The 1153433-nt window shown below is 42.3% G+C and overlaps 4 protein-coding genes, 1 long non-coding RNA gene, 1 other non-coding gene and 3 pseudogenes across 13 annotated transcripts; 3 read left to right on the forward strand and 6 right to left on the reverse strand.

Moving 5' to 3' along the window:
* The first annotated feature begins 109996 nt into the window (after window positions 1-109996).
* Window positions 109997-110104, forward strand: LOC123795430 (U2 spliceosomal RNA; annotated as a pseudogene).
* A 58326-nt stretch (window positions 110105-168430) lies between these two features.
* Window positions 168431-691986, reverse strand: LOC148109146 (uncharacterized). Its single transcript, XR_015726195.1, has 4 exons — window positions 690887-691986; window positions 504904-505041; window positions 370076-370229; window positions 168431-168511 (listed from the first exon to the last, which is right to left on the reverse strand). It is a non-coding gene; the product is annotated as an uncharacterized LOC148109146 (long non-coding RNA).
* On the forward strand, window positions 186585-188779 carry LOC123794922 (pumilio homolog 3-like; annotated as a pseudogene).
* On the reverse strand, window positions 262985-265128 carry LOC123794921 (phenylalanine--tRNA ligase beta subunit pseudogene; annotated as a pseudogene).
* A 180067-nt stretch (window positions 691987-872053) lies between the features above and the next one.
* On the reverse strand, window positions 872054-950652 carry OMA1 (OMA1 zinc metallopeptidase). Of its 8 annotated transcripts, none has more exons than XM_087865925.1 (9): window positions 950548-950652; window positions 941945-942460; window positions 939057-939285; window positions 936495-936668; window positions 936286-936393; window positions 933516-933644; window positions 929110-929184; window positions 892251-892400; window positions 872054-872330 (listed from the first exon to the last, which is right to left on the reverse strand). In XM_087865925.1, the coding sequence occupies exons 2-9, from the start codon at window positions 942442-942444 to the stop codon at window positions 872298-872300; spliced, it is 1398 nt and encodes a 465-aa protein (XP_087722051.1). In that variant the 5' UTR covers window positions 942445-942460; window positions 950548-950652; the 3' UTR covers window positions 872054-872297. The 8 variants fall into 8 exon arrangements, with proteins under 8 accessions (XP_087722051.1, XP_045658182.2, XP_045658184.2 ...); XM_045802226.2 differs by lacking the exon at window positions 872054-872330 and adding an exon at window positions 872710-873163; XM_045802228.2 differs by lacking the exon at window positions 872054-872330 and adding an exon at window positions 872710-873163 and having other exon boundaries at window positions 950538-950612.
* A 15601-nt stretch (window positions 950653-966253) lies between these two features.
* TACSTD2 (tumor associated calcium signal transducer 2) lies at window positions 966254-968155 on the reverse strand. Its single transcript, XM_045802225.2, has one exon. It carries the CDS (start codon window positions 967967-967969, stop codon window positions 966998-967000), a length of 972 nt encoding a protein of 323 aa, XP_045658181.1. The 5' UTR covers window positions 967970-968155; the 3' UTR covers window positions 966254-966997.
* A 52970-nt stretch (window positions 968156-1021125) lies between these two features.
* On the reverse strand, window positions 1021126-1061212 carry MYSM1 (Myb like, SWIRM and MPN domains 1). The gene is given in 21 exon segments (XM_045802221.2): window positions 1021126-1023635; window positions 1023638-1023776; window positions 1024790-1024847; window positions 1025026-1025131; window positions 1029834-1029966; window positions 1030932-1031120; window positions 1031751-1031825; window positions 1032536-1032586; window positions 1033012-1033066; window positions 1035967-1036052; window positions 1038702-1038779; window positions 1040018-1040121; window positions 1041240-1041370; window positions 1045637-1046406; window positions 1048760-1048858; window positions 1051795-1051873; window positions 1052975-1052998; window positions 1053091-1053168; window positions 1054966-1055036; window positions 1056532-1056607; window positions 1061113-1061212. Coding segments are annotated over 21 exon segments (2511 nt in total). The 5' UTR covers window positions 1061196-1061212; the 3' UTR covers window positions 1021126-1023609.
* A 62313-nt stretch (window positions 1061213-1123525) lies between these two features.
* Window positions 1123526-1126264, reverse strand: JUN (Jun proto-oncogene, AP-1 transcription factor subunit). The gene has a single exon (XM_045802220.2). The coding sequence runs from the start codon at window positions 1125279-1125281 to the stop codon at window positions 1124277-1124279; it is 1005 nt and encodes a 334-aa protein (XP_045658176.1). The 5' UTR covers window positions 1125282-1126264; the 3' UTR covers window positions 1123526-1124276.
* Window positions 1126265-1142533: 16269 nt separating this feature from the next.
* LOC123795443 (U6 spliceosomal RNA) lies at window positions 1142534-1142640 on the forward strand. Its single transcript, XR_006780492.1, has one exon. It is a non-coding gene; the product is annotated as a U6 spliceosomal RNA (small nuclear RNA).
* The last annotated feature ends 10793 nt before the right edge of the window (window positions 1142641-1153433 follow it).

Consider the following 1153433-nt stretch of genomic DNA (forward strand, 5'->3'; position numbering starts at 1 on the left):
ATTTCAAGGCAGCAATGTGTACAGGTAAGAAAAATGATCAGCCATGAACCCTAAGTCAGGACTCTACTTTCCTGTGGCAGTATAAGAACACCAAGTATCACATTAAAATCATGAGCAAGAGCAATCCCTACTGCCACCATGTCAGCTGGAGTCCCCAACCCCTTCTTTACCTGATTGCATAAACGGCTCCCAGGCAGAGGGTGGATTATTTAGGTGCCTTAAGAGATTCTTTTTCAATCTGACTGATGGCTGTGAAACTCTTTTCAAACATGTCATTGAGTGTCTCTTTTTTTTTTACTCAGCTTATGAAAATGTGATATATTTGACACGACTTGCTGTATCTGTTAGGTTGATTTTATTGATTCTAGAATTATTTAGTGTTAAATATATGACAGGCTTTGTAGAGAACCACTGAGAATACAAAAGCCAACTAGACAGCCGTGATCCCTTCCTTTAGGAAGCTTACCATCCTGTGGTAAAAGACATTTTATACACTAGGTTCATGGATCTATCCCAGGCAGTGTTTCACTAGGCGCTTCTAGTAGAGGTCCCTAAACACAAACTGTTAAAGCTCCTTATACTCCTGAAATTCTTTCAATAAGAGAAACATGTTTGTGGGGCACCTGGGTGGCTCAGTCAGTTAAGCATCTGCCTTCGGGTCAGGTCATGATCCCAGTGTCCTGGGATCAAGCCCCATGCTGGGCTCCCTGCTTGGCGGGGAGTCTGCTTCTCCCTCTCCTTCTGCCACTCCCCCTGCTTGTGTTCTCTCTCTCTCTCTGTCAAACAAACAAACAAATAAATAAATAAATAAATAAATAAATAAATAACTTAAAAAAAGGGAGAGAAACATGTTTGTGATTATTCAGCTGAAAGAGAATGACTGAAATGCAAACAAGTAAGGAAAGAGGCCACACTGGGTTAAATTCATACTCAAGTGGAAATGACTGACATTGGATATTATTTTGTGAATACAGCTCTTGATGGAGATGAGGTAAAGAGGAAGATAGAGTAGGTTTTGAATCAGGGGAATCACAGCAGAGAGAAACCTGGTGTTACAAGGGGGAGAAATTACCTACCTAATAATTTAGCTTATGGTGAGTCCTTTGAGATAGATAGATAGATAGATAGATAGATAGATAGATAGATAGATAGATATTTGATGAAAAGAATACTAAGTTCTAGATTCTTGTTTGGGCTCAACCACTTCACTTTGGGTTCTGAAAAAGGCCCCTAATCTCTCTGGAATTTAAATTACTTGTTTATTAAAAGGGGGTAACATAGTCTATCCTAATATCTCATAAATTTATTGGGAAGGTAATATTGATCATAGGCTATACACATGTAAGGTGTTACTAAGGCAGGAACACTGTTACACTGCACTGGATACCTCAAATTACCTCCAAAAGATGAATGAAACAAGTGTAAGCAGGGGCACTGATTTAAAAGTAATTATACATCCATAAATCTTTGTTGGTCCAATAATAAAGTTCTACTCTCAGACTTCAAAATAATGAACTTTAATTTACCTGAAGCCATGTTTTCAGATTATAATAACTGAGAATTCCTTTATGCCTTTCAAAGAAATTATTATGTCATAGGGCTTATCTCACACCTTTGAAATAACTATATTCTGGGAGGACTGCCTGGTTTCTGTTGCCCAATTGTCCCACAGTTAACATAAGAGATACATGACTCACTTAAAATACCATAATGCTTTTTATGTTTTTTAAAGGAGATATTGTTTCGTTTTATACTAGCCGTGATTTAATTGTGGGTCATGAAACCCAATGGACTCATCGAGTCCTCAGGCCAACAATCATTACAAGTCCCCTCCTGGCCTTAGATGGCTCAGCTAATTCGAGACCCCAGACTCGACCAGGACCACCAGCTTCCAGACATGCCTCTGCCTTCACTGCATTTTGGTAGCTCTCCCACATGCCCTCTTGTCTGCTCCCAGTCCTTGCTGAGAGGTTAATTTACTGAGGTTCAAAGAAGTTAAGCTTCTGCCCACAGACACATTGAAAAAGGTGAACCTCTAAGATTTGAACTTGGTTTCTAAGGCACCAAAGCCCATCTGTGTTCTTTCTACCACATCCTGCTGATTTGCAGAGCATCTGATTTCTTCGTAGTGAGAATCTTTTTTAGTGGGAGAGACCTGGGTTATAGTATTCTATTAAAAAAAAAAAACTATGTTAAAAGATGTTTTGTGATGTGTAGGACAAAGAGGGCTATTTAAATTGAAATCATTTTCCTAGTATCCAAGATCTCTAAATCTCATGCACATTAAGTTTGAATTAACACTAACAAGGGTCTAACAGCTTTGATGCTGTGTTCTTAGATAATTAAATTCTTAGGAAATCATTCCACATTTGAGGGAGAAGCGAAGGACACAGTGAGTTCAGTCTTAATTCAAAGTCACTTACACATTGTTACCTGCTGTTTCCAGGCCTTCACAGAATCAGCAGGGAGGATTTGATATTAAAAATGAGGGTTTCTCTCTTTCTCTTTCTACACCCCCCCTTTTTTGGCCAAATTCTCAGGGTGGGGGGAATGGTGGAATTGTCAACAGGAATTCTTCCTAAGCTGTCACTTTACTTTGGCATTTATCATATATAGAATACTCAGGCTATTCTGTATCCTGAAGTGGAGGCCCTAGCAATATCCCTTCCTTCAAAACTGTGCCCCACTTTGTACGTATGAAGTGCTTTATAGTTTACACAGCCCTTTTCCCATTATTGCATGTGACTCTCGGAGGCACCTGTAGATGTTTAAAAGATGGCACGTTCTTCTGTGTCACCGTCCAAAGAAAAGGTGTCCTGGCTGCCTATAGGCCTCATGAAGTAGCATTTATGTTGGTAACATTTTACATCCTAAGCTAACATTTGACCCTGAGACTTTGAGTTGTAAAATAAATCTTGTCATACCTGAGAAGTGATTCAGCAGGGGAATACCGACTCACAGCAACAAACCTCATGAGAGGCTAAGGAAGACACTTTGAATTCCAGCTGAAGATTTTGTGGTGGGAAACAGAACTACCAGGGGGTGATAACTATCAGATGAGCATAAGCAAGGCATTTTGTTCGGGGACAGTGAAGTTATCAGAAGGTTGTTTGATTTTCAAGATGAGAAAGCAGAAGCTCAGAGAGATGAACGAACTTGCCAGAAGCCATCCAGGTGGTAAGTGATGAAAACAACTGGAACCCTCCATCCCCCTTCTAGGGATGGAGCCAGCATTGGGGTAGAGGGGTGGCTGGTGGCCCTTGAGCCAGGTCCTGTTCCCTTCCTGGTAAATAAATGCTTAGATGAGCACCATGGATCTTATCCTCATGTCTCTCTTTAGTGTCTTTCTGTAACTAATCCCCACCCTTGGCTTAGTAAGGTGTCATTTCAGCTTTGTTCTGGTGTAGGAGGGTGATTCTTTTGCTTTAAAGATTTATTTATTTATTTATTTATTTGAGAGAGAGTGACAGTGGGGGGAGGGGCAGAGGGAGAGAATCTCAAGCCGACTCCCCACTAAGCGCAAAGCCCAAGAGTGGGGGTCCATCCCAGAACCCTGAGATCATGACCTGAGCTGAAACCAAGAGTCCGATGCTTAACCGACGGAGCCACCCAGGCTCCCCGTGATTCTTTCACTTTGAGGCAACTGTGTATATTTCTACTTTGATCTCATAGGCATTGGTTTAGTCAGTAAACTCCTCTGTAGGCCGAGGTGGTGCCTACAACCAGGTCTGCACACCAGGCTATAACTCTTTCCAGTAGATGAGGCAGCAGTTATTATCCCCATTTTTCATATAAGGAACCACACAGTCAGAGAATTTCTATAATTCAGTCGGGGTCAGACAGCTTGTAAGTAAAGGTTCCAGATTTGATCCACACTTTGGCTTTAGGTCCTATGCTTCTTCTAGTGTATCACAATGGCTATGGGTAACAATAATCATACTATTCATCAAGCACTGTTCTAAATATTTTATTTTATTTTTATTTTTTTATTTCCCTAGTTTTTGATGTAAAGTCCCATGATTCATTACTTATTTTATTTTAAAACAGAGGGAGAGAGAGTGGAGGGAGGGGCAGAGGGAGAGAGAGAGAGAATCTTAAGCAGGCCCCAAGCTCAGCGTGGAGTATGATGTGGGGCTCGAATTCATGACCCTGAGATAATGACCTGAGCCACCCAGGGGTGCCTTAATATTTTAAATACTAACTCATTTGATCATGACAGCAGCCCCATAAAGCATTTCTCACAGTTAACTATTCTTCCCATTTTATAGATGATGCATTTATGGCACAGAGAAATCAACTAACTAGTTCAAAACTATGCAGTGAGTAAGTAAGAGCCCCAGGATTTAAACCCCTGACTCTGTGCTCTTAACCACACCCTTATGAGTAGAAGAAGACCGCCCCAGTGGGGGCTTCTGGGAATACCTGGAGGGTCTTGGCTTAGCCAACATCCTTTTCTCATCTATTGACAATGCTAAAATTCCAGCACTGGAGCCTCACTCTGATTTATAGAAGGGTGTCCTAGCTTCTAAAAATGCAAAGAGTCATGCTTGTGAATTACTCACATGACAATGTAGCAGAATATCTGAGGATATGCAGGTTTTGTGAATGGAGATTGTATCATACCAGGACCTTGCCGAGGAAGGGAGAAGAGGCTCAACCGCCAAATTTAAGGGTCCCAAACAAGGAGGAGAAAAAAGTAGTATCTACTCTCTAGGATTCTCCCATCCATCAGTCTAATCCTTACTGATAACTCAGAGAGTGGAATATTGTTTGCAGCACAATGCCACTTGTGGAGAAATAAGATTTCAAACTCTGGTCTTTCTGGCTCTAAAACCACTGCTCCTTCTAAATAGCATGATTGCTCCCAGGACATGAACATTTCATTGAGGTCACAATTCTACTCCTTCACCCCAAACTCTTGCCTCCTAAAGACATCACCATCCTAGATGTGAAGACTTTAAATCTGTAATTGAATCAGACTATCAAGTGCCAGAATAATCCATGTTTAGCAAACAGAATGTGGGGGATATTTGAAGAAAGAATTTTCTGAGTGTTTGTTTTTGAAATGCCATTCCCATGAAGCCCCTAATTTGATTACTCCTGGCTATAATATCAAGCTGACAGTCAGGAGCCAGCACAGGCTTTACTGTCAATAGAAGAAATCTGAATAAGTGTTTCCCTCATTTGGAAAGATGCCGTCAACTTGCAGAAAAAAGAAAGAGAAAGTGGGTCAGGAAGTGGGTCAGGACTGAACATTTCCCAGGCCTTTATGTTGGATCAAGCACATTCATAATTCCTCAGAATCCTTTCAACAGCCCTACAAGGTAGGCACTACTGCCTTTTTCTAGGCATGAGGAAACTGAAGAAAGTTAAGCCACCGGCATCAAGTTACCCAGCTTCCGAGTGTTGGAGCTATGTTTGCAGACCAACGCCACCTTCCTCCGTGAGCCCAGCAGGCACAACCTCCCCTGACTTCGCTTGCTCATGTCCATGAGCATTTCAGACATGTACAACTCCTACAATGTTAAGAAAGTTTAAATCTAGGGGTGCCTGGGTGGCACAGCAGTTAAGCGTCTGCCTTCGGCTCAGGGCGTGATCCCGGTGTTATGGGATCGAGCCCCACATCAGGCTCCTCCGCTAGGAGCCTGCTTCTTCCTCTCCCACTCCCCCTGCTTGTGTTCCCTCTCTCGCTGGCTGTCTCTATCCTGTCGAATAAATAAATAAAATCTTTAAAAAAAAAAAAAGTTTAAATCTATGTACCTACCCCATCTAGCCAGTCCTCTTTCTGCTCTTAGGCTCTTACTATCCTATGTCCCAGGCTTTATCAGGTACGATGTGACCATTTCAGTGCTCTTCTGAAGAAAGTACAAAATATACTTGTAAACAGACACCATATCTTGCCTGTTGCCTGCATCAGTGTATTTTCAATGCCTGGCCCACAATAGGTATTCAATAAACATGGGAGAGGGAAAGGGACGGAGGGAGGGAGGGAGGGAGGGAAAGAAGGAAGGAAGGAAGGAAGGAAGGAAGGAAGGAAGGAAGGAAGGAAGGAAGGAAGGAGGGGGATGGAGGGGGATGGAGGAAGGGAGGAAGGAAATGAATATTGTAGAAGAAAAAGTAAACTGGTAGAAATTGGGACTTGATTGCCTGAGAAGGAGTTAGAGAGAAGGGAGAGAAGCTAAGAAGACCCAGGCCTGGGCCATCAAGTGTCTTATTGTCTAGGAGATGAAAGTTCTATCTATGAATAGTGATCATTAGTTTACAGAGTGTATTCTTCTAAGAAATGAGAAAGATTTTCGATTATTTTTTATTTCAGAGTTCATATTCAGTTCCATCACTTGAATTACAAGCAAGGAAACAGTTTAACCATATACAAAATTTCTGTATTTATATCTGAGAAACTTTGCCAGAATACTTTTGAATAGGACTCACGAAAATGCTCCTGGCCAGTAAGCCATGGAAAGAAATCTGTTTTGTCAGTGAATCACCCATGTGTTTACACTTCGGAGCTACAAAAGCCTCATGTTGTTTTACTGAAACTTGCCCTGTGGTATATTATCAGAAGGTATATTGTAGCTTGGTAGGCTTGCTGCTCTGTGAGAAGGTCAGAGAATGGAATGAATACCTTGAACCATACCTCCAACTTTGTAATCTAATTTCTTTGAGTCTTCAGACATGTTCCTACAAAAAACATAACCCCCCCGCAAAAAAAAAGAGACAGAAATCAATTTTCTCATTTAATCAGCTTCTTTGTTAATTCAACCATAAATTATGTACTAGAGAAGTCTAATCACATTGTATACGAATCTTGCATAATTTGCATTAATTACAACCTAAGATGTAAGTGCATTATGTGCTATTGTATGTATTTTTAGCTTATCTCATATAAACCAGTTATAGCTACCTTTGGCAGACATGACTGACTTTTCCAAACACACCGAAGTAGAAAAACAAAATCTTACTGATTAGTTTAGGAAGTGGTGTCTTTTGGTAGGGATCATCTTTTTTTAACTCTACTGGTTCTTAAATCATTGCTAAAGCAGCTCCTCCCAGATTTGCAGAGAACGAGTCTCTCTTGCAGCCCACGAGAGAGAACACCTACGAACCAGTTACACTGCTTACTGCGAACTTCTCGTGAGATGCTTGTGGGCCAGGTTCACTATACCCAGTCTTGACTGCTATTCTCTGGACCCTTAGTTGACTGATAGCAAATGTGGCTCCTGTTCTTTCCCATTTTATAGTCACAGGGTTAATTCCCAACTGTCTTGGAAGTAGTTATAAGGGGAATGAGATAACTCTCACAAACCTACAGGATAATGGGCTGAGGATGATAGATAGCTATGTAGACGGGAAGAAAACTCACTTTTATGGCTAGAGATTCCAGAATATGATATTCTGTTCACTTTCTTAAATTTTTAATTTTAAATTCTTTTCTTTCTTTCTTATTTTTTTTTTTTTCCAGTGCGGGGCTTGAATTCGCGACCCTGACATCAAAACCTGAGCTGAGATCAAAAGTCAGGCACTTAACTGACTGAGCCACCCAGGCACCCCTCTGTTCATCCTTTTACTCATTTAACAAACCTTTACTGTATGCCTACCATGCACTAAGAATGAAGTTGAACACTGGGAATTCTAAAATGAATAAATAAAAAATTCTCTATCTTCAAAGAGGTCAGTTTGGTAAAAGAAGAAGAATGTAATCAAATTATGCCAATATTATATTGCAAGTGCTTTAATAAAGATATGTGAAAAGAACATTAACTGATACAAAGGAGAGAGGACAGCATCATCTAGTAGGGGAGGACAATTAGGGAAGAAGGAGAAGATGCAGAGCTGGGTCTTGAAAGATGAAGGGGGATCATAATCCAGAGGAAGACCCAAGGAGATTTCAGGTCAAGGAAAAAGCATGTTCTAACATAAGGGCCACTGTTTGGTATGTGCAAGAAACCACAAGCAGTTTCTAGGGGATAGCAGTGATAAGATTGGATAGGAAGGGATGGATAAGCTCATGGAGCAGCCAGATTCTACTGTGTATATATATCAGATGCTTCCGTCTATCTGATAAGGAAATTGAGGTACACTTGGCTATCCAAGGCCACATAGCTGGGAATTAACAGCAACAAAATCTAAGTGCATGGAATCTGATTCTAGAGTCTCGTTTCTTCGTCATTACATGAGAGTCTGGACTTTATCTTTAGGCTATGGGGGAAAGTTTCAAAGAGAGAAATGGTATGGCAAGAGTAGGTTTTGCAAAGGTCCTTCAAACCCCATGCGGAACATGGATTAGAGAAGGATGTCTGTAAGTGCAAAACCACCTAGCCGACCAGTGTTTATCATCAAGGCAACATGATGAAGACCTAAGCTACTGCAGGGGACATGGTTTCTCCAGCACCAAAAGGTGATTGACCCAAGATGACACAGCCACCTAAGCTGGGACTAAAAAGTGGGGCCTGGACTCTGCTCCACCATCCCACACCATTTACAATCCTGTTAAATATGGTATTAAGAGAAAATACCTTTTATTCTAACATGCAGCTGGGACCCAGACTCACAGAACTCAGAGCTGGAAGAAACCTTAGGTTGACTCAGTACATCTGTCTTCCCCAGTTTGGAATTCCTTACAGAGCATCACTGTCAAATGATGTTCCATTCTTTGCCTGAAGTTGTTAGTAAAAAAACATTTTTAGAATGATTAACAACATTTACTCGATAAACATTTATTGAACACCTGTTGTGGTCAAGGCATTATGTTTGATGTTGTGGATACAATAAACAAAAGCAAACAGTGTCTTAGGGAACTTACAACCTGATATTAAAACTTGTTTCCCTATAATATCCACCTATTGTCACTAGTTCTGTTTCCTAGAATTATAAAAGTAAGCTGTTCTCTTACGCACAGCAGCATTTCAAATACTGAAAGATTTGAAAGCTCGCAAGGGTTTCTTTGTTTTTTTCTTTTCTAAGATAAACATTCAGTTCCTTCAACAGTTTCTCATATAAGGCAGTCAAATCTGCTAATAACTACTCAGTTTGCAATGAATAAATTGCTAAGCATTACTGAAAAAAACACAGCATCTCTCACTATTAGCAGAGTCCAAGACGGACATAGAAATCAAATCACTTATAATTTGAAAATTACAGATGTTAGTGGCTTTGAGATATCTGACCACCAGAAATGGATGCTGTATTAGAATCCAAATCATAAAGTTAAAATAAAAATGCCATAATACATTTGCACATATGCTTAATATTAAAACAAAGTTATTATATAAATTTCAATAATCAGAAGCCTCTGGTTTAAAAATAGTATTAGAAAAGTAGTTGGAGAAATCTTCTCTCAAACCTCCAAATAAGACAGAAAATCCAAAAACTCATAAAAGCACATCAATAACCACTGTCAAGATAGTGACACATTATTCAAGAATTGCTCATTCATGACAAGCATTGAACGGTTTGAAAATGCAATCAATGTTCCAACTGTATCATCTGATCCTAAAAAGGATGTGATTTAGCCCTTCCCAGCTATCTCTATTCTGAAAGTTAGATCTGTTTCAACTTGAAAACAGGGCAGACAACCTTCTCCTAAATGAGAAAAGTCAAACCCAGAGTGCCCTTCCCAACTTTCCATATTAGCATTCTCTTTTCATAACCACTCTAAACTACAATTGCCAGATTTTAAAAGACAAACAAACAAAAAGAAATCGGGAAGACGATGTTAATGGTAGTGCAATGAATCTGAGGAGGTACGACTTCCACAGCTAAAACTGTGAATTGCCAGAGAAGACAGAGGAGGACACAAGGAATCCTGAACACTGTTGTTCACATACACTGCATCTGATGAGAGCGTCAGGGATCTTTGAGAGGAGGGAAGAGAGGAAAGAGCCTGTCTCAGTTCAGCACGAAACAAATGTGTGGTAGACACAAGGACTGTGGTAAGAACTCTTAAGAATCAAGCTGCCATCTGCCATAGATCTGTTAAGGAAATCCGGCCAGCCTGTCAGTGGACAGCAATTGGGGTCAAGGGCAATCCACACACCACATTTGTTGGCACACACTAGGTCTGAATAGATTTGTCCTGTTAAAGGATGAGTATATGGAAAACAACAAAATCAACATGGGGACTGTGAAGAAACAAGTGCTATAGAATAAGGAAAAGGGAATTGTGTATTCCGAAGACTTCTGAAAATTATCTACTGCAGGAATTCCAGAAGAAATAATTTCGGAAATCTATTCGGCATCCCTCAATGCGTGCAAGAAGGTGTGATTTCCAGGAAACCAGAACCAAAGCCACAAGAAAGAAGGATGGAAGTAAACTAAAAACATTAACAAAATTAGAGCTTGTACAGAAGTAGTGAAGAACAGAAAGATACGGAGAGAAAATGGGATTTATGATGAAGAGGACAGATTTGGAAAACTCTCAAAGGAGAAAAAGGACAAAAACAGATAAAAATAATTAAAAGATAGTAGAGATGGAAGACAGTAAAGAGAATTCCAATCTTATAGGATGGACTGAGGAGCAAAGGAGAATTAAAACAGAATAATCAAAGAGTTAACTGAGAAAAACTTTGCTGAGAGCAAAACAAAAAGCAAAATGACAACCAATTTGAGCCCATAAATTAGAAAAGCTTGCTATATTTTAGGTAAAATCAGTTAACAACAGAATCACACCTATGTAGAACCTGGAAAGAATGGTGGTTTGTACTGTTTCACTGATAAATCATGGTAAATATTTTGGTGTTTGTGTGTGTGTGTGTGTGTGTGTGTGCGCGCATTCTCCTTCCAGTGAGGTATTTCATATAGAAGTCTATTTACATACATTTATATATAGCATATATGTGTGCAGACTACACATAGTTTTGTAGCTTTTTTTTTTCAATTAACAATGTGTCACACATATTTTCTAGTGCCCTTACATGTTATAAAATATTTTTATAGTAGCCCATAATATCATGAGTTATTTAACTAATGCTTTCCTGTTGGTCACTTAAATCAGTTTAAATGTTCATGATTAGAGACATAACTGTATTAGAAACTTTACTACAAACAACCACATTTCTGTTTATTCCTATGAGGCAAATTGACAAACTTAAATTGCTAGATCAAATGATACAGAGTATAATTTTAAATAGTAAATTTAAAACTCATAAGCATTCCCTGAGCAAGCAGAGAACGCCAATTTCCTTCAAGATGACCCCCTACAGGTTAGCTTCAGACTTCTCTTTAATACTTCAAGTCAGAGGACAATGAAGGGAAAGCCCACCGAGTTCTAAGAATAAAAAGCTGCAATCCAAGATTTTTATGCTGAGCTATCTTAACATGTAAAGGCAAAAGGAAGATGTGCAAGAGCTCAAATAATATGTCACTATGTACCACGATTAAAGGAAATTCCTTGAAGATGAATTATTGACCCTTATTGACTTCAAAATACATGGAATATAAGGTACAGGAATTAGAAGCTTGGGTTTAAAAGAAGAGCCCCTTATTTTCCCTTTCTGGGATTCTATCATAAGCAAATGATCTAAAATTTGGACAGTGATTTGTTAACTCTACAAAGCATTTCAGGATTATTAAGCAAAATATTGGAAATAATCTAAATAACAGAGTTAGAAATAACTGGTGGACTAAATAATGTATTATGTGTTTATAAACCTTTATTAATGACATGGTAAAATAGAAAATAAAGTAAAATAATATTAAAAGGAAAACATGATTCAGATTTACAGAGAGAGAATGATCTACTTATGCAGAGGAAAACCAAAATCGATGCTTAAAAAAACTAGAAAAAAACCCAAACTCTTAAAATAGGTTGCCTCTGGGATGCCTGGGTGGCTCAGTCGGTTAAGTGTCCGACCTGGCTTTGGCTCAGGTCATGAACTCTGGGTCGTGAGATTGAGCCCCATGTTGGGCTCCACGCTCAGCGAATAGTCTTCTTGGGATTCTCTTCCTCTCCCTCTGCTCCTCCCCAGCTTGTGTTCTCTCTCTTTCTCTCTAAGATGCATAAATAAATCTTTTTTAAAAAGTGGGTTTCCTTTGATGAGTGCAGTTTGAATGTTTCTCCATTTCTTCATACTTTTTTGAACTTCCAAATTTTATGTAATGAGTATCAATTTTATAATCACAAGAGAAATACAGAAGTCAAAAAGTTTTGATGAAGTACCTTTAATTGCCCAAAGTGATAGTGACATTTAAACATTATAAAATTAATTTTTGTGAAGTACTCATAAACCCATTACCAAAATAAACTATTTTATATTGTATTCTCTTTCAATCTGCAAACATTTTTATGCCTATCATATAGTTTATGTACAAATTCAAATTATCTATTTTCCACTCAATTTTATTTCATAAAGACATATGCATGTTTCTGCTTGGAGAGGTATCACACTTGGTATGTTATTTGGTCAGTCAATCCCATTCCACATACACTCTAAAATTTATAAATCCATTCTCCTCCTGTGGGACATTTAGGTATTGGCTGTTTGTCACAATGAGCAAATGCCACGACTTCATACTCAGAGCTCTTCTTTTTTATAATTTCCTTGGGATAGTCTCCATAATTGTAATCATTGTGCATAATTATGCACATGATTATTTTTATGGCTTTGGTATGTGCTGCCAGATTGCCCCCCAGAATATATGGAGTCTATGTATTCTTAATATTCGCTTACAGGAAAAAAAAAATGAATGAAAGGAAAAGGTCGTTGGACTTCTTGGACATTAAACAGAAGAGACCGTGGAGATCAGCCGTCTAGTGCAATTCTCATTTTACAGGAAGAAACAGAAATTCAGAGGAGTCGTTGGCTCCAGGACTCCAAGCGACCTTCATACAGAAGATCAAACTTCGATCTCTTGACTAGAGAGCCCTTCTTACACCACTGTGCTGAAGGAGTCCCTCTCTTTCCTCATCCCTCTTTCTGGAGCGAGAGATGAAGAAAAAGAAAATGCGTTTATTGTAGTTTAAGGCAGCAGGAAATGGGAACTTTCTTTGGATCAAATCCTTGCTCTGCCATGTATAACTCTCACCGTATTGCTTAATCTTTCTGGCACTCAGTTTCCTAATCTGTAAAACAGGGATCCTAACACTATGCCCACCGTACAGGGTTGTTGTTGGGGATACAGATAATATTTGGGGGGCTGCCGCTGGCTTATTTGCCACCTTTGTGAAAAAAAAAATGCTCCCTCTGAAAAGCTGCACAAAGGCTCGAGTGCACTGGTCCTTGAACAGATGGTACCTTTGGGCCAGTTAGAAAAAGGTGCTCCTGCCTCCAGGGTGTGCGGCCCACGCAGGGCACACTGTGTGGGGAGCATGACACAGCATGATGCCAGTGCTCATTCACTCCTTTGTTCTGGAACCTTCTTGTTGAGGGGAAAACCTGCACGCCCTTACAGTAAGGCCCAGTATATGTGGCCATCAGTTTTTCTTATTCTCATTATTATTTGGAAGGAGAAGACGATTTCCTTGGGACACTCACCCCATCTGTCCTATCCCCACAAAAGAGAAGGTAGAGAATACTTCTTGGCAAGCAGGAGATGAACAGGGGGCTGAATCCCACTGCTGTGAAGGCCATAAAGGCCAAATGTGAGCGCCGACCTTCATTAAGTCAAGCTTTGTACCTCTGCGGAGGGGCTGTACTTTGCCTGACGCATCTGCTCTTCCTAATTTGGCCTGTTTGGGTAACAAAGCTCCCAGCGATCGTCTAAACCTCATTTGACGCACCTGTGAACAATTCGTTATATTAATATAACAGCAGGGGAGGAGCGGAGACACTAATAAATAGACTTTAGCTGCCAGGACTCCTTGCCTCAGCCGTGCTGGTCCTTTCTGTCTCTGCCCTTACACTCCCGGCTCCCTGCCTCCCTGGGAAGGTCCTGCGGGCCACAGGGAGGGTGTATCTTAAGCTGTCCGTGCCCCTATCTGGTCAGAGTTCAGTGCATCTATTAATTGTCTGTTATCAAGCTCTATAGGATTTTCACCTTATCTGATTTGAAAAACTTGGTCTTAGAAACGGAGCACAAGTGTTGCTAACTAAGGTCGCTTGGAACAGTATTTGGTAACTCTCCTCACGGCGGAAACTCCATTTATCAAAGTGGATCTGTACCACAGCAACACGCAGAGCGATTGGTCAATGTCTCTATTTTTGTTGACTCTCAGCACTTCTGTGCTGGCCTAATGTTGGAGAGAATGTTCCCTTTTCCATCACTTCAGAAGATACCAACATATGTTTGGTAATGCTCCATTTTAATGCTTTTTCAAAACCATGGGTCGTTTTTCTTTTTTTCTGCAAACACAACCCTCTCAACTTTAAAGTATGTAGTTCTGGAAACCAACATCAATCTCCAGGTGTTCCAACATGGCATACGGGACTCCTCTTGCTGACCCTCCCCCAGTATGCCACCCCTGACTTTCTCTCCAGTGTGTCTCCCTCTCTTCCTGTCTTGGATTCGACGCTCTAGCAGGAAAAGGAAATTGCAGTTCCTCATAGATGTCATGCTATTCCCTGCCCCTGTGTGTTTGCCCAAGCGGTGTCTTTTACCGTGAAGGCTCCCAACCCTGCAACTGCTCAATCTGCCTTGTTACCTCTTTACTCATCCTTCACATTCTGCCCAACACGGGATTAATTATTTCTCATCTGTGTTCCCTCTGCATACCTTTATCATTAAATTAATTCTCTTCTATAATTATCTGTTATGTTTCTCTCCTCTCCCCACCAAAGTATGAGTTCCATAAATGCTGGGACTGGTCTTAGTCATATTTATATCCTCAGTGAATGAATAAAGCCATGTAAAGCTTTTGGCTGTGGGGCAGAGGAGGACTACATAAAAGGAACACATGAAGATAACCGACAGTCAGACATGGTCATGTTTGGTGTAAGTGAGAAGAACACAGGCCCAAGGCCAGATCTCCCTGACAGTTACTGGTCGTGTGCAATTAGACAAGTCACTTCGCCTCTCCAGGCCTTTGTTTTTTAGTCCACAAAAAATGTTGGGTGATCTAATGAGCTCAAGGGATTCTGGTGGAGTGAGGGGTGCCCACAAATCAGGCGGGCAAAACAGAATGCCAGCACCTTCCTTCCTCAATTCAGCTTCATCCGCAGAGTGGATTCTATGTCTTTAAATGTTGGCCTAAGAAAATAGTTAGCAGTTACTCAAAACTCCCAGATGCTGTACATGTATTAACTTATTGCCTCCTCTGAGAGGATAGTATTTGTTCCCATTTTTAAAAATGAGGAGCTGAAGCACAGAGAAGTTAAATAACATGCAGACAGACACACAGCTCAGGAGTGATGGAGAGAGAGGAAGTCTGTGAACTCAGAGAAAGGGGACTCCCAGGTCTAATATTCTGTGGTTTTATTATTAAGCTAAAGTTCTAGCATGTAAATCAAAAGTTAGCTACGTATGTAATGTAGTATTTGCAAAGTCCTAAGCCAAAGATGCAAAGCTGATGGCCTAACAACAGAGTCCGGGGGGGGGCGCTATCATCATTTGGCTTGACATATTCAAGAAGTCTGCCGGAGGATGAAAAACTTTAATAGAACCTCCAATGACAGTGGGGTCCAGATAAATGAAGAGCGAGGGAGAACCATTAAATCTATGAGAAAGGGAATATAAAATTAAAATGGGTATCTCTACCAAGCCCAAAGCTAGCATGGGCTTCATAATCTATCATGAAGAGTTCCCTCTTGTCCCTGCATACACAGGACCTAGTCAGGCCTGAGTACCAGTTGTACCATTTACTGATTGCACTACCCTGCTTAGCTCCCGTGGCTGAGATGAGCCTCAGTCTTCCCATCTTTAGCACAGGGTTAATGATAGTGGATTGTATGTGAGACAACATGTAGTTTATAACAATGTGCAAAGGCACCGAGGTTGTTGCTATGTTTGGGCAGGCTTTAAATATTTTCAAAAATATCCATATAGTAAAAAGTGTATACATATAATTCTTGAAATAATAATAAGGATTTATATTTGGGGGGGTCTTAGATGTTTACTGTCATGCAGTACAGTTTAGCTGCTCAGTTTTCTCTCAAGGGAGGCATAGGGAAGAAATGCAATGCCCAAAATTTATTCTCTGAGGCAAGAGGGAAGGTATATGTATTACTCAGCCCTAAAAAATGGATAAAGAAGATGTGAGATTCATATATATATATGATTCATATATATATACATGATATATGATGATTCATATATATTCATATATATATATATATATATATGACATATAATGGTCACTCGGGTTGTTTCCATAATTTGGCTATTGTGAATAATGCTGCTATAAACATTGGGGTGCATGTATCCCTTGGAATTAGTATTTTTGTGTTCTTTGGGTAAAGACCCAGTAGTGTAATTGCTAGATCATAGGGTAGCTCTATTTTTAAATTTTTGAGGAAACTCCAAACTGTTTTCCAGAGTGGCTGCACCAGTTTGCATTCCCACCAACAGTGCAAGAGGGTTCCTCTTTCTCCACATCCTTTGCCAACACCTGCTCTTTCTTGTGTTGTTGATTTTAGCCATTCTGACTGGTGTGAGATGATCTCTCATTGTGGTTTTGATTTGCATTTCCCTGATGGTGAATGATGCCGAGCATCTTTCCATGTGTCTGTTGGCCGTCTGGAAGTCTTCTTTGGAAAAATCTCTATTCATGTCTTTCTGGGGCAGCAGTGTTTTAACAGCCCTTAAAAAGTAAATATCTTAGAGACTAAATTCAAGAGTTACTCTTTGAGTTTCCTGCAGCATTTAGCTTAGCACCAAGACCTAATAGGATCTATTCTACTCTATTCTATTGCTTCTATCTTCTTCTATTTATTCATTCATCCATGAAACATTTATTGAGAAACTATTTTGTGCCAGGCACTACATTATGTGTGTGGATACAGAAATAAATAAGACATAGCACTTGTCTGCAAAGAATGATAATTTTGAGTCAGATACAGACATATAAACAACAAATGTTTGCTACATCTATACATTGGAGAGCTTCATATGTACTACACAGGCTACATCTAGCTGTAAAGGAAGTCTGGCATACAAGATTGGGAGAAAACTCCAGGAAGCCCAGCCATCCTGGTCTCGAATTTTTCTTAGTTCCTCCATCAATGAATACACACTAGCTTAATGTCCATGAGCACTGACTAGGAAACACTGAATACATGTCAGTGTTCTCCATGGACCATCCAGTCAATCCTTAAACACTGTTATATGGGTTTTACCATTTTCCCCATTTTATTTATTTATTTTTCCTTTGCCCCATTTTAGAGATGAGGAAACTGGGTCCTAGAGAAGTTTAGCAGCTTGCCCAAAGTTATTTGCCATGCCCTCCTTCACCTCTAAACCCCTTTTTATGTGCTGTCCTCTCTGCATGGAAAATGCCACCTCCCTATTTCTCACTGCTTCTCTCTCACTCACTACCCGCTCCCCCCATCCCAATGCCTGGATTCCTTCTAACTCCCATCTCTCCTTCCAGTCTTAGCTTAAAAATCACTTTCTCAAAATAGCCGTCTTTGATCTTCGACTATATTAACTTCTTGAAGCACACGTACTCTGCAATCTTGCCTTATCACCATATACTGGGATTGCTTGCAGAATTCTCTTCTCCTCCACCCAATGTAATCTCCATGAAGGCCATTCTGCCTCAGTTTGTTTTCATTCATTAGCATTTTCTGAGAGGCCAGAAAAGGGCTTGGCATGTAGAAGGTTTCAATAAATATTTCTCAAATGAAAGCAAGGGGGAGAAAAGTATATGAAACGCTCCATGCAGCCATCACACCCAAAAGATGTCCAAGCGCTTAATGAGAAATTCTTCCTGGGGTCTTATCATACTGTTTTCCCAGATGGGGAAAAGGACAGTCGATTGGTGAGCTGCACCAGCTATCTTAGCAAGTTGACATTTGTTGTACGGCAGGGAATTGCTCTTAGCACAATATTTCCTGGGAGGAGCAGGTAAATATTGAGACAAGATACACATCAAGTTTTTTCTGTGAACCACTGTACAATAATCAATTCCGGAGATAACAAAGGCGTTTGTTAACAGTCCCATCTCCTTTTTCAAAGCTCAGCTCTCAGGCTGGCAACGTTACAAAGCTCAAGAAAAGAAGTGTTGTTAGCAGATGCCAACCACTTGTCAGAGGAAAAATCCAAAGGCACTATGCAATACCTCAGCTTTTTTACATACAGATAGGCTTTCTGTCCTCCAGTTCATCAAAATTCCTGATGGAGTGGCTGCAGAAATGGAAAGTGAGCATTTTACAAGCAGATTAAATAAGAAAGAAAAAAAAAAAAAACCAGCCCGGCAGAAAAACCTACTTGTACAGTCCTCTGGTTTTCAGGTTACACTTCCACAAGCAAGAGTTTATGGCTGAGCACATAGGTTTCCCTCCATCAGAGTACTTTGCATGCGAAATGTGTTGTTATTACTAATATTTTTTTTTTTGGTTGCCTGGGCTAGATTTTGAGGGCAAACCTTTGTTTTATTCACCTTTGTACCTTGGCCTCCCTGGGTAGCACACAGAAGCCACCCAGTGTATATTCCTTGAGCTAATGAATGGCTGACATGAATAAACATTCGGGGAGTGAAGCCAGTGCAGCCCCTATTTGGAAGAGTTACATAAATTATTCTTGGATGGATTTCTGTAGAATTTCTATTACACACTTTTGGAACTTGCCTATGCAAGCAGATTAATATAGTTAAAGACTCTTTTCAAAAGATAGAATCGGAATTGGGGATAGATTTTTATTTTTACTCTTTCTGCAGAGAAGATGTTTTTTGTTTTGTACTAAAACTGGTCTGATGAAGCCCAGTGGCTCCTGAATTCCACTGCACACACCAGCAGGAGCTTAATATATGTGTGTGGGCAGAACGGATAGATGGATAGATGGATGGATGGATGGATGGATGGATGGATGGATGGATCTTCCCCTTGTCTTGGCTTCCCTTAGTCAGTGTCTGAGAGAGCAGAGAAGAAACCTCAATGAAAAGACTGGGTCAAAGCAGGCACACACATCACACTTCATACCTTTGGCAGAAGTGACTACTCCTGATTCGAATAGCCAAAGGACAGAGTTTCACTGAGTTCAGTGTTTTATATCCCAGTTGACATCGCTATGCACAAAGTTCTGTTCTGGGAAGTCGATGAAACACTCTGGAGGACTTACCTAAATGCTCTCTTCTCTTTATCTCCAGTGAGCTAGGGGGATGTACGACCCTGGTTAAGCACCAAGCCCAGACATTTGTTCTGGGCCCCCTGACATACTGATTGCATTGCCAACCTTCAGAGCCACTGTCAGGAGAATCCAACTGTACAGTCATCTCCTATCCATGAATTGTGGCTACATTAAGCCTGAAAGAATATCCCAACTCTCCCTTATGTGTTCGAACCATTCAACTATCTTATATAGAGAACAGATTGGAGTTTGCAATTTTCGTGGGCACATTAAAGAAATAGAACTCATTTTTTCAATGTCTACTGAACTGAGGTCTTTCTTCTTCAGCTTCATCCGGTCTCCCTATTTTCTATATGCTTGATCTTTTTCCTTTTTGTTTTTGAGAGTTAGGGAACTTTGAAGTTGGAGATCCAACTTATGGATCTGCCATTAGGTGTGAGACTGCAGGTAAAGAACTTCAGTCCTCTGACTCCACTTGGTCATCCATAAAGTGGAAATAATAATCCTTATGCATCGGAGCTCATGGGAGGATCCTATTACTTAATGTAGTCACTGCCAAACCTAAATGTTTATGCATCAGTTTTCCACTGCTGCATAACAAATTACTATGTATTTACCAGCTTAAAACAACACCCATTTATTCTCTCATATTTCTGCAGGTGAGAAGTCAGCAGGCTTGGCAGCAGTCCTCTACTTAGGGGCTCACAAGGCCCAAGTTAGGGTGTCAAGGGCCAGAGGGGTTCTTATCTGGAGGTTCTGGAAGAATCAGCCTCCAGGCTCATTTAGGTTGTTGGCAGAGTTTAGTTCCATGTGGTTGTAGGACTAAGGTCCCTGTTTCCTTGCTGGCTGTCAGCAGGGCACTGCTCTCAGTCCCTAAGGCTCTCTGCATTCCTTCTCATATGACCCTCTCTCTCTGCTGCTCAGCAACATCGTGCATTGACTTCTCACATTTGAAATCTCTTCAACTTCTTTGTAGAGTAGACTCACCAGATAATCTACCTTTTGCCATATAATGTGACATAACCATGAGAGTCCTCATTTGCCATATTCTGGCTTCCACCCACACTCAGAGGGGAGGAAATTACATAAAGACAAGGGTCACTGGAAGTCATTCTTAGAATTCTGAATATGACAGTGCATCAGAATCACCTTGGATCTTTTTAAAAATACTGATTTCTTTGTTTCTACCAGAGGTCCTCTGAGTCAGAATCTCTAGAAGTAGGTCCTGAGAATTTATATATTTTAAAGCTTCCTGTAACTAGTCTATGAATATAATGTGAAAACCATAGAGTTAATGGATCCAAAGAGCCTTGAACAGTGCCTGATATATAACATGAACTCAATAGGTGTTATTTTCTGTCCCTCTTTCCTCTAACATCTTGCTACTCAAATGTGGTCCTTGGGTCAGAAGTATTTTCACCTCCTAGGAGCATCTCAGAAATAGATCATCTCAGGTACCATCCCATAGACTCAGAATCCATGTTATATCAAGATCTCCAGGTCACTTTTAACACCGCCTTAAGAAGCTCCCTTAGGATGAACCCATATCATCAACCCTAAAATACTACTCAAACTTATCCTTTCCAAATGGATGTGAATATAGAAATGTTTCAATTCTGCTAGAGCCAATTCAACGGAATCCCTGATCATTTCTCCACATTTACTGTACGAGCATGGTGCTAGAGAGTATATTAAAAAAATTAAAAGTCATAATCTGAATTTACTAATGTTAACATTGTTATTGGATGCATGAACCACAGAGCAATTCAAGACAGCAAGTTTGATAGAATGTTCTGGGAACTACCAGAGCATTTTATTTCAGAGTAGGCAAGGAGAAGACCTCGAGCTCGTTCTTGAAAGATATAGGTAGTCAGTCTTTTAAAACCTAGTTCAAATGTTACTTTATTCATTCATTCAACAAATATTTGTTGAGTTCCCACAATGCATCGGGCACTTGGAATGGACACTGTTCCTGAACTCCTGGGGCTGTGATTCCCTGGCTCTTTCCCTTGGCCTTGCGCCTTTATTGTAGCAGTCAGCACACTGTGCTGTGCGTTCTCACTCAGTGTGTCAGGTTCCTGTGAGAGGTTTTGCACTTCTCAGAAACCAAGTTAAATTTCTCTTAGTATCTGCTTCAGTATGACAGTGTTTGGCATACAGCAAGAGCTCAATGAATGCACAGAGACAATGCAAGGAAAAAAAAGGCATTGCCTGGGGAGCATGCATGAATAAAGGTATAGAGGAAAGAATGACCCTAGCATCTTTGAGAGAAAGTTCTAGCCCAGTCTGATAGAAGGGTTCATTCTGGAACAGTCGACGGAGTAAGTTTCAATGGAGTGAGAGTATGGAAAAATTGGAATTTTAGGATGGAAAATAGACTTTTCAGTTAAATTCACCAGATATGTATTAAGTTAAGGGGCAGCAGGGAGCTACTACAGGATTTTGAAGGGAATGGAAGAGGTTTGGCATAGGGTGTGGTTATCTGTGGTACGTTATAAAGGTTAATTTTACAGATCTGGTGGCTCTGAACAGAAAGGACTAGTGTGGCAGAGCTGGAGGCGGAGAGGCAATGGATGGGTGTGTGCACCCACACGTGTGTGTTTACTGTGTGTATTTGGGGGTTGTAAGGAGAGAGGTATCATAGCTATCCAAGAAAAAGTCATGAACAGATGCTCAACATGGAAAAATTCCCATTTCGAACAAGCCAGAACGTTTAAAAATAGATTGATAGGCCAACTCTGTCCCAACAGAGCTCTGAGAAAACGTCCTTGGAATGCTGATTTACAGTTCACTTGTTCATGCATTCATTCCTGCATTCACTCAACAAACATGAACTCAGTGCTGGGCACTGTGCTAAGGTCTGGGATTGCAGAGGTAAATAAAATAAGGTCTCCTGTTCCTGCGGAGGGGGGAAAAGAACCCTACAAATTAAACTTACTCACTCTGTTGGAGGATTAATCGTATTAGCGATAAGATGAAATTGCTTGAAATTGAAGATGAAAAACGCCTTCTGCAAATTCTTTAAGCTTTCATTGAAAGTCTGATATTTTCTGGCTCAGCAATGTGGTAAAATGGAAGGCAGACAGATGAACTTGGGGCTGACTCCATTTACTACCTAGGTGAGTTTATGTCTGTTTCTTCATTTGCAAATGGTCATGATTCCAGGATTATAGGATTCTCATGAAATTTAAGGAAATGATCAATATATGCAAAGTGCCTTTAAGTGCATGGCACACCTCTGGGTTTGAGAGGCTGAACCCAGAAATTAACAACAACAAATGTAGCCATGCTCAGGCTACATTGCTGGGTGGTTTCCAGTTACGTTTGACTGACAGGAGGTACAATAGATCAGAGGGGATAAAGACAAAGCAGTTAGGATATTGCTTCCCATTTCCTCTTTCCCCCCCTCCTCCTCTATCACTCTGGCCCTGAGAGAAGCCACATCCCTCTGAGATGCTAGTCCCACTAACAGCCCAGCTCCATTCTGGAGCGTACCCTGACTGGTCTCCTGCCCCTGCTTCTTCAGTGCAGTGGGAATGCTTAACCCTGCCTGGGGGCTTCACTATCCTCTTTCGGTTTCCTTACTCTGCCCGGATCTCTGGATGTAGCCCCTTTGTTAGTTTCACCATTTGAACCATCTTGGTTGAATTATAAGTTTTATCAGTACCTTGACTGGTACAAAGACATTAATTTTTACCAGTGAGGCCAAAACCTTTACAAGTGTCTTCTATGAGTTATTCTATGAAAAAGAGATTTCTATGGTCAAATAAGTTTAGGAAAGCTGTATATTTGATTTCCCTCTTTGAGAGTCACAATATATATTAACATATTAAAGGTTCAGAGAAGCCTGAAATGAAGAAATGTGTTTAATTTTATTTAACAGCGTTTTTTATACTCATTTGACCATGAAACTTTATTTCATGTAACACCTATTAACATCCCACACTTGAGGAAATGCTGAACTAGGCTAAACTAATAAGATAATTTGTCACATTTATAGCAGTTTGAGGGTGAAAGAACATTGGACTTAGAATCAAGATTTGCAACTTCTTGTCCCGAATCTGCCACTAACTCACCGGAGACCTTGAGCAGACACCTCACTCTAGTGGAACTCCGTCTCCACACAGGAGCTGGAGAAATGCTCTGTTTTCACTCCTACAAATCTGACTCCAGTGCACACTCATAGTATTTTCATCAACATGAGCAATCTTGGCAGTTTGGGTAGAAGTATTCAGGAATGTTTTGCTTTGTTTCTTTTGCAACTGCAGCTTTTCACCCCCAGAATTTTACTTCTTCACAGTTTTTATTTCAGCCGAGACTCCAGAATTTCAAAAGCACTTGTGTCGAACTGCACAGAAATGTTTGTAAAGCAAGATCCCGCCGTCTTCAATGTTCTTTCCATGATGCCACACTATGGTTTGCTTCTGCGGTAGTGAAGTGACGGTAGTGAAGGTATCCCCAGACCTAAGGTTTTGTGATGGGCTGTGTTACTTTTTATCCGGTTATTTGTGCATCATGGAGGGGACAGCCCCAAAGAGAGTCAGTAAAAACCAATCTTGTAATCCTCTATTCTCCGAAGGTCTAATCCAGGAAAGTCAAGTCTGAACATGTCTAGACTCTGATGATTCTTGGAGTGAGGTTAGAAAAAAAAAGTCATGGCTATTAGATAGCCATCGAATATTGTCCTAAACCAGAGAAAAATCAGCAAAAAAGAACTATGTCTATAGCCATCATAGCAACATTGCAGACATTTAATTCTGCTTGACTGATATTATTCCATACATAAAGCACAGTCCAGATATTTCTCCCAACAAGGCAAATTGTAGCTTGCAGGAAGTGGAATTGAATACAGATTTCAGTTCTCAGAGTTTTAGATAAAAATGTAAATGAGGAGCAAGACAATAATTAAACAAATCATTCGCAGGAATTTTTATAGCCTACTTAAAAACCATCAGCACAATTCAAGACACAGCAAGAAATTCTGAGTCCTCAAAATAATTGATCTGCAACAAGGCAAACACGCATTTAATCACTATCCTGGAGTTGAATCACGGGAGCAGAGAGTTGGCATCTGATTCCCACTTTCTCACACTTTGCTTTTTCCCCCAGATATTTGAGGAGAAGGTAATGAATCAAATCCTAAAGAATGATCACCAAAGTACTCTGAATATTACCTAGTATTATGATCTATCACCCAACGTCAAAGCCATCTGAGACAGTGATGACTAGAATTACTTGTAAAATAAACCCACCCTTTTGAGACGGGGACAAGGAGAGGGTGGCACTCTGTGGAATGACTATGTAATTTACAAATAAGTGCCCTCACCAAAGATGAGTCAAAATTTCTGTAATGTGGAAATCAAAATGTCTGCTCCACTTCAGAAGCCTTGGATCACATTTGGAAGTAGAATTGTGATGTTTATGTTTGGTTGCCTCCCAAACTGCCACCTATCAAATTACATACCACTTTGGACAGAGTCAAAGCCATTTTAGATGAGTTTAATGTAAATGGAGATGTTCGTCAAGGTCGATGTGTGAGAAGCATAACAATGGCGTTAACAAGCATAACATTGGCTGGGAAGGACCTAGAGTGTAGGCTGGGGGAACGGAGTCCTACAGAAGAGAGAATCTGGAAGACGAGGTAGAAAGAATGATAGCAACTGAAAACCACAGAAAGCAGGAGATTAGGGCAAATCTTGTTTCCTTTCTATAAGTGAGACAACGAAGCCAAGAGGTATTGTTGTCCAAGTAGCCTAGTGAGGAAGTAGCAGAGCCAGGATGGCAAACAAGAAGGGACTCCTAGGCTGGTGCTCCTCTCTGCACATTTTGTTGGCCCCTTAGCCAGGCTCTTGGCCTGGGAGTTTTAGGATAGATCAGCTACAGGTGAAATGGCATTGCCCTCTTAACTTCTAAGACCCATGGAGGGTCATTCCAGGGGAAGAGATGCAAGGCTGTTACCAGTTTGATTTAACTGGGGATGTATTTTTACTTAGAAACAATACTCTACTCCTACCATTTGCTTAGCATGCTGATACCTTTATATTTATGGCACACAAAGGAATTGGATTCTGCAGCAAAAAATACACTAAAATCCTTCTTTCTTGCCTTCGTGACTTTGGGTTTTGTTATATAATGCACAGAGCAGGGAGGGTTTGCTTTCTTTCTCTACACAGCCCCAAACTTCTTTACCTCTCAGGAAAGTTCATCACCTTCTCTGTGTTACTCCTGGACTCTGTACATGACTTAGATTAGAAGTCATCACCCTGACTGCATTTACAGTGGAAGAAGAGGGGTCAAGAGCTTGCAGTTCGACAGATCTGCGTTGATATCCCAATCTCCTAAAAGTGACTCTGGGCAAGTTAAATGCCTTGTGCTTTAGTTTTCTTATTTAACAAATGGGTACAATAGCTACCCCAAAGAGGGTTTAGTGGATGCTGTCGGTGCCCAGGCTGGTCACCATCCCCCAGCTGCCCTGAGTGTTGATTGGACCCTTCTGGAGAAACACCCTCCTCTTCCAGGAAGCCCCTCACCCTGGAAGATCCCCCTGCAGCCACTGGCTCAAAGTGAGGCAAACTGTGTATCAGCTCCAGAGGCTATATCCTTGCTTAGTCCTTTCTCCCTGCACTGTCCTACTCCTTCCCTCTCCTTTTCCTAAGAGAACATCCCCAGTCAATCACTCACATAAGAATCCCCTTTTAAAAGACTCTGATTCTAGGGAATTTAAGGCAGAAGGAAGATTAAATGATAAACCAGTTGCATATTGCCCAGCATGGTTGAAGCATTCCCCAAAAGTAGCTATTATCACATTATTAGGCATATATCTGGAAACTAGTACAATTCCTGGCATGCTGCGGGGCTCAGTAAGTTACACAAGGTGAGGCTACACAAAATCATGTCTTGCCTTCTATGCATCGGATCTGAATACCTTGAATATAATATCCACAGAGGTGTCTGCACTGCTCCATTCTCAACCATCTCCATAAACACTCCCACCTGTATCCATTTCTATATATCGTCCTTTAAGCACAATAGCCATAAAAATGTCTATTGTATTCCTAAAGATGAGATGCCCATAGTGGAGAAGGAAAACACTGTTTCTGTTCTCAAGAAGTAGAAGTGTATTCTTAGATTTACTATCAACATAAAATAAAAGAACAGTGCATATCATTAGATTGCAGGAAGTATTTAGGGGAAAACCATCAAACTGTTTATAGGTTTTATAGTTTTATAAGTAACCACATTAATGGGATATTGATATATTTAAAGTAGCTACTTGCTTTTTCTCCTCTTGAAAATACTGGAGTAATGATAAATCTGAGTATATGATCTGAGGAATTCAAATAGCTGAACTTGTACTTTTTAAATTTATAATTCCCCAGTGAAGCAGACAGCAGGCTATTGCAAATATGTAATGAAATTAAACAAGATCCTGACACTGGATGATTCAGATGTCATGACTCGTGGGATACTTTTGCTAGGAAAATTGGTGGTGCTTCTGGGTTGATTTCATTTTCACAGCCATGAAAAGTCCATTTCCTTTCTGCTGTCCCTCTCCTGTGTGTCTGCGAAATACATGAAACCTTTATTGAATCCAAAAGACAGAAAAACGCAATGAGTTAATCTGATGCATATGGGTTCTCTTTTTGCTTCTATCAGGAAACATAAACTTACACCTCCCATTGTTTGTTCCAGAGAGCACTACAAGCTCAGACCAGGGGTGTTAGGGAGAAGTGGTTCACCTTCACGGTTCTGCAGTATTTATGGAGAAATTCAACAGTTGGACAAAAGAAGGGTACTCTTCATTAACAAAAAAAAAAAAAAAAAAGACACATTCTTACAAAATCCTACAAAATTTTCTCCTTCAGAAACTTTAGTGTTTGAGTTAGATAAAAACATAGGAGCTCTAAGGGTGTACTTGGGAATGTCAGCTAAGAGGTATTATGACATAGAAATATCCATAAATAGGTATTACAGTGATGCTAGATGCTCTGAAAAAATACTAAAAAGGAATGTGGAAGGGCTGGGGTACTAAGAGGGGAGGTATTGGGTCTAGGAGAAGAGAGATTGTGGCCTGTACTCGGCAGGGAAGTAAAAGAGAAGTAAGGAGGACACTGACCTGAGCCCCCAACCCAGGAAGCAAACTGTCACCACCAGATGGTAGAGCCTTCCTCTCTTTCCATGGAAGATGCCTAATAAAGAGCAATTAGAACTCAGATTCATAAGCCTATATTTTGTTGTTTTTTTTTTTAAAGATTTATTTATTTATTTTAGGGAGAGAGCACACATGTGTGAGCTGGGTAGGGTTGGGGGGGGGAATGTTGCAGAAGAAGAACGAGAGAGAGAGACAATCCCAAGCAGACTCCCTACCAAGCACAGAGCCCAACATGGGGCTGGATCCCATGGCTCTGAGATCATGACCTGAGCCTAAATCAAAAGTCAGACGCCTAACTGACTGAGCCACCCCGGTGCCCCAGATTCATAGGCCTACACTTCGGATAAAAAAAACCAAGGCATAGAGTAGAATGTCAAGTAAGTCTACCAAAGGCCACACATACAAAAATATTATTTTGGTCACGAGCCTCCAATTTCCAGTTCTACAGCACCCTGTGCTTTGCTCATATTATCTGACGGCAGCCCTATGAGATGAGAAAACTGAAGCTCCTGGAAGCTACTTGAAGTCCTCAAGGTGTTACAAGCCCTTAGTGGTGAAGCCCAGCCTTGAGCCCTTGACCAATCAGCTCCTAAGTTCTGGCCCTTTACTGCCAGGTGATACTGGCCAATGACGTGTTATAATCACTTATTTATTTGCTCAGCTCCATTAGAGATTGTTAGCACCTTTCAGGGAGGAACTGCAGGTCATTATCCATATATTCCAGAACAAACCACATGGCTTGACTCAGAAATATTTGCTGGATGAATGAATGAGTGAATGGACCAGATAAAATGGCACCTAGAAGAAACCTGATTCTTAGGCATGCCTACAAACACCGTGGTCATGAATGGAAAATGAAAAAAAAAAAACAAAAAACCTCTGTATTTTATATTATGTGTAACATTTCCTGTCGTGCCTTTATCTATCTATAAAATTTCTCATAGCTCTGTGATGACTTCCCTAGCTTTCATTCAAAGCGATCACTCCTTTTAAATTTTGTTAGTAAGTTGATTATAACAGAAGAGGCCAGAAAGAACAATAGGCCTAGTTTCCTCTTAGATAAGTATCAGTTTCTTCTTCTGTGAAATGGTGATAATTCCTCACATTGGCACTTACCATTTAATATTTATCAGGTGATTTCTGTATGACACATATGTATATGCATGGTCCCAAAGCAAAAGAAAGAACTAGGACACAGTTCATGTTCTCGTGGATTCTCTAACTTAGTGTGGGGGGCAGACAGGTTAACAAGTAAATACAGTAGAGTGTAGAAAATGCCCACCTTGAAGACTCTAGCCATGTGCCAGGGAGGCAGAGAAAGAAACAGCTGGGCTCAGCCCAGGGGTGTTGAGAAGAAGCTCTTCAGTGTACTGGCTAAGAGCAAGGACGCTGGACCCAAAGGCTTGGGTGCAAACCCTAGCTTCACCATGCATTGCCTCTGTGACGCTGGGCAATGTACTTAATGCTTCGTCACTTCCCATGTCCTTGTCTATAAAATGGGAATATTATTAGTTCTAACTTTATAAGTTTGTTCTGAACATGAAAATGGACTATAACATCTGAAGTATCAAGCTCTATGCCCAACACGTAGTATATGCCCGATGAAGACTTCACAGAAGCAGCAGCATCTTGGACAGCAAGTTGGAATTTGTTGGAGAGACAGAGAGGTACTGCATGGAGTAGGCCTTCCAGGTAGCACAAAGTGCATGCCAAATGGTTGAGAGGTGTGAGCTTTTCTGTATTGTGATTTTATGATCCACTGTAAAAAATGCACTTTAGGTTACAAATTGGCGCACGCACACACACACACACACACACACACACACACACACACACCACTAAAACCAAAGTTTACCAGAACAATACTTACTGTGTGTAATGTAATTTGATTCATTCCCTTCCATTCTAATTTTTTAAAATGGTGACTGAAGTCCATTAAATTGATTTTGTGACCTCTTAGTGGGTTAAGACCCATAGTTTGCAAAACATTTATTTAGAATAGGGTAAGTACTGCAGTTTCATGAAGCGGAAGTGCTGGGAACAAAGTCTGATCATGCTACACATTGTGCTTAGTCCTGGGCCTTAATATAAATGAGAGTGTTTAGAGAGGAGGCTGAAAAGAAAGTCATGGTCCTTATCCTGGAGTCCTGCATAAACCATGTTACGGAGGCCCAACTTGATCCGCAGGTGCTGAGGAACCACTGGGGAATTGTGCCCTGCTAGGTGTGGGGGGGCTGTGTGATCACTCTGGGGGTGTGTGTGCACAATGGCCCTGCAGAGGCAGGACTGGAGTGATGTCACCGAGTTATGCTTTGATGAAAGCTCTGAATAACCGCTCGATTCTAGGATGATACACTTACAGTACATTCCATACCTCGTCCTAAAATTCAGTGCCTGTCCCAGGACGTTGGACTCTCTATCCTATTGATAGTTGTACAAAGATGAGGCTGAGGCTGGAGAAAGAGCAGGGTCTCAGGGCTGGTTTAGCAGATTTCCTTTCCAAGAGTAAGTGCATTCAGTAGGTATACTATCGGAGAAGCTAGTCACGATGCATTTTCTTTTCAGCAAGTGATCTGAAAATATTAGACGCCCCATCGGAACTCAAACCCACGGGAAATGATTTTTCATAAATAGAAATGTAATGCATTTTCTGAAATAGTATGAAGTTTGGGTGGCTATTATGGGCTACATTTTAAAAATTCTGTTGGTATTTGGTGTCAGAGACAATATGCAAGCAGAGTTTTTGGCAAATTAAGACTTAATGGTTAGAGAAACTAATATTTAATGAGTGTTCACAGCACGTGAGTGCTTTTATAATGTTATGATAGAAGCTCTCATAAGCAACCTTCATTTATACAAATTCTGAGATTAACGGGGTTCTCCTTTTGATGAATCTATAGACTAGTATCTATAACTTTAAAGAACATGAGTGGCTAGTAGACTTTTCTTTAGAAAACTTGTATACTTCTGTTCACCTGAGCAGAACTATATGCTCACCATATATTTATTTATTCAAATTGTACTTGTTAATTTTATCCTGCAATCTACTTAGTAACATGCACATGGATGCAACAGATTCACAAAAAAGAAACATTTCTTTTTATGAAATCTAAGTCGAATGCTTTGGAAAGATGATAAAATACATGAACAGCCTAATAAAACATTGAATTAAGTTGGATAGGATATAGGATAACTATAAAGGACAGAAGAAAGTGGTAAGAGAATTTTAAGTGCTTTTACACATTCATTTTACTTTAAAGAAGCTGACACTGAAAATCATTTTTTAAAAAATGCTTTATATGTATGTTTAATGCCAAGGTTCTGGCCACTGGGCCTTATTCTCCCAGAAACGACCTTGGCTCGACATCAGAACATTGTTAAATAAAAGAATTGTTATATTTAATTTGAAATAAACTAACGTTTGTATAGATTGTTTTTATTACTCCCTGCTAGTCTAGTTACCTAACGCAGCATAACAAAACACTCAAAAGTTGGTGGCTTAAAGTAGCAATAATATTTATTTTGTTCATGAATCTGCATTTTGGGCAGTGCTGGGTGGGCCAGCTGTACTTCCTGACAGCTGGGGCAGCTCAAAGGTCAAGGGCTGGATCAAGGGCTAGTGAATTCACATATCTGGCAAGTGATGCTGGGAAGACTCGGGACAGCCATGGGCTGGCAAAACAGGGACTCCTGGGACATCTCTTTCTATCTCTATGTGGCTGCTCTACCTGGTCTCTCCAACATGGTGGCTTTAGGGGAACCAGACTTTTTACAAATCAGTTCTGAGCTCCCAAGACACATGTTCCAACAGAGAGTGACCCAGCTAAGCTGTATTGCTTTTTATGATCTAACCTCCTGAGTCACATAGTGTCCCTTCCCCTATAACGTATTGATCAGGGCATTTACAAATGAGAACCCAGATTCAAGAAGAAGGAACATGGGCCCTGCCTCAAATGGGAAAACTTCAGTGTTACACTACCAGAAGATCGTATGGGGTGGGAGATACTTTGGCCATCTTTGGAAAATACTATCTTCTATAACTGCTTTGATTTCCTTTTTTTTTTTTTTCCAAATAACTGACTAACGATTCTGATGCCATTGGATAAAAAGAATTTCACTGTAATTAATGTAATTCTTACAACAACATGCCTACGGGATAGGCATCAGAATAGCCATTCTGGCATCTGGAAGCTGAGGCTCAGGGAAGCTAAGTGATCAAAGCATGCCCTCTTTCCATTAAAACTTGCTGCCTTTCTTCTTCTGATAGGGATTTGGGACTTGTGTTTTCTATTTATGTCCATCCTAAGACCTAAAAACCAGTACAGCCCATTGGCACATCGAGACCCGGTAATGGACCACACGAAGTGGGAGTTATTTTAGTTTCATTACATACAATAGTCCAGCCTCCAGTGAGGCTAGGGGCTCCCAAGCTTTGTTGCACGTTAGCTTTTTTGAACAAAAATCCTGATACCCAGGTTGGATCCCATATCCATTAAATCACAGTGTCTTGAGGGGGAAGCCAGGCAGCAGTAATTTTTAAAGAGTCCCAGCTGATCCCAACATGAAGCAAAGCAAAGCTATGACCACGGGTCTTCCCAGTCGGAAGACCCTCCCGTTAAGGTTTCTACTAGGTCTTGCCTCTCTGTCTCTGTCTCTATCTCTGTCTCTCTCTCATTCCTGCTATTGCACTTGACACCTCTAATTCTTCCCCAAACTGCTTATCCCAAGGATTTGCTCCGAGTCTTGGTTTTCTCATCCACAATACAGGGTGCTGCTGCGAAGGTGACGATGATGGTAATCTTACACCGCCATGTTATCATAAGGATTAAAAGAGATAATGTAGGAGGTACTCAATAAGCTTGTTAAAATATTTGTTGAATGAATGAAAGAATCTGAATCATTTCAGAGATTTCTTTTATGACCAAAGAAATTAAGTCAACATGAATCTGGTTTCAGGTATTAAACTCAGGTTAAATATTCATTTTTAGGACACATTTGTTTTAAGTTTAACACATGAGTTCATGAATAACACTATGAAGAACCCATTCCTTAAAATATTAATATAAATATCTATGCACAAGGGGAAAATAATTGGGGAATTTTATCTCTTCTGACAAAGGGGAAAAAAGGCCGTTTAAAAATATTACTTTCTCCCCCTCAGACAGAGAGTGCAGGTGAGCCACAAGAAATCCAAGTTCACATGAAAGAGCTATGATAAAAAATGCAGGTGGTGTGAAACATTTATAAGGGCCGAGTGTTAGGCGGTATGTAGGCTTGAATTTGAAATGACATTTTGGCATAAAACAGATCTCCCACAGGCAGATTTGAAACTTCCAGAAAAGTCTTAAAATGACATCTTTCAAAATGAACAATCATCAAATATGCCCAAGTCATTACCTCAAAGTACTCTGCTAATGAGACAGGCTGAAGAAATGGCTAAAAATAATTGACCCCAGTTTTACAGCTGAAAGTTGTAAAAAAAAAAAAAAAAAAAAAAAGAAGAAGAAAAAGAAAAGAAAAAGAAAATTAAAAAAAAAAAAAGCTATTGCAGGGTACGAACCTAGAATTAGGCACTGGCAACTGTTTAGCATATTAAATACAAACATTAGGACATGTCTCACTGAGCACAGAACAATTGCCAATAGCCTTTTATGCACAAATTTAAAATTGCTTCACAAATTACTTGGTGTCATATTTTCTCCTCTAACTTTTATTCTACTTGTACAGTGCTAGTTTAAAAAGAGATATTCATACCAGTATCTAACGAGGGGTTTGCCCCATTCTCTCGTTAGATCCTTGCACAACGCTGTAAACTAGGCAAGGTAGGTTTTATTGTTCCCATTTTGTAGATAAAGACATTGAGGTCCAAAGAGGTTAATAACTTGCTCACGTTTACATAGTCGTTTAAAGACACTGCACCATCTTAGTTAAATGCAAAGCACAGTGCACAATGGGTACTCGTCTAAGAGTTTTTCAGGAAGGAAATCAAGATAGGAAGAAAAAAATTATGTATGTTAAGCACACATCATGTAAAATATTGGACAAACTGTGGAGAATTGCATAAAAAAGTTGATATAAATTGGATACACCTAATAATCTCCACTTAAAAACACGCATAAGAAAAAGATGGGAATAAAATATACCAAAATGCCTATGTCTTTTTTTTATACCTTTATTTCCTAATTTTCTGTCATAAATACGTATTATTTTTAGAACTGGAAAGAATAATTAACTCATTAATTCAACTTTTCCAGCGAGTGTCTGCTATATACCAGGTATTGTTCTAGACACTGTGTTTTGGCCGTGGAGAAGATGGAGGAAATCCCAGCCTTCATGAAGCATATATTCTAGAGGTAAAATGGAAAATCAATCAAAGATATTTCATATGGTGAAAAGTGCTATGGTGACCTTAAGAATAAAATGGCATAAAGGCACAAGGTGGGAGTAGGGATGCGGTGGGCCAATCGGAGCATAAACCAAAGGGGCACAGAGGAGCACACGATTGCAAGATCTCAAGACCTCAGGAAGAAGTGTTTCTGGGAGGGAAACGCTGTGATAAAAGCCTGAAGTAGGAACAAGCTTCAAGTGTTGGAAGAACAGCCTAAAGGTCAGTGACATGGAGCGGAGCTGGAGAAAAGGCACTAAGGGGAAATCAGTAATCCGGGGCCGGATCCTGCTGGGACTCAGGAGCAGTGTCGGAGGTCCGGACTTTATTTAAATGTGATGAGTACCATCGGAGTTTTCTGAACATGTGTTTTGGGGCAGGGAATCATGAATGATCTGATCTGCATGTTGTAAATATCCCTCTGGCTGCTGTGGAGGAAACAGCTTACAGGGAGCAGGGGAGGAATCGAGGAGGCCAGAAGCAGCTGATGGCAATTGTCCAAATTGTCCAGTCCAAACAAGACAAGATGATGGCTGGCTTAGTGTCGTACGCCTAGAGATGGCCAGAAATAATTTGAGTCAAGATTGGTTTTTTGGCCTGAGTTCAAATGCTGCTGCCATTTGCTAGGATGGGAAGACTAGGGACGGAGTATGCTTGGGAGAATGTAGAAGAGTCCTGTTTAGGACAACTTAAACTACCATGTGGACACATGGAGGAGGCAGTCTGGAGCCCAGGGGGGAGGTCAAAGTGGAAGACATCTATTTGGGAGTCACGGTCATATGGTCATCTACATGGCACTTCAAGCCACGTGGCCAACTAAGAGTAGCCAGGGAGAGAGCAGCTGGAGAAGAGGGCTCAGAACTGAGCCCCGAACTTCCCTAGCCTTTAAAGAGCTGGAAAAGGAAGAGCCAGCAGCCAGCAGGGGAGACCGCACACAGTCAGGCATGACACAGGAGGTAGCAGGAAACTGGGAGTTTATTCAAAGTTTTCGTTGAGGATGACAGAGAAAGAATTGGCTCTTGGGGTTAGCGTCCTGTATGTAAATGTCTGTGTGATGCCAGGACCGGATAAGAAAGGGGCATTGATTGCTGAGGCCAAGAGACTGAGCTTGGTTATAAAGTCCTGACACTGCTTCTTACAACTTCTGTCAACTTGGACACATCAAAGACTTCGGGAACTCGGCCTTCTCATCTATAAAACAGTGGTAACAGCAGCCAACCTTGAAACCTGCAGGCTCAGCAGAGCACCCCTGCCCCGTGCTCCCCTCACCCCCGGGACTCTTCTCCCCACCTGTACTGGACTGAAACAGGCTGCTTCCTGGTCTGACACGACTCCTAGGTGGCGGGCTCAAAGGCAAGAACACTGTCTCTTAGATGCTGGCTCCCAGATGTGGAGGGCAAGGTCTGGTGCGTGGGAGAGAGGAGTGGAGTTCTTGCTCTTTGTATCCATATCTAGGGAGGGCGGGACCTCTACATTTTTACTGGCAGTGTAAGTCTGGATGAATTACTTGCCCTCTCTGATCCTCAAGTTTCCTGATGGGTAAATGGGAATTGACACCAGTGTCAGAATGTTCCAGAATGAGTGAAGGAGCTCCTCTCTGGAGAGTGCTCTGCAGAGTGCTTGGCATTAGCTAATAGGGAATACGTTATTGCAATTAGTGTTATGCAATCGTCTCAAATGCGCGTCCCTTTCCCTGCCCTGCTCTAAGCCCCAGGACGATGCTATGATGAGAACCACAGAGTCAGGTAAACCTGAATTCAGACCTTTGAATCTCTGTGTATCAGCTGACTTCCATATAACATGTACAACTTTCAGGAGCAGCATAAGCCTCAGGTTCCTCCTCTGTACAAAGGGGACAGTAACACCAAACCCAATGGGCTGTTGGAAGGAGAGCTGTAAAGTGTGTTTAAGCACTCAGCACTGGTGTACTGTGTGTGCACTCAGCAAATCCTCATTGCTGTCATCATCACTGTGATGGGCCAGGAAGCCCTTTGTAAGCTGTAAAGGACAATACGTCCACAAGAGATGTTTCCATTGTTGTTCATGGGAAGGTTTGTGGCTGCTGGGATAGAAGGCAGCCCTGCCCTTCACAGAAGCTGGCTGCATTTCTCCTTTAATTCCTTTACAGGAGCTGTGATCATTGACCCTCTAAGATTTGGCCCTAGATCACCCCCTCCAGGAAGCCTTCCCTAATTCATTGCACTTTGTCTACTCTTTTATTCTCCAAACACGGTATCTTTAGGAGTAAATTCAGATTTACAAAACTGATGAATTAGGGTTAATTAATTGTAGCAGCAGAGGATTCCTCAGGATAGCTTTAAATCATGCAACCCCAAAGCACAGGGGAACCACAGCAATTTACAAACATTTGATTAACAGTTAGGGGTGCTGAAATGTTGTTATTGCCCAAATTGAGGTCCAGATTTGGTCTAGGCTATTTAGCGCATGTATGTTAAACGTTGCTTTGCTAGTCTTCAGAGTTGGCTTTGCCTATCCTAAGATTTAGTGATAAATTCCCAATAGAGGGATCTGACTTTAATTTCCATTACCTGCAGGGAGGACATACCCCAAAGGGCTGTCGTAGGTGGGACTTGGGGACAAGTAGACTGCCATTCTGATTTTTGACCAGCAAAATTGTTCATACCTGTTATAACTGTCTTAAGTGCTTCACTGTGATGGAAAGTGTGAACTTTCTGGAATGGTAACAAACTGCATATCAAAAGTGGGGGTCTGAGGGAAATTTTACTCAAAGAAGCAAGGGATTGGGGAACTAAAGACCAAGATAATAGTTTCAGATTTTTTTCTTAATTTATTTCTTTGTTACTCTCCTGATCAATTATGATAAAACCATTAGTGGTGAGCCAGTGGGCTCGCTTCAGATATAACAATGAAGGAGGATACAGACAAGTTCCTACTGCTCAGGAGGCTTGGAAGAGGAAGAGCTCAGGGGACCGCGAAGGCACCCTTTCCTGTCACAGTACGGAAGAAAAGATGTAGGCTAGGCTGAGTGCCAGGCACTTCTGAGAAGTTAGTGCTCTGAGAAGTTCTGTACTCCGGGGCTCCATACATGTCAGGGACAGGTCCTGAGGAGTGGTGCAGAGGGCTGAACAGCCAGAAGGCTCCGAGAACTCAAACCCAGATTCCCTCAGGAGGCGCAGAGAGGAGCAAATGGGACAGCAGCCCACACCCCAACAGGCTCAAGTCCAGACGCTTCAGGGGCGCTGAGGAAGACCCAGACTGGAGGCAGAAAGACCCAAGGTAGAGTGCAGATACTGGTTCCTTGTCACTCCTCCCTGGCTAGGTACCCCGAGAGGCTAAACGTGAACCCTCATTACTAGTCTCCATCGTCAGCTGTGGGCTGCCAGCAAGACCATGGTGCATGCTCCAGACCCCCTCAGGGCTTCTGGTCCTGCTCCAGCCCTGCAAGACCCCCATCTTGCTCCAGACCTTGCCTCTGCCTCAGGAGGGATATCTGCTCTAGTTTTGGCACTTGACTTTTTATATTTGGTATCTCTGGCTCTCAACCCCTGGTTATCCATTGAAGCACTCAGGCTGGGCTGTGTTCTCTCCCATCCATCCCATGCGAACAATGATACAGTCTGCTATGAACAGTCTCCTTCTACTTCATCTACCCTCATTTAAACTTTTATATACATATTTTTTTACTGACAATTTTGATATAAACACATATTTTTTTACAAAATAAGAGATGACAACATATTCCTTGCTCTGCAACTTTTTTTGCCATTTTAATAGTCTATCATGAACATTTCTCTAGACTAGTATACATACTGAATCAACACATCCTTTTAACAGCTGAATAATATTCCATTATATAAATTGCCATAATGTATTTAACCACTGTTATATTGAGGAACGTTGAGGCTGTATCTTTTTTTTAACCACTATAAACACTGTTGTAATAAGCATCCTTATATACATGTACTCACAAGCCATATCTTTTATTTCTATTGTAAATATCAAGCTATTCTAATGGGTCACTGGGTGCCTGGGTGTAAGTAGGCTGACTCAGAATGGAATTGCTGAGTTAACTGGTATGCACATTTGAAAATCTGATAGGTGCTGCCCTGCCTGTTGTTATAAGACAGTAAAATTCATAGCCAGACTCTCTTGCCGCTCACTAGCTGTTGATTTGGGGCAAATTATTTAGGCTTCTGAACTTCAATTGCCTCATTTACAAAATCGAAATAATATATTTTTTGAAACATAAAGAAACTTACGCCACCTGGCACAAACTGGAAACTTACTCAGTTACAACTCTTTTATTATTTTTTGCTGTTGTTGAAAGGCACATCCTAAACTTACAGTTAGCAGAAAAACGAAACCACAGGCCCAGGGCTGGGAGACTCCCATGCTAATCCCAGCTCTCCTGCTACCTGTGTCAGCCCGAGCAAACTGTCTGAATCTTCTAGGTCTCCAAATGATCGGTTTTAAAAAGTGGGGCTCAGAGTAAGCTACCGCTCGGCTCTCCTGTAGTTCCTTGAGCACTGCCGTTGGTTATTTCATTTCCAGGGAACCGCTAGGAAAAAGCTATTGGCCTTTCAGATCTACTCAGATTATTTGTGGCGAGGCAGATACAAAGTTGGAAAACAGAAACGAACATTCCAGATCTGGCCCTTAAGTTCGTGGTAAAGAAACACAGGTGGCTCCTGACGAAGGCAGGTCCCCCTCTCAGATCTCAGGGGTGGGCAGATCTCAGATGTTGCATGGTAGCTACTAGGCAGTCAAAGTTTCTTTTTGCAAAGACGGACATTAAACCATCTCTTGGAGCAACTGGGGTTAGGAAATAGGTTGCGCTCTAAAGCACTTTTCAAAAGAGCTGGTTATAATTCCCCAATCCTCCAGGCAGGCTCCATCTTCCCCCAGCAGGCTCCCAAGGTCTCCATTGGCCATGACCCCACAGTCTGGTCCCTTAAGTGTGTGTCTGAACTCCGCCATCAGCCTTATGTCTGAGTGCCATAGTCCCGGAGTGGTGCCCCAGGGCCTTTCTCTCTTTTTTTTTTTTAATGATTTTTTATTATATTATGTTAGTCACCATACAGTACATCCCCAGTTTCCGATGTAAGGCTCAATGATTCATTAGTTGTGTATAACACCCAGTGCACCATGCAATACGTGCCCTCCTTACTACCCATCACCGGTCTATCCCATTCCCCCACCCCCCTCCCCTCTGAGGCCCTCAGTTTGTTTCTCAGAGTCCATAGTCTCTCATGCTTCATTCCCCCTTCTGTTTACCCCCCCTTTCTTTATCCCTTTCTTGTCCTACCGATCTTCCTAGTTCTTATGTTCCAGGGCCTTTCTTTTGCCTCACAGAGGGCCAAGAAACCTTTGCTGAGTGAACAGAATTGTGTGATTGTTTTCTTTATATTGTTAAACTAATTAAATATTATATTTTAAGATATGAGCTTCCTTTCTTAGACTAGTTTTTTTTTTTTGTAAATGCAACTAAATTGAAACTATGACTCATAAATCATCAGTGTGGGAGAAACTTTAGAGTATCATTATCAAAACCTTCATTTATTAATTTACCCCTTTACCCAACCAATGTTACTGTGTTCCAGAAGAGGAAACTGAGGTCCAAGTAAGTGACAATTTCAAGAGTGCACAGTCACTAGTGAAAGAGCTGAGGCCAGGACTTGGGCTTTCTGGCTCCTGATTTAGTGCTCACTCTGTCTGCCATGTTGCAGCAATAATCATCACTTGAGGGCCTGTAATTCCAAGTGTCACAGCTTTCCATGATAACATCTGCAATATGTAGAAAGGCTGGGGCTTCTTGAACTTTTCAGTTCTCTAGGATTTTTATCAAATTAAAAAAAAATCACATCCCCTAAGTTTCCCTGTGATTGTTTTCTCCTAAATGGTCACGTTACTTAGTAGAACATTTGTTTGGGTTTCATCTCAAAACTAGAGAATCCACTAACGATATCTGGACAAGCACCAGGTTTCTAATAGAAAATATAATTCATTTAACAAAAAGTCAAAATCCATAGCTACTGTTATTGGGATGATGTCTAAACAATGAGTTATGGAGTTCAGACCAAGGCAAGGGCTTTAAACTGTGCACTCTTCCCACTCCCATATTAGATGAAGTCTGATGCCATATCCAAGGTGGAGAGTTGATATCATTGGAATCTGCAGAATTTGGGAGAAATGGTTGTAATAGATTCTTATTTAGTGTGTGCTGAATATATCATACAGGTAAGAGTTATTCAGTACTGAGAAGGACACAGCGTCCACATACTCACTGTCATAACTTGAAGTGTCTAACCACATCCAGGGAAGGTTTGGCCTGCCACAAGGAAAACAGCACAGGCTTTTGGAGACAGATGGACCTGGGTTCAAATTCTGACTCTGTCATTTTATATCTGTGAGTTAGGAACTCATTTATCCTCACCAAACTTCACTTACCTCTTGAGTAAATAGAGGTAACGATATCTTTCCCATAGGGTTGTTGGAAGATAACATGGGAAAAAAATGTAAATGCAACTGGTACAATGGTTCGCACATAGCAGGGGAAGCCACAGTCAAGCAAATGCGGATAAAATGAACTCAACAACTAACAACAGCAGAGCTGAGAACAGCTACAAAGGGGATCCATGCTGGAACCAATGGCTCAGTAAGATGAGAAATGCAGTCTCTGTAAGGTCCTACATGGACAATGCCATGTTCATTCACCAATAGAAAGAGAAGAAAGAGTAGCGTCTTGCAGGAGCAAAGAAATAGTTTCCCATGAAATAACACATGAGAGGCTTCCTGGCAAGACAGGAATAGGATGTCTTTGCAGCCCAGATCGACATGGGTCAAGGAAGATTTTTTCCAAAACAGGTAAGTCATGAACTGGAGCTTGAAGGTGAAATGAGATCCCAAAAAGCAGAAAGAAGGGTATCAGGGACACCAAAAGCTCAGAGGCTGGAACATAATTCATAGATTCTGCACCTGGAACTGAGAAAGAGTACTGGAAAAGAGGAAAAGGAAGTGGGAGAAACTGCAAAGTGTATTTATTCCAATTTATGGAAGACCTTGGTTGTCAAACTAAGGGATCCGTGTTTTCTCCAGGTGATAAAGAAAAGTCACGTGCATGATCTGCTGGAAAGTAGTCCTTTAGGGAAGAATAATCTCAAGATTGAGCAGGAGCAAAGAAGAGGCTGAAGGCAGTGGGAGGCTATGGATTAATGCAGAGCGTACCGAAGCTGGGCTCCTGGGGCCTGGGATTTGTGGTCCAGCATTACTGCCCGATAGCTGTGAAACCACAGGTAATATACACCAGCTTCTCTAAGCTGCAGTATCCTTTTCTATAAAAATGAGAATAATAATACCAGAATTTTATGTTCAAAAACACAAATAAATTAGTAGGTGGGGAATTACTTTGTAAACTCTCCAGTAGAGCTGTTCCATAGAACTTTCTGTGATGATGGAAATGCTTTCTGTTGTGCTGTCCATATTAGTGGTCACTAAAAACACTTGAAATGTCACTAGCCATATCTGAAATGTGGCTAGTGTGACTGAGAAACTGAATTACTAATTTTAATAAGTGAGATTTAAATTTAAATAGCCACTATATTTGACAGCACAGCTGTAAAGTCTAGGATAGTGGAAGGAGAATGGACTTTTGAAATAGACCCAAACATGTCTTTGACCCAATGGGCAAGTCACTTAAATTCTCTGGGAGGAAGAAGAGCAGGTGCTCTTCTATTGTGACAATTCACAATAGGTAAACATCCTTGAACTATGCTCTAGCCACCAAAGACTTCCTGCAGCTCCTTGACCACACCATGCTTTCTTGAGCCTCTACGTTTCTGCACTCGCAGCTCTCTCCACACGGAACGAGCACCCTGCTTCGTCCCTCAACTTTGCTTGGAGAAAGTAGAATTTCTTTCACGCTTAATTAAGGCATCTGCCACACACCCTTCACAGAGTCCTTCCTAGCCTCCAGGTTGATTCTTCGGCTGTGTTACGAACTCTTCTCTATGTCCTCAGGCTGCCCTGTGATTCCCACCATCACAGCACACATCGCACTGCAGCCTGTCTCCTACAGGAGGCTGTTAATGCAGAGTGGGGACTCACTGCAGGGCAGGGATTGCATTTTTTTTTTTAAGATTTATTTATTTATTTTTGAGAGAGAGAGAGAGAAGGGGCAGAGGGAGAGGGGGAGAGAGAATTTCAAGCAGACTCCCTGCTAAGCATAGAGCCTGACGGGAGGCTGGATCTCACAACCCAGAGATCATGACCAGAGCTGAAATCAGGAGTTGGAGGCTTAACCAACTGAGCCACCCATGCACCCCAGGATTGACTTTTTTTGAGGTAAAATATGCACAGCATAAAATTTATTATTTTAGCCATCTTTAAGTGTACGGTTCAGTGGTATTAAGTGTATTCACACTGTCGTGCAACCATCACTGCCGTCCGTCTGCAGAACTTTTTCACCTTCCCCAAACTCAAACTCTATACTTATTAAACAATGATTCCCCACATTCCCTACTCCTCCTAGCCCCTGGTACCCACCATTCTCCTTTCCATTTCTGTGAATTTACCTTGGCTAGCTATTTGCTCTTTTGTTATTGGCCCACCTCACCTAGCATAACAACCTCAAGTTTCATCCTTGTTGGAGCACGTGTCAGAATTTCCTTCCTGTTTAAGGCTAATATTCCATTGTATGTATATCCACATTTGTTTATCCATTCATCCATTGATGGACACTTGCGTTGCTTTCCCCTTTTGGTGGAATGATTATTGTGAATAATGCTGCTTTAGGTATGGGTGTATGAGATCACATTTTGTATCATATTTTTCTGTGTCTCCAACTCAAACTGGTGGACCTGATAAAATGATAAAAATGATAAAAGATATTTTATTTATCATAGGATGTGAATGGAATTGCAGCACCAGTGACTGTTCCTGAGAAGACAGGAGATGTCCAGTAAAAATACAGAGTAGGACAAAGTGAGAGAAGGCAGATGAAGGAAAGAAAGAAGAGAAGGAGAGAACAAGGCAGGCAGATTTGTTCACAGCTTGGACATACATACCACTGGACTTTTTTTTCCCACTGAGGGAAGTCCATCACCCTGGATGAACCCATCCCCAAATTTCACCTTAAAGGCTTTCCTTTCCTTTCTTCCATCTTTCCTGCCCTCCTTCCTTTCTTTCTTTCTCCCTCCTTCCTTCTCTCCCCCTTCTCTTTCCTTTTACTTTTCCTTTGCCTTCTCTCTCTCTTTCTTTCTTTCTTTCTCTCTTTCTTTCTTTCTTTCTTTCTTTCTTTCTTTCTTTCTTTCTTTCTTTCTTTCTTTCTTTCTTTCTTCTCTCGGTCTTGGAATCAGAAGCTTTATGTGTATTTGTGCCATTCGACTTAGTCGCCAACCCTGAAGCTCAGCTTCATCTTTAAAACAAGTCAAGCTTATTCTTGCCAGGTGTGTGTGTGTGTATGTGTCTGTGTGTGTAGGTGTGTGTGTGTGTAGGTGTGTGTGTGTGTGGTGTGTGAAGATTAAATATCAGTATACTCTATGAACCCTGAAGAACTATATGAACTATGGAGATTTCAGTTTTTCCCTACAACTTTTCTTTCATCTGTATTTTAATTATAAGTCAATTAAAACCCATAATAGAAAAAGAGACTAGAGACTTAAGGAGAGTTTCCTTCTAAATTCCATTTCTAAACCTAGAGGCAAAGAGTGTCAAATTGTTAAAATTTTTACATTCTAATCACTTTCTGATTCTATTGAACTTTTGGGTGTTCTATTTGGGCTTGACACAGTCAGTGAAAATATGAAGCCTTTAAAACACCAAAAAGTGCTAACACACAACTACAGTAATACTTCAGCCACGGGCAACATTTAAAGAATCCCCAGCTACATAATCACATTAACATTTAATGTGCCCAAGTTCAGCTAAAAAATGTTTCCTCTCTTCTGCATCTCTTCCTCAAGCAAAAAATGCCAATGGAACTCAAGAATTCCATGTGTGTCCTGTGACGAGTCCCCCACAGAAAAACCTCCTCCAGACCCCTCTCCCACACAGACTGCTCCTCGAGGTAAACACAGCTTGTACATGTGGGCAAACATCTTTTATCATTTTATACACTTTATAGGTCAGCCAGTTTGAGTTGGAGACACAGGAGAGTTCCCAGAGAAATTCATTACTGCCACTCATTCTAGTTTTCTGTCTCAGTATAATTAAGCTTGGCTAATTGTCTATCATGATTAAAATCATGCCAATAACAACCTTGTTCTCGAGTCTGGCTCTGCTCCAAACTTGTTAATCGCTCTTGTTTTCCAGGAGGTCATTCGGTACCTCGCTTCAGCTGTGAAATTCCTTATAAATAACGTGCTTAGATAATAAGATCATCCTTGGGTGACCAGAAACCGTCAACATGGATGACACAAGCTGTGGCCAATACATGGGATGGCCGAATCACAACTGGAGTCATTCTCAGCAGCCTGGGACACCGGGCTGACTTTAATACAGGGCCATTTCGCTAGGAAAAAATGTGAAGTCCTGAATGTAGGTTCAAAGAATTAATTCCATAGGGATAGGATGGCGGGAGTTCATGAAACAGATTGGATTATATAAAGTGAGCCCAAAGCTGGATGTGAGTCAATATGGCTTCTAAAAATACAAGATTCGCCTGGATTAATTGAAATTCAGCAACTCACCTAACCTAGGAAGTATCAGTTATAAGGTAGAGTATTATTTTATGTACCACTAGGAAAAAAAGATGCTGCCAATTAAAAGTTATGACAATATTTCCCTGTCATTTAGAATTTGTATTTTATACTTAGTGAGAAATCTCTTGGATGCATTCGTATCCTACATCACGCTGCTCTGGTTCCCCGCTTTCCTGAGTACAAATAACTTTTCATTTCAAAGCTGAATCATACTATAATCTTTTTAAAGATCCTTTAACTGTCAATCCAACCGAGCACATGTAGCAAGGGCAATGTGCATAACTCAGCAGAAGCAATGCCGGTATGAGCCCCGACCAAGGGCGTGAGCAGAGGTAATGAAGACTGCCTGCTGGCCAGCAGCGATTATAAGATGCAGTCATCTAGGATGCCGTCTCATTGCCCAGATACTAAAATGTGGAATAAATATGTATGCTAGGGCTTACGCAATATGGGATAGGGTCCCAAGCAAGAGAGATGATAACCCTGCTGTCCTTAGCGTCGGTGAGTTTCCTATCTTCGGTAAGAATCTGAGCTCTCAGAAGCATTTCTGGTGCAGCGCACTTCCTGATTTATGCTCAGCGTCCCCTCAGCTCTCATTGAACAGTGCCTATGGTGCCACTTACACCAACTGTCACAGGGCAATGGCATTCCCCCCCACCCCCATTCACTTTAGAGACTGTATGGTCCTCGACACAAGGGAGCCTTCCTTCTTCATTTCTGTCCCAGGAGTGACTACAGTGGGACCTGACACACAGTAGGTGCTCTACACTCAAGTGAAAAAAATGTAAGAAGGAATGACTATTATACCAGGATGGACTCTGGGTCACATAATGGTTTTCTCTATTTAATAAGAATTTGGAAAATATTACGATGATGTAGATGGCGTTTAAGCAGTCTTATTTACTGAAATACAAATATGGCATCATTTAAATTTCTTTTACATCAACAATGCTGGATTGATTTCCAACAGCTCCTCCTCTCCCTACCCCATCCCTGCACTCACCTATATATATCCTGTATTCTAATGAGGTGCCCTGAAGCCTTGATGCCAAGTGGATCCGGATGCAAATCGAACTCTGCCATTTCACTGCCTGAGGGTATTTGAGATTTTCACTCACTCTTGGTCGCCCTTAAATAGATCTACCTCCTGAGATGGCTGTGAGGATAAGATAACACATACACAGCACCTACGACAGTGCCTACTATACCATAAATTCTCAAGAATTTTTCGCTACACGTTTATATAGCATGTGACAACTTGAAAGAACTTTCATATCCCTCATGTCTTTTGATTGGCATGCCAATCCCTAGAGAAGGCTCTTCTATTCCTATTTTTCAAACACCAAAATACACTCAGAAAGAAAAAGTAGCTTGCACAAAAACACAGTGGCAGACTTGACCTTTAACCCAGTTCTTCTTAATAAATGACGTTCATTAAAAAAAAAAAAAGAATTTTTGAGGTGGAGAGAATATTAGAGATAAGCTGGTCCCAAACCCACATTTGTCACATAAGGAAACTGAGGAAGAGAGAGAGAACATAATTTGCTTTCAGCACCACTGGCTGCTGGTGAAAAAACTAGGATTGGAGCCTACAGATCTGGCCTCTGAAAACATGCATGTTTCAGGATTTTTCACCCAACATTGTGTCCAACTCTGAGGAGGGAATCCTCAAAAGGGAGAATTATCGGGTATCATGTGATCCTCCCCTGCCCTCCTCTCCAGCCTCACTTCCTGCTGACAGGACTCTCCTCTTTCCTTCCACATGGACCTTTTTAGTTATCCCTCCAACACACTCATTCCCTGATGGACTTGCTTTCCCACTGTCCAGAAAGCTCTTCTCCTGATCCTTTCTGTCTTCTCAATTCAAGCCTCTGCTCAAATGTCATCCTAAAAGAGGACTTCTCTATCAAAATTAGCCTTTTTATTTTTATTTAAGATTTTATTTATTTGACAGAGAAAGAGACAGCCGGTAAGAGAGGGAACACAAGCAGGGTGAGTGGGAGAGGAAGAAGCAGGCTCCCAGTGGAGGAGCCCAATATGGGGCTTGATCCCAGGACTCCGGGATCATGCCCTGAGCTGAAGGCAGAAGCTCAACGACTGAGCCACCCAGGCGCCCCAAAATTAGCCTTTTTAGACATTACGTCAAAGAGCCTAACCTACCACCATCTAACATTCTCAATTTCCTTACTCTATTTTCTTTATAGCACTTAGATTTCTTCATAGCACTTGTATTATGTATTTATTTACTTATTTAATATTATGCCTCTTCCACTATGATGCAGGTTTCATCGGGGAGAGTGTGTATTGGTCGTGTTCATCATTGTGTTACCAGCAGAATGGTGTCTGGCACATAGTATGTGCGCAATGAAAACATTTGTTGAATGTCTACTATGTGCCAAGCACTAAAGACAGGTGCTGGGAAAACAATTGTGAGCCAATAAGACATTCCTCTCTGCCAAGTACAGTTTTTTGTCTAGTGATGGACACAGACATTGAACAAGCAATTGCAGAAGTTTATCGTGAGAGCATATAATCTGCAGAGGTGAACTAGTCTTGAGATTCTGGGAAGATGTCCCCGAGGAGGTAACGTTCTGTGTACACATCAGATGGATAAGAGGTTTAAACTAAGTGAAGAGGGTGCAGGATGAGTGTTCCAATAGAGGAAACACTAAGTATACATTTCTGTGGCAAGAACGGGTAATGATGGAGGGCAGGTATCAGAGGAATGGGGAAGGGAAGTGAGTGGAAGTCAGACTGGATGAGACTCGTTAGGACATGTTAAAGATTTTAGCTTCTATTCTCTGAGCCTCCAATGGAAAACCATTGGAGGATTTTACTCACAGAAGTGATACAGTGAGTTCTGTATTTTTTTTTAAAGATTTTATTTATTTATTTGACAGAGATAGAGACAGCCAGCGAGAGAGGGAACACAAGCAGGGGGGAGGGGGAGAGGAAGAAGCAGGCTCATAGCAGAGGAGCCTGATGTGGGGCTCGATCCCACAACGCCAGGATCACGCTCTGAGCCGAAGGCAGACGCTTAACCGCTGTGCCACCCAGGCGCCCCGTGAGTTCTGTATTTTTAAATGATCAGTTTGGTGGTGGTTTGGAGCATGAAGTGGAAAATGGTAAGGGAAGAATTGGAATGACTGGTCAGGAGGTCATGGCAATAGACCCAGAGGGAAAGTGGCTCATACCAGGGTGGAGACAGTGGAAGTGGAAAGAATGGATGGAACAAAACCTTAGAATGGACCTTACAGAATTGGCCAGGGATCAGGATTGAGGAAGAGGACGTATCAATGATACCTCTCAAGACTTTCTTTTTTTCACTTGTGAAATGGATGAATGACAGAGAGATGGAGAATCCTGGAGGAGGTCAAGGTCTGAATGCTATTTTTGGATCTTCCAAAAGTGAGATGCTTTTGAGACATCTAAGTGCATATATCAAGTAACAAGAAACACAAGTCTGGAGCTCAGGAAAGCTTCACACTGGAGATATATTTGGGCAGTTTTTGACTGTCTACAAGGCTTTAGGGATATAAGGGGTTGACAACTGTCTCAGAGGGGCCTACAGTGGTGCTTTAAGAAACTCTATTCTGCAATGGCCTGGTAGGAAAGGGTGGATCTGAAAGAGCAAGGAGAAGTGGCCAGAAAGGAGTGAGAAAACCAGAATTGTGTCCCACTGTGGCCGAGGGAGGAGGGCATTCCATGAAGAAAGGAGTGATCAGCAACACCACACATGGAGGAGAGGTGAGGGAAGACGGTACGGAGGCGGGCCTTTGCAGTTGATGACAGTGAGGCCACTTGCTGATGTTAGTGAGGGCCGTTCAAGTGGAATGATGCAAAAAGTAACCAGATTAGAAGAGGCCAAAGGGAGGACAAGGAGATTTGTAATAGAGATGGTAACAGAAGACAGATCTTTTGAGAAGAGCTGTGAGGTTAGGGGAGAGAAAGAAAATGTTATAGTTGGTGGGGGATCTCTGGAAGGTTTTTTTTTTGATGGATTAAAGACTGAAGAGACTCATGCATGTTTAAATGACAATGGGAAGAAATGCTATTTCAAAGGACATGTTTCAAAGCCAATGCAAAGGAATTGGTCTTGGCAAGGGAACTAGGACAACTCTCTTCTGTAGTAACAGGAGCGAAAGAGGGCAGGAGGGTGCAGATGTAGGTGGGTTTGCATGTTTAGTGGGAGGAAGGTAAGGGGCTTCTCATTTTCCAGATTTACATTGCATGTGAAGTTGGAGGTAATCATTTGCTGAGAGTCATAGGTGATGGAGAGAGTTTGGGAAAGAGTTGGGTGTTTGAAGAGGGTGGAGAAAGTTAGAAATATTTGCTGAAGCATGTGATATTATTATTTATATGAAATATATATTTGGCCATTCAGATGACAAAAATGTATTTCTCATATATTAGGTCATTGTCCACAGTACTGGGCTCACAGTTCCCCCAAACCCTCAGAATTTCCTAAGTGTCTTTTGTCATATTGATGAGGTGACTTTTGGAAAGCATCTAAGGATAGGGGCTGGTTGCCAAAGGAGCCACGTGATTAGATGGTTGGAATTTCCATTCCCCCCCCACCTCCCACCTCTGGGAAGTTGAAACGATGGTCAATGATATAATCAACCATGCCTACATAATGAAGCCTCCATTAAACACAAGAAGGACTGGGTTCAGAGAGCTCCTGGGTTGGTGAGCATGTGGAGATATGGGGAGAATGATGAGCCTAGAGATGGCAGGGCAGCTCCACCTCTTTCCCACATAACTTGCGCTTTGTAGCTCTTCCATTTGGCTGCTCCTGCATTACATCCTTTTATGATAAATCGGTAATGTAGTACATAAAATATTTCTCTGAATTCTGTGAGCTGCTCTAGCAAATTAATCGATCCTGAGGAAGAAGGCATGGGAACCTCTGATTTACAGCAGTGGGTCAGAAGCACAGGTACCAACCTGGGCGTGGGGCTGGCATTTGAAATTCCAGAAACAGGTTGTGGGAAGCTCCAACCTGGGCTTGCAAGTGGTATCAGAAGTGGGGGATAGAGGGAGACTTGTAAGCCTGAGCCCTTAACCTGTGATATCTGATGTTCTTCCTGGGTAGATCGTGCCAGAATTGAGTTGACTCCTCAGACACCCCGACAGAACCTAACAGAGAGTGATACAATAAGTTAAACAGACTGTGTGGGATGTAGGTTCTTTTGGGGTTAGCAGTCACGCTGGTCTGTGGTGCAGGCATATATGCCAAGTAAAAGTTGGTTGGGTTTCCTCCCACATTAGGGTTTTTCCAGACGCATGTGGTGAAAAACTAGAGAAGCAAGGTGGTTAAAGACTGTAGCAAATGTGTTAGGATATATGAATAAAGAATGCATTTCTCATTATGTTTATTCATTGACTGGAAGACATTCCTCTTTCATTCATTTTTATTTTGAGTCCTTTTTTGGGTGAGATTTTAGGCTTACCCAGGTCATTTTGGTTCATGCCCACCCTCTATACTTGACTGTGAGCTGCTTTGAAGGAAGGGGCCATAACTAATTCATATCTCCATTGCCAATGCCTAGCTTGGTATTTTTCACATTGCTGATGCCTGATGAATGGCAAATAAATACATTGTGTAAGTTGAAGCATGTGGAGGATATTTAGACAGGGTAATTACCAGCAAGATATTTATCCATTCTCTAAGTATAAAAACAATCATCGCCACTATCCTTGATACGGATTTATAGTTTGCTGCTCAAAATAGAACAGAGTGAGCTGAAAACCAGACTAAGTTCTGAATGAGAGATGTGGTCATTATTTTTTTAGTTCTCTTTGCTAAGGAGATGTTATTTCTCCCCCTTCCAGAGAAATGAGAAAAGAGGAATGAACCAGGCTAGATCGCTTTAAAATTCTTCATTAGCACCCACACTGAATACATTTCAACGGCAAGAGCCTTAACACAGCTTTCACGGTATCTGATGCGCAGAAAACGAAGCCTGCCAATCTTGCAACATGTCTCAAGATGAAGAAGGTCAACATATCAGAAAATAAAATCAGTAGCATAGATTTCAAAGAAATTCATCCCAAGAGTTCTTCTCAATGAATGCGGCGCAAGATTGAAGAATTCAATTACATGAAAAAGAGGCCCTTTTTTAATACCATGCCCAGCTATTAGTTTTTTTGTCATTGCTAACATGAAGGCATATTGTTAGCCATCAGGAAATCTCAACAAATTCATGCATTCAAATCACAAGGGATTTGTTTGGTAGATGGATCTGAAATCTGGTCTGTCTCCAACTCCTCACCCAAGATTTCATTAATGCCAAGAAGAACGTTATTCTTAATCAGACATAGAAAAATCCAGCTCGTTGCCACTGAGCTGCTTTATTCCTTTAGAAAAGAATCCTGCCTTTAATTCTGATGGAACATTATAATTAACTTTTTTAATTCAGGATTGACCAATTAAATTTCCTCCGTCTTAGAAAGCAGAGATGATGAGCATCATCAAAGTACATTCTGGAAAGCAAGAGTGTTTGCATCAAAAGCCTTAAAAATCCATCATCTCTTTTCTCCTGGTAAATTGAATTCTAGGGGTTGAATCCAAGGAACTAGTCTTTTAGACTCTAAAACATAAAGCTTAATGAACATACAAATATTTATTATAGCGTATTGTTCAGTAATCCCTTGTGATAGAGTGATGGCCACAAACCCCTTACATCTTCGCATGCATGCCCCCTCACAAGGAGACTGCGATGCTCCTGTCATTCAGAGATAGTTTATTTTCCATCCCTTGGTTTTCAGCTAGTCTTGTGACTTGTCTCAACCAAAAGAACATGGCAGAAGTTAAGTTTTATTTGTTTCAGAGCCTAGACCTCAAGAGATCTTGGATTGTTCTTGACTCTCTTGGCATGCCACCCTGACATCTCCATGTAAGAAAGCCAGTCTAGCTTCTGGAGGATGAACGGTGTTGAGGAGAATGGGAGCACCTCAGTGCTTAGCTGACACCAATGGCCAGACATGTGAGTGTGGCCATCTTGGACCTTCATACTCAGCGGACCTTCCACTTAAGCTGAAAGCCTCTGCTTATGTGAGCCCAGAGTGAACCAGTGGAACCCGCCCAGTAACCCAGTTAGACACACAAAAAAATAATAAAAAAAGGTTTTAAGCCATTTAAGTTTTAGGATGATACACCGTAAGGATACACAGCAATAGATAGCTGATATACCAAAAAACTGGAAACAATCTGAACTTGAAACAAGAGCGGAATGATAAATTATGTTATATTCACACAATGGAATATAATGCAGATATTACAAGTTATGTTTGCAGGGATTTTTGGTAGCACAGGAATGTGTTTGTGTTACAATACTTAGTGAAAAGCAGGATGAAAAATTTTATATATAATGAGCTCTCATGAAGTGACTGAGAAAACAACTGGAGAAAAGACACCAAAACATTTCAAAGGATATTCATGGTGAAATCAGTCACGTCTTTTAACTTATGTTTTTTTACCTATTTTGTTCTTTATAATTGTATTTTGGCCTCTTCCCTTTATCTAAACCAACAACCATACATGCTTTTTATAACACTGGGTCTCAAATTGAGGCAGAACTTCTGTTAGTGTTTTTAGGAACGATGGTTGCCTATACTGATTTGCCTGACTTCCTCCTCTCAAAGCTCTTCTCTGTCTGCACAACAAGGGGACAACACAGGTCTTAAAATGAAAGAAGCCCACTGGGGTAAGGCTCTCACTTGTGGAAAATTTAATCTGGGCAAAATAGTTGAAGCGGGGTCAATAAAAAAATATCTTTCAGGTTAGGCATCTGCCAGCTTAATGGTTTTTCATAGCACTTTTCCATCTTTGGTGCTTTACAGCCCGTTTTTTATCCTTTGTTTGTTTGTTTGTATATCTTTTCAAATCTATGAGGTAGGAGTTTTTTTATCTGGTTCTTGCTATATCCTGATCATATAACAGGGTTTGCCAGAGAAGAACACTTTAAGCAAATATGTGTTAAAAGAATAAACAAGGTAATTGAGCAAAGACTGGCTTTCTGTTTCACAAGTCTCTGTCAGGTAGAGAATCCTGGTCTTGCAATCCAGAAATCTGTTCTAGAAGCTCTTTAATTTTAGAGAAACCCTTTCACTTCTCCGTGTCTAAATTTCTTGGCTGCGAAGAAAGAATGGTAAACTTTACCTTCAAAAGGTAGCTGAAAGATTAAGTGAACTTTATGAGAAAGCAAAAAATAAATCTTAAAAAATTTTACACTGATAATAGGTGGCCCTTATTCATGTGTCGAGAGCATTAACCCTTGCCTTTATTACAAGCTCAAGATGTAGGTATGACCATGTTTCCCGCTTTACCAATGAGGAAACTAAGGCATGGAGACTTAGGCAAGATAGGCTAGTTAAGTAAAGGAGGTAGAATTCATCTTTGGTAGAATTTTTTGGTTGGCTCCAAATCACATATTCATTCTGATATACTAATAATTGCATTTGGTGACTATGAATGCTGCCACGGGGATAGATGAATGTTAAGATTCTTCTATTTTTACAAATCAAAACCACAATGATATGCCACTTCACACCAGTCAGAACGGCTAAAATTAACAAATCAGGGAATGACAGATGTTGGTGAGGATGTGGAGAAAGGGGGAACACTCTTACACTGTTGGTGGGAATGTAAGCTGGTGCAGCTACTCTGGAAAACAATGTGGAGCTTCCTCAAAAAGTTGAAAATAGAGCAATTGCACTACTGGGTATTCCCCCCGCAAAGATATAGATGTAGTGGTCTGAAGGGGCACCTGCACCCCAATGTTTATAGCAGCAATGTCCACAGTAGCCAAACTATGGAAAGAGTCCAGATGTCCATCGGCAGATGAATGGGTAAAGAAGAGGTGGTGTATATATATATATACAGTGGAATATTACTCAGCCATCAAAAAAATTGAAATCTTGTCATTTGCAATGATGTGGGTGGAACTAGAGGGTATTATACTAAGCAAAATAAGTTGATCAGAGAAAGACAATTATCATATGATTTCATTCATATGTGGAATTTAAGAAACAAAACAGAGGAGCATAGGGGAAGGGAGGGGAAAAAATAAAACAAGAGGAAATCAGAGAGGGAGACAAACCGGAAGAGACTGTTAATCAGAGGAAACAAACTGAGCGTTACTGGAGGGGAGGGGTTGGGGGGATGAGGAACTGGGTGATGGACATTAAGGAGGGCACGTGATGTAATGAGCACTGGGTATTACATAAGACTGATGAATCACTGAACTCTACCTCTGAAACAAATAATATGCTCTATGTTAATTAATGGAATTTAATTTTAAAAAAGAGTCTTCTATTTTTGCCCCCATTTTGACAAACTTGGGTTCCTAAGATTGATAACATAGGATGTTCTAGTCATATTCATGAACTTCTCCTCAGAGCATTCTCCTTGAACCCTTTTCATTTTATTGCCCTGGGACTCGGACTGTACATTCTGGAAAGAAAAGAAATGCAGGTTTCTCAATCTCCAGGTCTTGCCAATTTATTATACACTAATTTCTCTGGCTTGAACTGCTGCTGCCCTGGTTTAGGTCCCTAATATCTCCCCCCGCCCCCGGACTCCTGCCATTTCCTCCTAACTAGTCTGTTTGCTTCTTGTCTTGTGTCTCCCACCTGTCATCTGCACTGTGTTAAACAATCTGTCAATAACTCGCATTTTATCATATCACTCCCTTTTAGGAAGTCCAAACTACCTAGCAGAACATACATAACACACTGAGACCAAGTCCCTTGTCTTCCTTGTCAACCCCACACTATTCATTCCCTGCCTGGCAGTAACTGCCTGCTTACCATTCCTGCATGGGCTATATTACCTCCTGGTGTGTCTACTCTAGATACTTCCTCTTCCTGGAATGCTACCCCATGAATTCTACCCCAAATTCCTTTTCATCCACCAGGACTCAGTTCAGGTGTCACTAGCCCAGAAAGTTCTCCTTAATCCCACAGCTGAATTTGGCGTCTCTCTTTCCTGTTCTTAGTACCACCCTCTATTTTTTCTACCAGAAGTTGAGCCCTGGGGTGGCAAAGGAGTCCTGTCATCGCTGTCTGAAGAATGAGAATGATGATAGGACCTACACCTCACAGGACTGTTAGAAGCATTAAGTGACAACACACACGAAGTGTTTACAATAGTGTATACAGTGTCAGTACTCATGGGAAGCGCTCAAAAAGCATTGCGTATTGTCTTAGTATCTTTAGAACCTGTACCATATCTGGCACATAGGAGGCACTAAAGTAAATCTTTGCTTACTCTGAGGCACCAAATTGTCTATACTGTCAATGTTGTTTAACAATTTCATAATGAATTCTTAGCGTCTTCATTGTGTGTCCTTACAGTAAGAAAAAAAGTGACATTAAAAACTTATTCCTTCCAATAAAAGGTATCAGGACTCATTGGAGGAATAGCTAATTCTAGGTCCTGGGGAGATGATATACAAGATGAGCCCGAGGCACCTTATAGAACCAGAAAGTAAAGACGCGCTTAAACAAAATAAAGCAAAAACATACAGAATAATGGGATATGTTAATGGGACATAAAAACCAATGAAAAGAGCTTCCATTAGTCAAAACCACAACAATTTGAGCAAATACATAAATAAAATATTAGATTTTTACACGAGTCCATACGGATATAAATATGTGATTGAATATATAAATAAATGAGAGAGAATAGAGAGATTTCTGGTGCAGAAGAATTTCAAATAATTTCTGTAAACATTTTATCCCCAAAGAGGTGGAACAAAACTCCACACTCCTGAAGTATGGACTGGGACTGGCAATTTCCTTCCAAAGAGCACAGTATAGAAATGGAGCGAGCTTTGGAGTGGAGAATCTTGACCAACACCATCTTGGCCAGGTGACCAACCAAGGTCCACATCAACAGTGATTTGTCTTGGTAATAAGTACCTTTGATATAATGTGATGAAAGGTACTTTCTCTTTGTGGTCTTCTTCTCCAAAACCTATAACCCGAGCCTAATCATGAGAAAAACCTCAGACAAACACTAGCTGAAGTAGTGAGGGACACTCTGTAAAATCCCTAACCATTATGCTCTAAAACTGCTAAGGCCATCAAAGCCGTGGGAAGTCTGAGAAACTGTCACTGCTGAGAGAAGTCTATGGAGACCTAAGGACTAAATATTGTATAGTGTCCTGGACAGGATCCTGGAACAGAAAAGGGACATGAAGTAGAAACTAAGGAAATCTGAGTAAAGTATGAACTCTGGTTAATAATAATGTATTACTATTAGTCACTGGTTGTGACAAATACACCATACTGACATAAGATGTTAATAATAGGAGAAACCAACTGTGGGCTACATGGGAACTCTCTGCAAAATCTTCATCATTTTTCTGTAAATACAAAACTATTCTAAAATAAAAAGTTTATTAAAAATAAAATAAAAATTTATTTTAAAAAAGTATCTATTACATGCAAAGCTCTCTGCAGGGTGCTTTCCCTTTTAAAAAAAGATTTGTATTTATTTGAGAGAGAGAGAGTGAGAGAAGGGGGAGAGGGAGGGGCAGAGGGAGAAGTAGACTCCCCTCTGAGCAGGGAACCCAACTTGGGGCTCGATCCCAGGACTCCGGGATCATGACTTGAGCAGAAGGCAGATGCTTAACCTACTGAGCCATCCAGGCACCCTGGGCAGGATGCTTTTCACCCATTAGCTAATTTAATTCTCATAGCAACAGATGAGAACACTGAGTCTCAAAGAAAGTAAGAGATTTGCCTAAAGTCACACAGCTAATAAATGTTAGAACCAGGATTCAAACCTGGGAGTACCTGTCTCCAAACCTTGTGATCATTTGAGGACACTTTATCGTGACTCTCGGGCAAACAGGAGTTTAAGTGGCTAGAGAGGGCAGTGGATGTCATGATGTAAGATGGGGATGGGTGGTGTAAGCATTAGCCTACCACAGGTATTTGGTATTACTTTCATAATTCTTATACTTCAAGGTTTCTTGATTAACTAATGTTATGATTCCAATGCTATTGCTTTAGAAGTGACCGCTTCATTTCTTAAACAACTTCCTCATCTACTCTAAGAAACAAGTTTTGGAACAATATTGCACTTTCCACTGCGCTTTTACTTAAGAGAAGGCTTTCACTGTGTTTTTGGCTTGGTAACTTTCGCTTAGGGGAAGTACTTCTTGATGTGCCAGAGTCCTCCTGAGCCCAGCAGGGCTGTTAAAATTGTTTGATTTTGCATTGCATTGCAAGAAATAAAGGAAGGAAAAACAGAAAAAAGGAGGGAGATTTACATCAATATCCAACTTCCTTTATACTCTTTCCATTGAAGCATCAATCAGGGTTTTTTTTTTTTAAGTATTTAAAAACGAAACTTTGGAAAAGAAACCAGTTTCTTTTTTTTTTTTTAAAGATTTTATTTTTATTTATTTATTCGACAGAGATAGAGACAGACAGCGAGAGAGGGAACACAAGCAGGGAGATGGGAGAGGAAGAAGCAGGCTCATAGCAGAAGAGCCTGATGTGGGGCTCGATCCCAGATCGCCGGGATCACGCCCTGAGCCGAAGGCAGACGCTTAACCGCTATGCTACCCAGGCGCCCCAAGAAACCAGTTTCTAATCAGTTTTGATTATTCTTCCCTGGTGGATTCATACTGTTTTATCATCAGTTTTTTTTTCCCCCTCCTCTTACATTTTCTGGGCTTCTGGCATGAATTTTACCACATGTGGTGAAATGAACAAAACTAGTATCTATACATATATGCAACCCAAGTTTTTCCTCCTGGAGTATATTTATCGAATCAGTCTATGACTCTGTGTGTGTGCATGTGCGCGTGTATGTGTGTGTGTGTGTGTGTGTGTGTGTGTGTGTGTAGAAAGAAAGCATAGCAACAACCGATTTACCATGTTGAGTCCAATCAATGGTCCGATGTTTGGCCACAAGGGATGGGCGCTCTTGAGGATGCCCATCTCACCACTACTGACCTCTCCCCAGAGTCCCTCCATTCTAACTACCTGCTCACCAGCTGTCTTGCATTTCAAATCAACAGGCTTCACACTCTCCCCACTCATCCATCCCCGTCCTCTCACTCCTGTAATTGCACAGTGTCTCCATGGTTATCCAGGTGGGAATCTTTAGGGTGGTCTTGGACCCTTCCTCTTGGCACATTCCATTTCTCTATTCCATTGCCAACTCCTGCTGACTCTATCTGTGCTTTTTCTCAAAGTCCTCTTTTCTCTCCTCTCCATTCCCACAGCTTCTCCCATATCCAGGTGCTCATTACTTCTCACCTGGGCCTTTCCAATGATCTCCTAATTGGTTTCCTCACTTCCAGTCTCTCACGTCCATATTCTGCCCTCCATTCTTCCACTGGCTTAATTTCCCTAAAGTGAACCTCTAATCGTGTAACCCCACTGCTAAAAAAGTTAAATGGCTCCCAACTGCCTCCAGGATAAATGCCAAAATCCTTAGCTTGGCATTCAAGGCCCTTCCCCATCTGGCCCTAGACAACCTTTCCAGACTTATCTCCAATTACTGCTCTACGTGAATTTCCTATTCCAGCCAAATTGATCCACTCATTACTGCATGCATGTGCTGTCTCTGATTATGGGCCTCTCTTAAGCTCAAGCAATTTCTGCTGTTTGGATAAACTTACTCATTCCTTTCTGCTTGCCATTAAACGCTATGTCCCACCTAACCCACCAGGTTGTTCTTGGCCACCCGGCCCTAACTAATGGCCTGCACTGTTAACTTAGCCTTTTATTTTTACCATTTTGGTATGTATTCTATGTGCCCACCTCAACTATGGACCTCTCAAGGACATTAATGGTGATTGGGGCATACACTTTTAATGAGCTGGCTCTACATCAGCCTTTACTTGAAAAGAAAGGTCTGAGGGCCTGAGCTATGAGGCAAATCTGGCAGCTGTCCTCACAATGCACTCAGCATCACCCTTTCCCCCGATGAGTGGGGGGTCTGCATTGACCAAGTCCTCTCTCATTACACCTGAAGGTTGAGCTCTCTTCCAGGAAGCTCCGCACTCTCTTTTGTAAATAGACCTCCCATTTACAAGTGATGTCACCCTTCCAAGTTGTCCAGATGTGCCCAGAGAAGCCTGAATTCCAGTGGTGGATTGTAAGTTGTCTTAAATGGGGAGGGGGGTCGTCACTCTCTTCCCTACCTCCTTCCCTTTGCTGATATCCCATTACAACACACAAACACTCCTGAATCTGACTCCAATGAACTTCTACCACCATGATTCAAAAATACAGTGAGCCTAAGAGTAAGTGAAGAACTTTTATGTAGATACCTGTGTCCTACCCCCAGAGGTTCAGATTCTTTAGGTCTGAACCGTGTCCTAAGAACACATATGTTTAGCAAACTCTTTGGGTAGTTCCAATGGTAAGTGTGAAGACCACACTTTGAAAATCACTAATTTACAGTATGGTCCTTCATTCCTGCCCCCCTTACATCCTTCGAGTCAATTAGGACTACTTCCCATTTCTGAAAGTTTCCCTGATTATGCCAACTATGTGCCTTTGCTCCAGTGCTATGACAGCAGCAATGATTTTCCTTCGAACCCCATCTCCCCAAATCCTATCAGTCCCTAAGAACCTGTGCCTCATGAGGGCAGGGACTTTTATTTATGTTGCTCACTGTATCTTCAGCACCTAGAATAGTGCCTGCCACATCGGAGATGCCACAAGCTCTGTGGAATGAAAACATGAATCTTCAAAGAGGGAACTCAAATGTCACTGCCTCCTCAAAGCAGTCTCTGATTATGACCAAAAGAAATAGCCACAGCTTCTCAACCTTAGCACCTTTTCCCTTGTACTTTGGCCCACGGATCAGCAAAATTTTTTCTATAAAGGGCTGATAAATATTTCAATCTTTACAGACACTGTAGACATACAGATACTGTTGTAGGACATACAGACACTGTTGCAACCACTCAGCTCAGCTATTTTAGTGCAAAAGCAGCCCAAACCAATTTGTAAATAAATGGGAATGGTTGTATTTCAATAAAACATTATTTCAAAAAATCGGCAGGTGGTGGGCTGGATTTGGCCCACAGGCTGTACCTTGCTGACCCCTGCTCTAGTCAGTTGTGTACCAAATTTCTCCCTTCGGCTAGATTCCTGAATTATAAATTCCCTGAGGCGGGGACAGAACGTTATTAGAAAATAAACGCATGTGTGTGATTGTGGATGTGTTTTTCAGCTTCTCTGATCCTCAGTTTTGCCATCACTAAAACCTCCTGCTAAGACATTGTAGCTAAAGTATCTGACATCACGCCTGCCTTGTAATGCACGCTCAGTAAGTCTTCCTTTCCTTCCTCTTTGTCCTGAAAACAGCACTGCCCCCTATACAAGGCATACAGCACACACCAGCTGTGGACCTCCAATGTCGAAGGCCCAGGCCAGGGATTCAGCGAAGCTCGGAGGCGAACAAGAAACCACTCTGGATAAGGTGTCAGAAATATGTGATGCAGTCCCCCCCCCACTCACTAACCTCCCTGCACCCCACCCAGCAGGTTACCATCCTCCTTCTTGGAGACAGACATTTCATACCCTTTTCATTCTCCTCACACCTCCCAGATTCCCTGCTCTCACTCTCACCCTCTTGGCCAATGACGTCAGCTCATACTTCACTGCAGGCGGAAGCCACCTCGGCACTCTGTCACCTTCCCACAGCCAAGCTACAACACTGCCCTCCGCTCTGGGTACCTGTGCTCCTTGCCTTTCCTTCTGCTTCCCCAGCTGGTATCCCCACACCTCTCAGAGGCGGACCCCACCACTCACCAAGGACTTCAGACTTTTACACATAAATTCTCCTTCCGTGTCATCGGTCACCCACCAAACGTCTCATATCTCCCATTTAAAAGCGAAACCAACCAAAACGTCTCCAGACTCCCTTATCTACCTCCCATTTATCGCTTCATGTCTCTTCAACTTTTACAACCAGATTTCTCCAACAAATTGTCTAGTATTGTTTCCATAGTCTCATTCCATTGCTCTTCCTGTTTTTCAGAAAATAAAATAAAAAAGAACAGAAATGTAAAAAGAAAAAGAAATTCATATAAATAGTTTCATAATTCACAAAAGATATATATATATATTTTTAACTTCAGGTTTAAACTTGGAACAAAAGTCACAAGTGATGTTCCCTCCTTGTTCATGTTTTTAGCTCAGTCCAAGTTGGCTTCCATCCTGACCATTGCCAAAGCCACTGGTGTCCTCTGTTTTGCCAAATCCAGTGGAGACCTCTCTGCCCTCATTTTACCCGGCAGTAGAATTCCAGACCTGAGCGCTGCCTCCTTCTTGAACTGCTCTCCTCCCGTGACTTACACAGTTTCATTCCTCCTGGTTTCCTTCTTGCTCACTGGTCTCTCCTTCTCAGTCTCCTTGACTGGCTTCTCTTCTTCTTCTCCTGAATCTTGGGCTCTTGTATCTTCTGTGTCTACACGTTCTCTCCTAGTGAGCTCACCATGGCTTTAAATACCATCTAAATGCTAATAATTCCCCAGTTTATATTTTCAGCACAGACCAATACCTGAGCTCCAGACATCATCTGGTTTTCTACCAGGGAACTTAAATTTAGTATGTCTTCAGTGAAACTCTTCATGGCTGCCCAAGCCAGCTCCTCTCTCACTTCACCTCAATTCAGTAAATGGCACCTTCTTGCTTAAGCAAAACCCCTTGGAGTCATCCTTGATTTCTCCCTTTTCCCACATTCTCTGTGCCTCAATCAAATCTATTATCAAATTCTTTTGGCTGAAATTCCCAAATCTATCTCCCCTCCAATAGGCAGCTTAATCCCATTCATTGTAACAACCTTCGGATATAATCTCTTTCTCTTTCATCATTAGTTTCCCACTACTCCTAGGTCATGACCATTGCCCAACAAACAAGCTCTTGTCTCCCCTCTTTTTTTTTTTTTTTAAGATTTTATTTATTTATTTGACAGAGAGAGACAGCCAGCGAGGGAGGGAACACAAGCAGGGGGAGTGGGAGAGGAAGAAGCAGGCTCCCAGCGGAGAAGACTGATGTGGGGCTCGCTCCCAGAACGCCGGGCTCATGCCCTGAGCCGAAGGCAGACGCTTAACGACTGTGCCACCCAGGTGCCCCTCTTGTCTTCCCTCTTAAAAGCAAAACCAAAACCATCTCCTGCCAGGATGATTGCAACAGTTCCTAACTGGTTTTCCGCTTATACTTGACGCTCCTACAACCTGGGTTCCACATGACAGCTACAATGCCCACCAAATAAATATAAATCTAACTGTGTCCTTCCATACTGGAAACCCTTCCCATTGTTCACCATTGGTAAATGGAAACAAAAGCCAAAACAAAATGAAAACAAGCTTCTGCCTACCTCCCTAGCCCCCAAGAAATGCCACTCTTCTGACTCATGATGCTGCATCCACAAGGATCTTTCTTGCCATTGATTAAACCCAGCAAACCATTTCCCACCTCTGGGCCTTTGTGTTCGCTGTTTCCTCTGCCTGAAATGCTCTTCATCAGCTCTTCCCGTGGCTTCCTCATTCCATCCTGTAGGTCTCAGCCTAATCATCCCTTCTTCAGAGAGATCTCCTATGACCACCACAGCTAAAATACTATTATCAGTGCTCAGTTGCTCTATTTGGTATCACTCTGTTTATAACCTTCACAGACATTATCACAACAAGCTGTTCTTTGTTCATTAGTTACCTTTCTTTTCCTAGTTTATGGTCTGTCTGCCACTGAGGAATATAGGTTCCATGAAGGTAAGACCTTGTCATATTCACTGCATATTCCTGAAACTTAATCCAATGCCCAGCACATGGTAGCAGCTCAATAAATATTTGTTAAATGAACATATTTACATGAATAATACATTTTCAATTGCACATCTCCTTCCAACTATTAGAACTGCCTGCCCTCTCTTCCTCCAGTTGGCAAAGCTATCTTTATCATCCAAAATTCAGTTTAAACAGCACCTCTGTGTTGCCATTCCCCTGGGATTGGTCACTCCTTCCTCTGCCTTCGTGCTTTTTGTTCCTACCTCTACTGCAGCACTAGTAATAATGACAGTTGCTGCTGTTTATTGAGCATTTACTCTATGCCAAGTGTAGGGCCAAATCTTTTAAAAATATTGTCTAATGCAACCCATCCAACCACCCTAGGGAATAGGAACTATGTCCTCCATTGTAGAGATGATGAAACTAAGTCTCAGGGAATTTATGCAACTTGCCCAAGATCACAAAGTAAGGAGGAACCAGAGATTCAAACCCGAGTCTGTGTAATTCTAAAGGTCACACTCTTCAGCACTGAGCCCTATCTTGCATCTTATTTCACTGTAATGTCTTATATATCTGTCTCTCCCAAGCTCCCGGAGGGTGGGGAATTTTGTATAGCTCTGAATATCCCCAAGACCTAGCAGTCCACTAGGCACAGAATTGGTGCTTAAGAAATATTTGTGGAAAAAACAGATCTGTCATTCACAAGTTTATCTGAACACTTTCTGAACCCATTAATAAGTATTAACAGCCAGGATGAAAAAGAGCAAGAGAAAGAAATCGGGTTGGATGGCTCCAAGAATTAAGTACACACTAGGCTAAGTATGTGGCATCCCAGACTTGATGTTTTTCACACCAAAGACAATACCAAGGTCACTGCCAAAGAAGACAGACATTATGTAATTAGGGAATGCACTGCCAGCAATTACTCCAGAAGCTATTTCAAACTGAAACATGCCGGTGTTTGCTCATGTCCCTGTTCACACAAACAAAAGACCTACATCTTGGAAACTGTTTTGCTTTGTTTGTTTATAACAGCTCAAGTCACTCTTCACTTGGCAGCCAGTGGCATAATCGTGCCGGAAGCATTGCCTGGACCCCCGTTTTTGCTGGGGACTGTCGAAAGCAAATGAGAAGGTGAATGAGGTGCCCGGTTTATGTCTGGGGCCTATGGTGTGGGGCTGAGTCATGAGACAGTGGAGCCTGCAAGGTCCTGCCTCCTGGGGTATGACCCGTTTCCAGGGATGGTGGAAATGGAGGCTGTCTGTGGGGACTGTCTGGGAACACCTGCAAAGACAGGACAGACCAGGGATGTATCTCCCATTTCTGCACCAGGACTGTGATACTTTCTCATGTGGTTCCTGACAGCTGACTGGTATTTCCATTTTGCAGATGAGGAAATGAAAACTCAAAGGCATATGTAACTTGTTAAACGATCCCACCCATGGCTGAGCTCGAATGTAAGCACTAGTGTATCTGACTAGAAACCCTATGCTCATCTTTCCATCATGATACTAATTAAGCTCTCACTTTTCTCCTGCCATGTTGGGGCCCTTGTACTCTACAGCCGTCCCACAGCCCCTGCCCTAAACACTCACACTTGCTTTTACTCATTCCTGACTAGCTCTTCCCTCTGATTCTGCATGTCCTGCCTATTGCGACCTTCCCATTCAGGCATAAATGTCACCTTCCCAATGAGGGCCTTCCCAGCCCCCACCGTCACTCCGTATCTTCTTTGTTCCTTGGTTTTTCTCCACTAAACTTATTCTATCTGACCTAATAGAGATATGAATTTGCTTTTGTTGTTGCTGTTGTTGTTGTCTTTTTCCCCAAATGAGAATGTAAACTCCACGGAATCAGTGAATTTATCTTTTGTTCTCTGCTGTGTATCTAGAGCTGAAAACAGTGTCTCGCACATAGCGGGTGTTCAATTGAATAAAGGAACGATTTTAACTTGCAGACACTTCGCACATAAGCAGACCAAGTACATTCACTATGAAGTTAATGTGTCCAGGGTGGGGGAAGTTACTGGAACATAAAAAAAGTCAGATCAGAGAGCTGGCAGTAATGCAGAGTGTAGAGCAGGGGTTCAGGAGAGCCGCCCTGTCTGGGCTCACGTGCCAGCCCGAGCCCCACTGGTTCTGCCCCCCTGAACGAGGAACCTTAGCTCCCTGTGCTCTAGTTCGTTCATTTGGAAAATACGTATGATAACAGTATCTTTTGCAAGGGGCTATTTTAAGGATTAACAAGTTATTATGTATAAGGTATTTGAAACAGGGCCTGGCCCATCGTAAGTGATATAGAATTATTTGCTTTTATTGTCATTATCTAGTTAACTATCACTTTCCTCGAAGCATACTACTTTAAATTTTTCCAAGGTAGATCTCTCTTCAGGGCCCTAGAAACACACTCAACCATGCTGAGCTTATTCTGAGATGAAAAAGAAAAACACTAAACAAAATAAAGCCAAAACCAACCAAAACTGAACCAAAAACTGGGTTTTCTTATCAGTCCTGTGTTTAAAATCAAGCCCTGTAATCCTACGTTCAGACATTTCGGCATTGATTGTTAAGAGGCAATTTAGACCTTCCCCGAGACATTAAAAGTAAGAAATTATAGGGCAATGATGCTGGAATAATTTGACCTATTTAGGGAGGGAGGCGAGCTTTAGTAGCTTATTCCCATCATGGCTATTCCCTTCGTTTCCTCAGAACTCAGGCTAGAGCTGGTGTCCAAACCCCGTGCCACATACATTTGAAGCAAAGTGCTGGTACCAGCTGGAGCCTACAGGTCAATAATCCTCTTCCTCTTGAAGGCAAGACCTGGATCATTAACAAAATTGCTACTGGGAGGTCACTGCCCTATGGGCCACTGTGCCTGCTGCATATACTGGAATAGAGTTACCTTTTACCTTTCATTCATTCCTTTGCTCTTCAACAAGCATTCACAGATCGCTTTCATTGTGCCAGGCTCCGAGCTGAATACTCGGGATGCAGAGCTGATAAGAACGATGAGGTCCCTGTCCTCTTAAGTATTTGCAGTCTAACTGATTTCATTGACTGAAATGATGGGCTGGGTGTGTGTGTGGGTGTGTGTGTGTGTGTGTGTGTGCGCGTGCGCATGCTAGGTTTTCTACCAGGGGTGTAATTCTCTCCCTCCTCTTTCCTTCCACCTCTACCTTTTATCTCTTCATCAGTCTACCCCTTGAAGATTTGCTGAGCATGACATGCCAGGTGCTGGGGATGACAGTTGAATACACAAGTTATCTCATTGGTAGGGAGTCTGTCTTGCTCCACCAGAATGTGAGATGGGGATGGAACCGCTGGGTGGCTCAGTTGGTTAAGCGGTTAGGCGTCTGACTCTTGATTTCAGCTCAGGTCATGATCTCAGGGTCATGAGATTGAGCCCCACATCGGGCTCTGCACTCAGTGCAGAGTCTGCTCGTCCCTCTCCCTGCCTTTGCTTGCTCTCTCTCTTTCTCAAATGAATAAATAAAATCTTAAAAAAAAGAATGTGGGTGGGGAGAATCCACACAAATAAATGCATTTAAGTGCTATAGTCTATGCAGGTGTGGGGCTTTGGAGTGGGACACAGAGAAGGGAACGGTTTTAAGTGAAGGGGAGGCTTCAGGAAAACTCTAGAGACAGACTATTGGGGTCAATGGGGATAACTTCCATGGTATGAGGTGAGAGTTCCCCAGAAGACAATCGAGGATGAACATATTAGCACCAAAACAGTCCAAAATATTTTGGACTCTTAGGTGTTAATATGTATATTGTATGATGGTCATTAAAGGAGAAGAAAAAAAAAAGATTATGCTGGTGATATTACAAGACATAACACAAGAGACTTTCTTCAATCTCCAAACTCACAAATACAGAAATGCACATTCACACCCCGCAAGTTAAATGCCGTTTCAACTTTCTTAAAAAACTTGATCTCTCACTAGTTGGTCCTTTAATCACTAATGACAGCTACTGCTTACACACTGACAAGTAGAGAACAATAAAGCCATAGCACTCTGATCTTGTCATCTGCTTGCTCGGAAACTTCTAACGGCTGCCAATCTTCTACAGAATGAAGTTTAAACTCCTCACTGTAATTCTCCAAGTCCCTCAAGAAGGCTCCAGCCTTCTCTTCACTCTCTCCCCCGCTGCTCCTTTCATGTAGCTCGTAGAGTGCCACATCGGGCTGTCGGGGCCGCCGGAAACACTAACTTCCATTTCCGCCCATCGGATCCTCGCTCACGGAGTTTTCGTCCGGATGCGTTTCTCATCACCTTGCCCTGTTGAGATGCTACCCCCAGTCGAAGTCCATCTCCACGGCTACTCATTGATTCATGCAACCGCTCAAGAATTATTGATTGAGAACCCCACTAAGTGTCAGTCCTGGCTAATAGCAAGATGAATGAGAAATGGTTTCTCCTTCGAGGAATTTGCCGCCTTAGTCAAAAGTGGAGGAGGGAGCAGTTTGATGAACGAGTTCTCTGATTTCTCCAGGTGATCCAAATAAATCTCCTTTGTTTGCCAAGTGCCTAGCAGGGCAGGGCAGGGTGGGGCAGGGGCAGCGGTTACGGGCAGACGTAGAGTAGGTGCCAGATACTTCCATGCTCGTTCATTTATTTTGTTGTTTATTGGTATCTCTATGATCACGCTTAGCGGTTTTGCCTTCACAAGCCGTTGTTGTTGTTGTTTCTCTGCACACCCGTTTCTTCTATGAGAGAGCAAAGGTCTTGGTTTGACTGTTTCTAGGTATTTCTATTCATAGTGCCTTCCACATGGGACATATCCTAAATGTTTGCTGAATGTAAGTGAATTGAAACAAGGAAAAGAAAAGGCAAAAGGTGGAGGAAAGGAGAGCTTTGAGGCCAAAGTTGTCCATTAATTTCAGTTTGAGTGTTTTAGGCCCGACTGTTTCCTCCAGGTTACTAAAGCAAATTTATCTGAGCAAATAAGCTTCCATATTTACATTTCTTTAAACCCTAATTTGACATGCAAATAAGCCACTAACTAGAGCTGGGCTTCAATCAGCCGTGTTTAAACAGAAATCCCCACAGCTATTCTTAGAAAGAAGCTAGCATTAGCCAGCGCAGGCAACAATGACAGCCCCTGCTGCGAAGGGCACGAATCTCCCTGTTCATCTCTGAAGGTCCCTATGCACCTGTTCCAGAGCCTCTTCCCCTGAGACTAGACTCTGAGGGCTGAGAGCATCCTCAAGTCCTTAAAAGCCAGGTGGTCCAGCTTTCCCAGCCCCTCAGCTGACGTCCCCTCTGCTAGGGGCATTCAGCTTCTCTTGGCACACCACCAGTGACGGGGAGCTCATTATCTGATAAAGGTGCTCTCACTGTCCACAAAGCCTTTCTTCTATTGAGCACGAGAAATTTGACTCCTTGTAACTTCATTGCTGCTATAGCCAAACAGAACGAGACAGCTCTCTTCCATAAAGCAGCACTTTCAGACATCCGAACACAGCCATCTGAATCTTTGTGCTCAGACTCACAGTACCCATCGCCTCCTTGTCGTCGTTACTCTGCATTGATTCTCAGCTAGCTCTTACCATCCCCTCATGCTGCTGTCTCTCTCGCTTCAATACACTGAACTGGCTTTTCCCTCAATGGCTTTTGCATGCCACTCCCTTCTGAAGGACGAGCTTTTGACCTTAACATTCAGATCTCAACTCAAATGCCCCCTGTTCAGAGGTGCGTCGTCCTGACCATCCCAGCTGAAAGAGAACCCCTCGCACGCTACCTCGCCCTACAGATGCCCGACATCCTTCACCACACTAACCTATATTTAAAAACCAGAACTCACGGCTATCTGAAATTGGCTAGGGCGATCAGGAGTCTGGTTCCGGTTTTTCATGTTCGGTCACTGACAGCTTGGAAAGCTCCCCTCTCCCTCTTCTGCTGCACATCTGGGCAAGCTGATATGAAAGCCTTTAGTGTTGGTGAGAGGTTCAAACCACAAAAGCCTCCACTCGTGTGGGATCCCTCGTGCCATCCCTACCCAGAGCCACCAGAAAATCTCCAAACCAGTTTCATTTCCGGACTTTCTCAAGCCATTTCACCGGTTTGGGAAGCCTGCTCTGGCCTTCCCCAGAGTCTATTACCTGAGTAATAAACTTTTTTATATCTTATCGGCTTATGTACATCCTCAACTTCAGTATCTGAAGCAGCTTTGGGGTGGGAGTCTGTTCCGTTTCTCTAGAGTTGCTAACCCGTCCGGTTTCTTTGTTAGTTGTTCATCTCTTCGGTATCTTTCTCTCTGTGGGATGCAGAAAGGTGCCTCTCTGAAGTTAGGGCTCCGTCAAATAAAGAAATATGATTCTCAAGGTTTTAGAATAGTTTTTGTTATAACAGCCCCCAAATAATGACTCCATTGTTATGACTTGTAGGACCAGTAAACTCAGGGTCAGGCACAGTTCTTAGGGCTTTATTTGTATTGACTCCTTTACTCCTCACATCAACCCTACAAATACTTATCTCCATTGTACGGATGAAGCTGAGACACAGGGAAATTAAGTCATTTACTCAAGATCCCATGACAAGCAACAGTCAGGATTAGCATGCAGGGAATGGGGCCCCAGACATGCTTCAAAGCACCTTACTAGACTGTCTGCCATGACAGCTCTGCTGTTGTCATGTGGAGTCCCTGTCATGTACCAGGACACGTCATCACCTCCAAAAGTCCTCCCATAGGCTTCGAGGTGAGTATCCTAGCCTCTACTTGCAGATGAGGAAACTGTAGCTCAGAGGGTTGGAAGACTCTCCTGGACAAGGCGGGTGGACCCGAGAGTCCCTGGTTATTCCACATCAAAGAACCCAGAGGGCTTTGAGGGCATGAAATTGAGAGCATGGGAGAACAGACACCTATGCTGAGAAAGAGGTTAGCTAGAGGCTTGAGAACTGATAGCAAGGATTTGGAGAAATTGCTCGAGTCCTATCTCCTACTGCACATTAAATCAAAAAGAAGAATCCTTATAATTAACACTTAGTTGTTCAAAGAGTATAACTTCCCAGAACTTCTACTGGTCCAAGGGAATTGTTTTCTTTTTATTTAAAAATGTAATTTTTTTATTGTAAAAGTAATATATGCTCACTGGAGAAAACTGAGAAAACAGAGAGAAATATGAGATTATGAATGATTCATATTCCTGTCATCCAGTTGTAACTGCTTATTGCAGAAGAGGGTTTGTTTTTTTTTTTTAAGATGTAAAGTTGGAAAGGTCAATTTTTAAAGACATGACATGACTTTTGGTTAAATTCTGACCTTGCTTCTAACTAGTTGTGTGACTTTAAGAAGTTATTTTATCTCTCCGGATCTTGGTTTCTCTGTAGGAAACACCTACGTTAATCCACCTGTCAAGATTATATCTTTTTCTTTTTCTTTTTTTAAGATTGTATTTATTTATTTGAGAGAGAGAAAGTGAGTGAGAGAGCATGAGTGGTGGGGAGGGTCAGAGGGAGAGGGAGAAGCAGACTCCCCACTGAGCAGGGAGCCCAACATGGAGCTCGATCCCAGGACCCTGAGATCATGACCTGAGCCGAAGGCACAAGCTTAACTGGCTGAGCCACCCAGGTGCCCCGAGATGATTTCTGAGAGTCCAGAAAGCAAGCATATATGGAAACAGCATGGCGACTGGAGCATAGTAAGCCTTAATGAGTGTTAATTTTCCTTTTTTTCCCCATTCCTTTGTAACTCTGAGCCCCACACTGCTTTCAATGAGTAAAGACAATGGATATTTTCTTTCTCTTGTTCTATACATGGCACTAATAATCTATTTGTTTCTATTCTGATACAGTTCCTGAACTGGTAGAGAATAAATTAATTTCTTGATTGGAGGGTTAAGATGTTTATTTGGTAAGTTTATATCAGTACTTTATTCTAGAAAGATCTGGGGGTATTTTTTAAATAAAAAATGTTGTTCTTAAGTTTTATTACAATGTTAGAAAAAATTAGTTAAAATTAAACCAAAATCAATTTTTATAATTTTTTACAGGGGAAGGGGCAAAGGGAGAGGGGGAGAGATAATCTTTTTTTAATTTTATAATTATTATTTTTTATTATGATATGTTAGTGACCATACTGTACAGCAGGCTCCACGTCCAGTATGAAGCCCCATCTCCCACAATCCTGAGCTCATGACTTGAGTCAAAATCAAGACTCAGTTGCTTAACCGACTGAGCCACCTCGGCATCCCCAAAATCAGTTTTTAGAGTTACTCTCACATAGGAAAGAATAATCAGAATAAGGATATAATTTGAAAGTGTATTAGATATTGTTATACTGCATCAGTTGAAAGCAGGCTGCATATTCCCTTGATGAACATAGTTTTTCATTTGTCGTTTGCATATACTGAGGAAATAATCTCAAAGTAACCATAGCTCCTCTTATTAGTAGCCCACAATCAAGAGAGAAGAGCAAATTAAAAATGATGGCAAATCTTGGTAATGAATGCTAGGATAGAAAGACACTCAGAAAAAGATGCCTACACAGATTGGATATTCAAGAAAAGCTTCCTAAACAGGCCCTTGAACTGTATGCATTAAGAATTACATAGTAGAGGGGCACCTCAGTCTGTTAAGTGTCTGGCTTTGGCTCAGGTCATGATCTCAGCGCCCTGGGACCAAGCCCCACATCGGGCTCTCCACTCAGCAAGGAGTCTGCTTCTCCTTCTCCCTCTCCCTCTGTGCTCTCTCTCTCTTGCTATTGCTCTCAAATTAATTAATTAATTAATTAATTAATTAATTAAAAAAAAGAATTATGTAGTAGAAAAAAGGGGAGAAGGACGTTCAGGCAGAGAAGACATGAGGAAGATATATGTCATGAAATCTAATGTTGCTTTCCAGAAACTAGAAGAAATCACAATCATTGGTGAAATGGGTATAAATACTGGTAGCTAACACATATTGAGTATTAACTGTGATCTATAAACTGTTCAAAACAAGAAATTTATTATAGTGACACTCAGAGACCCAAGAACCAAAGGGCAAAAGTAGAGACAGGACTCAGAAATGAACTAGATCCGGAGAATTAAGACTCCCATTAGGAATGTCTTTCCCTTCATCTCCCCAGACAAGCTTTCTCTGCTTCCCAGACCCAAAAAACACACAGCATAACTATCACAGCCCCCTGAGTTTTGCAGGTTCTCAAAATGTCTAGGGAATGGATTAACTGATCCAGCTTGACTCAGTCAGCAGGGAAACAAGGTCAGACCAGGGGAACAAAGTCAATTTTAGGAAAAACACAGATCTGCCTGCAACCATGCTGTTGCGAGTATTGACAGAGGAGCAATTCCATAAAAGAGGGTGGCGGACAGACAATCCCACTGGCCTCATCTGTGCAGGCAATTGGTGATAAATCTGGAGAGGCAGGCAGGCAGGCATCTAATCATGAAGGTTTTTTTTGTCTGCTAAGCTAAACCATATTCATCTGATGCTGAAAGTTATGAGCAGACTTTGAAGGATTTGGAGTATGGGAATGACATGAGGGTCAAATCTTCATTTTAGAAAATCACTCTGGTAGAGGTTTTCAGGTAAACCTAATGAACCGAATATGGGTGCATTTATCTCCATTCTCTCCCAAACACAAGCCCAAAATGACAACCATAGTATATATAAAGAAACAAACACATACACAAAGAACAAAAGAGGAGGAAGGAGCCAACACAGGGCATATAATCAAATTTGGGGGGAGAGTGGATTAGAAATGAACTAACCTGACAGAAAGTGAACACTGAGTGCCTACAGCAGGGGTATCAAGGTGAAGACAGGCCATTAGCCCCACACCTTCATAGAAAGGCTGGCATTTGGAGGCCCTGAGTCCCAAGAAAGACAGGGTAAAGCTCCAGGCTGAAAAACGGTTTGGCTAAGGCTATATACAGAACAGACAGACAACCAGAGCCCCTTCCCTACCTTGTGTAGTCAGGTGACTACTACTCTCTCACCTTTTGAGGACATAAAGGTCTACTTAGCAAAGCAGTTTAGAAAAAAAAAGATTTTCAACCAAAGTCACCACATAGCCAAAACATCAATGAAATAAAAGGTAGAATAAAAAATTTCCAAACATCCAATGACTCAGAAACTTGACCTTCTGCATACATAGTCTTAGAAAGTTACAGGTGTATGTGCTTCTCCAAAATGAGGACAGTAAACCAAAAACACAGGAATATATAGAATCAAAAAAACAGAAAATTCAGCACAGAAGAGCAGTGATCAGGAATTCCAGAACAACATCCATGCATCATGCATGGCAATTAACTGGTCCATACTGGAGCAGAAGAATGGAGGTTTGTAGGAGTGATATCAAAGGAACTGAAGGGGAGTTTGGAACTGTATGTAATTACTCGGTAAATACTTGAGCGATCAGTCAAGGCATTTGGAAAAAAAGAGACAGATGCATAAATAAAGAAATAATAGCAAATGGAAAAAATAGGTGGATGTTAACTGCAGAAAAAACCAAAAATTTATAAGAGAACGGAAATATAACCATGATACACAAATTGGCTCTAAGATAAGCAACAGTTGCAATACAGTCATAATAATGTAAAACTATTTATAGAACTCAAAATTGGGAAATAAAATTATTGAAAGGATAGGAGAGAAAAAGTGAGCATGGTAATGGAAAAAAAAAACCTAAATCTTCAATACCAAAACAAGATGTAAATGGATTATTTCAAAAATGTCAAACCAGGAAAAAAATAGTATAAGCAGGTTATTTTGGCACATGAAAATATGTACCAGAAATAAAAAAAGCCTTAAAGTAAAAATTTGTTGCCTTGGAGGAATAAATCTTGGTGGGGGAGAGGGTAAAAGGAGAAGGGACTACAATATTCCATTAAAAGCTATTTTTTTTAATATTTTATTTATTTATTCGACAGAGATAGAGACAGCCAGCGAGAGAGGGAACACAAGCAGGGGGAGTGGGAGAGAAAGAAGCAGGCTCATAGCAGAAGAGCCTGATGTGGGACTCGATCCCATAATGCCAGGATCACGCTCTGAGCCGAAGGCAGACACTTAACCGCTGTGCCACCCAGGCGCCCCTAAAAGCTATTTTGTATACCTGATATTTTAAAACCATGATGATGGAAATATATTGATTTAAAATGTCCAACCGATACCTAGTGTAGTTAGGGACTGTTTATATCTAAAAAACTTGGAGAGGCCACCTAGGAAATCTGTTTATTTTGTAAGATTTTGGAAAATGTACAAAATCAAAGCCTGGAATATTTGAGAGGGCTGTACTTTGGACTTTTCAGCAGAAAATCAGATTTTGAGCTCTCCAGAATTTATCCAATAAAGTCTATGGTTCTCCAAATGATTTTGATTGAATTTTGCACCAAATTAAGCATCAAGCTTGTACCAGGAGAACCTGGGGAAACTTCCAAAGCACCATAATTCTGAGGGAAACCCAAACAGGCAGAAACTCTGTTACTGATGCGATTTATTTATTGCTCAGAGAATATTCGCTGACCATCTGCTATTGCAGAAATAGTGGTAAGTAGGAAAGATAAACTTCCTGCCCTCACAAAGCTTGACTTCTAATTTCTGTGTGAGAGAGAAGGGGATAGAAAAAAATCATTAGGTGAAACATTTTCCAAGTTTGATTTTTCAAAAGGCAAACCATTGGTCCAAGAAGCTCAGTGAATCTCAAGTAGAAGAAATACAAAGAAAACTATACCTAGTCACATCATAGCTAAATTATTGGAAGCCAGATAAAGAGAAAGTCTTAAAAACAGCAGATGGGAAAAAAGGAATGAAACACATTACATACAAGGGAAATATAATAAGATTAACAGAAGATCTCACAGGGAACCTTGGGAGATCAGCAGGCAGTGGAACACTTTAAACCACTTCATGACAGAAAACACTGTCAACCTAAAATTCTATATTCAGTAAAGATATTTTTCAAAAAACAGAGCAAAATACATACATTTTACAATAAATATAAGCACACACATTTTTCCCCCAGCAGAATCACACTACAAGAAATGCTAAAGGAAGTACTGCAGGTTGAAGGGAACTGCTACTAGAGAGATAACATTTAAAACTATGCACACACCTACTTTTTTAAATGACTGTTGACATCTTAAATAAAAAGTAATGATAGCATGTTGCAGGGTCTGTAACATACATAGAAGTAAAATATATGACAGAACACAAAACATAATGGGGGGAGGAGGGAATAGAATCTCCATTGACCCTTGAAAAACACAAGGTTTAGGGGCACAATGCCCAACATTGTTGGAAATCTGCACACAACTTTTCAGCCCTCAAAACTTTACTAAAAGCCTACTGTTGACCAGAAGCCTTACTAATAATGTAAACAGTCAACACATATTTCATACATTATATGTATTATATTCTGTATTTTTACAATAAAGTAAGCTAGAGGAAAGAATGTTATCAAGAAAATTGCAAGGAAGAGAAAATACATATGACTGGATAATGAAGCAAGATCTAACTATATGCCACTTACCAAAAACACGCACTTTACGTATCATGACACAGACAAGTAGAAAGGGAAAGAATGGAAAAAAATATACAATGTAATCACTAAACATAAAAAAAAAAAACTCAACATGACTATATTAATATCTGATAGAGTTTTAGACAAACAGTATTACCAGAGATAGAGAGACATCTCATAATAATAATAGAAAATGTTCAATGCATCAGGAAGATATAATAATCTTATATATGCATGCTCTTAATAGCAAACCCAGACAGACAGACTCTGAAGTCTATCTTGCTCTCTTGTAAGGTCCAACTACCAAATATATCATAAGAATCATAAGCTGCATTTGTGATTATAAGTCTCACTCTTCCTTGTTGTTCATTCAATGAGATAAAAATATTTCCATTGATTAATGTTTGGTCTTTTCTGGCTCCATTTCTCCGGTGTCTTTCTGAGAAACAGATACACAACTATCTACTCATTCAATATATACTTGGTAATTGCCTATTGGACATATGAGTGCATAGAGCATCTATTTTATGCCATGCCCTATGTCAAATGCTAGAAAAGCAGTAAGTAATTAACACAACCCTTATCCTTAGAGCATTTGTAGACTAATAGAGAATCCAGAATAAACCTAAGATATTATACCCTTCTGAGATGTACACGATAATGGGATATGTCCCAATATTTTGGTGCAAATCTCTAGGAAAGCAACACTATATTGAGTCCCACAAAGCTAACAGTACTACTATTAAAATTTACTTTCAAAGAAAATCACTGTGCAACATTCAGGACGTCAGGGAATAAAGGAAGAGACTGGGAACCTGTGTTCCTTTTTTCCTACCCTCCCTATGTTATGATATGTAAATTGTGACATATAGAAGACCATTTCCCTCTAGTCTCCATGCTGTGTGTCATCATGTTGGGCATATGAACCAATATGGATTTTATGGACAGAACGTATGCCATCTGCACATTTAAAGGAAAGGATTTGTGGAAGTTCAGCTTATGATAGAACCCAGTAGGATCTTGCAATCTTTAATATATGACAGAATGTAATGCAAAGAAATTAAATATGATATTTGGGGAGTTAACCTCTTCTAATGCTTGGGAAAATAGCCCGCACATGACTAGAGGAAGAGACAGAAATATTACTTGTGGAAACAGCAGTTGTATTGTGAAGGGCATGAGAAAAATATGTATTTTTATTTCTTCATTCAACCTCCCTATTTCTATCCAATGAATGACTTTCTTGGCAAACAATGACATACAGAATGTTCATTAAGAGAGAGCCTGGCAGCTTGTGCTTGAATTCTTTTCAAATGTTTAGTGTGCTGTAATCCAATTAAATAATTTAAGGAAGGCATTAAAAAGCACTAACAAGTGCGATGGAGAGTGCCGTGGTGACAGGAAACAGCATCGGAAGGGACCCGGGGCCAGGTTCAAGTCTAGAATCCTATTGTTTCTTGGTGACCAGGGGAGCTCTTCTTGAGCTGTATCACTGTACACCCAACACCATTAAAGCAGTCAGCCAATACGGTTAAATCAATCCCTCAAAACCTCGTAAGTTAGGTGATAGGAGACTTTTTTATTCAAAGGAAGTTCATAAATTGGCAAACCAAGTATCAGGGACAGGCAGAATGTGTTCTCTGCCAAAAGAAGTTCTACGTGAGGAGGGAGGGAAGAAAGGAGGCTATGAGCAGGGAAACAAGAAAGTTGAAATCTAGAAGTGTAGACCAACCAGGGAGCTGAAGTGGCATAGTGTGAACAAATTGAAGGAGAAAGAAATGAAATGGGTGTTAAGTGAATGGAGGGGCAGGGTAGGCAACTTCAGGGAGGAAAAGGCAGGGTGATGGCCAGTGATGATGCATGGGTAAATGCTTAACAAGCGGCCCTATGAGAAAAAAAAAAAAGCCCTGATTTGTAGCGTTTGCTTATTTCTGTGGTGTAAATAATCCCATCATGGCTGGATCCATTCTGGCAACATGATATCACTAAATGTGGAACTGAGAAGGGATAGAGTGGCACTATTAGACAGTATTCCCAACGGATGTATACAATAGAGGTAAATAACCCCAATTCACAGATACTAGTAAAATGTAGTAAAGTAACATGGAAGTGATGCATTCAAAGTTAATTACCTTTGTTCTTAATGTAATTTAATGTAGTTTCCTAGAATTTACTTTTTACCAATGGCTGTTTAACAACAGGCTTGCAAAATTCCTAATAATTGAAGAGTTAGGCTCTTGTAAGCCATCTAGGTTTAACCTGAGTATCAGTAGGGGTCCAATTATCATTTTCCCTTAAACATTTAGGTGTGTTACTCTGGGCTAGGGATGGGGTGAGGACTGGGGAGGAGTGATAGGGGTATGGGGTAGAGATTCTGAAAGGGACAGAGTCATTGTAGTTTTACTACCAAACACAGCTTCTCTAATAAAGAGCTGGTAGGAGAGTGGAAAGTACTCTGGACACTGATAGTTATCCTTTCAGATTCCAACTCCAGTAGGTTGGATTAGATGCCCTTTCTCTTTGTTCTTTTATGTCATTGTCCATACCTTGGTCTGGCATTTTTCACACTGTTCTCTATTGTGGTATATTTATCTTTCCCATTAGTCTAAAAGTCACTTGAGAGCTCTCAAGAAGGCTTATTTTTGTTTGCCATATGACTGGCCCAAAGCAGAGCACTCACAGATAAATTTTGAGTGAATGAATCACTACAATTTTCTTCTATCTAGTTCATTGCCTGCTTCAGGAAGAGGTTTTCTATTTATGCCATCTTGTTGGCTGTGTTGGGGAGTTTGGAGGGGAAGCAGTATGGCTTTTGGAGTCCAACAGCTCTGTGCTGGACTCCAGGGTTCCTGACTCTGGCAGCTGGGCAACTCACATAACTTCCCTGAGCCTCGTTTTCACAGGGGAATGAAAATGTCATTTTCGTGCAGTTAAGAGGGAAAACTGAGATAATGTACATGATGCCTAGTAAGAAAATAATAACAGCAGCAGCAGCACACATTTATTGAATGTTTACTGTGTACCACTCCTTGCTGTTACCACTGTCCGTGTGTTAATTCATAATACTCATGATAACACCTTCAAGCAATATCTGCTATTATCCCCATTTGACAGATAAGGCAACTGAGACCCTAAGATGTCCAATAACGTGCCAAAAACTTATACACAGTTTATAAGGGATGGAACTGAGGTTCTAACCAAGGCTGACTGGCTCCAGAGATCAAATTTTCTTTTATGATATCAAAATGCTTTCATCTTAGGCAATAGTGAATATCCCCAGGGCCCATTACAGAATGACACATATCACCCTACTGCCTCCACTCCTGACATGTTTATATCTTGTCGATGTGGGGTCTCCATCCTCTGTCTGATCTACACTGCAGTCCTCTTGCCCCAAATCATATTTCAGAAGTCAGATTTCCCGCCTTGCATTGAAACCTCAACATTTCGCTATGCTTCTCACTTAGGATCTGTAGATTTTTATATACAGCTGATTCTTATATGACACCTGGAATAATGTTTTCTGAATGAAGGCAGGTTTAATTATTACTTATTTACATCCTATTGCTTTCCAAAAGATCTTTTTTTGACTTAAAAATCTGCAGTAAAATAATGATAAAACAGAATGACAGTAAATAATTGAGATCAGGAATTGAAAATAGAAAATTCAGAACAGGAAAAAAATATGTATATTTATAAATACAAACCATAAGGGTCATATGATTATGATAATTGAGCTTCCAAAATACATCTCTCTATATCTACCTACCTACGTACCTATCAACCTACCTATCTTTCAGCTTCCTGCTAGCCAAAGTGAAAAAGAATTCATGGACTGCAACAAAGAAAACCACTACCAGTTCAAAAGGTGAGAGAATAGGAATCCCAGTAGATCCTTTGGTGAGTAGGATTTTATATACAGTATGGAGCAAGGACAGACGAAATGGTCACTGTCTTCCATGATAGTGCTAGATCGAGCTGCATTGATCCTAATGCTTCACATGACCCCTCTGAGAAATGTCAAAGGATCTGAGGAATACCCACATAAAATCTGAGAAGCCAATTCGGTTGTAAATATTGAGGACACTGGCCAGCCCACCTTTCCTTCAAAGTAGAAACATAAAAAAATTATTATTTCCTTTTCTCCTGGGTACCTCTCCCTTGTTACTTCATTCCTGTTGATATATTATTTTGAGATGGAGAAGAAGATCTAATGCTCTCTTTGTCCTTATGGTTGAACCATTCATTCTGCAGTAATGCCCAGATTTGGATAATATAATCATCCAGGAGTGCTCTGAAATGAAATTACAGGACTGGCCTGGATTGGAGTTTCTCAGAAGAAGTGGGCCTGTACTGAAAATTACTTGCTGCCCTTTGCAAAGGTGGCAGTTAAATAACTCAACAAGAGGTCCCTTGGAGAAAATCAATACACACCAAATTGCAAAAATGTGGATGCAATTTGTGGGGAAAGTGGATTTGATGGGAGTCTGTGCTGGCTGCCAGCATGGAGTCATTCTCAAGGTGGAGGAAAGCATGTTATAGTACTCCATTCCAAATGCTGCGCTGGTCTGTTCCTTGCCCTGCAGACCCAATCTCCCCGGGGCCTCAGAAAACTTGACCGGTCAACTCAACCCCACTCCAGTCTATGGGACCAATTCTGCCTTGAGGTACAAGCCTGACATGGCTTCAGCCATGTTTGACCATGGGCGTCAGGAGCCCTGGCTCATAATGGAGAGCTCACCCTATGTGCCAGTCCAGGTAGTGGGAGTTTGTCCTTGGGCCTCACCTTCACCTGGGGTCTTTGTTCTAAGAATGGGAATCCAGTTGTGTTTCTCATTTCCAGAGTCTCTGGCTTGGTAATCTGCCTACCAGTCTCTAGGAAAAGCCTCTGTTTGCCCTTGCTGTCCTCCTAATGCCATCTCTTATAGGAAAGAGACTTCGAAAAATGTGAATGGCATACCATGACTCCCTTGCTAAAATTTCCCAGTGACTCCTCTTTGTAGTTAGAGAGTACATTGGCCTGTAAGGCCTTCTCTGAGCCAGATCGTCTCTGTGCTCCAAACTGTCCCCAAGCTTTCTGCCCAGCTGGCTTCCTTAAGTCCTTCAGCTGAAGGGCACCTGCTAAGCAAAATCTTTCCTAACCACTCTTTCTAATGTAGTTCTCCTTCCCTGTTATTTCTGGCATTGCATTAATTTTCCAGCTTTAAGCTATAGTAACAACATTTATTTATTTGTGTTCATGTTACTGTCTGAATCTTCTAACATAAATAACATGAGGGCAGGGAAGGAACTTATGTACTTTATTTACAGCGGTATTCCAAGTGTTTAGCACTGTATCTAGGTCGCTTGAAAAACAAATATTTATAAAATGAATGAATGAATCATGAACCAATGAATGATCTAGATCCCTGGTGCTACTTACACAGTTGCCTCAAGTGACCATTGCAGATCCTCTTGTCTTAATGTGATTCTACTATTAGATATTGTTGGACATTCATGATGATGATGCTTAACCATAATGCTACTCATTGTCTACAGTGTTTTCTCAAGCTTTGTGGGTTGTAGTAGAGCCTTTTTATTAATCTTAAATGAAATATTGTGATGAAATCTAAAAGATAAAACTGATGAAAATGGGTCTGCTCTGCTTGACTTAGGAGTGAGAAGACTCAAGTTTAGCCTAGCTCCCCTTAGATACTTCTGAAAAATCTGGAGCCCTCCACAGCATGGTGCCCTGGGCTTGAGGATTGTTTCATCAGGTCTGTGGTCCTCCTTCTAGACTGACTTCCCTTTGTAAACAACTGGCTCTGTCCACCTTTGATCACCAAGCACCAGCTTCACTCAAGACTGTGGTCTTACTTCAGTCTCTCCTGCTATGCCCCAGCACCGCAATTGTCATCGTCCCATGTCCTGTTATGTCACAGAATACATCACCAAGACCCAGGACTGGAACAGCTGGTCTCTGAACTTGATGTGCGCCAGTGACAAATCCCTCAACTAATACATAACAAACTTTGTTAGTCTGCTAGTGCCAAGAAAGCAGGACAGATTTCTGTAAAAGGATTCTAACAGATGGGGTAATTCGAATCCATTTTATTATTGTCTTAAAATGTATCTAATGCGCCCACAGTGAGGCTTCGAAGGACCCTGACAAAATCTGAAGTTGAAATTAAACTGAAAAGGCATATGCTTACCAGATTCTCAGTGTCAGCAAAGTCTTCCCTAATTACTGCTCTGGTTCCCAACAAAAAGAAGCCCACGTAGTCACCCTGCCCTGCGGCATGTCTCAATAAACCAATAAACCAAAAAACCTAACACCAAGTCCTAGGGGCCCTAGAGCTCTGATCTCCTAGAATAATAATAATAATAATAATAATAATAATAATAATAATAATAATAATAATAATATGCATTTGAAGCCCTTTACACTTATTCGTAATGCCTGGTGGTATGTTCAAGAGACAGAAAAACTATGCCACCAGAGGGCATGAGAGCAACCATTGGCCACAGATAAAGAGACCCAAAAATCTTAAGGTGTCCTGCGTGGGCCTCCCCTTCCAGGATGGGGCCCTGCCTCCCTCCCTAGCCTCACTTCCTGCACTGCTTGCCTCTCTCTTTCTATTCCCCTCCAGCTCTCATCACATTGCTCTATTCCCATGGTTTCCACTGTCTGGGATACAGACCCAGAACTAGTCCCAGAGTAGTGTCTCTGCCATGTCAGGCCTGGCGCTGGGTGCTGGGGATGCAGAAATGAACCACATGCAGCGCCACCTTTGGCGAGTGGGCAGCGTGGTCTGGAGCTCTGTGTTCCAAATACACAACGGATTTCAAAGCCCTAGTATGAAAATAAAATTTAAAAAAGAATGTGAAATAGCTAAGTAATACTTTCTTCTTTGATCCTACGGTGAAACGATATTTTGTAAATATTGTGTTAAAGAAAATACATTAAAATTTACTTATTTCTTTCAACTTTTAAAAATGTGGTTACCAGAGAATGTAGAATTTCACATACGGCTCACTTTATATTTCTGGACAGAATCGATTTAGCAGTGACTGCCAGTGATACCTGGTCTGTTGAACACTCTCAGGAGCTTTTCCAAAAGAAAGACTCCAGGTATCCGTTCTCTTGCAATTTTGATTCAGCAGGTCCTCATGGGGTCCTTAAATCTATTTTTATGATGTTCTCTGGGTTATTCAAGGGCTATGATCATCCCAGTTGGAGACAGTGGTCCCCGTATTACCCTGGGCTTTCCTCTATTACAGTGATGTCCAACCCTTACTGTGTCCCAGGATCGCCAAGAATTGATTTCAATTGGTCTGGGTAGAGCCCAGGCATTGCTGTTTTCTAATAACAGCTCCCAGGAGCTTCTCAAGTGCAGTGAGGATGGAAACCATTGCTCTACCCCTGCACTTGACACATACCTCGTGGTGTGCAAGGTGCTTCTCTGTCTGCTTGGTTAGACTGTGAGCTCCCTGAGCTCCCTTACTCGTCACCATAGATCTTCTATCCTGACACTTCCGCTACTAGCCCAGGAATGTGGCTGAATGAAGGGATCTCATTTCATCCTGTGTGACCGGACATTTTGGCAATGGCTTTTCTGTCCTGGCTTGGCTCCTGTTCCTGCCTCTGACTTTTCTGCTGTTTATTCTTGGGCCCCATGTATTTCTGAGCAGCTGGCATTCCCAGCTTCCTGCCTTCCTGGAGCTTTTGTCAGCAGTGAGGAGCGGGCTCTCTCAGTCCCCCACGCCTCCACTGTCCTCCCCACCCCACTTTGGTTCTAGAGGTTGAAGAAATGCAAGCTGCAGAAACGAGATGCTGGAGATGAACGCCTGGGGCTGCATTTGCCCTCAGCACCTCCTCTGACTTGGGCCCAAGCGCCGTTACTCAGCACACTAGGGCCGAGAGCAGCCTGTGTGAGTGCCGGGAGCACTGGGCCAGGGGCAGATCTGGGATCTAGGTCTAGTGCTGTACTGACTGCCTGGGGACTGTGACTGCCCCTCTCTGACCTCAGATTACTCCTCTATAATACGAGTCGGGCAGACCAGCAAACAATGTAAATTCTGCATTCACTAGGACCAGGGTGTCCGTTTGGGCCCAACCTCCCTCCAACTCTCCATTCTGAAGACCTAAGTAGAATCTGCCCTGTGCAGGTCATTAGCTGCAAGCTCAGGATATAGCAGGGAACACAGAGGAAGGGCCTTTGCCAAGGTCTCGCTTCAAAATTGTAGCCTTAGCATTCCACCTGTGATACCTTCGTTCCTTGAGAACTTCCCAAACCTTTCTCCTCTCATGCTTTCTCTCAGACCTCGGCTAAGCTGTCCTCCAATGTGCGAGGGGTGTGTCCACTTGCTCAGGAGTGGTCTGTGGGAAGTCAACACTTGCTCAATCTAGGGGGACTGAGAATGTCTAATTAGCAACCAGAATGCTGATTCTCTTCAAAACATATTTTAGAATGAACATTTCACCACCCCACTGTTGCCCTGGATGATGAGATGAATTGTAAAAACAAACAAATGAATAAAATCACTGAAAAGCTTTAAAATAAAATAACATCTAAAATGGGAGGGGGGGCTGGTTTTCTAGATTTGAAGTAGGGAATTCAATTATAAAACTGAAAGAATAAAGTAGCTGATTTAAGCACTTATTTTATAAAGACTATTTTCTGCTACCATTCAAAGCTGTGGCAAAAATAATAATATATGATTTCAAATTATTTTGAGTCACTGCATGTGTAACTGTCAAGGAAGAGAGAAAAGTGGGTATCTTTTGTTAACTGAGAAATTACCTTTCTTCTATAAATTCTCTGAGAAACCAGGGGACAGAATGCTGAACCGAAATGATTCTGCTTGGAAGAGAAACCTCTGAGCTACTTTGTAAAATTACTTGTTTTTTTCTGCCAAAGGGGGGAAATCTACTTCCAAATGAATGAATGGGTAATTGAAAATATGATAGGATTACGGAAGACAATAAAAATAAATGTAATTTAAAAAGGCCAAAGATCATCTCTGACTTGTACATAAATAATGAAGCTACGTGAGGTGGGTAATGAGAAGAAAGTCTCTCTTCAGAGCAAACTTGGGCACGTTGACAGGGGAGCCCAGTGCTTCCAGGGACAGGGAGGAAGACAGCTGACATCAACCCAAACAGATGAGACCCAGGACTAATTAGTTTTCCAGTATGGAGCCTAATTAGGGAGTCTGGACCCTAATAAGCAGATGACACATTTAGGTGTTCATGGTGTTGGCTGTGCAAAACTTGGAGGCCCAAATGTTAGCAAGAAGCAGAACGTGTGTGTCCCAGCAAGGGCTTAACACATTTACTGAACATCTACTACGTGCCAAGTCCCAGCCTAGGGACTTTTAAAAAAAAATCAGGATGGGGCACCAGGGTGGCTCAGTCGGTTAAGCATCTGCCTTTCGCTCAGGCCATGATCTCAGGGTCCTGGGATGGAGCCCCACGTCCGGCTCCTTGCTCAGCAGGGAGTCTGCTTCTCCCTCTCCCTCTGCCCCTCCCCACCCCTCGTGCTCTCTTTCTGTCTCAAATAAATAAATAATCTAAAAAAAAATCATGATAGTACCTCATTTCACCCTCTCAGACAGATTTTGTTTTGCCCATTTTGTGGATAGAGAAACTGAGCCTTGGAGAAGTTTAGGCAAATCCTGCTTCCTACTGCCATGAGGATGGCTTTTGGGAGCCCCGCCTCCAGCATGCAGGGAAACGCTTTAAAAAAAATTTTTTTTAATTTAAATTCAATTAATTAACATATAATGTATTATTAGTTTCAGAGGTAGAGGTCAGTGATTCAACAGTCTTATATAACACCCAGTGCTCATTACATCACGAGAGCAACACTTTTATTTATGAGACATGCAGTTACATTTTTTCAAATTTTATTATTTTCTTAATTTTTTTGTTTCAAGTTTTTATTTATTTATTATTTATTTATTTATTTATTTGTAAGATTTTATTTCTTTATTAGACCAAGAGATTGAGCAAGTGAGAGAGAACACGAGCAGGGAGAGGGGGAGCAGAGCCCGGTGTGGGGCTCCATCCCAGGACCCTGGGATCATGACCTGAGCCAAAGGCAGACACTTAACTGACTGAGCCACCCAGGCATCCCTCAAGCTTTTTTTTTTTTTTTTTTTTTTTTAAAGATTTTTTTTATTTATTTGACAGAGATAGAGACAGCCAGCGAGAGAGGGAACACAAGCAGGGGGAATGGGAGAGGAAGAAGCAGGCTCATAGCAGAGGAGCCTGATGTGGGGCTCGATCCCATAATGCCGGGATCACGCCCTGAGCCGAAGGCAGACGCTTAACCGCTGTGCCACCCAGGAGCCCCTCAAGCTTTTATTTAAATTTCAGTTAGCTAACATCTGGTATAATATTAGTTTTGGGAGTAGAATGTAGTGGTTCATCACTTACATACAACACCCGGTGCTCGTCACAACAAGCGCCCTCCTTAATACCCATCACCCGCCCACCTCCCTTCCAGCACCCCTCGGTTTGTTCTCTAGAGCTAAGAGTCAGGCTTATAGCTTACCTCTCTTTCCCCCCTGCCCAATGTTCATCGTTTCTTAAATTCCACATATGAGTGAAATACGGTATTTGTCTTTCTCTGGCTGACAGATTTCGCTTAGCATTATATTCTTTAGCTCCATCCATGTCATTGCAAATGGCAAGATTTCATTCTTTTTATGGCTGAGTAATATTCCGTTGTGTATATATATACATATATACCACCTCTTTTTATCCATTCATCAGTCAATGGGCATTTGGGCTCTGTCTCTAATTTGGCTATTGTTGATAGTCCTGCCATAAACATCGGGGTGCATGTATCCCTTCGAATCAGTATTTCTGTATCCTTTGGGTAAATACCTGGTAGAGCAATTGCTGGGTCATAAGTCTGTTTTTAACTTTCTGAGGAACTGCCACTGTTTCCAGAGTGGCTGCACCAGCTTGCATTCCCACCAACAGCGTAAGAGGATTCCCCTTACTCTGCATCCTCTCCAACATCTGTTCTTTCCTGAGTTGTTGATTTTAGCCATTCTGATAGCTGTGAGGTGATATCTCATTGTAATTTTGAAAATGGGCACCTTGATGGGGGAAGGAAGATGAAATGGGATGGGTGTTGGGTGGAAGAGGTGGGGTGGTATTTAGGTCTATGTTTCCTTGGGGCCTGAAAGAAGGAAAGAAAGAACAGACATTTGTGAGCCCCCTATGAGGTGTTAGATTCTATTCCAGGTACCCCTAACAATGACAGTCTCATGAAGCATTCCCAACAGTACCAGCAATGGTGGTTAGATATTGCTATTTTGTGGCCTCAGAGAAGTTAAGTGACTTTCCTAAAGTCACCCAGCTCAGAAGGGGTAGAGAAGGGATCAGATCCCCGGGGGCTGTGCAAGAGTGAACACATGGAGCTGGAGTTGAGCATGTCCCAAGGCAGGGGAGGTGGTGGGCAAGGCATAGGTGAGTGGAAGTGTCCAGGGCACAATCAGGAGATATTCTCAGACTCCTAATGAGTTAACTAAGACCCAAGGAGGTGCAATCACTTGCCCCAACGGGAGAATGTATATGACTAAATAAGACACTGTCTGCAAAGGTGTGAGGCAGCAGCTGGCTCTCTGGGAGTTCCATAAATGTTACTTCTTTCCCTTCTTCCTGAAGTCACTCAGTACAGACCAGAGCCAAATCTTAAATCCAAATGAAACTCCAGAGGAATTCCTTCTTTTTTTTTTCTTTTAAGATTTTATTTATTTATTTGAGAGAGAGAGTGAGAGAGCATGAGCAGGTGGAGAGGCAGACGGAGAGGGAGAGGCAGACTTCCCCACTGAGGGGAGCCTGATGCGGGGCGGGGCTCAATCCCAGGACCCTGGGTTCATGACCTGAGCCGAAGGCAGCCGCTTAATGGACTGAGCCACCCAGGCGCCCCTAAAGGAATTCCCTCTGTACTGAATGGTGTGGAAGGGGTTGGTTCATGCTGAGCCAGGAGCTGGAAAGCCTACTATTGGGCCCAGCAGTGAGCCATGCCTCCAGGACACTGCTTAGAGGCAGGAAAGGAGTCCTGGCGTGGGGGCGGCTGTGGTGGAGGGTTGGCGGCGAGGTCTAAGCATGGTGAAATCATGAAGAGCTTACTAGGTGGGCCAGCACAGTGAATTAAGGGCATTCCAAGCATAAGGAACAGCATGGAGAAAAGCCAGGCGGCCAAAGACTTCTATAGTTGGAGTTGGAGCCTAAAGTACAAAAAAGGAAGGAGGGGGATGTGGCTGGGAAACTAGATAGGAGTTGGGTTCTGGAGAGCTTCGTGTCCCCGGCCAGAGACCCTGAGTTTATCCAGCGGTAACAGGAGACCATCAGAGTCCTTAAGCTGGCCGAGCTAAGAACCTGGATTTTCATTTTCTTTTTCACTGGGATACACTGTATCCCTGTTTGTGGCAGCCAACCCTCAGATGAGCCCGATGAGGCCTGCCTCCTGGCATTCACACAGCTCGAGCAATCCTTGCCCATGGTGGATTGGCCTGGGCTGTGTGACCACGGGATGTGGCAGAAGAGAGGGTCTGCCACTCCTGCGATGAGGGTCTAAAACTCCTGCACCTTCCTGTCTGTCTCTCCCTCGGATCCCTTGCTCTGGGGGAAATCCAGCCGCCACGCCCAGAGCGGCCCCATTGGAGACACACGAGTACCTGCCAACAACCCCGAGAATGAGCCTGGAAGCAGGTCCTCCAGCCTCACCCAGCTTTCAAGGGCGAATAGGCCCAGGTGACATCTTCCTGCAACCCGAGAGATCCTACATCAGAACCACCCAGCCCTGCCCAGTCTGCTCCCAGACTCCTGACCCTCGGGGACTGTGAGAAACAATGCACGATTGCTGTTTAACGCCAAGTCTGAGGGGAATTTGCCGGCAGCACTAGAGACTGACACACTGCTTCCAGAGGGGGGATCGCTTCCGGACAGCTGAACTAGGCAAGGCCGCACCGCTCAGCAAGTATCAGGCCTTAGTCTTGTTCTCAGGCGTCTGACCTCAGACCCGCTCTTTCCCCTACAGCATGCTGTTTCTGTTTTCCTTAGTGATACGTCACGGATCACATTTGAAACACAATTATTTCCAGGCCAACTTAGGAGGAACTTCCTCAGCTCCTGCTCTGCGCCAGAAACTAAGCAACGCAGTGAGTGGCATAGCCTTGTAAGAGTCAAGAAGAACCAAGCACTGCCCTGTTTTTCTTATTAGGAAAAAATAGATATATAAGCAACTATCATAAAAGGCTGTAATGTATAAGAGAACTAAGCACAAAGTGGCAAGAAAATGATGAGAAAGTGGCAAATGACTCTGTTGGAGGAAGAGAACCAGGGAAGGTCCACAGGAAAGGTGAATTTGGACCTGGGCTGAGTGGAAAAGGATGGGGGGGGGGGTGGAAGGAATTCCCAAGTAGAAGAAACCACGGGAGCAAAGATACAGCAGCACCCAACTGCTAAGTACATGTGGGAAGTTGTTAATGTGCTTGCTTGCAATCAGAAGGGTAGACACATACACTTACAGAGCGGCAAGAATGTGATCAGTGCACGGGAATATGCATTTCTGTCTGAATAATCACTCAGATTTCTGTGTGCCTAGTCGATCGCCTTAAGAATCAGATTAGCGATTTAACATTTTAATTCCTATGGCATTCTAGTATTTTCATAATAGAACTGCTGGCACTTTGCTAAGTCTCTTTCATACATACACATCATTTCATTTACCTTTCACAATTTGTTAATCCCCACTTCATAGATAAGAAGATTAAAGGTTAACAGAAGTTAAGTAATTTGCACAAGTGATGAATGGGTTGATGTTAAGCTGAGGCTTGTCTGAGGCCTCTGCTGTCTGATACATATTTTTCCTCCTCCTGGATTATGGCAACAGCCTCCTAATTGCCCTTCCTGCTTGCCCGGCTGCCTCCCTACACTGTTCCCACCCAGCAGCCAGAGTGGTCCAGATGAAATGTACTTGAACCTTCCAACATTCTCTCTCTTGGAGAGAAATCCCAGGGACTTCCCATGACCCAAAGGGCCCTGTAGGGTTGGCTCCTGGCCACCTCCTTGACTCCATGCCCGGCTCTTTGCCCCTAACACACTGCTTGAGTTGCCCTGGCCTGGAATGTTTGTTCCCAGGTATCCATAAGACTCTCTTTCTCCTTGCCTTCCCACCTCTGCTTGAAGGACAATGGATCCGAAGACCTTCCCCAGCTCCTCAATCTAATGTAGACCGCTCCCCTAAGCCCTAGCACTCCAGTCCCTCCCTAACCTCTTACCCTGACTCACTTTCCCCATTGTGCTTACCCTTTTATTCCTTTACGACTGGGTGGTCTGGCTGTCTTCTCTAGGATGTGAACTGCCCGAGGGCAGTAAGTTTGGTCTCTATTGATCACTGCTACTTCGGTGACCAACCTGTCCTGTCCTTGTTTCTGGAACTCTCCGGGTTTGAGCACTAAAAGTCTTATGTCCTGGGAACCCCCACTCAGTTCTGGGAAAACCACTATGTCCAGTCACCCTAAGGCTACTCCCCTTTACATTTGGGGCTCAAGGCTCTGACCCCTGGGATCTAGTCTCCCAGATTACCATCTGTGACACTCACTGGAGACAGAACAAGTACATAACAATCATTTGGTCATTTGGTCACCTCCTCTGGAAACCTTCAAGCCTTCCAATCAACATTCATGGCTGCCTTCTGCTGGCTCCCACCTTGGGCAATTACTACCTCCATACGACACAACATGGTATGATATAATACAAACATACAGTACATTAATAGTGAACATTCTGGTTGGTTCTACCGGCCTTTCAGTTATTCACTAGGACTGCACACTTCTGGAGGAGTGGAGCTATACTTTGGTGTCCCCAGAATACTCCGTAAATAGTGAATGTCCAATACATACTTGTCGAAGTGAACATCTGTATAAACGTCGGTGAGGACTCCACAGGGAAGCATTAGTCTTGAAGGCAGCATTCTCCACTCACAGGAGGACTGAGGGGAGCACGCTGCAGAGTGGGGTGTGGCAAGGCGTGCTATGCAGTGAGCAGGCGGAGAGGTGAGTAGAGGGGAGGGCATGTGTGCACGCATGCATGGGTGTAGAAGCCGGGGGTGGGTATGGGAGGAAGGGATGGAGGTGATGAGACTAGGAAGCAGAAGTGAAAGCAAAAATGTCCTGAGGAGTCATGGAAACAAACAAACAAAAAAAGACTAGGTAAATAACTCAAGACGGCATATAACTGCAACTTATGGCTAAGGGTATTTCCAGAAGCATTGTGCATAAGATCGGACACATAACGAAATTTAAAAGGAGAATATATATGTTGACATAGAAGGATATTCAGCATGCATTTCAAATAGAAAGCAGCAGGCAATCAAACGATATGCAGTGTGGTATCTAGTGAGGTGGGCAACCTGCCAGGCTCTGGAACAGCCTGTTCCTCTCCCAGCTCCCCCACTTCCCAGCTGTGTGATTTGAGGCCGGGCACTCACCTTCTATGCCTCAGTTTCCTCATCTGTGAGAGGAAGATAATAATAGCACTCCTGCATGGGACATTCTGAGGACTGACTGCCTGGGTGCGTGCACAAATGCTGCACCTTGTTATGCTATTATCGCCACGTGAGCCTCTTTAGAGAGAATTTAGAGCCTTTTTAGAGCTTTTCTAGAGCTCTTTTTATAAGAATCTCATGTGTGTATCTATGTGCATTTTAGAAAACAGAATGTCAGGGCAGTGACGGGATAGGTTGGTGGGAAGGCTGTGGGTAGTTTCGATTTTCGCCTTTAGGCTTATTTGTAGGTTCTAATTTTCTCCAACAAACGTCTATTCATAACGTAATTTTTTATAAAAAGTACAGGAACTGAGGTGGGTGTGAGGACCCTGAAGAACCAGAACTAAGGCCGAGGGATACATAGCAAGGAAAGGCAGGAGGAGGGAAGGCAGCAGGAGCAGGCCCCGAGGCGGCCAGTGACCCACACCTGGCTTCCCTGAGCCGACTCCAGCAGGGGGCTGCCCCCAGCTAACAGGCAGAAGAGACAAAAGGTGTCTAACTGAAGGGCTCGCTCAGAAACATTAAACACGTATATTGGCTACCGAGGGTTGTTTGAAAGGGCTTCACCTGTTTTTATAACCTGGTTTTACAATTTTTTAAAATTTCTTTTTTAAAATGAGTACCTGAAAGTTGAACCTTCTTTTAATTTGGATCTCATACTATGAAGTTAAGATATTCAATTCTTCTTAAAGGAAACCTTTCTGGGGCGCCTGGGTGGCTCAGTCAATTGGGCATCTGCTTCTTGGTTTCGGCTCAGGTTAGGATCTCAGGGTTGTGAGATCGAGCCCCACATTGGGCTCTGTGCTCAGTGGGGAGTCTGTTTGAGATTCTCTCCCTCCTTCTCCCTCTGCACCCCTCTGGGTCTCAAATAAATAAATAATTATTATTTTTTTAAAGGAATCCTTTTAAATCTACAGCTTAGCTTAATTTAGTAATTTCATTTACAGAATAAAAGTGTCAGTTGCAGAGTTGATTCCCTGCCAAGATAGGAGCTACCGAGAACTTCAAGCAGAGCCCACAGCTATGTTACTTCATTTGTGTCTTCTCAGAAACTTTAGCGAGGAGTTCCCTTGAACCATTAGGAGTGCATTTATTTTCCAACAAACGCCTATGCACATAAAATATATAGAGAAGCTAAATGCAACGTGGCATCCTGGATTGGATCCTGGAACAGAGAAAGGACCTGAGCAGAAAAACTGGTGAAATCTAAATTAAGTCTATCATTTAGATTCGATAAAAGCACCCTGGTTTTATGTAAGGTTAACACCTTATATAAGGGGTGTTTTACACATACCACACAACATTAGGGGAAACTGGGTGAGGGGCATGTGGGAATTATCTGTACGATCCTCACAACATTTCTGTAAGTTTCAAATTGTCCCAAATTGACAGTTTATTTAAAAACATTTGGAAGGAAATACAACTTGAGTAGTACGTATTGAGTTCCCATTATGTACTCATTGTTTCCTTAAAGAGTTGTTGATCTGGGGATGTCTTAGGTAGCTGTTCCCCTGAAGGGTCTCTCACATCAGCTGTCTCCTTGCAATACCTCATTAGCACCTCTTCCCAACCCATCCCTAATCCCTCTCCTCTGATCTCCCTGACTCCAGCCTCTCCCCAACCATCGGTCCTTCAGAGGAATCAGACTAATTGCTTATCGTCTCACCCAGTTCTAAAACCTGCTCCATTTTCCCAGTGCATAGAGTGGGGTTTCTTAACCTCAGCACCATTAACGGTTTGGACCAGATCATTCTTTTCTTGGTGGGGCGGGGGGAGGGGGATGGGGGAGGGGAGGATTTCCTGTGCATTGCCAGATGTTTAGCAGCATCCCCGCCTCTACACGCTAAATACCAGTGGCAACCATCCGGTTGTGACAACCAAAAATGTCACCAGATATTCCCAAAAGCCAAAGTCCCATGGCTGGAGACAGGGGATGGGGGCAGGGGTGTGTGTTGCAAAACCACCCGGGTTGAGAACCACTGGCACAGAGAATAAAGTCTACATTCCTTAGTGCGGCATTCAAAGTCTTCCTGCTATTCCAGTCTTCTGCTTTTCTCATTCACCTTACTTCCCTTTCATGGTGGCATTCTTACTCTTTCTTGAGCATTCTGTTTACTTTCTTGCCTTGCTGTTGTCTCTGTTGGGAATTCTGCCCTCCCCATAAGCAGATTAAACCCTCGTGTTCCCTGGAGGCACAGCACAAACGCTGTTGAATGAATGAATAGATGAATGATAGAAAAAACTTTCTTATCCATCTGTTTGCAACCATGTAATGCAACACGATCTCCTCCAGCATAAATTCTTCCTGCTTTTCGTCTTCTCCCATTGTCTTCTGTGTTTATCCATTGCACACTACCTCTGTACAACAGAGACACTACCCGTGTACAACAGAGATATAATCATAGTTTCTTACGTATCCGTCTGTCTCTGTCTCTCCCCCTGGATCAGACTGTGAGCTTATAGGATGTTAATAAGTACTCAATGTTAACTTGGTATCTATTACATTCTAGGTTCCGTGGCAGGTAACTTAAAAATACCATCTCATTTATTTCCCACAACCACACTGTGTGACAGGCATTATTATTATCATCTCATTTTATAGATGAGGAATTTTAAGCTCAGTGAATTTAAGTCATTTTCTCAAGGTCGCACATCTAGCAGGTGGCAGAGCTGAGATTTAAATTTAAATCACATATCAGAGTTGAAGTTCTAAACCCCACACTGAGAAACTGTTTTTTACCGATCTTTCCAATTCCTATTGTACCAACAACAGAGGCTTTTGCATAATGGAACTTGCTCAGTAAAGATCTAGTCCTTTAGTTACAAAATCCAAGTAAAGTAATAGGCAAACCCCATCTTTGGGTCTTCCGGTCTTTTTACAGGAAGTGAACACAATCACTACTGACGTGTGATCAGTAGCATTTTTTTCTAAGAATAGCACAGAACCTGGGTGCCTGGGGGGCTCAGTTAAGTGTCTGCCCTCGGCTCAGGTCATGATCCCAGAGTCCCGGCATCAAGTCCCTACTTTGGGTTCCCTGCTCAGCGGGGAGTCTGCTTCTCCCTCTCCCTCTGCCACTCCCCCCTGCTCGTGCACACACTCTCTCTCAAATAAATAAATAAATAGAATCTATTAAAAAAATAAAGAAAATCACAGACCTTTCCTTCCTTTGCAACAGAGCCAACCAGCTTTGAGTGTTTTCGTGTGGTACTTGAGCCTAGTTCAGGTAGTTCCCTGGAAGGGATGGCACTGGGTTTATTGGATAAATATTAGACCGAGGTGGCTTTCAACCTAGAACATGGAAGTTCTCTAGTATTTCTTCGTCACAGCAATAGTAGCTTACATTCACATACGTACTTACGTGCATTAATTTATTTCTTCGTCATAATAGCCCAATGAGATAAGTACTATTATTGCCCCAGTTTATTATTCAGGAAACTGAGACACAGAGAACAATGCACCCAAATGTTATGGCTCCAGAGCCTATATTCTAAACCAGTGTCTTAGATTGCCCTTCAAAGAAATAAATTGTTTTGCGGAGTACTGAGGACACCGTGACTTGGAGGTATTCAAATAGATGTTGAAATTCTTAATATTGCACATGTTGTAGAGAATATTCCTACACTGATTGTGTTCCTACATCACTTTGTTTAGATTATTATAATAGCTGTGGTCACCACCTATAAGAGAGTTGTTAAATAGCCCATTTTTTTGGTCTGTTTTTGGTTTTGGTTTTGTCTGCACCTCGGAGTTTCTTTATTACAAGAAATGGCTCTTAGCTTTACATCCTCGGTGTCTTCCACAATATCGGAGATGTGGTAGGTTTGCAATAAAAATTCGCTAAATTTGTTGGCTACGTCAGGGCTTGACAACAGAGGTTTGCAAAGGAGGATATGAAGAATGTACCATGCTCTTGAATCCCTTTAAGTCAAAGGCATTTTGCTTTCTGGAGCCTTGCTTGGCAAATGTGACGATGTCATCTAATGCCTTCTCGGTTTGGAAGGTCAGATGGCATGACTCCTGGAGAGGTTCCCTAGTTGGTCCCTACCCAGGCCCTGAGTCCATCAAGGACAATCTTTAAGAGTCAGATAAATCAAGTTACAATGACCCAACCACGCTCAGTCAGTTGAATCCGTTGAATAGCTAAAGACACTAATACATCTTTTGGAGGGAAGACATTGCATTGTGCAATGGGACAGATAATAGACTTTTTTCAGGTCAGCATGGATGAGAGCAAGAGCAAGTCTTTAAGATTTCCATTAGCTTTTGATAATTCTTTCTAATTTAAAGAAAGAACAAAGAAAGAATTTATAAAACATAATTTAAACAGAAATGAGATTTACAATGGACTGTTCTAAGTGCTGGATTGAAAAAAAAAGTAAAGCAAGGCATGAGAGTCCTGCAGGCACTGGGAAGTGGGCAAGATGATTCTTTACTGTTAAGAAGGGCTTTTGAGGGGACAGTTCTCAGGCTGGACAAGACTGACACCCCAGGAGCTGTCTCTTCGACGAGCAGAAATATGCTCGGCAGGCTCAGCAGGCTTTGGAGCCCCAAAGACCCGGCGTGGATTCCGGGTCCCTTCATCAGATTGAGATGTTAGATTCATGTACCTCAGTTTGTTTCTATAAAATGAGGATAATGATGTCTACCTCAGGGGCACTTGAGCGGATTTGTATAGAAAAAGCATAACATTGAGCAGACTATCAATAAATGCGACCTGCCCTCTCCAGAGCCGTGGCAGTGGCAAGCTCTTCACTCTCACAGAGGCTAGAGCGCTAGAGCTGGGATGCTGTAAACAGGATTCTCACATGGACTGGGAAGTGGGCCTCGGGGTCCTTTGATTCTATACCATCTGCTGCTGAATTACTATGTCTACACTCTCTCTCTCTCTCTCTCTCTCTCTTACTGTATCTAACTACCTTCTCTACGGATGATACCCTCCCTTGAGTATTCGTGACTTCACGCCTTTTTTTTTAAAAAAAGATTTTATTTATTAATTTGAGAGAAAGAGAGAGAGCATGAGCAGGTGGAGGGACAGAGAGAGAGGGAGGACCAGGCTCCCCACTGAGCAGGGAGCCCGACCTGGGGCTCGATCCCAGGACTTTGGGATCATGACCTGAACTGAAGGCAGATGCTTAACTGACTGAGCCACCCAGGTGCCCCAACATCATGCCTTTTAATAAACCATTTAACCAGTCATCCCTTTCATTCACCACACAATAACAGGAGTCTTTCTAACACAAGTCCATGTGTCTATCTCCCTGCATTAATCTGTTTATCATCTATCAGTTTATCCATCTGTCCTTCCTTCCATCCATCCATCCATCTCATCTCTCTTTTATCTGTTCTAGCTCTTCTCCATAGCTTTACCTTTACTTCCCCTGTTTTCATCTCTCCTGCTAAACTTCCTGAGGGTGTGACTCTCCTGGTGTTTAATACAGACTGTCCTTGTTAACTGAGGTACCTAGTGAGCTGTTTGTCAGCACATAACTTAAGATCTTGTCTTAGTCATCTCTGTATGCTTCGAAGGGCCTAAAGTTGTGTAGAGGACAGAGTCACATTTGTAAAGCACTTACTTAACGATGAGCACGATGCTAGGTACCTTACCTGCACTAGTTCACATCAGGAACAGCCCTGTAAGATACCATTATTGTCACATTACAGTTGAGGAATCTGAAGCTCTGAGGGGTTAAATATCTTGCCCAAGGGGGAGGGTTAGATGTGATTATGCAAAGACCATGCGTTTTCATCCTACTACACCTCTTCCATCTACAATAGAAAGAGCAGACGTGTCTTGACTTGCATGCCACTAACATTACCTTCCATGAGCATTATGAGAATAAGTCCCGGAAGCTGTGCCATCCCTGACCTCCACTGTTCAGTAAATATGGACTGTTTTCCCTGCCATCTCCTCCTCATCTCACGAGTGCTAGATGTCTATAAGCATTGCCTGGAGAAAGGGGAGAGCCAGGATGTCAGCGCCTCCCTTGGCAGAGTGCTGTCCTTCTGTGACTGCTGGCTTTGTGGCACAGAGCAGGGGCACGATGGTAATGATGATGGGTGAATAAATGAAGGAATGACTAAATGCATTATGAAGAGGCTGAGTTGGGTCGAACCTACTCAGATTCAGGGGAGCCTTCCACAGAATGAAAATGGAGAATTAGCAGAGTTCAGGCAACTTAACAGACCACTTGAGTTTCCCTCTCTCAGTGTGAGGACACAGGGCCACTTGAGGGAATGGCAGACCTGAGATCCCACCGCTGCCTGCGCCAACATCGTTCTATATGCAAATGTAGGCCTGCCATTTAAAAAGCTCTACTCCTGAACTCATTAGGGCATCTAAACTCAGACTCAAGCCTCCAGGAGTTTGCATAAGTGGTGTGAATCCCTTAAGAGCTGGGAGGAAACACCATCTTCTTGATGGATTAATTTATAGGCACAAAGTGGCAGAGAAGTGATTGCAAGGAGCTGCTTTCCTCAAGACTTGAAACAGGTGCTCCTAATTACTAACCAGGGGGCCGAATGCTGGGGTCATGCTCCAAGACAGAGTCTGGACAGGCGATGAGTGACTTCCTCTAGCAGACAAAACACGTTTACCTTCAAACAAAGTGTACACAGGAAAGACGCAGAGCAGTTGAGAGGACTCACTTCCCTCTCCGATGAGGAAAGCTTTTTGTAGGCACCCTCCCCCCGCTTTCCCCCAGTGGATCTGAGTAGTCACAACAGTGCCATGATATTCTGACCTTACACTGGACACTGCCATAGCCAGGGGGTAGGGGGTGGGTGAGGTCTTTCTCCCAAATGGGACATTCTAAAGTTAGCTTAGCTTCTTCTCACCCTACTAAAGCACCTGCCATGAATCAGTTTTCATTCCCCAAATCCTGGCTTAAGGTTAACTTCACAAATCTAATCAAGGCCAACAAAAATTCACTCAGCATCCACTCAGTGGTATGTACCATGCTAAACACCAGAAATACAGAAATGAGCAAAGCAGGATTTCTGCTTTCAGTGAACTCACTGTCCAAGAGGACAGGCAGGAAGAGAAATAATTATAGGACAGCATGCTGTGTGTGGTGGTAGTAGGGGGGAAAGCTGATGCTATCGGAGTATAAGGGAAGGGCTTCTCTCTTACCATGAGAAAGTATGGTTATAATTCCTGGAAGACAGGATTGCTGAGGAATGCACTGGAGAATGAATGAGTCTCAAATGGGAGGGCATGTCATTCCATGGAGAGGAACAGTGTGAGCAAAGGCACGGCCTGTGAACAGAGTTTTGTGTATAGGACACAAATCGGGTCACTGTCATGAGGGGCACTCTGCAGGAGCATCCTGGTGAGTGGTGAGGCTGGAGAGGTAGGGGAGAGACAGGTCACAGGTGGGCCTCCTTGCTAATGAGCAGGTAAGGCGGTGCTTTAACGGGGTTTCCACAAGGAAGTTAAGCATTCCGATTTCTGCTTCATTCCCAGAGGGATGATAGAGGAAGGACTGGAGGTGGTGAAACAGGACATAAAAAGATTGTTTTTTGACAATGATCTAGGAAACAGATGACAAAGGCATTCTGTTAGGAATGGAGAGAAGGTGACAAATTTGGGATAGATTAGTGGGGTTGATCATGTGAGGCCCGTGGGGGAAGGAGGAGGGTGGAATGTGGGATGATTTCAGATGCCAGCTTGGATATTAGATGGCTGATGCTGGTTTCCACCGAAACAGAGATGAAGGGGGTCGGATGGTGGGGGAGCGGGGGAGTAAGGAGTTGAGGTCTGGTTCTCTGAAGTGCCTGTGGGTTATTTACCTGGGGCTATCCAGCAATGTGTTAGTGTCACTTAGGACTAGGGATGCAGACCTTGGAGTTTTTAGCAGACAAATAATGGATGTTGAAATGATGTATGAATGAGGTTATTCTAGGGAAATGCATACAATGACAAGGCAGTGGGAGTAGGAGCCAATGTGGTAAAAATAGAGAAGCATCCAAAAAGAAGTTGGGTTGCTAGGAAGACAGCTGAAAAGCCAGTGCTGTCCACAGAAAGCTGTGGGTCCAGAGGGTGGGAGAAGCAGGCAGAGCTCACAGTCAAGTGCAAGTGCAGCAGCAGCAAGGTGAGGACTGTGGGGTGCTCCCTGGGGCTGGCATCAGAGTGATCACTAGGGACCAGGGCCAGAGCTGGCTCAGGGATCCATACAGTGGAAACAGGATGACGAGGGTGTGAGGCTAACGGGAGGTTAACAGGAGAGGCAGTATTAAGAACCTTGGCTGAGAAGGGAAGGAGGGAGAGAGAGCACAAACTAAAGGAGACAAATGTCCAAAGGGAAGTTAGGTTGGTTGGCTGTTTGGGATGAAACACACCTGAGCAGATTCATAGGTTGAGAGAAAATAGCTGGCAGAGACAGGAGTTACAGAAAAAACCGTCAGAGGACATATCTGTTGGAGTAAATTCCCAAGGAGGCAAGAGGGAAAGGGATTGAGGGTCATGGGGAAGGGAGACCTCAATGGAAAATACCTTCTCTTCTGGGCTAGAGGAAAGGAGGTGAGAATCTTATAGACTCCGATAATCTCAGAGAAGCGCAGTGCGGTGTTTCAAACATAAGTCAGACAAACATGGCTCCAAAAGCTCGCTAAGACACTTAGGAGCTTTGTGAGGCTGGCAAGTCACCGGACTTCCCAACCCTTGTTCTCTTCACCTGTAACCAGGCTAAGGTACCTCCTTTGCAGATTATCAGTGCATGAGATCAGGTATGGAAGGGATTTAGCACAGTCCTGCTACATGGTAAGTACTCAGTAAATCAACCTGTATTATTTTTGATCATTGATCGTATCATTACACAGTTTCAGCTATTGATTTAGTAAGCTGTTGTGGTTTTCTAAACAGCACACCTAACCATCCCTGCCTTTGTTAATATAGAACATGTGTTTTGAATTCCAAATAACTTTCTTACAAACTCTTTTGGAACAAAATTGTTTTCTTAAAAAAGGACTGCACCCTACAAAATACATATGTCATATACACTTATATGTATAATATACTATACATATACAGTTGACCTTTAACAGAAGTTTGAACTGGGTGGGTCCACTTATGAGGGGATGTTTTCCGATAAATACAGGACAGTACTGTAAATGTATTTTCTCTTCCTTAGGATTTTCACAAAAACATTTTCTTTTCTCTACCTAACTTTATTGTAAGAATACATCATATAAAACATATAACATAAAAATGTGTTAATCAATTGTTTATTTTATTGGTCAGTCTTCTGCTCAACAGTCGGCTATTAGTAGTTAAGGTGCTGGGGAGTCAAAAGTTATATGAAGATTTTTGACTGCACAGGGGGTCAGCACTCTGAATGCCTGCATTGTTCAAGGGTCGACCACATATATAAAATAGTGCTCACGTATTTTGTCATTTTTTTTTCCTGTCGATTTTCTAGCTCTTTCAGTCTTAGAAATTTGGGTTTTTAATGAAACACTACCCTACAAGGATTTTGACTATGTTCATTTTGCATTTAATTTGAAACTGATTTTGAAAAGCTTCTAGAAAGGTTTCTCATAATGGAAAATATTAAAATGTGGAAACTCACTAGTGAGGTGGTGATTTGTCAGAGCAGAGAATTTGCACGGCTGGTCTCCCCTCTATCTGGAAAGTCACACCCTCATGGGTGGGTCAGGCTCGAGCCACGTTGCATTTACATAAAATGCTCATGCCTTTCAATCTTAGGCATCTTTTTTCTCTTTCCTTTTGCTTCTTCCTTTCTTTCAAGAGCAAATAAAAAAGCAGAGTACAGCACTGTCCTTACGGAAATTAAACAAGAAGCAACAATAATCACCTCGGAATAGGTCTTCGGACTACGGGTCAAGTGCTGTGCTCACCTGGCTCAGAGAGAGGGGAAAATATGGTTCTTTCCCATAAAAGACCCTCATAGATAAGAGCATCAGGATAGAGAGCGTGGTCTGTCCAGCCTCACAGTGCCAGTGAGGGTAGGATTTGCAGCTTGAATGTAGAGTTTCTGAGTCCAAGTTCAGTGCCATTCCCAGTTCACCACTGTTGATTCTCAAAGAAGAACACAGTCTTTGCAATGGGATTTACAAATGTTGGCAAGCATGGTATGAAATCCATTTTCTCAGCTAAGAATATTCTCTTTGTTTACTTTATATTCTACTTAGAAATGACCCTTGTCCTCATTCCGGTTGCCAGTGAAGCTATTTGGTTTGTCTACCAGTTACTTGACTATGTATGTTGAGTCCCAACGTCTTGGTTATAATTTTCACACTTTTACTTGGTGGTGGGAGTGAGGATTACAACACAATTTGAAAGGGGATGACATGTAGAACAAGACATACTCTGAGTAAAAAGCACCATGTTTTACAGTAATTAAAGAACAGAATGAGAATGATCTTTAATCATGTCATCCAATCCCTGGCTGGTCTCCTGGCCTCTGGAGTCATTCTCACCAACCGCTTTAGAGATGGCAAAAGCAGCCTCTGTGTGCACAGTGTTCTACTCACAGTGGATAGGAGGTGACACAGAGCATGGCCTTGCAGCCCAGCAGCTGAGAAATGGGGTAAGGATACAGAGAAACGGTACACACCATTTCAAAAGGAATTTGAGGGAAGTACGTTAACGTCTTTCTAAGAGATTACAGCAGTTGAGCTCAGGGCCCTCCTTCCAGCTGGATAAGTAAGCTTGGGCAAGACGACGACAAACAACCATTCCTGACTTTTCCAGTGGTAAAAGCATCAAGACGGGGGAGACATCAGATTACAGGTATTAGACAAAACTTGTGGAGAAACCCAGGGGAGATCGGTTTTTTCCAATACAGGGAAAGGAAGCAACAGGAAAATCAGCATTGACAAAGAAAACCAGTGATTTGGGTTCTGGTCCTGGCTCTGTTGATGAACAGTGGGACTGCGGGGAAGAACTCTGTCCCCCGAACCCTCTGCTTCCTCTTCAGTGTGAAAGAGCCACCAATCCCAACCTTTCTTATCCTCATTGGATGCGCTGGAGAATTAAGTGAATTCTCACATGGGACATGCTTTGGAAAATAGAATTTTAAATGCTAATGGCATGTTGTTCTATTCCAGGAATGTAGAGCCCATGGCAGATCCCAGGGGTGAGAGGAGTAGCCATCTGGGAGTGAGCCAGTGAGGAAATAAACTGGCTTCATTTTAGGGCTCAGAGGTCCTATGAGGCTTAGAAAACCAAGGTGGAAATCAAAAGGCTTCAGCTGTGGTTGAGGTTGGGGCAAAGCCATGTTACTGAAGCTCTGTCACGTGGTGGCCAAGCACTCTGCCCCAACACTCCCCACTTACTAGTTTTAGGGTCTCGAGCGAGTAAGTTATTCATCACGATGCTTTTGTTTCCTCATCTGTAAAATGCGAATAATTGCACCTTCCTCATAAAGTTGCAGTGAGGACTGAATAAATCAATCTTTGTGAGGTCCCAGGTGCAAGCACAGAATCAATTTAAGGCATAACTGTCTGGGTTCAAATCCTTGCTTTGCTACTTCCTAACTGTACCATATAGAGCGGGTTACAGAGGTTTTCTGTGCCTCATTTTCCCCATCTCTACCAAGGGGATAGGAGTGTTCCCTATCTCACAGGGCTATTGTGAGGACCAAAGGAGTCACGTATAAGTACTTAGAAGCCAGGATAGGATAAGCACTCCACAAACAGGAGTTTTTATATCATCGCATTTATTGTAATTAATTATCATTAGTGAGCATACATTGAGCCTGAGTCAGAATCTTCAAATATTTTCAGATCTGAATAAAACCTTAGGGGGCAGTGGACACCCAGGACCCACATAGCAGTGTGTTACCTAATACTCTGGGGGCACACAGTTGCTCTTGAACAAACAGAGTCTGAGTTTGGATGTCAATGAACTTGAAACACACATTAGGATAATCTCTTAACCACATCCTATAAATATTCATTGTGGTTTGAACCCTTGTCACAAGGAAGGAGCCCAACAGTTCCTTGGGCTGCTGAGCCTCTGGTGTCAGAGCAGCCAAGGGGACGCAGATGCTGCAGGAAGGAGCCAGGGCCTCACCTGGATGGGCCTGGCATTTGTCCTGTCCTGCCCCCTCCACCACTCACAGCCATTCCTCTCCACCACTGAGTGTTCAGCCACAGCCTTATTCATTCTGTTTGTCCAGTGCCCAGCATGGGTCCTGGCAGAGTATGCTCTATAGAGGTTTGCTGAATGCGTGACTGAAACATTAGTGGAATGATTGAATGAGGAATACATGTGCTCCTTGACAGCTGGGACGGAGAGGAGGTGGTCTTAACAATCCTCAGCTTGGACTGTGAGGCACCCAGGGTGTTCTATGATGGCCAGAAAGAAAGAGAAGAGTGATTCTGGAAAGACAGTAGCTGGAGATGTCAGAAGCTCATATTGCAATGTCCTAGGGATTTTTCCAAGCTTGGGTCCAACCCAGAGTGAAGTGGACCCAGAAGCAGAGGTCCTCAAGGAGAAAGCCATGCGCTGAATCAGCACTAGCAACCCTAGCTAGTGCATGGGGGCAGGGGATGGAGGATTTGGAGGAGGCAGAGAGGAGGAAACAGGACTGGGCACCTGTCTGGGCTGCTGCTCCACAGGGTGTGAATTAGGGGAGGCTCTGGTTCAAGAGGAGACGGGGAAGCTAAGTAGCAAGCATTTGCTGAATTCCTACTTGGTGCGAAGAGCTAAGTGCCAGTCATACATTATCTCATTTAACCCTTATCCTTGTTTAATCTCCATGTTACACACGAGGAAAATAACTGCACGAATCAAGCACTGTTCTTAGATCACACAGCTTCAAACTCACCAGGATTCAAATTCAGGTTTGTTTGATTTCAAAGGCCATGAGATTTTTTTGTCCCACAAATGACAGGGATGAGGGACTCACATATGCCCTTGGAAACCCAATCACACAGCCCTGGCCTTCAGGACTGGTAGACAGGGCCTGCCATTCTTATGTTCTGGCTACTAATTCAATCTTTATGTCGTCATCCATAAAAAGACGCCTACCAGGGAAGAAGAGGAAGTAAAATGCACTCATTAAAGGTCGCCGGAGTCCCTTCCTATATTTACATAAATGGAGGAAACTGCTGGCCTCATTACTGGGTCTCCCCCATGTGATCACAAGGCTGGCAGAGAACAGGGGACAGGGTGAAGGGGGCGTCAAGAGTTGGGAGGCTTTTAGCATTAGCCTTGCAAATGGCTTTGTGATCTTATGTAAATTACTTAACCTCTCTGGGCTTCAGTCAATCTGTAAAAAGGAATCACTAGCATAAATGAAAATGAAGCTCTTTGAACCTGATGAAGAGGCAACATAAATGAATAGTATTAATAGCACCTTTACATTGATAATAAGAATCCAACATCTAGTTAATTTCCAAAATGCTTTCATGCATGGCCCCAGCTCGGTCTCCTAAAGATCCTGTGATTAGGTTGGGCGCTGCTATTCAACCCCATTCTACAGACTGGAAAACAGAAACTCATAATAGAGGATGCATTTTGTTCAAGGTCAAAAAATGGAAAAGAGGTGAAACTGGGTGCTAGAGAATTGGTATCCTGTCGTGTAGACAATGCCTGTGGAACCAGATATAGCTATAGCCTAAGAATGAAAATGATAATGTTGTGGAATATTGCCACGTCTGTTGTAGAAACGAGTAAGCAGAGCCTCAGAGTTTAAGAAACCAGCACAAAAACAGAGCCCTGGAGCTGTGATTAGGTTCATACCTAAGACCATCCAAACCAAAGCCTTATGTTTATTTCTTGCCCCAGGCTGCATATCGTGAGTCATTCTTCAACAATCTAACAAGTCAGGGTTTAGCTCTTTCACGTGTCCAGCTCTGCTCTAGACACGGGGAAACAATGGACAGAATCCCTGCTCTCCGGAAGCTTATATTCAGCCAATAAACAAAGAACTGTATGTGAGGTGGTATTATCGGTTAAATTGTGTCCCCCCCAAAAAGATAGTTGAAGTCGTAACCCTCAGTACCTCAGAATGTGACCTAATTTGGACACAGGGTCTTGTAGATATAATTAATTAAGTTCAGATAAGGTCATACTGGAGTGGGGAAGGCCCTTCTTCCAACAAATGCTTTCCTTACAAGCAGAGCACAGAAGCTCCCAGCGGGAAGGGGGCTACCTGCAGACCGACACAGAGATTGGAGTGACGTGTTTCCAAACTAAGGAACACCAAGGCTTGCTGGCAAAGGCCAGAAATTAGGGAGAGGCAAGGGAGGATATCTTCGACAGATTTTGGAGGCTGGTGCTAGCCACACCTTGATTTAGACTTCTGGCTCCCAGAATTGTCAGACAATACATTTCTGTAGGTTTAAGCCCCCCGGTTCACAACACATTAGAATGTAAGCCCCGAGAAACTAATAAAGGTGGTGATCTAAGTTAGCTAGAACCGTGAAACAAACAATAACAAAAATTTAAAAATTAAACAAACAAACAAAAACACAGGGACTTTTTTTCTGACTTTGCATCTCCAAATGAGCAGTACGTGCACTGGCTCGGCCAGCCACGCGTGTGCTGTGCAGTTCTCTTCCTCCCGAGCAAGCTCCCGCGCTGTGGCTGCTTCCCAGCTCACCTCTACGCGAACTTGACTTGAAAAGGTTTACTAAGCAAATTAATAATGTAAACGAGATTGCAGTGAGCACCTCGCGTGCAGGAGCGGCACTGAAGGCCTACTGCACAGTAATTGTTTGCATACAAATGGATGCTGCAGCTGAAAATAAGTCTGTAATGCTCGGGAAAGCAGGCCATCAGGGCCCCTGACAGGCGACACTTTGGAGCCCATTCTGTTCCTTTTCTGCTATTATACAAATAATAGCTAATCTACAAAGTGCTTTATAACTTCTGCGTTTTTCACACCAGGCTTTTCCTTTCGTCCTCACAACAACCTGGGATGGTAGGTGTTAGGTAGGTTCCCATTTTACAGATGAGGAAATGGATGCTTTGAGAGGTTGGAGAGGTTGGGAAACTGGTCACAGACTCAGAGAATGCCGGGCTAGGACCTTGAACCCAAAGCTTCGGCCTCCAGATCTAGTGCGTGGCTGGAAGCTTCCTCCAAAACAAATCAGAATGTCTTTCTAAAAGTCAGTTGTTGGACGCCTGGGTGGCTCAGTCGGTTAAGCATCTGCCTTCGGCTTAGGTCATGATCCCAGGATCCTGGGATTGAGCCCTGCTTCGGGCTCCCTGCTCAGCAAGGAGTCTGCTTCTCCCTCTGCCTGCTGCTCCCCCTGCTTATGCTCTCTCTCTTGCAGGTGCACGCACTCTCTCTCTCAAATAAATAAATAAAATCTTTCAAAAAATTTTTTAAAAGTCAGTTGTTTATAAGCCTCTTAATAATATCCAACCTTTAATTGATTACTGAACACCAAGGAAACGTTATATCACTTAATGCTCCCTATAACCTATGAAGTAGATATTGTTCTTTGTAAAGAAACAGAGGCTTACAGAGGTTTTGTGACTTTTCTAAAACCACACGGCAGATAGATGGATCAGGATTCAAATCAGACCAAACCCCAGCTCCCATCCACTCATATCTTTACCCACTCCAGGAGTACGGGTGGCTGTTAAAAATCCAGAACCCTGGCTCCTCCACTAAGACTTGCTGAATCAGAACTTCTGACGGCAGACTCCAGATTACATTAGGTCCCCGGTGATTCTAATGCTGCCATCCTCTAGGGGACGCCATTTGCCTCTTCTTTAATCCAGATTAGGGCTCCTTCTCTTCTCCTTCCTTAGGGTCATTGATAGGCTGTAAATGTCCCCCAGATAGCAGAGGAAATTCCCACCAGCTATGTCTGTGAGGGTATCTCCAGCTGGGTTCCATAAAGATGTCACCTCCCCTGTCACCCCCAGGCAGCCAAGGGACCGAGGTATCTTTCAGGGAGGGCAAAGAGCCTGATGGGCCCCCGGTCTGGCATTTTCATTTATCACACAAATGAATGGATTTAAATTAGGTCACGTTGGGGACTTGCAAATAAAAACTGTGCCAGAGGGTGCTTCCCCAGCCACGGGCGGGGCTGTGCTGAGGGCTCTTCATCTGCTTCTATTTTTGAATTTCCCATCAAATCAAGGAGCTCCTGGCGCCAGGCTTCCTTGGCATGAGGACTGTCCAAGGCCCTGATCTTTCCAACCTCCAGTGTTGACTCACAGCCAGGTCTCCGCTTCTGGCTGTGCTGGACCCAGGCAGGGAGCACTGAGTACTGGCCCTCTGAGCTCCATGAGAAGAACTGCGCGGGCTCTGAAGTCATAGCCCCCCTGGGTTAGGTGTCATGCACCCTGTGCAGGGCACTGTTTCCAGCGGGACACCTACCTTCACAGAATTCTTCTTCCAGGGGCCTCATGCTTGGGCTCTGTCTCTTATAAATGAGGGGACATTGGGACAGGTCCGTTAGCCATCTGAGCCCTTCTCATGGTGCCTGACACTCTACAGGTGCTCAGGGGATCCCTCATATGCTCGAGTAAGTCAATCCCTCCCATTTGCCAATGGGTGGGTGCATTAGGGGGAGGGTCAAAGGTCAACTTCTAATATTTAACTTATTAATCTCATTACACACTCATTTGCTATACATGTATCTGCTCCTGGAAGGAGGGTCTGTGTGGATTTGCATCTGTCCTTTCCCAGGAGCCTGGGCCTAACTTTCTCAGTCTGTCCCTAACTCTCGGAAGGGAGATAGTGGCGCCCTCTGCACACAGCCAGCATTTGCTCCCCGCTGCTGAAGCACTGCCGGAAGAGATCAATCACCGGCTGCAGAGGCAGCAGTGTCCCTTGAAGGACTGGATTTGCCAGGGTAAAGAGAAACTCAGCACTCCCAACGGGCAGGCAGCTAGCTGTGATCACCCTCATGTTCAAAGACCTCGCAGTGTTTTGGAAATGACCTCAAGCTTGGACGCCCCTGGAGTCCAGAAGCCACTGTAGTTGCTTGTGACCCACGTCACTAAAGGATACCTGGGTGTTTCATAAACTCAAGCAAGCCGGTGACTAAGAGAGCTAAAACTCGGAATTTTTGTTTTATTTTTAGCAGGTTTGTTCTCTCGTCCTCATCCACAATGATGACAGCTCCTTACATGCTGGCTGTCTTTATTCCGTGGCTTTGAAAACAGACGTCCATAAGTCAAATCCTTACCTTTTCCTTAGAAGCCTTCTGACCCTGGGAGGGCACCCTCAGACTCCCCTGTAGATTACAGAACGCTCTCCCCTCCCTGAGGCTGCTGAGACAGTTCACGGAGGGGAAGAGCACGACAGGCTTTGTAAACAGGCTCTGCAGAGATCTAATTAACATGACTATTTTTGTTCCCTTATTTCTATTTTCCTCTCTTAATAATTACAGAATCCCGGATTTGTAGGAGAGCTGATCCCTGGGCCTCCACATCAGAATAAATGAGAGAACTGGCTAAAATACAGACTCCTTCCAGGCCACTGAATCAGATCTTGGGTTGGGGGGAGGGGGACCCTGTGGTCTACAGTGCAGCCGGTCTGAGAAATACGGATTGAGTCCCATAACATGTGTGGCTATAACATCTGGTCATATTACCAGATGCAAATCAACAGAGAGAGACCAAGAAAGTGTAAAGGATTTATTATACTCAGAGTTCTCTGGGAATCACAAGGCACACCACGCAGGGCCACTCAGGAAAAGCACTACATGGGCCACAGGCCAAGACAGGGGGTGGGACTGCTGCTAAAGGGTTTTGTTATGGTTTCTGTGGTACAGAAAGAGCAAGATTGGGCAAGCAGGTTCAGGATTGACTAGTTTGGATAATTTCAGCAGGCTCTGGGGCATAAGGACTGTCCCTAGTTGCCTGGTACCTGGCCCTGGAGTGGTTAGGGCAGGTGGATGGAGAGTAGCCTGGAGTGTGAGAACCCCAATAAGGGGAGTGGTTAAGGGTGGGGACTTAAATGGCTGTTTAAGAAGGAGGACTGACCAGTCTGGCCAAGATCTCAAAATCGGGTCAATTCAACCACCTTATGCCCTTTAGGATGACTACTATCAGAAGCAAAGATAACCACAAAAACAAAACTCAGAAAATAACACGTATGGACAAGGATGTAGAGAAATCAGAACACTTGTGCACCGTTGGTGGGTATGTAACATGGTGCCATTGCTCTGGAAGAATTAGAAATGGAATTACTATGCAGCAATTCCGCTTCTGCATCTATGCCCCACAGAAGGGTCTCTGTGCGATATGACCACAGCCATGTTCACAGAAGCACTGTCCACAATCGTCAAAAGGTCAAAAGGTGGAAGCAAGCCAAGTGTCCATTGGCGTTAAACGGATAAGCAAAACGTGGTATGTACATACACGCAATCGAATATTATTCAGCTTTAAACGGAAAGGAAATTCTGATACATGCTACATCGTGAATAAAACCTGAGGACATTAAATGAAATCACCCAGTCACTAAAGGGCAAATACTGTGTCACTCCACTTATGTGCGGCCCTAGAGTAGTCAAATTTATAGAGACAGAAAGGAGAATCGTGGTTGTCAGGCTCCGGGGGGGGAGGAAAGATCGGGATGATGTTTAATGGGTATAGAGTTTCAGTTTTGCAAAATGAAGAGAGTTCTGGAGATGGGCTGCATAACAACGTGAATAGACTTAACATCACCGAACTATATACTTAAAAATGGTTAAGATGGTAAATATTATGTTATGTGTATTTTACCACAATTTTAAAAATCTGGGTGAAGACAGTATAACACACAAAAAAACTATATCACAAGTGGTCATGCCATCTCTGTGTATCTCCAGGGAGCCAGAGCTCCCTGCCTCATCTAGCAGCCCCATCCATCCCAGCCCGCCGACCGTGAGAACCTTTTTCCTCATACTCATCTAACACTCGTCTTCCTGTAGCTTCTGCTCCTTGGCCTTAATTCTCCTTTGGGGCCACATAAGCTATGACTTACCCTTCTTCCTTACAGTGCCAACCCTTCCAACACTTGAAGCTACGATCCTTTCCCCTCTTGGGCTTCCTACTCAGTCTTTACTTGACAGGGGGGGGTCAAGTCCTCTCTCCTCCTTTGACCTCTGTCTGATCTTGCTTGTCTAGCAGGGAAGGGCAGTGGCTTGAGAATATGCTCGGACCATGTAGGGAGATAGCCATGGAGCCTGGACCAATGATAATAAGCACGGCTACCAGCCACTGCCCCTCAGCTACATGCCAAGCATGGCTCTGGTGCCTAGAACCCGCTCAGCTCATCTGCATAACAATCCCATGATGCAGATCTCCTGCCCACTGTACAAACAGGTTCATTTAGGTTCAGAGACCTGAAGATACAGTGCCTCAGCCAACACCCCAGGAGCTGGCATTAGAACGCAGGACTTCCTGACTGAGGTCAGAGCAGGGTGCCTTCCATTTCCTAACCCTGCCACAGAGGGTTATGACTGAAGAAGAGATTCTGAGCCAAAGCAAGAGAGATGTCTACCAGCCTGCAGGCCATCCCTGGGCCTCCTGTGCAGAGATGCCCGATGGCTTTACCCGTGAGGCTGCTGGGATGCCTTGTCCAACACCCAGGCATATTTTTGTCACTTTAAGAAATCAAGGCAATTTCTGTACTTGGCAAAGGTAAAACCTTTTAAAGCTTTGGAGGTTTGGGAAAGGGAATAAAAAAGACGTTAATAGAATGACATATTTTTAGTGTAACAGTTCAGAGAAAACTCTGGGGGAACAAAAAATAAAATGAACGACCTAAATATGTTTTTTTTTTTTTTTCTACACTATGAGCTTCAAAGGAGTGGGTTGTGCTGGATATTTGGGTGCCCCAAATCTGTAAAAGATTTGAATACAATGGGAACTCTCTTGGTCAGAGCTTCGCTTCAGTCTGGTAACTACATCCCCCCCTATCGCTTCTCGGCCTTTTGGCTAAGATCAAGTGTGGTAACTGCATCCCCCTGAATACAGGGGTGACTACTTTTGAGTTAAGTGAATGTGGGCAAAATACTAAACCTTTCTAGTTCTCAGTTTCATAATCTGGAAGGTAAGAATGGTGTCACTAACCTCAGAGAACTGTGGTAAGACTTGAAAGAAACTGATACATATTAAATTTATATTAAATATTTGTAATATTTAATATAGCACATTATATATTATATATGTATATTAATTCAATTATATTCGATCAAATTAATGGAAATCATGATACATAATAGGCACATTACCAAGAAAATAGAAATGTTTTCCTTTAATTTATTGCCTTTTATTTGAAAATAGGACAAACGACTCATTTAGGAAGACTATTAAAATAACTTCTGCCACTTTTGCTAAATTCCTGAGCACCCAGAAATTTCAGTTCTGCAGTCAGGGGCCTCCTCCTTGTGGGCACTGGGTGTGGGAGTCTGGCAGGGGCAGGAGACCAGGACACTGCATCTGGCTTCATCACAGGGCAACATGCCACATCAATGACTATGCTAAACCCCTGCCTTCTTTACTGACAAGTCTTTGACTCTGTTTAAATAACTGGTGGCAATTTGCTCAGGTAAGGTGGGCTCAGCCTCAGAGGGTGAATCGTGATTGGTCAAAACCAGCCACGGTAGTCTTATTTCCTTTTGCAGGTGACTGGTTTAGCAGTGAGCTTACGACCCAATCCTACCCATGAAATAAAAGGGAGACCTCAAGAAAAGATGCTCCTTTCTGATGAAAATCTCTTTACTTTCCTGCCTCTGTATGCTGGTGTATGAGGATGTGATATCTGAAGCCGGGCAGCCTCCTTGGGACCATGAGGGGGAAAACCAAGAGGATTGAAAAAGTATATTCAGCATCCTCAAATTATTAAACTGTTGATTGAACAGACCTTGGAACTGCCTACCCTACAATTCTAGTTTAGTGACGTAATAAACACTAATGTTTTCGACTACTTTTACCTAAGTCATTAGTTACCAACAGCTAAAATTCTAAGGATACAAACACAAACTCATTCCATGACCTGACACACTTTCCCCTTCTGGGCCTTAGTTTCTTCTTGTATTAAATTATGGGATTGGACTAGATTCATGTTGGCAAACAACCCATGGGTCAGTTACAGCCCTTCTCTCTTACTGCCCTTATGAGTCTCTAGCCCTGTGGGATAGTGGTCAAAAACTGAATCTTATCAGTTAAGCCTATTTCCATCTCTTCTGGAATGAAGAGTCTCTTGGACATCTTGGCTCTTCTCTGTAAATGTTCATGGTCAAGGGTGAAAAAACACTCTTGTTTTTCTCTAGATCTGTTGCAGAACTGCAGGGTTAGCTGTGCCCCTAGATCCTGTATAGTGTCTGCTAGGATGCAGCAGGTCCTCTGGTTCTTTCGAATATCATTTTGCTTCTATAGCTGAAATCTTTGGTCTTAGACACGGTCCTTAGATTTTGTGATTTCTGATAGCAGGTGTCTTCCAGCTGCCTATGCTGGGCAGCTCTACATCCCCTCCCCGGGATATCCAGAGTATGGACAGGCACTGGGAAGCAGGAATATTATTCAGACCTATTATTGTGGATGCCTCTATGCACATTTGTAATATGCTCTCCTATGGGACATGGTGTTAAGCTAAATGCAGAACCTTCTTTAGAGCCTTGTAGTCTCTCCCAGGCAATGCCCAGAAGAGTGGGCTCTGGCCTCTTGTGTTCCTGGTCCCCTAATACCTGCCTAGATATCTCCATTACTAGTTCTCCCACCCCTTGTCAAGGTATGGCTACACAGCAAGAGGTAGAGATGAGGGATTAGTAAGACTCCTCCTTGGGGCGCATGGGTGGCTCAGTCCGTTGGATGTCTGCCTTTGGCTCAGGTCGTGGTCGTGGGATCCTGGGATTGAGCCCCATGTTGGGCTCCCTGGTCAGTGGGGCGCCTGCTTCTCCTGCTCCCTCTGCTGCTCCCCCTGCTTGTGCTCTCTCTCTCACTCTTTCTCAAATAAATAAATACAAATCTTAAAAAAAATAAGAATCCTCCTATATGATTTCCTCCACTTCCTCCTTTCTACACTCTCCCAGGACAAAAGGCCCAAGTTTCTGTTTTCTTTTTCCTGGCTGGAAAGAATTCTTCTGCATCAAATCCTCCTGCATTAGGACTCGTGCTTAGTGGCAGACAAGTAAGAAGAACCTCTAAACCAGAGACAACAGAAATCAGGAGAATTTTAAACATTGTGTCATTGGACTCTATTTAAAATCATTTTTAGCTTTTCACCAACATTAAACAAATTACAAGATTCTACATCCAAATCTAGATTTGTACCTTCTCTTCAAAACTTAAGAGGCGCTGGCAACACGGAACTCGTTCACAGCACAATAATCACCTTGAGTTGACTGGAGTGTTCTTCCCTCAAATATCACACATACTGCCTGGTTCTTCACAAGCTGGGTCACTCCCTTTTGCTGTGGACCTTGAAGGCATCCAATTCATACATCTGTGTTCTCTTTCTAGCCCCTTTAGGCATTTAATCTTCTAAGATCCATTCTACTTGTACAGTTCTGGGACTCTATAATCAACATCTTTCCCTGCCCTCCACATCCAGCACCGTGCTAAGCACAGTCAGGGAATATTACCTTTTACAACCTGATAAAAGTATGATGATTACATGAATATATAATATGGTACAGGTAATTCTATAATCCAGTCAAGTATGTACAACTAACACTTATTTTAAAATGAGCAGAAAAGGGTCGTGAAACCTTCTAAGAGCTTTTCAGCATGTCCCTCCACTTACGTTTGTGAACAAGCTGTGGGGCGTTGGGCAGGTTACTTGGGCCATCTGGACTCCTACATTCTCAACTGTGCAATGAGGAGGGTGGGATTAATTCCAGGGCTCTGCAATGATATGAGTTCAGCCCCAAAACCATACATCTTAACATCAGGAAGACTGACCCCAAGGGTGTAAGATAGGCCTCTGCCTTTAGGGAGCTTATGATCTAGTTGGGGCAACAAAGCAAAAGCAAGGACATGACATGAACCACAAAGCACAGAGGGGTCACTGAGTTCCAGGGGCTCGGTGCTCAGAATCGAGGATCCTAGAATCTGAATGAGACTTAGACCCTCTCCTCTTCCCACCAGGGCCTTCATCTAACTACCTCCTCCTCTTCTCTGAAAATGCAATTCAGGTTCACCCCTGTCCCTCCCGAAGCCCCAGGTCTGGGTGAGTTAGTGCCCTCCACTGTGGCCCTGCTGCTGTGCACAGCTGCTGTGTATTAGTCTGTCCCCCACCGTCCTGTGACTCTCAAGGCCAGGAATGTCACACACGTCTCTCTTCCAGGAACCCCGACCCATTGTATTGGTCACAGTACTGACTTCTCCTGGATAGAACTCTGCCAGCACCCCATTCCATGCTGTCCTAATGAAATGGCTGATAAAGATTTCCATCACACACCCCTCTGGTAGGCAAGTACAATTAGAACAGATTGTTTCTCCAGGAAATGTGAATCTTAAGGGAAGTGACATGTTGTGACAGAATATTAAAACAGTTTGAACCAAATCATTCTTTCAGCAGAATCTATTTGTTCCTATTTCTGTGATCCACCCACCTGTCCTTGTTTCTCCCCCACTCTGAATGTTCAATTCTTCCTCAACTCTGCAATCTCCATGATACTCTCCGTGTGTGTGTGTGTGTGTGTGTGTGTGTGTGTGTGTGTGTGTGTTAAGAACTATTTCTCTCTGTTGCTTACCACCAAGGATCCTAACAGATTCTGAGATCAAATCTTTTTCATCTTGGATGTCAACCAGAGTCTGGCCTGTGGGGAGCTCAGGGGACAAAATATTAAATGCTTGTTAAGTGAATTCATTCCTCGCCAATGCCAACATCCACTCTATGGCATCCCTGACAGATGGCCATCTCTTTTTCTTTTTTTTTTTTTTTTTTAAAGATTTTATTTATTTATTTGACAGAGATAGAGACAGCCAGCGAGAGAGGGAACACAAGCAGGGGGAGTGGGAGAGGAAGAAGCAGGCTCATAGATGAGGAGCCTGATGTGGGGCTCGATCCCGGAACGCCGGGATCACGCCCTGAGCCGAAGGCAGACGCTTTAACCGCTGTGCCACCCAGGCGCCCCCATCTCTCCTTTTTCTACGAGACCATGACAATGATGGGGAGAACTCAGTATCTCACGAGGTAGCTCAGGCTATTTGAAAAATTTTCCCAAATGACTTCTATCATGCATCCCAAATTGTTAGAAAGTTCTTCCCAAATGAGTTAAGATCTTACTCACATTAACTTCCCCCAGCTATTCCTTGTCCTTTGCTGGGACCATGAGAATTCTTCTATCAGATAATTTCAGAGTCAGGGCTAGCAACATCTACAGGGCTTCAGGGTTTGCTAAGAGGTCTCTAAGGGATAATAACACCTCACATTTGAAAGGCAAATAATATCTACAGGGTTTTCAAAGCTCTTTCCCAACCATTAGGTAATTTATTCTCACAAAAACTTTGAGACACAGATTGCTGTGGGATTACCAGTCTCCATTTTCCATATCAGGAGACTAGTGCAGAAAGACTGTATAATTTTTTTTTTCCAGGTCACACAGCTAATGAAGGGCAGAGTTGAGACTCGAAGCCTAATCTTTACCACTTAATTCTCCCTCCTCCTCCATTCTAGCATGAGTCCCTTACCACAGCATGATAGTAATCTCAGTGATGAAGATATGATTGTAAAGAGTTTACTTTGTTTCAGCCACTCTGCTGGTTAGTTTAAAATATTCACTCTAAAACATACAATACAATACAATATTTACTCTAATTCTTTGGTTATCCAAGAGATACATGATCATTTCCATATCATGGTTGAGGTAAACTGGGGCTTAGAGCACACAAGAGACTTGCCCCAAATTCCCAGGTAATAAATATTAAGGGCCGACACCTGAATTGTGAATTCGTACATCAGACATAGCAAGAGTTGGCTCATGGTTGTGCAAAGTTACTTTTAGGTACCATTCCATTCCCCAACTGGGAGTTCTTGGCCCTTGGGCCTCAGCAATATCAGCAGCTATTCCCCTCTTCACTCTGCCCGTGGCTTGTGGGCCCACTCTTGTTCTGCTCTCCCACATTCTAAAGTTTCTCTCCAGCTCTCTCTGCACGGATTTGCATTAAATGTTTACCAAATTCTATTAAGGGCTTTTGTTGCTGAATGATTTACTGGGGGAAGAAGGAAGATTGGTCACACACATAGGAAGTATTCAGGTCATTTTATTTCTCCATCTGTGGGCAGCATCAACTTAAAAATGAAAATGCTTCCCACAGCTGCATTAAGACCACTAAAGAACACCTGTATTCTGTTACGCTGCTGCTCCCCATGGCCCTCCCCACAAAGGAATGATGTTTCCTTAAAGTTCATCTGCAAGGTTCTATTCCCAGTACTGATAACACTATAAAATAATGGTAAAGTTAATTATTGGTGAATTAAAATAGAAGTGCTATCTAAATTCTTAGGACATTCACATTACTATCAAATGAGTTTATAGTGATTAAAATAATTAATGACATTCCAGTAAATACCAGAGAATTATAATCCTGAATACAAAGAAGGTTAAAGTCTTATCATCATTAGAGTACATCAAGGCAAACGTGAGAGCTCTCCTTATCTGCTTGCATTAGGGAAAGAGACACAGAGCAAATAAAATCATTTGAATCTTTGCAAATACAGAAATCTGGGGGCTCATTTTATTATTTATGTAGCATTTGGAACCAATACATATTGTACAGGAGGAAAAACAATAGCTCACATGTAATTTAAGCAAAATAGACCAATGGAACAGAATCGAAAGGCCAAAAATAGATCCAAGCATATTGTAACATTTAGCACATATTTGAGAGGGCATATTAAAACTGGAGAAAAGGCTGTATTATTAAATAAAAATATTGAGACAACCGGTTCATCATTGACTGAAGGGAGATCACTAATGTCATCCCTAAATAGATTCCAGAACAAAAAGAACTAGATAAAAATACATGCGAATATTTCTATATTTCTATAGTGTTGAGGCAGGCAAGACATTGGAAGGTACTGTTTGTTCCAGAAAGACAAACCAGACAAGAGGAAATTACTAGATTTGCTAAGTCATAATTTAAACTAAATCAAAAGTCAAATACAGTTGACCCTTAAACAACTCAGTGCAACTTCAACCCTGTATAGTTGCAAATCTGTGAATAACTTTGACTCTCCAACAACTTCACTACTCATAGCCTACTATTGATCGGAAGCCTTTCCCATAACATAGTCAATTAACACATATTTGATATGTTACATGTATTATATACTGTATTCTTACAAAAAGTAAACGAGAGAAAAGAAAACATTATTAAGAAAACCATATGGAAGAGAAAATACAATTATAGTACTGTAAAAAAATCCACAGGTAAATAAATGGACCAGTACAGTTTAAACTCATTGCTCAAGGGCTAACTAGAATAACCTGCTGAAAGAATCTATAATATATTTGAAAGATAAAGGCATCTTTGATTACATTTTTAAGATCTAAAGTCTATCTTTGATATATAAAGATATTCTACAAATAAATAAGAAAAAGCCAGTCTCCGATATAAAAATGAACAGACTTGAGAGAAGAAATAAAAGCAGCCAATTCAACTATGATGAAAACATTTTCCCCTCAGTGGGAGGGGAATAATACAAATTAAAACAACACATTTTTCAGTTTGACAATGATTTTAAAAGCCTTAGAGTTAACAAGTTGTGAGGTTATAGGGAGATCAATGGAATTCCTTAGGTTCTCCTGAGAGAATATGAATTGGCCCAGATTTATGGAAAACAGTTTAGAGGAAAACAGACAAACCAACAAACCTCTATAAACTGCATTAGTTTGCTAGGACTGTCATGACAAAGTTCAACAGATTAGGTGGCTTACACAACAAAAATGTATTTTTTCGCAGTTCCGGAGGCTGGAAGTCCAAGATCAAGGTGCCAGTAGGGTGAGTTTCCCCTGAGGCTGGCTACCTTCTCTCTGCCTCTTTCACATCATCCTTCCTCTGTGCACCCTCTTCTCTTCTGTCTCTTCCTCTTCTTATAAGTCTTACCAGTCTTACTGGATTAGGGGTCCACCCTATTGCCTCATTTAACCTTCCTTACTACCTCTTTAAAAGCCCCATCTCCAAATACCACCACATTGAAGAAGGTTAGGGCTTTGACATATGAATTTTAGGGAGACATAGTTCAGTTCGTAACACACACACCCCATAAAAATATTCTTATCCTTTGACTCAGTAAATCTAGGTCTAGAATATTATGGATATTACCCTAAAATCCAACAATACAAACAGACAAAAAAAAAAAAAACCTCTTGGTCCTAAAGTATACATACTCTCATCCTATATCCTGCTTTCTAATCTCACTTTTCTACTTACATAAATTTGGTAGTAGACCAGTGATTAGATTCTTTTAAGATAGGGTCCATGCCTGTCTGTCTTTCTTATGACTTTTTTTAAGGGTAGTTTCAGATTTAAATTGAGAAAAAGGTACGGAGATTTCCCACATTCCCACATACACATTCTGCCCCGCCAAGACATGCATATCCGTTCATTATCCACATCCTGCATCAGACTGGTACATCTGTTACACCCGATGGAGATATACAGACACATCATTGTCTCTCCAAATCCATGGTTTACACCAGGGTTCTCTCTTGGTGCTGTGCATTCTATGAGTCTGGACAAATGCATGACATATATCCAACGTTATAATATCACACAAAGTAGTTTTGCTGCCCCCAAAACACTCCATGATCCATCTATTTGCCTCTCTTTCCCACCATGATTTTTGTTTTTAATTTATTTTTTTAAGCCATGATTTATTTATTTTATGATTTATTTTCTTAAGTTAAATTCCTAAGTGCTCGTGATAGATAGCCAGGTGACGGTGAAATCGCTTTGTAAAGGACTATCAAAAATGTTAGGTGCTTTTCTCTGTACCTCCTGGGAGAACTCCATTGTCCTTTGAATGGAATGGATTCTTGGTAAGGAGCAGCATGTCCTACCTAGTACAGAGGGCCAGTGCTATGGAATGTGGAGGACTTGGCTGGAGTTCATTCTGTTCCTTATTGGCTGTGTGACCTAGAGGAAATCCTTCACCTTCTCTGAGCCTCAGAGTCATTATCTGCAGAACGAGGAAAATAATACCTACTTGCCAAGAAGTATAAGGATTAGGGATAATTTAGGAAAAGTATCTGGTGGCTGGTCCATGTTAGGTGTTCAGGAAATAGAGGCTGTCCCATCACAACCATCATGACGACCAACGTTCAAGGAGCGAACGGGCCAACCAAATTCATGAAGGTGTAGGAATATCCACGTCAGTTAATTCTCTAGAAGTTAAAATTCCGAATTGGGACAGTGTTTTCTAGAGGGAACAGTAAGTATTTTTGGAGGCAAATAGATCTGGGTTCAAGTCCTGACTCTGGCAACTGACAAGGTAAGTCCGAGTGAGTTACTTGCACGTTCTGAGCCTCTGTTTCTTCGTCTGTAAAGTGAGGTTGGTAAGACTTATTTCACAGTGTTCCTGTAAGGCATGCTAAGATGACCCCACATCGAATGGTGTCTGGTGCACAGTATATGCTCAGTAAGTGGAACTGTTTTTTGTCACTGCCAATGCACACCCGCCTCAGACAGGTGTGCAAATGTTAGCAGTGTCAGAGGCTCTGGGGAAACATCTGGAGCAAAAGCTCTGATGAGTAGGTTTAGTGGAGTCTTTCATTCTTCCAAGAAGGATGGGAAGGAAGAGAAGTAATAAGTTATTTCATCTGTTACCTTCTCGCTCAAGGATCCCTGGCTACAAATATACTCTGTGATGATTTTCTCAGATAAGTTACAAATAAGCCCCAACTTGCCTAGAAAGGATTTCTGCAGTCTAATAGGCTGGGGTGTTAGTCCTGATGCCGTGAAATCCCTTTAGCAGAAAGCCTCCAGGCTGTCAGTGGGGCTGGGCCCTTCCTGAGTGCTGGCACTTAAAGACACAGATAAGGGAAGATTTCCAAATATGAACATCTGGAAATGGAATCCGAAGGCTCTGAGGAGAAGGAGCACTTATTTTTCAAGGCTGCCTTAGGCTATGTCTTCCTGGGAAGGCTTCTCTGGGAACAGGAATCATGAATTTGAGGCATAACACCCAGGATTTTAACAAAAAAAGCTACTGGGGCTGTTTCTGGAGCAGCCTGGTGTCACTTTTCTCCTCAAGAAATTTAGATCCAGATGGAGAGGACAGCCAGCGCAGCGACCGCCTGGGGCACCCAACTACGAAAAGGAACAAAACCTCACCGGAAAAATCTGGAAATATTGTGCCAATTAACACAACACACCACATAGGAATTTTACCTGACTGATAAAATTTAAGTCAGTTGCCATATTAGTGAGGAATCTTTGGGTCATAGACAATAGAAAACTGAGTCAAACTATTTTTAATTGTGGTAAAAAAAAACCCCACATAACATAAAATGTATCACCTATATTAGTCAGCTCAGGCCACCATAACAAAGCACCACAGAGTGGGTGGCTTAAACAACAGGAATTTATTGTCTCACAGTTCTGGAGGCCAGAAGTTCAAGGTCAAGTTGCCAGTATGGTCAGTTTTCAGTGAGATCTTCGTTTTTGCTGTGTCCTCTAATGGCCTTTCCTTTTTGCAAGCATGGAGAGAGATCTTTGGTGTCTCTTCCTCTTTTTATAAGGACAACAGTTCTACTGGATTAGAGTCCCACTTAGAATCTCATTTAATCTTAATTACCTCCTTGAAGTCCCTATTTCTAAATACAATCGCAGCAGGGGATAGGGCTGTAACTGTAATATAGGAATTTTGGAAGAACACAGTTCAGTCTATAAAGCCACTGTAACAACTTTTTAAAAAAGATTTTATTTATTTGACAGAGAGAGGGAGAGAGAGCACAAGCACGGGGAGTGGCAGAGGCAGAGGGAGAAGTAGACTCCCCGCTGAGCAGGGAGCCCCACACAGGGCTCCATCCCAGGAGCCTGAGACCATGACTTGAGCAGAAGGCAGACGCTTAACTGACTGAGGCACACAGGCGCCCGCTACTGTAACAATTTTTAAGCATACAGTTCAGTAGCATTAAGCACATTCACATTTCCTGGGCAACCATCACCACAATCCATCTTCGAATTCTTTTCATCTTATAAACTAAAACTCCATACCTGTTAAAAAATAATTTCCCATCCCTCCCTCTCCTCAGCCCCTTAGCAACCACCACTCTACTTCCTATGTCTATGAATGTCACTACTCGAAGTATCTGATCTGAGTGGAATCATACAGTATTTGTCTTTTAGTGACTGGCTTATTTCACTTGGTGCAATGTCCTCCAATTTTGTCCATGTTGTAGCAAGTGTCGGAATTTCCTTGCTTTTTAAGGCTGAATAATATTCCATTGTATGGGTATGTCGTCTGTTGTTAATCCATTCATAATGCTCCCATGAACATGGGTGTAAAAATCACACATGTATGTTTATTGATTGTGGTGATGGTTTCATGGGTGTACACACATGTCAAAATCTATCAAATTGTACACTTTAAGTATGTATTGACATTACGGTAGGGCAACTATTTTTCTTTTTAGTATAGCTATAAAAACCCACATGATAAAGGAATACTGACTGGCACACTTGACTAGTAAGTTCAGGAAGGTTCAAACTACATCATCAGGATTTCAAGTAATGGTTATCAGAGTACTCTGCTTTTCTCTGAGGCTGACTTGTCCTGAGGCAAAAATGTGAAATCTCAGGTAACATTGTTGTTTACAACTGTGATGAGGGAACCGAAGGCAAACTGGGCACAAAGCAGAAGCTGACACCCTGTAATCCCCCCCACCCCTGGATGTATGCAACGTTCCTCGGGCACTCCTGGCTGCTCTGAAGGACAAAGAAAGTCCTTGCTACCTACAGCCCATTGACAGGTCCTTGAAACAGGCACGGTGACATTCCTCTGGGAATTCAGCTGCCTCGATGTTAATACTTTGCTAAGGGCAAAAGGCAGTCCTAGCCTGACCCCCTCCCCTCCACTAAGATCCTGTAAGTCTACTTTAGATCCTGTAAGTCTACTTTAACGTATAAAAATTCCTTTGGAAACTTCCTTTATCTCTAACCCCCCAAGATACGTATTGGCAATCATCCCCAAGCATATGGCCCACCGATATACATCTGAAGGGTTTCATGACTAAGGTTTTATTAGACGGTAATATGACCCTTTCCCAACAGTAGCTAGCCCCCCTCAAGGTCCTGGAGACCTTGCTTCCAAAATTCCTTAGAGACTTACGCTACCCCTAGCCCCCTCCCCACTTGAGGGTATAAACTAGGCCATTCCTTACAACCCCAGGGCAGTATCTCTTTCTGCCCATGGGTCCTATCCCCGTGCTTTAATAAACCACCATTTTGCACCAAAGACGTCTCAAGAATTCTCCGGACTTCACCCCACTGAACCTCACCTGTACTTCAACTGGGAATATTAGAGGGCAGAGGCTAACTGCTTTCCCAAAAGTTCCATCTGAAGTCTGAGCTAATGCTCTGATTAGCCTAAGTCTGAGCCAATCATTTTGGTAAGTGGGAAGCAGTGCTATGACTGGTCAAGTCTGGATTGTGAGCCCGGCCATGTGATGTGCAGGAAGGATTTATACCATGATCCACACAGTCAGGTTCCCATCAAGAAAAAGAGGTTCTATTAGCAGCAGATGAAAAGCAGACAAAAACTATAGACAAGTATTGCTGTCCCACTTCCCTGGAGACTGCCCTTATATGGAAATAAAAATACACAATTTGCTGGAGACCATTGTGCCATATAGTATGTTTGTGTCCAATAGCTTCTCCCTACAGGTATAAACCTCCCCACCACTCTCCACTGGCCCCACAGCAGCCAAGTGAGTCTGAAGTCAGCAGCCAAAAAGCCAGCTGAAATTCTGAAACTGAATATTTATTTACCCAGGGGAAAAAAATGATCTGTTGATTCTATTATCTGAATTTTAAATGCAGGAAGTTTGGGGAATTCAGAAAAATCACAATTCTAAGTATGCCAAATATGTTATTTTGAATATATTTGTTGATTTAAAAAAATCAGTTTTGGGGCACCTGGGCTTCCGATTCTTGGTTTTGGTTCAGGTGCTGATCTCATGGGTGGTGAGATTGAGCCTCTGGTCAGGCTCAGCAGGAAGTTTCCTTGGGGATTCTCTCCCTCTGCCTTTAGCCCCACTCATGAGCGCTCTCTCAAAAAAATAAATAAATCTTTAAAAAAAAAAAAAAAAGGAAAAGAAAATCACTTTCTCCCCACCTCTGTCAAATAAATATTGACCAAATATTTTAGAACTGTAATTTTGAAAGGACACCAAATTTTTCGGGCACCCAGATATCTCAATTTGGAACAAAGCTACAGAAAGTAAAGTGAGCACCTACTATGGGGTAGCACTAGGCAAAGCCCTCCCCACTGAGAATCATTTAAATTCCCCTTCTCTTCGCTGGGAGGCTTAGAAGTATCAGTGAGTTGTCCAGGGTCACATGCAAAATGAATGAGTGGCAGTTCTGAGATACAAATATGGTTTCTGCTGGCTCCAAACGCCAGCTTTTGTTTCTGTTTTCTGTGTCAGACTTGCAGTTTCATTGTCCTTTCACAGATTCCCAGTCCTGCCTTTGTTCGGCTGATGCCACAGATACTGCTGGGAGGCACAGGTCCCCAGGGCATAATTCCAAGGTAACATGCACAGGTTCTTTTGAAAGGCCACAGTGTTGAGCTACTGGGGTGCCCTGCCGCATACAGTTATTGTTAGGAAGCTCAGCATTGATTCCAAAATCCTAAACATGATCTAAAATCTTGGCTATGATCTGGCCCCTGCCTACACTCTGACCCTCTGACTTCATCTCCTTTCCCATCCCTCTTTCCTTAACCAGACCAGCTACCCTGCAGGTGTATTAGTCCCTTAATGGAAGGAGCTAGCTCCCCTTAGTGCCTTCACGCGGGTTTTCTTCACCTACCTGGGGAAGCATTCCCCACGCTCTCATAGCTAACTGTTGCTCACCTTCGGGTAGGATTTTAAATATCATCTCCTTGGGGAAGGCTTCTCTGGATCACCCGACAGGGTTAAATCACCTTGTTTTGTTTTCTCAGGGTACCCTGCGCCAAGCCTGTCTTCCTTAGCACTTAGGACAATTAGTAATTAATTACCCATGCAATTATTGGTTTAATGACTCTCTCTGTTCACGCACCTATTCATAGATGAATTTTTTGAGAGCCTACTGCTTGTCTGCTGTGTGCTCACTGTCTGAGACACTGAGTCTAGAGCAGTGTGGGCATATGAGACGACTGAGATTTGCTCTGTCCTTCTTTCTAGGTATCCTCTAGCCCTGCCCCCCTGTCCCGCCCAGAGCAGGAACTGAAAGGATGAAGGAATTAAGAAAGGAGAAAACAACGTTAATCACTGATGTTAAAGCTGCACTCCAGCCCCTTCCTATGTGGCCTGACTCTCACCCTATTATCTCTGAGTCCCCAGCACCTAGCATACTACCTGGATGGAACAGGAGCTCAAAAACACATATACGGTTTAATGAATCAATGAATGACTCAAGCAATCAATTTAATTTGGCATATGCCTTCCTCATAGGTGTGCCCATTAATTACCAATTACCAGTGTTTACATTCCAGTGCTTAACCATTTTTTGCTGGCTTCTATAAACTCTCTGGGATGAGAGAATTGGCTTCTCAAACGACTTCCTGCATAAATTAGCCCATCTGAAAGTGAGTGTTTATCCCGGGCTCTTTGAAATTCACATCATTCGCACCAACACCCGGCTCAGACAGTTCTTTAATTCCAGTCACCTGGGATTTCTTCCTACCTTTGTTGCCAGCCCCAGCCTAACACCACTTATCTTATCCACCTGGATTTACATATCAGAAAGGTCTAATCAAAGCCTGCCTGATTGTCACATCCACCCCAGTTACAAATCTGCCATCTAATCAAGAAGCCATACAGCAAATCAACATGCACTTCTTTCTGAAATCTTTTGCAGAAAAATGGGAGAGCAGGAGTCAGAGCTGTGAACAAGGACAGCAGGAGTCAACCAGGGGAAAATTCCCTCCCTGGCTGTGTAACACAGGAAAGAAAGAGACAAGGCAAATAAATGCTTTGTCTGCAGTTTGATACAACAGTGGGTGTGGGAGGGAAAACTAATGACCACAAAGTAACATATTTCTAGGGTCTTAATTGCATTTTCACCCTAATATTCTCACGACTGACAAGGCTACAAAGTTAGAATCAGAGATCTTATAGTCTAATACCTTCCTTCTACATTTTATGACTGAAGTCATGTTCAGAGATGGGCATAGCTAATGTTAATATTAACATCTACGGGTCTTTAAAATGGGCAGGGTTTACAGGCATGATCTTATTGTACCCTCATGCCTATTTTGTAGATTCTTGTTTTCTTCCCTTAATACAGATGAGGAAAACCATGCTTAGCGATGTCCCCTTTCCCATCTACACAGCAAGTATGCAGTGAAGCCAGGATTCAAATTCAGACTGTTTGTTCATTCAGCAATTTCTTTTCATTCTACTAGATCAGTGCATCTTAAACTTAAATGTTCACATGAGTCACCTGGAGACTTTGATAAATTTGGTAGGTCTAAGGTGGGGATCTACTTTTCTAACAAGCTCCCAGCTGATGCTGCCAGTACACAGAATGCAAATAATCCTGACTCCATCACTCTGTTGCTGTGTGACCTTTGGCAAATCACTTAACTTCTCTGAGCCTCAGTTTCTTCATCTATAAAATAGACATAATAGTATCTACTCACAGATGTGTTGCAAGGATTAAATGAAACATGGTCCCTAGCCTACTCAGTGTCCCATAGACAGGAAGTGTCAGATATTACATTCATAAACGCTGTCCCAGGCACTATAGTGTGGATACAAAGATGAAATGATATGGCCTCTGGCCTCAAGGAGTTGCAGTCTAAGGGGCAGGAAAGACATGGCATCAATGGGCAGAGAGAGGAGGGCTATGGGAACTCAGAAGTCAACTTTCTAACCCAGGCATGCAATCAAAGAAGGTTTCCGAGAGACAGTATCTTTTTTTGGCTACCCCCAATAAGCACCAGAGGAAGAAATCAGGGCAGATGGCCAGCTAGAGTATGGTTACTGCACAACACTACAAAAGGACAATATCTCATCCAGGGCCTGAACAGCCCTTAGGAACTAATATGATCTTAGGTGAGCCTCACAGATTCCTGCAGAACTTCTGCCAAAGGATTTACTTAGTGCTCATGGTTTCCTCTTCCAGGGCACAGAATCTAGACCTCTGGTTTCCGTCAAGACTCTCTCAACTCATCCATTCATTCATCCATCCATCCATCCATCCATCCATCCATCCATCTACTCATTGAGCTATAACTCCCTTATATATTAATACAACTCTAAGCCTTTCTCCTACATCTTTCCAGACACCTTTTCCCTTCACCTCTCTAGCTTCCTAAATTCTATCCAGCCCCCAAGACCAACCATATCATTCACACCAGCTACAAGTGAATGAGGGCTGTTTGCATTGAACTCCTTTGTCTCTTATTTAAGCTGGAAGTTTCCACTGAGATTCTTCTCTTTGATTTGAACTACTTCTTTTTCTAAGGGCACAGTTTAACAATTCTTTCTATAATTGAAAAAACAGAGGCTGAAGTGAAATGACCCATGAGCTTATGGCAGAGCCTAAAAGCAGTTTCCTGATGCCCGGTAGGGCTCTCACTACTACAACACTGTTAGAGCAGTACCTTAAGAAAAGCACAAGACAGGGATACACGCCCTGCCGTCCGTTCCCTAAGGCATGTTGGAAAGCAGGTGACAACTTTGGCATCCTCTCCAGAAGTGCTGGAAACAGCCAAGCGCAGCGCAGGACCCGGACCTCTGAATCGCACAGCTCCTCCGACCTGGGCGTGAGTTGGTTCAGCCACTGACACGCAGCAGTAGGAGCTCGAGCACATTACAAAATACTGCTGAGCCTCAGTGTTCTAAGAGGGGAGATGGAGACACTCACAGCTGCTGGCAGTTTTGCTGTGATGATTCAGGATGATAATATATGTAGAACACCTGCTTAGCTAGTGTTCAACTGGTATGGGGGCATTTCAAGGGTTTTAAGCAAAGTCACTCATTCCCCAGGAAAAAAACCTTTGGCTGGCTGGCTGCACACAGCCCTGAGGCTACACACAATGTGAGGTCTTTAGCCTAGAGACATTGCCCTTTGGAACGTGCACCCTGAGTTCCTCCCCAGCCTCAGTGCTCATCACAGCATCTCCTGACCCTCTATGCCACTCTCCAGCCCTGCAAGAGTAACTTCCAGTTCCCTGAACTCCACTGCCCTTGCTTTGGACCAGTGCTTTGCCAGGGCTGTTTGCCAATTCCCTCCCTCCCCGCCCCCAACAGCACACACCCTCTGATCCATTAACGCTCATGTTTCCACTCTAACCAGGTCTCACGTTTGATACTTTCTTGGGGAAGTCTTTTCCCATGCACCACCAAGTCGGGTGCAGTCAGCGTGCCCCTGCAGCAAAGGCACACTCTGTGGGTGGAGTGGGGTGTCTACTCTTCCCCATGTCTGCACCCCCCGCAAAGATGTAAGCTCAGTGCGGACAGGACCTGTATCCGAGAAGTCTGTGCACCACCCTCTCTCTCTCTCTCACCCTGTTCAGGGGCCTGGCACAGGGTGGGAAGTCAATAATAGCTGTAGGTTGACTTGATCAGAATAACAATGAGAGTACTGAAAAAAATATATAGAATGTTACCACTCTAGGGTGAGCAAGACAAATGGGCTTGTCCCATTGTTGAGGCTGAAAATGTTGCACAAATAACTTCATTTCCAGTCTTTCCAGAAAAAAGCAGGACTTAAAATAAATGAAATAAAATAAAATAAACCAGCTACGAGGTGGAGCAAGGGTATGACAGCCAATGCTGCTTATCTGTCAGGAAACAGTAAAAGAAGCCAGGCTTGTCAGTGTAAGGTGCTTCGAGCAGGGGTGGGGATGGGTTTAGGCAGGGTCTCTTTGAACCGTAGAGAGAAAGCCACCTCTAAATCCTCATCACTGAAAAGCCAGAGCTTTCCTTTCCTTGTGCCTATAGAATGCATTAGCATAAGCATTGTCATGTAATGAGTTGTCAGGCTGAAGATGTAATTATTGCAAAGCGGAGAAAAATTTCAAAAGTTGAGCTTTAATGGAAAAATGAGATGGGAGCTCTGGTGTTCAAGTATAAAACAAACTTTTTAATATTCATTCCTCCTGCACTCTTTGAAATTCACCTTCAGAGCTCCAAGGTGAACAAGGGGAAAAAAGTTCAATAATTTTCAAATCCTAATTATAATTCATCACAGGTGATTAAACAAAGCTGTGGGTATTTGCTGCTTACCACTTTTCCCCCCTTACAGTGGACATTTAATTTTAATTAAAAAGGGAGTTGTTTGTTTTTTTTAATGATGCCTGGTTACCTGTGCTATTTTTTATCTGTTTCTCTGCATAGAGACTCAATCCTTCCAACCTGCAATGCTACTAGAGAGAAAATACTGCATACATATTAACGCCTTTTATTTCAACGGGGAGCCTATTAGTTCATTCACCTTCAGGGTCTCCCCACTTCCTGAGGGAGCCCATTGAAAATCCACACGCTGCCTTCCCAGGTCCCTAGCATTTAGCCAGGGCAATCTCTCAATTTTCTGAATTGCAGTTTCTTTATCTTTAAAATGGGGATGATAATAACAGGAGACCACTTTGCTATCCAAGGTAGGCACCCCGGGAAAGAAAGATCATTCCTTCTGTGTGTAGCTTATACAATTGAGGCTCACTATGAGATCAAGTAACCTCCTGAATGCTCTCCAAATGTGGGCTGTTGTGTTTGTTACTGATAACTATTTGTCCACGTACTCACTCAACAAACATGCTGGATTCCTTTTGTGTACCCAGTGCTAGTTTCTAGGGATTGAAAACAGAAAACAGACCTATATGCCAGCTTTCACCATGAGGACGCACCCCGTCAGACAAAGAGACATGAGAACAGTTTTGACTCTATTTGATCATTACAGAAATGCTCTGAATGGGAGATGGGATTAGGACTAAGTCTCTATAGCTCTGTAGCCATGTGACTTTAGGCAAGTTCTTTAACATTTTGGGACTCAAAATTTACTGCATTAAAAAAAAAAAAAACAGAATCAAGACTACTGTTTATAACAAACTTTGAATACTGTATAAATATTATTTTCCATCTTCTCTTCCACGAATCTCCTACGTTCCATTAACACTTCCTAGCTTTTATGTCTGAGACTTCACTTGCTAAGGCACTTCCCTCATTGATACGTCTGCCATACCCATAGTCAGCCTTTGGAAGTATGGATAGATGCCAGAATCCCTGTGAGGCCTTCTCACATGCCTTAGGAAAATTCAATTTCCTTGATACTGTTTCTATAATACTCCTCTGTTCTTGTCCTCATTTCAGCTGAGACCCTGGAGTATATACTGAGTCACTGACTCAGTCCCCCTCCCCCAGGTGGTAAGCTCTCTGAGGACAGAGTCCTTGTCATTCTTTAGTCGATATCTGCAGCAAGGTACTGAAGGACAGCTAATGAATGAATGAGGATGTGTTTGTTAGGATTGCTTGGTTGCAAGCAACAGAAATGGATTTTAACTAACTTAAATGGAAACATAAATTGACTGGGAGAATATCACGTAATTAACATTTTGGCAATGAGGCCGGAGGACCAGGCTCATGGATGGATGAAAACTAGGGCAGATGGAGTGATGTGAGAAGCGTGAACGGGTAGATCACAGCCAAGAGACTCCACTCCAACACCCTTCCCACTATTGTTGCATACCATTCCAGAACTGAACACTGTCACACAGTCTGGTTGGCTAGAAAGGGCAGAACATCTTGATGGTCAGTCCTTCTGATGGCTACTTCTAAGGGAAAAATGTTGACCCTTAAAAGCAATTTTGGATGCTATTTCCAAAAGAAAGGAGTTCAAGTCCTGGGTGGCCCCAGATAATGAGTGTCCATGGCAGACTGAGTAAATAGATGAGTGCCTTGAACTTTGTGACTTATTTGTTTTGGGATCCCAGTACTTGGCACAGTGTCTGTAAGTGATCATTTTGGTTCATTCTTAGAGATCTGGTCTGGAATTCTTTGCAGAGAGGCAGCCTTCATTCGCACCTGCCACTGGAGAGACTGAACTCTCCCTCAACACTTGAACTCAGTCCCTTCTGTGTAGAGCTTCCTGCCAGACGGTGCAAGCTCTGATCTAATCACTCCGACCGTCTTCACAGTGACTGGTCTTCCTGTTTCATAACCCTGTCGTGCGGTCCACATCAGCCCTTAAGATGCCCCAGAGTAGTCATCCTGGATGGGCAGAGACACCTGAAGTGTCTTTACTCTCTAATAATGCAGATTTACAGTTTACAGTGCCTTTTGCCACTTCCTATCTTGCGTTGGATTCTAAAGCTTCATTCTCCATTAAGATCAAGTTTACACAAGAGGCTGTCAGCAAAGCAAACTCGAGTCAGACATTTTTGGATGAAACCCAAAGCCCCGATAGATAATTCACAGGTGAAGAGGATTAATTTCATTACCATGCTCCTGACACACCCCTTTCAAAGTGGTTTAACACTGCTGTTTAGTAAATGTTATTCGCCGCCTGCTTCTGGTACCAGCCACATTTGCATATTCATCAAAAGTGTGTGCACAGTATTAAACCTGATGGTTACTGCACTCCTCATTCCCGATTCCCTCTGAATGCTGATACCTCTTCCTCTAGCTGGAGCCATCATTTTCTCAAGGTCAGCACATGCTGTCGTCTCCCTTGGGAACGGGGAGCACGACTGCCCTGAAGAAGCCATGTGCTGCTGCTTTCTGCTCACTCACTGGGTGTGACTGTGCGTGACTTCAGCGCATGTGACCAGAGGGGTGTGTGAGGGATGCATGCATGGGGGGGTGAGCAGGCATGGGGGCAACACTGGGAATGGACACAAAAGAACTGGTACAGGTCTAGGCTCTAGCACCTGCCTTGATGCTAATTTTCTCCATTCACTGAGTTTCAACATCCTCATTCGTGAATGAGATAAATTCCCCCTTGCTGCTATGCTGACCACACGGGACTACCAGGTGAAGGCAGTTTGTCAACTACAAAGCTATATAGAAAAGTAACAAGTTTTTGTATTGATTTCTTGTTCTCTTATAAAAGAAAATAAGGAGAGAAAGCCCATGCTAGTCCATCCCAGGGTGGAGGTGGGGGTGGGGAGAGGAAGAGGGAGAGAAAGAGACAGACAGAGACACAGTTTACTGGGTAGCTCCCAACCATTCAGGTTATCCCAACTGAGACCTCAGACATCATTGCCTAGCAGATATGAACCTTCTGCAATGTGCTGTCCCTACATTTCTGGTCCACAGAATCATAAAATATGGTAAAGCTCGTTTTTAGTCACTAAGTTTTGGGGTGGCTTGTGATGCCTTGGCAGGTAACAGTGGCATATTCGACTTGCCCGGATATTCACTTGAGGTAGTGTCACTAGAACCCACGTATGGGCAGGCACCTCCAACTTCTCCCATGGAGGGAGTGGGACTCAACTCTCAGCTAAGAAAATCCCTACATGCAAATGTGGTTCCAGCCTCGTGATGGCCTGACAATTTCATGTCCTCAATGCCGGTGAGAGACGTGAGAGTGGTGTACCTGGTTTTTACTTATTTCCTTTGCTGTTTTTCACTTAGACACTTAGATCTGAACCACACTTGGAAAATTTTATCTATTGTCTCTTGGCACCTCAGGCAAATCTTTCTAAATGTATGTCTACAAAAATAATAAAAATAATTTTTAATGATATGAATTGCCATGGAGAATGTAAAACAGGCTAATGGGACAAAGTTATGGGGCAGGTAGTGCACGATGCTTTAAGCTAGAGTGGTCAGGGAATGCTTCTCTGAGAGAGTGATGTTTGAGCAAAGAACAAAAGGAAGAAAGGAGGCAATGCCCCCTGAGTTGACATAATTTTCTTTCCCCCGACCTCCTACGGTCCTTTGTGTGCTTGGTGGCATACCTATTAGAGTCAGTGTGTTCCCAGAGTCATTTGTGTTTCTGTCTTCCTAGCAAGATGGTGAGGTCCTGGAGGACAAGAGTTCTCTTATTTATGTCCATATTTTTCTATGGTCTTGCATATAGCAGGTAAATGAGTGGCAAGCAAAATGCAAATAAAGTGGGAAGCGAAACAGAGGACTTATTTCACATATTTACCCGGAAACTGTGTCAAGGCCCTTCGTGGACATATAGTAACTACACAGGAAGGGACTAAATGTACAATCCATACTTAATAGCAGTGTTTTAAGGGTTGGCTTCAGAGAGACGATGTTGAGTTGTAGCCCTACTTCAAAAGAAAAAGCTTCCTTGACTCCAAGTGCAAGTTCCATTTCTTGCCATGGCCTGTGTTTGCATGAGCATTCATTTCAGTGTTGCCCAAACCCAGTAGGTTCCCTAGGATTCTTAAAAACAAAAGAATTTGTTTTTTTTATTCATTCATTTCCTTGTTCCACTTGCAATTATTTTTTCCTTACTCATAATGTTAAATCGCAGCCTCTTTTTAGATAGCTTCTTTCCTCAGTTACTATCCCTGAACACTGATGTGTTCTCCTGGACACAGTCTAATCCCCAAAGCAAAATCCTGATTGATGGCTATGGGTACCGTATCCATGATTTGCATTCTTGTCTCCAAAGATCTTCAGTCAGCCATACCTTGTGGGCCAATATTTTTCATGATATATTGGTAAGTCATTAAATCAATTTAGTGGGTTATGACCAGAATTATATTTAAATAGAATAACAGAAAATATCATATTATATCAAATTTAAAGGTATGCTCTTTTTGAGTCTTGTGTTTGGTTGTGTATGTATCTACATACTTTTGTACTGAATCACACTTCAAAGGGTTAAACGTTACTATTGTGAACATTTGTCCAATTACATTCCCTACCTGTCATACTTTTTTTCTTTATGACATCCTCAGTTTTCATGTGAAAACATTCATTTTCTAAAATGTCCAATATGACCTAATGTGGCCAAACTGAACTCATTATCTTCTCCTTGAATCTATTCTTTCTTTTGCCTTCCTTATTTTTAAGAGTTATCTTCTATCCGGTTGTGGAAACTAGATGTCATCAAATCTTTTTACTTCAACCTTGAAAACCTAACCAAAATATATTCCTTCCCGTGTGTCCTTTCCAAAAGCTCATCCCTTAGCTCAGATTCTCACCATCTCTAGACTAACCATCACAGTCTCCATGCAGTAGGCCTTCCTGTTTTGCGTTCAGCCCTGCCCAGTTTGAACTTCATTTAACTGCTGAATGAAGCTTGTCTAGGTAAACAATTTAGTTGGACCACACACATCTATTTTCTTTTCCTCTAGTAATCTCATAAAAATGAGAGAATAACAGGATGGGGGCTGGATAAGCAATAAATGACGGAGGGACCGCCAGCACACGAGACGTGTAAGCAAATGTAAGAAAGTCTGAAAGCTCCCGGATGATGGGTCCCCCAGCAAGCAGTCAAGTGACAACAGAGGGGAACAGATTCAGCTGATCAGGAGGCTCATCAGCCAGGCAGACCAACAGAGGGTTCAGAATTAAGATTTGTTGGGGAGAACAGAGCATGGTACACGAGGGCAAAAAGAGGAATTGCCAGATTGCTGACACCCTTTCTTCCTCCTCCCCTCCCGTATGCACCCTATAATACCCTAATACTGAGGCAGGTCCATTTCCAGAAAAAGTCTCTATGCTCTAGACCCTCTCCATGGAGAGATGAACAATCACCAAAAATGTGTGTGTGCATACATACACATTAGATATATATATAATATAAATATATATGATATACAGAAGATAATGTCTATAAAAATATGAAAAGTGAATATAAAAAATATATATTATATGTAATTATATTTATAATTTGTTTATATAGATAGTTTAACTGTGGTTGTTTCTTCATGTGAAAAGTAAGGTCACCTCTAGCTCTGACAATCTATGATTTTCTCTCCCATGTGCAAATTTATTTCTGTCCTCTGATCATCAAACCAACCTGCTGAGCAGATATTTAAAAAAAAAAAAAAAGGAAAGAAAAAAAAGGCCTGCATTGCCCTCTTAGGCTTGGGCTTCATCACTGCAGTATCCTGAAGGAATTTCCAATAAAGCACTTGAATCTTCAAATCTGAGGGCCTGGTAAGCCATAAGACAAAACATCCTTTAGAATAGCCTGGAGTTATTCGCCTTTCTATAAATGATATCATTTAACTATTATTTATCAAATGCTCATGGTATGTCAGATGTTTGGCTAAACATTTAAGCATACGATCACACATGATATTCAAACAGCTTGTCAAAGTGGACATTATCATTCCCATTATGCAGAAGGGGACACTATGGCTCAGCAAAGGGAAGCAACCCAATGCCATCACAGAGCTCAGTAAGTTGCAAAGGCGATTCCTATGTCAAGTCCACAACCCTTTAAAACATGTGCTTTGAACTACATTCTACCGCCTAGCGGTGAAGCTCTACTACTGGCTTTAAGTCAACTCCCCTGTGTCTCAGTTTCCTGATCTGTCGAATGTGGGATATCCCCGACTCCTACTGCCCTTAATTTGTTCTGAAGGTATAAGATATTCAGCTTAATTCTGCCTGTGTAAAATTCTATGTGTCATAGAAATGCATGTTGTAAATATAAACTGCAGTATGAATGCCATGGGGTATGCTGTTCAGCAGGATCCAACTCCCTATGACCTTGCACCAAGCCTTTTTATACCTCTCATGGTCGGCTTACAGCCTGTAGGCATTTGTATGTGTAATCCTTGGTCTAGAGGCTGAAACCTTACCAAATGATAAATACATTTTTAAAGAGAAAAGGTAGGGGCTCCTGGGTGGCTCATTTGGTTAAGCATCTGACTCTTGATTTCAGCTCAAGTTGTGATCTCAGGGTTGTGATCTCAGAGTCGTGAGATCAAACCCTGCAAGGGGCTCCATGCTTAGCTCAGAGTCTCTTGTCCCTCTCCCTCCCCCTGCTTACACACACTTGCACTCTCTCTCTCTAAAATAAAGAGAAAAGTTAACAGTTCATTAGAAGGTGTTTCTTCATGCATTTCTCTGTTCTTGCCATCAGCCTATGGAAATGGATCCTGGTTTCCGTCTCTGGAAATTCAGGAGAGTCACTAGGTTATTTGTAAAGATTAAATAAATACAGTAACATGAAAGCACCTTGCAAATTCTAAAAGGCAGAAGAAATGTAAAGTATTACTTTAACAAATAACATATTTTGTAAAAGTTCCAGCCTTATGCCAAAAAAATTAACTTAAAAACATAGGCCCCACCAGTTTTTATACTCCAGATGTTAAAACATTTTGTTTAGCCACTTCATACATCTCAAACCTATGATGTTTGTTTGAAACATAAGTCCTATTGTATTCAAAAAATGACATCCTCTGAACACACAGAATTCCTCTGGACAGGTGCAAAGTTAGTGCTATTTGCAAATGGCTGCAGGAATGAGTATTCACTGGGCCCCCGCCCCACTATGTGCCGGGCAGAATCCTCGGCTATGCTCACCTAGAGGAGTCTCCTTGTGTGTCCTGAGCTCTGGATTCTCCCAGCACTTGATTCCCTGCTAGCACTCTATCGCTGTTGACCTGCCCTCCCTCCTGGACTGGGCACTCTGAAGTTAGGCACCTGACAGTCATCTTTCCATTCGGAGTACTCAGTAGGCTGGAAAGACAATCTTGTTCAATTCATGCTGTTTTAAGTCATGAAGTTTGTGCTACTTCTCACCCTAACCTTAGGAAAGGAGTACAACGCGCTTCCACCCTCTGCTAGAAGGTAAACTTTATGAAGGCGGGGACTAGTACCTAGCGTGGTACTGAGATGGTAGGAGGCATTCAAAACCAGTGAGTGGAATCAGTGAGTCGCGTGAACCATCTGTCCGTGTGGGTCTTCCATACCAGACCGAGAGTGGCTTGAGGACCAGGATCATACCTTACAGCTTCCCCCACACCTCTCACCATTCCTTCCTGTCACACAGCAGTCACCTCAGCTCAATGAACCGAAGGAAGCAGCACCGCATTTATCAAACTGAATGATCTGGAAAGAGCTGATAAAGTCATGCTTAAACATGTTTCACACGCACGTAGTCTTTTAAGTGACAACTAGACTGTGTGTAGTAGGAATATAGCAGGGAGTGGGACTTTTTGTTTTGCCACATCTTACTGGCAGCTCTCAGCATGCAGCTACGAGCGAAGAAGTCCAGTTGTGAATGAAACGAAGCTCCAAGACATGCAGTTTCCATTCTCGTTCCATGTCAGGGCTGTGTCTTTAACGAAAGATCCAGCACCAACCAACTCACGCTCTGAAAACCCCTACCCATGAGGCACTAAGAGCCTAAAGCGGGTGGGAGGCTCAGGAAGGCCTTGAGCCTCAGTAAGCAGCTGCCTCAAAAACCCTGGGGCTCTGTTGGATATGCCCACCCCACGTGCAGAAGCCGTTTCCCATAATGCAGCCTGGCTTCTTCACTCCATGGATTAGCTAGGGCCGATTAAGTAACCAATTTATGTTCTCAGAGCTGTTTAAATGCATGCTGTGTCTGCATGATAGATGGCTATGGCCTCCTCTGATCCATCATTCCTTCCCCAGGATTTTTTTTTCCCCCTCAAAAACAAATATAAAAAGGAATCTAAAATAATACTACAAGGGAAACAGGAAATTCACATTTTTTCTTAGCTAATTCTAATGAATTCTTGGAACCCAGATGGCATGAATAACTCTACCTCCGTGAGGGCTGATGGTGACGTGGGTCACAGGCCCACTGGAAGGCATGGTGGCACAGCGGAACGCACATGGGCCTTGGAGCCAGAGCAGCCTGGGTCCAAACTCCAGATGGGCAGCTATTAGCTCTTTGGTACTTGGGCAAGTCATCCCCCCTCTCCATTCTTCGATCTTGAGATACAATATTTAACTTGTGGGTCGATGTGAAATTTAGAAATATGTACGTTCATGGCTCTAATTTGGAGTCACAAACTCCGATTTCCACAGGGGCCTGGCAGGTAGCAAAAAGGAGAGGCCCTGGACAGGTGGGACCCTAATGAATTGGCAAGCACACGCCCCATAGAAGGGGCAGCTGCTGCCCAACTTCCTCCAGCTGGGGGCGATCATGTGGAAACGAGGGCTCAACATGCCAGCACGTCCCACTTTTCAAGAGAAGCAAGAATTAATCATTTTTTAAATGCAAAATCTCTTAAGTTTTAGATGTTGACAACATATTTTTTAGAAATCACTGATTAGCTCCAACACAACATCTATGAATAGAATCTGGCTTGAGGTCCACCAGTTAATAGCTTGTGCCCTAAATAAATGGTCATTATTATTGCAACTTGGGGGAAGCTTTTAGAAACAGAAAATGTCATACTATCTTAAATGCGTTTAGGTTGAAGCATATTTAATAATACCGGTCTTTGATGAAGTGTTCACTGCCTCGTGGTGAAACGAAAAAAATGACTATCCCACCTCCTCACCAAAGCTAAATTTACTCCATTTAAAACATTTTTAAAGTTATTTCTATTTTTTTGTGCATGTGATAAAGTCTTTTTTAAGGAGATGATTATTATGGTAGATGATACGTTTAAATTGTTTTTCATGTCCTGACTAGGGGAAATTATAAATTGGCAACACTGTAATGGACTCCCTCCTTTTTAAAATTTAGTTTTACTGGTTTTGGGGGGGTTTGTTTTTGTCTTAACATCCTAGGGCTAGCAACCACTGGTTTGGGACGTTTCTACTAATGTGAATTTTGTTAGGTGCGTTGTGTCCGTACTGGGAATACTAAAGGCTGTTCATCGCTCATTATCCATTTCCCCTTCTTCCTTAGAAAGAGAATATTTTACCGGGCACAAGACCACCAAGCATAAAGACTGCATTTTTCGGCCTCCTTGTAGCAATGTGGCCACGTGGTTAAGTTCTGGTTAATGGTAAGCAGAAGTGTATTGAGACAGTTTCTGGAAGCTTTCCCCAGAAAATAACTAGCACACACCCTTTGCCTTTTCTTCCCTTCTTTGTCCATCCTGTTGGTTGAAACGCAGGCGTGGTGGCTGGGCAGCCATCTTGAATGACAGAGCAGGAAGCTGGAAGGAGCCTGGAGCCCTGAGGATTTTGCGCAGGATTTTGCTAGACCATACCTGTGAACTATGGACTTCAGACTTTCCTATGAGAGTAATAGCATTCTCTCTTCCGTCTTATTTAAACCCCTATTACTGTGCATCTCTGTCACTTGCAGCTGCACCTGATCCTTACACCCTGGGGAAATGTTTCCAACTGGGTGTTATCATTTGTTCCAAATACTTGTTTGGGATTAATTTCTCATGTTAATCAATACAACAGAGTGAAAACTAAGTCAAAGAGAAATTATTCTTTGGGACAGTCTTAGGTTTAAAAATAATCTCCAAGCAAACCTTAGTGATAGAGCAAACATACTTCGCAAGCTTTAGCAATTGAAAAAGCATCTAAAGGGTCTATGACAGAACCACGGTGACGTCAAGGGTCAGGTCATCTGCAACGCAACTAACGGCTTGTGGAGGCATCCCTAATGGTTTGCCTAAAGTATACACAAATGGACCTATCCTGAGACTTTAAGAACCTGCAGCTCATCTCTAATACTCAAGTGAATTGAGGTGACATATCATGTCCTATAGGCAATTCATAGTGAGACAGTATCAGCACAGACTATCTTTGAGGGCTCCTGTCAGTACTGAAATGGTACTGTAAATACCCATAGGTGACCTGTGATGATACTCACTATTACAATCGAAAAGTGACTACGGAAATCGAATGTGAGTTTCTTGAAGGAAGGTACTGTGGCTTTTCTCTCTTTATCACTAGTACCTGCTCGGTGTCCTCTCTCGTGCTTGTTTACTAACCGTTTCCCGGATCCCTTGACACTGCTTTCGTTCCTCCACCATATCAAGCTCATTCCTACCTCTGAGCCAACACATCTGTTATTTCTTCTACCTGGAAGGCTGCTTTCTCAGATGTTCTTCTGGATGATTCTTTCCCACAGTTCAGATCTCAGCTCAAATGTTACCTCTTCAGAAAAGCCTTTCTTTGACCTATGAATGTTGAGTCTTTGCCCCAATCACTCTCAGTGGTACTTAACATCATCTGAAATTATTTATTAGTTTCCGACACATTGACTGTCTTTCTTATGCTTAGAGAAAGGGCAGGGACCCTGCCCATTTTGTTCACCTCATTTCTCCAGAGCATGGTCTGGCATATAGTAGCACTCAATAGATAGTCCAATGAAAGACTATTGAACGTGGCACAATTATCATAGGTAATCTGTGGGATTCTAAGAGAAATCCATAATGTTCTATAAGTACTTATGGGAGACCCATAATGGTGGTGTAGGCATATACAGATAGTCTATGGGCTCCTTCAGGTCAGCTGCTCTAAGACTATAAATCCTTTTAGATTGCTTTAAAAGGAGCTACTAAGCCCTATAGGCAAACTGTGATGGACCCACCCTCCATATGAAATGAGTCTATAGGGTATTTATAATACTTGGTAGAGAACAAAGGAAAGGTATTTCTCGAACTGCCATGGAAGAAGCATGAGTAAAGGCATGGTGGCAAAGGAAGGGCCTGGATCCTTGGGGAGCAAGGCATAGGCAGGGCAGGAATGTCAGCATGCTCCAACAGAGCAGACCGGCTAGAAGTTAGTACAGGGTCAAACCGTGGAAGACTCTCAGGGTGTGTAAAGGAGTTTTGACTTCAGCTCTTCTCTCTGGGCATCGGATTCCTCACCTGTAAATGAGCTGGCTGTGCTATATTAAGGATGCCAATTAGCCAGTGGGCCATCATTCTCTCATTCCGTGTCAGTAGTAGATGTTCTTGGTGCTCTGCCCAGACCCCCCTTACTGGGCTGGTGCACCCTCTTCCCAGCTGCTGTGAGTGTTGACTGCTAATGACTCACAGCTGCTCCCTCTCCCAGGAACAGCCAACCCCTGAGGAGAGCCACCGGACTGGGAGGTTGCGCACCATCCCCGCCCCCACTGGCCACAGCCAATGACAGACTGCCAGCATACAAAAGGTCAGGCCTCTGGACTCAATCACGCCCCAGTTACTATCATTTGGAGTGAAAGCAAGGGGAAGGGGATGGATTAAAGGGAACTTGAGCCAAGATGGGCTTTGAAACAAGTTGTGGAGTGAGTGAGGTTCATTCAGCTCTTCCCTTTCTCCTCACTCCTATCCCCACTAAATTACCCTCATCTTAGGGTTTGGAATCTCCCTCCTGTCCTCCCACAATTTCTTAAGGAGAGGGCTAGACGAGGCCTTGAGGTCAGTCAGGCCTGGGACAAGATCCAAGCTCTGCCACGTAGCAGAGCAGTCTTGTGATAGTCTCTTACTCTGAGCCTTGGTCTTCTCATTTGTAAAATAGGGATAATAATATACTCTTCACCTCAGCAACATAGTTATGGACCTGTCTCCTCAGGCAGGGGAAACAGAAGCAGAAATGAACTCCTGGGACTACAGCAAAATAAAAAGACTTTGCACAGCAAAGGAAATCATCAACAAAATGAAAAGGCAATCCAATGACTGGGAGAAGATATTTGCAAATGACATATCTGATAAGGGGTTAATATCCAAAATATAAAAAGAACTTATATAACACCAACCCCCCCCCCAATAATCTGATAAAAATGGGCAGAGGACCCGAACAGACATTTCTCCAAAGAAGACATACAGATGGCCAACAGGCACACGAGAAGATGCTCAACATAACATCACTCATCATCAGGGGAACGCAAACCTAAACCACTATGAGAGCACCTCACACCTATCAGAATGGCTAAAATCAAAAAGACAAGAAATACAAGTGTTGAAAAGGGAAACTCGTGCACTGTTGGTGGGAATGCAAACTGGTGCAGCCACCATGGAAAACAGTATTGCGGTTCCTCAAAAAAATTGAAAGTAGAATTACCATATGATCCAGTAATTCTACTATGGGGTATTTACTCAAAGAATATGAAAACACTAACTTGAAAAGATATATGCATCCCTGTGTTTATTACAGCTTTATTTACGATAACCAAGATATAGAAGCAGCCCAAGTGTCCATCCATAGATGAATGGATAAAGAAGTGGTATGTGTGTGTGTGTGTGTGTGTGTGTGTGTGTGTGTGTGTATACACATACACTCAGCCTTGAAAATATTACTCAGCCATAAAAAAGAATGAGATCTTGTCATTTGTAACAACATAGATGGACCTAGAAGGTATTATGTTAAGTCTGGGAGAGAAAGACAAATCTCATATGATTTCCCTTATATGTGGAATCTAAAGGACTAAACAAAAGAACAAACAAAACAGAAACAGTTATAAATACAGAGAACAAACTGGTCCTTGCAGAGGACAGGGGGATGGAGGGATGGGTGAAATAAGTGAAGGGGTTTTTAAATTAAAATAATATATCTACCATCTTCATAGGTTTGTTGTGGGAATGGAATGTCAAACCACACACCCAGCAAACCACAGAGCGTAAGGTGCACTGACACCAACAGGTGTGCTCTCTGGTCCTCGTGCCTTGCCTCTCAGACATGCAGCAGCAGGAGCAGGGTACAGGGATACAGACCCAGGGAGGAGCGAGCCAGACAGGAGGGGAGGGCAGGAGGGGGCAACAGCTGCAATGGCACAGTCTCCAGGTCTGGAAACAGACACATGTACGCTCTCAATCATTAGCCCCATAAGAAGGCAGAGCTTTTATTCACATCATCTTCCACTCCGCATTGTTGCTTCCTCTGACAAGACAATGTGTGGACTGCCCCAGTTTCTCATACCCACCTTCTGTCCTGGGTTCAAAGCCTTGGTCATATATATATATATGTGTATGTGTGTGTGTGTGTGTGTGTGTGTGTGTGTGTGCGCGCGTGTGTGTTTCTTGAGAGGAAGAGATTTGGCCTAAAAAGAAAAAGGTCTTTCTTTGACTCAACAACTGTATTTCTCTTATGAGGGAATGACAAGCTGGTAGTCTCTACATTGAAGAGAATTCCCTACTCCCTCCATTACTTTTTACATTTCTTAACAAAAAGTATGGGGTTTATTCAGGAGTTCCAATTTCTGCTGAAAGTTGGGGTGGGGTGGGGGAATGGAGAGTTCTCGCCTCGAGGGTTTTGGCTGAGGAACTCCCACGTGGAGGGAGACTAGGGGATGGAAGGCTCATGTGTGACCCATCACTGCTCCCCTGTACCTGGCACTCAGTAAGTGCCTAGTCAACAGTGAACTGTTACAGCCCTTTGGTATTGTGAGTCTCACTGCTGACAGTGACAGACTTGCCTCCAAAGGTAATCATAAACCATTTTTCAAAGTAGCGGCTTCCCTATTTGTATGGTTTTGTTGCCAAGTCCATTCCTAGCACATAGCAGGCCCTCCAACATTTCTTTACTGAGACACTGTTGGACTAACCATTGTGTGGCCAGAGTTGATCTTCTGCACACTCCCCTTGAGCTACTTGTACGTAGAGAGCAGACATGGAATAAGACTGTAGCTCAAGTCCACCAGTGGGCCTAGGCCAGAGGGTCTCAACTCAGATGCCCTGGCAGTCCTCCAAGGAACCCACGTGTAAGGGAACAACATGTGATAAGCGAGAGGAGGAGGGTAGGCATTTGTACTCAAATATTTAGAAAAACACTTAACAACAAACAGATGACTGCATGTTTATAATCAATTTCAGAACAGAAATACATCTCCCATACATTTAATTATACATTGAGGTTGTTTAACTTTTCTACAAATTCGAGAAGGCAGCTGGCATCAAAATGGGGAAGACTCCTTACCTCTGATTTGGAAGGAAATGAAGGTAACCGTTCAAGGCATAGTTGCCACTAAATCTTCCCCAGTAGACTACAGACCTTGGGGCTACCCACCCACATTGAAAGCCTTAGGCTCTAGGCAAAGGGCAGGGGATTTGGACACAGATATGGATCTGAGTCCAGGCTACACTACTAGCTGTGTTCTATGGATGAGATGCTCAATTTTGATGAGCTTGGGTTTTCTCATGTGTCAAGTGGGGAAATAATCAACTTCACAACAACACGCGGAGTCTTTTCTATGTTAAGTATTCATCACGCATTACTTAATCATTACAACAACACATCTGTGTAGTAGCTACTATTCTCTGTTTTATGGACTACGGAATAAGACTTAGGTTAAGTAACTTGGCCAAGGTCACAGAGTGAAGGTCTGGGAGACGGTGGACTTGAACAAGAGCTACCTAAGTCCAAAGCCAATGTTCTTAAGTTTTTGCTGCTGCTGCCCCTGTGTAATTTTATAAGGACAGGATGAAATTTTCTCTCTGCAACGTATAACAGAATGCCTACTCAGCACACAGACGGAGGTTGCTAGTGTGCTTCTCAGCCACCCCACTCTGGGCTGCCTATTCCAAGTCTCTACATGGTGTGGAAATGTAGAATGACCCTCACTTTCGTATCTTGGGGTCCAGAGATGTGGCACACGGGAGTTGAGCTAATGGCTGTCGTCGTCCTGGGGAACCTCACTAGGAGACCCACTGGTTTCAGGCCATGGGGATTACTCAGTCTTCCTAAAGCCACCCAGGGGGTGTGCTACCACAGTTTTGAAATGAACCCTTGTTGTCTCCATGTCTGAATAAGTGAGGTTTTTCAATAATAAGGCAGGGTGATTTATGCAAGGGCCATTTGTCTTCATAATAAATTTATTAAACGATCATTGCTGCTTTTTTTCCTTTCATATTTGTCATCGGCAGCGTGGTAATTGGTGTTTGAAGCCGATGCTGGCATGTCATCAAACTAGCCTGCTGTTCCGATCAAGGGAAGCTGGCTTGGCAGTGGGGAGCCACGGGAGCGGATGGGAAGCAGGAAGGCCCAGGCCACAGGCACTGTGATCTTCCCCTGGAAGACTTGGCTCAAGGCTTTCTGGTCTCTGGATTAACTCTTCCACCTCTGCCTCTTCTTCGGCAGCAAGGTATGAAGGTCTCCCATGAATGTGTTCATCTCCTTAGACAAGTACAGGTTAAATACACACGCCGGGACGGCGGACTAGGACTTCATTATGGTGCGTTAATTATTGTCACCACCAACAGCAATTAATAACAATTAAGGGTCTTGTAATAACATGAGCACGGTGTGTAGCTACTTTAGAAGCCGCAGGAAAGTGGAATGGATGGTTCTGGATTACCCAAGTTGGGAGGACCAATGGTATTATCTTAAAATAAGAGTATGAAAGATGGTGCGGGGCTCTGTGAACGGAGTACCAACAGCTTCAGGCCGAGTCCCTCACTGTCCCTCGGGGCCAGGATACGGAACTGGCAGGGGAATAAACAAGGCTGGCAGACAGGCTTATTTGGCCTGGGAGGTGATTTTAAGCAGTCAGAATCTGAATGTCCTCAGGCTGCACCTGCATTCCCTTGTTCCAGCATGTTCCTGAGACTGTTGTCTTACTATAATTGTCTGCGCCCCGAAGTCAAATTGCTCTCTGCTCTAGGGTGAACAAAGAGTCCAGAACAGGACTAGGAGAGTGAGCTTCCTTCACAGGTCTGCGGTGAGGAGGGAATGAGAGAATTTCTGCAATGCCCTTAATGAAACGCTGTCTGGCATGCAGCAAGCACTCAACGGAAGTTCAGCTTTTAAACAAATACTAAGAAATAACAGTTCTCATCTCCAGCGGGGCAGGCTATGAAGACTTTGGGCTTTCACATCTTCTTCTGGAGTCTAAATGACCAGAGAGGCAATGTGGGGGAACCAGGCAAGCTACTTAACCTCTCTGGAGCTCCATTTCCTCTGTGATCGAAGGGAACGAATATCCAAATATTCCTAGTGCACAGGTTGGTTGTCAGAGTTAAATGAAAGGATACCTTGAATAAATGGCAGTGACTTTCTTTCTCCTCTTTTCAAGGTTTAAGGCTAAACCTTGATCTATCAGTCAGTCTCAATCAACCTCGGTCAACAGTCACGAAGGTTACGTCTTTGTCACACCGGGAAGAACATTTTGGTTCACGGGCTTTGGTGTCAGATGTTACTGGGACGAAACTCAGCTTGGCCACTTACCAGCTCTTTGACTTTTCTAGTGACCTAAATCTGGGAGCCCCGATGCCACACTGGAATGGGAATGATGAAAGGAACTGGTGTGGTTGTGTGCATGCAATGAGGCAAGGCGTTTGAAACTCTTTAGAAGCGCTCCATACAGAGCAGTGGTTGAGATGGTTACACCCAACTTGAAATGAGGTGAGCTCGCTTTGTCACTCTAGGGCATTCCTTACTGTGTACTTATCATGGCATCCCTTTGGTGAGTGGAGTTTGAAATGTTCATTTTTACTCACTTTTTTTAAAAACCGAAACTTAGAAAAAAATGACACTATCACTTAATAAGTTGTAGTTTTATGAAATTGAGGTGCTTTCTAGAGAGCTGCATCAACAACAGCATATACAACAACAACTTTTAGATTAGAGCTAAGTTGGTCAAGACCCATCACTCTAAAACTTACTTGGGAGTTTTCGTACATATCCTGGCAGAAACTATCCTCTGGATTAAAATATTTTTGCCAAAGCAGCAAATGCTTCCTTCTTTAATGGATTGCCAATTTTCTAAGGTTAAATACGTGATCTATAGCATTTTCATTTTTTTAAAAAAGATCTATTTATCTTGGAAAATTAAGGAGATGATGAAAATCTAAATATAATTTAATGCAAATGTATTCCAATAATTACAGGATGAAAGACGGACCACAATCAAAGCCCCCCACATGTGTTAAAGATGAGTGATGGGAAGGCAGGTGTTTCCACCCTGAGAAGGTAGGTTTGCTGAGTTAACAACAGTGGAGGCTGCAGATTGCCGGATACACACTAGACAGAAATTGTTCACTCAGGAGCAGCAAACTTCCTCCTCCTATCCCTTTCTCCTCTCCCTCTCCTCTCCTCTCCTCTCCTCTCTCCTCTCCTCTCCATCTTCCCTCCTCCTTTCCACTCCTCCCCCTCTCCCCCTTTCCCTCAATGCCTCTTTGTCACAACTTAGCTCTTTTCTTCTCCCCCTGCTTTTTTCTATTTCTATTTCTCAGTTTCTTGGCTCTCACCTTGTCTTTCTCGCCCTGCCTCTGTCTCTTCTCTCTGTGTGTATCCCTGTCTTTCCATTCTGTGTCTCTCTGTATTTCCTCTTTTTTTCTCATTCCTCCTCTCCCTCCTGCCATCTCCTTCCCTCTACCTCACCCACGTGGTCTAGTGACAAGCTAGCCGCCGGGCTAGGCACAAGGAGTGGACAGAAGGAAGGCCATGGCTCCATCTCTGCCCTTATGGGGCTCAAGTTCTCATGGGAGAGGCACATGGACAAACCACCACCCTGCTAGGAAAGGGGAGACGTTACACTGGAACCAGCAAACACACTGGGAGGACAGCGCTTAGCACAGTCTTGGAGAGTAGAGGGAAGTTAAATAGAAGGCACGCTTTAAGGTATACCTCGTAGGATGGAAAGAAATGGCTGACGAGGGGCATCTGCACGGACTGACGTGAAGACATATGCAATCATACAGTTTGAGGAACGGTGAGCAGAGTAGGTCAGGCACTGCTCAATCAGAGGAGAGGGGGGTGCAAGGAGAGAGAAGGGGAGAGAAAGGGGGCAGTGAAGGATAGAGTGGGGGTGGGTATCAGAGGAGAAGGCCTTAGGGCTGGACACCAGTCCTGAACACAAAAGTCCTATCTTTTGGATCTCACACACCAGTTTGAAAAACAAACTAGAAACTAGATTGAGCTCTTTATGTTGCTAAATAGGAATATTTTTTAAAAAATCAACTATAAGCAGGGCAGCTAGGTGGCTCAGTCAGTTAAGCACCTGCCTTTGGCTCAGGTCATGATCCTGGGGGGTCCTGGGCCCGCATTGGGCTCCCTGCTCGGTGGGGAGTCTGCTGCTCCCTCTCCCCCTCCACCCCCGCTTGTGCTCTCTCTCTCTCTCATGTGTGTGCTCTATCTCCCTCAAATAAAAAAATAAAATCTTTAAAAGAAATCAACTATAAGCATCATCATTTTATGAAAGAAGTGACATTTAGTGCCCAAACCAGTAAGATAAATAATCAGAATAAAGGATATCAGTTTAAAATGGATCATTTAGATTTAGGTAAATCTCACTACAGTGTCCTTTTCCAGAGGGAGAATGTTACTGTCCGCCAGGATCGCTGCTCTTCCACGGATCTGGGCTTGGGAAGCACGTCTGCGTGACCTGTCGGGGACCTTGTACTTGCAGTTAGGAGGTAGGGAGGAACTAGCGAAGGTTTCTGAGGAGATGAGGGCCCTCTGGGGGGCCTGCAGGAAGGTACGGAGCAGGGAGGCCGCTCCTGGCTAGCCTGCTGTGTTTTGTGGCTCACAGACTATAGTGGCCTGCATTTCCCTGTTATCAGGGCAGGACCACACTCACCACAGTGGATGGTGGTGGTAATTAAAATCACGAATAGCTATGAAGGCACTTGGAGATTTATGGAGATCTAACTGTGGGAATCATTAATATTAGAGGGTGTTCTAATCTAAAATTTGATGTTAGGTGCAGATCGGCGGTGATAGGACCACATGGAGCCATGTGGGGGGTGCGCGGTCAGGTGGAAACTTCCTAGGATTCTGAAGCACCTGTATTCGGCTACCATGGCCAGAGCCATTACTACGTGCCATTACATTAATTAATTTAATTAATTAATTAAATCTGCTAAGCGCTTTGCTTTATTATCCACTTAATTCCTTGCAAGCACTTTTGTGTGCTCATTATACATAAAAGTATGTTCTTGTTTAGTGTTAGACAACCGATAAAGGGAAAAGCAATGCCTTTTTTTTTTAACCCCTGTACATCCACAACCTAGTCATTGAATGGTGCGGAGTAAGTGTTCAATAAATAGTTTGAATCAAAAAGATTTCTCGAAGATCTCCTAACAAGTAAGAGGCATAAGCAAGACTCTAAGCCAAGCCCGACTGCTCAGCCCATGCTCGTAACCCCTGAGCACCAGTGCCTGGCTCTTCCTCCCCTGATACATCCCTGGGCCTATCACTCCTCGTGCTGAGGTCTGGCTACCCTGGTGGAAGAGAATGCAAATACGAATGCTTCAGCGCCCACTTCAGCTGTCAGCTCCCTGGGAAGGCTCTGTAACTGCTCCCACGGTTGTGGCCTCCCCCATGGACCGCAGCTGATGGTAAAGTAGGAAGAACACCTGTGCTGGATTGAGGTGGTTTGGAATTGAGTCCTGCCTCTGCTGGTATCAGCTGGGCGACCCGCAGCAAGCCACCGTGTCTCCAAGCTTCAGGGCTCTCATTTGTGCACGGGAATAAGAACTCTCACTTTGTCTAACACTCCGGGGACGTTTTAAGATCCAGGTGAAGGAGCTGACATGTACGAAGCATTGATACAGTGTACCATGCTGCACGAGCGTTAGCTACTGGTTTTAGAGGTCAGGTTGAAGTTACATCGGGAAAGCGGAAGGAAATGGGCAGTACAGATATGGACAGAAACGTGGCCGCTCCCGTGGCCATCTTAATGAGCACTTCCCATTCCTTTCCTGTCCAGCCTGTGCAGCCTCGCCAGTCCTCCCCTCACGCATTCATGCATTCCTTCACTCATCACACATCCACTGAGGGGCCGCTCCGGAGTGGGGACTAGACCCTGAAAACACTGAAACGAATAAGGATAGGATCCCATCTCTTCCTCCAGGAAGCTCATCATCTGCTGGGGAGACAGGTAAATCGAAAATTGTTATCGAACACCTGTCTTATTTGGTCACATGTGATCTTTGAACTAGTCACCCTCACCCCCAAATCTGTCTTGCTCTTTATCAACTAGTTTGGACCACAGCATTCACATCTGTAACCCCCTGTACAAGCTCGCGTGCACATGCTACAGCGTGTTCATTCGTTTACCTGGAACTGTTATCACATTAATTTTACAAAGTTTTACTCTTTCCATTTCCAGTGTTTATTCCATTTCTTCAGTATTTTCCAAGGGCCTTTGTGTTTGGAGAGTTTCAACTTTGTCTCGAAGCAATAGTTACATCTCATACAGGTATCGTGCCTACTATGCGTGCCCAGTGCTGTTCCAAAACTGAATGCGCACCGATGTGGTCAGTAGTCTATCTGATCTCTCCTTACATGTATCCATAGCATTTTCCTGGTTTCACGAATTCTTACAAATATTTAAACCTTTGAATAGAAACATAAATGTGTAAAAATGCAAAAAAAAATTACATAAGTGATTAAATCTTCCGAAAGACGTGTAATTCTTATGAAGAGCTCTCTGCTCCGTGTTGCATGACACAAAAGTGACACATTTACTGTTACGTGTTGTAGAAATGCTGAGCTTATTTTAGAAAAGATTACATAAAAATACACCAGAAACACATACATTTCTTATAAATGGCCAGGAGCTATTTGTGCCCTGTGAGTATCAATATTTACAAACCGTTGTGGATTTCACATGACCACTGGCTGGAGTGTTCACAGGAAAAACCCACCTACCTATCATTAACTAGAGAAACACTCCTGGGTCCTCCAGAGCACGCAGAGGTAGGGAGGGGAGAGAGCAGGAGGTGTGACAGGTATTAGTGGAATAATGTAGGAACTAACACCACTCAATTAAGAAGGAAAAGGAAGAAGCGTTTTGGAACATGGTATTCGTCTGCTGGGGCCGCCATAACAAAATATCATAGACTGAGTGGTTTACACAACAGAAATTTATTTCTCACGGCTCTGGAGGCGGCGAGTCTGAGGTCAAGGTGTCTACGGGCTTGGTTTTTCCTGAGACTTCTCCCCTTGGCTTGCATATGGCAGCCCTCATGCTGTGTCCTCCCATGATGTTTTCTCTGTATGATACATGCCTGGTGTCTCTCTGTGTGTCTGAATTTCCTCTTCTTATAAGGACACCAGTAAGATTGGGTTAGGGCCCACCTGTGACACCTCATTTAACACTGATTACACATTTAGAAGTCCTATCTCTAAATGTAGTCTCATTGGGAGTCAGGCTTCAACATATGAATTTTGGGGGGACATAGTTCAGCCCATCCCAAACATCTTTAAAGCCTGGCTCTGATATCGCGCCCTCCGGAAAGGCTTCCCAGATTTTCCCAGGTAAAGAGAACTGTAGGGATTCTCCTATCCCACTGCGTATTCCTCTTGCTGCCATGTGCTGCACTGTGTTATAATGATCTTTTCTCCAGGCTTTCCTCATCCCCTCCCCTGATGCTTAGACTGGGAACTTTTCACCTGGGAGGCTCTCTCCTTTATATCCCGATCACCCAGCAGTGGGTAGGTGTGGCGGGCAGAGCAGGCTTATAGGGTGACTCAGCAGTGAAGTCAGGATGGAATGTGTGGGGTTTCTCAAAAGAAACCAGCTGAGTATCTTCAAGCTGAGTGAGCAGAAGCCTGGGAGGCTGTCAAGTGAACGGAGAGGGTTGACCAACTTTAAGCCCAGCTCCAGAAGCCAGGCGTACAGACACGAGAAGCAGGACTGAAGGTCACTGGCCAGGTGTTGGAAGTGCTGAGATAGCCTGCTGTAGTGAGAAGAGCCTGACTGCAGGAACCAGGCAGCCTCGATTCAAATTGCAGTTTTGTCACTTATGGGCAAGACATTCAACAGCTTTGAATTACAGTTGGCTTCATAGTAAGCGGGAGAATACGAACTATTTGGTAGAAGTGTCTGAGTGAAATAAAGAAACCCAGACAGAGAGCCCACTACAGGATCTGGTACCCAGTGGGTGACTGACTGATCATAGAAACTTCCACCACCAAACAGTCTCAAATCTTCCGAAACGCTGCCTGGGTATTCAGGATGGTGCTGTACAGAGACCTCAAGGACCTGAAAAAACCTGAACTGATTTGGAAAGACCTGACCCGCCAGAGGGAGGCCTTCTAGATCCACCGTGGCAAAGAGAAATTGTCATAGCATTACTAATGTTGAGGTTTTCCTTTAAAAATTTACATTAAGCCTCCTTGGAGTTCAAATGAAATGCAATCCCATGATAATACTCAGAGCTTAATGCTCATAACATTTCAGAATAAAAAAAATCAGGTCTGTGTTTACTTTGTGCTTATTAAACAGAAAAAAGATGAAAGGAGCAAATAGAAGAAAGACAACCAAGATTATTTCCAATTTCTCGAGATATCCCTTCCACCTGGATGCTTTGATGATGGCATAACGGAGAGCAAAGTCTGGGGTTACACGAAGCTCAAAAACAGGAGGGGAAACGGCACTCACTTCTGTCATCCAGATGTTTCATTTGTAAGGTAACAAACAGCGAAAGGATCAGGTATCAGAGGAACTGAATTTGGATTTAAACTGTCTTAATTTTCATAGGCCTGCACAATCATAGAGTGGGAAGACCTCGAGAGAGTCATCTGGAACTTGTGTAAATTTCAAAACTCCCTGTCTTGGTTATTTTTAAGAATGATGGAAGAGGAAATTTTATCACCTGCCACAAGAGTCCATTCTGGTGTTCACCAACGCTCACCTCAGAAAAACGCCTCTTAGAGCTAAGTGTTTGTGCTGGGAAAAAAATGCAGGTCAATTGTTTCACCCAAAGGGCAGATAATATGGAGTCTGTTTATATAAAAGTGACTGGGTAACTTACTGAATGAGAGACAGTAGAAGGTACTCTGACTTTGGAGTCTAAACAACTGGGTTCAAATGTCAGTACCGGCACTTGCTAGCTGTCTGATGTCAGCCTCACTACCTCACTTACTTGAGCACCATTTTCCCCATTTGGACGATGGAGCCCTAGCCTCCAAGCACGCTGGGTACTCCATGTAAGGAGCAAGTAGGGAATACCAAGTTGTGGTATGACAGTAGTACACTGTGAGATTTTTAAGTACGGAAATATCCATGTATTTGTTGGTGTGCTCTTTTAATTTAAAAAAATCTGAAATTTGAGTTATTAATATCTGGAGAGCAAGATCAATGGTTCAATTATTCAAATTCTGCGAGAAGACAAGTCTAGACAGCTCCAGGCCTGTGTGAATAGCAATAAGCAACTACATTGCGGTCTTGCGAGGCTCTTATTGAAGGAATAATTATTAGTGCACTTCAAAGAAAAGAATTTCTGAAAAGTAGAATATGAATGTGATGGTATGGAAATGAGCACAGGTCCTCCTGCATCAGATTTACCAAATATCTACAATGGAAATGCAGAAGAGGGAGACAAATCACCTATTTGCTTTGGCAGGGGTGGGTCTGGGGTGGGCCATGCAGCTCCTTATCGACACAAAACCTAGTGTTTGTTGGGGTGGGCAGGGGAGAAGGAGTTGTTCAAATAAGAATTCCTCTGTAAACATCACATGAGAGATATAATTATTTGGAGATGAAATTTGGATTAAAATATTTAGGGTTAGGCCCTAAGTATCCCCATCACTACTCTTCTGACTGGTCAGAAAATCACCAGAAAGAGCTTTTCAGCAAGAAAAGCTTGCACCAAAATATGTTTTCAACCCAACGATGTCATTGACCAACTTTATTTTTTAACTAGCACATACTCAAAAAGAGCAAACAATATTTTCATTTTCAACTTTCATAATTGATTAGATTTTCCCGAGTTATCTGCTTTTTAGTGTACATTTTGAATATTTACCTTAATGAATTTTTATTTGCCAGTAAGTTCTATTATAGCTGGAATGTTTATCTTTTGTACATTTACATTTTCCCCAACGTTTGTAACATATTTATATGTTTTTATATTTAAAGTGCATTAAATAATTTAGTTTCTTTGAGCTTTTTATTTTATAAATCCTGTGCACTTTCAAAATAAAATATTGATAGTATGTAAAATAAATACTGAAATAACAGAATTATTATCTTGCTGCACCATTGTAATCACTAAAATGGAGTTAGCCATTCTGAAATTAATATGACATTAGGCAGGGAAATGTATTGGGACTCAAAGGAGGGTATCAACAGCCCAAATCAGCAGAAGCAAAAGGGATCTGACTTTTCTCTCCCTCAAGACTGGTACCTTCCCTGCTTAGTGTTAGCAGGATATAGGGCCTTCAGGTAGACTGTACTCAGTAGCATCAGGAGAGCAGTCAGATTTATTGATCAGGGAAGTGGGACAGTGTGATGTCAGGTATGGCAAATATTCCATATATTCCAAATATTTCAAATGCTTCTAAGGGGACAACTTGCAGGGATAGGAGATGATGGTCTGGAAGTAAATGGGAAATAGGAGGGCCAGGCACCCAACTCTACCTAAATTGCAGACCTGCTTTAAGGATTAAATAGTAGGTCAGCTCTGAGGGCTCCACATTACACACCAGGAATTGTTATAAGAGTGGTTAAATGTAGTGTTGCATAGCTGTGGAACTCAGCGCAAATTATTTAACCTCGTGTGACTCAATGTTCTCATCTGTACAATGGTGTTAACAACAGGGCACACTGAAATCACACAATGGTGAAGAGAATTATGTGATTAATACATGTCAAGGGTTTAGAATCATCCCTAGTACATGGTAAGAGTTCAGGATGCTATATGCCTCTCAAAGTGATTATTAGTATTATCATCTTAAACCTAAGAGCTCAGCATATCTCAAGTGAGAGAGTGGTAAAATGAGTTAGGGGCACCTGGGTAGCGCAGTCGTTAAAGCGTCTGCCTTCGGCTCAGGGCGTGATCCCAGCGTACCGGGATCAAGTCCCACATCAGGCTCCTCCGCTATGAGCCTGCTTCTTCCTCTCCCACTCCCCCTGCCGTGTTCCCTCCTCGCTGGCTGTCTCTCTGTCACATAAATAAAATCTTAAAAAAAAAAAAATTATAACATTTAACTGGTATTTTAAAAACAGAATTTTATAACCATAATACAAAACATCAGTTGAAAATATTAATTTATAAAAATATAAAATGTAATACAATTCTAGTACAAATTATTAGCAGGTAAGTTACTAAAAATAAGCTGTTATTTAAAAAAAAAAAAAAAAGCCAGAAAAGTAAATCTTCTCTTAATGGTATTTGTGCATAACTTGGTGTGGGTTTAGCATGAGGGACTTCCAGTTTAACATGGGATTAGCACAGCAGAGGGGAGATTTCAGAGTACTCTAGGAGCCTGGAACCAAAAGGACGGGTGGTGGGTACTTAGCAGACTGGAGGAAGTTAAGACCCAAGTGTCTAGGGTGGGATGGGTAGGGGGCTTGAATACCAACAATACCCATCAATTCACCCAGGGGAGTCAGCACCTGGAAGGGAGAGGCAAAGGAAGGTGGGGGCAGAGCTGAAACAGTGGAGAAGAAAACTGGATGGGCGGGGGGGGGGGGGTGACAGAAAGGAAAATGAATTCTTAATTACAGTAAGAGGAAGCCAAGAGGTAATGCCTGAAATTAACAGCAACAGAAGTGTGCTATTTAGAAATACGGAGCTAAAGAGCAGCAGCAGAAGCTAAAATGATGGGTCTCAGAGTGGTGGGTGTGTAGAACCTGGGGGATTGCTATTTTTCAACAGGACTTATAGTGCTCTTTGCTTTAAATGTATTACATGACTCATTCTTTAAAAATTAAAGCAAATAGAATACATTTGATTAAACAATACTTATTATTATGGTCTGTTAGATAAGAGTACAGATACGATCAAAATAGGAAAGGTTAGTCATAAGCTTTTCCTAAAGCAGACAACAGTGACCCAGTAAAGGCGCTCTACCTGTATGTTTTACAGTTAAAATACTGTTCCCTACACCAGGCTCAAAACCGTGTACCATGCATGCCAGGAACCGAGTCCCCCAGTCAAACTCTTCGTCTCTTCTGTTGTGGGTGCAGCCAAGGAACAAGCTCTGGAGCAGCTGTGTCCTCGTGGGGCAAGGACCGGCCTAGGGATGGGGTGGAGTGGCGAAGGGACACTTTCCTCATACAGGGGTTGTCCAATCTGAGCCTGCATCAGAATCACCTAGAGGGCCTGCGAAAACAGGTGCAGTGCTGGGAACCTTCCCCAGAGTTTCTGCTTTAGCGGGTCTGGGGCAGAGCCTAAGAACTTGCATTTCTAACAAGTTCCCAGGTGATGCTGATGCCATAGGTCCTGGGACAAAACTTGAAGAACCACTGGCCCAATACCAGAGAGCCAGTGTGTATCAAGGGCAGGCTACATAGGACAGGCTGAGGGAAGAAGCCTGATCCTGGAAAGGGGTTTGAATAGGCTTTGTGCTATGAGGGGAGGGACAGAGTGAAGAATCTAGGTGCCCTATATATTTCTAAGGCTGGCATTGTGATGTCTTTTAATAATCTTTCTAGTGCAGCCCAACACTCCACTTTAAAGAAATGTCTGATTCTCACAATCCTAATAATATGTGCCCAGAATAGAGCCTACCGTTGAAAGTCTGAAAAATAGATTCAATTATCCTTCTCCACTATTGACCTAAGCTGTGCCATTAGAGGCAGCAAGAGAGGTTGCGTGAATCACACATACATTTTCCTAGGTATCTGAGAAGAAAGAGAATCGGTACAGAGCAGCAGACCTCATCTGGAAGAGATAATAGAGATAATGGGTTTTTTTTTTTTCAAGATTTATTTATTTGAGAGAGAGAGAGAGAGAGCACAAGAGTGGGGGGAGGGGCAGAGGGAGAGAGAATTCCAAGCAGACTCCTCACTGAGCGCAGAGCCTGATGTACAGCTCCATCCCATGACCCTGAGATCATGACCTGAGCCAAAATCAAGAGTTAGATGCTTAAAGGACTGAGCCACCCAGGTGTCCTGAGATGATGCTTTCTTTTAAAAATGATTAGGCCATATAACATTTGTCAATATTTTTAATCAACATATCGATTTGCTTTATCAGTCAAAGCTTTCTGTTTCACAAGGGTCTACTGAGATCGGAATTGCAAATACAAACTTAAGGCGTGTCACAGCTAGGGCATTCTGGACCTGGGCTAATTGAGGCAGTTTGTGCATAAAGGCAGAGAAAGGGAAAGTAAGGACTGCCCAGCCCAACACCAGCATTTTGAGGGAGATGGCTAGCTGTTGACAGTCTGACTTTTAGGTCAGTGGGGTGAGACCCTGTATACGTTAACAAGAGCTTTTGTTATCTCATCTGCAAATTAAGGATTATAGTGGTCCATACATCACAGTTAGCATAGCAACTGGTACATGGTCTTGTGCTAAAAGGATATGAACTATAATAAAAGATTAAAAACAAGCTCTTTGAAGCCAGATTAGGGTTCACACCTTGGCTGTCACTTAGTAGTGGTTCCCTTGGGCAACTTATTGAAACTTTCTAAGGTGTAATTGTGTTAAAATAGGGATAATAATAGATAATCTTTTAGGATTAGTCCAAGGATGAAATGAAAGCTAGTATAATAGTATGCATATCCCTTGGCAATATTAAGCACTTGGCAAATGAAATTATCACTACATATATAAAATCTAACTCTTATGAATATTAGTTTTCCTCATCTGTGAAAAGAGAACAAATATCTCCCCCATCCTCTTCCAGGTTTTGCTGAAAGAAGATAATGAATGTGAACAAAATTTCTACTCGTCCATTCACTCATTCAACAAGTGTTTATTGTGCATCTTTTATGTGCCCAGACTATTCTGAGCGCCAGTAATATACTTGGAAACAAACAAGGATAAAATTCCTACCCTCATGGAGCTTATATTTCTGCCACTAGAGTGGAGGAGGGACAGAGGAGTATGCAAATAAATATATGAGGTCAGGTAACGGAAAAGCTTTAGGGAGAAGTAGGTGAGGTGAAGAGGATGGGGATGAGGTGTGGCAGCCGTGCTCCATTTTCAAAAGATGGCCAAGGAAGAAATAGCCAATAAGGGGTATTTGAACAGAGGCATGAAGGACACCAAGGGGGATTCAGGCAGGTGTCTGGAGGACAGTCCAGGGGTGGTGACAGTCTAATACCCCTGGGATAGGAGCTTGTCGGAGGTGTTCAAGATGCTGCAAGGAGCCCAGTTTGGCTGCAGCAGCTGAGGGAGATGGGGTGAGTACGCCCTGGATCACTTAGGAATTTATAGGCCATGTGTGTGGACTCAGTTGTGTCCCTTCAAATTCATACGTGAAAGCCCCAATGCTCAGTGTGATGATATTAGGAGATAGGGCCTTTCTGGAGGTAATTAAGGTTAAATGAGGTCATAAGTGTCGGCCCTAATCTAATAGGACTGATGTCCTTATAAGAAGGGCTATATCTGTGTGTGTACAGAGAGGAAGTACCATGTGAGGACATAGAGAGAAGGCAGCCATCCACAAGCCAGGAAGAGAGCTCTCATCAGAAACCAAATAGCCAACACCTTGATCTTAGACTTCTCACCTCCAGCACTGCGCGAAAAGAACGGTCTATTGTTGAAGCCACCCAGCCTGAGGTATTTTGCTATGGCAGCCCCAGGAAACTAAAAACCACGCAAAGACTTCAAGAAGGGCAGCCATTAGCAGGCTTTAAGTAAGGACGGGATGTTTGAAAGGACACTTCTGCTTGGGTGTGTTAAAGAGGAGGGCACGGCTGAAAGCTAAGAAATGAAGTAGGAGGTTATTACAATAATCCAGGGAAATGATGGTAGGGGCTCACACCAGGGCGGTAGCAGGAGAGAATGGTAAGAAGGGGCTCAGTTCTGAACAGAGGGTGAAGGCTGAGCCAGCACAGTGTGCTTGTGGATGGGATATGGAGTAGGAAAGAAGGGGAGGGTGGTGTCAATGGTGACTCCAGGGCTTTTGGCTGAGCGCCTGGAAGACTGGAGTCGTCATGCACTAAGATGCGGAAGGCTGTGGAAGGAGTAGCTGGGTGGATGACCAGAGTTTGATTCTTTATTCCTGACACTGGAGTTGCCTCCCCAACATCCAGTGGAAATGTTTGGGGGCGCAGATGGAATCATGAGTCCTAAGTTCAGGAGAGTAAGAGGGTTGGAGATAGAAATGTGGAAAACATTAGCATATGCATGGCATTTGAAGCCATGAGACAGCATGATAAAATTTCTAAATAATAAAATGTTAAATATTTATAAGGATATGCATAAGTGAGTTGGGGTTTGGTATCTTTTAGTATTCAGTGTCTTTACAGCGATCCCACTTATAGTCTTTCTCCTCTGTACTCTACTACTAACATATCATGCCACTATAAAATGGGATAAGAGGGGGCGCCTGGGTGGCTCAATTGGCTAAGCATCTGCCTTCAGCTCAGGTCATGATCTTAGGGTCCTGGGATTGAGTCCCGCATTGGGCTCCTCACTCAGAGGGGATCCTACTTCTCCCTCTCTCTCTCCTTCTGTGTTCTCTCTCTCTCTCTCTCTCTCAAATAAATAAATAAATAAAATCTTGAAAAAAAAAATGGGGTAAGAGGAGACATCTTCTGTCAGTCCTCTGCAAATTGAATATTTTACTCTTTCCATAAATTACAGGGACGTCCCAGTTGCCAAATCTATTGATAGGTTTGCTTATCAGCTATTCCACACTTAACTATGTGTTGAGTACTGTGCTAGTAACTGGGGAAACAATAAAAAAGATTCACCAGCTTCAGTGAGTCATGCATTTTCAACACAGTGTGATAAGGGTGATGACAGAGATATGCACAGGGACTTTTGGAATCCTTGGGGAGGGGGGCCTAAACGGCCTGCTGGAGCCAGCAAAGGCTTCCAAGAGGAGGTGCCATCTGGTATGAATCTGAGGCAAAGGGTTGTAATATGCAGGGGGTGTGCAGGGGTGAGCGAAGTTGCAGGGCCAGCCTGAACACCAGCACAGAGAGGAAAGGGCAGGTCGGTGTGTGTTAGAACAACAGGCAGATCAGCGGGTTGGGGATAACAGGAGATGCAGAGGTGATAAACATAGGATGTTGGGACTTCAAATCCCTACGTCTTCAAATTCCTTCCTATGGAACAAGGGGTTAAATTCTACCTTGGAAGGAGGAGGATGGGAGGGGCTACTGAATGGTTTTAACAGGGGAAGTGTTTACAAATTAGTAATGGGTGTCAGAGTCATTTAAGGAAATACCCTCGAAGAGGGGGAAAGTTTTGTATATGAAAGAATCTTCATGTATTACCAACAAAAGTGAAATATTGCAAGGAAATCGACCTTCAGCAATACGAAATAACTAAATGAATTATGGTGGATCCACCCAATAATAGTCCATTTACTCAATGGAATATTATTCAGTCATTTAAAGTGACAGATATGAACAGTATCTTGCACCATAAGAAATGCTTATGATATTAGTGAAACAAACAAACCAGGCTTTATATTTAATCGTATAATCTGATGACAGTCATATAAAATATATCTACATGAAGACTGGGAGAAACTCACCCAAATGATGGATCATGGTTATTTTTTGTTTGTTTTTTCTCTTACTTCTAAACATGTAGTATGTTTAGATTAGTTTTAAAATTAAAATTAATGAACATATAAACAATCGAAAAGTTGCTTACAAAAGCATGACATTTTGTTATTTTCATTAATAAAAACAATCTATCACGTGTGATAACTTTATTAGAGTTAAATGAGGAGATAAAACTCAGTGTTTGTATAATTTTCTTTTTATGCAGTACAGGTTTTCTGCCGTCCTGGGTGAGGAGTGTCAGAGACATGGCTGGGAACTGCTGAGAAAGCACGTCCTCTGAGAGGGGGAGCCAGCCACCACTCTGCTCCAGACTGCGGCACACAAACCATTCCTTTCTTGGTGCTCTCAGTCTGGCACAAATACTGTTCTCATTGCAACTCAGCTTAGTTTTGCCCTCATCTCAATAATCTGCCACGCTGAAGGGAGGGGGGTGACAGGTCAGGACCATCTCCCATTTTCTGATCCATAGCGATTAAAGATACAGCTCATGCTCTGGAGGACTCCGCCTAGTCCCTGAGGAAGACACCAAAGCAGGCTGGGAATGGGCCTCTGGAAGAGGTCTAAAGAACAGGTAGGAGTCCACCACAATGTAAAAGCAGGATAGGGCATTCCAGGTAGAAGAAAATCATTGCATGCTCCTGCATGTGTGTGCGTGTGTGTGTCTGTTAAAAGGTGGGAATGGCAGAGAGAGAAGATTCTACAGATGAATTTGGGAAGTTAGGACAGGGCCAGATTATAAAGACCTTTAAAGTCTCCATTAAGGCACTTATCCAATTCCACTCTGCAAAACGGAGCCACTGACAAGTTTTCAGCAGAGGAGTGCCCTTTTTATATCTATAGTTAGCAGGATACTCGGAGGGTGATGCCAAAGAGGGTTTGGACGGAGTGAGAATAAAGGCTGAGTACTTAAGATGCTCGATGCTCACAAGACAATGTGACCTTGGACAAAGGCAATGACAGCTGGGAGTCATGCTTTCATTGAAGAAATACCTTCCAAGCATCTGCTATGGGCTACGCGTTGTGCTAAGCACTGGAGATCTACAGCACAAGGGGAGACAGACAGGTCCCTGCCCTCATGGAGCCTATAGTGTAATGCATTGGAGAGGGAAGGAAATGTTTCAGTATATTTCAGAGACAGAATCAACAGGTACTTTCAACATTCCCTTCAGTGCTGAAAGGATGAACTCTACAAAGTCCCACAGAAATCACACTGGATAGGCCATCTTTCCAAAGCCTACAACATTCATTCTCCTAATTGCAGATAAAAGAAAGTCACCATAAACACACTGGAAAAGACAGGTACGGGGGACATGGGCTTTCTCCTGGGCATGTAAGGTCTGACGTTCTTGGTTTGAGTATTTCCATCAAGGGCCACAGTAGAGTTTACAGAAGCATGAGAAAGGACAGAGTAGAAGCTTGTGGGCAGAAGAAGAATGGAGAAGCAGTCACATGAGTTTCAGACTCAGCTCTGCATAGCATTTGCTATGTGATTTAACCCAAGTTACTCTCTCGCTTGGGGACTCAAGTTCCTCATTTGTCAAAAAGGAAACTGAAATAGATAATCTCTGAGATCCCTTCTAGTCCTAGAATGTCTTGATTCCATTTTATTTTTCTTAAAACTTCTAAATGAACGAGAGTGTTTCCAGGGATGTAATATACTCTTATTCACGTTTTTTATTTAACTGTATGGCACCAACTCACGTTTCTATAATTATTTATACTTTACCAAATATTTTCACATGTATATTACCACTTGCTCATCAGTCACCTCTGACTCCCATTTTTACAGGTGAGGGGATTTGCAGCTGCACAAGCAAGAGAGGAAGGAGACACAGGAAACCAAGTCCACACAGACAAGTGGCAAAGTGAACATTAAGTCAGGCTTTTAGTTCCAAAGTGGTTCTTTTATCCACTTCAAAAAGCTCGATGCATTAACCCGAGAGCCTATTCCCCTGTTCTAATCAATCCATGTTTAGGATTTAACAACTCAAACAGAATATTAGGTAAGTCAAATAGGTTCAGCACCAAGAATTCACTAAAAGAGAAGAATGACTACATTTTATTGAACCTAATTTGTAAGCCATCTGGAAGCATTACGGTAATCTTCAATGGAACACCCAGAACTAGTGTCCCCAGCTAAGAGACGCTGATAAATAAAGACACCGGCATTTCAGGAACATTAAAGCCGCATGTTAAACAAGAAAGGTGAAAAATCTAGGGGCACACAAGCTCTGGGTGGTCTTTTTATTTCCCCTGGTAATGTTCACAGGAGGATACATGCTTGGCCTCAACAAAATTGGCTGTCAAATAAAATTCCAAAAGAAATTTCCTTTGAGAGAATCATCTTGCAGCAAATTTAGACACTCTCACAATATTTGGTGCCTAGGTAGGTTAATCCTGATGACTCCCTTTCAAACTCATTCCTGGCATTAGTGAGTTTCACGAAACTCTGAATGTGAGTCTTAATTTTCTCATCCCTAGACATGAAAAGAATTTCTTCTAAGGTTGCTACAGGGGCAAAACTAGCAAAATGAGATCTGAGAGGAGAGGTAGGGTAAGTGGGGTAGGGTGAGTTCACTGTAGAAGAACCAGCCAGCAGAGTTTTCTGCTTTACCTAAGACTTGATCTCATTCCCTCTCCGAACATTCTGACATTCTTACACTTTGGCTACAGTCTGGCTTCCCTGTGGATGTATCCCAAAGTTTAGTGGTGTAACTCTCTTCCAGTTCCCTCTCTGTGTGGTTCGGTCCCACACGTATGTGGGATCATCCCAGATGATCTCTCCAGAATACATGTGTCAGGCCCATTTGTCTACCATCTGTTCAGAAGAGATCTTATGAAAGTCTATTTGTACCCACATTTTCTTCTCTACCTTATTCTCATTATCCATCACCCCTCCTTCTCTCCAAATCTTTAGGGAGCATCTACTCAATTGCAGGCTCTGAAGCTTTGGGGAATAGTGGGCAGATCACAGATTTCAGCCAGACAGGTCTGGGTTCAGTGATCTCTTTTTTTTTAATTCTTAGAGTTAGATGCTAGAAATAAAGATTTGGAAAAAAATCAAAAATCAAAAAAACCATGGACCTGGTACCACAGAACATAAAGAGTAAGAAAAGAATGCAAACAGACAAGTATGTACACCATCTTAAGTGATTTCATAAAGAATTTCCCCATTCCCCAAAGGATGCAGACATGTCCACACAGGATTGTTGCTGGTCTTCTTCCCCCAAGGGAAACTGATTCTCTAACCCTTAGGTGTCTACTCTGGTGTAGCCTGTCCCAAGCAGTGGGGGCCTGAGTTGACCAGATGCCCAGGCAGACCTCATTATGTTTTCTTATGCCACTCTGAAATAACAAGATCCCCTTCCATAGGCCTCTCTCTATTCTAGTTCCTTGTTTAGCCCTCTTGGTCTGTGCTTATTATATATCCACTCCCTCCCTCAAGCCCCGATCTTCTCTTCTCAACCCTCGGTGTCTTCTGGTTCAAATTCATTTTCTCCCCAACACTAAAAATAAGAATCCTCATGTTACAACTCCATCCGTTGCCTGGAGATAACATTCAGCTCTTCACACACAGGCAGACCTCCTCCAGCTGTGCCAATTTAATCCTGTTCTGTTGCTTCGTTCATTGTGAATAGGATACCTTTGGCAGGAAAGGTGTTATGAACATCAACATGTTAAATCTCCAGTAAAGTAATTCTCCTGGGCATTTTTTCCCCCATTTCATTTTGTCCAGGATGCTGTCATGATGTCTACTGATTTTTCTAGACTTTCCCCTTGAGTTCCTTGGCAATTCATTAATACATGTACCCATCCAACAAGCACTTTCTTGAGGACCAACCATGTGCCAGTCATGGCGCTATAGCACTCCTTTGATCCTTGTGAGAAGGCAGGGGGTGTGTGTGCGAGTGTGTGTGTGCACACATGTGCACACATGCAGAGAGGGGGAGGGTAAGCCTGCTATTTCTTCAAGTTCAGCTGTTGTGCAATGATAAATGTGTGCAGGAGAGCAGGGTGAGGGTTGGCCACAAATGTGGCTTTCAGCTGTCACACACAGCCTCCACATCTTTATCTGACAGCCATACACCTGCCAATTACAGATTTTTCTAACCAGGTTGTGAGCTCATAATTGGTTGCCACATTGCAGTGAAGAATACGATGGTCATCTGTCCTACTCACATGGAAAACCTCCTCTGCCAGAGAGCACAGAGAGGCTCTTTCTTTGAATGGACATCTACATTATCCATTCATAACAGTTTCATTTGTATGTTCTTGGTTTCATCCCTTGGTTATGTCACTTTTTAAAACTCCCTTCATTATGACTCTGAGTTCCTTTTTGCAGTCATCTCAATAATAGGTTGTTCTGTCCTGTTCTACTTTTTGCATTTGATTTTTATTAGCTTTAAACTCTAATGTTTAACGTTTAAATGCTTTCTTTAAATGTTTTCTCCTTTTTGGCCACCTCTGTAATATTTTTTATAAGTGATTTTGATATATATATCTATCTTAAAAGGAAACACTGTTCACTCAATTTCTTCAACCTAAATCTTCAAGAAACAATTTAGGCAAAAAGTTACCATGGAAGACCCTGAATAGTATAAGAATTTAGGTTAGGACTGTTTCAAGGTATTTATTTTCATTAAAAAATAAGAGTGTCCTGATTTGCTACTGTCTTGTGAATTTTATGGTTCAACATCTGATCGTAATTGGCATTTCCTAACCTAGGTGCGAGTTAATCTGAGACTGGGGAAACAGACATCAAGAATAAAGGGCCTCAAACATGCAGAGCAGCTCAGGGATCACTGGACTCACAGGGGGCCCGAGAACTGGCAGGTCAGCTCTTAGTAGACTTCTTTTATAGCTGAAGAAACGAGGCCCTCAGAAGCTACATAACAAGCAGAAGCGGTCAGCCCTCTGTGGTGGCAGAAGACAAGCACAGATGTTTTGATTCTAAATTCTGTGCTTCTCTCCCACTGTGTCACACTGTGTCTTGTAAACATTCAGAATCAAGGTGTTGTCTTCACAGGGCATGAGGAGGATGAAGAGGAGATGGGTCTGGGGAAATGGAATGGCTAGGAGAGCCACTCTAGTATGTTCATATTTATAGGGTTAATTTCATGAAGAGTCTGGTTCTGAAGCTTCCAAAGGTGAGAAACCAGAGAGAAAAAACTTTAGTGGGTGAGGCCACAGCAATGAGTTTATGCAAGCATTTTGGGTTGAGAGGGGCAGAAATCCTAAGGAGAAAGTGAGATATACCCTGGGCTGAAAAACAACATTTGTGGCTTACAAATTTAATTTCTTTTGTGTCATATCACAGAAAGAGGAATGGTAGCTGGGAGGTAGAACAGGAATGGGCTGCTCTGTGGAGTGGAGAGTTCCCCATTATAGAAGATTTTGAGCTGCTGTATCAGGTGGGGATCAACCACAGATGCAGAAACAAGCACTGGTAGATCGACACACACACCCAAACCCATATGTAATCTTCCAGCGCTTGGTTCTGCTCCTCTGATAAATACTATATATATATATATATAGGATATATACTATTTATAATACTATATATATGCAAAATAAATATATATGTATTATTTATTTAAAGAGGAATTTGACCTTAAGCAATTGTGGGAACTGGTTAAGCAGTCTGTATGTCTGTTGAATCACGTCTGATGCTGGAGCCTGAAGTCCACTGAGTAGGCAGTTAGGAAGGCAGGATGGATATAAATAATGGGGAGGGTCAGGAGCAACCTGGAACCCATAAGCATGTGCTGAAACTCCATGAAAACTAACTGGAACCTTGGCTTTCACTGCTTCCCAGCTTGCCAATGTGGATGACCTACTGCAGCCAGGGCCTTTTCTCAAGTAGCTAAACATGCATCTGGATGAGGAGTTGGAGAAATTGGAGATGGATCAGGGAAAAGGGAGAGCAGCTGAGGGCCCGGATACAGCTTTGTGCCGACTAGGTGAGTCAGCAGACCGGCAATAGCACGTGCGCTGCAGGGTGGCTGCGGCTTCCCTTCTGTCCTCCAATCTCCCAAGAATATCCCCCATGTTCCACCCTAACTGGAAACATACAGGAAACTGAATTCTGAGTAAGGCAATTCAATTTAGACACACTGGCATAGTACAAACCACTGTACTATCTGGAAGGAATACTGTCTCTGGGGCAGGGTAGACTTAGATGCTCTCCAGATGCCCAGCAGAAGTTCAGGGAGCCCAACAGGCCTTCTGACTGTTTGGTACCAGGTCACTGTCTGGCCAGGGAAAGCTTCCTGTGCACCCACACATTTAGCTGCTTTCAATGCCTTCATCACTAGGGATGTCCATTTTCTAAGCCCAGCCAAAGAATGGGAGAGTGTCTTTCTAGCATCTCCCTTCCTTATTGCCTAAGATCAACACATTTGCTTTTTCCATTTCAAGGATTTATATATATCCTTATATATTGTTATAAGCAACATCAGCTAACATTCATTGACAATATATAATGTGCCAGACTCTCTCACATTCACTCTCTCATTAAATTCTTATAACAATCTTGTATGAAAAGTATTATTGTTACCTTAATTTTATTAATGTGAAAATTAAGCTTAAAGAAATGGATTTGCTCAGTGTTAGACAGCTGTTACATGTTGGAGCAGAGATTCCAATCGAAGACATTCAGCTTTGGAAAGCAACAGGACCACCATCAAAAATACCAGATACAGAAAGCTGCCATGTGGTTAAGAACTCATTCAAAGTTTTTACAGTTGAACCCACTGGTCTCAAGAATCTCCTATGTCCAACTAAGTTGAAGGATGTGTGATTTTTATCACATTTTAAGAGGAAAAGTTGAAGGGTAAATAGAATGTGAGAAAATAAAACAAACAAGGAGGCAAATAGGAGGTACCAAAGAGATGAATTCACAAAGGAAGATAAAACGGAGGAAGACTAGTGTGAAAAAATTTTCCTATCTTATTACTATCTCACTAGGATGACATGAAGGCTGTAAATGAATTCAAATGGACACAATGTAGTTAACACAATAAATAGAAAGTCAATAGCTCAGTTATGTCAATTGGTAGCTTTCAAGCAATTTTAAAAGTTAAGTGGCATAAAAGCTCCAAAGAACAATAAGGAATGGGGACAGTAGCTTTAGCAAGTATTCAGAACTGGGTCCCTGGGGATGCCTTCTGTGCATGCTCCGGATGGGTCACTACAGGGCTGGCTAATGAAAATAGGTAGGCAGTCCTTCAAGTCTACTTCCAGGAGACAACAACAGCACAGAAGCCTTGGAAAATCACTGAGCGCATGCTGGGGTACAAAACTCTGGTTGCCGAGGAAATGTAACAGGACAAGTGTGCCGCTCTCAAACCAGCATCTGCAATGTGCCGCTGAGCGGCTCTAGTTCCATGTGGCTGGGAGCTGCTGCTCAGTGCAATGCCCGGCCTCAAACCCCTGCTCACCCAGCACAGCGCTGCTCATCCTCTGAGGCACCCTCGCTCTCAGCACCGACCCCAACATTGCTCTTCTGGGCTTCTGTCTGGTCTGTATGATCATTGTTTACCTCTCAGAGCTCCCTGAGTTCTGCATTTTCCCACATTTCTATTAAGGACATTACTAGCACCTTGGGAACGCTCCACGGCTTAGTCACTGCGCTGCTCCTTCTTCAAAGTGCACACCCCCCGCCCCCCAACTATGTGAAAGCCTGGAATTCCTTCCTTTCCAAGGCCTCTCAAAGTTCTCTGTTCTTCTCTGTCTTCACTAACCCTGCCCTAGTTTATCTTCTCATCATCCCTTTCTAGGAACAGACGAATAATCTTCAAACATCTCTTCCACCACCTTCAATGCATGATCTGCCTTTGCTGCAAAGGGACAGGACTTTCTTGAATTGGAGGCATGGTACTTAGGGCTGCTCCCAGAGGTGAGCATCCTGGGCTCCAACTCCCTCCAAAGCTATACTTCAATTTTTTTTTTTTTTTTTTTAACACCGTGTGAATGTTTTTTTTTTTTTTTCCCCAAAGCAGTGTTTCCTTCTTTGGCCTGGTGATTCACCTTTCCCAAATGAACGAGCCAGAAGAATTCTGCAGAGCCCTTCAACTTTCACCCACATAGGAACACAGATCACTGAGCATCCTCAATGTGTAAAAATAAGACTTTTAAAACAACAAAACATACCAATTGGTGATATGGCTACCACACACCTACATAGCTCCACCCTTCAAAGCTCTTTTGGATACACTGTCCTTGACAAACACAGAAGATGGATGTTATTGTTCCCATTGTATAAATAACACAACAGAGGCTTGGAGCATCATGATGGCTTGTGCCGTATCTCACAGCTGGTTAGTAGCAGAGTTCAAGAATAAAACTGTGACTTCCCAGTCTTGGTAAGGCACACATCTGAGAAAGCTTTTACTCCATTATTCGGAGTGTTTACTGATTTTAAACTTTTAAGTCATCACATGTCTATATATTTTCAACCTCTGTCTATAGGCAGAATGCATTAGAGAGATTTATTAGACAGGCAATCTAGAAAAGATGACTGTTTTCAGAAGCTACTGCTCCCCAGTTCTCCTTAGGTAGAAAACCTTAATTTGTCTTTCCAAATTCACTCCACCTCAGAGAATAGCTTTCTGGATGGAAAAGCAATAATAAAAGACCAAACTCAGTCCAGCTGCAAATGATCAGCGTCTTCTCTCCATTGTGGTAAATTACAGGCTTCCCTCAGGTCCGCGGCTGCTTACGTACCTGGTGAGCTGGTCTGAATAACCTGGCCAACTACCCGGGAGAGAGCTCCCTGCCATCGCAGCCCCCATTTCTCATTTGACTCTACTCATTAGAGGAGGCTGGGGCGCAAGCCAGGTTAACATGTCAATAACTCACCAAGGAAATGCAAAAATTGACAGCTGAGGAATCCCAGCTCCCAGCCTTCTCCACTACACAAGCCCTCCCAGCACAGGTTTCTCAGCCTCCTTGCCAGGTCACTTAAATGAGTAGTGACATTTGAGTCCCTGAGAGTAATTAATTTCCTCTGTCTCCAATAGCACCTCATATTTTTAATGAATTTTTACAAGTCTCAGATCCTCCAGCTTCCCCGTTCCCTCCCGAGTCCCGTTGTTCCCCAAGGTTCCATAACAAATAGCTCCCACTCCTATTTGCCTTGCAAACTCACATAAACTGGAAATGATAAATACATTATCTGGGCTTTTTAACGGACCATTGTTTAATTTTCTATGCTTGTCTGGTTGGGGAAGAGATGAATATTACCTTGTGGAGAATAAGATTTCTATTCCATGTAAGGGGGGTTGGGGGGTAATCTATGGCAGGAAAGCAACACTCTGTTCATCCTAATAGGCAGTGCTAATTAAAAGTGTTCAGAAGGGACATCCATCTACCAGTCTGTGATTCATTCAGCATTATCCCTGGTAAACAAGAAATAGATACTGCAATGAATGCTACTAATCTGTCAAAAGAATAGGCATTTTCAATTGTGCCTTCTTGGCTCCCTGTATGAAGTACAGATTTCAGTGTCGCCATCATTTAAAAGTTTAGGACCTCAAAATAATAGCACTTGCTCCTTAAGCTTGTAAATCTCTAAGTCTGTTTTCTATGTAGAAACATTTATTTTACATATGGTTTGACTTCAGTTTCAACAACAGAGAATGGTTCCTGCTGCTGGTAAATATATGAAAACAGAGGGCATTTGGGGAGAGCTAATATAGTCATGTTTAAAATCAAGCCAATTTCAAGACCACCTACTGGTAGAGGCAGAAAATCCAGACAGGAAAACTTGAAACTCCTAATGACGCTTGCTAGGTGCTTAAAGAAAAGAAGAGAGAGAATCGATATTCCCTTTCTCTAACCACTAACACAAAGCAGCTAGGAGAAAAGCCACCCCAAGCAGCTATTCCCAAAGGCTCCACGAACCCTCTAGGGGGTTTTAAGGAAGAACACCAAGCACAAAAGCCATCTCTTGAAGAGGACTCAGAGACATTGTGAGCCATCTTCCCAGAGAGGAAGATTTTTCTAATACCAGAAAGTCGACCAGCCTCAAATATTTACCTTTGTGTTGTGCAAAAGAGTCTCTCAGTCATGAAGATCTAGAGCCAGGGTTCACCACCATGTCTTGCTGGATGCTGAAAACAAACAAAACAAGATGTTTAAAAAAGTAAACAATTATTTAATGGTCTTGTTTTTCTTCCTTCTCTTTCATTCAAGAAACATTTACTAACTTCTTACCGTATGCCAGGCACTGGAAATACAGAGGTGGATAAAACAAACACACCACCACTAGCAAAAGAAATCAACAAAGACAGCCCATGTTAAGCACTCCGCAAGAGGGGGCACATGATGCCTCTAAGTGATGAGGGAACAGAAGGCTGGCTGAAGACAAGGCAGAAGCTGACACCCTGCAAACACCCCCCCCCCAACAATGTATGCAACATTCCTCTGCACTCATGGCTGCCCTAAAAACTAAGGAAAGGAAGAAAACAAATGATTAACTGACATAGATCACAATCCTGGGAGGCCTGAGTCTCCCTCAGTTTACGCATGTCCCAGTGATTTACAAGGAAGAAACTTTCTTATCAATAGCCTAACTTCCAGAGATCCGTAATTCTGTTTCCTGAAGTCCTAACATTACCATCCTCCCCATAAAATTGAGGGAAGCTAAGGCAGAAGGAAATGTAAATAAAATGGAATTTCTTTCCGGACCTGCAGCCCACTGATAAGGACACGTGATAGGAGGAAAGTAACATTTTCCAGGGAAGCTCCCAACTATCGTACTATTAACACCTTCTAGAGGGGTCAAGGACCTTAACTTGACAATAGCAAGGCCTCCAGTGTCCTGTGAGTCTTCTTTGACATATGAAAGTGCTTTCTCAGCCTCCCTTTCTCCTCACCTCCCCCAGCCCCATGGTATATAATCAGCCACCTCTCACAACCCGGGACAGCAGCTCTTTCTGCCCACAGGTCCTGTCCCTGTGCTTTAATAAATCATTTTGCACCAAAGATGCCTCAAGAATTCTTTCTTGGTCGTCGGCTCCGGACTCCACCCCACTGAACCTCACCTATATTCTACGACCTCATTATAAGGACAGGATATATGTGTGTGTGTCTCTGGGTGTCTCTTCCTTGGGAAAGTGTACACATTCAGATGCATATCGACACATACACAGAAGTGTGCAGGAATTTTTTTAAAAATTTTTATTTATTTATTTGAGAGACAGAGAGCATGAGAGGGGGGAGGGCTAAAGGGAGAAGCAGACTTCTCGCTGAGCAGGGATCCTGATGCTGGGCTCGATCCCAGGACTCTGGGATAACGACCTGAGCCAAAGGCAAACACTTAACCAACTGAGCCACCTTGGTGCCCTCTGTGTAGGAATTTTTAAAGAACTTCTCCAATTTGTAATTCATCTGACTCTCTTAAAGGCTTGAGCTCTTGCCTTGAGATCAGTAAAGAAGAGGGCACTGGAGAAAATGTCAAGAGTCTTAAAAGTGATCATACTCTTTAATCTGTAATTTACCTTCAGGATTCCTTCTCAAGGAAACAATCATGAATGCAGGCCAATATTTATGCACAGAGATTATCACCACAATCTTATTCATAAGAGGAAAACAACCAATGATAAAGCGAATGTTAGTATTTTTACATGGAAGAATATTATGCACGTATAAATATAATTTAAAATTTTTTCAGGATATGAGAAAATATGTATAATATAATAAAATTATAAAATTTGGGTACATCTGTGTAGAAGTTGGTCTTAAAAAATATACCAACTGTTAACAGCGGCTCTCTGTAGCATGATTGTAGGTTATTTTTCTCTTGTCTTTATGCTTTCCAAGTTTTCTACAAAGATTATGCATTATTTTCTATACAGTAAATAAATGTACAAATAGAAGTTTCAGGTGCAACATCACCATTTCTGTCTCACTTCTCCTGCGTGCCCCTATTAAATGGGGGACTCCATGCTCTCCAGCACCAATTCCAATCTTCAGGTAACTCTGCACTGGGATTGTCCATTTCTACCTCTATCTCTCTCTAGCCTTAGTAACCCTTATTTCCCGGGAACATAGCCCAGAGGGGAGTTCATGGTCACCACTTAATGTCTGCTGCATAAAAGAATGAATGAGTGAATGAATGAATGAAAGAATGAATACTTAATAAATGGAACTGACTTGACGAAAATTACATTAAGAAAAGTATTCATTCAAAATAATTGGTGACAATAAAAGTTAAGTTCCATTTGAATTCACAAAAGATAGAAGAAGATGGAAAGCAGAGAGAGAATCATTTTTCAGGGAAGACAGTGAAACTGAAAAAAAAAAAAAAAAGAAAAAGAGCCTATGGTTAAAAAAAAAAAAAAGAAGAGGGAGAGAGAGAAACTCAACATAATGGAATATCACAGCCTACTGATCTTCCAATATATTCCAAGACCAAGAATCTGCTTAAGGCAGGAATATTTATCTAGTAACAACATCCCATTATGGCAACTATTTTACATGTTTGGACTTACATATACATACACTAAGTAGATACTTGTTATAAGTTTTAATCAGCAACGGCTGGTTGACTCCCTACTGAAAGAAAACAAAAGCTAAAGGATAGATTATTGTAATGTTTTACACAAATTCAATTTAGTTTATTCATAAAACTAGTGAAATAGACCCAGGATATTAAGTTTCAGTTATATTTTTCTGGAGGTAGATCTGGTTTAAATCTTCTCTCTCCTTTAAGAGATGGAAAATCTTGGGCAGGTTATTTGACCTCTGTCAGGCTCAGTTTTCTTATATATAAAATGGGATAATAACAACATCAACCTGGTAGGGTTATTGTAGGAAACAAATAAAATGAGAGAAAGCATGGCATTCAAAAAATTCAAGCTCATGCTGTTTACATCAGAAGCTGGAGCTCTTAACATGTACCTGTCTTCCATTTTATCATGTGCCTTGGCGTATGTTGAACACTGCACAAATATGATCTCATTTCATCCTCAGAACAGTTGTTATGAGGAGGTACTATTTTTCCACTTTATAATCTTTTTTATTTCTGTAATATTGGTAGTACTGTCCCCTCTTTCATTCCTGATTTTAGTTATTTGAGTCGTCTCTTTTTTCTTAATCAATCTAGCTAAAAGTTTGCAAGTTTTGTTGATCTTTTTGAAGGCCAACTCTCGGTTTTGTTGCTTTCCTCCATTTTTTTTTAATTTAAATTCAATTAGCCAACATATAGTACCTCATTAGTTTCAGATGTAGAGTTGAGTAATTCATCAGTTGCATATAACACCCACTGCTCATCATATCACGTGCCTTCTTTAATGCCCATCACCCAGTTACACCATCCCCCCACTCCCCTCCCCTCCGGCAACCATCAGCTTGTTTCCTATAGTTAAGGGTCTCTCATGGTTTGTCTCCCTCTCTGGGAAGATTTCCTCTTTTTTTTTTTTTTTTTTTTTTTTAGTTTCTATTTTATCTCATTTTTCCACTTTGAAGATGAGAAAACTGATGCCCAATTTTAAATAGTTATTAAGTATCTGAATCAAGATTCAAACCTTGAACGTCAGGTTCCAAAGCCTAATCTCATTAAGTGTTATGAAAAGAAGGTACTGAATCTGGGTTTGCATCCAGTCATGATTAACAACAAAATTCAGTTTACAATTCTTCTATGTCACACCATATTATTTGATATTCTACGGCTTGAACTTTATTCCCTGCCAGTCACACTTAAGTACCCTCCTATTTCTTTTCTTATTAAATATTTCAAGCATGAAGTTGAGTATAGACATAATTATAACCAAAACTTATGTACTGCCACCCAGCCCGGTCAGATATTACCATTCTGTCATATTTGCTTCAGATATTTTCTTTTAAAAATAAACATTATAAATATAAGCAAGTTAGCCCATGAATTCCTTCCTAATTCCACAAAAATAACTATACTCCTAAATTTCCACATGTTTTTCTGCTTCTAATATATGCTTGCACCCACAAAAAACATACAACATTTTACATGTTTTAAAACTTTGTTTAAATGTTTTCCCACTGTAGGCATCCGTCTGAAGATTATTTTCCTAAATATGTTTTAAAGATTTTGCCACTTTGATAGAAATGGCTTAGATTCTTTCATTCTAACATTAAGATAATATTTTATACGTTTATATTCTGACTTAGTCATTCATATGAATGAACATTTGGGCTATTTCCAAACTGTGCAAAAAGGAGTAATGCTGCAGGGGACATTGTTGACCTCCTTGGACACATACATGTGAGCTTCCTCTGTGGTGTACGCACCTTCAAAGTTATTAACACGTGGCTCTACAAAGTGGCAGTAGCAATTCATATGAATCCAGCATGAGTTCATAGCATCCCCAACATTTGGTATTGCCAGAATTTAAAATTTTTCCAAAATGATGGATATAAAATGTCTTATATTTTAACATGGATTTCTCTAATTACTAGTGAGATTGAACATTCCTGTATTATTTTATTTTATATTTTTCTATCAGGTTTCTTCTGCTTTTACGTATGCCCATGTTTTTCTACTGAGTTGTTAGAGGAGGGAGATCACACGCCCTCAGCAAAGAGGAAAGCAGAATGCCTAGTGTGTCATATGGTCCTACGCGTCACAGGAAAAGCAGAAGCAGAGGGCGTCCTGAAGAGCACAGAGGTGGGACCTCAAGTTCAAACGAGGTAGTTAGGGAAGACTTTACCCGGAAGGTGACATTTACCAAAGTCCTAAAATTGGTGTGGGCATAAGCCATGGAAAGAAATGACAAAATGGTAAAATGATAATACTTAATCAAAATACGTAGTGGTGCCTAGGGATGTGTTAATAATCATGTTCTCTGCTAATCTGCATGCTTTGGATGCAACTCTCTCGCAGTTGCACATCTTCCAACTATTTATCCTGGCCCGAAGCTTGTCTTTGTATTTTGTTTAAAATAACATATAAAACTTTTAAAATTTTAGTGTAATCAACTATATTAGTACTTCCCTTTAAGATAGGTGTGGGGTTTTTTTGTTTGTTTTTTGTTTTTTTGTTTATTCAGTACATCCTTTCCTACTCCTCGGTCATAAACACATTCTCCTACAGTTCCTTCTAAAGTTTTTAAAGTCATGCCTCTTGCATTTGATTCACTTGGAATTGATATTCTTTAAATGATGTCAGGTTAGGATTCTGTACATTTTCTGTATATCTATGCATCACCCTTGTACCATTTCTATCTCAGTCTATCATGTACAAAGTTTTCAGGCAGTACAGGGTATTTGGGGCTGTAGATCTTATTCCATTAGTCTAGTTTTCTCTTCCTGTGCAAATACCTCTACTACCTTAATTAGTATAATTTTATCTTAAGTTTTCACAGTTGACAGGACCTACGCAACTGTCCATCTGCCTATATATATATATATATATATATATATATATATATATATACATACACACACATACACACACACACACACACACATATATATATATCCATTCATTATTATTCATAAATATTTGCTGAGACCCTAATTGTGCAAAATACTGCTTTGATCATTGGAGATTTAATAACAAACTAAACAGATATCCCTGCCCTCATGAGCTCACATTCTAGGGAGTGGAGACAGACACTAAACAAGGCAATAAAGTACGCCAGGTGCTAAGTGCTGTGAAGAAACATAAAGTAGGGAAAGACTATCCAGCATGTGTTAACACCTGATGTAATACATAACCTGAAAAATCTAAAGGAACAATAACAACAAAACCCCCCACTTTTTAAAATATGTATCAGACATCTAGTATTTGCAGAAAAAGTAAAAAATACTCATGCTTAGATCTATCAATAGTTTATAACTTTTGGTGCCCGGAGGGATGCTGTATAAAATTTCAACCTGTTCTTGCCAGGCTGTGACTGCATAGGAAAGTCTATTTTAGTCACCTAGAAGGAGATGTATGGGCACACATGCATTCTGTCTGGTCCTTGACCAGTGACACAGGTTTTGGACCAGAATGAGACTACAGTTTGTCAGCTGGATAGTATAGAAGCTTGGAAAAGTTTCTGCTTTTGGAGACCTGGGAATAAGCCCAGAGCTCCCAAACACAGCTCCCAGAAAAACACCACTGTTTTATAAGCTGTCCGTAGGTGTTATACAGAATATGCACTATCTTTGCTAACTTCCTCAATTCCTGCAGTGAAAGAGCCAATAGATAGTTGCTTTTTCAAGGCTTGTTTGTTTTTGCCAGTTTTTCCATCTTTGGTACTTAACACCACTACTTTGTATGAAACTTAATATGTTTTCTGATTGACACAATTGACCCTGTGTGACTCTGGACAAATTATTTCACCTTTCTGAATTTCACTCTCCTCACTTTAAAATGGGAGGAGAATACCAAATTGTAGGCTTGTTGTGACCATTAAGTACTATATTGAAAGACCTTAGTAGAGTGGCCGCTATGTGGTAGTCATGGGATAAATGGCAGGCCTTATCATTAGAATTATTGTACAAATAATTCTAGGTATTTGCCAAAGATCTCTAAGATGTGCCCATGTCCTGGCATCTGTGTGGGTCTAGAACCCCAGGCTCTCTGAGCATAGAGAAGGTAAATACATAAATTAGGATCACAAGTCCCAGTTCTGGCCCCAGCACTTTATCAGCACCAGCACATGAGAACTGCTTGTGTCCCAATGAGAGCTGCCATATGTAAACAGCATCAAGTTAGGGTTCTCTCATCTGCACACTCCCCCAAAACTCTACAGCCAGTTGGATCGAGGTAGCAGAGATAGGGTATACGCTAATTATAGCTAGGATGAACACGTTGGGGTTGCTAATTTGCATACAGCCAATCATAACAAAGGTAACACCCGTAGGGGAGCCAATCACAATAAAGGAGTCCTCACTGCAGTGTGAGAGGATCCTGCGCTTGCATAGCTTGCACTACAGGGTCCCACTGACCCTCCTCTCTCCCTATGTTTCAGCCAATCTCTGGCTTGAGGTCTCGAAATTGTTCTGACAAGAACCCTCATACTAGATACAATCCACAGTGTCAATGGAGTGGCAGCATCCATACCCACAAGGCAACTAGTGGGCCAGGAGAGGTACCACCTGGAGGTTTAGGGTACTGTGACCTTTCACCTCTACTCCAGATGAGTATGTTTCTGTGTGTGCATGTGGTGTAATTAAGCATTAATAAGAAGGAAGGTTTAGTCAAGAGAGGTTAAATACTTTCATGTTGGACGCTTCTTTGCTATATTGAGTAATTCTATAATAAATATACATAATTGAAGACGATGATCTCTGGTTGGGTTCTGCTTTTTACATCAAAGACAGCAGATGAATATAGTTCATAGGTCTTTGACCCTCAGCGGCTCTGATTGATTCACTTATTCGTTTATCCATCCATTCATTCATTCTTTCATGCAACAAGTGTTTACTGAACTGTGTTATATTCCATACACGGCTCTAGGCCCTGGTGATATAATGGTGCTCGCAGTCAAATGGGGACAGGCAAGAAAATAATGTCGAGAGACTATGATTACTTCTCAGATGAAAAACTACTGGCTGTTGAGAGAGCACAGATGGGGGCTGTTTGAGAAGGGAGTCCATACACTTCACATTAAAGCCAGTTAAAAAACCAAACCAAACCAAAACACCCCTCCCCAAAACCTTTGGTACTATATTGTCCTATTTGTTCCAATGACTCTGGGTCTTCTGGCACCCCTCCCACCCTTGCTCCTGCATCTTGCAATGTTCCTGTGGCTCTTGTCTATATCAATCTTCCTGTCCTGCTCCTTGCTTTACTCTTGGTCTTGATGGACTCCGGGCCTTCTCAACTGTGACTTTCAACACTTCTGTACACATTGCTTTCTCTCATTCTCTGGAAATTCACATTCTGGGCAGTTCACGTAATGCCCTGGCTCAGTTCTCCAGGAGGTTCAGTTCTCCGGGAGGCCCACACTCACCCTTTTTTAGCCTACTGAAGCAGCCCGTGTCTTGAACAAGTTCTGGGGAGGCTCCTGGACGAAAGTTTCTTTGCACTATGACCTGACACCTCCACATAACCTGGAGACACTGGTCCCCAGCCCAGGGCTGACTGCCACGTGTGTCTGAAGGCTACAATGAAGGGCAGCAGGGGAGAAAGTAGATGTGCTGACACAGCAGTGGGACAAGCTTGCTCCAGTGCTATAAAACACCCTTGGCGGAATGCACCACTAAATTGTCCCACTAATTATTTGATTATTTCATTTGAGAGATCAAATACATAAATAAAATTAATAAACCCTGCAAAATAAGTGCATCACTGGAAATAAAAGTATTTCTCAGGTCATTGCCTTAAACACAGACATTACATGCTAGAGTGATGTTAACACAAGGCAGGCAAATCACGCTGCCTTGTGGGCTGGGACACACCAGTGGCAGCTGGAAGTTGAGGGAGAGGTGGGTGGTGAGCCTTGCGGTCGGTCGGAAAACTTGGATGGTGTTCTCCACTCTGGCACTGCCTACAGTGTGACCTTGACCAAGTCCATTTACCCCCTACCTCCACTAATGAGCTCATTTACTCCTGAGTAAAATAAGGGGGTTGGATGGACAGTTTCTGAGGTTTATTCCAGCTATGACATTTTATGATTATGGGAATCCAATGAAAACCAGACCTGTGTTATTATGAACATAGTCAATCAAGAATGCATAATGAAAATGAAATAAGAACCCATTTTAATATGAGAACTTGGAGGGAACTTAGATAACATTTAAACTAACATTCACCTTATGAATAAAGGGAGAAGAGTTCAGAGCTTGCATTCACTGAGGGCCTATTATAGAATCCCCCCCCCAAAAAAAAAAACTAAGCTAAAGATATTCACACGTCAACCGCAAAAAACTTAAGCTCAGAGAATAAAATGTGGCCAAATCCACACAGAAAAGACCACAATGAGGTCTCCTACTCCCTAGACAAAAACTTTTTAACCAAACTGTATTTGACTCCTCAGTCTCTTATTGGGACCCCAGGCCAGGCTGCTGCCTAGCAGCTCACTGGACTCTTAAGACACACCATGGGTGATGGGCCTTGTGTGGTCATTTTTGACCATTATATTGACATTCCACATTTTGTTTTTCCTCTGCCAATATTGTAACATCACTCTACTATTTAGACTACCATGTTTGATAGTGAATTCAACTCTACTAAGTATTTGAAGAAAATATCATTAAATCTTTAAATAGACTCTCAGAAGAAAGATTTGTCCGAAGTCCCATGCTAGTAAGAGGTTGAGATGGAATGCAAAGGATGTCTGACCTCAGATCATCAATTTTTTCTACTAAACATCAGTAACCTGAACATTTATGACTCCTTTATTTTCTGATCTTCCTATACTGTACGATACCCTACTTTGTTACTTACATATTTTAAATTATCTATGGTAATGAGAGTTGAATATCTTTCCCTCCCAATACTTTCTACCATATGCTTTTTAAAAACCACAACCCATTACTCATTGTTGGAATAAAAGGCATATTAAGACGTATCTCAGAATATATAAACAACCGCTGCTGGGGTTAATCTATATTATTTTAGAGTATGCATGTGATTAATCCTCATTAATATGAAATTCTCCTTTGTTGGGGAGCTATGTACAATTTTAAATGGCTAATTAAAATAAACAAGAACTGAGAGAGAGCAAAGGCTGAAGCCAGAACTTGTGTGCAATTCTCAAAGGTCAATTTTTAATATAAATGTAAATGCAAGTGTAAGTTGATAGGATGGGGGGTGGCGAGAAGTAAAATCCGTGAAGTCTTAGAGTCCACAAAGAGGCAACACAGAGTAGTGAAAACTGTATTCCTCCCGAGTGAAAGACTTATGTCTGCAACTTCTGTATGAATTAGAAGAAGCCCCTCAACCATTCTGAAGCTCTGTTCCCTCTTCCAAAAAATGAGGCTGTTCTGGGATTAAATGAAAGAATTGATGTCAGCAAGGGCTTGGTACATGTAAGTATTTGGTAGATCTATTATTAGGCCCCTGAGCCACTGCCTCCACATCTTTAGCTGATCGGAAAAAATGTGGTTTTGTGAAAGCAAAGACAAGTTGATAGAGACAAAGCAAAACGTTGAGTTTTGTAAAAGTAAATTTTCACTAGTATCTATAGGAACAGAGCCATACATAATGTATCCAACTAGCTCTAAGACTTATAAATTGTGAGCTAGCTGCTCTGGAAATTTGGGATCTTGGCACATTGTAGATGTATTTATCTTTTTTTTTTTAAGATTTTATTTATTTATTCGACAGAGATAGAGACAGCCAGTGAGAGAGGGAACACATGCAGGGTGAGTGGGAGAGGAAGAAGCAGGCTCATAGCGGAGGAGCCTGATGTGGGGCTCGATCCCAGAACACCAGGATCACGCCCTGAGCCGACGGCAGACGCCCAACTAAGGTGCCACCCAGGCGCCCCAGATGTATTTATCTTTCTAACCCAATATATGCATAGTTAGGTAAATTGCTCCTTTTAAATTATTTCAAGTACTATACAAACATTTACAACTTTAAGCCAAAATAAATCCTATGCCATAAACTTAAGACACAGGTTTGAAGAGCAGTTTGGCAATAGGTAACAAAGCCTTAAAATTTGGTTAAGCCTATGACCCACTTTTAGAAACTCATCCTAAATAAATAGTCATGGATATGTCTAAAGATTTGGCCATAAAGATGTCCCCATATCTTTGTAACAATATCAGAAATAAAGAGATTCGACAACAGTGATCTGAATAAATTTTGATCTATTCGTGTTATGAAGCCATTAAAATAACAAAGAAGAATATTCATGCCATTAAAATAAATTCTTAACATTTAATGTGAAAAAAAACAAGACCGTAGAATGTACAATATGAGACTATTTTTGTAAAAAGCACTTAAGTGTATAAGAAAAAGACAAAAGAAAATGCCCCAAATGTTATGAATGGTTATTTTAAGTGTGCGGGGAAATTTTATTTTCTTCTTTTGCTTATTTGTATTTCTTAAAATGTCTACCATAAATATTTATTTTTATTTTATTTATTTTTGAAGATTCTATTTATTTATTTTAGAGCGAGCCAAGCAGAGGGAGGGGCAGAAGGAGAGGGAGAGGGAGAATCTCAGGCAGACTCTGTGCTGAGCACGGAGGAGCCCAATGCAGGGCTGGATCTCAGGACCCTGAGATCATGACCTGAGCCAAAATCAAGAGTCGGCTGCTTAACCAAGTGAGCCACCCAGGCACTCCATTTATTTTTATTTTAGAAGGTACTGATCCTCTCGAATGTATATTAACATCATACCATTGTGTGAAAACACAACACTCTGGTAAACTGAATTTGTACAGAAATTTTTGATAAATGCAATATGTTTAGTCTATAAAAGTTAAACAAATTGATAAGAAGAATATTTTGCTCCTCTAATAAGAAAAGGATATGACTAAAATGATTAATACAATGAATAAACAGGTATATGGAAACATTCAAGTTTAGAAGCAATCAATCACATGCAAATTAACAAAATTTGGTGGCTTTTAAAACCTATTGCATTAGCGTGGTTTATACCAAAAGACACAGAAAGACAACTATTTAATAATTAGTGCTAGTAGGGAGATAGATGTTTGCATACATTATAGGTAGAAGTTTAAAATGGTACAATATAATGTTATTTTTTGACTGACTAAATGATCCTACTTTTGGGAATTGGGGAGTGATTCTACTTTGGGGAATGATTTAGAAATCACTCTAAACATAGAATCTATATTATGAACAAAAATGTTCACTGTAGCATTATTTGTGACAGGATAATTGGGAAAATGCCTATCAGCGGGAGAGATAGCAACACTTTCATTACTAAATAGTCTATAGCTATTAAAGCACTGTTTAAGATGCTACATAGTAAAATGCGAATGGTGTGTTAAGTGAAAAAGCATGATTCACAACAAACGTGTGTGCACACTCACACACACACACACACATTCACTCACTCACATACACAAAGAGACGGCAAGAAAGAATACCAAGAATTTTTAAAGGTACTACTTTGGGTTACAGAATTAAATTTTTCCTTTTTTTTCCTTCTTTGTGCCTGTGTGTGTGTGTGTGTGTGTGTGTGTGTGTTTCAAACGTCCTTCGAGGAGTATGGGTTAGTTTTATAATGTGAAAAAAAACCCTGTACGAAATAAAAATAGAAAAGTTTTTGATCTTCTTGTGCCCTTAGGAAAGTCTAGAGGAGCTAGGCTTCAATGAAGTAATAGCCAGAGGAATATTTGCCCATTTAACTAAGTTAAGAAAGTTGCTAGAGGAAAAACAAAGCAATAGAAGTTAAAGGTAGTTTGCAATCAATTTAAAGTCTGGTAGGTATCTTAAATCAATTTTATGAGGAGCATATTCAGCTGCAGAAAACCATGCAAGGAAATAGGAAGATAAATTATATTTCTTTATCTTTTAAATGTGTGCTTAGAGAAAAAAAGGAGGAGGGTGACCATAATGAACAGAAAGGCATTAGAATAGAATAGCAAAGCAGGCAGGCATAATGCAGTTCATTGTTGTTCTCCTTCAACTAACTTCGATTTGTAGAACAAACTGGTGCCATGTGTACAGGAACAACAAAGTCGCAACTGGTCACTGAGCTTCCTAAGAAACAGGACTTGGCTTGGATGCTTGTGTGCTGGACAACAGAAGCTGGGAGAGATATGCAGGCTGGTCAGTGCGACTAGAAAATCTTTGTGGAACCGGTACATATGCATTCTACTCCCACTTGTCACTAATTCATTGCCAACCTCCTTGAGACTCAGTTTCCTTATTTACACAGTAAGTGTTCATTTGTTCATTAAATATGTACCAAGTGCCTAACACCATGCAGGGCAATGGGACAAACTGGTGAGAAAGACAGACCACGATCTGTTCTCCGTCTTACATCGATTGCGGAGCAGTGTAGTGTGAAGTGTGGCTTCTGGAATAAGGCTCCCGGGGTTATGATCCCAGTTCTAGAGTCCCTACTTCAAACACGTGTACCACCACATTTCAGCGTTTGCCATGCCTCCTGCTACGACCTTATTCTGAACTATCACCATCTTTCAGCTTGATTACCATAGTACGGTCACCGGCTTCCTGCAACTTATCATCCCCCTTCAGTCTGGTCTCAACAAAGCAGCTAGGCTAATTCTTAAGTAAGTAAATAATTAAATAAAATGAAGGAAAAAAAGATGATTGAGAGCAAGAGAGAGATCAAGTCATTGTTTCCCATTTTACTCAATATAAAAGTTAAAGTCCTAATCATGGCCACCAAACCCCAACCTTGATCCAGCTTCTGGCTACCTCTGTGACTGCATCCTCGGCTACGTGTCCTCCTGTTTGATATGTTCTGCCTACACGAGTTCCCTTCCAACATTCTAGGCACTCTTTCTGCTGTGAGGATTTTGCACTGCCTTTCTCTCTGACTGAAAAGTACTTCTTCCAGATATTGCCTGCTTGCTCCCTCACTGCCTTCATATCTGTGCTGAAACGATCTTCCATTATTGGATGACCTTTTCTGATTCATCTACATCAGATTTCAGCCCTCATCCCCAGGGTTACTGCTTTGTACAACTCCAGGGAGTGGCATTCACATCACGGATGATGTGAACTGTGCCCCTTGGAACTGGGCAGTGTACAGCCTGACAAGCTATACCCAATGGCTCTGTCCACCCCATTTCTCCACCTGCTTTATTCTCCTTCATAGTACTTAATACCACCTGAAATCATTTATTAATTATTGTCTCTCTCGTCCTACTGTCATGAAAGCTTCGTCTGTTTTGTTTACTACTTTGTCTCTAGAGATTGGAACAGCACCTGTCTTGTAATAGATACTTAGTAAATATTTACTGAGTGGATGCCTGAAAGACCTCTGGCAAGTTACTTAGCCTCTAGGCTTGCACCATCCAACATGGTAGCCACTAATGAGATGAGATTATTGAGCACTTGAAATATGCCTAGTGTGACTGAGGAATTGAACTTTGAAATTTTATTTTTTTCAAAGATTTTATTTATTTATTTGAGAAACAACAAAAGCAAGAGGGATCACAGGTGGAGAGGGAGAAGCAGACTCGCTGTTGAGAGGAGAGCCCAATGAGGGGCTCGATCCTAGGACCCTGAGATCATGACCTGAGCCAAAGGCAGATGCTTAACCAACTGAGCCACCCAGGTGCCCCTGAAATTTTTTTAATTAAAATTTAAAAATGGAAGCAGTGTAAAGTAATTTGCCATTAAACTCAAATTTACTGTTTTTATAGGACATTTCACTTTAACCATTGCAATGCATGAGATATTAAATTCTTTTTACTTTTTTAATGTGGATACTAGAAAGTTTAAAATTACATGTGGCTTGCATTGTACTTCTATTAAACTTTTAATTTTATTTAGTTTCTTCATCTGTAAAAGGATGATAATGACTCCTATCTCACAGGGGTATTGTAAAGTTTAGATGAGGGAAAGTTGCAGGAGACATGTGGCCAAAACATTCCCAAAGCAAAGGAGAGAGCCACAACTCAGACTTGAGTCTTTCTTACCCCAAAGCCTGTGCTCTGAACCATCAGATGATATTACTTATTAACAAACCTTTATCAAGCAAAATGGCATTTAAGACTTAAGAGGGGAATCTCTAGTTCCTAGAAAGAGTCCATTTAACCAAAAATAAGCAACTTCAAAATTGGATTTGATCCAGTGCTTCTCAAACTTCATGTGTAAAGATCCTTGGAGAGTGTTTTGGCCTTATTATTTGGTGTGGGAGAACTCTATATGATAATTTACAATTTTCCTCTTATATTTTAATTCTAAACATTGACATATGCATATTATAAATCATATGGATGAATATTTTGCAAATGGACAAAGCTATGGGATTTCTATGCTAGCTTTTGTGACTATTGTAATAATTATCCAGAGGGAGGACAGGGCTGAACCTTTAATTCAGTGTTTCTCAAGGTAGGGACCAAGGACCACAGGAGGCACCTTAAAGGTCCGCACGATTTTATTTTATATTTGTGATTTTAAAGGATTCAATGCATAAGACGTAACCAATCCAACACTATCTCAGTAGAATTAGTGCTAAGAAAAGGAGATCAGAAGAGAGAAAACGAGGCATTTTTGACTGGTAGAATCCAATTCAATTTTACTCAAATGCTTTGGATTATTCCAGAAAATACACATTACATTCTGTAAACTGATATGCACCTAGGTATTATTATGATTTTCCTTTACACTATTCATATATATATGCATACATATGTATGTATTTACATATGAATATATATTCAAGTGGTCATAAACATATTTTATATGATTATTTGCCACAAAATTTGGAAAATATTCCATACAAGAATTTTGGGCATCATCAGATCATCTGGACCCACCTCATGAAAAGTGTTCTTAACTCCCTGCTGCACCTGGAGGGACCATTCTAATTGGCCTCACAATATACCCAAGGGTTAAATTAATTTATGTGAACCTCACAGCTGGACAGCTACCCAGCACTATATACCAGCAGCTGTTTGACACAATAAACCAAGAATCAGATTTTCTTGCAGCAAAAATAAATTTTTAACAACATCTCCCATTTCCACAGAGGCAGAATACAAGATATGATTTCTGTATGAGATGATTGTGATAGAAGCCTCCTCGGAGGAAGGGTGTCATTTTCTAAGTCAAGTCCCTGTCCTGCCACATTATTTAAGCACAACATGACATGGAAATACATTTAATAGGATTTGGCTACAGGCAAAAAGTCTGAAAAAAAGTACAGGGATTCTAAGAATTTGCTGCTGAGTTATGCATGGAATTCAGAATTTACTAGAATTGAAATCCCTAAGACAATCTCTGGCTCATAACAAAACAAAACAAAACTCTCAAATGTAGTTATACTAGTACACCCATTATAATAATAGTCATCATATTCCCAGAACCAAGGAGAAGATCAAAAATGCATCTTTATATTTATTTCACAATTCAACTCCATTGAAATTATTTTTCTTCAGCACATGCTAAATAACTGGCACTTCAACAGAACCTTTACATTTACCTATTTATTAGTAACAACAGACAGCTATAGCACTTGCTCAGGTGCATGACATATCCATAATTTTGCAACAATATTGCAAGGCAGGTATGATGCTCTCATCATCTTTGATTCAAGTGTTTGGAATATAATGTGGTAATGAGTCATCTTGCACCACTCATAGAAGGGAAGCCTGTTTAAGGATGGAAAAACAACACAGAATAAGCCTGGATCCCTGCAACCCCTTATGGAGCAGAACTACCATCCCAGCTCTGGCCAACTACCCCAAGACTATTATGTGAGGTAGAGAAATATACTCTAAGTCACTGTTGTTTGATCTCTTTTACATATGTATAGGTATAGATAATCACCGGCAGTCCAGCTAATGTAAATCCCACACAAAATTGCAAGCTAGGTCACTTAGAAAAGAGGGAAATTCTTATTTTTAGGCCAAGAAAATAGATACTGTTAGAACCACTGGGTAACTTCTGGGAAGATAAAGAAAAAGTGGAACAGCATAAAACTTCCATTGTTTAATTATAATAAGATCTAAGAGAAAATATAAAATATATCTAAGAAGGCAAAGAATACAGGAGAACAGAGCTAGTCATTGAATCCTGAACCTGGTACATAACGCAAAAGGAAGGCTGAACAAGACAGAATGTTTTCAGGGAAAAAAGACAATTACAGACACATGTTAGGCACCAAGAACATATTTATAAAATTTTGTCTATTAAATTTTAGCCTTTTGTTAAAAAATATATTATGTATTTAATATCAATCGTTTAGGCCAATGATCAGCAAAATTTTTCTTAAAGGGCTAAATAATATTTTATGCTTTGTGGCCAAGGGGCAAAATCAAGTATATTACATAGTTACTCATATAACCATGTAAAACTATAAAAACTATGACACAAACAAGTGGAAAAACATTTCATGCTCATGAATTGGAAGAACAAATACTATTAAAATGTCCATACTACCAAAAGTGATCTATAGATTTAATGCAGTCCCTAACAAAATACCAAGTATTTTTTAAAGAACTAGAACAAACAATCCTAAAATTTGTATGGAACTACAAAGGACCCTGAGTAGCTAAAACAATCTTGAAAAAGAAAAACAAAATGGGAGGTATCACAATTTCAGATTTCAACTTATACTACAAAGCTGTAGTAATCAAAACAGTATGGTACTGGCATAAAAATGGATGCATAGATCAGTGGAACAGGATAGAAAGCCCAGAAACAAACCCACAATTACATAGTCAATTAATCTTCGACAGAAGAAGCAAGAATATGCAATGGGAAAAAGACAGTCTCTTCAACACATGCAAAAGAATGAAACTGGACCACTTTCTTATATGATACAGAAAAATAAACTAAAATGGATTATAGACTTAAATATGAGACCTGAAAACATATAGGGCCCAGCCAGGAATTTCTGACTTTGGCCATAGCAACATTTTTTCTAGATATGTCTCTTGAGGCAATGGAAATACAAGCAAAGATAAACTATAGGGATACATCAAAATAAAAAGCTTCTGCACCGCAAAGGAAATAACTAAACTAAAAGACAACCTACTGAATGGGAGAAGATATTTTCAAATGACATATCAGATAAGGGGTTAGTATCCAAAGTAAATAAAGAATTTATACAACTCAACACCCGAAGAACAAGTAATCTGATTAAAAATGGGCAGAAGACATGAACAGACATATATTCAAAGAAGACATCCAGATGGCCAACAGACACATGAAAAGATGCTCAACATTACTCATCAGCAGGGAAATGCAAATCAAAACTACAATGAGCTATCACCTCTTATCTGCTAGAATGGCTAAAATAAAAAAAAAAAAAAAAAAAAAAAAACAGAACAAGCAACAGGTGTTGGCAAGGTTGTGGACAAAAAGGAACCCCTGTGCACTGCTGGCGGAAATGCAAACTGGTGCCGCCACTGTAGAAAACAGCCTGGAGATTCCTCAAAAAGTTAAAAATAGAATCACCTGTTGATCCAGTAATCACACTACTGTGTTTACCCAAGAAAAACAAAAACACTAATTCAAAAGGATATATGCATCCCTATGTTTACTGTAGTATTAGTTACAATAGCCAAATTATAGAAGCAATCCAAAGGTCCATGGATAGATAAATGGATAAAGAAGATGTGGTATACACATGTGTGAACTGCTGTGATGGAAGTCAAAGGGGAAAAAAAATAGATCACAGGAAAAGGTGCAAAGACATCACAAGAAAAAAACACATTTCATAAAAACAATGATTCTGGTTCACTGAAGACATTTCCAAGAAAAGTTATCAAGGAAAATCACATCGAATAACTTTGAGAAATGTGCCCCAAAACCTGGGAAAAAAAGGTGTAAAACAGTTTAAAAACAAGCAGCAAGGGGATAAAATACCAAAGAACAAATTCCAGCAAGCAAATCAGCAGGAAGAGAAAATTCCAGGGGGGCCGTAAATGTGATGAATCAGCAGCCAAGAAACCTAAGTGGGATGACTTCAAAAAGAAGAAAGAACTAAAGCAAAGCAGGCAACTCGGTGATAAAACCAACTATGACGTTGTTCTGGCAAAGCAGATTTGGGAGATCTTAAGAAGAAAAGACTGTGACAAAGAAAAGAGAGTGAAGTTGCTAAGTGATTTGCAGAAGCTGATTCAAGGGAAAATTAAAATTATCACATTTGCCCATGAGTCAACTTGTATGATCCAGTATTACGTTCAGTATGGTAATGAAGAACAGCAAAAACAGGCTTTTGAAGAACTGCAAGATGATTTGGTCCAATTAAGTAAAGCTAAATATTCCAGAGCTATTAAGAAATTTTTCATGTATGGGAGTAAGCCACAGATTGCAGAGATAATGAGAAGTTTTAAAGGCCATGTGAGGAAGATGCTCTGGTACGCAGAAGTGTCCACAATTGTAGAATATGTGTACAATGACGAAGCCATCTTGGAGGAGAGGAACATGCCAAGGGACGAGCTCTATGAGAACACATTTCAGCTTTACAAGTCAGCCGATCACCCAACTCTGGACAAAGTATTAGAGGTATAGCCAGGAAAAATAGAGCTTATCATGGATGCAATGAAGCAGATTCTAACTCCAATGGCCCAAAAGGAAGCTGTGATTAAGTATTCATTGGTCACAGAGTGTTCTTGGACTTTTAAACCTATGCACCCCCAAAGCTAAGATCAGAAAGATAAATATCATATGATTTCATTCCTATGTGGAATTTAAGAAAGAAAATAGATGAACATAGGGAAGGGAAGGGAAAATAAAGATGAAATCAGAGAGGGAGACAAACCATTCCCTAACTATAGGAAACAAACTGAGGGTTGCTGAAGGGGAGGTAGGTGGGGGAATGGGGTAACTGGATGATGGGCACTAAGGAGGGCACTTGATGTAATGAGCAATAGGTGTTAATATGCAACTGATGAATCATTAAATTTCACCTCTGGAACTAATAATACACTATATGTTAATTAAATTGATTTTAAATTTTTAAAAAAAGGATTAAAGCCATCTGTGAAGCAGGGATATACCTGGAACATACAAGATGGCACTAGAGTGGCCATGCACTGTCTGTGACACAGCACACCTAAGGACAGGAAAGTGACTGAAAACAATCAAGACTTATGTTGAAAAGGTGGCTAATGGCCAGTACTCCTACTTGGTCTTACTGGGGACATTTGATTGTATTGATGATACTAAGCTTGTGAAGCGGATAATCATATCAGAAATTATTAATTCCTTGTCTAACATATGAATGACAAATATGGAAGGAAGGTCCTATTGTATTTACTAAGTCCCAGTGGTCCTGCACATACAGTCCAAGAAATATTGAGGTTCTGCTGAAAGGAGGTGGAAACACACACAGTCTGCCCACCAGAGCTCCTAGAGTCCATCTCTCCAGCTTTGTTAAGCTGACTGCAAGGACATTCCCAAGAAGTGGTGGTAGATAAGTCTGTGAGTGTGTTGGTGTCCAGCATTCTAGGAGTTGCCAGTGGAGATGGTCAGCCTGCCATGAATGCCGTTGCCAGCTTGGAAGCAGGAGAGCAAGGACGGAGAGCTTCACGTTGCAGAACATTCTGCAGGACATCTAGTTCTGAAGTGGTTAATAGAACAAGAGAAAAAGATGAAGGAAAGTGGAAGAGAAGGGTTTTTTTGCAAAAATACAGAGTATGTTGATATGAAGAACCTGAAGCCCTGGGCTAGTGTAAAACTGAGATGCCATTACTCTTCCTAGCCTTCTCCGGAGTTCTGATCAAGAAGTTGCAAACAAAATCAGGGCTGAACTGAAAGGCCTGATTCCCACATTGGAGAAAAATGAAAACACCAGCAAAGGAATAGAAATGCTACTTGAAAAACTGGCTGCATAGGGAAAACAGTTAAAAACAAGATGGAATCATTTTTCCTGTTCTCTTTACCCAGCATGGAAAAGAAGAGCTAGGATCCACCTTCCTGGGAATCTGGGTGCTCTTTATAGGAGTTTCTTCTTTGTATAAGAGTGTATTTACAGTACAGTTCTCAAAAAAAAAAAAAAAGGTGGTATATATACATATACAATGAAATATTATTCAGCCATAAAATGGATGAAATCTTGCCGTTTGTAACAACATGGATGGAGCTAGAGAGCATAATGCTAAGCAAAATAAATCAGTCAGAGAAAGACATATACCGTATGATTTCACTTATATGTGGAATTTCAAAAACAAAACAAAGGAAAAAGAGAGAGACAAACCAAGAAACAGTTAACTATAGAGAACAAACCGATGGTTTCCAGCAGGGTGGTGGTTGGGGGCATGTGTGAAATTGATGATGGGGATTAAAGAGCACACTTATCACGATAAGCACTGAGCAATGTATAGAATTGTTGAATCACTATATCGTCTAGCTGAAACTAATACAACACTATATGTTAACTGTAGTGGAATTAAAATTAAAAAAAAAATAATTATTTAAAAAAACGTAAAAACCATTCTAAGCTTGAGCCTCGTACCAGATTTGGTCTTTAGGCTGTTTGTCCACTCCTAATTTAGACCAATGAAGCAGCAGAGTAATAAGGAGTCAGACTGAGTAAAGAAATCTGAAGTCAAAATAATTAAAAATGAATGTGTGGTAAATCAACTTTTGATGGGTTCCCATTTATTGGAAGCCCAAATTCCTTCATGTGACCTTTCAAAGGTGGCCCCTTGTGATGTATAGATGATGTATCTGATGGATGTATAGATCCATCAGACTGCTCATTATTTTCTAATCACATACACCATTAGGCCTATGTGCCTTTGTTCCTGCTTCTTCCTTTGCCCTCCCCTGCCTTACTTGCCTAGATAATTCACTTATAGGTTAGATCCTGTTGACATATTCCCTCCTCTATATAGCCTTTTCTAGATGCTACCACACCTCATGCTCTATGTCAGTATCACTCTTCCTGTGCTTTGATACTATTTTGTTCATGCCTCTATCATATACCTCTCTTGTGTACTAGATATGGTGATTTACACAGCTATCTTTCCAGAGTATAAGCAGGGACTAGGTTTTTCTTCAGCACTGTGGACAGTGTGCACCCCACAGCTATACTCATTGAAAATAATATTTATTGAGAGTCTCTTTTGTGTGAGGCACTGTTTTAAGCTCTTGCATTCATTATCTTATTTAATTCCCATAACTCCCATCTCAAATAAGCTTTAATTTCCTCATTTTACAGATAAAAAGCCCAGAAAAATTAAATAAATTGCTCATGGCTTCAAAACCAGGAAAGTGACAAAGCTCGGACTCCAACCCAGTTCTGACGGATCCAACATCCATACTCTTGAACTGTTATGCTGTCTCATCAATTGTTGAATAAGCAAATGAAATCTGTACTTGAATTAGGCTAATATCATTCCCTGCTGAAGCATCTCTAGGATGTTTTAATTTTTTAAAAAATGCAAATGGTTTGCAGTTAATATCATAAGTATTCAGAGGTAGAAAGAACCTAAAAGAGCAACAGGTCTGGCTTGTTTTTCAGATAGTAAAACAGCAACTATGAGGAAGCACTTATTTTTAACCTAAGATCACACAACTTAAACCCCAACTTCCTGTTTAGTCTAGGACTTTCTGCACCATATTTTGACCTCTCCAGCACTTTCACAAAGCTGTCCCCTAGAGTCAACCTCATCCCACACCAATGAATTGGCAGACTCGATGCTAACCTTCAGCATACATGGTGAAAATGAGGTCTTTACAATGAGTTAAAATTGAGTTTGGCTCTTCCAATTGCATAGATATTCATAAAATAAACAATATTGCCTTTGGTTTCATTTTGAAATAATATCTTAGAGTAGGCTATTTATTTGCTAGAGAGAGAGCAAGCGAGGGACAGAGAGACCGACAGAGAGCACAAGAATACAAGCAGGGGAACAGCAGGCAGAGGGAGAAGCAAGTCTCCCTGCCTGACGCAGGACTCGATCCCAGGACCCTGGGACCTGACCCAAGCCAAAAGCTTAACCGACTGAGCCACCCAAGTGTCCCAATATCTTAGAGTAGGTTTGATGATTCTCTTCAGGACCGCTTTTATCCTCTGCCACTGGGCTTACTCTTAATGTAGGATTTATCACAATGCATCGTCTTTGGCTATTTATTAATCTGTCTCTTGCACTCGGTGCTGAGCTCTCCAAGAACACGGACCACATTTGTATCCCTATTGCCTGGCACAGTTTTTGCCACAGAACTGGTGAGTATCTGTGAAGATTTACTGACTTGCTGAATTAAGGTTGGACGGGAGAGATGTGGTGAAGGGAGATCAGCAGGGTGGCTCGGTTTCTGGTGTGCCTGTGTGTCTGGAACTCACTTAAGTCATCATTGCATACTTCCCTGTTCCAGAAGATTTCCCTTGAAAAGTTGGTAGAAAATGGCTGTGAGTGAGACTTTGACAGTTTTTTTTCTAAGCCTGAAAATATTAGGAAACCCAGGTGGTCAAATTCAGTGTAATCAGTGTTTTTCAGGGAACATTGTGGATGGATGAATGCAAGCTGATTATACAGTAAATATTTAATTTTAGATTCTGATTATTTCATATTGACATTTCAGAGCAGTAAATATTTTTATGCTGGATTCAGCCTACACCATGAAAATAACTCCCTCAATGGCAGAGTCTACACATGTAATTGTATAATTTAATACTTTCATTTAAAACATTTCTACTTTTAAATATCTTTTAGATTTGAAAAAAATAATTTCTTATCTCAGAAGGCTCAACCTTAGACTCTCTGGGCCAGAGACTAATTAGTATTTCACTAGGAAAATGGAAGGCTCGCGTTTCTGAAAATGACTATTTTGATTTTGGTATTTTCTATTCTCCAGTGCCAGTCAAACTCTCACGGGAACAGTCATGAAAGAGTTAAAAGAGAAACCTCCATGGAGAGACATTCACTGGGTAGCTTTTGCTTTTGCTTTTGCTAGAAAAGGGTGGTTTCAGACATTTACCGTTAGGAACAAGAACCACCCTAGAGGATTGTTAAGGAAATGCTTCTGGAGTAGTAAGTGGGCAGGTTTTTGGAGAGAACCAGCTGAGAAGATTTTTTACATTATGTGTGTGTTGGGGGTGGGGGATGTATTTAAAACCATCTGGTCTCCATAAACTCATAAGTAATTCTATCTCAAGTATTTATGAGCATTTTATAGAAGGCATTTGAAGAACTCTTCCCCATTACAAGTCTAGCACATCTCCTAATCTCTAGCAGTTGTAAAAGACCCAAGAAGAGATACTGGGAGATATCGTCATTGCCATTTGATAGATGAGCAAACTGATGGCCAGAGAAGGCTGGATGACTGACTCAAATGTCACAACTAGTAAGAGTTATAAAAAAGCCCTTCTTTCCCCTCACTTTGCGTTTTCTTTAGGAGCTCTACTGGTGTTTGTTCTAGCTTCTTCACTTAACCGACTCCTAGAGAGGTGAACTGATCTGCCTAATAGGTAAGTAGTTGAAGTGTAACTAGTCATGCTCTGCACATCTCCACTTGCCTCCTTTTCTTTTGGGAGCCAACAGTCTTGCAGAGGATATGAGTTCTCCTCTGTCCCACCATGACATAAGTCTTACCTGGTCCAGAGGCAGCCTAAATTCTGGGAGTCCATCAATGGGTCTGTTTTACTAATGGAATAAAGCCACAACCTGCAACCTGTCTTCAATCATTAATATAGATGATATTTTGGCCTCCATATATATTCTTTTTTAAAAAAAAGTTTTTATTTAAATTCCAGTTAGTTAACATACAGGTGTTATATTATTTTCAGGTGTATAATATAGTGATTCAACACTTCCATACAACCTCCGGTGCTCATCACAAGTGCACTCTTTAATCTCCATCTCCTATTTAACCCACCCCCTATCCAAATACATATATATATTTATGTTCAGAACTCAGCAGGGGAGAGGGATGCTACTTAGACTCCAAAGAAAGTAACTAGCAGGGTCAGGATTCAAATTCTTCAAAGCTCATGCTCTAAAATTACTACTCTAGTGGCAGCAACATTAACAATCACTGAGTAATCCGTAGGCTTCCCTACATTTTCCGGCCTTTCTTGTAGCTAGCCTGGGGTCCTGTTACAAATTTTGGCTAATGACCTATGAGCAAAAATGTTATGTGTTATTTCTGGGTAGCAATGGTTAAAAGCTGGTGCACCTTTCCATTGCAACGCATGCTGAGATGGTGGCACTACCCTCTCCCTTTAAGAAGTAGGGAAGCCCAGAGATCCTGGATCCTTAAGTGGCCACATGGAACAGCCTGTGTTCCCTAATCACATTAGGCTTCATGTAAGTAAGAAAAACAAAATCTGATATGTTTATCTCCCATCCAGAGATTTGGGAGTTACTTAGTTTCAACAGCACAGCATAGTCAAGCCTAAATAATGTCTCTCACAAGGAAGGGATAAAGGAAATAAAGGCCAGTGTAGATATGGACAAGTGAACTCCAGGCTAACACAGCGACAGCACAGCAAATAAGGGATCTCTGCAGAGTCATGATAAAACAAGTGTCAGCCTACTCATTTCTTAATGAGGGCCTTCCTAATACATTAGCTAATATGACATATCTTACACCCCCACTAAACTCTAATCTCTTTTAGGACAAAGATGATACCATAGCCATCTCTCTGTCCTCAGGGCTCAGCACAGTTCCTGGGGCCTGTCAAACTGTCAGTATATGGCTGTTGAGCAGAAGCAAAATGAAGCATTGGTAATGAATACCAGAGCTGCAGTGGAGTTATTATGCTTTTGTATTATTTGTAATTATCATTAGCATAAATTATACATCTATTCAGCATAAATATATACATATATTTATGTTTAAGTTAACTATTTAGTAAACTGAATATAGTTCATTATATAATAATCAGCCTTTTATTTTAAACAGGCATTTGTGTTTCGGAGGTCAGGCCCGTCAAGGCAATTAATTCAGATTGCCCAAGTAAGGGGAGAAATAAAAGCTTGTGTTTTGAAGATTTATTAACAAAAATATCCCAAGACTCAAGAGGAGATAGAAATTTGGAGCTGGAAAAGACAACTAAGGAGAGTAGCACACAGTGGTGGAGAACATGGTTTGGGAAGTAATAATTCTGAGGACCAAGGGCTAAGAACTGGAGCAAGGGTTATCACTAAGGGCATCTGGGGTGGAACAGGCATTTAAGGAGTGAAGTGGAGCCTACATGAAGACAAGCCAGTGAACCCAGCATATAACCCAGGAGACACTGTTAGAGCATGGATGAGCAGTGCAGACAGATGAAGGAAAAGGAGAGCTCTTGCCATGCTGAAGACCGTCTACAACGTGATCAGGAAAACCTTCTTCAGCTGGCAGACAAGGGGTCCCTTCCCCGTGACAGAGAGAAGACCTTCTGTTTATCACATTTAAGACCCAGGGTTCTTGGACAGTCTGGGAGCTAATAGGGGTGATAGAACCCCAAGAGGGAAATGCTGGGTTTTGTACTAACCTGGAGGATGGAAGCTGGCTTTACTACAAATTGAACAGATGAAGACGATAGCTCTTATATGCCAAGGTTTTGGAGCAATTCGTTCCTGTTACATTTTTAAGGCCTTGTCCCAGGCTCATGGGCAGATTACAAAGAAACATTTGGCAAGGCCCTTGACCTCAAGAATCCATCCAGCTTGTTGGGAAACAAAGAGGTATCCACAAAAACATAACTACTAGCAGAGTAATCCTTTATCCCATGGAAAAATTCCAGAGTTCTCAGTTTGGCTACCTTGACTATTATGAATAATATGCCCCAAAATACATCTCTTATATTTTCTATCATGAATCTTCGTCTCGCCCACTCCAGGTTCTAGTGAAAACTGGTATTCTCATTTATCCCCAAATAGGCCATGTCTTTTAACAGACTTGCATTGCTATTTTGTCTGATTGAAATACCTTTGTTTGCCTCAGACATTCGCACTCAACCCACAAGATCTAGTTGTGATTTCTCTCCTTTGATACTTTTCTGATTCTCTCAAGGGAAACTGAGAGATACAGAGAGAGAGAGATACAAAGAATATTAGTATTACTGAACTCATATTATGTGCCTGTCACTGCCACTGCCTGAATTGTGTCCCCTAAAAATTCATATGTTGAAGACCTAGCCCCCAGTGTGACAGGAACTGTAAGAAAACAACTAAGAATAAAGGAGTCATAAGAAGGATTAGTGGTCTTCTAAGAAGAGTCACCAGAGAGTTCTATGAGAGACACAGTGAGAAGGCGGCAATCTGCAAGCCAGGAAGAGAGCTGTCACCATAATCCAACCTTGCTGACACCCTGATACCGGACTTCCAGTTTCTAGAACTGTGAGGAGAAAAATCTGTTGTTTAAGCCACCCAGTCCGTGGTATTTTGTAATGGCAGTCTGAGCTGACAAAGATGGTCACTGTGTCTCTTTTTCTACATTATGTCCTTCAGTGACCCCAACCACCTGAACAAGCATCATTTCCCCCTTCCACGAAGAGAAAAGCAGAGCTCTGAGAGGTGAAATAATGTGCCAGTAGGCATGTAGTAGAGATCTGAACCTGGGTTTGTGTGATTGGAAGGCCCGAACTCTTTCTACTCCACGTCCCTACCTCCCAGGCCTTCCTCTGGACCACCACCACAGTACCTGGCACGCCCCTTCAAACCACATGGCAATGATCTGTTTTCCTTGCTAAACAGTACAATAAAGTGGTAGATTTTTTTTTTTTTAACCTGAGAGAATCTGAACAACCAACTGATAATTAGAATGAATAAGAGGTATCCTCATCAACTGTTACAGAAACCAGAGGCATGGAGAAATCCTTTAAGCTGGGAAGGCTATGCTTTTAGCCAAAAAAAGAAATATGTAGTGAGTGTTCATTCCTTGCCAGGGACTGTTATTCGCTGGGAGCAAAGAAAAATAAGAGATCATACTGGCCCTTGAGGAACTCACAGTTGAGCAGAAAGAAGACATTACATGTTAGTTTTCTGTTCTCACGTGTCATCTGATTGGGATCTGGCTGGATGTGTGGGAATCAGCCTTGACTAAGCACTGGAATCATCTAGGAAACTTTAGAAAACACTGATGGCTGGAACCCACTTCCAGAGATTTTTATTTAATTAGTCTAGGATATGGTCTGGCTATCAAGAGTCTCCAAGTGATTCTGATGTGCATCCAGTGTTGAAAATCAGCAGGCTGGGAACCTAGAAGGAGCAGGGGGCTTCCAGGTTTAACAGAAAGAAAGAGAGTGGGAGGAGGGCAAGAGCAAAGCAGAGGCACATATAAGCAACAGTCACTGCTATTCTGCATTTAGCAGCATTTAACAAGTGCCCATATTGTGAGAAGCACTGCAGAGGAACTATTAATACAATTCAGAGAGCGTGCATTAAGAGCTAAAACAAACAACACAAAAAATCAAATACCGCTGTTTATTTAGCGAATGTCTTTCAAGGGGCTGTAAGTACTAGAAAGACATTATCTTAATAAGCTCCCATCATCTCTGCCAGGTAGGGGGCAGGTTAGGCTTTTATTAAATGATGCCATATTGAAGTACATTCTTTGCTTGAATCAGAAACTAATGTAATAAAAACTATGGGGACCAGCTGCACTTAACGTCGTAAGAGGCATAACTCAGCATAGCACAAGAATGTCCCTAAAGATGAGACCTCAGGGGACAGGTTAGGAAAAGAGGCCTGAAGGGAGGCTACAGAGTATCTTTGAAGGGAAAACAGAAGTAATGTAGTAGTAATAATACTTTATTACTATTATTATTATTCAGTCTTACAATGTCAGGCGTCTTGTTTTGTTTTCCATGTATCATCTATAGTATTCACCCTGTGAGGCAGGTGCCCCCACTTTATAGAGGAAAACCATGGTACACAGAGAAGTGACTTGCCCAGAAGCAAACAGCTTTCAAGTGACCAAGTTAGGTTTTGAATCTAGATCTGATCTGAATGAAACTCTATAGCCAGTTCTCTTAATTTTGGCATTCTTTTAAGGGAGGATGAGGTGGGGAAGCAAACTGGTGAGAACAAGGTTTAAAAACAAAACAAAGCAAAACAAAACAAAACAAAAAAACCCACAACACTAAGAGTTCCCTGCAAGTCTTGAAATTAGAACACGTTCTGTAGGTGGTTGATGAGGACTGTTGAGAATGAGTAGGCAGCTGATAGCTAAAGATGTCTACTAACTGTTGAACGGGCTGCAGACTTCAGAACAAGAGCTGTGGAAGGGGTTGCAGGTGGAAGCTCAGGGGAGGCATTTCATCATCTTTAGCCAACCCAAGAGCACTGTTGACAGTGTTCAGGCCAGGGCCATGGAACTGAAAGAGGGGGAAATGAGTGGTTACTATGCATTAACCATTGAATTAATGTTAAAGTTTGTGTTTTGCTTAAACTTCATCCAGTAGTATGCTAACAGCACTTGGGTTCAGCACACACACATACCTGTTAGTATTCCAGGACACCATATATATGACCATATACACAAAATAAAGTGGGAGAGTCAGATAATTTTCAGCCTAAGCCTTTGGGAACAGCAATAAAACACAGAGTTTCTGGGGTAAGCCCAACATCATCCCACTCCTTTGCTTTTCATGTTTAAGATACTACTTATTGTGCACTAACCATGAGCCAGGCATTGCGCTAAATGCCTTAAATATATCATCTCATTTAGATAATACAATAACCACATGAAGTTGGTACTATTACTGGATCTGATTTGCTGATGAAGGAATGGAAGCTTTAAGAGGTAAACTGGCTCAAGGATACACAGCTAGGGGCGCCTGGGTGGCTCAGCCGTTAAGCATCTGCCTTCAGCTCAGGTCATAATCCCAGAGGCCTGAGATCGAGCCCAGCATCGGCCTCCCTGCTTGGCAGGAAGCCTGCTTCTCCCTCTCACACTCCCCTTGTTTGTGTTCCCTCTCTCACTGTCTCTCTCTGTCAAATAAATAAATAAATAATCTTAAAAAAAAAAAAAAGGGTACACAGCTAGTAAGTGGTTGAGTGAGGGACAGAACGCACCTCTTCCTAACTCCAAGGTCAATGCCCTTAGCCAGTATGCTATGATGGAAATGGAAATATGGTAAATATCATTTCTCCATGGGCATTTGCAGTCTGATGGGCTTTCATTTTCTGCAAATTCAGTGCAAGAAAACTGCATCTGATGGCAGCTACAAAAATAGATGTTAGCTATACAATTAGATTAAGGTCTAAGGAAAGAAAAGAATTCCAGGGTCCTCAGCAATGGCTAGTTCTAGGCTGTGGTACTATGCTTTAGCTGTGAGTCTGCATTTTTAGAGGGATGGTGTAGTAGTTTCTAATAGATGCTGTAGCAGATGACTGCAAATTTAGTGAGTTGAAACCACCCAAATGTATTATCTCACAGTTCTGCAGGTCAAGTCTGACACAGGTGTCATTGGGCTAATATCAAGGTATCAGGAGGGCTTGATTCCTCTGAAGACACTAGGGGAGAATTAGTTTCCTTGCCTCTTCCAGCATCTAGAGGCCATTCACATTTCTTGGCTTGTGTCTTTGGTTCTCTTTCTTCAAAGCTAGCAACATGAGTCCTTCTCATCCTATATCCCTCCATCACTCCAGTGCTCTGCTTTCAACATCCGATCTCTGTGACTCATGCCTCCCTCTTCCACTTCTAAGGATTCTTATCGTTACATTGAGCTAAGAATCGTCTCCCTATTTTAAAGTCAGCTGATTAGGAACCTTAATTCTATCCTGAACCTACATTCTCCCTTGCCATGTAAGGTATCATATTCACAGGTTCCATGGACTAGGACACAGACATCCTGGGGGGATTGTTATTCTGATTGCCCAGATCTTGACAAACTAGATGACAAACCAGAGAAATGCCTAGGGAAGTAAGAAGGTGTATGAAAAGAATGTTATGGTACAGAAAGCCTTCTCATGAAAAGCAATACTCCTCTGCCTACTTCCTCCCCCCAGTTTCACTTTCCATAGGTAACTAATTTGAACCATTTTTTTTTCTGGGCAGGATGAGCATGTATTTCTACAGGTTACCTACATATCTCTAAACTGAATGCTTGTCAAGTCCAAATGTTGTATCCCTCTATTCACATTAGTTTTCTAGGGCTGCCATAACAAAGTACCATGCACTGGATGTCTTCCTATAACAGAAATTTACCATCTCACATTCTGGAGGCTAGAGGTCCAAAATCAAGATGTCAGTATAGGACCACAATTCCTCTGAAACTTCTAAGAGAGAATCTTTCCTTGCCTCTTGCTGCCTTTTCATCGTTTACAGGCAATCCTTCGTGTTCACTGACAGGCACCTGCATAACTCTAGTCTCTGCCTTTGACGTCACATGGCATTCTCCCTGGTTTCTTCATACAGCTATTTTCTTATAAGAACACCAGTCATGTTGGATTAGGAGACCACTCTACTCCAGTATCACCTCATCCTAATTAATTACATCTGCAATAGACCTACTTCCAAATAAGGTCACCTTCTGAGTTACTGGGGATAAGGACTTCACAAAATATTTTGTGGGGGGGACATACTTCAACCCATAGCACTATTGTTTATGGATTTCTAAGTGGCCAATGAGGATATAAGGGAAAACGGATGGAAGGAATGGGAATCTGTTCAATAAATAAATTTTAAAAAGGAGAAGCATCTGTTCCAAGATGGCAGGAAGAAAACTTGGATTGATCTCTTTTCCCTCTCAGCACTACATTAAAAACATGGTGAGGAAATAAGAAGGGTATAAACTCAAAACTCTATCAAACACAGGAAGGAAACCATCAATAGATGAGAGATTTCAAAAAGTCTCTGAAAAACAGAGAGGATGGAAGTTGATTAGTGATGAATGAAGAGCCTGCACGCACTGCTGAACTCCTGAGTTTCCATACTTGGAAAAGCAGGTGTGATGGAAAATGGGGAGTGGGATCTGAGGTGGAAAACAGGGAGATTAATGAGAGGCTTGTAAACGGAACAACCAGTCCTATACCCTCAGTGCACTAAATAGCCAGCAGACAGGCACCTGCCCCAGTCAAGCCCTTGCTTTGTTATCTCAGCAATGCCTGTTGGCCTGTAAGCCCCATCCACCTCCTCAGAGCCCTTATTTGGCTTCCTCATGTCTTATTCTGAAACAGAAGGAGACAACCAAGGATGATCAGGAATCTGAGGAACGCCAACAACAATGAAGGGAAAGATCATGGTATATAGCCACAGAAATATTCAGGAACCAGAAGACCATTAAAAAAAAAAAAAAAACCTAATTAGGGGCGCCTGAGTGGCACAGCGGTTGGGCGTCTGCCTTCGGCTCGGGGTGTGATCCCGGCGTCATGGGATCGAGCCCCACATCAGGCTCCTCCGCTATGAGCCTGCTTCTTCCTCTCCCACTCCCCCTGCTTGTGTTCCCTCTCTCGTTGGCTGTCTCTATCTCTGTCGAATAAATAAATAAAATCTTAAGAATAAATAAATAAAATCTTAAAAATAAATAAATAAACAAACAAATAAATAAATAAATAAATAACCTAATTAAAATATTTGAGAAGATTCCATAGCCATAAAAGATGCACTTAAAAAAAGGTAAAAATAAGAACTCTTAGAAATTAAAAAATTGCCTGTCTGTAGTAAAGTAAGAGAATAAAGTTAAGGAAATATAGTTAAAACCAAAACATTCTGAGGAAAAATAAGTCCTGTTTTTTTTAATGAGTCTTATTTTAAAATTCTTTCCTAGACAAATAAAAGTGAAGGTAGACTCTGAAGACACAAGGGATCAGGAAGTTCCTCTGCCTTTCTTAGGAAGGTCTCTTGCAAAATAAAGTAGTAAGCCAAGAAAGAAAATGACCTGAGACCCAAATTACAGAATATACTATCCCAGAACGTCATAGGACAACAGCTGGAAGATTTCAAAGTCCAGACTGGCTCAGGAGCCCAGGCCCCAGGAAGGAGACCACCAGGTAAAAACAAGTGGAGGTAGAGGTTGAAGAGGTGATAGGGTTTGAGGGATTAAATAGTATCATCTAGAACTTGAGAAATGTTGGTACTTAAGCAAGGCAATTGGTTGAGTATGAAAAGGAAATTCCATTGAAACTTGATGAAGTTTTTCTTCTCTGAGTGATGCAAGGATTGAGACATAAGATTTAAAGCAAAGGAGGCCTAATCTGGACAAAATATTAGCTCTACTGTGAACACCATTACATAGTGATAATAATTCAAGTTCCATGATTCATTTTTAAGTTTTGGAATAAAACTACCAATATCTCACTGAAGGCTTAGTCATCATTGCAGGACAGAAAACAGATGTTATCAATTTTGGATGTGGGAGAGAAATGTGGGTGGAAGGGTGAGCTGAGCAAAGGCATCATCTTACAAAACTGGGAGTTGAGGTAGACTGGCTAAGGATGACAGAACAATAAATGGATGTGAACCATGCTGTGAGAAAAGAAGTTGACGCGAGGAAGAACCCGAGTATATATTGGAAGGAGTGGGTTTATGAAATGGACAAAATCATCTCTGGTCACTGCAGGGATGCACAGATAATACACAGACAACAATTAAGAATGTCATCAGCACTGCTTATTTAGGCTCTAGAGGTACCTGCAGAAAGCCACTATCCCCACTCCAAAAAACAGGGTTAGAACTAGTTACCTCTGGAGAGTGGGGCTGTGGGAAGGAGGTAGGCAGGACTGTTGCTTTTCATTATAAGCCTCTCTGTCCTTAGGATTTTTTTCAGTGATGCCCATGTTATTTTCATAAGATAAAAATATACTACAATGTTTTCATTTCAGGAAATTTCCAGCACCTTTACAAGTATCAGAAAAGTATAATGAACCCTCATTATTCAGCATCAACAATGTACAACTTATGGCCAATCCTGTTTCTTCTATAACCTCACCCATTTCTCCCTCCATATTATTTTGAGGCAAACACTACATATTATTTCATCCCTAAATATTTCAGTATGTATACCTATAATATAAAAATTCTTTTTTAAAACTTAAGCATACACTATTATCATACCTTAAAAAATTCCTTAATACCAACAAATACCCATTAAATGCTCAAATTTCCATTAGCTCTTAAACATTTTAAAAATAATTTCAATGTGTGCGGCACCTGGGTGGCATAGCGGTTAAGCATCTGCCTTCAGCTCAGGGCGTGATCCCGGCGTTATGGGATCGAGCCCCACATCAGGCTCCTCCACTATGAGCCTGCTTCTTCCTCTCCCACTCCCCCTACTGTGTTCCCTCTCTCACTGGCTGTCTCTATCTCTGTTAAATAAATAAATAAAATCTTTAAAAAAAATAATTTCAATGTGTAAATCATTTTTTATTTTCAAATTAAAAAAAGGCTCTTGCATAAAAAGGGGGCAATCTGGTCTGTACGATTGCAGAGAACAGAACTAGAGAAAACTTTCCAACAAAAGATAAGGAAGGACTTTCCAATTAGGAAAACCGCTGGAATGTACTGGTTTGGAGGTCTTAAATCCATGTCCTCTAAAAAGGCAAATGAAACTTGGATGACCAGTTGTCATAGGAGGAAGATTCCTCCCCTCACCATGGCCCCTAATAACCCCACATTCTTTAACTCTAAAGACATTTGAATTCATAGAGAACGCTTATACCCAAGAACTACTTGCTATGTGAGCACAATTCTAGACAGCGTACTCAGAAGTTCTTTTTTTTTTTCTTTTTTCTTTTCTCCCTCTTCTGTTCTTGTACTGTCTCACAGCTTAACCATTTTCCAAGACTCTGCATTGTCTTTAGAAGCCCTAACTTCCTCCAAAACTATAAATCATTTGAGGTTAGAGATATTATCTGTAGCATTGTTGAATCGCCCCAGTTGAGCACATAGTGGATGCTTGTTTTAAACCTGGTCCCTCAGGGAACAGATCTAAGACCCAGAGGTCTGCTGGCAGGGGCTGTGCCAAGGACTGCTCTCTAACCATATCTATAATAGAAATGGTAGGTAGGATGGGGCAGAAACAAGTTGAAGTGTGATGCACTGGAAGAGAAGCCTCAGCTGACCCTACAAGGAGCTCTGGGGTTGGGATGCCTTTCATAATTATCTCAAATCCAGGAAAGGGGTTGGGTCATTGTGCCCACCCTCATCAACCAGTTATTGAAGACAAGCTACCTCTTGAGGCAGAGGTTCAACCCTGGGCAAAACAACTCCCTTGTGCCAAGGGCAGTACCTTGAGAGGGACTCAGCCATGACATTTCCAGCACCTGGGGGCATATGAATGCCTCAGCCCTAAATAAAGGTGGGCTCTGAGCAGAGTACCCCCACAATGCTCAATTGGTGTTGGTCTAACTGAACTGCTTAGCCAGAGCTCTTGCCTGCCACTGTCCTCCAGGCACCCTGCCCTTGAGCATGATCTTTTCATTCTTCTTGGAACATGTTAATGGGATTCAGGGTAGGTCACTCCAGAATGTGCCAGTTTGGCATGAGGATTATTTCAAGCTCAAAACGAACAAGGCCTAACAGATTTAAGAAAAGCTTTTTACATCTGCCTTAACTGCCTAAAAGAATTTAGAAAAGATGCCTCTACCAGAAAAAGAGCTATTACCTAAGATGACTATTTTTAGATTAAAACAAAAAACAAAAAACAAAACACAAAACTTCTCCAAAGGGCATGGTAAACATTTGTTTATCAAACATTTGCTCTTCCCACCTTCCTGTGAATTGTTTTTCTCTCCTTTGAAGTCCCAGACTCCCTACCCCCTTCTTCTTAGCTCAGGATAGCATGTAAATCTCAATTATCTGACTGATGGGAAGTACTTACATACTGTAATTAAATTTGTTTTCTTCTTGTTAATCTATCTTATGTTAATTTAATTATTAGACCAGCCAAAGAACCTAGAAAGGGAGAAGGGAAAAAAATTTCCTCCACTACAATGTGATTGCTTTTTACCTTCTTTAGGTCTTTACATACTTTATGATAACTGACTGGCATGCCTTTCCTTTCTTTTCAGCCTGGATTTTCCAGAGCACAATTTCTGGTCTTGAATCCTGAATTCCCTGGCTAATTTATCATTATGGTACTACATGCCCTCTTCTTTTGAGACACTTTATAAAGTCTTGCAAATTCAAGTAGTAATAATAAAAGTTAAAGAAGTTCCTGATCACATTTTAAAGCCTCCATCCAAAAGTCACCTTCTCTGCAAAATGTGACTGTATTCTCACTTGGCAGAGCTAATGTCTGCCAACTGTAGCATTTACATACTGTAGGTGATTATCTTGTAATGAGTCTTTCTTTCTCACTGGCCTGTAGATTCCTCAACTTTTCTCTTGTTCATTTGCTTCTTCTATGCCTAGCATGGTTCCCAGCATATAAAGATGTCCAATAAAGGCTCTAGCACTTGAAAGAATGAAGAATCAAAATCTGGAATCTTTCTTATGGCATAAATTCAGTTATTTTTACCATTTCCTGGACATTTCATAATTGTTGCTAATGTGGTTCACAAGCAGAACTAGGAAGTAAACACCAGAGTAATAAGCCTGTCTTGCGTAGTTCACCAAATCAGCTCAGTAAGCTCATGTTTTAAACAAAAAAGGAGGGGAGGGGCTACAATTGCTGCTGAAGCTCTAGCACAATCAATTTTAATTAGCATTGCTCATTGTAAGAAATGATAAGGTATCAGTCACTGTAATTGCCAGTGTTGACAATTAGTTAAAGTCATTAACATCTCAAAACCTAAGATAATACAGACTTACAGAATTTTAAAGATTTGGAGAAAGGTAGAATGGAGTGAGGAATTTCCTTCAGTTTTGCTTGGGCCCAACAAACATACCCTGTGAATGATAACTTTCTAGCTTTCTTGTGATGCTTGAGAAACCTAAAAACTGCCACTAGCCTGTCCCCCTTCCTTATTGTCCACCCTGCTACCAGGTAAACTCTTCTAAATATGCAAGTTTCAGTGTGTCACTGACATACCTCCAGGGTTCCCCCACTGTCCACAAGAAAGAACTCAATCCCCTTGACTTTGAATTCAAAGCATGCTCTTCCGTTCTCTGTGTTCCTCTCTCACCTAAATATCTACAGGTTATTCCTCTCACGCACTTTGGTCTTTGGTGCCTCTGTGACTTTGCATAGACAGATCTCCTTGTCTTAAATACTTTACCCCCTTTTTTTTTTGCCTGACAACCTTTTCCTCTTAAAATGCAATTCAAATGACTTCTGTCCAGGAAAAACAATTTACTCATTTGTGCTTCCTATGGATTTTTTGGGGGGTGGGGGTGGGTTCCATGTACCACTTGCCACATTATCATTATAATCACTTATTTATGTTTTCAATGAGCTTATGTTCTGGGGGTTCTTAATGTTTAACCCAGTGCCTGGTAAATAGACCTGAAACAATGTTTTTTGAATGAGCAAATCAATGGGTAGATGAAGAGATAAGTGACTAAAAAATGAACAAGGTAATGAGTGAATGAATGAACATGGTCATCAGCACATAGCTCCCTTAGCATAGATGTCCAGATGGCCTGACCATGAGCCATATTTGTTTGGTACTTGGAGCTTCTCTTTCTCCTTCCTAAATTCAGAAGAGACCATGGTATCTTCCAAACTCTAATTTAGTGTCTACATTAGTTTATGATCTAAATTAGATTAATGAAATAAAAAACTTGATAATAAAAACTGACATTCATCTAGTGTGTTCCATGTTCTCACTAGTAAATTCTTTACTTGTAATAATTCATTAAGATTTTAGAACATCTTGAAATGAGGACTAATGCTGAAATAAGGTCTATCGTTATCATTTCTACTTTACAATTAAGCAATTGAGATAAGAACTTTACAACCTTGCCCTAAATCATCCAATAGAAAATGGCTCTTTCTCCAGGATTACTTTTATAGGCCATAATGAGAGAAGATTCATCACACTGAGCTGGTGAACACCCATTTTGTGAACAAACTTGCTGTCCCCAAACTAGGCTGCCCATATAGAATCAAGAAGCCTTGGGGTGGAGTGTTGGGATGATGAAGATAACATAACAAAATGGAGAGATGTTTCATAGAAGTGACGCTAATTTAAAAACAAATTTACAGTGGAGGACCTATGAGTAGAAGTTATATAGAAAGTCTAGTGTAAAATTCAAAGATGGCATTTTATTAGTATTATTGTCCCCTCCCCCCACCATTTTCCTGCTCTCCTCCCCTCCTGAATTTCTCCTCCTCCTTGTTATTGGCAACATCACCACTGTAGGGGAGGAAATAATTTTACTCTACCATCCAAAGTTCTTCTAGCTGGACTATGAATCAAATTGATTCATAGTCCAGCTAGAAGAACGATTAATAGGAGAAATCAAATTTAATCTTGTATATGTAGGGAATCCACAGAGACATGAGATTCCAAAGACAAGCAAATGAGGTATATATGTCATCCTGAACTAAGGTGAAGGGATGGAGGTCTGGGACCTCAGAGGGAAGGAATGTAATTCACAGAGAAATGAAAGAGAATAAATGTTTGGTAAATATTTTTTGGTTATTCAGAAACAATGGAACATAGAAAACTTTGATCAAATAGGCTTTGCTACACTCCTCCCTGTCTACCTACCATACCTAGTTCATATTCTATTGTAGTGATCTATGGTGATAGTTCTCTTCCTGGAGCAGGTCCACTCTCTAAATTATTTTAGGTAGTGGGGGGGGTGACTGGTGTAGAGGCTGATGAGAGAACGGAAGGCAAGCTGAGAACAAAGGAGAAGCTGACACCCTGCAACCCCCTCCCCATGGGATGTATGTGACATTCCTCAGGCACTCCTGGCTGCCCTAAAGGACAAAGAAACAGTTAACCTATAGATATCACAATCTTGCAAGACTTGAATCTCCTTCAGTTTACAAATGTCTTAGCAGTTTACAAGAACAAAGCTATCAGTAACCTAGCTTCCAGAAGGGAATGTATGTAGACACAGTTAAATTTCCTTACTACCTACAGCCCATTGGCAAGTCCTTGAAACAGGCATGGTGACATTCCTCTAGGAACTCAGCGGCCTAGATGTTAATACTTTGCTAAGGGCAAAAGGCAGTCCTAGCCTGACCCCCTCCCCGCCACCAAGATCCTGTAAGTCTACTTTAATGTATAAAAATTCCTTTGGAAACTTCCTTTATCTCTAACCCCCACCCCCCCAAGATACATGTTGGCAATCATCCCCCAAGCATATGGCCCACCGATATACATCTGAAGGGTCTCATGACCCAGGTTTTATTAGACAGTAATAAATGACCTTTTCCCAACAACAGCTAGCCCCCTCGAGGTCCTGGAAACCTTGCTTCCAAAATTCCTTAGACTTACGCTATCCCTAACCCCCTCCCAACTTGAGAGTATATAATGGGCCATTCCTCACAACCCTGGGGCAGCAGCTCTTTCTGCCCATGGGTCCTGTCCCTGTGCTTTAATAAACCACCATTTTGCACCAAAGATGCCTCAAGAATTCTTTCTTGGTAGTCGGCTCCGGACTCCACCCCACTGAACCTCACCTATATTCCACAACCTCATCAGAGGCCAAGGGCAGGCAGCCCTCAAATAGGTCATTGGCATGTAGATTATGCCCAGCTGAAAACAATGAAAGCCCAAAAGACCACAAGAAACTTTGACCTTACCCTCACCCCATTTCCCACTTAATTTGACATCCCCCTCTCCTTGCTTCTGAGATGCAGTTGCTCATTTGAACCTGTCTTCTTCACTCTGTCCTCATATTCATTACCTAAATTCAGGGTTTCCTTATCTCTCAAGGAGAAACTCCAGTTCAATATCCTTAATTTGTGCTACTAGTTACCATGATGATATTTTCTCAAATAAAATGCTAATACTACTACTAACACACATACAAAAATAACCTTGGCTACAGTCATTGTATGTTTCCCATTCTACCAGGACAGAGAACAAATTCTTTCCCTTGGAGTATAAGTCCATCTCCAACCTAACTACTACCTACTTCACTTTGCTTATCTCGAGCTATTGCATCCCTCTCATCTTTTGCTAAACACATCATGGCTATTTAAAACTCTATTCCTTTGCTTATACAAAGGTAAGTATCCTTTTATCTTTTAAGGCTTAATTTAAAAGGTATAGTTCCTCCAGGAAGTGACTTCCTGGAAGAAAGTCTATCCTTTCGCAAACCTGGAAAAATCATCCAAATTCTCATGTTTTCTTCTAATACTTTACATCTATCTCTATTAGCACTTATAGAACAGCTTACCTTCTTCATTATATATCTTATTTAACAGTAATCTGAGCTCCTTGAGGACAAGTACCACGGTTTAGGTATTTCTGTATCAACAAAATCAAGAGCAATGCTTGGCATGCAGAAGATATTCAATACTTTTTTTGTATTTATTTTAACAAGTCAGAAAATTCCTTATAAAATTCTAGCTTCTCCTGGAAAACTGGAAGATTTGCCAAGACCAGACCTGATTTCCCAAACTATAGAAAAGATTCCCTAAAGGATAAGCACTCTCCAGTTCGCTGCAGTCCCCACCAACCCCTCTGGTTCAATTCCAGCCAGCTTCACTCATTTAAGTTATGTCTCTGGATCTGAGGGCCTTTTGTATGGTGATAAACATTGCAGCATTGGAGATAGGAGCTGAACTAAGTATTAGTTAGGATTTATTCCAACCTTAAGATGCTATGATTCTGAGTACTATTCTCAAACAAACAGATCAGCAAAACTCCAGTTTTGAGTTCCTTTCTAAAACAGCAAAATTCAAGACACTGAGCTATTTATTCTTTTGGAAAAGTCAGTTAAAATACAAGTTTATGAGAACTCATTGTGGTTAAAGAGCCAACTCAAGAAAGTAATACAGACTCTATTCCTGTGTTGATCAATATGTAATTTGGTACATATCTGACAAAGAAAGCAGAATTTGAAAAGTAGGACAATTCTAATAGTCTCTAATTGCATTATGCAAATGCTTCCAATAGATGTATTAGTCTTGTACCTGTTATTTACCAGTTTGTGTGACTCTAAAATGCCCTCTTTGGAAAAGTCTTCTTTCTTTCCTTTCTTACTCTCTCCTTCCTTCCCTTCTCTTCCCTTCCTGCCTCCCTTCTTTCTGATGAGGGAACAGAAGGCAAGCTTAGGACCAAGCAGAATCTGACACTCCACAACCGCCCCCCCCCCCCATGGAACTTTTTGTGACATTCCTCCGGCACTCCTGGCTGCCCTAAAGCTAAGGAAAAACAAATAGTTAACTTATGGATCACAATCCTCCAGGACCTGAGTCTCCCTCGGTTTACAAATGTCTTAGCAATTTACAAAACAAAGATTTCTATCAGTAACCTAGCTTCCAGAAGGAAATGTAGATACAATTAAATATCCTTATAATCTGCAAACCATTGACAGATACTTGAAGCAGGCAGAGTATAATGTTCCTCCAGGAAGTTCCCAACTATCTTCATGTTAATACCTTGCTAGAGGGAAAAAACAACTTGACAATGGCAAGGCCTCAGGTATCCTGTGAGTCTTCTTTAACATATGAAAGCCCTTTCGAAACCCCCCCTTTCCTTACCTTCCCCAACCCCATAGTATATAATCAGTCACCCCTCACAACCCCCCCAGGGCAGCAGCTCTTTCTGCCCATGGGTCCTGTCCCCATGCTTTAATAAACCACCATTTTGCACCAAAGATGTCTTGAGAATTATTTCTTGGTTGTCAGCTCTGGACTCCACCCCACTGAACCTCACCTATATTCCAAAACTACATCACTTCTTTCCTTCTTTCCTCCCTTCCTCCCCCCTACTTTCCTTCCTTTCCTTCCTTCCTTCTCCTTTCTTTTTCTTCCTTCCTTCCTTCTTTCCTTCCTCCCTTCCTTTCCTCCCTCCCTCCCTCTCTCCCATGTATCCACTTAGAATTTTTGGGGGTCCAAATTAAGGGCCTGTGAACTAGCCCTGATTTGTTCAAAGCCCTGATTTAAACAATGAGGGCTACACTTGGTGATCTGGCTACAACAGGCAATCTGGCTATGTGTCTTCCCACTGAGTTCCAGAGCAGAACTGGCTGATGTGATTGGTTGGACCACTGTCTTCCTCCCTTACCACTCCATGTATGTATCTTCTGAAGATATATGTACACTCATTATAAAAGGGTGACTTCCCTCTTTATAGCCAAAGATGAAAGTGATTTGGGAAAGGAATACCTGAACTGTTTAGTGTGGTGCTTATACTATAGTTTATACTATAGTATAGTGTGGTATTTAGTACTATAAAAATAATACTAAATTATAAGAGAAGAATGGTCACAAGTAGTGGCCTATCATCTTTATATTATCCATCGTCCTTTGCATGGTATTTTGCTCATAGTGATGAAGTTGTAGAATATAAGTGAGGTTCAGTGGGGTGGAGTCTGGAGCCGACGACCAAGAAAGAATTCTTGAACGCAACTAATGAATCATTGAACTTTACATCAAAAACCAGGGATGTACTGTATGGTGACTAACATAATATTAAAAAAAAAAAAAAAGAATTCTTGAGGTGTCTTTGGTGCAAAATTGGTGGTTTATTAAAGCACAGGGACAGGACCCGTAGGCAGAAAGAGCTGCTGCCCCGGGTTGTGAGAGTCATATGTCAAAGAAGACTAGCAGGACACTGGAGGCCCCACCACCGTCAAGCCAAGGCTGTCCACACTATCACTGTGTCCTTATCAATGAGCTGCAGTTACTTTCATACGTCAAAGAAGACTCACAGGATATTGGAGGCCCCACTATTGTCAAGCCAAGGCTGTTTACACTATCACTGTGTCCTTATCAATGAGCTGCAGGTCCTTTCCTTAGTTTTAGGGCAGCTGGGAGTGCAGAGGAATGTTGCATACATGGGGTGGGGGGGGGTTGCAGGGTGTCAGCTTCTGCTTTGTCTTCAGCCAGCCTTCTATTCCCTCCTCATTTCCCCCCTGAACAATTTTGACCCTTAAATCTTTAAGGTTGTTGAAGGTGGAAGGTCTCATCTTCTGTAACTTCTTCCTGCTGGATAGGGGCGTAGAGATGTCCCTATCTATGGGTCAATATTGGTCAGTGGGGAATGTATAAGGCGGTTACAAAAGGTGGAGGCAGCTGAATCCAATGTGGACAACATAGATGAACCTCCTTGAGTAGAAGGGATCATCTGTCAGCTGGAAATTACGGCAGTGAAGGAGTCTTGGCACTAGGAAGGGAGATACCGGAAATGACAAAATAAGGTTAACACTGAATGAGAAAGAGAGATCCGAATAAAAGATTTTTGATAGTTGACCTTTGATAATTTTCCTCCAGTCCACGAGTTTAAAACAATCAGTAAAGGAAAGAGATCATTTAAAGCACCAATTTGAGTATTGATTTGTCAGGTAGAAAACCAGAAGTATTTTGGTGGTAATCTGGACTGTATACACAGCATTGCTTTTATGCTAGCACAAGTTTCACCTTGTGTAATTTAATGCCATTCCGTTTTGTAAAACTGCTTCACGTATTTATATTACCCTAGCATTTAATAGAGAAACGCTATTTTGAGTGTCATTTAGGGCTTTGACCACGTATTTAACAGTTTCTATGTGCCAAACAACATTCTCCAGTCTCAAAGAGGTAACAAAGATAGATGCTAGGTGGTCATACCAATGTAACACAGAACATGTCCACCATGGTTTTAAATTTTGGAAGGCTGGCTGAGTTGGCAACGTTTTTAATAATGTATCCATGCATCCAGGCAAAACCCAAGAGTACAGTAGTCTATCCAGCCTGGGGGAAGCCATGGACACAGGTTAGAGTCGCATAGCCATTGGGGCCCAGCCAGGAGCCAGTCATATAATACTGGGCCTCCCTGAACTGCAGTCACGATTTCAAGGGCCACTTGGTTTTGGAGGGCCATACATGCAATGATTTCAGGCCCATATTTGATTGGGGAGTTATGGCTTGATCATAATCCCCTTTTCTTCCAAATTGCACTATGAGCATGGAGGACCAGGAAAATATATTTGAAGTCAGTATAAATATTTTTAAGGCTTTTGCCAATTGCAAAGCACAGGTGGGTGCTATTAATTTTGCTTTGGGGGCAGACATGTTTGCTGACAGAGCTTTGCCCTCACCAGTCTTGAGTTAGACTTGACTATAACATACCCTGTTTTTTCTTACCCCTCTTTTCCATGAAACTGTTACCACTGGTGAACCAACTGTCCTCTGTTTTCAATAGGGACATCTTAAATCTGGTTGACTAGAATAGACAAGATCAATAACCTCTGAACAGTTATGCTCTAGAGAAGTACAATGGTCAGGTCCAGGCTTAAGGGCAGCTGGGTTTAAAGCCTGACAGGTTTTAAGCATTATTTCAGGCATATCTATAAGCATAGCCTGGTATTTAATAAGTTGGCTTCCCATTATCCATTGGTGGCTTTTGGTCTTGGATCTGATGTAAAGTCATTACAGTCAGACTGTCCCATAGTGAGCTTTGAGGCTCCTTTTACCAGGAGGGCTGTTCTATGCTTGGCTAAAGCCTCTCCTTGTAATTGTACACCCATTATCTCCACAAGCCTATGAAGTGGGGTATGCTCTGGCTCTCAGGGAGTGATTTCATTATCCCAGCCACATAGAATTGGTCAAGGTGATATTTATACAATTGTTGGGGAATCTATCCCATTTCCCAGTTGTTCAAATAATTAAATATATGCCCATGGGGTCCTGTTATTAGCCCCATAGAATAAAAAACATGAAGATTATTTATACATGAGGAGCTACTGTATAGAAATAGAAAAAGCTATTTCTCTGAAGTTTACCTCAAGTTGTCTAGCTTAAGCAAACATTTAAGGACAATCAGATCTAGACTAACTTCCACAAAGGTGGGTTATTTAAACATAATTTTTTTCTCTAAAATAACCCTCATTTCCAGAGATAGCCAAATCAGGACTAATTTGTTTGCAAAACAAGTCCAATTTTAACAAACTTGGCATAATTATTTACATAAGCTCAGCAAGAATAGTGACTGATCATACAGATCTTTTAGAATCTGCTTTGCTGGAACTTTTATAAGGAATCTCCAGGTTGAACTTCTAGTAGCCTTTCCAGGCCAGAAGCCAAGCCAAGTGCTTGCCATCAGACATGTCTGCGATACCTATAGATTTGGGCAGATTCCTCTCCACGAGGTCCCCAAAGTAGCCTGAGGTTCCTGCACCTGCCAGGAAGTGACATTCTTTACTCACCTGGTGAGGCAGCCGGGAACTCTGTAAGCAAGGTATCAGGCCATTTCCAGGGGGCTTTATGGCTCCAGGTTTCATAAAGTCAACCATAGTTCCTTAAAGCTATTTGGTCATATCTGAGTCTATGCATGTCTCTCAAATATGACATTCCAGTCAAAGCCTTGGTAAAATAACCAATGTCTCCAATGGTGTCCTGTTACAAGGAGAACAATACTTATTGAACTTATGCAAATGATTATGATTGCCATGGAAAGAATACTTACTGAGACCTTTTTAATTTCAGAGGGTTCAGGTAGAGAGAAAAGTTAAATGCTTTAATTTGCTTTATTATTATTTCTGTATATTACTGATGTCTTAAGAGAAAGTTTCCTCAATCTGGAAGAGTAAACATTAGAGAACCAGTAATGTTTTAAGCAAGAGTTACAACACTATAATCTTTTATTTAGTCCCATGTTACTAATTCTTGTTTAGTTTGAATGCAGCTTTAGTTAGTTCTGGAAATTCTTACCCATTTCAGTTTTAGGATTTTATAAAGATATTGAATACCTGTATCTGTCCTAAAAGTCCTTCATATGAACTTCCTTGAAGATGAAACTCATTTTGCAAGACAATAAGAACAATTATAAATGACAAAAACACAGAATGGACATGGTTAGAGATCTGACGTGTTTACAATATACCTGGCAAGGAAGTCAGGTATTTCTGTAACACATAACACTTCAACAGCCAGAATAGAGTGAGTATGACCTTATATTAGAAAATTAAAACTTTAGGAATTGTATATTATTTCTAGAAGAGTTACACGGTTTACCCAGATGTAACCTAAGGCTTATCATTTGTTTAACAGTGCTTCCGAGTAATTTAGCACACCAAAGACAAATGCCTAATGAGTTAAGGAGACTTCACTTACAATTTAAATCTTGGTAAAGTTCATTAAAACCTTAAAATTATAGCACATGCCTGAAAAGGATTACAGATCATTACAAAACTATTTTTATTTAACCAAGGTGACAATAAGAGAATCGAAAGGCAAATATGCAGGGTTCCATAGTTGTTAGCAAAACTGAGCTCCTTTAATATTGAAAAGTTAACCAAGTGACCTGTTAATGACAAAATATAGAAACTTTGTTTTCCGGGCAAAGAGAAAACTGTTTACATTTTCTTATCCAGAGCAGATGAACAAGTCAAGAAACCTTTGTCTTTTTGAACAGAGAGAAAGCAGACACATATCTTATTATACCACTGTACTTTTAAAAATTCATTTCAATCTTAATCCGTCTTGACCACACCTAAAATTCCTTTCCAAAGATTTTCCTTCTACAACTTTCTTTCGCTTTCAGATTTTATCCCATGCTTCTTTCCAAACAACCATCTTATTTAGGACAAAATTACCTTCTTTTACCTTCAACAAAAATGCATTCCCATTCCTTATCCTTCTTACCTATCTCCTACTTTTCTACATACAGAGTTGCTTCCCTTACTTCCATCAGCTTTCATTACATTTAGAATTTTGCATTCTTTAGAAACTTTAGTCTCCAGTGAGAACTAAGTAGTAACCAACTGTGAACTGTTACACCAAAACGTTTAGATGGCAAATTTATGAATCAATTAAGCACAAAACTTGTTTACCAACAGATTTAAATATCAAGAAGTCAAAGCACAAACCTATATCCAGTAATCAATGACTTAGCACTTTATCCTATTTGGAAAAGACCTAGATGTCCAACGAATTCATCCAAGCAAAACATTAAAGATTCAGGTTATCAAAGACTTTGAAAGCTATTTTAACAATTACCCAATGAAAACTTTGAGACAGACAATTAACCATCATTTTAGTCATCTTTTTACTAACAGTTCACAAGAGAGGTAACACAAGTTTGTTTGACCTTTAGTAAACCTCAACAGAATAAGTTCTACATTTAGTGCTGATAACTTAAAGACAGGTCTATCTTAATTAAACCAACAAGCTTGACTTAGTTTAAATACTGAATTATGTTCCACTTGGGCCCATCCCATTTTCAGTTTTTACCTGAGACACTGGTGGGGAAATCTGGAGTGGATAACATTAGGTCCAGGGGGTGCTTTTCTTCGCTCCTTGATGGTGAGGGGAGGAGGAGGAGCCATGGTGCCTGAGGCACTGAGGATGGTACAGCAAGCAGTTATGCAGGCCGCACCCCAGGTGGTGCAGGAAGAAGGGGGGGGCAGTAGAGGCAGAGTGCTGCCAGAAGGCAGAGAAAGGGTTCCCAGTTTTAGAGCTCATCAGCTCCAACAGGAGCAGACGCCATGTTTTCCCGCCAACAAGGGGGAATAGGCAGTCAATGTCAGGCCAGAGAAGACAGGGAATTTCCCCGAAACAAAGGGAGTTCCGGCAGCTGCTTGGGAATATTCCTTAAAGTCCCTGTCCCTAGGGAGACTAACCACAGTTGGCTCCAGTTATAGCCATTAACCCGGGAAATGAGTGAGGGAGATGCCCCCACATCTGTTAGTTGGAACAGTGAGAAAGAAGAGAGTCAAGAGTCCCCTTTGCATGGGATGGTCTGTGTTTCCTCCAGCAACCTGGGTTTACTAGGAGGAGGCCTATTTAGATCATTATCATCCAATACGTCAGTAGAGAGTTTACTAGCTGACCCATTCGGGTAAACACATCCTGCAAGAGGCCCTTAGGTCGGAGTCCTGTTGTAGAGCAATGAAGGCCTAGCCAAGGTACGAGCAATGAAGGTACCCTAGGTCCATCTGCTCTGTTCCTTACAGAAGATCTAACTGACAGATCCCACTGAGGTCACGTAGTGTTACAGGAGCTCAGTCCTTTCCTAAATTTTGCAACCCGAATTGATTCCAATGGGTTAGAAGGCATCCCAAGGGAGAATCCTTCAGGACCGACGAAGCAGCCTACTGAGGCCATGCTCAGAAAAGTAAAGAAGGTCCATTACCAAATCCCCCCCCCCCCGACTCCCAGGTGGCGTCCCACGCAGGATATGTCAGAGGTTCCTGTGTGTCAAAAGCAACCGGAGGCATCCCTCAAACAAGACATCGCTATTGATCACAATCCTGCCTTCCCATGAAGGCATTCCTGCCGTAAAAGGCCCATAGGAAGGATGCCGGCATCCCTCCCCTACCCCATCGCATCCTAGGCTGCCGATGGGTGCCTGGTGAATGGACTGAAAATACCATGCCTTGAAGGTCGTGCCATGAAGGTCACGCCTTTTACCTTCCCTTGAAGAACCAGTTGTCTTTAACCCATGGAGAACACTAGAAAAGTTTTACAAGGGGAAATTACCAAATTTTTTAGCCTAAGTAATTAGTAGAGGACATTGATGGAAAACAGTAAAGACAGAAATCCATCATGTTCTAAGCAACATTCCAACAACATGCTGTCCTTACAGCCAGCCTCCCTAGGAAACGGTCCCCAGTTGGGTTATAATTCCATCGGGTACTGGTTTCGGCCAGCTCCGAGTGGAGGTCCTGCAGCCAGAAGTGGCTAGACCCGGAATGTGGAGGGGATCACATTAGATCAATCAGGAGGAAACCTCACACGGGAGTCTTAAGATTGGCAGCCGTGCTAGTCACTTAGGTGGCTGTCCCATGCCCAAGACAGACGACTTTGTATAAGGACAGCATTAAAAAGAGGGCATCAAGTTTCTGGGTCTTATTACCATCCCAGCCAGGGTACTAACTTCCAGCCAAAAGGCAGGCCTTTTCCTCCCCATAGAGTAGCCACGGGCTAGAGGATTACAGCCTAACCTAGTGACATGAAAGTGTTCCAATAAGACTATACTCCTTGAAGAGCCCCAAAAAGGAGAGTAAATAGGAAAGTACTCACCAATTTTGCACCAAAGCTCAGAGTCCGGATGTAAAGACTCAAAGCCCCACGTTCAGGTGCCATATGATGAAGTCGTAGAATATAGGTGAGGTTCAGTGGGGTGGAGTCCGGAGCCGACGACCAAGAAAGAATTCTTGAGGCGTCTTTGGTGCAAAATTGGTGGTTTATTAAAGCACGGGGACAGGACCCGTGGGCAGAAAGAGCTGCTGTCCCGGGTTGTGAGAGGTGGCTGATTATACACCATGGGGTTGGGGGAGGTGAGGAGAAAGGGAGGCTGAGAAAGCACTTTCATATGTCAAAGAAGACTCACAGGATATTGGAGGCCCCACTATTGTCAAGCCAATACTGTTTACACTATCACTGTGTCCTTATCAATGAGCTGCAGGTCCTTTCCTTAGTTTTAGGGCAGCTGGGAGTGCAGAGGAATGTTGCATACATGGGGTGGAGGGGTTGCAGGGTGTCACCTTCTGCTTTGTCTTCAGCCAGGCTTCTATTCCCTCATCGATAGTAGTACTAAAAGAATCTATTGTATAAATGCCTGTTCTAAGGCCAATCTAATCTGCTATAAAGGAGTTTCAGGTTGAGCTCTGGGATGATGAAGGGGCAGGCACATAATAGAGAGATATGATTTGGGGGGGGGGAGAAATGGTCCTAATTTAGGTAATAGTAAACTGGAAAGCAATCATATCGTTTGCTCTCTACTTCACTGCCACACTCCTATGAAGTATCCACTCTCCTATGTGGATCCATAGTAACCACACTCCAATGAAGAATACTTTTCAGATAGTAAAAGTATGAAACAACTTTAGAATTTGTCATTTTGGGAAAATTCACTTGGAATTCACTTCTGCTAATTTTGAACAGATCTACTAGACTAAGCTTACTTTGGGTACTAAAGTTTTATGCACTAGAATTTTATCTTACTAATTATATCAGTCAGTTTCCAAAAAAACCCCATATAACGTTCTAGGTATTTTGACTGGGGAACGGGTTATATAAGTTATGGCACAGCCAAGAAGCCAAATGAGGGGCAGTGAAACAAACTAGAGATCAGCAAAAGCAGACAGACACTTATACAACTATTTCTAAAGGAACAACAAAAAGAAGGTAGTGTTAGCAGAACCAGAAGCTGGGACCATCTAATAGGAGCTAGAACTGCAGCAGGAAATCCCAGTAGATATAGGGACCCTAAAGGGAGGGGCAGTCTGGCTGGAGTTTTAATCAAGGAGGAGATACCATGCTAGAGTCATGTGGAGACATACTGGTATTCTTTCCTCCTTTCACTCTTTATTCTTTTGGTTGGTGCTTCCCTGGAAGCCAACAGGCAATAACACTTGGATATATGGTTCCCTACAATACAGAGAAGGTGGATACAAAGTAGTGCAAGAAAAGGGCAAGGAATAAATCTGAAAATATATAGGCAAATGGCCAGTAAATTCATTGTTTTATCAATTAATGAGAAGTATATGAGAATCTTCCGCCACAAATATATGAATATATATGTTCTTATAATATTCCTATGAGGTTGGCACTGGTACTATAACCTACTTTACAGATGAGAAAACTATGGAAAAAAGTTACATAAGTCACACACCTAGCAAGTGGTGGAGCTGGGATTTCAACTCCAGGCAATTTGTTTCCAGAGGCTGCGTGCTTAATGACTATGCCATATTGTCATTTTTCACTTTATTGATTTTAAGCATATTTTAGTAAGGGCATATAAGTTTATAACTGTTACACTTTCTTGGCCAATTGTTGCTCATGCTATTATGTAATGACTACCTTAATTTTGAGGGTTTTTTCCCCCCGTAAAATCTGTGTATTTTGTCTGATAGTTTTATAGGTCCAGAAGGTTATAGTATTCAGCAGTGTATATAATTTCCCACGTTCTTAAAATGTCAATCTTTCAGTTTCCTCATACTTTAGGTAAATTTCTTAAAGTACAAATAGTTGGATTTTTTAATCCAATGTGACATGCATATTTTAAGTGAGTTTTAGTCTAATTATATATTGTGACTAGTGATAACTTAATGCTTTGTTACAACAGTTTGTGCTTTCTATTCAGTCTACATTAAAAGGATATTTCCACTTCCTTTCTGTTTTCTATTGGATTAAGTTTCATTATCTCTTTTTCTCTCTACCAGCTTAGAAAATATTCATTCATTTTTAGTCTTTTAATAAGGATGTTTTACTTAAAATGTAGTATTAATAAAAAAGTTCTCTCTATTCCAAAACAAACAAAAAGATTAATTATGATCACCTCTCTTTATGTCTTACCTTTCACTTTTTGCCTAGAATTCTAGGTATATCTTATATTTAAATCCACAAATTAGTGATTGTTGTTTATATCTATCAGAAATATGACACTGCTACATCCAAGAGTGCTTAACACATAGTACTTAATACATATTTTTGGACTGACTGAATAAATGAGGCTTACTCACATGTTCATCAATATCATTTTCCCTCATTTCTTTCATGGTTTAGATTTTTTCAGAACTGAATCTTAAAATGTACAGCTTTGTTAGTAAATGTTCTCAGCTTTTTGTCTGCAAATATCTTTGTTTTAACCATACTTTGAATGATAATGCAACTGGGTACAGAATTCTAAACTATTTCTTCTCAGAACTCTAAAGATTATTTTACTGCCTTCTGATTTCTGTCATTACTTTTGATAAGCCTGCTGTTTGTTTAATTGTCATTTATTCATAGATAAATTGTCTTTTCTCTTGGGTCACTTTTTAGATCTTTCCTTAGTCTGTATTGTCCCTGCCCACCCACCAGCCCCCATAAGTTTTTATTTTGAAATAGTTATAGATTCACAAGTTTCAAAACAGTATAAAGGGGTCTCATATACTCTTTGTCCAATCTCCTGTAATAGTTACATCTTATATAACTATAGTACGATACAAAACCAGAGAATTGATATCGGTACAATATGTATATATAGTCCTATGCCATTTTATTACATGTATGGATTCATGTAATAACCACTTCAACCAAGATATAGAACTATTTTATCGCCATAAAGATCTTCCTCATGCCTCCTCTACTACCCCCTACCCCTGTACCACCTCCTTTAATCCTTGGCAACAATTACTCTGTTCTCATTTCCATGATTTTGTCATTTTTAGAATTTTATATAAGCGAAATCATACATTACATGACCTTTTGAAATTATATTTCTTTCATTCAATGTAATGCTCTTAAAATCCAAATTATTGTATCTATCAATATTGTTTATTACCTTTTTTTATTGCTGAGCAACATTCGATGGTATGGTTGTACCACAGTTTATTCAACTGTTGAAGGACACTTTGGTTGTTTCCAGTTTTCGGCTATTAAAATAAAGCTGTTATGAATATTCATGGACACGTTTTTATGTGGATCAGTTTTCATTTCTCTGGGGATGAATGCCTGGAGTATGTTTTATGAATTGCATGGTAAGTGTATATTTAGTCTTATAAGAAAACTGCCCAACTATTTTCCAGAGTTGCTTTATTATGTTACATGCACATGACCATGTATCTAAGTATAGATTTATATGTTTTATAAATATATAGGTGTTCTGATTCTGATTCTGTCGTTTCCTCAATTCCAAAAAAATTTGAGCCATTAACTCTTGATATATTTTTTTTTAATTCCTCATTTTTTCTATTTTATCCTCCTAGAAATCCCATTATATTTTAAGTTGGAATTTTTGTCTTATTCTCCATATCTATTTTTTAATCTTTTAATTTTTCAAATCTTTTTGTATCAGAGGTATTTTCTACTCCGATTAACTAGTTATAATTCCAACTATGTCTACACTACTGTTTAACCTATTTATTGAGTTTGTTTATTTTAATGACCATGTCTTTCAATTTTTTATTCATTTTATTTTTTTAAAGTAATCTCTACACCCAATGTGTGGCTCAAACTTATAACCTCAAGATCAAGACCCGGACGCTCTACTGACTGAGCCAACCAAGCGCCCCATCATTTCCTTTCTTTCTGCAATGTTTCCTTATGAGTTTTTAAAAATATTTTCAATTCCCTTATATGATTTTATTAAGTATACTTCTTTTATAATTTGTATTTAACTTTTATATCACCTGGAGTTCTTGAGTGTTTCATGTTTTTGTTTGGTGTTTGCTGACTTTTACTCATGGTAGTGTGTTTCCTTGTATGATTTTGCAATTTGAGGTTTTGATTTCATCATCATATTTTGCTATGGGAATCTTGTGATGCTTGAATTAAAGGTATATCCCTCAGAGGTTTTCTATTTGCCTCTGCTAGGTATTACAGATTTTTGTTTTAGAGTTTCATATATTTAAGTCTCTAATTTCATGATCCTTAATCTTAAAGGAAAATTTTTCACCATTCATAAACCAAAACAGCTGTACATCCTTCACTACTGTCTTTCTATGCTGGTAGGTAGATTTTACTTAATCCATTCTTTTATGCAAAGTCAGGGTATGTGAACATTTTCTCAGTTTACACATGAGAGAACCTAAGGACTAGTCTCTTTTCCCAGTTCAGACTTAAAGCCTACATCCACAAGTTATTGGTATTGTCAATTTTTCTCTCCACTCCACAGCTTTATTATCACCATTCCAACCTGCTGGTTGTTATTTTTGGCTTATTCTTTGTTTTAGAATTCTTACAGTTTCCCTTCACTTCTTGTAAGCTCAGTATTACATTTATAAAGTTTACATTATCCCAGTATTTAATAGTATAAAGCTCTTCAGGTTATCTAGACCACCATATTGTTGGAGATGGAAAATTCTATAGGTCATTTTTATACTTAAATCTTATATTAACCTTTTTGGTCCTTTGGAAACTTTTATCTTAATCCCTTTCCTATATTACTTGGGCTTTTAATAGCCATCACATTACAAACTTTTCTCTCTCCTGCAGATAAATATTCCATGATGAGACATTCCAAGATACAACTCACTACTATTTTAGTCAAGTAGTCTATATTTTCAGTTCTTAAAAAAGATTCCATCTTATTTTCAAGTGATGATGTTACCAGCTCATTTTAGAAACAGAGCTCTGCTTAACATGTCAACATAAGAATCAAAAATTACTCTTGCGACAAGCACTTCTCCAAAGGGAAATGAGAATACTCACTAAAGTGAGGACTACCTACAAAAATGTATTTCTTGTTTTTTTTATTCTAAATAGTTAAAGACTCAAAGCCTTGGACCTTAAAACTACTGGCACTTTGCTTAACTCACAGAATGATACCATCACAAGAGGCTGCTAAAATTGAGTTTTGTGAAATCTCTTTTGGGAGTTGTATAGCAAATCACCTTTTAAAATTTAACGATGTACCCAAGCTTCCAAATTATTTGAGTTTTAATTTTTAAAATAAATTAGAACGGCACTGAAGGTTATCTTAAAATGTCAATTTCTGATATGCTTACCTGAGCAGGCAGAAAGGGGAGCTACAACTAGAACATGGGTAATGGTGCACAACCCTGGGGCTGCCCATAGGAGTGTACAAATATCATTTGTCACTTGTTTTATGAAGGAAAAAACTATTGAAAACCATTAGTCTAGCCTTGCACATTCATTTTACAGATGTAGTAACCAAGGGCTTATAAGATTTCACAGCATAAGTTAGTGACTGAAATGAGATTTGAATTCAGGTCCTCTAAGTTATAATTCAGTAAGCTTTCTACTGTACCACAATGAAAAGTGAGTATTTTAATAGCTTCTAAATGGAAAACAGAGTGCCACTTGGTTATTTTAGGAGTTCACATTTTTCTCGCTGCATTGAAGCATGCTCTCTTTCGATCAGATTAAAGCTGACAGAGATGAAACAGTTTTGGGCAGATATCCTTGGGTTGGCTCCAGGGCCTCTAATCTGCATTTCATCATGATACAAGCACATGTTTCCATCATTGGTACACCCGTCTGCATCAGCCGGGATGTTAATCACATGCTAACCCAATTTCCTCTATGAATTTATTACTTACTCTTCATTTAAGTTCATGAAACCTAGCAGAGCCCCACATAAGCATAACAGACTTAACAAGAAGATCTTGGCTCAAGGACAATGCCCACTAGGCAACATAACCCAAAGATGAAGCCTTCGGAGCATTACAGGAAAAAAAAATCCATCTCGCAACAATATTTTGGGATTTGCTTCAAAAGATGATTATAATGAAAATTATGTTATATTACATGGTAGAAGTTGACATATATGAGCGAGTCATGATCTGGCAATACATGACAATTGTTGTAGTGACTTGGTGTAGCTCAGTTGTACCAAATCAATCCACAATTTCCAAAATTAGAGGTGTGGCCTTTAGAACAGAGTGGAAGATGTTGGAGTGCATGGGGGGCGAATGGAAGCTATATTGGGAAGGCATTTTGGAAGCAGAGTCTAAATGCAAATTGGTTGTTAGGGAAACTATTCAGATCCATCTGGTGGCTGCATATGATGAATACTAGAAATCCCATCAATGGATATTCATTTTGGCAATGGCAAAGGAAAGTAAAATAGAACAAGGCAGGACACCAGAGTGTGGATGTTGGACTCAAACCCTCTTGCAAATGTGCAGCAAACATTCATCCCATGTTTTAGCTAGTTATCATGAAAGGAGAAGAGTTTTTTAGTTTAAAAAAAAAAAAACAAGAAGTGTCAGGGACATCATAACTACATTATATAACTGAGGGGGGGGGTGTTTTTGCTTGCTGAACTTCCAGATTGTCTGTCTACATTGATTTATTCATTCATTCCACCTACATCTGTTCCTGAGCACCTGTTATATGCCAGGCACAGGATCAGGCATTCAAGATACAAAAATGAGAGAATTCCATTCCAGCCCTCAAGGAACTCTCAGTCTAGTGGGGGAAGTAAACTCTAAACAAATACAGTGAAATGAAATAGATAAGAATCAAGCTATGTCACTCATTAGCTATATATGTATAACCTGCCAGCTACTGTTTTAAGAACTTTACATATATTGTCCCAGTTAATTCTCACAAGTACTCTATCAGGTAAGTAGAACTATTTCTCCCATTTTACAATGGGCAAATCCAGCATGGAGAGCTAGTAAATGGCAGCTGGGATGTTAACCTAGAAAATCCAGAATCCAAGGTCTTAACATATTCCCTTTTGACCTCGAAAGATGGGTGTGACACATCAGAAGGGAAAGCCACTCTACCTACGGTGTAGGTGGAAAGGTGTCAGGGTGATAATGGTGCTGGTGATAAAACAGGGAAGGCTTTGCTGGGGAGAAGCTCCCTGAGATGGGTCTTAAAGGAGACAGTCTCAGTACAGCGTGAGGCAACCAGGCAGAGGAGATAGCTTGAATAAAGTTACTGAAACTTGAAATGGAATCACATATTTGTTCCTAGAATTCCAGGAAGCTCTGCATGGCTGCAACATAGATTGGAAGAGGTTAGGAACTGAGGATGGCACTGGAAAAGAAGTTAGAGGTGAAGGGGACCGGATCATGCATGGAAGACTTTGTGTGTACATCCCCGGAATTCCCCAGACAAGGGAGAGTCACTGTAGGGTGCTAAGCAAGACAATCTAATTAAATGTACCTTTACACAGAATACCCCACCACAAGAGTTGATCTGTGATTGGGAAGGTGGGGGGAGCAAGAAAACAGTGAAAGGATCTTTAGAAATAGTCTCAGATGTGGTGGTGGTGGGGAGTGAAGATAAAGATGGATGATGTAATGCTAACTGGAAAGGAATACCCAAAGAAGAGGATTAATTTCAGGATAACTCTCTGCTTCCACTACACTTTGCTTTGAATTCTTAAACTGTTGGATTCCAAGAAAAAAAAATTGTACACCAGAAAAAAAGTAATTTTGAAGAACCTGACAAGGTTTCATGGGACTTACTCTTTCTCTACAGGCCATCTAGAATGGAATGCAGTAATCATTTGCATTTGGCTTGATTACCTTGTACCTAAAAGATGCTTCCTGATCAATAGCTAAAATAAACAGTATCCGGCTTAAAATGCAATTGGGTCATTTAAAGTCATGGCCATTTCTTAGCAAAAAAAAAACAAAAAACAAACAAACAAAAAAACTTCAAAATGTTATCGACATACCCAGCTGTAGTTCTATTGAGTAAGAATGACTCAAATCTTCTAAGCTTTTTGTGATTGAAATATTCAATCAGATAACACGAGGGTGAAAATAATGAAGCCTTGAGAGGATGTGTTTCATCAAGTAGAAAATAATTTTAAAGGCATTCTTAAGGATGCAAAAATGACAGTGAAAAAATACTGACTTCGTGCCAAAGAAGGGATTATTCCAGCTCACCAGAAAGAGAAGAAGAAAAAGAAAAAAAACGACACCTGTTGGCAGTTTAATGCTAATATGAATTCTGTTTTCAGGCTGGAAATTATGCATCAACAAAAATATAAATATAATTTTTTTCACAGCTGTGTAAGTGAAAAAACATATGTTGAGAAATTAGAAAAGACTATTATCCATTATTCAAAATTTCCACGGCCACTGAGTGAATCCAGTGTTGGAATTAAAATGTACAATGCTTTTTAATTAATTTAATTTACATTGTTGGCTGATGAAATGCCACAAATAACCACAACATTGCAAACTCTTCCCGTTCTCCATCAAAACTGCTCTGCTGTTCACAGGAGCCAATAAAGCTGCTGATTTCTTGCCTTCCCCTGGAGAAAATGGAAGCAGGGTTTGTGCGGTTGGAAGAGAAGCCATAAGCCAGAGGCAGGTGGGCCAAGAGCACCACAAACACTTCCCCAGATTCAGATATGGCCTCCTAGCAAGATACACCACCAGGTCATGAGTGGAAAATAGGAACTACACTGAGGTTAAAGCAGAATTGCTTGAATAATTATTTCTTAAAGTCTTTTCTATATGACTAGAAGCATGATAGGTGTTATGATATCACAGGTGTTATTCATCATTGTATGTGACCTTGGACATGACTTCCCTTTTTTGAGATTAATCTTCCCCCTCTGAGAGGTTGTCTCAGGCTCTAAACACTGATGATTCTCTAATTTTGGTTCACAGTCCTCAGGGAGCTCAGACTTTACACAACTTGATAGGACTGGCATACCTAAGCTGGTGAAGTGAATCAACAATAAAAACAATAAATCTAAAAATACTGAGAGGAAGGATATTCTGTTTATTGAGCACTTAGGATGTACCACTGCACACTGTTCTTTCACTGTATTATCTCCCACTCTCTCTATCCATTACTCCATTCACTCTTCAAAGCAATCCTCTTGGTGCCGGTTCCATCCCACAAGTGCAGAAATCAGTGATCAGAGAACTTGGGACGGGTGGTAAGCAGAGGAAGTAAGCAGTCAAGGTAGAACTGAATTTAGGTCTGACTCTGGGACCCCAGATTTTAACCACTCCCCTCACCCTTGGCAATAACAATAAAGGGGAAATGTCCCTGAGGGTTGTTATTATTATAATTGATCCTGTGAAGGCAGTATGGTGTAAGAGAGAGATCACAACACATGGAGTCAGATGGACCTGGGTATTTATCCTAACCTTGCCATGTGACTTGCATGGTGATGAGAACTCTAGGCTTGTTTTCTCATCTGTAGAATGGGGATATCAATATTTCCCTAATAGGGTTGCATTGAAGCAGAAATAAGCTAGTATCAAATGCTTGGCAGAATGCCTGCCCCACAGTACATACATATGAGCTATTTTCCTTCCTCTTCCCCTCCTCCTTTCCTGTGTTCTCCTATTTTTCAGGCTCTGACCAATTTCTTTCCAGTCGTCTGCTTGTTCTATTAGTGCGCATGGTTTGCCTACAGAGATTTCTAACATTTAAAGGACATCATTTGTTCAAAGTAGGGAGGTTACCCTCCCATACTTGAAGCCCTTTCTTGGATAACACTCATGCTGATCCCGGGCCAGGCTTAGATGATCCTGATTAGCATATGCCAGCTCCCTTGAAGGGAGGGAAAGTGTGAGATAGGCATCTGCAAATTGCAGTCCTTCATTAGCCTGTCTGTTAATATTGATGTTACAATTTTCTAGTCAACTCCTCACCCCCAGCCTTCCTTCAGCTCTTCACTCCTGGCCTGTGGCCATCCTCTTTTCCCACTCAGTGTCCTCGAGGAACAATTCCTCGTCAGATGTAGCCAGAGTGTCCTGCGATGCCACCAGCAAAATACATGTTCACTGAAGGAATACAACAGTTGAGCAATGAACCCAAATCCTGCCATTCGGAGACCACGTCCTACAATCGGTGCATTGCCTAGGGTTGAAATATCCAATATCTTTCAATGTATGCTTTTCTTCAGAACAGAGAAGAAAATTATTAACAAAACAAAAATCATCCAGCTTGGATTCAGAAGGAAAGGTGAATCTAATACATTAGAATCCACTCTGTGCTAGATGCTTAATTTTCCTACAAAAACTTAGTAACTAGCACTTAGTATGCACCAAGTACTATCCCAGTGCTTTAAAAATATTGACTCATGTAATCCTCGTAACAACCCCTATGAGATAGTTATGATTAACTTTTTCATTTTACAAATAAGGAAGCTGAGCATAGAGAGGGTAAGTAATCTACTCAAGGCCATCTACTAAAAGACACAGCAGGATATGAGCCTAAGTTCTGAATCTGGGTTCTGAATCCAGGCTCTTAGCTGTTACACCATGCTGCTTCTTGGTGTAGGAGCACCAGAAACCTCTTGGGATACGTGATCGGGACTAGTAGCTGGTCACCTGCAACCAAGTGGGTGGGCATACTAGAGAGTGGCTCCTACCCATCAGCATTCAGCCTGCTGTGGGCATACACTGTCACAACTGATAGAAAGAAGACGGAGTGCTGATTAATCTTGCCAGTTGGTTAAGGAAGTAGACTGTCAAGATATGTTGTTCTTCTATTATTATAGTGATTATTCCCAACACAAAGAAGAATAAACCAAACACAGAGTGGATCTATAATTTGCCCAAGAATGATTTTAAGCTAGGCTGTATGTTCATCCCTGAGGCCACCCTCTTCTGAAGGTTCTCAATGGTGTAAAGTCTCCCCAAACCGGATCAGTCTTTATATGCAGGATTTCTAGAACCAACTTTGCCTTCCTAAGACACAAGTACTGTCACCATTTCTCATTGGTATTGTTTCAAAAGAATAGGCATAGCATCCAGAAGCAGGGAATAATTCACACTTTACGTAGGGACCAGAGCAATGAATTTGCCATGCATAGAATAGGTACCTCCTGTATGTATGTTGAGTTCCAATGAACTGAGTGGATTGTACACTCAAGCTCCATATAGATCCTAAAAAGCTGCAGCCTTAGGAACAGAAAAGAACTCCAAAGAGGCCTATTCCAATAGCCTAATAACGGCAAATACTTGGCTTATGTGCTACCAATTCCCTCTGCTGTATCCTTAAAAGATTTGCCTAACCAACAAAATGATGTCAGCATGACTTGAGCAGAGTGCCCTCTCAAACTTCTCAGTGTGGTATTCCCAGCAGCAACGACCTGTTGGTTACATTAGGCACATGGAGGTGAAGCCTACTTTCCATCCCTGAATAACCTGAGAAGTGGACCCAGTGAGTTTGTAGCATCTCATAACCAATGTGGTACAATCAATAATATCTTGCATTCTTTTTGCACTGCCATTTCATACATGCCTTTACAAGTGAGGGAGCTTGAGAGCTCCTGTGTGATTCACAGGTAAGAAAGAATCCTCTAGAAGGTGAAAGGGCAGAGCAATAGGCCTGAAAGCTGTCCATCATACCTGACATTGATAGATGGAAGCAAAATGATGGGTTTGAGGCTACTTTGAGTAGGAGTACCCTTAGGCCCGTGGGACTCAGTTCACCTGAGTTATCCTTTCCAACCCACAAATCTCTCTACCCGAGAGGAGCACTGATGACCCCTCTCCTTCCAAACCACTGAAGGCAGCCTCATCAGAGGGATCATTTTAATGTACTCTTGTGATTATGTCACTCCCCTCTTTAAAAGCCTTCATGTTACATGCAAATAACAAATCATGGAACACTACATCAAAAACTAATGAAGTACTGTATGGTGACTAACATATCATAATAATAAAATAAAAAGATGTAGTGAAAGGATGGAAGGGAGGGGCTGGAGGTAGAACACTATAAAACCGGGGAGAGATTTTCCTCGGGGTTTTGTTTTGTTTTTCTGCTATCTCTACAGCATCCGGAACAATGCCTGACACATGATATTCAATAAATATAGTATATTTGTTGAATGAAAAAAAAAGCCTCAATGGCTCCCCATGGCCTGCTAGATGAAAACCAAGCTCTGACATGGACATTACAGTCTTCATTCTATTCTCAAGTTGCAGGCTTTACAAATTTATTTCAACACATTTAAAATCCACATTACGATGGACTACTTTCAGCTCCCCAGATGAGCTGTGTGACCGTGGGCAAGTTCCTTAAAATCTCTGTGCTCCTCTTACTTCACTAAGAACAGCACCTTGCACTGAGTAAGCATTCAATAAATGTCAGTGATGATGTGTAGTTTTGATTGCATGTGTGTGTTCGTGTTTCTTTTTCTGACATGCCTGCTGTATGACTCTGAGGGCATATCTGTTTCAGAGCATTCGGGTTATTTACCTGTGCTTGTCTGCTTCTATCTCTGGGTCTCTCTTTTAAGTTCCCAGACCCCCAGACCCAGAAAGGATATTCTGCTCTTCCTGAAGAAGACTCTGTGCTTACAGGGCAGAGCCCTCTTCCAGGCTGACTCAGTTAAGTACAAAGTCTTCTCATACATATGGGGAATTTTTTTGCATCCAGGTAAGAATGAGAGGAATGGAAAGGTTGTGCTCCTAAAGGCAGGGGTTTTGTTCTTTTCCCCCAAGTCCTTGGCTCTGGCTTGTCTTCGCCTGTTTCCTACACGCAGATATGTGGAACCCCCGTTAGCAAATCGTGGCTACATTTGTAGGGGGGGCAGACCCACTTGGCCTTTGTGTTCTCACTGCTCTCAGGGTTCAGGGAGGAAGGGTGATGATTTCCAGCCTGCAAGGGTTTGTTAAATTGGCATATCACTGAAGCAAACACCATCGTGGGCTGCATTCTGTTTCAGCCAGTAGCATTCCATATTCAAGAAAAAAATTGGAATGAAAAGTTCTGGAGACAGATGGTGTTGATGATTGCACAACAATATGAATGTACTTAATACCACATAACCAGACATGTAAAAATGTTTAAAATGATACATTTTTTATATGTACTTTACCATACTAAAGCAATGGTACAAAAAAGAACCAATATCTAGAAGATGGGTATCCTAAGTGCACTTCCCATAGTTTTTTTTTTTTTTCCCTATTTCTATTTCTGTCCCTCTTGCTTACTTAGACTGGGATGTGTATATGTTTGAGAACTATCTTTGCTTCTTTGGAATAATATGGGCCTGGGCAAGGAACCAACTGCATTCTGGCACCTCTAGTCTCTGAGATCTCATGTGATTTTAGGATAAGGGCATTAGTGGGGAAGTGCATTCTGGAATAAGAATCCTTCAGTCACGTCCTTTCAGAGGAAGTATAAACGGGATATGCAGTATGAACGCACACATCCTAAACCAATATTTGGGAGAACACTGCTGCTGGTTGAAATCTCACTACAATCACTGTGGGATGTTGTACAAGTCAGGTCAGCTCTCGGGCTTCAGTCTCCTCACCTGTGAGATGCAAGGTGGGCCAAGGGTGGTAGAGGAAACTGAAGGGCTGTGCTCTTTTAAGACAACCCTGTTAATCTAGTGCTGGGCTAGGCAGGGAAGGAATAGGTCGCACGGTATCAGGACGGGGGAGCAGCCTGAGCACGTTGGAGGCTCATCAGCACTGAGACCGACTGGTACAATTTATCAGGTAAATGGCCGTCCTGGAGAGAGTGCTCGGATTATCAGAAGGAAATAAATCCTGAAGTCCTCCACCTACTTATGTTCCCTTGCTATTAAATCTGGGAAAATAAATGCCCCAGGCAAGAAGGTTTACTGATTCCTAAGGACAGCTACTGGCTTTAATGATCCCTTGGTACCCATGTGTTGGGTCTGCCCGTGCGGGGCTGTAGAAGAGGCCAGGGTCAGCCCACAGAGGATGGCAAGAAATGAGGCTGGCTCCTGGTCCAGCATGGGCACAGGCGGAGGCAGGTGGCAAGGCTGCCTCACAGGCCATAGCCGGAGGGAGGAGAAGCTGGGCCTGAGTCAATGCAATTCGGGTGGCAACACGGCAGATCTCCGTAGGCCAGGATAGCCACTGTGTGCCCTGTGCAGAAGGGCCCTGCACTCAGTTTCCTTTTCTGCCGCTGCGTGGTGAAATCTGTAATGATTTTTGAACAAAGGGCCCTGATTTTCCTCTTGCATTGGGCCCTGCACATTATGTGGCCAGTTCTACAGAGAGGCAAGAAGACTAAGGGCCTACATTCTCCGTTATGTTCTAATCTTGTCAGTGACTGGAACACTGTAGAGAAGCAATTTGGGTTGAGGCAGAAGAAGACAGGGAGAGAGGAAAGGATGAAGATGAGGAAATTAACTATTGAACTCACATGTTACCTTTCCCATAAGGCTGCCCAAGACCACCTAGTTAAATTGCAACCTGCTCCCCCCAACCGCTCTCCTGATCCCCATTTCTCAGCTCTCTTTCGAAAAATTTTCAGCAGTATTTACTATCTGCTTTACTTGTTTAGTGTGTTTATTATTTGTTGTCTGTCTTGTCCTCCCAGAACCCAAGTTCCAAGAGGACAGGACTCTTGAGGTGTTATTCAACATTATATGCAAATTGCCTAATGACTTCTGGCATGCTGTGGCCCTCAGTGCATTTTCCAAAGATGAAAGAATGAATCATGCACCTAAGTTTTGCTAAGACCTGTGCGAGGCCAGTTACGTGGTTTATCCCATCAAATCCTTTCAGGATTTGGTCGCTTATTTTCTGTGTATAGGAGCTGAATTGAGTTCTAGGGGCACAAATATTAATAGGTTAGGGGATCCGCCCTCAATTTCCAATTTAGATATTAGCATTTTAGAGATACTCCTTTATGATGAAGAACCTGAGGCTCAGAGAGATCGAGTTGTTTGCCAAATACTAATTTAGACGAAATCACGCTCTTCCAGAAGTGGATTGGAGTACAAAGGAGAAGAAAAGCAGAGAGGGTGAGGAGGAAGTGGGGAGTGGGATGGGGGAGACAGCAAACAGAGGGTCTGGCATGTTGGAGAAACCATACTGAGAGGCTTGCTTTGGGAAGAGGAAGCTCAGGAAGGGGAAGAGAACATGAAAGATCCAGAAATCATCTTAAGAGTTCAGGAAATGTGAGCATCCTTGAGATGCAGCCCTTATATCTGGAAGAAGTGACTTCCCACTGACCTTCACCCAGCCCCCTGATGATCCAGACCATATACCTACCTGACTTATCTAAGCCAGGAAGCTGTGCTTTAATCCAAAGAGTCCTAAACTTGGACTCAAGAGCCTGGATCAAGTCCTATCCTTGCCACTCAAAGTGTGGCCTTGGGCAGATGCCACTTTACTGCTCTGAACCTCACCGTTCAGATGGGGCACAATTTTACAACAGGTACCACACCGTGGTATGGCTTGCAGAGCAGTGTACAATCATAAGAGCAGCCCTGGGGGTCATGGCTGGCGAAGGCATCTAACTCAGAGCCAAAAGTTCTCCCCCCACTACATGAGCTGTGTGGCCTTAGACAAATCTCTCAACCTCTCTGAGCCTCAGCTGCTTTGTCCACAAGCCACAAAGCCTTAAGCAAAGATACCAGATAGCTAATGTGGGGAGAAAAATGGCAGCAATGTGTACTGAATTTCTAACCTTACACCATTAGCACAACATTTTAGTCAACTCTGCAAATTTCACTCACTGGACCTGCAGAGGTTCAAATCTTACAACCAAAGCATGTAATCAATTCTCCACTTTTTCATAAAACCTTTTGCCTTTGAAAGTCGCAAAATGTACCTGATCTTCAGCCCCACCTTTGCCTAACTCTTGCTGATTCTTTTGGCCCAGGAAGTGTATTGGATCACTGAGGCAGAGTAGAAAGTGAGGGGTCCATGGGGGATCTGATACGCTTTTTCAATTCAATTGCAAGAGGCAGTTCTGTTCTCTGTATATGAAAAGTAGTCAAGTTATTGCAAATGTCTAGTCAATTCCAAATGTCACCAGTTACCAGTAAACAACAAAACGCAAGGCTACATTCAGGACTGGATCATTTAAAACATAATTACAATAAATGATTTAAAGGAGCTCTTTTAATTACCACTACGTATCAAAGGCTCAGGAAGGCATTCCAGAAGAATTGTTTTCTATTGTAACTGCATAAATTTAAATGCCATTAATTTCATATCTGTCATTCACTTCTCTTCTACTACATTGATCTCTGTATCAGGGAATTCAATGCCTCCCATTTCATTTGGGGATTTCATGGTTTCTACCAAGGAAGAGCTTTGTTTTCAGTCTTTCAGTTTCCAAATGCCATTTCCATTCCAAAGTCTAAGTCCATAGACCACATGAAAGCTAAAAAAACAAAGGAAAAGAAGGGAGGCCAGGTCAAGGAATTAGAAAGACTACCAACCTTGTCATTAGAAGACCAAGATTTTACTCCTGGCTCTGCTGCTACTTTGCTGTGTGACACTGGGCAGCACCCATGATGCATCAGGGTCTCAGTTTCTACATCTATAAAATAAGAGTAAAAATAATTCCTGCCCCTGCTCATCTTACTGGAATTTTGGGGATTCAATGAAAAAAATAAGAGACTTTCTAAAGCATTCCTTTAACCAGTCAGTTAATCATTCAGTAATGATTTAGGAGGCCCCGACTACACGTTAGATAGCACGTTAGCCATGAGGACAGAAAACCAAGCAAAGACAAACTGCCTCTCTTGTAAGAAGCTTGCCGTGGACTGGAGGAGACAAGAGAGAGAATGTAGTCTTTTGGCCTAGATGTGCTCTCCTTCCTGTTCTGTTATTTCCCTCTTAGTTAGGAAATTCCTGATTTGTGACTCTCTACAGAAACTGAAGCCACTCCTTGGTGTAGTCCAAAATAACCCATCCAATCTTACGTCTTAAACCTTTGTTCACATAAATACCTGCTTCTATGGTTCATTTTTTGGCCTCTTGTTTAGAATGTTAAATATTTAAAGGCATAAAATTTCCCCCATCAGAAAAAAATGTGGCTTCTTAACAACCGGTATTTCCAGTCGACTTTAAAGGGGCTGTCTGGGCCCAGGATTGATGTACTTCCAGGAGAATGAAATCAACGGGATGTGGAGAAGTGATGGCCTTTTTGATTCTCAAATAAACATTTCTCAGAGGGACCTTCCAAGTCCTCAGGGGACTTCACGGTGATACATTCAAATGCCACCCATCTGTACAAATATCAATATCTAAGTTTTTTAAAAAAGACTTACATTTTTCAAAATGAGCTATCAGAAAAGTGCATTAGTGCCTCCCTACACTGATTGCTGGATGCTGCTTATAGAAATGGTTCTCGGGCTACCTTTGGAAGACTGAGATGGAAGGAACCAGACAGAACCAACGTGTTTTTCGGCCTCCAAATTGTTTTTGTCCCCCTCCAAAAGTGCAGTTAAAATTGGTTTTCAGGGGAGCCCGAGAGCAAGGAGAAAACCCAAAGAGGCAGAACTCAGTGGTGATGGGAAGGACCCTAAGTCAAATTCCCATTATGACTGAAGCCGTAGTGAAGAGGCAGATGCAAGGTGGGTCTGACTTCCCGAAGATTCGGGTCACTGTCACGAGGGAGACGCCCAATGCTCGGAAATTGCACCTTGAGAGAGGAAAATGGATTCGATTTGGAATCAGAATTTCTGGGCTAAGTCCAGGCTCTGATACTTCATGGATATGTGAACTAAACACAAATTATTTCACCTCTTTGAGGATCAGTTTTATGAACTGTAAAGTGGGCATACCAGCATGTATGCTAAAAGTGAAATAACATGTCACAGAGCTTTGTATACAAGTTATGATTATTTGTAAGGAAAATAAATGACTCATCCAGGTGAAATGAGGTTGACTAGTATTCTAACTTTCTCTATGAGGCCTTTAATTCTGCCCTCCCTGACCTTCTGTCCTTCCCTTCTCCTCTCCCTCCCTCTCCCTTCCTTTTCTCTATCCCACACATATTTATTAAGGGATAACCTTGTGCACACAACACTGCACGGAACAGGTGGTTAGATGCCTGGGTTTAGATTTTCGATGGAGAATGAAACAACTGGTTGGTTTAGTCCGAAATAGTCAGGGGCCCAGCATGAAGCAGGTGGTTCATTCACATGAAGTCAATTGAGGGGAAGTGTAACAAGGAGACCATATATATAGGTGTGGATATGGTTAAAGGGAACCTACAAGGGATGGTGAAGCACCCAGGCTCACGACAGTGGTGGAGATGACACCACCCTCAAGCCTGAGGGGCCAAGTGGAAGAAGCACAACTCAGAGCCAGGAGGGAGCAGTAGGTGTGGTAGCTACTGGAGAGGGCTTTTCAACAGGAGCTATGGCCTCAAGTAGAGGAAACTGTGGCCTTGCCAGGGCAGGAGCCAGGAGACTAAGTGCCCTAACCCATCTCCTTCCATCTGATTTCCTGCTGGGGCTTTCCATTGGCCGAACCTGACCGGAAGCCAGAAGGCCAGGGGTCTGCCGGTACAGTCTCTGTAAGCTTGGTAGCACAGCAAGGGTGGAGACCAGATCTCAAGTGGCCAGTACAGACTACTGGGGACTGGCAGGTGGCATGGCATTTTAGAATATGGGTTCTAGAGCCTTTGGGTCTGGATTCCATTGAATCCTAGTTTGCCCACTGTGGTTCCTTGCGTGAGCCACTTGCTCTTTCTATGTCGCAATTTCCTAACTCTCGATCACAAGGTCGTGAGTTCAAGCACCATGTTGGGCACGGAGTCGGCTCAAAAATGAATGAGTGAATGAATGAATGAATGCATGAATGAATAAAAGCTCTATGTCCTAATTTCCTTGTCTGTTAAACAGTTATAATAAAAGTGTCTACCCACAGGTTATTGTGAGGATTGAGTTAATATTCCTAATCACTTAGAGCAATGCCTGGTACACCCTAAGTGTTATATTTAGCTTCAGCTTGTACATATGGGATGCAATGGTGGACAAGAAAAATGAGTGAATGAAAGTCTCTCTGAGGGTCCTGAACTACAGCTAATGCTGGACCACCCCTTGCACTGTTTTTTCTTCCTTGCTTGCAGACGTGGCCTGTGATGTGACCATTTTAAGAATCTGAGGTAATGGAGAAAGACCAGCAGGGAAGGAGAATCCTGTCATTCCATTTTATTTTCCCCTCAGAGTCCTGCTACAATTTCTGTCTTCATGACATCAGGACCTAGGCTTCTGTCAGCTACCAGCATCTGCCCCCATCTGCCTCCATCCCTGATGATTCAGAACCAGGGCAGAGAAGCAGGTCACCCGAAGTATCTGGCTGAAAGTCCCTTTCACTCCCAGGTCCCAGGCTCTGCTTCAAAACACCTCTGGTTCTCAGCCAGGGATTGTGTTCTCCCTGGTGACCTCACCTCCTTGCTTTGGGAAGGGACACACTTAACAGCTGAGAAGTAGAAGAAAGATGCCCTGGACTGGGAGTTCAAAGATCCATGTTCAAATCCTAGCCCTACCCTGTTTGAGCTGTGTGACCTTGACCAAAAGACAGTTCCTTTCTTAACTGGAGGAGGGTCCTTGGACAGAAAACAGGTACACGAATACTGCCTATTCTTTTGAATGTGAGGAGGGAATAAAAAGTCAAAGTTAATAACAACAGTAAATGGAGCAATAGACAAAAAGTTTAAAAACCTGTGTTATAGTTTTAATTCTTGTATGGACTAGCAATAGGACTACATGTAGTCAATTCATGTTACTAGCCCTTAGTTTTCCCATTTGCAAAATATCGAGGTGGCTGATAGTTCCCTATGCCTAGATGTGAAAGTGCTTTGTAAATTACTAGATATATTTGAGGAACATATTAGTACTGCCATGCTCTGATCTCAAATGCTAACCACACTAATTGGGAGCCAGTGTTCACACACCCCCCCCCCCATGTGGACACCTTACAGCCAACAACCTATTTACTGACCACAAAGCCATGAGTAGTGCGGTAAATGCCAGGAACTGGCATCTCGGCTGCCCGTAGCTTTAGTCTACACCCTGGCAACCCTGAGTATATTTCTTTCATTATTTATACTTAAGAAACTCCATGTCATCGTTCAAGTTCAAAATTTGAATAGATTGCCAGGCAGCTTATTGAATTATTTATTTTAACTGGCTTATTTCTATATTGGATAATTTCTTCCATGCGTTTCCACTATATCAATAACGGGAGGCAATTATTGATTTTTCTAAAGCCATTAGGTTCAATGAATTGTTCAATTAGTTTTACGATTTCAAATAGAGAAAGATGCAAGATTGCCACTCTTGGCAGTTAGAAGCAACTTCTAAAAGGAGGATAATGCCCTAATTTGTAAAATGCGCAGGTGCAGGGTAGAGGTGGGCCCTGCATTCCACATGCAGGTCAAGGCTTATGTCATCCCAGTCCGTGTTTGATAGCAGCGTCTCCCAGCACTGTGTTTAGGCGGCTAGCGGCAAATGCATATTTGTGAGTGTTTACCCATTGGTATTTACACATAGATATATTGTTAGGCTATTATAAATTCAGAGGGATAATAAACACAAAACGACTTTAAGAGATGAATATTAATAGACAATGTCATGTTCACCTCTGGTCCTAAATCCTTGAAGGCTCTCCATTCTCTATAGAATAAAGTTCAAAGTTCCAGGCAGACAAATCCAGACAATACCCTGCGTGAAACTTAATAAGCGTTTCTTGACTTCACACCTTTGCTATTTTCACACTCTGTTCTCCCGTCTCTGTCACTGTCCCTCCCACGTGATGGGGAGGCAGGGAATCATAATACAGAACTTCCCAAACTTCAGCCATCTACGCACCAGCCTCTCACACCCACAATCCAACTGCCTTACCATTCACTGAGTTTCACAGATGACACACTCTAGTACCTACATAGGCACGCCAGGCTCCTGTTCTGCATTTACACCAATAAAACCACGGGGTCAAGATTTTAGTCCTACTATTTGTGGTGCACACTAAAACAGACACACAGCTATTAAAGTAAACCATGAACCACATAAAAATACCCTCACATACTCCTTGTGATTCCCGCATCAACTTTAGGGAATATTAGAGTAGTAGATAAGATTTCAGGCTCCAGCCACTTATTAGCCGTGCATCCTTGGGCAAGGTACATAAACACGCTAGGCCTTAGCTGACACATTTATAATATGAGGATCAGAACAGTATTGTGAAAATTCCATGAGAATACACGTAAGGCGCCCAGCACCTGATGATTTCAGCAAACCTCCGTGGAGAGTTACTGAGTATTGGTTAGGATCGAGGGTTGGATTCAAATCCTGGCTGTTGAGCAATTTAGGGCAAATCACTAGATTGCTCTGAGTCTCAGCACCCTCACTGAGTTGCCAGGAGGTCAAGTTGACGTAAATATCGTATTTAGAGCAGTTCTTATGCACAGGAAGCACGTTAGAGATTTGGTCAGCAATTATGATTGCCTTTGTTATGCCCTAGACACCAGGCTATGTGCTAGTGAGAGAAACAACTGGCAAAGAATTTAAAAATCTCCACTTTTTGTTGCATTTTATATGCAAATGTGTGAACACAGACAAAGTACAGAAATTAAATAGAGGAGAAAATGATTGATTATGCACTGGGCAGGGAGAAGAGAATAAAGGAGGGCTTCATAGAGGAGGTGACATTAGGTGTGGCGTTAAGTACTGGGGGGTTATTAAAGGATGATTCATCAAGACAATTCAGTCAACACTTCCTCTGGGAACACTTCTCTGATTCCACAATAGTTAACAGCTACTTTTTACTGTTTCAGGGGCAGAGACTGGTGTTGGACATTGGATTTTTCATGTTGAGGAACCGGCCCATGGTAAGTGCTTGATAAGGAGATAATGAAGTCACTTCTCCTCACCTAGCTTCATTACCTTATTCATAAAATAAACCTTCTTTCTCTTGCCTCTCTGCTATTCTATTATTCCACAGAAAGATATTACTTAATAGTAACAATAATGAAAACTCGCATATATTGTTATACACTTTATACATACTTCATTTTATCCTCATAATGTTCCTATGAGTGGGCCCTATTATCATTCTGACTTTATAGGCAAGTCATCTTTGGCTTAGAAAGCTTAAGTAACTCTAACAAAGTCATCCACCAGCCTAAAACCCAACCACTGTGCTATGTTGCCTCTCAAAATGTCTAAATTTAAATTCTGTTTCATGAGGAAGTGATGTCAATTCCTCAGATGGGGCCATTTACTGAATAAGGCACAGCCACTTCTCAGATAAGGCGGGGGGGAGGTGAAAGCAGACTGTTTCTGGGACCCGGCATCGGCTAGGTCTGTGCAAATCCGCACGGTATGCAAATAGCTTACAGCAACAGAGACAGGGTTCCCAGAACGAATCATTCTCACTCCCGCTGCTAAGTGAGACACTGTGGTGATGGTTCAGGCCGGCACGAGCTCAGCTGGGCAAGGCTAATGAGAATGGAGGAGAGTGAGAACCTCAGTTGAACTCTTTGGTAATCAGGGAATTATGAAGTTAATATACAAGTATAATCTGCACTACGATGAAGTGAAGGCAAACAGATTCTAATCACTGCTAACTGTCCCGTGCAACAGCTTTTATCAAGCAGTATGTATGAGATCTCGGCAGGAGCGCTAATCCTCTACGAGGCCCGTGGGGGTGGAGGTTCAACCACCTGGAGCAGGTTGGAAGGGAAGAAAAATAAGTAAACTGGAATCTTTGGTATCCAGTAAACAGTCTTCATTTAAGCCGCTTCTATGGCTCTCAGACGACAGCCACTTAAAACGGGGGATATTTCTTCTGGCTCCTAATCCACTAAGGGGACATTCCACAGACTCAGAACATTAGCCTGGGAAGAACCTTCGAGATTTATATTCTCCAACTCTCTTATTGTACAGGTGTGGAAACAAGTAGGCAGTGGGATATAAAATAAAAATATAAAAATAGCATGGTATTTAAAAAACAATATTAACAAAGAATCTAGGGAAAATTGTTTTCTATCAAAATGCAGGATCAACAGGATAGGGACTACTGGAAAAACCAGTGAAGTCACCCTAACTCTAGCTGGTGTCGGCGGGATATGATGGGAGGGGACCATGCAGCATGCATTGGGCTCCATACCGTTCTCCTGACGATACAGACATGTGGAGGGCCTGATGTGGGGGGCAGGAACCTGATTCTATGTACAGGCCTATGTTCTTGAGAAACTCAGGCTCTCCCAGGCCCATTGCTCTGCCTCCAGCACAGACAATGACAATAATTACGTATGTGATGAGCTATACACCACAAAAGAAAGAGGAGGCTCTCTGGGAGCATGTAGGGACTGACTGATCTAGAAGCGGGAGGGCCAGGAAGGCCTTCTGGAGGAGCGACGTGAAGGAGCGGTAGGATTTAGAAAAGGATAGTGGGATGGGATAACAAGGTGGCCCACGATGGTAATGGGGCAGAGAGAACCACAAGTGTGATGGTGTGGAAGCAAGGGGAGCATTGGTGTGGGAAAGTCCACTGGGCAGAGAGGTAACACCCCAGGTATGTTATCACTATATGCTTGTATTGTGTGCCACTGTATACATGAGGACATGAATGTGCATTTATCAATGCACATATTAGTTATTGGTGACATAGAAACAATTCATTCCACACTTTGGACTCTGTTTATAAGGGCTCCAGTTCTGTCCATGCTGTTCTGAGTTAAGAGAGGCCTTAACATGCAGGGCACCTTGTCAGAGGTCCTCCTGTGGCTACATCTGTGTGTGTGTAGGTATTCCCCTCTGGAGAAAGTGAGCAGGGCCTGCAGGTGTGAGGCTGAGCCATACGTGACTCAGAAAAAGAAGAGGAAACCACTTGGCAACTTTGGAAGGCTGCCGTCAGACCTTAGAATCATAACTGGTAGGTAGTCTGTCAAGGCTCATGTGTACCCTTTAGCCTGAAAATATCTCTCAGTGACCAAAGAGCCGCTTACTAGAATGTTCTATAAATTCTCTGACTCTCCTCTGCGAAATGTAGGTTTTAGGAATTTTCCTTTGTACCTCATAGGATGACCTTGAGGATCAAGAAAGACCATCTGAAAATGCTCAACAATTATTTCGTTATCTAGCACATTTTGTTCATTTAGTCCTATCAATATATTGGTAATCTAAGAACTGGCTTTTTAAAAAAATATTTTATTTATTTATTTGACAGAGAGAGAGAGAGACAGCCAGCGAGAGAGGGAACACAAGCAGGGGGAGTGGGAGAGGAAGAAGCAGGCTCATAGCGGAGGAGCCTGTTGTGGGGCTCGATCCCATAACGCCGGGATCACGCCCTGAGCTGAAGGCAGATGCTTAATCGCTGTGCCACCCAGGCGCCCCAAGAACTGGCATTTTAAAAGCATGAGTTTTGAGCATCAGAAAGGCCATTCTGGCTAAAGTCACAAAGGAAGCTGAAGGGAAACCATGACAATGGGAGCCTGGATCCTACGTCCTATGAACCTCAGCACCTTGCTCCTTGGGCTCTCTGCATGAGAGGTGTACATCCTCTGAACGAAGAAGAGTCAATTAGGTGCTCACAGACCTCCCAGTTGACAACTGGTCACTGGCAGGTGCAAGGCATGCTCTGAGGGCACTCTCTATCTGAGCATCCATGCCCTCAGCACAGAGCAAACCATGGCCAATGACATGGTTCCTGCCCAGTGGGGATGCAAGCTAAATAGTAGGCAGGCCTGCCATCCAAAGACTATTAGTTCCACTTACAATTTTATTTCTCAGTTTCAAGGACAAAAGCAAAGGTTGGAAAGTTTTTGCTTTTTACAGAATACTGTGCATCTCAAAAGAGATCTCAATCTCACTTCTCTGAACACATCCAATGTCTGCTCTAGCAATGTGGAACCTCATGTCAGAAAACGTGAATCTGAGAATAAACGCTGCCACTCATAATTGATGATGACCTTGGGCTGGCTCACTGTCAATATACTAATTTATACATTGGGAATAGTAATACCTCCTTCTCAGTGTTTTTGTGGGGAATACTTATAAAGGTGTGTGGAGGAGAAATCTGGAAGTAAGGGTATGTGCCCAGTAAAATGCATTGGTGTTCTACTCCCAAGAAAGTAATTTATCTACATGCACCTTCCTCCTAGCATAGTGCCTGCCACTGGGGAGGGTGCTCACCAAAGTTTGTTGAAGGTTTTTCTTTCTTTCTTTCTTTTTTTTTTTTTTTTTTGAGAGAGAGAGCAGGAGCAGAGGGGGAGGGACAGAGGGAGAGAGAGAGAGAGAATCTGAAGCAGGTTCCATGCTCAGCACAGAGCCCAACTCAGGGTTCCATCTCATGACCCTGACAGCATGACCCAAGCCTAAATTAAGAGTTGGATGCTTAACTGACTGAACCATCCAGGCACCCCTCAAACTCACTTATACTTTCAACAAACAATAAATAAATAAGTTCCAATACACAAATACAGAATTTTTTTTGTTTCATATTTATATTTGATTTTTAGCAAAAAGTAAATTATATGATTGGTTCCTGGGAGGGTTGTAACCTTAGAATCAGAAATTAATTGGATTGTTGTGCTACTTTTCTTTTCCATGAGCTGGAGATTGTATTTTCCTAGGGCCATTCAGAGGGAAAAAACCCAGGGAAACTCTGACCTGCAACCCACCCTTGCTCATCAAAATTACTCATTCAAGACTTTTAAAGCTCTTCTTCTCCTGGGATTATATTTAAATTTTGAAGACATTTATAGAAGTAGAAAAAGGGACAGTGAATTAAAATAAATATCCATAAGCCCACCACCAATATGGGATAATTATTAACATTTTGCCACAATTGCCTTAAATCTTTTAATAAAAAAAATTTTAGATAAAATTAAAGTCTCCTCTTGCTCTTGTTTGTGAGTTTCATTTCTTCCCTCTCTAGTGGCTACTACTTTCATGAATTAAGTATCTTTTCCAGTCTATTTTTTGAACACATTTTATGTATGAACAAAATATAGTACTGTTTAATATTTGTGTGGGCTTCGGGCACCTGGGTGGCACAGCGGTTAAGCGTCTGCCTTCAGCTCAGGGCGTGATCCTGGCGTTGTGGGATCGAGCCCCACATCAGGCTCTTCTGCTAGGAGCCTGCTTCTTCCTCTCCCACTCCCCCTGCTGTGTTCCTCTCTCGCTGGCTGTCTCTATCTCTGTCGAATAAGTAAATAAAATATTTAAAAAAATATATATTTGTGTGGGCTTTTAAAAAGATTTCCATGAATGATACACTGTACACATACTAAATATAATCCTGCATACTTTTTCACTTAATTTATGTGTTTCAGATCTCATCATTAGCTTGTTCTTTTTTTTTATTATATTATGTTAATCACCATACAGTACATCCCTGGTTTTTGATGTAAAGTTCAATGATTCATTAATTGCGTATAACACCCAGTGCACCATGCAATACGTGCCCTCCTTACTACCCATCACCGGTCTATCCCATTCCCCCATCCCCCTCTCCTCTGAAGCCCTCAGTTTGTTTCTCAGAGTCCATAGTCTCTCATGCTTCATTCCCCCTTCTGATTACCCCCCCTTTCTTTATCCCTTTCTTCTCCTACCGATCTTCCTAGTTCTTATGTTCCATAGATGAGAGAAACCATATGATAATTGTCTTTCTCTGCTTGACTTATTTCACTTTAGCTTGTTCTTCTTAAGCCATTCATTCCTCAAATAATGGGCATGTGGAGGGTTTATATATATTTTTCCATTATAAATAGAATTGCAATGAATTTCCTGGTATATGTCTCTTCATGCACATATCCACAATATTTTCTAGAGTGTGTCCAGAACTGTACGTACATATGCATATGTGTGTATTAGAATTACTAGGTCATAAGGAATGTATACACTCAGCCAAACTGCTCTTTGAAAGTGTGTTATCAATGTATATTTCATCAGAAATTCATGATACTCATAATAATTCTCCTTTATTCCTTCACCAACACTTGATCTTGTCATAGCTTTAAATGTTTGCTAGTCTGATAGATGAGAAATTATCTTTCTCATTATTATTTCAACTTGAATTCCCCCAGATTGATTACTAAGGTTGGGGATATGTTTATCAAGCATTTACAATTATTCTTACGTGAACTGCCTGTTTACTTCCTTTCCTTATTTTTCTATATATTTTTTTCTTTTACTTACTGGTTTAGCATTTCCCTAGATAATTGTCCTTTGTTATATGTATCTTCAAACCTGTGGGTGATCTCATAACCAGCAACCTTTCTACACACTGGCTTTTTGTGTTTTCGTTTTTGTAATACATTCATCTGAAATTTTGAAGTGGTAAAATTTACTAATCTCATACTTTATATAATAGGCTCTTCGGCATATTTATGAATTTCCCTAGAATTCATTTTAAGAGCTTTTAGATATTCTACCATGAGTTTATGTCATCATTTTGAGGTTTGTTTTTTGACATGTGAGTTCTTCCAAGGTCCTAAACCATACATTTCTTTCCTTCTTTCCTTTTCATTCCCTTCCTTGTTCAAAAATGTTCAATGTCTCAACTTGCCCTGGGTAGAGTTGTCTTCCCTTCTTCACACTCCCTTTTTACCCTTTCCATAATAACTCTTTGTACCATCAATTCTGGTCTAACCTAGGTCCTTACAGCAGAGTTCTTGTTTTAATTCATTTATTTATCCTCAGTTCCCAATGTAGAACCTGGAGCAGAAAGGATGCTTGAGAGAGAAATGTATTCCCATAGTCTTAGTGGCAGGGATGGGTGTGCGGAATTAAAGTGGTGAGAATACCACTGTATTCTGAGCTAGGCAAGGCCACCCCAAAACATCCTTCCTACGGACAGAGGAAAATGGAAAGTGCCCAAAGAAGAGTGAGCATTAAGTATGAAGAGGGCTCTCGGAACATTTGCCACGGAAGGAAAGATGAAAGACCAGGTGATACACTGTCTGGGGTCTTGATAAACACCATTTAATCAATAAAAACCCTTTGCATGTCCACTGGTTGCCAGGCTTTCCTCTAGACAATTTACAGAGATTTGACTCCCAAGACCACTGAGGAGTGGCGTACCTCTCATTTAAAGGTCAGAGATGTGGAGAAGGTTACCCAAGTGTGCTCTGAGAGCAAGTGGCAGAGCCAGGATGTAAATCTGCTCTGGGTGACATCAGAGCCCTTTGTCCTGCAGTAGACATTGGTGCAGGTGACCCTTCGCAGAGGGGCAGGAAGAGGTGGTCCCTAAGCACTTGGAGGCCAGACTGCCCTGGCTTCCTTCCTGCCTCTCCCTTACCAGCCATGAGACCTCAGACATGCCATTTAATTGCTCTGTGCCTCACGTTTCCTCATTCTGAAAATGGGAATGCTTCATTACCTGATTTATAGAGTTTTTGTGAATGTTAACTAAGCAAATACCTGTAAAACGTCAAGAATGGTCCTGATATTGTTTAAGTTCTTGCCATTATGATTATTTAACAACATAGCATATTGTGCCGTGACTAATCTTACTCTCAGTATTGCTGGAGGGTAGATCTGAACCAATGGGAAGAAGTTACTGGAATTCAGATTAAAATGTGATACAAGGAAGAGATTTCAAATAACTAGAGTGGCCAGGGTGGCCTCCCAGAATACTGAGCCCTCACCACCTTCCAGTGTTGTTTTAAGCTGCATTGAAAGGGCCATTGCGTCGAAGGGTGGACTAGATGGTCTCCTCCGAGAATCCTCAGAGTGCTAGGATTCTATGAGTCCATGCAATATCCACCCAAGTTCCAGGCCAGTGACATCATTTGGCATGCTAATGAATGGAAATATTTTCACGCAGGCTGGCCGATTCAAGCCATGCGTTCGATGAAAAGGGCAAATCCTTTCATGTGAAATTGTGCATGAATAGAGACTCATTGCCCACATAAAATGCATTTTGGGGAAATGGCTTTCAACAAAGCAGGGTAAGAATACACTGTAAGCTCTTGTGATTTGATCGTTGCAGGAGAAAGGCAAGCTGATGTTCTAGAAGTCACTGGTCTTGTAATAAACTGAATATTCCTCTCTGGAATCAGATGTATACATGATTGAAACACTATGGTCAGGGGATTGAATGGAAGGGCGTGAATTATTATCTATGGTGTATCTACTTGCTATGAGACAGTAAGCCTGGCACTTAATACACCATCTTCTGTACTATTTGATAGTCAATACAACTAAGGCTCAGAGAGGTTAAGAGGCATTCTCAGAGTCATGCTGCTAGACGCAACAAAGTTATGATTTCAACTATGCTTCTTACATTATATACCAGGGGTCAAAAGCTGGTGACTAATGGGTCATTACCTGCCTGTAAGAATTCAAAGAATTGAATTAATTGTTAAGATTTAAAAATCAGTGTGTTGCATAAAAGTTAAATCCAGATTTCCAGGTTCTTTTGAAAAGTCCAGAGACTTGGCAACACCAGGTCCCTAGTCAAGTTTGGCAAAAATTAGGTGGAGTTGAGTAGCCACTGCCCCTTATGGCACAGGCATACACTTTCCAAATGTGCACAGCCACCATTCCATATATTATTACATCCTAATTTCAGTGGCCTGTTGACCCAGATGGCAATTTGAGCCATGACCCCTACTCCATATACTCTGTTATAAAAATAAAGGGCGAGAGGGGTGCCTGGGTGGCTCAGTCGGTTAAGTGTCCCTCTCTTGATTTTGGCTCAGGTCATGATCTCGGGGTCATGGGTTCGAGCTCCTCATCAGGCTCCATGCTGAGTGCAGGGCCTGCTTAGGATTCTCGGTCTCCCCACCAACACTCATGCGCACTCTCTCAGAAAGAAAAAAAGGCAGGCAGGCAAGCAGGCAGGAAGGAAGGAAGGAAGGAAGGAAGGAAGGAAGGAAGGAAGGAAGCACAAGAAATCCAGGAGGGTAGGAGGGAATAGAGAAGGGGAAGGGGGGATAGAAGGGGAAGGAGATAAGGCAAATGAAGTCCAAAACTACAACCAGAAGTACCACAACTAGAGATGTTATCCTGCCTGTGTTCTGCTCAGTTGACCAGGGGAGCCTTCCTATTTGCAGAATCTAGCAGCTCAGCACTCATTCTGGTCTGAATGCTCTTATTTCAGGAAAGATTACAAACCCAGCCTGGGGAAAAAATCAATATGCATGCTATTTCAAATAGCTCTTTGGTCAAGCCAAGGTCTTTCAGGTTAAGGAAAATAAGGACAGAATGTCTCATTAGTACACTGAGCAGGCCTTGCCTCACTGCCCTACCTGATTCTTTCACTCTCTTCTTTGTTGCTAAATCATCCTATTCACCTGTAAAATGGATCTTTTCCTGGGATATTTAAAAGTCCTTAATTAAAACATCTTTATTATTGATCATCTCAAAGATGTCCACCCCCTCCCTTTTTGTGTTTCTATAACACTCCTTTCTTATCCAGTCTTTCAAAAATGTCCTTTTGCTCTTTTTCTTTTAAGTATTTGTTCTCCCAAAGAGCAGGGAAGTATTGGTGAGCACGGGATGCTTTTCTTAAAGACATTCTGCAGTCCGACTTACACTTTCTAACACTGCCTTTGCGGGCAACACTGACATGACAGAAAACCTTCTTTCATTCTCTCCTATCTTTGTGACTTGGAGGGAGTCCACATACCTCTCTGAAATTCGGGTCTTCCTCTGGATAAAGCCTACCTTATATCATTGTAATAAGGGTTACATGAAATAACAAACATGAAAAGGGCTAGGCTAATCTCCTACACATATTGCATATTTAATACATGGTAATTGAAATTAAATTTCTACCTATAATTAGCTGTGTGACCTGAGGGAAGTCTGTTAACCTCTCTGGGCTTCCATTTCTTTTTCTTTTAAGATCTTATTTATTTATTTATTTAGTTAGTTAGTTAAAGAGGGTGTACAAGTCAGGGGAGAGGGAGAGAGAGAATCCTTAAGCAGACTCCAATATCTCACGGAGCCCGACTTTACGACCAAGATCATGACCTGAGACCAGGTCAGGAGTCAGATGCTTAACAGACTGAGCCACTCAGGCACCCCTGGGCTTCCATTTCTTGATCTGGGAAATAGAGGGGGTTGGACTAAATCTCCAAGAGGTCTTATAGCTAAGCGTTCTATGTTTACTAAGCTGGAGGAATCCTTGACTTGCCTCTCCTACCCTCTGTGACATCCTTGGATGCAGAGATCATATCCATTTACCTTTATATCCACAGTGCCCACCACGACCCTGGGGCTCACAAAAATATCTGATTTCATCACGAACATGGCAGCTAGGCACACAGACTCCCCTCTTTTACTGGTGTCAGGGTCTTTGGACTGTAGGGCTGCTCTTAACAATTTGACCATCCCAGCTCAAGCTTCTCTAAAGGAGACTGCTTCCCTGAAGCTGCTGCGCAGCGACAGCCATGGGTGGCAGCTAACGTGCCCCCGCACAGCCTCAGGTGGCTGGATACAGACGGACACCTGTTCCTATGGCAGCTAAGCCAAAGGCTGTATGTTTTCGAATGAATTTAGCATTTACATTGATAAACTGAGTAAAGCAGATTGACCTTCTTAATGTGGGTAGGCCTTATCCAATCAGCTGAAGGCCTGAACTGAACTAAAAGGTAGAGAAAGAGGAAAGTCCTTTCATCTGACTGCTGAGAGCTGGGACATCATATTTTTCCTGCTTTTGGGCTTGAACCGAAACGTCAACTCTTCCTGTGTTTCCAGTGTGCTAATTGTAGGTCTTGAGGGGCGCCAGGGTGCCACAGCGGTTAAGCGTCTGCCTTCAGCTCAGGGCGTGATCCCGGCGTTGCAGGATCGAGCCCCACATCAGGCTCCTCTGCTGTGAGCCTGCTTCTTCCTCTCCCACTCCCCCTGATTGTGTTCCCTCTCTCGCTGGCTGTCTCTATCTCTGTCAAATAAATAAATAAATCTTAAAAAAAAAAAATTGTAGGTCTTGAAACCTAGCATCTATAATCGTGTGACTCAATTCCTTATAATAAATCATACATATTTAAAATCCTATGTATATATATTCTCTATCTATAGATAGAATAAATACCCGATCTATATATAGCCAGATACCCTATCTACACCTATAGCCTATCTGTATCTACATCCTGTTCTATCTCTCTGCACATCCTATGGTTCTGTATCTCTGGAGAACCCTAACTCAGGCAGTCAGATTGCTCGTCAACGATCTGAACTAGGAGCTATGAAGGGCATGATGTAGCTAGAAGCAGGAGCTAAAAGTGAAAGGAAGCAGACGGAAAGGTGAGGATGAACCAGGGCCATGAAGAAGAGTCACACCCTTGAGGGGTTGCAGCAAGTCCGAGTTCAAGGGGCAGCAGGAGCGGAGACGCTGCCATGTCTGGCAGGGGAGACCAGAGGGCTCCAGAGAAGCAGGGGGAGGGGGATGCCCCTTCTCAGCCGTGCTCAGCCCTGACAGCACCCTGGCTCAGTCCTTCCGGCACATCTGCTTTTACTGACAATGCTGCAACACTCAGTGACTTGTAACTACAGAGGCTGACCACAACGGAGGCTTAAAGTCTGTTGGAAAAGATTAGGGTGAAGAAAGGAGAGGACAGAGTAAAAAGAGAAAAAAAGAAAGGGGGAAGAAAAGCATGGGGGAAAATGAAGAAGAAGAATGGGAAGGGCAAGGTAGGGGCAGTTCGATCTGATGGGGAAGCGGTCAGGCCGAGGGCCAGTTGCTCTCAGGTTTCTAGCGGTCCTCAACCACTACAATCAAGATAAGAGGACTCTCCTCTCCATTTCTTGTTCTTTACTTAATAAATAAATAAATAAGACAAACCTGCTTATTTCCTCCCCGGAGAATTGAATGCGATCAGTTCTGGCCATAAAGCCCCCTGGAGAAATTCACGGTGTTCAGGAAACATTAAGCGGCTGAAAGAAAGATGGTTTCTAAATCTCAGAGGAAGAAGCTTCGCAATGAAGTCTTGGACCTAATCATTTTATCCCTTCCCTCGGCCTGGTCACACTGCCAATTCCCCCAGCAGTAGCAATCACTCACAAAGGAAGAATCTCAGAGCCCAGGCGCGGATTCTAACCCACAATCAAATGGAAGCCCAAGTTCTCCGTTCATACAATTTCTGGTAAACACTGTCAATTTTTAGACTTCCAAATGGGGAGTATATTTTTATTCATTTTAAGTTATGCTCTCTTTCATTTTCTTGGAAAATGGGACAACGGGGACAATCCGAGGGGTTTGATTTTCAGTACTTATTTATATCTTTCAACATACATATATACCTGTCAAGACATAAAGACCTGTGCTTTGATGTTGAGACAAAGGAAGCACCATTCCCCACAGGTCCCAAATGGAATATTCAAAGGCTTGGGCTGTGGGGACATCCTTGCTTTCAAGCTATATCACAGATTAAAGGCAGAATTGGCTCAGACTTTAGCTGGGAGAGAGCATTAGCAAATGAATGAATTATTCTCTGTTTACAAAACAAATGAGCTTTCTATTGGCGGGCTAGCAGTAGTCTTCCATTGCAGACCATTAATAAATGAAACTCTATTTGGATTTTACAGGCATATTTGCCATCAGTGTCACACCAGTGGGCAGACTGGTGGTGTGGAAAGAGTCAGGCTTTGGAGTCAGAGAGCCAGAGATTCTAATACTTGGCTCTAGCATTTACTGAGCGTGTGGCCTCTAGTCAGCTTGTTTATCCCCTCTGAGCTTCTCTTTTAACATCTGATAAACCGAAGTCACAGAATCTAATGCCTACAGTTTTTATAAATAAAATCACCGGTGCAAAGTGAGTGGCACCATGCCTGACACCTGGTAGGCGTTCAATAAATCTTCCTTCCTTCTAAAAAGAAACTTCGCAATTTAAACAACTAAGAGCCAGGGATAGCCCTGCCCTAGGCAACATAATATTTCACCACTGCAACTGGATTACAAGCAAAGGGGTAATTCAGGAAGTTGCTGACCTGTGTTCCCCGGGGCCAGAACAGCATGTTGGTTTCATAAAGAGAATGAGAGGTGATCCCTTTCAGCAGCTTGCTCCACCTAAGTCAGGAGCAAGTTCACCTGGGTCTCTGGCCTTCTGCCCTCTCCAGAAGTAGGTCTTAGGCTGTCCATACCTAACCTGACAGGCATACAGAAAGCCCCCAATCTTGCTCTGTACTACAAAACATAGCTAACTACCTCATTTCCAGGAATCGAAGCCTGGCCTGACTGGTGGATGGAAATGTGCCTACTGCTCTTAACTTCAGCTGAACCCCTGGATACAGTCCCTGACCTGATGACAAATGCCGGCTCCTAGCACTGGACATAGCTGGCCCACCTGATGAAACAGCAGGTAGGAAATAAGTCATGGGCCTTGGAAATGGGAGGAAAAGATCTCAATCCTTGCCTAGGTCTATGATTTGAAATCTGAGTTTTCACATCTATAAAATGAGTATAGCTGGACCTACATCCTAGGAAAGCTGGATTTGCAAATAATGTAGGTATTAGGTATCTGGGACTTGGTAGACCATTTATCTACATGCTTTTCCATTATGCTTATCCATATCCCTTCCCATTGCGGTCCAGTTTATAAAACATTTTAATCGTCAAGTACTTGTTATCCCAACTCTGTAAATAAGATAAAATTCCTTTTCCTCCATATTTTTAGTGATAGAAACTAAAGTGCAGTGAAGCTCTGGTATGTTCTCAAGTGGCATTTAGCAAGTGGCAGTGCTGGGATGTGAACCCTGGTCTTCCAGTTCTAGAAGTCCAATTCTTTTATACCTAATTCGAGAAGTGAGACTGGCAAGTGCCTCCACAAATTAGAGTCCTGGACAGGCATGTATAATGTTACAGCTATTGTCACTCTTAGAGAGTCCAACGTGCCCATTTTAGAAGTGGAAAAATGGGGCTCACAGTGAGAAATAACTTGGCCTGGGTCACACCACTGTCGGAGGCAAAGCTACAGTGAGAGTGCGTCTTTGCCCCTCTTCTGACTCCCAGGTCGGACTGTTGGCTCCTGAGCTGAAGTTACAGATGGGTATGCGCAGGCTGATTCAGGCAGCTCTGTTTCACATTCACTCAGGGTTTGCTCTGATCCCCTCCCCACTGCCTTCTCTATCACTGCTACCTGTGGGTGTGATGTGCCTGGCCGCTCCCGACAGTTGAGTCTGCAACCCCTGCTTTACAGAACGGCATTTCTCACAGGAATAAACAGATTTTGAAAGCACTAGAATACAGTCCAACAAAGACTTGTGTCCTACTTCGATTTTTATTCATTGAACTTTATAGATTAAAAAAACTGAGACTCAGAGAAGTTTAGCAACTGGCCCTAAAACTCGTCTGGAAGGCAAAGCTGGAGCTCAGTCCCAGTGCCTCTGACCTCAGCTCTTTCCCCTGCCCCCCCCCCCCCCCCCCCCCCCCGCCAAGCTCACTGTGGTCAGAGCTGAGCAAATGCACAATGCGTGCCTTCGCTTTTCATTCAAATCCAGTGTAGAGCGACTCCAGGAAAGTTTGCCAAAAATCAGTTCCCTGGATGACCACTTGCAAAACAGGCAAACAAACACAAAAACAAAACCATTTCTCAAAATTACATGGAGCTTTAGTGTAAATATATAGAGAAAATCTTTCTTTATATAGAGTAAATCTTTTCTTCCTTCCTTCCCTCCCTCCTTCTCTCCTTCCTTCCTCTTTCTTTCTTTCTTTCTTTCTCTCATCTCCTCCCTTTTCAAAAACGCTTTACTCTTCCGTGTGAAGTTTAGGTTAATCTTGTCAATCTTCCAGGCAAAGTCTTTTAGAACTTTGATTGGAATCACTTCGAATCTTTAGATTAACTATGGGGAGAAGTGGTATCTTTAAAGCACTGAGTGTTCCTATCCATGAATAGAGTATCATAGTTTCCATTCGTTCAGGTTTTCTTTTGTGCTTTTTAATAGAGGGGTGTATGCCTCTGTGTGTGTGTGTGTGTGTGTGTCTCACAAAAAATTCACTCAACAAGAATTTATTGAGCATGTGGTATATTCAAGGCCAAAACGGGCCCATCCTCCCATCCTGTGTGAATAAGATTTTCTATTTTTCTCAACTTTAACCACATTGGTTATTCTCGTGCCAATTTCACAAGTGGCTCGCGAGTTTTCATTTTGTATTTCTAACATTTTAACTTGAAAATCACAGCATTTCTTACCTCTGACAATGCACAGGAGGGGAAAGTTTCCTGGGATTCATTCAGAACGTCTCCTTCCTGTTGGGTGGGTGGGTGTGTGGGTGTGTGTGTGTGTGGTCTGTGTTGTTTCGATTTCTCTGGGAATGGAAAAGCCATGGAAGCCCCAAACTCTCCAGACCTCACTGTGTGTCTTCCATCACCACGCTGCCACAGACAGAGCTCTGATCCTTAATATTGGCGGTACTGAATTCCGTTAATTAGCTATTTTTCTTTCTTAAACGCAAGCATCTGATTAGTGATTAGATCACACAGGCCTTACTTAAAGCAATTAAGAATAAATACTTTAGCTTTGTTCAACAAGGTAGGATCTAGGCGGCTTAATCATGTTGGGAAGAACAAAGAAACTTCAGAAAGAATACACTGGTTGTGGCTTACTTACCCTGTGACTTACTCTGCCACTGGCACCTAATCTGTAAAATAGCAGTGGGGTTTCAGAAATAAATGTTTCTTAAGGAGAATGCACAATGCTGGCTGGAAAACTGGGGCATCACCCAATTTCTTTGATGGATGCAGCAAATATGTATTGGGGGCTGACTTATACTCCAACACTGGGCTAGGGGCCACAATACAAGCACAAAGACAGTCATGGTCTTTGCCCTCATGCTCATGTAGTCTAGTGAGGAATACAGACAAATCAACACATGATTACTAAAAAGCTTGATTCATATGATAAAGAAAAGCACAGAGAAGGCACACGAGGTATAGGCGTTTAGGGGAGGGAGGTGTGGTGTAGGGAAGGACCCTGAAAGAGAGGATGGATAACTTCAGAACATAAAGGAAGGTTAGCATACGTAGAAGGTAAATAATAAAGTGAGGGTGGGATGTGGCAGGAGATAGGAGAGGAGAGGAGACAGGAACAGATCATGGAAGGAACAGGAAGCCATGTTGGGGAATTCGGACTCTAACCAGGGCAGAGTTAGCAATCATGGGAAATGCCATGAGCAGTTTTGCTGTTTGGAGAGCTCATGAAGGTCACAATGGGGAGAACGGACTGAGATTGACATGGGGAGGTGGGAAGTCTACTGACAAGGCTACTTCAGTAGTTCTAGGCCAAACATGAGGACAAGAGCACTAGGAATAGATGGAAAAGCGGAAGCTCAGGAAAGACGAGCAACCTGCCTTCTCCCACCCCTACTGAATGCCAAGGCAGGATTCTGAAACCGGTTCAAGAGGGCCCCCAAATCCTGTCATTTTTCCACTGCATCCAATTTCCCCGCTATGTGTAAAAGACAAACTTAGCATCGGGGGATTACGGAGTAGAGTGCGAAATGGACTGGAGGGACAACACACAGAAAGGGAAAGACCCACTTGAACCTGCACACAAAAGGGGACCTAGGGAAAGGAAGAGAAAGGAATTCATGTCTGCCGGCCACCATAGAAGGTTGTCTACCACGCTTCTTAAGGTGCATAAGAATTCCCTAGAGATCTTGTCAAGGTGCAGATTCTGATTCAGTAGGTTTGGGTTGGGGCCTGAGATTCTGCATTTTTAATGAGCTCCCAGGTGAAGCCCGTACTGCTGCTCCAGGTACCATAGTTTGAGAAGCAATGATGGAGAAATGGTTAGGAGCCCAGGGTTGAAGGCAGACTAGGAACTGAATCCTGGCATTGGCACTTATGAACAATGTGACCTTGTGGAATGTTTTAGTTCACAGGGCTGCGACAGCAGATTACCAAACCTGGGGGGCCCAAAACACACATCTGGAGGCTGAACGTCTCAAATCAAGGTATTAGCAGGGCTGTGCTCTTTCTGACAGCTCGGAGTGGGGGGGGGGGTACTTCCCTGCCTCTGCTAGTGCCTGGTACTTGCTGGCAAGCTCTGGGGTCCCTTGGCTCCCAGATGCATCACCCCAGTTTCATGGCTGTCTTTGTGTTCTGTATCTTCACATTGTCTAGCCTCTGGCAGTGTCTGTCTCTTGGTCCAAATATCCCCTTTTCTTAAGAATGCCAGTCATGTTGGATTAGGGTCCACCCTAATGACCATTTAAACTTGATTATTTCTATAAAGACTCTATTTCCAACTAAAGTCCTATGCTAAGGTACTGGCGATCAATATGCCTTTTTTTGCCAGGAGGGTGCATAGTTAACCCATAATAGGCAAGTTATTTTACCTCTCTGAGCCTCAGTTTCTTTATCTGTATAATAGGGATAATAATTCCTACTTTATTTTTTTAAAGATTTCATTTGTTTATTTGAGAGAGAGAGTGAGTGAGCACAAGCAGTGGGGGAGAGGCAGAGGAAGAGGGAGAAGCAGACTCCCTACTGAGTCGGGAGCCTGACGCAGGGCCTGATCCCAGGACCCTGAGATCATGACCTGAGCCAAAGTCAGATCCTTAACCAACTGAGCCACCCAGGCTCCCCAATAATTCGTACCTTATAAAGTTAAGCTAAATGACTAATAAGGACAGAGTGTCAGCATACAGGAAGTATTACTCAGCACTAGGCATTTAAAATCCATCTCATTTAACTATGGCCACCATCTGCCCTGTGACGCCACATCATCATTCCCACCGGATATCAGAAGAGACTGAGACTCAACAAGGACAAGAAACCTGCCCAAAGTCACACCATTATTAAGATTTAAAACCCAGTTTTCTCCAAAGCCCATGATGTTTATTCTCACTCCAACGAGGCTGACTGGGGGTACTGGCGGTGGAGGCGGAGTTAAAAACTATTTCCTGCAGAGGCAACAGCAGAGAAAGATGATTATTATTTTTATTTAATCGTGGAGGGACATGTGCCGAATACAGATTCTGGTTTCAAAGTGCCCAGAATCACAGATGAAGTGTTCAGACAGTGCAGGGATTAGAGGAAGGAGGGGGCAAAGGACAGATGATATATGAAGTCCAGTGGCTGAATCATGTTCAACAGTTTTTGTCATCCTTTTTCACACTGGCAAGTCTGCATTGGCATTTTTTTTAATAGGCCACAGAAATTCACAATCAAAATTTCAAAGCTAAAAATACCTCCATGCCATCCTGGAAAATATTAAACAAAACAAAACAAAACACCTGAGTGCTTTCCAGCCAACAAAGAGAGAAATGTGTAGGCTGTGATGAGTAATTGAACCTACTTTTGTCTGTTTGCAATAAACATTTGCAAAACACATTATCCTTTTGACATTTCTGTGAGGATTGCTCATACTCTATTTTCTGCAAAATGCCTCCCATTCTTACTAGGTTCCCGTAATTACCTCTTTGGAAGAAGACCATCTCAGCCCTTCAGAGACATTATCAATTTTCAACAGTTGATTCCTAATTTTTGTTGATGCTGCTGTTATACTGAGCTATCTCTTGAGGGCAGAGAACCAATGCCGTCCTAAGCTACAGATAGATATGGATAGCCTGAGAGCTAGCCAGAAGAGTGATGGGGATGGAAAAGCAGGTGGCAGTTTGATGATATTCCTTCTGTATTTGTCAGTCCTATGGTCCCTGCAAGGCCCAGCAGCAAGGGAGCTACAGTGTCTAGGTTCTTTTTTTTTTTTTTTTTAAGATTTTATTTATTTGTATGCCAGAGAAAGAGCGAGAGAGAGAGAGAGAGAGAGAGAGAGTGCATGCACAATCAGGGGAAGCAGCAGGCAGAGGGAGAAGCAGGCTCCCCACTGAGCAGGAAGCCCCAGGACCCTGGGATCATGACCTGAGCTAAAGGCAGACACTCAACCGACTGAGCCACCCAAGTGCCCCCAGTGCCTGGGTTCTGATCCTCTGTCATTTTCAAGCTGTGTGGCCTTAAGAAAGTTGCTTGAACATTCTGTGCCTAAATTTCCTTATCTACAAAACTGGGATAAAAACAGTACCTATTTCACAGAATTATGAGGATCGAAGAAGTTAATATGTATAAGGAGCTTAATTATGTGCATCTTACAGCATGTCCTCAATAAGTAGTAAGTATGATTATGATTATGCTTATTTGGCATGAAGAATGATACCCTGGAAGTCAGAAGATGTTGTCACTTATGGAGTGTGGAATCTCCTGGCTTTCACTGGCAAAACGGACCTATATAGTGTTCACATCATGCACAGTATTACAGGGCACAGTAATGAGTCTGTAGGTGTTTTATTCTGTTTTGTTTTTCTCTAATTGTAATGCCACTGGGCTGCTTTTTAGCAGGGTAGTTAAATGATCAGATTAGCATTTTACAAAGTTATTCCAACTACTCTTTGGAGAGTAGACTGGGGGCAAAGGTGATGCTAAGAAACCAGGCAGGTGAGGCATTTATAAGGGCATTGACCATGGTGGTAGGGGGAGGAGATGGTGCGAAGCGGATTCAACCTGTGAACTGCAGGCAGCTCCCTAGGACCCGGTTGCAGAGGGGGGAAAGTAAGGATAGTGCCAGGGCTTCAGAACAAGTGCACAGAACAACTCAGGTTGTCACCAAAAGGTACGCAGGTATCTATGAATACCAAGAAGGCAAAGGCAGGAAGAACAACAACAAAAGGGAATGGAAATGTCTGGATGGAAAAGAAGAGAGGAAAGAAGAAGACCAGAAGCTCAGAGTTGTGGAGAACCTATGCTTTCCATGGGGGTCTACAGCACTGTGGGCTGACGGGGCAGCACGGTCAAGGCCTGGCAGAGGAGGACGCTGCCATATTTGAGGAACGCTGTGCTGCTCACTTCTGCACGGGAACCGTACAGCTTTGAACTGGTGCTTAGCCACATTATGCAGGTGTGGCCTTACCATCAAGATACACGGTAAAGCCCTCCAGCACAGAAATAACTTCTTTTGTATCCTCATGTGTATTTAGTGCAGTCCCATGGATACAAGAGAGTTCCCGGTAAATACTCCTTGAATTTAGAAAGTTATTGAGTAAAAGATAAAACATTTATTCATCAGCAACATTTCTGAGAGCCTGTGTTAGGCTTTGGGAAGACAGAAGATGAATGAGGGATGGACACTGACCTTTTCTACCCACCTTTCTTTTGCTTCTTGCTTCTCCCCCACCTCTTTCTGTCTCTACTTGTCTGTCTCATACACACACACACACACACACGTGTGCACACATACATACCCCTCATACTGCACCAAAAAGGGGAACCAGCAACTGGGAGTCCAATACTAAATATTTGCACAGTAGAATATAGGCCTGTGCACCGTGTCTCTCATCCTCCTTAGACCGACAATGGCATGCCTTCCTCATGGTAAAGTACACAAAAGCAAGCTCAGCTCTACAATCCAGTTTGAAGCCTCTGCCGGCACCACACCTGCTTACATCTCATTGGCCAATACATGTCACAAGGCAGAATCCAAAGCCAAGGTGCAGGCACGTCAAATCTGCCCCCAGCAAAAGCTGCAGAATTACCTAAACGGTAGAGGTACCAGGGCAGACCTAGCACCATGGTTATCTTGGACAAGTCCATTCCATTCTCTGGGTATCCTCACCTCTGTAAATGGCTTGGATCCAATCCATGTGTCCTACAGGGGAAATCTAGCTCTCCAGTAGCACACAAAATGAATATAGATGGCACATGAAATTTAGTCAATTCTTGGACGTGGTATTAACTAATAGTGAGCACAGAAAGTGATGATGTTTCACTTTTGAATTTGCTTTCAATATTGCCAACTAGATCAAGGAGAAAGTCCAAGTTAGTGCCTGTGACAAGCCCAAAACCTTTGCTGACTTCCCCTTCTAACAATGAGCTAGCAGACCACAGCACCAAGTGAGGATTTCCAGAGTATGTTGTTTTCATTTTATTTATTTTTGACTATAGTATATTTATAGCAAGTGATGCCAGATTTCATTTAGTTATATAAAGTTTCTTTTAAAATACATGTATTTACATCTCCAAAGGCAAGAGAAACAAAAGAAAAAATGAACTTGTGGGACTTCATCAAGATAAAAAGCTTCTGCACAGGCAAGGAAACAGTCAAAAAAACTAAGAGGCAGCCCACGGAATGGGAGAAGATATTTGCAAATGACACTACGGATAAAAGACTAGTATCCAAGATCTACAAAGAACTCAAAATCAATACACGTGAAACAAATAATCAAATCAAAAAATGGGCAGAAGATATGAACAGACACTTTTCCAATGAAGACATACAAATGGCTAACAGACACATGAAAAAATGTTCAAAATCATTAGCCATCTGGGAAATTCAAATCAAAACCACACTGAGATACCACCTTACATCAGTTAGAATGGCAAAAATGGACAAGGCAGGAAACAACAAATGTTGGACAGGATGTGGAGAAAGGGGATCCCTCTTACACTGTTGGTGGGAATGCAAGTTGGTACAGCCACTTCGGAAAACAGTGTGGAGGTCCCTCAAAAACTTAAAAATTGAGCTACCCTATGATCCAGCAATTGCACTACTGGGTATTTACCCCAAAGATACAGATGCAGTGAAGAGAAGGGCCATATGCACCCATATGCAATGTTCACAGCATTATTGTCCACAACAGCTAAATTGTGGAAGGAGCCGAGATGCCTTTCAACGGATGACTGGATTAAGAAGATGTGGTCCATTTATACAATGGAATATTATTCAGCCATCAGAAAGAACAATTACACAACATTTGCAGCAACATGGACGGGACTGGAGGAGATTATGCTAAGTGAAATAAGTCAAGCAGAGAAAGACAATTATCATATGGTTTCTCTCATCTATAGAACATAAGAAATAGGAAGATCGGTAGGAGAAGGAAGGGAAGAATGAGGGGGGGTAAACAGAAGGGGGAATGAACCATGAAAGACTGTGGACTCTGGGAAACAAACTGAGGGTTTCAGAGGGGAGAGGGGTGGGGGATTGGGATAGGCCGGTGATGATATTAAGGAGGGCACATACTGCATGGAACACTGGGTGTTATACGCAAATAATGAATCATGGAACACTGCATCAAAAACTGGGGATGTACTGTATGGTGATTAATATAACAAAATAAAAATTATTAAAAAAATACATGTATTTAAATAAAAACGTGAGCCAATTTAAAGAAAATACAAAGTAAGGGGCGCCTGGGTAGCGCAGTCATTAAGCGTTTGCCTTCGGCTCAGGGCGTGATCCCGGCGTTCCGGGATTGAGTCCCACATCGGGCTCCTCCGCTGGGAGCCTGCTTCTTCCTCTCCCACTCCCCTGCTGTGCTCCCTCTCTCGCTGGCTGTCTCTCTGTCACATAAATAAATAAAATTTTTGAAAAAAAAAGAAAATACAAAGTAAATTATTGGTGAGAGAGAGCAAAAAATCATGGCTATGGGCTTGAATAACTGAAGCTTGGGAAATTCTGGATTTGACCATCTTTATGGTTCCAAGATCCTGTGATCACTGCCAACTTCATTGTTCCAGCTGTGGTCTCTACTTCCACCCCAAGGCTTTCTCAGAGGAAGACAAGCAGCCTTCTCTTCTGAAGGCTTCTACGACCCTCCGATTCCCTCTCCCCTCGATATTTGAGCGTCCCAGCTGCCAATATGACTACCCAGCCAGATGTATTTGATTGACATGCTCATCCCTGCACAATGGGCCAGAGTCAGTCATCCTGCGGCTGTCCCTGCCCTTGGCATTGTGACGCATGGGCCCAGATTCCAAATGTCATGTCACATCTCATGGCATCAAAGCACCCTTGAGAGCAGGAAACCCTAACATATGGCTGAAATGCCTTCAAAAAGACTCCCCAGACAGCCCGGGAGATGCACAGAGCCCTGTCGGTGGTGATGGGTTGCAACATATGCTTAGCAAAAAACGCCAAAGGGAAGAGAAGTTCCCGCGCCCACCGAGACCACAGAGTGCTGGTTCAAATGCTGGGTATCAGCTGCCTTAGACAGAGTGCCATTTGCTTTTGCAAAATGTCTGTTAAATCCCTGATCTCAATGCTTAGTATCCTGGACTTTTAAAGGTAGTGATGGAAAACTTTTTATTTACATTGAATATTGCATTACAAAGCAGATGAATGGGGAAAGGTCATTTTCTCTCAATAGTGGACAGTCACTCCCTCTGGTCCAGGAATTCCTAACCTGCATTTTCTGGATCCTTCAGAAGCACACAGCTGGTCTTAAAGAGGCACGTGAACATTCCAAAATTACCTGCGAACATTTTGTGTGAGGAACACATACGGTTTTCTGTGGAGAAAAGGTTTAAAACCTTAGTTCGGAATTTCAAAATGGTCCATGTCTCATTAGAAACCACAGGTCTAATAGTGCTCCTTAGAGAGAATGTGTGGGGCAGAAAAATGTCAAACCAAAACAAAACACAATTAAACTGGGCAGGAATGTAAGGTAACAAGGACTTTTCCATCATAATAATATTAAGAAAAATATTTGCTATTTACCATCACCATAATTCCAAAAGGGTTATTTCAGTGCAGCAGGACATGAAAAAACATTTCAGGAAGGCCATAAACTCAGATTAAAAACATAAATTGAGCTTTGTTTAAAAAAATGACTACATTGTCCATTTTCATTTCACTGGTGGCCAGTACCAATCTGTGGACCAGGATTTGGGAAGCCCTGATTTCAGAGTGGGAAATTCCTACTCAGCATGCAAATCTTTGGAAAACTAGGGACTTCTTTGGGATTTCCCACAGCTGAGTTCATGGCGCCACTCCCTCACCCCACCCTCACCCCACCCTGTCTCTGATCCTGGACCTCCTGAAGAGAAGTCCTTTATCTTTGACTCCACTACACTGTGACACCTGCTACTACACCCCAAGGCAAGGATGGTGAGTTGAATGTAGCAACTTATCCCAATAGCTATTCACTACACCCCTCCTGCCGACCTTGCTGTGAACTAGGCATCAGGTATGCAGAGGAGCCAGGTACCATCCCTTCCTCAAAGGGCTCACACTATGGTGGAGGGGATGATAGAAATGGTGTAAGTGGGGACCATTCCCCACTCCACTACTCTCTCCCCTGTTGTCCAAGGAGCAAAGGAAACAGTGTTTGATGCTCTCCAGGCTGTATCACGTAATCCATGTTTTGATTCAATGTGGGGAACCCCAAATAAGACTGAATGATTGAATTCTTTTCCCCAAAGGAATTTAAAGTGCCTCTTCCCTTTATATATATTTTTTAAGATTTTATTTATTTATTTGACAGAGAAAGCGAGAGAGCACAAGCAAGGGGAACAGGGGGAACAACAGAGGGAGAGGGAGAAGCAGGCTCCCCGCCGAATAGGCAACCCGATGCAGGGCTTGATCCCAGGACCATAAGATCATGACCTGAGCCAAAGGCAGACGCTTAACCATCTGAGCCACCCAGGCGCCCCAAAAGTGCCTCTTCCCTTTAGAAGCATGTGACAGAGAATACAGAATGGAGGGGTCAGAAAAACACTCTGAATGCAGCCAGGAAGTTTGCAGACACCTCACTGTAGGGAGTCAAGCCTCTTTAGCCATGTAATAGTAATTCCAGTTCTTAAAGTAGGTTTAAAATGTTTGCCTCTGCAAAGGCTGGGCTCCACTGTCTCTTGCACTAAGAGCCCAAAGGAAGCAACCGGTGTCAGAGCACACAATGACAAGGAATGGCATGAGACAAAGGGAGGCAGCCAGCAGAATCTGGAGGAGAGACATCCATCCACCAAAATAGAAATGGTTCTCCTGATCACAGGGCCAAAGTGGGGAAACTGGCAGCTCATTTCAAAATCCACTGAGCAGTATGCAGACTTGGAGACGATTTTACAAGGGCTTTCACTCTCCCCCCACTCCTACTGCTTTCTACTTTATTTTTTATTGTATTTATTTTTTAAAATAGTTGTTTATTTATTTGAGAGAGAGAGAGAGAGCTCACGAGCACAAATGGGGAGGGGGCAGAGGGAGAGAATCTTCAAGCAGACTCCCCACTCAGTGCAGAGCCCCACTCGGGTCTCAGTCTCACGACCCATGAGATCAGGACCTGAGCTGAAACCAACAGTCGGACTCTCAACCAACTGAGCCACCCAGGTGCCCCTCCTACTGCTTTCTACTTCATTAAACATTAAAACACAAATGAATGTGCCCTGTGGGGACGACTAGAGGACACCAAGGGAGGAGAAGAGCACACTCATGAAGAGAATCAACAGCAGGGACTCATCTTCACCAAAAGGGCTTGATACTGATTTCCAGGGAGGAGCAGGACATGGTCAGCTCAAATTTGGTGATGGCATCAGGATGAAGGATCAACCCCAAACTTCCTGATGCTTTGACCCTTGACAAAGATCTCGACATATCACCCAGGAGAAGGGCCTTCAGATGCTTTGATCACATATTCCCCCCCTTCTTTTCACCAGGAGGCACCTTAAGCAGCTGTGTAATTCTGTCCAGACCCCATAGATTATCTCTAACTAAGGATCCTTACTGTAATTAACAGCACAGAGATGCATGTAGGTCTCTGCTAGAATCTTGTACTACAGTGTCAGAGATTTCAGTTTCAGAGGAAGGTGCATCTTACTCTTTGTGGCTATGATCTTTAGGAGGCCAGGAAGAAGAGTAATGAGTGCTACCTGAAATGCAGCGGCTTTAGGGTCACTAACATGAACTACCTCTGCTGCAGCGAGATGTCCAAACCAAGTTTATCAGCAGTATCTTCTTGGAGGCACAGAGGAAAGGCAAGTGCTTCAGTGCCTCCAGTAGCTACCAGGTCATGTCTTAGAAGTCCTGTGAGCTTTATTAAGAGGAAATTGATTAGCTACAGTGTATGTTTCTGGGAGAGCCACCTGAATGTTATTATATCCATAAGCAATAGTTACATCTTTTATAATATCACATGCATGGAAAATGTCAGCTCCGGTCACAGAGATTTCAATCTCAATCGGATTCCCCTCATCTATGACTTCTAACTTTAAACACATCTTGGTCAGAAGCTTGGCAAGATTTTCTGGAGTTGCTCTGGTTCCAACTTTTTCTTAATTAGATCAGATATCACCATCTCCTTTCGTTAAGCCAGTTCTGAAAAGGTATGTGATTTTCCATTAGGAAAAACCAGCTCAGCTGCTTCAATTGTGAATTGATTCTCATAATATTCACTGAACATGGTGACAATAACATCGAGAACTATTTTTGCCTTACTAAAGTCAGTTCCTGTGCATTCACAGAATACATTTCTAGATTTTCACTGATGATAGGAAGCCTTAAAATGATGGCACCAATTGCTATCATAGGTAACTGGGCATAGGGGTTTATTTTCAGCGATATGTGATGTTCAAGGAGCACATGTCCAGGCTCAACACTCACACCACCCAACACCAGGCATTTAGGAGATGCTATACCGACAAACGAACTATGAAGAAGAAATTTTCATCAAAGAGCGATAACAATAATTTTTTCCCAGGGAAAATTTTTCCCAGACTTTGGAGGACACATTTTATTGTGAAGGGAGGACGTGGGGACAAAGTCCCCAGGGTAAATATATAAAAGAGATTCTCCAGCTTTAGTTTTAGACAGAGAACCAGAATAAACTCAACAACTGGTCCATTTTATTTCCTGGAGCAAGATCTGTGAATCCAACATTTCAAGCCCTAGATGACAACTTTAATACTATTCCCAAGTTCAAAGGTTTCAGTTTTTTATTTGTGGTTTCTAAAGCCCTGGGCTTTTGAGCCTTGGTTTTGTAAGGACTAGACTCAGGCCTCTGAGGAGTGTGAAAGCAGATTCCATTTCCACTCAGATGAAAGCCTCATGTGACAGCATCTCCAGGGGTAACTTAATTTTCTCCTAAACCCTCTCCAGTCAGGCTTTTCCCCCCTCCACCAGACCAAAAGCAGCTTTTGTCAAGGTCATCAGTGACCTCCATGTTGCTAACCCAACACTCAGTTCTCAGTCCTTACTGATTGTCAGCATCACGCAGCACAAGTGGTCACCCTCCTCCATGAAGCACATTCTTTACCTGACTCCCAGGATGCTCCTTTTCCTTGGTGTTCCTTTTTTCCCCTGCTACTCCTTCTTAGTCTCATTTGCTGACCCCTCCTGTCTCCTCAATCTCTCAAGATCAGAGCTGCCCAGGCTTCCACCCATGAACATGTTTCCTTCTCTACCAAAACTTCCTCTGGAAGTGATCTCAGCCAGTTTTACCATTTATATACATAGTCTATGGGGTGAAAACTTCCAAACGTAGTTAACTCTACCTTCAAAATATAGCCTAACCTCTTTTCATCAGCCCTTAACACTACCGCCATCATCTCTTGCCTGGATTTTTGCAACAATAATTTTTGTCCACCCTTGCCCCCTTATCGTTGATTTTTCACCCAGTAGTCAGAGTAAACTTTTTAAGACACAAGGCAGAAAAAAATCATTGCTTCCTGCCTCTATCCTGTGGTTACTTGTCCCAGAGTGAAAACCAAAGTCTCCATTGAACTTCTCACCTGCTATCTTGCCATTCTGTTTTCTAGCTCAGCCTACTCCAGACACACTGGTTTCCACCTCTTCCTCACACAGGTCAAGTACGACTGAACTTCAAGGCTTTCACATTTGCCATTCCCTCTGCCAACAGTGCTCTTCTCCTAGATACTGCAGTCTCGCTCCTATATTTCCTTCAGGTCTCTGTTCAAAAGTCACCTTGTCAACAAGGCTTCCCTGGACCACCTGTATTTTATAGCAGCTCCCCTCCATCCTCTGTACTCTCACGACACCCCTTGTCTCTACAGCAGTTATCACGATTTTACAAACCATCCAAGTGCTCTTCTGTCATCCTTATGTAAACTCCATAATTAACTGGCATTTTGCTTATTTGGTTTACTGTTTTTTTTCTACCACCTCAAATGGTTTTTGGCACATAGTGGCTACTCAGTAAATAGTTAATGAATGAAAGAACCAAATGAGCAAATCTTGTCCAACGGTCTACAGTCGAATTCAGGGAGCAATGTACTTAAAGCCACCACGAAGGAAGGAAGCTTCTGTTCCTCACACTCAACTGCTTGAGAATCGAAGCTGCCATGATTCTTCCATCCACACTCGAAGCTCCCTAAAGGGTTTGATTTCTTACAAAAATATTAAAAGCAAGTCATATCTTATGTAATAGGGCAGAGAAGTTAAGAGTTGAGGTCCTAGAGCTAGGCTGCCCAGCTCTATTTCTTACTTGCTATGTGTCCTTAGGCAAGTAACTGAACTTCTCTGTTTCTCAGATTCCTTCTCCGCAAAAAGGTGATAATGGGAGTACCTACCTGGTAAAGTTACTGTAAGGATTGAAGAAGACATACTGCACTTAAGGTACCTAGAAAGGGACCTGGTACATTGTAAGTACTTAAGTGTTAGCTCATGCTAGTTCAGTAAGAACGTATTATCCAGATAACATTCTTTTTTGTTCTCTAAGAAGCTTTTTTAGGGGGAGTTACATAAATACCACATATTCATATATTCATATATACATGTATAGTGTGTATATAGGCATATGGATACAGTGTGCATACACATGTATATGTGATGTATTAGTTACATAGTTATATGTGATAGATATACACACATGTAAATATATGTATGTATTTATGTATCTAAATATTGACTGATTTTTTTTCCTGTGTCCAGGTTCTTACATTCCACATAAACCATGAAGCAGATATCAGCACTTTTCTCTTCCCAAATATGATCTACTTCACCAAATCTTAACGAGCTGTATATATTTTACTTAATATTTATAGGGGTCTTGGAAGAGAGGGCTTATATTGCTTATTATGACAAAATGTAAAAGATCTTCCTTGGATATTTCTCTTCTCCACCAGAATTGCTCTTTCACCACACCATCAACCAGGCTTCTCTTTTTCACATCCCCACACAGTTCCCTGCTATCTCCTCTAGGATGACGTGGCCCCATCAACTGAGCCTATGTTGCCCTTCACCCACCCACAGCCTTGATGTCTGCTCACCCCATTTTCTGCAAGAACTCCTTTGGGAGCTGTCTGTTATTTATACTTTACTCTTATATCCTTGACATCTAGCAGAGGGCTATGCTCTGTGGGCTACTAAGGGAATGAATACATGGAAGAATCTTATACATGAATAATCTTCTTTTATAGAGAGAAAAATTGAAGCAAGAGTGTCAAACGGCTTCTGAAACAGTCAAAAAGAGACCTGAGATTCTCCTGCCCTCCTCTGCTCCCATCCACCACAAAGACTACGCACATCCAGCTCCAGTCTTTCCATTCAACACCTGGAATGATTCTGACCTTCCTGTCTGCTCTGAAGATCACTGTGACACCAGGAGCCAGTCTTAGGCCATGCAGAGAGCAAGCTCTCTTAATAGCTGTGTCTTTTGTTTCATTTCCTACTGGGAAAAACTAATCAAACATGTAGGAAGCTTAAGAACATTCCAAGGCGATTTGATTGTTCACTGGTGGCCAGTTTCAAGAAATGCATACTGATGAATACAAACACCATTCCCCCTGCCTTCCTGGATGGGATCTGTCCAGCCTGAGCTAGGCCAGGGTCTGAGGGAAGGCAGCACAAGAAAGAGCTGCAGGAAACAAGCCCTTGTTTCCTCCTTTTATCCAGAAAACCAGGCCCAGTTGATAAGGACCTGGATGATTGTGACTCTCTTCTCTGTGATCTTTTCTTTCTTTTGTTGGGGGTGGGGGTGGGGGTGGGTCATAGTGAAGAATTACTTTGCACCAATGAGGGTAGAGAGTAAGTATCAACTCCTAAGGTTCTTGCTTAGGGGTATTTTGGGAAGGCCTTTTCCATCCTCATTCACATGGGGAAATTATGAGAAGCCTCAATACTCTGTTTAAGTGGCACATTGCAATGCCCTTTCCATATGCCCCAACAAGGCTGATCCTTTGCTCTTCATTGACAACCCCCATCTGTACATGCGTCCATATCCTGTCACTGCTCTCCACTTGCAGGCTGCCGGCCCTCACAGACAATGAGCTTCTTAAGGGCAGGATCACAGTATATCCAGCATACAATCAGTAGCCAATTAATGTGATTAAATACATAAACAAATGAAAAGCATAAGCAGGTTCAGATTACATCTCTGATCTAAATCCTTTTTTTTTTTTTTTTAAACTCACAACCCTGAGACCATGACTTGAGCTGAGATCAAGAGTTGGACACTTGACTGACTGCGCCACCCAGGCACCCCTATCTCAATACTATTTTAACATAGATATGCCTTGGTACACTAATGTAGACAGTAGACATGATAATCTCTTCACTGACCTCACAGGATTATTGAGATGATTAAATGAAATAATAGATACAAAAAGGCTTTATAAAGGTAAAATGGCATATGAATATAAAGAGTTACTGTTAAGGAATACCATACTTCACTTAACTTTGGATAACACAAAAATCAGTCTGGGAACTGTTCTTTATTTTTTAAATATCATCCAATATAGGTTTAATAATAAAATAGTTTAAATAGGAAAAGAGCTGGAAGAATTCATTCAGAAATCTAAATAGTTCTGGCTGAGAAAAGAAACAAGTATTTGCACTTATGGTATTATAGAAAGAGACATGAATAAGATTCATGATGAAATTATTGGATCATATGGCATTTCTATTTTTAATTTTTTGAGGAGCCTCCATACTGTTTTCCACAGTGGTTACACCCATTTACATTCCTACCAATAGTGCATGAGTGTTCCTTTTTCTCCACATCCTTGCCAACACTTGTTATTTCTTGTCTTTTTGGTATTAGCCAATCTGACTGCTGTGAGATCTTGCCATTTATGACAAGAAGAAAGGAACTAGAGGGTACCATGCTAAGTAAAATAAGTCAGACAGAGAAAGATAAATACTGTAAGATGTCACTTAATATGTGGAACTTCCCAAAAACAAAAGAACAAAAAGCAAAAGCAAACAGATTCTTAAACACAAACTGGTGGTTGTCAGCAGGGAGTTGGTGGGGGGTGGGTGGGTGGGTGAAGTTGGTGAAGGGGATTAAGAGGTACAAACTTCCAGTTATAAATAAGTAAGTCATGGAGATGAAAAGTACAGCATAGGGAATATAATCAATAATACTGTAATAATGTATGATGACAGAGGACAGCTACACTTTTCATAGTGAGCACTGGGTAACGTACAGAACCGCTGAATATGTTGTACATGTGAAATTAATATAACTTTGTATGTCAATTATACTTCAATAATTTAAAAAATTCATGATGGGAGAGAATAGGACGTGATAGGATAGATAGGGGAGAACAAGAGCACAGTAAGGAGTTGGAAAGACACGCAGGTAGGGCAGGAGGAAACCCTTATTGTCTACTGCATACTGATTACTTGGTCATCTCACTTGATTGTCAAAAACCCCGTGAAGATAGCAGTACAATCCAATTTACAGATGGCAAAACCCAGAAACCTGGAGAAGGAAAATAAGTTGAAGGATTGGACTGTAAGTTCCATGAGGCTAGGAACACATCCCCCTAAGGTACATCCCCTATGCCTGGCGACCTGGTACATCACAATCGCTTCATACATATTTTTAAGTGAAGGAATGAACGCTGTACAGCTGCTAAATGGCAAGGCCAGAATTTAAACCACAAGCTGATTAGCACTAAAGCCTACCCGCTCTCTCGACTATACTACAATCAAGTTTATATTAGGAGTTTGTAATTTATAAAAGCTACAAGACCAGCAAAATTCAGAAAATGGTATAATTGTCCACATCTGTGAAATAGAATAACTAGCAACCACTGAATAAATATAAATATAAACATTAACACTATGTCATAGGTCCTAAAATTTCCTAACAGGAAAGTGCTCTGATTGACTATTTATGATCGGGCGGGGCACAGGATGTTAGTGGATGTTGTTCTATTTAGTTCTCATCAGTGCCCGGCTTAAATGTGACTTAGAGAAGAGCAGCTACCCCAGAGGAGCTCCATTCCAATAACAGATGGCTATATTTAAAAAATCAGTTTATTGATGCATAATTTACATGAAATAAAATGAACCTATTTTAAGTATACTCATGATGTTTCAGCAAATGTATACACTTACGTAGCCACCACCACAATCAAGATACAGAACATTTTCATCAATTCCCAAAAGTTGCTTTACGATGTTTTTCAATAAATTTCCCCACTCCACGCCCCTACCCAAGAAACCCATCATCTGATTGTTGTCATTACAGTTTCGTTTTCTTTATTCTAGAAATTCATATAAATTGAGTCGTACTGTACATAAGGTTTAGTCTCTGACTTCTTGCACTCACCATACTAATTCTGAGGGGCATCCAAGTCATTACACCAAACCCGTACATCCTTTTATTGCTGTTGTTCCCTTGCATGGATCTTATCCATTCAATTGTTCATGGCTATTTTGGTTGTTTCCAGGTTTGGTTATTGCGCATAAAGCTGCTATGAATATTCACATGCAGGGCTGTGTCTGGATGTATGTTTTCATTTCTTTTAGGTAAATATCTAGGCCTTCTAGGTAAATTTCTGGGCCTATGGTGATAACATGTTTAACTTTTTAAGAAACTGGCTGTTTTCCAAAATCGCTGTACCACTTTACTACCCACTAGCAACACATGGAATTCTATTTGCTCTACATTGCTGCAAACACTTAGAGTTCTCAAAAAAAAAAAAAAAAATCAGCCATGTCAGTAAGCGTTCTCAGTGTGGTTCTAATATTTAATTCCCTGATGATGGTAAGCATCTGTGGTAGGTTGGACTGCATCCCCAAAAAAGGTATGTTAAAGACCGAACCCCCAGTATCTGTGAATGTGAACTTATTTGGTAGTGGGGTCTTTGCAGACGTAATCACGTTAAGATAAAGTCAAGATGAATTTTAGTGGGCCCTAAATCCAATGGCTGGTATCCTTAGAAGCAGATCATGTAGATATATACTGGCACACACATAGAAAGTATGTCATGTGAAGATGGAGGCAGAGAATGGAGTATGTATCTACAAACCTAGGAATGCCAAGGATGGCCAACCACCACTTAGAGCTGAAAGAGAGGCATGGAGCGGATACTGCCCTAGAGCTTCAGAAGGAACACAGCCCTACTGACACCTTGATTTCAGACTTCTAGCTTGTAGACCTGTGAGAGAATAAATGTCTGTTCTATTCTGTCACCCAGTTCACAGTACTTAGAGGTGCCCTAGGAACCTGCTACAGTATCTTTTCATGTATTAATTGGCCAATTGTGTATCTTCTTTGTGAAGCAAATGTTCAAATCCGTGTAAAAGGAAGATTGTTTATCTTCTTGTTATTGAGTTGTGTGTACACACAGACACACACACACGTTCTGGATACCAGTCACTTATCTGATATACATTTCATGCATATTTTCTCTCATTTGCTGCTTTTTCATTTTCTTCAGAGTCTTTTGAGAGGAAAAACTTGTAATTTTGGTGAAGTAAAATTTATATGTTTTTCCTTATGTCTCGTGCTTTGTGTCTAAAAAAACTATCTACTTTAACGTTATCATATTTGCTTATATATTTCCTTTTAGAAGGTTCAGAGTTTCAGCCCTTCTGTGTGGGTCTATTATCCATTTCAAGTCAGTTTATGGTGTGAGATGAGGATCAAGTACTTTTCTCTTCATATGAATATTCAATTATTCCGGCACTATATGGTAAAAAGCCAGTCTTTTCCTCCATTGAATTGTTTTAGCAACTTTGGTGATAATTGATTAAACATACAGTAGTCCCCCCTTATCTATGGTGGGTATGTTCCAAGACCCCTAAGTGGATGCCTGAAACCACAGATGTACTGAACACTATATATACTATGTTTTCTCCTATACATATATATCTACGGTAGAGTTTATAAATTAGGCACTGTAAAAGATTAACAATAACTAATAATACAAAAGAATAATTATAACAATATACTGTAATAAAAGTTACGTGAATATGGTCCTCCTCTCTCAAAATATCTTACTGTACTATACTCACCTATCTTCTTCTTGTGATGATGTGAGATAATAAAATGCCTATATGATGAGATAAAGTGAGGTAAATGATGTAGCATTAGGCTACTACCAATCTTCTTTTTTTTTTTTTTAAAGATTTTATTTATTCATTCGACAGAGAGAGAGACAGCCAGCGAGAGAGGGAACACAAGCAGGGGGAGAGGGAGAGGAAGAAGCAGGCTCCCAGTGGAAGAGCCTGACGTGGGGCTCGATCCCAGAACACCAGGATCACGCCCTGAGCCGAAGGCAGATGCTTAACGACTGAGCCACCCAGGCGCCCCTACTACCAATCTTCTAACAATATGTCAGGAGGAGGATCACCTACTTCCAGATAATAGTTGATTGTTAGTAACTGAAGCCATGGAAAGTGAAATTGTGGATGAGGAGGACACTACTATATTTGTGTGGGTCTATTTCTGGAATTTCTGTTCTGGTCCATTGAATTATATGCTTGTATCAATTCTATGTCAATTACTATAGTTTTATAATGCCCCAAAATAAAGTATTATAAGTCCTCCAACTTTGTTCATCTTTTTCAGTACTGTTGCGGCTATTCTTGTGGGGTTTTTTTTTTTTTTTCATTTTCATATAAAGTTTAGAATAGGCTATCAATTTTAATGGTAAAAGAAAAAAAAACCTGCTGTGATTTTGATTGGGATTGCATTGAATCAGTGAGTCAATTTGGGGAGAATGGACGTATTAAACATATTGAGATTTTAGCCACAGCAATTACACAAAACAATAAATGAAAGGCATCCAAATTGTAAATAATGAAGTAAAACTGTCACTATCTGCAGATGACATGATACTATATATAGAAAACCCTAAAGTCTCCATCAAAAAACTATTAGAACTAATAAATGAATTCAGTAAAGTCAAGGGATACAAAATTAACATACAGAAATTGCATTTTTAAAAAAGATTTTATTTATTTATTTCACACAGAGAGAGAGAGAGAGGACACAATCAGGCAGAGCAGCAAGCAGAGAGAGAGAGAAGCAGGGTCCCCACTGAGCAAGGAGCTGATGTGGGGCTTGATCCCAGGACCCTGAGATCATGACCTGAGCTGAAGGCAGACACTTAAATGAATGAGCCACCCAGGTGCCCCAGAAATTGCTTGTATTTTAATATACTAATAATGGGCTATCAGAAAAAAGAATTAAAAAAAAATTCCATTTACAATTGCATCTGAAAGATAAAAATACCTAGGAATAAATTTATCCAAGGAGGTGAAACACCTATACTCTGAAAACTGTAAGACACTGATGAAAGAAACTGAAGACAACTCAAATAAATGGAAAGATATTCTGTGCTTATGGACTGAAAGGACTAATATTGTTAAAATGTCTATATTACTGAAGGCAATCTACAGATTCAATACAATCCCATGAAAACACCAACGGCAATTTTCACAAAACTAGAAAAAAGATTTCTAAAATTGATATTAAACCACAATAGACTTCAAATAGCCAAATCAATCCTGAGAAGGAACAAAGCTAGAGGTATTACGCTTCTTGATTTCAAACTATACTCTAAAGCTATAGTAATCAAATCAGTATGGTACTGGCACAAAAACAAAAACGCAGATCAGTGCAATAGAATGGAAAGCCCAGAAATAAACCCACACATATATGGTCAATCAATCTATGACAAAGTAGTCAAGAATATATAATGGGGAAAAAGACAGTCTCTTCAATAAATGGTGTTGGAAAAACTGAACAGCTACATGAAAAAGAATGAAACTGGACCACTATCTTATATCATATACAAAAATAAATTCAAAATGGATGAAAAACTTGAATGTAAGATCCAAAACCATAAAACTCCTAGAAGAAAACATAGGCAGTAAATTCTCGACATCTGTCTTAGCAATATTTTTTTGGACCAGACTCCTTAAGCAAGGACAACAAAAACTAAAATAAACGAATGGGATTACATTAAATTAAAAAGTTTTCACACAGTGAAGGAAACCATCAACAAAACAAAAAGGCAAGGTACTGAAGGAGAGAAGATATTTGCAAATCATACAACTGATAAGGGATTAATACCCAAAATATGTTTAAAAACTTATACTACTTAATATTTAAAAAACCCTAATTTAAAAATAGGCAAAATATCTGAATAGACATTTTTCCAAAGATGATATACACATGGCCAATACACACATGAAAAGATGCTCAACATCACTAATCATCAGGGAACTGCAAATCAAAACCACAGTGAACTATCACCTCACACCAGTCAGAAAGGTTAGTATCAAAAAGAGAAGAAATAACAAATGTTGAAGAGGATGTGAGAAAAAGGAATTCTCATACGCTGTTGGTGGGAATGCAAACTGGTATAGCCACTGTGGAAAACAGCACTCAGGTTCCTCAAAAAATTTAAATTAGAAATCCCACAAAATCCAGCAATTCCACTTCTGAGTGTTTATCTGAAGGAAATGAAAACACTAATTCAAAGAGATACATACACCCCTGTGTTTACTGTAGCATTATTTACAACAGCTAATAATATGGAAAGAATCTAAGTGTCCATTGATACATGAATGAATAAAGAAGTGGTACACATACACACACACACACACACGCACGCACACACAATGGAATATTACTCAGCCATAAAAAGAATGAAATCTTGCCATTTGTGACATTATGGATGGACCAAGAGGGTATTTAGCTAAGTGAAATGCCAGACAGAGAAAGACAAACGCCATATGATTTAACATATAGGTGGAATCTAAAAAACAAAACAAAACAGAAACAGATTCACAGGTAAAAGAAACAAACTAGTGGTTACCAGAGGGGTGGGGAAGGGGGGCAGGTGAACTAGATAAAGGGGATTAAAAGGTACAGACTTCCAGTTTTAAAATAAATAAGATATGAGGACATACAGCATAGGGAATATAGTCAGTAATATTGTAATAACTGTATGGTGACAGACGTTAACCAGACTTTTGGTGGGGTTCATTTCATAATGTATGAAAATATTGAATTACTATGATGTACACCTGAAACTAATAAGATATTTTATGTTAATTATACCTCAATAAATTTTGAGTTTTCTAATCTGCCAGTATGGTAAAGCTCTTCATTTGTTTGAGTCTTTTAAAATTTCTTTCAGCAATGCTTTTTAGTTTTCTTTTTCTTTTCTTTTTTTTTTCTTTGTAGTTTTCATTATGCAGGCCTGGCAGTTTCTCAGTTAAACATATTTCTATTTGATAAAAAAAAATATTTTTCATTTCACTGTTTATGTAGCAATACAATTAGTTTTTGAACACTGCAGTTGTATTCTGCAACCTTTAACATATAGTGGGCTAGTTAACTTTGCAGTTCTTCTATAAATGTTGCTAACTTTTGTATTGCAAGGAATTTGTTCATTTATCTAACTTCTTGCCTATTTCGATGAATGATTCATGGGGACTTGGAAAGAATGATTCATGGGAACTCAGAATGTGCTGCTACTGGATTTGAGTTGGACTGATTGGACTGTAATCTCCAAATTTAACTGTGGTTTTGTTAATTTCAGTTTTGCTTCATGTATTTTACAGCTTTGTTATTACAGGCCTAATTGTTATATATTCTTGACCTTTTTATCATCAGGAAATGTTCACCTTTATCCCTGGTAATACTTCTTGTCCTGAAGCCCACTTTGTCTGATATTAATATAGTTTCTCCAGTTTTGTTTGATATGTATATTCCCATCTTTTACTTTCAACTTATCTGTATGTATGTTGAAAGTAGGTTTCTTGTGGACACCGTGTAGCTAGGTCTTAGTTTTAATCCAGTGTGATAATCTCTACCTTTTTACTTACATATTTATACTAGTCACATTTAATGTAGTTCAGTGGACTTATTTTTGTTCCTCTATATTTAATGCGTACTTTTGCTCAGGCTTTTTTTTTTTTTTTTTTTTTTAGGATTTATTTATTTATTTTAGAGAGAGAGAGAGAAAGGGAGGGCAGGGGGAAATTCAGTGGAAGAGGGAGAGAAAAGGAGAGAGAGAATCTCAGACTCCCTGCTGAGTGCAGAGCCCAACACAGGGCTAAATCTTATGACCCAGGAGATCATGACCTGAGCCGAAATCAAGAGTCAGATGCTTAACCAACTGAGCCACCCAAGGGGCCTCTCAGGCTTCTTTTAAGATACTGAGTTTATCATGGTTTCTCAGAAATCTGACTGTGATGTGCCCTGGTATAGGTTCTTGTTTATCTTGACTGATTTTCATTTAGTTTCTCTACTCTGTGAATTTATAGTCAAATTTGAAAAAATTCAGCCATTATTTCTTCACATAATTTTTTTGCTCTCTCTCTCTCCTTCTGAGATTCTAATTGTATGTAAATCACTGAATATTGCCCCACTGTTACTGAAATTTATTTAGCTCTTTTTTTTCTCTTGTGCTTCATTCTGGATCATTTCTATTGCTATGTCTTGAAATTCTCTTATCTTTTCTTGCATAGTGTTTAATCTACTGTTAGGTCTTTCCAGTGAGTTTTAAATTTCAGATACCATACTCTTTTCAACTCTAGAAGTTCTATTTGATATGTTCTTATATATATATGTAGTTCATTTTTCTCCTCTTCATGTTCAGTATTTTCTTTAAACCATAAGCTATACGATACATAATAGCTATTTTAAAGTCCTTGTTTACTAATTCCATCATGTCTGCCATTACTTATGTCCTTATTTACTAAGTTTTTTTCTAACTGTAGGTCATATTTTCCTGCTTCTTCACATGTCTTATAAGTTTTTGTTTGTTTGTTTTTGTTTTTTAGATGTTGGCCATTATAAATGTGATTTATAATTGATTTTGTTGCCTTCCTTTAAAGAGTGTTGAAGTTCATTTTAGCAGTTACTTGTGGATCAGCCTGATCATTTCAAGGCTTGTCTTTAAGCTTTGTCAAGGCAGGTCTAGAGTAGCCTTTACTCTACCACTAAGGCATGAATCGCTAAGGCATTACCCTTCGTGGGTGTCTAAGAAATTTCCTGGGTATTTGTTAAAATCTCTCTACTCTTGCTGCTCAGAACTCAAACTCCCTTGTCAGCTCTGGGAATTGTTTGGCTTGCAATTCCCTAGTTATCCTTTGCTAGCTGAGTAGGGTTTTACCCTACATTCACAGGTTAGCATTCAACAAATCGTCTTAAGGGGATCCACATGCATATTTCTGGAACTCTTTTTCTGTACGCCAACCTCTTCTCTGGATGTCTGTCCTATTACTTCCAGATGCCTCAGTTTCACTGAATTCGGATCATCACCTCCTCAACTGCATTTTGCCATGCTATGCTAGATTTCCCCTTCTCTCTGCTGTAATCCAGAAAGCACCTCAAGGCAGAAAGCAAGAACAAGTGCAGTTTTCACTTCAGTTGCTTCCTTTATCTTAGGGATCACATTTCTGAGCTTCCTATTATTCCACATCTAAAATTAGCTGTTTCATATACTTTGTCTAGTTTTCTAGTTGTTTATAGTGCAAGGGTAAGTCTCGGAACAGTTACTCTAACATGGTTGGAAAAGTGCCAGAATGTCTTTTAAGATAAAGAGCTGTTCTTGAATTCAGGAGGAGGCTATTAAGAATTCCAGTTTTTCCATTTACTAGCTGTGATCACTATGTAGATACCTAACTTTTCTTTCCTCAGTTTACTCATCTGTAAAATTGGGATTATGGATCCTACCACACAGGACAGTTGTAAGGATGGCTTGATCTAATCTCCCTCCCTCCCTTCTCTCTTCCCTCCTTCCTTCCTTCTTTCCTTGCCTGCCTTTCACAAATATTCTCCAGGGGTGGAGAATCAGTAGTAGAAGACAAGAAAGCCCCTGTCTACACTAAGCTTATCTTTTGATGAAGACAAATATGGGAACAAATATATTAAGAAATATTTCAGATACAGAAAAATGCTATGAAGGAATAAAACAGTGATGAGATCAATGACTAATGAGAATAACTTTACATATGACCAGCAGGAAAGACCTCTCTAAGGAGCTAACAATACCGGAACAAGAACTTGTCAAGAGTATTCCATGCAGAGGGATCAGCAACTGCAAAAGCTTAGAGGTGAGAATGAGCACGTTTATTACAGAAACTGAAAGGCCAGTGTGATGGGAGCAAAACAAAACAAAAGAGGGCAGAAGTGGTACAAGGTAAACTTGGTAGGGAGGTTCCAATTCACATGAGTCTTTTAGCCTAAAGTTAAGGGTTAAGTGCCATGGAAGACCATCATAGGGACTTTATTGTTTTGTTTTATTAGCAAAAGAGTGATAATATGATTTTTTCAAAAGCATTCCATCTCCTTTATGAAAATTCTTAACAGTGTTAAAATTTTAAAAGCCTGTTGATAAAATTTCAATTGAATTTCACTAATATTTATTAAGTAGATACTGTAAGCTATGTGATTGGGGAAGAGAAATAGATAAGATTTTTCCTGTCTGAATGTCAAAATCTTATTGAGAAGTTAGGCATATGCCTGTATATAAGTAGCTGTGGCTGTTTCCTTATCACTACTGTGAAGAGAAATGGAAAATCTTTAGTGGGTTAAAAATTGATGCTAAGTCTGAAAACTTTCCACCCAGAGACCTTCCCTTTCCAGTTTAACTATGGAGACTATGTGCCATTCTTCATCAAGAAAAGGGGTCTGAGACCATCAAAATCACTTTCTATTTTTCTTACAGTTCTGATCTCTCTACCTTGCTTACCAATGACTAATCCTAAGACAGAAGATTGATGTTTTAAGTAAGAAAAAAGTCATGCCTAAATAAACCAATTTTGGACTTGAGAAGTGGGCACTGCTAGATAATCCCCTGGAATTCATGGTGGGAGGCCATGGCTCCAAACTGAGTATCTATTACAAGAACCAAAACTGCGGTCATTGGGATTCTGAAGACCTGGAGTTTCCATCTCTCAAATTAAAAAATATATACACATTATGTCAATCATAGGCTGGTTATATTCCTCATACATTTTTAACACATTGATCTGGTACACACATAGCATAGGTATTTAAATTAAATATAAAATTATAGCAAAGAAAAGGCAAAAGTGGAAAAGTAAGAAAAATAATCAAAATAGGTTATGAGAGAATTTGATAAATATTCATCAAACTAAAACTGATTACTAAGTAGCATAGTCCTGTCAGAGAGGATGGTATTGTCTTAGCAATTCTTCACTATGTTCAAAACTTTTTTAACAATTGATATACACAGATTTCTTCTTTACTATGCATTCACATAGATGTGGCTTTCTGTCTTATAATTTGTTCAACGTATGTTCATTGTTTAAAAAAATAGAAAATTTTGAGAAGTGGAAAATACAAAAAGAAAAAAAATACCCATATTTTGAAAGGTATAAAAATTATACCATATTTTGCAAAGAAGAAAAAGGAAAAAATTATCATATTCTCACAACCACCCACTTTCAAGCTTCTGTATTGTTTCTTTCCAACCTTTTGTTCTATGCATATATCATAGAGATTACACTATATATACATTTTTGTGCCTAATTATCTTTTCAACTTCCCTTATAACACAACTCATACTTTTGAGTAATTGTTATCACTGAATAATTTTCTGTCATATAGGTACAGAATAACCGCAGTCTCTATGGTTGGAGTTAAAATAAGGTGCTTCATTTGGGCTACTTCAATTTAAGCTATTTGAAGAATCCAACACTGTAGCCAACGGAATAAGATATGATGAAGCTTCACTGACACGTCACTGGAGTTGTGATATGCCAGGTGATACACATGCCATTCTGCTAAGGGCTTTACTTACTTGATCTCTTTTAAATCTCAAAAACAAAAACCGAAAACCTATAAAGTGAGGATATTTCCATTTACAGATGGAGAAAGTGAGGCTCCCAGAAAATTTAGCAATTTAAATAAATCATACAGTTGTATAAGGAGCATAGATATAAACACAGGGCAATATGATTCCAAAAGAATTTTTTTAAAAAACAGATTCCAATATGGAATAATTATCAAGCTGGGTCCTTGTATCTTTGGTTAAGAGAACTGAGAAAGAAAAAGCACAGATGATTTGGTGCTGGTAAAATTGGGCAAAATATTTATATTAAAAATATTGGATGGTTTGGTCCCTTGAAGATAGTAAAACTGATCTGGATCTTTACCATCTGGGGCAGATTTATGATCTAAATGTCTTCAGGGCACAGTTTTCCTTATTATATCAAGATAAAAAATCTTGGGAGGTTTAAATAAATAATAGGTTTAGTGGGGAAAGCAACTAACTTTTAATATACTTCTAGTATTCTAGGAGTCCAAAAAACATTAACTAATTCTACACACTGCATAGCAATTATAATTAAACCTATTTTACAGATGAGAAAACAGTCTGCAATGTTCATTTAATTCATATCTCCAATAATGTTGACTTTTACTACCTTGGGGGTTATTAATTTTACTCTTGGTCAAATAGTATTTAGGACGATTATTTGCCTTTTCAGGAAGACTCCTTTTTATTTTTTTCTCCACCTAGAATGCAACAAGTTTGAAGGCAGATAATGCATCTTAAAGCCAAAGAATAAAATCTGAATCATTAAGTTCTAATCAACCTCATTACACTGGCCCCATATTTTACAGATGAAGAACATGAAAAGAGAGGGCAGATGACTTGGCCGGAGACATACACCTTTATAAATCTCATAGCAGAGCTAAACATTCAAACCAGTGGCTTAGATCCTGATCCACTGTTCCAAGTTATATATAGGTGATTTATGATTTCTCATATTATCCAGGGTGTAGATCCGTGCAAACATACTCGATACGTGCCTGTATTATCAAACGGGCTAATTTCTCTAGAGATTATGTTGCCGTCTATGCCAATAGTAAGCCAGAACCCAAAATACTCAATCAGTACTTGTATCTTTTAGAACCACCTCTCTCTGTCTGGCACAGCGTTAGTTAGTTGGTAACGTTGTTTTGTTTTGTTCAGAAAATAGAAGAAGAATTAATGACAAAAGGTATTATCTTGGGTGTTTTTTACTCTTCCTAGGTGAGGAGGCCCCACTTTGGAGCTACAAGCATTGAACGCCTAATGTCGCACTGCTACTCAATATCGGCAGCTGCTGCTTTCTTAATGACAGTGGTAATTGGGTGTATGTAACTAGAAGTCATTACAATAAATAGATTGATTTTAGTCTGAAGCTTGAACACCACTATCTGCAATGAGTTTAGAAGCAATGTAGGGGGAGGGGTAATTCTTTGGATGACCAAAGAAAGCCATTTAGCATGAATGATTGAAAATGACTAGTTTCCAATAAGTCAGTCTGTGCATCATCTAAATATTCTCACAGCCACTTCTACAACTTTTGAATTTTCCCTACAAGTTTTCTCCAAAGCTAGTATTCATTGTTTGGAAGCTATTTTTAAAATATTCATTTGCTTAATGTCAATATATGTTAGACACTGTACTAACATAGATACTATCAGTAGCTAGTATTAATAAAGGCTTACAATATGCCACGCACTGTGCTCTGTGCCCTCAATGTTTTATTTTAATTTAATCCTCAGCACAATCCTATTAACGCTATTATTATCCCTAATTTGTAAATGTGGAGATGGAGGTTTTTCGAAGTTAGCTTGCCCAAGGTCATATAGCTAGGGAGAAATAATAAAAGCTAGCATGTTTTGAGTTATATCTATGTGCTTGACATTGATTGACACTGCTTATCTAAACTTTTAACAAACCTATGAAGTAAATATTATTATCAAGCCCATTTTACAGGTGAAGAAACTGAACCCTGGAGAAAGCAGGGTTATAAAGCTAGTGAGTGGTAGAGTGAGGCTTTAAAACCAGGCAACGTGGGCTTTTTAACACTATGCTGCAATGCTTCTCCAAAATGGTGATAACTGGGTTTAGACAAAGCCCCTACCTTAACCACGTCATGGCTGGATTCTGGAAAGAACATTATGGATAAAATACCATTACTACTTTTTTCAATGGCAAATCCTCCACAATAGTGCTTAAAGAAAAGAAAGAAAGAAATACCTATAGATAACTCTAGCAAAATAATGCAAATTTGTATGCTGAAGAATTAATGAGAGAAATTAGAAAAGAGCTAAACAAATGGAAGGATAAACAATGTTAGTGAATTGGAAAAGTCACTATTATTAACACATCAGTTATCCCCAAATTGACCCAAAGATTCAATGCAATTTCAATCAAAATTCTAGTAGGTACTTTTAAAAGAAACTGACAGGCTCATTATAAAATTTATATGAAAATATGAAGACCTATAAGAGCTACAATAATTTTAAAAGAGAGAACAAAATTGGAGGACTTAGATGATCTGATTTCAAGACTTATTATAAAACCATAGCAATCAAGACAAGGGGTATTGCTATAAAGGTAGAAAAACACACCAACAATACAGAATAGAGGGTCCAAAACAGGCCTGCACACATATAGTCAATTAATTTATTGACCAGGTACAATGGTAATTTAATGAAGGACGGATAGTCTTTTTAACAAATGGTGCCAGAACAATTAGATGCTCATATGCAAATTAAAAACCCCTTGCACCATACACAAACATTAATTCGAAGTGAGTCATAGGCTCACTCTAAACTAAAAATCTAGAATTGTAATAGTTCTAGAAGAAAATAGGAGAAAATCTTTGCAATCTTAGGTCAGCAACAAAAGTGCCTATATAGGAGACAAAAAGCTTGAATAGTAAAAGATAAAATTGATAAATTGAACTTCATCAAAATTAAATAACTTCAGTTCTTCAAAAACTATGAGGGACAAAAAAAAGACCCTAAAGACAAACTGCAGATTGTGAGAAAATATTCACAAAAGGCGTATCTGTTGAAAGACTTGTATCTAGAACATATAGAGACTTCTTACAACTCAATAAGACAATACAATTTTAAAAATAGGAAAAAGTTTAAACACTTTATCAAAGAAAAGATGTAAATGGCAAATAAACATATCAAAAGATGCTTAGCATCACTTATCATGAAGGAAATAAAAATTAAATCATAGATACCGTTAAACAACTATTAGAATGGCTACGTTAACAACAACAAAAACCAAAACAACTGATAATAATACCAAGTGATAGAGAAAATGTGAAGTGAAGTCTCCTATACTACTGGTGGGAAGCAAATGTTATAGTCATTCCAGAAACCAGGTTAGCGATTTCTTATAAAGCTAAACATATACTTACTCGGTGATCCAGCAACCCCACTCCTAGCTATTTACCCATGGGAAATGAAAATAAATGTCCACATGAAGACTTGTACATGAATATATGTAATAGCTTTATTCATAAAAGCCCCAAACTGGAAACAACACAAAGGTCTATTACCTGGGGCATGAATGGGGAAAAAAAAAATCAGCCACATTCACACAATGGAATACCATTTAGCAATAAAAAGGAGTGAGCTGCTAATATGCGCAACAACATAGATATTTTTAAAAGCATTATGAGAAGTCAAAGAAGCCAGACATAAAAGGCTGCCTAGCGTATGATTCCATTTATATAACACTCTACAAAAGGCAAAACTTTAGGGACAGAAATCAGATCAGTGGTTGCCAGAAATTGGAGGTGGGGGAGAGTACTGACTACAAAGGAGCATGGGGAATTTTGGGGGTGATGGCAATATTTTACATATTGATTTTGGTGCTTGCTGTAGAACTGCACCAGGGTGCCTGGGTGGCTCAGTTGGTTAAGCGTCTGCCTTTGGCTCAGGTCATGATCCCAGGATCCTGGGATCCAGCCCTGCATCGGGCTCCCAGCTCCTCTGGGAGCCTGTTTCTCCCTCTCCCTCTACCTGCTGCTCCTCTTGCTTGTGCTCTCTCCCTGTCAAATAAATAAATAAAATTCTTTTTTTTTTTTTTTAAAGAAACTGTACCTAATTATCATAACTATTCATCCTTTACGTCTAACAAGGGCAAACTGCTTTCTGCATGATAGTTATACTCTAGTAAACCTGACTTAAATCTAATGAAAGAGAATCAACCACCTGCTGAGCTTGGTAAACCAGCTTGCTGGGCTTCCCCTGGAGTTTCTGATTCTATCTTAGGTCTAGGAAGTGGGAGGAGGCAAGGCTTTGCCCTTCTAAAAAACCCCGGGTGATGTGCAGGTTGCTGGTTGGGGACTACTTTCAGAACCACTCTGCTAACTAATATTGGGGGAGAACTCCTGTGCTCAGTACCTGGAACAGAATGGTGCTGTGGGACATCTGCCCCTTAAAAACATATCAAATCCCATGTTTGTCACTTGGGCATCCTCCATTCAGCCAATGACTATTACCAGACGTAGTTATGTAAGGGCTTTGCCTTGGCTCCCTGAGGCTTTAGGCCCATTAACCTGGGAGGGGTACAGCTTGCTCTGCTATGTCTGGTGAAAGAGTCTTTTAAACAGAAGCACCAGAGAATATGGGGTGCTTTTTTAAGGCCCTCCTCTAATAGTTATGTCCCAGGGGCCACTGCCTCATTGCTATTGTCTAGCGGACCCCTTGCCAGATGGGAACGGTTCACCTGGAGAGCTAGTCTCTCTGACTCCTTCTCTGATTCCTTCTCACTTTTTTCTCCAATTACATAGGAAAGGGTCTATGTCTCCCACCCAAATCTCTTCCCACTATTTCCCACCTGTTTAAGAGAGCATGTCGTTGGTGGACTTTGGAGTCTGGCTGACCTAGCTTGAAGTTACCTCTGCCATTTACTGTGTGTAATTTGGGACCAGTTGCTTTATGTTCTCTGTGCCTGGTTTTCCTGAGAGGAGGAGGATGAATTTTACCTCACAGGGTAAACGCATGTGTGTTAAAGGTACGGGTAAGCAGGTGTAGATCGAGACTCTTCGTTTTGCCTCAGAACTGGCACCTAGAACCCAACATTGTGACAAAAGAATCCGTATCTACAAGCTGCCATCAATCACTGAGGCCAGTCATCTCCCTCAGGACTTATTACAAAGCAGCAAAACAGACTTGCTCTCTGCCTCCCTTGAAACCACTTCCACCTTTCTCCCCTCCTTCGTTTATAACAAACAGAGGAAAACAAAGTCCTGGGGAGAGTGTTGAGGAAGAAGTCACGGAGGCCTTGGTGCAGAAGCTCTTCCTCCACGCCCTGAGCCAGCACCTCCCTGCCCTCAAGGCAAGGGAGATGGAGTGCCAAGGAGATCGATCCCTCGGGGAGACTGGTGCCTGCAGGAAAGGAACCTGCAGGTTCCCTGCTTAGATAGCTGTTCACACAGCAGAGGGGCCGAGCTGAGTCCCGTGCCCATGGGAGAAGAGAACTGGGGAAAAATGGTAAGGAGAAAGAGGGAGTGACTTCACATCAGCCCTGACTTCCAAGGTTTGCCCTGGCAAGGACCAGTGATTTTTCTGGGGGTCAAAGTTCACGGAAGTTGGAGAGGTTTGAGTGGTCTTAATTTCTCATCAGGCAAGGGTCCCAATAGCAAGTGTCTCTGGTGTGGCCTAGAGGGTATGAAGTGACAGAGGCTAAACAGTGCTGGGTCTACCGGACTGGGGCCTCTCAAGAACCCCACATATATCCCGCATTTGCATCTGAGCCTTACAGAGGACAATGAAAAACAGTAACAGATCTTACCATATATTATTTCTCACGACAGCCCGTTCAGTCAGATAGGTATTATATCCATTTATATAGAGCCCTTCCCTCCTTCCCCTCTTGTGAGTCCTATTTCTGTTTTTTACTAGCTACCTTTATTTGAGCTTCTATCAGCTACAAGGCTTGACATATCCATTACGAAAATGTAGAAAAGAATAGGACTAGTTCATTGAAATGGGATGAAAAGAGCATATTGATTTTATGATCAGACAGACTGGAGTTCAAATCCTGGGTCTGCTACTTAGCATGTGAACTTGGACAGGTTATTTAACCTATCAGACTCAGTTTTCTTAGCATTACACGTACCTTGCAGCAGATGATGAGAAAGCAATGAGACAATGTGTGTAAAGCACCTACCCACAGTGCCCAGCAGGTACTCTGTTTTCAACAAATGCTCATTCTCAGCCTCTTTATACATCCACAGGGAAGCAGCTCACTGAGCGCATGAGACCTGGACTCCTAACCTGTATCAACCCCTCCCTAACCCACCACCGAGTGTCCAGGGATGCTCACGCATGCAACTTAGAACGTGCCTTTGCGAGACCCACCAATCGGTCCCTCCAGGCTTGACCACTCTCTCAATCTCTGAGCACGCTCACTTCTTAATCAACTTCTTCTTGTCAGGATTCACCTTTATTTCTCCTAACAGCTACTCTCTCTCCTCTAGAAGGGAATTTATGTTCACTTCTAACATTCATCTCCTGACCTCTCCTGTTACTAGTCGCCAAGACAAAGAATTAATTTTTTAAAGGAATGTCTACTTTTCCTTGTCAATAAATTACACTGGGCAAGTCTCTGAGCCCCGCCGACCCCTCCTTTAAGAACTCATTGGACATGTACTTGAAAAACATGTTATTTATCTCTGTCTCTGTCGTCTTTCCCTCTATTCTCATCTTGGCATTCCCTTATCAATTTGGTTTTGTCTCTTAAAATCATTCTAATCTCACTGGGCTTTGTGGATAGCTTGGACAATGTATAGGTTCCTGTTATTTTCAATGACTTTTCCTTTTATTTCCCCTTGTTCTTGTCAGACACATTTATTTATTTTTATGCCAGCCATATTTGTTGCTAGATGGCAGGCAAGCATTCCAGGTATACATCACCCTACCTCTGAGGATGTTCTCTTTCTATTTGTTCTTTTATATTATCTCCTTATAACTCCTCTTTCATTAAATAGAGCTTATGACTCTATTTGCTGAAGTTTTTAGATTCCAAAACAGCAAAAATAAATTTAGGTTGTCTTTCTCTACGAGCTGCCAAAGAGCAACCGGTCATTGGTCAAATGCATTAACTCACAGGTCAACTCTCCTTACCCAGGTGAGGTGCCACCTTTGCTGTAAGCTTTATTAGATACCTGGCTTAGGTAACAACTCCTTCTTTTCTTGTGAAACCTCATTCATGCTTTTCCTATAATTCCTCTCACATCACGTTGGATTTTTTTTTTTTTTTATGTATCTGTCTCCTCCACAGAGAGCAGGAGGATTCCTTTTTACTTATGTATCTCTAATGCCCAGCACAGTGCCTTGCACAAAATAGATGTTCAATAGATATTTTAAACAATCGATGTCTTTGAAAATAAAACATTGCCAGCTGGCTAAGTACTCCAGTTCTGGAACTTACTATTTGAATCATTAGCCTCATGATTTTTAATTTCATCACCTATAAAATGGATATGAATTACATTGTTGAAGAGCGTTTAAAAGATCACAAAGCTAATGTCCTCACTTAATAAATCTGGAACTTGAGGCTCCAAGTAAGGAAGGGTCTTACCTCGAGTCAGCTTTTAGGGCCATGATCTGAACTGAGTGGTATTTAGTAGGAATTCACTGACGGATCATTAAGCAATTTTAGTGATCCATATGAATCTCCAGGCTAGGGCCCTAAGGCATAGAATAAGATGCACAGCCTCCAGTAGAAAGAGAAATGAAATAAACAGGATATTCTTCCTAGATGAGGGCCTTGGAGTCCTCAGGTTTGTGATGAAGTGACCTTGTTATACTTTATCTTGGATACCAGGAAATAAGGGACTAGAAATGACTCCCGCCTCATAGGAATGGCTGGGGACTGAGACAATTTTTCATGATGTACTGATTTTTTTAGAGAAAGTATCATAGGAACCTGATGACATTTCAGGGGTGAGCATGGAAGTGAATAGAAGGCCATGACAATGAGGCAAGTGGGCCTTGAGTGGCATTGCCAATAAATGGGAGTGGGCCATGATTTCCTGCAGTTCTGTGCTGATGGCATCAAGGAATTCCAAGGGAGTCTCAGACCCACTATTCCGTTTGGCCAACACTGATCAAAACTTCAGAGAGGCAGGGAGTTGGAACGAGAACCAGCATGGTCTCATAGCATGGTCACTGAGCCATATCAGACTTTGGAGTTGGACCAGGGTCCAACAGACCTGTCCTGGCTTGATTACTAACTTGAACAGGTTCTGCTATGCCTAAAAGCCTCAGCTTCCTTTTCTATGAAATGATAGGGAAACCACCTTCAAGGGTTGTCATGAGGATTAAATGAGTTACGGGTTGTAAATTGCTAGGAATTTAGCAAGAGGGCTCAGTCCCCCAAAAGTGGTGCCTTCTAAAATGACTTGTCTAGTCCCCAATGTGCGGCCAGTAGTCCATTTCTGAATCTGTGGAGTGTTGGCCTAGTTGATGGGGCTCAGCATCTGTTTAAATGTTAGGATTAGTTTGGGATGCCCTGACAAGACTAGAGCACAGCCTAAATTTTGGCTCTAGTTTTGGGTCCTAATACCCGTGACTTTACCCCGTGGTGATGGATTCTCCTTGAACCATTCCTCTGCCTAGAAAAAGCCTGCTACTGTATTCTGAATGTAAAGTGGGTCCTCTTGGACAGGCTGAATTCTAGTTCCTCTCACATGCTCTTCCCTCTTCTTGGGTTGCTGTATATTTTCACCAGGCAAAAACACTACTCATTCTACAAGGCCCCCACCTGGCATAACTACTTCTTCAAACTTTCCCTGCTCCTTTTGAGCAGACCAGGGCACTCCTTCCCTATGCCTCACTGTACTGAAACATACCCTTCTTATATAACACCACAAGGAGTTACTATTTTAGTGTCTACACCATGTCATTTCCCAATCCTCCCTCCTCTGCCAGATTGGATGCCCTTCAAGAATGACTATGCTTTCTTTGTCACTGCATGCCTACTATACAGCACAATGCTTGCCTTGTTGCTTCAGCGGATGGAGTTAGTTTCCACAGCATAGTTCTCACCTAGACCCGGATTTTTACTAACGGAACTCATGGCTACAGGTACTGGATTATGGCAAGTAGCACTCAAACAGAAATCAGGATCTTAGTGGACCATAGTCGCTTGACCTAATAATGGTCCTCATGCGAAAGTCGCACTGTGTGCTGGAGCATGTAGCACCAGGATGTAACCATCCATCTATCCAGTCAGCTGAATCAACCCTAACGGTCAGTGGAATGACCCATGTCATAGCTCGACTCTCTCCCATCCGTCAGAGTTATTGATGAAGGTGGCAGTGTTAACACGTGCTTTAAAGAACACAGTAATACAGAAGAACACTGACAAAAATGGTCAAATGGTCGAATAAGGTGGGAAATGTAACATTTTATCCCTCTCAAGTAGTCATAAACATCACTTACCATGTCAAAAGTTCTGAAAAATTTGTTAGTAAAGATGTCTATTTAATTTGCTTAAGCCAGTGTTTTCCAAACTTACTTGACCTTTAGAAGTCTCTTTCCTTGCTACGCCTATTTACATCCCAGGGAGCTAGTGTTCCATACACATGTTTTGGGAAATGCTGGATTAAGGGATTTCCCAGGATGTCGGGGTAACATCTCCAAGGAGCGGGGTTTCTAGACAAAGGGGCATAAAAATAAATACACAAGAAGAGGCTAGATCACAGGAGGATATTAAATACCAAAGAAGCATAATTATTATAAATTTCTCCTACATTTTCCTCATTTTTAGGATTCTGGTATTTCAGAGTCCTAAACAAATACCCTGAATATTTTTTCTTTTACTTATACTCTTCAAAATATGAGCACTCATGTCTGGCTATATGTAACATACACAGGTGGTTCAGCAAATGATATAGTGGGGGAAATGCTGGCTTCACATTCAGAAGATAAGCTTAAGTCCCATCCTTCCTTATCACACATAGTTTTAACCCTGGGAAGTTAGTTTGCTTTCTCTAATCCTCATTTTCTTAATCAGTTAGCAGGGAAAATAATCCATGACCTGCCAAAGTCATAAAAATAGTGTGAGAATCACATGTCAATATATACAGTGTTTTAAAACTATAAAGAGCTACATAAAATAAGGAATCTTAATATACATCTACGCTTATGGCAGATTTAACTCACTCTAGAATTCATGTGTGCAGATTAAATGTAATTTATTTATCTTTTAATAAGCCTCATGTGGGCTCCCCTCAAATTCTCATGATGGCTGGCAGGGAAAATAAGATCTAAGTGAAACTAAATATCCAACTCAGTTTAAATTCATTCCAATCCAATAACTTAAGCCCTTGTAGGTGGTACCCAGTGAATCTGATTAAAAACAACAACAACAATTAATACATGGGGTGCCTGGGTGTCTCAGGTGATTGAGCATTCAACTCTTGGTTTTGGCTCAGGTCATGATCTCTCAGGGTCCTGAGATGAACGGCAAGTGGGGAGTCTGCTTGAGATTCTCTCTCTCTCTCTCTCTGCCCCTCGTCTCTCTTTCTCTAAAATAAATGAATAAATCTTAAAAACAAAACAAAACCCACTAATGCTCCATTTCATGAATGGTCTCTCCCCTCTGTCCTCCCTTAGTATACTGTCCAGATGCATAGTGGTGGTGGAAGGCCATGGACAAGAAGCCCGTGAGAAAGCCAAGCAGGGTTCGGATTTTCGGCATAGCAACATTTGCCTGTTTTGGTCTTTGGGGCAGTGACCCTTGACTGCTTGCTTCTGTTTGCCTTCCTGTTTTGCTGGTTCGTTCTCTCCGACAGCAGCTTGGTCTAAGACTGGTTGACCTACCCTCAGTTCCCACTGGCTGCAGACCCCCACATCTCTATCATCTTCTGCATCCAGCCTACTGATTGGTCATCTGACCCAGCTTGAGGTGGGGTTCCCTGTCTGCTGAGTCCACTGACCAGCATTCTACCTTGCCTTCTGCATCCCTCTGCCTGACCACACTGTGCCCCACTGCAGAGTGCAGGGTAGCCCAAGAGGTTCCTAAGAGCCCTAAATAATTAATGGGAACAGAAGCCTTTCCCTTAATATTACTCATGTTTATCCAGTGCAGATTCCACTTTTGGCTTGGAGAGAGGAATATCAGAGCATATCTGCCTATTCTGTTTCTCTCTTTCCTCCTTCCAAACAGACTCCCCAGGTTAGAGAATGGCTTTTCCTTTAATTCTCCTGAGTTAAAGCCTCCTACCAATGATCAGCTACTCCTGGGTCTTTCCTATCATATGCTAAGAACTGAGTCCTCTCAGCCCTAGATAAATTAATGGGGGAAGAAGGGAGGCATTTGGGGATTTCTCTCTGAAGACAAACAGCCTGGTTTATAAGTCTATTGTCTTGCTGTATACTACTACTTTGCAAAGGAGATTTGTAATACTTTCCCTCTTTCTCTTCGCATTGCTCTGTAACACATTTAATCTAGTCTTGGCTCAAAGAGATGCAGACCTTGGCCACTTAGGATAACACTACCCTCACTCTTGTTTAGTTGGAAACCTTAAAACATTTTTAACTTCATATAAAAACAAATATGAGAAATGTCTGTTCATGTCTCCCGCCCATTTCTTCACTGGATTATTTGTTTTACAGGTGTTGAGTTTGGTAAATTCTTTATAGATCTTAGATACTAGCCCTTTATCTGATACGTCATCTGCAAATATCTTCTCCCATTCCGTAGGGTGCCTTTTAGTTTTGTTGACTGTTTCTTTTGCTGTGTGGAAGCTTTTTAATTTGATGAAGTCCCAATAGTTCATATTATCCTGAGCTAAATAAGTTAATCAGAGAAAGACAATTATATGGTTTCACTCATATGTGGAATATAAGAAACAGCTTGGAGGATCATAGGGGAAGGGAGGGAAAACCGAGTGGGAAGTCATCAGAGAGTGAGAAAAACCATGAGAGACTCTTAACTATAGGAAACAAACTGAGCATTGCTGGAGGAGAGGTGGGTGGGGGGATGGGGTAATTGGGTGATGGGCATTAAGGAGGGCACATGACGTAACGAGCACTGGGTATTACATGCAACTGATGAATTACTGAACTCTACATCTGAAACTAACGATGCACTATATGTTGGCTAATTGAATTTAAATTAAAACATTTTTAAAAAGCAAATACGATACCAAAAGGTATTGCAATCTACAGATTCTCGATTCTTACTTCAGTGAGAGTAATCATTCCTCACATGTATAAAAAAGGTTACAGTGTACAAAATGTAGAATGAACACAGGAAAGAGTGCTTTGCACAAGTCAATACCATACAATAACCACTTTGTTAGCCTGGGATGGGTTAACCTTTCTGACTCTCAGGTTCTTACCTGGATTGGGATAAATATACCTAAAACATTGCATACGGTTTCCATGAAGATTAAATGTGATTGGTTCATATAGAAAATTATAAAGAGTCATATACAGGTTATTTATCATTCTCCAATTACAGCCTCACAGAAGACTGTGGTAATTATGATTATTTAGTATGTGCTGAGCATATGCCAGAGAGTATGGTAATTTTATGGTATAGGTAAACACCTATAACACCTGTGAGGTAAGCATCCCCATCATGCTGATGAGAAAACCAAGGCACAAGAAGGCTAAACAGTTGTCCCAAGTCACGTAGTACTGAGTGATAGATCCAATATTGAAGTCCAAATAGATTGCCTTCACAGTTCAAGGTCTTAACCACTGTGCCATGGGTCCTCCTGCTCTGCAGAAAAGTAGAAGGCCAAGAATGTAATGACAGCGGTGCCCGTGGCATTGCTGAGGACCATTAAGTGGAGAGCTGAGGTGACTGGCTCAAAATCACACAGCAAGTTAAAGGCAAACGTGCGTGGAGAAGGAGGGTGCACGACCTCTGGCCTGTGGGGAGCTAGCTCTCCACTGCACCCAGCTGCCTGCTCTGTCAGCAGTCAGGGAGCCAAAGACAGCCAGCCTTGGGCATTTTGTTCCCTCTGCCTGCTCTGCCGAAGAGGCCTTCTTACAGGTCTGGAGGTCCAGGGGAGAGGTGCAAGCGCCTCGCACGTCCCCCACCCCGCAATGTGCCAACTGAGCTCGAATTAGGCTTGTTAAAGGAAGTTGGGCATTTTATGTCGTGGCACATTACATTCATGCGGTCTCACCTCTCTCTGCTGGAAAAATGAGGCAACTAATTCATTTTAGCAGCTTTTCCCTTTCTGCCTAAAACGTGTCCTCTGATGATGCTAATGCAGGAAGATGGGAACTGTTTTAATATGATCAGTCCTTCACTGTGGATTAGTATACATTTAAAGCAGCGTTTCTTCCATGTCTGGGCTCACTTTCAAGACTGTCTGTGTGGATTAGGGAACAGCATGGTTTTGTAATTGTAAATAAGGTATCTTATGTTCCTCCTGTTATCATTGCATTTGACAAAAAGGGGAAATTTAACTTCAAGGAAAGGTATTTCATATGCCTATACACATTCATGCACATAATGGAATGTTTATTTCTTGTCATTTGGAGAAGCTCCTCTCGGAAGGTCAACAACTGTCATGCAAGAAAATATTCAATGTAATGTAATGGTTAAGAGGATGAACTCCTCTACTCTCAATGCCCAGATTCAAGTCCTGGATCTACTACGTACTAGCTGTGTGACCTTGGGCCAGTTACATAACCACTCTGTGAATAAGTTGCCTTGACTGCAAAATGGGGATATATTTTCATCATAAGGTCTTCATGAGGATGAGATGAGATTTAATGACTGGAAAGTCCTTGGTACAGGGGAGCAAGCTGGGGGAAGCAGTTATTAGAGCAGGTGGGGAGGGATTTCCTCAGTATCCTCAGACCCCATGGCTGTGAGTGGACTTCTAGAGAAGCTGGGATGCTATCATAACAGCCTCTTCTTAGAGCCTTTTGGGTTTCCTCAGCTCTTTCTATCCTATGTAAATTAAGCCCATAAACTTTTGAAAAGAGAATAAGGAATGTGACAAACACCTGGGGAGACTCTGTTTGGGAATGGCAAATGGAGAGTTTGGGGCTCTGACAGCGAAGTTAGCAGGGCCACCACTCATGACCTCAAAGTGCTTTTTTTTTTTTTTTTCCCAAAGTGCTTTCAAGGGCAGATGGAGCAGTTTTGATTTTAGGCAATGTGGAGACACTGAAGGTTTTGAAAGAAGAAAAACAAACTCTAAGGGGTCTTTCAGGAAGATGAAGCCGACCATAGAGAAGACAATGCATCAGAACCAGGGTCGGCAAGCTACAGCCCACAACCAAATCTAGCCTGCCATCTGTTTAGTCTGCAAGCTAAGAATGGTTTCACATTTTTAGATGGTTGGAAAAAAATCAAAAGAATAGTATTTCATGACATGTGAAAGTTATATGAAATTTAAATCTCTGAGTTCATAAATAAAACTTTATTGGAACATAGCCATGTTCATTTGTTTACTTATTGTCCATGGCTACTCTTTCTGCAATGGCAGAACTAAGTAATTACATCAGAGACCGTATGGCCTGCAAAGCCTGAAATATTTACTATCTGGCCCTTTACAGATAATATTCACTTGTCCCCAGATAGGAGAATGATTGAACAGTAAATAGAAGCCAGATTGGGATGTTAATACTAATATAACAACTACAATCAATTGTGCATTTACTATCTGCAACATATTTTATTTGTATAATCATGCTTTATATGCAGGGCAAACCTATATTTGGATCTAAGTAACCTGGCCAATGTTACATAGGGAGGGCAAGGCAGAGGCATGATTTGAACTCTTATCAATGGACCATAGGATCTGTGTGCTTAATCATTACACATCTGCCTTTAACAATCAAATGGAAGGTGGTGAGGAATGAGACAAAGGGAGGAAGTCAAGAGATATGTTGGAGATACAATCAGCAGGACTCAGAGAAGCCTTTTGAATAGGAGAAATTAGGATAAAGTCAGAGAAGAGAAAATCCCAAAGTGTAGGTGCCTGGCCCAGCTGGAGCTCCATATTGCTTCCAAGGGTCTGAGTTTGAGCATTCTTAGGTATAACTCAGCTTCACGTGAACTCATCACGTTAATATTCTGCCATCGCTCTTGATCTGGTAATTGTGCCACTTGGGCTCCCAAGCACTAAAATTAAATCTGGAAATTTGTCATATACCTTCTCCATGTGATGGTAACACAGAAGGTGGGAGCTCCAACAGTCAAAATGAATTACTCAGCGAGTTCATTTGTCACCAGAAGGTAATTGGGATTTAAGCTACAGTCTCAGGAAGAAATACATCACATCGCATGATTACTTGCATTAATGGCAACCTACATCTAATTTTCATCCCCACCCTAACCCCTTTCCATCAGATCCAGTGACCCGCTAGCAGCATAATTTGGCACATTTCCTGCTGCCCCCCTGAAATATCAGGCATCAGCTGAGACAAGAACCACCCTTCCAATAGGACAGTGCCCTAGCTCTGAGCTGGTTTTAGGGATTTTCACAAGTTCATCTGTTCATTCATTTATTCACCCACAGACAAGCATTCACTGAGAACCTATTCTATGCCAGGTCTGAAACTGAAGCTAGAAGTGCAAAGGGGGCATAAATCATATTCCTCCTACAGATAAAGCAGTGATTCTAGCATATGATTTTAAACAGGATCAGGAGACCCCACACATATCATCAAAATGCAACCCCCAATCTATCACCAAGACATAGAATTCCTCTGCACTTTCTACTCATTTGTGTCTGCATAAGTCCTGTATTTTGATGGGTAAATCTGCAAGAAAATATCACACTGGGTTATAAGTAATGAAGAGAGCAGGAAGACCTGCATTTATTCCTGGCTTTGATATGAATTGTTGAGAGACCTTGGGCAAGTTATTTGTCTTTCTGGACTTTCTCATCTGTAAGTTGATGGGCTGGGTTAGCCATAGCTGTGTATAGAAAATGAAAACAGAGATGCTTGATTAAACTGGTGAGGGGCAGAAAGAGGGGTTGGAACCCTAGAGCTTCCCCTTTTTCTCATACTTTCCTGTTGACAAAGGGGAAATTCACAAATCCTGAGAATACAGTTTGGTGTTATGAAAACAACAAAAAAAAGGAAAATATATTTATATTTGGAATGAACTTTTAGAGAAGGAAATCAGATAGAGTCTTTCATAGTTGTGTCCTCCTCTTTAACTATGCTAAGCCTCTGTGCTAATAAGCAGGACAAAGCAGCCATACCATTCAGGGGTGAGCCCCTGTGTCTGTCACACCCAGAAAAGAGCCCCCCCTTCCTCCTCAGAATGGGAGTCTGGGAATATTCCAAAAGCATTTCCCACTTGTCACACATTGAGATTATTATGGCACATACCTTTCTGGCTCAGATAATGATTTGAGCTGGTTACTTGAACTCATTCTTGAACAAACTGGGGAGATGGGGTTTTAGCAGAAATCAAGCCATGGTGCAAAAAGAGGAAAAAACCTAACATTTGAACACTCACTGAAGTATACATTCCTAAGGAGGAATCTCCAACTCTGTGCATGACTTTCTCAGCCTTAGGTCTAAGAGTCGGAGATCAGACAGGACACGTAGATGAGGCTTTACTTCTTTTGTTATTGTCTTTTTGGTAGAAAGAGCAATAGGGAGATATCTCTACTTCTAAAACAGGCCCTTCTATAACCCTGGGTGTCAGTTAGTTTCCTGTTACAGGTGGTGTTTTCTGGAGGAAGATGCAGAGATATTGTTAGGGTACACAATTTTAAATAGAGACCAAAGGGAAGAGAGAGGAGCAGGATTGAGTAGGGGAAGAAGTTTAACTGTGATGTGGGCTCCATACTAGTGGGGAGCTCTAGTGTGAACACTGTCTGTCCAGATTGTGCTGCACTGCATGTAAATGGCCTGGCCTTTCTATGCTTGCTTGCTTCTGTCACCAGATGAGAGCTGCCAGGGAGAATAAGACCCGGACAAGGTGGTCTCTGCAGCAGAGGCAGGCCCTGGAGAGCTGAGAGCTGAGGCTGCTCACTCCAACAGCTGGTCAGCACATCCTTCCTGAAGGAACGTCTAAGTCATCTGCCACTAGACCCACATGAAATTGATGGCACAGGTGGGTGATGGAGGAGAGATTAGAGAAGGTACCATTTACAAGGGTGCCATATTATCCTTTGTAAGTTGCAGTGAACTATACCCATAAACCTCAAGGACAAAGGAAGGTGGCGGTTGCCGTGACCTGGAGAGGACTGCAGCAGTGGCTCTAACTATAGGAGTGGCCTCCCCTGTGTGGGCCATGGCCTTAGACAGAGGAACACCATGGGTATCAACCTGTAGCCTAGGAGGAGAGAGCTAAGGATATAAAATCTCTGACCTCCTTCTCCAACCCTCCTTTCCCCTGCTTGTACCTACCAGTGGGGGAACCCAAACAGCAGCCAGAGGGGACCCAGGCCAGTTGCTGCAGTCTCCCGGGTACAGAGCAAGGGGGAAGCTAGGCTGTAGATCCGGAGGGCGAAACAGCAAACTTCCAACATTCTCCAATACCAGATCCAGGGTTTAAACTGCCATTAGGATAATTTAACATGATTCTCTAAAATGTGTTAAAAGTAAAACAAAAAACCAAAAAAACAAAAGCAAAAAACATTACAATCTAAAAAACCCCTCGAAACTGTTGTTAGGTGATCTGGGAAGGTCAAAGTCACAGAGGTAGAACCTAACAACATTAACAGCCTATAGTGACATCCTGCCACTCCTTCAGTGTTAGCTTTATTGTATTAGACTTGGTCTCTGGACTAGGACTACGTCTTAGAAAAGGCTACGGAAAAAATGAGTCTCTCACCTGGTTTAGTTCTATTTTCTCCTGTGGCAGGCTACTCTATCCACATCTTCACTGATTCTTGCGACCCAGAAGCCAGAGACCTCCTTGCTTTTACCTCTAGCTCAGTGCTTTTCAAACTATGCATTGCGATCCATCAGTAGGTTATGAAATCAAGTTATCATGGTCAACTCTCTTTTAAAAAACAGCAAAGGATGGATTCTATCAGAGTACACCGCATGTTAAAAAAAAAAAAAGGTAATTATTATTCTGTAAAATTTGTTTCAGGTATGTGTATCTCTCCTGAGTCAAAATGTAAAATATATTTCTTATGTGGGTCCCAACGAAAAGTTTGAAACCACTATCCTAGTCTGAGGTCATAGAAAATAATTCTTGAAAAGCACGTAGTACAGATATGCTCAGCTCATTTCTGCAGGGAATTAGGAACGGAACGGGGATGCAGAGATGAAGATCAGAGATGGTGAAAGATTCAAGTTTGGGTGGGTAGTAAAGCTGGCATACCACCTAATCGTTGGTTTTCTAATGGCAACATATTCAAATTGTCGAAAAGATTATTTTAAAATTCTTTTTTTTCCCCCTCCCTCTTTGGTTCTCCCTCCCCTAGGCTATGTCCAGTAACCACCACATCTACCCCAAGGGTGACCTGAAGGCTTCATTCTAAGCTCAGCAAAGAACCCCAGGGCTCCAGTGCAGCTCTGGCTTGCAGCAAGGGAAGGGATTAGATCCAGAGAGAAGCACACAGGAATATGCTTGCAGGTCAGTAATCTGGAGAAGTGTTGCCCACTGCCACTTGCAGATGTCTGATTTCCCTTTCCCAAGACAGATGTGCAAGAGCTCACACACTGGCCACCAGCTTCTTCCTCCTAAACAGCACCCTAATGTCTGGCTCTACCATTATAACTATATTAACAATTCAGCAGCCTTTGGTACATAGGTTAGATCCGCATGCATTTAATTGCCTCGGATGATTAAGAGTTAACACTGCTGACCTACCCAGAGGGAAATTGCAAGGAATATCCAATTAGAGGCAACCAGCCTCTTTGAAAATATCCAGTGTACCAGGAGTGCTTAATAATAATCATGATCATCATAATAATTCTAAATATATATTTTTAAAGCTGTGAGCTGTTTCTCACCCGTGGAAACTTTGTTAGAAAGCAGATCCTTGCAATTTTTCAAATTGGAGATTTGTATTTTTGTTGTTGTTGTTGTTCCCCACAGCCTCTCTGGTGGAAGAAGGACAGGGAAAGCCATCCCAGAGGGGAACAGAATCAATCCCAGCTGCTCATTAAAAGGTAAACCGTCAATAATCTTTGTCAGGCCTTTTTATCTTGGGCTTTAGTACATGATGATCCCTAAGGCAGCATGTGGTATTGAGATTTAGAATGGCTCCTGGTTTGCACATCCCCATTGGCAAAGGATTAACCCTCTGCACACCACTGCACACTCTCTCTGAACCACCGCTGAATGCTGGATGGACCAGGATTTGGGGCTGCTGTGCCCATCTGTAGGAAACATGGGCTTTCCTTGAGAAATATCTAACTATCTCAAGGTGCTTGGGAACGAAATCCAGCTGTTAGAAGGGGCAGCAAGAGATGAGAATTCAGGAGGTTATCACCAAGATTCCACTAAAAATTCAACTCATGTCATGGGCATTGATTGAAAGCCCTTCATATGAATCCCTCACATTTGGCTTCTGGTTGATGAGGGAAGGGTTATGATCCTTAATGTTGCATAAAAAAACTCAAAGACGGTAACTTACTGCTAATGACACCCCTGTGTTGCATGTCTTTAAATATCATTTGTGTACTGATGACTTTCAAATTTATATCTCCAGTCCATTTCTGGAACTACAGATTTGCATATCCAACTGTGTGCTTGACATCACCACTTGGATATCCAGGAGGCATCCCAACACTGACATGTCCACCACTGAGCTCTTGATTTATTCCCCTAAACCTGGAATCTATGACGACTCCATCTATCCACTCACTGCACAGGCTCCAAACCCTACAATCATTCTGATTGCCTCGTCCCTCATCACCTAACCCTTATATCCAGAATCTGACCATTTGTCACCAACTCTGCAATGGTTAATCTGCCCCAACTACCATTCTCCACCCCCCCCCAACCGAGTCACCTTCTAACTGGATCTCTTCGTATTCCCTTGCCCCTTTCAGCCTATTCCTGACACATTAGGTACTGTGATCCTAGAAAGATGGAAGGCAGATGATGCTGTTTCTTTATCCCAATAGCTTCCTATTTCACACAGAGGATATCTAATGTTCTTCCTATATCCTAAAGGCCCTACTGGATCTGGGTCCCATTAGCTCTCTAACCTCATCTCGCAGTGTTTATTTTTACCTCAGTCACCTGGCCTACTTTCAGTTCTTCTGCCTGACCTACTCCTCATCTGGCGTCTGTTACAGTTTGCACTGCATCCCCCTGCCCCCCCCCCAAAAAAAAGATGCTGGAGTGCTAACACCCAGTACCACATAAGAATGTGATCCTAGGGGCGCCTGGGTGGCACAGTGGTTAAGCGTCTGCCTTCGGCTCAGGGCGTGATCCCGGCGTTATGGGATCGAGCCCCACATCAGGCTCTTCTGCTGTGAGCCTGTTTCTTCCTCTCCCACTCCCCCTGCTTGTGTTCCCTCTCTCACTGGCTGTCTCTATCTCTATCAAATAAATAAATAAAATCTTTAAAAAAAAAAAAAGAATGTGATCCTGTTTGGGGAAAAGGTGTTTCTATAGGTAATCAAGTTAAAATGAGGTCATTAAGGGTGGATGCTAATCCAATAGGACCGGTCTCTCTCTCTTCTTTTTTCTTACGATTTATTTATTTGAGAGAGAAGAGAGAGAGAGAGAGGGAGAGAGACAGCATGCACACAGAGGCAGGGAGGGGCAGAGGGACAGGGAGAGAGAAACTTTCACAGACTCTATCCTCAGTACAGAGTCTGATGCGTATCTGAGCACTCAGCACTCTGTGTTCTAGTCATCTCTCCTCCAACAGACAGAAAGCTCACTGAAGGTAGGAAAAGTCACCTCTTTGGCAACAGGGCTTAGCTTTGTGCCTCGCACATGGTGAGCATTCAGTAAATGGTTTGGAAAAAACGAATTCTAAAAGGACTAAGTGCTCATAGATGCTTACAATTTACTTGGGGTAGAAGGGTAAGATTAAAATGCATGAAACAATTAGAGCACAAAGCAAACAGTATAAAACTTAATACCAAATGGGTACCAAGTGTTCACAACTTCAGAAATCCTCTTATCTTGATAATTGATCCATGCTATATTAGGTTCTTCATATTAGTAGTAATTAGAATCATAATGATCCATTACAATGAAAACTTTAGTTTTCACAATGCTTTCGCATGCATTATCTCATTTGACTCCATTCCAATTATTTAGGGACAAAGAAGTCGTAGAATCACTTATACCACATCATGTAACATGAGCAGGTTTCATGTCACATACTCTTTGCTGAACCCAGTTACTGGTGCATCAGAATATTTCTGTGAGATTTAGAAGGTGTAACTTGTCTGTTCCCCAACAAATGTAATGAAACAAAGCGTTAGTGTTTCCAAGGACTCAAGAACTGACTTCTCAAAAAACCCAAACAAACAGTAAAATCACACCCCCCCGAAAATATAAACTTATAAGCAAAATATTTAGTAAACACAATTTAATGCCCTCGAATTTTAAAACTATGTTGCATACATTCTACATACTGAGATTGCTGATTATATTGGGAGAATGTTGATGATACTTCCAAATAAGCAAAAGGTTCTCTTCCCAAGAGTAGAAAAATATCATTCAAAACTAAGGGGATGATTAGCTGTGAATGGAGTCAAACCTGACCAGAATAATGCTTGGGCACTCCAGCTTTGCTATCATGAAGAAATGCTATTTATTGAACAGCTACTCTGAGCCAAGTATTGTATCAGGCACTGTGTTAAGTGCTTTATCTTCACTAACTGTAATCTTTAGGCATTCCCAAGATGTGGGTATCATTATCCCCATTCCACAGATGAGAAAATTGATACTCAAAGAGGTAAAGTAAATGTTGCCTCACAACATAGCTATTCAGGGGCTGCTAGGATTCAGCCTGTCTGACTTCAAAGTTAGTGTTCCCTCTATCTTAGGAAGGTTTGCTAATCAAAGAATAAATGAATATTTTAGGGTTCCTAGTAATGTTAGGGACCTTTCATTTCAACTGTTTCTCATTATTGCTCTTAATGAAAACATGAATAATTAATTGAGGACTGACAGTCACCTCCTGATACAAAACACACAGAGTTCTGGATGGGTCCTCCCTACCTGACACCATAGCAACCAGTTGAAAAATGGGAAAAAAAAAAAAAAGGAAATCTTTTTTGATCACATAGTTTTGCTTCCATTTTAGGCGGAAGGAAGGAAGGAGAAAGAGATAATTAGCTGGCTTTCTGACTCTTAGGTGTCAGATTCAACAAGAACATCCGTATTTCCCACTGTTCCTTTCTTCTTTAATGATCTCAAAGCATTCTAGCAGCACCCAAGACAAAAATACCTCCTGATGGGGATGAATTAGCTAGTCAGAAAGGTTTATTGGCATTTTCCAAATTTCCTGTTGGAGGACATCTGTACCAAGAACCTTAATTCATCAACCTGAGGGGATTTGCTGGGAGACCATGAAACCTTTCTTGATGGGTTTCCTCCCCCGTTGCTAGTACCAGAAGGTTCTCTCTGCTAAAGTCTTCCCTCCCCACATCTGGGCCTTTTAGATTCCCAAGAAAGAGAGGGAGAAAAGGGTAATAGCAGGGGCCATCACTAAATTCTGATCAGGGATTTCACTTCTATGATTTCAGAGCTTCAGTAGACAAGAATGGGACGTCCTTAAGGCAAGAAGGCCTGTTGCCTAACTCTGCCAAGGAGGCTTGGGCGGGGGGCGGGAGGGGAGCTTTCCTACAAAGGGGGCATTGGAGCAATCTTGAATAAAATGACGAGAAGTTTGCCAAGTGGAAAATGAGGAAGTGTGCATATGTGAAATGTGTGTATATATGTATGGTAGGTGGGGAGGGGAGGGGAAGGAAGAGGACAAAGAAACTAGCAAGGTACACTTTGTATAAGCGGTTACTCCAGCTTGCAGCCACCTGACCTGGGCTTGCTTTCCTTATCTTGTTAACAACTCCCATGCAGCTTTCAGGCTACAGCTGAGATATTACTTCCTCCAAGAAGACTTCCCTGATATGCCAATTCCAAGATAAATTCTCCTACTTTGTATCTCCAAAAAAACAAAAACAAAAACACCCCAAGGGGCGCCTGGGTGGCACAGCAGTTAAGCGTCTGCCTTCGGCTCAGGGCGTGATCCCGGCGTTATGGGATCGAGCCCCACATCAGGCTCCTCCACTATGAGCCTGCTTCTTCCTCTCCCACTCCCCTGCTGCGTTCCCTCTCTCGCTGGCTGTCTCTATCTCTGTTGAATAAATAAATTAAAAAATCTTAAAAAAAAAAAAAACCAAAAAACCCCCTCAAAAAACCCCCCAAACAAACCAAAAACAAACAAAAACCAAAAACCAACCAAACATAAAAACCCCCTGCTCTTCCCTATACTGAACAGTAATTTCCTGCTGATACCTAAACTTTTAGGTCTGAATTAGTTTCCTATTACTAGTTAACTACATAACAAATACTTTAATAAATTATCACAATCTTAGTGGCTTAAAGGAGCAGAAATTCATTCTCTAACAGCTCTGCAGGCCAGACATCTGAAGAGAGCCTTACAGAACTAAAACAAAGGTGTCAGTAGGACAAGATCCTTCTGAGGCTCCCGGGGAGAATCTATTTTCTTGCCTCTCCCAGCTTCCAGAGGCTGCCAGTATTCCTTGGCATACGGCTGCATCATTCTACTCTCTGTTTCCATGGTCACATTTCCATATTTTCTTCTGCCATCAAATTTCCCTCTGTCTCCCACTTATAAAGACACTTGTGATTACATTTAGGACCCACTGATAATCCAAGACAATCTTCCTAGTTCAAGATCCTTGATTGAATCTCATTTGCAGAGTCATTTTGCTATCTAGAGCAACATTCACAGTTCTAAGGATTAGGAGCTGGGATATCTTTGGAGACCATTATCAGTCTCCCACAAAGCCCCTACCGTCATGAGCACCCTCTGTTCCCCACTCTGTCCCTAGTGCTCTGCACACTGTCCAGCTTGTAACAGGTACAACAGTGTATGTATGTCGAAAAGAAGGAATTAAATTAGTGTATGTATGAATGAATGGATGCCCTAGGTAACCCAAGCCATGTGGGTATGACCAGTGATGAAGCTGGACATGGAGCAGGAATAAATCACATAGGGTTGTGTAGCCATAGTAAGAAGCGTAGCCTTTATGCAATGGTCACTGGGGACTTGCTGAAGGGCTTCAAGGCAGAAGAACATTTTAAAGAGTCTCATGTTAACATAAATAGAATTTAATTGGTCCCCACCTTACCTCTGAGGTCTACACCTCTCCAGGATAAATTTTGAAAATGGTATTCCTTCTTTTCAATGGCCAAGTTAACCTGCTCTGATTTTTACTTGTTGGTAGAATTTAACACACACTTGAGGCAGCCTTATGGTTCAGGTGCCAGTTTAAGAAGACAAAGTCCCTGCATAAACCAAAGTTTCATGCATTCCAAAGGCAAGAGTCCATAGTCTTTTTCCCGAAAACAGCTGCCTTAGTTCCTGTAAATCCACACACCATGGGTTTCCTTGCAAGGCTCCTGGAGTGCCGTACGGAAGAAGGGAGGCTCCCTGAGATATAGAAGGGGCCACAGGATGCTTAGAAATGACCACAAAAGGGGCGCCTGGGTGGTGCAGTCGTTAAGCGTCTGCCTTCGGCTCAGGGCGTGATCCCAGCGTTCTGGGATAGAGCCCCACATCAGGCTCCTCTGCTAGGAGCCTGCTTCTTCCTCTCCCACTCCCCCTGCTTGTGTTCCCTCTCTCGCTGGCTGTCTCTCTCTGTCAAATAAATTAAAAAAAAAAAAAAAAAGAAAAGAAATGACCACAAAAAAGCATAAGCATAGGCTTCTCTCAAGTGAAGATGTGTACATGCATGTGTACGTGGGGGAGAAGGGCAGGGAAGGAAAGGGAACAGACAACAAGGAATTTTACAAGTGGGCTCTGCATCTGCCAAGTAAGTGGGAGTATGTTCAGCTCTCAAAGGGAAAAGCAACGGCAGTGCCAGCACGGCACTTGGAACCGCTGCCTGGTGCCAGGAACCTTTGAAAGTACATTTTTTCCTCATTCACATTCCCAAACAGTAAATAGCATTGTCAAACCCAATCTTGTCATAAACATGACTCATTTGGCATTTTCTAATCTTTTACATTGATTCAAGCAGCAAAGGGCTTTCCCATCCACTATCTCATTGGAGGCTCACACCACCTCCTTAGAGGGAGGCATGGCAGCTACCACAATCTCTATTTTAGAGGCTCGGAGAGGACACGGGCTTCTGCCCACAGTCACACACTAAGTTAGCTAAGGTGGATTATTCCAACTCCAGCTCTGTCGTGCTGTCTGTACAACCACCACACATACGAAAGTCACTCTTCAAGTTATCCTTTTAAAGGATCGTATCACCTATTACATATGTGGGGTCTGTGTCTACACATACACATATATATATACACTTATACATAGATATGGCATGATATATTCTACATATAGACATGTTTATATGCTCCTAAAACACACAGATCCAAGAGGAAAGCACTTGAGATGGCATCAAGAGAGTACAAAGAGAAAAGCTTTATGTTCAAATGAAATAATGGCAGGGAAACTCTTCTCTACTCTTAAGGAATGAAAACATGATGACAAATTCATAGGGGCCCATTCACTTAGATATTCTTTGGATTAAAAAGCTAGATGATGATTAGGATATGCGTCATACTCCTCCAGAACAAGGACTCCTCCATCATCATATTCTTACATATCTCCAACACCAAGACCTGGTTTCTGTGGTAAGCACTTGCGCAGTGTTGGGACGCCAAGGCAAACGGAGACATAGTCCCTGCCTTCAAGGGGCTCACCACAGAGGGACAGGCAGCGGTGTAAACCTAGCCATTCTCCTAGGAGGGGACACGTGCTTTCACTGCGCTAACCCACAGGAACACAGCGGGGCGGGCATCTAACCCCAACGCTCGTTCCTGGGAGCCTTTCCCCAGAGTGGATGCGAGGGCAGAAGGGCGACGGCTGCGAGGGTGCTGGCTAGAGCAGCAGAGCTCACTGAGTGTTCACTGAGTCCACCAAAGCATAAATACCTGAATGAAGGCGGGAACTCCAGTGTCTCCTCCTGACCCCCTCCCTGGGCCACAGAACAACTTTCCATTTCCTTTAGAGAGTCAAATAGGTGAATTTATTGCACCAAACCTTGAAGAACTCCTAGACTGTCGAGGCAGTGGAGGTTATACTCAATAAATAAAAAACCCGCAACTTGGGGGAAATGAAAGGATCCGCAGCCTCTTTCCATTGTCTAATGAAATAAAATAAACATTGCTGGTTTCTCTTCACTCAGTGCTGTCCCATCTTCTCCGTTAGTGAAATTTTTGGATGTCCAATTATCAGTCAGCCCGGAAACAAGTTTCTCTTCTTAAGATAAACAGCCAATGACTGGAGCACAATTTATATCTATTATGTTTTCATGGGGCTCCCGTCTCAGTCTGGGCGAGACTAAATAAGAAGAACGGTTAGAAACATCGGAGGCGAGGACACAAATGAGTGTTTTACCTTTGGCATTTAGATGCGAATCTGATCCTGAACCCCGTGTGTCCTCCTCTGTGACATTTCCAGCGTCGAACTGGAAAGTATGAGTCTAAATACAGATATAGTCTATAATGAATCCATCTGGCCACACATCAAGATTTTAAATATTTACAATTATGGCCCTGGCCTTATTAAACTTGCAGGAAAACAGCAGCAGTAGGGTTTACATATGAGGCTGGAGAAGCTTCCCTTTCCCAGCACTATGACAGCCACTGCCTGAAATTTCCAGAAAAATATATATTCATTTGCCAGACTCTCAAGGTCAGGAAATGGCATTGAAACATCAGGAAAATGGCTTGCTGGGATTTCTCAAACTGCACGCAGGGCACGGCAAGGAGCATGTATGAGATATCAAGACCTTATTTAAATCCATTCCCATCTTGAAAGGCTACTCCATCCTGATTGCCTGGGAGGAGGCAATTCTAGCAGATAAATGGGAACAAGTAATAAATACTGGGAAATTAGGAACTTCCTGTTATCAGGAGCAATGCAAAAATCGAGATTTGAGTATGAGTTGGAACCCAGTGTTACTAGTGTCTTCTAGTTTGAGAAGGCAAAGTGGCTTCCTTAATCACATGGCTGGGGTGCCAGGAAATTTTGGTTTCAGTGTGGACCTGCCACTCACTCATTGTATGAGGTTGGGCAAATCTCAGTTTCTCTGAGAGTCCATTTTCTCATTAGTAAAATGGAAGGAACAACCACTACTTGCCTCACAGGATGGTTGGAGGCTCTCATGCTGTTGCAGTGGTTTGCAAACTATGGCTTAAGAGCCATTAGGGTTGTTAGAAATTAGTTAAGTGGATTACAGCTACTATTATTTAAACAAAATATAGTTGAAATAGAATAAAATAAAATGGAATGGGATGAAGGATTGCTTACATATAAAAATATGGTTTTGCAAAATTTTTGTTTCGTTTGTATGTATGTATGTATGAACTAGGTTGCTTTGTTAAATATGTATTTCTATAAATTAAGGCTATACTATATGAAAGCCCTTTGTAAAATGTAAAGGGAAGTATTCAGGGAAGCAAGCTAGTGGCCCAGCAATAACAAATGTGTCTTATTTTGTCTATGCAGTATTTTTTTTTTAAATAGAATTTTTTTGGGGGGAAGTTTTCAGTTCACAGTAAAATTGAGCAGAAGGTACAGAGATTTCCCATATACCTCAAAAATAAGTTGACTACATTTATGTAAGTCTACTTGTAGGCTCTCTATTCTGTTTTAGGGATCAATTTGCCTATTCCACCAACACCATACTGCCTTGATTGCTGTAGCTTCACAGTAAGTCATGAAGTCAGGTACTGTCAATCCTCCAACTTTATTCTTCTTCAGTATTGTCTATTCTGGGTCTTTTGCTTCTCCATGTAAAGTTTAGAATCAGTTTGCCAATATCCACAATATAACTTGGTGGGATTCCACTGAATCTATAGATCAATTAGGGAAGAACTGAGAGCTTGACCATACTGAGTCTTCCTCCTAACCATGAACATGGGACATCTCTCATTTATTTAGTTCTTTGATTTCTTCATCAGAGTTGTGCAGTTTTCTTTTTAATTAAATTAAATTTATTTATTTGTCAGAGAGAGAGAGAGAGCAAGAGAGCGAGCATAAGCAGGGGGAGTGGCAGGCAGAGGGAGAAGCAGGCTCCCTGCTGAGCAAGGAGTCCAATGTGGGACTTGATCCCAGGACCCTGGGATCATGACCTGAGCCAAAGGCAAACGCTTATCTGACTGAGCCACCCTGGTGTCCCAGAGTTGTGCAGTTTATATAGATCTTGTGCATATTTTGCTGTATAAGCTAAGTTTGTTATTTTTGGTGGTGCTAATGTAAATAGTATTATGTTTTAAATTTCAAATTCCACTTGTTCATTGCTCGTCTATAGGTGAGTGATGGGCTTCTGTATGTTAACCTTGTAGCCTGCAACTTGATGTAATCGCTTATTAGTTCGGGGAGCTTTTTGTTGTTGTTGTTGCTTTGCTCAGATTTTCTACATAGATGATTATGTCACCCACAAAGATCATTTTATTTCTTTTTCCCAATCTGTACACCTTTTATTTCCCCTTCCTATTTGAATGCATTTATTAGGACATCCAATAGTATTGAAACACAGTGGTGAATGGGGATATCCTTGGGCTTGTTCCTGATCTTAGTGGGAAAGCTATGAGATTCTCACCATTAATTATGATGTCAGGTGTAAATTTTTTGTAAATATTCTTTATCAAGCTGAGATTTCCAATTAAAAAAAAAAAAAAAACCTCTTTTTGAATGCACTCAGCGTTCACATCCCAAGTCCTTCAACTGCCACTGTGGCTTATTCTCAGCATGTTTCATTCATGTTAACTGATACCTGAAAGCCTCTGTATTTGTGATATTTGTGTAAACCATAATGCACGCAGACCTTCAGTTTGGTATGTTTCACACTGAAATAGTATTGTCTTTGCAGTTGTTGCCCAAATTCTTAAGAAGAGGAACTTGATCTTTCAATGTATCCTCCAGGCTGGCAGTGTCCTTTACAAAGTAACTCCTCAATAAACATTTCCTGAACCAAAGAACATTACTGATGGATGAGTGACCAGAGTTGAGATTTCTGGATCCTTGTCTGGGCTCAGGCTTTGCCATTGGCCACCTGAGTGATACTTAGGGAGCCATTTCCCTGCTCTGTGTTTACATTTTCCTCATTGGTAAAATGAGAGTATTGGACTCAAACCAGTGTTTTCCATACATATGTGTGCTTTGGGAGATCTACAACCGATGAAAAGTGCTTGTCTGCCAAAAGATGAAGATTTAAACTGCTAGAAGAATCCATTTATTGCTTTTATATGTTTTACTTATTTAGGTTCTGCCTTAAGATTTCATTTAACTAGATGATCTCAAGGATCCCATCTAGCTCTGCCATTCAAGGACTGCACTCCAGTGTGGTGCTGTCTCAGGCACACTCCAATGCCTTAACTTGGCTGTTTTTCCTTCAAAGCCAGCAAAGGTACCAGTGACTGAGGCAGTAATTAATATGAATAGAACATTTGACAACACACAGCTGGGGTCTTCATTTGTTATCTGGCTTTCAAACAGAGTCCACGCAAATGGTCCCCTCTTCCTTTGACTCCTGCAATTCCTGATGACTAACAGCGTTCATCGCCTCTGATATGTGGCTACTCCCATAGATCTTGCTGGGAACTTTCTGTTTCAGGGGTTCCTCCATCAGCCAATGTGGATTAGGAGGACACTCAATGGAGAATTCATTATGATGAGAAATCTATGAGTTGCAGTCATAAAATTTGCTCTCACTTTTATAGAAAGCTTCATCACTCACCCATTCCTCCTGAAAACAATTGATACCAGACTTAACTGCCCCACCTCTAGCCTCCTGCTCTGTTTTCCTGTTCTTTGATTCATTTCCATGTAGGTTTATTGAGTGCTTATTATGTACCTGGTACCGTGCTAAACATGAGCAGTAAACCAAGTTGTGCCTTACACATCCACTCTACTAGTGACCATTGCTATGTCCCCTTTCCATTCTCTTATCTCTTAAGATTAAATTCACTCCCAAATTTTATTAAGCCTTTTCTGACCCATCCCTCATAGGCTAACTCATTATTCATCATACTCTGTACTTGTCTCCTTTGATTTCTTTCTTTGGATGACATGTTTTACCTTGTGCTTCTGTTTCCTTAACTTGTGGGGGAGATAAAACAAGTAAAAAGGAGAAAAGCACTTAAATTGTGTCAGCTACATGATATGTACTAAATAACCACTAGCTATTATTACCGTTATACTTACTATAATTGGCATGTGTGTCTACTTCATCTGAGCTGATAAAATAGAGTAGAAAGCAAGGATGGAAGGGGGCTGGACATTGGGATGATTCATTCAAAAGGAGGAAGAAAAGGTCCAAAGGATTGCAGGTGTACAGATGCCCGGACCAGGTATGGAAAGGAAAGGAGATGCTTTTGGACTGAAAATAGATAATGCCAGAAATGCTCTTCTGATTGTTTTAGATGTCTGTTCCAAGCTATGATCAGCTGCCCGTGAAGGGTCAGACATCACGAGTGTCCTCCCCTCTCCAGCCCCATCACCCTGCAGCTCTGGAAGGAAACTTTCTGTGCTGGCCTTTCGAGAGGAGCTGCCTCAGGCTTATAGCTCAGGCTGCCCAGGCAAGGGAGAGGGTCATACTTCTTGGCAGCCAAGGGTGAAGGACTCCTCAGGCAATACTTGATCTACTGGATGCTTTTCTGGCAGCCCACTCAAAATTACTGATTTGAGTGTGTGGATTAGAATGAAAGCTGGAGCTGCAAAGAGGCCTGCTATTGATGCCTAGTAAAACTGGTATAATTTGAGGGTCCTCTGTTCACACCCTTTCAGAAGGTATAAGTCTGTACTCTCTACCTAAGGCTAGAATCCACAGTCCAAAAGTTCTCAGTACTCTTCAACTGGCCAGATCAAAGCATATATGCAGTGATATTTAGTCATTGTCACATGGTCATACAGGGGCTTAAATGCTTCCTCAGAACCTTTTTTAATTATTGGGCTTTTATTCATTTGTGGGGTTTTGCTTTTGTTTTTGTTTTTTCATTATTTGGTCCAGTTATCCATTCAACAAATACTCACCTCCTAAACTCCTGGAACAGTACTTCCTATTTAGATAAGTTAGAAAAAAATCTATGCAGTCTCTGCTCTCTATTGATCACAGGCTAATTATTAGAGAAAGAGAGTCAACAATAACAGAGTGTGAGCAGTGTTATAACAGCAATCGGTACATACTGAGGCATGGGCAAGGCTGTTGGGAACAGAAATATCAAAAGGAGTGAGTCAAATATAAAAATGCAGTTTTAAAACAAATAAATGTGTGTGATAGACATGCACAACCCTTCCTCCACTGATGAGGCCTACCTGACTTTGAGTCACACCACATTTCTGACAACCCATGTCCCTCAACATTCCCGCACCACAGAGGCCTCCCCAAGATGGGCTCACCATCAGATGTCTGAACATGTTTATTTTACCTAAAGTTTGGTAATAAAATATGTTTCCTTGTTTTATAGGCTAAATAAAAAGGCTACTTCGAATACTAAATAGTATTTACAGTAATGATAATAATCAATTGCAAACACTTTTGGATCCTTAAGATACGCTACCTCTTTGGCTAAGCATCTTACATCTACCGCTTATTTAGTCCTTGGGAAACCCTGTGTGTTAGGATCTACTGCTCTTCATTTTATAAAAAGAGAACATGGAAGTGCTCAGAAGTTGTCCAAAGTCACCCAGCTAGTAAGTGATGGAACTTAAACTTGAATCCATATCTGACTACTAAACCAATCCTTCTCCTCACCACATTAGACTGTTTTAGAAAACGGTCTTTGGCTGCATCATGGGGCAAAGCTTCACCAAAGAGCTAAATGCCGAAGAACAAATAGGAATTTAAAAATTTGTTCTTCTTAACTAATCAACGAGCCTCCCCTATTCTACCAGGCTATGAAGTTAATTTTATTTTAATTTAATGAGTTCATACTGGGATGGCCACTCAGTGCCTCAAATTTAGTACATATATATATGTAAAAATCTAGTTTCTTTCTCCTCATCCTCCCTGCCTTTTATCTCCATGAGCCTAGCATAGTGCTAGACACATACTTGACTGGTGACGGATGGATGTACACAAAATCTGAGATTTGGGCAACCTCCCAAGTCATCAGTCATGATTCAGGGCTTGAAGGTGACAGCTACATATCCCCAGCTGCAGTTTGTGCAAAAACAACATTTTATTTCAAGGCACAGTGGAAAGCATCTCCTTTGCTTTGCGAGTGTTAATTATTTCTGAAGTGTAAAAATGTCTGTTCAGACTGGGGTAGAAATATCCAGACCCTTTGCCACTAATTTCTAAAAACAGATTCTATTCCTTTACAGAAGATGGTTTAATCAAATGTTACGTACTCTTTTGATTTTTCCTTGCTGGTTTCAGTCTCCATTCTGTTCTGTTGTTCAACAATCATCTTTAGAGATTTGGGGAATAGATGGGGAAGGGAAGTGTTTCTAATAAGCCAAGAACAATAAACAGAGTTAATTTTCCTTTATGTTTTTGGAAACAGGAAGACCCAAGAACAAGTTAAGAGATATCTTCCTTTGCTAGCAAATTCATTTTCATAATGAGAGACGGTCATCTTTCCTGAGGAGTCTGAAATTCTAAGATAAAGATGAAAAGATGGTGTTTTATCATAATGACACGAATCTGCATCCCCATTTATTTTGTGCTCTAGCAGCAAAATATACTGGGACTGTCATTCTGCTTTGCAAAGTGAGAAAATATTTAGCTATTTAAATAATTCGAAAGTAAAAAAGAGGCACCAAAGGGGAATAGCACAGAATAATAGCTTTATAGTCTCTCTAGGAAAAAAAAAAAAAATCAAACCACTGGACCCAGAGAGTCAGAATTTGTAACTTGCTTCCTTACGCTCTGTCTACAACTGGTGCTCTCTAGGAAGGAGTCTTTCTTTGGCTGTTCCTTGCTACTAATAATCATTCCTTGGACCCCTATAGCACTTTAGACTTCTTTCAAAGTACTTCCACATCCATGATCTCATTTGGGCCCCACAGTGGCCTTGCAGACGACGCAGGGCCGGGGCGATCATCTCCATTAACTGAAACCAGTGTGTGTTCACAAAACTCACCGTAGCCCTGGGCGTGGTTAAAAGAGCAGAAACCACAATGACACGCTCCAATCCAAACACCAGATTTCTTTTCTCAGAAACCTAGCTCTTTCTTTCTTAGAGGGTTTTTCAATGGCAGCAGCTCACAAAGTTACACATTTCACCATCTTCAAAACAATTAATTTCATGTGTCTACTCTAGCCAACGCTAATGAAAAGACAGCCTTGCTCCGGAAACGGAAAACAGAAGGTGATGGGATCTCTCCTCTCCCCCCCCCCCTTTTTTTAAATTTGGGTCCAAGAATATTTGGAACTTTAGGTGCAAACCTAATCACTTAAAACAAAAATGCGGAGGCCGAATTCAAGAGCCACTCACTTTCCCTCATAGCATGTTTCAGTCACATCATGCTGGTGCCTAGCTCTACCTCTGCTTTAAATCTACAGCTGGGTTGTATTTTCTCCTTCTGGTTTAAATACATTTCGAGTGTGTCAGTATCATTGCTTCTACTCCAGATTAATAGGATCAGCCAAAAGGATGGCTGACATTTTTGTTGCTATAGAAACAGGTCCTGATGTTACACAGCTTGCCTTTCCCCTATTTGCCATACATCTATCCAGCTCCTGAACACAGACATCTTTTTGTTTCACAAGGAATTACATTAAAAAATTAAGGCATGATTTCATCTTGGTTTTGTCCCCATTCTAAGAGAGTATTAAATAATATTACGAGGCATCCAAAAAAAAAGTGGGAATTGGTGATAATAATATTTCTCGATAGCTTATGAGCGTCCAGCTATAAAAAGAATACAAGCTGAGGGGTACCTGGATGGCTCAGTTGGTAAAGCATATAACCCTTGATCTCTGGGTCATGAGTTCAAACCCCATGTTGGGCATGGAGCCTACTTAAAAAAAGAAAATACAAGTTGAGCACATTATCCTGCAACCTAAATCCTTAGTCCTTCCTGCTTAAGTATTTCAAGGTTTTTCCTTAGGAAACCCCTAAGCCAAGCCAACATATTCCATCTTAGCCTATGGACTACCATACGAAACCAACTCCTTCTTTTGTCCCTCCCACGTGTACATACAAAAAATAGTTTTTGGACAGCTGTTTCCTTAAATATGTCATCAACATCTTCCAACGTATCACCTCCATTCTACACTGAAATTCTTTTACCACAGATGCACCATTGCCTCCAAGGAAAACCTCTCACGCACAATTAAGATGTAAGGTCTCAGCACTTAATGATGCGGCCAGCATGTATGTCTGGTGCCAGAAGGTACACTCAAGGAGGAAAAGACAGAGGGAACGGAGGAAAAAAAAAAAAAAAGCACCTTGGGAAATGACTGGGAAACAGCTTTTCCGGTAATGACTAATGTTTATCAAAAGCAGAAGCAATGAGCAGCTCTCTAATTGGCAGAATAGAAACTGTCAGATGTCCGTTTGCCACGGCTATGATGGTAGGTAGGAGAAGGTTATGCATTAGAGTGGAATATCTCCCTTTCCCATTACAGGTTTAAATAAAACATTCACAACCATTTAGGAGACACAGATGACCAAAAGGGACCAAATCTGCCGGCAGCCTTCTGGGTTATCAGGCTTACTTGTAGCTGTTGCAGAACCTTGAGGGATGTATCCACTTTGGAAAGCAGGTGGAATTTATGAGTACTGCATTGACTAGTAGAACATTTAAGCAAGACTTTTTCAGTTGATGGAATATGGAACTCACCCCATTAGATACAGAGAACTCTAATGAGGTTGAGGCCATTTTGTATCAAGAGCCAAAGAGGAAACAGAAGTGCCGGGAGCCTTTCTATCATTTCTATCACAGTTCCTGTGAAGTAGAAGTTCTATTCAAAGTCATGTGACAGATGAGAAGGCTGAGGTTGGACCAGGGCTAAATATCGTCTGTAACACCAGCCCATTGACTCCCAGGCCTCCTTCAAGTGGCTGAATTGGAAAGTGGAATGGTCAATAGTAGGTAATGTGTGTATCTGATCATTTTTGTAGCTGGCTTATATAATCTACACAAAACACAACATGAGCTAATTAAAGGATAATGCCTACGGACTCAAGCTTGTTTGTTGTTACATGTTTGTTTGGCTAGAGAAACGTTTCACAGTGCTGCTGTCCATGGTAATCAGCAATAGTGGACTGTGTTTCATTGAGAATTTAAGTTGCAAGTGTCTGTTGCCAAAATGAGTGCTGCTGGAGCAGGGAGATAGTGAAAACCACAGAAAAGAGGGTCTTCCTGGACAGAATAGACATTCTAGTCAAGGCAACACTAGGTAAGAGTTTTCCTGAGAGAAAATTCTGCAGAGTAACCTAATTGCTCCAGGTACATCTTTCATAAATAGAGTCACAATGTCATTTATCATTTGAACCAGGACTCTTCTGATGATGAAAGGAGTGCACTAATAATCATTTATACCTGGACAACAGGCATAAACTGGAACTTTCTCGGGTAAATCCAAAAGTATGGTCACCCTATTTATAAGGTGGTTGCATATAAATAGAGATAATAAATTCAATATTGTTCTGGGAACAGACTAAAAGTTGAGTCATTCTCCAAAGATTGTTTAGTCATTCAAGTAGAGTTCCACTTTAAAAAGGTTGCTGATACTATTACAGACCATTTCTGTCCAACAGAAACAATGCAAACCATAAATATGTTTACATTACATTTAAAAAGTAGCCACATTAAAAAAGGCAAAACAGGTGAAATTAATTTTTAATAATGTATTTTGTTATCCCAATATATCTAAATCATTATCATTTCAAAACATAATCAATACAAAAAATCATTAATAGGATACTTTGCATTCTTTTTTTTTTTTTTTCCAAACCAGACCTGGAAGAATAGGTAGGTTTTGAATGTGCTGAGATAGAGAGCTTCCAGGAGAAAAGGAGAGAAAGAACTTTTTAGACCTCCCAGATAGAATGGAAGAAAATAATGCCAGAAATTAAAAAAAAATAAGAACCACATTTCCCCCCACCATTACTGAGCTATACTGACACAATGTTTTAATCAAGTGGAGAGGATTCTAAACTTGAGTTGGAAGAAAAGTTGGGAGTGGAGAGGTTCCACTCACAGGGAGAGATGAGGTGAAAAGAGAGTGCATGGTCCCCAGAAAGTGAGTATGAGGTTCATACAGATAGCAAGTCTGGGCCCTCTGGAGAAGAAGGAGCATGTTATGCAGCTATGGAAGACAGGAGAACAAACTCTGCATGTCTACACAAGAAACAGAGACTCAAACAGGATCTGGAGGAGACTGTGAGCCCCCTGAGGTCTGAGAAAGCAGCTAATCTTTGTACTTCCAGCACCTAGCATCATGCAGAGAAGTGACTTCTTAACTGTTGGACAGATGAATGTTCAGGGGGTGGATGTGTACAAGGAAATGGGTCCTGGGATGAAGAGAGGATAAGTGCCACTTGTGGGAAGCCTCCATGCTCTCACATATGTCACCTAATACAATGACACTGCTATTCAAATTTGACCGACAGTTCTTCCAGGGTGTGACTCAGAGAAATAGGGTATCCAAGACATGTTACCTCAAAATGAGTTTGGAGGAGAGCCTGAGAGCTTCATCCATTACTCACTGGGGTGCAATACACACAGGTGTTGTCAGCACAAGGTTCATGTCTGGCCTCATCAATAATGCATACAGAGACTGATATATGTCAGATGTTCAGTAGCAGTTTTGCCGGAAACCAACAGTAGGATATGCCTCTTAACCAATACCACAATGTAACCTCTCAGAGAAAACAAATATTTATTCCCTGTGTCAGCCATTCGTTATCCACAGCTAATATTTACGGCATTCATCTTTAGCACTAGCCAGCAGAGAGAATACTTTGTTGAGCTTCAGGGATTCCAGCAGCAGCTAGGCAGAAGACGACTGAAGTTTTGGGGAAAAATTCACAACCTCAGAGGTTGAAAAGAGGAGGTGACAGGTGATATGCCTGGAGAAGAACATCAATGACCCCAACCTCTGCTGATGAGTGGCTGGGTGGGATGGGAGGTATCTTCCACGAGGCAGCTGGATATTGACCAGGAGACTAGGAGAAGCCCTAGGCTGAGTTTTAATGTCTACATGGTGATTGAACCCTGTGACCTCAGACAAAGTACTTAACCATTCTAGGTTTCAGCTTTCTCAGAAGTAACATGAAGGGGTTGGGCCAGTGTCATTCAATATCCTTCCAATTCTGTGCTAAGCTGTTCAAGGTCATTCCCACTCCCAAACAAAACCCCAGCTTCTGGAAATCTCAGGCTGAGTCAGAGCCTAGGGCCCCTGGCTTGCTGAGAAGGGAAGCTCTGACAACGTTGAAGATGTTCATCCAGCCTGAGATGGTAGATTTTGGATGTTCAAGAGGAACATTGTTTTTTTTAAACTCTCAAATTCAAATATCACCCTTCAAGAGAGTTATTTCCTATCCAGTAGAGAACAAATAAACTAGAACATCAGATGAGGTATAGCTGTGCAGAGAAAGGAGCATGGGGCAACAGAAGGAACTAAAGCCAGACTGCAAACGCATGTGAATGCCTCATTGAGTTGGAAGACCTTTGGACTTTATTCTGTAAAAGATGCAGTATTATCAAAAGTGTCTATGCCAGAGAGGGGGTGACTTGAATGGGTTTTAGAATAACAAATCTGGTAGCCAGGCAGAAGTTAGGGCACATTACTATTTTATTCACTCACTCATTTATTACACAATTATCAAGGTCCTCAGTGAATATTCTTCGAATAAGTGACCACTTGGTTTCGAATAAGAACACTTCTCTCATTAGGCATTTTGCTCCTAGGACACTTTGTCTAGTAAAGTGTCTAGTAAAGGCAGAAGTGCCCTTCACTGAGCTAATATGTATATGTTGTTCAGGTCAGGTCCCACAAGTGGATGAGGTCTTCAGGAAAGGGTGAAGAAATACTACCTTGGGAAACTTGGTACTATTTCTGATTTCCTGGGTCTGACTCCCTCTGGGAATAATTTTGCATGCCCAGCTGCATCAGCATGTTGAGTTATACAAGGTAGCAAGCTGTCCCACTGTAACAGGCATGACGTATCATTCCACTGATGCATGAAATTAAAAAGATGTGGTTTGCTAGAGATACAGCAGATAAACCAAACTTGCTTCTCAGTCCATCTACTTTTATTCACATGTAAAAATCTCAGAAGAAGAAAACTAAGAACCAGTCAGACTGATTAACTACCCATAGATTAGTGCCAATGAAGAGTTTCATGCCATCCACAGTTGAGGAAGTGGGGTGTTTGAGGTTTATTGAGTTCCTACTGTGTGTGTGGCCTGCTAGGAGGTACAACATAGAGAAGAATAAGTAGAACCCACAGAATATCAGAGGAGGGGCACCTCATCCGATCTGAGAACATCAGTGTAGTATTCTTCGTAGAGGTAATCTCAAGAACGGACTCTTGAAGGGAGACCAAGTAAGAGGAAGAGAGGAGAAAAAGCAGGGGCAGGGATGCAGAGGTAATAGAGAAGGGCGGCAAGTTGCCCCACTCTGGGCACCATGGGTAAAACATCTGTTGCAGACACTGCTGCCCAGGGCTCCAATATGGACAGCAAATTCCTGCCAGAAGGTGAGGAGATACAGTGAGCAGGCATTGGAGCAGATGTGGCAAGTGCACAGGGTTAATCAAGCATTCTGTAGCCAGCAACAGAAATAAATGCCCCCAGAGCAATACTGGCAGCAGTTGGCAGGGGATGGCACTGAGTCAAGATTTATCCTCCTGGAATAAGGGAAGACCTGTCACTCTAAGCGCTGGAGTACTCCTTTTGGGTCCCTTCTTGGTCGCGGTGAGGGTGAGAAGAAGGGGGAGGGGAAAATTATTAATAACAGCAAACCAAACCAAAATCATTAATAGTGTCACTGACCTACAATAAAGTAAGTAATCAATAATCATTCTATGAAAGAAAAAAAAGGAGATGAAAAAAAGGGCTATTTGGTAATTTGATGGTTTCTATTTGCTTCTCTGGCTTTGATTTTACAGTTGGGAAGGATGTATTATTACATGGCAATGAGGTTGCTATGGTAACTCCTTATTGTTTAATATAAGACTAGCTAAATCTTAGATAAGTTACTGCGAGAAAAATTAATGCTGCCAAAGGCCAGATCTGGTTTTTGATTCTCTTTCTTTTTGTAACATTTATGCCCATTTCCCCTTCATAACCTGCCTTTCTCCTATAGGACATCAAACACCCATCAGGATGAAGGATGGCTCTGGTCACTGGTGAAGGGATCCTCTACTACAGAAAACCAACCAGGTGCCAGTGGTCAGGAAGAAAAAAGTCAATAGAAGTGTGGGTGTCTGTGCCCAGGAGAATTCAAAAGGTGACTCAACCTTAGCTTTGCAGTCCAATATACCTGTGCTTCAAATCCAGCTTTGCTACTTAGCCATTCTGTAACCTCAGGCAATGAAACTTTTTGAATCTATTTCTTAATCATTAAAGTGGGAAAATAATGCCATCCATTTCATCAAATTTTGTTGGAAAATAAAAAATTTCCTATCGTATTTAGCATAGTGCCAGGCAATATTTACTATTCTTGAATTAACTATTCTTTTTTCCTCCTTCTCTTCCAATTATTATCATCATCATCACTATTATACTGTCTCATTAATATTTCAAGGTCCAGTTCAAAAGCCACACCTTCTACCTTTTCCGAATTTCCTGGAACATACAAAGCTTGCTTCCCTCTGCACTCCCTCTGGTCTGCCTGCAGATATCACAAGGTGGCACTAGGTTAAGAGCAAGGAAGTCATACAGAAGGGAGTGTCATGCACAAGTCCCTAGAGCTTCCTTTGTTTCAGGTCCTATGCCAGGCCCCCACTTTCATTACCTTATCATTTGTTACAACACTCCCATGATGTGAATGTGATTATCCTCCATCATACGATGGAGGAAACTAAGGCTCAGAGTGGTTTAATACTTTGCTGACATTCCCACTGCCCATAAATAGAAGATCAGTGGACATTCAGTTATAAAACCTAGGCTTTTTGGGTGGTGGTGGGGGGGGTGCCTGGGTGGTTCAGTTGGTTAAGCATCCAACTCTTGATTTCAGCTCAGGTCATGATCTCCGGGTCGTGAGATTGAGCCCCACGTTAGGCTCCGTGCTGAGAGCAGAGTCTTGAGATTCTCTCTCTGCCCTCCCCCACTCTCACGCATGCTTGCTCTCTCTCAAAAAACCAAACCAAATCAAACCAAACCAAACCAAACACCAGGCTTTTTCACAGCACCACACAGCCTTTCTGGTGATTCTTCTGTTGCCTTTCTACCAGATCTCCTCCCAGCCCAACAATTTTAGAGATTGGAGGTGGGCTTGTTTCCTTCTTCCTTGTGTTTTGTCCTTTCCCTTGTTCCAGTGATAGCACTCCCTATATGCTCAACAAAAGCCTATTGATTGAGAAATTAGAATCGAATCAAAGAAAAAAGGTGATTCAAGAAAAAATGGATGCAGCAGTGGACGCAGGCAGAGACTGACTTGGCCAGCATATTGAGTCTTAGATTTCAATGGACAGCAAAGAAAGACAAAGAGAAAACCTGACTTTTGACATAAGTGACGATCCGGGGGAAAAAAAGGCCATGAAAATAATGGTTAAAATAAAGCAGATGAAATCTGAAGAAAACTAATTAACCTTCTGATTACATCAGAAGTTGTAAATTATTAGTTTTTGCACTATTAGAAGGAGGCCGGGAGGAAAGGATGACAAACCAGAGGTTTCACTACCGTGGAGGAACACATAACTTTCACTTAATAGGCAGCTCTGGCGGTAATATTATGGAAAACATCCTAGTTTCCTGAAATTCCCTTGTAATGAATGGCTTCTCAATTCAATAATTTTATTTCAGTTAATCTATCACCTTGAAAGCAAATGCTAAGGAAGCCTAGTAGAGCGATCTTTTGGATAATTTAATAAATGTTTCATTTTTTTTTTTTTTCCAACCCCGCTCCCAAGTAATCACCTTGTTTGGGCGACAGCCTTAAATGACAGACAAGAGGTCCCCTTACAATGTCTATGCTGAGGCTGTTCTTCTCTTGCCAAGGTACATTATGAAAACTTTTAAAGTGAATTATGAGCCTCTGACTTTTGACTAGCACTTTTATTAAAAATTTGAGAAATCCACTTAAGAAAAATGAAGCATAAAAGTCATAAAACAATTTTAGTGTTAGGTGGTTGAAAGTGTCTTGTGACTCTGGAGCCTCACAGAACTGAGCTTGGATTCTGGTTCTGTCTCTTATTTGCTTTCTGACTTTTACCTCATGGGTTCTCAGTTTTCTCATCTGCAAATGATGAGTAGAACCATGTCTATCTCGTAAGACTTCCAAATGCTGCAGAAAGATAATACTTCAAGTGCTTGATACATAGTAGGTGCTCAATCATTGGTTCTCTCACAAGTAATGATACTTTCAGCTGATAAGATTCATTTATTCTGCAACATTTCCTGAGAGCTTCTTGCCAGGTAAGAGACGCTACATGCCAAATGTCAGGGACTCAGTCCAAGGAGACAGGTGCTAGTTCTGGGGAACTCAGTCTGGTGGGGGCACAGCATTCTCTGTTTCTCTCCCCCTCTGTCTACCCTCTCTTTGCTTAGCCTATCTCCTTCCACCTAGAGATTCCCATTCCAGCTGAAGGTTCATAAGTGCCCTGTAAGATTTGTTTAAAGTATGACGACCACAACCCCAAATTGCTTTGTCTGGTAATAATATAACCCCTTATATGGGCAGATACTGAACACGCTTACATTCCTTGTTTCCTGTGAGCATAAGTACAGTACTGGTAATAACAACAGCCGACACTTAAGAAGTGTGATACTACATAGAGCATCTCTCACCCAGTTGTTGGCTAGCAGGTATACATGTATATGAACATGTGTTTCTTTATCCACATGAAAAAAAATAAGACCTAGTCCTCTGTGCAGAAAAAAATTAACATACAGGCCAGAGGCAGCTGTCTTTAGAAGGACCTGCTTGCGAGATTGGTCTTGGTTGATAACGGGAAACTTCGCTCTCAGAATGGTCCCTACACCTGAGAAGATCGGTTTACTGTACCCTAGACTGTTACACAAACAAGGTGGTTTAATCTGAATACCTGCTTTCACTTTTGGAGACTGGAATCTTGCTAGCCAGGGCGTGCATATGTAACCAGCCCCCAAGAAAAACCTTGGACACTTAGTCTCAAATGAGCTTCCTGAGGCCAGGAGCACCTCACAGATGTTCACTTTGTGACCATTTTCACAGCTACGGCTGGAGAGCGTTCTGTGTGACCCCTCCCTGAAGGGAGAGAGATTAAGAAGTTTGAACATGGATCCCTCTAGACTCCACTTACATTTTTCACTTCCTGATGTAGCTGTGTATTCTTGCTGAACCTCTGTAATAAATTTTAGTTGTGAGTTTGACTGACTATATGTTGAGTCCTAGGAGTCACTGAATATGTGGATGAAACATTACCTCATTTACAGGCGATGAAAAAAAATCCTCGTATTAACCAAATAGTCAACACTTCTTTTACTTTAAAATTTTTAAAATTTATTTTAAAATACATTGAAATACAACTAATACATTGTATTAGTCTTAGATGTACAACACGATAATTTGATATATGTATATATTATGAAATGGTCACCAACAGTATGTTTAGTTAACATCCATCACTTCAAAGAGCTACAGTTTTTTCCTTGTATGACGAGAACTTTTAAGATCTATACTCTTAGCAACTTCCAAATATATGAGACAGTACTGTTAACAGCAGTCACCATGCTGTACATTACATCACCAGAACTTATTTATCTTATACCTGAAGTTGGTGACTTTTGACCACGTTCTTTTATTTTACTATTTTGATCATATTTCTCTCATGTGTCTAATCATTCATTCAATAAAAACTCATCAAGAACTTACTCTATGCCAGGGAGTGTGCTTTGTGCTGGGGAATAAATCATATTCCAGTGGAGACAACACAGATTAATCACACAATATGACAAGCACATGATAATAAATCATATACATGTATATGTTATATACATGTATATGCATTTATATAATAAACTGCGATCTGAGGTACAGAGGGAAAGCACAAAAAGCCACGTTGGACTGTAGCAGGCTGGTCTGACTTAGATGGAGGTATATACAACACTTCCCTGAGGAAATGACATTTGAGCTGATGTCTAAAAGACAGGCAAGTTAGCTAGGTGAATGGTGAGTGGGGAACAGAAGAGCAGGACTTTTGGGGGTACCTCTCATCTTCCTTTCAAGCTTCAAAACCTGGGCCAATAAATGAAAGGAAAATAACGGGCAATAACTGTCATAAGGTCAGTTGTAAGAGCCCTAATTCAAATTCTACTGAAGTGTCAGCAGAGAGGAATCTTCAGGAATATTCCATAGGTCCTTTGTGGGGCAGATCTTGGCCCAGCATTTTGGGTGACTGATGAGAAGCATAAACAACTGTGCTCTCCATTGCTATGTGATTTTAAGTCAGATGCTTCTTTCTAGTACTGTTGACAGAGGACGGTCACGCCTGGGTCATCTCAGTCAGCCCTGGATCTTCCACAGTGGAAATCAGGGCATGCTGTCATTGAATAATTGCAGCTCGCCTGCTGAAATGTAGATGTGCAGTCAATGGAGAGGATTCAATTTGTGGAGGGGCAAAGAAGGAGAAGATAGAAGGAGTCAAAGTAGCTGCAGTCTTTCTATTTGAACCTTCCCGAGTCTTCGGTTACTCAAAGGACTGGAGTAGAGGTGTCTGTATTTCAAGGGGACCTGGGCTCGCATGCCTCGGCATTTTTGAAGGGGAGGGACTGGGCTAGGGGCTACAGATGGGCTGGGGTTCATCCAAAACTGGCTTAAGGAGAGGGATGAAGAGCTGTGAAGACTCCCTTCCCTACCATGAATCCTGACATTACACACCTGACCCTATAGTCATGGGAGGTCAGGCGGGGAAGAGAGAAGCTCTGTAGTGGCTGGTTGAAAGGGAAACGGAAAGGGAATAAGCTTGGGAAGAACCTCCCAAGCAGAAGCGGCTGGGACTAAAAAAAAAAAATCTCCGTGCTCACAGTCTTTTCTAGGATATTTGTAAGTCAGGAATTTATAAATCTGCCCCCAATGAGTTTGCTTGCTTGTTGCTATTGCTTATTATGGGTACTAATCTTACTCTCCTTCTTTAGAAAAGAGATCAAATTAAACACTTATTATATGCCAGGCAGTCTTCTAGGTACTACTGGCATATTATTTCATTCTGAAAACAAACCTGTAGCAGGTGTTTAGTTCCTATTTTATAGATTTGGAAATGGGTTCATTTATGTATTTTTCCAATGAATCTTGAGTGCTGCATGTCTTATTGCATTCTCACTGCATCAAGTACTTTGCAGGATTTATTTCATTTAATCTTTATAATAAAGGAACCTTCCCTGTTTAAAAGAGAAAATTCACATCCGTTCTTCCTATTCTCACATATGCAGCCCATTCTAAAAGCCAGGCGCTGTCTTAGACTCCAGCTAAGGAGATTACTTAGGACCACACAGCTTAAATCTCAGAAAAGAGAGTGGGGAAACAAAAAGATTAATGCCAGGGGCATACAGCAAGACATAGAGTTGAATAAATAAATGAATGAGTGAGTGAGTTTGGTGAATAAATAAATAGAATGGCTGGTGAATTGAAGAGCAGGCTAAAAGTAGAAACTGCAATATATTCTCATGAGCAGAGCTGAATATTTTCAAACTCATTTCTAGCCCAGCCTAACCACACGAAACCTAAAACATCATTTGGCATGGGCGACAAAAAGTCATCAAACTAGGAGAGGCCAGTAAAATGAGGAAAGAAACTCATTTTGTTCTGACTTGTTTTAGCTATGGTTTAACACAGTTTAGGACCACTGCCATAAAGCCCTCAGGAACGATCTAATGTGCTTGAAAATATCATATTAAATTACATTTCATTTCATTTCGCCCAAACAGCATAGCAATATCTGTGTACAATATTTGTAACAGAATGCAAAAATGTGCCTTGTATTTGCATCCTATTAACCTATTTAAAATCCCAAACAGAAGGAGATGAATTAGAATCTTTTGCATCTAATGCATTAGAATATAGAATGTGGAAATATAAAGTAGCATTAAACAACTGCAAATATAATAATAAGCACTGTAATAGTGATGCAGTGATTTCAGATTGCAGTAACTTCACATAGTTTTGTCTACAATATCACAGTGAGGTAAGGAACGCTGGTTTGAAGTACAAAATAGAGCTTTAAGGAAATACAATTTTGCTCCCCGTACGTACTCCCACCATCCCATGAAAAGGAATCAATCAACCTCATTTTCAAAAAGAAATATACATAGCTAAAAAATATGCAGAGAAAGTTCACGTGGACTGCCTTCCTGAGCACAGTGGATGCTCGATGAATTATTATTGTGGAATTAGATACATATTTCATTCTTCTCCAAACATCCATTAATACCAACGATGTACCAGGCATTAGGTTATTTATACAGAAGTACAAAGGGAAGTTATACAGCAGAGCAGAAGAAACAGAAAGGTGGCCCTGTATGTCTCCCAGGGCTGAGGCCAGCCCCTATCCTCCCACATGGTTGACAGAAGTGTATTCACACAACAGGATGACCCAGGCACTACTTCTCAAGTCAATATTCTCTATTCTTTGTTAAACTTGAGGGGTCTGGGTTCCATAGCACAAGAGTATAGGGTGGGAAGAATAGGCTTATCACACTTGATGAGAAAGACTGTTAACATGATCTTAGATTCTGTGCTCACACTCAAAAGCAGCAGCCCTATGATTCGGCACTGACATCAGGCAACATTGTGACCTAGTGGCAGAAAGGCACCTGACATTTGCTGAGTGCTTATTATATGCCAGGAACCATATCTAAGACTTTATAATCAGGATCTCAGTCAATTTTTATAACCACCCTTTATGGTAGCTATCTTCATCCCTGCCTTCAGATGAGGAAACAGAGTCATTGAGAGATTGAACAATTTTTCCACTGTCATATAACAAAGAAACCTTCTATTATTAATCCTATTTATTCTCCAAGTAGCAATTGCCATTATAAACCACAGAATGCCTCTGGGGCCTTTCAGATCAGGCAAGGGAGGTATACAGATTCCATGTGACTTGTCCAAGGTCACCTGGGAAGTGGTTAGCAAAGCCAACATGAACCCGTGTCCCCAAATCCTCTTCTAGTGCCTTACCAATACAAGGCCATCTCTCCAGACTCTCACATTTCCAGTTACAGCTTGTGCAAACAAGGGAGACAGTGCAGTGATAGATTGTGCCTAAGAGCTATTTTAATAGCCCTGCTGTTTTCCTGGAGAAACACAGATGCTGTGATTTGCTCCCCCTGAAGCCTGCAGCCGGGTTAGTGCTCAGGCAGCCACCAGATGTTGCTGTTTCCAAAAGACACCTGAAAGCAGCCAAGCTTCTGAGGACACATAGGAAGCCCTGCCTAGACTATCAAAGGCCCCTGACTTTCATTAGTAGCCACCCTTGATCCACTGCTGACATAGGTACTCTATCAATTTGGGTTAAGACCCCGAGGAAAATGGATGATTAGTGACCCCAGATATTAGAAATCCCCACTTCCACTGAGGCTCACTCAAAACCCAGCTCAAGTCCAGTCATGCCTCATGGTGAAGTCTGACTATAATGTAGGGAAAGAACAGAGTGGGGAGAAGGAGTAAGGAATTAATGTTTATTACATTATAACCATTGTAGTTGACGTCTAATAAATGTTTTCTCATTTAATCTCTACAACAAATCTGTGAAGTTACTATGATCCCTATATCATAGATGAACAAATTAATGCTAGAAAAATGACGAAACTCATCAAAATGTAATACAGCTAGTCTTGGGTAAAGAAGGGTTTTGGTCATTGGTCTGAAGGGTACCATGCCTGTACTCTTTTAAGAAAGATGGCAGCAGAGATGACATCAATATTTATCATGTCATCCTCTTTCAGGGAAAAAAAAATGACTCAACAATCCCTTCGGTAAGTTGCTCTTCATCCTATCCCTCTCTCTCCTAAAATATCCATCTTTTCAAAATGGCTCTTTGTCCCCAATTATTTTGGATCAAAAGCATTTGTGCTCACTCTTTTGGGGATGAGGAAAGGAGGGGTGGAGAAAGGCAGGGGCTGAGATTTATCCAGAATCCATTTTCATAAATGAGAACCTTTTTGCAGTGAAATAAATATCCCACCTATGGTATCTCTGCATCTCATTCGGCATCCCCCATCTCTTGATTATCACTGTGGGTTGTAATGTACACTCTATTAAATGGGCAATAAACACAGCAAGGGTTATTGCCGCACATAATAGCTAACAGAGATCTTGTCTTTTCCCCCCTATTTCAGAGCCTACCACACCTTCCTCCTACACCCTTCCCATCTTCCTACTAGGGAGAAAAGCCAGATATATGCTCTGATCTATGGGATAAAGTCTCGTCATTCATTTAACAACCCGAACACTTCATCACAGCCCCTCAAACGTGATCTCTCTCCACTGTCCTCACCTCAGAAAATGCATCTCCATTCATCTAGCTCCTCAAGCCAGAAACCTAGGAATGATCCCCGGCTCCTCCCTCTCTTTTACTGTTCCTATTAAATCCATTTCAGAATAAAAATGCTCCTCCTGAAAGTTTTCAAATCCATATTCACTGCCACCATCCTAGTCCAAACTGGTAGTGTTTCTCTCTTGGACAGAGAGATCCACAAGAGGTCTCTCTCCCTCACCACTTTTTTTTTTTTTTAACCCCCCCACCTCCAATCCCCATCCATTTTCCAGGAAGTAATCAGAAGATCTTTGAAAAAACATAAACCTGATTGTACCACTTCCCTATTCTTAACATTCACTGGGTCCTAGTGTGGACACAGGGCCAACTGTTTTTAATGGATTCATCATTACGAAGGTGTCCCCAGATCTCCTTTTCGTAAATAGAACATACCATATGTTCATCCCTCCATCCTTATGCAATGTGCTCCAGTCTCACATCATTCTGTTTGACCTGCCCAAGGTAACTTCCTTGGGCTTTGACCTGAAACTTGGCTATTGGTTACTTCAAATCAGCTCTGAACTTAAATGTTTGCAGAGTGGGTAGCTGCTCAGATGGGGGGATTCCAGGGATTCCTGTTCTAAAGTATTTCCCTCATTCCCAATTAGATCATATCTGAACTTAAATGTTTGCAGAGTGGGTAGCTGCTCAGATGGGGGGATTCCAGGGATTCCTGTTCTAAAGTATTTCCCTCATTCCCAATTAGATCATATCCATCACCACCACCATTACCACCAGAGAATACTTACTATTTACTCTGTCACTCTTTACATATTTTGTCACATTAAACATCAAACATCAGGACACCTGACTAGCTCATTCGGAAGAGCACGCAACTCTTGATCTCGAGGTTGTGAGTTGTGCCCCAGATTGGGTGGCAGAGATCATTTGAATAAATAAAACTTTAAAACAACCAATCAAATGTCAAACAACTGGTGATTGCAAGAGCTGGATTTGAACCAAGGCACTCTAACTCCAGAGCCTAAAATCTTAATTTGTATTCCCTTCCTTTATTACTTGCAGGTTGAATGTTCTAAGTTGCTTTCTGTATTGTATGTTGGGCATTTGCTATCCTTTTTGCCTATTTTGCATTTTTTTTGTTGTTGTTGCCCTGGCAAACTGTCTTTTATCCTTTAACATCCTTTGGGGATCTTTCCTTGAACCCTTCACATAGAGTGATCTGTGTTCTTCTGATTTGTTCACATTCTTCCATCAGAACACTCACTACCCTATGTCATAATTAACTCTTTATCTGATTGTTTCATTCATACCGGTAACCAGTAGGTGTGAAGAAGAGTGTGGGCCCCATCATAAAAATGCTATCTGACCCCAGGCAATTTAAAGAACATCTTGGAGTTTTGGTATCTGCCTCATGATGAGAGATTTAAAGTATGAATATAGGTAATGTGCTAAGGATAGTACTTGGTATATGGTAAATCTTTAAAAAAATGTTGGAGGTATGTGTATATATACATACATACACACACATACATATACATACATATACATATATATTTTTTCTACTAAATAGTGAATTTCTCAGGAATGAGTTTTGGTAACTGTTTCATTCAGTTTATGACAGTAAGGAACATAAGAACAAACATATTAGTAACTAAGCTATCCTTTAAAAAATGGCTTCCAGAATTTATGAATATTTATCATATACTGGAGATGGGAATCTCTTTAAGAGGCAATTTGGGAATATATCTCAAGAGTCTGGCAATATTAGGTAACTTTACTTTTGAACATCTATTCAAAAGAAATGATCAGAAATGATGCAAAGATATGCAAAGATTGATTTAACTCATTCATTAAATACATGGAATGTCTATTAGATGCTATGCACTATGCTAGACTCAATATTTATCAAATTTTAAATTATAAGGCAAAAAAATTAGAAGCAGCCTAAGTATTCAATAGAGACTATATACCATGAAATATTACACAATTCTAAAACAATATTTTTCAGGGAACATCAATGACATGAAAAAAGGTTGTTGTTTTTTTAAAAATTAAAATACCAAAGACTCATAAAATACGATCTCAATATTTTGAAACTATAACATGGGAAAGAATCCTTGAAGAAAATGCAAAGAGAAAGTTGACAGTGGTTTATTTGGGTGATAGAATTATGAGTGATTTTAATTTTCATCTCGAGTATTTTGTTTTTGTAATCAGAAAAGATGCCCATGCTTTATTGTGGAGTGAAAAAAGAAAAAAAAAAATAACTGGTATGATTGAGAGATGTGGGAAGTACAGAAATATATTCTTCCCAAGTACTGAAAGGAAAGACTCCCATGCTCCACAAGGGCTCAGAAAAAAAAAGAAAAGATGCAATAAGCTCTGGTGAAAACCACGAACTCTGGGGTTCTGCAGTTGGCTCTGCGGCTGTACCACTTACCAACTACGACATATCAGGCAAAATCCTTCATCTCTCTGCCTCGGATCTCTCATCCATAAAAAAGGAGAGAGAGACACACACAAATTGGCTTACTCCCGAGGCTTAAGGAAACATGAATGCCTTTTCTTCAGACCCAGCCCCCGTTTCCAAAATCCTCTGGGGGATTTCTCTAGCAATTATCCTAAATGCAAACCAAGCACTGGAAAATTTAGGACTGAGAAGTGAACAAGGTCAAACAAAACTAAAACAAAAACCCACTAAGTTCAGTAGGTGGCTTAGGCCTCAGGCTCTTGCTCCATCCCTCCAAGATGGAAATGAAACCCAGCATTTCACTAAGTGGCTTTGACAGTTCTCAGCCAGGAAGCCAGTTTGGTATCCATGCCACCTGCCCCAATGACCTGAGGTGCCCTGGATCCCCTATCCTGTTCTCATTTTCTGTCCCGATCGAAGGATACATAGAATGACTGGATTTATAATTAGTATTTTTGTCATTTAAAGTTCACTAGATTTGTAGTCAATTATTGGCTAAAAACATTTATTATTTGTAATATATTATTAGTTTATTATGGCTCATTGCTCTAAAATACTTCGTTTAATCCTTTGCAGGTCCTTAAACACAAATATGGCAGCTATTAGCAACCTCTTCAGTCAGGCATAAAATTGTACCCAGAGGCCTCATAAACAATAGAGTGCTTTGCAAAGATTAAATCAGTATACACAGCTGTGAAGGAGGCCATTAGGAAATGCATTATCATTCTGTTTTACTGTTACTTTGTGTGCCACTGTGCTCTTGTCACTCCAGCAGCTAGCCCTGCCCCCGCCACGTAAGTGGAAGAGCCCCCACAGCGCACCAGGTAAGAGGCACCCACAGGGAGCCATGCCGCCCCAGCCTCTCCATGTCAAGTTAAGAGGGCCTGGAGCTCTCGGGCGGCTTCTGCCAAGAACAGGCCCAGCATCACAGTGCTCACCTCCTTTGTGGAGGGCTGCCGTCCTCATTACAAGGCTTCCTGGAAGATGCTAATTTCAAATAAGCTAATTGTTTTCCTGTCTGCCTCTGAGTCCATTCAAAATGTCTGCTGCCTCCAGAAAAAGGAGAAAGAAAAGGGAAACGGTCATTTATGGAGCACCTGTTATGCCGCGGGCTCTCTCAGACAGCCATTGATTCATGGAGCAGGACACATTTTGTGGACAGGGCTAAAGCCATGTGGACCAGCAAGAAGGAAGCTCCGTGTTGAGTGGAACAGTCAACGTACATCCGCTACCATGTGACTAGTGCAAGGCTTCCTGGTGGGAGGATTATCAAAGCTAAGTTTAGAGGGAAAACACAGGCAACAAGAACTGTGGGGGTGGGAGGAAGAAGGATACTCCGGGCGTTGGGATTAGTATATGGGAAAGCATAGAGGTGTGAAACAAGAGGATATCTTATTTCGTTCAGTCCTCCTACCTTGTGAAGTGGATGACATCACTTTACAGAGGAAAAGCCTCCTCTTTCTGTCCTCATCCTTCTACCCCCGACTGTGAGCAGCCTGCATTGTCCTTCAGAGGCAAACGGCACCATGGCAAGAATGCAGACTTTGGACTCATGTCCAGTCAGGTCTGAATTCAGCCTTTGTTATTATCTATAGCGGTGATCTTGGACACTTCACTCAGCCTCAGTTTCCTATCTGCAAAATGGGGCTAATCATTCCCATTGCACAGGATTGCCAGGAGACTTACATGAGACAACATATAAAAAGCACCTAGTGTTTTATCTGTAGTGTAGCAAAACCTCAAAAATTGTTGGTTTCCTTCCTTCTCTATTTAGGCATTTGTTCAAAATTTGTCGCTCCCAGGGAGCCTTCCAAGATTCACCAATTTAGAAACTACTTAAGAGAAGTGTCATAGCCTGCTTATGTTAATTTAATCTTTGTAAAGCACAATACACTATATTGGTATTTTCCAGAAAAACTTTGCACATAGAAAGCTTTGAAGAAAGATTGGCTAAAGGGAATTTACTTCACTCTGTGCTCTGGCTGCCTAAAGAGCTTCCCCGATGCATCTTCAAGCTCTTCTCCCCACGGTTTAACATCCTGGGTCCTAGGACAGCTTTCTCTTTTATGTTCTCTGAAAAGTCTGTGGGAGGGAACAGGCAGGAATGGCAATGCTTGACCTTTTTGGAAATATGTTCTCCTGACTTGGTATATTGGAAAAAGCATGAACTTGACCCAAACGGACCCTCCTGGAAAGCTCTCTGGCCCCTAACTCATACAACCCATACCTGCTGCTCCAGCCACAATTACTTTTTAGCTATTCCCTGTATACACCATCTCTTCTCAGTCTTATATAATGTAGTATTGCCGTGTCATCTTCCAGGAATGATCCTGCCCTCTCCTGCCACTATAAAACTCCAATTCATCCTTTAAGACCCATGCATCACCTTTCTGAGTTCTTTCGGGGAGCATTACCCACTCTACCTGCAACCCACAGACCAGCATTCATACTTTTATTTTACATCGAACATGTTGAAATAATTGATTCCTGTATCTATTTTCTTCAGTGTCCTAGGACGCACTGAAGGACAAGAGTTATACCCTTTCCATCTTTGTAATCCTAGTATTTGTTGGTTTATTCATTCATTTATTCATTTATTGAGAGAGAGAATGAGAGAGAAAAAGAGAGGGCGTGACAAGGGGCAGAAGGAGGAGAGAGAATCTTAAGCAGGCTCCATGCTCTGTGCAGAGCCCGATATGCGGATGGATCTCACAACCCTGAGATCATGATCTGAGCCAAAATCAAGAGGCGTCTGCCTAACCAACCACCCAGGCACCCCTTGTAGTCCCAGTTTTTAGAATAAAGTATGGCACACAGTAGACCTGTGGTGAATCAATGCGTGAATCTTAACATCCAGGACAAACTCTTCCTGAGGTTCAGACACACTGAAACCAGCCGGCATTTGGCAGGGGCTGCAGTGTGAGTGGCATCTACCTCCAGAATAAATTATTACAGAATTCTCTAGCCACTTTTTTTTTCTGAAAGTTGGGTCCAGAGAAGCAGAAAGAGGCTCTGCGCTGGTGATTCAATGTGGGCTTTCCTCCTCGATTCAGCCCACTGGATCACATAATCTCCCCTTGTGAACTCATTATTTTTGTTTGATCTCTGCTCCCACCACTCTTTACCCTTTTCTGTCCTGCTTTGTGGCCCAGGAAATTGATGCCTGTGGACAGCTTCTTGGGAGCTTCTTTGCCCTTCGGCTGGGTTCTCCCAATGGGAAGCTCTGCCAGGAGTTCAAGGAGCAGGGAGAAAGAGAGGCTGGGGTAGTTCTTGCCCTCTCCCTCTCTGCAGTAGCTGTGCCCATCTGGGCATGTGGGTCCTGGACAGTTGCTCTTCCACAGCTGGGACTCTAACTTTTTCAAATAACACTATTCTTTTCCTTTGCTTCTTCAGCCCTAGAAGGCGAAGTGGTTTCCTATTGCTGATATCCTTAAATGCTTCACCACCGTTACTCAATCAATCCCTGTGGACTGGAATCCTGTCCACAGCTCTGCGAGTGGTCCCTTCAATAAAGCATCTTCACCTGAACCATCCGAGGTTAATTCTGCTTCCTACAGGGTCCTGGCACATGCACCCTCTCTCAGATATCATTAGGGAAAAGCTACTCCTTTATTTCCAGTCTTATTCATGATGACTGCTAGGGCACCTCCAGGTTAAATCTGAATGAGGAAACCACTTATGTGGGAGGACTTGTGATGGAGAAAGTGTCCCTGTGATGAGTGATAATTTTGAGAAGTGGTCTGACAACATTCATAATCTGATGGCTCAAACTGTAAAGTGTCTAATTTTGTTCAGCATATTAAGGCTGGTTTGGGGGTTGGCAGAGATAGAGAGAGAGACAGGAGGAAGGGAAAGGAGAAAGAATGATGGGGAGTGGGGGGTGTGCGGCCTGATGGATTTTTCAGTCTTGCCTCCAATTTCTGGTGCTGGTCATGCATATCTGATCTTCTGTCTGTTTTGGCAGACGGCACAGCCACGTGGAAAGAGAACAAGTTCTGCAGAGAACAGAGGTCTGAGCTGAAGCCAGACTCAATCACATGCTGGCTGTGTTCAGCTTGGGCAAGTGACAACTTCTTTGGGCCTCAGTTTTTGGTATCTATATAATGGGATAATATGCTTCCTTATACATTTAAGAGTAGATAAGAGAGCCTAGATAGAGCAAAAGCTGTAAAAAAGGGAGCTTCTCAGCTCTGGCTGCTGATTAATGACTAGATGGATGAATATATGCTGAATGAATGGACAAACAAATCCTCTTTCAACAAATCTTTTCTCTTAGGTTGAAGGAAAATCTGCCCTCTTATAACTTTTACCCATTGGACTTTGGCCTGCCTTCTACAGCCAAACAGAATATATCAACTCGCTCTTCTAAATGAAAACCCTTCAAATATTCCTGTTTAATAAATTGAATAAATAGACCCCACTTTAATAAATTTGCCCTAGGCCTGTGGGCCTTTGCAAGGCAGACAATATAAATGAAGATGATGTCTGCACATGAAATGCTTTGTGGACCACATGACTGCCACTCTGCCCCAGAGATGGAGGGGGGGGGGGGCGGCTCATTTAAAATGAGCCAGCAGTGGTGGTCAGATGTATAAGCTTCAGCCTTTCTGAAGCAAGCCAAGCTATCACACGTCTTGATTTTTTAAAAGTGCGTCATGCATATTTAAAAATCAATCCCTCCTCTCTTCCCTTTGGTATTTCGTCCTTTCTTTGTTCACTTATTTGAAATATACTGAATGCCTAGTCTGTGCCACGTACTCTGCTAAGCTCTTTCTGCAGATATCTCATCTCATTTAGTCCTTACTCCAAGGGACACATAATGTACAAACGAGGAAACAGGCTTATCCAGGGCACATGGAGCCACCAGAAACAGAGCTGTAACTCAAAGTCAGGTAGGACTGACTAGTGCGTTCTGCTGAATAATTGTATCTGTGGAAGAACAGGGCAGTAGAATGAGGAGGCAAGACTCACGCATGTGCAGGCACACGCACACACACACACTGCATCAGGCCTTGAAGGGTTTTGTCAAGCAAAAAGGAAAGAAACAGCCTGAGCCAAGGTGTGGAGATGTTTAAGAATCTGTCTGGTTTGGGCACGGGTCGTAGTTTGATGTGCTGAAGCACACGGCTCTTGGCGAAGGCTGGTCGTAGATTGAGCTAACTAGATAGGCTGGGACCCAAGTGTGAAGCATGGGAATGTGACACGGAGCTAAGGAGCTGGGGCTCTATCTCGTTGTGATAAGGTGGCTCAGGGAACAGGCACCACCAGTCCTCCGAGGGATAAGACTGATTTTATTGACTTCCATGCTCAGTGGCCTGGCTGCTCACCCACCATTACACTCCTGTCACTACTGGAGCTCAGGGATCATTTTTTTAGGTTCACCCAGGACTGGCTAAAAACAGATATGCAGCTTTTAAATCACTAGAAGGTTAAAAAAAAAAAAAGTTTGAAGAAAAGAAAGCCATATAGAAGAAGACAGGAAACAAAGGAAGCCCCAAGAAAGTATAAAGAGAAAGCATAAAACAAAAAAGACAGGAAGAAGACCAAACATATCAGTTATGACAGTAAATATAAATGGTTTAAGTTCCTCTAATAAAGGATAAAGTCGTTCAGATGGGGTTAAAAGCAAAATTCAACCCCATGCTACTTACAAGAGATGAACAGCAAAACAAAAGAAAGAAAAGGGGGGAAATGCCGGGCAAATATTTATCGAGCATAGAAAGCAAACAAAAAGAAAGCAATTGGCAACATTTCAAAGTAGAATTCAGGGTAAAAAGTATTATATGAGATAAAGAAGGTTATTTTATATTGATAAAAGGCTCATTTACAATAAAGCTATTTGAGACGTGCTATTACTTAATGGCAAAATATATGAAGCAAAAATTAGAAATATAAGGAGATGAGATAGAAGTAACCTTGATGTTGACTTTAACAACGAGAAAGACAAAAATAGAATACTATCATTAATAACTTACATTTACATCTCTAAACATTGCTAAAAGCTAACTTAATTGAGTACTTACAATGTTGCAGGCACTATTCTAAATGTTTACACATACTATTATCTCATTAATCCCCATAACAACCCTATGAGTTAGAAAATTACTATCTCTGCATTATAGATGAGAAAACTGAAGTCTAAGAAGCACAGTCCTACCCAATATATAATACAACTGCACTGGCATAAGAGATCAAGCCTGGTTCTAAACTGAGGCAGGTATTCCCAGAAACTGCCCTTTCAACCACTGTGTTGAATGCATGTCCTTTTAAAACAAACTAGGACACTGACCACCTAAAGTAATCATAGGACAGGCTACCAAGTAAATCTCAATAAAATGTGAATGGATAGAAATTACAGTCTAAATTAATCTGAACACAATGTAGTACATGAAAACATCATGATACCAAAACCTGACCAAGCTAGAACACGTGTATGCATGCAATCACACGTGTGTGTGAGCACGCGTGCACACACACACACAATACCACATAGATCCCTCATAGCAATGTGATACCAAAATTCTGTATCAAACATTTGCCAACCTATTTTACCCACTTATTAAAAGAATTATCCTGACCAAGTATGATTTATCCTAGACTAAAGGGATGATGAGTATGATGTTTCTTACCAGTAATTCATGGGCAAAACCACATGGTCATCATGACAGATCGCTTGTTCCTACTGAGCTGTAGCCTTATGAAGCTGAGAGTAGGACTGGAGATGTCAGGCCATCCAGGCCAGACAAAAGGGGCTGTTCTATCACATCAGTTACCAAAACAATCACTCAAACACTAGCCACAATGCGGAGGTGAGCAGGAGTGTCAGGCCAGACTAGTTACAAACAATGCAAGATTTTTTGTTTGTTTGTTTGTTTGTTTTAAAGATTTATTTATTTATTTGACACAGAGAGAGACAACCAGCGAGAGAGGGAACACAGGCAGGAGGAGTGGGAGAGGAAGAAGCAGGCTCCCAGCAGAGGAGCCTGATGCGGGGCTCGATCCCAGACCTCCGGGATCACGCCCTGAGCCAAAGGCAGACGCTTAATGACTGAGCCACCCAGGCGCCCCAAAACAACGCAAGGTTTAAGAAAATTTCTAAGTGGTTCTGAAATTGCACCAAATCAAGGTGAGTCCCATACCATGCACTGAATCTGAAGCTACACGTGGTAATCGTACACAGGGTAGCGGCAGTGGAAGTGTGTTTGTGTGTAGGTGGGGGAGGTAGCTATGACCTTGGTTTTGCAGAGGTAGTGTCCATGAGATTAGATACTTAACACGGCCTAAAAATCCCAAGAGGGTCCACTCCAAGACGTAATCCTTACACCTAAAGGAAGATGCCATGTCAAGATTGGAGGTCACGTCTGAAGATATTTCTGGAAAGTTAAATGTTATCTTAAGGCAATCTATGAATCTTCTACAAACGGGGCTTCTGTTTCTGCAATATTGTAAATTTGATCTGCTATTCCCTTGAAAAATGGGCTTGCTTCTTATGCAGCTAAAATGGGGACAGGATGCATGAGATGGTGAGGGAGATTTGTTTCTCTCAAATATCAGTCCTGGAGGCCTTGTCCCCAGGAACGCCATCATTAGGGACAAGGCACAGGCTGTGAGGAGTGGGATTAACACTCACGTTAACTGACTTCCCGAGGGAGTGCCCTCAGTTTTTAAAAATCATATTTATTTTTCCCAATTAAAATAATATATCCTTTGTGGATAGTTTTTTAAAAAATCACAGCAACATTCAGAATTAACATCTGGTAACATTTTGGCTTTTTCCCTTCCAGTAATTTATTTTTTCTGAGTACAGAGATGTGTCTGCTTACATATGTACATAATTACAAAAACAAAACAGAAGACATGATTCATGTCTTGCATCCTAGTTTATTTTTTATTTCATCACTGTGCATGTGGAAGATGGAGATTTTATGGAAGAAACGAGCATGAAGGTGGGATACAGAATGCAAAGATTTAGCTAGAAGGTCCCTGTTGATGAGGCAAGAACACACAGGTGGGGCAGATGTCACCTAGGAGAGAATGGGGGTGGGGGAGACAGCACTTCTGGACAAGTAACTCAAGAAGCTTCTCTGAAGAGCAGGAGGGGACCAGGGTAGAGGGGATTAAGGCAGAAAGATACAATGGGAAGAACACAGGCTTGGAACCAGGGACCATGGTTGGCCCTCAGTTCAACCACTTACAGACCATAGGCCCTCGTGGGGATGTGATGAGGTAGGGACAGCTCAGTACCATGACGGTGTAACGACTCTACCTTGACATTGTACTGGATACATACTATCAAATCTGATGAAGAAACTGAGGCTCAGGCATGTGAAGGTCATACTGTATAAAGGGGCAGAATTGGGATTTAATCTCAAGATCACCTAAAACCAAATAATGAGGTTGCTTGTAAATTTAAAAAATTAAACCATTTATTATAATATCACCCAATAACTTGATTAGTTCCTAGTATATAAAGACAGAGGACATGTACCATCACTGAGATCCTTTGTTTTTAACCATGAGGCTCCCACCCCTCTCCCCAGGCTCTAACATGTGCCCTGACGGTTTTCCGTGGAGCCCCAGGCAGGGCCTGGCCTGGGAGTACTGGGCTGGTCCCCATCAGTCTGGCACAGCTGTGTATTGAATGTGATACACTCCCATACTTCTACACAAGGATGCCGGCCTCCCCTTCTGTATCTCACACAATCTTGATTCCCAACATCATTTTTTTCCCATTTGACTGAGTGGTCTGACCTAGAATGGCTATGCGTGACTTGAAATTTAAGCATTTCTCTTTCAACTCTGTGATAAAAATCTCTTCCCTTTAATAATGCTCCCAGTGGCTCCTCGCCCATTCCTTTTCATTTCTGCTAGGTGCTTTTAAGTTCGGTTTTCCTTCCACCCCCTGCAAACTCCCCAAGGCTTAGCTTCAGAGACAGGCTCTCTCAAGACCCAATCAATTCCAACATTCAATTAAGCTAATTAAGTTCAGGTTGCCATCGATATATTTCTTAATTATGGTTTAAACATAGGTAAAACCTAGAACTGTTCATCAACAGCCTCAGTGGAAAGCTAGCATCTACCATTAAGAATTCCCATGGGTCAAATCGAGGTTCTGACAATAGTTAGAAAGACCACATGTGTATTTGCATAGGGTTTGCATATATCTACATAGGTTAGTCTCTTTGCAGATTTCCAATTAAAATGTTATTATTTCAGCCTTGAAGTTGTTGTTTCCTGATTCTCCTATTCTCTAGTACCATTAGCAACACCTGTTCACTTTGACATTGATTTTTGCATGAGAGGACAACAGGACAATGAAGAGAAAGGACAGCTGCCAGGATCTACAGACGGCAGTGAAAGCCCCGAATAGCAGTGCACACCTCTGAAGTGGGCTGACCCTAGCAACTGGGACGTTTTGTCTGGTGGAGAGAAGACTCCAGGCAAGTCTGGGAATAGCTGCTGGGCTATTGAGTAGAAGAGTCAATAGTTAGATGGCTGGGCGGGTCTCCACCTCTCCTTTCCTACTACTCTCTGCCCTCGATCCTGGATGAGCCATTTCCTTCCTCCCAATAGGTCTTTTTACCCCAAAACATAGATATCAGAAGAGTCTTTCTGCAACACAAGGTCTGGTCATTTCATTCTTCTATTTGGATGTGTCCCCAGTGGTGGAGGTGTGAAAACTATAATCTTAACATGAAATGCAAATTCCTTCAATGACAGCCATCCTCTCCTGCTGCACCTATTGAACTCCACTTTGTATCCTTCAGTCCAGCCAACGTGAACCCGCCTGCAGTTTTTTTAAACCTACCAGATGCCTACACACCTACAGGTCTTTGCAGGTACTGCTCCTCCTGGCCATTAGAATGTACTTTGCCCTGACATCCCACAAATGGCTAACCCCTACGCTGTCTCCTCCTTTGAGGAGTCCTTCCTAAATGTTTCCTCCCACTTCCATGTTCCAAACACTTCCATTTGTATTTTCATAATTCCCTTATGTCTCCTTCTTCCCTCCATTGGTAAAATTCAGGAGGGATTGCAGGAGCTCTGTGGGATCCAAAGAGAACCACCCTTTCACTACTGACAGGAAAAAAGAGATGGCTCAGCCATGGACCCCACTTCTCCCTCCCCCCAACACTCATCTTACCACTGCCATCTTGCTTGAGGCCATCAGGAATAATATCACACACATATACAAATAAGTCTAGGACTCTAAGCCATCCCTTAATAACAGATTCTAATCATCAAAAGGCTTTATAGGCAATGAAGTAACCCCAACGTCTTCTGCTCTAGCATCTATTTCTGCTTTATTTTTCTCCTCTGTGTTTATAACATTTATTATCATCTGACGCACGTACACATTTTTTTACTATCTATTTTTTTATTAGTCTATCTCCCTCCTCCAGAATGTAAGCTTCGTGAGGGTGGGGAATACCTATTTTGTTCATGGTAGTATCCCTTGCACCTGGAAAAGTGAATGACACATACGTGCTCAATAAATATTTTACGAGTGGATCTTTATATTTATTGCACTATACCTAGTGTGACAGTTAGCTACTTGAGGGCTGGGACCAGAGCTTATTCTCTTTGTCAAATGGGGTAAACAGAAAAGAGTATAATTAATTACAATCTCTCTTCCTTCCCACACATTCTAAGAAGGGCAGGACACCAGAAGGAACTTCTGTTTGGCTTATTGGGATAATGGATGTAGCAGAAGCTTTCAAAAGGGTCATTAGATCCCACACGTCTGAAAGAGTTTCGGGCTACCTGGAGGAAAGCCATTTTCAAGGAGAACAAATGAAGGAAGAAGGGAGGTAAAGAGCCAGGTGGCTGGTAGGAGGGGGTGATTACTTGAGCTGATTTATTGAATAGGTTCATGAGGGTAGATATTTGGAAAGTAGATTTTAAGAAGTTCTTGCTGTATATTGCATAATAGGAATGTCACTTTGCTCAAGAAAACCTTCAGTAAAAATCCACATTGATCTTCACTGAACGTGACACATAAGAAGAAAGACCTTAGGGGCACCTGGGTGGCGCAGTCATTAAGCGTCTGCCTTCCGGCTCAGGGAATGATCCCGGCGTTCTGGGATCGAGCCCCACATCAGGCTTCTCCACTAGGAGCCTGCTTCTTCCTCTCCCACTCCCCCTGCTTGTGTTCCCTCTCTGGCTGGCTGTCTCTCTCTGTCAAAATAAATAAATAAAATCTTAAAAAAAAAAAAAAAGAAGAAGAAGAAGAAAGACCTTAAAAAGAGAAAAGACAACATGGGTGGATCTAGAGAGTATAATGCTAAGTGAAATAAGCCAGTTAAAGAACAGCAAATACCATATGATCTCACTAGTATGTGGAATATTAGATTTCAACACAAATGAACCAAGGGAAAAAAGAGAGACAAACCAAAAAACAGACTCTTAACTTTAGAGGACAGATGGTTATCAGAGAGGAAAGGGGAGGATGGGTGAAACAGGTAAAGGGGATTAAGAGTACACTTATCCTGATGAGCCCTGAGTAATGTATAGAAGTGTTTAATCATTCTATTGTACACCTGAAACTAATATAATACTGTATGTGAATTACACTGCAATAAAAATAAAAATTAAAAAAATAATAAATAAATAAATAAATAAATAAAAGAGAAAGGCCATCTGTGTGTCCCAAGAGCGAAGCTTCAGGCAAGACACAGAACTGATGCTTAATACATATTTAAAATTAATGAAAAGATGAATGAGTGAATGAAATGAACCACAACCAGTAGGTAGAAATCTCAGGGTGTAGATTTTGTCTTAATATGAAAAGCTCCTTAAAATTCTTAATTGTCTTGAACTAGAATGAGCTGTCCCCACCCCCACACCCTTTTTTTCCAAGGAGCAACAGGATAATCACCTCACCAAAAATGCTATAGCAGGAATGTCTGTAGTGGGGATGGCATTAGACCAGATTATTGGTTTCTAATCTGTGTTATAAAGACTAGAAGATTGTGGGGGGGGGTCATGCTTCAAAGGTTATCTGCTGGGATGAGAGAGGGCCCAGAATGCAGGCCTCTGAGACCTCAATGCCTGTTTTAACTAGAAGAGCTCTGTTTTTAACTGTACCATTCATTCGTTCATTCATTCATTATGCATGCTAATAATAAACACCTACTATGTGCAAAATGCTAGACAGGTTCTCTGCAGGCTGCTTCTGAAGAAGTTTTCAACTTAAAAAAATTTCAGCTGATCCTGGAATGCTAAGAGTCTGCTGCTTCCACAAGCTGAGTAAAAGTCATTACACAGTGTACTACTCTGGAGTGTCCCCAAGGTCCCATGCCTGGGCCTATGGCCCTTTCTCTGCCAAAGGAAGGAGTGTGAATGTAGTACTGTCAAAGGAAGAGCCCTCTGTGGGAAGGAGGAGAGATGTGCATTTATCTAGTCCCTCTGAGCAATGCACTTCTTCATGATTTGTTTATTCTAATCTTTATTACAACCCTGAGGAGGATATTTTGCAGATGATGGAACGGAGGGTCCCAGACGTTAAATGATTTGTCCAAGACCATAAACATAATTACTTGGATTTGAACCCAAGTCTCTGCTGCCAATGCCCTTCTCTTTCCACCACACTTGGGAACCGTCAAATGTTTGCAAGCTGGTGGCTTGGTTGCTTCTCAGTCTCTAACATGCAGACTACCCTTGCAGGCATGTGAATGCAATGAGCAACACTAACAGATGAGAGAAGATGATGTGTTGGGATATCTAGAGAAGGTTTGATGAGGACGGCCACGATGCCAGAGACCAAGAATTCAAACAATAACACCAGAACATGAACTTTTATGTGAATTCTTCGTATGTGATAGTTACTCTCTGGCCTTGGATACATCTCCAAAGACATGAAAAAATGAAAGAAAAGCCGACAACTTAGCAAATCATTGTAAAATGTAATGGTCACTACATTTTTCTGTACTTTTTCTTTTTCTTTTTTCTTAAACTCAGAGGGATAAATATCCTGGCAGCGGATTTCAGGGTGAATGAGCCTGAGAAGAGGATTATCAGGAGGCTGGATTTTGATTACTTTCTCATCAAAACAGAAATAAGTTTGCAAGAGGATCTGTGGAGGCACAGCACCTTGGCAGGGCTGGAGGTGGGCTGCGAGGGTATGGGGAGGGGTGAAGTGAGGTTATATCAAATAGCAACCACTGCTGTAAGTTGAATGCTGAAATTCAGAACTCGAAGCTTGGCATTTTATAAATATGCTGTTATTTAATCCTCATCCATTCATTTATTCATTCAATACTTACTGAGTGCCCACCATATGCCCTATCCTCCTGCAGACATAGGAACGAACAAGGCTGACATCGTCACTGTCCTCATGGAGCTTACATTGTATTTGACCGTCATATAATAAACACACAACTAAATAAACTACTACAATGTTTGACAAAGATAAATGTTATGAAGTGTATTAAAGCAGGTGAGGTTATGGAGCCTCATGGGGGTACCAGTTAAGGAAGGTCATGAGAAAGTGACATGTGTGCAGAGATGGAGTAAGGGAGAACCATGCAAATACCTGGAGGGAAAGTGTGGAGAAAGAGAAAAGATCTTCACACCTAAACGGCATGTTTGAGGAAGATTAGAGAAATCAGAAGCTTGGAGTGAACAAGGAAAAGGCTGTAGATGGAGGCCAGATCACATGGCTCTGTAGGGCTTTTATAGCACATTGGGCTCTATCCCAAGTGTAATATGGAGACCATGCAGGAATTTGAGAAAGGGAGTGATGTGATCAGACTTGTCTTGAAGTGATCACTCTGAGTGCTGTGTTGAGAACAGACTGTGGATGGGCGGGATGAATTGAAACCCAGGGGGCTAAGGCAATAGTCTCATGAGGTATGGATGAGAATGGAGTAAGTGAAGTGGGAAGAAGCAGGATATATTGTGAAACGGGAATAAGTAGGAGTTACCGTTGGATGCACATGTAGTAGGAAAGAAAGGGAAGCACAGAGAATGACTACAGAGAATGGGTCCTGAGCTGGGGCTGGTCTAGGCCTCACCCTCAGAGGTTGGTACCCACAGCCATGGGACTGCATGAGGTCCCTCAGACAGTATGTGTAACTAGAGAAAAGTCTGGAGGGTTGCCTCACAAAGATCTGAGGAAGGGAGTGACCTTGTGCCCACCTTATTGATTACAGAAGGTGATCTTAGATAAGCAGGATGCTTCTTTTCAGCCACTAAAATTGTTTCTCCAGAAGCACATCGTACCTCAGAACACCTGCCATGTTCACAATTCTGCTCCTACCCCATGAGATGAAGAGTTACTCAGTGGCAACAAGCATGGCGTACACAGCTTTTTATTTCTAGCTTCTAGACTTGCCAATAAAAGTAGTTACTGAGCATATAAAAAGTTTATTATCATCATCTATAAAAAGTGATTACTGTACCTCTAACAGAAGGGTCTCAATGGGGATGTACTCAACAGATGTCTGGACCTGGGAGGGACCGTGGATGATACAGTGAGGATATGAAGCTAATAATCAGCACCTAAAATAGAGTCTCTCATACAGAAGATGCTCAATAAATGCACGTGCACCAAGCCAGCGAAGGCTGCTATAGAGATTCTGACCTCTGCAGGTAGCTGATGGTAGCTTGACTCAGCAAAAACACAGGCATCTTAACAAGTGTTCACTGGAATCACTAGTGTTCTCTCTCAGAAGTTAGAGGAAGCTATGAAGGGCCTTGTCCAAGCCAAAGAAAGTAGCTGGTAAGAGCACAGAAGACATGAGAAACTTAAAAGTAAAGCAACTGTATGACACTGTACTTTGAAATAATTTAAGAAGAAAAACACAGATGGGAATTGTTAGACAAGGAAAAACTCACTTCTAAAAGTGCTGGTGAAAAATATTAGGTTTGATTTTTTAATATGGCCAAAGAGTATTAACCATCGCAAGTGAAACACTGACCATACTGTCACAAGGAGTCCCAAGGAAGTCACATGTGGGTGACTCAATGACACTGGCAACAGAAGAGTTCAGAAGACAATAGGGATATATGAGGCATAAAGAATAAGTGGTGATGATGAGGATGATGGTGAACACTTAAATAGGACTTTCTGTGTTCCAGGCACTGTTATAAGCACTTCACATGTAACAACTCATTTAATCCTTATAATAACTCTATGAGATAGGCACTATCAATATCTCTACTTTATGGATGATGAATCTGATCAAAAAAAAAAAAAAAAAGTAAAGCACTTTGTCAATGGTCATAGAGCTGGAAAGCTGAAGCAAATGGAAAATATGAGATGGATGTAGGTCAGAGTTTTCCATTTACCTATCTACCACTTACTAAGTACTAGCTGTGCTAGTATCAGGCACTATGCTGGAGTTTGGACTTGGGCTTTATATAGAAATGTGTAAGATCTGATAAAAATCCCTAGTCAAGATCGAAGCATTTAAAAATTATTGTAGGGGCGCCTGGGTGGCTCAGTCGTTGGGGGTCTGCCTTCGGCTCAGGGCGTGATCCTGGCGTTATGGGATGGAGCCCCACATCAGGCTCCTCCGCTATGAGCCTGCTTCTTCCTCTCCCACTCCCCCTAATTGTGTTCCCTCTCTCGCTGGCTGTCTCTATCGCTGTCAAGTAAGTAAATAAAATCTTTAAAAAAATAAATAAAAATAAAATAAAAATTATTGTAATTTGGTCAATATGTAGTCACAGGTGTTCATACAGGAAAAGACCTTAGAAGTTCTCTGTTTCAAGGTTCTTATTTTACCAATGGGGTAACTGGACCCTGGAGAGGGGGATGTGACTTACCTAGGGACCACAGCTAATGAATGACAGAACAAGATCAAGATCCTAGGTCTCTTAGTCATGATCCTTTTAATGCCAAGCAGAACGCATGAAACCTACTGCATTACCAGGGAGTTTAACCTGGGTTGCTTCGTTGCAAGTGTCAAAATCTATCGCTGACCCATCCGTTCCAGTCTGATTGACAAGTATTTCACCTGGAACATTTTTTTTAAAGAATCTAAGGGAGTCTTAGGAATTATTTATTTCCCTATTTAAAATATTGGGAAGGGGCGCCTGGGTGGCACAGCGGTTAAGCGTCTGCCTTCGGCTCAGGGCGTGATCCCGGCGTTATGGGATCGAGCCCCACATCAGGCTCCTCCGCTATGAGCCTGCTTCTTCCTCTCCCACTCCCCGTGCTTGTGTTCCCTCTCTCGCTGGCTGTCTCTATCTCTGTCAAATAAATAAATAAAAATCTTTAAAAAAAAATAAAATATTGGGAAATTATGGCTCAACATATTTAATATCATGCCCTAGGTTTCCTGGTAGATTAAAGAATTTTTAAAAAATATTTTATTTATATTTTTTGAGAGTGAGGGAGAGAACATAAGTGGAGGCAGGACCAGAGGGAGAAGCAGACTCCCTGCTGAGCCAGGACTCTGGGATAAGGACCTGAATCAAAGGCAGACTCTTAAAACCAACTGAGCCACTCAGACGCCCAGGTTAAAGAATTTCTATTATGATAGTGGATTCAACATCCTACTTGACTTAGCAGCATTGAAAAGACAACTGCCCAGATGAACTCTATGCCACTTTTCTTAGACCAGCTGTTGCAAAGTAAGGCACCCACATGCAGAATTGGTCTCAGGCTGCTCAGTGATTTCCCTCAGCTGTGTTATGTGGCTAGATAATAATGAGTATTCAGATTTAACAGAAGAAAGCCACGCTCTTTGATGTTATTCACTCACACACATCTCCACCTCCTAGATGTTGGACACAACCTTTGCCAGGACAGATGTTTCTCGCAGGCTGGCAGTGGTATCTGGCCAAGCCAGGAAACTGGGATATGTAGGATCGATTGACGGATAGAATTCATTTCAAGCTCTCTTTGCTTCCAGCAACTCCTTCGAATTGGGCTCCCTGAGGTAAGAAGTCAGGGAGACAATGGCCAAAAGGCATCTCAGATGTGCTGAGACACCTGATTAAGAAGAAATTGAAGTCAGGGAAACTGTTCACTCCACTAACCTGAGGGGTACTTAGTCACATGGGCAACTCTTACGGGAAATCCCATGCCCTGACATTCAAGAGCTGTGATTCCAAGTGCAGAATGCAGACTTGTCATTGGTCAGAACACTGTGCCCGGAGCATCTAGCCTCCCCTCTTGTTAACAACCTGTTTTCCATCAGGCACTTCTGCAGGGGGTTGTCATTTGAATCCTGAAGGAGAAAATGATGGCCTGTAAAGGCAAAAGCATGAGGACAAAGCTTCCCTAAGTGGCTGAGATGTCTGCCCTCTTCTGTACCTTTTAGCTGGGAGCTCCAAAACTCAGACCTATTTCCTGGCATGGACTCCAAATTATGTCTTCATCAGTCTACCTGCTTACTTATTTCTCATCTCCTGCCTCTTGACCCCTCACATTTACTTACTATTAATGGTTCATATTTTCTGCTCAGACTAAGCATTTGGAACCAACTATTCCTTTGCTTAGGCTCTGCTTTCCTTTCCAATTATAGTTATTATTGCTAGTATTAATGCTGTTTTTAACACACATCATATATTGAGGATATACCATACACCAGGCACCTTAAGGCACTTTAAATTCATGACCCTCGTCTTTTCAACAACCCTGCAAAATAATTTATCTTATACCCATTGTACAAATGAGAAAACTGAGGGTTATTGAGGTGATTTATCTAAGTGTTCAGAGCATGAAAGTGGTAGACCAGGAGGACTTGAACCCATGTCTACTTTGCTCCAAAAATCTGAGAATTTTGCATGATGCTATATAATTCACATCCATCTTTTGCATCACTCTGCCTTTGGTTTTGCCAGCCTAACTAGTATGACTTCATCATCTGGAACCCTTTAACTGCCCTGGCAAAGGTCTGTCTCAGTATTAGACATAGAATACATTCCTTGAAATCAACATAGACATTCAAGTGAAGAAAAATAAAGAGGTGGGTTGGTAGATGGACTTCAACATGATTTCCAAAATTTGTTTCACCAATATGAATACTGGGGTCATACCTGGTATGGATGAAGATAAAACCTACTATGAGACAAAGGTCTCTAGTTAGCCTGCCAGTGCTGCTAACACCCCCTCAACTAAAAATAATACCAGTAATATATTTAGGTCATCTCTTGCACTTGTATTCTGGTCAGATTTTTTTCATATCCCTAATTTCAGAAACACTTATTACTGTCCCCATATTATTGTTATTATTATTATCCCACTTATTACTGTCAGATAAAGAAAACAAATCAAAGAGAGGTTAAGAAACTTCCTTAAGGACATAGTTATTTTCCAATATAGGGTAGAGTTAACTAGATCTTGGTCTCTCCGATGCCCGGATTTGTGTTTTTATGAAAGGTAGCATAGAAAATACATATTGAAGCAAACTAACATTTGAGTACCTACTTAACATAGAATATTATCTCATGCACTTTCTTTTCATGCATTACCCTCATATAGTACATTGACAAAATTAGAATGAAGTAGGATTGTTATTATAAGCCTCTAAAGGGAGGTTAGAGTTTTTATGTACCTTGCCCAACATCATAGGAGTCACGCTGAGTCAGGGTGGCACAAAGGTGTGTCTGACTCCAAAGGCATTCTCTCAAGGCTTCCTCATAGTGTGTATTCATTCTCCATTGTATTGAAAATGTTTAAAGAATTGCTCACAGTGTTTAGAACACAAGGACACATCCCAAGTGCTCCCCACTTGTTGCTAGGTAACGTCTGTTTGACACAATCTGGTGAACATCATCATGGTTATCTTGCCAGTAGGAACTGGTAATCAGGATGGCAGTGAGGCAGGCACTTGTTGTCAGAAGACTGGGCCTGGCTTTTAAAAGCCACAGAAGCATCTTTAGATCATTAGAATCCAAGGGTCCAACAGCTTTGCAACAACAGCATAAATATTGTGTGCTGGATGGACAGGCACCAAATGGGGACATTCCCTACTGTTGTGTGATGAGAAAGCTGGTACTTCTGAGGACTTCCAAAACAAATAAATACCCCATATGCTAGAAGGAAAAGCATGGGAAAGGCCTGTTCCAAGTGGAGATGCAAATGTCATTCCCCAGGAAGCTGAGATGTGGCTGGTAGCGCTGCGTGGAGAGCAAGTCAGGTGGCTGACCTCAGGCATGACTGCCTGGTCTTTGGACATTTTGTGGAGTGACCAGCTGAGCCAACAAAAGAGGAATGCTGCAGCTGTGGACCAAGACCTAAGTACTTATTACCACTGGCTCGGAGACATACGGTGGTGGGGCTGGGGCAATGGGGGAGACATAAGGTATTGGGGAACTGTTTGTTTCAGCAGCACTTGTCCCTTGGCAATGACCAAGCAGAGGGAAACTGGCCACAGTAACTGTATTGCAAGTATGGACTTAACTCAAACACACTTGCATTCCCTCAGGTGGTGGTTGTGATGGTTAAATAATATACTTTTCAGTGCTTAGCGCAATAGCACATCCTCAATGATGACTTATTTTTATTATATATATAATATAGCATATAGACTGTATTATATATTATGCATTATTTATTAAGCATTATGTGTTATTTATACTATAAACTATATATAATAGCATACTATTGTTATTATCATCGCCTATCAGTAACTAAACATTTTTTAGGAACAGAAGAGATACAAGAAGTCCAGTATTTTCCTTGAGGTAGCAAACATCTCTTCTAGAACTTGATCAAATGATTATTCTCAATTTAAATGCTTCCAGTGTTGAGGAGCTCATCAGCCTATGTGGCAGTCTATTTCATTCCATTTATTAAACAGCAAATAATCTATTAAACAGAAATGATTCACTAAATTGAGCCAATCTGCTTCCCTATGGTTTCAACCCTTGGCCCCATTTCTCCCTAGTATCATAGGATAAAAGAATGCTAATACTAATTTAACTCTTACTCCACGCCTAGCATCTGTCTAAAAAATCGATTCATATTCACTCACTTAATTCTGAAAGTAACCCCCTGAATTAGGTAATAGTATTTACAGATTGGCAAATTGAGGATGCAGTCACCTTTCACGTGCTTGGCTTGAAATATTTAGAGTTAGATCTTATTTCATTCATTGAACTGAAATTTACTGAACATTTTCAATGTCTAAGATTGTTGTGGACTTGTTTTTAGGAATATGGAAGGGAATGCAACAAAATTGTACCACTCATGGAACTTGGAAAGGAAATTGAAAAGGCAAGTTACAGCCTGAAAGAAATATTTACAAAAGGTTCATTTGAAAAAGAACTTGCATGTAGACCAAAGAAATTGTTACAACTCAAAAGTAAGAGAATCCCATACAAAACAGGTATTCTACCAAAGAAAAGATAAAGATGACAAACACATGAAAAAATGCTGAAAATCATTATTAGGGAGTTGCAAGTTAAAAAGCACAGTAAGATACTACTCTAACCCACTCAACAGACCGAAACTAAACAGATAACCATACCATTTGTTGGCAAGAGGAGAGGAACAACTGGGACTCTTGTGCACTGCTGGTAGGTATATGAAATGGTACAACCACTTTGCAAAAGAATTGGGCAATTTCTTTAAATGGTAAATGTATACCTGTCATACAACCCAGCAACCCCACTTCTAGGTATTTTATCCAAGGAAAATGAAAACACATGTCTACACAAAGACTTATCTACAGATGCTCACAGCAACTTTGTTATAGCCCAACACTGGAGACTGCCCCATTGTTTAACAGGTGAATAGATATACTAATTGTGGTACATCCATATAATGGAATACTAATCAATAATAAAAAGGAACAAATTTTTGGTACTTTTGACAGCATGGATGAATTTCAAAATAACTACAGTGAGAGTAAGAATCCAAAGATTTTATACTGTAAGACCCCACTTACATAAAATTCTAGGACATGCAAAATTACTGAGGTATCAGAAAGCAAATCTGTGGTTGCCTGGGTATGGGAGTCGTGTGTGGGGTGGGGGGTGTAGTGAGGAGGGTTAGATTATGAGGGTGCCTAAGAAAAGTTTGGGGTATGATGAAAATGTTTATTATCTTAATTGTAATGGTGACTTCACAGGTATATGCATATGTCAAAACTCATGTAAATTTGTATATTTATTATACATCAATTATACCTCAACAAAACTGTTAAAAAAAATCTTGGTGGAAATATGTGATCATACACCAGGATGGCCCTGTGGTCCAGTCCCATTTTCTGAGCCATAATTCTAAGCTGCTCTAACTTGGAGGGTATAGAAGAAGCCTGTATATTCCACAGTGCTGGCAGTGAATGTCATAGGGAACTGCTGGACACAGAAGACAGGGTCCATCACCCACTGCAGATCCTTTGTCTCAGGCATGGAGTTTCTGGGGAAGCACATGAGGTCATTCTCTCTGTTGAACGTACCGCCAGAGTGGGGGTTTAAGGAAGTCTTGCAGTGGAGCACATGGCTGCTTGAGTCTTAAGGATGGTCTGAGCTACTTACTTGGACCCCTTCTTACTTGGACCAGGGGGCTTCCTGACTCGCCTTCGGCTTTTCTCCATTCTTTACACTGTGCCAGAAGTAATCTTTTTAAAATACAAATCAAGTTTCCGTAATTAGATATCCTACTGCTAGCTACTGCAACAAAGTTCAACACTTCAGTGGCTTAACTCCGTGGAGGTTTATTTCTCATTTTCAAAGAAATCCCATTCACGTGGAGCCATGTGCCACATGATGAGTCAGGGACCGAGGCTGCTGCCACCACCCAGGGGCTCAGAGTCGTCTCTTTCTAGGGAGGGGAAATGTAAAAGGAGCCCAGACAAGACATGTCTGCCTCTTCAAGATTCCAGCATAGAAGTGATAAACATTACTTCCATTCACATTCCTTGACAAGAAATAATCACATGCCCACATATTGAAAGCAAGGAGGTGGGTCAAAAATGGCAGCCCCTGTTTAGACAGCTGCCCCCCGGGGACAAGCCCACCTTATGGAAGGAGGACCACAAGCTTTTAGTGAATAACTAGCCAACTAACACCCACTTCCTGTTTTGCATAAGGTCCATGGGATCAAATTCAAAAGTCTGAATTCATTTATGACTTCTAATAGTTTTTACACAGCCTGCTGGGCCTATAGAAAATGAGCTGCTGACCCCCATTCCCCGTCTGGTGTCACACCACTCCCCTTGGTGCCAGCGCTTCCGGTGACACTGGTCTCTATGAGCCTAAAAAGTGTTGTGCTCTTCAAGGTTCTCAGGGAGTAACAGGCTCTCCCTCTCTCCTCCTCTCCTCAGTCCCCATCTTCACGTACTTCCTTGGCATTCCCTTTCACTTCCGGCTCCTCCTCTTACCCCAGGCTAGCCTACTTCCTCCTGATCTCAGTACTCCTCAGCTTCTCCCCCCGCGCCCCCACCCTCACCCCCACCCTCAAAAGCTGCTCCCCGCCATGCTCTCGGGAAGTCTCGGCACACTTGGCATCACTTGTTCAGTTTCTAAAAGTACCTGCTTGAGTAAGATGGTGTGGATCAAAGGCTAGGTCTGCTACCAGCTAGCTTGTGGGACTAGCCAGTTGTTTAAATTTTCCCTTCCATCATTTCCTCATTTGTAAAATTTGGATAATTATAACGCACTCTTCAGTCTCCATTACGGTGAAGATTAAATGAGATTCTGCATGTAAAATATTCAGTAGATGGTATATATAGTATATAATAAACCATAACCAGTAGTTGTTGTAAGCATCCCCATTCCTCCTCACAGGTGGGGGTTAGCATCATGACTCTCTTATATTCACAGACCTTAGCACAATGGTCGTCCACTGTGAGCATCTGACAAATAACTGCAGAGTAAACTTTCTCCTTTACCTCGCATGTGGTGGGCTCTCTTCAAGAAACACCTCTGTATCCTTTGTCCCTCTTTTTGCATTGGTCCCTGTTCTTCCACAAATGAGACAGAACTGTGGTCCAGCAGAGAGGTCAAGCATGCAGCCCTCCAGCGAGACTGTGGGTCCTGGTTTGTTGGAATTTACTTCTCTCTGTACCTCAGTTTCCCTGAGTGTAAAATGAAGATAATGGGGCAGTCCTGCCAGAGTTCTTAGAAAGGGACCACAATGCCTGGCAGGGAGAAAGCACCCCTATACATGATGGCTGTTATTTAAAAACAATTAGTTTGGTTTGTCTTCTGATTTCATCCTATTTTTCATTCCCTTCTCCTATGTTCAACTGTTTTGTTTTTAAATTCTACATAAGAGACGCTGAACTCTAGGAAACAAACTGAGGGTTGCTGGAGGGAAGTGGGTGGGGGAATGGGGTAACTGGGTGATGGGCATTAAGAAGGGCACTTGATGTAATGAGCACTGGGTGTTGTATAAGACTGATAAATCACTGACCTCTAGCCCTAAAGCTAATAATATACCATAAGTTAATTCATTGATTTTAAATAAAATTAAAAAAAATAAAAACAATTAGTTGTGAGGGTTTCTTTTCACCACAGAAAATGAGCACAGGATTCATTTAACACACTGTGTCCTTCCTTCTTCCCCTTGGCCGGGGTGGGGGGGGTGGGATTTTAAAGCCGCGAGAGCTATGGACTCTCTAGGTTGAATGTCCCTTTGAAAGGAGGTAGCTAAGAATGGACAAAGGCTCTGGGGCCACATGCATTTGAAGTCATGTAATAGCAGCCAACATAGTCACCATCTCTGTCCCCCTCTCGCCACTTCCAGGCTTTGCCTTCCCTTCCCACTGGGTGTGGGACAGAGGCATGGGAGCACTAATGCAGAAATTACTACGTCTACTCCAGAAGAAGGCATTTACCTAATTGCAAAGGAACACATCCTAGCTGTAGACAATAAATGGTGTGTGATGCTTCCATGAAGTGAGATGGATGGAGCTCTCTGTTGCTAACCGGCCCGTAACCAGGGTCATTAATCACACACGGCACACCCATTGCCAGTAATGGACTTCACCCCAGAAAACTCCAACTCACAGTGCCAATGGGTTAAAGGGAAGGCCTCGCCTGTTATGGAAATATAGGTCTCCCATCGGGATTAACCCTGGGCGATTGCCACCCCTCAGTCCTGAAAGGGCCTTTTAATTGATTTTCCCTCTTATTCTCTCTGACCTGGTGAAGAGCTTACCTGCCAGCCTCTGCCTGGCCTCAGACACTTGGCCTGAACTGTCTGAATTGCTAAGAAGCCTCTAGTCCACAAGAAATTTCCCCTCTCTTCAGTCCTTGACAGGAAAAGTAACTACACCTCAATAGCAGATCCTTGTTTTCAGATCTGGGTGGGAAAATGACCCCACAGCATCAGCTATAATTTACTGAGGGCTTGCTCCAGGACAGGCATGGTACTTTACGACCATTTCCTTACCACAATTATCCTAATAAGTGTTCTAGGAGGCATTTGGCTGTCCATTTTTCTTGGTAAAGAGGCTGGGGTGCAGAGAGGTTAAGTAAGTGACTTGCCTAAGTTGGTGCAGTGAAAAACAAAGCTGGTGTCCAAACAGGCATGGCCGATTGCAAAGCCAGGGCTCTTTCCGAGATGCACGCCTTGGTAGTGGACTGATCCTTATCTTGTTTTTCTTGGGCTGGCATCTGAAGCTTCCTGGAAGCCACAACTGAATCCTTGTTTTTCCTCTTGAACAGCATTAGAAAAGCAGAATTGCACTGGGGGTACTTGAGATAATCATGAAAAGTAGACTATCATTTTAAAAGGCAGTTAAGTTCCACTGCATTGACACTCACCAGCTAGATCCAGAAAATATTGCTTAACTTAATAAATAGGCTCTGGCCCAGCTCCGGTACTCTGAAATGCTCAGGGTGAAGAGGGTTAGACAAGGTTTAGTCTATTTCCTTTTCGTGGAAGAACCATGAGATTAGGTAATTTGTAATAAATTCCTCAGCTGTGCAGAGTTTCTGCAGAGGCACTACTTACTTAATTGGATTAAGAAGGAAGAAGCCATCTGACATTCTCTTTTGGTGGGCCGTATATTCTCATAAGCCCTGAGTGGTTCTGAACCAGAGGTGGTAGAACTGCATTTTGAGGTCATCCCAGGACTATAATAAAATAGCGGAGGCGACGGGACTGATTTCTTTTGTGCTGAGAGGTCATTTGCAATGGGAAGGGTTTGCTGCTGTTGTCACCGCTCTTCTGTTTTGGTTGTAGGAGGCCGGTCTGGGAGAGGCATGGGCCATTTCTTTGGTCTGGGAGAGGCATGGGCCATTTCTTTGGCCTTGACCTTCGAGGTTCTCCATGAGCTGGCCCCAGCTGGCTATTCTGCTAGAGGTACCGACATTGTAAAAGCACCAGATAATCGTTGCGGAGGATGGTCCTACGCATTGTAGTGTATTTTGCAGCACCCCTCGCTTCCATTCACCAGATGTCAGTAACACTAGCTCAGCTGTCACAGACAAAAGTATATCTAGACATTGCCCAGTGTCACCTGGCCGGGGGGGGGGGGAGGGGTAAAATCGCCTCCGGTTGAGAACCCCTGTACTAGTGTGTCAGAGCTTGTATTGCTCAGCAGGCAATAACAGAGGCTGTAACTGTGCCCAACACACAGCAGGCCCCCCCATAACGATTTGTCATTGAATGAATATAGCATAAAACCCAGTCTTACAATCCACTAGGCTCCCTTCACTCAACCTACTCTTCCTCGCCGACGGCCAGTGTTTTTCTTTCCTACCTCTATGTCTTGACTCTTCCACGTAAAATGGTTTCCCTTTTCCATCTTGATGTATGAAAAGTCTGTCTTTCATTCAAGATCCTGTTCACACACCGTCCTAACCAAAGCCATCACTGCTCAGCCACATGGAACATGCCTCACCATTCCATGGCCTCCCATTGTCCAGCTATCTCTGTTTCTTTTATGACATCCAGCAATTTCTGGGAGTGAGAACAGAACCTCATGGTTAAGAATTCAGGCTCTGAATTGAAATTACAGTTCCATCATTGACTGGCAGTGAAACTGTAGAGAAGTGACTTACCCTCTTTGAGACTATTCTCCACCCAAAAATGCAGGTAACAACAACACTACCTCAAAGGGCTCTTGCAGAGATTAAATGAGAGAACTTATTCGATGGTCACAGCCAAGAGCCAGGCCCATAGGACTAAGTAGTTGCTATTATTCTCCCTACAAGAATGAGAGTTCCTTAAAGACAGGGACTAGTTCTTACTCGTCTTTATAGCCCTGGCATTTAGGTCCATGCCTGATAAACAGTGGGTGCTCAGTGACTCTGCTGCATGGACAAATGAAGTAGGGGCTTCAGGCAGGGGAATTCTCCAGGATAGACTCATGGGCTCTTACTGGACAAGAGAAGAGTGAACCTAGTCCGAGCTCCTCACTTTATAGAAGGAGAAACCTGGAGGCCAGGGGGTTAACAAATAGCTTGGCCACATGCACAAGGTAATAGGGAACCGAATGTCACGTACGAGGCCTGCTACCTCCATCCCCCACAGACCCCTGTCCCAGGGAGAAGTCCAGCAGAGCCCCTCTCTCTCCCGTTGGCAAAGTGGTGACAGGAAAAACTCGCTGCAGTGTGTGAGAAAGCTAATTAGAGCTAATTTATTATCTTTGCTCAGAACTAGGATGCCGGGTGGAAACTGCTGGAGGTCTGCGCTGCAAAGAGAAATGTTTTTGATTATATTTACACATCTGATTTGAGAAGTACATGGAAACCTAATCATAACTATAATAACACGCTCATTAGCTCTCGGTGTACTTATCTTGGCTGCATGATAAGTTCTCCGAGGTGCAGCCTGGGCGTCATCTTTTTCATGAAGTCTCTGCAGACAATGTTCTGTGCCATTCAAACCTTCTCTGAGGGACTCCACAGTGCTTTGGAGTCAGGCAGACTGGATGACTCTGGAAAGGTACTTGTCCTCTTTGAGACTGTTTTCTCCTCTGTAAAATGAGGCAATAGTATCTCCCTTGTAAGTTTGAGATGAGGATGAAATGTAGTACCGTATGTAAATGGCATGCCCGATGCCAGGTGCACCCAGGAGGTGCTTAGTAAATGCGACCCTCCTCAGTAAGTGTGTGTGTCTAGGTGTTTGCCACAGAAACTCGGGCCCTGCCTGTGAGGGCTGATGCGTCTTCAGCCTCAATCCAGGCTCTACACCTGGGGCTGGAAAGGGTTCTGAGTCCGGTGTAATGGGGGAATGGATGAAGCACAGCTGGGGGTCCACTGTGTAGGAGGAAGGTGGAGGAAGTGCAGTCTAATGGGATGGAGAGCCCATGGGCTCAGGCATTACATACATGAGTGTCCGAATCTCATCTCTGGCACTCTCCCACTGTAGGACCTTGGGAAATTCACTTAAGCTCTCTGAGCTCAGTTTTCTCACCTGTAATATGGGCAAGAGTCCCTACCTAACACAGCTATTATGAAAATGAATTTATATCATGCATATGAAATGCACAGCACATAGTAAGAGCAAGATCATGGAGTATGAGGTAGAGGCTGGTCCAAGACCCCATTGGATATCTAACACGTACTGAGTAAATGTGCTAAGTGAACAAATGGATGGAGCTCACTATAATCTAGGATATCTGGGGGAAGAAGAAGGAACACTGGATTAGGAGACAGAACCATGTTGGTCTATATCCTGTCTTTGCCCATCAAGCAAATCCCCATCTCCCCAGTCTCAATCTTCTGATCTGTAAAGAAGATCCTAATGAAGATAAAAGAGTTGATACTGGTGGGCAGGACTTACAAAATGTAAAACAGAATCTTGATATTGAAATGCACCTAGTACAGCACCTGCAAATATTAAACCATTCGACAAATGGCTGACAATACCATGAACGACACTTACAAAGCACCTATTACGTGTCATTCACAGGGATCCCATCGTGAACAAAGCACACCTTGCGTCCTCAGAGGAGCAGCAGCAACACAGCCCCTCTTCGTCATCATCCCTGATGCAAGGGTTGGGAACCTGAGGGCCTGTGGTTGTGATCCAGATTCTGATGACAGAAACAGTGTGTGTGGGAAATACACATTTGTGTCTATGAGGGTCTACAAATGCCCCCATTTTAGAATGTTTTCCTTTTTTGTAACTTTTTTGTGCTTTGTCATTTTATTTTTCATTGCTGGGGGACCTGTCTCTAGAAAGTTCCATCTCTCAAGTTGTCTTCTGATTTCTGTGGCCTTAGGAAGCATATACTAACACTCAGTTGGAATGCTGTAGGAAATAAGGAACAACTTCTGGGCAGAGGGCCTAGAGTAGAATATATGAGTGTTGGTGGGTGAAATTCCTGGGATCTACCTCTATCCAGTGCTCACCACCCATGACAGCAACGCCAGTCTATAGCCCACATCATCTCTTCTGCCAAAGCTGTGGCAGTCTGCCCCTTGTGGCCCCTGATGATCCACCCCTCCTGCATTTACAGCCTCACTTTGTTCCCTCCATGGCCCCAGAATCTAGACTGGCCCTGGGACTCTACCAAAACATTTAGTGGAAATGATGTCGTGTTAGTTCTGGGCCTAAGCTTTAGAAGTCAAGGGGCTTCATGAGTGTACCAATCATTTAATCCTTACCACATTCCTCTGAAGTAGATGCAATTACCAGAGAGCTAATAATAGTCTTCTGAGTGTCAGATGGTATTTTAAATGCTTCAGATGAATTGATTTATTTAAATCTCACAACTTTATGAGGCAAATGCTATTATTATACCCATTTTACAGGTGGGAAAACTAAAGGACAGAGAAGCTAAGTGTGTTCTCCAAATCACACAGCTACTAAGCTTAGAGCAGAGTTATTTAAACCCAGGCCGTCTGATCCTAAAACCCACATGTTAATCACTATGCTGAACTTCAGAAGGGTTAACGGTCTTGCCCACATTCCACAATGGCAAGGCTAGGATGCAAAGGGGTTTTATTGGCTCTAAAATCAGACCCTTCTGGCCTAAAACATCTAAAAGCCCATTCTGGACCTTTCAGGAACATCACCTAAACCCAGAGACAACTTCTACAAAAAATAAAAACATACAGATTATAGTCAGTGATCATCTTATCAGAACTTCACAGAACCCTTTACTGGTTTCCATATCCATATGTGTATTTGTGCGTGTGTGTGGTGGAAGACCATGTATGATAAGCACTTTTAGATCCCAAGATGTAAGTTCATCTGTTCTTTTCACCAACATGAAAGTGTAGGGTAGAACATTCATTCGTCCAGTCAACAGGATTTTATCAAATGCCTTCAGTGTTGTTGTGCTAAGTACTGTGGCTTCAGTGGTGAGCAAAGAAGAAGCAAGCCCTGCTCTCACATCCTTATGGCAAGGGCCTGCTGGATCAGATCAGGCTCTGCTGTTTCGGGGGTGAGCGACCTAGGGCCAGCATTGCATGCTAAGCTTTAGTTTCTTATCTGTAACTGGAGTTAATAATAGTATCTATATATAATCTACATTTTAAGATTCTTATGATGGGAAAATGTAATAAAACAGGTAAAATGTTTAGCAGAATGTCAGATACAGATGGCAGTCAGATACTTTAAAAGTTACTAATAAGTTAAATATTATCAATACAATATTAATGCTATTAATAACAACATAAATATTACTATTATAGAAGTATACACGAGGCAGTGTGCTAGGTTCTTCAAAAGCAGCATAAGATAAGGCTGCTCCTCACCTTCAAGGGGTCTGCAGTCCTCATCAGGAGAACAAATATGCGAATGGACAGCTAAGAACTGTAGGCACTATAACAGAGGGCCAGGTTCAGTGTGGGAGCACAGAGGAAGTACAGACTGACTCCTTGTGGCTGGGAGTGTGGGAAAGGAGAAGGTTGGGAGAGTTCCACAGACAAGGGGTACTGGACCCTGGGCGTGGTGTTTGGAAAAGGCTTGGGTAAGAAGAAATGTGAGAAGGGAAATGTGAAAAGGGAATTTGAGACAGATAAAACGCTGAGCTAATGCACGGTGGTAGATTGTGCTTGGATGGCTTCCAATGAGGAAATATTTTCTGGGAGATTGGGTCTGGAGTGAATGGTTGAAGAACAGGAGGCAAGAACTGGTAGGAGATAAGCCTGGCAAGATATCTGAAGCCTGATCATGGAGGATCCAAATGTCAGGCTCAGAAGATGAGCTTTACTATTTAAATTGGCAAGAGAAAATGAGTGAAAAAAATACCTAATATGAATGGACTGATAAACGTAGAGATATATGAATATAGATACATATGATATAATTTACCGTTATGTATATGTATAAAGCTATCTCTGACTATATTTCTATCTTCTGGTTTATTTTTATTTTTTCAAAAATAAGTAAGGTGAGTAGGATCTGCTTGCTCCTTGCTCATCATTGCAACCATAGCACTTACAACAGTAACACAGAAGGGACTTCATAAAATCTTGTTGAATGGATGAATAAGCTATAACCACGATACTTTGATGTCCATCAAATGAACAAATGAATTCACACCTTGAATGTGGAGGAAGGTGGGTGCTTTCACAAAGCAGGTGACATTTAATCTTGGCATTGTAGATGAGCACAATTTAGCTTTGCAGAAATGAGCCATTCCTGGCGGTGGCAACACAGGTGGAGAAAACAATGTCACTGCCCGGTGTATAAGATGGTAAAGAGTATGGATTCTGGAGCCAGATGTTCAAGTCCTAGCTCCACTGTTTAATAGCTGGGGGCACTAAAGCATGTCACTTAACTCTCTGGGTCTCAGTTTCCTCATCTGTAAGACAGGGACAATAAGGGTATTTATGAGATTATTGTGAAGATGTAAGGTGCTTACCACAGTGCCTGGCACATACAATAAGCTCTACTTAAATATTTGTTTTTATTAGTATTGCTGTTAGCCCCTAAATGCAATCAGCAGACTGAACACTCTAGAGTCCTATCACACATAAATTGGTTCTTTCTTCATGTATTATATCTGAGCATCCTATAGGAGTCTCTGACACAAATTTCTTTGGTACAGATGAAGACCAGAGAGCTTGAGAGTCATTTCTGAAGAGATAAGTGAATGTCTAAACAATGGGGAATGAGGAAAAAAGAACATATTGAATGCCAGGATTCAGAAGGGATTGTTGCAAGATATTAATGAGCAGAGAGATCTAGAGGAACCATGTCAAAGCCTTCTGAGAGACAGTGGGAGCAATACCTGGGGAACGCCAAAAAGAGAGATGATAAAGGAGGAATGACAGCTCCCTGCAGGCCTGGACCAACTGCAATACAGAATAAGCAACAAGGCCAGAGAAAAGCAGTGTGTCTTGTTAAGTTCCTTTGAGAAGCTTTAAATCAGCAGTGGCTTCTTGGCAGGGTGAGGCAGGGTTCCAACCATTACAGGTTACTCAGAAGCCACCAGAGAAAAATGGAGAAGGAAAGCATTGAAGAATGAGCATGGTCCCCGATGTGATGTGGTTACCATAGAGACCACTCTCAATGGTAGCCAGGAAGGGCAGTGCTTGTTCTCAGAGCAGTTAACAAGCTATTAGACCAAACATGAAGATGCCAGCAGGTGAGCAGAATGAAGCCGCTACATCACAGCTGTCTGTTTGCTAAGATCAAACATGGAAGAAATAGCCATAAATCAAGCAGGCCACTGTGGCCATTGAGTCAAGTTCAGGGGCGCACAATAGGACTTCTAACCTGTGAGTCAAAGCCCAGGGACCAAATCCCAGAGCTACATGCTCAGAAGAGTGGTGCTCACATGTCCCTCAGACTGGCTTGAGGATTCAAATGAAATTAAAACAAAACTTTAAAACCAACGAACGTGAAGATAGTAACTAAGAATGTGGGAAAGACTGGCTGAGAAAAGTGTGGAGAGGCAGTAAATAAAAAGAATATTTCACATTGTGTTGCCCAACATTCAGTCAAAACTGAAGATATAGCCTGGCTTTGTAGCAGGCAGGGGGATCTGCTGAGTTTAGGGTGGCAGAACCAGGATTTGAAACCAGGGCTTTCTCAGAGCAGGGGCTCTGCTTCTACTGGGTTGCTTCTTCAGGAAAGTGTCTGAAGGAGGTGAGCCTAGGCTAACTACCTCCTATATGTATGATCTCCACTCTAAACAAAGAAATATATACCCGGATGAGCTATTCATTGTGTGCTGAGCCCTTTCTATGATTACGTCTATTTGTACAGGTGGTGTCTTAACACCCAAGGTCCTGTGTCTAGTTCTTGACTACCTGGAGCCCCCCTTCTGCCTCCCCTCACACACCTGGGCTATATTTAAAACATCACATCTTCCTATATTTATAATGCTGTTTCCTCAGCCCTTTACAATTTCTACTTCTTTCCAAATCTCAGTTTGAGGGCCATTCCATTCATTCATTCAGTCATTCATTCACTCATTCAGTCGGTCAGAAGTGTGGGATGCTTCTGTGAGTCCTTCCTCCATGCTTCCCCATACCCTGCACTTCCACCTAACATAACCTATCGTGCTAGGTCGGAAGCATTCATCGAACTGCCTGTTGAGCCCTTTAGATTTTAGATTTCTTGAGGGCAGATTGTGTCTTGCTCACAGTCTAGGATAGTGTCTAGAATCGAGCATGTAGCAGGTGCTTAATATTTTTCAAAGGGTGAATAAAAGAATAAATGAATGGACTACATTTCTTAATTCTATCCAGGTTACTATATTCTGAAGGGACTTCTCCAAGCCAACAAGCTGGCCTGGGATGAAATGTTTTTGTGCACATTACTTAATAAAAAGAGCTCTGGGTCAATTGAAAAATTTAAAGTCAATATGAAATTGATCCTCATCAGCACTTTCTCCTCCAAACATATAGACAAAGGGACATTTCTCAAACATATGTATTAGTGTTGCATTTTCTGCTCCAGAGACTCAGCGATCGTTGTCACCTCCAAGCCCAGCCCTCATTAATTTATGGGGCATCCAGCATAATCAGCAACAGGCTTCTGGGCAGCATAAATCAGAGACCAGCCAAGAATTTGGGGGAGTCTCTGAGCTGCACACATAGCAATTTCCTTTCATGCTCTTTTCTCTTGTAAGTCACTGAGCACTATTTAAATTAAGCTGAAGACCTTTAGGCTGAATTTCAAGGACACTCCAGGATCATCATCAAATCTGTCCACTTCAACTGTGCAGAGAAAGAGTGCAGACAACCAAAATAACACATCCTATAGCACCTTCTCAGAACTCCTATCCCATCTTCGCTTGGTTTACCAGTCACTTAATAAAGACATGCCCAGGAGGGGATGAAAACAGTCAGCAGAAGAGAAAAACAAAACTGTTCTTGCTGGAGGAAACATGACACAATGAAGGAGCCAGATGTACCAGGAGTGACAATGCAGAGGCACAGTATCTAACACAGATATATCCATCACTGGAGGTGACAGCTGTGATGATCTGTCGCGACTGGCTTCAGATAGAATTGGGAAAAAGATTCAGAACCTTGTGTGTAAGAGGTAGGGATGCTGATATGGACTGTGTGTTTGTGCACCCCCCCCCCAAATTCCAACGTTGAAATACTAATCCTCTATATGATGGTATAGGAGGTGGGGCCTTTGAGCACTAAGAAGGTCATGAGGGTGGAGCCCTTGCGAATGGGATTAGTGCCCTACCAAGAAGAGCCATGAGAGCTAGCATCTTCTCTTTGCTTTCTCCGCCATGTGAGGATACAAGGATATGGCCACTACAAACCAGGAAATGGGCTCTCGCCAGACACTAAATTTGCCAGTACTTTGATTTGGGGCTTCCAGCCTCTGGAACTGTGAAGAATAAATGTCTATTGTTTAAGTCACCCAGGCTATGGTATTTTTGCTATAGCAGCCCGAGCTGACTAAGCCTGATATGAAGTCATAGCTTCTGGGGCTGACTTTCCTCTCCTTGATTCTGTAGTGTGCTGCAGTGTCCCTGCCTGAGAGTCCCTTACCCACAGTCATCTGACAAGAATCCATAATCCCGTTGCCTTTGAACATTTTTCTTGTATATTTGTGTTAGAGGATTTCATTGAGGACATATCACCTTTCTCCTAGTTGATATGCAGGCTACACATGGAGTGAACCTTAACTGCCTGGTTGCCAAGGTGAACATGCAAAGACGACAACACCCCTAAATTTTAGGTGAATGTCACAGTGTCAGACTCCCAGTGATCCTTTGATGGTTCCCTGGGGATAGGGATAGAGGCTGGGAACAAAGCCTGGGGAGGATTGTGAAAAGCTGCAATGAGGAAGGGGCTTTAGCATAAAGTGCACCCCTTTGTAGTTGGTGGGAGGTGCCTGGCTGGAGTGGGTCCCTCCTGCCTTCTTGGATGCTCAAAGATCACAGCTAATAAAAGGTGTGGGCCAATACTGACAATAACACCACACCACAATTCCATCCTTACCTTGTTTTCTAGTTATTCAAAGAGTGTATTCATAGGTCCAACTATGAAGCCCTTTATATTCTGACCCCTGGTCAAATATTTCAGATATGTCAAATATTTGAAAATATGATATTTAATGTCACAACACTATTATAAATAAGATGGTATTATTTCCATTTTTGAAGTGAGGTCCAGAATGGTTAAGGCCTATGCCGAAAGCCACACAGTTAGCAAGCAGTAGAGCCAGGATTTGAGCACATTGCCCTATTACTGAACTTCTAAAATCACTTCCATTTTCCAGTTTTGAAAGACAGTTACAGTTGAGACTTGTGCTCTCTAGCCCAATTGAGGAAAATGTTGTGGGTCCCCTTAATTTGCATTTGCAAGCCTCCTTGAGGACATCCTCTGGTCCCTAGCCCACTGTTCTCCCTCTGCACTTGACAATCCTAGGACATGGCCTGCACATATTCTTTGGCTGTTCCCACCTGAAATACTTGGGATAAGTCTCCCCAATCTGAGTCAGTCCTAGTCCAAAGCTCTCCCTCTTCGTACTTCACTTAAAAAAATAATTGTTTTATTTATAAAAACTATGCATACTCATAATATCTGACTTAGAAGAGCAAAATATAGAGAGAAATAAAATCCCTCCTTATCCTACTATACAGAGAAATTCACTTATATCTTAATGCATTGTGTTTTGTCATTTTTAGGTATCTATCACGTATCTGCAACAAAATTGGAATCCTATTGCACATGAAGTACTGAAGCCTACCTTCATGTCCATATGCCATAAAAAACATTAAACTTCTTTTAGAAGAGATATGTTCTATTTGATGATTACATTAAATTTTTACATTTTTCACATTCATTTTTGGAAATTTAGATTTATGCTTTTTCAAAATTTCAAGTAATGTGGAAGTAAACTTATGTGTTCACAAATCTTTGTAATCTCCCTTTTTAGGATAAAATACTAGAAGAGGAATTCTGGGGTCAAGAGTTACAAGGTTATTTCAGGCTCTTCCAGATAATGTATATCAATTAAATTCTCACCGGCAGAGTTTCCATCCTGCTCTGGAAGATCATCTTTCCTGGAAAGTTCCCCTCAAGTGCTAGTGAAATGTAGTCTTTTAGCAGTGATCTTGCATTTATTTGAATAGGGACTGAGTTTAAGGAAACATGTCAAGACAAGACTATGTGTTGATCTAAGCAGTTTCATTTTTATCCTGGGCTCATTGCTAAGCTACATTTCTTAGTCCCTTGACTATTACATTGGGGCAGACTATGACTGAATTCTGGCCAGCAGAAGGTAGGTAGAAGTGACATATGCCACTTCCAAAATATGTCCCTCAAAATCTCCCAGGTACAATTTTCCTCTCTCTTGTCCTCTCCTGCAAAGACCCTGGTGGCCACATGTTGAAGTTGATGATGCCATACAGAAGACAGAAGAATATCTGTGTCCCTGAATGACTGTGTTAAGTGCAACAATACACTTTGTGTTGAATATTAGGTTGGGAAGGGTTGTTGGTTAAGGCAGCTAGTATCCTAATCAATAGTGTCTGATTTACTCAAAGGTTCCCAAACCAAAAAGACTCAGCTGGTTCTTTGCATGTGCCGCCATGAATCTGCCTTTGGCCAGCGTGGCTATTCACAGAGGCGTGAGTTGTCCGCAGCCTGCAGCACCCAATCTAGCGTTTGGCATTGAGCGCGGATTACCGGGGTATGGGTTCATGTGTGGTTACGGAGTAAATGAAACCAGACAAGAGCCCCATGATTTTAACTGGATGAGGCTTAAGTGAGGCCCACTTTGCCATCTGAAGTAGATCATCCACTGGCCTCTGCCCTCTACCCCCAAACAAGTACATTTTAGTTACCTAGGGCATCTGTCCCTGCCTCCCCAAGAAAGAAGACCCAGGGCTGAGGACCGCCCTTCAGAGCACAGGCTGTTGTGCAGAGGAAAGTGGCGCTTCCAGCACAGTTGTTCCTCTTCCGCTGATGCTAATTACAGTTTGCTAAATGCAAACCAGGGAAACATCTCGCCCACCCAAAAGAGATCCAGAAATGGGTCTGTCACCTTCGCAGTAACCTGGGAGCCAAAAACTCATCTTCCTTCTAAACCATGTATCACTGTTTTTCTCCCTTTACATGTGGTGAACACAGAGAGGTGTGTTCATAGGAGAGGTGAGATTGAAACTGGACATCTCCCCAACCTCAGGGCCTTCGCTTTTGGTTGCTCGCTCTGACGCAAAGCTGGAGCATGAGGTAGACGCGTGCAGAAGACACTGCCTGGCGGGCGGGGTTTAATTACACATGTGTGCAGCACCGTGGTGGCAGTCTGAAGATGCAATTACACAACTAATCATATTGAAACAACAAACTGGAGCTTCCTTGAAGGGCCTCCGCCCACGGGACCCCCATGTTGTCATTTTGCCACACCATCTTGCCTTTCTTCTGTGTTAGTATCGCTTGTGGAATTTTCTTCCGTAAGCCTCCTCATCCTCCTCTCAGGACATCATCAAGAGTCACCACCCCACTGCAGCCTTCCCTGCGGTCCTAGGACCCCCTCCCCAGCTGACTGAATTCAGCCTTCCTCTGTGCGATCCCACACAGAGCATGGGGCTTCTGTGCCATTACTTTCTGTGTCGGGGCCCCAGTTGTTAAATCTGGAAAGCAAGACTTGGGCCTCTATGCATCTTCTCAAGCTTCAAAACTATGTTTTTCTTATTCTTAGGAATAATCGAATGGTTTAAAAATATAATATAGTGGAAAGATTGTGGCTTTGGCAGCAGGAGTTTGAACATGACTCAGTTGCTTCTAGCTGAGTGACCTGGGCAGGATGACTTAGCATGTCTTTGGGCCTCAGTTCCCTCATCTGTAAAATGGCCACAGGACTGATATTAGTTCACAAGGCTGGAGAGTCTTGTGAAAGTATTTTACAAGTAAGTAATGAAATACAGTGCTTGTCCCAGTTATATTAATAAAAAGCTGAGTGAGTCCCTCTCTACTCTAAGGGAAACTCTACCACTGCCGGATTAAACATCTTTAAAACATGCATCTCAGGTTCTCAGAATCATGTCTGACAATCTCCACTGCCTCTCTAACTGTAGGGGAAGAAGAGCTTTCGTTAAAAATCCCCACAAACCTTAATATTAACAGTCCCAACAACTTTGGCAACCCTTTGTTGGCTACCTACCCTGTGTTAAGCACTTGCCAGGCATTTGCCACTAAAACAAAATGAAAGAATTAGACAGGCTTATGGTCAATCCCTGATTTGCAAATGAGTATTTACGTGATCTTGAGAAATTTGCCTCACTTTTTGAATCTCAGCTTCCCTGTCTATAAATCAGCTGTGGAAGTGCCTATTATAAAAATTTGTAGTGAAGGGGTACCTGGGGGGCTCAGTCTCAGGCTGAGCAGCTGGCTCCTGGTTTCAGCTCAGGTCATGATCTCAGGGTCATGGGATGGAGCCCTGCATCAGGCTCCATGCTCAGCAGGGAGTCTGCTTGAGCTTCTCTTCCTGTGCCCCTCTCTAGCTCATGCCCGCTCACACTCTCTCTCTCAAATAAATAAAACTTTAAAAAAATTGTCATGAAAATTAAAATGTGGCAACCCCCTTAAAGCATGCAGACCCAATACCTGACACATAGCAGCCACTCAGCAAAAATCAGTTCCTTTCTTCTACTTTCCTTTCCCTTTGAACGCCAAGATTCTAGAATTCCACAATATTAAACAGTCATACAAATAGGATGTGCGGTAGATGATGGGTGTCCTCTAGGGGAGTGACGTCACAGGAAGATTCTAGCAGAATCTCCATTCCAACATCACAATTGGGCCCCTGCATGAGCCTTTCGCCCACTGTGCTCATCACCACAATATTTTACAGTGAGCATTTAATTTTTTTTTAATAAAAAGATTATTCTCAATGATGCATGTGATAAATATGCCGGCTTTAAACCTTTCAGAAATATTAAAGGTTTTACAGCTCAATGTGTGACAGACTTGATTAATCCCTTCCACACAGAAGTATTCAGGAGGAGAGCTGTAGTTGGATTTTAAAGCTCCCAGAGTGTTCTTTGATAAAGGTAAAGAAAAGGTAAAGAGCTTTGAAAAAGAGAGTGAGATTCTCATGCCACGCAGAATAGACAAAGAATGCAAAGACCCAGAAGGCTGCACAGTGTGGTGGGAAGCTGGAAGCTGGGGTGGGGGTGGGGGTGAGGCAGGGAGAAGAGTGCTTTAAAACCTCTCTCCTGAGAGGATTTTTCAAATGAAAGGCACAATCCAGCCTGACCACAGGACATTAGTCTCAGAGTTTTCTTCTCTGCTGGGTTTCAAAATGGATGATGTGGGGGAAGGGGTGAGGGGCAGAGCAATCCAAGGGCAGTACAAACTTTAGAAAGGAATCAAGTGAAATATACCATCACCTCTTCATGTGTCCTGGACTCTTTAGCAGCCTCCTGCTAGCTCATTCGGTCACCAGGGCTATTTCCTGCACCAACCTCTCCAATCCCCAACTGGATTTTGAGCTTCTCTAAAGAATAGGAAATACTTTGGTTTTTGGTGACTTCTTCCCCTCAGCACTCACCCTAGCTTTTGTATATAATAGGCATCTAATAAACATTTATTAAATAGATAGAGTTGGTGTTTAATAAGTCCTCCATGAAATGGTCTAATGACATAAGAGGTGTAAAAACCCCTACTTAAGAACACTGCTTCAAAAATTATGAACAGACTTCACCTCCTTCTAACTCTCATTCTACAGAAGAAAATTGAGTTTAGGGATGAAACCACTGAGACTTACAAATAACACCTCATTCTCAAATACTTACTGAGCACTATTCCATGCTAGGTGAGTTGGGACACAGTTCCTAGCTCAGCCACATTGGGGGTAAAGGAGACTTGTCATCATTGTGGGAGGCGCCATGATTGAAGCATATATGGGAAAGCGTGCAGGACAAAGGAAGGTACACCAAACACAGCATTTTTGTTCACAGTGGAGATGGTGGGGAAGGGGGTGATTAAAAAAAAAAAAAAACTCTGAGAATAAATAATACACTCTAAGCTGAATATTGAAGGATAATGCCAAGGGAGACAGGGCATGCATACTTTCCCCATATCATGCATACAGTTGTGACCTGTGAACTTCCATTTAAACTCCAGATGGAACGGCTTGCTCTGCTAATCAACGCCCCCCCAAAATCTCAAAGTGTCCGCCCACTCCGCTTGGTGGTTTTCTTTGACACCCAAGTCAACGTCCAACCCCAACCCCTACCCTGTTTTTATGGGAGCATTTTCCCAACACACGACGCCAACATATTTGCCACAAGATATTATGGGGGCAAAAGTGTAATTCAATTACGTGACTTAATCAATTCAAATGGCTAATGTACAAGGATCTCAGGATGCCATCCAGCTTTCAACTGAGGGCGAATAATTGTTCCATAATTTCTTAATTCTCCCACAAGACAGTTTAAATTAAAGGATGTCAATTTGCAAAGCCAGACTGCATTGTATTCTTAAATTGGGCCTGAAATAGCCACAAGATGAAGGGTAATAAGGCAGAGAGAGCAGAGCCCAGAGTGCCTGGTGCTGTGCAAAATTGTTTAATACGGTCAGACCCTTTAATCTTCATATCTACTGATGCAGAAAGCAGCATATTTCTGTCACTTATGATAAGAAACATTACTTTTTAAATTCCTTGGTGAGGCCAGCAGATCTTAGGCAGCCAAGATAGCAGGAATCTCTATTTCTGTGTCTGTGAACATTTCTTTTTTCCCTTAAATTGGTTTTATTCTAATCCATTTAGTTTCCAATCTGAGTCAGAGACAAGTAACCCTGAATGGAACCACACAGGAGGAGAACAAAGGCGTGTGCCTTTCAGTTCTCAGATTCTACTGGCAACCACCTCCTTGAACAAGTCTGTGATTAAACGAATAATGAATGTGAGAGTATTAACCATAGGCAGGCAGCTAGTTCCAGAAAGGGAGAGAATTGGAACAGCATTTGAGAGAAACAAAAACACGCTCAAAAGTAGAGGATGCAGTGTGAGGAGGTGATGATTTGAACTATTTTCATCAAAGAATCTAGCATTTTACTCACGTGTGTCCTAGAAAGTGGTTCGGTCAACTGGGTGTGCGTGACGTTGAGAAAGCAGGAGGCTCCAAGGTCTGGATTGAAGAAACAGGACAATGTTTCCCCAAGACTGCCAGGGCCACGAGTCAGGAATCGTCATCGAGAAAAGCCGAGGACATAGCTGCAATGAAAGAAGTCTCTGTCATTTTGAAAGCAAACCAACGAAGGAGAAAGGAGGGTGAGGTACAAAGTTAGTCATCACAGTGGAGTTTGGAGCGAGCGGCTCAGCATGAAGCATCGTTCTAGTGTGTGTGGTGCATGGAGGTAGGCCTCGGGCACAGACACCCGCCGGAATTGGACCGACAAACAGAAGGGAACTTTCAGCACCTCTGTGCCTAGTGCTGTGCTGTTACAGTACGTGGAGGTACAAAGAATAACATTCATCAGTCTGTACTTCAAAAATCTGGACTGGGTTATCCATACACGGGCCAAAATTCAAAAAGTACACATGGTATGAATCTGTCTATAGGACAAACACCTAGAATGGAATTATTGGGGAAATTTTTTTTTTTCAATTTTGCTATTGTCAAATTACCATCCACAAAGGCTGTACAATTTTACAATCTCTTTAGCAACATATGAAGAAATACCTTTCCTTCGTCCTCACCAACAGAGCCTGTCTTGGTTCTTTATACAAAGAGACGTGAGATATGAGGCATAATAATGACAATAATAATGCTAATATTAATGAATGATCCTAACACTTTAAGTACAGTTTTTAGTCTTTATATATATTAATCCATTTATTCCTAGCAGCAACCCACTCATGAAAGTACTATTATTATTCTCCCTAAACAGAGAAGGAAACAAAAACACAGAGAACTTAAGAATCTTGTTGGTGAACATAGTTATGCAGGGCAGAGTGCCATTCCAGGGCTGGCACCCTCTTCGAGGCCCAAACTCTTAACCATTAGCTCTTATTCCAGAGGTGGGATATTACTTATGGTATGTGTAATAACAGGGACACACAAATAGGAAACCTGAGGGGGGGGTGTGTGTGCATGGGGACTCAGAGACACCAGTTCCTTCCATCTTAATGGAAGTAGACACAGGCTATAACTGGGAAAATGTTCGGCTACAGTGATTGATATGCAGAACTCTATGAAGAACAAGTAGACTTTTCCTTACTTTTCTTTCCTACTCCTTTCAGTACAAAAACATTACTCCATAAATGTTCATGATGTGTCAGAAAGGTCAAAGCTACAAAATTTAAAGGATGGTATGGTCCAAAAAGCATGGTACTTTTAAGTAACACAGACCTGGGTTCAGGTCCAAGTTACACTACTGGTTAGCTGGATGACCTTAAGTTATATGGCTTCTCTGAAACTCAATTTTCTTCAAATGGAAAAAAAAAAAAAGTCTGTGACCCTAGGAAAATTTTTACAATGACTAAATACAAAAAAAAAAAAAAAAAAAGCCAAACACTCAACAAATATCATTAGTTGTATTTAACTTGCACTTAACTGTTAAATCTTACTTTCTCTGCTTCAATTTGCAGACCTTCTGGTTTCATCAGAATAGTTTACTTTTCTCAAATATAATGGAATTTTCTAGTCTGCTTGCATTTCTGTGTTCTATTCTCTTGCTGAAATTCTCCCCTTGTCCCCAGGTCCCATCTACCACGAAGCTAGCCAGATCTACATCAAATGCCACCAACTCCAGGAAGGGTTTCTTGACCAATGCCCTCTGCAGTACACTGCCCCTAAGTGCTTTGAATTCCTAAGTACTATTGGATTCCTAAGTATTATTGAGCTCTACTACTTCTAAGACATTAATCATCATAATACTAACAGTTAGCAACTGTTTTAGTGCGTACCAGGCACTGTTCTAAGCATTTCATATATTTCATATCTCACTTAATCCTCTTCACATGTGATAGGTATCGTGATCATCCCCACTTAGGCACAGTCCTGAGTGCCATTCTTAGCACGTCTTGTCTGCACAGAGGGACTGACGTTTCTAAAGGGCAAAGAGGCCACAAGCCTAATATTTGAAGTTGTAGGCTTTGGAGTGAAAACACCTGTGTTCCAGCCTTGGTCCTGTTCCTATCAGCTGTGTGATATAGTTACCAAATCTACCCAAATTTTAATTTCTAAAAGGGGAAGCTGATAACACCAACTTCAAAGAGTTATTATAAGGCTTAACTGAGTTTGCAGATATAAGAATTTGGAACAGTGGGTGGCAAATGGTGAACACAGTGAATGTCAGCTTATATTATTCTTATTTAAATAGCATACAGTGGCTTCCAACAAAAGGCTTGCTTCCCTACTTTGCATTCACTATTCCCTCTGCCTGGACGGCCTTTCCCCATCCTCACTCATTATCCCCCTGCCAATTTGAAGAACTCAACGCCTAGCTCTGCAGGATCTAGCACTAGCGTCTCCTATTCTGCAAAGTCTCCCTTGGAGGCCCAGGGAAATCTCCCTTCTGTGCACCCTCTATTACCTTAGACCCAATTCCCTTGTACCTCTCATCTTACTGCATGGAGATTCTGGCTCAGAACTAGGAGGTCTAGGAAGATGGGGACTTCATCTTAATTATTTTTAATCCCTATCACTTAGCACACTATGCATAAGCGGGGTAAGCTCTTAGTGCCCATTAAGTGATTAAAAAGATGAATTAAAAATAAATACCTTAATGCTAAGAGGAAAAGTTACCAATTCTTAACTCACTACTATATAATTCATTGAAAAGTCATTCAATATCCCAATCAAAGCATAAAAAAGAAACTCTACTAAAACTAAATGTTTTATAAAAATAGACGAGAGGGTTCTGTAAGGAACCCACTGCATTCCTATCAGCCGCATATTCACTCAGCACACTGCCAGGCTATTGATGTTTTAGTGATAGACACTGCAAAATGATAGATTCACCAGCAATTCATAAGCTGAAGACATTACCAGACACGCCGTTAGGCTGCTCAGATATAAACAGAATATTATGGGAGGAAAATAATTAACTTGTAAGGAGAGGGGCAAATAAACATTCTATTAAAGGGGGAAAAAATCCCAACTGAATATAATCTCCTTCCATTACATTATGAGCATTAAAATTAATGGTGTTCGTTTTTCTGTGGTTTGGGTAGTCATTGTATTTAAAAAGCTGAAGTTAACTTCACAGGGAAAAAAAATAAATTAAATGTGCCGGTGTCTCAGGAAACTTCATTTTCTGAGTCAATAGCCAAGTTGATGCACATCACCAGAATGTCTGACAATCAGTTTTCCATACTGGTGTGTTCTAAATGGGAAAGGAAACCAACTCTTAATTTAAATTATATTGCAAATCACTTCTTGCAGGCTGAATGGCATTCAGCTGCAGTAGGTGGCTTTCACATAGGGCCCCAAATACAACATTGGCTGATTAATGCTAATTTGAAATGTTTTCTTGGAGGGGCTGATGGGCACTCGATCTGGGTGCATATGAGGCTGAGGAAATTCTATGGTGGGTGACTGACTTGAAGGCCAACAGCATATTTGCCATCAGATAAAAATGTACATTCACAAACATACCAAGACAAGTCAATTATTCTCTGATTCACTATTCCCTGGGTCCCTTTGTGTAAAGAAAACTATTTATACTCCCCATCAGATGGATACACAGAATCATAGTAAACAAGCCCCTGATTCCACTACTCTATATTTCCCACGGCACCTTCCATTGTGGAAGTCATTAGTTTTGGTCTTTTTGTTCTCGATTTATCAAAACAGACATTTTGCTAGTGAGCTCAGTTTTGCTCCCAGATGCAAAATAGCAGACGCAATTTTTGACCAACTGAAAAAAAAGAAACAAAACATGCTTTGTAATCTTTTGGTGAGGGTGACTGGGAATTTGTTCTTCTCTACCTCAATGCCTGATACGTACATAAACACTAAAATCAGAGCTCAAAAAGCTTAGTATTCTTTTACCCTTCCCCAGCTTAAAAGTTCAAAGAGACAAACCAACCCATCCTTGTGCTTTGAATTACTCCCAATACAATGCACTCATGTCAAATAATCCAAAATGAGGAAACTGATCAGAACCAACACCTGAAAAAACAACAAATTAACATGAAACATCATCATATTTCACTTGTCAAATCGGCAATACTCTGTAAAAAGAAAGTACACTCAGTGTGCAAGGGTTCTGGGGACAGATTCTCCTACACAGGGAGAACCCTGAGCCTGGACACCCATCACACGACAGCGTGCTCCCTGCACACACACTGTTGTCATTGATAAGGAGTTTGTGGTATACGAAAGGGAGGTTTTGGGGTTTTAAAAAAATATTTATTTATTTGAGAGGGAGAAGAAGGGATAGAGAAAGGGAGAGGGAGAGAAGTTGGGGGAGAGAGAGCACACATGGAGGAGGGAGAGGCAGAAGGAGAGGGAGAAGCAGACTCCCCTGCTGAGCTCCATCTCAGGACCCTGAGCTGAAGGCAGATGTTTAACCAACTGAGCCACCTAGGCTCCCCTAGGGATGGGAGTTTTTGCTCGGATGGTGTGGCGTGGGATCCTAGCTCTAGCACTTGTGACTGCATTACCCTGGGTACATTCCCTTCCTTTTATGAGCCTGAGGTTTCTACTTGCAGCATTATCGTAGGATTTGAGGTAAACTACCTTGCAGTATAGTTAGTGCCTGTCATCAAGTAGACCCTCCATAAATGAGGGCTATTATTATAAGCACTTGAGATATCAGTATCAGTACATCTAATGGACTAATTTATATATGCGCCATAGCCAGTATGCCGTAAGACCATGTTTTCTGTTGTGTGTAAGTCAATGCATTTCTATAGCTGAAAGCTAATTTCCACGTTTGGTCTCTGACCTTTAAAATTACTGAATGTGCTGCTCTCAAGTGACAGAATCTTTTCTATACTTGACACTGATTTGCAAAATTAGATGTCCAGAGGGCTAAAACATAATTTTCACGAGCAAGACAACAGTGTAACAAGCCTGGGACTATCTCATTAAATCTGACCACAACAAAGTCTTGGTGACCATCAAGGGACTAGCCTTCTGCTGTCACAGGACCTTCAGGCAGGGGAACTATGAACAGGCTTCTGTGAGAAAGTTCCAAAGTCCCAGTGAGTACATGACACACTCTATGCATAGAATGAAGTGGTTCTCAAACTGCATATTAGAGTCACGTGGGGGAATTTTACAACTTACAACTTAACTTACAACCGAGTGAATCACAGTCTCTGGGGGTGGAGGCTGCACCCTGGAAAACTTTTACAAGGTCTCAGGCTATTGTCCTGTGTAGCATGGGTTGTGGGGGGGGGGGGAAGATCACTGGGCTAAAGAAATACTCCGATTGGTTGATGGTCTTTAAAAGTGGTGATCGTTCTTTTCATAAGAAGGCTGAAAAGTGTAAAAGCAACAAGAAAAACAGACCCCAAGAAAGAAGAGATGAAGAGAGGAAGAAGGGGATGATCTTGGGGGGGGGGGGGAGCAGAGGGGTGGTGCTGCCCTGAGGATCTTAGAGACTGCAGGTCTGCAGTCAGCGGGAGAGCAGGTATCTCCATACCTTTGCACGTTCTGTTCCTTCCACCCAAAATGCTCCTTTCTCCTTCTCCACCATGCAAAGGCCATCAAATATCACCTCTTATGTGAAGTCTTTCCTGACTTTTTTTGGCACAATTAACTGCTCGTCTATTCAGTCAACGAACTTTTCCCTAAGAACATTTTGTATATTCCCCTTGGTCACAACTCACTGCATTATATTAGCCTGCAGTTCATGCAAAGGCCTTGCCTGCTCAATTCTGGGTGTTTTCTGTGTCTCATCTTTGGTTTCTGCAACAGTGCCCAGCACACACAGTATGAATTCAGGATTTTTTTAAAGGAGCCTTCAGCACTGTAGTAGACATATTGCTGTGGTCTGCACAGCATCCTTGTTAGAGCTGGCCCGTCCTATCGGATTCTGGTGGAACTGTCAATCACAGTGACTCATCTGTCCATTGGCCTTAGGAGTCAGCAGGTGACCCAGGCAGGATAATTAAGAGTCTTGCCACAAGAACTGATATATGGACAGTGAGAATGACAGCCTCTGTTCCAAGACCTGTAAGGATCTTACCAGAGACTGCCAGAGTTATCTTGCTATCCACAAACACAGAGCCCCCTTTGGCAGGAATGAATCCTGCTAAATTTTGACACACTGAGAAACAGAGAGACGTATAATACATAGGTGGAGAGAGGGGATGGACCCTGATGAAGTCACTGAGCCTAGATGCACCATGCCTGGTATCCGACCATCACTCCCAGACTTCCCAGTGACATGTGCCAATAAAGTCGTAATTTAGCTTGTATTAGTGTTGGATTTCTGTCACTGGCAGTGGAAGTTATTTGCACCAACTCAATCATATCGCAATAATGATACTGATGACAAAGCCCCCAGTCATAAAAAAATTACATTTGATTCTTCTGTCAGTGAAATCAGTAGAGAATAAGTTCATTTTAAAACAAAGGTTTTCAAACTGTTCTACAGGGTGCAAGTTATCTGTGGAGGACTCTCAGGGAACAAATTACGGATAAATTGGAAGGCAAGTGCCAGGGGCTTGGCCTGCTTTCTTTTTTAATTGAAGTAACTCTTTATTCCGTTTTATATGTTGGGATTTCATATTTCTACTTGAAAAAAAGCTCCCACTGCTAAAAACAAAACAAAAAACTGTGAAAACGAAGGCATGAAAGTGTATCCTCAAAAACAGTATATTTCAAATGTTTCCGCACATCACACATTAGCCCTCAGCTACCTGAAAACTTTACTTGCTTGGAATGACTCGTTCCGTAAAGGATCTGAGGAAATGAAGTCTTGCTGTAATCGAACAGACGGTGGGAAACACTGGACAAAGATGGAAAAATACCACCACCATTCCTGAGATCCGACCCGACATTTTGTCTCCAAACCCTCGTCCGCAGGAAACAATCCCAAATGTTTTTTGAGTGTGTTGCAAGAAATCCCTACGTGGATAAGAATAGAAGGTTCTGCATTCGGTAGTCTTAAGTAAACAGAACCAGATAGAAACCCTTAAAAAGGGTTGGGAACAAAAACTTCTGAAGAGTAGCTTTGTAAACTCGGTCCCTAAATCATCCTTGTCGCATCTGCCTTCCTCATTGCCGACGTGTAGTCCTACTCACCCCTTTTCTGATAATCCTCAAACTCCTTTCTTCCTCTCCACCTGCACTGCCTCTGAGTCTCGCCTTTTCTTTGAGAAATCCCTCCGTGGCCTCCACCGGCCCGGGTTCCCCCGCCGTCTAGCCCTCGCGTGGCCGCCATGTTGAGCGCCCTCACACAGAATGTGAGCAACGCCCCCCCCACGCCCACCCGCTTCGCGGCTGCGAACCTGCCAAAGGCTGAGGTTGCGTCCTCCTCCCGTGGCCTTGCTTGTGCACAGCTCCTCTCTTCTCCTCGCCTCTCCCACCGCTTCCTGTTGGAAACGCACAGCCCCACAACCCAGGCCTGCAAGGGGGTGTCTTCTGACCTCAGTGCCTTTGCCAGGGATGTGCAGCCGGGACCCCGACTCACTATTCTACACCAGTGTTTCTCAACTTTTAAAATTGGCTTTAAAAAAATTACCTGTGCCTCTTGTTAAAATGCAGGTTCTGATTCAGTAGATCTGGGGTGAGGCCCGAGGTGCTTCCTTCCTAAGAAGCCCCCAGATGATGCTGACGCTGCTGGGGAAGGGACTAATAAGCTTTGAGCAGCAAGATCTGCTATCACTTACCGGGGAAACCTTGCCTAAATAACCTCCCCTCGCCCTCACTGGCCTGCGCTCAAGAATTAGGTACATCTGAAAGCCTCTGCTTGCAATCAGATGATAATGATAGCAGTTAATACTGAGTGCTCAGAATGAACCCGGCGTGTTCCAAGGGCTTCTGCTTTAGAACTCATTTGTTCAGCACAACCACCCTATGCTAGAATCATCACTGTCGTTTTTAAGATAGGAAACTGAGGCACACAGAGGCTGAGTAACTTACCCAGGGCCACAAAGCTGGTAAAGAGGGGAGGTTGGCTTAAACTCTGGCCAGTTGTCTCTGGAGTCCACATATTTACCACTATCCTATGCTACTCTGGAAGATTCCCAACTGACAGAGAGTCCTGCCTGCGCTCCCTCAGCTCTTTCTGCTTTCCTCTGTCCCAACACACACAATAATACATTAGAGTAGACTGTATCCTTGCCACTCTCCCACAACAGACAGTGAATTCTTCGAGACTGGGATCCTTTCTGGTTTAACTCTGAATCCTAGGCACCCCAGCAATCCTTGTCATCCAGTCGATGCTAATGGCATAGTTCTAAGATACTGAGTTGCATAAACATTCATAGAACTTAAATTTTTCCCTCCCTCTCTGACAAAGGTGACTTTGATTCCAGGGGCTTTGAAACCTAAGAGCGTGCGTCAGGATCACATGCAGGGCTTGTTAAAACGCCGATTGCTGGGACCCACCCCCAGAGTCTGCTTCAGTAAGTTGAGTGTGGCTCCTGAAAGCTTGCATTCTAAAAGGTTCCCAGGTGATAGTGATGCTGCTGGTCTGAGGACCACACTTTGAGAACCGCTGCTTTATTTACCTCCTCACGGGTAATCAGCTTTCCTTCATAAGGAATCCTAAGGCAGTACACAGGATGTCCAATATCAGGGGGAGATAAGGAAAACCGTGACCTGAGAGAATGTTTACCTATCCTATTCAGGGGCATAAACAAAGCATAAAATAAATACCATAGCAATTTACTAACAACTCAGAGACTTGTTTTATTTTCTATTGGAAAAAAAATCAAGCAAATTAGCAAAGGACATTGAACGCAGAAATCAAAATCAAATGGAGAATTTGGTTCTAGATACTCCAGAGGCAGCCGAGTCAGCCTTCTGTTATGGTGTATGTTTCACTTTGATGCTCTATGCTAAGCACTCAGGATACAGTGAATGACAGGCCTCTGGAAGTATATAGTCTAGCAGGAAAGGCTGGCAAACAATATGCAAACATATAAAGAAAGAAAATAATTACAGGTACGGAAATGTTCTAGTAGGGAAATAAGCAATATGCTAAAGAAGAGGATAACGGTGGGGGGAGGCAGTGCTCACTGAAGACAGGGAGGTTGTGCAGGCCTCTTTAAGAGAGCAAGAGCTTCATTTAAGCCCACAAGAATGAGAAAATGCCATCCTGTGACTAGCCGGGAAAGAATATTCCAGACAGAGGGAATCACAAAGGTAAGCACCCTGGTCTCAGAAGGAGCCTGGCACGTTTTAGAACCCTTAAGGAGCCCAGTGTGCTTGAAGCATAGGTGTGAGGGAGGCCTTGTACTGCTGGGAAAGTCTGGATTGTATTCTCAGTGCAATAGGAAGGAACTAGAAGGGTTTCAGAAGAAAAGTGTCATGTATGATTTGCATTTGAAAGAGATCACTCAGGCTGCCCTGTGGAGAAAGGTTTCTAAGGGGCAACAGGAAAAGGGAAAGGATCAGTCAGGAGTTAATCCTACTATGCAATGTGCAACGTGAAACACCTAACAGCTTATACGGGGTGGGAGCGGGGAGAGGTTTATCGGCTGCGCCAATTAAAACTTTACAGCCCGTTCAAATAATCCACTTGCATCACACTGTTTAAAGACAACATCCATAAACCAGTCGGGGCTAATTGTAGCAAGTTGCTGCAATGCAGACCTCTAGCTTGCTGGAAAAGTCCATGGAAGACTTGCACTGAGAGCATCCTTACCAGAAGGGCCGTGTAGAATCCCCCAGAAGGGAAAAATTTAAAGAACGTGGTGGCCCTTTGAAAGCTGAAAAAGTAGATCGGGAGGCACTATTTTTCTGTCTAAAAAATAAGGTCTTTTCAAATTATAAATGAAATTCAAGTCTATAGATGACTGTCAGTAACAATGGCCAACACTTGGCCCACGTATGGAGCCCTGTTGTCCTAAATACCGACATATATTTACACATTCAGTCCACCCATGAGGCAGGCGCTATGATTCCACCAACCTCCTTTCATAGATAAGAAAGTCTGAGGCACAGAGTGGGTAAGTAATTTGCCCAAGATTATAAAGGTGGTAGGTGTCAGGCAGAGATGAGGCTTGAAATCAGGTGGTCTGGCTCTGGAGTTGCGGCCTTAACCATCATACTGTTGCTTCTAGAGAATTTGCAAAATAAGAAAAAGTAACTGTAGCCACTGAGAGGGAGACCCCACATTATAAGTTTTGTTGTATTATCAACATAATTCCTGGGACAGAGTCGTCTAGCTCTGACAGTGAGCTGATACTGGATACTGGGCTTTGCTGTCTGTTTTACAGTAAAGAAAAGAGACAAAATCAGAGACAGAAACAGAGTTCTGAGACAATAGCCTCATACCATATGCAAACACAAAAAGGCATACTGCTGTTTTTATTAGTATTTATTTATTTTTAAATATTTTATTTTTCTGAGAGAGAGAGAGATCGAGTGGGGCAGGGGGAGGGGGAGGAGAGGGAGAGGATCCCAAGCCGACTCCACACTGAGCACAGAGGCTCACACGGGGCTCAATCCCAGGACCCCGAGATCATGACCTGAGCTGAAACCAAAGGTCAGGCACCCAACTGACTCAGCCACCCAGGCTGCCCCTACTTCTGTTTTTAAAAGACTCTAGAAGCTCAATAAAATTTTACTTTAGATCCTGTGGAACAGATACCAAAACTCAGTTTTCCTAAATTGAAGGAGAGAACGTTTCAGAAGAAAGAATGCGGATGGCTATACCAACTACTGACCCCACCACACGGTGGTTGTGTGAGCCAACCATGCCCAGGGCTGGTAGCGGGGTTGAGACCTAATTCATGGCGGCACTGCCAGAGCCAAGGACAGTGCCTGGCACACAATACTTGTGACAAAATGGGCTGCGTGAAATGGACATATGGCTTGAAGTCCCTGTTGTACAGCTTACTAGCTACGTGACCTTGGTTATATCACTTAGCCGATCTGGGCTTCAGTTTATCCATGTGCACATCAAAGATATTATCTACCCTGCATCATTATCATGTATATGGGGAAAGGGGCGGGAAGGAGGTGAAGATCCTAGACAGTGCTTAGCCCAGGACATAGACTCAGTAAGGGGTAACTGCTACTCTATTGGTTTACTTGTTTTAGACTTGAAAACTAGCATGAAGGCCAAACAGTTAGAAAAACAAAGTCCTTAACATAAAAGCACAATTGCAGTCAGCCTTTTGAGATGTATTAAAAAATATATATATACATATATATATGTGTGTATATATATATATGTATATAAATATGTATATATATATATATTCTTTTCCAGTTAACAAAAAATATAGAACCAAAATAACTTGGTAGAGAAATGTGAGAGTTCAATGTCATGGTTAAAGAATAGACTCTGGACCAAAGCTCAGCGTCACCACTTACTAGCTATATGATCTTGGGTGAGTTACTGAACATGCCTGGGCCTCAGTTCTCTCATCTGTAAGATGGGAATGTTAATAGTGATCTGCTTCATGGAATCGTTGTGAGTAATAAATGAGATAGCATACATAAGGCATTTAGAAATGCCTAAAAGGATGTGAGCACTCAGAGTGTTAACTACTGTGATTATTATGTTGTTTTCATGGTGTATGTTTAAGGCAAAGTATGTTTAAGGCGATTTTACATATTTGTAAAGATATGCAAAAAACTGGGTTCATGGTTTGTGTCTGCATGTGGTTAACAAAGTAATCAACTCCGAAGAAAGAGATACTATTTCAAACTATATTACAAAGCTCTCATAATCAAAACATTATAGTACTGGCATGAAAATAGATGCACGGATCAATAGAATAGAATAGAAAGCCCACATATATATTATATTTGTGGTCACACATATGTGGTCAATTAATCTATGACAAAAGAAGCAAGAAAGGAGAAAAGACAGTCTCTTCAATACATGGTGTTGGGAAAACTTGACAGCTACATGCAAAACAATGAAACTAGACCACTTTCTTATACCATATACAAAAGCAAATTCAAAATAGATTCAAGACTTAAATGTAAGATCTGAAACTATAAAAAATCCTGGAAAAGAACACAGGCAGTAAGCTCTTTGACATCAGTCTTAGCAATATTTCTTTTTTGGATCAATCTCTTCAAGCAAGGGCAACAAAAGCTAAAATTAACATGGGATTACATGGAACTAAAAAGCTTCTGCACAGTGAAGGAAACCATTATTCAAATGTAAAGGAAGCCTACTGAATGGAAGAAGATATTTGCAAATCATACATCTGATAAGGAATTGATATCTAAAATATATAAAAATGTATACAACTTTATATATATATATATATATATATATATATATATATATATATATATATATATATATACCACAACATGATTTAAAGAGGACAGAGGACCTGAACAGATATTTTCCCAAAGAAGACACCCAGATGGCCAACAGACACATGGACAGATGCTCAACATCACTCATCATCAGGGAAATGCAAGTCAAAACCACAGTGAGATATCATCTCACACCAGTCAGACTGACTATTATCAAAAAGACTTGCTACCAAAAGACAGCAAGTGTTGGTGAGGATGTGGAGAAAAGGGAACCCTTGAGCACTGTTGGAGGGAATAAACTGCTGCAGCCACTGTGGAAAACAATATGGAAGTTCCTCAAAAAATAGAACTACCATACAACCCAGCAATTCCACTTCTGGGTAATTATCTGAAGAAAATGAAAACACCCCTATGTTCATTGCAGCATTATTTACAATAGCCAAAGTAGGGAAGCAACCTAAGTCCATTGATAGATGAATGGATAAAGAAGAAGAGGGGTGTGTGTGTGTGTGTGTGTGTGTGTGTGTGTGTGTGTGACTATTACCCATAAAAAATAATGAAATCTTGCCATTTGTGAAAACATGGATATACCTTCAGGGGTTTATGCTAAGTGAAGTAAGTCAGACAGAGAAAGATAAATACTGTATGATTTCACTTCTATGTAGAATCTAAAAACAAAACAAACAAACAAAACAGACTCCTAGATACAGAAAGCAAACTGTTGGTTTATCAGAGTGGGGAGGTGTTGGGGGGGCAGGTGAAATAGGTGAAGGAGAGTTAGAGGTACCAACTTCTAGTTATAGGATATGTAAGTCGTGGGGATGTAATGTACAGCAGAGGGAATATAGTTAAAAACTTTGTATGGTGACCGATGGTAACTAGACTTCTTGGGATCATTTTGTAATGTATAAAAATATTGAATCACTATGAAGTACACCTGAAACTAACAAGAGATTGTATGCCAATTATGATTCAATTTAAAAAAAGAAAGAAGAAAGAAAGAAAGAAAGAAAGAAAGAAAGAAAGAAAGAAAGAAAGAAAGAAAGAAAGAAAGAAAAGAGAGACATTGCCACTCTCATTATATTCTAGCATTGGGAAAATTCAGAGACGCTGTTTGACAATCCTAATAGCTACAGGCTGGCTATTGAATGACTTACAAAAACAACAAGAAAGAGGAACCATTGTTTGATGCTTAAAAGTTACAGAAAATGAAAGGGAAGGTTTGGGTGTGTAAAACAGTATTGTTCCATTCCTTAAGGCAATTAGTGTAATCTGGATAGATACAGCACAGGGAGCAGGCATATCCAGGCACTCCTTTTTCTGTTCTATCAAAGGATAATATATATTTTCACCTTCAGAAAGGTTAGGTAATTATAAATGTATTCTCCTTACTCATAATATTTTAAGCAAGTAATTGTTGCCCATGGGAAAATGTTTAATTATTTCTGATGAACAGTTGTGGCACAGAAATGAGAGAACATGACAGGCAGTGTGGAAACTGCGGCCCAGTTCTTAATTGTGTGGGAATCTTGTCTTTTCATTGTGGAAAAAAAAAATCCCATATTGATTTTTCTCTCAATTGATTTCACAAAATTTTTTCGTTTAGCAACACTGACTTTCGCCAATTATAGCATCTTCTCGATTTCCCTAGGCCAGAGGCCGCCTCAGGCCTTCGTGATGGAAACCTGATCCATTTTAGGGTTGGGCTGCCCAGTGAGTGCCCCTTCACATACAATATAGTCTTGAAACTGCACCCCTCCCCACCCCCACACCAGTGTTTTCAAAGGGAAAGGGAAATGGTGGGAGAATGCAGCTTTGGGACTGCACAAAGAGGTGGGAGGGGGCGTTTCTCACTCCCTGAGTGGGAGGGGGGGAACACGAGGGGAGGGGAGGCTCCGAGCACCTGGGAGATGCCTGTGCACTCTGCTATGGGTTCTTCATGTTTTGGGCCGGAAAACCAGCTAAAGGGGTAACTGGCAGGGACCACAGACAAGCCCCATAAGGCTCTCTTCCCTGCAGCGGGCACCTACCACCATTGCTCTCAGGGTGCATGCAGTGGCTAAGAGCAAGCAGCTTGGGAATGAGACAGCCCTGACTGCAAGCCTGCCCTTTTCCAAAAAGCAATAGAGTAGGCACCACTGACCCCTTTTACATATTTAGGAATCTGAGGCTCAGACAGGTCAAGGGACTCTCCCAAGACGGAGTTTGACCGGGACATTGACCCATCTTATTTTCAAGCCTACCGCTCCCAATGGCTACAATATTTCCAAACAGTATTTCTCTACATTTGCAGAGTGACTTTAACTCTAAAATAGGTCGTTTTATAACTGAAATTTTAATTCACTGATATATTATAAACGGTTTATAGGCACGTATGATGCTAGTCAACTTTTCTCAACTTTGTATTGAGATAATTGTAGAGTCACATGGAGTTGTAAGAAATCATGATGGGGTCCCATGTACATGATAGCCAAATTTTGGATGAAGGTGTTATATCAAATATCAAATATAAAAGACTTTGGAACAAGGGGCCTTAGTAAAAAGAAACACGTCAGGCAGCAAATCTGTGGCCTATATTTATTAGACTTTACAAGTCTTATATATGCAAGTGGCCTGTATATTTTTTTTAAGTCTGTGAACATTAAAGCTCTGTTTCCTGGGTTCAACTCCCAGTGCCGCCACCTCTCGGCTTTATGATCCCCTGTGGCCTCTTTGTCCCTACACTTGTGAGAAAAGGATGATCATAGTGAGGTCCCTTACAGGATTGTTGTGGGATTAAATGGGTTAATGCACATAAAGTGCTTAGAACATATAACCAGCTGGTCTTTGATATTCCTGGAATATATCTACATTTTGTGTATATGTGCGTTAACTGAAGAAACAAATACAATCTTTCTCCACCTATTCCTTGCCCTTTGTGGGTAGGGTGGGGGTGGGGACTGGTTTGCTCCAGGGACTGGGAATAAGGGTGTAGCTTTTTTGTTTTAACCTAAACAACATTTACTTAATGGTTTTATTCATCCGTATCATCAATAAATGTGTTCTTTCATATGTGGGAAATTCAACTTTTTTTAATACCAGATTTTCCTGCTTGTGGGAAGATATTCAAAGGCATCAGCAGTTTCTTGCAAACGTGTGAATTTTATTCCTTTTTTTCTTTTGTGAAGTCTTGAATAGAGAGTATAGTACATGATTAAAAAAAAAAGTTTCCTCATGAAATAGAAGCTATTTCCTAATTTCATCTGGATCCTGGAGGTAAAGTGGAAAGTGTATGATCTAATCCCATTGTTAGATGTGGAAATCCTTAGAAATTCTCTCATTTTGTCCTATTCAAGAAATGTCTCTCTAAAGAACACAAGCAGTGTTTATATCCATTTTACTGACTTGTAAATGATTACAGCAGACAGAGGCTTAAAAGAACAAAGGTCCAGGAAGCTGAAGGTGTCTTAGGGGTTACTCCCCCCACTCCTCTCCCCCATCAGCTCCAGATTCCCAACCACCACTCATATGCACAGACCACACCTCCATCATTACTACTCCGCCCGCCCCCACCATCACCTGAGAAGGAAACCAAAGTCCACAAAGCAGCAATGTTTTGCTGATTTACACAAAGCCATCCACAGATGAATGGCAGGCAAAAAAAGGGTCCTTCCAAAGCCACCTCCCCCCATGATACTTTCATCCAACTTTTGTCTTAACCCTTGCACAGTGCACAGCATTTGTTTCATGGTCCTGCCCTGGACTCTACTAGAAGCAGATGTACCTCTGAGCACTCCGAGCTCAGCACCCAATTTCTCTCCTAGTGGCTGCTCAGGAACCACATTCCCAATGGAAGCGAATGCAAACCTCCCTTGCTGACATATGCTTTCTATCCTAGGCTATCCTGTCTGCATCCAGAAGTTATGTTTGTCTTTTTTTTTTTTTTTTAAGATTTTATTTATTTATTTGACACAGAGAGAGAGATCAGAAGCAGGGGGAGTGGCAGAGGGAGAGGGAGAAGCAAGTCTCCCCACTGAGCAGGGAGCCCGATGTGGGGCTAGATCCCGGGACCCTGGGATCATGACCTGAGCCGAAGGCAGATGCTTAACTGACTGAGCCACACAGGCACCCCCAGAAGCCCTGTTTTTCAAGGGTGATTTTATAAAAGGTGGTATTGGGCTAGGACTGGGGACAGATACCGTTGAGTACTGCTGGGCACAGGCTCATGGCAGTCATTAGGGAACATGGCAGGCACTGAGCTAGTGGGATGGATGAGTCTCCCACAGAGAGGTACATTGGACCGTGCACTGTGGGATGCTGGGGGGATCAGAGGAGACCTCAGTTTCCTGCTACCTCTTGATATGGGAGGGGGGAGATTTGCCTGACCACCCTGGGAAAGCTCGAGCTTTATTATCAGCATGTCAGCCTCATAAGAATGAGTGATAAATACCCTGTTCTAGGATTGCCTAGAGGACAAGGCTAAGCAATCTTAGCAGGACTGCTAGGGTTACTCTGAGGACACGCTGGCTTGTCTAACCTCAGTGCGGAGATACAAGTCAATCCATCCTTCACAAGGTTTCAGACCTTTGTCCATCTGGCCAACCTAGGTATTTAAGTCTCTGTCCCTGGTCCATAGGGAAGGCTGGTAGTGTTATTGTTTATGATGGGTCACCTTAATGTGACTCCTTCCTGTAGGAGACCTTCCTGACTTTTTGGGTTAACCTGTTTTATGATTCCTATTGGAACAGCAGCTGGCATATCTCAATGCCTTTGTAATCACTTGACCAATACCCTCTTCTTTGCTAGACCACAGGTTCCATGGGGGCAGGGATATATTTTCCAGTTCACTGCCACATTCCTTGAACCTAGCACAGAGCCTGGTACACTGTTGGTGCTTAATAAATACTTTTAAAATAAAAGATTAACAAGAAAAGCAAATAGTGTATAACCTGGAAAGCTTACAAAGCACTTCGTTACTGTATTAGCTAGTACGCTTGGTTTTCACATGATCCATATGAAGGGAAATGATTATCCTAACTTTTACCAAATATTAAAGCAGTTCAGCTGCTCACAGCAAGGTGAGAGTTGAAGTCACCCTGGGATCATCCAGTCCAGCTCTCTTGCTGTGATATTCTGTGAACTTCCTCCTTGCTCTTTAAATTCTTCTATTCTGCTAACCCCCCAAGATAAACTTAGAATCACCAGAACCTTCCATCCCCCACACCTGCTGTGGGATCCCAATTAATAACTGCAAAAAGCATTTGCTATTGTTCCAAGGAGCTGGGAAATCAATGTGTTCATTAGCAAGCTCCCCCTCCCTGCAATCAGCTAGGAAGACGAGGTGCTGGGGCCTGTTCTCTGTATTTCTCTTCAACCATCTGTGACTAAAAATATTCTTTAAATTCACTCTCCCCAGTCAGAATTTCATCTCATCTTTAGCTCCCCTGCCCACCCTAATAACACCCCCACCCCTGCAAAGAAAACCCCAGAACCTCCTCTGTCCTCTTTCCCAGACCCTCCCCAATTGGCAGGAAAGGGGGCCTTGATGTGGTGGGTGGCTTTCGGTCTCAGTTTTTGCTGAAAAGGAAACTAGGCTTTCATCCTCAGTGTTCCCCAGTCTGTCAGGCGCTGTGTATTCATGGCTTGTTAGTGCCGACGCTCCAAAGGGAAGCAGATGATGTAAGCTTCAGACGGAGGCTAAATCTGAGCCCGCAGAACCCCAGCTCCCCTCCCTTCTGCTCAGAGCCGACCCCACTTCCTGGGGTACAAGCTGATGGGGCAGCAGCTAGGCTAAACCAAATCCCAAATGATGCGAGTTTTGAGAGTCCACAGTATACACTGAACTTGGTCTGTATAAGGATCAGCCACCAGAGACAGTAAAATACTCTTTTTATTTAAAACAAAATTTAAACCTACTTTTAAAAAATGATTTATCCACCCATTTTAGAGAGAGAGAGAGCACACAAGTTGGTGGGGGGGGGTGGCACAGAGAGAGAGAGAGAAAGAAAGAATCTCAAGCAGGACTCCCTGCTGAGTGCTGAGCCCAACGCGGGACCTGATCTCCCCAAGATGATGACCTGAGCCGAAATCAAGAGTTGGTCGCTTAACCAACTGAGTCATCCAGGTGCCCCTAAACCTACTTTATTTATTTTTTATTTTTTATTTTTTTTAAGATTTTATTTTATTTATTTATGCGACAGAGAGACAGCCAGTGAGAGAGGGAACACAGCAGGGGAGTGGGAGAGGAAGAAGCAGGCTCCCAGCGGAGGAGCCCGATGTGGGACTCGATCCCAGAACGCCGGGATCACACCCTGAGCCGAAGGCAGACTCTTAATGACTGCGCTACCCAGGCGCCCCTATTTTAATTTTTTTATAACAATTTTTTAGTATGTTATGTTAGTCACCATACAGTATATCCTTAGTTTTTGATGTAATGTTCCATGATTCATTATTTGCGTATAACACCCAGTGCACCATGCAATATGTGCCCTCCTTAATACCCATCACCGGCCTATCCCAGTCCCCCACCCCTCTCCCCTCTGAAGCCCTCAGTTTGTTTCCCTCTCATGGTTCATTTCCCCTTCTGTTAAAGTTGCAATTGTAACACAATGAATACCTAATTACCCTTTACCTAGGAGCACCAACTCTTAATATCTTGCCATATTCATCCTATCTCTTTCTCTATATACTCCCCCCCTTAAGCCATTGGACAGTAAGTTGGCAACCTCATGACCCTTTACCCCTAAATTCTTTAGCATGTATCTTCTAAGAAAAAGAATATTTTCTTGCCACAATACTAAGATCTCGCTCAGAATATTAGAGAACTGTTATCTAATATATAGTCCATATTCAGATATCCCCAATTGTTCCAATAATGTCCTTTGAACATTTCTTTGCCATGCAGGATCCAATCAAGGATCATGTGTTGCATTTAATGTCATTTCTTATTAACCCATAATCTAAAATTGGTCCTCAGCCTTCTCTCTCCCATGATACTGACACTTTTGAACAGCATAAGCCAGCTGTTTCACAATAATCTTCAGCTTGAATCACATGATTCCAGTTAGCCCTATCACTGATGACTTTAAAATTATCATACGATGAATACGGTGTCTACCAGATTTCTTCATTTTATTTTTAATAATATTTTTTATTATATTATGTTAGTCACCATACAGTACATCCCTAGTTTTTGATGTAAAGATTTCTTCATTTTAAAGATAAAAGGTTATCCCTTTTCCCTGAGTAATTAATCAGCGGTCTGTGGGATGCTGATTGAGAGCATATGTATGTCCTTTTCCCAAATAACTTTTAATACAGTGATTTTAGCATCCGTTGGTAATACTTATCTAAACCAATTATTAAACTGGTAGTTGCAAAATGGCGGTTTTCTAATTCTACCATTCCTCATACAGTGGTTGGTGTTTTCCATACAAAGAGCTTTCTCTCTCCCTCTACAGTTGTTAGTATCACTCTAGATGCATGGATTCCTTTTTCTGTTACTTGGTGTATTAGAATCCTTTGGTGTTCTTATCCTGTTGCTCCAATGATCTCCTGAAGGAAAACATTTTAAGCCTTCTAACTCCCTCCCATCCTGTTTCTGCCCAACCTAAGTCCTCTGAGGATTCCCTCCCTGACCCCCCCTCTTCACCCTGCTGACCTTTATTCCTGGCAGGGAAACCCGGGAAGTCACATAGAGGGTTCTTGAACTGTATTAGAAAACCCATTTTCATGCTGAGCTCCTTGAGAGATGGGGTTATATCCCCTCATCTCTGTGTTCCCAGTACGCTGCCTGGCATGTGGTGGGCGCTCACCGGTTACTGTGCAATGCAGCCCAGCAATGAGTGCTTCAACCAAGCACAAAGTGGCAGCTCAATATCTCAGACAACCTTTACCAGGGGACAGGGAAAGAAAGTTCACCTCGCCAGACTACTTAGAATGGTCCAGGCCTCCGATAAACTTAGCAAAAAGTAGTCAATTAGCTTGGCTGTTGACGTGAGATACAGATAGACCTATCTGGTGTTTTTAAGCCACCATTATTCTCTGTCTGTATCATGCAGCTGACCTGATATCCTAGATAATATATTCCCCTTTGTACATTATGCTCTAGTCATAATGCTGATTTCTGGTTTCTTTTTTTTTTAATTATGATAATATTTTTTTATTATATTATGGTAGTCACCATACAGTACATCCCTGGTTTCCGATGTAAAGTTCCATCATTCATTAGTTGCGTATAACACCCAGTGCACCATGCAATACGTGCCCTCCTTACTACCCATCACCAGCCTATCCCATTCCCCCACCCCCTCTCCTCTGAAGCCCTCAGTTTGTTTCTCAGAGTCCATAGTCTCTGGATTCTTGAACATATTACTCCAGTGCTTCTCAAAGGAATCACCTGGGAGTTTTCTTCAAATGCAGATTCTGATTCAGTGGGTCTAGGCTGGAGACCTAAGGGTCTGCATTTCCAATAAGCTCTCAGGTGAGGCCAACGCTGCTGTTTTGAGGACCACACCACACTTTTTTTGATAGCAAGGCACTACTCTGTTTCACTACTGGATGCATTTGCAAATGCTGTTCTCTTTGCCTCAAATTCTTACTCTCCTTGTGTATGTGAAAAATTCCTATTTATTCCTTAATTTCTTGCTCAAGGGTCATTGCTTTCATTCGCCAGCTGGTTTGTGAACACCTACTATGTGCCATCACTGTTTTAGGTCCTCAGATCCATGACTGTTCAAGATAAGAGAGGTCTGTGGTCTCAGAAACCCCACACTGTGGAAGAGGGAAAGAGAAGGAGACTACAAAATAAGCTAGCAAACCAATAAGATAACTGAAAATTATGCTAAGCACCATGGAAAAGGAAGAGGGAGAATGACCAGGGCAGGGACACTCCTTCAGGCACATGGTCAGGGAAGGTTTTTCAGAGGGGGTGGTCATGTTGCTGAGATCTGAAAAAAAAAGAGGAGTCAGCCTTACGAGCAGTTGGAGAAAGGGATGCTCATTCCAGACAGAGGGAAGAACAAGGACAATGAGCCAGAGAAAGCAAGGAGCTTGGAATGTTAAAGGACTGAAAATGAAGCAGATGTAGCTTGAGGATAGTATATGATGGGGACAGAGCTATGAGCAGGGATTGGAGGAGCTAAGGGTTAGGTAATGTGGGACCTTTGGCCCTGGTAATGTGTTAGAATTTTATTACAACTGAAAAGGGAAATCACTGGAGAGTTTTAAGCATAGGAATGATAGGATTTAATTTATGTTTTTAAAAGATCACTCTGGCTACTCTATGAAAAATGCATGGTAATAATAGCTGATGATAATAGCTAACATTTATTGATTGTGCTTATTATATGCTAGGCGTTGCTCTGAGTGCTTACATATATTAACTCATTTAGTGCTCATAATAACCAAATGAAATAGGTACTATTATTATTCTCATTTTATAGATGAACAAACTGAGACAAAAGGAGTTAAGAAACTTGTCCAGGTCACATAGCTAGCACACGCTGGAGCTAAGATTTGAACCCAGGCATCTGGCTCCAGAGTTCGGGCACTCAGCCACTGCGCTCTGTTGTAGGGCAAAGCATGCAGGTAGAGCGGTGCATTAAGATGGGCTCATAGCAGTCAAGGTGAGGGATGTTGCTGGCTGGAACCAGAGCCCTGCCCGCCAAGGTGGGAAGAGGAGGACAGATTTCAGAATTCTTTGGGGGTTGCAAATGGAAGTAGAAGGTTAAAGGATGAGGAGCCATCAAGGGTAGTCTCTAAATTGTTGAACTACAAGCCCACTGAGGGTGTGTTCATGTGCTGAGATGGGGAAGGCTGGGAAAGAAACCCATTTGATGGGAAATCAAGAATTACGCTTTCAAATGTAAGTTTTGAGATGGTTTTTCAGTACACAAAAGTGGAGAGGAGATGGCAAGTAGGTGTGAGTGTGGAGTTTAGAGGAAAGGCTGGGTTAGGCATGTACATCTGGGAATCGGCAGCATGAGTGGGGCATTCACCCACCGTGGGAATGAGTGGAACTGGAGAAGGGAGTTCAGTAGTAAACTAGGACATATCACATAACACAGATTGGGAAGAAGAGAAGAAGCCGGCAAAATAGAGGGAAAGACAGCGGCCAGAGAAGTAGGAGGAAAACCAACAGGGTGTGGCCTCAGAGAAGCCAAGAGAGACAAGTATATATAGAGGAGTGGAATGGGTGTTCCTGGGCAGCTAAGGGAGGAGTCAAAGAAGACTCCATTAAATTTGGCCTTGTGGATATAGTTGGGTCTGCCATTGTCTGCAGAGATTCCATGCTAGCTTTTCCCTTAGTACCAGCATCCCCATTGGGGTGCAATATAGTTTGGAATAAAGATCTCATTTCCCAGTCTCTCTTACAGCCAGGCACATCCATGAAGCCAGATGCTGAAAACAGAAGTGCTGTGTGAACCCTCTGGAAAGGACTCCTAAAGGAGCAAACTCGTAGGCAGAAGCCCCTTTCCCTCCTGCTGCCTGGAATGTGGTTTGGATGGTTGGAGACCCAGCAGCCACTGCGTATATAGAAGAGTTTACACAACAATGTAGAGTATTCAGTAATAATAATGAACATATTCCTCTATACTGTCAGGCACTGCTCTAAATGTCTCATATATTTTTAATTCTTTAACCCTTAAAACAACCTTAAGAGATAAAGATTGTTATCCTTATTCTACATGACAAAAATAAGGCACTAGGAGGTTAAGTATCTTGCCCTTGGTTCCACAGCTAGAACATGGCAGAACTAGTATAGAAACCTAGGCCATGTGCCTTAGCTCCTAACTGTTCTGCCATACTCCCTGAGATGGAGGTGTGAGGTCCTGAAGTACAATCAGGCTGTGCTTTTATTCAGCTACATGTAGTTGCTCTGGGGAAGGGGCAAGGGAGGAAAACAGAGGGGAAGGGGGAAGACAGCTAGGCTTTCCAGAACTGTGGTCTGGACAGTCCGGCATGACACGGAGGGAGAGGAGAGCTACTGAGGCCTGATAATAAGGTAATTATATTGATGGTCCATGGGCTTTAAGTGAAGACAGGGGAGAAGCGTACCTAGAGGGAAGGTGGGATTTATCATGTTAAGATCCCATCTTCCTCTTCTCTAAATTAAGAACCCTAAATAGGATGATTGCATATCCTTTCTTTCTAGCCCTACAATTCTGTGATTCACTTGGTGCTCAGTAAATATTGGTTGAATGAATAAATGAAGAGATGTGTATGCACATGGGCAATACACATTTTCTTAGCAAACATACATATAAAAATAAGAATATAATATACATTGCATATTTGCTAAGCAAATGAATATTGCAGGCAAAGAAAATACCTAGATCTTTGGGAAATAGAAGGTAAAAACATACCTACACACACATATCAATAGTATTATTTTATAATTACACCACATGCAAATAAAGCTGAAGTACAACTGCTCTGTATCATTGGATATTCTGTATCTAAACTATTGAAGCTTTGCAGTATGTCTTAGAATGCTTTATTGGAAGATAAGCAGGGCTCTCAACACGGCCACACTGGGCATTAATGCATGGTGCACATATGGTACAGAAGGCTCCACGTTGCACAGATAGCAGGTGGCCACAGTTCCTCCACCCCTTCCTCATATACCAATGCCGAAAAGGTGGGACAGGGGTGGTAAAGAGGGAAGTGACCACGGGGCCGTCAGAAACCAGTAGGTCCCCTGAGCTGACTGCAAAGGGATACCAGGATCTGTATGAAATTCCACTGAAACATATCAGCACACAAGCACCCCTGTGCCTGGTGTATTACATAGTTTAATTCGCAGTGTTTATTAAGTGCTCACTTTATGAATAAGATTATATACCCAGCATTGTACTGAACATTGTATGTATATTTTGCTCATTTCAACCTCTAAACGATGCTGTAAGATAGACGCTCTTTCTAGTCCCACTGAGGTGATGGGAAAGCAGAGGCTTAGAGAAGCTCATCCTTTGCCCCCGGTTGTAGCCATTTGTGGCAGCACCAGTAGTAGAACCTCAATCTGTGGATCTGCATGAAATCTGAGCCTTCTGTTCCTCTACACCATCTGTTGGCCTGTGGCTCATAGATAGAGAGTACTGTTTTCTTGTTCCTTTAACAGAGTTGCCCAAGAAAGGGATTTCTTGAGATCCTCCCCCGGAAGTGTACCTGTGAGCCCTCTGCTCTGATGACTCTCAAAGACCTCCATCCCCCCGCCTTTGGCTATGATGCATGATCGGGTTATTCATCCTTATGCCCATATATTAGCTAAATCCATTAACCTGACGTGACTCCACCGACGTCCTTTGCAACAAGCGGCCCAACAGCCGATTTAACCGATATAGATTTATGGCTTAACGCTAGAGAGGAGGGAGTCAGGAGGGAGGGAGGGCACGGGCACCCCCCCCTTCCCAATGCTGATGGGCAGCCAGCTATCCTCTCCTCCAGCAATTACTGACACTAATTAGCAGCTTACTACAGATCTGAGAGAAGAGGCTGACACTAGTGCAATCCCTGCTTACCACATTCTGAGTGCAGTCAGAGTCTTCGGGAAAGGCCCTTGTCATGGGCCTGTCTGGGAGGAACTTGGCAGCTCAGAAATGAAGCAGATTGGAAGGGGTGGAGGGAGCATCTAGAAAATGGCCTCATAACCAGGGGCCATTCTGTTTCCCACTTCCAGCTTTGGTCTGGCTACTGCTTCGCTCAGCTGAGGCCCTGGGCTTCCATCATGAACACTCTCTTCGCAGGCATGCAGCTGGCTGCAAATCATGGAGGCATATGGCTCAGATTCATGAAGCCAAGTCATTAGCCCTCTGACCCAATTATATGGATTCCCACAAAGAACAAAGCAATCGGGATTCGGCCATTGTGCTGTTTTTCACTATAGGCAAGGGTTTTGGGAACCAGGTCTATTTTGCTCCCCCTCCCCCAAACATGTCTATTTTACATGATATGGAGGCATTTCCAAGTTTACAAGCCATAGTCAATGATGGCAGAAGAGGCTCTTTGTGGGTAGAAGGCAGATGTTTCTTAAAGGGAAGCTGCTGGGACAGTAGAAAATGAGCTGGGCTAGTCAAGGGTCTAGTATTGGTCTTGGCTCTGATGTGTTATAAGACCTTGGGCAAGTCACATTTCCACTCGGAGACTCAGTGGTCACGGCTGTCTTTGTAAAATGAGGGGTTATCTTAATGATCACTAAGGTCCCTTCCAGCGTTCTCTTGGTTGATCGTGCCCCAGAATCCCGTCATGATGGTGAAAAACTTGCCGAAATAAACTCACAAAGTAATATTAAAATCTAAAATAAGCCCGATTTTTATAGCAGATTTCTGTGCAGGAGAATCATGAACATGTTTTCTTCGCTTTATTTTGAACATCACATTGAACGAAGAAAAAGATCTGATACCCTCGAATTGAAAAAGTGAATAAAATTGATTATATGACTTTGGATCCTTTGGTTAGAGAAGCAAAGAAAAAAAAAAAAAAGAAGGTATGAAATTGCGATTGCCCACTGCAGCTATCTGCTGGATAATAAATGTTGCTGAATCGGTGTCATTTAGCAAAAATTACTGCAAAGAAAAAATATTGCAGGTTTAGTATCTTAATTATGTAGATTTTACATTCAATGAACTCTTGCCAAAATAAATTGCGTATATTATCTAAAAAGCAAATGTTAATTAAAACTGTATCTTGATAGCGTGCTTGGTTCACAAGACATTCCGAGCATATGAGATTATATGGCACACATTAGCTACCATCAACTCAGACTGAAGGTTCGGGTCATTTCGATGATTCATGTGAAGCCAGACAGTGCTGGCTGGTACTGGCGCCTGACAGCAGTGCCTCACATACTTATACAGAAGATGCAGCTCGATCCCAACTTATTTTTCCAGATGAGTGAAGTGTCTCTGCCTGCTCCGGAGCCACATAAATAGGACAGCTGACTTGAGTTCCCATTAATTAGCTGCTTAACACAAAGCTACCCAGTGATCACCACACCCAGGGGTAAAAATACAATTCCCAGCAAAGAAATGAGACTGGGGTACAGACATAGAGAATTGGAGGTCACCATATTCATCACTTGTCTCTTTCCCTCTGCTACCCTGAGCTCGGATGTCCCCAAGACCAGACCATCATCCATTCACCCTGATAGCTGGGTAATTGCATTCCTGAGCCACAGCATCTGGTCTTTTTCGAACATCTTCACTGCTGAACACTGTATACAAAGAACAAGATCCAAATGCTGCAGAATTGATTCTCCCACCCTCTCCAAGAGGCACTGCTCCAAAGCTAGTTTAATTATAGGTGTTTAGACGTACTGAGATGAATACCTAGGGAACAGCCGTTCCACAGCACTGCTCTGGCAAGCATGTACTTTCTTTTCTATTTTTTTCCCACTTTCCATTTTAACAAACAGTCAACTCTGTGCTGCATGTAAGTGTTCTGTAATCAACGGAACACTAAAATGCCAAGTGTTAGGAAAAGGTCAGTGGAGGGTTTCAGACAGGAGCCCAGAGCCATATCATGGCCTCGAATGGCAAGGCTGTCATTTCCACTGGACTCTCAGGGTCAGTTAGCTTCTAGGTTACTACCAATATATCCTCACGGAAACTCAGTATGTCCAACAAGCTGCTCTCCACCTGCCTCTAAGAATCGTCAAAGAATGCCTTTAAATGTTGGCCTACACCATGGAAGTTTCTAAAGGAGTAGCAGGTACGGAGGCCAGGGGACCTGGGTTGGGATCTCAACACTCTTTAGGGAATGTGTGATGGTAAGCCAGCCGCTTCACTTCTTGGAGTTTCAGGCTCACTGCCAAATGGGAGGGGCAGATGGGAGGCTTGACGCAAAGAGCAAATGTCGACACTTCACCTGGTACCAGATTCTTAGCAATGCTTAGGAGCAGCTATAATTCATTCATTTGTCATTTATCTATCCAATCCACAGAGTGTTGACTCTGAGAATTCAGAGTCAGATTTATGCACAAAGACATTTAGAAAAGAAAGGATTGGGGACGGGGAAAGAGGAGCCATGGAATGGATAACTACTGAGTTGGTCTAATGTCCCCCAGGGGCAGTACACAAGGTCAGAGGAGGAAGGGTACTAGTAAAAGGATGTCTCCTTTCTCTGTGTGCTGGCCATATGCCTATTTCATCTCAGGTCCCATTGCTGCCCTTCTCTACCTATGACCCCCAAACCTGCATTTCATGTTCTTTTGCCTAGTGGCTTTTGCTTAGGTTTTGTCAATAGGGAGACCTGGTAGGATACTGCATGGCAGGAGGAAGGGAGGAGGAACTCCCTTCCTGCTTCCGGTTTCTACCAGCAACCTTCCACCAGCAGTGGACAGCTAGGATCTCTGGAATCTTGGGCAGTTTCCGTCTCTATAGGGCAAAGCCTCTTCCTGAATCCCAGGACTGGAGCTGAGCAGCAACTCCATAGTATCGGCACCAGCCAAGTGGTGGCCCCTGACCTCCAGCATCAGCCGTGCAGTGTTAGCTCAGCACCTGGATGTCCCAGCACAAGCCATGTGATGCCTTCTCTCTGGCTCCGGCATCAGCCTTGGCAATCGCTTCTCACTGATTCCAGCACGTGGGCTGGTCTCCCTGGCCCTTCACAGTGTGGCTTAGCAGGAATGGACTGCCAGGCACTAGAAATATGACAACTTTCCTTATGTTCACTCAAGCCTAGATGTGGTAGCCACTTCCTATGCTTACTAATCTCTGGCCTACTCACCTTTTCCTTTTGTTCTTTCAACCTTTCGAACTATTTTATAACCAATCCCCTGTATCAAACCCCCTCTGCGTGAAATACCAAAGAGGGTTCGTCTTCTCCTGACTGGACCCTACCCAAGATACAGCCTGCATATGTGAACATGGACGCTGAAACCTGAGGGGGGAATTAAGAAGGTTGTGTGAAAAGTCCGTACCCTTTAATCCAATAATTTACTGCAAATCTTAAAAGTGATGTCAGCTAACTCCTGTTCTTCCCTTTAGCTTCACTGACCTGTCACCTTCTCATAGAGGCTTCTCGGGCCTCTAAATCTAAATGACTCATCTGCCCATAGCAGCCTGAATCTTTCCTTCATAGCATTCATCACAATTTACAATAATCTAATTTTGTGATTCTGTTTGTCCTTCTCTCCATTAGATAAAAGCTCAATTAAGAGCAGAAAAGGGGTCTGTTTGGTCACTGGTCTTTCCAGGACTGGAAAAAGGCTTACCTTGTACGGTGCTTACAAAATGTCTGTTAAATGAATGAATAATTAAACAACCAAAGATATTCACTGTGGCACTGTTTATGCCTAATGAAAACTGTAAACGACCTAGAGATATTCGCTATGATAAAAATGGTAAAAATGATAAAAATCCACTCAGTGAGTCAACAGAACCATGGTATTTAGCTTCATGTAAATGTTTTACAGGGTGCCTGGCTGGCTCATTTGGGAGAGCATACGACTCTAGATCTTGGGGCTGTGTTTGAGCCCCACATTGGGTGCAGAGATTACTTCAAAATAATCTCTTTTTTAAAAATGTAGTAAATGCTCTTTAAAGTGTGGCCTATGAGCCACATGCCTGCAAATCATCTGAAATTATGATTAAAATTCAGATTCCCAGGCACCACTCCCACATTTTCATAAGCTCTTCATGCACCCTGACTCCTGGCAATCCCTGATCCAACAAGCATTTATGCAAATGGCGGAGATTCGGCACTAACTTAAAAATGTATTTTATCATGTTGATTGGGCAAAACAAAAGTAAAACCAACCAAATAAATTAAAAAAAAAACAGGAACCATATAATTAAATTAGACAAACAGGTAGATGTGTAGGAAGGTAAACAGATAAAGAACTAATATAACAATCTTTTTTAAACTTAGAAAAAGAACTGGGAGGAAATACACCAACATGTTTTTCTTTGGGGAATTGCAAGAAATTGTCTTTGTTTTTCTGATTTTCAGTATTTTCGGAATTTCTGATAATAAGCCTATATTTTGCAGTGGAAAAATACCAAACCAAATTATCTCTAAAAAGAAAAAAAAGATTCAGTAGATCACCTAGGCCAATAGAAAACGCCAGGTCAGAATCTCCCTCTTCCCTTCTGGGTGCCTTGGGCTCTCTGCCATCATTACTTGTCTCCCATAGGGCAGGTGATGTGATCATTTCCTTAAATCTTACCCCGTCTGCACTAAAACCAGAGCTCGGCGGCTGGTAAGCCACTGAAATTTCATACTTAAGACATCAAAGCTGGCAGCCTTGCTTTCAATTCCCCCCAGCTCATCTTCTTAGGAGAAAAATTTCTTGAAAGCACTTGATCCCTTGAAGTTATTGGGCACCACATTTAGCCAAAGCCTTGTTCAGGATGGAGAGGCAGACTCAGAGAAAGCCCATGTGCAGTATATGAAAGGCTTGGGTGTGTGTGTGACACAGAGCTGAAAGCGAGACAAATGGCCAATGAGCCCGGAGCCCCCGGAGTCCAACTCCCCCACAGACTGCACAATTATTGTCATGGGAGCAAGAGGGAAGATGGCAAGTGTGCCAGTGCTTAATCTTGGGGGAGACTCTGCGGAGCCGAGCCTGGAGCCTACCACTACCCAGAAAGGGCATAATGCATGCTATTAGTCTGTCTCCTAAGAGGAGAATTTTAGGTGAACCCTTTGACATGCTTAAAATAGAGCCCGGTTCTGCTGGGCTGCTGATTGGAAACGTGCTCTCCCCCCTGCTTCCAGATCCTGAGCTGGCAGCTCTATGTGGAGACCCCAGGCCTTCTTCCTCAGTGCTCCATAAAGACAGTCACTCTCTCACGCAGGTGAAAGAAAATGGTCCCTATCTCCTATAAAGTAGTGGGCAAAAGGGCTCCCCGACAGAGCAATCTGGACCCTGACAGCCAAACCAGCACCTCAGAGCGGGTGGTTCGACAGGCTCTGACAAAGCTTCCCTGTCGTCAGCGGGGCAGGCCCTCCTGCCTCCCAGACAACGGAATTACCATAAAGCCCTTGGCAGCAGCCCCTTCACCATCTCTCAGCTCCAGTCCTCCTGCTACCTGAATCCATCCTAACATAGGTAAAGCTTCCAAAAGCCCAGATTTCAGCAGGTTCAAAACACGAAGAGCTATAGAATCGAAGGTGAGCTTTACAGCCTGGCATCCAAGTCCTTTTATATTCTAGCTCCAGCCAATATTTCTGAATGTGTAATCCGAACAGTCAACATGGCCTAAGTGCTCGCTACATGCTAGGCAATGTTCTTCAGGCTTCGAAAAAGTAGTTCATTTAGTTCTCGAAATAACCCTAGGAAAAAACAGTAGTGAGGATAGGAAACTGAGGCACAGGTCAACTTGTGCAAGGTTCTACAGTTAATAAATGGGAGAGCCAGCGTTGGGAGCCAGCAGCGTGACTCCACAGCCCACACGTGTATACCTGCTGCCCATTTATCCCTATGAGGCATGGTTCCCACCAGCGGGGCCAATCTGAACACTCTTCTCTAAATGTGTCTGTCCTACTTCCCGCCATTCTCTCTCATGCTCCCCTCCTCCTCATGGAGTAAGTGCGATGTGTCAGTCCCCAGGCCCACGGCCAAATCTTAGTTTCCAGGCCATCCTCCCTTCTCGGCAGCATAGGGCAGTCTTGGATGGAGTTGTCCCGATGGGAGCCCAGAGAGCCCTGGGGTTTGACTGAATGCTTTAGGAACAGAGACTTGGAGTCTATTCAATCTTGAAAGAGAAAGATTCATCTGGGCACCTTACCTGTAAACTGGGGACAATAGTCCTGCCCCATACTGTCAGAATAAAGGTTAAGTAAGAAATGGACACAAAGGGCTTTGAAAACTTCTGTGATCACATCTACCTTTGAACTCACACAGCATGTTTTACTAATACTCCTTTTTAACTTGATTATGCCCACTAGCATTCCTGTTTCCTCCCCACCGTTACCCTGTCTCTAGCTGGACATTAAAGAGACATGCACCTTGATAGGTGGGTTGTTTGGGTATGTTTTCTTTTACAGAGGGGAGACCTTGGGTGCTCTGAAATCAGCTATCCATGTACTTCTGGGGACTCATCTGCTACGTCTTGAGGTTAAAACTGAAATCAGGGGCCAACTCTAACTGCCCAGTGGTTCCCCTTCCCCCACCTCTCCCGTTGTCCAGCACCTGGACATTGCTTCACTTTCAAGACACCAATAAGGAGACCGTTTCCTACTGTCCTGTAAGAATGGGATATGATCTTTTTAACTGGGTTTATACTTAATTTTATTTTTATTTATTTATTTATTTTTTTAATTATTATTTTTTAATTAATGATTTTTTTATTATATTATGTTAGTCACCATACAGTACATCCCCGGTTTCCGATGTAAAGCTCGATGATTCATTAGTTGCGTATAACACCCAGTGCACCATGCAATACGTGCCCTCTTTACTACCCATCACCAGTCTATCCCATTCCCCCACCCCCCTCCCCTCTGAGGCCCTCAGTTTATTTCTCATAGTCCATAGTCTCTCATGTTTCATTCCCCCTTCTGATTACCCCCCTTTCTTTTTTTTTTTTTTAATATATTTTTTTAAAGATTTTATTTATTTTATTTGACAGAGATAGAGACAGCCAGCGAGAGAGGGAACACAAGCAGGGGGAGCGGGAAAGGAAGAAGCAGGCTCATAGCGGAGGAGCCTGATGTGGGGCTCGATCCCATAACGCCAGGATCACGCCCTGAGCCGAAGGCAGACGCTTAACCGCTGTGCCACCCAGGCGCCCCTGATTACCCCCCTTTCTTTATCCCTTTCTTCCACTACCAATCTTCCTAGTTCTTATGTTCCATAGATGAGAGAGATCATACGATAGTTGTCTTTCTCTGCTTGACTTATTTCACTTAGCATTATCTCCTCCAGTGCCGTCCATGTTGCAGCAAATGTTGAGAACTCGTTCTTTCTGATAGCTGAGTAATATTCCATTGTATATATGGACCACAACTTCTTAATCCAGTCATCTGTTGAAGGGCATCTCGGCTCCTTCCACAATTTAGCTATTGTGGACATTGCTGCTATGAACATTGGGGTGCATATGGCCCTTCTCTTCACTACGTCTGTATCTTTGGGGTAAACACCCAGTAGTGCAATGGCTGGATCATAGGGTAGCTCAATTTTTAACTTTTTAAGGGACCTCCACACTGTTTTCCAGAGTGGCTGTACCAACTTGCATTCCCACCAACAATGTAGGAGGGATCCCCTTTCTCCACATCCTCTCCAACAATTGTTGTCTCTTGCCTTGTCTATTTTTGCCATTCTAACTGGCGTGAGGTGGTATCTCAGTGTGGTTTTGAATTTCCCTGATGGCTAATGATTTTGAACATTTTTTCATGTGTCTGTTAGCCATTTGTATGTCTTCATTGGAAAAGTGTCTGTTCATATCTTCTGCCCATTTTCTGATATGTTTATTTGCTTCTCGTGTATTGAGTTTGAGAAGTTCTTTGTAGATCTTGGATACCAGTCCTTTATCTGTAGTGTCATTTGCAAATATATTCTCCCATTCCGTGGGCTGCCTCTTAGTTTTTTTGACTGTTTCCTTGGCTGTGCAGAAGCTTTTTATCTTGATGAAGTCCCATAAGTTCATTTTATCTTTTGTTTCTCTTGCCTTTGGGGATGTGTCATGAAAAAGGTTGCTTTTGCCAATGTCATAGAGGTTGCTGCCTATGTTCTCCTCTAGAATTTTGATGGCTTCCTGTCTCACATCGAAGTCTTTCATCCATTTGGAGTTTATTTTTGTGTATGGTGTGAGAGAGTGGTCAAGTTTCATTCTTTTGCATGTAGCTGTCCAATTTTCCCAGCACCATTTATTGAAGAGACTGTCTTTTTCCCACCGGATGTTTTTTCCTGCTTTGTCAAAGATGAGGTGCCCAAAGAGCCGAGGGTCCATTTCTGGGTTCTCTATTCGGTTCCATTGGTCTATGTGTCTGTTTTTGTGCCAGTACCATGCTGTCTTTGTGATCACAGCTTTGTAGTACAGCTCGAAATCTGGCATTGTGATGCCCCCAGCTTTGTTTTTCCTTTTCAACAGTTCCTTGGAGATTCGGGGACTTTTCTGGTTCCATACAAATTTAAGGATTATTTGTTCCAGTTCTTTGAAAAATGTCCTTGGTATTTTGATCGGGATAGCATTGAAAGTGTAGATTGCTCTGGGTAGCATGGACATTTTAACTATGTTAATTCTTCCGATCCATGAGCATGGAATATTTTTCCATCTTTTTATGTCTTCCTCAATGTCTTTCAAGAGTGATTTATAGTTTCTAGAATATAGGTCCTTTACGTCTCTGGTTAAGTTAATTCCAAGGTAACGTATGGTTTTTGGTGCTATTGCAAATGGGATGGATTCCCTGATTTCTCTTTCTTCGGTCTCATTATTCGTGTATAGAAATGCAACTGATTTCTGAGTATTGATTTTGTATCCCGCCACATTACTGAATTGCTCTATAACTTCTAATAGTTTGGGAGTGGATTCTTTTGGGTTTTCCATATAGAGTATCATGTCATCTGCGAAGAGAGACATTTTGACTTCTTCTCTGCCGATTTGGATACCTTTGATCCCTTTTTGTTGTCTGATTGCTGTTGCAAGGACTTCTAGTACTATGTTGAATAATAGTGGCGAGAGTGGGCATCCTTGTCGAGTTCCTGATCTTAAGGGAAAGGCTTCCAGCTTTTCCCCATTGAGAATAATATTTGCTGTAGGCTTTTCATAGATGGTTTTTATGAGATTGAGAAATGTACCCTCTATTCCTACACTCTGAAGGGTTTTAATCAGGAAAGGATGCTGTATTTTGTCAAATGCTTTTTCTGCATCAATTGAGAGGATCATATGGTTCCTGAGTCTTTTCTTATTGATATGATGTATCACGCTGATCGATTTGCGAATGTTGAACCACGCTTGCATCCCAGGTATGAATCCCACTTGGTCATGATGGATAATCCTTTTAATGTACTGTTGGATTCTATTAGCAAGGATCTTGTTGAGGATTTTGGCGTCCATATTCATTAGGGAAATCGGTCTGTAATTCTCTTTTGATGGGGTCTTTGCCTGGTTTGGGGATCAAGGTAATATTGGCCTCATAGAATGAGTTTGGTAGCTTTCCTTCTGTTTCTATTTTTTGAAATAGCTTTAGGAGAATAGGTATTATTTTTTCTTTGAATGTTTGGTAGAATTCCCCAGGAAAACCGTCCGGGCCTGGAGTTTTGTTATTTGGAAGGTTGTTTATCACTGACTCAATCTCTTCATAATTAATTGGCCTGTTTAAGAAATCAATTTCTTCCTGTTTCAGTCTTGGTAGTTTATAGGTTTCCAGGAAGGCCTCCATCTCTTCCAGATTGCTTAGTTTTTTGGCATATAGCTGTTGATAATAGTTTCTAATAATCCTTCCAATTTCATTGGTGTTGGTCATGACCTCTCCTTTTTCATTCATAATTTTAATAATTTGGGTCCTTTCTCTTTTCTCTTGGATAAGTCTTGCCAGTGGTCTTTCAATTTTATTGATTCTCTCAAAGAACCAGCTTCTAGTCCTGTTGATTTGCTCTACTGTGCTTCTGGTTTCTAATTCATTGATTTCTGCTCTCATCTTGGTCAACTGCTTCCTCGTGAGTGGATTAGGTCTGTCCCTCTGTTGCTGTTCCAGCTTCTTGAGGTGAGAATATAAAAACTGCATTTTAGATTTTTCTATTCTTTTGAGTGAGGCTTGGATGGCTATGTATTTCCCCCTTAGGACTGCCTTTGCAGTATCCCATAGGTTTTGGACCGTTGTGTTTTCATTCTCGTTGGTCTCCATAAATTGTTTAAGTTGATTTTTGATTTCCTGGTTTATCGAGTCATTCCTGAGCAGGATGGTTCTTAGTCTCCAAGTGTTTGAGTTTCTTCCAAATTTTTCCTTGTGGTTGAGTTCCAATTTCAGAGCGTTGTGGTCTGAGAATATGCAGGGAATAATTTCAATCTTTTGGTATTGGTTGAGACCTGTTTTGTGTCCCAGAACATGGTCTATTCTTGAGAATGTTCCATGGGCATTAGAATAGAATGAGTATTCTTTGCTTCTGGGGTGTAGTGTTCTATATATATCTATGAGGTCCAACTCGTCGAGTATGGCATTCAATGCCCTTGTTTCTTCGTTGATTTTTTGCATGGGTGTTTTGTCTATTTCTGATAGTGGAGTGTTGAGGTCCCCTACTATTAATGTATTTTTATCTATATGTCTCTTTATTGTGGTTAAGAGTTGGCTTGTGTATCTTGCTGCTCCCCTGTTGGGGGCATATATATTTATAATTGTCATATTCACTTGTTGAATACTTCCCTTAAGAATAATATAGTGCCCTTCTGCGTCTCTAACTATAGTCTCTAATTTAAAATCCAATCTATCTGATATGAGAATTGCTACCCCAGCTTTCTTTTGAGGTCCATTTGCGTGAAAGATGGTACTCCATCCCCTTACTCTCAGTCTGAATGCATCTTTGGGTTCGAAATGAGTCTCTTGTAGACAGCAAATGGATGGGTCATTTCTTTTTACCAATCTGCAACCCTGTGGCGTTTATGGGAGTGTTTAAACCATTTACATTGACACTAAGAACTGAGAGATAGAATTTTAATGATGCCATGTTGCCAGTAAAGTCTTTGTTTGTATCGGTTGTGACTTTCTGTTCTGTATCACTCTTGGGGCCTTTTTACCTTTATAGAACCCCCCCTTAATATCTCCTGTAGGGCTGGTTTCGTGGTTACGAAATTGGGTAATGACTGGCGATTCTGGAATGTCTTTATTTCTCCATCAATTCTGAATGACAGCCTTGCTGGATAAAGGATCCTTGGCTGCATGTTTTTCTCTGAAAGAGCTTTAAAAATGCCCCCCCCAACCCTTTCTCTCACTCCAGGTCTGTGTAGACAGGTCTGACGTAATTCTGATGCCTTTGCCTTGGTACGTGAGAAATTTCTTTGCCCTGGCCGCTTTCAATACTGTATCCTTGGATCTAATATTTGCGAAATGCACTATGACGTGGCGTGGCGTAGGTTTGTCATGGTTGAGCTTGGGAGGGGTCCTCTCTGCCTCTTGGACACAAATGTTTGTTTCCCTCGCTAGATTAGGGAAGTTTTCAGCTACAATTTGTTCAAATATCTCTTCTAGACCTCCGTTTTTCTCCACCCCCTCGGGGATGCCGATGATTCTGACATTGGATCGTTTCATTGAGTCAGTAATCTCCCGTAACCTACATTCGTGGGCGTGGATTTCTTTAAGACCAGCTTCTATTTTCGTTTTTTCCTCTATTAACCCATCCTCCAATTCACTAACACGTTCCTCTGCTTCTGTGACCCTGGCCGTCAGAGCCTCTAGTTTTGCCTGTATTTGGCTCATAGAATTTTTAATTTGTCAGATTCGCTCTCATTTCTGTCCTTAGGGATTCTATATTCTCAGTAACCTTTTCGTTAATAGTTTTTTCAATTCTACTCATCATTTTGACCATCGTTACTCTGAATTCCATTTCTGATAATTTGGTTACATCCATATCCATTATTTCTGTGGCAGAGGCCACAGACTCACTGTCTTTTCTTTGCTGGGGGGGGGGGCTTCTCCTTCTTGTCATTCTGATGAGGAGAGGTTGAGGGGTTGTCCAGAGCCCAAATTATTGACTGGGTCCCAGGCCGTGCCCCTTGTTTTATAGGGATCTTAAGGATGTGGGCTTCTTCTTTAAAGATTTTATTTATTTATGTGGCAGAGAGCCAACCAGCGAGAGAGGGAACAGAAGCAGGGGAGTGGGAGAGGAAGAAGCAGGCTCCCAGCGGAGGAGCCCGATGAGGGACTCCTTTCTGGAATGCCGGGATCACGCCCTAAGCCGAAGACAGGTGCTCAATGACTGCGCCACCCAGGCGCCTGGGTTGTGGGCTTCTTGATTTTTCAGCCTGCCTTCTGTGTTCCGGGGGAGGGGCCTGCCGCGCCGATACTCAGGCAACCCTGTTTGGGTAGAGTCTCCACGTCCCCTGCGAGGGGGGATGGGGATGGGCACGCTGTGATCCGGTATTTCCAGGCTTTTGTTCTCTGGCGGCTTTCCCTGGCGGTTTGCTGTGCCTCTTCTGAGAGTCAGAGCAGCAGCGGCCAAATTTCAGTCTCTGTCACAGATCAGAGGGATTGCGGCCTGTTCTCCACTAATGTTCTGGCCACTTTAACTGTTACTGTTGGTGCTGCTCAACCCTGCAGCGTCCCGGGATGTGCGCCCCACACCCGGCGTCCCAGCCCTCACTTCCAGGGCCGGCGCGTCTCTGTCCTTTGTGTTTCTAACGCCGCCAGCCACCGGCCGCCCCGCGCGCGCTCCGGAAGCTCCTGGTCTCAGTCTGGATCCAGTGAGCGCACCGGGATTCCGGGGTTCCGCGAGATGCCTGGTGGCGCGCGCACCCGGCTCACGGTCTCAGTCTGCTGTTTTGCGGGTCCGTCCAGGAGCCCCGCCCACTCTCCCGTGCAAGTGGCTACCGCTTCCCGGCGCCCGAACGCGGCGGCTCCCTCCCCTTCCGTTTATCTTCCGATATCTGTGCACTGTTTCATGGCTCCCCGCTTCGTACCTCAATACTCAGCACTGGAGATGTTCATTTGTAGAGATCCAGATGCATCTTCCTGAGTCTCAGGCTGGTTCCGTGGTTGTTTAGGCTGGTCTGGTACCTATCCAGCTCGACTCAGGGGACCGGCTGAAAAAGGGGTCTCCTACTCCTCCGCCATCTTAACTCCCTGGGTTTATACTTTAAATGGGTGAATTGTAGGTTATGTGAATTATATCTCAATGAAGCTGTTTTTTTTTTAAAGCACCTTCAATAAATAATGTGTGAACAAATGGGTGTGGCTATATTCCAGTAAAACTCTATTTACATAAAAATGGATTTTGGACTTCATGCTAATGACACAGGGTGGGCGAGGGGGTGATGGTATATTATGTAAGACCCCAGGCTTTGGGGTAAGACAGACCTCATTTGAATCCTGGGTCATTCTGTTCACTGCGTGCTATGCTTCCTGACACACATAGGCACTCAAAGTTGGCAGTTCCTTCCCCACTCCAGCACTATCGCCGAAGCCCCATGTTAAGGGCTGGAGATGTTGAAATGAAGAAGCCACTATCACTGCCCTCAAAGAGCTCCACACTTTACTGGAGCTTATAGAAATGCACATTTTGTATATACGGCCTCGCGGACAGGTAAGCACAGGTGCTAGCAAAGCATGCAGCATGGGGGGAGCGGCAGCCGGGGATGTCTTCCCAGAGTCCAGGGGGAGTAAAGCTTGAGCTAAGCTTGAAAGATAGAAGCACACAAACCCCACATCAGACAACCCAGGTTCGAATCCCCGCTCTGCCCCCCTATTTGCTGTGTGACCTTGACAAAGAAACATCACCTCTTCTGAGCTTTGGCAGTTCACCCTCTCAGAAAAAGGAGGTAAGAAGTAATGCTTCACTTGTGAGATTGTTGTGAAAGCTACAGGGGTCAATGGACAAAAGTGTGAAGCGTAGAGTGAGTTTAGGGACTGAGCTAGATGTCAGAGTAGGCGGGTTCTTATTCAAAATAAAAATTTAAAAAGTCTGTGAATCTCTACATACTGTGCGTTGGGAAGTGAGTTGGAAGTGAGTAGTGAGTTGGAAGTTGTAGTTCCATGTATGCACATGTGCGTACTTGTATCTGTATCGAATGCAGATCTATTTGAGGGAACGTATTCCTGATGAAGGCCTGGGGAGGCCCAGCAGCCTGGACAGCTCCACACCGAGGCACACCCCTTCCCCACTACCAGCCTAACGTGGATTTATAGAGTTTGTTCTTGTGTACTATCACCTTTACCTTTGTGACGTTCCCATATACTTTGAAGCAGGCGATATTATTTTCATTTTATCGTCGCAGCCGTTAAGGCTGAGAAGTGAGTTAGCTTGGACCGTGGAACTGGTAGGGCGGAAAGGGTCCTGAAGGTCATTTAGTCTGACCTCCATGCTGTGGCTATAATGCTCTCAACAGCATTTCTGCCAACGTCTCATCCAGCTAATGTCTGGGTATTTGCCGGGACAGGCTGTTCAGCCTCTAAGAGACAGAAGTCTGACTGTGGGCTTGAGAGAGCCTTTTTCTGACAAGGCTAAACTAGAATCTATCTGGGCTTTGACAGCTGAGAAATCTGGGTTCAAATCTCGGCTTTACCATTCGCTAGCTGGGCAAATGACCAATCTCTCACAGTCTCCCTATACTCACGTATGAAATTAGAATGCAAGATATCTACTTTCTGGAGTTGTTTTGGTGACTAAACAAATAGTAGATACCAAGGCTCTCTGGCAAATACAAAGCAACACACAGATAAGTTGTCATTGGTTTCACTGTTATAATAAAGGTTTTTCATCTTGACAGGTACCACCGTGCATTGTTGCTGGACAATGAATTGGCACAACCCTTTTGATGGACCAACATTTAAGTATACACATTCCTTTTGAGACACAAAATCTACTTCTAGGAATTTATTCTACAGATCTAAGTCCACATCTGTATAATGCACATGTTCAAAGATATTATTCATCTGTATCATTAGTAAATTAAAAACACTGGAAACAATCTTAATGTTCTTCAGTAGGGAATTAATTAGACACATCACAATACAGCAATACAACGGACTACACTGTTGCATTGTTAGAAGAATGCAGTCTTTATATATATATATATATATATACACACACACACATACACACACATACACTGGTATGGACTAATCTTTAGGATAGATTATTTAGTGGAAAAAGTAAACTTCATTACAAGGTATATGGACTGAACCACTGTAATGAAAAAGAAAAGTGATGTAATATATTCACACACACACATATACACATGGACTCTTAGACTATATCTGGAAAAATTACATCTTGGGAAGGAAATCAGGGAACTGACATCTTACTGTATGCATTTTGTATTGTTTTAATTCTTTTTACCAGGATATATGTCCCTTTTTTAGCAAAAGAAATAAAAGGACCCTAAAAATGCTGACTTTTTTACTAGACATTAAGTTCCAAAAGTTCAGAAGCACATCACTTTCCTCATATCAAAAGACGGCCCCTCCATGCCACCAGTCCAATCCTCAGAGCTGTGCTGTCTTTTCTCTTTCATCTGATTGTTAGCAACTCCTCTCCACTGTACTCTTCACATCGATCCAGAATCAGATTGCTTCTTGCCCCTGTGCTGCTCCCTCCCTGGGCTGACTCACTGTCATCTCTCACTTGGACCTCAGTACTACCCTCCCTACAGGTCCCTTGGTCTCCTCCCCACAGAGGAACAAGCACTACTGAGCTTTTTTAAAATCTACGTCAGATCAGGTCAATTGTCCACTCAAAACCCCCAAATAGCACAAATGTCCCTACCACAGCCCCAAAGCATTCACATGGCCCCAGTCACTCCTCAAGCCCCATGTCCTAACTTCACTTTCCCTGCTCATTCCGTTCCTTCCTCATGGACCTGTCATGTTCCTCGGACTCTCCCACCTCTGTACCAGCTTTGCCCTCAGCCTGGAAGGTACTGCCCTCACAGATCTATACAGCTGTCTCTCGTGTCCTTAAATGTCACCCTAGCCCTTCCTTCCCCGCTTTTACAAAGTAGCACCTCTATGACCCTTCATTCCCTCGTCTTGCCTTGTTCTTCTACATGACAACATCCCCCAACACTATCTGTCCATCTGTTGGTGAAGCCTCATCTCTCCTACTAGAGAGCAAACTTTGACGTCATCCTCAGCAGACGGCACAGTGACAGGCACATGGAGTCCCTAATAAATGCCTATTGAGTTTAGTTGGACTATTTGTTAGTGTAATACAATGAGACCTGGACTGGAACACGAAGACCTGAACTCTGGTTCTCCATCAGTCATGACCTTTGACATTAAGCAGTTCTTGTCACTTCTCTAAGGCTCACATGGTAGCAATGGCTTCCAGGCCAGTATCTCTATAGGCTCCTGGCAATTTCTGAAGTTGTAATAGCAGTGTCATTTCCAGTATTCCGAAGTGTCAGATTTTGTAAAGCGTGTTTTATGGGATGCTAATATATGTTCCTCAACAAATAAAGAGCTCCAAGGTTAAAAAAAAAAAAAAAACCCAAAACAAACAAACAAAAAACCTTCAATTTTAAACGCACCAATGGGCTTATTTTCCAAATTAATTTTTCCTTAGAATTTGTGTGTATGTATGTGTGTGTTTGCATGCGTGTGTGGGTACATATATGTAGCTCATCTCACAATACGAGAACTCAGCAGAATACATGTTGGAAAAGGCTGGACGAGGTGGATTCACAGTCACAACAAGGCCAGCGCATAATACTAATTGCCTCACACTGACGAAAGGCAGTTAGAAAGTTTTTGATTTATGATACATGGAGAAAGAACTTAATCATGGCTTCAAACATGCAAACATGAGGCCCATGTCCTGCTTCTCACAGCATCACCCCCCCTCACTATTCCATTTATACCCTAAAGGCTGTACTCCAGTCAAATGTGCAGCTCTCCAGATATTCCAGGCTGTTCTGTAACCCATGGCTTTGTACTTTTGTTGTCATTGACGGAAATTAACTTCCCCTCATTTTCTGTCACTGCTCTTTACTCATTTCTCAAAACTTAGCTTAAAAATGACCTCCTCTTGACTCCTTCTGATCGACTCCTTTATATCTTCACTGTATCCCACACATTCCTCCATTATAACACCCAAAACAACGACATCACATAAAGCTTACATGTCTGTCTTCCTCATTGATGCTGAGCTCCTCAAAGTTGTGGGCCCGCGACCAATCAGTTATCTTTGTAGCACATAGCACAGGTCTACCGTTAGGAGATGGGGAAGGAGAGAAAGAAAGATAGAAGGAGGGAGGGAGGTAGGAAAAAAGGAAGGAGGGAGTCCAGAAATCATTGCATAAGGGAGAGAAAGGAACTAAAAAAATAGAAACTGGATAAAGTGCAGAGCCTGAGAGCCTGATGTCTGAAGGAGCTTTGCCCCGAGGAATCACCATCCCATGAAATGTTCATATTTGTTCCAGGAAAAAAGTGTCCATGGACAAGCAAGTTGAGAAATGTACATCTCGATTACACCCTCGTGGAAATACATGATGCCCACAAGCATAATAAAAGATCTGAGAAGTTGCATACAACAAATTTGAAATATCAAAAAATAAATAAATAACCTTTGCCTACCACCTTGCTCTTTGTAAGGTAGTTTTATTATTCTCTCCATCAACTTGTATATTTATTCAGCAAACAGTTACTGAGCACCGTTGATGAATCCACCCCTTTGAAGGTTACCCAGGTGAACCATGAACCTTGCGGACTGTCAGATTTGAAACTTACTTTACTTTCATAACTACCCTGCAAGAATGATCAAATATTACAATGTCAATATCACAGTCTTAATAAACTGAAGGACAGAGTTTTACTGATAGAGAACTCCCACTTTGGAGTCAGGAGAGTGAGTCGCTGGATCTGCCACCTTCTCAGTGGAGGACCCGGGGTGACTTACCTAAATTCTCTCTGCCTCAGTTTACTTATCTGATGGAGTGCAATTATTGGTCCTTCTTCAAACACATTAAATGAGTTAATTGTAAAGGAAACAGAAGTCCACAAAGCAGCTGAAATGTACGGCTTCTTAATAAGGGCCAGTTTTCATATGCTCACCATCATAAGTTTTCTTAATGTTATTATTAATAGTACTAGTATTAGATATACTTAAGGTCACATGATTAATAAGTTTCAGGATGGGATTCAAAGCCATGTCCTCTAAGACAAATATCTAAGCACCACCCATATGAAAAGTGGGCTGATAAGCACAGAATCATGGGTGTGGAAGGAAGCTCTAGTTTTTCTTCTAGTGTCTATTGGTGATATGGCCTTTCATCGAGATCCTTTACTCCTGGCTCTAAAAATTAACCCTTATGCACCTGTCACAATTAGAAAAGTATGCCTTGACTTGAGTCCCTCTCTCACTCTCTAGCTTTGCCCACCAGCTCTTATTCAGAACTCTGCAGTAATGGAAAGGCTTGGCCTTCTGTGTCATGAGAACCTCTTGGAGCCAGTGATTATATTCTGACAGGCCTCTAGGATGATTAACAACCAGCATTTCCAGCATGAAACGGGCCACGCTTGAAATACATGCAAGCGATGTACAGAATTTATGATAACATTGCTCATCCTAAGCAAAGGGGCTGTGCCATTTTTATTCACTCACTCAACATTCATCAAGCCACATTTATGTGTCAGGAACTGGGTTAGACACTGGGGCCACAGAGAACAGAACACAGTGCTTGCTCTCAGAGAGATTCAGACTAGAAAAACGCTCTCAAGTTCTCCAGGTAGGGATCTTCTTTTTTCATGATTCTGAAGAATATACGTCATCTGCTCCAAATGTCATTTTCCAGAGGAGTAAACTGAGGCCCAAGGATGTAAATTGACTCACCCAAGGACACAAAGTAAGTTAACGGCAGGCTTGATTAGATGTCTTAGCAAAGGCGTGATCCTTCACAGATAAAAAAAAAAAAATTACAAATGCTCATAGGCTGATGATATAAAGAGGTCCGGGGTTTCTCTAGGGCCTACCCTGATTTCCTTTTGACCTTGGACATGGGGCTTGCTGATGAGTCTCAAGGCTCTCGTATGGAACGTCCATTTCTGCTCCTTGACAAGAGCTCTTTGGGGTATTTAAAAATACATTACACAATGTGATGGCTGGAGCACATTCTCATGGATGGTTACATGGGAGTCACAGTCCTGCTCCTTGCTCTGTCACTGAGACGGTATGATTGACGGCCTGGGTGCTAGTGACCCCGGGCCAAATCTCTTAATGTTCTTTCCTCCTCCACAAAATGGCGAGGACAATGGGAGTTCCCAGGCACACTGGTCCATTGTGAGGATGGATTGTTTCTCCATGCCCATAAAACTCTCTGAGTTCCGCTGAGAAAGGCCCGATTATTATGATCCCCCTGAGAGTTCCCCTTCCTTGGTAACAAAAGTGAAACTGTACTTTATCTCATTAGCTACACATTGTATCCTGGTCACCTACCAAGAACTTGCAAGATTTCACATGTAAATTAGCCTGGGCCTGCAGGCCAGCAGCCAAAACAGAATAAAAAACATGGGTGAGGTGTGAACCCTACTGAACTAGGTGTCCTGGGGCTTGGATTCTTAAATTGGCTCTGTCCCTCGCCTAGCTATGTAGCAAACGTCTGGACCTCTCTCCTGACCTCCCTGGCACTCATCACGTGGAGATAATGATCCTATCCTTGTTTTCTCTGTGTTGCAGAATGGCCATGGGGCCCCCACAAGAAAGCAGGTATGAAGGCACTTTGTAAATAGCAAAGCCATATATAAGAATTAGGTGTAACTAATACAGATGGCTTCTAGCTCGTGGAAATCTTGTCTCAAAAGTTTGCAAGTCATGGGCTGAGATCTTGGGACGTCAACTCACCTCAAATAATGTCATGTGCAGGAGTTAAGTTCCCACGCAAGCTGAGAGAATCCTACTCAGCTCCAAACTGTAAAAAAGTACAGGTATAAAAGATACAATTTCTATTGTACCCAATTGCCTTTGATAATTTAGTTTCTCAGAGAAAATGCATTCTGGATCCTAAGTCCCCCAGAAGACATCTCCCTTTTCAGCAACTTTAAGTGGTAGGAGGTCACAAACTTGGAAACCAGACAGGTTGAACTCAAGTCCCCACTTCTGCCATTCCCTAGTTATGGGACTACAGACAAGTGAATGAACCTCTCTGATCTTCAGTCTCCTCATCTGTGAAATGTGGTCGATGATGACCACAGAGGGACTGTTAAATGAAGCTCAGCTAGGTACCATGCCCAGGGCAGTTCCCTTCCTGTACATGAAGGGCTTGCTAAGTCTCTTCATTTGCATAAAGAAGGTGCCTTTCCACAGCTCCACAGTAATCTCTCTTGAGGAGTCTGAGGTGTGGGGATAGAGAGCAGCTGCCCCATGGGGGAGAGGTGTGGTCTCAGTCTCCCTTGTTGGCTCTACCTATAGGTAAACGAATCGTAATCATCAGGTTAAAAGGAACCATACACGGTGACCGGAGTCACCTCCCAAGTCAACAGAAGGCAAACCAGTAGAAAAAAATTCTCTACTGCAGTGAAACTACTCTCTATGATACCATAATGGTGGATATATGTCATTACACAATTTACCCAAAGCCACAGAATGTACAAGACTTAGAGTGAACCCTAATGTACACTACTGACTCGGGGTGATAATAATGGGTCAATGTAGGCTTATCAGTATAATAAGTGTACCACTCTGGTGGGGGATATTGAAGATGGGGCGGGCTATGCAAGCGTGGGGGCAGGGGATAGATGGGAACTCTCTGTACCTTCTGTTTGGTTTTGCTCTGAACCTAAAACTGCTCTAAAAAATAAAGTCTTAAAAAAAATTCTCTAGTGGCAATGAATGCAGACCATAAGCTGTCAATTCAGTTCCTTCAGTAAATCACATTTCATTCTGATCCTCAGTGGCCTGGAAGTCAGGGCTACCAACTTAAAACTTAACAACAAACTTCAAGGTACATTCCTTAATATGATACACTTGAATTAGGCTTCCAATATGGTCATTAGAATTATCTTTATTTGGAAAGACTAATAACTGTTGAAGGATTTTTTTTCTTTTTCCCCAACATGATGCAAACCTTCAAACACAGAAAATTCTATAATGAACACCATATACCCACTGTTTAAAATTTTACTCTACTTATTTTATCACCTATCTAACCATCTATCCATCTCTTTTGTCATTCATCAATTCATCTTATTTTTTCATGCATTTTAGATTAAATTGAAGACATCTGTGCGTTTTCTCCCTACTTTGGCATGAATATCATTAACTAAAGTTCAACATTTGTGTCTTTTGTTTAACATTTGTTATTTGTTTTCTTTGGAGGTAAAGATTAGATACAGTGGAAGGCACGAATCTTATGTGAACTTCCATGCTAAGTTTTGACAAATGCATATGCTTGTCTAAGCAAAGCTCTTACTGAGATAAGAAACATTGCCATTGTCCCTAGAAGTCCATTCCCATTCGGACTCCAGAGACAACCACTTTTCCTTTTTTTGCCCCCCCGTGATAGGTTTTGCCTCTTCTAGAACTTCTATATAAATGGGATCAAACAGTATGTACTTTTTTTGTGTAAGGCTTCTTTTATTCAGCATGTTTTTGAGATTCACCCATACTGTGTATATCAATAAGTTGTTCCTTTTTATTGTTGATCAGTATTCATTTGTATTAATACACCGCTGTTTGATTGTCTCTTTCACATTCATGGACACCTGGCTATTTCCAGTTTGGGGCTAGAATGAATAAGTCTGCTATGAATATTCTGATAAAAGTCTTTCTCAGGTATGAGTTTTCCTTCTCTTTGATAAGAGTTGCAGATCTGCTAGGTCATAGGTTAGGTGTGTGTTCAATTAACAAGCCCTTTTCCGATGTGGATATACTGTTTTGCACTCTTACCAAGGATTTACGGAAGCAGTAGTAGCTCCATGCCCTTGCCAACATTTGGGGTTATCGGTCTCTTTAATTTTAGCCATTCTTGTGGTGTGTTGCATTATCTCATTGCGTGAGAATGTATTTTTAAAAAGACTTAAAGTTTTCTGAAAATAATTTAAATGAAACCTCTACGAGCCACAAAATATTTCAGGGAGTTATATTTTTAGTTGTATTATTTTTGGATGTGTAGTGAACTAGAGGGTTAAGAGCAAGAGAAGCTGTATTCTGACATTGTCAAAACACTGAGATAATAATAAGTATAGCTGATATAATATGCTTCTGTTCCAGGGACACTTCCTAGCTCTTTACATGCATAAAACCCCAGTAACTAGCATATATTGAGTGGTTACTATGTGCTAAGCACCTAGTACTTTACTGATCTAATTTAATCTTTGCTACAACTCTGCTGAGTCAGTATTGCATGCCATTTTCCATAGATGAGGAATCTGACTTGCCTGAGACCAGTGCACAACCGGGGCCAGGATCTGAACCCGTGTTGGTCTAACTCTGTGACCCATGCTCCGAGGGGGCATGGCACCACACTGCCTCCCTGCTGCATGGTCACCCAGAGACAGAAGACGTCAAGTCGCGGATCCTTCTCTCTGCATTTGGCTCAAATTGCCAAGCCTCTTTAAGGTTGTCACCTGATCAAACTGTACGGCAGGGGTATGACTTTTGCTGGCTCAGCACTCTGCCAGAGAGGAAACAAAATCCCTGTGACCTAGGAAGCAACGAGTCTGTCTCCCCTAAGGCAAGTCATTTATGGCTGTTTCAATTTCATTCATTTAGCAACTTCTGAGACTCAACCTCCGTTCCTTCTCTGGAAGTTAACTCGAGGCCTAATTGAGATATACATCTCCTGCCGCCAGCTTCAGGCCCTGTGCTGACTAACGTCTGCCACAGAGGCTAATTAGTGAGGCAGCGCGGCACTTGTCACAGCACAGCTAGTCTTGCTTGGGAGGCAGGGGATGCATGGCTAGGAGCATCTCTTCTGGAGTCAAAGGGACCTGCATTTGACTTCTGACTCGATCACATCCTAGCTGTGTTTCATCTCGGTAAACTGTGTTATCTCGCTAATACTCACTGTCTGCATCTGTAAAATGGGCATAACGATCTCAATCGCATCATGGAGCTCTTGTGACAATTAATGGAGATAATGAGTAAAATATTCACCACAGTTCATGAACTAGTAATCAAGAAATGTCCAGTATCATTATGGTGATTGTTTACTGGTGTCTATCTTCATTGGAGAGGATTATCAAGTGAGTGAGTGTTACTGCCAGGGTAGTGAGTGTCTATAGGTCAATGTTAAGAGAAGGAGAAAAAGAGAATAAACATTTATTCAACATCAACTAAATGCTAGATGACCTTCATTAATATTTTTAATGATTCTAGGAGGGTAGTTAGTATTCCCATTTTACATATGAGGAAAGCAAGTCACAAAAGGTCAAGTAACATTACCAAGGGCAATAAGGGGTCACAGGATCACCACCAGAAAAAAAAAAAAAAAAAAGATTGTGTAAAAATCTCCCCTAGGCAGGTGCTGTGTCAGGCTGTCCATGGCTGCTGGAAATGCTGGGGACTGACTCTGTTTGACTTGGCAGGTGGAGCCAGGAAACTTGAAACAGATCTCAATTTTTACAGTAGATAGAACACAGCATGAAAGAAAGATTTAGAAAGAAAAGGATGGGCTCAATTGTTGAAAGACCTGTTTTTAATCTCAGACTTCATATGTTTCCTGAAGTGTGACCTTGGGACAGTTACTTGGTCAACTTGAGTCTTGATCTTCTTATCTAGAAAATGGGCATATTTTGGAGGATCACAAAAGCAACTACATAGTGAAATGCAAAGCCCTATTGGCAGGTTACTTCAAAGAAGATAGAAGCCCTTGAAAAAATCATCAGCCTTGAGAATGGAAGGCTCACATGGTGTCGCACCAGTGTGGTCCTACTGATATATACTGTCTGGAATCAGTCTTGATCGCAACTATATTTCACATGCATTTAAAACCCTGCACTGAGCATTCATCAAATGCCTCCCAATGTCCTAATTGTCCCTGCCCTCAAGAAGCTCCCAAGTCAGATTTGAGAACAGATACCTCAGCAGCAACGTGACATGTTCAATAATGGAGTACTTCTCATCTTCCAACCACTGGGGGAGATAGACCTGCAAAGTGCTTTTATCTCTACTGCACAAGAAACAGTTGAAGGCCGGACAGGTCCTGTGCCCTGCCCAGAATTACACAGCCAGTGAGAAATGGAGCCCAAACATCTCTAACTCTAAATCCACAGCATCACGTGCAAAGGGATTTCCAGGACAGGAGAAGTTGATTAATTCTGCTTAGCTCAAGTCACAGCTGGCGGCCCAGAATGGTCTCTGGACACAGCCAGCTAGCCCTCACTTTGGGGCCATCTGAACAGGAGCCCATCTCTGCCTGTGGGCAATATTACGTGTCAATCCCATGGCCACTGAACCCGCTGGCCAAGAGACACGCCTGCAGCCAGGGCACTAGCGCCCTCCAGTTCCAAAGACAAAAGGCAGTCAGGAAGTACATCAGATGGGAACCCCAGGGCCTGCTCCATGACACCAACTGCTCAAGAAGCCAGGAAAGAATGGCCACTGAGAAGCAGGAAATGTCTGTTGCATCATTCCTCACAAGCCAGGCTATAGGCTGACTTAGCAACCACCTCAGGGCACACTATAATCAATTAGTCGGTCAGTCAACAAACACTGTGCAGCTGCAATGGCCCAGATCTTATGCAAAGCTCAGGAGGATACCCAAAGAGGAGTAAGTAAGATCCAAACCCCTTCAAGAAGCTTTTAATCCAGTAAAGGGATAAGACAGATGCATATGAAACCTCAACTAACTATACAAGGTAGCACGCTATCTTTGGGTTGAGTTAAAGCTGACCTCCAAACGAGACAGAGAAAGTTAATTACCCCCATATCCCTTTTTCTCTTGTTGTGTTTACTAACACGATCTCCCAAGTTTAATCTGGGCATATGACCACCCAACAGAGGACAACAGTTCCCAGCTATGTTGCAGCTCAGTATGGTCATGAGATGAAGTTCCAGAGTGGAAATGATGTGTGCCTCTTCCAGATCCCATTCTTTTAAAGAAGCTGTTTGTGCCTTCCACTTCCTCTTTCTTTTTTACTGTGGGTTGGAATCTGGATGTGGTAGTGATGAAACAACTTTGACGATTCAGAAGAGAATATTGCCCTGAGGAATGGCTGAGCCACAAGGTAGAGGGAATAATGGCCCTGGGTGACATAGAACAGAGCAATCTACCTATCTTGAACAGCCTGTTCACTCTTGTTAAGTGAGAACATTCTATCTTGCTGGAATCATTGTACTTCAGGCTTAGCTGTTGCCCTAACATAATGTGTTATGTATTAATCTATAGATAGCTTGCATTCATGGCCCATTCCTTCATGCAGTCATTCATAAACATTTACTTGCCATCTCTATACTATCAGGCACTGTGCAAGGCACCCTGACATACATTATCACAGTTAATCCTTATAACAATGTGAAGCCAAAGATTACTGCCATCTTCACTATAAAGATAAGGAGATGGTCATTCAGAGCTAGGTAGTAACTTTCTGGAGGTCGCACAGCTGATAAAGGGCTGGTCAGGGACAAAAATGAAAGGCTTCTGCTTGTCTAAAAGAAAGTTACACTCCTTCCACTATACCTCATAGCACCAAACAAGAGCTGGAGATATTGCATAATAAGACATTGTCTTCATTTTAAGAAATAATTCTGTGTTTAAGAACCAAGAAACAATGAGAAAATAATGCAAGAATAAACCCAACTGCACAGTAAAAATCAACACAAGCAATGATTTGAGCCACTACAGCTGAGCCACCTTGCGATAGGCTGGTGTGTTTCCCAAAGCAAAGCATTCCTGAGGTTCCATTGGAAGAGGTCCCTATTCCATTGGAGGAACCTATTCAGAGAAGCATAAACCCTGCCTTTGCCCGCCCCCCTCCATTGGCCCTGCCCTCTAAATAAGGAGTCATGATAAATTGGCCCTCACCATCCAACATGCCTATATTTATTATGGATATATGAGTACAGCCTATAGAAATAGAAATAATAGTCATTTACCATCAGGAATATTCACCAGTGGGAATTATGGGAAAAGCACATAATTTATAGGCAGTGACTGTGAGAATGCTCCCCCTCGTCCAGAAAGGCCATAAATTGCAGAAGGAGATACACAGATAACAATTCTTTAGACTTGAGAAAGGCAAGAACAGTTTTATATTATGTAATTACCTAAACCCACCATCCACCACACTCACATCTGAGATTTATGGTAACAAGAGAGCCATGAATGGGCCCGCGGCATTTTCTCCTGATTTATAGGGAGACATGCAGAATAGGAGAAAGGCCCAGTGAGAGTCCTGCTGCAGGAAGAACAAGCCATTAGGGACAGGGCCTGATCCTGCCTGAGGAGAGGATGGAGAGAGATGCGAGTTAACGCTGGGCTCTAGTGCCCACCATTCTACTTGGAGACACAGGAAGCGGTTCTAAAACACAAATTGGCCACATCAGACAAATGCTGGCCACCTTCACAGGTTTCCTATGGACTCAGATAAAAGCCTGTATTGCAAGCCGAGACACTCAAAGTTCTTCATAATCTTTTCCCAACTGACTCTACCAGCTCAGATTCCACAGCCATTTCCATGTGCGCCACACGGACTTTATCTCTCCTTAAACCAAGATTGCCTTTCATATGTTGTCTATGATGCCCTGCTGCGTCGGCCTGGAATTTCCTTCTCCGCCCCCTGGACTCCAGCCTTTCTGTATCTATGGATGCTTTGAAGTTCAGCTCAAATACCAGCTCCTAAACAAGTCTCCTCGAACTGGCTGGCTCGTTAGCACTCACTCAGCCCATCCCTTACTCCCCCATGTTACTACACTACACATAGGCCTGCAGATGTTTCTTGATGTGTGTGTGGGCCCCAGAAGATGCTGTAGGCACCTTAATGGCAGAGACTTTGACATTAGGAAGAAAACACAGGCTTTGGAATGATTCCATCCTGAATTCAAGTCTGAAATCCAACACTCAACAGCTGCAAAACCTTGGACAAGCTGCTGAACCTTTTTCCTGTAAATGTAAAATGAAGATGATACCCATCTTGCAAGATTGGTATCCTCATTAAATCTGATAACGATTAAGTGCCTTTCATTCAACAAATATTATCTTGATTCCTTCCCCTTATCCATGCCTGTATCTCTACTGCTCAGTATAGTTTCTGCCATATTATATGTGCTCAATAACTATCAGATGGATGAATAAATCAATAATGTTACTTGTGATTTGGGATTTATTTTGTAACAGTGCTTTGAAGATACTACTTATCATTGACCCAGGCTTTGGAACTAGGGGACCTCTGAGAAGAGCAGCTTCCTGGCTTTCTAGCCTTGGTCAGGGTCAAGGTTATCAAGTTGGCTCGGGAGTGTCTAATAACATCTGCTTAGTGGAAACAGCTTTCCACATGGAACACACTTAGGTGCCTGGCAAGATACTCTAAAATGCATTATCTCATCCATCTCCCTATACCTACCTGGTCAGTGATCCATTTGTCCACTCCCCAGCTTGTTACAACATCTCACTGAATCATGTAATCATGCTGCTTCACGGAGAAGGCACAGCAAGCACAGACACATACAAACACACACCTTCTATCTCTCTACTGTGGGCACCACCATCTTTACACTCCATCATGCTGATTTATTGAAACATCAGAGTCGAAAAAGACTTTGTAGGCTATTTACTCCTATATAGAAAGCCTTATTAGCAATCTTTCAGTATCTTCTTGAATGTCTGTGTCTCCCAAACAACTTTCTGATATCTCTGATTATTGTAAAGTTATTAATTGTATGGAGCTGATATCTCCTGCCTACAGCTTTTACCTTCCAGCCCAATTTCCAGCAGGCCACAGAGAGGTGAGGATGAACTTATCCTCTAACTGCATTTTCCATACACTAAATACTGCATGGTTTTTTGTTTGTTTTTACTTCTATTGTACTAAATGCACTCTGCTAGGAACCTTCCTCTAAGAGTTCTCCCTCCATGATTTTTACCTTGGACAATCTAATGAAATATGTCTAGAAAAATGCATGCACATACTTACCTATATACAAACTTCTGCATTCAATTTCAAGGTGTTTATACAATCACCAAAGCCTACCTACCAATCCCCAAATAGAAACTTTTATTCTGGCCTGTGATTCCTTTAAGTGAGGGCCTCACTTAGTCATGATTTTACTCCAGAGACCAGCACAAGACTGGCACTTGGCAACTGCTCATTAAATAATTGTTAAATAAATGAAATGTGGTGTTCATGAGCTTCATAAGGTGCCAAAGACTGGACTGCAATCTTTCAAGTACTTCTAATCCACAAAGCAGGTTGGAGACTGCTACTCCAGGTTACAGGTAAATACAGTGAGTCCCAGAGATCATCAAGCTGACAAGTGATAGAGTCAGAACTGGGACCCAGATACCAGGGTCCTGCCAACTCATGATACTCCCCAAAGCAGCCATCCACTGTTTTCCACCTCCCAGCATGGAGCTTCCCTGCAACTTTTTCTTCCTTGAGGCACATATTACTCAAGGGAGACATAGAAACTTTTATCAGAACTGAACTGTGTTTCCCCCTGAGTCCCGGGAACGAGATGCACTCCAGGTGGGGGCAGATAGCCACAAGTAGGCTATCTCTCGCTTGTGAAGATCTACAGTACTAATACGTTGACTGTGATAGCAGGCTACGTGTCTAAAACCCAGACAGTTGCTATTCCATGAACTCTAAGATTATACCATAATTGATATTTTCTTTGCCTCTCCATATCTGCTCTCTCCACCTTCTTACCAGGATCTGTGTCCTGGGAAATTGACATAAAGGCTGCATCAACAGGCTTTTTGCCCTCTGACTTCCTATAAAATCCAGTTGAAGGCACCAGCAAGAGAAGGAGGTGGAGGGAGAAGATTAAGTCTGATATTTATTCCCTGGCTTTGTGCAAAGGTTCACCACACTCTGTAAGGGGGTCCTCTCCTCAGAGTTAACTCCTTTGGGATTCTGGTAACTCTCCCTCTCCTTACCCTTCCAGATCTAGGGGGTGTAGCCCAGCGTCCTGTATTACCCCTGGTTGGTTTCCTTAAACCTACTCGCACCTTCATAATAATCCTTCTAATAAACTTTCCTAGTTTGAGTGTGCCATATGTTACTTGCTGGGACCCCACCTGATGCCTGGTCTCCACCCTTATTCCATCTGAGCAAAGATGCTTAGCATTTATATGAACAGAAAACAAATCAAGGAGTCTTAGATTATTAGAGCTGGAAAAGACCTTAGAGGCCCTTCCCTTTATTCTACGACTAGCAATGGTAGTAGTGTCATAACAATGCTGATCATTGAGCATCTTCTATGTGTTCAAGTGCTAAGGTCCTGCTTTATATAAATTATCTCAATTCTTTATACTTTCCCAAAGTAACAACACAGTCCCTGTTCACAAAAGAGGAAACAGAGGCATAAAGAATAACTTGGCCCTGAACCTCAAAAGTGGTAGGCAGTTGAGTGAAAATTTGAGCCCAGCTTTATCAGATTCCAAAGCATACGATCTTCATCCTAGATGTCCTTCAGATGATGGGCCTGAGACCCAGAGAGAGTAAACTAGCCCAAAGTCACCTAGGGAAATAGCTGCAGAGCCAAGGCCAGAAACAAGCACTCTGGACAATGACCCTCTACTTCACTCAGTATATTCTAGGGTTCCTCAAACTTAGAACTATTGGTGTTTCAGGCTGAATGAGTTTTTGTTTTGGGGGCTGTCTCATCCACCTGCTAGATGCCAAGTAAAACCCCCCTCACCAGTTATGACAACCAAAAATGTTACCAACCCTGCCAAATGTTTTGTGTGGGGAAAGTCTGTCTTGGTTGAAAACTACTGATATACAGTTCGATTCCATTGTGTTTAACTGACTCACATTCTATGCGTCAGATATGGCAGAAAACACAAAGATGTTTCAACCAAGACCCTCAGCATGACTCTGTCTGGGGAGGACAATCTGGAGGTGTGCACACAACGACCTCCCATATGCAGGTCAAACACACCCACCTTCAAAGTGCCTGAGAGAGCAGAAGAGGGAGAGGTCGATGCCTGCAGAGGTAGAGAGAATTGGCTTCCCCTTAGTTGGGTGAAGAAGGTTTTACAGAGGGGGCCGCTCACTTTTTTGCCTTAAAGGATGTGCAAGATGCTGAAGGGCCTCAGAGGGCCTATAAGAAAGGCAATTCAGGTAGTGGTGTGTACCAAGCAGGAACACAGATCACATTCCCAAACTAGATAAGCTGTGGCCTCCCTTCGAAAAGTCCAGCTTCACTTGCAGGCAATGCAAGGCCTTCCAAACCCCTCATCTCCAGCTTCACCTCTTTGTTGTGTCTTGGACTTTGGGCTCACGACATAGGATGGTGTTTTCACTTCTGTGTCCTTGATTATGCTCTCCTCTTTGCCCGATCCTCCACTACCCTCCAACCTCTCTTACTTGCCTCCCAAGCTTGCTGAAATCCTATACTTCTTAAGAGACTGAGCTCTAAGGAGGCCCTACTCCATGCACTACACTCTCATGATAATGTTTATACACACATATTTTTTTCCCCACAACTACTCAGTAGTAGATTATGACTTTAGCTTGAGGACAAGAACTGCGACAATCATTTCAGTATTTCAAACATTTAACAAAGCACCTGGAACTAAACAGGGGCTCAGTTATGGCTAATGAATAAAAACTGAAATGAATGAAATAGTCACAAAAAATTTTAATAGCCTGTGAAAACACTAACGATGTATTTGTGAAGTGAAGATAGGTGAAGATAGAGCTGAATTTACAATCTACAATTGCCAATGCAACAAGACAAATAGAGAAAAGATGGGAAAGAAGTAAGTCCAAATGTCAACATTGGTTTTCTTAGAGTTCTAAGATTGCTGGTGGCTTTTATTTTTGCCTTTGTGATTTTATAAAATTTAAAAAATGCCAATAGTAAACTGCATTGCTGTGTAATCATGAAAATAGAAGGTTTTTTTTTGTTTGTTTTTTGTTTTTGTTTTTTTTTTTAAATACAAGGTATTTTAAATGGCTCCTGTGAGCATTGGCTGTTTTTACCATTGACATACCACTTCTTGGTATAACATTAACATCCTGATTTGGCTTTGGAGAGCCTGCGTTTCCCTCCTTTTTCACCAAGGTGCCTTGAGTCAGCTTGACTCCAGCCCAGGCCACACTGGTTCAGCATGTAACTGAGACTAAATCAATCAATGCAAACCATAGCCTCAGAGATTGATTCCAGCACTGAGCATGACCCAGCAGACTGATCAGCGAGGATGAGATTCAGTGCTGAGTCTTTAACTTGGGTTGATGGGGAAGCAGACCCTTTCTCTTTTCCTGGACTGAGTACTAGAATGACATGAGCCTGGAGCTGCCAGGAGAGCCACCCTGTCCAGAGTAAGGAAGCTGTTAACCTAGAAGAAACAGAGCCAACAGAGAGAGACTTGGGTTCTTGTTGGGTCCTGAATCAAGCCATGCCTGAAGCTTCCCTGGATACTCTTTCCCTTTATCTACTTACATATTATGCATATAATATTTAATACTTACAAAAGATTACTACTAATAATAAAATGAACATCCATGTGCCCACCAACACACCACTGTGCTTATCATTGCACCAACAATGTGCCCCTCCTTATCCCATCTCCCTGTCTTCCCCTCCAGCAGCTATTACCATCCTTCAAGTTGTATCAAACAATCCTTTTCTTTATAAGAAAAAATTTACCACGTATGTGCATATCCCTAAACAATACATTCTTTAGACTTGGTTGTTTTTGTGCTTTATAAAAATGGAATCACATGTACATGGTCGTCTAAGAATTGCTTTTTCCACCCAACATTAGTCTCCAAGATTCATCTGTGTTGTTATAGGTAGCTGTAGTTCATTTATCTTTAGCACTCCAAGAATTTTCATCTCTTTTTATAAAGAACTTTAACAGGAGTTGCAAAAGTGCCAGCATTCTCCAAGGGGAAGGAAGGAAAAATAAACTAGTATTTGAGAACGGCTTTCTACGTTTCAGGAACTATGATAGTCCCTGTATGTGCACTGTCCCTTACCTCCACAGAAAAATCCTATGAAGTGGGTATGATTTTCTCCATTTCACAGATGAGGACATAGATTATCATGCTTTCAAGGTTATCAAGCTGGTCAAATGCAGGGATGTTCTGTTCATCCTCTTCCTAATCCACTGCCAGACAGCTTATTTTATGCCCTTCAAAGAGAAACTTAGGAAGCCTAACATTTTAATAAGAAAATAAAATTAAAGCATCCCTTCAGTGCTTAAGGGGGAAGGCTGTGGGGATTGACTGGGTTCAAGTCTTGGTTCTGCCATTTCTTAGCTGGGTCTGATACGAAATGAGGACAAAATGAGGACAACAGTAGTACCTACTTCCTTGGAGAGGGGTGAAGATGGAAGAAGTTACTATACCAAATAACATAGCACAGGGCCTGGCACATAGTAAATCCTCAATAAATGCCAACTGTTATCCCATATCCACTCTCTAGCATCATTTGCCAGACATCACACACCTTGTATTTCATCACTTCTAACCTTTGATCATCACAAATGTTTTCTAACAGGTGTCTTTGGTTTCTCCAGGCTCCCCTGGCAATGTCAGGGTATTTCTAAAACATAAAGGTGATCGCTTGGATTGTTCTGCTTAAAACCCCTCACTTGAACTCATCACCCACCAAAAAAAAGTTCATAAATAGACACAATCAGTTTATACTGTGAAATTATTGATCCACTGATGGTTTCCAAAACATATGATGTGTTTCATGCCCCCTTATCTTTGCATATTCTGTTCCCTTTCCCTGGAATGTTCTCTCCTGCATCTGACTTCTATTTCAAAACTGAGCTCAGATATTCCTCCCCTCTTCATTTCAACCCAGGGTCAAGCCTCTTTCTTCTAAACCAATGACACCCTCTACACATGTTACCTGTTGGGCCAATCTCTTCACACTACAAAATAACCACGGTTATTTGTTTTCCCTGTTTTGTCCTTCTCCAGTAGACTCTTAGCTCCCTGAGGGCAAGGGCTATATTTTCTTCGCTTTTGGTCTGCAATTCCTAGTTCATAACAAGGCACCTTGTGGTACTTGAGAATGTTGAATTAAATGCAGTTGAGGTCCTCAGCTTTGGTGGGTTAAGGAACTAGCAAATAGAAAAGCTTGGAATTAATGCTACTCCAATCAGGAGAATGATTAGAATTTCCTGCGGACTGGGGAGCTGGCATATTAGCATGTAATTGAGTAGACCCTGGCACAAGTTCATCTTTATAGGCAGTGCATCTATTTTAATGGTTACACACATAACCACAGTTTTCAATCTGCTCCTTTTCCCCAAGAGAAAATCATGGAAAGCATCAAGGAAGGATGAAAACAGGGGGAAGAAATAAGTCCTCATTACTTTCTTAAAGCATATCACAGAGAAGGAAGACCCTGATTCACAAGGAAACATACGTTTGGAAATACCTCTAAAATGAAATTAGCACAACAAATAAGTTTGTTAGAATTGTTTTTCCTTGAGTATCTTTTTTAAATTACTAGTTGACGAATGTATCAACACTGAATTAACCATTTGTTTTAGGCCCGTGAAGTTTCTCTATTACAGAAAAGTTGCGATAAAGCTTGGAGCTAGAGGTTTTATGTTTAAATGATGAATTTGGCACTTCCTAGCTGGAGAGCTTTGGGAAAGTGACTTCAGAGAGTATTAGTTTCCTCATCTGGCAATTGAATAACAATACCGAATTCATAGGTCAATTGCAATGATCGAATGACGTAATGCTCATAATGCAGTTAGCACAGTACCTAGTACTTGGTAGGTGACCAGCAAATGTTTTCTCATAGAATCATTCCATCCCTTTCCTAAGCTGGTGACAACAGAAAAGTGGGTCAGGGGTGGGGGGAGTTGCTTTTGAACCAGCTCTTCATGTATTCTATAGGTACAGGCATGACAATCAGCCAAGTCTTCTTAGAAGGCTGAAGGCAGTCTTGAAGAATGGTTCTCTTGGGAAAATGTTAAGAAGAGAGAGATATGTACCGTTATTTGAAAGATGATCAACTTTGGTTTCATAAAGGGCAAAAGGAGGCCATTCTGGTTAGAAAATATGCTACCGGAATCCATGTATTCCTTTTTCCTTTTGTCAATACGCCTCCTCCTCTAGGTAACTGGGAATGTAGATGTCCAGCTAGAAATTCTCCTTCCAGTCTTCTTTGCCACTCGGCATGACCACATGAGTAAGTTACAAATGATGGGGCATGACAAGAAGTGTTGCTGTGGTTCACTTCCTGAGGTGAATCTGCTTGTTCTACGTGTCTTCTTCCTCCTTTGTGAGAACTGGCATGGGGTTTTGGTGGAGAAGAGTCATCTTTGTTCATGCAGACAATGAGGATGTGGAAGCAACGGGACGGAAGAACTGGGTTCTTGGTGACCTTGAACACAGCCAAACTGCCCATCTGGACAGCCCAGCAGCTCCAATTTTATGAGAGAGCAATACATCTTCCTTCTCATTAAGTCACTGCTGTTGGATTTCTGTTATTACAACCAAACCAATATCCTAACTAACCACACCGTGAGGATATATGTGGGGGTAGAAATGAGCCTGACATGTATGGGGACAGAGCAGAGATTGCTCCGAGTGGGGAAGAGGGTAATTAAAGAGGAACAGGTAAAGGCAAAGAGAGGACCCTGGCTTCTAGAATCTTGGTGAGAGGAAGGCTAGGGATTCTGAATTGAGGGTGAAATAGAGCCTCCCCGCCTATAGGCCACCAAAAAAGACAGGAATAAAATTAAAGATAAGTTAGGAAAAAGAACCAAGAAGACATATTCCTCTCATTCCAATTCAATTCAGCACTAGCTCAACTCACAGAGTAGGAGGGCTCAACAGACAGAGTCCAACACATCCTCACCAAGGGCTGGTTCACTTTCTGTTAATGTGCCATCTGCACAGATGAAGAGAGGCAGCCTAGCTCATTTTGAAGAGCCCGTGGAAGCTCTGACTTGCATGGATGGCAATCACTTTTCCCTATTGTCCTAATTCCACCTCCCGGGGCCACAGGGAAGGAATAGAATCCTTGCATAATCCTTGCTTCAAATGAGAACCGCTCCCATGTATGAAGGTGGCTCCCACCTTACACAGACGAACAACTTTTTTATTCGTTCCTCCTATTTATACATTTCTAATTTTGTCTGTGCAGACAGACAGAATTCCCATCAAGGCTATGTAGCCATGGGCAAGTAAGTTTCCTTTCTAGGCCTGGTTTCTTTATCTGAAAAATGAAGAAGTTTGACTTTTCTAATTACAGGTCCTCAAATTAAATGTATGTATGTACATATGTGTACAGTATGTACTGTATACATTCATGTATACAGTGGCAGGTATTAGATGAAAGGGAATGATGATGAGTGTGGGGAACTGGAACATAAAGATGTTAATGTTAAGGATTGAGGGTTTTTGCCTATTGCTGGCTTGGTTTTGGTTTTTGGTTTTAAAGCTGTGTCTGCCATGCACAGCCCATCTGGAGGCTAGATATAGACAAGGTTGTGACTTTTGGTCTGAGTGAGCCTGAGGCCCCTGCTAGTCCTAAAATTTTGTCATGCTTTTAAAAAATCCCATTTTACAAAGTGCACTCTAACTAGGCCTCGCCTTTGAGCCAAAGGGAACTTTGTGCTGGATATCCTCCCTTTCATCCTCCAGATCATCTCTCCATCCCTTTCCACCTTGCTCTGCCCTGGGAATCTGTATCAGGCTGGGCACCTTCACTTCTGGCATCTAGTTAGGACTGGCTAATGAGAGGCACAGCATGAAACAGCAGGTGGAAGGACAGAAAGGTTCCTTCCTTATTGGTCTGCCAGTTGCAGAGCCTGGGTCCCTATACTGAAGGCCGCAGCCACTGGCTGTGGGTCCTCCCCTACAACTACTGGTCTCAGGGCATTCAGGTAGCCATCCCTTGACCCTCTCCCTTTCAGGCCAAGGAACAGCAATGCCTTCCCACTGGTTTGGATATTTCATTATACCTTTCTGTTTTTTCTTAACTTTTCTCACACCTGTAAAAACTCCCTTCTCTCAAGTCTCCTCAGATCCCCTTTCTGACTATACTATGCTCCCTGCCAGGACCCCGACTAATTCACTATTAGTACTCTTCCTAATGGACTTCCAGTGGGGAGGGGGGGCATTCTAAATAGCCCAGATACCTTAGTCTTCGAAACCTAGTGTACAGGATGTAGTATTTCACTATGAGCATCTAGTTCTCTGTCCTTTCAGCACCCCTCCCCCACCCCGGCTTCCAGGAATAGTTGAGGAACAGCTTCTTTCTTGACCCAAAGCATGCAGAAGTATCAATCACAGTGCCCCTTGCCTGGGTCACAGAATGGGCATGTGGCTCAAGCCTGTGCAAATTCTCTCAGGAGTTTTTGAAATGGAACTAAGGGAAGAGGGCCCCCTCCTTTTGGATGGTGATGTTGGGAATTGGTATGCCTAGGAGTTGCAGTGACCATGTTTCAACCTCAAGCAGAACGTTGGGCTGTGACAGAAGCCCAGTGAGGCTGAACCACAGGAAGTAGAGTCTACATGGAGGAAGGATGGTCTGTGTTTGAAGACCAGATTTCCTTCAATCTGAATGCCCAGACACCTACCAACCTTCCTGCAGTTTACTTTAGTTGACTTTTTTGCTTACATTCCTTTGAGTATAGGTGCTTTCTGGATTCATACATCCCTCATAGAGATGGAGTTCAGGATTGGTTTGACTCCAACTGACCAGGCATGTGACCTCTAAGAGAAAAGTTCAGCTCTCCATGGTGAAATGTCTGCTGGATCCTTGCTTTTGTGTACTGCTTTGAAGTTTATCAAATGCTTTTTTACCTATTATCTCATTTTATCTTTACAACAGCCCTGGGTGACAAACAAGGCAGGGAGGGTTATCCCCTATTAACTGAAATGAGTCCCAGGGCTCAGAGAGGCAAAGGTCCTACTTTTGGCTTTGGTCTTTAATTTGGTGGAACCATGTGAAGGCTTCCTGTAGAGAGGCACAGTGACTGTGGCTTATATTCATACTTTATTTTGACACTACCTTCTTTATGTTTGAAGATAATTCTTTATGCTCTCACCTTAGGATATACAACCTGTTCTATTTCCACCTCCATCTTGAATTCTGGTATTCATTGTTCCAGCTTTTAGCCTTTCTGATGTGCTATGTATCTTGAGGCTTGGGGCTCATTTCCTCCGTCCTGATTGAATCTCTCTTGCATTACTTCAGCTATCTCTCTCTTAACAGGCCCAGTAGACATTGCTTGTCATGAGCTGGACTCCAGCCCTAGAAGGGGAGGTAGCTGAGGTGAATCAAGGATCCCAGCTGAGCTGACTTAGTCCAGTTCTTTCCATGCTGTCTCCACCAAGTGTAAATCAAGGCTATACCCAAAAGCATGTACCAATTTCTGAATCCTCTATTCAGAAATTGGTACATTTAGATTTTTCCTGATAATGGTGCCCTTTTGTATACATGCCCTGCAACTGATGACTCTGAGGATGGAATGGGTTTTCTAGTCTCACTTTCAGTCACGATGTACAGTCTCCTGAAGAAAAGTGTGGAAGTTGGAACAATACAGTATGCTCTTTACAAATGAGACAAAGGACTGAAATAGAGGATACAGCCCAAATTAGCACCAGAGCAACTCCCACTGATGAGGAAATTATCCGACTGCAAATTACACACTGTGCTACTCCACAGGCTCTACTGAAGTTGAGGTATTGCATTAATCAAAACGAAACAGGAAAAAAAAAGCTAAAAAAACAAATGCACCAAGGTGAAGGGGAAAGAATATGAATAAGTATTTGCAGTGTGTCTCCTATGCATCAATCTATATCAGTTACATAAATCCCATTCAAAAATGGACAAGATCTCGTGGAAAATGAAATGCCAGGAAGTGAAGGCACTTGGCCATTGTCTAATTCAGACTACAAGATAGGTCAGTTTGGCTTCAGAACCACACCCTCCAAGGGCAAGATAGACTTTCTACTACTCAGTTGAGTAGTATTGATCGGAAATAATCAGTTGTGTCAAAGGAAGGTAATGTATGAGGTCTAATTACTACAGATAAAATGTAGTAAGACAGGGGAACATTTATAGACCACCAGGTATACCTGTCAGGGTCTCAGCAAGAAACTGGTGACACACTCAAATGAGAACAGCTGAAGGAGAGACTAATTATAAAGGTGTAGAAAAGGGACGGGAACCCTAAAAGGTAGGGTAGTTTCCCAGAACTGGTATTACTAGACTTCAACACCCCCAGTGGTAAAGGAAGAGGTGGGAGAGAGCCATTACCAGAATTCTTAAAGTTAGAGGGGCGCCTGGGTGGCACAGCAGTTGAGCGTCTGCCTTCGGCTCAGGGCGTGATCCCAGCGTTATGGGATCGAGCCCCACATCAGGCTCCTCCGCTATGAGCCTGCTTCTTCCTCTCCCACTCCCCCTGCTTGTGTTCCCTCTCTCGCTGGCTGTCTCTATCTCTGTCGAATAAATAAATAAAATCTTAAAAAAAAAAAAAAAAAGAACTCTTAAAGTTAGAGAAGGAATTCTGTAGCACAGCCCCCTTGAAAGGATTAGTGATATCTGGGACACAGTCCAAGGTGACCTCCCAGGGACAGAATCAGGAAAAAACAAAACACCTTGGCCTCACTCTCCTCCTTTCCCACTTCATGCAGAAGCCTGAGGGCACCAGAGCCCCTCAAGGCACTTCACACAGGTCAGTGTCCCAGGGCGGGGAAGGAGAGCGGGGAAGGATCAAGAGGGGACTTAGTTAAGGGAATATATCCAGCACACCAAGAATTTCAGGAGAACAGGAAAAGAAGGAGACTGCAGCTGATTTACTTTCTTGCAACATAAGAATGAGGTACTCCTCATTTAGAAGAATTTCGACCAAAATAGATAAGAGGCACTTGTACCACTCTAGGTTGACTACTCCTTCTGCTAACGGTAGAATAATGAGAAAATCATATGTAAATGAAATGACTATTTTAATAAGGAGTGGAGCAACATGTTGTCTAGTTAACCATATCTCGGGGTGAGCCTGGGAAGAGTTTGGGAAGTATTAGCACAGTGAAAGTGGAGAAGAGCTTCGTTATTCAAAGGATTATATTCAGATTACTCCCCCAGAAAAATTATGGGTCCACAGACACTTGGGCTTTTTTTGCAAACTTGATCAATGTTTAGTCAATGTTACTAAAACTAAATGTGATCCATGAAGGAGGAAATGAAGTTTAAGAGTTAGTGGGGAGGTAAATTCCATAGTATTTTTGGAAGATTTGGGGCAGAGGACTATGTGACTTGAGTTGCATTATAATAGGATTTTCCAGGAAAATGTGTAGAGAAGAGATTGTATGGGGACATGAGTGGACACAGAGAAAACAGTTAAGAAACTGTTACAGTAATCCAGGAAAAGAAGATGGTGGTAGCAGTAGATAATAAGTGGCCATGGCTAGATTCCAAATACTTTGTGTAAGTAATACCAATGAGAGTAGCTGAATGACTAGATATTGGGTATGAGAGAAGAGGAGGGGTCAAGCAAGACTCAAGGTTTTCAGCCTCAGCAACGGGAAGGATAAAGTTGCCATTTATTAAGACAGAAAAGACTGTAGGTGGAACGGTATTTCCCTTCAGATGAGGGTAGAAATCAGGAGTTTGGCTTTGAACATACTGACCTTGAGATATATATTAGATATCCAAGAGGGAATGCTAAGTAGGTTGCTGGATATACAAGTCTGGAGCTCAGTGTAGACGTTTAGGCATGTGATACACGTTAGAGTATTGTCAGCACATAGATAGTATTTAAAGCCACAGAACAGGATGGAGCTACCAAAGGAGTGAATCCAGACAGAGAAAAGCAGAATCTGGAGCATGTCAGAGTTTAGAATTTGAAAAAATGAAGAAGAACCAGTAAAGGAAAACCAGGGAGTGGTTGATGGGACAGAAAGGAAGACATGTAATGAGAGTGCTACATGGGCAGAAACCAGAGAGGAAGGAAGATAGATGAGTCAATGTTTCCAAATATAAGTAAGAATTAGAACTTTGGAGTTTCATACCTCACAGTCTACAAAACAAGACTTCTAAGGAGTTTGTTTGAGAACTTGTTCATAATTGTGTCTGGCTGAATAAAGTGTATTTGAATACAAAATAAAAAATACTTTGCTATAACAATTGCTATGAGTTGGAATTCTTGTCCCAATGTGATGTGATTTTTTTTTTTTTTAATCATCTTAACCTAGTTGTCAAGCTCTGGATAAATTGGTAGAAAGAGAATTCATTCATTCATTCATTCATTCATTCATTCATTCATTCAAGAAGTAATGGTTTCTCATGTGTCAGACACTGGTATATATGCTGGAGACACAACAGTGAACAAGCCGATGATCAATTCCAGCCCCAAAGAGCTTTGCTTTTCTAATAATCCATGTGCAGAGTTAGAAGGGTGAACGGGATGCAAATCTCACCAATCTCACTTACCAGCTCGAGCAAATCACCTTAGTCTCTTCCTCTTCTGGTGCCTCGTCCAGAAAAGGGGATTCAGAATAGGCATTAATTTGCTAGGTCTATCATAACAAAGTATCACCAAGTTGGTGGCTTAAATAACAGATACTGTCTACTACAGTTCTTGAAATTAGAAGTCTGAAGTTAGGGTATTGGCAGGGTTGGTTTCTTCAGAGCACTGTGAGGGAAAGGGTCTGTTCCGGGCCTCTCTCCTTACCTGGCAGATGAGTATTTTCTCCCTGTGTCTCTCCCCTCTATGTGTATCTGTCTCTGTATATCCAAATATTCCCTTTTAAAAGGACATGGGTCATGTTGAACTAGGACCCTCCTTAATAACCTCATTTTAATCTGATTATCCTGTGAAGACACTATCTCCAAATGAAGTCACATTCTGAATCACTGAGGGTTAGGACCTCAACATATCATTGGGGGGGAGAAACAAGTCAACTTATATACCCCTTTGCCAGCTCTTTGGATGTCTCTGGGTCTCCTGGCATGCAGCAGAGTGGTGAGTGCTCATACTTGAGGCCAACCTGTCCACATTAGGGTGGTTTTGCATGCTGAGACTGCTTCTTCCTGACTTTTGTTACATTACTTAACCTATTTGAGCTTCCTCTTCAATGAAAACTGGGACCTATCTCATAGGTGCATTGTAAAGGTTAAGTATAGCAAAATATGGATCTGGCATGTGCTAAGCATGCAATAAATGGCAGCTATTATTATTATAAGTATCACAAATGCTTGTAGACTAAATTTATGTGTAAAAAGAGAAAAGGGAGTTGGAGGCCTTTATAAAAAAATAGTGCTCTACAAAACCCAATATTTTTATTTCTAAATGATTTTAAGTTTTACAGGGCATTTTTCACATCCGCACAATAACCCACTTGGATGGATCCTAATTCCCATTTTACAGATGAGAACATTGAAGCCCAGAAAGGGATGTAAAATGGTAGGCAAGGAATTAAAGTAGCTACGGTTGTCTCAGAAATCCTAGGTATGCTGCTCTCTTTTCTTTTTTTTTCCCCTTTGTCATCCTGTAGCTCATAAGCCCACATGCTGAGCATGTCACAATGTAAACCACCCAGACAAGAAGCCGTCCAAAGGAATTCAGAGCATCTTTGCGCTCCTTGCTGAATAATTAAAACCCTCAACACACTCAGGCTTGGATTGGCTTTCTAAACGCCTTCACGCTTTGGAGGCTGGGGAGTTTGGCTCCTCAGGGACCTTTCTGTTCCTTTTCAAACCCAAAGCAACGGACTTGAAAATCTAAATCCAAAAAGCTAACAAAGACCTTATTAATTGTGGCTTCTTTATAAACAGGTTTTTTTTTTCCCCACATTTTTCCCCCCCTCGCTCTAGGCAACCCTTGCATAAAAATATCCATTCGCCAACTGTTCACCAACTGTTCTTCCTCTCGCTGGCGTACCTTGTGCCACAGTCTAAGATGCCAAAGCGCGTCTTTGCTGCAGCCCTCCACGCTGCCTGCCGGGCTTGCTGCCATCGGGTCCTGCTACGGGGGGGAGTGTGTGGGAGAAGAGGGAGGGGTGATGTCTCTGGCAGAGGAAGCCTGGGCCATGTGGCGATTAAGGCTAAGGTGGGAAAGTCAGAGCCCATGCCGTGGACTTTGGAGTCAGAAAGACCTGCGTTTGGATCCCATCTCTGCTGCACTCTTGCTGTGTGTTATCACTCAAATTATGTTACTCTCTGAGCCCAGCTTGGCTCTCCTGTAAAAGGCAGATAATAACTGTTTCTGAGAATTGTCATGATGATCAAATAAACTCATGCATGTGACGGCCTTGATACGGCGCTTGGCATGCTACACGAGCCCCGTGAGTGTGAATTTCCTTTATCCTGAGAAACTCGTAGTCCAGGAAGAGGGAGAAGCAAACTCACAAAAAGGGAAATCCACACAGGTGTTAAACATAAAGAAATACAACAGTGTAAAAGATGTCACAGGTAAGTATCAGATGACTTACTCAGAAAGAGGAAATGGCTGCAAGTGCTAGATTTCAGAGGAGGGAGAGATATTTGGAAGCTGAACAGACACTCTTCATGGTCTGGTTCTAGCCCAGCCCCTTCACTCAATATCCAGGTAAACTGAGGCAAATCATTCCTTCATTAATTCCACAAACATTCACAGGTACTGACACGGGCTAGGGCTAAGCCATGAAGACACATGAATGGACTCTAGGCTTGACCTCCTGGAACTCACAGGGGAGCTGCCTCACAGAGGAACCTGTTCGCAGATCTCCCTGCAAATACATAGCACCAGGTCACAGAGACGGAAACTCATGGATATGAATGGAACAGTCCCGGAGGAGGGAGAAAGCCTGGGGAAATATTAGCTCTGCTACAATTAACACTATGGCCTTGGCAAGTGGCTTAACTTCTCTGAGTCTTGTTTTCCTCCTTGGAAAGGTGAATATAATAACAATTACTCCCTCAGGTTGGTGTGATGATTAAATGACATAATGCTTGTGAAGGCATAGCATAGAAGGTACATAAGAGTTCAGTAAAGGTGAGCTGGTATAATTCAGGGTAAATAGGTATATACATATATTTATATTTTAAAGTTATGATAGTATGTACATGTGTATATATATAGTATATGTGTGTATACATAATGTGTGTACATATGTATAGTATATATGTATATAATAGATATATATGTGCATGTGCGTGTGTGTGTGTACAGACACATATATAGTTTTAATAAAGTACTATTGAAAGCCCTTAACCTTTGAAGTTTTCGATGTTTTCTTTTTTTCAAAGTATCAGTTGGGTTCAGCTTCCTCCCTGTGACACATCAGATTTCCTATGATCAATTCACCCACCCCCGACATTAACGCTGGCAAACTGAATCCCCCGCCCTCCTGTCATGCTGAATATTTTCAAGAGTCACTTCCTAAAACTTTTTAAAATCTGCACATTCATGAGGGTTGATATGATAGCAAGCATGTCGTGAGTTCATAAAGAACTGGCACTAGAATCCAAATTATTTTCTCAAAAGGCCAATAGATGGACAAGACATGTTCTTTACTTAATGCTGAGTTTATAGGATGAGGGAGGCAATTGGGCTTAAATTGATATTTAGAAGTGAGGAACTCAGTCTGTCACAGCTGTCCTGAAGACTGGTAATTAAAAGAATGGATTCAGAAATTAAATGACCTCAATTCGAATCCTGGCTATGCCTCTGTTTAGCTGCATGACTTTGAGCAAGTAACTTAACTTTACCAGGTCTCCTACGCTCTTATCTCTAGGTGGGATTTTTATAGTGCCTGCCTTATGGTTTTGTCATGAATATTGAATGTGATAGCACATGGACGCTGATTATCACTGTAAGTTCCCAGTATATAATGATTTCTCAAAAAGCATTAGTCATTGTTGATATTACTCCTTTTGTTTTTCAATGGGTATGAATGTATGTTTAATGAGACATTTTCATTCAGAATGATTTTGTTCCACTGGAGTCATTTCCTTCAATAAGCTTCATCAACCAGGCAACAGACATGCCCCTTTCTATTATCATCTCACTGTTGAGAGAAGAATTTCTTCAACATTCTTTAGCTAAACTCTCCATTGACATGGTTTAATTCAATAGCCACATTAGTGCCTTTATTGCCTTACTCATCACCAAAATGTTTGTTCAGTCTCACATCTGCCTCCCAGTATTTCCTCACAAACACTACCAATGAGGTTTGGCCTTTCACATAAGTCTTTGCCTTACTAGAGAAAAATATAAATGATACCATTAAGAATCTCAACAGTTCACTTTTATTGATTTTCCTCCAATTTTGTTCTTCACTTTCTTACTTCTTTATATATGGAACATGCCCCTTCCTTGGGCCCGCCTTTTCCCTCATCCTCTTTTCCTGGCTTTTTTCTTCCATGTCCTTCAACATTAAGCTTATAAATGACAGTATCTATTCATTCAACCACAAATATCACTGGAGCATGAACTATGTTCCAGGTATTGTGCTATGTGCTGGAGATACAAGGTAAGCAAAACAAATAAGGGTCCTACCTTCACAGGGTTTAGGGTCTAGAAGCCAGACAGACGTTGATGAAATTAACACACACAACACTGACTTTAGACCATGACAAATGCCATGAAGGAAAAGCCCAGGGTGTCATGAGAATATATAACAGATGACCTAGTCATTTATGAAGGGTCAAGGAAAGCATCTCAGAGGAAGTGACATCAGCCTGGTTTAGGAATCCTCCTCTATAGTTTGCTAATCAACCGTAGCCTGTAGGTATTATTGCATCTACCGTAGCGTATCATCATTCTCTCTACTTGTTTCTCTATCCTACTAACCTGTGAACTTCTTTAAGGCTGGTGAAGTGTCTTATTCCCAGGACATGGTATGAGCCTGGCACTTATTAGGGGGTCAAGAATTAATCATTAAATGATATTTTGTTGTTGCTGCTGAAAGACAACGTATCTTTAAAGACTCTTGGAGCTCTAACATTTTCTCTCAACCTAGCCCAGAATCAGTCCTGAAAATTCTAGACACCCTGCTCCATGCCCATGTTGCTGCCCACTTCCCCTTTCCCCCTTAATCATCCTAGGGGAAGAGGTGCTGTAACTCCAAATTAGCCCCAGGGCAGCTCTCATCTCCTCCGCCGCCAAGCTCATATCGCATTACACTTAATACATGTGTATAATGAATGCTGCACACATTTGGCAGTGCTTCTGTGCACCATGTCATTATAAGCTGTATTGACAGCAAACAAGCCACATATTCTCCCTGTGAACACTACAGGAAAAAAGAACATATAATTTTGTTGTTGTTTGTACATTTTTTTCCCAAGTCACATTGGACACCATTTGCCTTTCATTAGAAACACCATGCTGACAGTAAAATCACATATCCCCAACACACAAAGAGGAGAAAAACAAGCTGTCTGGGCCCCCTGTGAAGGGAAGGAGCAGTGGCATGGCCTTTGGGGAGGGGCTGGGGTAGCAGAAGAGGGTGTTTCTAGGGTGGCTCAGAGCCCCTAAGAAGGGAGCTGATGCTCTCTTGCCCTGCAGAGTCTGCCTGTGTCATCATGCCCCAGAGTTTTACTCCCCTCAAGTCTTGCCTCGTTCATTCACTTATTCATCCCTCCATCCTTCTGTCCATCTATTCAGCAATGTATCTTGAACTCCTACATATTCTTTCTGGAACTAAGTTAGGGAGAGGTTTAGAATGCTAAAATATATTGAGCTCTTACAATAGGCATTTGCTACATATTTAATTTTCACAGAACCCTACGAGGTCATTATTACTGACTGTTTCACAGATTTAATAACTTAGTCTCAGAAAGTTAAAGTGATTTCTCAAGTTACCAAGAAAATAAGATTAGGATCTGAACCTAGGCCTATTTCATTATAGAAAGTAAATAAATGAATGAATATTTGCTGAGTGTTTATAGTGTGAAGCACTGCCTATATTTCTAGGATAGAATTGATACTGTAATCATTCATACCCCAACTCCCTTCACCCCCTGACAAGCTCCTTTATTTATTCATTTAATGCATACTCATTGGCTTCTCTGTGCTGAACACTGTGAGTTTCCTGAGAATGGTTGATGTCTTAGTTATTTTTATAGTTCTGGGCTATAGCAGAATGCCTGGAACAGAATAGAAATGTGAAATCTACTGGGGATAAAAAAGAGACAAAGGAGAAGAGATGGAGGCAGGAAGAAGTTCAGTGTCTAGTAGAAGATAGGCATGTAAGCAGTGAACTGAGATCGAATCAGGGGAAATAAAGGTGTACATTATTTGCTGGAGAAACATTGTCAAATAGGTGGTTAGTGGCAACTAGAGGAATAAAAAAGTTTCGTTACTGAAGAAAAGTCACTTTAGCTAGTCATAAAGACTAAGAAAAATTTCAGTGTGTGAAAAATGGAGGGAGTATTATCAGCAAAGGAAAAAAAAAAAGGTATTGGAGGCCATGTCATAGGTAGAGTGAGAATGTGGGACTATTATTAAATCTGTAGTTCAGGTAGAGTAGGAAACAAGGCTAGAAAGATAGTTTGGAGCCAGATCATGAGTCTTGGATTTCTTTCTATTTTATTCACTAGGGGTTGGAGAGGTTTATCTCATATAAGTTTCCTTTCATATGAACTTGTAAACTTCTAGAAACGAATGCAGAAAGGCAACAGTGTTGGGTGAATTGAAAAATTCAGTCATCAAGAATATGGCCTTAGGAGTCAGGCGATCCTGAGTTCAAATTTTGTTCTGGCTCCTAATAGGAGCTCCCATAGGTATGTCACCTTGGGTAATCTAATTCTATTCTCTAACCCCTTGGCTCCTCATATGTAAAAGTAAGACGACAGAACCCACCTTATAGGTGAGGATACATGAAATAGGCAAAAATTCTTAGGTTTTGGCATATAATAAGCTTTTGATAACAATGTTATTGATTATTATTTCTAGTCATTTTATTCTCAACCAATGGGCTCAGGTAATAAAAGCTGGAGATACTCATAGAGAAAAGAACATAGCATCCAGTTTGGAAGTGCACTCGTCTCTCCATCCAACAACATTTACCGAGAACCTACAAATCATTCCCAGTAGCATGCTATGAACTGGTAAAGCACAAAGAACAAAGGAGAAAGAACAGTCTTGTCCTCAGGTAGCTTAAAATTTTCTCATTATGTTCTATTTTAATGAGTTATTTTAAGGTAACAGAAAAACATTAAATTCGGCTGCAAGTTTTTTGTAGCTGTTTCATTCAGGTGGAGCCAGTATTCTGACCTCTTAAATCTGGATAGACTCTAAACTTATTTTGATCCTTCGCATGTGGGAGAACTGACTTTTTGTAAGTTCTGGAGACTTGGTTCCAAAAGGAGTAATGTTGCCCTATCACCACCATGTAAGCAAGCTGGTGTGCCTTACTGGAGGACAAGAAACCACACAGAGGAGAAGTGAGGCACTTCATCCAACATCCAGCACCAACTATTAGATCTGTGAGTGAAAACCTTTCAGCTCAGGCAACACTCCAGCTGAATGCAGCTGCATGAATGAGCCCAGGGAAACCAGCAGAGGAAGTGCGCAGCCAACCCATAAAACCATGAGAAATAATAATACAGTGTCATTTTTTAGGTCCCCACTGTATTTCGGGATAATTTGTTACACAGCAATATTTAATTCAATAGAGGCCTTCACTGGAATGGCAAGGAGGTCTTTTAACATCTAAACTTTTCATGCATGTGCACATCTCTAGTTTTTCTGGGACTCTTGTGTGTTCCTTTAATCTACTTTTTAAACAAGTACATACACCAAGAAGGGTAAGAACCACTGTTCTATGTCTAGAGCAAGAACATCAAAAGCTTTTAAAGTTTCAGCTTTAAGGAAGGGACTATTGCACAAAAGAGAAGTCAATTGCACTTCATTGTTTGTCACAACGCCACTGGAGCTGTCCTGGGTACTGATTGCATTGCCTTGCCCATTTCCTGTTAATTAGCACTTGTGTAGGTTTGGATCACCTTAAGCCCTTCCTTACAGGCAGTTACTTGGTCACACTGCTAAATCACATTAAGATAGGCACGTGTTGTGATAAGCACTGGGTGTTATATGCAACTAAGGAATCCTTGAACACTATATAAAAAACTAATGATGTACTATATGTTGGCCAACTGAACATAATAAAAAAATAAAAATTAAAAAAAAAAAGATATGCCATGTTTTGTTAAGCAACAAGCGACCCAGATGACCTACGAATGCTCACCTCTTTGACCCTGTACATGTACCATTGTATGTAGTATTGTCCACTCTATTGTCCACTATTAAAGCCGTGATTAGTACTACCATAATAGCTGGGAGGATTTAAACCTAGGTATACTTGAATGGGATCCTATACTCAAGGAGATGTTCTCCTCTCATTCCCAGGAGGTTCCTGAAAGGTCTTCCAGTCCTAAAGACCTAATGAGGCAGATATAGAGTTGGAAAATATCTGATTTGGATTCAGACAGAGCAGTGTGGCTAAGAGTACAGCTTCTGGATTAAACTAACTAGGTTATCTGCTGAATCATCTTAAAGAAATTTGGACATCATAATAATAATACCTACTTGACGACAGAAATGAGTACCAAAAGTATTTTGCCATCTCTAGCTGAGTTTCAACCTAAAAATGTTCCTTGTCTGAATTATCTAAAAGCCAGTACTGCGGGGACGCCTGGGAGGCTCAGTTGGTTAAGTGTCTGCCTTTGGCTCAGGTCATGATCTCAGGGTCCTGGGATCCAGTTCCACATCTGGCTCCTTGCTCAGCGGGAAGCCTGCTTTTCCCTCTGCCTGCCGCTCCCCCTGCTTGTGTGAGCACGCTCTCTCTCTGACAAATACATAAATAAAGGCTTAAAAAAAAAAAAACCTACTTGACAGCATATTTTGAGGAATAAACTGGTTAAATATATATAAAGTGTATAAATAAAGTAATATATCCAAAGTACTTAAAAGAAGACTCAATCCATAGTAAGTTTTCAATAAATGTTAGCCATTTTAACGAATATGGTGAATGAATGATCATTATAATGACTATAATGATGGTAGTAAAGATAAGGGTTTCCAGCTCTGACACTTACTAGTTGTACGACCTTAACTTCTCAAAGTTCTGGTGTTATATAAAATGGGGACACACGCTTGTTGTGGCAGTTAAATGCGAAAATGGGAAAGAAAATATGGTGTAAGACATATAACAAATACACAATATAAATAATATTTTATTCTCTTCTGGGTCTTCCTTCTTTCCTGAGACTCAGCAGATCCTGGAATATTATCTGAGAGTGTGTGCGTGTGTGTGTGTGTGTGTGTGTGTGAATCTGGAAGAACAGAAAGTATAAAAGTCACTTAATGAAATGATAGTGGGTTCGTGGAAATCATGCTAGAGTCTCCTGTGCCCTCTCTGCAAGAGAGAACTCCCTCTCAGTCCACAGCTTGTTGCCTTGCTTGTTAAGAAGCTTCTGAGATAGATTAAAACAATAGTATCAACAGAGGTATAATTTTCTTCCACCCCTCTTTAATTAGCTGTGAACCACAGGGCTTTCCAAGTGTGAACAGAATCAGAGGAGGCAGGAGGAGCAGAAACCTACCATTTGAGTTCCTGGGTCAAAGTAGCACTTAACTGGAATCCATTCTGAAAATCTGGATAAAAGATGCTGCAAGATTTTCCCCCATCTCTTTTAAAAACAAACCTTGTCTGTCAGCCATTGCCAATTCCAGCCTAGAAGACTGGCATGCACATTTTAAAGATAGGAAGCAGAAAGTATAAATTTTAGAATTGTGGTAGAACACAGATGCATGAGTCAGGAGGTCTTTGCTTTTCATTGCCACGAACTAGGTTTTTTTGTGTGTGTCCTTTAAATCTAGTCTTTCTGATTCTTAATTTTCTTATCTGTAAAATAGGGGCTGCATTAGAATATACCTACTCTTCATCAAATGCCTATCATATGCAGAACCTCACAACAATGCTGTGAAGGAGGTATTTTCATGCTCAAATTTCAAATCAGTAGACTGAGACTTAGAAAGCTTAACTTCCTCAAAGACACACAGCTTGGAAACAATGGGATGCAAGCATCCATGCATCTAGGTCTTTCTGAATTCTTTCACAATCATAAGGTTTCTCATCTTTAAAACCCCTTCCAGGTCCATAGTGTTGTTCATTTATATACTGCAGATTGTTGGCTGATAAGCAAGAAATGATACATATAAGTTCTTAAAGCTTTATTTGTTATTTTTATTTATCTGGAATATAAGTTGAAGAATAAACTGAATTATCTTGTTACCTAATCATCACACATCTTATGTACTGATGTTCACTTTTCAAAAAGCAAAACTAATATAAGAATGCCGTATTTCTCAACCAGTGGGCACGAATCCCAGAAGAGTCGTGAAATTTTTACAAGGAGTTTAAGAATCTGCATATCTACCTAATATTGTTTGTAAATTGAAAAAATAATGTCTGGGCAACATATAAATTAATATTTTTAAAATGTATGTGTATTACTCCATAGATGTTAATGTGCACAGGTTTCCTCATGTAGTATTTGTATCTACTTAACATGTGAGCTCATTTAAAAATGGCACTGTGCTATTCATTGTATCTTGTAGTCATCAGATGCTTTCACATCTAATAGACACCAAAGTCTAGCTATTACCATGCATCACAAAACTTCTCAATGTTAAAAAGGAGGCCCCAGCTTAAGATATGTTAGAAGCTGCTTCTTTCCATATAAGATTACAAGGTACTTAAAAGACATTGTCCCATCTGTTTCTTGCAATCAAATCAATAGTCATCATAGAATACCTCTGAGAGCAAGACTTTCTAGTTCCCTTTCTGTCTGGTTGCCTTCTGGATAAGTGGAGATTTACTGCCTGTTCATTTCAGATAAGTTTCGTGCTTTGGGGGTTGTAGTCAGTAAACCCTAAAAGTGCAAAGAAAAATAGATCCCAACTGGAAGTGAGAGGGCTTTGCTTTAGAAGTAGTCGAAAAAGCATGGGCAGAGGATACCACAGCCACCCATGTTCCTTCTTCTCCTTCAGAAGTTTAGTTTAGACAGTGGGATTATTGCAACATGCAGAAAATTCCATCATATCCCTCTGATTTTCCCAGGGCTCTTTGATGATGTGTTTTGAAGCCAGAGGCAAATTTAGAAACCAGAGCATGAGGAAAGGATATCTGCAACACTTAAAGAAAACTGTCGTTGCTGGTGACTTGCCACCTTTGGAGAGCGTTTTAGTTGAAATCAAGACTACCCAGAAGATATTAGAGAAAGCTGGTGCTTACAAAACATGACTAAGAAATAAACTCCTTTCAAACCCAAAGCCCATAGCCACTGCTACAGACTGAATGCTTGTGTCCCCCAAAATTTATATGTTGAAGCCTCATCCCCATTGTGATGGCATTTGGAGGTAGGGCCTTTGGGAGGGCATTAGGTCATAAGGCACAGAGCCCTCATGAATAGTACTGGCACCCATATAAAAGAGCTCACAGAGACTTCCTCGCCCCTTTGGATGTGTGAGAACACAGCGAGACAAAACTTCTATGAACCAACAAGTGGGTCCTCCCCAGATACTAGATCTGCCAGTGTCTTGGTCTTGAACTTCCCAGCGTCCAGAAGCATGAGGAATAATTGTCTAAACCACCCACTCTGTGGTAGTTTATTAGAGTGGCCCAAATAGACGAGACCAGTCACTCGGTTCCAAACCCAACCTCCCCAAATCTAACTGCCTAAATAAACATTTGCAAATCTGTGTCATCAGGAACTTAGACATATTAGATGTCTGGCCCAATGGTCTTTATGGAAACTCACTCTGCAATTTTCAAATTATCTGTGTCCTTGAGGTCTGAGGTCTGTCACAGAGATCCAGAGACTTCCAAGAAACCCACAATTTTCTATGAGAGACAAGAGAAACTTCAGTGACTATATAGATTAAAAAATGATTCCCCATGGAGAAAACAATTATCTGAAAGTCTTCTGGGCTTCAGACCATACAGTTACTGTTTATTGTATTATTTTCAGGACATTTTTCCCTCTGTGATTCTGTTTGATCCTCTTGATGGCAACCCAAGGAAGTGGGTATTATATGATCACCCCTATTTACAGATGAAAAACAAAACAAAACAGAACAGATACTCTGAGAGTTGACTTTGCTGAGACACAAGCAAAGCAAGGCTTAGATCTCCTGGCTTCCTTGCTTGTATTTTTTTCTATTCTTTGCTCTCTGCCTTCAATAATCTCTGATTTTCCCTTGGGTTGGGTAGAATTTTTCTATTAGTTACAAACTCCCTTTTCTGCTTTCCTGCACATTACTTATTCCTATGTATGAGTGCCTTAAGTTGAAATGGGCAGATTTCCTCCCGTGCTTTTGTTGAAGGTCAGTTGTCTACTCCTATTTTCTCAGATCTGATTTTGATGGCTATTCATTGACAGACAACTGTTTTGCCTAGAGTTCAGGCAAATTATAAGGAAGACAGTCTAGTGTGAAGAAAAGAGCATCTTTCTAGGAGTCAAGAGGTCTAGGTCCCAGCCCCAGCAATTTCACTTACAGGCTGAGTGATATTGCACAAGCTGTTAAAATTACTGAGTCTCAATTAATGCATCTTTAAGGTAAGAATGATACGATCTCATCTGTATCATAGGGTAGTAGTGAGGCTTATGAAGTTGAAATAAGGTCAGAGATATCAAAGTACATTACCAGTTGTAGATGGCTCCATTCTGTCAAAGGTATATAATCACTGTATACCAGGGATCACAAAAACCAAATGTTTTCAAGGGCCAAGTAGGTTATAAAGGAGTGGAGCAGGCAGGTTCAGTAGAACTGTGTGTGCTGGGGCCCAAAACCATAGGGGAGGGCAGATTCCACCAGACACTGTATTTTAGTTATGGAGCAATAAACACCCGCTAGTCAATCCAGGCACACCTGCTGGTCAAATTAGGTGTGTGAGACACCAGTTTGTAAATCCCATTTCCACTGTAAGAGCTCCTAAATTATGGGCTATACATCCCTCAAGGGCTTTAAGTTATTTCAAAGTGTCATGAATATACATACGTATACCACAACACAGTTTCTCCCCCTTTTTACCTTTTCAAAAGAAGAGGCTTCAGGATCTAATGCTAACCTGGATTTGCAGGGAAAACAAGAAAGACCTATGCTGTTTATGAACACTTTCTCAGTAGTAGACAAGTGACTGGTAGAGCTGGTAGAGCTTCTTGACATAGCATACAGAGAAGCCCACACATTAACATATAGCTCTAGAAAGCCACGGATACATGCGACGTGAGTGCATACACACAAAACCACACACACCACTGAGCTATAATTGCATACTTCTCTGTATGGTATGTACTCCAATGTATATAGGAACTAATCCTTGGAACCTGTAAATGTTGACATTAATTGCCCTTAGTATATCTTTGCAGATGGAATTAAGCTAAGGATCTGGGTATGGGGAGATTGTTCTGGTTATCCACATAGGCCTTACATGAAGCCATATAAATCCTAATAAGAGGGAAGCAGGCAGAGATTTGACACACATGCACATACAGGGGAGAAGCTGATATAAAGACAGAGCAGAAAGAGTTCTGAAGATGCTGGCCTTGAGACTGGAGCAATACAGCCACAAGCCAAGGAATGCCAGCAGCCACTAGAAGCTGGAGGAGACAAGGAACAGATTCTCCCCAGAGCCTCCAGAGGAAGTACGAGCCTGCTGACCCTGATTTTCACCCAGTGAAACTGATTTCACACTTGCCCTCAAGCCACAAGTTGATACAATTTGTTGCAGTAGCCATAGGAAACTAATACAATGTATCTGTCTTAAATATGTATACTATGCATACACATATACATTACTATGCATATACATCTACACATATACAGGCATATCAAATGAGCATTAAGTGCACAAAGCCCTAATACACTATAAACACATTTCCCTGAAAACCTCCTTTGTACCTATCCTAGGAAATAGTATCACTGTCCATCTAGTTGCTCAAAAACCTAAGATGTTATCTTCAGTTTCTCTTTTCCCTCAAATCCTGCATAGTCCATTAACAAGTCCTGCTAGATCTACCTCCAAAATACACCTAATCCATTCACCACTTCTCTCCAGCTCCCCTGCTACCGTCTTCCTCCACATCACCACCGTTTCCTCCCCAGACTACTGTATTAGCCTCCAGTCTGTTACCATTCTTGCCTCCCTACACCAGCTTCTCCAGACCACACCCAAAGGGGTCTCTTAAGGTCCTTAATGGGATCATTTCACTCTCTTACATTGAAACCCATACAAAATGGTTTCTCAATTTTCCCATATCAATCTTCTTACCATTTCCTACACACTCCACATGATCTCCCTTCCCTCTCCCTCTGACTTCATTTATTCCACCCTGTCTTTATTCTTCATGGTCCAGGCACACCGGCCCTCCTCCTGCTCTTGAAACATGCCACCCTCATTTCTCTCAGGACCATGTGCTTGCAGTTCCCACGACTTCAAAGTCTCATCCCCAGATGTTCATTTGACTGGGTCTTTTACATCATTTAGACTTCAGGTCAAATATCACCTCCTCAAAGGGAACCTCCCTGACCAACTTAATCACTACCTACTTCATTATCCTACTTTATTTTCTTGACAACACTTAGTGTCATTGTTGGTATTCATTGTTTTATTTGTCTCTTTTGCTCCCCTTCAAATACAGGTACCACAAAGGCAGTGACTGTGTCTAGACCATCAGTGGGTCCCTGGAGTCTACAACAGTGGGCACTCAAATACTTCGATTTCATGAATGGCTCTGAATCTCAGTTGACAATCTGAATTGTATCGGAGGATCTTTAAAAATACCAATTCCTAGACACCACCTTAGATATAATGAGTTGAAATGTTGAGGTGCCTGAGTGGCTCAGTTGGTTAAGCACCCAACTGTTGATTTCAGCTCAGGTCATCTCAGGGTCATGAGATCAAGCCCCACACTGGGCTCTGTGCTGGGCGTGGAGCCTGCTTAAGATTCTCTCTCTCCCTCTCCCTCTGCCCCTCCTCCACTGCTTATGCTCTCTCTCTCAAAAAAAAATTTTTATAAGTAGTAGGGCAGAGATTTATATTTTGAAAAATTTATATTTTGAAATTTATATTTTGAAAAAGATCCTCATGTGATTTGATAGATAGGATTTTAGCTGACCTAAACAAATAAGCAACGTGCAAATCCTCCGTGCATACCCACACCACACACTTCCTTTTCATACACCAGACATCATGAACATTTTTATGTACCCGCCCTTTCTGTTTGTTATATACACTGCATATATACTACACACACTGATCTTTACCCTGTAATTATTACCATGGCAAAACTATCACTCACTACTCTGTCCTAGATACTGTAATTGATGTACTGGGGATAGAAAGTCTCAGTCCCAGCTCTAAAGAGTTCACAGCCCCCAATCACCAAAGTAGATCCTGCAACCCAAGACAGTTAAGTGTTATGAGAAAAGGCAGCATAGTGAGCTGTGAGGATACAGACAGGAAGACAGAAGACTTTGCCAGGTTGACAAAGTCATATTTAAGTTGAAGCAAGTGATGCATGATATATGTCCTAAAGAATTATTTAGGTTGGGAGGAGGCAATGAAAAGGGGAAGTCCGTTTGAGGCCAAAGGAATAGAATGTGTAAGAATATAGAACTAGAATATACAGTCTGAATAGAGAGCTGCACGTTACTCAATTTATTCATTCATTCAATAGGTAAGTTTAACCGCTTATCATGTCTCTGGCACTGCACAGGTCCCTAAGAATAACTGGGACTATCATCCCAGAATCATGACACTGAGGGGTGAGGCCTGATGAAAAGTATTATTTATAAAGTCCCTTAGATGATTGTCATGTACAGCCAGGGTTGCGAACCACTGGTCTAGATGAACTCACATTGCTGGCTTCCAGAAATGGGGGGGCGGTGGAATTAAGGGACTAAAGGAGTAGAAGCCAGGCTATCTAGTACATAGAACTATAAATGTACTTTTGACAAGCTTAAAGACTCCAAAGACACCTCCTATTTTATTCTTACCTGCTAATGATGGCCAAGATAACTCTGAGAACTATGGGGCTGGGAACATTATGGACTTCTTTGCTCCAGCTGGGTAACTATCCATTGAATCCCTGACATAGGCAACTTGGTGTCACTTTTTGGGAAGGTGAGTCTGAGATCATGTAGCCCTCTCCATAGGGGCCCTTATAGCCCTGAGACTACCAGCTTCAGACCATGAGCCTGGGCTGATGAGATCCTAGAGAACCAGAGACTTCTCTGGTCTTTCATCCTCCCATTGCACTCTGAAACTTGCCAGAAATGGGAAGTAGCCCATTTTCATTCCAGTTCTCTGGCTACCCAGCATCCTAGAAAGCAGTGCACCACTCAGCAGCCACCGCCAAACAGCCCGGGAATAAAGGGTTCGCCTCTCCTGTCTCCTTCATTTGAGGGGAAATCTTGCCTGAGGCACAAGCAAAGCTTCAAACTGATGTAATTTGAAATTTCAAACTGCCGGATGCAGCTTTGCTTCTGACTGCCATCTGCTTTTCCAGCGTGCAATGACACCGAGTCTGTTTTTATTGTGTTTGCTCAACCACGTCCACCAGTAAAATATTAATAATTTCCCCAGTGCCTGGGCGGTTTGCAAGCTTGGGATGATACCCGAACATTCATCAAGCTCATCAAAGTTATGAGCAAAATAATTTTTCTCCTTAAGCGGGGAGGGGAGTGGGGAATCTGGATTTTTATTACTCGTGCATATCACTAAGTGACACTTTTAGTTTTCTCTGCGCAGGAAAAGAAAACAAGTGTATTGCTTCTGGCCTCAACATTAGATACACTTTCTTTATAGAGATACAGTTATCCAATGAAGCAAGGAAATAAGTAATCTGTGAATTCCAGGAAAATAAACTAGAAAGCAGGAAATTGGGTGCCTTCCCAAATCTCTCTTTCCTTCACTCTTCACATGCTGTTTGACACTAGGTCCTATTGAATCTATCATTATTCTTGAAATCATCCCCTTCTGTCCATTCCCGCTGCCGCTGTGCTGGTCTAGGCCCTTACCAGGTAATCTGGATTACCCCACCCAGCTGCCTCTGGTTTCCTAGTAATCCCTAAACCAGTTTCCATTTCCCTGCCCAAACAATCACCAGACATGGAATTTGGAAGTCTCAACACAATTTCATCAGTCACTGCTGTCAAATCCTTCTTAGGCTCCCCACTGCCCTAAAGATAAGGTCCTAATGCTTTAGTATGGTTCACAACGTTTCTCTCTCCTCCATCTCCATACCAGGGTCCTCTGCCCCAGCCAGTCATTATTCTCCTGGGGCAGCATACCCTCTCCTGCCCAGTGGGGTCTGCACAGGAGAGATCCACAGAACATTCCACAGGGGGCCTGGTCAACCGCAAAGTTTTGGAAAGGGTAGCTGGCATTATTATCACACTTATTAAAAAAAATAGAGTGCTATCTAGGTCATCCTGGTTGATCTCTGCCCTCATCAAAGACATTCATGTCCTCTTCAGGGGAAGAAAAAAAAAATAGATTGGCTCTATGTTTCCTTCCACTTTGGTGCCAGGAAGAACGGCTCCTAGCCTCCATGCTGTACATAAAAGACCATATTGTAAAGTGGTCAAGAGCCCCGGAACCAGGACATCTTAGATGACGGGCTGGCTCTGCCATTTACTAGGTGTGTGGATCTGAGCAATTCACTTAACTCCTTTGTGCCTTCGGTTTGATCATCCTTAAAGTGGGTGTGATTAACAGCACCTACATGTAAGCTATAGGCAAGACTAAAAGATTAAGTGTTGGGCACTAAGAATGGGACTTGGTACATAGTAAACACCTCAATTAGCAACTGAGTACTAACTCCAGTGTATACTTATCTCTGAAAGCAGATTTGCACACCTTTAAAGGGACGACAGGGGGCGCCTGGGTGGCACCGCGGTTAAGCGTCTGCCTTCGGCTCAGGCCGTGATCCCGGCATTATGGGATCGAGCCCCACATCAGGCTCTTCCGCTATGAGCCTGCTTCTTCCTCTCCCACTCCCCGTGCTTGTGTTCCCTCTCTCGCTGGCTGTCTCTATCTCTGTCGAATAAATAAATAAAATCTTTAAAAAAAAAAAAAAAGGGACGACAGACTCTCATTATGCAATGTCTTGGCTCAGGCTGTTTTCTTTGCTTGGAATTCTTTTTACCCATCATTGTCCACTTGGAGAAAGACTGTGTCTTCATCAAGGCTCAGCTGAAAGGCCCTGTCCTCTAGGATGTCTTGACAGGTAGTGGAGTGAAGTGGGATTGGGTTTGACATACTTGGCTTTAATTTCAACTTTTTCACTTTCTATCTGCATTATTATTGAGTAGGTTACTTGACACACATAACTCTCATTTTGCTCATCTGTAAAATGGGGATAAGATTTCCCTCCTTGTAGAGTGGTTGTATATATTCACTTTGGATACATTTAATTCTCCAAACCCTTTCCCTTAACCCCTATTGTGGGTAGAAATTGATTAATCCCTTTACTGGGCTCCCCCTAAAACATATGTACTTCTAGTATGGCTACGGTCACTCTGAACTGAAAATTAGGTCTTTTTCATGTCTTGCCTAGATTATTTCAGGCTTATCTGAGTAGTGCATCTCTGTCCAGTGTCTGTTCTGGTTTACTCAGAGCTGTCTCCTAAAACTAGAAATCTGATCAAGCCACTCCCCTCAAAGCAAGAGTGGGAGCAAACTTCGATTGAATCTTTTTATAGGTGAATTCTTGGGGATCATAATTAAGGTTCTCGAGATTCTGCCCAAGCTTGCCATGCCAACCCCAACTCCAGCCACTGCCCCATGCTGTGAGTATTCATAGCTTGCATTGTCCTCAGAATAAGTCGTGGACTCTAATTTATGGTTCAGGAGTCCCTTTTAACCAGAATGCCCTTCTGCTATCTCCTCACCAACTCAAAACTACCCCACCATCTAAGGCCCAGCTGAACAACTCCTGCTTTTCTAAAGCTTTTCCTAATCTCCACTCTATCCATGCCTCCCCCCATCCACACACACAATTGGAATAAATGAAATAAATTAACAAAGAGGAAACCGAAATCTTAGAGCCATCAGTTAGTAAATGGTAGAGATGGGCCTCAAATCCAAATATTCTGATTCTAAATGTTTCTAACGTACTTTCCTGCCCCCATCTGAGGCTACTTTTCTCTCTACCTTCCCCAAGATGCTCTCAGACCCCTACTAACGAGGATCTCTAGAACTCTCAGATTGTGCATGTCTGAAACTGTTAGTCATGTAGGGTCCTTCACATTTTCTTTTGTTTCCCTTTTCATTTCTGACAAATGAGTGATAAAATGGGCACTCTCATACATTGCTGGCAGAAATGTAACTGGATAGAACTTTTGGAAAGCAATTTGGCTGTATGTATTAAGAGTCTGTAAAATATTCATGGTATTTTACTTGGTCATGCCTTTTTTGTTAATCTCTTTTAAGAAATTAATCAAAAGTAACTATACATAGCACACAAGGATATTACAGGAAAAGACTGGAATCAGCCTAAATGCCTAACAATAAGGAAATGGCAGTGATTATGAACTGCAGTTCCAGAATCAGAAAAAAAAAAAAAAGAAAAAAGAAAAGAAAATCCTAGCTCTACTTCTTAATATTTGTGTTTCTTAGGTCAATTATTTAACCTTTCTGTGCATTAGTTGCCCCATCTCTATATTCATTTCAGTAGAGGAATAATAGCAGAATCTACTTCATAGAGTTACCATGAGGATTGAATGAGATTTTACAAGAAAAGACTTTAACTCAGAATCTAACACATTGAAAGCTCTGAATAAAGATAAACTATAAAGAAGAGGCAGTACTGGTAGTCGTGTGGTCGTAGTGGTAGTCACGGTGTGGGGGGGAGGTGAGGGAGGAGGAGGTGAAAGAAGAGAGGAATAAGGAAGGAGAAAATAATTGGAAGAGACAGCCACTGGTTAGAATATTATGCCGTTATTAAGCACTATGTTTATCGAGTTTGAAATAATAATATGGAAAATGAATTAATGATCAGTGAAAAAGCAGGATTCTAAATTCTGTGTACAGTAATAATCCAAAAAATGTTTTAAAATCTTATAACAGTGCTGGAAGATATACTTAACATCAGTAATAGTTAGACTTCAATGATGAGACTATGTATGCATATGTAAGAGGTTATAATTCTTTAATATCTTGGCTTATATATTTTTTTGCCTATGGGTGCCTATCTTTGCCCACACGGTATCATGGATACTCTGAAAAAATGGCAAAATCGCATTGTAATTTCCCTTCATCTCTATTATCTCCTGACATAAATTCAATACCAGCCAAATGAGCCTTATTGATTGAATAGGCAGTATTGTCCTCCTCTATAAAATGGGCATAATCTATGTCATGGATTTTTGGTAAATATTATAAATTTATTTTACTGAAGATGCCCAGAACATTGCCCAAGATGGACTACTGTTCAATAAAAATTAGTTTCTTCTCTCTTGCATCAATTAGTTTCTTCTCTCTTGTATCACATACTTTTCTTCTTTATTTTAAAATGTTCAAACTGGTTGGCAAGAAAGCAAGTAGCTTTGAGAGTCCATTCTGTCACTAGTCTCTGGAACAGCTAGCCACATAGTACATTTGGATCAACTATCAGTAGGTTTTGGTGGTAAGAATACCAGTCCACAGAGAAAGGACACTGACTAACTTCATGTTGGCTACCATGGGTTTGTGAGATCTGAGCACTGAAGAAGGTGAGATTCAATTTCTACCATCTGCCCTCTGAAAGTTCTCCAGTGCTCCTCAGTGAGAGCTAACACTGGCGTTCGAGTCAAAATCCAATCCCAAGAATTAATTGTGGCTTATGGAAAATTCTCTTCCTTCTGTAATAGGAAATCGACCTTTACTTCTTGTCCCTTAGCTCTGGATGAAGGCACCATGTTCCACCTACTGGGAGCTCTTCCAGGTAATAAGAAAGTTCATTTCAGGATATAGAGTTTGGCTCTTTCCTAAGGTGGGGTGTGGGTTTATCCAGATGGCCAATTAGAGTTAGCCCTTTCTTCATTTACTTATTCAGCATTTAAGTGGGCAGTTACTACGCACAGATGTTGGTGATGCAAAGGTGAATTGCTGTTTAGACCAGAACCTGTTTTAAATAAAGCACCCATATTAATCAAAAGGACCAGCTATGTGGTTACTTTAATAACCATTGTGTTCTGCTAGACTCTATCTGACAGAAATTGAACAGGAGTAGTAGATTTAGAATCAAACCGTTCAAGCCCAAGCTCTCTTCCCTCTTAGATATCTGACTTTGTATCTGTTTCTTTATAAAATGCAACCCCAAGCTGGTGTCAGGACTAGAGTTAGTCTGCGTATATCACTTAGAAAGCACAATGCCTGACTCAGACATTGATCAGTGTTAGTATTTTTATTGTGGTTTTAGTATCTTTTTTCTTTCTTTCTTTCTTTCTTTCTTTCTTTCTTTCTTTCTTTCTTTCTTTCTGTCTGTCTGTCTGTCTTTCAAGATTTTACTTTTAAGTAATCTCCACACCCAACACGGGGCTCAAACTTACAACCTTAAGATCAGGAGTTGCATGCTTTATCAACTGAGCCAGCCAGGCACCCCATGGTTTTTGAGCATCTTAAAAAAAAAAAAAGAAAAGGAAAGAAAGAAAGAAAAGAAAAAGAAATCCTACTACAGATGAGAAAGAAGGTATGTACCTCACCTTCCCAAAGCTGCCTTCAAGAAGCAAAATCCTCTATCAGTAAGGCAGATGGCTTCCCATTTTCTCCTTATACCCTTCGCCTTATGCTACTGGTTACTGATTTAAGTTTCTGTTTCAGGACTTCAATTCTGGCACATCCTTTCTCAAGGAGGATGGAATAGGAATTAACCTTTCCTGAGAGCTTTGTGTATGCCAGGCGCTGTGTTCATAACTCTCACCAATGTTTTCTCATTTCCTTTCCACGGTTGGGGGTTGGGCTCGAGGTAGGTATTATGGTCCTGCACTGCCGCGAGGAAATGGAGACTCAGAGAGGGGAGGGGATCCAAAGTCACAGAGCTCTTAAGTTGTGGAGTTGGCCTGCAGTCAGGTCTGTTTGAATCCAAGTCTTACAGTGCACTCTGAGCCTCTTGCCCATTCTCATTACTCAATTAGGTCATCGTTTTTTTCGTCCTTAGGAAGGCAAAACACACAGAGAGATAAATGTTCAATCTCTCCTGAGTTGGATTTCTGACACCCAACATGCACGCATCCCCCACAATTTGTACCTGAGAGAAGCCTTGACCTTTAACATATTAAATAAAAACAGAAACCCTGAGGGCTTAAACGACTGATGTAAGCCCATACAGAAAGCATGTTGTGAAGTGAGAACCAGAAAGGGTCTCTTCCCAAACATGGAAGCAATCTCCTTAGTTAAAGCCATGCTGAAAGAGCAGGGGGTGGGGGGAATCTGGCCAACATATTCTAGGCATTGAATGATGGGAATCCCAGGCGGCCAATGAGCTCACTGGGCACAGCAGAAGAGAACATAGTCTGGGCACACTACAAACAGGAATGCTAAACAGCTCTCCAGCTGCCAGGAAGCAAGAGCATCAGTGGTTCCCAGGCAATGAAAGAGCAAGGCGGTGAGGGCACAGTTGGACTTGTCATACCAAAATAAGAGTCACTGAGGAGGACCTCAACCCCACTGTTCTGGTGAAGGGGCAGCACTGTCATCTACCAGCAACTGGAGGCTCTCACTCGCTCACCCAGAAACTTGAAAACGGAGAGTCTCTTAAGCACTTTCTTTCTAAATTCTCCTTGCAGAAGCCTCCTTATTCTTTCATAATCACCTCAAAGCAATCCCCAGTCAAGTACTAAAGTAAATTCAAAGCAATTAGAGAGTCTATCTACAGTGAGCCCAAAATGTGTGTGCAGTGGTTCTCTGGGAAATGGCTCAGCATACGTTTTCCCCAGAACAGTATTACTTATGTAAGGAAGATGCTACTGTTTCCCAGAGTGTAAACACACACACACACACACACACACACACACACACGCACACACACACACACACACGCACACAGACACATTTACTATGACAAATGGATGCAACATCTCAAGAGTGAAATATTGTGTTGTGGGTTTACAAGCCAAAGCAAGGCAGCATCGCTCCAGTAAGCACTTATAAATTGTTGCAAACAATATCAAGAAATAGGAGCTTGCCTTGGCAAATAACAGCTGCAGGATTTCAGGGCTCAGGACTAGCCTTAGGAAAAAAAAAAAAAAAAGAAAGAAAACAAGCAAACCCATAGCTTCAAATATTCTGTTGGATCTCCAGGGTGGTCTTTCTAATTAATATTTCCCCCTAATTATGTTCATGATGGTAAGTGTGCTAAATGCAAAACTCTCTCCTTTTTTCACCAAGGAGCTGTGGTGGGGAGAAGAGGAAGGCACTCTAGGAGGAAGGCTGGGCAGCTTCATTGTGATGCAAAAGAATGCAACAATTAAGAATATAATTTTGGAAGATGTCAGCAGCCTAATTACTCACAGGGCTTCCAGCAAATTAAGCAGTAGGTGAATTAGCTCATTTAATGAGATCTTAGAGTTTGGAGGCAAGGTGCTTTTATTTTACATTTGAGAAACACATTTCCCAACTACATGTTAATAATTTGGGCACCCCAACATACTATTAACTCAACAGGTTCCATGAAAAGCATGAAGGTCAGTTGCTTAAAAGGGTCTGTAAGTAAGTTAAATTGCATTTCTCTGCTCTCTGTTTACTCCTTCCCTCCCATTCCTTTTCTTCCCGAATGCAATTGTCCAACTTGGAAAGCATATAATTCAATAAAGGGGCTTTGGAAACTATAGCTTTCAGGGCAGGGTTAAAGGAAGCATAGCAGAACATAGAATGAAAACCTGCTTTAGTATCTTTATAACTCTCTAAACCTTTATTTCTGCATCTGTAATGTGGAAATAATGATATCCATATTATAGTTTTTGTGGTTACCAGTTGAATTTGTTTACGAGATGATAGTCCTTAAAGGCAAGGAATATGTGGTATTTACCTCTGTCTTCTACTTCCTACCACAGTGCCTGGAAGATAATATGTGCTTAATAAGTGTACTAAATAGAAACTAATAGTTGCAAAAGAATGGGTGGATGAATGACTGATATGAGCATTCAGTGAGAAAAAAAAATATGGCTTCTAGTGTGATTCTTTACCCATAGACCCTCCAAAAAGAGAAAAAGGGAAAGATTGGCTGTATTAGCCACACTGGGACTTGTTAGGCTTTGGAGGAAGAAGCAGTCAGTTTCCTGGACAGAGTTGTCCACTGACCAAATGTGGGGGAATAGGAAAAGAGGTGTGGCCAGTGTTCTTCATGCACGCACAAGCACCAAGACAAATGCTGCCCATCACCCAGGGGCTCTTAATGTACTCAGAAAGGGTGTGAACAACATAATGATTAAGCCATGTGCCAGAGATCGAACGAGGGGCTTCCCATCCATCAGCATGTTTTATCCTAATAACCCTATATGGTAGGTATTGTCATCCCTTCACTTTGTAGGTAAAGACACTGAGGCTCAGAGATTACCCAACTTGTTTGAACTGACACACAGTTGGTCATACATATTCCCAGGCAATGCCCTTCCCACTTGACAGAGAGTCAACACTGAACTTCCGAGCCGTTCTATGATTGCTGCTCAGCTTTCCTGCAGAGCCGGGAAGGGAGGGAAGACCCAGCCTCGCTGCCTCCCTATCTTCTCTCCAGTCTCCCTGACAGAACACCATGCCTTCTCTGCTGCTTTACCTTCTCTTCTAGTGTGGAATGGAGTCCACAGAAGTGAGAGATCCCAATTCTGGAAGTTCCTATTTGTGACACAGAACAGGAGGCTTCTTGCTTTTTAATTTCATCAGAGTACTGTCACCCAAAGACATCCCCTGAGGCTGACTTCACAGCAGTTCTGTCCTCTTCTTGGCTCTCCACAGGGAGCTTACCACCTCAGAAGGCCTTCGGCAACTATTATTACTATTCACATTGTAATTAACTACCATTTTATTGAATATTTACTACATGCTAGGCACTGGGCTTTATATGCGCCAAAAAACCCATGAGATGGTTATTATTACCTCTAACTCATAAATATGGATGCTGAGGATCAGAGAGTTGAAATAAATTGTTCAAGTCTACTCAGCTTATAAGGGGTAGAGCTGAGATTCCACATCAGGCTTTCTAACTCCAGATCCCTCTGCACTAAGTGTTCAATATTGCCTTTATTGTGTGGCTCGGGGTTGTTATAACTTTTTCTTTTTTTTTTGGTAAATATAACTAATATCTGTCTTTCAGGAACTTTCATCAATTGGCCGCGGTTCTCCCTCTGGAACTACACAGAACAAGTCAGCTCCCTTTACGGGATGCTCTTCAGGTAATGGGAACTCCAGCTCCCTGCCCGCATCAGCCCCTCCAGTAGACAGTGCTGCCCAGCTACACAGACAAAGCTGGATTCTATTTTCTATAATGGCAATTAACAGTTATGTGAGTTTTTTGTTGTTTTGTTTTACCTTTTATGTAATGCATTTCACTGACATGATCTCAATCAACCCTACCGCAAAACAATAAGGGTGGTATTGGTTCCCTGGTTCTAGAAATGAGGAAGCTGGGGCTCAGAAAGATGAGGTCTACTCTCCAGGGGAAAAGATCAAATAGCAAGCTGAAAACCTCAGGATTCAAACTGGGGTATGTCTAACACCAAGGCGTGTGCTCCTTCCACAGTGTTCTGGAACATTTCTGAATGAATGAATGAATGAATGAATGAATGAATGAATGAATGAATGAGTGAAGGAATGAACCATACAAGGAAGAGTGTGATAAGTACCTTAAAAGAGGTCCAAACAAATGCAAAGGGTACTCAGCTCAGAAAAAAAGATGCCTTCATCTTTCCCACCAGGTCCTCAGTGAGGCTGCACTAATTACCATTTATATAAGATGCCTGCCTGCCTCTGCTGGTGCTGAGAGAAGTTTTAATTTGCTGGTGAAGGAGTTGGGGGAGGGAATGGAGAGTGCTGTGAAGTGTCCCCTCCAAAGCAGAGTGATTTCTGTGCAGGAAAACACCGAGGTTACTAATGGGGAAGGAAAAAAAAAAAGGCAGCAGAGATGAGGAGTGTACTTGGGATGCGCACACACGCCTGGGGCATCTGGCAGGTAGCACGCACTCATCCTTTCCTTCCTGAGGTTGCAATTAAGTAGCTCACAGGAGAGAACACTGACAGTTGGGCTGTCCCACTGAGCTTGGGGCCAGGTGAGTGCTTACAAGTCCAGACCCACCCAGGAGAGACTCCCTGCATTAAAAAGGAAGATGCCCTGGAAAGGATCAAGACCACAGTGTGAAGTGACTGGTCCATTTCAGCTTTGTAGGCAGAATGGTGAGAAAACCATAGGCTTGATCCCATCCATACTGAACTTTCCAGGGAAGAAGAGCCCTAAAGTTACCTTAGAAGAGGTAAGGTGCCTAAAGTGGAAAACAGAGCATTTGCAGACACATAGACCTGGGTTCCTATTCTGAATCCTCACTCCCTCTATGGCTGTGTCATCTTGGACAAGTCACTTAACCTCTCTGAGCTTCATTCCCTCATTTGAATGAATGAATGAATGAATGAATGAATGAATGAATGAATGAACAAATGAACTATGCATACAAGAGTGTGATAAGTACATTAAGAGAAAACATACTTAAGGTAGGGAAAAATAAGATAAGATGGGGGAAATGAAATGCATCTCAGTAGGAGATTTGAGGGCTACAGATTGAGGGCTATGTGTATAAAATTCCGGCTCATGGTAGATACTCAAAAAACCTGAAATCCTTCCCCTTGAGAGAAGCTCCCTCACATTGAGCTAGAACAGGTTCCTGGCACCAAGACTCATCTTCCCCATGAGTCTTACTGGGCTCTAATGAGGTGGAGTCTCTAGGCCTATTAGCCCCTGTGACTATAATCCAAGCACCGCACTGTGCCCATTGGGCTCTTAGAGTCCACAGGTTTCCTAGTGGAAATATGAGGGGGGTCAGGGGGCCAGAGATTTGGGACCTCAGGTAGCCAGTGTTCTGAGACTCCCAACTGCTTAACAGCTAAAGTACTCCAGAGCCTCTTCAGCAAGTTGAATCAATAGGAATACCATTCTAGAATCACCAGGCATTCCCAGCATTGGCTTCCACTGAGAGCAGCTGAGAAGCAGAGACCTCGACAGCCTCAGCTCTGGGCCCTTCTTTCGCCACACCTCTCAAGAGACCCATTTCCTCAGCTGAAAGAAGCATCTCAGAGGACATCTGAAATCCTCAGGCCACCCCTCTGTGAGGAGAACACAGGCTCTGAAGTCAGAGAAGCCTGGCTCCAACCCGAGCTCTGCCACTTAACTGCCTACGTGACCTTGCGCAAGTTACTTCGATTCTCTGTGCCTCGGTTGCCACCACTACAAAAATGGAATAAAGATGCTAATAGCCCATAGAGTAGACCTAAGGATTAAGTGGGAACATAGAAGTAGCAGTGCTTGACATGTGACTGTTCTGTTCGCCCTCCTCTCAAGAGCCCCTGCACCCTGGTGGTACCTCCCAACATGATTTAGTCACTGCATGATTAACAGGAAGTACTTTCACAACCATGTGAGATACAAAGGACAGGAAGAACAAATGAGCAGGGATGCTTAAACTTATTCTTCTTTTGACTCGGGCAAGTGGAGGACCCTGCCCTTCGCCACATAGCTAGTAAAGGGTGAAGGCAGTGTCATAACTCCCAGGGCCGCTGTCTTCCTGCCACCCCAGGATGCCCTCATCTCTGACTTTCTTCTTTTTCTGTTTCTTTGAACAGAAAGGATTTGATGGAACCGCTAACGACATATATGAATTCCGAAGCAGATATCCATTTTTAACGTGGGAAGGAAAACATTAAGATGTCAACCTTGGGGCCACTAAATGAGCGTCTGTAGCCCACACATGGGGCACCGGGGACTGGAAGCTCAGGGAAGTAATTGCCACAAATAAGACTCAACTGGACATTGATTTATTCAGCCTGTTTGCTTGATTTCCACTTTGAGCTTGTTCAATTGGCTATTCCTCTTTGTTGTTCCTTCTCAAGAACATGACCCCAGCTCATTTGGATGGAAATGTGCTCACCCATTACCTCATTAATTTCTGGGACTTTGCATTATCATTTGCACTCTCCTCCTCTACTTTCTTTGCCCTCAAAATTCAAAGCATTGGTGGGAACTAGACAAATGATGCACCATTTCTCCAAGATGTGACAGGCCCTGTATTTATCATTTGCAATCCTGATTGTCATAATTCAGCCAAGCCAGGCTGCAACACACCATGGAACTCATCAGTGAGAAGGTGCAGAAGGGAGGGAGCCATGCTAGGAATGGGGAACTAGTCAGATAGAAGAGGTGTCTCATCGGCTCCCAGAAGCTGGTGTCTAAGAGTGATGGTAAACTGGGACTTCGTGTGAGTCCAAGATAATGATGGTACTGATGTGGTAACAATGCATATTAAACTTTTTACGACACGCCTATTTCATCTCATTTATTTTTATAACAACCCTACAAGATAAACCTAGAGAGAATAAGTTAAAAAAGCATACCTGGTAGATGTTGGAAATGGAATTCAACCCCACATGTTTCCTTATAAATCACATCCTCTTTACCACTACCTAAGCCCTCCTTTGTTTGGCTTCCCTGAAGCATAACAATGTCCATCTGTTAGGTCCCTTCCCAGTTCATCTCTGAGTGTCTTAAACACAGACATCTCATCTATCCTCACGAAAGGTCTGTGAGAATGATGTCCCGAAATTCATTACAAATCAGCTCAGAGAGGTTAATTCGCTCACAGAAAGGCACCCAGCTTTTAAACAGATGAAGGACCCCAACACAGGTCTTTCTTAGCATGAAATTATCTTCCCTCCACAAGACCTAATACCTTGCCCCAGACATCCAGGCTGATGACAGGATAGACAGCAGGAGAAAAGGCAGTGGACAATATGAAAAATAAAGGGCAACAGTATGGGACCCCATATGATTTGGTCCCAGAGAAAAGGCCAGAAACAGAGTGCCAGACTGTGTGGACTCCAGCAAGGCAATCCTAGAAGGAATTCCCAAGAGATGAATGAGAAGGCCAGTTATTCACACTGGAGACACATTATCAGGATTGAACGTACTCATATATGTGCCCAAGGCTCACCCCAGACTCTTCAGACATTAGGATCACAGAACTTTTCCAGGACGTACCCGCTGCTGGGGTGGAAAGAAGAGAAGAGCAGTAGCATCAGTGGAGTGTCTACTGGGTCAAGCACTGTGCTGTGTATGGTGCTGTATTCAATTCTTGTAACAACTCTATAAAGCAGGTTTTGTGACCTTTCCTTCACTCTTTACCCCAACTTCCTCTTGTCTAGCACAGTACTTGGCACATACACACAATAGCACTGTGTGGAACAGATTGATTAATTCATCTCCAACCCTGCCGGCCAGGGAGAAATGAAGCTATTACAGAAGCATTGTCTTACCTCCAGTGAGTGCTAATAATTCTCTAAGGTTTTGACAATTAGTAACTTTCCTAAGAACCTAAGATTTGAGTCAACTTCAATATTTGAGTTGGTCTTGTAGCTATCATTGCTATCTTGCCTTAATTCAATGAGTTAAGTTCAACAAGCATTGGCTAATATACACCCTTCCCCAGGCATTGTGCTAGGAATACAGAATGAAATATGACTCCTGTCCTTGTGGGTAAGGTGAACTTATAACAGTCAGGACACCACACGGTGAGCAGCGCTGTGACAGCAGATACAAGGACATAGGCTGTAGGGAGGAGGTCAGAGAGGAGAGGCACAGAACTAGGCTCCACAGGCCAGAGAAAGCTCACTAGGGGAGCTGATGGCCCAAGAGTTGAGAAGGAGTATTAGGAATGACCTACTTCTTAGTCTGGGTGCTGGTTACAATAATGTGTCCATTTGGGAAAATACGTCCATTTCCACAGATATGATTTGTGCACTTTTCTGGATGTTTATGTAACAGTCCAAAATAAATCTTACAACAAAAAGGAATACAAAAGTATTGAAAAACCATTTAGGCAGTACAGATAAGGATGAAGTAAAATATATAATTCAATTTTCTAGGAACAATAAAGAGAAAATTTTGGTCCCTGTGCTTCTCAGTCTGGCCCAGAGGAAGGTGGTGAGAACCAGCATCTGAGTTTAATGACTTTCCCCTGAAGTTTCCCTCATAAGGAAGAAAATCATAATTTTCAAGGATAGGACAGGTTCCTGTGGATGGATTCTTCTACTCCTTGTCTTATCCTATCCCAGAAGAGAGCATGGCTCCCCTGTTGGTACAGAAGCCCTGTATAGAGGTAGGTGTGAGCAGGTTGAAGGAGCAGTAGGGAGGGCCCCTGTCTGGACCCAGGTGAGTACAGGGAGGGAACATAGATTGGGCAGAAAGGAGGCCAGGTAGGATATAGAATAGGGCTTCAGAGACTCTAGGAAGGAGTTTAGATTTTCTTGTAAATACAGAGAGAAATCCTTGGAGGATTTTGTGCAGAGAAGTAACGTAAATGGACTGATGTTTTAGAAGGATCATCTTGGCTGTTGTGAAGAGAATGGGTGGGGGGTACCAGAAGCAAACCAGGGGGACCACTTGGGGTGCAACTGTCACGGTCCAGGAGAGCAGTCAAGGTGGCTGGAGTTGAGGTAGAGGCAAAGGAGAATAAAGAATCACATAGATTCAAGAGTGGTTTGGACTAGCTGGTGGATTGGGTATGGGAGAGGGAGAGGGAAAAGTCATTAAGCAATTAGGCAGATTATGGTGGGGAAGGCTGAGTAACAACTCAATGTGGGTGAGAACTCAGAAATCAGTTTTGAACATGCTAATATGAGATACTTGGGAGACATCCACGTGGAAATGGGCAGAAGGCAGATGGGAAGTCCAAATGTGAAGATCAGAGGAATGCCCTGGAATGGAGAGATGTAATTTAAGTTTTCTTGTGTACAAAGCACTTTCACATTTGCCACTCTGTTTATCTCACCAACCCTTTGGCTATGACTGGGAAGTCTATTCCCACAGATGAAGACATTGAGGTTCAGAGGGGCTGAGTGTCTTACACCAAGCCGCATGAAGGATAAGCAATGATGCCTGGAACAAAACCAAGCTTACTGTGTTTATTCCCATATGCTTTGAAATAGTTTAAACGTGGTGGGTTTTCATCATGGACATGCATTGCTGTATTCTGGGAAAAGCACTAGGGCACCACCAGGATATTGCAGGCAAGTTCGACATGCACCAAGTGGCCCGTGTACCATGCTTATAGGACCTATGTCTGCTTGTTAATAGTCTGTTACTTCCCTCACTGTCAAATTGATATCAGATGGATGCTTCTTCCTGCTGTTTAGTATACCTATCAGCCCTTCTATATTTCTTTGTACTATCTTATTTAGAATCTGATTTGGGTCATCACCCAAGTAACTTTCAGAATTGTATGTATAAGAGTCCCGTGGGAGAGAACTATTTACTCTCCTATAGGTAATGGGGGAGTGTCACTGTTTAGTTCCATTTAATTCAGGTCAATGAGAACTCACTAAACACTTAGTGTACACGAGTCACTGTTCCAGATGGAAGAGACTGATCTGGATAGTTTCAGCCCTTACCTAACAAGGTATGCTCTCCAGCATACTTTATTTTTCCTTCATGGCTCTTATGACACATTTAATTATTTGTACAATTTTTGGCTTAAGGTCTGTTGTTTCTGCTAGATCATTACTTACTCACCACTGTATCCCTAATGCCTAGTATTTTGCTTGGCTTACAATAATTTTCCCATTCAATATTTATTGAATAAAAAGAAAGGAACTCACAGCTGAGCAGATGCTACAAAAATAAATACGCTATAGTGCAAAGACTGTTTCTGGACACTCTGAGATTACGTCCCTCCCTGCCTTGAGAAATACACATCTCAAGGGTTGATGTCCTGCTTTGAATCATATCAATAGGCAGGACTCTAATCTTATGGTGCCAGCTACTTCCTAGGACTCCCACCAGTTATGAGTTCCTTTACAGTGACATTCCACGACCATGTGCTTTATGGGATGCAAATTTAGATATAAAATGTTTGGTGGTTGGTTTTGTCCTCTGTAGCATACATATTCTAATCACTGTGTTAACCTTACAATAATGCAATTCTGAATCTTACCTGGAATTTTTAGACTCTACTTAGATCCTCAGGGTGGGGGCACCTGGGTGGCTCAGTTGGTTAAGCATCTGCCTTCCGCTCAGGTCACGATCCCAGGGTCCTGGGATCAAGCCGCATGAAGCCTGCTTCTCCCTCTCCCTCTGCCTGCTGATCCCCTCGCTTGTGCTCTCTACCTCTTTCTCTCTCTCAAATAAATAGTCTTATATATATATAAAAAAGATCCTCAGGGTGGTGTTTTACTGTATTTCTAAATGCTTTGTTCTTTTTGTTAGATTTTCCTTCCTCCCATTTAATCCAGTCAGGTTTGTGTCCCTACCATAGGCCCCTCAGTAGCCATGAAATAAAATTCCACCTCCCCAGCTCTGATGAAGTTACCTAGGAAACAAGGTACTACCATGTACTGAACTGCTACCATATGCCAGGAGTATGACTTCATCATTACACATTACACTATTAGGTCAGTCTCAGGGCACCTTTTCACAAATAACAAAAAAACTGAAGTTTACAGAAGTGAGGTAACTTACCCAAGGTCATACAGCCAGGATTGGAGCCTTAAAAGTTTCCCCCATTGATTCTCAATTAACACTTGATGAGTACACTTACCCTAAAACACAGTATTTAGGGTACTTTTCAGCTATCCCTCCAGTTGCTCCCACTATTCATTGGTAAGGTAAAAGAATTGATGGAAATTTCAGAGAGGGTCAGAAATCTCTGACCACTCTCCCAGATAATTCAATTTGTTACTCTATTAAAAGAAAAAAAAAGATACACTACTACTACTACTGCTGGCCATGTCCTGGAGGAGAGGGACCCACTGGGGTCTTTCCAGTGAGCAGATAACATATTTAAATGCAGTCCATCAGTCAGTAATCTGCTGCCACCCCATCCTCCGAAAGCTGCTTTATTGAACACTGTAATTGCTTGGATGCTATTATTCATTTCTGTAGCTGTTGCTATTAATTAAATATTTTTGTCGAAAGCTCCCCGTGACATTTCTTGCTGCATTCTTGAATATCTGATAAGATATACAGCCAGTACACTGGTACCCGCTGCATTTGGCTGATAGTCTTGTCCTAGTTTCTAACCCTCAAAACGCTAAAGAAATGACACAGTTTTAGTGGAATGAGGACTTCTATTGTTACAGGATTGGGGGGGGGGTGACAGAGGTAGTGCAAGGAGTCTTAGTGAAATAGATGCAAATGTCACGTTTTAGAGCTCATTGTGCTGGTTCAAGCTGGAAATTGGACTAGACCTGTATTCAAAGGCTTAGCCCATTCCTTAGGTCAAACAAAGCTTGGCTGGACTGGTTCCTGCAATCTTCACCTCAGTAGAAATAGGCATTTAGTCATTCATTCAATAATACTTAATCAGTATCACTAGAAGTCCTACTATGTACCAGGCCCTGTGCTAAGTGCTAAAGTTACAGAATTTAACTAACGCAAATAAAATAACAAAGCAATCTCTGCCCTTAAAAAAAAAAAAATCACAGTCTCTTGGGGGAACTCAGACAAGCCTGCTACAGTAGGAGGCATGTTTTAATTCCAGGTGTGAACTGACAGTAGTCACAGCTAAGGCTGTGGGGCCTCTGGGTAGCAAGTAAGACTGGCTGCAAAAGGTACAAGGCAAAGGGACTGAAGTGTATGTAGAGCAAGATGTCCTAGCTGAGATAAAACTGATGCATAGTTTGTATATAGAAGTGATGGGTGAAAGGCTCCTCCGGCCATTCAACTATCTGGATAACATGCATGAGGACTTTTTTTTTTCCTTGAAGGTGGAAGGAATCTGTGACCAAAGACCCTGGGGTGAAGAAGAGGACAACAAAGGATGAGGATGGCACCTGTCTCCTACTGAATTGTCAGTTGGCTTAGAGCTCACTTCTGGGCAAAGCAGGGAAGCCAGAAGCTGAAACAGTTGTGCCCATGAGAAACTGCAAGAGCTGAACACGGGCTAAGCTGCTCTGAGGCCCAGATGCACAGAGCCTTGCAGGGCTTGCAGTGCAGGACCCCGCTCCTTCACAGATCCCTGGCTTGTCCCACATCTCTAGGACCAGCTCCTCTGGGGCATGGGGAGTAAGCAACTCTGCTCAGACATGACCTTCACATGATGGGCACAACTGTGGTGGCATCAGAGAGGCTCCTTCAAAGGACTTTAAGACTGGAGGGTATCCAAAAAAGGGGTCAGGACTGGAGAGGAAGGGGGACATATATCAAGAGTGTTGCAGACCGTATGGTTTTATGAGAATAGGTGAGCATCCCTAGGCACACATGGAGGTTCTTAGGGTGGGGACAACTCTGAAAAGTGATGCAATTACAACAGGGAGTGGCCACAGCCTGAATAATTTGAATGTAACTATTAACATGGTGAGCAGCTTTGGGACATTTTTGTTGTTCCATGACTTAAAAATGAAGAAGAAAAGGAAAAAAGAAAGAACTCAGAAGAGAGGGACAGGTGGATGACACAAATTATTGGAAGAATGACTAGAGCAGAGCAGTGTGGTACGGTTGAAAGAACACCGCAGGTCAGGGGACCAGTACTGGTCCTCGCTTTGCTGGGAACTGTATGTGATGTGCAGCAAGTAACTGCCCCTCTCCGGACCTCAGTTTCCTTAGCTATAAATGAGAGGCAAGATCATTTCAACAGTGCTTTTCTACTCCTCCAAGTCCACGATTTCAGATGAGCTACACACAGAGTACTCAAGCTTTTAAATGCAGGAACCTCCTAACACCGAGGTGAGGGTTACAAATGTAAATATAACAAAGTGAGAGGAGAGCAAAAAGTTAAGGTTCTCATGGCAACCAGAATTCATAGCAGCTGTGCACTGTTAAAGGGACTTCTCCTGACAGGCTGATGAATAATCCCAAAGTCTACCTATTGTGCAGGAATTGTCAGGGACTCTTTTTGGGGGGTGGGGGTGGGGCATAAAGACAAGATTAGCCAACCATTTTAATGAGAATTTTAATCAATGCAAAAAAATTTGGCAACACTTTCAGTGGTGCCTAAATAAAAAATGTATTTATATTTAATGAGGCACTCTGTCTATTTATTATTTATGCAATAATAAATGCCAGTTGGTTATTAATAAAATATTGCTCAGTCATTAATCCTCAATAAATACGGTTAGAGTAATTAGTATTAAAGTGACACAGAATACTTCATAATGAGAAGGTAATTTTCTCTACGTTAATGGATTATTCAAACAAACCTTAACTTGCAGTTATCAAGATCAAGACCCTCTAGGGAAAGAGACTAGGGAGTTATAGTGTAACCTTGAAAACTTTGAAAGTTTAAAGACTTGAAAATGAGGCCAGCAGGTGCCCTCAAACTGTTATTAAGAGTCTCCGATTTTTCAGGAAAAAAGGCACAGAAGCCCCACAGATGAGGCACGTAGAGGGTCTGGGATAGAACCTAGGATCCGACCATAACTAAGTTGTGTGACCTTGGCAATTGTTGAGTTTCTAAGTGTCCTAATTCCTTCATTTGAAGAATGATATCTCGCCTTCAGAGTTGTAGTGAGGATTAAATTAGATTTTGTATATTTTAAAAACCTAGTGCTGTTCCTGGCACATAGTAGATGTTTGGTGAATGACAGTTCAGGTTAATTCCTATAGGGAAGCACACTTTGACACTCCAAGATAGGCCTCTTTGGCATATTGATTATTCTAAGCTGGTTGTTTTTAAGAAACTGAAGACACCAAAGAAGTTCTGAAAAGTAGAAGTTATCCTTTTGTAAGAGATATTGATGAGGGAAATCTCCACTTGTAAGGGCATCTCCTTGCTGTACCAAGAAGAGGGGGATGACTCTAAATATCTAGGAACTCTCATCAATGGAGTTACACAGTTTTCCTGGGCCTCTCCCATGTATACAAACGTATACATGTTATTAAACTTCTGTTTGACTTTCTCTTATTAATTTATCTCATGTCAATTTAATTCTTGGATAAGCTAGAAGAAGTTTGAAGGGCAGAGAAGATTTTTTCTTCTCCCCAAATCCCACAAATAACAAAGTGTTTTCCATTAGTGTAACAAAGGGAATTATAAGTTCTGTTTCCTGAGGATCCCAAATTTCGGGAATTTAACCTTACCTGTTGGGTTGAAATTCATATGCCTCCTCTTCTCTCAAAATTATGACTATCGGTCATGCGCCCTCACATTGGTCCCTTCTGGTTGACTCTAAGCTGTTTTCATAAATGTCAAATCACTTAGATAGCACGTTATTTCTGATTATAATAGAAATAACACAGTGAAGTAGAAAAGTGTACATCTGAGAATCAAGAAAACTGCATTCCCATTCCAACTCTGCATAAACTTCAGTCATTTACCTCACTGGGCCTTAGTCTTATCACATGTTGGGACAAATAATTTCTATGAGTCTCTCAGTATTTAGCATGTAAGTATTTTTTTTTTAAAGATTTATTTATTTATTTGACAGAGAGAGACAGCCAGCAAGAGAGGGAACACAAGCAGGGGGAGTGGGAGAGGAAGAAGCAGGCTCCTAGCGGAGAAGCCTGATGTGGGGCTCGATCCCAGAACGCTGGGATCACGCCCTGAGCCGAAGGCAGACGCTTAACGACTGAGCCACCCAGGCGCCCCAGCATGTAAGTATTTTATGACTCTTCTTTAAATAGTGGGTTCTTAGAATTTTCTCTTCCTTAGTGATGTTTTTTAAAGGCAGGACCTTCTTGGGAAAGAAAGTGCTGTTGGTGACCCTGGGTTGGGGAAGGATCCACCCAGTGATTATCTTAATGCAGCTCAACTAAGAGAAATATTGCTGAGATGGCAGTGAGGGTGGAAGAGAGCAGGTTTGCGGGCTGAGGGCAGAGGGAAAGTTGGAATTTCCAACTAACATAAGAAACTGACCCCGAGAGCACCGAGTACAGAATCGTGACCATGCAGATCTCATTTAGTTTCCAAATAACAACCCCAATGTTGCCGTGAGGTGAAGTTCATCAGTCTCCAATTCAATTTCATGATCCAAGTGTGGGTTTCTATGTGCCAGACACCGTGCTATGTAGGGAAATACAGAGCTGAAGACATTTCTCCCTTCCAGAACCTTGCGAATTAACAATCATTGTATTAAATATGATCAGTGCAAGAAGAAAAACAAAATACTTTTAGAAAACGCTCTATTCTGTTTATCTTCTAAAGAATAAAGGTAGGAAGGGAATGAAAGCCCTTCCTAAACTCCTCGAAAAAGTTCTTGCCTATTTTGAGCTGCTTCTTTGTAACTTTTCCCTGGTACTTCTAAATATGCTGTGCTCTGCTACCTCTAGCTTTACTATAGAATTAACTATAAATATTTACCGATATACTATCTTTATGGTGTAAAGATTTATACGTGTAGGATGGTGTAGTACCCAGAGCTAGGATGGGCAGGGCCCAGATCCCGATTCTGCCATTTCTGAGCCTTGTATATACCCTGAAACAACTTGCTTAATACCTGATGCCTCCGTTTTCTCAGCTGTGAAGGGGATAATGATTGTGCCTTCCACTGGTTATTTGTGAATTTCAAATGAATACATCTAAAGCACCTAGAACAGCGCCTGGAATATACCAAATGTTCAGTAAATGGTAGCATATATTATTATTATTAATACTCTGCCCGTTTGCCCCAAATCTGCCACTTCTGATTCTCCACAGAAGCATTTGGCTTGGATGTTCTAAATCAGACACTAAATGATACATATTGAAAAAAGCCTGGGTTTCTGAGATGTACAGACAGGAGTTTGAACTTTTCTCTGCCCCCCGTTGGTTATGTGCCTGTGGAGTCTTTTAAACCTGTTCTCAATTCCCTCGTCTGTTAAAAACAAACAACAATAACAAAAAAGAAGGGGATGAGTTCAAGGGAATAAACTATTACCTACCCAGTAAGATTGAAAAGTTTTGGGTTAAATGGAGTCAAAAGGGTTTTTGTTTTGTTTTGTCTTGCTTTTGTTTTTTGTTTCATCTGTAGGACTTCTCATAACCTTGTATACATTCATGGATTTCCAGGAAAGGGATAGAACGTGTAAGGTTTTCCCAACTCTTTTAATCACAGAATTCATTTTGATGGCATACCTATTAACGTTTTGTCAAAAACTGGCATTCTCTAGAAAATTCTTGAAATGGTTCATCTAATCTAGGTTCTTTGTTTCATAATGACAGTATGGTTGGGGAATGTATTAGTCTGTTCAGGCTGCCAAACAAAATACCACAGACATTTACTTTCCCACAGCTCTGAAGGCGAGGGTCCCAGATCAAGGTGCTGATAGATCTGGTTTCTTCGGAGAACTCCTATGTTGCAGTTCTCACAGCCTCTTGCTATGTCCTTGCATGGCTTTTTTGCTGTGTACACATGGAAAAAGAGAAAAATATCTCTTCTTTTCTTTCTCTTCCTCTCTCTTTCTCTTCTTCTAAAGCCACCACTTCTACTGGATTAGGGCCCCATCCTCATGACCTCATCTAATTATAACTACCTAAAGACCGCATCTCTAAATACAGTCACACTGGGGCTTAGGACTTTACCATATAAACTGGGCGGGGAGACACAATTCAGTCCACAACAGGAAGGGAAAGTGACTTCTTCACTAAGGTTATATAATGAACCTGTGGACATTCCCAACCCAAACCTAGAACTCTTGACATGCAATCCCATATTGTTTCAGTGACACTTCCTAACAGATGGAGTGAGACAGCCTTCTGTTCATTCATTTACCCTGTGAGAACTGACGGCCAATCATATGCAAGTCACTGTGCTAGGCTAGGCTTCCGGACCATAGACTAGAGAACAAATCCTTTGCCCTCAAAAAGGGAACTAAAACTCTAACAAGAGAACAGGCACGTGAACAGAGTTTCAACACACTTGACTTATAACATTCTAAAGAGCATGGTGCTGATCTGTGCTGACCTGCGCTGGCCAGCGCCCTGCAGCCGTGGGCAGAATCCAGTAGCTGGAGTCCCACGGAGCAGAGTTGCTGTCCCCACACTGCATTATGCTGGCTGGATGGCACTGGACAAATTGCTCAACCCCTCTTGGAGCCCCAGTTTCTTAATGTGACAAATAGGGATGAGACTTCTTAGAGTAATTTGAGGAATAAATGCACATATGTATATCATCTAGCATCCTGCCTGGCACACCGTGGATGCACAATAAATGTTAATTCCCTTTCAGCTGGGGAGAAGATATTAGAGGGTTTTTAGGCCGCCGTACCCACAGACACTTCTTCTTCCTGGACACAGTAACAGAGTTAACACTCTGGCTTATTAACAAGGACGTGTGTGGGTGTATCAATTCTAGATTTCCAGGATCTAAGGTGCAATGCTGGCTTCGATCATTTATCTTCCCTTACTGCAGGGGAGTGATCCCACTGAGAGAGGTTTATTAATAAGCACACGTTCTATGTTGCTAAAAAGCCCCTGAACCTCTTAAAAAAAAAAAACAATGGTAGCACCTGGGTGCTGCTGTGAATATATCCATACACATTTTTAATCCACACAGTTCCTGTCAAAGGCTTTCTTTAAGAGGACTTTCTTTATGAACTACCATTTATTTATCACCTGGCATGGACCAGGATCCTGTGTTCAGTATCTTAGATAAGTTATTTCTCTTAATATGTAGAACAAGCTGGAGAGGAAAGTCTTATCAACTCTGTATTTGGGTGACCAGACTGCAGAGCAGCTGAGTTAGAGAAAGGGCAGTGGTTCTCAAAGCACAGTCCTGGACCAGCAGCAGCGGTGGCACCTGGGGGTGAGTTAGAAATGCACGCTCTTGGGTCCCGGACCAGATCTACTGACCAGAAGCTCCAGGGGTGGGGTCCAGGATGGTGTGCTTCAACAAGCTTTAATGGGGATTCTGACGCACCTGAAAGGCTGGGTCTGCCGATGATCAAACAGCCAGGAAGTGTGGGGTGGTTGGAGCTTGGATTTCTCTGACTACAGAATAAAGCCTTTCTCAACTAGGGGTAATTTCCCCCCTCAGCAAATATTTGGTGCTGTCTGGGAACAGTTTTGGTTGTCACAACTCAGGGATGGGGGTGCTACTGGCATATAGTGGGTAGGGGCTGGAGATGCTGGGAAAATCCTACAGCACACAGGATAGCTCCACAATAAAGAATTAACCAGCCCCAAATGTCAGCAGTGCCTAGGTTGAAAAACCCTAGTCTACAACTTTATGCTGCCAGGGAAGAGATACTTAAAAGGGGAAAAAGTGAGGGAAAGAAAAGAGAAAGAGAAACAGGCAGAAGTGGGGAAGAAGGAGAGGAGAGGAGAGGAGAGGAGAGGAGAGGAGAGGAGAGGAGAGGAGAGGAGAGGAGAGGAGAGGAGAGGAGAGAAGGAAGGAAGGAAGGAAGGAAGGAAGGAAGGAAGGAAGGAAGAAAGAGGAAGGAAGGAAGGAAGGAAGGAAGGAAGGAAGGAAGGAAGGAAGGCAGGAAGGCAGAAAGGAAGGGAGAAAAATGAGGGAGGGAGGGAGGGAGGGAGGGAGGGAGGGAGGGAGGGAGAATGAAAAGGAACTCTTGAAAGAGAAAGGAAGGGAGGAAGGGAGAAGAAGGAAAAGGAGGGAGGGAGAGAGCGAGTGAGGGAGGGAGACAGGCAGGCAGGCCATCAGGCTAAAAAAGGACTTGGAGAACACTGGGAAGGCCTGTCCTGCCCTTGGATGTCAGGAAAATGATGATCAAAATGTCCAGTTTAAAATCATTGTGCTGAGCCCAGGAGCTCCGCTGAATGGAAACTAAATAAGTCTTCAGTATATCATACTTAGTGGAACTTTTGGATGTGAAATGTACTTACAAAATAATGTGGCATTTCAAAAGCATGTTGTCCTCTGATAAGCCAGGGTTTGGAACCAGACAGAAAATATCTGTATGGACAATTACCAGACTGTAACAGCCGATGAATGTGATTTGTAACTTGCAGCTGCTGTATTTATTTCAGCACATTAACATATAAGACGTTTGTCACCTCACCAAATGCCTTTAATATTTCCTTTCCCAGTGCGAGTTCAAGCTCTGCCTTCTTCCTCTCTCTGCTGCTGCTTCATCTCATACCTGTGTCTCTCCTCGCTCAACACTCTCTCCCCTCCTGTCTACCGCCTTTCAATCTTCCAGCTGCTGTCTTCTCTCATCTTTGTCTTTCTCCCCATCTGCTGTCAATCTCCTTCCCTCCTAGCTTTCCTCTCTCTAGTTTTTTTCCCCCCATCTTCCCTTGTCCTCCTTCCCTATCCTGTCCTCTCCACCAGTTTCTCAACCTTTGTTTTTTATTTTTCTTCACTTTTCTCTCAATTATTCTTCCTTTTTCTTCTCTCAGTCACTTCTTCTCTCCCCCATTTCTCTTTGTCACCCTAATCCTCTGCCTTTTCTCTCTGCCCCTCCATTTTCTGGTCATTTCCCTCACCTCTCACGTGCTCTCCCCACCCCTTACTTTTTTCTATCTCTGAAGTCTTAGCCTGCATGCCGCCTTCTGTCAAAGGGGCTCTTTTCCAGAGCCCTACCTTTCCTGAGTTCTCAGTAGGGATGGAGACGCATACTTGTGGAAAGGTGGTCTTGTCACTTTGGGAGAGCAGGGACACTGTCCTCCATAAAGGACAGGAAGACTGCAGATCATCCCTCTGCTGCCTAGGCGTACTAGGGCCCCACTTCTGACTATGGTTGGCAAAGTAAGGACTCCCAACGATACCAAGTCCTAATCTCTGGAACTCATCAACGTTACTTTATAAGGAAAAGGGTCTTTGCAGATATGATGATAATAGGGACTTTGAGATAGGGAGATGATCCCCATGAGGCCTAAATGCGATCACAAGCATCTTTATAGGAGAAAGATAGGGAAACCTGATGCAAACAGAGAGGAGAAGGGAGGTAAAGATAGAGGCAGAGATCGAAGAGATGTGGCTGCAAGCCCAGGAATGCTGGCAGCCACCAGAAGCAGGAAGAGGCAAGGAAAAGATTGTCCAGGGTCTCTAGGAGCGCAGCCCTACCAACACCTGTATTTTCACAATGGGATGCTGATGGCGGACTTCTGGCCTCCAGAACAGTGAGAGAATAAACTGCTGTGTTAAGCCCCCCAGTCTGTGGTTATTAGTTACAGCTGCCACAAGAAACTAACACACTGCTCTGGAGTCTTATGCCATCCAAACATTAAGGTCTGAGTTTTTGGATTCATTATTATTATTATTATTATTATTATTATTATTATTATTATTATTAATCTATGACTCCCTTCTTAGCTGATGAATCCACTGAGCCCTGTGTTGTCATCTTAGAAGACTTGGGTGGGTTTTGTTTTCTTTTAAACTTGTGGGCACTTTGCATATTTTGGTATCTGTAGGTTATGAGTTAACTGTATAGTGCCTAAATACAGTAAATTCCTCAACCTATTTCCTGCCACTTGATATATATCCATCAGCCTGAAATTCACACTCTTTTCTTCCCCGACCTACTAGGATGTGGAGAACAACACAGGCTCTGAGGACAGCAGACCGCCCTTGCCGCTTATCACCTGCGAGGTCTGCACTGTTACTACACCTCTCTGAGCTTCTGAGTCATTACCTACAAAGCAGAGTTAACCATTTCTCTTTTAGACACCCAAGGCCAAAGAAAGCAGCAGATAAAATGCAACACACATTATGTAGGGGGACCCACGATATCTGAAATAAACAGATGCCTTCATCCCAAGTGCCAGAGCATCTTGGGAACACTAGAGAATAAATTAAATAAATACATTTAAATAAATTAAATACATACATACATACATATATACAAGAGTTTGGACCTAAACAAACCTGGGTTTGAATCCTAGGTCAACCAGTCCTCTAAATTTGGGCTGTTATTTATCCTTTGAGTCCCCTTCCTTATTTGTAAAATGGCGACAATACTATGTCGTATATTGGTTTATTGTTGTAAGGGTTAATTAAGATGCATGGAAGTGCCTGGCATAGATTATGTGTTACTGTTATGAGTATTGTTAATAAACATCACATTTGTTCATTTTATCCTAGATATAGGATGTATCTTCCTAGAAAAATCACTCAAATTCTTGGAGCCTCACATGCCCCGACTAGGAAACAGGGACACGTGCCCCTCCCTCCCTGGGTTATTGTAGGAGCTGAGGAAGTCACCTGTGTGACTGTGGTTGGCATCATGACCTCAGCATGGGGGGCGTCATGATAGCATCTTCTCCAGGCTGTTGAGGATATTATGCTCCTCTCCACGGCACTGACGAAAGAAACCTCAAAGAAGAAACCTGATTTTGCTGGTTTCTCTTTACTGACACGTGTTAGATAGTTGGCCCTCCATTTTATGGAAATCCAATTGATACTATTTAAAATTTGCACTGTGGAAGGGAGACAGTTCATTTTACCAGACAATTCTTCATTTAGCCCAAGTATTCAATGATTTCTTTAAACGTGCAATTCCCTCCCGTCTTTTAAAATATGATTCAAAGGAGGAAATTTTCATTAACCCAACTTGTTCGGGCTCCTTTTCTTACAGCAAACACACCTGTCTGGGTCAGGACTGCTCTGCTCTCTGTGCGTCGGCTTTAGCATTCACTCTGCCTCTCTCGCACCTTGGGTCCATGTCAGTGCCTTCAACTTAGATTGAAAGTCCACTGGGTCATTGCTTTCTGACTGGCATCTGTGGACGCTTCCCAGGCAGGGCAGCCACGTGGGAAATGTTGCTGGTCATCACTGTCAGATGACTGCGCTGAGCACCTGTTGGCCTTGAAATTTACAAACAGAAAGCAGCAACTGACACAGCCCCTTCTTGAAGTCCTGTCCAGTTTTTCCCTGCCTGGTTCTAAGTCCAAAATCCATCCCTCGTTTATGCCAGCTTCTGCCTTCCTTAGCCACCCCAAGCTCAAGGTGGAAGGGTGGGAGGTGGGGGCCGGTAAACTAAGGAAATAAACTGGCATGTATAATTCATTCCAGACCCACTGCTAGGCTACTGCAAACTCTGCTTCTGAGACTGAGATAATAGACTCATGCCAGGGCGCAGGAGCTGTAATAGGAGTCAGAACCAAGGAGCTGGGAGCAACAGGCAGAGGGGATCAGAAGTGATACTTCATGTTGCAGAGTGCACTGAGGTTTTCTGAAGTCACTCATATTCTCACATTTATGCCTCACAGCCACCCCGAGAGGCCAGTAATAATATGCATTATTTTCATATATTATACCGATGTATATGCACGCATATTACACAAATTTTCATCCATTCATTCATTCGGAGAAACTGAGGCTCAGTCCCCAGCTGAGATCAAACAGCTAGATAGTAGCAGAGCTGGGATTCAAATGTAGCTCTGATTCCAGGGCAGGCCAAGGCTGGAGATACTAAGCCAGTTGCCACTGGAAGCACTCGGTTTACCTGAAGATCCTTGGCCTCAATCCATAGGCCAGGGGGAGGACGCAGGTGGGGCTTACTGCAACACATCATGGGGAGTACTGAGTAGTTTTTCTACAGGAGTGGGAGCGTCTTATCAATAAGAGTTGAGGATCTTTGGGAAGAGCCCAGAAAGGAAGACAACTGACATGCGGCTAGAGGGAGCACAGGCAGCTTCCACTGGCTGGGACAGCCCTCAGGGAAGAAGCAGTGGGGAGAGTGAGCCAGACTGCTGAGAATCATCTCTCGGTTCTGCCACCAACCAGGAATGCCAGCTACTTAACCTCTCTCCACCTCCGTGGCTTCATCTGTATAACGGGCAATGATAGCACTGTCCTCATGGAGTTAGGATGATGAAACCAAGTAACACCTCTAAAGTTCTGAGAACACCACCTGACCCCCCCCCCCAAGCATTTGATAGATGTTAGTTACTATCACTTTTCTCACCCACGCTTGGCCACGCCCTGCAATGGGGCCAACTCTTCCTGCCCGCAGCCGAGCTGATTTGCATGAACGGTTTCATTGAGGACGGTCTGGCTTTTAAGGCAGAGCTGCCACCTCACAGCCTGCACAGGACCTCCTCTTGGGGCACAGGTGTGGCAGCATCAGGAGGGCCTCCCCACAGGGGCCATATCCAATGAGGGCTCTCACCTGGCACTTTTCTTCAGTTGGTAAACGGATCCCCAGGAAACAGCAGAGCTGAGGCGGTGGTTCTCAACCCGGAGTGAACATTAGATTTCTGGGCCCCGCTGCCAGAGTTTCTGATCTACTCGGTCTGGGCAGGGCCCGAGAATCTGCATTTCTAACAGGTGCTCCGGTAAGGCTCCCACCCGCTCCCGTGTCAACCGTTCTGGGAGAAAGGCCTGGGAGGCCCATCTCTGCCTCCTCCCCGCCAGGAGTCACCGCTTAACCTCTGAGCCTCAGTTTCTCCATCTGTGAAAGAGAGTCCGCGGCAGAGCAGCTGTGGGATGGGATGAGATCACCCTCGAACCATGTTTACATAGTGCCTGGAGCACAGTGAACAGCCTGAGCACACGCACACTTACTGCATTCCCATTAGCATTTCACAGGGCGTGCGGGGGAGGCGGAGGAGGCAGCTGGAGCCTGCCAGAGAGGTGTTCAAAAAGCCTTTTTAAAAAATGTTACATGCATTTCAGAGCTAAAGCCAGCCTCCTGAGGCATGGAAAAGAAACACATTCACACTGACTTTATCCCCCCACCCCACCCCCGGTTTTTTGCTTTTCTCACATCATTAGTTACTCCCAGTGACAATAAAATTTACATCCCAGCCTTCTCAGCCAGGAGGAGGCCATTCCCTACAAGGCTACAAGGAATCCCTGTGTTCCAGATGAGGAAACTAAGATTTTTGTCAGACTAGGGAGCCTCAATGCCCCCAAAAGCAAGCTCCCATTTTTATTTATAACTTCACTGCGGTATATTTTATACATGATAGAATTCACCCATTTCAATTGCACAATTCCATGATTTTTCGTGAATTCACCCAGTTGTGTAACCTACACCATCAATCAGTTTGAGAACATTTTCATCACCCCAACAAGATCTCCTGTGCCCTTTTACCCTGCCAAGGATGATACAGGGGTTGGGAGCGTTGGGGGTGGACGAAGTGTTGTGGGCAGGGCTGTAATACATGAGTCTGCCCAGAGCCCCGGGCTGGAGTTTGGACCAGTGTCAGGGCCAGTGTCTGGAGGCAGGGTGGGTCATTGTCATTCTGAACACATGAGGCCCATCCCCTGAAGGTGCCGAGAACCCCAGAGTGTGTGGCCTGAGGACGCCGGGACCCCGCTAAAGCTGTAACTTGGACAGAGTCTGCTGTGAAGAAGAATCAGCAAATATGGCTCATCCTCATGGGGCTCCTTGGCCCAGATGCCCACACAGCTGGCTGTGGCCAGAAGGGACTCAGCGCCTGGCCTTGGTAAAAAATGAAAAACCAGTGTCTCAAGATCCAAGGCCAGTTTAGAATACTAAGACATAAAACGCAAGATCCCCTTTGATCCTTCAGGTCACAGGTGCTCAGCTGCATGCCAGCTGTAATGATTGATTATTAATAATAATAATAGCTAGTATTATTTAGAAATTACTTTGTGGCAAGGCATGGTGCTAAGAAATCTATGACCCATTCACGATGATGTCATTTAATTCTCCTAACAACTTTTTGAGACAGGAATACTTTCGGATCCTTTTTTTTTCCATGAAAAAACTCAGGTTCAGAGAGGTTTAGAGACTTGCCAAGTACACACAGTAAGGAGGTGATGGAGTCAGAATTCAAAACCAAGATGTTTGCTTCCAGAGCCTGCGTTCTCCCCAGGTAGCACAGTGGTGCCGAAATAGAACAAGGGAGCGTGGGACCAGCATATTCAAGTTTTTGGAGTATGTCCCCATCTATAACCTGGATGGGAGTTGCATGAAGGTGGGGGCCAAGTCTGCTTTGTTTCCCATTGAATCCCAGCACCTGGCACCATGCTTGGCACCCAGCGGTGAAAGCATTTATCGATTTGACATTGTTGAGCCTCTATCATGTGAGGTAAAAAGACACTGGAATATCCCAGCTTTGTCACTCAGAAGTTGAGTGACTGGCAAGTACTTCTCTGTGCCTCAGTTTCCTGATGGGTAAACAAAACAAAACGAAACAAAAGAAAAAGGAAGTCATCATTTTAGAGGGTTGTTGAGAGGATGAAATACTTTCGGCATCTTGCTGCACAAAGCCAGCTGTCAGTGATACCAACCCATACAAGTACTATTAATATTCCTATTGCAGCGATAAGGAGATTTGGGCTCAAAAGGAGACTCTTCCTAGCCAAGGGCCAAAGGGACAACTTGGCCCCGTGGCAGGACACGCGTTCTTGTCTCTGGACTCCAAGGCAGTCCAAGGCTTTTTCTTGACCTTACAGTGCTCAATAAATGTCTATGGACTGAAAAACTTGTCTGGCCCCTGACTCAGAGCCAGAAGAGAAGGTACTGGTACAAACCAGCTCCCAGAGTGCCCAGGACTCCTGCAGGGGAGACCTTTTGGGAGGCCCTGGGGGTCCAGAAGACAGGGGAACTCTTACCGACCTCATGAATTCAGAGGCTCCTTCCGGAATGGAAAGGATGCTCTCCCAGACTGAATCCCTCTGGCAAGCACCTCCTCTCTGCCTCCCTCTCTGCCTCCCTCCCGCAGGAATGTTCCTGTGAAGGTGAAACATGTGAATTCTGAAAGGGAACAGTGTGAATGGTTGCTCCCGTGCATTGTTATGCAAATGATACACAAATTGGAGTCTTAAATCTGGCCCTAATGATGCCATCCTGCTTTGTCTTCCAGCTTCCCTGACACCCATTCTGAGATGCACCGTACAGATGTTAGTTTATTATGTACACCAATAACTCACTCCACATCTCAGCGAGGTGGGCTGTTAGCAGCCAGCGTCTTAGCCCTGATCGCGACGGAACGCGTCCCTGTGAAAGATGTGTGATTTAAGCTCTCTGCAGCCCACAATTCACGCGCTTTCTTTTATCAGGGCCCAAGCGGCAGCTAATCGTGCGACGGAGTGATGGCAAATCCAGAAACAACGCAGATCCCACAAAGAGCCTGATTAAAAGCTTAATTGAAATGTGGAAAATAATAATTTTTAAAAATGATAACATTAAGAAAAAAAATCTCAAGATGCACAAAGAAAACCAATTTAGTTTGAGCCAATCCTTCATCCTCAGAAGGATTAGAAGAAAGGTTCTGCTTTATGCTAAATGTGGAGACGACTTTGCAGCCAAAACATAAAACGTTCCGCTAATTATTCTTTCAAGCTTCCACATGCACTTTATTAATCTTTTCCTCCACTTTAACAGCCACAGATGTAGGCTTAATTCAGTGTGTCAGCAACAGAACGTGTTTCAGTTCACATGTCAGCTGCATCTTTGGCGTTTCCTGCACCGGGGCAGGCAACGTGGGCAGGGCTAGGAAGTGGAAGTCATGTCAATCACGTGTGGCATTCTCCTTCCAGGAGGTAACCTGTCTTTAGCATATCTCGGCCAATGCACTCCAGGCAGAACAGTGTGATGTCTTCGGAGAGTTGCTCAAAGAAAAAGAGAGAGCTGAAGGAAGAGTCAAAGCAGTGATGATATAAAACACCCTGTCCTGCCTAAGGATCTGGAAGATGCTCATTCCTCACGATGGATCCAAGGGAAAAACAGTAAAATAGTACGATAAAGTACCAATTACACGGAAACTAGACACTTGAAGTTCAGATTCATTTTTAAGTCTCAGGGGCCATATTCTACTTTATTCTTTCAGGTATTTGTCCATCCATTTTTTTTCATTTGTAATTGAATAAATTATATCACTTTGTAAATATATTGCCTGCACAGGAGGTATTGAGCACCTACTGTGTGTTGAACACTGTGTATGGGACTTAGGCAAGTAGCATACAAATATCCTATTTTTCAGGAAAAGGAAGAAGAGAAAAAGAAATGCTATGTATCGAGTGCCTACCACGTATCAGACACTGTGCAGAGAACTCTCAGTATTCCTTACACCCTGAGCGGTAGATATGATTTCCATTTGCAGGTAGGAAATCTGAAGCTGAAAGTTTAACTAACTTGCCTAAGATCCCTTCACTAAGAATAGTGGGGCTGGGGTGCAAATCCAGAACCACCATACTCCTAATTCAGGGTTCTTTCCAATCCCAAATTATAAGTGCCTAGGATTCATGGATCATGTGGTTAATAATTGCAATGCGAAGTAAAGGTGAAAACAAGTCGATAGGGGAGCCTGGGTGGCTCAAACGGTTAAGGGTCCACCTCTTGATTTCAGCTCAGGGCATGATCTCAGTGTCCTGAGATTGAGCCTCACGTCAGGCTCTGCGCTCAGCGCTGCTGAGTCTGCTTGAGATTCTCTCTCCCTCTGCCTATGCCCCTCCCCCCGCTCACATGCACGCTCTCCCTCTTTCTCTCTCAAATAAATAAAATCTTTATAAAAAAGTGCATAAAGCTTTATGGAAACTTGGAGGAAAAAGAAAATGTGACCAGCATGAGGGTGGGGGGCTGTGTTGAGGAAGGAGCTCTAGAGGAGGAAGTGGTTCACTTAGGTCTTAAAGGGTCAGACATATAGTGTTAACATTCGAAAAGGACATTTATAGGACAGGGGACAGCTTAAGCAAAATCCTAGAGGCTGGAAAGCTTGGAGTACGTTCAGAGAAATCATAGTTCAGAGTGTGAATAAAGGTACATAAAAGTGAGTTTAGAAATGAAGTGTAGGGTCAGACTGCAGAACTTCTGATATCATAAAAGTCATTTTGCATTTAAAAAAAAAAGTGGAGAAAACTCATTCCATCTTCCACTTGTAGTAAACTTAGAGAATGCTTAGTTTTATACAGGTCTGAGATGTATCAATGCAGCTAAAACCAAACCTCTTTGCTGAATATATTCAAGTCTCAGCATGGCTTCTAGGATCAGAAGGTCTGAGTTCAAGTCCCAGTTCTTGAGCTTACCTAGTCAACAACCCTGAGCCGCGGTGTTGTGCTGCTCACTGATTTACATCATTCTGAAAGACTCACAACCATAAGGGTTGGTCAGGTTAAGCATTATGTGCCAATTACATAGCAGGACAATGAACGGAAATAATTAACAAATACCCGTTATATATTTATTTATCCAACACGTTCCAGAAACTATGCACACACACTTACAAATGGGAAATACACACAAAAATGTTCTCGTTTCCACCCCAGAACAGCTCTAAAAGCAAGATAGCATGATCCTACTTTATAGTTGAGGAAACTGAGATCCCAAGAATTTGACCAGCTACATCAAAGATCATATGCCTAAAAGTAGAAAAACGCAGTTATTCTAAATCTAGCGCTCTTTCCAATATCTTGCTACTTCCTCACACTTGCCATTTAAATTGATGTGGCTCTCAACCTGGATGCTGCTGAACATTTCAGGAGTGTCCAACTAAACAGCGAGCAATGTTCCAACTTCATTTATGTTATAACCTGCATACTGTCAGGGGAATGCTAAAATCTGGGCATTGTGCATGGTGCGGCTTGCTTGGAATCGTGTTTATTGGGACTCAGTCTACCCATGTATAGGAGAGGCAATTGTTCATAGGATATAGAGTTGTTAGGAGGATAAAGTGAGACAATGCATGTAAAGACCTTTTGATAATATAAAACACTGCTCTTGTTTCAGAGGAAAAGTTAGAAAATTTTCTTTAACATAGTTTTTTGTACACTTGTTCTGTGCTTCCCACTACCGGGACATAAACTCCCTGGCTGTTAAAAGTGTCTTCTACTTGTCTTTTGACACCACAATAGCACCCAGAATAGCACATGATTCTTCCAGGAAAGCCCAAAATTTAATGAATTAAATTATAATTCCTCATGCTTATTAATGACGATGATTGCTAGTATTTGTGGGGTACTTACTATGTGCCAGGCATTGTGTTAGGTGTTTGGTATTCGTGAATTCTTGCGATTTCCATAACAACTCCTCATTTTCCAGAGGAGATGACAGGCAGAGGGACGTGAAGTGAACAGCTCCAGGTCACACAGCTAGTCAGTGGCAGACCTGGGGTTCTAGCTTTGGCAGTCTGGTACGTGTCCCCACAGCAGTACTCTGTTAATAAGGCTTATTCATAATGTGTGAACAGTCCTAAATTGTTCATAAGCACCATCACACCCGTCCCCTCATCTGTTCCTCATCTCAATCCCATAATGTAGGCAGGATTATTCCCACTTTAGAGATGAAAACACCAAGGCTTCAGGCCATGCACTTGATGAAGAAAGTCACTGTAGTCTTTTATTACAGAAAGAAACATTATGCTTTGTCTTCACTCAGGAAAAAATACACATAACTGAAAAATTCTGGGAATTCTCAGAGCAATTACAGAGTCTCTTGCTACAAACACAGCAGAACCTTCTTCAAAGCACCACGCATGCTTGGAAGAGCACACACATAAAAGCGTAATTTGAACACTTGTCGGTTTTACCCCCTTGTTGCAAGAGAAGAAGAATGTTTATGCACCAAAAAAAATCTAGCTGCATTTCCCAGTTTAATTAGTTTTGTCAAGTGCCTGCAATGCGATTTCCATGTTAATTTCCCCATATCCCATTTCAGTTTCTTTATATTCCACTTCAATTATTTGCTTAAAAATTGAGAGAGTCACAATGACTGTGTTCAAATTCCACTCAACTCAACTAACATTTACTGGTGCTCCGTCACGTCCTAGCCCTGCAGAGCCCTCAGAAAACCAGTGCTTTCCCTCCCGCTCCACGTCCATCACAGACATCCTTAATCGATCAGCACGCCTTCCTCCACGCCATACTATCCTGGAAGTAGAAACCTCAACATCATACTCAGGCTTTTCCAGGCAGCCACTCCCAAATGATGGATGCAGACATGAGCTCCTGAAAACTCTCTGCCATCCAAGGGTTTAGATACTTCCTTGCAAATTTGCTTCCCAACTTATTCTCATAAGGTAGGGGTATCTCCATTTTTACGGAGAAGGCAGTTGTGGCTCACAGAGGTGAGGGGTCCTACCCACATGTTAGGTACCACACTCATGAAAAGTCTCCCTGGCCTCTCACATTCAGTGTAAAATTCCACGTTCTGATCATCTGGAGGCCTGAGCCAGCATGGGTCTGCTTCCCTGGCCTCTGAGGGGGAGTCCAAAAGGGAAGAGGGAATGTAATCTCTGCCAGATCGCTCTCCCGTTAGCCTGTGGAGCAACCTTTATTCTGGACTTTATAAATGAAACAGTCAGATCCAGAAAGAGGCTTTTTAAATCAAGGCCCAGCATCATCTCCTTTAACCTTTACATCATTAGTCTTTGAGGTAGCCATTATTATCCTCATTTTGTGAGGAAGCTGAGGCACAGAGTGGTTAAGTAATTTGCTGAAGGTCACACAGCTTAGTTTAGTGACATACAAGATGCAAACTCAGATCTTTTTACCCTTATAAGCCTGACTATTGAATGAACTGTTTTTTCTGATCTCCGAGATCTCTCTTCTGCCTTTAGAACATGAATATTTAAGGTACCAAACAATTATTTATTTCTTCTTTATTGAAAAATGTTTTATTGAGCAAATGTTTTATTAACAAATATATGGCTGCATGTTTATATATTTAATAAATGTTCTCTGAGCCTCATTCAGGGACCATAGGGTACAGAGATGAGTCACAGACACTTTCCGACCCCAGGAGGCTTACATTCTGGTGTGAGGATGACTGACCAGCCAGAAGACAATGAAAATAGAATATGGTTCTGACAAGAGATACAGAGATACGGCTAAGCTTCAGACCCACTCAGAAATAACCAGAGTAATTAATACAGCTGCTGAAACAGACAACCCTCCAATCTCAGTGGCCCAATGCAACTAAAGTTTATTTCTCATGTCACAGTCTGGGGTGTGCCGGGAGGCTCTACTCCACGGGGTGGCTCAGGGACTTAGACTCCTCTATCTTGTGCCTCTGCCATTCTGGGGGCCTCTTCAGAGTCCTTTGCTGCCCCCCCCCCCGCAGGCTGGCCCACTAATGGTCGGGAAAAGGGAGGGTGGCAGATTGTGTGATAGGTTTAGAGCCAGGCCTGGAAGAGGTGTACATCCTACACGCCACCGTCCACCCAGCCAGTCTTACCTCTGAGCCTCTGGGGGTTACTGACTAGATGCCCCCTTCTCCTCTTCCTTAGCACAGCCCCAACCTTCCTTACACACAGGGGCCACGTGGGTTCTGGGTTCTGGCCCTGAGTCATCCCTTAGAAGAGAGTCCTCCAACCCACTTCAGACTGGGATAGGAAGAATACGCCTTTGTGGTGTGAAGCTATTGGGATTTTAGAGTTATTTGTAACAGCAGCTTTTGTGAACTTGCCCTAAGAGAGGTCCCAATTCCTTTACTTGAAAATGGAGAGAACAGTGTCCTGCCACGAGGATCAAATAACAAAACGAGTGTGAAAATCCCCACATGATCTAAAGTAGCACGATTACTCCACATTCATTTTACCCCAGAAAAGCGACTAGAATTCCAGGTGTGGAGACATGATGGGATGCTAAATGGGAAATCCAGGCTCTTTCAGAAGACCATGCCTGAGCCATGCACTGCACAGACGGCGGATTTTTTCCTGGGCTTCCTTTCATACAAACAACCCTGTACACATGTATTGATTCCTTAATTAGGACACAAGTGATCATCCCTAGCAAAGGGTCTGTGGGACAGTAAATGTCAGACAGAATCAGGCAATGACTCCTTCCCACACATCTGGATGGTTGTTTCCAACTCAACAGTTGTTCCCCACTTCTGTCCTATTGCCCCCACTTTATGTGAATAATGTAACTATTAGTGGGTGCTGGAGCCAGCTCACAGCAGCTCAGAAGACCATACCCTGCTCAGTTGGGCACATCACCTCCCAACAGAAGAGGAAGAGGAATAAAATACTTAAAATGCTTCTGTCTTTGTGTAATGTTACACAATTTTGTAAAAGCACTCATACAGTGTGGATGTTCATCTGCTAGGGGTCACTGTGGGTGAGTCTAAGCAGTTGCTGCCATGCTGTTTTGGCAGGGAGAGAGGTGGAACTCATGGAGTTGGGCAGTTTGCTCTGTGCCAAACAAAGATGTGGCTGCAGATGTGGCTCCTGGGCCCTGGCTGTTCCAGCCCACTGCTCAGTCATAGTTCTTGAAATATCGTACCACGATAGTATCTTGTCCCCTTCTAAATTACGATTGCTTGTTGCTAAATCTACCACTGCCCACCCCATGTGAGGTTGATACAAAATTTAGAAGGTTTCCATTTTGGTGCCTCAGGAGTAGAGCACATTGGTGACAGGCAACTGGTGGATGTTTTATAAATGGTTGTTTAATGAATAACTGAATGATGTCAGTGAATGGAGGGAATGAGCCTACCTGACTGACAGAGGGAGGGATGGGACACAGAGGCTGCCAGGGTAAGGCCTGAGCCCCAAGAAAGGAGGGGAGGAAAAAAAAGAAGGAGAAGAAGAAAGGAGGGGATATGGAAAGGGAAGTAGCGGCCACTGGACAGCGGCTTCAGCTTCTTGACTGCATTTGCCCAGGGCCCACGCTAAGCTTGGCCTTCACAAGCCTACTGTGAATGGCATGCTTTTTAATTAGCAAGATGGCAGGCTCCTTTTGTGAATCCACCAAGAAAGCCAGAGTCCAACAAGAGGGAGCAGGGAGGCAGCTGCCCATCGGTAGCCTTGGCTCAGCTCTGCTGGACTGACCAGTGCCAAATGGAACCCACCGGCCTGAGACAGAGACACGTGTCTTGGCCCCTCTGGTCCAGCACCATTCCTTTGACTCTGTAGAACAACTATCTTTCCTCTTCAGAGCCCACTTGACATCTCGTCTGGCCTCAGGCACCCCTGTTGTTCGTATCCCCCTGAGCCCCTCCAAACACCCCCTTCACCTCCCTCCTTACTTCTTCACGCTCTTGGCTCATTTTCCTATTTCCATTTTGCCCCCCAGACCTGACACTTAATTCTGTTTCTTGGCTCCGAAGTCTGGCTTTACTCCTTGGTCACAATTTATACTTCCGATTATGCTGCCTTTGGCCTTAACTGAACAAACAACTTGTCTCATCCAGCCCCACTACCACAGACACCCCTGACAAACACATCCTGAATAAGGATCCAGCCTCTCTGGCTTCTATTATTCCCTCCATGGAGATTGTGTTGGTATGATGTTTGTGTTCCCCACGTCTATTCTTCCAAAAATGACCTGTCGGGCAAGTGTTCTATTCTGTCCTGGCTGCACCTTCAAATCACCCATGATGCTCCCTGAAAACCTACTATCTGGCCCTGCTGCAGGCTCTCTTTCTAAAAGTCTCAGGGTTCATTCTAATGTATGGCCAGCACTGAGAATCACTGGTCTAAACCAATCTGTTAGTCCCACTTCCCTTGCAAGGGAAAGGGTCTGAGTTTAAATCCTCGGGCAAGTGACATCAAGGAGAAGATGGGGGACTTCTGCAAGAAAGACACAGACAGAGGTGAGCCCCTCCCCAGCATAAGGATGTGTCGTGTCCAGATGTGAAGCAGAGAATTGCTGCTACCACCTTGCAGCAGATGAAGGGAGACAGCCTGAAGCAAAGCCAACCCATGAAGGATGGAGTGTTAGGTGGTGATTGGACCCTGAGTCCAGTGAGGTGGAAAGACCCTGGGTCCCCATAATACCCTTGAGCCAAGGAACCAACCTGACCTCGAGTCTTGTCATTTAATGAGATAACATAGATCTTTATCATTTTAAGTCAGAGGTCAAAATGTTCTTTTTCTGTAAAGGGTCAGAAAGTAAATATTTTAGGCTTTGCCAGTCCTCCAGTCCCTAAAACAGCTATTCTGCCCTTGGACCGTGAAAGCGGCCATAACAATACATAAATGAATGGGCATGGCCGTGTTCCAGTAAAACATGGTTTGCAGAAACAGGCAGTGGGCTGGATAGAGCCTGTGGGCCATAGTCCGCCCAACGCGATTTTAAGTCATCCTGAATCAATGTTTCGTCACTTGCAGCTCATGGTGATGGAAGTATGATTTGCTACATTACTGATCCCTTCCACCTGCTGAGCCCCAGATGTACATCTTCATGTATCCATTCATCAAATCCTCCCTGAGGCCCTGCAGGCACGTCCAACATCTTCAGAACGGACTGTCTCTAGATCTGCTTCTCCTCTTCCATTCTCCACTTAGCAAGTGGCGCCATCACCTTGAGCTGCTCAAACTCAACCCCCGTCTCATCTTCATTGCCTCTGTTGTCCTTTGTCACCCAGCCACCATGTTCCATCAGTCTTACCTGCCAAATATTTCTCAATCCTCCCTTCATCCCAAACTACTTACTATATACCAGGCACAGTGCCAGGAACTGAGAACATAACAATGCGTAAAGCAGATGCAGTCCCTGCCCTCGCGGAGCTTAAGATACAATCTTTGATGTACGATAAAGAATAGCTGGTACCCACCATTACTCGGGCCTCCTATGTGTCAGGCTCTGCACTAGGCACTCCGCAGCAAGAGAGCTGATCTCCAAGGCATACCAGAGTGTACATATTATTATCTCTTATTCATAGATAAGGTGACTGAGACTAAGAAGGACTGACTCACTTGCCATGGTCACAGTGGCACAGTGGTGGCAACACCAGAACAGGAGAGAGATCTGTCCCCACACCAAAGCCCAGGCCCTCCTCACTCCCCCATCCCCTGCTGGTCCATTCCTGCTCGAGGGTGGCTTTCTGAATCACATTGTCCCTTTGGGAATGCTTCATCATTGAGTACCCAGAATGACACCTGGCTATCACTTTGGCACAAAGCCCATGATAAACGTCTCATCAGCATAAGAGCTGTGCAATTAGGCGCGGGTGGGTCACACACCCATGTTGGAAATCGGTCACTCTGTTCTCTGCCAAACAGGACAGCCACCTGTGTCCAGGCAGAACTTAATCCCAGAAAACAATGAAAACCTGAGTGCTGGAGGGTGGGGGTTAGGAGTCCGCAGCAAGAGGCTCTTTCCAAAGTCAGGCTCTGGCTGCCTGGGCCCTGCCATCTTCCTCTCACATGGGGCATCTGAAAGTGGGTGACTGAGGAACTCAGCCCTAGGACCAGGTGGACCTGCATTTAAATCCTGCTGCGACTTCAGACAAGTCACCCAATCCCCCTTGCCTCCACCCCCACCTCAGCAACTGGAATTATGCTGCCTTACCTGCCACGGTGATCCGAGGGGTGGAAGGCGAGGAGGTTTGAGAAGAAGGGAGAGCGTGGAGCAGACCTGAACCAGGGCTCAGTGGGTGGCAGCCATCTTCCCCTGCTCTAACCTCTCTCCAGCTGGGGCTGGCAGAGGAGGGCATACAAGGCTCTCTTAGTAGCTCAGGAGTCTGAGCCCAACGCAGACGCAACCCTGACCCTCCTTGCGGCGGCTGCCTTTTCTGTTCCAAATATACGGCTAACTGCTTCACAGGTACATTACATTGAATTATCATTGCCCTGTGGGGTGATTATCCCTAGGTAAAGAAACTGAAGCTTGGAGAGGTTAACACCCTACAGCTGGCAGGTGGTAGCGTTAGGACTGAGCCCTGGTTTTCGGGCTCCAGAGTCGAAACATTTAACCATGTCGCCACTCTGGTTCCCATCTTCAAACCGTATTCTGCTTATTATCTGATGGGTAGGTGACAGTATTCTGATGGCATGTGTCCCCCTAAATTGTTTAATTCACCAGGTCCTCCAAGTTTAGGGCTGTCTCTCATTCTTGTTAGCTGCTCCCTACCCCTCCATTCCTCCAGCCAGGTACTGGAGTAGCAGCTAATGTCTGCAGGCCTACCTGCTCAGCTAAAACGTAAAAGACGCCCATTTACAGGACAACTAGCTAACCGCCAGGCACGCTACTTAGCGCTTTAACTTATTTACTCTCCATACTAATGCTTAGGTAGGCCTCATTGAGCCAGTTTTCTGACGGTTCAGAAAATGACAGCTGGTGAACATACAGGTGGCATTCACAGATAAAACTGCCCACAATGCCTGTGCTTTTTCCTCCATCCAAGTCCTTTTACTCCCCAACTCGGCCCTCATATTCCCACCCTCTCTCTTGTCTCTCTCCCTCTCTCCTTTCCTCCCTCCTCCTGCCCCTCCTATCTCCCGTTCCCTCCTTCTCTCTCTCTTTCTGGCCTCCCTTTGGCAGCTGGGGGTACTCACCAGCGGCCGGCATCCCTGGATCTAGCCTATCCTAATGACCACAGATCATGAGTTCTGAGCTCTCAAACCTTGGTTGCCTAGTAACAAGCCCTACCTCCCTCGACCCTCCCGCAGCCCCCAGCTCCAAACCTGGCCAGAAATAATAGACTTCTGGCCACTTCTGTTACCCTTCAAAAATGTGCATTTAACCAAGGTTTTTAGTATAAAATCACTGGCCACTAGAGCCAGGGACTCAGAATGGGCATTTTGCCAGAAGCCAGGACCTTAGACATACAGCAGACAAGAAAAGGCCTGGGGATCAGCTGACCTGGACTTTCTAGGACCAGGGATTTATTTAACAAATGTTCACTGGGTATTCAGACTCCAGCCATAATGCACATTAGTAGCTCCCCGCAACGAGCACTCCTCTATGGGTTTTGCTGATACCATGCCATCTGCCCAGGCCCATCCCTTCCTCACCACAGTCTAACTTCTTTTTGGTCTGGCCAACTCCCACTGTTGGTCCTTCATCCTATGAGAAACTTTGCCTCCACACCCCATCACAGGTTTGAGTCCATTTTTGTGCCCTAATACCAAATGTTAACATCTACCAACTACTCATCAGATGGTACTGGAATCTGTTACGTACATGGCTGTCTCTTCTACAAGCCTAGGTAAGTTCTGCAAGGGCAAGGAATGAGGATTCTGCAAATCCTAGTACAATGCATGGGGCCCACTGAGTGTTTTTAGAATAGGAAGACAAAAGAGGATAAATAAGAAGGAGAAGGAATAGAAAAAAGGGAAAAGAGAGGAAAAGAAGTAAGGGAGGAAAAAACAGAAAGAGGAAAGTTATAGAAGATAAAGAATAAGGGGAGGTAGGGAGGTAAGAAAAATGAAGCAGGGGGAAGAACTGCACGCAATCTGCTGTGCTACGTCTGGGGAGGGGGTCACAGAGTGAATAAGACCAAGTCCTTCCTCTAAGAGGGTTCATATCTACTCAGGGAGACACAGCAGGGAAGGATGAAGAGAGCCTGGAGAGCAGGCAGGGAAGTCCTATGAGCTGGAGTAAGCCAATCGCAAATCCCAACTTGGGACGCTATGCCTATCCAGTTGATGGATTTCACACCAGCAGTACCTTCCGGATTTGGTGATAGTGATGAAGTTAGAGCCAGGTTAAGTATGGGTTTAGTAGATAGATTCTTTTTTCCTACAATCTTATCCAGAAAGACTGAAATACCTGATGAGCACTGCCTAGCACATGCCCTGTACACAGTAGATGGTGAATATTTATGGAATAAACAGGAGGCATAAAACTTTATTAAATACAGGATCTTATTTCGAGCATCTCGCAGGCATGCAACTTGGTTGTTGCATGGTTAACTGAAGAGTACATTGTGATTCCTGATACCTTCCCTAAGCCTGACACATAGCAGGTAAATAGATGTTGAATAAACAAAGTTTCAACAGCATCTTCATCATCGCCTCAAATTGCCATCCCAATCCCCCATCCCCTGCCTTGGTCTGAAAGGAAATGGAGGAACCTTTCAAACATTCCTCAACAAGCCCATTTTTACTACACTGCACATGAGATCAGCAAGGTCTCAGTTGCCTTGTTTAAATGACACTGAGTTTGAAGCTTTACTTTATAGTTTGTTTCTCTAAGACACGGAAACATGTTCAAAAAGATCTGAGTCACTGTATCTTTGCAGAATCAAAGGTGTTCATTGTTTTCATAATCACTTCCAGTTTCCAAACCACATTAACATTTCTCCCTCCTCCAGACCCTTTCCAGCCTTCCCCAAGAAACTCAAAGCAGTCCTGAGTTGTCAAATTCCTATGGAGAAGGTTTGGGGTTAGAAATGATGCATAAAGAAGGGGAAAAATTCCAATTATGTGATTACTCCCTGGAGATTGGGCAGGGGGATGAAGGTGTCACTTGACAACATTATCATTCTGGGGAGAGGCACTAGAATACAATGGAAAGGCTGTAAGATTTGGAGTTAGAGGACCCATATAAATCTCAGCTTCACCACAAACGAGTTGTATGACCATGAACTAGTCACACTCTATCTGGGCCTCAGTTTCTTCATCTGTAAGATATAATAACCTAAGAAGCTCTAAGATCTTCCCCAGCTCTAATATTTGGAGATGCTTAAAAAGGCTCAGGACATTCTGATGGCCAAAAAGTGAAGAGTGATTCGAACTACTAGGGCAATTCATGTTTCACTTACTTTTCAGTTATGAGAAAGTTCTTTTGGCCAGTGACAGAGGCCCCATTCACTACTGGAACAGATGCCCATGACTCCAAAGTTATAACATTAGGTATTAAATTTAGAAATCAAAAAGGAATAAAATTGTGCTTTCCTGCTTATCAGCTTCTAGCCTTATTAACAACTTTTATGCCATCAGTAATGTGGTTGACTTTTTAACCATGGAAGTTAAGACAATACTTAGCATAGGAAGAGGTGAACACACTGACATTTATGGCCTACCTATTATTAATTACCATTTATTCAGTACCTACTATACATTAGATACTAGGTCAGAGATATTCCTTATATCATCTCATTTCACATCTATATGTGCACCATGAGGCAGGCATTTTCCCCCATTTTACAGATGAGACATCTGAGACCCAATAGGATGTGACTTGTCCAGTGTAATATAACTAGGAGGTAAATCTGAACCCAGATCTGTCTGATACTTGGACCAATATTTTTTCTATTGTATCATTTCTGAAATAGTCCAATAAGTAAAGGGGTCCCCACCAGTGGGAATAATCAAGTACCAATTAGGGATGCTGTAAGAGGGACCGCTATACTGGAGTGGATCCTGCATGCTTGGATTGGATGACCTTGTAAGTCCCTTCCAAACCGAGAGTCAATAATTCAATGACCTTAAGTCACTGCAAATAGAATAATGAGAAGCAAGTATCACTAAGCACCCACTCCCTCAACTGCAGAGGATTTGCAATGTGTGATCTCTTTTTCTTTTAACGATTCCTACAACTATCTTTCTTCCAAGAAGAATACTATCGCTTTCAAATTCAGAAAAGTCCACATCCTGACCCTTCCCCACTGCTATCATTGTTCCATTCTTCTAATGACCCACTATAAACATAGAATTATTATTCTGCATTAAGACTGGTCTGTATAATCCCAGGAGGTAGAATGAGGAATGTGAAATTTAATTCACTAGCATAGGAAATATCCACCTGTAATCCCAGGCAACATTAAGCTGGGCTGCTCTGCTTGATAATGAGCCCCTCCTTTTTACTGGATGTGTTCAAGAAAGTGCTTAAATACCACTTTTACATGAAACCGTGGCCACTAATCACCTAAAATAACTCTTTCTTCTGCTTTTTTACAGCCATTATCTCTAGAATTCTTGTAAGGAACTTTGAATATATTTGAGCTTCCTGGCTAGACAATAAACTGAGGACAGAGACTATGTCTCCGTGTAAGGAACGCTGTATAACAGAATGCTCCCTAGGAAGAACTCATCATCATCAACAGCTTCATCATTATTAGTATTTAATCAAGGGAAATTCAGCTATTTCTCCAACAAATGGAAAACTTCAACTGAGACTGCGTTTTCTGTGAATGGATCCCTCCAGGAGAGAGTAGAGCAGGCCCTGTAGGGAAACTGCCCCCCCTCTCAAGGGGGCCTGATAGCACAGCTGACCCCAGTGAGAAAGTGGGTAAAACAGCTGAGATCAAGGGGTCTCCTGAAAAGACAAAGACTAGGACTCTGCCAGTTCCCAAATGAGGTCAACCAACAAAGCAAGTGTTGCAGAAATGAAGTTTCCGTAAGAAAAAGATCATTTGAACATGTGACCCAAGCGCAAACCCATGGCTCGGAGGCTGATGGAAAAGACTGGATTGAATGCAGCATGTGGTGGAAACCGGAAGTCCCTCCAGGACTAATCTTCCTAGTGTGTTTGTCATGCACTGGGCACAGGTGCTGAGCACGTGTGTATAACCTACATGGCCAATTGCTATGTGCCAGTCTCTGTTCTAAATGCTTTTCTCAGATAGACCCCTCACTCTGTGAGGTAGTTAGGTGATATTGCTACTTTGTGGATGATGAAACTGAAAATCGGAGAGTGGTAATTCGCCCAAGTTCACATGATTAGCAAGCAGAAGAGCCAGGACAGAGCCCCAGATATTCCAGATAAAACCACTGGGGAGGGAGACTTCTAAAGAGGAATAAGGAAATTCCTATCAATAAGAGTAGAAAGGGAGCCATAGGATTTAGTGGAAAAATAATGATATGCATTATTTTAAGCATAAGCATATGATACCCATAGCTGAAAAAAATGGGAGAAAACATGGAATGTGGCCAAAAGACCAAACAAAACAAGGATGGTTACAAGAAGGCAACTTGTATTGTCAGAGCAGAACTGGACCAAGAGAATGGAAGTCTGTAGGCAAAGGTAGGAGTGGGTACAGAGGAAAAATCAGAAAACTGGTAAAATGAAAGCAGGGGAGTAGTGGACCTAAAGGGGCAACATGTAATGGGCTGGATCAATTCTAAGCAATATGAAGCACCCAATTAAATTGAGGTGATGTGAAAGAGTTGGGGCTGCCATTAAGCTCAGAAGAAGCTAAGGGGCTGGGGACCAGAGGCATAGAACAGTTGGTCATGATAGTCTTCTTTCTCCTCTTATAAAGCAAAGCCATTTCCAACAGTCTAGAGAAGGTGGCTTCCAGGAGGCTGGCAGAGGGTTCATCTTGCTAGGGAACTCAGGCTATTAGCTGTCCTGAGGAACCTCGAGAGAGCTGATGGAGAAAGCCCTTAATAAAACTCTTCCTCAGAAGCCAAGCCTCTAACCTCAAAGCACCTGGCTGCCTCGAGGATCTGTTGGCTCTTGACTTTATCCTGGAGATCACACAAGGGCTCTCCAAGACATTAAATGCCAAATGATTGCCCCATGCAGACTTCCCAACTTAATCTACTGGTAAATCACAACTGATATTGAAGAAGCTCCTCTTTGATTCTCAGCTCGAAGGACAGAAATGCAAAGGAGATGCTTGGGAGGTGCTGGAGAGACCCAGTTAAAGCCTTCAGGAAGCCAAGTTCAAGTCTCTCCAAATGAGATTCAAATGAGCAGGCTTGTGTCTTGAGAGAGCGGGCCTGGATTTCAGTCCCAGAGCTGCCTCCAGAAACTGTAGGCAAGTCCCTTCCCCTCTGAGCTTCACTAAGAGGACAGGACTTTAATGACCTCTAAGGTCCCTGCTGTTTGCCTGTTATTGTCATTACTATCGATACGAGTGTGCTCACAGACGTGACTCATGATGTATTTGAAATGTGCTTACTTTCAAATTTCCTGCTGTCCCCTTAAATAAAATGAGTTATGTTAAAAGCAAAATCCTCATCTTTCATACAGTGTAGTATTTGTTAGTATAATAATATAAAGTCTGGGACTTGATTTAAAATACTTGACTCCTGGGGCAAGTAGGCCCTAGGTGTCTGACTCTTGGTTTCGGCTCAGGACATGATTTCAGGGTGTGGGATCCAGCCCCTAGTCGGGCTCTGTGCTCAGCGGGGAGTCTGCTTGAGGATTTTCTCTTTCTCCCTCTGCCCCTCCCCCACCTCCTGTGCTCTCTCTCTTTCTCTCTCTTGCAAATAAATAATCTTTAAAATAAAATAAAATACTTGAGTCCCTCCCCCTACACCTGTTTAATAGATAAAATAAAATAGGTAATATGTTGTGATTGTCGAAACTGGGTACGGGGTAAGTGGGAGTTTATTATAGGAGTCTCTTCACCTTCATGCATGCTTTCTTTAAATTTTTCACAGTAAAAAATTAAGAAATAAATAATAGAATAGAATATAAATATATTCAGTAGTATAGTCTCTCCCTGCTCCACGACTTTCCAGCTCACTCCTAGGCAACACACAGCTCTACAGGATCTTTAAGTCACAAATGCAGTTTCAGTTCAAACTGAGGATGTCCAGTCCACGGTATAAATCAAGCCCTGACCAAGACCTAGTGCCGATCTGACATCTCTCAGTTCTGGCCACTTTAGGATGGAGATTCAGGAGAGGAAAGGAAGAGGGCATGGCTGGCTAAGCTACATATGGTTTCTAGCCCCCCTCCCCCTGCTTTCCTCCCCCGTGTCTCAACTGGGGGTGAAAGGTAAGAAGGAAGGAAGGAGAAGAGGTGGGAGAGGTCTTATTCGTACTTGCATAGTAAGCCAACTGGCCTTAGGGGCTCTGAGTCTCACAGATTTTCAAGGCTGTCACCTTGTCTGGTGAGCAATTGTGAGGACTCTAGAGCAATGCTGTCTCATAGAAATATAATGCAGACCACATATGCAAGCCACATTTGTAATGTTTGACTTTCTAGTAGCCACATAGTAAAAAGTAAAAAAAAAAAAAAAAAAAAAAAAGGGTGAAATTGATTTAAATAATATATTTTATTTAAACTATTATTCCAACATGTGGTTAGTGGCTCCCATACTGGACAGCACAGTTTAGAGGTCTCTATCCCTGGGACCTCTTGCTAGGTGACCTGATCACACATCTCATCTCGCCTGCGAGAGCCCTGGTTTAGTTCTGTCACTCAGGCTTTATTCTCGTTAAATTACTTGGTTATTAATGCCCCTTTTCACTCTCCCAAGTGACCCTATTTGGATGATGAATCATACTGTCACCCTGCCTATACTTCTGTAGCTGGGAGGGAACCGATGGCTCTTTCTCCATCCTCATTTCCAGGTGCTCTGCCTGAAGTGGGTCAGGCCATCTTCCCCTGGGTCGAGGGTCAGCAAACTACAGCCCATGAAGCGAAGGATGAATTTTACATTTTTAAAAGACGGGAAAAACAAAGATTACGTGGATAATACACCTCCTGCAAAGCCTAACTTAACTACCTCATCTCTTACAAAATATGTTTGCTTACCCTTAGTCTCTATTTTCTGCAGTGAAAGGAGGTCAGATCCCAGGTGACCAAAATCCCACCACTGTTCCCTCTGGGACTGAGGTGGGGAGGCAGATCCTTTACCTCTTCCCAGGTTTGAGTCTAGGAGGTAGGCCTGTACTCCTACCCCTCTTCCCTGATGGTAGGCAGTGGGGACTCAGCAAGGACATTCTGGAAGGAAATCTCATCACTTTGCTCCCTTTGCACTCTCTCAACCCTAAGTCATTTCCTCTAAACATCTCATGATATAATTTGGCGCTTCACTTCGGAATTTCATTTCTGTTATATCTTAGTGTCTAATCAAAATTTCCATTTTAAGCTCTGGTTACTATATTACTATCATCACCATCGCTGTCACCATTACCACCATCACCATCATTCATTATGTGTTTCCTTGAATAGCCTGAGTTTGGTGGGGGTAGGATCTCTTTTGCCTTATTTTTGAATCCCTCATAGCACTTAACACAATGCCTCACACAGCTTACATCCACAATAAACGTTGTTTGAATGAAATAATTAATGATAATTAATTCATACACTCAACACTTCAGCCCAACTAAACAACTCAAAATTCTCGGAAGACGCTGACATCCTTTCCCCGTGTGCCTTTGTACAGACACTACCCAGTATATCTCCTCCCTTCCCTTCTTGTCCACCATTCTCCAAGATGTGGCTCAAATAAAATAATACACTTTTATTAAAACTTAAAATTAAAACCCTTTGATACCCTCAAATGGAAAATCATAGTCCCAGTAAAACCTTTCCATATCCACGCTAGAAGAATTTAGCGCTCCTAACCCACAGCCAGTAACACATTTCTCTCCTCTGGTACTTAAAACGATGCACCTTGTCTGGATGCATAATTGTCTCTCCCACAGATATGGGCTTTGGGTGTTATAATCACCTGGAAATCCTCTAAAATATACTGCTGCCTGGGCTCCATTCCAGATCAAGAGAATCAGGATCTCCAGGCTGGGGCCTGGGCATCAGCATTTTCAAAATGCTCTTTCGTGATCTAAACGCAGCCAGAGTTGAGAACAATTGTACAAAATGGTGAGCTACCAGAAGGCAAAGAATGTAGTTTCTCTCTGCAAATCTAGTAATTAGCAGAGATTACTATGAATAAATAGTTGTCGAATGAATGAACTATGAACTGTAACAGAAATATAAAGAATAATTTATGCCAGTCTATCAGAAAATGTTGTGAGTTAAACAACTATATATTAATCTAATGACCTCTGATTAATTAGACAGGTTTATTTAACCATATTAAGCACATAAAATGACTAGAACCTCACATCTAACTAAGCAGTTTTCCCAGTTGTGGTAAACTTGGTCTTAAAAGAAATACAGATGGCCCTGCGAAAATATGGACATTTAGGCAGTTCATTAGCATGGTCTCTAACCAGGTCCAAAAGACAGACCTCAAAAGACCCCGCAGATAATGTAGATATATTTCAAGGTTGTTATCCTACAACTGTCAAGCCCAGTCTCTCCTTGCCTTCTGCTGTGTAATTTATACTTGAGACTGGCAAGAGAGTTTTTTATTAATATGTTTGTCAAGCAACACTCTCAGCTCTCTTGTAATTATGCTGCCTGTTAGTAGCATTAAGTACAAACATATCTCTTGGTTTTCACTTGTTAATTTGTGCCTCTCCTGTATTTAGAGATAGCAGTAGTTGTAGTCATAAGATCAGAAAAATGCTGATGGTCAGGGGAGGACAACATGAAGGCATGCGTGTCTGCCAGTAATTAATCTGCAATGAACTAGTGTCATACAGTGGAAAGACCACAAAAGAAGCTCTGGGTTTGAGCTGGTCCTTATCACTTACCCTGTGTCCTTGGACAGGTAAGCTCACCTCTTCGTACTTTGTGCAACCCATCCCCAAAAAAAGAAGGTAATAAGGGAATCTATTTCAAATGCCCAGCAGAGTTATCGTGTGGGTAAAACAAGATGATAAGTGACGAAAACACTTAATAAAGTATAACCATCTACGCTAACATGCTTGCTTCCTTCATTCAGTTGCAAACGCTGTCTACACACCTACCATGTCAGGTACTAAAGGAATATAAATAATAATGCTCCTTGTTACCATTGTTATTATAGGGACCACACTACTATAATGAAGTCCTTATTATGACATCTTGTGATGGTTAATTTTACATATCAACTTGACTGGGCAACAGGGTGTCCAGATGTTTGCTAAAACATTATTCTGGGTATGTCTGTGAGGCCGTTTCTGGATGAAATTAACCTTTGAGTTTGTAGATTGAGTAAAGCAGATTTAGTCCTTGCTAATGTGGGTGGACCTCATCCAAACAGTTGAAGACCTGGACAGAACAAAAAGGCTGAGTAAGAGGAAATTTCTTTCTGCCTGACTGTCCTGGCTTTGGACATTGTTTTTTTCCTGCCTTCAGACTTGAACTGAAGCATTGGCTCTTGCTGAGGCTGAAACCCACTACCAGCTTCTGGACTGGACCTGCACGTCAGTTTTTCTGGGTCCTCAGCTAGCCAACCGCAAATCTTGAGATTGGGTGAGCCAGTTTCTTATAGCAAGTCTGTGTATGTGTGTGTGTGTGTGTGTGTGTGTGTGTGTGTAAGATACACATTTTAAATGTAAGCAAAATCAACAGAATCTATGTGCATGCTTGTGTGTACACATACATTTTATTGGTTTTACTTACACACACACATGCACGCACGCACACACACCCTACTGGTTCTGTTCCTCTGAGGAACCCTGACTAAAACACATCTATGGCAATATAAGCACTTTTGGGGGGGCTTCAGAGATAATCCTTAAATAAAACTCCTTAAATTGATACAGATGTTTTCAGTGCCTCCAATAGAGGTCGTTCCGTGAGTCAGGGGTTATTGAAATCGCTGGCTAGCCTTAACAACATCGAGTCCTAGTCCCAAGACCAGATCTTCTGAATGAGCACCTTCAGGAGGCACAGCCCAGAAATCCGGCTCTCTACCAGTCTTCCCAGTATTTCATCTGACGAACCACATTTGGGAACTCCATCTAAGTGGTTTGACTGAGGGAACTAGAAACCAAAGATTTGCCCTGGTGTCTGAAATCCCATCACCTTAGGTTCATAGATGTGGTTGTTCTCCCTTGTCTCCTGCTAAATGCAGATATGCTAGAGAGATAATATGTGATAATTTAACCAAAAATTTAGGGTATATTTATCCTGAATTCAGCTCTGATAATGTTCCTCCTGGGTCCAAACACCTTTGAGGTATCCCCATAGTCTACTTAATAAAATCCAATCTCCTTTCAGTGGTGTTCAAGTACCTCCAAACTATGACCCCTGGATGACTGCAGCACCAACGTTCCCCACAATCACCCACACACGTCCCACAGTCCAGCTACCACAGAGGCTCCATGGGTCCTCTTCTCACCTCCACCTGGACAGCACTGTTACTCCTAACCCCCAACCTCCAAGTTTTAGCTCAGATGGTCTTTTATTCCTGCCACTTCCCTAATACCTCTCCTACAGACTGCTTCATATCCTAGCCACATGCATACATGTCTCCGCTCTTGAACGGGAACTTCTTGAAAGCAGAGGTCTGCTCTTCATGTCTGTGTCCCCAGAGCACTGAATCAGACACACACAGTAAGATTCATATATGTTAATTGAGTTGATTCAGGCTATTTTCATACATGGTCATCAAAAAGGAAAAATTAAGAAGTTGGGCATTTCATAGCAAAATTTGGAAATGACACAGAAAGACGGCATATACTGCAGGCCAGGCAGCAAACTGTATTGGTTAGAATGCTGAGGCTTTGCAGAGAGCAGTGTGGGTTCAATTCACAACTCTCCTATGCCTTTAGCGATGTGACAGGTCAAGCCATTTCACCTTTTGGCGTCTCAGTTTCTTCATCTATAGATGAGGATGATGACGGTATTATCTCCCAAGGCTGTTGTGAGGTTTAAATATGCTCAGAACCTGGCATATCGTCAGATGGTACCATATTCACATCAATAAACTGTACTTGCTGTTGGCTCTTTCTCATTATTTTAGCAATATTTTAGCAAGCGAGCACAGGCTTGGACAATGGAAGATCCCTAATTTATAGGTGAGTAGAAAAGTGGAAGAGTCCTAAGCTGACTTATCTGGTGGGCCATGTTCATTTCTGAAGGGTATCTACCTCAGAGGGGAAAACAACCAGAGAGTTATGTCCCCATCTTCCATGAGTTGCCTCTCTTTCCTGATGGATTTCCTTAAGGAATATAGATCCACAGGAGATTTATGTGTGTGCTCTGTTTCCCAATAGTTAACGCAACTTATTTGCCACCACTAAGCATTCATTCTCTTCCTGGAGGTCAATTCGCAAGGTGCCTGCTCCATCAAGGGCAAGATTGATAGAGCAGCAGCTGCTGACTTGATGCCTAACATATATGAGGCCAGCCTCCTCTTTGTCTCTGGACTGGAAGGAGACATGGGCCAAACGCTAAAATCATCCTTGGAATTGAAAAGTGATCTTACATACCATTGTATCCAATACACTGCCTGGGTAGTGACAAAGCTCAGGCCTAGATCAAGGAAAATAACTTCGAATACAGTACAGAGCTATGGTTGCCAAAGGCCACTTGTCTCTGACAAAGGCAGCCCTGTTATGGGTGAAATAAGAAAAAGAAGGACAATGTTGTAAGGCTTTCATGAAGGCGAATGGGTTGGATTATTTTAATCCAAAATTGAGTTCTTCATACTTTTATGATATTAAGATTACTTTTCTTTATAAGACCATGATGGTTAATGCTGACTACTTTCTTGAATGACCTTACCTGGGTAAGTAAACGTAGATAACACTATGTCCTTCTCCACTGTTTGGTTGCTGTTGTTGTTCCTTCAGTTGGCTGTTTTGCTGGTCTATAGATTCCCCAAGAGTTTGGTACTCTCGATATCAAGATTAAGAACAGGAGCTGTGGAGTCAGAAAGACCTGAACTGTTATCTTTGCTCTTTTTCCAAGTTGTAGCACTTTGAAAAATTCGCTTAACCTCTCTGGGTCTCTAAAACAGTCACAATGACAATAATGCCTACGTTATAGGATCACCGTGCAATGAAGAGATACCAGATGGCGTGTGCTTAGCACTGGGCCTGGCACAAAGATGGTGGTAGTGGGGGGTTAAATAGGTTTTTCAAAATTCAATCATGTAGATAAAATGTTTAAATGCGGAGTGAACACAGAAGGAACTAAAAAGCATTTAATTTCCCCATGTGGGATTATTCCTAGATGTAGCCTGTATGCTTTGAGGACTGCTGCTTTTGGATTCAGACAGAATGGATTTATATGCTACCAACCTGAGCCAGTTTCTGGTCTAATGATTTTAAATAAGGCAGGTAACTTCTCACAGTCTCCATTCCCTCATACAGTAGAATACAATCTCCCCTTATAAAACATCAACACAGTAGGCATTTTATACCCATCCTTATTTAACATACACAGCAACCCCATGAAATAGATATAGTTGATTATTGTTATTTGCAGTAACGTTCTATAAAGCTATATGAATACGGAGCCATTGCTCCTAGGGGAAACACAGGGTTAGGTTCCTGTGAGCCTCTGGTCACAACAATTTCATCTACTGATCAATACATACCTCGATTTATGTGTGTTTCTGTTTAAAGACACTTTATTTAATACATAGTTGATTCATTAACATTGAAATCATGGCCAACAGCACTGTAACACACTCCTGAATGAAACTTATCTAACATATGTCTTTTCTCCATAAAGCACATCACAGCCTTCTTATGCTTACGAACACAAGCTGGTACTTCAGCACTACACTTGGGGTTTGACCACAGAAAACAGTGAAATCACTGACAGAAAGCACAAAAATATAAAATACATGGTACTAAAAAGACCTCACAAAGGACACCTGTTTACAGTATGACCACCAGAACAAGAAGGCAGAACATTGCCCTGTGTGACCTTGGCTAGGAGTACGTGTATTGGGTAACTCATGTTTTTGTTGCTCTGTGCATGTCTGCTAATGACCGCAAAAGCACCACCAGTATTGATCTGGGAATTATAAACAAATTTTAGTGAGTAGTTGGGTTCGCAAATTAAGAATCTGCAAAAATAAGAATCAATCATGCACAAATGAGGAATCTGATCCTCAAAGAACTTACTTAATACAACTAGTTAGTGGTGAAGTTGATTTGAAATTGGGTACGTATGTTTTCAAAGAATGTTTCCACATTCTTTCCACTACTAACCCCAGCACCTAGCACTGCTTGTATCCCGGTGACTCTGCCTATGAAATAGGAGTGGTATAAACAGCTACCTCACAGAGAGATGACGATGATCAAAGTAGCTGATGCCCTTGGAGGTGCTTTGTAAACCATAGAGCATTACACAGATGTGAGAGTTTCATAAGTAGATTCAATTAAAGTGAAGTTTCACTATCCAGTATTAAGGCTGATGATAATGAGATCCCTGATTCTTCCACAGTTGAAAGAGACCAAGATGAGAACCAGGACCTTGAGAGGTCCATGGGTGGATAGCCCTTATTCCAGCAAGCAATGAGAAGCCAGTGATTCAGGCTAATTCAACATAGCCTCAGTGGGATTGCTCTTCTAGGAGGCTGAGAGCAGAAGAAGTGCTTACAGTATATTTTAGCTAAAAGATCAAAATGCAGGCTGGATGCACTAAAAAAAAGTGTTTCTGGTGTCAAGTCCACTTATAGTTGCTGTTACAAGAATCCATCACCCAGACTACAAAAACATCCACGGGAACAGCATTAGTCAGCACTATGGATATCGGTGAATGGGGGTATTGTCTCAAAAAACGATTTTGAAGCTGCTCGTGCTTTAATGAGGGAGGGGGCTTGGAGCCGGCTGATTCTGTTAATTATAAAAGGGTATTAAATAGAGTTGAGGCCAGACTCATCCAAAATAAGATGAGAAGAATTAACCATCTCTGATAAAGAAAAATTGGTGAAGAGGGGGAGAAAGGACTTAAACATATTCATACCCTTTAACTCATTAATTCCTCTTCAAGAATGCTAATAAAATGATCAGATCAGGGAAAATAGTGACACACAAAGATGTTGATAGTGTAGTTTTTCCAATTTTTAGCTTTTATAAATAATGGGGAAAGGGTTTAAAAATTATGACACATCTGTACAATAAATACTAAATGTTATTAAAAATCATTTTAAGAATTTTTAACAATATGCAAAAAATATGCAGTAAGTATAATATTAAGTGAAAAAATAAACAGCAAAAGCAGGATACAAACAGCATGACTCAGCTGTGTTTATGTGCGCATTCCTAAAAATACAACAAACAAAAAACTGAAAGGAAATATGCCGAATGTTAATAACCATTGATTTCTTGTTTCTGAGATTATGAGAGGTTTTTATTCATTTTTTTATTTCCAAGGTTTCTACCATAAATATATACCATTATTATTTTTAAGATGGGGGGGCGAACAGCACAATGAAAGTACAATCTAATTTGCTGTCACAGTCCACACCAAAAGACGTCTTTGATGAACAGAAGCACAGATTAAACAAGATTTAGCCTGTTCATCTAACAGGTCACTGATCTGTAAAAATATCAGATGTTTTCAGATTTTTCAAATCATTTATTATTAAGCAACTAGTTGGAGTGTAGCCAACTTAATTAAACAAAGAACATGAGATGGCCCCATCCCCAGAACAGCCCCTGGGGGGCCAGGACTTTCCTCTCTTCACCTTTGTACTGCCAAAACCTCATGCCTACAACAGAGTAGGAGCCCAATAAATATGTATTGAAAGAATGAATACATTGGAAAATAAGCTGCCATAAAATCACAGTTCAGATGCCATCTGTCTTATCTCTTATTCATTCGTGCACTCATTCAGTTTTATTAAGCACCTACTGTGTATGTGTGTATATATATATATATATATATATATATATATATATATATATATATATATATAAAACTAGGCATGGGCAGCCTTCAAGACATGCAATGACCCATGACATTCCTAATACATAAACAAATAAAGAACTTCACACAATAAGAAAGTCGTGAATAAAATGCTAGGGGGGTTCCCAAGAGGGAAGAATTTCTCCAGGTGTAAAGTTCCAAGAAGGCTCCCTAGAGGGCACAGGATTTGAGCGGAGTCTTGAAGGATGGATAGAATTGGGACAGGAGTAAGGAAAGTAGAGAAAAGGCATTCACTGAAGTACTAACAAAACCAAAGTCTTAAAGGGGAGAATGTCTAAGGCTTAGGGAAAACAAGAAGTGCTTTGGCTAATTGGCTAGAGCATGGAGACCTCAGGGAGAGGGTGGAGCAGAGGCTGAAGCCAAGGGACCCGGTTGTGTAGGGAGAGTTTGGAGTGTCTGGAGTGTCATGTTAAGACTTCTTTTCTCCCATATATAAAGGAGAACAATGGAAAGTCTTTGAATAGAAGAGTGACTTGTTCAGAGGAACACTTCAAGAAGATACTTGGGGGGCCTCCGGGGGCCTCAGTAGGTTGAGCATCTGACTCTTGATTTTGGCTCAGGTCATGACCTCAGGGTTGTGGGATGGAGCCCTGCATCTGGTACTGTATTCAGTAGGGAGTCTGCTTGTCCCTCTCCCTCTGCTCCTCTCCCTTCCCCCGCTAAATAAATAAATAAATAAATAAATAAATAAATAAATAAATAAATAAATAAATAAAATCCTTTTTTTAAAAAAGGAAGAAGATACTTGGTCAGCAATGGGTAAAATGGATGGGAAAAGGGGGAGGCAGGGCCTCACGTGGAGCAAAGCTCCCCCATGACGAAAACCTCCAGGGAATGGCTGGGAATATTCAACCAGCTAAGCAGCTGGAAACTCAGTTCTTAGTTCCTTCAATCACCAGGACTGCCCCAGCTCTCTGCAGCTGGATTTCCTTTAAGATGAGATGCTAAGGACCAAGCTTTAGAGATGCTTACACCCTAGGCAACCACCAGCCCTATTGCTCCTCCCCATCAGAAGCAGTTGAATTGCTTTGCAAATATATGCAGATACATGCGAATAACAAAGCCATTCACATGTGCCCCAAGCCTCAAAGGGAAAGGTTTGCTTTGATCAAAGCTCATAATGGGATATATCCAAGGGGCAGAAAAACAACATCCTGCTCAGCCCAGACAAGGGAAGGTTTAGATTCTGGAACAGAATGCCTGGTCTTAGTACCTGCTATTCAGTTAAAAATCGGGGCACATGGCTTTCTCCTTCTATTTCTCCATCTCTTGAAGTTGGAGTTGCCGTAAAACATCTTCCCTCTGCTTCAATTTAGCATGGCTACAAGTACGGATAAAAACGTGTGTGTGTGTGTGTGTGTGTGTGTGTGTGTAAGTGTGTGTGTGTGTGGGCGTGTGTGCACGCGCTGAATCTGATCCTCTGACCCCCTTAAAGCATGGTTCACAGGCCAGCAGCATCGACATCATCTGGGAGAATGCAGAGCCTCTAGCCAGATCCCAGTACTAGCGAGTCAGAATGTGCATTTGAACAACGTGCCGGGTGGGCATTATCATGTGAGCAGCACTGATCTGAAAACCTAAGTAACCATAATGATAAACTCCTAAAGGCCAAGTCTAGTTCTTAGTTACCTTCATGTTCCACAGGCATGGTGTCTAATCAGTAATCAAAAACAGGCCTCTCTTTCCTCTTCTGTAAAATGAGATAATAGCTGTCTCAGGGGTGATCAAACGGAGGGAACAGAATACTAAATGTAAAATGTTCAAGCACAATGCCTGGCATGTAGGGGGTGCACAAAGTTCCAATTCCCCCCTCACTCCCATTCTCTGTTAAAAGCACTTGCTGAGCTGCGTGCTAGTAGCTTAAGCTGAGCATTTTGTATTTTCTAAAACATCTAGTTCATCTCATCCTCACATTCAGAGAGCAGCAGTTGCCGACTGACTTTTACCAGCCGGAAAACTGGGAACCAGAGAGGTGAAAGGTCTTGTGCAGAGGCCCAAGGCAGTAGGGGCAGAGCTGGAATTTGAACCAGCCCCCTTCCAACCCACGCTTAACCCCACAGCCACCCCGTCCATCACGCAGGACAGATCACACAAATACCCTGCTCAATTTCTACCACCTTCAGGGTAGAATCCACACTTCTTTTGCACAGCCCAGGACGGGACGGTGTGATCTGAATATACTACCGAAGGTGCCATCTGACCGCAGGGTGGCAGGGGCTGGCTGTGTCAGGTAGGACGATGTTGCAAAAGACCCAGGGAGACTCCCATGACCTACCCTCTGCCTGCTTCTCCAGGCTATTGTTTCTTTCCCCTTGTTTCAAGTCACATTTGTCAGTCCAAGGTCATCAGCACTTTCACATCTCCCTCAATTCACTATGGTCCCTTTCTTTGGAATGGGTTTGACTAACCCACAGTGTCAGATGGCTTCTACTGCCCCTCCAGACTCACCTTTCACCTTTCCACTCTGCCCTATGCCCTTTGAGTCTGATCTGTCTGGGCCAGGCTGAGGGTCCTCAGGGCCTCTGGTTTCTAGTTGGATTTGGCAGGGGATTAAAGGAAAAGAGGGGAGTGAGGTCAGAATATTCCCTTGGTTCTTTCCTACAAGGTCAATGAGAGCTGGCTGTATTCCTCTGGGGAAGGCTCTCCTCCCTCAAGGTGGCCAATGCTTCAGGACTTAACATTTTCTAGATTCTGGTAAGTGCAGCCTCCTCTCAATGCATGGGGCCTGGGTGGTACCAGCTGAGCGCCATATGCCTACACAATGCCTTCCAGTTTCCTTATACCCTCCCCTTTGGGAATAAACCCCTCCTCAATGATCCCATTTTGAACGCACCCTTTGTTTCCTGATAGGAGCCTGACTGAAACATTCTTTATCCAGCTAAGTCCTATTGAACCTTCAGAACAATCCAAGGGCCACCATCTCTGATTCCATGATACCTTCTCTCCCAGCACTTTTTAGACAATAGTATTAGCGTTCATGTTCTCATCTGACTTCTTCAAGGACAGGGATAATTTTTTTTTCTACTTTATAGCCTCACTATCTAGAAAGCACTCTGCAAATATGTGTTAAATAGATTAATTAAGAGTGACAAAGTTGACTTTTCTTACACAAAGCACTTCTACCTTATGAAAATGAAGAAAGTCTCTATGGACATTTTTTTAATATATATTCAAGGAATTGTTATTCTACACTTAGAGTGATCTTTTTTCTTTAATCACTTAACCTGGGCTTATTCCAGGCAAACCAAGACACATATTCACCCTAATTATCACCCATGCACGGTGGTACGATGTCTAGGGATGGAGTAAAATTCAAGAAGTCTAAAATTGCTGGAAGTAACGGTGACAGTTGGAATTCCTGGATGGCTACCATGATCCCCACCTCCTGAAATACAAGCCCCTGTGAAATCCCTTACCTCTGAGTGTAGCTTGGGCCTAGTCACTCTCTTGCAGCAGACAGAATACAGGAACAGGGAGAGGAGGTTGTTCTGGCGATTTCGTTCCTAAAGAGTGTGACTTCCGTCCTGCTGGCACTCACTCACCCTCTCTGGCTCTCTCTTTGCTTACTCTGATGAAGCCTGCCACCATATTTCTGAGCTGCCCCATGGAGAGGCCCATGTGGTAACGAACTGAGGGCAGCCTCATGCCAACAGCCAGAAGAACAGAGCCCTTGGTCTCAATGCCTGCCAGGAACTGAATCCTGCCAATAACCACTGAGTGGGCTTGAAAACGGATCCTGCCCCAGCCAAACCATGGGATGACTGCAGCCCCCAGTAATACTGCCGCTGGAGTCAGAATCCAGAACCCAGACAACCCAGCCTCAGTTTCCTGATCTACAGAGATTGGGAGATATTCAATATTGTTACTTTCAGCCACTAATTGTGGGATGATTTGCTATGCAATAATAGGCAACCGATTCAAGGATTTTCTCCAACTTAAGTCTCAGTGGCACGGCCCTAGTTCTGGTCTGCCAGATCCCATAGTTAGAATGGGAAAACCAGAGGGAGATGGAGACAAGGATTGAATGCTTGTAGATTACAGTTGTTCTAGTAGCACTTAGCCCAGAAATGATCTCTTCCCATCCCAAAGAAGAAATTCAATGATATCACCCTAACTAGTTGACCTGAGTCCTCCTGGTCCTTATGCCTTTTTGTTTAAAAGGTGATTTGGTTTTGCAGCCCCTGGCCCTCCTCCCCCAAATGAATCCAGTGACAATGAAAACTGAAGCTTCCACTTACTGAGCATTATGCATTGTCTGCAAAATGGCCAACGGCAATCCTTTCCATTCCTGTACATGCACGCCACTGGTCCTGCCAAGAGGTGGGGTCTACCTCCCCTTGAACCTTGTGTCCAGCAGCACATGGCAAAGTAGCACCATGTCAGGGCCAAGCTGAGGACTTAAGGGGCATAGGAGTATTTATTTTTGCATTCTTGAGAGCTCTGGGATATCATGTGAAGAAGTCTGATCACTCTGCTAGAGAAGGAGGGTACATGGAGAAAAAAAGCTGCAGAAGGTGGGCGAGCCAGAGGGGGTGGGGGAGCACGAGCCCAGCCAGCCACCAGCCATTGCAGCCACCCCAGCTGCAGGGCGAGTCATGGGAAAGAAGCTATCTTGGATCCCCCAGTCCCAGGTGAACTGCTCCACACAGAGCAACGGGAGTTGTCCCCAAAAAGCCCTTCCTTGACTGGAGAATAACAAGCAAATAAATGCTCAAATGGTTGTTTTAAGCCACTAAGTGTTAGAGTGATTTGTTCTGCAGCAATTGACAACGAAAACTCCAAGGAACAAAGGCATTCTCCAGCACTTAACTAGACTTTTCACCTATACTCCCCTTAGTCCTTACAACACCAAACTCTGTAGGATGGATATCTCCACCCCACTGAAGATGAACAAACTGAGGCCCAGAGAGACTAGGTAATTTCTACAAGGTGACTTATAATTTATCTAAAGTCACATGAATAAGGAACGAGAGAGTCGGAATTCATATCCAAATCGTTATAACTCTAAAATGTGTGCACTTTACATTAAACCCCAAAATGGTAAGCCGGCCCACAGTGGAGGGCCACCGCTGCAGTCTGTGAGAGCAGCACCTCCTGGGGACTGTGAGATGACAGTCAAAGGCAGCACCAGACCCAGGCCTGGTGGCATAAAGGAAAAGCAAACCCTTGGCCCGTGGAGAGACTTGAGCTCTGTTCTCAAGGAAAGCTGCAGCTTTGGGAAAAGACATGGGCATCGCTCAGGTTCTCGTGCTGCGGAACAATAGGTCTCAGGTTCTTTGTGCCTAATGCAGGGAAAATGCACAGAGACACAAGCATGGTGTTAAACGGAAGCTTGCTTTTGTTGCCTCCAGGCATCCCTTAGCCCGGGGTGGGGCTGCAGGAAGCAGAAGGAAAAGAGTCCCTTAGCCCGGGGTGGGGCTGCAGGAAGCAGAAGGAAAAGAGTCCCTTAGCCCGGGGTGGGGCTGCAGGAAGCAGAAGGAAAAGAGTCCCTTAGCCCGGGGTGGGGCTGCAGGAAGCAGAAGGAAAAGAGTCCCTTAGCCCGGGGTGGGGCTGCAGGAAGCAGAAGGAAAAGAGTCCCTTAGCCCGGGGTGGGGCTGCAGGAAGCAGAAGGAAAAGAGTCCCTTAGCCCAGGGTGGGGCTGCAGGAAGCAGAAGGAAAAGAGTCCCTTAGCCCAGGGTGGGGCTGCAGGAAGCAGAAGGAAAAGAGTCCCTTAGCCCAGGGTGGGGCTGCAGGAAGCAGAAGGAAAAGAGTCCCTTAGCCCGGGGTGGGGCTGCAGGAAGCAGAAGGAAAAGAGTCCCTTAGCCCAGGGTGGGGCTGCAGGAAGCAGAAGGAAAAGAGTCCCTAACAGGAGAGTGTCCTTCCGAATCCCACCCCAGGGAGAGGGCAGGGAAGCTGGAGTGGCAGGCTGTGTAGCCCCAAAGGTGCCCTAATAGTAATAACAGCTGTTATAAAGTGCTTAGCCCTTTCTATTATATTAACTCATTCGACCTTTCCAACAATCCCGTGAGTTAGGAGCAGTTAGCAGTCCTACTTTATAGATGAGAAAACCGAGGAATACCTAGGTTCATGACCTTGCCCAAGGTCATGCCCCTAACTGTTAATCAGAGACCACCAGCGCAGGGTCAGTGGGCTCTGCATCTGCAGCAGTGATGATGAGACGGGGCAGTGGCTGAGGGCCCCGGGCCACCCCGGGCTGTCCACAGACAGGTTTGGCTCTCCCCTTTCTGTGAGTCTATCTCAGGCTAGCTCTGGTTTTTATAGGCTCCACTAAATGTGACTAGTTATTTCGTTATCTACTTTATCCCAATCCATCAAACACCCTTATTCGAAGGTCAAATGAACACTTTTGTCATTAAACCAAAATACTGCAATTTTAGGCCAAAAGGTTTCTGCCTATTTTTTCCACAGTCTGCAGTCACAAAGCCCAGCATGTGATAAAAAAGTGCCCAGATGCGGCTTAAGTATGGTGGGGATGCAGAGACAGTAGCAGGTGACAGTGCTGGACAAGCAGGCAGGTAGAGATTCGTGGGCCCTGGCAGAAAGGACGGATTTTTATTCTAGTATTAAGGGAGGATATCTGTGGCAGGAGAACTCTGTTCTCTTCTGCTTCCTGGGTACGCAGCTGCACCATACTTCCCAGCCTCCCTTGGAGTTAGCTATAGCCCTGAACCTGAGCTCCAGCCAACAAAACGTAAGCATAAGTAATGTGACTCATTTTTGGGTCTGGCCTGTTTGAGCTGTCCAGGCCCTCTCCTTCCCCCTGGAATGACGCCCCCAGGGTGCCTTTGAGTAAGCAGAGGCTCTCAGGGCTCTGCCCATCTGCCCTTGGAGTCCCTTTATCATTTTCCTGCAGGGCTGACTCCAGGTGTTCTTTCTCTCCCAAATGCCAGCACCAGCATCTCCCCATCAGTGACCTGCCCTCAGGGTCAGAAGCCCCCCCCCCCCCCACCGTGCCTGCACACAGAGTTTGCTAGAAGTACCTGGGAAGGCCTGTCTCCCTAGAGGCAGCCTTTATCCAATGAATGGGCTCAAATGCTCCAGCTGTCTTCTCCTGATGGGACTACGTTGAGGTGGGATCTACACTGTCTCTAGAATTTGCCCTGTGGGATTAGGCTAAAGTTATCTCCCTGGGATTTTGCTTGATAGCACACCCTTGCCTGATTTCCTTCGCTTCCTAGTCCTGCTTCCCCATGCCTGTATCAGTTTTTCCCAGTTATACTTCCTACTAGATCACTTTCATATGAATCCTGGTTTCAGGGTCCACTTCCGGGAAATTCCAGGGGATCTTTGAAACCATGTGTTAAGAAGGCTTGAATGACTCCAAAGACTGGGGCTGCCCTGCTGAGCTATTCACTCATTCAGCTTATAACTCTTATGCGTGAGCTGTTATAGAGTTTTGGCTCCCTTTGCTACAGCAGTTAGCCTTCCCTAGCTGATCCACTTTAAAAAGGTATTAAGCAGAAAAGTGACTTGCTATCTTCTATATTTAAAAAACTAATAGGTGGCTCACATACAAGAGCTAGATTGGAGGGTGGCAAGAGGCAAAATGAAGAGGTCCGTGAAGTAGTTACTGTAAAAGTGTAGGAGACAATCGGTTGTGGCTTCTCAGACCAGGGTGCAGACATTTGAGCGTGAACATTTTAGGATATACTGTGGAGACAGAAATGAGACCGGGTGCTATTAGACTGGGTATGGTGAGGGGAAAGAGAAGGAATCCAGAAGACCTGAAGTTCTGGACTGGTGATAACAGTCTACACAAACGCAACTGGTGAATCATAGAATACTACATCTGAAACTAATGATGTATTATATGGTGGTTTATTGAATTTAATTTACAAAAATTTTAAAAATTAAAAAAAAAGAAGCCTACACATGTGATACACAGATCATTTCACGATCTAAGTACCATACTAAGTACAGCAAACCTGTAATTGGTCCCATTGTAATGCTATCTTGGTTCAGCTTACAAAATGTCTCTTGCTTTTCCAAAGTAAGGAAAAAAAGAGGCCATGTTGAATCAGGGGTTACCAGTTAAGCACGAATCCATGACCGTGACCCCTCTCCTGGGTCTCCTCTCACCTGCGTTGACAAGCTCCCTCTTACCAAAACCATAGTTTGCAAATGGCACTTGAAGAAAGATTTTGCCCGCTCGGGTATTATTGAAGAACCCAGATTTAGCAACAAGGTATGAACTAGGGCCCTTCCATTGTGAGACAGCAGGTCTCACACAAAATCTGTAGGGTATGCAAGGATGATCAAGACGGGGTCTCTGTTTCCAAGGGGGAAATGTCCGCTGAAATTATGGGTCATAATCTATCCCCCACACCTCAAAGTTTAATATGCATACAAAGTTAAATATGCATTATGGATAATATCAAAAGGCAAAAAGATAATTTGAAACTTAATTTCAGTGCCTCTAATTTCCTGCCCTTTCCTGGGCATCACAAACGCCACTGTATATTCAGGGCTTTCTTACAGGCCCACCTGTCCCCATTTGCCTTCCTCCTTCCCACTCGGGTACCCCCTAGGGACTTCCACAGAACCTACCCCGCTCAGGGCTTGCTCAATTAAGCATATCTTATTTTCTATATTTCTGATGCTTTGATGTGTGGCAGGGAGTATTCCTCCCAGGATTAGCGAATTCCTAGAGATAGTAAACAATTTTCCTGGAGTGCATTTCTCAGATACAAATAAGCCAATCCAGATCCCATCCCCCCTCCCCCCCAATACTCTAGGCCACTCTCCATCTGTCCTAATCACCCCAGGGCCAAGTACTAAACAAGTAGGGACAGCCCCAGTGCCCAAAGCCCACTGAAATTATTCAAACTAGCCAATACGAAACCTGCTTAATCACAATGAAGGCTCTGGCCCAGGGTTCCCCCCATTCCCTCTGCCTCCTGACTAAGCCTGGAGCTTCCATATGGACCCTGTGAAGTGAAGTTTTGTGCCCCCTCCTCTTAGGATCTGTGAGCAATAAACTAGGAATGACAGTCATCTCCAGATCTGGTGGCTTTGCCATACCTATATAATAATAAAAACTATATTTTAAAACACATTTTCCCAGCTCAGAGCCCTCTATCCCATTCCAGATCCCCCACGCTATTCCTCTGTCTCTGGGATCCTGGTGTCTGAGATGCATGCCCCGTCCTAGTCCCTTCTTTGGAATCTGCGAGATGCAGGGTAACACATAGTGAAAAGTACGGTTTTCAGAGTTGGAATGCCCACGTAACCCAAGGAAGGTCCTTCTGCCTCACTGTGCCACATCTTCCTCTTCTTCATACAGGGACAGTAAAAGCACCCATTTCAAATATGTATTGTGAGCACTGAATGAGGCATTACTGTAAAGTGCTAAGAACAGAGCCTGGCACGTAAAAAGAACTGAGTAACTTGGCAGTGATCACCACCGTCAACATTCGTAGGGAGCAAAGAGTGGTAGCAAAACTAGCAGAGGCATGTAAAACTCTACCTACTGCTTCAACCAATGCCTTCCACACACACAGACTAAGGGATGGGCGGCAGGGAGGAATGATTGCATATTCATAAGCACCTCCAACCAAATTAATTGATAGGGTACGATAGTAATAAAAAGAATTAATTTCCATTTTAATAACTTCACATGCTCCATGTTAAGTATAGGCCCGTATTACTAGTGGTCACATAATTTCCCCCTCGCATCTGTTCCATGTCGATTATGATGTCAGGAAAGCAAAAGTTAAATCCCTTTTTAAGGAAAAAAAAAAAACTAATTTAATAACATTACAATCCTGTTGAAAGCAGGATTAAATCTTAATAAGGGTGGAAGGATGTTGTGTTTCAAGTCTGTTCCTCTTGAAGCCCCGGCAACTTGTTCAGGGCTGGAGACCGCGTTGTCAGAGGACTTCACAGCCCACCCCGGCCTCCTCCTCCAGCTTCGGACGCAGCGGCAGTCTCTGATCGTGCTGACACCTTCATTTTCACTTCTCCCTTCCTGGTGCTGTTTCTCATTAAAGCAGCTTGATTTTGTAATTTCTACCAGTACAGATGAAGATAAAATGACTCCCAACTTTTACTTTGACCTTATAAAACTACGTAATCGGTACAGAACCTTCAAGCTAAATGAGTTTCCTTTGGATTGAGAACCCTGGTCAGAAGAATCATAGAGTTAAAAATACACCACATGTCCAAGTCGAAGTGCTCACAAACCGATATTCTATTTGCCTGTATCGAAACTCGGGTCCAACACCGATCGCAGGAAAGTCTAGTTTTCTTCTTCGTTCCTTTTTTTCCCTTAAAAATAAATGTAATCGTTCAAAGTGCAACAAAAAGCATCCCTCTCAATTCTCTCTTGTTTCACCGAATCTCACCGTTCTGAGGGAGTCCTCAGAACCCCCAGAAGCTGTGGCTAAGCTCCTAAGAGTTGCATCTGGGGCCCAAAGACCGGCCCTGGTGTGATGCACCCCCTCGCCTGTCCCTGCTTTGTCACACCTACATGCCAGCGCACTTTACAGTTCCCCCAACAGGCCACACTGGGCCCTAGCTCTGCATCTTCACTCTTGCATTCCTACCTATCTGGAATATTCTCTCCCACTCGTCCTTCTGCCAAGCTCCCATTCTACCTTTAAGAGTCAGCTCCAGTGTCTTCTCTTGTGAAGCCCTTAATGCCTCCCCTGACGATCCAGCAGCTGCTCTGAACTCTCTGGAATCCTGAGCAACCCGCATTTCACAGTGGTCAAACTACTGCAGTGATTAGCTTCCTGGTCTCTTACAGATGGGGATCACTGAGGGCGGAAGCACATTCTTCCATCTGTTTCCTTCCATAGCACCTAGGACAACGCTTGGCACGTCTCAGCTTGTCTCTCGAATGACTAGTAAGAACCAAACTTGTATAGTTTTTATTATACATCAGGCACAGCTCTCTATCATACTCCACCTGTATACACTCATGAAAGCCCCCCAATCCTAAGCTACTCTTCCCACCATCCTCGTGTTAAGTTGTAGGACCTGGGGCATCAAGGGGAGACGTAACCTGCCCAAGGTCATGCGGCTAACAAGTGTCAGCACACAGTGTGAATTCCAGTCCAGGCAGTCTGGCTGCGGAACACAGACCTTAAAACTCTCCCCCACCCTGCTCTGTGACGATGCCCCAGGACTGGCAACTTGGACTTCTCTAATGTGCTCAGACTGGTGCTGGCTTGTTCTTCTGCTCTAGGCTGTGGAGGACTTTCAGGCGGCATCATGGCTGGCAGGGAATGAATGCTCTGATCAATGAGCCCCTCTCAGAAGAGACACAGCAACGATGGTCTGACTGCTGGCTGGTGGGCCAGGCAGCTCTGCTAATCAAAGGGCTCACGCCCCACACCAACCTCCCAGCTGAGGCCGTTTAAATGCCCACATGGTTGGACCTTTGGATGGTTGGTAAATAACAGAAGGTACAAGTATTCATCCTCATCTGCCAGGGTTCTTTGTTACTGTCAGTCACGGGCCAGGTCAGCTCTGCCACAGGAAGGTCTGCTTGTTAAGCTGAGGCCCTGTCACAGGTGGCGGCTGAATTGAGGAGCAAAGGTAATAAAATTAGAGGGCCATGCAAACAGAGATGCTGGCTTCTTTAATGGCCCTCTAATAAAAGCACCGTTGGACTTCTTGCCCACAACCCTGGAAGCATGCTCCTACCTGGGCATGCTAAGGCAGGTCCGAATTATGGACAATCTTTAAACAGTACCATATTTAATAAACAGAGGCTTTTCTTGTTGTTGTTAAGATTTTATTTTTAAGTAATCCCTACACTCAACCTGGGGCTCAAACTCATAACCCCAAGATCAAGAGTTGCATGCTCCACTGACTGAGCCAGCCAGGTGCTCCCAGACCAAGGCTTTTAAAATGGTTTATTTTTATTTTTAAATCTCCGGTTCTTCACAGATACAACAAACATTTATCTGATAGCCTTCTATGTGCCAGACACTGTGTTAGGTGCCACGAAGGCAGAAATGAAACAAAGCAACACCCCGCCCCCTCCTTCCCCGGATGGCTACCATTTACCAAGTTGCTACTATGTGTCAGGCCTGCAAAACGATCCCATACACCCAAGGCTACCCATACTGAGCGCTAGTTCCGTGCTGGCAACAAATGCATGGCATACTGAAAACCCAGGCATAAAAAGAGGGGGGCGGGAGCAGGGAGAAGTCCCCGCAGGAAGCAGCAGACACAGGCAGAGACAGAAGCCAGGAAAGGATATTCCAGGGAGGACAGCATGTGCAGACTGTTCTCACGCAATCATGAAAGAGCATTAGCAGCCGTCCAACACACCTGGAAACCCACAGTTCAAGGAAGGGGACAGAGAGATTCAGCAGGAAGCCAAGATAGTCTAAGGAGCTTAGATTTATCTTGAAGGCATGGAGCACCCCTGAAGGATTTTAAGTGAGGAGCGGGATGGCTGTATTTTATCAGGTTTGCATTTCAAAACAATCGCTCCCCAAACTAGGAGGAATTGGAGGTAGGTACTCCAGGAGGGAGGGTGTGATGTCAGCAGCAAAGTTCAGCCATCAGACTCAGTGCAAAGGGGTCTATAATGGAAATATATGCAGATCAAGTGTCCTGACAACATATCCTAGAAGTAATGGGTCACTGAAATGTTAACAGATAGGTGCTGCGTTGCTGTTTCCCAACTACGTTAACTAGAGACCAAAATGCTCTGTCCCTCTGGAGGCAGATCTTGTTAGCAACATGTTCCCCATCCACATATCAACTTCCCCATCAACATGAGGGGATATCATGGGGCCAGTGTAAACAGGAATCCAGGGATTTAATTCAGTATTAGAAAATGGATCCTTTAAATTGCTAGGAAAACAATATACATTATATATCTCTCCAGTCTCCAGTAGGATTTCCAGGTTAAAAATAAAAAGAATTGGCAGGAAATTCAGAGACCATACAGACCAAACCTTTCAACGCATGGATCCATATCTTTCCCTCTTCAATTCTCATCCCCCTTGGAGAACCCTTTTAAGCCGAGCCATCTGACAAAACCCTACTTGTCCATAACCCATGATGTCTCACAAAGTCCCTCCCATTCTGTAGCCTTCCTTGAATACCATAGGGTAATGACTCCCTCTTTGGACCTCTGGTGGTCTTATTGTCTGGCCTTTACTTTTTCATTCTATAAAGTGGGATCACTATTGTGCCATTGATTGGATTCTTGGCAGAGTCAAATTGAGAGGATAATCTCAACCTACCTATTTCATGGAGTTGTTAGATATGCCAGGCACCTGCCTATTTGATCTCAGATCTCTTCTCTGTCTTTCTTTGTCAAGTTTGCAGGAGATGACATTTCTCAAGTTGCCTTGAGGCTCTTGGGTTCTAGGTATATGTGGCCAGTTCCGAGGCACTGTGGGGTGGCTACAGGAGAAGAGGAGAGAAGAGGTCAGGGTATTCCAATTCCCATCTCTTCTGGCTTTGGTTGGCATCTCCAAGAGGAGTAGCATCTCTTCTGTGGTTCCTCTAAGGTTCTAGTATCTGAAAGTGACCGTAGTCTCTGGAATTTGCTGGCACCACATTCTCCCTCTGTTCCTCTGGCCTGAGGATTACAAAGGCTTCCTCTCATTACTGGTCTCTGGCTTGCCACAATTCCCCCTTTGGATTCTCACTTCTTCCATCACCCATGCAACCAATTCCTGTATTGAATTTCCTCTCTTTGAAATACCTAGAAAGCTTTCTATTTTTTTCTGGCTGGATCCTAACTGATACATTAGTCACAGAGAAAAGAACTGGAGAAAATAGGTAATATTACTGATGATATAGTCTATGTCAGGGTCTCGCTCTGGGTATTCAATTCATAATTTCAAGACAGCATAGTAGTTAAGGTTACAGACTTTGTCAGAGAGACAGGTCTCTCAGGCCTCAATTCTGACTCAATCTCAGCCTCAGTTTCTGTTTGTGTAAATTAGGGATAAGAGCAATATCTACATATAGAGCTTATGGGGATTACTGATAATATGTATAAAGCAAATAACACAGAACCCGACACATAGTACTCAGTGTTAGCTATGATTATTAATAACAGGTAGTAATAATCCCAATAAACCTATGAGGCTGGTATTATTATTCCTCATGACATGTGAGAAACCGAGGTTCATAGATGTGAAATAAGATGCCCAACAGCTGATAGAGGGAGAGAGATGCAAGGACTAAAACTCTGGCTCCAAAGTCCTTGCCTTATCCACTAAACAGCATGGGCTCACAGGTGGAAATACACAATTGGAAACTAGAAAGGATGTTACAGACGTCAAATTGGAGCTACTTGGCTCCCTGATAATGTAAGTGCACTTCTGTGAGGAGCAGAGCTCGGGAGGAGTTGGAATTCCAGACAAATGCTGTCCTGCAGGCAGACCTAGAGCGTCTCGGGGATGGCAGGCTGGTCAGGGTCTGGATGTGCTTGCCCCTGGGGAGGCCACACCCCCACCCCGCGATCTGCTGGCAGGGGGCTGCGGCAGCGTGAGCCTCGCCTTCTCATTACTGTCCTGCTGAGGGAGTAAGGGCTAATGGACTGCTGGTCCAAGGGGAGCATCAGCAGCTCCACGCAGCTCACTCCCCAGCATCCAGGCCTGATCTTGTGACCTGAGTTCTTCATGCAAGGCCATTACCCACTCCTGAGACTGCGGGCATTAAGATTCCCTCATTATTGGCCATGCAGATTGTTCCTGGCGATAATGAGGTGGCAAGAGAGGAGACCGTCCTGGGGGAACTTCGGAGAACCAAGCCTTCCACGGTGGCTGAGTTCCTAACCTGCTATTTTAGAAAATTTCTCTCTAAATTGCCAGGAATAATTTTCTCCAGGGAAACTCTGACCCTTCTGTCTTTCTTAGACTATGTGCCAAAAGATGTGTAATTCCACACTCACCCCTTCCTTCCCTCCCATCTTTGCTCTCTTCATTCCTCTCTCTTCTCTCCCTGTCCCCCTCCTCCCACCCTCCTGTACTCTATCTTTTCCCTTTATTCTTCTAATCCTTCACATGGCATAGCGACACAAGCTTTGGAACAAGCTACATTATGGGTTCAAATTCCAGCTCTGCTCCTGGTAACCAGAGATTTGGGGCATGTTTCTTAACCTTCTGGAGCGTCTGTTTTCTTATCTGCAAATGGAGATTCAAATTCTCAGGATTTTGAGATTATTAAATGAGCTCATTTATATAGAGAGGCTTGTAAAGTGCAAGGGCATCTAACTGGCACAGAATAAATGTGGGTGTCTTCCTGGATTCAGCAAAGCTTTGTTGAGTTGAGTATTACGTGTGAAGTCCCAGGGCAGTAACTAAGGGACAGAATAAGACTTGATTTCTTCTCCTGAGGAATTTTCTCATTTTGATACTAAAGAATAGCCAGGGATTTTGGATTTTCCTAAACTAAATGAAGTTAAATGTTTTGTCCAGAGTATATCAAATATCCAATGGGATATAACTAAATTTTTTTCTAAAGCCAAGCAAACTGGGTTAAAGGACACCATGGTAACTGAAATGTTCATATAGTCCTATTTTTTTATATTGATTCTATTTTCTATTGATTTTTTCTAACGTAGGATTATGAACTACTTTAAATCCCTCTGAAACTAGAAAGAATATGAATAAGATAACAAACAATGAAACATCATGATTTTTATTTGCATTTTTTAATTACTAGTGAGGTTGAATATATTTCCATATTAGCTTTCAGTTGTACTTTGCCAGTGCCTCTGTTTTATGATTTTAACTGGTTACTATCCATCTGGTATCTTCTGCGCCTGAGTGTTACTTATCCTTGTATCCTTCGTGCAGTGTGGTACAGCGTCTCATACCAAGTGGGGTTTGAATAAAAATGCTCCTACAATGTGCCAGGCAGTGGTGCTGGTGCCTGGGAGGTAGGAGGCCCTCAGGGATACCTTCTGAGCTCCATGATGCCTGAATTCTGTTGGCCACTCTTTGAATGAAGGAAACTGATAAGGTGCTGGTGGCCCAGGTTCAAAGCTCTGTTGCTTGCTGGCTGTGTGACCTTGGGCAAAGTTGCTTCACTACTCTGGGCCTCAGTTGCTCCAGTCGTCAAATAAGGATATTCTAGATAAGCTCTAAGATCCCCCCCTAATTCTTATTATGATATGGTATTTGTGTAGCATATTTATTTATAGGATGAAAAAGTATATTCAAATTGTAATTATTTTGAAAAGTCTGTTTCATTATTCTATAGATTATATCAAGCAATGCTATCCAATAGAAATATAATGTGGGCCATGAATGTGAGCCACATATGTAATCTTAAATTTTCTAGTCACTGCATTTAAGTGAGTAAAAAGAAACAGGTGAAATTAACTTACACAATATATTTTCTTTAAGTGAATATAACCAAACATTATCATTTTGACAGGTGGCACTAGCTACTCAATAACCACGTGGGGCCCATGGCTCCTGTGTTGGACAGTGAGGTACAGAGTGTGACATGGGGGAGGCTGGCCTTTTCTGCTGCTGCTGCCCTCTGGTGGACTTACAAACGAGTGGCATCTCACCGAACAGGTGGAATGGGTGCGAGGAAGCCCCCAGCCTGGGTGTCCTACTAACCATTATCACATGTCCAGTGGGATGGGACAGACCTAGGCCACAGTAGAATACATGAAAGAGCCTCATGCCATTCCATACGTGTGAAAAATATGGATCCTTCTGTACTAACACTGGAAGTAAACGAGATCATCTCTGTGGGTCGAAAGTCAAGTCAGAGACTATGAGGAATCGAGAAAAAAGGAAACATAAATAACCTGAACGATTTCCAAACTCCTTTCCAATGATAATTATGCCCAGAGTCCTTTGGCAGCCACCCTGAAATGCTCTGCAAGGGCCTTTTGAGTCCTTGGGGAATGGACCGATTGTGTCTGGTGTGTTTTGATCCTTTGCAAATTGGTACCAAGCATATAACATATTTTGTGACCCTCTTGTAAGCAGAGTATTTGATTTGCTGGAACAATTCACTGGAGCAGCAGAAAGAGCATGGATTTTGGAGTCAGACTTAGATTTGTCATTTGCTATGTGACATTGAGTTTGAAATTTAATCTCTTTGGACTTCAGTTTCCTTATCTGAAAAATTGGGAATGACTCTTAGTCTGCAGGATACTCTTAGTATTTAAATGATGAGTATCTATTCAATGAATATTTATTGAGCACATATTGTACACCAGGTATTGCATGGGGTGCAATACAGCAAATAAGATATAATCCATCTCTTCCTCCATGGGGCTTTCCCTGGTGGGAAAACAAATATTTAAAAACCGTTAGTGTTTGAAAGAAGACACACAGGGCACTATGGAAGCATGAAGTTGGGAACCTAATGGGGTAGGACCCCCTGAAGAATGACATTAGAGTCTGTAACAATGAATAGAGCTTATTTAGGCAAAGAATTTTGTATGGAGTGGTGTGGAGGGTGGACAGAGCAGCGATCTAGGCAGACAAAACAGTATGTGCAAAGGCCCCAAAGCAAGAGAGACCATGGCTCATTTGAGGACCTAAAAGTAGTTCAGTCTAGAATAGAAAGAAGAGACTAATGGGGCTGGAGATTCGTGTGCCAGATCCAGCAGGCTCCTGTGAGTTGAGAGAGCTTAGGCCTGCATTCAGAAAGCATGGAGCTATTGGCAGATATTAAACAGGACAGTGATGTTATTGTATTGTTTTAAAATCTTTCTGGCTACATAGAAAGACATGGATTCAATTACAGTGTGGAGCACAAAGTGGAGACTACAGCAGGAATAAGGGTAAAATATGAGTTTTGGATGTGATATGTGTAGTGTGATAGAGAGAAGGGGATTAATTTAAGCAGTATTTAGGGAAATAAAAGAGAGAATTAACCAGATTGCTCTACCTTCATGAGTTACTCCGTGGCATGTGGCTGATAGGATTTGCCTGGTGGTGTATTGTTCCTTAAGTCACAGCCTCAGCCAATATGTGCTGATGCTCGACTACCTGCCACATACTGACCGAGGAGCTGCAGATACCATGGCAAACAAAAACAGACCAAAATTCCAGGCCTCAAGGAACTTACATTCTCTTAGAACTATCATGAGGATAATATATGCTATGGTAGCTTTCGGTGAATATCGATTCATTCTTCTCTTCCCTTCCCCAATTGTGATGGAAACCCGATTTCTATATTTACATTTAAATAACACTGTGAAATCACCCTGCAAGCTACATGATTGCTGTGATTCCAAACAGAAGTCTAAGACCCTGCTGGTGTCCACTGTACACAAGGTCATCGGTAACACCCAGGTTTGGATCCAACTTCCCACCCTCTCACCTACACCATATGGGCCCACATTACTACCTGCTCCCCACGTTCAGTTGTATGTAATCCTGGAGAGAAGAGAGGGGAGAAGTTAGCAAGGAAATACAGAGCTGGTGAGGACTTCCTTCTCGCCAAACACGAACTACACATCAGCACCATGCTGGCCCTTTCTACACAAATCTGCAGGTGTGCCATTATCAACCCTGTTTTACAGATGAAGACCCTAAGTCTTACAAAGTTTCCGGTGTCTCAAACCTGGCTCAGTTATGTATCAATTGTAAGTCTCTTAATCCTGAATCTTCTTTCACATCATATATAAAATTGGGATTGTCAGTTTCACCAGGGGTTGGTTTGTTTGGTTGTTGGGTTTTTGTTTGTTTGTTTGTTTGTTTGTTTGTTAGATCAAAAAACACAGTGTATGTAAAGTCCTTGGTGCATTTTAGTTACCTATACATTTTAGTCCCCTCTGCACCTTCTACTCACCTACCAAGAGAGGTAACAGAGCAGTTCCCATATTTACAATAACCAAGACCCCAAACTATTCATAACTTAAAGACTCCCCTGTGCAAAGTGTTCTTTCCACTGCTCCATCCTTTTTCATAATCTTATGCCATTCATTCTTGGTCCAGGCTTCTTGGAGTCCATGTTTCTACCAGCGGATATTATGGGGAATCCGGCTTCTCTATTTACGAGTGCAGACCGCCACATTAATGAGAAGTATTTACATGCTTTGGGCCCAGAAATCCACAACTCCTTACTGCAGTGAAGGCAGGGCTGCCTGTACTGCCGCTGGTTACGGCTAGACATAAAACCCATTATCAGCTCATTGGCTATTCAGACATAAAACTGCTTGGTCCCGCAAAGATACTTCCCCACCAAGGGGCTATGTTTAATAAGAACCACAGATGACAGTAAAAAGCACATTTATTTCCCATAACCTACAGAAAGTCTTTATTGCGTATAGGATAAATAACAGGCCTCTGTGAATTGCTGGTCTGTAATTCCACAGAGGAGGCTTGGGGCATGGACCACAGTGGGAAGAAACTGCTGTTTTAAAAACCAGGTCCTGGAGTTGAAGAAGCAAAGGAAGAAGATGAGTTGCTGCGTGAAAGACACGACAACCCGCTGTCAAGCAATGGTCCAGCACAGGCACATTCTCAAGGGCATGGGCAGTCTTTCTACTCAGCGGCGGGAGGCCTAAAGCAAAATTACTAAGCAATAAAAACATTATCTTGCCTAATAATTATGCTCAGAACAACATCATATCCCATCTTCTTACTGGTCCCTTACAATTATCTGGGAGATAAACAAAATGGGGATTCTGACCCCCATTTGACAGATGGGGACTTGTGTTAATGTGAGGTGCCCAGGATGGCAGAACGTGCCCCTGTGTCTTGCAGAAGACAGTCCTTTAAGGACTGTGGGCTGCAGCTTTGGGCCCTGTTACCTCCCTGAGTTGGTTGCACTCATTTCCCACTGTGCTGCATCCTTGCTACTTCTCGAATGCTCTGGTGTGCTCCAGCATCAGGGTCTCTACTTGTCCTTCCTTCCACCTAGAACCCTCATCCCTCCAGGGTCAGAATGGCTTCCTCCCTCAACTCTGATCAGATCGTTGCTCAAAGATCACCTTCTCAATGACCCATCTTGACACTGTTTCAACTGGCAATCCCACCCCAAGCACCCCTCCACTCTGATCCCTAGCACTGATCAGTTTTGGATCAGATCCCCATCAGAACGTAAGCTCCATGACAGCAGAGAATTTTTCTTGCTTTGTTCACCACTACCAGCTAGACCAGGAATGGGCACGTATGGGTTGCTCACAAACACATGTTGAATGGATCAATGCACAAATGAATGGATTAGTGCTGTGTGTTGTGCCGGTGACTGGCCACAGCCCTTCAAGAGAGACCCCACTGCAATAGACTGCTGTCCAGGGCTGTTCATGAAAACAGCAATAGTAGATGCTTTCTGAGTATTTATTACAAATGCCTTGTACTGTGTTTAGCACTTTAGTTGTGGTGGTGCATATAGTTTAATCACCTCAATAACTGCATGAGGAGGCATTCGCCCAAAGTCACACAGCTAGTCGGACATGGAGTAAACCAGTTATTTGAATGCAAGTCTATCTCGCCCCAGATCCCATGCTCATTCTTAATGTTAGGTTATATGGTCTTTCTCATCACAATCTAACGTGACTGTTTTCTGCCTCCTGGGCTCTGCTTCTCATCAATGTCCTAGTGCAAGATGTTGTCTGGCTGTCTGTCTAGCTCCACACCCTAGCCTTCTCCACTTGGGTCCATGCCCCATGTGGCTGACACATATAGACTACACAAATGGGCTCTCTTGTCCTCTGGCTTCTAGCTGGGGGAGGCCAATGGGGTCTCAACAAGAGACCAGATGGAAGAGGAAATCAAGTCACGGTATCCATTCAGGGCTCCCTCCCTCTGCAGTCACCTTGGCTGGGCTACCTCCCTTGACCAAAGGTCACAGCTCTTCTCAAAATGGCTGTCTTCACATAATGTTCTGGCTCTAGGTACCAAGAGCTGCTCCCTCTCCTACATCTTTCAGACCCATGGGTGGTAACAACAGGTGCCCTGCTCTAGCTCTTGTGGTTTCTGTATACCTAGCTCGGTAAACAGTCCCTTCATTAAAACCTCCTTCCATTATCCTAATCCAAGAGTGCCATCTGTTTCTTACTGGGACCCTGACTGATGGCACATTGTGTGAACTCTGAGCCCTGAGAACTCTGATTGTTCTCTCTGGCCTTACTCAGCCTGATGCTCTTTCCTTCAAAGGAAGTCTGCAGTTCACATGCGTAACATGCTTACCACAGTTCTTGATACACTGTAAGTGCTCATAGATGTTGGTTTGTTGTTACTTATTATTAATCTCTTTATACATGAAGTTTTCTTCTTTTCATTCTTACTCACTTCCACTCCCCTGGCCACCCCCACCATATTGGGTTGAATAGCCTTCCCTCAAATTTATTTCTACTCAGAACCTCCAAATGTGACCTTATTTGGAAATTGGGTTCTTGTAAATGTAATTAATTAAAGGTAAATGGGGTGAGACTGGATTAGGGAGGACCCTAGTCCAATGACTGGTGTCTTTATGAGAAGAGCAAATGGAGACACACAGAGAGGGAAGACAGCCGGGGAAGACAGAGGCAGAGATTAGCATGTGGCAGCTGCAAGCCAAGGAAGGCCAGGCTTGCGGGCAACAGCCAGAAGCTAGGAGGAAGCAAAGGAAGATTCTTCCCCGAAACCTTCAGAGAGAGTTGTGCCCTACCAATAACACCTTGGTTTCAGACGTCCAACCTCAAAAACTGTGAGAAGATACGTTTCTAGGTTGTTAAGCCCTCCGTTGGTGCTATTTTGTTACACAGCCCTAGGAAATAAATCCACCCAGCAGCTCCATGTGGTAGCTAGTCTGACTTTGAGTTTTCATAATGGACACGCTCTTCCCGCCAGGTGCTTGTACACACTGCTATTCCCACTCCTAGGAGCATCCTCTCCTCTGATCTCCACGTGACAGCCCCCGGCTTGTGTATTTCCTCCATCATGCAACTTCCCCTGTGAGATCTTCCCTGACCCTCCAAGTCTAACCGAGGGAAATCATCCTCTGAGCTGCAAAACATCCTGAATTTTTGCCATGAGGGCACCTGTCACAACACACAACAGTTATGTGACTGCCTGTTCACATCCTGCAAGGTTTGCGAGGACGAAATGGTCCCATCTCTTATTCTTAGTGGTATTCAATGGCATCTAGTGTGTATTCATGCTGACTAATGCTCACTGAGTGCTTACTACCTGTTCAGCACTGTTCTAAGTGCTTTATTTGTATTTACTCATTTATTCCTCCTTGCTACCCTATTGAGGTAGGTACTATTAATTTTCCCATTTTACAGCTGGCCACAATGGAAAGCATGGGCTGAGACAGCTAGTCGCCCATCTGCATTATTCTTGGCATTCTTCCAGGTATACTTTGCAATTCCACCGGCAAACCTCACCGTATGATTTCAGTTTCCAAGTGCAAATCCATCTTTGCCTTAAACTCATTTATGCCACTCGCTCCCACTATATCACCCATGCTCGACTGTTACATGGTGCAATAACTCTCTGCCGGCCTCCAGAAAGTTTTCCCAGTAATCAAGGAGGTGCAATTTATTCAAAGTGTTAATATTTGCTCACCACTGAGACCATTTGGGGGCCTCATCATTCATAGCAATGCTCCCCACTGGAGCTTCAGAAACACAGGACTCTTGAGGGCCGCTGCACCTGGCAGTGATGAGAGACACGCTTCTTGTATATGCAGATTCTCATCATGAGATGTGTACCCCCTTCTCTAACCTGGGCTTTCTGGCATACACATGAGAAATGATTTAAAGTAACACAAGTGGAAATTGGATACCTGTGCAAGCTACTGAGTCATGGAGTTCCTGATTCCTCATTCATTTATTCAACTGCCATGAATTAAAAATATACTATGTGTCAGGCACTCTACTAGAAGCTAGGAACGCAACACAAAACAAAAGGAAGGAATCATCTTATCCATCTTCCTGTGCTCAGATAGGACCACACCTGCTATCTGATGACCAATACGCTCTATCTCAGTTCCTTTAAGACAACTGGATCGACTCACAGAGAAAAGTGAGGCACGTACCAGGGCCATTTGCAGGGAAGGTCTCAAGCCCAACTGCTTGCTACAAATACAGTCTGGCCCGCCCAGCCTTCCTCACTCCATCCTATCTCTCAGCATCCATTGCTGTTTCAGGAGCCTCGTCTTGCTTCCCTGGGCTGGTAACCACCATTGCACCTTTCCTAGGAGGAGAACAATGCAGTGGCCATGAGCCGGGATGCTGCAGCCAGACCTGCCCTGGATCCAGCTCTGCTGTATTCTAGCCACGTAGCCATCAGGAAGTCACTGAAACCCCAGCTACCTCAGGTTTCTCACCTATAAAACCATGATGAAAATGACAGTCACTTCAGAGGGTTGTTGAGACAACTGAATGAGTTAACAGGCAAAGTGTTTAAATTTTTTTTTTTTTTTAAGTAGGCTCCATGCCTAGCATGGAGCCCTGCATGGGGCTTGAACTCACAACTCTGCAATCAAGACTGAGCTGAGATCAAGAGTCAGACCCTTAGCCGACTGAGCCACCCAGGCATCCCAATAGGTGAAGTGTTTAAGTAGTGCCTGATACATAGTAACCACCCAGTAGACATTAACTAATTCTATTATTAATGCTGTAACCACCTGGTTGATGCTTGGGATACCCACATGAATGTGCCACTTTAAATCTGCTTTCATTTATATGTGTCTATTTGTTTAACAAATAAACAAATCAATCAGGCACTAGGCTCCGTGTTAGGAATTACGGGAGGCAAATACGACACAGTCCCTGCCTTCAAGGGGGCATACAGTCTAGTAGGCAGCCCAGCAAGGAAGAATTAGTAGCCCAACATACTAAACAGAAGACTATAAAGCATCAAAATATTGATCATTTTCATCTTCCCAATAAGCTAATGGAATAGGCACTCATTACTGTCATCACCATTTCACACATGAGGAAACAAAGTCAGAACAGGTGAAGCAACCTTCCCAAGGTCACACAGCTTGGAAGTGGCAGAGAAAGGGTCCAAAGCCAGGAGATCCTACTCCAGAGTTTACGCTCACAGTCCCTGTGCTGCGCTGCCTTTGCAACCCTGACACTGTGTTAGGACACTGGGTTTTGCTGTATGTGTAGGAGTTCTCATGCAATGTAGGGCAGGGCATACCGAGCTAGGGGAAAGACCAGCCCAACCAAAGCAGTGGGAAAGCACATGTTTAGAGGAAGTGGGTTAGTTAGGGATGCCAGAAGCCTGACTCTCGGTGTTGGAGGGAAGCGGCAATGAGATGAGGAAGGGTAGGGAAGGGCTAAGAGTTAGGTTGAGTCCAGGTTAAGGGGTTGGGACTTTTCCTTGTAGCCAGTAGGGACTCACCTGCTAAAAGACATGTTAGATCTGGGATTTAGGCAGAAAACCAAAGTTCAAACTGTCTCCCATGGGGTGCTGAGTTCCCACTCCATCCGCTGCTGACCCTCTAAGCTACGGAGCACTAGAGAAAGAGGGAGACTTGCACCCACTGCTTCTCTGCATTATGGCCTGTGTTGCAGAGAAAAAAGCATAAGAGATTCATGTACACAGACCAGTTTTAATCTTAGTTTCCTGCTCCTTGCTGTAGAACCTTGGAAAACCCGCTTCACCTTTCTGACCCTGTTTTCTCCCCTGCCTTGTAAAGAAGACAGGTGGGAGGGTAAAGTGACAAAATGCAGGGCTTGGGCAGAGATTTTCTTCTGAGAGTCCCTCCCTTGCTGCCCTTTCCACCCTCTGGGGAGTCAGTGGGGGCCCCCTGCCCGAGTCCCCCTTAAGTTCTAGATGTCAACAGGAAAGCCTGTCTCCAGTTTTAGAAGTATGTGCTCACAAGTCCTGGGGTAAACTGCCAACTCTCAGCTGTCTCGGCCAGGAGCCATGGCTGTTAGACAAAAGGCGACATTAGCCTGAGCAGCTTCTTCCTGATTACCTTTGCTCGGCACCCCTCCTACTGTGACATCTCATTCCTATGTGGGGCATCTGGCTCCTCGGCAGGGCGATGCCACATTCTAACTGCTGGAGGCCGCTGTTTGGGGAAGCAAGCCAAGCCAGGGGCTGTCTGCCTCCCTGCTGCTTCCTCCAGCACTGCCAACAAGAGGGAAGAGGAAAGGGCCCTTGATCCTTGGCAACTCCATCCCCTTCCTTAGGCAGGTCAGAGGACCAGTAGTGCCTGTGGGAAGAGGGTGCTCAGGGTCTGAAATGAACTCCAGAACATCTTCATTGGCCCCATTCTTTCATACACACAGAGTTGACATTCCAGGGTATGGAGAGTGTGTGCAATGACAAGTCTATGGGCTTTGGAATGCAACAGACCTGAATTTGAGCCCAAGCTTTGCAACCTTATGTAAGTTGTTTAACCTCTTTGTATTAGAGTCCTAGGGCTGCCATAACAAAATGAGGTGGCTTAAACAACAGCATTTATCATCTCACAGTTTTAGAGGCTCCGCATCCTAAATCAGGTTGTTGGAGGGTTGGTTCCTTTGGCGGGCTATGAGGGTGGATCTGTTGTGTTTCTCCCTTATTTTCTGGTGGTTTGCAGGCAATCCTTTGCATTCCTTGGCATGCAGAAGCAATGCCCTCATCTCTACCTTCGCCTGTATATGGCAGTGTGTGTGTGTGTGTGTGTGTGTGTGTGTGTGTGTGTGTGTGCGTGTGTGTCCAAATTTCCCCTTTTTATAAGGATACCAGTCATACCGGATTAGGGCCCATCCTAATGACCTCACCTTAACTGACTACCTCTGCAATGACGCTATTCCCAAATAGTCACATTCTGAGATTCTAGAAGTTCGGACTTCAACACACGAATTGGGAAGAGCAAGGGACAATTCTACCCATAACTTTCTCTGAGGCTATTTCTTCTTAGTGGAATGAGGATAATCTAGTCTGCCTCCTAGGGCTGTGTGACAGTTAAATGAGCTAGGGAATGTATGTACCTGACAAAAAGCAGTCAGTAATTGGTAAATGTGATTTCCTTTCCCAAAAATGGGGACAGAAGTCTCTTCCACATAGCTAATCTGCTACCCATAAATTAACCAGACTTAGCATCCTAGCATGCCCCTAGTAGGAATTTAAAGACCATTTAATCTAACTTCCATTTCAAATAGTAAGGAAACTGAGGCCAACAAAAGTAAAATCGTTTTGCTGATTTAATGACTAGCCTTGGGCCCGAACCAATTTTTCTCCTTAGAATAAGAGGCTGCCTCATCCAGAGAAACATTCACTATATTAAAATATCCTATATATAGCTCCTCACTCCCCTACAATCACACTAAAAGTTCATCTCAAACCTCGACAGCCATCATCTTGTTTGAGCTTTGCTGCAACACAACAAAATAAGCCAGCGGAGGATAACTTGCTCCCATGGAAAAGATTAGGAAACTGAGGCTCAGGGAGTTACAGAGCTTGTCAAAGGTCACAGGCCTACTCAAGGATGAGTCGAGGATTAGAACTCAAGCCTAGCTAGTGCTTTTCCAGGGCTTTCTTTTCTACTGCATGGTTTTTTCTTGGGCTCTCAGTCACCTTCTTAAGGGAGGATACCCTGAACCCGTGCAAGGTTCAGCCAGGGCTTCTGCCTCTAGTCTTCCAGCAGCCTTTGGCTGGTCTCCTGCCTCAAAGACCTTCCACACAGCTCTTCCAGACTCCTCCTTGAAACACCCATCTTTCAGCACGTTACTCTGCCACTCAACCACATCCACAGACACAATGTTAACACGTGGGAAAATATGCCAACGTCCCTAGATTCAGCTCCTTGTGCAGGGTGGAAACACTCACTTTGGCAGCAGGAATCCCAGCTCTGATGCTTGGCCAGGTCGGGCATATGACAGAGGGCCTGCCTGGTCACCTAGACGGCTTTCTGCTTTGAAAAGTCTCCCAGCCCTTACAACCCCTAAGCTGAGTAGACATCATACATTATACTCGTTCTGCCATGGATGGACCCAGAAGAACCTGCATCAGGGTTTGGGTGAGCCATTTGTGAGAAATGTCAGGAAAGCACACAGAGAGAGAACTGACTGCATGTGGGGATTGATGAACCATGGACCAAAAAACAGAGAAAGTCAGAATTCAAACTCCTAGCAGATGAGCTAATAACCCGGATTTACTGATCAACAGATTGGTTCATTCATCCATGCAATAAGTACCGAGTGAGGGATTAGCCTACAATAGGTCTTGGGCTCAGCACTGGCTGGCAGTTAGGTGGACAACACAGTCCCGACCCCCCAGAGACATACTGGTCCTCGGCAGCTGAATGCCAGAAGAGATACATTCCATTGGAACTGAACAGGTGGTCTGAGGGATAGAAAAGAACAAACTAATTACAGAAAATAAGGCAAGCAGTAGGGCATTTGGGCGGCTCTGGGGTTGCAATGTTATAAATAACAGCATGTTGCAATGGCCTGGGGTACAATAACTGAGGAAGGGTACAAGTCACCTTGTCTTGTGAAGAAAAAAAAATGAGACCTTCACAATGGCTCACAAATTAACCTCATCATAGGGAAAAAATGTGCTTCCTGCAGGTAACAACCTCTCAGAGGGCACTCTGTAGACCAGAAAGTCCACAATGGCAAGTCCAGTGTAAAGCACACGCTCAGTCTATGGTAGCTAGTATTAAGCGTCCCTTTAGGAACCAGAGAACATGAAGTCTAGACTTTGTCAAGCCTGTTACAAGCTAGAGAACTTGGCCAAGGAACTGGACATCTCAGAGCTCCTAGTTCCCATCTGTAAAATGGGAACTACAAAACCCTTGAGAGCTCACTATGTAGATGCTGTGCTTTCCCTGCATGATCTCATTTAGTCCACAAATTAATCCTGTGGAGTAGGTCCTAACTTATTATATCTCACATTGGGAAAGTGACCCATGAAAAGCCCAAGCAAGTTGCCATTTCCACAGCTACTGTGAGAAGGAGACGAGATTTGAGCTCCATAGCCTGAGTTCTTAACACCTTTAATAATAACTTCCTCCCAGTGATGAAGTGAGGAATAAATGAAATTGCATATAGGAAAGCATTTTTAAAAAATCACCAAGCATTACATACATATAAGGGGGGTGTTATTTCTCCCCACCCTGGGCATGAATCGACTTCCAATAAGCCAAGGAAATTCTATTTCAAATCCTACTCTCCCTTTATTCTTTGACTGTTATAGTAAAACGAGGGCCTGGGGATTAGGGGAAATAGTCGGGAGCCAAGGAACTAGCTATAGAGATACGAGATGGGAGAGAAAGAACCATGGGGCCTCGTTGTGCACACAATTTGCAAGCTGATATGCAGACTATTTTCTGGGACCAATTACTCTCATCTTAATTAATGAACACACAACCCACAATCTGTCTGAGAAATGCGAAAAATATGGCACGTGTTTAGAGGTTGCAGTGTGCCAGCCCCCAGATCTGAAAGCACCTTCCTCCCGCTGCTGGACTGGGAGTCGCCATGGAGACCGCATGTGAGCAACTGAGATGGCAGGGACCTCCAGTCCAAACCAACTCTGTGGAATGCCTGCGTGGAGTGTTTGCGCTGTGGCCGACCCCGGCCCGGGCAGAGGAAAAAAAAGGCAGGCCACTGTCTGCCCCCCAGGAGAGGGAAGGGAGGACTGCTCCTCCGCAGACCTGCCTTCACCCTGTGCCTCCAGTGGGCTGGCTCAGCATGGGGCCTGGCCCTGCAGAGGGCTCTGAGGTTGAGGCCGACGACTTGCTCGCACTTTCTGGTCACTTGGCAGAGACAAGTACTGATGCCAACAGATACATTTATTGAGCGCTTCCTCTGAGCTAGGCACTGTGCTAAGCAATTGGCATATATTATCTCATTGACTCCTCACCACGGCCTCACGACTAAATGGCCTCTACTGCTAAGATCCGTGGAGCCCCCACTCTGTGCTATGCATGCTGTAGGCCAGGCGCTGCCAGACGCCGGCATTTCCAAGCTTCGGCAGGAGGGTCGCTGGCTGATAAGCATCACAGTTGGGATTCGAATCTGGGAAGTTTAGCTTCAAAGGCTGAGCGAACTTAACCCTTACATTATACTCTAGTCATTCACCTGATGTTTGTTGAGTGTCTTCAAGGCAGACAAGCATCTTCTATTTTAGTAAAGGGAACTGGGGAGAGGGGAACAAGCACTAAACAAATCCAGCTCATGGCAGACTCCGATTCGTGTTATAAAGACATTGTAGAGGGTGTGTTGGCACAAAAGGTGCGAGTGGGGCAATGTGGTCTCTTTCAGCTCTGAGGAGCATGGTATAGATACGAGTTGGTAGGTTCTCCCTCCGGCCAGCTCCGGGACAGAGGAGTGTGCAGAATGTTTGATAGGACCCTAGTGCTCTGGGGATCCACACCTGTGGAGGAGGGACAGGAAGCAGGGGTTGGCAAAGGGAGACATCGAGCTGCGATACAACCCCAAGGACAGCGCTGGCCAACCCCAAGGGGACTCCCGGAGCTAGACCAGCCATGCGGAGCCGTGTGTGGGACTTCATCCCTCCACATCAACAAGTCACTGGGGGAGTGTTGCTGGGCGGGGGGGGGGGGGGGGGGGGGAGAGGGCGGGACCTTGGACAAGGCAGCACTCTGCAGCTGAGGCTAGCCCAGAAGGGCCTGCCAAGCAGAAGCTGTCTGCCCACTGGAGTCCCAGCTGGGCCAACAAACCCCTCCTTGCAAGGGGACCTGGGTGGCACTTCACAGGTCCCCCACAAGGGGTAAAAAAAGGAGCTCTCTGAGGCTAAATCGTGAGTAAGACGGAATAGAGAAAGGGATGAAGGAGAACAAAAGCAGCCCAAGCAAGGGGAATGTTCTTCCAGCAGGGGGAGAAAAGGCATACCGTCCAAACAATAAACAGATAATGTGAGACACTGTGGCGCAAAAAAGGAAGCGTGCACAACTGCAGTTTGGGTTAGGACGATAGACTAATTCGTTAGACTTGAAAATTTCATAGACTTTTGGGGGTTATGTTATAGCAAGCTTAGGGATTTAATTAACCACAATTGCTTTCAATCAACAGTGTGTGAGGCCATTAAAAAATAGTAATAATTACAAAATAACATTGAGTATGTGCCAGGCCCTGTTCTATGTGCTTTGTATATACTCATTCACATAATCTCACAATAACCATGCTAAGTAGGTATTATTTTACAAATGAGGAGACTAAGGCATAGGGAGATTGAGTAACTTGACCAAGGTTGCATAATTAATGAGAGGTAGAGCCAGACTTCGTACTGGGCTCCAGGGTGGGGCTGGAGACCGCAGCACTGTGCTGCAGCCCTGGGACGCGTCCCTGGCTGTATTAACAGACGCACAGAGCCCACTCCCAGTGAGAACCCTGCTCATCAGATACCCATCAGTATTGTAATCACCCATTCTTCACCTGTCCATCTTCAACCATGCAGTCAGAGTGATCTTTTCAAAAGAAAGTTAAACATTCCCCACTTCAAAGGCTAACCTTCTCATCGGGTCCTCATGGCTCTGTAGGGACTGGCCCCCTGGGCCTGTCTCCCCAGCCTTTCCCCACAGTTCATCACTGTGGGGGGGGGGGAGTTGAACACACCCCAGGGCCTTTGTCCATGCTGTTCCTACTGCCAGGCGTGTTCCTCCTCCTCTCTGTTCCCCCTTAGGCTAGCTAATTCCTTCTCATCCCACAATCTTGGATCTCCTTGTTACTCTCTCATTACACCCTTCACTTTTCCTCCAGAGCACTGCATATAATGTTAATTCTTTATTTGAGTGATTACCATCACAATGTAAGCTAAGTAAGCAATTGTGTAATTAGCTGTTGAATGCCTATTTTCCCATGGCAATATAAGTACCATGAGGAGAGGAACTCTTGTCTTATCTCTTACTGTACAACCCCGTGCCTAGCACAGTGCTTGCCAGAGCGAAGGCACTCATCTGATGTGGAATGCCAGTGTGAATGAATGAGCTTCCCCAATAAAGCCAAAGAAGGAGGTCAAAGTAATCACGGGCTTCTGAGACCTGTGACTCCCCTCCTGTAAGCGATGAGATCTCCTTGCCTAGTTCTTATGAGGATAAGGGCTAATGGATATGAAACCCCTCACAGAGTCCAGCAATTAGCCGCCCACCAATAATTGGTATTTTTATTTTTATTAGTAATATTGCAAAAAGGGGGGAGGGTGTGGAATCAGGATAAGGAGTGCACACTCTGCAGCCATGCCACTTACTAGCTGGGCTGAGCTGTAACGACCTCAGCTTTAAAACTGGGGTAAGGACAGTCTTATACTCACGGACTGTGATGAAGACTAAAAACTAAATAAATACAGCATTTAGGACAGAGTCTGGCCTATCATAAGTTTTATCTGCAAAATGGCATAGATTATTATCACAAACAATGACAGAGCAAGAAGAATTTCAAGATGGGCTTAGTGTGCAGAAGATGATGCGTCAAGGACACAGTTCTCAAACATTTGAAATGTAAACACCTAGAAGAAGAACAAGGTTTCCACTGTGGGATGCCAGACAGCAGAACTAAGATCAAGGAGCTAAAATCCAGGATGGGCTGGTATCGGCTCCACAGACGAGATGCTGGACAAAATAGCAAGGGTCTCATCTCCAGGAGAGTGTGCCTAGAGGCTGGTGGGCCATCTGCCGGAGGTGAGGTAGAAGCAACTGGGTGGAAGGTTGTAGTAGAAACCCTTATCTGAGCATCCTGTGTCTATAAGATTCTGAGATAATAAGATTCTCTGAGCTTTCAAATTCTACGCAGGAGTGTTTTCTTTCTTTAATTCAGCTACCTTTAAGAGAAAAGGGACATATTCCTGCCTCATTCTTCTGGAACACAGCAAAGCTTAAAAAGATGTCTGCACAGATTTCTGGAACATTCCAGAACTGCCAAAGGAACACTATAGGTTAAACCAGTGTAAATCTCTGACTCTTGGGTTCAGTGTTCTTCCACACTGCGCTGTGTGAGAATGCAGGGGAATGGAGTAAGGCAGAGGCACCTCTGCTCAGTTTGACACACAAGACCATGGCCTCCCTGGGCTTCACACTGAGCCTTGGCCCTGTCCCCAGAGGGTGCGCGTGGGCAGTCCATCTCTGCTGCATGAGAGGAGCACCCACAGACTTGCTGCAGAAGGTGATTCTGGCAGGAGAAGGCTGGGCATGCTGTACGACCCATCTGCCATATTTCACGGACCCCCCTGCACAGTACACCATGCACTTCCTCCCTGCGTGCAGACGTCAAGATAACCCCATATTTTCATTCACTCATTAAGTTATCCTACATGGAGTGCTTGCTCTGTTTCTATTTATTGCACTCTTACTGTATACCAGGTCCTGTTTTAAGTGCCCTTCAAATTCAGCTTCTTAACTTCATATTTGAGGAAACAGACAAAGGTTAAGTGACTTGCCCGTAGCTTTCAACAGGGACACTGTCTTTGAAGAACAGTATCACTCAATGTCCCGATTTAATAAAGATAAGTGATTACGTCCACCATTATTATCATGAATAACAATAATAATAGTGATTGTTAGCACTTTACGGTTTACCAAAAACATATATAACCCATCCTCTGAAGTGAGGTAATTATCCCTATTTTACAAACAAATATACTAAGGCTCAGAGAGTATCATTAACAAGTTCACCCAGACAGGAGTGGGAAGAAAGTCGGCTCTGAGAATACCACTCTGCTCCCTTCATGCCTTCCAGCACAGCAAACTTAATATTTAGTGTCTCTATTTTGAAGTTATATCTTATGTAATTCATTCATTATTTAATTAGATCTTTCCAAGAACCCACCGAGGTAGAGAGCATTATCCTCACTTCAGAGCTAAGGAAACCGAGGCTCAGAAAGATTAGGTGACTTCTGCTAGATATACAGCAGCCAGGACTCAAACCTACTTCTTCAATATGCCTGTGCTTGTCTCTTTAACCCCCACTGCCAAATACCCTCCCGAAGGGCCTCTTGTGGAGGCATGGCAGGCTGCTTGCCCACAGAGTCAGCGACCCGGGAATTCCCTATTCCTTCCTTCCAGCCATCCCAGGCAGAGGCCCAGGGTTCTTGGGGAAGTGGCCTGGAAGAAGCACATGCCTTGCTCAGTACTAGGCCAGGCGCTTAGGAACTGGGCCATCAGGGAGCTGACACAATTTCAAGTGCTTGCTGCCCTAATTACTTGATGATCTGTCATCACAGAGATGGAATGCAGGGCGGAAGGGGGACGACGTTCAGCTTGTATCCCAGCAAAGAAAAGGCAGATAGAAATGCTTGAGGCTCAGTTTATAGGAGAGAAATCTCCACTGAAGTTTATGATCAATTCCAAACGCTGGTTCCAAAAAAAATCAGGAAGGGAATTGGCATTCGTTGAGCACCTACTGTGGGTCAGACATTGTGCTGAAAATATGACACATGTTACAAGGACTAGCTCATTTGATCCTCACTATGACCCTGCGACAGAGGGATTAATATATGCAATCCATAGTTGAGGGAACTCAGGATCGTGGTGGTGAGTCAGAGAGCTAGGTCAAGGCCAAATCAAGAAGCTTAGACTCACTCCTGCAGAAGTCACCATAATTTTAAGCAGGAGAATGATATGGTTGGAACTGTGTTCTAGAAAAATTACTCTGTTGCTGTGAACTGAATGCATTTGAGAAAGCGAAGACTGGAGGCAAAAGAGTTTTAAAAGTATGTATTTGAGGGGTGCATGGGTGGCTAAGTCAGTTAAGTGTCTGGCTCTTGATTTTGGATTTTGGGTCAGGTCATGATCTCAGGGTCATGGGATCGAGCTCTGTGTTGGGCTCCGTGCTCAGCGTAGAGTCTGCTTGGGATTCTCTCTCTCCCTCTGCACCTGCCCCTCCCTCTGCTCATGTGTGCACTCTCTTAAATAGATACATACAAACATACATACATACATACATAAATTCTTTAAGAGTATGTATCCGAGATACAATGAGGGCCTGTTACTAGGATATACAAATGAGAAGTGGCTAGATTTGTGAGTCATCAGGATGCTGAATCCACATCTCTAGAAAACCAACTGGCAGCCAAGACGTGGGGAGGAGGTGGGAAGGAGAGAAAACTCATGGATGGTATGCAGGTTTCTGGCCTGTGAAACCGGGATGGTGCTGCCCTTCAATGAGATAAGAATGCAGGCTTTGGGCACAGGTGATGACTCAAGGATGGACATATTGAGACTGTGAGATGTCCAGGCAGAGATGTCCAGCTTGCAATGGAAATCAAGGCCTGGATCTCCAGAGAGAGAGAGCGGATGGTGGAGAATTCACCAGCCTAAAGTTGGTATTTGCAGCCAAGTGCATGAAAGAATTACTATAAGAGGAGTACAGTGGGTTGTGTGCAGAGCTCTGGGGACACCAAGCACAAGAGCTCCCCCACCCCCAAAGGCTTAGGTAGAACTTCCTGTAGGATTGGAAGTAACAAGGGGAATCTGCATTTGTTTATAAAAGACTAAGTCCTCTTGTGTAAGGAATTCATTATGAAATGAGGGTGGCTACTAATCCAATTGAGAAAGCATTATCTCTGATGTGATCTGTGTCATCCTGGGAAAATACGCAGTATGGATGGGGAAAGATCTGAAGCCCATGTGAAAGACAATTTGGGACTCTGTCTAGATCAAAGGAGAAAGCAAGAAGATTGTGTATTACCACACCCATTGGCTGGTGTGGTAACAGAGGAGAGAGCAAGAACTGTGGTGGTGACATTTCCCCCCATGAGTATGTGCTGAGAAAACCATAATGCTATTGCTTTTTGGCATGGCATTGGTGTCTGACACACAGGTGATACCAACCAAACATGGAAGGAGTCATACCTGAGCCTAAAGAATGAACACATGGAGAATAATATTCACAGCTCTACAAGGCTTGAGATTCATGACACCCCCTATGACCTTGCCTGCAAAATAACTGAGATGAATTCCTTCCCAGTATCCTATCTTTCAAAAGTAGGAATGATTGAGAAATTTGTGGAAACCCACAGAATCATAGGACCTCAGAATGGGAAAAGACCTGAAATGTTATTTTTCTAATCGTTACTTGATGAATTAATTTGCTAGTTAATTCATTCACCATACAAACATTTACTAAGCACTTATCATTTGCAAGCACTGTTCCAGAGATCAGGGATACAACAAAGAACAAAACAGACTACGATTGCTGCCTTCATGGAGCTTACATTCTAGAGGGGAACTGTAAAAATAAATAGGCAAGTAAGTAAAATACAGCATATCAGGTGGTAAGGAGTTCTCTGGAGAAAAAAATAAAGCAGGATAAGGGTACTGAAGGCTGGAGGGTTGCAATTTTAACTAGGTTAGTCATCATGAACTCTTTTTATGGTTGTCTCGAGGAATGGTCTTCCCTCCCTATATTTGTTTTCTTACTTGTTAGTTAATTTGGTCCTTATTAAAAAGATGAGAAGGGCAAATGTCATCATCATTGTAAGAGTTACTTTATCTAAGATTTATTTCTGGGTAGTCATGCTGCTGATTGGTTCACAAACCCTGTCTCATTTTATTTTCACACTAATATGAATATAGTTACTATCATTATTCCATTTTAAAGATTAAAGAAAATAATCCACAGAAGTAAAAAACCCTTGCTCCTACAGTCCTGAACGTGAAGTGCAGCCCTGCCATCTGTATGATGGTAGGCTGGTTGCTCAACATCCCCAAAGCCCTGTTCCCCCATGTGCAAAACGGGAGTGACAAGACCCAGCTCACAGAGTTGGTGTAAGAATTAAAAGACACACACATATGATGAGGCAGGAGTCAAACCAGATAGATCTGATTCCAAAGCACAAAAATGTAAGCATAAACTATCCTGACTCATTTTGTGAGCTGAAGAAATTGCTAAGCAGTAGTGATTATAGGAACGATAAAATTACATTGATATGATCACGTAAAATATCTGTGATTCAGTAGTCCAGACCACCAATTTAGAAAAGAAAAATAACTTCTTCATAGTTCTTAGACCTTAAGTTTCTGCCAGAGTTGAAACTGAAGGGAAAACAAATCTGTATTATAGATATCATCAAATTTCCCCAGGTATCCCATTCATTTCCCAGATTTGGTTTCTTCCAAACATTAAGTATGCGTGCCAATACATGCAGGGTCAAACCAACTTTGAGTTCTCCCATAACTGTGGACTTCTCAAATACATGAGCCAATGAATTCCACTATTGTTTAAAAGTCTCTTTGAATTGGGTTTTCTATTACCCAAATGCATTTTAAATACTTTGCTGCTCACATGGTTTCAGTGATTAGAGATAGAAGGAAGGGTACAGTGTGAAGGAATGATACGGGCAGAAGCAAAAGGTGGGGAAGTACCAAACATCATAGGAGACGTTACTGAAATTGTACCTGAACTTTACTGTGTGGTCCCTGGGAACTCATCTGTGGTTTTAGAGTAGTGGGGCGCTGCTTTCAGGGCTGTGTCTTAGAACTATAACTCTATCTCACCAGGTTTCAGCAACTCTTCTATACCTACATCTCTTTGTCTTTGGTTTTACAGGTTATTCATATGGAATAAAATAATAATATCCCAAGATTTCTACTAATAGGTAAAAAAATCTGTCTCTGAAGTTAAGTGGGAAATTATATTCTCAGGGAAGATTCTGGGGGAAAAAAATGTTTCTGAGAAACAGATGGTATCTCAGAGCCTCAAGTCTGTTGGCTTATAACACCAAGGCAACGAACTTTATGCCAACAATTAAACTAGTCTTCCCAGTAAAATGGCAAACCCCTCAATCACACGGCTCCCGATGATACTGCCAGTATGAAGTGTTTAGATTCCCCAGAGGAAAATAAGAAGAAAACTGCAGCACCAGTAAGTAACAAGACAAGATTACAGTGTAAGGAGATAAGGAAGACAAATAACATTTCCTCAACAGCTAGTCAGTGCCATGTAATATTCTAGGTGCCTGTCATGCGTCAGCTTACTCTGTCCTTAAAGAGCAGAGATGTAGGTTCCTGCTTGCATTACCCCAAAGTCTACAGTGTCATGTTGATTTTAAAGCTTCAAAGACTAAATCGTGAAAGTGCCAGGCAAATACTCCCACTCTCTACCACTCAGCTCAAATACCACAACTTTTCATCCAGTTTCTATAACTCTCTCCCCACTTTGGTTTGCTTCTCCTCTGGGGTCTGAAAGCACTGACAGATCGCCCAGACAATTTAACACCCAACCACCTAGGGAACCGAGAATTTCTTTTCCTGGAATTTCTACTAGTTAGGACAGTTTGTTCATTTGCTTTTTTAATAGAAGGGTAGATCAAGAAGAAAAGAGGGTGTTCAGAAATAGTCTGGGTACCCATTGATGCCGCATGGTAAGGTTGTACTTCTCCACTCTTTTAAAGGTAAGTGTGGTCCTGTGATGTGTTTGGCCAATGAAATTGTGAATGGAACCAATCTGTATTACTTACAAGGAGGTTTAGAGCCAGTGCACATTTGTCATAATTACTTTCCTACCAAAATTCTTATGATAGCATGTCAAGATAAAGACTGTATCTGTGAGTGACGACGATAAGAAAGAGCTCCCAGATGAACAAGCAGGTTGGCACACAGAAGAAGCAAAACCCATGTAGTATTAAACCACTGCGATTTGGAGATGTTTGTTACTGCAGCATAAATCAGCTTATCCTGACTGATTCAGAGGGATTGACTATAACGACACAGGAGTGTCCTCTGGAATCCAAGGTTAGAAATGCAGCTGGGCTTCAAGAAGACACCAGAACCACAGCCTATAAAGCTGGCTGGCTGTATCTCACCTGTGTCCCATTTGCGTGTGTGCTTCGGTCTCTCTTTTCCTCCCTCCATCTCTGACTGCTTCTCTCTGTCTCTGTGCCTGTCTCTCTCTTTCTCTTCCTGCACCCCCAGTCCTCCAGTGGGAAGAAAAGGGAAGATGTTTGTCCCAAACCTTTTGAACATATTTGTCACAAGTTCCTCTTTCTCTGTCTCTCTCTCACATAAACACACACACACACACACACACACACACACACTCTCTCATTACTTGGTTTCATTCCCAAATTACCAGAGAAGGGACTCTAATCAGCTTCACTTAGGATCAGGAATCCATCCCTCGTCCAGCCAAACATGGCCAGGGGTGAAAGAAAGAAAATGTCCACGGGGGGAGGCATTTAAGGTAGCTTATTATGAGCTAGACATATGATAGCAGCAGCTAATACTGAGACAAAGGCTCCTTTGTGGGGGTTATGGTTCTAAGAGCTTCATGTCAATTAGCTCTCATAATCCTCAGAACAACTCTATGAGTTAAGTACGAACATGACAAGCTCCATTTTACAGACAAAAAGACAATGGAGACACACAGAGGAAGTGGAATGTGCCTAAGGTCACAGCTGATAAGCAGGTTCAAGATGTGAACCCAGGCAATCTCACATAGGAGTCCTTACACCTAACCTCAATGCCATGCTGTAATTGGCATCTGCTGTAAACACCTTGTGTCTCCAAGCAGAGTAGAAATCCATGACAAAAATCCTCCACACCTGTAAGACTGTTTTAATAAAGGAAGGAACCAGCATTACTAAGCATTGTGCTAGATGTATTCACATTAAAGGACTATTGTTATAGAATGGTAGGGGATGTCCCTCGAGAGGTTAAATTACTTGCCCAAGTTTTTATGATTAGTAAATGGCAGCCATGACTCAGACCCAAGTCTCCTGATTCCAAATCTAGCACTCTTTTGGAAATACCAGAGTATTTCTGCCAGTGTCAGGAATCATGAATAAATCCTGATCCCCTCCCACTCAATGCCTTCGAATGACACTACCGCTGTTGGCTCTCAAGGCAGTGACAGAGGTGCCTTTCTTGCAGTGGCACTGGGGAAGGTCAGAGGCCAAACTCCAGGCCTTCCCTAGCTACACTACGTGGCACCAGGCTTTCGTAGTGTCATCTGTATCCCAAGCCAAAGAAGAAGAATCCCGGAGCCCTGGAACTCAGAGCTGGCAGAGACCCAGGATCTCACCCGGCTAAGGGTTCCTGCGAGGCTCCCATCCCAGCAGGAAACTGGAGCAGGAACTTGGAAGCAGGCCAGGTGGTCAGAGCAGACACACATGGAGAGGTCAGATGGGGAAGCTGCAACCCAAGGCTGTTCATGGAGAGATGGGCCAGGGGATTTCTTCCTGGGCCACCTTTACTCTGCATAACTGCACATCTGACTTCTCCAAACCCTTTTTCTGAGGATACAGCTCTTAATATTCCATCAGACCCTGCCGTTATTGGCTCAGGGTCTGGGAAGATAGAGCCTTGAGGAGCAATGATTGTTGCTGAGACCTGGTGGGCTAGGGCAGGTCTGCACTGACCTTACACACACCCTTTCTCTAAGGGAATAACAGTACTAATAACAATAACAACAATGATGATTATTACCATCTGCAGATCGCTTGCCATGGGCTAATCTTAAGCACACTCATTTGTTGATCCAATACATATTTAAAGAGAAGACTAAGGCGGAATCATTTGTTCCAGGTCGCACAGCAAAGAAGCCCAAAACCAGGATTTGAATTCACATTTGTCTGATTCCCCAAGCTTTCACTGTACAGTGCTGTCATCCCAGTGGACAGATGACCCTCAGCAGGCTAGGGAATGGCCCTGAAATTGACCAAATGGGCTCATTACTCCCTAGATGAGGAGGAAAAAGAAGGAAAGAGGGGAAGTCAGGAAAATAATGAGAACGAAGCAGCTCTAGACAGCAGTGGATAGGAGGAGAGAAATAGCAGGAGGGAGAGAGAGGCCAGGAGAACAGAGCTGCATTGACAATCTTATGTAATTCCAACAGGTCGAGAGGAGAGAAAGGTGGAGAAGGATTGCAGGCTGGGTAATTGGTTCTCTGACCTTAGCTCCCCAAAGATCAATGGGTATGCCAGCAGTCTAGTTGACTAAGTACTCCTGCTATTCCTCAAATCCAGATGCTTTTCCAGAAGAAAAAGGGGAAGGAAAGATCAGTCGTTTCCAAAGGCTAGGGACCAAATCCCCCTCATGCTGCTTCTGTGCCTGGGAATGCACATTCTGCCTCTCAGAGCCGAGGGGGTGCCTCCATGCTCAGAGGGCAGGGTGTAGGGAGTTGGCAACTGTATTCATCCTGGAGTTCTGAAACAAGCAGCACTAGGCTGCAAGCACTGTATGTGCGCGAGTCTGAGCCTTCAAACCCAGAAGGCTCCATTTTCTTCTCTTTGATTCACTTTGTCTTTCTGTGGTAACTTTCTTGGAGACCAGCAATTTACAACTGTCTGTGACATGTGTGTCATCCCCAGGGAAGGGGAGAGGAGGGTCAGAAAAGGTAAGCGTAGCCCAAGTGACAGGGGCACCCCTTCTGCCACGTGCCTTCCAGCACGGGGTGCCTCCTCATATCAGGGTTTAGGCTCCCACTGCACCTACCTGCCACGTTTAGGGTTTGGAGAGACACAACATGCGGAAGCCGTCCACTGATTTTCCTAGTTCCTTAAGAAACCACTGCCTGGAGCGCTTAAACCCTTCCCTGGTCTGGGGGCTTGGGCTCAAGAGCTCCTTGACTAATCAGCTCAGTGACCTTGGAGAAGTTACTTAATATCGCTATACCTCAGTTTCCATTAACTATAAAAATGATAATCAACACATATAGCTTATAGCGTCAGTGTGGGGATCAAATAGGTTAACTTATACATAAAGTGATTAGAACAGAGCCTGGCTATCTGTAGATACACAGTGAACATTCCCCAAAAAGAAGTTAAAGCATTCCTTTACCTTGTTCTTTCCCTTGAGCCTAACCTAGGATGCCAGCTCTCTGCAACCTTGGCTCTGGATCAAACAGAACAGAGGAGAAGGGGGAAGCATCACTGGAAATAGAATGAGAAAGAAGAAGAAGAGAAGGGAAGAGAATAATATTTGCTGAGTATCACTGACATGCCAGACGTGTGCTTGAGGCTTCCGCATGTGCTGCTGTTGGTTTAAATATTAATAAATGTAATGATAGTCACATTACTGAAGTGAACACAGTGCTGGAGCGCTCCGTGCAGGGCAAATCCTGCTGCTATTAAATGCACAAGCTCCCTTAGTCCTGACAATGATCAGAAAACACAGGTTCTGTTCGTTACTCCCATTGTACAAATGAGGGAATCAGGTTCAGGGAAGTGAGGAGACCTGCCTTTGGTGGCAGGATTCAAAGACAACCGTGTGACCTCACATCTGCACCCCTGGAGCCATGAGGTGCTTACAAGTCTAGGCCTTCTGGGGAACAGGCTCATGAGAGTATGCCCCAGACCCCGGGAGGGAGAGCAAGGCAGCTTGTTCAGGAACAGATTGTCTTTTCATCTCCACCGTCAGAAGAGGTGAGCAGGCAGGGCATTACGTCTCCTCAAGGTCCACAGACAGGGACAAAAGTTCAGAGAAGTCAAGTGGCTCCAGCAAAGTCACAAGCACACATGGGTGGGATGTTCTCCAAGATGCCCCATAGGACGCTGGACTTCTGGTCTCACGGCCCTGCTATCATTGCAGGGTTCCCCTCGGGCATCACCTCCTCAGAGAGCCCTTCGCAGGCCACTCTTGCTGAAGCAGACCCCCCCATCACACTCTCGCCACCTGCTGGGCTACAGTTCCCTTCGTGATGCTCGTCACCACCACTGACCGCTACGCTGTAGCCTTCCCCATGAGATTATCTGTCCTGTCTACATCATCGAAATGTCAACCTCGCGAGGGTGGGGATGTTTGTCTCTTTTGTCCACTGCTATATTCACAGGACTTAAGGCAGTGCTTGGCATGTGATCAGCACTCAATATCGTTGAATGAATGATAAGCTTATTATTAATTAATTAATCATGCCGTCCTGTAATTATCTTGGCACTTTTCCAATCTCCACTCTTTAAGCTCTCAGTGAGATCAGGGATCGGATTACCAGTGTCTCCTCAGTGTGTAGCACTCTGCCTGGTAAATAGTAGCTGCTCAATAATTATTCTAAAATGAGGGAAGGAATAAATGGGGCAGAACTGAGTTTTTAGCTTTCATCCTCGTCTTTGTTTCTCTTCTCCGGGTACTGGAGAGTTCACTAGAGAGGATAAAGTTGGAGGCAGCCATGTATAAATGTGGCTTAGCCAATGAAAAGGGGAGGGAGAAGTGTCCTGGGGCAGGACATCTGAGAAATACAGTCTGTTAAGGTGCACTCAAACTGCAGCCACTGCCCACACTTCAGTGACCTGGCCAGAAAAAGATCTTGAAAGCATCTCCAGTGACTTTGACATCCTGGAATTGAAGGACTCTGGGACACAGGTGGTGCTCTCATCCTTTTAATAAAACTTTACGACTCAATCAAGAGTCTGAGTTTTTTGTTTTTTGGGTTTCTTTTTTAATACACAAAGGGTCTGTGGCTTCAGAGGGTGTGAAAACTCTTCTTCATATCTTGACAGAATATTTCTCCATCCAAGGGAGGAAAAACAAGCCCAGCCAGGTAAGCACCCGGAATAACAGATGTGTTTTTCCAAGATTATGCCCAAGGGAGAGAAAATAAAGGTTTGCTGGATGCAGATGTCCTAAAAGCAGCAAGTTTATCCTGTAACCTTGCCAAGGCAATGCCTGCTGTTCTCAATGCTAATGCCAGAGTAAGAGAAAGGAGAGGAACATTCAAAGAGTAAATCAACTCGAAGCTCTAAGGCAAACAAGAACAGAAATGGGAGGGCCCTCCAGGTCGAGGTGAATCATGGAAATCGGGCTGTGCCTCTCCTTCCTCACTGATGCATTAGCAGAGCCACTTTCATCTTGGAGGCAGGAGACATACTGGAAGGGATCAGAGAGGTCTGGGTTGGGATGGAGGCTCTTCTACTTACTGTATGACCTCAGGCAAGTTACTCAGCCTCTCTGATTTGAGGATATCTGCAAGGCAGACCCCGTCCTAAAACACCTACCTACAATGCCAGTGATGATACCATACCATTAGCAGTCAGTATTCCCTACTATTTTTTTTTTAAGATTTTATTTATTTATTTGAGAGAGAGGAAGAGAGAGCACAAGTGGGTGGAAGGAGAGGGACAACCAGACTCCAAGCTGAGCGTGGAGCCAGATGCAGGGCTCGATCCCACGACACTGAGATCATGACCTCAGTCGAAATCCAGAGTCGGACGCTTAACCGACTAAGCCATCCAGGCCCCCAAGTATTCCCTGCTATTAAGAATTTCTGCTCCTTGCAATCTTGGTTGAATCAGTAGACATAGGACACCACATTCTAGCAATGCACCAAGGACACTAAGCTTACGTCCTATAGCTGAGACTCAAGTTCATATCTGCTTATCTCCAAAGCCTGTGATCTTGTCATTATCCCTTTTAACCTTCCAAAGATAAATCAAGAAAACCGGCACCCACAGGGTCGATTCAAGTGAAATTAAGCTTAATACCTAACACTGAGGTAGCTGTGTAGTGTAGGGAAAACAGCACTAATATGGAGTCAGAAGACCCAAGTTAAAATCCCAGGCTTGAACATGAACGTGTATAAAATTTTTACGACCCTGAGAAGTTCTGTTATTTTACTTTATTGAGTTTCAGCTTCTTTATGGGAAAAACGGGGCAAATGCCTGTGTCAGTCAAGATGCACTAAGTTGTGATGCAGTAAGAAATAGCACCAAAATGTAAGTGCCGAAAAACAACAGAGATTTTTTTGCTCATGCTATGTGTCTTTCTCAGTTCACTTGGGGGCTCTTCTCTACATCTGCCTCACTCCAGAATCCAGGCTAATGAAACACCTACTGACTACTCCTGGCTACCCCGGCAGAGGGAACAAAAACCCCACTATGGCCTCATATCTGCCTTTGAATGCTCAGCTGGAAATGAACAAACATTACTCCTGGAAGCTCACAATTCCTTGGATAGAACTGGTTGCACGGTAGTCCCAACCACTGCAGGCCAGGAATCATGTTCCTACTATGCTCTCAAAAGAACAGAGAGCAAAACCTTTTGGGGAATGGCATCAATAGCTACCTAGTTTCTCATCCTGGATACCTCACAGGGATGCTAGTGAGATTAAATGAGAAAACAGGTAGGAAGTGAGAAAATAGGTAGACAAATGTAGTATAAAGAACATGGGGCGCCTGGGTGGCACAGTCGTTAAGCATCTGCCTTCGGCTCAGGGCGTGATCCCAGTGTTCTGGGATCGAGCCCCACGTCAGGCTTCTCTGCTAGAAGCCTGCTTCTTCGTCTCCCACTCCCCCTGCTTGTGTTCTCTCTCTCGCTGGCTGTCTCTCTCTGTCAAAATAAATAAATAAAATCTTAAAAAAAAAAAAAAGAAAAAAAAAACCTCTAAGTCTTTGAGCCTTAAAAGCAGTGAATGAGTAACTCCCCATCTCTTCCCCCCCCCATTTTAATGCACTATCCTTTGAGAAATGTGACTGGTGGGGACTTCAAAGTTTATCTGCCGAGGTCAGAGACTGGCATTTCCTAGCCCAATAGTTCAGGATACAGTAAAGGAGTGTACTTTCTCTACCACAAGGCACTGAAATAGGAATGCAATCGTTGAGCCCATGCCAACGTGTGTAAGCCATGGAAAGGATCATAGAATTGTAGGAATCTGCAAGGGATCCCACCTGTCCTCAGTCCATGTGCTCATTTTTTCAGAGGAGGAAAGAAAAGCCCAGAGATGGACCATGACTTCCCTACAATCACAGAGAAATACAGCGGCAGACTAGAGTACAGGTCTCTTCTGCCTCCCAGCCACACCAAGCCATGGGTCCCTTTCCCCTAGTTTTTCATTCTGGTATGGGATGTTGACCCCAAATCCAGACTGGCTTGTGGGTGATGTTTTTCCTTTAAGTACTTTGAATCATTACTCTAGCTATACCCTAAAACCATTCCTTAATAATCAAGTATGGACAAATAAAGAGCTGTCTACAGGATTTTAGCCAGTCTGCAAAGGCCTAATTTAATAAGCATTAAATATCTAGTCCTTGGGAAAGATTATAGGAAAACTGATTTTTAAAAAAAGACAAAAATAAACAGAATTCCTGTCTTCAAAAAGCTTCTTGTCTAGTGAGAGAGGAGACGGGAGGCCAGAGACAAATTATAGCATCAACAGAGCTAAGTCAACAGTACTGCGAGGGTGCTACAGGAACCCAAAAGTGGGGATGGGGGTGGGAAAAGGGGTGGGATGGGGAACAGTCAGGGAAAGCTTACTGGAGGAGGTTTCCCCTGAGCTTTGAAGGATGATGAGGGTGGAGTGGGGGTGGCAGTCAAAGGAAGAAGAGAGGAAGAACATTCCAGGCAGAGGCAGGGCCCGGGGCAGGTAACTAGAGGGAAAGCAGCACAGCTCCCCGAGGGCCCAGCTGCGCCCAGTCATCTGGGCAGGAAAAGCAGGACTGAGCAGGGGCCAAATCTCCAGGCCTTGTGAGCTAAGCCAAGGAGTTGGGACGTCCATCCTCTGAAAGCTCCGAGGAGCAGGGACCACTGTGACTGCTGTGGTTTGTCTACAGACGGGAAGACTGGCTTTTAAGGGGTTTGAAATTTACTCTTCTCGGGGAAAACCAGTCAAGTGGTTCAGAGGAGAAAATGAACCCACTTCAAGAAAGCTCTAAGTTGTGATTTCTGGTAAGTGGTGTTCTTGGGCGCCAATATAACAGCACAGGATCCTCCTTCCTTCTCCTGGGCTCCTGGCGTGGGGCGGAGGCACCCTCATTTCCTTACAGGTCTTTCCCCTTCCGGCCCCTGCGTGTGGGAAATTTCTGGTGAGAAACGAAGAAGCCACACCTGCTGATCATTTCTTTCTTTTCTTCCCCCACAATCATGGAATAAGTGAGCTCACCCTAAAAGACACAAGTTAGATTTCGCTGATTCATCAGCTGGCCTTGGAGACGGAGGGCACCTTTTCCTCCTCAGAAGCACCCTGTCACCCTGTGCTCCAGGCCACAGCACTTTGTGAGGGTGCATCTCCTCCATGGCACCCCAGTACTGGGAAGGCGGGGAGCTGCCTCTCATGGCCAACGCTTCACTAAGCCTGGCATGGGGCGGGGGGCGGTGTCAGTAAGTGCTGAACAATGGAAAGACAGATGAATCAGTGTTGCAAACTTGAGTCTGTGTTTTGTGAATGTAGTTATGTGAAAGTTCTTACAACGGAATCAACCTAGGATAACATTTAGTTGTGCACGTCACAAATCATTCATTCAACAAATATGGGAATGCTCATTTATGTGCCAGGCACTGCACTGGGCTTTTGGGATGCATCAGTAAATATAATAGACAAAATCCTTGCTGATGGTGTTAATGTTCTAGAGAGACAGCCAAGGAATGAACAGACAAATGCAGAATACAATGCCAGGTGGGATAATTACTCTGAAGAAAAAAAAAAAAATCAAGCAACTTTAAAGGACTGGGGAGTAACTGGGAGAGGTCAGGAAAGGTTTCCTGAGTGGGTGACACTTGAGAGGAGACCAGCGTGAGGGGAGGGAGCAAGTGAGAGTATGTTCAAGCAGAACATTCCAGGGGGGAAGAGTATGTGCAGGCCCTGGAGAAGGCTACCTGCTCTCTGTGCTGCTGAAAGAGTGAAAAGTTCATCTCATTCAGAAGAAGGGAAGCAGGGAAGAAAATGAAGTCAGAGGTATCCAGGGGCCACGGGAAGGGTCTCCAAATCACCTGCTTCAAAACTACATCTTTAAAGCCTTTGAATAGCTTTTTAAAATTTTTTGATTTTTTTCAGCCTCGATGTCCCCATCTATAAAATGGGAATAATCATTTGTACCTCATAGGATTGTTGAGAGGATGTCAGGAGACGCTCCTGGCACATGATAGACTGCAGTTAATGTAGTAAGGGTCAGCTACTGTCGCTGTCCTTATTGTTAGCACCTCTGCTTTAGAATCGGGGTGGGGAGGTTTCTGTGAAGCTCAGGGCTTCCTTCCTCTGACTTCCTCTTGTCTGACTTTATCTCCTTTCTGTGGCTCTGTCTTCCTTTTGGCTACAGGAAGAGAAGGAGATCGTCCTGGGGCTGTTCACAAACAATCCTGTTTGAAAAGATGAATCACTGATGAAACACGTCCAAGTGTAAAGAAATGTTGCACGTTCAGCCACAACAAGGGCTGTAGAATTCTGATCTTTAAACCAACTGAGAACTGGAACCACACCCCATCTGAATCCCTGTAGTAGCATGTTACAGTGGGAAAGCTTAGGCTTTGTTTGTCAGAGACCTGGGTTCAAGCCCCAGGCTCACCAGTTACTAAACAGTGCGTGGGTCCCTGGGTAAGACTACTCTGCCTCTCTGAGCCTCACTTCTCTTCTCGGTAAAATGGAGAAATAAATACTTAGAGAGAGAAAGAGAGAGAGACAGAATAAATATGTATATATGTGTATACACATACACACACACACACACACACACATATATATATATAAGTTGCATAAACATGGTATTATCACAGGCAATGTGGAATAAATGATAGTGATTATGCTGGGGAAACATGTTTGAAAGATTATGTACACATAAAGGCCAGCAGCACACCAGTGGGGTTAACAGCATAGGTGCGTTTTGTTACAGGACTGCAAGATTGCCTTTGAAAGCAGATGGATAGAATACAACTGGAATTTTACATTAGGCATTTAATGAGAGCCAGCAAAATAAAAGAATGGTATTTGATCAGGAGGAAAAAAAATGAATCCTCTTTTTAGAGGATGTTGGCTTATACAGAATGGCCTCTTACTCAGGAGCCGTATGCCCTAATGCAGACAGAAAGACAGAGCCATGGGCTCTATATCCAGTTCCCCTGTGAGATCTCATCTAGAATCTTCAGGTTAGAGGCTCCTTCTCATAAAAATACGGCAAATACCACGAAGCCACTGCCCTCCGTTTAGGTGAGAGATCCAGTGGCCCCAAGTAGTCTTGATATTTGTATTTCTCTTGATTCAAAATACTATATAAAACCTCATATTTTAAATACAATCAGTCTCCCTTAAAAAGTGCTAGAATCTCCCAGCAAAATGGAATGATTTTCTCCTAAAGGCTCTAAGCCTTCTCCACTTCTCCGGTTGGGGTGTTGTTACCTATTTCCACTAAAGTACTTAAAGGTTTTTAATTAGATGATGATGAGGCATTATTTTCCAAGGCCTCCCTGCATGGGGCAGAATCATCACTCTCATTATGTTCCATTTCAAACAGGGGGTCTGGGAAAAGGAATTTATTAGCAGAGTGCCTGAATGCCATTGGCCAGCCTCCCGGCCTCCCTGGATAATGCCCCTGCCCAGAATCAAAGTTCCAGCTGGACACCTTTAAAATAAGTTTCTCAGGACACCTGGGTGGCTCCGTCATTAAGCGTCTGCCTTCGGCTCAGGTCATGATCCCAGAGTCCTAGGATCAAGGTCTGCATCAGGCTCCTTGCTCAGTGGGGAGCCTGCTTCTCCTTCTGCCTGCCTCTCCTCCTGCTCATGCTCTCTCTCTGACAAATAAATAAAAATCTTTAAAATGAAGTTTCACATGACATATATACATGTATATGTATATATGCATATATATGTATTTATATACAGGTGTTTAAAGAGCACTTCTTGGTTTGAACTCTCCCACCCATAGAGGTGACTGGATGATTTAGAGCACACTGTTGAGGGGTTTCTCCATCTCAGTCCCTTGCTCGTGTCCCTCTGTCACTATGTGTGTGGTTCCACTATTAGTATCAGGCCCTGGGGAGAAGGACATTTTCCAGCCACTGGATCTGAGGTTTGGAAGTCTTTTGCATCTCATTAACCACAGATTAAAGGTGGTAGCTTTGAAAGCTCTAATCTACCTCTCTGGTCCTCCCTTTGGCCGCGGTCCCCAACCTCTATCCCGACTGCCTCAGCCATGCTACATCGTGCTTTCTTGCCCCGTGGAACTACTCGCCACTTCTGACTATGCCATGTCTTCCCCAGCCTGTTCCTTCCGCTGGGAATTCTGTTTCCTTTGTTCTCTGGCCAGCAAACCCCTATTCAATCTTTTCAAAGCTCAGTAAAATGTCTTCTCCTTTAGAAACTCTTTGCTCTTTTGCCCCTTTCTACTTGGTGCTTTGACAGCACTTGGCACCTGGTTCATGCATAGTAACTCTCACACGATATCATCACAGAACACTGGGAGGTCCTGTGGCAAGGCTGTTAGCTAGGGTGCAAGAGAGCATGAGCTTTGGCATCAAGACAACCTCTGATTCATATCTGAGCTCAGTCACCTTCTGGCCAAGGGACCTTAGGCAAAATGTGTAACTTTTCCAACTCCCACATTCCCCAAATATACCATGGAAGCAACTGCATGGAAACAGCCACACATAGTACATGTATAGCATGTCTGGGATGAGAATTAATTATCATTGTGTATGTACGCTGCTTATTAGGTAGGAGGTATCAGTATGTAGGAGCTATTATTGTATCCCCGGCTCTGTAATGGGGACTCAGTGACTATGTTCTGAGCCTTATTATCCTCTGGGTATGCCCTTTTAAAGATAGTTAACACTTAAAGGAGTAACATTTTAAGAGGGAAAACTTACCATGTCAATTAATCAGAACCTAGAAATAAATGATTAGTGTTCTGTTGTTGCCTACATATCAATCCTTGTTATATGCCAGTTACGTTACTCTGACATCGGCTCTTTAAAGAAAGCTCCAAAGATGGGAAGGACCTAGGGCTGGAAGGAGCTTGATCTGACGTTGGGGCTCAACGAATGCCAATCACAGCTGCTGGATGAATCAGCAGTGAAGTAAGCATGCTCCCCAGGCAGGAAACCAAGTGTGGGGGGCTTCAGGGTCAGCGGACCTGACAGCAGGATTTCAACCCAGAGCGGGGAGCAAGTTTGCTCTGTCAGGACGTAGAATGGCATTTGCCACTTGGAAACAAGAGGCCGAGATGGAAAAAGAGAATGAGGGAGGAGGGAAGAAAGAGAAATGAGCACAAATGTGTCAAGGCCTGAGTGACAACATCTGTGGATATTAAGGTCCCGTCTAGTTCTTCACTGTTTGCCTTATTCATTCCTTTCTACATTTACCTATTCATTCATTCATTCATTCATTCATTCATTCATTCAAGTATTTATTGAACAGCCACTGGGTTCCAGGTGAGGAGCTAGAACGTAAGCATGAATTAAGTATAGTTCCTGCCTGCCTGCCTGGAGCTCATATTCTACTGGGAAAGGCAAATCCACAACTCTGTTAGAAACTCTGTTTCTATCAACAATTTCCTCTATTGTTCTCCCAGCATGTGTAGTAAAGTTCTTTTTGTAAATGTCAGCCTGGCATTACTATGCAAAGGAGATCAAGAGAGAAAGCAGGGTTCTTCCCACACTTAATCCAGAGTTTAAAATAAAGAACACACAGCTCAGAAGTCAAAATTGAAGATCCCAACCTCTCCCCAAGTAGAGGTTCTTATTTTAGAGCTCTTCTCTCTAACCTTAGAAGATTAAGGTATTGTTTGAATAAGAGCTTTGCCTTCATAATTTTATGGAGATTATTTTCAAAGATATTGTAAAAAAAAAAAAAAACAAAGGAGACACAGGACATGGACATTTTGCTGAGAGAAATCGAAGTGGCAAAGAAAGATCTACATTGACTTGGCACCTGCTCTGTGCTAGATGTCGTGGGCACTCGCCCACCTATGCAAACTCATCTTCAAATGAACTCAAATGAATGAAGTCCTTCAGAGGCACTATTCATAGCTTCTTTAACAGAACCCTTTGGGAAATAGCCATTAGGGAGGAATGTAGAGAACCCTCCTGAGCCCACCCTAGAATAGACAATAGGGAAGCCAGAGAGCCCTGTTCTTTTTTTCTTTCTTTCTTTTTCTTTTTTTAAAGATTTTTAAAGATTTACTTGACAGAGACACAGCGAGAGAAGGAACACAGCAGGGGGAGTGGGAGAGGGAGCAGCAGGCTTCCCGCCGAGCAGGGAGCCCAATACAGGGCTCGATCCCAGGACACTGGGATGATGACCTGAGCCGAAGGCAAACGCTTAAGGACTGAGCCACCCAGGGGCCCCAGAGAGCCCCGTTCTAAGAAATAAGTGTGATTCTATAGTTACACACTTACTAGACTTGATGGGAAATAATATTAACTATCTTAGTGGTGAGACAGTAAGTTGTTTAGCTATTTGTGTATTTATTCACTTCATTCATCCATCCATTCATCCATCCATCCATCTGTCCATCCATCCAATAAATGCTTCTTGAACACCATTCATACAGCAAGCACAGTGCCAGGCATTGGAATATGATATCAGATAAGACACTATCTCTGCCCTTAAGGAGCTCACCACCTGGTGGAGGTGACGGTGTGAAAGGGCCATGAGAGAAGTTAGCAAAAGTAGATACAACAGCACGTGGGAGTAGCTTCTATAAGACAAGGAAAGACTCCCTGTGAAGGAACCCAGGGCAGGACAGGAAGGGCAGCACAGCGGGGAGGACATTCTAGGCAGAGGAAAGAGCACAGGATAACTGGGCACTCAAGTGCTTTATAAACCACAACCCGACAAAATAGGACAAGGGCCCCTGTTCCACTACCTATCACATACATCATTGCTTTTGCTCCGACTGTAATTTATGCACTTGTGAAAATCCATACCACGTCCTAGGAAGAACACGGTCCTGAAGCATAGCAGAGAAATGACGGCTCCGGACCTGGCTTTGCTTCTCTCTCTTACTATGTAATTTTGGGGAGAAGGCGTTTAATTTCCCTGAGTCTTAGCATCCTCTTTTGCAAAATAGAGCTAAAATAGCTGCCTGGCAGAGTTGTTGCAAGGGTCAAACAGCAGGTGGTGGGTGCAGGGCCTAGGACTGTGTCTGTGACACGTTTATGAGCGCATGGCATTTTCTGCCCCTATTATTGCTACTACTATGACTATTATTTTGAACCAAGATTAAGGTTTTAACTTAATGTCTTTGACTGCAATTGTTTCTGAAAGGAGAGATACATTAGAAGGAGGGCGGCCCCTCCATAAAAAGGTTTTCAATGTTCTCTATTAGGAATCATGAGCAATCTGACCTTGTAAAAAATAAAATGGTCTGAATCCTTTACGTCCTGGCTTGGTTCCTAAAGGCAGCTGAAGTGATATTAGAGACAAAGAGAAACATTGCAGGGAAGGCAGCGGCCTTAATTTCCGAGGTGAATGAGATGGAAGGCCCCAGTGCCCAGCGGTAAACCTCTTAGTATTTATGGAACTGAAATCACACTATTCCCATAAAAGACAAAGTTAAAGAAGGGTGCGCTCTACATAATGGCCTCTTGTTAGGGCTTCCTGATTACCTGGCCTCTGTTTTCTTGAAAACCGCCAGCACCCCCGTGTTTCAGGGCCACTATCCGCTGGGGGCGGACAGGAACTGTTTATTTAGCCAAATGAAAATTCCTGCTTAAATAAAAAATACTAGTGGCGTTTGGGTTGGAGAAACAATTACCCAGACTCGACATTGCAGCTGCAAATTACATCGGCAGTAAAAACAAGTCGGGGGCACAGATTACACCGCGGCTGCCTGACATCAAAGGCAGCCAGCCTTGTTTCTTCATCTGCAGTGGGAACAATATTTCTCTTTGATCTTGGACACCGAGAGCCAGCGTGGGGGAGGCACGGGAGGCAAGGAGGTGCCTGTGTTGATGTGTAATGACATGCAGCCCACTGATGTTGCATGGTTGAAATGCCAAGCGGGGTCAGAAAAACACCATTTAAACAAGCGGCTGAAATCTAGAAAGAGAATCAAGACGAAATGGTTTCATTCAATCACCTAATCAACAAGTCTTTTTGGAGAGGCAGCTGCATGCCCATTCTCGCTGCCCTGAGGAGAGAGCAGGTGGGGGAGGGGGCGAGGGGGGTACCTGTTGCAGAGTCAGAGACCTGGCTTGAAGTCCACTGTTGCGACTACCGACTACCGTCTGCAGGAGCTGGGACACACGACGTAATGCTTTGCATCTTATTTCTCTCTTCCAGTCCCATCAAGGCCCTGTTCTTTTCTGCTCACCATTAGGCTCCTATACCTTGGGGTTGAAATTTAGTCTTCAGAAGTTGGGTTCTAATCCATCCCCATCTCTATTCCTCCTGCCCTTAACCCAAATTACAACTTTCCCAGGGTGGGCCAACAGTCCTACCTTCAGCCCTTAGGCCCCAGTTCCTTCCTTTGAGCCCTAAGACTGGAACCTCAATCAGTCTGCCCGGCACTCATTTACAGGGGCAGTTCAGACAAGCGTGAAGTTCTCAGCTGGGCACGGCAGAGATAAGTCGGCCAGCCCTGCTCACAGTCAGCAGGGCAGACAGGTCAGCAAGAAGGCTATTTCTCTGGACGGGGGAACAGAGAAAGGATACCTGAGGGCTGGTCAAGGAAGCCTTCCTGGAGGAGGCAACACTTGAGATATATTCTGAAGGATGAGTAGGAGTTCTCTAGGTAAGATATTTGAATAGCTTAGTTGAATAAGTTGATTCGGTGTTACATTTATTAACTTCTATTCTCTTAATGGTGATCCTTCTGAGTATCTCACTCTTTTACACCTTTTCCACAATGATTATCCCCAGTGCTTAATGTCTGTATTAGCAACTTCCAACCTGCTTCCCCCAGAGATCTATAGATTCCTTGGGACCGTTTCAGAAGTTACTCAGGTAAGCATGGAAGGGGAGATTGTTCTGGTCCCTCTTTCCCTGCTTCTTCTAATAAAGTAGATTGTTTTTATCAGTTTTACTTATTTACTCTTTTGAATAAGCTTTCTTTTCAACAAAAGATTCAGAGCCTCTGGGGTGTATGACAACTAAAGGTCTAGATGTCAGCCATGACTATTGACTTGAGCTTCCGGTCTCCAGCCTCTGACCTTCTGACCATGTCACCTTCTGACCATGTCACCTCCTGCCGGCAGAAATCTAGTGAGGCCCTCAGTATATCAGCACCTAAAGCCCCCCTCCTGAGCCCCATTAAACAATAATTACTATGTTTGGTTGATGTGTACATTGCATTTCATCCTTACAATGATTACGCTATGAGCTAGGCAGTATTTATTCTATTTTACTAAGAAGCTGAAGCTCAGAAAAGGTAAAGAGTATGCCCAAGGTCACAGAGATGCCCAAGATCCATCCACATGGGACCACTAAAGGACATAACATAGGACTACAATGATCCCTTCCACCCTCAGCTCACCACAATCCCCTTACGTATCCACTACACCAATCAAACTTTTGTTTTTTTCAAAACATGCATGTTCTTACTCACACCATTCTGCTAAAACCAGCTCCTTGTAACTGGTATCATCTTCTACCTAATGACCCAAGTTCAAAACTAATGACCCATCTTACATCTCTCTCCTGGCCACCCACAACCAATCAAGCCACCAACTCTTATGACCTCTTAATTTTTTTTTCCATATCTATTAAGATGCTTTATGGCTGCAAGTTATTTTTTTTTTTTAAAGAAGACTAAAAGTAGCTTAAAACTTTAAGTGGTTTATTGCCTCAAAGCACAGATTTCCAGAGTTGGGTAATTAAGTGATTCAGTGGTACTTCCAAGGCAAGTGTTTCCACCCCCAGGGGGTTGGCTTGTCTCCTTCAGCTGACCTCTCACAGATCCAAGATGGCTGTCACAAAGCCTGTGTTTCCGTCCTTCAATCACAACCAGAAGCAAAAAAGATGAATTTCTCCTTGCTCATCTCTTTCTAAGTGAAGGAAACTCCTTTGCCCTTAGCCACCCTTTGCCCTTAGCCACCAGAAGACTTCCAGTTCCTTTTATCAGTCAGAATTGCATCACATGTCCCCAGTCAAAACACCTGGAAAGGGAGCAGGCTGGCCATGACTGAACTTACCAGGAGTCGCTCTCTGACCTGGGGAGGGTTCCGTGCTAGAACCGTATCTATAGGAAGAGTAAGCACCCGAGCAAAAACGGATCTCTGTCGGCAAGAGAAGAGCGAGAAGGACAGGCTTGGGGGCTGCGACAGTCTCTCAAATCAACACTTTCCTCTTCTACTGCGACACTCCATAGACCAACCAACCAACCAACTATTATCCCTGCAACAGGTTTCTAATCAGACTCTCTACTCCCAGTTTGATTTCTTCTAATGCAACAACCATTCTGCAGCAAGAGTAAGGTTTGCATAATACAAATATAATTATATCTCATCTTACTTAAATATTTCAATGACTGCCTCCCAGAATAAAGTCCAAATACTTCAAGGTGGCATCTAAACTCACTCTTAGGCCTAGAGCTCTATCTGCCTCCCATTTTATGCTATCCCACCTCGCTGGGAAGACCAGATCACCCTCTTAGTGCCTGAGAAGCTCTCTCCATCATCACTCAGGACCCCACCCAAGAGTTTGTGTCCAAGCTCCTGGACAAGTAGAGGCTCAAAGTACTAAATCTAGTTGTGGGGCATGGGGGAGTAGATGGTGAATCTGACTCAAAGGCAGCTGGGTTTGTAATTAGGAAAGCTGAGAAACCATAGCTAGGGTCAGAAGCGGATTTGGGGACATGACAGTTTAAATGAAGGGTGCATCCCAAGGCTAAAACTAGAAAAGAAAAGAGAACTAGAGACAAAGCATAAGAGTAGCAATCTAAGGACAGCAATATGCGGCATGAAAAGAGAGAGGACCTGACACCCTGGAGAAGGGACTTTATGATAGTGCCTGGGGCCTCTTCCTGGCACAGGGAGGAAATGACAGGGTACCAGTAGGCCCCCCCGGCCCTGTTGCTCTTAGGTCCCTTGCTCACCCTTTCCCTGTTCTGCTCTCTACTGCAGAATCTTGATCCCTCAGGCCACATTTTCTGGGTTCCTACATTAGCCTGCTTCTTGCTAGAGGAGAAACGGTGGGAAAGAGAAGCACATGACTCCCCTCTGGCTCTGCGGTGAGCAACACTACCAGTAGCTCCGGGCTCCTGTGGCTAGATCTCCAGCTGGAAAGGCCCCCTGGGGTTCAGCCTCTTCCTGGTGACTCTGGCACCCCCTCACTTCGTCTCTCCAGGCTGAGGGTGGTGGGAAATTGCTGTCGTTGCTAATTACACAATGCCTCACCATCTCCTGATGGCTTTCCAGCTCCTCCATCACTGTGTAACCAATTCTCTGAATTAAATTTCCTCTGTTTTACATTCTTCGAGTGGATTTTGTTTTCCTGGTTGGACCCTTACTGATGTAGGCACTGAGCCAACTCTGTAAGATTTCTCTGCAAAATCTCTCCTTATTCTCTCTTTTGTGTTGCTTTTAGGAAGCGGAACGACAGGACAGTGAAGGGCAAATGGCTGGCAGTCTGGTCAACCAGACTTCAAACGCCCACTCTGCCATTAACTGAAAGCCTTAAAACCACCTAGCCTTTTTAAGTCAAGGTTTGTTCAACCGAGGTTAAAGGCAGCTTCCTCTTCTTAATCCTTGTTAGAACTAAATAAGGTTCTGATGTACACTTAGGCCAGCCCCTGATGCAAAGTAGATGCTTTAGAAATGGTCCCTTCTACCAGCCTCCATCATAACACTTTCTCCTTCCCAGGTAAGTAACTTAACTTAAGCGTCTTTGACTTCCCCCCAGGCGGTGCTTATTAAACTTTACTGTGCATTCAAAGAACTCTGTGACTGTATTAAAATGCAGATTCTGATTCAGACGGTCTGAGGTGGGGCGGAGATTTGGCATTTCTATCACTGCCCCCAGCTGACGCTAATCCCATGGTCCCGGAACCACCCATAGAATAGCAGGTCTCCAGACCACCGGCTGGCAAACTTTTCCTGCGAAGAGCCACGCAGTCATTACTTCAAGTACTAGGAGCCACACTGACTGCGTTGCGGCTATTCAATTCTGCCCACAGAGCTTTATTGACAAAAACAAGGCCCCAGGGCTGGGGTTCGCTGACCCCTGCTCTAGGCTGACAATTGTCTCTGGACATAGTCTGTTTTACTGACCACCTTATTTTCATCACCCAGCACAGAGCCTAGCACAGAGCAGCACTCAATAAATGTTCCATGTGCCACCAAACAAACTCATCAAGTCTATTCAGTCTCTTCCGTACAACCTGAAACTCTAAAGCCAGTGTCTACTGAGTGTTTACTATGCCCCAGGAAATAGTCTAAGTACTTGATAGACATTTTCTTTAATGCTCAGGACCACCTTAAGAGGTAGGTAGTATTATTACCCCCACTTCCCAGATGAAGCACACAGAGGTCAGACCCCTGTGCACAGGCCATGGGAAAACCAGGCTTCAGGGCAGGGCGGATTTCTGGTCCCTGCTTTCTCAGCAGTCAGCTTGCCCTGGAAATCTCCCACCATTTCTTGTAGGGCTATGATGATTTCCTAGAGAATAATATTAGTCTTTTCCTTTTCCCTATCACTTGAAATTCCCATAATAGTGTTGGACACATGGTAAGCACTTACCAAAGTGTTCCTGATTGATATTTTTTAAAATGTCCTACCCTTAACACACATTGCTGTGAATCTGGATCGCAAGGAACACACCCTGAAGATCTCTGTGTCCTCAGTACACACATAGCAGAAGTTGAGCCTGAAGGTACCAATGATCATATCTAAAAACCCCTAAAATGATATGAATAATTTAGCGCTGAAATTCATGCAGAGAAAGACCCCTGACAGTCTGTAAGTTCCTGCAGGTCAGGGGCTCTGTGTCCAGTAGGGACCTGGGCAGTTTATGATGTGAACTATATATGTTGACCAGTAAAAGGAGGAGCAAAGTAATAAAGTTGGCAGAACAGAGGACTGGGGCTCTAACCCGACTCAGCTGCAGGCTGCCTTTGTGTCTTGATCACTCCAAGCCTGAACTTGCTCATCAGAGCGTAAGAGCTATGGACTAGAGCATCATTTGGCTTCTTCAGGTTTTAAAATGCTATTGTTTTAAAAAACAATGATATCATCAACGAGATTTTGAAGAGTGCTGGCTCTTAAAAAAAATGACCAGGAACTACCAGGATATAAAAAGTAATATCACTGCTATGTGGCTGCTGTCCCTGCTTATGGCAGTATTTTCTTCTCTTTTCTTTCTTCTTCTTTTTTTTTTTTTTTTAAGATTTTATTTATTTCTTTGAGAGAGAGAGAAAGCACAAGCAGGGGGATGGGCAGAAGGAGAGGGAGAAGCAGACAGGGAGCCTGACTCAGGGAGCCTGACTGGGGCAGGATCCCAGGACCCTGAGATCATGACCTGAGCTGAAGGCAGACCCTTCATCAACTGAGCCACCCTATTTTCTCTTTTCTATGGCCTCCTTTTGGTCCTTCCTACTAACCAATTTCTAATTTGTTTCAAACCAAGAAACCAGATAATCAGGATTGTTATAACAGTTTATGCAGGAGGTGTGAATTGATCATAGCTAATGGTCTTAAAGACTTCTCTAACTAATGAAATGAGATTTAGTGCATGTGGTTTGTGATGACTGTTTTGTCAGTGGTATGAGAATGTTTGTGTGTGTGTGCACGCACATACGGGTTCACACTTTTATTTACTATCTCCTAATGAAGTCCACTAGACCTTAGATAAAAGTAATCGATAAGAAAGCAATACTGTGTTATTGTTCCTACTTAATGAACAAGGAAATTGAGGTGGTTGGGTGACTTCCCCCAGGAAACATACCCAGAAACTAGGTCTTCTGATTTCTAGTCGCGGAGCATAAAAATAAGTTGTGGTTTCCAAACATTCCCCATGTTACCTATGTCTTAAAGAGCCAAAACATCTCTGCTACCTTCTCTTCTAGGCTGACTTGGACTAGGAGTGGAGGGGTCTAAGGCTGAGTTCACAAACAAGTTAACTGCACCATTTTCCTTATGATCAATCCAGCAATCCCAACCAGGAATGACTGGCCACGCTTCTCACTGCTGAGACTCCCTTATGTACATGGAAGGTTCAAGGGCACCATCCCCTAGCATAAGTTGCCAAGGAGCCTACCTTGTCCTAGGAATCTGAGACTACGTGTCATACCACAGCGACCACACAGAAGGGGCCAGGCCTCATCTTAGCTTTGTCCCACAATCCACTCGTAATCTCTTCTCAATCTACAGTTATTTATCAAGGGCCAACTGAGAACTCAGAGGCATTGCTAACATTTGGGGGCCAGGCCCTGGAATGCAAGCTTTACATTTATTAACGCGTGTAACATTCACGATAACCCCCATGAAGTAGGTACTATTTTTATCCCCATTTTACAAACGAGGAAAAGGGAGCCACAGAGACTAACATGCCTAAAGTCACACGGCTGACAAGAGCAGGATCTGAACGGACCCCCCGGCAGCCTACTCTTTATACATCATTATGACTGTTATCAGAGAGGCACAACCCCTGCCCTCACGGAGTTTCCATGCAATGGGAAATATAGAGGCGAGCCATTAATTTTAAGTGAGTGGCTTAATCACAATTCTAATGATGATATGAAGGAGAAGTTGCAGGAGGTTAGAAAACATGCAATGGGGGATCTGATCATTGTGGGGAAGGAGGGGGAGTCAGGGAGGCTTTCCCTGGGGAAAAGCTGTTGGCATTGAGTTTCCAAGGATAAGCAGGAATTCACCAGGTAGAGGGAGGGAAGAGTACCCCAGACAAAAGGGGATGAGGGTAGAGGCCTTGAGGCCGAGGTGCATGGAAGGCGAAAGGACCGACAAAAAGCCAGTGTGGTGGCTTCAGAGGACAAGGCAGTGGGGCCTCAGATGAGGCTGGCAAGGTGGCCAGTGTCTGCACCCCGGTGACCACGATGAGATGGGGAAGCAGGACAGAGAACAGAGAAATGACTGGAAAACCACCCAGCCAGAAGCCTAGACGTGACTCCTCCTGTCCCTCAAGCCTGACTGGCGCTCGTTCCTTGCTACCTCCGTTCAGTCAGGATCCCCACAGGGGTTTCCAAAATAGAGTCACACCAGGGACTCTTTCTGTTTGGAAAAGAAAATGAAACATTTATTGAACATTTGCTCTCTCATTGAATGTAGTTAATACCTCACAACAAAATGTTTGCAGCTTCTGTTATATTTGACAATTATGGAAATGGAAGGACCAGAGAGAGGGACCTGCGCACTGTCATCCCAGGGGGTGGGAAGGAGCTGGCTCTCAGGCCGGAGCTTTACTACTGGAACTCTTCTGCTCCTTCCACTGCATCATGCAGCCTCTGGATTAAGTGGAGAAAGCAAGCGGTAGAGGATGCCACAAAGAGCTCCAAGGCATCGAGGTCTAGGAGCGTCCACGGAGGACACGTCCTTTGCTTGTGGTTCAGCGTGAGCACCGGCATGAGCTCTTTTCTCCCTGTGCTCCCCCTCGCCCGCGCAGTCAGCATCTCAGAGGGAAACAGATGGCACACTCAAATTGGACAACTGGAGGAGAGTTTAATAAAAGGCCTACTTCTCAAGGTGTAGGGTGGGTAAAGGATAATCACTAGGGATAGTAATTACTGGGCACCCTCCTGCTGAAGGAGCAGGGGGAGAAATGTTTACAGGACCCTGGAGAGGGCAGGGTTGGGGGAGTGGAGGCTGCAGAGAGAGGGCTGCCTGATAGGACTGTGGTGTTCAGTCCTTAGTGACACCACAGGATAACACCCAGGGAAATAAACATCCAAACCCATTCCCCTCCACCCTCTAACCTCCTGCTAATGCTCCCCATTGGCCAAATCCAACTAAAGCTTGAGGGTGTTAGGGGCCGAATCATGTTCCCTAAAAGTTACATGTTGAAGCCCTAATGCCCAGTAACTCAGAATGTTTCCACATATGGAGATAGGTTCTTTAAAGAGATAATTAGGTTAAAATGAGGTCATTAGGGTGGGCCCCGATCCAATACGACTGGTGTCTTTTTAAAAAGAGGAAATTTGGACGTAGACATGTATAGAAGGAAGACCGTGTGAGGACATGGAAAAGACGGCCATCTGTAAGCCAAGGAGACAGAGGCCCCCGGAGAAACCACACTTTGATCTTAGGCATCCAGCACCCGGAACGGTGAGAAAATAACTCTCTGCTGTGTACGCCACCCACTCTGTGGGGCTTTGTTACGGCGGCCGAGCAAACTCATACGAAGGGCAAGGCAGCTGGTGGATGGCTGGTCGATGTGGTCCACACAGGGTGGTCCCCGAGGCGCAGAGCAGGGTGGAGAAGGAAGAGGAGAGGCGATGGAAGAGCAAATGAAAGAGACACAGCACAAGTCCTACTCGGCCCCTCGGGAATTTCACAGGAGTTACAGCAATATCAACACGGCTGGCAAAATTCCACTGGAGCAACGCGTGCCCACAGCTGTGCCCCACGCTCTCCGACTGCAAAGCAGAGTCCCACCACAGTGCTGGTGCCTACTCCCTTCCCTGACTACCTACCCCGGTCCCAGCCAGGCTGAGAGGCTTAGCTGGGGTCCCAGTCCTCTGCCAGGCCTTTCCATGCACTCCTGACCACAGCCCCTCCCTCCCCAATCTCCAGGGATGGACTAAACCCTCACCTGTATGTTTTTCTAGACACCCGGGGGTTAAGATAATGCACATCTTGAAAACAGGGACTGTGTCTTACTTATTTCTAATGAATGAAAGAATGACCGACAGTCAAATGGAGAAAACAAACATTCATTGATTACCATCAATGTGCCAAGTACCATGTTCCGTGTTTTCACACATTTTAACACTGCCCATATCAAGACCAAGGAGCCAGGAAAAAATTATTGTTTATTTGGCACTTACTATATGCTGGCCAGTGGTGATGGCAAAATACTAACAACCCACGCAGCATAGGCGCCAAACAAACATATCAGAGCAGATGTTGGCCATAAACCCAGGGATGGCTGAGCTCACACCATGGCTAAGGATCAGCTTGGCACCGGGCCTGTCCTGCAGTATCTCTTGAGCATTATTTCACTGAATCCTCATCATACCAAATGAGATAGGTTTTATGATCCCCATCACAAAACCCAGGAACTTGAGGCACAAAAACGGTTTGCTATGTTCAACTTACCATCTGCCCCTTTACGTGGGGTCCCTTTGCTTGGGATGTGCTTATCCCAGAGAGCCACAGGGCTGGCTTCTCCCGGTCTTTATGAAAGTGCCATCTCCTCGGCAATCCCTTCCTTTTTTTTTTTTCTTTTTTAAGATCTTATTTATTCATCTGAGAGAGAGAGCGAGAGAGCATGTAGGAGCAGGGGGGAAGGGCAGAGGGAGAGGGAGAAGCAGGCTCCCCGATGAGTAGGGGATCCTAGGACCTGAGATCATGACCTGAGCTGAAGGTAGATGTTTAACCAACTGAGACACCCACGCGCCCCATCAATCCCTTCCTTTTAAAATTAAACCCCACATGGTGTGCCTGGGTGGCTCAGAGAGTTAAGCAGCTGGCTTCTGATTTGGGCTCAGGACTGATCTCAGGGTCCTGGGATAGAGCCTCCCCACCCCCATGACAGGCTCCTTCCAAGCTCTGCGCCCTGCTGGGAAATTTCCTTGTGGATTCTCTCTCGCTTTTCCTCTGCCCCTCCCCTGGCTCACGTGCTCTCCCTCTAAAATAAATAAATAAGTAAATCTTTAAAATCAACCCCTATACACCCATCTTCCTTTCAAGCTTTCTTTCTCTCCATAGCATTTTTTTTTACATTTCTTGTGATAAAATGTATTTAACATAAAATTAACTATTTCAATCTTTTTTTTTTTCTTTAAATATAAAAGTCAGTGGTATTAAGTATATCCACAAGCCTGGGAAATCCTCATCACTATCCACTTCTAGAACTTTTTTATTCATCCCAAACAGAAACTCTACCCATTAAACAATAAATCCCTACCTCCTCTCACCTGACCCCTGACAACCACTGCTCTACTTTCTCCTTCTAGGAGTTTGCCTATTCTAAATGTCTCGTGTAAGTGGGATCACATGATGCTTGTCTTTATGTGTGTGGCTTATTTCACTTCATATAACGTCTTCGGAGTTAATCTATACCGTAGCATGTGTCAGATTGACATTCCTTTTTAAGGCTGACTAATATTCCACCGTGTGTGTATGCATGTGTGTGTGTGTGTGTGTGTGTGTGTGTGTGTGTGTGTGCGCGCGCATGTGTGTGTTGTTTATCCATTCATCTTCCAATGGGTATTTGAGCTGTTTCAGCCTTTTGGCTCTTGTGAATAATGCTGCTATAAACATGTGTGTACAAGTATCTGCTTGAGTCTGCTTTCACTTCTTTGGGGGTATATACCTAGAATTGAAATTGTTGGATCATATGGTAACTCTATGTTTAACTTTTTGAGGAACTACCAAACTGTTTCCATCTCTATAACATTTATAGCCATCTGTCATACTATATGTTTTACCAATTTATTTTGATTATTGAATGTCACCACCTACGAAGACACAAGCTCCAGTGAAGGCAGGAATTTTTCTGTGTTTGGTTCACTACTATCTCCCCCGTACCTTGTACATGTCTGGCACAACGTAGGCGCACCATCAGTATTCACTGCATGAATGAAATGTATGTAGTGTGGGCCCTGACCTTGAGATCAAGGGTCTCTGGGAACCAAAAGAGCGGAGTCAGGTCTTTGCCTGCGGTCTGTAAAGCAATAACATCAACGAGAGAGAGGAAAAACAACTTAGGTGGGGGATGGAAAAGAGAGGTCAGAGCAGGGGAGACAACAGCAAGTGCTGGCTCTGTGGGAGGCTGCAAACAGGAAAACCAGTCATCAGGATGAATTGGTATGGGAAGAGGCATTCGGGATGAAACAAGGTGACCAGCTCAGACCAGAGAGTGAGACCAACACAGGAGTGCCACAGGGGCCTCGAAGTGGGGCTAGCTGAATAGCGAGTAAGGGACCTGCTTGATTTAAAAAAACACGGAGATGCCTATGCAATGTTTTGAACTTGAGACCCAGGACAGCGCCGGGTACATATTAAGCATTAACAATATTAACAACTTATCACTAACTTGATATATGACTTAAGGCAAGTCATTTTCCTTCTGTGCAACGTCCCCTATCTGTAAATACAGTGAGTATAAATAGGTCAATAAATTAACCGTATTTTTCAACAGAATTACAAACAAAAGAATAAATACAGAGGGCATTTGAGGGGGCAGCTGGAGGTGTAAAGCCCCACCTTTCAGCCCTGCTCTTCACAGTGGCTGAGTGTTGGTTTCCCCATCTCCCGGAGTCTGCAGCAAGGTTTGAAGGCCCCTGGGCCATGCGGTCCCTGAGGCCCATCCTCCTCTGACATGCATCCCCATCATGCCCTTCCACACAGCAATGGCAGCCCTTCATGCCACAGTTACCATATGGCAGATGCTCCCCCTAGTGTTTTCATGTATTAACTTATTTAATTCCCAATGCAGAATGGAGGATATTGAGGCCCAGAATGGTAAAGTCGCTTCCCCAAAGCTACACAGCTAGTCAGGGGTGGAGCCTGCAATCAAACCCAGTTATCAGGTTCGAAGGCCGGGGCTTTTACCTACAACTCTGTCTGCCTCCCACAATGGTGCACAGAGTGCCCTCGGGTGCTGTTCAATGCAACCGAGGAAAGGGAGGTTTGATGGAAAGAGGAAGGAGAAGATAAAGAGGGAAGAAGAGAGTATGATCACGCTGCACCCCAGAAAGCATGTGACTCTAGAGGGTTGGCAGCTTCAGAGTGACACTGGCGGGCAGGTGCGGGTACCAGGAACCAATCCGTCACCTTCCCGAAACTCCTAGGACCACTTCTGATGAGGTGGTTTCTCCGGGCTCCACATTTTCTCATCCAGAGATGGTCAGCTCCTATTTTTACAGCAAGATCTTAGATGAGGACATTCTCTAAGAGGATCTTTCCAGAAAAATGAGAGATGTCAATTTACCAAAAGGATTTTTGTTTTCCTGGAACAAGAAAATTCTATGTTTCATGAATAATTATGGGAAATAGAAAGCCATCCATATTTCCATAGGCCTTTTTTCCACCTTTAATGAATTTAATGAATCAGAATACATACAACTCAATAAAAATAGAACCGAAAAGCCTGGTAAGTATCATTCAAAGCCTTTCAACCAGTCATTTTCATATTTCCTGAAGCCAACAGTTCCATTAAAGTGGTACATCATTATGCAAAAAATAGAATTTTGTGGTATCCTCAGGAAAAGGATGCAAAAATTGGCAAGAGATAAAGGCAAAGGAAAGGGGTTACCCGCAGGGAAACAAAAGGGTTGCACAGTGTTTTTTAGCCATTCCACTGCCATTTGAGGAGGGATAATTTTTCAACAGATGGAACTGATCCGCATATTGTGGCTTCTTCAGCATCCCTGATTCCTGCCCACTATTTTCCAGTAGTGACTTAGAGTCAGTGTAACCACCAAACCACCCAGCACTTTTCCAGAAGCCTCCTGGAGGGACCTACTGACCCAAGCTGATAACTGCAGGTGATCAATCCAGGTAAATTCAGAAAACACTGAATACCTTCACGGATCCTCCAGAAGCCCACAGTTCTAGTAAGGGGGATGGGGAGACAGGGCCGAATGTACCAAACTATCACCCGAGACCTCGTGTGATGTCTGATGCACCATAGGCTTTCTGTCGAAGTTCATCTAATGTAACACAATATGCAACGTCCACAAAACATAAAGTGCGGTACTCTCAAAGTCTAGGGTCCATCTTGCATCAAAAGTAAGTAATTAAGTCAACTGAAAACACAATCAGCAAATACCAGAACCAGAAGGGAGCCCAGTGATTTTCTAGTCCAGGAGGTGGCAAACCTCTTCTGTAAAGGGAGTCAGTGTAAATATTTTAGGTTTTGTGGGCCATGCAGCCTCTGTTGTAACTATTCCAACTCTGTTTTGTAGCTCAAAGGCAGCCATAGACAATATGCACATGAATGGGCATCGCTGTGGTCCAATAAAACTGCTTACAAAAACATTTAAACAGGGGCGCCTGGGTGGCTCAGTTGGTTTATGCGTCTGACTCTTCATTTCGGCTCAGGTCATGATCTCATAGGGTCCTGAGATCTGACTCTGCCCCGGGCTCCATACTGGGCATGGAGCCTGCTTAGGATTCTCTCTCCCCCTTTCCCTCTGCACACCCCTCTGCTTGCGTGATCTCTCTCCCTCCCGCCCTCCCTCTCTAAAAACAAAAAGAAAAAAGAAAACAAAACAAACAAAAAACCCCACTTAAATAAATGTGAAATAATTAAATAAAGACAGGATCAATATCACTGGACTTTTTTCTTATGCCTCAGGCTTCAATATGGCTCCACATAGCACTGTTGCTGCCCTTGTCTCCATTTCAAGTTTTGATAATGTGCTCATCATGGAAGTTTTGGCAATAATCGTGATTTAAAAAAACCAAAAAACCTTTCATTCAAATATGACTTAATTCCTGAGTTATTGGTACCCCCTTAAGCTTGAACTATTGCGGCCAGTTCCTACCTCACGTGGCCTTAGTTGGGACCCTGCCTCATGCTCCAAAACCTCCACCCCTGTCCCCATTCTTCCTTGAGCTGCTCCCTTTGTCAGTTTTCCCTATGGCCCCCCTCATTGTTAAATTGGGTCCTAGTGTCTTGGCCGAGCATTTCCATGCTGGGGGTCTCACTTTGCCTCCCACTTGGGAACAAGAACAAATCTCTTCTCGCACCCCATGCCGCGCTGTTCTCACTTCAGACCCTTTGAAGCATCAGTTTCTGCTTCAAGAAATCTTACCTAGAAATCTTCCTAATACAGCAGACCTCTCCCTTCATCATGTGGTAGGAAGAAAGAAGGAAATGCAACAGAGAGGTCCCCCTCACTGGACTGTGAACCCCTCAGAGAAAGAACCTCCATATCCCAATATCTGGGACACAGTGGGCCCCCAATTCATTTTTGTCAAATTGAAGTCGACAAGCCCTTTCATCTAGACTTTTAGTTTAGATGACAAGGACAGAAAGAGGAAGGCTTGGAAGACTAATTTCATGCTCTTAAAGTGACAGAAAAGCAGTGCTATTTTGTGAATTTCAGTGGGTGAAATGAAATCACTGGGCGAAACTGCCAAAGTGGGCACCGTAGATAGTGCTGGGTGCAGAAAATGTAGTCACCACCACTTGTGCCCTAAGTAGCTGGTCTACCGCAGAATGTGTTTTACACATTTTTGATTTCCAGTATGCTCCTACTAAATGGGAAGTGAGAGAGCCAATTCAGAAATAAATGACTGCTCTCAGCTAAGCCCCCATTTCCCAAATCCCGAGCCTTCTTTTAACCCATTTATTTAATTTCTCTTAACATATTTAAATCCATTGGAGGGAATTTTGAGGGAGACAGATGAGACAGGTCGCAAACATTGGTATGCACATTAAAATAAAGAAAATTAAACGAAAGATTAATAGGGCAGACAGGTAACCATGTAGCGTGATTTCACTTTGAAGTAATTTATTTCCATTCAAGCTGTGATAAATAACCACCAAGTGATATAATAATTACCCATTTCTTGGTGTCGAATGGGATGTAGAAATTATTCTCTGAAGTGAAAACATCCCATGGACTTTCAAAAAGGAATGTCACACACTCAATAAAGCTACAAACCATGACCCCAAAAGAAATTGAATTGGCCTGTTTGTATTCCCATCGCTATGTCTGAAAAGTATGTTCTCACCCTCCAAGGCAAGCTTCCCTTTCTGTTTGATAAAGTCTTGTGATTTGCGGCCACAAAAACTCTGAGGACTCTATAAATTTTGTGCTTTGGCACTCCCGTGTGAGATCAAGCTCCGAAAAAGATGGCTGGCGAAGAAGGCAGAGTCATAAGGTCATGGAACATTCCTAGTTTTGGTGTTTGGCAATGGTCATTTCTAAATGCCCCCAGGCTTAAAAATAATTGAATGCATTTTAAAATTAAATCTCATTCAGTTAAAAGCAAGACTACATCTATAAACATTCATCAGCAGCCATTTGAAGGATGTTCTTTGCTGCACTTCTTTACTACTCATCAACATGGGGCTGCCACTGCTTTTAGGACCTAGGGTGTCTGGGTGTGTGCATGCACCATTTCATATCAGAGACACAGCTGACATGAGCCAGGAGGCAAAGAGACAAACTCACTGGTGGAAACAAACAAATAAACAAGCAAGCACTGGATATAGGCTGAGAAAATATGGGTTCTTGTCCTGGATTGGTCCCTTGCCAGCCATGCAAACTTGGGCTTTTCACTTAAACATCTCTGACAGTTTCTTTATCTGTAAAATGGGGCTGATGGTATGTACCTACCTCAAACCATTGGAAAATTGTAATGTGGTGGACAAATTCACCTTAAGCTCCTAAGTGTTTCTTAAACAATGACTAAGGGTATGGAAGGCACTCAGTTAGGAGTGGTGGGGAGAGTTAGGGAACAGTCCCCGCTTCAAGGAACTTTCCATGGAGAAAGAAAGAAATAAGATGTATATTCAACTCATCTCCACGAAGCTATTCTCAGCTTCTCTGTCATTGTCTGCTTAGGCAACCTAACACTGCAGACTTTCCCTAATCCACTTGTTCAGTCATCCTTTTATGAAGTGGCTTATTTATTCGACAAAAATTCACCTAGCATGTTCAATGTCACTGGCACTGGGGAAACTGAGGTAAAGCACATCAAATCAAGAAGCTCAGAGCCTGGCACAAAAGAACACAACTTTGCAATTTGCAAAGCACTTTAAATAGTTTCTTACCTCATCCTCCAAACAACTGTTTGGAGTGGGCATTATTGGCTCCATTTGAAAAATGAGGACACCGAAGACTCAGAAAAATGAAGTGACTTGCGAACCCCATAGAGCTTTCAGTGATGGGGAAATGCTGAAAATGTGGTTTTCCTATTTGAATCTGGTGATCTTTCATTTATGCCATGGGTGTCTTCCAGGAGACAGGCCCTGCCTTGAACTAAACCATTTTGCTGAAACCATGACTTCACCTAACTCTTCTGTAAAAGTACTCTTCTCTGTAGAGCTGGATCCTGGTCTTTGTGCCTTCCATCACTGTCTAGGGACCAGCTAAAATACATTTTCTTCTTTTCCTTCCTCCATCCCTTCCTCCCTTCCTCCCTTCCTCTCTCCCTTCCTCCTTTTCTTCCTTGTTCCCCTCCCTTCCTTCCTACCCTCACCCCCTTCCTCCCTTCCCAAGCATTTATTGAGCACCTATACCCACTATGTGCCTAAACATTGTGCTGGGCCTTGAAGACTAAAGGGAGTCAAAGTCTTAAAGACAGGGTCCCTGCCTCCTGGAGCTCAACACTAGTGGAAGACACAGAAAAGTACCCAGCTAATTTCAACATAGTGTGGTAAGTGCTGTAACAGTAAGGATACAGGATTCAGGAACAGTACATAAGAAGGAATCTAACCCAGCCTTTGGGGAACCAGGGAGGATTTCACAGAAGAGTAGTGGCCAAGAGGAGACCTGGAGGGCCTTTGGCCAGGCAAAAGAGAATCCCACGTTTCAGGCAGAGGGAACCAAATGAGCAAAGTCAGAGGATGAGAGTGAGCATGAGGCGTTGGGGGACCCACCGTTTGTTGGGGCTAGAGATGAAGCAGAGAAAAAGTTGCTGACAGAGAGGAACCCATAAGTAAGGCTGCACAGATGACAGGTCAGAAAAATGGGGAGGCTTGGGATTTTCAGCAGAAAGTGACACTATCAAATTTGATTTTTAGTAAAATAACTGCTCCTTTGAGAATGAACTCAGACAAGGAGACTGAAGTCAGGGAGATCAGTTGGAGGAAGAGCTATGGTAATAGCACGGGTGTGAGATGACAGTCAACCTGAACAAACGTACTAGAGGTGGGTTGCTCATTTCAATAGTCGCCTGAATCAATACTAGATAAGTCCATTGGAAACTATATCATAAACTAATGATATTAATGATTTGACTTATCCAGTCCTTACCATAAAGCCAGGTACTAGGCTAAGAACTTTAAATACATTATTGCATTTAAGAATAAGAACAAAATGATGTTGGCACAGTTATTCTTCCTATTTTACAAATACAGATTCCTAGGACCCACTGGACGCATACTAGACCCAAATTTTCAGAGGTGGTGCCCAGAAACCTGCCTTTGAGATCCAACAATCTTAATGTGCTTCTAAATCTTCAGAGCTGCTACTACGAACTCCAAAGCATGTGCCATTTTTATTCCGGGGAACAGTTTCAATTAATTAAAAAAATAATAATTCCAATTCCAAAAATAACAATTTCAATTAACCTGGTCTGCCTTGTGCTTAATGACATATAAACGCCCCAAATAATATGAAATACCCCAGTGACAAGTACATAAAACATTTAGCTGAGAGTGAGACAGGCAGAGCTGCTGCTTTAGAAAAAGGTGTCTTTGAGGGCCCCAAGTGGAACAGGCTTGAGACAGAAAATGGTCTGGTTTGAAGGAGGATGACACAGCCAGGATTCAAAGGAAGCCCTGGCATGTGGTCAGATGGCAGCACCTTAGCACCGGGAGGGACCGGAGGCAATTTCAAATCCAAAGGTTTTCAAACTATATTCCAGAGACCCCCTAGGGTTCCATAGACATTGCCAAGGAGCAAGGTAGAAGCTGAGCATTCAGGGTTTGGGCTTTCCTCAACCTCTCTTTTAACTGTTTCATATAGTGGGTTTGATCTAGAATTCTCTTTGAAGGAAGGGGATAGGAGATACGGGAAATATAAAAGAAAGGAACTCACACAGTGGACAAGTCCACACATGCTTCCTGAGCATTTGTGTACCGGGTGGAACCAGTGTTAGCACGGTGGATACGAACATGACTAATACACAGCCTCTGCCTGCATCTATTAAGAATCTTTGGTTGCAAGCAACAGAAATCAACTCCAACTAACTTAAGTGAGTAGTCAGATTCCCTAGAAGATTCCTTAGGGTAGCTCTAGAATGAATCAGAGAATTGAACAATCAGACTTTTAGGTAGGGCAAGAGCCATGAAGCTCTAGGGATCAAACTAGGGGGAGCTCGTGAACAGACTTCTTAAGAGGAGCAACAGAATGATTCTGCTTTAATCAGTGGAGTCATTCCTCTAAGAACCAAACACTCAGGAAAAAGCTAGAGTCTGATTGGCCCAATTTGCATGATGCTCACCTACGCCAAAAACATGGAAATATGGAAGGGCTGATAGCAGAGTAGATTTGAGAAAGCATGGACTACAACTTCCAAGCAAAGCACATGGGGAGGAGCGGGGTAGTTCTCCAATGGCAAAGGCGGGTATTGTTGACAAAGGAAGGTAGGATAGAGGCTGAATAAACAAAAAGAACAGCTGTCCACTGGATTGCCCATAAAGAGCTTAGGTTTAAAGGGGCAGTCTTGCAGATACATATTTTTGTTCTGCCCAACAGCTCCCATGTCTGAAGCTTTCTGCCTAGTAATGCTTCTCTCCCATTCTAACTGTGACATGAATAGATACTGGTATGTTCCCGACCTGGGATGAGTGAGATGCTTATCATGGCCGGTATGTTCATCACCCTAGTCATGGTGATTGGTCCTGGGGTGAGCACCTGACCCATTCTAGGCCTATGAGGGACTCTCCTTGGGATATTTAAACTTTAAGCTGAGTCCTCAAGGGTCACTGGCAGCCATCCATTCCTCTCCAAACTCAGGAGGGTGGTCACAGAGAATGAAGACACGGAGTTGAGAGACAGAGAGAGATGTGGCTTTATTTGAGCCTCAGGCTCTAGTTGTCCCTGAGGCTAAATCACACCCCTGCTTGTGTCACTATGACATAAGAAAACCTAACATTCTCAACAACAAATAAGCTAAATACAATACTTTTTCTTGGTCTAAGTTAGTTCAGAGTGGGATTCTATCATTTGCCATCAAAAGTATCCTCCACAATTTAAAGACATAAATAGCTGAACACCAGAGCATCTTTGGGACGAGTGACATCAGAATGATCTGGTATTTAGATGGGGGAAACCACATGCATAATTCTATTAATTCTCATTTTCCAGCACCTAGATTGAGTCAGGCATGCTAGATACCTAACATACATTATTTGATTTACTTTTTGCATCACTCCTGCAAGGTCATATTATCTCCATCTCATAGGTAAGAAACTAAGTCCAGAGAAGTTAAGTAACTCATACACAATTGCCAAATGGCAAAATCTGGATTAAAATCTGACCCTGAAGCACACTTTCCTTGTCCTGCAGCCAGAAACACAGAAGAACTTCTTTATTCTTTCCAACAATGGACAGATCCCCCAGGAACTTACCCAAAATTATAATCAAATGGCCTCACTGGCCCCTTAAAATATGAAATCTTTCTTTTTAATTTTTTTTTTGCTGAGTCTACATTTGACGTTAATTATCACCTCATTGTAGCCCACTGTTGTTTAGGATATTACTGGGGAGTGGAGTTTGCAAACATATTTCAATAGTGCTTTGACCCCTCAGGCCACCAGGACTGTTGCATTTCTCTCTGTGTACAGTTTTTACAACTCTTTATTGTTCATTAGGGTAAGAATTTATAAGCCTGACACCTTGGCCAGGGAATGGCGCATCACTATTTCTGAGTTAGGGCCCTTCTGGGAGGGTGGAGTGTGGGGCAGAGTGCTTTCTTTGTGTAGCAGGCGGGGATGCACGTTATTTGTAGTCAAGCCATACCACCACCACAGTACAGTCTTCTCTGCAGATGCAGATGGTACCCCGGGGTGGAAGAAGCAGCGTGTCTTAAGTCAGAGAAGCTACCATTTCTGCCAGGCTCTGGCTCTACCCAGCTGTGTGACCTTGGGCAAGTCACTGCCCCTCTCTGGGCCACCATCTTGCCAAGATCAAAATACGAAGGCTAATTTTTTATCATCCTGTCCCATCAAACCTTCTCCGTGAAATTCTGGCACAGCATAAAATGTGCTGTGAAAAAGGAGTTCTGGGATCAAATAAACTTGAGAAAAGCCATATGCAAGTTGGATTGGCTTTATTATATTACTAACAGTTTCCTAGAGGCTTGACTACACTATTTTTCTCATCATTACTCTGCAACAAATGATGTAGCATTTTCTGGACTTTTTTCTCCCTTTCGATAATGAAGGAATCTGATCTTCTATCCAAGAACAACTTTTAACGTTCCATAGGACATGGCGTTTTCTTGGAACATTGTTTGGAAAACCCCAGATCAGAGGATGTGTAAATGTTCCACTGTGCTTTCCTCTGTACCGCAGAAAGCCCTGTTCCTTACTTCAGTGCCTGCCCTTGTCTCACTAAATTCTATTTTTCTGGTACCATCCTGGATCTATTCACTTCTCTCATTTTCCGCTGTGGCTTCCCTAACCCAAGTTCCACCATCCCTTCTCTCTCTCCCCTCCCCAACCCTCCCCCTCCTCTTTCCTTCCACCTCCTCTTGTCTCCCTCCCTTCCTCCCTCCTAACCACTCTCCACATTTCTGCTCTTGATCCAACTATAATCCTGCCCCCACAAAGCAGTCAGAGGTCTTTAGGATGCTAGGCCAGGTCCTTGATGGCTTAAAATGCTGTAGTAATATGCCACTGCACTTGATATAAATCCCAAGGCCTTATAATGGCCTACCAGGCTCTACACAAATCTGGACCTATCCTAGCCTGATCCGCTCATGCCACTTGCAACCTCTCCCTATTCTACAGCCACAGTGTTTTGGTACCTACTGTTTCCTCTGACCAGTACTGTCCTCAGATCCTCACATCACTTAACCACTTGCAGGTCTCAGCTCAGGCGTTAGCTCCCTGACTTCCCAGTGGGGGTGTCCGCACACTCCTCAGGCAATCTGTTACATGTGCCCCAGGGTCTTTCTCAGAGACATGTTAACATATTTCTTGCCTATGTCCTCTCTGAAGGAATGAAAATTCCTTAAGAGCAAGGTCCTCATCTGCCTACTTCATGGCTACATCCCAAGAACTTTTAATATTACTGAACACAACCCAGACACTCAGTAAATACTTCTCCTATGAGTGAATGCATCAATGCATCAATGCACATTTCCCCAACAGACATGAGTTCCTTGAAAACAGAGCTATGTTCTATACTCTTTCAAGTTCCTACTGTGTGATCCCAAACCTTTCTGAGGCTATTATCTCTTCTGTAAAATGGAGATAAGAGAAGGTACCTCACAGATGTATGATGAAGATTAAGGGGAACTTTTAATATGTTCCTAGCAAAAGTGCCTAGCAAATATAGCAGATCCAAATATGGATGATAATTTACTTCCATGTGAGTATTCATGGAACCCACAGTTTCTAGGGCAGTGCCCAGCACAGAGCAGACTCTCAGTAATTGTTTGCTGAATGAATATGAATGAATGAATGAAATGATTGTTCTAACAATGCCCCAGTCAAGCAGATATATGAGGCCCCATACACATGCTCTCAAAGTCTGCCACAATCCCTCCAAGTGGGTGGTCTGATCTAAATCTGATGCCTAAACAGAGAATAAAAATCTCTGCAAGGTTGTGGAGTACTCTTCTCCCAAAGCTCTTAAAAGTAGAGACAAGCCACTGTTCTGAGATACAGCCCTGCCTGTGAGAGGAAGAAGATGAAATGGTGACCGACTTCCAGTTAAGCACCATTTCCACCCCAGGCGTATTTAATACACATACTCCCTGTCCTCACAGACCCACAGCCCAATGGGAGAAACAGGAAAAGCTGCCATGACAGTACAGGAGTATGAGTGTTGTGGGAGCTGCCATCCTGGCACAGAGGAGGAGGGACCAAACAGATGTAGGAAGTCAAGAAATGCTTCCTGGGAAAGGGGAATCTTCTTTCACTGTTGGTGGGAATGCAAACTGGTGCAGCCACTCTGGAAAACAGTATGGAGTTTCCTCAAGAAGTTCACAATAGAACTACCCTATGACCCAGCAGTTGCACTACTAGGTAGTTATCCAAGGGATACAAACATAGAGATTCGAAGGGGCACATGCACCCCAATGTTTATAGCAGCAATGTTCACAGTAGCCAAACTATGGAAAGAGCCCAGATCTCCATCAACAGATGAATGGATAAAGAAGATGTGGTCTATATATACAAAGGAATATAACTCAGTCACCACAAAGAAAGAAATGTTGCCATTTGCAACAATGTGGATGAAACTAGAGAGTATTATGCTAAGCCAAATAAGTAAGTCAGAGAAAGACAAATACCAAATGATTTCTTTCATATGTAGAATTTAAGAAACAAAACAAATTAACACAGGGGAAGGGAAGGAAAAATAAAATAAGAGGAAAACAGAGAGGGAGGCAAACCATAACAGATGCTGAACTCTAGGAAACAAACTAAGGGTTGCTGGAAGGAAGGTGGGTGGGGGAAAGGGGTAACTGGGTGATGGGCATTAAGGACCGCACTTGATGTAATGAGCACTGGGTGTTATATGCAACTGATGAATTATTAAATTCTACCTCTGAAACAAACAAACAAACAAACAAAAATTAATTGCTTCCTGGAAGGACTAATGCCCTAACCAAGAGTGAAGAATGAGAAAAACTCAGCAAGAAGAGGGGGTGTGTAGGATTCTGGTGAAAAAGGACCACGTTGTTGATTGGTTGGAAGGCACATGAGAGAGGGACATGTTAGGGACAATGCAGAGGAGCCTGGCTTGGGCAATCCCGTGGTGCGTACTGCCCAGGTGAATGATGTGTCTTTCAAACTTCTCCATGTGACTGGCTAGGCTATGACTGGTGTCAGACCTGAATAAATTGCCCTTAGCAAATATACAATTCTTCAAAGTCCCAGCTTTTCTCTGCACCTCCACTCTGCCATCATAAAGTGTCTGTTGCCAAAAGCTGAGCATGAACAGCAAAAACTTCAGCCTAATGAGAGCATATGAGTGTGGGTACGTGTTTGTGTACAGGAATCCCTGGGGGGTTCTTGTAAACGAAGAGCTCACTTCAATGACCCTATCATGGTAATTAATACACTCCCTAAGCAGACTGTGCTGCTGGAAGAAAGATAAGCTGTGCTCAAATAGGGGCAGATGTGATGCCAGGAAATTTGAACAGTCCTTGGAAAGTATAGAAGGTCCTTGAAGCATGGGGAGCATCAGCAGATAAGAAGGCTGTTCTCAGTAGGAGTTTTCATATACTGCTTTGGAGCTGACAAGGCACTTTCATAATAATTATTTTATTGAATCTCCCAAGCATTATGACTATTCAAGATGACAATATTTGGGTAATACAGGAAGGTGCCCCCAAACTGAAAGACATAGATTGAATTTCCATGTCATTATTCATAGTAGGTATACAGCAAAGGTATTTTGAGCCTGAAGGAGAAAAGAAATGGTTTCTAACCATTAGGGCAGGAACGGAAGGAGGATGATCTAGTCCAGAACGGAACAATGTTGGCCACGCCCATTTGGATACCACCCAGAGAGAGATAACTAGAAGTAACCAACTTCTAGTATTCCAGTCTCATTGCCAGGATATCCCTAAGGTGGAGATGGATGCAGAAAAGGGTCAAACAAGTACAGCCCACAGGCCAAGTCTGGCCTCTCACATGTTCCTGTAAATAAAGTTTTATTGAAACACAGCCATGCCTGTTCATTTATGTATTGCCTATGGCTCCTTGCACATAATGTTGGCAGAGTTGAGTAATTACCAGAGATATCATAAAGCCATAAAATCGAAAATACAACCCTTTGCTGACCCTGATGTAGAACACGGTACAGCAACACATACTGTTGAGACTTACTGAACACCCATTCTTAACATTCTTTTCCCTGGTCACCATTATAATAGGCAAGGGTAATAGCTGGCCTGTATTAGTGGTACAACTATTCCAGGTGCTCATGGTTGGCATCCACTGTAATTGGTTTATGTCTGTGCCCTGCTGATTGTTAATTTTTAAAAATAATATCCCAATGATAGAGGCAAGAAAGGTAAATGCTCAGTTTCCCAACCTTCCTTGAAGTTAGATGTGGCCAAGTGACATAATTTCAAACAACTAAGATAGAAGTATAAATCTGATGAATGAATTCTGAGAAAGCTTTAGCTTTCCTTCCTTCTTCTTTCCTAGACAGTAATATGATGCCTGGCACTGAGGCAACCATCTTGTGAACAAGAGGTAGAGAGATAGAAAGATCCTAAGTCCTTGGGGGCATCTTTGAACAAATGAACCAATGCTAACAATTGCCTATATCAGGCTTATTCCTGATTGAGAAACATAAAATTCTATTTGTTTAAGCCACTATTATTTGGGAGCCATGTTTGGTGCTACACACATTCCCAACTGATACAGTCAGCATGGGCCTCCAGTATTTTAGGTCCCATTAGCAAGGTCATCCCTGTGGTGTGACTGTTACATCAAGCTCTTCCAATATCCATTAGACTTATCTAACTCCCTTGATCTGCTTCAATGCTCACCACATAACATTTGATTAGAACTTGCCTGATGAATGGACTGTGTGAGTCAGAGATAGCAAGTCTAGTCCTAGTTCTGCCACTGATTGGCTCTCAATCCCTGAGCATCCTTCTTGCTCTTCCTAGATTTTCAACTTCTTCATCTGTAAAATAACCAGCTAGACTTCAGTCTCTGCTTTTTCCACCTGTCCTCTCATTCTCTAATTCAATCTTTCATTCTGAAACTGCATAAAGAAAGAAGGTGACAACTGTAAATGAGCATTAAAACAATGATGAACTTCCTGGCGATTGTGTGTGGGGTTGATGATAACATAATTCAGTGTTTGACGAAAGGAGAACTAGAAACTTAAAAGAGGACAGTTCTTACTAAAGGAAAGTTCAAAATATAAAATTCAAAACTTAGAAGGAAGATAAAAGACCATGTAAAGGATAATGCCTGCTCTGGTGGGCTTCCAAGGCTTCTTTTCAGTAAACCCCAAAAGAGCAGTACCAACACTAGGAGACTCATGCGCTCCTTAAAAATGGTCTGTTCACCTATCAATCGATATGAATAACATGTAAATTACAACTTTCTTTTTTTTCCCACTAAGACGAAAATAGTGGCCAACACTTAATAAGCAAGTCAGCTATGAATGAACACCAGGTATGTATATTTGCCTCTCCCAAAGCTCAGAGGCTTCCTTTCCTACCAAAACAAAAGCATTGCCTGTACAAGTAACTTGTGTGTTCAGTACTTTATAATTAAGAGTATTTTAATCTACTTTGCATTTGGTCTTCATGATAGTATGTGAAGGATACAGAATCAAATAATTATCCCATGTTGCAAATGATAAAAACTGAGGTTCAAAAAGCCTAAGCGATATGAAATGGCTGCCCAGGTTAGATTCAGGACTGAAACTGAAACCCAACCCATTTTACTCCACGCCTGGAGATCATGAACACGACCACCCTGTCCATACCAGACGTAGGCATTGCTCACATCTATATCCAGGCATGTCTGGCAGGTGACTCTCTCCAAAGTGACCCAATGCCTCACTGGGTGACTTCCAGGCAGCAGCTCCACTATATTTCTGTTTCGACCGTTGTCAATGAGGCATCAACATATTATCTCAAATATATAGCCCTGACAGCAAGTTCAATGCCTTACAATAGCTTAGTAATGGCTGATTCTAAAAAAATTAAGATTAGAAACAGGAAAATGAAACAAAGTGGAAGTAAAAGATATGAATTGATTCTTGGTCTGAGGAATCAATAAAGGATAACTATGGTTCATTATGAGTCTCTAGGTCTAAGCCTGACCCTAAATACCAGGCTAACACACAGCTATTCCTTGCTCTTGGCTTCCAGGTCACCACTCTCAGACCCTCTCATTCATTCACTCATTCACTCATTCAGCAGCACAGGAGCAGAGATGAACGAGACACTTGTCTGGATAGGCTGTAGCACATTCAGCTTGAAAGCAAGGACTCAGGAGGCAGAGATTAAAATATCTTTCTGTGCCTTGATTTCCCCATTTAAACATATAGCCAATTTTGTCCAGTAGAACTTCCTGTACTGATGGAAATGCTCAGTATGGTGGGGTCTAGGCACATAGAGCTATAGCCATTAGTCACACATGGCTATCAAGTTCTTCATGTAACAAACAAGGAACTGAATTATTTTATTTCATTTCATTTCATTTTATTTTATTTTAATTAGTTTAAGTTAATTTAATTACTTGAGATATAAATAGCCATACGTGGCTAGCGGCTATGGATTGCACAGCAGACCTCTACACTGCAAAATGCAGATAGTAACACTATATTCATAGGCTCAGGGGCTTTTGTGTAGTAAATGTCTGTAAACTGCTCAGCACAGTACTGGGACATAATAGGCACCCAGTCTATGTGAGCTACTATTTTAGCAGTAGTAGGCATCAAAGAAATATTTATCTGTAATCTCTTATCTGAATCATAAAATCTAAAAAGCTCTGAAAACCAAATTGTGTGTGTGTGTGTGTGTGTGTGTGTGTGTGTGTAACTCATTTTGGCAGCAAATCTAACCTGATCTGAATTAATTTAGTGGTACAAACTGACCTGAACTGGCAGAACACTGCTTATAGGGTTTATTGATTTTATTTATTACCCATTTTACTGTAGAAATATTAATGTGTTTGATTATGGTGCTGCCCCAAGCCTGGCAGGGGGTGTTACATAATCTGTAATATACGTATCATATTGGCTCTCTCAGATCCGAAACATTCTAAATTTCTGACACATATTTGACCCTTAACATTTTAAATAGGGAATCACAGACCTGCATTTGCATTTCTGTACCAGGTTAGCTAGGACGGACAGAGTAGAGAGAATGGGGCTTGACCTTGAGGCCTAAGTCCTCACTGGTATTGCTATAGGAGAAGGGAAGCAGTCATTCCCAGGCAAGCTGGAGCAGAGATGGGCTTGGAACCACCCCACGGGGAGCAGACAGACCCAAGAATGGGACAAGGGGACCCACAGCAGTGCTCTTCCTGGAGCAGCCACCCTTCCAGTTATTACTTTATGAATCTACTCAGTAAGATTATGTAAATAGTCCTGCAGGGAATGGGGCATGAGGTTCTTATCTACTTAGTGAGTCAGCTATCGTAGAAGGTTCTTTCTCCTCATCCCCACCTCCATACTACCCCTACGTTATAGAATGGCAGGGGTTTACACAAAGTGGGCCTGCCTTACACATCTCTCTCTCATATTGCTAGCTGGTCCCAGTACTGGAAATGTCCCCTGCTAGCCTCATCCTTGAGACTAGAGATCTCACCCTGAAAGGCAATGCAATCAGGTAGAATCTGTACTTCTCCATTGTGTGATTTGGGGCAAGTAACTTAGACTCTCTCAACCACAATTAGGTCATTCATAAAAAAGAGCAGTAATACCGCTTCAAAGGGTTCTTAGAAATGAGTAATGCACCTCAAAATGTCTTAGGAAAGTGCATGGGATACTGTAAGATCTAATGTATCTCAGCCTCCTCTCAGTGGACCTTATTTTATACACATGTAGTCGCCATCTTTATTACAGTACAGAAGGAAAACCATGGCTTTGGATTAAGCCTGGTGGTCTTTATATAAGGCCTACAACTCCTGTGAGCCTCAGTTTCCACATCCATACAAATAGGAATAATGCTTCCCTCTCATGGTAGCACCTTGAAAGAATCAAAGGGTTACCAACAGATTTAGAGAGCGCTTTACAGTATCTGGGCCATGGTGGATGCTTTTGCCCCTGGCCTACCCTTCCCTTCCACTAACAAGCAAAGAGCACTTTAAAAACTGACATTTTCCTTTCAACTTCAGCTGCCTAATAATTTCTAATGAAGAATTCAATACTGAAATCAATGAAGAGGAGCCACATGGCCCTTCTTCATCAAAATCTAAAACGATGATGTCATTGCCTGCAGCCATATCAGGGGAAGCATAAGTGGGAGAAGAAGCCATGGGACAGAGTGCTTTTCAGAGTTACCTTCTTCAGAGAAGCAAGAGCCAGGCAGAGCTGGCCTCCGTCTCTAATGATAGGATATAATTCCAATTTCACAACTTAATTATGACTGAATGAAAAGGACAGCGTGAAAAACTAGGTGTAGGGTAGGGAGTTTCATCTCGTTAGGTTCACTGACACCTCATTAGGGACTTTGAAAAACATTCTGCTTCTAGGCAATTTTGCTACTATCTCACTTTTTTTCCACGTTTATCTGGCTCCATTTATTTGACTTGACACAAGTAGGAAAATGGGATCTTTGATTTTTTTTTTTCAGCTCATAAACCAGCACTTCTAGTTCCCCACTTTGAACTGCAAGGTTCTTTCTCAGGTTATGATAATCGATACCATAGGATCAGAGTTGCCAGAGTAATCTTCCAAAAATATAAGCTGGATCAATTCATGTCCCTGTTCCAAATCTTTAATGGTTACCCATTGTCTATAGGCTCATGTCCAAACACCAAAGTGTGGCATTAAAGTGCCTCAGACCTCATTTCCTTTCTTCTTCTTCCAAAATGTCTATTCTGATTATAATGGGGCTACTTAACATTCCCCAGGCCCAACAGAAAGTATCATGATGTTCATGACACCTCCATCTTCTTTCTCAATTTCCCTCATGACCAATGAAAACAACGCTCATCCCTTAAAATTCAGTTCAAAGATTCAGTTTCTATCAAAGTTTGCTTGTTTTTCCCAATCAGAAGATACCCCCTCACTCCTTCTTTGCACTGCCAGTACGAAGATTCTCAGTACCAGGACTACTTGTTGCGAATGATAGTCAGTAGCCCAATGATAGTCATGGCCCAGTGACTGCTTGCCTAGCCAACTGTGAACTCCCTGAGGACAGATCCCTGCTGTAGTTACCTTCTATTCTCTACTACTGCAACACAAGACGAGGTAAGTCCCAACAAGTTGTGAGGTGTGACAGAAGCTTCCTCCAAGACACCAAACTTGGAAAAAAAAGCAAATAAACAAATAATATTTCAAAATAAATAAAAGATTCAACATTTCTCCTAACAATACCCTTCTCATTCCTTTCCTTGTTCTCTTGAGTAGAAGACAAAAGGGTCAAGTTAAAGTTACAACATGGGGAATTCTGCATATCCCTGAATTCTCCCAGAGGGGTGAGTCTTGGGGGTGTTGGAATAAAAATAAAAGGGCTGAGAAGTGCCTACCCTATAACACCAAGTTAAGTCATGCAACGATATGGTAAATCCACAGAAAACAAATCGCTGTTCTTGATCACATTCTGAGGTCTGGGATTCTTTTATTTGACTCTGAGGTGCAGCACTGTTCACTGCACCACACCACGGCCAAAGGAGGAAAAATCTGATGACATCTGGAACCAAAGAGAGTGTGTTGGTCTCCTAAGTACTATGCACAGTTTATTTATTTGGAAATTCTGCCACTGCTGCATGTTAAACCAACTGTGGACCTGAATTAATTGTTCTGACATGGCAAAGGGATTTGGAGTTAGGAGATGTGGGTTTTAATTTCCTGCAAATTGCTAACTGTTGCAAAACTGCAGGATGGCTTTTGGCAAATCTCTTCTTTGAGACTCCATTCCTCAACTGTAAAGCAATAAACTTTAAAACTGTAAAGCAATCTCCACCTTGCAACTTTGTTATATGGATTGAATGAGATGATGTATATAGAAAAGTGCTTTGTAAATCATAAATTGTTCCATCAGTGGAAGTTAGTACTAGTTATTGGTATTAGGAACTAACTAAGGGTAAAATGCGTTCTCACATCAGGATCATTTGTTATTAAAAATGCAGTTTCATACCACAGTAGAGAGAATGGGCTTTGGAGGATGACCTCCCTGTGTTTAAGAATTGGCCCCATCCCTTGCTGGCTAGGTGATCTTGAGTAAGTCATGTAACCTCTGTGATGTTCTTATTCTATAAAATGGGGATGAGATAGGATGTTTGTGATCATTATTAAAGATTAATGTCTTTCTGAAAGATAGAGACATATAAATGATTAATCATAGCAAAATAACTTAAGTATTGTATCAAATATAACACAGAAATTGCAGTGAGAGCACCAGGGAAGAAGCAAGTTTCATCAAGGAGCTGGTTTTGAAGAATGAATACAAATTTTCAAAAAAAGAAAGAAAGAAGGAAAGAAAGGAAGAAAGAAAAGAAAGAATTTTTTCAAGAAAATCTGGTTGGTAAATAATATTCAAAGCAGAAAGAATAGCAAGTGTAGTAAAAAGCAGAAACAAGAATGTCTTGAAATCTTGGTTTCTCTTCATTCTGCTTTCCTATATATAAATTGAGAATAGAAATGTCCACCTTTCATATGGTGACTAATATAACAAAATAAAAATTATATATAAAAAAAAGAAATGTCTGCCTTTGTTCTATTTTTTTCTAATATGTTCTAAAGGTGTATGAGATCATGAATTCATAACACAATTTACCCCAAGGCAGGAAGAATTATACACACTCAATATGGCCATCATCTCTCCCTAGCACTAGCCTCTGATTGGTAACCACAAGGGCAAGTAATCAACATGACATCATTTAGGCCCATGGAGAAAGGACTCCATAAGGATGGAAAAATTTCTACCACTCTTCCATGGGCCTCAGTTGCATCTCATCAAATGAATTAGGTTAGGATATGTCAAGACATTCAGAGACGTGAGGTACAGGTATAACATGGTCTCTTTATCTCTCAGTCTTCCTGTGGGCATGTTTTCTTAAGTTCCTATTCCACCACAGAACATCTTTAAAAACAGAACCACAGACAGAATGATAAACTATAACAGAATTTTCCAAGCAGAAGCAATTGGTGATGGGATTGGGGAAGGGAGGGAGATGAATAATAGCTAAGTAGGTCAAAAGAAAGTATTTTGGGAGCTCTCTTGTTCTTCTATCAAAATGGAAACATTCTACCTTGACAAAGCTCTCAGGTTTTAGGCAGCCTTGTAATTTACCCTCTATAGAAGATATAGTTCCCTTTGTTCTGTGAAGTCATGCGGTGTTGAGTGACAGGACGTGCACAGAGCCCAGGTGCACCCTTACTAGCTGTGTAATCTCAGGCAAGGCATTTAACGTCTCTGATCCTCAAATTTCTCACCTTGAAAATGAAGGAATGACTAGTCCACTAAGTCTCTTCTGGCTCTTATTCAGTTCATGTCTGAGACCTTGTGCTATGTACTGGGGGAAGAGGAGGACACAGGCTGGGCCATGTTCAGCTTGTAGTCATTCATGGGGGGAGAAGTCTGACAGTCACCAAACATCTACCACATAGAACACACTGTGCTAGATTCTTAATATCTATGCTTAAACATCACACCAGTCCTGTGTCACACTGGAGTATTAGCAAGTCATGACCAATCCATGCCACACCCCTAAGTCCAGAACCAGTTGAGAGATCCATACAAAACCAAATGGAGAGCAAACTCTCAGCTTTATTGCTGATGAACCTGGATTGGGGAAAATGCCAGCATGTTACCAGAATCAAGCTTCCTACAACTTTCCCTTTGCCTAACTCCCTTGCAGAGCAATCTTCTGCATAAAGGCATATGAAGAGCCAGTGTGTCCTTTAAGCAAGCAGATGCAAAAGTGAACTCCCAGACAAGACTGAACACTCTGGGACAGTTCCTTTGCCCACAATCAGTAAGCAGGTAAGGCATTCCTGGTCCATTCAGAGGCATGAAGGAGCGAATGGAGAGAAAACAGGAGTCTTCTGCTCCTACTTTCTCTTTCCTGGTGATAGATTAGAAGCTTCTTTCTCTGTGGAAATGGGGGCCCTCATACAGGATAAGCAGCCCCTCCAAAACTATGATTGGCCATGTTTACAGGCTCTCCATGGGATCAAACAAACTGCCCTAGGTGACCCAGCTAGGAAGGGGCAGGACCAGGGTTTGTACTCAGGTCTGCCAAATTCCTTTCTTTTCCCACTGTACTACATGAAGCCATGAGCACTCACACACACAACCTTGGTATAAGACAGTGTCATGAGCATTACATGAATGGTAAAAATGTCATAGACTATTTTAAAATATATAGTGTAAACATCTAGGTTTTCATAGTAACTTGTCAACTCAGCTTCTCAGTTACTGTGAGTGTACACGTGTATATAGATTGTGACTATGCATGCATACATATACACACACGTATATATTTGCGTGTTTATGTGGCATCATCTTGTAGCCCTATAGCACCAGGAATACAATGGTCACTATGCTACCAGACTACATATATCATCTTAGATTTCTGTACGTAATACACACAAGATCTTATTTATCCAGACTCACAAACTCACATAAAAATAAGCAAATTTAGATTTAAGCACCAGCATTCTAAAAAGTTACCTTAAAAAAATGTTCTTTCTGTAATATGTTACTCTCACCCCTACTTCCTTAAATATGGTTTAAAAAGTCAAGCTCTCATTATCAACATCAGCTCCTACATGGGGCTATACTGCAGCACTGAGTCTGAGGCCATAGCATGTTAGAGAAGGGATAAGCTACCTGTGGCCTACGTGATGATACCTTGTCAGGACACATGGCCATCTGAATAATATTGGGATATCTGCTCTCTTCAATTTGCCTATTTTTGATTCATTACAAGCAATGGGCTAGATAGTAAGAACCATCAGATAAATGATTAAATATTGGACACTTGATTTCTCTTTGGAGTTTTCTCACATTTTATACCAGGAAGGAGTCTAGCATAATAGTTTAAGACTGTATACTGTGCAGTCATATGCCACCTGGCACTTTTTAGCTGTGTACTCTTAGGCAAGTGTCTTCACCTCTCTGAATCTTACGTTTCTTATCTATCACATGAGAGTAATAATGACATCTTCCTCATAGGAGTGCATTCTAAAGGTTAAGTGAGATTATTCACAAAATTAGCAATATGCCCAGCACATACTAAGCAGTTAGAAAGAATATCATTACTATTGAATAAGCAGAAAATATAGTGACAATGGCTCTGAATCTAGGTTCAACCTGCCATTGATTATTATTGTTGTTGTTGTTATTACTACTACTACTACTACTACTACTACTACTACTACTACTACTATATTTGAATCAAGGGGGATTCAAGATCTGGTTTTCTCATTTTTCTGATATATTTATGTGGTTAAAAAAAGATAAAAATTGTAAATAGTATAGATTGGGGTATTTTCTTGCATTGAGTGAAATATTAATTTAATCAAGGCACATTTAGGAGTATATTCAACAGTTTTAAACAGCACAGATTAGGCATGGGTTTATTGTGCTGGATGGGCTTTTCTTACTTGTTTGGTTTTTAATTAGCTCAGTGTTAAAAATGCACAAATTTTAGTCCCGTTTGAAACTCAATATATGTAATCCTTGGCTTAACTCAAATTCCTGGCTTCTATAAGTTCCTTTCATTCTTTTAAGAAATAGCTATGAATAGCATTATCATTTATATATATATATATATATACTTTTGCACTTTTCATAGAACTTTAAATACATTCTTTAAATACATTCTTAAAATACATTCTTTTCTACTGATTTCTATAAGGTACATGTGTCTGGTACACTCAGCCCACTGTACAGATGGGAACACTATAGAAGTGAAGGAATAAAGAGAGGATAGCCTCGCTTATGATAGCACTATAAACTAAGCAGTGGGGGAGGCCAGTAAACAATCTAAAATATGGACCACAAACCCCGTGAGGAAGGAGAAGGGCCTAGGCCATCACCACAGAGGAGCCAGAGGAAAGGACCTGAGGTACTCAGAAAACACTGGACTCAAATATCTAAGACCGTTCCACCCTCTAACATTCTATATCTATGAAAAAGAGCTTTCAGGCATCAAACTAATTGGGTCTGGAATGAAGTCAGTCTAGCCTTTTCCCACAGAACATGGTATACAGAAAGAAAAAGCCTCCAAGGCTTCTTGGCATAGCTGCCCTGCTGTTCCCCTTCACTAGACCAGGGACAAGGTTCCTGTTGAAGAAACAAGAAACGAAGAACAGAATACACCAGCCCCTTGATACTTCTGAGCTCTCCCTCAGACAAGACAATCTCCTAGACTCCCCACAAGATGGGGGCAGGAGAAGCCCACTGAAGTTCAGCTTGAGCCCATGAGCTTTCCAGAGCATTGAGAAAACAAAACACAGCAGTTCCATGACTACTCATTTGGAAGGGACACATCTTTTTCAAAACATGGTTCTTAAAAGTGGATTGTCTACTTTTGCTTGTATTGCCTTTGCTTTTTGTGTCAAATCCAAAAAGTCATTGCCAAGATCAGTATCAACAAGCTTACCCCTTATGTTTTCCTCTAGGAGTTTTATGGTTTCAGGTTTTACATTAAAATCTCTATCTATTTTAAGTTGATTTTTGTGTATGGTAAAAATAGGGGTCCAATTTCATTCTTTTGCATGTGACTGAAAACAGGATATGGAAGAGATGCCTGCACTCCCTTATTCATTGCATTATTCACAACAGCCAAGATATGGAAACAATCTAAATGTCCATCAACAGATGAATGTATAAAGAAAATGTGAGATATATATATATAGAGAGAGAGAGAGAGAGAGAGAAAATGTGAGATATATATATATAAAGAAAATGTGATATATATATAGAGAGAGAGAGAAAATGTGAGATATATATAAAGAAAATGTGAGATATATATATATATATATATATATATATATATATATATATATAAATATATATAAAATGGAGTATTATTCAGCCATAAGAAAGAACATCTTGCTGTTTGTGACAACATGGTTGGAATTTCAAGGCATTATGCTAAGTGAAATAAGTCAGACAGAAAAGATAAATACTGCATGATATCATTAGTATGTGGAGTCTAAAGAAAAAAAAAATCAAAATCATAGAAACAGAAAAACAGTAGAAAAGTGGTTGCCAGAAACTACAGGGTGGGGGAAACAGGGAGAGGTTGGTAAAAGGATACAAACTTTTAGCTCTAAGATGAATCAGGTCCAAGGATCCAACGTAAAACATGGTAACTTTAGTTGATAACACTGTGTCATATAACTGAAATTTGCTAGGAGAATAGTAGTATTCTAGATAGAGATAGATAGATAGATAGATAGATAGATAGATAGATAGATAAAAGTATATTGTCTTGCTCCTCTGCTTCTCTTGCAGGCAGGGATCTGAGAGGATCTGCACGCAATCTGCATGAGAAGCAAAACTCTAATCTATCAATGTCACCCTTGGGAGAGACATCTAGGTTACTTGCTATTTTATGCCACTGTGATTTTTACAGAGGATACAGTACCTTCACTTTCTTCATCCCCTGGCTAACTCCTATTCATCCTTCAAAACTCCATTCTAAAATTAGTTTCCAGGACTCCCTTCCTAATGCCTAATTTGACCTATCTGGCTTGGATGTACTCAGTTTTGTTTAATAACCTCTGTCACAAGGTCCTATCTATCTGTCTACCTGCTTCTCTCCTACTCTGGGCTCTAGCTCCAGCGGGATGGGGACCTTGTCATACCCCTGTCTGCCAGCAGGTTTCCAGGGCCTGTATATAGTAGGTGTTTCATATATTTTCTTTCACTGATTCATTTATTGAGTAATTGAGTAATTAGTTGATTGATCTCTTTTAGTTGTTCAGAGACCTTTTATCCTCATTCAAGGCTTTCAAGTGGTTTTTGAAATGATGGAACTGCTGGACAAATGACGAATCTCCAAGTAAGTGTAGGTCACTCTGTCAAGTTTCCAAGTGTTCTACTTTGAACCATCTATATTTGGCAGCCAGATTCTGCAGGACATCTGGCTTGGTGGCTTCAGTGAATGCCATTATTCTCCACAGGGCTGGTAATAAGCAACATTGCCAATTTCATCCTTTGGACTTTTCAGTTCCCCCTTTCTTCAAGCTCTGCACTTCTTTCTAGGCTTACTTTCTTATCCTTAATGCATTCAGGGCCTTCAACCTCAACTGGCTTCTCAGAACCCTGGGGTTCTTCTTCCAGCTCTATGACTAACCAGCTGTGTGACCCTGGGCATGTCACCTTTCCTCTCTGACCCTCATTTTCCCTCATTGTCAAATGAGGTAGAATGGAAAATTACAGTCTATCATTGAATCCAAGACTAGGAGCCTGGCCAGTAGAGGGGGAACTAAGGATGCTGGCTTTAATGTAGAGTAGAGGGCTAGAAAAGTCGGGGAATATGAAATGTGCTGTCTGAAACCTGTACTCCAATCTCCTCTCCCATCTTCAGTCCTGTCAATCATCTAACTATGTTTCTCTGTTGAGGACAATACATTATCTCCCTGATAGGGCTGTTGTAAATCAAAAGGGATAATGTGTGTGAAAGAGCTCTGGAAACTGTGAAGTTCTACAATCATTACGATCTCTCTAAAGCAAACCATACATATCAAATGAGGGCATTCAATGCCTTAAATCATCATTTACCAAAGTGCATTCCATGCACCTGGTTCTGTGAGGTATTTACAGGAGTAAAAGGGGTAAGGAAAATAAGGTTCTGTGGACAAATCAATTTAAGAAACAATGGGATGACAAAGTCAAATGAGGTTTCTTTACCGAGGAGGGCTATGCTTTGACTAGCTACCGTGCACTGTGAGTCTAAAAAGGAGAACATATTTTGCAAGGTTTCCTGATCTCTTTTGGCCACAGACCCCTTTAGCTTTATAGAGCATCAGTTGAGCATATTTTGGGAAATGCTGTGTTAAATGAAAGGAATGACGTGATGTGGGAGTTTGGGATGCTGCTAGGGGATTCGGAGGAGATACTTTGAGCAGATGAGAGGAGCTTTCAGCTTGTTTCTGTTTCTACCCCAACCCTTTGGGAAGATAGTCATAATCTGTGGAATGCTGAGGAGGGTTATGACTTGGGGTCAGTACTCCCGGGGTGCAACCCTAGCTCTGCCACCAACTCCCTGTGTGACCCAGGACCACCCTCTGAGGCTCAGTTTGCTCATGTGTATAATGCAGGGCTGGACAGCAGGAGCTTCAGGACCACCAGAGACCAGTCAGATATGCCCAGATCACTGAGACAAAGTGTTCACTGAGGGGAAATAGAAGGAAGAACAAGGCAGCATGCATATTTGATGTCACAGAAAAACCTAGCCATGCCCAGCTCTCAAATAATTGATTCGGGAGCAGGTCATCTGGAACTCAAGGTTCACTGGTAATAGCGCCCCAGACAGTAGAAACAGAGGTAAGCATGTGAGCAGCCCACACGAGAAGACTGCTGGTTGGGGGGGGGGGGGGCGGGAGAGGGGGGGGAGCCCTCTCAGCTTGCTATCCATTTTACCTCCTAGCACTTCCAGTGTGAATTAGACATCACTTATTTTGAAGCTGGGGTTCCTTCCCAGGCTGCCTCAGTATTTTCATGTGTCCCACACACCTCACGCCCACCAGCCAAATGTCCACAGTTTACCAGAGACGAGGGAGGTCGGTGTCTGATGGCCTCCCAATACTCAGGGCTGCATTAATGCTGGACCACACAGAGAAAAAGCTGAGCTCCCTATTCACAGCCATGCTCTTGAAATACCAAATTTATAATGTGTGGAAGTCTTTCCCAAAGTTTCACATTTGCATTTTCTACCAGTAATAGAGTGAAAGCATTAGCTGCAAAGCAAGGAAAATCCAGAGGCTGGGCGCAGTCCAAATCCATCTGATTCAACAAGTGCTTTCTGACCATCTAGTTGGCAACTGGTAGCTTCTCTGCACAGAGCAGAGGGTGAGGAAGGACTTCCATTTATCAGAGTTATCAAGACATATTACTTTCCTGACATAGCTGTTCTCTCTAATCCTTGCTATGAGGCATTTGGTGACACCATTTGACAGGTAAGAGGGCCTGAGAAGAAACTGTCCCAGAATTTGATTCTAATATCTGTCTGATTCTTAAGTCTGAGTCTATTTCCACTAAGACCAAGCTGCCTTACTAGTTACAGATGACAAGGAATTGTTGTGATCCTCAGGAGCTGATGAGTGTATGGAGAGGTGACATGGGACACATAAGGCTGAATTGTGAGAGATGCGCAGAACTGAGAATCAGAAACTCTGTGTGTTTGCTCACTTTGATCTCTGAGAAAACAATAAAACAAGATGTTTGTACACCTATTTCTATTTTTAAGACCAGCTTAAAAATACATATAAATACATATATTGATCTATTTTCTACTTCAGGGAGTCATAGAACTTCAGAATATGATCTTACAAGAGGCCATATAGATCATCTTGTCTAAGTCCACTGTTCTACATATAAGAAAATGGATCTTCACGGGGCGCCTGGGTGGCACAGCGGTTAAGCGTCTGCCTTCGGCTCAGGGCGTGATTCCGGCGTTATGGGATCGAGCCCCACATCAGGCTCCTCCGCTATAAGCCTGCTTCTTCCTCTCCCACTCGCCCTGCTTGTGTTCCCTCTCTCGCTGGCTGTCTCTATCTCTGTCAAATAAATAAACAAAATCTTAAAAAAAAAAAAAAAAGAAAGAAAATGGATCCTCAGAAACCTTAAATAACTTGCCTAGGGTCATATAATAGTAAGATAACCACAAAAGTTGCCCTAAAACCTGTGTCCCTGGTTCTTAGTCCACCACATACCTCATTGCACTGCTTCTCAACCTTTTAATGAGCCCAAGAGAGTGAGTGTCTCATTCATATTCATCCATCACAGTCCATCCAACCATCCAACACTGTCCATCTATCATTCATCTTTCAACCATTCATCCATCTATCCATCCTCTATCCATCTGTCTTCCATTTACCTTCCATCCATCCATCCACTATCCATCTATCCATGGGTTTGTCCTTCTTTCTAGCCAACTCTAGTCAATTGCCTACTCTAAGCCAGGTTCCAAACCAAACCCAACTTGCCAAACTTCCTGTCTGTTCCAGTAGCATGTCCTTAGCTCTAGACATGGTTTTAAGGGTAAACCTGTACCAGAGTTCTACTCCTTAGTAGCAGGCTATATATCCAAGTGTTACCAAAAAAAGAAGAAGGAGAAGGAGGAGGAGGAGGAGGAAAAGGGGGAGGAGGAGGGGGAGGGGGGAGGGGGGGAGGGGGAGGAGGAGGAGGAGGAGGAGAAGGAGGAGGAGGGGGAGGAGGAGGAGGAGAAGAAGAAGAAGAAGAAGAAGAAGAGGAGGAGGAGGAGGAGGAGGAGGAATATACCAGATGAGAGGAAGCTTCTCTGTGGCTTGGACTTGCAATCATTTTCAGACTGAAGTGCCTCCAGAGGCATCCTGGTATTGAATTGATGGCATATGCGTGTATTTGAGCCAGGAATTATGGGAAAGTGATGGTCTGATATTTGGGAATTGGTCAAGAACTGTAGCCCTAGCTGGCCTGAAAAAAAATATTTTCCTCATGGAAACAATATTATGGTTTCATTTAAAGTACATAATGATGAATGTTGGCAAAATTTTGGCCTAATTATATTTATCCATTCATAAATATTTGTTGAGCACCAATGATGCATTTTTATTTGTTTTTCACTTAATGTTCACAATCAGTTTTTAAGATAGATATTAACATCTCCTCCATCTTTGCTTTATGGATGCAGAAACTGAGCTCAGACAGGTATGTACCTTTCCCAATGTCACACAGATAGTTAGTAGCAGAGCCAAGATTTTGATCCAGGACTCTTGGATTTCAAAGCTCAAACTAGAATAAGTTGCCTCCCCCAAACAATTTACACTCCAAAGGAAAAAGGAATAACTCCTTGTTATGGGGTTCAGAGAAGGGCTCACAGAATAGAATTCCCACCAGGAAAGGTGGAGATCTCAATGTGGAGAAAGCCAAAAAAGGGCATCTCCAGGAAGAGATACAGCTTAAGCAAAGGTACAAAAACAAGGAAGCATGGGCCAGGTTCAGGAAATAAGTGGGCTGTAGTGATGGAGCACTGAGCCAGGAAGTAGGCTAAGGACATGTTGTACATGATCTTAATCCTATGAGCTATGGGGTGCACCTAAAGGTTTCTGAGCGGGAAGATGATGCAATAAAATCTGTGCTTTTCAGACTCTTAGTCTGCTGGTTAAATAGTTTGAAACTCTGCAGAAAGAAGACCATTTAAGAGGGTAATGTTTGAGACGTTCCTCTAGAAAAGAGGCAATGATGGAGATAAAGAAAAAGAGGGAGAAAAATGTGAAGAATGCTAAAGAGTTTGAATGCATGGGCAGGTGGGTGGGTGAATGGATGGATAGATAAATGGGTGAATGGATGGGTGGATGGGTGGGTGAATCAATGGATGGGTGGGTTGATGAATGCTTGGGTGGATGGATGGGTGGATGGATAGGCGGATGGATGAAGGGATGGTTACTGGATGGATGAAGGGATGGTTATTAGGTGCTTCCTATGGAATTCCCCCATAGGAATACATTTCCCCTCCTTTGAACTCTACCTACAGCGTGTATAATTTTGGGCTCTTCCCCTAGTGAGATGTCAGTAACAACCAGTAATTGTAGACCTGGCAGCTTCTGCTTCATTATATTTTCTGGGTAGAAGGGCAAGAACATGGAAACCTCTCCACCTATCCACCAGCATATCATCTTGAGATTCTTCTATCAAAACCATGATTTCATCATGTTTTCCCTCGTTGCCAACATGATAAAAATGTTACTTGTGCTGTCATTCATGACATCTGCTGAGCACTGTACTAAGAGTATGATATGTCTGTCATCTATGAAAAGCCTAAACTTTGCTATCAGACTTAATTTGGTTTGAACCTGGCCAAACCACTTCACTGTGTGACCTTGGACAAATAACTTAATTGTATTCAAATTATCTATAAAATGGTGATAACACTAATTCACAGGGATGTTACAGGAATTAAATGAGTGATAACACATAAATTGGCCAGTACATACTAGATGTCCAATAAATGGAAACTATGTTATTAAATAAAATCTTCTAATCCCTATAATGGGGCTCTTGTTAACATCTTTCTCAAGGACCATTTAGTTCCCATGTTTCCTTAAATAGAGACTCCTGTGATGGCATATTTTGTACATCTGAAAGATTAGTGCACCCCCCACATACTCAATCACATAGCCACAAATTTAATGCCCTTTTTTTCAATTTTTGATCCCTCTCATCTCCAGTTCTTTCTCTACTGAGGCAAATTCTCATTGTTTGGTTAAGATGCCACGTAACTCTCAATAGAAGAATTACACTCTCTAGCCTCCCCAAGTGTTCTACAATGAATTAGGTCACAACTGCATCCTTAGCACTGACATCAAAGGGAAGTGCCATAGGGAGCAGAGTTTGCAAGAGGCAGTGCCATAGCCAAGTGTCTGTGTGTCTGCCAAAGGCTGGCATCTACAGCATTTGTCTTCCTCCATCGTACTGAAGAACACCACAATAATGAAAAGGATGGCTTTAAAACATGGCAATAGGAAGGCAGCACAGACCAGGTAAAACTACTCCCTTGCTTCGTGAAACTGTTCATGCTCTTCCCTCTGATACCAGATGCTGTTCCTCTGGCTTCTCTTCTGGTGCCCTTCAGGAGTTCACAGGAGAACTGAAAAAACTTTCTAATAATATCTCCATTTCAGTGTTTCCCTATTTAATGCCTGTCTTCCCCATTGGCCTAGGAGTCCACAAAGGAGGACACTGTGTTGTTCTTGTTTATTCCTGTATCCCCAAGGCCTAGCAGAATTTCTGGCACACAGTCAAGTCCTCAGCATGTATTGTTAAATGAGTGAATACATGATTGACTGAAGGAATGGAAAAGTGATTAGTGAAGGAGACCATTGAGCAAACAGATAATTCCAGTGTTAAGTGCTATGCTCAAAGGATATACAAAATACAACGGGAGTCCAGCAGAGGGTCACTGCAATAGAATGGAATGGTAATGGGAAGGCAGAGGGAAGAGCCTGCACAAATGTGTAGAGGGGTGGTATGTGTAACATGCACATTCAGAGAATTACCATTCGTTTGAACTCAGGAAAGTACTGTCCACCTTCTTTCCTCGGTTGACTTTCCTATTTGGTTTCACCCAACTCCAGTCAAACACACCTCCATTCAGTTCTCAAAACATGACTGGCTCTTGTCAGTCCCCATATCATTGCTCATGTTCCCCTACCCCCCGTCTGCCTGTCTAAATCTTGACCAGACTACACAAGCCAATGCTATCACCATTCCTTCAGGAGCTTCCTATGTGGGATCCACGCCCTGACGAGGTGGCCTGGATTCCTCCTTCACACTGTTGGCCTGTCCATAGCAGGGTGGAGCGCTCACGCTCTTCATCCTTCCTGCCAAGCTCCTACCACACCTCATCTCTCCCCTGCCACCAGGCTGCCCTTCATCCTGCAGTCAGACACCATGAAACAGAAATACGATACCAGGAGCGTTAAGCTGGTGTTTCAGAAAACAGTTTTCATGGAACAGTGAGCTAAGCATATGATTTTTAAAAGGAGGGTTTCCAGATGAACTGTTAATTCCATTTTTAATTTCTTTGAGGTTCCCTCGGGGACTGACTGATGGTGTTTTGTTTCTGCAGGAGATGGAGTGTCTCCCTGCTTGATCTAGGGGAGATGGGTACTGCCATTAAAATCACCTCTCATTCCCAGCCCACGTGAGAGCAGAAACTGGAGTTTTTAAATAAAAAGGGGGAGATGTCCTTGGATCTAACACTTTGTTCTCTTTTATTCCCTGGGTCAAGGAAGAAAACGAATAGCAGGCAATCTTGAAACATCTTTTTCTGTCCCCCTTACCTGCTCAATTTCAGAGAAACTTCCTCTGCTTGCCTAATTCCTTCCCATGCCTCCACCTCCCTTTACTTTTCCTGGTTGCCCATCTGTGCATAAATTGCCCTCTTCTCTCTAGAGCCAGAGCCTCTTCCTTACACCTCCATCTTAACACCTCTCATAGCCTGAGTTTTATGAGACCCCACCGTCTGCACGTCTGACCAGGAGCAGTGCCATGCATTCTTCAACACAGTGGTTCTCAAACTGGTCCCTAGACAGGTAGCCTGAGTATCACCTGGGAAATGTGTTGGAAATGTGAATTCTTGCTGTTCTCCCTTCTCAACCCAGCCCCCAATAAGACCTACTGAGTCAGAAACTCTGGGGGTAGGCCCAGCAATCTGAGTTTTAACAAGCCCCCCAGGAGATTCAAAACCATGCTGCAGTTTGCAGAGCACTGCTTTAGGGGTAGGAGGAGGAAACTGTTAGCTACCCACCCCCCGCCCACCCGCACAGTATGCCCTCAATAAATGTTTCGTTGAATGGAATTATTTAATGATACAGCCCCGAACATGCTGCTACTTATAACCTACAGTGGAAAAGAAGATAAAATGAATAGAGATGAGCTCTGTACGTGGAACTGGCCAGCTCTCCACCCCACTAGTGCATCTTAAACCAGCACAACACGCTTAGGAAGATCGTTCCAGATAACAGCAGGTGTTCATTCCCAAGCAGTTCATACTGCTTTGTTTCTGAGGCTTTCCTGGAATGCTTACTGCCCACAGTTCTGCACTGTTAAGGGTGGTATTTGGCTAGATGGTTCTGAGACCTCTGTTTTCATGGAAGCTGTCTGGCCGGCTGAGGACGGGGGCTGCAGCATCCCAGAGCTTCGGCAGAGGAGGCAGGCGACAACGGTGCTTATTATTGTATGGACCCCATAGAAAGCAGGTCAGAATCCTGTTCCTTGGAACACAAAAACTACCTAGAATAAGAGCCTGAAATGACATAGCTGTGCTATAAGCTATTATATTTTTCTTCCAATATCAACACTGCAACGGGTCTCACTTTACTTTCCTTCCTTATGAAAGACTCATAGCTTCAAAACCAAAGGTAACAGCCCCCAACCCAGAGCCTTTCTACCACGGGTTTCCCCTGATAGTACCATGTATCTATGCATGTACTTTTCCCACACAACAGAATTTTAATCACGCAAATAGAATGCTGTCCTGCCGGAGCATTTCTTTTCTCCTTACGGCTTTTTCCCCCCATTTAATTCCTTCCTTCCGTTTAGTTGCATTTTACTTCTTTAAGGAGGGTCAATGCATTTTAATCACAATGTACACTGGCTTGCTGGAGCTATTGATGAAAGAACTCAAAGCTCAGCCACTCAGCTCATTTAGATGTGAACTACCAAGTTCAATGAGAGAAGCAAAGGGCAAAATGAAATCACACAGCCTTTTGGCTGATCTCCCATTTCTGTGTATAGAAAGGCATGGGATGGCCTTTGACAGCCCCAGATTCTGGAACAATAATGCCCTGGAAGGAGTTCATATAATATTAATAGCATATTATTGAGGGAGATAAATATAAAACCCAAATTTTAAAAAGAAAACTGACTTGGCAAGGAAAGATAATCAAAAGTCCTTTCTCTCTTACTTCAAAATAACAATCATGAGCAAAGAATAACTAACATTTGTACAGTGCTTTACAGTTGATCAAATGCTCCTACATCCATTAAGTCAGATAACCAGCATGGTCATTACGGACGGCTGAGACGTATATAGAGCTTACAATATATGCCAGGCATTGCGCCACACGCCTAACGTGGATTATGTAACTGCATATTCCTAGCAACTCTCACGTAGGTTTTACATGGACCAAGACTGAGGTTAAGTGACTTGCACCAGATCACACAGCCGGGAGGTGGTAAATCTGAGACGTGAGCCCAGCACACACATGCTACCGGTGTTAACAACAACATCTTACAGGAATGAAGCTTAGGCACTGCTGAGTTAGGTGATCTGCCCAGGGCCACCCAGCAGTAAGCAGCAGAGCCTGAACGAAGAACCCAAGTGTCCTGATTCCCAGTTCCGGGCTAGCCCATGCAACCTCTTCACACCTTGTCCACACACAGGCCCAAGCCAAGACAAGGGTCCTCCCTGCCCATCCTCTGCAGACCGAACTCCTTGTGTGTCACTGAATTTTCCTTTTATAATTAACACAGAAAAAGAAGAGGAGACAAAATTGTGAAGAAAGAGAAATAAATGCCACTGAAAAAGAACATGAAAGAGAAGCAAAGCAATAGTCCAGGAGGAGGTGGGGGCTCAGAGTGGAGTGTGAGACTCTGCAGACAGGAGATGAGATCTTCTGTACTTGCTGAATCCAGAAAGGCCACCCAATACTGGAGAACGGAGCCAGCCCCAACGAGCTTCCCGTGCCAAGGAACGCCATTGCAGACATTCCCTTCCCAGCAACGTGTCCTTCTGTGGGAGGGCGGAAGAACAAGCAGACTTTTGCATGGCTCCCCTGACCTCTGGAGTGTGGGCTCTTTGAGGGCAGGGTCTCTACCTGCAGCCACAGGGCTTTGCACAGGGCTTGGCACATCTGGAGCTCCCAACAAGTTATGCTGAATGGAACTTTGAAGAATCTGGCTGCTACTGTCAGCAAGACATGATGCTTTCACTTCTCTGCTTCAGTTTCTCAACTGTAAAATGGGGACAGTGAAAGCACCCCCTTTACAGGACTGCCCTAAAGATTACATATGATATGTCTATAAGGCATATAGCACATTGGCCCCAAGTGGGTGTTCCATAGCCTATGGCTGGTTGTTAAGGTTAATACTGGCATCAAATGAAGACATGTCACTATCCACTATAATTACTCAGACCATCTTGCCTAGTTTACTCATTTTACAGATGAGGAATTGAGGTCCAGAGAGGGATAGGGGCTTATTCAAAGACACTCAGTGTTTAGCAAGGAGGGAAAGAGAACACCAAGTCTACCTTCCACCCCCTGGTATAATGATTGTTTCCACTGACGTGCTTCCCTGACATAAGGGGCGGAGTTAAGTAGAAACATCTGGCCTCCTATCCTAGTCTGGAAGGGCAGAGAGTTGAAGGACATGATTCAGAATCCAAGCCAAGTAACTTTCATTGAGAACCTATTATATGCTAGATATTTTCACAAATACTATCTCATTTAATAACCAGCATAAGACGGCAAGATGCAGGCTTAATTATTAAGTCCACTACGCAGCTCAGGACTGGAGATACTAAATTAAAAACTACCCAGTCAACCATCTAGGAAGTGTTGGAATTAGGATTCCAATCCAGGTCAACGACACTCCAAAGCCCAGGATCTTCCACGAAGACCCCAATAGCGCAGGAAAAAAAAAAAAAGCCAAGTGCCAAAGAAAGTCACTATTCTTTTTGTTTCCAACACAAGAAGAGTTCCAAGTTCAGGAAGCCAGGCAAGTATGGAGTCATCACATCCATAAAGTGGCCTCCCCAGCACGGGGAAGACTCCTGATTCCAGAGCCAAGCTTGTCTGCAGTCTGACCTCCCCTGTGACACACAATGGCCACCATCACCAGCCACACGCACCTAGTCCAACTGCCTTTTGGCGGAACTATTGCCCGTCTCGTACCCGCTCTCCTTGCTCTGCTCTCTCACCCCTATAGAGTATTCTCCACATGGTGGCCAGAGCGAACTTTTCAAAACATACATCAAATGATATGATTCCCCTGCTTACACCTGCCAGTGGCCTCCCACTGTCTCAGAATAAATTCTGAACCCTGTATCATGGCCTTTCAGGGTCCTACAGGATGTAACGTCTACCTGTGTCTCTGACTTCACTTGCTGCCTCTTTCTCCCTGTGCTGGCCACTTAGACCTCTAACCTTCCTTCCGATCATGAAACAGACCCCGCTCACTCCTGTCTCAGGGTGGCAGGTGTTCCACTGCCTGGAATGCACCTCCCCCCACTTCTCCACCTGCCTGCTACTTCTCATCATGAGGTCCCAGCACGGAGGTCCCTTCCACAAAGAGTTCTTCCCCAGTCACTCTAATAGTGGCAGCCTCTGCCCCTTGCTCCCCATGACGTCACCTCTTTCAGTTTCTGCGTTGCATTTCTCACTAACTGAAAGCATCTCATCTCTCTGTCTCCTTACTTCTTCTCTGTCTCTGGTCAGCAGGCAGTAAGCACCGAGAGTTCTAAGTTCTATGAATAAATGGATGTGAACAGGAGATCGTAATAGTGGCCGCCTCCACAGAGGAGGAAGAACACAGGTGCTGATGACCCTCACATACTTATGGCCGGGGGAGATGAGGGCTACCCTCTGCAGAGAGAAGAGAGACTTTCTTCCCTCTGTCTTGCAAATGGGTGCTGATGGGGGAGGGTGCTATACTTAATACTGTTTAGGAAAGACACATAGCAGGGAGGAAGCCATCAACTGTCTACCCTTGGTGATAGTTACCCGGACAGCTGCTGCTATGGATACATTTTCTGAATACTAAACTGGGTTCGTACAGGGCTTCGGATCCCAGATTTGACAAGAGTCATACTCAGGCCCTGAACTATCAACCTGACATAGCTCAGGCAGCTCCCCAGGGCAAAACAGCACCTGTGGAACCTTAGGTTGGTGGTAGAGGGTAGAAACCAACAGCTGCGTGCATGCGCACACTGCTACAAGGTGCGAGCTGATCTGCACCGAAGAGAGAGTTTTCATGAAGCCTACCCCTCTGCTTCCCGTCCCACCCTACACTCACTGTTATTTTTGCAGGCTTTTACTGATCAGTATGGATTTGATCTTAAAATAGTTTGGAAATCAAAGTAGCTAACATAAAGGATAATAGAAACAGGAACAATTCCTTTTATAGCAGTACTAAGTCAACTGCTCCCTGGTTATGCTTTCAGCCACAAAGAAAGGTTAAATACTCTTCAGGGAAAAATGGTTACTCAAATATCAGGGGAGAGAGCCACTGACCAAAGAGCTTCCATTCACTGAAGGCTTGCTACATAACAGGCATTTTGAATGAATTATCTTTAAGTCTGAGGTATCCCTGTAAATAAGTGGTGGTATCCCCATTTTACAGATGGCCAAAGAAAGCCTCAGAGAGGCTCATCAACTTCCCCATGCTTAATAACTTGGAAGTGGCAGAGCCAAGACTCCAATCCAGGTATGCCTGGCTCCAATGCATTTTCCACTATGCCCCCCCATCTTCGTCCATTCAGGCTGCCGTAACAAAATGCCACAGCTGGGTAAGTTAGACACCACGCCTTCACTGCTCACAGTTTTGGAGGCTGGAAGTCCAACATCGGGCTGCCAGTATGGCTGGGTCAGGGTCACAGACATTCATTGTATCCTCACACGGTGAAAACTCTGGAGCCACTCTTATGAGGCACTAACCCTACTCATGAGGTGGAACCCTCTTGATTTAGGCATCTGCCAAAGGCCCCACCTATTAATGCTATCACCGTTGAGCATTAGAATTCCGACACAGGAATGGGGTGGGGGATGGGACACAAACATTCAGATCATAGTACCCACTAAACTTCTAAGGGCTCAGATCTTGCACTCACAGCCCCTACATGATTGCATAAAACGCAAAAGCAAGGGCCCAATTAAAGAATGCAGCAGTTAGGGAAATGTCCCCTTTGTCTGAGCAAGGAACTTTCTCAGCTCTTTCTATCCTCTGTTCACAGCCAAGCTTCTCCCCGCAGAGCAGTACTTTACCAAAAATAACTCCATGACAGGCTAAAATGGAAAAAGGAGCACAGATAAAATGTGGCAAGTTGCCCAAAGGGATTTCCTCCTGGACTCACACTCTCCAAGGCAATGGATTTGCCTCCAGGTAAAATACAGACTGGAGATCCAGGGTGGGAGGCCTGCTTTGCCGCACCAAACAGGCCCAAGGTAAGCCTCTCTAAATCAACCAAAAAAGTCTCAATTCTCTTGATAATCTGTATAGGAGAAAACAAAAATGCCTACAAGGCCATCAGAACAGTGGCTGTCCTGAGTCCCCACCCCCAGCCAGGACACACTGCTTTATGAGCTCATTCACTCAATGTGCATTCATTCAGCAGACGGTTCCTGAATGCCGACTATGTGAAAGTCATCTGATAGGTACTGAGGATAAGGAAGGAAATAGTTTGCAACTCCTTTTCCCAGAGAGCTCATTCCTGTAAGGAAGACAGAGAAGCAAACGTACAGTTCAATATAGCTGGATAAACCATAAGAAGAAGGATATTGGAGGAACAGTTGAACAAAGAAGCGAACAACCCTCTGTGTGGGGGGAGAGGATTTCTCGAGCTAGGTTTTAAATACTCTGGAGGGTCTCCATCAGAGATGGGAGAAGCAGGAGCATATTCCAGGGGGAGAGAACAGGATACGCCAAGGTATGGAAATCAGGAACAGGGTTGATTCCCGGGTGAAAATGACTCAGCGTGCAGAGGTTCGGGGAGGGGACAGGGAGAAGGTCTTAGTGCTTTTTTACCCATTTCCATGTCACCCAGTGCTGCTCTGATGACAAGGATACACGTGGAAAGGGAAATTCTCACCAGGTCACAGAGGGACGCACTGCAACCCCCATTCTGCTTGGTAGGCTTTCATCATCCTTGGATTCCTGGCCATGTGTATGGACAGACTGATTCTCGGGCAAGCATTTGCCTAATGAGATGCTCCACTTCACCATGACCTCATCAAAGAGAAAAGAAAGAGAAGTGTCACGGTGACTCTGAATCCCAAACAAAGCCACTGGCACTGGGAGGGAGAAGTGGAGACTGAAGAATGCTATCACCTACTGCCACATCAGACACAGCTCTTGGCTCGTTTAAGTACCATCTGCATGCCTCAGGAACAGGTAGGGAATGTTTGCCTCTCACTGCCCTCAACTGTAAAGTGGGGAGAATGATGCTTATTGCACAGGGTTATCATTAGAATTACACAAGATCATGTTCACGCCCATTGCAGTGTGTGACACATAACATTTCCTTGTTATACAGATTAGTCCCCATTCTCTGGTCCTTCATTAAACCACCATTCACAATGCCCGTGCAAGACAATGTTGCCAATTTCTCTTATTATTCTTTTTTAAAAAGATTTTATTTATTTGTTTATTTTTGAGAGACAGACAGACTGACAGACAGACAGAGACAGAGACAGGGAGAGACAGAGAGAGCATGTGAGCATGGGAGTGGAGGGAGGGACAGGAAGAGGGAAAGAATCTCAATTAGACTCTGCACTGAGCTTGGAGTCCCACCTCCACAGGGCTCGAGCTCACACCCCTGAGATCATGACCTGAGCGGAAACCAAGAGTCAGATGCTTAATCGACTGAGCACCCCAGCACCCGTCCTATTATTCTTAATAAGGGATCCAAATGTATGTACACTATATTATGGTTTTAAAAGCACTTTAACATCTGTTAGCTGATACAATGATCTCAGTAACCTTCCCAGTTAGATAGAAGGAGCTATGTCAGTGATACAGGTGAAGAAAAAAATGACTTGCTCAAATTCACGAAGCCTTCAAGTGGCAGAGGATAAGCGTGCAGGCTCAGCTTTTGTCTACAATGCCCAGTTCCTTTCGACTGAAGAGCTTGCCTCTCCGGCTAGTCTTCTAGAAAGACTGAAAACATTAATCTGGCAGCCATTAGAACAAAGCCCACCTTACTAAGAGTAATATGAGTAACAATCTCTTATGGATTATGTAACCTTCTCCTATGGTATAGGCAAGTTCCTTTGTTGGGCTCAACGGTCCAGCTGGAGAGTCTAAGGACAGAGACTGGGTCTCATTCATGCCTGTACCACCAGGTGCCTACCACCATGCCTGTCATATCAGCCAAGCTCAGTGCATGTTTGCTGGATGCGTGGATGGATTTTGTAGGCTTTTAATGATTTACACAGTACTTCAACACCCTTCGTCTTATTATTTGATTTTCCAAAAAGCCCTGAAACATAAAGGAAAGCTGATATCATTATCTTCATTTAACTGATGATGATATGCAGGTCACACCAAAGCTGCTATCATTTTCTTTCTTTTAAAAATTATAATGGACTCATATTCCCTCCTGGAGCAGAACCCAGCTGAATTCCACACACCACTCTTGGCCCTGGCACACAAGTCTGCTTAAAAGCCAAGAGAGACCCTGTTTTGTTATCTTTCATATCTTACAAAACACATCAAATTCTGAAAAACTCTGTGATAATTAGACCAAAAAGGGGGGGGGGGGGCCTGAAGCTGAATCATTCAACCTGGAATAATTGTTACATTCCTATTCTTTCCCTTTCTCACCTCTTTTTGGTCTCCATTGTCTCTAGTGTGGAATATTCATCTTCCTCCACAAAAAGAATCCACTTCCTACAGAATAGAACTGACAGGCTTGTGGGAGGCTTGCTCTCTGTGTTAGCCCTCCCTGTTGGGTTTTACAGCATACAGCTTTTCCTGAATGGCCTCTCCCACCAGTCTCTCCTCTAGCACCCTGAGTGTTTTCCCAAAAGTGGAGTCTGATGATGCCACTCTCCTGTACTAGGACCACTGAACTTCTGCCAACAAAGCCTGCACACATTGCCTAACCTGGCTCTCAGGGTCTCCAAACTCTGTATCCTATTTACATTTGCAAGTCAATCTCCCAAACCTCCTCTCCATGTGCTTTGCATTCTACCAGACTAGACTCGTTAATGATCTCTTCAACAACTTCTCTGCATTTCCCCATACCATCCCCATTCCATCACCACTACTAAGGATGAAGGCTCCATTTCTAGAAATTCTCCCTATCCTGAAAGGGTTTTTCCTTGAAACCTCCTCTAGTTGTTTCCAGTAATTCATTCAACAAATATTTAATAAGAAACTCCTTAACGTGCAACAAGCCCTATTTTCAAAGAGCTTAATATCACCTGAGAACAACAGATAGAGCTAAGAGAAATTCAACATAGTGAGGGGGCTGTCATGGTGTCATTGCAAAACAATGGGCTAGCCATTGGGGGTAATACAGAAGGGCCCACCTTCTGAGACTGTAATCTAGGCAGAAAGTGAGGAGGGGGGAAAACAGCACCAGACTGGGCTTGAAACAGACAGAAGTCGTATGTTATGCAGTTCTTCCTTTATTCATTCATTCATTCAACAGACATTTATCAAGCCTGACTACGTGTACAGCACTGTACTAGGAATGCAGAAATAGAATGTTACATGGTTCTAAGCCTCAGGAGATTACATTTAGGTAGGAAAGACAGAGATGTATGCACAGGGCTCTACCACAGGTGAGAAGAAGCACTGCTCCAAGGGCTGGGGAACAAGAGGATAGTGGCTGGCTCTGCCTAGCAGACACCAGGAAAGCTCCAGAACAGGGTGGTATTTGTCAAAGCTCTAAAAGGAAGTAAGAGTTTACTGGACAGAAAAGAAAAAAAGAAGGAGAGGGAAGGGGGAAAGAGAGGGAGAAAGAATATTCTATCAGTCAGTCCAGTCAAGAGAAAATGACTGTCTCAGTTATTTTAACATAGAGACTTTAAATTTAAAAAGATGTTTAGTTACAAAATGATTAACTGACTAAGATCAAAAGGAACTCCAAGGCATCATGAAGGCAGCAGTTGCAAGAAGCAGCTACCGCCCCCCACACTGAAGAAACAAAGGGAAACACTTAGAAACTTAGAGGAGAAAGCCCATGGGTGGTTGGTGGTAGAAAACTCAGATCTCCAAGGAGGGGCACTACTCAGCTGAGGCTGGGGTCTCTGAGCACAGGAGAGGGACCTGGTGAGCTGGCCTAGACTTCTGAGGACAGGCACAGGCCAGCTGGTGCTAGAATCTCCTAACTTGGGAAGAAGGAATTCCAGCTGTCGAGGTGAGCAAGTGTCTGTTCCTAAGCGCTAGGTCAGCGCTTCTAAAGCAAGGGCGGTTTTGCCTTCTAGGGGTCGTTGGTCAATGTCTGGAGATAGTCTTCATAGTCACAACAGGGGGATTGTTACTGGAATTTAGTGGGTGGAAGATAGAGATGGAGCTAAACATTCTGCAATGCATAAGACAGCATGCCCTTCACAAAGATTGACCAAGTCCAAAATGTCAGTGGTGCCAGAGTTGACAAACCATGCTAGGTTAACACTGAGAGGGACAGGAAGCAAGCAAGAAGGAGCAAGTCTCATCCTCCCCCATCCAGCCCTGGCAGCTCCCCCTTGCACCCCCTATTGGCAGAGCCTAAGAAGGAGCTGCAGGCCGAGCAGAACAATGGATTTGTCCCTGTCCCAGCATCACAAAGCCAAGTACAGAGGGATGGGTTTGTTGCCGAATGCCAATGAGTTAATAACAGGCACAAGCGTTGCTGGCCAGGTTCTCAGAGCGAGCAAAGCCACGATGGCAGATATAGGAGCGGTACTACAGCAATGCCTAGCCCATTGGAGGTGCTCAGCAGAGAGTGGGATGCAGCAAACACTTATTCAGTGAATGACTTCGAGGTGAAAGATTTCCAAGAGGTATAAGAATGAGCACAATGCCTCCTCACAGTGAAATTTCTTCTATCCATGAACTTGGTATTTTGCTTTCCTTTTGTCTGCTGTCTTATGAGGAACAGAGTACTTCCTGAAATTCAGTTCTCAGAGAGTGTCAAAGGTGTTAAGGGTCCTTTTTGTCTCATAAGTATTGTTTTACACAAATGAGATCATGTGACTTTCGTTCATCAATAGCATCCTGGAGATTTTTGCATAATATCAATAAAGATTTATTTAGTGTTAGTTCTACCTTACAGTATACTTTACCACTCTTAATTTACTTCATCTGCCACCTGCTTGCCTATTTTGGGATGGGAAAACTGAAGCTCAAGCGAGGTGAAGTGATTTATCCCCAGTGGTACCTTAAGTGGAGGAGTGAAATTAGCACCCATATAGGAGCCAGAAAAGCAGTTTGTGCTTGAGTTGCTTTGAGGCAGCTGATTTACTGTGTCACTTAGCCCTTCCCAATCTGGGCAGGTTTCGAGTGCAGCCAGGTTCTTTTACCTCCTCCTCCCATACTTTCTGTCCCCACTCACTTGCAGAATCAATGGAGTAATTCAGCATGTTAGTTTTCCAGCAAAGAACCATAATCTAGCGAGAAACACAGAAGAGGTTATGGATGGGCTTAGGGTGCATGGTCTCATACAGACAGGGCAGGGAACCCAGTCCTGAGAGGTCAGGGAAGCCTTTCCCTGATGACATCTGAAGGAGGGGGAGGAAACAGAGGATGGAGAGGGCAGGCTGGACAGGAAGGAACAGCATGTGCGAAGTGCACAGGTAAGAAACAACATGACACATGAAGGGTCTGCAAGCTGACCATGGAAGGAGTTCAGGCTGAGAAGAAAGCAATGTAGGGGGAGGACACTGGAGTGACAGCTAAGAGCTGAAGCAACAAGGAATCTGTAAATTATGCGAAGAAATTTGGACTTTATAATGGTCTAGCTAATTATGTGAGCACACCATTTCTTCTTGAGTTTCGGTCTCCACTGTGTAAAATGGTAGTAACAGCATCTGTTCTGTCTACCAAACGGGGTCTGAGTTGTTCAAATAAAATACACATACACACACACACATACACACACACAAACACACACGTCACATGGAGATTTGCTTAAGAAACTGTCACACATTATCACTACAGCATCCCAAGTCAGCTTCGGAAAATAGAAGCAGCAGTCTTCTCTCTCTTCCCATTTCCCTCAACCCCTGTGGAGGAAAAAGCCCCCTTTGGAAAAGAAAGACTCTCCTTAGTCCTTTGCCAAAGCTTTCTCAAGCAATAATCCATAATGCAATCTTCATTGAAATTGTATTTCAGCCCCCCTCTGCTAAAAATATAAATACATGTGACTTCAGCCTCCGAATGGCCTTTGTGCCTTCCTGCCCTGGTGTGCGCCTTGCTAAGTGGTTGTGCTCGCCGTGGGCGCCAGCCTGTGTGATAACATTATAATTTTGTGTATATTGTGCTCTCCGAGGCCATGCTGAGGCCAGCACGAGGAAATGGCAATTGACAGCAGGGACAGTCTTTGTGAAGATCTGTGGCTTCCTCCTCTGTGGGTTTATTTGGCTCCAGCCACGGTATTTGGGTGACCGGCCCCAAGAAGCCATGGGCACAGGGGCTAGCACTCCCCTTGTTTGAGTGCTTTGTAAGAGAGGAGGCAACTTGAAATCCAGGTGTCCCGGGACAGAGAATGGCTTGAGGAAGGAGGTAGTAGGCAACAACCCAGAACGCAGTCATCTGGACCACACGTATGAACTCTGAGTTGCTGGAATCCGAAATCAAACCAGCAGGGTTAATGGTTTTGCATCATCTTTTTACCCCTGATCTTTCTACTGCATTGCAATAGCTCCCTACATGAATCACTTTGACACTGTTAATTAATGCAAACATTTGAGAAATATTTATTAAGTGTCCACTCTGCGCTAACACTTGTAGGCACTGGGGATACAGTGATGAACAAGGCACAGTTTATAGTGCAGTTTATAGAGCTTACACTGGAAAAGGAGTCAATTGCACCATCAGTGCAAATGCTGATTTCTCTCCACTGATTAAGAGAAGTTGCTAAGGGACAACGACCCACAAGGGGTTAAACGAAAAGCCATATTCTGCCTGTCCTAGCGACTGGCATGCCAGTATTCAAAAAGGTTCCACCTCCATCTCTTTTTGCTTTTACTTATTCTCTTCATTTGCATGGAGGAAGTAAAGCTAAAGCCTCTTACCAATTACCCCATGCACTGAGCCACAGACCCAAACAGAGCTCAGATTATCTATTTAATTCTCTAGCCTGCAAGGGGGCATTTACCCATTGTCTATGTCTTAGCCAAACGTAATGGATTAGTTCAGAGCCTGGGGGAAAAGGCGTGAATACTGTGTTTAGAAGGAAAGCTATACAGAGATATGAATTCAGAGGATGAATTTATAAAAGAGAAAAGTCGCATGAGTTTATAGGCAACCCCTGTGAGCTTCAGGGGCCGGGCCTGGGCTCTCCAAAGCGGTGTTTCCGCCCATATCTCTCAGTCCCCTGTGCTCTGTCAAAGGCTGCCCCACCCCCAAGCTCACCCTAGATGAAGACCATCCATCACCAGGGGGATAAGGTGAGATTCAAGGGTGGGAGGACAGCAAGGCAGGCTATTCCAGGGTGGAGAGAAAAATCTCCTTTAGCTGTGTTTCCTTAGAAACCCCCACAAGCTGAGACTGGGAAAGTAGCCACAGAATCAGACAGCAGTACTTCTGATTCCTTCAGCAAAGATCACACCCTGAAAGGAGGAAGAAGACATCCTTAAGCCGCTTAATCTTTCAGGCGACAACGCCCGAGAAAGCCTCCTGTAGAGGCCCCAAGAAGCCAGTCCGGGTCCAGAAGCAGTGCAGCCAAGGCAGGGCAAAGCAAGTCAAATCTGCAAATGCAGGAGTGAGAAACCCTGACAATTAACCAGGGAGCGAAAATATTCTGATGGAATATTCAGATGGAATGAGAGTTCCCATAGAAACCCCTTTGTGAATACCCACAAAATAATCATATGACCTTCAGTTTAAACTGGGAACAAATGTGATTGAGTCTAATTCTGAAAGCATGTCAAGCTCTGGCCCCTTGCTAGGCAGCACCAGCTCTGCCACCAGAACTGATTCTCCACCATTCATAGCTCTACGACTTGAGGCAAGTTAGTTAACTTCCCAGAGCCGTATCTGTGAAAGGAAGAGAATAGTCCCTACCTTAGGGTAGTGTGAGGAATTTAGTGAGATAATACATGTAAAACACTTCAGACAGTGTCCAGCTCACCCTAAGGACTCATTCAGGTCAACAGATACAAATGAATCGTGATACATGCACACGGAGGGAATCCCACAGGCATCACGTTGACCAAAAGAAGTCAGAGCCAAAGAAGACACGGTAGTGTGCCCTTTCCATGAGGTTCGAGAAGAGGCAAAACTACCTGGTGATCAGTATATCGGAGACCTCTGGGGGTGCTGACTGGGAAGGGTGGTGAGTAAGACTGTTGGGATGCCGGGAACGTAGTCTATGTTGATATACTTGTTATATGAGTGTATGCATCCACAGAAACTGTCTGGGCTATAAGCAGACACCCCTATTTTATGACACACTTGAAATTTTTCTTTTTAAGAAAATGTGAATAGGCCTGCTGAGTGCCTAACACAATGTCTGGCCCAGAGGAAGTATTTGATAGTGTTAATCTCACCTGGAAAATGAGTCAAAAGAGATCATCATCATTATCGTCATCATCAGTAGCAGCAACATGCCAGAGCCTATGGGTCATCACCATATGTGACAGCAGCTGCAGGGAGTGAAGAAAACTGGTTTGAATTTAGGGCATGTGTTGGCTGATACATTCTGCAATGCGTTGTATCTGGAGGGTGATTATTAGAACCCTGATTCTTCCAAGCAGGACTCAGGCTAATTCTTCCTGTGAGCTACGCAGGAAAGGCTCTCCCATCTCTATTGCTCAGCTGCGGGTGGTGAAGGCTTGGCGTGGGGGGGTGGCAGGGGTAGTGGTGTGTCAGGTCATTTGTCCATGAATACAGCTGGTAGAGGCAGAGTCAAGAATAGAAGGCAAGTCGTCACCCACTAAGATATTTCCATCTGTTTCAAGAGTTTCTTTCGAACTATTTAGAGATTTTCATTCCTAAGTCCTGAAAGGAGATATAAAAGCAGATCTTTTTTTTATCTGAAGGAGTTCTTCCACAGAGAAATAGACCTTCCAATTATGAATGAACAAAACTAAGCTTAATTGCCACCTGCAGCCTCCATGACATCCAGTGGCCATAGAAACAGAAGTCTGAGGTCTGAGGCAGAGTCACTGTCACAGTTCCCGCTGCCCCAGGCAGGGGCAGCAGCAGGTAGGGTCATGGGGGCAGGAGTAGTGGTAGGAGTCATCTGTGGTCTCTGAGAAGCTCTGGAAGGGAAAGGACTTGGTTCTACCGGCAGGTTTAAGAGCAGAGAAGGATGGTTCCCTGTGACTTCAGGCTGCTCTGGATAAAACAACATTCTGAGGCCTTCTACCTTGTACCTAGCACTATCAAAGGAGGTCAGGATACACAGCACTGACCAAAACAGAGGCAGATCCTGCCCTTATTAGACTGATGTTCTAATGGAAGAGATAGATAATAAGAAATAATGCAACAGAGAGGGGGTGGTACAATTAAGTGGAATAAATAAAAATGGAGCAGGTTAAGGATGGAAAGTGATGGTGAGGGTTAGGTATATAGTGCATTCAGAGAAAACCTCTCCAAACAGTTGATACTCAAACAGCAAACATGCATAGGGCAAACGGGGGGAGTTGCAATTCCTATGGGGAGCAGCCAGATATAAATGTGTTGGGTCTCACAGATAAGTTTTCCTCCTGTCCTCTCTAACTACATCACTGAAAGTCAATCACATTTTATCACCCAAGCATACCATTTGCACCTAAGTCCAAATCGCGGGGCTATGAAAAAGTTATATCACTTTGTTATAGCATCGGTCCTATAGGCTTCAAATAATTTAGTCACAGTTACCAGACCAAAGGGAGAATGTCTCTTTACAAAAAGGGTATATGCTTGGAGTACCCAGGCCCCTAGACTTCTACTAATATTAGCCCGTGCTTTTTCTGTTATGTCACTGATAGATGCAGAGAGACTAAGAGACAAATGAACAAGACAGCTTCTGCCTTTGAAAAAAGACATAATTGAATAGATGGACCAGTCCCATGCACAACTATAATAGTACATCACAGGAAGTGCTGTAATTGTAGGGTATCAACAGTGCTAGACCAATGTAGGGCACATCTATAGTCCTAAGCCAAGCAATGCAAAGAATTCATGAAGGTCGTCCATTGCAAAGTACAAAAGAGTTAGAATCTGGGCAGGAAGATGGGATGCAAGCTAGAAACAAGTTTTACCATCAAAATCAGTATCTAAGTGCTCAATGAGTCTCAAAGAATGGAGTCTTCTTTATTCACCTACTTAAGAAACATTTACTGAATGCCAACCATGTGCCAAGTACTTAATTAGCACAGTGATAAAGAGGCCCAGGCCCCTGCCTTAAGGAGTTCAAGTCCAATAGAGGGGAAAGGCTTGTAAACAGACATTCACAACGTATAGTCATGAACATGTATGAGAGAAGCTTGGGAACAGGGATAAAGGGGACTTATTTCTGGGACTTAGCAATGCTTTAAGGCAGAGAAGACAAGGACCTAGACTTTGCATTTTAAACAACAGAGACAGTTTTATTCAGAATCACAGAAGTTCAGAAAGTACCTTAGTAAACTTAGAAAGTAGTCAGAGTACAGAGGAACTAATGGGGAATTGGAAGAGAGGCAGTAATAAAAACTAACATTTATTAAATACTTACTGAGTGCCAGACACTGTTTTCAGTGATTATATATGTGTATGTATATATATATATATATATACACAAAATCATATAAAGTCATATCATCTTCTGAGTAAATATTATCATCATCTCTATTTCACAGAAGAGAAAATTGAGGAGGTTAAGTAACTTGCTCAAGGTTTCATTTATTTGGACATGGGGATCCATTTAATTCTTTTAATCTGGGAAATGACATAATCAGACCTACATTTAGAAAGATTGGGCTGGTTGCAAAATGTAGAATGAGATTCAAGGGGTACACAATCAAAAGCATGATGACCAGTTAGAAGGCCTTAAAATGGTGTGGGGAAGAAAGGTTGAAGAGCCAAAGATAGGAGGGATCACTTTATCTTTCTTTCTATCCTGAACGCTACCCTTGCTGGTTAGAGTATTCTTGGTCATACGTTTTATCCTTTTAAAGCACTTTGAATATATCGTGCCACTCCCTTTTGGCCTGCAAAGTTTTTACGGAAAACTCAGCTGATAGCTTTATGGAGTTTCCCTCGTATGTAACGATTTTCTTTCCTCTTGCTGCTTTTAAAATTCTCTATCACCCGAAACCAATATAACGCTGTATGTTAATTATATTTGAATTTTAAAAAGAGGTAGGAGGTATCACAGGGGCTGAGACAGGCTATTTAAGGGGAAGAGGTAATGACACTTAGTGACAGACATGATGCAGGGCATAAGAGAGAGGGTGGTAGAAAGGATGATCTTTCAAAGTGCAGATGTAGCCTTGACAGGCAGATCATGCCCTTAAAGTAATGAGAAAAGAGGATAGTCTTATTGTGGCAAAGAACAGACTTATACAAGACTGATGACATTCTTGTCAAATCTCTGAACCCAGGTGTGTGAATTCAGAAGGCCGATTCTTAAACAGCCTGTCAGTCCCACAATGATGTTGTTTTCTTTCTTCTTTTCCTCCCCACTTCCCTTCTCACTTTTTCTTTCTTTCAAATGAGTACGACATAATTTTTTTTAAAAAAGGGAAAATAACAAATGCATATGCAGAAAATTCAAGCAATACAGAAAAATACAAAAATAATAAAAGTTGCCTGAAATCCCACCACTATTAAAATCCTTGGTTCAAGCCTTTCCAGGCATTCATGACTGCATAGCACATACATGGACACATATTCACATACTCACATGTGTTGCAACTCTTATTTTTATTTTGGAAACCTGCTTTTTTCATTTATACTATTATGGAAATATTTCAAAGTCAATGAATATACAGCTAGGTCATCTTTTTTAGTGGCTAGGGGGTTTTCCATTGTCTATATGTTCCATAGTCAATTATGAATTCTTATTATGGCCCAAGTGAGGAAATGAGCAAATCCTTTTCCTCCAAAGCATTGATACAGCCAGATAGAATTAACAAAACCAACATTTAAAGGATTCTGGAAACTGACTAACAGCATGTAACAATCTGAGAAACATTTATGCTTGAAAATCTGCTGAACTTTGGGTCACAACAATGGGAATCTGTTGCATTCTTTCCTGGAACTGTTCCGTTGCTACCACACCTCAGGGTCAGTTGTCATGGAAGTTTTAGGAGGGCAGGGCAAGCCTCAAAGATCAGTGGCTTCTCTCTTAGGCAGAACAGGGCTCCCTGGATTTGAAGGGGTTGGAGATACCCATTCGCATGAGTGTTTTCAATGGAAGCAATGACCCATGAGGCAACCAGCAGGGGCAGTCAATGGTTCTAATAATCCAACATTGCAGTCATGGTTGAGAAAAGCATATTCCTGCCTGGCACTGCTCACATGGCCCAACTGTTCATATACTCTTGGCTAATCTTGAGTATAAGCACACACACATAGGTCACAGGAAAGGGCAAAGCAGAAAGTCAAAGCCAGGGCAACTTTGAAAAAAACCTGAACTTTGAATGTGTTCTCCTCCTAACACACAGTTCCTAGGAAGCCTTCCTGGCTTGAACTGTTTGAACATTTCTGTCCAGTCACTGGATAACCACTAAACTATGCAAACACAGAGAAAGTCTTAGCCTTAAAAGTAAAAACAAGAATGAAAACAAAAATTAAACAATAAACTGAGCATAGACATCAGTGGCGGTACAAAGCAGGAGAGGGAAAGCAGATTTAGCCCATGCAAGTTACTAAATAAAAAAATAAATAAAAAGGCAAAAAATAACAAATATTCAGAATTTAGAGTTGATAAAATATATTCTCTAAAAGGTCCATAGTTCAACAACAACATCATCATGAGATGAACAAAGCAACAGGAAAGTACAACCCAGACTTAGGAGAAAAAAAAGCAGTCAGTAGAAACTGTCTTTGAGGGTCTTAGATGTTGGATTGAGCAGAACAAGACTTCACAGCAGAAATTATAAATGATCCAAGAATTAACAAATTTCAAAACTTTGTAACACATCCCTAAGCAACAGTGAGTAGGAACAACTACTTAAATTTAATTTCTCCTCAATTTTGCAAAGTTGGCTTGGAAGGGACTGAAATAGGTGAATTGTGTACGTAACACAGGAAAGAGAGAAAGGGCAGGAAAAAAAATATTTGAAGAAATACTGGCCAAAATTTTCCCCAATTGATGAAAATCTACAAACTTAATCTACAAGCTTCAAGAAGCTTAATGAATCTCAAGGAAGATAAATACAAAGAAATCCACACGTACACATATCATAGTCAAACTGCTGAATGGCAGAGACAAAGAAAAATCTAAATAGCAAGAGAAAATCTGAGTCCCCTGCATTCTAGACATGTATTATATTTCCAATATTTTATTGTCATAAGCAATGCTGGGGTGAACATTTGTCTGATTATCTGCCAAGGAAAAATTCCTTGAGGTGGAATTCGTGGGCCAAAGGTTATCCTCATTAAACAATTGTGCTTGCACTCTGACCCAGGGTTAGCCCTCTTAAGTGGTACTTGGTATTCTCTCTACTTTTTTCTTTTAAGTCTCAGACCCATGCTGTTCCCTTTTCTTGGAGCTCTCCACCACATCCCTTCTTTCATAGCTGATTGCTTCTAGTCCTCCAGGTCTCAGTTTATAAACATTTTCCTGAAGAGACTTTCCTTGATCACTCAACCAAAACCACAGCCTACCTACCCACACTATTTTTCACTCTCATAGAACTTTTATTATTTCCTTTATAGCATTTACCATATTTTGCAATTGTCCATTGTGTCATCCCTTACTTAATGTCTCTCTACACCTGTGAAAACGGGGATATTGTCTTTCCTGTTCACCACCGTATATGAATATTTAATGCAATTCCAGGCATCTAACAGGGACTTAATAAATGTTCACAGAATAAATTTGCTTTGCCAAAGCAAACACATGCTAGAATTTTTTAAAATAAAAATCTCTGCTTCAGCCAGCATGGTCCCAACCCCACTATCAAAGTCTCCGTCTTTGTCTTTATTGGCTTACTTCTTGTCCTTCCCTCTTTGACATATAATACCTCTTCTCATCCCTCCTACTTCTCTTGACCCTACACCCAGGTTTTGATAACCTACTTTGGACACAGCATCTTCTGCTGGATATACTCGTATGCTCCTTCAACAGAGAAATCACCCTCCAGCAAAACACACCAAGTCTCTTATTAGTAGTAATCTGAGTTTGTTTTTTTTTTTCTGCACCAGATCTTCAGGTCAACTAGCAGAGTTCAAGATTGTAAACTACTTGTGTTGAATCGTGCTGACTCTAAGACTGGGTCCCTCACTGGTCTATAGGAGAGACCATCCTTCCTGCAGTGCTGAAATTGTGCATGTCTGGAAGGTTTGAGATAAAGAGAGGAGGTCACACAATACCAAAACTGACATAAGAGAGTATGTTGCTTATTAGAGAACAATAGCACATTCAATGCTTATGAATGGACATGAGCATTTATGTGTGTCCACTGTTGGTATCCACAAGTGATGGCATAGCACCAGCTGAGGGCTTCATTTCTGTTATTTGTTTTATGAAGTGAAGATGGGACTCTCTGAAGAGATGTATTAAGAATCACAAGAGCAATATTACTCGTATTGCTGATGAAGATGTAGTGAGTAAAATCACACTCGTTCCTCCTGAAGAGGAGCTATCATTCATCAGAGGTTACTGTGTACTAAGGATCCTCAGTTTCAAACTGGGTGTGTTCTTAAAAGCCCGACCTTCCACTCAGAAGTCACTCAACCGTTGACTCAACAGAGTTCAAATTAAAAAAATTATAAGCGACCAAAGATGAGAACTGCTTTTCTAAAGTCCAAACATCATATCCAATTTTAAAGCTTTACAACACATCTCAGAGCAACAGTGGGCGGAGATAACTTTAATTAATTCCACTTAAGTTTTTTCTCCATTTTTTAAAGTTGGCTTGGAAGATATGGAAATCAGCAGTGAATGTGTGTCAGCAAAAATATGCCAACTAGCTGATAAGATTTCCTCAAAATCATCTCCCTAATCTGAAGTACAGGTGAGCACATTCATTCAGAACAAGCACTTAATGCAAAGGCTTTTCCAATCAGCTCTGATTTTTCAAAGCCCTTCTGAGTTTTGTATTTTATAATAACCTTTTTTATTTTTCATCTTGAGTCATTAAATATAGCATGCTAGTAAAGGGAAAACTAGTATGATTCTCATGCACACATTAAAACTGACATTGTGAAAAGCTATTGGTGACACTGCCTTTTAGGGACTGCTAGGGTATGACTTCAGCCTTGGGCCTGGATGCTACTCACGGTCCTCTAATATCACAGAAAAGAAAAAAAAAAAAGAACCTTAATAATAATTGAGCCCGCACTCAACTAAATGCAGTAATCCCCTCTACTACATCCTCATGGACTCCTTTTAGCTTCTCCTTGAACACCTATAATGAATGCAGGAAGCTTACTTTAGAATAGGGGTTAGATCTGGGGTCATGTCCAACTGGTAGATATATTTTTTTAGTTACTTTTTTAAATTGTTTGCAATTTTTTTAAAATTAGGGGATTTCAAACAAAAACCTAAATAAGGAGGGAGTGGGTACTGGTATCAAATATATTTCTGAGAGGCTGCAGGGGGAGGATAGTTGGAAGACTGAGAAAGTAAGAGCAATTTGTACCATATAAATTTTGGTATTCTTCATTTTCATTTTCATTCAATGCAAAATATTTTCCAGTTTCCTCTGGAATTTATTTTTTGACTCACGGTTAATTTAGGATTGTATTGCCTAATTTCCAAAGATCTGTTGATTTTCCACATTCTTTTCAGTTGTTGATTTTTAATTTGATACTACTGTTGTTGGAGAATGTACTTTGCATGATTTTGTTTAAGTTTATTAAGACTTGTTTCATGGCCTAGCTATGTTCATCCTGGAGAATGTTCTATGTGTGCTCAAAAAGAATATTTTTTCTGCCATTGTTGGATGGAGTGTTATATATAGATGCCAATTAAGTCAAATTGGTTGATAAAACTGTTCAAGTCATCTATATACTTGCTGATTTTCTGCCTAGTTCATCTACCAATTATTGAGAGTGGGAATATTAAAGTCTTCAACTATTGTTATTGAATTGCTTATTTCTCCTTTTAGTTATTTCCAGTTTTGTTTCATGTATTTGGGGACTCTGTTGTTGAGGGCATATATATTTATAATTGTTATATTTTCCTGATGAACTGTCCCTCTTTGCCTCTAGTAATACTTTTTTTTCTTAAAACCTATTTTGTTTGATATTAGTTTAGTGACCCCAGCTATCTTTTGATTATTTGCATGGCATATCTTTTTCTATCCTTTTACTTTAGACCGATTTGACTTTTAGAATCTAAAGGGTGTGTCTCATAGACAGTATACAGTTGGGTCTTCTTTTGTAATCCAGTTTGATCATCAATTTTTTATAAAAGTGCTATTTGCATTTAATAGGAGTACTTTACATTCAATGTAATTATTGATATGGTTGGGTTTATATCCGCATTTTGAAATTTGTTTTCTATGTCTCATGTCTTTTGTGCCTCCTTTATTTCCTTTTGTGTAAAGCAGATATTTTCTTTTTCTTCTCTTTTTTTAATTTAAATTCAATTAGCCAACAGAGTACAGCATTAGTTTCAGATGTAGAGTTTAGTAAGTCATCAGTTGCATATAACACCCAGTGCTCATCACATCACGTGCCCTCCTCAATGCCTTTCACCCAGTTACGCCATCCCCCCATCCACCTCCCCTCCAGCAACCCTCAGTTTGTTTCCTATAGTTAAGAGTCTGTCATGGTTTGTCTACCTCCCTGATTTCTTCCCATTCAGTTTTCCCTCCCTTCCTCTATAGTCCTCTGTGATACTCCTTATGTTCCTCATATAAGTGAAACCATCTGATAATTGTCTTTCTCTGATTAACTTATTTCACTCAGTATAATATCCTCCAATTCCATCCATGTTGATGTAAATTGTAAGAGTTTATCCTTTTTGATGGCTGAGTAATATTCCATTACAGCTATCTATCTATTTATCTATCATCTACATCTCACATCCTCTTTATCCATTCTTTATCCATCTCTTTATCTGTTAAAGGACATCTGGGCTCTTTCCACAGTTTGGCTATTGTGGACATAGCTACTACAAACATTGGGGTGCAGGTGCCTCTTTAGATCACCACCTTTGCATCTTTGAGGTAAATCCCTAGTAGTGCAATTGCTGAGTCATAGGGTAGCTCTATTTTTAACTTCTTGAGGAACTTCCATACTGTTTTCCAGAGTGGCTATACCAGCTTGCATTCCCACCAACAGTGTAAGAGGGTTCCCCTTTCTCCACATTCTTACCAACATTTGTTGTTTCCTGACTTGTTAATTTTAACCATTCTGACTGTTGTGACACAGTGGAATCTCATTTTTATTTTGATTTATACTTCCCTGATGATGAGTGATGTTGAGCATTTTTTCATGTGTCTGTTGGCAATTTGGATGTCTCATATGGAGAAATGTCTGTTCAAGTCTTCTGCCCATTTGACTGGATTATTTGTCTTTTGGGTGTTGAGTTTGATAAGTTCTTTATAGATCTTTATAGCCCTTTATCTGATATTTCATTTGCAAATATCTTCTCCCATTCTAGAGGTTGTCTTTTAGTTTTGTCAATTGTTTTCTTTGCTCTGCAAAAGCTTTTTATCTTGATGAAGCCCCAATAGTTCATTTTTGCTTGTTTCGCCTGCCTTTGGAGACCTGTCTAGCAAGAAGTTGCTGTGGCAGAGGTTGAAGAGGTTGCTGCCTGTGTTCTCCTCAAGGATTTTGATGGATTCCTGTCTTACATTTAGGTCTTTCATACATTTTGAATATATCTTTGTATATGGTGAAAGAAAATGGTCCAGTTTCATTCTTCTACATGTGGCTGTCCAATTTTCCCAACACCATTTGTTGAAGAGATTGTCTTTTTTCCATTGGATCTTTTTTTCTCCTTTTTGAAGATTAGTTGGCCACAGAGCTAAGGGTCCATTTCTGGGTTCTCTATTCTGTTCCATTGATATATGTGGGTTTTTTTTGTGCTAGTACCATACTGCCTTGAGCAATCTACACATTCAAAGCAATCCTTATCAAAATACAATTGACATTTTTCACAGAGCTGCAACAAATAATCCTAAAATTTGTATGGAACAAGAAAAGATCCTGAATAGCCAGAGGAATGTTGAAAAAGAAAACCAAAGTTGGTGCCATCACAACTCTGGATTTCAAACTGTACTACAAAGCTGTAATCATAAAGTAGATATTTCCTAGTGTACCATTTTAGTTCCTTGTTTGATTTTTTTATTGTATCTTTTAAGTTATTTTCTTAGTGTTTTTTTTTCCCCAACATTTCAATATGCATCTATCAGAATATACTTCGGGTTAATACTAACTGAATTACAATGAAATATAGCAAATTTTTTTTTAAAGATTTTATTTATTTATTTGACAGAGAGAGACAGCCAGGGAGAGAGGGAACACAAGAGGGAGGAGTAGGAGAGGAAGAAGCAGGCTCCCAGCAGAGGAGCCTGATATGGGGCTTGATCCCATAATGCCGGGATCACGCCCTGAGCTGAAGGCAGACGTTTAACGACTGAGTCACCCAGGCACCCCGAAATATAGCAAATTTGTTCCAATGTATCTCCATTTCCTTTCCCCTCCTTTGTTCTATTATGATCATAAATATTATATTGTTTAAGTTATCAGCCCCAAAATACTTTGTTTGTTTTTAGTTTTATAATTACTGTTTTCTGCAATTGTCTTTTAAGTCAGTTAAAAGAAAAATATATATTGACTGTCTTTTGTATTTACCTACACAATTAATTATAGGTATTCTATTTCTTTGTGTAAATTCAAGTTATCATCTGGTGTCATTAATTTCCAACCCAAAGGATTTTCTTTACTATTTCTTATAAGACAAGTCTGTAGGCAGCAATTCTCTCAGCCTTTATTTATCTGAGAATATCTTTATTTCATCTTCTTTTATGAAGAATAATTTTGCTGTATATAGAATTCATAGTTGATAGGTTTTTGACTTTTAGCATTTTGAATATGTCATCATATTGCCTCTAGCCTCTATTGTCTTTGATGAGAAGTCAGTTATTAACCCTGCTGTGGTTCCTTGGTATTCAATGGGTTGTTTTACTCTTGCTGCTCTTAAATTGTCCCTTTGTTTTTGGTTTTCAACTATTTGACTATGGTGTGTCTAGATACGGATTTCTTTGTGTGCATCTATCTTACTTGTAGTTCATTAAGGTTCTTGGATGTGTAGAATAATTTTTAAATTAAATTTGGAAAGCTTTTGGCTATTAGTTCTTCAAATGTTGTTTCTTCCCCTTTCTTTCTCTTATCTTTTTTCTAGGACCCCCATGAAATATATATTGATATGTTTAATAGTCGCCCACAGGTCTCTGATGCATTGTATTTTTCCTTCATTTTTCCTTCTGGTTCCAAATTGGATGAGTGCTATTTATCTATCTTACTGTTTACTAATTCCTTCTCCTGATGTCTTGAGTCTGCTCTTGAGCACTTTTAGTGAATTTTCCTCTTCAATTATGAATTATTCAACTCCAGAATTTCCATGTTTCCTTTTTAAATAACTTCTATCTCTTTGTTGATATTCTCTACTTAATGAGTCATTGTCAACATATTTTCCTTTAATTTTTTAAAAAATGGTTTCTTCTAGCTTTAACATTTAGAATAGCTATTTTAAAATCTTTTTCTACTATCTTCAAATCTAGGCCCCTCAGAGATAATTTCTATTTTCCCCCCTGTATCTACAAGTCACACTTTCCTGCTTCTTTTCATGTCTCATAATTTCTTGATTGAAAAATTGATACTTTAGGAATTATATTTTAAATGTTTTTCATATTTCTTTATAAAATTAATTATTTGATTATTTGGTTACTGTTAACTACTTCATACTTCAATTAAAATAGTTTTTCTTCTATTGTAAATTTGCTGCAGAATAATGAGAGAAATCATCTAACTTTTTAAACAAAATCTTTGTTTTCCTTCCTTTATAAAAAAAAATATAATAGAAATAAAACAGGGGGTACCTGGGTGATGCAGTCACCAAGTGTCTGACTCTTGGTTTCAGCTCGGGTCATGATCTCAGGGTCATGAGATCAAGCCCCATGGAGTCTGCTTGGGATTCTCTCTCCCTCTCCCTCTGCCCCTCCTGCCTGTGTGCTCTCTCTCTCTCTCTCTCTAAAAATGGATAAATCTTAAAAAAAAAGAAATAAAACAGAATATTGATATACTAGCACAAGAGGACATTCTTATAAAACTAAATGGCATAAGAGAAATTTCCTGTGAAAGTTCACATCAAAAACAATGCATATGCTATATTCTTAGAGATATGGAGAATAAAGACAGATTTGTCCTTTACATGAATTGCTGAATATGAATAAAGACTTCAGATGAGGAAAAACAAAATTCTTTATTCCAATTCCCCCCAGAGGTTGTTTTTGTTGCCAGAGTTTTTGTTTTAGTTTATTTGTTTAGTGATTATACTGGACTAATTCTACCGAATTTGTCTCTCCCAAATTGTGCAACTACTAATGTGTTTTTTTTTTCTTTCAGTTTTTCTTTTATTTCCATTTTCATTTTCAATCCTGGCTTGCTAGAGTTTGCCCCAGTTGGCATAGCGTAGTGATCAGTCATTTATTGGTCAAAAGTAGTACTTAAATATCATGATTTAGTAAGATTTCTTCCCTTATTCAGATGCAAATTGGTGCAGCCAATGTGGAAAACAGCATGGACATTCCTTTAAAAATTAAAAATAGGGGTGGGGCGCCTGGGTGGCTCAGTCCTTAAGCGTCTGCCTTCAGCTCAGGGCATGATCCTGGCAGTCTGGGAAAGAGCCCCACATCAGGCTCCTCTGCTGGGAGCCTGCTTCTTCCTCTCCCACTCCCCCTGCTTGTGTTCCCTCTCTCACTGGCTGTCTCTCTCTCTGTCAAATAAATAAATAAAATCTTTTTTTAAAAAAATTAAAAATAGGGGTGCCTGGGTGGCTCAGTCAATTAAGTGTCTGCCTTTGGTTCAGGTCATGATCTCAGGGTCCTGGAATCAAGCCCTGCATCAGGCTCCCTGCTCAGCGGGGAACCTGCCTCTCCCTTTCCCTCTGCCACTCTCCTTTGGTCGCTGTCTCTCTCAAAATGAGTAAATTTAAAAATCTTCAAAAAAAATTAAATTAAATTAAAAACAGAATTACCATAAGATCCAGTAATTCCACAACTGGGTATTTACTCAAAGAAAATGAAAACACTAAAAAGATACATGCACCCTTATGTTTACTACAGCATTATTTACAATAGTCAATATATGGAAACAACTGAAGTGTCCAAAGATAAATGAATGGATAAAGAAGATGTGATATGTATACAACAGAATATTACTCAGCCATAAAAAAGAATGAAATTTGCCATTTGCAACAACATGGATGGAACTAGAGAGTATAATGCTAAGTGAAATAACACAAAGACAAATACCATATGATTTCACTCATACGTGGAATTGAAGAAACAAAACAAATGAACAAAGAAAAAAAAGACAAAGGAAAAACAGACTCTTAAATACAGAGAATGAACTGGTGGCTGCCAGAGGGGAGGTGGCGGGGTGGGGGGTGAAACAGATAAAAGAGATCAAGAGTACATTTATCTTGATCAGCATGAAGAAATGTATAGAATTGTTGAGCCATAATATTGTACACCGGAAACCAATATAATCCTGCGTGTACATTTACTGAAACTTAAAAAAAAAAAAAAAAAACACATTTAAAAAAAAAAAAAGATTTCTGTCCTTTGCCAATGAAACTTTACGTGGGTTGGAGAACACGTTCAAAATTCAAGCAATTTACAAATCTGGCCAGTTTACTTTTTGATGGGCCTTCTTGCATCTCCTCTGTAAGTTCACTAGGTCTCATATTCATCCATGGATGAATAGTTAGCTAGAGCCCTCTCTAGTGTCTGCTGATCGTGTATGCAGCCCTACATGTATGTTTAGCCTTCCAGTACAAGGATGTATGGCAGCTTATCAAGGTCCATTATGGCTATCTCATTCCCTGGAACTCTCTGTTAAATGTCTTGCCCATCGGGGCACCTGGGTGGCTCAGTCATTAAGCGTCTGCCTTTGGCCCAGGGCATGATCCCAGGGTCCTGGGATGGAGCCCTGCGTCGGGCTCCCTTCTCCGCTGGGAGCCTGCTTCTTCCTCTCCCACTCCCCCTGCTTGTGTTCCCTCTCTCACTGGCTATGTGTCTCTCTGTCAAATAAATAAATAAAATCTTAAAAAAAAAAAAAGCCTTGCCCATCCTTTGACCTATGGCTTGCCACAACCAGTATTGCAAGTTGGCTCTCCAATTGTTTGCCACTGAAATTGCTATTGCTTTAACAATGCCCCCGGATATGCATTCTGCCCTAGATCAGACCAGTCCCCTCCAACAATAGACCTGCTAGCTTCCAGTTTGCTCTGCTATTGTAAAACTACCCCCTAAATTTCACAGAGGGAGTCAGTGCTCTTAGAGGAGTAGGAAAGACCTGCCCTCCTATAGTACTGCCTGGGATTATAGCCGGAAAGTCTTTTGTATTCTATAACTCAGTATTAAGAAACCCCCTTGCGTACAGATATAAACTACATTCACCAACATCATGTTTATTAGAAATAAACAATTTTTTAAAATGTAACATCTTCTTTTCCTACATAAACTAATCTCAGAATTGATTAGGTATTATGTGGAGAAGCATTCCTAGTAGTTGGGACTCAAAACCCAGGGCCCTGAATTCTGGATTGAAAATCTTTCAAATAGAACACTTTGTCTCCTATTCAAGTCTCTTATTTTGAATGACAATAACAACAAACAAAATGGAAAAAAACAAGGGCTCTCTGATCTCTAAGTCCACCATCCAAATACATGGAAAAGCTACTTGATATAAACCTCTTGAAATACAGTAACATCAGCTAAAAACAATGCACTGTCTTTAATCCAATTTGATGTTTATTCCAACTGGCTGGAGCATGAATTCTAAGAAATCACTAGTTGTTCACAGCAGGCGCTAAGGTGAGCTCATGTTCTGGGGAAGGCCATGTTTTCTCTGGCTAGCAGATGCTTTGCTAGCTGACATTTAGAAATAAGTCAAAGTTGCTCTTTGTTATTATGCATAACAGATCTCAAAGAATAAATGAAAAGCCTCTTACTCTAAGTCAGAATGCATTTTGCCTCTCTGAAGGCTATATTGGTTGAGCTCTTAAAAGCTCAGGCGTGGGGACACATAGAAAAGAATGATATCACTGAGTCTGTGTCTATGGGAACAGTCAAAGAGATTGGTTATGTTTAGCATGAAGAAGAACAGACTGCACCCAAAACAGCCTGTTACACTTAAGAATGGAAAAGGCTCCTTATTGCTCTCTCAGATGGATAAATCCTCTTATCCCATATTCTGAGAAAAAAAAAATGTCAGTTATCTTTTCTATCCCCCGGCTATAATGTAGGAGAAACCATTTGGTTTGATGAGACCTCACTGCTCATTTGAAAAGAATTTCTACCTAATCATCATATTCCAGTTCTGGTCCAACTCATCAATCTCAAAGTTAACCCATCCTACTGGTCTAAAAAATGAGAGGGAATGAGAAGAAGAGAAGGCTGGATGAAGTGCCATGGGTTTACAGCCTCATTACCTGCAGAGATCTGTAGTTTTCAGTTGTGTTGAGGAAACACGTAATTGAGACCCCAAGCAGTATTTTCCTGACATTATCTCTAAGGCCTGCGGTAAATACATACTGGGCAGGCATCCTGCTGCCATATAATGTGGTGGTCATACAGATTGAATTCTTCTAGCCTGAAGCCCTACTGACAATTCAGGAGCCTGGAATGCTTTTCTAATTGGGCAACTGGCCTGGCTAGAAGGTCTTGTTTCATGCTGGTTCCTGAGGCCTACTGCAGCCTTTTTGAAGAATTTGAATTTCTACTGTATGGTTTCCCTCTGCCAATACTTCTTGCAAAGTGGCTTCATGCTGGAACTTCAATCTCCCGGAAGCTCAGACCAAGCCAGCTGCACCTCTCGCTTTCCCAGCTGGCAGTGTTGATAGCACCTAGACTAGGCCATCCTCCAAGAGAGGAGGGAAGCTGTTGTATTATAGAAAGGACAGAGCTCTTTATATCTGAAGGCTTATGTTTGGTTTGGGCTTCCATCTAAAACCTATGACTCTGGGCAATCATTGAGTTTTTGTGAACCTCAGGTTGCTCATCTGTGAAGTATGGAGAGTCACAGACCCCAGAATCGTGTGGCAGAGGCTTTGGTTTACCTCACACAGCAACCATTTAAATGCCTTCTAGCTTGCATTCTGTTCTACAAGCAAAAACTGCGTTTCCTGTTCTCTCTTCCAGCATGGGTACAGTCATGCGACATAATCCCTTCCATTTATACACAGCCACACAAGATCCCTTTCAGACAAAGAGCAACATGAGACAGTGGCTACAAAGGGAGAGCAAGTCTTCTGGCAATCTAAGTGACAGAGGCCTCTGGTTCTTTTAAAAATGTTTTACTCAAGTATAATTATTTATAATTATAATATTAGTTTCAAATGTACAGTATAATGACAACAATTCTATACATCTTTCAGTGCTCATCAAGATAAATGTACTCTTAATCCCCTTTATCTATTTCATCCATCCCTCCACCCTCCTCCCCTCTGGCAACCACCAGTTCATTCTCTGTATTTAAGAGTCTGCTTTTTGTTTGTCTCTTTTTCTTTGTTCATTTGTTTTGTTTCTTAAATTCCACGTATGAGAGCAATCATATGGTATTTATCTTTCCTCACTGACTTATTTCACTTAGCATTATACTCTCTAGTTCCATCCATGTTGCTGCAAATGGCAAGATTTGATTATTTTTTTAATGGCTGAGCCCATCCATTCATCAATCAATGGACACTTGGGTGGCTTCCATAGCTTGACTACTGTAAATAATGCTGCAATAAACATAGGGGTGCATATATCTTTTTGAATTAGTGTTTTCATTTTCTTTGAGTAAATACCCAGTAGTGGAATTACCGGATTATATGGTAATTCTATTTTTAATTTTTTGAGGAATGTCCATGTTGTTTTCCACATTGGCTGTGCCAATTTGCACTCCCATCAACAGAGCACAAGGGTTCCTTTTTCCTGGTGTAAAAAAGTGGTCAAATTCCATTCTTTTGCATGTAGCTGTCCAATTTTCACAACACGATTCACTGAAGAAATTGTTTCTTTTCCCATTGTATATTCTTGCCTCCTTTATTGTAAATTGATTGACCATAAAACTGTGGTTTATTTCTGGACTCTCTGTTCTACTAAGCTATGTGTCTATTTTTGTGCCAGTACCATACCTTAGATTACTACAGCTTTGTAGTATATCTTGGAATCTGGGATGGTGATACCTCCCCCACTTTGTTCTTTCTCAAGATTGCTTTTGCTGTTTGGAGTCTTCTGTGGTTCTATCCACATTTTAGGATTATTTGTTGTAGTTCTGTGAAAAATGTTGTTGGTATTTTGATAAGGATTGCATTAAATCCGTAAATTGCTTTGAGTAATATGAACATTTTAACAATATTGGTTTCTTCCAATCCATGATCATGGAATATTTTTCCATTTGTTTTTGTAATCTTGAACTTCCTTCATCGATGTTTTATAGTTTTCAGAGTATAGGTCTTTCAAGTTCTTGGTAAAATTTATTGCTAGGTATTTATTATTTTTGCAATTGTAAATGGGACTGTTTTCTTAATCTCTCTTTCATTATTAGTGTATAGAAATGCAACACATTTCTGTATATTAACTTATTATCCTACAACTTTACTGAATTCACTTATTAGTTCTAGTAGTTTTTCTGGTGGGGTCCTTAGGGTTTTCTCTAAATAGTATCATGTCATCTTTAAATAGTGAAACTTTTACTTTTTCCTTACCAATTTGGATGCCTTTTATTTCTTTTTCTTGTCTAATTACTGTGGCTAGGACTTACAGTACTATGTTGAATAAAGGTGGTTTTGCTCCTGATCTTATAGGAAAAGCTTTCAATTTTTTACCATTGAGTATGATGTTAGCTGTGGGTTTTTCATATATGGCCTTTATTATGTTCAGGTATGTTTCCTCTAAACCTATTTTGTTGAGTGTTTTTATCATGACTGGATGTTGTACTTTGTCAAATACTTTTTCTGTATTATAAAGATGATCATATAGTTTTTATCCTTTCTCTTGTTAATGTGATGTATTACATTGATTGGTTTGAGAATATTGAACCACATTTGCATCCCAGGAATAAATACCACTTGATCATGGTGAATGACTTTTTTAAATGTGTTATTGAACTCAGTTTGCTAGCATTTTGTCAAGGATTTTTGTATCCAAGTTCATCAGAAATATTAACCTATAAGCCTATTGTTCTTTCCTTTTTTTTTTTCCTTTCCTTTTTTTCCTTTTTCCTGGTTTTTGCATCACGGTAATTCTGGCCTCATAGAATGAACTTGGAGTCTTTCTTTCCTCTTCTATTTCCTGGAATAGTTTGAGGAAAATGGGTATTAACTCTTCTTTAGGACTCACAGGCAAAACCCAGCTAGAAGCTTGTTGTTGTTTTTTTAAATGACCTGTGAGACAGCAATAGTTTTTATATTTTAAAGGTTTGTAAAGTGAAACAAAAAACAAAAAACAAAATATATGCAATAGAGACCATTTATGACTGGTCTGAAGCCTAAAATATTTATTATATGATCTTTCACAGAAAAGAAGTTTGCTAGAGAATGGACTCAACATATGACTTATTGATCCAAAGGCTGCACTTTGGACCAATGTGTAGAACTTACAAGAAACTCTTTATTAATGACAATTCTCCTCAAACGGAAGGGGCTGAATCTTCAGGTACTGAGTTTCTCAACGCTGTAAATATTCAAGTGTAAAGTGAACATTCATAAGAAATAGCACATTTCTGCTTTGAATAGGAGTAAAACAAGAGAACCTCAAAGGCCAGTCTAATGCTAAGATCACATGATTCTAAATCATGGAGCTAGGATTTGATGCATAAAGGGTGATTACTAGAAGATTCAGTTGCCCAAAGATAAAACACTCTCTCCAGTGAAAACATCACAGTCCAAAAATAAATGAACAATCAAGCCATGGAGTATCTTAACAACTTGGAATTATTCAATTATATCATTAACATGTTAAAAATTGAAGGTGGTGCTCATATTTACCTGTTACCATCAAAGACTAGGAAAGGTGTTAATTCACTTTTGCTTTTCCCTGTATGCACACATATGACCAGAACTGAAGGTAGCTTAGCTTTCAGTAAATGGAAGTTTGCTTGTATACCTGAATTTCATGGGTCTTGAATGTTCCACAAGGGAACCAAGCACAGCAAAAGTATTTATATACTAGGACCACTAATCAGGGTTTAATTAGCCTTATAATTAGAAGGGTAAACAGAAGTACAATTCCCAAATTGCTCATTGTTTTTTTTTTCACATGTCTATGGAGCACTATTTTATTTGCCTTTTGCACCTCCCAGCATTTTAACACAAAATTAATCACTAAAATTTGTTAAATATTGAATGAATTGCTTGCTTGCTTTCTAGAAAATTCAACTTTATCATATTTGCTTAATTACAATTCCAAGTGTATCAACAACAAGCACATTCTGTGAGTCTTACTGAAAGAGAGGAAAAGGATGTTTTTATTCCTGGTCATACTGTGATTGTTCCAATGCAAAATAATGGTACAGATTTGTATGGATAGCTATCATTTAAGTAGTTTCCCTGTGACATTTATTTAGTTTTATCTTTAGGAAAGTGGGTTTGAATATCCTTTTCTCCATTTTACAAACAAACTGACATACAGAGGAATTAAGTGGTTTGCCCTAAGTTACTCAGTCTAGGACAAGGTTTCTCAAAGTATGATCCCAGACCATTCTGATCAATTTCATTTAGGGTTTATATCAGATACCTTGTATGCACCAATAGAGATAGACATGGCTTTGCCTCGCCCCTGTTTCACCCCAACCATCCCTGTAACAAGCAGCTCTCCCATGATCCTACTGACTTCCCATGAGTGTAACCTGACAATGCTTTGGTTATGCCAATGACCTGTGCCTTCATCTCTCACTTACTGCCCTGGTTGAAGCATAAGACTTCACAAGAGCCACTAGTCATCTAGACATTTTGAATCTGGAAGTACAGGAAAGTTCATGCTCAATGGGGCAAGATTTTAACCCATGTGAATGGATAATAGTAGGACAATTTGCTGTTCCTCCCCCTGGTCTGACCATCCTGAGACATAGTATGTCCCTAGGCTACTGGAAGACAGAATTGTTAGAAACTGGTTTCACATGACAGCTCAATAATACACCCTTGTCCTGGTACTTCCTTACTCCCGTTGCTCTCCTGGTACTTCTCTAGGATTCTAGTTCCCAAGTAAGTGGTAGGATACAAGCTTCTGTCTCAGGCTTTGCTTCCTGGGACCCAGGCCAGATATTCCTGAATTGGAATGCCTGGTAGTAGGATATCTTATTAAGCTTCTCAGATGATTTTCAGACACCCTACAATCTGAGAACCACTGGATCTAGAATGTCAACCCAGTCCAAAGGACTCTAACCTCAGTGATCTTTGCATCTTAACATATGCTGGATAAAAGTAAGGCAATGCTGTTATTCTTATGCTGAGTCAAGGAGGGAGAGAAACTCCTGACTAACTGCACCACATCTACCCCATGCTTCAACTGGCTGCTGACTGGCTTCTGACACCTGACAATACCTGCTCCCACATAGGGCACCAACTCACCTGCCCATCCAGGCATCCGGTCCAGCCTGTCATGTCTGCACTGATTTGTGATGTCAGATAGGCTCCTCTCTGTCTTCTTTCCTGGCTCACAATCAGTCGGACACATTTCTTGGATATGTTGTCCACAGTCATCTCTCTCTCTCACTCTCGCTCTTGCTCTAACACACACTCTTTTCTTTTCCTTCCTTTCCTTCCTTCTTTCCTCTTTCATCCATAAACCACTCCAACCCTAAAGACCCTAATTACCATCCACTGCCTCTTCATTGGGAAAATGTCATGTTAAAAATAATAAAAATAGGGGCACCTGGGTGGCACAGCGGTTAAGCGTCTGCCTTTGACTCAGGGCATGATCCCAGCATTATGGGATCAAGCCCCACGTCAGGCTCTTCCGCTATGAGCCTGCTTCTTCCTCTCCCACTCCCCCTGCTTGTGTTCCCTCTCTCGCTGGCTGTCTCTATCTCTGTCAAATAAATAAATAAAATCTTTTAAAAAATAATAATAATAATAATAAAAATAATAATAAATAAATAATGTATAGACTATTTGCCCCCAAAGTGATCAAGACCCAGCAGTCTCTGGTGCTTTGTCATAATTGTTTTCACCCTTATCACATCTTTGAGGCTGGATTAAAAGGGACACTGCCAGCAAACATCTTTGGAAATGCTATAAATAGCAAACCAGCAAGATCGGGGAACAAAAGAGAAGCACAGCCAGTGTAATTAGTTCACTTACTGAGCAAGTTGACTATTCCAAGGCTGAGGACTGTGTTCCAGCTGATGAGACTGTGGGATGAGGAGGAAAGGGAAATCGACTTCTGCATAGGCTGAGAGAAGGCAGAGTGATACCCAAGCCCCATTGGAATCTCACAGTCCCCATCCCAGTGTATGAGCAGTCGCCCACAGGAGTATGGGGAGGCAGGAGTCCAAGGACTGAGTACATATGAAACATGAGAAGGAAATCAAGGAGTCTAATGCCAGAAAGCAAAAAGAAACATAGGACACAAGGTGGACAATGCAGGACCCAGGTCATCACAGCAAAGGACTAAGAGATGTTCTTGTTCAGTGTTTTCCAAATAATAATGATAATAATAGCATCAGCTAATGTTTATTGAGTACTTATTGATTATAAGCACATTCAATCCTCCCAAAAACTCCCTTAAGGAAAGTACTATTATAATCTTCATTGTACAGGAGGGGCAATTGAGGTATAGAAAGATTAGGTACTTTGCACAAGGTTACAACTCTAATTGCAAACTTTCTGAAGCAATGGAATGTTTTCCCATTTTATAAACTCAGAACCCTAATAATGAAAACAGATGGAAGCAGAGTGATGGAAGAAAGGTTCCCAGACCACAGAATTCCAGCATCCCTGAGAGCTCAGCTGGAAAAGTATTCCCTGAGCACAAGTGGAGGACCAGAGAGGACTAGCATTGCCTAATGTCACTAGAACCAGCTAACAGTGCAATTGGGGAACACGGGTCTCCTGGAGCCCACCACGTTGTTCCTTCCTGTACTGCACTTCCCAGTTGAAGGGGCACCTCCCCTTTGAGTCACCACTGGCCTGAGAACTTGGTTCTGTGCATGTAGCACCTACTTAAAAGTTCCTTGGGAGCAGAGACTCTGCCTGTTTAACCGTTGTAGCTCCCTTAGGGGCTTAGCACGAGACTAGCACACAGCAGGAACTCAGTTAAGCTTATTAAATAAATAGATGTTTGATGGACAGAGGAGTGAATGAATGAATATGTGAACACCTTTTAACATGTATACTGTGGAGAATAAAAAGCATTTCTGTGCCTCGTCATCTTTAATTTTCAGTACCAACTGAGAAGGGGTATTAATATTCCAATTTCAATTTCAGAGATGAAGGACCTCAGGCACCTAAAGGGAAATTTCTTTTCCAAGGACACACAGCTAGGAAGTGGAGGAGCTAAGACTGCACTTGGGTCTTCTGACTCTTAAAAATCATTAAGGACAAATGAGGTGCCTAGAGTAGTCAGACTCATCAAACACAAAGTAGAATGGTAGTTGCCAGGGGCTAGGGTGGGGAAATGGGGAGCTGCTATTTAATGGGCACAGAGATTGTTTTCCCAAATGAAAAGAGCTCTGTGGATGGACGGTGGTGATAAGAGCACAACGATGTGAATGAACTTAATGCTATTGAACTGTACACTTAAAAGTGATTAAAATGGTACAGTTTATGGTATTTGTATTTTCCTACAATTAAATTTATTTCAAAAATCAGTAGCTAGCCTTGGTTATGCATTTGCTATGTACCAGCACAATTTTCAACACTTCCTCTCCTTTAATCCTCTCAACAACCCTATCAGGTAAATGCTATTATTATCTCCATTTACAAATGAGAAAACTGAGTTAGAAAGAGGTAAAGTATCTCAGCCAAAGTCACATAGCTTGTAACACAACAGCCAAACCCAAGAAGTTTGCTTCCACTCATTACAGTAAATGAGCAAAGCGAAGACAGTTTGATAAGGAATTTGCTGCCAGAACAGAAGCTGGGGATTAGTCAAATGTACATATCTCTATTTAAATCTCTATCTGTATTAAATACTTTGCCATCTTCATTAAATTGGAGGCAGCTGAAGAATATATTTTTATTTTAATTCACTTCTCAGACTGAAAGTGACCAGTCTGGTTAAGGAAGGCACATCAACTCAAAGAACAGTGCCTTTGTATTCAGAGTTCAAAGCCGGGCTCCAGCACTAATTGCCTACATATTTGCCACTTCATGTGACCTCTCTGTACCTATAAAATAGAGATAATAACAATAATAAAGGCCATAGCCTTTATGCCTGGTTAAACAAATACTAGTTCCCATTCTCATTTAAAAAAAAAAATATTACGGAATAAAAATATCTTGTCCTCAATTCTTAACTTATCTAGTACACTCTTCAGCCTCTGGGCATGAGGATGCTCTAATAGTTCCAGGAAGATTAATATTTGTACTACTTTTCAAGATCTACATGGTAAGACTCTTCAGTAAGTCCAAATATGGTCATATGAAAGAAAGTCTCTTACAAGTTACCTAAGCCCACTCTACCACTGGTGCTGAAAGTCCATGTGTAGGTTCTGGGTATCTTCTTCCTGCAGCCCTTCATTCTGCAAGCTGAATAATTCCAACTCCATGCGTCCACCTCAACTTTCCATGTCATCACTCTACTCATGGTGTTGGTGCAAAAGGAGCCCTGAGGGCATGACTGGGGCTGAATGGAATCAGACAATTATACTGGACCCAAATACTGGCCTGATAATTGTCCAAACACAGCCTAGAATGCTGTTCAATCTGTGGTCCATGCTAGTTCCAAGATCCTTTTCTCCTTTTATTGTTCTCATTCTTCTAATACAGGCATAAACTCCATTCTCAGTAAATAAGAAGTAATGATTTAGCTGTTTCTGTGTCTTCATATTTCATTTAGCTCTTGAATATACTAAGTATAAGATATCAAAGAGAATAAAATTATAATTCACACTTGAATCCTGTCCTCCAGGCGCCTATACGCTAATGGGAGAAGTAGACAAAGGCATAAATAGATGTAACTGAAGAGGAAAGTTACAAGGCCCATGGGAGGGGGAGATCATGAAATGCCTACCTCATTGCTTAGCATATGATAAGTACTCAAAGCAAGGTGGCTGTTGGATTTGTGGAGCCTGTAAAATTAAGACAACGAAAGACACTTTTGGTTGGGGGGAACAGAATTGAGAAAAGCTTCAGAAGAAAGATAAATGACTTGAGGATGAACAGGATTTCCTCTCAGAAAGAGAAAAATGGAATTCCAGGGATCAGCACAGGGAATGCAAAGACAAAAAGCCACACAGACAAAGGGACATAGAGAAAAGAGTCTTTTAAAGGAATGGAGTCTGGAGAAAATAATAGGAAGAAGAAAGGATAGACATAAAGGAAAGGAGGAGTTTAGGACAGACATAGGACAAAGTACATGCCTGAACCAAGAGTTCTATGGAGACATTTTTTTTCCCCCTAAAAACAAAGAGGTACTTTTTTGGAGCAATGGCAGAAGTCATTCATTAATTCATTCATTTATTCAACAATCTTTTCTAAGCATATGGTACAGTGTTGGAATATATGAAAGATGAACAGGAAGATACAGTCCCTGTCTCCAAGTCACTTGGAATCTATAACATAAGATAGATATGGAACAACAAAAACAATATTAAGACCTTACATTGTTTGAGTATTTATTATGTCTCAGGTATAATCATCCTAGAATAAGCATTATAGTTATCCATATTAATATGAATAAACAAAAGCTTAGAACTGTTCAGTAACTTTCCCAAGTTTACTAGCATGTAGTGAAGTTGAGATTCAAATTCAAACCCAGAAGCTAATTCCTTTACTATTAGGATTATTCAGTTATGCCCCCAATACAGATTATGTTCTTTACAGAGCATAATGGACGAAGGGGAAGAACAAAGACATGAGTGGCTACTTCTACGTGGGACAGTGGACATTGTGAAAGACTTCACAGAGGAACTTGGCTGAATCTTAAAACAGGTAGATGAAGGTATTCGACCTGCAGATGCGAAGACTACATATTTTTTTCATACCTTCTTGCTTTAAATGGTGGATCCTTCAGTGGCACTAACAAAATGAAACATGTTTCCATTCAGCTAATTTAGCACTTCACCCAAGAAACCTAGCCCCATTAACCCCTTCACCTGTTGACACATGCAACCAAAACATGGGGTCTATTAATGAATAATCAACCCAGCTCAAAGACTGGAAGCAGCATGTACAAACACAGGAAATGAAAAAGCAGTCTTCTGGAACCACAAGAAATTGAGAGGAGTTGGAGCAGCAGATGTACAGGAGGGCTTTATGAGAAAATAAGCCGGAAAGCAGGGTAAGATCAAGAAGGCTTCCGCGTGCCTTTGTTTTCTCTTATAAGCATAAGGCAATTCTAAATGTAGGATTTAGTATTTAGAATTTAGTTGGATATTTTAGATACTTCTTGTGACCGTGTGGCTAAACTACAGAGTTAGAGACCAGTTAGTTTGGTGATGACTACAATATTCCAAGTGAGCGGAAGACGTTTCCTTTGCCCCTGGGCATACAGCTAGACTACACTTCCAGTCTCGTTTTACCTGAAGCCTGAATGAGTGCTCATGACTGAAGATGGGAACAAAGCACATTACTTCCAGGTCCGGCCCCTGAAAACCTCCCATGAGAGTCCCATGCTCTCTCACCCCCATCTTCTTGCTACATGTAGAGGAAAAGAAGGCCCTAGGTGATGGTGGAGTCTCGCAGTGGAAGGTGCCTGGGTCTCCGAACAACTGACTATACAGAGGAGAACACCCCTGCAACCCACACTGACCTACAGCATGATTTTATTATATTAAACCACAAAAAACCGTTACAAGATCTGTTGAAGGCAATTAGAATCAGAACAGAGCTGGGAATGGATATAACAGACATGCAGCAGTAAACTATACATGACCTGGCCACAGACTGGGTTTGAGATAGCCCCTTTCTCTTTATGGCCTTCAGAAGTAAAAAAAAAAAAAAAAAGAAAGAAAGAAAAGAAAAAGAAAAAGTTCAGTAGAAGAATTACTCATCTTTTTTTTTTTTTTAAAGATTTTATTTATTCATTCGACAGAGATAGAGACAGCCAGCTAGAGAGGGAACACAAGCAGGGGGAGTGGGAGAGGAAGAAGCAGGCTCATAGCAGAGGAGCCTGATGTGGGGCTCGATCCCATAACGCCGGGATCACGCCCTGAGCCGAAGGCAGACACTTAACCGCTGTGCCACCCAGGTGCCCCTTTTATTTATTTATTTGACAGAGATAGAGACAGCCAGCGAGAGAGGAAACACAAGCAGGGGGAGTGGGAGAGGAAGAAGCAGGCTCCCATTGGAGGAGCCTGATGTGGGGCTCGATCCCATAACGCAGGGATCATGCCCTGAGCAGAAGGCAGACGCTTAACCGCTGTGCCTGGGTGAGAGGAAACACAAGCAGGGGGAGTGGGAGAGGAAGAAGCAGGCTCCCATTGGAGGAGCCTGATGTGGGGCTCGATCCCATAACGCAGGGATCATGCCCTGAGCAGAAGGCAGACGCTTAACCGCTGTGCCACCCAGGCACTAAGAATTACTCATCTTTTGAGGACAGACAGGCACATACAAGAAAGGCACGATCAATGTCCTAGCAAAATTCAAAATTACAGTTGAGCTCTACCTCTTCCTTAATTTCTACTTAACAACTTCTGAGAAAATAATCGTGTGGCAAATCTCACTTGGAAATTAAACCCCAGGCATAATGTTAGTTCAACATGAGTGCATTAATGCTGCTTTGTACTTGAAAGCTGTAAATATAAATCCATTCCCATCGTCACACGTTGATTGAGGTTCCCAAGTATAGTGGTTCACACTGCATCATATTTTCAGTTCCAATACTACCAGCCATGGAGTGACTCTTCAAAGAAGGATCTGTCTGTTTCATACCATGGCAGACAGGACTAATCAGCAATGCCAACATTTTACTGAATTCCCTGTTTTTCAGGGAATCAAGAGTTAATCAAGAAGTGGTGAGAACTGCATCCAGGGGAGAGAAAGCCAAAATAGAGGCGGCTTTCCCAACATTCAAAAGCTGCATTTCCTTTGAGAAACACAAAGCCACTTTCTACAGCAAACAGCAATTGCTTATTAATCTTCCAACAGTGTAAGGAGCACATTGCCATCTCCGGAGATATCCCATGGAAAGAGTATTAAGAGGTAAAGGTAGGGGGCACCTGGGTGGCTCAGTTGCTAAGCGTCTGCCTTCGGCTCTGGTCATGATCCCAGGGTCCTAGGATCAAGCCCCGCATCCTACTCCCTGCTCAGCGGGAAGCCTGCTTCTCCCTCTCCCATTCCCCGGGCTTATGTTCCCTCTCCTGCTGTGTCTCTCTCTCTGTCAAATAAACAAAATCTTTAAAAAAAAAAAAAAGATGTAGAGGCAGAAGACATGGGTTCAATTTTCAATCATATAATAGTCATTCAGTTCTTCATTCAAAAAGTGACTTTGCCAGTGTCACTGTACCAGGTAGTGGAGATGTAAAGGGGAATAATGCAGATGCATTAAATATAGGTTATTTCATCAAGTATGTTAGCTGTGTAACTGTAGGCAAGTCCCCTAACTTCTCTGGTCCTTGAATTTCCTACAAAGGCCATTAACTATATTTTGGTGGTCCAATGTCCATACCCTCTTTTTGGTAACATTAGCGCATTTTCCTCTTGTAAACAACTCCCTCTATGTTATCAATCACACACTTCTGGTAGAATTGGCTCAGACCTCTGACTCTGAGTTTAGACTTATGACTAAGCCTGGCCAATTGGGCTATTAGCATTCCGTAGCTACAGTTATTAATTCAATACTGAGTGCAAGACCCAGTCCAAGGAGAGGCAGGACTTTTGTTTTTACTGTAAAGAAACCAGAAGCTCTCTTATTTCTCCCATCTGGGAAGAACTTAGAGAATATAAATCTGGAGCCACAGCAGCCATATTGATCCCTTAAGAAGTTTTGTAAAAAAGTCATCCCATAGAAGTAAGCCAAAAATGTGAGAAAGACTGGTCCTGTTGATGTCTTTTGAGGGCCTGGCTTGAACAGTGCCCAAAGCCAGAGAAAGTAACTTCTAGGTTGTTTAGTTATTGAACCCTTATTACCATTTTAGCTTAAATCAATTTGAGTCAAGTTTCTTATAGTTCTCAGTAAGAAGAGTCCTAATTGATACATTCCCCATTCATAAATTGACAGAAATGACAATACAGATCTGCCTAATTTCATGGGATTCTAGTAAGACAGACTTGATAATCCATACTAGCTGTGTGTTCTTAGGAAAGCAACTTAACCTCTCTGTGTTTTGGTTCCCTTATTTGTAAAATGGGGATAATAACAGAACCAACTTATACAGCTGTTCCGAGGATTAAATGAGCTGAAGTATGTCCAGTTCTTAGAAGAGTACATAAATGCCATTTAAGTATTTACTATAATGTTTAATACAACTGATGATATATTAAATAAATAATGTCTAATAACAAATATCATTATAAGAAAGGAACTTACCAGTAAATTAGAGTTTCATTTAAAAATAATGATTTTTCTCATCTCCTTACACTAATCAGGGCATACTGATTGTTAAAATACACAACCCCAATGATCAGTGGGCTCATACCACACAATATTTCTTGCTCATGGCACAATATATTGAGAGTTGGTGGGATGGGGGAGCTCTGCTCCCTTCAGTCATGCAGGGATCCAGGCTCCTTCCATCTTATGGCTCAGCCAAATGATGAAAACAACAAGTGGTGAAATGGAGGTTTTCAAGGGCGAGGCTTGGAGGTTTTACATCACTTCCCTTCATATTCCACTGGTCAGAACTTAGAACCATGTCTATCGGGAAGAATGAGAAATTAAGCCTAACCGTGTGCCTGGATGCAAGGGAGACCAGAGATACTGGGGAGCCCCAGTGACTCTTGCCACATCTGGGAAGTATTCAAAGAGCGGCCGAATGAGCATCTCTCAGGGAGCATGTTGCTGGGACTCAAAATGGTATTATGAGAGATAAAAAGCCCCTAGGAGATTTTCAAGTCCAACTAGTGCTTTATATGAACTTCTCCAAGGTCACAAAGATAGATACTGGCAGAGATGTATCTAGAACGCACTTCTCACTATCTCGTCCTTTTGTCCACTCAATCACATCCTCTATAAGTCGTCCTTTCCAAATCTAATATATTATTGCCTTTTCACTCACTGGTTTAGCTAGCCGTTTGTCTTTGGGAGATAATTTACTCTTTTTCAGATAAATTACTCTTTTCACATAGATTTCTTAGCCAAGTACCTTATTGCTTTATGCCATCTGCCCTCCCTCATAAAACGTGGGTTTGAAGGTAAGGAGACCAGAATAGAGGTTACTCACTGTGCATACATTTACCATCATAGTGACTATGTAGATGACCCAAGTAAGGGAAAAGACTGACCGTCTGCAGTGGTGAAAACATTTGGCATATCCAGAAGTGCAGTTCTACTGACTTTTTTGTCACACATTCTTGCTTTAAGTGGTGAGTTTTTCAGTGGCAGTGAATAAATGAACCATGTTTCCATTCAGCAAATTTAGCATTTCACTCAACCAAGCTCTACTCATTCATTCACTGCTGATGCATACAACCAAAACGTGAGGTCTACGGAAATTAACTAATAATTAACACAACTCAAAGAACTATAAACAGTGCCGTAACTTAGAATGTTGCCAACTTCTTTTCTGATTAGTTTGGTTTAGTTCTTATTAGATGCATGGCCTTCATCACTACCAATCAGTATCCATGAATGATGTATTCTATTTTATTTAATTAATTAACTCAGTTGTCTCTTCTGAAAATTCAGACGGCAAACTAGAAATGCCACTTGACAAGTGCCCTTTTAGAATACTGATTCTCTGGACATGTTGATCTTTCCAAGTTTTTGTCGTGACTTGCTGAATACCAAAGGTCCATAAACAGAGCTAATGAATAATTCAACTGCCTCCCCATTTCAATGCTCCTCACCCCATGGGGAGAAAATATTAGGAAACCCTTTCAAGGATGTCTATAATTCTAGAATCTGAATAATGTATACTTAAAAGCAGATGAAGAACACCAAGTCTCAGGGTTTCACAGAGAGAACTGTTCAATATTCTATGCCCACTGTTAGCTCTAGTACCAGAGGAGGTTTTCCAGAAAGAGGCAATTACCTCTTAGAAAGCAGTAAGGATCTCCTGGCAGAGGTCCACAAGAACCCTGAGCAGATAGCTGATCTGTTTTTTCAAATTTCTCAATTAAAAAAATTTTTTTTAACATTTTTTTTGGGGAGTCCAAATTTACTCTATTTTTAAACCTTGGACAAATTGTGATAGAATTATTTGTTTACAGGGTAAGTACCCTTGCCCCGCAAAGGAAGGAGTGACTTAATGTACAGGCAATTTACTTGAAAGACGGCAGAATATGAGCAAAGAACACAGCATCTGCATAAACATGCCAAGCTCTACTTCTACTGCTCATGTGAGCAGCTCTTTGATCCCCCCCTCCCTGCCTTAGTTTACTCAACTATGAAATGGGAATGATAACAGTCTCATTAACCTCACAGGTTTATTGTGAGGACTAGACAAGCTAATAAACTAAGCCTAAAATAGTGTTTGGCATATAGTAAATGCCTTACAAGTGTTAGTTTTAAAGGGATAAAAACCCCTGGAAATTAGATCGTACAGTGTTTAAGACCATAGCAGCCAAAGTTCTTACTTAAGCCCTGCCTTCGTACCTTTATTGGCTGTCTTTCCTTGTAGCCGCATATTATGATCAGTGCTCTTCTAAAAATGAATCAAACGCTTTCCCCATGGTTACTGATAGTAATTGCCATAATCTGGGTGCCTATATGACCCTGATGATGTCAGTGTAATCTGCATTTTACAAATGGTTCTATGGCTTAGAGAGGTTAAGTACCAAGGTCACTGTAGTGGATTAAGGATGGTGCAACTTCTTTGACATCCATGAGAGTTGGGGTTTATTTCCCCTCCTCTTGAAGCTGGGCTTGCTGTGACTGCTTTGACCAACAGAGTACAGCAGAAGTGATGGTATACTCATTCCATCCATAGCTTCCCCTCATCAGAAAAATAAGGATCCTAATAATATTTGCCATGCCTGTTTCACAAAGTTGTGAGGATCAGATGAGTTAAAGGGTAAATGTGTTTTGTAAAACAGAAAGCACTATGTAGGCATAAGAATTACTATCATTTGTACAAGCTAATTATACTCTATATTATTACACAATAAAAAATCACTTCCACTATAGGGTTGCTTTGTCGATGTGTGTAATTTAGACTCTGGGGACCCTAAAGAACAACATGTAACACCTACACTTCCAAATTGTTCTCTGCCGGTAGGTTATTTCTCCACAATGGCAAAACATCTGTTCAGTTCAATTCAGCCATTTTCATTTAAAGTCACCTAAACCAATTGCTTGGTGGCATGTGGGCCAAAAGAAAAGAACATGGACAGACGTGTCTTGCACCATGTGTTTCTGGGAAATCAAATCAATAAATACTTGCTGAGCACCTATGTACTGAGCATTATGCTTGGGTTTTGTTTTAAAAAAAGAAAATCAAGTCCAAAAGATTCTTCTCTCAGGTGGTTTAAAATCATGACAGAGGAGTATCAGAAAGGGGGCAGCACTGTATGAAGGAAACTTCAGTAGATCCTTTGGTAAAATAGAGGATCTTCTATCACGTCAGAAAGTATGGCGATGGGTATTAAGGAGGGCACGTATTGCAATGAGCACTGGGTATCATACGCAAACTGAAGCATGGAACACTACATCAAAAACTAATGAAGTACTGTATAATAAAAAAGTGTTCCTTAAAGAAACTATTCTATGATTATAAAATTCTAAAAAGTGATCTGTCTTTAATTAAGACAATTGTGATAAAATATTTTACTTGGTTTTGATCACCACTAGGAATATCTGGGCTTTAAATTACCGAAGTCATCTCATGATGAGTTTGCACTAACGAAAGTCATAGTACCCTCATCCTGCGCCTGCAAGACTTAGATCAAGGTTCACGTAATCCAGGAAGCAAGCCTTCTTTGACCTCTCTTCCTAAATACACCTAACTCTCTCCACACACATTTATAAACACACACTCAGATATACCCAGACCCTTCTCCCTTTGCCATGAAAGTCGCTACTTCTGTCTCACACAGTGATACTCAACTCTAGGGAGCATCCAGATCACAGGGGTTGTTAAAACACAGACTGCTGCCCCCACAGCCAGAGTTTCTAATTCAGTAGTTCTGAATGGGTGGGGCCTGAAAGTGTGCATGTTCAAGTTTTCAGCCGATACTCATGCTACCAGTGAAAGGACCACCCTATGAGACTACTGCTGTGTCACATATCGTTGACCACACTGTACTGTGATAATCTCTTTGCATGTCTCTCTCAGTCTAAAAAGATGTATTAGGTGTCTATTGTGTCTCCCAGGAGACTATGTTGAACTTTGCAGATGCAGGCATTTGTCTTCTTTGGTTTCATCAGCCCAGAGCCTAACCCAAAGCCTGACATATTGTACACTTAATGAATGTTTGTTGAACAAATAACTAAATGAATGTTACAGCTTGAGGTCAAAGGGCATGCATACATAAGGCATTTGAGAAAGACTCACGGGTTTAGCCAGTGTATATAAAGCATGGCCATGCACTTGTACCTAAGGATTTAAAACACTGCCTTCAACAATTACCACACCATTCTGCTGAAGAGCAAGCACAAAGTTTATTACGGAGCTCAGCTTCTAACTGCTACTGTTTGGGTGTAGCATGCGAATACAGAATCCAGGTTGGAGGGGAAACCTGAAACCAAATCACAACAGAGATTTTTTTAAAAATTGGAAATGAACCTTTTGCAGAAAATATTGTGGGTGGGATGTTGGTCAGGAAAGAATGGAGTTAAAGGTAGTTTGAGACAAAGAACTGTCATGAGAAGAATAGAACTGACTTATTGTTGGAGCCTCAGAGGGTGGCACTTAAACCCACACTTCATTCAATAAACGTTATCGATGTCCCAGGACTGAACTGCTAGCATCCAGAAATGAATCAGACACAGTCCCCACTGTCCCATGAGTCAAAGACTTTTTTTCAAGAGACAAAGATTTAAATGCAGCATGTTGGCTTATTTGGGAAGCGATGCCCAGAAGCACCTAAAGGACTAAGATGTGAAGCATGGAAGGGAAGGAAGCCACTGCCATGGGTGACAGTCCACAGGTGATTTCTGTGGACAACTGCAGCTCAGTCCTATTGGGGACCTCTAGGAGATGATGAAGAGCGCTTCAGAACTGACCCACCTGAACAAAGTGAGAAAGACAAGGTATTTACCCGTCACCTTCCCTTTGCAGTTGGTTGAGGGCTTCTCCTGGGGACATTAATTCCCAGGTACTTCCAACATGCTGCATTTGTAGGAGGCAGAGCACCAAGATGCTTCCAGCAAAATGAAGAACGCCAACGGACATGGGCAGGGTGGGGTGGGCACCAACATCATCTACTACACTCACACTTAACACTTACGAGCAAGGAGAAGGTAGATCTAAGTCATCCTCTGTGAGGAAACTCCACCTAAGAACGAAGATTTCTAAGTACTAACCATGGGATTCTCAGGTTCATCATGATAATATTAACTTCATATTACTAGCCTGTGATATTACTAGCCTGCCAGCAGCCCTATAATAAGAGGCAACATTATAAAGACATCACCCATTTAACCAATGAAAACCTGGGGCTAAGAATCCTGAAGTGACTTGCCCAAGGTCATACAGCAAGTTGGAACTAGAACACAGATTACACAGGAACCCGCCTACTCCCTATTTAAGGCTCTCTGCTCCTGACCCAATGTCACCCATTGGGCGTCCTGAATTCACAGCCCATAGACAGACTTCCATCTGAGTAAGGTTTCTTCTGGACCGGCAAGCCTTATGTATGTATGTATGTATGTATGTATGTATGCATATATGCATGTATGTATGTATGGTATTTATTTATTTTTTACTTATTTATTTATTTATTTTCTCTTGCAGGCTCTGGTTTAATAATAGCACTGTTCTGTTCTGCAGAAACTGCCTGAGTTTAATTCATCTGCCTCCCTCAAATCACCACCCTCCGAGGCCTTCTTACTCCATACCTTATGACCTGCTTTATTCGCACATCCACAATAAACCCCAGTGCTCCCCTGCAAAGGCTTGTGATTTTCAAACAACATGTGTTTCTAGAACTGTGGCATGTTGCTAGTATTTGTCTGAGGTCTTCTCCCCCAAAGCCCCTTGAGGTTCTGAGATCCTGTTTGTGCTAGTTAACTATATAAAGTGGCCCTAAAGTAGGTTTTAATTAATTCAGCTGTTTAGTTCATTGAACTAAAAAATATCAAATTAAATAGCTCCTTTTTAGCCTAGTGCTTTTGTTTTCACTGTTTTCTACTTCATCAGCTATTGGGGCCAAACAATATGATTTCCCCAATGTTGTCATTAAAATTCTTTAATGGAATGATAAAAGTGCCCGCAAACCCGATGAACACTAGTCATTAGAAGTAACATAAAAACACAAGACAGTGCAGAGGTATAAGGAGGTGTCCTTCCCTCCATGCTCTGGAACCCTCTCTCTGATGCTTTTTCCTCTAATGCAGAGTCCACCCAGTCTGTCCTAGACTCTCAGGAGGAACCCAGACAGTCAATGTCAAGATGATATCCCTTTGCAAGGTCAATTTGTGAAACTTTCTAAAACTGGACACCTGAGTGTTTTTCTAACAATTTAGGGTATTATTTGTATACCTCACTTCCCAGTAAGAACCCTTCATCGTTGTATTAAGACTCCGTTATTACCTCCTATAAATAATACACCTACCTGTAGCACAAACTTTCCCTAATTACTAGACCCTATCTCTCCCAGATCTGGCTGTTTTATGTGACTCATAATGTCTGCTTTAAGCTTAAGCATTTATTGAGCATCAGAGCTTTGTGCTGGATTAGTAATTGTGGCAGACTTTAAACATGACCACAACTCTTGCACTCACTTGTGTATTTTTGTCCTTTGCTATGCGATGTTGCAGCTCAAGTGGTGGCATTTATTTCCCTTCCCTTAAACCTGGGTTGGCATTGTGCCTTTGATTGACCAACAGAATGCAACAGAAGTGATGGTGAGCCAGTTCCCAGCCCAGGCTCTAAAGGCTTTGCACACTTCTGTTCTCTCTCAAGACCTTGTCTCCACCACGTGAATAAGCTTGAACTAGCCTATGGGAGGATAAAGGCGTCATGTAAAGCAGAGCTGAGTTGGCCAGTTCCTTCCAGCTGGGGCCCTAAACATGTGATAGAAACCAGCCAAGATTAGAGAAGCCTCCGCTGATCTGACAACTAACCCTGCAGATATACAAGGAAAGCCATCCTAGATGTCAAGCTCCCTAGCCGACTTCCAGATCCACGAGTTAATTAAATGCTTGCTGTTATAAGCCAAGTTTTGGAGTGGTTTGTTAGGCAGCAATAACTAACTAATACAGAGATTTTTCTGTGGTACAGATGGCGGTTAGGGAGGGCAGGATGATTGACTGAATGTTTATGTCCCTCCATAATTCGTATGTTGAAACCCTAACCCCCACTGTGGCTATATTTGGAAACGGGGCTTCTAAGGAAGCACTTAAGGTTAAATGGAGTCATAAGGATGGGGCCTTGATCTGATAGGATTCGTGTTCTTGTAAGAAGAGACACCAGAAAACTCGCTCTTTCTCTCTGTGTACACACACTGAGCAAAGGCCATGTGAGGACATAGGGAGAAGGTGGCCCTCTGCCAGCCAGAAAGAGCGCTCTCATCAGACACGAAACCAGCTGAAACCTTGATGCTGAACTTCTAGCTTCCAGAACTATGAAACTATAAACCATATTGTTTAAGCCACCTACTCTATGGTATTTTGTTATTGTAGCCCTAGCAGACTAATACAGGTAGACAGTACAAAGGAATATACAGGGTATGGAAACATATACACGTTTGGGAAAAAATAAGAAATTTCCCATTAACCCATGCCTACCACTGCAAGTTGCTGCTTAAAAAGCAAGGTGCTCAGCGCTGGGAATACAAGGATTAGAGGTCTGAGTCCCTACCTCAAAGCTACTTACGGTCTAGTGATGGTGACTGTGGCCGGTCAACCTGGTTTCCTGGGACCATCTTGGTTTTAATACTGAAAACCCCCGATTCCAGGAATCCTCCCAGCGCTGGGCAACCTGAGATGGTTGGCTGCCCTAGGTCCAGTAGGAGAGGCAAACATGTAAACAGATAGCTTTGGCATGGTGTTATAAGTGGTTTTGATATTGGTAGTTGTAGTAGTATTACTAGTAGTAGAATTACTAGTAGTAAAATAATGTTCAGCATATATTGAATGCTTCTTATATGTTATGCATTGTTTAAAGTGTTCAATATGGAATTCCTTATACTCACATCTGTTCTATAAAAGTCATCTCATTTCAAGGAAGTCAACGAAATCTCAAAGAGAGTCAATAACTTGTCCAAGATCATAAAGAACATAGTGAAGCTCAAATTCAGACTCAGGCTAACTCCAAAACTTACTTACTTGCTTACTTACTTTATTTATTTATTTATTTATTTTAAAGATTTTGTTTATTTATTTAAGAGAGAGAGAGAGAGCACAAGCAGCGGGGAGAGGCAGAGGCAGTGGGAGAGGGAGAAGCAGATTCCCCACTGAATGGGGAGCCCAAAGTGGGGCTCAATCCTAGGACTTGGAGAACATGACCCGAGCCAAGGGCAGATGCCCAACCGACTGAGCCTCCCAGGTGCCCCCAAAAATTACTTTCTCAAACATTAAGCTGAACTTCCCCCACTACACACATACTCCCATCAATGCAAAGAACTGGGCTGGGAGAGGAAATAATGGGGAGGAACCAAATCAGATTAGGCCATTCACAGAAGGCTTCCTGGAGGAAGGGATACCTAAAGTTAATCCTGAGAGATAACTGGGTGTTTGCCAGGAGATAAGTGGGGTGAAACACCCCAGGTGAAAAGAAGAGCTTGGACAAAATCCAGGAGCATGAAACTACATGGGATATGTGGGAAACTGTAGGCTGATCAGTTTTGCTGTGGTATGGAGTGCGAGTTGGGGTTGCTGGAAAATGAGTCTAAAGAGACAGTTACCAGCTAGAGTTCCAGTAGTTGAAGCCAACCAGAATTCAATGATAGATGGGCTTTCTTCCATTTCAAAATATTTACACAAGAAAAACAATTAATCCTCTTTGTTGTAGAACATTTTCCATGTGACAAACTGATTTGAGAACACCACTGCACTTGCAAATCTGGCGCAAAAACATTGTAGTATCACATGCTGAGAACCTGAGGCTAACAGAAAAGAAAAAAAAAAAAAAAGGAAAACATCTACCTTATGAAAAGTCATTGGCAAATGTGCTAAGTAGCTGTTTTCCAATGCAAATACTGACGAGAATGAAATAAAGCCACCATTTAGCCATTGCATAATGTTTTCTTAATGACCAGAAATGTCAACAGTGTGTGGACCTTTCCGCAGATAGGCTAAATATGTTTGATTGACATATATGCAAGCCATGTGAGCAAATTAAAGAGCCAATAAAAACGTCCAGTCCAATTCTACTGGCTATACTGAATGTATTTTTTCTAGCTGGTTTAGAATTAATTCATTTATTTTTTCATTGAGAGGTATTTATCAAGCACCTAGTATTTGGTACTGTCCTCAGTATGGAAGCACATTTGAACCATGTCTTTAAGGACATTACAGTCTGATGAGAAAGTGGATATGAGACAATTAGAGAAAGATGGCATACAAGCTCTCACGGAGATAGACAGAAAATGCAGTGAGAAAGTTTCCTTTAGTCTGGCCAAGAGAATGAGAAAAGGCTTCCAATGACCTTTGACCTGAGTCTTAATAAGAAGAGTTTTTCAGAAAGATGCAACAATAATAACACTAACATTTATTGAGCATTTAATTACCATTCAAAGCAATAAACCCTTTATATACATTATCAAATGCAATCCTCACAACAGCTTTGCAATTGGCATGTTGTGATGCCAGTTTTTTAAATGGAAACACTGATCCTCAAGAAGTCCAAGATCCGGCAACTAAGCAGTGGAACCAGGATTTGGATCAGTAGCTGTCTGACTCCACAGCTGCCGTTCTTGACCGCGTTTTCCCACCTGGGGAAAGGCCTTTCAGGTGCAGGAAAGAACGCGAGCAAAAGCACAGCAGCCGGAACTGGCACAGCACGCTCGTGAAACCGTGAGCAGGAAGGCACGGCAGAAGCTCGGGCTATGAATGGAGAAAGGTCATCCGAGAGCCACGTCGTGGAGGTTTCGGTATGTCATGAGAAATAGTCTGGACTTTATCTCACAAAAAAATGGGTTCACAGATAAAGATAATAATGAAGCAGTTTCCCTGATCAGTGTTTTCTTTCTGAGCTGGGAAATTGTTTCACCATCCATGTCCAGATCATTCCCACTGCCAGGAGGAAGAGAAGCAGCATCAGAACCCTCTGGTCCAAAAGGCTTGTGTTTGTGAAGCTGCTTGCTATAGAGAATTCACGTATTCAGCTATTCATTATTTGTTTTTATTCCAGCTGTTTCTCAGTACCTATCATGTGCCGGGTCTTATGCTAGGTACGTGGAATTGTTGGGGAGCATAACAAACATGGTCTCCGTTCTCAGGAGCTCACATGCAAAAATAAAAGTAGTTAAGTAAACAATGACCAAATACTTAATCACCAACTGAGATAGGTTCCCAAGACAAGAAGGGTGCTATGAGGATGTAAGCAGAAGGAATTTAGCGGCTTTGACACTTTCTTTGAGGAAATATTTAAGATGAATCTGAAAAGTAACTAGAAATTATCTAGGAAGAGAGGAAGTTAAAGAAGAGAGCATTCTAGGCAAAGGGAACCGATTTTGTAATAGTCCTGAGGTAGTAAGTATCATGTTTGACGGAGACAAAGCAGCCTAGAGCAGAGAGAACAAGGTGGGGAGTACTGGAGATAAGGCAGGTAGGGACCGAAACATGTAGGGTCTCATAAGCCATGGTAATGACACTGCTGTGTCTGGAGCCTTGTAAAAACTTAGAAGTTGTTTCTACATTTAGGATTTGTCCTAAAAAAGAAACATCTCCACTGTCTGACACCGTTATCTATATAACTTCTATATTCACTCTCTTTTGTCCTAGTTGCTTTAAAAAAATCAGAGCTAAAATTATTTTGGACATTCCATTCAAATCGATATGGTGATATGTGGGTCTATTCAGTTCCTCCAGAAATCTCTCTCGAAGTAATGCTGATTTTTCACATTCAGAAATTCATTCTAATGAAATAATTTATTCTGAAGATCATGCCACACCTGCTCTTTGCTTTGTGAGTTTTGCTTTAGCCAAAGCATGAGTCGTTGACGATTGCTAGAAACAAGTCATTCGTCTACTATCCCAAGCCACCAAATGAAGAGGAAAGGGAAGGTTAATACAAGCAAGCGAAAAAAGATACAAGTTTAAATTGCTACAATTATAATAAGATAGTACTTTCCGCTGCCTAGGAGGTTAAGGTTTAAAAAATAATGTCAATGCATTTTCTCGTGTTTCTCTAATTTTGCCCTCATGCAGCTCCTGATTCTCCCCATTTTGTGGATGAGAAAACTGAGGCGATGAAAAATGAAAATATCTTGCCTGTGGTCTCACTGCTAGTTGTGATAGAAGTGGGATTCCAAGTCGGGTCTAAGACACCAAAGTCAATGCTCTTTACTCTCTAACGCACTGCCTGCAATGAACACACCGAAATGATTTCAGATGCTCTGTCCTTAGGGATGATCCCTGGTGCAGACACAGCGAGTGCACAATCCTTCTGGCATTTCACAGCTGGTCTACCTTACAAAATAGCTGTGATCTCCTGCCCCCAGATCCCACCAAACCCCTTCCCTCCCGCTGGGTTAAGTATCACCTCACAGTGTGGCTCCATAAAGGAAACCCTGGGAAATTAATGGCCTTGTTACCACCATTGGTGCTTAATGACCCTGCGGTTTCCTGTGGAGTATATTCTCCCTGGGCCAGTTGTTAATGAACCACTTCTTCATTCTCCGGTTCCATGGTAAGTCTTTTATCGCAGCATCATGTGTTGGAGCCAGGAAAGAACAGACCGAAATACCCACTAGGTGCGAAGCACTGTACTGTGTACTTTGTGTGCATTATCTTGTTGACAGCTCACTTAATCGGAAAGGTATCCTGTGGTGTAGCCATTATTGTCCCCATTTTACAGATGAGCAAATCGAGTCAAAGATAAGTTAGCTAACAGGCAAAGACCATACAGTTAGTAAATAATAGATCCAGCATCTGAATCCACAGAAGTGAACTGCAAGGTTCACATTTGTAATCACCAGTATTGACACCCTCAGGCACTTCTGCCTGACGCCCTGACTTTGAGGTCATCTGGCTGGTTGGCTCTCGGAAGGTTGCAAAAAACTTAACTACATTTGCTGCCTCTTCTCTTAGGTACATCAAGGGTTACAGAAATACCACCTCCCCCACTCTTGAAGCTCCCTGAAATTAAGATAAATGCACCTGCTGAGCAGAAACTTAAACCCATCCCACTTATATTAACTTACTGGAGTACAACACCTCTGGGCTTTTATTTCTTCCCATCATGCCCCCAAATTAGGAGGGAAACTTCATCATGAAGATAGAAGGAGTGAGCCAGGGTACTTTCATTAGAATGATTTCTAATTTCCACTGATTCAAGTTCCATTCAGGTATACATCAGCTGGTTGGTGAAAACTTTTCGTTAAATAAGACAAACAGAGCTGCTGGGAGACGGTGCGGTTATTGCTGTTTTGGATTCACCATGGTTTAGAAAGCCTCAAACCTCACCTGGTATTTTGTTCCTTTTGGAATGATGGTTCTTGGAGTCAATTATAGAAAAAGGCTAAAATACTTACTAGGGTGTGTGTGTGTGTGGGTGTGTTTATACACATATACACACATATATCACTGAAGCTATGTTTTCAATATTAGTACCTTCAGGTAAGTATCTGATGCTAGGCAAGAAGAACCTGTAGCAATCTGGTCATTTTTAGAGGTCAGATTTGATAAGATGAGGAGGTCAGATTTGATAAGATGAGGAATGGGAGTGAAGAGCTTTGGGCAACTTACCCTTTTGTCAGTCTCAATTCCCATTATCTCTAAGAGGAGGAATTGAAAGAACTGCTGAGGCCTTTTCCTGCCTAGACATTTCAGAGAGAGAGATTTTAAGCCTAAAGATCAAAGGGAAGGGACATGTAAGTTTGACTAAAGCCAAGTTACTTTGTTGAACTGCTGAAGGGTCTATATCTAGAGTCTACCTCTTTGTGCTTTTCCTAAATCAAAAGTTCAATCCCTACTCTCCTCCTCCAACAATCTCTATGTCTAAGGATTTCACCTCCTAAATTGTTACTCATATGCATACACTGGAGTCCAACTACCCCTTTCTGTTTCTGTAGCCATCACTTCAGGCCAAGCCAACCACCATCTTTTACCTGGATTATTCCAAGCGCCTTTTAATTATAGCCCTACCTGAGTCTTGCACCCACTTAACTCTACCCTTTACACTGCAGTCAAAGGAATCATTCTGCAATGCAACACATGTCACTGTCTAGTTTAAAACATTTCAGTGTCTCATTATAGCATACATAAATTAAAAAAAAAAAAAGACACTTCCAACCTGCTTCTGCTTACATTTCTAGCCTTATTTCTACTGCCTTCCATCTAAATCCTTGCCATGCCATGGCACTAAATTCTCTGAGCTTTTACTTTGGCTCTTCTCTCTGCCAGGGATGCATTGTACTCCTTTTTCAGATCTGTAGCTCTTACTCATGAACCCTCTGAGCCAGCTGACCTCCTGACCCCCTGTTTGGAACAAGTGCCCATACTACGTGCTTTCATGATATCCTGTGCATACTTTTTGCTTATCATGGGCTGAATCACCTGTAAGCCATAAGAGCATCAGCATTTAGAGGCTACACCTGGGATTAAAAGCTGGTGACAGAGACTCAGAAGGATAAGCCAGGGAGGATGAGCATACCAGAAGACTGTGACAGCAGAAAAGCCAAAAGAAAAAAAGAGATTTAAGAAAGATGGGAATATATAAAGAACTCCTAACACTCAACAACAACAACAACAACAAAACCAAGTGACACAATTAAAAAATAGGCAAAGGACTTAAATAGACATTTCTCCAAAGACAATATATGAATGGCAATAAGCACATGAAAAGATGATCAATCTCACTTATCACGAGGGAAACGCAAATCAAAACTACAAGGAGATATTACCTCACATCCATTAGGATGGGTGCTACCAGACTAACGAAAAAAATAACAAATGTTGGTAAGAACCTGGAGAAACTGGAACTCTTGTGCACTGTTTCTGGGAATGTAAAATGGTATTGCTGCTATAAGAAACAGTATGGCAGTTCCTCAAAACAATAAAAATAGAATTACTATATGATCCAGAAATTCCACTTTGGGCATATCCAGAAGAATGACAGCAAGGACTCAAATAGAGATTTGTTCATCACAGGATTATTCATGATAGATAAAATATGGAAGCAACCTAAGTGTCCGCCAATGGATAAATGGATAAAAGGAAACGTGGTCCACCCATACAGTGGAATATCAGCCCTAAAAAGGAAGGAAATTCTGATACATGCTACAACATGGATGAACCTTAAGGACATTATGTTAAGTGAAATAAGCCAGTTACAAAAGACTAATACTACATGATTCCCGTTATACAAGGCACCTAAATCATAGGGACAGAAAGTAGCATGGTGATTGCCAGGGGCTGGTGGAAGGGGGAATAGGGAGTTATTGTGCAATGGGTACAGTTTCAGTTTTAAAAAAGCGCTCTGGAGAGGGATGCCGGTGATGGTTGCAGAATAATGTGAATGTACTTATGCCACTGAACTGTATACTTAAAAATGATTAAAACTGTAAATTTTCTGTTATGTATATCTTACCACAATTAAAAAATGGAAAAAAATAAACATGGAATCAGTCTCCTGTATAAAATTCTGCTTGGACATCCAGTGAAATGAGTTACAAAGAGTGACTACTGGACTGAGCAACAGAGAAATCCTTGGTGCTCTTAGAAACAGGTGTTTGGATGAATGCCGAATGAATACATGGATTTACTTCCTTACTGATCTTAATTATTGCTTATAAGCTTGCTAGTAGCCTTCAAAAGCTATGGGTTTGTAGGAGCAAAATGTTGGTAGGTTTTTCCAAAGGATGAGATTATGTCTTATGTTGGAGCAAGGCTAAGGTTTTGACTGAGATCACCCTTCCCAGATAAGCAGATTCAAAGTCACTGCTCTCAGGGCAGGCCACTGTGGCCACAGTAGGGCTCCTTGACTTCTACCCCAAGCGACTGATCGGGGAAAATCTAATCACAATAGGTAGGGAATCAGGACTGGGTTTTCTTTCCAGCAGTAAAATTTTCAGCAAGGGCAGGTTTCAGAAAGCCTCTGTCAGGGAAGCCAATGTATCTAAGGCCATCGAAAGAGATAGAGCCTCTGTTTCCCTCCGCTCCTTAATACAGAAATGGGCCTGAGACCATTAGCATAAAAACCACTTGCTACAAATTTTAGGATTATTTGTTCCAGCTCTGTGAAAAAAGAGATAGAGCCTCTGTTTCCCTCCGCTCCTTAATACAGAAATGGGCCTGAGACCATTAGCATAAAAACCACTTGCTACAAATTTTAGGATTATTTGTTCCAGCTCTGTGAAAAAAGTTGATGGTACTTTGATAGGGATTGTATTGAATGTATAGATTGCTCTAGGTAGCATAGACATTTTAACAATATTTGTTCTTCCAATCCATGAGCATGGAACGTTTTTCCATTTCTTTGTGTCTTCCTCAATTTCTTTCATGAGTGTTCTATAGTTTTCTGAGCACAGATCCTTTGCCTCTGGTTTATTCCTAGGTATCTTACGGCTTTTGATGCAATTATAAATGGGATCAACTCCTTAATTTCTCTTTCTTTCGTCTCATTGTTAGTGTACAGAAATGCAATTGATTTCTGTGCGTTGATTTTATATCCTGTCACTTCGCTGAATTCCTGTATGAGTCAGAATGGCTAAAATTAACAAGTCTGAAAACAACAGATGTTGGTAAGGACGTGGAGAAGGGAGAACCCTCTTACACTGTTGGTGGGAATGGAAGTTGGTGCAGCCAGCCACTCTGGAAAATGGTATGGAGGCTCCTCACAAAGTTGAAAATACAGCTACCCTATGACCCAGCAATTGCACTGCTAGGGATTTACCCCAAAGATACAAATGTGATCTGAAGGGGCACCTGCACCCCAATGTTGATAGCAGCAATGTCCACAAAAGCCAAACTATGGAAAGAGCCCAGAGATACAACGACCAACAGATGACTGGATAAAGATGTGGTATATATATGTATGTATACATACACACACACACACACACACACACACACACATATACACACAATGGAATACTACTCAGCCATCAAAAAATGAAATCTTGCCATTTTCAACAACGTGGATGGAACTAGAGAGTATTATGCCAAGCAAAATTAGTCAATCAGAGAAAGACAATATCATATGATCTCACTGATATGTGGAAATTAAGAAACAAAACAGAGGATCATAGGGGAAGAGAGGAAAAAATAAAACAAGAGGAAATCAGAGAGAGAGAGAGACAAACCATAAGAGACTCAATCACAGGAAACTAAGCATTGCTGGAGGAGAGGGAGGTGGGGGGATGGGGTAACTGGATGATGGACATTAAGGAGGGCATGTGATGTAATGAGCACTGGATGTTATATAAGATTGATGAATCACTGACCTCTGCCTCTGAAACTAATAATACATTATATGTTAATTATTTGAATTAAAATAAATGAATAAATAAAATTATTCATCCAAAACAAGAACAACAACAACAATAAAAAACACATGCCTTCCAAGAGTCTATGGGGTTGACTGCTCTACTCTCCTCTCCTGTCACCCTCTTCCTGGTTCTATAGGCTAAACCATCCTGTCTTTCTTTGTACCCCTTAACTGTGCCAAGCATCTCTGAGCCTCTGCCCTTGCTGCTCCATTTGCCTAAATTCTTCTCCAAGATCCTTGCAAGTCTGCCTCCTTTTTCTCCTTCAAGTCTCAACTCAAACACACCCCCTCCTCAGAGAGGCCTTCTGTAACCACCATGATCAAGGTAGCCCTCAACCGCAGCTGACCTCTGGTCCACTCCCTGATAATATTTTCTTCATAGCACTAGTACCTCCAAGAGATAGCCTTATTGATCCGTGCATGTGGGGATCACTGTCTATCTCACTTCATTATATTGTTAGCTTCCTGAAGACAGGGGGCTCATCAGTGCTTGTGCGGCTATATCGTCTTTAACCAAACAGCACCCAAAATAGATGAGGCACTCTGTTAAATGAGTGCAAGGATGAAGGCGTCCAAATGACCAAAAATGTTCACTAATAAGCCAAGTTCTTCACAGCTCCACATCTTAATTATTTCTGAAGTCTCCCAATAGGCTAGCATCGGCATTCCTCAGAAGAATATGATCCAGTGAGTGGTTCTCAAGCTTCAGCTGCATAAGAACTACAGGGGTGCTAGTTTAAAATACTAGGTTTCAGGGCCTTAGCCCCCAGAGACTCTATTTCAGTAGGCTGGAGTGGGGCTGCACTCTGTAGAAGATCCTGAGGCCACCAGCAGACCACACTTGGAGAATGCAGTTCCATGATGTAGCAGCCCCTGTACCTCTCACACCTCATAGATCTTACTGTGGCCATGCTGACCTTGATGCGCACTAGGATGGAGAGATGCATGGATGGACAGATGGACTGTAATTCTTACAGGCCAACCAACACAAAAGGAAAGAAATAGATGATTATGCTCATTACGTACTTTCTAGGCAGAAGCTGCAGGAGAAACTGAGGATACCTGATGGAAATATCATGGCCTCTAAAACACAAGATAAAGGGGCTGAATTCACATGCATGCCTCTCAGGGCTTCCAGAATTGGGATTCAACTCTGGATCACCTGAACTGAAATACGATCTGGGCAGTTATATTTTGGCAAGTTTTTCAACAAGCACATAAGAATTACAATAAGCATCTTGTATGTTTCAGGTTCTTTATCTAAATTAACTTGAATCCTTAAAACAACCCTAAATGTTCTTGTCTGCATTTTACAAATGAAAAAAATGGGGGTTAAGACAGCTTGTTCATGGTTTCATGGCCCCAAGGCCCATGCTCCTCCCACTCTACAGCCCAGAGGAGAGGCATGTTTTCCTTCCGGAAGGTCAAAGTTTTCGGTGTTTGGTGTCTGTGTGTGTATGTGCAGAAGGGAGAGGAGGCCAGTGGCTTTCTGTACATGAGTGTGTTGTGTTTCGGTTTCTATGGGTACCTGTATCTGTTGGTTCCACTATCCTTGGACTCCCATACTCCTGTCATTCCACTTTGAGTTCGAACTGGGATATTCTCTCTCTGTTTCCGTTAAAATTTAAAATACAAAAAACAAAACAAAACATTGTTCCTAAGAACACAGTGATAGGGGCACTAGAATAAAAAAAGATGGGCTCTGAAGCCGTGGTTCAGATTCCCAAGGCTCCTTCTCTGGGTTTCTGTGTAGACACCTTCCCCTCCTCGCATAGGTTTCTCCCACTAGAATCTATCGATGTGCTATCTCCAGTTCTAGCTCCCTGCTCAGAGCACATCTGTAAGGAAAGAAAGGAAGGTCATGTTTCCTAGATGGAGAAAAGCAGGAAATTATGGAAGGTAATGGAAGAAGACCTATCCATGTCACCCCCAGGCAGACATGGTCTTTGTCACGCACACACTCACACACACCTGTCTATGCCTCTCCCCTGATTAATATCCTTTTAAGGCTTCTCCTGGCCTGAGTGAGTGGACAGAGCCAGGTGGTCTGCCCATGCTCCATTCCTGCCATCCTCTGGGGTCCCAGCCTCTGTGTTAGTGACATGCTGGCCACCTTCTAGCTCCACAAAAACATCGAGCACTTTCTTTCTTTGTGGCTTTCCTCACACAGTTGGCCCCTGCACAACCCCATCCCCTCCTTAGGCAATTTCTACTTGTCCTTCAAGGCTCAGCTCCGAGGGCACTCCACTTGGGAAGTCCTCTCTGATCTCCTAGCACCCATACAAGGCCAAATGCACCTTTTGCAAACTCTCATTGCACCTGGCATTAGCTGGCTGTGCAACCTGGGTTTTCATGACCTTCTTCCCCAACTAAGGAAAGCTCTCTGAGGGCCGGGGCCATGCCTGTCTCATACATCTGTGCGCGTCCAGTGCCCGTAACAAACTTGTCATTTAGCAGCTACACAGGCAGAAATATGTGTTCAGTGACGGGATAAATGAGCCTCAGGTTCCTCTTTTCTAAAGCAGAGGTAATTATAAAACCCTGTGAGGATTAATATGAGATAAGAGACATGACATTGCCCGACCCATAACAGGATTTTGTTTTGTTTTGTTTTGTTTTTGGTTGTTTGTTCTCTAGATAAAGGAGCTCAAAAATGAAATCAGCTGCCCCTTAGGATTGTAAGCTTTCTGCCATTAGGGGCCTTTGAACGTAAGATGGATGAAAATTTTGCAGGGATAGGGTAGAAGGAATGGTCAGTGAGCTTAGATGAGTGGTTCTCAATCTTGGCTTCACATTAGAATCAACTGGAGAGTTAAGACCAAAAACAAAAAAAAAAAAAAGGAAAATGACTGATGACCCCAGAGATTCTGATTTAATTGGTCTGGGATGGGATCCAGGTAGGAATATATTTTAACCCAGGCAATTCTAATGTGAACCATGGTTGTGAACCACTGGTTTAAAAAAATGATCTTTAAATTTTCTTCTAACCATGAGAGGCTGTCACTCCTGGAGAGCAAAGAGACCACTGTTTCTTCTGAGAGAGGGAGATGGAGGAGGAGGAGGAGGGAGAGGAAGAGGAGGGGGAACAGGAAGAGGGAAAGGAAAAAGAGGAGAGGAGGAAGGGGGACAAAGGGGAGAAGGGGGAGGGAAAGGGAAAAGGAGGAGAGGGGGACAAAGGGGAGACAGGGGAGGAGAGGAAAACAGAGGAAGGAAGAGAACCCCTTTGGCATAGTAAATTTTTGTTTATAATTTAAAATATGGAGGGGCGCCTGGGTAGCGAAGTTGGTTCCGACTCTTGGTTTGGCTCAGGTCGTGATCCCAGGGTCCTGGGATGGAGTACTACTTCTCAGGCTTCGCACTGAGCCTTCAGTGGTTTAGAACTCCCTCTCCCTCACCCTCAGCCCCGCCCCTCCCTCAAATAAATAAATCTTAAAAAAAAAAAAAAAAAAGGAAACCTATAGGTATATAATTCTAGAATCAACCACATGGCAATTTAAAGAGCACTGGCTTTGGAGTTTCAGATCCTCTCTACTCAAGAATTTTGGGACTTTACCTAGCCTTACAGTTTGGAGGGAATCACTTGGCCTCACTGAACCCATTTCCCCAATTTAAAATGGAGATAATGATAATCTTGTTAGAGATTCTGGGAGAATTCAATGAAGTAAAATATTTTTAAAAAGGGCTCAGAAAGTGTTAGCACAAGGCAAGTCCTCAGTAAGCATTTGAGATATATATATATATATCTCAAATTCATTATCGATGTGAATACATTTTGTAAGCCGACGTGTAGTTATAAGGCATTATCATTGTGATTACTGGGCAGCCCAGGTGGAAAGCTCTGGAATTGATTTTTTTCTTTCTTTTTTTAAGCCCAGAAACATTCTCAGAGAGCTGTGGTTTTCTCTTGTGTGCTGGTGTTGGTTAAGTCTTCTTAATAATACACACACACACACACACACACACACACACACACACACAGAGCATGCACATACACACACATACATATATTTCTCTTTTCTTCCTAGTCCCCACTGAACTTCAGCATGCCTGAGAAAATGTGAATCAGAATTTATCGTGTTGTGCTGCTTTCCCCCGGGATGGTAGGGTCACATATATATTGCTAAAAATGATCCACCCACTCGTTGCTCTCGGGGTCCTTACAGAACTGAACACCTGACCCTAAACAATGGAGGGAAAGATTCAAGGGACTGCATTGCAAGGGATGGCATTTTAAACAGATTCTCAGTATCAGCTTGTAAAATGATGCCAGCTCCTGAGCATGTCCTGTCTGAAAGAATGGTCACCGGCGCATGCAAGCAAGCCATGTCAGATTTCCTTACACTGACACAGCCTCCAGGGCAGGAAACAAGCCCAGCGCAGGGAATCTCCACACCAGCTGAGCCCTGGCTGCACCCCTCACTATCTATGACTACAGGCAGGCCGCCTCACCCCTCTGGAACCCCTCATTTTGTCTGTGAAACGCAGCAGTAATACTTGTTCTGGTGGACCCCCCCCCCCCCTGAGTTGCCTGAGGGTCACCAGCTCAGACAGCGGGAAAAAGTGCTTTTTGCCCCACGGAGAGCTGTGCAGATGCGATGGGGCGTCACAAGCACAGGGCAGTGTTGAGGATGGCTGGGATCGCCAATGATGCCTGCACAGCGTGGGGGATTAAGGAACCTTCAGTTCTAACAGGACTCTTAAGAACCGGGTTTGCTCATGAAGATGTCCCTATTTTATTGGTCCTACACATTCCACAGCCCCATAATGCAAACCTCTAATCTTCCTAGGTTTTAAAACTGCCCAGGGAGCTGGATACACCAGACAGAGTGGTAGAGATGACGATGCCAAATCTAGAGAGCAAGCGTTTAATCCACTAGAGCAACCTTCTAGGCGCAGAAACAGGCTAATGTGCTAAATGGCAATGACAAGAGGCAGAGAGGTGGCAGTTAACATGAAGTGTGCTTTACAGTGCTCTTTAAAAGTTTAGAACTCAATTTTAGGGAAGCAGGGTTATCGGCTTTTGACAAATCCATGTCACTAATGCCTACCGCAGATCCTGGTAGGCCTTGGGCATTTGGGTGGGATGGGGTGGGGAGAGGAGCTGTGAGCGTGCACATACACATTTTGGAAAAATGTCCCAGGTAATTGTGATGTTGTCTCTCTCCTCTCCCATCCCTCCCATGGTTGAGAACTCCTGCTTAAAATCATGTGTGCCACGTTATTTACAACAGCGAACTATGGGAGCAGCCGAAATGCCCATCAATAGGTGAATGGATAAAGAAGAGGTGAGATAGATAGATAGATATAATGGAAAATTATTCAGCCATAAAAAAGAATGAGATCTTACCATTTGCAACAACTTGAACAGAGCTAGAGAGTATAATGCTATGCAAAAGAAGTCAAAGAAAGACAAACACCGTATGATCTTACTGTGGAATTTAATGTGGAATTTAAGAAACAAAACAAATGAGCAAAGGAAAGAAAGAGAGACAAACCAGGAAACAGACTCTTAACTATAGAGAACCAACTGGTGGTCTCCAGAGGGGAGGTGGGCGGGGGAGATGGGGAAAATAGGGGATGGGGATTAAAGAGTACACTTACGATGAAAAATAAAATGATAAAATGTGCTCCAGATAAACATTCACTGAACTAAGATTGAGGCTTATTTAATCTCCAATTCAACTTCTGAGCACCAGACATCCTCTTGTCTGCAGAGCTGACCTTCCCACATGGTCTATATCTATTAATTATAGTTACAATGATAACAAAACAAATACCTTCTAGATGTACAATACCTCACAATCCGTGAAGCCCCTTTCCCATTTAACTATTTTATTTGATCCTTTCTACCTTACCCCATCTGACAGAAAGGAGCTTGTGGCTCAGAGGAGTTAAGAGACTTGCCTAAGGTCACACAGCTAAGAAGGGACTTGAGTTAAATACAGGTCTCCCAGGTCTTTATTACGCACACTTCTCTCCACTTCTGCCACACAAATAAAAAGAACTATGGGTGCTGTTATTCAAACTTTTGTCTGTTTTAAATACTCCTAGTTACTACGTGGTAGATACTGAGCTAAGCATTTTATATACAGTACATAGCTTATTTCCCAAACAGCTCTTCATGGTAGGTATTACAGCCCCATTTTACAGCTAAAGACACTGAAGCTCAGGGGTGAAGAGACTAACCCAAAAATGCAGTTAGCTTAGGCATCCTCTCCTCCTAGATGCCTGCTCTGAGTGGTGTGTCTACACCAAGGATCTGCTTTGTGACCCCACAGCACTCTCACACTGTGTTGACAGCAGCTGTTCAGACATGTCTTCTCTCCACGAGACTGTGGTCTCTCCAAATGCAGGGTGATGTCTTAATCCCAAGGTCCCCTGCACCAATCCCAGGGCTCACACCCACTACATGTGTGCATAAATATCAGAGAGCACAGGGACTATGCCCAGGACTGGATTTTGAACCCAAATCTCTCTGACCCCTGAATGTCTTATTTGATTCTGTCAAAAATGGCCCAAAAAGAAAGGGGAACCCTCTCACATTGTTGGTGGGAATGCAAGCTGGTGCAGCCACTCTGGAAAACAGTATGGAGGCTCCTCAAGATGTTAAAAATAGAGCTACCCTATGACCCAGCAATTGCACTACTAGGTATTTACCCCAAAGATACAAATGTAGTGAAAAGAAGGGTCACGTGCACCCCCATGTTCATAGTAGCATTGTCCACAATAGCCAAACTGTGGAAGGAGCTGAGATGCCCTTCAACAGACGAATGGATAAAGAAATTTGGTCCATATATACAATGGAGTATTACTCAGCCATCAGAAAGGATGAACACCCACCATTTGCATCGACATGGACGGAACTGGAGGGGATTATGCTAAGTGAAATAAGTCAAGCAGAGAAAGACAATTATCATATGTTTTATTCATAAGGAATAGCACAGAGGACCATAGGGGAAGGGAGGGAAATCTGAAGGGGGAGAAATCAGAGAGGGAGATGAACCATGAGAGACTATGGACCCTGGGAAACAAAATTCAAAGGGGAGGGGGGTAAAGGAAAGGGGTAACCGGGTGACGGGTATTAAGTAGGGCATGTGTTGTGATGAGCACTGGGTGCTATATGTAACTAATGAATCATTGAACACGACATCACAAACTTATGATGTACTCTACAGTGGCTAACTGAACATAGTAAAATTAAAAAAAAAAAAAAAAGGCTCACAAACAGGTCAGGCATAAACCCAGTTTCTGTCCAGAGAAAACTGTCCTTCTTTCTGAAGTGACCCTAGCCATTTCTCTGGCCTGAACCAAAGGTGTAATTTGCTTTTGAATGAAAGAATACCAACCCTGTCCCCAAAGACCACAGTGCCTGGGTGAGACCAGAGCTGCCCAGGCATAATTAGCAAATCCTTCCTCCAGTCTCTGCATTAGGAAGATGAAGTTCCAATTACAAATGTCCTGAAAAAATTGCTACTCAAATGCACAGAGTGATTTTCAAGGCATTGACACCTCCCTGGTTTGCTTGCTTATTAGATACAGGGGTTGAGGAGGATGGAGGAGTATTTAAAAGCTAGTTTTCAGACCAATGAATCTGAAGAAACTCTCTTTATTGGTCTGCAAGAGGAGGTGGGGATGGGGGAAGCAGAACCAGATCTGATAAAGGAGATTAAATGGCCTTATACATCTGACAGCAAAGAACAGTCCCCACGGGAATCCCAAATCCTGCTGGTGCTAATAAAGTGCCCGATATTACTCCGGTAATAGAGTGTACAATATAAGGCGTCCAGATGCTGCGGCCAAAGCCACGACCTACATCTTCCGCAAACCAATTTTCTGCTGGGTTAGATGTGTAAAAAAGAATCCAAATACAGATTTTTTATTTTTTTTTAACATTGAAGGAATTGCTTCTCTGGCTCTTTTACCTTGGCCTGTCTGCTCCTCCCACCCCCTGCGTTCTCAAAGTGGGAATTACTTCTAATCCACTCACAGGAGAAATCACTGCCTCACTCAACTGTGGGCTATTACAGGACAATTGGGCTGCTTGTGGGCTTCCCAGTAGCAATGGGGTACAGGGGAACAAACATAGAATTTGCAATCACACGAGCTAGACTCAATTCCTTATTCTTCCATTTATATGTCTCCTTGAGCAAATTTGCCCTTGCTTTTCTAAGCCTGGATTCCACACCTCCCTCTCGGAAGTGCCCTGAGTGCTAAAGATACTGCCTGTGAAGTGCTTAGCACAAGGGCTCACAACACAGGAGGTGTTTCGCTGGCAATAACAATCATTAGCAGTAGTACCAGCAGTTTCCGCTGGTAAAGCTTAAAGGCAACCTCTTAGAGGAAGAGCATCTTTTTTTTTTTTTTTGACAAGGAGTTTAGGGGGTGAAAGCAGGGAAGCTTATTAATAAGATAAACGGCAACAGTGCTTTATTTGTCGATGACCAGCTTCTGAGCATCTGCTGAATGTGATGTTATAGGCATTGTTACAAGCCTCGAGAAAACACAGTCACTCCCTTCCAAAATCTTGCGGACTGCTGGGGAGACTGAGAAATGTCACAGCACATGCTGCATGCTACCCTGTCCCCAGCGACTGAACATCAGTCATCTCATTTGACCCTCCCAGCAACTTCATGAAGTGGGCAAGACATGCACTGTTCATCATCCCCATTTAGTAGGTAAAAAAACCAGGGCTCAGAGAGATGACGTGGATTGGCTAAATTCACACATGAGGCAGAGCCAGCATTGGGCAGGCCTTCTAAATGTTTCTCTCCAGTTCTTGGGCCTGAACCACTCTGGGATGGCCCTGGCCTGGCCTGTGATTGGAACGCCAGCTCTGGCCATCTCAGAATCCACAGCATTTCCACTGACCACAATTCTTCTGTTCAAAAAATGCTGGAGCCTTCTCAGACCCAGAGTAGTGTGGCGTAAAACTGATATATAATATCCTTCCTTTGTAGCACAATTTCTAGTTCAAACGGTGCTTTCACAGATGCTGGCACTGGTGAGTGAGTGAGTGTGTGTGTATGTTTTATTGTTAAAAGTGGATGTTATTATCCCATTTCACAGGTGATGAAAAAGAGATTCTAAGAAGTTTCTGTCCTCAAAGCCACAACTAAGTAAGGCACAGAGGTCAGGCTCAAGGTGGGTGTGTGGAAACCCAAGTCTTGGGCTCTTCTTGCTAACACACGGTCACCTGACTCATCACAGGTATGATGCGAATCCCCAGAATCTAGAGTGGGCCATAGTTCCCTCATCACAGCAGCTTGGAATGTAACGAACTGTTAAGCATACATAAAAAACAGCTGACATTTATTGAATGCTTGCTCACTGAAAGGTGCTTTGCCAAATGCTTTCCATGGACCGTTTCATACCATCCTTAAGAGGTAGGCTCTGTGATCAGCTTTATTTTACAAACAGGCTTAGAGAGGTGAAGTAACTTGCTCTGGGCCTAGGGTGGTGGAGCTTGGATTTGAACTCAGGCAATCTGACCCTGCAGACACTAATGATATCATCCTTTGTTTACTCCCTGGCACAATCCCATCAGTGTCTTCTGGAGAAACCTAATGCTCACTGGTATTTGTTGACTGCCACTAACTGCCAGTCACAGGCTTCAAAGCTAGTTATATTGACTCATTTCATCCTCATAAACATTCCATAAGGTAGACATTGCTACCCCATTTTAGAGAGGAGGAAAACTGTGGCTAAGAAATGTTGACTGTTTGCCTAGGATTGCAGAGCCTGCTCAAAGCAGAGGCATTTTCGAACATAGAAATACCCAGGGAAATGTTCATTCTTCCTTCAACAACTGTGGAATCTCCTAAAAGTAACTAAATACTTACTGAAATACACAAAAGAAAAGGGACAAAGAAGGAAACCAGAGACAAGAGAGCCAAAGGCCTACAGGGTTCTAACTGCACAGCTATCCAAAATCAGGGAGTGTAGAGTTTGCAAAAGACTTGATTAGTCTGGAAAGGCCCTGCGGAGGAAGTGAAACTCCAAGTGGGCCTTGAAGACTGGAAGAGATTTGGATGGTCTAAGTATTCCACGTATTCCAGAAGAGCATATTCAAAATTCAAGTAGGGTCTAGAAACAGATCCAGGCAGCAAAGGGAAACCATGGCAAATTTGCAAATGGCAGAGGAGGCCTTTTTTATAGGGTTAAAGCTCATGTCCAGCACTGTCTTTAAGCCCCATGCCCACAGCACATTGAGATCTCTTTGTTCTCCTTCAGCTTGCAGCCCACAGCCAGAGTGAAACGGAAAAAGTCAGAGAGAAAAGAAACCAAGAAGGAAAAGATAGCATACACATCTCATGCAGGGCCGTCTGAGAGGAATGGAGGAGCAAGACACGGAGGGAGAGAATTCAAGCCACCCTCAGCTCTCCTTTTGCTCATTTCTCCCCCTTCTTTCTCCTTCCCTCCCCAGCATTCTGCATGCAGCAGCAAATGTATGAATGCTTGGATGGCTTGGCAAAACACTCTCCAAGATTTATTTCTGTTGGACAATCTTGCATTCTTTTTTTTTCGCCCTGCTGACAACTCTGTCAACAGCAGGCTCCTCTGCGAGGCTGTGAGTTTGGGAATCACATACTGGATATAGACAGTGTTGCTTAAAAATCAGGCCAAGAAAGCAGACTCCTGAGATCAGGGTGACCTGCAGACCTACTTTGCTTCGTTACCTGGGAGTCAATGAGACCTCAGAGCTTGGCAAAGAGACCATCCGGGGTGGGGGAAGAGATAGCAGTCCTGGCCAAGAGGTCAGTTCAAGGCAAGAAGATGATTCCAGTAGTTCAAAAACTAGATCTTTTTGGATGAGATCCAACAGTGGCCTTAAATTATTTTGAAACTCGAGTGTTGATAAGTCGCTAGGTAGTAGGGTACTAGGTAATAAATGTGAAAAATGTTTTGTCCAGTACAAATTTCTATATCAGTGTAAAGGATTGTATTGATTACCTTTTTGTAAAAGGAAGAGAACAGTATATTTTATATCTGTTTTTGGAAATCAGGCATACATAAGGACAAATAAATTAGAAGCATACAGTTTCAGAGCTGGAAAGAAATTCATTCATTCCATCAGCAAGTATTTAGAGACTGCATCTGGGAAGCAGGCCCTGGGGAGATGGAGAAGAAGCAGCCCCAGGCCCCCAAGTTCCCTACAGAGAGAGGTAGGTGCAGTGAAAGGGGACGCACTGGGGATGATGGGAACACAGGATGGGCGTGGAGGATCGGGTCATCTCAACCAGCCAGGGCAACAAGAAAGGCCCTTCCCCATGAAAGGAAGTTAGTTCTGAATTCCAAAGGAAGAATATAGCCAGGCAAAGATGCAGAGATCAGGGTGGAAAAGGGTTATGGGGGTATACTAAACACAGGATGAACAAAGGCATGGCCTCCAAGATCTTCATTTTACAGATGTGAAAACTGAGGCTCAGAGAGATAAGTAACTTACTCAAATTACCCGGGCCTTTAGTCCTACAACTAGGATTCGCTCCAAAGTTTGCTTTTAACCATTTCACTATACTGTTTACATATTAAACATGGAATACAGTACCTTCAATAGGGTCAGTAACTTACAACTACACAGACAGTTAGTGGCAGAGTTGAGATTAGAGCCCAGGTCATCCTCTTCTGGGCCCAGTGCTCACTCCATGGTGCTATGCAGACTCTACACATCTCACAGCCTTGCTGAGTCCCCAATTCCCCACCACATCCTTGCTCCTGGATCCTTCCCATGGCTCCCTCACTGTGGAACTCAGTCATCAAGACTGAAGCTTTCATTTCTTTTTCATTGAATTGACAAAAAGAATGAGGTCACTCTCCCTTTCTATGGCCTTTCCCAACCTTGGAAACTCCCAAGGTCAGAGGTCATCAGGCATTCTCACTTTCAAGCCATCCTCTTAAAGGCCAGCTGGTCTGGGAATAAAACACCTCAGTGTCAGGCATTTAATTTTTAAAGAGAGAGCAAAATGGTGAGAAGACTTTAAAAATTGCTCTCAGCTTTGTGTGTAATCGCGACCGGGCTGGAGGTCACCACCAATCCCCACATCTCTCGAGACCCTCCAGCTTAGAGGAGCAGGCGGAGTATTTGTTCCCCGAGCCAGAGAAAATTGCAGACCTGACCCCACCTTCCTTGTGCTCAGAGCGGACCCACCTCTACAACAAAACCAATTCCTTATTCAGTGTGCAGCTCCCTCCAATGGATAAACCACTGACAAAGAACCGACACAAAGGACAAAGCGGCACCGTCTTAGAAGGATTCTTAAGAAGGGGCTGGTATGTTACTTATGACATGACTCCAGGTAAATTCCTGCTCCCGAGAATCACAGCTGAATTGCAATTAGACATGCAGTCAAATGCAGCAACAAAATAAGTGTTTATTAAACTTAGGCTGTGCTAAGCTCCAAAGAGATGTAACATAATAATACTAATACTGATCAGATATCTACAACATCAGAGATCCTCTCCATATAGTCTTTCTACACCTCACAACAGCTCTGCCAGGGAGGAATTACAGCATCATGGTTGGCAATATGATGTGGTGGTTAAAACTGTGGGCTCCAGGGGCGCCTGGGTGGCACAGCGGTTAAGCGTCTGCCTTCGGCTCAGGGTGTGATCCCGGCGTTATGGGATCGAGCCCCACATCCGGCTCCTCCGCTATGAGCCTGCTTCTTCCTCTCCCACTCCCCCTGCTTGTGTTCCCTCTCTCGCTGGCTGTCTCTATCTCTGTCGAATAAATAAATAAAAAAATCTTAAAAACAAACAAACAAACTGTGGGCTCCAGAGCCAGACAGACTGGGTTTGAATCCCACCCCTGTCTCTTATTAACTGTGTGACCTTGAGCAAGTTACTTAACCCCTCTGTGCCTATGTGTCCTCAGCTGTGCAATAAGGGTGACTATAGTAGCAAGTTCATAGGAGCATGTGAAGAGTATATGAATTAATAAAGGGTTTAGAAGAGTACTTGGCATGCCATGTTTTGGGAGGTGTTAGTTGTCTTTGTCATCTTCGTTGTATATATGAGGAAACAGTCCAGAGAAAGCGAGTGAATTGCTTGAGGTCACCTAACCAGTAGGTGGAGGAGCAGTGAAATTTGGGGCTCTTTCAACTATATCTGAGCTCATATACTGCCTTTGAATATTCTAATTTATAACATTATTACCCCAACATTATTTATCATTGGCAGGACAGAAGAGGACAATTTCAAAGGTAGCAAACTTGAGACTCAGTACCGGGAGATGATTGTGCCAAGGCTACGTACATGACATCTGGCAGAGTCGGATACTGAACTCAGGTCTTAGGCTAGCTAACCCATTCACCACACAGCAGGAGGGTGGCAAGGGGAGGAGCAGAGTGGGCAGGGCCAGTTAAATGGGTGAGAAACAAGATGGCAGACTTGGCAACTGAGACGTGAGGACAGGAAGTCTGGATGGAGGTGCAAACCATGGGCAAAAGGTTCTACATGGACGCTGTATAATGATTATAATATTGAGCAAGATGATTTCCAACCACAAAGCTTGAAACAGAGTTTACTTTGTGCAATGTGACCACCCTGTCTGAGAGCAAGCCTGCTTAGCTCGGAGAGCGAAGTACACATCTCACAGCTGAGTGGGCTTCCCCAGGGCAGACTGCAGCCACCTACCCGCCACCCCCTTGTGTGGTCAGCATGTGCTGATGCTGATGTCTGAGTCAATACACTGTCTCCGTGACTCCCTCAGTGCACCATTAACGAGCTCATTCTGTGCCCAGCACTGTGCCCGGCACTGAAACTGAAAGGAAGCGAAACCCGTGACCCTGAAGAGCTGGAATCCAGTGGAGAAGAAGCACGTTAAACATGGGAAGTACTGACAGATCGAGAGTAAGGTGTTGTGGGGGCACAGAGGGGAGACTAAATCTGGCTCAATGGGCAAGCAAAAGTGGCGTTCAGAGCAGGTGACGTCTGAGTGGAGTTTTGAAGAAGAGGACACTCCTGACAGGAGGGGTGTGACATGTAAAGTGGAGGGAACAGCAAGAACAAAGGCTCTGTGCAAATGCCACCTCCTCAGAGCAGCTGTCCTCTTCATCTTTACTACTTATGCCATTATATGACCTCTTTGTTTATTATCCATCTCTCACTGGATATAAGCACCATCCGAGCAGACCTACTGATTTCTATATTGCTGCATCCCAGTGCCAACAACCATACGCAGCGCACAGTAGGTACTCAATAAATATCTGTCAAATAAATGAGCCAGCTGCAGGTGGGTGTGGCTAAGAATACCAAGCAAATGCTTGTATGCTTGTATCTTTAATGTGAAGCAGGATTTAGGGACCATTTTTTCTCTTTCTCTCCCATAAAATACATGTATTGAAATGTAGAGAGGAGGAGGAGAAAGGAGTTGACATTTATTGAATACTGAGTATGGTGATAGTTCACATAATTTCAATCTCCGTAACAGCTTGTGGGTAGGTATTACTCTCCCTCATTTATAGTAAAGGAATTCTAGGTGCGCATGATTTATTCATTCTCCCAGCTACTGAAGGAAGTGGCAGGGTTGGGATTTGAACACGGGTCTGCCGAATCCCCTAGGTCTGCCCAGGGACCATATGCGAGCCCCCTCTGGAGCCCTGTGTGCAATGAGGTACTGTGTAACCTGCACGCAGTGTGACAAGCTGGCAGGAAGGTCCACTGCTTCCCAGGTGCCTGCTCTGATCCCAGTCTTTTCATGATGTCACTATTCTCTTGATAATCTCTGGTGCAAAGTACTCACATCCCCTTTGATTGTGTAAGGAAATAGGTTCAGAAACCGAGTAACCCAAGTCAAGATCACCTGACCGGTGGAGTGGGTGGGGAAACAGCACTTTCAAATCTGGGGGGTCCAGGAGGTCTGACTCCCAAACCTCTGATCCTCCCCCTAAGCTACTCTGAGCTGCAGACCAGAGGAATTTGAAATCTCAAAAGAAATCTCCATTTCAGTTCCTGGAACACATGACAGTTTCTCACCCCAGATTGTTCTCAGCTCAGTATGAAAACATATAACAGGGTATGAATGCCTGAGTGAAAGAAAGACCTAAACTTAAATTATTCCAGAATGGCACGCTATTGTCAGTGATTGACAACCAGTCTCGACTCTCACCAGTGACAGCCACACACAAAGTAAGCCTTCAAAAAGAGCTTGGTTCTCTTCAATTAGCAGAGCTGAAATGAAACCACTTAGAAAATTATACTATTGGGCAACTGGTGGGTTTTAAACATAATGAGAAAAATAAAGGCTAGGCTGATGTTTACTGTCAGCTGAGCTAGAGACGTCAGATGTGCCAGGACTTGGGCCCACACGTTCTCCCTGTGTGCCGACTGCCACAGCTCCAACCTCAGAGCCATTCTTTCATTCCTGCAGCAAATCCATACCGGTTCCCTGCTGTCACGGACTAGAGCTACGATGGGGAGCAAAACAGATACGGTCCCTGCCTCCTGGCGCTCCCAGACAAGTAAACAGGGTTGTGATGCCCTGTGATAGGTGACATAATGGGGAAAGGCAGGGTGCTCAGAGGCATTGCACAGAGAGAGGGCTACAAAAGTGAAATTTCACACTGAGTGGAAAATAGTCCTGTGGGGCAGAAAAGCCTGCCCAGCAGGCTGTGTGACCAGCCACCGGGAGAAGGACAAGGGTGGCCAGGACAGGGGCCGGGCAGCCGTGGAAGGCATGGGCTCTCCTCCTGCTGGGCCCATCTGTCTATTCCCTGGGAGTGCTAGAATCACAGCTCTGGAAAGCTGGGAGAACTTCAAGTCACTCGGCACCATTCATTCAACAAACCATGTCCCAGATATGCAATAGCTCAGGAGGAAACAAGGATGTGCAAGTGATTCCTGGGGCCCAGGTGGTCCAGGCTGATCAAAGAGGGCCAGGGATGGGAAAGGTTTGCACTTTATGCCAAGGCAATGGGGAGCCACTGAGGGCTTGAGGCAGAGGAAGTGACATGGTCAGATTTGGGATTTGCCAGATACCACTCAGAGAGCAGAGTACAGAGGCTGGGCCCTGAGCTCTGAATGACTAACCCCGGAGCCTCTGACCTTAACCCAGCCTCATACTTACGGGGCTCCTACAATCTATAGGGCCAAGAGCTGGAAGAAATGGACAAGAAAAAGTATTTATCTGACTGAAGGAAAACTCCAGGATAGACTTACTTCTCAGACCTGGATCTCAGCGGAACAGGAAGACAGCAAAGATTAGATTCTATTTCTGCCTTGGTCTATAATGAGCTGTGTAGCAGGGGACCAGTCATTCCCCTCACTCAAACCACACCCTCATCTGCGCGATGGGTGGAGAGTTAGGCAGCTAATTACAAACGATGATCATAACCTGAGCCAAGTGCTCACCTGACGTAATGTCCACAAACCCCCCGTGAAGTAGACCCAATTATCATCATCTTCATTTTACAGCAGTGGGAACTGGAATTGGGAGACGTTAAATAGCTTGATGAAAGTCAGATACTAAGTGAGTTATAGAATCAGGATTTGAACCCAGCTTTTCAAGGGCTTGATTGTGAAAACATCCTAGTTTGAGGCCCTCATCCATTTGTTTCCTAAGGACTTTCTGAGCACCTGGTCTATAACGGTGAAGAGATGAGGAAGCAGAGTTCCTCCAGAGACAGACACATACCCTCTTGCAGGGTGGGAGCTCTGAATTCTAGTCCTGCCTGTGTCATTAACTTGGCCTCCATGTCGAGAGTGTGCAGGGTGTGTACAGAGGGAAAGGTGAGGAAGTGGTTATGACAAAATCCTCTCTCTTGGTCTCCCTCCTGTACTTGGGAGTCACCCTGTGTCAATGGGATGTCACAGAAGACCCAGGAATGAGATGGCCAACCCCTGGCACAGTCGAAACAACAGCATCACCCCTAGTGAACTTAACCTGAGTCCACCAGGCACCCACATAAAGGGCTGATGGGGCAGCTGGGTCCTTATTGGGCAGATCAGCCACCCCAGTCTGGCTAGAAGCCGCCCCTTCAGCTCTCAGAGCCAGGCCACTCACAATGGACAGAGCCCAAAAACGCATTGTGAGAGGGGGTCTCTTCCTTGTAGGTCATGAGACTTGGCCAGGCCTGGGGCCTAAATAAGGGAAAGGTGCCCCTGGAGGCAAGCTTAGATAAGCTGCCCCAATCCATAGACAGCAATACACCATCCAATTAGACCTAATTAGCCACCTTTGAAGCAGGGACAGCAGAAAGGCCAGAGAGCGGCTGTTGGGAGGGCTGTGCCTCCCCTTACGCCCCCCTGACCCTCCGGCAGTGCTTGCAGGAACCAAGACAGGCAGACCTGCCCTCCCACCCTCCTCTGACTAATGAGACGAATCCAGTGACGGAGGGTACAACCTGCTGAGAAATGTTTTCTCCCTTCTTCTAATAAACTTTTCAAAAAGGCTCCTGAGATCCACGGCTGGATTCTCCCATGAACACAGCCCCGGGTGTCAAGGGGACAGAGTCACACAGTAACAGCTCATTTAGCAGGGAACAAATGGCCTCCTTTCAGGCCAACAATTGAAACACTATACACTCAGACAAGTGCTGGGGCCCAACATGGGTGTCGATCGGAAAGACAGGCAGAGGACACAGCACCCATTCCTTTGAGAAATCCCCTGACCGCTTTGGGCGCGGGGGCGGGGGGGGGGGAGCGGTGGATGAAAGATGATGCTCTCTTCAAACAACCCGGAAGGCAAAATGCAAAAGTGTTGGTTGGAATAAAATATTGAAATCAAAATGATTATTAACAGTAATAATAGCTTACACGTACATGTGTACAGTCCCTTGTCATTCATAATTCACTTTCACATGCATCACCTCTTTGAAGCTTCACACCAATTTTATGCAGCAGGGAAGGCAAAAGGCAGCATCCCCATTTTATAGAGAAGGATTTGGAGAGGCTGAGAGCTTAAGCCCAATGTCACACAAGACACATGTCAATGCCACAGTTCAAATCAAGCCTTCCAATCCCAAATCCACTACACTTTCCTTATTTGCACAGCAAATCCAAACTTTGTTATGTTCCCTTTATACTTTTTTTAAATCATAATAAATTAGGGCTGGAAAAGTTCTTAATAATCACTGGAAACCTGGAACCCAAATATGTTAAACCACATACCCAAGGTCAAACATCAAAGTAGGACAGGTCCTTGGTCTCCATACTCCCTCCAGGTCAATGTTCTTCTGACTCTGCGTCCATTCAGGCCTGATAACAAGGACTATTTCTACAGAAACTAGCAACGTGAATATTTTCTTTTACGTTGTCCCTTTAAAAACAGTAGATGCCAATGACAAACATTTCCTTTTGACACGAGTCTTTATTTCTAATAAAGCAATGACATTAATGTGGTGGGAGAAACAAGCATAGAAGGGGAGAATGATTCAGTAGAGTTCCCTGCATGCGGTAGGGGTTCAATAAATGTTTGCTGGATTGGATGTAGTGAAATGAGTGTGGACCCACAGGGAAACAAGAGAAAGAGAAGGTATTTTGCACACACATAGATGGAAAGGCATCGACTCTGTGTAACACGCTGTGCTAGGAGTTTGGCACAAAGAAGACATTTGCCATATTCCAAGCTGGTTTTCGACATTGGCTTGATGCTCCCACTGTCTTAACATCACACACTCCCAGAGAGGACACAGCGGGATGTGTGCTTCCAGGCAATCCCTTGGAAAATGCTTGACCTTCACTGAACTTTTGACATTGTTTTCAGTGTCACCTCAGTGTCTTCTTCTTTTTGTTTTTTTTTAGGGAAAAATTGTGGAGTAAAGAAAGAAGTATATAAAGGGAGGCAAAAACTGTTAGTAAAATCCTAGTGACAAACCTGACGTCAGGAGGCATTCTCTCACTCTGTCACTGAACTGCTCTATATATGATTCTCCCTTGGTAACTTCTGTCAATTTCTGTCTACTTTTACTCTTCCTCTCAATTCACTGCAGGTTTCATGGTATTTGGGGGTCGGGCGGTTCTTTGGGATGTAGGAAATGTCACAGATCACCACTTTATACTTTGGTCTAGAAAGTGTGCTAGCGATCACTACTGTTCATTGAACACCTGCAACAATAATGATTATCGGAAAATCAAAGGGATAGCTGAATTTTATGGAGTGTCCACTATGTGTTCCATGCTAAGCACGCCACATGTATTATTTTATTTAGCCTTTATACAACCACCCTGTGATGTTTAATTTGTCTAAAGCTATATGAACTACATGGTGGCAAAGTCAGATTCTGACTTCAGAGTCCATGTCCTTCACCAGATAGGGATCATGCATTCTTTTATTCATTTGCACAACCACTATGTCCCTCCCAGGCCTTGCGCTAGCTACTGAGATGCAGAGAGAAAAGACGAAGACCATGCTCTCAGGCAGCTTGCACTAGCATGAGCAGACTGATAAACCAAAGGTCACATAGTATGTGCTAGGTGTAGTGACAGAAGGGCTTGTTGGGTGCTTTGGGCATATCCAGGAGGGACACCTAATCCAGTCTAGGAAGGGACAAAGAAGATTCCCAGAGGAAATGGTGCTTCTGTCTTAAAGAGTAGGGAGAAGTCTGCCAAACGAAGGGGGACATGAAGGACAGTTTCCTCATGGTGCAGGGAGAGGAGCGCAGCAGGCACAGAGACGTGGAAGCTTGGGAGAGCCTGGGCACGTTCAAGAGTCTTCCAAGCAGCTCAGAATGGATTGCACCCAGAATAGAAAGCTGGATAGCAAAAAGAAAGAGGATTGGAGAGGAGTGATATACAGCATACAAACCAAGGAGGGGCTTCTCTGCCACACAAAAGAGTCTGAGTTACATCCTGAAAGCCACAGTGGCCTCTGAGGGTTTGTGAGCTAGTGTGTGATGTTCAAGGGGAAGGCTTACTGCCTACTTACACGCCACTCCCAGAAGGGAAAAGCAAGGCAGCAACACTTCCATCGCTTCTCCTCAAAGGAAAGGGACTGATTTATCTTTTGGGTGAAATCCAGAGAGGAGCACAAACGTATGTGGCTACAGCAGATACGCTCTAGACTCTCTCAGCACAATTCCAACCACACTTCTGTGTTTCTTACACCTCTGTGAGACCCAGGAGTGACTACAGGGTGCTCTGGGACACCAAGCAGACACACTTGCACGAGGCTTGGAGGGAGGAAGTGAAAAGACAGCTGGTCTCTGCCATGTGCAGAGAGAGTAGCTCTTCTGGGACAGCTCAGACAAAGATCCTCCCATGTGTCCCTAGCAACAGTGTCATCTCCACCCTAACAATTCCATGGTGTGATTGAATAACTGTCCTCACATCCAAGCTTGGCCCCCAGGATCCTTCTAGAATGGGGTAGGCTACCCAACACCCATTAATAAATCCCCTTCTGCTTAAACTGTGTCATCATCAACTAAGAACCTAATTGATACAACATGACAGCTCCTTTCTTTCTCTCCTTCAAAGCTGCCTGACCTCAGAGATCCTCATTCGTTGCGATGAGGCCAATTGTGGTCCTATAGGGGGAAAGGGAGACCTGTATATATCCAGCTGAGACCAACTGAAAGAGAAAGTTCAGGAGTCCTGATGCAGCTGCACAACGTACACAGCCTCCAACCAAGCTTTAACAGAAATAAGACCCAGGCTTCATCTTTGACTAGCCCCAGTGTTCATCTCCTATTTGGTTTTTAACTCGGAGGGAGAAAGCGCATAATTAAATATCACTCCCACCCATCAAAACCTCCCCACACCTGGAAAAAAATAGATCACATTTGTGCTTTGGAAGCAGGGAGATCAATTAGAATCAGCTGTTAGGCTGAAATAAACCCAATTCCAGAGTCAGTCTGGAGTAAGGAAGGAGATGCTTCTGTGTTAATCAGAAAGGCAATGGGAGCCCATGGGTACAGAAACTTCAGCTGGGCCATGCAATCTGTTGATTACCAGGGGACCCTTTTTTTGCAAAGGCGGTCATAATCTCAAACTTGTATTATTTGCAGGGGGCTGATTTTCCCCTTGACTCTCACAGAGTTGCCAACACACCTGCTTCCAAAGCATGCGGTCTCCTCACCGAGACCTCTTAGAGCAGAGACCGAAGGTGGAGTAGGAAATTGGAATAATTAACCTCGAGTGCAGCCACAGAGGACTATACAGGGCATGAGCTAAATTAAAGAAAAATCAGCCAGAAAGTTCCAAATTTTCTAGTCCCTGAACTCCATGTCAGCATTTTCTCATCACTCACAAGGAGAGAAAGTTTAGAAATACAGCTCTCTTTGTTGAGCAACTATTTTACGTGCCATGCCACAGTGGGCGGTGGGGAGAGAAAGTAGACAACTGCACTCAAGAGTTGACAATGTGGCGAGAAAGCTGAGAGGACACCGGGGATGACGCGTGTAGGTGTGGCAGACGCTGCTAGCGCGACCACCAACATCCATTCTCCCCGTCTTCTAATACAGCACCCCGCTTCCGGCACATGGCCACCCACAGTAAAAACAGTACTCCTGAGCCTCCCTTCAGTCAGGAGGGGTCAGGAGCATCGGCGCTAGTCAATGAAGATGCAAAAAGAAATTACGGGGGCAACTTCTGGCCACATGCTTTAGAGAAATGGGAAGGTTCTCCTCCGACCTCTTTTCTCTCTTCCAGCCATCTAGTTTGAATGAGGATGTGGTGACGTACCGTCCTGGATCATGAAGACGGCAGCAATGTCCTAGGGGTGGAGAAGCAGCGGGCTAGAAGGAGCCCGGACGCCGCACGACTTCACGGCACACAGCTGCCCTATATGCTCAGACCTTCACAAGACTGGAGTATATAGATTTCTACCACTCTTAAGATCTTGTAATCCCTTATATTTAGGGTCGGGGCTACATGCCGTTGGACCTACATCCTAATTGAGATGGCAGGCCACCACTTCACTTACTTAGCAATCTCACCTTCCCAGGAAACAGTTGTAAACAAAGAAACAAAAAAGACCCCTAAACAGTCTCGGGTGTCTCTTCACTGTGGAGGCTGAGGCACTTTATTCACAGTAATGGCGCCCAGGCCAAGGTGCTTATTGACCCTTAATACACCCACATTTCCAGTGAGCAGGGTTCCTGCTACATTAGTCCACAGCCAATGCAAAGATGGGTAGAAAGGGACGAGGCCAACTTTTAGAGGCAGGTAAATTGATAATACCAAGACACAAGAGCACAATCTGATAGGGAAGAAAAAGACTGCAAACGTACAAACATTAGTTATTAGAATCTAAAATCTGCACATCCAGAGGTCTGAGGCCACTCGTGTATAGGGGTAAACAGTCCCGCATCACAAAATAATCCTTCAGGGCTCAGTTGGTTAAGCGTCTGCCTTTGGCTCAGATCTTGGGGTCCTGGGATCTAGCCCCGTGACAGGCTCCCTGATCAGCAGGGGGTCTTCTTCTTCCTCTCCCTCTGCCCTCCCCGCCCCCACTCATGCTCTCGCTCTCTCTCTCTCTCAAATAAATAAAATCTTAAAAAAATAAATAGTCCTTAAGATTATCAAGTACAGAGCCCAACACAACTACTGATGCTTATAATGATATTTGAGTCGCATTCGTTTTAAAAAGGAGGGAAATGTAGGAGAAGGAAGGGAAGAATGAAGGGGGGTAAACAGAAGGAGGAATGAACCATGAGAGACTGTGGATTCTGGGAAACAAACAGGGCTTCAGAGGGGAGGGGGGGTGGGGAAGTGGGATAGGCCGGTAATAGGTAGTAAGGAGGGCACGTATTGCATGGAGCACTGGGTGTTATACGCAAACAATGAATCATGGAACACTACATCAAAAACTAAGGATGTACTGTATGGTGACTAACATAACATAATAAAAAATTATTTTAAAAAAAAGGAGGGAAATGTGTAATTTATTGATAAATATTTCCAAAACATTAGTCATCTTGAAATTTTGTTAATTTGAAACATCCCAGGCTATGGATGCCTCATACATGTTATTTCATGCAATTCAATGTTAAATGAAATACGCTTGAATATCACACAAGCGGTCAATGTTATAATCCTTTATTCTGAACCTACACTTCGTTAGGCCTTGCCCTAGATGTGATGTCCTAGAGATGAATCAGACACATCACTGCTGTCTAGTAACTCACAGTCTAGTTTGGGCACAGACCAATAAACAGATCATTATGACACCAGATCAAACTTCTAAGGAAAGAAAATCATATACAATATAGATGAAAGAAAAAAGAATATGAAAGGAATCCTTATGAAATAAGAAAAAGACCATCAAAAAGAAAAACGGGCAAAGATGAATTAGCTGTGCATCGAGAAGCAAATTCAAATGCCCAATGAACATGAGATGAAAAATATGAAGTAAATAACAATGAGCTATCACTTGCTACCTAACCAGGTTAGCTAAAGTGAATGATAACACATGCTCCTGGCAAAGATAGAGGGAAAAGACTATTTCGTACATGTTAACGGAAATGTGAATTATTACATTCTCCTTGGAAAGATATGTGGCACTATCTCCCAAAACTTTAAAAAGTACATATCCTTTGACTTAGAAATCTTAGTTTTTGGGACGCTATTCTTAAAAGTTCAAGCATAACAATAGATAATGATAAACATACAAGAATGCTTATTTCTAATGCATTGTGTACAAAAATTAGTGAAACAAAAGTAAATGCTCATTGGTAGGGAAATGGTTGAAAATTTTGTTGTATATTCATACCATTGAAACTCACAAAGCCATTGAAAAGAGTGATGTATCTATACAAATTGGCTGAGGGAGGGCTGGAGGGGTGAGTGGCAGAAAACTTTCTATAGTGTTTTAAGTGAGAAATACAGAATGTCAAGAAATACATATCTGATCTTGTCTTTTAAATCAATGACAAAACTCCTTATGTATGTACATACTGTGTATGAACATATACGTGTAAATATTATGAAAGCATAGAGAAAATATAAAAGATATCTAGGTTATTAGATTAGTTTATGGGGCAAGGGACAGTAAAAAAAGCAAACAAAAACTGGATTAAAAAATAGATGCCCAGAACAAAAAGCAAACAGCTTTCATAATAAGACAGAGTATATAAAATCACATCCATCTATAAATGCTAATATATGGGTCTCAGGACATAAATGAAACGACAGTCACCAAATTATAGATAACACAATGGGAATTTCAAATGATTTTTACTAACTCCTTATATTTTTCTATACTTACACATTTTTTACAGTTAACTTGCATTATTCATAGATTTGAAAAATTAATAAGGTGATTAAAAAAAAAACCACCATTGTCATGCCTGTCAATATTCAGTAGAGTTAACTAAGAAAACTTCATGCAGGACTCAGCATCTGACCTCGGCTTTAAAAGCCTAGTGGATCTGGAGGAGATTTGAAAAAGAAGGGTGTTCCAGGCAGGAAGAACTTCGTAAGTACAAGTACAGACATAGACATGAACCTGGGGACTAAGCCTCAGGCAGTCTGCCTTATCTGAACAGAGGATGAAGAAAAAGCATGTGGCTGGAATTCCATGACCACAGTAAAAAGCAAACAGATAAGAAGTAGAAATGGCCACCATCATGCATAAGCAAAAATAAAATTTTTAGAGTTCACATTAACAAAGGAAACAGCTTGGTTTCTTCAAGTTCTACAAATTGACAAATATTTTGAGTTCTTAGGACTCTGTCCATGGTGACACCATGTGTTTCACTCAGATGTAAACTTCAGTTTGGTAACATTTTCGTTTTAAACCCTCCTTCCTGTCAGTTTCCAGCTCGGCTGTAAATATCTGCTGGGAGAAAAAAATGTCACTAAAGATCTGAGCTCAAGTTTCTAAAAAAAAAAAAAAAAAAAAATGGTCATTTTGAAACAAGAAGAAGTCATACTCTGCATGTTAATTAAGCAAGAAGTGTCAAGACCTATGGCTTGGAGTTCATTTCAGAAAAAAAAAACGTTTTTATTTATTAAAAGCCCATGAATACAAATGAATTTTTTATTTGGTGTTCATTCTTGTTCAATTCTGCCCCCTTTGAGACAGGAACTTCATGGGCTTTGCTAGATAAATTGAAAGATTGTCTGGTGGCACTGGGTCTTCTGTCCTCCACAATAAGGCTGTTTCATAAGCTGTAAGTGAGCAACTGTTCATGATACAGGATTCCTGCACTCTCACCAACAAAGAAATAGTCTAAACATCACCAGGTGATGGTCACTACCTTGCCCAAACCAACCAGTGTCACACAGCACCCCAACCTAAGTTGATTTCAACCTGAGAAACACTCCCTTTTCTCTTCTACAAGTACCTCTCGCTCTCTAGACAGGGCTTGTAGCCATGAGGACCCCAAAGTTCCTATTCCCACCACCACATTAAGAAGTATAGCAGCTAATACTGTTCTTCCATTTCCAGGAAATTGAAAGAGACACACAGGACCTTCAAGTGACCCTTCTGATGGGTAGAGTTCACCAGGTAGAGTAGGAATGTGTTTTCTAGACAAGGAAAAAAAAGTTGTACCCACAAACGTACGAAAGGTACATCTGTAGTGCGTACATGTGATGTGAGTGTAGTGTGTGTATGTGTGTGTGTACGTGACGATGCTCTATACAGGTGTGTGTGTGTGAAAGAGGATTGTGTATGTGTGTGATGCTGTGTGTTAGGATGTGTGTGTGTGTGTGTGTGTGTGTGTGTGTGTGTGTGTGTGTGTGTAGGAGGGAACCAGAAGGCCAGGCTCTGAAAGGCTCTGAAGTCTATGGTCAGATATTTGAATAATATACTTCAGGCAACAGGGAAACTTTTATGGTTTTTGATCTGGGGAATAACATGATCAAAGCTATGTTTTAGAAAGATCAAGTCACAGCTCTGGGGAAGGCCTGTACTGGAGGTCAGGAGATGAGTCGGGGGCTCTGAGGATGATCTGGAATGGGGACAAGGAGGCTGGAGAGGAGAAAATTAATTGGCATTACTTTCCCATCACTCTTAGTTTTAGATGGCAGGTAAAAGTATTTACTATCATTTTTCTTTTTTCCTCCAACTTTAAATAAACAAAAAACACATCTTTAAAAATTTGTCCATTCTGTGAAAGACATTTAAAACAAAGGAATAGCTCCCCTCCAAAATTATTTGGACACCAGCCCGTCCAACGGGAGTACCCCAATCTGACCCAGACAAGAATCTGCTTTGGGGGCTATGCAAAACACATCTGTTAAGCGAACAGATCCTTACCAGCTCCAACCACACACCAGCAACGGCAGCCTCCCAGTCAAGGAAGAGACAAGAACCAGAGTTGATGGTTTCTGTGGTACAATGTTTATGTCATAAGTAATTATCTGATTATGTCAAAGCTGAGTTCCAAGCAAGTCTATCCGGAAGGAGTCTTTTGCAGCTCAGGGTTTTCCTCTATATTCTTTCAAGCCAGGCAATAAAACAAGACTTTAGTTCCTATGGGCCCTTCTGTCCCCCTCTGTGAACTAGAATTCCTCCTCCCTGTATGTCCGCCCCTGCCTATGTTTCCTCCTCTTTCTCTACCTCTCCTGCCTCCTTCCCACTGCCTGCCTCTTTTCGAAGACTGAAGCTGTCTCTGTCCCTCTGTTTCTCTCTTCCCACCGTCCCCACCTCATCCTCTTTCACTCTGTCCTCTCTCCGTTCCTTTTCCCACCATCTCCCTTCCCACTATGTAAAAAAGCTTAAATTTTAGAAGAGGAGGAAGGCCTTCGCTAGTACAAGAATCTGAACAACAAATTGGATCACAGTGAGGTGAATGGCTGAGTCCGGCTTCAAGAAAAAAAATAAATCTTGGAAAAGAGAGAGGGCTGAACGGTGGCCCTTCATTTTGTGGAAGGCGGGTGGAGCCTATGGTTCCCAGTTGTCCCTGAACACCAGGATCACTAGGCAGTCTTCCAGCTGGGCACTTCCTATTTGCTCCTAAGCCCCAGCCAGCTTTTTCCACTGGGAGTGAGGTGGCACTGCCGCTGTCACATTGCACTGCTCAGCTACTCCTCTTGATCAGCTCAGAAAGGAAGAAAAGCCATAAAATTCAGAACCAGCTCATGTCAGCACTGCAGGGGATGTCAATGACCACCTGGTCCAACATGGTCAGGTCACTGGTGGAGAGAAGGGGGCCCTGGCTCACTAAATGCCAGGGGGACTCATTATTAGAAAACCCAGACCTAGGACCTGTTGCAAAAATCCCTCTGCCCTGGGAACAGCTCTAGATGTCTGCCTTCTGAAAAGAAATCTACAATATAGGGTTCAGACGCATAAACAGATAGGATAAGCTTAAAATAGAGACAGAAAGGGATTCAAATGCACACGGTACACATTAGAAATCCCCTTTATGCTGCTGGCAAAAAAGGATTTGAGAAAGAAGTCTGTTGAGGATGGGGCTGCAGTGGTGGAGGGCTCGAAGCTATGAAGACCTTTTTAATATGGCTGTATTGTAATACTGCAGTGCCAAACCCCACCAGTCACTCCAAAAAAGAAAAAGGAAGCCCGCTGAGCAGCAGAACTTCCCAGCCGTGGAGACAGATTGTCTCCCATTTGCACCCATTTAATAACTGCTTTATTTAACAAGAGTGGGGGAAATGTGCATCCTCGGAAGGCACAGCACAAGAACCTCCTGCAACGACGACGCGATTCCTTGGACATGAAACTAAAATGCATTCATCGGAACTCAGTCTCCCAAAACAGCAGCAAAGCCACTGTGAGGCGATTTCCAGGCGAGAGCCCCTCGGAGACGACGAGGGGGATGGGGCTGGCAAGCAGGGGACACACCTTTTCTGAGCTGTTGGAAACATGCTGCCTGCAAAGTCCACCCAGGCTGTGCTGCCAAGGGTTAATTTCCTGGGGGGGGGGGCGGGGAGGAATTGCACACACTCACACCCCTACTGAATCCCCACAACCTCTGCCGCCACCACACATTTGGATTTTTTTAAATCTTAAATTCCCCGATCAGCCATATCTTTTCGGAACAGCCCCTCCACCTGGGCTGGATTCCCATCTCATCACCAGTGAAAGCCCAGAGAGCCGGGCATAATTATTTTGCTACAAGGTTATGCCTAATTGGCCACTAACCTAATTGATTAATCATCTCATTTTTCAAGGCAGCATCAAAGAGCCAAACTGAGGGGAGAGAGAGAAAACCTGTATCCAGGCGGCGCGGGGGGGGGGGGGGGGTAAAATTACGGACTGGGGGAAAGACCCGCAGCCACCTTGCCTGGTTTCTGGATACAGAAGTGGACAGAAAATCACAGAAAACCCAGAATGAGTGGGGAAATGCGCAAGACCACAAAAGGACAGAGCCGGGAACCTCGACGCTGCCCAGCCAGCCTGAGTCCAGCCGCCTCGGAGAGGATGAAGTTGTTTCCCCTGGGCTGGGAAGGGTTAAGTGGCTGCGCGTCAACCCAGCCTAGGCTAGCGAGGGGGGAGCAAAAACCACTTGCCCCAATGTCGGCGAGTTGGCGTGGGGGCCTCCGGGGGTCGCCCTCGGGTTCCGGCCACAACTTGCGCGGCTCTGCGCGGCGGCCCTCGCCTGCGTCTTTGCGCGCCACCCAAAACTTTGCGCACACTGCAGCCGCCGCCCGCCCGCTTTTCTCAGCGAGTCGCACGCCTCCAAGTGCCGCGGCAGCCCCTCCGCAGCCGCCGCTGCCCGGCTTCGGGCTCCAGACTTTTCCCTCGCTGCCTCCAGTTCCCACCCAGGGGGCTCCCTCGCGGCTGCGGGAGCGCGGCGCCCTCCAGGCGGTGGGCAGGCGGTGCGGGCGCGGCGTTCCAGATGACCACCTCCCCGGGTCCGGGAGCACCCACGGGACAGATTGGTCCGCGCGGCCATCCCCACCCCGGAGCGCCCACCCTGAGCCTCCCGCGCCGAGCCAGGCGAGCGCAACACCTTCTCCTACCTTCCAGCCGCTGAGGACCACACTCTCTGCTCAGCCCTCTTGACTCATCCTCAGGCTGCCGGAGAGGGCTACGGGGCTCCGCTTTTGTTCCCTGGGGCTGGCAGGTCCGTGTGGGGCCAGGGCGCGGGAGCTGCGGCGGAGCTGGGTATCCCGGACGGGGGATGCTCAGCTCACTCCCAGCAGCTTTGCCGGCAGCAGTAGCGGCGGTGGCAGCAGCGGCAGCAGCAGCAGCGGTACAGATAGTGCCGGCTCTCTGCAGGCCACATCTTTCATACCTTATACATCACTACCGCATTCCCCCGAATAGGGGAGCCCCACAGCATTTCGCCACCTAGCGCAGAATGCAGGAGCCCGCAGCAGTTGTCAAAGCCGACCAGGCCAGAATGTGAGCACTTGGAGGGGAGAAGGACCTCAGTACCTGCTGGCAGATGCCCCTGCCTCTCCTATGTCAGTGGGGCCTATAACTTGCAGCCATTCTGCCGTGCTCACCTTCTGGGATTGGCTGTTCCTCGGGGTGGTCTGTACTTGAGGCCATGCACTGACAATTTATCAGGGGGAGCCCTCTTTGCTGCTGCTGGAGTCTTGGCCAGCACGTGTCTTTACACAGCCTCTTCCCTGCTTTCGTCTTCACACAGGAGGCTTTGCAGCAACAGATACACACTTCTCTGTGTCTTGGAGACATTTCTGCTCTTCCCCAGATCCAGTATGTGTGCTCAGGAGCAGGCTGACCATAAGCAAACTGCTAAATGATGAAGCCTCCATTTCTTCATCTGCAAAATGGGAATCAGATTATCTGTCTCATAGGATTGTTGTGAGAACCAAATGACATAAACACAGAGCTTGACATATGTTGAGTGATAGCTTTCTTCCTTCATCCAGTGTGGGTCCTCCTTTCCTGGGATAATAATATACCAGTAACTTTCCTATTCAAAAGTATTTATTGCGGGGCGCCTGGGTAGCGCAGTCGTTAAAGCGTCTGCCTTCGGCTCAGGGCGTGGTCCCGGCGTACCGGCATCGAGTCCCACATCGGGCTCCTCTGCTGTGAGCCTGCTTCTTCCTCTCCCACTCCCCCTGCTGTGTTCCCTCTCTCGCTGGCTGTCTCTCTCTGTCAAATAAATAAATAAATAAATAATCTTTAAAAAAAAAAAAGTATTTATTGCGTGCTTACTTATGTGACAATCTCTATTTTATGGAGTGGGGTAGGACTTTCAAAAAGATAGGCAAGTGATCCTTACTCTCTTGAAACTTTCTAGTACAAGGACACAGAAAATAAACCAGCAAATTAGCAAGACACTGGCAGATAGTAATAACAACTATGGCAATGTAAGTGACGACAAGTTAATGTCAGGTGATAGCATGTGATAGGAAATGACCAGGGTAGGACATCAGGCTGGAGGTTGAAAAAGGACTGTCTGAGAAGATGGCAATTGACCTGAGACCTGTATTGATAAGGGGCCAGGCATGAAAGATCTGAAGGGGGAAACGCTAAAGACAGAACAGCAAGTGCAAAGGCCCTGAGGCGGGAGTGAGTTGAATGCATTTAAGGAACACAAGAAAACTAACTGTGGCTGGAATATAGCAAGAGTGGTCATTAGTGGTATGAGATAAGGTGGGGAGGTCAGAGAGAGAGGTTGGTCTTATGGGAGGAAGTCACGTGATTCAACTCAGTTTGGAATTCGGAGGGATGTGATTATTCTGGGATTGGAGAGAGTAGAAGTTGCATTTGTAAATGCTATGCAGAGAATGGACTGGAAGGGACACAGGTGGAAGTAGGGTACCAATCAGAGGCTCCTACAGGGGTGAATAAAAGTTCCTTTACATTCCCTGGCCAGCACAACCATAGTGACCTCTCCTCTTGTACTAGGTTAGCTACAGGGGAGGGCCACTTGGCCAGTACCCCAGGAGCTTGAATGTGAGTTTCTCCCACAACTCTGAGTATCCCTTTCCTCACGTGGAAAATGCAAATAATAATATATATTCTTATTCAATTATTGTGAGTATTAAATAAGGGGACAAAGGCACCTAAGGTGTTAAATAAGTGTTTCGTCTTCACTATATCTATCACTTCCAGAACCTCCAGAGTGCTCCTCCAGGGGCCTCCGGAGTGCTCCTCCAGTACCTCTGCTGCTTCTGGGGGAAGGGAGGGTTGGCCATTCCTATCCTGGAACTGTCCTGCCCAGGGCTTGGCAGGGGTAAACTGCTGGGTCTAGAAAGAGTTCCTCTTGGCACCTGCTGAAAGGCTTGTATTGGTAATGCCAGCCTCTGCACCCATCATCTGTCATCTTTCCAAGCAGGACACCAATATTCATTTTGTTTAGGTTGTTTTGACTTTTTTTTCCTGCCTGACACCATCATCTAGTTTATAGCACGCAGGACACCATCATATGAAGCACTCGAAGTATAAAAATAGAAGGGGGAAAAAAAGGGCTGTGTGGGGTGGGGTGGTGTGTAGAGCCAGAGACGGCAGGAAAGGAAAACAGACAGTCCTTTCTCTCTTAGCAACAGGAGGAAAGGTTCTCAGCTTAGACATATGAAAATTCTCTCGCATCCATGCAGTGTAATAGATTCCAAAGGCCTTCAGAATCCTTTTCCCCACTGATACCACAGAAACAGGAATGTTTGGCTATTCCCCCCTCTGACAGATGAAGGAGCCAAGCCCCAGATAGGTGACAGAGTACAGCTGGCACTTGGACGCAGGTACTCTCACCTCTCTCTCCATGCCTAAATGCTTCAAGTGACCCCAACCTAACAATGTTGTCTAACCTCTAGGACTCTCAAGCATTTATCCAACTGAGACCCAGAACTCTAGGTCTCAAAGATAGTCAATTCATTCCCTTGCACCCAGCTCAATGTACTGTTCTCCCCACCCGCCCAATCTTTCTCAATGTCAGTTTCTTTGGATACTAGGATATGGAAGTCCAAACAAGGATCTAAAATGTCAAGTGGCCCTAGAAACTAATTAACTTGCTCACTTTTACAGGTTGGAGGTCAAGGAAAGAACTGATGATAATGGTGCATCTCTGATATGCTGCATAGTTCCCAGAGAGAATGTGAGGCCTGGCTTTGAGTCCCTGCTCTGTCATTTATTGTGTGTTCTTGAGCAAGTTATGAGTGCAGCCTACGTTTTAATTACCTCATCTATAAAGTAGGGTCAGTATCTGCCCCCCAGGAGTTGTGAATACTAAAGGGACTGCTCTCAGGGTGTACTCAAAATACATAATGCACCTTAAATACTTGTATCCTTCTCTACTCCTCCCCTTCCATCCCACCACCATTGCTGTGCTGGTTGGCAAAGGACTCTCCAGGGAAAGAAAGAAAAAACAAAGCCCTGATTTGTGGCATTTGCCAATTCCCTTCATGTAAATATTCTCACCATATCTGATTTCGAGTTACTAACATGATGTCACTGAACGTGAAGTTGGGGGGAGGGGTGCCCCACAGCTCTTGTGAGCCTGGAATAGCTGAATTCAGCACACCACTGCCCGTTACTCACAGAAATCAACCCTGAACAGGTGAACAGCACTTTATAGTCACAAAACCTTTGTTCTATATCATCTCCTGAGATAGTCACAAGATTCCATGAAGGGAAATATCATCCCTATATATCTGGCAGACAGAGAAACTGAGACTGGGAGGGACTGAGTGATTTGCCCAAAGTCAGACAACTAGTAAGTAAAAGATCCAGGACTCATGCCTGCGCCCTCTGGCTCCAAATCCAGTGAGCCTTTCACCTCTGTGACATTCATTCCCTGTGAGATCACTGCCTGTCTTTCTTTTCAGGTGCCAAGATCAGGGCCTGAGCCTCCGTCTTTCAATCTGACAGGCAAGAATAGTAATCCCCACCCTGCCTTCCTCACAGATACCCTGCGAATCAAATGAGATAATGCAGATGAAAGTGTTTTTCAAAGCACAATGCACCCTACAAAGATAAAAGGATGAATATTACAGTCAGTAGCTGGAGGAAAACTATGGGAGCAACAAATCCCAGGCCCTGTGGGGCCTTACATACCACAGGGGAAGCAGGACCACCCTGAACATGTTCGCTTCAGATCTACGCTCAAAGGAAAGCATGCAACAACATGTACGTTCAGTCCCCCTTTTAAACGTTTATTGGTACAGAGATGCTTGGAATTGTCTCCAGAAGCCTTGTTGCTTTTCCTGCTTGCTGTCTACAAAAATATGTTTATTCCCTACTTCAGTGCTGCCGACCACCCCACTCACCTCTGTCTGGGAGGTCAGGATCACCAGCTTAAAGCAAAGGGAATTTATTGGCTGGTGTCACTTGGCGGTCCAGGGGAGTCCAGCCTAGTCTTCATTGATTCCAATACTGTCATTTTGTCTGCGATCTACCTCCATCTCTCTCCCACTCTCCCCCTCTCTCTTGTTCACTTTCCTCTGTAGCTTTCCCTCCCTGCATTCCCCCCACTGCAGAAAGCTTCTTTCCAAGGGAAAGGTGGAGGGCAGACACATGGCTACTAGGAGCTCTAGTTTTGTTTCATCTCAAGAAAGAGATATTTCCTCCTCCCAGTTACAAACAGAGAAATCCTACCAGAAAAATTTTTTTTCTTCTAGTCCTGGATTGGATCACATGCCTAACCTCTACTCTGGCCAAGGGTAAAAGCATACTATGACTAGCCAAGCCTGACACAGACCCAATCCTGTGGCCAAACATCACAGAGCAGGGGAGAGGTGGTTCCCCTACAGCAGGAGGATCCCATTACCAGGTAAAGAACACTGCACACAACATCAACAGCCATCTACTGTGATGGCTGAGCCACCTTCAGACACCGGCTTCCCTAATTTCAAAGCCTTTGCCTGTTCTATCATCCTGCACCAATTCCAAGCATGGAGCACAGCAGGGCTAGAAACCTAGGATGGCAAGCAGATTGCATCTGGAATGACAGCATATCAGCTCTATAAGTCGAGGCAATGTCTGACTTACTCTTCAGTACCTAGCACATCTTAGGCACTTGGCTTATGTTTATTAAATGAATGACAGCACCAGTTGATTGACAGGAAATGGAAGGATTCTGAGTCCCTACCAGGAATCAATAGAAAAGAAGGCTGGGATTGATGACTGATGGAGGCCATGGGGGAATGTGGATGGTGGTTGTATTTAGTACCTATTTGCTGACCCTGCTCTGTAACCGAGGCTCAGCATGGCAGGATCATCACTTCCTGTAATCTGGTGGTAGTGTTGCTGCTTAATACCAAGTGCCATTCCTTAGAATACTGCATTTCCAGCTATGCCAGAGAACAGTGTACAATTCCTACTGGCCCCGTAGCACTGAGCCACCACTAGCAGGCTACCATTCTCAACCTAATGCAGACAGAGTCTGCCTTGGGCCATCCAGACTTTCTCATACTTGTCTTCCTCTTGACCAGCGGCAAGCACTGAAAGGTGAATACTCCATGAAACAAAGGGCTGAGCAGAGGGGAAGAAGGAGATTGCCAAATTAGGAGCCAGAAGACAAGAGTGGTTCTAGTTCACTTTTGGCTGGTAACTTGCTCAGTGATCTGGGCAACGGTATTTGGGCCTCCGTTTTGTACTCAACTAATATTCATTATTCCATTCTCATGTAATTCTCAAAATAAGCCTAAGGTAGATACTATTATGTCCATTTTACATATAGAGAAACTGAGACTCAAGGAGATTAAACCAATGTGTCTGAGCTCCCCTGTTTGGAGGTAACATGGTTAGGAGTCAATTCTGGGACTTCTCGCCCCAGTGACTGTACTCTTCCCACAGCATCACTGCTGCTTCTCCAGGGCCTTTGGCCACAGAGCTCAGCTACAGGGTCTGTGAAAAGAGGGTGTCCCTTCCAGCTTGGTCCTTCCCTGAAGAGAGAGGGGACAGAGCCAGGTGCTACCTTTTGGAGAAGGTGTGGTTTTTTTCTCCCCCTCTAGTGGAGGTTTAAGAGAATACCCTTCACCATCATTGGCATTGTTGCCAAAGAATCTACTGGTACATGGTTGCCAGGGTGATTAGAGTGACTGCAAGGAGGATGGACTTGGCAGGAAAGGCTCTGTGGAAGCTCCGTAGAGTTCTGAAGATGGTGTGGGCCTGCCCTTGCAACTGTGAGCCTCTGGGTGCAGTCCATGTGCCGAATGATCACTCTCCAAGGGCCAGCAGGCAGACAGCACAGAACCCTTACAGGCTATTAGCAGGCATCAGGGAAGAGGGAGCAAAATGGGAAGGAGAAAAGGCAGGAGCTTCAGACACTTAAATATGTGTTGAATTGTGGATACTTATTCAGAAATGTGCTCGGATGGTAATCAGAGAGATCCACTACAATGCTATGATTTACGACACACCTACTGTGTGCATGAGGTCATTGAACCCTCCCCCTTGTCTCCACAGTACATTATTTTAGCATCGTATTCATATTGTCTGTTTGCCTGGCTGTCATCCCCCAGTAGCCTGCGAGCTCCTCGAGGCTGTGGGCTCTGTGCTGTTCATCTATGCATCCCCAGAGTCTAGCAGACAGGTTGGCACTAATATGGGCCTGGGAAACCTTTGATGGATGAATAAACGTGCCGTGTAAGTGCACAAACAAGAACCCATCCAGGTTTCCTGACTCTGAGTCCACAAATGGCTCTCCCCCACCCTGTTGAACTCCTATAAAAATTATTGCCTGGCAATTAATTTGACACTCTTATGCTGACTTGCACCATCTCTTGAGTTGTTGTATTGTGCCGTAATTTGAAATTTTTATTGTTATTAAACATTTCACATGGGGATTTATGTCTTGTTTTCCTAACTAGGCTGTAAGCTCATTCATTCATGCAATAAGCGTTCATTTTGAATTACGCACTGGGCATTGTTACATAGGTTATCCGGTTTAAGCCTCCCTCCTTCTCCATGAAGATATTCATTCAGACCCTACTGTGTGCATCACAGACACGGTGCTCAGTGTCGGATGTCACTGGTCCTAACAGAACTCAAACTCAAATGCCCTTAAGGGCTACGTTAGTAAGCACGACAGGTGAAGTAGTTGACTGCTAAGAGGGAGTGAGTGTGTTTGGACAGGGTGTCCGCACATGGCTGTGCAGCCTGTGGCCCGTGCAAAGGTGCCCAGAAGAGAGGGTGAGGACGGGCTACAATCCAATCCGCTCTGTGCTCACCAAACCAAGCACTGGGGCAGAGGACGAGGTCTAGCTGCAGGTAGAAACCACTTTTCCGGGAATGGGATAGGCTGGTGATGGGTAGTAAGGAGGGCACGTATTGCATGGTGCACTGGGTGTTATATGCAACTAACGAATCATCGAACTTTACATCAAAAACCAGGGATGTACTGTATGGTGACTAACATAATATAATAAAAAAACATGAAAAAAAAAAAAGAAAGAAGGAAACCACTTTTACTTCCCTGGAAGGCACTTTGACTTGCCAAGCCTGCACCTGAGGCTACAACCGGCCAACAGAGCTTTTTTTCCCCCCAGTCTGCACAAGGGCCCTGCATATGCCAAGGGGCAGCCTATTATTTGTAGTATGTGTTGACATTAAAATTCAATTAAATAGATTGTTACCCAAATGAAATACTGTAAAACATATCCCACTTGGAGCAGCAACCCTAGTTTCTAATTGATTCTTTAAAGAACGCTACAAAATAGACATGAGCCATTTGATCTCACAGTTGGGACAGCTTAGACCCTCAGAGAGTCAAAGTGACATCTGTGAGGTGACAGCTGAGGATGTAAGACGCAAAGGTGAGGTAAGTGCTCGAGCTGCAACTGGAACTCAGCTTCTATAAAGTAACAGGGCCCCAGTCCCCTCCGCTTGAGCTCTGCCAGGCCTCCAAGAATCTGTGTGGGGGGGGCTCCGCTGAGGCCAGGGAGGCTTTGCTGATTTGGATTCTAAATGTGCGCTGTGGTCACAGGGAGGCCTCAGCCCAGTACCACCCATGCACACACGCATGCAAGGATAATGCAGGGGATCCCCAGGATAGGCACGTGTAGGCTCTCCTGTCCTGGCATTGCGACTGTGGGTCTCTTCGCACACCAGGAGGAGGCTGAGAACCCCGCGAAGGAGCAGCTGTGTCTGTCAGCCTCACAGGCAGTGATGAGTTGCTGTAGACAACAGACATGCCGGGGGCACCAAGGACCCATTCTGTTTACTTTGCCTCCCTACTGCTCAGTTGTTCAGTCCAATCTGTTTCAGGAGTTCAGTCAGTGAAAAGAGTGAAAAAGAAAATCCTTTAAACCAACTGGCCAAGCAAGATATTTTGCAGGTCTAGTTGGGGGCTTTTTGGAAAAATGAACAGAATATGGTTTCCAAGGCCACCAACGAAACAAGGGCTCTACTTTTGGCTGCTATTAAATCACTGTGTGGCTGTGGGCCAGGCACTGGCCCTTTCCAGGCTCAGGTTCTTCTTTACGAACGTGGGGCATTGGGCTAGGCGGAGTCTGAGGCTCCTGACAGTTCTGCGGTCTATGGTTTAAGGATTCTTGGCACAACTGCACACAGGGAAAACACCAGGGGGTATTCTGAAAGGGGATGTCCGAAGACAAACCCTGTTGAAGGGGGACTGGCCACTCAGCAGAAAGGATGATTCGGTAGTTGGATAAAGAGCCCAGATCTCAAACACTCAACACTGATGGCATTAAATGAATTTCCTGTTTGACACTTTTACAGGGCCAGGGGTGTTTTCAGTTAATGTGAGTTCATAGGTGTTGATGGATCCATGGAAAGGATTATGTCCTTGGGGATCTGACCCTCTAGCTAGAGAAGCAGCAGTGTCCTGTGTTAACAGGGTAAAGATTTTGAAATAAAAATGTTCTGGGTTCAATTCCTGGATCTGCCCCCAACACTCAGTAGTTACTGAACGAACAAGCTCACTGTGTGTTCTTGGACAAATTGCTTCACTTCTCTGAGCGGTAGTTTCCTCGATTGTTAAATGGGACAATAACAATGTTGGTCTAACAGGATTGTAAACTTAAATAAGATGATATAACTAGCCCATAATAGACATTCAAAAGTAATAGTTTTCTTCTCCTTTTCTCTTTCCTTCAAGAGGCACAACACAAAACTACAAAAAGCTTAAACAAACTGGAACAGAGACAAAGGATCCAGAGACGGAGCAGTGGGTATGCGGATGTCCACATGTGATTTGGTGCATTGGAGAGAGGGCAGGCTTTCATGGGAAGCTCCTTATGGAAGAGGCTTGCAAACGGTTAACCCCAAAACTGGGCAGTCACAGCCCCCAGTCCAAGGCATAGCTGAACTTTCTTATCTGGGATACCTGGCCAGGTAAGACCTGAGGAGTGAGAGAGCAGAGGGAAACCAGGGATCTCTGAAGACAAACACTCTCCTAATAGAGAGAAGGAAGAAGGATCTAAGCTGAGCATGCCTAGTTATTATTCCTAAGTTCATATTCAGAAAAATTACTTTAATTCTTCCAGAGAAGGGGGGAAAAAAGGCCAGGAGCATGCAAAGAGAAAATAAAATCTTCTTCTTAGAAAACAGGAGTAAGAAAGAGATGCTTATCTGACTGTAACGACAACCCACAGACAAGCTTTCAAACCCAGTTTGAGGAGAAGTTGAATTCACCAGATATCTCCCAGATGGAATTTACCAAAACGTCCATGGACTCATCACTTCCCCCAAAATACTGATTTTGAGATCACTATGGAACATTCAAGTAATGATGTCTAAGTGGCAATTGGGTCTACATGCCTGTGGGTCCAGAGCCAGGCCTGGACATGAGCTATCATTGTAGGAGTCATCAGTCTGTAGAGGTGATTAAACATATGGGAGTGATGAGACTTCTCTAGACAGTGGGAGAATAGAAAAAGATAGAAAAAGAGGAAGAGCCTGCAGAGGGCACTGAGGAGTGGCCAGAGAGGTAGGAAGAAAGCCTCGAGAAGGACTGGCCTTGCAGCCCAAGGAAAGGGACGTTTAAGGATGAGGGAGTGGTCATCAGTACCATGTTAATGAGGGATCAAGCTTGAAATAAGGATTGACAAAAGGTCATTGGATTTAGAGTATGTAGGTCAATGAAGAGTCATTTCAGTGGGGGTGGTAAGAGCAGAATCCAGAATGCAGGGAATGACTGGGAAGTGAGCAATACTTGCAGATAACTTTCAAAAAGTGTGGTAGAGAGGAAGGGTAGAGAAGTAGGGCAGTGGCTGGATGTACAGATTAAGTTCAGGAAGAAAATCTTTCTTCCTTTTAAAATATAAAGATACTTAAGCATGCTAAGGAGAAGAAGCCAGTGGGAAAAGGAAAGACAAATATGTAGAGAGAGGTGATGCTGGGTGGAGCAAGGTCTGTGAGGACGCAGAAAGATGAACTCCAGGGTACAGATGCAGAATGGGGCGGGGGGGGGGGGCACCTGGGTGGCTCAGTCTGTTAAGTGTATGACTCTCGATCTCTGCTCAGGTCTTGATCTCAGGGTTGTGAGTTCAAGCCCTGCGTTGGGCTCCACTCCTGCATGGAGCCTACTGAAAAAAAAAAGGGAATAAAAGAATTTGGGAACATAGATTTGGAATCAAGTAGATGGGATTCAAATCTACTTCCAGGTGGTCTGAATCCCAACAAGTTATTTAGCATTCCACCTCCTCCCCTAAACTCAATTTCCTCTGCAAACTGGGTATAATAAATAATATCTTCCTAAAGCAGTCATTAGGGCTGTGAACAAATATTTGATTCCCTCATTCTGAGCATGTTAGGATCATACTTTCTCATCCCAATTAAGCTCAGGCAAGGCCTTCTGACTCACTCTGTTCAATGAGATATGGACAGAAGTGACAGGCAGCACTTCCAGGTAGGAGCTTGGGGAGCCAGTGTGTGCTTCACTATGTTCTTTTTTTCTTCCCCCTCTGCTGTAACAGCCTCAATGTTTACAGTGGCTGCCCTATCACTCTGAGTCTCAGGGTCAAAATAAATAAAACACTGTATACGGTCACCAGCCAACCTATAACGGACACGTAGCATGAATAAGAGATGAATCTTTGTTGTTCTAAGCCACCTTGATTTTAGATAAGCTTGCTACTGAGGCATCCTCTACCCTATCCTTACTGGTAAACTGCTCGTAAAATTACTGTGGGAGTTACGTGAGAAAATATGGAATCGAGCATAAAGAATAAGATAATATGAAAACAGAAATCACTTCATAAATAGTGATTCATTTCACTTGTCGGGGGCTATACACAATGATGCTCCATTGATAAGAAGCATCTGAAGTTGGTTATAGGACGCAGAAACTAGTTCAGTTGTAATTGAAGATAGCCAACATTTATTGAACAATTACTACAAGCCAGATTTTGGATAGAGAAAAAGTCCTTGTGCTTGTTTGCTTCTTTTCTGTCATTTATTTTCTCTGTCCCCTGATTATTTCTGGCAATTCTTTTTAACCAACTATATCTTGTGCATCTGAATTCAGTGCAAGAGGGGATCCTAGGAATCACCCAACACAATCTCCACTCAATGTCAGAGCTCCCTTTATAATTTCCCTGATACACAGACACCCAAATTTTGCTAAATCACTCTCAGTGACAGTTTGCTTGCTCCTTTTATGGCAGCTGCTGGACCTTAAGTTCTAACATGTCAGGGACCACGTTTGCCTTGTTCATCCTGGAATTGCCTATGGCCAAAACAGTACCTGGAAACAGTGGAAAGTCCATAACTATGTATTAAAGGAATGAATGACCACATGGACAAACTTTTTGATAACTAATTTTTAGCTTCCTCATCTGCAAGACAGTGATAGTCATACTAATCTCAGAAGACTTTGACAAGTTAACATGTGAATGTAAATGCAACTGGTACATTGTAGAAGCTCTATTAGTGTTAATTCCCATCCCTTATCCCACTTCTCCAACAGAGCGAAAAAATAAGCTAATGCTGCAATACAAACTGAGCCATTCACTGGACTTCCAACCAAGTCCCCGTAGCCGAACGTACGAGTACTTCCTGGAGCAAAGGCACGATATGTATGTCAAGCACTGAAAATTATGGAGTCACAGATTTCGGGAGGCAGATTGCTTCAGTCGTGAGTAATTCAGGCTCCGGAGTCTGACAGATCTGGATGCAAATCCACTCCTTGTGGACTGTCTAACCATACAAGTTTCTTATATTTACCGGCAGCCATCGACATTCTTATCTTTAAATGGAGCTATCTCATAGAGTTGTTGCAAGGTTTGAAGAAAATTGACGTAAATGCTTAGCACTGGGCCTGAAACATAGCAAACTTATTAAATATAAGACATCAGTGTTACTCGGTTAGAGTATTAAGTATTAGAGGCCTTCTAGTTTAATCCCCAATCAGTTCACAAGTGCTAGGTAATTAGATCCTGTCAGCAATGTGTTGACTTTCACCAACTCACTCCCATAAGTTAATATAATCTGTCACCTGGTCTATCCTGATGTATTAGTTAGGGTAACACTAGCTGCTATAACAAAGAAATCTAAAGTGTATATGGCTCAGAAAAGATGGGACTTTATTTCTTATTCAAGTTCCTAATTGGTGAGTGGCTTTCCTTCAAGTGGTGAGGTAGGGATATAGGTTACCTCTGTCTTCAACACTTGGTTTCCAAGGACACCAATCTTGTTTATATCAAGTCATTAGAAAAGGAAAAAAGAGAATGAAGAAACCATATTTGCTTATTATCTTGATGTGGAAGTAACACATTTCTTCTCACATTCCATTAGTGAAAACGAGTCACATGGCACCTCCTAAATATAGGGGGTGCTGGCAAATATAACTACTACCTGGCTTGAGAACTATTTCCCAGTTTATACTCTATTTTACTTCTATGAAAGGGTGAGCGTGCATTTTGATGGTCAGCTAGCCATATCCTTCATAACTGATAAACCTACTGTCATCTGTATTTTGTTTGCTATGATTTGCACAGTCCTGGAAAAAAGGTTTTAATTTAAACATGGGCAGCCCTAAAGTATTATATACCATGTGACATAACTCATAAAAATTTCAAATAAATTTTATGATGGAGGCAAGAGTAGAATATATAATGTGTCAGAAACATAGAGGAGAGAGTGATAGAGGGAAAGAGAGAAAGCTAGAATTGGTAGAGCTGGGAGAAGGCACATTATACATACAATACAGCATATAAGGTTTCCATGAACTCTGTAGGGATAATATATCCCCCATCCAATAAGCAAGGCAACAGGCTCAGGGAGGGGGCATGGCTTGCCCAGTTTCATGTAATATAAAACTGCAGGGCTCAGACTCAAACCTGGAATGGTCTAACTACAAAGACAATGCCATCTCTTTCTCCAGATGTGAACGTAAGAGGAGCCTCTTAATTTAGCTAGTTCAGTCCTCCCCCACTGGCCTGCTTTCTCCTGCAATTACTCAAACTTTGACCAATTCCTTTTCCTCCAGGGAGAGTAACTTTGCAAGTGGTTTTAATTCCCACTTCTATTGGCAATGCATTGTACATCCCACCCATAGGTATAATGACAAGCACGATCTACCCCTAGTCCACTTTTATTGACTCCCCTAATCAAAACCATTTTTCCATGCTGCTAATATCCAAAGGGATATTAAAAAATTCTCTTTACAGTGGAATCTATGAATATTCCACTTGAAATGGCCCAATATCTGCCTCCTCCTTCAGCCAAATTCCAACCACATCTTGCCAGCAAAGTCCCCACCATTCTGAATAGGAAAAAATAAGAGTGATAGGATCAGAATTACTGGAATCAGAGTGTGGAATTCTACATTGGGAATTTGGCTTTACCTCTTTAATCCAGCTTAAGATCCTGCTTTGAGAGATAATAACAATAAAAAAAATTAGCTTCATTTGCTGTAGATGATTTATTCATAAATGATTCATATTTGTCTAATAACTTGTACCCACCCCTCTCATCCAGGAGGCACCCATCAGCCACAAAGAGCCAACTACAGAATTTGACTCTGACAGACGCTTATATTTGATCACTCCAATTTATGGAATCTCTCTCTCTCTCTCTCTCTACACACACACACACACACACACACACACACACACACACACCAGAGAATCTGGTACAATTCATGGAGAGCATTAATTAGTGCATATCAAATGTGAGCTTGACAGGGCTATGATTTAAATACAAAGATGCCTGAAGAATTATGATTCAATATTTGAGCTCTAAGCTAGTCTGATGCTATTCTATCCACCTGAACAAATACGGCCTCACATCCTACCTTCTCTGCAGCTGGTGGATCTGAAGGGGCCTATTCTATGGGGTAAGACGTGGGGAAGATTTCCACACATTTCTCAGCAAGGTGAAAGACAGCTGGGACTAAGGGGTAGGCTCCTCCACCCCTCCCACTGCTGTCAGGAAATGTGGTTCCAGGAGCAGAAGAGAAGCACCACGGAAGCTTGCATCTAGGATCTGACATCTTAACTGTGGAACATCCAGTACATATGTGTGGACTCTCCTTAGCCTCATTTTCTTCATCCATAGAGATAAAAATTCCTCCACCTCATTGAATGTGTTACGTATTTATGAGTTTACATGTTTAGGAAGATCACTTATGCCAGGCCCTGATCTAACATTTGCATGCAATTTCTTACCTATTTCTCCCAAGAACTCCATGAACTAATGGATGAAAGGGGAAACTAAAAAGCAGAGAATTAAAGGATTTTCATAAGGGTACCAAACTAGCAAATGATGAAGGATTCAAACAGTCAACCATGCTCTTATTTTATCCTATCTTGTCGGTTTTCTTCTGGCTTGAAATAGAAGCTATTTGGTTTAAACCAGTGTAAGTAGAAAAGGGAATTTATTGTTTCTCTCAACTAAAATGCTGCAGAAGTATCTAGCATTTGGTCTGACTGGATAGAGATGTTCAAACAATGTCATCAGGGTTCTTTCTCTGTTCTTCTTATACTCTTTGTACATTGATCACATTCTTCCTACTTCCATGGGGTCAGCAAAAACAGCCACAAATGTCTCTAGCTTACGTCATCTTTATACTTCATGATATTAAAAAAGGTCCTTTGGAAAAGTTCTGAAAAGGCTTAACTTGGCCTACCTTGGCTCTAGCTTGTCCTGCACCATGGCCAGGGGAGGAATATTATGACCAGGAGGGGAGTGCTTGAAGTCACCCTTTCCTGAATCTCCTGGAATGAGAAGTGGTTTCCCCAAAGAAAGGGATGCTGAGCAGACATTGGTATATGTCCATTTCATAAGGATTAGAATAGCATATGGCAAAAACCTAATACACAATGCTTCTTATTTCTTAACCCAAAGATAAGACAATTTCTAAAACCATTTTTTAAAAAGTTTTTGCTTCATGCATTCGCATGTGATATATTCAGAACATTCAGTTTGGAATCCCTTCTATTCCAAGAAACCTCAACATCCTTAGATTTCCATCCTCTAAACCTCCCTTTTGTAGTCCTTATGCTTCCTAGCTGGTATGATGGTTATTTATGGCCATATTTGTCCATCCACTTCTCCACCCCCACCTAATGTCTGAGCTGGGTAGGTACCTGACCTTATTGACATATAGCAGAGATGAAAGCTCGGGCTTTGCGATCAGAGAGATCTAGATTTGAAACCTAGCTCTGCCATTGTGACCTGTATGATCAGTTGAAGTTACCTGTCCATTCTTAACTTCATTCTCCTCATCTACAAATATGATGATAATAATACATATCTTTCATTTTAAAAATTATTCTTTTATAGCCACACTTTAATTTACAATGAATTTAAGGCAGCTGATAACAATGCTTACAATATAGTACAAAAACAAATATTAGGCCAGGAGAAATTATAAATTACAGTAGATATTTAAGACCTGAAGAAAAGATATAAATATATAAATTTTCACAATTATTAAATTATAACAGATGGTACATAATTATTAAAACTGAGCTGCACATTTCCTGGGAACAAACAGTAAAGGGAAACTTTAGCAGTTAAGTGACCTCTATATGTAAAAGAAATGTAAGGAAGAAACATTCCAGCTTCTCATGAAAGCAAACACCTTCCTGGCACTTATTTCTGAATAATCACCCAGAAGGGCATTTGGAATGAATGAGATCTGGAATAATGTATGTCAAACCCTTGATTGGAGGTTCAAAACAAGTGCTAGCCAAAGACACATAAATGGAAAGACATTCCATGTTCATGGATTGGAAGACTTAATACTGTTAAGATATTAATACAACCCAACGTGATCTATAGATTTAATATAATACCTGTCAAAATCACAATGGCATTTTCTGTAGAAATAGAAAAATGCATCCTAAAATTCACACGGAATCTGAAGAGACCCCAAATAACCAAAATAGAAAAGAAAGAACAAGGGTAGAGTTCTTACACTTTCTGATTTCAAAATTTATTACAAAGTCATAGCATCATTAGTCATTATAGCCAAAAGGTGGAAGCAAGCCAAGTCATGGGTGGATGAATGGTATGTCCGTACAATACAATACTATTCAGCCTTAATGGGGAAGAAAATATGGCACATGGCACTACATAGATGAATCTTAAGGATACTATGCTAACTAAAATAAGCCAGTCATGAAAAGATAAATATCATGTGATTCTACTATTTGAGGTATCTAGAGTCATCAAATTCCTAGAAATAGAAAGTAGAATCGTAGTTGCCAGGGGCCAGGGGGAGACAGAAATAAGTTGTTGTTGAATGGGAATAGTTTCAGTTTTTCAAGATGAGAAAGTTCTAATAATTGGTTGCACAACAACGTGAATATAGTTACCACTACTGAACTATACACTTAAAAAGGGCTAAGATGGTACATTTTATGCTGTGTGCATTTTATTACAACTAAAACTTTTTTTTAATTAAAAAAAAGAAAAAACCCAGGTGCTTCTTAATGCAAATTTCCTTCTCTGTTCCTAACTGAGTGTAAATTTGGGAAGTGCTGGAAAAACCATACAGAGGAGACACTTTAACTGCATCACAAAGGACTAGATAGACATTTCCAGAACAGAGAACCAGCAGCATGTATAAAATGTGTAAGGGAATAATACATGCCTTAGGACCTGGGAGTCCAGGTGTGAGCTGAGTAGAGAGAGTGATTGCTGATGAGGATGGAGAGAAGCAGAATTTTTCTGTCCTGGTAAAGAGCCTGGACTTTCACCTGGAGGCACCAAGAGTCTTACTACTCACAAAATTGATTGGAGTCATCAGAATTGTCATGTCTTAATGATTTGAGAACTGGCTACCTAGTACATGAATTATCCAAGTCTTGTCATTTTCACTATGCTGCTTTCTTTTTTCATTTCACTGATAATCAACATCATAAATATCACAGGAATAAGGAATGTTAGAGATCAATAAATCATGAAATCTTGACTTGGTGGAGAGGGTTAGGGGGACGTTGCACTGAGTATATTTGGGGTGTGAACTCTCCCTATTTCATGAGGGTGACTTTGTGCCCTGGCCAGTTTGCTGGAACCCTGTATATACAAGAGGAATTCTCTAACTACTAGTGGAATAAGGGAGAGAATGGTACAGAAACTTAAAGCCTCGTCCTAGCACTTACTCTAGTATCACGTTGCCTGGGGTGAGGTTGCTATTCAGACATAATCTTAGCTGCAATTTGGAGATAAAGTTGAGATCCACAGAAACCCCCTGACCATGGCAGAAGATTCGTACACTGGGAAGTTCCTATGGCCTCTGATGCTCAATTACCAATACATGGAGCTGGTGAGGTCATCCACAAAAGCATCTGAATTCAATCCTGAATTCATTCAGTACCTCCTAAGGGTATGGCACTGCTCTGGGAATTCAGAGATTAATATAGCCTGATCCCTGTCCTGAAGAACATCATGGTCTAAAAAATGAAGACAGATAAACTAACAAATGATGTCCTCACCCAACATCACCAACATTATATAAGGTACAGTTCCAGACCTACCCCATCCTCCATGAAGCCTTCTTGGTTTCTTGACAGTAGCCTCTGGTGGTCTCTCTCTCCTGTTAACCCTGAGAGTAATTTATTCTCTATGCCACTCATCTGGCCCCTGTCAAATGTTGCCCACTTACAGTTGTTGGAGTATATTCTTCAATCCACCATCTGGATTGTGTCCTGCTTCCCAACAAGGACTTTCTTATAGCGACTCATGAAACTCACCTTTTCACGTTCCCATGTGTTGCTCCTACTGTCCTTTTGCCTGGAATAATCTTGCCTGCCCTCTCTTTCACCTGCTGGCAAACTCCCATTCAGCTCTGAAGGCCCAGCTCAAAGTTTCTAGGCAATCACTCTCACCTGTTTGTGCCCATGTCATCTTCATCCTACTTCTACAGCATTTATTGCACTGTTTTGAAATGTATTCACTTCCATGGCTGCCTCTCCCCCATCCCCCAGCAGGACGAGAAGTAGGGTTTCACACTTTATCAGGGATGCAGAATTAGGCAATGAATTTGTTAAGGTAAAGCAAACTGCTCTAATAGATAAAACTGAAAATCTCAATGATCCACCATGTGTAAATTACAACCAGATTTTCCCAATCCGTGACAGTGAGGGGACCGTGCTTCCTGCAGTCATTTGTGGACCAATATGATTGCAGTTCTGCTATCTTCATGCCTTCCAAGATCTTCCTGGTGTCCTTGTTAAGCCACCGATGGGTGAAAAATCATTGGAGGAGGCCCACCTCCTTCCTGACCACCTTGGATCAGAAGGGGCACACATGTCCTCTGTTTACATTCCACTGGAGAGAGCTGGGCATGCAGCACCTCCTGGATGTGAGGGGGGCTGGAAACTGTAGGCTTTGGCTATGCAGGCACTTCCCAGTGGTAATTCTACACTAAGCAAGAGGAGCAGGAATTTTGAAAGGACAGCTGATTATCTCTGCCAAGGGTAACAAAAATGAACTCTTTAGACACCTGCCAACCTACTCAGGAGATCCTAGTGCACGTTGAACCTGCAACGTGCAAGGTGGTTCACCATTGAGAAAAAGAAAGTTGATGTGGGAAAAACTCTCAGATTCTTAAAAGGAACTTGGCAGAGAAAGCCTGCAAACAGTATGAGACAATAAAAGATAATGCCATTTAATTTGGTCCTGTAATTATAGTTACTTCTTCCCAAAGAGCTGAGAATAAACATTCTAATTACTCTACAGGTTATATGGAGATTAATAAGCCTGACTCCTTCAAATCTCTCCCTGCAGAAACACATAGCTCATAAACGCAAAAGATCAGGGCTAGACCTGACCAATTATTAGACCTATCTCCCTGGGTGGAAGAAAGAAGGGATTGTAAGGTGAGCACCTAATTTACTCCATGAATTGTAATAAGCATTTTATATAACTCATTTAAACTAATTCTCAGAACAAATCCTTGAGCACGATATTATTCAGGTTATTACTGTCTCCATTATATATGAGGAAACTGAATTCCAGAGAAGTGGAGATACTTTCTCAAAGTGGCACAGCTGGGATTTGCGTCTAGGACATCACAGCTCACAACCTTTCCACCGTCCCAAGTTTTCTACAGGGAAACCTCAAAGATTGGATAGGAGGTTTCTCTTCTCAGAATTCTGCCCATGGAGGATCCCTTGGTTGTAAATATATACCCTCCATACTTAGTTGTCCGAATAGGCAGATTTTATCACCTCAGATTAGGCCCCCAAAGTATCCAAGCAGCTGTGGTGACGCTTCCCTGAGAGGCTTGACCTTCAAATGCCTCCTTCCAGCCGATCAGTCAGAGCCCTGGCTGTGACTCTGTGGATGGGCTTCACTGAGCTTTCACAGAAACGAGTGCCTGGAATTGGACTCCCTCATGCATTTATATTGGCCTCATCAACGGGATGACTCCAGGAGATGAGGACCAGCCATTTGCACACCCTGAGTACGGGCTCTAGGAAGGAAAGAGTTTACCTTGAGCCAAACAGCAGGACACAGAGGCTGTCATGGTAGGGAAGAAAGAGAACACTCCTTCAGGTAAGGGCATCTGCAATATGAGCTCAAGAGAAATGCCATCTGTATAAAGACTGCTCTCCTCTAATGCAAAGGGGTCTCCCTCCCATGAAGAGCCACCCAGGTCCACCTTTTCTCTTCCACACTCTGCATCTCCACACAGGCCACATTCTTTTCTTCTTCAACTCCTCTCCTTCTAGGCACTTAGCAGAGAGGCTGCAGCCTGATGTGAAAACAAGGGATGGACAGCATAGCATGGTGATTAAGAGGATGCATATTGGTAGTAGGAATCCCTGCATTCCTGGCTCAGCCACCTGAGACCTTGGGTAAATCAATTCATTTTTCTAAGCTTTAATTTCTTCATCTGTAGAACAGGGACAAAGGCAATGCCTACCTCACAGAATTGTCATAAAAACAAACATGTAAAATACTGAGTTTCATAACTGACATAGAGTAATTATCTGATTTCCGGTAGACCTCTTAAAAGTCTGCAAATGAAAGACAATGGATTTATAATTTCTAAATCCTACCTGGCACTCTCCAGCTACATCATACTGGGACGGTCACTTAGAGTCTCTCGGTCCTAGCTACTTCATCTGTAAAAGAGGATGATTGATGATTGAAGATGATGATGGTGGTGGTGCTGCTGCCTACCCTTGGACCTTTCAGAAATGATGAGAGTTCAAAGGAGATAATATTCATAAAACTCTTGGAGCAAGGGTTAGGAATATCAGTCAAGGGGCTCACTGTTTTGTTATGGAAGGAAAGCCAAGAAAGAGATCTCACAATCTGTGAAGTCATCTTACTACTGGGGCCAGAGATTGTAAGAACCGAAGATGCTCAGAGAAGAGAGATCCATGGGGCTATAGGGAAGGTAGAATGGGCCATGTCTTTATAAATGAGTGGGGGTTGGCAAGACAAGAGGATAATGATGAAATATAACAGACTGTGTGTTTGGGAAGGAAGGCAAGTTGGGGCAGGTGAGTGCAGATGAAACTCCTCTGATTAAATCATTATCAGGTACAAAGGACCATAATTTGATTTAAACAGGACATCTATATAGAAGGGAATTGAGGAATTGAGGAGGGGCAAAGAAAGAGACAGATGTTTCATTTCTGGCTTTTGTGATATGGGCGTCAGTTGTCTTTGCCTACCCAGCATCCATTTACCCTGATTTTCCTGTGGAAATTCCCCACCTCACACCCAATTCTAGGGACTGGAATTGAAGCCTGAAACCTGGGATTCATCCTTAACTAGATAGCCCTTAGGTACCATAAATTCTTAACCAGATAGCCCTTAGGTACCATAAATTCTACCTCCTCAGCAACCCTCTGATCTACCAATTTCATCTCCATCCCCCAATCTAAATCATTCTCACCTCTCACCTGAGTACTAACATCAGCCTCCCACCTGGAGTCCTTGCCTCCAATCATTCTCCCCCTCCAATTCATTCTGCTTCCTGAAGTCAAAGTGGTTTTCTCTACAGTGCAGATGTCCCTATCCTATTGAATACCTTTTAATGGCCTTACATTACCCAGAGGATATACTCTAAACTGTTTACTGTGGTAGGTCCCTGTCTATCTGGCATAGACTCTAGATCCAGGCTGCTTACATGCTGGCTTTGTGATCTTGGGCAAGTTACTTAACTTCTCTGTTCTTTAGTTTCCTCATTTATAAAATGGACATAATAATAGTGCATACTTCAAGAGGTCACTGTGAGGATTAAATAAATTAATATATGAGAACTGCTTAGAACAATGCCTAGAACATTGAAAATGTTATTTTTAATTAATTTATTTATTTTGAGAGAGAGAGAGTATGGGGAGGTGCAGAGGGAGAAAATCTCAAGCAGAATCCCTGCTGAGCGCAGAGCCCAATGCAGGGTTCTGTCTCATGACCCTGAGATTATAACCTGAGCTGAAATCAAGAGTTGGATTCTTAACCAACTGAGCCACTCAGGTACCTCTGAACATAGTTGTTGCTATCACCACTGCCACAACACCATCACCATCATCATCACCATCACCATCATCATCTTTGTATCTCATAATCTTTCCCTCTCACCCTCTGCTATAGCTATACTGAGATTCAATTCCTCCTAACATACTATCTCCCTTCAGAGTCTTATATGTTGATCACTCTGCTAGGGTACTGACCCCTAGATCCACACACCATGATTCTTCACCTTTTATCTTAAGCATCTCTTTTTCAGACCATCTCAAATGAGAGTAAGATCCCCACTACAGTCTCCCATTGTACCCCACAGTCTCCCATGTTGTAATATTCATGACACTGGTTACTTATTCAGCATCTTTCTTACCCACTGGATTATAAACTACTTAAGGGCAAGGACTAAGTAAATGTCACCGCTACTCTATCTGCTTCACTCTCCACTCTACCAACTCCAACATAAAAGGTGTTACCATGTCTCACACCATTTTCTTTCCCTACACCCTCTCATTTTCAGAGTGGGAAGCATTCCTCCTAGTAGAAATAAGCTTTCCACTTATTTATAGCACTATTTTATTTGACATTATTTTTTAAAGTAACCAGAAGACCACATTTTAATCCTACTAGCTAAATCATTTAAAATATTTATAAGGGCCATTTTCAGCCTTTGTTCTAAAAAAGGGGGGGTGATGTGGGGAGCAGACTACAGAAGCCATGCATGAGTTAGAATTAGCAGAGCTGATGCTCTGAAGGGCCATCAAAAGCTGCCACTCTGCCCACTTGAAAGATGTTTCCCAAAATAAAAGACATGCCATCCACTGACACTTGCATAGTCTTGAAACCATGCGTGTTCAGCCTCGTGCCAAAAGAGTTTGGGAGAAGAGGGAGCGGCTGCTCCTAGCTCTGTCGGCAGCCACTTCTGAAGCTGCCATAGCAACAAGTATAGACTAAAAGCGATCCTTCCATATTAGGTGTGAACTGACTCCAGACAAGGAAAATAGCTTACAGAAAAGAAGCCAACTTCTCTGAGAAACTCGTAGGAAGTAATTTTCAGGTGACCCATCCCCCTGCTTTCTCCTTCCCAAATCACCCTGTGAGTAATAGCATGGAAGAATTAAAACAACGACAACCAAAAAACAAACAAAAACTTTCCATTCCTTCAGACGCCCAGACATACAACCTCGTTTGATAAAATTGCACTGGAGTCCTCCCCCACCCCCAAAATCCCAGCACTCTCCTCTCTTGTTCTGATTCTCAGCTGCCTCCGTAGCTTATCCATCTGTCAGTGCACATATGGGTAAAAGAGGAAAGCCAGGAAGCAGAGAGAAGAGGATTTGTATTTCATAAGCATGTTCTTAGCAGATGAGTAGAAAATGCCTTCTACCAAAACTGAGAAGAGGGTGGTGGGACTGGGGCAGTACCTATTCAACTTGGAATGACCCTTCAAATGTAGAGGCTACTCTGTCATTTGGGTTCCAGTGGCAGAAATTGCCTCCCTTCTCACTCCATCTCCCTACCCTGACCATCCAACCACTTTTAATTACCACCCACTCTCAGCCAATAAGAAGACTCTGTGTGGCATATTGAGTCCCAACCTTGTATATGTCCTTATCTGCCCTTTTCCACGTTCTCCTCCTCAGCCCTGAATCAGCTCAAACCTGAACTCTGACACATAGTGCCAGAGCAACCTTGAGCAAGCCCTTCATAGCTGAACATGGCTTTCCTCAGCTGTAAAACGGGGCTAATCACATTGTCAAACTTACATGTAAATTATGAGGATTAAATGAGATAATGCATGTAAACCTCTTAGCACAATCTGGATCATAATAAAGGATCAGTAAATGTTAGTTTTTTCCACCCACGAACTTTATCTTCCAGCTCACCTTGGAGCTGCCCACAATATCTAGTCTTAAGAGATTTTGTCCTCAGGGCAAGGACCATGTTGCCTTATTCATCTTTGTCTCAATGATTTGCCTGTAGTCTTAGTTACCTAATACATAGTTTCTGGCTCAGTGTAGGTGTGTAATACATGTTTGTTATTAAAATGTACGAATTGATGGATAGGTGGAGAGATGGATGGTTAGATGGGTGAACACATGAATAGTAAGGGGGGAAATGCACCTTTCTCTTGCCACATTGAATTAAAGACAATGTGGTTCTCTGACAAGCCATCCAACAGAGACAGGGTGCCCAGGTGGATTCACAGACTTGCCTCGTCTTCAGGTCTTTTCTGACCAGAGGCTGCTGCATGGAGTTGGCTGAATGTTTCCTTCTCTATCCATATGGGAACTGGGGAATTTGGCTAAAGTTCTGGTATTTTGTTTTGTTTTTCTTTCTTATCTTGACACTGAGGCTCCTTTTCTTTCTCTCCTTGAGTGCCAGCACAGATGCCAGCTGGCCCATTGGCTCAGTTAACCCCTTCCAACCTGCCCTTGGATGGCTTTGCCAATGCTCCATATTGCTTGGCTTTGCTGTGAACCCACATGGCTCCTTGCCTCATGATATTTACACTGCTAACCTGCCTCTCTCTCAGTTCCCCCATCCTGGCTTCTTCCATTGCACAAAGCTACATCAGAAGAAATCTGGGACTAAGCATAAACCTGGAAGGAAGGCAGTGCCTAAAGCTGTCAGGTGTTTTCCCTTGTGCCATGGCACAGCTAAGATCATATTATGGATAGGGAAGCTGATGTTCAAAGAAATGAAGTATAGCTGGAAGATATGGAGCCAGAACTCAAACCCAGGTCTTCTGACCATGGAACCTATGCTCAATTCACCACACCAAAAAATGTTCTCACTGTCTTTCCAGTAAGATGGAGGGTTTTTTTCCTATCCTTCTTTTTGTCCCATTTCTACATCCAACCTTAGGTTCACCTCTAATTTTATGGAGGGATAAACTGAGGCTTAGAAGTAACAAGGGATCTATGCAACTATGAAGTCTCATCATTGGAAAAGAAACAGAAAGATAATGGGGTCTATCCAGATGATGAAATCCTGGTCAACCCCTCATAAATGAAAATATCAGAACTAGTCCAATTTCTGACTCCTTGAGGTCTAAGTTAACTTTACAGTATCCTCTGCTTACATTGCAGTGGCATTCACTACATATACTGAAGTCACCGGTTCATACATCTGCCTCACATTCTCTGACTAAGACTTTCTTTATGACAACATTCCAGATATTTATTGCTGCATAACAAACCACCTCAAAATTTACAGGCTTAAAACAACTTTTTTATTATCTCTTCACAGTGCTGTGGTTAACCGGACTCAGCCAGAAAGTTCTTCCCTAGGGTCTCTCATATGGTTATTTAAGTGACTGAAGCCAGGGTCACCTAAAGTCTCACTTGGGCTGGATGCTCAAGATGGCTCATTCATATGGCTGGCAGCTGATACTGGTCCCTGGTTGGGAAATCAATGCAGGCTGTCAACCACAGCATTTATTCATGGGCCTGGAGCTTTTCTCAGCATAGCAACTAGGTTCCAAGATCAAGTGTTTCAAGAAACCCAATCAGTAACTGTAAGGCTTCTTACGACCGAGACTCATAAGTTCCCCTATGTCACCAGCTACATTCTATTGGTCAAGAAAGTCACTAAAGTCGGGGCGCCTGGGTGGCACAGCGGTTAAGCGTCTGCCTTCAGCTCAGGGCGTGATCCCGGCGTTATGGGATCGAGCCCCACATCAGGCTCTTCTGCTATGAGCCTGCTTCTTCCTCTCCCACTCCCCCTACTTGTGTTCCCTCTCTCGCTGGCTGTCTCTATCTCTGTCGAATAAATAAATAAAAACTTTAAAAAAAAAAAAAAGAAAGAAAGTCACTAAAGTCTATCAAAATTTGAAGGACTAGTACAGAGTTCACAGCCTTCTTTAATATGGCCAGAAAGAGAGGGTCTTTTAGTTGTCTCTGTGGTCTAAACATCTTGAATAACATCTGGCATATACAAAGAATAAATATTTGTTGACCACATGCAAACTGACAATTTGTATGAGATGCAAGAGATTATGCCAGGAACAACTTTAATGGCCTCTACTTACTCCCTTGGAATCTCTCACTGTCTTTAACTCCAATAACATAAATGCATTTTAAAAATTATCTCTTCCAGCTCATCTTTAGTTTCTGTCTGTATCTCTTCAGTAACTGGGAAGATATCTGTACAGTAATATAAGATGGAGAATTTTTCTGTCTGACTGGTTAGATATATGGGCTCTGGAGTCAGACTGCCTAAGATTCCTGTCTTTATCCCTTTCTAGCATATATGTTTAGGCTAAACTTCTTATGTTTTCTTTCCTCATCCATATTATAGGATAATAAAAGCATCTATATTTGGGATTGTTATGAAAGTTCATCATTTAGTATAGTGCCTGGTATATGAGTGCTTAATAAATATTAGTTATTATTTCTAGGATTTTCCCCTCTTTCCTGCAGCTGCATTGAATAAACATCTCCTTAGCTTTTGAAATCCACTTTTTCATACCTTTCTCTTTCCAAATACTGGTTTCTACTTTTTCTAGGTAACAGCTTTGTTATTGTGCATGGATTTGTATAGAATTTTATACTTTCCAAAGTACTCTTGCATCAATTTAGTGTACCCCCTTAGCATCTTTAATAAAGGTTAAAGGATTGTTGCAGTCATTCCCATGTTATAGATTATTGAACAGAAGCTAACTAATGTGAAATGTCCTGCTCAAGTTCATCAACAAAGCAAATTATCAAAGAAGGAACAGAATCTCAGTATCGTGGTTTAGATTTTAATCATTTCACCAATAACCATATGATCTCTTGTGATGTCACTGAGAGTCAGACGGCACAGGACTTTAAATTCTGAGGGAAGTCATTAGAGTTTGGGCTTTCATGGACTTGACATTAAAAGTGAATGTTTACCCCTACTGAATTACCAAAATGGATTTAAGCTTCTAGAACAATTTGAAAGGCAATTAATTTTCCTAAAATAAGAGCAGCTGTTCTTGCCAGTGGATATTAAATAAAAGTCTTGTGATGATTTAGAATTTGCTAAGGATACTTGGAAAACAGACTGTGATGACTCTGTAGCTAATTCATGGAGGCAGGCGCCCTCTCCCCTCTGGATCTAATTCATGGCTTATGTGAATTCTCTGGTTTGGAGAGAATCTGTGCCAAAGGCAATAAGACAAACCATCTTGATATGAATCCAGCACACTCAAAGGATGACCCAAAGCACACTATGTAATCCCTACAAAAGTGTGGCATTGGCAAATGAAGGTATTCATATGGTAGCCAATAAAAAAACTTCCCAATAAGCTAGAGACAAGACAATATGGGAAGAGGGCACTGGACTAGGAATGAAAAAAGAACTCACATGCTTTAAGTCCCTATCATGTTCAGTTCAAACAACAGACATTGAGCACTCACCTGGTGACATGAATTGTGCTAAAGATTATGACACATGGCCTCTTCTTTCAAAGAGCTAGTAGTCTAGTAAGTCAGAGACGTCAAAATATTCATGATCATGTGGTAGGTGTCTTGATAGAGAGATATATAAAATGATATGCATAGAGTGACATAAGAGCATGTGGAAGGGACACTAATCCACATTGGAGGAGGAAGAGAGAAGGGCAGAGGAGGCTTTCTAAAAGAGATGTTAGCTGATATGAATTGTGAGCAAGGCAGAGAAGCCAGAGAAGAGCTTGAAATAGCAAAGTGGCATGGTGTGGGAAAGGGGGGCCATAAATTATTCCATATTACTAAAGCACATGTCAGGCAGGAAGTAGCAGGAGATAAGGGTAGAGAAGAAGGCATGAGACAGGCAGTGTGCTAAAGACTTCATACACATTATATAATCTATATGTCACAGTAGTTGTTTAAAAATTTTGGTCTTTCTCCATTTCACAGATGAGAAAAATGAGGGTCAAGAAGATTAAAGAATTTTCTCTGCTTGACTCTGAAACTCCAAATGTGTGTCCAGAGAAGCTGTATTCTAATCTCACAAGAGATGTACACCTTCCTTAGGGAAATAACTCTTCATTTCTGTGTCTCTTGTTCTTTTCCTTGAAATAAAAGGAACTTTTCAGGCCACTGCCTGCTGTATGTTAGTATCCTATGTCAGGCTCCTTAGCAGCTACTGCAGAGCTAGAAACACGTGCTTGTTTTCAGCACCATGGAGAGGTGCCGCATTGCTTACTGCTGCGGACACAAGGGTCACCCAATGTAGAGAAAATCAGGAGATCCACAAATCTTCCTTTAAACAAGACATCAACAAAGACAGAAGGGCAAGGAGAAGGAATATCAGGAGAGGAGAGAGGAAGAGAAATTGTCCATCACCAGTGTTTTCTCGAACAGCCGCTGAGTGATATGCCGAGTGAGACAAAGTGAACTAAATAAAGGGAATAAATTGTAGCAGCAACATGTCCTCGACATCATAATACGGATGCTGTAATCATACAAGGCTAATAGTCTGAGTCACTCCACAGCCATTGCAAGCAAAAAATTGATGGGACATGCCTTGCAGCTGCTCACAAAAGCCAATAAATTAAACTTGCTGACCATGGCCTGAAGACAGGGGGAGGCACAGCAAAATTATGTAACTGGTGGTTTATTTCCTGAATCACACAGCTTTCCTTTCCCTTTCTTTTTCTTACCTTTCTTTCTATGGCCTCATGTTTCTCCCTATCACAACCAAAACTTACTCCCCAGAAAGGATCCACTATCTAATTTATACTAAGGTGTAAGTGACCACTAAAATGTAAAGAGCTATCTCTCATATGAAAATCAGAAGCAGAGAGATTGATTCACTATACTTTAAGTTCCATGAGAACAGAATAGTTTTTATTCTTGTTCACACCACCTATAATGGTGTCCAATATGTGATCAATAACAACAACAGCAATAACATTAATATTTATTGAGTGTTTACTATATGATGAGTGCCTTTGTGTGTGCTCTTTTAATCTTCATAACAGCTGAATGTGATACGTAGTATTATTATCCCAATTTTCATATGAGGAACCTGGAACACAGGGACATTATTAACTTCCCAGGATCACATATCTAGGAAATGCAGGGGCAATATTTAAGCCAAGAAATCTAAATCCAGAACCCATGTTCTTAACCACTGTACTATTAAAATGATGAGAGGAAAAGGTGAAGAGATGCACAGAGAAAACCAGAAAGAGACATAGTGATTACATATAATAGTGAGAGTCTAGTCAAAACTTTAAAATATTATTAAAGCCTATGAAGCTATACAATGATGATCAAGAAAGAAAAATAATAATTCATCAATTCCATTCAACACAAAGGCACTGTGCTGAGCACTGAGGATACAGGAATAAAAAAGAACCTGACCTCAATGTGTTCATAACTGGTAAGGGGCAAGGAAAAGTAAAAAGACAAGAGCATAAGATAGTATAATGGGTGTTTAGATAGAGGTTAGTTCTGCTGCTATGGAAATTCAAGAAAAGGCACTTCTCTGGATTAAAGAGTTGGAGTATTGCCTACAATATGAGCTCTCTGCATAAATTCTAAGAAGTTAATGGGGTACACACACAGGTCAATAGGTGGAGAAAATTCTCAAGTGTGGACCTGAAAAGATTAGTGGACCATGTTGGAATATTAGAGGTCATGTGGTCTAACTTAATGCACTCTATAATCTGTTTATTCAACAAATAGTCTGAGTACCTAATAGGTGTCAGGCCTTGTGCTTGGTCTAGGGATGCAAAAATGAACAAGCAGGCATGTTTCCTGCTTCACTGAGATCACATTCCAAAATCTACACTTAAGAATAGTGAAACTGAGGCCCAGAGAGGTTGAGTGCCCTCCATAAAATTGCACAATGACATGACAGGAAAGCATAGACTCAAAGCCAAGGCTCCAGTCCATTGCTGCCTCCCAGGAAGTACTCATTGAATGAATGAGTGAGTAATGAAAGTATTGTACTGAGGGTGTATTATAAAACTCCTTGGTAGGCAAAGAAAAAAAAGTTACTTAGTTTGGCAATTCAGCAGAAGTCATGGCTTGAGTCTGACTGAGCTACATGGATACCATCAGGATATCAGCTGCTGACCAGAGGAGCCTGGAACACTGAGTCTAAAATACTCATCTTTAACATCAGTTTTCTTGCTCCAGCTTTTCAGCAACTCCTTGTATTCCAATGAATTTGTACATTTTGTTTCCATTGTTTTTTTGTTTCTGCAAATCTGTAGCCAAGCCAAGGAAAATCAAAATCAAAAGCATAACTTACTGAGACAGCCCAGGAAAGCCCCAGGAGAGATGGTAGCAGTCATAAGAGGAGCAAATAAACCAGCAGAGTATAAATAAGGCCTGCACGGCAATGGAGAGGCCGATTCACATAATCCCTCCCCCCACTCACCCTTGGAAAACCACAGGAGACCCTACTACTGGCAAGATAACTTTTAGATGACCCAGCTGCTAGCTGCACGTCCTAGCTCTCCAGCATCCAACATGTCCCAGCACTCAGAATTTGAGCCTGAAACCAAGAAGACGAATTTGGAGGTGCCAGATAGGCCAACAGGTAGAAGCTGTAAGTACCATTCTTTTTGTTAAACTGCCTTATGTTCTCCCAAGGGGGTCAGGTTAGAAAGGCCCAAAATAGAACATTTCAGGAAAGCCCCAGTGTGAAGTAATCAATGGATATTTTGGTAACATTTGTTCAGGAGAACTCCTTAGGGCAGGATTGGCCCCTTAGCCAGCCACTCAAAGACCCCTCCTTGAGCTCATGGTTATTTGAGCCCTGATAGTACATCTTGGTGACAGTAGAGCCCTTGCACATAGGTCCTTGGGCCCTTTATAACTGGTGGTTTATTTCCTGAATCATTCAGCCTTCCTTCTTTCTCTTTATCACTCATGGCTGAGTCCTTTAATGTTTTTTATCTTGCTAGATGCTAGAATCTAGTCTAAACCCAGTAGATTCAAGCAGCTGACGGCCTCCTAATTTACCCAAGATCTACCGATAGGTAAATGATATCATACTAGAGAGGTGAGATGGAATTTCATCAGATAAGTCTTAACCATCTTTGACTATGGGAAAACTTCCCAGCTGCCTGAGGCAATTTGAATGTCTGGAAAAATAACCCATCTATATAAATCCTATAAAAATTAATTCTTAAAATATCCATTCATAGCATTATAAGCAGTAACAGGCTGAAGAGAAATTTTGATTCAGTCCTTGCATATTGTAGATCCATTCAACTCAATTCAATTTGAGCAAAGAAATATTTACTAAGCACCTACTGTGTGTCAGTTACTGTACTTGGTCTTATACATATAGAGATGAAGGAAACAGGTTCATCTTGGAGGAGTTTATCATCTGGTTAAGATGTCACAGAAAACATAAATTCAATCCCATAACCTAATATAGATTGCAATGAGAACTTAGAAGAGAGACGTTAATTACAACCAGGACAAAGCAGGGAAGTTGTCTAGAAAGCACAAGGTTAGCTATGATAGGATTTGGTATCCACACATAAGAACACATTCTAGATAGAGGACACAACAAAAGCAAAAGCTGACATGTTGAATGTGCATTGTTTTAAGGAATGAAATGGCATGCTTTGCCCAGAACATTGTGTGTGTGTGTGTGTGTGTGTGTGTGTGTGTGTGTGTGTGTATGCACATGTGTAATGAATGATGATGAGAAAGATGTAAGGCTAAGTGAGGACCCACATTGGATCTCTCACTCATTAGTGAAGCACTTTATAGCACCGGATGCTCAGAGATCATGTTCTTTGGAAAGCCCTCCCTGACCACCTGTTGCTGGTATAAGTGCCTCTTCCGAGCAACTGAGATTTGGCATTGTGATTTTCCACTGTCCCATGCCTTCTCCCCTAGACTGTGAGTACTTGAGAGCAATATTAGGCTGCCCTCTCATGCCAATAGGATTCCTGGCACACAGCAGGTATTAGAAATTTTTTTTGAATTAATGTATTATACTTTCTACTGTGTTTTTGCCACAACTTCTCACACAGGCGAGGATTCTGAGGCATGGAGATATTAAATAATTGGCTACAGAGACAGTGATGGAAAAACTTATTTCCACACTTATTTGTTTCATGGGTGGGGAGGTGGGGGAAGGAACAGTAGTAGATGGGTGGGGAAAGCATGTTTGTAACCATCTGTCAACTTTAGAACTAGAGAGACCACATAGTTTTTGGAGTCATTGATCAAAATCTCCCAGGTGGTTTTTCTTGATCACTTCCACTCTTCTCATTCTCTATTTCCTTAAGCCATGTTTTCTCTATGACTTAAATATTCATTGTTTTTCTTTTACTGCCTTTCTTCCTCCCTCAGAGGAGAGTAGAGGAGAGATTTTGTTTTCTTTATTGCTGTATGCCCGGCACTAAAGTCATGCCTGGCCTATGGCAATGTTGAATGATTAAGAGAACAAACATCATGGGATGCAAGGGGCAGAGGTGCTACAGACAGGAACGTGAACATCAAAAGAATTGAGACCGTCAATGAGTCCTTGCAGTGTGTCCACAGTGGTACAGAGTAGTCCTTTAGTGGGCACTCAGCCAGAGAGCAATGTTTGATGTGGTCCTCCCCAAAAGACCTGATACGCAGGTCTTCTTCTGGTCAGCCAGAAGCAGCTATGCACAGAAACATCAAATGGCACAGAATGTCCTGTGGAGGTAGGTAGCTGCAGGGGTGGTGAGGAGTGGGTCAAGGACAGATGGAGGGCAAAGCATAGCCCAAGTAGTTTCCGATCAGGCCAGATACCAGGAATGTAGCAGAAAGTGTGAGAACCAAGGGAACTGTGGACATTGCAAGCATTAACAACTAAGCTCCAGTGACATGTCCTGCTAGACACACATATACTGGGCTGTCTCCTGCCTCTGTGCTTTTGCTTACGCTATTCCTTTCACTTGATGTGCAGTTGTTCTCCAGTGTTGCTTCATTAGCACCCACTTAAACCTCACAACTGTGCTCAGGCCATTCTTTCATGGGAAGCCTTTCCTTCTAGCTTATTTCTCCTCTAGGTCCCCATGGCACTGTGTAAACACATCTTTATAGTAACACTTGCTATATTGGATTGCAGCTTTAATAGAAGGCAGAACTGCTTAATGTTTAAAAACTCAGGGTGGAGCCAGACTACCTGGGTCCAAATCCCAGTTTACCTCCATCTATCCATTTACCTTGGGCAAGTTACTAAACTCTGTTTCATCTACTAATAATTAGTATCACTTTATATGGTTGTCCAGGAAAGGGAATTAGTTAATTAAATATTTGAAGTCCTTTGGAGTGTAGCTGACAAGGAGTAAGAATTCAATAAAATCCTAGATCCTGGGGAGTGAAACCCACAATTCCAAAGCATATTCTCTGGGTCAAGTAGTGTGATAAGACATTTTACATATGGCATTCCATTGTTCTTAACAACCTTGCAAGGTAAGTATTATTATCTAACCAGTTTTTCACTTGATGAAATTGAAGCTTAATAGGATGAGAAAAGGTGAACATTTAAGCTGCTTTATCTGTAAAATAGGGTTAATAATGACTAGCTCATAGTTGTTGTGATAATTAGTAGAGGAAATAAAAACTAGGATGAGTGTTTCAAATGATCTGTCATTTTGTTATTGGAGTAGGTTATGTCAAGTTCAAATAAACATCAGTCTGTAAAGGTGCAATGATGAGTACAAACACCTCCTACCCTTGATCAGCCCATCATCCAGCAGGCTGTTGTAAGGGCTTGAGGGCAATAAGCAGGTCTTTCTCATCTCAGCAACTCACCACACCACCACCCCGCCCCCGCCAACCCCACAACTCAACAGTACAATGGACAGCTCTTGCATTGCTTCCAGGCTCTGGTTCCAAGTGGCCTTTGCTCCACTTCCCCCTTGGGTTTAGGGGATAGAGAGAGTCATGGGAAAGGGACAGACATACCTAATGGATATGCTCATCTATGTCCTGGCTCAAGGTGGATTATAATAAGTGTTAAAATGGAAATTCCAGCAGAGTAATATAGACACATGATGAGGAGGAAAGCAAACCTGACTGGTTGGAGCGGAGAAGCCTTCCTGAGAAGGCTTTCTGAGATCTGAACTGGGTCTTGAAGGATGGCATGACTTCATAAGGAAGATGTTTGAGAAAGCAGAAGATTGAACAAAATTTTAGGTTTCCAGACAATGCCAGAGTATTTGGAAAGACTCAAGTGTGGTTGGATAGAGGTCCCCAGGGGACAGGGCAGAGCAGAAAAGAATGTCACAATAGTGGGAGACTGAAAGGAAAGCTGCCATTTCTCAAGGCAGAGTTCTCCCTGCTGTCAGGTAGAACAAATGACCCTCAAAGCACCTTTAAGTAAAAGACTTTGATAAAGTCAATATTGTACATTGAAAGAATCTTAAATAATTATACAGAATACTAATTAATTACTGCAAGGATGTTGAGGCTATCATTCACTCTTTTATACGTTGGACGCTTTACATCTTCATGACAGTCCTAAGAAAAGTTATGCTTCTCCTTGGCAACCAGTTCAACTTACTCAAATATACGCTATGAATATTATGAAAGTAATAGTTGTTTCCCTGTTGGTCCTGGCTACTAAGAAGCTCAAAGCCAAATATATGGCCACTTGGAATAGGTGGGCAGGACCATATGTTAAATAGCTTGTTTGCTGATTCTACTGTTGTCTTCATCTTACTTTCCTGCCAGTATGTTTCTTTGCCCATCTTTGCTCATTTATCTCATCTTTTGACTTGTATTATTTGTATCTATTGAAGACACTTCAAACCCTGTTTGGAATAATGTAAGGGTATAAATAAATTACCAACACTAAACTTTTTATTGTAGCCTAAGGCTTTCAGTAGAGCAACAATGTGCATGGCCTACAGAAAGAAGCTATGCCTCTTCAGCACCTCTGTCATTACTTCAAGCCTATAGCAGCTTATGGGACAGGCATTCTGCAAGTCTGGATGAGATTCGTCACTCCACACACACTGGGGGTGGTAAGGAAGGCTGGTAAAACAGGGAAGACTTAGAGGACCAGGGCTGAACCAAACAAATACTTTGAGACAGGACTTGGTCCAAGCCAAAACCTGACCCCTGAGAGTGAGACAGGTTTGGAATAGGCAAGAACCATGCTTTGTACCACTCTCTGTAGGAAGCTGCCCTGTCTGAAGCAGGTGCCCCTCTTCTGGGCTCCCAGACCCTTCAGAGTTATCCCTTTTTGTAGCATTTCTCATTACTTTGCATGATACTATGTCACTACATCTATTTACCACTCTGATTACCTCTCTCACTTTTGTGCATACATGATTCCCTAGAAAATGTGTAAAATGCATACTCTCTGGTTCCATTTCAAGAGATTTTGATTTTGTGTCTAAAGTGAGGCTCAGGAATCACTGTCTTCAATTAGCATCCCAAGTTATCTGAAGTTAGTTGTTACAAATCCTTGGAAATTCTGTCTGGATTGAACTCCTGATAAAGGGGCCTGCACCCTACCTCTAAATTCATAGCATCCAGGACAGGGTCTGGCTCAGAGTATCATACCTCATTTTATGGACAAGTAAACTAAAGCCTAAGACATTATATCACTTATCCAAAATCTCCCAGCCATAGATTGGGGAAGCTAGGATCAGAACTTAGATTGGACTGATTTCAAAGGGTATGGACTTCCCACAGTCTCAAGCAAGGAGGTGATATGGCTTACCTGGACAGCATCTAAGAAGGCTGTGTACTTCCCAGAAGGTGTGCAAGATGATCAACTGGGGTGTGGGAAGAGCATACCAGAAGTTCTATTCATATTTATTTTAATACATCCTTTCTTGTTTTTACTTTCATATGTTTATGACATCTAAGCATTAGTACAAAGATATATATATGCAATGAATGCATAAATAAATATGTGTATATGGGCTGCTTGCTCAAAAACACCTTACTGATAGGGATGCACAGTCAAAACCTTGGGAGTTCACTGGTTTAACTGCCTTTACTTGGTCATAGTAACGCAATGGTACCCAAACCCATGTACCTTAAAGATGCTGCACACGGCATGTGACACACCCTGCTGAGACTTCTCAGGGAACAGAACAAGAGATGGATGAGCATAATTACTGCATGAGGATTAAACACCACTGCTCAGAATTTCTAGGCACTGTGCATTTGTCTTCTTGCCTACCAAAGACTGATTGTTATGTACTGGACTTGCTGGGATTGCCTTCCTCTTCCGTATAACCAGGATCTGTCCAGCTATGTGCTTCTGGGAGGCAAAAGCAAGCAGCTTTCTGCAGGGAGGTGGAGATAAAAGCATCCCTGCCTCTCCCCTGCACTCTGCATCATTTATGGCTCAGCCCTAAGAGGTCGCTGGAAGGAAGAGCCACATTTACTGAGCAGACAAGGCTAGGTTTAAGGAACGAAGTGACTGCTCTGATGACTTAGGATAATGTAAAAATAATGGATAGAGATGGGCCCTGCTCAGAAGGAAGAGTGGGTTCTGGAATATGTTTTCCAAGGTCTTGAGCATGATGAAAAATCTTAGTTGCTGGAACTGAGCTTTTGGAAGGTGCTGCTGATTTAATGGACTGACAGGGAGAAAAAGCAAGGAAGTCAGGTAGCAGTCAGAATGGCAGAGGTAGGACTAATGCATATAGTTCTGAACATGGGGCCCTGCATAAGGTAGGAGTGAGGAATCCCGCCCACTTGCACTCTGCTTGCCAAGCTAGGGTCTTGGTGTGGCCCTATGTTAGCTTAGAAGGGGCAGTTTTTCCTCATTTGTATGCCCAGAGGGGGTCATTTTTCTAATTGGTCCCAGGGATGGTGAGGGAGGGCTTTCTCTGATTTGCCCAAAGGTGCAGTATGGACACCAGGTGGCCATGAATAGAGGCCCTTGCCCACTGTGATGTGACTCCACATCATGACCCAAAAATATTCAGGAAAATTCCAACTGACTTATTTTGCTTAGGATAATACTCTCTAGTTCCATCCATGTCATTGCAAATGGCAAGATTTCATTATATTTTATGGCTGAGTAACATTCCATTGTATATGCATTTCTATACATATACTTCTTTATATAGTTATCAGTTGATGGACATTTGGGCTGTTTCCATAATTTGGCCCGTAGATAATGCTGTTATAAGCACTGGGATGCATTATACTCTCTAGCATTATACATTATCTTTATCCATTCATCAGTCAATGGGCATTTGGGCTCTTTCTCTAATTTGGCTATTGTTGATAGTGCTGCTACAAACATTGGGGTGCATGTATCCCTTCGAATTAGTATTTTCACATTCTTTGGGTAAATACCTAGTAGTGCAATTGCTGGATCATAAGGTAGTTCTATTTTTAATTTCTTGAGGAATCTCCATACTGTTTTTCATAATGGCTGCACGAATTTGCATTCCTACCAACAGTGCAAGAGGGTTCCCATTTCTCTGTATACTCGCCAACACCTGTTGTTTCTTGTGTTGTTGATTTTAGACAAATACCATATGATTTCACTCATATGTATAATTTAAGAAACAAAACAAATGATCATGAGGGAAAAAAGGGAAAGAGAAACCAAGAAACAGACTCTTAACTATAAAGAACAAACTGATGGTCAACAGAGGGGAAGAAGGTGGGGAGATGGGTAAATGGGTGATAGGGATTAAAGAGTACACTTGTGTGTTGTATGGAAATGCTGAATCACTAAATTGTACACCTAAACTAATATTATACTCTATGCTAACTAACTGCAATCTAAATAAAGACTTTAAAAAAGTAAAATACATACATACATACATACATACATACATACATGCCTACATACATACATATATTCAGGAAAACTAAAAATAGAATGTGCTAGGAACTACTGAATTGCCTCTGGAAGCCTGAAAAGGGTGGAGTTTTAAGCTCTAGTTGACATGTGCCAGTTTCAAGATGAAAAGAAGAGCAGAGGCAGAGGGACCATGAAATAAATGAAGTCGGGAATTCACAGAAGTTCTGGGGAAAGCACTAGACTCATATAAGACTGGTAGGTTTGAGTCACGTTTACCCCAACCTCTGAGAAGAGGGGAAAGTCCATGAAACTTCTGGGGCATGAGACTGTAGGGAAATTTGTCTTCCTTCCTCCGTATATCATTGGGTCCCAACTTGTCTGCTGACATAAAAGTTTAAAATGGAAGGAGCACACACGAGGTAACTGAGGCCCAGAGGGCCTACTTTGTCTCTTTGACTTGGGACCCAGACTGCCTTAAGTTCAAACTCTGACTTTGCCACTTATTAGCTCTGTAACCTTGGCCAAAATAATTAATCTGATTGTGTCTCAGGTTCCTCATCTGTAAAATGAGAATAATAATACCACCTACTCAGTCAGATTTTGGTAATTGAATTCAGTGCATATGCCTGGCACAGAGTAAGCACTACAGAGATCTTAGCTTTATTATTATTATTATTATTATTATTATTATTATTATTATTATCATCATCATCGTCGTCGTCATCACCATCATCATCATGATTACCATGATTATTATGCCTTCTATGATCTCATTTAATCCTCACCACTACCTTGAAATCTAGGCATGGAAGAATCTGGACTCCCTGTTTTATAGTTCAGGACACTGTAGCTTAAGCATAGAGAAATGAGGGGCTGGGGTATGAGGGAATTTGGTTCTCGTGAAACTAAGGGACGGTTTTGAGATTGATGCATATTTAGGCCTTTGATGAGTGCAAATGGCATTGAAAATGTCACAAAATTAATCCTTCTCATTAGAAACGTTGCACTAAGACATAGCAATGACAAGAGACTAACACATTCTCATTAGTCAAGGAAAATCCATTTTCTCAAGAATGTTGTCTATGTGAAGGGGAAGAATGGCCGTGAAATGTCAAAGAGAGACACCAGATGGTGGTTATGAGCCCTAATGAGGCCCTGGTCCCGGAACTAGGGCCTTGAGAGAGACAAGTGAGGGGTAGAGGGTCAAAGGAAGAACCTCAACCAGGTCTCACCTAGAACACAGCTCACGCATTTTCCTTTTCCAAGGGTGGGGAAGAACAATTTAAGCATAGAAATTCCAATGTAATTTTAATATCATCTATGTGCCAGGCACTGTGTTCATAGTCTATATGCATTGCATCATTTAATCTTATAAGAGCTCAGTAAAATAAGTAATATTATTAGTTTTTCTAAAGTTAGGAGTTGACAGAGAAATTACTAAGAATTTTGCAAAGTCAAATAGCTACTGGTGAAGGGCATAGGACTTCAGACTTAGGTAGGAGAGCATGGGCTGTTAAAACAAGCTGCCTATGTTCAAGTATGGACAGAGTCATTTTCTAGCCGTGCAGCCCAGAGAGAATAACTTAGCTTCTTTGAATCTCCATTTCCTAATCTGTAAAGTGAAATGATGAAAATAGAAAGAACTTCATAGGACTATTGTGAGATTAATTAAATTAGTATATATAAAGTGCTTAGAACAGAAAGTGACTATAGAAAGTAACTAATGAATATTAGCTGTTATTATTTTTTATTACCTTTATTATTTTTTTTTTATCCTTGTCCTAGAAGGCTTTGGATTCATCCAGTTTTGAATTATCTCACCAACACCAGTTTCTTAGTTGTTGTACCAGGCACGTTGCCTGCTGGTATCCAGATCTATTCCCTCACTTCCCATGTTCTGCTCTTATACTGGGGGATAACTCCTGCAAATTATACTCACAAGGACTCCTTACTAACTGGCTTTCAGTTCAATTCAATCAATAAATACAGGCTGGGGACTGGAGGGCAGGAAAAGCTGGTCCGACTTCCTCCAGGATTCTAACTCTCACCTGACGTCTTCTCCCTCTATGGTCCCACCTCCCTCCAAATAGCTTCCATGCTGTATTCCAGTTCCCACTGCACACTCCCTACTTCTGGCTCTGGGACCATATTTACTCCTCCCTTCATCAGCCAGCATAAGGGTGGTAGCTCCTTCCTGCTGTTGCTAACCTCTGGGGTACCTCGCTTGGCCCCATTTGACTTTTCAGTTCTTCCTTTTGCAACCAGTTTATCATACTGAATTCCCACCTTGATGGTCCTACTCAGACACTGGCTGACACAATTATAGTATATGGGGATGAGCAGAACAGGTAAGAACAAAATTAGGCCTGGTCCTAACAGATCAGCAGGACAGGACTCAGGCTCTGCAGAGGCCAACACAGAAGCCCAGTCATCAGAACAGAAACCCAAAAGGTGAAGTCCAAGCCAGAGCAAGGTGGCAAGGCGCATACACATGGAGTACAGATGGAGTCCCATACCACTCCATCATGAAGGCAGGTTAGTGCTCAAATCCAGGGCAGGACCAAGCTTTCAGATAGAGATCAAGGGGTTTAATCTAGAAGAAGAGGGAACTTGGCAAAAGAGAGACTACAGAGGGTTAGGTGTTAACCAGATTTCGGTTAATTTAATTACACTGTAATGCATAGGAGGGCTCAGAATTTAAAGGAGCCCTGTGGGAAAATCTTTTTGTTCTGTAAGTAATTATCCACCTAATTTATTTGCTTATGTTTGGGTTTTCATACATTGTGTTTGTTTGTTTATTTATTTATTTATTTATTTATTTTTACCCAGGAACAATAGGGCCCAACTCAGCTGGGGATGAGCAGTTGCTTTGAATTAGGCACTGTTTGGAATAAACCACAATCAGTTTAGTAAACTTTTGATTATATTAGCCTTGCAAATAGGCTTGCCCAGAATGAGTAGAAATGTATTATGGATAAGTGGTGGGGCAGGCAGGTGGATCATGATTCCAGGACATATTTGGGCAGGAAAGACTCTAGAGCTATCAGGAATCATCTCAAATAGCTGATACTAAAGCCCTGTTTAAAACATCTTAGCCAAGTGTATGATAAGTATGGCTTTGAAATCCATCATTTGTCTAATGGGAATTTCCATTCGCTGGTCATGGTTTTACCTGCTGGGATCTTGGGAAACAAATTTTCTCCCCAAGATTTATTCTATTTTTAGATAACTTTGCTCTTAAGATGAAAATTTCTAATTTCTTTAGCCATTCCTCCTGTGATACTTCTTCCAGGGCAGAGAACTGGTTAATAAAGTTACAGTATATACACCAGGTTGAAGAATATGTAACAGCTAAAATAATTGTTATGAAGAAGAGAAACTCTTAATGCTAAAAGAGAAGACTAGATTACAAAATTGGAAGGAGGCCATTTTCATATTGCTGAACACTGAGAATCATATGTGCTTTTGCATTTTCTATTGTAAAAATAATCTGGCAACAGTGTACTTATATATACATAAAAAGAAAGCTATCCAAGTCCCCAAATGACAGAGCTATCCAGTGCTGCACCATGGATAAACTGTATTAGAATCACCAGGAGCTGTTCAAAATTAGAGACCCCAGGATTCCACCTGACTAACTGAATCTCTGAGGATGAAACGTGGGGTCCTGTGTTTTTCACTTGCTCCCCCAGGGGCTCTGGGTAAAGCCAGAAGAGGGAGTCACTGCCTATGAACCACAGGAACAAGAATCATTTCTGTATTCCCTTCTAGTCTTTTTTCACATGTATATGTTCACTCAATTGTAAAGATAGTATTTACTCAATTCTGGACGTGAATTTTTTTATAATGTTGAAACATAAGTGTTCTTTGAACTGAAATGCTTGCTTAATGTAAAAATATAGAAAAGTCAAGAGAAGAAAACACCACCTATAATCCTAGCACCCTAAGTCAACCACCATTAACATTTGATATAAAATTCTTTTGTTTTTTTCTAGGCATCATTTATTTGGTTTATTTTCATTGGTATGATTGAGTTGCACATGTAATATTGAAATCTGTATTTATCTCTGAAAATCATGATAACACAATTTTTTCCACACACTATTACAAACTCTTCTTAAGATTTGACCATTGCTCTGTTGTTAACCACCATTTCACTTACGAATAATTTGGTGACAAACATCTCTGTGTGTAAGGCATTTTATACTAGAGAATTTCCTTATAATACATGTCAAGAAATAAAGTTACTAAATCAAACCATAGGAATATTTAAGACTTCCTTTTTTGGGGGTGCCTGGGTAGTTGAGTCAGTTAAGCATATACGTTTAGCTCAGGTCATGATCCCAGGGTCCTGAGATCGAGCCCCACATCAGGCTCAGTGTTTAGCAGGGAATCTGCTTATCCCTCTCCCTCTGTCCCTCACCTCTCACTCCTGCTCGCTCGCTCTCAAATAAATAAAATCTTTAAAAAAAAGACTTCCTTTTTCAAAAAAGGTCAAGTCATCATAATTACCTAACAAGTTCTATCAAGTACGTTGCCCACTCTCTAAGCATCTCTGTTCCCGGTATATTTAATTCCATACTACAAAACTAAAACTGATTTTGCTAAGGGAAGCATCTCAAAGATGCAAAGAATTCCCTGAATAAGCTACATGGAAATTTTATTATAAGGTTGAATTAAGAAGTCTTGGCCATGGAGCTAACATGCAGGAAAAAGCTTCATAATGAGGATCTTTCCAGATTTCCAGATCTTTCAGGCAGAGCCGGTCTGTGATAGGAGCATCCCCACCGTAGTCCTCTTTCTGTGGAAGAAAGTATCAGCCCTCCCAGGGTGTCTACACACTGGCTGGAGCTTGCCTGTGTGGGTGACGGGGTAAGAAATGAGGAGCAGCTATTTGACAGAAAGAAAAAAACTGAGTGAGCACTCACTATTAGAGGTCTCAGATTCTCCTGAAGAAATAAGGAGCATTCCAGTGCTCTGTGGATTCCTCAAGGACGCTTCAGGAGCAAGCAAGCTGGGTTTGATTACGCTAATTCAACTATCATACACTAGGGGGAGGCAATAGCACCAGTTAATACCCCAGGGACAATCTTCAACTGATTGAGAATGAGGGTAATGGAGCAATACCCCCAGCTTCCAGCTTATCTCCTGATACAGTTTTGAAGCACGTTCTACAGGGTTTCTCAGGACATCCCCAGTGGGACTGGGCTCACCTTGTCCACTGTAGCAATCCATCATTAATGCAGATGGTGCTGATTTCTCTCTCTTCCCTGTCTCACTTTCCCTACTCTCTTACTTATGCTTCCCAAATAAACCTCCCAAATAAACTCTATAACCCAAGTCCTTGTAATGGAGCCTATTTATGGCAGAACTAAACTAAGAGATTAGAGAATTTTTACACCCATTTAGCAGATTAGAATACTGAGTCTTGAAGAGCCCCACTGACATCGGAACTAGAAACTGACTCTTCAATTACTGCTCTCTTCACTCCACAAGGTAGTTTATTTTCCAAATCAAATTATAAACTATGTATCGAGTATGTATTAGGCACCATGTGGAGTACTGTGAGCTCTAGTCAGTAAAGAGAGAAAATTATTTACTATAACCTAATGTCTTAAGAGTAGCAATCATCTAGCTCAATTTTATCATTTATTAACATTTATTTAGGGCTTACTGTATGACAGGCACTTTAGACAATGAAAACTTAAAGATGAATGAAACCTAGCCCCCAATCGTTGAGAAAGTTCGAATCCAGTGGTGGGAAGGAGTGGAGAAGCTGGACATAGACACTTTCCAATACAGAGTAGTAACTGAGAAGATAAGCATGGGATGATAAAGGAGCAGAGAGGACTGACACCCAGATCAGACTAGAGTGATGAGTATCAGAGAAAAAATGTTTCTTGGAGGAGATTTATTCATCCATGCATGCAACCAGTATTCCCTGCACTTCAGATGGCATGCTAGCAACTTGGGTTCCACTGGTGAATCACACAGTTGCAGTCTCTGTCTCTGGCCAGAGAAAAGTCTCGGAAGATGTCTGGAAGTTAGTCAGAAAGAGAGAGGAGTGGGTAAAAGCCTTCCAGATGGATGCAGCAGAACAGCACGCCCATAGCCAGGGAACCATGCAGCAGCATTCTGGGGATAGGTGTTTCTGCTGTGTGTATGTGGGAGGGAAAGAACAGCATGGCTAGAGCATAAATGAGAGGAAATGTGCCAAGAATGGAGCTGCAGAGTTGGCCAGGAACCACATCAGGGTGGGACCTAGGCAAACAAGTCACTATAGGAACAAAGAAAGGAAGAGGATGGTTAATTCTGTGGGGATGGAGGAGGCCAACAGGGAAACCTTCACAGAGGCAGTGGCATTCAAGCTGGGCCTTGAACAGTACAAGGGATTTAGCCCCATAGGAGCAGGAGAAAAGGAGACTCAAGTGGTTTATTCTGCTATGCAAATCCCATTCACTATGCATATAGAGAGACAGTCCAGTGAATTCTTCAGGAAACACATTCCTTCGGGGTGAGATTCAAAGATGCCATATATATTTGTGTAGAACCCAACCTACACAGCTAAAAACAGTGGTCTCAGCATGGTTTGCTCAGGAGGCCTGACATCACAAAGGATCTCCCTCATCCTTTTAGCCAAGTAGCTGAAAGGCATCCAATTAGATACTAATTCCTTTGGATTGAACTAGTTGTTCTTCAGTGAACCTTTTTAAATGCAAATATGCTGAGTGGAGGGAAAGCTATGATACATGACACCACAACACTGCCTGGTCATTCAGAAGCCCTGAGCTGCTGGGAGATGATTTCCTAATGTTCTACTCTATCCTTCCAAAGTTGAGGCATCTGACCAACTCTCCCTGCCCTACCCCGCCCCCAAGTTTAGGTATGTCCCCAGTTCCTAGAAAGCATCTAGGTCTCATGCAGGAGGAAGATGGGTAGATGCCCTCAGCATACAGCCACTTTCACAGCCTCTGAGGATTTTTTTTTTGGATAACCGGACTTCAAATTGCAGTGAATACCTGCCCTCACACAACCCCTTGCTGAGCTCAGCAACCTGGTAATTAGTTTGGCTTTTATTAATGAAGGAGCTAAGGCACAAGCAGGTCCACTAATGTCTCCCAGATTATATAGCTACTAAGAGCTATGACATATATTCAAACACAGGTCTTCCAGCTACAAGTCCACTGCTTTCTTGTTTTCCCTTGCTACCTTCTGCATTCAAGGCAGGTGCATGTGTTCGTCTTGAAACAGGATGAAGTGAACATTACTGTGCAGTGGACTTCTTTCCCAAAGATAATGAAGGCCCTATAATTGACCTAGGATCACTAATGCCCGCTTCAATAAATATTCCAAGCATCTTCATAAGTCCATATGCAGATGGACAGGAGCAGGCCTGGAACTGCCTTGAGAGGTAATATACTTCAGCAAAGGTGGGGAAAGGGAAGCTCATACTGAAGACTAATGAAGTAAGTAGTTTGTTGAATTGGAAGACAACTGGAGAAATTTGAATCTTCATGATCCTGTCTAGATTTCACTTAATTATTTTCAACACCTTGATTTCAAAAATAATGTGTACCCGTCCACTCCAGGACAATTTTGATCAAGGCAATTACTCAAACGACTATTTGGCTGATTGCTATCAGTCTATTCACACACAACACAGAAACACACACACACAGAATCCAAAGAGAATGGTGCTGGGGCCAGGAGTTTGGAGCCCAATCTCTGATTTTTCCAAGGCCTTACTCTCTGACTTTGGGAAAGACCTGTGCTCTCTTTGAACATCTATTTTTCCATATATAAATTGAGGATAGATATACAAAATTTTTTCATATGATTTGATATACAAGAGTATTCAGAATAAAGCTGAATGTAATGGATGTCCTTCAAAGAAATTTATGGAAGTTAAGATGGTCCTCAGAAGACAACATTACAGAAAGGTAAAATGTGTGTAGATTTTTTCAATATCCTGAATTATTTGCTGAAAAGAAGTTTAATTTAGAAGGGAAGAATTTGGAAGTTAGAGTGAAGTTACTGAGTGTTTACTTGGGGCCTGGCACTGTGCTGAGCACTTTACACACTTTAGGAGCTATGCTAAAGGTACAATACTCCCTAGCAGCTCTAACCAAAGACTGAACACAATGGGATACTACGTTTCTGCCTAATGCAAAAATCCTCTATGGACAATCTTGGTGTCAGAGATCCCTATCAGCCTGGCCAAGACTCACTCAGAGCTGAACCATAGTCTGGGGTTCTTTCTACCCAACTTTGCTTCCTTCTCCCACTCTTTTCACAAATGGCAGACCTGCATCAAACTCTCCAGGCTCTCACTGATGATTCCTGCTCCCTTTCCCCTTTATCTTTCACAGGCATTACTCCCCCAAAAACTATCTTGCATTTCAACTCTGTACTATCATTTCCTTCCTGGTGGATCTGAAATGATAATGACTGTCTACATTATCTCGTGTAGTCCACACAACAACCTTGTGAAGTGGATACTACGATTATAACCACTTTAAAGAAATTGAGACACACGGATTTTAAGTAATCTGTACACGAATGACAAAACAAGGATTCGAACCCAGGTGTGACTTACTGTAATAAAAGCATTAGCACCTAACCACTTCTGTAACCAATATGAGATAAAGGAAGCAAGCAAATGCTCCAATCAGACCCTGTGATCGCCAGTTAAGAAAGCCAGTGGACTTGCAGAGAGATCAAGGTAAGACCAAGCAAGCATAATCCTGCTCTGTGTGCAGATCTAAGAAAAGAAGATGGCCCCAGAGAGCTGGGAGATGCCAAAAGGCAGTTCGATGCAACAATAGGCATGGGTTCCAATAATAGAAGACTATGTAAACAAAATAATATGGTTTTCCTGGATACCCTCTAATAAGCTCTGAATTTTAAAGGACATGTCAAAACCACTCATTCATTCATTTATCCAGTAAGGGTTTATCATGTTACTACCATGAAATGGGCACTGGAGTATGGCAGTGAAAAAGACAGATGCTTTCCTTGCCATAAAAACTTCAAGGTTTATGAAATAGAATAGAAAAGTGTAAGACCAGCCTCCACCAACCTCTGGCTCTGGAAATTTGAGCTGGATGTTTTAGTCTTTTGAGGAATCTAAACACCCTGGAACCTATAAGAACTAAATCAGAAATGTGAGGTTCAAAATGTGCTAAGACTTACTAAAATATTCAAGTCAATGTAAAGTGTGCTATTAGCAAGCTTCAGACTATGAATGAGACCAAGGAAGGGACAGGCCCTGTACTTGGAAGTGAATAACGAATATTTATGCAGTGGAGGATTCACAATTAGGACCATGGATTCTGGAGTGGGACTATCTGTGTTAGATCCCAGCTACAACCACTTACTAGTTGTGTGATCTCAGGCAAGTTATTTGACCTCTCTGTCCTCACTTTGTAAATTGACGGCAACCACACTGCCAACTCAATAGCATTGCTATGGGGATTAAAGGAGTTCACAAATATATTGCACTTAGAGCAGTGCCTGGCATACAGTAAGTACAATGTTAGATATTAGCCTTTTTTTCAACCCCTGGGATCTATTCTAGTTAACACCCAAGACCCTAGCATGACTACTTCCAAATCCTGAATCTAGTCTGCTTTATTCTGTACTGAGAATCTGCCAAACACTGTTTCTCTAAATTAGGCTGACCCACCCATAGTTAATCAAACAGAACCCAGTAAGGCAGAGCTTTGGACTTAAGTCCTGGAGCTCCTAGTCAGGATGCCAGAAGGAAACAGATGGCATACCTTATTAGGATAATAAGATTATTTACAAAGTTGTGGGGAGGGTAAAGGGAAGCTACAGGGGATACTATGGCACTCTGGGGCTAGTAAAAGGTGGGGCTCCCTGAGGTCTCTAGGTCTGAAGGGGCAAAGGGAAGGAATGGTTAACAGAACACACAGAGCATAACAGGGATAAAGACCTGTGGTTGAGGGATGCAGACATCCTCTAGACCTCATGGTCTAAAGAGAGAAACCCGAGGAAACAAATCCCTTGACCTCCGTTTCCTCCCTCCCAGCCACCCTCCAGTGTCCTGTCTGTCTTCTCCAGTGGCAGAACTCATTGAGAAACCAGATGATAAGAGATCTTTTTACTCTCAGATTCAGTCATCTTCCTGGGGCACACAACAGGATAAAGAATGGTAGAGAGTAGATCGGAAAAGGCTAACAGGAGTTACCTAGCATAATTTTTAGCCTTAGAGTATAATTTGTTCTTTGCTTCATGCTCCATTCTTGAGTTTTCATTGTTCCTGGACTGTTGGTTTTATCTCCCAGTCTCAGCCTTCATCCCATTCCATGAACCTGATTATAGACTGAGCCCTCTGGTTGTGTTCTTGGTAATATCCCTGGGATGTGGTGTCTATTCTAACTCATCCCTTTAAACTTGGGCTTGTACCCATTCAGCATGTCTCAGGAAGCACTCAAAGCAAGCCATAAGCTGTCTATTCTGTCCTAGTTATCTGCCTGATTCCAAAATTCTGGTTCGATGCTTTGGCCTTGACATCTTCCTTTAGTCCCCGTCATGTACTCCTCCTTTTGCTCAGTTGGCCATGCATTTGGCTTAAGATATTGGCTTCTCATGTGGTTCCTGAGGATCTCAGCTTTTGTGGCCCCTTTTGTTTCAGGTGAAGCCTCCCCACTACCCTGAATCTCCCAATTGCTGGGATAGATCAAAACTCTGAGCCTCAAGATTCAGAAACATAATATTTTGCACCTAACTTTGAGTTGTATTTATTAATACAGCAAATGACCATCTCTCTGATCTTCTTGGATCTTCAAAATAACCATAGGAAGTATCTGTTATTTTTGCTCTATGTTTAGTGAGCTAATTTTTGGTAAAGTTAGGGGACCTGTCAAATGACACATAGCTAGTAACTGTACAGATTATCTCACCACAATCTAAGCTCCATGACAACAGGGATTTTTGTCTGTTTTGTTCACTACTTTTTCTTCAGTGCTGAAGGGAGTATTTGTCGTAATAGAAGCTCAATAAATATTTATTGAATGAATGACTGCATTGGATCCTCATTACAACCCCATAAGGGAGGTATTGCTCTTTTCCTCATTTTATAGGCAAGAAGACTTTGGAGGTTGAGAGAAGTTAAGTAACTTCTCACAAATTGCACATGTCTAGTTAGTAAGATTCTAACCCAACTGTAAGTCCGAGCCTATGTTCTAAAGAGTGCTATTCTCAATGTGATCATGGACCAGGGCTGGACTATAAATGGTTTGTTTCTGCTTTCAATGAGCTAAGTATAGAAATTGACAGTGAGCTTTTAGGAATTTTTTAGCAATTTGACATTGCTGTGATTTACCAGTATGAGATCAGTGCTTTGTCTCATCATATAGGATACCAACTAAGGTGCTGTTGAATTTACAGAGGTAAGTTGCTGGTGGTGCAAAGCACATATTAGTAGTAGGCCCATGTATCAATTCACAGTTGATTAGAGATAAAAGATGAGTGTAGGCCTTCCCCACAGATGGTCTGAGAGACACTGCACCAATTTGCTCCGTGTGTGCCAAATTCCAATACACTATGCTTCTTTTAGATTCAGCTCCATTGCTAAGCACAAGGGCAATGTTTTCATTTTTTTGGTTCTCTTCATTCATCCAACAAACATTCACTGAGCAATTTCCATGTGCCGGGCCCTGTGTTGGGTGCTGGGGTACAGAACGGATAAAATAGGGCCTTGCTGAATTAGCTGACCCTTGGAGTTTATACATACTTTATGTAGCTGTATGTTCATGGTCTTCTCTCGGGTAACAAAGAAATGATTTGAGGAAAATTCCCATGGATGGAGAGTGAGCCGATGAAGTCATTCCAGCTCTCTGTAGTGCCCTGGAAAAGTACTATCCCTTTTATTGTCAAAATACATATTGACAAACACTACAGCCCTGAGATGGGCACTAAGAAGACACACGGCATGATCTGACTTACACAGAGGAACCGATCTTTAATTCTGTTAGATCACGGCAACATCACTGTGAAATGGTTTACGGTATTTGCACCCATAATAACAAGATTCTGACTTTCTCCTGAATGTTTTTAAAGACAGTGATTCCATGGATGCTAAAATCGTCAGTCATTACAAAAGAAAAGGAATGATCAGCTCAATAGAAAACAACTGGTCAAGGCACTAAATTCTCCCCAAAGAGCCCAAGTTTGGAATCAAACAGACTGTAAGTCCTGGGTCCACAGCATGCTGGCCTGTGGCCACATGCAAGTGACTTAAGATCTCTGAGAGGCAGAATCTTTATCTCTAAAATAAAGGTAATAATTCTTACTCTCTAGTGTTATTGTAGGAATTTGTCCTACAAATTCAATACAGGAACTGTGCAACAATACTCAGTACATGGTTGTGGTGATTGTTTTTATTTGTTTGTTGTCATTGCTGCTGTTAGTCATGGTAGGTAGAAAGCTTGGCAGGAAGGTCTGAAGGTGCACAGTTACCTCTGTCAAGTGCAGCAGACTGTCTAAGTGTGAATCTTGGCTCTGCTGCTTACCTACTGGCATATAACAGGTGCTATGCAAATGTTTATTAAAAAATAAACTAAATCTGGGGCGCCTGGGTGGCACAGTCCTTAAGTGTCTGCCTTCGGCTCAGGGAGTGATCCCAACATTCTGGGATCAAGATCCACATCAGGCTCTTCCGCTGGGAGCCTGCTTCTTCCTCTCCCACTCCCCCTGCTGTGTTCCCTCTCTCACTGGCTATCTCTCTCTCTGTCAAATAAATGAATAAAATCTTAAAAATAAAATAAAATAAAGTAAAATAAAATAAAATAAAATGGTGAGTTTGATCCAAAGAAGAAACCAGAGTCTAAGCTAAGAGCTCACTGAGTCAACACTCACTTTCTGAGGGCTACCATGAGATACTATGGTGTTGGGCACCGGGAACACAAAGTGAAGAGGCTACAGTTTCTGCCCTGTGGTGCTTAAATGCAGGGGAGAAATCAGACAAGACAATGGGAAATTAATAGAGGGAGGGAGGGAGAGGGGAGAGAATGAGAGCAGTACAGTGAGGAAGGATGGGGACTGGAGAGGGATGTCAACCTAAAGAGGATGCTTGTGCTCAGTCATTAGGCAAACAAGAAGGAAACAACCTTCCAAAGACCAGACACATGAACCATTGAAGCACTTGGCACAATTGTAGTTGCCCCTTTGCTTATCTGTCTCCCCACCCTAGACAGTAAACTCCATGAGGTCAGGATCATCTGCTTTGCTCTCCACTGTCTTCCCAGCACCTCACACTGGCATTTAGTTTGCTCTTAATAAATCTTTGTTAAATGAATGAATAAATATTCCAGATCTATTTGCAAGAGGTATCCTATCTCGAGTTGTATGATAATAATAGCTAATACAAGCATTTAGTTTGTTCTAAGCGCTTCTCTAAGTATTCTCTGAGTATTATCTTATTTAATCATTACAATGACCTATAACCAGTTATTTGTCAAGAAAATATTGAAAACTCTCATGTGCTCAGCACTGGGTTAGATATTAGGGAAGGAAAAAAGAGTACTAAGCTTCCCAAGGTGCTCTTCCACCTATCTTTTCCAAAGCACCTCCTTCATTCCCCTTCTCTCTCTGTTTAACTTTAAGTCATCCTTAGAAAAATCCAACCTGGAAACTTCTGCCAAGAGGCAATCCCATGATCTCATGGGAGTTGGGGTGTTTGCTTCTACCTGCTCTGTGCCCCTAACATCTTCTACACCCTTATGGCAGGCAAAATGTCTAGGAATGGCCCCTGAAGATCCCACATCCTAAGCCCCAGAATCTGTGCATGTGACTGAGATATCACTCCCATGACTGTGTTATGTTTTAAGGCATGGCTGAGCTTTAAAAATGAAGGGTAACCAGTAAGCCAGATCTAATCACAAGAGTCCTTAAAAGTATGGTACTTTCTCAGGCTGGTGGTAGAAGGAAAAGACAGAAGAGGAAGGCAAAGAAAGTCAAAGCATGAGAAAGACTCCACCCTGCATTGCTGGTTTGAAGATGGAGGAAAGGAGCCATATGAGAAAGAATGCAGTTGACCTCTAGAACAATGAGTGGCCCCTGGCTTAACAGCCAGCAAGGAAACAAGAACCTTAGACCTACAACTTCAAGAAACTGGATTTTGCCACTAATTTGATTGAGTTTGGAGGTGAATTCTTCTCCTAAGCCTACAGATAAAAGCCCAGCCCAGCCAACACCCTAACTTTGGTCTTGTGAGATCCTGATCAGAGGACCCATCTGAACCCATCTGGATACTGACCTACAGAACTATGAGCTAATAAATGGGTGCTATTTTTAGCTGCTAAAGTTGTGGTGATTTGTTACACAATATTAGAAAGCAAATACATCCCTCTATTCTAAAATCCTCTCTGTAAACATCTGTTTGTGTATATCCTTCTCCAGACATTGAGTTCTTTGAAGGCAGGGATTGTGCTTTGTCTTTACCTTCAATGCATGGCAGAGAGTAGCTTCCCTACAAATATGTGCCCTTGAACTTAAAATACATTCAAGCGAAGTTAGGGATCTGAACTGAGCACACATAAAAAATGAAAACAATTCAAGAGATAATGTGATCTAGTGCCAGACTATGTGGCTCAGACCACAGCTGCCATGAGAGGTCTGAGGTGAGTATATAGGTTGGAATACCCAGGGAAGATGCTAGCTTGTTCTGTTTTAATTAAACGCCCCCTCACTTCACACTGCATGCTAGCCATACCTTATTCCTACTAATGCAAATTGAATCTGAGCCAGTGGAAGAGATGGACACTCCTGTAAGCTCCAGATGGACCTCTGAGGCATGATTTTTATGTCTTTGCTGAAGTTGTATCCTAGGTAAATAACCCACAGACATTTAGCCTCCAGTGACTGTGATGAGGCCTAGGACTACTTGGAGTCAATCTACAGGAGCTGTCCAACAAGTGGGCCATCCTCAGAGAGCGTGACCCAGACCCAAAGCCAGGCTCCTGGCCCCTAAGAACCTAAGAATTCAGACAAATTGGATCACCAAATGTGAGACCCCCTACTAACCCCTCTATTTTACAGATGAGGAAACTGAGGAGCAGAGAGGGTAATAAGTAGCCTATGCCTAAAGAGCAAATTAGTATGAGAGTGGGGTAGGCTAGGGTTTCTTTTTTCTTTTTTTTAAGATTTTATTTATTTATTTGACAGAGATAGAGACAGCCAGTGAGAGAGGGAACACAAGCAGGGGGAGTGGGAGAGGAAGAAGCATGCTCCCAGTGGAAGAGCCCGACGTGGGGCTCGATCCCAGAACTCCAGGATCATGCCCTGAGCCAAAGGCAGACGCTTAAGGACTGAGCCACCCAGGTGCCCCTAGACTAGGGTTTCTGATTCCCTAAACCACCTGTCACTGCCTCCCAGCATCCATTTGATTAATGGCCTCAGGCTCTTATTCCTCTCCAGGGAATCTAGATCTTTACTCACCTCAAAATGTAAGACCAGAAAGGCAAAAAGAATGAATTTTTTTAGCTAATCCAAGCATGCATTGTAAATCTTTGTCCTCTTTCTGACATGCTGAATATAACCCTCTCTGCAGCTAACGGACATTTGGCGTCTTTCCACAGTGATAGTATTAGTTCTAGAAGGACAATTCTCTCACAGCCAGAGAACAGATAACTGGAAAAATAAATTTGCAAGAAAGGAAGGTTTTAGAGTCCAGGAAAAGTATGTTGGGCATTCATGTGGGTCAGAGGTATTTCCGGAGGAATTGGGAAGAGCACATTCCTGAGATTAATAAATGATTAGTGCTTTTGAGCTGCAGAGGTGACAGGGAGAGAGATACACACTTTGTTTAGGTGTCAGCCAGGGCCTTTCATTTAATACAGACCATTTCATTTTACTTCTTTCCTCAAACACTTGCAAAAAGCACATTACCTATGGAATGAGATCTAAAAGTTATATTTCAGCATTCATGGCTATATATATTTTAGTCTCAAATTATTTTTCTGCTTCATATTCCATTTTCACACTTTTTTGGAGTAAGATGTGTTTGTTGCAGATAACAGAAACCAAACTTGAACTACCCTAAACAGAAAAGGGGGCTTTATAATAAAACTTTTGTGTGATTCATAGAATTCATGGGCAGAAATGTGACAGGGGCAATTTGAACTGGGGACTCAAACACTCTTAGGACTCCTCTCCCCAACCCTCATAATTCCTTTATTCTTTTCTCTAGCTGCAGGATGACTTCTCTTTACATCACAAGGAGAAAAAGTATGGCTGACAACTGCTTCCGAGTATTATATCTTACATCTTCAGTCACTGGTTAAGTTACTGACTTGTCTGTATAGGTTTCTGTTCTAAGATTCCAAGGGATCAAAACTGATGGGCCCCACGGGGCGCCTGGGTGGCACAGCGGTTAATCGTCTGCCTTCGGCTCAGGGCGTGATCCCGGCGTTAGGGGATCGAGTCCCACATCAGGCTCTTCCGCTATGAGCCTGCTTCTTCCTCTCCCACTCTCCCTGCTTGTGTTCCCTCTCTCACTGGCTGTCTCTCTCTGTCGAATAAATAAATAAAATCTTTAAAAAAAAAACAAAAACTGATGGGCCCCATTGGATCTCATATCCTCCAGGAAGGCAATAAACTGAGAACATGGTTCAGGGGCTCTTCATACACGCATGGAAGCTCTGATGGTTGCTCTTTCTAGAAAAGAAGTGCTCATCTGATATTCAATAGATGTCCACTATCTTTCTCCCGACTTGCGCTAGTCAACTCTTGCATTTCCCTCATTCTTCTCCCATCTCCTGTTCTCTAGGTGATCACAGACTCACTGCGCTGTTCAGGATTAGCTCAGAAACCACGCAAAGATGCCCATAATGAAGAAGGAACTAGAAAAGGTATGGCTGGGAAAATTGTTCCTCTTACTTCTAGTGAGTGAATAATAGCAATCATTTATTCATTCATTCAAAAAACATTTGCTAAGCTCATACTCTTTGCCAAGAAAAATGCTAGGTATGACATGGACAGAATAATCTATATTCTCCTGCCTGGAAGGAGCTCACATTTTAATGAAGAAGATAGAGTGTCAACAGATAATTATTTTTTTAAATAATTTTTAAAAGATGTTTATTTGTTTATTTTAGAGAGAGTGTGTGTGAGTGGGGGGAGGGGCAAAGGAAGAGGAAGAGAGAGAATCCTCAAGCAGACTCCTCACTGAGCATGGAGCCCAGAGCAGGGCTTGATCCCAGGACCCTGAGATCATGGCCTGAGCTAAAATCAAGAGTCAGCCACTTAACCAACTGAGCCACCCAGGTGCCCCAACAGATAATGCTAAAATGGCATGCAATGTGCCTGATAGAGCTACATCCAAAGCACATTGGGGACACAAGAGGGACACCTTGGAAAGGCCTTGTGGGTGTGGTGCCATGTAATTTGAAAGCTGAGAAAGGTTCTGCTGAAAGCAGCAGTCATGAGTGTGAAGTAGTCGCCAACTAGTGATGATAATCTCAGACTAGCCAGGCGGCTGCTTCTCCTATGTGTCAGGCACTGTGTTGTGTGTTTTATATTAATTTTCTCATTTAATCTTCACAAAAATCTCTGTGAAGTAGGTACTTTCATTACCATTTTAGAGATGGAGAAATTGAGGCTCAGAGAAGTGGGATAACTTGCCCAAGTTCTTGATGTGGCTTAAGTGTCAGTGCTGGGATTTAAACCTAAATCTGTTTCAACCAAATCACATTCTCAAAGCACCTTATAGATGATCAGAAGCCCGAAGTATTTTCTATGAATCACATTGTGGGGGAAGAAAAAAAAGATGCCAGCTTTTCCAGAATCTTTACAATGCTCATGACTCAAGATCTGACCAAGTTGAACATAGATGTACAAGATTCCTATTTGCACCTGTGCCAGTCCATCTTTACCTTTCCTCTGCTCACCACTCTGTCTCAGAGGTACTGAGTCCTGAGACTGTGTTTCTCAGATTCCTACATCAGCTGATTTCAAGTAAGTTCAGCCAATGGGAGGCAAGAAATTAGAGCGTGAGGGAAAAGTGAGTTTTTTCTCCCCCCTCCTTCTCCTCAGGGCAGCATCTCTGGCAATGGTTGCATCCTCCCACCCCATAGCTCTAGCTCCCACCTGGCATGGCATGCTATAGTTCCAGCTGGCCCCAAGTGACCCTAGCTCTCACAATACCACTTCCTTCCTCTAGTCCAAAGCTGTAGTGGCTTACTTGTGTTGCTGATCTCTGAGTTCTCTCACCATCCCCTCTAACCTTCTTAGATACTCTACTACCTACGGAGCTAATTCCCTATGTTAAATTTCCCCCAATTTCCACAAAAAGACTTCCTTAAGACAGACAATAATAACACTCTATCTTGAATAAACTTTCCCATCTTCCAAATCTCCACAAACCAGTGTATCAATGGAATAAATTCAACGAACTCTCTGTTACGACACATCTAGCATGCGCCATGCACACTACCAGGTGGCCAAGATTTTAAGATAAATTAAGACTCAGTCACTGCCCTCAGGAAGCTGGGCATCCAAGTTCTTTTGGAAGTTAGTAATAGCAAACAGTTTACATTTCCAAGTGTTCTTATCGTATCTGATAGTGCAAACATGTATCAACCATGACCTCCATTTTGCCCTGTCTGCCAGGAAGCTCAGATCTAATCTTAATTCTCAATCATAGTAACTACATTAGCCTAGGTGGTTAGTGATTTTGCCTTTGCCTTCTTCCACAGATATTGCCTAATTCTATTTTAATGGCCTTATTTTATATATATGTTTGATGGTAGGTCCCCTCAAATACCTTTTGTATGTAAACTGAATACACATTATAAATAATACGTAATCCTCTTTGTAGGAATACCTAGTATTAGGTATACAATAGATGCTCAATAAAGAATCAACTGAGTTATAGCCAAAATCAGACGGTAATCCATACCATAATCTAATGCATTCACTAATCTATTCATAACAATTGTTTGTGCCAATATCCTCAGGCCTCAGCACTGAGTTTTTTCTCATCATATTTAACAAAAAAAAGGGGGGGTTTCTTGCTTCCTCTTGCCAATTAAGCCATCTCCATAGCTTCTTGAGAAGACTAATTGTCTCACTTCTTATGTCCAACACAGTACTCAGCAATTGGACCCCCATCAGGCCATCTCTAGTTGAGTGAGTATAATTTGAATCATCCTCATCATGCTTAGAAAAGCAGCCACTCTCTAGCCTCTTAATATTCAATCTGGAAAAAAAAAATCAATCCAAAGGGTTTTATTTTTCTTACTGTGCTTTTCTGTTCCAAGACACCTGCCTCTTGGTTTATCCTGCCTAAATGTTAAAATTAAGCATCTCAAAGTCCCTTGAAGAAACAGGACATGGTTAACTAGTGGGTGTGTTGCATGTACGTACTGGGGGCTCCCATAGAATTCAGCTGTTTCAACTCAAGTCTCAGGAGAATATAATTCCTATATATATTCACTGTACAAAAAGAAACTAGAGGAGCAACTGGAATAGTCAGAATGTAAGACTGGCATAGCCGATACCCGACACATATGTCATCATTCCACTGTGCTGTGGCCACCACAGACATCACTAACCAATCTGTTCTCTTTCCTAATGAGCCCTAATGGGCCTCAGAATCTTTCTCAACCCAACACCCCAGACAGCTACTACCAGGAGGTCAGATTCAGCATATGAGAGACACTTATATGTCATCCACTCCCTGCTTGTAGCTCCCAGGCCAGAGTCTCCAATTGAGCACCTGCATCCTGGGGCACCTGGTGATAAACCCCAAGCCAACGGGAGTAGATTCAGAGACAGGAGAGCAGACTGCAGACATTGAACTTCAACCAAGTCTCCTGTTCGAGGAGGACTGTTCACCCCAGGTGAAGAGTTCACACAGGGTCTGTGTGCTCTTAGGATTTTATGATTTTTTTAAAATCAGAGCTAATATTTCTTTGTAATTATTTTCTCTGTTCTCATTTTATCTTTCTCTTAGACTTCAGTCATGTCCACGTAGAACCTGGTGATCTTGGGTGAATTTCTTTACCTCTCTAAGCCAGGGTGTCCCCACCTCTAAGAACATACACCTTCCATAGGCTTCTTGAGATGAATCAAACAACGTAATTCAGGCAAAGCAGTATGGTATGGGAGAGGCAGCACCAACTTTGGATCCGGAAGTATGTTAATTTATGATATACAATATACTCTGATCTGCCAATTTCCATCTGTAAGACTTCAGGAAAGTTCTTAACCTCTCTGAGCCTTAGTTCTGGAAGGAAGGAAGGAAGGAAGGAAGGAAGGAAGGAAGGAAGGAAGGAAGGAAGGAAGGAAGGAAGGAAGGAAAAGAAAGAAAGAAAGAAAGAAAGAAAGAAAGAAAGAAAGAAAGAAAGGAAGAAAGAAAGAAAGAAAAAGAAAGAAAGAAAGAAAGAAAGAAAGAAAGAAAGAAAGAAAGAAAGAAAGAAAAGAAAAGAAAAGAAAAGAAAAGAAAAGAAAAGAAAAGAAAAGAAGAAAGAAAGATAATACTGACCTCATAGGACCATTCTAAGGATTAAATTAGTACTGTATATAACGGGTGTAAAAATAACCACACGGGAGGTACTCCATGAATATTTGTTGCTCTGGTTATTACCACAGGCCCCAAGCAAGCATGTACCAAATTTTAGTTCCCTTTTGTTTAATTCCTTTCATTTCTTCTTTTACCTCTTATAATTACAGTGACAGGTAAAGCTTTGTTGATCCAAGCGGACGTGAAAAAGTGCTGTCAGAGAGGAGGTGGGACCACCAAAAAGGCTGCTCCTATCCTGCCCGCCCACCCCACCCCACCCCACTGGCAGCAGGTTTCAGGTACAGCCTCTGCCCCGCCCCTACTCCACCCCTCCCTCTGGCCAGTGGCAGGCCTCTTTCGGCTAGGGAATCTGCTCCTTCCTTAGTCTCCAGGAGACAATGTATTCAGCTTCATAATTACGAGCTTCTCCCCAATCACATAGCATTATACACCACATCACCGCACTGCCAAAAAAAGCCCCAAATGCTAATTAGTCCTCAAATTATCATTGATTTGATTTGATGTTGAATAAGCTTTGCCGTTTATATTTAGGAAAGAACTTCAGATTCAAGATGCTCTCTCTCAGATCAGGGTTTTAAATAACTCGGTGGGGACTGTCTTGCTTATTCAGTGTGTTTATGTCAAGAAATCAGCCTGGCTGCTCTCCCTGGCTGCAGACGAATGCCAGGTTGATTGAGTGCAAGGGAGGAATTATCCTCTCGGCCAATGCTCAAAGCCCAGAGCTCCCGGGGGCCCCTGAATACAGAAATTCCCATCTTGCAGGAGGACTAGAAGAGGAAAAAGATGAGAGGAGGAGAGGAAGTGTTTCAAATCGTAAATGCCTGAAGATGAAGGAAACATGTTTCTGATTCACATTCAGTGATGCCTCTTAGTACCTACGGGAATCAGGCTTTCTCCTAGGCATCATCTCCTTTAATTCTGACAACAACCCACCACATAGGCATTTTCAGTTGTGGAAACTGAGGTTCAGAAACATGAGTAGACTTCACCCATCACAGAGCAAGTAAGTGAGGGAAAGTGAAGGTCCTCTGATTGAGGACGGTTTTGTCCCTTCTGCTTTCGTCACTATTTGTCTCTTGGGTCCACACATTCCCATAGCCCACTTCCTCCATCCCAGACACTCTGCCTGCTCCTCGTTAAATGAGAATGTTATAAAAATCACTCAAAGGCTTTGATTTAGAAAATGCCAAATTATGTTTGTGTGCTTTACAATTTTCCCCATGTGAACCATGCTTTAAAGTGATCATATCACTTTAAAAAAGGGAAACAACAATCTTAAAAACCTAAGTATTAAGTGGCAACCTAAGAACACAAAACTTTACCGTTGCTAACTAGTATCTATTCTTGTCATTTGATAAAAATTATTCATAACTCCGGTGGATAATCTTTTTGAAACATGGCTTTAAAAACAAGTGCTTAGGGCACAATTTCACTGAAGTCTGTATTTATTTTATTAATCCCCATGCTGAACTTTTTTAAATAAATCAATGTGTACTTTATTGAATTTCACTTCCCTTCCTATGACAATAAATAGTATATAAGAAAAAAAAGAAAGGGAGGGAGGGATGAAGGAGGAGGTGGGGAGGGAGAGCAGAGGGAAGATTAGAAGGCAGACAACACCACAGTCCTCAGGCTGTAATGTTACAGAACAACTCTCAGGGAAAAAGAGATAAAAGAAGAAAAGAACTATCAGGCCCAGCCCAATCAGGCCACTGGTCACAGTCACATTTTCTTGCTCCACCCCACCCCACACACGTTTAGTGACAGGCAGTGTGGGCCAGTGGTTAAGGACATAGGCGCTAAAGCCAAATTCTAGAGGTTTTAACTTCACTCTATCACTTACTAGCTGAATGATCTTGGGCAAGTTTCTTGATTTCTTTGTGCATCTTCCCCCGTTTGTAAAATGGGGATGATAGCAGTGACTCCTCGTAGAGTGGGGTGAGGCCGAAATGAGCACTATAATAGCACAGTTGTTAAATCTCATAGATGCAGAGTTGTGCCACTCAGATCCCACTTCAAGGAAAGCCTTGCTTCCCAGGCTCTAGCTCCTTTGGGGTCTGCCTGCAAAGAGCCACCTCACCTAAGGTCACACCCTTCCTGGGGGTTGCCATATCCCATGACTGAATGGGGGGGGTGGGTATAAAGGCTTGGCCATTTGGGCCCGTGTAACACATCTCTGATGGGCAATACTGGCTCCTGAGTGCTCGCCATCATGGCCAAAGCTTTGTCAGGCCTGCATTGCAGTCAGACTTCTCCCTCTGACCAGCCCTGCTTCTTATCCCTTCCATTCACTTGTGGATCCCTAACAAAATCTTGCACCTGAAAATCCATCTCAAAGCTCTGCTTCCAGAGAACCCAGCCTGCAACAGCTATTACTGCTGTTACTAAACCCTACCAGTTTCTCTTCATAAGTAACTCGCACACACAGCCCTGCTTCTCCAGCCCTACTGCTATTTCTCTAGTGCATGCCTCACTCTTTCACCCCGGACGCACAGCCTCCTTGCTGACCTCATCACCCCCCAGCGCATGCTGTCCAGCTGCATCTGAGCAATGCTTCTCATCTACACACCTGCTCAGCTCTCTGCTTTTTCTCCACCGACTCACTACAAGAATGTCCTCGTCCTTGATGGACATCAGAGGCTTTACGCCCTGGCTGCCACCCTCCATCTGCTCCCGCACTTCTGCCCCCAGAGTGCTCAAAATTCTTTGAGCACTTCATGGACTGCCCTTTTATTTTATGCTCGTTTCTTTGCCTTCCTTTAAGCCAGATCAATTGAATTTGAAGTCCTTACTCATGTTTCAAGTCCTAACTAAAACATCACTTCTTCTGAGACGTCTCCCTAGCTGCAATAGGCAGATATAATTCCTCTCCATTCATGCAAGCCCTTGTCTTTGGATTTCTCAGGTAGCACTGAGCACACTTGGTTGGTTAGTCTATGGGTTCTCCTATTATCGGTGACTAACTTCAGGGTCTACAGGACACTTATTTTTACTTATACATTATCTTTGTCTCTTTTTCTTACTATACAAGTAGTATTGGTTTAATGTAGGCAATTTAGAAAATGCAAATAAGCAAAAGAGTAAAAAGAAAGTTACTCATAAATCTTAACACCACTATTTACATTTTTTCTGTGTATTCTTCCAGTCTTTTTTTCTATGCAGATGTATCTACTTTGATGTATACATTAAAAGATTGGACTATATGTACGTACCAGGTTTTTAACCTGATTTTTTAACTTAATATTCCAACAGATTTTGTTATTTAATAGTCCTTTTACAACATCACTTTTAGGGCTGCTACTTTTCCATTTTATGGATGTACCATAATTTATTTAATCTTGCCTATGTTTTATTCATCTTTTTATTCCAACACATAACACAGTATCTGAAATATAATATGTACTCAGTAAATGTTTATTGATTGTTTCTCTTCATATTTAGAGAGAGACAAGTAAAAGCCCTTCCTCAAAAGAGTGCCCTATACTGATGCTGACCTTATTTCTTCCCATCTCTTGACTGTCAGATCTCCTAATGCTCTTTATAATCACAGTCTGAAATTCTTTGGCTCCCATTTACTCTCTAATCCATGTTGGCTAACTTCTGCACCCACTATTCCTTTGTATATGTTTTAAACTGAGGTCATCAATGACCTCCTTGTGAATAAATCCAATATTTTTGGTCCCCATCTTGCCAATTTTCTCAGAAGTGTGTGTTACTACTGTAGAGTATGTCTTCTTCCTCAAAACTCTCCTCTCTAAATCATCTATGACCCCACTTCCTCCTGTTTCTTCTCTGGCTTCTCTGTCAGCACTCTCTTCCCCAGTGCATCCCTGAAATATTTATGTTCCCCTTCAGTCCTCTTTTCTCCAAAGACAGTTCTTAAAATGCCATTATACTCTAAAGAATGACCTGTTCGCAGGAAGCAGAAATACAACTTAAATTATCTTTTCCCAAAAAAGGAGGAGGGGGGATGAATTATTCACAAGATCCAAGAAAGGGATGAATAATCAAATACACAGACAGAAATATGGCTGGACAGCAAGAACAATTGGACATGGGCCTTCCCAGAGTGCCATGTGCAATGTCTTTCCTCTGACTCTTTCAGTGCATTAGCTTCATTTTCCCTCCAGGCTGTCTTCCTTCACAAGGGAGGAAATGTGGAGGCCTAAACCTTCTTAGGCTCACATCAGCCATTTTTCCCCCCTGTGGAGAGGGGAATTCATTCTCCTCTTCCCAATTCTAAAAACATAAAGCAAGGGCTCCTATTGGTCAAGCTTAGGCCAGATGACTACCAATGAACCAACCAAAAGTGGCCAGAGGAAGAGCCATGTAGAGAGCTGATGGTTCTCACAGATTCCATAATTGTAGTAGGGGAAAGGGGAAGAAAAGCTCTCAGAAGAAAAAAAAAAAAAGTGGTCTATCCCTGGAAAAGTGACAGGGATATTGCCAAATAAATAAAATTATAGTTGTCCACTGAAGCCTTGATAAAGGATGTTAACTGAAGAGTTATACACAAAGTCTAGGGGAAAAGATGCAAAAGAGTATGAATATGCCAGGGCATCTCCAAGACTGTGTGTGTGTGTGTGTGTGTGTGTGTGTGTGTGTGTGTGTGAATGCCTCAGTGAAAACTCTGAGGCGACACTTAAATTCCTTTATTCTAATACTTTGTTTGTGAAGGCTAATTTGACCTTCCAGGATTGAAGAGAAAAAGATCTGGACAGTGTACCAAAGTTTTGGCTGCTAAAAATCGCAAAGCTCTGATTGCAAACAAATAATTTAACAGCTGGTTTTCACCACAATCTTCTGTGAAGTTCACCTCAGTTTCCCCAGTGTCTAGCACAGAGTAAGATCTCAAAGTCTTTGCTGAGTGAATGCATAAAAGAAAACGTGAGTAAAGCCCTTCTGAAGCCCTTCACTGCTGGTGGAAATAACAATATTATCAATCCAAATCTGCCAATGTGAAGGGATACCCCGCTCCATGGCGCCACCTCCCCTGCAATGATATCCAGAGGGAGCTTTTGTCATTTTTATCCCATGAGCCATTTTTTTTTTAAGATTTTGTTTATTTATTTGACACAGAGAGAGACAGCCAGCGAGAGAGGGAACACAAGCAGGGGGTGTGGGAGAGGAAGAAGCAGACTCCCAGCAGAGCAGGGAGCCTGATGCAGGGCTCGATCCCAGGACCCTGAGATCAGGCCCTGAGCCGAAGGCAGACGCTTAACGACTGAGCCACCCAGGTGCCCTGCATGAGCCATTTTTTTAAAATATCTTCTCGTCTGTGATACATGAGGGATTGTTTTTCTGAACTATTCTTTGCTTCTCTGTAATAGGATTATATATTCCCACCTATTGCCATGTGATGTGTCCGCACAAACTGAAGGAGGAATATGCATCCCTGCCTCATCGACTTCGAGCTCGGCCACGTGGCACACTTTGACCAATGGGATATCAGGAATATGAGGCACCTGCCATATCCAGTCAGGAGCTGTACACAGTTTGGCTTGGTCCCACCTCCACCATAAAAACAGAAGGTCCCAAATAATGGCCTGTGGTTTGGGTTGCAGGATGAGAAAACACATAAGCTGAGTTGAATTCATCTGACCCATAGCCCCCATGAAACATGAATAAAAAATAAATATTTGTTTTTTATGAGCTTCTGAGATATTGGGGTTGCTTATCATTACAGCAAAACCTGACTAATATACTTCCCAAATAAACTGCACATTGTCATAATTAAATCATTTCTTTTTTTTTTTTTTTAATTTCATCAACTGCTCTGTATAACCACCAGCCAGCTTGGGATAGGTAGGTGATAATTTACAAGAGCGGAAAACTCATGGGCGATGAAGCCCATCAGACTGATACCTAATGTGGCACAGACTCTTACTCTCTGCAAAACTCTTGTTAATTTATAAAAATGAAGATCCCTTCATTGTGAGGATACAAAGAACTGATATATGTGGGATGCTAGCACAATATAATTTATTCTTAAAAGATTGTTCAATGACAGAAGAAGAGAAGAAGGAAGGAATATGTGAACCAATGAATACATTTCATATTCTATCCATTCAGTCCCTAAATATTTATTGAACACTAATTATGCACTAGCCCTTCTGGGAATACAGTGGTGAGTAAAAAAAAAAAAAAAATCCCTACCCTCATAAAGATTAAATGCTCATGGGAGAGACAGAGAACAACCAAAAAAAAAAGTAAAAAAATAATATAAGGTAAGAACAAGGACTATAAAGAAAAATAAAACAGGGTAGGTAAGATAGTATCAAATTAAATCATAGAATGATCAGGAAAGTTCTCTCTGAGAAGGAAAATTTGAGCAAAGCTTTGACTAAAATGAGGATACATGCCACGCAAATACCTGAGGGAATAGTATCTTAGGTAGAAGATCCATGAGGTCAAAGGACCTGAGAGAAATGTACCTTTGATGGCCAGAGAAAGGCAGAGACTCATGGGGCTAGAGGACAGCAAGAGCACAAAAGAGGAGAATTCACTGAAGGGGGCGTGGTCTGGAGCCAGATTCTGGGGCATCTTACAGGAACTTCAGATTTTACATGGGTGCAAAAGGAGGTCCTAGAGAGTTAGCAGAGCAGCAACAGGCTTTGACTTAAATTAGAAAATCCTGCTCTGTAGAAAGCAGACTGGAAGAAGGCAAGCAGGGTCACCGTGCTGCCCGGCTCCAGTGGCGCGCTCTCATTGAAGTCTCCGTGAATGGTGACCCTGGAGTCGTGCTGTGCAGGATATATGTGGCTGTAGCCATTGGCCTGGAGGCAAGGGTGCGAGTGGGGCTTTGCTCAGGAAACTAGAGCAATAAGCTAAGCAAAAGATCAGTGTTTGGGGCTGGTAGTGAAGGGGGTCTGTGGGAAGTAGCTGGATTGGGATTATATTCTGATGGTCAAGCTGATGATATTTGCTGAAGCGTTGAATATAGGATGTGAAAGAAAGGCGAAAGTCAATTACTCTGATTTTGGCCTAAGTAACTGAAGGAATGATGGTGCCATTTACTGAAATGTGATATAGTGGAAGGAAAGCCAGTTTATGGAGGGTGGGAGGAGAAGAGGTCAATAGTTCTGTTGTTTTTTTTTTTTTAAGATTTTATTTATTTATTCGACAGAGAGACAGCCAGCGAGAGAGGGAACACAAGCAGGGAGAGTGGGAGAGGAAGAAGCAGGCTCATAAGCGGAGGAGCCTGATGTGGGGCTCGATCCATAAGGCCGGGATCACGCCCTGAGCCGAAGGCAGACGCTTAACCGCTGTGCCACCCAGGCGCCCCGATAGTTCTGTTTTAACCACTTCACCTTTGAGATGCTTCACATCAAGTGAACATGGAAAACAGGAATGAAGATGAGTCTGAAGGTCAGAGGAAAGAGTGGAACTGAAGAAATAAATTAGTAGTCACCAGCATATAGATGTATTTAAAGTCATGGAACTGAATAACCCCTCCTCCCCAGAATGTGGATAGAAAAGAGATCTAAGGCTCTGCCCGTTTGTCTTTGTGTTTCCCATAGTGACTAGCACAGGACCAAGCATGTAGTTGGTTCTCAATAAATGACTGTTACATTGGTAGTAAAAGCTTTGGACAAGGGAAAGAATGAGATGCAGACACAAACATCCATGACATACAAATGACCTTAGCATTTTGGACTCTAGGTTCTAAGATGCATGTTGTTAAGCATTGTTACCATGTTCTGGTCTAGTGTTTGAAGGGTCTCTGAGTTCTGATCCGAAAAGGAAGAATTCTATGCCCAACTGGCATTTACCTTGGGCACCCTCGCCGAGTACCTTGATCTTCCGATCTGTCAGAGTGGAAGGTTTTTTTTCTGTAGTGATATTATATATAATAAGAATAACAGTATCTTCTAGTTATTAAACACTTATTATGTCTCAGGATCTTTATAAATATCCTCACAAGAATCCAGTGAGATAGGTATTACTATTCGTATTTTGCAGTGAGGAAACCAAATCCATACTGCTAGGATGTTGCAGAAAAAGGACTGGCTCTTAACTCTATTTGACTACGAATTTTGACTTTCTAGGTGCAAGAATTCAGTCCTGTACCAAAAATGAGTTCAATTGGATAAAATATTATTTTTTTTTATATTTAGGATAATAACAATAACATCTCCTATTTGTAAAGTGCTTCCTATGGGCCACAGAAATATACTATGCAATTTTGATGCATTATCTCATGTACTCCTCATTACAATTGTGTGAAGCAGATACTATTAAATCAGCATTTTACAGATGGGGGGCATTAAGACAGAGAGGTTAAATCACTTCTCCAAGGCCATAAAACTAATTTAGTAGCAAATCCAGGATTCAAACCCAAATTTGGCTCCAACAATTTAGCACTTACGGAATGCAATGGCTAAAATTTGCAAATCGATAATGCTCAGAACAATAAATAAAAGCTAAATAAGAAAAATATTTTGGATTAAAGCAGATGTTCGGAGAAAAACAAGCAACTTACATGGTGAATTTCTTTTAGATATCTTGAACCAGAATAATGAAGTGTATTTTATGTTTTGAACAAGAATAATGAAGTTTTTTTATAGGTATTTTTCTCTCTTCCCAGCAACCCAAGAGGAAGTGCTAAAGCACTCTTTAATGTTATTTGCAATGAATCACTGTAGCATGATGCATTGGGGAAGAACTCTCCTTTAAAAACCAATTTCAAATCTTAGTTCTGTCACTTGCTGGCTCTGTGACCTTGAAAAAACTACTTATCTTCTCTTGACCTTAGTTTCCTCACTTGTAAAATGAAAATAATCACAGTTTGGGAGAGGGTCATTTAATGGGATAAATAGGAAGTACTTAATAAGGTACACCGTACTTATAAGGAAATTAAAGTATCTTGCATTGCAAAGCATTATAAAACATATGTATAATTATTATTAGTGTATATATAAATGGACACAGACTCCCCAGATAAAAGTGGACAAAGAGAAAAATCTCCCAGAGAGATAATAGCTTCCCTTCATTGCAGGCACATAATAGGTGTTCAACAAACACTGACAAGTTCGATGGGCATAGGTTCCGTTGCACAAGACGGAAAAAGTGCCAGAGACCTATTGTACAACATGTACATATAGCTAACAATACTGTATGTATGCTTAAAAATTGTTAATAGGATAAATTTTTTATGTGTTTTTAACCACAATTAAAAACAAAATACCAAAAAACACAGCAACTAAAATTTGAAGACAACTCTCCATTTCAAAAGTTGATTTCTAAAAGCCGAAGTCACTCTTGAACATCTGGGGAACACCATCAGAATTCCACACAAAAGCAAACCTTTATTTCAGAAATAAACTTTGATGTTTGAAAATGAAAGACAAAAAGCTATTTCCTGGGGGCAGAGAGGACTTCTCTGGCTGCTTGAGACACAGATAGCAACCCTGGAGCTGCTCCAATTTCTTCATCTCTGTGCGCCCCCCCTTCTTCCCCTGCCTCAGCCCTCTCTGCACTCCTCCTTCCCCCATGCTTTTCTGCCTGTCTCTGCTGCCTCCGCCTCCCTGACCCTGCTGAAGTCCTACAGTCCTCTCATCCGCCCTCCTCCTTCTCCTCTCTCCTGCAGCTAATCTTTAGATGGAATTAAGGCATAGTTGTTTTTTTTAATTTGTAGCATGACTGAATTTTTAAAGGCTGTGTTATCCCTGTTATTTAAGAAATTTCGATCATGTGCTTTTAATTAAAAATTCAGGAGACTTGGAAATTTTGTATTTAGTCATTCATTGAACAAGTATTATCCAGGCCACAGCTTGGTCTAGGAAAATATTTGTGAACAGACGGACTCAGTCTCTGCCATCACAGAGTCCATGATTTTGTAGGGGAGACAGACTGGATAGTAAGCCATCAAAATATGGTGTGGACTAATACTTGCATAGGACTATTCATAGTGGCACTATTCTCTATAGGCAAAAGGTGGAATAACCCAATGTTCATTGACAGATGAATGGGCAAAAAAAATGTGATATATACATACAACGGAACATTACTCAGCCTTTAAAAGGAATGAAGATCTGATGCGTGCTATGCCACGGGTGAACCTCAAAAACATGCTCACTGACAGACCCCAGGCGCACAACGTCACCCACGGCACCATTCCATTTATCTGATATACACAGATAGGTCAATCCAGAGACACAGAAAGCCGACCAGTGGTTGCCAGGTGCTAGGGGTAGAGGAGTATAGGGGTGATTGCTTAGTGGCTATAGAGTTTTCTTTTGGGCTAATGACCATGTTTTTGACCATGCTTTGGAATTCGATAGCGGTGGTGGTTGTACAACAGCGTGAATGTACTGAATATGCTAACATTGTGAATATACCACTGCACTGGACAGTTCAAAATGATCAATTTTATGTTACATTAATTTCACATAAGTTTTTTTAATGTATGGTGTGAAAAGTGCTATGATGCTGTAAGTACAAAATGAAAATTGTTTAGGATCAGTTTCATGGAAGAGATGCCCTACAACATGGGATTTTAATCGGTTCCACAAATATTTATCAAGGCTTCTCCACACAACAGTCCCTGTTCTAGGTGCTGTGGGTACAGCTGTGAGGACAACAGGCAAAATCCCTGTCCTCAGGAGCTTACGTGGGGGGGGGGGGCATCGGAGAGGCAAACAGAAATATTTTAGAAGGTGATAAGTGATGTGGAAAGATATAGAAGAGTAAGGGGCATGGGGAACTCCAGAGAATGCTGAGATAGAGAGAAATTATCCAGACAAAAGAAAAAAATGTTCAAAGGCCCAGGAGAAACAGAGTCTGATATTTTTACTAAACCTTGTAAAATTTCTTTCTATTTGTATAGGGCAACATGGGATTTTTTTTCCCATCCTGAGCCAGCTTAATCTTTCTCTTTTGTTCCTGCCTCAGTTAATGTTATCCATCAAGCTAAAACAGTAGTGTTACCCTTAGCATGTTCCTGCCCTGTAAGACTTTAAGATAATTTCCCAAACAGAAATGTTATAGGTGCTTTTCACTGAAGATTTTGTAATGCTGTTCAGGTTAATAATATTCCATCTAAAATTAATATTTAAAAATTTAAATATAGGATTTTATAAGACATTCTGCAATCTTAAGAATGATTATTTTATATCCTAGGACAATATATTTTCCACTGTATACTTGTCCAATTTGACAATTTGAGTTAAGAAGAATAGGATTTGCGTTTAGAAATCTAATCATAGCTAATTTTTTCAAGGATATTTCTATTCCATAAAGTAAGCTAACTTTGATTTTATTAATTCTGCAGGAAACACTATAAAAATAAGGAGAGAGCTGATCAGTAAACGGAAGATAGATATCTCTGACCAAATCATTCTGGGTGCTTTTCTATAAAGGCTGTTTCTTTTATGCACTTGCCAGAGAATCTTAACAGAAAGAGGTTCATGCCCTCTGCTTTAACCATTCTCTCTGTCCTCCCCCCACCACACAGAAGTCTTCCTATTGTTCTTTACCAGGTGCTAGAGACATCCATCTCTCAACTTTTCTACGACAATAAAGAAGTGCAGGAGTGAGGGTAAGGAGGGGAAGATATGTCACCCTAATAAGCCAGGTCTCTTGAACCAAAAAGCCTTTAGCTTAGGAGTCTCTGGTTTTCTGCTTTTATTGGATTCTGCCTCCTTTGGCTCCGCCTCCCCGATTCCATCCCCAGTGAAAGGAGGCATATGGTGAGGTCATTAGAACAACAACACAATTTCAGAGCCCCAGCCTCATAAGGGGCAGCAGCTGGGTTAAGGTGGAGCTGTGCCTTTTAATCATCATTTAGAAAAGATACAAGAACAGAAACTGAAAGGAGTGTGAGGCTTCTCAAATCCCCAAGTCACAAAACTGCATGGCAAGTGGTGGTATGCTGTGCCTGTGACAACTCCAGATGGAAACACAGACATAAAATTCTAGGGCAAGAATGGACTAAGATTTGACTTTGGAAGTGGAGCTGAAATCCCTATCTGCCCTTTCTTATTAATATGGCCTCAATCAAGTCACTTTGTTTTCAAAGCTTAGATTCCATCTGTGAAATGTAACAGCTAGTTTTCAGAGTTGTCTTCGACAGGTGGAAAAATTGGACACATAGTAGGTCCTGGAAAAGGATGACTCTCAACAGATGTTTGTTGAAATTTCCTACTTGTTCCAGATTGCGGATCTAAAAGGTTGTGCATTCGAGGGCTGTGCTGATAAAACAGCTGGGTGACTACCAGTATCTTCTTCCCAATTTCTGTCCAGATGTTCTGGGCCTCACGCAGACCCAGCTAATGTCAGAGCATTACCCACGTAAGTATCATTTACTGGATAAAAACAATGTGTGGTAACTTGAAGCATAGAGATTAAGAGTTAAGGGAAAAGAGGAAAAGTATGTCTTGTGACAGAGAGTCAAGCTTAATTTTTACGAGTCTCTCCTTATAAAATAAAAAATAAGGCCCATTTCCTTCAGTAGTCTCTCAGTTAAAAAGAAGACACCTTAGAGATTACATAGCTTGAACCATAATTGGAGGATGGAAAAACTATGCCCCAACAAAGTCACATGACTGTCCAAAACTGACAGCTACTTAGGAACAAAACTTGGACTGAAACTAGTAATCTTAATTCCCAGTCTTATGTTCTACTCGTATCCACAGCCTCTTTTAGCAGGAAGCCATTAAAGACTATTTTTTTGAACTAAAAAGAACCTTGAGATTTACCTAAGACATAAAAAATTGCTACCATTTATTAAACACAGCATCCCCAGTGAAGTAGGGATTGTCTGTATTTTATAGACAAGTGGAACCTAAAGCTCAGATGCGTTGAGTAACTTATCCAAGGTCACAGAGGAAGTAAGGAAGGAGTTCAGATTTGAATCCAGGCAGTCTGACCCGTGCCCTTAACCACTCCTCAATCATGATTCGAGTAAATTCTATTACCTACTATTAAAGGAGGCAACATGATATGTTGGAAAGGACTTAGAATTAGGGCTTGACAAACCTGATTTCAGGATCCTTGCTCTGCTACACACTGCTACTCACCACCAAGAGAGTTACTTGGCTTTTTCTGTTTGTTTGTTTGTTTTTGCTTGCTTGTTTTCTTTTGTTTTGTTTTGTTAGGAGGGTTACCTAATTTTAACTTAGTTAACACTTCCTCTAGGCTGTATGATAACGGTCTGGGCAGTGGTGTCTATTTCCCTCCTTGTAGACTATAAACTCACTGAAAACAGAGCAGGGTCTACATCTTTCAGCTTCACCATTGTATTTCCAGCTTCTAGGATAGTACTTGGCACATGGTAGGCACTCAAAAAACAAACATTTTATTGAGTGAAGGGAATCTCAATAACTCAGTTTCTCTGCCTTGGCCTTGCATTTTCCATTTATAAAATGGAAAGGCTGTATTTGATCTGTAAGAGCACTTCCTACCCCTGAGATTCTCTGAATATTTTATTTTGGGATGCCCAGAGAGATTCTGGGATGGTCAGAGATGTGAGTTGCAGCTCTCTGGAACGTCCGCATATAGGAGCTACTTGAAGACAGCAACACGAGAGCTTCTAGCAAAAGAAGGCCAAGGAAATTAGATATCTAAAAACAGGAGAGAACATAACTCAGCCGGAATCTGAGGAACTGTGGAGATGGCTGATTTGGGAAGGGCCTAAAAGATTTAAAAGTGTCTCAGTGAACAGGTCAGCTTGGATTTATGACCTCAGGCTGCAAGGATTTACCATTATTAGGCAATGCCTATGGGCTCCAGTGATCGGAATATGGATGAATCAATAACTAGGGTCCGAGCCAGATTAACATAATACAGCAACATAACAGACATTCATTCAGTATTCATTATACGTCATCCTCTCTTCTGAACTCCAAACCCAAATACTTAACTGCTCACTGGACATTTCCACGTGAATGTCACACTAACATTTCGAAGTCAGTATATCAAAGCTGACTTCAACAATTTTTAGCTCTCAATTTCATTATTTCTCCTGTATACTTTATATCAAAGCTCTGAGCCCAAAGAAAAATCCTGGAGGCATCCTAGACCTCACTCAGTCTCCTTCCATTAAAACCCACTGATTCCATATCCTTCTTCTCTTCCAAATTTCCCCTTTCTCTCATCCCCTACCACATATACCCTCATAACTTCTTGCGCAAACTGCTGCGACTCCCTCTTAATGATCTCTTATATTCTAATATTGGCTGTTCAAATATGGTCTCCACACTACACCCACAGTGTTCTTTCTAAGATTAAAATCTGATTGTGTCATTCCCTGCATAAAGCCCGTACTTGCCTCCTTTACTTATAGGCTTATGTCCAAAATTCCTATCTTGCCATTCACGACTTGGCCCCTGCATACCTCTCTAGATCATCCATCAATAGTCTCCCATTTGCTTCATATGTTCCAGCTCTGACTCTTGTCCTTTTCCAGAGCTCTGGCAGAACCGAAATGCCAGGTGGGTGTGCACGGTGCTGAATCATCTAGCATCCGCTGTTGGTGTTTTCTCTGCTACTGAGATACTGGACACTCCTGTCCAAATCCTCCTAGAACTCTAAGTTTTTCTTTGCTTTTATTTTCTTTTGATAAAAATTTTTGAAATTTGTTACACAACAAAAATAGACTTTTTTCATGCTTTCATATTTGGTTTAGGCAGTTCTATTTTGCATTTCTGTTTTTAGTGTTTCAAAAATAAAAAGGAGAAAGACATTTATGTATCTATGTACCAGTATGTTTTAGTTGGTTCCCATAAACATTTATTGATCATTGATTATCTATTAAGATATTGGTAGCACTGAGTCAGGTATTAGGCAGAAGGGGAAAATATCCTGTATCGTCTAAGAGCTCACAGTTAAGATAAGATGCAGATAGGCAAGTGAGTACTTCCCCAGAAGAAGTACACTGGGGAGAAGACAAGATGGAGGGGGTAGAGTCAAGGCTCCTGACTTTAACTTCAACTAGGTCACCTGTTCTATTGCCCTTCAAGAAAAGAGTTATTACATAAGGCTTAAGACTGGAGTGCTCAAATCAGATGGCCTAAGTCTGAATCCAGCTCCAACACTTAGTGTCTGTGGGACTGGGGCAAGTTACTGAACCACCCTGTACTTTGGGTCCCTTGTCTTTTTAATACTTAGATAATGATAATAATATTTATTTCATAGGGTTGTTGGGAGAATTAAAGCTGTTGTATTTAAAGCACTTAGAATAACTCCTGGCATAATATAACTATTCAACAAATGTTAGCATTATTGTTTTGCTTATTTTTCACATTAGCGTCTATGTCACTTTAAAATTTTATGACTACTGATTTGTGTGTGAGAGACAGAGACAGAGAAGGAGAGAGTTGCACTGGAAAAATAAGTTATGCATGTTCCCTCAAGATAGTATGGAGCTAAACTTAGAACCCAGGCTTCCTGATTCCTCTTCCAGGGTTCATTCCCTTAAATCACACCATGTTATCTCTGCTACCACCATCACTGGTAATCACGAGAAAGGCCCCTGAACACCCTTGTCTTTCATCATCTTCTCTCTAAAAAGAGATTGGGTAAGCAAGAATCCTTGCATGTTCTCCTTTGTTAAGAATATTGAGAGAGCCAAGTAGATCTTAATTGGATGAGTTGGCAGTGTGAGTGGGCAGAAAATTGCCTATTCCCTCCACCTAACAGATCATTCCCCCATGTCTTGAAAGAGCTGGTTGTAGTTCAAATGTCCCTTAGCCCAAAAGTCTTCCTTGAGCACCCAAACTAAAGCACCATCCTGCAGTCCCTCTCCACCTCCCTATTTTATTTTCTTTATTTCAATTATCACTATCTGAAATTCTTATTTATTTTCTTACTTATATTCTGTCTGCCTTACTATAATATTTGTAAGAACAGAAAACGTGTATGTCTTGATGTCTGCTCTGTTCCCAGTACTTAGAACAGTACCTGAGACATAGTAAATGCTCAGTATATATGTTTGTATATATTCATTGAGTAGGTGGATATATAGATAGTTGGAAGTGAGGAAGGAAGGAAAGATAAAATGGAAGGAGGGGTGTAGACGGATAAATGCACATACATATAATAAATAGGTGTATGTATGTATGTATCAAAGGATGGATGGATAGTTGAGAGCACGAATGGATGGGGAGAGACATGGATAAAGAAAGAATGAGGGAGAACTTTGCGCATTAAAGTATGTGCTCTAGTGCCTTAGACTTATGCCTGGAAATGAAGCAGAATTGTTTTCAGGGATCACTCAAGTCACACAAAATCTAAAGGAGAAAAGCGGGGCACAAAAGGAATCACAGGTCTGAAGAGTGTGAATACAGACAGCCTCATTTAGGGTGATGAAGAATAAGGTTTCAGTTTATAGCTACAAGGGAGACTACAGAGAAAGTTTCACCAGAGATAAAAGGAAGAGCCAGGTTTTGCTGAGGAAAAAGCTGGGAGAAGAAAGGAGAGAAAGAATCCATGTTGTGCTGCATGAAGAGCAATGGGCCAGAAGGCAGACTGCCCTACCAGCTGTGTGGCCTTACACACTTCGCCCAACCTCTATGAGCCTGTTTACTGTTTTCTATATGGGGAGAGAGAGATGAAAATTATGTGCTTCCTAGGGTTATTGTGTATTGTGTACTAAGACAACGAATATGATACACTCTGTGAACCGTCAAGGGCTGTGGACACAGGTACTCTGTCCATTATTAAGGGCAGAAGAATGAAAACTTTGTGTTTTTTTTGTTTTTTTTTTTTCTCTCTTTTTTTTTTTTATTAATAATGATTTTTTATTATATTATGTTAGTCACCATACAGTACATCCCCGGTTTTCGATGTAAGGCTCGATGATTCATTAGTTGTGTATAACACCCAGTGCACCATGCAATATGTGCCCTCCTTACTACCCATCACCGGTCTATCCCATTCCCCCACCCCCCTCCCCTCTGTAGCCCTCAGTTTGTTTCTCATAGTCCATAGTCTCTCATGTTTCATTCCCCCTTCTGATTACCCCCCCTTTCTTTATCCCTTTCTTCCCCTACTGATCATTCTAGTTCTTATGTTCCATAGATGAGAGAAATCATATGATAGTTGTCTTTCTCTGCTTGACTTATTTCACTAAGCATTATCTCCTCCAGTGCCGTCCATGTTGTAGCAAATGTTGAGAACTCATTCTTTCTGATTGCTGAGTAATATTCCATTGTATATATGGACCACAACTTCTTAATCCAGTCATCTGTTGCAGGGCATCTCGGCTCCTTCCACGATTTAGCTATTGTGGACATTGCTGCTATGAACATTGGGGTGCATATGGCCCTTCTCTTCACTACGTCTGTATCTTTGGGGTAAACACCCAGTAGTGCAATGGCTGGATCATAGGGTAGCTCAATTTTTAACTTTTTAAGGGACCTCCACACTGTTTTCCAGAGTGGCTGTACCAACTTGCATTCCCACCAACAATGTAGGAGGGATCCCCTTTCTCCACATCCTCTCCAACAATTGTTGTTTCTTGCCTTGTCTATTTTTGCCATTCTAACTGGCGTAAGGTGGTATCTCAGTGTGGTTTTGATTTGAATTTCCTTGATGGCTAATGATTTTGAACATTTTTTCATGTGTCTGTTAGCCATTTGTATGTCTTCATTGGAAAAGTGTCTGTTCATATCTTCTGCCCATTTTTTGATTTGTTTATTTGTTTCTCGTGTATTGAATTTGAGAAGTTCTTTGTAGATCTTGGATACCAGTCCTTTATCTGTAGTGTCATTTGCAAATATATTCTCCCATTCCGTGGGCTGCCTCTTAGTTTTTCTGACTGTTTCCTTGGCTGTGCAGAAACTTTTAATCTTGATGAAGTCCCATAAGTTCATTTTATCTTTTGTTTCTCTTGCCTTTGGGGATGTGTCATGAAAAAGGTTGCTTTGGCCGATGTCGTAGAGGTTGCTGCCTATGTTCTCCTCTAGAATTTTGATGGATTCCTGTCTCACATCGAGGTCTTTCATCCATTTGGAGTTTATTTTTGTGTATGGTGTGAGATAGTGGTCAAGTTAGAAGAATGAAAACTTTGAACCTCTGTCCTTCCTTTTAGGGTTTCAGAATGAATCTCTCATCTTTGTTGCAAGTCTCCAGTACTTATCATTGTACTTGACATGAGGGGCATTCAAAAATGTTTGCTTAATAATAAAATGGCATAAAAACAGGAGGAGGGCCCTTTTCCTCGAAGGAGGCTTTGGAGTGAGACCAACCGGAGTTTGAATCCTACTGTGCTGCTTCCTTGGGGTGCGAACTTACACAAGTAAGTTAAACTCTGTGAGCCCCAGTATGCTCAGCTGTCAAAATGCTTAGTTCATAAGGCTGTTGTAAAGATTAAACTAATTGATTTTATAGAAGGGAGCTCCTGGGCACATAGTAGGTGATTTAAAGAAAGTGCCTCTTCCGATAAAGACTTAGGAAAACCATTGTGCATCAGAGGTACAAGGGATGAAAGATGAAATTTGTGTCTCAGTGGGAAGAGGGGAAATGTGATGGGATTCTTGACAATTCTTGACTTTATCTCCAACTGTCCCAGGAACATAGCTGCTATAAGGCAACCTCCTGTCTGTTAGGAGTATGCTGTGAGCTTCAGATGAGAGGAGGGCTTGTACTGACCACTGTGAATAAGAATCCACTTGGCGGAATAGAGAACACAGGCCTGAGTTGTCTCTGCCTGTACTCCTTGCCTCAGGCTTCTATAAAATAGGGAAATGGGACTAGATAATCTATAATAATCTGGATATAAATAATATTCTGGATATAATCTGGATAATCTGCATATAAAACCCCATGTCTAGAGAGGAAAAATAATGGCAGGCTAAGGTGAGTGGACTCAAGAGAAAGATGTTTTATTCTCTTGGCAGATGAAACTGTGTTGGTTAAAGTTGTGTTGAGAGGTTAGTTAACACCAGTGAGCCTGCTTTCTCATCTGTAACTGGGAATATTAATGCCTATCTTGCAGGATGGTTGCAAGTGTCGAATTAGGTGATATACATATAGTGTTGGGCATAAGGTAGGCTCTTAATAAATACTCAAAATATTATAATTCTCTACCATGCTCTCACTCTCCTTCCCTAGTTGAGCAAGGTCTCTCAACCCTTTCCTTATGTTACTGCCATGACTGGTTTCTCGTGGCCTCCCAGCCTAATAATCAATAGTTGCATTTGCTCATCAATGAAGTGGACAGGGGAAAAATAAGCCCCCTTGAGCCCCTTCAGCCCACCTCCCACTGGTCCGTCAGAATCATCCTCAAAAGCCTGATGCTGTCTTATCATCCCCCTGCTCAAAAGAACTTCATTGCTCCCCGTCACCCTGAAACAAGGACCACATAGCCTACCCTATCTCAGTCATTTTATTTCACCAGTACTTGAAACAACCCATTTCCCAGCTCAGCCAAACTCAACTGCAGGCTCCTGTTTTTCCCACCACCCCCATGCCACCTATAACATCCTGCATGGGAAAAGAATTATGTCCGCTTTTGGATACTGAGAGGCACACAGGGATATTTCAGCCCAGTGCAGTCCAAGTCAGAATTTGCTGCATCAAAGTGTGGGAATTTCTGCATTATTCGTTTTCCTCATGAAAACAGTACTCCCTCAGTAATGAATTCAGCAGGGGCTCCTCCATCCCCTAGTCTCGGGGGTTCCCCTAACAGAACAATGCTTAATTTCCTCCATTTCTTCTCCTCTAATGGGGGCTGTCAAGTACCGTCCTCCCGGCATCCTGGCAAAGGATGCATAAATCCAACTGGAGGCTTTGCATGACTGTCACATTTTCATTCTAATCGGTGGCCCCTTCCCCCACCTCCTCTTCACCCAAGGGACAAGAGACACTCCAATCCTCCTCCCAAGCTCTCCCCATGCTTAAGAGGACCTCTGGCCTCCTCTCCCTGTCCTTCCCCCACCCCAGGAGGTTGCAGCCCCTCATTATCCAAGGAGGCCCCTGCTCAAGGTTCATTTCATCTATCAGTTCTGAGCTTCACCTCTAACCTCAGCTTTCCTTGGGGTCACAATCTGCCCTTCCTCCCTCCCCCTTCCAGGTCAATTCCATAGATTTTTGCTGCTGTCAAGAGCAGCTTCTAGGGAGCTGACAGGGGTGGGGACAGGAGAGATTGCCTGTCTCGGCTCTGCGTGAGACACCAAGGAGAAATGGGAATTTTAACAACTGCACTCCAGTGATGAGAAAGCGACGGGACCCCACCACCATCACTCAGACCCTCCTCCAAGCCCTTTGCACTTGCCAGGTGAAATGGAAAACATTTTGATTAGGCCTAACTGGATGATAAATATGGGAGTCCGGCCCATACAGACGCTAACTCCATTTCCTGCTGCAGATGAATGGGCAGACGGCCTGCGGCCTGATCAAAATTTTCTTGGCTAGAAGCGGAAATGAAGGCTCCTGTGCCATCACCCACTGAACTTGCAATGGCTGTTTATTCAGCTTTTATTAGAGGATCCTGCCCTCTGCATAGGGCCCCCATATTGCAGTTCCAACAACAATGTGTATTGGTGTTTGTTAATTCATGGCGTTGTAGAATCAGAGCTGAAGAAAGGACTTTGAAGGTCATTCATCAGTAGACTCAACTTGCTTTTGTTTTAAAGCATTGGAATGCTTTTTTTTTTTTTTTTTTTTTTGCAAATAACATCTTACATAGCAGCATAGCAGCTCAATACAGGATATAGATGGAAATGAACTTCTCTGAACAGATAACCTTCTTCAGAAACTTGTGGCTCCGGAGAGAGCCCTCTGAAATGCAATGATTCATTCTGATCATCAACCGCACACAGGCATCCATGCTACCATTTCCAGGCACATGATCACTAGCTTGATTAGCTCCAATAATGAGAAGCTCATTGGTTTACAAAAAAGTTTCATTCCCTTCCTAGAATCTCTTCCTAAGGAGTTATGTGACAATGGACAGTCACTTAACCTCACCAGACCTCAGCATTTTCATGTAGAAATGAGAAAAAAATAATAGGACTGCCTGTTGGAAGGAAGGATGAAATATCATGTGAAAACTTGTATTACAAGAATTCAGTGGGCACACTGTTAGAACAGACAACAATCTTCAGGTGAAAAGGACCAACTTTGGAGTCAGATAGCAATTCACACTTGAGTCTGCCACCTAACTGTTTGACTTTGGGCAACTTGCCCAACTTCTCTGTGCCTCAATATCATTGTCTATTTCAACGTCTATTTCAACAGATGATTCACTGGGTTGTTTTGAAAATTAAACATGTGATAGAAAGGCACTTTTTAAAGCACAGGAGCTGATCGTCATCATCATCGTAGAGTGCGCTAAGAAGCCAGCACCCGTCTCCGTGACCTTGGTTGGGGGTTGCCAGTTACCACACCCAGACCAAAAAATTTCTGAGCCAGCTGGTAAGGATAATCCTCTGAGGTTTAATCAGGTGTCCTGGAGCACTGTAACTGCATCACAGTGGGGGAGGAGAACCATACTCAATGTACAATGCCAGGTGCTTTATATGCAGGACGTTATTTAACTCCTGTTTGCTCACAGATCCAGGGAGGCTAACCCCTGCCAACTGCATATCCAAGGCTCCCTTGCCAAAAGGCAAGGTCTAGCCAATTGGAGGCAATGGAGGGAGATTAGACGGAGGGGGGAAAAGAGAAGTCAGAGCATTTCTCACCTCAGTCCTTCACTTTGGGCAGTCTCCAGCAATAGCTGCATTTCTTCCAGGCTCCAGTTCCCAACAGTCAGCCCTTCAAACCAGGACCGGAATTCCCACGAGGCAGCTGCCCCAGGCACTCCAGGTCCTGACTGACCATCCCTAGGAATGGACAGCCTGCAAGGTCCCAGTTCCCAGTGGGCTCCATCTCCTGGGTTCTGGTTATACTGCCTCCAGTCTAGTGGTTTCCTACCCTTTCGAATCCTGGGATTGCCTCACCTTCTCCAGGTTGCTGTGTTGGTCCTTCTAGCCCTTTGTGACCAGTTCATATTACATTCCATTTACTAAACCACCCAACATGAGTTCTGTTGCCTAAAAACTCTGACAAGCACACCCCTAATAACTCTGTGAGCTTATTATTTTTCCCTATTTACCTTTGAATGAACTGAGCCTCAGAGAAGTTAAATAATGTACTCAAGATTACAAAACTGAGTGGTTGAACTGAATCCAAACTCAGTCTATGAGACTCCCAAGGATATCTGTTTTTCTTTCCACCAAACCACAAGATTAGTTAAATCACATGAGGCTAGGAGTCTCTAAATGCTGATAAAGTCCATGTCCACAGTTATTTTAAAAAAGACAAAAAAACAGAAACTGAGGATGCTCTATTGTTTGAGGCTCAAGTTTGCTTTTAAAAAAGCAGACAGTGATACAGTAAAAGAAAATTAAAGATTACATGGGCTCTTGCTGATGAGGGAACAGAAGGCAAGCTGAGGACAAAGCAGAATCTGACACCCTGCAACCTCCCCCCACCCCCCACCCCCCACTCCTGGGTGGGACAGGTGTGACATTCTTCCAGGAAGCTCCCATCATCTTAATGTTAATTTCTTGCTAGAGGGGAAAAACAACCTTAACTTGATAATGGCAAGTCCTCCTGTATCTTGTAGGTCCTCTTTAACACATGAATATCCTTTTGAAAACCTCTCTTTTTCCTTACCTCCCCCAACCCCATGGTATATAATCAGCCACCCCTCACAACCCCGGGGCAGCAGCTCTTTCTGCCCATGGATCCTGTCCCCTTGCTTTAATAAACCTCCATTCTGCACAAAAGACATCTCAAAAATTCTTTCTTGGTCCTCGGCTCTGGACTCCACCCCACTGAACCGCACCTATATTCCAAAACCACATCACTGCTTGGGTTTGCCCCTAACTTAGCTATAGGATCTCAGGTATCACCCTTGTCTTCTTGGGGCCCCGGTTTTCCTACCCTGGAAATGAGGTCTTTAGACTCAATAATCCGACATTTTGATTCTCTGACTCTGATGAGGGAACAGAAGGCAAGCTGAGGACCAAGCAGAAGTTGACACCCCACAACCCCCTAGATGGTATATATGTGACATTACTCATCCTCAGGCACTCCTGGCTGCCCTAAAGCTAAGGAAAGGAAAAACAAATACTTAACTTATAGGGATCACAATCCTGCAAGACTGAGTCTCCCTCGGCTTACAAATATTTTAGCAATCTACAAGAACAAAGCACAATTTTGATCTTCTTGGGAAGGGGTGGGGTCAGTTGAGACCCCTAAAGGGACTGCTTGAGTCTTACTGGATGAACAGTCTTCTAAAGAGGGCGAATCTGGATAACTACAGGACTGCTCCTGCAGGTGGGGAAAATGCATGAGGAAGCCAGTAGGGCGAGCATTCAAGTGAAGGGCCAGAGGGGAACTGCTGACTTGCTCTGGACAAATGAAGAGCCACTGACCAGCCATGTCACTGGCTCTCCTCCACTTTGTGGCACCAGCCACTCCTTTAAACCCATCAGTGTGAAAGGATGCCACATTGTTGGCCTGCCCAGGGTACCCACTTTTCCTAGACATGTCTTTCTGGCCTGACTCATAGAGTTACTGTAATAGCACATGGAAGGCACCGCCTCCAGTCGATACACACTGATTTCCTTTCGAAACCCCCACTTTTCTTCTTCCGCCCAGAAACCTCCACTGCCTCCTCTAAATTCATCAGTGCTGGGACCACAATGGAGGGAAACAGCAATTTGAGCATACATGCTGATGTTCTTCAAAGTACTGTACTTGAAATTAAGTCTGTAATCCAATCTTCCTATTAGCAATAACAAGAAGTATTTATGGAAGATTGAAAAATGCCAATGAATAAATAGAATCAGTCACCAGCTGATTTGCCCAGACTCCAAGTAAACAGACCTTAGGTATGTTTCTAACACTTATAAAGAAAGGAACTGACTCTTAGGGATGAATGAACTTAGACTCAAGAGTTGAAGGATTTGACGAAGGACAACAGCGATTGGATGCCAGTTCTAAATCTCCACACTGTCCTCTTCCTCCTCATCCCAGCAGAGTAACAGGACATTAGCAGGAAAAAATGAGCCTAGCCAAGTCCAACACATTGCACAATTTCAGGAGGCACCATTCACGTTGTTGTCTGCATAAGCACCACTGCCTGGAGTTACGCAAGGCTGCAGGACTAGATTTATACTAGGAAACCACAAAGCATCTTTTTCCAAAGGCTTCTTTCTTTTTTCATGTCCATTTCACAAATCCCATGTTTTGAAATATATTTTTAAGGGATAAATAAATTCCCATTGTTTTAATGATTCAAATACAATAAAACACTTATTGAGGTTTTGATCACCAGGAGATAAACAAGGTTGCAATTTTGAGTTGATTTCATTCCAGACAACCACACATAGATTTGACATCTGAATTAGCACGTGAAACCTTAAAACAGGTAAACATTTGATATAGTAAAATAAACTAGAGAACTCCACTACTACCTTGACATTAATGCCTTCATAGAATTCAGAAGATTCTGCTTTAGGAACCTCGGACTTCGCTACGCCTAAATAATAAGGCCAGCCAACCGTTCATTCAGTTTGAAATTAGTAGAGGGGGACAAAAAGAAAAACAGAAGGTAAAACCTTTGTGGGAAATACCACAAAACACATACATGAAAAGATTTGCCATATTTTAATTATATTTGTTAACAAGACAGGATGGAATGGCCAGTGAAAAAATGCCAACAATTGTACTTTCTTGTTAATCAAAAGGAAGATGTGAAGGGAATTGGATTTGCAATGCATTTTATCTACTATGTACCAGGAACTGTAAAAGGATCATCACCTCGAGTATTTCCCTCATTTAATGAAAAGGAAATTGAATTTCATTTTGCTAAATAAATTGCCACATTATTAAGTAATAATAAAAAAAACCAGGATCTGAATTCAAGATCTCCTGGCTTGAAGTCTTTTTGTATTTTTTCTTCACTATGCCATTTCATCTCCTTCAGAGAATTCAACAGACAACTCTTGCTTTGTGTCAGGCATTCATTTTCACTCATTAAGTAAATATTTATTGAGACTCTAGTACGTGCCGACATTGTACCTAGTTATCCAGTATGGGTCTAATGGGAGAGACAAGTTCATGAGACTGACAGGAATGCAGTGGGGACAAACTAATGCAGAGATGAAGACAAGAAAGCTTTCTTTGTGTTCTTTTCTTCGCTCAATATGGTTATCTCCGTGCTTGCAGGTGTATAAGAAAGGATGGTCAAGGCATCAGACCTATTCAAGCACAGCCAAAGGATAACACTTGAAACACATCAACACAGGCAAAGGTCCCTCTCCTTGTGATGTATGATACACGTGGGGCCTGTAAACCTGCCCCACCTAGGGAACAAGTGTAATTGGCGCACTTTCCCTCACAGCACTTAAGGTGTTATCTCTATAAATACAGTGCATTTTGCTTTCATAAAAAACGAATTTTCCAGAACACTGACAGTATTGACCTTACATATTATCCAAATAGAAATTGTAATGAAACAAGTCGAACAGTGAGTAGTTATAATAGATATGCAAATATTGGTCTTTTCTTAAAGGTCTTTCGGCCTACTCACACGTGTCTCTTATGTGTCTGAGAGGGTGAATTCAGTCTGCATTTATAATCTAGGAGGACATGGGGGAGGAGGAAGGGAGAAGGAGGAGGGAACATTGTCAATTGTGGAGGGTAGATTGCACTTGAGTCTACAGCTTCAAAAATGCATTTTGGGATAACTGTCATGTGCTCAGTGCATTCACAGGTGCTACCCTATTTGACCCACACAACAACCTGTGACACAGATACAGTTGTTGCTATTTTATGGGCGAGAAGACCAAAGCTAAGAAAAATGTGTGACTCGTCAAAATTCATACAACTAGCAAATAGCATCACTGAAATCTCTAATTTTCCCACCCTAAATTAGTTGATTTAATTTTTCAGCTAAAACTCACCTAGTCTAGCTATAACAATAAACTGAATCTCTAAATTCACTTCCTGATTAACTCAATAGGTAGTTATTGAGGGTCTCCTGTGTGCCAGGTACTGTCCCAGATGTTAGAAGAAATTACAAAATAACCAAGAAGTGGTTTCTGATCTAAAGCACAGGGTGTTGGGAGTTGTCCTACAGACTTTAAAGGGACATAAAAATGAAACTGAGGAAAGCAAACGCAAGCACAACCCTACCAAGAGCCTTTTGCCAAATTCACCAGCCAGTCCACATCTGGAAAGTGGAACTGTTTTGGCTCTGTGTTTCCTCACAATGGCAAATGTGAATGGGAAGGGCTCTACGGGCAGCCCTTGATTACCTCCGGATAGAGTGTACACTTTGTGGTCTGTCAGTGGAAATTTGTAGCGGGTTTATTGACCAGATTGTAGTTGATGGGATGCAACCATGGAAGAGTTTATGTTTCTCCTACACTCTTTCCTCTCAAGCTCTGATAAGTCTATCCCTTAATAATATTTCTGACAGACCTCTGAGCTTTCTGGTCACTCTCATGAATTAAAATGCCCAGTTATCTCATCCCAGTCTGATGTTCACTTCTTCCTCTCACTCTCTCCCTAAGCAGGCTTATGTATGAGGGACTTGTGGGTGAAGAGAAGGCTAGTATGCTCCTTGAACACTTCCCTTCCCCTCATTCTCTTCCTCCTCTGCAATGGTGGGGTGCAGGGAGAGATACTATAGCATATCTCTTATCAAGGGCTGCTTCTTTCTATTCTTGAATAACTCTAGTTGCCATTAATACTTCCTGTATTATAAGAAACCAAGTGATGCTTCTATCATAGGCAAATGCAAAGTCTTAAGAACACCCTGCTTATACAGGCAAGGGTCAGATAAGCCATTCCACCGTAACAATGAATAGCACATCCTAAAATGAGATACCAATATCCCCTTCTTGAAAGCATCCCAGTCTCTGTAATTCCCTTGGAAATCCCCTCACTTGCCTGGAGGGAACAGCCACTGAAGAGAGAAAGAAAAGTACTCCTCCTAACTGAATAACTTCTGACCATGGTCATACTCCTCTCCTCCTCAGTCTTCGATCTATGAAAGTTTTATATAACTAGATGGATATTGAGAAGAACTGAAATGATGGTTGAGGTTTCCAGAGTTCTCAAAGTAATGTCTGCCCTCATTCATTTGGAACTTGATTTCCCTTTGGCCTCAGGTTTGAGATATGGTTGCCAATTCTAGGCAACCAGAAAAGTTCTATGCAATAATCTATAAGCAAAATAATATTGTCACATATATTGCCGAAAATCAGCAGGCACCTTCCCTGTTTGTGTACCCCAACACTGTGGCTGGTACAAGACAGGCAAGATCCGCTCCAAGGGAACTTACTTATATTCTAGGGGAGAAATATAAAAAATACATGCATGCATACATAACCAACAATACAAAAATCAGTGGCAAGCACTATGTAGATTATAATCATAGAAAGTAAGTGAAACAAATTAGGTTATATGATCAGGAAAGATTGTTCTAAGAAGATGACATTTGGGCTATGCTTTAAGTAATAAGGAAAGAGTCAGTATGTTAAGATCAAGAAAGAGCACTCAAGACAGTGAGAATAGCTCATGCAAAAGCCCTGAGGTGAAGGCCTGTGTGGGTGGAGCACAGTAAAAAAAGGGGGTAAGTGATACAAGTTTGGGTTAGGAAGGTGGGTAGGTCATAGATCTCATGGGATTTTTTCATTAAATTAAAGATTTTCTTTTGTTATATTCTAAATGAAATGGGAAGCCATTGGGAGATTTTAAGCAGAGAGGTGACAAGAAGCTTGTTTTAAAAAGATTTCTCCAGCTTTTGGCAAATGGATGATATGAGATAAAGTAGAAGTGAATAGTAATTCAAGAATGATGGGTGGCTTGAGCTAGGTCTATAGCAGTGAGAATAGAGAGAAGTAGGAGGATTGAGTACATGTTTACAAGAGTAATGCACAGGTCTAGCTGGTACATTTAATGCTGGGTGTGAGGAAAAGAAAGAAACAAAAAAGAACAGGTACATCTTTGGGTGGGGCGCCATTTCTGCGGAAGAGAAAAAGTAGAGAAGTAGTTTAGAGGTTCAAGAGTTGTCTTTTAGTCATATGAAGTTTGAGATGACTTACTTACTTGACTTTCAAGTAACAAAGTCCAGTAGGCAGTGGGCATCTAGATACATGAATCGGAAGTTCCTGAGAGTGTCAGGATTAAAGAAGCATACTTAAGAGTCATCGACAAATGCATTTGACTTGGTAAGACTAAGTGTGTTGATGGGTATTCAAATCTTGTTAAAATCCAGATTCTGATTTAGTGGGTCTGGGGTACAGCACATCTAAGGAGCTCTAGGTGATGCAGTTGCTGCTGGTCTGGAGACCTCACTTTGGGTAACAGGAGTCTAGAGAGAATGTGTAGATAGGGAAGGTGGCCCAGGACTGGGATATTTGAAACCCAACATAGATAGCAGGTAAAGAAGGCGCCAGGAAAAGAAATGTCCCTCCTCCCCTCCCTCAATTCTTTCTAGTCTCTCTCCTTTCCTTCTACCCATAAACTTTTATGAGACCAATTAGGTGTCAGGGACTGTGTTGAACAGTTTCTTATGTTTCTCTATTGACTGAAAGTTGCCAAACCTTAATTCAGTCTTTTATTCTGCAGGTAAATTTCCCACTCCCTGCTGCTAAGACCTTTCAGCTGAACTCAAAGGCTCTGTTTACCTGTTTCCAGAAATATCCAGATTAGAAATTTAAGAATATAAACACCTGTTTGAAAGGATCCCCTCAGGAGCCTTAACTATCTCTCTGCAGATGAGGCAAGGGGAGTAAGAAAATGTGGGGATAGGAAGCTTTGGCTAAGCTTGACCTTGGGGATGAGAACAGCTGAAAATTTAGAAGTTCGGCCATCAGCCAAATGCAGTCAAGTGTGGAATACCACCTCCTTCTAATTTCAGGAAAGAGAAGAAAGACTGTTTCCTTCAAAGCCAGGCCTATGCTCCATCAGAACCAATGCTGATTGTGTTTGACAAGGAAAAAAAAAAAGGAAGAAACACAACAAGAAAAAAAGCACGACCAACATCTAGTTAAGGGAAAACAACTCAGATTGAACATAACTCCTCCAAAAGCAAACAAGTCAATTAAACCAACGATGTCTCTGAAGCAACCCGGTCCCCCTCTAGCCCAGCTACTAAATTGCATCTTGCTTACTTCTCAACTCAAAGACAAAAAAGAAACAGAAGGTGGGGACACAGCCTGGATTTATGCATGAAGAAAACAGTGATAAAAGACAGGGCTTTGAAAAGCAATCAGAGCTGCCAGCCTCCCAACTGAGAACTGTTTAAAATAGCACTATCAAACAAGAGCTGCATGTATAGGAGTCAGATCCTAAGATTCCCTTTGGACATGCTTTCCAGAATTCCAGAATAATATGGCTCTATCTCCTTGTCTTTCTCTCTCTCTCTCTCTCTGTCTCTCTCTTTCCTTCTATCTCTGTCTTCTTCCCTCTTTCTCTGTCTCTTTCTCTGTCTCTCTCTGTCTCTCTCTGTCTCTGTCTCTCTCTCTCTCTCTCTCTCTCACACACACACACACACAGAGGATACTAGAATCTAGGATGGTTCTGAAAAAGGAAAGTGAGTTTAAGATCTATGATTTAGCAAAATGCTGGGTAGAGTGAGGAGAAGATAGGTTGTTTCATTAGCCCATAACTCTATTCCCTCTACATTTAATAGTATGAATGCTTTGCCCATGTGGAGGACTTTTCAGAGAGAAAATCAACTTCACACATATGATCCTATGTAAGCCTTCATACCATACCTGTGAAGGAAGTCAGAAATATCACCTCTCCTCTTTTCATACCTGAAGAAACTAAGAGACTTAAAAATATAATGGGATATGTCCAAATTTACTTTGCAAGTAAATGAAAAAGGGCATAAGCCAAGAGCTTTGACTCTCAAGTTCAGGGTTCCTTCCACTATACCACATTAACTTTAAACATTCAGTTGGAGATGTGGAAAGAGACAGCATTGTCCTCAGGATATGGCCAAACTGTGCACCCACTTCCCTGGTATGTGCTGAGGTCTCAGCTGGGGGACATTTCCTCATTCTAGAACATGAAGGGCAACAAGACAATACATCCATTATTAAGTGTTGATATGTCTGAATTGGGCTAACTGCCACAGTAGATACAAAGGAACTTAAAATGTACTGGAAAGCTTTGGTAGTCAACACATGCTTGAGTCCAGAGGTATGAGAGAGGAATTACATTACATAGGAAGAGGGGAGAGAGTGATGATAGTAAAAATGATAATAAGAGTACATTTATTAATTCAACTACAGCATTTCTTATATTCCTGGACCAATATTGTCACTGGAAAGATGAGGAGGAGGAGGAAGATGAGGATGATGATGATGGTGATGATGATGATAGTAATGTTGGTGGTGATGATAATAGAAATGATTGTTAATCATGGTGATGGAAGAGCACAGGTTTGGGAGTCAAACTAACCTAGCTTCAAATCCCAACTTCACCATTTACTAGCTGAGAGATTTTTGGCAAGGTGACTCATCCATCTTTGAGCTTCATTTACACCTCTCTCAAATGGAGGTGATATTAACCACCTTGCGTGCTTTTACATCATGTCAACCAAGTTGACCACCTACTCTGCGCCAGGCATGGTGCTAAATGCTGAGTACACAGAGATGTGTAAGACTCTGCTCCCACCACAGAGAAGGTCATGTTCTAGTGGGGAAAACAGAGCTATATTCTAATACACACTGTAGACTACCTATGAAAATGGCAGGTATGTGTACAGTGTGCTCTGGGAGCACAATGATGTGATTAGTTCTTCCTGGATTTGAGGGAAAGCTTCAAGGAGGAGGCACTTCAGATGGAGCATGTAGAATCTTTACAGTTGGAGAAGAGAGGATGCAAATGCAAAGGCAGAGGACCTTGAAATAGTGTCTTATTGTAGGAACAGCAAGTTGTGGTTAGGCCTACAAAATATGTTTGTGAATGTGGTGGCCATAAAGCCATAAAGCACCATTTCTGCACACTTAGGGGCACATTACATTTATGTGGATCCACAATCAACATGAAGCACTAAGGTTACATCTGGTCTTGCAGCTTTTTTATCTTTATACATGCCTTTACCCTGCTTTCCACTACACTTTTGAGAAAAACACAGCCTCCCTTCCATAGTCACAAAGCCAGACTCCTTCAAGTAAAGAAGACGAGAACACAGATTTTTGTGAAAGGATGTAAGGGAATCACTCAGAGACACTGCAGGAAGGTGGACGGCTCAAATTGCCCACGGGAGCAATTAAGTGCATTGTGGAAAGTCAAATACTGTACTGAGAGGACTTCAAGCTTAGGAGTAAATCACATTAGGAAATCTAATGATTTATTTTCTAATTATAAAAATAATACATACTTCTTGTAGAATATTTAAAAGATAGCAAAATAAAAAGAACACTTAAATCTCATCATGTAAGCAAATAACTGATATTTTTAACTTTTTTTCCAAAATTGGACTTATTCTAAATGAATTGCTTTGTAATCAGACTTACTTTAATTAAAACTTTTTTTGTGAATATTTTCCTGTGTCAGGAAATTCTTCTGCAACATGATTTTTTAAAATTTTGAAATATTTCAGGTATAAAAAATGGTTGAGAACACATAATAAATGTCCATGTACCTACCACCCAACGTAAAAGTGAAACGCTGCAGATACTGTTGAAGCCCTGGTGTCCATCATAATTGCCATGGCAGCTGATCCACAAGCAGGCAGGCCATGGCCCCTGTGACAGACTGCAGCCTCAGCCCTCAAGCCTGCATTCAATACCAACACTCTCTTCTTGAGAAGTCCAAGATCAAGATCCACTGAGGTTTAATTTCATGTGAGGGCTCTCTTCCTGACTTGTCTACCTTCTTGCTGTGCCCTCATATGGCCGAGAGAGAGTTCTCTGATGTCTCTTCCTACAAAGGCACTAATGTCATCATACTAGGGCCCTACCTTCATGACTTCATCTAACCTTAATTAACTCTCAAAGGCCTCATCTCTAAGTACCATAACAATGGGGAGTAGGGATTCAACATATGAATGTTGAGGGGGACACAAAATTTGGTCCATAACATACAGCTTTAGAATTTATGAGGCTGGAAATGTCTTTAAAGATCACCTAGTTCAAATTCCTTATTCACCAAAGGGGAAATTAAGGTCCAAGCAATACAGAGATTTTCCAAGAGCCTATCATAACCTATCATGAATGCATAGGATATTAAGCTAGTGCCTTAATCTAGCAGATTATTTTCTGATAGGCTAAGAAAAGGGGCAAAAGGAGTGTGTGAAGATATAGGAAGACTTCTGGTGTGGCCTAGTAATGGGGTCAGAATAATGATTTAAAAAAAAAAAAGACAAATGAATTCAACTAATTCTGGACACCTCACGGTTTTGTTAGGAGGAAGTTGATCGTGATAGGTTAGTACACAAGGTAGAGGATTTTGGAAGTCTTGCCCTTTATTTATTTATTTTTTCATTCTTCTGCAGCCAACCACCAGACAGCAATTTATTTGTTCGCTCCACAGCCCTGAGTATTTGGATATGCAAATCAACTGTGTCCGTGCATAATTAAGACAGACACTGTGGAAAGTTTTCATTTTCCAGGGGAAAGCCTGCCAGGCAGCTGGAAAGAAAGGTCAGCATAGACCACCACCTCACTTTTCTTGTTTCAGACTGTGTGTAGGTTAAGGGTAATGGCACCCAGCCTTCTCCTGCCCTTTTGTTCTCTTCTGCTGTTGCACTGGGGAGCTTCAGGTGTAGCCCTTGTCTCCCTCCTAGGCCTGGAAGGCCCCTGGGACTTCCCATTGGACTATGCTTGGACAGAGTATTTTCTGACTCCAATAAGAGCAGAGGTAGGTAGCTATATTCCTAGAGGCGGAAGTCTGCCCTCTTCCTGGGGTCACTTTATGACCCTGGAGGAAGGAGTCATTTCTGAAGGACAAATACGTGGGGCATATTTTCAAAATTAGAATGCATAGGTTATTAAGGTAGTGCCTCCCACCTCCAAACACACCTTAAATACTCTGTGATGCTGGCACTGGGATTCAAACCCCTAGGAGGGGAGCATGGCCCTTCTGGGCCTGGCACCTCTGAGAAGGGATGAAGAGGTTGGCTCTAGGAGCATGAAAATCAGGGGTTGAAAGCTGAAACCAACTGCTATGGGAACCAACTACTGCTTCCAGGGTAATAAGCTATCGTTAGGCTGGCAGCAACAGAAATAGCAAACAAACTGGGAGCAGGAAATCCTTCTCCCTCTTTCAGCTTTCCAGTCTGGCAGAGACTAACAGGAAGCCACCTAATAACAGAGAAATGTATTTTCCTGGTCCCAGTCCCAGTATCCCAAAATGGAGCAAAAAATGATAGGTCTGGAGCTAAAAGACCATAATAGCTTAATAACCAGCACAGTCCACCCCTTTGACTACTCAGCATCCACAGCCACCTTGCTCCACATATATGAACTTATTCATATCTCAAACTCAGTCACAATTACTCCTTAATATTCTGTAAACTAATGTTAATCACCAACATTAATCCTTATATAAAATAAGGGGGAAGAAGGAGAGAGAGGGAGAAAAAAAAAGACAACACTGTGTGAATATAAATATGTGTGGGTGTGTTTATGAGTGTGTGTGTGTATTTATAACAAACAAGAGAGAAAATCTTCATAGCTGCTACCATCCTTGTTTCTTTAACTGGGCAAAGACCATAGTTGGTATTTATATATATCAGCTCCACTGATACTACTATATATGACAGCATCCAAAGCTGCTGGTTTGATAGAATATTGGAATAACTCTTACAGGCATAGCTAAAACACCAGCTGGGGGATGGCACCTTCCAGTGTGAGAGTGCTGTCCTCCTAGATGCACTTTCTACTTTGAGCCAATGATCATTACATGGTGCTGCATGCCTCATAGGTAGAATACATGGATCCAGGAATAAAAGTACAGAAGGAATGGCTTTTATCACCATCACTCCCAGTGACACACTTGAGGAACTTGTACAAAATGTTTTCTCTCTTGGTATTTTAAACTCCTCGTGCCAGTAGATAAGCAGATTTTTAAAAGAAGCTACTCTGCTAGCAGCAATGATTGACCATGGTTATCGTGAGGAGCTAGGGTTGCCGCTACCTATCAGCATCATGGAGGAGTATGAAGATTTACTGGGACATCTCTTAGCACTTCTATGACCAGAGTAACAATAAATGAGCAATTACAGCAACACTAGACTGAGAAGAGCAGTAACCAAGAGTTCTGACACATTGGGGATGAGAAGCTGGGTTACCCCACTGGTGAAGAGCTGTAGAGGAGTGGAAGTGATAGCCAAGGGCAAGTCAAATTTGAATGTGCAGAGAGGAGGGAGATGATTATCAATATGACCTTAATGACAACTGTGGTGGCAGAGACTCTATATCCCACTGACCCTTCTGTTGTAGGGTTTTTGTTTGCTTGTTTGTTTGTTCAGTTGGTTGCTTTTAGAATTATGATAGGCCACACTCCTGAAGAATCAGCAAGAATATGCAGTGAACTGGGGCAGAAGTGGACGCAGGCAGTCCAATGGGTGGACTGTATAGCATACAGTCCTATTGCCTCAGCCTTACCATCTCCACTGAAACCAGCCCTTTACCCAACTGCCAGTATCTGAAACTGCTTCATGGCTCTCTTTGGCCACTGAAAATTCTTCTGTCCACACGTGGACAGGCAGAAATAAATACCAGGAAGTTAGCAGCCCCCAAAAGTAGTCCTCAAGTAAAGTACATAAATATCATAGCTCCCTTGCACCTTGGGTGAAATAACTCTGAGGTGGGTGTTCAACAGTGGATCCTAGAATTTCCCAATGGGCTTATGCTCCATTCTCCCACAAAAGTAATATATTGGATAAAGCACATTTTACTGGCTTTCTTTCCTTCCCTGCTTCACATCCCCTCTACCTGCATGACTCCTGATAATCCATACCCTAGCTACTTTAAAAGGTTTTCATGAAGGGAGACTAAAAGGGATAATACACAAGAAAGTGGTTTTGGAAAATTAAAAACCTAGATCAAGGTAAGGGATTATACAGGTTATTACTACACACACTCGTGCAAACACTGCAAGCTTTTGCCCCTATCTCCTCACCTTTCTCTATCATATTAACAGAACTCTTAATTCCGTTTCAGGATGCCATGTACTAGCTAGAAGTATTCACATCCCAGACACCCTTATGGCCATAGGTAGCCATGTGACCATTTCCAGCCAATTAGTTGTAAACAAAAGTCTATGGAGTGGAGTTTCCAGAAAACTTATTGTTTCTCTGATAGAAAGCAACAGACTACAACGTCATATAGCTTTTTTATCCTTTACCCTTCTTCCTGCCTGAAGTGCAGACTTGATGCTTAGCACCAAGACACCCATCTTGCAACCAGAAAGACAAAAGTTGCATACTGTTGACCCTTGAACAGCATGGATTTAAACTGCATATCTCTACTTACATGCAAATTTTTCATAGGATAGTACTGTAAATGTATTTTCCCTTCCTCATGATTTTCTTAATAACATTTTCTTTTCTCCAGATTACTTTATTATAAGAATGGAGTACAAAATACATAGAACATATAAAATATGTTTAATCAACTGTTTACTCTCAGTAAAATATTTAATTGTTTATTATCAGTAAAGCTTCTGGTCAACAGTAGGCTATTAGAAGTTAATTTTGGGGGGAATCAGAAGTTACACATAGATTTTCAACTGCATGGGGGCCCGGGGCACCTAACCCCAATGTTGTTCAGGGCCAACTGTATTTAGAATATCGGAGCAGAAAGCTAGGAGGAGCCTGGGTCCTTGAGTATTTGCTCAAGGAGTTGCACTAGTCTAGATCATCTGTCTGACTCTTGTTCCCAGAGAAAAATAACTCTATTTGTTTATGCCTCTGTGGTCAGGTTTCTATTAATGCAGCCAAATACAATCCCAGTTGACAAGTGTTAATTATAGCAACAAGAGAAGTGTTAAAATGCATTCTCAGGTTCTTCACTACAACTCTTCCTTCAGAATCATTAAAGAATGTAATGCAGTATGGCACAGAAGGAAAAGCCAGATATTTTTTAAGTGACTTTTACACCTGGAGAAGCCCTAGTGTGGATTCTGCAACTGCTATTAACTAGCTGTGTAATCCTAAACAGGATCTTAACTGCAAAATGACCACAGTAATCTCCATTTCACAATGAGTTGTACAAGGAAAGGGCATAGCGCATATTAAGCAATCAACAAATGTTTATGGTACCTTCGATGGGGGCAGAGGAGACCCTAATAGCATTTCAAAGTCCAGGTCTAGACTAGAGGTCATGAGCCCTTACTGAAAACATGGGCTTTCTGGTTGGTTGTTTGGTCAACCCGTTTGGATGCAGTACTAGAGGAGAGTAAGAATTGCCTATTAAGACAAAAAGCCAGAACTTTAACATCTAAATTAGCGTCAACCATTTCAAAGTCAGCATGGCATAGGATTAAGAGTTGTGGTTTGGAGCCTGTCACATGGGGTTTGTATCCGGGCTCCACCTCTTTCTCCTTACATAACCTGGGGTGGATTACATCATCACTCTGAGGCTCAATTTCTTCCTTGTCAGTCTGACGTATTTACCTCATAGAAGAGGCTCAAATGAGATAACAGATGTGAGCCTGCACAGGCTTATTATTACCGTTATTTGTATTCTCCGGCCTTGTAGAGTAGTAAGTCCAGTGGGGACTGGAGGGAGGGAGTGGAGGGAGAAGAGGGCAGGGGAGGGACAAATGGGTTACAGGTATAAATTGAATTCCAAAGATACGAAATGACTGGTCTGCAGAGAATGCCAGAGGAGGTTGTTCAGGTCAATGCCAGCCTTGAAGCAGACCTGACCACTAAGCTTGTGAGATGGTAGCTGCCTGCCAAGCAGCAGCACTTGGGAAGAAGGGGGGCAGGTGCTAGAAAAGGGGTTCAAAGTCCTTCATAGCTCCCTGGCTCTTCTCCAGAGGAGCCATTTCCCTGAGGACCCAGCAGGGCTGAAAATACACTTTGCCTTCAACATAGCTCAGTATATTTTGGGCTGAAGAGGGATTAGGGGAGGAGAGACCCAAGCTGAGTGTTGCCTGTTGGTAATAAAAGCTTCCAGAATGCACACAGCTCCTAGAGCAGTGGTGGAGGGAGTTTGTCTAGGCAGAGACGCCCCCTCCCCGGTCAGTGGCTGCCCTCCTCTGTGAACCTCTGGCTGCACTTCTGCTAGCCAGGGCCTCTTAGGGGACTTCTTACCCGGATCAAGTTCATCCTGTTCTTAGGGCCCTGCATTGGTTTCACTCGGGTTTAAATATAGAAGCTATACAAAGGAAGGGAAGGGGGAGAGGAGAAGCCAAGAGCTGTTCAATGTAGCAGCTCTTGCTGTTGTGGCCCCCTTACCACCCATCTGGACGTAAAGAGCATTGGCAAGGGAGCAAAGGAAAGAGCACAATTTTGAGGTCAGAGGGACCTAAGATCAAGCCTATAACCTACTGTCTCTGAGACCCTGAGCAAGGTGTGTAACCTCACTGATTCCCAGTTTCCTTGAGCTTTCCGTGAAATAATTTTTAAAAAGCAATAGTAGCAGCTAAAATTTGTACTAATTATAGCTAACACTAATAGTTACTGTGTGTCATACCCTATTCTAAGCACTTTATGTGGAAGATCCCATCCCACTCATTCTATAAGGTAGAGTTTCCCATTTTATAGATGAGGAAACTAAAGCACATAGAGTGAGCTAAGTCACCCAGGGTCACATAGTATGCAGTAACAATGCACAACAAATGAAAAGTGTCTGCATGCAGCGGGATTCACTCAGTAGTAGCTATCCCAGAGAGGTGGGCCTCAGTTAAGAGTGTAGCTCTTACTACTTTTCTCCAAATGCCATAGGATACAGCCATCATCTCACAATAACCCCGGGAGGCAGGCAGTATCAGCACCATTGTACAGATGAATACATCACTTAGGAAAACAGAATCCGTTCTAGTATTTCACACAGAAAAGATTTCTTACAGGGACCTCATTACATGGGTGATAGAAGAGCTGAAGTGTAACCCAGAGATTGCTACCATTTCTAGGCCTTCTGGCTACAGCAAGAACCGTGAAGGGGGCTGCTGGCTAGCCAGAAGCTGGGACCCTTGAGGAAGAGGCTATTCGGAGTCAGAGCCGTAGAGAGGACTCTGTGGGACGGCAGGTGGCAGATACCCCAGCTTCCTCCCTCCTCCCCTGTCTAGTCTTCTGCTAGCACCACACATGGGCCAGGCCTATTTGGAACTTGACCTGAGATTTGGGGAATGTAATTTCCTGGAATATAGAGTAGAGGAAGGAGGAGAACAAATAGGCAAATGAGAGCCACAGAGAGGAAAATATGTGATTTATCCAAGGCCACCAGACTGATGAGGGATAGATCCAGGGCTAGAATTCAAGCCTGCTACCTTGTCATTCCTCCCAGCTGCCTCCCAACCCCTTGACTTCTCCAGCAAAGGGTTCTTTTAACTCATTATTCAATTTATTATACACTATTTTCTAGAGCTTTTCCAACCTTTTCAAGGTTCAAGCTTTACCCTAACCCTAACCCTTTTCTGCAGTTGATCTGGTTTCTACATCTTCATGTGACTTCAAGACCATGTGACCTAAATTCCTTTGACATCCACTCCCTTACTCTTTCTGCACCCATTCTTACCTTCTCTCAATCTGAATAATAGTGCCCCATCCACCCCATATCAGTCAGGGTTCGATCAGGGAAGCTGAAATTCTGTGAGTATTATGGAATAAAAGATTTACTGTAGGAAAAACACATTCTATAACTGTGAGAGAATCTAGGAAGTAAGGTCCCAAAACGGGGGAGTTGGATGATCAAATAAAAGTCACTATCCTCCCTTTCTGAAATATGGGAATGGGTGGTCAAGTTGAAGCTCGTAAAGGAACATGGGCAGCTGGGCACACCCAGCTGCTGGAGAGGGTCTGCAAAGGAAAGCTGATGGAAAAGTCTTTGGAAGACTGTTTGGAGGGTGCCACTGCATCTGGCTGTGGGTCTGGGATTGATGTTGGAGAGCAGGCCAGGCAGGCAGGAAGAAGAGCTAAGCACAGAGTTGAGGGCAGTAAAGACAAGCTGAAATTTTCTGACACTTCTTCATCTAACTCCCACCAGGAAATCGCAAAGACAAGCTGGTGTCCCCCTACAGCTCTGCACGTACCCACCTCTCAACCCATTTAACCACAATGACTTTCAGAGAGTAATAGCTACTGCTGCACTTGTATCTTCCAACTTGCATGCAAATTTCTCTCCTAGCCAGCTCTAACAGAACTATAAAGGGTGACATTGTTCCAGCTCAGCTGGCTCACACAGTATAAAGCCACCTGACTCCCCTACTCCAGGCTCATCCTGAGATCTGGATGCCATACCTTCCTCAGGGGACTCACACTCTCCTTTAACCTCTCTCTTTTGTGTCCTTTCAAGTATTCACTCTCCATTGTTTTTTTCCCATCTGTCCAAGAACATGCTCAGTCTGTCCCACACTATAAAAAGAAAATTTCCCTCCACAACTGCTACCCTCTGATGAAAGCTGTTATTGCCATCTCCTCTCCTCATTTCTATCAAAATTAATGTGGGGCTGGGGGGGTGGAGTACATGCTTGATACTCCTGAAACCTGATCACTTGCTTACTTCTCAACCCCCCATCATTGGCCTTCCTGCCCTGCCTCCACTGAGAGCACAGCTCAGTGGGTAATGATGTCCTGCCTTGGCTTCTATGACTCTGTTCTGTCTTGCCTTTCCTCCTCCTTCCAGTCTATACAGTCTCATTATTCTTCATAAATCCCTCTTCTTTTGTCCATCCCTTAGGTGTTGGGATTGGCCAGAGTTCCAACTGTGGTCATCTCACTACACACACAAGACTCTCAGTCAGCCCAACCAGCCCCAGGACTTCAAATGTTATCTACATGCTAATTACTTCAAAAGATTTAGTTCTAGTCCCAAATGCTTTCCTGAGCTCTAGACAGTTATTTCCAACTACCAGTTACCAATACTATGAGGTGATATCCAAAGAGGACTACCTGAGTGAGCAAAGATGGAATGAATAAAAATCAAATAATAATTAGCTGAGGATTTTCAAGCTCTAGGCATTATGCTAAGAGTTATGTATTCACTCTCTCTTTGAATCTTCAAAACTCCTAAGAAGCAGATACATTTTAGCAGCATTTTACAAGTAAGAAAACTGAGGCTCAGAGGGATAATAAATAAACCTCAGGTGTGGCCATGATGAAGGAAATGGTATTGGACATGCCTCAAAGAAAAGCAAACCACAGCCCGGAAGAAAATATTTGTAAAATGTACTTATCATAAAAATCTTGTATTAAAAATATGAAAAGAGGGGCGCCTGGGTGGCGCAGTCATTAAGTGTCTGCCTTCGGCCCAGGGCGTGATCCCAGAGTCCTGGGATCTAGTCCCACATCAGGCTTCTCCACTGGGAGCCTGCTTCTTCCTCTCCCACTCCCCCTGCTTGTGTTCCCTCTCTCGCTGGCTGTCTCTCTCTGTCAAATAAATAAATAAAATCTTTAAAAAATATATGAAAAGAATACTTGCAACTCAATAATAAGAATAAAAACAACCTAATAAAAATGGGCAAAAGATTTGAATAGATACTTCACCAAGGAAAAGATTCTCAGCATCATTAGTGAAGTGCAAATTAAAACCACAATGAGCACTGCACTCCAGCATGATTAAAAATAAAGACTGATAATACCAAGTGTTGGCAGAGACATGGAACAACTGTAACTGTCATGCATTCCTAGTGCTAATGGAGAATGGTCCAGCATTTCAGGGAACTATTTGGTAGTTTCTTAGAAAACTAAATGTGTACTTACCGTATGATCCAGTAATCCTACCCCTGAGAATTTTCTCAAGAGAAATGAGAGCATATGGAAATAAAACAAGGACTGTACATGAATGTTCATAGCAGAAGAAGAGTCAATAGCAGAATAACAGTCTTTCTTCACAAGTCAAAAAGTGGAAACAATCCAAACGTCCATCATCTGATGAATGACTAAACAAATTGTAGTGTATCCATACAATGAGGGCAGAATGGTTGCTTAATTAAGTGGTACTGGAATGAATGAATAACCATTTTAATGCAATAAAAAGGAAAGAATTGCTGATACATGTACCACCATTAATGAATCACAAAAACATTATGCTAAGTGAAAGCAACCAGATACAAAAGAATTCTTAATGATAAGAGCTTCTAGAAAAGGCAGAACTTTGGCAACTGAAATCAGATCAATGGTTGTCTAGGGCAGGCTATGATAGAGAACTGACTGCAGAACACCGGCTTACATTTGGGGGGGAATGAAAGCATTCTGTACCTTGATTGCAGGGGTAGTCACACTCCTGTACATATTTGTCAAAACCCATTGAATTATATACATACAATTGATTAACTTTATTACGTATATATTATACATCATAAACCTGATTAAAAGAAAACAATATAGAAGTCCAAAAAAGAGATATGCATAGAAAAACAGGGGACACACCTTAGCTTCAGGGAAGGCTGAATCTTGAAGAATAAGTAGGTATGAACCAGGCAGCAAGCTGTTCCTTGTGGCTGGTTCTACAAAAGTGAGAGCCCCTGTTTGCCTCTGTTGGCCAAGGACTAGGAATGGGTCCCAACATTAGACTGCATTTAGAAGGATGGGGAAGATTTGGTGAGCTCCATTCTTAAGACTGGAATGGAGAATGGGGTTCAGTGGAGCTTATACTGACCAAGGCATAAGGGTATGTAAATATAAAAACCCAAGAGAATGTTTGAAGAGCTTTGAGAGATTACAGTACTCTTATCTCTGCCCATCTCCATCACAGGGATGTGCTACTTTGGCCAAGCATTCCCTTTCTCTGGGAAGTTTGGTGGTCTGTAAAATGGGAGGTGGAAGAGCAGACTTGATGATCTCTAAGGTCTCTTCCTTAACTTTTCAGCTGAAGTCCAGGCCACTGCTGTATGTGCACTCTTTGCTGGTTTTTTATGTCCAAGAGGACAGTGTTCTGATTTTCTACCTGTGACTCACTGCCTTTTCTCTTCATCCTCCTAACATCCGAGGGTCACATGTAGGGAGGAGGAAAACAAGGAAAGGAAGACAGAACTGGGCAGGAAGTATGAGATCTGGAATCCTGCCCAGAGCTCACATCTTGGGAAGGCAGCAGAAGAAAGGAGAAGCCAGCCAGGTATTTCAGGTGTAGAAGCAGTCAGGTCCATTCATTTGACAATCGCTTATGGGCTAAGTACTGTGTATGATACTATATGTGCTTATCAAGCACCTCCCGTGAGCTAGGTCCTAGGATTCAGCAGTGAGAAAGACAGATGTGAACCTTGCTGTGGGAGTTTAAGTGCAGGAAGCACTCATCAGATTTGTTAATCAAAAAGAACACTGGCTGCCTTGCTCAGAAAGGATTTTAGGTATTAGTCTCCCTCATTTACACATAAGGAAATTTCGGCTTAGAAGGATGAAGATTCTTGCTCCAGCTCGAGACTGATTATTGGCCAAGCCCACACCTATGCTGGCTATAATCTATGCCCTGTCCATTCTGGAGATTCTTTCTATTCAGGATATTCAGGAAGTAGTGCCAAGGGGGAGGAGGGCTGGGGAGGGAGGGAGAGGAGGTGATGGAAATGAGGTGCCCCAGGGGTCAGGATGTGCTGGGCTCACACTTCAGGTCCGCTCCACTGTGATACACTCTGTTTGAGCCTGGTCGAGGGGCCAGCCATTCCCAGGGGCTCTGGTCAGAGGGAACTGCCTGCTGCCACTGACCAACAAAGACGTCTAGTTGCATCTTGTTCCTATCGATTACCCACCAAAGTGTCTCTCATTGTTAGGCATTCCCCAGGGGCAAGCAGGAGAAAAGGAGCCCTTTCTCCTTTTTTTGCTTTTAATGACTTCCAATCCTACCCAGTGATCTCTGCCCTCTTCTAGAGGCAGGAGGGGGAGGAGGGAGAGGGAAAAGAGAGAAAGAAAACATGGAGGAAGTGAGGAGGGGGATAGGCACAGATACAAACACAGACATTGAGAGAGACAAAGGGAGAGACACAGACATAGAGAAAAAGAGATACAGAGAGAGAGACACACACAGAGAAAGAGAGAAACCAGCACACAGAGACAAATAGAGAGAAGCAGCAGAAAGACTGCGAGACTAAGGGAGAGACAGAGGAAGGCAAATAGAGAAAAGAGTTGAGACAGGGAGAGACAGGCAGATCCAGTGAGAGGGAGAGAGAGACAGAGACAGAGACAAAGACAGGGAGACAGAGACAGAGAGACAGAGAGAAGAGAGAAGTGGAGAGAGAGACAGTAGAAGAGGGCAGTGAAGAGAAAGCAATAGGACAGAGGCCAAAACAAAGCGGCAAGGAAATACAGAAAGTGAGGATGAAAGACAGGTAAAGAGAACAGAAGGGAGGTGGGAGAGGAGGGGCTGAGAGACTGAGCCATGGGTAGCACTCAAGGTTCAGGGGCAGAGAGGAGTCACTGAGGGACACGTGGGGAGCCCCAGACACAGCCCAGGCACAAAATGTATGTGGACTGGTGGACTGGTTGTTTGGCCATCTCCCCTGTGAACCCGTGTTAATCACAGGTAAGAAGAAATCCGTGCTCCTGAGAAGCATGCAGCCTGCCTGCAGCCACACCCTTCCCAGCGCTGAGACCCATACACACCTTGGACTTGGGAGACAGAAAACGTTTGTGAAGGTTGTATGCTCCAGAACTCAGGATTTACCTCTCAGCACCTCTCAGATTTTCCAGAGACACTTCTCTCCCTCAGCTTCAGGACTCCCCAGTAATGGTGAAACCCAAACCTCCACACGCAGGAGAGCCCTCTGAGCTCCACACACTTGTGCTCCCACAATCCGGATACCCCGCTGCCTCCCATACAGGCCTTTTTTGCCTTCAACACAGACACAGCTCCTGCCTCCTTCTGCAGCCCACTCTTTCTCCCAGGCCCTTGGGCTCCAGCCCGTCATCCCAGCCAGAAACCTGCGGGCACCTACTCCTTCCCTCCACGTCAGATCCTGCACCGTGTCCCCTGGATTCGGTCTCCTTAGGCTTTCTTAGCCTCTCTGTGCCTCAATCTCAGCACCTTAACAGAGAGATAACACTAGTCCCTACTACACTAGGTTGTTACAATAATTAAATGAGCTAATATATAGTAAACCCTCAGTAAATATCAGCCTGTGGTTAGTGGTCATAGAAGCCATTCCATTCTGCCCATTCTGCTGTCTCAGCCTCCATCACGCCCCATCAGCTCTCACCCACAGCACTCCCTAGCTGAGCCCTGCCTGTAGATGCCACTCCACCCTCCACAGCCACCAGGATGATGGTGCAACGAGGCAATGATGTTCCCACCTTCCCTGCTTAAAAGCCCTCAGGTGCCTGCCTTACACAGACGCAGGATGGGGATCAAGGGTCCTTTGTGATCTGAACTTTTCTACGTCTCTCCTCTTCATTCCTGCCACACCTCGTCCCTCCTGAAGACACATCTGAGCACGCCAGGCTGTTTTCAACCTCCCTGCTATTGTTCTTGCTGCTCCTTCCTCCTGGAAAACCTTTCCTCCTCCCTGCCCCCACTCGCTCCATTTCTTAAGTATCCACATACGCCAAGCATTTTATATACGTATATAATCTGTACTCTTGCCAAGATAGGCATTGTCACTCTTCTGCGTAGAAGGCAGGGGGGCTCCATGGCCTAAGTCCCATAGCAGCTGTAAGAGGGGCAGAGGCTAGCCTTAACGCCGGGGCCCTCTGCCCCATGTCTGTACTCGTTCTATCACATCAGCAGCAGGTACTAAAACAAGAACAGCCCACACTCACAAAGCAAGGACCGTGTCTGCGGCACCTGCTAAGCATCACACGCAGTACCTTGTTGAACCCTCCCAATCACTCTATGAAGCAGGTACTACTTTGCGGGGATAATTACCCTCCTTTCCAATCAAGAAACCAAGGCACAGAGACGTTGAGTAACTTGTACAAGTTACCATGCAGGAAGCAAGGCTAGAAAACACAAGCAGGCTCGCTTCTGAGCAGACTCCCTGACCTGCTGTGAAGGACTGAACAGAGAGCAGGTTTCCCGTTTTACCTCTGCCATTGCTTGTGCAACTGTGCTGAGTCACTTGCTATCTCCGAGCCTCAACTTCCTCACCTGTGAAATGGACAAAATACCATGCTGCCTTAACTCCAAGAGCAGGCTAAAGTCTAAGTAGGAAAAGAAAGGCACTGACCTGCTTTGTAAAACCTAAAGAAGAAAGGAAGATGGCCATGTGTTGTTGGTCCACAATGAAGTGCCAGGCACTGGGATTGTGTTTTCAGATATCATCTCAACTCATCACAACTGTGCAGTGTTGCCATTATTAGTCCCATTTTACAGTTGAGGAAAGTAAGGTCGGCATGGAAGATAGACATGTGTCTGAATATTGAAAGAGTTTAATTTCTGTTCATAAAGTGCTTGACAGTATACAAAATAGTGCATTTTGTTTCTTTTCGATCCTCTGTGAAGCAGGCAGAACGGAGATTCAGTCTGTGTGGCAGATAAGCACTTTCCTAATTCGGGTCCACAGAGATCCCATGACTTGCTCAAGGTTACACAGCCAGGGATGGAACCAGGGCCTTTGACCTCTTTGGCCAGTTTGGCCATTTGATGGATGGGCTAAGGTCTATGTGCTCTCAGTGCCGAAGATGAGAAAAGGGCAACTGTCTCCAATTTCAGATGGGGAAACCAAGTCTTTTTATGTGTCAAGTAACTTGCCCAGGCTTGTGTAGCTGGTAATGCTGAGTCTGAAAACCAAGCTCTTGTTGTCAGATTCTGGAGTCCAAGCTATAACCATTTCTTTTTTCTTTTCTTTTCTTTCTTTCTTTCTTTTTTCTTTCAAGATTTTATTTATTTATTTATTTGAGAGAGAGAGAACACAAGTGGGGGGGAGGGGCAGAGGAAGAAGCAGACTCCCCACTGAGCAAGGAGCCGGATGTGGGGCTCCATCCCAGGACCCTGGGATCATGACCTGAGCCAAAGGCAGATGTTTAATCAACTGAACCAGCCAGGTACCCCAAGCTCTAACCATTTCTATCCCACTCAGGTCCACTTCAGATCAAAGAGGTAGGTAAGATCTACTAAATGCCAAACCCAAGATGCATCCATGAGTGAGACACTGTGCTAGGGCCGAGGTTATACAAATGAACTAGACATAGGATAATTTAGGACTCTGGTTGTAACAGAAACCAACCCAAGCTAGCTTAAGCAAAAATAGGGAATTTATTATAAGAATACAGCATGTCTTGTGAACTCTGAAAGCAAGAATGCAGCCACCCTTTTGAAAGGCTGAACCAAGGGAATTGAAGTCAGTCAGCAACTCAGATGGGGCTTTGCCTTTCCCTGCACCTTGCTTTTTTCTTCCCAGAGCAGTTCTCATGCTTCCCAGGACACATGGCAGGTAGAAGATGGCCACATGAATGTTCCTGAGCTTTCATCTCTTCTGCCGAAAGTCCAGACAGAGCCAGAAACTCTGACACTGTTTCTAAGTTTTGGAAGATGGCCTATGTGGCTCCACTTGGATCAGCACCTACCCCTGGTCCAAGTAACAGTGGCCGTCAGAATGGGGACACATTACTCAAACATAACAGTGGATGGGGAACAGCCCTCAAAGTAAGGGAGAGAAATCATAAGGTCATGGGCTGGACAGACACTCCAAAGCTGTTTACTACTAATGGGATCCTGGCCCCTAAAGAACCAGAGTTGGCAAGCGAGACAGGCAGACATACACACAGTCACCGTCCAGCCTTATAAGGGCCTGCAGACAGGTGTGTGTGTACAGGGCTGAGACAGCTCAGGGGGACAGCAACCAACTTTGTCAAAGAAAACCAAGGAAGGTAATGGTTCTTTCTTTTTTTTTTTTTTAATGATTTTTTATTATATTACGTTAGTCACCACACAGTACATCCCCGGTTTCCGATGTAAAGTTCGATGATTCATTAGTTGCGTATAACACCCAGTGCACCATGCAATACGTGCCCTCCTTACTACCCATCAGCAGCCTATCCCATTCCCCCACCCCCCTCCCCTCTGAGGCCCTCAGTTTGTTTCTCAGAGTCCATAGTCTCTCATGCTTCATTCTCCCTTCTGATTACCCCCCCCTTTCTTTATCCCTTTCTTCCCCTACCGATCTTCCTAGTTCTTATGTTCCATAGATGAGAGAAACCATATGATAATTGTCTTTCTCTGCTTGACTTATTTCACTTAGCATTATCTCCTCCAGTGCCGTCCATGTTGCAGCAAATGTTGAGAATTCGTTCTTTCTGATAGCTGAGTAATATTCCATTGTATATATGGACCACAACTTCTTAATCCAGTCATCTGTTGAAGGGCATCTCGGCTCCTTCCATGATTTAGCTATTGTGGACAATGCTGCTATGAACATTGGGGTGCATTATGAAGGAAGGTAATGGTTCTAACCACTGCACAAAAAATTACCAGAACCTCAGAGATAGTTTTATTTATTTATTTTTAAGATTTTATTTATTTATTTGAGAGAGAGTGTGAGTGAGAGAGAGAACATGAGCAGGGGCAGGGGGAGAAGCAGACTCCCCTGCTGACCAGGGAGCCCCACATGGGACTTGAACCCAGGACCCTAAGATCATGACCTGAGCAGAAGGCAGATGCTTAACTGACTGAGCCACCCAGGCACCCCCAGAATTTCAGAGGTAGTTTTAAATGATACATGTTGTATGTATATATATAACAAAGGCTTTAAAGAAAATTTTACCTTAATTGTAATTTTATATTATGAAATAGAGGTATAATTCTTTGACATTCGCAGTTGAGGAGTATTATTTAGATATAGTTGAGAGAATAATAGTAAAGTTTTGCTACATAAAATTAACGTATAAAATTTAAGATGAAGACAGGCCAGGTGGATTTTTCATCTTGTAACCATGATAAAATAAGATTGCAAGGACTAGAGAGGCAGGGTGGTCTAATGGAAAGAGCACCCTTATCAGAAACATGTGCCTTTGAAGCCCATCTCTGAAATGCAGTAGCAGTGTGATGCTGGGCAAGTTATATACCCTCTCTACTCCTCATTCCTCATCACAAGCTGGGGCCAGTAATATCGCTGTTAGGGACCTTGAGATTACTGAACGGCATGATCAGTGTGAGTCAGGGCATGTCCCTCCTCTGCTCAGAAGCCTCCAAGTAAAGGCCAGAGTCCTTCCCATGTCCTGGAAGACCCCTCATGATCTTCCCACTGCCCATCCTGTGCGATTCCGCATCTGCCCTCATTGTCTGCTCCCCCCATTCCCTCTTTGACTCCCCTCCAGAGACACTCGCTTCCTTACTGTCTCTCAAACACTCCAGGCAGGCTTGCACACCAGGGCTGACACCTGCTGTTCCCTCTGCCTGCAAACCCTTCCCCTTCGCATCTTGAAGACCCACCTCTCACCTTCTCCAACCCTTCGCTCAACGTCACCTTCTCTGACCACCCTATTTAAAATTGCAACCCCTCTCCCCAGCATGTCCTAGCCCCACTCTTGCTTTTTCTCTATGACATGTATGGCCTTTAACTGACCATGTAGTTTTCTTATTTATTTTACGTACTCTGTCTTTCCCCACCAGAATGCAGTTTTCATGAAAGCGTGGATTTCTAATCTGTTTGGTTCGCTGACTAGAGTGTCTCAGCATCTGAAACAGCGCATGACACAGAGCGGGTAACTCAAGAGATTTACTCAGTGAGGGAATGAATACATGAAAGCACCTAGAACAAAACTCAGCACAGAGTTGGTTGTCAATATCACTTCCTTCTTTCTTCCCACATCTTCTGAAATGATTGCTTTTCCTCCTGTCTTAGTAAGATAGTAGTTGATGTCTTCTTTAAACCCATAGCATACCCCATATTCAGGCTAACAGGGTGCTGGGGCGGGGGGTTTCTCTCCTCTGTATTTCTATCTTTGTTTTTTTTACATGTTGCACGGACATAGAAGGTGCTCCATAAATATCTGCTGTATTGACTTATATATCCAAGTCCTAGAAAAGGAAATAAAATAAATGTTCTGCCCACAGCTGGCAACACTTGTAATGATCAATTCTTGATGGAGTCTTGATTACACTGAGGAATCAGTATACTGAGAAAGAATGAAGATGAGCATATACTCTGGCATCAGGCATGAGAAAGGCCCTGTATTCATATGTTCCTGGAGTGGACATCTGTTGTTTTGGTCTGTCAGCTCCCTTAAAAGAGCTACTACTCCCCATGCAGTCATAGCATTCCAGCAGGGCTGCCAATTTTGGACCAGCCCTGTCCCCTGCCCTCTACTTTGGCACCCTGACCAGCCAATGACAGTGTTCCTTTTCTCTGGCCCAGGGAGCGATGCTGTGGTGGCACAATCAAAGTCCTCTTGCCCCCTAAAAAATGTTTCTTGGGGTTTTTGGGGGGGTTTTGTTTTCTTATTTTTTTAGTAATGAAGATAAAAGGATTTGTATCAGTGGCCACGGATGGCCATCTTTTCTGTAGCACAGGGAAAGTCTGTCTGCAACGGAAGAAGAAGAGAAAGAGAGAGAGAAGAGAGATGAGAGAAAGAAAGAGAGACACAGAGAGAGAATGTGAACAAAAGCAAAACCTGTATCCCAAACCTTAGAACAGCTACTGACACACAGTAAGCACTCAATAAATATTTGTCGGATGAACTACTGGAGGGGAGAAGGAGAGAGAGAGAACAGGTGACTGCATTTGTGTCCAGATTCAAACACTTACTCATTTTTTTCCTGCATTTATTTATGGAGTTTGCACCACATGCTACACACTCTGCTGGGAGCTGATACGAAAATAGTGAACACAGGCGTCTGGGTGCCTTAGTCAGTTAAGCGTCTGCCTTCAGCTCGGGTCGTGATCTCAGGGTCCTGGGATTGAGCCCCGCACTGGGCTCCCTGCTCAGCGGCAAGTCTGCTTCTCCCTCTTTCTCTCCCTCTGTGATCTCTCTTACTCTTACTCTCTCTCAAATAAATAAATAAACTCTTAAGAAAAAAAAACAAAAAGAAGATAGTCAACAGACTGACATGCTTCCTGTCCTAAAGGGCTTAGGTGCTAGTGAAGAAGGTAAACAACAAAGAAAATAATTAGGGCTTGCCATAAGTCAAATTCCTCCATGAGGAATGCCTTGGAAGATCATGAGACCACTCATGTCCTGGGCCTCTTGGGGACAAGCTTCCCAGCTCACAATAACTGCCTTGCCATGCAACCTGTCTCCAGTTCTCAGGGTGTGTTCTCAGCATGTGTCCCCAGTGGTGATGTCTATTCCGTGTGACCTCACACTTTGGCTGTGCTGAGACATTCCATCTCTCTAGCACCATCTCTCTCTGGGAATTTTGACCTGAGACACAGACTGGGATTCACTGCACTTGAGTTGTTTCAAAGTCACAACATTTAGAACAAACTGTAAGAATTCCTGCTGCTGAGGTCCAAAGACTGTCCCTGATCCTTGCCCCTTCTGAGGCTTGGCTGGTTGATTCTTTTGGATTCTGTAAATTTCCCCCGCACCCCTAAGTACATCTCCATTTTGCCTGAGCTCACCGAAATTGTGATCTATTTCTGCCAACCAAAAGAAACTTCACTTTAACAAAAACTTCTACTCAACTCTCTGGAGAATTGAGACCAGCAGAAAGAAAAGAAAGTAAGTAAAATATTATAGTGCTTTGGGATTTTCATAAGACTTTCCCCTGCACCACTTTCTCCCAACCTCCCAGCAGTCAGGAAGAAGGTATCGTTATTTACTCTCATCTACAGATGCAGAATCCTATCCTTAGTGATGTTAACTATTTTTTTTAAGGGTTTGAGATCAGAGAGGCTTCATTTTAAACTCAAGTGCTGTCACTGGATGTCTGATTTGAGCAATTTGTTTAAACTCTGTGAGTCTCTGTTTCCTCAAGGGTAAAAGAGGGAGAGCTGGTTCTATTACTTCCAGAGTTGTGAGGATGAGATCAGATCGTGGGTGGGACACTCTGAGCACAGACTCAGCCTTTGATAGCAGCCCAGGTGCTCAGAACCCGCTGTCACTACTACCCTTGTACACTCCATATACATTTGCAAATGTGCATTCACATGCGCGCGCGCACACACACACACACACACACACACACACACACATACTTCAATGACTTGAACACGACAAGTGACTAAACACGGTTTTGAACCTTGGTTTTCTGATTCCAGAATCTCCACTTTTTTTACTACCCCCAAGTTGTAGATAGGATGGTGGAAAGACCCAAGTCTACATTATGAAAAATCTTGGACTTATTTAGTCTGGAGAAGATTCTAAAGAACATTGCAAGAGTTAGCGCAAGGAACAGAGACCAGACTTGTTCTGTGAACTTCAGAAGCAGAACTAGGGCCAACAGGTGGTAGTTACCAGATTTCTGCTTAGTATAAAGAACTTTCTCAGGGCCAACACATGCAGCCTTCCAGAGAGGTAGTGAGATCCCCATCACTGACACTGAGCAAGCTGGTTGAGTGACCTGCTTGGAAGGCATGTCAACAGAATGCATGCATGAGACTTAAAGTCCTCCAGGCCCTGAGATTCTAAGATCCTCTCTGGGACAAGGAGTGGCAACTGAGATTGCATGACAAGACACTATGTGTCAGGAATCTGATCTCACAAGTAGTAAGTTCCTGTGGAAAGACCAAGGCTTTACTGGACTGTTGCAAGATGAAGTGGAGAGGCTGGGCCATTTGTTGTATTTGACATGAGTCCTGGATTCCTCATGTCTCATCTTTCTAATAACTGAGACCAACTGTGCGATCATTACATGGTCCCCCAAAGTAGCTACTGACCAGCAAGACCAACGTCCTTTGTTAGCCCTGAGGGCCACCTGGATTGATCTGTCTCCTCCACAGGCCTCCGAGAAGAGTGCCTGGCCCAAGCAGACTGTCAGGAAGAGCCAGCCTCTCTTTGACCAAGAGCCACGGCTTGAAGTGCGAAACAGTATATTGTGAAAGTTGCAAGCCCCCTTTCAGGGATCATAAGAATCTAATGTCAAACTGAACTTTATCTATGACCCAAGCCAAGTCACTAAACCTCTCCATTGTTAAGTTCCTCATCTGCAACACCCGGAGGGGCTGGGTGGGTGAAGTGTGAAGAAATACTCTGTAGCACAATGCCTGGAGGACAGTGGATGCCCAGGGAGCAGCTGCCCATCCATCCTGCATCCCTTCCTGCTTGCTGTCCCTCATCCTCCAGGTCCCATTGTGTTGGTGGTTCCAGCTAGGCCTAGCATGCTCTCTCGCCATATTGACATATTGATCATCCTAACTCCCTATGGTCAGTGCTTCACCCCGATAAAGCTCCAGTCACACACCTCATCGCATTTAGTCCTACACCATCATTTCACACAACCGCCCCTTGCATTTACTCACTGCCCCCCCCCCCCGGTAACACCCACTGTCCTCTGCTCTGCAATGTGCCAGGCCCTTCAATCATCTCAGGCCTTTTCACTTGCTGTTCTCTCTGCCTGGCATACTCCCCCTAACCCCTTAACCCCCTTCTCCTTGTAGCTGGCTCTTTCTCACCATGCGGGCTCACGCACATGTCACCTGCAAGGGGCCTTCCCTGACCACCCTAGTTAGAGAAGATTCCTCCCAAGTACTCTTTGTCACAACACAGTATTTTAAGTCTCTCAGAGCACTAAGCATCATCTATAAATCTATTCTGTGTCTACTTGTTTAATTTTTTATTGTAAGGTGCCTTTCAGAGTATAAACTCCCTGAAAGAAGGGCCATCATCTCTCTTGTTCATTGCTGTATTCCAGAGCCGCAGAGTGAGCACACTCAGAGCATGGTGAATGAATAAATGCACAAATGCTGTCATTATCATCCCACTTTATGGATGAGGAAACTGAGGCTCAGGGGAGACTTGTCCCATCTTTCACAGGACTGTGTGGCTCTCTTTTTTTTTTTAATGTTTTTTTATTATATTATGTTAGTCACCTGTGTGGCTCTCTTTTAATCACCCCATGCACCGCTTGCTTTGCTCTAGGAGGTTGATGACTGACCATGACCCTGGGAAAGAACAGATCACATCTCAGGAGAGCGTCCCTAGCCCAGAGCCCCAGGAACACAGTATTTTTAGTGCTACCAGATGCCAGGCACTGTGCTATTCTTCTCAGAAAAGGAAATCGAGGCACAGAGAAGTCAAGCACCTGTGTAAAGTTATGGCAGAGCAAATCTGCAGACCCAAGACCATCAAGCCCTAAGTCAGCGAACCACAGCGTGGTGCCGCCTCCTCTCTCCAAGCCTGCTTCCCTTCGCCCTCTCTCAGCTCTGGCTCCTGTGACCCTCAGGCTAGCGACAGACCAGAGGAGACACAGGATTACCTTTGAGTTTAAATGGAGTCAGAAATCTTAGAATCTCTGAAAGCAAAAGAGAACAACCGCTTTCGAGAGGCGCACACCTGTAATTGGCACGGCCCCGGTCGCATCTCCCTCAATTTGTAACGAGGCAGAAATCCTGTTGAAGTCCCTGGAAGGCCGTCCCTGCTTAACAAGGACATGATCCAGCCCTGGGCGGTTCCGGCCGCTTTCAAAGACGCAGCCCAGAGCCAGTTTTAATGATCACGGAAGGAACTTCTGAGAGAGTTGTAAGAGGAGCACGGGATAATTGCACTAGAAATATATGCCACCAACAACAATGGCCCACTGGCCCTGGGCTCTTCGGGAGACGTGGCCTTTGAGGTCAGCTCCTCTGGCACCTGCTCTGATTCTCTCCGACTCTCTGCTCCAAGATAATTATGAAAGATCGTATAATCCCCCCCACTGCCATCTCACAGATCTCTACCTCCCACCCCAATGACACTGCTGAAGAAAATGAATCTTAGTGGCCAAGTTTAATGACAATACAATGGGTCGGGGAGTGGGAAGAATGACCACGCTCCTCAACAGCTGTGTGAACTTTAACAAGTTACTTAACCTCTCTGGACCCATTTTCTCAGCTGGAGAAAAAAATATCAAATGAGAGCCATCTGATGGTCCATCCAGAATGTCGGTGACAGTGCCTGGCACAGGGCAGGTGAGCTAATGCGATCACTGCTGGTGGCAGAGAAAGGGAGATGTGACATTTTGACCTAGTGCTATTGTATATTTCTGGTCTCCAGAATTTCATTCACGCCTGCCTGCATGACAAAATTATTAATATGTAAATGTTCTTCCTCCTGTCCTCTCCCACCTCCCCCACCCCTGCATCCCCCACGGGGCTAGAGATGATGTTGTCTTTGTACATTCAATATCTCCCTGGCTCCACCCCCCAGGGAGGCTTCTGTCTTTGTCAGATTTCTGTGCTGCAGATCTGAGAGAATGGCTAAGGCTCAAACACCATGGCATCCCCATGGCCTTTACTCACCTCCCCCCCCCAACACACACACACACACACACACACACACACACACACACACACACTCTTTTCTTTTCTGACTACCAGAAGCGTGACAGGGATTTAGTCTGCTTTGTTCGCAGCCAGACACTGAAACCCACTACAACCTCATTACATACATATTTGTTAATATCAATAGATGTTTGTTAAAATCCCTAATACCAGTGGTTCTCAACCAGGGGTGGTTTTGCCCCTTCCCTCAAGGGATATTTGGCAATGTCTGAGAACATTTTTGGATGTCACATCTGGAAGGGGGTGTTACTGGCCTCTAGTGGGGAGAGGCCAGAGATGCTGCTAAGCACAGGACAGTACACAGGACAGTCCCTGTCGCAAAGAATTATCCAGCCCCCAGTGTCCACAGTGCCACAGTGGAGAAGCCCGTCCCACCCCAAGTCTAGCCAGCAAGCCCTCCGACATCTGCTGGTCACCATCCTGGGCCCAGACACTGCTGTTTTCCCCTAGTTAGCCTGCGACAGACTCCTGTCACATCTCCGTTTCCACTCTTGTTCACTGGAATCCACTCTCCACAGAGCAGCCAAAGTAATGTTTTAAAAAATCAAGTCAGTTACCTACTAAAGACCTTTCAAAAAACCTTTGGCTTCTCATTGCCCTGTGAAGAAAATCCAAACGCCTTACTATGCTGTACAAAACCCGACAGGATCTGGCCTCCACCTGCTTCTGGGTCCTCAATTCCTACAACTCGCCTCCTCACTCCCTCAGCTCCATCCGCACTGATGTTCTGTCTCTCTGACTGGTGGCTTTCAAAGTGTGGTCCTCAGTCCAGCAGCAGCAGCACCCAGAAGTGGCCACACATGCAGCGTCTCCAGTCCCCCCACACACCCACCACCTGATCAGAAACTCCAGGCATAGGGCTAGCAATTGGTGGATTAACAAGCGGTTCCCATGCATTCTTAAGTTTCAGACCCAATGACCCAAAGATCCTATTTCAGGATCTTTGCTCTTGCTCTTCTCTTTGTTTAGAATATTCTCCTCCCCCCCATCTTCATGTGATTAAATCCCTGTCTCAATTCAGTTAATAACCTCCTAACACAAGCTTTCCCTGAACACTCTACCTAGAGTTGACCTCTGACCCAAGTTAATATCACATTACTTCATTAAGGGCATTACTTTATTAAATTGTAATGGTCATTTATTTCTCCTTATTTTCTCTCTCCTTCATTAAAAGTAAGCTCCATTGGAGAGCAGGAACTTTGTCATATCCATTGCTCCATCTCTAGAACTCCAAACAGTGCTTGTCAAAATGTTTATTAAAGGAATGAATAAGTAAGTAGAAAATCTAGTTAACGGTGAACAGAAGAGAAACTCAAAGAGAAACAAAAGAAGCTATCGATTTATATTATAATGAGAAGTGGGGGGCAGAGAAATAATTTTAACTGGGGCATTTAAGAATTTTGGCTCTGGAGAGATAAAAGGAGTAGGGACTTGGAGAAGAGGGAGTTTTGAGAAGTGTCACTGCAGGACACACACAGAGACTCAGCTCCCGTGCGGAGCCTCCCACCTGTACCACGTGGAATGTGACCTCACACGGAGGTAAGGGGCGGGTGGGGGGGGCGACACTGAAGAGGTTTACTCATGAACCTCCTGAACTCATTTCACACACAGAGAAATCCCTCTAAAAGCCAAGTCCTAGGAGGAATGGAGAAAAGAATTAGACAAGAACCCTGTCTTCAAGAAGCTTAAAGTGTAATGTGGGGGCCAAGAGAGGCCACAGAGGCAACAGCAAGAAAAGGTGGGCTGTGCTAAGAGAGGAAGCATCTCCTTGGTGCTTTACATCAAGTATCTCATGTGATGTCCACAGAAAGTAAGCATCCCCATTCTACAGATGCTCATAAAAATAGTAACATTTGTTACTATTGGTCTGTTTTAAGCTATATGCTTTCTAGGAATTTTCACTGAATCCTCACTGCTCTCCTAGGAGGTGTTTATATCAGTCTCCTTTACACCAATGAGAAAATTAAGCCTCAGAGAACTGAAGTGATTTGCACAAGGTGATAGAACACCTCTGCTCAAAAGAAAAAAACAAAAACAAAACTAGGGACTCCCATTCCCACTGGACGTCATGCAGAGACCATTTTCGCTTTGCACAAGGAAGAAATTGCCAAGCAGGATGGCTATCTGACAGTGCAGTGGGTTAGCTCATGAGATAATGGGCTCTCTTTTGGTATATGCATCCAGACAGAAACCAGACATTAATAGGTCTGGGATAATGTAGTGTTTGCTATGAATAGAGGGATATTACACCAATGACTTGTAAGTTTCTGGATGGAAGATCCCTTGATTCTATTCCTAGGTACATGGCTTTGGGACAGTCCTTCTCCATAGATCTCATTTTCCTCTCATGGGACAATAAGACCATTCAGGCTCCTTCCAGACCTTGCATTCAAAAGTTCTCGATTTTAAAGGACAGATATGGAGGCCAGGTTCACGGAGTTCTGGCCACGTTTTTGGCAACCCTCAGAGAGAGTCCTGCCCAGCCAAGGGAGCTAGGAGCTTTGACACTTTACTTCCTTCACAATTTTGCCTCCGGCTGCCCACAAGCAAATTCGTATTATGGAAAATTCCAGGCAGCAAAATACGGGTCTGATGACAAAGTCTTTTGGAACCATTCCCACAGCTGGCTTGGGAACCTGTACTTCCCCACACACCACCTCCATCCCCACACCACCCCCCAAAAAATTCACCTTATTAGAATTCCAATTATGCTCCAGTGATCTCAAATCCCCAGAATTCCTTTATCCCAGGGCAAGAGTAATTGGATTTCTCCCCTTCTAAGCCTCAGCCGCCCCTCCACTTCATCAGCATGCTGGGCTCTGGGCCTACCCGCCCTGGGAAGGAATTGAAAAGATGCCATGCAGCTTTATGAAATCATATATAAGATCTTTAAGGATGCTTTCTGCAGTGGAGGGGGAGTTTTTATTTTTCGATAAATCACTTCCAGTCTTCAGATAACAATTTTATAGTCTGTTAAGGTCCTGAGGTAGAATTTATGATTCTGGGGAATTGCTCCCTCTTTCTAATATGGCCCTTTCTTGTGTCTTCCCCCACCCCACCCTCTTCCTGGAGGATCCAGGGAAGGGGGGCAGGAGAAGAGGAATCCAAGCCAATTACCGCCACCACCTGTGCGTGCAGCTCCTCATGCATACTGTGCTTTGTATCTGAGAAGCACTTCAACATCACTCATGTTAGTTCACCCTCATGAAGAGGCTGAAAATAGGCTGAGCAGGTATTCCTGGTCCCATTTTCCAGATGAGGACACTGAGGCTCCCAATAGAGACAGGATTCAAACTCACTTCTGATTCCAAGTCCAAAACCCTTTCCAACATCATTTGATGACTTCCTAACCGCCATGTGGCGGTTATTTCTATTTCTATTTCTATTCCTGAGTTCAGAAGGGGACCCAGTTGGAAGGACTAAACTTCCCAAACGATAGGCCAAGAGTCAAAGAGTAATTGTGTTTGATAATGGGGGAGTACCGTCCTCCTTCCCAATTCTACAGCCAGCAGTAGATCAAGGTGGTGATCCATTAACCAAACAGTTGCAATCTTCCTTAATCCACCTTACATGCTACTGCCAGAGTTATTTCTTCCAAGAATGAGCATGATTGGGTCACTTGATTGCACAAACGCCTTCAGTTTCTTTGTTGTCTAAAGGAAAACACAGAGTTGAAAGGAAACTTAAGGGCCATCTAATCCTACACCCTAAACTATGCAATAATGTGCTCTACCAACCATGCTGATATCCCCCCAGCCTCTGCTAGAATAACTCTAGTGATGGAGATCTCATCACCCCTTCCTATTCCATTTATTCTTTCATTTACTTGCCTTCTTTTATCTAAATAACAGATATTTACTGGACAGGCATGACATTAATCCTGGGAGTACAGTCCTGAATATCCGACTCAAACAGTGGTTAAGCAAAAAGTTCTGAAGGCAGACTGCCTGGGTTCCAATTCCAGCTCTGTCACTCTGTTGCTACAAAACTTGGGTAATTACTTAACCTCTCTTTAGTTCAATTTCCTTTTATGTAAAAGGAGGATAAGAAAACTATCAACCTGGGGCACCTCGGAGGCTCAGTTGTTAAGCATCTGCCTTCGGCCCAGGGCGTGATCCCAGGGTCCTGGGATCGAGCCCCACATTGGGCTCCCTGCTCTGCTGGGAGCCTGCTTCTTCCTCTCCCACTCCCCCTGCCTGTGTTCCCTCTCTTGCTGGCTATCTCTCTCTGTCAAATAAACAAATAAAATCTAAAAAAAAAAAAAATCAACCTGGCACCTTGTAAGCACTGAACACATGGGAGCTAGCAACATAGACAAGTAAATAGGCATCTACAATGAAGTATGTGTGCAGAAAGCTGTGGGAGCATCTAATCCATTGGGGTGGAGGTCTGGGAAGGCTTCCTGAAGGCAGTGACCTCTAAATGAGGCATCACAGCCAAGCAGGAGTTGTCCAATCAAAGAAGAAAATGATTTCAGGAAGAGGAAATGGAACTGCAGACACTGTCCCAGAATAAATAGAAAGCATAGAATGTTCGAAGAATTATAAGAGTTCAGCATATCTGGAGCAGAGAGGGCAAGGCAGGGATGTGAACTAACCATTTCCTTTTTGGAGAGCTTGATCATGGGAAAATCCTCTCTATGTCTAGATCCCTGACATGGCCTTTAAAGATTTCTGCAGTTTGGCTCCACCTTACTTTTGCAAATTTATCTCTCTGTTTTGTACTGTTCACTTGTCTATCAGCAAGAATTACACCTTTCCACATCTAGGCCTTTGCTTATACTGTTTCCCTTCCCAAGAATATCTCTGATAGTGGGCATTCGGGGTTTGGATTTTCCCAGGCCCCCTTCATACCATCTTTTGCTTACAGAATCCCTCTTTCTTATGGGTACCCATTCCATGTGATTCAGATAAGCTCACCTTCATCTACCCCCACCTCTGGGCTATGTCCCCAAAGAATGACCCACTCTCTGGCCAGAGCAATGGTTTCAGAGATGGACAATAACCCAAGCCATACTATCCAGAGTCTTCCCTCGAGTTTTCCACTGGAGTTGCTATTCCCTTGGTGTAGCTCAACTGGGAGGACATGAGTTTGGGGCTGCCAGGCCATCTTGCCTGCTCCTCAAAAGGAGTCTTCTGATGAATAATGACAAGTAGGGAAAAGCAGAGTCATGAGATGGCAATAGAGGGAGAGGCAAGATTATATCATCTGAGTGCCTGGATGGACACCTGCCTAGAACCAGCTGCATTGCCAGACTTCCAGGTCATGTGAGCCAATAAATTCCCCCTTTTCTTAAATTCCTTTGAATCAGGATTTTGTCACTTCAAACCAAAAAGGGTTCTAATTTTCTGACCCCTTTGTCACCTACCATAACTTAGCACAGTCACCAACTTTTCCATGATTATCTCATCCAGGAGCAATGCCCATCCTCCCCTTCACCTCACCATCTTCTTTTACTCATAGACATTCAGGTTTGCAGTAGCCAACTGGCCTTTATCACGTCCTACCTCCCCTGTTAGAATCAGGTACATATATCCTGTTTAGCATCAGTAGGCAAGCAGCCCTGCATCCCTGCGGAGGGAATTATAGTATCCGCTACAGAGCAGATGCTCAGTACATGTTTGTGGAGAAAAGGAAAAGAAATATGAAGGAGAAGAATTAGACATGGTGATTCAAGCTCCAGTTCTAATATCACCTAAATGGGTATCTTAGCTGCTTATCTCCTCTAGACTCAGTTTCTACACCTCCTTACTTCATATATAAAATAGAGATAATATGTTTAAGTCATTTCAGGATGGACTAAAAGAACGCATGTTACATATTCATAGCCGCCAAAACTTGGAAGCAACAAAGATGTCCTACGGTAGGTGAATATATAAACTACGGTCCATCTAGGCAATGAATATTATTTAGTACTAAATATAAATGAATTATCAAGCCATGAAAAGACATGGAGGAAACTTAAATGCATATTACTAAGTGAAAAAAAAAAAGCCAATCTGAAAAGGCTACAGCCTGTATGATTCCAGCTATATAACAAAGGCAAAACTATGGAGACCACAAAGAGATCAGTGATTCTGAGCAGAAGGTGTGGGAAGTGGAGAGATGAATAAGTGTAACACAGAGGATTTTCAGGGCAGTGAAAATACTCTGCATGGTATTATAATGATGGATATATGTCATTAGACATTTGTCCAAACCCATAAATGTACAACACCAAGAATACACCCTAAGATAAATTACAGACTTTGGGTGATTATGATGTGTCAATGTAGGTTCATCCTTGGTAAAGAACGGACCATTCTGGTGAGTAATGTTGACAACTGTAGAGGCTTATGCATGTGTGGGGACAAGGGTAATGAGAAATCTCTTTACTTTCCTCTCAATTTTGTTGTAAACCTCAAGTATCTCTTAAAAAAATAAAGTCTTTAAAAATAATAAAATATTAAATGCTATTCAAAGGTTTTTAAAAAAAGAATGTATGTTGCATGCTTTGTAAAATGTAGAAACACATTCAAGTAAGTTAAAACTTCAGTCAAGGAGTAAGGTGTCCTGGATTCTGAGTTAAAGACATCTCTGAGACTAACGATTTACGTGACAAGTTGGTTATCTTTTCTGGACCTCTGTTTGCTCATTTATAAAATGAGGTCAGAGAGGAGAGGACTAGGTGAGTTTTAGGAACATTCTACAATTCTATGATGTAATAACATCATTCCTAATAGCTTAGCACTTGGCATCTTAAAATTTCCCCCATGTCAATGGAGGCTAGATATTACTCCAAAAGTCTGAAGATGAGCAGGGTCCCCTTTTGTCATTACTAATTCCCATCAGTGTAATATTTTATTGAAGGCTTAAATTTGACAAGAATCATGAGAGGTAATTATCATTCATTATCTCATTTATTCTTAAAAATAATTCTGTGAGATAGAATCTATTCTCTCCTTTCTAAAAACAGAGACACTGAGGCACAAAAACACTAAGTAACTTGCCTGAGTCCCAAAGCTAATAAGAGGTAATACTGTTATTCAGTTCTGGGCAGCCACTTCCAAAACCCATGTTCCTAACCATTATGCTGTACTGCCTCCCTATGATCCCCACTGTATCACCTGACAAAGGCTTAGAAAGAGAATTCTGTATGTGCTCCAGGTGGCCCCTGCAGTCTGGGCCATGCTGACAGTCTGGGGTGCCAGGGGCCTACATTGAGCTGGAATGCCATGGTGCTAATGGAAGAAAATGTAATTATAGAGTATAATTACAGTGTATCGCATTCTGTAATTACACTGACAGTATTTAATATAGAACATATTCTGGAGCTAAATGGAATGGAAACACCCCCCAAACAGAACAGTCAGAGCTGCTAAGAACCTATCTCTTGATATTATGGAATCGTAAAACCTCTATCAACATCACGTTTCCCATCTTAGTGGAAAACACATTGTCCACCCATGGTCCACACTGCCCTCATCCCCACATCCTGCAGACATTACCTCTCAGAGCTGCCCCATCCACTCCAACTCTGCTGGTTCTTTCCTACCTCAGAAGCCCTCATCTCTCCCCTACTCTATTTTTACAAATTTCCAACTGGTCTTTTGGCCTCCCGAGATGCCCTATGGGTCATCCTCCACACTATAGCCGAAGGAATCATCCCAAGATGCAAATCTGACCATGTCATGTCCTTGCTTAAAACTCTTCAGTGGCTGCTCATTGTTGAGTGCAAGCACCTTTGCTCAACACACTGAACCTTGGCAATCTGGCCTTTGGTCCTTATCCTGATCTCACCTTCTGATGCTTACCCCATGCCCCTATGTTCCAGCCATTCTGAACTATCCTTGCAGATTCTGGACTCTCATTTATCTCCATGTTTGTGCATGCTATCCTCTGCCTGAAATGCTTTCCTTTCATATCTTCCCTAACTCATTCTCATCCTTCAGGAGCAGCTCACATGCCATCATCCCTTAAAAGACTTCCCTGACCCCCAGACTGGGTTGGTTACCACTACTAGTGCTTCTTCAACATCTTCTAGCAGAAAACACACCCCATGGTGTCATAATTGTCATTTTCTTCTCAGTCTCCCCATCAAAAGTAGGAACACTTAAGGGCAAGGACTGTGTTTTGCTTTATTGTTTTTATTTCTATGTCCCCAATGCCTAAAATGATGCCTGGCATACAGTAAGTGGTCCATGTTTCTTAAATGAATGGGTAGATGGATGGATGAGAGACATATTCAAAAAACTGTATGCAAGCAGTAAGGTTTTATTTCTATGACTAGCTATAATTCCATAGAATTATAGAGGGTCACAAATTGAGAAAACTTTTAGACCTTCATTTCATTTTAAAAATGAGGGAAAAAAGGCACCAAAGAAGTGAAGAAACTTCCCCAAGCCCACACAGCAAATATATGAAAGTCTAGGAAAGAAAAGAGGTCTTTTGATCCCAAGTGTAGTGCTGTTCCATAATACGGTAAAACATTTACCTATCTATAGCCAAAGATCTAGGCCTTGGGGAGGGGCTATCAGAAAAATTTTAAATGTTAGTATCAGAACTAATTTGGGTAAAAATTTTGTCTCAAAGTTGCATGGGTTATAATATTTGGCATCACAACTTTTATGATTTTCCTCATCTAGGTTCCAGTAAAAGAAAAGAAATCCATTTTCCAGGTAGCTGTGGGCTCCACTGGGCTTACTCACGGTCACTGGCTGCCCCAGGGACACATGCACATGCTAGAGAAAAAACAAAAATGAATAGAGCAGCTACAGAAATCATATCTCCAGTTCATCTGAAAAGAGGAATGCCTTCAGGAATTTGTTTATTTAGAACACCAATACCTGCTTGCACTTGCAAAACACCCCAGAGACCAAAGGATTCAAGAACCAAATTCATACAGCATTGGGCTCTCTTCCTCCCCACCTATTCATTCATTTCTTCATTCAACAATTATTATTTGAGTACCAACTATGTGCCAGGCACTAGGATCCCAGCGGTGAGTAAAACAGAACCCCTGCTCTCATTGAGACTCCATTTCAGACACCGTGTGCTGGGGAGAAAGCACCTGCCACAGCAGCCAGATAGCCTGGGTTCGAATCTCAGCTCTGCCACAAACTCCCTATTGAATTTGGGCAAGTCACTTGACTTCTTAGTGTATTTAACAGGGGAACAAGTAGACTCCTCCTCATAATGTTGTTGTGAGGACTAAATGAAGCAATATAAGTAAAGTGCCTAGAGCCATGGGTGGCATGTGCTTAGCCTCAGTAAACACCAGCTTCCATTTTCCACCTGCATGCCCTCAGAGAGAGGTACAATGACAAAGCTGCAAGGAGCCAGAGAGGAGGCTGTCCCACGCTCTTGTTTTACAGACAGGGAAATGGCATCTCAGAGGAGACAGGCAATGTGTTCCAGGTCACACAGCATATTGGTGTCAGGCTCAGCTGTGCTCTGGTTTAAGGCCATCCCTATGTGGATGACCCGGAGACCCTGGCCTGGCTCTGCGAGTCACAAAGACCTGGATTCAAGCCCTGAACCTAGTTCTTCCCAGTTCTGTTGCCTAGGCAGGTTATTTAATCTCTGAATCTGTTTTCCCATCTGGAGAATGGGCATGATAATGCTACTGATGATGATAATGATGATGGTGATTAGGATGATGATAGCGTTAATAATAGTAACAATTCTTCCCTCACAGTTGGGGGCTTTAGTAAGAGTGTGATAAGGGTGTAGTAACTGTAAAGGGCTATGCTGTCCAGTACAGTAGCCACTAACTATAGTGTCCATGAGCTCTTGAAATGTGGCTAATGTGGCTGAGGAAGTAAATCTTAAATTTTAGTTAAATTCAATTTAAATTTAAAAGCTAATACTCAATTCAGTTATTGGAAGACATCCAAGTATTCGCAATTATGGTTGTGTGAATCTATTTTTTCCAACTGTCTATTTTATGAAATCTTAATACAGATCAAATGTTTCTGATGAAAAATTAGCATCCAAATTGAAATGTAAAAGTATGAAATACAGGCAGGATTTCAAAGACTTAGCGTAAAAAAGAATATAAAGTATTTCAATTTTTATCCTGGTAACATGTGCAAATGATAATCCTTTGATTATATTAAGTTAAATAGAATTTATTTTTAAAATAAATTTCATCTGTTTCTTTGTACTTTCTTAATGTGGTTACTAGAAAAATCTGAATGTCCTATTAGCTCACATAATATACCTATTGGACACCATGAAGAAAGGGTCACACACTTGGGAGGGTTATTATCCTCTTTCCTCTCCTTGCCTTCTGGCTGTTCTTAAAGATACTGGTTGGGAAAATGGACCATTTAGGATTCTTTGGTCACAACCGGTAGAAATCCGGCCTGGTTATGGTAACCAAATAAAGAAGGATTTGAGCATACTCACAGACTCTACAGAAAAGCTGAAGCAGCAGGCCTAGGAAAGGACCCAGGGCAGACCTAGGGAGTAGAATGCAAAGGTGGTCCCTGGCTCCTGGATGCAGGTCTCCCACTCTTTCTATTTTTTTTTAATTTAAATTCAATTAGCCAAGGCATAGTACATCATTAGTTTTTGATATAGTGTTCAATGATTCATTAGTTGAGTTTTAGTCCCCATATCACAATACTCCACATCCCAGGGAAAGGGAATCCAGTTGCCCATGTTTGATTCCCTTGCCAGTCCCTTGGCTGGGGATGGCTGGGGGACTGAAGGGCACTTTGATTGACAGACCCACTAAGATGGTACTTAGTGCAGAAGGATCAGCACCCCCAGAGGAGATCAGGGTGCTGCTGTGAGAGGTCAGAAAATGGATCCTGGGCAGGCAAGAGCCACAGATGCCACTTAGCACAGAGACCTGTGTGCAGGTAAATGCTTAAGAGGTAACCGGAAGAGTCTCTGCTCTGATACTGAGTCACTGGCACCTTGGATGAGTTACTCTGCCTCTTAGGCCTCCATTTCCTCAACTAGAAAATGGGAGAAGAGTGTACGTGCTGGATTCCCTCCCACTGTGAAACTGTCACAGTTGCTTCAATCTTGCTTGTCTAGGGGGTGGACCTCATCTGCAGAAACTAACTGGGCTCTGTACCCTGTCGGAAGGGGGAAGACTCAGTTCAGGCAGCAGCCCACCCTCCAATTTGCCCCAACCCCCATGGGTCACTACAATTCTGCCACTCCCCCTTGTGTGCCTGAGACCTTCTGCCACTTCCTTGCTCTCTTACCCTCTCTTTGCTCTACTGCAAAATAAAAAATCAAGAGCTGGCACGTTCAGAGAAAGCCCTTTAGTCTAATTGATCAGGAACTGCTAATTTAGCAAAACTAAAGTCTTAGGAAGAGAATTTAATTCTTTGCATGAACTCTCCTGTTAAAAACAAGGAAAAGATGGCTTAGAGCTTTACACAAACCCATTATATCAGGCCCAATTATGCTCCTTGGTCAGCAGCGTCCTCCTCCGCTTACAAAAGTGCTGCTTCAGTAGAGAGACCAGTGGCAAGAAGGACCCAGGAGAACTGGGTTTGAGTCTCAGTTATGCATGCATGCATGCATTCATTTATTCAGCACAATGTAGGGAAGCAGAGGCGATTAAGACATACTCTTTCAACTAGAGTCTACTAAAGATGGATAAGTGAGCAAGTGATCACACGGCAATACAACAGAGGCAAGACCAAATTGTTTCAGGAGCTAGAGGAGGAGCCAACGAACTCAACTAACTCAACCAACTCCCATTTTCTGTTGTTCTTTGAAGAAGGAGATCATTCAAGGCAGAGGAAATAGTAAATGCAAAGTCATAATGCTCATTATCTGTTTGGAGAGTAGGAATAAGTTTGGCTGAAGCATAAGCTGCACGAGAGGGTAGTAAGTTCCAAGTTAAGTCATTTCATCTTTCTGTGACCCTGTCTTACCATTTGTTCCCGACCTTACTACCTCTGGGGGGTGGCTGGAAGAATGAAACGTGATTCTTCGTGAGCACCCTTCGAAAATGGCAGCGAATTGCGGATACTGGAGTTATGGTGAGTTCAGAGAGTGCCCAAGCGGCCCCATGTAAAGAGGAGGAGCCTGTCAGTCATGCAGAGAGCTTCCTCTGGAAGAACAGCAGGCAGTGTGCTTTTGTCTTTACTAGCTCTGTGTCCCTACGCTCATGCAAACCCAGGAGCCCCTGGATTTCAGCATCTCTTCCATCCTTTCCATGAGTTCCTTGGGTTTGGAGTAAGATCTATCCGGGGTCAAATTCTGATTTGTTATTTATCAGATGTGAAACTATAAGACTGTCTTAGCCTCTCTTAGCTTCCATTTCTTCACCTATAAAATAGGACTAGTAGTGTCTCTCTCACAAAATTTGTAAAGATTAGATGAAATATTTTATGAGAAAGGTCCTGGAAAACTTACTCATAAAATATTATGAGAAATAGACAAATATGTCTAAGGTCATCTTCATCACCACCATTATTTCCCTCTTAGTTGGTAAGAATCTCTCATGAATAAACCACACTCTGATTTCAGTGTGAAACATATTATATTGGAAATCCAAAAACCTGGATTCTCTTCTTGGTTCTGCCCCTTTCTTTTCAGATTCCCTCCTTGGCCCTTTCTCTGTTCCTTTCTGTATGTCTGGAATTACATTTTCCTGGCTCCTTTAACTCTTGGCTTCATGGTTGGTATAGCCATCGAGATGTTCTCAAAGAAGACAGGAGGGTGGGAAAGAGGGCAAAGCCACAGTATTTTTCTTTCTCTCCACCTCACATGCTGTACCTTGCAGATGCTGTGTATCTAGCCTAACTGCACATTTCACTGGGTTCCAGAAGTAATAAGGTTCCCAGGGTCCTAACGTTCTAGCTCCTACCAGATGCGCCTGGCTTCTATCCTCTGATAACGCCACCTCCTCCTGTTGGCCCGCCAACCCTAAGGAAAGTGGCAGCTCCCTACTTTTGACAATCTCTAGGTTGCCTCTCTATCCCATTTGGCTTCTGGGTTATTTCCCATGTGACTGTTCCCCATATTGAAAGACATTCCTAGAGTGGTTTTACTATCTAGACCCTGACTGAGACCCTGGGTAAGCTATTTCAGCATGAAAATGAAGCCAGTGGATATCTCTAAGACATCTTCCACTTTTGACATTCAACTAATTTTTTGCCAAAGAATTTCACAGTTGGACACATGTGAATCTCCAGGTTCTTTTTCTCCATCCACAGCCATCTCTCTGGCTTCATCAACTTGCTCCTAATCAGAGTTAACATCCAACCTTACCGTCAATATTAAAAACTTGGCTATATAATACCAAGGTGCTCCCAACCCAGTCTCAAACCATGAGTAAAAGACTTAACTGTATCATTCCCTTTGTTCTTTGTTGGCCCATCTGATCTTTCTCTCATCCTTCTAGAGGCAAATGGTAAGCACCTTAGATATGTGTGTTTGTAAAGTCTATTGAAATGACCTAGCTCAGAGCAGGGACTCACAGAAAGTACTCACTATAGTGAAAAAGTACTTGCTACATCATGGTATGCTTGGCCCTAAATTTTTAGAGTGGCCTACCTTGATTTCTTTTATGAACTATTGTCAGACAAACCAAGTTCAAATCCTGGTTATGCCACTTATTTTTGTATGACCTTGGGCAACTTTAGATGATATCTCTGAGATGTTGCCCACTCTGCTTATTTGGGGAATTAGTATCTACCTCACAGGGTTGTTGTAAAGATAGATGGAGCTGAGGGACACTTTCTTCCCCCTTCCTTGAACCCTGAACTCCATGCAGACTCATGTCTGGCCTTACCTTCAGCCCCTCCGTGTTTCCATGTCCAGACTTGGCTCCTCTCCTCAGCTGTCATTTGGAACAATAAACTCACCACTCTGGTATACCCAATATCTTTCTGGTGGCTTCCATCTCCACACTCCATTTCTATTGAATTTACTCTAATCTATGAAAGGAAACCAGAAGCCTCTCTCTTTGAAGAGCTACAAACACAGATGCCAAGATGTTAACTCTCATTGGTAGACTACACAATCCCCTGGCCACATCTAATACATCTAGTCAGGCCAATCATTCAGATTCCAAAGACAGACATTTCTCTCCACAATTTGCAAGCAAAGCAATGATGCTCTAATTATGTGTCTATTATCGTCATCATCATAATGCACCCACATGGATGGTGGCAGCAAGGCTGGGTTAATATATTCATTAGGAACAGGCACGAGCTACATGACATTAATACCGCTAATAATACCTAATTGAGCTTAATTACAATGTGATGCCTAATATATTGTGATGAATTTATTCTCAAAGTATTTACATATTTGTAGTTAAGTAATTAGCATTCTGCCCATAAATAACTCCTCAAAAGTCCACTCCAGCTCCGCAGTGGAAGGGAGACTGAACATACCCGCCTGCTTGGAATGGCCTGGCAAAAAAATCTCTTAATTTGTGTGGAAATATATATGTCACGTCTTCCTTAAAGGCAGAGTGAACAGGTCCCACTGGGAAGGCATTTGGGGAAGATGGCGGCAAGAGAGAGATTTGCTCCTCTCAACTTCAAGAGTCTGACCGAGATTAAGAGCTTTCATGCTGGGGGCTTTTCTGTGCTTGCCAGACCACACAGAGACCACAGAGAGCTCTGTGATGTGTCCAAGATGACAGACTTGAAGAGGGACAGTCACAAACTGGGGGAGGGCAATCCAGGTGGAGAGAGAGCTCACAGAGGTACAGCTGAAAGTACTCAGCATGTTTAACTTGCAGAGAAGAGTCGCTGAGATATGAGAGCTGTCTTCTCAGATATGAAGGGCTGTCATGGGGCAGCAGGAACACACTCAAGTGGACAATAGCATAGATTTTGAAGTGAAGGAGACGTGTTTGAATCCCACCTTGACCACCCACTATCCACATGACCTTGGGCCAAATACACAATGTGTCTAGGCCTCTCTTTCCTCTTTGGGCTGTATTAATTATATCTTCAAAAAAGGAGATGATGCCAGAGATCTGGAATCCCAGAATCCTCAGCCTACCTGTCTCATTCAACAAAGGTTCAATAGCCCAGACACCAGAAGCAGTCACTGCACTGCATACCTCTTCTCACCACTTAAAATCTGGTAATGTGGGGCAAGTTATTGGGTCTCTGGAGTCCTCAGATTTCTCACCTATAAAAAGAGGATCCATATCACACCTAATACATAGGATTGTCAAGAGAATTGAATGAATAAAATAATTCAGGTAAAGCGCTTAGAGTACTCAGCACATAGTAAGCACTTAATGTCAGCTAGTATTATTACTAGGGCCACCTATTTTGTTCAAGGTTCAGCTTCAGAGGAAAATATCCACCCTAGCTAATCGAGGCAGAAATGGAATTTATTATAGAGATTAAATGTCCAAGAGGGTTACCGAGTGCTGAGCAAAGTTGAATTTTTAGCAATGAACTCCCAAAACCATGCCATATGCTCCAAGAGAGCTGCTGCCTCTTTTACCATCCGGAAGCCACCAGCTCCAAATTCACCCTCAGGGCCACAGTCAGGAAGCCACTGTGATGAGGAAACTGCTGCTGTGAGGTGGCTATTTCTACTGCTGCTAGCTGCAGGGCCACGTGGTGCCTATTACAATCTGCACCATCGGCATCACTACCAGACACCCTGCATCTTAACACCCATGAAGCTGGTCGGTGGACAGTGAAGCCTCTGCTAATGCTGCTTCAAAATAAATAAATAAATAAATAAATAAATAAATAAATAAATAAGCCTCACAAACATGGCTTCCAGAAGAGGTAGCAGAAGCAAGGCTTTCCTCACTTAATCTCATAGGAGCCAATCCTGATTGGCTGAACCCCAAAGACATCTAGAACCCCAACTGCAAGGAAGTCTGGGAAAGCGGTCTTACAGGTCACCTTTCGAAAAGCTGCCATACAGGAAAGCACACTAGGAGGGTGGAATGCATGATGGGGTTTTTTGTGTGTTCGTTTTACTATATTCCTTGTACTGTCACTTTTCATCTCCATGACTTATTTATTTTATAACTGGAAATTGATACGTCTTAATCCCCTTCACCTATTTTACCCATCCCCCCACTCCCCTCCCCTCTGGATATTAAGATTTCTTTCACCTTATCTGTCATGCCACCTCTGCCCTGTTCCATGCTGAATAGACAACCTTCTAGGAAAACATACTGTCCACTACTAACTTCAACCCCAGACACCTCTCTGGTTGTCCATATAAAGCCTGAAAAAAGCCTCTTTTGTTCTTTTGTCTTAAGAACCAGATAGGAATTTTGGGTAGATAACTGCTCCTTGGGCCTTTTCTTTGACCACATCTCAGTCTTAGACCTCTAGGTTTTATCATTTCCACAGTGGGAAGAACCTTGCCAAGTTCAACCCCAAAAGAGAGAACACTTCTCCCCAGAGCATAGAGCTGATCACCTAAGCATAATGTCAGTTCCTCCTTCTGTGATCTGTGTGTGCTCTAAGAGAGGGGAAGAGCAAAGGGAGTCTCCCTCTGGAGACAGATTCGGGCCCATCTTATAGCCGCAGCCCCATGCTGGTTATTCTCTAATGGCCAATTACACTCACATGGATCCACTACCCACCATTCTTCTGCCAGGAGGCTGCCCCACAAGGACAGCATTCCGGAGCTCCCTACCCTTAGGCTTCCAGTTGAGTTTGGTCAGTGAGCACACTGGCGGAAGATCCAAAGCAAGAGGAAAAAGAGGAGGGCATTTCTTCTTCACTTCCTCCATAGTTCAGCCCTGAAGTTCCGGCAGTGTCTGTGCCCCTCTATGGCTATAGCTCCTGCCAGGTGACCCTACTTCCTGGGCTCCAGCAACATCTTCTTTCCTTTGCACTTGAAGGCCTAAGGAAAGTAGGGAATCTGTTGCTAGCTCCTGACTGCATCAACATCACTTGATGGTTCATTTACCCTTGCCCACACATCTATTCAATTCCATTATTAAATTCTCTTTGGTTAAACACTATTTCCTATAGGGCTCCTAACACTGGCCTCGAGGAAGGACTATCTAAGACAGAGCAATTCCCCTTTTCTCAAGACCTATTTCATTTATATTCCCTTTGTTCCTCCCACTAGATTTCACATTCCCTCCTAAACGAGCTCTGCTGGGTTCTTGGGTCATATCAGAGGTGTTCCCTCTTAGCAGAGAAGTGAGAGGTCAGAGGGAAGATGCCTTAGCTTCCCTTGGAAGTTAGAGTGTGTAGGCAACATGTGGCTAAAAGAATAAAGTGAGACAACATACGTGGCATCTTTTACAGAGTTCTAACACCCAGTAAGTGCCCAGTGAATTATAGTCGCCTGTCCCTTTCATACTTTCCCTTGTCCCCCAGTCCAGAAAACAGACAACCACAGGCAGAATGGCATGTGATTAAACAATGAACTCTATAAACAAAGGACCTGAATCCAAATCCTAGCTCTATAGTCTGTGATGATGGGCAATAACCACTCTATGCTCCAATTTCCATCTAAAAATAATGGTGATTGTTTTTTTAATTTAAAAAATCTTAAAAATTAAAAAGAATGGTGATAATAGTAATATCTATATCTTAAGATTGTTGTAAGGATTAAATGAATAAATGCATACAATGAATTTGGAATAGTGCTTGACACACAACAGGTGCTCAATAAATTATTGCTATTTTAATTTGAATACATTGCATGACAAGACAGAAAACATTTTAAAGCCACATTCTGGGGAAGGGATGGGTATTTATCAGGTTTTGATGCTCTAGACACAATTTTGTCTTTAATAGAAAAGCAGCGTCCACATAGTTCAGGAATTAATTATAGAGCAATTCCTGGAAAGGTTTTTTTAATCCAGAACTTTCAAAATATGCTAAAAGGATGAGTTGAGAAAATAATAAACCCCCAGCCTGAAAAGAGAATTACATGCATGTGTATATAAGGAGACACAGTGGGCACCAGTATCACTCTCCACGCCCTCCTCAATAAGGAAATGCTCAAAGATGATCTGGACTTAAACCCTACTCTACCACTTGGTGGCCACTGATCCTACACAAGTTACATAACTACCAGGAACCCTCGGTCCAATCATCTTTTTAAAAAGTGGATCCTACAATATCTTCATCACAGTTTGCTGAGATCAAGCAAGAGAACCATTGTGAAGTCTAAGAAGACTGCCTAACCCATTGTTCCCTCACACTGCTCCTTGTAAGCAGGCTTTGCGTATGGGCTCGCCCCAAGGATAGTGCTAAGATGTAAGATCTATTATCTGTTGAGCTCTTTGGGGCTTGGCTGTTGTCAACATGCTGCAGAAGGTAGCTACTCCCTATCACCATGACTTTGGGTTCTGGGTCTTCACTTCCTATGTATGTTGCAATCTGCCTACATCATAGTGTTCTCAGTCTCAATGGAAGGGGCCTTTAATGTCCCTTTGGGGGGAAATAGATTCTTCTTGATACCAAGCAGAATCTATGCACAGCAGCCCAAAGACACACCCCTTGTGCGTCACTACTGAACAAATCCTGGAAGCTTAATGAGCACTGCTGCTAAACCATCAGAGTCACATTGTGTGGGTTTTACCAGGCCCTACAGAAGAAGTTAAAAGGAGGCTGAGCAGTCCAAAGTGGAATAACTACCCGTTATTGGGATTCTTTGTGTTCCGTTGTGCGTGCACCCTATTTAGCTATCTCCCAGCATGAGATCCTCTAGAAAAATGGGGGAAAGGGTGCTGTAAGGCAAACACACAATCTTTACCACTGGATGTATTTCCTCAATCACATTTCTTCTGTTTAAGTAAGCTAGAAAAAAACCTACAGTAGTTTCTGTTTTCTAGCTGACCCTGACTGATATAGAGAAAAAAATGGAGACAAAGAGGCCAGTTAGGAGCTGTGGCTTATGTCTTGAGATGAAAGGACGGGGTTATTATATTAGCAGTGGGGGTGAAGCAGAAAGAACGGCAATCAGGAAGAATTTTAGAAATGGAAGAGCAGGACGTGGTCAGCAGTCTAACATTAAACATGAGGGAGGAAGAAGGGGCATCCAGTGAGTCCTAAACTTCCGGTTTGAGCACTGCGCAGATGACGAGGTCCCCCAGTGAGTCAGAGAACGGGTGCTGACTAGTTTCAGAGGGCTTTTACTTGGCTATCTAGTACATAATGAAGTATATGGCTCTGTAACGAGCAGTTGTCTTCTTGTATTCCAGAACCTCTTCCTGACAGAAACAGCAGCATCCCTATTTTCAGATATCGTTCCAAATAACTGATCTGAATGGAAGGTGGTATGTTTATCTGAGATTCTGCTTGCCCAACGAAATTAATTCATGAAGAGAGAGACCCCTGAACCAAGGAAAGCCAATCCGGATTCGTCACCAGGCATTTCTAACCAGGTCAAGGGAGACTTTTTCTTCCCTTTTCATCAACAATTTGAGCCTAGAGATATGGGCAGCAGGAAAATCATGGCGAAGCCAACCTAAGAGAGTGATGCCACCCGGAAGACAAAGCATAACCAAGAAGAGTAACGATGTCCGTCTTGGCGGCGGTTGTGAGGGCAAAACGAAACAAGCCGTGGGCAGGTTAGCACTGCGTATGGCACCCAGCAGTCACTCGATAAGCTTTCTTGACCGAGGGCACAAACTGTGAGCTTTGGATGGCAAAGAAAGGACTGAACGATTTCAACCACAGAGGAGATGGCATTTGGACTGGGTTTGAAAGACGGGTTGGATTCGGTCTGGGAGGGCTGAATTTTAGGAACTCTGTGGCTCCAGAAGCACCCTGGTGTTGTGCGTGGTGAGTGGGGAGTAAGAGCCTCCTGGAGAGAGGTGGGTGTGCACTGCCCCCCTGCCAGAAGCCCTCCTCTTCTCCACAGGAGGGGTTTGAAGGACAAGTCTGCCTGCCACACTCAGGCTGCAACTGTGACCTTGCTGGGCCCTGAGAGTGACAAGAACGAAGCCCATAATTATTAACCTTGCCACTTGTTTCTGTAGTTTATTGTGACAAGACAATGCAATAAGGAGGGAGGTAATCAAAAAGCAATTTTGTAGCAGTAAGCTTAAAGTGACAAACCTTGCTTTTCCTAAATAAATCACCATTATTCCCATATGGCTCAGGACTGACAACTTGGGTTTCCTTAGTAACCAAGTACTTAGCTAAACCCGTGGCCCAGTGTGAGTGAGAGTGAGCCGCATCTGGAGAGGAGAACTAGTTGCCAAGTCTTTCCCAGAGCACACCCCCCCCCCCCGCCCCCGCATACCTTCCAGGTGAGCACGGTCACCATTAGCATTCTAGCTTTAACTTTCTCTGTTTGCACTATTCTCTGGGGATCCCTGAGGTCTACGACACGTAGTAATTTGTCATTTTGCAGCATCATTAATTTGGTTTCTGAGAGCCATTTGCTTTGCCAGTGAGTGGGTTTGAGAACCCCAGCATTCATATCTCAGCGTGGCTTTTGAGGTTTACAAAGTAACGCTTATGAACTGAATCGTAAAAATGTACAAAAAATGACTTCTCTGTGAATCGTAGTTCTAAAACAGAAAGCCAAGAGCTAATGCTGGTGATGGAAGTGAAGAAAAAGTAATAAAGACTAGAAAGCAGTGGCTCTTGGGAAAAGTTTTGTGGCAAAAACAATATATTCCAGATTGACATTTGCAAATATCTGGATTTATAAGGGTTTCTGAATATATCTATTGTAAGGGTTAAATATTTATACTGTTTTTTAAAAGTTTGCTCCTTCCTTCCTCTCCTCCTCCTCCTTTCTTCCTTCTTCTCTTCCTACTTTCCTCCCTTCTTCATACACATTAACTGAGCCCCTAGCTGGTCTAAGCCATGGGCTCTGTACATGGGGCCTGCCCAGCCCCGGCTCTGAAGGCCTGACAGCCTGGCTGGGGAAACAAACATATAGACAGATAAGTTACACCCCCAGGCTGGGAACTCAGAGGTGAGTGTGACCACCCTGGCCTGCAGGCTTTAGGGAAGAGCCTTGAGGGGTGATATCTGAGCACAGCCCTGAAGGATAAAGTCAGGTCTGACCTGTGGGACATGTGCCAGTGGCCTGAAGGGAGACGCCAAGCTGAGTGTGGCTTAAACATGGTACAGGCTCTGGATGGGTGGTTTGGAACAGGAGTAGAAGGGCCTGTACTCTACACTCAGAACCCTGCTGTGCCCAGAATGCCTCCTCCAGGCTGCCCCAGCCTCCCAACTCCCAGGCTCTTCCTGTCTCAGGGCCTCTACTCCCCCACCCATTTCTTGTAGGGCTGCACAACAGTATCCTACAGCTCTTGCTTTGAACCTCTCTTCCCTGGGGACAGGAGAGAGCCTCCCATAAACGCTCCATCGAAAGTCTCTCCTATTTTTCTTCCTGGTCTTTCGCTGAAACACTATTTTAATGTGACGTTTATTTTTCAGTTTACTTGTTATCTCTGTCTTCTCTCCTGGACTCTAAGTTCCCTGAAATCAGAGGAAACTTCTTTTGATTCATGACTGTACCCCCCCCCCCATGAAAAAGTGCCTCTTTGCCTAAGGCTGGTCCTCCACCACTATTGTTCGCGTGAAGGCACGAATGAGTTCATACTCAGTTTAGAGGCCACTCCAAGTCCAGAAGACGAGTAGCCCTTTGCCAGGTGCATTTCCTGGTACCTGAGCTCACCTCATCGCAGCACTTATTGATAGCACAAAATTGAAAGCACTTATTTGCCTGCCCACTGCTCCCAACCAAGAGCTCCCTCAAGGCAGGGACGGTATCAGTGTGCCTGCCTCGCACCTGGCACAAGCATCTATTGAACGGACACTTTTCCCTACTGCAGGAGCATTTTCCTGGGGAGTAGGGGGAAGCTAAGAACTTCTGTGAGTCCTGAATGGCAGCCACCCCAAACACACCTCACCCCCCAGATAGCCCCAGTGGGAGAGGGGGTCCTGCTCTGTGGCCCCAGCTCCCTTCCGGTTGAGGACACAGGGAAAGCAGGGCTGGTCCCTCCTGCTGGCTGCCAGCTCTGCCTCAGCATCCCTTCTGCCTCACAGGCGCTCCTCTTCGCAAGCTGACTCATACCCTGAGGCGACTGCCTGTGCTCCCACACGAGGATAATGAGGTTGTAGGCTGTGTGAGGCAGCAGAGCATGAGCAGTCAAGGGGGCCTCCCCCACCCCCGCCTCTTCTATTCTCACCCAGGGGGCCAACCAGACCGTGCAGAAGGCGCAGAATTGCACATTTGGCGGGTACTTCACATGGGTGGTCTCAACTACTCGTCTTAACAAACCCGATGAGTACAAAGGAGGGAGGATAAGGTGGATCAGGAGTGTGGGGAAGGAGAAGCTTGCATAGGTTGTGATTTTAATTGTGGTAAGCAGGGTACTCACTGAGGAGGTGACATTTGAGAAGAGATTTCAAGGAAGTAAGGGTGTCAACCCCATAAACAGCCGGTGGAAAAACATTCTAGGCAGAAGGGAGAGCCAATGCAAAAGCCCGAGGGTGGGAGCCTTCTAGAGTTTTCGAAGAACAGCAAGGAGGTTAGTGAGGTTGGAGGGAGGGAGTGTAGGCAAGGGTAGCAGGAGGTGATGTCAGAGATGAAGTTGGGGGGCGGGCAGATCATGCAGGCCACTGAGGGACTCTGGCTTTGAGTGACTGAAATAGGGTCTGCGGCAGGGTTTTAAGCAGAGAAGTGACATAATCTGACTAGCATTTCTGAGGGATCAGTCTTGCGCTGTGTCGATAATGGACTGCAAGAGGGCAAAGGACAGGCAGCAGTAGTGTACGCTATTGAACTAATCCAAGCAAGAAGAGCAAGGATGACAGCTTGAAGGAGGGTAATAGAAGTGAAGTCAGTACAAAGTAGTAGCCTTCTGGATATGGAGGGTAGAGCCAACAGGACTTCCTGAGGTATTGGAAACAGGTTATGAGAGAAGGAGAAATACTGTGGATGACCCCAAGTCTTCAGAAGAAAACAAGAGGAAGGACCAAGATGCTGTCTACTGAGAACTAAAGTCTTTTCTCCTCCCACACTCACTATATTGTGATCCACCATAACCTCAGTATCTCCTGACACTGTTTCATGAACATTCCTATCTTCTCAAAATATATACTTTCTCTAGAATATATGTAGGTAATAACGATGGCCACAAGGACTCATATCTTTGAGAGTTTGCCCCTGTGGAGGACATCACTCGGGACCCCTTGCTGGTTGACTTCAGACTGGGTTCATCCAATGCGAGATTGGTGGTCACAAGGACAGAGAAGTCAGAGTTTGTTTTCTCCTCCGCTCTCTCCCTGTTTTCTTTCCCCACATCTGGCAATGGCTGCATCTTCCTCCTTCAAGATTTCAGTCTTCAAGGATCTCTAGTCCAGCTTGTTCTTCCCCTGGTTCTAACCTTCCTGTCTCAGTCTCTATGCCTGGGTCGTCCTTCCTCTGTGGACTACATGCTGGCATTGCATCCTCACCAACTCTCTTCTTTCCTCCCTCCATAAGCTTTGGCCTGGTGTTATCCCATTGTTTTAGCTACCACTCATGTCTTTTATGTTATTAAATACCACAGCTATAGCTCTTTCCCGTACCTTCCCAGTGGAGTGGTAACACGTGTGCTCAGCTGCTCCCTGGCCACCTCCACGGGGTGCCCCACAGATACCGCTGAGTCATCATGTCTGATGGTGAACCAGGCTTCTGCCTCCACAAAACCATAAGAGTCTATAAGGTTGCTCCCAAGGGCCTATTTTCCTTTGTTCTATCATCGCTTTTGCCTGGAATTCCCTCGTACCTAGCCCCTTGACCTCTATTTTCATCCTGACCTTCTTCCCCATCAGCTTTCTCCTAAAAGAGGAAGATAGTCTCCCTTTCTGCCACAATTCTTGTGTTTTTGCTGCCTCTGGCCTTGTGGCCTGTCACTGGGTAGAGAGGCTTTGTTATTTATGTCTCAGGCCTAACTCGGTTAATCTGTTCCATAATTTATAAGACAGCTAACCTTAGCATGTCTGAGCTATTGAACAAATATCAGTGGGAATTTAGATTTGGTCCCTGATGAGCATAAGATCTGCCATCTGTGGCCTGGGCAGGGCCACCATGAGGGAGAAGATCAGACTGCTGCCTCAGCTTCTCAAACTAATATGGTCTTCCCCCGTGGGACGGAGGACATCCCCAATTCCAGCCAGTTGAACTGAAGTCCTGACACCCTGCCCAACCTTCACGTGCCCAGTGGTGAAAAATACACAAATCGTAGAATCCAAATGGCATCACTTTACTTCTCTGAACATATAAAATGAAGCCAATAATACCTGCCCAGCCCTCTTCATTGAGAAAATACATGGATTATACTGAGTGCCACGAATTTTAGCAGAATTATCTCATGTAGTCCTCATATCCAATCATCAGCTATAGCACACCCACTGAAGATTTGCAGAAGAGTCAACGGAGATAATTTTACTCTTTATCCCTTAGGATTCTAAACAGGGGTGAGGAAATGGGAACCATCCCCCCAGTAGAGTGACCAGCTTCACCCAAGACATCCAATTGGAACAACCAAACATTCTAGCCACCATGTTTTTAACCCGCCAGGTGCCTCAGCTCTTCCGTATCATTCACTATCTCTCACTTCCATGCCACAAAGATGAAGCTAGCTCCTTCCTAATGGTGTCCCTTGGCAAATGAATTATACCCGAGACAAAATTAGAAAGACAAGCAGTTGATATCAACCCTTTTCAAGCAAAAATCCAGAAACTCAACGACAACAACAAAAAAAGGAACTACTAGGAAGAGGAGAAAAAGGAACAATAAAGAATTTTTAAATCATCTGTTGAATAATCAAATGACACCATTATAATATGTGAGTCTAAAATCACTCCTAGGGAGTGGGGTTGGGGGGTGCCTGGGTGGCTCAGTGGTTAAGCATCTGACTTCAGTTCATGATCTCAGGGTCCTGGAATCCAGCTCGGCATTGGACTCCCTGCAGGGAGTCTGCCTGTCCTTCTCCCTCTGCCCCTTCCCCCCGCATGCATGCACTCTCTTTCTCTCTCAAATAAATAATCTTTTATAAATAATAATAAATAAATAAATAAATAAATAAATAAATAAATAAATAAATAAAATAATAAATAAATAAATAAAATCACTCCTTGGATACAGAATATTTAGAGAAAGAAATGCAATGCCAGTGATGCCCACAGTTCATTGTTCCTAGGTAAATGGTCCCACTACTCCCCAGCACCCCAATCAGAGCACAGGGAGCCTTTAAACAATTCCCTCTCCTTTACTACTCCCACACTGTACCAGGCGCCAGCCCTGTGGGTCTACCACAACCTAAACTTTCTCTTCTGTTCCACCACCTCTGGCTCCGTGTTCTCTCTCTGTCTCTGAGACCTTTACAACTGCGTAGCCTCCAGCCCATCCTCAATGTAGTACCCTCCAAGACTTACCCTACTGTAACACAAATGAGATTGTCTTTTCTTCCCTGTTCAAAGCCTCTCTATTGCCTCAGATATTAGTTTTCAAATTTGAATGTGCCTAAGAATCCCCTGGAGAGCTTATTAAAAATATAGATTCTTAGGCATCACCCCAGGAACTTCTGAATATGTGGGTCTTCGGAGAGGTCTGGGAACCTGCATTTCTAAATAAATGCCCTGCTACCACTGGGGCAGTCTAAAGAATACATTTTAAGAAAACCTAGAAAGGAAGGAAGAAAGAAAGTCAGGGAGGGAGGAAGAAAGACGGGCAGGCAGACAAGCAGTCCAGGCATCGGGACTTAGTTCACGTCCCTCAGAATGGCATAGGAGATTCGTCACCATCTGGCACCTGCCAGCACCATCTTCCAAGTTGCCGTCTCCGACCACCCTGTAGAACACAGTGTCTCCTTAGCATGCATTGTCTTCTGCACTCTGCTTTTTCTCCAGAACACATTTTACTACCTGACACATTTACTATTATCAAGGTGCTTATTTTCTGTCTTCCCCCATCACAGTAAAAGCTGTGGTGTGAGCAAGGCCTTAATATATTTATTTCCTTTCATATTTCTTATTATCTACAAGAGTGGCTGACATGCGCTGACAATATCTGTAAATATTTGGGGGGGATACACCATCAAATAAGACAAGACATCATGCCCGAAGCCCCTCCCCTGCACTTCCTTCGAGGAGTAGCACTGCCCTTTTGAGTCATGTGACTCTGAGAGCCCTACCCCGGCAGTGCCCTGCTTTCTGCAGCGCTCGGCAAGCACATGACCAAGACCTGGCCAATCACAGTAGCCCATCTCTATTTCCTCTGAGGCGATAGTTCTAGAGGTGGGCACGTGCCTCTCCCAGGTCAGCTGGTGTGTTTCATAGTAGTTATGAGGTTGGGAAGCTGGAGCTGGCAGTGCCCGCATTCCTCCACATCTGCAATAGCAGAAGGAGGCCCAGAGAAACAAGCCGAGTTAGAACTGAGGAGAAGAGCCAGGCTGTGTGGAGGGTGCAGGTCCAAGCCCCGCATCCTTGGGGGCTGCGAGCAGTGTTTGTCTTTCCGTTCTCCAATCACACCTCACGCCCTTTCCAGCTGCAGAAGTCACTCCCCTGTTTTTGCTTCAGCTAGTATGACTTGTTTTTCTGTCATTTGCAATTGACCCAGTTTTGCCTAGGAATTGCATACGTAATTGGTTACAACTTGTTTTGAAGTGCTAGGACAAAAAATGTAGGGTGCATTGAGAACAGCTGGTGTGCCTAACCCAGTCTTGAGGGTCAGACTGCCCCCTCGAGGAATGGCATTTAGCCGTGGTCTGCAGGATGAGAAGTTAGCCAGATTAAGGAAGGGAGAGAGCTGGGAGCATTCGGGTTACCAAAAGTAGGCCAGTGTAATGGGCACTTGGGCTCCACACTTGCCCTCATGCCCTGGGATCTCTTCTGTTCCAGTGTGATTTGTTGCTAGCTGCTTACCTTATACCTGTGACCTTCAGAGGCTGGAGACACCTCACCTGTACTGAAAGCCGGTGGTGCCTGGGAGTTTATGTCCTCCTCAGGTGCTAGAGCCAATAACTGATTGGTGTGGATGAATGGAAGCTGGAAAAAGTCTGAGGTATAATTTACACTCCCAGGCTTCCTGTGGGTTCAGGAACAGTCTGGAACTGCACCTGAAATCACGCTGTCCTTGGCCTCTACCGCTACCTTATGGGTTCCTCCTGGGAACGCTCAGAGAAGAAACCATCTGCATCTGAATCTTTGGCTCAGAGCCAGTTTTGTGGAGCGCCCAACTAAGCCAGCCAAGGTGGCTAAAGCAAGTGAGGTAGGGGAGGGTGGGAGAAGGTAGGATTGAAAGGGGGTTCGGGGACAGTGCATCGGATTTCATGGGTCATGTACAGACCCTGGTCTATAGCCCGAGAGCCATGGGATACCACTGAGGGATTCTGAGTAGCAGAGGAACCCTTCCTTACTCTCCCATTCAGTGCTATCCACCCAAACCTTTCAACATTTCTCAAACAGCCCTTTCAAAGCCCATTTGTCAGTGTTGACCCAGGGTTTTCCTTTCCCTGGAAAGCCCTCTCCTACCTTCTCAGATAACTCTGATGTATTCCAAGAGACTCACTTCAAGTATTGCCTCCTCCAGGAAGCCTTCCCTAACTTCCCCCAGGCACCATCCCTACCCAGCACAGAACTAGATGCTGCTTCTCTATGTTCCCCCAGCATCCTCTTCCTATTTTTTGTCATTCAGCTCCTTTCAACAAATGAATAGTAATTGGGGGAACCTGCTCAAACATTTTACTATACATGGGCAAGTAATCAAAAAGTTTAGCGACCTCAACTCTAGATTCTGAGCTTCCTGAGAACAATAATAGTCCACTTTTTACTCCTGAAAGTCTTATTCAGTGCTGAGTAAAAACTAACAATTGCCTACTTGCTTACTATGTGGTAAACCACTGTCTTAAGCACATCACATGCTATTTATGACAGTCCTGTGAAAGAGGTATGTCTTATCCCCATGTTACAAATAAGATAACTGAGGCACAGAGAGACTAAACAATTCACCCAAGATCACACAGCTAGTAAGTAACAGAGGATTCAAACTCAAGCAATACTGACTCCGGAACTTAGGTCCTTAAACATTATGCCGAAGCCAACATATAGCTCAGACACTCTAAAGAGGTGGGTATGATTATCAGTTATCACTCACTATCATTATAAGATCCTTGCAATTCTAGCTCCATTTTGGTCTCCTCCTTCCCCAGTGGGCATCCTTCCAGTCATGTGGATCCATAGTTCATCTCCTGCCTGCTTTTTCTCACACTCCTTAACAGTCCTTGCAAGCTCTGCTGCTCCAGTGTTAACTCACAATGGAACAATTACTGGGATCAGATGCTCACTTATCTCTATGTGGTAACATGTGAGATCCTTGTCTCCCTGACAAGATCTTAAGAGGGACTAGATGCCTTGATAACATTTTGGAACACCCAAGAGGCCCATCAACCACATTAACAAATCCTGTCTGCAGCAGGAATGGGAGAAGAGTATTTCCTGGGAAGATTTCCAAGATGCTTCCAGTTGAAATCTGAAGACTGTGAGACCCATACACAGACTTGTAGCCTGGACTTTACCACCTCTCCACCTTGCTGGCTCCCTCCTTCGGTTGCAGGTTGCGTGCTTATTTATTCAGCACTCACTGGAAGCCTACTATGTGCAGCGTTACCAGGCTAGATGCTGAGCTCACAGAAATGCCTAAGAGAAGGTCCTGGGCTTCCTGGAGCTAGAAGCCTAGAGGAAAAGTCTGACAAGCAACACACTGGGACAAGTACTTTGATTGAGGTAGTAGGAGCAAAGGAGGAAGGACCCTTGACTTTGACCCAGATTGGGAGTATCAGGGAAAATCCCTTGACAGAGGTAAAAATGGAAGAAACTTCGAAGATGGATTTGTGTTTGGGTCTTGACATTACTCCTTATTAAGCTTCGTGACTTTGGGAAAATTACTTAACCTCTCTGAGCTTGGATTATCTTATTTGTATAATGGGGGTAATTGTGTGTACAGTATGGAATTAATGAGATAATTAATGAGATAAGTATTTGTCAGCTACATAGCTATTATTGAATTTTCACTAGGGGTCAGGCACTGTTCTTTGCAATTTTAGCCCATTTAACCTTAACAACTACTCTTTGATATAGAAACTATCACTGACATCATTTTATAGATGAGAAAGCTGAGGCACTGTCTTAGTTTGGATTAACAAACCATTCGCAGGTCCTAAGACAAGGGTTTGGACACAAACAGTTAATGAAGAGATGCAAAGGACACATAGTACCGTACCGGTGAGGGAAAGGAAGACAGCAGTAACACACACATTTTTAAGCCAGCTCCTATGGTGGGTGAACAGCACTTAATCCTGCAGGGAACTCTGGTAAGCAGTACAAAACACTTGCCTGGGAACTATCCTGAGCAAGAGGTAAGGAAGCTGGGGCATTTATCACCTCACCTATGTCAATCATTGGTCAAAGGCTGTCCCCAGGAGACTCTGGGCCTGCAATGCGCATTGACAGAGTGGATTCTGGGAGCGCATTGACAGAGTGGATTCTGGGAGCCCTCCAACAAAGATGCAGACGCTGGGCATGGAAAGTTGGACTGGAAAGGGTGGGGATGTTAAGAGGATGTGAAGGGGTAGGTCTCAAAAACTGACAATGTCTGCTATAGGTCCCAGAGGTTAAGTAACTTGCCCAGGGTCACACAGCTGGTAAGTGACAGAACTGGGGTTTGAACCAGGCTATCTGGCTCCAGAGCCCATTCTAGTAACTCTGCTGGTCGCATGAAGCATAGCTCCTGTGGTGGTTGTCATTGTCATGATTACTGTCCTTTGGTCTCACCTTTAGAGATTAAACACAAGGGCAAGTAGTCAGGTCATTCATTTTACCTTGTGTTGTGTTGGAAAGATAGAGTTTGGGAATTGGGGCTCCTTAGTTCAAGCCCTAACTGTGCCCTGCCTAGCTAGACAGATATTTCCCCTCTCTGGCCCTCATTTCCTCATTTATAAAAGGAAGTGTCAGATTAGATGATCTCTAAGGAAGTTTCCCTGTCTGACATTCTTCACTTCCCTTGAATGGCTTTCCCACCAAAGTGCAGGGTGCCTGCCCTCTTGGTAAGTCCAGGTCAGTGGGTGTCTCTGACTTGACCATCCCCGCCCCTTCAGACATCAAGCTCCTGATTAACCAGGACTGACGGTAATTTATGTACTTACAAAAACCTCCTTGTTGGGAACAAGAGAAAATTAAATTGCTCACTGGAGTCGGTAACAGATGGTTGGCTCCATCTTCTTCTGACTGGGGCCCCCCCAGAGAGAGTAATTGAGGGCATCCTGTCACACAAAAGGGACCGAGGGGGTGAGGGAGGCTGAAGGATGGTAGGGAGTCCTCTCTTTGGCACATAAGTCATTCTGATGTCTCCCCATTTCTCAGTGAAGGAGAAAATCAAATACAACCCAGAAGGAACTAAAGCAGTTTGTAAATAGGGCATGCTGGGGTGCCTCCAGCTTTTTTATTCCACTTTGTTTATTTTGGTTCTGTGTACCCCCAAAGCCAAGTTGGAGGCTTCCCAAGCATCTGGCCCAGAAAACTCAACTTGGCCAGTCCCAAGGGAACCCCAGATGGATCTGGAGACTGGTCCCTGCTCATTCATCAATGCTGGCCCCCCTCCGAAACCTCCAAAATGCTAGTTTTAACCAAGAGCAGACACAAGATTCCTAGTGATTGCTCAGTTGAGGAAGAGAGGCAGGAGAGGTTAATATCTCTACTTCAGGCAATGGTTTACACCCAGCAACCCCACTGGCAACATGTGTGCACACAACCCCACTAAACTTCCTGAAGCTTCTATCTCCTTTCCCTGGTATTCTTTCAGCCCCTTAACCAAATGCTCAGCAGAATAGAAGGGTCCTCCTTTGATGCCAAACTCCAAAGAGGCTTTTTTTGAGAGGATGTCAAAGGAGTACAATTTAGGGCATAAAAGAACAATCATGTCACACTGACCTGGGTTCTAATCCTATCACTGACAAGCTGTGTCCCTGGGCAAATCACTTAGCCTCTCTGATCTCACCCTTTTGATCCTTAAAATGGGAATAAGGACATCTTGTTTTGAGGATTATACGTATAGAGAGTGTAGGTAAAGCAGCCAACAGAGGGCCTGCCACACTATATATAATTAATAAATCTTTGCTCAAAGAATCACAGAAGCTCAAATTAAAAATATAAACAAAAACCAAAAAACCTTTGAAGTCACTTTCCTAGACTGACCAGCCACTGGATTATGGACCCCCAGGGCTGAATTTCAAAGTATCCGGCCCCTCCCTGATTCCATTCCCTCCTCCTTGTGACAATGATGGTGGTTCAGCTTTCCCATCACCTGGCTCCCCCCAACACAAACACACATGCTTCTCCCTTACTCCATGGAGCCAGCAGATAATTTAAGGGCTTTTCTAATCCACAACCTAATTTGCACTGGAGAATACCAAACGTCCATGGTGGGAGAGCCTTCCTGTGATAATTTTTCCTATATAGTTAATGTAACAAGACTGTGAAAGTTTTGACCACAGAAGAAAAGTCACTTATCATTCTACTGCTCTAATACCAAATCTTTATTCCATAAGTAAATAAGCTTTTCCATCACTGGCCACATTTTTCTTTATCTAAAATTCAGTAAACCCTGGATAACCCTAGAATACCCTAGAATAAACCCTAGAATAAAGGACATTAGTGAAAATAACTGGTGAGGTCTGAAAAAAAGTCTGGAGTTTAGTTAACAGTAACGTACGTACCAATAGTTTTGACAAACGTACCACGGTAACATAAGATGTTAACATTAAGGAAAGCCAGATGAAGGTATATGGGAACTCCCTGTACTGTCTCTGCAACTTTTCTGTAAATCTAAAGATGTTCTAAAATAAAAAGTTTATTTTTTCAAAAGGCAAAATATAGAATAGTGGGTGTTGTATCAAGCACTTGTGTAAATAAATGAACATTCGTTTGGTCTTCCAAAAAATTAGTAACCACCATTTTCCATTGTTTACACATAATAATTATAGTTGTCATTTTCATTGTTAACTAATATTTCATCCTGAAATATCTCATTTTTATTTTCTTCTGACTCTGCTACCACTTACTCCTTGGGAAAGTTTATTTCACCTCTCCTGCCTCTATTTCCACATCTGCCAAATCAGGATCATCATAACTTCCAAATGTATTGTGAAGAGGAAGTAAGATAATGAAATGCCAGGCAAACAGTAAGTGCTGACTTGGTGTTGTTATCCTCCCCTCTGTATTAGCTTTTACTCCCACTCCAGCACTGCAGCCCCATGGGACTCCGAAAAACCTGTGCAGTATCTCTGGACTTTGATTCCTCATCTGTGACTCTTTTGTGGCAGCATTAGCACCCCTGATCATGGGCTGTCATACTCCAACAGAGACAGAGTAAAGCAGGAGACATAAACATGACCAACCAGGCACTTAACCATGTGCCAAACTGTTACAAGAGCTTTACAAGCATTACTCATTTAATCCTCGCAACAACACGATGAGGTAGGCACTATCCCTTCTAAAGATGAGGGAACTAAGATTCAGAGAGGTAAAGTAACTCATCCAGGGTCACACAGTCATTCATGGCAGAGTTGGGCTTGGCTAAGTGGGTTGGCTTCAGATTTTATGCTCTTAGCCCTGCTAGGTAGGGACAGCTGTGAGCTATTAGCACTCCAGCTGTCGTGAGCGCACCAGCCAGCAAAAAGGACCTGGGAAAAGCCCTACCAGCATCCACTGCAAGGAATGTGGAGAGCTGCATACTGATCCTTACATATTTCTGCCCTGAAGTGATGCGTATCACTTCTGATCTCATTCCATTGGTCAAAACAAGTTGTTTGGCCACATCTAACATCAAAGTTTCTTGGTCCAGAAGAAAGAAAACTACAAATACTGGTGAGTAGCACCAATGTCTGGTAAGCATTATTAATGTAAAGGGAAAAGGGTCTTCTTAAAAGTCTAGAAGTGCTGGGTTCATATTGAGATGGAAGTTGATAAAATAATTATTACATGATTATATAAAAATACAAAAATTATTATAACAAAAACTGAATAAGTGAATATCCACTGGGAAAAAGACAGTCTCTTCAATAAATGGTGCTGGGGAAACTGGACAGCCGCATGCAGAAGAATGAAACTGGACTACTTTCTTACACCACAACAAAAAAAAAAACTCAAAATGGATTAAAGACCTAAATGTGAAACCTGAAACCATAAAAATCCTAGAAGAGAGCACAGGCAGTAATTTCTCTGACATTGGCTGTAGCAACATTTTTCTAGATATGTCTTCTGAGGCAAGAGAAATAAAAGCAAAAATGAACTATTGAGACTACATCAAAATAAAAAGCTTCTGCACAGCAAAGGAAACAATCAATAAAACTAAGAGGCAACCTACAAATGGGAGAAGATATTTGCAAATGACATATCTGATAAAGGGCTAGTATCCAAAATATATAAAGAACTGATATAACTCAACACCCAAAAAACAAAGAATCCAATTTAAAAATGGTCAGAACACATGAACAGACATTTCTGCAAAGAAGACATGCAGATGGCCAACAGACACATGAGAAGATGTTCAACATCACTTATCATCGGGGAGATGCAAATCAAACTACAATGAGAGATCACCTTACACCTGTCAGAACAGCTAAAATCAAAAATACAAGAAACAAGTGCTGGAGAGGATATGGAGAAAAAGGAACCTTCTTGCACTGTTAGTGGGAATGCAAATTGGTGCAGTCACTATGGAATACCGTAGGGAAGTTCCTTAAAAAACTAAAAATAGAACTATCCTATGTTCCAGAAATAACACTACTCGGTATTTAACCCAAGAATACAAAAACACAAATTCAAAGGGATATATGCGCCCCTATGTTTATAGCAGCACTATTTACAGTAGCCAAACTATGGAAGCAGCCCAAGTGTCCATCGACAGATGAATGGATAAATAAGAGGTGGTATACATATACAATAGAATATTATTCAGCTGTAAAAAAAAATGAAATCTTGCCATTTATAACAACATGGATGGATCTAGAGAGTATAATGCTAAGCAAAATAAGTCACAGAAAGACAAATACCATATGATCTCACTCATATGTGGAATTTAAAAAACAAAACAAACCAGCAAAGGAAAAAAGAGAGAGAGAGAAACCAAGAAACAGACTTTTAAAAAAATATTTTATTTATTCATCCGAGAGAGAGAGACAGAGCACAAGCAGGGGGAGAGGCAGAGGGAGAAGGAGAAGCAGACTCCCGGCTAAGCTGGGAGATCAACATAGGGCTCAATCCCAGGACCTGGAGATCATGACCTGAGCCAAAGGCAGAAGCTTAACCATCTGAGCCATCCAGCTGCCCCAAGAAACAGACTCTTAACTATAGAGAACAAACTCATGGCTACCAGAGGGGAGATGAGTGGGGGGATGGGGAAATAGGGGATGGGGATTAAAGAGTACATTTATCATGATAAAAAATGAATAAATAAATAAAATGAAAAAAAGGTCTAGAAGCACTTGGTTTATATTAGAAGTTGATACAATAATGATTATATGATTATATAAAAACAATAATTATATTAATAGTTGTTGCTATAATTTTTAACAGTTTTAACAATCCTCTTCCTGAAATATCTACAAGTTCCATCACTTATTAATTGTGTGACTGTCTAACATGACAACCATGCCAAGTTGCCCAGGACTGAGAGTTTCCAAAGACAGGACTTGGCATGCTGAAATCAGAAAAGTCCCGGGCAAATCAGGACACTTGGTCATCCTACCTTTGACAAGTCTCCTAACCTCTCTCAGCCCATTTTTTACATTTGTAATATGGAAGATAATAATCAAGTCTGTATATGTAAAGATATATTCCCTACATATTCTTTGTGCATAGTAAATTCATTACTTTCTGGTGATATTATTTTTGTGATGGTTGTTGTTGTTAAACTCCCAACAGCTGGTTGAAATACATGTCATTCTTTCTGCTTTATGGATGAAGACACTGAACCCCCAGCAGGAATCTAGTCACTCAAGGTGCACAAGTGCACATGCAAGCTTGCCCTTTGGGCTCTAGGACCAGGCACTGCCCTCCAGCCTGCCCTGCCAAGGTCCTGCCAGCAGGAAGATGTTCTTGGGTTCAAGCCCCTTCCAGACCCCAGGGGGAAGTGTTATCCTGTGGCATCCTGATGGTCTCGCACTCTGTGATTCGTGATTCACACCTCCCACGGGAAGCTTGCACATGTGCTCTTATTCTCGCATCTATGGGAAATGCCTCTTGCTGTTAGATTTAGAAACCTGGGTGTGCCGGTAGTGACTTCTCTGAAAAACTCCTCCCAGAGGAATGGGCACTTTCCTCCAGGTAGTGATGAGTTATATTTCCCCCGGAAGGAAGGGTCATCCCTCGCGCTTAGGAAGCCCAGGTGCCTGGCAAAGGCCTTCCATCGTAATCATTCCACGGCTATCCCCAACAACCCATGAGGAGGCAGAAGAGTCACCACCCCCTTCATTCCGGATAGGGAAGGTCAGGCCCAGGAGGTGAAGTGACTCCAGAAAACACGTCTCCACCCTACCAGAGTTCTCACAAACTCAGATCCTCAGATGGCACCCAGAAGTCACATTCTGCTAGGGGGACCAACCATCCTGATTTGCCTGAGACTGTCCCAGTTTTGGCAGTTAAAGTCACCAATCACAGGACGCCCCAGGCCTGGGCAAACCAGGATGGTTGGTCCACAGCTGCCCTGAGTGCCCCAAAGGACTTCCCTTATCCTGTTACGTAAATTTATATGCAACCTGTGCTTCCCTTTTGTAGCACTCATCGCAGCTGTAATTAAGCGATCAGCTGGGAAATTTGTGATTTAATTTTGTCTTGTCCACAGGACTATAGCTTTAGGCAGGCATGAATCAAATCTGCACCCCTTGCTCCTGGCCCATTACGTTATGCAGAGTAGTTTCTCAATAGATCTTTCCCAAATAAATGATTACCTGAATAAATAAATGAATTAATTGCTCAGTAAATATTATGATGATATTTAATAATGTTAGTAAGAATAACTAGTAACCACCCTTGTTCAGATTGGCATTTCCCAACATGTCTTCCTTCCAGGAGTTGTTAAGAATAGTTACAAAAAATAATGGTTTCCTGGGTGAAATAAGCATCAGAATTCTGGGTTAAACCAACTTAATCAGGTTTTATTATTTTTCCGGGACCTGTGCATTTACTGAGTGAAGTACATACTATGTTTTCCAAATAGTTTAACCGTGAACCCTTTTAGCAAAGAGCAATCGGGGGACTTAGGCTCTGCAGAACCTCTTTTGAGAAATGCTAGACTAGATAACTAAGCATGGATACTTGCTGCCAACTCCAATTCTAGTCTCCTCTGAGACTGCAGTTGTTACTGTTGTCATTGGTGACACTGTCGTTCCTTGCTCATGGTTAAGAGAAAGCGGAGGATAAGCCCGGCCTCTCTCACTACGAGCTCTGACTCTCCAAACGCCCATACTTTTACCCTACAAGGCAAACTAATACTTCATAAAAATAAATCACTATGCCGTGCTAGCTTGTTTCCCCAAAATACTCATGAGGGTTGACAAAGCTATTCCAGCTTTCTTCTCCCAAAGCTCCCATATCTGCCCCCTCCCCCCATCACAAGCCCCATGATCCCTACTGGATAATGGAAGGCAACTCTTCGGATATCCTGTTAGGATGCTGTTGGTGACAAAACTGCCTTCATTTCACTAGCTAAGAGCTGAATGCTCAGTGTAAGGTAGCCAGATTCCTATATGCTTTAGTAGCCTCCCTGGTCATTATTCACAAGTAATGACTGATCAGTCTCCTAGAGCTTGCTGAAGGAGAAAAATCAAAGGGGTTTGCTGAGCTGTCATGAATACTAAAAAACCAGTAGCAAGAGGGGAGATGGGGAGGAGTACTACCTGCTCCTGAGGGGATGAAATAATGGTGCATTTCAAAGTACATTTAAAACTGTTTTGAAATACATCAACCAATGACTGGGTACAAAGTTATTTGTTAAAATGAAAAATAAGGAGAGAGTTGATCAACTTTTCAATCTCAGAACAGGCATGAAAGTAGACCTTCCTGCTACATGCAGGTTCTGTTCTGAATATGTTCATGTATTAATTTATTCTTTCATTCAACAAATATTTATTGAAGACTGATTATATGTTGGGCACTATGCTAGCCACGGGAGACACAATGGTCAAAAAAGGAACACCACCTCTGCCTTCACAGAGCCTAGAGATTAGTGAAGAAAAGTGTAAATAATCAAGTAAACAAACTGAGACAAGTGTCATAAAGAAAAGAAAGATACATGGTGCTAGTGACTAATGTATGACAGGGTGATATGACCAGCGTGATAAGCAATCAGGGAAGGCTTTCTTGAGGAGGTGACGTTTGGGCTGAGATCTAAAGGGTGAGCAAAAAGTTTCTCATTTAAACTTTGCAAAATAGGAACTATAATACCACATATCAGGATGATTTTGGCTGTGAGTAGCAGAAAACTCAATTAAAAATGGCAAGCAAAAGGAAATTTATCTTGAACAATATGTAAACTGAAGGAAGCACACTTTCTGGGTTGCTCAATGGAGTGGCTTAACAATGTCGTCCAGAACTAGGCTTTCTTATCTTTCCGAACTGCCACCTTCCTCAGGGTGTGGGCTTGTCCTTTAGTACACAGTGCAGCCTCCTACAATGGCTATCCCAGCTCCAGGCTTCACATGAGAGACAATATTTTGAGGCAGAAATGCGTGTTTCTTTCTCTGGCGCTCCTTTTCCATTGAAGAAATCCATTCCCAAAGCCCCCAGTGGACATCCCCCTCATGCCTTATGGGCCAAAATTTCATCCCATGCCCTATCCTGAAACAACTGCTGGCAAGAGGAAAGGAATTACCCCTATCAGCTTCAACCAACATTAACCCACTGGAGGCTTCAATTCTCTCCCTAGAAGTTTGTGATTGCTTAACATCTGAACAAAAACAGGACTCTATTAGCAAGGTGGAAGACAGGAATTTTGCCTATAATCAATTTTATAATTAGAAAATTGATATCGAAGAGTTAAACAATTTGTCTCACAATATTTTATATTGGAGCACAGGTAAACCTGATCCCAAACGCATGTTTTATTTTTTCACTATCTTAAAGTAGATGCAGTGAGGACTAGACCAGATCCAGGGAAGGGGGGATAGGAGGCCTAACGCTGTGCCTAAGATGTGGGGCTGGGGCTGGTCCTGGTGTTGAGTCTGTAGGTGAAGGAACCCCAATTATGGGAAGGGACAAGAGGCTGGGAACAGGATGGCCAGACACATTTTAATGGTAGAAACTTGGGGACAGGAATCACGAACAGAAGAAACTACTATAATAAGGTCTCAGAAATGAGGCTAAATCATAGCTATTAGAACGGAGGCACTAGCAGCCAAGCTCAGTGCCTGAGTAGAACTCTGTGTAATTCCACCATCTCAGTACTGGAATGCACAGCTGCCTCAGCTGTGAGGACAAAAGGGCTAGAGGAGGAGGGAGCAGGGCCGATCATGAGAACAGTTCGAAGGTGAAGCATCCGTGTGTACACTAAAGAAAAAGAAAGAGAATCCATCAAAAGAAACAGAAAGTGACGGTTAGGTCGAAAAAGAATAGGAATAGTGTAGAAATAGTGTAGAAAATAGTGTAGAAAAGTGCATGCATGAGTGAAGAAACGATTGAATGAATGATCGAATATAGGAAAAAGGCCAGACAAAATGTAAGATCTCTATATATCAGAGGATGAATATGGGGGCTCTGAGTCTCCAGGGGTGGGATCCAAACAAGGAGATGGAAGGTCATTGAAGATGAATGGTAAAGCTCAGCATTTGGCTCCTCTTGAATATGAACATCGGGAAGAATCAGGTTACTCTCCTAGCCTTACCCCCATTTTCCAGATACAGCTGCAGAAGCAAGCTCTGCTGCCTTCCCGACCTTTACAGATGGTAGGTGAGCTCTGTGACAGACTGGCCAGGCTCCTTGGAGCAAAGCCTACATTTTTTCAAATGATAGAACACCAAGCAGATGGGACCCACCAGGATGAGTAAGAATCAGAAGAGACCATCAAATACTAATTTCCTAAACTAAGGTGTTATCTTGAAGGAGTGCTTGTGTTCCATCCTAGGTTTGTTTTCAGTCATATTCCTGTCCTGAAATCCTAGGTATGCCAAGGTCAAAGACAAGGGACTTCACTTCTTCAAACATGCCCCCTTCATCTCCCAATCTCATGCTTTAGTTCATGCTGTCCCTTCAAAGTGAAATGTCTGCAGACCTCAAATTCACCCGTCGCTAAAAAAGACAACTTCCTGAGGCCCGGCTGCCTTCTTACAGATGCCCACACTTAAGGCAGTTGGTTGTTCCCACAGCTCACCCACGATATTTATATTTATTTGATAATCTGCTTTCTCTCTAACCCAAGATTATTTTCAGACAGAAACGATATCTATTTCATATCCATATCTGCAGTGACTCTCATAGCACTTGAGTAAAAGAAGTGCTCAAACAGTTGTATTAATGCAAACACATATGACTTATGAGCAAATAAGTAATAATGATTGAAAGAATTAAGAAAGCAAATAAACAAATGAGTAAATGGGAGGGAGTGAAGGAATTAGCGAATAAAAAGTAAATGAGTGGTTTCTGGTTCGTCAAGGTGGAGGGAGCACCCTCTACTCTGCCCCACTCCAGGTGAAAGTAACTGAAACACTGGACAGCAAGCATGGGGCAGCTCTCTGAGGACTCTGAAAAGTAAATGCTAGTAGGCAAATCTGCAAAGGAACACCAAACTGGTACTGAATTTGCTGTTGATTTTTCCTCCAGTCTTGCCCTGCCCAGACTAAAAGGCGTCCAAAATCTAGAACCATGCACAGGATAAAAATAGAAGAACCTCCGTCCAATTCTGGTTCAAAGAGTGGTTTCCCACGGCAGGAGCTAGAGCTTAATTCCTCTCCCCTCAAGAGTAAGGGTGGGCTGGCTTTAGTGACTTATTTCCAAAAAACAGACTATAGAAAGGGGGGGGGCGGGTAACATGACAGTGGAGGAATCTGGCAGACAATACTGTAAGCAAGTGATCCAGGCTAACATGGGCAGTGGTTAAGTCAGGCAGGAGTCCTGTACCCCTGATATAATACCATGAGAAGGACCTTCACCTGGGCATCCCCAGTCTACCACCAGAAAACACCAGGCAAAGCCAAACTGAGAGATATTTTACAAAGGACCTAGACTAGCACTCATCGAGGTCAGGAAAAACAAGGAAAGCCTGGGAAACTGTACAAATCAGAGAAAATCAAAGAAGTGTGATCACTAAATGTAATTTGGGATCCTGAATTGGATCCTAGAACAGAAAAAAGACACTAGTGGAGAAACGGGTGGATCCAAATAGAGTCTGTAATTTGGTTAATAGCATTTTCCAGTGATAATTTCCTAGTTTTGACAAATGTACCATGGTATTGTATCAAGTTAACGTAAAGGAAAGCTGAGTGAAGGATATATGAGAAATCTCTGAAAATCTAAAATTATCCCAAAATAAAAAGTACTTTTTTAATTAAAAAAAATGAAAAAAAAGACCCACCATACAAATATTAATCATGAGAAAGCTGGAGGGAATAGATTCATATTAAAGTAGAAACATGGATAAGAAAAACTACCAGAGATAGGGATAGTGACGATAAAAGGGGGCAATAAAAAGCAAAAGATAAACTAACGTCTGGAAGAAAATATTTGCAACTCACATATCCAAAAAGGACTTGTATTCAGAATATATAAAGAAGTCTTACACCTCAAGAGTAAGAAAACAAATGCCCAATTAAAAAATGAACAAAACATTGGGTCAGAGAGGTGGCTTTCTACACCAGGATTGAACCCTAAGGTAGACTACCAACTCTGGGTGATTGTGATGTGTCAGCGTAGCTTCATTCACTGTAACAGACGCACCTCTCCGGCGGGGGATGAGGATAGCAGGACGGGCTGTGCCTGTGTGGGGCGGGAGTATACGAGAAATCTCTACCTTTCTCTCAATTTTATTTTAAATCTAAAACTGCTTTAAAAAATTGAATCCTTAAATATATATACGTATTTATTTAATATAATAATATATATTTATTTATATAATAAATATATATGTGTGTATTTGTATATATGTATGTGTGTGTGTGTGTGTGTATAAATTTGAATGCACTTCACCAAAGAAGCTATCTATACAGCAAATAAGCACATAAAACATCATCAGCCTTTAGGAAAATGCAAATTAAAACCACAATGACATACTACTACAGCCCTATGAGGATGGTACCTTAGTCTATTTGGGCTGCTGTAACAAAATATATATACACTAAGTGACTTATAAACAACAGAAATTCATTCCTGACAGCTCTGGAGGCTGGAAGTCCAAGATCAGGGTACCAGCATAGTTTGGATGAGGGCCCTCTCCCTAGTTGATAGCTGACACCTCCCCTCTGAGTTCTCACATGATGGACAGGGACAAAGGGAGCTTTCTGGGGTCACTTTTATAAGGGCATTAATCTCATTCACGAGAACTGTGCCCTCATGACCTAATCATCTCTCAGAGATCCTACCTACTAATATCACATCAGGCATTAGGATTTCAACATATGAATTTGGAGGAACATAAACATACAGACCATAGCAAATGGCTCCATCTTTTCTTAAAAATAAATGACAAAACCAGGTGTTGACAAGGACATAGAGCAACTGGAATTTTCTCTGATTGCTGGTGGAAATGCAGAATGGTCCCGCCACTCTGCAAAACAGTCGGGGTTTCTTACAAGGTTGAGCCTACAATGACCACGTGCTCCAGGAGTGCCGCTCCCAGGTGTTTACGATGGAGAAATAAAAACACGCTCCTACAAAGACGTGCACACACATGTTATCACAACTCTATCCATCATTGCCCAAGCCAGGGAAGCACGTGGTAAGGATACACAGTCAGTGGTATATCCATACAGGGGATACAGCTCAGCAGCGAAAAACACACGGCAGGGATGAATGTCAAAAGGCTACATCCTGTATGATTCCATTCTGAAAAAGGCAAAACTGCAGTGACAGAGAACCCTCGGGTTAGGGGCAGGAGGAAGGCTTGACCACAAAGGGGCATGAGGGAGTTTCTGGGGGGATGAACTGCTCTGTGTTTGGACTGTGAGCGTGGTTACATAAATCTATACATGTATTAAAACTCCTAGAACTGTAACACCAGAAAAAGAAAGTCAGTTTGACTATATGTAAACTTACATAATAATTACTACTACTACTACTACAACTACTACTACTACTACTACTACTACTACTACTAAATGTATTCATCTTTCCAAGTGTTCGCTCCCACTGTCCTCTCTCGGAAAGGACTTTTCCCCTCCTCTCAGCCTATCTGAATCTACAGCCATTTCCACTAATCACCTGCAATCTCACCCCTCAAGATTCCTGTCCTTGCACCTCTCAGCTGTCCCTGGCCACCTGAGGCATGCAGCAGAGACTTTAGGAAGAGCCAGTGCAGTAAGCCAGCCTGGAACCAGCTCTTCTCACCTCCCTCAGGTGGCCTCCAGGACGACTGCATCTCAGTGTGGCAGCTTCCCTCCTGCTCTGTTTCCATCAAGAAAGAGAAATGCACAGGGGCCAGCCAGGGCAAAAGGGTCTGGAGGATTGTGCTCAGGGGTCTCAGAGACCCTGATAGGAAATCAAGCACAGCCAGTCCCCAGAGGAGCTGAGGTGTGGCCGCTAGCTCACAGGACCAACAGGTCTCTGCTTTTCTCTCTGGGCCTGCCCATTATCCAGACCCTTCCTTCTTTCTTCTGCTTGCACGTATGCTGGTAAGTGTCCCCTCAATCCTCCAGCTGTGGGTCCATAGGACCTTCCTGCTCCAGGGCCTACCACATACTAGCAGTGGTCTCTCTAAGTTCCCACTCCAAACTTGGGGGAAATAAATCGATTGGCTCCGCTCAACTTTTTAAGTCTGCCACACAATTCTGGGGTGCCGTGCCCACTGCTGGCTCAGGAAGCAGTGGGGTGAAGTAGAGGGTCAAGTGGACCATGAGCTACTCCTTCCACAGACACTGGCAAGGGCAGGCACTGTGAAAAGTCCCCCTTGAAGTCACTCACAATAACTGAGCTATCGATACACAACAGCCCCGTGGGCACAAAGTCAAAACCATGCATTCAGCTGCAGGGACAAGTGCAGCGTAGGGGAAGCCAAGGAAGCCTCAGTATTAAGACACAGTGACCAGAAACACCTTTCAGAGGAGCCAGAGCCAGACGAGGATTCAGGGACGGTGAGCCCAGGCCTGCTGCAGGAGTCACTGACCCAGACTCAGAGTTCACCTTGAGCAAAGGCGGCCACAGCAACACAGAACAGCTTTGCTGACAGATGAAGGGGCAGGCTAGGGGAGGGAGCGGGAGGGCGGATCTGTGAAGGGCAAGCAGGTGCCAGGGCAGGAAAGGAGAGGAAACCGGAGTTTGAGGGGCACACCTCCTGCTTTCTGAGTGACAGCGTCCTCCTCCCCACGACCTCAGGACCCTCCCTTCTCACCCATATCCTGATGGAGAGGCTGCTGCCTTGTCACCTCTGGTACAGACCTTTCTGAGACTTCATTCTGCCTGCTCCCAGCCACCACGATCCTCCAGACCCAGTTTGTGACCGTAAGGTACCATCCTCCTTTCTGAGGAAAGGACTCTTCCTGTCTTCAAATACTCGTTTATTCTATAAAACTCAAATTCCTCTCCTTCCCCACCACCTCACGATCTCTACAATATGATATCCAAAACTGGTGCAAAAAAAGAAGGAAGGAATGCAATTCTATTTAATTCTTCATGAGTTTGCTGGGAAATCTCAGGCTGATTATTCAAACATTCTATTCCCTCCTACCTGTCCTTCCTCAAAAAAAAAAAAAAAGCCACAAATATGTCCCCTAATTTGATATCTGTCACCCAATAGAGAGTTGGTTTAGAAGCCGTGGTCAAATAAGAGGGTGGGCGTGGGTGTCTCCTTCCTCCCTGCTCCACACCACAGGCATCCCTCCCAGTGTTATGAGGTCAATCAAAGCAGAGGACTGTCCCCAAAAGGATGGCCCTTCTTCTTATATCAGAAGCCCACAGCATGGATTCTGGAGTCAGACAGTCTTGGGCAGGGGGACCTGGCTCTGCCTCTATTCGCTACATGACTTTGGGCAGGCTAAATAACTTTTCTGTGCCTCACATCTGTCTTCTGCAAAACAAGCATATGTATCTTGCTTGCTTCTGGGGGGATGAAATGACATAGGTATGGAAAATATTCCATGTTATGCTTAGTACCTCTATTGTTCAATTTTCTTTCCTTCTCCTAATAAGGGCAACACTGTAAGAGGGTCATATAGAGAAGAAAAACTGATTTCAAACAAAGATTGGGATCCTTGGGTCCCTCATAATCAGATGAGGGAACTGAGCACAGAAAGGTTTTAAAAAGCATCCAAGGCCACACAGCTAGTAAAGAGCTCAGCTGGGATTAGAACCCAGTGTGGCTCCACAGTCTATGTTCATTATCATAGTGTCTTCCTGATCCATCCGAGAAGGAACGCTGGAAGCAGGGAGATAATTTAATAGGCTAGTGAAGAATCCAGAAGTACATTAATGGTGGGCCACAGCACTGAAGGCGTGGCTGGGGATGGAGAAGTCTGAGGAAGAGGGAAGAGGAAAGGAGAAGGAGGGGTCGATGGGGATTTATAGTTCACAAGCCTGGGGCTGGTTTTCAGCACATGAAATTTAGGGCCAGACAGCCAGGTTTGGAAAAAGATGTGACGCAAATTATCTTAAAAATATCTATTGAATCACCAAATGCTAAGTTCCTGCTATATATGAACCCCTCCCCCACAGTAGGCCTTAAGCATGATTCATAAGCACCTGAGCAGCTGACTTTTTCAATCCCAGCACTTAGACCTCACCACAGACAACTAAGTCACCATCTCTGGGGTAAGGCTGTAGGCACTATTTTTTAAAAGCACCCCAGGTGATTCTAATATGCAGCCAGGCAGCCCACGGAATGGGAGAATATATTTGCAAATGACACTACAGATAAAGGACTGGTATCCAAGATCTACAAAGAACTTCTCAAACTCAATACACGAGAAACAAATAAACAAATCAAAAAATGGGCAGAAGATATGAACAGACACTTTTCCAATGAAGACATACAAATGGCTAACAGACACATGAAAAAATGTTCAAAATCATTAGCCATCAAGGAAATTCAAATCAAAACCACACTGAGATACCACCTTACGCCAGTTAGAATGGCAAAAATAGACAAGGCAAGAAACAACAATTGTTGGAGAGGATGTGGAGAAAGGGGATCCCTCCTACATTGTTGGTGGGAATGCAAGTTGGTACAGCCACTCTGGAAAACAGTGTGGAGGTCCCTTAAAAAGTTAAAAATTGAGCTACCCTATGATCCAGCCATTGCACTACTGGGTATTTACCCCAAAGATACAGACGTAGTGAAGAGAAGGTAGCAGCAATGTCCACAATAGCTAAATCGTGGAAGGAGCCGAGATGCCCTTCAACAGATGACTGGATTAAGAAGTTGTGGTCCATATATACAACGGAATATTACTCAGCTATCAGAAAGAACGAGTTCTCAACATTTGCTACAACATGGACAGCACTGGAGGAGATAATGCTAAGTGAAATAAGTCAAGCAGAGAAAGACAACTATCATATGATTTCTCTCATCTATGGAACATAAGAACTAGGATGATCAGTAGGGGAAGAAAGGGATAAAGAAAGGGGGGGGGTAATCAGAAGGGGGAATGAAACATGAGAGACTATGGACTATGAGAAACAAACTGAGGACTTCAGAGGGGAGGGGGGTGGGGGAATGGGATAGACCGGTGATGGGTAGTAAGGAGGGCACGTATTGCATGGTGCACTGGGTGTTATACACAACTAATGAATCATCGAGCCTTACATCGGAAACCGGGGATGTACTGTATGGTGACTAACATAATATAATAAAAAATCATTAAAAAAAAAAAATATGCAGCCAGGGCTGAGGCTACTGAAATTCATTACCTCGTCTAATCCTCACAGCATCCCTCCGAGGTTCTATTTTTATTGTCCTAGAGAGGCTAAGTAACAGCTAAGAAGGAGCAGAGCCAGGGCTCAAACCTTACTTTATGTAACTTCAAAGTCCACACTTTTAGCTACTATGTAAGCTTAGAGCTTAAAGACCTTTTCAGGATTGCCATGTCCAATCCCCTCCCATTTTGAGGAGTAGAAAACTGAGGTTCAGGAATGTAAAGTGAATTGCCAGAGGTCAGCCACACCCATGGTGTCAGGGTCCGGACTACCTGTGTCTCCAGACCCCTGGCCCGGAGCTCACTGTGCTCCCAGCCATGACTCATTCTGTTTTACACTAGAATACTGACCTAGAGAAGAGGTAGCAAGGAGGAGGGGGAAAAAACCAACCACCCAGTACTGGGTCAGAGTGTCAGATGGCACTCTCTTGCTCCCAGGACTGGAAAGACAGACACTGCATAATAGGGAGGTAACCAGGAAGGGAGCCCCACCAGGCCACTCTCACCCCACCACCTCTTCATGTCTGCACAACAGCTCCTGCTCAGTGACAGCCAAACCCCTTATTAAGCGGCCTGTGCCATCTTGTCTCCTGCCCTCGCTGAACTTACACCACTCATGTTGTAGGGATTAGGGGAAAAAATCCCTCCACCCTGAGGCAGAACACTAACAACACGGAAGCTGACTGGAAGGCAGTTCATCGTGCTGGCTTGAAAAATAACGAAGGTGACATTTAGGGGGCTGCTCTGGCCTCCCTGTCACCGAGCCTCATCATTAATTTAACCATCTCTGTTACAGACAAACTTTCTAGTCAGCCTTGGAGGGATGAGGAGAGGGCTTCCTGTCCTCTGTGGCCCATTAGAGATGTAGGGGCTTCTCTCCCTCGGTCCCCCCAGTCACCTGAAATCTAGTCTCTGTCCAATTCCTGGCTCCAATGACATTTCTGCAGGAGAGCATAATTGGCTGCTGTTGATGCAGAGAGAAAAGGAGAGACGCGCACAGGCAGGAGGGGTCTGCCAAACAGCAATGTTCTGCCCAGGGGATAGATACCATTCATGGAATGCCCAGAATGGACTGCTCACTCATTTGCACATCAATTCTTTCATTCAACAATTAACTACAGGGGCCTCTTTTGGGCCAGGCTCTGTGGTAAGTGCTGAGTATGCTGTGGTGAGCCGAACAGGCATGGTCCCTGCCTTCCTGGAGCTTACAGTTGGGAACTATGCCGCCCAGTACGGTGGCCACTCGCCATGGGTGGCTACTTAAATTTAAACTGATCTTAATTAAATACAACGAAAAATTCAGTTCTTCATTTCTACGAACCACATTTCAAGTGCTCAACAGATACATGTGGCTAGTGGCTACCATAATGGAAAGACAGGAAACACTTTCACCATCACAGAAAGTTCTATTGGACGGCACTGGTTTAGTGGGGCAGGTGGACACTTTGCATATCTTCTTGCATCTAGCCCTCATAGAACCTTTTGAGGTGAATGTTGTTTCCCTTATTTTAGAGAGGAGGTAACAGTGATCACCTGATGAGTTGGGGAGCCAGGGATCGTCCTCCTCTAAAACCTATAAGTAAATGAGAGGAACCAGGATCAAAGCCGCAGGTAGAAAGGCAAAGTAGTTTAGAGCATACAGCTTGCAGTGTGACCTATCAATGTCTAAATACTAATGTGGGCAAGGTTGTTTTTTTTTTTAACCTCTCTGAGCCTTGGTTTACTCATCATGTTGGGGATAATCATATGGTCACTTCATATGCCGGTAGAGATGAGTGGCAGGACAGTGCAGGTGCACACATCCTTAGAGGGGGATGACTGCTCAATATTCGGGAGCCATTGCTGTTGTTTTGGATGAGGAAACGAGCTCTAAATAAGAGAGGTAACAATAGCGGTTTGGCACCAGAAACAGGCAATAAACTCAGAAATCATTTGTTTTAGAAAACTCAAGAAAGCAAAAATTAAAATCAGTGAGGAACAAAGAAAGTGGGCCCAGGATTTTGAACATTTTATTAGTTCTCTTTTTCTGTGTAACAAATTACCCAAAAACTCAGTTCCTTAAAAGAACAAATATTATTTTCTCCTAGTTTCTGAGGGTCATGAATTTGGAAGCAGTTGAGCTGGGTGGCTCTGGCTCCGGATCTCTTACAAAGTTGCAGCCAAGCCATTGGCTGGGCTGCATTATCTGAAGGCTCGACTTGGGCAGGAGAATCGACTTGTAAAAAGACTTAGTCACAAGGCTGTTGGTAGAAGGCCTTGGTTTCTCTCTGGCTGTTGGCTGGTCATGTTGGATATTTGCCAGGTGGGCCTCTACACAAGCCTCCCTCAGTGTTCTTAAGACATGGAAGCTGTCTTTCCCCATGGCAATTACCCAAGGGGGAGAGATAGCAAATGAGAGAGAATCACAGTTTTGTTTTGTTTTTTTAATAATCCAATCTCATGAACGACATACCGTCACTTTCTGCCATATTCTAGCTTATTAAAATCAAGTCACTAGATCCAGCCTACATTGGACCAAGAGTTGAGCTAAGCTCCACTTCTTAAAAAGAGAAATATCAAAGAATTTGTGGACATATGTTAAAACTACCACAAGTATGAACTGGGCTGAGTGCCCAGAGCTCCCTTCAAGCATAATATATGGATGGATCAACCAGAGTTAAAGACACAAAATCTACATACATAAACATCACTTTACCATCCAGAAGCTTGAGTCAGATCTAGGAGGGTAGCAAAAGGCCTGACCTTATCAGATGAAGAAACTGGCACCAGTGGGAAAGACCAGCAGTATATATGTTTATGTGGGGCAGGCTAGGAAGGGCATATCATCTGTATTATAATAGGATATGAACTTATTGTGCAGGCTTTTCTCCTAATTGGGGCACTGCGTTCAGGGAAGAACCACCAGAAAGACCAACACAGAAATACTTCCAAAATTGCACTGTTTTATTTCTGGTCAGAGTATCTTCCCTGAATCCATCTCCTTTCTTTCACTTGGCCGCAGGTTGAGTAGCAGAGAAGGGGAAGGAAGGTATTAATATTCATTAAACATTCACTATGCCATTTTGTTTATTTCTCACAATTATCCCATCAGATAGGTGTCAAAGACAGATTATTAAAATATGGTACCCTCCTACTTGAGTATGTAGCTGTCCATAGTCCTGAATCTCATTGTTCTCTAGCCCAGTGGTCTCCAAAATGAGGCTGACCTACCCAGACAGCATGCACAATGATTCATGGAAGCTTTGGGGGACAACATATTAGCCCTCTATTTATATATTTAAATGTAAAATAAGTAAAATATTAAGGTTTACTAAGGTATGACATACAGATGGACACTGGTGCTGTGATATCCTATTTGTTACCTGCTCTCTGTGAGGGATCCTGAGGCAACTGTGTCTTACAATGCAGAAGGGCTACCTATGGAGTCCTCATTCAATTTTTGGTTTTCAATATTTCACGGCTTATTTTAATTGGCATATGCAGTTAAGTGGATTTACAGATTACATTATCAGAACTAGTAGAGCTGGGTAAAGATAATGAAAACCTTCTATACCAAATAGAGGTTCACTAGTTATCCTAAAGCTAAGTACTTAAGGGAGGTGTCTAAAGTAAAGATGAGATATGCAATTGTTTTTCAAAAAGTCAAGAGTTTGCAACATTTTTGCAAACATTTTCTATGATGAAACCAGCTGTCTGTCGGTGGTCTCTTACAGCTAAGATTTAATGATTAAGTCCAACCTCTGGTGTAAATTGAACAGTGGACTAGGTCTTTGAATAACTATTTCAGAAAGTGTTAAACCAAGATTTTCAAAAACATAATATTTTAGTGTGAGCAAACATTTTTGTCTCATTAATAAATTATTTTTAAATTGTTTATTTTTATCTCACCCTTTTTTAAAGCCCCATCTTAGAAATCTCCATTTGTGTATGCCTCATGAATAAAGCGCCAGTAGAGAAGTAACAGTATAATCTGTAAACAAAGAAATATGCATACATTGGCACTAGATGCTCAAAATTTCCAAGGCCAATAGAGGCTCATGATCAAAAAAGATTAACCTAGAAACCAGTTGTTTCTCCTAACATGGTTGAGACCTGCATTCATTCTCTCGAAACAATTATAAATAAGAAAAAGGTGAGATGGGTGAGAAAGGAGAGAGCAAGAATGGAGACACGCCACAGATGGAGGCTTTGGAAGGCCAGAGCTCCTCAGGGATTGGCAAGGAGAAAGCAAGATCTGTTCTTAAGTTATTTTCACATAAGCGCAGTAACTAAGGACAAAACCACAACTGACTCCTGTTAAACTACTAACTAGCTAAAAGAGTCGGAAGGCATACATCAAGTGCCACAGAGGAGGGCAAGCATCGAGATGGACAAGGGTGGTCCTGTGGGAGCCCCAACAGAGTGCCCAGGAAGGGAATGAAGTCTCTCTGCAGGTGAGTTATTCCAAAGAGCTCCTGGTTTTTCTCTGTTCTTATTTTCTATCTTGATGAGAAATGTGCTGATTTCCACCCTGTCTCAGGACAAACAGAACTTTGACATACAGTTCACAATTTACACAACCGGTTTCATCTACGTCTGCTGGCTGTCTCGTGTTTCTGACAGTTACAGATACTGCTTTCCTCACTCGGAGGTGCGGCGGGGGCACCTGTGATCACTCCCCTCTGCCTTGATGCTACAGTTACAGGTGCTATTTCCATCTGACACAGCAGGGAAGCGAACCGAGACTCAGACAGCTATGCTACTTGCCCAAGGACACATAAGGGTAAATGGCAGAGGCAGGAATTGAACCCAGGTCAATCTTAGGAAGTACCTTAACTAAATTCTCTTCCATATCTCAGGTGTCTCCAGCCTGGATCCCCTTGATCCCAGGGCATCTCAATCAGTAGCAATGTTTGGGACGTTTGGGGTACCTCAAGCTATTTTTCAAAACTTCAAAAGTCTCATAGAAATGGCACAAGACAAGCTATTTCTTTAAAAAAAAAAAAGATTTATTTATTTACTTATTTGAAGGGGGGGCAGAGGGAGAGAGAAGCTCAAGTAGACTCCATGCTGAGCACAGAGACCGATGTGGGGCTCGATCCAACGCCCTGAGATCATGACCCGATATGCAACCAAGAGTTGGAGGCTTAACCAACTGAGCCACTCGGGCACCGCAAGACAAGCTATTTCTTTTTTTTTTTTTTTTTAATGATTTTTTTATTATATTATGTTAGTCAGCATACAGTACATCCCCGGTTTCCGATGTAAGGCTCGATGATTCATTAGTTGTGTATAACACCCAGTGCACCATGCAATATGTGCCCTCCTTACTACCCATCACCGGTCTATCCCATTCCCCCACCCCACTCCCCTCTGTAGCCCTCAGTTTGTTTCTCATAGTCCATAGTCTCTCATGTTTCATTCCCCCTTCTGATTACCCCCCTTTCTTTATCCCTTTCTTCCCCTACTGATCATTCTAGTTCTTATGTTCCATAGATGAGAGAAATCATATGATAGTTGTCTTTCTCTGCTTGACTTATTTCACTAAGCATTATCTCCTCCAGTGCCGTCCATGTTGTAGCAAATGTTGAGAACTCGTTCTTTCTGATAGCTGAGTAATATTCCGTTGTATATATGGACCACAACTTCTTAATCCAGTCATCTGTTGCAGGGCATCTCGGCTCCTTCCACGATTTAGCTATTGTGGACATTGCTGCTATGAACATTGGGGTGCATATGGCCCTTCTCTTCACTACGTCTGTATCTTTGGGGTAAACACCCAGTAATGCAATGGCTGGATCATAGGGTCCAATTTTTAACTTTTTAAGGGACCTCCACACTGTTTTCCAGAGTGGCTGTACCAACTTGCATTCCCACCAACAATGTAGGAGGGATCCCCTTTCTCCACATCCTCTCCAACAATTGTTGTTTCTTGCCTAAGACAAGCTATTTCTTAATGACTATAATGAATAAAATCTTTTAAGGGTGGAGTCAGCGATGTATGAAAATCCTATATGTGGTCATTGGTGGTCAGAGCATAGGGAGTCATTGCTTTAGATTTTTACCCAAAAGACAAAAACCCTGTGCCAAGTCCCTTTAACTGCATACAGCATCTGACGGAGCCAGACTGCTTACCAAGTAGGTGACCTCAGTCTGTTCACATGACCTTACTGTGCTTCAGTTTCCTTCCTGTAAAATAGGGATGATGACAGACCTACCTCTTAGTATTACCGTAAGAATTTTTAAAAATTGAAACACGCGAAGTACTTAGAACAAGGGCCTGACACACAGTAGGAAGTCAGTGACGGCTGTTGTTGCTGTTTTGGCCTCGCTGTCCTCATCTGTAAAATGGACTTACACCACCTTTCCCATAGGCTTATTGTGAGACTCAAATGAAACAGTACACAAGTGCCTTAAAAGTGAGAGCAGGCTCTGAAGATGGGAGTGCGTGCTGTAATTTTTACTTTTATGACTCACACATGAAACAAGTCTAAGAACAGCATATTCCAGCCGGGAAATTAAAAGCTTTGTTCCTTCGGAGTCAGAGCATGCTCCTGTATAGATCAATGTTGCTGAAACGAAGAGAGAGATTTAATTACCTCAAGCCTTAGCGCCTTCCCCACTGAGAGCAGAGAGTGCCTGGTGAGAGGAGTGGCTGAATGTGGAGGTGACAGGCCAGCGTGTGGCACCTGGGGAATCCCGGACCACAAGTTCTGGCTCTGTTCCCACGGCCAGACAACCTGGCAAAGGCAGAGCTGGCCCCAAAGAGAAGGTGGGAGGCTGTGTCTTCCACGCTGTGATGGAATCTTCCTTGGGAGGGCTGCCTTCCTTGCCCTTCCATGCCTGTGTGTGTGTCCACGCAAATGCACGTGGAGCTGTGTTTGCACACACTGGCATCCACATGCAGAAGGGGATGTGCACCACAGTCTCAGCGGCACATGGTCACGTGAACATTTGAAAGTCATGTGTACGTGTATCTGTGCATCTGGGCACGCCTGTCGTGTTAAAACATGAGCGGGTTTGCACATGGGCCCTTGGCCCCCAAGGGCACAAGTGTGTGCCTCTGTGTCTGCTCTTGGCCCGTGGATCTGTATGGCCAGCTGGACCCATCTGTGTAAGTCCATGGCTTCACAGGTATAAATGAGCCTCTACCTGCACCTGCCGTGTGTCTCAGTTGTGCCCAAGAATCTGAGACAGGGCAGGCTGTGGGGCTGTGGACATCTGTGGAGTGGGCTCTGGGAGATTCTGGGTGGATGCCCCAAAGCTAGGAAGAAGCAGGTTTAGGAGAGAGAAACTGAGCTCGCAGCTGGAGGGGTCAAGGAAGTGTGGATACTAAGTGAGAGGAGAGGCAGAGCCTGGACTGTGGGGAGGAGAGAACAGGGAAGAACACAGTAAAGAAACAGGGAAGCAGAGCGTTGGTTAACAAATCCATAGCCACTGGCAGGAAAGACTGGAGAGCTGGCTTTTGTTTTAAACAGAGTTGTCTCCTTAACAGTGTCATACCAGCTGCACCCAGCACAGGCATAGAAGGTATCAGCCTGAGTGGTGTCATACACGCAAGGGCTCTGTATTTGCACAGGGGCTTTCCAGAGTTTGACACATGATGGGATTGCATCTCAAGCATGCTGGCTTTTACTCAGACAGCACTTAGACAGCACCTACTGTGTACATGAGGAGTTTGGGAGAAACTAGAATGAAGTGGAATCACATTCTTATATTGTAAGCGGAGGAATGAAACATCCAATGCAGAGAAAAAATACAAGCAACATAAAAAAAGTGGGTAGGAATTCTAATTTCTAGATTTGTGTTCAAGTCTGAACTCTGCCTTTTACTAGCTGTGTGGTCTTGGGAAAGTTATTTAACCTCTCTGAGTTTCATTTCCCTCATCGATAAGAGGAGATGGTAACACCAACATCACTAGGCTGTTTTGAGAATTACAGGAAGTAATGTATATAAAGTCAACTAATAAACTATACAGTACAAAGCAAATGTGGTACATGTGGGCTTGGTCAGGCAGGCTGCCTGGAGGAGGAAGGAGCTGACCAGGGGGATGAGCAAGGCTCACCCTTGCCCAAGAGAGGTCATGGGTGATCCTAATTTCCCACACCGTAGTAGGATCCAAGTACCTGTTCTAGAAAAGCCTTAAATGTCAGGGCAGAAGAGTTCCTTAGAGGAACACAAATGGAACCCCTCATGTTACACAGGCAGAAGGAGACTCGGGTTTGTCCAGAAGTTTCTAGAAGGAGAGCTATCACACTATGAGGCACTGCGGCAGGCTCTTGCACACGTTCTGACCCTGCTGATTGGCAGAGCTTCTGTTGGCTGACATAGCACCTTTTGCAAATAAGAAAAGAGCACTCCTCTGGGTAGGTGCAGCTCAGTGGTGCCCACCTTAGTGAGCTGTCAGCAACGTTGTGTGAATGCAAATTAGAACACTGTGCCTCCTTCAGGCAGAAACAGAGTCCCTGAGCACAGTGTTCGGCACCCAGAGCATGAGCAAGATGGCAGCCTCACTCCCCTCTCAGCTAGACCGCCCTGCGAAAACAGGCAGGATGGCCCTGTGTCTGAGCCTCGCAAGGGCTGGGACCAGCCAGCACGCCAAGTTCTGAAGATGCAGCAGTGAACGGGACACATGTCCCCACCCCATAGGAGCTCTCAGTTTAGTAGAGGGAATGACAGTAATGACAAAATTGCAACCAGTCATTGTGAAAAGTTCCATGGGAAAGGACACTGCAGAATCAGAGGGCCCCAAAACAAGCCTTGGGGTCAGGAGAAGCTTTGCAGAAACATGGACAAAAGGTCAAGGACAGGGTGAGGCTCGAGCGAGTATGGCGCACGTTAGTAGAGGTACATAAAGGGTTTTTACATTGTGATGCAGCCCTGTCAAAACGGACGCATTCAAACAGACTCTGACTCAAAATGCCTCCATTACAATCATAAACGAATAATGCTTATTAAGCATTCACCATCTATTTTAATTCATTTAATCTTACAACAATCCTATGAGATAGGAAGTGCTATCATCCACATTTTCAGATGAGGAAACTGGGGGGTCAGGTATCCAGCCCAGCCAGTTAAGTGGCAGAGCTGGCAGGAGGGCTCCAAACTGCCCTCTTTACTGCCACCTTACACCACCTCTGGCCAGATGTGTTTCCCCTGTTGCAGCTCAGGAACAGGGACCAAAGGAGAGCTGGGCTTTGGGATGGAAGACCAAGGGCAGCACAGCGGCCTCAAGAACGTGACTCTTGGATGTCCAACTTCAGAGAATGTCGCTGACCAATGGTCCCATCAACCGTTCTCTGAAAGCTGGCACCGCCTTTGCACCATGCTTGCCCCTGACCTCTCTCCCAGCCAGTGGCAGAGCCAGGGAGGGCCACTCATGCAGGGCCACTCCTGGGAGACTCAGCTCTCTCATGGTCACCTGCATCTCAAGAACTCCCGGGCAGCTTTGCCAAACCTAGCCCTAAGACATTTCCTCCCAACCTTCCTTCCCTCTCTCCCTCGCCCGGGGTCAGACTGGCATCACAGACTACAGATCTCCTGGCCTTCCCTGGCCTCCTCCTCATTTTCTCTCACAGGTGGTTACCCTTCTGGATGCCTGCACGTGTGATCCTGTCTCAGTTTCTGCTCTCTGCTTTCTCGGAGGACCTGGCCTCACACGGCTGGCGTGGGTAGATCAGAGTAGAAGCAAAGTGGGTGCCCAGGAAAGGTCCCTAAAGCCTAGGATCCTGAACCTGGAGGGCAGCTGAGAGGGTTACTCGGGGAAGATGCCCACATGGTAGTCACGTAAAGCGCTGACGCTTTATTTTCCCATCTTCAGACCTCAGGGAGGCTATTCTTTCTTAAAGGAACCATTTCCCTCCCCTGCCACACACCCTCTTTTTCCTGCACGTGGCTTTACCTGGGTCCCATCTGGAGGTCCTGTTTCTAGGAAGACTTGACATCTTCTCTGGGTGATGTGCCATGTCTTCATTCTGTCACTGCCCTCTGACCTCCCCCTATCATGCAACTCACCCCACAGCCCTGGCAACCTGCTTATGCCTCTGTCCGCCCTGCTAGGTGTATTCTGGGGTCTGGAGCAGAAGCGCCTCCAACATAGGAGCGTTGAATAAATGGACGCATTCATACATACGTGGAAGAGCGGCCTCCCAGCAGATAGACACGTCATGCCTTCTGCAAAACAGACACATGACCTGGATGCAGAGCCCCACGGTGCACAACTGAGACCACCAAGACTTTGGGTGGCTCTGGCGGCACCCCTCTTTGCCAAGCTGCACTCTTTGTCTGTATGAAGGGGCGATGATGCCAACTCTCCGAGTGGGGAAGATTGAAAATAAAACACATAAAGCCTTTGATAAAATGGCTGGTAGAGTAACAGGAACTCAAGTATGTCCGACTGAACCTGGCCCCAGAGGCATGTCATTGCACACACGCACACACGCAGTGGGGCTCAGACCAGGGCGCAGACTCTGCCCACCTGGCTACGCGGAAGGACTTAGGGATGTAGGCTCTGCCGCCTCCCTACCTGCCTGCCCTCTCTCTTGACCATCCCGTTTCTTATCTCCTGATTATTAAACACACAGTAGTAGACACAGTGCTCCCTGCTCCTGTGGTAGCCACTGGGGATTCAGAAATAAGGAGAGTCTTCTTTCTTAGAGCTTGTGATCCAGGGAGGGGTTGGGAGGGGGAGAGAGTAGAAACAAGCAGAAAGATAAGTAGTGCTGCTCAGGGCGGGAACAGCCACGATCGACGAAGCCGCAGCTGCTGGCACATGACCACGCGGATCCGAGATTTTCCACCAACGCCAGTTCCCATTTTAATATTTTTTCAAAAGAGGCACTTAGTTGGATATGATTCAATATGTATTAATTTTTTATGGACTACTTCAGGCATATAAAAAGCATGAGTACAACGCACGACCATGTGCCCACTACCCAGCTTAAAAGAGAAAACCTGACTGCCTCTCCTTTCTCTCTATCCCCAGTGGTCGCCTCTCTCCTGAATTTGGTGCTTATCATTCCCTGGTGTGTCTTTTATACTTGTATTACATACGTGGGTGTCTCCAAACAAGGTATCACCTTGTTTTACACATTTTCTTTTTTGCCCTCCAGGTATTTATTCCCATCCTCTTGCCTTTTTTCACATGAAGTTCTCCTACACATTTTTAAAAATTCATATAAACGTTACGTACCGCATGTATCACTCTGCACCATTTTTTGGTTTTTGCTCAGCATTATGTTTTAGAGATGTCTCCGTGTTAATACCTATATCTCTAATACCAATTTCCTTGCTCTATAGTGTTCCCTTCCATGACAATATCGCCTATTGATCTGTTTTCCTGGCAGCAGATGGTGGGTTGGGGAAATAGAATCACTAAGTCTGTCCCTTAGAGTTCTCCAAGAAGCAGACATGGAAATGGGATCAGATGTGCAAGAGAGTCATGGGGGAAACACATGAGTGACAAGGGGTGGGGCAGGCAGGAGTAGGCAGGGACAGCCTTCAGTCCACGGTGCAGGGGACAGGGGAGGGAGGATAGACTCAGAAGAGCTTCTGACTGTAGCCCAGTTCTAAGAGGCTCAGCAAGGCCCACATGAAGTCCCTAAGCAAACATCGACCATTACAGGTACCTCTCGCAAGGCAGGAGTGGTCCAGGTCAGCCCTGGTGCCCCTGTCATGCTCAATCACCAGCTGGGGGCAGTTCAGGGGTCTGAGTGATGCCACACCTTCCATGACCACCCTACTGTGAATGAGCAAGAGGAAGTAGATTCTTACTCTGTCTGGCAGACTTTCATTCATTCATTCATTCACTCACTCACTCATCCACTACCTTTGAAAAAAAAGTGAGATGTTCGAAAGGCCATCATAGAAAGGGTCCTTAATGATGGGTCCTGAAGGACTGTTTCAAGCATCACTGCTGGAGTCAGCAATCTCAATAAGCCACTTCCACTGATTTCTCGGTGACTACCTGGAGCTCGGCTGCCAGGGAACTACAGTTAAGGTTCCAAGAGGCTCTGTGTTAAGGTTCTAGAGTCGAACAAACCTGCATTTCATTCTCCTCCCTGCCACCTGGTCATTTACACAAGCCACTTCACTGCTCTAGGTCTCACTCTTCTCATCTGTAAAATGAGGATAACCAGACCTATCTCACAGACTTGTTATGGAGACTAAAAGAGATGATATAAATAAGCATAGTGTTTGATACACATGGTAGGAGCTTTCAAAACCCTTAGTTTCTTCCTCAAGGTCATTGTTGGGGTAATTTTTGGGTGCAATACATTTTCTCAAACTGAGAAATGTTTAAAAACTTAGAACCCTAGTTCTACAAACTCCAGCTAACTATAGCAATCGGGGTGAATCGAAATGATGTCCACTGAACCTTCTTATTCATACCCATCACTCTTCCTATAGCAGCATTTGTGATTAATCTCACTCTAGGGCTGAATCGGTCCCAAGTGTTTCCAAGGCACTTGATAAAGAAGCTCTCTGATTTATAGCAAACACCATTATTGAGCGGTGGCACAGAGAGGCCATTGGGGGATTTGTCTTGCTGGAAACTGTTCGTTGGAGCCATTTCTTCTATTTTCCTGGATAAGAGCTCAATTTATTTCAAAACGGATGAATGGAGTCCTTTTTTTGCTCCCTTGATGGGGTAGGAAGGACAGAGAAGTTGCACAAATTTTAAAAATAAAGAATAATACTTAATATTTTAAATTTGGAAAGCTCTTTACAGCTTACACAGACATCAGGATTCAACAGAAGGCTAGGCACATAGTAGGTCCACAATAAATGTTTGTGAAAGTGTATCATCTCCTTTATTTTTAAGATTTTATTTATTTATTTGACAGGGAGAGAGAGAGACAGCCAGCGAGAGAGGGAACACAAGCAGGGGGAATGGGAGAGGAAGAAGCAGGCTCCCAGCAGAGGAGCAGGATGTGGGGCTCGATCCCAGGACTCTAGGATCACGCCCTGAGCCGAAGGCAGATGCTTAATGACTGAGTCACCCAGGCGCCCCTCGTCATCTCCTTTAATCCTCACAGTGGCCCTGTGAAGTACACCAAGTCCATTCTTCCCATTTGGCAAAGGAGGAGGCTGAATTTCACAGCTAAGGAACAGCACAGCTAGGACTCTGACCCAGACCCAGACCTGAACTTTACCAGTCACCACCCAACAGTCCAGGAGCAGAGCTATCGGGCCCATCCTCTCAGCACAAATGACTGAGACACTTCCTCAGAGTGAAAACCTGGTCAGCCAAGGCTGCAACTTCTTTTTCACCTGGTCTTTGGGTTCATTTGGTTCTGTTGCAGATGGAACACTTGCCTCTTAGAGTCCACCTTCCTTACTTTGTCTGCTCAGAGCTTGACTGTCCTCCCCAACAATGCTTATAGTCATCTTAGCTTCAACATCTCCAGTGACAGAGAGCTCCCCACCCAGTGGAGCTGTCCACTGTTGAGAGCTCCTCTCAGTTGACTGGGTTTATATTTTGCCCTGGAATGTAATTCCCTGAACCTTAGCTAGACTTGGCTCCAGGCAGAATAGTAGCAGTGAAAAGCTTAGGCTCAGGCAGACCTGGCTTAAAGCACAGCCAGTCCACTTACTAACTCTGTGACATTGTTATTTAACTTGTAAAATGTATTATTTAACTCGTAAAAAGGAAAATGGAAAATGGAACCAGTAATATTTTATCAGCAGGAATTCTTTTGGGTACAAGTAAGAAAATAATTAATAGTGGCATAAACTATTAAGACATTTAATTATCTCACTTCTCAAAAAGTTTCAAGGGAGGCAGTGCCAGTGTTGGCTCAGCAACAAGGTGGTATTAGGGTTCTTGGTTGGCATTGTCATGATTCTCAGATTCGTGAGAAGGCCACAGCAGCAACAAACATCGTATCTTAACACAGTAGTTACAAAACAGAAATAGAAGACACAAGTTACCAAAAAAAAAGGAAAAAGAAAAGAGAAGGATAAAAAAAGAAAAGAAAAGGAAGGAAAAAGGAAAAAGGATAGCCTTTATGTGTCCTCTTTCTTATCAGGGAGGGAAATATTTGCCATCTCTGGAAAATATTACATGTTCCTTTATTCCTCATTGACCAGATCCAGTCACATGCCTAACTCCTAGATCAATCACGGTCTTCAGGGGATAACGTTGCCTTGATTGACTTAAATGATCATGATTTACCCCCTTGGGCAGGGCACAGCCACCTAAACAGAACAAAGTTTTGCTGGAAAGGAAGAGGAAGAATGGATGTTGGCTGGGCAGCAACAGTATTGGAGTTGAGGGTAAAAGGGAAGAACATACGAAGTGTTTAGTAGAGTCTCTGACACATTTTACTCTGTTAACTGTAATTGTCTGCCATTGTTGTAAAGGTTAATGGAAGTATCCAACTTCTGTCTGACCATCTCCTCTCCCACCTAGAACTTGAGTTCACTATAAATTATGTTCTACCTTGATCATGCTCCCTGGCAGAAAGGATCAAGGGGTCATAATAGATAGGGCTGCCTTGTTGCACAACTATATTGGGTGTTACCTACATTGTTCTGTGGGTGGATGGCGCCCCTGGAGGTGTGCGGTTTATACCTTGTGTGACCATTAGACTCAGTCCTAATAGGAGTAAAATAATTATTTCTGTGTCATTTGTATTCACCATACCATCTTCCCCAGAAGTGGTCCCCTCCTGTCCTTGATATATTTGGTCCCAACATAACCTTTAGTTTTAGGATTTTGTTTTGTTTTTTAGTTTTAATTTTTAGCTTTTTTACTTGTTTAGTTTTATTTTTATCATAATTGCTTTTTCTAAATCTCACTTCAAAAATTAGTGTGAATCAACATCTTGTCAACATCTTGGGTAAAAAGAGGCAGTTCCCTTCGAGGGAGAAAGTCAGTGACCAGTCATGGTCATTGAGCTTGCCCATGGGAACTCTATCTGCCCTTCATATGTCAATGGGGCCTAGGGTGAGGAGGGCTCTCTGGCTCTGCTAGGACATCTGAAATAGTTCAAGGAGAGAGATCTTGCCAGCAGAGGGCAGAGAAACCAGAACAGGGAATGCCTGAATAATACCTAATGTTATCTTGAGTAGAAAACAAACAACTGTGTTGAAAACTACTCTTATATTTGTCTCTTGACATTCTCTGCCTTACAAAAAAAAATCTCTTAATTTGAGGCCTGGCCTCAAAGAAATGAATCTCCTCTCAGATTTTGGCCCCAAACTTCCTTTTGTAAATCATCTTTGGAAGTAAATGGACTATAAGCCACAAAGTTGAGAGGGAAAGAGAAATAGCAAGGAGTGATCAGTTACCAAGTGCCAAGCATCTACATGCACAAACCCACTGCCTTCTCACAGGTGCTCTGGGAGGCAAATATTACAAATATTTGGTAGGAGTGACATTAGTCCTGGGAAAGTGAAATGATTCATCTAAGGTCTATCTGGTTCGAAAGACATTTCTCTACATCGCACTGTATTTCTGTGCACTGTATGCCAACCAACCAGCCAAAGAGCCAACGCACTACCACCTAACACCTCCAGATGGCATTAATCTGAGGCCCAGAAGCTTGGAAGGGCTAGGTAGTCCAAACCGTGATGTCTACAGGAGGTCACCGAGGCTCTCTGGGCTCTGATTTCTTCATTCCTATATAAAGTGGGACAATCATAGCCACCTCTCAGAATTGTTGCAGGAATCAACTATGTCAAGTGCTTTGGGGGCCTGGTTGGAACGAGGCCTCGGTAATGAGCGGTGACTCCCATTAATGCTCTGCTTACTGATCTTATTGTAACTTGATCTTGCTTGAGCCCTAATGACCACATCTCCAGAACAATCCAACCCAAAAGTCCTCTGCAGAGTAAGTCTGAGTGCTGCTAAGCAGGCCTCCCCAAGACCGGCTTGTCTCCCCAGCCTGTCTTTCCTTCACATTTCGACTCCTGACAGATTTCTGTGCTCTGGACGAGGCCGTTGAGTGGTAACTCTGCAATCTGTCCCGGCTGTTATATAAACTTCTCCTGCTCCCAGACGAGCTGTCACATGTGTGTAAATACCACTTTACACCTGGACTATGATTTCCAAGTCAAAACTCCCACTGCGTGGGTGGCTATTAGGGTCACTCTAGATCCAGGGCCCATGAATCACAGATAATAGGTTCAAACTGAGAGGCTGCTCTGGGAATTGACTGTGTGGCCTGAAGGAGGGATGATTAGCTATTGTACTTGGGCAAGTTTATGGCTACTCTGGGCATCTGAGGATCACTGTCCATGTCACCATCATTAGAAGAGGTAACACTATAAAGGGACAATAAGCAACTCGTGCCCAGTACGACCGTTGACAGGGCCCATTTATATCTGATAATTGACTTATGACTTCCTCAAAACGATCCCCAGAGATAGGGACTATTAGAACCATTTGCAATGCAATCATGGGCCACTCCACCTCTCTGAACTTCAGTTTCTTCACCTGGTAAGCGGGGTTGTTATGGGGAGTCAGTAATAACAAGTTTGATAGTGAACTTCCCAGTTTGGTTTCCCCTCGAAGCAGGCCCCGAGGCAGGCACTAAGGTAGGGTAGGTGGGTACCAGGTCATTTGGCAGCAATCTCAGGGAAGCACACGCAAAGAAGTGGATGAAGAGAGAGGGAAGGGAGAGAAGCCTATAGAGTCTGTCTTAATAAGTGGGTTAAAGTTTTGGGCAATGGGGGCCCCATCTCGCCCGCTGACAAACTGTGGACCACACCCTAGAATCATCCCAAAAGGATGAGACATTTGTCCAGTGATGCTGATCTCCTGGATGTGGGACACCCTGAAGGAGTTAAAACCCCAGTTCTTCTGGGGTACCCCTGCTGGTGGTGGAGCAAAATCATGTGGGGCCAGAGAAACCCCTCAGCAGAGAAGGAAGCAGCCGGATGAGAACAGTGCTGGAAAACTCTTCCCCCAGCCCTGGCTGCAGGTGAGCTCAGGTGGGCTGAGGGGACAGGGTGGTCCTGACACACTCTTGATGCACAGACGTCCTACATGCTGGGGAACAGCTGAGCCCCGGGTATACATTTGGGCCTCCCACCCACCCCCATGAAGCCTCAACCATTACTACCTCCATTTTCCAGAGGAAGAAAACTGAATCTTACAGAGTAAAGTGACTTACTCAGAATGAGCCAGCCCCAAATCCGGCTCTGTCTCACTGCAGATGCTGAGCTCTTAAGGGCAAGCCTAAGAAGAACATTAGCCTGTGTGACAGACCGGCAACACTGGCACCCTGAGGAGTTTCCTGACAACTCTGAGAGGCGATGCTAGTCATGACTCTATTCTTACGCTGATGGAAGAGACCCATTTCGAGCAGTACTTTGGATCAAGAGTAAGAAAGATGACTGCCACAGACCTCAGGCCCCCAGGTCACCCCCAGGCCGAGGGCGGGCTCACAGTGCAATGCGGCAGGCGTGATTTGTCTCCATAACATTCAGGGGAGGATGAACTGAGGCTCTGAGAGGCCGAGTGGCATATTCTGTCACGCAGCCGGTGAGGAAGGCAGGATCTGAAGTCCGATCTTCAGACCTCAAATGCTCAGCGGTTTCCTAAACTAGTTCCCTTGATGAGAACGAGTTGGATCTTTGTGATCAGCTCAGGTCAAAGCTAGTGACCCAAATGGCTTTGGGTCATCGTAGAGTCAAGTCTACCGTTTCAGATGGGGATAACTGCTATGAAGATAAATAAAGCGGAGAATAGGGTCAGTGAGTGGAGGATACAGAACTGGCAGGATTTTCTGTACCTGCCATGGAGTGTTTGTGGGTAGTGCTGAGGTTTACAGGACCTTGGGAACTGGGAGGAGGTGATATAAACATCCCCTGGTATATGGGTGAGGCCTTCCCCTCACTGCATTATAAAGTGCACCCCAAAACTACCTCAAGCATTCACATAACTCCTTTTGCTCACTTGTTTGTATTCATTCATATGTATTCATTCTTTCAGTCTTTGCACTTGAAGTCAGTGAGCACTTACTATGTGCTGATTCATGTCCCTGAGGGCTGCTGGGCCCTTGTCATGAACTCCTGTCATTTAGCTGGTTAGATGGTGTTAAGGGGGGGAGACCATGGAAAGTGTCAGGGATCATGGAGCAGGAGAAAAGGCTTGGGCCCTAGAACAAAGGAGGACCCCGAATAAATGTTTCCCACATTGTCCTGACAGTTGCTCTCATTTGCTGTGTGTGAAACAAAGCATGTGAAAGTCAGTAAAAGCTTGAGTATCACAAAACGAGTTGAACTCCTAGACTATCCGTGTGCCCTTGGCTAAGTTACACAGTCCTGTGATCCTCCATTTCCCCGTCAACTGGGAAATAACCCGTGTCTTGAGGAGGCGCTGTGAGGATTACACACAGAGAGAGGATGTGGTGTCTTGTCTTTAGCAGGGCTCACCAAACATGAATTCCCATTCTCTCAGTCCATCCTCTGGAGAATGCGCTGGCCAGGAAGAGACTGACGTAAGCATCAGAAAGTAGAAATTGGTGGAAACCAGGTATACTCTCTAGACCAAGGTCATTATAGGATTAATAGAATAACTGGGATAAATACACACACACTCTCTCTCTCTCTAATAAATCAGACTAAAACAAAATTTGGTACAAATAGGCTTCCCTTTGTCTTACATATCTTCAATTCTAGATCAGGCAAATGGCCGTCCTTTTGGAAATGACCTCTCTTAACTAATAATCTTACAGCGCAGACTAAGACAATGCTAGAATATAAGAACCAGCAACGGTATAGCAGTTTGGATGCTGTACAAAGCATATACACATTACTATATTCAAAACCCATAATAATGCTGGGAAGTAATCAGGGCAGATGTTACTATCCCATGTTCCCCCCCCACACAAAATAAGACTAGCCATACTGACTTTGATTCTCTCAAGGCTACCATAGCATCAGAGGAATACTGGTAGAAAAAATAAATTCAACTTGTTTGTTTCTGTACAAAAACTGTAATAATTACTTTAAAGAAATATATCCTTAAATATAGAACAACAGAACCTTTAAGGTGATCATCCATCATCTACTTTGATATATTGGTCAAAATTAATACATGTCAATTTTACTTTCTTTTATAGTCTGAAGAGAAAAACAAAGCAATCTGACATCAGACCTATGTTGCCCAGCATGAGGCCCCAGGCCCCTCATGGTCCGCAAAGACGGTATTGGGCATCTGCCAGCCATGCTTAATATTTCAAAGTGCCTAACTAAAAATTTTATATTTTCTCTCATATAATTAGGCCACCCAGACTAAGTAAAATCACAAATTTTTCTTTTGGCTGAAATTTTGATAATACCAGAGATCACATGATGATCAGAGGTCCTGATTGGTCTTTGGTGATATCACAGAAATTCTGAAACATGGGAGCAGGACCACACTGTGACTTCCACCCCATGCCCTACAAACTCGACTCCTAAACAGCCGGCACAGCAAGAAGCCCTGGTCATGAGCCTGGACCCTCCACCCCTTCAAGACAGAACTCTGCTGTCAAAGTCCATGCACACAGTCAGACCATGTAAAAGGAGTCCTTGATGACTAAGAGGCTGGGAGTCACTGGCCTACCTTTGGAGGCTATTGGTTTTCTGAGAGAAGTTCGGGGGTAGCTGTGAAGGAATATACACTGCTAGGGTTCTTCCCAGTAATGGAGAGAGAGATACTTCTCAACACAGAGTAAAGAACTCTCAAGGCTCTAATAACGCGTTTACGTTATAAGATGATTAACAAGAATTTTAACCCTCATGTATATGAATATACTTAAAATGAATATTTTTACCACCTGTCATAGAGTATTAAAATGAATGCTTTTAAGAGAAAGGAGGGTATTGGCCCTGCTGTTCACAAGTGAGGGGTGAAGGGAGATGAGCAGCTTTCATTGCCACTTCCTTTATGAGATCTGCCAACTGAAGTGGCAGTAACTGGATGAAGAGCACAGACTTTGGAGTCAGAAGATGAGGGTCTGAATCTCAGTTCTGCCATTATGAGCTGAGTAGTGCTGGGCACACAGTTGCTTAATATCTTTGAGCTTCGGTTTCCAGACGAAAAATGTAGGTAATACCTCCCTCTCCAAAGAATGTGGTATTGCTGAAGGAGCACTGGGTTACAAATCAGGAATCCTTTCCTTCTCACCCCAGTTTGCCAATTAGTTGAAGTGCATCCTTGAATAACTTGCCTAATCCCTCCAAGGCTTAGTCTTCTCCTTTATGAGTAAATAACACCACATTGTCCTTCCAGTCTCATAGGTTGGTTTTGAGGACAGGAGATACTTCAGGTTGTAAATGGTAAAGCCAATATACTAATGCAAATTTACTACCACATCAACATAAAACTTACGTTACATTGTTTTTGCTCAGCTTAAATATCATTTTGGACCAAATCTACAAAGAATCATCTTGTTTCTTTGCCTCCTGAAAGAGGATAAATGGAATAGGTTTGTATTCCGGTTATTTAGTAGACCCTGTGGCTCTATGCTAGCCACTCTGTTTGAATGGTGCTGACTGTGACCATCCTTAGCCCCAGCCAGTCAGGATTATCCCATCCCCTGTGGTGGTGATTGCTTCTGGGTTGCTCTTTAGAGGGTCCAGTTAGTATTGAAGGTTCTGTTTCAATAGTTGTGAGGTGAGCCACTCTTCCCATCTGGATGCGAATGAAGTACGTAACTCTGGCAGCTGCTGGCAGCCATCTTGACATGAGCAGGGAAGAGTGAAACCACAGCTAAGAAAAATCACAGAGACAAAGAACCACTGCTCTGATGATATCATGATCCTCTGGACTAAATCATGTCCAAAGCTAGTGTACTTCTGGGCTTTTTTGTTTGGTGAGGCAATAAATTTTCTTGAGTTTCAGGGTTTTTTTGTTGTCGTTGTTGTTGTTCTTGCAAGTAAAATAATCTTAAGAAATACATCACGTAACATTGTGTAAGTTTCATTAACCCTCTAAACTTCAGTTTCCTGGTCTATAATGGGGAGTAATAGAATACCTATCACATCCAGGGCTGCAGTGAGGTTCAACAGTGCTTGAAAAATGCTTAGCACAGTGCTTGGTACAAAGTAAGCATTCAACAAATTGTGGCTATTTTTATTATACTATGTATTATACTATACTATATTTATTATTTTTATTATGTTTGGAGTGCTACATATTATGCTAAATGCTTTCAGTACGTCATTTGCCTTAATCATCATGTCAACCTATAAGGTAGGATTTCTTATCCCCATTTTACAAATGAATAAATAAAGGTTAGAGAGCTGAAGTGACTTGCCCAGGGTCCCATGGCTACAAAGAGGTAGAGATTTCATAAAGTGTCTTTCTTTCTTATTATCCTTTGACCAGATGATGTTGAGTGTACAGTATCAGTAAAATACTAACTGAATATCCATACGGTGCCAAAAATTATTAGGTACTAGAGACAAAGCAGTAAATATACATATTCTCTTTGAGTTTAGTTTTAGAGGACAGTCCTACAACTACCCAGATTATGGGAGAGATCTGATTGAATTTGTGCATGTGCCTAGGCATCATGCTCCTAAACCACTGAGCAACTAGCCAATGACACCTAAATCCTCTGGGCACATGAAAAGCCCTGACAGTATGGTATGCAACTAAATGCAGAATTTAGGGAGGTCTTTTCCATATACAACTTAGAGCACATGTATACATATTACATTCCAACTGCTATTTAATTTCCCCTAAAACTCTGAACTGAACACGTAACATTTCTTTTACATTTATTATCTCATGGGTTAAAAAATATTTTTTTCATATGCACTATAAAGGTATTCTCTCTATATTTTCTCTGCTCTTTCTGACGGCTTGTATATGTTTCCTAGGAAGTCTGAACAGCACAATTAGATGTGATAATGGGATGGAAGGAAAAATAGACCAGGGCCTCCACCACACTATTTTCTTAGGAAATCTACAGGGAAATCTAACGGTGTGCTTTACTGTTTACCTCTAGGTGACATTCTCCAAATGTCTTTACATGTTATGGAGTGCCTCTGACAGAACTAGGAGTGTGAATGACGACTAGCAGAACAGTTAATCTGAACCTCCTCCTTACAAGTGTTGTCTTGTGTGCAGATCAAGAAATTCCTTACCAGCAATCTCCAGTAAGCCTGAAAATTTAAAGAGCCCCTGAAATTCTCTTAACAACTAGGTACATACTGTGTCTAAGGAAATGCATCAGGACACATCCCAAATGAGAAGTCACCAGCTTTCATAGCCAGGGGGAGGTTCTACTGTCCTAACCTGCCTCATCCAGGCTTTTCATGCTCTTTGTGAGAGAAGGGTCTGAGAGGAGGAAACCCATCCTGCAGGTAAGTGATCCTGATTTTATAATTAGATTTTTACCTGTACTGTAGCCATACATGAGGACACGCACACACACCTGAGGATGGCGTTTGTTCCCCTCCGATAGCTCTGCTTTAGATACTTGCGAGTTGTGAAGATGGACAGACGTGCAGTCACACCGATCTAGGTTTGCTCTTTCTAGCTGAGAGGTACTGGGTGCACCACGTAACCTCGCCAATCCTGTTCTCACTGTGAAAGGAGATGGCTGCAACCTACTTCATGGGGTCTGGGAATAAACAGGCCTAGCTCAGAGTAGACACTCCATAAAAGATCGTTCTTTCCCCTTTAATTCTCTAAGAAACTATGTAATATAATGTGTTTCAAGAAAAATGTCCCTCTCAGGAATAGAACCTCAACGTCACTAGACTTCACAAGTTTGGGAGTACAAATAATTTACACAAATAATAAATTTTAGAAGTTTATTTCCGGACTAATATAATACAGTAACTTCTGAGTATCACCAGGGATGTGCCTTGTGCTCCCTGTCCCATCTTCTTCCAGCCCTTTGCAGATGTCTGCTGCCCAGGGAGATCCACTTGGGGGCGGCACCTTCTCTTGCCCCTCCTGGTGATTCCCTCAGTGGGAACAGGGTGGTTGCCTTCTCTGAGAACTGCTGAGATTCCCAGATCTTAGTATGTGAAGGAGCCAAGATGATACAACTTTCTGTTAGGACTTCAGAACATGAGCGGCACACTGGGTCTGCAAGGAAATGACCCTCTCTTACCATTTTGTTTCGCACTTTGTCACCTGGACCACAACGAGCACTACTTTTGCCTATGAAAACAACTTCTTTAAGCTTCTGCCTATGTAGCCCTTTTTTCCTCAGAGTCCATAAGCGAGGACCAGGAAATTCTCCATCTCAAGGTCCCCTATTCCACATAATCCTATCCCAGGGCAAATCAATTTCTGCAAACAGATGCTTCAGACTGTCAGTTTCCCAGTTCATCATAACCACACAGACTCTGAACCCCAGTTTAGGCTCAGCTGGAATTCTCTCCACATTAAGAATTACTGCACATTCTGATTTCTCATCCACTAGAGGTCTGCCTTCCAAATGAAAAGCAAGTATGAGACAGAGTAAAATGTGTAATATAAATTTATTCCGTGACATTTTCCTCATTGAAGATACTTTAAAATAGATTAAAATATATCAATACTTCATGAAAATACCTAGAAGAATTTAGATAATACTTGTAATATACATGATTTAACCCTGAATATACATTTTTTAAATTTCAAACATCATTTTTTAAAAAATAACATAAAAATGGTAAGGATTGTGGCATTCTTCATATATCCCATGTCTCATAAATTTTAATTCAACTGCCAGTTCTCTTCTCAACTATATATGTTAAGGGTATTTGCTTCTGTTGTTGAATGGTGACAGTATCCATTTTCTGTTTCTCAGCAGTGATTTTTAGGTCTTCCTTCTCCGATTCTTCCAGGAAATGCTTCATGCTGAGTTTGAATAGTAATCGAGGGTCTGGTCCAGAAAGTGGTGGGCAATTACAGATCTCTCTAATTTTAAGAGCCTATAAATAAAGAATACGATACTATATATATATATTTATTTATTTAAATTTATTTATTTATAAACAAAATGTACATACAAAATATTTTTAAATGTATTTATTTATAAATTTAAATTTATTAAAATTATTCCAGTAATTCTTAATATGCTCTTCATAAAACAATGAAATATAAGAATACATCTGTATTTTTGGAATAAAAGGTATCTTAATTATAACACATGAAAGAAAACCATACAGAAATTCATGGTACATAGTTACATTTTCATTATTTGTTCACACAGTAATGTATTTGAAACAAACAACTCTATCTGCAGTGACTGCCTGATGTCCTATTGGGGATAAACAAGACTTCTTAGAGGTGTCTCTATGATTTCAGTCAAACGAGGCCTGACCGTGAGAACACCCATCCAGATTTAAAAAGATCTGAAGACTCAAGAAATGAGAACACTAGCATACAGAAGTGTGAACATACTGAAAGAAGACACACATAACTAGAGCAGTCGGAGGGAGTACTGATGCTAATAACCTAGAAAAGTAAGCAAAGCAAAACCATCATAATTTTTAATTCCATGAAAAACAAAATGCTATAGGAAAAGTAATCATAGTCTACAACATGGCTCAGCTGTGACTGGTGTTTACAGTTTTAAAAACACTAAAAAACTAAGAGGCAGCCCACGGAATGGGAGAATATATTTGCAAATGATACTACAGATAAAAGACAGGTATCCAAGATCTACAAAGAACTTCTCAAACTCAATATGCAAGAAACAAATAAACAAATTATAAAATGGACAAAAGATATGAACTGACACTTCTCCAATGAAGACATACAAAAATGGCTAACAGACACATGAAAAAATGTTCAAAATCATTAGCCATCAGGGAAATTCAAATCAAAACCACACTGAGATACCACCTTACGCCAGTTAGAATGGCAAAAATTGACAAGGCAAGAAACAACAATTGTTGGAGAGGATGTGGAGAAAGGGGATCCCTCCTACATTGTTGGTGGGAATGCAAGTTGGTACAGCCACTCTGGAAAACAGTGTGGAGGTCCCTTAAAAAGTTAAAAATTGAGCTACCCTATGATCCAGCCATTGCACTACTGGGTATTTACCCCAAAGATACAGACATAGTGAAGGGAAGGCCATATGCACCCCAATGTTCATAGCAGCATTGTCCACAATAGCTAAATCGTGGAAGGAGCCGAGATGCCCTTCAACAGATGACTGGATTAAGAAGCTGTGGTCCATATATACAATGGAATATTACTCAGCTATCAGAAAGAACGAGTTCTCAACATTTGCTACAACATGGACAGCACTGGAGGAGATAATGCTAAGTGAAATAAGTCAAGCAGAGAAAGACAATTATCATATGGTTTCTCTCATCTATGGAACATAAGAACTAGGAAGATCGGTAGGAGAAGAAAGGGATAAAGAAAGGGGGGGGTAATCAGAAGGGGGAATGAAGCATGAGCGACTACGGACTCTGAGAAACAAACTGCGGGCTTCAGAGGTGAGGTGGGTGGGGGAATGGGATAGGCTGGTGATGGGTAGTAAGGAGGGCAGGAATTGCATGGTGCACTGGGTGTTATACGTAACTAATGAATGATGGAACTTTACATCAAAAACCAGGGATGTACTGTATGGTGACTAACATAATATAATAAAAAAATATTTAAAAAATTAAATAAATAAATAATAAAATAAAAACACTAAATCTTGATCTACCCCAAATCACAACTCAATACTGGGAAGACGGAGAGTTGGATCATGTGTGTGCGTGCACAGGGTGTGCCAACGGTAAGGGGAACCTTAGTTCTCATCCTCTACAGGGGAAAGTAAATTGGTAATGCCTAAAATTGAAAAGTTAAGAAGTAGTAAGTATGTGTGTTATGTAGATACAGTGGGAAATACTTAAAGAATCATTGAAGAGAGCTGAAGATGGTTACCCTTAAAAAACTGAGGGCAGGGTAGGGGGACTGCAGCTTTAAATAAGCAGACTTGGAGATCTAGGTGATTCTCTAAAGTGGCTACATAAATGACTTTAAGACACAAAAACTAAAACAGAAAAATTTTAAGGAAAAAACATTTTTTATCTAAGGAGAGCTTAAAAGAAAGAAATTTAGGGACGGGACCTACTTTAATTTTTTATTACTTCTAACTTTTTTATAGTGATGCACATTAAGTAAGTAAAGCAGGGAAGGAGACAGTCAGTGTTTGTGAGGATAGTAAAATTTTGGAAAGATTAGCCCATCGAGGTCTCACTGATAAAATAATGATGGCAGTGGGGAAGGGGTACTGCTTGGAGGGAGGTACGGGAAGGAGAGAGGAAGGCGAGGAGACCTGAAGGACATGAGGGAAGAGGTCACATGGATACCTGGAAGAACAGCATTCCAAGAAGCAGCAGGGAGTGTGCAAGGACCTGCAATGGAAGCATGCCTGGACAGTTCTGGAACAGTGAGGAAGCTAGCTCAGCTGGAGCTGAGCAGGGTAGGGGCAGAAGCAGATTATGTAGGATCTCATGTATTATAGTAAGGATTTCAGGTTTTACCATGAGTGGGCCTACCCCTGATATTTGTGGGGTCCATGGCAAGAATGTAATTGGAGGCTCAGATACCATGTGTTTAAATATCTAAAAGCAGTAATTCAAGCTAATAAACTACTGCAAAAAATATGTTCTATTCTCCTACTTTGAGGAATACACATTCAAAATGACCCCGAAGGCCAGGTATAAAATTAGAATTCTTGAATTCTGCAATGTGAAAGGTTGCAGGAGCCTGCCCACCTCCTGCCACTGACCTGCTGTCCACTCCCTTCTCCTCCCATCCCTGGCTCAGTGGGCACTGTGAAGGGCCTTGTGTGCGTGCATCCAAGGGAAGAGATCCACACAGGCCCCAGAAGCAGGCTCAAAAGTGTTTGGGCAAGGAATTCCATTATCCCAAATACCCAGAGTGCCACGTGGTAGGGGCACAGGTTCTTAGGAATATTCCTTCATGTTCCACAGGAGAGGAAGGCATGCAGCCAGAAGCAAACCAGAAAAAGGTCTTCTAAATGGATGAGGCCATGGAAGGAGCTTGGATCTAGGAACACTTCTGATTCTGAAGGAGGCGATGAGTTACCAAAATAAACTAACGAGGAAAAAGCATTAAAGTGAAATTTCGTGGTGACAGGGCCTTATCTGACTTTCTTTGTATCTCACAATCATCCATTGAGCATTAAAAAAAAAAAAGTTCATTAAAGTAAACTGAACTGAAAAATCAAGAAAATGTTTCACAACTACAGCACTGAAGTAAACAGCAAGTCAGAGCCTCAGCTAAATGGCACCCTTCCGTCCGAACCCAGTTACCTTTGAGAGTGGAAGCTGCTATTAAACTTGACACTGAGACATCAAGCACAGGCTGAGACTGCCCTAGCAAAATGAGGGCAGAGTCTACTCTTGCTTTAACTCCTTTACAGCCACTGTGATATCCTTTTCCAAGCAGAGGCTGCTATGTGACGGCTGCTACCTCACATGCCGAAGACGTTCACTGGGGTCAGTAAAGGGGCAAGTGTGGAGTCCAGCAGGTAACAGCTGGCACAGCGGAATGTAGCAAAGAGAGATGCCAAGCAGCAAATGAACGGGAAAGCAGAATCCCATCTAATCTTTTATATTCAGCACAAGCTCTTCTCTCTCCCCTAAGTTCTTTTTCAGTATTTTTACACTCAGCCAATATTTAGAACACCACACTGAGTGAGGTGCTATGCACACATCAGTCTGAATAAATAGTCATGATCCCTGTCCTCACACAATTTACTTTGCATTTCTCCATTACTGGGCATTTGAATTGTTTCCATCGTTTTGTTTTGTTTTATTTGGCTTTAATAAATGACCCTATGGGGGAGCCTGGGTGGCTCAGCTGGTTAAGCGTCTGCCTTGATCTCAGGTCATGATCTCAGGATCCTGGGATCAAGCCCCGCATCAGGCTTCCTGCTCAGCGGGAAGCCTGTTTCTCCCTCTCCCTCTGCCCCTCCCCACCACTCCCTCTCTCTCTCTCAAATAAATAAAATCTTTAAAAAAAATTTTTTTAATTAATTACCCTATGAAAATCTTTGCTTAAAGAAAAAATGTTGTAACTTCCATTTGGGTTTACTTGAAGTACACCCCCCAAAACAGAATGATCTGAACAGAGTATAATTTTAGTTTATATAGGACCAGATTGCTTTCTATCAGAAAGGTTTTACCAACTTATAATGTCTTCAGCATACAGGCCTACCTAAGTTATTCATAATCAGCATTACATAAAATTTCATGATTTTTATCTAGATAACCATATCATTTCAAACCTCAGAATCCTTAGAAATCATCAGCTGCAGTTTACAGATTGAGGAAATTGAACCCCAGAGAGGTTGTGACTGGCAGGGAACAAAAAATTGTTTGGCAAATGTTTACGGCAGCTTTATTCATAACTGCCCAAACTTGGGGAAACCAAATGTCCTTCAGTAGGTGAATGGGTAAATAATCTGTGTTACATCTAGACAGTGGAATATTATTGAGTGCTAAGAAGAAATGATCTATCAAGCCATGAAAACACATGAAGGAAACTTAAATGCATATTTTTATTTTTATTTTTTTTTATAAGATTTTATTTATTTATTTGACAGAGATAGAGACAGCCAGCGAGAGAGGGAACACAAGCAGGGGGAGTGGGAGAGGAAGAAGCAGGCTTATAGTGGAGGAGCCTGACGTGGGGCTCGATCCCAGATCGCCGGGATCACGCCCTGAGCCGAAGGCAGACGCTCAACCGCTGTGCCACCCAGGCGCCCCTAAATGCATATTTTTAAGCAAAAGAAAAAATCTATCTAAAAAAAGCTATATAGTGTATGATTCCTACTACACACATAGCATTTTGGAAAAGGCAAACTATGGAGATACTAAAAAGATCCATGATTGCTGGGGCTAAGCAGGGAGAGAGGGACAAATAGGCAGAGTATTTTTAGGGCAATGAAACTACACTGTGTGACACTGCGATGGTGAATACAAGTCATTATATTTGTCAAAACCCACAAAGTATACACCAAGAGTTAACCCTAATATAAACTAGGGACTTTGGGTCATAAAGACGGGTCAATGTAGGTTCATCTTTTGTAATAAATGCACCACTCTGGTGCAGGACTTTGATAGTAGGGGAAACTAAGCAGAGGCAAGGGGTATATGAGATATTTCTCCTGTACCCTCCATGAAATTTTGCTGTGAACCTAAAACTGCTCTTAAAAATGTCTAATTAGAAAAAAATGACGGTGGCATAGAAGTAAAAAGGCTTAGAAAAAAAGGGATTAGAACCCACTTCTGTTGTTTTTGATGCTTTTACACTATGATGCTTTTGTACTAATTTTTTTTGCACCACATTTTGTTTCTTAAGTAAATCTTTTACTAAAAAAAAGTCTTTTTGAGATGTCTAAGCTATGCTTCATTGCTAGAAAAACTATATATTCTTCATAAAGGTTTTCTCTTAATATTTCTACATGTGTGAATTGTTTCTCTCCTCCAATTATCAAAACAAAATCCTATTACAGACCATACACATTTCTATCAAATCTTCATCTACTTTGCACAGTAAGATTTTATCACATATGTTGATAAAATTTTTATTTTTTACTTTCCTTTCCACATTTATTTTATTACATTTCAGGGTGTCAACATCTTTTATTTTTATAAATTCAAATCTATCTTATTAAATGCACTTATTAGGGTGTTATGCTAAGTGAAGTAAGTCAATCAGAGAAAGACAATTATCATACAGTTTCACTCATATGTGGAATACAAGAAATAGCGCAGAGGTTCATAGGGGAAGGGAGCAAAAACTGAATGGGAAGAAATCAGAGAGGGAGACAAACCCTCGGTGATTCTTTACTCCAGGAAACAAACTGAGGGTTGTAGAAAGGGAGGTCAGAGGGGGGATGGGGTGACCGGGTGATGGGCAATAAGAAGGGCACTTAATGTGATAAGCATCGGGTGTTATACACAAATAATGAATCATTGAACACTACATCAAAAACTAATGATGTACTACATGTTGGTTATTGAATTAAAAAAAAAAAGATGCTAGCAAACAAATGATACTTTTTAACCAGGTGAAAAAAAAATAAACTTATTAAATATCTCTTTATAAGTAAGCAACATTTTCCCACTGTACAACTAGAATATGTCTTTCTGTTGCCTTTACTTTGTTTTCTGCATTTAACTTTATGCACTGCACATAACAGGTACGTAATAAATGCATGCTGAATTTTAAAGAACACCTATAGAACACAAGCTCTGAATAAATCATTATGATAAATGTCACAGGGAAAACAGTCTTAAAGAGTTGAGAGTCTAGGAGAAAGCAAGAATGTACTCTAATAAGAAAAATATACAGTTCTAAGAATCCCAGGGAAGACTGGAGTTAAATACGGAATTGGCCAGCCTACAGATTCCCACTTGAAGTGAAAGAAATGAACATATACTGTTCACCTTCTATGTGCCTTCAACTGTGCCAGGTATTTTACTTATGTTATCTCAATTGGTGTTATGGTATGAAGCACCTTTGAAATCTTGGGCCCAATGCAGAATATTTAACATTAAAGTGTCTTGTAAGATAGGGAGGGAAGGAAAGAGGGAAGGAGGCAGGACCTTACCCACACAAACACTCAAGTATGTACATCAGTCAGGAGATACTGGTATCACAATTTTATAGATGAAGAACCTAAAGGTTAGATTAGGGAACTTCTGCAAAGTCAGGAGGGTGGATCAGAATTAAAACCCAAAGCTCCCAAGACCACTGCTATTTTTAAACTACCTCCCATAAGCATCCTTTTTCCGTTACCAACTATTAGTTTGCTACATGCTAAATTTCCATGAGGGAATGTAACCACTATTCAACCGCATTCATTGCCCAATTTTTCTATTTTTTTTTTAAGATTTTATTTATTTATTTAACAGAGCAAGAGACAGCCAGTGAGAGAGGGAACACAAGCAGGGGGAGCAGGAGAGGAAGAAGCAGGCTCCCAGCGGAGCAGGATGTGGGGCTCGATCCCAGAACGACAGGATCACGCCCTGAGCCAAAGGCAGATGCTTAATGACTGAGCCACCCAGGCGCCCCCAATTTTTCTATTTTTAACCCAATATTATTTTACTTCTCTTGCCTATTATAACCCAATATTATTTTACTTCTCTTGCCTATTATGACCCATGATTGCATGATGGGTCATAATAGGCAAGAGAAGTAAATATTCATTAAGCATCTCAGAAACTGTCACAGGCACTAGGGAGACAGCAGTGAGCAAGGGCCTTATGTTCTTAGAGGAGGAGACAGACAACAAACAAGTAAACAAAATCATTTTGGTTAAGTACACAAAGAGACAAAACTGAACTCTGTTAGACAACGACTGCGCAGAAGAAGGGCTATTTGAGACTGGGGGAATCAAGGAGAGCCTCTGAAGGGAGATGGCGTTTGTGTAACAAGAGCTGAGGGAAGAATATTTCAGGTAGAGAAGTCAGCAAGTAGAGGAGCGGTGAGGAGGAAACAAGCTCAGTGTGAAATAACTGGAATCAAGGAAAACCTGGGGGAGAGGGACATGTGGAAAAGTTGGAGAAAGAAGCAGTGGCCAAATTACCTAACTTAAAGACAGCTAGGAATTTGGATTTTTATCCTAAATTCAAGAGATACCACTAAAAGGTTTTACGCAGGGAAATGACGTTTAAAAGATCATTCTGGCTACTGTACTGCATGCAAACAGGCTATTGTTAGGCGATTAGGTGAAAAACCGAACAGGAAGATTACAATAGGAGATGACGGCAGTTAATCCAGGTGAAGGATGATGGTGGTGGAGAAGGCGCAGAAGACAAGACCTTCTTGTGGTAGGATATAGAGAAGGAATCAAAAACGAGTCCTGAGTTCCTTCCTCTGTGTTAACAGCACTGCTTTTATTACACTACCCATGTATGTGAGGATAATCTACTTGCTCTGAGTAAATAATTATTGTTACCTAGTACTGTACTGTTTGCTGGTTAATGACCCCAGTCTATACTTTTAAAGGTGGTATTTTTATCAGTTTGTCAAAACAAAATGTTCATAAAATGGATCAGATAATTAACAATGTCCCTTTCTATATTTTGAAGCTAGAGTTAAAATTATTCATTGAATAACTTCTCTTTAAACTTTCGAAAAATTCTCCAAAATAAATCCCCATCAGGGCTAAGTGCTCTTTTCTTTGCTACTTTGTTATGACTCTGGGTTTCGGATACAGCTGTTTTTATTTATTTTATTTAATTATACGTTACCTCTTCCTTCAGAAATTAATTTGAGGAGGTACATTCTAGTTACAATTTCTACTTCTAGCTGTATCCACTCTGGCAGTTCTCTCTCTCACACACACACACTCTTTACACTTTAATTACTTCTGATTCTGACCTGAGCCATTAATTAACATCATCTACCTAAAAATAACATTCTCTCAAGTATTTTGGTTTTCCTACATGTTAATTATCGTAGCTCTTCTCCTGATCCTATTTACCTTTTACTCTTTGTCTAACTAACTGATTCGATAATTTTCACTTTGACAAAATTTCTGAAACAATCAACTATTATAATTTTGTTTATTTCTGCTTAATTTTATTTTCCCTGTCTGGGGCACGCTATATGTCTTGATTTCCCTTCTCTTTTTCTAATATAGGCATTTAAATTGGTAATTTTTTTTTTACATATAGGTTTGACAGCAATCCATGAAAATACAACTACAACCATTACAAATTTTTTTTTGTTTATTCTAAGGAGTGCTCTTATGGTTATGGATTTCTTGTCTTATACATACAAGAATTTTAATTTTCATGTGGCTGCCCTATTTTAATTTTTGTCATATTAATTTTAATGTACTATGTTCTGATAATTTGAACCATAACATTTTTATATTATATTATGTATACATATTTTGTCCAAGTTAATAACCAATATTTTTCTGAAAGATGTATGTACATTCGGGAAAAAAAATACATCCTTTTCCTGGCATTTAGTTTTTTGTGTCAATTGAATCTTACTTATCATACTTTCAACTCAATTCTTTATTAGTTCCTTACTTTATCTATGGTTTTCTAAGAATAGCAGGGTGCAAGCGAAAATCACAATCATATATAAACAGACTAAATGATAAACTCTATCTAATCCTTGATCATCTGTAGATTCTGGAAAGAGAACTCCAGCTACTAAGTACTTCACTGATAGATTGTTCTAAGTGTTCCATGTATTAAGGCATCTTCTATCTTAAAAGAAAGAAAAGTGGATTTGACTAGATAGCATACCAAAATGTATTATTTCCACTGTTTTTTATTTCTTTTCCCCTAAATTCTTACACTTCTCCAAAATCTAAAAGGTAAGATCTAAAGTCATTCTTACTTCTGTGTGCCTTTATATTTTCCTTTTATACTTGGCAGCTTATAAAATCCTATCTTTGCAATGAAAATTAAACACTTGGCAAATATCTAGGCATTGTCATTTCAGGACATCTCGGGCATGATGCTCTGGGGTTCTAAATACCCACCCTGAGAAATGTTATCTAAATCAAACATGTTATAAAAACCACAGGCAAAGAAATGAAGACATAAATGAAGGACTGGCGTTTTCTACTGTTCTATGTAGCTTGATTTCATGTCTTTTCAGTGTTCTTCCATTTTTCAGACGTTCTTTAGCTTTGGGTGTTTTAATTTGGTTGTGCTGTGTTTCTTTATCCCCAGCATCAATGAGTCTTTGCTCTGGGGCATCAATTCTGCTCCTCACAGCCTCCACTGAAAGTTTTACAGCTTGTCTGCTGTATTCACAAGTTTAGCAATTTTCTGGAACGGATGTATCTTACATTTGTAGTCATTCTTTCTTCTTCTGTCACTTTCAACGTAGTCAAATCAGCCTTCTCATGCCAGCTTCAGGGGGCACCTAGGCTGTCCTTTCCAACGTAGGAAAGCTTTTAAGTTACATCCGAGATTTGTTTTGTTTTTTGTTTTTGTGTGTTTTGTTTTGGTTTTTTTTAGATTTTTCAACTCTTTGAAGCTCATCTACTGGAAGAAAATGGGCATTTCAGAGGCTTTTTGTTGTTATTGTTAGACTTAGTTTAGATGAGGGTCCTTGCGGTGTTATTAGTTGAGGACACTCACACACAACATGTCCTTTAAATACAATTACCTATGATCATCTTTCTTTTCAACTCTAATGTACTCATCATCATTCTGATTTTTAAAAAATCTCTCCCATCTACCTCTTAAATCTACTCTTGAACAGGAGAAAAAAGTAGCTGCAACACCTTTTCTTCCATTAAATTTGATTTGGCTGGTCTGAGTTCCTTCTTCACTGTTCTATATAGATTCCTCCTGAAGACGCACACATAGGTTAGCCTTTTGAGACAGAGGACAATGATAATTCCCCTCAATCAAAAAAACTTCTCAGGTTGCTGAAAAACTGGTTATTTATGGGGTGCTAAATCATTACCCTACAATCACTTGCTGGCCATATGAGGGAAAACCATGTTGACAAAGGAAGGGCCAGGCCATCACCATCCAAACCTCTGATCAAATGTAGCATCACTAAATGTGGAGCAGCCAGATTAAGAGAAACCTGATGTGAAACAATATGAAACATAGCTGCACTGCCTATAAAATATTCTTGTCAAAATTTAACATCTGTTTACAGATATACAGAGAAACAAGTGTTAAAAAAAAAAAGAGAGAGAGAGAGAGAGAGAGACAATAGACCCAAAATAGACTCACTTGTGGTAAGCCCCACATCAGCAAACGAAGATTTACAGCTAATCTAACTGCAGTTTCAACCTCTTCCAAAATGGAATCTTAAACCAGTGAATCTGGAATTTCCCAGTTAGCATTTAGTGAGGTAATCTGCCAGATAGACCACTGCCAGATAGCTCCTCTTTCCTTGTCCCTGCCCCTTTCTGCTTACAAAAGTCTCCCATTTTATTTGATTGTTTGGAGCTCCTTTTTATTGCTAGAAGGATGCTGTCCAATTCATGAATTGCTGAATAAAGCCAATTTGGTCTTTACGTCACTCAGTTGAATTTTGTTTTTTAACACAAGTTAGATGATATCACAAAAAAGCAATCACATAAATCTAGAACATGAAGCTACATATATTCAACAAGTCAATGGCATGTTCAAAAACAAACAAAACAAAAGGGGGGCCACTGTTCTGAAGTCAAAGAGACTTAAGGGACAAAACAACCAAATGCAAAACATGGATTTGATGGATCAGGATTTGAATAAACCAATGGTAAAACTATATTTTGAGACAGAGAAATCTGCATATGGACAGGATATTTATTTTTAATAAGGAATTACTATAAATCTTCTTAGGAATAATAGTATAATTGTGGATGAAAATGGTACTACTTTCTAAAATACATATGGGAGTAACTGGGAAGAAAGACCTCATGTCTGGCATTTACATTAAAATACTAATGGGAAAAAAATAAGAGAAGATTCAAATGAAGCAAGTGACCAAAAGGTTGATAGTAATGAACGCGAGTGGAAAATGGGGGTTCATTAAATTATTCAAATTATTCTCTATCTTTACATGTGTTTTTAAGATTTATAATAAAAACAATTTTAAAGATGTTTTTCCTCTCTATCCTCCATTCTCCTGTCATTCCTGCATTTTTCTGACTTCATTCTTGATTTTATATCTATACCTTTAGTTCAAAATAACTCATGAAAGGTTTAAATGTTTTCCATTTTGGCACATGGACTATTTTGAGTTGAAGGCAATAAACCCCTGTGGGCTCAAGAGAAGATTTTGCTCCTCTCTTAACTACCTAAAAGAATATAAATTGGGGGGGGTCTTTCCCAGAATAAGAGTTATTACCAGAAATAAATTTTATCTGGGTGACCCATGTGTATGAAAGGGCAAACATCTCATTACCAAATATCTGCTCTTCTCCTTATTGCCCTGTGAACTGCTCTCCTCCCCTTTGAAGCCCCAAGGCCTTATCCCATTCCTCAGCGCAGAATGGCATATATATTTCATTTTACCTGTCTTTGAACCTCTCACGTATGTGGGGTTCCCATATGTACAAAATTAAATTTGTTTTTCTTCTGTTAATCTCTCATGTCAATTTAATTTAGACCAGCCAGAAGAACCTCTAAAGGGTAAATAAAAATGTTACTGCCCCAACAACTTGAAAAAATGAAACCAATGCTTTTATATGCCACTTCAAGCTCTCTCCCTTAATTTCTATATGCAAACATATACTTCAAAAAAAAAAAAAAGCCTAGGATTTTAGCATCAATAACCTCAATCAAAAACTCACTAGAAACAAATTTAACAGAAATGAATGAAAATAGTAGTTTGTTACTTTAAGAGATAGAAGAGAAACAGAATAAGGACAATGGCTATGTGACTACTTAAATTAACAAAAGAAAAATTTCTATTATATATTAGCCTGACAGGATGATTTGATTTAGTGTCTTTACTTGAAAGGCAAATCGAGGACAACAGAAAATAAAAACAGAAGAAACTGCGAAAGACTTTGAAATGGGCAAGAAAGAACACTGGATACCCTATCAAGGGCATCCTTGAGTGTCACCTCTGCCTTTCAAGGCCTTAAAGCTGTTTTACAACTTCATAATCTGTAGAAAACCAGTAACAATGAAAATAATACCTGCCTGTAGAAATGTAAGCGAACTGTCTGGTGGAATGCAATTGATCACTGCCTCATGAATACATCAGTTTTGCATCTGTCTGTAAAGTCGGTTCACCATTCCTGATTGTCTATATACCTATGGTTCTGAAATTCTCCTGTGAGCTAGCTGTAACACATTACTGGCTCTCTCCGTAATAATAAGTTAAAGAAAATCTCAGATATTGCTCATCATATATTTGTGTAAGTCACGATTTTACCTTTAAAAATGTTTTCCCTCTAATTCATTTCATTTCCTTTCATAAACTGAAATGGAAATTGGAGTCTGACTAGTTTTTGAAGTGGTCTAAAGAAGTTAATTATAAATAACTAAAAATTTTAATAGATACAAAAAATTAAAAAATTAAGGCCGCCTTGACACAGGTCAATTTTCCTCTAATGATAGATAAGAAAAAGTTCTCAAGTAAATTTTATAATCAACCACTCCTGACATAGGAGAATGATATACTATGAGATGGCTGTATTTATTCCCAATAACAACTGAAATATTTATTAAACAACTGCTGGCACACATCAGGATTCTTCTAGGCACTACCTATCAAGTAAAACATCACTTATTCATAAAAAATAAACCACAATAATTAGGTTTAGAAAAAGAAAAAAAAAAAAACAGGAAAAAAAATTAATGGCCAGAGAAGCTTCATAATTAGATTAAAGTATAAACCAAGTCATTTCAAGAGAAAAAATCACCTCCATTTTTAAACACATTTTTCAAAAAATATCATACTTTTCTTTCCCCCTAAAAGCAATTTTTTCTAATAGCCCATTCACTTCAGCCTCAAGTAGATACACGTCACATGCACCATAATATTTTTTTAAGGTTTTAGACAATGTTACTGTCAGGCTTCCTGGCTTTATATGATTCAGAGGCCAATTCAATTACAGTAGCTGCTATGATATTTGCCTTTTCCTCAACACTCTCCATGTCAGACAAAATGAAATTCTGTAAGGTGAACAGTGTATGTTTGTGTACACTGGCCAACAACGACATTTCACTTCAATGTTAAACACTCATATATTCTACTCATGAGATGTATAATATTAATGATTTATGCATTTACTTTGTCCAATTATAAATGCATAAGAATGATTTACAAGATCTCTACCCCCAGCTTCCTGAAAGTTTAAAGAATTCGAGATAAAATGAGATTAAAATGAATGCATTTATAGCCTGCCAGTATCTATAAAAACTGAATGCAGTAAATTTGAACATCAAGATTTAAAAAAGTTTACAAATAAGGCTGACAGTGAAAGTTCTAAGAGTCATTAAAAAATAAATCCTCTTCAAAATTATAATAACATAACCCTAAGGCCAAATTAAATGTTTTTCTTATACATTCTATCATTCTCCATCTCCTTCCCCCAACTAAGAAAAGGATGGCAGAGAGTAAGTCAGTGAGAGAAACAGAAAATAAAAAATTCAGTCTAAATGCTTTCGGTTGTAAAATAAATCTTTCAAGTACATTTCTATCCTGGGTTATCATACCATTTTCTTTATTCACATCTATTCATCCATATTTTATAACAATCTTTATAGAAAGAAAGTTAAATAAGGGATCTCTTTCAAGGACAACTTATGTTATACATAAATTTAAAACCTGAACAGTGTTAAATAGAATTTTAAAACTGTCAAACCATTAAACAGCAACAGGTTGATTTAACATCTGTTCTTCAATTTTTCACCCAAGTTGTTATGGTAACCAAAATGCGTGGAATATTTGTTTCCTAAATTTAACTGATTATTTCAAGTAAATAAAATTATAGCATATCATCTTATTAACTACAAATATTATTAATACTATAACCCTATATTTATCATTTTTAAATGCTGGTGGATTACAGGATTATATTTAACTAGACATTTATGCATGCTTTATCTCAGAATACACATTAAAAAATAGCAAAGGTATATTTTTTTCTAACTTGGGGGCATTTCTTGATTTTAAAAGCAAAACAAAACAAGGAACTAATCTATTTTCTGAACAATATACTATATTAAAATACTTCAAAGTTATATGATTTTAGTGCTTTGTAGGAAATGTAGATCACGTTCTTTCCAAACACAAGTCAATCCTGTTATTCCTCTAGTGCTCAAAACTTTCCACTGGTGTCTCATCTGTGAGCAAAGCCAAAGTCCTTACACTGGCTTCAAAACCCACACTCTCCACTTTCCCTTGCTTACCCCATGCAGTCACATTGGTCTCTCTGCTGTCCTTCAAATACACCAGGCTCACTACTACCTCAGGGCCTGGTACTTACTATTTCTTCTACCTGGAAGGGTGTTAGCCTAGGAAGCCACATGGCTCATTCTTTCATTTATTTCATTTCTTCCTTCAAATACCACCTTCTCAGTGAAACCTTCTCTGACTGATGCCATTTCAAACAGCTATTCCAGAACCTCGACCACCTCTGCTCACACATCACCTACCCACTATGGACTGAACTGTTCCCCCCACCCCAGATTCTTAGGCTGAAGCCTTAACCTCCAATGTGATGACAATATTTGGAGATGGGGCTTTGGGAGGTAATTTAGGTTAGATGAGGTCATGAGGGTGGAGCCCTCATGAAGAGATTAACATGCCCTTATTAGAAAAGGAAGAGACACTAACATGATCACTCTCTCCACCGGATGAGGACACAATGTTCTGGAAGGCAGCCATCTGCAAGCCAGAAAGACCTCACCAGAAACCGAATCTGGCGGAAAATTATTGGACTTCTAGCCTTCAGAATTATGAAAAAATTAATTGCTATTGCTTAAGCTAGAACCTTAATCTTGGACTTCTACCCTTCAGAACTGTGAAGAAATAAATTTCTGTTGCTTAAGCCACCCAGTCTCTGGTATTTTGTTACGGCAGCCCAAGCTGACTAACGCCTTGTTCTTCCTTTACCTTCCTCATTAACACTCATTACTAACTATTATACAATATATCAGTGATCTATTCTATACATTACTAATTAATGCTGTTTATTGTCTGTCTCCCTTTACTGCATAAGCTTCATGAGGGCAGGGATTCTGGTGTATTTTGTTTATAAGACTTGGAACACCTGTGGTCTGGGATAACACATAATCAATAAATATTTGTCAAATGCACAAAGTATAGATTTAAAATATCTTAAATCTTGATATGCTATGGTAGGAAATGATATATTTCTTTGATGATATTCAGGGAATCCAGTAAGAAATAAAAAATACACAATCTTCAACAAGTTAATTTTTTTAAAAAAAATCAAAATTATTAGGCTTTGTGTTCTTACAGAACCAAAGAATCTTAATTTCCTGATTTTCTTGATCTTTTCTCCTCCTATGAATCTGATTTGCTACAGGCTCAATCTTCTTCCTATCAGTTAAATATGTAAACTACTTTATACAGTTAACTCTATCTGGGATCGTTTTCTCTGTTTACTTCGTTAAGTGAACTCATCTACCTGCTTCACTGTCACCTTTTTCAGATGACTCTGAAATCCTCATCTCTTGCCTAGATTTCTGTGTGTTCTGGTGCTGCATTCCAAACTACCTTTGAGATGTACATCACTTTGGGCATACTGTCAGGAATGTCAAAGGACAAGAGCTTTGGGTAGAATATAACACTGTACTCACGTAAGTAAAAAACAAAACAAAGCGAAACTAAATAGAATTTAACTACAACAGCAAAAAAAAGTAGTCCTTAGTAGTAAAGACTCACATAATTCTGTATATTGCCTGAGGAATCGCTTTGTTTCATTATAGAAATTAGACTTACAATGGTAGGGCATTCCAATTTCTGGATTATGACTATGTATTCTAATTAACAGTATACTCTTGCACTATCAGCTTCGCTACAACCACTGAATTATTCCCAATATTGTAGTAGAGTTTTATTACTTTCAAATTGAATTTAATCACTTGGGGGGAAAATATAAGAAATTATACGAGGTTTTCAAATTAAGTTTCTGAACTAGGATAGTTTATTTTTAGAAGAAAAAAACATCTTCCAGTGTTTTTCATCATTGGTTCCCAAATAACATATTTGTTTCTCCAACCACTTTTCCTCATACTCACTAATCAATTCATTATTTTAAAGACTTCTCTAAAGCACATTTTTTATAGAATTTAGGACAGGCTTCAAATGAAAGTTGGCTAGAGTTCATTATTCAGTTTAAGCAAGCCATATATTTTTAGAATTTCACGAGCAAAAATGCAAAGAAAAGAAATTCTAAAAGAAAACCATGTGGTTATTATGACTTTAGAGATAGGCTAAACTTTCCAGGGCAGTAAAGGTCCCTGGGAGGTAGGTATCACTGAGAAGACTCACAGAGCTAGGGAGCTTCAGTACACATAAATTATTAATGAAACACGTATGATCCCAGTCTTATGTTGCCATTTTAAGATGAATGATTACTATATATTATATCAAGTAAATTTCACTGCTGTTTCTTTCTCAAATATTTTTTCTTTGAATTAGGAGTATAAATGAAATATATTTAGGAAAGGACTTAAGAACCCATGTCTGGCTGTCCCCAATGCTCACGAAAGGTACAAAGTATGCCCTAGCTGTCAACAAATTCTGTCATCATTCCTCTCAAAATATATCTGAAATCTGACCACGTCTCTCACTCTCTTCTGCCTCCATAATGTTTTACTAGGATTATTCCAAGAGCCTCCTAAATAGCGTCCCTGATTCCACCCTTGCCCCACTACAGTCCACCCTCCACACAGGAGCCCCAGTGATCACCATAAAACACCTGAGTCAGGTCGATTCACTCCTCTGCTAACCCTCTACTAGCTTTCCTCATCACTTGAAATAAAGTTCTTACAACAGTTTAGAAGACCCTTCATGGTTTGGTTCCCCCTACATATCAACCATTCTTCGCACCTCCTTTACTCCATTCGGCCTCCGTGTCTTTCTGGTTATTCCCTGGACATACCAAGCATACTCTCACTTTAGGTCCTGTGCATTTGCTACTTTCTCAGCCTAAAAGATTCCCTCCATATATTCACAGGATTTGCTCCAGGGCTTTTCCAGGCTCTATTCAGTGAGGCCCTCCTTGACACAGGACCACAGACTAGTAAACCTTCTCTGCTGCCTACCCCTCTCTACTACATTAAACCTGCTTTATATTTCCCCCTCATGCTTATCACTACTTGACATACTACATGTATGTTTGTTCGTTTATTATTTGAATTATCTAATTAAAATGTTAGCTCCAAGAAAGCAAAGACTGTTTTGTTTTGTCCTTGCGCATTCCCTGGCAACAGAACACAGAATAGATTAGAAATTAGTATCAACAAATACCGATCACAGAAATGAATGAATGAATGAATCTTGTGATTATTTCTTATTCCAAACTAGATGCCAGCTATTACTCCTTCAAATTGCATACCACTACAATTCTACTTTTATGATAAGTCATATTCCCTGTTGTATTAAGAATCAGTTCGTACTTAGCATGAAAGTATCAAGAACCATCTCTCATTTCTCTTTGTATCCCCTGCACCTACTTGCATCATTTCTTTCTTATAATAGGAACCCAGTATTCCTTAGGCTGAATTTGAAGTCATACTGAAAGATAACTTTTATAACACACCTGGATCTCTTTTTATCCTTTAGCAAACAGACCAATACCAATTCTTAAATTCCTAAAGAATATTCTGCTTTTAAAACCAACCAGCAAATTTAATTCAAGTGAAATAGAAGAGCGATGTAGCCTGGCTTAGAGATGCCTGACATCCATTTTGTACTGATGTGGTAACTACAGAAAACATTTTGAATGATGTTAGGTCAAAAGATTTTCAGAAGATAGTAAAAACTACTTGACAGAAAGCTGCTTCGACTTGATCCATTCAGTAATTCTACCAAAAAGGAAAGAACGCCACACAGCACATGCTTTATAAACAAAAAAATAACTAAAAAGCAAACTAATACAAAGAGATTTTTTTTCCTAAGAAAACAAATTCCAGCATCGCTATTGAAATTAATAATTAATTGACCCAAAAATTTTGCACAGTTCACTAACTGGTATTTTTAACAAGCTTTTTAACAAAGCTTAAATCACCAAGAAAAGACTAAATTATGATCCATATGTTGAAAAATACATACTTTGAGTTTTAGACTTTTGCCAAATCAGTTAAAATTAAAAGGTATGATTCTAAAAAGGTTAAACTTTCACCATCAAGAAAAGTCAACTGAACAGCAATTTATTCCCCAAGACTTGTGTACAAGCAGGATTTTTACTTTTCAGTCAAATCCTTTGAAAATTGATAATATATAATTACAGTGATCAAAATATTTGATAGGCTACACTAGAACTTTCTTTTTCTAAGCACAAGAAGCAACTACATTAAAAATAAATGATACAGTAAAAACAATGTCTTGCCTCATACAGAGTTAGCTCACCTGAGGTATGAGTCTATCCAAGTGCTCAGCTCGATTTCCATGAGAAGGGTGTGTGGATAACCATTCTGGCAACTTGGGATGGCCTTGGAGGCTATCTGCAAATTCCATCTGCTGCCAAAACACTGAACTGGCTCTGACATCCACACAAGCCTAAAACCAGAATTAATTAAAGAAAAAAAAAAGAGCTTAGTTATGACATTTTTTTAAAATTTACATCATTATGTTTGAAAAATATTTTCTATCATTATTTGCAAATGACATATCCGATAAAGGGCTAGTATCCAAAGTATAAAAAGAACTTATAAAACTCAACATCCAAAAAACAAATAATCCAATTAAAAATGGGCAGAAGAAATGAACAGAGATTTATTTCTTCAAAGAACACATACAGATGGCCAACAGACATACAAAAAGATGTTCATCATCACATCATCAGGGAAATGGAAATCAAAACTACAATGAGAGAGCACCTTATACCTGTGAGAACGGCTAAAATCAAAAACACAAGAAACAACGGGCGAGGATGTGGAGAAAAAGGAACCCTCGTGCATCATTGGTGGGAATGCAAAGTGGTGCAGCCACTGTGGAAAACAGTATGGAGGTTCCTCAAAGAGTTAAAAATAAGACTACCCTACAATCCTGCAATTGCACTACTGGGTATTTACCCAAAAAATACAAGAACACTAATTCAAAGGGATATATGCACCCCTATGTTTACAGCAGCACTATTTATAATAGCTAAGATATGGAAGCAGCCCAAGAGTCCACTGATCAATGAATGGATAAAGAAGATGTGGTATAATACACACACACACACACACACACACACACACACACACTCTCTCTCTCTCTCTCTCTCTCAATGGAATATTACTGAGCTATCAAAAAGAATGAAATCTTGCCATTTGCAGTGACATGGGTGCAGCTAGACAGCATAATACTAAGCGAAATAAGTCAGAGAAAGACAAACACCATATGATTTTACTCATATCTGCAATTTAAGAAACAAGAGAAAGACAAAGCCAGAAACAGACTCTTAACTATAGAGAACAAATTGATGGTTACCAGAGGTGGAGGGTGAGGGGAAGGGTGAAATAGGTGATGAGGATTAAGAAGTGCACTTATGATGATGAGCACTGGGTGTTGTATGGAACTGTTGAATCACTAAATTGTACACCTGAAACCAATATAACTCTGTATGTTAACTGGAATAAAAATAAAAGCAAATGAACAAAAAACCAAATGAAAAAGCAGCAAGAAACAAAAAAATAAAAGTGATTGCAATGAAAAAAAGTATTTTCTAGCATTTTAATAAAAGTAGAATTGCTCATTGCTTTAAAAAAAACTCATATAAGATGGTATTAGAGAAGCCCAAAACCCCCTATACAACATTCACAAATAATCCCACTCCCGAAGATAGCCCACTATTTTCAGTACGACAGGTATTAAGAACACGTATTGAGGGCAAATATCTTCCACACGAATTAATATTTTGTTTTCATAAAAATAAGGATTTAAAATCTCATTATTAAACTGTACTACAGAAATTTTATTCTTAATCTAGACCACTAGAATAATTATAAGACTTCAAATAAACTTAAATGAAATATTTTTTGTTATATTTTTAATGTGCATATTATCTACTTTTCCTAGGTGTGTGAGCTAAAGAACATATTTAGGTCATTCAAAATACCTTATAAAAGTATACCTTTTTTTAACAAACAGGATACATACATCTTGTATGTGTGTGTAATTCCATCAGACACTCATACACGTACACTTATCAACACAAACAACATTTCTGGAAGGCAATTTAAGAAACTGTTAATATTAGTAGCTACCTTAAGATTACAAGTTTGATGATGGAGAAGGAGGACTTTTATTTCTGAATTATATAAAGTATATTATTTCTATAATATAATTACTTCTAAATCCTATATAGGTCGATTTAGTAAATATTATTATACGCCTATTCAATCTATTGACATTTCTAAATTTTTCTAATAAGAAGTGACTGGATAAAGTGATTATATTTCCCAATTAGTTTACCCCTAAGACAATTAAGGAAAAAACTTACACTGTACTGACTAAAATGTGCTATCAAAAAGCCTTAATGTGCTTTCAGCCTTAAAACAATGAGATTGTGACACACAAAAAGGCAAATACACAATATCATGCTATTCTAGTCAACATCCATGTCTCTCTGTTTTTAACAAACACCATTAAAATATTTTCCAATGCTGGGAAAATGAAAAGAAAAAATAATTGGAAATCCAAGTAAATTCTATTCAATGTTTAAAACAATACAATTATTTTTATTGTGGTAAAATACATGTAAAATTTGCCATCTTAACCACTTTTAAGTGTACAGCTCACTGGTATTAAATCCATTCACATTGTTATGCAGCCACCACCACCAACCATCCCTGCAGCTCATTTCATATACACCTATTAAACAATCAATTACCCATTCTCCTCTCACCCCCTCCTGGGTGACCACTCTAACAAATTCCGTCTTTATGATTTTAACTACTCTAAGTACCTCATACAAGTGAAATCATACAGTATTTGTCTTCTTGTGACTGGTTTACTTCACTTAGCATTATGTCCTCAAGGTTCATCCAGTATTACAGCATATTGCAGAATTCCCTTCCTTTTTAAGACTGAATAATATCTCATATGTCTTGTATCACACTTTGCTTATTCATTCATTGGTCAATGGACACTTGGGTTGCTTTCACATTTTAGCTACTGCTAATAATGCTATGAACATGGGTATACAAATATCTTTTGAGGCCCTGCTTTCAATTCTTTGAGGAATATAATCCAGAAGGGGAGCTGCTGGATCGTATGGTAATTAAATTTTATTTTTCTGTGAAACTACCATACCATTTTCACAGTGGCTTACCATTTTACATTCCCACCAACAATGCACAATTGTTCCAATTTCTTCACATTTTCACCATTTGTTAATTTCTGTTATTTTGATAATAACCATCCTAATGAGTATGAGGTAGTATCCCATTATAGTTTTGATTTGTATCATCTAATGATCAGTGATGTTGAGCACCTTTTTGTGTGCTTAGTGGCATTAATTTATCTCCTTTGGAGAAATGTCTATTCAAGTCCTTTGTCCATTTTGCAACCAAATCTTTTGTGTTACTGTTCGGTTTTAAAAGTCCTCTGTATTCTGGATATTAATTCTTTATCAGATATATAATTTGCAAATATTTTCTCCCATTCTGTGGGTTGTCTTTTCCTGTGGATGGTGTCTTTTGATGCAAAAACTTTTTTTTTTTAATTTTCATGAAGTCAAATTTGCCTAATTTTTTCTTTTGTTACCTGTGTCTTTGGTGTCACATCCAAGATATCATGACCAAATCCAATGTTGTGAAGCTTTGGTCCTATATATTTTTTCTAAGAGTCTTATTGTTTTAGGTCTTAAACTTAAGTTCCTGATCCATTTTGAATTATTTTTTGTATATGGTATTACGTAAGGATCCAATTTCATTCTTCTTCTGGATATCCAGTTTTCCACCATCATTTGTGAAAAGACGGTCCTTTGCCCAGTTTCCACCCTTGACAAAAATTATTTGACCATATACATGAGGATTCATTTCTGGGCTCTCTACTCTATTCCATTGGTCTGTATGTCTTTTATGCCAATACCACAGTTTTCATTACTGTAGCTGTGTAGCAAGTTTTGAAATCTGAAGTGTGAGTCCTCCAGTTTTATTCTTGATTTCAAGGCTCTTTTGGCTACTCACGTCCTTTTAAGATTGCATATGAATTTTCTATTTCTACCAAAAAAACAAAAAAAGTCACCGGGATTTTGATAGGGATTGTGTGGAATCTATAGACTACTTTGGGTACTACTGACATTTTTAAATTATTAAGTTTTCCAGTCAGTGAGCACAGGATCTTTCTCTTTCTTTATGTCTTGTTTCAGCAATGAATTTTTAGTTACCACTGTGTAAGTCTTTCACCTCCTTGGTTAACTCCTAAATCTTTTATTCTTGCTGAGGTTATTGTAAATGGAATTGTTTTTATCATTTCCTTTTCAGATTGTTCATTGTTCATGTATAGAAATGAATTTTTGAGCGTTGACACTGAATTCTGATACTTTGCTGAATTAATGTATTAAGTTCAAACAGCTTTTTTTTTTGAGTCTTTAAAGTGTTTCCTACATATAAGAGCACATCGTCTGCAAACACAGATAATTTAACTGCTATCTCTCCAGTTGGGATAACTGTTACTTCTTTTTCTTGCTCTGACTACAAACTTCCAGTACTATGTTGAACAGAAGTGAGAGTGGGCATCCTTGCCTTGTCCCTGAACTTATAGAAAAAGCTTTCAGTCTTTTACCAGTGAGTATGATGTTTGCTGTGGGTTTTTCACATATGACTTTTATTATGTTGTAGTTTCCTTCCATTCCTATTTTGTTGAGTGTTTTAATCATGAAAGGGTGTTAAATATTCTCAAATGGTTTTTTTTCCTACATCAATTGAAATGATCACGTGGGGTTTTTTTTCCCTTCCTTTTTTGAGATGTGGCATATTACATTGATCAAGTTTTATATGCTGAACCATTCTTGCATTCCAGGAATAAATCTCCCTTGGTTATGGTGCATATCCTTTTAAAATGCTACTGAATTCTGTTTGCTAGTATTTTGTTGGGGATTTCTGCATCAATGTTTTTAAGGGATATTGGTCTATAGTTTGCTTGGAGTGTCTTTGTCTTTGTATCAGGGTTATGCTGATTTCAAAGAATGAGTTAGGAAATATTCCTTCCTTTTCAATCTTTTGGGAAAGTTCGAGAATTGCTATTAGTTCATCTTTACATGGTTGGTAGAATCTCCCAGGGATGCTGTCAGACTTTAATTCTTAGTTAGATTTTGATTACTGATTCAATCTCACTACTAGTTATAGGTCTATTAAATTTTCTATTTCTTCATGATTTAGTATTGGTAAGGTTTTGTGTTTCTAGGAATTTGTCCATTTCATCTGGATTATCCAATGTTTGGTATGCAATTGTTCATACTACTTTCTTACGATCCCTTTATTTCTATAAAATCATTAGTAATCTCTGCACTTTGATTTCTGATTTCAATAATTTAAGTCGTCTTTACTTTTTTCTTAGTTCAGCTAGCTCAAGTTTTGGCAATTTTGTTGATCTTTTAAAAGAACAAAATTTGACTTTAATGATACTCCTCTAATTGTTTTTCTGTTCTTTATTTCGTTTATCTCTGCTCTAATCTTTACTATTTCCTTCATTTTACTAGCTTTGGGTGTAGTTCTTTTTCTAATCCATTAATTTGTAAGTTAGGCTGTTCATTTGAAATCTTTCTTGTATTTTAATGTAAGCATTTGTAGATATAAATTTTTTAAATTATTTTTTTATTTATAGTATTTTTTATTATGTTAGTTACCATACAAGACATCCCTGGTTTTTGATGTAAAGTTCCGTCATTCATTAGTTGCGTATAACACCCAGTGCACCATGCAATACGTGCCCTCCTTACTACCCATCACCAGCCTATCCCATTCCCCCACCCACCTCCCTCTGAAGCCCTCAGTTTGTTTCTCAGAGTCCATAGTCTCTCATGCTTCATTCCCCCTTCTGATAACCCCCCCTTTCTTTATCCCTTTCTTCTCCTACCGATCTTCCTAGTTCTTATGTTCCATAGATGAGAGAAACCATATGATAATTGTCTTTTTCTGCTTGACTTATTTCACTTAGCATTATCTCCTCCAGTGCCATCCATGTTGCAGCAAATGTTGAGAAATCGTTCTTTTTGGTAGCTGAGTAATATTCCATTGTATATATGGAGCACATCTTAATCCAGTCATCTGTTGAAGGGCATCTTGGCTCCTTCCACGATTTAGCTATTGTGGACAATGCTGCTATGAACATTGGGGTGCATATGGCCCTCCCTTCACTACGTCTGTATCTTTGGGGTAAATACCCAGTAGTGCAATGGTTGGATCATAGGGTAGCTCAATTTTTAACTTTTTAAGGGACCTCCATATTGTGTTTCCAGAGTGGCTGTACCAACTTGCATTCCCACCAACAATGTAGGAGGGATCCCCTTTCTCCACATCCTCTCCAACAATTGTTGTTTCTTGCCTTGTCAATTTTTGCCATTCTAACTGGCGTAAGGTGGTATCTCAGTGTGGTTTTGATTTGAATCTCCCTGATAGCTAATGATTTTGAACATTTTTTCATGTGTCTGTTAGCCATTTGTATGTCTTCATTAGAGACAATCTCTTCAATAAATGGTGCTGGGAAAATTGGACAGTTACATGCAAAAGAATGAAACTTGACCACTCTCTCACACCATACACAAAGATAAACTCCAAATGGATGAAAGACCTCGATGTGAGACAGGAATCCATCAAAATGCTAGGGGAGAACATAGGCAGCAACCTCTACGACATCGGCCACAGCAACCTTTTTCATGACACATCTCCAAACGCAAGAGAAACAAAAGAAAAAATGAACTTGTGGGACTTCATCAAGATAAAAAGCTTCTGCACAGCCAAGGAAACAGTCAAAAAAAATAAGAGGCAGCCCACGGAATGGGAGAATATATTTGCAAATGACAATACAGATAAAAGACTGGTATCCAAGATCTACAAAGAACTTCTCAAACTCAATACACAAGGAATAAACAAATCATAAAATGGGCAGAAGATATGAACACTTTTCCAATGAAGACATAGCTATAAATTTCATACTCAGCACTGCTTTCACTGCATCTCATAACTTTCTATACGTTGTTTTTGTTCATTTCTAGTTTTTATTCAATTCCTTGTAATTTCTTCTTCAATCCATTGGTTATTTAAAAGTATACTGTTTGGGGGCACCTGGCTGGCTCAGTCAGAAGAGCATGAGACTCTTGATCTTGGGGCTGTAGGTTTGAGCCCCACATTAGGCGTAGAGATTACTTAAAAAAATAAAAATCTTAAAAAAATAAAAAATAAAGTATACTGTTTAATTTCCACAATTTTGTGAATTTTCCAGTTTTACTTTCATTATTTATTTCTAACTTCATCCCACTGTGGTCAGAGAAGATACACTGAATGATATATACCTTAATCTACGAGAATTTGTGACCTAACGTAGGGTCATTTTTGGAAAATGTCCCATATGCCCTTGAGAAGAATGTATACATTCTGTTGTTTTGGAATAGAGAATTCTGTATATTAAGTCCTTTATTTCTTTACCTTCTATCTGGTTGTTTTATCCATTATTCTGGGTAAAGCTACTCACGTCTCCAACTACTATTACAGAACTATCTATTTCTTCCTTCAGTCCTGTCAGTTTTTGCTTCATATATTTTGATAGTATGCAGTTAGGTACATAAATCTTTATAAATGGTATGTCTTCTTGTTGTTTGAAACCTTTATTACTATATAATACCATTATTTGTCTCTTGTAATCTTTCTTAATAAAAGTCTATTTTGTCTGACATTAGTACAGCCACTCCTACTCTCTAATGGTTACTATTCGCATGGAATATCTTTTTCCATCCCATCACTCTCAACCTGCATATGTCCAGGGGTCACAAATTAGTCTACTATAGACAGCACATAGTTGGGTCATGTATTTTTATCCATTCTAGCAATTTCTGTCTTTTGACTGGAAAGTTAATCCATTTATATTTAAAGTGATTAATGATAGAGAGGGACTTGTATGACTGTGCTAATTGTTTTCTATATGCCCTCTACCTTTTTTGCCCTCATTTCCTACATCACTGTCTTCTTTGTTTAGTTGATTTTTTTCTAGTGAAATGTTTAAATTCCTTTCTCATTTCCTTGTGTGAATATTCTATAGCTATTTTCTCTGTAATTACCATGGGGATTACATTTAACAACCTAAGTTTATAACACTCTACTTTGAATTTTGCCAGTTCAACTTCAGTAACATATAAAAACTCTGCTCCTGGGGTGCATGGGTGGCTCAGTTGTTAAGCATCTGCCTTCAGCTCACCGCGTGATCCCGGGGTCCTGGGATCAAGCCCCACGTCAGGCTCCTCCCCTGAGAGCCTGCTTCTTCCTCTCCTACTCCCCCTGCTTGTGTTCCCTCTCTAGCTGGCTGTCTCTCTGTTAAATAAATAAATAAAATCTTTTAAAAAATAATAAATAAATAAATAAATAAATAAATAAATAAATAAATAAATAAAAATAAAAACTCTGCTCCTTCACAGCTCTGTCCCCATTCTCTTCAGTCTCTAATGTAACAAAATTACATCTTGATAAATTGTATAACCAAAAAATAATAATAATTTAAAAATAATTCTTTTAAATGCATTAAGTCTCCTAAATTACATAGAAAACAAGATTTGGAGTTACAAACTAACCCTTATAGTAATACTAGCTTTTATACTAATAGTTTTTTTTTTTTCTTTAAAGGTATTTCCTTTAAAGGTACACCTTTAAAGGTTTTTCTTAAATTGTGCAGAAACAAAAAAGTATAGTTACAAACAACTGTTACAATAATACTAGTTTTTGAAACTGTCCATATATTTACCTTTACTAAGATCTTTTTCTCCATAAAGATTTGAGTTACTGTCTCGTATCCACTCATTTAACCTGTGGGACTCCCTTGAGCATCTTTTGCAGAGCAGTTCTGGTGGTCATGAACTCCCTCGACTTTAGTTTAACTGAGAATGTCTTAATTTCTCCCTCACTTTTGAAAAACAGTTTTTCTGGACATAGGATTCTTGGTGACAGGTTTATTCTTTTATAGCACTTTGGATATAACAAACACAGGTCTTCTGGACCACAACGTTTTTGATGAGAAATCTGTTGATAATCTTGGTGTAGATCCCTTGAATGTGATGATTCACTTCTCTCTTGCTACTTCAGGATTTGCTCTATGTCTTTGGCTTTTTAAAGGTTGATTATAACATATTTCAGTGTGGGCCTCCCTGTTTCACCTTTCTTGAAGCTCGCTGAGCTTCTCGGATGTTTATATTTATGTATCTCATCAAATTTGGGAAGTTTTCAGCCATTATTTCTTGAAATATTCTCTCCGCCCCTTTCTCTCTCTCTTCTCTTTCCAGGACTCCCATGTTGGATATGTTGGTCCTCTTGATCATGTCCCCCACGTCTCTTAAATTCATCTTTTTTTTCTGCTCCTCAGCTTTGGTAATTTCCATCGTCCTAACATCAGGTTCACTCATTCTTTCTTCTGCCGGTCAAATCTCTCTTTGAAAATGTCTAGATTTTTGTTGTATTTTTCAGCTCCAAAATTTGTTAGTTTTTTGGAGGGTTTTCTACCTCTATACTGATATTTCCATTTTATTAATAATCACTTTCTTGACTTACACTTTCCTTTAGTTCTTTAAGCATCTTTGAGACAATTGTTTTAAAGTCATTGTCTAGTACATCTACCATTAGATATTCTTAAGGGACAGTTTCTGCTTATTTAATTTTTTCCCTATGAATAGGCCATACTTTCCAGTTTCTTACATGCCTGTTTTTGTTTGTTTGGGTTTTTTTGTTTTGTTTTGTTTTGTTTTGTTTGTTTGTTTGTTTTACTACTGCTGTCTCTGTGCCTAAGGTTAGCCTGAGACATAAATATAACATTTCCTCAGGATTTTTCTGAGCATGTGCAGTCACTTTCTAATTTTCCCCAAATATGCAGTTGTTTTTGAAAGTCCTAGCCTTTAGTATCTGGCTCCTCTCACCAAAAAGTAAAAAAAAAAAAAAAAATGAGGTGGGGAGGTGGTGGGAGAGGAATGTTACCAGATGTTTACGTCCCCTGGAAGTCACTTCAGCCAGAGGGGCAGGGCTTGCTATAACAGGAAGAGGTACAAAACAATGGCTGCCCACCTGTATGCACCTAATGATCAAAAGCAGCATTCAGTGACCAGAACACAGATCACTGATATTTGGAGGACAGGGACCTTTTTGCTTACACTGGCTCTGGCAAGCTGTGTTATGACATGCTCCAAGAAACATGTGCACTGCCATGTGACAGAGGTAGGACAGGTAGCAGCTAATGCGATAAGGGGTGAAACTGACCAAACTTAAGCACAATTCATTGTCCAGTCTTCCCCTGGGAGGTACAAGCCTTCAACAAACCCCAGAATTACAAAATAGTTAAAATCAGACAGACTTTGTTAGTGTAATTGTGGACTATCTGAGGAGACAAATGCCTGGTGCTTCCTACTCCACCATCAAAATTGCAACATAATTCTTTAAGACCTCTGAATACACTAAATTAAAAAGAATCCAAGGTACTTTGCCCTATTGCACATATATAGACAGATACATATACATGTTTATAAATAGGAATATATATGTAAGACAAAAATATAAATGTGACCCATGTCTATACATGTATATCTATGTATGTGTAAAATACATATGTGACATATGTGTGAGTTGTATGTGTGTGTATATCCACACATAAATAGTTGTTTGATACTGAATTCTAAACATACACAGAAATATGTCCTTCGATAGCAGGTCAACATATTCATAATAATATAAATACAAGCTGGGACAAGCAAGCAAGATATTCTTCTAAGATAATTAATAAAAATATGAGTTGAAAGAATTTGAACTGAAATAATAAGTTACTATTTTAAAAAGCACAGCACATATAGCAGCTAAAAAAACAAAAAACAAAACAAAACCAAAAAAAAAAAAAAAACCCTGAAAACTGTAAGACAAACATTTTAATAGACATTTCAAATTCAGGAATTATCTACTATGAGGTATTCTGCTACACATACCAAACAATATCCAATATTTTTTCACACCAAAAGTGTTAATCAGGGGCGCCTGGGTGGCTCAGCCCATTAAGTGTCCACCTCTTGATTCTGGTCATGATCTCAGAGTCATGAGACTGAGCCCCGCATCGGGCTCCACAATGAGCAGGGAGCTGCTTAAGATTCTCTCCCTCTGCCCCTCCCCTATACTGGCATGCTCTCTCTAAAATAAAATAAAGATAAATAAAAGTGTTAATCAAAAGAGAAATAAAGTACTTCCCTCTTTAATCTCTTAAAAAAACACAGAAGGCAATCTTTAAAGTAATATTTGATATGTAAAAATAGAAGAAAATAATTATCCCACAGACTGAAAAATATTCCAAACTTAAAACTACTCCAAAAGGACTGAAAAAATCTGCTTTAATAGTAAGGTAAAGGTATCTAAGTGTGTCTGTACTTCTAAAACCCAATTCAAAGGACCATTAATGTAAAATAACTTTGTTTTCAAAAGGGGTATTTTATTTATATTTTTCTAACTTATAAAAAATAAGTGACAGGGTATCAGTAAGATATTGGAATAAGCAGCACTGGAACCTTCTTCCCACCACAAACACACTGATTTAACAATATACAGACAAATTCCCTTTCTGAGAAATCCAGAAACTAGCTCAGAGGCTCCTGAACCTTGGGCAACTGTGAAACCAGACACATCAAAGCCAGTAGGAAAATTCGGGACAGCCCCTTGCCATAATCCCTACCCTTAACACAGTGCCATAAAATTGGAAGGAAACCTCAGTTCCCAGCTTCTCCCTAGTGAGAGAAAGAACTGGAGCATGTATCCAACATTCCAACTTTTCCAGGACAGCCCAAGGAACTGGTTTTTCTCTTGTCTCAGAGCACTGACAAGAGGCAGCACACGCTAGGCCTGGAGGCCAGTGAGAATAAGGATAGCAGTCTGAACTAGCACACAAACAACTGCAATAGCCCCTCCCCCAGCTCAACACAGATTGGCAAAATTCCCCAGATCCAAGCTTCTCCTCCCTGGGGAGGAAAGAAAGTGAACCATATGTTTAACTTTCCAGTATATCTGGGAGATGCCTGAGAAACTGCCTACTATCTCACCTATCTCAGAGCAATGATGGGACCTGGTATACTTTATTTATTTGGGGGGGAGGGCAGAGAGAGAAAGAGATAGAGAAATTTAAGCAGGCTCCAACCCCGTGCACAGCCCAACACAGGGCTCGATCTCACCACCCTGAGATCATAACCTGAGCCAAAATCAAGAGTTGGACACTTAACCTGAGTGAGCCACCCAGGCACCCCAAGGAGCTGGCATACTTTAGATGTCTGGGTTCCACTAAGAACAAAGACTGGGCTGGACTGGCACAAAGGTTTGAGAGGTCCACAAAATCTCTGGCAGGGCTAATTAGTAAGGATCTTCTTCTGGACAAGGCCAAACCACAAAGACCGGAAAAGTTGGTTGTTTTTTCTAATGTAAAGAAACCAACTCAGAGTCAATGAAAATGAACAGCCAGGGAAATATGTCCCGAAGGAAAAACTTAAATCTCCAGAAACTGACCCTAATGAAATATATATATGATTTACCTGATTCAAAGTAACCCTCATAAAGATAAGTCACCCACGTCAGAAGAAATACATAAACAAAGGTGAGAATAACAGAGATAGAAATATTAAAAAATACCAAACAGAAATCTTAGAACTGAAAAATAAATGAACTGAAAAATTTAATACCAGAGGAGTTCAACAGCAGACTTAGATCCAGAAAGGCTCAGTGAACTCAAAGACAAGTCACTGGAAATTATCCAGAAAAGTAAAAAGAAAAGAAATAAAAGTGTAAAGAAAACTTAAGCATTTGTAGAACACCATCCAATAGACCAATATATGCATTACAGAAGTCCCAGGAAAGGAAAGAGAAAGAAGGAGCAGAAAGTTTATTCAGAGAAATAATAGCTGAAAACCTTCCACTTCTGGGGAAGGAAATGGATATCCAGATCCACAAAACCAAAGACAAACCATGAAAGATGAACTCAAAGAAATCAACTATATAAACACATTATAAGCAAATTTTTAAGTCAAAGACAAAGAATTTGGGGGGGAAAAAAAAGGAAAGAAAAGTGCATCAATATGTACAAGGGCATCTCCATAAGTCTTCTCAACACACTCCTTGCAGGCCAGATGGGAGTGGGACATTATATTTAAAGTCCTGAAAGAAAAAAATTGCAACCAAGAATAATGTATCAAAACTGTCCTTCAAAAATGAAGGACACAGACTTTCTCAAACAAAATCTGAGAAATTTCATTGCCACCTGACCTGCCTTACAAGAACATTAAAGAGAACTCTTCAAAATGAAGAAAATAACCATAAACAGCAATATGAAAGCACTGAAAGCCTAAAATTCACTGGTAAAGGTAAATATATAGACAAATACAGAATACTATAATATTGTAATAGTAGTAGATAAATCATTTTAATTCTAGTTTAAAGTCAGTAGTATTAAAAATAACTACAAGAATATGTTAGTGGATATACAATATAAAAATATGTAAGCTATGATATCAATAACAAAGTGTATGGGGGAAATAAAGTGTAGAATTTTTGTATTAACTGAAGTTATTATCAGCTTAAAATAGACTATTATAACTATAAAACATTTTATGTAAGTTCCATAGTAACCACAAAGAAAGTACCTATATAAGATATACAAAAGAAAAAGGAATCAAAGCCTGTCAACACAAAAAAAATCAACAAAATACAGCGACTGCACCAGATGAAGAAGACTAAAGAACTGTAAGACAAAGAGAAAACAAAATAGCAACAGTAAGTTCCTTCTCTATCAATTTCTTTAAATGTAAATGCATTAAACTCCTCACTCAAAAGACAAAGAGTATCTAAAAGAATGAAAAAATAAGATCCAACTATATGCAGTCTACCTGAGACTTATTTAGATTTAAGGACACAGATAGGTTGAAAGTGAAGGGCTAGAAAAAAAAATATTCTGTGCAATTGGTAACCAAAAGACAGCAGGGGTGACTATACTTAAATCAGACAAAACACATGTTAAGACAAAAACTGTCATAAAAGCAAAGGGACATTATATAATGATAAAAGGATCAATAAACATGGAAGGTATAATAATTATAACTATATATGCACCAACATCACAGCATCTAAATATATAAAGTAAACACTGATAGAACTGAAGGGAGAAACAGACAACAATATGATAAGAGTATGAGACTGCAAGACCCTACTTTAAATAATGCATAGAACTTCCAGACAGAAAAATCAAGATGGAAACAGTGGACTTCAACACTATAGACCAAATTGATCTAATAGACATCTACAAAACATTCCAATCAACATGAGGAAAATAATCATTTTCTCAAGCACACATGGAACATTCTTCAGGATAGATCACATTCGGTCACAAAACATATATCTTTTCCAGCCACAATGAAGTGAAACTAGAATCCAATAGCTGAAGGAAAACTGAATATCTACAAATCAAACAACAACTCCCAAACAACCAATGGGTAAAATCGGAAATGAAAAGGTAAATTACAAAATATTCTGTGACAAACAAAACCAAAAATACAACATATTAAAACTTACACAATGCAACAAAAGCATTATTAAAAGGGAAGTTTATAGCAATAAACGTCTACATTAAAAAAAGATCTCAAATAAACAACCCAACTTTACACCTCAAGGAACTATAAAAAGAAGAACAAATAAGTACAAAGTTAGCGGGAGGAAGGAAATAGTAAAGATTCTAGCAGAAATAAACAAAATAGAGAATAGAAAAGCTACAGAAAAAGAAATCAATGAACTAATAAAAGCGGACTTTTTGAAAGGATAAACTAAATTAATAAACCTTTAGCTAGACTAAGAAAAAATGAGAAAATACTCAAACAAAATCAGAAATGAGAGTCAGACATTACGACTAAAGTCACAGAAATAAACAGGATCGTAAGTGACCACTACAAACAGTTACATGCCCCAAAATTGGATAATCTCGAAGAAATGGATAAATCCTAGAATCACACAATCTACTGAGACCAAATCATGAAGAAACAGAAAACATGACAAGACCTAAAACAAGAAAGAAGATTGAATCAGGAATAAAACATCTACCAAAAAAGAAAAGCCCAGACCAGATGGCTTCACAAATGAATTCTACCAGACATTTAAAGAAGAATTAACACCAATTCTTGTCAAATTCACACAAAAAAGTTGACAAGGAGGGAACACTTCCAAAATCATTTTGCAAAGTCAGCATTATCCTGATACCAAAGCCAGACAAAGGCACTAAGAATACTACACGCCCAATATCCTGATAAACAGGTTCAAAATCCCTCAACAAAATACTAGCAAACCAAACCCAATAGCACACTGAAAGAATTGTACAACAGGGTGAGTAGGGGGAAAATGGCAGAGTAGGAAGATCCTAAGATTATCTCCTGCCACAGATATATCAAGGCAACAACTACAGGTATTGCAAGTCACTGTGAAAATGACCTGAAGATTGGCAGAACAGATCTTTCACAGCTAAAGACATAAAAAGAAGGCCACAACAAGAAGCAAAGGAGGGATACAGACACCGTAGGGAACCAAACCTCTGGCACAGCAACCAGTAAAGAGGAGAAATAATAACAAGTATGGAAAAGGAAGGTGATTAGGCCTAACACTGGGCATTTGCAAGCCTATGGACCTGAACCAAGAAGACAAATCCCCATAATATCTAGCTTTGAGAATCAATGGGGCTTAACTCCAAGGGAGCCAGAAGGCTACAGGAAATCAAGTTTCTGTGCTTAAAAGGCCAGTGTACTATATCACTCAGTCAGAGACCCAGCACAGAAGCACCAATTTGAAAAGTCTTTTATATACATGACGGAGATTTACTAATTTTAGGATGTATGCCAGAGAGGCAGGAATCTGCAGATTTCTCTGGGAATAGAAGTGACGACAGGCTCCATTCTTCTTGCCATCCTTTAGCCTAGCTAGCAGGATGCTTGCAGGAGCCAGTTCTGATACTCTCCATCACCTTGCTAGCACCATTTGCCCCATTGCAGCATTTCCCTATAGACCCATACCAGCAGGCACCACTCCAAAGCAGCACAAGCCCTGCCACATGGTAAGCAGCCAGGCCAGGAGCAGTGCTCCTCTAAAGTGGCTACTGTCTAGGGGAGGGTAGAAGCAAATGCCACCCTCCAGCATGCGTAGAGTATCTACAGCTAGGTTTCTCAGCCACAGCCCTGCCCACCAATGCACCCACAGCAATCGTAGCAGACAGCTAGGCTGAGGGCTGGCCTTATCCACCAGCATACCCATGGTGACTACAGCCAATCCTCAGCCAGCTGCACCAGGGACAAGCTATGTCCACCAGTGTGCCCACAGTAGTTTCAGCTGGTCATTGTTGGCAGGCAGGCTAAAGGCCAGCTCCAGCCACCAAGACATCCTCAGTACTCACAACCAAGCCACAACAGGGGAGTGCATGCAGCTCACACAGGTGATACCCATGGAGCACCTGGTTCTGGTGACCAGGGGGATTGAGCTACTGGGCACTACATGACACCTTTCACATAACACTACTACTTTCAAGACCAAGAGACATATCTGACCTAGTTAATACAAAGAAACAAACACACAGAGTCAGACAAAATGAGAAGACAGAGGAATATGTTCCAAACAAAAGAACAAAACAAAACCCCAGAAAAAGAGCTATATGAAATGGAGATAAGTAATCTATCTTACATGATACAGTTCAAAGTAATGATCATAAAAACATTCACCACACTTAAGAGAAAAATGGATAAATTCAGTGAGAACTTCAATAAAGAAATAGAAAACATAAAGAGCCAATCAGAGCTAAGCATACAATAACTGAAACGAAAAATACACTAGAGGAAACCAAAAGGAGATCAGAGGATGCAGAAGAACAGACCAGGAAAAAGAAAAAAAAGAATTTTAAAAATGAAGATATGGCACAAAAATAGACATACAGATCAACGGAAAATAATAGAAAGCCCAGAAACAAACCCACGTTTATACAGTCAATTAATCTATGACAAGGGAGGAAAAAATATACAATGGAGAAAAGACAGTGTCTTCAATATATGGTGCTGAGAAAACTGGACAGCAAGATGCAAAAGAATAAAACTGGACCACTTTCTAATACCATAGACAAAAGTAAACTCAAAATGGATTAAAGACCTAAATGTGAGACCTGAAAACATAAAAATCCTAGACTAGAACACAGCAGTGATTTAACATTGGCCACAGCAATATTTTTCTAGATATGTCTCCTAAGGCAAAGGAAATAAAAGCAAAAATAAACTACTGGGACTACATTAAAACAGAAAGCTTTTGTATAGAGAAGGAAACCACCAACAAAACAAAAACTCAACCTACTGAATGGAGAAGATATTTACAAATGATATACCTGATAAGAGGTTAATATCCAAAATACATAAAGAACTTCTACAACTCAACACCAGAAAAAGCCCAAACAATCCAATTAAAAAATGGGCAGAGGACGTGAACAGACCTTTATCCAAAGAAGACATACAAATGGTCAACAGACACATGAAGAACTGCTCAACATCATTAATCATCAATGAAATACAAAAAGAAAGCACAACAAAATATCACTGCACACCTTTAAGAAAGGCTAAAATAAAAAATCAAGAAATAACAAGTGTTGGTGAGGATGTGGAGTAAAAGCAACCCTCATGCACTGCTGGTAGGAGTGCAAATTGGTGCAGCCACTATGGAAAACAGTACAAAGATTTCTCAAAAAATTAAAAATAGAAATACCATATTATCTAATAATTCCACTACTGGGTACTTATGCAAAGAAAACAAAAATGTTAATTTGAAAAGATATATACACCCTATGTTTGCAGCCCAAATGTCCATAGATAGATGAATGGATAAAGAAGATGTGGTATATATACACAATGGACTATTACAAAGCCATGAGAAAGGATGAGATCTTGCTATCTGTGACAACCCAGAAAGGGCTAGAGGGTACTACACTAAGTGAAAAAAGTCAGACTGAGAAAGACAAATACCATACAATTTCACTTAATGTGGAATCTAAAACAAATGAATAAATAAACAAAAAGCAGAATCGGATCTGCAAATGCAGAGAACAAACTGATGGTTGCTGGAGGAAAGCAGACAGAGGAATAAACAAGCAGGTGAAGGAGAATGAGGGTTATAACTTCCAATTATGGAATGAATAAGTCACAGGAATAAAAGGCATAGCACATGAAATACAGTCAATGCTACTATAAGAGTACTGTATAATAACAGATTGTAGCTATACTTGTGGTGGGCATGGCATAACATATAGAAACTGAATCACTATGTTGAACACCTAAAACTAATATAACATTGTGCATCAACTACACTCAAATTAAAAAATCAAAAATTAAAATAAAAAGTTTTAACATGAGGATAGGTTAAGGCACCTCTGGGACAACATCAGGCATACTAACATTTGAATTACAGGGATCCCAGAAGAAGAGAGAGAGAAAGGAGCAGAAAACTTATTTGAAGAAATAATAGCTGAAAACTTCCCTAAGCTAGGGAAGGAAACAGACATTCAGGTACAGAAAGCCAAGAGAGCCCCAAACAAGATGAACTCAAGGAGGTCCACCAAGAAAAATAATAATTAAAATTAAAAGATAGAGAATCTTAAAAGCTTCAAAAGAAAAGCAAACAGTTACATACAAGGAAACCTCTATAAGGCTATGAAGTGATTATTCAGAAGAAGTAGGCCAGAAGAAAGTAGTATTATATATTCTAAATGCTAAAAAGAAAATACCTACAACCAAGAATATTCTACTTGGCAAGGTTATCATTCAGAAATGAAGGAGTGATAGTTTCCCAAACAAACAAAAGTTCATCACCACTAAAGAGGCCTTGCAAAAAATGTTGAATAGTCTTCTTTAAGTGGAAAACAAAAGGCCACAACTAGAAGGAAATTATGGAAGAAAAGAATTTTACTGGTAAAAATAAACATATACTTAATAAGCATACATCTGTATGTTGCCTATGAGACTCACTTCATGCCTAAAGACACATAGAGGCTGACAGTAAAGGGATGGAAAAGATACTCCATGCAAAGATAAGCACAAAAAAAAAAAAAAAAAAGCTGGTTACCAATACTTATATCAGACAAAACAGACTCTAAAACAGAGACTGTAATAACAGACAAAGAAGGGCATTACATAATGATAAAGGGATAAATCCAATAAGAGGATGTAACAACTGTAAATACCTATGCACTCAACACAGGACATACAGAGTGGGGAAAAGACAGTCTCTTCAACAAATGATGCTGGACAGCTACACGCAAAAGAATGAAACTGGACCATTTCCTTACGGCATATACAAAAATAAACTCAAAATGGATTAAAGACCTAAATATAAGACTTGAAACTATAAAACTCCTACAAGAAAACACAGGCAGTAATCTCCTTAGCAATATTTTTCCAGATATGTCTCTTCCAAGGAAATCAAAGGCAAAAATAAACTATTGTGATGACATCAAATTGAAAAGCTTTTCACAATATAGGAAACCATCAACAAAATGAAAAGGTAACCTACTGAATGGAGAAGATATTTTCAAATGATATAACTGATAAGGGGTTAATATCCAAAATATATAAAGAACTCATACAGTGCAACACCAACAAAAATCCAATTAACAAAAAAGCAGAGGACCTGAATATACATTTTTCCAAAGAAGATATACAAATGGTCAACAGACACATGAAAAGATGCTCAACATCACTAATCAACAGGGAAATGCGAATCAAAACCACTCTAAGATACAACCTCACACCAGTCAGATGGGTAGTATCAAAAAGGTAAGAAATAACACATGTTGGCAAAGATGTGAAGAAAAGGAAACCCTTGCGCATTCTTGGTGGGAATGTAAACTGGTGCAACTACTATGAAAAACAGTATGAAGATGCCTCAAAAAAATAAAAATAGAAATACCATATGACTCAGTAATTTCACTTCTGGGGATTCATTGTGCATCAAAAAATGAAAACACTAACTCGCAATAGACAAGATATAGAAGCAACTTAAATGTCCATCAACAGATGAATAAAGAACAGGGTAGGGGCGCCTGGGTGGCTCAGTCGTTAAGCGTCTGCCTTTGGCTCAGGGCATGATCCCGGCATTCTGGGATCGAGCCCTGCATCAGGCTCCTCCGCTGGAGCCTGCTTCTTCCTCTCCCACTCCCCCTGCTTGTGTTCCCTCTCTCGCTGGCTGTCTCTATCTCTGTCAAATAAATAAATAAAAATTAAAAAAAAAAAAGAACCATGTATATCTATACACACACACATACATACACACAGTGGAATATTACTCAACCATGAAAAAGAATTAAATCTTGCCGTTCATGGCAACATGGTTGGACTTAGAGGATATTATGCTAAGTGAAGTTAGTCACACAGACAAACACAAATACCATGATTTCACTTAACATGGAATCTACAAAACAAAATGAATGAACAACAACAATAAAAAACAGAAACAGACTCATAAATACACAGAACTGATGGTTGCCAGTGGAAAGGGGTTGGACGAATAGGAAAAATAGATGAATAGGTATAAAATTCCAGCTATGAAATAAGTAAGTCACGAGGATGAAAAGTACAGCATAGTGAATATAGTCAATAATAGTGTAATAACTTTGTATGGTGATAGATTGTAATTATACTTATCACAATGAGCACTGTGTAATGTATACAACTGCTGAATCACTATGTTGTATGCCAGAAATTAATATCGACTATACTTCAGTTAAAATTTTTTTAATTTTAAAAATAAATTGTACTCAGCCTGAAAAAACAAATCATACACTATGACTAAGATTTACTTCTGGGATACAAGGATGATTCACCACCCAAAAATCAAGTAATACAATATACTACATTAACAAAATGAAGGATAAAAATTACATGATCATCTCAATAGATGCAGAAAAAGCATCTGACAAACTTCAACACCTTTTCATAAAAAAAGAAAAAAAGCCAACAAACTAGGAATAGAAGTCAATTACTGTAACATAATAAGAGCCATATATGAAAAAAACCCTAGCAAACAACACACTCAATGGTGAAAAAATTTTTCCTCTAAAATCAAGAACACTCTTGTCACTTCTATTCAACACAGTACCAGAACTAGCAAGAGCAATTACACAAAAAGAAAAAGAAAAAGAGTACACAAATCAGAAAAAAAAGAAGTAAAATTATCTCAGTTTGCAGATGGCATGATCTTATATGTAGAGAACACTAAAGATGCCACAAAAGAAAACTGCTGGAATAAATGAATTCACCAAAGTTGCAAGTTACGAAATCAACATATAAAATTCGGTTGTGTTTCTATACACTAACAACAAAGTGTCTGAAAAGAAAATTAAGAAAATAATCCCACTTAGCATCAAAACAATAAAATACTTAGGAATAAACTTAACTAAAAGTATCAAAGACTTGGATACTACAAACTATAAAACAATGATCAAAGAAATTAAAGAACATACAAATAAATGGAAAGATACACTGTGCTCATAGATTGGAAGACCTAATGTTGTTAAAATTCCCATGGCACTCAAAGCAATCTACAGATTCAATAAAATTTCTATCAATATCCCAATAGCATTTTTTACAGGAATAGAAAAAACAATCTTAGGGGCACCTGGGTGGCTCCATTGGTTAAGTGGTTACCTTTGGCTTGGGTCATGATCCTGGGGTCCTGGGATCGAGCCCCACATCAAGATTCCGGCTCAGCTGGGAACCTGCTTCTCCCTCTCCCTCTGTCCCCCACTCATGCTCTCTCACTACCTCAAATAAATAAATAAAATCTCTCTTTAAAAAATCCTAAAATTCACAAAGAACCACAAAAGATCCCAAAAAGGCAAAATAATCTTAAGGAAGAAGAAGAAAAGGTACTTCCTTTCATACTTCCTAATTTCAAAATATATCACAAAGCTACAATAATTAAACCGGAATGATATTGGCAGAAAGACAGACATACAGATCATCTGAACAGAATTAGAGAGCCAACAAATAAGCACATCCAGTCAAGTGATCTTTGACAAAAGTGCCAAAAATATACAATGGGCAAAGGATAGTCTCTTCATTAACTGGTGCTGGGAAAACTGGATATCCACATGTAAAACAATGAAACTGGACCCTCACTTTACACCATGGACAAAAATCAAATCAAAATGGATTAAAACCTTAAACATAGAACCTAAAACATGTGAAACTCCTCAAAGAAAACATAGGTGGAAAAGCTTCATAACATTGGTCTTGACAATGATTTCTTGGATATGACACCCAAAGCACAAGAAACAAAAGCAAAAACGGACACATGGGACTACATCAAACTGAAAAGCTTCTGCACAATAAAGGAAATAATTAACACAGTGAAAAGGCAACCTACAGGATGGGAGAAAATACCCGCAGACCATACAACTAATAAGGCGTTAATATTTAATACAAACAACTCCTATAACGCAATAACAACAACAACAAAAAAACGAGTAAAACTGGGCAAAAAACTTAAATAGACAGTCCCCCAAAAACAACATACAAATGACCAATAGGCATATTTAGAAATCCTCGACATCGGGGCGCCTGGGTGGCACAGCGGTTAAGCGTCTGCCTTCGGCTCAGGGCGTGATCCCGGCGTTATGGGATCAAGCCCCACATCAGGCTCTTCTGCTATGAGCCTGCTTCTTCCTCTCCCACTCCCCCTGCTTGTGTTCCCTCTTTCGCTGGCTGTCTCTATCTCTGTCAAATAAATAAATAAAACCTTAAAAAAAAAAAAAAAAAGAAATCCTCGACATCACTAACCATCAGGGTAAAGGAAATCAAAACCACAACGAGAGATCACCACATATCTGTCAGGATGGCTATGATTTTATAAATAAATAAATAAATAAATAAATAAATAAATGGGTTAAGTGTTGGTGAGAACACAGAGAAAAGTGGACCCTAGTACACTGTCAGTGGGAACGTAAAATACAGCCACTAGAGAAAACAGTATGTAGGTTTCTCGAAAAATTAAAAATACAACTATTACATGATCCAGCATTCCTACTTATGGGGACTTCTATAAAAGAATTGAAAGCAGGATCTCAGAGATATCAGCACTCTTATGCTCACTGCAGCATTACTCATAACAACCAAGATGTGGAATCATTGTAAACATCCATTAGTGGAAAAGTGGATAAAGAAAAGTGGTATTTACATACAATGAAATATTAGTTTCTAAAAAGAAGGAAACTCTGCCATATGCAACAACATGAATGAACTTTGAGGACATTATGGTAAGTGAAATGAACGTAGTCACAAAAGGACAAATACAGCATGATTCCACTTACGTGAGGCACTGAAAATAGTCAAACTCACATAAGCAGAGGATAGATGGTGGTTGCCAGGGGCTGGGAATAGGGAGACACAAAGTTGCTATTCAAAAGGTAGAAAGTTCCAGTAATACAAGATGAATAAATTCTAAAGATGATCTTCTGTACCACACTGTGCCTAGTTAATAGTACTGTATTATACACTTAAAAATTTGTTAAGATGGTAGATCTCATGTTAAATATTCTTGCCACATTAAAAAAAGATAAAATGATAATTATAGATCAAAACAGACATATTTAGAAAATAAATATTCAGCCCATCACAAGCCTAACTCACTTGCCTCAATACGAATTATACTAGGGGTGCCTGGGTGGCTCAGTTGGTTGAGTGTCCAACTCTTGATTCTGGCTCAGGCCATCATCTCAGGGTCCTGGGATTGAGCCCTCTGTTGGGCTCTGCGCTTGGCATGGAGTCTGCTTGAGATTCTTCTCTCCCTCTCTCTTTAGCCCTCCCCCTACTTGCGTGCTCTCTTCTCCCTCTCTCTCTAAAATTAACAAAATCTTTTTTAAACAATTATGGCAAAGTAAGGAACCTGTGTTTACCAAGTGTCTGCAAGTACACTACGAAAGGTTTTCTTCTTAAAGTAGAACTAGTAATGGTCAGAGTTGACCAGGGAAATATAAGAAAATATGTCTCAGCAAAATATATTGGTCCTGGAATACTTTTTGAGGCATTATACTGGGACAATGGGAAGTGCAGAAATAGAAAGACTGGATTCAAAATACCACTTATTTTATTTAACTAATAATCACTTACATGGAACTAAATGCCAGGTAATATTCCAAGCGTATGACAAATATCAACTCATTGAATCAACATAACAAACTTTCAAAGTAAGTACTATTATTACACTCATTTTAAAGATCAGAAGAAGAAACCAAGGCCCACAGAGGTCAAGCAATTTGCTGAAAATAATATAACTAGGAAGTGACAGATTCAGGATTTAAACACAAATAGGATGGGTGAAGTGTTTGTGACCTTGGGCCAATAACTTAGTCTCCAGGAGTCTCAGATTCATCTATAAAAATGAAATGAAAGCAGGGGATCATTAGGATTAAATGTGATAACTCTTGTAAAGTAGTTAGTCCAGATCCAGAACACAGTGGATACTATTTCTACTCTTACATTCCCCTGGTGAGCAACGAATATTGCAAGATGTTAGGTTTGGTCCTAAGTGATGATACCACAAATTTACAACTAAAGAAGGATTTAGTTTAATTCAGACTATAATATCAGCATGCATGAATATGCATTAAGGGACATATTAATCGAAAAAGAATTTGCTACTATTCAATTAGAAACTCAGTGGGATATGATATTCATAAGAGTACAATAGAAGAGCTATTCTTATATTTGAACATTTTCCAATGCCAAAACAATGCCAGAAAAAAAATGTATAAATAAATTCAGACCTAGTATATCCTACCAGTAGCCAAAATTTCATTAAAAATGTAACGATAATAGTGTCTCTGAATTTTGCTTTCTATTCACCTAGACTCTCCAACAAAACTGCCAGCCGTAACCCTAAGAGGTAAAGTCTGACATTAGCAGTTGTGAGTCATTTTTCAGAATGCCATTAACAGCCTACACTTCTCTCAGTCCTTGTGACATCCTCTCCTGTATTTCACACAGACAAGTGGTGGGTAAAATAGTCATCTGAGATAATACTACGAAGGACTATGGCAGTCCTTTGAAGGGTAGTCTGACGCCTAGAATACACTGTAGAAGAATACACTGAGGCTATTTTAAAGATACAATTTAAAGGGACCAAACAGATTTTTAAAAATGGTGATCTTAGGGGCAGTGTGGCAGAAAACCAAAATTGTTCCTGGTGCATTAAGATATTACAGAAAGTTCCACTTCAGAAACAAATGTACCTTTATCATAGGAGGGTAAAATCTTACTATCTATGAGGTCTTTGGCAGGTTACTTAATTTCTCTATCCCTGAGTTTCATCTACAAGATGAGGATGATAATAACAACACCTATACTTCACAGGGTTGTTATGAAAATTACAGAGTTAACACATGCAAACAGAACAGTGCCCTGCACATACAGATGTTAGTTAACATTATTGTCATTGCTGTCAATATCATCATCAGTGTTATCAGCACTACTGTCATCACTATAACCATCATCTGCCAGGAAACTGGTTCTCCCAGTCTCTCACTTTCATATATTCATTTTCCCATTACCTCTGATGGCATCGCTTACTAAAGCTCACTTTACTGTGGAACCCATTTCTTGTCTAAACATTTTCTAGCCAATACTTAAAAATCGCTCTTTCCCAAATGAATGTGACATAGTCTCAAGATGGTTTTAGCTAAACCATTCTCAATATCTGCCAATCCCTCCCATTAAAAACAAAATAAAACAAAAAACCTTGACTTACCAAAACTATTTTATATGCCCTAACAAAGAGAAATAAGAAGACTTGCATCATTTTGTATATTCATTTCATTTTAAAGTTTTTTGCATCTTTTGATTGCCAACATGTCAGTTCATTAATCAATACAATGAAGTTTTAATAAACTTTCATGTACATATTTTCCCTATCCTAAAGTTTTATAAGATTCAACATTTAGAGCTAGAATCATTGCAACTAAAAAATGAAGTGAAAACACAAAAGCCTGTCTCATTTATCTAAGTGATACAATGAGGTTCAAGTAAGATGTAATACATGATGTATGCTTTATGAAAATTTACATTATAACGCACCTAGTAAATGAGATGTTCTCCCCACTTACCGTTTTTTTATTCTTAAATCATTAAGCAAAGCACCTAAGATATAGATAGAACACAGGAACAGTCAGTTTGTTATGACAAAGGCTCAGATTACCAACCTGGAAAACTCTGAGACCTGGACATGAGCTCATCCTAACTAGAGGTGCATGTTATGGGACAAATCACTTCACCTCTTTGGACCCTAATTTCCTTATCTGTAAAAGGAGAAGGCGGATTGGATTATCTCCAACTTTCCTTCCTGCTCCAAAAGTCTATGATTTTAACCTATTATTTACAGAAATTTTTCAATTTTGATTTTATTTCTGATTAAAGTAGATTGTTTATTACCTATTTCTGTCACTAGATGGTGCTATCTACATAGTAATTCAGGCTACTTTAAGAAACCATCAGGCAACATCTCTCACCAGGAACACTAATAAACTTTGACTCTCCAGGCCAGTCTAGGGTATTTAAGATCTCTGTCCCCATCCCCCACCCCCCGCATGCCCATTAAACACCAGTAATCTCTACTACCCTAATCACTGTGACAACTACAATCATATACAGTGCCCTACTAAAAAAAAAAAAGGCTGCTCCTGCTTTAAAATCACTGAAACAAAATTAGTTTCCTTTTTCATATTTAAGAAACAGATACTAAAAAATAAGAATGATTTAGCTGTTAGTAAAATCAGCCATTTATGTAAATGACTGTAAAGTGTCAAATTATCTTTACAGTGACAAATGAATACACACACATACACACACACACACACAAATCAAATACTGAATTTGATTGTCTGCTGGTAACTGGACATCTAGTTATTATTCTGTGGGTAAGTCACACCTTAGTCCAACCAGTTTTTACCAACCCTGTATTAGTCTGACAATTTATATAATGATAAACTAAATGTCTTATAAATGAAAAATTAAAACTATAAAAAATGTAAATATACAAAATAAACTCACACCCAATAACAAAGTGCAACTAGGAAGTACTCTAAGGGAGGCAACCTGCCTATTTTCAAAGAGGCCTCCTGAGTAACTTGATTTTAAAGAATTTTCCATATTCTGTTTAGTCCTTGGCCTTAAAATCTCATAAATCTAACGGGACAGCGCATGACCAATAAATCCATCTCACAGAAACAGTTCCCATTTACCAAGTTCACAAAATTGATATAAAAGCAGAATATCAACTTATTAATGTGTGGCAATAACTGTAACTGCCAAAACTACCAAGGGCACAGGGCATCTGCGTCCTCAAATCATTATGCTCTTTCCCTTCTAGGCATGGTCCAAAGGAAGCCAGGCTATAATGAGGTTGCCTAATAAGGACAGAATGAGGAATAAGATAATTATGTTCTGTGATTTGAATATTAAATGGCAGTAAGTCAAGAAAGTCTGATGCATCAATGTCCAAAAAGAGGATATAAGCCACAGGTAAGAATCAAGTAGAGGACATACAAAATAACCCTTTGAGGTAGGTACTATCATTATTCCCATTTTTCAGACTAGAAAAGAGACTTAGAAAGGGTAAGTGATTTGCCTACAATCATGGGAAACAGACGAGAGGTCAAACATAGGTTAGTCTGACTCTGGAGTCCAAGGTCCCAACCACTATGCTAGGTAAGATATAAAATCCGCACAATTGCTAACAAGTCTCCCTTTCAGTTTTATCTCCTGACATTTGTGCTCTTGAACTCTACATTTTAGCACATGAATTTTTAACTCCGGGACTAAGTTTGCTTTTGAACATGCTGTCCGCCATGCCAAAAACACCCCCATCAACATCTTCATCAGGATAATTACTACTTAGCTTTCAGATGTCTGCTGTAAATATCTTTTTCTCAGTCTAATCTCCAGGCCAAGTTCTCAACCGTAGCTAATGTTACATTTCTGCTCTCCTTTTTCAGGGGATCTTGTGTATCTCTATCACAATGCTTTAAACTACGAAAATTGTTTATTGACTGTCTCTGCTTGTTACTCAAATTCTGACCTCCATAGAGGTATTGTGTATCCCTACATCCTGGAATATGATAAATACACATTAAATATACATTGAATTAATAAATGGAAATCAATGTAATAGGTCAGAGAAGGGCTATGTATATTAATTTAAAGAGTGTCACCTGGGTCTCAAAGATGTCTCTAACAGCGTGTATTAACAAATATGAAAAAGAATGTGCCAATCAAAAGTAGAATCTGAAAAAATCTGATGACAAATGCTGGCCAGTGTCCACTTAAGTCTTACCTTGAGAAAGTGACTATCCTAGCTGACTGGACCTAATTATTATTTATGGCAAAGTGGAGGGAAATATGATTGGAGCCAATGAAAGCTGTAATGAGGCTGACACAGAAGTTCAGGTAAAATGCTAATGGTAGAGATGGAAACATATTGAGATATATTTTACAGATATAACTACTGATACTTAGTGAAAGATTCCATGTGAATGATTGAGAAGGAAGTACTAAGGAGGACTCCAGATTTCTTCCAAAAGAAACTGAATAGAAGGTGGTATATTCACTGGGGAAAGGAAGACGAGGAGTAGATGTGAGCGAAAATCAGGGATATATTGAATATATTAGGTTTGAGATATCTGTGAAATTGAAAGAGGAAATAACAGGCAGATATTTGGTTTTTGTTTTGTTTTTAATTTTTTGACTATAGCTGAAACACAGGCATACATTTAAATATAAATGATTAGAAGATTAGTGCTCTTAGGATTTTAATTGTATTAATTCTATAATATAGGTCCAATTACTATTCCTATCCTATAGATGAGGAGAACTGAGGCAAAGAAAGGATAAAAAACTCACACAGGATCACATAGCTAGTACTCTAGAGCTGGCAAAGCAGCTGTTCAAACTTAGGCAGTCAAGTTCCTGAGCTCGCTCATTATCACTATACTACACTGCTTCTTTGGCAGCCGACTGATACCCCCACAGCATGGGCACTCCAGAAAGGGTTCTGCATTTGATACTCAAGAAAAAAGGGCTGAGGTTTAAGATTCAAATAGAGAATTAAAGAAGAGTCTCCATAATGAATGGGATAACCCCACGTCCCTCTCCCTTTCCAACCCTTAACAACAACAGCCAGTTTTACAGGATTCTTCTGCAAAGACACCTGAACAGGCACAGAGAAAGGGCTTACATATATTCCATGTGGAAGTTCTCAAAGAGAGAGCTAGCTCACTGCCTTATCATTTTACAGTGGAGTCCACTATCCCAACCTAGGTATACAGAGCTTCTGAAAAGTTTCTTAGTGCCTTCTTATAAAATATGGACAATCGTAAGTTACAAATTTGGGGATGTATGTACTTCCATCTATGAGAGTAACTGGTACTGGATTTGTCCTCCCACCACTAATAACCATAACACTGGAAGACTACATGAGGTATACATTTTCAGGTACTGGACAAAAAGCAAGATAAGACTGTGATTCTTGAGAGAAACATTTCTCTCACAGTGCGATCCCCAGATTTGCTCCTGCTCTCTGCCTGGAGGTAGTTTCCTGACCACAGTATAAGGGGGTAGAACCAAAGCAGAACATGGCAAGTTTAGCTAAGCTAAGGAGTTAGAAGATAACAGTATAGGGCTGCAAGGGGTAGTTGGAATTTGTTGGTTAAGATATCAGAAAGCAGCTCAGTCCAGAAATTGGCAGTTTCCTTGGGGGTACCTTAAACTAGATTTCATCAAAATTAAAAAATGTTTGCTCTGCAAAAACAAAACGAAAAAACAAAACACACGCACACAACTTTGTTAAGAAAAGATGAGCCACAGATAAGGTATAAGCATTTTCAAATCACATATCCAACAATGACTGTATCCAGAATACACTCCAAAAGAACACTCCAAAGCCAATAGACAATTTTATTAGAGTATGGAGGGGGGAAAAAAACTGAACAATACTTAACCAAGAAGGAATACAAATAGCAAATAAGCAAATAAAAACATTAGTCAGATTATAAAAGTTTAAATCTGCTATAACAAGAAATCAATCGTCTAAACCTAATGAGTCAAGAAATTACAAAATAAACACACTATGTGGAAATACAGAGGTAAACAGCTAAAGAAGTTAAGGTGACTTTCACTTCTGGGGTATAAGGCACAGGGGCAGTAAGGGCTGATATTTCCCCTTATGAGTTTACAATACTAAACAACTTTCTATACTATAATGAAATGTGTAGCTAATCACACAAATATATACATATTTTTAAAGGGCAGTATGGTTAATAGTGTTAAATGCTACTAAGAGAAAGAACAAGATAAAAGTAGAAAAGCACACATGGGATATGACAACATGGAGACAACAGGCTGATCTTGAGAAATGTAACTGTGGTAGAGGGATAAGACCAGAAACAAAACTAGAGCAACAGACTTTGAAATCATACACACTTGGGTTTACCATTTTATACCTGTAAGAAGGTAACTTAACCTATCTGGGCTTTAGTTCCTTTATCAATAATGATACTAATTTTACTTCAAAGAGTTACTAGAGGATTCAATCAGACAATACAGATAACATACTAAGCACCATATTAGAATACAGTGTTAAATGACAGATAATGGCGTTATCATCTAAACAGGTGATATCACAGAATGAATGGTAGTAACAATATAATATCTGAGGTTCTTACAGTGTTCCTCCCTTTTGGTAGGAAATAAATACGTGTATTCAGACATGGTATTTTTATAACCTAAGTGCTCCAAGGGTGCCTGGGTGGCTTAGTTGGTTAAGTGTCTGCCTTCGCTCGGGTCATGATCTCAGGGTCCTGGGATCAAGTCCTGCATCAGGCTCACTGCTCAGTGGGGGGTCTGCTTCTTCCTCTGCCTCCCCCCACTTGTGCTCATGCTCTCCCTCTCCAGCTCTCTCAAATAAATAAATAAAGTCTTTAAAAAAAAAAAAAAAGAACATTATATCCTAAGTGCTCCATAACAAAGATATTACCTGTATCACTATGCATTCATGACTTAATATCTGTAGCAGTATTGTTTTCTCCTTTGAACCAGTATGATACCACAACTGGCAAAAGGTCACCTCGTCCACAACACAATATTTAGATGTGCTTTAGAAAATGAAATCATAGTTATATCTATCCAGATATACTCTCTTAAAAAATAGATGGCTTGCAGTATCAGTATTTACTAACCTCTCTAATTTCATTCTTCTTTCTTAAATAGAGAATTTAATTTACCAAGTCACCCAAAAACATAAAATTGGCATTTGATCACTCAAAGTAGTAATTCCCAAACCTGCCTAGAGAGTAGAATAACTTGGAAGTTCCTAAACATATTTAGATTCAGGGTTTCGTCATCTAACTACCGACTCAGAATTTCCAAGCGTGGGGCCTAGAATATGTATTTTTAAAATCTACCCAGAAAAACATTTTTAAAAAGGCAATTTGCAAAAGAAGAAATAAAATAGTTCAATAAAAATGAAACAATATTCTCAACTTTACTACTAGGCAAGAAAATTCACATTTTTAAAACCAATGAGATTCCCTTTTTTTGTCCAAATTAACAAAAATTAAAAATATTGAAAACAGTGCTGATGTAAGTATTTAAAAAGGGTATTCTGATATGTCATTGGTTAAGATTTGCCATAACATTCTGTAATAACTGGGAGTATCTTTTAAAAATAAACATGGCAATGCCAGCAATCCCAACCTACTGTTATAAAAGTGCAAGGAACATAAAGATATGTGAATAAGGATTTCAACTACGGAATTATTTGCAATTTAAACAATGACAAAAAACTCTGGAAATAACCCAAAAGTACATAATAGATACATAATTAAATGAATTATTGGCATTACAGAATATTAGGTAGCTATTAAAAAGACTAAGCTAGAGATTTCCTCTTCTAGCAGTGACAGAGTAAATAATTATAGCAGAACAATGTTCCTATCAAATACAATTAGAAAATCTAATAGGTGAAGGGGATTAAGAGGTAAAAACCTTCAGTTATACAATAAATAAGTCATGGGGATATAATGTACAGCATAGGGAATATAGCCAATAATATTGTAATAACTTTGGTGACAGATGGTAACCACACTTATCATAGGGATTATTTCGTAATGTATAAAAATACTGAATCAATATCATACACCTGAAACTAAAAGGATATTGTATGCCAATTATACTTCAACAAAAAAAATCAGAAAATCTGGATAAAACATAAATAATATTTGTTCAAAGGTACTGGAGAGTTACCGAGTCAGCTAAGACTAGAAAAGCCAAAATTCCAGGAAGAAGGAAAGTTCAAGAAGGTGAGTCTGATCCGTGTGTTGCTCTTGCTTTCAGTGAAATCTGTTAAATTCTAAGCACTAAAGAGCCAGAGGCTGAGAATACAAGCAGAACTCAAAAGAAACCCAAGCAGAAAGAGGTGACTAAGGAGAGTTTTCAGCTGTCTAGCAGGACTAAAGAGCCAAAATTTACAAGTCAGGCTTGACAAGGCAGCCAAATTTGAGAAGCTAAGATGTGAAAGATAGGAGGGCAAACACACCACCAGATGCCAGCTCACCAAGGCATCTTATTGATTCTTAAGCTGTACAGTGCACTTTTTTAAACAAAAAGTGGATGAAAACTGAATAGAGATTTCAACAGTCTCATGGTGCTGGCAGATCAAAAACTGAAGTTCAAAAACCACTACAGAGAAGGAACTTAGAGACTTCCCTGAACAGCAATACTCTTATGAATGAAGGTGAAGTAGAGGTAAATTGAAACTTATGAAGACCCAGCTCAGGCTCTGACTGACTGAAATAATCTGCTCTATTCTAGTTGTCCTCCAGACTAAAGGGAGAATCCCCTAAAATGGAAGAAATTATCATTCAGAGCCAATAGTACTGTTTATATGAAATGTCCAGAACTCAATAAAAAAGCACAGAAACAAGACCAAAGGCAAAAAGCAGACAGTAGAAACAGAGCCAGAGATAGTGAAAACAGAGTTAACAAACATGAATATTTAAAAAAAAATTATGAGTAACACAATCAAGAATATATAAAATTATAACAAAACAGAGAATTTCACCAGAGAACTGAAATTTATAAGAGAATCAAATGGAAATTCTAGAATGGAAAATACAATAACTAAAATTTAAAAGTGAAAGATGAGTTTAATGGCAGAATGGACACAGCTACGAGACAGTGACAGAAAATATACACGCTGAAATGTGTGTTATCTGTGGGAAAGAACAAGTCAGATGTGCTAAAACCATGGAAGAACTAACAGTCAAATTATTTTAATCTTAGGTATTGGCATGTCCCAATAATCTGTACTATTCTAGGGTGTGAGAGTTGAGGCGTGAATACAGTTTGAACTTACTCATGTCTAGAGGGTGTCTGAAATTGAAAACTAGGCAGATCCATCTACTCAGACCCTAAACGTGGCCCTAAAGTAAACTGCTTAAAGAAACCGGATCCCAAATATTACAGCTGGTGAATTTCTGAAGTATGTCCATATTCAAGTGGAGATCAAAGAAGCCAAACCAAAAGAACTGCGGACTGAGCAAAACTTTTTTAAAGATTCATTTATTTTGAGACAGAGAGAGTGAGCAGTTGGGGGAAGGCCCGGGGCGGGGGAAGGGAGAGGGAGAGGGAGCGAGACTCTCAAGCCAACTCCCCACTGAGCCCTGCATGGGGCTTGATCCCACAACCCTGAGATCATGACCTGAGCTGAAGTCAAGGTAGGATGCTTAAAAACTGAGCCACCCAGGCACCCCACAAAACTTTTTTAAAAAAGGGCTACCTTGAAGATTATGACTTAAACTTTAGAATAACTAAGGTGATTAGCAGTGGAAGGAATCACAACATGTGAAACTCCTTAAATAAAACTGTATTAACTTTTCAACAAATAAACAATGTATCTGTAGAATGCAGGATCTCTCAGACATTAAAAATACAGTAAAGGTAACAAACTGATGATTGCCAGCAGAGAGGAGCATGAAGGGGTGGCAAAACAGATAAAGGAGCAGGAGACAGAGGCTTCCGGTTATGGAATGAATAAGCCACAGGATGAAAGCTACAGCATAGGGAATACAGTCAATGGTACCGTCACAGCGTTGTACGGTGACGGTAGCTACGTTTACGGTGAGCATACATATGGAGTTATCGAATCCCTGTTTTGTACACATGGAACTACTGTAATATTGTGTGTCAACTATATTTCAATAAAAAAACCCAAAATGCAAATATAGATATATATGTATATTAAAAATCTTTATACCAGTAATATTGAGAATTTAAACAAAACATACGTTTCTAGAAAAACAAAACTTATAAAAATTGACACAAAACTGGGGTGGCCTGGGAGGCTCAGTCGGTTAAGCTTCCAAAGCTCAATTTCAGCTCGGGTCATGATCTCAGGGCCATGAGATCCAGCCTCACATCGGGCTCCGCGCTCAGCATGGAGTCGGCTTCTTTGCCCCCCTCTCTCTCTGCCCCTCCCCTCACTCACTCTCTCTCAAATAAATAAATCTTTAAAAAAAAAAAAAAAACCTGACACAAAACAGAAAAATGTGAATAGTTCTGTATCTGTTAAAAAGCCTGAATCCATAACTAAAGACCACCCCACAAAGAAATCTATAGGCCCATATGGCTTTACCCATGAAATCTTCAAACATTTAAAATATAAATATCACTAATATTACACAAACTCTTCCAGAGAAAAGAAAAAAAATGCTTCCCAACTCATTTTATGAGGCCAGCGTAATCTTGATACCAAAACATGACGGACATTACAAGAAAAGAAAATTCCAAGCGGTATCTTTTATGAATATAGACATAAACATTCTAAGCTAAACGTTAGCAAACCAACTTCAATAATATAATGAAAGGATAATATAACTGATAAAAGTGGATTTATTTAAAAAATAACAAGTTGTCCTAATGTGTAAAATAGAAATCAATGTAGTTTGCCACATTAACAGATTAAAGGAGAAAAATTATATACTCATCAATACAAAAAATGAATCTGATAAAATTTAGCAGTTATTCATAATTTAAAAAAAACCTCTTACCATATTAGAAATAGAAGGGCAACTATTCTTATAGCAAGTCAGATTTAAAAAAAAAAAACCTTCATAACAGACATCAGAATGGTGAAATATTGAATATTTTCCCCCTAAGGTCATAAAGAAACAAAAGTGCTCACCGCCCACCCTCAACATTGTACTGAAGTTTCTGGCCATTGCAATAAGGTAAAAAAAGAAAGTACACAGATTGGAAAGGAAGAACTAAAGCTGTCATTATTCACAGGCGACACAAACGTGTATATATAAAATCTAAAAGAATCTGCACACTATTAAAATTAAGTGACTTTAGCAAGGTTGTTGGATACAAGGTCATTTATAAAAAACGAATTTCACTTCTATATATGAGGAAGTTTACTTTTTAAATGATATGGTAACATCAAAAAATGTCAAACATTTAGCAGTACATTTAACAAAAGATATGTAAGTCCTATATACACACACACACACACAAAAAACATTTGAAAACAACACTGAAATTATAAGAACATCTTAATAAATGGACAAATAAATCACTCATCGGCTGGAAGACTCAATATTATTGACAGTAGTCAACTGTTCCTAAATTCACGCAATTCCAATCAAAATCCCAAGCATGTTTTTCTCAGGCATGATTTGATAAGCTGATTCTGACATTTATGTGGAAAGGAAAAGGACTAAGAATAGCCAAGTCAATCTTGCAGAACCAAACTGGAGGACAGAAGTTATTAGATACCACCGCTTACTACAAAGCTACAGTGACAATGTGGTATTGGCTCAAAGACAGATAACAGGCCAACAGAATACAATAGGGAGTCCACAAATAGACTTCTCTATAGCCTCCCACATTTATGACAAAGAGACACTGAAGTATAGTGGAGAAAAGATAATTCTTCAATAAATAGTGCTGAGGCTATTAGATATCCACACGGGAAAAAAATTACCTTGACCTCTTCCTCGTATTATATTTTTAAATGGTAATAAAATAATAAGCTTCTTGGAAATAAAACAGTAACCATTTATTGAAATAGGCAAAGATTTCTTAACCAGAACACAAAACACACTTACATTAAAAGGAAAATTTCATAGACTGTAGTATATTGAAATTAGGAAACTGTGCCAATCTGTGGCCCACTATTTGGGAAACTCTCAATCTACAGTCAGATAATTCACTCAATTCTCATTATGTGACATTCACATAACTACTTTCGTTTTTGTGAATGAGCAATATCTTCATTTATGAGATTAAACCCATAAAACTCATAATAAGAACTTCAAATAATAGTGATTTCTAATAGCTAGGACTTTTAATAACTACTGGAAACCCAACAAAGAATCAAGTACAATTTGAATTTTATGTACAAAGTGCCGTTGTTTTTTACTCATTTTAAAAAATGCAGTTTTACCTCTAATATTAAATTCTACTAAAAATGCTCAATTATCACAGATGATAAAAATATCAGGCAGGCATGCAGTGCCCTGTAAAGGAGACATGAGCAAAAGCCAACTTAAATCATAGTAAAGGCCCAGAGCTGCTCTTGGTGGCTAGCCAAGGTCAGTCATTTGCTGCAACAAAGATAATCTCAAAGATACGAAGTAATAAGCCTATTCTTCCATTTATTTAAATTGTAAAAATTCAGGTGATTCATCTAGGATCATAGGTACAATAGAACAAACCTTTCTCTGAGTGGGGAAAAACAATTACACTTTATTTTACTCAAAAAAGCCCCCTTATCAGCAAAAAAGAGGGGTAAAATAAAGAGAGTATATCAGCTTCTAGAGTGCACAAATGTAAAAAGGTACTAATGAAAAATTTCATACAGTCCAACTCTCATTCTCTACCCATGTCACAGTTCATTAAGACAATGTACATTTATCTTTTACTATGTGAAGGGCACTGTGTTTTCTCAACTACCAAGCATCTTACCTTTGCAGCAAGCTGTAGTCCAATTTTGTCAGCTTCAGCCTCCAGTGTTCTACTGTATGGTCTATCAAACATATACTAAGAAGAAATAAGAAAGAGAAGCTCCATTAAGGGTATTTATTTCACAGTAAAAGGAGTAACAAAGTGCGATTTTTAAAATTAATATCATGGAGCATCTAGGATAAAGTTTTTATGCTCTCCATGATTAACATTTAAAGAACACCATCATATAAAACACTAAGTGCAGCCTTTATTTTAAAAACATAAAAATAATATTAAAAAAACTTATGCCTACAGACTTCTGGAGAGTCTACAGTATCACATGGAGTACAGCAGTCCCTCTTGTCCATGGTTTCACTTTCCATGGTCTGAATTACCCGCAGGCAACAGGGGTCTGGGAGCAGATGGTCCTTCTGACACATGGTCAGGTCTATAGCAGCCTAACGTTACGCCACAACGCCTACGTCATTTACCTCACTTCATCCCGTCACATAGGTATTTTAGCGTCTCACATTATCACAAGAAAAAGGTGAGTACAGTACAATAAGGTATTCTGAGAGAGGCCACACTCACATAACTTTTTTTTTACAGTATGTTGTTATAATTGTTCTATTTTATTATTGTTGTTAATCTCTTACTGTGCTTAACTTACAAACTTTATCACAGATATGTATGTACAGGAAAAAACACAGTATATATAGGATTTGATACTATCTGGGGCTTTAGGCCTATCCACTAGGGGTCCTGAATATATCCCACCTTCCCCCCATCCCATGGATAATGGGGGAGGAGTACTACTATACAGGTATCCCCCACTTTCCAAAAATTCGCCTCATACTACTTTGCTTTTACAAAAGACCTACATTAGTACCTGTTTTCACTAACCAAAAGAAATCCAAAGCGTATGCTTGCTTTTATGAAAAAAGCTTAAAAGCAAAGTGACATAACACAAACTTTCAGAAAGCAGGGGATACCTGCACTTCTATTTTCCCAATTACAATCTCTACCTACTGTGTAGAGGATCCCCTAAGAAAGTTCATTAATGCAAGCTTTTAATACAGCCAAGGAACATTTTGATCTTGTAGTTTTAAAAGAACATTGAAAAAATATAGCTAGATAATAACCACTGGCACTACGTGAGAATTTATTTCAGTTAGAAAATTAACCATAGGGCAGAATTTTCTTCCTTTGATAAATTATCTTAATTCCATCTTTCTTTTCTAAGTATTGATTAGTTAGGGAAATGAAATTTTCTTCCAACTTCAATTAAAAAAATACAAATAGATATAGTAATTTTAACTTTCCTAATTACTTGTATTTATGTGAATGCTTTCCAGTTAAATTCTAATTTTCAGTAAGTACTAAAATTTGTAGGAGATGGATCAATAGGCAGGACTTTTGAGAACAGAGTTATTAATAGAGGAAACACTGTTTCAGAGGTAGCTACATGTCAGTGATGTCTAGAAATAATACAATCAATCTGATCCACAGTACATGACTACTAGATATGACCTTCTTCCTTCTTGATCATATCCTTTCTAGGTTGCTACACTGTATTATACCATGTCTTCACTCTCAATGAGCAGTCTACAGGGGTCCATCAAGTCTACTGATAGCATAATTGGTTAAAAACATTGGTTTTAAAAGGACAAAAACTTAAACTCAAGTTCAAATGCTGACACTTATTAACTGTGAACCCTTGGCTAATTGTTTAACCCCTCTAAGCCCAGTAGCATCTTATGTAAAATGGAGTAGCAAGAGCACCAATCTCCTAGGGTTGCAGACAGGATAAAATGAGCAAATAATAATAATAGCTCCTATTTAATGTAAAATGGAGTAGCAAGAGCACCAATCTCCTAGGGTTGCAGACAGGATAAAATGAGCAAATAATAATAATAGCTCCTATTTAATGAGTCCTTGCTTTGTACTAGGTACTGTGCTAAATGCTTTATAATCACTGGTTCTCAACTGGATATGATTTTGTCCCCTAGGGACATCTGGAAATGTTTGGAGACTTTTTTTTTTTTTTTTTTTTTTTTAAGAGAGAGCGAGCGTGCGCAGGAGGTATAGGGGCAGAGGGAGAGAGAATCTTAAGCAGGGTCCACACCCAGCAAGGAGCTTGATGTGGTGCTCAACCTCACAACCCTGAGATCATGCCCTGTGCCGAGATTATGACCTGAACCAATCAGGACAAGAGTTGGACACTCAACTGACTGAGTCAGCCAGGCACCCCTGGAGACATTTTTGACTGTGACAACTGTGGGGGAGGGAAGACGGGGGTGAAAGTGCTACTGGCCTCTAGTGTGTAGAGGTCGGATATTTAGAGTAGATGCTTAGAGGCTAAACATCCTGCAATGCATGAGACAATTCCCCACAACAAAGAATTATCTAATCCAAGATGTCAATAGTGCTCAGATTGAGGGATCCTAGTTTAAAATGCATCATTAAACCCATAATAGTGCTTTGAGTTAGCCAGTATTATGCCAATTTACAGATGAAGAAACTGAGACCTATAACTGGTGAAGTAATCTGCCCAAGTTCTATAGAATTTAGGTCTAACAGAGCCTAAATTCAAACATAGGTCCACCTGTTCACAGCTTGTAATCTTAACCCCTGTACATAATTAATGTACAGTGTTTATCCTAGGGCTTAACATACTGTAAGTACTCAATAAATCTGAGCTACTATAATTATTACTAATAGTTTCAAAACCCTACCTGGTAGCACTCAATGAGGGCTGCTACATTATACCCAAATCTTTTAAGATTACAAAAACAGGATGCCCCAATGGTTATGTGAAGGCCCCCGTTTCTTCTTTTCTCTGGCAAATGAATGTCAGCAATCCCCCTCACTTATGACTTCACTATCAGTATCCCCTCCAATCATAAGGAGCAAGGCTTTCTAGACAAACATTTACTCAACACCAAAATTACTGGGGAGCCTTGATTTAGGGAAAAAGATTCCAAAGAGAAGTAATCCCTACTTTATTTTTAGTTTAATTATTAAAGAATTATATGAAGGTGCAGGATTCATCAAGTATTTCAAGGGAGAAACAGCTACAGGTTATCTTTTTTATGACAAAATCTTCAGATTACATTGCAGAAAAAAGCTATGTACTGATAAATGGGGGAAAAAACTACATTAACTCCTTTGACTTCCCAGCATATCAGTAACAGAAATAAAATTCAAAATATGAGATCCTGTAACCTATGGAATAACCATTCTTTTTTTTTTTCCTTTTAAGAACCTTTATTTCAATATAAATGCAGCCAGACGATATGGTAACACTGAATAAAAGACTTAGTTATCCAACTTCAAAAGCAATTTGTCTCAAAGAATTTTCTGCATTAGATTTAAACAGCACCCAGATGGCACAATGATGGGTGCTCCACAAATCATTAAATAAACAAATAACAGATTGTTTCTGAATAACCAAACCTCCCAGGACAAGAGGAAATATGTGAATAAAGATGTAAAATAAAATAATTAATCATCGTTAACAAAACAATTATCAAGACTGCAAGACCTACTTTCAGTAGTGCAGTGTTCTGAACAAAATGAGGACCTCAATAAATTTTACAACGACTATCATTATACATAAGTACTAAAATGAAAGTTAACAAACACCTAATAAGATTATCCTTTTGGTATTTTCCAGGTAATTTTAGTTTAACTGGGAGTAAGGACATAAGGGTGGTAAAGCAGCTTCGGGAACACTGTGCCCATAAAAGTTTACAGGTTTTAAAAGTTCCCCATCAGAATGCAAATCTTTGGGGAAAGGGAGAGTCATAGTAAGTACACCACAGTCACTATGAGAGACAAAACTGAAAGTCTGAAGATAAAGTGATGGAAGGAAAGGACTGGTGACCAGGTTTTCTCTCCTAAGACCAATAACTATCCCCTCACATACAATATTATGTTAGCCAAAAGTTGCTAAGCCCTTGTAACACATCTATCCCCAATCATTTAGAAGATGTAGTATTTTCTCATTTGAGTGCTCATTATTGAGAATATCCCTTAAAGGGATGTCTGGGTGGTTCGGTTGGTTAAGCTGACTCTTGGTCTTAGCTCAAGTCATGGTCTCATGGGTAGTGAGGTCGATCCCCGCCGGCTCCACACTCAGTAGGGAATCTGCTTCTCTCTCTCTCCCTCTTCTTCTGCCCCCTCACCCTGTGGATGCCTGTGTGCGTGTGCATGTGTGCGTGTGCTCTCCCGCTGGAATAAATAAATCTTAAAAAAAAAAAAAAAAAAGAATATCTCCTAAAAATGAGAAACCATTAAGACCCTAAAATTAAGTAGCTGTTTTTCATGGTATGTGAAAACATCTCTGGTATCTGTTACTTTACAGTAATATTTAAAATATCCTCATCACAGGCCATTACAAATTCAACTTACTGTCTCACACTTACCTCCTGCAGTTTAGACTGTATCCACTGGCCCAAAAGTGCCAAACTATCTCGAGGACAAATGGCCCAAATCATTGTGAGAAAAATCAGACCTAGGAAATCCAATAAATGAACCAAGCTAGCCTTTTCTGCCTGAGAATAATCAAAATAATGAAAATTACATTTAATAAATTAAGAGTATATACCAAAAAATAAAGACAATGTATACCTACATTTTCTAGTTCATGTGTAATCACATTAAAGACTTTACATGTTTGACCTTCACCAACTAAAATCGCATATTCTTTCTCTTCTGTGTGCTTTAATTCATTCCATCCCTTGCTTACATACTTGCTTACGTGTATATACATTCATTCATTCACTGAGCCAACTAACATCATTTAGACACAATGACAGGTTCATAGATACGAATTAATAAGTTCATTAACCTACACTTCTTATATTAACAAGCATAATAATCTTGTGAAATAGATACAATTACCCTATTTTATAAAGTAACTAAGATGGGGAAAAGCTAAGAGAGTTGCCAAAATTCACAGAGCTATTAGTAAAATGACAAGGAATCAAACCCAGGAAGTTTTAGTTTCTAATGTAGGCATTAATTTTTAAAGCAAAAAGTGTGCTCATTATGCTTATACCTTTGGACAAACTAAATACCACCTACCATACGAAATAGTTAAAATAGTTAAAACACAGAAAAATCAGAAAAAGACTGGAAATTTATTTTAAATGAAAGTCTTTTGGGCTTTATGACCGAATATATGAAGTATGATTCATTTATGCAAGTTTGCAATTTTATCACTCTGGTATTTCTCACTAGGAAATCGAGTTCTATAAATTTTTGTATTTATTTATAGCAGTAACCAACTTTACATAAAATAGTTGTTTTGGGTAGTAATTTCTAAGTACAAGTTTAACACACTGGATTGTTCATTGTTCGCTACTAAAGCTGATCAATAAATGTTAATGTAATGCTGACACTGGTAGTATAGGAATCATTACCTGAACGTATGAAACATGGCTGACGACTAAAAATAATCACATAGAACACTTCTCTTAACGATATAATCTGCCCTCACAAAGCATTCTTTGCTTTATTATACGAACTGTATATCATGCAAAACAATTATGGAATTATTTTAGCAAAAAAAGAGTAAAACTACAAATGAAAGTCATTACTGAAAAGAAAATGTTTGTTATTATTATAGAATATAATTGCTATTACAGAGTTTTAGAAAACTAGAAAATTTTTTTAAATATGTATTTGTGGAACAAAGAAAGCAACATTAAAGGCTACATCAAATCAAAACGGAGACTGCTAAAAGAGAAAATACAGTGCTGATAATGTGTAAGACCTCTATAAAAATATTAATAACTATTTTCAATTTTTAAGACTTTTTTCTTTTTATATCTTATCTAATTAGCATTCCCGTGCTGACAGAGATGGCAACAACATGCTGAATGAGGCACTGAACTAGAGGCCAGAAAAGTAAAGGCACAGAATATGAACATCTCTTAGATGCTAAAAATGACCAAAATTGATTGATTTTGCATTTACGAAGCCCTTTATGAAAGACAATCTATTTCGATTGCTTAGATTTATTCTTGTATATATCTGTTCAAGGAAAATGTTTTTTATATTTTTCTGTAACTCAGAAGAAATGAAGGAGATAATTACTATCTGTGCTTCAGAAAAGCACAACTGTGGCCCACTTGAATTTATTAATACTTTAAGGAAGAGAAAGAATTTGAGATGACTTTTAGAGAGATTAATAGCATTATCATTTCCATTTAAAATTAGCATTACTTGCATTTCCAACATAGCATTTCACGATCCTTTCACTATTTACCTTCATGTTTTCAATTAGAAAATATATGTCTCTCCAATTAACGTGGACAAAAGAGACTTGCTTATTTTTAATGAATAAAAATAAATATATGAGTAGTCAAATACATTAGTTTTTTTGACTCATACCAAGTCAAACAGATGTGTATTCACAGGAGTATAAATCAACCTGAAATCTATGATCCATTAAAAAAAGTGCTGCCGGTGATCAGGTAATTGGTAGAAGGAAGCAATGTTGGATTTGCAAACAAAAGAACAGGGTTAAAGTCCCAATTTGCCAGTTGGCCACATTACTCATGTTACTTAGAGTCTTTTTAAACATGAGTTTCCTTATATAGAATACAGGGATATTACATACATACTTAATGAGGATGGTATTAGATTTATAATTGAGAAGGTATGTATTTAAAAGCTCAGCAAACTGTAAAATGGCAAGGTATCATTATTATTACTCTGCATTAATTATATATGGCATATCATTCCAGAGATTTTCAGAGATGCTCCAAGCCATCCTCTGAGAATGAATAAAAAAGCAAGAAAACTGATTTACCCACTTAAATAGTAATATCACTTTCATACAGTTAATTTTCTGAACAGATTACAAGTGTGTTAATAATTATGGAAAGTTTAAAATCTAATTTGAAATAATTAGAGGTTGGGAATAATTACTTTTTAGCAAAAGACACAGGTGATAAAAATAGTATTTAAGAGAAACACTAATTATTCAGGTATCAAATACTAAAGACCATAAAAATTCTCACAATTAGCCAATCACATTTTTTTCAATTAACAGAATAAATCAATTACTAAAAACTAAAATTCCATCTTTTAAAGAAAAAGAAAATGGAAAGATTAGGTTTTAAAAGATGTAACTTGCTAACTTCAAAGCAGTATTGCAAGAACTGAACATTCATTTTAGGTACTTACAGCATGCCCAAGTACCGCGTGTGCTATTTCATGGCCCAGAAGGAAGGAAAGTTGATGGATATCAGTCACACTATTTAAAAGCCCAGTGAAGATAAACACTTGTCCATTCTGCGCCATAAAGAAAATAATGTAAGCAAGCGGAACACCTTAAAAAAACCAAGGACATTAAATTGAACAATTAAACATTAGGTGTGAGAACTTTCACTTACTGGCAGCACGAAGGCATTTAAATCCGGGGAATCGACCACATGAATAATCCAATTGATCTCAGAGATCCCTGGAATATCTTTATTGCATTCAATCAAATGATTAACCACCTCTTTAACCATCAGGTATCGGGCATCCTTCTCAGTGAGCATATCATTTTTAAATTCTTCCATCCACTGAAAGATTAAAAAAGTCATCTTTATTTTAAGCGAGTTGTAGCTCTACAAAGTGTTTATATTGCTTCATGAGAAGTTATATGGCTACTTATTGTTGAACATTTTAATTTTTAATTATGTAAAAATCTACATATACTAAACACTCAAAACCTTAAATTTGAATTATTCATGCAAAGGCAATGTGGTTTCTCACAAATGGAATGAATTCTAATAACTAAGATTTTTCATGTAAATTGGCTGACATAAAACTTTTATCTTTTCTATTAGCCTATAAACAAATAAAATGCTTAAATAGGATTTCTACTCTCCTAAATATTTTGGAAAACAAAAGATTGCCTAGGGAACAAAGATTTCACACAAGGAAGCACAATACAAAAGAAAATTACTTTCATAATCCACTGACTAGAAAAACACCCTATACTCAATGAAAAAAAACTTCTACCAAAAAGAGGACATTTCATTAATTTTAGTGTTTTATTCACACAGAATCAAAGGAAATTACTGAAATTTTAGAACAAATGGGCATGTCACTTTCTCTACACTATGTTGAGTAAGACTAGCCACCATATGAAGACACTTTCTGAAGCTATATTCATGAGAAACCCTTTCAAGTGTAGGAAAATTAAGGATGTTCTGAAAATATTACTTTAATTTCCATAAAATGTATAACTTCTTTCACATATGGATCAAGAAGCTTATAACCTTCCCTGAGATATATTAAAAATAGATGTTTTGTAGAATTGAAATCTGAAATAGTCTTTAATATCAGTAGCATTTTTAAAAAGCCCAAGTCACCAATATAAACTGGAACAACAAAAAGCATTATTAACCTTTCTGAAGTAGATGAAACAAGCAAAATTATATATAATAATAACACTTTATAATATCTCCATAAGAACATGTGCTTGAGTTTTCGTATCAAGCAGGTTATTACATTCGTAGGTTAAAAAATAAAAAGAATATATATGAACATACATATAATTTTTTAAAGATTCTAAGTGATATGAATGGTAGAAGACATACTAATTTAACACTAGACCTGCCTCAATCTTTCCAGAACATTTTCCTCAAACTTGCTTCAGACAAGATTATCCTAAGAAACACCTCCAATCTCTGTATAAATTCTACTAGAAGAGACGCATCTTATCTTTACTAAGAACAACCTTTTTAGTAAAAAAAAACATTGTTACTTCTTTTTAAATGGTAACTTTCCACCAATAAACTCAGAAGCTTAACTGAAATAAAAGATATATTTAGCCATGCCAAAGCTGTCAAGTGAGACTATGAGACTTTAATTCAACAAATACCAACTGAGTACATACTATGTGTGTGCTAAGACCTGGAAAAAGAGGATCTGTCCTCAAAAACTCACTAGTGGTATAAAATGCTTAACTTACCTTATACTTGCTAAGGAGTTAAGGCTTCTGAATTCCAACTTTATTTTGCATTCAAAAAATATAATTGCCAAAAATTATGTTTTAGAAAAGAAAAATCCTACTCTACATTACTTTCCAGGTACAAAATTCTATTACATACCTACTTATCCAAAAAATATATATACTAAGCACTACTTTGTACATTGTGTTAATACTTAAGATAAAATGATAAAACAGACAGGTTCTGTGTTCCCATAGAGCTTAGTCTAACAAAGGAGACAGATCAGCAAAAAAATAATTATGCAAATAATTATTATGTTACTCTCATGATAAATGATTTAAAGGAAGAGTACAGTATACAAAGAGAAAATGAAAGTAGGAGACCTGACCCCAACAGAACCAAACATGGACACAATTACAAATGAGCTCATTCATAATTTAGTCTGTATGAAGGATACCTCCTAGAGCCTAATGTAGCCAACCTGCCTAACCCAGTCTAGATAATCAAGGAAGGCTTTCCTGAGAAAGTGACATTTAAGGTGACATCCGATGAGCAGGAACTAGTTGGGTAAATGAGAAAAGCAACATAGGCGGTAGGAATACTAAGTATGAAAAGTTGGAGGCCTTTTGGGAAAATGCTAATTTTCTATCAAAGACTAACATAAAGAAAGGGGGGGTAATCAGAAGGGGGAATGAAGCATGAGAGACTATGGACTCTGAGAAACAAACTGAGGGCTTCAGAGGGGAGGGGGTGGGGGAATGGGATAGACTGGTGATGGGTAGTAAGGAGGGCATGTATTGCATGGTGCACTGGGTGTTATTTGCAACTAATGAATCATCGAACTTTACATCACAAACCAGGGATGTACTGTATGGTGACTAACAATATAATAAAAAAACATTAAAAAAAAAGACTAACATAAAAAAGTAGTGTATCTTTCATACGCAAGAAACTTTCCTGCTTTGAGTATTATATTAAGCAATCTGATTATAAACAATTCTTACTACTTACTGCTTCATATTCCAGTTCTGATAAAAGTCTGAAATGTTCCTTCCCCAATAATAGTAGCTTGCTCCTTCCTGTGACAGGACTCACTTCCAGGTGAGTAAAATAAAACACTACAAAAAGCAATCCAAAACTACTGAAACAAAGGAGTAACTTCCATTTATTCTTTCTTAAACTTTCTTTAAATAGTTCCTTCTTGTTAGGAGGAAGTGCCTGCCACCATTTCCTTATGCCCCTAGAGCAAAAAGAAAATTCAAAGTTCTGACAATAGTATCAGCACGTATCACCAAAACTTAATCAATGCTAGGATTTTATGTCATCAAACATGGAATTTTTGTGGTATATTTCTCTGTATAGACAAAGTTTTTCAATTTATAAAATTCTTAACTAAATGATGAAAAAGTAATCAGTTATATATATAGAACTATAGTTTAAAATTCTAAAGCTCATTTAAATTTTTTCTTCAGTTATTTTAAAGGTGAACACTACATGAGAAGTTATTTTACACAACTTCTATTAATTAACAATTATGGACTGTTTACCACATGCAAACGAATATTCTAATCGTTATACATACGTCATCTCATTTAACCGTCACAATAACCCCGGGTCACAGGACAGAAAACTGAGACAGAGAGAAGTGAAGAGACTTGCCCAAGGTTGCAGAAGTGATGAGGGAAAACCAGGCAGGGAAGACAGTGTGATCCCAGGTCCGAACATTTAACCACTTAGTAGGGATGAACTGTCCCAATAAACATGGAAGGGGGTTATCCTCCCAACCGCTCATCAAACTGCTGGCACAACCTGCCAGCACTTCGGCAAGGTACAAGGGAAACCACCTCAGCACTGATGTTAGAAATATTGCTCACTAGCAAAAAGTCCGCTATCCCCTCAAGAACATGAAAAGGAGAGGTAATAAGAGCATAAACACCATAAATAAGGAAATGAGAGACTGTATGGTTAGCACATGAGGAGGTCTACTTTCTACCAAGCAACAATACTCTCTGCTGGTTATCAGGGTTCACAGACATTGTGACAAACAATGTTTTCAACACTGGGACAAATTTTTTCCTCCTAAGTTCATCTGTGAAATCACAACAAAAATTTAAGATACATATATCATTCCCTTGACAAAATTCTTCTTATAAAATAACTAAGTTATCTTAATTTTATTAAGTGCCACCTAAAATGCCTCAAAGTGTTTCAACCTGAAGAGACTTAGGCCAGATTATTTCCTATTTAAAACTTTACGTGACTTATTATTCTTTGCTTAAAATTATGATGAAAACACGGTTTAAAAGAAAATGTTAAGTTGTTACAATAGTAACAAAAACAAAAAGTTAAAAATAACGATTAAAAAGGATGAAAAAGAGCCATTGGCCTAAGAACCTGGGCTGAGTTGTGACAAAGATTTTCTCTTCTACCAGACTCTACTCAGGCTCCCCTAAACTTTTTTCAACTAGGCCTCACCTTTGGACTTCTGTATTTCTCTCTTCATTGTCCAGTTTCAGCAAGAATCCTGCTAAATCAGGTTAGCCAGAATCCCCCATCTTCCATATCTGATCACCCTCAGCATCCGATTAGGTTCCTCACCATTCACCAGCCCCAAAGTGATGTCTGATTACCCTCACCTGCCTTCAGCAAGAAGCCTAGTAGGGTCAGGTTAGGGAGAACTCCCCCCTTACTCCTAATGTTTCCTCTTAGTAATTTTCCATCCACCAAACCTCACCCTGCTTCTCAGCTATAAATTCCCACTTGCCCATGCTGTATTCAAAATTAACTCTGGTTCTATACTTAGGTCTCGCTTCCCCTACTGTAAAGTCCTGCTTAAAATCTGTGTTTACCGCTTTAACTATTGTCTAGCTCTGGTTTTCTCTGACAGCCGTTACTTACATCAAGAGCTAACACAGCTGTTATTTTTTTCTGGGTGCCAATGTGAAAGCATAAAGAACACAATACACTAGAGAGTACAAGTTCTCAATTTCTGATAGAAAGAAAATTTGTTTGGTTAGTATAGGAGTAGGAGGGCTAGAAGGGCCTTCATAGTCATCAAAGGTAAGAAAGCTTAATGAGCAGACAATGCCTAACTTTACCTTTTTTCAATCTTCATGGAGCAAATAAGAGAAAACAAGATTATATGGAGGGAGGTTTAAATTAAACATAAGGTACTATTTAGCTATAAAAACATAATTATTATGAAGGACTACCCAAGAGAAAATAACAAAGATGTGTTGGAAATAGAATAGAAAAGTGAATAAAATACTAGTTAAGTGTTAACTTGGCTAGGCATGAGCCCACTCTTAAGTAAGTGAAGTTCTTCAGTTTCATGACCCATTGCCTCAGATTCTGTAACCTGAACACGTATGTTTGTAAGTACTGTTCTTATACACAAGCTGTAACCAACATTTCTCATCCTTTTAATCATAAATGCAAGATCTTTTAAAAAGTATCTATTTAATTTTTTAAAGATCATATTTTTATACTATAATATGCAGTAAATTGGGGCACCTCGGTGGCTCAGTCAGTTAAGCATTCAAGTCTTGATTCCGGCCCAGGTCATGATCTCAGGGTTGTGAAATCAAGTCCTGCATCAGGCTCCATGCTTAGTGCGGAGTGTACTTAGGATTCTCTCCCTTTCCCTCTGCCCCTCCCCCCACGCTGTCACTGTCTGTCTCTCTCTCAATAAATAAATAAATAAAATCTTAAAAAAATAGTACGCAGTAAATCATTCCAAGATTACTAAATCATACTTAACAAAACTGTGTAGAACCAACTATTTAGAAACTTAATTTTGAGCTAAATATGGGTAGGAAATCTAACAAGTTTTCATTAAAAGTATAGTTTTACAAATACCTTTTAATATAAAAGGTTATTTTTTTTAAAAAACTTTTTACCTGCCTACAATGATTGCAAATAGTTTCTGCACTGGTTTAAGAATTATCAACAAGAGAGGAACTGGAGCAGCTTGAAACCGAGGAGAAGTGTGGAAACTCCTGATGTCTCTTTCATGAAGACAGTTTAGAGGATGCAATTGTGAAAGGGCAGGAACTCCTGTAACTTCTTTCAACAGTAGCTGTCTTGAAAAAGAGTCATTCCACACAGTACATTTGGGGGTAACCATCCCAATTTCCTTACAACTCGTGTTCAAGAGGCATCCTGGTCTTTTGCTACTAACAGTCTTAGAGAAATAAAAATTTTCAGGCAGAAAAGTCAACCTATCACACTGATTTACTCCCAGACCCTGATACTTATTAATTGTATGATTAATTTGTACTTGATGACAGTCTGGTGAGATTACAGCTAGTGTGTTACATTTTCTCCAGCTGGCCAGCAAATGAAATCGGAAGAAAACACAGTTTCTAGTAGCAGACTGCAGTCCATTGATGAAGTTCATCTTTCTTCTTGATTATCTGGAACACACACAAAAAAAATAAGTTATAAATATCTCTGGAAAATACTTACTTACAAAACTGGGAACATAACACTTATGAAATAAGTATGTCAATTGTTCTTCCCCTTGACACATCTCAGACTGAATACCTTAGGTTTCTACCACCACCCCCATAGCAATGCCCCTCAGCAATACAAACCAAACAGCTTTTACTCATTTTTTTTTTACTCTGTAACACATACTTTAGAAACCTGGATCTTGGGGCACCTGGGTGACTCAGCTGGTTAAGGATCTGCCTTCAGCTCAGGTCATGATCTCAGGGTCCTGGCACTGAGTCCCACAGCGGGCTCCCAGCTCAGCAGGGTGTATGCTACTCCTTCTCACTCTCCCTTTGTGCTCTCCCCACCCCCTTCTCTCTCAAAATAAATAAATCTAAAAAAAAAAAAAGAAGAAGAAGAAGAAACTTGGATTTTCCTTTTCTGTTCATTTTTTAGTTTTAGTTGGGGGAACTCTGTTTTTATTTTAATAGCTAAATTATTGGGGAATAAGAAGTGGATTAAGCAAAAATAACAGGTTTTAACAACTGGCAGTAAGTAGGGAGGAAGCATGTAATGGAACAGTAAAATCTAACTTTTAAAATGTATTTTTAAAAATACAAATCTCATCCTTTCAAATAAAATCCTTGTACTACTGATTGGGGTCAAGATGGAATAAGAGGAACCAGACTTATCCTCCCACTGAAAACAACTGAAAAAAACAGAATAAAACAATGCTTTTAATACATTGGACATTAGGCAATGAAGACCAGTGATCCCTAAGAGATGGGAAACAAATGTGATGAGCCCTACAATTGCCCCAGCTTCCTGCCTGGAAAGTTTCCAGGCCACTATGTAGAGAGGGGAAACCTAGCACAGCCCAACAATGTTCCTAAATTGGAGAGATGAAGCTGGGAGTTCAAGTAGACCACAGTAACTAGATCGCGCAGAGTACAAGAGAAGACAACTGTGCGGAGTAAGAATTCCAGAAGGTGCTATGCAGGGAAATCTGCCTGGTACTCAGATGAGCTCTAAACAGGGCACTCATGTGAGGTAAGTCCCTAGAGATGGGAAAGAATCACCTGACAGGATTAGAGGACCAATATTCAGGGCTCATGGAGGGCAGAGTAGAGTGCCTATTTCTATCTACACTTCAAAGTGGAAAACCTTTGAATTCATGGGGCGTTGGGGAGAGTACTCCGAAGCGTTTTATCTCATTGGAGAAAAATTAGTCGTAGACTAAAAGCTACTCTGGCCCTACCTAACAAAGATTAAAAGCAAGACTCAAGAAGATCAAACTGTTTCTAAGGAACTTAACCACATTCTAGAAAAAAGCTCAAAAACAGCTGCTGTAAGAATATAAAAATATCCACCACTTAATAAAGTATAATTTATAATTAAAAATTACCAGACAGCAAAGATGCAGGATTGTGAACCATAATTAGGAAAAATATTAATAAAAACTCACTCCTAAATTATAGGAATGACAGCACTGATAGATAAGGATATTAAAGTAGTTATTTCGACTGTATTCCATGTGTTTAAGAACTTAAAAGAAAATCTGAGAATGTTATGTAGAGACATGGAACATTTTTTAAAAAGACCTACACTGAACTTCTAGACAAGTAGAATGTCTTTGATGAAAATTACACTGAATGACACTAACAGCAGACTAGATTTTTAACAGTGAAATAAAGATTTGTGAACTTGACCCATCAATAGAAACCAAGAAAACCAAAATAAAAAACCAAGGTGAAAAAAAGGCACAGAGCATCAGTGAGGTGTAGGATAACTCAAGTGGCCTAATATATGTATAACTGGAGTACCGGAAAAGAGGGGAGGGATGGTAGACGCCCCCCCCAAAAAAAAAACCCTTGAAAAAATAATGGCCAACATTTTCCAAATTTCATGAAAACTGTAAACCCACAAAACCAAGAAATTTAAAAAGCCACACACACAGTAAACACAAAGGAAACATACTTCAAGACATATCCTAATCAAATTTCTTAAAACCAGTGGAAGAGAAAATCTTAAATTTTTAAAATTTTTATTATATTCAGTTAGCCAGCATACAGTACATCCTAAGTTTTTGTTGTAGTGTTCAATAAGAAAATCTTAAATTTGACATGTTTGATGAAATGGACCAATTCCTTGAAAAACACGAACTACCAAAGCTAACTAAAAAATGGATGTATCTAAGAGCCCTATATCTATTTTTTTTAATTGAACTTGTAGTTAAAAACCTTCCCACAAAGAAAGCTCCAGGCCCAAACAGCTTCACTGGGCAATTCTATCAAACATTTAAGGAAGAATTAACAATAATTCTATTCAAACTCTTCTAGGAAATTGAAAAGAAATTAATAGTTTGCATTCTATTGCATGAGATCTGCATTACTGTGATACTAAAGCCAGAAAAAAAAATTATAGGAAGACTATACAGTAATATCTCTCATGAACATAGATACGAAACAATATTTTAGAAAATCGAATTCAACAGTATATAAAAAGACTACATCATGACCAGCTGAGATGTATCCCAGGAAGGTAAGGTTGAGTAAAAATTCATAAATCAATGTAATCCACCCTATTTATTGAAAAAGAAACACCACATGATCATCTCAATACAGAAAAAGCATTTGATAAAATCCAACATCCAACCCTGATTAAAAAAAACTAAGTAAACTAGGACATCCACAGAAAAATACAACCAACGACATATTTATTGGTGAAAGACTATACTTTCCTCCAAAGATCAGGACTGAGGCAAGGATGCCCACTCTCATCACTTAAATTCAATATTGTACTGGAGATCCTAGTCAACACAACAGAATGAATAAATGCCTAAACAAATGGCATCCAGACAAGAAACACAGAAGCTAAATGGTCTTTATGCCTACATAACATGATCATCTACATAAAAAATCCAAAGATATCCCAATGAGTTTAGTTAGGGGGCAGGATACAAAAGCAATATACAAAAACGATGTTATCTCTATATATTATCAAGTGATAGAAGCCAGCCCCTACTCCCTCCAAAAAAGTACATACTCTATGATTCCAGCTCTATAATATAAACTGTAGAAAATGCAAAATAATGTATAGTTACAGAGAGATCAATGATTGCCTGAGGATGGGAAGGTAAAATCAGGAAAGGGATTAAAAGTTTTGGAGGCAATGAATATGTTCACTATTTTGACTGTGGTATTAGTTTCACAGGTATACACATATGTCAAAACTACACTATACAGCTTAAATATGTACAATTTATTTTATATCAATTATACATCAGTTAAGCTCTTTTCCAAAAGATACTAAAAAGAGACAACAATCAAATGCAATGTGTGAATTCTGATTAGATCTAGTTTGAAAGGAAAAAACCAGCTTTAGAAGACAACCGAGACTCTTGGAGGAATTTGCGTATGGATTTGCTTTTAGGTTATCTTACGTAAGTACTGCTTATTAGATGACAATGATGTGGTTATATAGGTGAATATCTTTTACCTGAGTACTTGCTGAAGTATCTCTTTATGATGAATAAAACTTACTTTCAAATCATATAACAAATACATACACATACACATACACACACACACACACACACACACACAGACGACATAAAGCCAGTGCAGTAAAATATTAACAATCCTATCTAAGTCATGGTTATATATGTGTTCATTAAAATTTTTTTCAATTTTTCTGCTTCAAAATCTTCATAATAAAAGTTGGAGGAAAATATGTAAATCTAACTCAAACTAGACTAATATTATCTAGAAAGATGCTTCAGAACATCAGCTTTAATAAACCATATTACGTATATATCAAACTATTTGAAAGTCACTCAAAATTTTTATATACTTAATACATTCCACCCTTGCATTACTAACATATAATGTGAAAAAAAAGGGCATGGTAAGCAAACATTAACTCCAAGTTAACCTTTTGGAATTAGTATACATTTTAAATCAAGGTCCAGACTTGATACATAATAATCTGTATCAACAAGATACTTCTAGATTTTTTTTTTCTTTTTTGAACCAAGCTGTAAGTAATAAAATAACTGAAGCCTAGAAATCATTCAAAATTAGTATCTGAGTAGCTAGTAAGGTTCCTCATCGGCTAGGTGGCTTGTGAGTTACAGATGCAGCATAAAATCTAGTCTCTACCCTCACGGATGTTATGGAGTTGACGGGGGAAAATGTATCTAAGTAAAACTATTAAGAGATAATAAAACATAGTTCCTCATTAAGTGTTATACACTATATGAAGTTTTAAAAAAGAAAAGATATCCGTGACTAGCAGAAGAGTTCAAAGCAACTATTATTTTTTATGCCATTTAGGCAGATCCAGAAAAAAAATGTTTCAAATGGGAAAGTATACTTAAGGTTTAAAAATAGAAAGTCATTTGCTAGAAGTCAAACTGCAAAAACAACACAAACCTACATTCTTAGATCCTTCACTATAGGAGATAAGCTTCAGACACTTGCCTGATCACACTCCCTTTACAAGGGCATCCTACAGCCTCAACTTCTGGGATAGGCCCAGACTGTCAATCTTTCCCAGTGACCCCTGCCACTGATCACAGAGCTAGGAGTGGATATCTCACACAGAAAAGACTTTTGGTGAGACAGTATCAGGCAAAGGGGTAAGGGGGTGTATAAATTGGGGTTACAGTTGGTGCTATGGCAACACAGAGCAATACGCAAGCAAGAACTGCAAACAAAAACCTTTGCAAAAGAAGTGATGGACAGAAAGGACAATGGAATCAAGGTGCCAAAAGTAAAAGATAATGAAGCCTCAGGGACAGAAAAAGAGAGAGGGGGCAAGATTCATACCATCCTGGTTCCCAAGAGTCCACTGTACTTCCTAAATTAACTGAGCTTCACGAGCTTTTACTTTCTTCCTAAAACAACTCCCTCTCTTCAAAGAGTTTCTCTATCTTGTAAATAAGTGATCTCTGACTTAAGTTACATGGTGTAAAAGTTACACGTTTCATATACAAGCTGATAACATTTAAATATTACACGTGCTGCTTGTCAGAATTAGCTAAGGGTTCCTTCTAGACTTTGCTAAGCCAAATTCTCAATTTTCAGCACTGAATCAGTTCCAGATAATCAGTTCTGGATAATCTCTGCAGTGACAAAAGATCTCAATCTACATTAAATTGGTCATGTCAATTCTGCCTCCTCAACATCTCAATCTAGCCTTTCCAGGGTTCTGTGGCCTAGGTTGTGGATTACTATAGACCCTCCAATCTCTCTGCCTATTAAACCACCAATTCCTACCCCTCCAGTTCATCCCCCCCCAAACTAGAACTAAAGCAATCTTTCTAAAATGCAAATAAGACAACGCCCTACAACTCAAAAAAGTCCTATTTTGCTAAATACTATGCAGCTATTTTAAAAAATGGAGATTTGTGTAATGAGAAAGAGAGACACGAATCTTAAAAATAACAACAAATGCTACTTGCAAAAATTCTTTAGATCAGGAATGGCAAACCCAGATGTGTAAACCAGCACTGCACAACAGAAATTTCTGCAATGAGGGAAACATCCGCATTGTCCAATGTGGTAGCTCCTACCTATGGCTGCTGAGTACTTGAAATGTGGCTGGTGTGACTGAGGAGTAGGAATCTTAATGAACTTAATTTTAGTTAATGTGAAACAAAATGGCCATAGGTGACTAGTGGCTACTGTATTCAACACACCAAGTTTGTAGAGTCCAGGCAAAGCCATACTGATGTAAATGCAGGTTCATGTCCATACAAAGAAGGTGCAACAAGCTTAATGGAACTTGAGCTTAGCGTTACCACTGTTCAGTATTTTCAAGAAAAGCCAGAAATTCAAACTTTATGTGAAAGTTTCAGATTTAAAATGCTGGCAACAAACTTAAAAAAACAAGAAACAAACAAACAAAAACCCCTTTTTAACCACCTTGGCCAAACATACACAAGACCCTATTCAGCTTTTGATCTCTGAATGATGTTATTCATTCATTAAATATTTAATGAGTGCCTCCTACATGCCATACCACCGAGCATTCCGGATTCTAGAGATACCACAGAAAATAAAGCAGACAAAAATCTTTGCCCAATTTGCAAAAATAGTAATGCTAAAATATGCTAGTATATATAAATATAAATAAATCTAAAGCAAAACATAGCAAACTATTCATTATGGTTATTTTGAGAGGCAGAATGGTGGATGTAAGTGATTTAGTATTTTCATCTCATGTATTTCTGTGCTGTTTAAATTTTTACAGGATGTATTATTACTCTTTAAGCCCCAAAACCAATAAAGGCAACTATTTGTGCTATTTCCAATGGTTTCCATAGGCTTCCATAAACTCCTCCATATAGAAGACCAGGCCTCCCATAATGCCACCCCCCACTATTTCTCCAGGCACCTTCTCTCCTTTCTCACCCATTCCAAAGCTCCAGACCCACTGATTTACTTACGCCCCTCAGAAAAGCTCTCATCTCTATTTCTGTGCACCTCTATTACGCTGCTTAACTCTGTGATTATGGCAAGCAAACTCTTGCTCATCTCTCATGACTTACGTGAAATCTTTAAAAAATATTCTGACACAGAAGGTATAGGCAAAAGCCCCAAACATCACATGAACATAACTAAAAACATTATCAATTGTATCATTGACAATCAGGTGTCATTTAGAACAGAAATAATGCCTGATATTTTGCCTGGTTTATCCTTAAGAACGGGTAAAAAATTGGGGAGGAAATGTATTTATACACTTTCAAAGAGCCAACACTAGACAACACAGAACCTAAGAAACAATCACGGCTGACAAATCCTCTTCAAAGAACTGTAGCAGGTCAACAAACATAGCTGGCAAACTTTTAAGATTACTAAATTAATAATGTGAGAAAATTAAACAATTTGGATTGTTAGTCTCTAACAACATTTCAGAACCTTAATTCTTTAAGTACCATCTCAGAATGAGCAAGTACAGCACTCACTGACACTCACAGCTGAAGCCTGGAAGACAGTTTTAACAACTCTGCTGAAAGTGACTATTTCTTCTCTAGTTTCTATGGAAACAGCTGTCAGATTGGCAAAAATAGGACGTGTACTTTAAAATAATCATTCAAGCAAAGTACACCCATGATGGAAGACTTAAAAAAAAATAAATTGGAAGGCAACAGACTTGGTTCTTAAGCTTCCAAATGCCAGCCTGCACCCCTTCGCCATGGCTGAGATGATGGATATAAACCCACATCATTTTCGTGAGGGTTAAACAGCACTGGTTGGAGTCACTTTAGCTGATCAATCCCTGAATTCCAAATGAGCTCTTTTCATCGCCCCGGACTAAAATTTCTCACTGAGGACTGCACAGCACAGTAAAACTGTTGCTCCGCTTTACACAGGCAAGTGGCATTATTTAAAGAGTATAAAAAAGTTATTTTTGTAGACAAGTTTATGAAGAAATTATCACAACTCCCGACAATTGTTTAGACAGGAAATGTTCAGTTCTTCATGGCAGGGTTTAGGTAGGAAAACTTTTATGTTCTCTACTTTGAGAGGAGGAAAGAGAGGGACTGCCTCTCGAGGTGCTTTAGGCGGCTAAGCGGTTTGCCACAGGTTAAAGTGTTGTAGATGTGAGACGCAACCATGCTGCGTTAATACTACTACTTAAAAAAAAAAAAAAGAAAGAAAGAACGAAAAAAAGGAGCCGGGGGAAAGGCAGGGTTATCTTTCCGGAAACCACATTCACCTGCCAACTTGCACCTCCCCGGCTGGCTGGGCACTCTGGGGTCCCTGCACTTCACGCCGGGAGGGGAAGGAGGGCTGAAGCTTCACTCTCCCGTACTCCTTTTCCACTCGCCCCTCTCCTCCCGGCCGCAGACGCCGGCCCTACCCACTCCCGCCCGGACGCCCCTGCGTCCCTCCCCCCAGGCTCCGCCACCCCAACCTCCTCCGCGGTGCTCACGAGCCCAGCCCCTCACCCCGGCGCCCCTCGAAGTCCTTCCACTCCAACTCCCGCACTCTGCCCCCGCCCCTGGGCCCGGCCCAACTCGTAAAACAAGGGTAAAGACTTCCCCACCAGGACAGACCCTAGCAGTGGCGAAAACGAAGACGACTCCTCCGGTCGGACCTTTGCGCAAGCGCATACCCCATCGCAGAAGCCCCGCCTCCTCACTTCCTGCCCTCTGTCCGTGCCCGGGCGCCTTTTGCTCCGCCCACAGCGGGCAGTCGCCACTCCCGCCCAGAGTCGTCCTCCCGGTGGGCGGCTGACCCGGAGCACACGGTGGCGCTCTCACGCCCCCGCGTGGCCGGAGGAGGGACGTGGCTGCGGGCTGGGCTGTTTGCCTGGCAAGTCTTCGCTTACGTCCTTGGAAACGGATTTGAGACCTCTAAAGAACGATCCAAGCAAGGCTGTGAGGTCTCAAGATTCTAAGGCAGTGCGGGTCAAAGGGAAAGAGAATCGAGGGCTGCCAAAGGACTAAGGTTTCTTGGTGTTGAAGTTGCACTGATGGAAGTAGTCTTTGGAGTGAGAGACTTCTCTGCTTTTACATGACTTCTGGAACGGCACTAAATTTTAAGAAAAGTGGAGAAAACCTGAAGCATCTGGAAGTTAGTTGAAAATAGCTAGCTACAAAACAGTGTGTCTAGTACCTATCGTTTATGCCACCAAAAAATATTTATCCAGCACCAAGGGCATTCTAGGTGCCAGGGATACAGCAGTGAACCAGATAAAGACACGACTTTCATGGAGCTTGCTTGCATCGCAGTGAGGAAATCTAGGCAGTAAGCAAGCACACAAGTAAATAAGCACGGTATCAGGTAGTGGTACGATTCTATATTAGTTTGTTAGATTTAATTCTATGCACGATGAAAAACATCTTAAAAGATGTAAACACTATAAACAATTTTAGAGGATTATAAGCTTTTATAAGATTATGAGCAATATTTTCTTTTGCCTTGTTTATTTGCGTTTTCTAATTTGCCTTTTACTTTGAAGGAACTATCCTGGCAGATCCCTGACCACTGGTTCCCTAAAACCTGAAGCGGCAGGACCCTGAATCTTCATGGGTTTATCTGAAGTGCATGTGTCTTACCGAGGGTTGCAGTGGACTAGCTATCTCTTGCTCAGCATGCCTGGTGAGCCTGCTGCTATCGTTATAACAGAGTGGGGTTCTCTGGGATAGCCAGGTGTTCAGATCCTTTCGGACTATATTAGGACAGATCAGCAAGAAGGTACAATGACTACCATCAGGGCTACTGCATGGTTAAATCTACAGTCTATAAACCATTCTCCTGGTTTCTGAAGCGGCCAGACTGGCAAATTAAATGGAGATTTGACAGGGACAACTACTCTGTATCTTTCAGGTCTTTAATGGTGGCATTAATCTCTACCGTCATCATCCTATCCGCTTGGATGAAATATTGGTTTTGATTTATTATCTTAACTTGGTAGGGAAGGGACAGTTTTAGTGGCTTTCACTTGGTCTTCCCCACCGCGAGAACTCAAGGCCGAGGCCCTAATGTGGAGCTTGCTCTCAATATATAGTCCCAATGATACACTCAGGGACGGAGGAAAGACCAGTGGATGGGTCTATGCTCCCATTGACTCATTGTAAGCTGCATATCATCCAGGACTCTGCTTACGATGTGACCCCCCCGCCAAATCCCCACTCTTAGAGAGGGGCCATGATAACACTTTGAGTTTCTGGGTAACAAGATCCTTTCAGACCCTGCAAAATTTCTGGGTGTTTCTCTTTCCCCAACATATAGTTAGCTGTGAAAGTGGTCACAGGCCATAGAGTAATCATGGTAGTAAATATTTGTCTCAGTGTTGCAGGGTCCTTCTTAAGGACCCAACCACCTCTTCAGTCAATGGGTTCTGTGGTCTTGGTCTGAAGATTGACTCAGATCTGAGAATTGAGCAAAAAGCATGACTTCTTTATTAGGGCAACCACACTCAGACTCCTGCTCCCCCATTCTTGCCTTCTTCTGGTTATAAATATTAAGCAGCACCCTGCTGGCTGACCATCTATTTTTCCCCTAGGGACACCTTGTACTATTAAATACCTTCACAGCCCCTGAGGATCAGGTCCCCTGTGGGGACTCTCTTAAACTGCCAGCTATCTAGTAATTACAGCCTCCAGGCTTCTGGTGGTTAAAGCCACCACCTGGCTTCTATGGCTCCAGGATGTTGTCATTACCAACCAAGATACTACAATCCAGTCCTGTGATTGCTTCTCTTCCCATCATGCCAGGCCTGCTGAAGACAGCCCCCTCTGAACTTCTTAGTGATGCTGGTACTTCTCTCACTAGTGCATTTCCCATTGCCATTGTGTGTGGTCTGTCCTTTGGGCCTCCTGTGGAGCATAACCCTTGTCTGGTCTTCCGGCTCCATGATAAATCATCCCAGCAAGCCCACTTCTCTCGGGACCTTCTTTTCTTCCTCAACAGTCTGCTAGGGCAATTCAATGCCTTCCTCCCTGGAGACTTCCCTTGGCTGAAATTGATATAACCTGCCTCATCCAAGAGTGTGCTTTCTCCCCGGGAACAGCAAGCATCCAGTGACTGGTTAATTTAGGAGATACAAAGGCCCCCAACTGAGGACACTTCAAGGCCACCCCAGCTCCAGAACTCTCCATAGGATTGGCTGACACTTCTCCATCTGCCCAGTCCTCTGCCCCTTAGTTATGGGTGGTGTCCCCAAGGACCCCTCCACCACACCCCAACAACCTTGCACACAAAGACGTATCGCAGAGTCTGTTTCCAGGGAACCCAACCCAAGGTAACTCAGTTTTCTCCAGAAGTAGAAGCTGCCTGGCTTCTACAAAGACTTTCATCTACACCTCCCAGAAGTACCAGAAGCTGAATCCTGAGTTAAAGGGAGAGTAACTCTGAATTGTGAGGCTCAGCTTTTTTTAAAACCAGCTGCAGGGCTGCCTGGGTGGCTCAGTCATTAAGTGTCTGCCTTCGGCTCAGAGCATGATCCCAGAGTCCTGGGATCGAGCCCCACCTCAGGCTCCTCCGCTGGGAGCCTGCTTTTTCCTCTCCCACTCCCCCTGCCTGTGTTCCCTCTCTCGCTGGCTGTCTCTCTCTCTGTCAAATAAATAAGTAAAATCTTTAAACAAAAACAAAAACAAAACAGCCAGGTGCAGACAGCAGCTCAACAGTCAAGGCAACTCTGCTGATCTCGATTCAGGTTGAGAGCCGGGCAAGGTGGCCAGAGGATTTGATAAGGGTCACACATTGGGTGGGCCGCAATGGATGGGTGGTACCTTGACTGAAGGGACCTTCCATTTTTCTTGAACATGTGCCAGGCATGACTGTTTCAACATTTGGTTCTGCATCTGAAATCACCCCAGTATAGACAACTGCAACACGTTCATTTGCCTGCTGTACTTCGACAGAAACTAGCCCAGCATTTTCTTCATCCACAGGCTTGACAGACTTACTTTTCCTCTGGCAACCCAGCCTTTCTTCCCATGGAACATGAACAGGCATGCCTTTAATTTTTTTATTTTTTTTATTTATTTATTTTTTTTGGCTTGAAGAGCATAGTCACACCAAGTTCTAGTGTGTTATTTTTATAAATTACCACCTGGATTGTTAGGCTCCAGCTTGCTGAGTGGTCTCTTTGCTTTGGTCTCATGCCTCTTGTCTAAATAGCAACCACCTGGCCTCAGGTCCAGAAGTTGGGGGTCCAGATGGTGCAATATGGGTCACGAACTGCAAGCCAGGCCAGAGAAGAAGGCCACTGCTTTGACACATCCTTCGGTCATTCCCCAGAGATGAGTTCTCCAGAGATCTCAGCTTAGCACTTTTGTAAGGGTCAGAAAAGTAAACTATTAATACCAAGAAAAACAAAAAAGAGAAAAGTACCCTTAATCCACTACCCACAGATAATTAATCACTGTTAACACTCTGATATGCAACCCCCTTGAAAGGCAAGATTAAAATTACTTTAAATATTTAAAACTTTGACGGGATGAAAGGTTTCTCACTGTCCTTTTAATGTGCATTCCTTTGATTCCTCAATGATGTAAACATTTTTCCATGCTTATGTGCTGTTTGGATTTCTTCTTTGGCAAATACTTGTCTGTGCGCTTTACACATTTTTCTACCTAATATTCCTTTCCTTCTTATTATCTTATGAAAGTACTTTATATATTTAAGAATTTTCTGTCGTTTATGTAATGAACTTTTCCCCTGTTTGGCATTTGTCTTTCAACTTTGTTAATTTATGTATGCAGAGACACAAACTTTAAAAAATTTTTGATAGAAACAAATCTATCCACCTTTTCATTGTGGTTTCTGCCTTTGAGATTGTATTTATACTCTATCCAAAGCCCAACATTATATATTTATCAATATTTTCTTCTGGTATTTAATGACTTTGTTCTTTCTTAAATCTTTAATTTATCAGGAGTTCATTTCAAATGGGGAAAAAAAGGAGTTTATTTCAGTACAAGGTCAGACAGAAAAATACAACCTAAAATATTTCCTGAATGATCAGGTTACTGGAGCTTTTACAAAAGACACGTGCGGGTACTGTGCCCGTGGGAAGCACCACCAAGCTACTGCTGTCCCAACAGTTTATCGAATAACCCATCTTTTCCTGACTGTCTTGAAGGGTCACTTTGGTATATACTAAATTCTCTGCTTCTGGGGTTTTCTCTTCTGTTCCTTTGTCTGTTCTGGCACTCGTGCATGAGGCTTACTATTCTAACTTTACAATATAGATTTCATTTTCAAATACTTTCTGGCTCTTCTTAATACATTTGACCTTCAGGATGAAGTTTAGAACAATTTTTCAAGTCCTCCCTACCCAAAAATGCACTGGGATGTTAATTTTGTTATTGCTGTTTTTAAACTTGGATTAATTTTGAGGAATTTTATGCTTCCACAAGGTTGACTCTATCAATCCAGGAAACTTGACATGTGTCTCCATTTAGCCAGGTCTTCTTTTATGTCCCTCCATAAAGTTTTACAGTTTTCTTACATGAGTCAAAGCAGTATATTTTTTAAAGGAACTATAAACTTTGACTTCATAGGATTACAGTATCTCAGAACTGGAAGGGACTGGAAAACCATCTTGTCACCCTACCCAGTCTGTTGCTGAGCCCACCTCTCAAACAACCAAAGATATATGGGGTATTTCGTGTTTGTTTCAACATGATGACATCACACTATAAGTATTTTCTGTGATTTCCAGTTTATCACTCGAACAACAGGTCTTGGAAAAAGTTCTGTATCAGTGAATACGCATCGACTTGATCCATTTTGATCACTGCACGGTGTTTTATGAAGATGATATCGCATCATTTGATTAATCATCCCCCTGTCCCTGGACATTCAAGCTATTTCTGTCATTTTGCTGTTACAAATAAGTCAGCTGCCAACCTTGAACCCTAAGTAAAATCAAAGTCCCCAAAATAATAGAACACAAGACCAGTGCCTGCAAAGCCCCCTCCTCAAAATCACCACTAGGTGGCACAATGCCTGTTCAAAAAAAGTCTGACTTTCCAGGGTCCTTTGGTTCTATTCAATAAACATTTATTGAACATGCATTATATAGTAGGCACTGGAATTATTTTAAATACTAATTTCAATAAAATAAACAAGTTCATCGGGGCACCTGGGTGGCACAGCGGTTAAGCGCCTGCCTTCGGCTCAGGGCGTGGTCCCGGCGTTATGGGATCGAGCCCCACAGCAGGCTCTTCTGCTATGAGCCTGCTTCTTCCTCTCCCACTCCCTCTGCTTGTGTTCCCTCTCTCGCTGGCTGTCTCTGTTAAATAAATAAATAAAATCTTTTAAAAAATAAATAAATAAATAAATAAATAAACAAGTTCATTAATTCGAAAACACTTATGGAGTGCACACTACACGCCCAGCATGGTGTTGGTCTGAGAAGTCGTGGGAAAATTAACAATCCCCTGCTGTTCTAAACTCCAACAATTCCCAAAATAAAACAGGAGTTGTTACAACATGGTACCCACTGATTTCTAAGCCCCAGACGAGTCCACATAGTAGACAAGAGACCAGGACAGCAGATTCTCAAATAATTTGGACAGTTGCTTAAATGTGTCATGAGATCTCCATGCTTCCATCCCCAGGCTCTTGGACAAGCCATTTTCTCTGTATGAGCTGCTGTGTAAATTGGTGTTCCTTCAGAGGGATACCCTGAGACAAGGATTCAAATGCAAGACATTCATTTGGGAGGTGATCCCAGGAAGCACCAGCTGGGGAGTAAGGAAGTGAGACAGTGAAGGAAAGGAAGCCAGTAAATGATGCATTAACAAACTAGTTACAAATGGGGGCTGATGGAGAGGAATCCCTCTGAAGAACATGGGAAGACCATGTAACACACACCTCAGAGTTTCCAAAGTGAAGGCTGAAGTTGCTGGTCTATTTATTTATCTACTAATTGCACCTAGTCATTGGTTGAGGGCTGTCCTGGGGATGATTAATTCTCTAACACTTCCAGCCTCCTTCATGTGCTCCTGGGAGCTCAGAGAAAGCCTCAAGCAAAAGGATTCAGATGCTGGCAGTTGCCAGTTGGACCAGCATGTGCAGAAATATGGGCCAGGCACCAACATGCCGGGAGATATGAGTGGGCACAGGTGGCAACTGCTATGAATGCCGTTTCTACTGTCACCTGCCTGATTTATTCTTCAAAACACAGGGCAGAAATCACTCACGGGGACAGTCTTGCATCTGCACCAGGCCTGGCAAGTTGCCCCACTTTCTGTGCACCAGCAGCACTTCGTGCTTGTGTCATTCCTACTAAGAGATTGTAAGTAGTGGCTCTGAGACCCAGGGTGGCCTCACACAAAACCCCGGGGTCAAAATCACCAATATGCTTCCATACAAGTGAGCTCCTTGACTGGTAGATGTATCCCTCCAATCTCTGCCTCTGCTTCATGTCACAATCTGCTCTGTGTTTCTGTGTGTCCTTTCTTTGTAATAAGGACACCAGTCATTGGATCGGGGGCCCACCCTAGGTCCAGGATGATCTCCTCTCAAGATCTTTAACTTAATTAACATCTACAATGACTCTATTTCCAAAGGAAAGTTAAAGGAGATAACATTCTTCAGTGGCCCTTAAATTAGGAGAATGTGGGATTGGAACTGCTGGCAGCCATCTTGCCCATGATGAGGAGAAAGTTGGACTAAAGAATGAGACCAAACCAAAACCAGAATAAAGACACGATGAGAGGAATGGAAACCTGACATTGTTTGAGCCCTTGCATCCAGCCATGCCTGAAGCGAACATCTCCCCTTCACTTTCCACTTACAAGTTAACAAATTTCTTTTGCCTAAACTGGTTTGAGTTGAATTGTTAACACTTGGAACGGAAACAGTCCTCACTGATGGACTCAAGTATTGCATTATTGTTTTCGTCCCCAATCCATTTCCTCTTCCTCTTCTTCTCAAACCTGATGAATCCCAATTTATCCTGGGGTCTCAGTTCAAATAGAACTTCCTCGAGCAATCTTCCCTAAGATGATACCCACCTCCACCTCAGATTTCATCAGTTCTCCCTGATGTATGTCGTCAGAGCCCAGTACTCCCTCATTGTAATGATGTGGAAATGGGGTGTGCAGCTGATGGCCAAGAAAGAATTTTTGAGATGTCTTTGGTGCAAAAAGGTGGTTTTTATTAAAGCACAGGGACAGGACCGTGGGCAGAAAGAGCCGCACTGGGGTCATGAGGAGTGGCCCATTATATACTTTCAGGTGGCAAGGGGGTTAGGAATAGCTTAAGTTTCTAAGGTATTTTGGAAGCAAGGTTTCCAGGACCTTGACGGGGCTAGCCATTGTTGGGGAAAGGTTATTTATTACTGCCTAATAAAACCTTAGTCATGAGACCCTTCAGATGTGTATCAGTGGGCCATATGCTTGGAGGATAATTGCTAACATATATTTCAGGGGAGATAAATATAAAGGAAGTTTCCAAAGGAATTTTTATATGTGAAACTAGATTCACAGGGTCCTGAGGTGGGGAGGAGGGTCAGGATAATTTTAAGCTAAGATTGCCTTTTGCCCTTAGCAAAGTGTCAACATCCAGGCAGCTGAGCTCTGGGAGGAAGGTCACTCTACCCGTTTCAAGGGCTTGTCAATGGGCTGTAGGCAGGAAGGAAATGCAATTTTTTCCTTTGCTTCCGTTTCCCATATCAGTAACACGTGCCCCACACTATTGCAACTACCTGTTTAATTGATCCTCCAATCCCAACACCACTACTGCATTGACATGTAAGATCTTTGAGGGCAGAAATTGTTTATTGCTCTACTCCTGTTTCTAGCACAGTGATGCAACACAGCAAGTGCCTAATGTCTATTCATTCACAATCTTGAATCTTCATTTGTTTTTCAAAAGTATAGAATAAACGATGACCAAGTATAAGTGTTTTTGTGTGGCTACTAGACAGTTGTAATACGAGCTGATTAATTTTTAGTATAAAAGCTAGTAATTGCTTTTACTTAGGATTTCTTAATGAAATAATGAGAATAATTTTTTTAAACTCCCCACGCTGATCAAAGAGAATAATTTGAAGAGGATAATTATACTCATGAAGGATGAAAATTATGGCTTTAATAGTATTTAGTGGTCTGATTAGACTAAATAAAGGAAGAACCCAGTTTACCAGGTCTTTAAGCATTTTCTGAAAATCTGGATTAAAGTCTAAATAAAAGATCACCATGAACTGTTCTTCTTTTAAATAATTTTTGGGGTTTTTTTTCCTGATTATTAAAATAAATTATATCATTATGGAAAATTTGGAAATACATAAAAGCATAGTTGGAAACAACAGAAAGCCCTATTCTCTCCATCGGTGAATCTTTGCATTTTATTTCTGTGTGCATCCATAACCAGATACCAGCTCAGATCCTGGCTCTCACCCCCAGGGACGCTCCTGTTCTTACCTTAGGCTCCCGTGGGGTTCCTGATTTCACTTCTCATGGTTGTTGCCTTCTTATCTCACAGAAACAAAGAAATACTTTTTTCTTGATTTCCATACAAATGACATTGCCCATATGGCACACTTGCATAGCCAACTTATACTGAAAATTTGGGGGTCAAGGCAAGGAGGAAATTCATTTCACAGGTCCATATACATCATTCTTTCATTCGGCAGAAAGGGCCTTAAAAAAAAAATGGAATAATAAGGGGCTCCTGGGTGGCTGAGTCAGTTAAGTGTCCCACTCTTGATTTTGGCTCAGGTCATGATCTCGGGGTTGTAAGATCTTGCCTGAGTAGGGCTCCCTGCTGGATGTGGAAGCTGCTTAAGATTCTCTCTCTCCCTATGCCCCTCCCCCTTCACCTTCTCTTTAAAAAAATGGAATATTAGACTTCCTTTCTCAGTCAAGTCTCACACTAGGGGTTTGTACTGGATTGAACAGTATCCCCCCCCCCCAATCCATGTCCACCTGGAACCTGTAAATGTGACCTTATTTGGAAATAAGGTCTTTGCATATATAGTCAAGTTAAGAGGAGGTTTTACTAGATTAACATAGGTCCTAATCCAATGACTCTTGCTTATAAGAAGAGGGGAACTTGGACACAGACACACACTGAGGAAGGAGGCAGAGACTGAGATTATGCTGCCACAGGCAGGGAAGACCAAGGACTGCTTTGCAACCACCACAAGCTACAGGATGCAAAGGATGCTTCTGCAGGGCTTTCGGGGGAGGACATGGCCCTGCTGACACCTTGATTCTGAACATCTCACCTCCAGAACCCTGAGAAATTGTTTTCTGTTATTTTAAGCCACCAAGTTTGTGGTGCTTGATCGTGGTAGCTCCAGGAAACTAAGAGAGGCTCCAACCCCCTACGAGGTGATCCTTCCTTTCCCCTATCCCCCAGCTTCCACCCAAAAAATTCCCTCTGGTTTCTTTACACAAAGCAATTTAGGTTCTTTTGCTCCTCCCCCAAGCAAGGGGCCCTCCCTCTGCATACGCAAAGGCTCATTCTCAGCTTCACCAAACGGGGAGGTGGGAGGTAGCCTAGGAGGCTTTCCCTTTCTTCTGCCTCCCTCAGCAGGCTGTTCAGAGAAAGCTGAGTGGGGCAAAGATTGAGTCCTACCCTGATAAAAAATTATACCTTTCCGCTTGAAGATTTAAAAAAAAGGGGGGTGGGGAGAACAGAAAAAGAGGGAAAAGAAAGCAGATGTGGTCGGCTTAGATGCAAAACAGCAAATGGTGCATTTAAAATAACAAATGTGTTCCCATTTTTCTTTTTTAAAATGGAACGGGATTATTATACAGTTTTGTGACGCTTACCCCACCCCATATTAGAAAGTCCTCAAAAATTATACTATAACGTACACAGATCCACAATCCCTTACTTACAAGTCCAAATCGCTCGGAAAACCAAAAGCTGTTTTGAAAGTTCAGCGCCAGCTCATTTGGCAGCAAAGTTGACCTGAAGTGGCCTAGGGCTATTTCTGGTCTATTTATACCAATTAGTGTGACTATAAATCAGTTTTATGGCAGAAACCTAGACCTGTGGACCATGCTGCCACAGACCCACAGAGGGGGCTAAATAACATGCCCAAAATTGTCCTAAAATTCCAGAATTCTGAATTCTGAAACTCTCTCTCAAGGAGCTGTGGACCTGTATGACCATCTCCGTGTCGTTGGATAACAGGTTGCTTCGAGCGTTTTGCTATGATAAAATCGCTGCAGGGAACACGTCTCATATGTGAACCTTTGTGTGCATTACTCTTTTATTTCCTTAACGCAAATTCTTTGACATGGAATTAGGAAATCAAAGAAAATAAACACTTCTAAGGTCCTTGGTGGATATTGTCAACTTGTTTTCCAGAAAGGTTATACCAATGCACACCCCCCTCATCGGCACTGAATACTACCAGTTGCGTTCATTTCACAGGGGAGAATTTTTGTCCCGCTTTGCTTTGAACTGCTGTAATTACTGGTGATGTTAGATATATTTTTTAAAAATGTTTATTATCAGGGCATCTGGCTGGCCCAGTCGGAGGAGCATGCAACTCTTGATCTCAGGGTCGTGAGTTCAAGCCCCCGTGTTGGGTGATGAGATTACTTAAGAAAGAAAACTTAAAAAAAAAGATACTTATTATCATTTCTAGTTCCTCTTTCGAAGTCGTCTATTTGTGACCTCTGTCCATTTTCTACTGACGTCAGGACCACCTCGTAAGGTTGTTCTGTGTATGAGCTGCACCCAGGTCAAGGGCATACAGTGGTCAAAATCAGGTCTGACTCCAGTCATCTCCCTATGCACCCTCAGCTGAGGAGGGGCACATTTTTCTTCCTACGAAGCTACCGGCATGCCTGTGAGCTTGGCAAGCCTGCACTGCAAGACTGGGTCCAACTACATGGGGGGCCTTTTTCTAATTTATCTGCCCAGAGGGGGGCGCCCTTTCTCATTTGCACCAAGGTACCTAGCTAAGGCCTTGATTAGAGCATTGTTTTTCTAATCCATTTGTCTCGGTTCTTTATATAGTAAAGCTATTAACTTTCTGCATATCATTTCCTGCTGTATTTTCCTTGCTTATTGTTTTGTGTTTGTTCCACTCATAAATTATTTAAATGTATTCCACACTGCTTTTCATTAACAAAACCTTCATGGAATTCTAAGTGGCTTTCTTTCTCTTCCTTTTGCTTCTGAATATTATTTTGAGTGGTGAGATATGAATAGAAGCATAGGAATTTACCTGCTTCAATGGTTAACCCCAGTTGTCACAGGGACGTATTTGGCTCTGTTTGAACTCCCAGGCAGAGCTAGCCATGCGGGGAGATATCTGTATCCACTTCATCTATCCATCCGTTTAATCAGCATTAATTATCAAGCACCTGCTATGTTCCAGGAACTATGCTAGGGTTTGAAAATGCAGAGGTGCATAAAAACAAACAGCCCCTTCCTTCACGAGCTTGCACTAGACATGCGTATTCAAGTTTAACGTAGCTAGCAACGGCAGCTGACATTACAGCGCTCACAGTGAGTCAGGCCCTGGTCTAAGCACCCACGTGTACTAGCATATTTACTTATCTCACCAACCCTTTGAGGAGGTAGGTATACTATTGTCCCCATTTTATAAGTAAGGAAACTGAGGCATGAGAAGTTTAAATAACTGGATCCAAGATCACACACTGACAGGTAGCTTTGCCAGAAGTTGCACCCAGACAGTCTCAGCCACTTGCCTTCCCACAGCGCTCACAGATTGGTCACTTGAGCTGCCTACGCCAACCCTCTCCTTGTCCCCAGATGGTTGCCCCCAAACAGCAGGCAGTGAGTGGACAGTAATCATAAATGGCAGACAGTCAAGTCTGTCTTGGTCTGGGGCTTTGCTCCTACCAGCACTCTCCTCTCAATGTGGTCAGTGGCCCCCAACTTCTGACTTGGTCTTGTCTCCTGGTACTAATCTGGACTTGTCCTTCTGTCTCCATTCCTAGGTTTGACCCTTCCTGATTTCCTCTATAATTCCTTCTCCTCTTTCTGCCCCTGAAGTGCTGGAGCCTTTTGAGGCATGGTGTTAGTTCTTTTCCCTTTTCAGTCTTTTACTTTTCCATAGGCAATCGCATCCCAGTTCACGGTTTTGAAGTACTACCTATACTCCAGTGCCTTTCAAAACCCATATGCCAGTGCCTCCCGAATTCCCAGCTCCAGCCCATAAAACACCAGACATCTATATCCAACTCCTAGCTGAATCCAACATGTCTGAAAACTATACTCATCATTCCACTCTCACCAAAGATGTTCTCACTCCCGTGTTCTCTGCCACAGGGAATGATTGGTACCACCAATCAGTCATGAAAGCCAGATACCTAGGAACCATTCTTGACACCTCCCTCCTCCTTACCACCCCCATACTGAATCCATCCCCAAGTCCTATTGATTTTATATCCTAACCATCCCTCCAATACACCCACTTCTCTCCATCACAACCACTATCCTATACAACTGCTCTTGGTCCAAATTACCTTTATCTCTCACCTGAAATTCTTCTTCTTCTGGTCTTCTACTGTTTCCTTTCCTCTACTCTCACTCCTTTGTAGTCTGTTGTCCATATCTCAGCCAGTGGTTTTTTAGAACACAATGTGATTATGTCATCCTCTGAAAAATATGATATTTTTTTCAATGATTTCCCTATGCTCTTGTCTGGTGTGGGGGTGAGGCTGTGTCATCAGGGAGGAGGGGGCCCCGTGTTCTTCACACAAAGGTCCTCACCACGCAATTTAAGAGCAGAAATGATCAAGTTAAAAATAAAAACAAGCAGGAGACTAACCAGGGAGACAAGTGGAGCAAACATTAGACAAGAGAGGAATCAGGGTATTGGCGCTCTACTAACACTACCACTCTGTGCCTGACTCGAGTAAACCCATTCTCCCTTCTGGGCCTCCATTTCTTCATCGGCAAAATGGAGTCATGGATTCGATTATCTTTTTTCCACCTCTGACATTCTGTGATTCTATTTGGAAAACAGCGAAGCCAAAAAATGTGAGCCGGGGGGGGGGGAATAATGTGATTTTTTTTTTTAATTGCTCCATTTAAGGAAACAGCAAGAGTGGAGAAAGCCCCAGTGACCGAAACAAGGAAATCAGATGAGCCTCCCACAGGGCTCAGAAGACAAGCCGCGACCTGCTTGGTGAGCCACACCTGGTCCTCACATTCCTTCCGAGGGCAGTCCCAGGACTGTGCCCAAGACAGTGAATGGGTGTTCTAGGGGAAATCCTGGAGGTAGAGGCTAAGCCCCTGGAGAGAGCTAGTTCTGGTTAATACTGCCCTCAGCAAATGCAAGCTGAGTCTCGAAACACACAGGTGGAGGGTTCTTCCTTGGAGGAAGTGGCTAAGACAGGTGTTTCAGCCTGCTTGGTGCGTAGAATAGCGACCTGAGCTAGGGAGCCAAGGACAAAGGTTCTAAACCCAGGCTTTGGCACATGGGGGTTGTATGATCCTGAGTTACCCCATCTCTTTGGACCTCAGTTTTCTGACATGTGAAATGGATACCATCTATAAGAGAGGAGGAAATTTAAGATATCCTGAACTCTAAGTGCCCAGGTCATTCCAGGCACTTTTACCAGTTACTTCATTTAACCTTTGCATTGATGAAAAAGATCTGAAAGCTTCATTCAACAGATGGGGAAACGGCACAGAGGTAAGCGACTTGCTTGCCTAGTGGGGTAGGATTTGAACTCAGGTTTGTCATCACTGGGGTTATTTCCAGTAAGTCAATGTCGCCAAGATGACAGGTGTAAAAAATGCTTTTGTGAAGTATTAAGTGTAATAAAGTGCAAAGACTCTTAGGCCCAAATTAATGCAAGAATTTACAAGGTATCCGGAAGTGATGCTCTGTGGAGAAACAGGCTTTTTCAGGGCCTTTCCCAGTGCTCAGCTGCCCACTCAATCCTTAATCTGTTTATTTTGTAGGCAGTCAAGTGCCAGCTTTTTGAAGGGACTCTTGAAACAATGGCAGCCTGGGGGTTGTGAAAAGAATCCTGGACTAGGGAATGTGAGACTGTCTAGTTCCAGCTGTGCCACAGGAACATTCGTCTCGAGCACTCACTCACCTGTGCTGTCTGTAAAATGAGGGCCTGGGCTAGAGGTGATGCCCAAGGTCCTGTTAGCTAAGGCACTTCAGGGACTCGAGGGGACTGAACGAGAGTGGAGTCTCACACTTTTACAGCTCCCATTCTGGCCTTGGGCACTTGTACTTTGGGAAAGCCAGCCTACACCACTCCCCTCCTTAAGCCCCATTTGAACCAGAAGACTTTGGGGGGTTGGGGGGGTGGCTGAAGGGAGTGGTGCCCTAGCAGGACGGCTTATATACTTAGGGATCCACCCCAAGATGGGAAAGCCACAGCTGAAAGCCACCTCCCTGGTTCTTAACTGGTGTTTCAGCCTTTGAGGGGTAGGCATAAAGTACAGAGTAGGAGTGGGAGGAGGAACAAGAGATGGATTCCAGGGGAAGAAACTGAAGCCCTGCGTTTAGCTATTTGACATCAGGTGTACCAACCACTCCCTCCTTTGTGCACACCCATTGTTGCATCAATTTCCCAGTAATTGCCGAAACTTCTTTACCTGTAGGCTACCCAAGAGAGACCTTCTAGCACACTCCACATAAATGAACCAAAGGAGTGAAAATGAGGAAAGAAGCACGAAGAAGGCAGGTTGCCAGTTTTATACTTGATCTTAGCCAAGAGGCCAGGAAGCGATAGGTTGCCAGTTTTTACAGCTAATAGGAAGTAAAAGCTTTTAAGCGTATTACTAGTGAAATTTTAGGAAAACAACTTGGGTGCGTGCTGCCCCCCCCCCCCACATGCCAGGGCATTGGGCCTACTACAGACTAGTTGTAACTACATGGGAAAGTCCTTGAACCTGTCTGGGGAACCGCGATACTTGACATGAAGTAAATCGCCAGGGGCTACATGGGAATAACAGCACTGCTTCCAAGTAGGGCTGGGAGTCAAAGGAGACACAGCTCCCGAAACAAGGGTAGTGCTTTTTTTCTCCACTGGAGATTCTTCAGTGAACCTGAAACTGGTACCCTTTCCCTACACCAGCACCTAGTTCTAGCCTCCTCCCCCAGACCCACCCTCCTGCACTCTGGGGGAAGTTTCCAAACAATCTTATTTAGAAAGACCAGTATTTATACCAGCCTGTATAAGTCATCTCAGGAAACACTGGAGTGGCAAAATGAAATGCCCGCTCCTGCAAGGGAAAAAAAAAAGTGTTAGAATTTGAAATAAGAAATCTGAGTCATGGGAAATGAGAGGAAACCCAAGAGATATAAATCTGGAGTGAGTTTTCACAAACTCCATCTTTTGGTCTGTACCTTTTCCATATTTTATTAAATTCGTGTTTTAAAAAAAATCACAGCAGCATTATCAAAGACAAAATATGTACAAACATTTTACAAAAGAAACATTACTAATATCAGCTATAATAAGGGCAGGCTGAAGAACAGACGCCGAGTTTCTAGGGCACAGTCCGCCCTCAAACAAAGACATCTCAAATGTGTTCAGGCAGCTCAAACAGGCTTCTTTCCCGGTGACAAGCATATGTGGTTGGTAATACAAACGACAGCAAATGCGGACACTACGCGGGCTCAGCTGGCGAACTCCTCTTCTCACCAGCAAGGCCAGGATACAGATGGAGGTAATCAAATAACTTAACCCAAGACGGTAAAAGCGCTGCCCCCCCCCCCCCATCTAAGCGCCTGTAAGCCTGCAACACCGATGGCGTCAATGGCAAACGATGCGGGATTGTAATACAGACAGGTGATTCTTACATATAACCCTGAGCCAAACTTTCCTTAACTCTTCAGTCAGGTTTCTTGTTGGACCGAAAGGGAAGGAATTTTAGAAATGCTTCCTCTGAAGCCAGAAGTCAGAAAGAGAGGTGACCCTGAGCCCAGGATCTATTAAACTTGGTGGGGGTGGGGAGAGGCAGGGACTGGGAAAGAGCAAGTTCTCCTGTAGGCCAAGAGTCAAGGAGCGCGGCTCACTTCGGTCTGGGGCCGGGCTGAAATCCGGTACCCCGCCCCACCCTCTGCCCCACCGTCACCTACAAGCTCGGTTCCTTTCTCAACTCCCCCAGTTCCTTGACCTCCACCTTCCTGTACTTCCCCGACTTCCTCCGGTTGGTGATCACCAGGACCGCCACGCCGGCGACGAGGGCCACCACGACCACCACGATGACGGCGATGAGGCCGGCCGTGAGGCGCTTCATGGAGAACTGGGGGGGCTTCTCGTCCAGGTAGTAGATGAGCGTCCGCTCCACCAGCAGGGGCTCGCCGCGCACGCGCACGTCGAGGCCGCCGCGGCCCGGGAACAGCGACTCGCCCTTGACGTCCCTCTCGAAGTAGTAGGCGGCGTCCGCGATGTCCACGTCGCCGGGGGCCTTCTCCGACGCGTTCTGCCGCAGCTCGATCTGGATGGTGGGCCGCTCGTAGTGCACGGCCGCCACGAACCTGGGGTGCAGCCGGTAGCGCTCGCGGAACAGCCGCCGCAGCTCGGCGTCCAGGTCCGAGTGGTTGAAGGCGCGGGCGGCCGGGCGGTGGCGCAGGTCGATGAGGATGTGGTGGGTGCGCACCAGCTCGTCGCAGCGCAGGCTCAGGTCGCCCTTGTCGGTGCGGCGCACGCCCACCGAGTTCACGCACCAGCACACCGACGTCTGGTTGCACTGGCGGGCCTTGAAGCGGCCCTCGTGGTCGCAGTCGGGGTCATACAGGCCGTCGTTGTCCAAGAGCGCGTGCTCGCTGGGCCGCACGAGCGCGCGGCCGCTCTTGGGGGCTCTCATGCGCGCCTTGAGCAGCAGGCACTTGGAGGTCAGCGTGGAGCAGTCCACCGGGAAGTCCAAACCGAGCACGCGGCACTGGCAGCGGCCGCCGGGGCCGTCCGCGCGGCACAGGGTCATCTTATTGGTGGCGCACGTGCAGTTGTCCTGTGCGCCGGCGGGGCCGATCGTCGCCGCCAGGAGCAGCAGCAGCAGTGGCAGCGGGGGAGACGGCAGCGCGAGGCCAGGACCCCGGGCCATGGTGGGGACGCGGAGCGCAGACGGGACGCGGGCAGACCAGGCGCTGGGGACTCTGCGGGGCTCCGGCTCCGCGCTGGGACAGTCTCGGGCGTCTGCCGCTGGCCGCTCCCTTCGCTCTTATACTCCGCCGGACCTGCCCGGCTGGTTGGGCGGACTCACCCTCTGGTATTTGGGTGACACATCCCGCGGTCCCCACCCCCCGCCCCGTCACCGTCCCACGGAAGGCACAGCCCGCTCTGCGCCGCCCGCGATAGGATCGGGGGAGCGGAGCTGCTCCCGCCTCCTCCAGACCGAAAGCCCGGGAGAAGAAAACCGATACTGACCTGCGGGCTGCGGGGCCCCGCCCCCGGCCCGCCCGGCCTCACCTGGGGAGGAGCAGCCCCCGGCGGCCGCCAGCTTGAGGACCGTGGGTGGCCTGGTATCTGCTCTCCTGAGCTGGAATTCTTAAGAATATCATTGAAAAGTAAGGCGCGTGAGATCGCCAGGCTTTTGTCCCCTACCCCCTCCGTTTCAAGTTCCCTTTCCCACTGCTATCCCTTCTCTACCCGCTAGTTCTCCTAGTAGCAGTTACATAGTTTACAGTTCACAAGCATTATCTCACCATCTTCACCTCAGTCCTGACAGGTATGGACAATCTTTCAGACCCATTTTATAGGTGATGCAGCCATCAATATCCTCAGATTCTTCGGAGGAGTCTTTGGTATTCCGGCCGGCCATTGTGAAACCTTAAATCAATGTTTATGGAAACAGTGGTGCAGAATCCGAAGAAAGGGAGCAGTGTTTGTTACCGTATCATGAGTAAAACCCAGGTGTGCCGGTGTCCAATGTGTCAGAAGTTCTGTTAAACGCTTTTTCCTCTACACACACACACACACACACACAGAAACATAATCTTCATACATGTACTCAGTGTAGAGAGACAAAAAGTTCTTAAAAAGAACAAGCAAGATTATAAGGGGTTCTTTGTATAACTTGATTCTAAAAGAGTAAATCGTTGCTTTTCTTTTTCTGTGTCCCATATAAGTAGCTGAACCACTACAAATAAGGAAAGAATGGAGCCTGTGGGAAATTGCTCGTCTGCCTCTGTGCGGCTACTTTAATGGGATGGAGGGGTTGCAATCTCTTTTTTGAATCATCCAGAAAGTCCAGGCTTTCAAAGCTGTGGTAAAATTAACAATAATTAGCACACTATAATTATTCCCGGCTCCTCCGTTCAGAGCACATTTTATATGTTCCGCATTTAATGAACACCAGCAGTAGGACAAGGGTGTTGTTTAACACATGAAAGCCAGCTAGGCCTCTATCCCATTAATTTTCAAGCAATTCCTGAGGCGGGTAGGTGGAAATATATCATTCTGCATTTACAGGTAGAGAAAGCAGAGTCATGTGAGGGCAGTTTCTTACCTACAAGCTCCAGGCATTGTGGGAATACTCCTCTGGTCTCTACTCCCACTGTCTCTGCTCAGCTTCTTGAACCTACAGCCTAGTCAGATCCCAGTTTCTTTCCCCCTCTCCAACGCCTAGTCCATCCTGTGTCAGAGGAGCCTTTCTAAATCACAAATCTGTGTCCATCTCTGCTGAGAGCAGAGTGGAAGGTGCTCTTGGCTCTTGGAATAGAATTCACACTTTTTAAGTTAGCGAACAAGATCGTGTATGGCCTTGAGCAAGGTACTTCTCTGTGCCTTAATTTCCTCATTTGTGAAATGGGGATAATAAAAGTACCTACTAACAAGGGAGGTGTGAGAATTAATGTAGATAAACGTCTTAGAACAGTGTCTGTTCTAACAGTATCTGCACTTAGTAAGCATGGTTAGGTGGTAGCTGCTCACATGGTCCCCACCACTACCATCATCACCATCATCTTGCTCCTACCGGTGTCTCCAGTCTTCTTCACATTTTCAAGCCTTTGTGAAATCATATACCAGGAGCCCCCCCCCCTCATTTATTTAGTGCATTATTGTGCTTTTTCTAATGAGCTCTTGGATCGCCTCCAGGAAGCCTTCCCTGATAGGCCCTGTCTATTGCACTCAGGGCAGTACTCCTCTGTGCTTTCCTAAATCCTGTAACATACCACTAACTTTTCTGGGCTTCTGTCTGCCCCTCTGTAAAATGGAGATGACAGCATCTCTCTATTTCATAAGGCATTCTGACAATCAAATCTAAAATAAATGAGACAGTAGATACCAAAGTTTTGTAAACTGTAAGGCACTGTAAAAATGTCAGGTTGCATTTTTATTTTTTAAATACCTATCTTTTTAAGAGGCAGCCCACGGAATGGGAGAATATATTTGCAAATGACACTACAGATAAAGGACTGGTATCCAAGATCTACAAAGAACTTCTCAAACTCAATACACGAGAAACAAATAAACAAATCAAAAAATGGGCAGAAGATATGAACAGACACTTTTCCAATGAAGACATACAAATGGCTAACAGACACATGAAAAAATGTTCAAAATCATTAGCCATCAAGGAAATCCAAATCAAAACCACACTGAGATACCACCTTACGCCAGTTAGAATGGCAAAAATTGACAAGGCAAAAAACAATTGTTGGAGAGGATGTGGAGAAAGGGGATCCCTCCTACATTGTTGGTGGGAATGCAAGTTGGTACAGCCACTCTGGAAAACAGCGTGGAGGTCCCTTAAAAAGTTAAAAATTGAGCTACCCTATGATCCAGCCATTGCACTACTGGGTATTTACCCCAAAGATACAGACGTAGTGAAGAGAAGGGCCATATGCACCCCAATGTTCATAGCAGCAATGTCCACAATAGCTAAATCGTTGAAGGAGCCGAGATGCCCTTCAACAGATGACTGGATTAAGAAGTTGTGGTCCATATATACAATGGAATATTACTCAGCTATCAGAAAGAACGAGTTCTCAACATTTGCTACAACATGGACGGCAATGGAGGAGATAATGCTAAGTGAAATAAGTCAAGCAGAGAAAGACAACTATCATATGATTTCTCTCATCTATGGAACATAAGAACTAGGATGATCGGTAGGGGAAGAAAGGGATAAAGAAAGGGGGGGTAATCAGAAGGGGGAATGAAACATGAGAGACTATGGACTATGAGAAACAAACTGAGGACCTCAGAGGGGAGGGGGGGGCTAATGGGATAGGCTGGTGATGGGTAGTAAGGAGGGCACGTATTGCATGGTGCACTGGGTGTTATACACAACTAATGAATCATCGAGCCTTACATCGGAAACCCGGGATGTACTGTATGGTGACTAACATAATATAATAAAAAATCATTAAAATAAAAAAAAATAAAGAAGATGGCATCCAACAAAATAAATAAATAAATAAATAAATAAATAAATAAATAAATAAATACCTATCTTTTTACTTTTCCAGCTACTAAGTAGCCATAATCCTCTGTAAATGTCAGAGATACCTATTTGGTATTCCAATGCGTCCCAGGCTGGCGGGAGGAAAGCTAGTGGGGAACGGTTCTCAGGCCTGGGTAGTGTGTACAATGGGGTCTTTGACTGCTTAGCTATTCAGGCTAGTGCTCCGAGGTCTCCAAACCTTGGCCTTTATCAGCCATGGGAAGTGTTGGGAGGATGGGGATAAAGAGAGCCTATTCTCAATGTCCTCTCTGGAAGACAGAGTGACCCCCCCCCCTTTTCTTTCTTAATTTCTGTGGTCAACCAAGTTTTCCCCAACAAGCACACAAACACGATGATGAGTTTGTTTTGTTTTTATTTTTTTTATAGATTCTTTTGGGAATTAGATGAGAAATACTTAATTATGTTTTCTAAGTAGGCTCTATGCCCAATGTGTGGTTTGAACTGCCGACCCCAAGATCAAGAGTCACATGCTCTACTGACTGAGCCAGCCAGGCACCCGATGATGAGCTTATTAACTAAGCACAGCCTCAGCTCTGATTCTCCCTTCTTCCTTCATCCTTTTCCTGCCTAGGTCTGCAAAATATCACATGTGAGCTGTAGCTCTTTGTATTTTTTTAATCTCAATTTTCAAGTATGTAACAAAAGCATTCCAAGAACTCAGGCTTGCCAAATGTGTATGGGGGACAGGAACCATACCTGAGCACTATAGCCCCAGCACCAGCATATATTAGGGGCTCCATAATGTTTATTGGGTTAAATAACAATGAGTTGTGCCCAGAATGTCAGAGTATCAATATACATTCCCAGGAGTGTTCATGGTGACCATTTCAATTCTCTGCAAGTCCAATTCTCATCACTTACCCCAGCCACAAACCTCTGTCTCCAAACACCCAGTTTCAAGGAAGACTGAGTAATGATGAACTGACCGTTACTTTTGCTTTTATGCATGATCCCAAACTTTGATCAGCCTGTGGCTATAGGGAATAGGGGTACAGTCTGATCAGTCTGTGAACAGACAGGGATTCTGGATGCGTGCCGTATAGTACAGCCGAAGGAAAATAGGCTTCGGATCCAGTGAGACTTAGGCTCACATCCTGGCTTCACTTCACTCACTGGCTGTGTGATTTTGAACAAGTTACTTCACCCCTCAATTTCCTTAATTATAAAATGGGGGTAATAATGTCTACATTTCCTCAACATCTGTGAAAAGGATGACTTCCCACCTTGTTATTATGAACATGCTTCCCCCCCACCTCCCACCGAACATCATACTTCATCTATTCTTGTGCTCTGTTTTCTAAACTGGTGGTGATGATCTGACTTTCCTTGGTATAAGACCAATACCGGCTCATCAGTTTTATATGTCAGGGTGTGATTTATAAAAACAAAACTGTATTTGATTAATAAAAAAAATACTTACCATCTATAATTATTTTAATGATTCAAGATAAAGAATATAAAATACCCAACACGGTGTTTGGCATACATTAAAGAGAATTCATCTCAGCCATTATTATCAGCGCTCTCAGGAGTGTGAGGATGCTTGGAGATCATTATAGGGTCCTGCGCAAAGCTGGTGATTGTGGGGATTGCTGAAGACCAGGCCCCAGGAGCTGTGTGCAAGGGAGGGGAGTTGCCCCTGAGCCCTTGTCATCCTGACCCCCAGGACGCACAGATACGGAGACTATCTAGATGCAGGTCAGGCTCTAACACTTCTATGCTCATCATTTGCTGAAAGCCCTACAGCAGCCCTGGGGAGTAGGCAGGGAAGACATTATCCCTATTTTACAGATGTGGAAATAGAGGCCTTGGGAGGACAAGAGAAGGACCGGCTCATGGTCACATGCTTGTAAGTGGTGAGGCCAGGCCTAGAACCCGGGTCTCCTGACACCACATGTACATACCAATTAACAAAAGTGGAAGAGGATCGAAGGGGTCAAGAGGTTAGAGTCTCATCTTGGGTTCCTCAGATTTTCTCTTCTTTTTCTTTCTTTCTGTTAGTTATACAAATATTTTTTAGAAAGTCCTGGTTTTGTGAAGAGCAAAACCTAGCTAATTGTGTAGGGTACCACAGTGATCCCACAGCTGAAACCCTAGGACTCATGCCATGAGCCACCAGCTCCTCCCACATGGCAGTGGAAGTGTTGCTTGCTGTCTGCCTTGCTGTGGTGAAGGAGCCCACGTTTGAATTCTGCGCCGCCAGGCCATGGGCGGCTCCTTCTGCTTGGTTTGCTTTTTTGTAGAACAGTGATGATGTTGTCTGTGAGTGACACGGTGGGGATTCCATGGTGTAAAGTCTGTGAAGCTGCCTGGGCCAGGTTGAGAAGACCCCTCACTTCTCTTTTGTCCCGACCACGGTCGACTCTGGCCTCTGTCAGGAGCAGCCACTGAGGCAGTGGGCAATGCCAGAAGGCCAGACAGGGTTTCCCCCCTCCTGAGAGACCGCTTGGAGTGCTGGAGGAAGCAGGCGATCCTTCAGCCAGAATGCAGAAAATGCAGACAGAGAAGTGGACTGTGGTGATTGTTGGCTAGGGATGGAGGAAGAAGGCCCCAAGAAACCATAGAAAGAAGGGGAAGTCAGCCCAGGGGCTGGGGAGCAGGGGTGCAGAACACGGAACAGATAAGGTGTACATGATTCTAGTTTTAATGTTTCATGTCTTTAAAAATGTAAAAAAAAAAAAAACATTGCATTTAGAATTCAAAAGAGCCAGGGGATAGGTACACCCTCTATATTTCCTTGTTTATTGTTACTAAAATGTTTATAATTTTTTTTAAATAAGTCAATCCCTCAAATTAAGTTTTAGGAGAAGTATTTGGAGTAAAATTTGTTTTTCTTCTAATTGTCTTTTCCCCCCATTTCCGTAGTTCCTGTTATTAATAGGCACTGCCGTTTATTGATCACCAACCTTGTGCCAGGCGCTTTATAAATAAATTCCCTATAATTCTTCCAGCATCTCTGCAAAATAATTACTCTTGTCCCCATTCACTTGATGGGGAAGCTGAGGCTTAAGTTCACACCGCTAGGACTCAATGGAGGAGGGCCTTGAAGCCAGATCTGGTGACAGAGACATTCACACTTTTCCAGGACACAATTGAGTCTTGCTGAAGAGTCTGGAATGAGCAGGAGTAGAAGGAAGACGTAAGAATGGTAAACTGGGTGTGGTTTGGGCGTGGTTTGGGTCTGGGCTGCTTCAGGAATGGAATGTCAGATCTTTTCACTTTTCTGGAAAGACAATAGCTTCTCTATTGTGTGCTCATTTGGGTGCGGCCTTACTCCCTTTATTAGGAGACGTTTGGGGTGACATCTGTGATGCTGCTTGGCGTTTGTAGTCCATCAGGATCTGAAAAGCGACAGCAGCATCACCTGGAAAGTGTGTGTCATTGCTTCATTTCAGTATCTCCTACCTATCAGCTTCTCTTCATGATCTTGTCATGGTCTCCTTGTCAGGAATTACAAACCGGAACTGGACCCTCCCTCCCCTCACGTCTAGTCTCTCTGCCCTGGGGTAGCTGGCTTCTTTTCCAAGGGTTTTACACTCAGGGTAAAAGCCGATAAAACATCTAATAACTGTGTAGTCACTTTGTAGTTAATCTCACGGGCTCTTGGGCCCATTGTTTCTGGAGAGATTTGGCAGCAAACGAACAGAGATTGGGAAATCTTGTCACAACATTCCTGAGGCGGCCACGGTTCTCCAACCCCACATTTGTGAGTCATGGTGCTTCCTTTCCCAGAGCTCGCCAGCTGAGGTGTGACGCTCCCATGAGGGGGTGTGGAGGCGTTGCTGTTTCTGAGAGCTTCCAGCCCTTCCAACATGAGGGCATTGGTGGTGACAGGTCTCAAATGGGCTGCTGCCTCTTCCAAACTAGCCTGCCTGTGTTGGGCAGTCCTGGTCCAAGGGATGCTCCTTAGGGTTATTGAGAAGGACATCAGAGGTCATTTATCTCAGTCTCCCACCCCAAGTGTGGAGTCCTGTCTCCAAGTCCTGTACCAGGGGCTTATGCACTGCTTCCATATAGAAACAACCGTCCTCCCCATGAGACAGCCCGGCCCAATCCCAACCAGCTCCATGAGAAGGGCCATCATAATATTCAGGCAAACTCTGGGCCTCTGTAACCTTCACACACTCTCTGAACTTCCATTCTTGGAGCAATACCAAGTAAGCGATTTCACCTTCCACTCAGTGTCTCCTCAGGTATTGACTTGAAGCCAGCTCTCCCGGCCCCCAGCTTTCCTCCTCAATCCTTCCTGCTTCTTTCTTTGCCTTTCTCTAGTGAAACCTCCCTATGTCCTCATCCTTCCTCCTCTGCCAATGTCACACTCTGTGTGGTGGCGTTGTTGCCACCAGCAGCCCCATTCAACACATGGTTATGGAATGAGGCCGTCTGGGGAGATCCCCACCGAGGATCCTCCGGAAGCTGTGAAGAAGGGTTTGTTTCTGATGTCCCGCCCCTCGCCTCTGCCTGGGAGGGTAGGCATAACCCAAACCATCCCTTACCTGTCTACTCATTCCCTCTTTTCTTGGAACAGATGGTGTCTGAGCAATATTTATAATATCTACAATTTACTGAGAGCCTATTATGGGCCAGCTGCTCAACATGTCTTATCTTCAACCTTACATCATCTAAATGAGGTAGGTTCTGTTATTCTTGCCTTACAAATAAGAAACCCATGCAGAAGGACACTTGCCCAAGAATATATCGATAGCAAATGGCAGAGCTGGAATTCACACTCATTTCTGTCTGGCTCTCAGATTCTGCTCTTTGTGATACCATGCTGCTACGGACCATGTTTATCTCCCCAGCCCAAACGTTTTAACATCCACCACACCTCCGTACAAGTTCACTCCTCTACAAGTTCGAACTATACCGCAACTTCTCTTTCTTTGCAGCTGCTGAATCAGAGCATCAAAATAGTGTCTCAACTGAAGCCAGGTAATGATACGGCTTCAATTTTATGGGACAACTTACAGTTTTGCTCCCTGACATCTTGGTTGAACTCAACCTTTCAGGGAAGCAGACAAGGCATGAGATACACTGTACTGATGAAGAAAGTCCAGCTGAGTACAGGTTAGTGGCTTGTCCAGCTTGAGAGCAGGTCAGAAACTTCCAGACTTCCCAGCAGCGGACGCTTTCCTTAGCTCTTGTGTTGCCCTTCCACGGGCATGAGCACCCCAGCCCTCTCCTGGCTAGGGTGTGCCCTCTGCTCATCCCTGCCTCTGTGGCTGTTTATCCCTAGATGTTTCCAGACCCTTCAGCCCAAGGATCCAACTGTGCGGAGGGGCTTGCACTCCTGCCCTCAGCAGCTGTGAGTCAGTAGACGGAAGTAGAGGCGAGGAGGAGTGGGAGAGAGGAAAAGTTCAGAAGTCTGGGGAGAATGAGAAGGAGGGAGAGAGGAGCCTTCATTGTTCTCCAATGCGGGGATATCTGGGTCCAAGACAAAGGGCCAGGAAGCCCCCATTGTTCTTCTGGCCTCCGTGGGATGCAAGAGATTGGACTCATTTCTTTGGATTCATGTGGGAATCAGCTGGCTCTGTCAGCTAAACATCAGCGTTAACCTTTCAAACCATGGCTGATGAGAAAATGAAGACTGCCCTCCAAAGCTTCGCCAAGAACACTGGAGGCTGCTGATTGGAAAGCCACGGGAAGACAGCAGAGCTCTTCTGCTTGCCACCATGCACCTCCTCTCCCCACCCACCCGGCTGGTTTCTCTTACACCCCTTCACCAACCATTTATCCAGCCAGCCACACATCGATAGTTCACTTCAAATGCTTACGGAGTGCCTGCCATGTGCCAGGCCTGGACTAGGCCATGGGGCTAACGGGCCAATAGCACCTGACCCCTGACCCCGAGCAGCTCAAGGTCCACACAGCAACAATGGCCGCATTGGGGCTAGATATGTATTTGTTGAACAGATAACATAGAGACATGAAAAATTACAATAGAGGGATATAAATTTCAGTTCCTGCCCTCCCCGCTCACATGGGTTATTCACCTGGTTACAGAATACATCAGTAGAAAAACCTCACTTGTTCTTAAGTGTGTCTATTTTTTTCTTATTTTTCTCAGTGATGCATATGAAGAGCTTTGAGGGTGAGGGGTGGGGAAAAACACAACCCAGTAGGCAACATGTGCAGAAAAGATGACTGAAAAAAAGAACATTCGGGCAGGAAAACTCAGTCTAAAAAGATACCACTTGAGGGACAAAACTGACAGCCCAAATAGATAACATCAAAGCACGTTAAAAGCTAGAAATGACTTTCCAAGAAAGCTAGCCCAGTAGTAGTTCTACTCTGTTTGTGTCATGGAATCCATTTCTGAGGGGGTGACTTGGATTCTCTCCTCGAATAAACGCAACTGTGCACACACACGAACCCTTACAGGAAACTCATGAACCTTGACTGGGTTTCCAGGGGAGGCATCGGGATTCCCTGGAGTTTATTTATCTCAAGGACCCTCCCACCCCCAATTTAGAATCTGATGGAGTTCAATGCCTTCACCTCATTGAGCAGAGACTGCAATGACTCCTTTGAGGTCACGCCATCAGTTCATGAAAACATCTGTTTCGTTTTAAGAAGGAACTCAGAAACCAGGTGCTTGGGTTCAAATCCTGATCTTATCATTTGCCAGCTCTTGATTTTCAGTAAACCACTTAATTTCTCTAGGCCTCTTGTTTTCTTATCTGTAAAACCGGAGGTAATAGTAACCTACTTCATAAGGTTACATCTATGTGAAGAACTTTGAGCAGAGGTCAGCAAGCTTTTTTTAAGATGCTAGATAGTAAATATTTCAAGCTTTGTTGGCTAGGAGCAAAATTCAGGGCTATTATGGCATCCTTAGAGAATTGTTTAAAAATGTAAAATACGTTCTTAGCTCACGGACCATATAAAAATAGGTGATCATACAAAAATGGGATTTGGCCCACGGGTTGTAGTTTGCTGACCCTTAGCCTAGAGCAGCACGTGGCCCTCCATAAGCTTTCAGTAAGTGCTAGTTTCTGCTTTCCCAAACCAGGACTTTTTCCAATGCCAGGACTACCTCCATGTGGCATAAATCACAACAGGAAACAAGGTGCTGGCTGCCCAACTCAGCCAACCTGTTTGTTACAAATAAGTCGACGTTGCCAAGGCGTATGGAGCCTCCCTTGCCTCCCTGTTGCAGAGGCCTTCCCATCTGCATCCGGCTTGAGTGGGCGAAGTAGCAAAAGCTCTAATTATGTTCAGGGAAGCCTCGGGTCCAATGCCAGCAAGCATCCTCGGGCAGAGACCATGGGAGGGGCTGGATCAGGTTCCTGGGTCAGGGCAGAAGCACAGGAAGGAGAGAGAGCCTATCCCAGAGCTCCCCATGTTCTGGACTCTGGGGCACGCTGCCATCTTCCCACTCTGGGGTGTTGGGAAAGCCCTGACTCTTGCCCCTGGGGGAGGCCAGTTCTGCCAGCTCGGCTACCTTCTGCCCGTACCTACCCTACCTTAGAGCCTCTCTGACAGGGGAAACTCCAGACACAAACACAATCACATGTGTGAGTTAGAGGGGACCTGACCATCTCTCACCACTGCTTCCTTTTACTGATGGGCAAACAAAGGCCCAGGGTTGGGAAGTGACTTGCCAGAGATCAGACACCTGGGCTGCTGCCCTCCTGCCTTCCGGCTCAGCACTTCTGCTCTGCCTGCATGCGTGCAGGTGTCTGTCTTTGGCACATAATGGAAACTAGAATAGGAGTTGTCCAGTCTTTTTTGTTGTTGTTGTTGTTGATACTCACTGAAGTGCAGCTAGATTTGACCTGGAAACAGCTCTTTGCAGAGGGCATTCACTTGTTTAACTCACTCTGAGTGCCTCCTATGGCCAGGCTCTGTGCTGGGTGCAAAAGAGGAAAAAAGCTCCAATTTTTGCTTTTGAGGACCTTAGCTTACAATTTGGTGTGATTGTTGTTACTCATTAGTAAAGGTCAGGGATGGAGGTAGCCAGCCCTCAGAACCTTTTTGCCAGCCCAAGAGGGGCATCCACCCGTGGTGTTTATAGCAGCCCACTACTCTGGGGAGTAAGTGTGTCCCCTCCAGAATCCCAATGCCCTGGGGTACCTCTTCATGGCATGTCCCCCTGTTCTCCCCCTCTCCATTCAAACCCTGCTCTCAACCAGGGGTGCCCCTGGGAATGAAGAAAGTCACATACACTGAGCATCATTTGGCTAAGCAAGTTTACCTAACACTAGCTCATTCAGTCCACACAGCAAGCCTATCAGATAGAAACTGCCACAGGTGGTGGAGACCCGAGGCCCAGACAGAGGGGAGGGCCTTCCCCAGACTCACATGGCAAGTGCACTCTAGAGCCTGCATTCCAACTGTTGGTCTACTCTACAATCTGCATGCCTTCCACTGGAAAATGGGACTGATGTTAGACACGGCAACAGGGCTGTTGTGTGGTGTGGGGGAGATAACTCTTGCAGACATGCCAGCGCAGTGCCTGGTACAGCATAAGGGCTCAATGCGTGCTACCTCCCCTTCCCCTTCTCTCCCTTCACCCATGCTCCATCCCAGAGAAATTCATGACTTGAGTCTCCTTGAGTAGAAAAATAACAAGCAACATTTATGGAGCTTTCTGTGGTGTGGGCTTCTGGAGTATCTAATTTAATCCTCACAAATCTGCTCTGAATTAGGCACTATTATTAGCTCCACTTTACAGAGGATGAAGTCAAGGCAGCAACTTGCTCAAGACCACACAGCTAGTAAGTGGTGGATTCGGGATCCAAACTCTGGTCTCTTGTAGTCTGAAGCCCATGCTCTTCAATAGTCCAAACCGCCTTGGTCCTTGAATTGGCAGTCCTATGCCAAGTGCATGCCTGGCAGGCTGCCCGATGGAGCAGGACTGGGCAGGCCGCTTAATGAGGGGACTGACCTGGGGAAGGAATGAGGTCACATTCCAGGAGGCTGAGGCAAAGCCGTCCACGCATCACTTCAAAAGACTCACTCTCTTGGAAAAAAACCAACAGGGTTGGATACCTGCGCCAAATAAGAAAACTGGATGCACAAAAGGGATATCAGGACCCAGCAAAGGATTCCAACTTCCAGGGCCAAAGGGCCTAAAGGAGACCAGTCCCTCAGACTCCCGTGAGCCTGGGCCCCCAAGCAAAAGCCATCGGCATCACCCTCCAAGGACTCCTTTCTGCCTTGTCCCCTTCCCCCTTCTACTCCCAAACTCCAGAGAATCAACTGGCCTTTCTTTCAGGCTTTCACCCCTCTGTGCATGCGCCTTAAGCACTTACCACATTATTAATTAATTCACTTATTTCAGGAATGTTTTCGAGCGCCGACTTTGTTCCAGGCACTGTGCTAGGAGTAGTGCATATGGTGTGTCTATTACCCCCGTGGACCTTACCAACTGCGAAGAAGCCAGACATTAAACTAAAAGTGAGTATTAAGGTAGGTGAAACACAGGGTGCTACCGGAACTAACTTCCTGCTTTTCTTCCTTTCTTCCACTGTCCTTCTCGCTTTCCCTTCTTCCCTTCATTCCACAGATATTTATGAAGTGCGCACTAGATGATGCCAGGCCTGGTCTTGGTGCCAGTGATAAAGCAATGAATAAGAAAGATAAGATGCTTGCCCTCCTGGAGCTGACAGTCCCCTGATAATTGGGGGATTTGACGCAGGAGAGGAAGAGCTTGTGAGCCATACTGAAGAGTTTGAATTTGATCTGGTTGTTGAATGAAAACCCAATGTTGACTTTAGGCAAGAGAATGGTCTGAGCAGACTTGGGTTTCAGAGAAACTACACTGGAAAACAATAGAGGATGAGTGGCCCTCTCAGGATGAGACTAGTAGCAGGAAGTTCAGACTGGAGGCTCCTGGGATATCCTGGAGATATGTGTGATGGAGCCTAGACCAAGCAGGGCTGACGAGAAGGAAAGACGGTCCCACAGCTCGCCCAGGACCGGGCTAGCCAGTGACACTGGCACCCTGGGCAGTATGACAAAGCAGCACCTCTTCAAACTGATATTTTAAAAATGGACACCTCCATTTAGTGGGCATGAAGGGAAACACAGTGTCTATTAGTAGGAGTTGCATGCCTATTTCTTTATGCTTTTTATGTGTACCGAAGATAACATTTCAAATCATTTGGAATCATCTTCTATTTCACAATTTCTCTGTCTCTTATAACAGGGTAGCAGACTGAGCTCTGAGAAGTCCAGCCCCTCTGCTAGAGAGACCACATAGAAAGGTCCCGAGATTACCCAGTAAGGGAGAGGCATCCAGCTGAGCCCAGCCCCAGGTGTCCCCAGGGTGCCAATCATGCAAGTTATGACATCCTAGGACCCTCAGACCAGCCTGGCAACCAGCTGATACCAGTGAGTGACCCCAGTTAAAGCCACGTGAAGCTGGGGTATCTCCCAGCTGTGTCCTGCCTGAATTCATGACGCAAAAATTGTGAAATACAATAAAACAATCATATTTTCAAACCACTCAGTTTGGGGTCATTCGCTGTATAGCAATAGATAAACAGACCACTGTCATTTGCAGACATTTGAGGGATATAAAAAGAGGTAATCCCTGTCACCATGTGAAAGCCTCTTCATGTGATCCCTACAGAGGTCACAGGGACTGAACTCCAACCTGCATGCCACCCCAGCTAATGGGTCTACAGAAACCATGGTAACTAACACCATTCTTTCCAGGTAGATGTGGGGAGGCCCCTACGTCATGAGGAGAGCCTACTGGAGACACCAGTGAAGAATCTTTCACAGGTATCTAGCCTTTTTTTCTCCCTCACTGGATGGCAAAGAAGACACATGTGTCATAGTTGCCATTGGCAGCCACCGTATGAACACAACGGGAGCCAGACTTAGGATGAAGCCGGTGCTACAGAGGACAGAGGGGAGGGATGGAAAGAATAGGAACCTAGGACCAAAATGGCATCATCCAATCTCTGAATCAACCAACTCTGAAGCTCCCCCACCCCCACCCGCCGCCGGCCCTTGGATATCTGCTATGTGAACTATGTGAACTAATGTGTTTGCTTCTAGCCTAAGCCAGTTTGTGCAAGATTTATTGCCTGCTGTCCAAGACAACCTAATTAATGCTATAATTCTTTTCTCTGAAATTTGCAAATTTGGTCAGTGAGTTTAATTTCTTCAGTCCCAGCTCATCCTGAGATCACCCTGTGCTCACTTGCTCTATTCAAAGTCCCAGAATGGAGAATGCAAGAGAAACAAATTTGATCTGTCATTTAAACCATAAATTCAACTTGCTACATAAAATTCAGGAAAGTAATGCCTCCAAACAGTAAAGAGTGCTACACGTAAATATGAATAACAATAATCGTAAGAAGGATAACGAATATCACTGAGAAGTTACAATATGCCAGGCATTGTTTTAAATGCCGTGTAGGTTACTTCATTGGATTCCCACAAAAATTCCATGTGGTTAGAGATACTTTCATCTCCATCTTACAGAGTAGAAGCTGAGACAGGGGAAAATTAGGTTAATTTTCCTAGGTCACACAGCAGCAAGTGGTAGAATGGGAAATTAAACTGAGAAAGTCTGACTCCAGAGCTCTACCTCTCAATGACTACTCTAAACTGAGAAAGAAGGAAGAAAGAAAAGAGGAGCACCGAAAGAAAAAAATTAATGTTTCCTAGATTTGTAAGCAAGGCAGGACGATTCATGGGTAGGATGGATTGGGGGTGAATGGATCAATATGAGACCAAGTGAGAATGAGGCATGAATAGGTGCTGAACATCTTACATGACCCTGACCTCTGTTATTGATGTTTTATAAATACCTATAGTCCATATTTACATATATATGTATATATATGCATATACACATACTATAAATATCTAATACCTCTTTTCTATGTGACCTTGATCTTGCAAACTTTAGTTTTGTTGGCCATATGAGTGTGTCTTGGGGGAAGTGTGACCCTATACAACAGGTGTCAAAACCAAGCCCCAAAGCAGTGGCTCTCCTTGACCAGCCCCAGTTTCTCCCCTGGGCTTTGCTGCCTCTGGGCTGTTACTAAACTCACTCTGCTAACAATTCCAATTGTAATCAGTTTTTTGGAGCAAGAGGCAGAGGGGCTGGGAATCCCAAAATGGGCTCTGCATTCATTTGACACAAGACCTTGGCCCACCAATGTAATTGGTCCCTCTATTTAGAGGGAAGGAGCTTCCGATAGACTGATTTTGTGCCAGAGCCTAAGCATTACTGTGCCAAACACATAGCTACCATTCAGGCTCTTTCTTCAGAGAAGTCAACCTTTCAGTATTATGGCTAGGCTTTCACACAGGAGAACAAGTTGTCAGGTCAAATCCTTGAAGAAGTGAGTCTGTATTCAAAACATGCCTGTCCCAGAACTGTATGGGAAATGTTCCTTCTCTGAGATTGTCTGTTCTGAGGACCAGGCTGTGGGAAATCTCTGAACCAAGACCATTCCTGCATCTTTTAGGCTCCTAAGCATCTCATTCATCTCCAAGCTCCTCAAAGTCAAGTTCTCTGGGGAGCAATGTCTCTTATTGGAGACAGATATCCATGAATGGGAAATGCCCTTCTCTTAGGTAAATGTGGTTCCATTCAAGGCTGCTGATGAAAATTATTTAGAGTGTGACGGATTTTTCCAGATGATATCCAGGTCTGCCATACTTTGTACTTATCAGTGTATCCACTTCTGCAAAACAAATCACAGAGATGGAAACGCCCTCCCATGTCAGAGGAACTTTCCTCCAACTGATGTCTGTATTTGCCTCACAACACGCTGTTCCCCATGCTCTCCTTTGTGCATCCATTTATTTATTCATGCAACACATTCACTCATTTCATACAAAGAGACTATAATGTATCATGCACTGGGCAAACTACTGAGGACACGGGGGTGAGCAAGATAGAACAGTCTCTGCTGTCGTGGAGCTTAGCACGGAAGACAAGCTCTTAGAGCAGGAGTATATTGAATATATAATTTGTAATGGAAAATTGCAGAATGATATGCAGATTTTCAGCAAGGAAGTGAGATGGGCCATCTAAATAGACTGGGGTCAGGGAATGCCTTCTCAATCAAGTGAAGTCTAACCCAAAACCTGGAGGATGAGCAGTACTTGGCCAGGGGAAGAAGGAGAACATCACATTTCCAGGTTCCTTTGTGGTACAAATTCTGAATATGAATTAGTCCAAACAGTCAGATGTTCTCAAGCAGGGTTTAGAAGATGGAGTGACAAGATGGCCTCACCTGCCTGCCTCTGTGGCTCCGCTGGCAAGCGCACAGGAGGTCTGGCTTTCCTGAGACACTGCTTGATTGTGGTGGCTGCCCAGTCATCTTAGCTTCTAGACTGTGGCTTTTGCTCATCTGGTTGGTTTCCTGATCCTGCCAGTGAGCAGCTGCAGAGGCAACTTCCCATTTGGCTGCCAGTTTCCTGAGGCAGAGAAGGCAGAAGTTCTGCTGCTGGCCAGAGCCACCCATGGCTCTTGAGGTTAGTCTTGCTTTCCAGGCTTGCCGTTTCTTCTATAACCCCTGACTATCATATCAGTTAAGGCTTATGTTAAATGCATATTACAAAAAAGAAATCTCAGGCAAGTTTTACAGTTAGGAATTACACACACACACACACACACACACACACACACACACACACACAAGTCTAGAGTTGCTAATTCAGTGGCTCAAATATGTCAGGACCAAGGACTCCATAATTTTGCAAGGTTGCAAAATGGCTGCTGTTGCTCCAGCCACTACATCTACATTCCAGACGAGAAGCAGAAGAAAGAAAACAAAGAGGAAGTGGCAATACCCATTTCAGGAATGTGAACCTCCCAGAAATCACCATTTGCCTTTTGCCTACACCTCTTTGGCTACAACTGCTATGTGACCACCTGCATCTGAATGAGAGGCTAGGAAATGTATGTATATTTCTTAGCTGTGCACCTTGCTGTCCTAAACAAAACTACAGTTCTGGGAGGGGAACACTGACTTCGGGTTTGCCACCAGCAGAGTTTGCCCTGTCCTCCTGTTCCCCCAGTCTGGGATGCTCTTCTCTCCTGTCCACCTATTGAAATCTCATTCATCTTGTAAGAGTCCAATTAAATGTCACCTCTCCTAAGTTTTTCCAGGTATCTAGAAGAAACTTTCTTTTTTTATTCTTCAGTTTAGTAAACAATATCTTGGATGCCTGGTAAATGCCAGGTCCTATTAGGAGCTATGGAGAGAGATGAGCAAGACAGAATTGCTGTCCTGATGAAGCTCAGTTTATTTCTGGGTCTGAAAAGCAGATTCAGGTTATTGTTTAAGGGGTGCAAAACTTCTGTTTCTGTTTGGGGTGGTGAACAAGTTTTGGAAACAGCATGGGTACAGTTGCACAGAAGTGTGAATATAATTAAAGCCACTGAATCACACACTGCAAAAAGGTTAAAATGGCAAATTTTATGTCATATATGTTTTAGCATGTGTACATGCACGGCACACACACCCCAGACTCAGAAAGCGAAAATGTCAATGCAGTGTGGCAAATGAAAAAACAGAAGGAGGGACAGGATAATGGGGGTGCACAAAGAGTCATCTGCATTGCCCAGACATCCGGTCCTGCCTATGCCACTGAGTCTGTTGTGCATACTGGAAAACAGAGGCTGAGACGCAGCTAGAACCAAGAGGTTTATGGAGGAGGAAGCTTTGGAGGGGAGTGAGCAGGACTGGGCAGAGGAAGCTGCTAGAACTACAAAGTCCTTTGATAAATCTCTGCTTGCCCAAAGGAGAGTGTTGGATGAGGGAGCCCCTTAGAGCAATACTACTTTGGGTGGAGATGCAGAGCCCCTTCTGCCACCACCTTGCTCAGGCATTGGCTGGGGCTGCACTGGGAGGGTACTGCCAGGAAGAATGAACTGCTGGAGGCTGTCTGCTCACTGAGGACTGACTTTTTTTTTCTTCTTTTCTTTTCCTTTCTTTTCTTTCTTTTCTTTCTTTCTTTCTTTCTCTTTCTTTCTTTCTTTCTTTCTTTCTTTCTTTCTTTCTTTCTTTTTCTTTCTTTCTTTCCTCTCCTCTCCTCTCCTCTCCTCTCCTCTCCTCTCCTTTCTCCTTATTCTTACTCTTTCTTATTCTTTTTTTTTTTTTTTAAGAGAATACACCTGAGTAGGGGAGGGGCAGAGGAATAGAATCTCAAGCAGACTCCTGTTGAGCTGGGAGCTGGATCTCACCACCCTGAGATCATGACCTGAGCCAAAATCAAGAGTCCTCTGCTTAACCAACTGAGCCACCCAGGCGCCCCTTATAGCGTCCTTTCAAGGTGCATAAATATAACCCATGTCTGTGTCTGCCACAGGCACCATTTTCTGTGTGATCTTGTGGTATTTATAATTTCTGCACCTCAGTTTTCCCATTTACAAAATCAGTTTTATAGTAATAATAATAGCAACGTCACCCACTCATTGGGACAATTATATGAGCTGTTTAATGCATAGTGCTTAGAACAGGGTCCAGTTTCTAGTAGGTCTCATTAAGCACTGGCTATTATTATCAGTATTGTCATACTAATGTAGAATGTATATTATGAAATAAATACAAAAAAGTAAGTTACAAAGATAGGCTACAATAAATATAAGTAGAAGTTCTGGTATCTTCTGGAGCTGCATTGATTGTCTTCCACATTGCTTTTTTTGAACTCACAATTTGAGCCACAGATGACAGTGACTGTGGCTAAGGTGGTGGCCGTGGATCTAAGGAGTGTGAACAGATTCAAGATGCATTTAACAACGTTAGGACTCGTAATGGAGTGGTCATGGGGAGGGAGGGAGGAGTCAAGGCCCACCCCTCAGTGCTGTATCTGGCTTGAACAGCTGTGTGGATGGTGTTGTCACTAAGGTGAGAAAGACTGGATGGGAGGGGGCCACGGGGCCAATCCAGGCTGTGCTTGGAACACACAGATATCTGTGAGGCAACAGAGAAGCCAAGGAGGCAGCTGGGATGGGAGCTCAGAGGTGAGATTTGGGCTGGGATATCAGGGAGTTACTATCCTGAGGATGGTGTTTCTGTCCGTGGGAATGGGCAAGACCACTCAGAGGGAGAAGAAAACCAGTCTCTCACCACCTAAATCCAATCACGTGCTGTTCTACCTCACCGAGCCCCCCATTTCTCAGCACCTGCCTGGTCATCAGCTCTCACCTGGATGATTACACCAGCCTTCTCGATTGTTTTTTGGTGCTCTTATTTTGCCCTCTCTCTCCTATACCACTCCTATACCACTCTCCTGCTGTACTAATCCGTCCTCCAGAACTTCAATGACTTGTTTTCCCAAAACTCCAATTGGATCGTGTCAATTCAGTGCTTCCACTGCAGGTGAGATAAACCCCAGCTCTTCCAGCTGTGTGTCTGGCCTCCAGCTTACCTCTCTGGTTCATTCTTTTATGATCTCTCATGTGAACGTGACAGTCCAATCATACCGATTGTTTGTAAGTCCCCCAGGGCTCCCTATGATCTCATGCCTTGACACCTCACTGGCTTTTCCTCACATTCAGAACAAAATCCAGACCCCTAATCATGGCCTGCAAGGCTCTGTCTGCACTGGCACTGGATACCTTTCCACTTAGCTCCCAGCCTCTCCTCCTATCCTTCTCTGCTCCAGCCACTTTGACCTCCAGGCTGTTCCTTAAAGTTGTCAAGGAAACTCCCGCCTCAGGGCTTTTGCACTTGCTACTTCATCTACCTCAAGTGCTGGACATTCGATTAATTAAGACTCTCTTTTCAAATACATCTCCACTCAAATCTCACCTCATCAGAATCCTCCCCTTTCATTCTGTTCCAAATCACCTCTGGCCCCTCTCACGTGTCTCCCGCTGTCAACTTACTGGACAAATTTTATTTATTCTTCCTTGCAATTTCCCACTACCTGATATTATATGATACATTTATTCTGTTGTTTTTACAATCTCATTCTTCCCACCAGAATAGAAGTTCCACGAAGGCAGGGATCCCATCTGTCTCACTCACTGCTGTATTCTCACTGCTTCTATCAATTTTTGAATTTAGTAGGCACCCAGTAAATATTACTTAAATGAATGAACGAATAAGCACAGGAATGAATGCCACCATTCCTGTCTGTCCTTTTCACCTGGTCAATTCCTATTCACTCCGAAAGACTCAGGTCAGGCACCACCTCCTCCAGCAAGTCCTCCCTGACTGCCCAGGCTGGGGTGAGCACCCTTTGCTTTTCTTCTGGGCTGCCCTCTATTACAGCACGTCTGACCTTGCCCTGGGATTCTGAGTAGTGCCTCCCACCCCCATCTCTAAGCTTCTTGGGGGCAGAAAAATCTTATCCATCTTTCTCTTTAGTACCTGACAGAACGGAAGTACTCAGTAAATGTTTGTAGGATGAATAAAAGAGTGAATAAGTGAAAGGATTACAGCAGAAAATTAAAAATTTGCCCACAACTCTGATGTGCAAAATAACATAACTGTCTTTGGCAATAACTAATTTTACTTTGCCCTGGCATCCCTACTCCCACTGATGGTGGAAAATGGTCCCTGAAGTTGCCAACTAAAAACATCTTGGTTTATGTGGGATTCATGCAGTCTCTTTCTGCCCAAACTAGTCATGTTGGGTTGATAGTTGATTTAAACTCAAGCCCTCTGTCAATCCTGCTTCTTTGCTCATTCCTCATTCAAGAAGCTTTCCTTATCTCCCAAGATGGTGTCTGAGTGCAGGTGTAAGTTTATGCCCATGGTGATGGGAGTGAAAGTAAAGAGAGTAAAGATGGGGAGCTCCTGTTGTTCGCAGGGTACTTATTCCAGAAGGCTGGCAGGTTTAGCTTGGTCCCTTGGCACTCTGGGTAGATGTCTATCATGGACTTCATAATACCTGAGGTCTTCTGGGTGTCATCCAACCATTCATGGTCCCTACTGCTGAAGGCTTCAACCCTGATTTACTCTCTAGTTGTAAGGTCCCTGTTCTCTGTGGCTTCTCGCTCTTGACCCCAGTCCTGGGGCTTCCAGGAATGTTCTGTTTCTTTATTGCCCCAACTTAGTGTGCAGCCCCTGTGCATTGCCCTTAGACACCTTCTTAGCTTTACTGCTTATATATCCCTGTGCTGTTGGACACAATGCCATGCTGACCCTGAGACTTGGATTTTCCCAGAGCTAGACTCTGAGATGCAAGGAGCAAACTACTCTGCACTATGATCCCCTCACCTCTCTCACAACACAGTTCTTCAGAGAGTTTAGCCTTCCAGTTGGGCTTTCTCCTTCCTCTGCTCATTGTTCCAAACCCTAGTGCCAGAATAGCTTTCTATTATGCAATTCTATCTGGACAGATATCCCTATATTATTATTTCTTCTTCTTCTCCTTCTCCTTCTCCTTCTTTGTACACTATAGCCTTCTATTTTCCAGGTGATTTCCTCTCTCATGTTACTTGGGCAAGAAACAGCAGAGCCCAGACACACGGTGTAAGGATGTGGGAGATTCAAGAGAAAGGAAATGACACTGGAGATCTCCTATTCAGATGATGGATGGATGGATTCATGGATGGATATTAGATGACTTGTCTCATAACATTAGGTCCTTACAGAGATAGTCCAGGACCCCAAGTCTGATCTTCTGACCATTCTTTCCTTTGTGTTTTTTGGACTGAAAATCCAGTTTCCCAACTTCCCAACTTTCCCAAATGCCACTCACCTTGAAAGCTTTCTCGGAGGGTAATTATGTGCCTTGGGAACTCTGCGCTGTTCAGATGTGAGGGTACGCTTTCTGCAGTGCACACACAGAGTGGTAATTTGTCCTGGGGGTTCCCCAGTGCCCAGTGGTCTGCAGAGTTTGTTAATTAAAAGCCATTTTGCAATTACGGGAAATGACAAGGCAGCAGCTTGATCAGATATTCTCTGTAGAATTCTATTTCATTCCCTACGTTTTTGCCCAAAAGGTCTGTTTTTATACTGAAGTCCATTCTCTCTCCCCGGAAATCCTGGTGCCTGAATCCAAATGCTCAATCAGCACTTGGATGTCTACCATGCTTTTCCAAGTTAACGTGTCCACAATGAATTCCTGATTTCCAACCCCATCTGGGCTCCTTTCCTAATCTTCTTCATCTAGCAGCATGTTATGGCAAATCTTGGAATCATCCATGACTATCCTTCATATACCTTGCATTCATTCCACCAGCAAATCTCATCACCCGTATCTCTGCAATACCTCCAGAACCACCCAAGTTTCTCATCATCTTCAGAGCTACTGCCTTTTTCCAAATCACCATCATCTTTGTCTGGACTGTTTCAAAAGCTACTAACTGATCTCTCTGTTCTTACTCTCGTCCGCTGCATTAGTTAGTATGTCTGTATATACATATACGTAAACACACACACACACACACACACACACACACACACACACAGGTTTGGTTACTCCAACTGAGACCCATGTAAACAATGGCTTAAACAAGACAGGAGTTTCTCCCTCCTGTAGCAACCGAGGTGCAAGCAGTCCAGGACTGTGTGGCAGCCCCACAGCGTCAGGCTCCCTGTTTCTGTGGCCCCACCCTCTGTAGGGTATTTCCTTGGCTCACATAACCCAACATTGCTTACCACCCTGTCTGCGTACTGCCCACTTGGGAGGAAGAAATGCAGAAGGGGAAGGCACACCCCTTTTACCTTTTTTTAATGCATGGCCCACAAATTGTGGCCACTTCCATTTATACACATTGTTCAGAATATAGTCCAACGGCCACTCCAGCTACCGGGGCAGCTGGGAACAGAGACTGTTCTGCGCAGCCAGGTGTCCAGCTAAAAATCAGGCTCTGTTGCTACAGGAAGAAGGTTGAGTGGATCTTGGCACATCTGTCATACACCTACCCTTATAGTCGGCTTTCCCTACAGCCTCCAAAGTGAACATCATAAAGCAGCCATTAGGGCATGTCACTCAGCAAATGACAGGAGGGTACTCAATAAATATTTGTTTAGTGACCCCGCTTAATAAACCCCAATCAGGCCTGGAATCAGTCTGTACCAGCTAGAAGGAATCTCAGATAATTTTCAGCACAATAGTTTTCAAAATTATTTTAGACCAAAAAATATGTATGTTTATAGAAAGTCTCCTGAGAAAGCTTGTGTGTAAAATGGATAAATGTCAGCTGCCCTGATTGAAATCAGGGGCAGCCAGGGATCCCTTCGCTTTCTCTTTCCTACTCAGCCCAAACCAGGTACAGATCCAGACTGACATCCCCAAAGCTCTGTGGACCACAGTTTGAAAACTGACTCTAGCAGAACACCTTCAATCCCCAGACGGGGAAACGGAGGCCCAGGGGCCAGCAGGAACTGCTTCTTACTGAGCGTCTCCTTCGTGTGTGGCCCTGAAGTAAGTGCCTTGCACACAAGAGCCAACTTGTCCAAAGTCTCACTGCAAGTGAGTGACAGCGGAGGCTGGAGGCCAAGGCTACTGGTTTCTGGAATGATGAGATCAGCCAGCAGAGCAAAGCATGCCTCAGGACTGGATGCTGTCCCTGTGGCACGGGGGACTTGTGCAGGTCAGAGGGCATTCCAGAAGATTGATTCCTGCAGTAACCGGTGCCCTCATTTAAAACAATACGTACTAGGGGTGCCTGGGTGGTTCATTCGGTCAAGTGTCTGCCTTTGGCTCAGTTTCTGATCCCAGGGTCCTGAGATCGAGCCCCCTGTCAGGCTTCCTGCTCTCCTTTTCTAGCTGCCCCTCCCCCTGCTCATGTTCTCTCACGTGCTCATTCTACAATATGTCCTATGCCCATGTTTCAGGATCTCCAGACTGGCAGTGAGGTTTTCTTCTCATGGGGAGAAGTGAAAAGAAAGGAGCATTGAGGAGCCCTTCATTTGAATTAAACTAGCTCTGAAAACTTGGGCAAGTCTTTTATTTGCTTTGATAATAATATCCACCTTGGACAGTTGCTGTAAAGATCAGGATGAGACAAGGTCTGCAGACAGCAGTGGAGACGAGTAAGGAGCTGCTTTTGCTGTGTGGACAACACGCTATGCCGCACTCTTGTCCCCCGAGGGGCTCACCAGCTGGACGGGAGACAGACAAGAACGGGAGCCAAGAATCCCAGGTGCCTTGCAGAGAGCAGTGCACGCTATGCGTGCGGCAGGGGGTCTGGGAGCCAAGGCAGCGAGAGAGGTGACAGGGACGTGCCCGCCAGCGATGGAGGAGTGAGAACCTGGGGGTTAGAAGGAACCTCGGGAAAACCTGCGTGTGGTGTAGGACAGGACTTCTCAAGTGTGAATGGACTTTGGAATCACTTGGGGATCCTGCGAAAAGGCAAATTTTGGCCAGGAGGCTTGTGGCTGGGCCTGAGATTCCTTCTTTTTTAAAAAATGTCCTGGTGAGACCACAGCTGCTGGCCCTGGCAACACTTTAACCAAGGTATGGATGGTTACAAGAGACCCTATCAGTGCAAGAGTCACACCAGCCTGAATTCCAGGCTCTCCTCCACCATCTACCAGCTGGGCCTACCCAGGCAGGGCCTCTGGCTTCTTACCTTATAAATGGGCACAATATTACCACCTTTGCACCCACACCTTCCCCATCCAGAGTTCACCCCTCCTCCCCAAGTGGGACAGGAGAGAGGGCGTGCTGGTGTGGAATGGGTTACCTGCGAGAGGGGAAGTGATCCCCCCCTTTGCTCCTTCTCCACCAGCCCCGGATGCCACTCAGTTCCTTCTCCTGCCCATTCGTTCTCTGTCCGCTTCCTCAGTTCACTTTTCTGAGAAACAGAGATCGTACTTGCCTCTCAGGTTTGTGGAGAGGATTTAGTGAGCTATCCTGTCTTCTTGGATGCGGTGAGACCCCACCCCCAGCCGCCCCATCGCCCGGCCCCTCTCCCAGCCTGGGGTTTGTCCCTTGCTCTCTATCACAGGACCCCAGAGTCGCCCCCTCAGAGAGGGACCTTCGGCATCCCTTCCTGTCTGAGACATGGGCAAGCACTGGAGAGCAGAGCAGCCTCACTGGGTCAAACAGACACCCAGAGAGGAGCCAACCCTCTGCGGGAGCGAGATAAACCACGAGGCTGCTTCCTGCCTGAGAAGTGAGTGCTCACGTGACTCGATCCTTATCACTGCACCAGGGGGAAGCACACTCTCCTCTCTGTGATGGGGTATCATCACTTCCCCTTGGCAGGTGAGGAAGAGGCTGACAAGTGGTTAGATTTAAACCCAGACCCTGGAGATCTCATCTGTTTTAGAAATGAACTTTTTGTCTTAGAGGAGGCATTATGTCCTGTGATTTGGGGCAACTTGCTGATTTGCTTACATGTTTTGCCCGAGACAGGAATAATACAACAGTATGGAGACGAACCAAGGCTTTGGAGGACAGATTGTGCTTTGAATCTCAGTCCTGAGCTGGTGACCTTGGACTAAATTACCTCACCTACAAAATAGAACAAAACCCAACACCTACCTCATAGGATTGTTGTGAGGATTAAATGTATCCAGGTACATATTCCACAGCCTAGCAGATAATAAGCATGTAAACAAATCTCAACCATTATTAGTAATACAATTGAATCCACTCTTGCTCTACCGCTCCTTTGGTTTGTAATCTTGGATAAGTGACTTAGCCATTATAAACCTTCGCTCCTATAAAATGGGATCATGATTCCTACCTCTGTCTGCTTTTATGAGAATTGACCAATCTAACCCGGGCACCATGTTTGATGCATGTCACGTAGTTGATCACGGGGAATGTTCCTTGCTGATGTCTGGTACTTCCTTCCTGTGAAGGAACCAAATGAGTGTCACCTCTACGCTCTAAATCTCTCTCCCTTTTTTCACACTCCGCCTCTGGGGAGATGGGTGATTTCTCTCCTGCTGAATTTGGGAGAAGAGCTGGGCATGCTCAGTTCAGCTCTGCTGGTCGTCTTCTTGGGAGCAAGTCTGCCCACAGAGAGCACACACTCTGCTGTGACTCTCCCTCCCCACCCCCTACTGCCCCCAGGGCCCCCTCACCTGGGTGGGCATCTGCCTAAAGCCATGGTTCCTGGCTGATTCATTTGGCACTCAAGCTAAGCTACATCTTCTGACAGAGCATCTATCACTACTAAAGGTGATATTTCATCTGTGTCTTTACTTTTTTTTTTTTTTTAAAGATTTTATTTATTTATTTGACAGAGATAGAGACAGCCAGTGAGAGAGGGAACACAAGCAGGGGGAATGGGAGAGGAAGAAGCAGGCTCATAGCGGAGGAGCCTGATGTGGGGCTCGATCCCATAACGCCGGGATCACGCCCTGAGCCGAAGGCAGGCGCTTAACCGCTGTGCCACCCAGGCGCCCCTGTGTCTTTACTTTTGATTTATTTCTCAACTTGTTTGGAAGTGTTATTTATTGACCCTCCCTTTAAAAGGATCCAATTCCATGTTTATTCTATTGGCCTTTTACTCAGCATTTATTAGAATCTACAATATACCAGGAATTGAGCTAGAGATTAGGAAATGAGACAATACTTGCCCCTCAAAAGCCCCCTGTTTTCTGTAAGGAGGACAGGTGTGTCCACAGAATCAGCGCCCTGCAGTGCTATGGGAGAGAGAACTGGAGGCAAGTCGGGTGGTGAGGTGATGTGCTCACCCCATTCCAAGTCTCTGGGAGCTATGGAACATGAGCTCAGGAATACTAGTGGCAGGGAGTGACTGGTAATTTCGGTGCCAGGAAAGACTGGAGGATGAAGAGTCAGAATTCATGATATCACCAGCATGGGGAGAGGGCAGATGACACGATCCGGTCTCCAAAGGCCTTGACAAGGTGGCTTGGGAATGAGCCCGGTGACAGCAGGGCACCATGGGTCCCGCTTCCAGCCTCCAGAGGAGGACAGCATTGACCCAGATAGGAGACTGAGATTTAAAATGAATAGGATCTCTCTGGTTTTGTATGTGTTTGAAATTTTCCATTTAAAAATTTAAAAACAGAAGGAGTGACTTTGGAAAAACCTTGTTTTTAAATAAGCAGAACTGAGTTTTTAAAAACAGAATTAGACTGTGCTGTTAGTCAAATGTTGTTGAAAATTAAGTAATCTGGCCAAGAGAGCATTAAGGGAGCCACTACCTGGTGGGAGAGGGAAGTCAACATACCATAGCTTGGAAGCAACACTGGGAAAAAATAAAACTTCATGTTTAGACTCGGGAATTTGAGACTCGCTACCAACCAGTTACAAATTAAATTTTTGTCAGAAGAGAAATAAATAAGCTAAGACAACAGCATGGTAAATAGAAATGCAAAAGAAGCCATAAGAAAGATGTCCAAGTACTTCAGTATTCAAAGAAATGTGAACTGATTTAAACCCTCCTACTAAAAGAAGCGGAACTTGACACAGTGACCATATTCGCTTTCTTAAAATTCTTTCTTTTCTTGGCTCCCACACCCCACCCTCTCCTTGTGTTCCTCCCACCTCACTGACTGCTCCTTCCCAGTCGCCTTTTCTGGATGCTTCCCCTCTTTCAGTTCTTGAATTATTGTCGTCCCCCCACGGCCAATCGTCCCATCTCTTTTGTCTCCCCTACACCCTCTCCAGCCCCTTGGCCTTAAATAACATCGGATATCTCCAGATTCACCCTTCCAGCCCACACCTCTCCCCTGAGCTTCAGACTTATTTACCCAACATCATACTTGATATGTGCACTTGGTTATCAAATATGCCCATTAAAACTGGTGGAAACTCAGAAAGTTTTACCTATCCCCATTCTTCCCAGCACTTGCCCACTCAGGAAATGATGCCCCTGTTTTCTCAGTAGCTCAGGCCAAAAGTCACGCAGGCATTCTCAAGCTCTCTCTTTTCATATGATCCTGGCCCATGCTTACCCCTAAAGCCCGTTTTCTATGATCCCTCCCCTTATCCCATTCCAGTCACATTGGTCTTCTTTGGCAATTCCTAGGACACACCAAGATTGTCTATACCTCAGGACCTTTGGATGCATTTCCCCCTTCTGCTTAGAATAGTATTTCAGCCTGATCTTCATATCACCTACCCGCTCACTTTGTTAGGTTCCTACAAATATAATTACACCTGAGGGTTCTTGTCTGACTCCCCTAAATAAAATACAGCTCTCTAAATAAAATACAGCTTACTCGATTCCCTCACCCTACTTTATTTCTCTTAATAACACTTTCCTTTATGTCAGTTGATAATTCATATGTATTTGTTAACTAATCTTTTAACTATTTGTCTTGACTACAGTGTCAGCTGCATGAAGGCTGGGACTTTTTCTTATTCACCAGTCACTGGAACAATGCCTGGCACATAGGAGATACTAAAGACAGTGTTTTTAGACCAATGGATGGATGGATGGATGGATGGATGGATGGATGGATGGATGGATTAATGCAAGGAGACAGGCTTGCTAGGAGCTAGAGGAATGGTCCAGGTGAGAAATAATGAGTGGTTGCATCAGGTCAGTATAATGGGATGGAGAGGAGAAAGGAGGTAGGAGAAATTGAGGCAGCCTGGGAGGAATCAGCAAATCAAGCTATCTGGCTTGAGTGACTGGGGGTTTGCTGGTGCCACATCGTAAGACAAAAAAACAGATGTCCCCCCACAGGTGTCTTGCAGACACCTGGGTCCATTCGTTCATTCATTTATACTTTCATCTGGTCCAACCACCTGTTCCACATAGAAGGAGATAAAAGGATTTTCCTGGATTCATACAGCAAGTTGCTTGACTTCGAGAGTTCTATACCTCTGATAGGGGACTCAGTTTTCTGGATTTTGCCACTGTCCCAAACAGTTATGTTTTTAAAAGATTCAGCATGGGAATGCCAGTTAAGAAACTGCCCAGAAGTCTCCCAATTCCTGGTGTGGCTTTTGTCTGTTACTTTCCAGAGACTCCACCCTTGTCATCCCTGTGGAAGTCAGGCCAAGCTTTCTGGTCCTGGCTTTGCTGCTGCCGCGTGAGCTGAGTTTCTTCCCCCAGCAGCAAATGGGCTAGGGAGGCTGTGGGTGTGTTATGATGTGTATCTAAATAATGACAGCTCGGACCTTTGGAAAAGCAAAAGGCTCAGCGAATTATTGTTATTAGTCCTTCTTCAGAAGTCGGAGGAAAGGGATGGTATCTCACTGGAGAAGCGTGGGCTGTGCCAGGAAGACGGTCAGAGATGATGAGGAAGAGCTCTTCAACAAGTGAAAAGTCAGACCTTTCTTTACGGTGCAGTTTGCAAAGTGATGTAAATAAAATCCACTGGACACGGGAGCCCCACAGCTATGCTTTGAAGCACCTTTTTATTCCTCAACTTTACAGAGCGAGATCTTGAAACTCAGAGACATGAAATGACTTCCCCAAATGCCATACGCAATAATTTACAGAGCAGAATTTGAACCCACGTCGTCTGATTTTTAATCTCGGGCACTTTTCTCCTAGGGCAGCAGGTTCCAAACATCAGAGCGAGGCTGTCTCAATAGGGATCTCTGGTGGAGTTTATTAAGAGCAGTGACTTCTCGGCTCGACCCTGAAAAGGTTCTGAATCAATAGATTTGGAAGCCCCTGAATCAGCATATTTATCAAACACCTGTCTTAGTCCGATTGAGCCACTATAACAAAATGCCATTGAGTGGGTGGCTTAAACAACGGACATTTATTTCTTATAGTTCTGAAGCCTGGGGAATCCAGGATCAAGGTGCTGGCAGATTCTGTTCCTGGAGAGGGCCTGCTTCCTGGCTTGCAGACGTGGCCTTTCCTCTGGGCATGTACGCGGAGAGAGAGAAGTGTCAAGGAGCCAGGCTGTCTGTCACAGTCCTCAGAGCTGCTAGAATGACAGTCTTTTAGGGGCAGAGATGGTTGGGTCCTCCAGGAGGTGGAATCAGTCCTCCCAGATCCCTGGTGGAGTGCCACCCTCAAACCCACCACGCTCCTCCATCAGTAGCAGTAGGGAACAAAATTGACAGTTTCTACACTTCTCGTCTTTTAGATAAGCTAAACATAATAATCATAAAAATAAACAAGATATTTTAAAATTGATAAACATAAGAAGGAATAAAAGGAGATGATTAGAAATTTAAACTACCTGATTTAGATAAGGTCAACAGGGAAATTTCCCACAATAACATGAATTTAAGAAGAGACGCAAAAGAATGAAAGGGTTAGCCAGGTCAAGAGGGAGGTAGGGATTGATCCAGGCAGAGAGAAGAGCATGTGCTCAAGGTAGAAAGAATTTAATGTGTTATAGAAATTGAAAAAGGCCAGTGTGGCTGAAGGCTGATGAGCAAGAGGAATGAGACAGAGGTAATCACGGTGGATGAAGGCCTGTAATCCAGGGCCTTGTGGACCATGGGAGAAGATTTAGAATTTTAAGTACAATGGGAAGCCGAATGAGGATTTGCTGTAGGGAAAACATCAATAAAATTTGCATTTTCAAAAGATTTGGGTCAAGAATGAGGAAGCAGGGAAGGGAAAGAGGGGATTCAGGGAGATTTGTTAGGTAGTCACAGCAGAAGCCCAGGTGACAGACAATGATGGTTTAGACCAATGTGGTTAAAGTAGAGGTGGAAGGAAATAGGTGGATTTCAGAAGTGTTTTGGGGGGAGAATGAACATGATTTGGGCAGTAAGTGAAAGGGAATTATCAAGCATGGCCCTGAGTTTTTATCATGAGTCTCTGGAGTGCCTGAGAGGTTTGAGAGCCACTTGTTGAGCGGGACCATCATGGAGAAGTGTATTTGGGGACATAGGAAGATTGAGAGTCTAGTTTCTGACATACTACGTTTGAGACGTCTGTTGAACAGGAGGTCAGGTCTTGGTTGGAGACACGATTGGATTTGCCAGCACAGAGATGGCATTCGTGGCTGTAGAAGTGGATGAGATCACTTCGGAAGACAGTGCATGGTGAGGACAGGGGAGCCATGACAGAATCCCGAGGAATGGACTTATGGAGGAGGCCAATAGGTGACTCCCCGCTGAGTGGGGTGACATTGCTTCTCAATCCAAAGAGGTCAAAGGAAAGAGAACTGTGATAGCACTTGGCACCCTACAATTAACTGTTTGTTTATTTGTCTAAATTGCCCAATAGACTTTAAGTCCTTCAGGGTGAAGGATGGGAACATAGGTCTTTTTATTCTGAAAACCCCAACACCTAACACATTTGGCACCTAAAATGAGCCATGCACTCTGCTAAGGGCTTTACATTCATCATATAATTTAATGCTCTAAAATGATTTTAACTTCATTTTATAGAAGAGAAAACTTGAATTCAGAGAAGTTAAAACATTTGATCAGGGGCGCCTGGGTGGCACACGGTTGGGCGTCTGCCTTCGGCTCAGGGTGTGATCCTGGCGTTATGGGATCGAGCCCCACATCGGGCTCCTCTGCTGTGAGCCTGCTTCTTCCTCTCCCACTCCCCCTGCTTGTGTTCCCTCTCTCGCTGGCTGTCTCTATCTCTGTCGAATAAATAAATAAAATCTTAAAAAAAAATAAAATAAAACATTTGACCATACTACCATACCCAATAAATAGCAAGGCCACACTTAGAATCAGTCTATCAGACTGACCAATATAACCTTCAAAGTCCAAGAGAAGAGAATTTTGACAGTACCCTGTGCTAAGTATCTTTTGTGGTACAGAAAACGTGTCCCTTGATAGTGTCCACTTTATCAGTCTTCATGTTGAGGTTTACGCATTGCATCAGGTTTAATTCATCCTCTCCTACTCTGACGTCATATTGTTTCCAAAATTTTTTAGAGATTTTTATCTTTAGTGCATCTGGAATTTGTTTTCATAAATTAGAAAAAGCAAGCAACTAGTTTTATTATTTTCTGATGTATCAGTACTAAGCTGTCCCAGGCCCATTTATTAGATGTTCTTTTTAAAGGACTCTCTTCCTCCAAAGAATTATAATGCCGCATCTGACACTCATTCATTCAATATTTGTGGAATGAGGAAGGAGTTGAGGCAGATGGCAGGGAGTTCCACTCCCTCCTATATGCCAGGTACCATTCAAGTCCCTGGGGAAAATGGTGAAATGCGTAAAACGAGGGAGATCTAGACACAGTTGTGGAAACTGGAAGGATTTCAGTATACCAGAACAGTAGTATTTTGCAAAATACCTAGATCCAATTTTTAAATTATATAGTGTATAAATAAATAAACATGCACTCTCGTTGCTTAGGCTCCGTTTAGACAGGCCAATTCCAGGAAGCTTTCTAAGAGCTCCCCACACTAGGTTAAATCCTCTTTTGGGGGAGTGGGATTGTTCTTTTAGCACCGAATCGAGTTCCTGCTATAACACTGATCACATTACATCACTGCCTGTTTACTTATTTTCCCCAAGAAAAATCATCTGGAGAACAGAGCCCCTGTTTTATCGAGTCTGATCCTTGGACAGGGCCTTGATTCCAGTCCATGTTTGTTAGGTAAATGGGTTCATATCTAGTATTTTGGGTGTACCTGTTTAAAGTCAAGGCTATGAGGTACCTTACAAGGAAGAAAGCCATCTGGCTATTGGCCTATCACAAAGTATGGAGTCCAGAGGATGTAAAGAGAAAACTTACACCCCTCTCTGCCAAGTTCCTTTTTTAAGGATGTGCCCCAGCAAAACTAGGGAGAGAGAAAGACATACAGTCCAGGCAATAGAGGGTTCTATCCAGAAGAGCAACATACAGCATTCTTCCAATGGTAACTGTGCAACAGGCCCAGAGAACTGTCACTCTAGTCTGGAGCAGAGGACAGAAGCTTCTGGAAAAAGGTCTCCATGTTGGAACAAAGGAGGTAATGAGATCAATGAAGTATCCAGTATGAGAATGTTTGAAAACAATAGTCAAAGAATAGGTAGATGGAAGATCTGATGAGGAGTATGAAAAAAAATTAAAGAACTGGATTATACAGTCATTATACTGTAAACCCTTATTTTTCAATTTAACTAAAACTATGGGAAAATGGAGGGTAGGAGGCTGGTATAAGGAATGCTAAATGTTTAGATCAGAATAGACAATAGATAATGTCTAAATTTGATGAAACAGGAGATAGTAAGATAAGCGTATTATTTAGGAATACAGAGGTAACTGTCCAGTGAGACAACTCTATGAGACAAATGGTGGTGCCTTTGGAATGTGGAACCAAGGGGTGGGGAAGAGCTTGCTGTGTGTCATTAGAAGACTTAGGCTACTTTTTTTTTTTAACTACTTGCCCATATTAGTTTGATGAATTATTTTAAAAAACTAAGTGAACCCCTGATTTATAAGAAGGATTTTGGTGAATCAACTTCCCATCTGGCTACCTGGAAGCACACTGACAGAAGACTTGCTCATTTGGAGAGCTGGCTTCTCCCGACATGTTTATTTTGGCCCAGGGAAGTCATTCCTCTGACACCCTGCTTCTTGTTTAGAAGTGGAGGGACTGTCCAGTGACCACTCTGGCTACTGACAGTGGCCCCTGTGAATGAGTGTCTGGTTGACTCGTGTCTAATCCTGACAACAGCTCTTTAAGGTGGGTATTACTAGTCCCATTTCACAGATGAAGAAACAGATTCAGAGACATTGCCTTGGTCAATAGGCTGGTGAGAGGTGGCGTAGGGACTTGAACTCAGGTTTGCTGACTCTAGAACACACAACTCTGGATAGCAGGCTATGTCTGCAGTCACATCCGAATGTGTCCTCTGCACCGCCATCTGCCTCAACTCCTTCCTCATTCCATCTCCTCACATGGAAGCAAGGCCAATTCCAGCCCTCGCTCTGCTCCAGCTCTCTGGCCCCCATCACCCCTGCTGACTCCTGCCCTCACAGTCAACACTTGCATGTATATCCTTCCACTTGCCTTCTATCCGGATGCAAACAGATATCTTTTAAAATAGGTGGTATCACACAATACATATTGTCCTACCCTTTGTTGTTTTTCTCGTACGTTTTGTCTCTCCGTGTCAGTTCAGGTCGTTCCAGGTCATTTCTTTTTCACACACGTTTCTTTTCCACAGTATAGATAACCTTGCTTCATGTAATCTCCCTCTACCTTTCTATAGGGTCATTTATCACCCTTTTATCATTCTGATTCTTAGAGCAACCCTTTAGGCAGGGATATTACTAACCTGGCTTATAAAGATGAAGAATGTAGGCTGAGGCACTTAATTCTTTGGCATCAGCCACTGCCTTCACAAGAGAGGCTTGACAGGAAATACCCACGGTCCAGAAACAAACCCAAGACTCCAAAAAGTGCCCCTCACTGGGCATTGGCCTTGGCGGCACAGAGCTGCTTCCCTCCTTCCCGGCGGTAGCCAAGGGCCGATGCCTGGCTGATGTAGTGATACAAGGGTCCAGTCCCCTTTGCCTCAATTTGGACAACCCTGCAGAGTTGCCTCAAGGCCAAGCTCACTGAACATCTGCTGAGGGCTCAGATGTAATCCCACTACGGTTCAGCCTCCTCTCTGTGCAGTCCTGCTGTCCTTGTTTTCTCACGGGTGTATTTCCTGAGAGCACCTCCCAATCAACCTTGTGCATTCAATCTCAAGCGCCCAGAGTGTCTCCAGGGCACTGAGACTAAGACACTACTGTTTTGGAATTTAGATGCCTCCATTTTTTCAATAGTTCTTCCTACACACTCTCTTTACCCTTGTTCATAGCCTTTACCAATATCTGATATATTATGTATTTATTCATTATTTGCTTTCCTCTGTCCCCAGAGAATATGCTCCATGCAGAGACTTTGTTTTGTTCTCTGTTGTATCTCCAGCACCTAAAACAGGCCTGGCACTATTTAACAATAAAGGATATCTGGGGCGCCTGGGGGGCCCAGTCAGTGAAGTGACCGATTCTTGATTTTGGCTCAGGTTATGATTTCAGGGTTGTGAGATAGAGCCCGCGTTGGGCTCCGTGCTGAGCATGGAGCCTGCTTGAGATTCTCTCTCTCTGCTCCCAGACCCAGCTCACATGTGTTCATGCCCTCTCTCTCTAAAACAAAACGAAACAAAACAAAACAAAACACACCAATAAAGGATTTCTAAATTAACTGAATAATTGATTCCTTTGAGAGTTGTGGAGGCAGCATAGAGAAGTGGGTAAGATCATGGTCTTCAGTAGCAGACAGACTGCTGTATTTCAACCCTGTTACCAAGGGTAACTTTGGGCAGGATTCTTAACCCATCTTCGGCTCAGTTTCCTCATCTATAAAATACGGTAAACAGAACGTACATCACAGTGTTTTTGAGATAATGTACACAAAGCCCATGGTGCCAAACTCAAAGTTAGCTCTGAAACCTGTGAAGTGATAATTATAATTCTGAACAGATTTCTCAAAAAACGGTAATTATAAAAATTACAATTCTAAATTATTTTTCTAGGCCATTGTGTTAAAATACTGGGGAAAAATACAATTAGGCAGTAATTATCTCTCCAACCTGCTGCAGGAATATTTTCCCTAATTACAATGTAGATTTCATTAGCTGGTTCTGCAACATTCAGCCCAGGACACAAAAAAAACCCATTGGACAAATTACCACCTTGTACTCACTGGGCACAGGGCCCTTCTTCATCTGAGCAACTAGAGCTCTCCTGGCATATCATCATCATTTGTAGCAGCCAGCAATGGTGGGTGTAATTTGGGAGATCTGGGAGGTTGCAGAACTGGTTTCAAAACTGGGAAATACGTAAGTAAGAATATGGAAAGAAGGTTTGACTTTGAGTCCTTGTTACTTCATCTGTGGGTCATGCCAACTTGAACAGGAGACCTATCCATCCATCCATCCATCCATCCATCCATCCATCCACCCATCTGTCCACCCGTCCATCCATCCATTCACCCAACCCTTTCTAAGCACCTATGTGTGACAACCACTGAGCTAGACCCTGGAGATAAGAATGAGCAATTTCAGCCCTCAAGGAGCACACCCTCTACTGAGAAAGAGAGAAAACAACTCATATCCAGGTAATAAGTATTGGAGTTAAGTAAACTGTGCCATGACGGGGTCTAGTCCTGTGTTGGAACCAGGGAAGTCAGGAGAAGCCTGCTGGAGAAACTGATGTTAGTCCGGCAAAATTCCAGGCAGAGAGAATGACACATGAGTAGGGAGGGAGTCTTGAGAAATGAGGCACATTAGCAAACGCTGAATAGTTGAGTAAGACTGAGATATAGAATGCCAGTCAGGGAATGCGGGGTGATGGATGCAGAAAGAGAGCTGAGTTAAAGACAGAGGGGACATGATAAGCTAGGAAATTTGGACTTTGTGTTAATGATAGAGGGATATTGCATGGTTTAAAGGGGAACAAGGACGCCATGCAATTGGTGTTTATAAGGACCATGCTGTCAGTACTGGGATGTGTGGTCTGGAGGGGCAGGGAACTAGAGCTGGGGTTGGAGAGGAGTGAGGTTGGCAGCACAGGAGGTCAAAATAGCATCCAGGCCACACATAAGCCAGGACAGGTGATCAGGGCCTACGCAATGCAGGAAGAGTAGTTTAGAGAAGAGAGGCAGAGAGGTACTCCACAGACGGGGGCACAGGAGACAGGAGGGGCGAGGCTGTCCTGCAGGTTTCTGGCTGGGTGATGAGGAGGGTGGTGGTGCTGGGAACTGAGGTGGGCAGTTCTGGATGGTGAACAGGGTCTGGTTTGGATCAGTGGGGATGGGAGCTCACTGAGTCCCCTTCTGGACATGCGGTGTCTGGAAGCCTTGCGGGTGGTCAGAGGAGATGCTCTACAGTTGTGGGAAACACAGAACGGAGCACAGAAGAGCAGCTGGGTGGGAAAGTTTCCTCATCAACAAAGAGGAGCAACAGTACTTTTCTTGCGGGGTCGCCTTGAGGATTGAACAGCACAGGGGCTTTGAAGGCAGGTGGTAACGTGAAAGGCACTCGGCCATTTGATGAGAATGAGTAACGGGCCACTCAGTGTTAGGGTCCCCAGCTTTATACTTACTTTATAGACCATAACTAGGACCTATAGTAATGAGAACCTACTGTGTTTTGTCCTCTACAAGGTGGGCTCCACGTCCCTGTCCTGTTTCTTTCCCTGGGGGAGAAATGACTATTTGCAGTGACATTTTCTCGGGTTCTCTGAAGGTCTGAGGGAGCCAGGACACATGCCCACTTCTTGCCTCCTCTGTCTGGAGTTGGCCTTCACCTCCGGGGGCCTCCCACTGCATTGCTCCCTTGTCTACCTCCTACCAGTCAAGGTTTATGGGGTTGCACATGGGTATTGGGATGCTACCACACTGGGGCTTTTGCTCCCCGAAACTGCCATCTCCCAGATCCCCACTCTCTGTGCTCCCTGGACCTTAGAATGAGGGGTTCTCAGCTCATGCTTGGGGGATGTTCCTGCCCTCGGTTTTGTCAGGCGCCATGTGCATTCAACTGTGTGGGTGTGCCTTGATCTGCACGCTCTCCCCTGGGCACCAGGTCCCCGTTACACGTGCCTCGGCTGCTTGGGTCCCACTGCCGCGACTGCCAGCGTGGTCTCCAGCTGCTCAGCTCTTAGCTGCTGGGCCCCTGTCTTACACTGGGTGCTTTCCTTTGACCCCATACATGCATTTCATGTTGTAGCCCCTGGCTTCTGCCCCCACACCATGCACAGCAGCCTCACAGAAACTTCCTGCCCTTCCACGTGGGCCCTGGCTTCTCTGGTCACCGTGCCACCGCTCCCCTAGCACCTTTGGCCTAGAGCACCCTTCCTCCCTTCTCGGACTGTCCAAATCCTGCCCTCTGTCTCACAGGGATATTTCTTCACTAGAAATCTGGGGTTCTTACCACATGGCCCCGCCTCTCTGTAAAACCAAAAGATCCGCCAGCTGCCTGGAGCCTTGCGAGACTTGGGGCTGGGCTCTGCGCGCCAGTCTCAGGAGGAAGGGCGATGCCCACCTGAACCATGGGGCAGGGCAGGATCTTTTTCTTTTTCCTCGGCAGCCATGAGAAAAGCCCTCCAGATCTGCAAAGGCCTGTTTTGTTTTGTTACTATGGGTTTTTTTGTTGCTCTTGTTCTCTTTCCTAAGGAGGAGAGGCTAACTCCCTCTGGGTCCAGAGAGCCGGGTCTGCCCAGAGCACACATACGCCGCTGGCCACAGAAGCCGGGCTGGGGGGCCTCCCTGGCTGAAAAGGTGGTGTGTAAGGGCATAGTTCACAGTGGAGAAGGGGCTTGGAGGGAGCTGGGGCTGCCTCTCCTGGTCGGCTGGGCCAGCTGGGAGGAGGCCACACTCGTGCTCCCTGTTTGCCCCGCCCATCTCACTGCCTGACCTCAGATGACTGGCGCACCTCTGTCGTCTTAAAATGGGTGCAACCTCATTGTCTGCTTTTTAATTCAAGTTGTTTTCTCTATGTGCAGGTGACACAGGAAGGAACGCAGGTGACAAATGAACATGCTGGAGCACCTCGCTCCCCCAGCTTGCCGTGGATAAAAAAGACCCAGGAAGTCGAGTGGTGACACCACCAAGCCTCGGAATGATCCAGCTTATGGAGACGTTTGATTCGAAAGCGCCACTGTGTCACAGCGTTCCCATCCCACCTGCCTCTGTGATTTTGAGGAAACTGCAGGAGAACACATCTTTCGGAGCAAGCTGCCGTCGCTCACCAGTTGATTCATACACCAGAAGCTTTCACTGCTCTTTCGCTAATGAAGACCTGCTGCTTCTCCCAGGCTTTCCACTTCTGCCCTGACTCTGGGGCTGGTTTTTCACAAGAGAGTCCTGCCTCAGTTCTCCTCTCCTCCTTTTGATAGGAAACAAGAAAATTTGGCGTCTGAGTGTAATACAACTGGTTTTCCTCCCAAAGGATCTGTCTTCTGTTCTTTTTGTTTTCTCTCATTCATTCAATGATCAAACTGCCATTCAACAGCCTCTTACTCTATGCTAGGTATTCTATTAGGCACTGGCAATACACAGTTTAAAACGGCAGGATCCATGCTATTCAGAAGCTCACGGTCCAGTGAAGGCAGCAGAAACATAGACAAGGAAAAGCCAGTGTGACCGGGGCTGTGACAGAGGGCTCCACTGAAGGGGTCTAACCCAGTCTGGAGTGGAGAGTCAAGGCAGGCTTCTAGGTGGAAGGGACATTTGAATTTTGAAAGTCACACAGAAGACCAGGGTGGAACTAGGGGCTATGTTCTATGCAAACGCAGAGGACTGTATAGGCCTGCTGGGCGGAGCCATGAGTGTTAGGACTCATCAAATAGTTCGATACGATTAGAGCAAGGAGTACGTGTGTGTGCGTGTGCGTGTGTTGGAAGGGGAGGAGGACTGGAGAGAGGTGAGACTAGAGAACGGATGGAGCACATCCTAAGAGTCTTTTAAGCATCTGTGTTGGACCAGGTCCAGAAAGCTTGGGAAGCCGTTGGAAAATCTTAAGCAGAGTACTTCCATGCTCAGATTTGTGCTCCATAAAACAAAACAAAACAAAACAAAAAACACCCATCTGGCTGCAGTGTAGAGGATGGAGGGAGACCTATTGGAAGCAGAGAAATGACTTTCGAAAATGCAAGGTGTTCTTCCTATGAAGTCACTTCTCCCAGGCTTGGCCATAATGGGAAAGACAGAAAACGATGTTGAATAATCCCATGGCTTCATCTACCGTGTTGGGGTATAGCATGGTGCAGGATCTGTGAGCACAGGATTTTTGGGGTTTCCCAGAGAAGGCAGGGATTCCCATGGGGTATGATCCAGGGGCATGGGCAATGGTGATCTCCCCATTCTGGCCTTGACTGAGTGTGTGACTTAGACACTTCTCATCTCTGGGTATCAGTTCTCTCGTCCAAAAATGAGGAGCTTGAGCTAAATTGTTCCTTAGGTTCCTTCCAGCTCTGAAACCAATACCATGACAGTTTGGTGAGCTGATTTTAGAATCCTACGGATCTCAGTCTGAATTCTGTGTCTGCCTCTGCTGGCTGCATGATTTTGGATAAGTTGCTTAAACACTCTAAGGCCGAGTGTAAAATGGGAATAATACAACTTCTTGCAGGGCTGTTGTGGGGATCAAATGTGATACTGTGTGTAAAGTGTTTAGCACTGTGTCTATCTATACATGGATGGATGCTATTACAGTAAGATACCTTCACAGATGAAAATGGCTGACCCGGAGAGACCATGAAACAAGGAAACTCACCCTTAGACCACATGATGTCAAGGAACTAGACAATGGAATGTTTCACAATAGTCACAAATTCATCTTTTCTGAGGGTTGAGCTGGTCGACGTTAGGGGGCTGAGACCATCGTGCTCATCCACTGTGACAGAGCGCCCTCTGGTGGTCTCGGAGTTAACATTTTCATTAAGATGATTGAGCAGATGTAGCTTTGTGGATTTATAAAGCAAACAGCAAGGATTTGGGGGGTTCGTTAATCTTAGATGGAGCCACTATAGCTAATCTTAGATAAAGCTAGTAAAGTACCATTAATTATATCACTTCTAATAGTAACTCTTTAGTCAACTTTTCCATAAAAGTCATGTTCCAGGCATTTATTAGATCTTGCAGTTCTAAAAGACAAAATTACATTTTAAATTAAAACATAAATTATATCGAACATTTGAATCGCACATAAAATCTTCGCAGTAGTTCTTTGTGCCATGAAATTGAAAATAATTTGGCATCACTCAAAAGGATGGTGCAGTAGCAAAACTGGGGTTTGCTCGGGGTAGCTTTGCTACAAAATGGGCTGTGTGACTTTGGGCAAGGTGCTTCATTTCTGGGGACCTATTTCCTCATATTGGATACAGGACTCTAAGCCCGAACATTTCCAAGGTCCTTTCCAGCTCTCAGATTCTTTGATTTGAGGGAGTAATGTTTCCCATTTTCTTTCAATGTTAGGGCTCCACCTTCAAAGAAACTTGATGTCAACTTTTCTTAATGAACTGGGGTTCTCAAGCACAGCAGTTTAAGGCCCATTTGAAGATGAGTTTGTAACATTTTATAAAATCAACTCTAGCTACCTGTAGCAGAAATGGCTGGTCATTAGCCAAGATTCATGTTCTCCTTCCATCGGGTAGAATTTTGTGCAGAAGCAGCTGCCCCATCAGGACTCCACCTAGCCGTCCCTCTGCATCCAGGTGGGACCACATGATTAGTTCTTGACCAAGAAATTGTGAGCAAAAATGATGTGTGTCCTCCAAGCCAAGGCAGTTAAATATCAAGTGTGTTCCCCCATCCTTTCTCATGCCCCTTGTCCTCAAACAGACGACACTTGAGCTACGTGGAGTCTCAAGATGACAGAGCCACATGGGAACGTACCTGGGTACCTGAATTACCTATTGGAGATGGGCTGCCCAGGAGAGCCACGCAGTCAGAACACCTGCAAGGGACTTCGCGCGAGTGAGATTTTGCTATGTGGAGGCACTGAAAATTAGGGGTGTTGGGCATAGCAGCTAGCTTTAATTCTCTCAACATATTTTCCAACTGTATGATGCTGAAATCTGATTTGAGGCATTGTACCAAAGCAAACTGATCTCATAAAAACATGCTCTCTCTCGCTTTCTCTCTCTGGGGAGGAGGATGGCTTAGGAGAGACATAGACCTAGTTTACTCAACGTTTGTTTTTTGATTAGGAGAACCGTTCTGTTCTGAAAAAGGTCTTTCCAAGATTTCCTTTGAACTATTTAATCTTGTTACACCAAATGAACGCCATGTAGACAATCTTCTGGTTATGGGTGGGTCCGGATGCTGCGGTTACTGCTGAGTCCTATCTGTCAGGTGTTTGGGGACAAAACAAAGTCCAACAATGGCTGATCTAGAAAAAACTGACTAAGCAGTTCAACTGCTTCCTGAAACTTTCCAGGTCTTCTGCATTTTGAAGTGACGTTGTCAATGGGGGAAGGTGGGAAAGGAATCACTGATTATACTCAGTAACAGATATCAGAGTTATTAATTGATAAGTCTCATTTTCGATAACAGAAAAAATATGCAAAGACAAAAGCAAGGGTTTAAAAAAATTTTTTTTGAATTTTTGTTGTTGTTATTTTGTTTCTAAGTAGGCTCCACGCCCAGTGCGCGGAGCCCAACGCAGGGCTCAAAACCACAGTTGTGAGATCAAGACCTGATGGAGAGTCAGATGCTTGACTGACTGAGCCACCCAGGAGCCCCCAAAGCAAGTTTTTTACTTAGCAATATCTCTCTGCAAACACAGACAGTATTTTATTTCAGCTAGCATTCTATGGGAAGATAACTGAGAATCAGTGATGTAGAAACACATCAGCAATGGTAAGAAAAACCATCACAGTACAAATAGGATTGCGGGACAGTGTGGGTCTGGAGCTACTGACTGGGCATGATGCTGGTCACAATCAAAAAATTACAGCAAATATTTAATTAGCAAGCATCCATAAGAGCTGCAAAAAGGATGATCTTCCAATGAAATAAAAGCCTTGTGGAATTAAAACTCTTAGGATTGTATTGTACTTTGCCGCCCAAAGTATATCATTTAGGAGCCTTGAGTTCAAACTGGTTCTGTAAACAAAATGATAAATGTGGCTGTATTACCATGAGAATTAGCTTATACAAGTGGAAGATTTTTCTGCAGATACTAACAACATTTAAAGGGTACATAGATCTTGATCTGGCATCTAAGCTTCTAGGAATCTATTCAGAGAAATATTAAGTGTGCAAAAAAAAAGAGAATTATTTTTCATAGGAAACTGGAAACCACCTAAAATTTATCAGTTAAAACCTGATTGGATCAATGACGGCAAATCTGTACTGTAGAATGTCGTGCACCTCTTGCAAAGAATGAATAGATATTTATGTGCTGTTGCAGGAAGAAGTCCTCAATGAAAGGACAGAAACCGAAGATATACAGTATGACCCTGTTAGTCCTTGTTATTTTTTAGATTGATAGTGTAACTGGGGCCCAAGGTTGCAAGAGCACCTGGCTCGGCGGGGCCGGGGTGGGGTGGGGGGCAAATACATCAGGTTTTTTTGGCTACTCACCACTGGCAAAATCCAAAGGCAGAGAAATGGGTGGTGGTGAAACAAGAACGGAATTTATTTCTGTGAGGCCAACATTGGACGGACAGTGGACTAAAGTCACAAAGACTGTCTCCAAAGTATGGAAAGACTTCCAGGTTTATATAAGGAAAATGGGGACAAAGGCAGGTGGGTATAGGAAGCCGGGGCAGTAAAGGTCAGGTCGATCACTGCCTCGGGGTCAGTCATGTGGGGTCTTGCTGGTGTCAGGGCAGTCCCTATTATTTGAGGGGTAGTTTCAGTCCCCATCATGGGATGCTTTGCCCACAAGGCCTTTTGCCTGAGTTAAGAAATGAGCTGGAAAGAAGAACTTCATTAATTAGAAAGTACACACTGAGGTCAGGAAGGAAGGAGTTGACGTCATCTTTCGAATCCCCACTGTCAAAACACCGTTCCATTTCTACAGAAGGAGAGGGGTGACAACCATGTCTTCCGTAGCTACTTTCTGCTGACCGGGATGACATAGGGATTTTAGAATGGAACACTTTGACAGGTAGGAGAACTTCATGTCTTGAGTCTCTCCTGGAGTAGACACGAAGGGCATCGGAAGCTCGTGTGAATAGCCCAGGCTCCCATTTAACAAATACAAAAAGTCAAACAACCACCAAAAGGAGAAAGAACAAGAAATATAGCAATGCTTAGCAGAGCATATTTCCATTTGGAAAGAACCGATGTGAGCCAACTGCTAAAAGGGTCTAGAGCTAGGGCATCTATAGTGGTAACGTGTTGAAATCTTTCATGGCTTCCATTCCATTTTTCAAGTAATTTGGAATATATACTGCAACATTCTGTTTTAATGGTTTTTTGTTTGTTTGTTTTTAAAGATTTTATTTATTTATTTGACACAGAGAGAGGGGGAACACAAGCAGGGGGAGTGGGAGAGGAAGAAGCAGACTCCCAGCTGAGGAGCCTGATGTGGGGCTCGATACCAGGACTCTGGGATAATGCCCTGAGCTGAAGGCAAATGCTTAACGACTGAGCCACCCAGGCACCCCTTAATGTTTAATGTTTTAATGCTTCCTCTTTGGGCTGCAGTCAAGATGGTGGGCCATTTGGTGGTGGAGGACTAGTTTTCGAATTGGTGTGGTTTCATCATTTAGGAGGGTGACCGCATGCTGGGTTTGGTTAAAGGCGGCTGCTGGAAGCTTGCCTAAAGCCGCTGTTTGTAATTCTCCACTAGGAGAGGCGGCTCCTTGGGCAAATATGGTTAAGGGCTAAGACCATCAGGAAGCCTTCTTTGCCTCCTGTCTAGCTTTTAACAATATCCCAGTTAGGAGGAATCACTGGCAAGTGGGAGATAACTTATCTCGGGGGAAATGTGCATCCCCAAGCACACCATCCAATCCAATCTTCCATTCACGATTTTCGTGAGTCCATAGTGAACCCCACAAAGGCAAGGTATGCTCTGGCTTTTAAGGAATGATTTTGCCATCTCAGCCACATAGAATCGGTCAAGGTGATAGCTGAGTTACACAGTCAGTTGTTGGGAGAGTCGATCTCATTGTCCCGCTGTTGGAATAACCATATGCCTGTGGGGTCCTTTTATTGTCCCCACAGAGTAACAGATCATTTATACATGGGCTACTGTGGTGATTTCTCTGAAGTTTACCTCAAGTTGTCTAGTTTAGGCAAACAACAACCATTCAAAGATGACTAGAACTGGAATCTAACTTCCACAAAGGGGTGTGTTATTGAAACATGATTTTTCTCCCTAAAATCACCCTCATTTCCATCAAAGATAGCCAAATTATGACAAATTCGTTTGTGAAACAAGTCCAGTTTTAACAAACTTGACCTAATTATTTACATATCACAGCAAGAATAGTGACTGACGATGTAAGTTCTTTTTAAATTTGCTTTGCTGGAACTTTTTATAAGGAATTTCTGATTGAACTTTTAATAGCCACTCCAGGCCAGAAGCCATGCCAAATACTTGGCATCAGATTGGACTACAATCCCTGTAGATTTTGGTGAATTCCTCTTCTCGAGGTCCCCTAGAATATCTTGAGGTTCCTGCACCTGCCAGGAGGTGATATCCTTTTTTTTCTTTTTTTTTTTTAAACATTTTATTTATTTATTTGACAGAGAGAGAGCGCCAGCGAGAGAGAGAACACAAGCAGGGGGAGTGGGAGAGGAAGAAGCAGGCTCCCAGCGGAGCAGGGAGCCCGATGCTCCATCCTAGGACCCGGGGATCACGCCCTGAGCAGAAGGCAGACGCTTAATGACTGAGCCACCCAGGCACCCCAGGAGGTGATATTCTTTAGTCACCTGGTGAGGCTGCTGGGAACTCTGTAAGCAAGGTGTCAGGCCGACATTTCCAGGGGCTCTATTGGTTCCATAAAGTCAACCTTAGTTCCTTAAAGCTGTCTGGTCATGTCTGTCTATCTATGCACGTCTCTCTCAAATATGACTTTCCAGCCAAAGCCTCGGTAATATAACCAGTGTTTCCAATGGTGTCCTGTTACAAGCAGAACAGATTCTTACTGAACTTAGGCAATGAATTATAACTGCTATGAAAGAGAAAGAATACTCACTGAGACTTTCTGAATTCTGGAGGGCTCAGGGAGGGAGAAAAGTTAAATGTTTCAATTTAGGAATATTTTATCATATTTCTGTAAATCATAGATATCTTAAGATAAAAAGTTTTCTTCAATCTGGAATCTGGGAGAGCAAACATTAGAGAATCAGCAATAGAATCACAAAAACTACAATGATCTTCCTCAATTTATTCGGTCCCATGTTACTCATTCTTGTTCTGGTTGGATGCAGGTTTCCCTTTAGTTCTGAAAATATTTACTCAGCTTAGTTTCACCATCTTAAAGGTATCAGAAAACTGTATTTGCCAAAACTCCTTTTCATGCATCTCCTTGAAGATGAAACATAGTTTGCAATAGCATCAGAACGAGAACTATAAGTGACAAAAGACCCAACGACGGGCACGGTGAAAGATCTGTTGCGAGTGCATCATAATGCAGTGGACAAGGAAGTCTGCTTACTTCTGTGACACACACGTCAATAATTAGAATGTCAAGTGACTTTAGATCAGGACCTATTAGAACTGCAGGGATTTCATAGAATTTCTAGAACAGTCATAGCATTTACCCATACAATAATATACCCAGGAAGGTTTATCATCGTTTAACAGTGCTTCCATGTAACAACATACCAAATAAACAAGCTTCTTCAGTCAAAAAGACTCCATTCAGAATTTGAATCTTGGGAAATTTGTTAAAAACCTCAGGTTTTTGGGGCGCCTGGGTGGCTCAGTCATTAAGCGTCTACCTTTGGCTCAGGGCGTGATCCCGGCTTTCTGGGATCAAGTCCCGCATCAGGCTCCTCTGCTGGGAGCCTGCTTCTTCCTCTCCCACTCCCCCGGTTGTGTTCCCTCTCTCGCTGGCTGTCTCTATCTCCGTCAAATAAATAAATAAAATCTTAAAAAAAAAACAAAAACACCTCAGGTTTTAAAGCACATGCTTAAATAGGATTCAGATAATTATAAAACTCAATATTTAATTATTTAACCAAGGTGGCAATAAGAGAGAGATTATAAAGGCCAATACAGAAGGTTGCACAGTTGTTAGCAAAACTTAGCTCTTTCAATATGGAGAAGTTTTAACTTTTTTTAAGGAATCAACAACCTGATAAAGACAACATAGAAACTTTGGTTTTTTTAGGCAGATAAAGAAAAAAGCTTTGTTTACAATTTCTTACCAAGAGCAGACCAACAATCCAAGAGAACTTTGTCTTTTTAACAGAGAGAAAAAACTAACTCCCCATCTTATACTAGTATATTTTTAAAACTTCATTCATTTCTATCTCAGTCCCGGCCACGCATAAAATTCTTTTCCAAAGATTCCCCTTCACAAACCTATTACAACTTTCCTTTTCATTCAGATTTTGTCCTAAGCTTCCTCTCTCTAAATAACCAGTCTCATTTTAGGACAAAATTACTTTCAACAAAAATGAATTCCCGTTCCTCATGCCTTTCTTATCAAAATCATAGCTTATGTCCTTGCATACAAAGTTGCTTTCTTTATCATTTTCTGGCAGTCTTAATTATGTTTATCAGAATTTTTACTTAGAAACCTTAGTTTCCAGTGAAAACTAAGTAGTGACCGACTATGTACTATACCAGAATTCTTTAGATCAGAAGTTTATGAATACATTTCCTAATTTCTAGAAACATGTGCTTCTCCATAATATAATCTTTCAATTAAGCATAAAGCTGAATGTAGGGTCTTTAGTTTCTCTGTAATAAGAAGCCAAAAGCAGATAAAGCTATGTTTAGTAATGCAGTATTTTATCTTATTTGGAAAAGATTTCGCTATCTACTGAGTTCAAACCCATTTATTATTGAACCTAGCAAAACTTCAAAGTTTTAGGTTACCAAAGATGTTGAAAACTATAAACCTTTTAGTCGACCTACTTGCCCTTAAAAATTACCCATGAAAGCTTTACAAAGCAGACCAAATTAATCATCATTTTAAGTCAAATTGCAACAGATACAGCATGAATTTAGTTCGCGTAGAAGAGAAGTTGATTCTCTGTATTCTATTCGATGTTGGTAACTCCAAAAGACTTGCCTACTTTAATTAAACCAGCAAACTTAAATTAGCGTTAATGCTGATATGTTCCACCTGTGGTCAGTGTCAGTCAATGTTACCTGGGGCTCCCGTGGGGAAATCTGAAGTGGGCAGTCTGAGCCCCTGCGCCCCTTCATGCTGACTTAGGAGGTGCTCCAGTTGGAACCTCATAAGGAGGTGGCCCGACCAGCTGGGGTGCTTTCGCTCTGCAATAGCAATGGTAGGAGGCGCAGGGGCGATGGCGCCGGAGGCAGGGACGACAGTGTAGGAGCCAGCCTCCGGAGAGGCCAGGTGCGGCTGCAGACCCGGGGCAGGAGCCCGGGCGCCACTGACAAGGCTGGAGGTGGGTTTGTAGTTTGGACTAACACTGCTTAGTCTGTCTCCTGTCTGTCCCTCCTGCTAAATAGGCTATTTCTCTGGTTGTTTTTCAGCCCTTTGCACCAATAATTCAAAATATCTCCTAATGCCCTTTCTTTGGGAACAGAAGGAGTATTTCCCATGTTCCTAGGCCAAAGTTCAGAAAGGACACAGAAGAAACACAATTACGACTAAATGAAGCTCAGAGTAACTGTTAGTATTCGTTCTTCCCCGTCAGAGCTTCACGGACTGAACCAAACGGCTTCCGAGACAAACGAAGAGAGCCAAACCAACCCCACCCCCCTTTGGAGGCAACCGAATGAAAGGAAGGAATACCAGAGAGCCATACAGGAGCCATCCTTCCTCTGAGCTTCACACACACGGGCCAAGCAGTGTTACAACAAAAAATCATCCTCTTAGCCACAGGGTTATAACTAAACGTAGACCATCTTGTGTACACACACACACACACACACTTTCCAACAGAGATCTCCCCAAATGCGTACCCTGGCTTCCCATTAATCTCCCTCACGTCCACTCCTTTTCCCAAATTAGAAGAGCCCCTGCCACAACTCCAGCGATGCAAGCCTGAACAAATGCGTTATGAAAACCCCGAAACAAACGGTTCAAAAGAACCCAAGGAAGGATAGGTTCCACTGTGCACTTATGGGGGGAACTTACCAGGAGCCAAATTTCTAGGGACCACTGATTCTTCAACTCTGCTTCACCAAATGCAGTGACGGCAGTCGATGCAGTTCAAGGCAAGCAAGAAAGTCCTCGCAGGAAACTAGGTCTCAGCCGCTGCCCAGGACTTCCGGTTCTCCACATCCGGTGGACTCGCCCGGAGCGGCTGACTCACCTACCACAGCCGCTGGCTCCCTAAACAGCCCAGCCCGCGCGCTGCCCCCACCCACTACCCCGCAGGGGAATCCCCAGGGGGCTGGGCAAACTGAAAATACAGCCCCCCCCCCCCCCCCCCCCCGCTGGCTTGCCAAGAATTGCAACTGTGGGGGGGGCGCCTGGTGGCTGAGTCGGTTGAGCATCTGCCTTCAGCTCAGGTCATGATCCGAGTCCTGGGACTGAGCCCCACATGGGGCTCCCTGCTCAGCGGGGAGCCTGCTTCTCCCTCTCTGCCCCCAGCTTGTGTTCTCTCAAATAAATAAGTAAAATCTTTTTAAAAAAAATTGTAACTGGGGTGTGGGGTGCAAGAGCCCCTGGCTCTGGGAGCCCCCAACAGACCAGGTTTGGCCACTTGCCGCTGACAAAATGGAACGGCAAAGAGGCGAGTGGTGGTGAAACCAGAAAGGAGTTTATTTCAGGGAGGCCACCACCAGAAGACAGCCGGCTCGAGGCTCAAATCCTGTCTCCGAAGTGCTGAAAATACTTCTAGGTGTCTATCAGGAAAATGTGGGTCAAAGTGGGTGGGTGCCAGCGGGTGGGCAGTATAAAGGTCAAGTAGATCATTATTTTGGGGTCCAGCACGTGGGGTCTTGTTGGTGTCAGGGCAGTCCCTATTATTTGAGGTGTAGTTTCAGTCCCCATCATGGAATGCTTTGCCCTCAGGGTATTTTTGCCTGAGTTAAGCAGGAAAGAACAACTTCATTCAATGAGGAAGTACAGACTGAGGTCAGAATGGAAGTAAAGTCCTCCTTCAAGAGGTTTTGTATATGTTAGGAAAAAAGGCTGGAAAGTTAAAGATCAGTCAATGAGTTAATTCTGATTTTAAGGTGAGATTTTTCTTTTACTTTATACCTTCTGTATCCTTAGTTGACTTAATGTGAATTACCTAAAGAACATCTCCATTTACCCTACCCTATGGCCAAAGACTCACCATTCTCAAGCACTTCCCACTCCTTATCTCCATACCTGTGCTAAGGTCACTTCTCTCTGGAACATCTCTCCCCAAACATCACTTAAGCAAACTGTGCCAGGATGTTTAAAGGTAGATCTCTTCCAAGAAATTGATCACACCCCTCACATTCTAGAGGATGATTTCTCATTTGTCTGAACACCTATTACCCTTGAAGTCTTTTATAGGCATTTATAATCAATTCCAGTTTGTATCTTAGTGTCTTACCTGTCCATGTTGGGTTTCATGTGTTTCCCAATTACTAGGTAATGGGCTTCTTGTGGGACGAAATCAAGACTTACTCATCTCTGTGTCCCCTACAATGCTCAAAATAATAGACAGTCAACCAATGTTTGAATTAATGGGGCATATTTGCAATTCAATGTGTATGCTGCTAAAAATTTAGAAATAGACCAAATGATTCACCACTTTTTTTCAAATTTTATTTATATAGAATCTTCAGAATGTTTCCCTTTAATTTTTATCACAAGCTAAAATCTCAAAGCTTAAAATCAGATATTTTGTAATATATCATTGTTTAGTACAGGGAGAAGAGTTGAACCATTTCAAGGAAAAGCTTTCATAACTGTATAAACATTAATATTTACAATATTCTTTAATATAGATTTAGACAACATGGCATCATATTTAAATGTACAAAATAGTTTAAGTCATTATATTCCATTACAGAACATTCCAAAATTCAAAGTAATAAAAAGAAATCCATAAACACTAATAACATTTGGGGAAAACAACAGCAACAAATTTATCGATAATCATAGTAAACTTATAGGATACTAATACATAATACACAATTTACACATCAAATCCACAAATTTAAAGATCTATGACCAGTCTATTTAAATCATGCTGGATTCTAAATACTATTTTATAATTCATAGCTTGAAACAAATGTTCTGTGGCAACCTAGGAAACAGGAGTACAACCTATGAAATCATATTTAATATTCTTCTTTAATCCTAAGAGACTACTCTAGGAAACCTCAAAGACAGCACATAAGGCATTTTTCCCTGAAATTAAAGTTCTTACGAATATTCGTAAATATATTCAAATGAAGAAAATACAAACAACCCAGATATCATGAGTTAATTTTACCTTCTCAAATTTAGTTTGGTATATAGCATCTGGTATAATCACAGCTTCTCAGGGAAATTTTTATTTTCTCCTGATTTAGGGGGCTAACATTTATTCTCTGCCTTGTTCCAGAAAGAATTTAAGGTGGCTTACAAGATTCAGAAAATGCTGGAAAGCACAAATTATAGGGCAGATGAAACACATAAAGCACACATAAAACCATTTAAGAAAAGGTCAGGAACTGAATAAGTTAAAAATATATGACATTATTCTCTACAGTGATTTTCTGGAAATATTGCAAAATATGATATTAATTTATAAGAAAACTATTTAACTACTGGTAAACTGGGGATACTGATCAAATTTATTAAATTTTGTATTAATCCTCATAGAGATGATGATAAAAATGTGCTTTTTCCTTTGTGCTTGGGTGAAGTAAGTTGTCCTAAATGCCATGATGTATGACTCTGGAGTTAAGTCTCTTGTAATTGGTAGAGGACAGTGTAGGTGAAAAAATATAAAATGTGGGTACCCTTATTTAATTTCTACTGAGAAATTCATCCACTGAATGCCTGCTGATGACCTGAGGACAGGAAGCTATACACCAGGTGATCAGGTGTCCAAAGGTCTCTTTGTCCATATGCAATGCATCAATCCTGGAGCATCCTGCCTACAGCACTTCCCCAAAGTTCTCCAGCTCATGTCGTCGTTAGGACCCAGCAAGACAAACAAGGCGGCAAACTGAAGAACAGGAGGCCTGCGCAGCCTGGCCTGTTGAGGCTGCCATCGCCCTGCCGCCCAGCCAGCTGCAGAGGCTCTGACCTTGCTCACAGTCTGCACATCACCGACCTCACCCCATTACTGTGCGGGAGGAGAGTTTTGGAGAGAAGACTGGGGCAGCATTAATCGGCTTCCATGAAATACGAATGGGTCTGTTCAACTCTATCCTTCTGGCCCTGCTTTCACCAAATGCTAAATGAACCATCTTGTACCTATATGCTGAGAGGTAAGTAGAGGGAACGGGGAAAAAGTAGGGAGTGGAGCTTGAGGGAAGTGAAGAAAAGGGGTGGTAGGACAGATGGCATGAGTTTCAAAACTACAGATTACGGGTCAGAACAAAAGTATCTACCTGAAAGCTGAAACTAATCACTGCCTCCTACCTTTTGTTTTTGAGGATGACTGTTTCCAAGCAACACTCCTAAATTGTGGTCAGATCGGTGAAGAACGAAGTTCAAGTCCAGAGATCTAAAAGCCCCAGGAATTGCAACGTTCTTGGCTGGGGTGGCAAAGCTGCCCTAGGGTTTGTGAGATAGGTTTTACAGGGGACAGGGTTGTGACTGCCATTTTTCCAGCGATACCCTTCAGAACACAGGCAGGGCAACCTTAGTTATCAGACACCATGCCTCCGGCCCACAATACTTTGAAGGCCCATAAAAATGTTTTCATTTCTTTTAAATTCAGAAGGAAAAAACTGATCTTTTAGATTGAGGACAGGTTTATATACAATATTAGATTGGTTTTATACAAATGCAGTTGCAATGAATTAGTTTTTACTTTTTCTCAAGAAGACATCCAAGAAGGCAAAAGCGTCTAAGTCCTACCTAATGTGTCTTTGAAAACAGTTCAAGAATAAAAAAATGGAGGGGTAAGGAGAATCTGATCTCGTTGATCTTATTCCACTGATTTTTCTTTTTTGAATGTTATTTTGGGATTAGATCTTAAAAAGAGCTAAGTCTAATACTGGAGAAATACTAGCGTCAATTTCCACTAGCCAAGCAGGAAAAGAAAAAAAATTAAGTTCATTATTTTATTACCATTGTGCAATCGAAGAATCAAATCAGGATAAAGAGATCTGGATGTTTTCAGGTCCTGTCTCCACTCCTGTAAACATCATCAGAGGTAGGTTTTCCTTTGGGTCTCTGCCTCCTGAAACTATGTTACACTGCCCCTCAGTTCCAGACTTCTGTGCTTCTCCAAAGCCCTGGCTCTGACTACCCTGAGTAGCCCAAGTTGGAAGTGACAGGAATGTGGGCACCTGCAAATGTTTTAAGAATATGATAAGAGAAAAAAGGAAACAGGGAGAATGAACAAGGGAGGAGGAAGGAAAATATCACAGATTTTTAATGTTCTAAAATTACATGGTCCAAGGTGCACCTGGGTGGCTTAGTCAGTTAAGCATCTGCCTTGGGCTCAGGTCATAACCCCAGGCTCCCTCTGCCCCGCCCCCTGTTCATGCTCTTTTTCTCCCCCCCCTTTCTCTCAAGTAAAAAAAAAAATCTTTGAAATTACATGGTCCAAGGAAAAAAAGGGGGAAGAATTTATACTAAAATGTTACCTCTAGTTTTCTAGACAACAGGATTTATATTTTTTTATTTATGTTTCTGTTTTTTAAAAAATATTTTGAGATAAATGTACTCTATCATCAGAAAAAAACACTCAGTAAATATTATTTACAAAATTGTGCTCTCCAAAGTCTAAACTCCGAGGATTACCATCTTTGAGTTCCTCGTGGTATGGCTTAGGTTAGTAAATATGGTTAACTATTGGCATGCAGGGGACCCAGATTTGAGAACAGAATTTTTAACAATTTCCATTATTTTCCAAATTAATCAATGTTATAGGGAAATGTCAATCAAGAGTGCTAATTCATACCAACTTCTAGGATGTGTTCTCCATGTAAAATGAGAAAAACATGTCAAAAGGAAGAGTACACAGGAATCAATTACTACCTTTTATGGAATTGCAGACTTTCTGTGCTTGGAAGGAAAAATGAAGTCATAAAATTTAGACCCATGGATTACAGGTGAAGAGCCTGAGGTCCAGACAGATTATGTGATGTTATCACTGCTACAGAGCAAAGCTGGTGATAGAATTAGGATGAGGACTCAGGTTTCCTGATATCTGGTCTACAGCTCTACCCACCCCCAGTCCCAAAGGTAATTGCATTATAAATTATGTTTCATTGTTTATCCTAACTACATATAGGGAAATGCATTTTAGACCTGGAAGGATGTTAGGAAGATGACATAGACCTCAGTTACACAAGAATTTAGGTTCAGAGGTCAACTTATATCCCCTACCCACCCACCCCCAAGTCACACAGTTGAGCCAAGACGTAGACCATCTAGAACTGGCTCACTGCTCCCTCAGACACCGCCATATCTTCCATGGCTAATGATTACGACCAAAAAAGGAAAAAACACAAGATCATATCCAGATAAGGTATAATAAAACTGTTATTAATAAGAGTGCTTGGAGAATGGGTGTAAAACAGTTCTACGGCTCATAGAAATAAACTCAAATCTATGTGAGTACATCAGGAAGCATGATTGCTAATTTACTTGAAAATATATTTAAATGTAAATCATTATTTTAAGTTTTGTTGTTGTTTGAAGGTGATGTAAATAACGCCTGTGTCTCAGGTTCATATGCCTGAAAATAAATTATAAATGTTTGTAATTCTCTAGAGCAGGGTTGGAAGATAATGACCAGCAACCCATTGTCTGTGAGGCTCGTGAGGTCATAAGAGTGGTTTTACATTTTTAAAGGATTGTAAAAAAATATAAAAAAGAATGTCTGATAGAGACAGTATGTGACCTGCAAACCCTAAGTTTTTTACTAACTGTCCCTTTACATAAAAAGTTTTGCTCACTTCTGTTCTAGATTTAGAAAGTATATGAAACTGGACTAGATATGTAATATGTTCTGAAAGGCTTTTTTGTCTTTAAAATTAAATCTCTGATTTAATATTTAAGTATTAAAATTTGCCTCTTTCTCCTGATAATAGGTAGTAGAAAAAAAAAAATCTAGTTTGAGACTTAGGATTATCTGTGTTCCAATTAAATGAGGTTTTATCACACATACTAAGTGGACATATAGTTGAAGCTAATTATTGTATGTGTGTGAAATCCATATTAAATGTTTCAGCTAGCTGAGAAAATGGCACAGCCTGTAGTATTGCTATAAAATAAAATGGAAACAAATATCTATAATTGAAAAACTGGCAATTTGATTCTCTGCATTGGTCTCTTCTCTATGTTTAAGATTTTCTTCTTAGGCCTCCCCTGGCCGCCTACAGCGTGTTGTCGGATTTATTACACCACTAGTTCTCAACCATGTTCATTACCTCAGTGACCGTCCATCCACATCTCATTTGCAACCATACACAAAATCTCACCAAAGACACGGAAAAAACGGAAGTGCCCCTAATGAGACACAGACATGAGGTACCAAAAGTGGAATGACTAGTTTGGGGAGAAATAAATATTAGAGATACATTGCATTTATCAACCTGAATACAACAGTAAAGCGGACAGCTCTTCAGAGTGCCCTGCAGCGTCACTGGCCACGGCAGGACCGCTACACTGCAGCAGACCCTGGCTCACACCACACTCTGATAAGCACTGAGTGAAAACAAGTCTTTATCTCTTTGTCACAGGAGGCACGTGGCAAAGTTTGGATTTTATGAACTAGAGAAAAAAATATTAAAGTTGTGCCACTATTAGCTAAGCTACAATAATTTCAAGGTTATTACTTTGGAAGAAGGATCTACTGCGTCAGGATTAGAAGGCCTTCCTTTAAAATAATTACATTAACAATTCCTTTGGACTGCAGCACAGTTCTCTTCAGCCACTCCATTCTCTTGCTTGCTTTTATAATTGGAAAGGAATAAATTTTCTATTTGAGTCAAGAATTCTTCAGCAATGAAGCAATTAGTCACTTTGCTCAGAGTTTTCCTCAGACACTCCAAAAGCTAGTTGAAAAGAAACAGTTTATGCTTAAAATACACAAAAAGTATAAGAGGGTTTGCATTACTATCACTATTGTAACCCCTTCCAAATCTCACATTTTCTAATGCGCAAATGAGAAACAGCGGTTGAAGATAAATTTATGATCAATAATCACACAGCCAGAGTGTAGGAAGTCACTGCTGAGAAATGCTTCGTCTAGTTCCTTTAGAATTTTATATGAGGAGACAAACCTGAGATTTTAAGTGTGATGTTTCTACTTCGGACAAATTTGTGACTTTGCCTCTTTTTTTTTAGTAGTTACATTTACAAAGCAAAATAATCCCGTAGGATAAAAATCTGTGTACATACACAGGACTCTACTATTTCAACATTAGGATGTTAGACACAGTCTGTTTCCTGAAAAATATGCATACTAATCTTCCAACAGAACAAAGAGAAAGTGGCTTTAATAGAAGGCGGTAAAAAATATTAAAAAGAAACTTAGTATGTTTCAATTTTCTATTCTCAAATTGCTACCAAGAAAAAAAAAAAAGGTGTTGCCACACTGGTCTTTAACTCTTTATACTCATAGAAAACAAACAAGAAGTGAAATAAAAGAATTTAGGACTCTTATTTCCTACCAGAAAGTTAAATAAAATGACCACTTAAATGTAATTATTAGATTTATACTACTGTTCTTGAAAATGATCGATTGTTAAATCTACATGGAAACATGGTGCTTTTGAATTTAATAAAATGAGAAAAATGTTCTCCACTGTGTATATTAATCTACTAAGAAATTTATCGGCCAACACAGACAAATTTATTCTAAAATAGTATTATTTCTATACGCAAGTGTGGGCAACAAAACACATTACTAATTATCTCTCAGAAATTAATTTTTGAAAGGAAAAAGCAATAAAAAAATACACAGAAAATGTATCCACAAAGCATTTGGCACCATGGGAAAACACAGCAAGATGAATAGCTTTAGAATCCATGAACAATAGAACCAATTAAAATGAAGGTAGCTTACTTTCTGCAAACAAGTCAGGTCAGAATCCCGGCGAAAGATTTTATCCATAGGGACACTGCTGTTGGAAGAAATATGAAGGCAAACTGATGAAACAAATACCATAAACTAACCGGTTTTGTAATAAACTGTCACTGATGCCATATATCATAATTTTATATTTAACTTGGGTTTTCTCTAAAACCTAATTTAATGAGAAACGCTGCAGATGTGCAACCGTCTCAAACCCCAGTACATACCTATGGGATAGCCGATATTTTTCTATTATCCATCTTGTCTTTTCAAACACTAATCCCCACTGAGGTTCTTCCAGCATCTGCTGTACTTCAAATTTGTAAGGTAAACCTAGAAAAGCATAAAGAAGCAGACTGTCATCAACTACTTCTTAAATCCCCAATCGCCTTTTAATTACCTAAAATCCTCACCCCCACAACTTGGCAGACCAGCTGAACAGCACTTTAAACATAGTGGGCATTCATTAAATATTTACTGCCTGGCTGAACCTGGTCCATCAAGCACATTAATGCGAAGCAATTAATAATAATAAAGAAAAGTAAAAGTACCATTTGCATGACAATTATATGTAAGGAACTGAGAGGCAGGATGATCACATAATTTATAACCAAACCAAGAGGCTTTCTGAGTGAAAGGGGGCATTGTTAAAAGCTGTGCCAGAACCACGGGCTTAAACTGACACTTAGCTAGGTAAAACAAGACATATTCCATCCCAGTGATTTTTATTTTTACACAGGTTAAGCTTACAGCAATGCTATAAGGTAGGCAGCATTATTCCTATCTAACAGACGAAGAAACTGAGGCTGAGACCAGTGAAACAATCTGTTCAGGGTAGTGAAGTGGAAGAGCCTGGATTTTAAGCCCCAGCAGGTCTGCCTGGCTTCTGAGCTCACATTCACTTTACCTCCCTATAGGTGCTAATCTAACACCAGTCAGGGAATAGGAAAAACTCTATAGAAGCAGCAACTGCACTTCCCTTTCATGCTAAACTCTGGAGGAAAGGAGCACAAGGGGTGGGTACCATGCACACAGCTAGAAAGGAAAAATATCAAGCATGAGCCTACTTGGAAATTTCTCACATAACCTTCAAAATCCCCCTGTAATTGTATTTGCAGTGTATTAAAAGGAAAGCTCGGCTGATTCATTATCAAAGGTCAATACCATAAAAATAATAGTAAAACTTACATAATGCTTATTACATGGCAGGCTTAAGGTGCTTTATGTATGTAAGGCCACTTGAACCAGCTACCAGTATTGCCCCCCCCTTTTGGGGGGGGAAGGGATAAGGACATAATAACCTGTTCATCAGCATATATATAATTATGAAGGGGTAGAGCCAGGATCTGAACCCAGGCAGCCTGGCTTGAGTTGCTGTTATTAACTTGACAATATACTGCCTGTCAACTGGGTTTTTGTCAATATAAGGGTTTTCAAGTAAATGCAATGCCAGCAAATCAGAAGGCATGAAAAAAATGAAAGGAAAAAACATCATGACTACACTTCCTTACAATATAAGCATACTTTCTCAATATGTTCTAAAAAGGCCTTTACCCCCATTTTTTTCAGGCGGATTTTTTTTTTTTTCGTTTTTCAACTCTCCTCCATTTCACTTTTTCCCTCCAAAAACTTAAGAAGAGTGACACGTTAGAGCACACAAGCTATTAAGCAAACTTCTTTTGGTGATATCAATAATTTACTAATCACAACGACCTGTTGAAGACCTATTATTTGCTAAGCACGTGACATATATTACCAGCAGTTTTTACAGCTCCCCTGTAAGCAAGGTAATAATTTTTTTTTTAAAGATTTTATGTATTTGAGAGAGAGCGTGAGCAGTGGTGGGGGGGGCACAACGATGACGGGGGACACGACAGAGGTAGAGGGAGAAGCAGACTCCCTGCTCAGTGCGGTGATGATGACGCAGGTCTCAATCCCAGGATCCTGAGATCATGACCTGAGCCGAAGTCAGATGCTTAACCGACTGAGCCACCCACATGCTCCAGTAAGGTAATAATTTCTTCTCATTTTACAGATGTGGCAAAAGGGAATGAGAGAGGCTAAGTAATCTGCCCCAGGTAAAATAACCAATAAATGTCAGAGCTGGGGTCTGAATCTAGGCAAGCAACTCTACTCTTAATGAAAGCCAAAAATAAGAACAAAGAATAATGTATTTTCAGTTTGTGCTGGTGGAAAACCATGAAAATACACACACACACACACACACACACACAAACTATACAGCTCTATTTGGTATCAGGAATATTTTTCTAAGTTAAAAAATGGCACTAAAATCAGTACAAATTTCCTTTTGTACTGAATATTTTTAATCCGTTAAAACATCAGAAGAAAACTAATCACTAAGTATATTTCCTGCCTATTACAAGTACAGAAAATGCTTATCTGTTAGAGACATTTTAAAGGTAAAACTTGGGTATATACCTAACAGGAAAAAAGAAAGGATAGGACAGGACAGGAAAGGCGAGGAAGAGAGAACCTAAGTTAAAAGTACTGTAACACATGGCATCCCATGGCTTCTAGAAAACTTTAATTCTTGAACCAGAATGTTTCCAAGAAGAGCAAAGTGGAGAACCTAGGATTAAGACCTAGTAAGCAGTGTTAAGAGGCATTTAAGAGACAACTCTGCCCAACAGAACTTTCTGCAATGGTGATAATGTTGAATACTGTGTGCTGTCCAATGGTGGCTCATAAGAGCATCCAGTATTGTCCCCTGTCACCTTTCAAGGGACTCCTGCCCCTGCCTGGGTTACTTTCTTTCTCATATGCACTGGTCTGTATTTCTCTCAATACTAAATTTGTACCTTCTACAAATCTCCAGAGTTGGGCTCTCTCCATGTAGCTTTCTGCTCTCGGGTACCCTGTCTTGCAAATTTGGTTGCATTTGTCTCCCCTCTGTCACCTCGACTCAGTCTGCCAGCCTCTGCGCAGGGTTCTCCTCCTTGTGTCATACCTGGAACCCTGTTAAGTTGGTAAACTAATTCGGGGCTCCCCTCATGTGTTTCCCATCTCTCAGCAATCATACCCCCTCGACTCCCTGATGTTATGACCTAACCACCACCAGCTATTACATTTGTCCAGTTTTGTGGCTGTTTCAGACAGGTCTTTTGTTACTTCCTTTGGGCCAGAAGCAGAATTCTAGGAACTGAATTTTAAATTTCATTTAATTCTAATTAATTTAAATAGTCTTATGTAGCTGGTAGCTACTGCAGTCTCTGTATACTCCGATAGCATCAGAGTACGGCTCACTCCCTACATCTAGCAGACCGCGAGATTAAAAGGATGACTTTAATTGTGATTATTCCTTTTGTAACTTTTTATAAAACTGGATTGGGCTAAAGAATGTTGTATACATGTACTATGTTCAAAATGGGCATTTTGGACTGAAATTAGTGTCAGTATTATTTGTTCAATAAAAGCCAGTAAAGTGCTGACCACTTCCTAGGTGCAAGGTAATTGATCAGGTGCTGGTGGGGCTACACCGACAAAGAAATTTGGGCTCTTTGAGGTTTACATTTTAGGTGAGACATGCTAAATAGATACATTAACAGACAAAAGCACGTGAAGACAGGAAACAAGTGTTGCAAGTGTACAAAGAACAGAGCAACTAATTGCAATGACATGGGGGTAGCACTAGTGTCTTTACCAAAGAGATGGCAACTAAGTGACATCATGAAAAATGATGAAATTAATCTGTTAAACAGACATTCACTCAGTACCTACTTTATGCCAGGCCTTGTGCTAGAGGAGATAAGAAAAACGAGTCTGATATCACATCGACCTTTAAGCAGCTCATGAGCTAATGGGGAAGAGTACAACATGCAGTGACAGCATCAAGAGAGGACAGTGAACGAGAGCAGCAGTGGTGAGGACAGAGAAGGGAGAATAAATATCCTACAGAGTCATTGTTTCTTCCAGTCTTTTCCTTTCTGTACACACTCCCCTCTTCCATTCCCCTCCTTTCCCTAGTCTGCCACACCAATTCCCTGTCCAGCCAGAGCTGACAGGACCACAAGTGAACATCATTCCCAAAGGAACCAAATCATATGATGGGCTAACCCCAGCACATTTTTTCTTGGGACAGAATGAAAACGAAGAGAAAGAAACCAGTCAGGCACTGTTAAGCCTAAAACTGAGAGGGCATGGAGAGCTGGTGTCAGGGTGGTCATTTTTCTTTATTTTTGTTCCCATGTGAATGCCAGTCTGCATTCGTAAGAAATTTCCTGCGAGCAGAGACACTGTGCAGCTTGCTCCCAGCAGCATCTCCAGTACAGGCACACCTCCAGTTATTACACTTCATTTTACTCCACTTCATTTCACAGCTATCCTGTTTGTCACAAACTGAAGGTCTGTGGCAACCCTCCTTGTCAAGCCAAGTCTCTCTGCAACATTCTTGCAACAGCATTTGCTGACTTCGTGTCTCTGTGTCACATTCTGGCAATTCTTGCAATATTTAAAATTTTTCATTATTATTATATTTGTTATGGTGACTTGTGATTAGTGACTATGACTTGCTGAAAGCTCAAATGATGGTTAGCATTTTTTAGCAAAAGTACTTTTTAACTGAAGTATATATGTCATTTTTTAGACATGATCTTACTGCACACTTGATAAACCACAGTGAAGAGTAAACATTACTTTTATATGTACTGGGAAACCAAAAAATTCATCTGACTGGCTTTACTGTGATATTTACTACTGTGGTGGTCTGGAGCCAAACCTGCAATATCTCCGAGGTAGGCCTGTACTTAACACGGACATTGCTTGGCCCAAACTTTACTCCACATTGTAATCCTTTTGCCCAGTGGCCATGGTAACACAGTAGGGGCTTGAATCTAGAAGGATATCACCAAAGGGAAGAGGATGGCTGTACTACATGGTATGCAAACCCTGATTCCCTAGCTGAGGGTACAAACGTTTCCATCACATAGTTTCACACAGTTGTAAATTCTTTGATATGTAAGATTCAAAAAACGAAGGAAGAAATAGGGTGAAGTTGTTTTTGTTGAAAACTTACGATAAGAGCCATCTGAGCTAATTTCATCACTTATAACCAGGCAGGTAATCTGGGAATAAGGTAAAGGATTGTTTTGATTATAAGGACTAACAATCATTCCAATGAACTTTGCACCACCTCTGGAGAAGTAACTCTACAATTAAAAGAAAAATATAATTAGTCTCGACTGCATAAATTTAAAAATCAGTATTTACCCATACCAACATCTTAAACATCTAAGGGAGAAAAAAGGGACAAGACGTGTGTTAAAAAGTTCACACACCCAAACAGCAACGAAATGAAATATGTATCATTCTGCACTCTAAATTTTTCAGGCCAAAATGTGCTCAACCCAACCAGAAATGACCCTTAACAAGATCACCTGGCCTGCAAAAATCTGTATTTGCCACGAACATGTTTACAAATTATTTTCAATATGCTTCAGCTATAATCTTTATCAATATGGTAATAATTTGTTAACAGCTGCTTATAGCAAAAACATTCACCTATTTAACATAAACTGTCAGAATAAAATAAAACTTCATTTTTTCCAGAGATGCAAAATAGACTGGTTCTGATTATTTCACTTGTACCCAGTCCCTATCCTAGTTGTCCCCATCAAATTTTTTATAAAGATTTTATTTTTATCTACCTGAGAGAGAGAGCGTGAGCAGGGGCAGGGGTGGAGGGAGAGGGAGAGGGAAAGAATCCCAAGCAGACTCCGCGCTGAGTGCGGAGCCCCACGCGAGGCTCAATCTCATGACCCTGAGATCATGACATGAGCCAAAATCAAGAGCCAGGCATTTAACTGACTGAGCCACCCAGGTGCCCTGTTCCCATCAATTTTTAAAGGCGCTGGGAGTACTTATCACTGTTACTTAGATGTTTTGTCTGTACTAAACAAAATAGCTGATTTCCTGAATGTTTAAATAAACACATATTATTACTCTTGTGATCAGAAAAAATGCAGTTATTTCAAAACTCCAAATGTAAATAATATTAGAAATGCAATACTTTGCTAGAAATGTTGAAAATACATTTATTTAATAGAAAGCAATGAGGGAGGAGAAAAAGTATAATTATTTACATACAACATATACATAAGACCTAGCAGCCCACCTGGTATTTGGCTTGAGTGTCAATATCTCGTAAGGAAGGATTTGGATCAAAGGCAGGATGAGAATGATACCATCCAATAACACTGTAACCTCTCACAGCCAAGGTCTCTGAGGCCTGTGTTTGTGAGACAGGATCCATCTCACACTGTAGTCCTGTACTCAGACTGTTACATGGCTCTGCTGCACAGACCTATAGAAGATTAATCCTTATACAGTTACACTGAAATTCTGTTAATTCTATACGTTAATGTTTTAGTTCTTCATATGTAGATACAGAAACTTTTTTAAGCCAGTGAAAGTATTTGAGAGTATCACAGGTAGCCTTTAACTTGCAAATTAATGACACTGTAAAAGTGTGATTGTATGTAGAAATTCAGAATCCATTTTTCTACTCAAACAAGGCCTAATAATAATTGTTAGTTTTCCAAGTTAGCCCATATAATATCTGTACAAACATAGTCTTTCAATGACTCCCATTATTTATGATAATAATTGCAACAGAGTGATGTATGCCAAGTTTCAACTATAGGGTTGGTGCGTGTTTCCTGGCCTTTTAAAGTAGTTGTAGCTTTTTACTGGTAAAGGCAATAAGGAGGCCTGGCTGGCAGTGCTCCTTCTTTCTTGATGGTAAAAAGAAACAGGTGCTCAATATACAGAATATTAGTTTACTCCTGGGAATATCTAACCTATATTTGCATAGCCTCAGTTATATCACAGGTAAAAGTCTGTATTTTAATTATACCGACTGAAATCTATAAAAATATTTGGTATGGCAGCAGTACTAAATAATTTTAAAAAATTTTTAAAAGAGAGTACTTACTTCAACTATCTTATCAACTTCTGAGTATCTTCCTCCTAATAGACCAATCACTTCTGCCATAGAAACATGAGCATGCTAAAAAGAAATACAAAAGAGACTTAGCTCAAACATACAAACCCATCTGACAAAAAATCAGAGTAAAACTCATTTATCACAGGACAGTCATTTTATAAGTATGGTAACTATGCTTTTCTAAAATAAAGCAGCATAGTAGAGGAATCAGATGCTAGGCTCAGTGCAAAGAAATTTAGGACTTCAGATTTATCTTCACTGCCAGCTGAGAAGCTTTGAACCAAACATTCAAACACTCAAGATGCTATTTTTAAATTTACAAACTAAAGACATCATTTGTTTTCCTTCCTCAGGAAAGGTATTATAAGGATATAAAGTAAAAATCACTCTGGGTCCTCCTACAGAAAAACGCCCTAAACAAACACAACTACTGGAGGTCTCTGGAATTTACTGCAAACGAGGAGCCTCCCAATTGTAGGAGTTGTGCTTTGTTGCAGTCATCTAGAAGGCAGCAGACAAAGGATACCAGGAAATGAATATAGGGTTAATGATGATAAACAGTCTGCAAAACTCACATTAATTTATTTTCTCTAAAATATGGAAACATGCAATTGTTTGGCTTTTCTCCAAAAGAAAAGACTTATTTTTAGATTCCTTGTAAAAGAGGATAGTTAAGATCCAAAATACACGTCTTCCATACTCTCTCTTAAGCCTGCAATAAAAATACACAAGAATAGAAATCAGAGTAAGTAAACACAATAGATTATCCTTACCAAATCCATTATTAAAAGTGCTTCTGAAGCCACTTTCACCTGAAATGGCTCCTGAAATATAAAAAAAAAAAAAAAATGGGGGAGCATAAAAATAGAGATTTTGTTCTTCCTCACTGGAATGTCCACCCTTTCCTCCTTCACATGTCACACCAAGTTCTCATCACCAACCAAGGCTCAGCACAAACCAGAGATTTTAAAAATATTATCATTCAAAATCTTAGCATGGAGAAATGCTCTTTCATTCCCATCTGTATCACTCTTTTGACCCTTAATGTACCTTGCATTGTCCAATCTTTCATATATATATGATACATATGATATATATATTATACATATATATATGATACATATGATATATATATGATATATATATGATACATATGATATATATATGCCTTGCACACACAGATAAAGAAATACTTCATGTCTGACAGAGGGGCATTATTTATGGAAATTCACTGATGCATAAATAGTACCTGCTTTTCTTCACTGAAAAAATTACAAGGTATCAGTTGGAAGGGATCAAATGAGCTGGAAAAGAAAAAAAAATCATTTCTAATATAATCTCAATAACACGATCAGGAAAATCACATTCATTTATATTAGAAAATGTGCATCAATAATCTAAACTCCAATTCTCAGAAAAATACTAAACTAGGAGAATTTCTTAAGGACAATCCATACAACCCTTCTGAAAGAAGCAGTGTTTTTTTGGACTCAATAAAGATAGGAAATGACAGGACCTTTGAGAGAAAGTAATTCTGTTGCCTTAATTTCTTTTAACACCCAAAGAGAAGAACATTTTAAGTACCCACATGTGTCCTACACTGAAAGCAGGTTTCAAAAAGTTTGAAGAAAATGTAACCAACTCCCTGACATGACATGGGTAAGAAAGTTCAAGGAAGAGGGAAGTTTCTCCAAAACACTTTAAGTACAATATCAGCACAGAGTAGGGACTCACTTAAATCTTTGCTGAATGAATAAACAACAAGCAGTTCTGCCACAGAAATTAATGTATATAAAAAGCTCTATGATAAACTTTTTTTAAAATGAAAGAGTCAAAAAGAAGACAAAAAGGGGCACATAAGCAAGGGTAGAATACAAAAGCATGTGTACATCTGAGGGAAATGTTAGAAAGGCTTTTACCAGTAAAGAACTGAGGTTTGAGAAAGCTATTAAGAATGATTAATAAGGTGTCTTCAGGCTATGATCAGAGGAAGAAAAAACCCAAACAAACAAGGAATATGTTCATGTTAATAAGACTGGAAAAGAGCAGGACTATTCAGTTCCTGTTCTACAAGAGACCGTTAGTGCCAGAAAATCAGACACTTTGTATCCCAAGTGCCTAGAACAGTGCTGATACAGAGCAAGCATTCAGAAATATTTGTTAAATGAAGGGGAAAGGTCCTCAAATAAAAAAGTGCTTCATCAACATGAATAAAAAGAATAGAAAGACAAGTGTATGCACTTCAGAGCAGTGAAGAAGCATGATGTGAAACCCCCCTGATCTGGTTGGAGGAATTGTACAGAATGGAAAAATTATTGGAGAGCTATGAATAGGCAATTCTTGCAATGGCTTGTTTTCATTTTATTTATTTTTTTAGAGAGAGAGAGGATGCATGCATGCATGCATGGAGCCCAAGCAGGCTCCAACCCCAGCACAAAGCCCAATGTGGGGCTCCAACCCAGGGCTCGATCTCAGGACCCTGAGATCATGACCTGTCACCAAGGTGCCCCTGGGCTTGTTTCCAAAACACAAAAAAAGCAGACTTTAGAAGCAGAGAAATTAGATGTAAATATTGGGAAATTCTGGAAAAGATTAACAGCTGATTTTGAGCCTTTAGCAAGTGAACAGGTGACTACTAAGAATAGTAATAATGGATCCATGAAAATATGTCATGATAAGTAAATCTAAATTTCATTTTTGATAGGAATGATCTACTAGAAACTAGCAGACTCAAAAATTCAAATATATTTTATCTGAATATAAGATATCTGCTAAGATTTTTCTTCTGCATAAGATGAAAAAACACAGGTTAACTGTAGCAATATACAGCTGACTGAACAACGATGTCTGAGGCTTAGATTTATCTCAGTTAAACATTTTAATCAGTGGTCAAGGACAGAAGAGATAGGTTTATTGAAATGTTGATGATTCAAAGCTGTGAAGGCTAACTGAGAAAAGTGGATCTGGATTCAGAAAGATCCTGACAAACTGGAACAAGGACCTGGAAATCACAATAAATAAGTCTCACATTTAAATTCAGAAAATCAAAAGTCTGGATACTAAATGAGGAGTCCTAGCTTATGGATGACTTTTTTACATAGTTTATCTCATTTAACTTACCCTCACAACAACTGTAAGTTTTAATTTTTATTTTAGAGAAGTGATGTACAATGTAATGGTTAGCAGTATGGATTCTTTTTTTTTTTTTTTTTTTAAGATTTTATTTATTTATTTGACAGAGAGAGACAGCCAGCGAGAGAGGGAACACAAGCAGGGGGAGTGGGAGAGGAAGAAGCAGGCTCCTAGCGGAGGAGCCTGATGTGTGGGGCTCTATTCCACAACATCGGGATCACGCCCTGAGCCGAAGGCAGACGCTTAAGGACTGTGCTACCCAGGCGCCCCAGCAGTACGAATTCTTAAACCTAACTGCCTGGATTTAAATCACAGCCTCACCACTAACAAGCACAGGCAAGTTACTCAAGCTCTTTGTGCCTCAGTTTCCTTATCTATAAAATGGGAATGATATTAAATACTGCACAGGGAGTTATGTGGATTAAATGAGTTAATATACATGAAGTACTTAAAACATACCTAACAGTATTAGCTATTATAGTTACTATTTTATAAATTAGGGCTGAAGGCTAAAGGCTTATGTAACTTACCTAAGGACACACCCCTAGTTAAGCATCAGGGCTCTTTCCATTGAAAATGACTTAATGCCATTCCTAGATATCTTGTTTCAAAAGGGACACTAATGAAACTATACTCTATTCAATGGGGCATCTGCAGAAAGTAAGGGTCTAGAAAATCAAGACATTTAACTTGTTTGGTGACCATTCCTGTTACAAGTTACAAATATCAGATTATTCAAAAACAAGAAACCTTGCTAACAGCACCAACTAAAGAAAGAACTAGTCATTTCATGAGGTTCTCTGTTTATAATGTCTAAGGAGTTGAATGACCACCTGCCATAATTAAGGCCCCTTTACAACATACGTTGGATCCTCTAGTCACTAAACCTAAATAAATTTAAACTTTTGCTCAAGGTCTTCCAAATTGATAATCCGTGAAATAAAAAATTACAAAAATTTTAGTATTTTTCAACTTAATATGAATACAATGTTGTTATATCAGATATTTTTTCCACGCATGTCCTAATCATTTGTGGTAAGTTAAAAAAAATTATAGTTATATAACACTATACCTTTTTGTTGGTCTTGGTACTTTTGAGGATTTAACAGGTTTACACTTTTCCTCTTTTCTTCTTGCCAACTCCTCAGCAGAGAGATGCTAAAACATAAAACACAAGTTGATCAAAAAGTCCATCAGCCACTGAGAAGCAGAATTAAAACAAAACCAAAAACAATTCTTTAAGCCATATTTAAAGGCATGTGAGAACGAGATCGACTATGTTGATGCAGATGTGTCTCCTTCTACTAACAAATTAAAATGCTGGATAATATATAAAAAAATTGTTCCAAAATCTACAGGCATACCAAGCTTAAAACTTATTCCTTCTCTTGTTTTGCCCATTTCAATTAATGGCACTGGTCACCCAGGTTCAAAAACCTCAGAATCACCGGAATCCCTCCTCTTACTTATTCCCCATTTCTAGTCACCAAGTCCTACTGTGTTTTCTTTCCCAACCAGGAGACATCGCAATATAATGACAAACAACACAGATTCTGGAGACAGAATGCTTGGCTCTGCTACTTACTGGGTGACCCTGGCCAAGTTACTGAAGCTTTCTGTGCTTTAGTTTCCTTACCTTTAACATGGGAACACGAGTAGTAATAACAACGTCCTGGGTTTATTGTGATGACTGACTTCATTAATGTTTATAAAATCCTGATAATAGTAAGTACAGAACAACATCTTTCATCCAACTTCTACCACCACTCTTATACTCTAGCCCAAATGACCTATGCATCTTTTCCAGAATATGTCTAGTATTTTCCCCCATTTGTACCTTTGTTTATACTGCTCCCTTAGCCTGGAATGCCATCATGTACGAATTCTCCTGCTAATCCCTGATGTCACAGATGAAATATCACATTTTCTGTGATACCTCCTCTCATCACACCCGTTGGGGAAGACCTGACATTTCTTAAGACCAATCTTATGGAACTTATCACAGGTCATGTTTCCTACCAGAAATTAAGGTTCTTCTAGACAGGAACCACGCATTAACTAATGTTGTGCCTAGACTGGTACTCAGAAGTGAGGTTGCGGGCAGGGAATGGGGAAGAGAGAAAGAGGAGAACAGTTTTTTGTTTTTTGTGTTTTTTTTGGCACTGAAGTCCAGAAGGAAAAATAACATTTACTAACTGGTATATGCAAGGCTTATTAAGTGCCTATTACTAGGACCTCCACATATTTTATCCCATTTATTTCACTTAATTCTCACAACAGTTCTTTGACAGAGATATTATCCACACTCTATAGATAAAAATCTGAATTTTAGTGAGGTTAAGAAACTGTTCAAGGCCCAAGAAACAAATAATCAAATCAAAAAATGGGCAGAAGATATGAACAGACATTTTTCCAATGAAGACATACAAATGGCTAACAGACACATGAAAAAATGTTCAACATCATTAGCCATCAGGGAAATTCAAATCAAAACCACACTGAAATACCACCTTATGCCAGTTTGAATGGCAAAAACTGACAAGGCAAGAAACAATAAATGCTGGAGAGGATGTGGAGAAAGGGGACCCCTCTTGCACTGTTGGTGGGAATGCAAGTTGGTGCAGCCACTTTGGAAAACAGTGTGGAGGTCCCTCAAAAAGTTAAAAATAGAGCTACCCTATGACCCAGCAATTGCACTACTGGGTATTTACCCAAAGATATGGACGTAGTGCAGAGAAGGGCCATATGCACCCCAATGTTCACAGCAGCACTGTCCACAACAGCCAAACTGTGGAAGGAGCTGAGATGCCCTTTAACAGATGAATGGATAAAGAAGATGTGGTTCATATATACAATGAAATATTACTCAGCCATCAGAAAGAACGATTACCCAACATTTGCAGCAACATGGACGGGACTGGAGGAGGTTATGCTAAGTGAAATAAGTCAAGCAGAGAAAGAAAATTATATGGTTTCACTCATTTGTGGAACATAAGGAATAGCAGGGAGATCGGTAGGAAAAGGAAGGGAATAATGAAGGGGGGGTAAATAGAAGGGGAAATGAACCATGAGAGACTATGGACTCTGGGAAACAAACAGGGTTTTAGAAGGGGAGGGGGGTGGGGGCTGGGCTAGCCCGGTGATGGGTATTAAGGAAAAGGCACGTATTGCATGGAACACTGGGTGTTATACGCAAACAATGAATCATGGAGCACTACATCAAAAACTAATGATGTGTACTGTAGCAGTTCAATAAAGTCTCAAAGGATTTAAAAAAAAAAAAGAAAAAAAAAAAAAAAGAAACTGTTCAAGGTAACAAAGCCAGTAAGCACCCATTCACACATTCTTTCCATTCTACTGAACTAGATGTTCACAAATAAATTATATAAAGAATACACACACACATTCATAGAATCAGTTTCTATTAGTAGAAATAGTTTAATACTTGTAATTCAATTTATGTTTAATGTGTAGAACAATATTTTAAATGGTGTATCAGAACATCATTCTATAAATGTTTACTGAAATGAATTAGGCAAACCAACTTCCTGGCACATTCGCAGATATTCTTGAGCTAGAGACCAGAATGCAGAGGTAGATAATTAAAATACAGAAAATGAATCAAACTCCTAGTTAAGTGTACTGATGTCTTTATTTTGTTATTTACTGGTGACTTCCAGACGCGCAAATTAACACCGAAAGGATACACACAAACACAAATGAGTGTAATATATGCAGCATTACGATATACAAATGTAACTGACAGAACAACTCTCACTGATGAGCTATTTGCAAAGGTCAAGTTACCTCAAAGGTTTGTCCTTCTAAGTCTTTTGCATCACACCAATTTCCCCATGGGTCTCGGACCCTACGTCTCCTTGTGCGCTGGGGTAAGATTAAAATAAAGCAAAAGGTAACAAGATTAACTTGGAGAGATCACAGCACATTAATAAACAACACCAAAATGATATTTTTCTAAAAATCATTTAAAAATATTAGATTAAAATATAATCTCTGATCAGCAATGCCTGACTAAATTTTATTAATTTACGTTCAATAGCTAGCACTCTGCTCAAAAGTAAGTCAGTGATGATTTTCTGAATTTTACTTGGATTTCTTCTTGAATTTTCATTTCTCTTCACCTTTAGGAGCTAAAACATTAGGACAAAAGCTTGTTTTAAGACCAAAAGAACCACCAAGAAAATGACTTCCCTTTCAACCACTTGTGGTAGAAAACTTGCAAGAACTTACAGCAAGAGTTTGAATATTGAAAACTAGAAGCAAAATAATTATTTCTCGGCCTTAGAAAGTGAAAGATTGCCTAGTGTATACAAATAATAAAAAAGTACAAAGTTAGCTGACTGAATTACTAATACCCAGTTTTGTAAATGTCAATACTGAAGCCTTTAAAATGTAGTGGCTCAGAAGCCAGCATATGAAAAGTACCCTTTCCAACAACTGTATCTAAAAACCTCCTTTCTTGCTACAGTAAATCTAGGTAGAAATGGTTTACACCTAATTACCCTAAGAAAAATGCCTACTCTATTATCAGCACTTTTCTTCATTTGCCTCACCTATTACCAACTTAACCTATTAGTAAAACCAAGAAGAACCCAATATGACTCTGCCTTTTAGAGGACTTGGAGGATCACCCATTTTAAAAATAATATTCATGAATTGTAGGATATCGTAAAACTCACTATCCTCAAGAATTAACAAAGAAAGGCTACAATAGTTTGGATAGCTATTCTAAAAAGCTGAATCTTAAAGGTAAGACTTTTAAACAAAGTAACTGAAAGAGAAAAAAGAGCTCAACTGTACAGCTGTAAAAGACACACTAGATACAGAAATCAGAACCAAGCAGTCTAAGACCACGCTAGCAAAGCACAATGCTTCTGTGTCAAGTCTGCCAGTGAACTGTGAGGCTTTTTTCATTTGTGCCTTTTAAACTAAGGTGGAACTGAATGGGAACCAGGAAAGTGAATGGCTAAGGTGAAATACAAGAGAAAACATGCTCTTCCACTAAAAGTGCATTGGTTAAACAGGTGGTGAGAAGGGAGCACACCTTACTTAACAGGGCCAGGAGCCATGTGGAGATCACTCAGTGAGGGGTGGCTGCTTACCATCGACTGCAGGCGCTGTGCAAGCTCGTATGCTTCTACTGCATCTTTTCGGTCTCTGACTCGTACTTTGTCAACTGGTTGTGGCCTGTTGTATACAGCCTGTTCTATTGGAATTCAGGAGAAACAAAACAATCTATTATTTTCTGAAACTCATTTGTTAACTAGGAAGACACATCTACACTGACCATAAGTTGTAAGCCAATGTCTAAGTTCTGTTACACCTGAGCTGCTTTCTTACTCTACAATAACTTGGAAGTTCTCACGTACAAGTAAGGCTCTCAAGGAAATCCAAGTAAAATCAGTATTCGTGAGGTGGGTAATTTAATTTCTAATTAAATGAGTGCTAAGCCCACTTTACTGAATTCAAAGATCTAATACAGAAAATATGATTTTTCTCTTGTGGCTGAGGAAGCTGTGACACCTTAGTTTTCTTGACCAGCCAGTCCCATATACAGTGCTTGGGGAAACAAAGACACTGAAATGAAGGACACAGACCACAGGGCAGAATGTGAATTCTCTCTATGAAATAAAACAATCTCTGAAAGGAAACTTTCTGATTAGCTGTCTTCTCATACACATACAATATAGAATATACTCTTCTGAAACCATGGGTTACAAAGTTCTAATTACCTTATCACTTTGCAACTATGGTAATTATCTTTCTTCAAAATGTTTGTGTCACGTTAATTCAACAAAAGGGAAGAATACATTTAATATCATGCACATTCACTGACTTCAAATTTGAGAAAAACTAGGGTAAAAGAAATTTTCTTCCATGAAAAATATTTTGGCACTTTTATTACTTTTAAGTGTAGAGGCTCATAAATTATTTCCTTTATTTAAACACCGCTAGACAGTATTTCTAGCATTAATACAGATTTCACAAATTAAATGGGCTATTACTAGATTTTTCTTAAAATGACTTTACTTTTACTTCACAAAGAGCTACATTGTTCAATTATTTCTACTACTTAGACTGAGTATTTTTCCTTTTCATACCAGCAGTTTTCACTGTAGGTTACAGGAAAATATAGTTTAATCAACAGAAATCTGTTTAAAAAAAAAACCCTCAATAATACATTTATTTTGTAATATTAATAACATCTTCCTGAATTCTCTATCTGTACTAAATCCGCTTGAATGCTAACCATCAAAGAAGTTAATGGGTGCTCTAAGGATAAAAAATGTTGAGTAAAAGATGTTGTTGGGTTTTTATTTTTACCACATCCAAAATTGATTGCTCCTATCAACTCGAGGTATGTATGAATCCGTCCAATACAATTAACATCCCCACAGTTCTTCAGGCCAGGACGTACTGAGGTCTTATTTAAGTATTTCGGTTTGCATATCTCCCTAATTAAGAGATGGAAGTACAGTTATTTTGGATAAATAAAAACATGAAAAAAAGATTTCTGGGGAAAACTTTTAATATTTGAAATATCTTAAAAATTTACCCCCTCTCAACCTGTAAATGTGTAGTTAAAAACAATGCTAGTACATAATACCCAAGTGTACTTTTTCCTGAAATATCTTTAAATGATACAATAACTTATGACTATAATGTGATTTTTATTATTATTTCTTTCCCATATGAAATGTAATAGATTCCAGTTATCCCAGGATTTTAAAGTTAGAAGCTTTGTCTATAGATCCAAATTGAAGCCTCAATCTTTGAATAAAAGGGTACTCTGATAATATATCTAAAGCATTTAGTATTAGGCTTTTCTTATTTTTAATATATTACTTAGGTTCGTCTATTTTTACTTTGCTGGACAGTATCTTTTAATTATAAGCTACCTTACAAATGCTTAAAAGTTTTATATTGGTTTTTAAACATTAGACCAATAAATATCAAGTGCTTACTCTCCATGGAAAACAGATATAGATACAATAGAGGATTTCAAAGGAATCAAGAAATGCCCAAGACTATGAAGAAATTAAAAGGTTTACATAATAAAACAAATATTTACTGAATATACTTATTGTACCATAGTAGATACAGGTTAAGAGTAACAGAGAACCTCCTGAGAGCAGCAAACAATTACTGAACACTTATGCCAGTACTAATAGTTATACAATCTTAATCCTCATAACTCTACAAAGTAGCTTTTATTATTCTTACTTTAGAGATGAGAAAACAAAGTCAGGGGGATTAAAGTACTTACTTATGGAAATTAAAGTCAAGATTTACATACAGACATTATAAACCAAGTATCAGATATATCATATAACAGGTATTTCTTATTTAATCTTTATTTTATCCTAAATATTTATTTTGCATCCTATACGCCAGACACTGTTTTAGGCACTAAGGATCCAGAGAGGAATATAAAGTTCCTAACCTTATATGCTAATAGAATACATATAATGAAATATATATATATATATATATATATATATATATATATATATATATATATAAAATAACATATATTACAATGTCAGGTAGCAGCAAGTGCTAGGAAGAAAAAGTAAGAAGGATGGGGATAGAGTGAGAGAACTAGGTGAAGACTATTTTAGACAGGGTATGCAGGGAAGGCCTGTCTAAGCAGAAATCAAATTTAAAATCATTAATTCTACAGAAATTCAGGGAAGGCAAAAAGTAACCCGTGATGTGTGAGGGTATCAGAAATTCCACTGAGGGGCACCTGAGTGGCTCAGTCGGTTAAACATCTGACTCTTTGTTTCCACTCAGGTCACCAAGATCTCAGGGTTGTGAGATTGAGTCTCACATTGGCCGGTGCTCAGTGGGTGGGAGGGGGGGTCAGGTCAGCTTGGGATTCTCTCCCTCTGCCTCTGCCCCTTCCCCCACTTGCATGCGCTCTCTAAAATAAATAAATATAACCTAAGGGAGGTGGGAAGAAATCCCACTGAAAAGTTGGGATTTCAGTGTGTTTTCACTTCACTTCAGTGTGAAAGAAAAGGGAACAAACCGCACAAATGAAGCCAAGAGAGCAGGAATAAGCATGGTGTAACCAGCTACCCAAAATCTACAGGAATCTAAAAACTATTGATTTAATCAAAGATTACCCAAACCAAAAGTCTTTAAACAGAGCTCAGCACTAGCATGATGCTGAACAAATGGAAAGGGGTGGCTCAGTCAGTTAAGCGCCTGCCTTCGGCTCAGATCATGATCCCAGGGTCCTGGGATGGAGCCCCACGTTGGGCCCCCTGCTCAGCAGGGCGTCTTGCTTCTCCCTCTGTCCTCTGCCCCTCCCCTCACTTGTGCGCACACTCTCTAATAAATAAATAAAATCTTAAAAAAAAAAAAGGTAAGCCCTCCAAAGATACCTATTCATGATTCATTTGCATCATCTTTTCCCCTTAACAAATAGAGTGCCTCTGTACTTGCTTACAACAAGCATTGCCCTAAGCACTAGGGGTGTAACAATGAACAAAACAGACAAAAATCTGCCCATGTGAATCATGGGAAAGGAGGAGGGAGGAAGAGGAGACAATACACAAATAAAAACATAGTATCTTCAGTAGTAATAAGTTCTATGAAGATAAATAAAATACAGAGTAAGAGAGTGGGGAGGCAGAGTTGTGAGCTATTTTAGATAGGGTGGTCAGGGAAGTTCTCTAATTTCCCTGGAGCAGACCTGAAGGAGATGACAAAGCACAGTTCATCAAGATCTGGGGGGCAGAGTAGGGAGAGCATCCAAGGCAGAGTGAAAAGTCTGGGTGAAGGAACTGAGATGAAGTGTGAAAATAAGGAGTCAAGACTGCAGACCCTGAAATCACCTTCCCCTAATGTGACCTGGAACAGTTCCTTTTCCTCTCTCAACCTCATTTTTCTCATCTGTAAAATGAGGACAAGGTTGTCAAGAGGACTGGAGATGATCTAAATACATCTAAATGCATTCGGTTGGTATTCAATAATGGTACTGGTTACTGGCTCAATAAAACATACCCCTAAACAGGGAGTCAGATACATGTGTTTTTATGAAGAGGATCTTTTAGCTACAAACAAATCCAGCAGGTCTTTTTTATTTTAAAACTTCACTCTTCTACTTTTTTTTTTTTTTCTTAACACCACCTCCAGTCCCCTCTTCTATTTCTGAAGAGAATAGTTTTGAGTTCCTGTTCGAAGCATTTCTTTCGGCTTTCACACTGTTTTGCTAAATCACCATATTGAAACAACACTTAACTGGTTTTATGAACTAAGGCAAATGTCATTAAGGAACTACTGCCATATAATTTATGTCATCTATATAAGATATTCTGCCTTACTGAGAATACAAAATTCAAATAAATGAATTTGATTAAAGCACCATTAGGTCACTCACTGATGATTCACACAGATAAAAAATTTTTGAGATATTACTTTGAAGTCAGTCCTTCAATTTTGGCCATTCATCCTCTTACTTCCAAAAACAAAATTAGATACCCGTAGAGATCTGATTTGATTGGTCTTCTTCAATAGTGTGAATCAATCAGGCAATGTGAAATTATGGAGACACTGAAGGACAGAGTCAAAACCTGCACATAGGTCCTTCTGTCAGTAGCTGGTTGTATAATCAAAGGCAGGCCCCTAAACCTCTCCTAACTGCAGAATCTATCAAACACAGAAAATATCACCTATTTTATAGGCCTGTTGCGAGGAATCAAACAACATAGAAAAGTTTTCTGTAAATTGTAAAGCATTATGAAACTATCAGTTGTTCCTTATAATTCTTCATTTGATACCACCCTTACACAGAAATTTTACTTTTAGCCACCTCAACCATCAGTCAAGAACAAGAACAAAAATCTTTCATTTAGAATAGAGCTATCTTTAAAAGCGAAATTAATATTGTGTGGGCAATGAAAGTTACTGATGTAATAAGCCTGGTTATCTGTTTTCCTTTGGCAATCTTCCTAAGTTACAGCAGAAGTCCTCTATAAAAATGGCCCTACACAATCCAGTATCTCCTGAAGCATTTACAACAATTACGAATGTTTGATGATGTCTTAATTACACTGCTATGAAAAATTAAAATTATTTGCAGAGCACTCAGGCTAATATGGTGAAGTTTTTTGGTTTGTGCCCCATCCAATGCTAAATAATTCAAATTCTGACAATTCAGAAAGTAAACTTCATATATCAGAAAATTCTTGTATCCTGATGAAGCTGGATGAAGGGATTATTAACACATTATGTTACAAGATAAAAGCTGAAAGCATTTATAGCAATTTAGAATGGTTTCTGTAATCCAGCCACATTGAACGACAGAAATATCCTTCTGTCACCAAAATTTTCTTGTTGTACTTACAAGTACATGATAAACTAGGAAAGACATTCTCCCCCTTTTCCAGTACTGTGGTGTTTTCTGTATCTCCTTAACACTGTCCTAAGAAACTGCTTCTTAAAGCAAATTATCCCTTTTTTCCAGGACCAAATACTCTTAATGAACAGACAGATGGGTTGAGATAGCTAGAGATAACAATATTTACCAAAGCTTTCAAAGAAAATTTCACTATGAGAAATTTTAAATCTTGCCCATTAAAATATATTCATCTGTTCAAGCTCTCTACATCACTAGCAATGCAAAATACTAAATTCTGCATAGGCCTAATTAAAATACTCTAGAGCATCAGAAGTTTTAAAACAGTATCTAAAATATAATTCTTCCTTACCACTGATCCAAAATGTAATTCCTAATTTTCAAATAGCGTTCTGGTGTTTTAGCTTGGCGCCCCTCAAAAAACTCAGGAATTGCTTGTTTTTCTTCTTCTTGAATGGTATTTCTATCTATTTCTACTTCTTGTTCTGGTGGCTTAAGCTCTTCTTCCTCACGGCTCTCCTCCTCCATTTGACAGGAAGAATGAAAAAGCATTTCATTATCACTCAAGTCTTTCTGAACCGCACAAGGCTCTGGAGAAGGCAACGGCCTGGCATCATCTATCATTCCATTTCCATCATGTTTTTCAGAGTTTTTCCTCAGTTCATTACATTTCTGATCATTTAATTGAACTGATTTTTTGTCACTAATGCTCTGTTTTTCTGTCCAAAATTTACTTCCTGAGCTTGAAAGTGCTTCCATCTCTCCCTGCTTTATATTCTGAAAATACTCCTTGGAAGATTCAGATACAGAACCTTCCTGGTCATAAGCAATAAATTCCCCTTGACTGGTTTTATGACTTTTACTATTAGGAATGGTTAATAAGACATCATTGCTAGGATTCTTTTGGGGAGCTTGAGAAGTCAACTCATCTGCCTCATCTGTGATGTCTACTTCTTCATCGTCAGATAACTTTTCAATTTTTATAGCATTCAAGTTAGGATCAGCACGTCCCCTTAAACCTGATGGCGTCCATGCCTTTGTCCCTTCATCTTCATTTTTAATCTGAAGATCACTGCTGCTCTTCTGATTTGGTGTTTCCTTCTCTGGACCATCTAATTTTACCTTATTAAAAATCAAGATAAAATCCCCATATTAACATTTAAAAATTTAACTACTGGCACATATATAATAAATACAGTATTATTAAACTGAGTACACGTCAATAGTAAATTATACCTTTATTGTGTTTTTCTTCTAAGGATTTACAACTGCATTTTAAATGTAAAATATCATCATTTCAAATTTCTATCCCTATATTTGACTCGTTCATGGCCAGGTGATTTTATTAATCAAATAATCATGACCTATGACCTTGTACAACTACTATTTGTTCTTCAATATTAAGTTTAAAACAGGACTCTGTCTCAGATCAACCACAGAGAATGAACCAACAACTGTCATACTAAGGTATTCTTTAAGATATTATAATATTTTTAATGGCTAATTTCTTAGAATGTCAGATATTTCAGCTGATTATTTTTTATAATGCTAAACAGCCCATTATTTAAAGGAATCTATGTCACATATCTTTATTTAGTAAATTAAATTCATCTTTCATTTAAATACAGATATAATAGAAACAAACTATTTTTCAAAGGTTCATTTAATGTTGCTCCAGTATTATACAGCTTATAAGGCATGAAATTATCTCCCATATGTACTATTACAGACATACATATCTAGTCATAGAGAAGAAAATGACTATCAATGAATATAAATGATTTGAAATAAAATCTTCACATACATGGTTTTTGAAAAATTTTGTACGTTACTGGCATACCCAAGGGATGACAGCTCCTAGAAAGAGCTTACTTACAGATCCTGTATCACAGCAGAATCCCAGGATCTAGTATTTGAGGTTAACTGGCTTACTATGTAGAGAAGAATAAAGGGTAGCAGGAGAGAAAAGGAGATTTGGACACATGGCCTGAAACAGCCTTTAACAACCTTGCTATTTACTTGAAGTCTCCTGTTTTTACCTTAAAAATTCAGATAAAATTTCATATTATATTTCATATGAATGTCTCTTCTAATATCATGATGTATCCTTTCACCCCAAGTCTGAGTAAAACTGACACCCCAAGATGTTCTGCATGTTCCAGTCTGAGAAGGATGGGGATAGGAATAACCAAGCTAAGCTTTATTCTCTTCCAGAATACCTTAACCTTGCCAGACTGCCTTGAATATGCGTTCGCTTGGTTAAAGGGGGAGCAGATGATTGATGTATAATGAATCCATTCCATTCTTTACTTCCTATGCTCAAAGGATACTAAGCTGTATAAATCTTGTATACAGGACAAAACCCATTATTTGCACTGAAAGAAAACAGCAAATTTCACTTAAGACCCTGTCAAATTCTATATAATCATGTTCCCAGAACTCAAGCAGAGAACATACTAAAAATTTCTAAATATCAAAACTACATGGTTGAACACAGCACAGATCACTTGACAGATTAAAGAACTAGACCATGACTATGCTTTTCTGAACTCTGCAACTTACTGAAGTTTTCATATAATTCTTCATAAAAATTATAAAAGTTTCATTGTTATTAAACAGATTTTAGCATCACATTAGCATTTGTGGTCCCTAAGCTCTAATCATTCCTAAAAGCTACGATACAAATCTTCAAACAGAAGTTCTGAGGCTACTATGATGTCCCGGGTGCCTGAAGGACGAGGCCCAGCAGAGAAGTAGGCTGGAGCCACAGACCGTGGAGTCCTGAGAATGTAGTGGAACCTGCTGCCATGAAGATGGAGCAGGAACAAAACGTTGAGCAGGACCCAGTCCAAGCTTTTGGAACATCCAACATCAATTTTGCTATGAGCTCTAAAACTCCAAGTAAAATCCAGAAACTTCCCCTGCCTCTCTTGGAGGTAAACCAGGACAGAGGTAAACTCCGTGCCCAACATGGGGCTTGAACTCACGACCTCGAGATCAGGAGTAGCACGCTCTGCCGACTGAGCCAGCCAAGCACCCCTAACAACGTGCATTTTCAAACACCATTCTAGAGCTCCTGGGCTTGTTTTTCCAGACTGGGTCTTCTACTCGCATATTGAAAAGACTGGTTTTTAAGTCAAACTCTTCTCAGAATTTACAAATAGGCATTTTGCTAATAAAAGGAACAGTAATAAAAACAGAAAAAGCTACAATGCAAATCTTTAAAAAGAAAAGATATTTCCAGGAAACAATGATCTCTAATCTCAATACTCAAAATACTTAAGATATAATTAGAGATTTTTGAAGATAAACATGTGTTGAGTACTTTATGAATATAAAATACTTTTACTACAATCATTTTACTTTTACTACAATGAACATTGATATTAATACCCGAATTAAAGCACCATTTTTGCTTCCTAATTTTATTTATTGCAAATATTATTACTAACTAGGATATTTATATCCTGCTTACCTTATTTTTAAAGTACTGCCTGGCATAACTCTTAACTTGTAAAACAGTGCGACTTCCAATTAGCTTTGCAATTTTGGTCCACCTTCGGCCAAATTTAGCCTACGTTATCAAAATGGAAAAGAAATTGACTTTGATTAACTTACTTGTTAATATTCCAAGCAACTGCACATTAAAAAAACCCTAAAACAACAACTCATCTTTATTTATCTTCTAAAGCACACAATGAAGCCTCATATATAAGCTAAGACTCTTAAAAGCAAAGCCCACACTCTTTTGGAATCTCGACTTCTGAAAACTGACCGAAATGATTTAGAAATTAGTTTTCTTTTTACAGTTATCTAAATGAAGATCCACACTTTCATGTACTACTAACAGTATTCATATTGCACATTATGATGTTTCAAATCTAAAAAACAAGTGCCTGAAAAAGAGGCAGGTTACATTTTCATTTATAGAATCATTATGTTCTGACACTAATTTCAAAGTATCTTTTTTTTATCCAGATTCCATCTGCCACAATATCCATTACCTGTCCCACAGCAGATACTTTTAATCTACACAGGTATCACAGAAAACAGACTTCGAAGAATGAATGAATCACAAATAAAGCAACGTGCAACCAACACCCCCCTATACCCCTGTACTGTTAAAGGCTTGTGCCCGCTAATGACAAAGCTGTGATGGGGAAAAAACTGAGACCCTGAGGGAGCTCTGGTGTTTTCTGAAGTACAGAAAGGAATGCGATATAATTTTAAAGCTAAAAGGAAATTTTAGATATCAAGTCCATTATTTGATATATAAATCTTCACATTATCTCCACGATTCAGGGAAGGTGATCCCAGGGCCAGATTTACAGGACAGGTTATGACATTTACAGGTCATGACTTATAGCGGCAAATCATCTTCAAAACCTGATCCAAATGATAAATTAATTAATACTTATTTCTGATATTCATGAGAAAATCTGACATGCAAACAATTTCTTAAAACTGAAAGTATTTCTAGGAGAATTCTTAGTAAATATAAATTAATTAAGAGTGTTATTAACTAACACCTAGCTAAGATCAACCTACTGAACAATTAGTTATATTCATTGTGGGACGAAGGCAAATGAGTAACTTCATAGAAGCACTTTTGGACACATCAAAGATCTAGACAGAGTATAACCAGTTGGGATTGTAGGGGCTTGAGCATTATGAAAATTGGAGAGGGTACACTAAAAAGAGGAACAAAGAAAGCACTCACCAATTTCAAAATAGAGCAAAGAGACAGTTCTATGCCCAAAAGTGAAGGAAAAATTTTCCTTCATCATTTGGTACCTCATAATTCCCTTCTCTAAAGCCTGAGAGAATTCAGTGTATAAGCAAACTCTATTAATAGGTTAAAAAAGCTGGGAATACAACCAAAAGTTCCATGTAGTTTTGTGGGAAAACATTCTAGGTTTAAAGTATCTGTTTATGTGTATAGATAGATACGTACATATGTATATAAATAAATACATATTGGCATATATAGGGACAAATATCTCTGAAAGGGCACACAGAGATCAGATAACAATGGTTACCTGAGGCAAAGAGAACTGAACGCACAGACAGGAGTGATAGGGAGACTTAACACCTATAACTTTAAATACCCTTTGAAGTTTGAGCCATGCACATGTACCCCTATCATTACCACAAGTGTCAACAAAAACCTAATAATTCACAACCCATTTTTGTGTATGTGTATACAAACACAAACACATTTATACATACAGCCTTCGGTAAGGGGCGAAACACCAAAGTAGTCAGCAATCTTAAATAAGTGACTGATTAATTAAAGTTAGGTTATAAAAATGATAATCATGCAACAGAATGAAATAACAATATAAAAAACATCAACAGTACAGGAGAAAAACCTCAGGAGGAGATAAAACCTTCAAGATAGTTTGTTTATATAAAGACACCACAAATATTTAGATGTCACGGCAATGTCTATAAAAATACAAATACATTTTATTTCTCATCATCTGTAGAAATGTAAACAGTGACATTTCAATTCGCATTCATAAAACCCACATAAATACTATTTAAATATCCTATATATAATATACAAATATATGTAATTTCAAAATTAATTAGTGTTATACTGGGTAACATGTACCTTAAAGGAAAAGATATAACTTACTCCTAATAATTAGAAAAAAATTTTCTGAATATTTTCTTAAAAGTTTCTTCATATTAACAAGAGAATTTTCAGAATTACCAATGGGCATACATTTTTTTTCTATTATGTAACTTCTGGATATTTAAATAGATCTCAGTGAAACATTCATGCAAAAGAAATGTTTCTGGTCTTCAACTATACCCACTAAAAAAATATTCAGACTGTGTGCACAATGCCAAATATCTGAATAAAAACGAACTCAGCTAATTATGCAGACAGTTCCAAATATCAAGGGTTTGTTTGTTGTTTTTTGGGTTTTTTCCCCAAGAGAAAACATCAGATAACTAAATAATTTTGCCTTTTAATCCAGGTCATTGATATATACAGAGCTCAATATCTTGGGTTTTATTATTACCAAAAAAGGGGGAGGGATGAAAATTATCTAAAATATTGACCCAAATCTATTTTAATATTTTAGTAACTTAGATATGAGTTAGAAGGAATTCTTTTTTGCATGAGAGACTATGGACTCCGAGAAACAAACTGAGGGCTTCAGAGGAGAGGGGGGTGGGGGAATGGGATAGGCTGGTGATGGGTAGTAAGGAGGGCATGTACTGCATGGTGCAATGGGTATTATACGCAACTAATGAATCATCAAACTTTACATCAAAAACCAGGGATGTACTGTATGGTGACTAATATAATAAAAAATACGTATTATTATTAAAAAAAAAGAAGGAATTCTTTTTTACTACAAACATCATCACTACAGAAAAACTAAAGACGTGATCATTAAGAGAAATTTCTAGTCTCCACAAATTAACCTTATAATTCTATCAATACTGGCTTCTAGAATTATTTTACTATAAATTAAAAATTGCTCTATTTACCAGCCCTTGTTCAAACAGCTCTTTTTCTTCTATCGTCCACTTTACTGAGTAACTGGCTGGTTTTGTAGGAGAGTGTGCCCTGAGGGGAAAAAGAGGAATTGCAAAAAAAAAGTCTGAAATGGAACATTCCATATTTATGCAGCTAAAGGTTATAGATAGCCATAGGCTAAATTCAGTACTGTTGAGTCTAAGAGTTAAAAAAGAAGAAGAAGGCTGCAGCCTCTACCTGGGGGGCAGATTTACCCTGTCTCATATACTTCTCTAGCTCAGGATGACAGGAGCCCCAAAGAAATAATGCTTGGGTCTGAGTGAAGATAACACTAAAAGACATCAAAGGAAGTCAATGTGATAACAAACACGCTTCCTTAGACTGGACACAAAGCAGCTGATGTCAATACGTTTCCAAATCCTGAAAGGCATTTAAGTGTTTAAGTTGGCTCCGGAAATATTATCTCTTTGATTCTTCCGTATAAATCTATGTAAATATCAAGACAAAAAAGAAGTAAAGAAACTATGGCATTATGTTTATTACTTTTGAAATGCAGTCCTTAAGAAATTAAAACATTTTGTGATGAAGCTCATTAATTTAATTCAAGCAAACCATTAATCTTCTCATTAACTTCTTTGTTTGTTGTTATTTATTCAGCAAAATGCAAAAGCCAAAGTTGGCTCAAGGCTCAAACCCTTGGCAATGGTAAATCTGTAGGTCTACCCTTTGAGGGATCATAAACATGAAAGTATAAACACTAAATAACATCAAAATTTCTTCAATTATAGGGAAAGGGTATTTATAAAATAGTTAATACTTGATTTCTCTAGATAATTTTTGAAAGCCACAAATTCAAATTAAATTTTTGTTTGAAATGAGTGAAAATTAACTGACAAGGTAATAGAAATCAAGCCAATTCCTAATATATTAGACAGCAGCTTTAAAAAATTTCCCCACAAATCCCTAGGAAACCATCTTTTCCATAATCCAATGGAATAGCTTATATAGGACCATAAAAGAAATTATGACATATAAATAACATCATAAAATCATCTTGTGGCATTCCAATAACTGTATAAGAAATTTTGATTTTATATTTTTGTACAACCTAAGGTCAAGAGTTTTTCCACAGGCCAACTATAATTTTTAATTCTCCTATAATTTTAAAATATAAAACACAGAAGTACATACATGATTTTTGCTGTTTTCTGTAGACTGCACCACATGAAAAACAAAATAAGGAAGCTTGTGAACAAGTTTTTAAAAACACAGTTCAGACTTTTAAAAGTATTAAAAATTAATTTTACCTCTTCATATATTTTCTATCATCTTCCTTTTGATCAAGCCAGAATTTTTCTGGAAGTGATTTTTTAGATAAGTAATACCTGTGTAATTATTAAAGAAACTTTTAAAACAATAATAAAATCCTATCATTTTTATGTGGCTTATATTAAGTAGGCACTCACATCCATGAAAATCATACTTGAATCCTAGCTAAACTTATACTTCTTAAAACCTTTTCCAGATCTGCAAAAATTATGATAAAAATATTTATGCCTCACAAGGCTGTCATATGGATTAAATATTACATGTGAAATCACACGAACATAGCACCTGCACAAGATGTGTGCTACATAAATGTTAGCGTCTCCTGTATCCCCTACTAGAAGTGGTCTTTCATTTAAATCATTTTTCCTAAAACATGGGGAATGTAATAGATGAATTTGATTGGCTGTCCAGGATTAACTGGGGAGTACGTTTTTCTAGTTCTAAAGCTAACAGATAAGAGTTCAGGGTGTTCTCCACATTAATACAAATAACTCAGGTCAAATCTACCACGGAGCTTCCCTCTGTAACTTCTTAAAACTGGCCTACTGCAATACTCTTCAATTAGTCTGAAATGTTACTCCCTTAACAAATATTGACTGTATGTCGTGTATGTCAGGTAATATGCCAGGTACAAGGAGCTGAGGACAAAGATATAAGAAAAGATTCCTGTCCTCTAAGAGCTCACAAAGTTGTTACTTCATTATTTCTGCTTCTAAATCTGGAAGTGAACCCGTGACTACTTAAGTATTCATTAATTGAGACTTGCACTGTTTAATGTATTAGCCAATACCGCACGTAAACAGAATGTAAAATACCTCAATGTCTTTCTGTCGATTAAATGTTGAAGTATTATTTTAAATATACTGCGTTCAATAAAATATCTTATTAAAATCAATTCCACCTATTTTAAATGTGGCTACCAGAAAATTTTAAATGGTATATGAGTTTTGCACTATTTTTCTACTGAAAAGCAATGATCTAGGCTATAGCTGTGATGTTTGGGGAAAGTAAGAAAATAAGAAAGCCTAAAAGGCGTTAGTTACCCTATGACAATTAAAGGTACACAGACACTTTGAAATCAACACAGCATTAACTGGGAATAAAGGGAACAGAGAAATTCTGGCTTAGAAAGAAGGTAGACATCCATAACATATAGATGAGAGAATTAAAAATAATCCACTATTTATTAGACTATTATTAATACTTAAAAAAATCATAAAATCAGAAATCATTTTGTTCAATCCTTTCTTTTTACATGTAAGAAAATGGAATCCCAAAGAAGTTAAGCTGCCATCACCAAATAGATAAAAGAAATAAGGACAAGAAGCTAGTGACTAAACTGTGGATAAAGATCTACAACTTCTGAGGGAAAAATCTTCATCCTGCAGTGTTTGTTTTGTGCTTTTTACTTAGATTCCTCCCACATAACACCTGTAAATTGGTGGAGTAAGAAGTGAGAACTTTTACATATTCTAATTGTGTCCCTGGCTAAATTAACATCTCTGGGTTTAGCTTATAACTGTAGATGGAGGCTCGGACTAAATGATCTTGGACATGGACTAAAGGTTTCACTGATTTAAAACGTTCTATAATTTCTACTCAGCATTCAGACAGTATAGAGGTGGCTGACAAAAGAAACTCAAACATATTGAGTTAGATCTTAGACTGTGCAGTAAAACAGAAACAGAGAAATAAAATGCTGCTTGTTTCACAGGTAGCTAACACATTATGTAATTGCAGTCTGGGGCCAAATAAGGTTCATCTAGTAATAACAGCGGTCTCTTTCGTAAGTCTTGCATTTATAGATTTTTAACCCGGAAATCTTTACTTTCCTCACAATCATTAAAGGATACTCTTCTTCCAACAACATCTTCTCAATCACAGCTCTGTTCTCTTCACTGATGGTGCTATCCAGAGTCCAAGGCTATTAAAAAAGAGTACAGTTTTCTTTTTATTTACTGCTTTTTGAATTTATCTTCTATGTTTTATTAAATGAAATACATAATGCAATTATTATGAATAATACAGCTACCATTTACTATGCAGAGACACTGGATTCCCACAATAACACTGAGATAGGTGTTACTACTTCACTGATGCATCCACTGCACCTCAGTGTTTCAAGTGGAGGAGTAGTGACATGACACACAAGACTGCTGGGTTCCAAGGCTCAGGCTCTTACCCATGATAAAGGCATATGGCTATCACATGTGAGATGTATCAGGGAGCAAGCATGTTGCTACATATTTCACCTATTTCCAAAAGTCACCACACTTCTTTTTTCCTTTAAGCCACAATCTCTCCTTAAATGATCACACTCATTTTCAACTCTCAAAACTTAAAAATTTTCAGCTCAGGTCTCTTCTCTAAGCTCTATCTAGACTGTTACATCCAATTGCCCACTCCCAATGTCCACCTGGTTATCTAGCAGGCCTCTCAAAGTTAACATATTCAAAACTCACTAATACATACCTTCACCTGTTTCTCCTTGTGCTTCCAACTTTGTAAACAGCATGAGTCACCTAGTTATTCCACCTAGAAATCTAGGAATCATCCTGGATTCTCCCCTTTTTTCTCAATCCTGTATCTAATCTACCAAGGAGTTCTATGTCCAAAATATAATTAAGATCTATCCATCTCTGCCACAACCTCAGGCCAATACCAGCAACTCTTGCTTAGATTACCACAAATGTTTCCTAACTGGTCTCTCTGATTCTTCTCTTGCTTCATACAAGCATGACAGAGCTCTGGTCTGCCTCTCCAATCCTGTCAGAGCTGCCACTCCCCCCTTTCCCGCTATTTTCTAGATACTGGCTTTCAAACAGAGCCTTTGTGCGGCTATTCCTTCTGCCTAGAATGTTTTTCCTCAACTCTTCACATATCTACTCCTCTCTATTACTTTTCAACTTAACTGTCACCTTCTGTTTCCTTTATCTTTATCTAAAATAGGTTCCCCACCCTGTTACTCTCAGCCAGCATCTTGGGTTCTTCATGGCCTATACTTAATTTGTCTACCTATTTATCACCCAACTCCCTTTGAGCATACAAGCAACCTGAGAGCAAGACTATGTCTGTCTCAATTACAGCTGTATCCCCCAAACCTGGTCTAGTGTCTGACACACAGTAAGAATTCAATAAATAACTGCTAAATGAAAGAAATGAAATGAACCCTGCAATGATCCCCATCTGGTAAGTTGTCAAGCAAGGATTTGTACCTAAATCTAGCTGGCTCCAAAGTTGTTTCCCAACAGATCATTTCAAAGTCAAAAGAAATAATAAGCTTCTTTTATTTTTAAAGTTAGAAAAATGTTTCCAGCATATTACCTCTGTAACTGCTGCAAACCAGCACCAAGTAAAAAAGAGGTACTCCGGGCAATGAGTAATAACTTATGCACCTGATATTTTTATAAAATACTTACAATAAGACCATTCTCAGTTCTCCACGATGAATCAAGATAGTGATCTTGTAAAACAGATGCTGTATTTTCATCACTTCTGTAATAATTAAGAAAATGGGTAAAAAGGTGACATCATACCAATTAATAAATACCATTCACACAACACAGGAACTAGCAGGGTATAGATGTTAAGCAAATATTTCATTCCCTTCTTCCTTTAACAAACAAAATTCACACTGCAGAAATGCCTACTCTATTTCTTTAACCTATGGAATATAGAGTGGCTTTAAGCCACCCTATCTCAACTGCAACCAGCGAGTCTGTTCACTTCTTCTGTTTCCCAAAAATAAACAACTTCATGAGGAAAAAAATACCACAAAACAGCAACCACAACATGCTCTATGGCCATGAACCAACACTTCAGAGCTCTTTTGATGAGCATCCATATGCATATAGAATTCCATTTTACAATCAATTCTTTCAGTTATATCTAAAGCATAAAAGCCATCAATAACAGCACTGCTCTGAAAATGAAAAAAAAAAATAGATCAAAAAGCCAAAATAGAAAATACTCAAGACAATAAAGTAAAAAGAATTTTTTGATGTTTTAATAACAATTTATATAATAAAAAAAATTAACTTGGGTTATTTGGGGCCTTTTCTATGTCCATGGGGGATTAAACTTTGTTAATTCTCATTCCTTTCACTGAACTAATAAAAACTCTCTAAAGTCATGTTGTTCACTACTTACACAAAAAAAGCTGAGTAGTTAAGTTTTGGAAGGCCCAATCTTTGATATAATTAAATTCAATATTTGCTTTTTTATATCTTAAAATTATAAAGTTTCCTAGAAAATTACTGACTTTTCCCAGACCTAGTCTAGTTTTAAGAATTTTGTACCTCTTAGACTGCAAAAAGGTTTATACTTTTGAATCTTCAATTAGTTCTATGGTTGTTATAATAAATTGTGGGACTAATGGACTATCTACAATAAACTAAAAGCAATAATTTCTCTCAGCTGTTGATGGCAAAAAGTTTTAATTCAGGTGTTAACTCTGATTTGGTAGAGGCTGCCAGGAATGCTAAATAAAGTTTTCTGGTACTTGTATCGGCAGGAAACGAAATCTTTGCTTACAGAGGTCTGCCAAGGGTTCAGGAGGGGGACTAGTACCACTTCAGGTGATTTTTTTTTCTTTTTTTTTCAAGATTTTATTTGTTTACTTGAGTGAGAGAGAGAGAGAGTAGGAGAGGGAGAAGCAGACTCCCCACTGAGCAGAGAACCCGACATGGGTCTTGATTCCAGGACCCCAAGATCATGACCTAAGCAGAAAGCAGACACTTACTGACTGAGCCACCTGGGCACCTCTCAGTTCAGGTTTAATGTCTTTTTACAGTGTTCCTCAATAAGGATTAGCAACTTCCACAATTCTGGTGTATGCACCTGGACAGCTACCTGAATCTCCATAGGTAGCATAAATTAACATGCTTAAATCTTAGGGGGAAATTCCTCTCCAATCTGCTACTCTTCCATTGTTCCCTATCTCAGACAAAGGATATGTATCCCCCTAGTTGCCCAAGCTAGAAATCTGAGCCTGCCCTTATTTTCCTCACAGTGTACACTGAACTGGTTGCTAATTCTGTGGCGTTCTCCCTTTTCAAATCCAGTCCTTCCACTATATTCATGCTGACCTCTGAAGTCCTGTAGTTTCAGAGCCACTTTTCCCGGGTAAGTGTACAAGATAAAGCTAATATGCCATCCACTTTCCCTTCTTTATCTTTTTCCACTTATCCCCATCTGGCCCATACCTAAGTTTTACTGTGTCTTACCCAGTAAGAATGTTAGTTCTATGAGAGCAAGGAGTTAGTCTTATATCTGCTATATAGCCAGGCCCTGGCATGGAAAAGGTACTCAATCAACATTTGTTGAATGATTAAATGAACAAGGTAGGTGGGGCATGGATCACCCAGGTCTGTAGGAGTTAGGGAATGAGGATTTTCTCATAAAGCAAATTAGGGATTGAAGGGAATTACATGATGAGATTTGGATGTAAGAAAGACTGGTCTAACTTCAGTAAAGAATAGAGGGGGGCCAAAGAGATAAGGAGCAGTTAAGAGGAAGTGATTATATACATACAAGAGAGGTGACAGTAACTTAGACCCAGGGAACAAGCAGTGTGAACAGGAAGAAGTGAATACATTTGAGAGGATACTCAGAATCAATAGACCTTTACCAACTAATAGGATAGAAGGGATGGAAAGAGAGAGGTAAGGAAAAGGGATAAAGTCTCTATCTGTGCCTTGAGTTACTGGGAGGATGGTGCCATTTATTGAACTAGGGAACTTGGAGGCAGATGGCAGGTGTGGTGGGAAAAGTTTATAAGCTGAGATAGGTGCTTACGAAACATCCAAGAACAGATAGATTCAGAGAATTAGATAAATGTATCTAAAGCTCAGGAGACAGATTTGGGTTGTTGACAGATATGGAAAACATCAGCATGTATTAGGTGGAATTTTAGGAAACCGCCATTTTTCTTACGGTCAAAAATGGTTGAACATTGGCAAAATTTTACATGATCCAACCTAAAAGATAGAAATTTAAGTCTTGAGAAAAGGTATAGCCAGGGTCTGTGTGGTTAGTGAGAAGTCTTACGACAAAACCCCTGGGAACCCCTTAAAGGACAAGCAAGAGAAAAGGAAGATGAGGAGGAAAGGTAGAAATGAAAGGGAAACCAAAGTTTCAATATCACCTTCTAACTTTGCTTCCTAGAACTTAGCACATACTTAAAAGTGTGTTTTCAATTAATCCTCAACAGTTCCACAGATGTTATCACTAGCTGTACCTACACACTTCAGGGGGCACCACTCACCAGAATATAAATGTTAATGATGCTCTTTGGAGCTGGGTAAGGCAAAGGCTCTGACCATCAGGAACCAATAACCTTTGTAATCTGGCTTGCCTAAGTCTAAGATGATCATAGGTGTCACCAGTAGACTTAAGGCTTGTGCACAGTAGTAACAGAAAGGAAAGAAAAAGAGAAGGCAAAAAAAAAAAAAAAAAAATTAAAAACGATCAGAAAAATCAAGAAGAACCGATGGAAAAGGGGCAGAGCCGATGCTCTCAGATGATCCTTTGTGTTTCCAAGGCCAACTCACTTCTCTCTGGACTGCAGATACCTGTCCCTGCCCAGTTATCACACAGACTTACTGTGAAAAATAAAGTAAATCATGCATGCAAGAGCATTTAATCAAGATTAACTTGATCTACACAAATGTGAACAATGGCTGTTAATAAAAGTTCCCTACTCATCTGTATCACTTTGGACTGCTTTGCCCAAAGGTCTGGGAGAGAATGACTATATGAATTTAATTACTCCTCACATTTTTATAGTGCTTTAGAGTTCAGTAGAACTTTAAACCCATTATCTTAATCCCTCAGGGCAGGATGGGTATTGTTCTCCACAATTTACAGAGTCCCTAACATTAGGTTGGACTGTATGAAATTGCCTTTTTGTAAGTTAAAAATGGTCTAAGATTGGCAATTCCACATGGTTCATTCAACCTAACAGACTTCTAAGGAGGTTGTTCATGTTTACAAGCAACATAACTGGCTGAGCTCAGAAGTAAGGTCTTTTGATTCCTGACCAGTCTAGGCCTCTTCCAATTCTAAAAGGTGACGGGGAAAGCACATTTTAAAAATAGTATGTATCAATTTCTTACTTGGAAAGCAAGCAAAGGGCTAGATCTCTTAAGCTGGAAGATGCTGCTTGAAATCACATGGGCCTGTTCTGCAGGAATCTGTATTAAATAAACTCTGAACCCTCGCTAGCTGTTCACAATCATCTCCACGAAGGTAAGGAGATGGTGAAGAACAAAACATTTACCTAGCTCCAACTGTATGCTACAGCACATCCCGTAATTACTTCATTTGATGTTCACAATAACCATATGCGGCACATACCATGACAGTTTCACATGAGCTGTCTGAAGATCAGGCATATTACGTGTCTGATCCAAGGTCACACTGCTAGTAAGTGACAAGGCCGGACAAAGCTGGAGAACCAGAGCTGTCCAACTCTAAAGTCCTGTCCCCTTCAAGACAAGCTGCGTCTCAGGAAGTTTTTCACAACTAACCCCACGTGGAATAGGAAATCTGTCAGTAGAGATGAAACGACACGCCCAAGGTCACAGGGCTTACAAGCGATGGAACAAGGAACCCTAAGCTCAGGTCCCGTTCAGAGGCAGCCCTTGTTCTAGTGACTGTCCATAGGGGGCAAGGGGGCGGATTCTGGGGTGGAGATCATAGAAGAAGGAATCTAATTGTTGGACAGAGTTCAATATGCTAGGCGAAGTCGGAGCCCTCAGAACTTCCCGGTAAAAGGTGAAACAGCCATCCGATACCAGCCTCGGGTATCTACGCCCTCTGGGCTAAGGAGTAGCTTACAAGCGGGATGGGCGCGGCACCTCCCCGGCCGCCAGGAGACCCTGGCCCAGCGGATGGTCTTCCTCTCCCCTGTTCCTTGCCGAACCCGCAGCCTTTCCAGGGTACTCTCCTCGCACCCGCGCTCCTCCCCATCCCTGCGAGACCCGGTCTCTACGCCTCACCCTGGCTGTGCCGCGGCTGGCACCACGTCCCCTTCGATATCCACATCCGCCTCTTCAGCCGCCATGATGGGACCTAACCCCATCCGTCCTCCCGAGAGATCCCGCGAGAGGTGGAAGACTTGGGGGCGGGGTCGCATGAGTCACGGGGCGGAGTTGAAGCCTCGTCCAGCCCCTTCCGCGAGGGGGAGGCGGGGCCTTCAGAGAAAAGATCGCCAGAGTACGCTGAAGTTTGGACCTTCGGACTTTTGTTGGTGTGTAAAGACCTTAGGAAGTTGCTCAGGCTTGGGCTTTGAAGGGATAGCGCTCTTGGACCAATTCTTGGTTCTTCACTTTTCTCATTGATAAAATGGGGATAATAGTAAATATCTACCTGGAGTGCTGAAAAGATCAAAACCAGACCTGCTTTGAACTGTGAAAAGTGGCTGGTTCTCTTTTCTTTATTTTTTTTTTCTTTTTCTTTTTCTTTCTTTCTTTCTTTCTGTCTTTCTTTCTCTTTCTTTCTTTCTGTTTTAAGGAAAAGAATCATTCAGCGATTATGTGAAGTACTAAACAACTTCTATTTTAAAATTCGAAAAGCATTTAAGAATGTAACTTGCTTTATAGAGATCTTTACAATTAATGAAAAATTCACTCATGAGAGTGACCATTGATCTTTAGGATAACCCAATGAGGACTGTTATCATCAGTCACACTTTGCAGATGAGGAAACTGAGGCTCAGAAAACTGAAATGACTAACAAAGGATATACAGCTAGTCAAAGATAGAGCCGGGACTAGCATCAGGGTCTTTTGACCCTGTACTGAGTGCTCACCCTCTACAAATCATGTTGGCAGGATAAACACCATTTCTCTCAAAGAATTTATGACTTCTCAAGAAATTAGATATTGGCCTCGAGTAGCATTTACTAGCATTTATTGCTCACCATATTGCAACTGTTCATTCACTTGTCTGCCTCCACCATGAGACTGTGAATTCTTTAAGGACAAAGGCTGTATCTGCTAGTCCTTATACTAGTCCTTATCCCAGCAACATTCAGCTTGGTGTCTGACACGTCATAGTTGCTCAATAAATATTGAACTGATGAATGAATGAATGAATGAATGAAACAATTTAAGTGTGCTCAAAACAGCCTTCTGTCTCAGGCAGCCTTTCTGCTGTTGTACCTCCTCACATCACTTTTTTTGCTAAATTTGTACAAAGAACAGAGGACAAAATGACCAAATTTAACTGAGATATCTCTACAATTTCATAGTATGTTCAAAGGCATTTTCAAGTGATCATATGTTTAGATTTTTCCCATCTAAATGAACTTTCATAATTATTCCTAGTCCCTTTAACTTTAGTTATTTATAATATCTAACAAAAATTTTAATTCATTATGATGCTCTGCTTTCCATAAACTGAAACTGAATGAATGTCAGAATAATTTTAGAGCAGAAAGGGAGGAAGATGAATTACAAACAGAGAGGATGGGTCAGGACTAATATGATCGCCTGTCATATCCCGGATATTGTGTAAGGTAGAATCACTTTTGGACCTCCCAAGAATCAGGTAAAGTAAATATTATCACCCCACCCCATCTCCCATTTTAGAGGTGAAGAAACCAAAATTCAGTAAGCTATAGTTAGGTAGCTGAGTACTAGAGGTGGGATTCCAACCCAAGTCTTTATTCCTCTATACTTACTCTATTATATTTTAATTCACAACAAAAGGAACGGGGCCTTTTGCAATACTACATAAATTAGTATTTTCTCATTTGGTTTAAGAATAAATCATCAGATAACTTTCTGATTTCTTTGAGGTGCTTAAATCTAGAAAGTGTATTTTGAAGGTTGGAAACTTAACTTGGGTTTACAAATTCCTTTTCAGTCCCCCATTAATACACTTTATTTCCTTCATTGATCCAATTTGCAAGAGGTGCCATACCTGTAAATCCTCACAAATATTTTTAGAGGAACATTCAGTCAAGAAAGTGTCTGACTCACATTTTAACTGCACTGTGTGTGAATCCATCGGAGAGACAATTTATTCATTTCATTTCTCCCTATTCCTGGTGAAAAAGATCACTGCATTTTTATTGAAAAAGCAAAGTATAATTGCAATATTAATCCATAAAAAGCTGGCATGTTAGCGTTCATGCTAATTAGCTCAGATTTGTAAAGTGCTTTAAAAGCAGGAACTGTCACACAACTGCTCACTAATGTTATTGTTACATTATGATCCAAACTGTCGGCTAAATGATTGCCAGGGATTCAAGAGTTCCCATTTTAAAAAGAAAATGGCCAGTGAGCAGGGAGGAAAACCACTTTATCCATGCAGAGGTGAGATAATAGGTGAGTGCAGACATAGACTTAGGGGCTCCACTTGGCAGGCATTGGTTATGGCTTGAATTGTTCCAGGAAAACAAGCTGCATTTTATTTTATTTTCCCTCCCCAGTTCCCTGAAATCACATAAGGTAGCTACTGAAAAAGCTGTTCTCAATATGTTGTAAGGAACGTCTGCCAATGCACTTACATTTTAATTACAGTAATGCTACGTCCATCTGACATTATGTGGAAGGGAAAGAAAAGATGCCAACCTTAATGAGCTCCTACTGTGTGACAGGCATTTTACAGACATTATTTCTTTACAGCCCTTTGAGGTAAGGGATTGTTATTTTCACTTACAGACATGGTAACTGTGGTTCAGAAGAGTTCGGGGATTTACCCAAGGAACTGTATTTTATCGTCGTGTTCCTGACATCATGCTGTCTTAGGTTAGGTTCTAATGGCATCACTCAGGGTTGCATTATTCCTTCTCAGCAAGCCCCAGTGGAAGGATTATGGCTCTTTCTCAAGAGCTCCAGGAGAATGGGTGTTGGTGGCCGGGCTTTGGTCACAGGCCATCCCAGAAGCCAGGTGGACTCAGTTTCACCAGCACCACGTGGACTAAGGAGGCGTGGCAGTTCCCCCGGAGCAAAATTAAGGGTCCTGTTTCCAGGGGGAGGAAGAATGGATGCTGGGTAAGGAAAACAACAGATGCCCGCTATACTGTTCTATGTTGCCATTCCCCTCTGTTCCCTCAGGCCTTTAGTACAATCTGTTAACAGCTACAGGCTTGTGTTAGCACTACACCGGGCATATGACTCAGCACCTCTTGACGGCCGCTTCTTCATTTGGAAAATGACCTATGAAATAATCTCCTCCAGAGGTAAAATTCTTTGATCATGTTCTTGTTCATTTCACAGACATTTCTGAACACTGTCACGGGCAAAACGGGGATAGAATTGTCGAAGTTTGCATGGGTTTGTATAGGGTTGGCTGCTTAGTTAAGTATGGACCATAAACAAAATACTCCCCCTGCCTGGAATGTGCAACACTTCCTGCGTTCCAGGCCCACCGGCATTCAGGGGTACTCTGCCTTCCGTGCTCCTTCCCCCTTTTTGTTCCCTCTGAAAGGGCTGGTTCTGTCTCAGCTTTGGTCAACTGTTGCCATTTTTGAACTCTGGCTCAAAGTTGCCAGGTCTTCTGATTTTTTCTTTTAAGACAAGCCAGAAATCAAGATTAATTTGTGAAAAACTATTTATTTTATTTTTTTTTAAAGATTTTATTTATTTATTCAACAGAGATGGAGACAGCCAGCGAGAGAAGGAACACAAGCAGGGGGAGCGGGAGAGGAAGAAGCAGGCTCATAGCAGAAGAGCCCGATGTGGGGCTCGATCCCATAATGCCAGGATCACGCCCTGAGCCGAAGGCAGACGCTTAACCGCTGTGCCACCCAGGCGCCCCGAAAAACCATTTAAAGTTTTAATAAACACTATTGAACCAAACGAACACGTGGGCTACATCTGACCTGCAGTTTGTGACTGTCGCCTTAAATCCTTCTCTCCTACTACATGTAACATTTCCACGTTCTTATTTTTTCACAGGTCTGCCTATGGCACTTCTAAAGTCTTCTTCAGGACAGGGAACGTGTTTCTGTTCCTCTTTGTATCCACCGCACCTAGCTACAATGCCTGGTACGTATAATCAGTGTTGCTCATTGAATGAATGAGTGAATCAGCTAGAAAAAAATAAAGCCAGAGTTTTCTTTTTTTAATTGAATACAGAAAACTTACTTTATAAACACATAATCAATGGATATTTTAAAGAAGAACGATATAAATATGTATATATACACATACATATAACAATTGTATTATGATCCTGACAAAAAATACACAATCCGATAGAGAAAGGAACAACTATAAACCTAAATAGAGTCCCAAAGTCCCATCTCATTAGTACAGGAGAGATGTATGAAGTTTTATTGCCTGCCTATTTATAGTGTACGCTGCCTATATTTTGGAGGGGATTAAGGGGAGGCAGAAGGCAAGTCACCAACTTGAGGGAAAATTCATTCTGTATTGATTCTGAAGGGCTGTGTAAAATGAAACGCAAACCCGTGCTGACTCTCAGTTCTAGAGCTCACACATGATTGAGTGTGTGTGCACAAACTCCAGTCCAATGTCCTTCCCTTTGTTGTCTAGGTAGCTCCCTTTCTATATGAAAAGTCAGCTTCAGCGTTATGCCCTCATCTTCCTTCCCATCCACACAAACCCCCTTCTCTGTGACCCTAGAGCCACAGTGCATGCTTGTGTTGGAGGGCCCAACACTCTGGCTGGTCATTGCCTCCACACTAGCCTGGGACCTCCTTGAGGACAGGGATCATGTCCATGTTATTCACACCTAGCACATAATAGGTGGCCTACCAATGTTTGGATGAACAATATGTCCTCTATATTAGGAAGCATATTGTTATCTCAAAGCTTCAAGATATTCGTTCAATTCAGTAAGTGTTTACTGAGTACCTACTATGTGCCAAGCACTATTCTGCATGCTTAGGATATATCAATAAATAAAAAAGACCAAGTCTCTGGGGCGCCTGGGTGGTTCAGCCATTAAGCGTCTGCCTTCAGCTCAGGTCATGATCCCAGCGTCCTGGAATCGAGCCCCGCATCGGGCTCCCTGCTTGGCAGGAAGCCTGCTTCTCCCTCTCACACTCCTCCTGCTTGTGTTCCCTCTCTCGCTGTCTCTCTCTGTCAAATAAATACATAAAATCTTAAAAAAAAAAAAAAAAGACAGTTTTCTACCCTGACAGAAGTCACATCCTAACAAAGGGGAAGAGAAAATAAACAATAGACATATTAAATTAATTAATTATATATTTGTTAGAGGTGATTGAATGCTATGGAAAAAGGGAAAAAAAATTAGAGCAGGATATGGATCCTGAGAGTTCAGAGTGGTGGAAGGGTGTAGGTTTTAAAAAGGGGTTCAGCATAGGCCTTGTTGGGAAGGTGGCATTTGAGCAGAGTCTTGCAAAGCTGATGTCAGGAGAAAGTGTTCAGGTGGAAGAAACAGCCAGTGCCAAGGCTCTGGGTGGGTGTGTGCCTGGTGGTGGCCAGCATGGTGGAGGCAAGTGAGCAAAGAGCAGGAGGGGAGGAGGCCAGGTAACAGGACCAAGTTTGTAGAGCTTTAGGTGTCATCATAAGGACATTAGTTTTCATTCTGAGTGAATCAGGGAGTCATTGTTGGGATCCACTGAGATTAAAGGTGGATATTAGCAATACGAGTTCACTGAAATTTATTTAGGATTATATACTGAGTGGTTGATAACATGACCCCAGTGATATTTCTTTTTGTCAGGTTTCCTGAGGGAAAAGATCCCACGAAATAGAACTGGTACATTTGTTAAAATAATTCCTTTTTCCCAGGATCGTGGATGAGTACTTCTTTGTCTATGCTGATTTTTGTCTTGAGTCCACTCATTTCTCCTTTTTCCACACTGCATTCTAAGTTCTCATTTGAGCAGTCCTATCAACCACTTGAGAAATAGACTGGCTGCCATAACATTTCCCATTAATTTAAAATGTGTGTTTTTACCGCACTGAGGGGTCCCAAGTCCATATGTTACTTGCTGTTTGCCCTGCTGGGTTCAGTAACCTCTGAAGTGAACAAGATCTTGTCACCAAGCTAAGAAATTTATACTCAATATATAAAGGGATCATTACAAAGCAACCGAGCAAAGGCCATGAGGCAGAGATCTGTACCTAGCACCACGGAGGTCTGATGGGGCAAGGCTAAGTCTGTGCCCTCTTGTGCTCTGTCTCTCACCCTCTCTAGATCACCTTTTACACCAGTGATTGCCATGGCAACCAGCGTCACACAGGTGTAACCTGACAGCACCACACATCTCCTACTCTCCGCACCAGAAAGTGCACTTATGCACAATCTGGGAAGGCAAGGGTGTTAACACCCCACAAGACAACGGTTGACCAATGGGGAGCAAATCCCTGTAGGATGGAGCCCCTTTGTTCACAGAATGGAACACTTGCTCTTGAGTTGACTTTCCCTCCTTTACGTCATGCTCTTTGCAGTTCTCCTTCATAATTCTTGGGACTACTTCCCAAATAAATTAGTGTCTGAAGCCCCTGGTCTCAGACCCTTCTTACCTGGGGAAACCTAAGGTAACACAGTGAGGTTAGGCTTGGGTTTTGAAAGTTGAGCAAGAGCTTTCCAAGTATAGAGAGAGGGAAAGTGCATTCCAAGCAAAAAAAAAAAAAAAAAGGCAGGAACAAAGACAACAAGAATGAGGCAGGGACACCACAAGGCAGGGCTAGGGATTTATTTGCGGCAAACTACTGTGGCTGAAACATAGGATATAGGAAAGATAGGAGGAGGAGAAAACTAGTGGGAAGCTTTGTTCATTGAGAAATACCTGTCAGATACACTAAGCTGAAAATATTGAAAATATGTTCCCCCAACATATTTTCCCCATATGTTCCCCCAACATCTTTGTTTCTCATAAACATTCACGTTGTTGTAGGGGCATCTGGCTGGCTCAGCCGGTAGGTACAGTGTGTGACTTTTGATCTCAGGATCATGAGTTTGAGCCCCACATTGGGCACGGAGCCTATTTAAAAATAAAATAAAATGCTATTTAAAAAAATAAGCATTGTTCTTCATTTCTGGGAAATGAATGGCCCACAGACTTAGTAGTAACTGTGAGCCATGCACTCCAGACAAAAATGAATATTTGGATGAAAGACCAAGTTCTAGAAGATAAAACTGTTCTTAGTATGCATATTAGCAGCAGCTATGTAAAGCAAATTTTACTGTGACTGAAAGAGAGGAGATCCTAAAAAATTTCAAGGAAGCAAAGTAAAGAGAAATGAACTGTATAATATCCATTACTATTAAAGTTATATAAAACAGCAATGCATTTTCATTGTTTTATTATTATGAACAAGACAATTAACAAGGGCTTTTGTGTAATCATTCCTACCTTATTTGCCATTACCCATTAAGGACTTAACTTCTTGAACTACAAATACTCTTCCAGGGAGGGATGGTACATTTCGGTTTGAAAGGAAATTTTAGACCTCTCTTTTAGCACTGTCTATGTTCTGTCTTATGCAATAATTACCATATTTCATTGAATCTAAACTTCATTGTCATGGATAGTAAGTTATTCCATTATTTTATGTGCCATTAAGAAAGAAAAAAACCACTGCCAATTACATTTTGACTTGTTTATTTTAAGATTCATCCTGTTTACAGAGACTTGAGGAAATAGATCACTTGAAATTGATGCCTGCAATTCCATCCCCACCCCCACCCCCACCCCCCACCCCGCCCATTGTTAGCTCGGGGGTGGGAGGTAGGGTGGGGAAGTGGGGACAGTGAATTGACTTGTTCAACTTTGACTCTCTCTAATACTTGATAGAGTTCCTGGTACATGTATGGTTGGTACGTGTTCAGCAAATGTTTGTTGAATTAAACCGAACAGATTTCTATGTATCTTCACCCTCTTTGACATAACGATATTTCATGGGATAAGAATTTCATCATCCATCTCAGAACCCTGCAAAGTGTCATGAAATAGACCCGCTACAATTCAGTATCAACGAAAATATCATATTACTGTCTTTTTGTTCATACTGACTAGAGAATAACTGTGTGTAATTTTCCACAATGTGTTTCATGTATGTTTGTTCCCATGCCGTGGATTATTTTCTATCACATTCATAAGAAAACCAAGGACCTCTCTAAAAAAATTGTTTAGTTAAACATGGTAGTAAAAATAATTTTGACAGTACAGATATTGTGTTAATTATTTACATGTGAGGGTGTGTTTGAAAGGCCACATGCTGTCCCTAACTCTTCTAACCCTTTGAAAGGATTTACTTTGATAGAAAAAATTGGACATCAAGGAATTATTCATATACATTTACTGTGGTTTTCATTTAAGACAGGAAGGGGTTTTTCAAGGTTTTCCACGCTTTTATTTGATTTAATTTCATGCTCACTAGAGCCCATTTCCATCACAGTCACCGGCACCTTGAACTTGCTGTAATTTTCCTCTGTTAAGCAGCCCAGATGATACTCAGTAAGATTCTTGGACTCTAAGCCCCATGTCTTGGAAACAGACTTCACTGAATTAGTGAAGATTCCAGGGCATTCTTCTTACTGACCTGGTTAAGCCTTTGAAAATATACTACGGCCACTAGGATTTGCAGGCTTAGTGGACTTGCCATAAAAGGTTCCAGAGACCTTGGATGGCTCCGGTGCCTGGGGTGCAGTGGTTACACCTCATTAGCCCCAGAGCGGGGGCTGCCTTCCCCACTTTCCCCTGTGGTCTACATCTTCCCATTCTGGCTGTGGGGCCTTAGGAAGGCAGCAGAGTCACTGAGTTGCTCCCCAGGAGAGTGCAGACAAACGCACACCCACCCTATGCTCCACTCCACAGGGATTTTGTCTTTATTTCTTCTTTGTCTGCTCACTGAAGAGTTTTGGTGGATTCTCTGAATGGCAGAGGTGATGTTTGCTGGAGTAGACAGTGAACGGTGGAGTAGAAAGTGAACAGGACGGAATTGTAGCTTCACATTTACTAGCGGGGTGCATCTGGAAGTACTTGTTACTGGGTCCCAGTTTCACCATCTGCAATGGTGGGTAAGGATCCTGACCTCAGAGGGCTGCTGGATGGATGAAATGATCTGTAACAAAATGAAATAAAGATAAAGGAAGTGGACGGGTGAGCCAGGGTCCATCGGCGCGTAGTAGGTACTTAACAAATCTTGCTGCCTCAGGCTACAGCCAGTTGAGGTTACCGAGGTTACCGTGCACTCCATACACGCCAGACTGGTTTTGACTTTAGCATCTGCTGTAGGTCTGTGTTCAAAACAGCCCTGCCTTCAAACGGGCACTAGCCTGCCTGCAAGGTGTGGCTAGGACCACCAGGGACCAGCCTTTGCCACCGGCCCAGGGAGGAGGGCTCTGTGATTTCTGGTCATCACGGCTCTGCGGCTCTGCGCTGTCAGCTGCCGCGGGAGATGAATATCTTGGTCTTGTTGCTTACTTTACATCGTGCGTCCCTGCCCATGTCCTCCCCACTGCATGAGTGAGGCAGGCAAACTTTAAAGCTGCACAGTGATTAAAAACAATAATCTGGGGTCTAATAATTCCCTTTCAGGCTGTGCAAACAGGAAGGTTTAAAATCACACAAGAACGATTTAAGGGAAAAGGCACACTTGTTTCTATTCCCGGCAAACATAAGCAGCTAGTGGGTCTGGTTTTAACGATATTTACTTTCAGAAGGATCCATTACCCAGAGAGAGTATCTGTGTCCAGAATCTGCCAACAGGAGAGTGACTCAGGGCAGCTCTGGGGCTCAGAGAACTGAGAAGCCAGCTTTTGATGTGCCTTAACGCATATGGCTGGGCGCCATCCCAGGATTCCAAGTGAGGAAATCCCTAGTTCCTTTGTTTCCTTCCCTTCAGACTTCTCTGCTTATACCCCGTCTTCTCCCTTCCTGTATTTTCCCTCAACTCTTGCTCTCCTTTCTCCATCTTTCTCCTGCCTCCTCTCTTTTATGGGTAAAATCTGAAGCCAAGTGTCAGCTCAGAGGGCATAGCTTTCGGACTTTATCTCTTATGACCTGGAGCAAGTCACTTAACATGTTGGTATGTTCTTGAATATGTTGAAAATAGGGGAACCATATTTTTCACATAAGCAAGCATTTGCAAATGCATTTATTTTTTTTTTAATTTTTAGAAAGATTTTATTTATTTAAGACAGGGAGAGCAAGAGAGCACAAGCATGGGGAGCGGCAGAGGGAGAGGGAGAAGCAGGCTCCCCACGGAGCAGGAACTCTAATGCGGGACTTGATCCAGGAACCCAGGATCATGACCTGAGCTGAAGGAAGGCAGATGCTCAACCGACTGAGCCACCCAGGCACCCTGCAAATGTATTTATTAATCAGGTATCTACTATACACATTTGGATGCTAGACCCTGGACTGAAGACACAGGGTATGTGGATACAAAGATGATTAAAATACAGTCTCTACCCACTGGGTGATCACAATAAAGTAGAGAATAATACTCTACTCACAGTGTTGTTTCGAGAATTAAAGAGAGTAACGTAGTTAAAAGTATTTTATGAAGGTATAGAATTATCACACCACTATGTTGTAAACCTGAAATGAATATAACATTGTATGTCAACTATAATTCAATTAAAAAATTTTTTGTGAACGAAATAGTTCATTACGAGAAGTAAGGTATTCACACTTTCAACTTCCTTTTTGTAACTTCTAAAAGGTTTAATTTCTGCTATCAAAATATTTCCCTTGGGTTGACCTAGACTTTCACTTGCAAGATAAAGTCCTGTTGGCATGTCTGAGATAAAGATTGCACGGCCATGATCTTAGGTATGGTAGACATTTGACCTCTTGTGCAGAGATTTAAAGTAAAAGGGCTCAGATACGCGACAGCATCTTCCTTTCTCATGTGACAACAAGCCATGCATTGGCAGACCGGGGCTGCTGTGACAGCTCCTCTCTGGGTCACTCTGTGGTTCCCTTGGGAGGATCCAAGATGGCATCGTGCATGATGGCTACCAGTGTTATGGCTGACTGTCAGCCAGCAAGGCAGAGGTAAGAGGCAAAGTGGAGGGTATGCCCCTTCCTTTGAGAAGTTGCCCATCTCCTTTTGCTTATGTCCCAAGAGCCAAAACTTAGAATTCAGTGACTCCACCTATCATCTGGAGAGGCTGGAAAATGAAGTCTTTATCCCGGGCATCTGTCACACCACCCCACATTCAATCTGTCAAATGTGTCCAGGTTCCAGCCTCTTCTCACCATTTCACTGCTTTCACTCTGGTCCAACACACCATTAATCTCCTTTGGAGGACTGCAGTAGTGGCCTAACTGGTCCCTCCTCCTCTTGCCTCTCCTGAATCTTCACTCACCACAGAATGATCTTTTAGAAGTCAGATTTCTAACTCCTCTACTCAAAACCCTCTAGTGGTCCATGAGGCTCTCTAGGATGGGACTCCTGCTCTGACCTCTTCTCCTCTTCCCTCACCCACTCCAGTCACTCTTGCTCCCTTGCTGGTCCTGCAGATGGCAGACACACTCTTGTGTGGGGCTTTTTTACTAGCCATTCCCTCAGCCTGGATGGCCCTCCAGCTCAGATTGTCACATGGCTTGTTTCCTCACCTCCCAATCTTTGCTCGAACAGTGCCTTCCCATTGAAGTCTACCCTATTTAAAATTGCAAGCCCCTTCCCTTTCTCTGTACAACCAATCTGCCTTATCTTGCTCTACGTTTTTTATTATACAGTCTACTTTCCTTGTTTACTATCTTTACTGATTTTTGTGTATCTTCCTTTGCTAGAATGACAACTCCAGGGAGGCAAGAATTTTTATCTTTTTTTTTTTCCTTAACTGATACATCCCAATACCTAGAACAGTGCCTGGTATCTACTAGATACTCCATAAATATTCTTTGAATATAACATTGAATGAAAAGATGGAGTTGAACCCAGTTCTGATGACATCATTTAAGTGCTGGATCTATTGTGTCTGACGCAAGACCAATTCTGGACTTCTCAGGGCCACAGGTCAAAAATTCCTTTTTGTTTATTGATCCAAGAAAAACTGCTTAATTAAATTGGTTAAAGTTTGGTTTTTGTTATTTGCAAGAGAAGAGCCCTGGCCTCCATAGGGAGCTAATGTAGTTTGGGAAATCATGGAAGACCTGTCTGAGGAAGGGAGATTTAAGCTGACATTTGAAGAAGGAATAGGAACCAGCCAAACAAAGATCAGGGAAGGAGATGGGCAGTGCAGGGGGAATATTCCAGGATGGTGAGTGATGAGAGCCCCAAGGCGGGCAGGAATGAAAGCTGTCCATTGAAACTGAAATATGATGAATGAGGTGAAGAGTGGTGTGAGATGAAACCAAGAGGTGGCTGGGGCCATCATAGGGGCCTTGGAAGTATCAGGGAGGATTTTCAATGATATTATGAAGGCAATGGAAAGCCATTTATGGATTTTAAGCAGGAAAGTGCTATGACCTAGCATATTTTTCTAAAAGAACACTTTGGGTACTGGATGGTTAATGGATTGTGGGGTGTGTGTGTGTGTGTGTGTGTGTGTGTGTGTGTGTATCTGTGTGTGTGTCTGTGTTTGGGGGGAATATTGTGAAAGTGGGAGAGATCAGGGGTCCAGATGGGAAATGATAGTTGTTTGGACGTGAGTAGATGATAGAAGTAGATGAAATTGAGATATATTTTGGAGGTATAATCAACAGGATTTGGTGACAGATTGTCTGTGGGGGTGAGGAAGAAGGAGGCAACAAGAATAACTCCTAGGTTTTTGGCTTGAGCAATGCTAGGATGCAGGTGTCGTTTGCTGAGATGTGGAAGACTGGAGCAGGAGCTGACTGAAGAAGAAGCCTGCGGTCAGAGGCAGCGGGCCTGGTGCTAGATGCTTCTTAGCAGAGTATCAACAACGTTCTCTGCCATAGTTAGATGCTAATATGCCTTGAATGCGCTGGACAAGCAGTTTACTGCAGCACATTAAAATTGTTTTTCCATGAGAGAAAAGTAAGGACAGCATTGTATTTGCTTTGTTTTTCTCTGCAGATAATGAGGTTATTGTAAATTCCCTCAAAGCGAAAGCACAGTCCCAGCGAAAAGCTGGGACCTGGTGTTAACGACAGCATCGCCCTGGAGATGTATTCGAGGGAGAGTTAGAGTACCCCTTGCCGGGGAGGTTACCGAAGGTCTCCAGCCTCACATGGGGCGTTTGACCAGATGGGCTCTGTGGTCCTTCCAGCCTGGGGGTTCTGTGATTCAACAGGTCAGCCAGTGGAAGGCTAAAAGAAAGCAAAAGCTGGAAAGGATGAAGGAGGCCCCAGGGACGAAACAAGTTACTAAGTGGTCTTCAAGAATTCATTCATGTCCTCAAAGTAAGGAATTTACTCCCTCAGGTGGTCTGGACTTTTGAGCCATCTCTGCAGGCTTATTGTCTTCCCAATGTCAAAATATGAATACACAAATGAAGGTTAACGTTTTGCAGTAACGTAACATTTTTGGAGTCTAAGTTTAGGATGAAGGCAAGGAAGAATATAAAGTTTATTGCTTGTGGAACTTAGAAGTGAAAGTTGGTTGTAGAGCCATACAGAGTGAAGTCTGAATACCTGCTCTGTCATTTTCCAGATGTGTGATCGTTAGCAAATGATTTAACTTCTCTTGGCCTCACTTTTCCCTTATGCAAAATAGAGGAATTTATAGATCTTGCCCCATATAATTGTTGTGAGGATCAACTGAAATTATGGATCCTGGCATGGAGTTAATTGCTCAATAAACATCAGCCTATGAGCAATTGGAGCTCATATGAGCCGTTTTAGAAACATTTTAGAAAATATAGAAAAGTTTGAAAAAAGGATTTTTATCACTTGCAACAGAGTTAACATTTTAAGCCTTTTTTCCAATTTTTTTTTTTTTTTTTGTACATCGGTGTTACATAGTTATGATTGTGTTGAATTTCAGAGTCTGCTGTCATGGTCGGCTTGGGCTATTATAACAAAGTACCGTAGACTGGGTGCCTTACACAGCACACATGTATTTCTCACAGTTCTGGTGGCTGGGAAGTCCAAAATCAAGGTGCTGGTAGATTTGGTGACTGGGAGAGCCACTTCCTGTCTTATAGACAGCCACCTTTTCCCTGTGTCCAGATATGGCCTTTCCCTGGTGCATATTCCTGGAGAGAGAGAGAGAGAGAGAGACAGATACCCATCTTTCTCTTTTCTTTATCTCATAAAAGTACTAATCCCATCATGAGGGTCCCACCCTTCTGACCTCATATAAACCTATCACCCTCTAAAGGCGGCACCTCAAATACCATCATATTGGGGACTAGGACTTCAACTTGAGAATTCTGGGGGGACACAAACATTCAGCCCATAACACCTGCTTTTTGTCTCTTAATATTATTAGACCACTAACATTCTTCCTGTTGCTTTTTGTCGTTGTTTCCCCAATAAGGGTTTTATTGTTTTTTAATAACAAAATGTGAGGGGTGGAGTTGCTCTTTCTGTAGATATTTTCCTATTGCACAATACGATAGAGAGAGGATGGAAATGAACTCATATAAACCTGTTTTCATAGTTAGTTTCTGCCATTCGCTGGCTGTGTCATCGTAAGCAAGTTACTTAACCTGTAGAGGTCTCTCTACAACAGAGATGGTAGGCCTCTTCACAGGGCTGTGGTGGGGCTTAACTAAGATAACGTATATTGCGGTCACTATGTTAATAATATCCCAGTTATTAGAGCCTGATTTTCCATCTCCAGCAATTTTGTTGCCTAAGATTTTGAAAATAAGGTGCATGAAGGACACAAGATGCACTGGTGAGATTCATCCATGGGGTGAGTCACAAAAAATGTCAGATTTTGTTATTAAACTTGAATATTCAAAGGAGATGGGTATCAGAGGATGGTGTCTTCAGCGCCTCTGCTTTCTTCCCTCAGAAGAGTGTACGTGTGTATGGATTGCCGTGTTGGGGCACTCACTACACAGCATTGCAACCGTCTACTGTATTGCTCCATGACTAGATGCGCTCCCTTTGAGGAAGGGGCCTGCAAGTACCTCACTCGCACTTAAATGTCCAGGACTCAGCACAGGTCTTGGTTCAAAGAAGGTTCCCAATAAAGACATGCTGAGTGAAATGACCGGATGGTTGGATGAACGGATGAATTAACATCGTCATGGAGAGGGGGCAGAAAAACACCGTATTTGTCACCCTAACAGGATTTCCATTCTCCTTCTATGTTCTGAGCAGGCAGAATGATTGGAAGACTAAAACAATAACTATGGGGCGCCTGGGTGGCGCAGTCGTTAAGCGTCTGCCTTCGGCTCAGGGCGTGATCCCGGCATTCTGGGATCGAGCCCCACATCAGGCTCCTCCGCTGAAAGCCTGCTTCTTCCTCTCCCACTACCCCTGCTTGTGTTCCCTCTCTCGCTGGCTGTCTCTCTCTGTCAAATTAATAAATAAAATCTTAAAAAAAAAAGAATAAAACAATAACTAAAAAAAAAAAGAAGGCCCAACAGAATTTAATAAAGCAAGATGCACACTGTTGTCTTCCCAGGGGCTGAGGAAATTAGAATTCATATTTGAGTCACATACAGGATATGATGGCAGACTCTAGGGTTCTGTTTATCAGCTTGGCTTTGGTAGAAAGTTTTTGTCACGATCTCTGTGAGCAGTCATATAACCAAACCATCCAAAGTGTCAAGAGAAAACCAGAAACTTACCAACCATGAGTAGAATTGCTTTAGCTTGTTTGTAAGTTTGACGAAATTAAACACGTTATTAGCAATGTATGCAAGAGTTCCATATCAGCAAGGCTACAGGGTAAGTTAGGAACCTGCCTAGAACCTAACCATTTGCTTTATGGAATGTCAGAAGTGTTAAGGAGATTGGGGTCTCTCTGAGGTGCCAGTCCCAACACTCCCCACTATTGGTTCTGAATCAGTTGAGTCAAAGAGAAGGAGATTAAAATATCAGACCGAGACTGGAGAAAGTCACCTCAACTTGAAGCCAAATTAGCTTCCTCCCACTTGCCTACCTGGTCACAGGAAAGATCAATGGGGCAAAAAGCTTCCTCCCCAACACCCCCGCCCCCCCAGAAGAGCCACCCTTCTCACAGAGAAGGTGGAGAATGCTCACAGATCACAAAACAGGAAAGAAAGACAGGCCATGTGGGAATAGCAACCTTGAATACCTTACTCCTGGTCAGTACAGGATCGTGAGCTAGTGGAGTTTAAACTATTGGCAAACCATCAATCACTTGTAAGTTATTAAGGGGTGGAAAGACCAGAAATTTTGCTCTAGCAGAATGTTCTGGCTGTCTACTGCTGCTTAATAAATCACTCCACACTGCAGTATTTTGTTTTTTTACAATTCTGTCTGTTGACAGTCTCAGTTGGGTGGTGCTTGCTTAGGGTCCTTCATGTGGCTATTGTCAGAGACAGCTGCTGGCATTGGAATCATCTGAAGACTTCTTCATGTCTGGCACCTGGGCCGGATGACTGGCCAGCTGGACACTGGCTGGGACATCTCTCCTCTACTGCCTTCTCTACTTTTGTAGCTTGGGCTTCCTCAAAGTATGGAGGACAGAGTAATCAGATACTTACATTGCAGATGGCTTCCCTCATGGCAAGTTTTCCAAGAAGCCTCAGTGAAAACTGCAAGGTTTCCTAGGACCTAGCTTTGCAAGTCCTAGAACAGACTTCTGCTACATTGTACGGTCATGCAAGTGACCAGGCCCAGCTCAGAATCAAGGGGAGGGCAACTAGATTCTGCCTCTCGATGAGAGGAAGAGCGAAATATTTGTGACCATCTTTAATTTTTACTTCTCTGAAGTTCCTTCATGGAAACATGAGGGCAGGGAGATGACAGCTAACAATTATTGAAATACTCTATGTCAGGGGCACATGACAACTATCACTGCTCATTCTCACGAAGACCCTACAAAGTAAGTGTTACTATCCCCATTTTACTAGTGAGGAAGCTGAGGCCCAGAGACATTAAGTGACTTATTGGTCGATTGGTGGCAGAGTGAAAGAACAAACCCAGTTATACCTGATTCCAAAGGTTTTGTTCCTTCTGCTACATTACACTGTCATGTATCTATTTTGAATTTCTCATTTTATGGAGGAGAAAATTGAGGGCACCTTAAATGGCTGTGAGCTGGTAGATTCTCTTTTTTCTTTTTCCTTTTTTTTTTTTTTAAGATTTATTTATTTTTAGAGAGAGACGGAGAGACAATGTGAGCAGGGGGAGGGGCAGGGGAGAAGGAGAGAATTCTCAAGCAGACTTCCCACTGAGTGTGGAGCCTGACACAGGGCTCCATCTCACAACCCTGAGATCATGACCTAAGCCAAAATCAAAAGTCAGACGCTCAACTGACTGAGCCACCCAAGCACCCCAAACTGGTAGATTTTAAAGTAATCACTTCCATGATAGTTTCCCTGGCCCAGTATTTGCTCTTGTCCAAAATTAATGAGTTTATAATGAGCAAAGCCCGTATCCTACCTTATGAAATGTGCTGCGAGATGGGAAAGACTACTTTCACCCCAGAGCTCATCAAGAGGGCTTTTCCAACAGCAGAACCAAGGAGGAGGGCCTATCATGGTACCACACTGCTGGAGGATGAGAATTCATAGAAGCCCCTCCCTCACCATGTGGCCAGGGTTCCCACTTAGAACCAAAAGTTTCTCTTAGTCTTTCTTGGAATCAAATACAAAGTTCTTATGTTTACTACAGTTCCACATCAGTGGTTCTTAACTCTACAACACCCACTTTTAATAATAAACATTATAAATATCTTTTTAAAAAAATCCTGAAATGGAAATCATACTACCAACCCATAAAACTCAAAGATAAGCATAGAGGAGAAGTAAAAGGAAGGTATTTATAACAAAATGATATGGATTTTAGCAAGTAGATACAGCAACGCATCTACATTTTAAGTTGTACAGGTTTAGTGGTTCTCAAACTGTGATGAAGAACCAGTTTAGAAAAAAGTTCTATCTACTACAAACTGATACTTTTGTAAAATATAATAAAACTGTTGCTATAATGAGCAATTGGGATAAGGGTTCCCAGAAGGTTACTCTTACTTTTTATACCTAACTGACAATGGACTGGTAAGTTTGTAGGTGAGCTCTTGGGGGAGGGGGGTGGATCCCACTTTGAATAGCACTACGTTAGATGAAGTAATGCTCACAACCCTATCAGGTAGGTATTATTTAGAGTCCCCATACCACAGGTCAGGGGACTGAGGCACTGAGCAAGCAGTTCTGTAGCTGCCCAGAACTCTGATCCAGATCCAAGCATTTTGGCACAGCCAGTGCAGCCCTCTTGGCTCTGATGGATACAGAAAAGGATTCACAGAGGCCCTAGAACATGCACAGCCCTTTGGAAGAAACAGATAAATAATAGGTTAAATATTTTTTTATCTTGATAACGTTTTTATCATTGAGTAAAAATTTAGGGACAAAACTCTCACCCCACTGGAATGGTGCTCAGCTCCAAAATTCTCCAGCCAGCTTTTCAGGAATTCTTTCATTTTACCTCCAGGTGAACAGCACACATCTTGAAACCATCCAAACCTCCAGTTCCCCGTTCTGAGTCTTCACCAGCCTTCGTTTTGAAGAGGCCTGGGGGATGCGGGCAATGGCATTTCTTATGCCCAAGTTCAACATCTTTTCCAGCAACACGTGCACCCCTCCTGAAGGAGCGTGGAGAGGACATGATGAGGGCTTAATTGGCGCATCTGTTCCCATGTCTGCTCGTGAGCAGCCTGTGATCACAAACAACTCATTTAGGGGCACGTCAGTCTCTCCCTAAGAGGTACCACCCCCACACCATTTGCGGACCACACACTCTGGTGTGTGAATCACCTCCTAGGATGAGTGACTATTGACTCACTGTTCCAGAGAGCTTCCCATGGAAGCAGCAGTTGCCCTACAGCCTTGGAAAGAGAGCAAAACAACTTCTGAAGGAAATGAACCCCATCCCTTTGTTAGCTGTGAGGCCATTGCAGCTGCACGCGGGCCTCACTTCCCACCGTCAACAGCATCCAAATTTCTGCAGGCTCCTGAGGCCCTGGCTTACCACAGCTCAAGGGGCAGCTTCCCAAGTCTCTCCGGCAGTGCCCCTCGGGGGTTCTGAGACTAATTATTTAAGAGAGACATTTATTGAGCACTTACTATATGCCAGGAACTGTATGAAACAATCTACGTATACTATTTCATTTTATTCTCAAAACAAAGAATAATAGGAGGTCGGGGCTATTATGATTTCTACTTTGTAATTGATTAAAACTGAGGCACAGAGTGGTTGAGAACCTGTCAAAAGGCAGAGAGCTGGGAAGTGGAAGAACCAAGGCACTTTGGCCCCAGAGTGCTTGCTCTCAAGTGCTGAGCCTTAGCGACCATTCAGTGTTGGTGCAAGGGCCTCATCATCCACAGGTGCATTCTTCCACATTTATTGGGCACCTGCCTTGGGCTCACTCAAGCTATAGCGTATGCAAAGAGCATAGCATCACACCTGGTCTAAGGGCCTTGACATTCATAACATCTCATCAGTGTGCTCACCTAGTGATGGGATCCAACCTCTTATAGAGGCTGGGGAAAGAGCCAAGAAGATAGCATATCAAAAACACCCCATACAGCCTGGCCTGCGGTAGATACCCAACACATACTAGTCACCCATCCTCCCCCAAGACACACATGGGAAACTCAAAGAATGTGCAGTTGTACGAACAACGTAGACATGTAATGAACACTTATGAAGTGATTAGACCTCTAATGGAAGCACGTTAGATTTTAGGATAATGTGAATGGGAATTGTGATGAGTTTGTAATTTTATGTGTCTTATCTACTTTAGCCCTAACAATCCTGTGAATTTGGTATCATTGTGCCCACTTAATAGGTGAGGACATTCTGTAGACATGGTACCGAAGAAATAAGTAGACTTTGTGGAAGGTAGAATTTGGGGGATGCTCAATTGTAGACATTGTTTACTAAGCATCTTCTGTGTGCTAAGATTGTTAATACACCCCACTGAGGTCTCACATACTTTGTAATGGGGAAACTGAAGCTAAGGAAGATTCGGAGGCTTGCCTAAGGACAGATATCTAGTGTGTCTCAAACACCGTTTGTAGTACAGGATAATATTACTGATGCTGACTTTGCAGTGTGAAAGTCAAATTGGATAGAAGCAGATTTAGTATCATTTTGAAGTTTGTTTCAAGGTGCACATAGTTTTCTGCCCTTTAAGCACATTTTATTTTATTTAGTTTTCCAGATGTGCCATGACAAAAATAACATTCAAGTATTTCTGGGTTTCTTCCGGAAAACAGGCTTGAGGATAAAGATGGTCCCTGAAAGCATCTGTGATCTCAAAGGCTAAGAGATTGACAATGAGTGAAATGTGTCATGAGCCACATTCAGTGCATCAGCCAGATCGACTCAGGCACAAGGAGAGGTGGTGGGTTTGGTGGAATGACGAGAAGTTCCACCCTTTTAATTGGTTCACCAGTCTTGGTATGAGTTCCTCACTGATCTCTGAATAACAGAGCGTGAATGATGAGAGTTTTCAAATCTTCTGAGTCTCACTGCCCAGCTTTGGTCTACCGTAAGTACGGACCCCTCCAGGGCAATGATACGCAAGCTTGGTGGACATGTGTGACCCAGACAAAATCCAGAAATTGGTTGGAGTTAAAGTTCTGGTAAATCCAGTATATGGCTGAGATTTTGCGCCACCAAATATATTGGCTATCCAGCCTATGACATGTTTCCAAGTGGGCAGCAGTTTGACACGTTCAGCAAAGCTAAACATGGGACTTGGTGCTGTTACCAGTTGGACTGCCTGCAGAAAAACGGTCCACAGCCATGGAAAAGGATGGCCGGATTTGGTGAAATAATTTTTCTTTCTTGTTTTACTTATCATCTAATAGACCAAACATTTATAAGAAAGGACTCTGGGGACACCTTCCCACTGTATGTATGAGCGTCTGGATTTGAACCCAGTTCTGTTGGACTCTAAATGTCTGTGTTCATCTTACAGAGCTATGCTCTTCTCTGGCAATGTGACATTTAAGCCGAGTTGTAACAAGTGAAAAGACGTTTTTCCAGATGATTAAGAGGCAAAGGGCATTATAAGCCAAGGGAACAGCACAGGTATGAACAAGGCCCTGAATTGTGGGCTGAACTGTCAAGACAATGTAAGGTTACACAGATAATGCAAGGGAAGACTTGCAATCAGACGTGTTTGAATGCATTGAAATATGCCACTTGCCATTTATTCATCCATTTGGTAATTAAACAAATGTGTATTGAGTTGCCTCCTATATGCCAGGTAACACTAGAATTAGAATTGAATTAGAATTGGAAATCACTAGAGACCCTTGTCAAAATATCAGTGCTCCTTATATCTAGGATTTCTTCTTTTCCTTTAAAACAAACAAGTCTACAAAACTTTGTCTCTTGGCAAACTAGCAGCGAAAGTCTTCTTTGAATGAAGCAGGTCTTTGAGTGAAATAAGACATGAATACTTATGATAGATTAAAGGCAAGCACATAAAATAAAGATAAATGGAAAGAAATCACAACCCCAGCCCAAAGTGTAGACTCCACCTCCCCGGGCCCAGGCTAGCCACCTCTCAGCAGCCCCACAAGGGGCGGAGTCAAGAAGGTGTCAGGGGTGGGTGGTACCACCCATGAGATTTCCCTATGAGCCTTGAGCACCTCCCTTCCTGCCACACCTAACCTCTGGGCTGGGAAGCATCTTGGTTGTCCCATGGTTCAACCTGCTGATTCTGCTGAAGCCCAGAGATGAAAGCGACTACTCAAGTTCTCTTAGGCACCTGTATTGGCTCCTGTCTTTTCAATCTCACTGCCAGGGTCTTACTTCAATGTCTCCTCGTTTTTTGCCTGGATTATACCAATAGCCTTCTAACGATTGCCTGCCTACATGCTTGTCTCCTTCCATCCTCCACACAGCAGCCCCTAGACCATTCAGAAAAGCAATTGCCTTACTTCACTTTGTTCCTCAAAACCATTCAGTGTTTCCATATTGCCTTGGGCTCTGCTTCTCAATCTGTGTTCGTGACCAGGTCTAGACGGTGCTCAGAACCATAAGATAAACATCGCTCTAGAATGTTGATTTTCTTGATGGCTAATAATTACAAATACTATCTTACGTGAGAACAAATGAACATATTATAGATCAAGATGAGAAACTTGGGTGAATTTAAAACATTTCAAAGAATTTTCTTGTAGCAGCTGTTGTCAGAACCCATGGGAGTAAAAGTGTATTCTTTTCTGCCATTAAGGGATGCTTTAGCGGGAGAAGTCCATCATGTCTTAGACCATAGGATAAATTCCAAGTATCCGACCCTTGATTTCTCCAGGATCTTTTCATTTGTGGCTTGCCACCCTGTTCTCTTCAACGGGTCTCTTGCAACTCTACTCACCAATCATCCCACATCACCACACATAACAGCTACCGTAGCCTTCAGGATTCAGTCAGAATAAGAAACCACTGTAGGTATCTCAAACAGGAATGAATACTACACAGGAAATTAGATGCTTGCAAAGCTGTTAGAAGATCTGGGGAAAAAAGGTTAGGAAAACCACTGCCAGTGTTCAGGGAAGCAGGAAGTATAGGAATGACAGGAAAACGATCCCTAATAACCTATGTTGTCGGCAGCAGCCTGTTGGGTGATTTTCAAGAGGATGCCTGGAAGCTGCAGACCCTAGAAGGACCTTGTGTCTATCACCTGCCAAAGACCAAGACAATGGCTTTTGCTTCTCTTCTGCCTTTCTATTGCATGTATGGCTCTAATCCAGACTCTGTGTTACGAGCTAAACTCCAACACCGACCCAATTCACATGTTGAGGTCCTAACCTCCAGTACCTCAGAATGTGGCTGTATTTGCAGATAGGGTCTTTAAAGAAGAATGATAATTAACATAAAATGAGGTCTCATGGGTGCTAACTTAATGCAGTATGACTGGTGTCCTTTTATAAGACAAGGTTAGAACACGGACCCACAAAGGGAAGGCCATGTGAAAACACAGGAAGAAGGTGGCCATCCACAAGCCAATGGGAGAGGCCTCAGAAGAAGCCAACTCTGTTGATACCTTGGGTTCTGTCTTCCAGCTTCCAGGACTGTGAGAAAATAAATTTCTGTTGTGTAAAGCACCCAGCCTGAGGTACTTTGTTAGGTAGCACTAATAAACTAACATACTCCAGGAGTAGGACTTTTCTAAGACATAGTTGCTAGGCTTCCAACCCCCATGTTATAAGGAGAACTCAGAAGGGCAAAAATGGCCCTGAGTTGCCAAGAGACAATCTGGCACAGCTGGCCTGAATTGGGCGCATGCTGAGAATCAGGCATGGATCGAAGCACTTCGCACATGTTATCTCAATTTGATCTTCCTCTCTACTGATTTAAAGTCATTCTCTCAGCCACACTGTGATATACAGGTAGGAAAATGAGGCTCAGAGAAGTGACTTTTCCACGGTCACCCAGCTTGTCTCCGGTAGCGGGAACCTGGCACTGACTCCTGCGGAGGACCTCTCAGCCACTACAAATGTGCTTTCCTCACTGGTCTACCGGGGAACCTCTGTGGGTCTTTAAGTCCAATTTAAGTCCTCTGGTCCTTTTTTTTTTATCAGCGACCATACTCCCCACCCAGTGCCAACCTCCTTCCTCCTCACAGAGCACACCATTTCCTTCTTTATTCCCCCCACAATGGTATTATGTATGGACTTCTAACTCGCACCAAGTAGTATCAAAGATTGGGAATGGCCGATGGTGGGAGAAAGAATAAGTAAAGTGTGGTCTATTTACTCAATATAATGTTATGTAATAATACTATTATGATATAAGTCAATATAGGGTTGTAAAGAAGAGCTTATAATAATTTTAAAGACAGATTTGTTTCGAATAATCCTAAGTGAAAAAGCAGGATTTGGTGTGATCATATGTACTTAAAAAAATAAAATAAAATCCCAAAGAAGGAAAAAATGGAAGGAAATACTCTCAGCCATGATTATCTTTGGATGATTTTTGTTCCCTTAGCTTTGTTGCTTATAGTTTGCTTCAGAATTAGCTACGAAGGAAATGAATTTTTTTATAATGGGCTTTTGAAAAATCTGCATCCCGTACTAAAGAATTTTGCTGCCAATCCCCTTATGTTCTGCTGAAGGACACTGTTCAGAAGAATTCTCTGATGGGGAGAGAAAGGGCCACTGAAGCATCAAGAACATGGAGGCTCAAGAAGGAAGCCAAAGACCAAGGAGCTTTAGGTCCTTCTACCCCACAGGATAAGTGGCAACTCCTGAGGGCCTTCTCAGAGCGGCCTGGGCAACGCTGATACTTCCATGGTGCCCAGGCTTGAAGGGAACTAACATTGCTAAACCCTGGCCCAACCTGGCCCCTTCTTGAATCCAAAATAAGGCTAATTCTTCACATGACACCCTCTATTACTCCATGGGAATCCTCTCTAGATTTGGGCTCATGAGACCAGAAATTCTGTCTGGCTGGCTGCTGGCTGTATCAGCAGCATGTCACACAGAGCAGGTACTCAGTAAATGTTGTAGAACGAATAAACACAGGAATGAGCGAATGAACGAATGAATGAATACGGTCCATGAGTTTTGTCTTCTCCAGGACAAGTATCCCCAGTTCTTTCAACAAGTGTCCTCTGATGTGGTTCCTGGACCCCTCACCACCTTCTTTTGTATATCATCCGACTTGGCAGTGCTCCTATTAGAATGTAGAGCTCAGCGATCTGCACAATGACCCCAGGACCCATAACTTCCCTCATTTAGAATAATCTGTCTTTAGGATGCAGCTCGAGATCTTAATAAATGTTGACCAAGCCACTTATGTTAAAAAGAAATCTGGGCTGTGTTTTTAGGGTAGGGCCATGGTTATAAATCCCAACAGCACCGTGGTCCCCATTTTGATCATTCAAGACATCGCGCAAGGTAGTAGAAAATGCATAGGACCAGGAGCTGAAAGACCTGGACACTGCCCATTGCGGTACTTCTAGCTGATGCTGGGTACCAGGCTCACTCTGGGCCAGGCATGGTGTTAAGTGCCTCACACGTGGATTCGCATTCCATCCCTGTTGAAAACATAGATGCTATTTTTAACCTTGTTTTACAAATAGGGGGATTGAGGCTTAGGGAGGCCAAGCTACTTGCCTAAGCTTGTCTCCATTGTTTAATTGCCAAGGAATCTTGAGCTGGTCACTCAGGCTCTGTGCTTCATGTTCCTTATCTGTCAAACGAAAAAAATACCTACCTTGGAGTGTTATTGGGAGGATTTATTGAAAGGATGCAGTGAAAGTAACTATTAAGCCCCACAGATTTGCAATACATTATCATAAAGGCTCTGACTCTCCAGCACACAGTCTGGAGACCTAGACTCCAATTTCCTCTCCTTGTCTGTGCATTCCACATTGCTGTCAGTTGAGGTAACAAATGTTTTCTTCCTTTCTCGGATCCTGGCCTTTTTGTAGATTAAGAGTAATTACTCCCAAATGGATACATGAAAGTCCAATTTATGCCTAACATACATCAAGCCGTCCATAAATATGCGTTTATATTTTATTTATTATTCTTCATGAAATCTATTTCAAGTGAAAACAAACAAATCCACTCTTTCCAAGCATTAGGCGATCTCAGCCCCAAAGGTGTCTTTCTGCATTACTCTTCCAGCAGAGGGCACTGTTTCCCTAGAAAGCAGGTGATTCTCTTTCAAACAGGATCGTCAGATTTTGGAGGGGGTACAGTTTCCCAGGGACCCCAGAAATAAATGCATAGTAAAGTACAGGGAAAACAGGGAAATTGCCATTTGGGTCTACTTCCCAGAGACAATTTTCAGTTAGCACCGAAATGCCAATGCTTGTGTTTCACAGTATTGGGTCAGTTCCCCTCATTTAGAAATCACAGAATGTGATGGGGTGCCTGGGTGGCTCAGTCCTTAAGCGTCTGCCTTCAGCTCAGGGCGTGATCCTGGCGTTCTGGGATTGAGCCCCACATCAGGTTCCTCCGCTGGGAGCCTGCTTCTTCCTCTCCCACTCCCCCTGCCTGTGTTCCCTCTCTTGCTGGCTGTCTCTGTCAAATAAATAAATAAAATCTTAAAAAAAAAAAAAAAAGAAATCACAGAATGTGATTAGAGCCTTACAGACCATTTAGCCCACAGGTCACAAAGCAATAGCCTGTGGGCTAAATTCAGCCCACATTCATGTTTTCCCCCCCTGGATTATTATTATTATTATCATTATCATTATCATTAGACCAATATTAGTTTAAGCAGGAGATTGAACATGAAAAAAAGATTTCTTAGCATTTCTTTGAAAAAGAATCAGAAACTCTCATAACCCTGAGCCCACAGGCCACCATGATGACAACTGGCTGGAGTTCAATAAATTCCACCGTTCCGGACAGGGCAGGTTTTGCTCCTTCCCTGTAGTCTCCATCCAGCCTGCCCCATGGGTTTACACCATCTATCTAGACCCAAAAGTACTTGAGTTTGAGACCTGCAGATTCTGGTCCAACTTCTTCGTGTTACAGGTGAGGAAAATGTAGCCCAGAAACAGGAAGGCCTATGCTCAAAGTCACACCACAAGGAGGTGCCAAGACCAGACTAGATACCAGGCTTCCCAATGAGGTCTCTTAAAAATGAAGATTGGTCTTGACACTTGCTCATGCCTTAGCAGGCAGGGAGCTTCGGCCCTTGACTCCTCTGGCAGGAGGCTGGGCTCCCCAGCAGGTGGGAGGGACCACAAGGAGGTTCCAGACAGTGTAAGAAGCAAAGTGGAGGAGGGCAGAAAGGGAGCGGGGAGGCTCAGTTTTGCTTCTCAGACTCCTGATTTCTTCTACAGATGGGACAGGGCTTGGAGAGCAGAGTCAAAAAGACTTAGTTCCTCAAAATGTCTGGGCCTTTGTTTCCTCATCTGTAAAATGGAAGCACTATTACTTTGTGGAGGTGGCATGAAAATTATTCATTCTATGAGTAAAGCGTCTGTGATCCCTTCAATTATTGCCTGCCTACAGAGGGCACAGCCATGCCTGGAATGGCGGGTGGAGGGGGGAGTGGGGGGAGTCCTCAGGAAATGGGCGCAATTATCGAGGAGAAACAGGAGAGACAGAATCTCTGTTACTTAGCGCAGACTCTATGCTTTGGGCTTCAAGCCCTCCATGTTCCATTAGCTCTTTTCCTAAACCAGTGGTTCTCACCTTGGCTGAGTATTAAAATGTCCTGGGGTGCTTTTATAAATCTTGATACCCAGGCTGCCTCCCAGACCAAGTGAGTCAGAATCCCTCAGGGTGGGATCCAGTCATCAGTGCTGTTTAAAGTGACTCGTGTCACTCCAGCATGCAGCACAGGTGAGGCCCATTGTCCTAAATCCTCTCCCTACCCTGCCACAGCTCCAACCCTTTTCCTTACCTAAGAACCACCCTAGTATGCACGTCCCCTCCTCCAGCCCTACCCTTGCTCTTGGGCTCTGGACAGATTCATTAAACCCCTCTGAGCTTTCTTTTTCTTATCAGAATAACAGGGCTATAGAGGACACAGTTGGTGGCTCTCAGCATCCAGGACCTCCTTTTCCTCTCCAAGAACAAGGCTGATTTTGGAAGCGGACCAGCTCTGGGAGTAAGACTGGTTGGCCTCAGGGTTATTCAATCATCCTTGTTTTGGAATGATGGGTTTCGAGATGAGACTGTGGACCCAAATCTGTTAGGTAAGATGTGAGAGGAGGCTTCTAGGAAAAGCTCTCCTGCTCCTGAAAGAGAGCAAGAAAGATGTGCGTTATCTTGATTTGACACTTGAAGTTGTTGCCACCGTCTCGTGACCAGGTGGAGGATTAAGGCAGCACAGGGGTGCAACATTTAAAGATTAATTGTAAGTGGAGTTTTTAGAAGATTAAGTCCGAAGGATGATGAGCAGAAAGCTAATATTTGCTGAGTTCCTATCATGTTCCAGATCGTCCATTAAGTCTAGTACGATCTGTGCTCGCTCGTGTAAGTCTGATAGCCGTGGTCTGGCATTATAAAGTAGTCAGCTATGGACTTAGATCTGTTGATTTTAACTTCAGCTCCATTTTTAGGTAAATGATTTAAACTCACTAAACCTCAGTTTTCTTATCTTTGAAATGGGAATAATGGAACCTACACATCATGGGATTGTCGGTAGGATTACATCAATGAACTAAATAAACGACATAATGCATGTAAATAATCTACCACACCATTAAGACTCCACAAAAACCAGGTGTTAACGTGTTTTTGAAAATAAACTCTCGAAAGTGGATTATTCCTATTATTGCTGTACTCATCATCCACTCTTTACGGAGGAATAATACGAGAATTGCAAAACCCATTGACTTGCTTAAGATCCCACAATATGTAAGTGGCAAAGCTGAGGTTTAAACCCAAGAATTCTTACTCTGAATCTGTCTCTTGTGCCTTTCCTCTCATCTCTGCTCGCCAAGCTTGGTTGGTGAAATCCCAACATTCTCCCACAGCAGTGAGAAGTGCCTGGGGGATTCTTCCACAAACCCAGGTTTGCAAGCAAACCAGGTGAAAAGGAGAAGCTGAGCTTGAGGCATGCCTGTGACTGGGTAACTGAAAGGCAAGGAGCCCTTCAGCAGGACACTTAGGAGGTTTGCAAATAACAAAGGATCATAGGACCATAGACTATCAGGGTTCAAAGAATCCTTTAGAGATCAAATCACTCCACCCCATGTTGGAATTCCAGCCGCTCACCCCTTGAGAAGGGGGCTTCCTACTTTCCAGAGTGGGGTCGTTTTAATTATTAAAAAGTTCTACCATTTGTTGAGACAACTCTTGCCTCTCTTGAGCTTCTATTGATTGTTTTAAAACTAATTCTTCTGCTACGTGGCAGACCGCCCTTTGGAAAGGTGGTGATTCATTCACAGCTGCCAGCTCATTCACCTGAGCCTTCTCTTCACCTCCAAGCTCCCCTCCCCCAGCTTTCTCAACTGATCCTCTAACAGTTCCAATCCCACTACTATCCTGACCCCCTCTTTTTTTTTTTTTTTAAGATTTTATTTATTCGAGAGAGAGAGAGTGAGCATGAACAGGGGTTGGGGTAGGGGGGAGAAGGAGAAGCAGACTCCCCGCTGAGCATGGAGACTGATGCAGGGCTGATCCCGGGACCCTGGGATTATGACCTGAGCTGAAGGCAGATACTTAACCAACTGAGCCACCCAGGTGCCCCCGAGCCCTCTTTCGATATAAGGAGACAGAAGTGCAATCAATACCCAAGGAATGATTATCTAACAGTCAGAGATGTTCAGCAATGGATCAGTGGTTGATTTGCAACATCACTGCTTGTAAATTAGACCTAAAAAAAATCACTGGGTGAGGGGGAAACAGTTACCTGGGGGTGGGTGTCTATTGTTTTTGTTTGCTCAACATCCAGATTACCTCCTATGGGACTAGGATTAAAATTCACTTCGGTGAATGATCAAAGTCCTCCGGGTACAGTCTGGCTAGTACAGTTAGCAAGGTGCCCTACTCCCCTCTAGCTGGGGCAGAAACATGGCCCTCGCTGGGCTGCCCAGAACTTCCCTTCCTAACTGAGCATGTACGTGGTTGGAGCCTCTGGTTGTCACAGCAGCTCTTGGACAAGCCGGTGCGTAGTTCCTGCAAAACCCCTGGAGTAGCTCGCTTCCTCTTCCTGTCTTACTAAGCCTACTTCCCCACTTTCCTTTTGAAATTTTGAATTCCCTTGTATTTTCCAGAAAACTCCTTCGTGGCATATATTAGCCAGGTACAGTTTCTGTTGCTTACAAGTAAAGACTCCTGGTTTACGTGGTAACGGAATAGGGGGACAAATAATATATGGAATACTAATTTAAAAGTCTCGAAACATAGATAAAGAGAAAAATAAAGATAACATTTACTTTACTCAATATTATTATACTTATTGTTACATGCTGTATTTATTCTATACGGTCTATATGTATGACAAATATTTATTTTAGTTTTTTTTTAATTAAGTTTTTATGGTAAGATAACTTGTGCTCATTGTAGAAAATTGGGGGAAAACCCCCCAGAAAATATTACATATTACCTATATAAAATCATCGCTCCGCTGGGAAAAACGTGAGTCTTTGCCTGAGGGCAGAACTTGGGCCCTTCCGCACCAGCCCGATTTCTTGGTTACTTTTTGGTGTGTTTTTATTTCACTGGGAATGTGGGCCAGTGCTTATTTTCACAGCCAAATTAATTAATGAGAAAATCCTCAGACTTTCCATCTATCACTTCCAAACACCCACTTTTGATGAGTCAGTTGCCATTTGAACAATATAGGATAATTTTCAAATTAATTAAAGCAAGACAACAATACGGCCCATTTCTTACTCAAGTATCTCCAAGGGATTCTGACTTCATTAATCTTTGGACCACCGCTCTCAAACAGAGGAAGGACATTAATCATGTCTCTCCGGCGGGTGGGGGAGGGGCAGGACCCAGCGAGTGAGCCATTTGTCGGGTATAGAGAAGTGCTGGGGTAATTGGGACTATCTCCAGCTTGGAGAGTTTCTCTCTCTTTTTTTTTTTTTCTCCACCAGACAATCAATCAGTCATATCTATAGATTTAGTTGATAGCTATTTTGTGCTAATTGTTTTGCCAGTACGTAGGGGAATGTGAAACAGACAACTCTGAGATCTAATTCCCATTCCCTTTCTGCCCAAGGAGCAAGAAGAGACAGATATGTAAGGAACTAAGCAGGGAGATAAGACTGTGGTGTTCGTTAAGTGTAAAGCAGCTGCTGTTTCTTTTCTGAATACAGTGTAAAACCAAGTTTCTTAGCATCTGTACCTTTTCTCTGCTTCTGCAAGTATTTTTAGGATCCGCTATGCACCAGGCACTTTCACATGTTATCTCTTCTCTCAAGTGCTCACAACAACCCAGCAAAGGAGACACTCCCATTTTTATCCTGCAGATGGGGGCGTGGAGGTGGCCCAGCCAGGGACCCCTCTCCCTCTGTCCACACTCTTCCTGCGTGCTACCGTGTCCTAACCTCCAGCATGCTCAGGGGTCCTGGGCTTCTCTCTCAGGCCAGCTCTTTCTCCCTCTCCTGAACTTGAAAGTCATACCCAAGTCACAGCGGGCATCTCCACCTAGAGGTCCTGCAGGCCCCGGGGGAACTCAGTATGTTTCAGAGCAAAGCCCTCTTGTTTCGTCCCCCAAATCTATTCTGGCTCTTTCCTTTCTAAGTCCCAGAAAATGGTGTGGTCTGCTGACACTCTAGTGGGAGTGCTGAGAATCAGCCTGGATGCCTCCCTCTCCTGCACGACCTTCTCTGGTTCAATCAGCCATCATTTTTACTTCTTTCAACTATTTCAAAATCTTCCCTTCTCCATCTCCATGACTATGGCCCAGGCTCTCCCCCTTTATCTGCTACTTACTACACCAGCCAGCCTGTCTCTTCTTCTCCAAGCCACACCCCTCTCTCCCATCTCCCTCCCATGCTTCAGCCAACAGGATTTTCATAAATGCATACGGTCATGCTATTCACCTGCTTAAAAATCATTCAATGGCTCTCCAGTGCCTGGGCTACAAAAGCCAAACTTCTATGCATATCATAAAGGTCTCTCAGGATCTGTTTTTAGTCCACCTCCCACCTTCTTGCTTTTGTTCTATTTTTTCTGCCTAGAGACTTGTCCCCTCTCTTCAACACCAAACTCCCATTCGTCTGTCAAGATCTAGCTCGATACTATCTCTATTACAGGAAGACTTCCCTGACCAGTGAGATGGTAAAAAATCTTGTGATGGAGGAGAATGAGATTAGGTATTTATTTCTCTGACACCTTCCCTGTATGGTCACCCTGGCTATGACCCTCAGCTGTCTGTCACTATACCTTCCAAGGTGATCTTCCCCATTCAACTCTTTCCTTCCAGATTCCTGCAGCCAATGTCCTCCCCTATTGTTTTGGACTTGGGTTGGTAACAGCACTGCTGCTAGTCTTCGGTTCCTGCACAGCCCCTGTGAGTCCCCTACATCCTGCCCACATCCTTGCACACAAAGGATCCCTTTGTAAATAAACTCTCCTCGAATTATCCTAATTTGGGCATCCCACCTGTTTCCTATGGGGGCCCTGTCTGATCCACCAATATTTTGCAAATTTCAGAATCACGTTGCCCTCTGTTACCATTTCCAACTATATTATCTTCACCTCTGATTGATCTTTTATTGGTCTTGGTTTGTAACTCTTTGGCTTAAAGCTGGGGGCAAAATGGCTTTTCTATCCTACTTGTCGAGAGAATGAAAAGACTATGCAAATTCCCAACTTTTATTTCCAGTATATAGAACTTATCACAGGAATTGTAACAAACCATGTCTCTCTCTCTCTCTCTCTCTCTGTTAGACTGTGAGCTCCTTCCCCAAGGCATAGCTCTGTGTCGGAATATAGTAGACACTCAGTAAATAGTTAGTGAATAAACCACTAGCAAGCACTGAATAAATACCCATAGAATACATGAATTGGGTAAGAATCGGTGCCCCAAATTTGAGAGCCTTAGGGACTGCTCTTGTTAATAAGTGAGACCCCTTTCCTCTTTTGTCCTCGCGCCAGGATACTGGAGTGTTATTTTGCCAGACTTGGGAATTTCCTGAAAGGAGTTAAAAATATCTCTCCTACCCCGAGCCCTTCAGGATCGCATACTCAGAGAAAGCACACTGCTGGGGTAGAACCACTAGCCAAGCTCTCACCCCCATCTTCTCTCCCACCCCCCTCACTGCACCCCTTCGGATTCGACAACTCTGTAGGAAACCAATTTGCTGTTAATCACAAGGGAGTTTTATTTACTCCGTTGAAAGAATTGAAAAGCAGTCATTTTTATTAGTGCCACAGCTGGTTCTCCCATCATGGAAGAAATACAATTATGCGTCTTCCTATGGCTGAATGCAGACAGCTACAACCTCATTATTCATTCTGGTAGGAAGCAGGCCTTTATAATGAGCGGGGGGAGAAATGCACTGACCCCTCATTTATAAAGGGAACAAATCTTAGTTTCTGGAATGACATCGCCACTGCCACCATAGAAAGAAAGGCTTTGTATTTATTTATTTATTTATTTTTGGTTACATAATAGGCAGTGATCGCTTTAGCGGCCTAGTTGAGGCAGTCATTGCGGTGGGGTGGAAAGCGCGTAGGCTCTGGCTTCTAGCCAGCCTGGGTTCAAACCTTGGATCTGCGTCTTATCAGCTCCGGATAGAGGGCATGTTTATTCTTCCGAGCCTCTTTTTTCTTATCTGTAAATTGGAAATGCAGGTCTCCCCTGCCACCTTTTCTTCATGAAAGACCTGTGCTGGTGCTTATTTTTGCTAACTGGAAGAAACCTGAAGAGGAACGGAACTAACTAACTAACTAAAATACCTTTTTTAAAAAAGACAAAAGGCAAAAGTAGCATTCAGTGTTGGTCTTGCAGTGGGCACCTCCAACGGCCAGAGCGGTGCCACCAAGCCTGTTCCCCGGGAACTACACCCAGGACCACAGTGCAAGCCACCAGAGCTGGGAACTGTGTCTGTGAACCTTACTAGCAGCAGTAACCTGTCATCATGGAACAGCTGCCTAGGGGGATAGTAGGAATTAGAGATTAAATTCGTACACGTGGTGTACGGCACCCATTGTGTGGAGATCTGGCCCCTGCCTCCCTCTCCAGCTGCATCTCCCACCCCACAAAGCTGGCATCCCTGCTGCGGTCATACTGACCTGTCACCAGTTCCCCAGAATGTGCCATCCTTCCCCATGCTTCTCTGACTTGGCACATGTGTCCTCTCTGCCTGAGTCACATGCCGCCACTTCCCTTGTTCCTCTGGCAAACTTCTTTCCTTATAAGTGACGGTTCCTCTGTGAAGCCTGTGCCTCAGGTCCTCCCCTAGACAGACGTGGCGTCCCCCTCTGTCTCCAACATCCTTCAGAACACGTTGCCGCACACCGCGATGGACTTGTCTGCTTTCGTGTTTGTGCCAAGTCCCAGTCTGTAAGCTCCTTGAAGAGCAAGAACCATGGGCTTTCACTCCGGTGTGCTTGGTGCTGGCATGGAGCCCACCAGAACGCGGGGTCCACACATGACTTACTGAACACATGAGGACTTCATATAGCACTTCTGGCTTTGCATGAGTGAGGCAGACACTGTCGATTGGTTAAATTTATACCAGGTTTAGCCTTTCCCGCTAACACCATAGAGACACCCCAGCCGTGAGGGAATTTGGGAGAGCCCTGTCACTTAGTTTAAGCCAAAGAGAAACTGGAGGAAGTCTTTTGGGGGTACTTGTTACTTGTTCTTCGACATCCTAACTAGATCTTGGCACAGAGTCTTCAACTCTCCAAGCTGAGTTGCCGTTATGCAGCCTCATCCCTTGACCCTCTTCCCTCGTCCCTTGAGCAAAGTACGGCCTTTGGAATCAGACAAACGAGTTCGATCTGCAGCATTTTGTTTCCCACACCCAACGTGACGTGAGGGTTCCCAATACTGACCTGGGAGGCAGACAGCCTGGGTTCAAGTGCCTTTCAAGTGTTTGTCCTTGGGCAAATTATCTAATCATCTGGTTTCTCAGTTTCTTCATCTGTAAAGTCAGGATGGTAATAGCACCCACCTCATAGGGTTCAATAGGTTAATGAATATAAAGTACTCAGAATAAAGACTGACACAGACTTAGGGCTGTATTTGTGTCAGCACTATTTTTATTAATAATACTGGTTGTGCAACCTTCAGCAATTTCACATGCTTTCTGAGATTCGGTGGGGGAATCTATAAAATGGGGGTGTTAGAAATGCCCACCTTGCAGGCCGCGGTGAGGATGGCAATTCATGTGTGTGGAGGCCTGGCGGCAGCCCTTCGCACGAGGCCACAGCTGCGTGCAGATGAGAGAAAGACAGTCCTGAGTTCTGGGAGCAGGCAGATTGGTGCTCTTACCTCTGTTCCTTGTTACCCTCTTCCCTTCCTACCGCAACAGCAGAGCCATCCAGTCCCTCCTCCTGAGTGAGGCCGGTGGCTGCCCTGAGCTCTGGGCTCCCTCCCCTCTTGCCTTCTCAGAGACCCTCTGCTAGTGTTTTGGCCCCTGTCCCTTCAGCTGTTTCCTCCCCAAAAGCATGTAAATGGGCTTCAGTCTCTTCCTTAGAAAAAACTTGACTACACACATGCGTGTACACACAATTGGCTTATACCCCAGCTGCCCCCCTTTGCCTTTCCTTCTCTTTCCATCCTCCCCCTGGCAAACTCCTTGCAGTATTTCTCTGCACAACCTGGCTCTAATTCCTCGCCCCCCAACTCACTACTGCTGGTGGTGCCGCCTGTAACAAGGAGGGTGACTATCTGAGTCTGGAGGAAGCAAGGGCAAAGACACGAGGTCAGGAGTTGTTTTCATCCTGAAAAGAGGGCCTAGAGAGAGGGTAGAGAGGGAAGGGGAGGTGATAGGAACTCTGGTGAACCGAGAATGGAATCGTCCTGGCTCCTGTTGACCTTGACTGCCTTGTGTGCAATCCAGGCTCACGCACGTGGGGCGAACCCACAGTCCCCGAGGCTCATGACACGCGCGGTGCAGCTGCCTCCCATACTGTGAGCCCTCTACCTGGCGGCACCTGACTTCTAATCCAGCCTGGCCCACCCTGTGCCGGTTCCTCTGTGACCTTCTGCCTGACAGTCTTCCTTACCCACGGCTTCCGTGAAGTCAAAGCAGTGCCAAGAAGAGAAGAAGGTTGAAAAAATAAGACATATTATGTGGACGCAAGTTCTAACATCTTTTCCTGTTTTTTTCTTTCTCCCGTTTCCTAATCCCCCATAATCATAAGAAGCCAGAGGCAGGTGCTGCCGACCTTATTCTAATGTTGCCCACCTGGGAAATCATGCAAGAACCTGAAATGCCCTACCCTACAGCCTCAAAAGATTATAGCTGGTGTTTGGGAAGCAAGCATTACAACGTTCGGCCGCATCCCGGAGCTCAGTGGAATTTCTTCACAAAGGTATGAGTGAGGGGCCCTTGCCAACCCCATTTACAGATAAAGAGACTGAGGTTCGAAGAGGATCCAGGTCGGCTGCAGCTTCATGTGCAGGGCATGGCCAGGCAGGGCACTTTGAGTATAGTATCTCATTTAGGCCTCAGAGCCATAGGCTCATACACAGGTGCTAGGACATGTCTCACAGATGAAAAGCATAGAATTTGGTAGTGATAAGGCTGGCTCTGCTACTTACTGATAAGATGGGAGAACGTGGGTGACCTTCTTAAACTCTCTGGGCTTCAGTTTGTCATCTATAAACTATTAGGGTTAGATCGAGTGAACTGGAAGGCCCATTCCAACCTGAACTTTCTTTGGCCTAATAATTGCTAGGCATCTCCTGAATAGGCCCAACTTTTAGTCGGCTCTCTCTTTTGGAACAACAGAAAACAAGTTATTTCAGTTTCAGGAGTGGAAATAAAGTGGGTGGAGAAAGGACTAGATGGTCTGTAACTGCCATTCTGTTCTCTTTTTGCTAGGTCCCTCTTGTGGGCTAACACTTCCCAGATTATTCTCAATTTTAAAGCCCTAGATTTGAGAATCAGATAGCCGACCCAGACCCAATCTCGGCAGCAGCATTTACCAGTTGTGTGACCCTGAGAGGTTCATCTACGTTTCTGAGCCTCTTCCCTCATCTGTAAAAGTGGGTGCTCCCCAGCTGTGGAGAAGGTAAAGCAGGGAAGAGTTGCTTGACACATAGTAGGTGCTCAATAAATGGTAGTCATTATTATTTGCTTTTACTATTTTTTTTCTTTTGGTTTAATCCATTGCACAATAAAGTGACGAATGGAAGACCCTAGAAAAATGCATAGGGCTTTCAGATCTGGGATTTGCAAGTATTGCAAAGTATTTACCTTACCTCCATGCGCTCTGGTGCTCCTGTTAAAATACGTTGTTCTGTCAAGTTTCCCGGTGTCCCTGAACAATTGCACGAACGAGCTCAGTGGAGGTAGGCGGAATCAGGGTGTGTTTTCAGCAACAAGTGAGGCGAGGCGCTGAGCAGGTGGTTTTGAGCAGGAGGCCCGGGGAGTGACAGTGGAGGGGGAGCAATGCCGAAATGATAATATTAGAGTACACAGAATAATTCACAGCTGCCAGGTCACGCAACTTGAGAAGTGCTTCAGAACAGTCAACCCTTCCATGTTGTTGCTAAGAGACGGGGAGGCGGGGAGGTAATCATGCTTCTAATGAGAGAGAGGGGAAAAAATGAACAGAGACAAACTTTAGATTTTGGAAATGATTTTATGGACTCCAATTCAGTGAATGCTGATGACTTTGAAGATGTTTCTCTTGTAAAAGAAGCAGGGGTTGAGTCCCTACGGTGGACCGTACCTGGCTGCAGGCCCCGGAGAGACCATGGAGTTTCCACTGGGTTCAGCTATCTCTGCAGCTGAGGGGACACCAGAGGCCCTGAGAAGGGAGTGACCTGCCCGAGGCCCCAAGGCGACCAACGGGCAAAGCTGATCTTCGAATCCGGGCTCCTGAGATCCCACACCAGGATGTTTTCCATCCACTTCATCTCACAAAAGAAACTCATCTGTAGCCAATTTTAATGTTAGCTGAGACTCCGTACTTCGGCTAGAAAAACAGAGGTCCTCACTATAGACATGTATAGAAATGAGTCCAAAAATGATTTCTCTCATTTCAAATGTCCCACGGAGAAATTTTATATTTATTCAGAGTCCCTGTCCTGCATTATTACACGCAGTTGAGTGAGACTACAGGGCATGACTGCGGGTGGGAGGATGGAAGGAGGCGGAAGATTTGGGTATCTCATCACTGGTGAAAATTAGCAAGACAAAGAAGTCCAGAAGACTGGGTCCAGAACCAGATTCTGTCCCTTCCTACCCGTGCCTTTCGCTTCTCTGGGCCTCTGTTTTCCCACTTGTAGAATGATCTCAAAATTCCACTCCAGCTCTAAATTTTATAATGAAACACCCAACAGTGCCATGCAGGTCTGAAGGACCCCAAATGTAACTTCAGAAAGTGGCCATGATTTGAGGATGGAACCTTGAGCATGAACCTCCCCCCATCTGTGCCCCCGTCCTGCAGGAGGGGACTGCGATGGTGCATGGCCCACTGTGCCTAGTGAGGCTGTCCCTGTCCATGCCTCCTGAATGCTTATGCTCCTAGGGGCCAAGAACTGTGTCCCACTTGCCTCTGCATCTCCCCCCACTATGTACCAACTACCTGGCGATGGTAGGCATCTCATATTTTTGTAGAAGGGCCTTTCATTGAGAAGAGGCAGGTTTGGAAAGGGATTTCAAAAAAAGTTGCCAAAAAGGAGAAGCACTTCAAAAGGTTGCTGTGATAGAGACTTAGACTTAGGGCAGAGCTAGTAAGTGACAGGGCTCCAGTTCAAACCCAGGAGTGCCTGACTCTGCTCGTTCATTCAAGATGGCGGTGTCAGCGTCCCCTGAGGTTAAGGCATAGACTGTGCTAGACAGGACAGGACATGAAGCACACTCATCCTAGCTAAGCCTTACTCATTCTTTAAAGCCTGGGTCAACTGTCACCTTCTCTATAATTTCCCCCAATCCTTTGGGCAGAATTAGTTCTTGTTTCTCTTACTGCTGTAACTTTTTCTCCCTGGAACACCCATCAATCTCACTGCAGGGTAACTCCCTTTGGAGGCCTTTCTTCTCCACCAGACCATGACTACTTTGATGGCAGGGACTGTGTCTTATTTATCCCTCTGCCCCAAAGCTTGTTACTGAGTAATCGATACATGTTTATAGAGTGATGGAATTAATAAAGAATGAATGAATGAGAAAACTATATTTCTTAGGGTCAACATGAGAAATGCACCCAAGAGCCTCCTCTGAGAACCAGCTTCTTAAGGCAATCACAGAGTTAAACATTAAGATGATGGAGGTTACTGGTGACTTACTCAAGGCCACATAGTTAGAAAGCAACACATCTAGGACTTCTGCCTTCTTTTTCTTTTTTTTCTTCCATTCAACACCTCTTAAGGGTGTCTGGCTCTAAGCTATGGCTTTGCACACAGGTGGTTTTCAATAAAAATCTTTCAGAAGGAAATGAATTCTGAAGTAGCTGAAAGTGTGGAAGTCTGACAGATGTGGGTTCAAATGCCACTGGACCACTGACTCCGGGCATAGTCTGTGGCAACTTAACCTCTCTGAAGTTCAGTTTGTGTAAAGTAGAAGAGACAACACCTCCAACACTCCCTTGCAGGCTCTTTCTGTGGGGGTCATCGGAAGGCATTATGATGAGCCCAACAGAGAGATCGGATGGGAGTTTCTGACACACCAAGGTTCTCACTGTCCTGCTTGATTTGCTTTCAGAGCAAGGGGTTCTTCTTCCTTTTCTCTTTTGAAGGGCCATGTCTGGCTAGATACCACAGAGCCTTCTGCCCGCACGGCCTGCGTTTGCATTCTCCACCATACCTACAGCACGTGGTTTCCAGCCTAGCAGCCCATTCATCACACCGATCAGTTTGTGCCGGTTGGTATTTTTGCTCTTTGTGCTGCTGCAGGCCCAGGTAAGGCTGGGTCCCTGCTGCTTTCCATCGTAGGATCGCTGCCTGCCAGCCCCACAGACCTTTCTCGGGGCTGGCAAGCGTTTCAGCCAACAGAGCCTGCACGGGGAAACGGCTTCCGGTGTGAGCTTGCTGTGAGTCACAGGCATCACGGAAACGCTGGATAGGGAGCTGGCAGACACTGTCAGCAGATGCCCCTCAGAAACGCCGGTTGTTTGGCGGCCTGGCGAGAAGCCAGCAGTTATGGGGCCGAGAGGCAGCACCTCTGTTTTCTGAAGAGGAAGCTGGAGAGCTGAGGGGCTCCACCACGTGCGCGGTGGCAGCGTCCAGACCTGAATGCCCCTCTCATGACTCACCGGAAGTGAGTGTGAACACTTCACACAGGAAGATGACTCGCTCCTTCAACAAGATGTGGAAAGCCTTTCTGAGGATATGATTTGAAGTGTTTGAATATTCTGTTTCTTAGTCTGCTTTTCCTCTCTTGAGTCCCTCAGTTTGAATGGGAGCCTTTACGTGCAAATTGATGCGGTTGTGGCATCCTTTGCACACCTTGGAGGAATTTTAATTTGTACTTGACGCCAGTTACAATACTTCATCTGCAGCTCCGGCTCCCTTTATGCTCCTGCAGCCCTGCTGTGGAGAGCACAGCCTTGTCAGAGCGGTGGGAAGGAACACAAGGAGCCTGTTGCTTTTGCAGTTGGAAATGAACAAGCACAGTAAAAAATAAGAGTGCACAGTTGTCATGGGTCAGGCTTGAGGGCAAGGCATCGTGGGTCCCTAACATGCCTGCCTGAGCAGGTGGACCAAAGTGGGAGAAGGCGGGATGGGGCACTGATGTCTTGGTCCCTTCCAAGTCAGCTGGGGAGCAGGGCAGCTTCAAAGACCCAAGGGACCCAAGGAAGCAACCAAGAGGATGGGTTAGTTTGCTTCTCATTCTCAAAGGTAGATGTGCCTGGACTGGGAACTCCTTTTTGCATTCTCCGGAACCAAACTGTTATAGAAAAATGAGAAGTACAGATAAGTATAAAAGGAAAAGAAAAGAAAAGAAAAAATGAATAATAATAGCACCCAAAGTTTATTGATATTAATTTTTTGGAACACCTCATTCCAATCTTTTCCTATGTGTGAACACACACACCTACACCCACAACACACCCACACCCACACACTCACGTCTTTTCTAACACGAGTCATATCATGGTATTCTAGCAAATATATTCCTGAAATTGGTATAACCGTTGCTTAATTAGTATGCCCATTACTTAATATACTATGTTTTATTTAACCATTCCTCTATCGTGGAGCATGAAAGTTATTTCTAATTTTTCACTCAAGCTATTTATGCTTATTTCTGTCTTTGTGTGACTAAATCCTTTGCACATTCCTCTAGCAAGTTGATCAACATCGGGCCTAAGATATTCACTAGTATCCTGGTGTTAAGTTTGGGACGTCCCTATCAGCTAATCAATATCTGCTCAAAGACTCCTTCCCCCTTAAAGCACCATTCAGAATTGCTGAGTGTAAAGGAGACGCTCATTGTGGAGGAAGTTGGCATTGTGGTTAAGAGCATGAGTTTTGGAATCAGACAGAACCATGTGAATTTGGAGAAGTTGCCTGAACTCTGAGTCTGTTTCCTCATCTGTAGACTGTGGACACCAATAGCTACTAGGAGGGTTATGGAGGGGATTAAATGTGATTGTACAATAAAGTCCTTAGTGTTATGCCAGCGCATAGTAAGTTGTTCAGCAAGTAATATCTACACAACACTGTGTCTCCTCCAACTACTCAACCACAGCTGCTCTCCCTCATCCTTATGAATTTTGCTGCTTAACAGTCTGGGGATGGAGCTGCTGAAGACTGAGTTATATCTTCAGCAACCTTGCTACACAAAGTGTGGTCCAGACCAAGGAGCATTTGTGTTACCTGAGAATCTCAGAATCCGCAGACTTTCAGGCACCGCTCAAGACCTATTCAACCAGAATCTGCCTTTGAATAGATCTCCAGGTGATTTGTATGCACAATAAAGCTGGGGAAGGTATTGGTCTGACTATTCAGGATGCTAGTGGTGGTTGTGTGGGAGGCATGGGGGCACAGGAGCATATGACATCTCTGCTCTGGAATTCTCTAGTCTGGAATTTGCATTCTTTTGGTCTCAAACCCATCACTCAATAACAATGTGCTCTTCACAAAGTTCCAGTGACCTTTACCACTGGGAGAAGCTCTATCTTCAGATTCAGGCATATATGGGTTTCAACCCCAACTTTGCTATCTGAAAGATTTGGTAGACAGGAGACATTGAAACAAATTATTTCAACTGTCTGAGCTCAGCTTCCTCATCTATAAAATGTGGACAAGGCACCTTTCCTGAGGTGTAATTAGAGATAAGCAGTGATAAAGTATTTAAAAAGCCTGTCACATCCCAGGAAATACAACAAGTATTTTGACTCAGAAGACCTCTAAAGCTGAGTGTGAGTCTCAACTCCATGACCCACTTGGCCAGTCCCTTTCTCTCCTGGGACTTAAGTTTCACCATCTATAAAACGGGCATTTAGGTCAAATAACCTCTGAGGTCTCCCTCTTCTCTAAAACTTGGCAACTCTTAGACATATTTCAGTACGCATATATGAATCCTAATGGTAGCTCATAGTCAGAGAAGAGTTGAGACTCCCACCATCCTGACACATTATCTAAACTGTCTTTCAATCAGAGACCTAATAACAGGGTTAGATTTTCTATGTTTTAATGCAGTATTTGATTGGTACAAACAAGAGACTCATTGAACATGTTGGCGGTTATTAAATAGCATAAGGCCATATAACTAAATGATCATGAGGTTGGTACTGAGCTCTCCAAAGCTGGATTTTGAAACTCTGGCCTGCTTGGGGCACATATGTGGTACTGGCAGTTCTTGAATTAGAAAGCTGTCGAGATCGTCCAGACTGAAAATTCTTGAGAGGAGGAGGAAGACAACAACCTGGCTTCCCACAATGGAGACTTACTAAATGATAGACAATTAACTAATTTAAAGTGGTTGAGAGTATCCCAAGTAATCCTTTCCCCCAGCCTCTTTGAGAAGAATGTAGGATCAGGAAAGTCAGAAATACACTCAAACTAATAGTTTGTGCACCTGAGAGAGAGAGCTGAACAAGCATGATTTATCACCCATTTGTGCCTTCATTCCTTTGCCGAAACTTTTTGAGCACCATTACAGATAGACATTGTGCTAGGTGTTGGGGGATGGGAGATCAGACCAGGAATCAGTTGGGCAATTCCAATGTATTCTATGAGATGAGACATACACCCAAATAACTCTAACACAAGATGAAAACGATCAGCAGAGAGGGAATGCTGAGATGCTTTGAACATGTATGGGACAGAGAGATTACTTCTGAGTCTTTCTAGCAGATGGGCATCTAATCTGGGCCTTGAATGATTGGATTTTATGCACTGATTTCAACAAATGTTTGCCAGGAACCAGTTAACCACAATGCCTCATAGAGGAGGCATTCAGAGTTGGTTAGTTATGAAGGAATGGTTTGCCAGTTGCGAGGTTCTATGATTTGCTCTTCTTCCTCTTCCTTTTACACCCCCAGTCTGGGGATGTTAAACTAATAGATCACTTGGGGGACGATCCAAAGTGGTTTTGCTAAATGTTGGTGTCTCCAAGCCAGATAAACCTGCATTCACTCAACATATATTTATCAAGGAGATGCTGTGTGCCTGACACTACACAGCGACGAGCCCAGGCACCATGTGATGTAGCTTACAGGCCAGCTGGAGAGAGAGAGTGTCAGATGATCTCACAGCTACACATAGATGTGTACACTGATGAGTGCCACAGAGAGAGGAGGCCCTTGTCTCTGAGGGATGTATCTTAAGGGGAGCTGGCCAGTTAGGGAGCGCAGGGAAAGCCTTCTGAGGAGTAATGCTTGACCCTTGACACACTCGAAGTGTGAGTAGGAGTTAACAGGCAAAGAAGGGGGAGGACCAGGGCTCGGGGTAGAGAGAAGACTGGGCTTATGGGTGACTTTCCCGAGAGGCCAGGGAAAGGAGAGCTGAAAAGAAGACAACGTGAAGTGATTCTGAAAGTGTAGGGAGGGAACTGAGTCAAGAGTTTTGTCCTTAGCCTAAAAGTCATCAGAAGCCATTGAGAAGTTCAAGCGAGAAAGAGGGATCACCATATTTATATTTTGAAGAGATCCTCCAATTTGCTAGCTCTCAGTGTTAAACTCACTGAGTTCCTATACTTTCTGGCTGCAGCAACAGGAATAAACACAAGGCAGGACAGAATAGATGGAAGGAAGCCAGTTAGAATGCTAGTGCTGGAGTTCAGAAGAAGGATGTTCTTTTGATCAGGGTGGTGGTGGCAATGGAGAGCACTGGAAACCCTGAGAGGTAAATAGGAGCTAAATCAACAGTGTGGTGGGGTAGAACATGAGAGATGAAGGTGAGAAAAGGGTCAAGATATTGCCTAGGTTCCTCTCTGCCACGCATAATTGGATGAATGGAGTATCATTCACTGAAATGACTCAACAGTGGGCCTCATCCCAGGGCTGCCACATATAGTTGTTTGAGTTGTGCACTGCATAGGGCATCTGACTGTGTGGGGAAGGCAGGAGCTGAAAGTCAGTCCATGCTCTGCTTGCCAAGCCATACATCCTGAGTCAGGGCTATGCCTACCCAATTCTGAGAAGCACCTTCTTATAATTTGCAAAAAGGAACCATCCAGTTGGCTGGATAAAAAACAATTAGGTCTTTTAACTCAGCACTGCAGGAATCCAGGCAAGCCTGGATGGGGTGCTACAAGTTGAGGCCGGCTGGAGGTGGTAAGGCCAGGAGCAGAGTACCCGGATGGTGGAGGCAGGGGCTGGAAAGGTTGATGAAAAAATGGGAGTGTGCAAGGAACATCAAGTTCAGTTTATTTATCCTGCCGTGGCTGTCTCTGGCCTTTCCTGGACTCCTGACCCACAGGGAGGGATCCTGCCTGTGGCTCACCCTTCCTGTTATTTCTATGCTTTTGTTGGATGCCTTTGATGGGAGTAGATATGGAAACGCAGATTGTCAGAGAGCAGAAGCAGTTGAAGAACCACCTAGTTCTGCTTTCTTATTCCGTAGGTAAGAGCACAGAGTCGCAGGGGAGATGGAAGTCTTTGTCCCATGTCCCCATGCTGGGACTAGATCCTCAGTTTCCTGACCTCCCACATCTTGCTGATCTTCCCTCTAATAGGAAATAGATTGAGCTTTTGCACGCAGCGAAACACACTTGCAAGAGCATAGGTATCGAGTCGGGTCAACCCGGATTTGGGTCCCCACTTGCTATTGCTTTGCTGTGTGATCTTGGGCAAGTTACTTAATCTTTCTGAATGTGCTTTTTCTACCTGTAAGATGGAGACAAAACACTCTCTTTGAAGGGGGGGAGGGCGTGAGAATTAATGTGAAGGCTCCGGGACAGTGTCTCTTCACAAGCCGTGATCCAGACCCTATTCTCTCCTTCACTTAGCTTCTCCAGCCCCTGTTCCTTCACCTGCCTCTTCTCTGTTCCTGAGAGTTTGGCAGAGATCTACAGAACATGTGTTTCTTTGGAAGGTCTTTGTGTAGCACTCCATAAATGCAGCATATCAAATAAACCCACTCTTGAGAAATGACTCTACATTTCCCTCTAACCTTGAAATCAAGGGGTTCTGATCCCTAAGATGCCAGTGGCAACCAGCCCTCTCTTTTCACCCTATGATGATTCTGTATGGAATTTCAGGAAGTGCCATGTGAAACTAACACCTTGAAACCAGAAGCAAAAGGAACTGGAAAGGCTTCTGCAGGAAGCAGAATATAAAGAAGGTAGAGGGTGGGAGCTCGAAAAAATAAGCAATCACAGGGAGGTTTTGTTTTTTTCTTTCAAAATGATTTCGATGGCACATAGTTACTTTTATTTGTTCCCTGACTTTGAGAAGCTGACAAGTAGCCGTCTTATTTTGAAAATCTATTGTTACTCCTGAGGCTTTATGCAGCATAGAAAGGATTGTTTTGAACAGTTTCTCATGGACAAGTGGAAGCTGTACTCTTGCTACAAATGATTCACTCAGGAGAAGCGATATATAAACAAGGCTGCCTGCTTGGAAAGCGGATGGGAGGGCGAGGTATTTCAGAAGGGCTTTTCACTCCCGTGCCAGCTCATGAGAAGAGCGAGCTCTTGAAATAGCAGGGGTGCTAGGGAATGGAGATGTCAGAAAGTTTTAAAATCTTGCGTCTCATAGTTAATATCAAAGAAGGCATTTCTTAAATCTCAGACGAGGACCAGTTGCTAGTTCTCACAGTCACGGGGTATCGGCAGAGTCCGGGCTCTGGTTGCTGATGTAGCTGTGCGGGCTAAAGCAAGACAAACACTCAGGGCGCAACATTTTAGGAGGCACCTACTCTTAGCGTCCTGCAAGGGCACGGTTAGCACCTGCATGACCCTGAGCGCGAGTGCCTCCTTACATTTTGTGCCGGGGGCTTCCCTTGCCTCATCCAGTCCAGGCTCTGTCACCTGTTGGTGACGTAACCTCAGAGATGCAATTGGAATTAGGCTTGACCGTAGCAGAAAAACATCAAACAGGGTGGTTTTCATAGGTAGGAGCTTAGTTCTCGATTACAGAAAAATATAGAGCAATACAGAGCAGGGCTAACATCATGTGTCTGTTCCATAAAGTCACCAGAATCTAGGTTTCTTCTAGCACGCTGTCCTGCCGTGCTGGTGTTTCAGTCCTCATGATCCAAAAGGGCTGCCTCCAAGGTTCAAGATGGAGACATCCATGTTCCAGGTGGCAGGAGGGAGGAAGGTGAATGAACCATGTGTATACATGACTAATTTTAAAAATCAATAAAATTACAATTACAAAAATGCAGACCAGACTTAAAAAAACACCCAAGTGATATAAAAATGGAAATTTTTTATTTTTTTGGATTGTTAAATCACTTGTAATTGTTATTTCTATCAATGTCACTCCAAATTCCCAACATGAGCATCAAGTTTTTTATAATTAGGCCACGGTCTTGCTCCCTGCAACGGAAAATATTTCCAGGAGGACACATTCTTATGCATCTTCCTGAAATGGCCTAAAGCCATAGCCTTGGGAATAGGAAAATTACCCAGAGTGGGGAGGTAGACATCTGTGTATTTGCCCACCCAGCATTCATCCCTGTTCTGGTAGTCACAACCTAATTTTGTTTTGGGGAACTACCAGGTCCTATTACTTGTAGATTTGGTGGGAACTATTAATTGGGCTTTGGGTGGGAAGGGGGAAATGTAACTCAACCCAGAACAATAGCCTCCGTCTCTCCCAGGACTTTGTCTCTTGAGTAGAGAGAGAAAAAGCACAGAAATATGATTAGGGACCATTCTTTCCAACAGAGGCATGGACTTCGAACAAAGTCCCTGAGCTGCCCCAGACTCTGTCCCTTCTGCAATCTGACTCTTCAGCTATTCCTTTAAATCTTGTTTGTGATGCCCCATATCCTCCCAGTAAACCTCTTCTACTTAAGTTAATTGGAGTCTGTTTCTTTTGCTTGCAACCCAAGAACCTTAGTTGACACAAGTAGTTACTCGTTCGACCTGAAAATTTGGAATTGTATAGGCTGATCAGACTATTGTTAACTCTAGCTGTTTCTTCTCCAGCATCTCCCAATGAAGCCACTAATACTTCCCACCGCAGACTTAGCCCGGCCCTGCCTCTGAGCCCACATCAAAGTGGGATATGAAGGTGGGATGTAAATCTAAGTTATCCCTCTTCTATCTGGGTTTTAATGACCAAAAGGACTGTTAAGACTGAGACCAGCAAGGTGGTAAGTGATAAGTAGCATACCAGAGAGGAAGTCCCAGGGGACAGGCTGAGGAATTACCTAGAAGGCACCAATCCAAGGAAGGAAAAGGCCAACATGTTATGTAGATTTCACCAAACAAGGAGTGTGGCCTGTCCTATTCCCCACTCTATCCCTAGTACTAAAAGCTACGCCAGGTCGTGGCAAATACTCAATAAATATATGCTGAAGGAAAGGATGAGAAAGCAGTAGCATCAAGAAGAGCTGAGATTTGTGGTGGCAGAAACCAAGTGAAGGGGTGAGGTGACCTCACAGAGGTAAAAAGAGCTCAGTAAGCAAGGGAGTACAAACATGGAGTTGAGGGTACAGAAAGGTTGGCTTCTAAAGGTGCCGACCAAGGCAGTCACTGTGACGCTTTCTGGTTTTCATGTTTTCTTGGGTTCTTCTCTCTGCTAATTACATATCTTAACCAGAGTCAGCCTCAGAAAAACCTAGTGCTACCACATTCAGCTTCTTCCCTCCTGCACTCCCAGCTCCCCAATGAGTGCTAATGCTTTCCCTTGTCCTAATCCCTAACCCAGGGCCTGGGGCTCTCCTACCCTGCCTTGCTCTTCCAAATCTTCCTCACTAAGACCAAAGACTCACTCCACTTTCTTGACAGGTCCCTAAGGTGTTGCCACCAAGTTCAGGCTTCCAAAGTGATGATGTGGTAATAAAAATAGTAATGACAATATCTAACATTTACTGGACACATACAATGGTCAGCTCCTGGACAAAGCTTTTTTACTTCTGTAAAGTGCTCACCATAACCCCATGAATTGAGTGTTATTGTTTTGGCATGGACGGTTAGTAGCCTTACCAATATTCACTCTCCCATTCACAAAGGTTAAAGACTACACATCACACACTGCCTTGTAGCTAGGAGTGGCCAATGAAATATACATGGAAGTTGCTAGGTGAGCTTCTGAGAAAGCTCTTTAAAGCTGGGTAGGGTGCCTTTTATCGCCCTGATCTTTTACTTTTTCATCTTGGCTGAAATGTGGCCATGGCACCTAGAAGACACCTTGTAACCATGGAGCGACTTTTGGATGAGGGTACAAGGTGCCTATGCTCCTGGTGACCGTGGGGATGCCCCACTTCTTCAGGCTCCTTTTACCATAGAGGAAATAAACCTCTAACTTTTAAAAACCACTGTTATTTGGTTGTTCTATTTCATGCAGCAAAGTTTAATCCCGTTTGATTAAATTATTTTAATTAAATACTAAAATACAGTGGGGCAGACAAATCTATAATGCTCCCCAAATATCTCTATGCCCCTCCACATTTCTCAGTCTCCCCTGCAGCTAGGCTGGGACTGTGTCTTATTTTGAACAATGGGCTCTGAGCGGAAATTATATATGTCACCTCTGTACTAAAGCACTTACGATCCAGTGTGCCTTCTCCAGCTCTCTCTTCCCTGCTGCTGTAACACTGGGAGCCACGTGATGAGATGATAGTGTCACAGGATAGAAGGAACTGGGAGCCCTGAGGCCCTGGGTGGAGAAGTGCTCCCACTAACCTGCCTTCGGGTGAGACTTTGGGTGAGTGAGAAATTCACTTCTGTTTTGCTAAGTCACTGAGAGTTCAGAGTTTATACATCACCATAGCATAGGTTAACCTATGCTGACTAGTAATGCCTTATTTTATAAACAAAGAGATCAAGTCTTTAGCAATTAACTAACTTGCCCCAATCAAAGGGGCTACTTAGTAACAGAGTCTGACCACATTAGCCAAGCTCTGTGGTCTCCAATTCCCTCCTTAGTGTTGGCCTCACTGGCATCCCTGATTCTGTTGACCTCCTGTTATTTGCTTCCATCCAGGTCATTCTTCGTTCCTTCAACATCTCTCTCTCTGGCCTGGGTAGACTAGAATACCACATGCCCAAATCTTACCCTATGACACTAAGATCATAGAATTACATCTAATATTGCAATTCTGTCTTGGAATTTACTTAGAATCTTGGCTGGGTGAGTTGGCCAATACTGAAAATGGCTGCTTAGCATCTGGCTTCTATTTGGTCTTTGCCTAATACAAAGAATTCGAAGTTGATTTTCATCATCAGGTTTGTAGTACTTTCTGTTTTCTTTCCTGAGCGCAGTAAAGAGAAAGCAAGTGAGATGTGGCCACCATTCTGTATCTGAATCATTTAGTTTGGTAGGTTGGAACAACTTGCTCACAAGAAAAGCTCATGTATTCAACAGATGTTATGTCTCGGGGGCCCTGATAGATTCTGGGAATGCAAGGAGAATGTTACCGCACAGCCCTTATTTAAAGGAGCAGCCGATCTCAGGACCTGCATAAGTAAATAAAATGCAAAATAGTGTGATAAGCCCAGCGAGCATCAGTGTGTATCAGACGCAGTGGTGACACAAATGAGAAGGTTGTCTTTCCCGATTGTCCCCATTCCCAGAGGAAGGGGTTTTAGTGCCACAGCTGGAAGAGTTTTTCAGAGATTGCTGCATGTTGAGTGTTGTGCTAAGCATTTTCTATAAATCAAACGTTGTCTCTCATTTACAATTTATTGCATCTATTCCAGGGATGAGTCAACTGTTGCTCAGAAGGAAAGAGAATCGGTCAAGGTCACACATGCAGAATCTTAACCCAGTTCTATTTCCTATTTCCCCCAGTGCACCCAGCCAGTCCCTCTGCGGAGGCAGGTGGGTTTATTCTGACAACCTAAGACTCCATCGTTTTCTCCAGTGTGTTTCCTCAGCCCAGCCCTCCGCAGTTCTGGTGCAGTGTGGGCTTCTGGGAAATTTGGTTCTCCTTCTCAAGGCCTCCCTACCTGCTGAGCCTTATTCTTCATTCTGAAATAAGAGCTGCCCTGTAAACAGTATCTGGCGCTCGCTTCCTGGCCTCCGGCTGGTAGAGCAAGAACATTTCCAGTGCATATGCTTCCCTATTCTGTAAAAAATGTGTTTATACTTGGTCCCCTCTGAAGGAGGAAGACGCCCAGGCTTTCGTCCCAGCAGAAGTTGTTGGCTGGGCTTTTCCCGAATCCTTTACGCCCCGAGTAAGTGGGAGCGCTGTGTCTGCCCTCTGGCGCCATCTACCGGCACTGCTCCAGCCTCTGAAGGAGCCCCAATTAATTGGATGAATCTTGCCACATCATTAGCCGATCCTTTTGTGGGGGTTTTTTGTTTGTTTGTTTTTTGTTTTGTTTTGTTTTGTTTTTGGTCTTCACGGACTAGAGGGTGACCAATTAGTAAAGAAAGTAGATAGCAAATTTATCTTACTTTAAGGAGACCAGAGCCCCTTTCTCTCACTTTTCCTACCCCACCAGTTGTGACATTCCTTCATCTTCAATTCTTTCTTCCTTTTAAAAATATTTATTTTGTTCTTATATAGAGAGCAGGGCATGGGGCACACAGCCACACACCTGAGCAAACAGAGGGGCTGACTGATTTGCTGGCGTAATGAAAAACATTAGTTTTGAGCTCATTACTGTGATTCCACAATGGGCACCAAATCCCACTTAAGACCCACGGAGGAAGTCTTCAAAGGGACACTGTTCCAGGTCTGAGTCTGGCGCGCAAACTGCCTCTCTGAGTCTTTGCAAAGGAATAACCCACGGTTAGAGACCCAGGCCTGTCAGATCAAAACCAGGCCTGGCCTCCAGACCTTGAAACAAGTCGCAACAGTGAACCTTACTCATCCATTTTCAAAATACGGCCTGTTCTCTACAAAATGCAGCAAAGCCTCTCAGATTGGCTCTGGCTGCTCTATTTGATATATTAAGGAGAATCTTGACTCTTTCCAGGTTTCTGCCAGTCTGTTTTAAATCCAAATGGCTTGGCTGAGAGTGGTTTTTGGTTATTTTTTCATTTGAAATGGAATTCAAAACAGCAGGGGCATAAAGCCCAGATATGGATGGGAGAGAAAATTAAAAGGTCCCTGGAGTTCCCCATTCACCTTTCACATTAAGGAAAAGGAATGAGTGTTTCTTGTAAACCCACTTTCTGCTGAAGTACCACTCGGGGAGGGTGATAATGCTGAGCCGTGGAAATTTTCAAGATTTCTAAAGATTTCGATTTCTTCGGAGGTGGCTTGATGGAATGATCAAGAGCTTGACTTTATTTATTTATTTATTTATTTTTAAAAAGATTTTATTTATTTATTCGACAGAGATAGAGACAGCCAGCGAGAGAGGGATCACAAGCAGGGGGAGTGGGAGAGGAAGAAGCAGGCTCATAGCGGAGGAGCCTGATGTGGGGCTCGATCCCATGACGCCGAGATCACGCCCTGAGCCGAAGGCAGACGCTTAACCACTGTGCCACCCAGGCGCCCCAAGAGCTTGACTTTACAGCCAAACCCTGCTCCTGACTTGTACAGTCATGAGGACGCAGCCATTTTCTGGGACCAGTCTGAGTCCAGCTTCCTGACCAGGGAGCAACCCTGTGATGGTTCACTGAAAAGTCTGTTGTGAGGTTGAAACAAGGTAGCACAGAAGGCATTTCCCCTGGGTCTGGGCACATCTCAAGAGCTTCACTAATAGCTAATGTCAGAATCAGTCTCTTGTAGCCAGGAATCAGAGCTTCTGCCCTAAGCATGAAATGTGTGACTTCTAGAAAATGCCTGGGTTCTCTTTGCTCGCTGTCATCTAACCTCTCAGGTTGTTTGAGACTTGAGGGTCAAGGTACTATACTTAGACATGCCGCGTTAAACTGCACACCATCTGGACCCACCTGCCCCATTGCGTCTGCCTCTTCCCCTCCCCTTGATTCCCCTGGAGGGAACCTTGCATTCTAACCGCACTTCTGGCTACTTCTAACATGTGCTTTTGCCCAAGACAGGAATGCTTTCCCCACCCACTCCCATATGCCTGACTAATTCCTTCAGGTCTCAGTTTAAAGGTCACTTCCTTGGAGAGGCCTTCAATAATGACCGGACTGAGTCAAGCTCCTCCCCGCCCTTCCACCAAAGACTCTGGGAACGCACCCTTCGCAGTCTCTGCAGTAATACTGCTTGCACATCTTTGCAGCACTTTGCAAAGTGCTGGGCTTGATAGGTAATTGTGATCATCTTTTTAATAATCTGTTAAATATCTCTTTTCCTTACGTGACAGTAAGTGGGCAGAAACTCCATCCATTTTTGTCCATGAATAGTTGATGCTTGACTGATGGGCCCGAGTCCTGCTTACCTTAGTCCTTGATGTCCCCTCTCCCTGGAACACTATCACCCCATTTTCCTGTCAAACTCCCACTCATCTCTTTTAAGATACAATTCCAAGTCAGCTTCTCAGTGAAGCCATTGCTCAACTCCCTTAGGTGATGTATTGTTTCCAAGGTACATTGTAATTACCTCTGTCACAGCAATTAATATATTGGGTGCCATCAAGTTGTTTTTTTTTTTAAGATTTATTTATTTACTTGAGAGAGAGAGAGAGAGTATGAGCAGGGGGAGGGCAGAGGGGAGAGAGAGAGAATCCTGAAGCAGATGCATTGTTGAGCGCAGAGCCCAATGCTGGGCTCAATCCCAGGACCCTGAGATCATGACCTGAGCTGAAATCAAGAGCCAACTGCTTAATCGACTGAGCCACCCAGCCGCCCCACCATCAGCTTTTGATAGTAGGATTGATGTCTTACGTAGCTTCTCACTTCCAGTACTTAGTCGCTGCCTGGCATAGAGGAGGAGTTTCTAAACATTGGGTGAGTGAACATGGTAACACTACCTTCTGAGAGAGTAATGATCATTCAATCCCATGTTAATATCCTAAGGTGGAAAGATTTTGACTATTTTTTTTTAAGATCTTATATTTTTATTTGACAGAGAGAGAGACAGCGAGAGTGGGAACACAAGCAGGGGGAGTGGGAAAGGGGGAAGCAGGCCTCCCGCCAAGCGGGGAGCCCGAGGCAGGGCTCGATCCCAGAACCCCGGGATCACGACCTGAGCCAAAGACAGATGTTTAACGACTGAGCCACCGAGGCACCCCAGATTTTGACTATTAATGCCAAGAATTGGTCACCATATTACCTCCTAGAAATGTCTTAAACCACACAGTAGGCTCATCAACCTTTCTTGGTATATCGTACTTGCAATACCAGATTTATCATTCATTTCTTATGCTAATAGCCAGTTCTAGAAATTTTCAGAGATCTTTCATGTAAAGATCTTTAATGTGTTGTGAGAAGAAAAAAAGAACATTTCATTGTACATCGGATTCTCCTTAGAATTCGATCACGATTATAGTCTACTTCATTTTTTTCTGGCTTTTCCTACTTTAACAGTTGAACTGTGGAAATACTAGCGTAGACACTGATACTGATACAGTTCAGCGAGCAAGAGAGGAGAGAAAAATACAGAGCAGAATAGAATGGCGGGCTTCCTGAGATTTCATAGTCTTGCCTGGAGTATCTTTGACTCTATTTCAATTGGCCTGGATGAATAAATTTTTTACAATAAACATCACAAAAACAACTAATATTAGTAAGTAACTATTTTTTACTGAGTATTTTTACATGTTATATTTAATATAATCCTCTTGAACATTTTCCAACCAGAGAAATATGTTGATGATTTATACCTAGAGGCCCCAACTTGTTATAAGAGATTAAAGAATGGATCATGAATCTTGACCCAGCTTTTGAAGGAGACTAGACGCGCCTCTACCTTGGCCTGTAAAGTTTGATAATAGTAACAACAGTAATCACATAATAGTTAGAGCAGCAGCTACTCCTTTGTAGGTCCTGACATTGCTTTGACGATCTCCTCTTCCCTCTCTCTCTTCTCTGGCCATGTGGTTTGATGGGACTCCCAGACCCTAGTATTGAAGGCTGACCTACACCTAAGCCAATCAGTATGTCACAGACCATCTCTCGGTCATGGTGATTGGTTCAGGGATGGATATGAGACCCAATCAGATCAATGAGACACAACCGTCCTGAGAGGCGGCGAGGAGCTGCTGTTGCCATCTTACTTATTCCCATGGACAGAGAGTGGGGTCTGCTGGATACTATCATATGGAGCCTGAGCATGATGCTAACACTTTCCACAGCAAGCTGAGTGATGGAGGGAAATCAAAGCCTGATGATTCCATTTGAGCTCTGCATATAGCCAGGTTTAGGCTACTTCTGCTCATGCTTTTCAATGATTTATTCCAATAAAATTGCTTTTTACTTAAATTGAATTTTCTGTCACTTGCTACCATAGAATTCTGATACATTTCTGATTGGCCAGCACTAAGCTAAGCCCTTGTATGTATATCAGCTTATTTAATCCTTAATGTTCTAGTTGGCATTAGGGTTCATGAAGGTTTCAGTCACCATACTGTTCCCTGGACATGGCTGGAAATTGGTACTGTGTTCCTTCTCAGGGCTCCACATGCTGTCAGATGCCATCCATTTCTCTCTCTCCCTTCCCCAGCCCTCCTAATCTATTCATTCTGCTATCCTCCCCTTCTCCTTCGTTCCCTTCCCAAAACTTGAGTTCAAGTCTCCGGGGAGATAAACATTAACCTCTCGACCCAGCAAGCTCTGGGAGTCCGGACTTAGTCATTCTGCTGCCCAAGACAGGGGGCTGGCTGAGATGATCGTTGCGTAGCCCTTCTGGCTGCTTTGCTATGGAAGTCACAGCTCTTCTCTGGGTTCCAGAGATTGCTTCTTCCTTTTCTGGCCCAGAGCCATCCTCAGAGGCTTCTTTGACAGCACCCAGGGCAACCCGGGCTGATAGGCACCCTGCCTAGATAAGGCATGTCACTGCCTGGGCATTTGTGTGCAGCTGGCTCTGTTTGAAATCCTGCCTCTCTCTGACTTCACTTCCTGAATGTGCTGACAGGCCTCTGAGCCAAGTCAAACAGGTTCCCAATGCCATGCCTGCAGAGCATTCCCCTGTGAGTGCAGCTGGGGAAACAAAACTTTTCTCCAGCCCATAGAGAGGACCTGCCAGCCCTTATATGACCAAGAAGCAGGCCCTGTGAGACCTTGTTGAATCTTAGTGGGAAACATTTGCATTTCAGTGAGGAAGGTTTGTGTGTGTGTGTGCATACTGGCTTGGGGCATGCGGTGGGGGGTTCCTGGTTATTTCTTCTTAAATTAACAAGTCTACAGTGAAAAATGACTAATTCTTGCTTGTCTGCTCCATACAAGGGCTTTACATGTATGCTCCTCCTGCCACCTCTGAGGGAGCCATGGCTGGCCTCATTTTCACAGAGGAAGGGATTAAGGCTTAGCAATATTAAGGTACCTGCCCCATGCTCCTCCAGGAACAACTGCAGAGCCCGGATTTAACCTCTAGACACTTGGTTCCAAAATCCATGTGCCTCCTCTAACTCATAATACCTTGATTCTTCATGTAGTCAGAAGGATAGGGAAGAAGAGTGGAAAGGGAGAGGCTCAGGGGTCTTTCCAGACCTGTGAAGTGTAGATGACAACAGGGTCTGTGGCAAGAAAGTTGTGAGGCTCAACTGAGATTTGAATTCATGTGGCAGTACTATTCAGGAATAGGGACATATGTATACAGTGCAAGCTCTCTGGGGTGCGAAAGACCTGGACTCAGCTTGGGCTTCCACCAGCCACTTATTCCATGAACTTGAATAAGACCTGAACCTCCATTTTCTCATGTATAAAATACAGCCCTATCATTTACTTGTGACACCCAGCACAGTGCCTGCTACATAGTAGAAACTTGGTAAATGGGATCTATTATGAATATTATACAGGTGTTTTTATTATACTTGTGAAGATACGGTTGGTTTCTTCTGGAGTTGGGAAAGGCTAGGTAATGCTACAGAAACAAGCAGCTCTCAAATCTCTGTGTCATAAAACAACAAAGGTTTTATTCTTGCTTGTGTTAAATGTCTTTTGTAGATATGCTGGGCCTGGGGAGGGACTCTGATCTACATCAGAGTTAAAGACCCACGTTAATGGACACTCCATCTCTGTGCTTCCATAGTTGCCAAAAGGAAAATGTTGAATCTCTCACTTGCTCTTAGGCTTCCACCTTGTTGTGACAGATGTCACCCCTGCTCACATTTCATTGGCTGACACAAGTCACATGGCTCCTTACCCACCTTCAAGGAGGTAGGAGATGGGAAAGTACTACCCGATTTTGTACCCAAGACGAGAGCTGAAAATGTTTGGCGTAGAGCATTAGTGACCACCCACCGACCCAAAAAGCATCCTCCCTCTCACTTCTTTCTTGCTATCAGAGCTCTGATTTTTTACTTATTTTAAAAATAACTTTGTGTTCACTTTCCCATGTGTTTAGAAAAAGGTGATCCCAAAGGGCAAAGCATGACTGTAGGCCAATTATGGAGGTCCCATTCCCTGTTTGGGTGTATGTATGTGACCAACTCCTGACCAACGGGACCCAAGGGGAAGTCGACTGAGGTGGAGGTGGGGAGCTTCTAGGAAAGGTTTCTCTTGCTAATAAAAAGAGGAAGATTAAAGTAAATATCCTTGCATTGCATTTACCCATGATGCCAGGAATTGCCAAAGCTATCTCGAGGCCACACAAGGAAGTTCTTTGACATACCAGGAATGGTGACATGGAAAGATAGAAAGCCCCATACCCATGATGATGTCAGTGAACGATGTTACTGAGCCCTGGACTTGGTTCATGTCTGGACTTCTTTAAATTGGGTCTTTTGTTACTGGTTCCTGTAAGCATCCTAACTGGTAGTGTGGTCAATTACATAACAGCCCAGGTTCCTGCCCACCTTTTTCCAGGACTTGTGATAAGGCCAGGGAAAATTCCTTCCACTGAGTATGAGCCTAGATGAATCAACACTCTGGAAGAGATTAGCTAGCAGCAGAAGCTGACGGACTGACAGTCCCGAGGACATCTGGGGAATACACAAATTCTGTGCAGGTAGCCAGTGAGTAGCAGTAACCCAAGAAGGCAGTGGCGTAGTGATCTGGGAATCCAATTTTATGAAGCAACAAGGAGGCAAGCATAAGGCACTATTTTTTAGCAGATGTACATGGAAGAAGTCTGTATGGCAAGAAAGTGTCAGGGCTTCTCGGCACTCAGTATTCTGGCCCCTCCAGAGAGGAGGAGTTTGCAGCAGGGCAAGGAGAGTTCACTACTCGCTGCTGGGGCAAGGATGACATAGCCCACGAGACTATCTGGTTACCTTTGCTCAGATGGTGTGCACATCAAAGAACTTTCTGATGACTAATTCAGTTCCTTGGGGTCCTTGATGTAGAAAGAGGGACGTGCCCTGGGTAAGGAACCCAGGATCACCAGGGCATCTGGTTCCTGGAACAACATAGGAGAAGAATATGGTTCTTGAAGACTAATTGGGGCCCCACCAGCCGGTGGATTAGGAACCTCAACAAAAACTCTTAAGACTCACTGGGAGCATCAATTGCTGTGTCTGTGAGTCAAAGCTAGTGACAAGACATAGCCAGGGTAGTGGTGCCAATGGCAGGAGACATAAGAGAGAAGAGCACTTTGGAAAGGATAGGAACGTGAACTGGTGAGGACAAGTCACATTGCTCATCACGCTTCCTTTGCTCACTCCATTCCAGGAAAGCAGGCTGTTTCTCAACCCCTAGGATGCCCTGAAGTCTTTCCCAAGCTTTCCCTCACATGGCCCCTCCAGCTGCTGTCCCTTCTCTTCTGCTCTTCATCTGATGAACACTAGTTACGGAGGAAGTCTCGGTTTAGGTGTTTTTTGCAGAAAGGCCTTTTCTTCCCCGGCCCTGTTTAGATGGTTTTTCTCTTTCATAGTGCCCAGTTCTTCTTCACCGTCCTCATCGAGGTGTAGAATCAGACATTAATTGAGGTGTTTTCTATTTACTGTGTCTCTTACCAGAACAAAAACTCCATGAGGGGAGGCATCCTGTGGATTTCACTCTCCATTCCCTTCCGAGTGCCTGGCACAAAATGGGAATTCAATGTTGCTTGATGAATCAAATAAGTGTCATATGAATGCTAGGTGTTATTGTTCAATCCCCCCCACGTAAGTAAAAACATTGGTTTCTTCGCTTGCATTGGAAGGTTTGTATAGTTGGGTCAGTTAGTCCCACTGAACTTCGTCAATTCTGGGGATGACATAAAATCAGGTTTGGGTCCTGGGGTGGTGAGGTCACAAGCCTTTTTCTTTTACATCTGTTCATTTGAGCATCCTGACACTGAGCAGGTGGACTCTGGACCATACGACGACTTTCCTTCAGATGTCAAGTCGACACAGGAAAACTTAAGTTCAGGACAAGGCGCTGAGGTACAGCGTGACCTTGCTGATGTCTCTCCTTAGGCTCGGCTTGCCAGGGAGTTGTGTGGGAAGAAATGTGCAATAATGGGGCTCAGCTGAAGCCATCTTCTCCCCATTTCTCCCCCAAATCCAGGACAGCTTTAAAGACCACAGGCGTTCTAAATTAAACTAAATCCTGTCTTTGGTATTACTCTCCTTACCTGGCGTCTTCCCCACCAGTCCATCCCCCAAACTGTTATCAGCACGAATCTCTCTCAAGTTGAGAGAGTCCATTTCCTGCTCTGCATCCTTCTACATTTCCCTATCGCCTGCAGGATAACTACCAAACTCTTAGCTTGGAACTTCACAACCTGACACCTAAACCTTCCTGCTTCATCTCCCTTCATCTCTCTTCTCATATCTTCATTCCCAGCCTCTCCAAGCAGCTTAGGGCCCTCTGAACGCACCATGTTCTCCTATGCCGCTGTGTGCTCGCACACAAGTTCCTCTCCCAGCCTTTCCTTCCTGGTGAGTCCCACTGGCTCAGCTCACCTGTGAAGCTGTCACCTCTCCCATGAAGTCTCTCCTGATAATGTTCCTCCTCCCCAGATCTGGCACTTCATTGTGCTTTACCTCTGTGTTCCTCCCCGCCAGACTGTGAGTTCCTTGAGAACAGGGATTGTGTTTTGCTCATCACTGAATCCTCATGCTTAGCATAGGGCTTCAATGAGATCCAGGCCCAGGGGCATGCCCTTCTCTGGGATGTCAGAAGTCCAAAACCAAATAAACAGGGCCAGGTTCCAGAATCAGGAAGGAATCATTTCACTTCCTAGGGCCATCCCATGTTCTAACCTTTCCCCATCTTCCATGACCTTCCACCTAACCCATATAGAAGACCCATGGAGGCAAGGGTAGGGCAGAGTAAAAGGCATTGTCTTTTTTGGTTAGTTCCACCAATGCACATCTTCTCTAACAATAAAAGGACATGGGGAATAGATACTTTAGCATGATCCTTACCTCCAACCAGCAACTACTGAGCACTAACCTCTAGACTCCTGAGATATGTTAACTTTACAAAGAGAAAGTCCTCTCTGTGATTACCAATGAAGTAGTTGTTTTTAATAAAGCCACATCTGGAACTATTTTTTATGCTTGCCTAATGGTCACACATTATCCTTGCCCATCCCCACCTCCATGCCTAATGTTTCAGGTAGACCCATTTTATATAAGGAGATGCCCACTTGCATTAGCGGAGGGGGGAAGGGACACCGTATGGCTAGAAGAATGTCCTACCAGCTTAGTTATTTTAAGAACACTCTTTGAAAATGGGCTTTAGAACACTCATTGAAAATTAGCTGGGCTTGAATTTTCTTGGGGTCTTCAATCCATCTGGACTTGTATACCTGTAAATGGATTAGGTATATTTCACTAGAAGAAATTAAGACCTGGAATTATTTTAGAGGAGGGTTTAAGTTCAATTGCTTGTTCAGTCATCACACATTTATTTTATAAACTTCTCCTAGTGCCAGGTACTGTACTAGGTGTCTGGGGTCCACAGATGAGTAGGATAGGGCTCTAGCCAAGAGTCATAGAGGTTCACAATGATAATACTTTGATAAGGGCTATCATAGAAGTTTTGATAAAATGTTATGAATGCTCAGTGGGAATGTTCGTTCCACCTGAAGATAGAATTAATGAAGAAGGCTTCATAGAGAAGGTGCTATGTGTGCCAAGCCTTGAAGAATGGGTAGGATTCATCCCCAGGACCAGAAGGAAAGCTATTCCAGGCAGATGGATGAGCACAAGCAGACGCAAAGAAGGGTGAAGAGGCATGGGATTCAGATTCACACAAAGGTAAATTTCTCATAATGAGTGTGTAGCCATTAAGTTTAGGAATTATTAACCATTTTTGAGTCATGGAACTCTGTGAAAACCAAATAAAAGCTAATGATTTATTTCCCCAGGGGAGCGTGTATGTGCCCGTGTATGCATGCACGTACACACACATAGAATTTTGTAGGCTTTTTCATTGAGTTCATGAACCTTCTGCCCCAATGGACACAAAGGGTTAAGAATCTCTGTTTGAAATATACACATATAAGACAAATTAGAAGAGAATTCACGGTTTTATGTTTCACTAGCTTCATCTTCTCCAACTACTAGTGTTACGCAAATAACTCATTGAATGGCAAAATAAAATTAACTTGTGTCTACAAAATTAGCTGATTTTCTGTGTCCAAAGGTCATTGGTTAATTTCCTCTACCACAAGGATTTTTTTTATCCCTTTTGTTGGAATGGTTAGAATTTCAGGGATATACATTTAGAAAGTTGAAACAAACAAGTGGGGATAGGCCTGAGTTTCAGGCTTTTTTTTTTTTTTTTTTTTAACACTGGAGTCTAAATAAAGCTGGGGAGTGGTGTGGCTTTTCTGTGCTGCTCTGTTGTCTGGCTTAGTCTACCTTTGCAGGTAATTAATTCCCCAGCCTGCTTATTTTTTCTAGTTGGCTCTTGTTTAGCTTCCATAGAGCCCCACCCCAAAGTGCTTTATTGTCCCTCTGCTGACTATTCCTACATATGGTCAAAATCAACTCACCTTCCGGGTTGCTGACATCGGCAAATTCACTGTTTGGCAAACTCCGGGCTGCTCCCAGTAACCCTTTGTTAAAGAAGTGTTATTACAACGGAGTGGATCTGATAGCTAACAAGTCTGTCCAATCTCTTGTACTCCTAAATACACTCCTAAGGAGAAACTCTTTCTGTCTTTGGATTTACAGCCACAGGCAGGATATTAGCACTCTCAGACCTGTTGGGTACTGGAGCACTGCTAATGAGCAAACAGCCCTGCCTCAATTAGTGGTTTGTGAAATATTCCTGGATATCAAATCGCTTTTGCTGCTTGATAATCATACCGGCTCTTGGGATGAAAAGCAACCAAGCAAAAATTGTTCCCTTGTTGCCTACTGCCTTGTTGATTTCCCAAGTTATATCTGTAGACAGAATTTAAGTTTGCCATTTCCCCAGAGCTAAGGTTTGATTTACACCTGTAATCACTGTGTTGGTGTTCATGGTTTCTCTTATGAATCTTTTCCATGGTATATAGATTACCATCTTTGAGGGCTATTTCTGTAATAATAACTTAAACAAGGTTGATTAATTTAGAAACAAATTAAGAAATAAACTGTAGAAGAATCCCAAATGGTAAACTGCTATTGTGGTAATTTGCCTAAGTATATGTGTTTATTTCAGAGAGAGAGAGAGAGAGAGAGAAAGACAGCGCAAGAGAAGAGGGGAGTGGAGGAGAGAGAGAGAATATTAATGAAACTGGGAGAATGTTTCATCCAGATTGCAAATTCTGTGTTGACTCTTCCTAAATTCTTTGCTTCTTAATTACCCAGTAACTTCAGATGGCAGTAATGTTAACCCCAGCAACTGAGAAGAAAAGCTTCAGTGTAGAGCTTGGGAAGCAAAAAGTAGTAAAGGGAAAGGAATTCAAGATCTGTTATTGGTATTTGAATACGTTTATTGTGACAAGAATGCTGTTATAAATATTCATAAGCAAAGACCATCTTTTTTATCTAGGGATTGTTAAAGATTCCAAATTGGAAGGATACATCTTTTGCAAAAATCTGCCACTGTTACTGCTTTGAGAATAAGCAACTACTCTTAAATTTCTGCTAACATCATAAATGGTCACAGCACATGCCACTTGGTATAATCCAGATTTCAAATTGTTTTGACTTCCCAGGGGACTGCCTGTCCCTCTCCACCACAACCTCCCTTCCCTCAGCCTTGTGAAGGGCCACACTACCCTTTGTAAGCAACTCTATATAGATTGTTGGGGGAGGGAAGAGGATAAGTTGACAAGAGCATCAGCTACAGTTATTCTCAAGTCCAGTAGAGAATAGTTTCCACTGCTTGATAGTAAGAAGCACTGAGAGTGATTTTAGTTGACTCTTCACTCTTTCAACTTCACCTAGATAGGTAATCCATAGATAATGCAGAAAAGAGGTTGTGGGAGGGGTACTTTTCCAATATTTTATTGTATTTTCTTAAATATCCTTTCTGGAATTTTCAGGAACAAAACATAAAAAAATTATATACTTTATTACAAATGGTAAACTCAAGAGTGCTCCAAATCTCTTATTTACAAACAACACTGGGCAGGACACCCAAACAAACAAACATGAAATAACTTACAAAGGCATGAAGCTGTTTATTGACAGTAATCAGCTTTCATCAAATTAAAAAATATATATATGTACATACACAGTTAAGGAAGGCAGGCCAGAAAGAGTTCATTTGCAGGCTCAGCCTCGCTCTCACAAACCTCCCTCCCGCCTCCCCTCCCCCAACCCCCCCTTTGTGTTCTTAAGGAGTACTACAGAAGCAATCTACAGTCTCTATTGCAGTTTGGAACCCCTCCCCCTCCCCCCTTTAATACTGAATGAGATCGAATGTTAGGTCCATGCAGTTCTTGGTCAATGTTAAAGAAAAGTCTAACGTTCTGTTCGCGCGGGGACAGCCCGTTCGCAAAGCGGGGCAGCCCGCAGGCAGCCGCTCCCTGGCCCCATGCCAAGGGAGGGCGCGCCAAGTCCTTCCCACTCGTGCACACTGGGGGCGCCGTCAGGACGCCGCCCAGTCCAACTTGGATACCCTTGGCTTTAGTCCTTGGACACTTTTCTCTCTCTCTCTCTCAACTTGTCAAGTTCTCAAGTCTGTCTCTCTGTGTATTTTTTTTTCTCTGTTGCCCCTCAGCCCCCGACAGTCTCTCCTCAAAACGTTTGCAACTGCTGCGTTAGCATGAGTTGGCACCCACTGTTAACGTGGTTCATGACTTTCTGTTTAAGCTGTGCCACCTGTTCCCTGAGCATGTTGGCCGTGGACGCCAGCTCCGAGTTCTGCGCTTTCAAGGTTTTCACTTTTTCCTCCAGCCTGGCGATCCTCTCCAGCTTCCTTTTCCGGCACTTGGAGGCAGCTATGCGGTTCCTCATGCGCTTCCTCTCCGCCTTGATCCTCTCCTGCGACTCCATGTCGATGGGGGACAGGGGCGGCGTTTCCCCGGGCATCTCGGGCACCGTCTGCGGCTCCTCCTTCAAGGCCTGAAGCCGCGGGTGCTGCACGGGGATCTGCTGCGGCAGGTGGTGCGGCGGCTGCGGGGGCTGCTGCTGCTGCTGGGGCTGCGCGGGAAAGGCCAGGCCGGCCGCGCCGTAGGAGGGCGCCCCGCCGCCGCTGCTCAGCGCGCCGGGGTTGAAGTTGCTGAGGTTGGCGTAGACCGGCGGCTCGCTGTGCAGGCTGGCGCTGAAGCCGCCGCTGCCGCTGCCGCCTGCCGCCGAAGCCACCGCCGGAGCCACCATGCCCGCCCCGCTGACCGGCTGCGCCGCAGACGTGACGCTGGGCAGCGTGTTCTGGCTGTGCAGTTCGGCCAGGGCGCGCACGAAACCCTCGGCGAAGCCCTCCTGCTCGTCTGTCACGTTCTTGGGGCACAGGAACTGCGTGGGGGTCGGCGTAGTGGTGATGTGCCCGTTGCTGGACTGGATTATCAGGCGCTCCAGCTCGGGCGACGCCAGCTTGAGCAGCCCCACGTCGGGCGAGGTGAGGAGGTCCGAGTTCTTGGCCCGGAGGTGCGGCTTCAGGCTGCCCACCGGGTCGGCCAGGTTCAGGGTCATGCTCTGTTTCAGGATCTTGGGGTTACTGTAGCCGTAGGCGCCGCTCTCGGACTGGAGGAACGAGGCGTTGAGGGCATCGTCGTAGAAGGTCGTTTCCATCTTTGCAGTCATAGAACAGTCCGTCACTTCGCGTGGGGTTAGTTTGGGCTGCGCGCAGAAGTTTCGGGGCCGCAACAGCGCGCTGGCGAGCGGGGGACACCCGTGCCTCCCGGGGCCCTGGGCAAGGAAAGTTTCTCGAGGGGCGCGCGCACCCGCCGGCTGTCCTCCCCCCTGCGCCCTGCTCACCAGCTCGCTCCCGGGCGCTCAGAGTTCAGATGCCGCCCGCACTCTGACTTGCCAGCTCGCGCGCGCTGCCCGGCTTTGAAAAGTCGCGGTCACTCACGGAGCGCTCTCGGGCGCAGCGGTTCCTGGGAGTCCGCGGACGAACACGCTTCCCGAAGACAGCGGCCCTCCCGGCGGCGGCAGTCAGCGCCGATCCCGCTGTGGCCGGCCGGCGGCGGGTCTCCGCCGCCCGGACTCCGACGACTGTCCCCTCCTCCGCTGCGAGGGGGAGGGGGCGCCGGGCAGCCGCGGCTCGCGCTCGCCCAAGTTCAGCAACCGGTGCGAGAGAAGCTGGGCGCACGTCCCTCCTCAGTCTCCTCTCTCCGCTGCCTTCTTGTCGTCACCGTCGCCGCCGCAGCTTCAGGCGCAGCAAAGCTCTGCAAAAGTTCGCTCCGGGACCCGGGCCACTTGTCCCCTGTCCTCCTGGCCAGTAAAGTTCTTAGCCGCTGGAGCCGCTCTCCGGACTTCCTCGGACGGACTGTCGCTTCTCTCCGCGCTGTCAGCAGCTCCCGGGCAGCGGGGCTCTCCTCCTGGGGGCGGCTGGAGAAGGGGCTCTCCGGACGCTCCCCAAAACACCAGCCCGGGAGCCACAGGCGCTAGCTCTGGGCAGTTGGTGAGAAAATGGAAAAGAAAATAAGATTTGCAGCTCGGACTCTACTGCCGTCTTGCCTGCCTGTGTCTGTCTGTCTCCCTGAGTCCGCGCACCTCCACTCCCGCCTCGCTGCTTCAGCCACACTCAGTGCAACTCTGAGCCCTTATCCAGCCCGAGCTCAACACTTATCTGCTACCAGTCAACCCCTAAAAATAGCCCATGATGTCACCCCAAGGCCTTCCCATTGGCTCGCGTCGCTCTCAAGGGGGCGGGCCCGCCCGTCGCCATGGAGACTCCACCCTAGAAGATTCTTCTCCGAACCCGCGGAGGCTCACGGGATGAGGTAATGCTCCGCTGCCCTCCTACAGTTGGGCCCTTCTTTCTCCTCCTCTCCCCCTCCCCCTCCCGCGCGATTCGCGCCGGGCTCTTTCCCCTCCCCTCCCCGGCGCGTCTTTCCCGGCCCGCCCGGTGCATTGTGGGCTGACGTCTTGGGGTTTGACTGTCTAGTGACGGTGGCTACCGCGAGTCGGGCGGACGCGGACTCTCGGAACCTCTGACCGAGGCGGGCTCAAGTTCAGGGCTCGGGCGTGAATGCCGGGGATGCGGGCACCCGGACTGCTCGGAAACCGGGCCAGGTGTCCGGGGCCGAGAGTGCGGGGTGAGGGGTATTTCCCCACTTGGGGTGCTCGATGTCATCCACTGGCACTTCGCCGCCTTGCGGGGCCAGAGGCCGATCGCCCCGGTCTGTGCCCCCCCGCACTTCCGGGGGGCGGGAGTACCGCCCTTAAGGTGGCTCTATGAAGTCCCCCGTGGGGGCGAGTGAAAGTGGGCTTAAGTTTAGGGGCGGTCTCACGCGAGCGGGCCTCCCACGATGAGGACGCTGCGAAGTTTGTCTCCTGGTCAAGTTCAGGAGCGGTCGTCCGCTCTGCTGTCTGGCTGCGCCTGGAAGCCAAGTGATTTGCATTGCTCGAAACTGGGTGCTCAGCTAAGTCCGAGTTGCACCCCCACTGCGCCCTCCGGACCATGGGTTCACAGTTTTGCCTCAATGGGTTTTTTTTTTTAATAGAGGGTAGAGTTAGGGGGCAACTCAGCTTCCAATTGTGAATGAGCGTTTAGGTAATCCGAAACTTGGGTAACCCCGGTTATCGTCTGCTACCCGCCCCCGCACAACATGCAACTACACTTCACACACACACACACACACACACACACACACACACACACACACACACACACACACATCCCTCTGGTCCTGATTTGTTTACAGGAAAACAAGTCCGAGAGCGTCGGATACTCAAAAAAGTCACGCAGCGAGCCAGGGCTAAGACCAGGATTTAAAATCTCTCCGCTCCCGGTCGGGAGGTGGGCCCATATCCTGGGTAGCCTCTAGGAAGCGCTAGACACATGTAAGTGGTTCCTTGTCTGCGGTTGTTATTTTATCCTCCCCCTACCCCGCACCCCTTAGGGACAAAAGTGTGTGGCGGAAAGAATACCGAAGTCGGGAATCGTGGGTTCTCTCGTGGCCAGCGCTGCCACGGTGTGAAGTGAACAAATCGCTGAACTTCTCCTGAGTTCTTTCAGGTCTGCAAGTGGGGCCGGTGAGACCCACCTCCCTGGGCTGAGTTAGTGCGGCATCCTTGCCCCTGGGGCCAGTAGGTGGTCGCCAGACTACTCTTCCTGGGGGGTTTCCCAGAGCCTCGATGGAATGACAGGATATGAGTGTGACTTGGCAGGACCAGGTGTCCTTACTCCTGCGAGGAGCAGTGAGGGGAGGAAGGTGAGGGAGGAAAGGGTCAGAAGTCAGCACTTTCCGGGGCCTCCAGTTGAGGACTGGGGTTTGAAGTCGGACCTGCAGCAGTTTGTATTCTTAGATTCTAATTCTGGCTTTTCAGCTTCTGAATGTAGGGGAATTCAGCCTTGGGTTTACAGAGCTTTAAGGTATTTGTAGCTTTGAGAGTTCAGATTCAGTGGCCCAACGGCAGCTGGTGTCAGAACTCTTGACAACTTTTCTTCACCCCACGCACTCACCTCTCTTTCCCTCCCGCAGCTGAGGAAAACTGAGTGGCTCCTGTGAGCCAGGCACTGAGCTGCGGTGGGGGGGATTCAGTGATGACAAGATCCAGTCACTTTCCTCGAGGAGGGAACATTCTCTATTCTGTTGCTCTGAATCATTTTCTTTTGTAATTAGGGAGCTGACATTCTTAATAATTTTTTTTATGTTAACGGTAATAAAAAGAAATTTCATGTATTAAACACCTACCACCAGCCAGGTATTCACCTGAGCCATTTAAATATGCTGTTTCTCCCCACAACCATCTCGAACAGCGTATATTATTATTTGGATTTAACATATGAGGAACTGGGCTCAGGTTAAGAATCTTGCACAGGTCACACAGACAGCTGGAAATTGACCTCAGATCTTTGTTACATTCCCTTGTATCTGCTCTGCTCTCTGGAAGACTTTCTTGTGAAGTTTTAGATGTCTGTAGGGGAATGGCACTTGGATGGTAGGATAGAGCAAATTACCATGCTTGATCCTCTGGAACTCCTTTCAGAGCCTCCTTTCAGAGCTCCTGTATTTAGAAACTTCAAGACTTAGGACTTTGTGTGTGTGTGTGTGTGTGTGTGTGTGTGTGTGTGTGTATCTTTTGCCTAAGGGTTCTGTGTATTTCTCTCTGCCTTATGTGGTTTTGTAGGTTTATTTTCTCCTTATGTTGAGAAATAGCATATTTTATCCAAAAAATAACAGATCTGTTCATGTTAACACCCCTGATTGGAAGCTTTCATGGCTTCCCCTTATGACCAGGAAAGAATTCAGAGACCTTTGCTGGAGAGAGGGAGCCTTTCATACTCTCACTCCTGCTCTCCTGCCTCTTCTCTCACTTTCAGAATCAGTCAGGAAAGGCTGGGCTATGCTGCTCTAACGAACAAGCCAGACAGCTCAGTGGCTTACCCCAGGGAAGTTTATTTCCTGCTCATGCTACATGCCCCCGCTCAGGGTCTGCAGGGGTGTTCTGCTCACTGTGGACACTTGAGGACTCGGGCTGAAGAAGGCTTTGTCTTGACACGTGCTTCTCATTACTATCTTGGCTGGAGGAGAGAAGGCAGCAAACCATTCACTGGCTCTCCGAGCATCCACCTGGAATTGACACACTGCACTTCTGCTCGGCTATCATTGGCCAAAGCAAGTCACATGGCAATGCCTAATTTTAAATCTCTGTAATCCTGCCGAGTATCTCGAAGGGAGAGAGCCAGGACTATTTGGAGAACAAGACTAATGACTCTAGCAGTCTCCTTTCTGTTCACCAAATGTTTGGCTTACTGTCTTCCCACAGCAGAATTTCCTCATTCTTTCCTCAGGGAGGACAATCCTAAAGATTCATCTAGTCACAGTATGTCAAGCTCACTTTCCAGGTTCTGGGTGATTCGTAGTAGACTCTGTATCAGCTCCAGATGCAACTCTTTTTCTAAATGCAAGACGTCTATCCTGTGCACCCTCACTATGTACCAGTGGGGCAGAGACGGGCTAAGTGCTGTGGGCACGCCGTTTGGAAAGTGAAGGAATGGGAAGCCACAGTAGACACCCGTCCACTGAGCAGACATGTTGAGGAAACCCCCCCCCCCACTGCCGCCCCATCCAACACCCTGATAAGACCCTGATTCTACCTCCTTCGCGTAGCTGCCCTATCCATTGCTTTCTATGACCTCTGGCTTTGCTCTCTGAGAAAAGTCTTCCTTTTCTATATCTGAAGAGGGCATGGAAATATGTTTTAAAATAAGCTTTTAAAAATTGGGGGAGGTACAAAGTGATATTAAGTCTTGAACATGGTCTTCTTTAATCCAAGCTGATGTGCTTTTGGCAGTACAACTCTCACAAAAATGTAGGCTTCTTATCTGTTTGATTCCAGGCGTTCCTTGAGCTAATAGCCACAGCCAATTCTTTTCCAGACATACTTCCATGTTTTGCTGTATTTCTTTGCTTTCTTGCTCTCTTGCCTGCTGGTATCTCTCTCTCTGTCACTCATTGTATCTCTCTCTCTCGTTCATTGTCCCTCCCTTCTCCTCTCTCTCCGGACTTGGTTTTGTGTGCTTTGGGTTTTCCTGGCTTTGGTGGGGGAGTGAAACGTTTCTTCCCTTTTCCAAAGCCATTCTGTCCAATTGAAAGCCTATGCTGGGTAATATCTTAATTTATCCAGAAGTTTTGACAATAGGTTTGAGGCCATACCCTTGACTTGATACATACTTCAAGGCTGATTTTAATTGGCCTTTTTCTTTTCTGAAAACATGTCATAATTTTATATTTTACTAGTTGAGACTGAGAAACAGTAGCCTCTTCTAACCCTGAAAATCTCTGAATTTATAGATTTTCCCTACTTTAATTTCTGCTTACAAACTGGGCAGATCTTCTCTGAGCTCATCTTTTTTTTGTAATAAGTTTCCAAATGTATCCAACAGCCACCAACACAGGCTACTAACATTTTGTTTTACAATCTCTTGCTTTAGTTCATTAGGTTCATGATATGCCTTCTGCCTTATCACGGGTGATCTGTTCACCAAATAGATCACCATCCTTTTAGCTTCTGATAAGTGCTCTTAGTTGTTGCCTTCTAAATAAAGGTTTACTTTTATTTGTTGTTATTACATTACCGTGTATCTAGGTTCTAATTTTTATATCTGTCAGGATGGGCTAGGCTTTCCACCATGTTGAACAATTCTAAAATCTTCAGTGGCTTGGGGTGCCTGGGTGGCTTAGTCAGTTAAGCCCCCAACTCTTGTTTTCGGCTCAAGTCATGATCTCAAGGTTGTGAGGTCAAGCCCCTGTGAGATTGAGCCCTGTGTTGAGCCTGGCGTGAAGCTCCCTGTGGAGCCCCTTGTTGATCCCCATGTTGGACTCCACACTCAACGGGGAGTCTGCTTCTCTCCCTCTTTCTCTCTTTCTCTCTCTCTCCCTCTGCCCTTCCCCTCAATTGCATGTGTGCTCTCTCTCTCTCTCAAATAAATAAACAAAATCTTTAAAATCTCAGTGGCTTAACAAAATAACTTTGTTTCTTGCTCATACTATATGTTCAATGTCAGAGGGGCTCTGTTCAATGTACTCATTCAGAGGCTGAATCTGAAGAAGGTTTCGTCTTGATGAATGGTTCCATGATCATCCCAATCACCTTGACAGGGGAAAGAAAGCATGGTGAATTCACATTGGCAATCCAGGTTCCTCCCAGAAACGACACACATTACTGGTATGTCCATATTATTGGTCCAAAACAAGTCACATGACCCTGTTTTACTTAAAGGGTGCAAGAAATTGCAATTCTATGTGTCTGGAAGTCAAGAGCTAGAAATGCACACCTATAGATAGCCTAGGTTATACAATGGTATATGGTACGGTAGCAATCCAAAAATCTTACCGGATGACAACCAAAGAATTATTTTTCATTCATACTGCATGTCTATTATGGGTTGGCTGTGTCTCTCTTTCACACAGTATCATCATTTCTCTAGGAACCTTTCTGAAACATTGCTGATTGTCATGGCAAAGAGAAAAGAGCATGGTACTTAAAGCTGCTGCTGAGAGCAGTTCGCATTGTCAGGCCTGACGTCAGTGGGGCTGGGCAGCGAGTATTTGCAAAGAGTAATTCAGTCTACCATACCCTGAACTACACAGGCTCTCAGCTACCTTAAACATTTTCAATTCTTCTGTTTTTCTGTCTTTCCATTTCATTTTATCCTTAATCAAAATGCCACCTGGCAAACTCCTACTTCCCCCTCAGTACCCTGCTCGAATATTTGCTCCCTCTGAAGCTTTCTGTTACACCCTCTCCTGTCCTACACTCAAATAGCTATTATTTTCTTTCGCTCTCACTATACTGGGTACACATCTGAAGCAGAGAATATTTATCATGTAGATGTCTTCTTACATCCCTGACTCCAAATCCAGAAACCGTGTCTAATTCATTTTTTAAAATATTTTTATATATTTTTTCTAATTCAGTTTTGTATCTCTGATGCTTAATGCGGTGCCTGGTGCATGGGAGGTAAGAAGGTGCTCAATAAATGCTTGTTGATGAATTTTTTATTTTATTTTTTAAATTTTTATTTATTTATTTTTTTGTTGATGAATTTTTTAAAAATAGCCTTTTCTGTAGTGGAATTAAGGGGGTATTTTAATAGTCAAATAGTAGTAGTACTTTGTTTTAATACATAAAAATTGGGGCATATCCAACACCCCTGCTGAAACCTCCTTAAGGGCATCCTATTGGATTTGGGATAAAACCCGAATTCTTTACTTTGCCTATAAGATCTCACATTATCTGGGCTATCTTACCTCTCCAACTATTTTGTAGCCATACTGGGTTCGACTGCATCAGTCAGGATAGCCTGGGTTATACTACAGTAAAAAAACAAACAAAAATCTTGGTGACTTAAGACAAAACAAAATTATTTCTTGTTCCTGCTCCATATCCATCAAGGGCTGGCAGGGACTCCAATCACATTGCCTTCTCTGGGACCCAGCCGAATGTAGCACCTACTTTCAGGAACATTACAGATCTCGTGGTAGACAGAAAGTGAACTCTGAAGGGTCTTGGCCAGGCAATTAAGTACGTTTGCCAGAGAATGTACCGTGTCACTTCTCACAATTCATTGGTTAAAACTAGTCTCATGCGCACTCCCCCATCCCCCCTACCCCCACCCGCAGCCACTAGGAGACCAGGAAGTGCAGTCCTATTTGCCTGGAAGGCAGAGAGCTACAGTATTTGGTGACCGGCCCTAATGACTGCCACACTGGACTTCTTTAGTTCCTCAAACAAGATAAACTATTTCTTGCCTAAGAACCTTTATTCTAGCCTTCCCACTTCTTCCCTGTTCTTTGGTCAATTTCTAGTTCCTTTGGATGTTGGCTTTAATAACACTTGAAGAGGCTTGCTTTCATACTGTACCCTTCCCCCATCTAAATTAGATTCCCCTCTTACACTTTCTCATAAGTCTGTTTTTTCTTTATAGTGGTTGGGAACTCAGGAATGTAATAAATAACACTCCTTTCTTTCCCTCTTGAGCTCAGAACCAGCTGGAAGTTAGATACGGGAGTCAGATGAATGGAGATCACAGTGTTACTCTGATAGAGGAGAGATTGCAGGGCATGGCAGACACAATGGGTTTCCCAATGCTTTACCCAGAATTAAACTTACTTGCTGGTCCCTGGCAAAGGTGGGCACTTGCAAGCCACTTCCAAATAGACAGTGAATGTATACATCCTGTGGACAAATTGCTTCTGAAAAGACAGGGCAATGGCTTGGGGGTGGCATGCTGGGTCTTTCTTCTGACTTCAGCAATCAGGTAACCCACACCCTTCTCATGGGAAGGAAATAAGGGATGGAGAAAGTGGACAAGAAATTACTCTAGCAAATATCCCCTCATGGAAAGCTGAATCCAGAGACCTGGAGATTTCTTTGTAACAACAGAATTTACCTAAATTTGTTATTCCATGTTTCTTTGTGTAAGCGTAATTTTAAGATCTATTTTGCCACCCAGAGGCAGGATAGGCATCCTTCTCGGTCTTCACTGTATCCACAGCATTTAGTATGGTGCCTGGCACATAGAGGGTGCTCATTAAATCTTTGTTATATGTCAGCGCCCCTGTGGAAGCCCTTCTTTTGGATCAACTCTCCACAAAATTTGTTCTCATGTGCTTGAGACTGGTTTCCGATTTTGGAATGTTTCACTCTCTCCCTCACCCTCCACCTGCTTTTTCTCCCCCCCACCCCCCAGATTGTCAACTTGGATATATGCATTCACATCACAGTTGGAGTAAAGAGGCAGAAATGAAGAAAATTGAAATACACGTAAGTGAACTGAGTCATTGGAGAGTATGCACAGACTAGGTTTTGATCAAGGAGGAATGTGTAATGGTTTTGCACACCATCAGCCTTCTGGTGATTTCTTCTCAGCATTCAGAACTTCCACAAAACTTCCACAAAACTTCTGGGATCATAAAGTGGAAGTTGTCTTCAAGTCCTGCCCCTTTCCCAGTGCAGGAATCCCTTTGGCAGTGTCTTTGCTACTTATGTAGGTCTAGTGATACTCAGGGCTGGGGAGTGGTAATTCTGCTGAAAGCTGCTGGTTCGACCGTATTGGGAGCATTGTGGGCATGAAACTGGGGACCACAGTTTTGGCCAATCAGATCTCAGAGAGGGTCAGTCAAATGGTGAGAAGCTCAAAACCGTGTCCCATGGAGAAGAGTTGAAGGAACGAGGCATATTTATTTACCTAGGGGGAAAAATCAGTGACTGTGAGAGCATATATAGATGTCTTCAAGTGGTTGTACAAATGTCTCATGGGAGGGTTGACTTTGCAGGTGTGTAGGTCAGAATGAGAGCAATGTTTAGAGGTTAGAGAGGAAAACTCTGCAGTATTTAAGGAAGAAATTCCTGAAGTCACAGTTGCTTATCAATGGGCTAGTTACCTTAAAAGTGGAATTGAAGGCCATCCATTCAACCCGTATTTGTCGTCTACATTGTGACAGACACTATGCTGGCTTAGTTTATGATAATTCCCAGTGAGCTCATAGTAGCTTGTAGTAATCATCAACTCTGTTTTCAAATTTCATAAAAACCATCTTTAAATATTCTCTTTTAGAATTTGGCCGGGGGTGGTGACCAACATTAGTGGTTTATCAATTCTGGAATTAACCCTTTATTACTTTCAAAATTAGAAAATCTGAGATGCTGTTTTCTTGTGTCCAGTGTTAGTTAGATGGACATTCTTCTGTCAAGACAAGAGTTTTCGGTATTCATAAACCAAAGTTACCTGCCCTTGGGATCACTTAAGATGCTCTCTGTACTCTAATGTATGACAGATATTTGTGGCAGAAAAACTGCAGAGTGTTCACCAAACTCCTTTTCCCCCTGTGCTCACAGCTAAACTACGTTTTCTGGCCTCCTTTGTAATTAGGTGCGGCCATGTGGCTAAGTTTTAGCCAATGCAGAGGGGGTGAAGGTAATGTGTGCTAGGTTCAGGCCTAGCTCCTAAAACTGTCTCTCCCATCTCCTGGTTAAGTGTAAGGGACATAGAGAAGGACAGAGCCACAGACCGAAGGAACATGGGTCTCTGAATGACCACGTGGAGGATTGCCCACTGACCAGGAGTATATTTGTATTAGACTTGGCCTGGATGGGAAGTCAACTGTATTGTGTTGAACCGCTGAGATTTGAGAGTATATGTGTTAAAGTTGCTAGTGCCTTCTTATTCCAGCTGGTGCTGCGGGATCCACTCAGTGAGAGAATAAATGCGGAGCTAAAGTTAGGGATTTTGTTCTGTCCTTTCCTGTTTGAAGAGAATTAGTGGGGGAGGCAGAAGTAAAGGACATAGCACTTAATTACGTACTGATGCTTCCTGTTGGTAATGTTTTCTTCCCGTACAACTTATAAACTGCATGAGACATGTGGCCATGGCCTACATCCTCTCTTCTATATTTAATCTTTCACTGGATATTTATTGAGAAATGCCAGGTAGCTTGGGGATTTCAGAAGAAATACAGGTAGCACATTTTGCTAACTGTGTTGTTCATTTATTCAACAATTTTTGAGTATTTACCATGGGCCCGTCACTGGTAAACATTGGTGAACAAAATCTACAGTACCTGCCCCCAAGTTGGACAATACGGGGACAAGACTGGTTGAGTATGATGATGTCATGCCAGGATGTTCTGCATTCACACAGAAGGGACATCTGATGAGGTAGTGGCCAGAGAATTGTCCTCTAAGGAGGTGATGAACAAACTGAAACCTGAAGGATTTGGAGGAGTAGCCAGGAGAAGAGGAGTCAGTGGAGTGAGAAAGAGAATTGTAGGATGAGGGAATGCATGAACAAAGGTCTGACTATGGAGCATGACTATGGGGCATGTTTGGAGGGACCAAAAGGTAAACTAGAAAGGAAGAATGGAAAAGATGAGCATGAGAGGAGGAACTTGTAATAAATGTATGCACACACTTAATAAATGCATACAGAAGGCCTTGTACTCTATATGTATATATTTATACATATGGCTGATTAACCATCAAGATATCAAGTGACAGTTGTGATATTTGGGTAATTTCCATTTTCCTCCTTATGTTTCTCTTTTTGTTTTAAAACTTTCTACAAGAAACATATATTACACATGTAATACAAAATAAAAAAAAATGTTTTTTTCTTATTAGTTGTAACTACACCTGCTGTCCCTGTCTGGATCCTCACGGTAGTTCTCTGAGCAGACGGAGGTCCAGAGCTGATACCCGGGGAGACTGGGATTAGCTTTCCTAAGGTCCTGTTCAGTCTACTCTCTCTCTTTTGCACCTGCCTTCCCTGCAGTTTTCTAGGTAGTGATGACAGCTTTTCTTGGAACTGCTGACATGAGTGCCGTGTTGCGTGTTTGTGTGTACGTAGTTTGCAACCTGGTGAAAATGGGTCAACGTTCTCATGATCCTGACCTACCTAAGAGCCTTCCCACATACAGAGGATGTCCTCAACCTACTGGACTGCATCATTAGACTTGTTTTTTCTATGATACCATCATGTTCTTTGCCTAGTGATTTGGCAGTAGGGGAGAAAGCTACTGATAATTTTTAAAAATGAAGTTAAGGAAGAGATTGTTTCCCATTATTCTGTCAACCCACATCTTGATTGACAAGCATGTTGATGCTTGGCCAAACCAGTGGATGATGAATATTTACAATGAACATCCAAACACTTGAAAGTCTTAAAATACTGTATTAACATTCTCTAAATTATTCCATGGTAACAAACCACCTCCCAAATCTCAGAGTCTTCAAACAAATGAGTTTATTTTATGTGCATGTTACATTTCCATCATGATTTAGGCCTTAGCTCTTTCTCTGAAACTCAGGCTGAAGTGGCAGCCCCCTTTCTGAAATATTGCTGCCCTGTGTCACAGGGAAGAGAGAGGTAACACCATGAGATAGCTCTTAAAGTTTTGCTCACCTGTCACTTCTACTCACCTGTGATTGGTCAGGACTTGACAGGGAGGAGCAGCAAATATTTTGACAAACACCTCGACTCTCTGAATGTCAGTTTCTTTATCTACAAAATGGAAATAGATAAAATATATTACGGTATATTTGAACCCTGGAATATCATGTAGCTAATTTAAAAAGTGAGTTAAATGCCCTTGAAAAGATGAGTTGACCTAAAAAAAACCCATGATACCATGTTACACGAAGAAAGCAAGTTGCAGAGTAATGTGTATAGCATGGTCTCATTTTTATATACACTAAAAAAGTCCTGAACCTGAGATATTTGTTTGCACGAGAATATAATAAGAACAGCTAACGTTTAATGAGCGGCTACATCATAGACCCATCACTGTGCTGCTTTTTACAGGCATTTGCTCATTTAATCCTTGGAGAATCCAGAGAAAGGAGTTGAAAGTTACCTATCAAATGGTGATTGTCAGCTACTTTCACTGGGAGTGGGATAGAGATATCCCATCTTTTAAAAGCATATGATTTCTGTTATATTTGTCCTGGTCACGATAGGTGGACTAATCAGCTTTTGTCATGAAACAAACCACCACAAAATCAGAGTGCTATCTAAGGTTAAGTATTACTTTTCCTGCTATGGGTCTTCAGGTTAGTTGAGGTGGCTTATACTTCCTAAGTTCCCGGTGGGTGGTCTCTTCTCTCCACCGCACTGGGCTCCCCTGCAGTCTTTGGAATAGTGATGCTGGCTTTTCCTGGAACTGCTGACTTCAGTGCCATATCATGTGTGTTCCTGTGCACCCTGAAGAAATAGGATTGAGGGTCCAATGCAGGTCCGCTTGATGTATCTCATTCTGGAACACATCCTAGAGAGGCAGTGTCTACCAGGGATCTGTTCTTCTCATGGCAGAGGTTGGGGCAAATGGAAACGTGGGAAGCTTTTTAAGACCGAGGCTTGAAATGGTTATACTGTCATTTTTGCCCATGTTCTATTAGCTGAAGCAAGCCCCATGGCCAAGTCCAATATAAGTGAAGCTGGGAGGTCCTGGAGGGTATGGAAGGAGATAGTGAATGTTTGCTGTATAGTCATCTACCACAATCCACTTGGTTAGTTACAAAAATAACACTAAAGTGAGGAAAAGAGAATACTTAGACAGGATAGTTTAAATTGTGTTCAGTATATTACAAAGTTGCATTAAGCATTTCTTAAAAATACAAACTCCATATTTACAATTATAATGAGCTTAGTGATAGTAACATGGATGTTTAATTAACCAGGGTACTCATTGCCTAGAAGGGCAGGTAGGCGTTTACACCAGCTTGGCTTACGCGGCCTGTGGTGTGACATTCTAAGCATAATTCAGAGACTTTAATGGCCCTCTCTATGCATCCCTGCTAATTGTGTGGCCATCTGCAGCACAAGGAGCTTAAATCATGAAATCACAGATTCTTAGAGCAGGAAGGGCTGTGCTGCCCGTGATAGGCAGGTGCCTTCTAACTTACATGGACAGCTGCTTTTGCCAATTATAGTTATTCTTGATTGGGTGTGTCTCACATTGCTGGAAAGTGGTTATGGAAATCAAAATTCCTTCATTTAGCCAGTGGGGACAGTGAACCTCCCAGCTGTCACTTACCTGAGTGACACATTAAATTAGTGGCTAAGATGGGATTGAAACCCAGGTGTCTAGAGTGGGCCCCGGGCCTTTTACTTTTCTCTCCGCCTAACACAAACATCAAGGGCATGGATCATTTGGGAATATTCACTAGGCCCTGAAACTTCCATTACTCTCTTTAAAATATATATTGTCAATGGACATTGGGGAGGGTATGTGTTGTGGTGAGCGCTGTGTATTGTGTAAGACTGATGAATCACAGACCCGTACCCCTGAAACAAATAATACATTATATGTTAATAATACATATAGTCTTCTTTCTCTATTGCTTCCTCTGTCTTGTGAGAACCCAAGCACTTCTTAGACCAACTACCTCTGAGTCCTGCGAAGAAAACACCAATTGGCACAGACACTAAAATAAAGAGTGCCATGTTAAATTCCTGAAGACACTGGCCAGGGATTCACGCCTATTTTAATTTCCTTTCTATTTGAGCTAATTTAGACAATATCTCCTGATCTAGCTCATGGGAATTGACTGCATAAAAAAAATGTATTATCCAGGGTTTTGTAAGGATTAAGAGTTGTGTTCCTCAAGTTTCAGTGATTTACTCACCACTTTTTCCATTTTGCTATGTCTGCTTACAGATCTAAAATTAATTTTCTTAATATGTTTCTTGAAAGAGATTTACTTTCTTAAAACCTAAAAATATTTTTATGGGAGATGATGTCTTATAATTTTAAGTTGATAACAAATATTACTTGCCATAAACATTTAGACCACTGTAAAAATAAATACATAGTCATTCAAATAAATAGATTTGTCCTTGTACTACTGAAACTATTCTCAGATTCTACAGGAGGTAGGTGTTCTCCACTGATATAGTGGAAAAGTATGGGCTTTGGAATCAGGAAGACTTGGGTTCAAATCTCAATGCATTCCTTTCCCAGTAGTGTGATCTTGGGCAATTTCCTTAAACTGTTGAACATCAGTTTCTTGTCTATAAAATGGAATGACAACAGCTATCTCATAGTGTGTGTGTGTGTGTGTGTGTGTGTGTGTGTGTGTGTGTGTTCAAAGAGCATCAAAAGTCATCCCTGGCTCATAGTAGGAGTTCAAAAAACTTAGCTACCTTCTTTCCCTCATTTTTCCCCCAAATGGCATTCATGGACTCTATTGTTGGATAAATGAATGATCTGTTAGCAGAATTAATCATTCCCTGAATAACTTACTGATCAGTTGCTTACCGTGTCACTAGGAAATGTGCTAAGTGTTGTGGGTACAGTGAAAACTGGGTAAATGGACTTGAAGACTTGGATTCGAGTACTGTTTCATTGCCTTGAGATGAGTCACTAAACATCTCTGCACCTCAGTTCCCTTATCTGAAAATGAGGGTGGTAATTGCCACCCCCCCCCCCCCCCGCTACAGGCATTTCTGCTACAATGCGACATGGAAGTTCCTGGAAAGCTTGGTGTTCTGTGGAGTTGTACCTTAAAAAAATAATAGGGCTTTTTGCAAAAATAAGGTTGAGGCAGACCACAGAAAACCTGTGCTGTATCGTAACCACAACGCTAAGATAAAACTCTCAGTATCCTAATAGAAGTAATAGAGCTAAAAAGACCTGTTAAATTTTGACGAAATAAATAAATACACACACGCACACACACTGTAGCAAATACAGGACTTGACCTTCAAACTGGGGAAGGTTGCTTGATGGAAGGCATAAGGGAGAGAGGAGGCTGCCGAGTTATGGCGCTGAGGGCAGGTGCTTGAAAATGGGGGCACACCATGCAATAAGCTCTTTTAAGAAAGCTGATGTAGGCAAACAGCGCAGCAGGAGGATGGAGGGTGAAAGGGCACAATGCCCAGTCCCCCCAGTTCTGTATATCTCTGAGGCAATCGCATTCCCCTGTGCGGGACAGTTTCTGCTCCGCTGCTGTTCCGTATTTTGTTCAGTGGAACAAAATGCTAAGATCCTGGGAAAAATTAGTGTGAAAGAAGGCGGCTCTCATTCCTCTAGTAATCAGTCTTAGCTTGTCTTCGAGTCGCACGTGTCACCGTATCGTGTAGTAGAGCAGGGCGGCCACGTGTGCTGGTGTGGAGGGCGAGGGGTGCAGTTCTCGACCAAGAGCCTGCCCCAGTCCTGGGCTTCATGGGCTGAACAAGCAGAGACTCCCGGAGGCAGAATACATTCAGCGACTTCCCTCCCATCCAAGTCTGACTTGTCCGCACCCCCCTCCTCTCCTCGGTTCCAAGGTTTGTCTTCCTCACTAGCTTGTGACTCCTGGAGAGAGGGCTCTGTCTTATTCACTGATGTGCTCTGAGGGCCCTCACAGGGGCCCTGGAGCAGAATGGTTGCATTAGAGCTGAACCCCCTTTCATAGGCAGGGAAGGGCCCTGCACCCACTGAGGGGGTTCCCAGGCTCTCCTGAGAGCATCGGAACCAATGGACCACGTTGAGACGAGGATGCAGGCACCCTTCCAGGACAGGGACACTGTCTCATTTAGCTCTATCTCCAGCGTCTCTGTGCTCCCAAGTGTGGCAGGGACTCACTCCTCAGTGGGTCTCAGCCCTACTTTACCTATGGGAAAGCACGAAGGGGCTGGTGGCAAATCTTCCTCCCCAGTCCTTCTCCTTCCCTCCCTCCCTTACCCCTCCCTCCTTACTTTTCATTCTTTTGACAAATACTGATTGAGGACCTATCCCATACCATACATTATACAAGGCCCTGGGAAGGAAGTGGTGGGCAAAAAAGACATGGAAACTGCCTCATCGTGCTTCTACATCGCCTAGAGGTTAAGCACTTAACCTCTGGAGCCAAGTCATCTGGCTCTGCCGTCTGGCTCTGTCCTTGACGCGCTCTATACACTTGGTCCAGTTCCCTTCTCTGACTCTGTCTCCTCTGTAAACTAAGGCTCACAACAGAACCTGTTTCAGAGGGTTGTTATGGATATTAAATGAATCGATGAGTCCCTAACCCAGTAAGTGCCCAGTAAATGTCAACTGTAATCACTAGTATTATAGTTGCTATATATAGATAATAAATAAATTAATATGAAATCACAATAAGCAGCAAGTTTATGAGTGAAAAAAGCCAGGTGGGAACGCCTGTGATCTGGAACTATGTTTTCCCTGCCGTGTAGCTAGCAGAATATTGGATGTTAGCTGACGGGGGAGTCAGGAGACAGTGGAGCTACAGACCTTGAAGATCTCTATACACTTCTGGCTTTAAGGAAATAAAACGGAGGATCTTCTTAAAGGGGATGATCCAAAAGGGCCTCTCTAAGGAGGGGCTACAACACGAAGGATTGAAATGCCGACCCTGGGAGAGGAGGGTGGTTTGGGAAGGGCATTCTGGAAAGAGGAAAAGGCAGGGGAGAGCCGTCACCAGTGATCAGCTATTGAGGACTTTGTCTACGGGCTCTGGACTAGGTCACTGGTCAGTTAAAGTGTCTACTGTATGGGGGCTCTCAGTTGTGGCTTTTAAGCACTGGAGACCGGACACTGGAGAGTAGGGGGGAGAGGGGCAGAGAGAGAGAGAGAGAGAGAGAGAGAGAGAACCTCAGGCAGACTCCCTGCTGAGCAGAGAGCCTGACACTGGGCTTGATCCCAGACCCTGTGATCATGATCTGAGCCAAAACCAAAGAGTCGGTTGCATAATGACTGAGCCACCCAGGCGCTCCTGGTATCATCCATATCTTGAAGATTCTAGAACTCCACGTCTTTTCGGGCTATTACTGTGGCTCCCTCTACATTGCCATGTCTGTTGGGCAGTTGTTTTATTTCCCAGGCTACACTTGAGCAAAATAAAGAAAGGAAATACAATGCACATGCATTTCTAGGTACCACATTCCAAATTTACCCCCAGTGCTTGCTTCGGCAACACATATACTAAAATTGGAACAATACAGAGAAGATTAACTTGGCCCCTGCATAAGGATGACATGCAAATTTGTGAAGCGTTCCATTAAATGAATGAATGAATGAATGAATGAATGAATAAATAAATAAACAAACAAATAAATAAATAAATAGATACATTCACTCCCAATCCCTCAGTTTCAAACAGTACGTGTTACTAGCCACATACAGTTTGGGTAACCTTAGTCATGTCATCTCATTTGCCTATTCATTCACGAATCCTCATTCAGTGAATACCGATTGAGCAGGAAGTCTGTGCTAGCATGACAGGCTAGTTGGGTCACTTGGGGCCATAGCTTCTCCACCAATAGCATGAAGGGCTGGGCCAGATCTGGTTCTCCACTGCAGTGTTGACTCCCAAACTCCATTTTATTAAACAAATTAGAGTGGATTCAAGGTTATCCCTTTAATAGCTTCAGCTTACACCCAGGGATACAGGAAAGCTTTCTCTAGTGGGAGAGAAAACAGTGGAGTGACAGCTAGCAGCTTGAAATGTTTATTATTTTTACCCATAAATTGTTTTCTCTGCCTAGACTGTTAGGCTATGTGAGTCTCACCTGTCCAAGACGCCATGGAAAGGGTTGAGAACTGCTGAACTTGGTGCTCTCTGAGGCCCTTCCTGGTTTTGACATTCTCTGAGTCCTGTGATTATTTCTAGTTTTTCTTTGGCTCTTTCGCTTAACATCAATTCATATGTGTGTTTCCAAGAATCCACGTGGTCTCTCCCATGTCAGTCTCAGGGATTATGCTTCAGTTTTGCTTAGTAGTTTCCCTGTAGATCCCTCCCTCTTGATTCACTCTATTTTATAGACCTTTTCAGAACCTTAATTTCAATGAATCCTAAGTGTGTGTGTGTGTGTGTGTGTGTGTGTGTGTGTGTGTGTCCCCACACTCAAGGTTTATCCCAGGTAGCAGTAGGCACTTAGTAACTGTTGGACAAATTAGCGAATTCTCAATGATTATCAAGAACCTCACTGGGGCACCTGGCTGGCTCAGTTGGTTGGGTGTCTGCCTTTCGCTCAGGTCATGATCCCGGAGTCTCAGGATCGAGCCCCACATCGGGCTCCTTGCTCAGCAGGGAGTCTCCTTCTCCCTCTCCCTCTGCCCCTCCCACTGCTTGTGCTCTCTCTCTCTGTCAAATAAATAAAATCTTTAGGGAAAAAAAAAAAGAACCACACTTACCTACACATAACAACCTTTGGATTTTTTTACTTCTTTTGTGAGGGTATTAATTCTGAAGATGAAATTGCTACATATGAAGACATAAGCATGTTTTGTGCTTTTATGACTGACTGCCAGATTGCCGTGTGCTTTTGTTTTACGTAAGTGGTGGTATTGCCGAGAATACTAGTGATAATTATTTATGACATGATCTTAAATGATCAAATCCAGGGGAACTTTCTCTCCCTTTTTATTCTAGGTATGAATGTGCTTTGCATTCCAAACCCCAATGGTTCCCCTAAAGCCAGTCAGATCAGTGCTGCCTGGTCTGACTTTAGCCAGAGAAGAACAACGGGGCTGCTCCGACTTTGGTACCAGCAATGTTTATGTGCAACCTTTTGCCAGGTCAACACCAGCCTGATTTGGGGTTTTCCATGATGATGATGATGATGATGATGATGATGATGATGGTAGAGGTAACTCTAACAAGCCTGTGAAAATATTATTAGCCCCATATTATAGATGAGGAGACGAAGACTCCGAGAGGGGACACAGCTTGCCTTCAGACACACAAAGACAGGATTTACTTCTGGTTCCATCTGACTCCAAGCCTGTCTCTTTCCACTACACCGTACTACACCACTCCCCAAGTGGACGTTCAAGGTCAGGAGCCCCATGGGACCAGCAGGTCTGTCAAGTTCTGCAGGACCGAGCTGTTTATCGTTGCAGAGGACACTCATCACTGCACTAATTACATTAATTGCTGCCCACTCTGGGGCTAGGTGGGTGGCTTAACACTACCTAGCAACGTGGTAATGATGCCTGGGCCTGCCTTTCTGCGTGAAAACATCTGACTGCTTTCTTCCCCGCCCCCCCCCCCCCCCGCCGCCCCTTTTAAACTCCTTCCCATGGTGGCCAGAGATAGTAATTATAGATTCTATTGGTTGGAAGTTAGTGACTGTCTACTTTGTAGGGGAAAGGTCGAGACTCTGAACTTTGCCCTCCATCAACATCAGCTGTGTGCTTGACACTTTATTTAAGGGATCTTTATAACCCTCGTGATAGTTCAGAAGTAGGTATTATATTATCTTTGTTTTGTTTATAGGGGACCCCAGTCACCTCTTTGGAATCACGTAGCCAGGAAGGGCTGGAAACAGGCTTAGAACTCAGGACTATTGGAGGACAAAGTGAGTTTCCTCACATTTCCCTGCATCACAGCACCACTCGACAGGAGTCTTTTTCCTCCTGATGTTCTGACTGAATTATCAGAGTAGGTGACTCTGCATTTCCGAGAAGAAGCAGGGCACTGGGAATCGGTGTTTTGAGGAGTCCTCTATTGCCGAGGGATGAATATTTGACATTTCAACCTTCCAACCACTAACCCTTCCCCGAGCTTCTCGAAGAAATGGTAGTAGAATGTTCCAGTTGACTTTTTAAGAAGTAATCTGAGGACTACATCCATGTACTTCCTGGGAATGTACAAGATGGCTTTGGCGGTTCATCATAATTGGGCAAATGACTTAACTTCCCCAGAGACCCAGATAACAGAGGTTAATTTAGGAAGTAATTGACTTTGGAATGTTGTGTATGCATGCACTTTATGGGTGTGTCCATATCGTATGTGTATGTATGTATGTCAATAAATGTGTGTGTGTGTGTGTGTGCGCACGCGCGTGCATATGCGTGTGTGTTCTTCAAGAAGTCTTGGAGTACTGGTCGGCTTAGATGACTTGTTTCTCTTCTTACCTACCGCCTATCTGTAAATGAAGTTTAAAAATATGTTTTACTAAAGTTCAAAACAATGGCGTTAGGTAATCACACAGAGTCGTGGTTAAGATATGAGGAGGTAGACCAGCGTTGACTCTTGGCTCTGCCACCTACCAGCTGTTGTGACTTGGGCAAGTTACTTAACCTCTCTGGGCAGCCATTTTCTCATTTCTAAAAATAGAGACAATAACAGTTCTGACCTCATGGCGCTGTTGTAAGTCAGGGAAGTTTCTGAGGGCAGGGACTATGTCGATAATCTTTTCTGCACCCAGCCAGAATGAGGTTTGGAAAGAACAGGCTTTGGACTTAGACAATCTCTCCACTCTGATTCCAGCACTCCCATATTGGCTGTGTGACCTTGGAGAAATTATTGAACTTCTCTGGGCCTCAGATTCCTCATGTGAACAGAGGCTCGGGATTCCTGCCGCAAACGACTGTTATATGACGAGGTGGGACATATGAAGATCTAGCACAGAGGCTAGCACAGAGGAGGTATCCATTTCCCTTTTGCTGTCCCAGAGTCTGACATTCAGTAATTGATGACTGACTTCTTGTTTGGTATGTAGAACAGTCTTTTCTCTCACAGTCCATTTGTATTTTCTCCTTCCCACCCTTTTTCTTTCTTCCCCTCACCTTCCCTTCCCTTCCTTTTCTTTGTCTTTTTCAGTTTGCTTCAATCCCTGTGACTCAAGGCCTCCATCCAGGACTCTCCATCCCCTGGACTCTGACAGCAGCCTTCTCCCTGGCCTCTTTGCCTCCAGCCAGCCTTCTGTTGTTTATCTTTCCAGAACCTGCACCAGATCCCCGCCTCCCCCCGCCCCTGCCCACCAACACCAGTGGCTTCTCATCACACCCAGAGCAGTCCAGGGTCCTCACCATGGCCTGCAGACCCTGTGTGGACTGTGTCCTAGCAAACACTCAGACTGGCTTCCTCCTGCCCTATCTCAGCTCCCTCTGCTCCAGCCTCAAAGGTCTCCTGGCTGTTATTAGAACTTTTCAAGCACATTCTACCTTTGGGTCTTTTAAACTTGCAGTTGCCTGCCCCTCCAAGTATCCGCAGACTTTACTCTCACCACCTCAGACCTCTGCCCACCTGTGACCTTAAAAGGAAGGCCCCCCGGATGACCTGTGTAACATGGCACCCCGGTCTCTCCCAGTCCCCCATTTGATTTTCCTTCTCACTTCTTGGTGAAATAGTATATATTTATTTATTTACTTTTTATTGTCTCTCTTCCCACACTCCAATAAGCTTTATAGGAATAGATTTTGTTTTGTTTTTTTTCCCCTCCTTTTTCTATTTTTTTTCTTATTAAATGTTAGTGGACATACAATGTTATATTAGTGTCAGGTGTACACTCTAGTGAATCCACAGTTATTCATATATTCACGTATGTGAAATGTTCCCCAGGAAAAGTGCAGTTGCCATCTGTCACCGTACAATGTTATTACCATATGATTGCTTTCTGCTCTGTCTCCAGAGTCCGACATACAGTCGGCGCTCCATAAATAGTTGCTGAGTGCATGAATGTGTGTGCCCTCTCTCCAAAATGCCCGGGAAGAGCCCGCGTCAATGCTACACGGGACTCCGGGCCTAGATGGCTCACTAACCAGCATGTATGTCACCCGGACCAAGGCGATGAGCAGCGAGGAGGAGGATTAGGGGCCCACTCCCTTCACACACGCGCCCCCGGGACCAGTGCCGTTGCGTGTGTGGCAGTGACGTGCTCGCTCTCATGCTTGTGCTTCCTGCCGTCGTTGCAGGGTTGTCTGGAATTCCCATGGCGGCTTTACAGAATGATTAATTTGCTCATACGGATGCATACCGATCATAGATAAGGATCACTCGAGGATTACATTTGGCACCACCACACACATGGAACGTTAGCAGTACGATACCTAATTGTTCCCAGCCTATGAAAGCAAAAGCACAAAGTCTGCTAGCTGAACCCCTCTCCTCCACTGGTCTCTCCCTCCGCTTCCTCCTCCCTGTCCTGATTCTGTTCCTGTCCCAAAGCGTGGTAGCTTAGCGAAGTGAAGGCCAGCCCCGGGAGCCCCAGACTCCAGACCCAACATGCACGGTGGGAACAGTGTGAGATCTCAAGCAGGTTGCCCCAGCCCCCTGAGCCTCAATTCCCTCTTCTCGAAGATGGGCCTTGAGAACATAGGCACGGATGCGTCTTGAGTGGAATACGACCAAATGTGACACCAGCATAGAATGGCTAGCTCGTGGCACACACGCATCATTGCTGGTGCCTTCCGTGCTGACGGACTTTCCTGACCTTGGGGTTGGCATAACCTCACATTGACTTCAGTCAGCCTTTAGAACAGGCAACCCAGCTGAAAATACAGAGAAGGCCTTTGGGATTCAGTACCTCGTAAGGCTTTCGTGGAGGCCCTCCTGTTTGCATGGTGAGGTTTCTGAAGATTCTGGGGCAGGTGGGTGGCTGGGACGTCATAGCCACGGGAGGCACGGTTGCTGCTAGTACTGGTTTCCTAGGGCTGCTGTAACAAATGCCACAAGCTTGGTGGCTTCAAACAACACAAATTTATTTTCACACAGGTCTGGAGGCCCAAAACCCTGCGCTCCCATGGAAGGCTCGAAGGGAGTATCCATTCTTGGCCACCTCTAGCTTATGGCAGTATCACTCTGACCTCTGCCTTCCTCTTCACGTGGCTGATTTAGGGCCCACCCTAAATCCAAAATGAGCTCATCTTGAGATCCTTAATTATGTCTGCAAAGACCCTATTTCCAAATAAGGTCACATTTCCAAGTACAGAAGGTTAGATATATCTTTTTGGAGGACAAAATTCAACCCAACCCACTGCAGTACTTCCCCCTCCCCCCACCCCAGAATTTCAGAGTAGGCAAAGGGACAGAGCACCTAGCTGAAAAAGCAGAGTTTCAAGTCAAGAGTGAAACAAACCCTACTGGAAGGTGGGCAGGGAGGTGATTCATTCATTCTTTGATCCAGAAACACTTGCTGGGCCTCTGCTGAGCTGGCTGCTGGGAAGCAGGAGTTACAAAGCACAGGCCCTGCCTTCAAGGAGTTCGAAGACTGGTAGCAGCAGACAGAGGAACAGGTGTTTCCAGCTCACAATGACAGGGCTGTGCAGGAGGTGGGCCCTGATGCTGGGAGGCTTAGCAGGTCTGGGTCCCAACTCTGGAGGAGTGGTGGTCAGAGAAGACTCCTGGAGGCAGGATTGCCTCACCTGAGGTCGGAGGGATGAGGCAGGAGGAGCCAACCTGCCCAAGGAGGGAAGAGTTCTGGGAAGAAAGGCATGAAGGAAAGAGAGCCTGGCCTCTGTGGGTCCTGCACACAGTAGGGGGATGGGGGGCTGGAGAGGCAGGCAAGGGGTCCAATTGTATAGGGTGCTTTTACAACTAAAAATTAGAAAAAGCCTTTAGTGAAAAGTGATGTTCCAGTGGATTTTAAAATTATATTTGTTATGTTGTGTCTTTTTAAAAGAACTAGATCACATTCACAGAAAAGTGCATGAATCCCAAGTGCAGCTGGGTGAATCACTGAGTAGCTGCACGCGCACCCCACCGAGGTCGCTTGGTTGTATGGCTTATCGGCGGTGGGGGCAGGATAGAGGAGAGTCTAAGATGGGCCGAGGACTCAGAATTCCTTTTTTGTCCTGTGGATAAATGACCCCCCATAATAGCAAGAACCTAAGATCTAGAGAAGGCAGACTCAGGTTTGAGCCCCATATCTGGCATTTCCTTGCTGTGTGATCTTAGAAATGACGACGCTTCCTTTATTCTCAGTTTTACCATCTATAGAATGGGCCAACAGGATCTGTCTCACCAAGACGTTGTGAAGGTTGAAATGAGACAAAACTGGGGAAAGTATTATGCAAAATGGCTGCCAATAGGATTCTCAAATTCTAACCTGTCTCAGATCTGGACTGCTTCACTTGACCTTCTTCCTTTTCCATCTGACAGTTTTTCAGATAAAAGAGGAGGAGAGGAGGGAGAGAATTTCTCTTTTTGCAGTGCTTTTTTGTTTGGTTTTCATTCCGAAATAATCTACCCTGGATCTGGATCCGGATCCATACCCAGAGTGTCACTCCTGTGTCCTTCTTTATCCCTGCCTTCCTGCTCACTGCTGGCCCTCGCATCCAACCAGGCTCCAAGGAGGCAGAGGAAGGAGGGAGGGAGTTGGGGAAGAGGTTTGAGGCTGAAGATGAATTCGATTCTCCTTTCCCAGCCTTCTCGGAGGACCCGCTGTCCCCAGCTCTGCACTGGGCATTGGGGATTGTCGATGGTGGGTGGAAGGAGATGTAGGAGGGAAACATGGCATTCCCACTCAGATGGTGGGCTGGCTCATTTATTGAGGCAAAACAAAAAGAGGTCCAGAGCAGAACAAAGCGAGCTAGGGTCAAAGTCTTACCATTAATAGGCAAAAAGCCCCAAAGGAGTTGAAAAACAGATTGAGGCCACTTTATTGGGTAAAACACTCTAAAGAAGGTGAGCTCAGCGCTGGACTCCCCTCTCGCCTCCCATTTCAGATTCTTGACATTTCTGCAGTAACTCAAAGTGTTCTAGAAGATTCTTTTACAGACGTTGTCTTATAAGATCCTCACAACAAAACCCAAAACTAAGTATTGTAATTACCATCTTTTCAGACTGACACTTCCAGTGACTTGCCCCAGATCACACCACTCGCTGTTAAAGGAAGGAAACAGTTTTGGGCCCCCATTCGTCTGGCTGCGAAGTTCCTGCCCTCTCCACGCAGCTCTACCGTTTTGTTGAATGTCTGTGGAAGGGAGCCACATGTTCTATCAGGCTGCATCACATTGCGTGCATTTTTAGTATGTGTATGCACATGTCAGCCAGCATGTTGCTGTGCCTGCTGGGTGAGTCGTAATGATTGCATTTTGAGTGGCTAACTGCATTTTTGCTGGGAATGCCCGGCTCAAGGAGAACAGGAAAGGAAGCATACAAGCCCTCTGTGTGGGAAGCCAGTCAAGGGCTGGTCCTTGAACAAACCAGTGGGAAATAGCTCTGTTTAGCCCTGGTGGAACTTTACTTCACTGGGGGCCCCTGGGTTTTTCCATGACTATTCTATTTCCAAAGTACAATTCATTCCCTCTTCTTAAAAAAAAAAAAAAAAGGAACTAATATTTGTTAAGCACCCACTCTGTGCGGATCATGGTGCTGGGTGCTTTACGACAATGACCTCACTTAATCCCTGCAAACCCTGCCCAGGGAGCCAGATGTAGGAAGGTGGGGCCATTTGTTTGAGATCCTTCGGCTGGTGTGGAGCAGAGCTGGGGCTCCTGCCCAGTGCTGGCTGAACAGCAGGCCACACTAGCATCTTCAAGTCATTGATAAGATGTTTTATGTTTCAGTTACATTGTAAATTACCTCTAACTCAGGACACAGGATGCTGGTGAGCGGACTCTGCCCCTGCCCTTTTAGGAAAAAAAAATGCTTTATCTTTTCATTCCTAAGTGCAGTGTTTTGTCCCAGAGATAAAAATCTTCGCTTCAGGTCACTTGAGTGTGATGTTAGGAGGGTAGCACAGGGCTGTTCTCACCCATTTGGCTTTTTTTCTTGGTGTTTTTCCTAAGGCATCTGGCCTCCTCTGAAGACCTTCCTCTGCTGTACAATAGTACTTTGCTGCTGAGGAAGCCACCAGTCATGACAGCAAAGCCTGGACCAGGGGTGTGGATGAGCCTATCGTCAGGAAGGCCTGCTGAGCTCAGAGTCCAGAAGGACCTCTGAGATTAGAGCTGGGCTGTAATAGTCTCCCAAGGACCCCGAGTCCCAGTTATACAGTGCCACCATAGCAAGGAGAAGTCCTCAGTGCCATCTGAGGCCATTCGGCCTCTGAGACCAGCACTTGGGCCACCAGCCCCTTTAAGAGATGACAGTTTTGCATACCTGAATGGTCTTAGTTTTTGCACTGGGCAGACAGATTGACCAAACCTTCCAGAAGTGGAGTGCATAATAGAGATGAAGGTCTTTGCAACTTTAGGGCCTGTTTGGTTTTTCAAATCTCTTTTAGGGCTCATAAAAGCGGGGAGCAATAGGCAGAGAGACTGGGGGCTGAATGAGCTCTTAGCATGGCTGTGGCGGAGAAAGCCCCAGACTCTGGCTGTGTGACTTTGGGTGTACGCCACTTCACCTCTGTGCCCCAGTGTTCTCTCGCAGGGGTCCCGCTCTTTCTTCCTTACTCCTGTCCCCAGATGGTTGCTGTGACAGTTAAATGGGAATATGTTTATGCCGTTGGAGCAGGGTCCCAACACAGAGAAGGGACTTGAGCAAAAGTCAGGAGGCTTGGGTTGTACTTCAGAGTCTCTCCGGAACTCGGTATCTCCTTTCTGTGGGTCTCCCTTCCTGTAAAATGAGGGGATTAAAGTAGGTGATTTTTCCCTTTATGGTCTCTTTTGACTCAACATGCTCTGACAGTATCAGCAAATTTTAAGAGATGAATGGATTTTTAATATTTAGCTACTCAGCCAGTCAACAAATAATAAGGGCTTACCACGTGTCACGTGATGGGGATAGAGTGACAAACAAAACAGAGGTAGCATTTGCCCTCATGGACCATCCAGTTTAGTACAGATGCTTCCGGGGCCCTCCCTCATCCCAGATAGTTGAACAGGTGCCAGGGCTTCACGGGGAGCACTGTTTGCTCAAAGAGCTACGTCAGGCATGTAATAGGTGCTCAAGTGGTCAGCGAACAAATAAATTAATGCAAGCACCTTAAGAAAGCTCTGGGGGTGACCCTAGAGTTGCGGAGCGGTTCCTAGGAGTCAGGAAAGGTTGTGGGAGCTCTGGCCAAGGGTGTGTGTAATTGCTAAAGAGTTTGTTTATTGAGACATCTGAGAATGAGAGGATCTGCCCCTACCTGCCTGGTTCTCAAGGGGGCCATTTACTGGAACAAGGAGCAAGGACTGCTTCCCATGCCTTGTCTTTTCCCCAGAGGTGGAGCCAGGGCAGATGCTGGAACCCAAATGGAGAAGAGAAGAGTGGCCAGAGGAAAATGCCAATATTAGTATGACACTTGGGCCAAGCCCAGAGGACCATGAATAGTTACGGAGTCTCATCTGTATCCCATTGAGAGAGAAAAGGGACCCAGTTGGAGCCCAGGGGCCACATGAGAGTTGGCCCCAGGGTCATGGTCAGGAGGCTGCCTGGGGAGGTGGAAAGAACTTGGACTTCAGAGTAGGAACCGTGGAACCTTGGGCAAATCACTTAACCTCTCTGAACCAGCTTCCTACTCTGTTAAATAGACATCACAATGTTGATCTAAGATGTTAGGACGTATAATATGTCTCAGGCACCTACTGTCGCTACCTAGCACTAACCATAGATTTGATGATCAGTGTTTATAATTATTACATCACATATTAACAGGACCTGGGTGCTGTTTCTGTGCAATACGGAAAACCAGTGGTAGGAGCAACTTTGGTGAGAAATCTTAGAAGAAGGTTGTGTTATCTTTTTGTTTGTTTGTTTTTTGAAGATTTATTTATTTATTTTAGAGAGGGAGGAGAGGAGAGAAAGAGAGCAGGGGGGCGGGGCAGAGGGAGACAGAAAAGGAGAGAGACTCTCCAGAAAACTCCGTGCTGAGCCAAGAGCCCAACATGGGGCTTAATCTCAAGACCCTAAGATCATGACCTGAGCCGAAAACAAGAGTCAGACGCTTAACCGACAGAGCCACCCAGGTGCCCCTGTATTATCATTAATATAAGTAAAATGGTGACTCAAGACTGAGTGAATTTACAGGGATTTAGCTCTAGCTTAACTCACCCACTAGCCAGCTGTCTGACCTTAGATAGGCATTTTTGCCCTCTTTGAGACTTGGCTTTCTCCTCTGTTAAATGGGAATAATTTTCATGCTCAACCTTTTCTCATCCACCCATTCAACATTAATTGAACACATTTAATGAGCCACACTATGCT

Source organism: Ursus americanus, chromosome 12 (assembly GCF_024610735.1).
Source record: "Ursus americanus isolate L20-20 chromosome 12, mUrsAme1.1.p, whole genome shotgun sequence".
NCBI classification, from domain to species: domain Eukaryota; kingdom Metazoa; phylum Chordata; class Mammalia; order Carnivora; family Ursidae; genus Ursus; species Ursus americanus.

Coding starts and splice junctions, on each gene's coding strand:
- TACSTD2 (XM_045802225.2), bottom strand. CDS start 967,969: ATGGCCCGGGGTCCTGGCCTCGCGCTGCCGTCTCCCCCGCTGCCACTG.
- OMA1 (XM_045802226.2), bottom strand. CDS start 942,444: ATGAACTTCATCAATGGACTGCAGTCTGCTACTAGAAACTGTGTTTTC. Junction 936,394..936,494: donor TAAATGCCTTCGTGCTGCCA/GTAAGTGAAAGT, acceptor TTTATGGCGCAG/AATGGACAAGTGTTTATCTT. Junction 873,164..892,250: donor TGGATAGACTCATACCTCAG/GTGAGCTAACTC, acceptor CTTTATTTATAG/GCTCTTAAAATTAGAGAGAT.
- JUN (XM_045802220.2), bottom strand. CDS start 1,125,281: ATGACTGCAAAGATGGAAACGACCTTCTACGACGATGCCCTCAACGCC.